The sequence below is a fragment of the Drosophila virilis genome, chromosome 2 (assembly GCF_030788295.1).
Source record: "Drosophila virilis strain 15010-1051.87 chromosome 2, Dvir_AGI_RSII-ME, whole genome shotgun sequence".
Lineage (NCBI taxonomy): Eukaryota > Metazoa > Arthropoda > Insecta > Diptera > Drosophilidae > Drosophila > Drosophila virilis.
In genome coordinates, this window is record NC_091544.1 from 25,778,479 (window position 1) to 26,896,157 (window position 1,117,679).

Sequence of the window (1,117,679 nt, forward strand, 5' to 3'; positions counted from 1 at the left end):
TCGGTGCAATTAACTGGATGCAACAACAGACCCAAACCTCATTTCAGACCCCCTTCACAGCTGCTCGCATAACAATCAGAGACAGAGACAAAAGCGTAAAGCGAACATTTATGCTGAAATATAAGCACATTAATTCGAAAAGCAGCAGCAGCTGCGGCTGGGGCAACTGGAAAATCAGACAACAGGCAAATTGAGGTGCGAATCCATAAACACACAAGTGCGAGAAGCTATAAAATTGAAATGCCCGCGCTGAAAAGTATGCTACGCCTGCCACGCGCCACAACAGCCAATGGGGCGTATGCGCAATACTGCATTGCCCGCTGTATGAAACGCGGCAGCAGCAACAACAACAACAGCTGCCATTGGTAAAGTGCCGGGCAGCAATAAATATGCTTCAACTATTTGGCAGCCGGCGTATTTAAGAGGTCCGCAGCAACAACATCAAACAAATGTGCGCTGGTCGATAATGACTGACTGGTAGGTACCCTAGAAGCTGAATTGATTTGCCTGATAGACTTAAATATACTTTGGAATGCAATTCATTCCCAAAATATCTCGACGCTTATTTTCCAATCGTTGCGAAATTCTCAGTACCAAACATAGCTTGATATACTCGACTAATAAAGCTGATCTGGAACATACTTTAGCTGAGCTGCCCTACCGAGCTGCCTGCTGCCTTCTGAACAACCCATTTCAGGCAGTTCCAAAGGCTACAGGGTATAACAACAACAGGCAAGCAGACATTAAATTGCAATTTATGCCAATGAGTTCTTAATGTACAAGCGGCAGCAGCAACAACAATTGCTCAATGCCTTCTAATGGAGCCTCTAACGGCGAGCTGCGGCGTCTGCCGCCAACTTGGCTGTAATTTATTTGCAAATTATTATTAAAACTTTCGCCTGGCTCAGGGTCCAGGCAGTGGGTGCTGCTTGTTCCGTTCCTAAATGATTCGCACTTAGTTTGCTGTCAGCCACAAAAACAACACAACTGCTAAAAACAACAACAAGAACAAAGCATACAAAACATGGCCGTAAAGTCGCGCCTATAAATCAAATTGCTGTTTTTTTTTTTGGGTCAGCTCTTGGCGTTTACATCCCAAAATGTGACCTGCGTTTTGGCCCCGTCTCAGGCAATATGTGTAGAATATATTTTCTTTTAATTTCTTTATAGACTAGACTAGACTCGACTATAAGTTACTCTATACCCAAAGAAAACTGCAATGGCCTCTCGCTAATTAAAGCACTTTGGTTCAAGACAACCATTTTGATCAATAGCAAATTTAAAGAATTATATGTTAAAATGGAATATATTATATATCCAAAAGGAAAAACTTAAATACTCATATGTATGAGCAAATACAAACCATTTTGAATAGGAATGTGAGTAGGCTTTATAATTGTTTAACAAATGCAACTTCTAGTTCTTAGCTCTTAGTATATATATGTATAACTAGATATAGTTATAACTCACTTTACTACTCTTCTTTACATCTTATAAATCTACGCGATTTGATTCGTATAAATTTTAATTAAGAACTACATATTCTCTTGCTCTAAAAACGCTTACCAAGTACACGTTTATTTAGATATTGCCCTTCTATACGATTCTCACAGAGTCTCTCGCTTTGGAAAACAAGTTGTATTGGTAATCAAAAGACTTTTCTCTTCTATGTTCGCTTAGGTTATTTACGTCACTTATGTAGTTATAATTTCAAATACTAAGCGTATACCAAATTAATCGGACTGCGCTGTTCTAATGGCATAATAAGAAATATTATACCAACTTTTCAATCTAATATGTTTCCTTAAACTCTCCAATTTTCTTTCTCCTGCTCTAACTCAAATCCAGCTACTCGTATGCAATAACGAATTAACTGAAAACAGCGGAACCGTATTCAATATTCTAATGCGTAATCAGTTGATCCTCTTACTACCTCGCCCAGACTCCGGACGAGTCTGTTTATGTTAACTGCTACACAATTAGTTGCCAATTATTCAGCTATGCCACGATTTATGCGTTCTATACGATATATGCGATACGATACGACACGATATATATAATGCAATAGATGCGGATATATGCGAGTAGATGGCATCGTGCTTATTCAATTAAATGCAATGCGCCAACTCAATTTCGAAATCGCATTTATCAAGCCATTAGAGTCAAATAATCAGGCAGCAGCAGCGCACACACACAGAGACGCACACACACACTGGTACAACCAGAAGGCAGACACAATGCAAAGCAGGCTGCAAGGATGCAGCTATTGCTGCTGCTGCCGAAGAGGACTCGTCCGCTCACATTAAAAGCAGCCGCCGTTAGCTGATAACGGAATTTGCCTACCATTATATAAGCAGCAGGCTGTGGCATTGGCAGTGGGAGTGGCAGTTGCATCAGCCACCGAGGCATCGAGTCGTGGAGTGTGGTTGAAGTGTGGCACACCCAACCGATGAGTGCACTTGTGGGGCGCAGACAAGCAGCGGGCTAGGTGGCATAAGATGATGACAACGAGCTCAAGCAGCCAGCTCAACGAAAAACCAACCCAATTGTTTGGCGGGGCAAATGCACGGCAGCAGCAGCAATCGCATTAGAAATAGTTGAGAAATCAAAAAGATTATGGACGGCGGGTATAAAAACTCACCAAGGCAGGCAGGACACAAGCCAGGTCTTCGACAATGGCAGCCAACCTGAATGCAAAAAGAATATCTATAGAATTTACATTGTACTAGAAGAAGAAATGCATTCGCCCAGCTGAAAATAGAAATGAATATAATAGACCTTAAAGATATAATAAGTACAGTACGAGCTACATAATAATATGCCATTTTGCAATTTTAGACATTCATTCTCCAATCAAATAAAAGCATAATAATAAAAACTCATATGTACAAAAATAATAAATATATATTTAAAACTATTGAAATTGCTCGTGTTTCCTTTTGCATCGCTTTTTCCTTTTGTTTATTAGACAATTTAAAATATATTTAATACGTTTTTCATAAAATCGACTACTATTAGATAAAAAGAATATGTGTTAAAGGTATAATGAATTTTTTTCGGCTTTAAATTCCCACCACTCGTGGAGTTGAAGTTAAATTAATCGGTAGATATACATTTTTCACGAGTGGGCAGTGGGTAAAAAAAATTATATCAAAAAGCATAAAAAATAAAAACGGGCAACTCCGTGGAATACCCGATAATAATACATATATATATATTATGAAAAATTATAAAATGTGTTGCTGATGTGGATATATTGATAAAGCGTAAAGCGGACACCAAAAACAGAGTTTCGAATAGGTTTCTTCATCACAATGCGGCAAGTTAAGAATAATGTAATCGCCTGCTTTATTTTAAATATTCGGAAATACAAAAAGAAACTATAAAATCACATTTTTAATTTAGCGTCCTTTAGTAAAATTTAATGGCTTATGAGCTTATTTACTGTAATTACTTGTTAGGTAATTAATATCTTTATAAATATGTGCATTAGTTATTATATTTTTTTTATTTAAGATCTAAATCATTTTATCTATAATCGCAGTATCAATTTTGGCCGTTGCACCTGCAGTTGTACAGAGCTCATAATTGAACTATGATGTCATTATAAAATGCCATTTAAATCAGATTACAAACGTTTTACCGCAAAATTGCATTCACTGTCATTCGCTGCGAGGCGCCATCTGCATTCTCGCCCCCCAGCGCCGGTTGCATTCGTATGCCTATCAGCTATAGCGTCCCAGGCGCCATTATGATAAATGTGCTGAGCATCAAATGAGCCTGAATGCTATTGCTATGGTTTAAGAGTGCCCAAAATCGACGAGCAGAGGCGACAAGGACGCCAGCAGGACTCCACACCAGCCCATTCAATTGGCTGTTGGCGGCGCTTGGCGGATGAGAAGGAGACTGGCTTCATGGCACGCTCTATGCCGATGGCACAACGAATTAGCGCCGTAAATCGCATTTAAATCGTAAAATTCACACAGCCAGCCAGTCACTTTGCCTTTGCATATAGAGTGGCAACAAGCCCAGCGCAAAGCCGGAGACAATGTCAGTCCTGTCGCTGTGGGTGGGTGTGGGTCTGCTGCCTAGGACGCCAGGACGCCAGGGCGCCATTGGGCCCCCTTTAGTATGCGCAAAGATTTTGATCCTATCAACTAAATTGCATTTGACAGTTGGCGAAAAAACTTTTGCCTTGGCCGCCATAATTTTTGGTCGCAGCAAAGCTGAAAAATGAAAATCTAAAAGAAAAAAAAAAGACTGCAGGACAAGTCTATAGCAAAGGATAATACTCTCAATTGACTTTCATATTATATATGTTATGCCTCATTTGGCACCAGCAACGCAGCTAAAAGATCAGAAAAGCTTGAATTTTCAATAATATTTTTTAATATAATATATTAATTTAACTAAATGTAATGAACATTTGAAAAATAAGAAGTTGGCAGCTTAGAACTTTACGCTCTGCATTGTTATCAGCAGCGATCACAGCTGTTAGACGGTTACATGTTTGTTGCGCGGTTAACAGTGCGCTGTTAAGTGCCCCTTTAGCTCAGTGGTAGAGCGTTGGTCTCGTAAACCAAAGGCCGTGAGTTCAACCCTCACAGGGGGCATTGTGAATTGGTGATTGTTTTAGATGGTTTTAATTGAATTTACATTTTTTTTTTCAATAGGTATAGAGCTGCTTTAAGCTTTTTATGGAGATTTTCGAACAATTCAGCGCCAACTGCGCCATCTGTCGGCCGCAATTTCCAATCGATTGCTGCCATGTTCGCACTTCATGCGGCGATAACGTGCAAGTTTTGCAATTTGCGGCGTTGGAAAGTTGGTCTTTATAGATGGATTTTGTGGTGGGTCGAGGGACGTGCGGTGCGGTGCAGTTGGTGGGCCCGTATACCTCAAGATTTTTGTACTTTTTCAGGCAGTTCTTGTTGGGTTTGCTTTTTATTTTATTTTGTTCGACTTTGCCAAGATTTATGCGGCAAAGTCGCAGCGAGCTGAAGTGGGCTTCCGCATGTTTCGATAATTTGCGTGATTTTTGCATTTTTTAACCTCCCAACCCCCAACAGTGCAGCCTTTTTTATATATATATATATATGTGCTGCATGCGTAAGTGGCAGACGTACATAGCTGCATCATTAAAACTTGCAGCCAGCCACTAGAAAAGTGGGGCATGCCCCATGCCCGAGCTGGCCCGCTTCATATATACTATATATATGGCAAGTATTTGAAAATTTTATAATGATTTTGTATTTATTTAAGCTGGCAATTAAAAGCGGCTTGCGCATAAAATATTTACTTGCAATTAGAGCAACTGCTTGCCAGCAGCTCAGCTCAAGTGCAGCTCGACTCCTGCTTCCAGGATGTGTGGTGGCTTGTGGTGGCTCGTCTGATGGGCGTCCTGACAGACACTAATTATGGATTTTACAATTTGCGACTTGCAGCTAACCGCAAGACATAAGACATGCCAACGACATGGCAAAGACGACGACGATGACGCCGCAGGACCTCACCTCGCGCTGCCATTTTGCGGTCTACTCGGATGCGACTGCCATGGGGAGGAGGACGTGTGCGAGTGTGGGGCTAAGCAAGTTGCCTGACATCAAAATTCTGCGAATAACTATGTGAGTTTGTCGCAGTATTATCTGCAATGTCACACACACACACACAAACACACACGTGCATGCATATGTGATTATGTGTAGGGCAAGGAGCTGCTGGTGTAAGAGGTATGGGGGAAGCGCATTGAAATCGCCACCATTAATAAGAAAGTTTTGCCTGCTGCCTCAGACTCTGCCTCAGCCTGCTGGTAATAAGCAAATTGAGATGACAAAGTTTATTGTTGATTTTATGTACGCGCACACACACACTCACACACACACACACATTGACTCCGCCGGGGATCAGGCGACCTAAATGAGTTATTTAAGTAGCACTTGCGCCCCAGTTTAAATGCGCTCGTAATTTGCCTTTGTGCCAAGCCAAGTTTTTGGCGAGGCAGAATACATGTGTGTGTTTGTGAGAGTACTTGGATGTGCGTGTGTGTGTGTATGTACAGTCAAATATCGCTAAATTGAACAGTAAACACAATGTAATATGTCTTATATTGTTATATATTTCTATAAATCGTAGACACTGTAAATTTTATACCCTGGAATTAAAAGCCCTCCTCAATGACTGAATAATAAAATAGACAAAATTTATAAATTTCTCATGTGTTTTCGAAAGACATTTAAATATAATCCGAGCCATTAGTTTGGCTTATTTAGTTAACTATTTTTTTTAACAGGTATTTATAAAAAAGTAGATGGAAAATGGAATAAAAGCCATTTACAAGAATTTCAATAGAGACTATTGTTCACGGTTTTCCTCTTTCAATCAAAACGAGAATTTCAATATATTATGGCAAATTGCAAGAATTTTACAAACCATTATATATACGTTGGTTGTTCTTGAGTAAAATCAAAATTTTTGAGGGGTAAAAGAGAAAGGTAGTGCTTTAAAAAGTTGCCAAGTCTGTACAACTAAATCAATACCCAATACCAAAAGTTAGGCGCGATATCTAAGGTTGAAGTCGCATTTCATATCTTTTGATATGGTATATTAATAAATTAAATGCAGTGCATAATAATTTATGTAATTAAAAAATAATAGCTCATCATTGTGCTGTTTCACTGTAATTGTGGCATTTGTGTGTGAGTTGTCTAAGCTATTAATGCGCCTTGCTGTGCCTGTTACGTTGCCTGCCAGGGGCTCCGTTGTGACGTCTTAAGACGCGTTTTCTTCGTGTGGCATACTTTGTGTTCTGTATGTCTGTGTGTGTGTGTGTGAGAGTGTGTGTGTGTGCATGTACTTTACTTGGCTAAGTACGTGATTTGATTAGCGCCCAAAAATCCAGTTCGTGTCTGTGCCGCAGTTATGCCGCCGCCTTGTATGCCACTTATCAAGCATACGCAACGTTGCACAAGCTAAGAAACAACAAATTGACACAAACAATTTTAAATCGTCTTTAATGTGCTAGGTATACACATATTTCTTTTTTCTTATTGTTTTTTTTTTCTATTTTCTTTTTGTAAATATCGCCTGTTGAGGTCAACAAATTATCACAAGCATTTTTCATACTCATTTCGGGCTGGCCACAGCTCGGGGAATGTCAACAGCAAAATACGTGCACAAACATAGAAATGGCTGCCATTGACAAACTAGTAGAAAGCCAGCACACACATATACAAAGCATATATATATATATATGTGTGTGTGTGTGTTCTGGCACGACGTAAACGAGACATTAATGCTATTATGCGTGTGTGTGTGTTTGTGTCTTGTGTGTGTGGGCGGCACTTGTGTAAAAAGCAACTAATGAAAACGGAAATAAAAACCGCTCGAGGAATGCTGATGACTCTCCAAGGATGGTATTTAATATATGTGTGCGGCTCGTGTGTAAAAGGCTCGACACTGCAACGCTGCCCACACTCGAAGAAAACCCTAATACTTTTGTTTGCTTCAATTTTCAGTCTATCTACAATTTTTGAAGCTGCGAATGCAATTTGTATAACAATACCCTTTTTTCTCAAGCACAACACTCATACACAGATGTTAGAAGATGAAGAGTTTCCTTTTTTTTAAGTTTGCAGATTTTAAGAACAAGAATTTTTTACTTATATGAAGATTTTGTCTTCTATCTTTGTAACATTAAAGTGAAATTATAAAATGGAACACGCTTCAAGTTTTAGCCAATGTCAACAATTTTTAAACTAAATATAAAACTCTTATTTCGAGAAACTATTTTGTTTAGCACAAAAGCTTAATAGAATCAAAAATTATAAAAGTTTAGCTGTCAGCTAAAGTTTTCTTCTTAGTTCTTATAAAAGTAACATTTAAATTATTGCCCAGTTCGAAATCTTAAAACTAAGCATGATTTGACTTTCAATAATATTTGTTTTTATTTGTGTAGATATGAAACTGAGATATACTTTATGCATATTAATTTGGTTTCTACTTACTTCAGATTCTTGCTTAATTTATTTTAATTGTTTTTTTTTTTTTTTTTTGTTTCAGCCTAAAATCAATTAAGCATGAAAATCTTAATTCAATATCTTTTTTACTTTAGAAATTCCTTAAACCCAGACACAAAAGCTGTTAAATTCGTTTGTGATTATTTAAAGTTGGCAAAATCTTGATTTACTTATTTTTATTCTTCTTGGCAAGTTTCGTGCTTAAAGCAAGATCTTTTTTAGTATAGAAACTCCTCAAAGCCAGACAGAAAAGCTGTTTGGAAACTAAGAAATGCTTTGTTTGCATTGAAGTTCATGCTCTTAAAATAAGTATATTGTAATATCAGCTTTTTTTAAATCATACATAATTGCTTTTTTTTTAAGAAAATTCCAACACGAAATATACCTCAAAATCTTAAGAAAATTTTTGTTAGTTTCGCTAAGTGTAGCTATTGGTGTGGCTGCTGCCCTCACAGCTCCTGCTGCCGCTCAACCCATTTCGCACGCGCGCCCCAGCACTTAGCATCAATTTGGTGGCTCGTACATAAGCGTCAAACAGAGACAGCACCAAAAGAGGAGTGTGAGGGCAAGAGGGAGAGGGTGGGCCGGTCAGCTGGAGCAAGACAACTAAGTAAAAGCATAAGTAATGCACATAAATCAAAAATTCAGTTGCTGCCAGCGCTGCCTGTCAGAATGGCACGCACAAATACTCACTCAGTTTGGCCTGGGCCCGGGAGCAGAGCCAGGCCCATGGCCCGCAACAGAAGCGGTAGCGGGAGCAGGAGCAGCTGCCGGCGCCGGTGAAAATGCTTAACAATGTGCAAGTCCAGTGCCTGGCAGCACAATTACCACCAAGTGCCGAGCCAAGGCGAGCTGCTACACAAGCCCAACACAATCGAAAACTTAGCCAGCGTGAAATATTGAAGCAGCCGCCGGACCCCAGCACTGCGCTACCGGCGCACTCGACTAAAGGAGCCCGGGCATGGACTAGAGTGTCCAGGACTGCCATCCTCCACATTGGCATCGGCATCGGCATCGGCATCTTGCAGCGCGACGCTTGGCAAATGGCACCTGCGGAATGCGCTGTCGGAATCTTTTGAAAAATATTTCTCTATATTCCCTCATAGTCTTTGGCTGGGTCTGCGCCTTTACTAAGTCACAGCCATAACTCTGAGCTTTATGCTATAGGTACAATGAGAGCTGCCTAAAGCGAACAACCACAGGCCGTGTTTTTTGAGTGCAAAACTAAAACCGACTTAAATGGCAAATAAAGCCAAAAATAACTTAATTTAAGATTTTACGTGATCGAAACAAGCGTAAATGCTTTTTTTACGGAAAATACGACATTTAGATAGATAGAGCTGTCTTGAATGTTTCATACAATTCTAAGAAAAACATCCTTGAACCAAGCAAAAAATACTTAATTTAAGAGCTGGCATGCTTAAAATAAACCAACAGACTCTTTTTAGATACAGATCCTTGCTTAAGTTTTGTATTAGATATTAGGAAATTAAATATTTAATAACAAAAACTTAAAATAAGATTGTTTGCTTAGCTTAACTTAAGTTGTTGTTGTTGTTGTTGTTTTCTCTGTTAGCTCTATTATTGTTAAATGAGATTTTTCTGATAGTTGGTCTGTTATTTTGTATTTGTTATTTCTTTGCCAGCTCCTTTGAGCTTAGCTGTTTGCTCAAGTGGTCTTTCACTGTATATATAAATTTGCTGTGGCCAGACAGGTGTGTAATTTATTGATTATTCCGCTAGATATGCTCACAGCTCACACCCAAGCACACACACATAGAGAGGGAAAGAGAGGTTGCTTGTTTAGACATTTTGTCATCTTCAATTTGTGGCTGTCATGCTGCCTGGCAGACAGGCACTCGCACTCGTCCTGGCACTGGCACTGGCTGCATTTCCAAAAGTGGATTACAAGCTGAAGGCACTTGTAATCGCTGCGTTAAGCCAGTAGCTGCCAGCCGCCTGCCCAAGCCCGCACCCAACCCAAGGCCCTTCACCCCATCATGCCTTTGGCATGGCTGGCATCTTCATTTCATTTGTCCTGGGCCCTGAGCCTGGGCCGTGGCTTGGCGCGTTTATTGAGTTTTAATTGGATAAGTTATAGACGTTCTCATGTTGCATAAATTCCACAGGCATCTTTGTTTTGGCACACGCACACACCCACACACATAGCAGCAGCCAAAGCCCAGAGTCAAAGGTGTGGCACTTGCGGCACTTATGCCAGCCAGCTGCAGCCCTTTGGTGCGCATTCGTGCGGCAACTGCTGGAAACGTGCTGCTCATTACCTGACCAGCTCGACCAGCTATATAATATCGTTGTAGTCATCCGCCCATTCGCGAGCAGCTCACAATATCAGTTATCAGCACAATCAATAAGAAGTTCATTAAGCAACCGCGTTTAATTAACGCATTGTTTGGCTAACAATTCATTCCCGGATGTTCCGTGTTTCACACGAACGCAAGTATTCCACCGTTTTTCCACTGTGATGTTCTAAATTTCGTTTCACTAAAATTCAGTTTTGCAATCAAAGAGCATATTCGTGGCTAAATTGGCTTCTTTATAAACGATACTAGATAAAAAGCTGATTTTAGATATTTTTCACATTCGCTTTCAACAAGATTTTAGAAAAGTGAATTTCCCACACAAATTCATAGGCAAAGGGGAAATTAATTTGAACATTTGACAGCATTTAGAAAACAAATGCGATTCCTAAAACCACATTGGCATTTGGAACAGTGTTTATATAATAAACAATTTGTTGCGGTTATTGCCTAGTCACACTGGACATTCCGCCGTCTGGCAGCTGTCCTCTTTTAGATGCTGCTGCAACGCGAGGGGCCGAGGTGGCAGCATCAAAAGCAGCATCATTCGTCATGGCTGCATAGTTCATTATTATCGCTGACATTGCCCGCCCGCTTATAATTCATTCCTATTGTGCCACGCCTGAAAGCCCCTTTTGATCCAGCTGACTTATTTGTCTTAAAGGAAGCTCGCAGTAAAATTGCTTTTCCTACTTCGCGCGGCGCATCCTGTTGTTGTTGTTGCTGCTGCTGCTGCTGCTGCTGTTGCCGGCGTGCTTGTTGCGCGCCTCGTCCTGGCTCCCGCTGCTGCCACTGGCAACTGGCTGACGCAACTTTCTCCATTGTTTTGCCGCCTTTTGTAGTGCACAAAGTCTGGGGATCGGTGTTAATAGTCGCCTCTTTCCTTGTCTCCTGTCTGGCTGTCTGCTTGGCTCTTCATTTGTCGCTTGGCGCTTATTGTCAACGGCGCTGGGCTTCATTTTCTTGTGATTAATGTCGTCATTAACTGCAATTAACTTTTTTTTCCTCGACCGCGGCAAATCTTTGCTAGTTCTTGTCCCAAAAGCCAAAAGCCACTTGACTGCCATGTCGAGCAATGCCAATTTGTGTGTGTCATCCTTGAGTGGATAGATCCTCCGATAGCTGCCATCACTCATGTGTGTGTAGTTTTTTTTTTCTGCACTAATTATTTGTCCAGCATTCAACTACTAATGGCCTGGGCTGACCTCTCTCCTACTCTTTGCCCAAAAGTTTTCCTTATTTTGTATACCCTGCAGCCATTGAGAATGTCTAAAAATAAGGGTATATTGGTTGTGAGCTAATGTATGTAACAGACAAAAGGACGCATCACATTTGGAATCGATTGAGCCAGGTCCGTCCGTCCATCTGTCTAGCCGCCCGTCCATCTGCCCTTATATGTGGAAGCAGCTCCGGGCCATATTCGAAGCTAATTGAGCCAGGTCCATCTATCCGTCTGTCCATCCGTCCGTTTATCCGCTCCGCAAATCACGGACATCATTAAGAATGGCTATCGATAACATTTTTTAACATATCTCGGACCTTTTAAGAACTAGAGAGATCATTGACATAATAGGAAGGATTTCGGGAGGAAGAGACATATTTTACTTTCTAGATATCTTACACAATTCCTGCAAAAATTTAAAAACGAAACCAATTTTGAAGCAAACCCTAAAGCATTGGTATGTGTACATATTCTGATGCTATATTTAGAATCGGACTATAAACACCAAAGCTAATCAAGAACGTACGTTCCATAGCGTGTTGCCACAACCAGAACCAGTCGCTGCGTGAGGAGGCCTCTTTCTGTCTGTCTTAGCCGAGCAAAGTTTGGACTCAAAGTACATTCTAGTCGGACATTACAGACTTTTGTATTTTTACTGGTTGTGTTTTTCTCGTTCCACTCCAGCTAAGTACAAAATAAAAGCGCGACGCGTGTCTGTGTTGTGCCACATGGCAGCTGCACGTGCCACACGTTCGCTGCAGCTAACTCCAGCTTGGCTCATTGTCATCAGCTTCGCTCGGTAGAGCTGGCGGTATGTAAGTGCAAGTCACAGGGAGAAAAACCCCCGGTGGCATACATATGTATCCATTATCAACTTTAGTTGCAGTTGCATGCTGCGCCTTTAAGTGTGCTACAAATTTTGATAATTTCGCACCCGAAACGCCGCCAAGAACGGAAATCGCTCGTAAAGCAATTCCAGAATGGCATCGAAAACTTTTATACGCTCCGTTTGTTATTCCCTGCAAACGGGCAGCTTTGTTCGCCCATTCAACTGGGCAGCATTTAAACGAAAGCTTTGTGCGATATAAGATACCATGGGTATATACAACTAAGGTCAGTGGCTAGGCTTCACAGACTTCATAATGTGGAAATGCTAAACTTATTTCAAAGATATTTTTAATACTTAAAACAAGCAGCAGATCTGAAGTCAATCATCTAGCATCAAGCATTCACTTAAAATTACCATAATAGATATTATATCAAACAATCAAGTGCTTGAGCAGCAAGCAAATGTACAAAACAATATTATTTTTATTTGTTTTTTTTAGAATTTGATACTTAGAACTTATCTTAAATTCAGTACGAACTTTACTTAATTCCAGAATATAGGGTAACAACAGTGAATCTTTCAGCTCCTAGTTCTTGTGGTATGCGTTGATCACCAATCAGTCAGTCAATAAGTCAGTCAGTCAGTCAGTACAAACATTTTTATATTTAGACATATATATCCTATATAGAGGCACATATATACCATAGCAAGTGTAAGAGAGCATATAAGATTCACCGCATTTATCTGTGAGGCTTTTGCTTGAGTATGTGTCGAAATTTTTCTGTTGGCATTTTTTTAAGTGCCTGCCGCACACACCCACACACACACACACACACGCACACACACATACACCGGCACTCTGGCACCTTTTTGGACTATTTGGCTTTGGCTTTGGCTTTGGCTTGCATTTCTGTGTTTTAACTTTCTTACAATAAAGTGATGTTATCTTGGGCCGCAGCTACTTTGTGGCTTAGGCAACAGGCAACGGGGGCAGCGGCAAATGGTGCAGTTTGGCTGACTGGGGAGGGGGCTGGGGGATACTCGGGGCGACGGCGACAGGATCTACGGGAAATTACTCTGTGCTTTATCGTGCATATAAATCTATTTGCTCAGGTGTTTTTCGCTGCTAATATGTTTGTGATGACTTTATTTTGCGCTTACCGCCGGCTTTTCTTTGCTTTTCTTTTGCTTTCATTTTTTTCTTTTTTTTTTTTGGCACTGGCTCTTGCCGCCTTACTTATATATGTGGGCGGGGCTGTAGGCGGCAGCAGCTTAACAGTTTTTTTTTTATTTATTTTTATACATTTTTTTTTTTGGTGGTAGCTCTAGAAAAGTTGTAAAAAGGTTTTGCCAGGTAGCCAGCTGGTCTGTCAGCCCCCTGTGCGGCGACGACACGCATTATTTTCAGTTTGCGCCCGCTTTAATATTTTAGCGCTTTGCCAATGCGGCGTATGCGCAATTTGCTTAAATAAATACGTGACACGCCCCCAGCCTCGCTTTCGCCTGTTAGCTGAAAGTGCAAATTAAAAGCCGAAACCGTTGGGCTAAATGCTTTAAGCACTTAACTTGCACGCATGTGTCCTTTGTTATTGTTGTTCTTGTTCTTGTTGTTGTTGGCATTGTCGCTGGGTAGCTGAAATATTCAGGAGCACACATTAAGCGCGGCCCAAGGCGCAGGGCAACATCACACGAGCCCCAAAAATGAACGTAGGCATGCTTTTAAGCCTTTTTTTCAGCAACAACTATGTACACAGTAAAAAAAAAAAGGGAATTCAAAAATTCAGCTCGTTTTTTAATCCTAAGTATTTGAAAATAGCTTACATTTGTACATGGTATTGATTTTATTGCATATCAAAACTCACTTTAGGCCTAAAATTGGTTTAAAATACGTTATAAGAGATCTGAAGACAGCTCCCGTTTTTTACATAGTTAACCGGCTTACTTAATTATTTGTTGTATTTCAGATATTTTATTATTCATCCAGCAGAGTTATCTGTAACCCATCCGCTCTCCTTTAAACTTATTAAAATACATTTAAGATTATTCTGCAACGAATTGAACATTGAAGCCTTGAATGTATATGCCCTATATATTACACTAAAACAGGGGTATAGAAAAAATGAGAAACAAAAATGAAACAAGTAAAAGGTTCTCAAGTCGTCTAGGATTTAGCCTTTTTGGTAGCGCTAGTAATAAAATTATATATGCTTGATTCCTTCGATATCGATTTTTATAGATTGCTTGGAAACGGAGCAAGTTATGTATTACCGGAAACTCATAATGTGCGGGCACTTTAATTTAATCAAAATTTCAGGTCTCTTGCTTTAGTAGGGTCTGCGACGCGTGCATAAATACGGGCAGACGGACAGAAGGTCGGACGGATAGATGAAAAGACAGAAAGTCTTCATTTGTTTAGCGGAGCATGTAGCCCGTGAGGGCTTAAAGACGGACGGACCGAGAGCAGGGCATGGCTAGACGGGGTCGGAGTTGCTTCCTTCTGCCTGTAACATACATTTGCACTAAACTAGTTTAAGCTTTTCACCCATTTTCGATGGGTTCAATCGGCCGAATAATTTATATCCAGTTTAAGGTTTTTTAATTAATTATTTACAATTAAAAAGTGTTCGTATTTAGATATTCAGTGTCAACAGCTATGCAATTATGTTTTTTGTAAGAAAGGAGAGCTCTCTTCGACACACGAGCCAATGCAAAGTTTCATGACAGCTTTTAAGCTAACAGATTAGTTAGCATGAGACATAGCTAGATCGACACACTTTTGATACTTATCAGGTATATAAAGCTGATAGGTACGGGATGTCTTCTTCTACTCACTCTATAGAGGCATTAAAAGCAAAGCAAAATGTGATGTCTGGTGCTTGTGCTAGAAACCAGGCATTTCCGGACTAAAATGGTCTCGGCTCATAACCTGTTTACAGCTTGATTTGATTTTAATTGAAGTTTAGACTTTATTAAATTAAAGTGAGATTCAACCAGTTTGCTGTAAAATTCTATACAATTGTTAAAGTTTATAAACGGGTAAATTGTCTATTTAAACTAACATTTTTTACGGTGCATACACTGCGTACTATCTGCAATACACACACATACACACGCACACACACATTGACACAACATTGTCGTCGCGACCACACACACAAAACATTTACTCAAGGGATTAACTGTAAAGATCTTAATGCCTCTATTTCGACGGTCTTAAGTATACTTCCGCCTGGCCAGGTCGCCCAATGTGTGACAGGGACAAGTCAAGCAGCACTGACTTACACCACACCCCCAACCCCTCCCATACACAGCCCGCCCCAATCCTCAGCCGCTCCTTGTTTTTCTAGCTTCTTCTTAGTTGTGTGTGTTTGTATTTGGGCCCTGTGTTTGTTTAGCACACTGGCCCCTGGGCTCCTTGGGCTCCTCCTGCTGCCTGGCCCCGGAGCCCTTGAGCGGCACTTGCGTGTGTTTTGTTTGCACTGTGTGCGGTCTTTAGGTTTTTGGGCCACATATGCACATTGTCATTGTCAAGTACCACTAATATTATTTACATTTCGTTAGGTTTACGTGTAGAGCACCGAGCCCCTGCCCAGCCCACTCGATACATGCTTCTGTATCTGCTGTGTATCCCAATCCGCAACCATATCTATTCATCAGCTAGCCACATGGTTGGTTGACTGCCCGTCCGTTTCCTGCCCGCAACCCAGACATCCATCCTTGTCCGGCGGAAACAATTATTGCGAATTACTGCGGCAAAGTACAAAACTTTTACCAGATTTTTTCATGTACTTCGTCTTTGTATACCCTTGCCGGAGGTAATATAGTTTTGTGACGAAATGTACACCCAAAGGTTGATCAGTATCAGCAGAAGAGAGCTGTGTACGTCTGTCTGTCTGCCCGCATATATTCGAACCAGTCTCCCATCTGTTAAGAGATTATCTTGTAAACAGGTCCGTCGTCTTCCTAAAGCAGTCCTATGTCGGTTTCAAACGGATCGGACATCTTTATGTTACAGCTGATCGCTCGAAAGATTAGTTTTATAAAAGAGGCATTTACCAGTTACTTTATGGTTATTTTATATGGATTGACTTTCGAAAGACTGTTTATAAAGGGAGCCCAAGTCGATCGGAAAATGTCGGGTTTATCAAACGCGGTTATAAGATTCCGTTTACCCTTAGCTGTCCAATCAGACTCAACAATTACGATCTGCGCCTTAATTATCACGATCCGATCGAATTGAATTAACATTTATTTTGTAAAGCTTATCTAAGCCTCATGTCTACGAGGGTATTTATGCTTCGGCAAGCGCTCTTCTTCCCTCTCACTTGTTTTTATATTTTTTTTATTTTTAACTAATAGAATTTCCCTGCGGAAAAAGTTCAATACGGAAAAACTTTTGGTGCGTTCTTTAATGAAACTGAAATTGCGTAACGGTAAAATTGAAAAACCACACCATGCAAATACTTGTATAACAATTACAACAACAAATTGTGAGCAGCTGTTGCCGCTGGCGTTGGCAACAGCCGCTGCGCGTATAATTGAAAAATATGAAGTACGGCGGCAATCTGATTAAAATTACATTTAAAATAATAACAGAAACAACAGGTCTTTGTGGTATGGTAACAGGCAAGAACATTACAAAAAGTTACAGAACTTGCAATTTATGTACTTTTTTTGTGGCACCTGTAAACTTTTGAATTGTGGGCGCATTTTTGCCATCGATATGGCTGGAATTAAGACTTAAAAACTATGCTCGAATGCTGCTGATAGAAATGTCGAGCTGTCAGCGTATTGTGACCATAAAAACAATTAAAATAATTGCCATGGATTAATTAAAATATTCCGCCAGTCGATTTCGGACGGCGACAAAAGCAAACTTTTACAAATTATGCTGTAAGGCTCTGTATAAAAATAAGAACACAAACAAAAAATCTTTACAAAGGCACGTAAAGATTCGTTAACTTCGGTACGCAGCACCTTGAATACCTTCGACGATACATAAACGTTTAAAATGCATAAAAGATAAAAAATATATCTATGGTAAGTTACAAAAAATACAGCTTTAAAAATAAGATACAGACTGTTGTTGAATGTGATAAAATATATATAAAGATATATAGATATAGATATTATAGTAAATGTAATAATTGCAACAAGATTACAAAAAATGATTCACAGCTGGTAATGCCATTGCATTGAGCGTGGCAACACTACAACTGTACAAGATACAATAAAAAATTGGCAGCACTGTTACTGCATTTCGATAGCGAACACTGTACGGGACTACGGGAAGTACTGCACCGATACCGTTGTCAAGCGAAAATGTTGTATTATTTAATAAAATTCATTAAGCTTTTTTGGGCCAAGCCGTTACAGCTGGCGGCACACTTCGCGAAACTGAAAAGGGAGCGCGAAAATGATCGCATTGGGCAAAAAGTGAATCAGATCGTCTTCATTTCGTTTCAATACTTTCGGAACTGTTTTGTGATGCATCAGATGCCAAGCTCAAAATGCGATGAAATCAATTGCAGTTGGAAGCAACTGGAACGCATAATAGTGCACATGGATCGGGCGAAGTATACCATTGACATAGCCATCTATGTCATGGATTCGTCTGCCATTGGTTCGGTGCTACGCCGCGCCACTGAGCGGGGAGTACGAGTACGCTTAATTTGTTTCAAGAACTATCAAACATTGAAAACCAAATACGGGGATTGCATATCGCTACGCAGACTAAAGCCGGTGATAAAACAACCAAGGGAGATGACAATGCATCACAAATTCTGCATCATCGATGGCTACATTGCGAAACGTTCGATTTTTGTAGAGAAAACATCGGCATTAACCGTATGCATGACTGGCTCCATGAACTGGATATCGCTGCCCAGAAGCTGTGATGATTTCCTCATTACCAGCGCGCCCAAGATAGCTAAGCGACTGGAATTGGAATTCGAACGCATTTGGAAACTATGCAAGGACTAATACAGGAACAAATAATATTTAAAGCATTTCGCTTATCTTATTGTTTAATTAATATATATATATATAAATATTTGTTTTTTTTTTTTTCGATCTTAAGGCTCACTTATGGGATACGTTTTGATTCCAAATGTAGATATGGGTGTGAACTAGGTTTAAATTGGCGGTAACGCCGCTTACATATTACAAATGTATGTAATGCGCCTGCATTGATGAACATGATAAGTGTCGCACCCAATCCCATTAACAGCTGCTCCACCTGGCGCTCAACTAATCTTGTTGCGCAAGTAGTATTTAATAAGCTGTATGCACACCTCCGCATCCTCAGCGCTATCGTGGCCAGCCTCTGCAAGGCAAAAAAGATTAGATTGTAATAGAGTGGAGTTTCTACTGGTCGTGTATTTACCATTTTCTTGTATAATGCGCTTTAGATTTTCAATGCAAAGCGTTTTGAGCGCACGCTTCTTGGGCGGACCCATTTTGTGGGGAAAGAGTATGGATGTGTCCACGACCACATCATGTATTAGCTTTAAAGCCTTTAAATCGCTTTCCAAGCTGTGACCCACCAGCACCGTCTTGGCATGAAACATTGACATAAGCACGGCCTGCACATCGCGTAGCGTGCGTGTTTCCTTTGACAGCATTGCCTCCGTAATGCCCGAAAAACTGCCGTGAATATAATTAGTAATAATTAAGAATACTGACAGCTACACAAAACAGAGCAATACTTACACGGTATTATAGTCCACAATTTGATTGTCCGGTTTGACAAGAGCATCGTAAACGCTGCGTCCATTAATGTCCACAACGGTCACACGTGTCAGCTCGATGCCGTGCGTAGTGTAGCACATCTCACAATCGAGCGCGTAGATATCCTTTTTGGTGGGCACATAATCGTCCGAGCGCTCGATGGTCTTTATAAAGCAGGTCAGTTTGTCCGGATCGTAGTAGTCGCTGACATGATAGTTGGCATAACTGCAGCCAGGCGTACCCGCCGGCTGCTGGCAACAGCGATGCTGATTGTCTGCAAAGCCGCGCCGATAGCCTGTGCTCTTTGGATGATAGTTGCACATGTCGGTGCACTTGGTCTCATATATGCTCAGGTTGAAGACCTTGCCACAGCGCGTGCAGTAGCGTTCGGTCTCGTTTGGTCGGCGATTAGGTCGGCAGGCGCGTATGACAGCTGTGCCGCGTGTCGGGCCCGGCCGCGGATAGCCGTTCTCCACCAGTTGCTCATCGGTCAGATGCAGATCGTATACCAATTCGTAGGCTTTCTCAGCGCTCAGCGTATCGAATGGCTCTATCGAGGAGCTCCATTTGCTTAAATACAAAATAAGAGCTATTAATAACAGGAATGATATGCTTGTAAGCAACCTACTCCTTCTTTTCCACACTCCAGGATGTATTGAGCGCACGCTTGCCGCCCAGCATCATCTCGTGCGAGACAGTCTTGTTGGCAACGCCGGGTTGATTGCCCGCCTCGATGGCTTCCTTGCGCAGCTTATTAATGGCCAGCATGCAGCTGTTCTTATAAATAGTCGGCGTGCTGCACTTTTTAAACACAGCCAGCTCCTCGACCTGCGCGCGCTCCCAGGCATCAGCCAGCTGTGGATAGATGACGGTGCATTGCTTCACCATCATCTCGTAATACTGCATGCGTATATTATAGGATATTTTGGAGCTTTGCGGCTCTAGTACCGGCGGCTTTGCGGCTGCGGCACCCGTTGCAGGTGCCACTTTGTCCAGTGCCGCTGTTGGCTTATGCGCCAAACGGCTGCCACCCTTGAAAGTCTGGGCTGCCGTAAAGGCGGGTTTCTTTTCGGCCTGCAGCTCCTCGATCTTCTTCTTAGCACGTGCTATGGCAATCACGTTGGCCACGGGCGTGATGGTGCGAGCTGTTCAAATTGGGAGTAGCATTAGCATGTGAAACATAAGGAAAAACACAAATTTAGCTCTTGATTGAACCAAAGGTTAAAGACCCTTGCAGACAAATAGCAACTGTGCGCTATGTATACATGTAGACTAAAAGCTGGTTGTACAAAAACTAAAAGCTAACTATCGCATATTGCTATTAATTAGATATATATTTATACCAAGGCTACAAAACTGTTTTGAACCGAACCATTTCAAACTTATAACTCCAAATAAACCTAGACAAAAAGATGGTTTGAACCGAACCGCCGACCATTTTTCTTAGTTTGCAGCCTTGATGAATACATATTCAAATGAGCCCGCATATGTCCCCTAAGTATAGATACTATGCAAATCGCAGCAGAATTAGCATATCTGCAAGGGCATTTAAAGAGTTCGGTGTAGTCGACCCACCTGTGCGTGTTGGTGGTGTCAGTGCGCTGCGCGAAATGAGCGGTGTTAGGGTTTTGGCCCTGGCTTCGCGCAACTCCTCCTGGGCGACTCGCACACGCTCCTGCGCCTGGCGCAGCTGCTCGGCATCTGCCTCAGCGCGCAGCTTTTCCTGGCGGCGCAGCTCGGCACGCCTATCGAATATAGCCTGCATGGCGTTGCGTATGTGATTGGGCTTGTGCACCGCTATCGGCGCTTGTGGCTTACACTTGTCCGCATTCTCGTGGGCCACGCGACGCTTTTGTAATGCAGCCGTGGCTGCCTCAGTGTAGGCGTCAATATCCGGCGATGGTGCTTTGCGTTTCCGCATGCTCTCCGTACTCGTCTCCTCCGGCTGCTTGTGTAGCTGTGCAAACTCCTGTTCCAATTCATCGAATATCATTTCACACTGGCGCACAATCTCCGCATCGGAGGTGTCAAAATCCATTTCATCCATTACAAAGTCTTCGGCGGGCTTAGCTGCGACCTTAGTGGGAACAGCAGTTGCTGTTGCCGTTGCCGTTGCCGTTGCCGTGGTCGTTGTTGATTCTGTTTCAGCTTTGTCTTTGCTTCTACTAGAGCTAGAGGAAGAAGAGCTCTTGGATTTGGAACTGCCTGAGCTGTGCGACGTTGATTTTGAACTGGAACTACTGTGCTGGCGGCTTCGAGAGGATGATGACGACGACGTTGTGGATTTAGATGTGCTGCTTCTGTCCTTGCTACCGGAACTCTTCTCACTGCGATGTCTATCGCTGCTGGTTGACTTTCTGTGTGACGAGGATGCTGAGGAGGATGTAGAAGATTTGTGCTTGGAGCTGGAACTACGACGTTCAGAGCGTTCTTTATCTCTATGAGATGAGCTCCGGCGTTCTTTCTCCTTGTCGCGCTCTTTGCTAGTTTTGTGGTCATGTTTTCGACTCTCACTGCGGGCACTGGACGACGGCTTCTGTTCGCTTTCACTATTTGGCGCGTCCTCGCTAGATACTTGCTGCTCCAGCTTTACTTCAGTATTTGTTGCAGGCAATTCATCCACATCCTCTCCCACTTCTTCCTTATCATGCTCTGGCCAATCGCCGCCTGCACCATTCGTGCCTACCACCGCTGAGGGCACGTATTTGGGTGCGCTGGCCACCTCGTCATAACGTTTTTTTGCCGGAGAGGCGTTTAGTGCCGGCTTCTCTGGGTGATATTCCAGATTTGGCTTCTTTTTGGGCGCACACATCGCCATTTCGGGCAGCGGCAGGGAGAGCAATTTGGGCACCGGCGCTGGCTTGTACTCCGGCACCGCATCTGCCGACTGCGTAATTTCCACATCGTCTGCAAGCAACTGGCGTTAGGCGTTTGCATAACTTGAAGTCTTCAGACACACACACTCACCCTTGCGTATATGTTTGAAATGGCAGAAAGGACGTTTGCAGTTGAAGGACGCTTCGCCGTTGCTGTCTTTGTTACCGCTGACGGTGCTGCTGTAGTACGGACAAGCAAAGCTCTTGAAAAGACCCGTCGATGGTAACATTTTTCAGCCGCTTGCGCTTAGTTAGAAATCGCAGCTTAATTAAGCAAGCGTTGTAGAAAATATATTGTTCTATTTATTCCGTTCTGTGTATTTGCTCATTTCATGAAATTAATGCCAGATGTTTTGCGAATCGAGCAGCACGGCGTTGCCAGGCTTTCGCCAGTGTGGCAACTCTGTCATTACAGCTGACCACATAAACAAAACAACCAGCACCCAGTAGAAAATATGACAGCAATCTAAAATCGTATCATCAATACTGACAAGTTACTTCAAAGTGAAACTTAGTTGTCAAGAGTTGCACTAAGTAAGGACTCGCACTATAACAATAAAAAGAGCAAATAAATATTTTTGCAACTAACTAATGCGTGCATTTGGAACAGGCCAGTGCACAGTTCTTTTCTAATTGACTAAAGCCGCTAGTTGTTAAGACACTTACATATATAAGTACTTTTATTAGTTGCTATCAATGATGTGTTTAATTTGAATTTCCGTCAAAATTGCGATGGCATGCTAATTGGATAAGTGCTTATAGTAGAGATGGCTGCGTTACTCAATTTTCTAGCACAGCACGACGCGTTTGTGGTAGTAATATTAAATGCATATAACAACCCTTTTAATTTATCAAATTTAGTTAAATTTAAAATAATAATTGATTTCGAATCCTTGCATTTCTTAGACCTCGGTGTTTTTTTCATGCTAAGAAGACATCGTATTAATTCGTGTTCGTGTCACGAGAGAAAGCACGATAGCCAGCACAACGCTAGCACAGCGTGCGAGTGCGCGGGTGCTGGTACAAAGTCCAATCAATGTCTCAAAAGCAATTCACTTGTGACGTCACAGTTCAGTGTGCTGCTTGCTGGAGCCATGTTTAAAATTAATTTTCGCTTGCATTCTGAGGATGCAAATTAATTAAAATAAATCGGATTGTACCGTTACACTTTAGAATCGTCTATTTACATGTGTGATTGTCCACTTTATTGTGTGCGCGTTCATTCACCGTTCTTATCGATCGTCGCTTTATCAAAGCAGCTCAGCCTGCGCGACTGACGCACACTCACTAGTGTGCTCAACGCCACGCCCACCGAACTTTGCTGGGGCTTGTGTCTAGCGTCGAAACGTTTAGTCATTCAGCGCATAGACAGCGCAACAGTTGGACGCTTTCAGCAATTGGATACCCCCAAAGGTTAGTAAAAAAAGGCACTAAATACACAGCAAATCGCGAAAGGTGTGCAGCATCCACTTAAACTAAGTTAAAACACATTAGCATATGTAGATATTGCTGTATATATATATATACATATGTATGTATGTGTGCGTGTGTTTCGTTTGCGACCTTTGACCGTCTTCTGTCGGGCACTTGACTTTGATACTTTGGACCAGGCGTAAATCAAAAATGGAGAATGTTTTTGCTGCTTATCAGCTGGTGCTTATCTGGAGCCCACCTGTAGATATGCTTTGTAATGCTGTGCGGCTAATGGTGCTTTGTTAACCTAAATAATATGAAGTAAACAACTTTTGCAGAAGCTTTCGTTATGGATCGTGCAAGTTTATTTTTCGGTGGCCAAAATGAGAGCACCTTCAGTTTTGATGAAACGCTGCCGGCACTGCCATTGCCGGAGCTGCGGGATACCATGAAGCGTTACTATGCCAGCCTGCAGCCCTTTGGTACGCCCGAGGAGCTGGCCAATTCGCGCCGCATTATCGATGAGTTTGCAAATGGAATTGGAGCTGAGCTGCAGGCAAAACTTAAGGAGCGTGCGGCTAAAATGAAAAACTGGCTAGGCAGCTGGTGGGAGGATAACGCCTATCACATGATGCGTCTGCCACTCTTGCCCTATCAGATTATGTCGATGCCCTGCCAGATGATACATGTGGGCGTGCCCGAGCGGCCCGATTACATGCTTAAGGTGAGCCCCAGGCGCATTTCATTAAAAAAAAAAAAATTGTTTCAAAAGGACAAAAAGGATCAAAAAATGGTTCAGTTAGGAACAAAGCTATTATTGTTCCATTTAGAGCTGATTTATCATATATCAGTAGTCCGTTGCTGATAAAAAATTGATTATTTGTGTTGAGTTGAGAAAAGTTCGGAACTGTTCGTAAAATATCGTTTGCTCAACAGAATTCTAATCATTAATTTCAGAGTTTCGCGCGTCAAATCCATCACACGCTGGAGTTCTGGGATTTGGTGCGCAGTGAAACGATCAAGCCACTCTCCTCGAACGGGGGCAAGATAAAGTACTCGTCAGCACTGTACAAGTATTTCTATTCCACTTCACGCGTGCCCGGCGAGGAACAGGATCATATTGAGAAGCATTTCCTGACCAAATCGGAGGGACGGACACCCACCCATTTGATAATCACCGGCAAGGGTCGGCAGTTTGCCTTTAATTGTGTCCACGAGGATGACACCATTCTGACGGCGCCAGAGATATTGGTTGTCCTGCAGCGCCTACGCAGCATCCTAGACTATGAGCCGGTGGGCGATGGCGTCCCAGCGCTAACCCATGACGATCGCACCAGCTGGGCGAAGAATCGCAATCACCTCATGAGCATTTCTGAGACTAATAAGCAGACGCTCAAGCTGGTGGAAAGCTCGAACATAAGCATTTGTTGGGATGAACATCAGCCTCAGAATACAGAGGAATCCTCACAGTTGAGCATATATGGTGACTATCATTCGCGCTGGGCGGACCGCAGCAGCTGCATAATCGCCTTCAAGAATGGACACTATGTGTATACGGGCGAGCATAGCTGTTACGATGGAACGATTAGCGCTAGCTTTGCTACATTTATGCAGCTCAGTTTTCTGGAAGTGCCCGAGCCAGACTGGAGTGAGGTAAAGGATACAAAGTTAGTGGATATACAGGAACTCAAATTCGAGCTAGATGACAGGCTCAAATCAGAGATTAAACGTGTGCTCGACGAGGTTGAGAAGCGGGTTAGTCCAAACGTATAAAAATGTTGTTCCAATCTAAGAAACATTCCATTCTATTTAGGGCATCGATGTCACCGTTACATTTGAAGTGTTCGATGATTACGGTAAGGAATTTATGAAGAGCCAGAAGCTACATCCCGATTCCTTTGTGCAAGTGCTCATGCAATGGGCCTACTATCAGATGCACCATGAGTAAGTCATTGAATCTGTTCTACTATAATTTGTATTAATATTTACATATCCGAAAGTATTGCGCCCACATATGAGACGGCGCTGATGCGCCATTATTACAATGGACGCACGGAAACGCTACGTTCCTGCACCAATGCCGTATACGAGTTCCTTAAGGCCTCCGACAGCAAAAGCACCACGGACGAGCAGCTCCTTCAAGCTTTTCGTGCCGCTGTCAATGACCACAGATATCAAATGGACGAGGCACGCAAAGGTAATGGCATTGATAGACATCTCTTTGGGCTGTGGTGCATTGCCTTTGAGAATAAATTGGACATACCTGCTTTCTATGATGATCCGCTATATGCCAAATCTGGCGGCGGAGGCAATTTTGTGCTTTCCTCCAGCACGCTGGGCTTTACGCCTAATGTGGGCTTTGTGGCGCCCATGACTCTGGATGGTTATGGTATCTTCTATGCAATTACCTCAGATGCGTGAGTTGCAAAGCTGTCATGTTATCTTTCGGCATATTATAACTCGTTTTTTTTTACCTTGCAGAATTTACATAAACTCGACTGCCTATCGCGACAGCATCAAGACCAGCGCGCGCAAATACAATGCCATTTTTTTCGAGTCCTTCCGTCGCATTCGCCGCCTCTTAGAGCAGCAGAAAATTGAATCCAACTTGTAAATTGTGCTCAATCTCAAGTTTGCGCATTACGATATAAATCGATACCCAATTTTAATGCATTCCATCTGGAATTGGATCAGATTTTTCTTGCCTTCTGCCATATATCAGGAGCTGCCCATAGACTTAATCACGTTTATATTGATTAACTTTATCGTTTAATTTGTTGGCACTGCTGTCAGTGAAAAAGAAAGGATTTAGATTAAATAAAATTCTTATAACCGAGACGTTTTAAAACGGTTCTTTTAATGCCTTTTTAGAAGGAGCGCATGTCTTCTATATTATATAAGTCTATGGAAAGAATCGGTCAAAAAGTCGGCAATTTTGTACGCCCAAGCAATTTTTGCTTATTTGGTGATTTTTGGTATCCGAAACGTATCCGAATTTGAGGAAAGTAAATATGATTTAGAGAGGTAATATTGTTTTAGGGGTTTTGTGTTACGTTTATTGAAATTCAAATGTCCAATGATTAATTACAATTCACGATTAATCCAACTTCAAAATGCGACTATATGTTTATGTAATTAGATTATAAGCGCCAGCGACATGACTCTGGTTTAAAATTCATTATACTTGCTAAAAGAGCTGCAGCCGTACCGCTGCGCCCGATTACTAGATTTATGTATATATTATATATATATATATATATATATATATATATATATATATATATATACGGATTGCTTGGAAAACCTTACGCTGAACTCTGGGTGTGTATGCATACAAGTAGGTCGGATTGACGTAAGTTCGATTAGGTGCAGCTATTAGCTAAATACAAATGTGAGTGTGTTGTCGTGTGTATTGTGTTGTGTGTGTGTGTGTGTGTGTGTGTGTGTGTGTGTGTGTGTGTGTGTGTGTGTGTGTGTGTGTGTGTGTGTGTGTGTGTGTGTGTGTGTGTGTGTGTGTGTGTGTGTGTGTGTGTGTGTGTGTGTGTGTGTGTGTGTGTGTGTGTGTGTGTGTGTGTGTGTGTGTGTGTTGTGTGTGTGTGTGTGTGTGTGTGTGTGTGTGTGTGTGTGTGTGTGTGTGTGTGTGTGTGTGTGTGTGTGTGTGTGTGTGTGTGTGTGTGTGTGTGTGTGTGTGTGTGTGTGTGTGTGTGTGTGTGTGTGTGTGTGTGTGTGTGTGTGTGTGTGTGTGTGTGTGTGTGTGTGTGTGTGTGTGTGTGTGTGTGTGTGTGTGTGTGTGTGTGTGTGTGTGTGTGTGTGTGTGTGTGTGTGTGTGTGTGTGTGTGCACTGCTCTAATGCTCTAAAAAAAAGGGGAAGAGGGGCTGAGGAAGAGTCACAGACCCTGCCGCAATAAGAAACAATCTCGTCAAAAATGTCAGTTTTCGAGCCACTTCCTAGTGAGCGCGATAATAGCCAACCTGAGGCGGCAGCATGGCATAGCCACTGGACATCAGTTCGCCCGTATGGCTGCGCACGCGGTGCTGCTGCTGTCGCGGATTGGCATAGACGTGCACTCATTCCTGCCCCGGCACTGCAACCGCCTGATGATTCTGCTCGGCGGCTGCCGGCGACTGTGCAATGGCTATATTGCTATTGGTTTCTTCGCTAGCTTGTTTGCCTGTTGGTGCCTCCACGCCAGCTGTGGCCGGCGGCGGCTGAAAGGCCGGACGCTGCACAAACATGTTGTCAATGATGTGGTCTATATTGTCGCCGCTGCCGCTGCCACTGGCCCCCTCATCCGTCTTGGCGTTGCGCGCCTTGTGCTTCTCAGATGGCGGTAGTATGGGAATTGCATTGGTGGGTCGACGCTGGGGCAGCACAGCGGGGCGGGTAGTGGCCTGTACTGGCGGCACAAAATATGTAGTGCCGCCAACAGTATTATAATTTTGGTGATAGTTTATGGACGGTGGCCCTGTCTGTGCAGCTTGTGTGGCTGGCTGTGGCGCCTGGGGTGCTGGCTGTGGCGGTCCTGTGGCTGCCTGGGATTGTGCCTGTGCATACGCCACAGCCGCCGGCGTGGGCGGCAGATAGGCAGCATTGGCCGGATTAACATAGGGCGCTTGAGGCACTGCAACCGGCACGGGCACCGATACGGGCACAGGCACGGACACCGGAACCGGTACCGGTTCCCCGCTAGTCACATAGTAAGGTGCCCCCTGGGTCTGTGGATATGCAGCTGTTGGCGGCGCATGCTGTTTGGACTGTGGCGCTGGCACCGCTGTCGGCGGTGCTGGACCCAACTGCAGCGTTTGCAGCTGTGCCTGCAGCTCCTGCTGCTGGTAGGCAATTTGCATGAGCATATGTGGGTCTTGGAGCATTAACTGTGATTGTTGTTGCTGCTGCTGCTGCAACTGCAATTGTTGCTGCATTTGCTGCTGCTCTGCCAAATGCTGTTGCTGTTGTGTGGCCTCGTGCTGGCTACGTCTCAGACTGGAGTAGCGCTTGGGTCCGTTGCGCTGCTCCGCCGGCAACTGCTGCTGCTGTTGCTGTTGTGCCAGATGCAACTGTTGCTGCTGTTGTTGTTGTTGCTGCTGCTGCTGCTGTTGTTGTTGCTGCTGCTGCTGTTGTTGTTGTTGTTGTTGCTGCTGTTGGTTCTGTGAGGCCAGCGAGTGCATTTGCACGCTGCCAACATGGCTGGGATCGTTGCGTTGCTGCACCTGCTGCAAACGCTGCGACAGATTCGAAGTGACAAATGGCTGTGGCGGCAGATGCTTCTGCTGCTGCTGCTGTGGTGCTTGCTGCTGTTGCTGTGGTGCCTGCCTCTGTTGCTGTTGCTGTTGATGTTGTTGTGGTTGCTGCTGCTGCTGCTTTTGTTGCTGTTGCTGATGTGTTTGCAGATCGATAATTTGCTTGGGTCCGCTATTTGGTCTGTTCACATGATAATCGCGTTCGGCGCGCTGATCCACATAATCTCGTTGATCGCCGCGTCCGTGCGAGGAGCGATTTGACTTCTGCTTGAATTCCATGGCATTTTGTCGACCGGCTGCATTGTGGCCAACATTGGCACGCCCATAGCTGCGATTTTTGGGCTCACGTTCACGGTCACGTTCACGTTCACGCTCACGGTCACGCTCACGCTCACGCTCTTGCGATTTGGCTGGCAATGGGCCGGCGGCCGCAGCGTTGACATGCTTGTCTCCGCCGCCGGCAGCAGACCGACGCTCGCCACGATTCTCCTTCTCCTCGCGCGATATTGAGCTGCGCGGACGGCGCACTTTGTTGCTGGTACTGCTGCGCTCATTGAGCGCCGGAAAGTCCTGAGGTCGCGGTGGCTTGCGCTCCTTGTTGCTCGCCTTCAGGTAGGCCTGCTCATCTGCCCAGTTTCTGGAGTATTTCATCGGACCGCGTCCATAGCGTCTGCGTCGACGCGCACGCGGTGCCGCATCCTCATTGCGAATATCATAACCATAGGCTTGCATAAGCTCGACACGCGTTTTGGGCGCCTGCTCACTGGCTTCGAAGCGATCGTGGGACCAACGGTCACCACCCGAGGCTGGCTGCCACTTCTTCATGGTTTTGGAGGCCTGAGAAATGGTGGGCGTTTGTCCGGAGGACGCGGTGCCTGTGGCAATGTTACCATTGGATACGTCGCCACCAGTGGGCTCCACGCCTGGTGGGCATTGGCCGCCGTCGCTAGCGGTATCGACAACACCATCGGCTTCTGTCTCGGCTGTGCGATCGTCATGCTCGTAGAAGGTGCCACGTTTCGGTATGTACTGCGGGTTGCTGCGATCCTCGTCGACTTTCTTTTGTGCCTCACTGTCGACACCGCTGCGTTCCAGGCCATTGCCACTGACCGTGCCGCTGCCGAGATCATCCTCATCCTCGTCCTCTTCGGTCTCGGAGCCGGCATCGTCCTCATCGGTTTCAGTCTCCTCGTCGCTTTCGCTTTCATCATCATCGTAATCACCCTCACCGCCCTCCAGATCACTGGCCGTGTCATATTCAGAGTCATGGGGATGGGAGTTGCTCGACGGCTCCTGTGTGGGCGAGGTGCCCAGCTCGGCCATGCTGCCGCTAGCTGCGCCCGTTTCGCTAATGTTTGGCGATGACACGGGTATATCAGTCGCTGACGCGACCGTCATTTTTTCAACATCGGCCATCGCAAGGGGATTCTTCGATTTTTTTTTCTCTTTCTCTTTTTCTCTTTTTTTTGCTGTCACTGCAAGTGTTTATCACCGAGATTCGTGGTTAGCGCCTCCTCGCACACACCCACTAACACACGTAGTTCGCAACGCGTTTCGCTTACCGTCTGTCAGTTGCAGGCTGTTGGTGCAAAAAATTGTATTTAACTTTAATATATTTACAGAAAATGATTATTTTCTCTCAGTTTTCTTCCACAACAACGCAATCAGAAAATAGAAAGTGTCTAGAGTTGACATGCTGCTCTAAGTATATGACAGAGTTGTCAGCTGGCCGGTTTTCTTAATCAGTCACAATAGCTAACAGAATCTGTTCAATTAACATTCTGCACTGGCATCGTTTGTATGCCGCTTTACAGAGGTGCAACGGACTTAACATAAGAACCGCCTATTTGGTACTTCCCAATTATTTGCATAAATAATAATAACGGTTAAATGAATTAAATTCTTGATTTTCAATCAAAGGTGTTAAATTGTGTATAAATATAACTAAATACGTTAAGTTTATGAACGTTAAAGGGATATTTAGACAATTAGTTAGAGCTTCCGCGAGTTGAATAGAATTTCCTGCGAATGGTAAGCAAAATAGAAATGTAATTAAAAAATATTAAGCTTTAAGTAGGCATTAATGAATTTCAAATATTATTCAGCCCAAATCCATATTATTACGGTATAGCACGAACTTCTAACATCACCTAGTTCCCATTAAAAGATGTCAGTTTCAAGCAGACATTCCCATTTCTTTACGCATGTCTAACATATACTTATCAATTTTATTAATTGACATACATGCACCACGCAAATATCTCAATAACAATTCTTATTTAGAGCATTGTAAGCACGGGTACGTATATACGTATTTATATACATACAGACATGCATTTATACTTCAATAAATACAAATAAATATTTGAATTTGAAACTTTCCATTTTAATAATTCAATGATGGATAGAACTATAGCTAAACTTTGACCTTGTTTTACATAAACACAGACCTCCCAACACATTGCGAGAATTGAACAGCTGCCATATTCATTTGCCAGTTGATGCTTGCCAAAATTATTGCAATGGGAGCGACTATAAAAACGAAGCAGTACACAAACTGGGCGCACAGTCGACAGGATTTGCAATGGAGTCATCATTGTTTAGGCTAATAAAGCCAGCGCCACTAACTGAACCAGTTAGTTCTCGGATTGGTTGCATCTACATGTATCGGGCCATGTGGCTAATGGGCTGGCTGCCACCAAAAGATGGTCTAATACGCTATTTGTACAACTGCTGGACCTTTGTTACGTTCGGCTTTGGAACTGTCTATCTGTCCGCAGGATTTGCCATGAGCTATGTGCTGGAGTTCAACAACTTTACGCCCGATGAGTTTCTCACCTCATTGCAGGTGGCCCTCAATGTGTTCGGCACCGCAGTAAAGGCCACTATATTGTACCGTAATCTGTGGCGTCTCACCAAGACAGAGGACATTATGGATGGCCTGGACAAGCGGGCGCGTAGCGACAGTGATCGCCACAAGATGCACATTATAGTGGCCCGCAGCAATTTGGTCTTTCTGATCTTCACCATAGTATACTGTGTCTATGTGGGCTCCACATTTCTCTCCTATGTGTTTAGCGGCAGGCCGCCATGGTCAGTGTACAATCCGTTTCTTGACTGGCACAAGAGCACGCGTAATTTGTGGATACAAGCGATCTTTGAGTATATCATAATGTCCTTTGCGGTAATGACAGATCAATTGGCCGACACATATCTGCTTGTATTTCTCATTATAATACGCGGGCACTTCGATGTGTTAAAGGATCATGTGCGCAATCTACGCATGGATCCCGACATGTCAGAGCAGGATAACTATGAGGAGATAGTCAATTGCATCAAGGATCACAAGAAGATTAAGGAGTAAGACTTTGACGCATGCCAGATTGTGCCTGCTGAATATTTTCTCCTTCTGTACCAGATGCTGCAATATGCTGCGTCCAGTAATATCGGGCACAATATTTGTGCAGTTTGGACTCATTGGCTCCGTCTTGGGTCTGACCCTGATCAACGTATTCTTTTTCTCCAATTTATGGCGTGGCCTGGCCTCGTTCATGTTTGTCGTGGCGGTACTCATGGAGACGTTTCCCTTCTGCTATACCTGCAATTGGCTGCTAGACGACTGCGATGACTTGTCAAACGCGCTTTTTCAATCTAAATGGATTGATGCAGAGCTTCGTTATAAATCCACACTGACTCACTTCATGCACCAAGCTCAGCAGCCCATTTTGTTTATGGCGGGTGGCATTATTCCCATCACAATGAACAGCAATATCAGCGTAAGCTAATAGCTAAAATTAATCAATAATTTAATTAAATATTTAAATCAATTTTAGGTGGCCAAGTTTGCATTCAGCATTATTACTATAGTGCGTGAAATGAATCTTGCTGAACAGTTCAAATAAGTATCATCAAATCTCTGGATGAGCTTATCAAATTTGTAGTTAAAATATGCACGGGTTACATGTAGAAAAAAATGATATATTACAAAGAATTATATTCACAAAAAAGATAATTGAAAAATAAGGTCAAATTCATTTTGGATAACCGTTAAAATGTTCTCCAAATATTGAATACATTTTTGAAAAAATTGCCGAAAAATTTGCACCATTAACAGAATTACTCCACAACTAATAAAAACTGCTCCACAGTTAACGAAGTGTTCTATTATTAACAGCTGCGCGGCACATTTACAGAATTACTCACCAATTGTCTACAAATTCAACAACACTGGCCGCAGCTGTTGATGAGACAACGGGCAGCACAGACAAAAAGAAGAAAATCTGGTTTCCGTCTGCAAATTAAATTTAACTAGTATTTCGTAGCAAAAATTAACATACAATATGTCCAAACTACTGGGTGTGCCACTGAAGAAGCCTTCAGAGGTGGACATAATAAAGCCTCTGAACAATCTCATACAAAGCACCTACAATGGTGCCAGCGCCGAGGAGAAGGCGCAGTATGCGGACGCAGTAAATGAGTTTTCAAAGCAACGCAATACGGCAATTTGGAAGTTTTTCGAAAAGTATGAGGCATCGCTGGAAGTCGTTTATGCGTAAGTCTGATTTACAATCAAGTAGAAGAGTACCCGATTCCTTATTTATGGTTTGATATTAAAATTGTTCCATGACTCATGGCGGTTGATAGCTTTTAAGTAACTGTAATTAATCATTGTGTGTGTGTGTGTGTGTGTGAGTGAGTGAGTGAGTGTGCGTGTGTGAAAGAGACAGCTTTACCTAGACGTAAACACAATCAAAAAGCGGATGACGTCGTCTCTAATGGGGCGCCGCTGGCGTTTGGTTTCACTTTTATTTATTTTAGCTACTACGATCAAATATGCGCATTAGAGACCAAGATATCAGCTGGCGAGCTGCAGATACCCTTCAAGTGGAAAGATGCCTTCGACAAGGGCTCCATTTTCGGTGACAAAATCAGTCTGAGTAAGTCTTGTGCCTATGATGAAATAAGCAACCGGTTTAATTAAGTTTCTTAACTTTCAGCTCATACCTCGCTGCTGTACGAGAAGGTTTGCGTGCTTTTCAACATTGCCGCATTGCAGAGCAGTGTGGCTTCTAGTCAGCAACTTGACACGGATGAGGGTCTCAAGCTGGCTATCAAACTGCTGCAGCAAAGCGCTGGCATCTTCCAGTATTTAAAGGGCGCCACGCCCGCAGCGGTGCCCTCAGAGCCCACTCCAGACTTGAGTCAGGATACGCTGATTGTGCTGCAGGCCTTGATGGTGGCACAAGCTCAGGAGGTGTTCATACTGAAGGCTATTAAGGGTGAAATAACACCAACAGACGAAAATAATAAAATAAAATAATAAACTCCCCTTTCCACAGACAACATGAAGGAACAAATCATAGCCAAGCTGTGCTGCCAGGGTGAGGAATTCTATGCTGATGTGCTGCGTGCCATGCAAAAGGAGTCCGTACGCAGACTCTGGGAGAAGGAGTGGATACCCACAGTGGCTGGCAAGCAGGCAGGTTTCCATGCACTGACGCAGCTGTATCAGAGTCTGGTCTGTCGTTCGTCCAAAAAGATTGGCGAGGAGATTGCGCGGCTGCGCAATGCCATCGATTTGTTCAAAGCAGCCCAGTCACGTGGCGGCAACGAGACCTACCTGGACGAGTACTTCAGTCGCGCCAAGCGCAACCTCGCCGAGTCCACCAAGGACAACGAGTTCATCTACAATGAAATGATACCAGAGCTGAGTACCTTGGCTTCGCCCGGCAAGGCGCAGCTGGCCAAACCGCTGCCCTTGGCGACGCCCATGTCTGGCAATTTTAGGGACATCTTTAGCAATCTGGTGCCCGTTGAGCTACATCGCGCACTGACCGCTTCCGATATGCGCAAGAACGAGATTGTCAATGCGGAAATCATGAAGCTGCGTGATGCAACCCAGACCTTGAATGCCGTGCTGGCCAGTTTGAATCTGCCGGCTGCTGTCGAGATAACGGATGGCAGCAGCGGTCTGCCGCCTTCACTGCGAGAGAAGGCTCACGAGGTGCGCGAAAAGGGCGGCATTGAGAATGTGCAGACACTGCTGAAGGATTTGCCCGAGCTGCTCAATCGCAATCGCGAGATATTAGATGAAACCGAACGGCTGCTGGACGAGGAGCGTGACTCAGACAATCAGCTGCGCGCACAGTTTAAGGAGCGCTGGACACGCATCAGCTCGGACAAGTTGACCGAAATGTTCCGCACGAATTCCAAGAAGTATCGCGAGGTCATCACCAATGCCATCGAGGCCGATAAGGTGGTTCGCCAGAAATTCGAGGCTAACCAGAAAGGCATAGAGCTACTCTCCCTGCCGCCCGAGCAGATACAACAGTCGCTGCCTTCGGCCAGCGGCAGCGTGGATCCCAACTGTTCCAGTGTGCTGCGTCTTAAACAGCTAATGGAAGCTGTTGAGACCATCAAGGCGGAGCGCGACGCTGTCGAATCGGAACTGAAGTCGGCCACGTTTAACATGAAGGACGAGTTTCTGCTTGCTCTGCAAAAGGATGGTGCCATCGATGAGCCTGCCTTGTCATTGGCGCGCATTGGCCAAGTGCTGAACCCACTGCAGGCACAGGTTAAGGAGAGCGTGGAACGGCAGGCATCGCTGGTCGCCGATATTCAAAGTGCTCATGCAGCCTTCGTCTCCGAGACGGGCAACTGCGGCAGCTCACGCGACAAACTGTACCAGGAGCTGGCCACCGCCTACGACAGTTACATCGAGCTGTCGGGCAATCTGCAGGAGGGCACCAAGTTCTATAATGACCTCACCCAGCTGCTGGTTGTGTTTCAGAATAAGATCAGTGATTTTGTGTTTGCACGCAAAACCGAAAAGGAAGAGCTGCTCAAGGATCTGACCACTGAATCGAGTCGCCAGGCACCGCCGGCCACACCGGCTCTGCCATCACACTATGCATCCACATCGGGCAGCGGCAGCGGTGCGTTGTCTTTAATATCCAAATCATGTTTGATTTCAAGTTAACTATTTAATCAATTTCTAGATTTTCCAAACGTGCCCGCTGGTGCTCCGCCCGCAACAGCTGCGGCAGCGAACGTGCCGTATCCGGCTCAAGTGCATATGCCAGTACCGTATGGCGCCTCTTCGAATGTGCCGTATCCCACTTATGTGCCACCGCCCATGCCGCAAAGCTTCAATCCCTATGCCACGCTCCCATATCCAGGCAGTGAGTAGTCTAATCTTTGCCTAAATGAAGCTAGCTGTAACTGTATTTTCGTATATTTTGCAGATTATCAATATGGTGGATTCCCTCAGGGCCCCCCACCCGGCCACTATGGCACCTATCCCGGCAGTTTTGCTCATCAACAGGGCGGCTATCCCAACCAGAAACCGCCCGGTTGGTAAATTAACGAGCTCTATTCCACATCAGTTATATCGCACTGTGTTTAGCCTGCGGCTCTATATGTTATTCGTGAATTTAGATTCGATCTAAACCTGGATTGGTTATGGCATTTAATGCGCGCACCCCGGCCACCCTTTTTGGTTCCGTTTCAAATTGTATCAAATATAAGAAAATGAATGCTTATTGGATTTTAATCTCATATACGTATCACAATAAACGTTCCGTCATAGCGCTATAATCTTTGATTTTGGCCCAACCGGCGAAAGAACTCCCTTTTGATAGTCGCAATGCAGCGCGGCGCACACATGCTATTGATTAGCTGCTCCAGCGTAGAGCTGATAATGTTATCCTCCCGGTTCCACATGGCAGCGCCATGCCGCCTGGCGTTGTTTGTGAGCAGCTGTGTGTACGCCTCCTTGGACATTACGTCCAGGGCACGCACGCGCACTTCAACGCTGCTCAGGAGTTTAAGCACCTCGCTCTGGCCCAAATACTCAGCTTCCCATAGTTTTCGTTTGCTCGCCGAGCTTGAATCCTGCACTGCATGCTCGAACTGACTGAAGAGTGAGCTAGCTGAGTCGGCGATCTCGTCAAGCTGATTGGGATTCAATAAATACTGCTTCATTTGATCGCTCTCGCCTTTGACAAAGCTCTCGACCACATGTTTGACTATGAGCTCATCTAGGGTCAAGTCCAGGTCAGTCTTAAGCGGCACCCAATAGTTCACGCTTAACGACGTCTCCACCGCCTCCACATAGTGCCACCAGTGACGAGGCACAATAAGCACATCGCCCGGATGCAGCAGACAATGATAGGCCTGACCCTGGAATTGCTCGTAGTGGCTCAATTTGTCGGGCGCGGGCGCATAGAAGTTTTCCAAGCAGTAAACACTTGACTCTTCGTAGGGTATGCGTGAGCTTTGCAATGCAGTCTCCGGCGGAAAGAGTAACCAGGATTTGCTGCCGTATGCTTGCACCACGATATTAACCCCATAGGTATCATAATGGCATGGTGTATTGGCGCATTTCGATCCCAACCAGAGGCTATAGTCGTTCTGGTGTTCTGCAAATCCAAAGCATTTGAAATCAATGCCCGTCAGGCAGCTTGCGGGTATTCCGCCGGCACGTACATATTGATAAGCGGCCCACTCGGTCGGTTCCTGTCCTTCCTTTGTAAAATCTTGAAGAAATTTGTGCATCGTCATTTTGACACGCTTTCGCTTGCGTTCCCATTGTGGCGTGTCACAGTCTGCGATGGCCATGCTCTCAAATGCCGGCAAACTGGAGACACTTGCATCCTTGTCATAGCGAGCGCACCAATCCAGCAGCGAGTCATCAAAGCATTCCCAGTGTATGGGAAAGTCTGGAAAAACTAGTGGAACATGTGTGTTAAGGATTATGTCGCGCAGGTTGGAGCTTAAATATGTGGCCATATGGGTAATTTTACTGTGAATTTGTGTGGCAACTTTGCCGGGCTTAAATTCATCCGTGCCAATGTTAAACCGATAAGAATCGATTATTGTTGAAAACACGCTTATCGACGAACGCTGTGGCAGCTCTGTTCAACTAAGTGACCAGACGTATCGTAAATAGATGGCGCCACCGAGGCTGTTAAATTTGAACTCGAATTTAAATGTGTGAGTTAGATGTCAATAAAATAATTTAATTTAGCGTAAATGCCAATATCGTATTGGCGGCTTTTGCTCCATTTTAAGTGGGATGAGCTGCCGAACGACTGCTTACCACCCAATGGCCTATAAATGTACTCAAATTAATAAGCACTTTCAAAAGTTATGTAAATACAATTAAGTGAAATGTTATTTTAATTAGTGCACATTTCGGAATTACATAATTGCAATCAAGATTGCGTGTAAAACAAGTTCTGCAGATCAAGTTGTAGTCACCAATGCCTCCTCGCACGCAAACTAAAGTTGCCCGTTACTGATTGCTTTTGCTGCTGCTGTTGCTGCGACGGTTGTTGTTGTTGTTGTTGATACCGCCGCATATCGTGGTCATGGTTCTTAGGACTTGGTCTAAGCAACACTTTGAGATAATTATTTTGATATGACAGGCGGAAATGGAATGGCGTTAACAAGTTGCAACTTCTGGCAGCGGCCAGTGCGTTGATATCAAGACGCTTTACTTGTAGTTTGGAGATTGGAGTTTCGCTTAGCTTATGCCATGCCACATTTATACCAATGAATGTTATCTGACTGCATTGTGGCATTTGATTGCCTGATATAACTGTTGTCGCAGCACGGCAATTTGCATTCAGGAATGCCATAAGGCAAAGGCATCTATCGGAGCCTGGCCCCGCTCGGGCGCAACAGTTGACGGCATTTGTCTTAAATGTGATTTATGTTTCATTCTTTAAGCTTTTTTCCTGCACACAAAACAGCGAGTCATTAAATCTACTTAAGATGTCTACAGGCACGGGTGAAAAGTTCAATGTACGTGAGTCAGCAGCAAGGGAAAAGCATAAGCCGAGCCAAGAAAATAATTAGGCGCTAAGGTCGCAAAAAAAAAAAGCGAATGCACATTGCAACGACTGCGCAATACTCTGCTCGAAGCCGTTGCGAACCCAGTATTAAATTTAAGCCATGAATAAAAACGATGTCAAAACGCATATTAAACCAATTGGTTGAAAAGTATATCTATTTGATATAAACAAATGATTGTCTTGCTGTTGCACAAAACCCATATACCCAACTTGCCCGCTGCAAACAGTGTACAACGGCCAGAGAGTCAACAAGATTATTTATGCGCCAGTTTGAAGGTGCGCCTACTCTGACTTTTTTTTTGTCGTTTGCCAACGTATCATTATGATTGTTATTATTATTATTGTTACTTATTACTCGGTGCGACTCGTTGTGCTGCTTACCCGTGTGAGCTTGGATCTGTATCTCTGGAGCGCAAGCTTTTTATCTGCCAAATGAGATATTGCGCATGCGCGCGCACCTACTCGCACTCGCCCCGTTTCCGTTTCCAGGCGGCTGCGCAGCTCTGGTTTGGGGCTTAAGCAGCGCACTCCCAGGCTTGCGTTCTCCGATTTCGGGTTCGCGTATAATTAGCAGCAAAAATTCTTAACAAAATTGCGCACGTTACGCTGCTTGAGCAGCTACAGGCAATTGCCAAAACAAAAATAAGAAGAAAGACATACGTACACGTACAAGTTTTGCTCTCAGGCGCCATTTGGGCATTCTTTCAGATAATGTATCTGTATCTCGAGCTGCTGTCACTCTGCTGTCAACTCTTTGTGCTTTTTCGGCCATGTGCCCGTGTCAATAAACTGTTGCTGTAGGTACTTAAAAAATATTTTGTGGCTTGGCCCAAGGTTCTGATCTTGCCTCAAAGTTTGATTCGCGTTCCTGTTTCCCCACAAATCTGCACAACAGCAAGCCATATGCCTAAAATAAAAGTTGTGATTCGTGGTGTGAGCCCCACTTTTACCCACAACAACGCATCATAGTTACAGCTGTGTGTTTTAAATCAGTCGTCATATTTATTTGCTTAAACAAATTCGTACATGCACTTAAACATACGAGTAGCTGATTAATTCATAATAAATTCCAGTTGATTGTTAGTCACAGTTGCCTTTGTGGCGCCCAACGTGGGGCGGCACAAGCACGTTTAGAGTTTGCGTTTATAAAAAATACGTTTTTACTTTTGCAGAAATTGGACGGAAAAATGTTTGAAATAAAAACAGTCCACATTAGACTGGAACTCTACTCGCAGTTAGTTTTACTAGCCATAGGCTGATATTTAAATAGTTATACGAGTGGTACATAAATAAAAATATATATAATTATTAGCAAATGCCCACACCACAGTCTTATAGATGCATGCCCAGGTCAATTGACAGCGGAATACAAAGAAAATATGAAAGTTGAACTTATGATATGATATTCTGATAGAATTGCGGCTTTGTCTGATGCTCCTTGATCACGTAGAAGCCCTTCGGCTTGCCATTGCCCGCAAAATATTTATGGAAGCTCTGCTTGTTTACCGCCTGTGCGGGCGCATAATATGTGGGAGATTTCTGTTTCAACGATTTCTTGTATTTGGATTTGCCGCTGCCCGCTGTAAAGGACTTCTCCATGGTATCGTTCTCCCAGGGTTTGCGCCATGTCGGTATCTTCTCAATGTCCAGCAGACGATTGCGATCCTCGGCCGTGACGTGCGCAAAATGCGGTTTCTTGTGCAGCGCCTGCTTCAAGACGGGCAGATTCCAATGATAGATACGGCCTGGTCGTCCATTCGAGCTGAACGGAAACGAGACCTGAAATGCGTCATGTATATTGATTAGATGGGCGTATACCAATAACAATTCAATTAACATTTCAAGTAACAGAAACGAAAACAAGACCTGATGAGATGCCTTTCCCAATAACATTTTGATTAACATTAACAATATCGTTTAAATTAACTTTAACAGTAATAGTAACAGTTACAGAAACGAGAACTGCAAAACGACATGGCAGTACATTGACATTTAAATTAACAGTAACAGTAATGTTTACAGAAACGAGCCATGCAATGCGTCATGCATATTGATTAGACGCGTCTGGCAATAACAGTAACAGTAATATTAACATTAATATTGGCCATATCCACGGCTTTTGGGGCCGCCGCCATAAATTAGTCAACGAGTGTCTCTAACAAATTGCATTTTTAATTGAAGTTGGTTAATGGCCATGGCTTGCATATTTATTTTCAGCTAGAGCCGTGAGAGCGTAATAATTTTTATGCCTGCCGCATCCAACAACATTGACATTGACACAGCTACAACAACAACAACAACAACAACAACAACAACAGCAACTGCAACTGCAACTGCAATGGCATCTGCTGTGCGTATATAAATAGCTGAGACTGTGGAGTGCCTGTCACTGGCATTGCCACTGCCACAGCCTTTGCTACTGCTACTGCCACAACAGTGTCTGGAAGCTGTGCCCGAAGTTGGTAAGTCGGTCGCCAGTTGAACGTGCATGTGCGCTCCAACTATTTATACCCTGTACCCATTTGCAATTGCAATATAAATATAGTTATATCGGTTTTGTGCCAAGCTATGTAATGGACAGAAGGAGGTATTTCAAACTGCATAACATCTTGAATAGCATCAAACTATAGATTGATAGGAAATTCAATTTGATTTTTTTCGAAATCAGAGTTCCCAAAATCAATATAAATCGACATTAAGGCTAGCTGTCTTGTAGAATGTACGAACTAAATAGGTTCGATTTAAATATGTAGCTAATTCTAATGGGACCAAAGATTATTAAGAAATCATATTCCAGAAGAAACAGCTAGCTCACTGCTGAGCACAGGGTATCTATTGGTCGGGCAGCCTTGACTGGTGCACTCTTACTTATGTGTTGTCTATATGGGTGAGCCTTGACTGCGGCAGTCGACGAAATGCAATGGCCCAAATGGGTAATCCATTTTCTGTTTGGCCTCTATATGTAACTTTGTCTATATAAAACTGGGTGTGTGTGCGTATGTGTGTGTGTGTGTGTGCGTGTATTTGAGTTGGTTTTTTGCAATTTGTTTTGTGCACATGCGCGCGCGATGCTTATCATCAGTTGGCCAGACCAGACCGGGCCCGTCCAGACCAGGCCCGACCAGGCCGAGGCAAGAGCTATTAGAGCCCGTTCTTTACATTGTTTTTCTACTCGCTCGCAAAGTGAAAAGGGGTATATAGGGTTAGTGCAATGTTCGTCTTGCTTGGTTTTATCTTCATCGGATAAAATAATACAATGTATAGCTTTCATAGTCCTCCTTTCAAAATCGACCCAAAAATGTTCTCAATGTATTAAATACATTCCAGAGTTTTAGAGATAGGTTAATAAATTTAGAGCTGAAGATATTCTGTTGCTTTAATTCAAGAAAATCCGCATCATCCATAGTTATGCAGATAGAATTATCCATATTTTAATGAGCTACTTTAATTGGAAAGATTCGAAAATATTTGCCTGGAAAATCAAAAGAAATTTAGCTCTCACTAAATTAAGCAAATAGTTGTGTGAACGGGTATTGGGCAGTCGGTTATATCCGACTGCAACATTCTGCTTGTGTTTTGTTGTTTTTTTTTTTTTTTTTCTGATTGCTTTGGTGTAACCTAATGGAATCCCGTTTACCTTTTTCCCGTTAGTTTTCAACGCCAACGCCTCGCTTGCCGCTGGAGTCGCCGGAGACTTTGGTGCGTTGTCGTGGACGCTGTTGCTCATTTGATGCGGCAACTGCGGCTGTTGCTGTTGCTGCCCCTTTGTTGCCACATCCAGCGCATTCCGTATGCTGTTGGGCGCTGTATAGTAGTGCAGATTTGGCGGCAATTTGATGATGAACATGTGTGAATCATCCCGCGATGCGTGACGTCGTGACTCAACCGCCAAGCGTTTCCGGTTGTGGCTATTGGGCGCCTTCACCTTCATGAAGCCCATTTTGCTGCAAGTGCAGCACAGATAGAACCAGACGCAGAGCGACAAAGAGATTAATACGGAGAAAGAGTGTTATATATAGAGTTTAGCAGAAGTGTGTCGGTTAGGGGATTGTCTCATAATATAATTTATGGCCGCACAGACACGCCAGCAACAACAACAACAACAACAACAGCTGCAGCAACAACTGACGTGCAACAGTTTTGTTGTTGTTCTTGTTCTTTGGCACTAGACACGTTGCATTAATTAAGCCCAAAATGAGCGTTACGCCCCCCTTCTACCCCGACATCCCGCCCCCGTTACGATACTCACTTGAGCAGCTTCTTGTTGAGTCCATGTGCGCCTCTTGTCAGTTGTTTTTGTTGCTTTGCGCCGGACAAAGGAGCTGGCACCACATCGCTCTGACTGGCACGCAGCTGCAACTGCTGCTGTTGGTATTTGTCCTGCCTCTTGATTTTATACATATGCGCGGCATCCTTGGCAGTCGCTGGCGTTGGCATTGCCAATGACTTGGGTGGGGAGTTGGCACCGCTACCGCTCCCGCTGCCCTCAGCCTGAGCCGCTGCAGCCAGGCAAAGCAAGCAGCATAAACTGCAAAATGAAACAACTTTTATGGTCTGTCTTTCTTTCTTTTTTTTTCTTATTCTTTTATATGCCAGTATTTTTGGATTTTATGTGCGAAATTCTATAAGGGATTAAGCCGCCTGCGGTTGGGGGGCGAATCCAACTCTCTCAGGTTCAGGGTCAATCAAGCGTCAGCGGCTTCCACATTCGATTGGCCCTGTAATCCCAGTCAAGAGCCAAGTGAATGCATTTTGAGCTGAATTCAAGTAGCGGCCATTCTTTGAAATTGTAAACCCAACACGAACGAACGACCAAACGGCCCAGCTGACAATTGGCCAAAGGGTGCTGGCTAGAGATGTGCGCGTGTCGTGCTTTTCTAACAACACACAAAGCGAACACGAAATACAATTCGAAAAGAGCCTTCGCTTACATAGATGTTTAATCTATTATTTTCATATTTCTGTGTTTAGTCGCCACATGCACGAAATTGGATTTTCTGCACACGAAAATATCGTGTTAACTTGTGTGTGATCGTGTCACGAAGAAAATCACGATATGCGCTCAACTCTAGTGCATGCTACAAAGTTCTGATGCTGTTGTTGTTCTTGTTGCTATTGCCCACCAATAATAGGGAAGAAAGCGCAAAGAAAATCGGCTAAAAATGCAAATGAGCACGTACACACACACACACACACACACACACACAAACATAAACTAGAGTCAATTACAATGTAATATGTGTGTAAAGTGAAAAGTTGGGGAAACGGCCATAGACGAAAGTCACATACGCTACGGTTCAGTGGAAAAGCATACGATGACACACGGGGTGTGAGAGAATTCCTCTTGAAAGAAACAACAACAACAAGAAGAAGAAGAAGACATTCATAAGAGTTTTATAATGTAACGGACTGGCAGAGTGCTCCAGAAAATCGTTAGGCTGTGCCAATCGATGTCGTCTCGGCGCAAAGTTATTGACCGACTAAGCAGTTGGCCATTTTAAAGGCCGATGGCAACACTGGCAACAAATTATACTGGACACATGCTTATGTATGTATTATGTATGCTTATGTATTGACGAAGTTTTATGCATCAAATGTAACCGAAGGCGACCACAGCGAAGCGACGTGCCTGGCATTTGGCAGTGGGTCCCAAGACAAGACTCAGCCTGAAGACTCTCACACACATAATGCATGCAACGTTCTAAGCACAAAGAAAAATATCAAAACAAGTCGTCTATTTAGCATGCCGTAGTTTAAATACCCTTACATTAATTTTATGTTTGAAGTAAATTGCAATTTGAATAACAAATTCTCGCTTATTAACAATTTGGCAAAAACCAATAGGGAGCGTTGCCAGAAAGTACACTGCTTATGGAGCAGCAAGAATATACTATCTTATGAATGCCAATGATGTATTTAAGTATTTAATTGCAATTCGATTATATTTATAAATGCAGTGCAATCGGTACCGAAAGCGCTGCCAGAAATTAGTTTACACAGTTTACAGAGCAGCCAGACTATAGACTTCCATAAATCTATGCATTTTATTGAAGTCAAACAGAAACCTTGCCAGATATTGAACCGCTAGACAAAATGGTTTAGAAACTTATCGGAAGCCTTGCCAGAAATTTCGCTGTTGACAGAGCAGCCAGACTGTTAACTTGTCCGAATGCGCAAAGCATATTTTTAATGTATTACAAACTAAGTTACGAAGCCAAACTACCCTTAAAAGAGCATAAAAATACTTTGATCGAAGCTGGCATAAATTGTGAGTCAAGAACCAATGCGCCCCCCAGGCGGGATTAGAAGCTGCCGCCGCTGATGGATGCTTGAGCAGGGGCAAGCCGTAGTTAGTGCAAAATCGTTGACTCTCCAGCCCTGGGCATATGGCACGCCAATATGCACTGCCAAATGCCAGCCCAGCAGTCAAATCAAAAAGCATTCCAATCGACACGTATTTAGCACAGACCACCAATCATACCCAATCCAGAGCTGTGGTTCGTTTTCGTGGACTGAGCTGGGGTCCAGTTGTGGTCCAACAACGCACAGATAAATGGCAAAATAATCGAATGCAGCTCCTTTTTTTGAGCGCGCGCGGCAGACAGCATATGTGGCATATGTGAATTATTAATGTAACCAGCACAAAGGAGCCCCCGGGCAATAACCACAACAACATGAACATGAACAACAGCAGCAAAAACAACCGAAAACAACGAACAACACAAACTTTGCGTGTTCGAAAAGACAAATTTTAAAGGGCTGCGTGTCAAAATTGAACAGATTTTGTGGCCAAACAGCAGACACAACTCAGCAGATTGGCTTTTCAATTCCACACACAATAAAAAGTCAGAGACAACAGTTATCTGTGGTGGGCTAACGCACAATAAATACCCTGGAATGCCATTACCTGAAGTGTCATTTCAATAGGAACTATCTGATATAAAAGTTTCTTTCATTTCCATTTATTTTTATATAACTATTTATTTTTCTTCTAAGAAAAATGTTTCATAAATAGTTTTTCATATATGTACATACATAAGGTACATACGTATTTCTTATATATTTGTTTTACCTGTTATTTTTGTTGTCGAAATTGAATATTGTGTTTTAACCATGTTTAGCATTGATTTAAAGGCCTTGGTTCAACTGTCCAAGTCCACGGAGGACCCATTGATCAAACACAAGCGCATAAATTGCGGCAAGGTGAGGTAAGTTCCGAACAGGATCGGCTAAAGAATATCTGCTCTATTTAAAACTTCCGCCAGCTATATGCTTTGTTATGCAGTGCAGAATGGCTTTCTGACCATAAGGCAGGCGAAACGCATAACCAGTCGGTCGCGCTCTAGTCGCCAGCCAAGGCGTCAACGCATACTGCGGCGTTCCAGCCAAACCTGGATCGAGTGCGTCAGCGATGCTAGCAGCCAGACGAGCTTCGGTCGGACGTGCAATGTGGAAACACATTTTCCACTGGTTATCGATGTGGAGAGCCAAACGCCGGTGTTGCACAATTCGCATGCCGCCGTGGACACGCTGGATCTGAGCCTCAGGATATCCAGACACCAGCAGACCACCACACGGTTCTTTCAGTCCACCAGCTGTCAGACAAAGCGCCTCACACAGGAGGAGCGCGCCACACAAATCGCAGTGAAACTCAAGACTAGGTTGACGCAATCTGAGCCAAGTACCATGCCCACCAACATGTCCAGCAGCACACAGACCATAGACACTGCAGTGCAGCAGCGGGACAGCTTTACACAGACGACCCAGTCTGAGGACGAGGAAGAGCTGCTAAAGCCGCACGAGCGGCTATTTCAAGTGCTATTAAGATCTCTGAATTGTCAGAGCAACTTGCTCCTGAATGGCATGGCGTCCATCAATCAGCTGGTAGAATTCAAGGAGCTCGAACTGCAAAAGCAACGCCTAGAGGCGGAAGCCCAAGTAAAGGCACAGGCAGCTGCCAAGCTGCAAAAACTTAAGCAGCTGCAGGCCAGAAGGTAAGCCAAGTATAGACGCAAATTAAATACACATCCAGCTGATAAGCCGACGCTCTGCTTTCACAGAGCTCAGCGGCACAGCAAGCACCAGCATTGCGCCAGGAACAAGATAAGGGCAAGGCCAGCAGCTGAACCAAGGCAGCCAGAGAAGCAGACACAAACCACGCAGGCACACACCCAGACAGAGCAACCGGACACAGAGTAGGTGTCATCAATAACATTGCTCATAATACCCTAAAATACACTATAAACTATATACTTTTATAGCTGCCGCAGCTCACAAACGGAGCAGCTGGCAGAACGGGTCGTCCGCTTGGCGGTGGCTGCCACGCAAACGGATCGGATCAAAGGATTCTCTTGGCTGCGGTGCAGTAGCTGAAACTGTATTCAGTATTTACTTACCATAGCCAGCGCCAGCTTGTTGCCGCATATGCTCTTGTTACCATTGTTGTCATTGTTATTGTTCTTGTTGCACTCATTTTCATTAACATAAGCTGTTACGTGTTTTTTTTATATTTTTTTTGCTTTTGTTGCTCAAATTTGTATGCTTAGCGCATCGTTTGGTGGCGCCAAAGTTGCAGCAGGCATTTAATGCGCAAGCTGTTAAATTAACGTATCTGATGGTCGCTATGTTAACTGAATGTCTGTTATGAATCACAGTTTTAGAATATATGCACTTCTGTTAGCCGCAGACACGTCCGCACGCGATAAAATCTCGCCAAACACTGAATGGGCAGCGGCCACGGCCAGGGCCAAAGTGGCCAATGTTTTGGCTTCGGGTTTGAGTTTGGGGATCGGCAGCGACGGCGACTGCAACTTCGGTTTTTGTTTACGTCGCGTCGTTGTTCGTTGTTGCTTCTGCTGCTGCTGCTGCTGATGTTGTTGTTGTTTTTGTTTTTGGTGTTGTCGGTATGCAAAAAGCCAACAAACAACAATAAGAAAGTCACGCTTGACGACTGTGACTGCGACTTGGCCAGAGTCTAGGCTGGACAGTAGAGCCACAAAAAAAAGTATGCAAGTTCGATACGGTGTGGTGAGGTGAGGTGGTGGGGGTGGCATACACAAAAGAATAAAGCATGGCTGCTGAAAAGCTATGGCTCGGGCGTGGTGTGAACGTGAGACAACTTTGGAGGAGATTGAGTCCTGCTCTTGCCACTCACTTGGCCGCTGATTGATTGTTATCACGTACATATACGCCCTCTGCCGACAAATAAATACAAGAAAGAACAGTTATCTTTAGGTTAGCGAAGATTAAATACTCTTGCAGGCAAGTACATATATAAATTGCAATGCCTAGCCAAACAACGGTACTATCTTCTTCTATTCTTCTTCTGGCCAATAGTTCGTGAAGGACTTGTGTAAATATGTTATAACACTCGAATGTTAATAGAATGTGGCTCATATCTTAAGTACACCTTACCGTTCAAATGAAATCCAGCACGACAGACGCTTATCAAGAAAATATATGTATACCTGATCAGCTCGGGAAGGACTCACTGTATGACAAAATTATAAGACTTCATGCAAGTGCATGGATAAAAAAGGGTTGTACTTTAATTGAGATTTATTTATGGCCTGACCAAAGCCAAAGACAAAGAGCGCTTCATAATAATGAGCCAAACACGCGCAGTGGTTCACTCGACCTGGCAATATTTGGACAGCAGCAGGCAATTGAAAAGTCCAATTGTTGTTGTGGTTGTTGCTATTATTGTTGTGTGGTGGCAGGCTCTGGCACTTCAGCAGCCGCTGCACAAAGGCACCGGGCAACGGTGCGGAATCAGGTTTGGGTTAAAAATTGGGCGGGCACTCGGCCAGCTCGTTATTGTCAAATTGTTAGCCAAGCGCTGGGGCAGTGTTGCCAACTGTCGCTACAAAAAAGTAGCTAAATGCAATGTTCACAATAGCTGCAAACAGTAAAATTACATTAGCAAGGTGGCCCATAGAACACAATTCACAATGCGAAAGCGGAGTTTTCTTTGAAGTAGTTGAGTGCATTACTTTAGAGATTAAATCAGTAATTAAGCAAAACGTTAAATTGACCTCTAATCAGGCGACAAACAGCGTTGCAAGCAATAGTAAAATTTAGCTGGATAATAGCTGAATGCGCAGCACTGTTGCTGAGGCTGTGTTCTCAGCGTGCGCGCGTGTGTGTGTGTGTGGCTGGGTGGGTGCCGCTATAAGCAGACTTTGACATGGCAACTGTCTGTCGCTGGCCTGGAATGCACTACAGTTGCATTCACACAGAAAATTGAATTGAATTGGACCAGGCTAAGGACTAGGCCCGCACTAAGGTTAAGTGGCATCTTGGCCAGTCTATGCTCTGGACAATTTGGCTCGGCCAACAAATTGCTTTGGCCTGCTGCTGCAGTGACGCCCAACAGCATAGCCAGACGTGGTCATGTTTGCTGGAATTACGCTAGTTTAGTTCAATTATGATTTGCACATTTCATGCCCAACTCCAAAACCAAGTCAAAACTTTCACTTGGCACAGCCGAACAATGGCGCAGACATAAAAAACAAATGAAAAAAAAAACAAAATGGCGCAGACAAGCCGCCAGAGACCCCGAAAAAAGGAAGAACAGAAATACAGCTAGAAATGGGCAGAGCATCCTTCCGGTCTTGCGCCGAATGATTGAGCTGGACAGCCAAAAAAAAAAAAAGAGATATAGAAAAAATACAGAAATAAAGAAATGCCATTCGTGTTGAGGCCCGACATTAAGTATAAAAAGAAAATACCATTTTGTTGGTATGCACACAGTTTTCCAAGGGGAACGTCATGCATTGTCATTAACAACTGACCATAAACAAGACATAAAATACACAGCTAAGAATGCGCACTCTTTCTATGGGAGTTCATGACTAAAAAATACCCAGTGCACCTTGGCTGACTCTGCAAGACAAACATATATTATTTTTAATTCTTAAAGTGACGAGAACATACACTAATAATGCAATTTTTTAGTATATAAAAACATCTAAAGAAAAGAATTTAAAATTAAATCTTTCCAAAGAATATTTTTGTATAGATTATTTTATAATTAAAATATTTAATTTTACTATGCAAAAATTAAGGTTTTCACTTCTGAATCGTAAAATTTCTAATTGACGAAAGACTAATATACCATTTGCAAAACTATAATTCTTCGCTTGCCACCCAGTTTTAGTCTATTCTACACATTGATTTATGATTACAGGGTATTTAAGGCATGCAGCAGTGAATGCTGTCGCAAGTACTGAACGTTTAGTTGCAAATTTTAACAAGAGGCTGCCAATGATTAATGTCAATAAAACGCAAACTCAGCTTGAAAATGCTAGAAGTCATCTTGAGAGTAGGAAGCGTTGGCTTAGCCAACATTTGGGTCATGAACCTGCACGTACTCAGCCTGTACACAGAATCGAGGACACCGAGCTGCTCCTCGAGCGTCGTGTGGGTGCAATGGTTCAATTGGTGTCAGACTTGGTCAATGGCGGCGAAACAGGCCGGCTGGGAAACACGATAAATTGTTAATGACCGGGATGCTGATGATGATTGGCAGCGATTTGTTCTCGTTGTTGCTTGTCGAGGGAAAATCTCTGGCACGCCTACACGCCTACACGTACCGCACATTAGCTGGGCGCTTTAATGAGGCATTTAAAAGCGCATTGCTTGCACCTGTTGAGCTCCGGCAGTGACCAGCAACAAGAGCCATGTCAGTTGACAAATGCATTGACATGTCACGCGCGGAATGTCCAGCGGTTGTCGTCGGCCATGCGGCGCCTGGCATCTGGATACACAGCAAATAATGCATTGGAATTTCGAAAATTTTACAAATGAATAGATCAAAATGTTAAATGAATTTTGTAATTCATGTACGACTTGCCCGGGAAAAGATTTTGAACAACTTGTTGCAGGGTTTGAAGCAGCGTCTATTTGGTTTAATCCCAAAGATATGCACTGTGTCTATAAGTATATATGTAATTGCAAATGCACATTAGGTAAATGCCCCGTCACCTGGGCTGGGGTTCCATGCACAACCAGCGGCGTCAGGCGCTTGAGATGGAAAATTCCAGACTGACGCAGCGACTGTGCCGTGACAGGAAAAACCTTTGGCTGTGAAAAGTGTATGAGGCATGCGACACAGCGACTTAAAAGTGCGCGCAATTGTCAACTCGCAGGCAATTTGGCACATTCCTGGCCGCTTCAGTGTTAAACTGGGACGCACAGCTTAAATTCTTGACGAATGCAATTTAGTTAACGGCTATGCTATATTTAAGCCATATTTGGCGGGATTCTGTCAAATGCTTAAGAATGCAGCGCGCGCTTGAGTGACGGCCGTCAATCAAGCATCCTAAGTTGAAGTGTTGACGCATTGTCAAATTATGTTTGGATATGAAAGCAATGCAATTAGCTGCACATGAAACTCGCAGAGAGTGCAATTTACAATGTTCATTTGCTCCATAATGTACTTACATACATACACACTGATGGGGGCAAGCAGCTCTGGCGTTGCCAGATAGACGTTGATGAGCATCTAAGCGATAGTATCGATGCTTGCTCTTTTTGTTCGATAACATGCCTTCGATTGTAAACAAACGCACTGCAACATCACTATCGAATAGTTGCAAAGTGAAGTGAAAATTGTGGAAAGAAAAATTAAAGAAAACTTTCTGGAGGATGGCCTCGCTAGAACCAACGCAAAATAAAACATGGGATCTGTCGCTGTACGAGCTGCAGCGCAAGCCGCAAGAAATAATAACAGATAGCACAGAAATTGCCGTCTCACCGCGCAGTTTGCACAGCGAGTTAATGTGCCCCATTTGCCTGGACATGCTGAAGAAAACAATGACGACCAAAGAGTGTTTGCATCGCTTCTGCTCGGACTGCATTGTGACCGCACTGCGTTCGGGTAACAAGGAGTGTCCCACTTGCCGCAAGAAGCTCGTCTCGAAACGCTCGCTGCGCGCTGATCCCAACTTTGATTTGCTCATCTCAAAAATCTATCCCAGCCGCGAGGAATACGAGGCCTCCCAAGAGAAAATAATGGCCAAATTCAATCCAACACAATCACAAAAAGCGCTTGTCAACTCCATCAACGAGGGCATCAAACTACAGTCACAAAATCGGCCGCAACGTTTTCGCACCAACAAGGGTGGCGGCGGTGGGCCTGCTGGTGGTGGTGGCGGTGGCGGTGGGGGTAATAATAGTGGCGGTGTTGGCGCTGCCAATGCCACTCGTGCCGGAGCTAATGCAGTGCATGCCCATGATACCGCTTCCAATGACAGCAACAGCAATACAAATGGCAATGATCGCGAGCAACGTGATGCGCCTCAAGCAACAGCTGTTGGAGCAACACCTGGACCAACAGCTGCAGCTCCTGCAACGCCAATGACACCCAGCACACCCACGGCTGCAACATCGGCGGGTACTTCGGGCGCCAGCACTTCATCAAGTCGCATGCAAGTGGATGATGCATCGAATCCGCCATCAGTGCGCAGCACCCCATCCCCGGTCCCATCGAATTCGAGCAGTACAAAGCCCAAACGCGCCATGTCTGTGATGACCTCGGAACGCTCCGAAGAATCTGAGTCGGACTCACAAATGGATTGCCGCACCGAAGGCGATTCAAATATCGATACCGAGGGCGAGGGCAACGGCGAGCTGGGTATTAATGATGAGATCGAGCTGGTATTCAAGCCGCATCCCACAGAGATGTCCGCAGATAATCAGCTAATCAGAGCGCTCAAGGACAACTGCATACGGTACATAAAGACAACAGCAAATGCCACCGTGGACCATCTCAGCAAGTATCTAGCGATACGTTTAACTCTGGATTTAGGTGCCGATCTGCCAGAAGCCTGCCGGTTGCTCAACTTTTGCATCTACGTCGCACCGCAGCCACAGCAGTTGGTCATATTGAATGGCAACCAGACGCTGCATCAGGTCAATGATAAATTCTGGAAGGTAAGTCAAACATTTGCCAACTTTTGGGGTAATAACTAAAACTGCATTTAAACCCACTTCGCAGGTTAACAAGCCCATGGAAATGTATTATTCGTGGAAGAAAACATAAAGGGTTCCGTCTCCTAGTTCAAGGCATTTTAGTTTTTAACATTTATTTCCATCATCGAAATATATATGTTTATAGGTTTACCCTTACAATTTATGTGCTTCACAAGAATATATATACATATATAGAAATACAACATATGGACGCGATGCTTGTACGGCTGCAATGTGTACAAAAGTATTTTCAGGAGGAACTTCTATATCTTGTACCAGTCGATCTATAGGAAGAACCAGATTAAAATTGAGTTTGTGTGTGCTTATCAAATCTACCTTGAATAAACCCAACAACAATTCGTTGATAAATCCCTGAGACATCTACAAATATATTTAACCTTGTGCCAAAGCTAGCTGTAATGTTGGAATATTCTCTAAGGATTGCGTCATGTTTATTTTCTGTTTCGGAAGTATTTTAGTGTATGGGCTAAAGTTGCACAAAATGTGTCAGCAATATGAAAATATGGATTATATTTTGCACTTAGCTTTCAATGCGGTAAATGATAAGAAAAATAATGTGGGTGCAGTTTCTTTGATAAAAAAAAAAAAAAACAAAAACCTTTTTTAATTTTGATTTATGTTAGAACGTTTTAACGTACATCTATATACTTATTAACAAGATTGACATATATATAAATATACAACATATATATTCATATGATTTTATTGTAATAATACACATTGTGAGGAACTCTTAAATTAAGTAAATTGTAATTAGGCTACTGTAGCTAAGCGTCACACGGTTTCGTTACAAATATGACTAAATATTTAGATACAATCAAATCGATTGCTGGACATAAAAAGGCGCTGGGTTCAAATTTGTTGAGGCAGAGTGCGTTTAAGAAGAATTCTTAGAATTGTTTACGTCAGTAGGCCAACTGGACCATATTTAATATGAACACAAAAGGCACCATTCTTTGCTTTAGCATGCATCATTTAGGTATTCTACGCATTTTAGCGAGTATAGCGTTTCTGAAGTCCTGAAAATCGCTGCTCGCCTCGATCTCGTTGCGACATTTGCCCTGAATGCGATAGAGGCCCAGCTTTATCTCTGAGGCCTGACCGTTACGTGTGCGTCTGGTCAGATCTTGTTCAAGGTCATAGGCCAAGCCCAAAACGCAGAGTTCATTGATTTCATCCTGCGTAAATGTGCGCTGCTCTTCCTGCAAAAATTCAGCGCATTTCTCATAGATGTCCAGATACTGTTCCGTTTTATTTTTGTCGCTTGCACGCTGAAGCTCCAAATACCGGCGGAGCAGCATGGCCGCGGCACTGTCCAGTAGGGTTTGATGCACACTATTGGTGAGCGTGTAAATACGCTGCACTTCCGCAACGGTCATGTCCGAGCAGCCGCAAAAGCATTTGATCAGCTGCAAGGTTTTGCTCTACGTGCAAATGCCAATAAACATATTATTCGTATTTGTTTACCATTGCAGCGCGCGCCATATGGGTACAAACCTTGTGTGATGAAGACGCTGCCATAATGAAACAGTTTAATTATCAATATATAATAAGCTTTTGTGTGCTGATGACGTTATCTGCTCCATGGATTTCCTCCGGCTGACTAGGCTGCCATCGAGCGAAAAGGTACGGCTGCTTAGTGCACGTAAAAAAGCATGATGAATTCACGACTGTTCGCAGGCCAGATAGAGGTGGCATTTTAACTATAATACTATCGATAACAACGTTTTTTCCAAAATAGAGACTTCACTTAATTTCGATCCAATTTTTGTTAAATCGTTTTTTGTTTTTTTTTTTTTTTGATATTTTGTATTTTTGAAAATCTGATTGATTAAATTATTGATTAAAAGATATACCTAATACTAATGCTTAATTTGCTTCGCAACGTGTTCACTAAACTCTCTTAACTGTGGAAATTGCGAGATCTTGTTGGCACAGTCCTCTTGAATTTGTTTAATAATTATGTTTGAGATAGATCGATCGCCACCAAGAGATGCCTTAAGCTCTTTTCTTATATTATTGGGAATGCCCCTAATGGACAAGTCTGCGAGTTCATCTTCCGTTAGGCGTACTTCTTTCTCCTGCAGCAACGTTTCACATCTATCATGAAGGTCCATGCTGTTTAACAGACGACTATTATTGCCCAATTCGCGTTCCTTGGTGTAATTCCGTATTTGTTCTTTGGCTGGCTGATCTTTCAGCAAGTGATTAACATTTTTCGTTAGCATGTATATTCGTGCAGCTTCGCTAGAATCCATATTATTGAGATCTATAAAAAGAGAATATGGATATAACTTTAAAAACAGATAATTGCTTTTTTTTAAGAGAATACACTCTTATTTGATGTTTCACATTAGATAGATTAAGTTTTTGCACCTGACAAATAACATACACCTGCAAGACTTAGGTTATCTTTCGGTCGCGAGTAAACTACGTGCAGTATTTTTAACAAGAGGTTTCGTAAGTGAAATTGTGACGTCATTTCTTCAACTCGTCAGGCATTGCCGGTGCATTCATTCGTTGGTTTATGCACTACACATTGAATTGACTTTCGACAATATTCCAGTGGTCGGTGATGTACAGACTAGTACTTACGTTTTTGTTTTGTTATTAATACAAATACCTATTTGTATTATTTTTAATTCCATTTATATTTATCCCTGCGAAAGGTATCCGCCGTCAAGCGCCGATGCTCTGATCTGCACTGAACCACTAACCAAACAACATATAGACTAGACATGAGTACCAGAGAGAGCATTGAGAGCTGAGAGTAAGTGCGAGCGAGATAAAAGTTAACAGCGTTGCCGTTCTATCGCACAAATCATATGGAAGAGAGTGCGCCAAGCACTTTCCTGTAGAGTAAGCGGTTCAAAAATACATCATATGTATATCTTACTCCCTTACTCGCGAGTTTGGACCAGATGCCTCCGATACTTTTTGTGACAACGCTGTTTGTATGGGATGTCCAGTCTATATGTTGTTTGGTTAGGGATTGTATTTAATAGTATGGAGTCTTTATTCAATAGAGTTTGCTTTTTATAAATGATTTAATTTATGATCTACAACTTAGACTTGAGTGCCTTCATGAGCTTCTCCAGCTTGAGAGCCTTTTGAAAATCGCCGCTAATCTTCAACTTTCCGGACATGTAGGCTGGCGCCGCCTTTAGTTTGCCAGAGAACATGTCAAAGAAGTTGTTGGAATTCATGGTGAGCGTTGCGTCTGGAGTAGCTGGTGGTTCGCCAGTGCCGCAGGCGCCAGTGCCATTTTTCAAGTCTAGAAACCAAGTGCCCTGTTTGGCGCCGCTGATGTTGAACTGGAAGACGGCCTGCGTCTTGGAGACGATTTCAGCTGAAAGCAAAGATTCGATTTTCTTAAAGAGCTGCGGTATTTTATCATCGCCAGAGTCAGCTGCAGGCGCCGCTGCACCGTCAGCAGGCGCATTCTTGGGCTCCAAAAAGAAGTCATCCATCAGCTTGTCGGCATTTTCGCGTACGCAGGCGTAGTCGGTGAGATCCTTAACGCCCACAGATTCTAGCACCTCATCGTCAACGAAGAACTCGCCGGTGAACTGTTTGGGTTCTCTGGTTAGTATGGCATAGGCCGCATCGGCCATGATCTCCGGTTTACGTGACCAGCTGGCACTATCGGGGCCAGTCAGCATCTCAATGGCAGCCGTATGGATGGCAGTGCGCGGCCAAAGGGCATTCACGGCAATGCCGCGATCCCGGAACTCCGCCGCCATGCCCAGCACGCACATGGACATGCCGTACTTGGCCATCGTGTAAGCCACGTGCGGTGCAAACCATTTTGCCTTCATGCTGAGCGGAGGCGATATGTTCAAAATGTGAGCGTGATTGCTCTTCTCCAAATACGGAAGGCACTCCTTGGAGACAAGGAATGTGCCGCGCGTATTGATCTGATGCATTAGGTCGTAGCGCTTCATGTCGGTGTCGGGGGTGCTGGTCAGTGAAATGGCACTCGCATTGTTCACAACAATATCGATGCCACCGAATTTGGCCACTGCCTCCTGAATGGCTGTTCGCACCTGCTTTTCATCACGAACATCCACAATGCAAGGATGCGCCCGTCCGCCAGCCTTTTCGATCTCCTCGGCGGCTGTGTAAATTGTGCCCGGCAGCTTGGGATGCGGATCTGCTGTCTTAGCGGCAACCACAATGTTGGCACCATCGCGAGCTGCCTTCAGCGCGATTGCCTTGCCAATTCCCCTGGATGCTCCCGTAATGAACAGTGTGCGTCCTGCTAATTTTCCAGAATTAATCATTTTGTGGTCCAAAGTTTAAACCGCTCGATCTGAAGAGTCTGAACTATCTGAACTGAAAACAGTTTGAATTACAATCAACATTAAAGAGAAAGTCCAAAGTGCAATCAGATCGACCAGCTAACATATTCACAGTGGAGAGAGCCAAAGAGTTCGGCATAAGGCAACTTTTAGATGCTCTGTAACTGAACAAACAAGGGGACAAGAGTACAAATTGTCCTGTACACTTGTTAATAAAAGCTGTAAGCCATAAGCAACTTGTGTTTTATATCTTCTCATCGTAAACATGACTAATTTGTATAATATTTTAATAAAATACAGAAAATTCAATTGCCAGCGTTGCCACCTAGCTATTTTGTGTGAATGGCGTAGTGACAGTGAATGCTACGGGCAAGAAGCAGAATGCCAGTGAATTTATTTGTTTACAGTTGAAAAGTTTGTAAAAATAAAATAAAACAATTGATTTATAATAAATGGCTGCCACGCGCTCGCGTCGCCACAATGCTGGCAACAAAATAGCAAAATTGCTCGATGAAGAGGAGGACGATTTTTATAAAACTTCATATGGCGGCTTTCAGGACGAAGAAGGCGACAAGGAATATGTGTAAGTACTGTGTCTAGCCGGACGCTGCCAAAAGAAATTTATTTAAAGGTATTTCGCTTCCAAAGACAAAAAGACGAAGAAGAGGATGTCGTGGATTCAGATTTCAGCATAGATGAACAGGATGAGCCCGTATCTGACCAAGAGGATGCGCCCGACAAAAAACGCAAACGCGGTGGCGTCAACACCAAGGCGTATAAGGCAAGTTGTGCTACACCTACTAAATAATGCAACCAAATATAACATTTACTCAATAGGAACCGGCTAAACCAGCTATCAAGAAGGAAACAAAAGCCGTGCCTGCTCTGCACAAAAAGCGTGGCGGTGGGGGCGTGGTCAAGCGCAGGGTGCGCCCTCGATTCACAGTCTTGGACTCGGGTCGGAAATCCATACGCACCTCTACAGCCATCAAAACACAGGCCACAAAAATACGGCTCAAGGAACTGGACGATGCACGTAAACGCAAGAAGAAAAAGATACGCGTAGAGGATTATATGCCCACGCAGGAGGAGCTGCTTGAGGAGGCAAAGATAACCGAGGAGGAGAACATCAAATCACTGGGTTAGTTAACAAATCAGTGCGCCTGAATGTAATTAAAATTGTTTTTTATTAACGATTACAGAGAAATTCCAGAAAATGGAGCTCGAGAAAAAGAAAACGCGTCCTACCAAGCGAGTTTTCACGGGGCCAACTATACGCTATCATTCATTGACCATGCCGGTCATACGTAATATGCCTACACGCAACACCACCATCCAACCAAATGATCCGAACAGTGCACTTGGCAAATGCGAGCGTACTTTTGTAACCATTGAGAATGATTTCAATGATAAGGCTTTCCATGCGATTTTCCGCCCGAAACGCCCGCCAAAGACCTCAAGCGGCATTTGCCCCATAACCAGACTGCCAGCTCGCTACTTTGATCCAGTTACCCAACAGCCCTACTACAGCATTCAGGCCTTCAAGATACTGCGCGAGGCCTACTACATGCAGCTGGAACAGCAGTGCAGCAACAGCGAACAGCCCGAGTTGGCCAAGTGGATGGAGTGGCGTAAGCTGGTCAAGGAGAATCGCCAAAAGGCGGCTACAGCGGTAAAAAATGTTAATGTCAATTGAAAACATATAACTTTTTACCAGCTGTTCATATTATAAGTTAAAAAATCAAGCAGTAAAAAGGTATTCCTAATAGAGGTCCACCATGACCTTTATTTGGAAAATTGTGTGAATCTTAAAAAAGAAAAGTTTTCCATATTATATTTGGACTGTTTCTACTATTAGAGCTGCATGCTTTAATATTATGATATTAACAAGATTCGCTCGTATGTTTTTTTAAGTTACCAACCATGTAAAACGCGAAAATTTCTTATGCACAAACTTAATTTTTAAATAATACTATCGGATGGTTTCAATACATGTTCTGATTGCAACAGAAAGTTGGACAGAAAGTTGACAGTTGGTCATAACCTTGGGTATGTCTACTAATCTAAAGGCAGAAGTTGTAGGCTTTCCTGGGCCGAAATTAGAAACAGATTCCATTTTGATGAGACTAATCGAAATATTTATACTCTAAGAGGTCGGAGATGTCTTATGGCATATGAATGCCATGGTAATGTTGTTTAAATATGGAAAAAAAAATATATATATATATATAATGCTAGACATTTATCCAGTATAATTTAAAGTGCATACTTTAAAGAATCTACCGCTTCGAATCGACTCGGTTATCGATGCTGATCCAGAATATACATACTTGATGTGGTTGGAGATGCATCCTTAAATTTATCCCTGAAAGCGAATAGCTGAATTGTAAGAATAATAAGAGCTACTGAGCAAAAAGTGAAGTATAACTTGGAGAGTCTGGTCATGGCTGGATCGACTCGACCGTTCGGAGATGCTTCCTTCAGCCTGTTACATAGATTTGCATAAATACATAATACAATTTTTCTAATCTTTATTGGGTTCAGGGTATAAAGAATAGAAAAACGATTTATGCTTTTAAAATTTAAAGTGAATACTTTAAAGAATCTGACCTTTTTCTTAGACCTTTTTTTTAGAGGAGAACCTAAAATATTCCCATTTTCTGTCAAGTAATTTTTTACTAGCAAACTTTAAAAACCTTTGTTTAAATGAAGGAAAAACTTCAAGGTTGTGAACCGCTACCAATTTAATTTATTTATTTCCTAATTCAACTACACACAAGCATACTGAAAAACAACTAATCTTAAGTATAAAAAACTTAACAATAACTTTTTTTTATTTTTCTACGAATTGTTAAGGCTAGCTAAAATATCTGTGGTTAATTTAGTGTTACGTTCAGGCTGTCCTAAAGCTCGTAGGCTCGGTCGCCGTTCTGTGATTGTTAAATAAGCGTGTCCTCGTCCTGACCCTCGAATACCATCAGCAGCGAGTGCTGCGAGGGCGAGCGGCCCAGTGTGAGCCCACCGAGCGAGCCGTCCGGAGAGAGCAGACCCGTCTGCAGGCTGTTGTTATCTCGATAGCCAGATGTGGATGATGTTTGTGAGACCGAGTCCCAGGATATTTCGCCAATGGCCTTAGGTTGATGCTCCTCCTGTGAGAGTGACGTGACCTGGGGATTTTGATTTGGATTAGCTGAAAGCCGATCAAGAAGTCAATTGTCAAATTGCTTACAATGCTGGGCGGCTCTATGGGCGTCAGGCGACTGCGCTTGAGCCGAAACGTTTTGCGACTGGCTGCCTTTGAGCGTTGCAGGCGCGAGCGTGTGTGATCGCCTGAACTATCTTCGGCGGGGCTCTCAGGTGAGAGTGGCGTCGTTGAGGTCTCGCCGGAGGAGTGTCGGAATTCCACAGATGAAACGAAACGCAATTTGGGAGGCTGTGCCTTGAACGGCGCCTGCTGCAGCGACTGCGAGTGCGGCAGCGGTGAGACGGCGGTCATGCCATGTCCCGAACCGCTGGGTCCGCAGCTAGGTGTTTGACCCACTAGCGTAGGCGCTGAGCCCGCAGCGCCCTCGCCGCTCTGGCTGTCACTGGTCGTGGTATGTGGATCACGGTTCGTGGAGCTGCTGGACAGCGATTCACGTGGTGGATGCAGCGTTTGCTGGGAGAGTGTATCGCTGGGCGTGCATATGCCGCCAGAGCCGCTGCGTGAATCGATGGGCACAGCGGAGACATGCGAATGTGTGGCCTGGCCGGTGGTAGTGCCCGTGAATATGGATATAAGCGAAGGTCTCTGCTGTGACTTGTGCACATCCGCAGCGCTTGTGGCTGCGGGCGTATCGCTTTTCTTCTGCTCGGAGCTCTCGCGATCTGTGGAGGCTGACTTGGTATAAGGTCAAGTAAACGTATAAAATTGTTTTGGGTTACCATAGCGTTTGTCCTCCAGTTCGTCGCGCAGGTCGCGCAGCTCGCGGGCCAGCTCAAGCAGTAACGCACCCTTCGACTTCATCCCGCCCTGCGGCGGAGTGCCCCGCAGACGTTCTCTAATTATGAACTGCATATGCCGCTCGTGATCGCCAATGGGTGGTTGCGATATCTGTGAGCGAAATATATACACTTTCAATTATAATTATAATTCTTAATCTAGTTCATACCTTGTGCAATATGAAGGGCAGCAGGACGATGTAGAGCGGCGTGCGGTGTGTGACTACGAATTCCATGAAGCTCCAAAGATCCGGCGCCGCCTCGTTGCGCCTGCCTAGGTCACGCATGACGCGCACAATACGTGGCCATTCGCTGGATAGGCGATTTTCAAAGCAGATGCAAACGATGCGCAATGCGAGGAACGCGGCCTGATAGAGTGAGCCCGAGATGCGAGCCGGACGCTTGGCATCTCGGCTGCCCGTAAAGGTCAAGGAGCCGGCGCGCAAATCTCCAGTGACACGATTGATTTGGGATACCACCTGGCCGGTGCGGCCAGCCGGCGGACTCATGGCATTCAGAACGGCGGTGAGCAGAAAAGAGACATCGCTCATCTTTAGCTCGCCCACATCAGAGACGCCACGACCGGAGCAGACTTTCAAGCACAGTGGCATGATCAGATGCATTAGAAATCCTTCGGCCTTTTCCTGCGTGGCAAACTCGGCGCTGCCGCCGCAGATTTGGACCAGCGAGAAACAGTCAACGGGACTGACCACCTGTAGCGCCACCAGGCGCACCACCGCCGAGCAGAAAAAGGCCGGCGGATTCTGAGACATGAGCGCTGCACCTGCGCTGGACACACCCTCGGGTATGCCGCCGCTGCCCGGCTCATTGACAATCAGATTCTGCACGGTTGAGATCAGAGTCTTCATCTGCTGCCAGTGCAGGACATAAGGATGCCTAATGATTGTCTCGTGTATACCCTTGAGTAGTCCGGCGGCCGCCTCCCAGTCCGTATTGCGGCGTATCGAGGGCTTCTTGGATATCTTAAGAAACACCTTGTCGATACGGCGAAGCACCGTTACTAAAGCATTCCGGAGTGTATCATTTGACCACTCGGCCCGCGGCAGCACCGACTGCATGTACCGCTGCAGGCCACGACAGGCCATGGACTCAGGATCGTAGGGTGACACCTTCAGCAGCGAATGCGCAATATCCGCCAAGCGTATGTGACATTTGGCGTCCAGCACCTCTGTGGGCTTGCTATCGTTCGCCGGCAGCTTCTTGGCCAGCTCGAATAGCCGTGTGGTGGACTTGATTAGAAAATCAGCGACAACGGAGAGCAGAACATCCCTGGGACGTCGGTACTCGGTGCGTATCATTTCCGAATCCTCGGCAGAGTCCATCATGTTTTTAGTTCGCGGATCTGTTGCATATTTCGTATGCGATTCCTCCTCAAAGTCCATGCCCGGCGAGCAGGGCGGTCCGCGACTGCAGTTGCGCTGCGACGAACCCTTATGCTCCGGACTGTTGCGATAGGGCCCATTGTAGCTCTTGGCCAGGCCCTCGCAGTTATGCACCATGGTGCGTATGGCTACAGCCAGTTGGAGTATTATATCCCGTTCGGATTTTCCCTGCAGTGGTATATAGCTGGGAGATTGGATCTGCTGTAGATAACAGGGCAGTATTGCCTCCAAAATGATCTGATGAAAATGAAGAATCAATTCAGAATTTATTCTTTACGTGAAGTAAAAAGTATACTTACCAGCATTTGGTAGCCACGCGTGCTCTCTGCCGAGTATGAGACGACCATTACGCACAGAGTGATGCAGTCCAGCACGGTGACATCGTCGTCCTCGTCGTGATAACAAAAGTCAATGGCTTTAAGGGGCTTTGGTTCCTTGACCAGTTCGGCTATATTCAACGGATCTGGTGAGGGATCCTCAAGGCTGAGCAGCAGATTGAACAAGCAGCTGGATTGGACCTTATGTGCCTCGCCATAGGTGCCATCCTCATCCGTGTCTAGTATAGCCGAAACGGAGCCAAACATCTGCAGGATGAAGGGCTTCCGATTGAGAAGATAGAACTGTTTTACGGCGTACTCGATGGTAGTGGTGATTAGCTTGTTGGTCTGATGGAGGGAGTACACCTGAAGCAAAGTGGGCATGATCATGAAATAGCCATTCGTGGAGAATATGTTCTTAAAGTTGAAGGCAGCATTGATGAATGTAGCCATCACATAGCGCATGATGCATGAGTCCTCAGCATGCAGTATGGATGCGCCGGAGAGCACGTTTAGGAACAGCTGTATGTCCGCCGAGTAGGCAAAGTTGCCAGCCATGGCCTCAAACATGCGGGCTATCAAACGCACCCACATGAACTTGTGCAGCACGTCCAGGCCGAGCAGCACCTTGCCATATTCGCCACCATGATGCAGATCTAGATCCACTTCGAGCGCCTTGCGCGGAAACGACGGCAACTTCATTAGCTCCTCGTGCAGAAAAACAACTCGCTGGACAACCATGTCCACATTTTTGAGTATAGCCCAGGTTAAATGCACCTTGCCAATTTCGACAAATTTTTTCGTTAGCTCCTGTTTTTGCAGTGCCAGAAAGGACTCCTCCGGGCGCATAAGCATTAAACGCACCTCTGGATACTGTGAGCGCTTGAAGAAGTAAAGATCCCGTATATACCAGTTGGGATTGAGTATTTTGTCTGCAACGAACCAGCGAGATAAAGCACAACTCTATGCGGTTTTTGGTATGGTCTACTTACTGCTTTTGTAGTCGACCAGGCAGTAATGCGTAATGCTTTTCTCATCGATGGGATAATAGTCTAAAGCTTCCTTCAGCAGTTGGCAGAATAGCGTGTCCTCCTGCACAGGAAACTGCGAGGGTATATTGTAGTCATCATCCGCCGGGCCGTGCACCACAATCTTTTTGGCGGCAGGCACATTGGCTGTGAGCAGAATGGATGCATCGCACTGCTCCTTGCGCAATATTTGCTTCAGATCCTTGAACATGATGCCATGCACCGAGTGCACCACCATCCACAGAACGGATAAAGCAGAGCCCACCAGCTGGAAAACAAAGGGATTAATAAGCGCAAGTACATTAAGGGCTTAGTTTTGGGGCATACCTCCTGTTTGAGCTCATTGGAGGAGCGCACATAGAACATTATATAGCCAATGATGGAGTTGTAGAGGGCAAATGCGGCCTGTTGCGGCAGGCGCGGCACGAAGCGTATTAAATGTCGCAACAGCTTGAACATCTGATCCTGGCGATCGCGTGTGAGGCGCTCGAACACATAGCGCAAGAACAAGGCTGACTCCTCAACCAGGCATACCCAGATTACCTGATAGGCCACCTCGTAAACGGCATTGCCATCGGAGCCAATGGCTGCATCATCCAGACAGCCCACAATCTGCATTACAGAGGAGCACAGCACAGATGGAAACAGCGAGTGGGCGTGATGTAGGTGCGAAGAGGCACGTGTGCCATCCAGATCCTCCTCTATTTCATGATCCTCATGCTCCATGCCTGGCTCATGAGACGCCTGCTGGCTGATGGGTATCATGGTGATGAGAAAGCTGTGCCTCTCCGCGCGCTGTTTGTCACGCTGCTGGCGAAGAGCATTCCGAATCGCTTCCGTTTGTTGCATTTTGCGGCTCTTCGTGGCGGTCACCAGCGAACGCTATGCGGATTGCAATTGGTTAGAATTGTGCATGAATACATGGCAATCAAATGTGTGCACTCACATGTCTGTCCTGGTTGAGTGTCATATCCATATCCTTGGTCTGCTGGACGGGCATCCAGGGCGGATCCACAACGGGCAGACTCTCGATGCCTATTTTGGGCGAGGGCAGCGTAAACTCTATGCCTCCTGGTGGCACCTTAAAGGTAGCATCGTGCGCATTGTCCTCCATGCGTGGCCAGACATGAAAGCGGCATTTCCAAAGCACAAGATAGCGCTGAATCGCACCAATGCGTATATCCGGATTCTTGTGCTTCAGGGCGCGCTGCATAATGTCAAAGGCAAAATTTTGTGCCTTCACCGAGCCCATAAGGAAGACAGCCGCACTGGAGGTGGCTGTGTCGTGGTTGGTCTCCAGAAGCAGCTCCCAAGCGGCTGGCATGGCCTCAATTACCAGCTCCTCGGTGAGCACCACCGCGCCCTTCAGCATGGTGGTCAGCGGAAAGTGGAACAGATTGCGTATGTGAATGCGTATGAACTTCAGTATAGGTGGCTCCTCCTGCAGTTTCTTTTCCTTCTCCTGGCGAAAGGCGCGCGCCAGTTTCTCAGCCATTTCAATGTCCGGATCATCGCTGATGCTGCGCAAAAATATCTTTTTTTTCGAAGGAAATTCCAGCATTAAACTAACTAAAGACTTACCGATCTTTACGGGACAAACTGTCCTTGCGCTTGGACGGAGACGTTTGTGTGGAGCTTTGCTCTGACACTTTGCGGGTCGAACGAGGTCGAGCTGTGCCCTTGCTGGAGCTAATGACAGTGGGCTCCACGTTGGGATGATCCGCATCGAAAGTGAAACCGAATTCCTCACCATAAACCTGCAAAATCCATAGCAAATTATGAGTAGATCGATACGGGTGCAGACTTTTAAGCTCATTTTAATTTTATTATTTACGATTCGAGCATTAATCCGATTTCTTCAAAAAGTAGCCGAGCTCAAACTGAACCATGTTTTGCAACAAAATTTTACCCTAGGTTCAAAACGAGTACGCCCAGTAAACCTCAAGACAGGCAATAATTAAGGCCGTGAACCGAACCACATCCATGTTGGCTTACCTTACGCGTTGCCTTAATCAGCCGGGTGCAGGAGCGCATGTGCCGCTTGTAGCAGAAGGGATGACAGTAGCCCCTGTGAGTGCAGTAGTAATTGTAGCTGGTTAACAGATCAATGACAGCTTTTAGCCAGGGCATGTTCTTGGCCGTGTCGTCGTTCTCATTAGAGTCTGTTGGCGATTCCGGCTGCTGATCATCGCTGAGTATGCCCGGCGATTCCTCGCCCCCACTGATGACGCCTTGCTCGGAGGTATCGCTGCGGTCCGAAAGCGAGGAAACCTTACGCCGCGACTGCATGTTGACTGTATGAGGGGAGAACATGATATATTAAAGATCCCTAGGATTAAGCTGATTTACATACAATCTGTTTCAATATCCTTGCTGTCCTTGGTATTTCGACGCAGCTTGAGCGAGCGACGCTTAAAGGAACCGCCAGTTGTGGTGGCCGTGCCGCGTCGCAGCAGGAACGGACGCACTGTCGAGGCGGTAGGACGACGAGCTGCTAATGAATTTAATTAAAAATAAGTCAATGGCTGTTTAGTCAAGACTCGGCCACAGGGAGACCCGGCCTTGCACCCAGCCCCCAATAGCTGGAGTATTCTAAAACATTAAATATGGTGCCTAGACCTAGACCGTAGTATATCCGATATATACTCAAAAAAAAAAAGAGCTAAGAACTCACCCTCCTCGCCCTCCTTGCCTTCCTTGGTTAGGGTAGTGTTGCTGCTGTTTTCCGATTCGTTGTCCGGCTCGTGCAGGACAAAGGAGATTTTGCGCTCCGTTTGGCCGGCGCCATCGTTGCCCGCTGCTATGGACTGCAGGCTCTGTGCAGAGGTCTGCGAGTGGCCCATGGAGCTGAGCGCCATGGACCAGCGTCTATTGGCCTCACGGTACACCTTCTCCCAGGGTGCGGGCCGGTCGCGGTGCAGCATCTTCGATGTTTTGGGCAGTGTGATATAGGTGTCTCGCAAAAAAGCCGTAATCTCGAAAAGCAGCACGCAGGCAATTAGCTTGAGTGCATGCGGGCAGTCATTGCCATGCGGATTAACAGAGGTCTCGTCCAGAAAATCCTCCTCCTCATCCTGCTGCAGGAGCTCGCGCTGTTTCTCTGGATCCGTTAGACTTGCATTCAACGCCTCGTATTGCAGTCGTTCGGTGAAGAGCAGCTCCTCGAGACGCGCGCCCACCATCTCCGCCCACTGATGAAACATTTTGCCCGCGGCACGCAGCAGAATGTGTGTGCGCCGGGCACTCGTCTGGCTGACCTGTTGCTTCATCTGTGAGGGATTTATGTTGGCGCCTGAGGCACGATAGCCGCCAACATTCTGCTTCATCCAAATGGGCCACTGACCCTTGTTGCACAGATGCACAAAGTGTGCGCACTCCAGCAAAAAGGTGGCACGCGTGATCAACGGCGCTTGGGGCTGTAATTGGAATAGATTGGACATTTAACTTACTGGAATGAAAAGTGGTGTCATACCAAATCCAAGACGGCTGCAATCAGCTGGGGATCTGGAAAGGTGCCTGGCGCACATGTCTCCAGCAGAAAGGATAAGCGGAGCATGCCAACGCGCACCGGCTCAGTAGGCACCAGTTTGCGCTCTTTGAGTATGACCACCTCGGATTCACGCGGGCCGTCGCACATGTCGGACGAGCTGCGTCGACTGTAATCCGCTGTCTCTTCGATGCCGCCCACCTTCTTTTTGCCCTTCACAATTCCGCCGAAACGGTTCAGCCGTCGCTCGACGCGTCGCTTGGCGCGCTGTATGGAACGGCCGATGCCGTCGCTGGAACGACCCCGTTGAATCTTCAGCGAGGCATGCCGCATGAATGTGGAGGATATCTCGGGATTTAGCGAGCCTATCTCCAGGTCAATCGATGACGCCTCTTTGGGCGTGCCTCGAAACCAGCGCACCAAGCCGCTGAGCCGTCCCAGCGAATTGCGTTCTGAGCTGGACGTGGAATCGGAGAGTAGCGCTCGCTCACTGTGCCTTGGTGTCAGGGTGGGTCGGACGCCAGTTGTGCGGCGCCTAAAGTTGCTCAGTGGCGATTGGCTGGTCTTGTAGTGCTCATCGCACGGCTCCGTCTCCAGCAAACTCTGTAAGGAAATGCCGAGCGGATCAGTGCATTGTTAGAAGACTAGAAACAGAACTCACCACGGCGCAGGCAGAGGATGTGCTGCGTTTCTTGAGCAGCAGCCGGCGCTGCGAACGATTGTCGTCATTCTGTACCACTTGCGTAGCATTTGCCTGGGGTATGTGCCTGCAAAATTAAACGCTGTGTAAGAGGTGGTGAGGACTATGGGCTGGCTTTGTTGATCTTACCTTATTACCCTGGTGGTCTGTGCTGTGGGTCCCTTCTTGTGGGGACGCGGCGTCACCGCCAATATGCCGCTGAGTGCCACCAAGCGAAATGGACCACCATGTGCGCCCTTTACATAGGTGACCAGCTGGCGTATGTCGCCATAGAGTGCAACATTCTCCGGCAATTTGAGATCCTTGCTGGCATCGACAAACCGACTGACAAGCTGCTTGAATATGGCGCCAACCACTTGACCCTCGGCGCCGCCGCTCATGCCGCCGCTAAAATTTGTGGAATAGCCGCCCTGACCTGGTACACCGCCAAGATCGGTGTTAACATTTTTATATCCACTCTGACGTTTATGAGCTATTGCATCATACACATATATATATATATATATACAACGTACGAGTATTTGGTATTGGTATTTGGTGGTGGAGGGTCAGTGGCAAGAGGGGTACAACTCAAAAGCATTAGCAAAAATCGTTGCATGCAAGACAAATGCACACGAACGCACACACACAAAGAAATAAAATAATAAAAACCAATATGGATACTAATATTTTCGGGTTATAAATTTAAAATTAAAGCTTGCAATTAGGATTTGGTGCACCATCGGAAATGTTGCAAATTTTGAATTTTTTAACATCCAAGACAAAGCTTATTTAAGACTAGACACAGGCTTTAAGGCGGCACTTACTCAAAGGCGACAGCAACGAACTGGGATCCACGCAGAAAGCCAGAAATGCATGAAAATAATCAATGAGCTCCGGAAGCGGCGACATCCTGACCATCTCCTGGAGATAGCGTTTGGTGCGCTGCCCGGCCTGGCGCAACATACGCGCGATAATCTTCTGGCACTGATTACGCAGAAAATCAGCGGGAGGACCGCGAACACCTGTAAATGGTTCAGTAAAGCAAACATTTCATATTAGGTACAGCATCACTTTCGACGTGTTCGAAAAAAACAGAGCTGTCAGAACGCGTTTCCTGCGATGGTCACACAATTGGGACCTGCTTGGACTCTCATTCATCTGAACATTGAGCTTTCGACCTATGAGAAAGAAGATAGTTGCCGCCCAAAGACGATGATGAGCAAAGCATAAATTGGCAACAAATTTGACTCACTCAAAGCAGTGACAAATGCTTATTCGCCTTAAGATGGAATATTAATAAAACTTCTAAGTGTGCACTGCCCTGGAGTACACGACTCCTGCCGCTTCCTCTTTAAAGTGCTTAAATCAATCCATCAATAAATATGGCATCCAAATGTGTGTAAACACCAAAGCTCTAGACAAAAAGTCTGGAAAAATACCCGTTTATTGAATTTATTCAAAAAGTTAAATATAACTTGGAGAGTTTATATTTTGAATCGAGCAAAATATTTTCATGCAATAGAAATATCCAAGTCAAAGCTCTTTTACTCTTTTCATACCCTTGCAGATGGTATTATAATTTTTTCGTGAAATATGAAACGCATAGAAGAAGACATCTCCGACCCCGTAAATTATATATATTCTTGATCAGTATCAACCGCCGAGTCGATATAGCCATATCCGTCTATCCGTTTTTTCTCGTTAATTTAAATTTTAGTTTAATTCTAGCTCTAGTTTTCTGGCTTATTTATGTGTAAGGCACTTACCATCGTTGCAGCCATGGGGACAGCCCAGCACCTGGAGTGCACGTCGTGTTATGCCCATCGATATCTCATGCGCATGCTCGCCCAGCTTAAGGACGCCCATCTCGATGAGCAGCTCGCAGATATTTAGGCCCGCCTCCAGCACGCGCAGCGAGCAGACCTGGGACGGATCCCGCTTGAACACGCTGCTGACGGCCAGCAGAACGATCTCATAGTCGATGCCGCCATCGCGAGTTATATAGAAGGAGGAGCCTGGCGCCTCCGACTCATCCACGCCCGTATAGTCAATGTGGGAGTCCGTGTGTGAGCGCAGCATGGGTCCGCGAATGCGCGTGGTACTGCTGCCACCACCAGCGCTGCCATTACCACCAGCGCCAGCAATGCTACCACCATTGCTCAGTGCATCCAACTGTGAATCAATTGAGCCCTGACAGAGCAAAGAACCCTTGACTGTGTACTGTAATTCTCTGCTTAGAGTATCCGACTTACCTGTCGCTTCATATAATCCGGCGACGGGGTGGGCGTATGCTCTGTAACGGTGATGATGGGATTGCGTGGATAGAAAGCTGTGGATCGTGGACACGTGGCCTGTGGTGGCCTTGACGCCTTCGGCGGTTCTACGTATCTGTAAAATCTGGCATATTGTAAAATACATGCGAAGATCGTATGTGCAATGCATTAGTCGAAACGGCGTGCAAGAAACTTAAAATAATAAGCAGTTAGAACAAGGAGTTCGGAATAGGGTTTCAAAGGGGAAGTTTCCTCAACTTCATTGTAAATTTAAAATTCACTTTCAAATGCCAGCGCCCAGAATTCTAACTGTCAAATGTTGCAATGCACTTTAGCTTCATTGTAAATATTTGTAATGAGCATATAAAATGCAGCTGGGCGTTACAATTAAGGGGAGCAATAGTTAGGTGAAATTTAATTTACAATGAACATTGTAAAGGGTACCTTAGTTTTGCAAGCAGTAGGTGGATATAGCTAGCAAAGAAAAGTATCGTAGGGTTGGGTAAAGGTGTTCAGGCAAACTGTACGGAGAAAATGTAGTTGCCTAGTAGGTGATATAGTTGGCTTATATAGTAAAGCATAGACGCAGTTGAAACTAAACATTATGAATGAATAGGTTTAAGAATATAGAACTCAGCTCTAGACCAAAACTCACCCGCTATCAAGCAGACAGCTGGTTGTTCAGTTCATAAAAGACAGTAAGTGATATATAATAATATACAATAGAGTTAAGAATAGTCTGTTGTATTGATTTGGGTAGGTTGTATTTTGTGTGTCTGTTGTCGTTTCTGATGTCAAAGTACCAATTGAGAGTTGTTTGGAGAATCGGATTTTGGCATTGTGTTTGGGAATTGTAGTTACCTTAAGCTGGGCATAGACTTTCCCTTGATGAGATTACTGGCTGGCTCTCGGGTTATCATTGAGGCAGATCGTGACAGTTTCTTCTCTCCCGTGTCGAGGCTACGATGATATTCCTAGGCAAATGAAATTAAGTCAATTAGGGATTGGTTGATTTTATCACCATGTAAGCTAACAATAAACTTTAGTAACAACATATGACAGGTGAACGAACAGGTTTCGATAACGTTTGGATAAATTAAGCATTCGATATCTAAGCGGGGTGCTAGGCCTTCAAACGCATAATCAAAGAACGTGTGCTAAAGGCATTTGACAAAAAAGGGTATTGCTATAAAGTTAGTGATAGCTTTCGGCTTACTGCATGTTGCAGTGGATTCTTGCCATTGGCAGAGTTTGTATCGAGCCCTACTTTTTCCAAGTTCTTTTCCGATTTCGAGAACATTTTCGTTTCCACAAATGCCCGTAGATCGGCCATTTTTACACGCTTCTTTTTCTCGCTGCCCCGACGTTCCGAAGTGCTAGGCATGGTCGGAGACTCCTCTGAAAGAAAAGCCGCTAATTATAGTTTTAGAGTGTAATGGAACCGAAATGCTTCTACAGCTCACCAACTACACCGGTCTGCACAGTTGCTGCTGGCTCGGGTATTTCAATGTAATCCTTGACCACAGAGCTGCCCGGACTATCCCGACTGTTGCTGCCCGGACCCTGGTACAGTGAAATCTCGATTTGTGGTATGGGCAGCGAGTTGGAGCGTTTTCGTGGCTGATTCAATGTGATGGCTGCATCCTCGCCAATTTCGCTGAGTCTGCAAAGCAAGCAACTGCATCAACTGGTATATTAAAAGAACAACCGACGCACCTGTTGTAAAGGTACTGTAGGCTCCAGAAGATGCCTTCTTCCTGCCAGTGCGAGATGAAGAGGCATCTGAGTACGGCTACATCCAGAAAGGTGGCAGCCGAGACATCCGCTTTGGCACTCTCAGATTTATCCGTTTCCGATTCCTTTTCAATGGAGGCGCTGCGTTTCTCCTTCATGGAAGCGCCACGCGTCAATTCCTGTTGATCAAACTCAAACTTGGTGGAAGGTGCCTTCTCTTTGTCACGTGAGTTCATTGATTGATGGCTGCCCCGACGGCTTTGCGATTGCTGCTGTTGCTGCTGCTGCTGTAGCAAACTGGCATCAGCCTGAAATGGACTCCAGTTGTGATAGCTAAGGTTAAGTCAATAACTAGACTAAATTGCTTACCGTAAAGAAAGAGTTATCCATGAGCTGCGGTGCGGAGGGCAGCCTAAAGATGACAACACGCTCGTCCTCGACGCTGGAAGCCTCTTCGGGTATGGTCTCTGGGAAAAATTCCTTGGGCGAAGACACCCAGGAGCCCTAGCCAAAGACAACATTAATATATTTGGCAATTAAACTGACAGCGATTAGCTAACCTCCTCATCCTGCGGGCCGTAGTCAGTGAGGCCGCTCTGCGGCGAGTCCGCCTTGGGGGACATGGCGTCGGGTCCCAGGGAATGCTTGCGACCCTGAAACACATCCGTCGAACCCTTTGGCGTGGGTGCGCACAGCAAGTTGCGGGCTTTGGGCTTCACGGGCGCGGTGAAACATGGAGCACCCGGTGCTCGATTGTCCCACATGCCCTGCCACAGTTTAATGCCATTCTCCAGGCGAAAGTTTTGAAAGTCCGATTCTTTGAGATGATGTATGATGGGCGCAAACAGATACACAAAGAGCTGTGAGCAATAATGATTAATAATCAGTATTTAGTATCTGCAGCAATTAAAACTAACCGTTATAGTTGGCACCGAGAACAAATACTGATCCATAGCCTTGGGCTTGGGCTCTGCAGCTTCAGCCAAGCCCAGATCATCGCCTCCTTCGTCATCGGCGCATTCCTCAGCTGCATAGAGTAATATCCATTGCATAGTGTACAGCAGCTTGGTTTCGACCGGCCCAATGGCCTGCATGTCCTTTACGCGGCCTGAAACAATACATTTTGTGGAATACAGTACAGCAGAGCGAAAGCCATTAGAGCTTAGATGTAGAAGAACACGGGGTTAGGACGGGTAATCGTTTCTAGAGCTATATGTGTATAAAAGGTACTTCCGGTGAATCGCTTGACAGCGCTCAGCGTGGGCTGAGCGAACGCGAAGTCTTGTGTATATAAAGTCCACCCACTAAAGTCGGTACAAAATGAGATTTCTTCCAAGTTCCAGAAGAACCTATGCTTAAAGTTACAAATCTTAAGGTTCTGAGATCGACTAGCTCATACATGCGTATGAAAACAGACGATGATGCTGGCCAAGAGAGACTAAGACTGATTTATGGGGTCCGCGATGCTTGCGTCTGCCTGTTACATTCATTTCAAAAATCCAGTTTACCCATTTTTATAAAAACTGCACCAACGAAAGGTGCAATGAATATGAACTCAACCTTCAACAACTAATAGCCCAACTACAAAGCACTGTAGAAATCCTTAGAATAATAGCTAATAATAATAATCAACTTAATGAAAACCAGCTTCAGCTATGTCAGTCTCAGCTGGTGAAGCCAGGATTTGCAAATTCCATTTGGCTATCATACAGGCATTAAAACACTTTTCCTTCCGGTATAAGTTCTTTTCGCGTAACCTAAACAGCAGGACCTGTCTGGACTCTCATTTAACGAAGATACGATGGTTCAGAGAATTTTAATTGAAATTGGGCTGATAACCGTAACGGTTTCGGCAATCTGGATAAAGAGTTTTACCTTGGTTTAGAAAATATATATTACTTGACCAATTATCAGCGATACGAGTTGTGTGCTTTCATAGAGGCACTTAATGGTAGTATCTACTGGGCACGGTAAGATGATTTTAATATTGATAGCGAAGTTTAAAGGCACTACAAACAATGTGAATGATCATTTGAGCTATGAATTTTCAACTTACGAACGGGAAAACCGTTATGATAACAAGTCGTATGAGTATCATGGAGGTTTTTGGTATAAGGAAAAAAAATCAAGGAAGGTAAGTAAAGTACTGGGCAGTACCTTGATCACCTCAGTCAGGACAAATTCTTTTATATAGATAGATGGGATTTGTACAATCTAAAATCGATATTAAAAACTTACAGTAAAGTAAAGCTGCGCAGGCGTGCATGACATGCGGCAGGGCGCCCTGTAGAAGACGCCAACGTGGAATGGCGCCCAGGGCCTTAGTTAACGGCGGGGAGAGGCCGAACTGAATATTCTGGACCAGCACCTTCTCAAAGGACTATGGGTAGTGATAAAAGATAAATGAGTTAAGTGGAGAACGCCGACTATAAAATGGGTTACTAACCTTGCAGGCTTCTTTGGATTCCTGCGTTATGTGCAAGTAAATCAAAGAGATAATATATAAACATAAGTGTACTGATTAGTTCTGTTGAATATATACCGAGTGCTTCAGTTCAACTCAAACCAAGAAACAAGAAAGTAAGATTTAAATATACACAAAGAAACTACAAGAAAAACTATTACAACTGAGCTCAAGGCATGCACAACAACCAAAGGCGCATTTAAATCAACAGATTATATATTTTGAGGTACGTAGAAGTATTATCGTAATATACCTAGTTATAGTTAGATATGTTAGTATTTATGTACATTTATAACATTTATAACTTACATGGTGTCCCGGTGCGTGTTGACAAAACTACATTCAGATTTAGACAAATTGCGAGAGATTTTACAATGTTAATTTGTACAGTTTATTGGTTGTAGTTGTTGTTGTTTTTGATGTTGTTGTTGTTATTGTAAGTTAAAGCATAATATTATTGTCATAATAAGTAGGTTTTATTTGTGTAAGGTGAGCGTGTTAGTAAGTTGTAGAAAAGAAATTGAAAATCGTATGCAAAATGAATACAAATAACCATCAAACATCAAATTCATATTCATGTAGATCGAGTTTTTTTTATCGAACTTAAAGAGCAGTTAAACATAAATCATAATATAAATCAAGATTACATATATATATATATATATTTATGTCATAAATTATATAACAATTTCGTATTTGGTTGTGCCAATGGTACAGTACACACTCCAGTTTCCTTACAAACAAACACGCATAGCGAATTTACAGCACAATTTAGTTTAATTTTATCTTCTTCTGTATCTTTATTATTTATATACCCTTGCAGCTTTTCTCACGCTTCTCACACACATTCTTGACTTAGCTCGGTGTTTATTGTCCGATTATTATGAAATTGTGAGGGATCCAATATAGTTTACAAATCTCTGTTTACATCAAATAGCAAGGATCTACGTATTAAAGTGACAGGCTCTTTTTCATTTGGGGCTGTCCAAAAAGTTAAATATTTATAATCTGTGTATAATATATACGCGAATTTACATAATGGTTCATCTAGCTGATGTAATTTACGAACCTTTCTAAGAAACTAGTTCGCAAAATCGATATTTGTCGATTTTATGACAGGACAAGTCTTTATATTACACAATTTTCTATCTTTTCCAATTAAGTATGTAGTAATCTGTTGTCGGCTACAATATTCTAATTTGTGTTGTGGGGCAAACTGAGTAAAAGTTATCAAGAATCAAACCAACTTCTTTTAGGAAAAAACTATTTTTTTACTCATGTTATATTTGAGCCAAACTGGAAGTCGGACAACTATAGCATACTTATAATTCCTATACAAAAATGTGCTCTGATAACTTTTAACTGCAAGGGTATACTATCTTCGGCTAACCAAAGGTAATTTATCTTGTTAGCTTTTTGATTGTAAATAAGTTAATTTTTATATATTTTCTGTTGGAGTTGGCAGCTCCAGTGCAGGTTTGGTATTTCCGTTAAGATTTATGTTAACCAATGGCCAAGCTTTGCTTTTTGTTGGGCAATTTTTTATTCTTTTTTTTTTTTTGGCTGACAAACTTACCATGCAGCTGGCCTCATGCAGTTTGCCCAGTCGCGGCCTTATAAAGGGCGCTATTTGGCGCCAGAGGAATGTCTGCACGGATACGGGCAAACCCAGATCCTGGAGGCCATCGTCCTGGTCAATGTCAAAGTCATCGTTGTTATTGTTTGGCGTTGAGCTGTTGTTGTTCGCCTGCAGGTTGTTATTGTTGGTTGTCGCATTGGTCACCATGGTGGCCAGCTGGAAAGCAAGGACATAGACGATTCAGCGGCATGCAACTGTTGAATGTGTCGGGTCATTCATAAAAAATGGTGGCTTGCCACGGCATTAGCATGTCTGTCGCAGCAACAAGTATTTGCGTGCGCAGGCTCAACAAGAGACCTCCTTCCTACCCTACTTGGCGGCTGGGGGTGTCTAGGTCAGTGCCAAAACAAAATCTCAACAGCCCCTGCCGCTCACATCTCGCAGCTGTGCTTTGAGCAGGGGTGGGGAAGGGGTGCACCCAGCTGCTTCTTGAAGGCTGCGCAGAACGCAGACTCCGCAGCTTCGCGTCGTCTGAGTTATAGATACAGAATTGGACATTTTTTCGGTATACATGCTAATTTTTCGGGGCAGCATGCGAAAAAATTTTCACAGCTTTTCACTTATATAACAGTTTTGTCAATTTTGTAGCTTTCACTTTGCTGCCAAATTGACAATTGTCAAACATTTAACACGCACTCAAATCAAACGCTGAATTTATACATTTATGTCCAACAATTTGTTCGAATTGCGACCGCACCCAGTGGACGGATTGTTTAGGCAAAGGGCTTGGCAAGAGCTCTGCACCAGTCGGACGCGACTTGGACTGGATATAATTGCTTGCTGTATTGTTGCGCCTTGTATTTTGTTTGATTTTAATGAGTGTCAGTTATACATTTTCAGCTTCAACTTTTCTTTTTTCTTTGTTCTTTTTTTTTTTTACCTTAATTTGCGCGTTGCCAGTGTCGATAACGTTTACGGCTGAAGCGTTCGGATGCAACTGGGACAAAGCGTCGCCTCGTTAATGGTCGAGCTGTTCACATCGTCGTTATCCTTCTCGTTGTTCGTCGTTGCCAGCGACAGGAGCAGCAGCAGCGCACGCCTGCGGTGCGTATACACAGCCAAAACACAAACACACAGACTCATATTAAGCATACGCACTGCCACCCCCATAAAGGGCTGTTCTATATATACAGATATATAAGGGGTGCTTTCTCTCTAGCTGCACCAAAGCAACAGCCTCTGCTTTTGCTTGCTCACCCTGTACATTTGGCGCACTTATCAATGATAACAAGCAACCGCTGCCTGTGTGTGAGGGTTGAAAATTGCGTATACGCCGCGTGTGCTGCATTATATATGGGGTCCTGTGAGCTTATCGTTATTGAGCTGTTGTGTGTGTGTTTGGATGTTTGCTAAAATAACAAAAGGCAGCTTAAAGTGCTAACCATAAAATGTATTGCACATAGATACCCATCAAGTATACATTTTCCCCCAGCTGCAAATAAACACGTCTCTATTATGGCAAATACGCTTAAATACCTAAAAGCAAGGATAAATTTCTAATAGTTATATTTCTAATAATTATATAATTATAGAAACTCTAGCTATTTTGCGGCTTTATATATTTACTTTAGGTATAGGCAAAAATAGATAGCTTTCCTTGATAAAATTCAAAGTTAGTTTCTAAGATGGTACTTTCCAAGAAAGACTCGAATTCCAGTCTAATGTTTGTATAGAGCATTATCTGAACCAAGGTCTCTTGATGTCGATGGTATTTAAAGCAGTTATTAGTTATTCGTAATTGTAATTGTAATATAATATTACAACTTATATTACTAATAGTTAAAAGACTGCAGAATACTTATATTCCTTTGAACTTATCCACATGTATAACAAAATACCTTTTTTAAAAGTATTTTCAATGGGTACAGGGTATTTAAATATACTAGGTAAGCCTTATTTTATTTTATTTTTTAAAACTCTCGGCAGTAATGCTTTTGAGCATGTTTCCCAGTCGAATCTTTATCAATGAGTTGCGCAATTGCCACTGCGCAGAGTTCGCCCATTGTGCCAGCTTCTGCTTTGGGAGTTTGCTAACAGCTGCTTCATGCAAGCCAGTCCAATTGACATGCACCAATTGCTGTGTCTGTAGTCATCTGCTCACTGCCTCCCCCTCAGCAACAGGTTGTTGCGATGTGTGAGGCTGCGCAGGTTTGGCGAGAGATGAGTTGAGCGATTCGGCTTGAACAGCTGAGCCGCTGAGCCGCAACTGGGTCAAAGTAGGACCCACTCTTCAAGCCGACGTGCCCAACAAAGGCTGATGTCAAGGACAAGGACAGCAGTTAGCAGTTTTGCCGGCTGCCGCTGGCAAAGCTAAATTCAATTTGTTTTAATTGCCTAACTACAATTTATGCCTTTTAAGTGCCCCGTTTCTAAAAGCTATATATATCCATATAAATATGTATATATTTTTATGTGCATGTGTATATAGGAACAGTCGCAATATGCGTTGTAGATGAATGCTCTGAATACGTTTGGTGTATCTGTGTCATAGTTTTTATAAATAGCACACATTCAAAATTGTTGTAGACACAAATACAATTGGATGCCTAGTAATACGCCTTCTATGTAGATGAGAGTCAACGGTTTTGAGAATGTGCGAGTGAGAGAGCTACACAGGAATAGCTTCAGATTCGAAAAATAAAAACAAAAATTTTAAACAAATTACGTATTTTCAAAGCTATTCAGGTGTTTTTTAGGCATAAAATCAGCCGGCAGCCAAAACATTTTGAATGATAACATGCGAATCGTTCTCATGAAAAATTTCTATAAAATGCGTTGCCAAATATACGATCAGGGTCGCCAGATACTAAATTCTATATAAACATATGTGCATGGGTAAAGATACAAAATATATATACATATAGTTTTATATGTTGTATATAAAATCGATGCGTAGTGGTTGCCCCCCATTGGCATAAAAACAATAAACCCCCACAGAAAATATTATCTGCAAATTCATGTGTAACATCAAATGATATTCAACACTATGCGGCTGAGCATGCCACAACTGATTATTATTTTGCAGGCACATATAGGAAAAATCACAACAAAAAAAAAACACTAGATATATATCTTAAAAATAGATTCAACTAGAGAGTCCAAGAAACAGAGAAAGAGAGAGGGAGAGAGCGAGAAAAAGAGGGAGAGCGAGATCAAGAGAGTACGCGAGGGCATTTGAAAATGTTGCCCAGATGAAAGTAAATTCTTTGCCAGCATGTTTCTATATATCTAAAGATCTATATAGATGTGTGTTCTGCCACAGCCTTGCGTAGGAAAAACGTCTGAGCATTTCATCTATGTTCATTTATACGTCTGTGTGTGTGTGAGTGTGTGTGTGTGTGTGCATTGCTGCTATCTTTATCTGTGTGCGAGTTGGTCAGACTCGTCGCTGGGTATCACCTCAGAATTACCTTGCCGTACTGCCACTGACGAATAGCGTTCAGTCGAGACCGAGCTCATCCGCGATACAGTTGCTTTTCGCATTCAATAGACAAAATGGTGAGTGCTGCCGCCGCACATTGGGTTGGCAAAGACTTTGAATTTTCCAAGCCCACTAAATATATAAAATATATAAAATGTGAACAGCTATTAAATTAAAAAGAAAAATCAAAAATAATACTCTTTTTTCTACCATTCAAACAACAGGCTGATGTTCCAAAGCGTGAAGTTGAAAGTAAGTTGAAAATCAACGCACAAAGAAAAAAAAAGGATTATAACCTCAAATTAAATCAAACAAAATACACACATACCACCGGAAACATAGTTGAATAATGTTGCCGCCGAGGACTACAAAAGCTGTAATCAAAATAACCCAACACCATTAAAACACTTCTATATCAAAAATGATCAAGTACAGCATTGTGATTGTATTTTAACAAAGTGATTACATAATGTGCGCGCGTGTTATACTTATATATATATATATATAAAGAGAAAAGAATATCTACATATAAATAGAGCCCCATGATATGCGTGGGTATACAGCATATATACGAAAAGAATATGCCTCATATAAAGGAAAAGATATTTCGTAATCTTTGCAAATATGTGTAGATATTTAAAAATTATAACAAGTTATTTCAATGAAATTCTTTTCATTATCTAGTGGAAGGATTGTGAAAATGAAACGAAAAAAACTAAAATCTATCTAACTAAAATACGAACACAATGAAAAATTGTTGTGTATATGTAGATGTGTTTATTGAGAGGAGAGCACGATCTAATTTTGGCCAAGTTATTTCTACGGATTTATTTTCGTTGAAACGCACTGCCAAAGAGCGTGTGTGCGTGTGTGTGTGTGTGTGTGTGTGTGTGCGTCCCTGCCTGTGTATGCGTGTGATAGTTGTACAAACGAAGGCGTTCGGGTGTCGGATTACGTATACGTATATGTATGCTCTTCGTGTTGGCAACGCTCCCACGCGTATACACACACACACATACACACACAGACTCGCGCACACGTAACCAATGCGCCGCCATGTCAAGATTTTGGTGATGACCAAAAATGTGCGTACCCTAAATTTCAGGGTTATTGAATTGACCTCAATCAACAGTATTCAACTATTTATTTTCAATAAACATTAAATCGATCAATAAATGAAATGGAAAAGTTATCGAGTTGCCTGTTAATTGCAAGCGATTTAATTTTGGAAATGTTTTTGCACAGATGTCGAATTCGTTTTCGAAGTTATGGGCTCACCCGGTGAGGGCATTGATGCCTTCGATCTAGGCGATGCTCTGCGCGCTCTGAACTTGAACCCCACCCTGGCTCTGATCGAGAAAATGGGTGGCACCAAGAAGCGCAACGAGAAGAAGATCAAATTGGACGAATTCCTGCCCATCTACTCGCAAGTGAAGAAGGAGAAGGAGCAGGGCTGCTATGAGGATTTCATTGAGTGCTTGAAGCTGTACGACAAGGAGGAGAACGGCACCATGCTGCTCGCTGAATTGCAGCACGCTCTGCTGGCACTTGGTGAGTGGCTTAACAAAAGAAAATCACACACTCAATACGTCTATCGTATATGTATAATAATTAATTATGTGTTTACCAACAGGTGAGTCCCTGGATGATGAACAAGTGGAGAATCTGTTCGCCGACTGCATGGATCCCGAGGATGATGAGGGCTTCATCCCCTATTCTCGTAAGTATCGCTCAGCTAATTCATTAGCAATGCGGAGTGATGTGATGTGTTTTGTCAATTTGTATATGTGCTACATAATGTTATTTGTACTTATTTTTTTACATGCACCTCTTGTCTACGCACACACTTGTTACCCAATCACTCAATCAATCAATTAAACTGCACCTTGCACACTCCTCCACACACACGCAACTGTGTTCAATCCGTCAATTCGTCAATCTGTCAATCAATGTTCTGTGTAACCCACGCACCCTGCACCACGCATCGCGCACCACGCACATGGCGTATCTATCTCGCCCTCGCTCTCTGTCTCTCTCTGTGTCGTGATTGATCCCATCCAATAGAGTTCATCCAGCGCTTGATGAGCGATCCCGTGGTCTTCGACTAAACAGTAAGTGTTGTCGTCTTGTCTACCTGTCTATGTAGTCGCTGTCTCTGATATCTTTTATTTATATGTAAATTATATATGTGTTAATAATAATCTTTTGCTTTCCGCCCACCTTATAGCATTCCTTGCAAGAATGTGTGACAGACCAGATGCGCTATAAATAAATAAATAACAACAACAACAACAACAACAACAAGAACACCAAACAACAAATTTATAGCAAACAGCCATTCTCCATAGATGTTATATTCATCGCTAACTCTCTCTATCTCTCTCTCGTATATTATTTTAATTAAATTTTACTTCTGCTACTACAACTGCAAAATTGAACTTCAAGATAATATTATTTTTTAAAAAATAAAAAAAAATTTAAATTATAAAAATAACGAAAACAAAAGAAAAAAAAAAACTGAAAAAAATAAGTTTCGTGCCAATTATTTTTGTTTTGTTCATGAATTTTTCATTTTTAAGTTTTAAGTGCAATCCCAAAATTTATTTTATTTATTTTGAAAGACGCAAATAAACCAAGTAGCAAAAGATTTGCTCGTGTTGCAACTTCAATCGGATCCTGAATAAAATATGGCATTAGGATGTGTATAAAGAATCCAGCAGACCGTTTATCTATTTATCTAACGGTCCACATGCGTAGACAAATTTGTTGCAACCGGGCGTAGTATACTAAATTTAGTAAGTCATTTGAGAAAACTTACCAAAACAAATCTGCTAATTACATATGAAATAATTTCGCCTGGATTTCATAATTTTGTTTGTGCTCTAGTTTAGTTTTACTTACTTATCCATGAACGTTTTCCGTTCATGCTAATCTTGCGTTTAGAATCTTGAAGCTGTAGAATAAACATATGTTTATTTGACCCTTTGAGCCGATCGGATGTGAAGAGAAAATCTTAAATGAATACCTCCCTTTTTCGCTAATTAATCACTGTTGTAGGTGGAATTTCCCAAATTGCTGAAACACGTATTCATGAAGTTCTTATTTAGAGCTTTGAAAATCTGTTTGAAGCAAATCGGACAAAACTTAGATCTTAGCCCAAAATATCTTTGAATCGCATTTTTCGCCGAGAAGACTTGGCTTCTGCGAAAGGTATGAAGCAAGTCTAAAATGATTATTCCCATAGATCTTTGAAAATAAATTTTTACGTCTGTGTCGATTTCAGAGGCAAATGTATTTAAATCAGCACAATTTTACGAAGTCGGTAATAATCGATATCAATATACCATGCCATTATTTGCTAAGCCTCTTCACTTATAGCTGGAGGCAACATATTTAATGTAGGCTCTCACGTAGTGTACAATGACTGAGAATGATTCACTTTTTGAATAGCTGCCACTGTCGCCACACAAATTTGCAAAAGCCCATATTTTTGGCTGCTTTATACCTTTCGTTTCCTTTTGGTTCCTCAACTTCGGGAGTAGTGGTCCAAGTGGCATTTGCAATTGACTCGACCAGCTAAGCGCGCCACATCTGTAGCTGGTTTTAAATAAAGTTCAGCTAGTCTACATGTATATATATCCTCAGGCATCCAGCCATGCTTGAGATTGTCATCGTACTTGCAACTGCCTTAAATTCAAAATTGCAGCGTATCGTATTTCATATTACAAATCGATTCTACATTCCTTGAGCTCTGATAGCATCCAATAATTACCTCAATATGGCAATTATGTGCAGTGAAAATATGCTGGAATCTTGGAAATAAATTAAATAATATTATAATATATTATTATATCATATGTGAATAAAAGAAATACTTTTAATTTTAAGTCTTTAGATTCTGTCAACAGCAACAGCACAAACTCGGCAACAGATGGCGCTGCAACAGCAAAGCTACTGTTAGAAAAAGCTCTGCTGCTTTACCCCTGCGCGTGTACTAAAAAGCTTTAACGCAGCTTGCGCGTCTGCCGAGCACGTTAATTAGGAATTTCGACGAACTGAAAATCAGTTGAAAACGAGATAACAAACCCAAAAGATACAAAGCGCAACGCTTAACGCTTGAAAATTGCATTAACAAATAAAATTCAATAAAAAAATATAAAAATAAAGCCGGAAAAAGGCAAGTGCAAGTGAGCAGAAGAAGAAAAAGCAAAAAAGTGAAAAAAGCTAAAAACTAAATATTGTCAGCATTATTATATTAAAATACAACCAAATTTCTTTTAGACCGATTTGTGCAGCGCAAAAGGCAACTAAGGCATTCCAAAAGTAACCAAAGTGAGTTGTGAAAAATAAAGTAAAAAGTGTATGCCTAAGAAAAGTCAATTGAAAAACGAGTACACACAACGAGCAAAAAGTTAAAACCCACATAAAAGTCCTGTTCTGAGTGCAGCACACACACACACACACACCCCCACAGGCTCTTTCAATATGGCGGATGTCATGGAGAAAAGCTCGGTGCTGGAAGCTGCGGCGCCCACATTGGTCGATCCGCGCCCAATGCAGCCTGTGCAGGCGCAGCTGCATCAGGAAGCGCAGCTACAGCAACAACAGCAGCAGCAGCTGCAACAACAACAACAACAACAACAACAACTGCAGCAGCAACAGCAACAACAGCAGCAGCAGCAGCCACAACAACTAAAAACGGAGCCGGCTCAAGCCGCCCGCGCTGGACAGGAGCAAAAAGGTAAGGGTTAGCAATTTCACATTACGCATACGCCACGTTAACATGCTGAAAATCAATTAATATCAGCTATGACTGCATTTGATATACTATATATGCGTATATAACTATCGCTCAATTAGCCAAAGTGTGGCGCACCCCAGGACTTTGATGGTTATATTAGCTTAACATGCACCATCCACAACCACCGCGCACCATCAACAGCTCACGTCATTTTGTGTACGACTTGCGCCTCTCAGCGGTTATGCAAATAGATTTGTTTTGCTTGTATACCCTTGCAGTGGGTATCATGATTTCGCCACGAAATGTGTAACGCATGTGGCAGAGAACTGCAAGCTCATATATATGTATGATGATACTAATCAAGTATATAAATATAAGATGATATATCGTATGATTTGATATATATACTTGATCAATCATGTATCATACCAAATACCCACAAAGACATTATATGATTAGATTCATCAGATGCTTTCAGCCAAGGGGGCAATCCCTTGCTTCTAACGTCACATTGACAACATTTGACAACTTTAATTCAAAGCATCAATAAAAAGAAGCCTTCGATGTCTGGAACCATATCGTATATAGGGAACTTGGCAGGAAGGGTACTTAATCTTCTCCCAGCATGAATGAAAATTTTCCTTTTTGTTGTTTGCACAACTGTCGAGCGGGTTGAAAGAGTTGTTTGTGCTTATCATGAGCGTCTGAAGAGCTGCGTTCACATTTAAGCCAGCCACAGGATGTTGCGCCATTGTCGAGCTAACGTTGCATAGGCGCAACGACCTGCAGCCGGCTGCTGCATGCCACAATTGCACTTACCAACCAAGCGTCCGTTTAAATTGTGCGCAGCCCCTGACATAAATCTAACGGCCTTTGTATCTATGATAAAAGCTATCAGCAACTTGAGTTGCGGCTGCTGCAACTGCACCTGCCCCCTGTTCCTAGCCCTGTTCCTGCCCCTGCCCCTGCCGCTGCCCCAGCTCTTGCCTCTACTGCCGGTGCTTGTGGTCGCTTTGCATATGACCTCGTTTCAATTAATCTAAATACCTTTTAGCGATGGTATCTTAACTTTGTCATTCTGCTAGTCACATGTGTTTGTTTTAATCTCTGATTAAATGAAATAGCAGACTTGTTTACATTTGATTAAAATGTGACCTGAAAACGAAAATTAAATTAAACTTATTTAAATTAAAATTATTAATGAAACAGTGATTTGCCTAAGCAATATGTGTGTTGGAATGGATGGAATTAAGAATATATGCATATAGTTAATTGGCTCTAGACTTGTTCAATGGGTTCAGGGTATACAAATGTTTGTTTTGTTTGGCACACTCACACAAACACACACACACACACACACACACTCGAATTCGTACTTGTACACCCCTGCCGCTGATTAAATCAAATGCTCAACTTAAGTGCAAACCGGCTCTGGTAAATAATGACAACAACAACAACGATAATAAAAACAACAGAAGTTGCTATTGTTTTGTGCGCTTTTACCTTAGTGCTAAATAACATAAACTAGCAGCAAAAACAAAGAGGCAAAAATAGAAATAAATATAGTTTTTGATTGCTATCAGTGATCTCCTTCTCTCATTCTCACTTATTCATTCATTCATTTACTCAGCTGAGCTGCTGACCTGCTCTGCTGTCATTCACATGAAGTCATCGTCGACGTCGACGTCGACGTCAGCGTCACCTAGTTCTGTCCCAGCTATTAGTTCAAAGCAATGTCTATATAATAATAATAATATAAGTATATATACTATATGGTTGCAAATATGCATGTGCCGTTTAATACCCTTGCAGAGGGTATTATAATTTTCTCAGGAAATGGCTAGCACGTTGAAGGAAACCCTTTGTATAGGGCATATATTCCTGATCGGTATCAAGTGACTTTGTAAACTAATCTCATTTAGAAAACTAACTAATCGTCTAACTTTCCCTTACGCAACCCTGATAACAATTGTTATATGAAGCTAAACTGTCTATTTGCAATGGAATAGATAAGTTCCACTTCACTTTTCTCTATGGGATTGTGGAACTTGAAATCACCTGTGTAAAGGTACATATTCTGATCATTTATTAGTTTGAATACGCTTTAAATCAGACCAAAACCTTTTTTATGTTTTTTTTTTAAGATACCTTCAGCAAGCTTATCAATTACGAGCTTTGGCATGCTTGTGCATTTGACTACTTAATCATATAACTAAATGGGAAAAATCCGTTAAAAATTAGTTGAATAGAAACATATTGCGTTTGAAAAAATCTCTAGCTTTACCTCATCGGATAAATTTATTATATATTTCCTTTGAGAACAATAGATCGGAAGCAAGGGTATTCCATCTGCGGCGTGCCTTTCCTTCTTGTTAACTTCATGACGCAATTGTAAGCTCTCTGGCGATAACTGTTAATCGTCTGGTCAGAGAGCTCTTCTACTTTATAAATAGACAACTGTCACCCACTCTTAAGTATTTGTTTTTAATTAACACAATTAACCAGCCAGCTGAACGACAATTTCTCATTTGCATGCGGCTTTTCACCGATGCATTTGTTTTGTCTTTGCATTTTTTTTTTCTCTTTTTTCATTGGTCGCTTTATTGGGGCCGTGCTAGTTTTTCCGTTTCTTTAGACAAAAAGAAAGAAAAAAAAAAAACAGTGAGTGAAACCGACTGCTTCATACTCTGCATATTGTGCAATATGCTAAACCTCTCGATAACTGATTTCTATATTTTCTATTTCAAAATATCTTGAATTTTTCTTTCAAGAGCATTTGAAAATTGTGCCTGGCGGAGTGCAAAAATATAAAAAAAAAAACAATTTGAAGTCATTTCAGTTTGTGATCTGGGTATTAAACGTCATAGAGAAAGAATACCCTCGCCTCTAGAATGACAAAATACATAAAATTACAAAATAAAAAGCAATTACCAAATAATTAGTCCCATATTTGTTTTAGCTACTGCCACGCCCTGCCTGAATCAAATGAAGCAAGACAATCAATTAAAAATTCCATGTACTATTTGTTAAACATGCGTGGGCCCTTATATGGACTTAATGCTTGCTTCGACTGACGATTTATTGATTTATATGTATGTTTGCATTTTATGACCGACTCACAGTCAAATAAACCCTCCTATGATCTGAAAACTCATTTACGATATGCTTGCAACGCAATCGTATTATTTTAGGTCTTGAGAAAAAGAAACTGCTAAGAAATGTGGAAATGATTTGAATTTTCGGATGTTGAATATTTAATTTATTTTCTTTATATATCATATCAAAATACTGATATGTATAAATATAGAATGTAGATTTCTTTATATTTATAATTTCCAGGCAGTTGCTTCGTTAGAAGCAATTGGGATCCAATATAAGCCTTGGCTACTGTTTTTAAAGTATCAGATTACTAAAATTAAAATTTAAAATTAAAGCATTCTCCTTCATGATAATAAGTTTCCCACAATTTGTTTGGACTATTTTCCCATCATGGGTCGAAATTTTACAATTCGCGTGCTTAGACAACTCTTCCTTATTTTAGAGATTCTTTAGTAACTTTTCAAAAGGCAATCCTTTTCAGTTTTTACTTTTCATCTTCGCTACCACAAACAAAATTATTTAAACGAAATCAGTCAACTTTACGTTTAAGGCTCTGCAGATAAACGTGAGAAAATTGATCTTGCGAGAAATATGGTCAAGTTCGGGGAAAAACTCTTCGTTCAGCTTGCGAAGCTCCTATGATAATGTACTGAAATGTTTGATATGTTTTGTTTTTCAGGACGCGAAATAGCTCTGTGATTCGGTAGTTCGTTTTATATGTCCAAATCGGGTAACATCTGCTGTTTGTGCAGAAATAATTCGAGTATGGCCGAAATGATGGCTAAATCCATTTTGCATACTTGCCATTATAGCTGAAAATAAATAAAATACATATGGATAGAATTTTAAAGTTATTTTAAAGTAATTAAGCCGCCGCATTAATCTGCTAGCAAGTTTTTTCGGACTTAGCGAATTTTGTTTAATTTTTTTTAAGAACCATCTTTAACTCGTTGGATACACTTATAAATACACACTTTTTGTACGAACCGAACATTGTACGGAAAAATTTAAAAGCTAAAAGCTACAACGGATAGGGTATATGATAGTCAGTCAGTTTAGTAGAGCAAACGCATTCTGTTTGTCATTTCAAAATCAAAGACTACATGAAAGCAATGGCAAATATGGCACGAGCATGAAAACTGTGCCAAATTACAGAGAGAGGGTGTTTATGTGTGTCTGTGTGTTTGTGAAGAATGACCCTTAATGCCAGCATAATTTGCATGCGAAGAGTTGCCCACAAATCTGTTCAGAAGGGTAGGTTCGACAATTGTAAATTACATGCACTCGATTTTAAATGCGCTTCAAAAATTAATATGGGAAGCTCGCACAAAGAGCATTTATTAAGCTGTGATTTGTGTGTCAGAAGGAATGTGTGTGTGTGTGTGTGTGTGTGTTTGTGTGTGTCAGGTGAATGCTAATTTGAGTGTGCGGCCTGCCAAATGCCGCATAGTTGCCGCTTTATTAATTAATTCAATTCATTTTGAAGCTCTCTGGCATTTAAAAGTTTGATCAATAAATTGCCGGCCACAAATTAATAAAGACATCAAATATGTATTACTAAGGTAGAAGGGGGTAGCTTGACTAATGGAAGGGGGTGGCTTGAGTAATGTGCCTGAGTGTTGGTTTAATTGTTTTCAGCTCTCAACAAAGTGTCGCTTGTCACGCAAAATGGCAAAGCAACCAGCCCTTAACCCGTTTCACTTAGCTAGGCTTAAGCCGCTTAACCCTTAGCCGGCTGCGTCCTCCTTGAACACACCCCCAATGGACAGTTCATTAAACTCGGTCAAAGCGCTTGAATTTGCTTTGATTTCATATACGACATTATGGCCAGGCCATCATCCGTGATGCCAACTCACTTTCGCCCAGAGAGATCTCACATGGGAGGTGGCTACGTGCGTCGGCTGGTTACCCAATGATGCCGCATTTGGCATAGCCGTCGCATAATTTGTAGTTCTTGTTGTGGCAATGCCATATTGGTGTTGCCGCTGTCGCCGCATTTGGCATAGCTGCGTGCGTGCGCCAGTTGCCACATTTTGTGGCAATCAATAAACGAAGTGCGTCAAAACTACAAATGTTCAAGCTAACCACCGAAGGGGCTATAAATATCATTCGACGATAAATTAACAAGAAAAAGAACAATTACCATCAAACTGTCGAATAGTAAATACCCTTGACAGACATACGATGCGCTTCTTAAGTTTCGGTATTGGCATATTATAATGCAATTGATAGTCTGTCAACAATATAGTAAAACTTTGTGGGTAACATAAAAGGATATAACAGTTTTTCGTATAGCATTGCATACCAAGTTTCATCTTGATTACTTCAAAACAAAATCAAGTTTACCTGATAATGGCCATAACTTTACAATTAATCCAAAGATCTAGCGGACCATACCTTGCTTGACATTGAGTTAATCTATCTATAATACAGTATGATACATTTTTAAAATTTGTCTAAGTTTTTAAAAGAAACATTCATCAAATGATTTAATTTTCTTGTTATAACGAATTGAATGACTTTCTGAAGCAATTAAGATTAATTTACTTCTAAAAGTTAAGTAAGTCTAAGCTGTCAAACTGAATTAAAAATATAATCAAAAATAATAAATATTAACAACAAATTTGTTTTGTTTGGTTTGCTTGGCCCCCTCAACAAAGATAGTGTAATTCTGTAACATAGTATTATTAACCCATTGTCTTTATCTGTGCTACATGCCTGTGATTCATCTTTTGCGACGTTATCTTTAAAGGGCTGTTAAGCACATACATGCGCAGTTGCCCAAAGCTTTTACCCACACACACACACACACATATACACACAGATGCATATGGACCCCTTTAGGCAGTCTTCTTTAGAGATTCCTCAAGTGTCACTTGTCGGCATCGCATTTGAACGAAAATGGAAAATGTAGAAAAAACTTTTGAACAAACTTGCTAAAATAATCAATGAACGTAGTGAAAGGAAAATTAACAAAGTATATATATATGTACATAAATATATATGTGTGTTTTGGTTATGTGTAGGTATATGGGTGTGTGTTACATTTATATAAATGCTAGCAAAGGGAAGCCAACAAAAATGCCGATAGATACACCGACAGCAGCGCAACCCCAAAAAAAAAAGCAAAACAAATGCTGAAAAGAGAGCCAAACGCGCTGCTGGCAGCATTAACAGTAGCAAGCAGCAGCAGCAGCAGCAGCAATAGCAGCGGCAGAGCCACCCCCGGTGTATGTGCGGGTGGTTCTGTTGTTGCTTTACCCATCAACTGCTATTTGTGTGCGAGTGTGCACAGCTCGCAAGTAAAGCACATTTCCCCTTCCCGTTAAGCTTTTAGCACAGCAGTTTAGTTTTTAGCACCAATAAAGCATATACTCATTTATTTAGACACCAACCAAAATGCATGTTAGTACACTGCAGAGCCGCTGTGTGGCGTCTTTAAATTTGAATGACATCCACACAAAAAATAACTGATATTTAAATCTTTATTTATTTACAGGTAAAAAACGTATGAATTTATTAAATTTGTTTGTAAAATGGCTTTGTTAAATTGGTATGTATTTATAAAACTTATATTTGGTGACATCTGATAAAGCGTTAAAGTAATAAATTAGATTATAAATATATATGTTTTTACTACGATAAAAAATATAAGAAAAGAATATGAGTTTTAAAATAATTTTAAAAATTGTTTTAAGCAACTTGAATGTAGTAACTTTAAATAGAATCAAAATAAATTAAAATTAATTGTAGTACAATAATTTAATTAAGATGAAAAGTGGCTTACAATACAGCGAGAGTCCAAACCGAAAAACGACTAAGCCATAGTTAGAAGCCGAATCAGCAGTTACTAAGTCTCGCCCTCAAGTCCAACATATGTCACTAATCCCAATAGGAAAATAGAAGGAAACGAGGTGAACTCATGCCACATCAACTGCTGCGTAGACATAATAACCTTGGCAATCGAATGAGCCACTAAACGATAACAAAGCCCAACTAGTCAGGAATTAAAGTTAACGCAACATGCAATAGACACCCCAATTCAAATCGTATAACCTCGCTATAAGCCCCAATGCCCCACTCCCTAGCCCTTGCCGTGACTTAGTCCTAGAATATGGGGGATTGCGTGACGCTAGCTTCTAAATATATGTACAACAATTAGTTACAAATCAAGGAACCTATGACAACAACACCTGAATAATAGACAACGTGTAGTATAAATTGTCTCTACTGTCTCGTAGCGAGCACGAGCACGAGCACCAAGCTGCCAGGGAGGGTTGCTTGTTAAGTTCAAAACTAACTATAGGACAGATTTAAAAAACAAAAATATTACCACATTTTTTCATATTCACATTTGTTACACTTCCATAAATATGTGGGTCAAGAATTGACCCTAAAGCATCATGTCAAGCTTAATTTAAGCAGTTACATTCTTGTTATTAGAAATTGTATGCCTTAGATAAAGCAAGGCTACAATTTCAACAAGAATTTTCTGAGTTCATGGGTCATGGTTTGAAACCTTGCCCGCCCTTAGATCCGGTTCGTTTACCTGGCTTATCACATCCGTGAACCTAAGTTTTAGTTTGAACCACGACTCAATTAATTTTCTATTTTCTATTACATTTTATTTTATATTTGCTGCTTGCCTTAAATTAATATAGAAACTAAAAAATGTTTCAAACAATATATTCAAATATCTCACAAAATTGGCTTAAATGCGTAAAAATATATTTTTATATGTTCAATTTATAGATTTTACAAATATACATACTATGCAAACCTTCAGCTCATTGATCAAAATGCATAAATTTCTTTAAGGCAATATAAATTGTACGATTGAAATAACGGAGAGCAGGTACGAAACTCCCCTCGTATAGGCGCATAATTTGTATATATTAAACATCATAATGCCATTAGTAAAGGAACAAGCCAGGGCATTGCACAGAGGCGCGTCTAATGCGCCCCTTGTGCTCATAAAATTAATCAAAGCCAAATGAGATTTGCATACAACAAACCTGAAACTGGGGCTGAGTTCTTGCCACATTGCCACATTGTTGGCGTGTTGAATTTGCATTTCGCTACGGCGCCCAACTAATAAATTTGTATGTCAATAGAATGAAGGAGGCCAAGACGGAGTCGCTGAATGGCCAGGTGAGCGCGCCTCGAACTGCGCAAGGACATTGCCGCTGCGAAAAGAAGAAGAGGAAAAATAAGAAGAAGCAGGGCGCATTCATATCCAAAACAAATTCTAAGTATTGTAATTCGAAATTTTTCAAAGCAAATAAAAGCAGTCGAGTTTTAACACTCGCGCCAAACAGTACGCAGCAAGCGCGTTGGCAAAAAAAAAAAAAAATAATAATAAAATAAGCAAAAAACAAAAGAAAACAAAGTGAAAAAAAAAGTGCATGGTATATATATTTGTGAGTGTCGTTTGTTGAAAGAAAAATCCAAAAAGAAAAAGCTCCCGCTGTGACGAGCTGCGTATCCTTGCGTTGAGCTCAAAGTGCAAAGTGCATTAGCCTGTACGTGGCCAAGTTATTGCCCTCTGGCTAGAGGAAAATCGATAAAATTGCAGTGTACAGTTGTTGTTTATGGCCAACTGCAACAATTGATAATAAGTCTGTGGGGCAACAGTGTCTAATGTGCGCTTTGTGCACACTCAGAGAAAAACGACGCTAGTATCAATCAAATCAATTGAAGATTCAAATTTCATATGCTTAGCTGCCTTACTCTTAATTCGAACACTCGTATTCTTGTAATAAGAAATTTAGTGCTTAAATCAAGCTTAACTGAGGCTGCAATTCTAGCCAAAATTGTCAGTGTTACGAAAGATTCGAACCTTTATCTCACTCTTAGATCCGATTCCACACAAGTTTTAAACCTTGGTTCGCTCTATTTTGTAATTTTAAACTAAATTTTTAAGTTTATTTTAATTTAGTATATTTTTTTTGGGAATTGTTTAAGTTTTGAATATTTGCCATCCTAAAATAGCATAAAGTCTAGAAACACAAAAATGATTCCAACAATATTTTTAAATATCAAACAAAAACAGAAAGGATAAGGGCTCAGTTTATAGAAAAAATTAAATTTGCATTTTCGCTAAGTGTATTCGCAGTGATAAAATCGCAACTGCATTGCCCCGTTTTGGAAAAACTTTGGCAACAAAACTCAATTGACTTTTGCTGCTTGCAAAGTTTGTTAACATTTGCATTTTGCATTTGGCCAAATTGCGAGTGAATTCTAATTGAAAAGAAAGGCGCGCGCTTAGAGGGTTACAAGTTACTTCTGTTTCTTGTTTCTGTTTGTTTTTTTTTTTTCTTATATGCCACAGCAGGGCAGGCAAGTGCGCAGTCATTGTGGCATCGAGTATACGTACCATGTGCCCCGACAATTGTTGATAATCAATTTCGCAAGTCTGTGCGGCAGTTGACATGAAAAACCTACTCTGTGGAATTTTTGCTGTGCAACGGCGGCCCAAACAAATCATTTGTGCCACTAATTTGGGGCTGCTTGTTGTTTTTTTTTTCTTTCCTTCTTTTTGGGGGGCCTGCAGCCGCGTGGCGCCTCGCGCTCAGTTGTGACTTTGCACGTGCGAAGGCCACGACGCGGCAGCAGCCTCAACTAACTGACTTAATATATAGTTTTAAGTGCTGCGTAGGGTTTGTAGTGCAATTTGATCGATTTAAGGCAAAACTTTTTGGCCTCTGCCCAAAGTTAATTACCAGGTAGTGCCGAGAACCAGTTCCAAAAACTAAAACTAAAACTAAAATCAAAATCAAAGCCTGAACCCCAACACATTGAAATGAGTGAAACCGATGCGGTGAGTCTTAACACTTTATTGGCCTTATTTGCATTTGCTTTCTGTACTTATCATAAAAATGTACTCAATTCTTAAGAACTGCACGCCAAAAGCACCAAAAACGCAAATCAAATTTATGCATAGATAACAAATGAAGAGGCAATTTGTGCTGGTCTTGTATCGTTTTTACGAAGAGCCCTGTTCCTAGCTTAAAAATCGCCACAATTTCGTAGCCGTTTATTAACTTCTTTTTAATACTAACATCCTATTCCATTGAGATGGGTTCATACATTATGCACAATAGTTTAGCTTGGCATTAAATAGACTTTGACTCCAAATAGAAAAAATTTAAAAATGCGATTTATACAAGAGACATTGAAGACACTCTCCAAATTGTTATAGATGCAATATTTTTGTTCGTTTGAAGTATTTTTCATACTTTTTTCGAAATCCAACACCATGTATTTAATAAAGTATTATTAGACAAAACTATTAACAAAGTTATGTGGCAAGTGGATGCTCTATAATAAAGTAAATCTTCTTAGGCTAAACTTAATTACTTTGGACGTGAATTTGCTTAAGTTTCTTTATTTATGAACATATATACTATTATCATATACTATATATATGTATGGCAAATATATATTACATATTTAAATATATGCTAGAAAATATGTTATTGTTTCTTGAAAATATTTGTAATAGTTTTAAGTTTATTCAAAGAATAAATATTTTATATATGTATACATATATAAATTTATGGATTTTGACACTGTTTCAAAGTTCAATATTATTTTTTGATTAATTTTAAATATGTTTTAAAATTAAGCTAAATTCGATATTTGGAGCTGCTTTCAATGTATGCGATTATTCTTCGTTCTAAGTTGAATTTGAGGCGATTTCAAAATTGGGAATCCGACATACGTGATTAATAATATTTCTACACATTATTGTATTGACCTTGGGAATCGGTTTGTAGCATGCCACCAGGCCAGACAGGTCGCAACAATTTCTGTGGCAACCAAATATGCGAAAGAACCCTTTGGAAAACCAAACAAAATCAAACAACAATTTGGCCAATGGCGCATTGGGGCTTCATTTTTATTTGGCTGGGCTGGCTTGGTAATTCGCCTGGTCTTAGAATTGTCGAACTTTTGTTGAATCAATAAGCGACAGGGCAAACGATTTGGGTCACATTCCAAGCAGCGAACGGAATTCATGACAAATTTGCCTAATGGTAACCCAAAACTCCCTCCAAAAATAAGCCGAAATACCAAAACAATAAACTGTAAACAAATGCAAAGAAGCCATCAAAATTGAGAGCTCCACTCGATAACCGACAATATATATTGAAATACGTACACCCACACCCATACCCAAGCACACCCGCAACCACCCACGACCACCCACTCACTGGCTTACCGTACATGCAGGCACGTATGCAAATGATGTGTTGCTGGCTTTCTGCTGCCCCACCTCCTTCGGGCTGGGGCTGAGCGGCAGCCAGGTATCGGATTACCCGACACTTGCACATTTCTGCACCGACACCGCAGGCGTTAGGTTCAGGCTCAGGTCGCACCGCTTTTTTCGAAAGTCTGCGGAATGTACAGCACAAACGCGTCCAACCAGCCGGAGCGCTCCAATTCCCAAGCAGCTCCAACTACAAGTTACTTGAGTCGCGAGGTACGCACTGCAGCCGAGCACACAGAGCCTGTCAATCTGACTCAGCAGCAGCTGCCCGTCACGGACTATGTCCAACGCTCCTATGTGGAGCAGCGTGCACTTCCCACTTCCGACTATTCCGCGCGCTCCCAGCTAGAACAGTCCAATCTCAGCACAGAACGCTTCATGCAGCAGCGGGCGCCGCCGCCTAATCCAGAGTATAACAGACCCCGAGCCAGCTTGGAGCGCACCGATTACACCGCTAAAGAACGCACCAGCACTGAAACCAACAACAACAGCAACAATTACAACGATTATGTGCTCCAGGAGCGTTCCAATCCCAACTATGTTTTGCCATCGCAGATGCGTCCAGCTGCGGGGCCACCACAGCACCGTCCGCCCTTTGCGGGCGCACGTCCCATGGTGGGCGTGGGGCCACGTCCACCGCTGCCGCCCAATATGGCAGCCAGGCCCATGCCACCGCCGCTGCGCCCAACCGACAGCAAGAGCAACTTGCTCATGGGCCCGCCACCACCAGCCATGCGGCCGGGCATGCCGCCCGCACGTATGCCCAACCAGGGCGGACCACTTAGCCCACCAGGGCAGGGCGCGCCCAGGCCTCAAGGCGGATTTCCCTGGTCGGCGGGAGGCATGCCGCCGCCACCGGGCGCACGTCCGCCACAGAACATGTCTCGACCGCCGCCGCCCACATTTGCGCGTCCCATGCCAGGGCAGCCGCTGCAGGCGCCTTTCCGTCCGCCGCTCTACAACCAGCAGCAGCAGCAGCAGCACCAGCAGCAGCAATTGCAACAGCTGCAGCAGCAACAACAATTGCAGCAGCCGCAGCAACAGCAGCATCAGCCACGCCCACCCTCAGCCAGCAGTGTGCACAATGAGGATGACGATGACGTCATCATGGGTCAAGCCTTAACCCCGCTCAAGAGCTACAGCATGAAGGCTGATCCCATGGGCTCCCCACTGCTAGAGGAAACAGAGCCCCCATTTGAAGCCACATCGCCAACAGATGCATTGCCCAAGTCACAGGGCGGTTACAGTAAGCACTAGTGGGCGTGTCCATTAATAAAGCCATTTCCCAAACACAAACACAAACACAAAAAAAATCTTGAGTGGAAGCTCGAAGGTGAAGCATAATTAATTCGATTCCCATTATATATTTGCAGAGGGTGACAATGACAGCGGCGTGGATGAATCGACTCAGGAGAAGGTGAGTTTCCGTTCGATACAAAAAACCAATCAAAAAACGGGTTATTGTTGGATAGTTAAATGTCTGGTGGCTCGTGGAGTTCATCTATTTTTGGTGCGTTGCTCTTAATTGAGAGGAAATTAGCTGACTGCAAATTAATTTAATTCAGTTGACCGCCGAACTGCGTCGCCCACTGCGTCTGCAGCTAGTTATACTCTTGCCAAGGGTATAACAAAAATATCGCGAAATGTGCAAGAAAAAAATAAATATATATTCGTGATCAGTAGAAACAGCCGAGTCGATATTTTCAGAATTGATAACAATTATTCAGGCGATTTTTAAGAAAACTTGATGAGCAAAGTATTTGTCCAATTCGACTGGATCGTATCACTATATAGTATAGTTGCAGTAAAACTGATCATGATCTCAACTAACCTCGGCATTTAGTAGTAGATACATATACATATATACATGAGTTAAGTTCTTATGCGAAAAATATTTTTTTCCTTCAAGATCTCTTAGCCAACGTGACCATGATTTAATTATATGAGCAATATCTTATTTATCAAACTGTAAATCTGTTTGAGCGTGCAAACATGTTCTAATCTACTTAAATTGAATCAAAATCCTTTTATTCAAGGGTATACAATCTTCGATAAGCCGTAGGCAACTATTTTTCTATTGTTCTTCATTTCGTTATGTTTTGCTGTGTTCACAAATCATAAATATCTGTAAATGGCAGCCGATTGCCGCCTTAACAGCGACCTCTCCACGCTCCATTAGACAGCGCCAGTTGCTGCTCCAGAGCTCTCGTTCCTCCTCATAGCTCAGAGTTCGCGGTTCGTGTGCAGACGCCAAAGTTCAGACAAAGTTGTGGCTTTACAGACGTCAGTTGGCGCAACGGAATAACCCAAAAGATACCTCAATTTGCATATATATCTATGTCTATATAGATATATACATACATATATATATACATATATATATATAAATATATGTGTGCGTGCATTATCGTCTTGTGACTAGGTCCAGAACTTTACAGGTGCGCAGTGTCGAAATCAACAAAACTTAATACAGTCAAACCACAGTAAAGCGAACGTAACTAAATTGTGTGCTGCTGATATACAAAAGGGTATTCAATCGTCTGCCTTTTTATCATTGTTTATACAAGTCTCCCGATTGCCCACAAATCAGAAGTTGTCTAAAAAAAAAACAGCTTGTTTTGCGTTAGAACTTTGATCTATGACACAGACATTTATTAGTGCCCATGCGCACCCCTTTAGGTTCGTTGTAGCCAAATACGACTGTACAGCAAATTGCCAAATGTAATGCGATTTACAAGCCAAGGTGGCCCGTCGCCAGATAAGTGCTGCCTGAGGCAAACACGAAACAGTTTGGGACTGGGCTTTGGCACAACATTTTTTATTTTCGGGGCGCCATGAGCTCTATAAATATCTGGGAAATAAATATCCATTCCATTCATATGCAAAGCGACACGAAGTTCGGAGGCCGTGACAATCGATAAAACAATGCATAAACTATGTGAATCCTTCGTGTCGGCCAAGTAGACGCACCTGGCACCAGACCAGTCAGATGGTCGGCTCAATGGAGACTCAGAGTCATAAATGGCATAGCGTTGACAACAGCGCTGCATATAACTATAATTATTGGCAGTCGTAAATTCTGAAATTAAAGCCTAACAATATGCATTTGATTGTAATGGCAGATGCGAGCTATCTGATTGTAAAGGCCAGACCAATTAGTTGACAATTTTTTATTCATTCTATTTTTGATTTTACCTAGGATCGCAACGGACCGCATTCGCCCAGCTCGCCGGTCAAGACGCCCACATCAAGCTCATCGAAGCCAGACAAGTCGGGCATATCGCGCCCTCCGAGTGCCACGCCCTCAAATAAATCAGCATCCAAGTCGCGCAGCGCCTCCAAGAATCGTTTGCTGCTAAAGACACCCGAGCCTGAGCCGGCCAAGAAAGGTGAATACCCTACTGATCTCAAATAAAATCCTCTGTATCTAATCCTCTTATTCTCAAATCCTTTGCCCTGTCAGTTCCAATGAACAAGGTACAGGTGGGACATGCCCCTTCGCCCAATCTGAAGGCGGTACGCTCCAAAATTGGTTCGCTGGACAATGCTACCTATAAGCCCGGCGGCGGTCATGTTAAAATTGAGTCCAAGAAAATTGAGATTAAGGCAGCGCCACGCATCGAGGCCAAGAATGACAAGTATATGCCCAAGGGTGGCGAAAAGAAGGTAAGTCTACGCCTGAGTTGAGGGTTTGGTTCTGTCTACAGACATGACAATCTGGCAACATAAATTAAAGATACCCTGTACCCAATGCGCAGACATGGGTATACCGAAGTCTTACAAATGACAAATAGCATTGAAATATTATTGATCAGCATTAACAGCAGAGGAAATCTAATTGTTCGTCTGTCTGACTGTCCGTTCGTATGAATTCAGTTACTTTAAGAGCCAGAGACTTCAAACTTGCAATGAAGTTTCTCATAAATAATCATTGCATACATAGTTCAATTTAAACACAAATTTAAATTACATCTTTCGGCCCAAATAAACATACAACAACTTTTCAAATAAATTCAGCAAGACTCAGCTACGCACAGGGTATCTACTAGTCAGGCCATCTCGACTAGCGCACTCTTAGCTTGGTTTTTAGTTTTTCAATTTTGAGAATTACTTATTTATATGAAACCAAAGAAAACGTAAAGTATATGATAGAAAATCAATTTCACGGTCGATTTGCGATTCAAGATATAGTCTGTATATATAATTGTATGTATGTATATGCATACACGTATTTAGGCACACATGTATTTTCCATGCATTCTTTTGTATCTTGTGTCGGTTTTGCTGTAGGAAATGCAATTACAGATACGCCGCGGCACTAAGCAGCATTATTTGATAGCCTTATGTAGCACATACCAAATCAAACTGAAACTAAACCTCTATCAATAACTTGAATTTGTAGCTGGGTGTGTTCTCTGATATTGAAAAATAAGAGCTAAAAAATAACTGAAAAAATAACTTATGCGCAGCTTTGCTTAATACCGTTCCTGATCCTCATGGCAATCAGTCCGGAACTATTTGCCTATACACCTTTGGCATTATAAGACAGATTGGATCAACACACGCCGACCCAATATATGTATATGTTCAGCTAGCGATGACAGAAACGTGATATCGATAGACGATAGATTAACAGGGTTGCTTTTACTTGCCATTGTGAATATCAAGTATTTGTCGAAAAACCCCCAAAAATGCAAATAGCTAAATAAGCTTTCTAAAGCCCGTCATTTGCAAATCTTAGCAGTTTTAAGTTGTCGACCTCTGAAAATAGCCGTATTTAGCTCAAAAATAGCTGAACCGGCAACACTGGTATCAGTTGCACACACATATTTGACTTTTAATTGTTTTGTATCTATTTGCAAACCACTAAACCACCAAACCACGCCCACATTTAAACACCACAAAATGCAAAAAAAAACCCCAAAAACCAATTTGTAGATAGTAACAACAAAGTTGCAGTGGAATGCAAAATCGAAAATTGGTTCGCTGGAGAATGCCGCCCATAAGCCCGGCGGCGGCGATAAAAAGATCGAGTCCCTCAAAATGGACTTCAAGGACAAGGCCAAGCCGAAGGTCGGCTCCAAGGACAATGTGAAGCATCAGCCCGGCGGCGGCGATATCAAGGTAAGCTTCAAGCCAAAACTTTTAGCGGATATCTGAATTGTGAATTTTAGCCCGGCGACATACGAGTACCGTTTCTTTTATCTCTGATTTATCTTTATAATTTTTACTCTCCTGAGCAGTAAGGAAGTTTTTTTTTCTTGTTTTTTGTGGTTGATGTTCCACTTTGATCTTAACTTTAACTGGCATGGGCATGGGCATGTGCCGTTCCAGCTGCGGCTCAACTGCATGTTTATGCAAAATACACTTTTAGTTCTTTTACGGCATGCTCTCAGCTTAATTATAAGGTGTTTGACCGAACCTAACACTTACACATCCATTCAAAAATTTGCGAAAAAAAAAAGAAACAAACTCAATGCAAATTTACAGAGCTATTCGTACAAGTTCCCTAACAACGTTGTCTATGGCGAGGGCTCCAAAATAGTCTGCCATCGTCGAATGCTGAATAATACGCGTCTGGATGAGAATTTATATAACGCCGACGATTAGTTTGGGGTAGTTGGGTACGTAAAGCTAAAGCTAAAGCTCAAGTCGCTGCACTTTAAATCGGTGGTAATACAATATCAGCATCTAACTAACCCCATTCGGTTCCATTTTAGCTAATGTTTTGGCTGAACTAGTAGCCTAGCATTGTTAATAGCTGTTACAGTAAGTTAAAGAGTTCCCCTTGTACACTCAGAGAAAAACGTGGTAGTATTATCGTTGAGTATTACCGAAATTCACTTTAAACCGATTTGGCCTGGAGAAATCTTAAATTCTTTGAATACTTTAAAAATAAACCCGAAATTAAATTTAAGCGTAAATAATGTCAAGAGAAATATATATGTATATACTAGCGGGTATTACCCGGCCTTGCCCGTGGCAATTTGAGCGTGAAACGTCACCCTCCACCCTCTGAACGCCATTTCCACCAAAGAGGCATATATTTTCCAAAAAGTGGGGAAACACCCCTCAAAATTTTCCACTTAACAAGTTCGCTCTTAGTAATCTGTACAGAGTGCGTGATGTTTTCTCTGAGTGTACCCATATTAACATGTATATTAGTCAATCTATGGGAACGATTTAACTTGTACTAGAAATTGTATAATTTTCTAATTGATTGACCATAATTAAACAAATATTTGGATTATATACTTTGCTTTAACCATAAAAATATGTGCCTTTAACAAATGATCACAAACATAAAAGGATAACAACACAAAGAATGTAAGTAGTTTCAATAAATTGTCTGTGCCAAATTAATTTGTATATGTTTAATGTGCACTTCTGTACAAAATATGCTCGTTGTCTATAAACAATTTTCCTTATTTGGTTTTTTTGGGACACATAATCTCACTTTTTGAAGAACCGTGTCAAAAGTAAAACTTTAATCACCCCAGTAGAAATGTAGTCTTGTAATTTCATGCATATGTTTTCTCCACATTTTCAGTTTTCAGTAAATGTTTCTGTGTTGTTTGCGCTGTATAAAGAAAAATTCTAAATTGCAGTTATATCAACGATTGGCATTACGATCCGCTGTCGTGTGTTCATAATACACGAAATTCCTTACCAAAAATATACATAAATAAATAAAAATATATACAGAAATATACGTATATAGTTGAGAGTTGCTAATCAATTTCTGTGCGTTGCCGGTGCTGCTACAATTTCAGATACAATCGCAAAAAATAGAAATTAAGGCACAAAGCAAAGTTGGCTCGATGGATAATGTTAAGCACAAGCCCGGTGGCGGTGAGAAGAAGATTTTCGATGATAAGGATTATTTGAAAAATGTTGAACACTCTGTTGCACTGACAACACCACCAACACAGGTAAACAACAAACGAAATAGTGTCGAAAGCATTTTTCGTAGAACATTTTTAATCTGATTTATTCAATTTGTATTCGCATTTGATTTCATTACGAAACGCCCAAATCTCCAATCGATTCATACATCAATCAATTCATATACATCATCTGTACATATACAAATGACATCCCATTTTGTGTTTAGCTCAAGAAATTCATTTTTTAATCGTAATTATAATTGCAATTGTAATCGCGTTGGCATTTGTTGTTTTCATTTATTAACGTGTACTCTATATGGCATATGATCAAGTAATATCTGAGAGCACCGCACCCAAAAAAAAAAAAACAAATAAAAAAACAAAAAAACAGCACCCACAATAGCTTACGAACCACCGAGAAAATTAATAAACAGCTCTTGCTAACTTTTCCTATAAATTAAACCCATAACAATTCATACCGCTGACTGAAGGCAAAGCAGATAACATCTGAATAGCTCCAAAATTTATGTACTATAATACCAAAATGTATTTTATGGCACTATCAAAACACATACACATTTTATAGCGGGTGTTATTTATTATTTTCATTGTGAATACTTTCAAGTTTTTTGTTATTTTATTTTACTTTACATTTTAAAATGAATTTCTTACAAACTCAAACTGAGATGCATTGGCAAAAACAAAAATTGAATATCGAATAGAAAATTAATCTATAATTAAAAAAAAAAAGCGCGCTTCATATTCATACTAAGCATATAAGATCTCGTACTCGAAGGCGTGTTTAACATTTTACACACATTCACTTCTCTATCTTTCTCTCTTTCTCGCCCTCTCGCTCTCGCTCTCGCCCTCAATATATATAATATCGCGTAACGATCCATCTGGAACTCGTAGTTTGCGACGCAGGGTCGCTTGGTTGCCACCATACACCTAGAATTCGGTCTTTGTAACTCAGACTGTGTGTGTAACGATATATTTGATTCGCTTTTTAAGTGAAATTCCTAAACACGAAGACATGAAAATCAAAAAACTAAAACCATCAATAACAAACCAAAAAAAAAAAAAAAAAAGAACATTAAAATATAATTAGCTTTACTTAACGTTTGATATGAGGTTTAAAACTGAAGAAGCAAAAGTATATACAACATCTCAAATTTTGTTTTTTCAAAAGGAAAAACATTTAAAGCAAAATATCTCAAATGAGTTTGCAAGAGTTTCTATTTTCAATTATTTTAAAGAAGAACAAAATAAAACAACAAGTTTGTTAATTTCGGCTAGCTGAAATTTGTTTATACCCTTTCCAATGTTAAGCCCCTTGGAAAATGTATGAATCTCGTAACATTCGTAACAAGAGATGTTCGCCAAACTTTTGTTAATTCCTTTAGTATTTAAGTGAAAGCAACACGCCAATCGAGTATTATTTATGGCAAAAGTCAATACTTTTATACTACATAGATTAGTACAAATTTTTAAAAGATATTGGTGTGTACACGAAATATAATACAGTTACTGAACAATAGCAATAGAAATGCTCAATCCAATATATATATAAATATATATATATATGTATATATACATATATATATATCTGTATATGTATAATCTGATGATAGTGAAAGTCTGTCCAGCATTTAAAATCATGAAAAGTGCAAAATGCTTTTGCTCTCGCCCTCATTTCATACACGAACCTATGTAATACGAATTTAATTGGGTTTGGCTTGAACTCATCTACATAAGAATTAACCAATTTAAGTTATTTTTTTTTAGTTCATTTTTATTTCATTTGAATACTAAATATTTATTTATTTCTATTTGAATTTATTATAGGAATATATATATACATTTTATTAGTCATAGTCATACGAAAACTCTTAACCAAGTGCATTAAATTCGAAACAGAAAAGAACCGTATACTCGTACTATACTAATGTGACGTCCATTAAACCGACTTCTAGTTATGAAACGATGCGATTTTATGCCATATTTTCGTATAACGCTCACGATTAAAGTCCTGTAAGTTTTTGCGTGCGAGTTGAAAACTCTTGTGTGCATTGCGTATCTTTTAACAGTGCTGTGATAGATTAACCGAACCGAACCGTACCATACCATACCGAACCGAACCGAACCGTACCGTACCGTACCAATAACTGATTTGATCAAAAAGACAATATAAAGACAATTTAGTGTTTATATTGTCTTTGATCAACCCAACGCCCATATATGGTGTCCCGGTTTCATATGGAAAATTGTGCTTGCTGTGCTCAGTTTGCTTACCGTTTTGTTTGATGCCCTTTAATTTGTCATTGTTTTGCCTGAGTTGATTTTTAATTAAATGTTTTATGTTTGCCATTTGATTATTTAAACGATATTATATTTTTATCTTGAACGCAGAGTCCACAACCATCCATGACGGCTTCAACAAGCGGCGCTGATGAAAATTTAAATCAACAAAGTTAAATCCAGTCCAAATATGCATGTTGAGCTGAAGTTTTACTTTCGTTTGATGCAAATTTGCAAATTACATAAATTGCAAAAGAAGAAAAAAACTAAATTGAAAATAACAAATAAAAAAAAAAGAATTTTGAACAAAGCTTATTTGAAAAATGTAATCTTAAGCAAAAGTTACACAAATTGAAATATATGCAATAATTACCACACAATACGAGTATTTACTCAAAATTAAATTGTGCAAGCACACAACACACACTCCGTTACAAAAATAAAATAAAATAAATTATATGATTAGTTGATCTATGCACTATTTATCAATCAGATACCAAGGCAAATGCATAAACTATATAAATCTTTATATACAAACAATAAGCAAATTTCATATACTACAACAAACATATATATTGAAAAAAATAATTAAAATAAAAAAGAAAGTATCTAAAGTAATAAGAAATTATACAAAGCATAAACAGTTAGTTATTTGCATATATATATATATATATATATCAACTGTGTGCTTTACGTGTAGTTAAATGTGTTGAAAAATAAAATGAAAAGTGAAACATGAAAACTATCAGATACAAGTTCGCAATTCATATACAAATTTAGATACTTTTACTTTTTGCAAAAACCGCAACCGATTCGAGTACCACAATTTAAGCATACATATTATATGATATATATTTTATAATTTGTACGAGTAAACATAATAATTAGACAAATGCATCATTCTCACAATTTATTTACACCACTCTCCTTTGTTACAAAAATGTAAGAACAAAAAAAAAAAACAAAAAAAAAGAGAATTTCAAGCGTAATAAAACAAATCTTTTTTCATTTACCAAATATAAATTACTTGGCGTTAAGTGCACTTAGTAACTCTCAATTCTGACAGCCAATTTGGATATATATTTATATATATGTGTAAGCGTAACTATTTGGTAGCAAGCAAAGCCACGTCCACGCCGCAAGCGTATCAAATGCTACACACACACACACACAAGCGCACATATATCAACCACATTTGGATGCATTGGTAAACAGAGAAGCGAACAAATTTTGACCTAGCCCAAAAAAGTAAATTGTAAGTTTCTATCTGAAGTTAGTTTTGAAATTTGAATTTACGTTATTTCTAACGATCAGTTACATTTTTTCTTTTGTGCTGGCATTTTACTACAATAACGGTCTTTTTCGCTCGTCCTCACAGTATTGGAAAGCGCCGCGCATACAACGTGCCACAACACTGACCTCATCCATGTCCTTGCCAGCGGAATGCCTAGTGCTATCCGTTTCGATGCCCTCACTGAACTCCGAGCCCAAACGCCCCAAGAGTGCGGGCGCCAAAAAGAAACCCGGCCAGGCTGTACATCCCAAGCCCTTCCGTTTGTATTGAGCCACGCGCCGCCACCAACACCACGCTGCACCATAATCGTTGCACCGATAGATCTCCTCTATATATATTTACGATATGGAATTGTTAACAAGTTGAAATCGTGGCACGCGGCACTTGAACCCAAAACTAGATTGTTATTTGTTTACGACAAATTGAAGAAACGTGGCATTTAAATAAATAAAAGAAATTTTAATAACTAGGCAATGTTGAGCACACAAATCGAACAGTTTTTTTCTGATTTTATTATAATTACAGCATTGTATATATATATATATACTTAACGATAACTCGTTAGTAGATAATCAGTTACGGCTGTTGCGTACAAAGACGCTCGCCATTCGTCGTTTTAAATTACATTTACATGAGTTTTCGTTAGATTTGTTCTCTTCATAAATATAATCGATATAAAAAATTGTTGTTCGAATTGCTAATCGAGTTGTTTACAAAATTTTGTGCTTGTGTTTTTGTTTTTGTTTATTTTTTTTTTTTTTTTTTTGATTCGAGTCAAGTCACATTTAAATGCAGTTTTGCCATGCCATTTCCATATCCGTTTTCCATATACACTTTTCGCTATACTTAAGCCGTAAAAGTTTTTTTTTACATTTCAATATTAAAGTTAGGGACAATAAATAAGTTATTATAAAATAAGAAACAACAGTTGTTACAATTTGAAAAGACAATTTCAAATGAGCGTCAGTTAATTGAGATTATTACAAGTAATTTGAAAAAAAGTCTTAGCTAATGTATAAACGCGTTTTATTTAATTATATTTGTTTTTTTTTGTTTTCTCTAAGAGCTCATCGTCAAGTGTTTTGGCTATTGTTGAAAATTAGGAAACGCCTGGGCTACATTATAATTATAATACATTTAATAAACAAATTAGGAATTGCTTAGATATTGTTCTCTATACTTTAGCACTGATATGCGAAACCAATGTTTCGTTGGTTTCTGGTTTTTTCTTTTAGTTATTTGCTGCTGCTCTTGATTAAAATTAGTACAATACATTCGATTCAATTGACTAGATTTCAATATGGGTGTAGCTGCTTTTGAATTATGGTTTAAGTGCTGCTGCTTTTTTTATGTTAATTACTTTTAGTTTTCTAATGGGAGGGAGTCGTATTGTGTTTTCTTTTGTGCCATGCGGTTCTCAGTGAATTATGCAAATAATATTTAAACTTATACATATTCAAAATTACAGAGTAAAAAAATGATAATGCTCAATGAATCAAGTGCGCAAGTTGTGATTTGTTGTTGATTTGTTCACGCTTAGGTAGAGATACGTAAGGGCGTTCCATTTTATCTGTGTGTTTGTTCTCTCTGCTGGTTCTGAGTATTCTCTGATGCCGATTTCCGCTGCTTATTTACATAACTAAACACTTTCGCTGGCGTCGCTTTAACGGCTCCGGCTTCAGCACCGCGCGCACCGCCTCCTCGAACACCTAAACAAATAGAGAATCGGATTGAAATAAAATTGTGTAGCCGTTGCCTTGGTGTGTCACTTACTTGCTTGAGTCCGCGCTGTGTCAGGGCGGAGCACTCCATGTATTTCACAGCGCGTATTTTGTTCGCAAGCTTCTGGCCTTGTTCGCGCTTAAGCGGCGTCAACCCCTGCTCGGCCAGGCCGCTCAATGTCTCGCGATCGTCACGCAAATCGATTTTGGTGCCTGAAAGCAAGAGGAAGACACCGCAAAGTCATGCCACACCTGAGAGCTAAAATCGCATCCACACACTTACCCACTAATATGATGGGCGCGTCTGGGCAATGATGCTTGATCTCTGGATACCATTTGGAGGTGACATTTTCGAACGATGAGGGGCTCGCAACGCTGTAGCATATCAGGAAGACATCTGTCTGTGGATAGGAGAGCGGCCTCAACCGATCATAGTCCTCTTGACCGGCTGTATCCCATAGGCCGAGTGACACTTGTATTGTATCCACTTGCATGGGTGCGGAGTAGTTATCGAAGCTGTCCGGAAATGAAGGGATTGCATACAAATATGATTAGAGAAGATCAACGAGTATATGTACAGAGTTGGAAAACACTTACACTGTAGGCACATATTCACCGGGAAAACTGTCTGTTGTGTAGGAGATTAGCATGCAAGTCTTTCCGACGGTACCGTCACCAACGACGACACATTTTATGGGTCTTCCGGTTGACATCGTCGAGTCGTGACTGTATTTGCTGAATGAGCGAAATGTGAATGTGAGTGTGCTTTTCGTCAGAATATCTTGTTTTGAATGAATGCGTGCGCATTTAATTCAATTAATTAAGCTATACTTGAGGCAATAAACTCTATACCCAACTCTCTACATCTTATCTGACGGCGCAATGATATGTATGTATGTAAGTAAATATATAAATATATACATATATCTGAACAAACGAACACACACTGACAATTTAATTACTTTTAGTGCCACGGCGAGTGTACACTTATATACATATATTTATATATACGATCAAAGGCTGGCATCAAAAGGTGTGTCCCAGCCGCAAACATAATAAAACGAAAGTTTTATATACACTTCAGGGCATTTTCTTTGTTTTTTGCAAATAATATTTACGAAAATAGATCATGATGCGGTAAAGACTGCGACACACATAGAGAAATTGCGGAACACCAATATCTAGATACCCTTACTTATTGAAAAATATCTAAAAGAAAACTGAGAAAACCATAAATCCATATTTATTCGGAAGCCTGTCAGATGTACATATGATATATTGCACAGATCTGGTCGCTTCAGGCATATTTTATATATTATATAATAAACAACAAAATAAATAGGTATATATCTATATGAAAATATTACTGGGTTGAAATGAAATAGTATCTCAGAAAATATGGTGCCAACTGTATGTGCGTAGAGAGTGTAGTAATAATTTTAAGCCTGCAGAATTTGCTAGAAATTGATTTAAGCTATCAATTGATCATGAATACACATATGTACATATAGTATGTACATACATCATTATATACACTATTTTCAACTTAGGGATGCCTCCTTCAATGTGTTACAGATTTCATCACAAAATTAAATTACTCTCTCTCGTACTCTCACTCTCTTTCTCTCTCTACGCACACACACGCGCGCACACACAACAGCAAAATGGCAATAGTGTCGTCGACAAGAGCCCTCGGGGGCGCCAATGGAGCAGTGCGTCTGAATGGGCGTCGAGGCAAACTGGAGGGGCGGCAACAGACGAATGCGCCCAAATGTTGGACGGACGCGCATTGTTAAAAATAGACACAATTAAGTACTAATAATGCAGGCGGTGGCAGCGCTTGCGACCCCGCCACAGACAAGCGGCTGGGCTTTAACCGTAATTTGTAATGCCAATTCAATTACAGTTTAAGTGAAAAAGCAGCGGACATATCATTGCAGGCACATGCAATGCAACTGCAGAGCAGGGCGCGCTGATCTCTCCCTCTCTCTTATTGTTATGGTCGAGCGCTGCTGCAGCGCTGGACATTCGTCACTTTCGCTCTGTTGTTGTTTTGCTCTCAGCGGGCGCCGCAACCGCAGGCCGCTGCAAGCAGCTGCGGCACGTTCACATTTTGCGTGCAGTTTAGCTTATATTGATATACACAAGCAAATGTATATGTATGTATATAACCAGGTTAATACCGTTTCTTAACTATCCTTTGTCTGCGGCGGCAGATTGGAATCGTGTATTGTATTCGAGCTGTTTTGTACTATGCTTATATCACTGGTATTTGTATTTGTATGCAGCACACACTTATGCACATGTAATGCGTTGGTAAACACGCATACACACACTAACGTTTCAACTAACTTTAACACTATTTTATTATTATTTTTATAAATTAATAATTATTTAAGTGGCAGCGCAGCGTTTGTATTTTCTTTAATTCTGCTTTTTTGTTGTACACCAACACTCACGCACACACGCGCACACATACACGCCTTCTTTTGACAGCGTCGCTCAACTCTGACAAGCAGTGTTGCAATGCGTGTCAGCGAAATCATCGTTTTTAACGCTGCACAACACTCAGAGTTATTATGTTGGCTGAAATGAGTAAATTGTTTTTTGTCAGCCGTCTTAGCAGTTATAATAAACTAATTCAAGGCGCACTTGGTTCAAAATCGTGCAGAAAAAAATTTTGTCTGAGTGCTGCCAAATATTCGGATACGGGTCAAAGCGATGCACCAAGCGTGTTGGTCGAAAAAGATGCCAACATAACATTGATTGGTATCAACAGAGAGCAACAGCGCAATTCAATTGATGCAGCCACCGCGGTGAAGCTAAGCGAGGCCATCAATCAATTTGAGGCGGATGACACGTCGCCTGTGGGAGTGCTATACGGCGTGGGCGGCTCTTTCTCGGCGGGCTATGATTTGAAAGAATTGGAAGCGGAGGCGCAACGCGGCAGTCTGAACTTTTTGCTGCGCCATGAGGGCTCGGTGGGTCCCACAAGGCGCCACCTACGCAAACCCATTATATGCGGTATCAGCGGTTTCTGTGTGGCCAGCGGGCTAGAGCTGGCACTACTCTGCGATCTTCGAGTCATGGAAGACACGGCTGTGTTAGGCTTCTTCAACCGCCGGTTGGGCGTGCCCATAAGCGATGGCGGCACCGTGCGTCTGGTTGCCGCGGTGGGCTACTCAAATGCTGTCGATATTATAGAGACGGGTCGGCGCGTGTACGCCACAGAGGCACTGCGCATTGGACTAGTCAATCGAATTGTGGCCACAGGCACAGCGCTGGGCCAGGCAGTCAACCTGGCATTTTCGATAGCCAAGTTTCCATTGGCCTCGCTGCAGCACGATCGTAATGCGACACTGGATAATGCCAATGTCTATGCGCGTCCAGGTTTTCATTCAGCCGTAAGCAACGAAATCATGAATGTGACTGCGGCCATGGTGACAGATATGCAGGAGGGCGTCAAGCGTTTCAAGACATGTAAATACATTTCATTATAAGACGTGCTTTTTTAATAAATCCTCTCTACGCAGCTGAAGTTAAAGGCCCCAAAACGGATGCCTGGCACATCAAGCAGAATTCTCTACCGGATTGGGAGAGAGCCGAAATCGAAATAGAGCAACAGCTAAAGGAGAAGAAATAACAAAATTGCAATATTCCACATCTCAAATGCATTTAGTGCAATAGCATGTAATATATGTAAATAAGAATGGTTTTTATTTGTTTATTTTTTGTTGCTGTTGTTTGTTTATTCACATATAATATATTTTATAAATTAGTTGCACACTTAAATCGTTTACGATTTGAGTTTTGAGTTTACTTCAATATTCACAACAATTACAATAACGAAATTTCCTTGAAATTAAGCCTAACTACAAAAAAGAGAATAAGAGAAAAAGCACAAAATTTGTTTCGTGTGTGTGTGTGTGTGTGTGTGTGCGGTTGTGTATATGTAAGAATGTTTGTTTCACAATAAGTTTATAATATATAAAAAATATGCTAGTATTAAGTACTCGTACACACATTTAATTTTTTTTAAATGTTAGGCCAAGCGAGCTCTTGTTAATTCTTTGTTTTTGATTCAAGCGATTTTTGCTGTTAATAAGTACATATATATATATATATGAATATATTTTTATCTTTAAATGGTTGTTACTTATGGCCTAAAAATTGTTAACGAAAGGAATTGTTATTATTGCACTTAAGTCGAGAAAAAACAAACGAAGCTCAATGCAAAAAAGGCTGCTGTTGTACAAACTAGTTTAAAAATCGACTGAAAAATCATTTTCATACAGTTACGCACATTTAAATGCGCACGCGTACGCACATTTTGTTGTTGTATTTTTCTTGTAATTCATCGTACATCATTAATGCTAAACATTTACAATCGTTTATTATACTTAAGCCAAAAAGTTTGTCATACAAATATTGCACAAAAAATGGATCGGACTGTGAGTTTTGCACACCAATATCAAATTGCTAAACCTTCAATCAAGTGGTGGTATGAGTTCATATATCGTTTCAGATATTATATATGGTATTCAGAAACCTAAAGACCACAATACAATAAGTACATATACATATTTACAAATGAAAAAGCCAAGGCGCGCCTTCTGTATAAAAAATATGCGTTATAAAGCAATTGCAATTTGCTGCGACATTAGCTGGCGGCGTGCTATAAGTACTATATAGTTATTTATATATATATATAGATATATGCTTCACGGTAATATAGCATTAGGCATATGCTTAATATCCAATTACTTGAGACGCTGTGTTACATTGGCCAGCGCCACGGCAAATGCCTGCAGCGCCGAGAAGGGATACTGAAAATCCAAGGTGTACGCATTGCCATCAATGCGTCCAAACTGCATCACCTGTAAGATATCAAGAGTTTTATATATATATTATCTAAATATGGTCACATACATAACGGTATATTGCGTATTCACTAAATGTGATCAAAAATAATCTTCGGCAGGCCGAATATAGCAGTTATTTATGGTTAGAGATTGATTTGGGTCCGCACCTGCTTGCCACGAAATTCAATTTGGAAATTCTTGGCCGACTCCTGGGTGACGCGTCCGCCAAAGTCCAGCTGATATACTTGGCTCATCTCGTTCCACATGGGCGCCTTGTTGTGCATCACGAATTCGCGACGCACTGGCGCCGTATTGGCGCAACTGGCACTGCCATTTGGCTCGATCTTGCCACGTTTAAGCTGCATATAGGAAAGCAGGTTATGTTTATGAATTGGATTCATTTACCAGCTGCAGAGCTCACCTTCTGGCGCAGCTGCGCCTTTTGGAATGTTTCCAGATCGCGATACTGTTTTCCATTGCCATTGCCATTGCCGGTGCTGCCCATTTCCTCGCCGGAGCCATTCGTAAGATTGCCCTCATCGTCGGAGCTCTCAATGATGCTCGGCTTCTTACGCTGACGGCGATTCAGGAGCGGCGAGTTGAGTATGTGGCGTATGGGCGAGTTGCTCTGTTGTCGCTTGTTCTTCTTGCTGGCCGCCGGCGAGGCGGGTGAGCTGCGCGGCAAACGCTGCGGCGTCGATGGCGGCGTCAATCGACCCTCATCCAGATCACGCAAGCGACTGATGATATTTTCGAGAGTGGTCAGGGCCTGAAATGCAAAGGAAAGTTGAACAGGATTTACAGTGCTAGAATTTTAGCCTAGAGTTTGAGCCGGCGATATTGATCGATATTTATCGATTTACAGTAAACGTCGTAAGTTATCGGAATTTTCAATAAGCTCAAACAGCGAGAGTTCGAATTCCAAAGCTGGCGTATATAGTTTTTATGGACACTGGGATAAACTGAAAACGCAGTTACGTATATTTTCGATATTTATCGATTCCAGTTATATAATGCGAGTTATCGATCTTTTAAATCAACGAACTGCGAAACAAAAACCTATACGCAAATATTGGTATATATATAGATCTCATAATCAAAAATGCCCTCATCTGCCTTGATACATACATTCGGACAACTCCTGCATACACTTCTGGTCACTAAATGGCTGCAGAGCATAACAAGAAAAAGATTAAACCGTTGCCCAGTTCTCACCTGCGTGTGCAGTGACACCGACGCTTTGGCCTCCACGGGCGTCGCCTCCACAGTGCCGCAGGCAACGCTGCCCGTTTCCGAATGCTGTCGCTCCAGTGTGCTGGCATTGCTGGCGCCTTGGGTCTGGCTTTGGCTGGGCGCCGGTTCCTTGCGTCGCCAGCGCACCTCGGACAGTTGCTTGACAAAGCTAAAGCTGTTTTCCTGCTTGCGTGCGAGCAGAGGCGTAGAGTTCTCCGTGCTGCTGCCCGCTGCCAGCTCCTTGCTGCGTCCATAGCCAAAGCGATGTTTGCGGGTGAAAAGCGGACTGTCCGTGAAGCTAGTGATGACGTCGAAACGTTTCTTGGGCGTCGGTTTGCTAGGGACCGCTACAGCAGCTGCCGGCGTTGGCTCCTTGGCGGGCTCCACAACGACCGTGGTGATCTCGTCCAGCGCCGCGCTGGCCGCTGGCTGACAGCGCTTGCAAATGCTAGCGGGATTCATGTTATTGCGACACTTGAAGCACAGCGTATTGGCCGCGCTGCTGCAGGCACTGCTATCGGAGATCTCCTGCAGCTTGCGCACCACCTGCTCGTGTTCCTTGCTGGACAGTTTCGTTTGCAGCGAGAGCAAATCGCAGGAGTCCAGGCTCTTCGATTTGCCCGTCTGCTGCAGCTTATGCCTGCGCGCATCTGCCTGCTGTTGTCGCTTGCGATTACGATTGCGCCGCTTATCCACCAGGATAAGACGCTTATTGGGCGCATCCTTGCGCAGCGCCGACAAAGCCTCATCCGAAGGCGTGATGGCCACCGAATCCAAATAGCCCACGCTGCAGCTGCGCGTTATGGAGTCGGGTAGCGCGGGTGCTATAGAAACGACAGTCGGAGTGCGTTTCATGCTGCCGCTTGTGGCAGCTGAGGAAGTGGCGGTGGCATTGCTGCTGCTGGTGGTGGGTGTTGGCGACTGTGTCTCCTCATCTATGTAGAGCATGTCGCGCCGCTTCGTTGTGGAGCTGGCAGGCGCTGAACACTTAATAGCCCGTGCGTCCATGCGCTCCAGATTGAGATTGAGATTGAGCGGCACCGGATTCACATGACTGTTGGCGGAGCGTACTGGCTCCGACATGAGCGCATTCTTCACCTGCACCACATTGTTGGCATAGTCGGCATTGCTCGAATAGGACATCAACGTGGTCTGGCCGGTGGCGGGCACAGCAGGTCGCTCGAATATGATGTCCGAGGGCGCCACCGCATTCTTGGGCGATTGTAGCGTCGGCACGGAGCCATCGCAGTAGAGCGGCGAGATGGCGTGCCGGGACTGGCAGCTGGAATTGGAGCTGGAACGACTGTAGCTGTTCTTGAAGCTGCTTATGGTCTTGGGGCGTGTGAGATTCTTGCTGCAGCTGGCTACAGGCGCGGCACAGGCAGCGTTGGCGGCACCGCCGGAGCAGCTGGCGGGCGCCTGATGCAGCAGCACGGTGGTGCAGGAGCTGCCGTTGGCATTGCCAGCCGCATCCTGAGATTCATTCGAGGAGTCATCGTCATAGCTCTCGGCACGTGCCAGCGGACTAAGACCCACCGAGGAGGTACTTCCACTGCCTCCATTCACAGTCAGCGTGTGCGTGTTCTTGTGGCGCGCCAGTATCCGATTCGGACGCGGCGACATGGGCGCTATCGGCGGTGCGGAGGCGCCGCCCTCGTTGAGGCGACGCAGTGGCATTATTGGTGGCTTCAGAGCTGCGATCGCTTCCTGAGTAGCGCTCGTTACGCTCACATGAGGCACTAGTGCATCCGTGTTGTGATTGTGATTATGATTGTAATTATGATGATGCTCCTCCTCGTCCTCGGAGAAGAGATTCGGATTGAAGCTGGGATCGGGCCCGGTCGGAAAATCATCGCGCAGCTCCGTTATGACCAGCGTCATTTGACGCGGCTGCAAATGCAGTAGGGACGTCTTATAAGTTACTTGGCCTAAATTGGCTGGGACGGTTTTGGCAAGTCCATGGATCTTGAATTTCGTGCCCCAAATATTGGAGGTCACCTCCACCAGCTTCACTTCCTGCTTGGAAAATATGTGAAAATTAACGCATGCCACTACAGCTTATCGGATTCTCTCTCTCTCTCTCTCTCTCTTTCTTTTTCTGTCTCTCTCTTACCTCGGGCAGTGTATCAACATAGGCCAGCTCATCGAGGCTATCAGGATCGTTACCCCCACTGCCACTGGCCGCACGATCTCCGTTCTGCTGACGCCGCTTGGCGCGCACGCGACGTTTCCTGGGTGTGCGAGGCGAACCAAAGCGGGAGCGCTCATCGAAATCACTGTCGGAGGAATCGGTGCGTCCACTGTTGCCCGTCGTGGTGGACTGACTGGAGCCGGAGCTGCTCTTGGCCTCGGCCGCATATTGGAAATACAGCGAGTTGTCTGAAAAGTGCAATTTGGCTTAGCATTAAGGTTAAGTGTGCTGCATGTGGTTTAGCATACCATTGACCTGTGGATCAAAGATGACAAATTCCGGGCGTATTTTGGAGGTGCGCTTGCCCTTAAGCAGCGGCACCAGGCCGCCCAGATATTCCAAGTAGAGCGTATAGCATGTGCCAGAACTAAGATTGGAGTCATCATCGTGCCGAATCATGGTGCAATGCAACCGCGTCGAGCACAGCGGCGGACGCGACACAAAATCACGCAGCGACTTCAGATCAGGTACACAGCACTGCAGCAGCAGGAATATGGATTAGGATTAACTGAAGACAATTGTAGGCTGATGAACTTACTCGTATGGTTTGAGCAAACAAATTGCCAATGAGCGACTTAATCCTAGAAGGCAACGGCAGCAGCGGCAACAGCATCTCGGAGCCAACGCTCGCCTGGATCTGCAGCCGGCAGAGCAGCTGCAGCGAGGCCACACGTCGCGAGACCCAAGCGATGTGCACCTGGGTGCCCGTGGCTATGAACAGACGCTTGTCGTTGTGCCCCCACGTGATGGCCGAAACGGTGGCGCTGCTGCAGGGTATGTGCGCCTGGTAAAGGCATGCGCCCGATTCCGTATAGAACTTCACCAGATTGTTATAGTAGCTGGGCGTGCCCAGATCCTCCAGTTTGCCATCCAGGCCCAGGCCAGCGCTATTGTTGCGCAGTGTGCCGGCGACGGCGAGCAGCTCTCGCGAGTTGCTCCATTCCATTACCATGCCCAGGGCGCCGTTAAGGCAGGTGTTGATATGTGCGGGTGAGACGTCGTCAAACGACTTTAACAAATAGATATATCCATTCTGGAAGCTGACCGCCAGCACAAAAGAGCGCTTGGCTAGAAAACGCGAGACGAAGGGGAAATGTGTAATTGATTCATTGACTGATAGATCCGCTCAACGAGTTGAATTTAGATGGTGAATTGAGCGAAAACTCTTGAAAAATCCGCCACGTATACCCTATATAGAACAGTTTCCTCTTACTCACCGGCATTTGTTACACCGGGCTCGGCTTCCTCGCCCTCCTCCATTTTAAATTTCTCGCAGGACCAGGCCATCGATGTGATGGGCACATCGTTGGAGAGCTGCACTTGCGACACCATCGCACCGTGCACATCCATGACAATCACCTGACCCTGGGTGGTGCCAAAGTAAACCTGCTGATCATCGGGCGTCCAAATGCCGCACGTAATGGTCGACTCCAGATTCAACATGGACGACCAATAGCGCTGGCCCGCGACAGAGCCGACCAGGACGAAGCCATCCTGATAGCAAATGAGCGCCATGCGACCATCGTGTGACCAGGAGAAATGCGTGACCGGTGTATTCCGATCGTTGATCAGCTCGATGGACCAACGGCCCTCGTATTTGATCCACACAAAGATAATGCCAGAGCTGTCGCAGGAGGCGAGCTTCTGATACGGCTCATTCCACTTGACAAGTATTACCTAAGAAAAGGACGTGGTTGGGTCTTGAGGGGCTGAACATAAAACGTAAAGTGCTTCGCTTACGTCCGAACGATGACCTCGCAGATTGTAGTTGGTTCGCAGTGGATAGTCCATGTTTTTGCGGCAGTGTGAGGTGGTAAATGTGACGCCCACAATGCCGCGTATATTTCCGGTTGCCAGCCAGCCCTCCTGGTAGTAGTTCGTGCGGTTTAGCTTCCAGCCCTCATCCTGTGATGCAAATAAGAAAAAGAATCGAAATCAAATTGAGTATCTTTTGCGCACAGCTGCCGTCAGGATGAGCTTGCCAACTCATCCAAGCAGCCGCCAATTGACAGTCAAATGCGCGCAAATGCGCCTGTAAAATGGATTATCCCGCTGGCAGTAGCTGCCTTTGACTGTCGTCCCACTTTGCAGCACACTTAACTGACATTTGTAAGCACTCAATATGCTGCTTTAATACCCTGTACTCATGGAAGGTGTTAAGCTACAAGATATGCACATTGTCTATTGTCTTAAACACTGTAATAAATTTTACTACAGGGTATGTCGGGGCCAAACAATTTTTTTGTAACTTTTCCCATTGATCTATATGCACGAAACTTAGTAGAAATTATTTCTTTGGCTATTTTAAAGCTAGGTACAGGGTATTTATAGTCAAGCCACTTATCCGTAATATAATTGTATTAATATTCGAGGACTTGGGACTTAAAGATAGTACATCCAGTACAATAAGAAATACAGATCTTAAATAAGTGTTAGAGCTATTCAGAACTGTATACAGGGTATCATTTAGTCAAGCATTGCCTATCAGAGCATGTATGTCGAGCATTGAGGTCTAAGAAATTCATAGACTTTGTTGCTGACAAGTCTAGAAGACACATGCGAGAATGTGTAGAAATGGACATTAGATCATTTTAAAACTGAGTATAGGGTATCTTGTAGTCATACAGTTTCGACTATTTTTAGTTGTAAATCTTAGTCCACACTTGATTTAGGTGTCTATTTAATTTTATATACACATGAGTATTTGAAAAACAGCTCGAGAGTTTCATTGCTTATTACAGGGTATATCATAGTCGTGAATTCCTTTTTAAATCAATGATATGAATGTCCATCATTTTGTGTACAATTGTGTGTGCAATTGGATGAGCTCAAGGACACTTGTAAGCTGACTATTGGGTATTTCCCAGTCGAGCACTTTTGATAAACTAATTTAAACTTATTTCTCCATCTGGCACTTGAGCTGTTTATCTGCAGCATTCAGACTGCATTCACAATTTATGCCTTTGGCATCAGCCGCATCTTACCCCCTCCCCCACCCCTACCACCACTCTCACTGTCGCCCACGCGCAACAGCCACTGGGACCCACAGCATCCAGCCGCACCGCTCGTCAGATTGTAGACTCCAACTTTTGAGCGGCTTTTGCAATTGCTCTGCTGATTATATTTCACAAAGTGTGGCCTACATTTGAGCGCCAATTGGCGGCAGGTGATAAGCTGCAAAGTTCAGTTTTCAGTTCCAAAGAACTTGACTGGCCGGCTCGGGCCCATTGGGCTAATCCCCGCTAAGCCAAAATGGTCAATATTATTATCTGTCTTTCTTATTTTTTTAAGGCCAAATCCAATTTGCGAGGCATAAATTAAAATGCCAGCAACAACAATTTATTTCGCAATTTCCGCTTGGCCAGCTGCGAAGAGTGCATAACTTTTTATTGATTTCAGTTGCGCCACACCCACACACACACACACGCCTTAATTGGTTTACTAGCCCGTTTGATGCCCGCCGCTGTCAAATGCAATTACGTAATAGACATTGCCTGGATCTATGCGTACCCTCTCCGCTACCAATTGGAATTTGCGCACATTTGCGTTAAATGAATTAAAAAGAAAAGGAAAACTGTTAATAAAACATTTTCAGCAAACCAATTGCCGCATTTTGTGGCACATTTCAACGTGGCATTCAATGACGGCGCCCAATTATAAAGCGCATTTCTTTGTTGAGAGTGTTATTAACCTTTCATTGGGCCACTTGAAGACAACGTCTGGGCCATCAGCGTCCTCTATATGCGATACGAAGTATGTAAATATATCTGCATTTAATAAACACTTGAGACAAAAACAATAAAGAAAGTTTAGCTGAATGAGCACACTGCCAGATGCCCTGTAAACAGCTCTAAGAAATGTACACGAATGAATTCATAGGGTATAAACTAAGTTGTTAAACCAAAGCCATATGTATCGGCATTTAATAAATACAATTTACAGAATATATCTCTGAGTAAGAGCAGCAGAGCGAAAGCAGAAAATACTTTACTCCAGAGATTTTCACGCTGTTCAACACAAATTTGAACATTTTTCGATGATTGCATTTGGTGAATGACTTATTCAGTATGTAGAAATAATGCTTTTTGTACATTTTTATATAGATAGATTAGAAACGAGATTTCAAAGAAAATTATCAGATCGTATCAGCTTTACACCCAAAATACCCAATTTACCAAATTTGTGCAGGGTATTTGGGGAACACTTGAGTTAAATACGTTTCCACCAGCTTGCAGATATATTCCGACATTTTCATGGCCATTTTATGGCCGTATTATTGTCATGGAGCAAATCGGCATTTCAATTTCAGTATTCGGCAATATTTTTAGTACTTTTCAATGTTTCTTAAGCTCAACTAAACTGCACTCGGGGTAAATGCAGTCGACATGCAGTAAATTATAAAATAAAAAGCAAAAACACGATTTCAACATATCGAAATTTTTATTACAAATTGATCACGAAATTGTTTGAAAAAATCTAAAGTGAAAACACGCGTCTCAAACGGAGCATAGCAAGGGAAATGGAATATAAAAGCGATATTAAATTTATTGGGCCACAAAGGAAAATGTTTTAATCGCTGGTTCAATAATCACTTGATGTGGCCTTCGGGCGCCTTGGCCAGTTTTCTGCTGCCATTGACAACATTAAATGCAATTTTCATTAATGCCGTAATTGAATTTCATAAACAGGCAGCCGAGTCCCAGCCAAGTTGACAGTTGAGCGGGCGGGTTTGGCAGGCATGTCTTGCCTAGGCGCTGACAGGCCATCAGCTGGTCGCTTTATGCCACTTGCCACTTGCAACTTGTTAGCTTGTTAACAGCTGCCACATCGAAGTGCAATGCGGAAATTGCTTTGATTGCAACAGCAACAACTTCCGTCCTAGCATTGTCCCGGACCTGGCTAAACAATGGGCAGGCTCTGCGGCAGATTTCCATTTAGATTTGTTGCATAGTTGCACAAATTTCAATGCAACATGCCCCAAAAACTTTTCAATGCAGGCCAACTGCAGCAAATGGTTTATGTGTGTATGTAGTTTTTGGGCAACAACTGCTGCATGTGGCATGATGCTATTGGTGTTGTTGTTGTGGCAGCCATAAATTGCGGTTGTGCGGCAATATCAATGTTGCCCCCTCATCATGCTCCATTTCAAGCGCTCAGCACATATACACACACATTTTTAATTAATGTAATGCAATTTTCAATATAAATAGCTCAGCTTGCTCTTTGTGTATATATCATTCTCTTTCTTTCTCTCTCTTTCTCTCTCTATCTCTCTCTTTTTCTACAGTAAATCATATTCCCTACAGGCAAACGTTTGTTTATTTTAATAAGGCTCAGCGGGACAATTTCGTAAAATCGCTTGGAACAAATAGGAATTTAAATACATAACAGTTTAAACTTAATTAAAGCAATTAAACAATATTATTTTTTAAATGTAAACAGAACATTTGGCTTCACGTGGCGTATGCGCAATTTAGTCTTTAAAACTTTAATATTTGGTAAACAATTACACCGAGGTATGAGCTTTATGTATTAGCGTATGATTTCTTATTTAAACACATTTGCTAGACATATTAAGGCACTGCAAAGTTCATAAAAATCGGACTATAAGCTCCGATATTATTCATGAATATATTTCCCCCATTTTCTCGGTTGTGTATGCATGTATAGAAGTTAGCTAGAATATTTGTTAAGTAGTTCGGCGGTGCTAGGCTTAGGGTATCTTCTAGTCGAGCACTCCCGACTAGACCACGCCACTTTATATATGTTATAAATAATACTTCACTCGAAATCGACATCCTGTTTTTTGAGCAAATCTCTTGGGTGTTCAGAGCTAGAGTCACCAAATTGGACGTGTAACTTCTTAAGTATTTTTTATTTTATACTGTATATACTTTATCGGTGTGGGTAGAAACAGGTTCAGGGTATTCCCGAGTCGCCTAGAGCACTTTGACTTTTTATTGATCATTTTAATTTTCTTTCAATGACAATCTTTAAAACCTTATCAAAATTGGCCTTTAGAAAACCATAGAATATCCAAAGATAAATATACATATATTTTATTTAAAATTGCTGCTGTTTTTTAATGCAAAAGCAATTTGACTTTTTGCATCCAAAAATTTAAGGATGCGAAAGATTGTCCCAATCGGCATTTAGCCTTTAATCCTGGACTAAACTAAAAATATGCCAAATTTATTTATATGCCTTTTGCTAATTTTTGTCTATTTTGGTCAGCGAATGCTATTTTTACGGGGTCGCTGGCGGTCATAAATGTGGACAGCTTGTGGGCGGTTGTTGCCCAACAACAGATTTGGGGTCAAGTACACACGCCGTCTTGTTACCAAAAGGCACAAGAACACAAATGTGCAAAGAGAGAGAGAGAGAGAAGGAGAGAGAGAGAGCGGAAGCGGGAGAGGAATTTAATATATTTAGAAGCAACTGCAGGGCATTTGGTTGCGTTCCCTCTGCGCATGTTTTCTCTCTACCAATTTGTCAGTCTCTCGCGCTCTCCTCGTAAAAGTGAAATGTCCAAAGATCAGTCAACACTTGTAGTCCACAGCTGCCATTCAGTCGCACTCGGGGCAAATCTCCAAATCAGTTGCCCGCGTTCGTTTGCCACGGCGCGTTCGTGCTTTAATTTTTCGATATACAAGCGTGGAGGAGCATATTCCTAGTTTTGGTTATTAAGCACAAACTTTTGAAAAACATGTCTAATGCAATTAAATTGCTCCTCTTGATCACGGCTCAGGCGCTGCTCAGCCAGAGAGGCGTCCAGGCCAAGAGATTCTTTGGTGCGGGTCAGCGCATTGATGGCGATCAGCTGCTGCTTAAGGATGTGCAGCATTCGCGTCCTGCGAGCATCAGTGAACCGCCCAATGTCAGCTTTAAGTACAACATTGTCGAGCCAATTACCTATATTGAAATCGTCTCGAATCAGGTAATTTGTTTTTTTGGCCATTACCCTTTATATTTTATTTTGTTTTCTCAAGCATACTTTCATAATCTGAACGTATTTAAAATTGTTAAAAGGGGACATTTATTATTGTGGAAATTTAAGTAACAGGCCAATGAAGCATTTCCTGTCCTGTAGAGTATATATATTCATTAAGCGTCCATGTCGCAAATTACAAAAGCTAGAGACTTGTCTTTGCAAAATACTATATATGGTTTTATATATCATTAGCAGAAGGAATTTATACTATTTCTATTGTCGATACATGTTTAACATATTGTCAATAAATATCGTTAGCAAACGAAGTTCGACACTGGACTTAGAGTAAGTGCTAGTCGGGCACTTCCGCCTAAAGCACACTTACTTGTTGTTTTTTTTTGCATATGCCCAGCCCGAAATAGAAAACGAAATTTTAGTTTTTTTTCGTCACTTGCCCACAGATCAGAAAAAAAAAAAAAAAAAAACTAAATCTAAGCGACAACAAATAGAACACTATATAGATATGTATTTATTTATATTTAGTACTGGGCGTCTGTGCGGCACTCGCTTCCCAATGTTTGCCATAACATTTGCTTTTGGCCATTAGATGCGCAGATAATTGCCTTAGAAAAGAGTTGGATTATTAGTTAAATGTATATGCCTGGCCGGACTAATTAAAACAAAAATTCCTATATAATTTTAAGGTCTATGCGACTTATATAAACCCATTACCCGTTGCCAGATGTTGCTATAAAAACTGTTCATAACCCAACTGATTGGCTAAATTTAAAGCCCAGTTGCGAAAGCTAGCAAAAGCCGAAATAAAATATTTGCAACCCATAACATTTTTACATCGTTCAATTTAAAAATTTCGTAGTATATTAGAAAAGTTTGAGCTTCAAAAAGAACATATAATTGCCATATTTTATATATTTTAGAAATATCGAAATTTAAAGGAATATTCAATTTTGAAGCACCGAAAGTTAAATACTCTTCTATATTTATTTCGAATATTGCCAACAAGCTTTGTCAAAGTTGAGAGCAGTATTTAACCAGGCTGCGAGCCCAATAAAAGTGTTCAGTGTTCAGGTTAGGGGGTTAAAGGTTGGGTCCCACGAACCCAGGCTTCCATTTTCAATAGAATAACATATGTTTAGCTGTACGAACAATTAAAAGATTATGTGCGAATAGTTCTATGGAAATCTCTGGCCAATAAATAATTTTAGTTCCTGTTTCGAGCCAGTTGAGCACACAATTAGTTTACACAAAAAACTTGAGCTAAGTAGACTTAATACACTTAATTTGAGAATTTCTTGTATTCGGAGTTTGGATTTAGGCGTTTTATGACTTAAAGAATATTTTTAATATAACAATTTCGAAATCTTTTAAAATGTTGACCTGATTTAGGTGCAGAGCTTGTGGGTTTCCTGATGAGAGCATAATAAACGAGCTTCAAAATTTCCTAAGAAAATAGAAGGATGTTATTTTAATGCTAAACACAATGTTCGACAGATTGTGGGCTTTTTCAAGAGTTCCTAAAAGAAATACATTTTTATGGAAAATTTAGTATTAATCTGATATGGAGTCCGAATTTAGGAAGTTTTAGTTACAATTTTGGAAGCATAGTTAAAGATAATGGTTGAATTAACATAAAAAAGTCATGTTTTCTATATAAAATAGTATGTAGATTTGGCCTGTGCAAAAGTAACTGCTTTTAAAAAATACAATGAACTTTAACATGAAGCTTGGGATCATACGAAGTACTAAGATAAAGACGAAGCTATAATAATTAAGCTGTTTGGACTTATCAAATATATGAACACAAATGTGTAGCACAATCTATGAAAATATTTGGATACCCTCTGTAAGGGAACTCATATAAGTATATAGTCGTGTCTAGTACATATGTCAAATCAGCTGCAAATTTGGCTATTTGGCACAGCTTCTGACAGCAGTTGGATGCCTCAGGCGGCAGGTTCACGAGATGCGAGGGTGCCCACATTTATATATATATATATATATATTTTAAAAACAAATGTTTTTTCAATATGGAAATTCGTGGGCTACTTATGACGTGAGATTTCGAAAGAAAAATGTGCAAATGTTCAATATAAGTACATCCCCCAGAGGCAGCACGTTGTGTATCTAAACTAACTGACGATAGATTCGAATGTCAGCGAGGCGTGGCAAATATCTATTTGGTATACGCATGATTGCATACCCTGGATGGTCTGCTAATTGAATGATTCGTTGGTAATTCATCTGTTTTTGATCAAATCATTTTGCAGAACATTGAGGCCGAGGTGAAATTCAGCTATGTGGATACCTTGGTGGTGGGCATAGTCCGCCTAGTGACCAACGATGGGAGCACATTGGAGGCAGATATCGAGACAGCATCGGAGACGCCCAGGCCGAATCTGCCTGCGGCCTTTGATGTGCTTATCACAATCTATGGCTACAACGAAACCTTTTTGAATGTGAATCCAGCGCTGCTGATCAATCGGGACTCTATGTATGAGGGCGAGATGACACCCTACGACTTTGACTATGAGAATATAAGCGAACCGTACGACAACGACAAGCCCCAGACGGTGATGATGGACGATGAGGATGACGAGCCGAGCACCGATGCGACCACCTATGGCCCGGACTTTGAGCTCAAGGACAAGATCATAGAAATTGGACAACGGCAAAAGGGTAACTAAAGATTGATCAATATATGTTCTAACGAGGTTCAAGCTGCTTTTACTAATTGAAGAGTGTACAAAAATGTGATATTTGAGCAACACGCGTCGATTACATAGACGAGTTCTTCAAATTTCTCGCGCACCATATACAGATCAAGTTATCGATAATTCAGCTGATATCGATCAACTTCGATTGACCTCTGCTTTACTGAGCATGCGCACATTATGCGTATTTTCTTCAATTATTCCCCTTCAACAAAATCGATAATTATCGGTTTACAAAATAGCTTTTTAGAGCGTGCCTCGAAGAATCAAAATTCTGAGCATATTTAATTTGATTTTCAAGTTTTTCTTATAGATTTGATGTATTCAATTATTGTACTTTTCGGAGCTGGCTACAGGGTAGCTAATAGTCAAGTCCACTCGACTAATGCAATTTAAATGTTTATACAGGTGACGATTTGATATACGAAACATATCAAACATCTCCGGATGTGTCCAAAGAGCAGACAAATCATACGGTCATTTTCTACTATATTGACAGCGATTTCATCACCTACGTAAAGTTTGTCATCTTCGATGTGAGTATCAGTTGGTCGGTAACATTTTGTATGCTTATTCTTGGTGTTCAATCCGTAGCACTTTGCGGATAAGATAGCCACCGCCGAGGACTATACGGCGCCCGTGGCCGAGTACAGTCATTATTCGCCGACCACGCTGAAAGCAACCATTACGGACTTTAACATCAGCTCGTTGTTTGTGCAAATGTTTGTTTATGGCTATCGCGGAGTCGATGCTCCACCGCCGAGCTATAAACCCTTCCTGAAAGGAAAAAGCCAAATAATTGATGAAAAACCCAGCCTGACTCCGTTGCAGCGTATACAGCTGTTGCTGTTGACGGGTCGTTCGACCACACCATCGGATCTGGAGCAGGACGAGACGGATGATTCCGAAGAGGATGACGCATGGCGTCAGATAAAACCCGAGGACATGGTGCCCGATCATGTACCCGATCCGAGCATAACAAATGCAGTGCTCGAACAGCAGCGGGCCGTGCCGCAACGACTCTATGCGATGTTGGGCCTAATGCTATTTGCCGTGGCATAGTCGAGCTCTTGGGTGTCATGGAGCGGGGGCAAGGTATAATTAATTTAGTCAACCGATTGAAAAGCTTTAAATGAGTAGTGTTTAGGGGCGCATATTTGCATATTGTAATATTTTTATCAAATAAAACCAATTGTCGAAAGCCGAGCTAACAGTCTTAAGAACAAGGCACGCACACTACACCCACATTCACACACCCACTCACCCACACACTCGATGAAAAACAAATTGGAAAAGTTGCGGCAAAAGTAGGTCAGGGCATTCGCTTCAACCCCGCGACTCTCTCACGACTCTCTGCCTTTCTCACTCTCTTCCACTTGGCAAATTATCTGCGTCGACGGCGACTGCGACGCCAACGTCGACGTAGACGGCGACTTCAGCGACGGTGGTTGATTTGGCAGCACTAACAAAAGGAAAAGGAAAAGTGAAAAAGGCTGCTGACGTACATATGTACACAATACACACACACACACACACACACACACACACTCGCACACACATTTTTTTCTACGGCAGTTGTCCAGCACTGGTGAGTGTTTATTTACTTGTGGCCAGCCCCTCGCTGTACCCCCTGACACACAGCCGAGCACTTACATGTGGAAAAGTTCTAAAGCCTTATCTTCTTCTTCTTCGGCTATACACAAAATTAACTCACAGCGAAATGTGCTGCTGCTGCTGCTGCTGCTCTGAAGGCCATCATGTCCAGAACGACCACAAGGCAATCGCAGATGCCTTCGCACAACTATTTCAACAATCCCCCCTCCCACACACACACACACACATACACATTTCTGCTTCTCTAAACATCACCAACTTACGTCCAAAACTGTATGTTATGCGCTTTGTTTCCTGCCATTTGCAGGCGAACAGCGTAGCAATAAAAATTTGGTTAAGTGGGTATGACAAGACTGTGCGATACCCTGCAGTCGGCTTAAAAGGAAATATTTTAAACATATTTAAAAACAAAATACATATGTTAAAAGTATTATATTTTTAAAATTGAAATTCCTTTATATTATTTTTTGAAAATGTGTGGAAAAATATTAAAAATAATAAAAACCAATGACCATGCCTTAGGTGTCTGGTCCAAATCGTTTCTAACTTTACTTGCCCAACAGACAGACAAACTAATATGACCCGACCCAATCAATGTCTATTCAATATTCCGCTCACACACAATTGTATAAAGACTAAAACTAGCTTGTACTAGCAAGAAATTGTCAGTCTATGGTTGGAATAAATGCCTCGATTCGCGCTTACACATCCAGATATTATTTTGAATCTTGGTTGTACTGAAAGAGGCTAGAAACTAAATATTTTTGGGTAAGTAAAAAATAATTTAAACATAATTCTGTCTATGTTAGAATTAGATAAAGAACTTTTTCATATAGGACTCTATTTTCATAGATCATAGATCATAGACGCATAGATCTGGCATACATAGACTAAAGCGAAAAGATTAGTGTGCATAGAAAACGGAATAATGGAAATGTCTCTACTGTTGATACTGATCAAGACTATATATTTTATTTTATACATTAAATTGTATTTTATTATTTTACAAAGACAGCGTTTTTTAAAGTCGACGCTTCGAAAGGGCAGGACAGAAATCAACCACAAGGTGACCATTATTGAAGTAGCAACTGAATGCTTTGTGCTGCTGACTGCTCAAAGTGTTTCAGAGCACCTGGCCACAAGGATAATAAAATGCAGGTGATATGCTATCCAGACAAAAGAGCGAAACACGAATGCCACAGAGCGCCAGTAGGAATGCATCTGAAAAATGTCCAAAGACCAAAAGGCAGATGAAAGTCGCAGCCAAAGGAGAGAACTTCTGTGAAGTAGAAATGGAAGGGGGGCAAGCTGCAAACGAAATGTAGCTGTGGGACTAACATATAGCCATACTTATGTTTAATTCAAGACAGAAATTTATAAAATTTAACAAATTTGGCAGCGCTTGCCACAGTTCCCTAAAGACGAAAAACATACAAAAAAAAAATGGAGAAAAGGAAATTTCAAGAGTCGCCACACATGGAAAATATGCTGTAAAGAAGAGGGAGGCGCCGCTGGCGGCAGCTTGGGCCAAATTGAAAATTTCTTTTTATGCGTGCCGCTTACAGTTTTTATATGCAGACATACTATATATAATACAGGCATTATGTGTGTGTGTGTATGTGTGTGTAGCTGTAGGGCGTGGCATTGGCATTGTAAACAACAACGGATAAGCAGCGCACAAGTGTCATCCACAGCCACACCTCCAGCCCAGCTCGGCCTGGCAACGGCTGACTGTCATAGAAGGGGCGCCCATTCACACACAGAGAGGAGAAGGCAGGCAGATTGGATCTGGGTGTGGGGCAGCGGCAAGGGGTGACGTGTGCTTTTGTCAATAACTTAATAACTTAAAATATGGTTTAATGCTCACGTAACAACATTTTGCCACTTGGCCCAAGTGTAAAAGGCTTGGCGTAACGACAACCGACAACCGACAACCGACAGTCGACAGCTGAGAACCATGAGCCAGAGGCTAAGGGCAGCCAACTTGAGGGTCTGTAGGTTTGAGGCTTGAGCATTTGGCAAAATGGGGTGTATTCCTATTTATACCCTTACCATGGCAACCAGGGTTTTTATATTTCTTTTCCCTGAAGCTGGTTGACCAATAAATATATATATTTATAAATAAATAATTCCAGGAATAAAATGTAATTCACACTATTTCTACAAACTGGCATCAAAGCTCATAGTGCAGCCAATTTTCACGCTTATTGGCATTTTGGTTGTGATTAAACCTCTGGGTATATTTTTCATCTAAAATATATTGGTTTAAAAATATGTCAGGTTTTAAGAAAATATATAAATATTATTTCTTATTTAATTATATATCAAATAGTTAGGAACAATCGGCCGAAACATCGTTTCTTATATGGCAAAATATTCTATTTTCATGAAACTCAGCGTTCACTATTCTCACATATCAGCAAAAGAAAAATGCCTACATGATATTGAATATTTTAAAGTGTCAAAGATATTCTTACTTTCTCGTTAAGTAAGAATAGCTTTAAGCTTTGAAATTGATTAAAAATACCCAACCTGACACCCAAAGCCAACGACATATTTCACAAAAAATGACTGGCTTAAAATAAACATTAAATGTTTTAAGAAAACCCAGCCTGGGTGAATCCTTATTGATAAAGAAAACCGATATGCCAAAGCGTAAGTTAGTTCGAACTGAATCGAACCATTGATTTTTTTTCATCAGTATATGTGAAATTTGCCGGAAACAAGGTACGAAGCGTCGCAAAAGGTTATAATCTTTTCATCACAGCCATACGCAGAGAAAGGACAATTTATGTGCTTCGTTCTGATGGCGATTGCCTTGTGTGTGCATGTGTGCGTGTGTGTGTGTGTGTGCGTGATTTGAGTGTGTGCTTGCCCGTTGGCATTGTGCACATGCTCACCTTTTGATCCTTTTTCAAGCCAGCCCAAAAGTTATAATTATTGATTTTTCTTTTTGGGTTTTTCTTCCTCTTAATTTCTAGCTAGCTTAGTTTGCGCATTTACATTTAAAATAATTAGAAAAAGTATTTGGAACTCGTAATTGTGTACATGCATTTGCCATTACCGCAATTTGTTTTGGTGGGCAGCCGCTTCAGTGCATCCTTTCTTGATCCTGGGCTGGATATGCTGCATAATTCATAGAATGCTCATTGTCGTTGGCTGCCTTTGTGTGTGACGAGACGAGACGAGTTGGGCAGAGACGAGGGCAACTCATTAGCGTGCCAAGGGGCGCAGCGACAATGCCAGCGAGGGCGGGAAGGGCTGGGGTTGCTTTGGGAGAGGTCATTGGGTTCAAAGGGGGAGGTAGGGAAGGGTTAGCACATGTCTGTGCAAGTTTTGAATTGCATATGTCTGTTTCACAGGCTTCGCATTTGCATTTTATTAAATTTCAAAAGCTCTTCGCACATTTGCAACGCACCTGAACCCCCACCAGCCCCTTGATCCACTTGTCCTGTTCACCTGAACGCCATTGTTAGCGTGGGGGGATAGAGCGAGCGTATGGCTGCGCGCATTGCATATTTATGCACTTAATAACGCATTTTAGCATGCTCAAGTGCAACTCATCTTTTGTTACAGCACATACAGAGCCAGCGACAGAGACAGCGAAAGAGACAGCGAAAGAGACAGCGACATAGATGGTTGCAGAGAAGACAACTGCAGCCAAGCTGCAAATGGTTTCCACATGTCTCTGCTGCTGTTGCTGCCAGGCGTTGACAAATGGAGCATGAGTTACATGTTATGTCAGTTGCCATATGCATATGCATACGACCCCGCACCCCACCCACGAAGTCGCCTTTTTATTTCCCCAATTCCCAATCCTATCCACATGACGTTCTGCCTTGCCTGTCAAAGCGAAAAACTTTTTGGACGTGCCACGTGGCGGATGCGTAATGCACAAAAGGGACAAAACGAAACTTACAATGCAACCAAGGTTTAAGCAATTACCAACGAAAAAATACAAGTTAAGAAGCTTATGACAGGGCAGCAACAACAACAAAAAACAGGAAAATGAAAACGAGCGGTCAAAGGCAAAGACAAAGGCTAAGACACGAGTACAAAATTTGATGCAAAAAAATTAAAAAGCATATCAGGTCAGAAGCCAATTGACTTGGTATTAAAGTATCCCATATAACAAATGATAAGCTCTCGATGTCATTAGATTGGACACATTAAAGCTATTCGAAACTATTTAAATTCATACAAGTATAAGGATATGCAGCCATACCAATAAAATTGTATGCAAACCGGAACTGCCAGTAAAATATTTAAGGATGACGCACAAATGATGAGATAGCAGGATTGCTTATTTAATTATTCCCTTAATGTGGTCCATGTGGAGAGTAGTAAAGATGTAAGCCAAGGCAATGTTACCTGTAAAACTTTCAAGGATGATGCACAAAAAATGATTGATATGTTGAACGAAGCCAAAGCTTAAAGTGTGGTGCTCTGCTGCCAGTTAAACGTTCAAGGATAGCGCACAAAGCAGTATTGATAATTAAATTATTCTCTTGATGTATATGAAAGCGGCCTATATGGAGAGCAGCCACGGCTTTAAGTGTGAGAGTGCTGTCTGTTAATGTTTTAAATACGGCACACAGAGCAGGTAGCATAATTAAAACATTCGAGTTGGAATAAGTGGAAAGGTAGAGTAAGTACATTATCTAAAGACAAAACTTCTCACGGGCAAGGCCGCATAATACACTCCACTCCAATCAGGAGTTCCCTACTAGGGGATACCCTAAAGCAGTTTGGTGATTCTAGCTCTGTAAAAGATTTGCTAAAAAAAAGATTTCGACATTTCTGCTGCCTTTCACAAACATTTGCACAAAGTCATTAAACCCTCTTTACCCATTTTAACTATTTTAATAGCTCCAGCCGCTGCGATGCAAATTCTTTGAAGCGAACATTTATTATAAGTGGACTTAAAAATAATAAAAGTAATAGTTTTTGTAATAGTTTTCAGATAAGTATAGTAATATTTCCGTATACGGAGAGCAGCTGTCAGTAAAACGTTTAGATTTGTGTAATAAACCAAATTGCTATTTTAATAGCTTAAAATAAGTTAATATTCCGAATAGATCCCATATTCATGAACAGACATTTATGTAAGGAGTTTAAGGCAACGCAGATTAAATGGAGAACAGGTAATTTGGATGCAAGAAGAAGAGCTGGAGGTAATATAGTAAAATACTAAACTTTCTAGAGCTACGAACAAAAGAGATTAAACACATGAGAACTATGCTCTCGAAATTGGTAACACAATAGATTGCAAATGGTAAAATACAAAAGAGAGTTAACACAAAAAAGCTACTTTCCCAGCGGATTTATAACAAAGCGAGCTGCCTGAGTTGGGATCAAATAACCAATGCAACTGAACCATTACGAAAAATGTTCAATCAATGTAATGAAAAATATGCATCACAATGAACACACACACACACAAATGAATAGAAGCAGCAGGGAAAGAACAAGAACAAAATCAACAAAATTATGAAACAAACGTCAATTGTCCAATGAGAAGAAGGAGACCAATAGCAATAGCTAAGATGGGTCACTTAAATAATTGATTGATTTTGGCCGTGCAACAATTGAATATGGGTCCATGTGGCAATGTGACAAGTGGCAAGTGGCAGGCACAAAAACCGCACACAACAACTACACGAGAAGGCGCCCCAGGCAGCAGCCAAAGCTAACAAACAAAATGCTGGGTAAACCAATCAATGACACAACTGAAAGCCACAGCCAGGAGCAGACTCACAGCAAGAATGAACTAGTTAGTGCGAGTGTGTGTGTGTGTGTGCTTGACTGGGGTGTACAATTTTTAGAGCTGGCCACAAACAAACCCAAATGCAAGCTGAATAAATGCCTGGTCAAACGATTGGCTTAAATTGCCATGCACCAATGCCAATAGAGCGAGACAGCAAGTGTCAAGATAGTAAGAGCGGAAGAGAGAGAGAGAGAGGGAAAGGGGAATAGTGACACCTCACAAGAATATATGACTCGAGCGCGTGCCGTCTCTTAATTGAATCTGTCAACAACAGGCGGCTGTGCCAAGGACGTGACCATAAATCAGTTGGGCTTAAACTGAAACTAAGTCTGCTTCATTTAAAATTGCTAAAAACAAAAGAAAATCAAAAAAAAAAAAAAACAACCAAAACAAAAACAATTAAAAAGTTTTCAATTAACTAGCAGCAGCAAAATTGGCACTTGTAATCGGCACCTGTTCAACAAGCCAGAGAAAACCCTTCGGGCGTCATGTTTAAATCAGCTTATGCGTGGAAATTGCAGATTGAGCGGTGGACCAAAGGGGGTGGTTGGTTGTAACGTAACACGTAACACATTTATAACGCGTGAGCTGTGCTCTATATATATGTACATATTTATATATGTGTGTGCGTGCGAGCAGAGGAGTTTGGTTACAGGGTGTGCACAACTTTTGTTCAGGGCTGTTAGGCGCATAAAAACAACTTTTGCTTTGAAGCCAGCTTTGGCCATAAAGTGGATCAACTTTGTAAGAGCACAGCTACGAGATACCTCGATACCTCACGGGTAGTCCCTAATACTTGCTTAGTTCATGCAACAAAAAGTTGTTTTAGTATGGATAGCTAGCAGGAATTCGGGTTATCGATCAGCTCATTTTTTATGATCATTTCATCATTTTCATCATCTATCGAGTACAATATGAAAAAGTTTTGATTTCCAGTGATAACTGTGATAACCACAGCACTTGTAAAACTATGATCGATAATTGAATCGATCGATAATTATCGAAACTTGACAAAATCACCTATTCTATGATGATAATTCACAATCGATATTTAGTCGCGACTTATTTTTATCAATCTCGAAAAGTAATTTGTTACTGTGTGGTCAACAATCGATATATAACTTCTAGATAAACTGATCACTCAATCGCAACTAAGCACTTTAAAATGTTAATTGACAACTGATTTACCCAACATGTCGCCTTTGCTACAGGGTATAAGCAGCTCATTACGAATATAATAAACGCAGAAACGTAACCAAAGGTAACAGCAACAGCAGCGACAGCAACAACAACAACAGCTGCTCGGCATTTTTATGGTCCTTGCGAAATTAAATAAAAACACGCGCAATGAAACAAACATAAATAACGCGCCAGCCACGCCCACCGCGCCCATAGCTAAACAAAAGTGCCGTAAAATAAGCGGCACAATGCAAAACGAAACGAAATGGAATGAAACAAAGAGTAAAGAAATTAAATGCCGCCAGCATAACGGCACAGTCTAGTGCACATAATTAGCGGCACAAACTAGAAGGGATTGGCCCGGTGGTTAGCCCCTCCCCCAACCTAACCCAGGCCCCCTCCCTGCCCACACACCACTGCTCCATTCAGCAACGCACCCTACTCCACAGACTGGTCAGTGACCAGCGCTCAACTTTCATTAGCAGGTCGTGCAGCGTACTCAGATTGAATGGAACTAAGAACTCGATTATTTTTTACGGTGCGTAATTAAAATGCTGCAAATGGAGATGACACAGACAGAGAGAGAAACCAGGATAGAAAGGATATCTGAACACCAAATACCCTTGTATATATGTGGTCCAGGATCTTGCACATATTATGGAAGGAGAATATTGTAAGTCGTAATGCTAAGTTTAGCGAAGGGAACTAAAAAAAAAAACCGAGACTTGTCAGTTATATGACAAAGTTTGCCGATTCCTCTTCCGCGTTACACATTTCACGACATAACAAGAATACCCTCTCTAGTAGCGTATACCAAGGAATAGAGCTGGAAAATGTTGAGAGTTGAACAGTCAACGTCGGCAGTAGCAGGCACTTATTAATGATACTTATGGCTTGGGTCAGTGCTTTGCCTAATGAAGCTACAGCTAAGTCGGCTAATTTCCAGGACCAGGAGCAAAAACCAAGCCCAGAACGAGCAGGAGCTTGAGTACGGCATAAACTTCATCAACAGTTGCCAACTGTTAATTACGCTAAGCGTTCGTCCTCATCTTCAGCAAAGATGATGGCATATTTGCCCCATGCGCGGCTTATGTGACGGCTTTTGCAATTTATTTGAGTCCATTAAATGTTCAGACCCTAGTGCCAAATATGTAACTGAAATCCAGTGGCATCAAAGTATAAGTCCAAATCGTAGCATACTTTCAAGCGCGTCATAAATATGCAAAATATAATGTTGGGTTGGTGCTTAGGACCATTTGCGAGCACTCAAATCCACAAAATAAAAGAAGCCCCTCACAATTCGCTTATGCCTTTAAATTATGAATTTATGAATTTAAAGTGCTGGCAGCCGATAAAAATTGACTGACTGGAAGACACTCTGTTATATAAATACTTAAACGTATCAGGGAGTAAGAATTTTGTCCCTTAGTCTCACTGCCCAAAAATGACGCGAGGCTTAAGAGTTCCTTCAATTTTCAGAAAAATTGGAAAAAGTATCTAAAACTTAAGCAATCTCTAATTGAACTATACCATGTGCGAAATATATATCGTGTATCTTGCTTTTATAATCTCCGAGTTATGCTTTAAAATGGCACAAAATAAATATCGATACTATGCAACATACTAAAAAAAAGTAATTAAACTCATTTTTCGTTTGGTATCATCTTGATACCACAGAATCACGGACATAGGTCCCATGGCTAGATCGACGCAACTCGTTTTCCTGATGAGGATTATATACACTCTAACGCGGAGTTAAAGATATTCCTTTCTGCCTCTTACGTTGACTTGCCCATAACCATCATACCCTTTACAATTATTTTCAGTGTATACCAACTGAAATCGCTAGAAAGTGGGAAGAACAGGAGATAGGAACCGATATAGCTCTTTCAACTCTAGTACAGGGTATAAATGACATTAACATTGAAATTCAGTTTTTGGGCGCGTTCAGGCATTTGCATAATGACCATGCAGGCAATGACAATGGCATTATACAATGCCACATTTGCTCGATTTTGATTTTGATACAAATACATACACATCTATGTACACATATGTATGTGTGTACATGTGTTTGTATGCAATGGAATCGAATTTCGTTTTACGATTTCATTTTGGGACATGTCAGAAAGGTTGTGTCAATTTATGTATGCGAAATGCCGCGACAGTTGAAGACGCCTGCAACCCCTAAACCAGCACTGCTGCGGGGTATGAGTGGCAGGCGGGCAGAGGCGATGGGTGTTAGCACATGGCTCATGTGAGTGCAGTGTACACTGTGCACTTGACTTGAGGCTGACACTGGCAGTTTCTACAGTCAAGCGGTGTCTATTGTGCCAGCAATTTGATTGCCATGGCTACAGACAAGCGCTTTTAGGAGCGGCGTTTTATGATCGCCTCTGACACTTCGGCTTTGATGATACAAGGCAGACACACAAAGAGAGAGAGAGAGAGAGAGGGAGAAATGGGGGAGCGATAGAGATAGCCAAGCAATCAGTCAGCCCAAGTTGAAGTTAAAATCGCCAGCCATGAAAAGTGCCTGTTAAAACATTATGACACCAAGACCCAAGTCCAAGTGCCAGCCATCAAAATTTGTACATATATATGTATATATATGTAGGGAACATAAGTCGAATAAATACTTTGATGTAATGACTGCGCTGTGGGAATTTTTGAAGACAGGAGCTCTTTGCTGAGATGATGTATCTGAAAGCAAAGTCACAATTCCCAGCGGTCTGCGTACATTTCAAGAATTGAAAGCATCAGCGGCAACTGTTTAGCACCAGGTCCAAAAACCGCTGTCAATAAACGTAATGCGATTGCTCAAAACTTAGACTAAAGGATACCCTATAGGATGAAATAAGGTAACTAAACTCTTATGCGCATTATTTAGGCTAAAAGAAAAGCTCAAAATACAAAAGCGTTGCTCTTTGGCAAACACAGTGTAGGCCGCAGGGCTTAACACCTTAACGCCTTTTCGTTGCTTGTAATTCACAAATGGTTATAGCTTTGAACTAAGAAAACTCCTTGCGAGTCTCGAGTCAGTAGCAATGTGTGTTGATGACAGAGCCAAAAATGTTCCACCAAATTTAGATGGAAAATGCCGTTGTAGGGATAACAGTTACGTACCCTCTTACTAAACATCTTAATAGCTATAGGGTATAAAAACAGAAGTTTATCGGCCGTAAATTGCTGTAAGGACGTAACAAGAAAATGTAAGCATCGTGCACTTGGCAATGGGGAATGGAAATGGAATTGCTAGTGGAAATGGAAATGGGACTGGAGGTGTGAGCAAGGAAATGAGAATGAGAACAAGAATCGGCACGCGCAAACACTGACACGTGCCCTTAACCGCACACGAAACAGAAACAGACACACACACTCACACTCACACACGCTCTTCAATTCACACGCACAACAACCCACACACGCACACACAGTCGAGTGTTGAAAATGAAATTGAAAACTGTTAAATAAATCGCTAGCAAATGCTGTTCCTCTGCTCAGGGCGAAAACAGAGCATTTGCCCAGACGAATGGGCAAACAGAATGACAAACAGACAGATGGATAGACAGTTCCAGACACAGGGCAAGGGCATAGGGGTATGCAGGTGTGCGGGTGTGCGTTCGCGCGGTTGCATATGTGGATGTGGATGTGAATGTGAATGTGGCGCTGGCTAAGAGCAACACTTGAGGCGCACACTCAACTTTAATTTGGCGCCATAAGACACAGGATATGGGACGCATTCGTAGCAGGAGCAAGTCGCCAGGATCTGGAGCCCAGTTGCAGAGGCAGACGTGATTGGATTTTTATATTCAATATAAAAAGGATTATATGGCATTTGTATTGGCGCAGTCACTGAAAGTTCATAATAATTGGAAAAGTTAAGACCGCCAGACAAGGCTATACGCGCACAAACACACACACACACACACACGCACGCACACACAACCATCCACTGCACACTCCCACCCAAGCAACAGACATACACACAAAATCAATTTTAAGCTCGAACAGCGCCACAAATAGCTCTAAAAATAGGCGTAGATCCTAACGTCCAGCCTGTGCTCCATGCAAGTCCGGTGTGGAAACACTTGAGAAATGCTCATGCGTGCAGAAATGTCGGAAAAACAAACGTGTATTTGTAAACCCGAATCAATTTCAATCGAAGCATAACCAAATTTGGCATGAGTTAGTTAACTGAAATTTAAAATAGAGTTTTTTTTTTTGGTATATTGCAGAGCGCCTTTCAATTGTGGAGCATTACTTATTAATTGAGTTCAGTGCACTGCGAACAGCTGAGTCTAGTGTGCAAGAGCATCTTGAATGTTCAATGCTGTTCTGCTAATTAATTTTTCCTGGCTTCAAAAATCCCTTACTCTACTGCGCCCCAAGGTGTAAGACTCAGCCTGCTTGCAGCTGTATTCCAGCATGTACTCCGGAATGTGTTCTGGAGTTGTTTTGCTCACAAGTCTGCCATATCCTGCTAGATAATCTGGGATTATCCAAAGTGCATTTTAGCTCATGTTGAAGTAATTTGCTATGCCTTATCCGTAAGAGTTGCCAGTATGCCTCGTTAGCTACCCGCATTTCTTCGCGAATTATTAGACTTACTCTACCCCATCACACACACACATCACACATCAAACTGTGGTGCATTTGTCTCTTGATACAGTTGCTTACATATATTTAGCTCATTCAGCTTCTGCTTGCAGAAAAAAAAAAAGCTGAACACTCAATTATTTGCTTTTGAAAGCGGGAATCATCAGAAGCACCTGTCTTTTGATGCCTCTAGTCCATCTACTGGCCAACCTGAAAAGCAACTGCTAACGTTTATCTTAAGTAACTTCGTCTTATATATACGCAAAGTAGCTAGTTTTTGAGGAAAGCTTGTACTAAATGTTCTAAAATAGCAATTTTTAGCAATTTGCGTCAACTTGAGACTTATAAGAAGCCGCTCAAATGATCACAAGGCTATGCCTTACCTTTTTTTCATTAATTGTTGCCCCTTCTCATTACGAACAATGAATAAAAGTAAAATTATCTCCTGGATTTGAACCAGCCACCTTCCGCTTGTCTCACCCACAGGCTCATGACGTCAAGTGCGCAGCGTACACTTTTATGGCTGCGTTGTTGTTGATGTTTTTCATACCAACTTTGACCACCGTTTGCCTCCATTTGGAGGTCGTACATTTCCAAGTGTTGAGCCAAAAGGAAATTTCTGTATAAATTGCAGCTTGGGACAAAGGAAAATTTCCTTTGATTATGTCTGGCAAAATGACGCAAAACCAAATAAACTTTTCTTTCTCTAATTTCTAGGAATAGATTCACCAAAATAATGAAACAAAATATTCTTGTGCGAAAAAAAAATGTTTTACAAAATAAATGTAAAGTAACAAATTTCAATGGTACTTCTCGCTTCAAGAGATTCCATATTAATATACTTCATATTTATTTATATCTCAATCCTCCCAAAAATTATTAAGCTACTTAACAGAAATTCCAGGAAATATTTGAAGCCCGTTGATTTTCAAAACTCAAGCTATTAATGGTAACGCTTGGGTCTTAGCCACTTAAGCGCAGCCATTAGGCCTTAATTTAACCATTGTCACGCTCATATACTCCCTTCCCAACACACTCTCTGTCCCCCCGCCAAATAGCTCAGCTGAGCTCATCTAATGGCTCTGGTGGCAATTTAAAGTGCTCGACAGTTTAATGGACATTGCCAGTATTTATTGTATTTGTATATATAGGAAAGGATGGCACAAATTAACTGGCCAAGCAGACGCACACCAGCATGGACCTCGACACTAATAGCTATTGACCAGCAGGATCGGGGTCGGGGTCGACGTAGGCGGGCGCGGGGTCTATTAAACTAAATGACTTACCTCGGGTATATCATCTGGCACCTTTCCCATCCACGAAAGCGAGAGTATTGTACAGTCGCATTTTGTATTGATGTTACGTTCAAAGTGTAAATGCATTTTACGAGTTCGAGCGCCGTTTCCGCTTCCGCCAGAGAACAATGCACTGGACAACTAGTTTGTTGTTATTCTTGTTGTTGTTGTTGTTGTTCTTATTGTTGTTGTTGTAGTGGGGTCTCTGTCTTCGTCTCTGCCTCTTCCAGTGCTGCCGCTGATTTACGCCACGCACATGTTGCTAGATAAGAGCAGAGAAATGTGCGTTGTTGATTATCGTTTTAGTTTAACAGGCCAATAACTAATTTACAATAAAAGCTAATGCCATGGAAGCTGCCTTATCAGCAAGCCGCCAGTGACGTGTGTGTGTGTGTGTGTGTGTGGGGGTGTTTGGATGTGTTTGTGTGCATTGTGTGTGTATTATGGCATATGCTTGCTTTCAGCTCGCCATCTCTCATAGGGGTTGACAAATTGCAGCACGCAGCCAACATAATTTGAAGCACACTTTCCAGAACACGAACCTCGCACGCTAATTGGATATTAGTGGTAAGTGCACAAAGTTGCCCCAGGCTACAGCCGAAACACCAGCAGCAGCAGGACATGTGCTCATGTGCATGTCCTATCTCGCATTTGCCAAAGCAAAGCAAAGCCATGCAAACAAACAAAAAATGCGTTCAGGTTTGCGCATGTTGAAATTTAAAAAAATTCTAAAAATTGTTTGAAAGCTTCTCACTTGAGTTGCCCTACTAAGGGGCATTCACAAATTTAGCAGAAAAGTCCACAGCAATGTCCATCCAGCTGGTTTGTTCTATCAAGTTACTTATAATAAAAATCGTACAGATATCAGGAATGCTATATTACTTGGCTCTTACTTGCGATTTTTCTACCTTTGCAGAGGGTATTATAATTTTGTTGTGAAATGTGTAATGCGTAGAAGAAACCATCTGCCACCGCATAAAGTATATAGATTCTTCACTAGTCTCTGTATTAATATCCGTCTGTCTGTTTATATGCGAACTAATCTCTCAGTTTTGAAGCTATCATCGTAAAACCTTGCAGAAGTTTCTCTTTCTGTTGTCCACTATATCATTTAGCTGCCATATAAAACAAAAAAAACTTTTTGTTTTTCAAGATATACTAACCCTACACGGCATTAACTATTTTCCCTGTGCTTCTTAGTTACCGGCAATGCACTATGAGCATTATAAAGAAGTTAGGAGTGCCGAAGACATACCAAAGAATAGATTTTCCGAAAACTGTAAAACACTCCTCAAATAAATTTGAATAAATATCTTTGAAAATATAATTGAGGCCGATCGGATGGTAAGATGAAAAGTTTCATGAAAACGATTTTAACAATTTTTCCACACTTGCGCGTGAAATTCGCCAATCCAGCTTAGAGTCCTTCTATCAATCCAGCCTAGAGTACGTTTACGTGTTTTTAGTCTGCAAGGATATATAAAAATCGGCATAGCGAACACAAATTTGTCCTCTGCCTTTAATAATGCAAAAAGTTATCAAATGTAGCTGGCACCCTACACTCCTTCTTTCACTCAACCATCACTGTCTTTCACTTAGTACGACAATGTTTCAAAATATGCTTGAATAATTGATAAGCTGCTGATGCTGCTGCTGCTGTCCTTCTGCCATCTTGATGTGTGTTGCTTGTGTGCGTGTGTGTGTGCGTGTGTGTGTCTAGGCAGTAAGTCAATATCAACATTTGTCTTGGGCCACACGCCTTGCCAATGGGAACGCATACACTTCAATTAGGTCGTGCGCTTTGTTTGATTGAATTTGTCATATGATATACAATCTTTGATTGCGTATACGCCTGGGGGTGTGCTGGCTAAAGAGCCACAAGGGCACCCCCGTTCTCCACCCGCTCCACCTCCTTCCCCGCTGCCTACACAGTCAGTCAGCAACCGAATCATATGTAGAAATGTTGACAGCAGCTTTGAAAGCTATTGAGAACATCCTTTTGTAGTTAAAAGGCTGCCAGCTTGCATACTGATAAAAGCCAACTAGTTTTTCGGCCCCCACTCTCATTGAATTAAAATTTAATTATAACGGAAGTACGTTGTTGTTAGAGCCTAGGGCTGTTTAGTACCCCCTCACAGCCCGTCTGCGCCTAAGTCAAACAATCAAAGGCAGAAGCAACGCGAATGCTACGAATGATTACACATATGCCACGAGCTATATTTTGTACGTGTTATTTGAGCCACTTTTATACACAGGGCACACACACAGCCATACAGCAACACATACATGTACAAGCACACACACACATTCACACACACACACACACACTACGCAGGCAGACCTTTGTTAGCAGCTTTATAATTTCCACACAAACTGCTTCAGTCTCATAATCTCGCTTTCTCTTTCTCTTTCCCATACTCCCCTAGCTTACCATGCATCTCTTTCTCCCTGCCCGCTCCGCACCCTTCTAATGTCTATCGCTTTGAGCTGCTTTTCAGGGCTTTTCTAATGCATAAAAGCTGGCAAAATTCATGAGCGCCGTCGAAGAACTGTCCAAGTGTCAAGCAGTCGTAAATAGCCTGCGACACTTGCCACTTGTCACGTGCAACTGCAGCAGGTGTGCGGCATAGCATGCATTGTGCATTTAACCAGCAACAACAACAACAACTGCAACAAAAGGACACCAACAAGTTACAGCTAACGACAAACTGCATTCAACCTTGTCCTTGGCTATTTTGGGTGTCCAGGAAAAATGCCAAAAATGGGCGCGAACTAAATACAGTGTAAACCCGACAAACGAACAGCTAAGTGAGCGGACAACTTTTTAGATGGTCTACTTTTCGCATTCAATAAGGCAAGTAAGAACGACTAGCCGAAAAACAAATACCCTTATAGACAAATTTCTCACGATTTTTTCTTTGCAGCTATGCGAATTTATTGCGTAGCCCGCAACCGCTTCAGTTGGCTCAAGAGATCTTGAAAAATAACAAAATTGTTAAAACTAGTCTTTAAAAAAGCTTAATTATTATCTCTTGAAAGTAATTTATGTGTATTTAGTTTTTTAATTGGTTATTTTAACGACATCTCTTCAATGTGCGTCTTTACTGTATTGCGCGACGCTCAGAAGTAGGCAACAACAAAAATGTTTTGCCGCGACGCTCAGAAGTAGGCAACACTTTTTGTCGCGGCCTTGCCATTAAAAGTTAATTATGTGGAAACACTGTCGCACGCCAACACACACATACACACATAAGCATATAATCCTCTAGATTAAAGGCAAGCAAAGTTGCACATTAGTTTTGCTTGCTCTAAAGCCCACTCCCTTTCTATTTCTCTTTCTCGTTCACTTTCACTCTGTTCTCTTACTTTCTCTGCTGCTGCAATTAAACTGCCTAAATGGGATTAAGCATACGCCCCATTGTACGCACGCGTTTAAGGCGCTTATGTTGCTGTTGTTGTTGGCATTGTTGTTATTGTTTCTGTTTGTTCGTCGCAATTGTGTTGGACCCGGTAAAAAGCCAACTTAAACGACTTCATTGGCGCCTTTTGACCCTCAAAATTACTATTATACGCTACGCATGCTAATACCCTGTAGCTAATTAGCTTGCAAATGGAAAGATAAATCTAAAAACACGAATGGATAAATTTTGAATTTTCAATGGATTTTTGAGAAAATTAATGTGCTTAACTAGAATTTTTCTTTAATATACGAATAGTTGATGGAAACTAAAAGAATCTTAGGGCGAACTGGAAAACGATTCAATTAATTGCATTAGGTAGATCGAGCCAATTCCAAGGAATAGTTCTTTCACAGTTCTCCTTCACGTGTCTTTTGCCACTGGAGATAAGATCCCACCTATTGCAAAGAATAATAATAATTAGGCATTACATAACAATTTTTGTATTATATAATCATAGACAATGGCATCTATGAAGATCTCAATACGCTGATCAAAATAATAAAATCAAAATATTGACAGTTATGGGAATAATCAGTTGGAAATAAAGCCAAATGCTTTATTATTATTAAATATTGAATATAATTATAGTTAATTATAAAGTATTTAATCTGCTGACAGAAACAGTTCCTTCGTGTTTTATTGATTTATTTCTTAGGCCCGGCATATTAATTGTTGTCGAGTTTGGATTAAATTTATGGGGCAGGATAAGCTTGCAGAGCGTGTTAGATTTTTTCATTTTAATTTTTTATATTGTTTGTTGTTGCTGCTGCTGTTGATGATGACAACATGCCAAGCGAGGCATGTCGAGCCGTGTCCTTGAGCTGCTTTAAACTAGTTCAGCTCTGCGTAATGAAAATGCAGCCATGCATAACAAAACATGGGGCAAAGGCAACGGCAACAACAAAAAAAGCAACAACAACAACACGTTTGTAGAGAATTACGTGTGCGTTGTGTTTGTTCACGTCTTCGTTGCATGTTGCCACAAAATTCTAAGATGTCAGGCACCTCGACAAGAATCTTACTCTTGTGCTGTCCCTCTCACTCGCACGTCATCTCCCGCTGCCTGCCACCCCACTCTCTACCTTTCTCTTTCTTTCGACCTGCCATTTTGGACTCAGGTTGCGCCTTTATGCATAATTATCTTAACTTTTGCTCCTGCTTCTCTTTGTAGTTGTTGTTGTTGTTGTCGCTCAAAGGAGTTCAAAGCGCTGCCGAGTTGGGCTAAAAATGGCCCCAAGTGCTAATTTGCAATCGCTTGAAGTAGGCTTACAGTTAGTTTTTGTTTCATGTTCGTAGTTGAAGTTTTCCTTTAGGCTTTCATTAGCCACACGCCAGCGCACACAAGATATTTGCGATATACAGTAAAAAATCCGTTGAATGGACCTTCTTTCCGTATGCCCTGCTACAGGTTTATGCTCACTTTTAAGAAACTTGGAAGAAATTAAAAAAGCCTTAGAAAACTTGCACGCTTTGCTGTATTTCGATGTTCCACGCTTCTAATTCTCAACAAGTTAGGGCTTTGATGGAGGGACAAAGAGCTTGCAAAAATTATATGGGTGAAAAATTCGGCCGACTGAAAAAATTTTAATATAATCTTGTTTTTCCATATGTATCCAATAAATTGGTTTCGTAACAGATACTAATTTTGTTACCCAGTGTAAAATTTGTTGCGTAGTGTAATAGAACCAGGAGCTTCTTTTTCGTTAACGAACTTTTATTGTTACGCATAAGCGATATAAAAGGTGGGCATGACAACAAATTTACCGGTCAAGGATATTTAGTTGCAAGAGAAGACTCCGTTAATAGAGCCTTCAATGTGCAACAAACGCGTTGCATGCACTTAATTGGCGCACTTGAAACTGGAACTGGCCAATGGCCAAAAAGCTCAGCTAGCCAAGAAAAATCCAAAAAACAAAAACATTGTAAAAAAAAAACCCTGCAAGACAAGAGAAAGCAATAAAGTTTTGCATAAATGACGAAATAAATGACAGCAAAGCAAAACAATTCTGGCAAATACAATAACAACGCAGAGGGGGAACGCTCGTTGTTCCTGCTGGGGTGTTTAGCTTGGGGATGGGTGTTTATTGTGTGTCTGTGTGTGTGTGTGAGTGTGTGTGTGTGTGTTTCTCGGGTAGGTTAAATACGTTGCGCTCTGAGCTTTGCGGCCCAAGCGTACTGGGAAATATAAAAGCTGACGAACTCTTTGTTGTTGTTGTTGCTGTCGTTGTTGCTGTTGTTGTTGTTGTTGTTGCTGGCTCTTGTTTATTGACTTTATGCGGGGGCGGCGGTGGCGGCGGTAGCGGCGTCGTATAATTTGTTTCTACTTTAACCAAACTCAACCCCTGTCCCATGTCACAATGCCGCAAGTTGGAAAATTGTGCGCCTCAGCGGCGCTAACAACGCACACAAATAAACACAATTGCGTTTTGCTGTTGTAACATGAATGCGCTAGAGGATACCCTGTAATCTTTGTATCAATTAAGTGATTCATGTGTGCATAGAGGTAGAAAAATACAATTCCAATGAAAAAACTAACCAACCAAACCAATCAATAATCTTTGCGAAGAGTGAAACAGAGAGGGAAGTGGGCGCGGCGATTTTACTTTTGGCTCGAACTGTCAATGGAAACAATCCTTAGTCTACATTCCAAATGCGATGATGCGAGTTGCAAAACTGTAGGCTATATAGTTTTCTATAGAGATATAGTTTTCTAGAATGTATTCTTCCGCCCATTAGCGAAACTATGTAAGTATATAAATAGTCATTTGAAGCTTAAACTCATTACGAATTGCAACGCGTCAAGCAACAAAATTGTGTTAATCAATGACTTCAGTTTTCGAATTTAGCTTAAGTATTTATCATACAGGGCATGCCATAGTTGGGCATTTTTTATAATTCTCAGTGTGGGGCACATTTATTGACAACTACAACAAAACTGAAACATTTTTGCATTTTGTTGTTTTTGCCCGTGCAATGCAAATAACCAAAAATGCCGAACAACAACAGCAAAAATAACAACATTTTGATGCCGCTTATTGGCATTGGCAAAAATATTGGCAAAACATTTGCTGCCAACCGCAAGAGGGCGCGGGATGCGCTTGTCTGCCCACACATTGCACTTGAACTTGCCACAGAAACCGCCAAACGACGTCCTCCGCGACGCAACGTAAATTATATAATGCAACAACGACAAAATCAAATACAACACAAAATGCAAGCAACATCAAAAATAAATAAAACAAATGTAACGACCTTGAGAGCAAGCAACAACAAGAATAACAAGAACAACGCAACAAATTTAAAAATAATATCTCAAAGAGAACGCGGAAAAAAAAAGCGGATCAAGAGCAAGAAATGGCGGCCATGCGTTGGCGTCAACTGCGGCGTCGGCGTCGCCGCTGTCGTTGGCAGCGTCATTGAAATTATGCAAAGCGAGAAATTACCGGACGCATCGTGTGTGTGCATGTGCATACACATGCAAATTATTATTTGGCAGCTCCCCCTGCTGACTGCATGCTAAATGCCGCTTCAATGCGTATTTTGTGTCTAAAAATTTGAGCTTGCGGCACGCATTAAAATTACAGCCATATTTGTTGTTGTTTGTATTTCTGCCGCGTAGCCTTTTTATAGACGTGTGTGGGCCCCCTCTCCGGCTAATGTGTTGTAAAGTAAAAGAATGCCAATGCCAATCGATTTTCGTTGTTGGGTTGCGGGGATTAATCGAAAAACGTGCTGGAAACACGTTAAGTAAGTCGAAAGCTAAGTATACACAAGTAAAGGCGATAAGTGCTAATAAAAAATCCGTTAACAAAGGTGGAAAAAGGCAGGTAGTGGCAGCGCGAAGTTTATTTCCTTGTAGCCAACAGCGACAACAACAACTACTTACAACACACCCGCACCGCATGTATAGACATTCGGTTCTGTCTGTCTGTGGCTGCGGGCAAATCCACCACCCAAAATCCCAACTGAGCGGCTGCTGCTGCTGATGCCACACAAAGCTGCATTGTAACAAAATTCCGCAACTTACCTGCGACGACGACTGCGACCGCGGTTGCTGCGGCTGCTTCTTTCCTGCCGCTCGCTTTGGCCAATCTAATTATCTTTTGCAGCACTTAGTTTTGTGTTTTGGTAATCGTTAGAGCTATTGTTCTATATATTGGATTTTTATTTATTTTTTTTCAGTGTTTCACACACTGGCACGGACACATTCGCGCACACACACACACGCACACACACACACTGGCACGCTCATGCAGCGGCACAGACGCGAATAACCGTTAGCAATTAACAGCAGGCACCGTGCACCTCGAGTTCCGAGCATCGACTGCTCGAACGGCTCTGCAGGAATATACTAGTGGGAAAGCCAGCTCGACGTCGATGAGCGAAGAGCGCGCATGCGCCTCGCATTTCAATTTCTTATCACTGAAACCGCAAATCTTACCGTCAAACTAACGGAATTTACGCGCTTTTGTGTACGTTCGTTGAGCTGTTTGTTCGTTTCTAGCGTATCGATTTTTTAACTCACTCCTCAATGATATGTTTAAAAAGGCCGGCGCTACTTATTTGCGTGAGTTTTCAATCTGCTCTCAATGCGCCGCATTCAAGTGCCTTTAAAAAAATACTACTTTCAGTCAGAAAATAACACTAATTTAAATAAAACCCTAAGCGGCCTCTTCTTGTTCGTTGTGTTTGTAACGCATGCGAGGGCTGCACTAACGAAAAAGCCTTTTACGAGCCGCTTGTTCGCTGAACTAGCTCGATAACATTTGCTGGCTGACTGACATTTCTCACTCTTTGTATTGCAATTCAATTATATGTTTGAGCATTTCATAAAATGCACTTTATGCTACTCATTCTTTTGCATGACTTCAAAATTAACGCTAGAGATGCATGGAGAAGATGCACGATAGCCGAATTTTTTCAACGACTACGATGTGGTTTGAAATTCTCGAGTACCCTGAACCATAACGAAATTCGAGGGCTGCATAGGCACCGCAATGTTAAATATATCTGTGGATTATTTACTTAACTTAACAGCTTGCTAAGAGGTTAGACATATTTTTAAATTTCTAAATACTGCTCGCAGCTAAATTTAATTTTAAATTTAAATTCGAATAATGTTAATAAAATGGTTAAAGACCACTTCAATTCCCTTATTAAATTCAATTTAAAACAGCTCTTCGCGCGAAGCATTCGAATATCCGGCTTATTTCATAAATATCTCATTCTGCAAATAACTAATTCAGGACGACTGTTTAACAATATGCCAATCCAGTCAATATTCTATTCATACTGAAGAAAAGTAACTATCGTAACATTATATAATACTCCTGGTGAGATCTAACCATTTGTATTACTATTGATGTTTTTGCCAGGACTACCACTCGATTTATATAAAAACCTGTTCAATTTTAAGGAAATAAAATGTTATATTCGTCGTAAATATGCTTTCCAAGAATCTCAAAAAGGGCGTTATCTTCAAACTATTTAATATTATGCCAAAATTATAAGCCTGCGAAACTTCTTAGAGTAGATAACAATTAAAATATATGTATATCGAAAAAAATGTCTGTAGAATAGCATGAAAAAAAGCTTTAATTAAATTTACTTAAAGTTAAGCTGTTAATTTAATTTGTTCACTTCAGTTTAATTATGTATATAAATCAATCAAATGTTGATATTTAGTGCACAGTTTTGTTTTCATTCGCTGATCTACTATCGATAGTCAAACGATATTAGTAGTGTTGCGAGGTGGCGCACATTTAATAAGCACTACTCATCGACTGGCCGCCATAATAAATCGTCGATAGATCTTACAGCACTATCGACTAGTACATATTGTTTTTGCTCAGAGTAGTTAATACGACTGTTTTCCTTTTCATATTTTGCATCAGGTTGTGCAATTTTGTCTGTTCGTTTTGGTGTTAAAAGCAACGCGTCTTGTGTTTATTGTGCGTTTCGTTTTGGCTTGTATATTAACTGTGCAAATTTAGTGCAGTTCACAATGCGAGCGCTGCGCAAATCAAAAAAGTCGCATTCGTGTGTGTGAAAATTCAATACAAATTGCAAAAAGCAAGCGACAACCGAGTAGCAGCAGCAGCGCAAAAGTGAAAAATGTGCTTGGCGGAGCATGCGGAAAATAAGCATAAGCTCTCGACCACAAACACGCTAAAACAACAAACAACACGGTCGTCTTCCCCAGCATTTTGCTCCACAACCAATACTGGCGTCCTCGATATAAACACGCAACACCAACAACTACAACAACAACAACAACAACATCAACATCAGAGCCTGCTTTGTAACAGCACAACGCCCACATTTAACGCCAAATATAGGCGAAAATGTTTACTGCTGCTGTCGCTGCTGCTATTCCACGGCTGCTTCAGCGGCTTACATAGCGCCAGCGCCTACAATTGCACCACAAATCCTTGCCAGAACGATGGCCAGTGCCTGGATGGGCAGTGCATCTGCGCCGAAGGCTGGCAGGGACCTGCCTGTCAGTTCTGTGGCGGAAAAGTGCGGTAAGTATCAGTTGCCTCCCGCCCCCGCGCACCCCCACAGCTGGCCAATTTAGTTATCGTTGTTGCCGTATGATTCACGACAACAACAACAACAACAACAATGACCACACACAAATCAGCGCTAAAATGTATTATTCAATCAGCTTTGTACTCTTTTTTTGTGGTCGATTTGTGTCAAGCAACGGTTTAGTTTTTGAGCTGCTGCCCATTCTCGTTAGACGGGTTCCAGTTGCTGTCTCCAGTTCTCTTTTCTTTTCTTTTTATACCCAGCAAATGGGCAGAGGTGGGTATATTGGTTCTGTACATGTATGTAAAAGGCTACCTCGCATAGTATACACCATGTTACATATATTTTACACATGCTTTATATATTTTACAAAATAAAATAGTTTAGTAAAACAGATTTCGATCATTTTTCATAGTTTATGATAATCAGGTATATAGGTTGTTAAACATCCACATATATTTGACATTTTTTAATATTTGATTTAGATTTTTAACTTTCAATGGCATCTTTAAGCTCTGATAATTTCATAACAGTCGGTGTTGTGAGTCGTAGTGGTCACAGGGTATTTTCCAGTCGATTATCCTTGGCTAGCGCACTCTTCTTTTTTTGTTGTTTTATTCGCCTTTCCCCATTTCATTCTTTCGTTTAACTGGGTGCTTTCTACGCGCTTACGCCCATTTTCTCACTCTCTCGCCTGCTCCTCCTCTCTTCCCTACCTCGTTTATTTCCAATCAGAGTGCATGCTTTAATTACCTTACACTTGGCTTTGAACCTGCCTCCTGTTCCGGCCAAAGCTCGCCAAGCACAACTCAACTTATATTCTAATCAGAGAAGTTTGCAAGCGCACATCATAAAGCTCATAAGACGCACTGTTTATATTTCTTAATAACGGGTATTTGCTCAGTGTGCGCTCGATAAGGGCAATCTCTGTCTTGACAGCACCATATTTAACTGGAGAACGCTCGCTCTGCTCGCCCGCCACCCTGCCCCACTGGCTGCACCACTCGAATGGTTCGCTCGGTTCGCTGAGTGGGTGCTCGGTTCCGTTAAATTATTATACCCTTTCGGGGAGTTTTATATTTATACAAAATTGTGTGACGCCTTAAAGACATTTCCAAAACTCTTTTGCTATACTTATATATATATATATATATTTCCATCTGATCATATATGTTGTCCACATAGTTTTCAAAAATTGAAGTACAAGTATTCGCAAGGTAAAAACCTTTGTTTATCGGACTACTATATCATAAAGTTCCCATAGGAGCAATCGTTTGAACTTTGAGTTTCTGAATGAATGTGATTAAGATTAGCAATATCTGCAATAAGTATTTAAACTTTCGCAATAACTTTGTCATCGAAACGAAGAGAAGAGACTTTAAGCTTTGTATTTTATTATCTTACGCCCCTTCTGGCTGTTTGCGAGTTTTTATTGATGGACGACTGCGTCCCAGGTAGTTATTTAGAGAAGAAGAGTATTGCGCCGTCGATCATATGGTAACAACGTCAATAGCCATTCGGAAAGTTGCGAGACGTTGCGTAGCCTATGAGCCCTTGTAGAGGGTATTATGAGTTTTTCATGAGATATATAGGGCATAGTAGACATCTTCGACCTCATTAAGAATATATGTTCTTATTAAGGGACATAGTTTTTGTTATTAAGTTGATCAAGATATTTTGACTAAGCCTGGCATATATTTATATAAGCCATATCTAACATAAGCCTTTATAGGAAAGATCGGTGGCTTGACGACTTTCCTCACACAGCTGCAAAATCCTACAAGAGTATTTAATTTTCGACTTGTCGAAGTTAGTCGTTTTATCTGGTTTTTGCTGTCTTTATTGACCGATTGCCAATGGTGCGAGAAACTCGCTGTAGGTGCACACATATACACACACATATATATATATATATATTACTATATATATTTAGTTTAACGATTTACAGCTGATATGCCGTAGCCCCATTTTGGCCAAGCTTATCAGCAACTATGGGCGTTAACTTATCACGTTTTCATTTTGGCCCGTCAACACGTTAACTGCACCTGTCTCTCTGTTCGCTTTATAATTCCCTATTTATATGGGGTTTTGCCATTCTTTGCTGAACATGGACGGGCTAGTCAGGGAGTAACCATATGAGGATGAGCCAGATCAGTAGAAACTTGGCAATTGTTTACGATCAGAGAAAGCAGCGCCTAAAATTAGAGAATCAACGCAGTAAACTTTCCTAGGCAGTGACAAGCACTGGACAATGTCATTTTGCATAGCCTGAACTTGGCTTAAAATGGCATCGTTTTTTTATGCACATATGTAGATATATTCTTGAGCAGCATGCTGAGCCTAGTTGATCCGTTCGCTCATCTTCTTCGATCGTCGACCTCAAAGATTATTTAATATAATATAATATTTATATAATAACTCACCTTCTTCGATTTGCCAACTCCAAATAGTCTGCGCTTGCACCAGTTGCGAATTTTAAGCGCATACAATGCAAAGTTTGCGTTGAGTTTCGAGAAGTTCGTGTGTTTATTTTCTGTTGCTATTAGATTTGGTCTCTTTTTAGCGAATATTATGTTGCTAAGGCTCAGCTGCCGCTGCTTGTTTTGAGAGCAGACAGATTATATATACCAGTTAGATACATTATATCAGCATCATATCAACATACATATCATCCTCATATATTTGTTATTTATATAACAAAAGCTCTTTTGTGTTGTTAAGCTCTGTGCTATTACCACTTGACAAAAAAAAAAACGCTCTTAAAAATAAATAAAAAAAAATAATAAATAGATTCAGCACAATCTTTATGATAAAAGTACACTAAGTTTACATTTGAGAGGCGCATTTGCAAGAACGACTTTTATCTTTTATCATTTAAGAAATTATACAGTATCAATTATTATAATTTGAACAGTTGCATCTTATTTAAAAGGGTTTCACGCTAGAATTTATAATTTATTGTTTTTAAACACTTTGTGACATTTTCCTCTACAAACATCTGATTTCTGACAACATGTGCTTATATATAATTGAGCCTTATCTACAATAGATTTCAATTAAAACGAAATCTATCAGATTACATATTATATGAACCGAACCTCGAGTAAAATACGTCATGTCACGTAAGGTTTAATATTTTTAGCTTGTTTAAGAAAAAAATGGAATTGCGAATACGATATGCGCAAATGCGCATTTAAAATTCTACGTACTGTTTCTCTAATAATTACAATAATATTATTACTAATATTGAAAACAACTATTTATTATTTATTTATTATGGTAAAAGTGCGCGTTTTAGATACTCAAAAGATCACTGGAAATAAGTTTGCAGCCGTTCGGACGAAAGTTCGTATTAACGTTTATAAAACCTTTGACTCTCTTTTCCGCCTAATACGAGTGGATTATCCGAAAAGTGTGAAACACCGCTTAGATTAACTTGTGTATGCCAAAGTTCAAGGGTTTACCTGTTCAAATTAGTTACTGGGAGGTATTCAACACATAAAAAACCTTCAATCAGTGCAAATGAGAATTTACATACATGTTTGATGGAGAAGATAGGAGAAGCCATATACATATGAAATTTCAAGGCTCTTGATGTTCACACAGGCAGACAGATATAGCTAGATCAACTCCTGATCAAGAATATATAGACAACACATTTCAAACATTTTCAGAGTATATAAACTTGCATACAGTTGTTTTCCGCGAATTTTCCACACTTGCAAGTGTTATTTCCAAAAACTTACATCATATAAGCGATAAAGTTCAGCTCCATGTTTGTGTGTGGATCTGTCCGTCAGGACAAACTTTTTATAGAGATAGAATAATCTTGAAAATGTATTTTGAAACGTAATACACTATGACCAGCGTATTTCATGGGGCATCTATTGGGCTAGCTGTTCACTTGAAGTACTGAAAAACTTGTAAAGTGAGAAAGCAGGGGCTGGTGGGGGCCACGAGTTTCTCTGTGTATACTTATGTGTGTTGACTTGCCACAGTTAATTGTTTTCAAGTTGAAAAGTAAACAGCGCCAAGTAACAAGCACATCTTGTGCTGTATATATATCGATGTCTCCGTTGGGGCAAGTTGTTGACAAATGAAAAGAAAGCAGTTATTTTTAAATGGATATGGACTGACGGATGGACGTGCCACTATAATAACAAATGACAAAGAGCTTTGCCGCGGCTGCAATTGCGGCAGTTGCGGTGCTTCTGCCTGCTGCTGCTGCTGCTGTTGCTGTTGCACATGCCCCACGTTCCATGCGTTCCATGCCTCAAAGCTTCTACATGCCCCAAGCCCAGATTCTCATTGTATGCATCAATTGAATCAAGCTTGCATTTGCGTTGGCTGGCAAATTCAATTATCTTGGCAGTGGCAGCAGCAGCGGGATCTGTTGCGGGCGCCGTCACGGGCGCGGACATCTGGCCACAATTTACATATGTAATTGTGAGCCTGAATTGAAGCCAAGTGATGCCACATCAAAAGCTGACGAAATTCGATTTATTTCAGCACATTTTCTCACTCTCTACCCTCTCTTACTCTCTCTCTATCTCTTCCGTATATACATTTATATAGGATGTACCATCCCATGGGCACCATACACGATGGCTGGGGCAACTATTCGGTGAGCGTCAAATGCAGCTGGTTAATTGATGCACATCATCCCCACTGGGGTCGTCGTCACAACTCGAACCCGTCGCGTGCCGCCAATATACGCATTCATCTGCGCGAATTTGCCACAGAATGCGGCTGGGATCATTTGTATATATACGATGGCGATAGCGTTGATTCGCCGCTACTCGCGGTCTTCAGGTAAGTCCACACAGTAGCTCTCCACACTTGAAGCTCATAGCTAATTTCTCTCTTTCTCTTTGTCATGCTTTTCGCAGCGGCCTCATGTATCGGGGCAACTTTTCCATACGCCGTGTGCCGCAGGTCATCGCTAGATCAGGCACAGCGCTCCTCCATTTCTTCAGCGACGATGCATACAACATGTCCGGCTTCAATCTGACGTACAAAATGAACGGCTGTCCCACGGATAGTGATGGTAAATGAAAATGCGACTTTATTTACTTAAAACAAAAATGATGTGTCTGAGAAGTTGAGAAAATTCCGTTCGATATTCCTACAAAGGCGCTTGTGATTTTTTAAGTTCCCGTAATATATATGCAAATATTGTGTATAAATTTACTTTTAAGTGGATAGTATGATATTTCTCAAAGTTCATTCAAAAGCCCCTTATTTCCGTTAGACTCTAATATATCTAGTTATGTAAGGAATAGGCGAAACTTATGCGAATAGTCTAAAAAAACATGATATACTTGGAAAGTAGCGGAAGTCTTTATTAGACTTGAAGATCAAATGAAATTTCTTTGGTTTAAAAAGAGTCTAAAACGAGTATAGCGGGATATGTCCTGGGTTAAGGTTTCTTAAGTTTCAAATGATTCTATTTAAAATAGAAAAAAAAAGGCTTTCAAAACCATTTCAGGAAATTGTGAAATTCCATGATAATTGTGGAATTTCAATTATAATGCATAAGTATAATTTTCCATGTTATTTAGTCTTCAGGGTTTTTCACTTACCCTAAATTATCTGATAATTCCGAGTGATTCCCAAATAATTCTTATTTTAACTGCAAACTAAATGCATGGCATGAAAGTTGATAGAGCAAATTACGCCTCTAATAGGCTACTAAAGATAAGACTGTAGAGGGAGAACGTTTAATAAATATTAGTAACTAATAGCACAATGTTCGTTCGCGATAAATTCTAAATTGCGGAAGAATTTCATTTCCTTAAACCCACTTTTGACAAATAAACAAATAAATTTTAATTGAAAAGATATTTAAATTATTTTTAAAGTCATTTTGTCTAGTTTTTGTTTTTTAATTTTTAGTCGAATTATTTATTTATTATATAATTTATTTGAATTTAAACTAAGCGTTCTTCCCTACTACACACAGATGTGGAGTGCTCCGGCCATGGAACGTGCAGTGATGGCGACTGCCTGTGCGATCCGATGTACAGAGGGGAGGCATGCAATGTGGCCGCCTGTCCGAACAACTGCTCAGAGGCGCGAGGTTACGGCATATGCCAGATAGAGCAGGAGCGGTAAGCATTAAAATTCTAATTGGAACGAAAAAATGGAAACTATTATTTTATTATTATTATCATAATTTTTAGCTGTGAATGTAATGATGGTTATGGCGGCGACGATTGCAGCCAGCTGCGGGCACACGGCGTTTGGAGTACGGTACATCCGAAGCACTCGGTGGCGCCATCGGGCAGCGCATCTCACGGCGCCGCAGTTTGGCGCGACACACTACACATCATTGGTGGCGAATCGTATGGGCGTGGCGAACTAATGAGCACCTACGATTTCAATGGCAATGTTTGGGAGACAATGCATCCGGAGGATGGCAGCGCCGCGCCCGAGAAACGCTATGGCGCCTCCACAGTTATGTATGGCGATAAGATATTCATGTACGGCGGCGTTATTAAATCTCAGGGCATAACCAACGAGCTGTGGGCGTTCGATGTATCCGCCAAGACGTGGGAGAACATCACCGTCAAGACGGACACATGCAACAGCACGTATTTCATGTGCGGGCCCCTGCATGTGGCGGGGCATACGGCGACTCTGGTGCCAGGTTTCGGGGATAAAAACAATTATCAGTATATGGTGGTAATATTTGGGCATTCGCCACAGTATGGCTATCTCAATACCGTGCAGGAATTCAACTTTGCTACACGCGAATGGAAAATCGTCCAGACCTACGGCTATGTGGTTAAGGGAGGCTACGGGCACAGCGCAGCCTACGATTTGTTGACCGAAAAGCTTTATATTTATGGCGGCATTGTGTCCGAGAGTGATGCCAGCCAGATTTTGAGCTCCCGTCTGTTTGCTTACGAGCCGTCAACGCGCATCTGGACACTGTTGTCGTCGGCGCCCAGTGCACGGCTGCTGCATACGGCGAATTTTGTCAATCCCGGTCTGATGATGGTCTTTGGCGGCAACACGCACAACGACACCTCGCAAAGCTATGGTGCCAAGTGCTACAGTCAGGATTTACTCATCTACGATGTCTATTGCGATTCGTGGCATATGCATGTAATGCCCGCACATCTGCAGGCGGATCTGGCTCGATTTGGCCACAGCTCGGTGGTGTTTGAGGATGCGCTTTACATATATGGCGGCTTTAATGGCCAACTGCTGAACGATATGCTGCGCTACGAAGCCGGACAGTGCAGTTTCTATACCAAGCAGGAGAAATGCACCAGCGCCCGACCCGGCGTCAAGTGCATTTGGGATGTGCAGCTGATGCGCTGCATCAACATAATGCGCGTACAACGCTTGGCCATTTACGGACGGGAGCAGTACGATTATGTGGCCTGCCCTTCAAAGAGCCGAAATACCATGACCTCGGAGCATCTGCATCATGTACAGCGCTGCCAGGAGATAAACACCTGTCATTCGTGTGTTTCTACCGTCTTTGACTGCACCTATTGTGGCAACGGTGTGTGCAGCAAGGAGCGCTGCCGTGAGACCACCTCGGTGGCATCCATATTCTTTACGGACTCATCAACCTCCACACAACATGGTCATCAGCAGCCAGCTATAACGGTACCGCCACCACTAAATGCCAAGCGACTGGAAAGCTGTCCCGCCACCGAAGATAGTCTGGTGCAATCCAAATGCGAGCAGCTGCACAGCTGCCGCGCCTGCATGGCGAATGCGGCATGCAAATGGGATGCGGAACCGAATCGCTGCCGCAGTCACATATCCGCCTCGGGCACACCCTACAATCGCAGCAGCCACGACGAGAACCTATGTCGGCCAACGTGCTCCACACAAACCAATTGTCACAATTGCACGGAGGATGAGTGCATCTGGTGCCAGAACGAACAGCGCTGCGTAGATCGGAATGCGTATACGGCCAGCTTCCCATATGGCCAGTGCCGTGAATGGACAACTTTTACGTCAAAATGCCGCTCGGCGCCAATAACAGCGCTGAGCGTGGGCAGTACCACAGCGCTGTCCAGTGCACAGTGCGGCTACTATAACAGCTGCCAGCAGTGCTTGGATGATCCGGCGTGCGGCTGGTGCGACAACGGCTCCAACACCGGCCTGGGCAAGTGTGTTGTTGGCGGCGCGTTGTCGCCGTACGATCAGACCGAGTGTGCATTGAAGCACTGGTTCTTTACGTCATGTCCACGCTGCAATTGCAATGGACATTCGTCTTGCAATGATCAGGAGCACTGCGAGCAGCCGTGCAACAATCTAACGATCGGTGCACACTGCGAGAAATGCCGTACTGGTTACTGGGGCAATGCAATCAATGGCGGTGAATGCCAGCGCTGCGAGTGCAATGATCAGGGCGACTATTGTCATCCAGATACGGGGAAATGCTACTGCAACACCAAGGGCATTGTGGGTGATCATTGCGAGAAATGCGATTCACAGAATCATTATATTGGTGACCCGTTGCGCGGTTCCTGCTATTATGAGCTAACCATTGACTATCAATTCACATTCAATTTGTCCAAGAAGGAGGATCGTCATTTTACGCAAATCAATTTTCGTAATTCGCCGGCGAAGCCGGAAATTGATGCGGACTTTACCATTACGTGCAGTGTGCCAGCCAAAATGGACATTTCGGTGAAGCGTGCCGGCTTCCCGGAACGCCTCATTTGGGTGGGCATCAACTGTTCGACGTTCCGGCATCGTTTCGCCAAAACCGAATATCCCTTTGGTCAATCCGCGGATGACAATAGTTCGCTGACAACTTTCTATGTGTTTGTGCATGATTTTCAGCCGCCCATTTGGATCCAGATTGCCTTCTCTCAATATCCCAAGCTCAATCTACAGCAGTTCTTCATTACCTTCTCCTCCTGTTTTTTGCTGCTGCTCCTCATGGCTGCGGTGCTGTGGAAGATCAAGCAGAAGTATGACATGTTTCGGCGACGTCAGCGTCTGTTTGTCGAAATGGAGCAAATGGCCAGCCGGCCATTCTCCCAGGTACATATACTCTAGGATAACTACATACTATTGCTCCATACTAATCCTTGGGTAATTTCTCTACAGGTTTTGGTCGACATTGAACCCCGCGATACAATTGATTTGAGCCTGACGCTGGAGGGCGTCAGCAACATGTCCAAGAAACGCAAAAAGGTGAGTAAACGGCAAAACACCAAGAAAACGCTCTTGATAAACGTTTCTTTAATGTTTCATTCTTCTGCAGGAGTGTCCCAGTCCCATTGCCCTGGAGCCCTGTAATGGCAATCGAGCCGCAGTGCTCTCGCTTCTAGTCCGGCTGCCCACGGGTGCGTATATCTTAAATACTATATACCTACAACGATGGACTTCGGCCTGGATCTTTATTACAAAAGAAATCAATTTTCTCCCTATAGGGCGTATTTTGGTATTCGTTTACCCATTGGAACTGGCTATAGGCCATACTGTTTTTGTGCAAATGTGCACAACGAGGCGCAGAAAGCATCGCCGACCTCTACATACCTTAATTCCTGATCAGAATGCCGAACTTAGTCGATCTGTCCTGTCCGTCCGTCTGTCTGTGTGAACGTGACGATCTCAGAAACTACAAAACCCAGAGCCATTATATATAAACTATATATTCCCCTATACCATACTTCCGCCCACCTTCATAATATAGACAAATATCGTTTTATGAAATAAGTCGATTTTCGTAGAGTATACATAGATTTTAGATATATCGTAGATTTTTTTCTCGAAAAATTGGAAGAAAAGCGTATTTTTAGAGGTAAAGCTTTTCGCTTTGCTATGCCATATTTAAGCCCTGAAGATTTTATTACGATAAACCAATAACACTTATAAAATGAAAGGTGTCTCTAGCTCTTAAAATTAAATTTAATTAAAATTCAGATATAGAATATTATCGATTGATTATCAGAAACTCGTACTGCACATGCACAAGGAGGACCTACATTCTATATTTCTCTATCATCAGGCAGCAGCATTATATGTAGATCATATAAAGTATAGTCTAATTTATGTTTTATCCTGTATTCCACAGGTGGCCTATCGCACGCGCCTGCTGGTCAATCGGCGGGACTGGCCGTGGCGAGCGCTTTAGTCACGCTTGGAAATCCGCGTCGGCCGTCAGTCGAGCAGCATCCCAAGGAGCCAAAACCGAAACGCAAGCAGAGCCAGCATCCAGACAGTTGTACATAATGAAATACAGTTTGCACGCGATAATAATTATGATGAATGATAGTGTGTACAATTAGATGATAGAACCCTAGCGAATATGCTCCAGATTTTCTCTATCTATATAACACACACACACACACACAGACACACACAGCTAGCAAGTTGATAATCCGCAGCTATTAATACTTTAATGCAATTAGTCTAATATACCCTTAAACGAGCGATACGAGAGTACGATGCAAATAATAATAATAATAATAATATTATTAAAATTATAATAATTGAATGATTATTAATAATAACATGATAATTTTTAGCAAAAGGACATATTTATATACGAGTTATATACAATTTGATATAGTTGATAGGTCGTGCGTAGCGTTGCAATTAGTTGTAAATGTTTTATTTATTATTTATACAGTAAAATGTAAACTAATTTTTAGCAGCTACAGCTCCAACTTTTAGTTTATAAATATATATACATATATATATATATAAATACATCCATTCATATATGGCTTAAGTGTGTTGTTAGAATTTATTTATGCAATTAATTATGTGTTTTTTTTTATTGTGTTTTTGCTAGTTACCACAAAAAAGACATTTTACTAATTTTAGCAAAAGCCGTATAGAAAAAGTGATCTTTTAACACACTTGAGAGAGCAACAACAAATTAATGAATGTGTGCAAAAATCTGCTAAATACTGTGTTCATACAAAATAACAATACACTCAAAAGAAAAAAAAAAAAAGAAGAAAAAACGACAACAAATAAAAGTATTTTGTTTCTGTGCAAATATTTACAACAAAGAGCAAAGAACGAACAAGAGCATGAACATGTGTCTGTAAATATATACGATAAATAAATATATATATATATATACATATATACTATACGTAAATTATGCAGCCTATATATGTATAGTACATAGAGCAAAACGCGCCCAAAACAAATCAGTTATGTAATTTAGTGTATGCAACACAATTGTATTAATAATAAAAAATAACAACAATTTCCTTTGAACAACATAAAAAACTCAAATTAAGCCTAAGGTTTCCACTTGGATAACAAATTTGAACAGCAACAACAATGTATGCACCTTGTAACTAGAAACAACAATGAAACAGAATCAAACGGCACTTGTCAACCACTTTTAATATATATATATATATATAAATATATATATACATAATTATATGCTATAAAGAAACCCCAAGCATTTCAGATGTTAATGAAATAACAAAATACTTCAGGCTAGACCAGCTAATTGTATAGTTCTTCAAGTCTGCAAGTGATGCAACATTTTAAAATTGAATTTCGAATTGTAAAATGCGTTTTCTTTGATTTACTTGCCAGCCAATCCACCCCTCTACTACACCCACACACACACACACACAGAGCGTAATGTAAAGTTAATAATTTAGAAACTCAAATCAAGACTTGTTTGTTTCCTAGAGTTTTGAATACATATTCTTTGACAGCAACACAAATCTAGATAAAAGTCATTAATAAATATATAAAATTATATATACATATTAGTTTATTATAAAATAAATAAAACACTGAACAGAATGATGCAATGTTAAGGGCTTTTAATATCGTATATAAATTGGGTTTTTTATACCCTGTTTCTCAGCTGGGCGTGTGTACAAAACTCGTTAGCATCGTTTTAATATTGACCGACTTGGAGACTGAGCTGCCTTATAAAACCAGCGCACAGAACTTTCACTTTCACCCGACGAAGACGTCACACAAGTTGGAAGCCGGCAGCTGAATGTGTGTGGGCGTGGCATGTTTGAGGCCTGGCCTGTTTAACAAGTAAGCCATCAAGTTGGCTACATATTGAAAACATTCAGTTTAAGAAAATGAAAACAAATTTGTTGTAATAAATTCTAAACTATTCCGATAGATTTATTCTTACAGGCATAATGCATAACGAATTTGTTTGAGGCATAATGGTTAAAGTCAAAGCCTTCTCTTTTTTCTTACTGATTGATTTTTTTTGTAAATAAAATGCTTTGAATCGGATTCATTTTCGGTTGTGTTCCACCGAACCCATCCGTACCTTAGAGCGGAAAATAGTTGATAAAAAAGGGGAATACCGAGTTGAAGCCCGCAGTCGTTGACTAAAATACCAGCAAATTTTGCCAATCCTAGTTATATACTAATTACATCAAGTCAATGCGAAAGTGTGTATAGCACAAACTAAATGGGTTAGCGAATATGCCCACTAAAATCCTACAAACATACTCTAACTTATGTAAAGGCAGCGCAAAAATTGCGTACGGTATTATTAAATGAACTCTTTACATGGCTTCTTCTCTTCTTCATCTTCAACATACTTTTTGGGCATCTTTTGGCATCTGCGTGCCTTTTGTGAGACGGAACTACACGGGGCTGCACTTAACTAAATGATGGCCAGCACAAAGCACAGCAGAGAGCTGAGACGACAGTGAGGCTGCTTTTATTAATGAAATTAAAGAAGAAAGTCATTGAAATATGGCAAAAGCGTGCGAAAACCAAGCGAAGCGGAAGCTGCAGCAAACCCAGCCAAAAAAAAAAAAATAATAATAATAGTTGTTTTGACATGAACAACTCGACAAATATCAAAAATGTGATAAATCAATGCCCTTGGCTGGCGCTACATACCGAAAATATCCGCAACTGCAGACGTCACACTGAGTCAGCCAAGTTTTCAGGCCTAGAAAGACAGAGAGAGAAGGGGGGTGCACTTAGATAAATCGGTTTTACCCCGTGGCCAAGCCAATGCCTGCCAGCGAAGGCTGTCACGCACCAGGTTAAGTGGGGCCCATAGTAATGCGCGTTAACTGAACTTTATGAATCAAGCGGGCGCATCAGGCAATTGGTTCGGTTGTGCGTGCAGTGGCATTCAGCCCATGAATGAGTGGACGACGCACCTAAAAAACAGAGATGGCCTTTTCTTCGACTTTTCTAACACGCTGCGGACGGGACGACATAAGCATGAAAATATTTGAGCTGTAAACGGAGTCTGAACCCAACTTGTTATTATTATTATTATTATTATTATTATTATTATTATTATTATTATTATTATTATTATTATTATTATTATTATAATTATTATTATTATTATTATTATTATTATTATTATAATTATTATTATTATTATTATTATTATTATTATTACAATTATCATTAGTATAATTATTATCATTAGTATTATTATTATTATTATAATTATGTTCTCATTATTATAAATATATTTAAAAATATTTTTATATATATTTTATTATAATATTTCTATTATTATTATTTAATGTATTGGCAATATTTATAAACAATTTAACCCTGGAGTTCGAGTCGGGATTCTTGTCTATAGGTCAATGACCTTAGATTAGAATATAGAATGTATTTATTATATAGCAGTTTTCTGCGATCCGAAAGAATACATTACTCATCTTGTAATACTTATACATTTCCTTATATTTACCTTTTTAAAATTTTACATTTTTAAAATATCTAAGTAAGCTTTCGCTTATTTTAATACAAATATTTACCCCACGTCCAACTTATTACAATTGTAATGTACAGAAAGGGGACGACTTTTTCTTTCTAATTAAATTTTTTTGTATTTTTCAGAAAATTAAAAATAGGCCTACGCTCTCTACTATAAAAACTAAATAACAATATCCTTACATGAAAACTAATTAATATTGTTCCAATTAAATTTGTAATCTAAATTTCTAATCTAATATGTTAAGTGTTCGTGACGCTTGCAAATGGAGTTCGTGTTGGGTCGTGCGTGTTCGTGTCTTTAAATAAAATACGACACGCGCTCAACGCTGTGTTTGATTTTAAAAATTCCCAAAACGAAAAGCTGTCCAAAGTAAAACTTCAGAAAAAAAAACAAATTCAAATGCGTCAGCTGTGAGTTTTTCTCGAAATTCGTATACAACATGTTGGATCGAACCTGAGCCACCGGCAGAGCCACGAGCAGAGCACCACCGTGTCGAGCGGCCACTAAGAGCCGTGGTGCTGCGCCTTCAACGGCTCAAATGAGCTGCGTTCGCCGTTGAAGTCGCACGCGAATTTAAATCGCCAGTCGCTATATAAAAAGTACGTTACGAGAGAGTTATTTTTGCGCCATAGAAATTCAAAGTGAAAATCAAATTTAGCCAACAGCACGACGCGTGCATCTGTGTGTGTGAGTGAAATTGTGAAAATCGCAAATTAAAGCCCAGCGCCTTTTAAAAAAAGTTAAAAAAAAAAGCAAAGCGCATACCAAAGCCAAGTGCACTTGGATTAAAGCACTAAATCGAGACAAGATACATATATACATATAGATATACTATATTTACTTGGACATAATTTCACTTTTTATTGGATTAGCTGCACTCTGATTGGACCCCAAGTTGAACAGGTTTGTTGAGCAATGCCCCCCCCCTACCACCTGCCCCCTCTTAATGCGCTTAAAACTGAAATCGAAACTGGGATTCATTTTTTATGTGACACTCGTAAACATGTCAAATGCTGTCGCCCATCTTGAAGCCACAGTTCAATCCAAAATGATCTCTTAGCTTAGTTTCGTGCTCAAGGTAACCTCTTGGCATTTTGCTAGTCTCAATCGAAACACGTTGTGTGTATTACTAATATTAGCCAAACAAAACAAACACGCATTTGAATTATACTTAGCTAAATATTTTGCGAGAGTAGTTTAAACGTTGTCAAAATGTGTGAACGATTCATTTTGGTATCTTAAAACTTTCTTATTTTAATTTTTCAGACAGATTCAACATTTGTAGTTTAGCGTGCAAATAATAGAGAAAATAATTATGATATTTACAAATTGATAATAATTTTAACATATTTTTTTCTTTTATATTATAAAGTCTATTCATTTTTGTAATGAATTATCACAAAGAAGTTAACTGCGATTGAAAAAAATTCTTAACCTAGCTCTTACTCATATTTAATTTCCAAAAAATTACAAAAATTGGAAGAGTTTAAAATTTCTCTTTTTTTTGTATGCATGCAAAGTTGTCAACAATTTTCAAACCTTTTTAAATATCAAATTTATGCTTACAAAGTTTCCAATTATTGAAAATTGTTCCAAATTAAAGAAAATGCTTTCAACAAATTTATAAAAAGTACATTTTTCAAAATAAAATTTTGAAGTTGACTTAATTTCATTATTTCAAAATGTTTTTACATTTGAGAAAGTATTTGTGAAAAATTTGTATATGGCAGAAAAATGACAGAATTGTTTATTTATATTATTGTTATTTAATAATTGTTTATTTTATTTAATTTAATTAATTGATAAATATTTAAGATATGAGAAAATATTTTCTACGAATCTGATCTTATTTGCATTCATTATCTTTTTTCTAAATCAAGAATTTTTTTATGATATTTATTTTGCAATTTGTAGAATTGTTAATTCAATTTTTTTTTTTATAATTTTATTCAAGCTTGGAGAAAGTATTTTTTGCAGTGTTTTGATTTTACAAAAAGTGTATATTTTTTCCAACTTAATCAATGCACAACAGAAACTTGTCGGGTGACATCATAATTGAAGAAAATAAACACAAATAGGCTTATTACCCAATAATAAAAAAACAAACATTGTAAATGGGCAGCCAATTGAGAGTCAAGAGAGCGATACGGGCAATTTCAACTGTGCCCCAAAAATAAAAAACTAAAATAGAAATAAACTAAAAGCAAAACCCGACTTTAACTGCGCAAAGGCCCAGCAAAGCGCCGTTAGGCCGTGGAAGACTTGGAACTTGGAACATTTCGCAAGTGAGTGCACACGCAATAATAACTGTAGCAGAAAACTGTGCAAAAAATATATATGGAAAAAAAACTAACGAAAAGCGCCGAAAAATCAAGACATGAGTCAGCTTTGTAGTGTGCTCAAAACTGGCACAGCTTTTAAATGCTCAAAGTCTTGTCTTAAGTCTGGGCTCTGAGACTTGGGCTTATGGACAGCTCAATGGCATTGCTGTCAATGTTCGGAGATTCTGTCTGGACAGCCCACACGCCCGCCTGACATGTGCCTGACCTCATTTCACCAATCGTTAAACTTTACACTCTACTAACTGTCACACGCTTTGGGCCAGGCCAAGCATATCAAGGCAGCTAATGTGACAGGGTCAAAACGCTAACAGTGCGCGCCGCATTAGCAGCCGCACTTGCCAACAAACAATATTTCAATGACAAACAACAAAGCTAATAGCCAGGTTTTTTTTTTTTTTTGTCTAACTTGCTTTTTTGGCTAGGGTGAAATCTTTTTGGCCGCCTCAAGTTCATGCCAAGAGTTTGCCACTGCTTTCCCGCAAACGGCGTGAAATTTGCTTTGCTGCAAAAGCCAGCGAAAATATTGCAGGTGAACTAGTGCCAACTGTGGCCTGGTTTGGGCAAACCTTGCAATGCCTAAAAAACACAAACTAACATGAAAAAACAGTTGTTCTGTTGTTGAATACCCTTGTTAGATACCCTTGCAGAGATAAATGACAACTGTATGTATTTTTCTTATCCAAAAACATGATTCAAACATGATTCCGTTTTCTATGGACGAGTCTTTGCTCAGTTTTGGAAGCTATAAAAAGATGATATTTGAATGGGATATTGTTGAATTTTTTGAAGTATAATTATTTATTTAATTTTTGCTGAATTTGTTAGAAGCGGAAGCTATTTATTTTGTGATGCTCTTATGCGAACTATATAATATAGTTGCCTCATATGGATGGGATTTTGACTCTTTTGGGATTGATGAATTTGCCTTAGATATCTTAAAAAAACAAAAGTTAATTTTGTTTGTATATTAGTAGCGTATTATAAATCTGCATTGCTGCATTTTGTTGGGATATCTTGGCATTTAATTGCAATTCTTCCTCGGCAAACGGTAGGATATCATTTTCTAATATTAATAGAATTTTGCGTATATTAAGAGCATATGAATCCGTGTGTTTTACAGATTTGCTCAAAATATATTAAAAACAAAAGTTAACCATTCGAAGACTTTGTTTAACCGATATTTCCCAAGGCAGTTTAATGATATAGTGATCCGATGCGCTCGTCTTAGGCATATCTTATGGAATAGTTATGCAAATTTGCATATTTTCAATGGATAACTCCAGAGTGTGTTTAACAATATAGTAATCCATTCCGATGGATGCCTTTATGTATATACTGCCAGCTATGGTAGGACGACTGCCAGCCAACTTTTATTAGATTTAAAAACTGAATACAGGTTTTCACAAACTTTGCAGACTCAGCTGCTTATACTGAACAAGCATATATGAACTTTATGTGATATCTCCTGATATGCGTCACATAAATAATGACCAAATTTGTGTACTCTCTGCAAGGGCATAAAAATAAGTAAAGTGCCAGCGAAAAGTTTGGTGTGTCGTTTTTTTTTCTCGCTGGTTCCGTATTGAATTTTGTTGTTGGTTGCGCCGCTTAGCAAAATAGTTGTTGTCACTGTTATTGTTGCTTATGTTGTTGTTGTTGCCGTTGCGGCGTATTTGCGGCATTTTAATGTACCAAACACTTTTCACCCGAGTAAGAAAAACCCAAAGCCAAACAAAAGACTTAGGCAACGAACTTTATTTGATATTTGCCTTCTCTTGGATTTTTATTAGCCGATCAGCTGTTGGCCAGCTGCTTATAATTGGTGAAAATTCAACCTGGTGCGATTAAAGCTGGGCGACGACGTCGTTTTCAATGGACCGGAAAACGTACGAAAAACAAGTAAAGAAGAAAAAAAAAAGTGAATTTCCACAGTGCTGGCAAAAAAATGGTGTACGCTGGCGGCAATTGTAGCCGCTGTCGCTGCTGGCTGGCAAAGTGAAAGCGCGGCAACGTCAGATTAATCACACGCCTTCGATGGTAGCAATAACAACACCAACAACAACTACAACAACAACAGCAACAGCTGCCAAATGCTATGAGAAGAGTCGAAAATGTACAGACAATGGCTGCAGCCCGTGACCCGAACTGCACTCGTAACCTCTCGCTGCATGCTTCCGCCTAGCCTATTGCGCAAGCGGCGAGCCTCTAAATTATGCAGCTCAAATGTATGTTATACGTATATTTACTTGAATTCTTTAACCGCAAACAAAATAAAAAAGTTATGTATTTATATATGAACAAAAAATAAGCACTGACTAGTGAAAGTATTTGTATGCATATTTGTTTTTTTAATATTCATTTGAATTTCACATTTCTCATGCCCGGTTTCGGTCTCATAAGCGCAGCGCCAGCGTGTGACGTCAAACGTGACAAAGCCTCGCGCTGGCCACACAACATAACGCACACACACACACACACACACACACACACACACCCATACACACCCGTACTCATTGTGAACTCTCTTTTGCAGCTGCTGCCACAAAACAGGAAATCTGCTTTTTGTTTTTTTGTTTTTGGCTTTTTGGCAACTTTTTTGAATGCCTGCGCCTCAACATGCCACCGCATTGTGAACAACGCTGGCTGAAGCTCTTCTCGGGCTGCCTGCTGCCGCTGCTGCTGTTGCTGCTCGTGCTGCAAGCTGCGGACGCCAAGCGCTCAAATGGTAAGTAGAACGCCAATATGGGCGTGGCCAGGATAAGGGCCTGCCACACGCATCAGCTGCAGAGTCAATGACTTCTTGCTGTTATCGTATTTTCTTTTATTTCTACAGGGTATCATAATTTTGTCACAAAATGTGTAAAATTTCAATTTTAGTTTAAGTTTTTGTAAAGAACAATAGACTTTGATTATTTTTTATTTTGTGACAAATTTTCCACTTCTAAATTCGCGAAAAAATTAAACTTTTTTATAGAACTTTAGAAAATCTTTTTAGAAAATATTTAAGTTGAATTGTTTTCCAATATTGTTCAACTTAAAAAATCGCATTAAAATGAAATATTTTGAAATATGGGATGTATTTTCTATAAATTAAAACTGTAAGTTTTTTCTAAACGCAATATTAATTAAAAATATTTTATTTTATAGCGATTTTCGAAAACTTAGCGTCGATAGATGGGATCATTTTTGATCCCATAAAAAATATATATCAAATATATATGTAAATAATTTAAAAGCTATTTTGACGCCAATTTCCACAGAGTTGTACCACAGCAAATAGTTCCCAATGGAAGCAACCAACGTCTGGACATTGTTGGGCGGCTGAATATAGAAATATGTCTGCTAGGGTATTTAAGCTGCGGCCACCCAGAGGCCAATGTTCATTCTTGTTTCATGTCATTTTTTTTTGTTTTTGTTTTTGGCTTCTTTTGGGCCAGTCAATGAACTCCGGCGTTATATGTGGAGCAAGTTAGTTGCCGCTCGCTCGTTAAAAGCCAATTGCAATTGCAAAATGCATGCGGCAATTAGCGTGTTGGTTAGTTCGTGTAGAACCCAGGCGCTAAATATATAGCACGGCATCATTAAAAAGCGCTTAGCCGGGCCAAAAGACTCACAGCACGAACTTGAAATAGCCCGAAAAGCCGTTACACACACACACACACACGCACACACGGAGAGCAGAAACTATGACTGTGCCGCACAGTGTGTCAGTCGGTCATGTGGGCTACAATGCCTGTGCTGCCCATAGTACACCGTACGGAGCCCCGAGGGGGGATCTGTTGTTGTCTATGCGGCTTTTGTTTTCGTTTTCGTTACGCTTCGAACGAAAGACTTAAGCGACAAACTTGATTTCGCTCTACAGCAAAGTAGAATAAATTGTTGCTGTTGCCATTATTATTTTCATTTAATTGCTTTTTGTTTTCATTCATGAAGCGAAAACCAAATTCCGAAGCGAGACATTCGATCAAAATACCTAATCAAATCGTTGACCAGCTCGATCAACGCTGCCAAAAAAAAAAAAAAATAAATTAAATAAATAAATAAGAAAGGAAATACAGAAACTTTCATTTAATTTCGGGTGAAAAGAGCTAAAAACAAAAAAATAAAAAAAAACAAGCAAAAACACAAACACGTGGTAAAAATTCAGCAATTAACATAGCAGTGAAAATGCCAGCCGGATGTTTGTATGACAATTAAACAATGCGCTTACATGATAGCTAGAGAGCTGATAGTCAGAGAATCCGCTTTATAGGAAGAAGCCCAAAAATGCTATAAACAAATAATACAGGATATATATGGGTAGCTTTATCAATCATTAGCTAGATACATAGTGTCTACGATATTCATTCGCTTTGCTCGGACCAATCGGACGAAAATTAAGCCTTTTATCCTTCATATTCTATCAATTTCGATTTCTTGCAAAGTGTGAAACACGTCTCAAATGAATTTTACCAAGATCTTTGAAAATAAATCTAAAAATAATTGAATAATAGAGGAAAGGGTCTTGGTAACTTTTTATCATAAATTTGCCACAATTGCGAATGGAATTTTAAATGACTTCACTTCGCATTTACTTCCTTTTAAATAAGCATTTGACGGGCAAGTTAATAAAAAATTATATTCATATTATCTTCTTAAATAGGCTATTTCTTCACAGAATTATGTCATGAATTGCTTACATAATTGAATACATTATTAATATACCCATTTATATCATGATAGGGTATTATATTGTGCTTTGTGCTACAGCCTGGAACAAGCCTGTAGGCTGGGTTATACAGATTGTAGATTGAGTGACATTAATTGGTCTATAGCTCCCTTGGCTTATTATGATGCCTGGACTATAAGCATAGCAGAAAGTATAGGCTTAGTATTAAGGTAACTCATTATGCTCTTTGGCGCAGAGCTTGATCTAAAGCTGACGAAAGGCATCCTTTATTGTGTCAGTTGCTGTTGATATCTACATATGGAACAGCATGCTTATGTTTCACTCATGGAGCCTCTCTATATGCCATAGAACGAAATTTGATTGAATAAGCTGCCCTTTATGCCCCTGTTTTTGTATCGGAACTTTCACCACGCTGATTGGACAGGCAGTTATATTTGGCTGGCTCCGGCAGATGGTCTGGCCCTCAAGGGCCAGCGATTGGTCACAGCTTAAGCCAACTATTAGTTCAATTGCGATTGCATTGCCGAATGCATGGCGAATGCATGGTGAATGCATTATGTGGGGCTGTCCAAATGCAATGACCGAAACTCAGTAAGCGCGTCGTCGACTTTTACGAAATCCCAAAAGGCAACGTTGCGTGCAGGAAACAGCGGCGAAGGAGGGAAGAGTTGATTAGTTAAGAGTTAAGAGCTGTGTGATGTGCCACAATTACATAAGCATCGCGCGGGCATTAGACAATGACTGTGCCTTATGTAGAATGCTCAAAGCGAAGCATCCGCTGGCTGGCGTTAATGGTTTAGGCCATTTTGGTAAATTGCGCATACGCCGCTTTGGCCAAGAGACGCACACACGCGCGCTCGCCATGCGCATACAAAACGCTCAATGTTGGCCCTGAGACAACTGACAACAATTTAAACAACGACAGCAACAACAAGCCACAATTTAAGTAGCCAAATGCCGTTGGCATTTATATAAACAATTTTTAATTTCAATTTGTTGCTGTTGCTCGCGTTTGTTGAAATACCCTGTGCCCTTATAAGCTGGATGTATGTATGTTCCTTATTGCTAATTGGAACGAAAACATTGTACTTATAGTCTAAAGGACTAAAAGTAATTAAATCCGTATACCATGTTTATAATAAAAAATATTAATAATCTCCCAACTTCCCCCTAGGGAAACCCCAGATAGGGAAACCATTTTAGCATACACATTGCCGTAAAGCTAGCGTAATATTGTTTTTTTTTTTTTTTGTTGTTGTTATTAGATGATGATGTAAAATGTGTTTATATGTATAGGGTATCTGCTAGTCGGTCACATACGACTAGTGCACTCTCACTTATGGCTGTTGTTATTTCAGTCAATATGAACGCGTCACGTTTGCAAAAAGTGAAACTGACGTCGCTGTTGGGTTTTTTTTTTGTTGCTGCAGTTGAATAACACGAAAGTGTGCCAAACGCCTCCACTGACTCACACCGTCCCGACCTCTGTTCCTCTACACTTGCAGCCAATTTAACTGCCTGTCAGCATTTGCGACGCGCGGAAACGCGACGAGCCAAGGCGCTGCAGCCCATTGGAGCCGGAGCCGGATCCGGAGGAGTCGCAGCTGTGCGCATACCACGCTGCCGGAAGAGCGGTGAATTCGAGAGCATACAGTGCGCCAATGAACGGGCTGGCAAGGATTGCTGGTGCATCGATGAGTACGGCGTGGAACTGCCGGGCAGCCGGAATACAACACGTGCGGGCGTGCAATGCCGGGAGCCGGCACATTGTGCCGCCTCCGCCTGTCGCATGTTCTGCCCGTCGGGCTTTGCGCGCGATGCCCAAACGGGCTGCTCGGTGTGTCGCTGCCGCGATCCGTGCGATGGCCTGGAGTGCCCTCATGGACAGACATGCCAGCTACAGGAGGTGCAGTGCATTACGGAGCCCTGCCCGCCGCTGCCCACATGCAAGAAGGCGCGCTCGCTGGCCAACTACTGTCCCGCCGGACTGCCGCTGGCCATTGAGGATAGCGTGCGGCCATTTTTGTGCGGCCTGGATGCCGGCAAGCCACAGTGTCCGCCGCTCTACCAGTGTATGGTGGAGTCGGGCAACGACTATGGTGTTTGCTGTCCCAGCGCCTTGACCTTTCAAAAGCCGGGCGTATGTCCGGCGCCCGAGCAGTCGGTCTATACGGAACGCACCGGTTACATGTGCGGCGCACCCTGCAGCCACGATCTGGAGTGCCGCAACCAAGAGAAGTGCTGCTTCACCAAGGGCTGCCAGTTCAATTGTCAGCAGCCGCACAATATGACCGGCTGCCATCAGGCCAAGGCCCTGGCCGATGTGCTGGCCCTCAACGAGCGCGAGGGACGCGGCTATGTGCCCGAATGCAACGGGCCCGGCGGCCAATACTCGCCCAGGCAGTGTAGCCGCAACGGACTCGTCTGCTGGTGCGTGGATCCACGCACCGGGCACAAGATCAAGGAGTCCATGGGTGCGGCCAATAGCGTCAACTGTGAGGGTTGGGAGAACATGATCAGTCGCTCCTATGCGCGCAGCTTCCAGATGGAGCAATGCGACACAAACATCTGCGCCGCCGTCTGCGAATATGGATTCAAGGTAAGATTGAATGAAGCAACTACCAGGGCAGACCAGATTATGATAGTTATCTACATTTTATAGAATGACCACAATGGCTGTCCCACCTGCGAGTGCTCTGAGCCCTGTGAGGGCTTCAAGTGTGCCCTGGGCTCACACTGTGAGGTGGCCACGGATCCATTGTGCGAATCAGGCTCCACTCTGTGCGCATCTTGGCCCGTTTGCAAGCCGGATCTAGCCTACTCCAATCCCTGTGATATAGGCACACCGCTTTCGGACACGGTCAGCGGCGAGGTTATGTATTGCTTTGAGGAGCGACAGGCGCGTAGCTTTCAGCCCACAGCCTTCTTTGAGCCTGAGACAGAGTCCAAGCAAGGGCGCTCCATGAGCAACCGCATCATGTGCCCCGAGCAGTACAAGTGCACCAAGCTGCACCGCGAGGCGGAGAGCGTCTGCTGCCCACTGCCAGAACAGACCACAGCTGCCGAAGATGAGCAAACGACGAGGCAGCAAACCAGTAAGTCTCCATTGGAATAAATAGTTTTTAATTGTGACCAATCGACCAGTTGAGCTAACAGTCAAGCAATCAGCCTCTCAATCAAGCAGTCTGTCAATCAATAAGTCTGTCAAGCATTCCATAAATCAGACAAGCAATGAGTTAGAGAGTCAGCCAGCCAAAGAATGGGTCAGTCGCTCAGTCATTCAATCAATTAGTCAGTCTTAGTCTGTCAACCAGAGAATCAATCGGTCAGTCAGTTATCTTATCAGTAGGTCAACCGATGAATCAGGCAAGAGAGAGGGAGAGAGACAGTCAATAAGTCAGTTACTTTATCAGTCAATCAATCCGTCAATCTATCAATTAGTCAAAGAGTCCACCATCCAGACAATTTGGCTGGCCATCTGTCGATTTATCAGCAATCAATCAGTCGGTCAGCATTCTGCGAGTCAATCACTTTGCTATGTTTTTTTTTCTAAATTTCTTTTATGCCTCTTGCAGTGTGCGAATATCTGCGCGATTTCTCGGAGCGCATGGAGGGCACCGAGGCGGGCATGCAGCTTGCCATGCCGGCGCCACGCTGCACAGACGAGGGTGACTATGCGGGCCGGCAGTGTGAGCTGCGCAAGATACGCGTAACTCGGGCCGAACAGCGCCAAATTCTGGAGGAGAACACCATAAGGCGCATGCGCATGCTGCTGGCCGGAGCAGCTGCTGCTGGTGCGAAACGCAGTCGGCGCAACGCGGAACGGCTAAAGCTCTACCGTGTGAACGACAGCGCGCTGAAGGTGCAAGTCGCGGGCGCTGTGGCGCCGGCGCAGGCAATGGGCCGGAGCGCCAAGGTCATCGATATGGGCGCCGAGCGGCAGCAGCAACAGCTGTTTGGCACGGACATTAAGAAGGTGGCGCCGGCGCCGAAGCGACCCAGTGCCGAGGACGAACTGGTTGAAATGGAAGTGGAGCAGTGCTGGTGCGTGGACAGCTTTGGCACCGAAATACCCAAATCGCGTGGCTACAATGTCAGCGACGAGAGCTGCCAGCAGCTGCGCGTGGAGCTGGACTGCCTGGATCTGACCTGCCGCATGGGCTGCGAATATGGCTTTGCCCTGGATCCGGAGACCCGCTGTCCGGCCTGCCAGTGCCGTGATCCCTGCGAGGGCGTCAGCTGCGGAGAGGGCAAAGAGTGCCGCATTGTGGATGTTAGTTGCGAGGGCGAGTACTGTCCGCCAGTGCCCGCGTGCTTGCCACGCAAGCCGGGCCAGTGCCCCTATCTGGTGCCACCGGGACCGACGGATAATCTGGATGCGAACATCTGCGCCTACGAGTGCCGCACGGATGCCCACTGTGAGGGCACACGTCGCTGCTGCTCGAATGGCTGCGGTACGCAGTGCGTGGAGCCACAGCTGAAGACCGCCTGTCAGCATCTGCAGGCCATACAGCTACATCAGAGCTCCGAGCTGGGCATACCCGCACGCCAGATGACAGTGGCCCAATGTGATGCGATAACGGGCAAATGGGAGCAGGTGCAGTGCTCATCCGATGGCTATTGCTGGTGTGTAAATGCACAGGGTGAACAGCTGCCGGGCACCAGAGTCAAGACGCCAGAGATGCCCATTTGCCGCGCCAACTCCAGCTATGCCTGCAGTCCGATGAAGTGCAGCAATAGCTGCGAGAGCGGCTACCAAGTGGATGCCCATGGTTGTCCCAGCTGCGAGTGCCGCAACTATTGCGCCGAAGTGAGCTGTGCCAGCGACGAGGAGTGCCAGCTGATTAGCGTGGAGTGCGTGGACACGCCCTGCCCCAAGATGCCCATCTGTGTGCCGCGACGCGCCTCCGTCTGTGCCGAGGGCAAGCCCCTGCAGCAGGGCGAACTGGATGTCAGCTGTGGCCCGCACAGCGAGCAGGAAACCTGCCCCACCACGCACACATGCCAGCTAAATCCGGTCAGCAATCGTGGCGTCTGCTGCTCCAAGACGCGTGATGTCTGCTTCGAGTCCATGGATCCCCTGTGCCTGGCCAGCAATCAAAGCGTGCGCAATGCCACACGCTATCGCTTCAGTCCCAAGGCCAACAAATGCGTGCCTCTGACCATAGATGTCACATCAACGGCCTGCCAGACCAAGAATCTATTCCACAACGAGCTGGCCTGCAATTCCGTGTGTCCAGGTGAGTACAGCATGCACTTCTTTGTTTGCTGACTAAGCTAATACACCCTTTTTCCTTGCCCTACCACACAGTGCTCACCCAGTGCGAACGTCTGAAGCTGAAGAACAGCCTGGCTGCGCAGCGCAGCGGCCACTCCTCCGTCTGGTTCCAGCCACGCTGTGATCCCATCACCGGTCACTGGATGCCCGTGCAGTGTCTGGGCAAGCAGCCGGCGCTGCCAGCACGCCACACCGAAATTGTGAGTCGCGCCTTTGCCAGCAGCAGCAGCAGCAGCAGCTCGGAACAGACGCCGCCCAGCCCGTATGGCGTCTGCTGGTGTGCGGATCGCAAGGGAGCACCACTCAAGGGCACACTCACGCGCGACATTGAGCCCACCTGCAACAGTCGACAGGCGCGCAACCGCAAGAATCTGGAGCTGGGTGATCCATTGATGGAGCAGCTGATAGCGCAGCTAACGCAGCTGAACGATGTGGATAGCTTGGGCCTGGATCTAGATGAAGTGGAGGCCAAACTTGCGCAGCCCACCACAGCGATGCCCGCTGAGAGCGTCAGCGAGCGCGTCATGGAGCTGGCCAATTCGCTGCTGGACTCACAGCTGTCCGTGGAGGTGGCGCCCATGCAGCTGAATACGACACGCTGTCACGCTCTGGCCGCCACCGCTACCTTCAACGTTAGCTGCGACGAGGCGGGCGCCTTCCGTCCACTTCAATGCAATGGACGCAGCTGCTGGTGCGTCGATGCCGCTGGCAATCAGCTGCAGGCATCACATGTCTTTGGCCAGGGCGACAAACGCTGCGATCCGGTGCCCATCGAGGCGGTCTCCATTGAGCTGCACATGACCAACACCAGCGGCGGCGGCGGCGACGGTAGTGTGCGCAATGTCTACGATTCTATAAGGCGCGAGCTGCAGCAGCTGCTCGGCTCCGTTGTCGAGAATTTGCGCGTCCAGGAGAACTTTGATGGTTCGGTCATTGTGCGTTTCGAGCTGCACAACGAGGCCAAGGTGGACATGGCCTTTGCCATCGAGATGGCCATTCAGGCCGGCGGCTTTCATCTGGTTGGCGGTCGTTTCCGTCCGGATTTGACACGCTCGCATTTCATCCATCGCACAGCAGTGCCGTCCGTGGCGCAGGCACGAGCCACCGCGCCCGATGAATCCGTGCAACTGGCCATGTTTGTGATGGCCAGTTGCTCGGCGTTCCTCGTCAGCGTCTTTGTCGTCTATGTGATGCTCAAGCGGGGCTGGCACAAGACGGGCGCACTACACAAAAATGCCTACGATTATCCGAAGGGCGTGGCTGGCAGCTGTGAGAAGCCGCTGGACTATTCGCTGCCAATTTTCGTGCTGGACGACACACAGCCGGAGAGTATTAAGGCCGCCAAGGCGTAGTTGTGTTTAGTTTAGTGAAATCAATTTGTAAATAAATTTTTTGGCTAGACGCCGCTTGGCGCCGCCTCGAGTGGTCCATGCCCCACATCCAGAAAATGCTGACAGATGGCGGGGCACCTATCATATATGTATGTATGTACTTTCTAGACGCATAAGACGACTAATTTATGAATAAAGCTTTAAAAACGAACTAACTGATTTGCACCTCTCTTACGCAAATTGAAGTGAATTGTGAATTGTGAAAAGAAGTTTATTTTACTCTCACAAAATGTTGTGTTCAGAATAACTTCGGTGTATATTGTCCGATCAATGCAAATGTTTCTAAAATACCGAGAATATATTTTCAAAAATAAGTAAAAACTTCTTGAAATATCTATAAATGGCAATTTTCCAGATTTAGGTATACTACAAGAGGACTCCAAACCAAATTTGATGAAGTTTGAAGTTTCCGTGATCGATTCGAACAGACAGACAAATATCGCCAGATTGTCTAATGAAGCTCATAAAGAATTTATATACTTTATAAAGTCGACAGGAAGCATCCCTTTGCCTAACCATAAAGATATAAGAATACGGCTGCTTGGGCCCAAAGTTCGCCTACAGATCGTAGCAATCGATTTCTGCCAGTTCCACTTATATTCCGCCCAAGAAAGTGGGCTCAGTTTTATTCGATAAACCATACACATTCCTCATCTATAATTGTCTAAGGAAATAAAGATCGCACATGTCAGCAAACAATTTGATTTTAATATTTAATAATACGTTTACATACATACACCATTATGATGTGTTTCGATCTGATTTGTAATCATTATAAATATGCATGCATTAATAACATTCATAAATTTTGGCTTCACTTTATCAATAAATCAATAAAACACTTATCAATGTTCTGTGTGTGTAAACTATAAAGATATCTGTATTCGTATTGTATGTATATATATACTCTTATATATATATATATAAATATATTTGTAGAGTCTGCTATATGCTAAAACGGCTCTGGATCTTAAAGAACAGACACCGAACGAACCGCTCAAAAAGAAACAATTTAAATGAAATCAAAAAATGATATTATATATATAAGATTATGTATGTAAGTTCTTTAGTAGAAAAAAATGCAATACTCATAGTTACAATTGGAAAAGGTTTTTCATTCATTTTTTCGCTTTGAAAATGCCATTGCTTATATGTACGTGTGAATGTTTGTTCAAGTTCGTATAGTTAAGATTTGTAACAATTGGCAAAAGTTTAGCGCTAAGCTCTACAGTTTTGGCAAAATAATAATGAATGTATGTAATGTATGTTTAATCTATTGTTATTTGGACTATTTTGTACTTAATAACTAGTTACATGCAATTCAAACATTAATATCTTTAAAATTTCGTGTTGTTTTTCTTTTGGTTTAAGAAGCATGCTTTTGAGAAAATGGCTAAATATCATAATTGTATACATATGTGTGCGTGCTAGATATAAGTATATAACTGAAATACAGTCAAAGCTCGCTTTAGCGAAAAAACTTGAGCTCAAAGAGAGTCATAATAGTATTGAAAATTATTTTACAAACTTTATACGCATGCGCCTATGATAAAGAAATTACTTTAAATCAAAATGTTTAAGACTTCAATTTTGGTTGCCAGATTTCTAGCTGGCTTTTTCAATTTTTAAGACAAATTTAGGTGAAGTTTTTATCGTTGAAAAGTTGCTTGTCCGCTTCAAGAAACGTTTTTGCACAAGAAAAATAAATAAAAGGAAAAGTTTGACTAACCAAATAAAATCTATGCCCCAAGGCAGCTGTTCGCTAGCAGAGCTTTCACTGTACAACTTTGTGTGTGTGTGTGTTTTGTGTGTTTTACAAATGCATCCAAATGGAAGAGCGATGCGTTAAAATAATATTTTTGGTTACTTGTTTAGTGGCTATAAATAAAATTGTTACGCAGAAATCTTACAACAAATGTGTTAGCCAAGCGACCAAATGGCCCAAATGTGCGCAGACAAATGATACAAAAATTAAATGAAGAGAGCGAGCAGCAGCAGCAGCAGCTGACTAAATGGACAGCCCAATTGGATGCATCTACTTGGCAGCACCAGCTCCTCCGGCATTGTTATTGTTGTTGTTGTTGCGGGCATTTCGCTGCGCATTGCTAAAACCACCAAAGGGTATGGACGCGCGCTGATCCTCCATGCGACCGCTCTGCACCTTCATAATGAGCGAAAAGAAATCCTCATCCGGCACCGTGGTGCCGCGTGGTCCGGACTGAGCATGTGCGCCTGCGGCAGCCGCTCCAGCTGCGGGCGGCTGCATCTGTGGCGCCTCCGCATCCATGGTGACATGTGCGCGCGGCAACTCGGAGCGTTGCTCTTCCAGACGCGAGCCTTGGCAACGCATCAACATGTCCAGAAATGCATCATCCGGCTGTTGTGTGGTTGTGGCGCTGCGTGACAGCGGTGCATGACCTATGGCCGGCGGCACGCCAGACGAGGGCGACTTCAGACCCGGCAAATTGGTGGGATCCACAAACAGCGAGTTCTGCTGCACCAGCGGCTTGCGAGTGGCGCCCGTGGCAGCAGCAGCGACGGCGCCTGCGCTGTTTATTTTAATGGAGCAGCGCTGATCGTCCATGCGCTTGGACTGTGAACGTGAGAGCATCTCGAAGAAATCGTCCTCTTTGGCTTTTGTGTGTGCGGCACTGGCCGCCTTGTGCTTCTCCTCCTGCAAACGTTTGCCATCTGGCGTAATCTTGATAAGGTCCAACTGTTCCATGCTCTGGCGACGCACGCGCACCTAAAAAAAAAACAAGCACCAAATGATGCAGGAGTCATGGAAGTATGAGGCACGTTCATTTACCATGCGTCCCTGAGAGCTCTCTGAGCCATCCGATTGATGCCCGCTGGCCGAGTGCTCCGAAGCGCTTGAGCGCTCCTCATCCTGTGTGGGGGTATGGTCCGCCTCCGGCATGCCCAGCAGCTTGCGTAAATCTGAAATGTTAACGCGTGCCGTGCTCTCACCCACCGGATCGCGCAGCTCCTTGGCCAGCTGCAGATGCGATTCGGCAAACTGCAGCGCTTTTTCGTTATTGCCCATGGCCGAGTGGGCATTGCCCAGAGACCAGCAGGCGCGTGCCTCACCAATCCGATCGCCCAGCTCCTGTGCAATGGCCAAATGTCGATGATGGTACTCAATGGCCGTGGTAAACTCATGGAGCAGCGTGTAAGTATTGCCCAAACTATAGCATGATTGGGCCTCCACCTCGCGCTCGCCCAGCTCCATGGCCAGCGCTAGCGTGCGCTTATAATGCTCAGCCGCATCCTCAAACTGACCCAGAAATATGTGCGAGTTGCCCAAATTGCTGTTAGCACGACGTTCCGCAGCGCGATCCCCGAACTCGCGTGCAATACGCAAGCGCTCCTGATGGTGCTCAATGGCTGCCTGCAAGCATGGAGAACATGATAGCATGAGAGCTGGAGATAGACAGAAACCCAAGTCAACTTACCTGAAAGTCGCCCAGCAAGTAGTAGGTGTTGCCCAGATTGCCGCAAGCGCGACCCTGAGCACCACGATCGCCCAGATCGCGCATAAGCTGCAGATTCTCCTGATAGAATTCAACGGCTTTGGCCAAAGCCTCCTTGACATCGTCACCGAACTTTCCCGGATTACGCTGGCCCAGATGCTTGCCCTTGGCATGGTAGACATTGCCCAAATTGTAGAGTGCCCGACCCTCGGATAGGCGATCGCCCAACTGACGAGCAAGCGTCAGATGACGCTCACAGCAAATGGCCGCCTCGTCGAAGCGACCCATCACTTTAAGTGTATTGCCCAGATTGCCAGAGGATTTGGCCTCACCCAGTTTGTCGTTCATGGATTTTGCCAGCGTTAGATCGTGTTTGTGATACTGCATGGCCTTGGCATAGTCACCCAAATAGAAATATGCATTGCCCAGCTGCGAATAGATGGCAGATAGCGTGCGCAGATCGTCGGTGCCTGCCTGTATCGCTGCCTGGAAGAAGGCAACGCCCGCCCGACAATCACCTGCCTTGCACAGACGTTCGCCCTCCAAAGCCAGCTCCAGACACATGCTGGAACTGCCATCGGAGCCGTGATGCGAATTGGAATCGGGACCACCACCAATGCCCATTGTGGACACATTTTCAGCTGAGGCCGAGAGCGAGGACATGGCTTTGTTTTTCTTTAGCTTGGCTTAGCTTCGCGTAAAAACCGTTTACTGGTGGCCAAAACGCACGCTAGACTTGACTGCGACGCACGCAGAGAGTGTTTGGCTGTATCTTTGCTGCTTAGCTTTTAATTACTTTAACAATTCACTTTTTTTTACCGTTTTGCAAATCAATTGGGTTTCGTTAATTTCATTCTGATTCACTTTGCCAGTCGATTAATTGTAATCGAGTTAGAGTGTTGCCATCTATCTTACAAATTGTTATGTTGCCATATCAATGAAATTTAATTGAAGCTTGAAAACAGAAAAAGTGCATTATTTCTTATTACTTCCATAGGCATTAGATAACATTTATTTTAGATATACGCTAATTATTTAGTTATTTTCAAATACGCTGCATTGTCACATATCGATAAGAAAGTCGACTAGTAAATTTGAACGCATTAAACAACACTGCACGTCAGACTGAACGTACAGCGACCCCTTTAAAGATGGCGTCACTTTCTACTGTGTCTGTGAACAAACCAAGTTGCCGCTTGACAAAATTGAAATTTTTTGGCATAAAATATTACCACCGGCTGCACTAAATAGTCGCAAAGTGTAAATGAAAGTGCCAGGAATGATTTTCAATTGAAATTGTGGCAGGTGTGTGCGCCATTGTCAGTGCAAATCATAAACAAAAAACAAATAGTTGAGCCAAACGAAAAGCGCACTGTGAAAAAATGCGAATGTCGTCGTCGTCGTCGCTGTCGTCGCCGCTTTGAGTGTACGTGCGCCGCGTTTTGCACGGCAGCTGCGCTGCTACCACAAATTAAAGGTGTGAATTTAATTTCAATAATTCGTGTGTATTAACATACATCAATTAATGCAGCAAAGGTATTGCCTGTCCGGACGACGTTGACAGGAATGTGCTAAATTACATAAATTTAAGTAAGTAAATAACTGTGCCCTGTGTTCAAATTCTGCGAGCGAGTGGGAGCAGCGAAAGAGCAAGAGATTACGCGCAGTAGCACACACTTACACGCTCAAACAAAAGTACGGGAGAGCGGAAAACAATCATTTGTGGTGAGTGTTGTTGTTGCCAGGATGGTATTTAAACATTTTTAATAGCCGACCGGCTCAACTTTAACTGTAACTAATTTGTTTGAAATGAAAGCCCTAAATAGTGGCCTATTTAATGAGCTGTATTTAAAGGAGTACATGCTTGTGTGGTTTTGGGAAAAATTCTTATTTGTTTTTTTTTTTTTTTTTTCACTTATTATGAACGAAAGAAAATTGTTCTATACACGTACAGATGTTATTTCATTTCAAACTCACCACACCCATACTGGTGAGAACTTTGGAGCTCGCTCAGTATTTGAATACATGTGTGTGCATGTGTGTTAGTGTTAGTGATTCACAAAAGCAACAACCCCAACAAATTATCTCTACTACACATTTTTGCTACTTTTACTATACACCAACAACAACAGCAAGAACAACGCGATTGCAGCTGCTATCATCGCACGGTGCTGCTTCAGCTGCTGCTGCTGCTGCTTCTTTCTCTTCACCTGTCGTCGCCACCAGAGTTGCCGTATTGCACAGAAATAATAAAGAACTGATGTATCCGCCGCTTTTTACAGTTCTTTTCATATTACTTTTTTTTTTTTTTTTGCCTCTTCATTTGTCCAAGTGCTTTTTCTATTTCTTGTGTCTTTGCTTTGGTCCCCGTTTCGTGCACTGGCAATACCGCGATGTGGGGCTCTCGAGCTTTAGGGGAGACACACACACACACACACACACACATGCTCCCAAATACATGCATACAGAAGCAGCAGCAGCAGAGAGCACAAACCGAAAAAACGGCTTTCTTTGTGCCGCAGCAGCGATGTCGCGACGTCGTTTTAGTTGCCGTACGTCGCTGTCGTCGTCGGTTGGGCGCAAGAAAACCGAGTGAGAATCCAAGAAGCATATTAAAAAATATACAAAAAAAAAAAGCAGCTAAAAAGCTGAACATATTTTATATCAAAATCTACAACTAAATACAACTCTCTCAAGTGCGCAATAAACGTGTTAACTGTAGTTAAATGCATAAGTATGTGTTCACGAATGTATCTACATACATAATTGCAAATACAAACACATACACGCATTCATATGCACGTAAGGGGGCCGGCGGCAGTCATTGCTGGCAACAATTGAAATTCATTTGTGCTTTTAAGAATATATGTACATATATATGTATGTATGTATATATATTTTTTATTTTTCAAAGTATATTATTTTTAGAATATCGATTTTGTTGGCTGCCCGCAGCTTGCCAGAGCAGAGCAGTCAGCAGCAGCAGCAGCAGCAGCTACGTGAGTGTGTGTATGTGACTTAGTCTGTGCATGTGTGTCACAGGCAATAAAGAATGTGTTAAGATTATGAGCATAACTCATATAGACAAAACGTTACCTAACTGCCGTGCAAAAAGAATTTAGTAAAAAATTTAAATCGAGTCTCTTTAACAATTTATTCTGCGATCAAAGCAACTGCTTGATGTAGCTGCCTATATATCTCTCTCTCCTTCTCTCTCTCTCTCCCTATGTCGTCTGCTGTCATTGCTGTTAGCATACGTCGTCATTCTTATTGGCATTTTTGTTCGTATTTGATTCTTATATTTCACCTACATTATTACCATACACTCACCAATACTCGCACACAAGCAGCGCGCACACACACACACACGTATGCACGCTCATAATTTGCTGCTGTGTTTTGCTTTTCGCCTTTTGCTTTCAGCATCGTATTCGCTTTAACAAGATCTCTGCGACGACTGCCCTACGCCCACCCGTCACACCGTCAACGTCAACATCGTTGCCCACGTCGCAGTCGCCGTCGCTGTCGCTGTCGTCGCTTATAATTTACATGTGTTATCCGCCCTCTCCCCTTTGACCAACACCAGCGAATACAAATACTATTGCGAAAAAGTGCAACTTTATCGCACGGGCGTAAATTTGAAATTGAAAATTGTGTTTAACTGAGTAATAACAAAATCGTTTTTGCAGTGCTGCGTTTTATAATTGATATCAATAAAATAACGCTGCGAAATTGAGGTATGCCAAAATATTTATTAATTTAATACATATGAGAGCTGCATAGAGAATGGAACGGAAGTTGCCGCCCGCTAACCACTTGCCCACAGAGGGCGCTCCATTTTTGGACCGTTTGTTCTATTTCCGTTGAATTCCAATTGGACTATGCCGTCTGGCAACAAAGAACGGGTTCTAATTGACTGAGTGACGAACCTGCTCGCCCAATTAACAAGTTTCGATTGAGTTGTTACTCAAACGCAGCGCTGCCAGATCCACTCGAAATTAACACAATTGTGTGAAATATGCCTGCCATATATATGTATGCATATAAATACGTACGTACATATGCATACACATGCAAAGGTCACATTTGGTTATCAATTTATCGGTGTGTCTACAGTATTTTTTATTATTATAATTTATATTGCCGCAATCGAAAATATAAAATTTGTATATGTCGTCACATTGAACGTGACTTTTACTCGCAAGCGCTGACATTAGCAATTGCAATTGCTTTTATTGCCTCGACGCAATCAATTTTGCAAAATAGAGATGACATCTAATTGATACGTTTCGTTTGTGCTATCGATTGTTGTAACTGATTGAAAATGTGCTTAAAAATGCTGTTGACCATGAATAATAAAAAAAAATACAAATAACAAATATATTATTATGCTATCGATAAGTTTGGCTCTTGAATCGATTTTATTGCTAAACCTCGCCCTATTATTGCTTCTGGCCAATTAACTAATTACTGAAATCTATCAACGGCACTTTACGCTGGCCAAATGAATTTATATCCTTGGTTGCCAAAGCGTAGGCTTAAAAATGTGATAAAGACCGTTCCACATTCGCAGCGAAATGGTTTCTGTTTAAATCATCTGTAGCTTCAATTATCATCAAATTACTGCAGACGACCCGTTTTTTTTTCTTCTCTTACTCTTACTGATTTTTCTTGTTGTTTTCGCCGTTGTCTGGCTTTGCAGCTAAAATGAGCGTGCTAAAAGCCAATTTGACATCAGCCAAGGCGTCCGTCTCTGTGGGCAACCTTCTCAACCTTTAAATGCATCATCTATATCTGCTTTCTTTTTATACCCTGCATAAATGTCGATTGTATATTATTTGTCAGCATTTTCATTCGATTCGATAAACTCAATAACGATTTTTTGTAAGACCTTTTCCACCTTATTATTATAGCGTATCATGCAGTCTAAATATTTCTACTGAAAAGTTATATTTAACTTGTTTGTATTTGTATTTATTGTTTTGGTTGTCTGTTATCGTTTTGCTTCAATTGTTTTTTTTTTTTTTTTTGCAGTTTCCTTTTTATTTTTATTTCAGCACGTTATGCAGCAGTTGTTGTTATTGTTGATGTACCTGTCCGTGGCTCACTCACATATAAAGCAACTCCCCAATTTTTGTGAACGACCCAATTCGCGTAGCAGCCCCCATTTCACGCTTGTGCATGTTGTTGTTTTTATGTTTACATTGAGATACATTTATACATGCGCGTATCTACGCATACTACAAACAATATGGCGCATATTTCTTTCAACTCCATTCGAGAAATAAGCAATTGTATTGCATATTTCGCTGCCCACGCCCCCCCTTGATGATCCCACTCAGAATTGTAAACAAAAGGCTAAAAGGGAAAAGAAATATGCTTCACAAATCGCAGCTTCATACATATCTACAATCAATTGCATTGAGCTTTTCAATTTTCCAATGAAATAATATGAATCGCAATGGAATTTCAATCGGGCTTTTGTTTTCCTTTTTAATTGTTTTTAAAATTTCGGTTTGTTGTGAATAAAATTCTGTGAATTTATCAAGTTAAATCGTATGATATTCAATATATATTTTTGTTATTGAATACATTTAAAACCATTCGATTAAAAAATAAAATACATAAATGTTTCAGCTGTACAAATACTCATGCCAAATTCAAATTCACTGATTATCGTAAATTTCTATTCGAATATGTTTAATTAGTTCTCTCAGTTCTCACATGTTAGTCACTTAGAGAGGGTTGTATTATTTTACATCTGGCAATTATGACGTCATTTTAAATATCGAGAATTAAGCCGCAGCTCGTTATAATTGGGTGATTGCGCTGTTGTGGTTGGGTTATTTTTAGCCAGTTATTGCCTGGAAGTCGGTAATAGAGTTGTTTAAACTGAATATTGCCCTTCTATGCGATTTTCTTGGTAAGCATAGTTTTGCATATGCTGTTAATATCGCCCTTCTATGCGATTTTCATGAATTGCTTTGAGTGTTATTGACGCGATGCGTTTAGGCTTTTAATATGTGCAACTGTTTACAGGATGACTGCAAGTCGAGCACCTTTTTTCCTGAATGCTATTAAACATGTAAAAAATCAGCTGTCAGACGGACATGCATAAGTGCCACGAAAAGCCATTAAACAACACACTCGCACACACACTGACAAGCGTAGGAAAAACTGTTCGTTTTCTTTTCGCTATTATTAAATGCGGCAATTAATGACGTTTTTCCTTTTGCGTTCCGCTCATGATATAATTTTAGACGGGGAAAAACTTGAGCAGCAAAAACTGAACGAAATTTGGCAAATAAATTCGCTCATTTGGCCCAATATTCCATTTACCAATATTGCCCGAAAAAAAACTCAATTCAAGTGCAGTTAACTCGCGTATGTTTTTATTTTTGAATAGTTCTTCAATTTGCGCTTATTTTTAGATATAATAATTTGAGTTTCTTCGGATGCCAGCTGCATGAAATCACGAGGCCTTGAATTTAAATATTGAACAGAGAAAGAGAGACTGTGAGAGAAAGAGAGAGAGAGAGAGAGGGAGAGGGGAATGAATGTCAAGTGCATTTAACAATCACTTTTTTAATGAGGCTGGTCGGGATTTAGTTAGGAATCGATTCGATTCGATTTACCCAAAAGGTGATTGTCCTAAAAGGAAAGCTCAGTCAATCAAACCGCAAATTAAATTATGCTTAGCATATTTATAAAGCTTTAACCTTGTGTCTGTTCGCTGGCTCATAATTATTCTGTTAATTATTATTAGTGCTTTCGTGGTATATTCCTGAGTAGCTTGCACCTGCTAAGCCCCCTGGGCATGGCATTGGACTTGTTATCTTATCTACATTGGGCGTTCTCCCTCAAATTTTATCTGTCGCACTTTATGCGACATTTTTTTGTTTGTGTGCGAGGCGCTTATTTTCTGGCTGGCAGCCACGCCCACACATAGCACTATGTGTCGGGTTATCGTAACTCAAATCATCTAATTAAAAAAATAAATAAATGGCAAAAATCAGTGAAAGTACCCATGTGTTGTGTGCCTTGAAAATACCCTGTAAAAACCGAGCCAATAAGTGGCAAGGCTTCCCTTCCCATAATTATTTAATTATTATCAAAATTATCTGCCTGAGCCAACCCAAATCAGAAAAACAAGGAAAACAAGTTAGAGCCAGGAAGCTGGTTCAAACCAGCGGTACAACCAATAAAGTTACGACAGTTTGTAATGTTTCTAGAGAAGATAAGAGCTATCGTAAATATCGATAAAATCGACCATAAAAATCATCATCAAGCTAGATATCATTTATGGTGCTGTTGTGACAATATACTCTATTTCAAATGGGTTTTTGCTGCCCGTGATTTATTGTAGCGCAACACACAAAATAAGGGGCCCATCCAATTGTTGGCTGCAACGAGAGCACAGCCTAGATAAAAGATTATAATATTTAGACATAATGCCAATATATATTTGTTATATATATATATATGTGTCCATTAGACAGACGGGTATGCCGTCTATCCCCGCACCCATTGTGCTGATAAGCGAAGTGTAGATTCTATACTAAGAAGAAAAAAAAGCTCTGATTGTCGCGTGTTTTGAAACTAATTTTGCATTTTGTATGGGCAGCATTTATTGTGCATTGTTTTTGTTGTTTGTCATTTTTAATTAGTCAAACATTCAGGCTGTCCGTCTGGCAGTTTGATGGGGTCATGTCTTTGTTTTTAATTATTTAATTAAATTGAAGAAATTTTGCTGCTGTTGTTGGCATTTGCTTTTGTGCTTGACTTCTACGTCTGTTTAATACCCTGTAAGCTAAGGTGTGTACAAAATGGGGCATAGGCAACTTGTTGAGAAGTGCGTAAAAGGCAAACTCAGAGATGTGTACAACGTCAAGAGTTTAGTCGATTACAACCAGGCTTGTCTCTTTGAAGTATTAGTTCTTGCCTAGAATCGATCACTTATCGATATACATAATCCGTCTATCTTTATTAATATTTGAATATACCTAATAGATCACAAGGAGATTTCTGACAACTTCTACATTCGATAACTCCCAAGTTCCCTTCAAAATAACATATGGGAACTACTATTTTTGATTTATATATATATATATATATATATATATATATATAAGAGGGTGCAGAGTATCTGCTAGTGAGGCAGACACAACTAAAGCACTTTTGCTTGTTGTCTTTTCGCCTTGCTTACAGTTGGAGGATTTCGTCATTTGTTTAGTTGTTGGCCTAACCAATTGTTGTGTCTTGGGGCTTTTATTTAATATTACATGCCACAAAACACAACACAACACGTCAGTTGTGTCTGATGCAATTATGACATATAACCACACGTTTGTTATTTGCTTTCGCTTTTCATACAATACAATACAAATATATATATGTACATATATGTCACGGCCTAAGCAGCCGATAAATGCTAGTTAGGCTAAATTAAGTTGTATTCTTTAGCTGGAAATTCGTTCGAAGTTTTGCTTAATGGAATTCTTCCAATATTCAGCTGAAATTCTAGGAATAGACCAGCTGCAATTGTTTTATTCAGCTGAAACCTTTACCTGTCTGTCATACCTATAATTGCCCCCTAAATATATATATATATGTGTGTGGGGCAAATGCGTCAAAATAGAAAGCCAGTATGCATGTGGCACTTCTATTTTTATGATGTACAAAGCGCTTGGCCCTTAACTGGGCCTATTGCGTGCGTTTGTCCCATTTAGTTGGCCATTGTTGCGAGGCAAAAGGCGGCGTCGGCGGCGCCTCTTTTAATTGACATTAGTCAGAGCCTTCTGCGTCAATTTGTGGCATATGCAAACTGAATTGAACCATCAATAAATTGAAACTGTCATTGTATGTAATAAGAAAAATATATGAAAAGCAAGCTTTATTGAGCTGTTGTGGGTCCTTGTCCTTGATGATAAGGCCCACAGCTAAATACAGCTGCTGCTTGAGTACGCCGATTACGCTGCCGCATTTTGATTATAAGCTGCGGCTTTTATGCCCTTTTGTACCCATTGAAAGTACCTTAAAATATGGTTATGATGTAGATTTAAAATAGCTTGTAAGACGCAGCAACAGAAGTAGATAGTCATAAAAATCAAATCATATCTTAAATCGAGGATTTTTTGTACCATTATTAAGCCCTCTAGGAGGTTTCTTACTGATTGGACAATCAATGAAAAATAGTTTGGATATATTTATATTTCATATTGTAGAGCCTAAGAAAGAGGAAGTCTAAAGTTTGTGTGTGGTTCCTTTGATGTGGAGCTGGCTACAGGGCATCTTCTCGCAAGTATTTCTTAACTATTCTCTTGCCATTTCGCTGTCCAGAATCGATATTTTGCATTTTGCCCGAGAACTCATTGCCAACTGAAACTTTTCGCAATTGTTTTCAGAGGCAAGTAATGAAAACTGCAAATTGCAAACAACATTTTGTGCTTTTTCAATGCATTTAGCGCGGACAGCTTGCTGGCACTTGAAACTTGAACATATTATATTTCCGCATATGGCCCGGAATTTGTAGTGAGAATTAAGGAAATTTAATAACTTTTGGCTGCATGTAAATATGCCTATGTACCAGATGAAATTATCCGGCGTGGCCCAGGTCAATGCTGAATAATGTTGGCAATACATTTGTATATTTGTTTGGATAACGCCCAAATGTTCACCAAATGCTCTTCCTTTTTTGGTATTTGCAGAAATAAAACATGAAATTCGTTCCTGAATTGGAACCAGCCACTTTTCTTTTGTTGGTCTGATGCTTCGACACTTATTTGGCTGCGTTGTTCTTCACGTGTTCTACATAAGCTTTGACCAATATTTGCTCCTACTTGGAGTTCGAATTTTCACAATACTCTTAGAGCTTGCTTCAGATTTCTAGTCCTTATGGTTGGGCTGGTTGAAAACGATAGATTAAATGCTTTTAAACTTGTTGAATATTATTTTTAACTATTTAATTAAAGCTTGCAATTATAAGCCAACTAAATGCCTTGTAACTTAACCAACACAGCAACTGACCTGATTCCTAAGAAAAAGGGAAATACATTTCTGTTGAACTTGCGTCTGTGTGTGTGTGTGTGTGTGTGTGTGTGTTTAATCCTGTCTAAAAAAGAGACAAAAACAAATAACAAATGCAGCCTCCGCAAAAGTCGAATGGCAGCAGCTAGCTCCAAAAAATTTGAATGAAAGGAATGTAAGCGAAATCTCAGCGCACACCTCCCACTTCCACATAACCACCCACAAACACACATACACACACACACACACACACACACACACACACACACACACACACACACACACACACACACAGCCAAAATGGCGAAAATGTCACTGCAGCTAACTCTGGACATTTTTCTCAGCTTCTCTCGCTCTCATTATCGCTATCTCTCTCGCTCTCTCTTGTCGCTGTCAACAGCTGCCTTGAGGCAGCCGACGAGCACATTGTGAAAAACTTTCGATTCTTCAGTTGTTGTTGCAGCGTTATTTTTTCTAGCTTAAGCGCTGAGAGGGGGGGGGGGGGGGGATTATGGGTAGCTGCTGTTGGAACTGGGCATAAAATCTTGTAAAAACTTATTGTTCCATTTCCTTTCATTTTATGCAAATTTAACAGCGCATTATTCCTCACACACACACACATACGCGCGCGTTGCATGGTAAATACGCACACGCATGTAGATACAGTATTTATACAATATAATTTACATGTTGAGAGCGTCTAAAGTAAATGCAGAAAGCTCAATAAAAGATTTCATAATTTGTTAGCTGATAAACTGTGAAATTTAGAGAGTAAGCATATTTTAAGAAAGCCTCTGACACTGGATATAACATATTGATTTAAATTGAATTCAATTTTTAAAGTGTTTTCAATTTAAAAACTATAAAAAGTTGCATTTTAAGGCAAAGTTTGAAAGTATGTTAAAAGTATTGAGTCGTATTTGATTAAAATATCGGCGAGTTCTTATTTACGAAACATCACTGTACTTTTGCATTTGCATATTGCATTCAAAATTCCCAACAGCTTCCAACCTTCCCAAGCCTCCATCCTCCCCCCACATCCCCTCATCCTGTGTTGTTCTGCACTTGGCACACAGTTGCCCAAGTGAATGTGCATCGCTGTGTGGCATGCGACTGATTTGATTGATTTAATGACAACCCCCACGATGTTATCGATGCTGGGCTGTGGGGCATTGGGTGTTATGCGGTCTTAATGCTCAAATGTTGCCAAAGGTGAAGGTCAACTTTGGCTTCAGCTTTGCTCCGACGTAATCTAAGTGACGACTAATCCACAAAATCTGTCATAAATTTCTCACTCTCACTGAGCAACGAAAGCAACTCAGTTCAGGGGCCACTCAGCCCGGACTAACCGGATAACAAACAGCATGCGAGTATTAAACCAACACACACTCCATCCACTCGCCCACCAGCGTCCCTCTGCTGTCAATTTAAATGCATTTTGCTCTTTCACGTTTAACACGCGCGTTTTCTTTGTGCAATTTACTGCCTGACGACGGATGCAGCACGCAAGGCGTCGCGCCTCTATGCTTCCCTCCCTGATCCGTTGCCTAGTTACTTCTGAAACGCCCCTGAACTCTTGTCAGGATTTGCCATGTGCCATGTGCGATGTGCCATGTGCCATGTACTATGTGAGTGTGTGTATCAATGTGTGTGCCACATGCGCAAAATATTACTGCGTAGTTTACAGCTGCTTTTGCCAACCAACCCAGAGCCACCCCTTACCCCAGCCGCTTGTTTTTTACAGCCACAAGCCAGAAGCCAATGCCAATTTCTTGAGACATGCTTCAAGTACGCAGCTTGTCGGCCAAATAAACAGTGCGCAATTTGCCGCGAGTTTGTTTGTTTGGCTCCTAAACACAAACCTCTCCAAGCTAACAATAACAAGGAGATAAAACCGCTCTCGAATTAATCACAAATTCATTTCGCTCCTTACCATATCGACATTTCCAGGAAAGGGCCCGCCCACAGGACGGGATAGGACAGAACTGATTTTCCTTTTATTACCAGAAAACTAACGGGTATAACCCGGCCTGGCCCGTCAATAAAATTTACGTGAAAGTTTCTAGGGATCTTCGCGTTTTTAATGTTGCATCTAAAAACCATATTTAAAAAATTGTCATTAAAATAGCGTAAAAGAAACAAGCCATGGAAAACTACTACTTAAATCACTTTCCTTGTTTTTCCTACACAAATAATAGATTAAACGCAATCAAAAATATATATATATATATTAAAATTTATATACGTATGTATATATAATGAATATAGTAATTCCCCCCAGCTCAGAGTTCCATGTGGTCAAAGGGCTGTCATGCGATGCGTAAAGATCTTTTTAAAGGCAACTGGCAAAAAAAATAGCGGGCAACATTTGATAAGCAATTTCCATTGACGTTTTCACTGTCAACAACAACAACAACAACAATTACAACAGCAGCAACAACACTCAAAATACAACTAGAAAGAACAGCAGCAACAAATAGAAAGAACACGAATGCGCAACAGAAAGCGCAATCAAATCAAAATCAAGCAATGAAAATATATTCATTAAATATTTGCCCGCCCCTCCCAACGCCAACGCCTATCATCCAACGTTAACGTCAATGGAAATGAGTGAAATAATAACAAGAAAACGAAACTGAAGAAGCGCCATAACAAAACAGACACTTGAAAATAGGTGTGGACAATGTGTTTGGTCGGAAAATGGTGCCGGGGGCCTGTATATGTATGAAAGCCAAAGTTGACAGTTGGCAAAAGTTTTAGGCAGTTGCAATATTTATAAATCGATTATGCATGGAAAATCAATAGACACGCGCCAAGCACACACTGAGCAAGCGAGCGAGCGAGAGAGAGCAGTAGATATAGAGGGAAGAAAGGAAAGAGAGAGCGAGTGTGCGCTTGGTAAGAGATATAGATGGATGGCCCATAGCTGACTGACTGACTGGGTGGTTGGGTGGTTGGGTTGGCTTGGCTTGGCTTGGTCATTAGCGACGCCAACGTAAACTGACGACACTGAACGGTGACGGCTAAAGGAAAATCTTGAAAATGCCCTGCCGCACACTCGGCAAAACAACAACAATAACCAACCTGTCTCATTATTCTTGTTTTGCTTCTTCCATGCCCTGTTTTTCTTTTTTTTTTTGTGACTATTTTGTTGGCTAATAAAGTCATAAGGTCAGACGTACATAGAGAGAAAAACAACTGTACAACTGTACAACATGCACGCATTAGACGACAAATTGTTGACCGCGTTCTCTCCCAATGGACGAGGTAACCAGCCAAGCCAGACAGTCGGCATAAGTCGGGTTAGTCATTATAGCCCTATATGGCCAGCATGCGTGTAACTGAGATGGAGTATTACGTATAATTTGCCTGAACTCTATGCAGAGAATCAAGAACTTTGGCATAGAGTCTATCTCTATTTACTATTAAATTGTTTAGACACAAATTCTGTCTAAAAAGTGTCTTAACGGTCGCCTCTATTAGGCGGACTACCCCTCTTCTGCGGACAATTTCTCTCTAAAATCATGAATCAGGCCATACCCATTCCGACCCCGTTAAGACACTCCTCTTGTGCTCAAGAGAGTTTTCACAGTAGTATACAGTTTTCTCTCAGTAATTAAAACAGATTTTCCTCAGTATTTTCCATTCACTTCGATGATCGGAAATCAAGTGGAATTCTGTTGTTACATACATACTTTCAAAGATCTATATTGTGCGGAATATGTGCGGATATTTTTATTTTTAAATCGATTCTAACGGTTTTAGTTTTTTAAGCTCTCCATAATTTTGCGCTCAAAAAGTTTTCGCTAGCTCGCAACATTTTTGGTACAGGGTATTTTTTAGTTGTCTGTCAAAATCCATGTGCTTTTCTTATATTTTTGTTGTATGATTTTGGAATTGTCCCAAAGCAACATTAATGTTGTTTTCTTTTTGGTGTTGGTTTCTTTTAATGTCTATGAGTGTGTGTATGTGTGTGTGGAAATAACATAATAATTGTAGCTCCACCCCTCTACTCCCCTGAATAGTGCTCGTAATTGTGTCCCCAGCTGTCGCTGGTGGCACCGTTAACTTTGTCGGTTTCCTTTTCATTTTCATTTCACTTATATTAAATCTACGGCTAAATATTTGTGTACGTGTGTGTGTGTCTGTGCAAACCACGCCCACTTAATATTAAAATTAATTACATAAATTCTGTGTAAAATGCATTTAATATTTTGCAAACATTAACGCTCGTCTCTTTCGCTCGCCCTCTCGCTCTCTCTTTCTGACGCAACACATACATATGCACTCTGGAATTTCACATGTATATGTATGTGTACATATATATACATTACACTCATATATAGCATCTATAGGCGCTTGCCATATGAGAATCCTTACAATGGCCACATAACAGCTATGCAAACTCAGATGCAACATTTCTAACAACTAGCTGCTGATTGCTTTATGAACGGTCGTGCGCGGGGGTGGGGCCGAGGGGATTTACTCTACAGTTCCGGGCAGCACTGGAACTTGGTCGTTTGTCAATGCGATTCGAGCCGCCCACCCGGGGCATTTCGACATTTCCATTTTCCAATCCCAACAGCTGTCGTCGGCAGTCAAGTCGATCGCATTTTAAGTCTGTGTCACTCATACGCTCTGTGGCCCAGTCGAGAAAACTGCAACTAGCTCTCTCCCTCTCTCTCTCTCTCTCTCTGCCTCTTTCTCTGTTGTTGTGTATCTGCTGTGTGTGCGTGCATTCATTTGGCATGTTTAACAAGTTTCCACCGAGCATTTGCTGATTTTTCTCTAACTTGCATGCCAAATCGAAATACGAACATCACAAAGACAAAGATAAATACAAATGAGTATATTCCCTGGGTTAGGGTGCAACTTAAAAGTACTGTCATATGTTCTTTAGTGTCGTTATATTAAATGCAATCGTTTGTTTATTGTTTTCTTAACATGTTCTTAATCCATTTGCTTGCCTGTTTCTCTCTCTCTCTCTGTGTGTTCGAAAAATAACTTCAAGCCAAAAAATATTAATTAAAGGCTCTTTTACATAAAATGGAAGTATTCTATCATAAGTTGGCTCTTTAATTTTTACTCGTTTTCAAAGGTCTATCGGATTGGATTATTCACAAAAGATAATGAGGAATTGATTATAAGTTGAACTGTTTCACATGCCTCGTAATCAAATATATAATGCTTAGAGTTGCCCTAATTCAATTTAGAAATTAGTCTTAGCCTTATTCGCCATTAATTCAATTAAAACAGTTTTCAACACACACAGAAAACATTCTACATGCTAGTTGGATATACAGGCAGGCAGACAGGCAAACGTGACCATTTGCAGTTCTAGGCGTCTATTAATGTTTAATATATATACTCCTATATGCCGATATGGCATGACAAAGTCTATTGAACCCTCATTAACTGAAGAATTGAGAAAGGAAAACCAGCTCGTTTTTATTGCTAGTTTGCGTTTGTAAATTCCCCCAGCTTTAGCTTTTCTGCTTCTTCTATTTCAAGTTGAATGAAATCAACGCAATGACAAATTCAATTTGCAAACTGCAAATTATAAACGAGTAGCAAATGTTGAGTTGACAGCGGCAACGAGTCGGGCGTTTGTTGATCTACAGTGAAAACTCTAACAAGCACAGAAAATTGACATTTCGAGTTCAAGGATATGTCGAAGTTGTATTAAATATATCTTCTATTCAATATTGGTTTTATCCTAAACTGAATAAATTGTATAATAATTTACTTGCAGTGCTGCAAAGCGGCAAAAGTAGTTAGAGAAATGACTCGCACTTAAATATTGCAACGTCTGTCCATTCGTACAGTTTTTACTGTATTTCCGAGTTGCCAAACCATTTGCGGTTATGAAGCAAAATTGTGTTCGACGCAAACGTCGATTTATCAAGCAAAGAGCATCATTTACATGTGGCCAACTGGTGCACCAAAACCAGTCACACTTTATTGGATCATTTGTCAGCGGAAGGGAGGGGAGGAGAGAGAGAGAGAGAGAGAGTTTTTTATACAATTAGCAACGCGAGTGAATGGCACCTGAAATCAGAGTTTGGTCAATGTCGTGGTTGTTATCTAGCTAAAGATATGACAGAGAGAAGCGCCACAATGTTGATAAGATAAGCTTGAAAACAAATTCAACAAAAATATAAAGAATAACCAATTGTTATATGACATTTCTTGGCATTTTGCTGAACTATTTCTGTTTTTCATTTTAATCTCTGACTGTGTGATTTAATGCTCTTCTTCCTCTTCTATCAATTGCAGTGCATGTATTGCCAAAAAGGAAATAAGGAAACAACGCTAAGACTAAAAGAAAAATCACGCTAAAACAAACGCGCGCGCACACACACACACACACACACATACACGCTCCTGCATACACCACACACACACACACTCACCCACACAGAGAGCAAGCTGAGCGTGAGAGCGAGCGAGAATATGTGAACAGTTTTCATAAACAGCAAATTCTCCAATAGTCTCTTTCTCTCTCTCACACGAAAACGAATTGATGTGCCATTCAGAGCAGCAAGCAACATAGAAGCTAAGCGAGTATTACAACAATCACAAAAACAACAACAACAACAACAACACCAACAACCAAAATAAGGCGCATATAGTTAATGCAACAATCCCTCCATTAAACAACAAGAAAAACAACAACAAAAGCAGCAAAACAAAACGAAACAGCACACAAAAAACGCAGGTGAGTGCCGGAATTTTCACGTTCTAAAAGCTATTCTTAACCGACCGAGTTTTTCATTAAATATAAAATCACTTTTCCCATCCATTTTGCGATCAAAGCGGGGATGTTTCATCAGTGCTTTTAAGCACGCCAAGAGTTTTAACGTACATAGTTCTCCGAGTCGAACGAAAGATGAGAGAATTATATTGAAGAGTTTTTCGCTCATTTTCCAAAGGTCAATTTGGTTTATCCAAAAAAGGGCTTAAGGTATTCGTAGGGCCTTCACAAGTGCTTGATTTTCGAGCTGGAAAATCTAATCTATTCAAAATTGGATTTACCGAAAATAAATGAGCCTCTATTCCACTCTGCGATACTTTCTCGTCGGAGTTTTCTCACTTACGGCATTAAAGTAAATTATTGTACGATATACAGCTTTGCTGGCGCTACGGTTTCATCAATCCAAAAATCAATCAGTCAATCTATTAATCGATCTATGAAACAGTCAAACAATCAGTCAGTCAGTCCTTCCATCACTCGGCCAATGATTCATATATTTATGAGTATATATATTCGGTCAGTGAGTCAGTCAACCAATCAATAAGTCAACTTTTTAGTAATGCTGATTTTTCTTTTGCAGTGTAACGAATTTAAAACAACAACACGAAATTAATAGGCAACAAGTTGCAAGCAGCAACAACAAGCTTTGGAAAGAACCTTCTCCGTAGCCAGGCGTAACGCGTGTTAGATGCCAAGATAAGTCGCTATCGTTTCAATACCGCCATCAACATAACCCAACAACTACAGCAGCAACAGCAGCAACAACAACAACAACAACAACAGGAGCAGCAACAGCATAAGGAAGCAGCCAGAATACCGTTAAATAGCAACCGTGCGGTACGTGCCACAAACAATTGCAAGACGCCAAACTCAACGGCAAAAGTCGCCAACATAACACATAAAATATTTGGCTGGCTACGCAAGACGCGCAACAAGAAACCAGTCGCGATCCTCAGCAGCGATTTCGACGAAGACGGCGACGAGGGCGTGGGTGTGGGCGTGTGCGTGGTGGGCGCATCTGGTGCAGCCGGCGGGGCGTTGGACGATCAAATTTCTACATTGGCAAGCGTTGGAATCAAAGCCGGCAAGCTGAATACCACACAGTCAGCCACGGAGACCGCCATCGATACAAACGAACCCAAATCTGAAAAGATGTCATCGGGCACGTTTGTGGATCGAATCGACCCGTTCGCCAAACGTTCGCTAAAAAAGAAGAGTAAAAAAAGTCAAGGTTCCTCGCGCTACAGAAACTCTCAGGATGTTGAGCTGCAGCAATTGCCGCCACTAAAAGGTAGCTAAACTATATGGAATAAATATTAATAAATATTATATTAATTAAAACCCCTCTCCCTTTGCTCCATCTACAGCCGATTGCTCGAGCCTGGAACAGGAGGAGCTGTTTATACGGAAACTACGTCAGTGCTGCGTATCATTTGACTTTATGGATCCTGTAACGGACTTAAAGGGCAAGGAAATCAAACGAGCTGCTCTCAATGATCTATCCACCTATATAACACATGGGCGCGGCGTGCTTACGGAACCGGTATATCCCGAAATAATTCGCATGGTAAGTACCCCAATAATATGAATGTGCTCAAAAAATGGTGCAATATCAAATTGGAATCAATTAGATGACAAATAACTGGTTGGTTATTACCTTAAAACCAGGAAAAACCTTAACATATTTTTTTGAAAGTAATAAAAGAAAGAAAGCCTGGGTTTCGTAGCATTGAGAATCTAGAGTATTTTACTTATGCATCATACATAAGCTTTAATCAAAATTAAAAAAGGGGAAAACGTAGTTTGTTAGAAATAGAATTTTTGCTTGTTTTATCAATTAGCAATTAAAGTTTCAGAATATTCAAAAATAAAATGCTAAAGTTATTTAAGAATTCAAAATATACTGTGCGAAACGAGAAGAAGATGCATATTGAGCACAGCAGGCGGCACACATGTTTATTGGGATATATAAGTAAATGCTAATGAATTTTACGCCCATTCGAAGTTGGGTATTAAGCGGATCGTTGCTGTTTATTTGCTTAGCATAAAATCTCTATATGTCTTTTTTCTTTTAGATTTCGTGCAATTTATTTCGCACATTGCCGCCCAGTGAAAATCCCGATTTTGATCCGGAAGAGGACGATCCAACACTGGAGGCATCGTGGCCCCATTTGCAACTGGTCTATGAGGTGTTCTTGCGTTTTCTGGAATCCCAAGATTTTCAGGCGACCATTGGCAAACGTGTGATCGATCAGAAGTTTGTGCTGCAGGTGAGTTTCCAAATATGTTTGCCTACCGAAATTGCCATTATTTAAACAATTGATACACCTGACACAGCTATTGGAACTGTTCGATTCGGAGGATCCGCGCGAGCGTGACTTTCTAAAGACGGTCTTGCATCGCATCTATGGGAAATTCCTAGGCTTACGTGCTTTCATACGAAAACAGATTAATAACATATTCTTGAAGTTCATCTATGAGACGGAGCATTTTAATGGCGTTGGCGAGCTGCTCGAGATACTTGGCAGGTAAGCTACATACCTAATATATTACTGCTTACGTTTGGCTAACTTCATTTTTCATTCACTTTTCAATTTACAGCATCATTAACGGCTTTGCCTTGCCATTGAAAGCGGAACATAAACAATTTTTGGTTAAGGTTCTGTTGCCGCTGCACAAAGTCAAATGTCTGTCGCTCTATCATGCTCAGCTGGCGTATTGCATTGTACAATTCCTAGAGAAGGATCCATTCCTTACCGAACCGGTGGTGCGTGGTCTGCTCAAATTCTGGCCCAAAACGTGCTCCCAAAAGGAGGTCATGTTTCTGGGCGAAATTGAGGAGATATTGGATGTGATTGATCCGCCGCAATTCGTCAAAATACAGGAGCCACTGTTCCGCCAGATAGCCAAATGCGTATCGAGTCCACATTTTCAGGTGAAGAACTAAGCGATTAACATATGATATACTCCTCGTATTAAATATATGCATTTTTAAATATCGTATCAGGTTGCTGAACGTGCTCTATATTTGTGGAACAATGAATATGCCATGTCGCTCATTGAGGAGAACAATGCTGTTATAATGCCCATCATGTTCCCGGCGCTCTATCGCATCAGCAAGGAGCATTGGAATCAAACTATTGTGGCGCTTGTGTACAATGTATTGAAAACGTTTATGGAAATGAATTCAAAGCTCTTCGATGAGCTAACATCCAGCTATAAGGCGGAAAGGCAAAAGTGGGTGCTGGTATTTTGACTAATAATAATAAGATTGGCTAATTGATACAAATGATTTGATTGCAGGGAAAAGAAGCGTGAACGCGATCGCGAGGAGCTGTGGAAGAAGTTGCACGAACTCGAATCAAATCGTTCCAGCGGGCGCGCCGCAGGCGGCAGCGCTGCAACAGCAGCAAACAGCGCAACGGCAGCTGCGGCGGCGGCGTCGTCGTCGTCGTCGTCTTCGTCACTCCAGCCGCCAAACATAGCCGGCGGCGGTTCAATGAACTCTCATCAGCAACAGTCGAATAACAGCAGCAGCGGCAGCCTATCCAGTGGCGGCGTTGTTGGTGGTGACAATAATCCTGCGACAGCAAATTCAAAACTAAAACCCGAAAAAGCAGACAACTAAACAGATGCAACGCAAAGCGCGCTGGAAACTAACAATAAACAACAGAAACAACAGCAACAGCAACCACAACAGTTAAATGCAAGAAGAACACGAACAACAACACATAAAATGTCAGCCGGCTCACGTACACACCCAAACCCACACACACACAAATGAACACAAACACACACACACACACACACACACACACACACACATTCATCTATATATAAAATTAAAATCAAAGAAATAAATAAGAATGAAATTTGTTGAGCTGGCGATAAATAGTTATAAACAAAATGCAGCTTATGCTAAAACTTAATAAATATGAAAACTAAATTGTATACTCGTTTAACAAGACACCAAAAGCAAGTGGCTGCTGGAGTGGCAGGATCAGCATCAGGGCGTGGCTAAACTAAATGCTTGAGGAGCGCAGCAAGAAAATTCTATAAAATATAATATCTAAAAAACACTACTTACACACAACCAACACCAACACACACACACACACACACATATTATAAATACATATAAATATATATATATATTACAAGAGCAAGAAGATAAAATATATTATTAATTAGGTTTAAGTTAAAGAAACAAAAGAAAAGAAATTGAATAAAGCGTAAAAGTGTTAGTAAGTGAAACAAGAAATAGCTGAGCGCGAGCCCAATGTTCGATGATTGTTAGGAACACGCATTGAAATATTATAAAAAAAACTAAATAAAATATATACTAGACGTGTTGCTAGCCTATGCTAGCCTAGAACAGCTGCCCAAAAAAAAAACACACACACACACTAACACTCTAGTTAACGTTTTCTATTGCCCGCGCTCCCCTGCACAAGCATTATGAATGTGTATAAACAAATACTATCTAAATATATATTTTATTTCGGAACAATTCGAAAATAGAGCAGTCTCTGGTATGTGTCCAACTTTCAGCTTTTATATATATATATATATATATGTATATATATATATGTATGTATATATATATATATATAGGCAAAACCCACTGATAACTTCAATTGTATATATGCGTAGGCATGCATGCCCACACACACACACACATATAAATACATTCAAGTGCATGTGTGCATGTATGTCTATATGTATATATACGATATATAATATATAAGCGACTATGCAAACTTTGTTACTTATATTTAAGGTGTTGCACATGCCGTCAGAAAGTTTCAAAAAATATTTAGAGAAAAAAAACTGTTCCAAAAGCTATTTCGACAATTTGCAGATAACGCGCAGATCTATATATATATATATATATATGGTATATATATGGTATATATATATATATATGTATAAGTAAAGTAATAATTAGCAAGATTCAACACAAGAGAACAAATTAAATAAAACTGATCAACTTTATACACACATATAAAAAAAAAACACATAAAATGCTGATCTATATATAAATGCAAGTAATTATATATAAAATGTATGTGTGGCAAAAAAGCGTCTCCTAAGTTAAAGTTGCAATCAAATGAGTTGCGTTTGCATAGCATAATATGTTCAAGTGGAAATTCGAAATGAAAATGAGAGATGATATTTGCATTGTATAAAATGTTGTAAGCTAAAGAACCGAAGTAAACATTAAAGTAAAGTCGTTAGTCTCTAGTTTAACTAATGGAACGTTCGTTATGTTAAGGTAGGCACCACACACACACACACACACACACACAATCTCGGATACAAACATTTTCACGTTTCACAGTTATCAAGCGTTAAACAATTAACTGAATATATGCCTGGGGGCGACAGAAAAGGAAGCTAAAATAATTGGCTACGAAACTTCTTCTCAGCTAAATTGAAAAACTAGACTTTTTCTCGCTTCAAAACTCTTCAACAAAATGCGCACAACTTCCGAAGAATTCAACTGGGCAAAAATTTTCAATGTAAATATTGTAAGAATAAAATACAAAATCGTAAAAAAAATAATAATCATATTTGTGTGTCGCTGCTCTAAAAAAAAACTCAAAACATAACTAAAACAACAACTCATCTATCCAAGCAACACACACACACACACTCACACACTTAGGCGCACTCTCATACTAACAAAATATCATAATCAACGGAATATTAAATTAAACAAAAAACAAAAGAATTATACATAAAATAATAATATGTATGTTTGTTCATTCAACTCACGCCCATTACAAAAGTATCTAAGCATGCATAATCCAAAAGTTAATAATAACAAAAAGCAAATAAATAAATTAAAGATACGATACATACCTACATACAAACATATATATATATATATATATATATATATATATGTAAATTATATATAAAATTGTGTCTGTGAAACGTAAGTTATTTTATGCAAACATATGAACGAGGTAAACAAAAACATAACAAAACAAAAATGCAGCGTTAAAAAAACATGAGTTATTATTATTAAATATGTTTGTAAACGTCAAAAAATATGCAAAAAAAAAAAAAAACAAACAAAAGAATAAAAGTAAAAGAAAAGTAAGCAAAATAAAAACTTAAACTAAAATGTCATCTAGTAAAACGAATAAAAGAAAACTTAAAAAAAATAAATATATATATGCGACATATATATGAGAAGCAGAATCTATGGCCTAAATTCTAAGCAAAGTGTGTATGAAAGTTTTGCATCTTTATATTAGAGTGTAATTAAGGTGAATAATTGACAAAACCAAATTGCATATGAACAATATGGCACAACAAAAGGATAACAGAGAATACATTTAAAAAAAAAAGCAATAGACTCTCTCAAACATGATAATTGGCTAACAAGTTGATTCGGTTAGGCAACAAGCTCTGTGGCAGAGTATTTGATATGAGCGCATTTTGTGGCGCCACATTCGAAGCAATAAACATGTTGGAAAAACACACACACACACACACACAGACAAAAATAATAATTAAAACAAAAATTGTTCTATTAAATGAAATCAGAGCCCCCCGCCCCGCGCCCTCTCCCTTTCGAGTTTAATGTTAAAATTCACATGGAAATGCCAATCAAGTGAAAGAAAATATAACTTAAATCTAGAAACTGTAAAAAAAAGCAAAAAGCGAAAATGTTAAAAATGCCTGACAAAATGCAACTTCATCTATATATATATATATATATATATATGAGTATATATATATGTATATATATATATATAGATGAGGTGCTGTTTTTTAGATTTCTTTTTTTGTGTTTTTGTGATGTTTAATGTTTTTTTTTTTGTTGCACTTTGAGTTAATGTTTAGCCTGCTTTTCAATTTACATTTGTAACTTTAACTATAGTTTTATGTATTTATATGTATAAATAAATAAAAAAAAAAAGGAGCATGTTGAAAAATAGCTGCTAAAAGTGTAAGCAAAACTCGTTAAGTACTTTTAGAGACAAAACTGTACTAAAAAAATATTTAAAAAATAAAAAATAAAGTCGCATTAATAACAAAAAACATTAAATATATAAAAGAAAAATTAAAAAAACAAAAAAAAAAACAATATAAGGCGCTTTAACAATATTAAAACATATTGCATAATTATAAAGTGTGAAATATTTTCTTATGTTCTAGACTTGTAAAAACAAAACAAAAATATAATAATGAACCTAACGTATGATATCGTGTGTGCGACTAGAGCGAAACTTGATTTTTGTGTTTTGGTTCGTTGTGCTAGACTTTTCCGGAATTCTTTTGTTAATTTTCTTTGGCACACGAGCGCTATGTTTTAGACATAACAACTAAACAAAATCTTATGCTGAGTATAAAAATAAATACATTATAATTACACTAAAAACAAACAAACAACAACAACAAAAAAACAAGCGAAAAACAACAAAAACAAATTATAAAAAATAAATGAAAATATATATAAAAAAAAAAGAAATTTGTTTGTTGCATATCAAGCAGTTGAGCAAGCAGTTGCAATTAGGGCAACAGGAAATGCGTACAAGAGAAATATTTGTAGAAATGGCCCATTTGCTTGTATTGGCTATTTAATTATAGCACACAGCTTTTGACAGCTGTTAATAGCATATGCAAGCGATACAAAGCAAGTAACTTAAGCAGTTAGCAAGCAGTTCAATTCCAAGCAAAAAGTAAATGAGCTGCGAATAGATCCCATACAAAATTTATAATGCAGACTGTATAGTAACAGGCAGCTCTTGACAGCTGCAACATAACAGCGCTCTAATTAAACTGCAGTTATATAGCAGCCACTGTCAAATGCAATGAGCAGATGGTTATACAAAGCAAGCAGTTCAAGTGAAGCAACAAAAAATAACAACCAGATCAGTCGACTCACAAAAGCTTAAGTATGTTGCATGTACAATAACAATCAGCTCTTGACAGCAGCAAAGCTCGCTCAAATGAGCTTTTGCAGTACTTGCCAATGCAGCACCGCAGCGCTCCAATTGGACGTCAGTCTAAACGTCTCCGCGGCCAAATGCAGTCGCTAAACGCAACAAACAAAAAAATCAATAGTGCATAATTAGACATTTTATAATATTAAAGGCAAAAGTGCATTTATTATTGGAAAACTTAAAGGCCATGAAGTGGGAAAACTATTGTGATTTTGTTGCAGGCTGTTTTGGTGGTTAGTTTTTTCGATTCTTTTGCATTTGAGCACGGCGTAAATGACGCAATGCGGCAGCTAAAGCGGAGACACTTGTTGACGGATTGTCGAGAACGGCAGCTACAGTGAAAGCTCAACTAAAGGACAATACGAAATCTCGAAATTTCCACAGATAAGACTAAATAAATTTCAATAAAAATCGCAACTTAAAATTAAGTTGCAAAAAAAGGTTTATTAACAAATTCCAATTTGAGCATTTTGCGCCTGTTCGCCAAAGCGAGCTGTCACTGTACTTGCCATCGACGACGTCACGGTCAAGTTCATGTGCAGGCGCCCCTGATCCGTGGCGTATTTTTGGGCATGAGATTCGAAATTCTTGGCAAACCAATGGGGCCGTCTAGTTCGCCTTAAATTTCTACAAGTTTTTACAACCCGAACCCATTGAAAAATGTGTAATAACGGTATTAGGACCGGCATATATGTATGTACATATAGACAGAGACAAAAGTCTCTGATTACTTAAAACTGGGTCTGTTCGACTTGATATCGATCTCAAGTTATCGATAAATTCGAACATCGACCAGAATCGATATTCCGTTTATTGAGCATATCTCAGAGCCCATAAGCCCTTGCTTCCGAAACATCCCGCCCATTTGCCACATTTGTCCACACTATCCGCGAATTTGCATGTAGATCGAGTTTATCGAGAGGCACAGACAAGCCGTGTTAAGTTAAGTTAGGTTTGTGTACAGGGTATTTGGTAGTCGTGCACGCCTGACTAGTGCACTTTTCTATGCTCCTAATTAAAATTCCTGTTCGTTTATTTTGATTGTGGCGAAACAGGTGCTTGCGGCGTGCTGGTGGCGCATCCGCTCGACACCATCAAGACCTGGCAACAGGCATCCAACTCATCCGTCCTGTCGGCCGTGCAGCAAATCTACAGCCGCAACAATGGGGTAAGTGAGCCGGGGGCGGTTGGGCAGTTGACAACGCTTTAAAGATCAACGGCTACTACAGGGGCATGCTCTTCCCCCTGATGTCAACGGGCGCCATCAACTCGATCCTGTTCGGCATCTATGGCAACCATTTGCGGCAGCTGCGTCGCGTCTGCCACAGCGACTATCAGCGCGAGCAGCTCGAGTATAAGAACATGTTCATGGCTGGATCTGTGGCCGGGTTTGTTCAGTCCTTCATTGCGTGCCCCATGGAGCTGATTAAGGTGCGGCTGCAGACGCATTGCTGTAAGTTGAAAAAGTCTTTGCACCGGAATATCGAAAATACGATACGAAAATGTGGCTCGCAATTTTCCAGCTTTTTTTAAGATATATATTGTAACACAGAATAACTCACTTTTTGTCCGATTCTACCTGTATATAACAGAAAGCAGCAGGGCTCTAATTCAGTTACACTGAACGAAAACTTCGGTCCTTCGCTTCGGTCTGTTTTTTAAAGATTTTTCTGCTGGAAACTGTGAATGTGCACTCAATCGAGCTGACACTGTATCCTTGCGAATGTTTTTTTTTTGCAGACTACAACGACTATATCTACGGTCAGAGACGCACAGCCTATGGCACCTTCAAGCGGATACTTAAGAAAGACGGCATCTCGGGCTTATATCGTGGACTTGTGCCCATGATGTGTCGGTCAGTCTAATATCTTAATAGTTCCAGCTTCAGTTTATTGTTTTTGTTTTTGTTTTTTTTTTTTTCTGACTACAGTGATGTGCTGCCCTATGGCATCTATATGCTGGTGTATCGTCAGGCGGCCAACTATATGGAGAACTCGGAGTTTGTGCGCAAGCGTCGCACCGATTCGAATGCCACAAATATGAACTTAATTATAACGACTTTTGCGGGCGCCTGGGCTGGCGTTTTGTCTTGGGTGTGTGTAATACCCTTTGATGTGGTCAAGACCATAATGCAGGCGGATGAGAATCATAAATTTCGCGGCATAATGCATTGTGTACTGGTCAACTATAGGGCCTATGGCTGGCGCAGCATTTTTCGTGGCAGTTGGATGCTGTTGGCGCGTGCGATACCGTTTAATGCGGCCACATTTTTGGGTTATGAGTATTCGCTGGAGTTGTGTCATAGTTATTGAAATACAAATAAACCAAGCGCAGTTTCGAATTAAACTGAAATTTGTTCATATTCAAATAATTTAACGGTTTTCTGTTAAACTTCCTTTGAATCTGATGTAATTTAACAGTGCGCTGGCAGTGTGTGTGCTGTTGTTAGTCTGGCAACGTAGCAACATAAAGCATGCAGCCTACAAATATGCTATAAGCATTATATATCAATTAAATGCATTTAAAAATACAACAAACATCGGCATACTTACAATAGATAACAAATCTAAATTTATATTTTTTTGTGCCTGCTTATATAGCATATTATTTAATACGGCAAACAAAATATATGTTAAGAAATCCTGTTAACGCAAATTGCCACCGGCAAACAGCGCAGTTAACAGCTTTACAACACTGAACGGCTGCGCCTAACATTCACTAATCGATAAGAAACGTCATATCGATAAAACATGGCGTTAAGGTCGGATTACGAGGTGAGCTGAGCGCAAAAAATAATCCAAAATTTGTAATAAAACTAAGTTAATTAAGTCCAAATAACAGTGCAAACAATTGTTAACATGCTATACGAACAGTGTGTATTCAAATATGTGCAAAAACCTGATTGAAGTGTGGCAAAAATTAAGTTAGAAGTTTTCGAGGTGTGTGTTTTACGATACAACAGCAACAACAACAGTGCTGAGCGGGCGTTTTTTTTTTTTAATGGAAAAATCGAAGCTCTTGAGTGAATGTGTGTGCGTGTGTGTGTGTGTGTGTTATTGGTTTTGTTGTTAGTGTACGCTGCAAGCCGACGCCCTTAGGCGACGCCAAGCTTATTAATTTGTTGTTGTTGTTGCTGGTGCGTCAGTTAACTGTAACTGGGCGCGGACAAGGTTTGTTCTTAACACTGGCCTCCAGTCCTATTGGATGACTTAGCTGCCAGGCTTACCTTGTGCGCTGCTGTTGTTTTTGTTGCTTTTGCTGGTGCTGGTGCTGGTGCTGGCTGCGCAGTTGGCAGCGCTGCGGGCGCACCGCATAAGTGATCAATAAAATGAAGTTGGCCCAGTGTAGCTCTGCAGCTAGCTGGTTTTCTTTTTATTTTCATTTCTAATGCTTCAAACTGAGTTTTCGCCGTAAGGCGACTGTGCGCGCTCTCGCTCGCTCGCTTGCCTGCTCTCTTTGTGGTGCACTCTCTTCCACTGTTCTCGCTCAGGCTGTTCAGGTGTGGTGCTTGCTGGCAGTCGGATGAGGCCTCGTGTTCGATCGGCTTAGCTCGAATCGCTTAATGTGCAGCGCACTCGCCGCATTCACCTGGCCGCCACTTTCGCTTAAGTTTAGCTCGCACATTTGTATGTTCGTGTTGTTTTTGTAACTGGTTCTGTTATCAGTTCATGCGCAAAGCTCAGCTGCTTCCAGTCGGACCGCACTTGTGCGCTTGCTCTGGTGCTCTGGCATATTTCGTGCATAATTTCGCCTGGAACCAAAAGCTTTCTGTTTTATAGACTGGAATATTTTTTCGCTCTATGGCTTACATAACCGGTACGTTTCCAGTGCTGCGGGCTATTCTCTGTCCCTGTTGGCATGCAATCAAGATATAATGCCACGCCTCCCCACCTAACGCATGCCGATTGCCCTCGCTCCGCCCTGCCTAACCACAGATATCTTGGATTCGCGTTTTACCATTGGAATCTCATGGCAGCCAGGCAAAAGAGACACCTAATCGAAACAACCCTCAAAGAGATTCTCTTCATTTTTCTTCTTCTTCTTCGCCTTTTTATCTTTTTTTCCGGAATTGGTGTCATTGGGGCGCGTCGTGCCCTGCTAATTATAAGCAAATGTATTTTGCTCTTACTTGTCTTTTGTAACGCTTTTGCTACGACTTTTCCTTTGCGCCTCGTTCCTCCCCTCACGCCGCCCAACTCTTTGATAATTATTAAAAAATTTGACTTAATTACAAGCCAAAAGTTAATTTGCTTCTCTCAAAAGTTTTCTCTTTTCTATTACATGTTTATATTTATATTGTGTTCATTAATCGCTTCCTAAGTAATTAAGATGTACATCAAAGTCTTCTTTTTATTTTGGGACTCGTAAATTTATTCATATGTACATTATATTGATTAAGGGATTAGCGCAACTCCAGCTAAGTTTCATGGGATGTGCAAAAAACGAGCAAGTATTACCCGGCTTTGCCTGGCGCATTAATTTGTACTATATTTAGAATTAATATCTCACGCATTTCCCTAAATATATTATAATTGAGGGATTTGAATATGTCCTTTGAAGCACACACTGATCTGAATTGTCCGAAGTTAATCATGAATTTTTATAGAGCTCGTTGAAAATGAGTTGAAACACGATCGAATAAGAAAGGTTCAAGGAATGTTCGATAACTTCTTATTTACTTACAAAAGATAACTACTGAGAAAAACTGAGCTACTATTTCCTCGGTCACTCAGTTAGTAAGGAAAAAAAATATATCTATTATTGCAGATATTAATTCGTATATCAAAATCTTTGACTAGTCTGATTTACCATTATTAGGCATTGCATACTTTCAAGCGCCTTAAATAAACAAAATAGAAGCGTTGCAAAAAATGTAAATTCTTCGAGCAATTTGTTCCAATTAGCGAGTGTCTACTGTAATTTATGATTTTCACGCACAGCATACGCTTTGCAAAGAGGAGCATTATGTAGATATGTGCATGGCACGGCATAAATCGGACCCCCATGAACCCCTGCGCCGCTCATACTATTTCGTATGCTGAGTCATGCGCTTTCAATTTGAGTCAATTTAGTGAGAAGCACAGCCACAAAATCAAGACAAATACAAATACAATCTAATCATGTTGATGATGGTTTATGTAGTTCTGCGTCGAGTTGTGCATAGAACTTGTAAGCAGTTCGGTCAAGGTGACAATAAAGTTATAATCCGAGAGCTCAAAGGATCTAACAAGATTTTCGTTAGCCCACATGTAGATAGAACTGAATGGACACCACTTGAGTGCTGGCATGTGAATTACCAATACATGTATATGTTTATCCACAGTTATATGTATGTATATACGACTTTAAGATGGGGCACTTACTAAATTAGCAACAGCTTACAAGCGGCACTCAATATATTCTAAGCTTAGTAACAATATTTATAGACACAAATATGAATAATAAGTAAATGAATTGATTTGTCTTCAATATGCTATCGCACAGAAAACGAGAACGATGGGATATATTTAGTATACCGAAGATTTAATACCCTTGTCGAGTTTTTGATCAAAATGTCCTGGCAACAGAATATTTTGCCATACAAGACTTTTCGACCGATCGATAGCTATATGACAGATGTTGAAAAATTTAGAATATACATTTATAGGGAGCATAGTGAAAATTATAATTACAGAGTTCGGTCAATATATCTTGATAAACAAAATAGTTTTCCTACTATTTAATAAAGACGGACGTATGCAAAGTTTCAAAACGATATATAGGGTCGGGGATGTCTTCTGCTATGTGTTACACACTTTGTGACAAAACGATAATACTAAGAGTATAAAGTCTTGTATTAATATTGTTTTGAAGAAAGGAATAGACGTCTATTTTCCCTGGTTGAGCATCTCCCTTAGCCGGCCAATGTTTTTATGCCAATCTTTTTACTTATTTATTTTTTGCCAATACACATCTTTCTTAGCTGGAGTAATGGATGTTGTCTCAAGCGAGCTTTCACTAAACAAAATGTAAAATATAATGTAAATGCTGTGAAAGAAATGAAAGAAAATATTTCTGAAGAATACTTTGTTTGAATTAGTATAATTCAAATTCTGAATAGCATTTGCGTTGTTGGCTCCATGCAAATCTTGAATAGGGGGCTGGTCAAATGTCTATAAAAATACTGATATGCTGTTGTTGTTGTTTGTCTGGTAATAGACAAGTTTGTGACGATTCGCTGGGAACTGCGATAATGGGAAAATGATTGCAACTGGAAAATACCAGAAATCGTTTTCATATTGTCTCCGTAGAGCTGTGTCGAGTCTTGTTTTAGCCGGTGCGACAATCAAAGTGTGACAGCAAATTAGTAACAGCAATTTTAATTCAATTATATATGACAATAAAAACCTAATCAAAGCTCTATTAAACAAATGCCGCGGCTATTTCACGTTGAGGCTCGTTTCGTTTTGTCAGATGAGCAACTGAGCTGAGCTGCTGCTGATAAGATGCCCTTGTCAAAGCCTGTACCCATTGACAGTGGTAACACAGGAGATATGTTACAGTAATATACACCTATTTAATATCTAGAGTTATGTCTTGAGCTCAGAGCCAATAAAAGCAGAAAATTCAATTATAAGTTCTTGCAGTTTAAGTTTATGGCAAATAATCGATAAAATTCCAGCTTGAGAGGAAATCAGCTTCTGTTGTATTTCAGCTATCGATGTCTTCCCTGTTTATCCCAAATCGATATTGATTAATATAACTTTTCAAATTATCGATAACTTTCCACTTTTTGCCTAAAATCGATAAGTATCGAGGCTTAGTCTCGCTTTATTGAGCTATCTATTTGAATCTAAGAGTTGGAGACAGAACACTTGGCTTATAGTTTCTTCTTTTGTAGCTCAGTTTTGGTTACAGGGAACCTCCAAGTCGAGCAGCCCCTCGACTCTTTCGACCGTCTTGCCTTGTTTTCACATGCAACTGTAAATTATCCATTAGCTGTCGACGGTTGCTGGAGATTTGTTGCACTTTCAGGTCTAGAGTACCCGAGCACAAGGATTCGCATTTGTTACACCGCTGTAGCCGAGCATTTATGAGCTACCAGCGATATTTGCCAGAGTCTTTAAAGGTTTCCATTTCGATTGCATAACCCGGCTGTGGTATTCTATACTATGAATGATATAGTAGCCGGCGGTTCGCAGTTACATTTTAATTATCTCAACTGGCATCACGCTTCGCGCTCTCTGGCTCGCTTATCAGCGCATTTCGACACTTCTAGATAAGTTTCTGTTTGCCGTTGCTCTGATTTATTTTTGGACCCACTGTGCGGCACTCACCATGTCCCTGTTGTGTATCGGTTCTAATCGATGGAACTAATGACGTACAGCTTGAGACGGCGTCGACTGACGCCAATTCAAGCAGAGGTCGCTCTTTGACCCTGCCACTGTCCGGACGGACGGACCGACACAGTCTTGGCAAATTCTCAATACGCTCTGTCATTCTGATTATGTTGCATGCATGTTATCAGCTCGACGGGCTTTAACTATGTATGTAGTGTGACTGGGTCATGTATCTAAGTAATTAGTTGTCATACATATATATATCTCAACAAAATTGAATGAAAACTAGCAAAAATGAGATAAGTATAGAATATCTGCTTGAAATTCTTATAATCTTTGGCACTGCGAAGATAACTGTTTCTATTTGCTATTACTATTGTCATTTTTATTTATTGTTCTTGCTATAACCGATGCGATTTGAAGTTGGGCTTGCTGCCGTGATTGTAATATTTATTGGAGGTTCAAGTCCTGGCATGTTCTATTGTTGGCAACTTAAACACTTTAACTTATGTTAAAAAGTTATCTATAAACAAAGTGTAAACATAAATAAATATATGGCTTATAGATTCTATTCTATTATTCATTCTATCATATAGTCTTTAAGAAAGAAAGTTAAGTCTGCTTTCAAACCGGCTTAAACAAGCTAGTTGCTGTTTGTTGTAGTTCAAGACTAAACTCGAACTTAGGCACACACACAGTATACACACAGCACAAACACACACACACACACACTCTGTCAGACATGACTGACACGCATTGTTGATGGCATCAGACGAGAACAATTACCGCAATTTGAGCATTACTTCCATAGGCAGCGAGATCTTGTGGGAGTCAATCAGCCCAGCGACTCGAATTGAGATTCACAAATTTGTTGGAGGGGCGGAAATCACATGACATAAATTCACAAAAAAGAAATAACAAAACGTTATCCAAAATTATTTTCTGGCTAAAAGTGAACCATGAAAAGATGAAAAACTGCAGATGTTGGTTCCTGTCAATGATTTTATAATTCGTGGCTGTTGCTAAGAGTGAAAAAATAATGAATAATTGATGAAAACGAATTTAATTTCAATGCGACTGGCAAAATCAGCACACAAAGGCATACAAAATAAAAAGTAGCAACAAAATTGTTTTCCACATAAATATTAATGGCATAAACACGCATATTGTGGCACACACACACACACACACACACACACTCGCCTGTTGGCCTTGTTGAAAAGTGTTTAGCGTAAGAGCTTGTATGTAATGCCTACTTTAGTAATATACTAATATTACATTCAGTATATAACTCGCATTGATAATGCGAGCAATTGACAGAGCAGCAGTTGCGACAAGCCGGGCAATGTAGCTCAATTGTGCATAAGACGGCTCCTGTGCCTTCTCCAGTAAATACAATATTACTCTTGGCACTTGGCATCTTTGCAGCTGGCTACATAAATTGTCATAATAAATTTTTATTTAATTTAATGCCATAACCAACACACTCACAACAATTTGTGACACTTGCACACAGCGACACATGCAGATACAAACATTAACAGATATAGATACAAGCATATACAGATACAGATACAGATACAGATACAAATACATTTATATGTACTAGTTACTGATACAAAAGATATGCCTGGCCGCAATTTGTTATAATTTAAATACAATTCAATGTGAGCTGCTGCTGACGTCGATGCTTGCCTCTCACATTTCCTCTTCAACAAATCAAAAAATAAAAATAATTCAGGAAAAATACCTCGAAAAGAATATACCTTAAGGGAACTTACTGAAAAGGTTGTTTGACTGTCGTTTTATGGACTGGTGCGTTAGAATGGAAAACCAATGAATCGCTTAATAAACATTTTAATGATCAGCTTAGGAATTGAAGTGTTTGAATATGCAAAAAGGTCTGATTCTTTTGAAATTTTGAGGACTTGAATATGGCGTACAAATGTGTATGAACACAACTGCCCTTTAACTTCTACAAAATATTTTGAATTAAGGTATCCAATGATAGTTCAGTATTTACATTTGTTGTCAACAGCTATTATGCACCTCGAGATATGCTCTAAAGTTAGTTTATCAATATTTATTTAGAGTTCATAGAAAATAATCGATGTTATCAGACCAAGTTTATCTGCTCGTGCCATTGGAGGATCTACGTAAAAGTTAACAAGTATCTAGCTCTCATAGTTATATTTGTACCTTTTAGTCCAGTTTATTAAGAAACTTGTAACTTTTTGCTACAAATACATTTGCTTAACTCTTCTCACATATTGTACTATACACATTTCAAATAGTTTGACTATTAAACAAAATTGAACTCTTGCAAAAAAGTATTTAATTTTAGTTCAATTTTCTTCATTTCAATGATGTGCAACCAACAGGATCCTGTTTGTTTAAAATATAATATATTCCCCAGCTGACAACTTTTTGCCATGCTTCTGTTTCATATCTTTGCGTATTTGAATCTTAATATTTAATTTCGCTTGTTCTTCTCAGATAAGAACTATTATCTGTATAGGCTATGTATATATTATTTATCATATCTTCTGATCTTTATTTTGCGCTATGACCTTTTCTTGGTTTGAAGTCAAAAGCAAAAGCAGCCAAACCGTAACTAACTGTGCGATTGCTGTATCATTTTTGTTGTTTCGATAATAATAAACAATCTAAACTTATCTCTGATTAAACGTAGCCTATAATAATCAAACATATATCAACGTCACTCGAGACTAACTGGTTTGCGCACTTGTTTCAAACCAGTTGCGTCATCAATTGATAAGCTTTATCTATAAATCTCTTAACTGGAAAACGTGAACTCGGTTCTAGCCAAATTTTTACGGGATACGAGCGAAATTGTTTTTCAATTTGAATTTTTGCGTGATTTTAATGCGTTTTTAATTCCATTTTCCCACAATTTCTAGCCCTATGTGTGTCCGTGTTCTAATTCAAATTTGTTAGAATGCTTCGACTTTGGCTTTGACTCTGCGTTCTTTTAGATGTGTCTAGACAAGGAGAAAGCAAACGTTTGTTTTGAGCTGAAACTCTGAAAATCTTTCGAGTAATAATGATATTTTTTTCCAACTCAAGTATTTTGCTTGTTGGAATCGTCTATCTTTGCTGTTATCTCTGTTAATTGGTCTCACAAATGCTCTGGAAAAAACTGGCTATCACGCAGTGCTACCTATAAACTTAATGAAATGTGCTTTTAGATAAGCAGCGACGACTTATCAAACAATATTCTAAGTACCTCAGAAGAAGAGTGTCCAAAAAAATAGCCTTATGAATTTCATTCTTGAGTAAAGTTAGGAAGAAAGAAAAGGGAGTCTTGAGTATATTCAATCAACCATTAAATGAAAGTGACTTAAGAGAAGAGAGAAACTTTCTATTGTATATTTTTGCTTCTCTAAATTATAATTATGACTGGAGGCCGAGAAGAAATGCTCAATTTCTCCAAGTAATTCTAGTTAAGAGAAAAACTCTTTCTCGGATATATTATTCTCCAATTGATTTAAATAAAAATGACCAGAAACAGCGAGAAAATCTTTCTCTGTCATGTACAGATCTTGGTTCCCAAGTAATTTTCCCATCCAATCACAATGGGCACACAGAAGAAGAGAGCACACGCGCGCACAATGCACAGTTTATATAGGGTATATGTGCATGTGTATGTGTATGTGTTAAACTAGTTGGCACTTTGTTTAGTTTATTGTGTATACACATTTTTTAATTTTGATTAAAATTTATTGCGCCACTCAAAGGCAGCGATATGTATACGTAAACCTGCCGCCCACCAAGAAGACAGCCATCCAAGCGAACAGTCAGCCTGGCAGTTGGTCCATGTCCACCGCACACGTTTTCCATTGGCTCGACTGGATATTAAGCCGAGTCTGGACAATTGGTTTTTTCCGGGGGCATTTCATTCAAGCGACTGTGTCTTAAGGTTTTTCAGCTGGAGGTCTTCTACACACAATGAATAGCGCAAATTAAGCGAACGCTATACTCGTAAATCTATTGTCATAACGCCTACGAGGAGCGACTAGACGTTGCCAGTTTGTTTGCCAGCGATCAGCGTTTGAGCATGCCACATCCAGTGGCATCATAGTCCAGTCGAGCTGCACGGGGCACAACACATTTTAATCAGTGCTCAAGTACAAAAAACCAAGTCTGAGCGCCATAGTTCATTCGCTTCATTCACATATGCTAAAAGCATGTGCTATATGTAGATATCTTAGACATTTATGTTGATTATGCTGCACTCACTCTGTTGTCTGTGATTTGTGTCGCTGTCACTTGCCATGGTCATGAACACAATTAAAAATGAAATTACCTCCAGGCGCTTATGCAATTACTATACGCTCATGAACAACAGTAATCACTTGTTGTCCAGTTCGCTATATATATGGCATAGATAGTAGACCATTTTAATAAGGATTATAACAAAATATATTCGGCTTTTCAATTTTGCTTTGCAAGCTATCCGTAAACATTACTCCATTTTTGAATTCCTTTTTCTTATGTTTTAATACCACTCTTCTTAGAATACGTATGCGTTAATTTTTGAATTCTTCTTTGTGCAATATTCGTAAACGTTAATCGATATAATTGGCAAAAGCCAAAAAAAGAAAACAAGAGTTTTCACTTAATGCTTTCGCACATTTTGTCTCGCTTCATATTTCCATTCCTCTATGTCCGGTATTCGTAAACGTTCATGTATTTTGAGCACCAAACACAAATAGATGCCAGACAGCAGCCATGTTTATTTATGACTAAAAAACATTGTGTAAGGTTCTCTTTAAACAACTGAAAAACATCAGCAACAGCAACTAATAGAATTGTTCCAATTGTTATAACAATTAACAAGGCTCGTTTAGTTTTAGCTGCGTCCCGTCAATGTGAATAGCACGTTTTTCGTTTAGCACGAAAACGCGCTGCGTATACGTAATGTGCGAATGCGACCGTCTCAATGGAGAGTTTCAGCATTGGTAAAAATCGAACTACACATATTTACAATTTTTCGCAGCATATGGAGAACACTGCAAATTGTTTATATCATCTGAGAGGCAACTGCAACAATGTTGCTTTTGTACCAACATATTTATTTAGCTTAAAAGTCATAATTGCTCATTCATATTCGGAATTCGATGTTTAACAGCATTTGCTTTCATGGGATTGTCGATGCTTATTGATTTTTCAAATATTTATTTGCAAGACAATGCGCAACGTTTTTAATACCCTGTAACCATTAAATACCTAAAGGTGGCTCAATTTATTCGATTAATATTTAAGCAAATATATTCTTTATTTATTCCTTTTATTATTTACAATTTCACTATGAGCATGAGATATATTTTGTGTACGCTCCACATAACTTTCGTGCTTGTGGCTCGAGCCTGCTCTTTCCCAGATAAGCTCGAGTATAGAGTATATAGAGTATCTTTAGGTGGCGCACCCTAGACTAGATCACTTTCGACTTGTTCTAAGTGCCAGCGCACTCGTAGCACAATCCATGTGCGACTCGTGTGCCCCAGGCACGTGCTGCAGTCATGGCAGCCCTTAAATTGAGCCATCGTCAGGTCAGCCTGTGCTATATACATATATATGTCTATATAAACCTAAAGCGCCTATCAACAATTGTGTAGTTAAATTACAATAACAATAAGTCAAAGAAAAGCGCATATGATGAATGATATGATATAGATACGCGATACATAATAGATATATATGTGTAGATACATTTTTAATCTATAGAACTGTCTACGTCAACAAAGCTGAATGTAATGCCTCCCGGTAGGATTGTGCATTGGTTATTGTCAGTTGACCATTTGTCAGCTGAAGCTCGGACATTGCTGCCAACTATCGACTATTTACATAAGCAACTTTTCACGAGTTACTTTGTGGGTTGGGCGGAACGAGGGGTCTTGTCCGTGGGTGACTTGGGGTGCTCTTTGTTGCTGGCGCTCGTTTTGGGGTCACAGCTGCAACATCGTGCCAAAGTTTATACACAGCACGAACACACTTACACACGCACACACCCACGAAGTGCTGTGTGTGACGTGTCATTACATAAGTTGTATATTAGAATAGAGGACAATGAAAGGCTCTTCGGCATTACCTACTTCCTCAGCCCATTTGGCCAGAAGCGCCGGCAGCGACGGCCACTTAAAGTCAGTGCGCCCATTGTTTGCTTGTTTGCCTGGCCCTAAGTGAGTTACAGTGAAAACTAGCTATGCGGGACAATCCAAATAACAAGTAAATTTACGTAAAACAGGGCAAAACAGAGCTTGCAGAACTTCTGACATAATAATATAATTTGAAAAAGAAATATGCTTTTAATATTGTTATAGGTATAATTTCTTAAACTTCGCCATAACCTCAACCTTATTGAGTGGACTACAATGATGTTCTTCAAGACAATACTGAATCCATTCAATAATCTGAGGTTCAAGCTTAGAGCCTTCTTTTTAGGGGTATATGGGTAAAAATCTATCTGAATATTGAATACATACATACTGAATGTTTTTTTTTTCCACTTTTATATATATTTTTAGCTTTTAAAAGTGACTTGGCAGAAAATAATCATTCGGGGCATCAAAGCTTTTTAATATGCGAACGAACTTTTTAGTATGAAAATAAGGGTCCACTTTCATACTTATCCAGGTCCTTTTCACTTATCACAAATCTGAAAGTCATAACCAAGAACCTTTTCTTGGTTTTATTTCAGCAGAGCAGCTTTTACTGTATCCAAATCAGGCCTGCCTCTGTCATGTGGCTCGAAACGCTGTCAGCAGGTTTTTTCGCTGCGATATCTCTATTGATTTTCTGTTTGGGTTTTATATTACTTGGATCTGTTTGTGTGTGTGTGAGTGTGTGCTGCTGACATTTAGTGTAATTAGACTTACTCGTAACCGAGCTGAAGAACCCAAAATAGAACTGCACCATTTAAGATAGCTGCTAAAGGAAAGATGTCCTTGCTCAGCCAACCCCTGACCAATAAAAAATAAAAGCTTAACGGCTGACATTTATGCTTAACGTGCTGTGGAGATTTGGCTATATCTTTTGGGGGATGTTCCGCTTGACGGCTTGACATACTTGTGTAAATAATTGACATCCGTGACGTCATAGCTGGAGTCGCTCGATAAACGATTAAAAGCGAGGACATGACAAATGGCAGCCGTAAATGTCGAAAATTCAAAATAGTTTTGTCCTTTTATTCAAACGTGTTATTGCCGTTTTCAGCTGCTTATACAATTCTTTCAAATTCGAACTGGTTCGAAAATCGCCTGACTGACACACATTCCTGCGCAGCAGCTAACACGCTCTCTTTCATACTCTCTCTATCTTATTCAATTGAGTGCTGCTCCAGTTTCGAAGTGCTCGCACCACTGTGCACATTGCCTGCCTCACTTGTCACACTGCCATACATTCGTTGTGGGAGAGTTCGAAAGCTTCTCTAATGCCGCCACTGCGCTGTGTGCGTTTACACATAAATATGTATATATATGTGTGTACATATGCAGCTGTGTGTACGGTAGGAGCGAAACATCTGGCGGACGAAAGCTCCGAGCGATATTCGAAATCGACGCCGCGTTAGAATTGTTTTTTTCGCTAAACGAAAGCTTAACCACTCGCGGCATGCATGACAATTTTCAGTCGAGCGTTGTTACCGAACTAGGAAGGTCGGTCTAACTGTAGTAGCTACACTGAGCTCTCGTCTCTCTGTGTGTCGGGTGGTACAGCCAGTGTGCGCCAGTACTAGTACAGCTCTACAGCTCTCCGCTCTGCCCGCCGCCTTCGCTGCGCTGGTGCTGCCGCTTACACAATAACTGTGCATCGATAAAGCCAAAGAAGAAGCACAAAGGATACGAATATACATATAGAAAAGTACAAAAAAAAAAAACCAAAACTCTTAAGCTGTTCACAGCTTAACGAGTGTTAAAAAAAACGTGTGTGATTTGTTATTGTTGTTTCGCAAAAGAAGCAGCAATTTAAGTGCAAAATATATTTGAAACGGGGTAGTTTTCTGTGAAATACCCCCCACAACGGAAAATATTGTGTAATAGCACTCGGCGTGTAAAAGGTACACATCAATTTTACCAAGAACTTTTCTCATTTATATTATTTGTTGTTGCTGTTCTCGTTCTAACGACTGCAGCAAAAGACCCTAGAAAGACGCCTAAAGAAAAGCCAACGACAACGTCCTTGTACAAAATCGATTTTCCAAAACTTCATGCCAGCCGTAATGGATACGCTTGTGATATACACATGATATATATAGACATATATATATACATATATATATATTTATATGTATGTGCTAGTTGAAATGCTTATGAACATTAATAATGCATTTTTGCAATAAAAAACATTGATGCGAGTGTATCTGTTATTTGTGTGTGTGTGTGTGTGTGTGTGTGTGCTCACCGATTTTTTCCAACTGAGATATGATAAACGATCGTATTTGCAATTTGATTTGACATTTAGTTTTGCGGTTCCTATAGAGAAATTACACACAAATATATATGTATATATGTGCATACTATTCTTGTATATAATATATGCATATACATAGATCTGTTCTACTATCCGTCCGCCCGTCTGTTTTGCTGTGTGTGAGTGTGCACATTAATTTTTCGTGGCAATGAAATCGTTTAGATTCAATTGCGGCGATTTCATTTTGGAATAGCAGTAATTTTCTGGCCACCCCAAAAACCCATAATCGGTGCCTGCTGCCCCTATATACATAATACCCAACAAATCGGGCCAGTTAGGGTGCTCGAGGGAGCGACGGCGACTACTCGCGCTGTTGGTTATTTCATAATTCTGTGCGCTCTGTGAAAAGCATCTTGGACAAGTAAAAAAAAAAAAAAAGGAGAAAAAACAACACTAACTATATTTTTTTTTTACATTACGTTTTGCATAGCCCTTACACATATTGTACGCTCTGAGCACTTGATGGCGCTCATTTTCGAACTGCCAGCCATTGCACTCTATTTCGAAAATCACTCGCTCTCCGCACCCACTCTCTCTCATTCACTCTTTCGGTTTTGCTCTTGTCTATTGGCTCACATCCTTCAGCTGTCTGCTGCTGCTGGCTGCAGTTTCTATTCCAGCTTTGCTGGCATTTCCAATTTCCATGTCGCCTCTCTGCGCTTCTGCTACTCTGCGCTTCCAATTGTAGCCAATGCGGTCCACTTGCTGCTTCGCCGCCTTGCGCTGGCTCCTGCTGGCTTCCAGGGTCGACTTTTTTTTTTGACTGCTTGCAGATTGTTGCATAAGCTGAAAATCATTAATTTCTCTTCAACGTTTTTATTCACGTTATTTTATTTTATATATATATTGCATTACTAAATTGTTTGGTGTTCTTAAGTTTTATCTTCGTTGTTTGTTTTATATTTGTTTTACGTTTTTTTTTTTTACGGTTACTTCATCATGTTGCAGGCGTTATGAGTGCTCAGGTGGGTAAAAGAGAAGATTTATATTAAATCTTTCAAATGTGCTAACACGTATTTTTCATATAAATTATTTATTTACAAGCATTTGCATTCTTTATAAGTATTTTTATTTTTATATCTATTCATTTTAATTTTCGTTAATTATTGGCGTAAGCAGAGTCTGCCGCAAATCAGAGCGTTTTGGCTTTAGAGCTAATGCTTATTTATTATTCGAAAATATTCGAATGTCTAGCCTACCCTTAAAACTTTGTTATAAATCCCATTTCAACTCCTTTTCCTGAAAATTCTGTATATAAAATGAAAAACTAATGAAATATTCTCTAAAAATAGAGAATTAATATAATATTTCTCATAAAATAATATATATATCTTGGTAAATTGAAATATCCAAAGGACTGGAACTTTTTCGATTGCGTATCATGCACCGTGCACATCCTATGGGCCGTTTGCATTATGTAGATACTTCGTATTGATTTAACAACAATTTTCGCATGTTAAATTAAGATATTTAGCTGAGCCCTGTTTTCTGTAACTTGACGTTACGAACTATAGAACGTTCGAGTTAGGCTAAGCGTAGAAGCTGCGAACAATTAGCATTTAATTGTTAAAACTGGGCACAGGGTAACGTGTCTCAGGTAGAGCTTGACACAGCAAAAAAACCTACGTAATAACCCTAAGTTGAATACACAAAAACGTGTTACCACTCGAGAACCCAAGCTCGAGTGGTTCAAAAAAAAAAAAAAAAAAATAAATAAATAAAAACAAAATTATAAGTAAATAAACAGGTCTACCATGTTCGATACAGATACAAGCCCAAATACCCAGAAATTAAATTCAAAGATTACAAATGATTCGAAACTGGTTTTCACCAGCTGCGCGTGAGGTCTAAGTTCTCATCAAGAGTTCAAGCGATGCGCTTTACATCGACAATTTGCGCTGATAAGCGCGAGCACCTGTCACAGCTGTGACTCGGCTATGTTCTGTTACAGTTGTACTCTGTTCACAGAGTGAGGAACAGGGTCTAGAGTTGTTGTGTAGTGTAAGTCCTGACAGAGTGTTCAAATGGGTTCGGGTATGTACTCGTTTATATCTAGGCCCAACGCAAATCAACCCACTCACGCCCTAAGAATACATATATTATACAAAGCCCGAGTCTGAAAGTCAGCAGATTCTTTTCGACTGTTTTTACCTACGAACAGAGTATGGCCCAGTCGGCCCCCATACGAAGGCAATATTTCAACTTGGTTTAGACTGGTTCAAACCGCAATCCGAGAGAGATATATAAATCTGCTGTTATATGCACTTTCGCTTAGCTAAAATTGAAATTGCAATTGTTTACAATTGTCGTTTCCATTGTGTGGCTTAATTTGTCTTTTTTTTTTTGGACACATACCTTTACGGAATGTACATACTGTTCGTACAGTGATTGCTCGCTAATTAGAATGCGTCTGCTCAATAAAATATATAAAATTATGTAATTCTTAAAACCCAATAATTCAAAGGTCAAAATGGAACTTCAATTAAAAGTAAAAATTCAAATTCTTGTAAATTTCAATTAGCGAGCGACTACTGTAGCATATATGTGTATACATATATGGCATTTTTGTAGTCTGTACTCACTGTATCTGTATTTTTGCATTGATTGAACAATTAGCGTGCCGTGTTTTGTTGTGCCCGGTTTGTCCGGCCTGGCTGTCAATTCGGTTTTCTTTATTTTTTTTTTTTTTTTGTATCTCACTGTCGCCTTTGCATCCGATAAATGCTTTTATGCTATTTGTTGTAAATTGATATTCAAGTTCAAAATGCCAAATGCTTTGCGCGACAAAAAGTGCGCGCCAAATGCTTGAAAAAACGTTGGGGAAACCGCTGCAAACACATTTAGATACATTTGTATCTGTGCGATACATTTGTATCTGAGCGCTTAATTGGTCGCGTTATGTAAACATTGTTCGCTCCCTCTCCTTCTGTCTCGCTCTCTCTCTTTCTCTCTCTCTGTATGTCGACTGGGCATTGTCGCATTTTGATTTATATCCGAAACATCCTGAGCCAGCCCAATGGCAGCTTCGCCAAACAGTGGCCCCACAGCGTGTTCTAATTGTTTGGCCCAGCTTTTTTATCTCTCGGATTGGCGACATTCACATGCTGCGTTTTGTCACCATTATGCAAAACAAATTCGCGGTTTTCAATGGCCGCGTGACGCGTTCGTTTTTCAAATGAATCGAACCATGAACATAACAAATAAAACAAAAACAAAAAAAAATCACCTTAAAATGAATTTAATTTGTTTAGGAAAATATAAATTAGCGCCAGTTTCGGCGTCTGTGGGAGCTGTAAAAAAAACAGACTTTCAAATTTGTTGAATTTCTGGAATGACAAGTACAAGTTGAGAATTCTAAGAAAGAATTACTTTTGATTAAAAAAATATATATATTAATAATTTGTATTCTTGAAAAAGCGTAATGCGTGTTCAAATGAAATACAACATTAAATTGAATACTTATTTGAAGTAAACAGGAATATGCATGCTTAACACATAACTTAAATTAAGTACTGCACTTAAGTCTTGTATATGGAATTTCGGTTTAAATGATAAGATCTTGAAATGAGAATTCGACTTGGTTTGCGTTTTGTATTAGCAAATGTTAACAATTATTTGCACCAATTTAGGCCTATTATTTAGTGTAAGCTTATACTTAAGTTAAACTAACTAAACTAACATATTTGAATACCCTCCCCTTCTCATGCAGATTGTTTAGCATACGTTAATATCAGCATATATACATATAGAGCAACATCTGACAACTTGTGCAAATTATTCAGAGGCAAATCAATTCGACAGCTACAGTTATCAGATAAGTGCGTAAGCCAAACTGTTGAAAATATCCATCTTAAAGTATGCCCGTTCCGCTTGCAAAGATTTCCAGATTTATTTCATGCCCCACTTTGCAACTCGAAAACCCACTGAACCGACCCAAAAAAGAAAAAGAAAAACTCTTAATAAATAAATTATCAATTCCCAAACAAAGTGAACAATATTTGATTTTGTGCTCAACGGGCGTTGCCGGCGTCCCAAAGATCGCACGACAGGTTTGCTTAGATCGGCACAATGATCCCACGCCAACTTTATATATATATACATATATTTATTTACATGTGTATGTATTCATGCATACATATATACGCAAGAATTATCTTTATACATTTTGTAGCGCTCTCATTCGTTCCCGTTCACGCTCTCTGTTTGTTTAATTACTTGGCATGCTCTTCCATTTTGCACGAGTTCTCAAAAGATATATACATAGAAGAGATATATATTTGTTTTTTTTTTTTTGTGTTCTTATTATTATTATTTGTATACCCTTGTGTCACGAAATGCTCAAAGCCTTGAAGCAGACATCTACGTCCCCATAAAGCATATATATTCTTGATCTGCATCAACAGGCTAGTCGATGTCTGTCTGTCTGTTTCGATGGGAACTAGTCTTTCCGTTTAAGAGCTATATTGACGAATTGTATGCATAGACCAAGCTAACAATATCGGCCGCATAGGGACAATAGATCTTTTTCTTTCTCTCGAGACTCAAAACTAAACAATTACAGTCTTTGTCGGACTGTACTATATCTATCTATATGTATCTATAATGGGAGCATTTGCAGCAAATTAAGTATTTCATTTCGTAAATCTGTTATAAATGTCAGGCAGGGTATTAGTTCATTGGCAGGCCAAAGATAACTGTTTCAGATATTTTTACGCCGTGCTTCAGTTTCCACGATTCTCTATTTTTCTCTATGATTCATTTGGCCATTTGCTGATAAACATGCGGCTCCTCGATATGTGTTTCAAGTATTTCTATTTAAGCCCATTATTGACGTCAGAGTCGCCTTCGCATAAAGTAGAGTATAACATGTTGGTTGCAGACCACAAATCAATTTGCTTTCCAATTGCTTTCCAAGCGGCGGCACATGCGCTCTATAGTTGGCCCTCACCTTTCCATTATGCCCCTAGCTGTTCAACTCTCCATGATTCACAGTCCCCTCGAGTGTCCCCATGTGAGTCCTAAGTTGTTTTCCAGCATTCACAATCATTTGGCGCTGATTCATGCTAAGCCCCCATATATTTAAATATATATATGTATATGAATATTATATAATTGTATTATTAATCATGTTAAGTTTATATTATTTTTAAGCATTCTAAGATTCATTTATACCCTGCATATTATCATAGTATTATCCATATACGTTCCTAGTTTATGCATTTGATTGTTGTACGTTTTCGTTTTGCCATTGTGTTTGTTACGTTTTGATTTGTATTTCTTCCCGCTCTCATCATCAATCAACATCATCAATCAAATCCAATATCAGTCGCAGCTTGAGAGAGCGGACTCCTATCGAGTCGCCACGGTTATTGCAACCGATGACGACAATCGCACAGCCGATGGCCACTTCAAGGTAAATTGTTGTTGTTTCTCCCTCTTCATACATCCATACTCATTTATACTCATATCTGAATACATGTGAATACGTTTGATGTATACAAAACACAAAAAAAAACTTATATACTCAACGAATTTGTTTATGCTTTTCATTTTATTTGATTTTGCTTCTTTTCTTCTGCGCTAATTTAACTTTATCGTGGCTTTTTTTCTGTACTGTACTAAACATTTTTCTCATCTCTCAATTTCCGTTTTTCAATTACATTTATTATTCATGTATTTATTTATTTTTACGTATTTTGGGCATGCTTCCAATATTATTTGCCGCTTGACATTTGAAAGAAATCATCGAAAGATCGCCAGATTAAATATAGCACACAAATTTCAATATAAGTATTAAGAGCAAATATGGACTATATGTATTTATATGCTATAGTAGAGGCAGTTACTTAGTAACCAGCACTAGGACCTGTGATTATTTGTTAGATTGTAAATCAAAAAGTTTACTTTTTATAATAATTAAAATGTAGCATTCACAGAATTTACAACCTGTTGAACTTATTGAGCTTGTAATTGAAACTAGTTTAAACCAGTTTCGGGCTTTTCTAAATAATGTTTAAATATTTGCACTTGTGACGTCACACAAAGCTAAATATAAAAAAAAGTGTATTATTTGTTTTTTTGCCAGAGACTAGCGACCAGACTAGACGACAGCTGGGCGTATCTATATGCAGATATCTAGTATACAATTATTTATAATTATTTTCAAGAGTATTCAAAAGAGTGCCTTGAGGTCAATGTGCATGGCATATAAGTGTAGGATTCGAGCCATATATTAGTGAAACATTCGTGGTTTATAGCTTAATTCGCATGAATTTTCCCAATTCAGTTAGTAGCTAGTACTATTTCGCCACCGTCTTAATTAGTTTGAGGCATTTCCATTTTATTTTTATGTTTATTTTTTCTTTTTTATTCATTTTACGTGACATTCACATTTGGCGCGTTTTGCGCGAGACTATAAACGCATGCATTTAGTTTAGATTAGAGCACGGCAAAACAAAATATTCTCACGCTCGCTGCCCATTGGCAATTACGAGCATTTAGACAAAATCACCAAACACCCTCCGAAATACCATGGATTCTTCCCCATATAGAAAACTAACTGAACGGGGTAAGTTGGAAGCGTGCGGCAACAAAAATATCACTAGCTGATATACTCTCTTCTGTAAAACACTTACAAAACTGGTTAATGGTCTATATAATATACACTCTTAAAAAACAGCACTCTATAACATCAGCCTGTATAGAGTTATACGCGGTTCCTAACACAGCGGTTAATGGCATGAAGTAAATCGATTTTTGTGTCGGCTTTTTGGGTTACTTTCTGCAATCACTTCCTTGCTCTAAATGCTCAAAACTAACTTATATGTTTTCTTCTCTTAAATCTCATGAAATGCGCACAGTCAAGACGCAAGATGCCGGCCAAAGCAGCAAAGAAGGAGAACTTAGATGATCTCAAACAGGAGTTGGATATTGATCATCATAAGATCTCTCCTGAGGAAATGTATCAGCGTTTTCAGACACATCCCGAAAATGTAAGTAAAAACCGAGATACTCCGTTATCTATAATCGCTTGAATTGCTTTTTCACCCAGGGTCTGAGTCATGCCAAGGCTAAGGAGAATCTGGAACGTGATGGTCCGAATGCGCTCACACCGCCCAAGCAAACGCCCGAATGGGTAAAGTTCTGCAAGAATCTGTTTGGCGGCTTTGCCATGTTGCTGTGGATCGGTGCTATTCTTTGCTTTGTGGCCTATTCGATTCAGGCCACCACCAGCGAGGAGCCGTCCGATGATAACTTGTATCTGGGTATTGTACTTTCCGCTGTCGTCATTGTGACAGGCATTTTCTCATACTATCAGGTAAGCCTGGATTCTCTATCAGCTTTCGGCTTGATTTATTTAACGTTTGGCCTCTTCCAGGAATCGAAAAGTTCCAAGATTATGGAATCGTTCAAGAACATGGTGCCCCAATTTGCCACGGTTATACGCGAGGGCGAGAAACTAACGCTGCGCGCCGAGGATCTCGTCCTGGGCGATGTGGTTGAGGTTAAGTTCGGTGATCGCATACCCGCCGATATTCGTATCATTGAGGCGCGCAATTTTAAGGTGGATAACTCATCGCTGACTGGTGAATCGGAGCCGCAGTCGCGTGGCTCTGAGTTTACACACGAGAATCCCTTGGAGACCAAAAATTTGGCCTTCTTCTCAACCAACGCTGTGGAGGGCACTGCCAAGGGTGTGGTCATCAGCTGCGGCGATCACACTGTCATGGGTCGCATTGCTGGCTTGGCCTCCGGTCTGGATACCGGCGAGACACCCATTGCCAAGGAAATTCATCATTTCATTCATTTGATTACCGGCGTCGCTGTGTTCCTTGGTGTTACCTTCTTTGTGATTGCCTTTATTTTGGGCTACCACTGGCTGGATGCTGTCATCTTCCTTATCGGCATCATTGTCGCCAACGTCCCCGAGGGTCTGCTGGCCACTGTCACCGTGTGCCTGACCCTGACTGCCAAGCGTATGGCATCGAAGAATTGTTTGGTGAAGAACTTGGAGGCCGTCGAAACCCTTGGCTCCACCTCGACCATCTGCTCCGATAAGACCGGCACCCTCACCCAGAACCGCATGACAGTTGCCCATATGTGGTTCGATAACCAGATCATTGAGGCCGATACCACTGAGGATCAGTCGGGTGTTCAATACGATAGAACTAGCCCTGGATTCAAGGCGCTCTCTCGCATTGCCACTCTCTGTAATCGTGCCGAGTTCAAAGGTGGCCAGGATGGTGTACCAATTCTCAAGAAGGAGGTCAGCGGCGATGCCTCTGAGGCGGCGCTGCTCAAATGTATGGAACTGGCCCTGGGCGATGTGATGAACATTCGCAAGCGCAATCGCAAGATTGCCGAGGTGCCATTTAATTCGACCAACAAGTACCAGGTGTCTATACACGAAAACGAGGATCCCAACGATCCACGCCATCTGCTGGTTATGAAGGGTGCTCCCGAACGTATTCTCGAACGCTGCTCGACCATATTCATCAACGGCAAGGAGAAGGTGCTCGACGAAGAGATGAAGGAGGCATTCAATAATGCCTACATGGAGCTCGGTGGACTTGGTGAGCGTGTGCTTGGCTTCTGTGATTTCATGCTGCCCTCCGACAAGTATCCAACCGGATTCAAGTACAACACCGATGAAATTAACTTCCCTATTGATAATCTGCGTTTTGTTGGCCTCATGTCCATGATTGATCCCCCACGTGCCGCTGTGCCTGATGCCGTTGCCAAGTGCCGTTCGGCTGGTATCAAAGTCATCATGGTTACCGGCGATCATCCAATTACTGCCAAAGCTATTGCCAAATCCGTGGGCATCATCTCCGAGGGCAACGAGACCATTGAGGATATTGCCCAGCGCCTTAACATACCCGTCTCAGAGGTTAATCCACGTGAAGCCAAGGCCGCCGTCGTCCACGGCGCCGAGTTGCGTGATGTATCCGATGAACAGCTGGATGAAATTCTGCGCTATCACACTGAGATTGTCTTTGCCCGTACCTCACCACAGCAGAAGCTCATCATTGTCGAGGGTTGCCAGCGCATGGGCGCCATTGTGGCTGTCACTGGTGACGGTGTCAACGATTCGCCTGCCCTGAAAAAGGCTGACATTGGTGTTGCCATGGGTATTGCCGGCTCCGATGTGTCCAAGCAGGTGCGTCCTTACATGATTCTTTGTTTGCTCATCCTTATTAATTTCTATTTCGACTGGTTTGCAGGCTGCTGACATGATCTTGTTGGATGATAACTTTGCCTCTATTGTTACTGGTGTCGAGGAGGGTCGTTTGATCTTTGACAATTTAAAGAAGTCCATCGCCTACACGCTGACCTCCAACATACCCGAAATCTCACCTTTCTTGGCCTTCATTCTGTGCGATATACCACTGCCACTGGGCACAGTTACAATTCTGTGCATCGATTTGGGTACTGACATGGTAAGTTTGGCCTCCGTTTAATTGTAACCCAATAACTAATCTTAATATTATGTGCCTAAGTGTCTGAGCAAGTTAAATGTAAATTATTAAATTCCCCAAGTCAAGTCAGGTAGCTTCTTAAGTATAACCCATTTATAAAATGTATTGTAAATTGTAAACATTGTGCTGCCTGCCTTGGGCAGATACCAGCTATATCGCTGGCCTACGAGGGACCCGAAGCGGATATTATGAAGCGGCGTCCACGCAATCCCGATGTCGATAATCTAGTCAACGAGAGGTAAACAGCGCACAAGTACGCTGTAATTTACAATTAGGCTTGCCACAGCTGGTTGCAAGCCAGCATATTTATCGCCCAGTTTTAGGCTAAACTCTTGTAGCTTAAGTATGCGTTTAGTATGTATATAATGAAACTCTCTTAATTCTATTTCCAAATCGATTGAGCAATTCCAACACTCACACACACACACGCACACCCGCAGACAAATGTGCTCTGTAGATGTGTCCTCATTGTAAACTGAATTGTAAAACGTTTTGCTAATATTACCAACTGAAATAATCCACAACCAGGTGCCAGCCATATCATTGGCCTACGAACATGCCGAAGCCGATATAATGAAGCGTCCGCCACGTGACCCATTCAACGATAAATTAGTGAACTCAAGGTGCCAATCAAGTCAATTTCTACCTCACACACACACACACACTCACACACAATCACACACATGTGCACACTTAATGAAAAATATACTAAACAAATCGCGCAGCATCGTAAACTATAACAAATCGATGTCTGTGTATGTGGCTGGATTGTAATTAGCATTAACGTTAAAAAATAACTAAACAAAAAATACCCAAGAAAACTTGCAGCGCAAAGACAACTAACTAACAAGTCGTTCCATAATTTTTATGGTTTACTAAAACTAACTCTTAAGATTATCATTTACAAAGTTTAACAATAATCTATATACATAACAAGAAAAGAAAAACATTTCAGTATCATTTTTGTAACATACCCGTTTAACTCGTTAAATTGAGCCATTTAAATCATTATCATCTGCATAGTTATCATTCTCACTAGATCGTACAGAACTAGTCCATTGCCATACAGTTAACCACCAGGCTAATCGAACAGTTCTGGCTACCCCCCCCTAACCCCACTCTATCATGCATTCCTGCATCAAGCGTTCTGTACATTTGACACTTTTTAACACACTTTTTATTTGACAATAGTCTTGTAGTTGTTTCCATTCATTTTGGCTTGCGATGTAAGGGAGACATTTTTGACTTTCTAAAGTATATATATATATATATATATACGAATGTAACAGGAAAAAGAAAGCATCTGCGACTGTCTGTCCGTCCGTCCGTATGTACGCGTCTAGCTCAGAAGCTATAAGAGCTAATGCCAAGGCAGCACAAGTTTGTTTCTGATAATCGATGAAAATCGATATCTAAATTCTGTTCTTTGAGCAAATCATTCACGTTTTAATAGTTGGTCAGCAAATTTCACGTGTAGCTTATAATCTTATGAAAATCTGACTTCTATATGAAGAAGTTGCAGATATTCGTCGGCAAATGATTCTTTCTAAGATAAACTTTTCCATTTTGCGTAGTATCATGGTCAAGCTCAGCAATTACAAGCTTTACAAGTCTCCTTGTATAACACACACAAGGCTATTTTATTTTCGGCGTGCTGAAAATACCCCTTTTCTCTTGTCTTATGTTTGATTCGTGTAACAAAATTGGCCCAAACACACATGCACATACACCACCACATTCTGCCTATGTGTAAATTGAGTACAGTTAAAAAAAAAAATATTAATAAAGTTCGCCTCTACTCTAACGCTCTAAATGTTAATTGGTGTGCGTTGTAACTGTCTGTTTTTTTATTTTATTTAAAACACAGTTCAATTTCATTTTTTATTTAATTTTCTATAGCCTCTTTTCACGCCCCTTATTATACATATATATTTTGCTGAGTTAACCAAAAATTTAACATTTGCAAAACAACTTGTTTCACGTACATATTTGACATTAACATCTATTGATTGGCATTAATTCTTGTTTTTCAGCAATTATCAAAATTAACTGCACACAAAATTAGTAGCAAATACTTAGTACACCAAAGCTTAGACTAACTAAAAATAACTAAAAAAAAAAAAGAGAAAAGGAAGTTCTTGAAATTTACAAATAATGCGATTGCTCTTAATTTCAAATTTTCTAATTACTTTCTATTGTTTGTAAGTCTTAAGTTATTTAAGTTTGCCACACAAAGCTACTCACCAAACTGCTCGAATATCCCGACTAGAACTATACTCATCCAACAGTTGTCTTAAGTTAGCTTTAAGATCCGAAGCTTAGTCTGTAAGTGGTCGAAGGTTTTACGGTTCCCCTTCCCCTAGCATTTCCACGGATTTCTTATCGTTTACTCAATGGAGATAGGGATTGAAAGGAGAAGAGAGTGGGGAAGCGCCCGCGTTGAAAAACTTAATTTTCCATAATTTATCATATTTATTTTTAATTTACTTTTTATTCCAATACCCGGGTTTTTTTACACTGCGCTCGCACGTTTAGGTGCCAGCCATTTCCTTAGCCTATGAGACGGCTGAATCCGATATTATGAAACGCCAGCCCAGGAATCCCTTTCAAGATAAGCTGGTCAACGAAAGGTAAAGATTTTCTTTGTGCTGCCCAACAACAACAACAACTACTACAACAACAAACAACAAAATCAAACATGAAAAGCAAAAAAAAAAAAAAAAATACACTTAACATACTAAAAAGAAAAAGAGAAAAAATGTTAAAAGTAAAAGTGAGCTGCGAATGAACCAGATACAAATTTTATTTTATTTTTTTTTTTTTTGTCAACAATTTCTTCTAATGCAACCATATTTTTCTCTTCTCGCAAATTCCAAATTTGTATTTGAAAATTTCCAAAAAAAAAAAAAAAAAAAAATAATAACTTTTTCGGTCTAGCTAAATTTGAAAGCAAAGTACGCTGTCTATATTCAAAAATCTTGCTACGAACTACTTTTGTCTACTTAACTAAGAACTACAAACTTTTTCCCAATATGCTTCACATCAAGTTTTTTTCTAGCCTCAAATTACTTTTACTCTTTTCTGTTCCTTTTTTTTATTTTAGTAGCCTCCTTTTTTTTGTTTCTTAATTTCTCTATTCTATCTGAAATATTGTTTTACTTTTTATTAATTTATGTTAAATGTCTAGCAGAATTCTTTAAATTTTTGTTACATGTTTTATGTTCTTCCATGTTTTTTCCTTTTCTTTCTCTTGAGTATCTTCAAGTTGAAGCTAGTTAAATGTTGAAAGTTGAATAACGTAAATGTTGAATATTTTTTTAGACTTTCATTTATATTTGTCTATATATTTTCTATAGTATACGATTTGCTATAGCCCAACTTCCAATACGGTTCAAATCATGTATTCATTTCGATTCCAAAGCACTTCAAGAGACATACTTTAACTTCGAAAACTTTTGCTCCATAGCAAGGCTATAGATCCCAAGTACAAAATCAATTTTTCTCTTCAACATTTTGTTTAGCCATTTTGAATTTTTAACCTTGTTTCTTAAAGTAATTTGCGCTTTTCTTATGATATTATTATGCCATAATATATTACTATATACAACTTAACTTTTATGCGCTTACTCGTATTCCCATATATATGTATACCCATATATCTATACAATAGCTACAGATTAATTATATAATTTCACTTGATTTTCTTAAAATCTGAAATTTATTAAAAATGAAAATGTGTATCTCAGAGTCCCAAACGAAACACAAAGAAAAACTATTAAAATTCGTATTCGGGTGTTAAACATATATGTATAAATCAGATCGATTTCTCCTTGAATTATGCACCGCACTCGGAATATATCAAGAAAATGCGCCACCAATTTTCGTATATCGAACCACTTTTGCTCTATGCCTCATTCACTTGAAACATCAACTCGATTTTGGAGTGCTCTTCTGCTTCCTTTTAGTCTCTATTGATATCTTGCTTAAACATATATATTTATAAATCTATAATCTGCTGTCGGTGCTCCGAAACTACTTTCTACTGCCCTTTGAAATCTTTGCTTGTCACACTAATGTTTTATTTTTCGAAACCATAAATCGCCTCTTGACTAAAGACTACTTTTGTGTGTCAGATGAAATCAACTTTATTCGAGATTTATTTATTTTTTTGCTTGTCTTGGAAGGTAAGTCTACGTTGTTTCGCCTATCGCCCATACAACTGAAAGTTGTTATTCTGGAACTCAACACAGAGAACGTTATTTACTTAGTTTAAAGATTAAATTATGCTAGTGCAGTTTTAACTATAAAAGAAACTAGTCTTAAAGTTATGTAACTTTTTTTCTTACTACTACTGTAAATCGAATTTAATGCGTTCCCAGCAGTAGTTAAATATCTTGTCATAACTCTTCATATACCTTATCATCCAGCAACATCTATCACATGGTCAGTCACTCCTGAAGATTATGTAATCTCTTGATCAATCCAGTTCAATCAATCAATCAATCGCACACACAAACTTCAACAATCATGAAACTTTCTTTTGGTTTGTAGTTTACCAAAACACGTCAATTACTAGCCACAGAATGGCGCAAGTTTTTCCTAGTCTTAACTACATATCCTTACTTATATAAACAAATCAAATTTAGTGCAAGTTAAGCTCTAAGCGAACTCTATATATACATATCTCTATAAATATACCAAATCCAAAGTAACCCACTCTTGTAACTTCATAACGAAATGATGTTTTGTTACTCGGTGGCTCGACTTTGCTGCCCAGTGTAGTTTTAGCTTCAAAAGTACGCAGAAGCTAAACACGATTACAGTAAACACTTGCAAAAATACCAAAATAATACAGAAAATACAAACTTGACTTTATATACAACAAAAACCAATTGCAACTGACCCTTTCTCTATCTAAGTACTCTTAACTCTTACTCTTAACTAAATTATACAACAACTATTTTAGCGCATATAAATCTACATATATTAATATATTAATATTTTTAGTATATAACAAAAATTTATTATATACTTAATAATGCCAGCAAAAGATTAAGCGTCAACTTTAACCAGTTTTTTCCTTTTCGTATTTTTCCCTCCACCAATTTTTTTCCAACAATTTTTATTATGCCTTTCTTTTGATTAAACTAACAATAACAAAAAATTGCCGATACTTGCAAATTGCACCAAATGAACAAATCAATAAAAACTTGCGCAAAAAAAACTGAAAAATACCAAAAAAAAAACTCAAATAATACCGCAAGATACCGGCCATTTCACTCGCTTACGAGCAAGCCGAGAGCGATATTATGAAGCGTCAACCGAGAGATCCATACCGTGACAACTTGGTCAACCGCAGGTCAGGACAAATCTATTACGATAAGGATAAAAACAAAAAAGAAAAACAAAAAATAAAACATTTAAGAATTGTTTACTTTTAGTTGTTTAGTTATAAAAACTAGAAAATGAACAAACATGCAACCATTTCTTTATTTCCCATTTACAATTTGACATTCGACCTTTGTTTGAGTTGTGTGTGTTTTGTGTCGCGTTACCCCCGTTACCCCCAGCCGCCCCCCCTTTTATTCCAACATATTTCGCTCAATTTGGCAAGCCACAAAATTGTGAAAAAAAAAACACACACGAAATTTTAGTACAATCCAAAAAAAATAAAACAGAATTAAACTTATCTTCGGATTGCCGAAGCTTAAATACCCTTGCAGCTATATAGCTGATGTGCATTTTTGTAAATTCTGTAAATTCTTAATATGTATACTGTAAGATATATGTGCTCGGAAGTTAATAAGATCTTCTCAAGAGTCATTGCGATATCTTTCGATGAGACAAACCAATCTTTGGTTGAACTCTATCATGATATAATGGTCCGATATAAGTTTTGGTTTCAATGTTGCTCTTTAATTAGTAAACTTAGATTCTTATGCCTAAACTCGATTTTCGAGCGATACTTTCTTTGTCCGCTAAAGCTATAGTATTGCGATCCGGCCAACTTCAATATGTGCACTGTCTATAGCAGAAACGTAGATCTTTGACTAATTGCGCCCAGTTAACGCTTTAAGGACGCGTTTGTTGAACTGCTCAAGTATATATATTTATATACTTTTATATCAGGCTCATAGAATGAATGGGGTTTGCCTCTGCAAGGGTATTAAAGAACAAAATACGTTTGTTTGTTTGCCGATGCATTTGTTTTGTGTTTGTTTCGTTTGGGTTTGTTTTTCCAACTCCTTCTCAAACAATCAAAGATTTTCATGGTTTGCCCAATTTGATTTGCGTATCTATCACATATTTATAATTTATTTACTGTTATTCGAGCTCTCAATGTGGAATGTAAAGAAGAAAACATTTTTCATTGATATTTTCACTAAAAGATCGTTTGTGTTTGCAAAATTCTAAAATACAAACTAACCTTTATATTTCCTATATTACAACTATGACCGTTATTATTGTTTATTGTCAAAAGTTATTCAATTATGTGTTAAATGTTTTCGACCTATAAACAAATTCAATGTGCATTCAAATGTTTGTGTGTTAGTCGCACAATCTAAACTTAAAATACGTATTACCAAAACGGTTATTTTTTTGTTGTTATGAAGAAACGCTTCTAGAACCTGTTCTGGGACATGCTGCGCATAACTAGCCAAAGCGAAAAACAAAACACACTCTCTCTCACACACACACACACACACACACACACACACACTGACAACAAACAAGAAGAGACTAAACTTAGTTAAATCTAGTTAACAAACAAACAGACAACAAAGCGAAGCTTACTGCTGTTACTTTTAGCCCAGTTTAGTGCGTTATTTAGTAGTTGGATTGTTTCCAGTCAATAAGCAAAAAAAAAAAAACTAAATATATAATGCTTCTGTTGTGTTCTACTTAGATGATATACTCACACACACACACACACACACACACACACATATGTATTCACTATATAGTCAATATATCAAAGTTTAAAGCAAGTCTGGTGCCGCAATGTCGCAGTAAGTCTCTATGTGGGCTCGGTTCTTAACAACAACAACAACAACAACAACAAGAACAGAAATGGATTTTCTTTTTAATTATCTATACGATATTATTTTAAGTCTATGTCTTTGATTTGTTTCCTATTATGTTTATATGTAAGTTTTTCTATATGTATGTTTATATGTTTCTAAGTTGAATTCCTTCAAAACTTCTTTAAGCGTAAGTAAATGGAAGAAACAAAAGAAAAACAGTTTTCTATAGCTGCATTTGACTGAACTACTTTGTGTGCTTTTAGTTTTGAAACAGCTCGCACTGCACGTTTTATACTAGCCTATCAAATACTCTATAATATGTGTGTATATACATTGTTTATGTCTTAGCTGCATGTTTTTAATACGCTGTCCAATCCAATCCCAACAAAATAAAACTAACCAACTGAACTTTGCTTTTCACAACAAATACAAAGAAAACGATTCTTTGCGCTCTCACGCTTACATTAAACGCGCTTTATTTAAAATATAATAAACACAAAGAAAAAAAGAATTTGCCTTAAACACAATCCACGCTATATTCTGTAAAGTCTAACACCTCTCAAAAAAAAAAGTCATACTAAAAATAATAAAACATTCATTTGCCAAAAAAAAAATAAACAAATTAATCTATCGAAGAGCTTAAAGGTAAAGCGGCATTTGTTACAGTTACTAACTTTTAATAAAAAGATATATTTAATATTATAAAAATCATTTCATATTATATATAATATAATATGAGCACTGCACGATACGCTGCAGCTGGTATTGTTCAGGGTTTTTCTCCTATTTTCTTAAGCAAACTACGAAAAAAAGGAACTTGTTCACGACTCGATCCTTCTCTTTCCCGCTATTAAAATTTAATGCAAATTTATTTCTCATTTATGCAGTAAATGAAACTAACTATAAAGTTAGTGCACTTCAAAAAATATTTTTTTTTATTAATTTTCCCATTTAATGTTGTTTAAATTTGGCTTAAAACAATATTTGAATAGTTGAGAATATTCTAGCAAAATTGAAATTTAAAGGAAATTATGTAACATAACTTATAAACTATTGTATTGTTGCTACTGAAAGGGTTCATGTAATCTGAGTTGAGGTTTGAGCCGTGAATCGAACCAGCAACCCTTTTTTTTTGGTTTGCAGCCTTGCTTTAAAACTTTACGTTTTGCTTTAATTTCTATCCAAATGTTTGTATTACGCAAACCCTTTGCTTTATTTCGATTTAAATTTAGTTTTTGTTTTTGAAAACAAAAACCTTGAGCAACTGCATCAAAACAATGCCCAATCTTTAATGCTCCACAAGACTTGTCTTGCGTCCGAAATACAATTAAAAAAAAAAATAAAAAATAACATCAACAAATGCCACACAAAATATAAAAAAAAATTGTTGCCCGAGCTGCTTTTTAACTTCTTTTTGTTTGCCTTTCATTTTATTTTGGCCATTTACAAACGGCTTGAAACAGATTGATTTCCATGGCCTATGGACAAATTGGCATGATCCAAGCCGCCGCCGGTTTCTTTGTGTACTTTGTGATTATGGCTGAGAACGGTTTCCTGCCCATGAAACTGTTTGGCATACGTAAGATGTGGGACTCCAAGGCTGTTAACGATCTAACTGATTCGTATGGTCAGGAATGGGTGAGTGTCAAAACCTATATTCCATTAAATTATCTACAAATATAATCACTGTCTGTGGAGAGTAGCTCTTCTATGAGCACAGTTAATGTTCGAGTACAAAAACCAAAATAAAATTGACTCTGGCATGCATGCGCTACTTTTTTCGTTGCTTGACACTTGCAAATTCTCAACAAGTTTAAGGTTCGAAAAGGGAACAAGGCGTATTCGATAGCAAAGTCTGCTAATCTTAATCTTAAAACCGCGACATTGACCTCTATTCGTACAGCTTAATCTAAGTAATCATATCGTATATATACTAATTAGGCTTTTCGTTTTTCTCCTAGACCTATCGCGACCGCAAGACCTTGGAATACACCTGCCACACTGCCTTCTTCATATCGATTGTGGTCGTGCAGTGGGCCGATTTGATCATTTGCAAGACGCGTCGTAACTCCATTTTCCATCAGGGCATGCGCAACTGGGCCTTGAACTTTGGCCTCGTTTTCGAAACGGTGCTGGCTGCCTTCCTTTCATACTGCCCCGGCATGGATAAGGGTCTGCGCATGTACCCACTGAAGTGAGTTGTATTATGACATTTTGCATTGAATATATCAAATTTTAACTCGTTCTTTGTTTTCGGTCTTACACAGACTCGTCTGGTGGTTCCCAGCCATTCCATTTATGTTGGCCATCTTTGTGTATGATGAGACGCGTCGCTTCTACTTGCGTCGCAATCCTGGCGGCTGGTTGGAGCAGGAGACATACTATTAAACAGCTACACACACATGCACACACAACCAACACACATCTACACCCACACAACACAAATAACCGCAACCAGCAAAGGCAACAAATAGTAATTGTTTATTTAACACAAAGCCACTCACAACCGCAAGTGCAACCACAGCGAACACACTATTCTGTGTGGCAACAACAACAACTACAGCAACAACAGCAACAAATAACAACAACAAAAACAGCTATAGCATAAAACATATTTGAATATGTTTTAAATTTTAATTTAATTATTTAAAGTAAAAAATAAAAACAAACAAAAATGCAAGCGATAATTATTTTAAACGTTTAAGTAAATTTAAATTATAAATTAAAGCTATAAATAAGATTTAAATAAAAATAAAGTAAAAACTTCAAGAAAAACGAAAAAAAAAAACAAAACAAAACCAATTTTCGACAACAACAAACCCACAAACAATAAACTAACAAACAAGTTTTTAGTAAAATTATTTAACAAAAAACATAAACAACAATATTTAATAACAGATGCTATACAAAGAAAATATATAGAAAACGAAAAAGCGCCAAGAAACAAAAGCAAAGCTAAGCGCAACTAACATAATTAATACACACACACACACACACTCCACACACACACACCACACACATACACAACGCATGAAGAGACAAATTATATAAGAAGTTTAGAGAAATTAATAAAATAAAATTTAAACAAAGAAAAAAAAAAACGAAAATTTTGACAGAAAACAAAAAACTAAAAAGCAAAAACAAATGAATAAATTAGCGTAGTTACAAAATAAGCTGAGAAGATGCAAAAGATAAAACAACAACAAAGTACATTTCGAGCAAATTTGTGGGGCAAAATGCATAAATGAAATTAAATAATAAAGAGGCAAACGCAATTAATATAATTGTTTATATATATACACATATATTATATGGAAACAAAACAAATTTGATTATATAAATGGAGCTATATACAATACTTACAACAACAACAACAACAACAACAAACGAAACCTACCAAACTGGCGGCATAGAGCCAAACGGACCGGCAACAGCAGCATACCCCATGCCCGGGCAGCGTATGCCCCGCCGGAGCTGTCGGTCAGCAAGAGAGCAAGAGCCGGAAAATAAAAACAATTTGTTATATGACGAGTAAATGTTTATAAAAGCCATATAAAAAATATACAAATTTAATACTTATGCTTTGTGTGCATTTTAAGCCCAAGATAAATAAAAAACACAAATCTCAAACATAAACATATAAGCCACGCCCACGCCCACAAATTGAATGTTTGCAACGTTTTACACGGCACAGCCTAAACAAAATGGCGGCATGCCCAAGGCAGTAGCTAAAAGTATTGTTTGTTTTTTTTTTTAACTTACGCTTTACACACACACACAAAACTGTGACTGAAAAGGTAAAAAACAAAAGACTCACAATTTGCGTTTGACTAATTGAAAATGTTGTGAAAATGTGACAAGCATGCGCAATAAGTCAATCGATCAGTCAGTCAGTCGTTCAGTCAGTCACACCCACCCACACACACACATACACACACACACACACACACACCCAATTGCAGAGACAAAAATGCGCTGCTGCTTTTCAACTAGTTTCTGATTTGTTAAATTTACATTTTATGATTTAAAGTCGATTTATTTTGTTTAACGATCATTGAAATAAATGATACATTAGTGGATTGCATTATGGCATGTTAGTTATGACAAACAAAAGAATATTATTATTAGTTGTTAACAAATTATATTGATTAATAATAATAATAATAATAATAATGATGATGACAATGGATATTGTTGTTGATGTGAACATAAAACCAAACTAAAACGAAGCGAAACGCGATGATAAATCCATTTCAATTCATAATGTGAACAACAAATATTTATAGCGAAAGCAAAACAATTCTATAAAAACTTCGAACGAGAACTTGGAACAGAATAACTGTCAAGAAACGAGCAGAAATGGTATAAAATTTGCATACGATATAATATATTACAACAACAACTAAAACAGAAAACAAAAAAAAAAATCCCAAAACAAACAAAAACATGAGAGTAAACATTTTTAATTTTTTGTTCTTTCGCCCTCCGCTGTAAATGTATTTGTAGATTTAAACAATGATTAAAATAAAAAACTACATAAATAAAACTTAAAAAAAAAAAAACAAAATAATTGTGGGTTTTCAATTATATTAGATAATTTTGTTGGAACGAACTTTATGTGTCTTGTCTTGTCTCTCTCTCTTTCTCTCTCTGCAATTTAAGTTCTACTTTGGATCCCGTTCAACTTAAGAGCGTTCATTGATTGCATGAACGAAATAATCAATCGAAATGTCCACTGCGTTCTTACCTATTGGTTGTAACTCATATGCTACCGTTATCTGAGCATGCTGTGAGCGCAGCAGTTGCGATAGTTGTGCGCTCTCAGTTGTGCTTGTATTAGTCTGAATGCCGGCTTAGCGTGGGCGCGAACTTAACGAAACTATTTAGTCTGTGCGCGTCCGTACCGTTGATCGGTTGCAGCCTCTACGCGTTTGTATTCAATTGTGTTCTCATAGTGAAAGAGCGAAGGAGATTATTATGAAGCTATTCTTAAACAGGTAATCGTGCTTCTGCTTATACATATATATATATACATATATTTTTACCCAAATTGAGTGGAATCTCTCCAACCCTTCCCTACCTCTCGGATGAATTCCACCTGTTCGTCTGTAAAAGGCAAAAGCTTATCAGCATTAGCCCAATTAAATCTCATATAGATATCTTAGCCAAACTTTGAATTTACGACTAAAGAAGATATGGGCATATAATAAAGCAATCAGAGATAAAATTGGAAGGAAGTGCTAACAGTTTTTGCATGGAAGCACTTCTAGGTGCTTCCTAGGGTATTTAATGTGCGGCGCCACGGCGATGACCATTATTTCCTCTCCCTTTTCACGTTATTGTTGCTCCTTTTTTCCAGCTGCAAAAGGTCTCCACAAGGGGTCGCTGCGTTTGTGTCTTATTAATTTCCGTTTTGCTTATTTATTTTGATGATGTTCTGCGGGGTGCTTTGTGGATTCGACTGGGCGCCAGTGCGTCAGCACAAAAAGTCAACGCAGCGGCGGAGACACCTTTAAAAAATTGCAGGTGTGTTGTCATTAATAGGCATCAACAGCTGTGATAAATTAAGCTGAGCAGAGAGAAACTGCAATAGGTTTATTTTGATAAATTACAGCTGTCATTCTTCAATTAGTCATAGATCAAGATGTGAGTTAAATATCGTAAAACTGACTATATTTTATCTATTCCGTATAGAGCTAATTACCTTTTTAAGCAAATAAATATTTAGTACAGGCGGATTTTTTCCTAATCTTTATGATATTGTTAATATAGACTGGTTTTGTTCGCTTGAAAAAATAAGTTATCCATACAAAAACTAATCTTTTGAACTGGTCCGATTCTTTAGAGTGAGAAACTTATTTGCGTACAAAGAGACAGCTGATAGTCAACCAAATCTTTGATCCCCATTTTTACCAAGGAGGCATGGATGTTCCAAACAGGGCGAAACACCCATCAGATGAATTTTGACAAAGATCTTTAAATATGTTTCTTTTCGCTGAAAAACTAACTCATTAGTTCTTATGTAGAGTTTTAAAAATAAGTTTGAAGCAAATCGGGCGCAACTTAAAACTTCGACGAGAAAATCTTTGTATCGCATTTCTATAGAAGACGTTTGGATTCTACAAAAACTGAGAAACACGTCTCAAATGGTACATGTCCATGTTAAATGGCGATTCGCCTATGCTGCAGTGGTGTAGGGCACACGCGAATTACAAAAAGGAACAAGACCTCTTTTCCAATAGACTTAACACGGGCGTCAAAAACTTGCGCGCTTGCTTGTCTAAGAAGAGGGGGGCAGGCGCTGGGCTGCTTGAAACCAAGCCAAGTCCCCCATCCCGCTCAACCACCCAACATACAATGCGCCTGAGACTGCTGCATTGAGAGTGCAAAAGATAGGTACCGAGAGAGACAGAGACAGAGATATAGAGAGTGAGAGGCAAATAGAGCGAGAGAGAGAGAGAGGGAGAACGCAGCAGTGCTGTTATCGCTGCGCGTGTTCCATTGCCAAAACGTTTCTTATCCTGTGCGCCGTTTTGGTTTGTTATCTATGGCCGCGTTTCATGCTCTCATGCGTCCCCATTCGTTGTGACACGAAGTCGTTTTCGTCTTCGGCTTCAGCACTCGGCCAGTGGGTTATTCGGCCTAAGCTTTCGGTCAGCGACAGCGACGGCGACAGCGAACGCGACAGTCTTTCATTATCCGGTGCACGAGCGTGTCTCATTTTCGCTTGCTACGCAACGAACTACGCAGCCCAAAATAACAACAACAATTAAAACGAAAACAACAACAACAACAACAAATGAAAAGCCGTTAGTTGCGCTCCTACTATTTTTAGTGCCGAACGTTGCGAGCGTTTTACTATTTTTACTACAAACGAAAAGACACACACACACACACACACAGAGGCACAGACAAGTGCACTATGCATACATTTAGAAGCACAACAACAATAGCAAAGTGAACACAGATAAAACGAAATTTGTATTTGGTGTAATTGAAAATTAATATCCAAAAAATACTTGGTTAAGTGTTAGGGCGTATTTGTGTGAGTGTGCGGCACAAGCAATGCGTGCGACAACAGCGACAACAAAAACAACAACTGCAAAAGCGGGCAACCAGAACTAGGCTAAAAAGCCGTTGCATACTTTTGGGCGCACACACACACTCACAGCTGAAGCGAGAAGGAGAGAGAGAGAGAGAGAGCGAGTGAGATTTACACTGCATGGACCAGTCGCTGCGGCTGCGGTGGGGCTCACAGGTCGCCGACATTTGAACCTGCTGACCGGCAGGCCATTTGCGCACTGTTGTTGTTCTTCTACTGTTCACAATATATATTTTCGCTGTTTTTGGCAAACGTGAGATGAAAAATGTGAGATATAACACGCCAGCAACAGCAACAAACAAGTGTAACAACTGCAACAAGAAGACAGACAGACGTGCAAAATAAAAGAGTTCAGCTCGCTTTCAGTTCGGTGGTGCACAGTGGTTCAGTGGTGCAGTTCAACAGCCCCCGGGCGCAGCAGCAAAAACAACAACATTTTTTTGGCCGCTGCCGAAGCTGCAGCTGGTCTCGTACCCAGCTTCGTGTGTGCGTGTGTGTGTGTGTATCCTGCAGCAGCAGCAACCGCAGCAGCAGCAGCAGCAGCAGCAGCAGCGAAATTTGTGTCAGCAGCAGCAGCAGCAACAACAGCAGCATCAACTTCTGCAGCAGGCCGTGTGGCGCCGCCAATGCTCACTAGCCGGTAATTTATGCAACTATCTATGCAGGCAGCGTCTGCTTGCCGCAGCTACTTGCAACTGTCCGCGGCGCCTTTTACAGAAGCAGCTGAAAAGCACATTACGCATACGCCAGGGCTTACCTTAACAATGCTGCGGCCCCTTTTGAGCCGCTTGCTAGCGCGTGACAGTTGCTAGTTTGTTGCTGGTATACCCTGTACTGATGGTCAATGCTTAAAAGGGGGCTTAAGTTAATTAATTTTTATCGCTTTAAAGTAGATTACAATAACTATAGGCACCAAATTGGGTTTATACCATATCAAAGAGTATATTCCCCTAAAATTGTAGAGAACTTATATCACCTTTGGCTTTGGTATATACACAAAATTGTATGACACATATAATACCTGGTATATATTAATTTAATTGGAAAATAAGCATCGAAGTTATTTAAGAATGCACTTCCAATAAAGTATATAGGCCAGTCGGACAGTCTCAGCAAAAGCACGCTTTCTTGTTTTTAGTTATTATTGTTTTATTTTCCTGCTGTGTTTTGCTATCGATTAAGCTTAGTCGCTGTCTCTAGCACGCTTTTGTCTTGTCTGGCGCTTTGCCTTTTTTTTTTTGTATTTGAGTTTGTTGCGCGCCTCTGAATGCAGCACGCACCACATTGTCTACGCCTGGCCTTTGTGGCACCTAATTGTATTCGCACACACACACAGTCAGAACTTTAGCGCAGTTTGCAACACAAAGAAGTTGCAAAAGCCAGGAGAACAGCAGGCGCAAGGCCCAGCTGGTCGCCACTTGAGTTCCGCTTGGCTTTTTGCGTTTCCGGCATGTCGCACGCTTTTCATTGTTGTTCAATTTTTCTCGCTGCCTTCCGACCTGCCCCCTTGCCACCTTTTCTCAACCCATTTTGTCAATGCAAATACGTACATCAGTCAAATTGTTTGTCGTTTCGTTTGTCATTCAGTTAGCTACATTTAGCTACACTTTGGCCCATCTACTACATGCACTGAGCGAAAAAATCTGCTAAGAAATTTATCAAACTTGGTGAAATATTAATTTTTATATATAATTACATAATCAAGGCTGTAAACGCTTCAACTCTGAACCAGTTTTGTTTGTTTATTTTATTTGTTAATTATGAACCGAAGAAGTAACTTAAAAAATAAAAAAAATTTATAACTGTTTCTTTAATAAAGTGAACTAAAACTAGGTTAATTAAGTCATAAATCATTTTGACAAAGCGAACCTCAAGGCTTTTGGCTGGAGTAACAACATTTAAAAATCTCATAAATAATTAACTTCTTTAAATTTCTCTGAGTGTGAAGGGTCAAGTGTCCTCCCTGTATTTGCAATTTAATTCATTGCGACTGCTTTGTTTGATTTTGTAGGCATTGAACTATTCAACTGGGCTCGGGTCATTCACAATTGAGCGAGGCTCGAGTCTGTTGCCGGAGTTATCTAAAGGCACACGCCTGACCACGTTCTGAATGGCCTGAATGGAGGGCGTGCGATTTTCATTTACATCGGTTGCCATCGTTTTATGGAAATTGTCGCACAATTGGCCAGCACAATGCCCCAAAGGCATGCGACATTTGCATTGTTTCGTACCTATGGCCACGGATCGATGTCGATTATGGCCATTAACTTGCCATTGAGCCGACTGTCTTGGGCAAAAACTTGAGCCACTGGCAAACAATAAATACATGACGGCTTCAACATTTTTAAATTGTCAACTATATGACTGTGTTTATATGATGTAATCAATATTTGATTCATACAAAATTTGTGCTTGCGGAAGTATACATTAAAGATTTATATACTCAAGATGAAGGGGAAAAACTAGCTCTGAGCCAAATCGCTTGTAAAGCTTAATATACCCTAGCAGAGGACACTTAAATTTCGTCACAATATGCGAAATTCATAATGAAAGTCAGCTATGACACCATAAGATAAATATATTTCTGCTCTGTGCCAACAGCTACGTCCCTACAACTAGCTTACCTGTGTTGTCTAGCTTGCCAGTGTGTTTCTGGTAGAAGCTTTAAATGCTTGTAAAGGCAGCCATTCGCTGGTTCTAGGTTATTACCTAGTCGAACATTCCCGACTAGAGCACTCTAACTTGTAATCAATTTATTATTATTGACGGTAAACAAATATAAAAACAAGAACTTACTGCAGGATTTGAACCAGCGACCTGTCCGACGTAGGCTCATGACGTCGCGTTTGCAAAAGCACACTTGTGTGGCTGCGTTGTTGGTCATGTTTCGTTTGGCAACTTTAGACATCATTTTTCAGACTTGAAGGTCGAGTTTTGAGGATAAACAGGTGTATACTTAGAGGAATATATGTATTCATGCACTTTCATGTGTATCCAGCTTAGTGTTTTAAGGCTTAAAGAAAAGTGTGAGCACTTAAAAGCTTTTCACTTGCATATTAATGCGAAAAGAGCCGCATGTTGGCATAATAGTCAGCGTGTTATGGCCATGGCACAGGCAAAACCAAATGCTCGATATGCATGTGCAACATATACGCGCCCACTCACAGCCACGCCCACACACAGCAACGCATCAGCAAACGTCGCGCAAAAATTTCATGAGCTTGCCACGTTGGCAACGCCCGCAACATGCTGAAACCACAAGATATCAGAAATAACGAGATTTTGCCATATTTGATGCCGGCCAACGTGGCGTATGAGCAATCAACAACAGTAACTGGAGGCGAAACGCCACACACTAGCTCGCATCATGTTGCAGCTGCAGCTGCAGCTGCAGTCCCAAAATTGGCTATCCCCATCGGATCTTGGGCGTTTTTCAAGTGTGCATTTTTCAGCAACAGCTGCAAAGTTAATCATAAAACTGACAGTGAGAAATCACCCACACGCACACACTCCTGTGTTTGCGTTTGTCTGTGTTTGTGCAACTGCAGCCATTTGCCATTCCTATGCTAAATTTGTACGTGTGTGTAAGCCGAAATTGCGCATACGCCCCGTAACAGTCCAGTTCGGAAATCTGCTGGCGATTTGATTAAGGCACAGAAGCCATAAAATACACAGAATATGACGCAAAAATATGAGGATTTGCTTTAAGCCAAGACGACCAAAAAGGCAAGGTCCACATACAGAAACACAAAAATGACGTCTATCTGCGGCACGCCGAAGCTTAAATACCCTATGGTTTTGATCATGAGATCTAAGGCTTAGTTTTCAACCGTTTCATCTGATGGATCTATATCATGTTGTAGTTCCATATTGATAATATGTAGCTCTTATGCATAGAAGAGTGCAAGAATTGTCAATATATCTTGCAAAGGAAAGAGAGCGCATACAAGAGTTGTATTGTTGTCAGGTACTGAAAAAATGAAAAATAATGGAAAATAATTACCGCAATAGACAATAATTCAAAGACGTGTTTCATGCTGTACGGGAAAACCATCCACTTAGCTAAAAAATCGCTGACTAATGTTTTATTGACTGAATCTTGAAATATGTTAGCCTTTATGCTAAAAATTAGAAAAAAATGGGGGATAGCTAAATGTTAATTTAGTAAAATATAGTTAAGACGCGCAAAGCCGGGCTACATGAGTATATCTTGATGGCTTGGCGTATGGCTTAGAGAATTTTTATGACATGACTATAATAACTCAATTTCTTGTGTACTTTATGACACAGAAAAGGGTTCTTTTTTTTTGTATGCATGACTCAAGCCCTGATAATCCTTAGACAGTGTATAAAAAAGGACTTGCAATCGCTTGCTGATGATTTCTCATAAAATTGTACAAGGCAGGCAATTAAATCTGTTGGGCTGACGGGGCAGGCGTTGCAAGACGACGCATGGCCGATGATGAAAGCAGCTGAAAATAAAAATAAAATAAAACAAATTTAAAAGCATGAAAATCGCACAAAGTGAGAGCACAGAAAGCAGCACACAAAACGGGCGCCAAAGTCAAAGTCGAAGCCAAACAAAAGGCGAATTCCGAACAGCTCAGCTGGCGTGAAATGAACAAGCCGTGAAGATACGCGCTTGTTGATACGTTAATGAAGATACCAGTTTGAAGATATAATATCTAAAATCAGCCTTGACACGCACAAGCTGGCGTCCTCTTGGCAACCTGAGGCGAGCCAGCATTAGATGAGCACGGCAAATCAAAGTGGAAACCTTTAATTTTCTTGTTTTGTTGCGTGTATCCAGCATTCAGGGGGCGAAGGGCACTCTGCGAGGTGTGTTCCAAAAATGCTGAGAGTTTTTAAAGACTATGCCCTGGCTACTATTAAGAACAAAGCAATTATCAAATGCTACCTATTTTTGTTTGCAACGCATGCCTCTATGCATTCGCTGTCGACCGGAAAATTCAATGACTGTGCGCACAAAGGCAAAGGGAAATAATAATTTTCCGCTTCACAGACGCACACACACGCACACATGAGCACATGAGAATACACGGACAAATTTGACAGAAAACTGACTGACTTAAATGCCACCACATGCTCACTTTAATTATCTAGAAATTTAATTTAAATTTTATTCAAACTTTGTGCTTCTTGTTTTGAAACGCTACATTTTCGACTCAACGTGCATTTTAATATACAGTCTAATGGATTGACGCGAGCTATGAAAATTGTAGTCATCACATAAATAATGCTTAATTTTCTCACTAAATGATAATATCAATTCAAGTGTAAAAAAAGTAGTAGTAGTGCAAAGTAGGCTTGCTCGTGGCTGTGGATGTTCGGAGAAACAGCTACTCAAGTGCTTCATTAGAGTATTTTTTTTTCAAAGCCTGTATTTAAGGTGAAATGTTTTTTTTTTTTTGTATCATGTTGAGCTTCTTAGAATTTTGTTTAGGTTTTTTAGCGTGTCATTAATTTAATTGAAACTTGATTAAAAAAAAATCATATTTTATGTATTCAGCTGGCAATGTGAGAACATCTGCATATTTATGGCTATAGTACGTATTAAAGTCAAATGATTGCAAGCACAATAAAAGCGCTTCGAACTAGTAACACGGTTCAAGCCGCCGCATTCGAAATATTATATATTGTATCCTTTTTTACATTTGGCAAGCGAGATTGAGTATGTTTTGTTTTTATTTTCTGTTCTTGACATAGTATATATTCTGGGTTTATCATGGATACTTATCCTAAGTTTTGCCTTGATGCTCAAGAAATATATTTAAAAATCTATACTATTGTTGTTCCGGGTTTGAAACGTTGTAGCTTATATTGAAGTACCGAGCTCAAAACACTGCGATCGACTCGAATCTACTTTGTCAAATTTTCTCTATCTTCTTCTCGCATTACAGATTGCTTGTCTGTTAAAACTATGTATTAGTTTTGTCTTTACATTCCTACAATACAAAAACTTACTGGTTGGAGCTATAGTGGCTAATATTGAAATACCGAGATCGAACCAGTGCGGTCGACTCGATTTTAATTGGGCAAGCTCCCTAGCTTGTTCTCGTATTACAACTTGTTTGTCTATCGAAACTTAGTATAACGGCACTTGAGTAGCTGTTGCTTTTGTGTATCACTTGGGTGGCGACTAACCGCCCCCTTTATGGAGTTTTCAAGGGGCTAATGACAGCTACTTGGCTGACAGTCATGTGGTTATAATGATAATGCTGATGATGATGATGTGATAATGTTGATGTTCCTGTGTGATTTTTAGTTAGATTGCGAAAACATTTGCAATATGTGCGCCATTTAGGCGCCTAAATTGCTTTACAGCGCGTACAGTGAGGGCCCGCTAACAACAACAACAACAACAACAACAACAACAACAACAACAACAACAATTGTTGGTCAAGTCGCTTAGCAAAATATTTGCTCAGTTGATTGCAGTGTCAGCACTGACCATGCCACTGAGATTGATTGATTGACTGGTTGATTGAACACATCGGACAATAGTTTATTCTTTTTCGCACTTCCACACAAACAATTTCGACCTACTCAGCCATATCAACCATTTATCATCGTACCACGGGGAGCGGCTGCTCAAGACACATATGAATCGCTGTCGTGCAGTTGGCGGACTTCAACTCTATCGATAAGGTCGAAACTTGCCTACCGTTGGGCGTGACTGAGCTCTCCCATCTAAAGTTGAGCGTAAGAAAGTTTGCCCGAGCTAAAAATGTAACAAGCCACAGTCGCAGTTAGAAAATAGTTCGCCTTGGGTTCGCAAATAGTTTGATGCCTGTTTTAAGGAAATGGCTGACAGCTACCGGCCAGCAGCAGCTCTTAACTATCTTAACTATGTTTGGCACGTCAGCGCGCACTGCCAAAGTCGCCAACTTGGACAAGATGATGGCCGATTGCCGTGACTACAACAAAAATATAATCAATAGAGACTTGCGGCCCGTTTGCCGTATGCCCTGTAAGCAAAAAAAAATGGCTGAGGATAAGTTCAGTTTGGAAGTTGCTAGGAAGAGGAGCTAACAAACAATAATATGTTCTATAATAATAATAATATAGCTATAATATATTCTGTGATTTAATGTATTGAAAGCTAATCTGAATTCTCTACAGGAATATAAGAATAATATGGTATGCCACGGAATGAAAAATATTTTAGCTTATAAAAAGGTTAATAAAATATTTCCACAAAAAAAGTATTAATATAAAATAAGGATGCTTTGTATAGGGTATTTGCTAGTTTACCACGCTCTCCCAAAATTATAAAGCATTCAAACGTAGGCATAAACGACGCAATCATCGATGTGTGTTTGAGTAAATATATATATATATATCTATGTATGTGTGTGTGAATGTATCTGTATCTGTGAGCTATGTGCCCACGTTGTAGTCTCCTCCCCCTCCTAACTATCGTTGCTTGTTGTCAATAAATCATAGCGAAATATAACAGCTGATGAAGTGAAAGCAAAGAGGCAAAAATATTGGAAACGCTGCATTTTCCATTTGCTGACATTTTATCGCTGCTCGCAGCCCGATGAAAATCAAATCAATGTCAATGCTGTCGCCGTTGGCCATGAGGGACTACAGATGGGACACACAGAATCCGATTGACATGAGATAAGCGTTGTCCTGGCCGTGCCATATTACCCGGCGTAATAGTGCGTTGTAATGTAACTAATGAAGTCACCAATATTTTATTTCAATTAAGCAGCTTGCTACAAAAAGAATCGAGGCACCACAATCATTCATGTCAGTTTTCCAGCTATTGTGTCAAATGCAATTATTGTTAAGAAAGTGTCAGCACAATGGGTAAGGCAACAGTTTATGTTGCTGATAACCAGTGTTAATGACATACACACAATTCACAGCCCGCACAACAAAACACTGACACACACACACACACACACACACGCTGCTTGCACGAACAAAAGCCCGCGAATGTTGGCGTTGAAAATGTGTTGCATACTTTTCAGGCGGCGGCTGCTTAAAGACCTGTTTCCGTGCTGGCGCCCCTGGGGCAACTACTATACACAACACGCCAGGCACACACACACACACACACACACGTATGTGTGTGTGTCGCCCGCAGCTGCCGCATCTTGAGGCAGTTTTGTAAGCCTTTGTCTGCACCAACTATTAAAATTTGTAGCTGCCATTTGCGAGCGCTTCCTGTGCTTGTGTGTGAGTGTGCGAGTGCTTAAAATGGTGCGAAGTACAGTTATAAATAAATAAGAGCCGACACACACACACACACACACACACACACACACACACGTTGCCACAAGCAAGATATTGTTAAATAATAAACAGTTTAGCTCTGACAGGAGCATAAACAGGCGTGAAAATTTAAAAGAAATACAACGCAAATACCTCTGTGATTGGCAGTCAGGGTTGACAAGAGAGAGGGTATCCTATGTACGCATTCAACTGTCAACAGTAACGTTATCCATCTAAGCTAAGACTCACGTGAGGTAGCCGGGCGTTAGGGGGTGGTAGAGAAGAAAAGGACGAGTCGGAGGCATTCCAAATCGACGACTTTCATAACGACCGTCATCAAAGTTGTTGTAGCCCAACAACAACAAAAGCAACAACAACAGCGGCAGCAACAACTCTAAAAATGTCGCCAATAAATAAAAGCGAACAGCAGCAACAACGGCAACAGGAAAATGCGCTGACAGCAGCAACTGTTGCCAAAGCTGCTGCCTACCAGCTGCTACTCTTCCTCTTCGCCTAACTTCTGCCTAGTATTAACCATTTCATCTAGTAACCAGCAAGGACCCGAGTCGAGCTAGCAGGCTGCCTCCTGCTGCCAGTGCTATAGAGCTTGACGGCTTTCACAACATAAAATAATCACAATTTCAGCAGAAGCAACTGACCGACTAGCTAGACGCCCTGCAATAGACCAAAATTGTATCTCAAAGCATAGTTTAACTGTCAGTTATTACCCGACGTTACTCGAGCCAAGTTCGTCATCAGCTAAAGGTTTTCGCAAGCAAATGTCAAGTTCAAAGTTCATTTAGGCGCTTAGCTTTAAAGGTTCCGACTTCGCTGTAATTATCAAACAGCATTGCAGTCAGTAGATCAGGAAAAACATATGTATTTGCATAAAACTTGATACTAGTAATCAGATTAGATGCATCATCAGAGCGACTATAATGCTCTTATCTAGAAGTGACTCTCTAAAAGAGCTACAAGGAGCTTGAAAATGTTCATCTGAAATGCATTTAGCAGACGTCTCGATACACCCACTTGTGCGCCCATCTGCTGGGTATTAGGCAAGGGACAGAGCAAGGCAGTAAGAAAATGGAATTGATATAAGCACTCGGATTGTTCGCTCAGATATGATGTTATCTGAGTGTGCGTGCGTGTGTGTGTCTGCTCACAGCTGTGGCAGCCTTTACTTAAAACCAATTGACAGTGTCTGCTTTATATATGCGCACACCTTTTGCGATTACTTTCACAAGTCTCAACACAATTAGGCCAACTGTGCGGTCAACGTGGCGTATGATAAATATTTGAATCGCACTCAAACACACTTTCAGGCATGGAACCGACTTAAAAATGATTTGGGCCCCAGCCAGTTAGGTTTCTAATGTTCTCGTTGCCAAAGTGACGCCCAATCAATTATTTAGTCTAATTGCTAATGCAAAATAAAAAAAAAAGGGCCACGGCTTTGCCTTGTGGCTTGCTTAAAAGCAGCCACAAAATAACAACACGTGAGCAGAAGCACAGGTGGGAGCTCGTGTTGTGTGTGTGTGTTCAGCTAAACAGTTTGATTAAATTAACAAAATACCAACACAAAGCTGTTAGCTAGTTAATAATTAAGGAGTGCTAAGGGAGTGGAATGCACAGCGGGCTATTTACATATATATGTGATATGACAAAGCAAAAATTTAGTTAGAAGTTGATTTTCATAAATATTCAAAAGGGAAGAAGCAAATAAATATCAGAAAAGTAAAGGTAGTTGGGCTTAGAGATAGAATCTATGACTAACTTGTAAACATGCTCTGCTGTCTTCATAAGTACAGAAGGAAAAATCTAAGAATTTAATACAGTACTTTTAATATTATTCCTATATTAACTTTTACTTTTTGAGTAGTATATTTGTCTGCCAATTAACATGTAATAAATTAATATTAATACATACGTTAATTACTGGTGAAATAGCCTCTTCTGGATTAACTAGCCAATTAAACTTATCTATCCCTACTAGACTAAGTCTTAATTATAGACCTTAATCGCTTCAATTTTTTTCAACTAACTATGCATTGCATCCTCTGGTCCTCTGGTCGTCTGTAAAAGAATTCTCTTTCTCATATAAAGTCATCAATTCTAAACTATTTAGCAAGCAGATAGTCATAGTATATAGTTGCAGCCTATATTCTCCTTTGTATTTCGCGATTCAAGTCGGGAAGTAGCATGAAGCACATTTCATCGGGACTCGCGCGAAAAGACTGGACACTCTAGTTTTGTGTAATGTCCAACTTTAATCAACACAATATTTCTTTTATTTCTTAGACATTTTTATTCATTTCATTCGACTTTTAGGAACTAATCTAAACAAAGTACGAACTGCACTCAAGTACTATAGATATGGGTCAGTATCTATGGCAAAATATCTCCAAAAAGTATTTTCCAAATTTTAAGTTCGAAGCGACATTGATTACGATTTCAATAGAAATAATGTACATACATAAATATTAGTCGTAGCTTCTGCCTCACGTATTAATCATTTATTTATGGTTTTAATTACAACATTTAATATCAACAATTTACTTCTGATTGTAACGAAGCTTGTGTAAATAATGTCTATGTGCGCGTTATCACCTGTGCCAGATCTTTACCGTTATTATCTCTGGCCTTATCATTTGGCTAAAAATAGCTAAAACGTTGACCAAATTGATGTATTATTTAGTATACTGCATGCTAGATTTGGCAGTATCTTTATAGATAGACCATATCTTCCTTGGATTTAATTCTATATAAATATTACTGATTTACTATAAATTTGTTGTACACCAAAAAAAATACGATGACGCTTTATAGATAACGGTATTAATAAACCAGGGTCGCTTTCGAATTCAAGCTAGTGATGACACTTGCACCGATTGCTTATCACTTAAATCTGTGTTTAGCTAGAGATGAGCGCGTGCAAGCTTTGTCGAAAACGACACGAACACTAAATATAGTTTTACAAAACACACAGAGACTATAATATACAAACTATTAATATTACTATCATTATTATTATATTTATTATGTATTTTCGATTTTTATACTATTCACGCCTAAAATATGTGAATAAAGCACGACTACGCACGATATTTGTTTGCCTTTGTGTCACACAAGAAAAGATGACACGTGCTTAACTCTATTTTGAACTGTTTTTAAGTGCCTGTTTATGTAATAATCTTATAAAACAACCCCATTCACTATATCAATTGGCTTGTCATATTGATATGAAATTAATATGGTTTCAAGTTGTCTCAACTTATCGCAAATAATATAATCGAACAGTCAAGTCTCTGCAGTGAATTTTCGTACGTCATTAAACACACACACACGAGGTATATATATATAAATATCGATATACAATGTCATATACATTTTATATACATATACACTGATATCAGCAGGTGTCAAAGAGGTAGAGTTATGAATAAGGCGTTGGGCAGTGAGCCAAATGGTACGCGATATGATAGATTCGTTTGTTGTGGATAGTTTTGAGTTAAACTTCACATAAATAAAGTTAAAGGAAAAATTGAGAATCTACTTCGATTGGGCACACACAAACCAGGATTAGGAGCTGCTTCAAGCGGAACAGTTCCCCCAGAAGGTAAGCTGGCGGCGCTTAGCTTGCCTACCAAAAAAAACAGAAATGACGGTATTTAGCAGCCGCCGTGAAGAAGTCGAGATATGACTTTGAAAGACAAAAAGAGAGGGAAAGAGAGAAAGTGAAAAAGACAGAGTGGTTGGGTGGCCGAGCAAGCAGCAGCACAGGGAAGGACAGGGACAGAGCGTAGGGGGCAGTGAATGAATCAACAACTCATGAATTATTCATAGTATTGCGAACTTTAAACTCAAACGCGTCGCTTCCAGGCTGTAAATCATTCAGGTAGGACTCGGTTATTGGCAACTGAGTGGCACAAAGTGCGTTCCAAATTTATACACGTAATATACACAAAGAGGTCTCCGTCCAAGCACAACCAACTAGTGCCAAAGTCAAGACAGAAACCCACAGCCACAGTCCGCAATCCACTGTCCTTAAGCACAGACAATAGTTGAGTGAGTATAAAATATGTATTTCTGCATAGATCAAACATTGCATTCGCACCTAGTGGCAGTTGCAGTCGCACATGAGTGTGCATATATATTTATATGCATATGTGTGTGTGTGTGTGTGTGTGTGTGCGTATGCATGCACTCGCATAGATCTGTCTAAAAATATCTGAAGGGTAGGCAGAAAGAAAAAAAAACGCATTTGCAAGCATGTTGCACAGCTGGGTGGCAAGCATAATAAAATTGTTAAAGAAAGCAAGTAAGAGTGCTCTAGTCAGATGTGACCGACTAGGCGATGCCCTATACGACGCTGAATAGACGTACACTCGGACACAAGTTTAAAATAGAGATTTTTGTAATTTCTGTGTGTAGAAAACGATGGAAGGTAGTCAAAAAGCAAAGTATTAACCCATATGAGCTATGCTACCTACGTCTATAAATCGATAATTATCGGTGCTATATATAGGCTGAAATATCGATAGCAAATCGATTGAATTGGCTCTTCGAAAAATATTGGACTTGCGAAGACTACTTGTGCCTGTTACTAACATTTGCACAAAACCAATCTAGCCATCTATCCATTTTTATCCATTTTCATTGGGTACAGGGTATAAATAGCTGAGCCAACTATTTGACGGGCGCAGAAGAGCTAAACTCTTAGTAGTGTGCTATCTTTAGTGCTTGAGATTAAAGACACGGAACGCCTGCTGAACACACTGAAATAGCAATTTGTCAGAACTAGTTGACCAAAGGTGCCACAAAACAAATTTTGTACATTTTCAACCGAATTTTTACCCGCTGTTTAATGTTTTTCGAGAGACAGAGAGAGAGACAGTGAGAGAGAGAGAGGGAAGGAAGGAGAGACGCAGTGAGCGAAAGAGAGAGACAGAGAGAGAGAGACAAGCAGCAATAATAAACAAAATGTAATGCTAAACAAATCCAAGGGAAAAACAGAACAACGAACGAGCATTAAATAGAGAAAGAGTGAGAGAGTGCAAGACAGAGAGCGCAAGAGAGCGAGCGAGATGGTGGGCAAGGAGCTGCGAGCAAAGCAAACTAAGTGAAACGGCGCGCAGCTAAAATAACAGCGAATATTTTGACAGACAAAGACATAGGTTAATAATTGTGGTGGAATAGGAAAACACAACATGTATAAGACTGTCAATACCCTACAGATTCCAAATAAGATAACTAAGCACAAGTCATAACAACTTGTGAATTTTAAAGACCTGAGAATTCATTTTATTGAAGAGTTTTCATACCAACGATATAAGCTGTACAGACAAAACCTTACCACTACAACTTTATTTAAGTTTTTTGAAAACCTCGTTCTGATATTTTATGAAGAGATATTTTGTTTTTCTCAAGCTGAGTTGTGTCTTAAGCTGATAATTTTTGATTATATTTTTAACTGTTTTACCCCAACATCAGTCTGAACGTAAAATGTCCCTTGATAAACCTATAAGCTCGAGCAAATTAGTGTAGGGCACTGAAATAATTATGAGAGCTTGGGACAACGCGTGGCGGCCAGGTGACAGGCGGCGGGTTAGCGAATTAGTTGTGCATTGGCTGCCGAACGTGAACGCGAGAGCAGATGAATTCAGTGCCTCGAGTGGTCGGCAGAACGCGTACCCACATAACCTAGGGGCCCCCCAGTCAAGTAAAATCCAAATAGAAAACAGCCCGAAATTCAACAATTGTTTGGCGAGCCAGCCGAAATGTTTGCCCAACTCAAGTTTGGCCAATACAAACAGTGAACGGGTCGCGTAGTCCGACGTAGTCCAAACAACGTAAGCGCAACGTAAGTGCCAGCTAACGTAACGTAATGAAGCGCTTATAAGCTGTCAGACCCCGATACCGAGACCCGTGCGTGGTGCCTCTTGAGCCTTGAGCCAATGTGCTATATTTAAATATATATTCAGACACTACGCACAGTGGCCATAAATATTATATAAAAAGACAAATCAGTACATATGTATGTACATATAGCACGCATAATCTGAATAATAACAAACCGAGTCTGTTCGAAAGACTTTCAATTAATTTCGCAATTCTCTTCTCGCTAGACGTGCACGAAATTTTCAATAACGGTTAAATGCAATTTGCTGCTGAAATGAAAAACGGGTGGAAAAACTGAGCACTTGCCTTTAGCAACTATGTGAGTGTATGTAAGTGTGTGTGTGTGTGTGTGTGTGTGTGTGCCTGTGCTTGTGCTTGTGTGTGTGTATTGGCATACGTATCTCTGCGCCCCGTGCGGGTCTATCTGACTGTCTGGCATACTATGTTCCCCCCCGCCTCCCCATCCCATTCCGTAGCAGCTCTTGGCACATTTTGCCGTTGTAATTGCTAAATTAATGCAAGCGTCAATGATTATCTTTGCCCCTGCAACAGATACTGTGCAGCATATCAGTTTTGGATACGAACTATGCCAGACAAATAAATCAGGTTTATAACATAATTAATTTGTCGTGTAAATTTGTTTCTTCTCCCTTGACGAGAATAAATATTTATAAATAAATAGTTGTCGCTTTGCTGGGGCTCTGTTTAAATTTCGGCATATACAAAGAATAAAAATAATTTGTTAACATTTTGACCGAAATATGTACATATAAATATTAAAATACTTTTAAATTTTTTTTTTCGCGCTATCGAAGAATTCGACTACATTTTGCCGTAATGTTTCAAGTTCTTTTGGAATTTGCTTGTAGATTTATTACCTATTAAGATTAAATATTTCTATGTATACATATACATAATTATTTATTTTTATTTATTTATATATTTATAAATTATATTATGTACATACGTTCGCAACAATTCATCTGCATAGAAGAACTGCATATGCATATTGTATCTTAATATAACCCACTATCTCATCCACTCTCTTCTCGCTCTCTTTTGTTCTTCCTCTATCACAAGCGCGCTCTCTCCCTCCCTCTCTCTCTCTCTGTCTCTCTCTCTCTCTCTCTCTCTCTCTGTTTCGCTTTCTCTTTTCCTTTAAGCTTTCGCATTCTGTCTTGCTGCCTTTTTGTAATGCTCACTTTTGTCCGATTCACTTGTCAGTCAAGTTTTTGCCATTGCAGTTACCGTTATGCCTTGCCATGTTGCTTCTTCTTCTTCTTCTTCGACGCACACACACTCACTTAATTCCCATTATTGACACTGTCTACATATGCATTTTATCGATTTCATATCGCATTCATATTTACCGGTCCGTTGTATCAGTTTATCAAGCGTTTAGCAAATCGTTCATATCTGTAATAAACACAGTCGCTGAATAAATCTAGGAACAATACCCTAAATATATTTATAATGAGAGATATAAATATGTTCTAGTATATTGTTTTTATGAGTATGCTCTAGGAATGAAGGTATTGAATCACAGGCGTACCCTTAGTTAAGGTTACGGGTTCAATTAGAATTTCAGTGTCTTAGCCAAAGGGTCTTAAAAAGCAGGCAAAATGAAGTTGTTAAAAAATAATATTGTAACTTAATATATTTTATTATAAATATATTTAAAACAATAATAATCATAGACATCACAATCGAATTAATAATAGTATATGTATATTATAATAATATAGCTTATTTCTTTTTTAACCCTAACTGCCGCGATAGAGTATCTCGTAGTCGTGCTCTGCTTACTTTGTATGTTTTTTTCCTTAACTGCTGCATTTTGTTTATGTTCTATGTTTAGTTTCATTTGCTCTCAGTTTATTTCGCAATTTTGTGTTTAGTTTCTGTTTCGTGTAAATATACAAAAGAGCTGAAAAAAAAAACACAAGGAAACTGAAAAACTCTGGCAACGACTTGTGATGCCATTCGCACATCTGGCAAAGTTAAATAATGTTATATGTTGGAATTCAAAGGAACTATTATTTATTTAATTTATTCGTGAGGTGCAGATGTTTTGCAGAATATTATCTGGTATTTCTTTCGTTATAATGCTATTTAGTAATTTTTAATAATATCTAATGCGTTTATTCTACTTGAATTTCGGCCCTGCAGGTACGAACAGGAGTGCGCCAGTGTTGCCACAAAGTGTTGAACGTGCTTTTGCGATGATGCCGTTTCGCAGGACGATTCGATCATTATAAACCGCAATCCATATTTGTGCACAAACACAACGCTTCCAAAACGAAGGCCAATACACACAAATCTCTTCCAAGCACAAGGATTAACAAGGACAGTCGAAAAACCTAAAATAAGAATTCGCCACCATGCTGTTAATCCGAAAAACCGTCGCATCCGTAGCCACTTGCGCCATATTATTGCTGCTTGTCTATGTGAAGGGGCATACCTTTGCACTGGCCACATCCCGCCAGGATGTGTCCCAAGAATCCGACTCCACGCTCAATGGTACCAGTCTCCAGTCCAGCATTGAACAAATTCGAAGTCGGCAAAAGCGCGCTGTCGAGGATGTCACCGATGACGATGAAGAGGTCATCACAAGTCAGGTTAGAGGAGGTAGGGAGGCTAGTGAAATCGGGACCTGTTCTGAGGGTCTGGTGCTGCCTCTGTGGATGCCCCAGAGCCCCATCACAAGTGGTGATCGTGCCATACGCGGCTTTGTCTACTTTATGCTGATGATCTATTTGTTTGTGGGCGTGTCTATCATATCGGATCGCTTCATGGCGTCCATAGAGGCTATCACCTCCATTGAGCGCAACGTGACCGTCAAAGGTCCCAAGGGTGAGAAGCAAACGATGCGCGTACGCATCTGGAACGAAACTGTGGCCAATCTAACGCTCATGGCGCTCGGCTCGAGCGCCCCAGAGATTCTACTCTCCGTGATCGAAATCTATGCCAAGAATTTTGAGAGCGGCGATCTGGGTCCGGGCACAATTGTCGGCTCCGCCGCCTACAATCTGTTTATCATCATTGCCCTCTGCATGGTGTTGATACCGAAGGGTGAGACGCGACGCATACGTCATCTGCGGGTGTTCATGGTGACGGCCAGCTTATCGGTGTTAGCCTATGTCTGGCTGTGGGTCATTCTCTCGGTCAGTTCGCCGGGCATCGTTGAGGTCTGGGAGGGTCTGGTCACGCTCATCATGTTCCCCTTGACGGTACTATGGGCATACATTGCGGAACGCCGCTTGTTGGTCTACAAATACATGGACAAGAACTATCGGATGAATAAACGAGGCACAGTCGTTGCTGGAGAGCACGACTCGGTCGAGATGGGTGGCGATGAACCGAAACGTTTGGTCAATATTAATTCGAGTGCAAATGCGTACAATGAGGCGCGATTGGAGTATATACAGCTGCTGGCGGAGCTGCGACAGAAATATCCAGATGCTGATCTGGATCAGCTGGAAATGATGGCACAGGAGCAGATGATATCGCGCGGCAATAAATCACGTGCCTTCTATCGCATCCAGGCCACACGCAAACTCATCGGCAGCGGGAATCTGATGCGTAAAATTCAGGAACGTGCACACGACGATCTCACCCAGGTAAAGGCTCAACTTCATCAATTCAGCGATGATGACGATGAGCCTACACGCATCTACTTTGAGCCCGGACATTATACGGTCATGGAGAATTGCGGTGAGTTCGAGGTGCGCGTTGTCCGACGCGGCGATATATCCGGCTACTCCAAGGTCGAGTTCGAGACACAGGACGGCACTGCCTCGGCCGGCTCTGATTATGTTGGCAAAAAGGGGGCACTCACCTTTCCACCGGGCGTCGATGAGCAGCGCTTCAAGATCGAAATCATCGACGATGACATCTTTGAGGAGGATGAATGCTTCTACATACGCCTGTTCAATCCATCCGAAAATGTGAATCTTGCAGTGCCACAAATTGCCACCATCATGATATTGGACGATGATCATGCGGGCATCTTTGCCTTTGCCGATTCCCTGATCGAGGTATCCGAGTCTGTTGGCGTCTATGATCTGGCCGTCATGCGCTATTCCGGCGCCCGCGGCACCGTTATTGTGCCCTATTGGTCCGAGGATGTTACGGCAATTGGTGGCCGGCACTTCGGTGAAGTGCGCGGCGAGCTGATCTTCGAAAACAACGTATCTGAGTGAGTATCCACGACTTTTTCACTTTCTGCATATAAGTATATATTATGATCTGCAACTATATCTACATATGTATGGTCCGACTCTTCTTGCCTTTACTGCTTTTTCCATACCACTTCTTCCTGTGTATAAAGTACCTTTTGAGATCTACAACAACTATAACAAACCCATTAATTTATATTGGTAATCTCTCTCTAATATAAAACTGTTTGTCCTGACTGACTGACTGATCAACGCACAGCCCATACCGTAAGAGCTATGTGATGAAGGTGCATGTTAAATCGGGAAAAACGAAAAACGAAAAACGATCGGCCTTAAACTCAATTTCGAAGATCTTTGGCCAAATTTATTTGAGGGGTATTTCATCTCGCATCAGTGATAAAATGGCGGAAAACATTTGTATGAGAGTAGTTTGTTTTCCGTCCGCTCAGTTTTAAAATCATTTTCAAAGCTTTTTGAGAACATTGAGTTTATATCATAAGTGGCACGGATACGGCCGGGCTATAAGCGCTAGAATAAGTATATTTGATATTCGGCTGATCCCCCAGCTGAATCACACTTTCATATAGTTTTAAGATTGATGGGAATATCCTAGCCCAACAACAGTTGATTGGCTGACTACGTGCCCTACATTTCCATAGCTCATCTGGGGCAACTGGTTAACTGCTGACTTTCGGAAGCATGTCACGCAGGGCCAACTCCCGGTGGAGTTTTTTTGTTTCATTTTTCTTTTTTTTGGGTTATTTTTTGCTTTTGTGTGTCGACAACCAAAAATTGGCTCAGCGAGCTCGGGAATTGGGGTTTTGAATGCGTGCGAGACAGCGGGACGAATCGATTCAAGTCGAAATTATTTGCGCTTTTAATTGCTGCGTCAGTTGGCAATGCCAGACCAAGTTTTCTAGGCCAAAACGGGTGGGGGGATGGCTTGTACGTGGGCTTTGGCATTGGAGTTGTTGTCGGAAGTGGAGTTAGAGTTGGAGCTGGCATTCATCCTTCTGTTTTGTCAGAGCCTGGCACCTGGTCGTGTTGCTCGCAAATGGTTTTTGATAGTGTGAACACCACATGGCATATCGCAACAAACACACACACACACACACACACACACACACTCAAACGCACACAAACGCATTTAGCACAAAATGTCGAGTCGATGTCCCATATAAGTTTGACTGCCAAATATGTGTGTTTCCCGCTGTGGCATGTACTATCATGCTGCGTGCCACATAACCGTATACTTGTACCAAACACATACACACATACGCGCGCACACACACCCACATACATCCGCATGGCATGGCGTGCGGCGTGTTTGTTAACGTCAAAGTGCAAAATCTAATTAATTTTGTAAAATTAGTTCGTTTGGCAAATATTTCGCTATCATCGGCAAAACTTAGTTACTCAACTTGTTTGGCATATGTTTTATAGAAGACAGACCTTGGTCTATTAATCATGTAGAATAAACTTCCCTTAAAAATATATTAAAACTTATGATACAAGCATTTTTTTGTGCCATCATTATAAAACTTATTTTTCATGCATTCCTTGGCTGAGGTAAGCTAGCCTCAGGGACCGAGTTCTAATTCCGGGCTAGTTTATATACATTCAGTTTTGTTTAACTTTATATTAAGAGGTGGGACGCTAAGGCTTGATGCCCTTTAAAGTGAAGCATGTAACTGCTGAGTTTGGTCGAAATATCTTAGGGACAGATAATTTTTCAATAAAAAATCAAAATTTTAGATATAAAATTCCTCAGCGATTGATCTCCAGATTTGACCGTTTCTCTTTATGATCAACTAGTCTGATTCAGCCAATTCCTAAATATATACCGCCTGTAATAAAAAGAATATATACTAAATTTCCTGATGACAGCTTTATAACTGAGGGACTAATAGAAAAGACATGGTTATATCGACTTTATACGAATATATAGATATGTATCTTTCTCTATGCATCACATAGATCTAGAATCTTAAAACAAGTATCTATCAAAACTTGCTGAATTTAAATATTGACTTTCTTAAACCTCTAGCTAAAAGACTGTTTTTGTTAAATATGTTTCGGAATGGCTTTTAGTAACTTAAAGTTTATCTTTTTTGATATACAATGTCTCCATTATTCTGCACTTGTCACTGTCCGCTCTTTGTCTTAATTCCCGTGTTTATCTTTGTCTCTTTTCCGCTGATTTGCAGCTTTGCATAAATTGTTTTTTAACATATTTCTGGCATATTTCGTGGCGCCACAGCTGACGTGGCGTGGCTTGCTTTGGGGATGCACTGCTAAAAACTGTCTGGCAGCGCATCATCAGCTATGCCACGCCCCCTACCAACGCCCACTGCCTGCTCGCACATAACATACATTTTTGTGGTTTTGCATTCTTTCATAATAAGCAACAAAGCGTTGCAGACAATTAGATGAGCCAATGCCAGGGGACAACTTCACGAAAAATTAAGTGGCAACGCTGTCAGGCGTCATTTGTATGCGTGTGAACTTGTGTATGTGTCTGTGTGTGTGTGTGTGTGTGTGTGCGCTCCCAAAATGGTCGTTAAGCTGTGCTGTTTACAGAGCCGCAGCTGAACGCATTTCCATCGCATAGACTGTTGAAATAGTTTTCAATGTTTGACACTGCTGAGTGGCGAATGGCGAATGGCGAATGGTGAACGGCGTCCAAATTGCTTCAATTGCTTTATTCTGAACATTTCTCAATTTGACATTATGGCAATTATTTGCCCAGTTTTAAACGTTTCAATTTCGCTCGCTGTCCAAATGCCTCGTTTGTTGCATTTAATTCACATTTTCGCTTTTTACTTCTGCGGCAAATTCTCTAGACGCTATCGCCAAGCATTTACAGCCACTCAAGTTGGAATGCCTTTAGGGCTGCCTTTTGCTACGAACTCGTTTGCTTTTAAACGCAGCTGAGCCCCACGAACACACTGCCTCCCTCCTCCAACCCGCCATACACCCATTCCTAAAGGAAATACAAGAATATACACTGTTTGTGAAATGTCTGCCTGTACGTCTCCCTTTAATATTGAAGCTACCGCAAGCCATACTCGCCTTGCATATTTTCAAGTGCAAGCCTTTGACCTTTTATCTGGTATAAAATGAGTTTAGATCCTGGTATCATTATGGTTCAGCTCCTATTCTTGGGTAGCCACAAGAGCCGAGTAGATTCCGTGGGTGCCATACTCCAATTGCGAAAGCTACAAGATCTGAAGACGGAAAAAGTTTAAGGTAGTTTTTTCTGACGCCCGCGTTTTGTTTTGTCTTCAAATCCTCAATCAGAAATCAATAAAAAATCTATATAGAAGTCGACAAAATCGATGTAGAAACCAATTCAAAATCTATACAGATTTGAAACTGAAACAAAATCTTTTTGGTATACATACTATTTTTTAGTATACACACATCCTGTATATTTATATGAAGCACAAACGCACTTTTGGACTTAAAAGCCTAGGTCTTTGATATTTGCAAACATTTCGATGTCATATTTACGCCCCGAAAGTCTCATGAAAATCTGACTTGAAACAAAATTACAAAAGCATTTCCCATAGTGTCATGGGGCTAAGGATAGAATAAGCACATGCATAGCTGTGTGTGTAGATATGTAAGAAAAATCTAGGAGGTTTTTAACAGATGCACAGCGCTGCTTTCGGAGAATTTCCTATTCGGACGCCCCTTACTAAGCACTTTTTCCCCGACTTCTCGCTCCTTACTTTGAATCAGTCAACTGCCAAAGGGACTAAGCATTGATGTCTTCAGCAGCAGCAAGTTTTGAAGTTCCTCTGACAAACGTTTTGTGCTCTGTGCGCAACTCGAGGTTATATTTGATTTGTTGCGTATACGCAGTGTTTACTCGCATAAGCTGGTATCTCTGGGCATGTGAATGCAATTAACGCGGGGCACCTGGCGTCAGCCATAAATAAATGCAAATCAATGCAGTTTACGCTTAATTAAATGCGCACTAAAATAAAAATTCAAAAAATTCAAATTAGTTTAGCATGTTTGGCAAACGCAGTTAAAATTAAATTACTGGCTAAATGTGCATTTAAATTGTTGTTGCTGCTTTTGCTGCTGTTGCTGATGTGTAGGTATATAGGGAATTTGCCAGCCCATAATTACTTTACAAATACGTTTTTGAGCTCTCCACGTTTTTTTTTTTTTGATTCTGAAAATCAAATGCTGCTCTGGGCAGTCGAGCAGCCGTTCCATGTGTTGGTCGACTTTTGCGAACCACTCGCAACTGGCAACTCCCTTGCCGTCCTAAAACTCAACCAGCCCTGGGGGAGCCGGAAGTGCGCAGCAACAGCGACAGCCATGGCGTCAGCTCCCATAAAAAACAGCAGTCTGTGCAATGCCATAAAAAATGAACGCAAAACCCCAGACGTGAGCGCCTGGCAGGGAGTTGGGGGAGTTCGGGGAGTTGGGAGCTGGAGCCCAGCAAAAGTGCCAACACTGTTGCATAAATTTGTATAATCTGCGTCAAATGCTGACGATGAGCAGAAGCCTGGCGCTTTTATATTGGTGCCTGCAACATGGCGAATGCCACAGACTGAAACAAGTTGAAAAAACCACAATAGAGGTGAAAAATATATTAGCAGTACATTATTACACTTAATCTAGAAGAATTTCTTTATTAAAGTACGACTTTACTTTTAATATTGTTAGGATTTGTAAATAATATTTTACAATTATTTATTTATTATAGTTAATTTTCTAACCAGTAAAAGCGCGGATGTTGTATATGTTAAAACAATAGAAAGCCAATGCTTTATCAAAAATAAAAAAAGAGTACATATTTTTACATGGGAGTTCGATTTCTTAACTTCGTGCACAGGCTGTCGACGCTTAGCTTAAGAATACGAACAAGTCTGCAATCGCCTTAACGCAGAAAAAAAGGCTAAATTGTGACATAGTTGCATGCACGAACAGTCCAAACAGTGTGAGCTGGAACTGTGCATTTTTAAAAAGGTTACGGCATAAGTAATTTATGACGTAAGTAAATACTATGACGTGTTATCTGTAAAGTTCATTCCGCATGGGTAGATAATGAATATAACGTATTTTTACCAAAAACAATAGAGACGATGACGTTACGATATGTGTTGTGGCTGGCCGGACTCGAGACTTGACGGCGTGAAGACTTGTCAATATGTTGTTACTTATATCATTTGAATAAATAATGGCAAAGTTTATGTGAGGGATAAGAAAACAGACCTTGCTACATATTGCATAGTCCAATTAGCTTAAATAGAGCTTATGCAGGGTATTATAATATTGTCATGAAATGTGTAACGCATGGAAGACTACGTCTTTGATTTCATAAATAATACTTATTCTTGATCAGTATACAATCGTTAAATAATATAATAATATAAATAATATACCTTGACCAAGAGCAGCAATTACGACCTTCAACTCCTATCTTTTCATGCTTAAAGAGATAAAGTTCTACATAGTTCGATAAATAAATAGCTTAAAAATGTCATTTTAATAATATCTGTATTCGGCTAGCAATTATCTATTAGAGAGTAAGGTCTTCTAATCATTCGCCAAAAAGTAGGCAACACAATTTGCAAAGCTTTTAAGTTGAAGAAAAGTAATGCTTTTCAGCTGCTGAAGTGGGCAAGCGGACGGCTAAGTAAATAATATAAATATAAATTTTGCCGGATGTGGGCGTCAGCAACAACAACAGCAGCATTTTCATACGCCAGACAGGCTTTTAGTGGATTTTCTGTCTGTGGCATTTGTTAATTAGACCAATTTAGGCAGCCTATGTGGCTTACAGGGCAGCCGCAAGGTAAGCTGACTTAAGGAATGGCCAGGTAGAAAAATTCCTTGGCATAGATTTTCTCAGCTGTTCTCTGAAGGGCACATCTTCTGGGAAAATGCCAAATGTAGTCTGTGTGCATTTGGGGGAAAAGAATATACGCATAAATCTGCACATCAAATAAGCTGAAAAGGCGAACATATAAAATATGTAAAAGGAAAAAATAAGAAACTGTACTCGGTGCGGCCTTTTATGTTGCCACCACATGAACAGGATAAGAACAAATATTTTATTAAGCACATATAATCTAAAATTGAAATTTATGCTATATATATATATTTACAAGTATATAGATATAAGTATATCTATTTGCAAAGAACAAGCCACAACGTGGCCTGTCTAACAAATCCAAGCCAACTTGCAAGTTATCCTCATCAAATCAGCATGTAAGCAGCGCTTGGGTGAGTGTGGGTATCCTGTGCGTGTGTATGTGTGTGTGTATGTGTGTGTGTATCTGTATGTGTGTCTCTGTGCTGCCATGTATGATGTGTGTTTGTGGCATGTGCGGCTTTTGCTTAACATGTAGCATTTCCTGCAGCCGGCGGCAATTCGCTGGGGAATCTGCCAACTGCTTAACAGACTGACAACTAGGCGAGGGAGTCGTTTGTATGAATGTGTGTGTGTGTGTGTTTTTTTTTTCTAACCCAGCTGTTGCCTTTCCCTCTATGTAAACAGCAACAACAATGACAATATCATTTGGATGCAGACTCGAAACTTGCCCAACTAGGCCGAATGCTGCCCAGTTTTCTTGGTAATCGGAGTATTCCACCTGGTCGAGCCTCAATGCGCTGATACCGTGTGGAAATTTGAGAGAGTTACAAACATACTGAATAACATCATTAGGGAAATCTATCTATCATATTACATAGCAATTTGCATACCCTTACTTTCGGTTTTAATAATATTATTTGCCTTTCAATCTGTTTTATTTATGTTTATTTTACTGAAATTACACTTCATGATGTGGTCACAACAAAACACCCACAGGATCTGTCTAAAAATAAATTGGCATCAAACTAAAATGAAATATAATTCAGCCAAAGGAAACAGAAAAGCGCAGCTGGCCACAGGGCCGCGGTTATTGCGGCGCATCGATTAATAAATCTAGGTTAACAAAAATACTCTTAATATTAGTTTTCATAAAAATTGACTTATATTGGTGCATTTTCACTCCACATCCATTTACAACAAATTTCACTAAATGTAAAATCACGTTTCTTGCAAACTTGCGAGTGAATTCGACAAAATGTGTAAATCGTGCTGTACATTGCTTTTTTTTTTAGGGCTTTGAATATGGACTGAAAGCTAATCGGCCCTTACAATTCTATTTTCCGCCCGTAAACGTTTTTTTTTCAAAAACTACCAGCTTATATTTTTGACAAAAATCACAATCTCCATATTCTAGCCATCATTCATGAATCAGTTGGTCTGTCAATCAATCAATCAATGCCTAAAATTTGTATATATTTAGATCATTAATTAACTAAAATGTCGAATTGACTGAATGTCTAATTTCATTAAGTCTATTATGAAAAAATTCCAGCCTAAAAATGAAAATATAAATTAAATTTTAACTAAATTATGCAAACATTAAATATTCTCACAATTTCGATTTGGTTGGCATTTTGTGCCAAAGCTGACCGACAGTTAGTTAGTTAATTTTTTTCTCATTTACATTTCAGTTTTTTTTTAATTTTTTTTTTTACGTGGGGTCTTTTTTAGCTACGTTTCGGGCTGTATAAATTACCGGCGGCGCCGTTGGCGACGTCAACGTCAACGTCAACGTCGACGTCGACTGCGTCAACAACAGGCAGCAAAGCAAATTTGTCTGTGCTCTTGTGGCAACCTTTCCAATGTCAATAGGTTGTTGTTGTTGCTGCTGTTGTTTTTGCTCTTGCCCATGTTTATGATGATGTCGTTAGGTTGATTGTTGCAGATATTGAAGTGTGCTCCTGCGGTCCTCCTCAAAGCAGCTCATCAGGCGCACTCTCTCACTCTTCAAGGCTGCGGCTCGGCGCCTTTTAGTTACACTTGTTTCTATTTGCCTTACTGTTGCCAGTTGTTATGATGACATGAAGGATACCCAACGGAAGGGAGCGTGCCAACCTGTAGAGAACCATCATCGTTATTAACAACAACATGGAAATCGGAGACGGAGCGAGTTGGCGAACTGTTGAGCCAAAAGGGTTTTTTTTCCGAGTTTCGGGCCAAAGGTTATCGAAAGGTAGAGCAAAACTTTAGCTCGTTAATGAGTTCAGCGTTGAGAATAATTTAAGGCACTTGAATACTTGTTGCCCAAACAATCTAGCAAATTGCCAAGTTCCGCTTGGACTTGGCCAACTTTAAAAAGTGCAATTTGTATGTGAGCTATTTGGAGTGCCCTGTTAATAAAAAACGAGTTGATTTGCAGCACGCTTGTATGGCATGCGGCATGTGGAATGTGGCATGATGCTGTAGCCATGGCAGCCGCAATAAATCAAACTCTGGCTCCGGTTGCAACGCTTTGTGGCACAGTCACTGCCACTGATTTATGCTGCCATTTGTGTGCGTCACATACAACTCAATAAACAGCGAACTGTTTTGCGGTCGCCCCAGCAAAACATGTCACTCTCAGGGACAAAGGAGGCGAATGATGAAAAGGCAACCCCAATGTCAAAGGTCACACCCACACACGCACGCGCACACACACACAGCGTCTTTCACAGCTGATCCTGATTTAGATTCTGATTCTGAGTTATGTTAGGTAACTGGCAGCTGTCTGCTTTGATCTTACAAAGGACATCATGTCCTTGTTCAAGTAAGCATCCCACGTGTCCCCATTCCGTATGTGGCACAGATTAAACCTAATTAGCCCGTACCTTGTGCACTGAGTCCGCGTGACACTAATTAGAAATAACAGTCCAAGTCCTTCATAAACTAACCGCCTGCCCCTTTATGACGTAATTATGATAAATAGTGGGAGAAAATAGATGAAAAGGGGGTTCCATTTCAAGTACAAGCTCAAATAAAACAAAAGAAAAATTGAAAAACTCACAAATCCTTTAGAATCCCATCCTGCGTATACGCAACATTTAAGGCTGCAGCTAAAGAGTTTCAAGCTCTGAGTAAAGACGGAATACAAAATTGCCTTAAATTGAAATCCACTTTGGAGCTAGGATGAAATCAGGGAGAGTGGGGGAGAGAGGGAGAGAAAGGGGGAGAGAGAGAGAGAGCGAGAGAGTAAGATACTAAACTGAAAACAATAAGGAATTAATTAAATGCAGCTTTGATTTTTATTTTAAGCCACAATTTTAATGCAAAAGTTCTAAATTCTAAAATTCAATTTCGATTTAATTCAATTCTAAAAATAACAATTATACTCTGTACCAAAATAAACCACAAGCATCAAGTAAGCAGCAGAAGCTCAGCAAAATCAAAGTATCTAAAATGTGAGGCAAAGTATCCGCTAGCTTAAAAAGTATTTGTATGTGTAGATACTATTTATGTAAAGGTGCATCGGCATAATCATAACAAATTGAGTTTAATGCTTATTAAACTACTCAAAAGCTATCGAATGGGTTGCTTAAGTCGAGTCAAAAAGCATCTTTGACTAACGTTAAATGTAGCTACAAGTTACATGCTAAATGTATCTTACAGATGCAATAATGTAGTCAATGTTTAACAAATGACTTGAAAGCTACTTAAAAGCTATTACCCTAACTATTTGAGCATTAGCAGCAACTACAATATTGAAAAGTATCTGCAATCTGTAAATGTATCTTTCAGATATATAATTGGTATGGTACAAAGCGGTTTAATGTGGAAGTAAATATGCACTAACTACATGCCATCAGAGTGTACAGTTGTTTAAATTATCAACCATGTGGAACAAAATCTATGACAAAACATTAAAAAAAGATCTCAGCTATGTTTTTATTGGGCTATTTACCAAATTTGTGTGATTTTCTTAAGAGCATACGCAGCTATTCAAAACACACGCCAACTTTCAGTTTTAAATAATTCAAAATTTCCAGTCCATTGCCAGAATTGTTTTTGTTTAATTGTACTTTTAACTTGGCTCAACCATTTGTTCTTGCCACACACAACACAAAAGGCGGATCCTTTGGTCTGGGGTTCGACTGTTCTTAAGTGGGCGACTTTCATTTGGCCGACTGCTTGGCTTTTAATTTATTGTTGTTATTTTTTTCTTCCTTTTTTTTTGTTTTATTTTCCACTTGCCTTTGTTTTATTCCTTGCCGGACTATAATAAAAAATGGCCTCAGCTAAATGCAAAACTTTCAAACTTTAATGGCACAAAGGCGAGACGCTAATGAATGTCTCGGACTTTATGCAATCGAGCAGCTAATTGAGCCAATGAAAAATGGCTCTGAAAGCAGATAGGTTAGCTGGGTACTTGGCGTGGGGTACGGGGTGCGGGCGGTTTCTCAATTCATAAAATGCTCCTGCAATTACTTTAACTTTTGCAATTACAACTCAATAAGTAGCTAATTATGGTTGACGATGCCAACGGCAATTGGCCGGAGTTTCAATAATTTCCTTTAATTATTTCGTGCGTACTTTGTGAATGCGCGTGTTTATTGCTCCATCAAATGCCGCCAGCCAACAAATAATTATTTAATTTGAAATTAATTACTCATACGTAGCGCGGGTTTGCCTTTTTTTAATAAGCAAAAAAGTGCCTTGAGTAAATATTCACATGAGCGGCAATATGATATTCTATCCTCTGTTCCCTTGCACCCCTTATTTTGTCCTTGCAAAGGGTATTTAAATTATCTTGAAATGTGTAACGCGTAGGAGCAGACATCAACGACCCCATAAAGAATATATATTTTAGATTCAGCATCAACATCGGAGCTGATACAGAACATGTTTGTATCTATTGTTGTGCCAGTTTCTATGCAAACTTGTCATCTTGAATCTTGCAGGGTTCTGTCTTTCTATTGCAGGCAGTAAATAGAAATGATCGGAAAAGCAGGTTCCTGTGTGGAGAACTATTTTGCTTACCAAGATGACCAAAAACTCGCTTGGGAACATTTCCACTCACAGTCATGTATTTTTTTCTTTTTTTTTCCCCATTTTATAAGCGAAACAATGGCTTGCAAAAGTATGCGCACGAGTAGAAGCCTACTATGCATGTCTATGGTATTCCCAGTGTTGCTTTGGCTTAATTTAATTATCCACAATTATTTATTATATCTCTGCCTTAACCGCAATAGCTTGCCACGCTCATTAAATGCCTGGGAACATAGATATATTTATTTTCTGTTTAGCCCTCACTTTGCTGAGCATTCATTATTTACTCGATTTACTCCTTTCCATGACGTGTGTGTTCGCTGTCTGTCCCTATAATTAGTGTATTTTCACGCCCGCAGCAAATATAATTGTCTTTGTTGTTTGTTACCTTTAATACCCGTACAAAATACACACTCTCTCTCGCTCCGCACACGCTAATTTGTTTAATATGCATTCACAATTCTTATCTAGGCATTTTCATCGTATAAACGTTTAACTTTTTGCCAGCATGTGGCTTATCTAGATAAGGTTATGTTTTTTTTTTATAAAAAATAATTCCAGGTGCAAATGGGCCAATGAACACTGACTAATTCAGTTATTATTGGCTTAACTTGAAGTTGATATTTAATTATATTTAAATATAATAAAGCTGAGCTTAAAAATTTACTTTAGTTGAAACTGAAATCTTTTTTACATCCATTTACTAAACTAATTTGTGCGTGATGGGTGCATTTAAATTTAATTCAACTTCTTAAATTATTTTAATAAATGGAATTATACAAATTTGTATATATACTACAAAAAAATTGTGGTTTGCGTATATTTTGAACAAATTTTAAGCCAAAGACTCAAAATGTTGAATCCCTAATTATATTTTAATTTTTTCCGTAACTTTCAATTTTTATTGGGACTAAGGCCTAACGGAAAATACCTTTTAGATTTTGTTATGTTCCTATCGCAGTTATTTTTTTAACTTTTACTTGTTCTTTCGTGCTTTCGTGGAAAATCGTAACATAAAGAAAAAGTAAAAATACTATTACTTGGGGTTTCCCTTAAAAAACCTCGTTCTTTTCAACTGCAAGAATTTATTGGTTGTTGTAATTAGAGCTCTAACTAGATAGTTATTGACAGATACAATTCAAGCTGCCTGTCAGCCATGGCAGGTGGTCAATTATATGAAATTTTCCATGAATTTTCAATGAGTTTGCCGGTGGGTCAATACAGATCGACAGGACGCAGGTACAACATTGAATCGCATGTCTGATTGACTTTGAAAAATCAACACAATTAAATTCTCAATTTATAAAATTGACGCTCTTGAACTTTGCACTTAAATGACGGCAGCAACAACAACATCAACATCAGCGGCAATAGCTGGAAAACACTTGCTAATGAAAACTCACTCAAGCCCGCCCCCGACACGCCCTGACCCATAGTTGTCGACTTGTCGAGTGAAAATCACATTTGTTAACGGCAACGCTGGGTGCAAGTACTTCAAGTGCCACTTGGTTGACGGCAACAGCAGCAGCAACAACAGCAACAACAGCAACTACTGCTGCACAGAGACACACAATCTGCATGTGCGTATGAGTGTGGGTGTTTTTATGGCCGTGTCAGCTGTACATTTATTGATCTATCTAATAGGCAGCCTACTTGCAGCCTGTGGACCTAGCCTATATGTTTTATGGACATTGCTTCAATATCAATACTAGCAACTGGCTCCACCTGTTGGTCGCTACAAGCATTAGGGCAGGCATATCAACATTCTTAACATTCTAAATGCTGAGCTACTGACTACTAAACCAGTCGTAGATTAAGCACACACGTGCGTATATATTCCAAATTTAAATACTTTTGGCAGCTGTGGCCACCTGTTGGGCGAGAGACGCAACACTTCATGCCTATCAATATATTTGACATGCCAAACTCGCCACCTGAATCAAACATAAATACTTACATATGAAGCACACATGTGCGCATATATATTTCAAATTCCAAGGCTCTTGACCAGACACTGAAACCTCACTCAATTTAATTAGCGGACAGGTGAAAGATCCCCTCGGAAAGGGACGTTTCGTACTTCCTTGTGACCGCACACGGAATTTAATTGAATTTTCAGCGTGAGCAATCGATAGGCTGGCATACGTGTACATCCGGCGGGTGAGGCATGTCCTGTACCCAGTCCTGTGACTATGAAATATCCACACTCAATCACAGTATCTCGAGCCTTTTCACTTGTGTCATTTGGCGCGGAAAATTCATTTTAAATCATGTATATGCACATGTATTGATGATATGTAGAAGTCACTTTGCACATATTTCAGGAAAATCAATAAATGTAAGCCGCTCTTAAACGGAAATCGCAACAGTATTAAAATATTATTCAACAAAGTTTTTCTCTCTTTTTTATTTAATTAATGAACATTTTATTTTAACGTACGGACAGCTTACGTATTAAACAACCAGACAGATGCAGATGGAAACTACTGTAGTTTTCAGTTACGGAACGTAACCCAATTCCTGGACCCATATCTGAATAGCATATAGAAAACAACAATCACATATTACGCTAGAAAAAAAACGTTACCCATTGAACGTGAACAGAACTTTTCTTTATATTCGTTCATGTTCAAGAGGTATGACCAACATTTGCGTGTTTCTGGTATGGCACATATGTAAATTTTGTAAGCTTGTAATTTATGCTGGTTATTAAGAGTTGGCCCGGAACAACAATAAAAAATTCGTTGCATATGTTAAATGCACTCCATTCTCTGCACTCGTATAAACTTTAAATCACTTTGTCCTGAATACTAGCTTTCAGTTTGTCATTGTGTTTGTCCATTTTGGCGTGAATTGCAAACGTTTCAGCTACAAAAAGCAAACCCGATTCGATTATATGATATGCTGCCAGTACTTTCAATGAAAGAAGTGAGGATGCACGCCTAGCTGATATCCTGTATATAAGACCAAACTGTCATTACAAGCATTCTAGCTTCAATTCGCACATTCACACGCCAAAGCCATACATTATAAAGAAAGTATTCTTGAATAGCTCCGCTGTTCAAAGTCCGATCTTTATGAAGTTTTCAGGGCTTAAATATGCCTCCCAACTGTGTGTATATTCCTATTCTAGCTTCAAAAATTAAGTTTTTTTTTTCGATAGTGAGGGAAATTTAGGAGCTATTCAAAAAACCAAATACTGCTTATATGTGAATATTATATGAGAACCTTAACACAATATTCGATTAATCTAGCTTTTATAATTTTCGAGTTGTGTTGAAATAAAATCATTCTCCATATTTAAATTACAGGCTTGTAGCTTGTATAAATTGAAGATCGACTGTGCGATTCTTTATCCTATATTTATATATGCACACAACTTGTATACCCTTGTAAACCATTTTGAGGGTATAAAAAACGTTTGAAAAAAAAGTTGAGTGGGAACGCTTGGGTGGAGGGGGTGTATGTGATGGTGTGAGGGGTGTATGAGCTTGTGTATGGTTGGGTAAAGGCAAAAGTTAGCCATTGCATTAGTGGTTTCGTGGCTTAGTGTTGGTCAGCTGGAATCCAGGCAGTCGCCAGGGACTCATACTCGTATATGAGGCACTCGTTGCGTTGCAAATTGCTTTATTTAACTGTAATTTTATTTTAAAACATTCGGCAATCCCACCTTTGACCATTGTTATTGCGGTTTTATGTGTGGGCTGAACTTTCCCTCGCGGCTCAGTGGCCGATTACGTATGCTTTGGTATATTGACAAGGGACCACTATGCCACAAACGGTTCAGGTAATTGCAGGCAGATTGCTGAAGGAGATTGAGAGAGAGAGAAGGAGAGAATTAATTAGTCTGCTATTTGGGAAATTTATCTCATCTACGCAGTTGATTATTCCGTCGCATTTGCAAAATTGCTCTAAAACTAGGAATTTGTAATTTGGAACCACTTTTGTGGCTGCTCAGCAGCAGCATAATACTATGTGGCCCTGCCACAAAAAGCTGCACTTGCAACGCTTTGCAGCATTGACTTTGACTATGCCGCACAGTCGCCAATTGATGGCCAGACTTTGTTGGCTATTCGACTTGAAATCAATATACGTATGGGAGTGTGTGTGTGTGTGTGTGTTTAGACATGTGTGTGTACGTGTGTGTTGCTTAATAACATGTGTGTTTAACAACAACTGCGGCGCGTTGCAAGAACTTTGGCTGTTGCCGGCATTGAAATCAAACGGAGGAAGTCGCACAGCGGCAAAGCGAAGGGTAAAAGTTAAAAGCTTGAGGGGGGTTGGGCAGGGGTGGACTAGAGGGTGGCTGAAAATTAGCTTTGCCAATGCTTTGCCAATGTCAAGAGAAAGGGCGGTGTGCACAGTTGTTGCTTTAATGGCTGTCACTAGAGAGGGAAATGAGGCACACACACACACTCAATAGCAGCCCGGCTTTGTGTGCGTGTTTGTGTGTGTGGCGGATATAATTTAGCTCTCAATCAAAACGGAAATAGAAACTAGAAAATTGACAAATGCATCGTGTGTGTGCGTCGCATTTCCCCATCACATATTACTCATACGCCCCCAAGGCCAAACTGAATGACGCATCAATTTTAATTGTTGCAATTACCGATTGATTCCATATGCAAAATACAGTACACAACACGCAGTTAACTAAATTTCGTGCCCATTTCTTATTTAAACCTAATCATAGGGCGACTTGGCCAGAGTTTTGCATAAAATTGCGTATAAAATGCAAATTTCCACACACTTGTTTCTGTGTGTGTCCTTGTGGAAGTGTGTGTGCTCGGTGTGTGTTTAGCTTAACCCAAATGCTGGCCAAAACTTTGGCCACACACGCAAGGGAATAGCAAATGCTTGTACCCACATACACACAGACGCACACCTATGAGAATGCCTGGCAGGCACAAGCGTCGCCCATTAAGTTGATGAGCTTAAACAAGAGTATTCTTGTCGAAAACGACTGCTAAATACTCTGTAACCAGTTTTAAATTTTTAAAGTGATATAAACTTAGTGTAGAGTGCTTCTTCTTCAGAAAATTCCTTTTCAAATAGCTTTTGTAATTATTATTCGAATACAATGAAATTTGCAGAACTTGAAGGTGATATCGAAACATATTTGAAGGAAGTTGGGGCAGGCAGCTTAGAGAACAAAACCTTAAATGTATTGTCTCCAGTTTTTACAAGAAACCCAAACACCAAAATCGATATATTCCATCGATTATTTGCGGAAGCGTTAAAGATACATATAAAAGAGTGCACATTATTGCAAATTTTTAAATAAACATTTAAATTGTAGAGTCTATAGCTATAACAATCCGAAATCCGATATCTTTAGGCATGTGATCAACAAACCTAGGCAGCAAATCGATATATATTGATTGATAGTGAAAATTATTCAACAATTTTAAATAAAACTTAATTTTTGAGTCACTAGACAAAATCGATATATATCCATTGATCTAATGGAGAAAAACTGGATTGTGCGGGTAATAAACAGGAAATAACAGTTAGCGGGCATTGTCAGATCTGCTTAAGAGTATGTATACATATATATATATACATACCCTCAGCCTCTAACATTCTTTCGTAAAACTACATTATACCCTATTTCCGTAAATTGCAATAGGTGCGGGCTGCAATTAGAAGCACAGCGTTAGCTGAGCGCCAAGAATGTAATTAGAAAGTTGCCCAGAACAGTTTTCCGTTAACATGCAAAACGCTGAAGAGCATTGTAGAAATTCGCTTTAATTCAATTTACAATTTGCATTAAATACAAGTCGAGGAGCAAAATCAGGAGAAGTAGCAGCTCGAGTGCAATCGCTGCTTTTAATGAGCTACAAACTTAATTGTGATGAGCTGCAGTCACGCACCCAGGACCAGGGCGCGTGTGCCCCCTAGGAGCTGCTGCACATGGTGAGGCCATCGCCCAGACAGGCGCTGTAGGCCATCATGTGCGGAATAGTGCTCTGCTCGTAGACGCCGGTAAACAAATGGGACCAGGGGCCCGATGCATAGACAAGCACATCGTCGCCGCCATGGGTTTCCGAGTCTAAGGGCACGCCCGCGGGGAATTCATCGTCACTGCTGCCAGTGATCAACGTGGTGGGATCAACGCGTTCCTTGGTCTCAGCTTTATAGTAATTCTCTGCACTGGGTCCATTCGCATAGCTGAGTATCATGTGGGGTATGCCGTCATTGCCGGTAGCCGGCGCCTTGCCGAAGACATCCGCGCCGCGATACTGCGAGAAGAATAGCAGGACGGTAGAGATTAAATAGCTTTCATTTAGTTAAAATTAGTATCAGCCGGCTTTGACCGGGTATCCAATTAGGTTTAGACATGGATGCTCACCCCATAACCCGCATAGCTGAACGCATGCGAGTGATCCGCGGTGACCACCAGCAGGGTATCCTCCTCGCTGGTGAGCTCTCGGGCCGCGGCAATGGCCTTGGAGAACTCGATGGTCTCGTCGAGTGACAGGCGCGCTAGATTGTCGTGGTGGCCGTGATCGATGCGACCGCCCTCGATGAACAGGAAATAGCCCTGCTCGTTCTGGCTCATGTACTCGATGGCCTTGCGCGTCATCTGCTCGAGTGTGGGCTGTGTGCTGCTTTCGTCGGTATGCATGTGGTACTGCAGATGATCGTCCTGGAACAGGCCCAGCAGACGCCGTGGCTGCGTCACATCCAATGCCATCAGCTCGTCCACTGTGGTCACATAGACATTCTCGGGACTCGCCGCCTTGAACTCCTCAATCAAATCCCGGCCATCTGTTCGCTTGCCCCAATCCGCCAGACTCTGGTCCACAAAGTTTTTGCGACCGCCGCCCATGATAAGCTTCAGCTTGCTGCCCACCTCGCCATTGGCCAGCTGATAGGCAATATCCTGGACACCGGAGTCCGCGCCACAGTCGGCGGCAACATCCGCATCATTTTCCCAGTCACGCTCCGCAATGTGCGCATAGACGCCAGCGGGCGAGGCATGTGTCACCCGGGTGGTGGTCACCAGGCCCGCCCATTTGCCCGCATCCATCGCCCACTTGGCAATGGAGTCGACGTGTGTGCTCTCATCCAGCATGACCTTGCAGTCGGTTCTGGGCACGGCGCCATTGACGCCAATGGTACCCTCCTGGGCCTTGACACCGCACAGATAGGCGGTGGCCGTGCATGCCGAGTCGGGCACAGTCAGATCCACCGAGTAGGTCTTGGACAGACCCGTGTAGGGAAAGTGATCGAAGGACAGCGACTGTTCCTCGCCGCCCAGCAAATTGCGCGCCGCCGAGGTGGTTGTCACGCCCATGCCATCGCCCAAAAACATGATCACATTCTTGGCCTTGCCCTGGTTTAGCTGTTCGCCCAGTTTTTGCTTCACAAACTGCATGCCCTGCTCCCGCCAGTAGGCTGTGCTCTCCTCGCCATCCACTCGGGGCTTCTGGTGCCTGGGCTCCGGCATAGACGGATGCATCAGCCGATCCTGGCAGTATTCGGCACTGCGCGTGCATTCAGGCGCCGCCCAACCGCACCCACTGAGCAAACCGATAACAATCACGACGTTTGACAGGAGCAACATCTCGTTCAAGACTGAGGCAATTGCTTGGCTGGGCTTGTGTTTGCCCGTGGCCCGCAGCTAGCCATTTGCACGACTTCCGATTGCGATACGGATAAGATAGGCGGCACATGGCACTGGACATGGCCAAATCGACCGCACAAATCTAATGCGTCGATAATCCCCCCCTTTCCACAAGCCACAGTCCGCCGACTCGTGCGCTTATTTATGGCCAACTACGAGAGTTTATGGATTTATTATGTTTTTTTCGGGTTCGCTACTATAACAAAAAAAAGCACGTGAAATGTTGCACGGTACAAAGTCATCAAAATGCTCATTTGATATCCAAAAATCTGGCTGAGTGAAATACCTTATCAGATTAAAGAATCTGACTGAGTTGTTTCTTACGCGTATTAACTTTATATTAAACAGACGAATAATATATAATATATAACTTAACTATAACTAGAGCAAGAGCACTTGACTAGCATATACCCTGTATTGGCTTGGAATTGGGTTAACGAATACTTTAAAAAATCGATAAACATCGATTTCGGATAAATAAAAAGAACTTGGAGGTGGATGATGCACTTGCACAGCTTCAATACACTCTTTAAAATTTATATTTAATAGACATTGGGTATATACGAATCAGAAACTATAAAATAATACAAAGTTGCATAGATATTTTTCGATTTAGGGAATGTAAGTGAAGGTATGAGGTTTTTTCGATATATCCGTTGAATTAAGTGGTCGAAAATTTTTTTAAGACTACTTGCAAACTCTAATCTACCCAAAACCAAAATGTTGGTTAGATGCAGGGTATTAAAATAAATATAAAAATCAAGTTATAAATTAGAAAAAATTCCTGGAAATTGAACAACAAATTGATTGCTTGTATTTAAACCAAAACTAATCTAATCAAAGCAGCTTAAATCACTTGCACTTATTTCTATATATATATAAAATATATATATATAGCTATATATATATAAATTTATAAATAAGTACACATATGTATTTCATACAATATATATCACAGTGAAACTAAACATGCTTAGTGCGAAGCGCTTAAATTTCAAGCGAATTTCGTATAGAGAAGCTGTACTGTACTTCTCGTGAATAACCGCATTTCATTTATATGACTCGTAAAAATTGTTAGCCATAATGAAAAGTTGACCACGCACGTTGCAGGCTCAAAGTTTGGCACACGCCCACGCACACTCGCACACACGCAGCAACAAGTTTAATGAAAAACATGCTTTCGCAACGGTTTTTCCCTGCAGAAAATGCAGATAAAACAACGAATTAGAAACAGAAATAGAAACCACACGACCAAAACTCATTTGGCTTCAGAGCAAAAAAATAAAAATAAATAAAACAGAAAGGTGAAAGGTTGAAATAAATGTTAAAGTTGGCGAATGCCAAAAGAAAAGTGCGCAGAATGCCACTGCAGAGAAAAGCACGCACCTGTAGAAAATGGCAGTTTGCTTTTTGCAAAAATAATTACAATTGCAAAGCTAAAAATATAAAGTTTCAGTTTAATCAGTTAAAACACTCAAAAACTTAGTTAGATGCGCTCCAACTTTAGTGTTTGGCAACTTCGAGTTCTCTTATCGGGCCAACAAATTATGTCCGCGGACCAAGAGCAAACAACTTGTGGCATTTAAGATAGCTAATTTGGGCACAGCGAATATTTAATATTCTTACAGATATATCGTAACTGTTTTGCTTACAAAAATTCCCTTTTCGACTAAATCGTCTTTTAGATCTTCATGATAAAAAGGTCAAAAATAAAAAGTTCAACGTCTTTTTATGATATATAAGAAAGCAAAAGGCTGTTTTAAGCAAGAACTTTATGTTTGACTAATCATTTCCATGGCCAATTTATTATATACGTAGTCCGATTATAATAGGATTGTGCCTATAATATATCTATGGCAAACTATTAAATGTAAAGTTTGGCTTAGATATATTAGAATATATCAATATTTTACATTGTTAGGATTTCGAGCGATCATTCCTATGACAGTTATATTACATAGTGGATCGATATTCATAGGATTTCGCCTATATATGTGGAAAATAATAATTGACGAGCTTGGCTAAGATATCTTACGAAATAAAATAGTATTTCATGCTATAACTTATTTTTCGAACGATCATTCCAGGGGGAGATATACGCCCGACAATGACATATATACCACAAATACATATTTCATGACAAGAACTTGAAAGCTGGGAGGCAAGATTACTCGGCTGTTGATGCTGATCAAGAATGTATATAAATATATATATACGCTTTATGGTGTCGTAAATGTCTTTCCCTATGCATTAAACGTTTCGTTATAAAATTATTATACCTTTTGCAAGTGTATAAAAATGGGCTTGCGTTCGGTTTGGCACGTTGCCAAATCAAATGAAAACAAAGCGAACTTGTCTCTCCTCCTCTCTCTCTATTTTTGTTCCCTCTCTTGAAAATGCTCGAATAATTCACTTGCTACGAAACATTTTGTTGCACAGTTGAATAATGCACATATTTATGAGTACACATTGCGTATACGTAATTTTCATTTATTATTTTCAGCTACTGGGCTGGGCAATTGATTTTCTTGTTGGGGTGTAAGGAGTGAACATTAGGAGGGCAATAGGAGGGGGGGGGGGGGGCTGTGCATTGTGACAATCTTGTTTATGCCGTCCAATAAATTCCAAACATTGCTTTGGAGTGTCAAGATTGCGGCCATTTAGTCAAGGCAAAGGCCATTAATCAATGTGGCTCTTTGTTCTGGCCCAGTTGGGCGCAATGGCCGTGCCTTTAAGCCAAATTCAAGTTGCTTTTTAGGTCATTTGGCTTGTCACTAACTTAATTTGATTTAAATCGCCACATTGTAATTAAAATCCTGGTGCCTTAATCCATTGCAGGCAATATATATCCATACCAATATTGGAGGAGAGCAAATATCAGAAGGATGTCAAATTCAAGATGCATATTGGCGAACCGCGACTGGCGCCAGGTAAGTTGCCAACCGGGCAACCAAAAACACATTAAAACTCAATTTAATAGCACAGAAAGCAGAAACCCAAACATAATACCCCCCACACCCGTTTTCCCAAACACAGTCCATGGCACACAATTCCCGACACCTCAGTGTCTGTGTGTGCGTGTGTGAATCTGTGTGTGTTAGTGTGTGGATGTGTGTGTGTGCTTATGTGTGTAACTGTGTGTCCTTACAAAGCAAACTCAATTTCCTGTTAACCAAATTACACGAATTTACAACGCATGGAGCTGCAGCGGCCGCAGGATTGGGCAACATGATTCAAGGAGCAGCCTCTAGAAGTGAAAGGAAAATGGGCGCGCATTTTCTTTACTGTTTTGTTGCTTTCATAATAAAGTTAATAGGCCAATTTGAGCTGTTGGCAAGGAAATAACCGCAGCTAGGATACACACACACACACACACACACACATATCCATAAAGAAAAAAAACACACACACACACCCACATTTATCTGGCATTGAAAATTGGCAATTCCAATTTGAATGATTTGAAGGACATTTGATACCAATATCCAATATCTCTCTTGTACACACTCCGATCCTGACTTCGTTTGATTTCCTTGTATACTTTTTGGTCTTTTCATTTGTTCTTTGTGCTTCTAGATTCCGCTCACTACCGTAAGACTTGAATTGTGCATTAATTAATTTTATTTGAATTGAAAACGAAACGAAAAGAGAAAAAAGAGATAACAATTCTTGGGTTACGATTCCTTAAGTTCTAAACTCGAGTTTTGCACAGCGTTAAATTTCATTTGCGGCAATTGCGAACAAAAAGTGCAAAATTGTATTTTTTCTTAACCAGATAACAATGAAGAAGATGGCAATATTATAACAACCCTCAGTTTAGTTATGTGTTTCATTTGGTGTTGTATGTTTTTTATCCCCCTTTTTGTTGCTGTAGAATCCTTTTACCTTGTTATTATTCCTATTGTTGGCTAGGCAACGGGGCGGGTAAAAAAAAGGGGGCAAAATGATTCATGTAAACCTTTCTGTTAATATCCAGCCCCCTTATTATTTTAAATTAGCAGCTGCCGGCCTTGTTTATATAATATATTTATCACAGCACGACTAAACCAATGAGAATTCATGTCGAGTTGTTTATAAGTTGTCCATTTCCCAATAATTACCATAGACTATGCCCCGAAATGTATTGTACTAGATTTTTATGGACCCCATTTTGAGTAGCTCACGTCAATTTCCCAGCCCCAAGTCCCCTTTTCCCTGCACTTGTCATTAAAGTAAATCTTGGTTTTTCTTTTTCTATTTGTAATTAATTTTGTAAGTATTTAATATAAGTATTTGAATCACATCATGCATTTAATTAACTCTTGAACAAAACTAATAAATTCCTGTATATGTGTATGTAATATTTGAAATCACACAACAACAACAACAACAACAACAACAATGCAACTATCCTCACGCAGATGACACAAATCAGGAATCATTTTTCAATCGATTTTTTGGTAGGTAAAAGTCTTTTAAGCCCTTAACCATTCAAATCACAAGTGTAATGTTCAGTTAAAAGAAAAAAAAAATGTGTTATCAAAAGAAAAATTTACACAAATTCGGGGGCTTTTCATGTGCTGCATTCTACTGCAAAAAAAAAATTCATTACATTCTGTTCGTTTTTTTTCAAGATTTATACATTTCTACGTTACATAAATCATGGCTGCTATCCGAAAGAGAGAAACTAAATTAGTTATTAATGGTTCGAATCTGGTTAGTCACATTTCTATATATTAATATTGTGGTCCGATTTTGATAAGATTTTGCATATATATGAGTAGCTAGCCAAAGTAATAAATGCAGAGCTAGATATATCTTGATAAACAAGGAACTTTTCCATGCGGGACCGATCATTCTTATGGTAATTATATGATATAGTTGTCCGATAGGGGATGCAATTGAAAGGCGGACCTATACTGAGTTTAACGCCCTTAGCTTTAAAACGGAGAGACTACATCGCTATGAACTTGCCTGCTAATGCTGCTCTATATCTACTTTATGAGGTCGAATATGTCTCCTTCGATGCTTTACACATTTCGTGACAAAATAGTATCCTCTGGAAGTAAAAAAATTAGAAAATTTACGGCTCGAACCAGTTTGTCAACATTCAAAAGTATAATTTTAAATAATAACAAATATATACAAATCGGCTTTTTATGTTAACATATGCATAACTTTTTAAATAGTCTCAGTACGTGCTAAATATTGTGTATGTTGCAATAATATATTCAAATAAATAGTATATATATAGTATATATTTCAGTCTAAATGCGGCTGTTTTGTAGTTCAAGGCTCAGCTCACAGTAATAAAAACAAGAGGGGTATTCCCTATTTCATGGCGGCACGATTTAAGCCCGGTTTGCAGCTTTGCTTTATACGTCAAGACCCAGATTCAATCGCTCATAAATAATTGCTATTGTATTCATAATCGTTACTTTATATATTTATATAATATATGTGTGTGTACGTGTCTGTATTTGTGTAACTCGTATTGGCATGACAAAAAAAAAAAAAAAAAAAAAGAAGAACAAGAAGAGAAACAATTGCGCTTTTTCGACGCAGCATTTTTTTCTAGGCAAATTTAGGATCAGCAATTAATAAAAGCATATAAATAATTGCTAAAAGCTTGCTGTTCACGTTTCGTCTTCAATTGAAATAAAGTTGGCTGCATTTTTGGGCAATTTTGGTTAAACATTTTGTTGGTAACCTTCTATGCTCGGCGGACATACAATTAAAAAACACGTAACACGCGCTTGTGCCCTCTTCTGTTTGTTGTGTCCCGACTTTGAACTCTTCACACTCGATATACGATATCACCGAATATATATATATATGTATATATCATAACGTATACACACGTATAAACGTACCAAAAATCGTTTAACGATTTCTGCATCGCCAAAAACTCGAATTTGTAAGTAATGCACACAAAATAATCTGATAATCTGATTTTCTTTTTGCGCTTTGATTTGTATCTCTTTAATGATTTTTATTTTGTGTGTTGTCTAGGCCAATTGCTTATTCTGAATTATAATTATTATTTGTGAACGGCTTTGGATTAAACTTATTCGAAGCAATCTGTTGTGCTTACCATATATAGATGTATAATTATAATCTCTTGTTTATTTGTGTGTATGTTAGAGCTATTCCCCCACCAGTTGCATAAAAACAGGGTAATGCATAGGCAAGCCGAGACGTATTAAAATCAAAATCAAAAAAGTCATTAAAATATTGGTGAATGCAACAATAATACAAATTTCTTAACTGAACATAGCAAAGATTCAAAAAAATAACAAAATAATCAACTGCAAATCTTAAATTTTTGCATTTTTAATTATATATTATAAATATCTTGTTGTTTCAATTCCCCCCACCCAAAAACAAAAACAAAACAAAAAATTGTTGTCACTTGAACCTTGCCACGTAATCGCTGTCTATAGAAAATCACACTGGAGATCATACTCGTGAGTCATCATTATATCAGAAATATATTTTATACTCTCTGCATGCATTTGACATCTATTCTCAATCAATCTATTTATACGCCTAACTGCTTTTGCTTGACCGATTAAAGGACTTATTGACTGACTGACTGGCTGACTGATTGTCTGATGGATAATCAACGCGTATCTCAAACCGTTTCATGACATTAGTAAACTCTGTGAATATTTTAACAACAAATTTCATCCGTAAGTGCGGAAAATTGGTGGAATGCGGATCGACTTCAAAATCGTTTCTTACTTCCATCACACTTCTTCATTCCATTTATTCCATCCCTGGTAGACAAATGGGGGACACGACAAAATTTCCGTCCGCTTAAACTGTGTTTCAATTTTCAAATAAAGGTGTTCCTGTCACCAGACATGTTTCAACAATTTCTGTAAATCCACCCAATTGAGTTGAAATGGATGTCCAAACTTTAATGGTAATGTGTTGACTTTTCCACAGGTGGAACATGGGTGGCGCTACAATATTGAACATCGCAGTATTATTATTTTTTCATATTGTTTTTAATTACATCTAGCTTTTAATGGAAATATATTATTTACTATTTGGAAAACAATTATTGAAAATTATGTGCAAATTCTCTCATTTCATTGGCTCCATTTGCTTGCAAATAAAAAAAAACTTAATTTGTATTTATGTGCAAGTATCTATATCTGTCTTTGCGTCTCTGTGTAGGTGTGTTTAATTATTTATTAATTTTATTTGTACCCTGTAACAGTTCTGACTCCACACTGCAACGCACTCTAATTATTTCTGCTCTCTAAAATAGCAACTTTTCCCTCTATGTTTTAATGTTTATTGGTGTGCGTGTGTGTGCGTCTGCGACTCTGTGTTTGCATAAACATATATATATTTATGTATATGTAGCACATAAAGTAAACAACTGCCCAGAGGAAGCATGGCTTGCGGCAGTTCTTTGTGAAATACGGAGAACTAATTTATAATTTTACTTTCCTACCGCCGGCCCACAGACGATGAACTATTAGAGAAAATCAAGGAGGCGGAACAAAAGTCACCCAAAGATCTAACGGAACTGGAACGCATCCTGCTGATGAGCAGGCCACGAAATGGAGAGCTGACCACCACATACATACGCATTCGTGAGAGCCAGGAATTCAGGGTAACTCCAAGCTAATAGACGATAGACAATAGTCGATAGACAATAGACAATAGACTGTGTATGCCCAGTGCACTGTACTTGACAGGAGAACATCAACTCTAAATGCACACAATACACAATAGCTAACACAGACACAAAGATACCTACACACACACACTCACACACACATTTACTGACAAGCGATATAATGATCATTGTGTATATACCGCATAAGACAGCTTAATGGCCAAAGCTGTAGCTGTAATGCTCGTAACAATAACAACAACTACCTAAAAGGAGTCATCTAGTCGTTAGTATCCGACTAGGAAATACCCTGAGTCCAGGTTGGAGATGCCGTTTAAACATTCAAACCTTCTGCTGCCTCGTCTGGCTATTGCATACATATGCACAACTGCCAAACTCCCTTTTATGGACATTTTCAATGGGTATAGCGTATAAAAACGGCAACAACAACGACATCAACAACAACGATGACACAAAGTGGCTCAGGTGTCAAGTTGTTTCCCCTGACAGCTCAGCTAACACACCTGCCTAAAGCAAATAAGCACCTAATTGTGTCCAATCTTCAAATGAAATGCTTTGTTTCATTTTCATTGTGTGTGTGCGTGTGTGTGTTGTCTGCTGCATGAGGCGTATACTTGATATGCATTAAGTAGCCCCTCGTTGCGCACGCTGCGTATACGTAATATGTACAGTTAAGCCAATGCTTAATGGAAATTGTATTTCCATAGGCTACTGTGGACAAGCTTGTCGCCCGAGCCAACGTTTCTGCCGTGCTGGGCACATCCTCGTGGAAGGAGCAGTTCAAAGATGCGCTCACCGTTGTGCCAGGTAAACGATAGCCAACCATATGGACTGGTTTCTATTAAATATTTGTATACCCCCAGCGGATGAGAGTGAGTTTGATACCGATGAAGATGTGGAGGAGGATGTACCAAAATGCTTTGACTATATAAGCCATTTCGTTTGCCTATTTTGGAAGGTGCTCTTTGCATTTGTGCCGCCCACAGGTAGCGTGCCTCTTAATAAATTATAGTAAATCATTTATTATATAAAATCGCTTGCATTCCACAGACATATGCGGCGGATATGTCACCTTCGTTATTTCCATATTCGTTATTGGCGTTCTCACGGCCATCATCGGAGATGCAGCCACCTATTTTGGCTGTGTGCTCAACATCAAGGACTCGGTAACAGCCATTTGCTTTGTGGCCCTGGGCACCAGCATACCAGGTAGGCAACTTTTAAAACTAGCTGTAAAATGGTTCGATCAGTTTTGCTATTTTTGCATCAGATATATCTTTATGTAAAGGTGCCTGCCACCTTTTTATCCCCAAGATAAACTGGAGCTTAGCGAAATTAGGCTTCTCTTAGTGTTCATTAGTTTTGGAGAGGATCACTTTTTATACCCTGAACCCATTAAAAATGCGTATAAGGGTATATAGTATTTGTGCAAAATCCAAATGTATGTAACAGGCAGAAGGAAGTATCTCCGATCCCATAAAGTATATATATTCTTGATCAGCATCAATAGCCGAGTCGATCTAGCCATGTCCGTCTGTCTGTCCGTCCGTCCGTCCGTCCATCCGTATGTATGAACGCAAGGATCTCAGAACATATAAGAGCTATAGACTTGATGTAGGTGCTCCTAGTGCCTGCGCAGATTGAGTTTGTTTCCGATAATCGATAACTTACTCCGTTTCCAAGCAATATGACGTTTCAAAACGACAGAACTCCCTGCGGAGATATGACCTTCCAAATCATCACCCTTTTTTTTTTTTTTAAATCGAGGTCGGTGCGAATATCGAAACTTTTTCGATGATTTTTTTTTAATATCTCGTGTAAATAATGTCTGATTTTAAAATGTTCTACCTTTTTGAATGCGTACGGACCCCTACCATCAAATGGCATTCAAACAAATTAAACATCGATGGGTTCAAAAATGTTAAAGATAAAAAAAACATTAGTTTGTAAAGTCAACCTTTTTGATGATTTTTTGGAAAATTTCCGTCAAATAATGTCCAATTTTGGAATTTTATACCATTTTTAACACGTAAGGATCAGTTCTATCGATTGGCATCAAACAAAAAGGAAATCCAAAATTTTGACCCAAATCGACAAAATGGCACGCTTTGTTTCAAAATAGAGGTCGGTGCGAAAATCGAAACTTTTTTGATGATTCTACCCTGAACCCATTAAAAGTGGGTATAAGGGTATATTTTATTTGTGCAAAATCCAATCCTATAGACTTGAAATTTTAGATGTAAGTGCTCCTAGTGCCTGCGCAGATCGAGTTTGTTTCCGATAATCGATAACTTACTCCGCTTCCAAGCAATCGATAAAAATCAATATCGATATCCTGTTTTTTTGGCTATTTTGGTAAATAATAAGAGCTAGAGTCAGCAAACATTACATATAGCTTCTAAAATAGAATATATATATGCACTTGATGTTGGAAGAAGAGGGTTCAGGGTATCCTCTAGTCGGGAGCTCCCGACTAGAACCTCGCACTTGTTTATCCTTAAGATAACTCTTTTTATCCTCAAGATTAAGTGTAGCTTAAGGAAATAAGACTCCGCCCGGATACTTATAAATTTGACTTGCAGATACATTTGCCAGCATCATTGCGGCCAAACAGGATGAGACAGCCGACAATTGCATCGGAAATGTGACGGGCAGCAATGCGGTCAACGTGTTCCTCGGTATTGGCCTGGCATGGTCCATTGCCTCGATCTATCACATGGCGAATGGCACAACGTTTAATGTGGAGCCGGGCACGTGAGTCCCAGGAATCAAATACAGTTTGCTTACAAAAATTAAACTCAACTCTATTTCTCATCTCAGCATTGGCTTCGCTGTGGCGCTCTTCTGTGGCTCGGCCGTCATCGCTGTTGGCGTCATGATGTATCGACGTGTTAATAAATCCATACGCGCCGAGCTGGGTGGACCCAAAACTTCTAAGTGGATACATGCATCTATTTTGATATCCCTGTGGTGTATTTATCTAGTCGTGAGCACACTGGAAGCGTACGATATCATACAGATATAAAGCAGCCCAGACCCCAACAAACACTCACACACACACACACACACACACACACACACACACACACCTACACACCCATTTAGAATAGCTGTAGCGAAGCCGTAACAATAATCAAAATGCATAAGCGAAAACTTTGGCTTATATAAACAAATTGAAATCTGTTATATATATATATGTATAAATATTTATGTATGTATTAACGCTACTTAAATATTGATAATTATGTAAAATTTATGTTAATATTAAAAATTTAATGTTTAATTAGTTTCTAGGTGTGGCTTATTTTAATGAAACGGTTTTATTATATTACCTATATAGATTGTTTTAAGTATTGTAAATACAAGAAAGGCTGCCCGGGCTCAGCAAACAAGCAACGTGATCATTCAGAATTACAAAAACACATATATACAATACACACATACATACATATAAAGAGCATAGAAAATAACGATAAACGATATTTACTAGCTTGTGTGTATGTTTCAGTCGTTCTTTATGCAATTCAAGTCATTATTATTATTATGATTATAATTATGATTATAATTACGATTATGATTGTTGTTGTTTGTTATAGCTGTACTTAACATACACAGTATATACATATATATAAATAATGAATTGTCTCTCCATTAATTGTCACAAATCAGCCATTGTTAATTTAATACATGTGTAAGTGCTATTCTTTAAATATAAATGCATATATAACTAAAAATAAAAATAAATAAATAAATCAAATCTTAGCTCTTGAGCTAGCTACTTATTACCAACAACTATTTCTAGTCAATCGCACTTTTAGGCAACAAACTATTTAACAACTGCTTCTGTAGATTAAACTAAATTGACACTCAATAAAAAAAAATGAAAAACAATAAACTAATTAATGCTCAGACTCTAAACTCCGACCAATTGAAATTGCGGCACTTTTAGTACGACTATCAGTGTTAATTACACTGCACTACATAACTCTACTACTTACTTGAAAGACTTTCATTTACTTAGTCACCTTCTATTGAAACGATAGATCAAACGATAAATAGCAACTGATTGATAAACGATTAACGATAAACGATATTAAGGCAAAACACCAAAAGTTTGTTAAATGAATGTATTTTTTGTATAATGTTATTCTATTTTTTAATACAACATTTGAAATGGATACCAAAATAAAATACATAATAATCAAATACAAATACACAGAAAACCTACAAAAAAAAAACTAGAACCTTATGGGAAAATGCGCCAAATCTAGATATAATACCCAAAGATAAATAAAAATAAATAATATAAATATCGAATACATTTAAGTTATGAATAGCCGAAAAATGTATTTAATGCATATATCATCAATGTTTTGCTGTAAGCTTTGAAAATTAAATTGAATTTTTCAATTATTTCAATTCGATGTGGTTTTTGTTTTCAATTACTTTACAAATTTTACAATTTAATGGCAAACAGATCAATTTAGTAGGCTATGTGAGAGGGGAAGATTTTCCTATGAATTTCGTATATTCAAAATAATAATGCAGTTAACAGGCGATTCGTGTGGATCGTATCAGAATCAGGTTGATATTCGCTAACGGAAAATCAAATAGAATTTGACAGTACGAAATAGAACAGTCCAAAAGTAAAGCAAAAAGACAGCACTTAAATTATATAGTATATCTATACCAGACAGAAATTACGTATAAGGCATATATCTGATTAAATGGTTAACTGATTAACTTGAAGGCAAAGGCAAATAAAATGAGTAAAGTGCTTCCGATATAGAATTTAGGTATGTATTTCTATAGGATTAGCCAGAACGGGCTTAATAAGCACATGATATAAACTTGAAAGATCTTTCAAAACATATTCTTTTTATTCGTTCTATTTATGGTATACCTTGATTTCTTTTTATATTTCATTTAAAATTTAAACAATTTTCCTCTTGTTTCAAACCAAGCAAACAATTCGTATCGCTTATGTATTATACAATAATATATTTCTAGTATTAATCATTTCATGTTTGTTACGATGTATTTTGGACTTAAACTTTTCATTACATTTTGATATAGTATATACTAGTCTATATACGATTTATGATCAATAAAGAGCACTTTAACTTCAGATATTGTCTAGAATAAGCATTCGAAAAATCAATGAAAAAGAAATACCGAATAAATTTTCTACAATACACAATAAATATTCAAGGATTTAACATTTTCTCGAACTATATGATATGCAAAAATAAAAGCAAAATAAAATACTATAGACATAATATAGAAAAACAAAAATAATAATAATAATAAAAGTCCCACGACAAATTCGGAACCTAAGCCAAATATGCGAACCCTTTTAGCAGCAGCTACATACAAATTAAAACTATTCATACTCGAATGTGTGCACATTTTTATAAACATATATTAAATTTGATGTTTGACTACATACATATATTGAAAGCTAGTTCTTAGGCAATTCCACGACATTATTCAAAATCAAGTACAGAAATTGTTAAGTACATATGACATAAGTATATGTATTTCCAAGCATGTTAAACCCCTCCCAAACAAATGAAAATAAAAACAAATGTCTTAAACTCAACTTTGTAAGTAGAACATTGTATTCTTTATCTGCGATAAGTGTGCGTGTGTGGGGGGAGAAGGGCAGTCGCTTATCTATGGGGCCTGTCAATGCAGCTGTGACTCTGACCGTCGAACCTGGGCGACAATTGCCCGCAAATGCTGTTATGCAATCAACGGCAGACCTGCCAATTTCGAAAGATCAAAAAAAAAATATATATCATCTGAAAATTGCGCGCTACGATAAGCGAAATCAGCGCAAAAAGCTGGAGGCGGAAGATGAGCACAGATGAGGAAGATGACTCTGACAACGAGCACGACAACAACAACGCAACAGTCGAGATAAAGTTGTTTACAGGAATCTGAAAAAAATTCAAGAAAAAGGCAAATAACAATAAAAAGCAGCAAAGAAAAACTGCCTCAGCACGCCGACATTGCAATGCCCTTACAGACATGTATTTAATGTAAAGGTGCATATTTAAAATATGTCTATCAAAGATGCATCAAAGCTTGGTGAATCGGTTCACGGTTTGAATCAACGTCATGCTTCACATCAATTAATTGAGTTTTTGATTCGAGAAATGCTTTTCACTGTAAACATCATAAGGTCACACACATTTTATAAGCTTCTGCCGTGCGTTACATATATCTTTACGAAATTCATAATACCCTTTGGAAGTGTATAACTAAATGCAATGAAACCGGCAACGCAACGCAAAGCTAATTTAAGTTGGAAACAAAGCAAAAGCAAAGCCAGACGCCAGTTTCATTTGTCCAGCAGCGGAGCAGCCCGTCGCCTTCAGTGGAGTGCTTGCAGTCCACGGCCTCATACACAGACAGAGACAAAGTCAGAGTGGGAGGGAGCGTGAACGTGAAAGATGTCCTGTGATGAGAGAACAGCGCTGCTGGCGACGGGGCACCAGCGAGGACAGCGCAAAGAGCCGCACGACATCATTGTCGTGGCAGGCAAGGATCCAAAGGATTTTGAGCCCCTTTTCACAACTGCTGAGTAAACGCTTTACTGTCGCATTTCATTAAATAATAAATTCATGCCCTGCCCTCCACTTTCACTCGCACAACACATATTTTCGACAGCTTCTCGTACGGCCTAACGCTGGAAGAGCTGCTGCCCTTCGGTTTGGATCCCTGGTGGCAGAAAGTGCGTCGCCTGTGCTTTGCCTGCCTCTGGCTGACATTTATGCTGACCCTCTTGGCATCCCTGTGTCTGGCCTATTACCATGACAATGTCGCAGCCTGCCGGACTACAGAAGTACTTGCCACAACACTGTCACCGCCTGCCACACTCGCCCTGGCTACCAATGGCACCTTGCTGTTGCCCAGCTTATAGTTTGCTCTAATCTGCGCGCACAAATTGGAACTGGAACTCTTGATTACGATTGCTGCAATCCCACGGATTGGATTACATCAGCCGCCGCTTAAGTGCTCCACTTGGCAGCGGCTTCCCTCGGCACAGCTGGTGACTAAGCGATAAGCCGATTGCGATGCAAGCAGCTAAGCCAATTGATTGACTGTAACATTTAAATTATTATTAATTACGATTTATAACATATTTATATTTAACATTACAAACGAGATTGTAGATCAATTAAATTTGAATTGCAACTCTTGCAATTTAAGCTATATATTTGTCAATCAGTTTTCACCTGTGCAAGTGGAATTTACGAAATCTCGTAAACTTTTTATAATGGTTAAACAGGGTATACAGTATTTTTACAGGCATCTCCATCCACATAAAGTATATATATTCTTGATCAGCATCAATTGCCGAGTCGGTCTAGGCATGTCCGTTTGTCTGGCTTGATTAAAATTCTTAGATCACAGCTACAAAACTGATTCTAGATTTTATATGCACGTTTTTGATTCTGAAAAAAACAAAAATCAAACATTTTTGATTGCAATCAATTTTAAAGATTTTCACGAGTCCAAAGGAACATACATATTCCAGATTGAACTTCATTTAAATTTTCGAAAAAAGAATATAGGTTGAATAATATAGAATATAAAGAATCTTTTACAAGGTTATGATGAGTATGGCAGCAAATTGAAAATAATCGAGCTATCCTTGAATTTCAAAGTTATAAATAGTATTTATTATTCAGTTAGCTACAGATGCTTTATTTCCATGATCGAGCGCTCCATTTGTACTATTTATCGTAAAGAGCCGCACCAAGGTCATGGCTTGACTGAAGCCCGCCCTGTGCAGCTGGGGCTCCGCTTTCGCCTCCGACCAGGGCTGAAAATCAAACTGGAATCCTTCCAAGTCCACACAGTTCACATAGCGATTACCGTTCGCTCTGTGGCGCTCCATGAGATGTTGGCGCACGCGCTGGATACCATCGGAGTTGCGACATATGATGGCAGCCAGACTGGTCTTATATATTTCAGCCAGTTGAGCTGGGGATGGGAAATAGTTATCAATATAAGCTGAGACTTTATTTAAGGCATATTGAAATGTCTTACGCTTGCTAAACTTTTGTGGTCCCACTTTGCGCTCATACCAATGTGAATCGCCAAGCTTGAGGCGCATAAACTGATCCGAGACCAAACAGCTAAGCAGAGGCCCTAATATGGCACCTTCTAGCGGCGGTTCGCTGAGCGCGCCCGTATAGACATCTACATCCTGGGGGGAGCTGTGGATGGATGAAGCTCAAAGTTAAAGAGATATTGGCAATCGAAGCAATCGGTGTACTACTCACTCGTATATCTGCCTGATGGACTCCAAGGTGGCGTTGTCTACAGCTAGCGCCATTTGCTCCCATGTATCTACTGGGGGCAGGCGGCAGTGGCGCCGGAAAACCGGATAGGCTGGTATGCCATGATCTCGGCCGCGCTGTATATTTAGCGAAACCAAATCGAGTCCACAAATGGGTATGCGATCCTCGGCGGTGCCCTCGAACAGCTTCTGTGTGATCTCCAGCGAGAAAAAGCGATCGACGCGCAATACCGGCGTGTTTGAGGCAGTTAGCAGGGCGTGGTCGATGCCATGTGGCGCCCAGAGCGAGAACGGATTGAAGAGCATCTTGTGCAGCTCCATGGCCTCGGGCGTGCTATTGTCCCTGGACACATTGAACAGACCCGGCAACAGCGTATGGGCAAAACGAAATGCAGCTGTCGCAAAGCAATTGGCTATGCTGGGATCCACAAGGGGATCATAGGTGTCCGGCGCATCGAGCTGCTCGCGGGCTGGCAACAGACCCTTGGCCTCGCTCAGATTGCGGCCAAACAGCACGGGCAGGAACTCGTTGTAGGTAATGTGCGCCAGCTGGGCGCCCAAGATTTTGCGCGCCTCCTGATACACACGCTCATCTGTCCAGTCGGGATTCAGCTGGTGCAGGCCACGTGCCAGATAATTGTGCTGCCTGGCCCACAGCAGATGCATCGAGGTGAGCAGCAAATTCTCATTGGCTCGATCATCGCCACACTCGAAGCAGTACCTGCCCTGGCGCGTCATCTGCACCCGATTGCAGCCATCCTCCGGATTGGCGGAGATGGGCAGCAGCTCCCGCCCATCCTCGGTGATAAACATGCGCAGTGTGCCATTAATGTAGCTACGCAGCTGCCGCTGACGCTGCTCCAGATTGCCATACACCATGGAACCGTCAATGAAGGCCGTGGCCTGGTTGAACTGCTGCCGGGGTCCAAATCTGCCTGTGGGTGCTGGCGCGGAGCGCACAAAGTTCATACAGGTCAAATTATATTGCTTGTAGTAGGGATCGTCCGCGAGTATATGCACGGGATAGCAGGCCGGATGTTGTTGTGCCAGTGTGCTGCGCGCACAGCAATCAATGGACTCGCCCTCCTGCGCGGTGGTCAGCGAGGTGGCCGTTATATCATGATCCAGGAACTGTCCGAATACCGCCAGCATGACCGTAAAATTCGTATCCGTTTCGTAGCTGGAGCGATGTATGCTCAGAGAGACTTGACGTGCCGGCGGCAGCTGCCCACCATGGCTGGCGCGCGGCGCTGCAATGCCATCGGCATAGTCCGGCGCCACCATGCGGCGATAGGGCACCATGGAGGCGCCATAGGTGCGCGGATGCTGCTTGTTGTTGCAGACGCCAGTGCTGCGCCTGTAGCGCTCATTGAAGTCACAATCCAGACGAAGCAGCATCGGATCGGGTAGCACTATGACCGGACCGCGTCCAATATTGCTGCGCCCCGGCTGTTTGCTATAGTTGAATCTCTGTGCTATGTCCAGCGTGGCCTGGTTCTCCACGTAACCGCGTCGCGCCAACTTACGTGCCTCTGGATTGGTGCTCAACGAACGGTAGTGCCGGAACTGGGGCGTATTTATGGCACTCGGCTGCAGACCCTCCTCCAGTATCTCACGATCGCCCAGCGCCTTGATGCCTGCACTGACCGCCTGGGCGCCTGCTTGCGGCTCGAGCGTCTCGTGGCGCAGCGCCCAAACGGACTCCGGCTCGTCTGGTATGGGCGTCTTAGTGCCTGCTAGCGTCTCCCACTCTGACTCATTTCTAACAAAGAAGAAGCTGGGTCCGTCCGCGTTGCTGTCGCTGCTGCTCCCATCGTACGCACTGCCACTCAGCCACAGCGCCAGGCCCAAGGCGGCAAAGACAATTACGCTGCGGCAGGAAAGTGAAATTGACTTGTGGTTAAAAAGTTGACAACGGGTCAACAGGGGTGTCAAATGACAAGCTCAACCTAAATGGAATAAAGAGGAATCGAGACTGACCGACTAGAAGATACTCTGAAATCTAGCGCGCATTCAATGATCAGCTCCCCCAAGCCGCATGCTATGGGAAATGAGCATAAATATTCTGTATTTATAGTCCGATCCTTAAGGAAGCCTTTCAGGACAACATACTGTGACAAATATACTACTGAAATGCAAGGATCTTCATTTTAATATATAATATTTTCAATGTGTCAATGTGAGTTAAAGTATTTTGATTTTTAATTAAGGACCAAACCAACTTGTGCTGTGCTTGCTGAAGAGCTAGAGCTACTCTTTAATTTGTATTGTTAAAAATCTAGATCTAGATGCTTCCTATAGAAACTATGCTCCATGCTTTTAAGATTTTTTGTGCTTTAGATAGATTTTGAATCTCGTAGTTGGGTATATTTCTTCAAAAACAAACAACTCAATTTTTGCCATATTTATAGTAGTACTCAATTTGAAAATTATTTTCCAGTCGTTCGCTTATTTAATTGGCTAAAAACTGGTCACTTTCACAACACTCACACAAATGTCACCGCTATGCAGCATTGGAACTGTTTTAGTTTGGAGCGACGCGCACGTGGGGAGACGCCGCCAGGAAACACATAGGTGGGTCCCTGATAGGGCGGCAGCGCGACATAGCCGGAGCCGCTGGCGGTCAGCGGCGTTGTTTCGTCCGTCATGATCAAAACAAAACTGAAGCGCTGGCTGCCTGCCAGCAGAGGGCGAGCAGTTCGTGCCCCACCAGTTAAAGTTGCGCCAACACTTGGCGGGCTTCCACTCCGTCTGCCACACTTGAGTTACTTTCGCTGGCAGCAGCAGCAGCAGCAGCAGCAGCAGCTGACAAAGCAACTTAGTTTATAATATTTTATAATGCAAGCGTTTGAGCCGCATAACAACAAAGCGAACAACTGTCCAACCAGCCCAGCGCCAAGAGCTGCTGCACATAAAAAGTTGTATCTTAAACTAGGTTTTAATAGATTGGCAAATGCCGAAAATTGATTACAGATCCATGTCTTCTGTGTGTTTAAACATATCGCCCACATACTCGTAGGCTAGCTTCAGTAAATACTGAAACGATTTTTTCTGTGGCAGTTCACCCAGCTCGGCGCTGTCCAGAAAATCCTCCATGGGCGGCAAAACGCTGTCGCACTCCTGACCCATCAGCTGCGACAGTTCAATCACCTTGTAGAATAACAGCTTGTGTATATAGTCGAGCGCATTGTTGGTATCATAGTCCGTCCAGTTGTCGCGACGTATGATCGCACACCAGATCTTGTGTCGCAAATCGTACGGCTGATCCACATAGCTGAGCAGCTCCAAGGCCTTGCGGAATTCGACTTCGGTGGCGCTTTCGTTCTCTTCAGCGATGAAAAGCTGCAAACAAAAATTGATATATTATAAATCAGCTGATACTTCACATATCGACTATATGGGAATTACATTGATAATCTCCTCCACTTTGAGCACCTTCTGATCAGTTGCATCAAAGCCGAAATTTTGCAATACATCGTGACCCAAATGGGATTGATATTCAATGATAACCAATTCAGCATTAATTTTCTCCACTTGCGCTGTCAAATCAACTTCGGCCGCTGCAAAGGCGGCCAACTTGGACAGCGACAGCATAGACTTTTTGCGTGCCACATACTCTGTTTCGCATTGGGCCAGCTCGAAGAGCACTTTAGCGCCGCGCTCGAAGTCGCCGTTGAATATGAGCTGTATCCAGCCGAGCGACGGATGATCGCGCATGAATTGCGCCAATGCTGTCTGGTTGCCCTTGAATCGTTCAAAGACCTCACCATGCCGCTGCTGACGCAGATGCCAATTGATGGCGAACTGTGAAAAGTCATATTCCTCATACTTGCGCGTATAGTCATCCAGACGATCCTTATCCTGCGTCTCATCACAAATGAGCACCAGACTCTGGAAGTCCAAATATTTTTCAGCCAGCTTGGCAGCACATTCATACTGTCGCTCCTTGACTGCAAAAAAACAATAGAGTTAATAAATTGGGTTAAATTTAGTCAAAGATTATACTCACTTAGCATCGAGATTAGGTCGCGTCGCTGCGACTCGAACTGCTGCTGCAGCACCTGAAACTTTTCCGTATCGCGCACGCTCTCCAAATAGTTCTTGCGTCCTTCGAGCACAATGTCTGCCAGCTCCAGTATTTGCTGATATAGCATATGCTTCTGCTCTGTCTCGTTGACGCACTGCGCAGCGTAGCGAACGCTTATTTCTATGAGGCGGGTCAGGGCATCGTGAGCGCCGGCAGGGCCCGACATGGCAGTCCAGGGTTGGTTTTCATATGAATTGGCGGTTAGCTTAAAGCTGCTGACATTCTGTTCGCGAAACCTCAATACCTGACCCAACGTGCCGAGCACAATGGAGTTGATATCGGCGACGAATTGCGCCACTGAAGCTGTGGTCCTATTTTGAGCTGTAATACGATCGTCTGCCATGTCCGCGAATGCCCCAAAGATGCATTGAAATTTGCACAGCTTAACATAAAAAATGTCCTGGGTAGTGAGGCTGCCCTGTGGCTTCTCATCCCATTGGGCAACGGTTATGTCAATGGCCTCATCCACCAGCTTGGGCATTTTAGATTGCATCGCACGCAATGCCGTTGCTGCCACAATTTTTTCACTTATATCGGACAGTATGTAGGCTGTCGGCTTGAGCACATTGCTGCCACAAGGTATGGCATTGAGCTGAAAATAACATAGGCAGACATATAAGGAATTATATCAGAGGAAGAGATAGATTCTACGCACCTTCTCCCAAACTGCGCTAAAGTGTAGGAAATCGATAAAATGCTGCAGAGCAATGCTCTTGTCGCGTAGCTGATTAATAATTTGCATGGAACGGGAGCCGCCCAGGGCGTGACGATTGCCTTCGTACTCCTCGATGGCCGACTGCCAGCGCGGATCAGCAATGGGCAAGTCCTCAGCCAAGTCCTCGGCAATGGTGATGACAACTCTGCCAATTGACAATGCATTAAGCAAAGCTTTATAATTGCAATTCTATTAAATCCACCTGTCTAGCTTGTAGGCATCCAAGGGCGCACCTTTCGGATCGGATTCCGCAATGCTCTCCATTAGATCCGCAATGATTGTGTTCACCATGTTGTTGTTACGTTTCAGCCTATACAAGAAGGCCGCTTTGAGCTGACCCACCTCATTGTTGAGCTCGGTGTACACATCATCCGGATCTAACTGATACATGGGCAAACTATTGGAGCTGTCGCCCAACATGCTTTGATCTGGCGCACTAAAGCTCGCATTAAACGAGATGGGCGCAAATAGATCTGGCGTATTGCAGCTGCTCATGTTCAGCAAATCGGTGCTGTCAAAGTCGCCGGGCGTTATGGATACCAGGCCATGGGTGCGGCTGAAGAAAAGCGGCAGATGGTTGCAGACAGCGGCGCTAAGTATACGATCCTCATGCAAGTGGAACTCTACTTTCTCGGCTTCCATTTCGGCTGTGGGCGCCGCATTTGACAAGAGCAACGGATAGATCACTTTGGGCGTGTACAGATACATGTGCGAGGGGCCCACAATGATGCGCACGCTGAGACACTCCTGCACCGTCTTGTTACTATAGAATTTGTTAAGCTTCAACGGCGTAAAGCACTCCAGCTGCATGCCCTCTGCTTCTGCCTTGGCCACCACTAAAAAAAAATGGAATTAGTCAGCTTAATTATGGGGCAAAGGATCCAACTGAAGGCTAACCAATGGCGTAGTACATTTGCGGCGTGTGTGCCGGGTTGACAGCACCCACGAGTATATAGTAATTGCCTCTGACCACATGGAAATCCATAAAATGCAAATCCACCTCAACATTATCGTTGGGCACACGCACATTCCAAAACTTAAATAGCAGCATATCACGTATTTTCCGCAACAGATCCACATCCTCGTATATCAGCTGCTCCGTGTTGCCCTTGTTGGATAGACGCCAGCGCTGGAGTGCTCGATCTGAGAGCACCGCCACGACAGATTCGCCGTTCTTTGTGTCACTCTCAGAGCACATGCCTACTAATAACTAAAAAAGACGATTACAGTTAGCTATTAGATATTAGCAGTATGAAGGAGCGCTCACCTGATCCCTGTCGCTTCCGCTATTCATGCCAATCAGCATGGAAGCGAATCTTTTGCCAAAGCCGCCCAGAAAACTCGTCGCTGGCTTGATGGTTTTGTGGTGAAGTGTATAACGGCCACTGGTGAGGCCTACGCGCAGGAACACTAAAGTGCAGGTGGAGGTTATAGCCAAGTAGCCCTGCTGTGTGGGTAGATTGAGCAATTGCACAAACTCCTGGCCGGTAAGAATGGATATATCCACAGAATTGTTATCGTGTGCTATAGACGCCCAATAGCGAACCTCGCCTGTCGCTGAGATCGCAATGCAGGAGGCCATCTGCTGGCCCTCTGTCTGAAACACGCTAACCAATTCGCTCTTGTGCCCAATATCGCTGTAGGGTAGAGTCAGTTCGCGGCACTGGGCCGAGGTGCCGGCACGTCTTAACTGTTTGCCAAGTCGCGGTGGCGAGCCTGTCTTAACACCACCAGACGATTCCTTATACTGCCAAATTAATAGACGACGACCTTGCACAATCTGCAATTATTTATGGATAAATTAGTAGACAGATGCCGTATATATAAAGTAGACTGTGTTGATAATTACCCACGCCCAGCCACTTTGTGTTATTTTCGCTGAAACTGTGCTCGCACCTGGTCCGGCAAAGGTCAGAGCCTCGTTTACGGCCACGGGCAGCGCATGGCCATAGCTTTCCACGACATTGTAGTCGGATCTGATACCCGGTATGGACTGGGTGGTGGAGCGCGCGGATAAGCTCAAGCGACTGTTGCAGCATATTGATACATATTAGTGCATTATCACAGATAGTATATATATTGTATACTATACCTATTATTCAGTGCAGTTTTTTTTAAGCCACCCGGCAATGGCGAGTGGCCAAGGTTGGCGTTGCCGCCAAAAAATGATTTGCGTGTGTTATCCGCTGCCGCGGGCATACTTAGCCGCCGCCCACCCGGCGATGACTCTCGTGAAATGCTATACAGTTGTTTTTGCATGCTTCGCTCCATTCTTTTTTGTTAAATAAAACAATTCAATTTATAAACAAGAAACACATGTACACTGAGCAAATTTCGCCGGCAACAAGCCATCGATAGTTGCGGTTAGTTAAAGTTTTAGCAATCGGCCGTTCTTGTATATTCATCGCGTATATCGATAGTTTCACTCAATGTTACAGCAATAATCGCCACAAACTGTCATTACTAATTTTAGTCGCCTCATATAGTATAAATGTACCAAAAATGGTACATTATCATTTTATTCGGAATGATACTGTTTTCTTATTTATTGAAATTATGTTCGATTGTTTTACTTATTTTTTTACTTGTGTTGCTTTAATTAAACCAATATATATTGGCTGTATATACGCTATATATAGGATTACTTACTTGCTATGCACACATTTGGAGAGAGATATGTTAACTTATTGTTATTGTTATTGTTATTGCGTGTAATTAATTAAATTTCGAATAACATTTATATTGTTGAGTGGCTTGTTTTCATTATATGTATTTATTATTGGATGTTTGAAAATATGGTTAGAAATAAATATTTATTTAGGTTCTGTTACATTTTAAGCAGCAACCGTAATTCAAACCGCCGCTTTTGATATTTAAAAAATGAACTAGAATCAGGCTCAATAGAACGACAAAAAGGGACTCAGTTTGTTCTTTTTAGTGAGTCGTTCCGGTGAATTTCAAGATAATGATTTGCTGCAACTCTAAATTGCATATTAAATCGTAAACAATCTGCAGTTTGTTACTTTTTAATGGCCACCTGGACACAAAACGCACCGACAGGTGTCAGTAAACGGAGGCGCTGGAATCTTGAAGGTATTACTATGCACAGCAGGCTGTGAAATGTGTTTGTAATGCAAAATGAATATGCTCCTGGTGCCTTTAGATCGCGCCTCGCTGAACAAACTGAAGGAACACATTGCCGAAGAGGGTTGCCCTCAGGTTCAATACGATCTGGGCAAGAAGCTGCTGGAGAATGCGATTGGTATGTACCCGTGAGCGCTGGGAAATGCCAATAACACGCTTTATATCTCCTCCACAGAACCCAACGTTGCCAATGAGAGCCAGAAAGCTGTACATTGGCTGGTCAGTGCTGCCCAACAGGGCCATGAGGAGGCAGTACGCTTGTTGCGCAAATGCTACAATGCCGGCAATGGCATTACGGCCGAAAACGCGGACGAGGTGCGCCGCTGTCTGGCCATGACACCGGGCGAGCGTGCCGCACGCAAAGCAGCCCGCGAGCTTTTCGCTTGCTTGTCCAATGGCAACGAGCATATTACGCCCAAGCAGCTGGAGCGCAAAATGAGACGCATTTACAATTTGCAACGCAAGCGGCGTCGTCGTGGAGGTGACGATGCCTCCTCATCTAACACGGATGAAGATAGCAGCGAGTGCGAGCGGGAACCTTTAGAAGATGCCGCCACCATTGGCCGTGCAAATGTGGAGCGTCGTCGTTTTATAACCGAGGCGCATCTGGTCTCGGCTGCCTCTAACTATGCCGCCGGTCGAATGCCAGCCGTCAATGAGAACTTGACCCTGTCCGTGCCGCATCCGGAGAGCTTGGATCATGTGCCCTGTTTCTATCGCATGATCTTTCATCCGCTGGTGTTCTTTACGCTACTATATCATCGCTTCATCAACCTGGTTGTCGCACTGCCCGCCATGCTACCCCTAAGCGTGCGGTGCAGTCTGCTGGTGCTGCTCAGCTGGTGGAGTACCGTGGAGGATAGCGAGCGCCATATGCTGCCCTTGATTAGCTACTATTTAAGTCTGGGCGTCATGCTGTGGGCCACGTGTCGCATGCTAAAAACCAAACAGCAATTCGTTGACTTCCGAATCTGGTCTGGACTGTTTCTCAGCTACGGCGATCACAACATTGAGGCGGAGATATCGGAGCAGCGCTTTTTGCGTAACAACATGAAACCGTATTTGTATTACTTCTGTGCATTCATTTGTAATCTGATTGTCTATCCGCTGGTAACAGACGCCTGGCTGCCGCACTCCGAGCTGACCATCATCTCGGGCGCCAGCACGTTCATCACTCTGGGCGTCTTCATGTACGCCTCGTCCCAACTGCTGCCCGATTGGCTGGTCATAGTTTCCTTTGCCGTTAATGTGCTGGCCAAGTATCCGTATGAACTGGACGAGGTTGTATCCACACACTGGCGCTTTCTAGATCTCCGTGTACCCACATTCTCCTCCTTTGTGATTGGCAATGGCATTGAGTTTTGCTTGAATTGCCGTACTGCTCTCTATCTGCTGATACCCATTCTTCTTGTGCTGCTGGCCAAACGTTCTGGCTGGCATGGCGCCTACACTTACTTAATCCCACACTGCGTCACTCTCAGCTGGCTGCAGGTGTGCATTGTCACCTCCCAGAGTGCCACCGTCTTTGGTGCCATGCGTGCTGCTCTGGGCTTGGCAGGCATCGTCTTGTTCCTGCCCCTCTTTGGCGTTGTGGCGCTCCTGGTTCCCGTTTTCGTGGCAATTGACAGCCTTGGCTTGACCAGCGAGCATTTGCGCTGGGGCACCACGGCCATCGCCTGCGCCCTGGTGATCCTGCTCTCTTGTGTCCTCGCTCTAAATCGTGCCACCCAGAAATACATCACCATGTTGCAGGTAAGTAGTTTTAATATTGAATGCCAACAGTTGCTTCTATATGTTCCGCCCATAGCTGCTTGTGGGCTTCACCACCGCATGTGTGCTGGTCTTTCCCTATATGACGTCTAGCTTCAAGGATACTCCACGTTATAATGCCATGCCCACTGTGCTATCGAATCCAAATGTGGGCATGCATTCTCTGCCCGATGCACTTCAATGGGAACGCTTTTATGAGCTGTGCGCACAGCCAGTCCAGGAGCAGCCAAACAAAATCAAAGCCCAGCTGCGTTGCTCCCATCTCAATGGCATGTACGTGGCTTGGGAGGGCAGGATCACACACGTCCAGATTGCTCGCGTGTCCAATATGCTGGAGGATGTTGTTTCTAACTATCTGCCCACCTGGTTGGGCAAGTTGCTACGCTGTGTACATGGCGAGAATATTGCACAGCATTTCCAATGTGATCCCCAGCATGAGGCGCAGTGCGTCGAGTGGCAGCGCGTGATCAAGACGCTGAGTGCACAAACTGGACACTGCACGCTGCAACGTTGGAATCGCTACGAGTACGAGTTGCTCGTTCAGGTGGCGGCCAGCAGCAGCCTGCTGGGTCGCATCTCATCCTCGGACGTGGTGCTGCGCGCCCACCATGACTTTGGGAACTTTACGCAGCGACTGCATCGCGGCGATCGGGTCCTGTTTTATGGCACATTGCACAACTCCCGCGTGCTGGCGAACAACGTGCGTGAACACTATATATTGGGCTCCAGTACGCCGCCACAGGTGGAACTAAAGACCATTGAGTGCTTGGACTGCAAGTCGCCGGATTTGGGCACATTGAGCATACAGCGCACATTGCTCGCCTCGCCGGTGGATGCACGCATGCAGGATTTGATGCGAGGCATCAAGTATTTGTTAAATGCCCTATTGAGTCCATTGATAACATTCAAATAGGCACCCAAAAATATATACAAATATATTAATAAATTATATTTAATTGTTAAAAGCTGTGCTTTCGGCGTAAAATTATTATTCAATTAGAATAATGGGTGTCGCCTCTTGTACATTGGTTATAAGATCGCCGTATTTGTGCTGGGATGCCGACGAATCTTTGCTCTCCTTTAAGGCGGCGATGTGCTCATCCAATTCGTAAAGCTGGCCAAACTGCAAGTGTGGACAGGCGACGCAGGTAAAGTTGGCTTTTATGTTGACAGAGCACAAAGTCTCTTTGCTTTTCTTTGACTTTGACTTGCGTTCACGTTTTGTTCTGGCTAGAAAACCAAATTTATTTTTACTATGCCCATGCTGTGGCGTATTAAATGAACTATCTATTGCTTGCAAGTCAATTTTGCATGTATCCAAGAAATCTTCGGCCAAATCTTGATCTGCGCACGATACATGCAATTCGCATGGCTCCGGGCAAACGAAAAGATTGGGTGAATTAATGAGGAGCTGCACACCAGTTAGTAACAGCTGGCGATGGGTTGGGTTATCTATTCCCAACATGATGAGATCGCTGGTTAATATTTGTTGGCACTGGGCAATGCTTATGTATCCATGCTCTGTAAAGCAACGAACATACTTTTCCATGGTCAGTAAGACCAGCCATTCACGCACTTTTTTTGTACACATTTTTTGTCGACTTGGATTATTTAAAGGAAGCAAACTCTTAATATCTGTCACGCGGCTCTCAAACAGAGGCGCGCAATTCAATTATATTGAATACTTGCGATACTTACTCGATGTCAAGTATCACAAATCAATTTTCGATAAATCGATAGGTAATAAACTAATAAAAAGAATCAGTTTTAGTGTTGGCAAAGTCGGTTGCGCTTGCGAAGCCCATTTCAAATAAATGTTCAGCAAAACGTTGAAATGACCAACGAAAATAAAGGAAAAAAGGTTATAAAGTTGTTCTTGAGATATATTTGCAACAAATGTTATTTTTTTGGAAACACACAACATTTTCAGTGTTGCCATAATGCTGTTTAATAGTCTTTATCACACTTCATTTAACATATGAATGGACTATGTAATACTTAAGTGACTCCAAACATCAATATTGGCACGAATTTCAAGTAATTTATAAGCTGAAATTATGCTAAATTTTAATTCAACTTACTAAATAACTGTTCGTAAGTAAGTTCAGTTCTCTTGAACCAATATGAAACGATAGCTTTGCAGGTAACTTTTGCATTTGCACGTATTCGATATTGCAGTATATCGATGTTTCGTGCTGGCATCTCTAGTGCAAAGTGTATTTAAGTGCCGTTGCGCACGGCTGTCGAAGCAAAATAGCAACACAGACGGACGAGTGCGATTGTCAGCCTACCGAAGTAGTCGTCACTTATCAACAACGGGATTCGAAGAAGAAAAATTGTGAGCAGCAGAAATAGCAACAGCAACATGATACCAACAATAACGAGAAACTATCAGAATGTGGTCATTAGCACGGGCAACATCATCAACAACGAGCTGGGACAGCGCAAATCCAACGAGGAGCTATACGACGGCCTGAAAATCACGCTGCACAATGACCCAAAGTCGGAGAGCGTGGTGGTTGAGATTGACAAGCTGCATGGCCGTGTGCTCTGTGCCACACAGGAGCTGAACAGCAAACTGACGGAGAACGGACGCAATGAGATTAGCATCGGTGCAAAGATATTCCTCAACAAAAACTCCACGGAGTGCATCAATCAGGCAGTCGAGGCACTACTCAACATACTCAATGTGACGCATGTGGACAATGTGGTGCTGGCCTACCATCCCAATGTGTCTGCCGTTGCCAGCGCAACAACTGTGGCCACAACAGCAACATCTGCGTCGGCAAAGAGCCCCTGCTCCGAGGGCACCGACAGCAGCGGCAACGATGCGGCCAACAGCTGGAGTGCACGCAACGGCCCCCAGGGCATAGCTGAATTGAAGCTACTCTACAAGGCCCTCGAGCAGTATGCGGACAAACAACAAATCAAACAGCTGGGTGTTGCCGATCTCGATGCAACCGCTCTGGCAGAGCTATACCGATCGGCCAAGGTTGCGCCCACCATAGCACAGGTGAATCTGGCCGCTTGCTGCGTGGTGCCCGCTGTACTCCAGGAATTCTGTCGCGAGCATGAGCTGGTGCTCAACACACACAGTGATCCCGAGCTGCTGCTGCCCGAGGAACAGTTCGCTGGCCTAGCACCCGGCTACTCGATTGATTGGTCTCTGCGCTACCAGGTGCATGTGCGCTGTCGCGGCGTACTCACGGCCAAGGGCTACATTGTGGGCGCCTCTCAGCCGGGCGCCAATAATTGAGCTTAGCGGCATAGTTCGAAGCTAAGCTGAATTTTTGATATAGTATATATATATATATATATATGTATATATATATATATGTATATGTGTGTGTGTATGTATATGTATATGTATGTATACATGTAGTACTGTACTTATTGTTTGTTATACAAAACCCAAGATCGAGATGAGAACAGAAAAGTGAGAGCCATTCGACTGAGTGCGCGCTTCAAACGATTTGATTGTGAACAGTTTTGCTGATTTTTTTTCTCTTTGAATATAAACAGTTACTGAAACCACTAAATTACCGTTTTGTTTTTCATCTAACAATTATTTGCTACAATTTTTTTTTCTGGCCCAATACACAATCCAGCGAGTGGTATTGGCAACCGGTTTGCGGGCTCACAAAATCAAGTATAGAGGTATGTAATTGTAATACCATATAAACATATACTGTGTGTAAATATACATAGATGTATTCGCTAAAATAACAAACAATCGTTATCGTTAATCGTTATCGTAATCACTGAGGGACAGCGCCTCGTAATGCGAGCTGTTGGGTACATCGCTTCATTTGACCCTTTCCGCATCTGACTCTTGTCTGGGTTTATGTCTGGCCTTAGGCCCCGCACAAATCACGTGGCTGCGCTGCTAGCCGTTATTTTTTATTTATAAACACCTATGTAATCGGCCGTCGGGATTAGAACTGCCGTAAAGGTATTTTAAATATATTGCCGCTGAGATGCTATCAGATAGGAAGTCGCACAAGTGCCACCGGGCGACGCTTCAAGTGCCACAAGAGTAAAAAATAATACAAAATAAACAATGGCAAAAACTTATAATAATAACTTTAACAATATATTGGAATCCTAATCAGTAAGCACTTGAACTTTATAGCCGTTATATACAGTGCCAACCAGAGTGTAGCGCACATTTTCAGTCGTTCTGGCTGCCCAATAGACGGCGGCCTTGCCGCTAACTATGTATGGAAATGTACATACTATGTACGTATGTATGTATGCATACAAATATGTATGTATATATGTATATGTGTTTCTAATTAAGCAGTGTCGTCATCTGTCCAATGCACCAAAGGCTTGCCCATGCATAGTGTGTCCACTTTTGTGGTGAAATTAAATAAATTATTGTCCAGACAAACACACATAAACAAATGTATAGTATGTACATATGTGTGCATATAGAATGCTACATGCATTCATTTGGATACATACATACATACATATATACATTCATGCATTTTAGTAATAAAAATCCCGCTACAACAACAACAGCAAATGTCTAAGAACAAAACAAAAATCGAAAAATTGTTGCTGCCGCTGCCCACAGCGACTGCGAAGTCTTCATGACTTGCGTTTCTAGCCCTAAAGTGTGAGCGAGCTAGCTATATAGCGTGTGAGTGAGTCAGACGAGTATTTAGCTAGCGATCTTCGTGCGTGTGTGCGTGTGTGTGTGTGGGCGTTGTGGGCGTTGTGGGGTTCCAGGCGAAGGGCCTGGAAAGCGTTTCGGCTAATTTCGTCACAGGCGTGCGACAAGTGACGCACGATGACAAGTGATAAACTTCTCAGGGAAATTATCAGATAAAACGCCTTACGCGAATATTGGCTGCAACACGTTTCGACATAAATCAGCTAAATGTGATAAAATGGAACCGCCTGGAAGGTAATCAGTTCGTACTACTATAGTAGAAAATGTTGAGATTTTAAGGCGAATTTTATTTGGAATCAACTGTAACAACTGACGACGACTCACTGACCGTATACTTAATATGCCCGTACTGAAGCAATCATTGCAAACAAAATACATACATATATTTAAATTATGCATGATTTGACGAATATAAGTCATATGTGCATTTGTTTCTGTGATTATAAGACGGATAAATGACTAACTAACTATGCTTATCTTGGAAGTTAGCTAATTCTCAGCCCGTCTCAATTTTACAGTTGCATTTAAAAATAGAATACCGTTGAGTGAATGATCAATCGAACAGGTTCCAATTGGACAATGAACTGAATCTGTCACCGAACCAGTTACCCAGTCTGAGTTACAGCAATACCTTAATTGAAGGATTGATTAAGCTAAAACAATTATTTTTAAATTATAAAATATTATAATTTTTTTAATAACCCAACTGAAATGTCAAAAGTTGGTTTCAGGCATGTGAAAAATATAGTTCACGAACAGAGCCCGAACCTTTAACCGAACTAGCAACCATTTGTTTCTTCGGGATTCCAGCCGTAATGCAGATGAATGTACATTTGAAATGACACCATAACATTTGTTAAGTCTTTATTTAAATTAATTGAATAAGTAATCTTCATCATGTTATTCTTCTGTACTCACATTTCGTTAGCGATCTTTAATATATCTCTCAAGTAAATCATCTTTTGTGTTTCCTTAGTACAGTTTTTAAATATTATTTATAATGGCTGTTTCTTCATTTTAATTGTACATAGTTAACAGACACCAAAAATACACACGGAATCTTTAAGGATTTGTTTTTTTGCTTTTTTTTTCTTTTTTTTGGCTTTTTAGTAGAATAACATGCAGTTCACTTATGGAGTTACATATGATAAGAACTTTTGCCAACATATGCATTTGCACTATGCGCCTTTTGAAGTCTAAAGACATTTCAGCTATTCTAATAAACATTTATCATACATTATAATGATGTACTGTGTATATGTATATATGTATGCATGTGTGCCATAGAGTTTACTTGTATTCGACCTTTAACACCTTAATTGATTAGTTACAATTAGATTGCGTCATAAACTGTATTTCTCATCATATTGCGAATGGAAAAATAATAATAATACCTTGTAAACGATCTCTTTGGGGAACGGACGGCGGTTATTTTGTTTTCTTTTTGACAATAATTTTTGTTTTATTCTTCGCACTAAATAACAAATACAACTAATTAAACTAACACAATTCAATGCGAATCAATTCGTTGTTTTAAATCATTTATGTCAGATCCGAACTGAGCTCTGTATTTGGGATTCGGGATTGGGATCGTGGCTTAAGCTAATTCCTAGCTAGGTTCGTTGCTGTTCCTCGTGCCTTGGGATTGGTTAATCCAGGATAAAAAACTTTATCAAAAAATGTTGAATAAATATTTACAAAAAATTTGTACACAATACATTTGCTGTGTTGGTCGTATCGTAGTCTCATCTTAAATGATTCATAATTTAATATAATGGACTCTTGGTTTATAATAAATTCTCTTAAGTTTTGCCATCTGTTGTTTGTTTTACGGTACGGAACTCCTCTAGCTACAACATTTTGAATAGGTCAGGGTAGAAACTTGAAGAGATTTTAGCTTACAGTTAACACATAGATCTGAAGAACTTTCAGCTAATTTACACATACACATATAGAATAACGGAGTGTAACTATGCATATAACTATAGTTATAGACATTTAACACTTTGCATATTTAGATAGCGCACTTATTTGAAATTCACACAAAGTACTTTATCTGTCATATGGGATGCTTACTGTAGTTGCATAATGCTGATTTCGGCCGTATAGCTAGGGGGCATGCAGAACTTACTAGTACAAGAACCAAGTACTTAGCTAAACACAAAACATTTCTGGACTAGTTGCAAACAACTTTAAGCGGCACACCCGTTTTTACAGGGTATTTCGCGGCATAAACTACATTTAATAAATACAACAATGCAATTTCAATAACTCTGTTTTGTTCAGTTGCTTTTCATTTTGTTACATATCTTCTACATTTAGTTAATGCCAGTATATTTTTAAAAAATATTTCGCATTCTATATGCCAGCTTTACAATCTAGAAACTATGCTTAAGTATTTTGTATAATCCGAATGGAATTGTTAATTGTATTTATAGAGAACACATACAATACACATACATCAAGAGAGTTTTCACTTAAAATGCATTTACATACATTTATATATTCATATATATATATATTCATATATACCGACATTTTAATATAATTTTTAAATTAATTTTCTTGTTCGTTTCAACATTCAGATTTGATATATTAAAAAATGCGTGCGCCTAAAAAATTGCCACAAAAATACAATCAAAACATTTTGTTTGCTAAACTACAAAAATACATACATATATAATATAGTATATGTTACAATAAAATACATATAATTATGTAAAACATAGATATATATATATATAATCTATATGCATTTTAATATTGGTGTAATTTGTTGCACTTACGCTTTAACCAGCTTCTAAAACAACTAACAACAATTAATTTATGTGCCGTATATACATATGTATGTATGTATGCGCATGGTGTGTGTTTGTGTGTGTGTGTGCGTGTGTATAACTATTTAAAATATAATACCATTTCATTACAATTTCATATATAACATCATCTTTTGTCCTCCTCTAACATACATATGTAATTAATTCAGTCTAATTTGGGAATTTGGTCGTCAAACTTGGCTGGGCACAGTGGAGCCCCCCCGAAAAGCAAAAACCAAATCAAGAAGCCAACAATAATAATTAAATGAGTGTGCGTCGTGGGTGTGTGTGTGTGTGTAGCGTACATTTTTGATTGCTAGGGTATTTTAAAGCTATCAGGGCTGCACGTTCAAAGTCAAATCGTCGCTCGTTCCAGTTTACAGCTTCTCAGTTTGTTTCGTGCGCCGGGTTTTCTACAGCGAGAAACTTTTATATAGGTTCAAACTCTAGCTTCTCTTCTCACATTCTTTGCAAGATTTTGAGGAAAACATCTGTTATGGAATGTGGGGAAATGGGCAGTGGAATATCTATTGGTAAATGTTCATAAATTTTGTTTCTTTCAGAAGTTTTAGAATCGATATTAGCTCGTTCTCAAATGAAGAAAGCAAGCAAAAAAAAGTGTTTTGAAAGGTTGTACGAATAAAACTAAATATTTTTTAAACATCACGTCTGCCAAAGAATCAGCAACATTTTGGGCATCAAAAAATTTATGAATCAAAGTTAAAGATAAAACTTAAATTAAATTGAGAAGCGCATGATAAATACATAGATTTATATCGGAGAATATAAAATCGATTGAACATGCCTTACGGCAGCTAAGGAATATTGTATTTTGATTCCTTTGAACAGAGAGAACGGTTTGCTTGGAAAAAAGCAGATGGACAGAAGGACTTGGCTATATCGACATGACTGTTATTATTGTTTAGAAATATATATTCAGGAAATATATTTTTCTATTCGTTAGACATCGGCATAATCTGACGCAAATTCGACCTGATTTCGTTTGTTCCTCTTGCTGCTCATAAAAAACCAAATTGGAAAGACGAGTTGAGACTTAGTTAGCCGCCCTGCTAGCTGTGCAGTCCAGCCTAATTGAGCTATTTCAGCAGCTCTTAAATCAAATGGGATTTGCGATTGGAATGCTCGATGGCCGCCAGCAGCTCATGCTTTTGCCGCACATAGAGGCGGCCCTTCTTCCAGGGACTCTGCAGCTGGAGCGGCTTGAAGTCGTCGCGCAGACAACGCTCCCGGGCGCCAATGACGGCGACGAGGCAAAAGTTGTCCAGCATGTCGGCGCTATAGATGGGTCCCTTGCTGCCCTTCAGCACGGCGGCCATGTTGAGCTGTTTGACGACCAGGTTGATGACCTCGCGGGCGGTTGTCTTGGGCGTCACGTGCAGCTTGAGGCTGGTGCCGCTGGCCAGGCCCGTGTTGTAGGCGGTGTAGACCTGAATAATGCCTGCTCCTGTCGAGCTCTGCTCGGCATTGAGGCTAGAACAGCTGGCCGTGTCCTCCTCGCTGCTGTGTTGCGCCAGGCTCTTGGTGGAGGAGGCCTTCGAGGTGCTGGCCACGGGCTCTTCGCTACTGCCCAGCGGCCTCAGCTCCGGCTGCAGTGCCGACAGTGAGCTCTTCAAATAGAGTCCGCCCTCGCGCAAATTGGCGCTGGAGGCAGCCTTCATCCTGTACTCCGCTGCAGGCTTCAGCGGCTTGTGCTCCAGATCCGTGGCGAAGGCGCCACTGCCCGTGCGCAACGAGACACTGGAGCCAGCCAGATAAGGAGCCGAGCTGGAGCTGTGCACGGTGATAAGCGGCGTGGAAATGGGTCCAATGTTGGAACTGGTGCGTTTGCGCTGCGCGGCGGCTGCTGCCTGAGAATGACGCAGTGCATCCGCCAGCGTGTCATCGGAACGGGAGGGCGGCAGCGCAAAGACGCTGCTGCTGCCATCGGAGGCGGAGTCCGCAGCAGAGTAAAAGCTGCGCGCAGTGTAAGCGGAGCTCACGGAGTCGCCGCTGTTCTTGCGCAGCGAGACATCCGAGCAAGTGGAGGCGGCGTACTCACTGCTCGTCACCTGGAGCAACTGCTGCTGCTGCTGCTGCTGTTGTTGTTGCTGCTGCTGCGGCTGCTTGTCGCGTTCGTCTTGAAGCGTGGCCTGCGCTGACGTTGGCGTTTGGGCGCTCTGACCCAAATTCGTTTCAGATTTGGAATGTTCCGGCTTGTTTTGCCTGTTACAATCCTCGTTGGAACCCGGACCGGGCCAGCTGCCGCGACCTGTCTTGCTGAACCTGGTCTCGCGCAGCGGTAACTGTAGCAGCTGCTTGCCGTCGCCTTCCTCGTGTCGTAGCTGGGCAAAGTCGAGTATTTCGCGCATGGCCAGCGCCGGCTGGGCATGCTTATTACGCGCATAGGCCACCACATCCATTAGCCAGCGAACGCTCTTCCACACCAGCGTCAGATTGGTGCTCAGTTCCTGCAGTGTGGCCAGACGCTCCTTGGCGGCTTGCAGTTCGCTGCTAGAAAAGGCCTCGCGATGCGAGTGCGTGGCCAGCGCCGTGTCCAGTTCCAGGATACAGGAGAGTCGTGCATATTTCTGCACAATGGCCGGCTGATAGGTGCGCAGATGGATCATCTCGAAGGCCTGTATGCTCAGGCTGACCAGATCGTCACGCTGCAGCAGCAGCTCGGACTGGCCGGGCACGGCACATGATGACTCCACCGAGGGGCACACTATTAGGAAACTTATATCGCGACTATGCTCTATGACCTCCACATCGTAGAGGCGATGCGTGACCGCATCTGCTGCCTTGATGCTCATGCTGGCCAACAGCTTGTGCATCGCATTGCTGAGATCGTGTAGGAAAAGACGCTGCACCTCGGTTGCCGGACTGTTGCCATTGCCATCGCCTGGTGTACTGAAGTCGAGCGGCAGTCGCAGCGGATTGTTCTCGGTGCGATGCAGCACCTGCCACTCCTCGGCCGTAATGTGGCTGTTCTCACGCACCTTACAGTGGGGTAGCACATTGGGTGTCTTTACCGGCACAACCACCTGTATCTGATCCATGGAGCACTGCATCTTCAGATAGCCCAAATAGAGACCCGGCTCTAGTCGCTGGAGCGCTGCCTGTTGATAGTGCAGCTGTTCGCCAATGCTCGAGATGAGCAGTTCGTTGATGGTGTAATCCTCGTGCAGGGCACCCAGCTTCTTCTGGAGCTTGCTGACCGGCAGCCAGCGTGAATTGATGATGGAGACAGCCTTCTGGCTCTTCACCGATTGAATGCAGGTGAGCACCACGGTGCCCTGTGCATCTCGGAGGGGTTTATAATAGAGCTGGCCAAGATCGTTGATGCCCAGCGCCGACTGCATCTGGCAGACGGCCGACAGGAGTTTGGTGCGAAAGTGTACTGGCGAGGTCAGATTCCGTTCCATGTCTGTGCGCAACGATTTCACATCTTCCCAAGTGCAGGCAACCTTCATTAGCCAATAGTAGTCCATGTGCAATGCACTCGGATATGATTCATCGATCTCAATGACAGGCGGAAAGTCCTCGCTGGTGACCAGCACCTTGTCATCGCAGTGCACAATGCACGAGAAGTAGATGCCGCTGTATAGATCATGGAATACACAAAAGTATTAATTCCTAATCAAGTTACCCATCTCTCTATTTTGTCTTACCGTCGCAACGTCTTTTGGAACTTGGAGGTGACCGAAAAAAGCTGCTTGATGGTTGTCTTTTTCTTCGGATTGCGACGCTGCACGCTGCACGGATCGAGCGTTAGCTCTGAAACATCTGCGGGTCGAGCTAAACGTACGGCCGTAAACAGATTGTCCAATATGCATTGGCGGCCATAGAAACGATCCTCCCGATTATCCAAGTCACGCCAGGCTGTACAGAAAGCAGAGGATAAGTCAAGAAATCTACAAAGTCTAGCCTTAACAGCAGCCATTCCTACTACAGTGAATGGGTCAAAGGCTGCTCCCTTCACGGGAACTCACTTGAGGGCACAACGCTGGCGGGCACCGAGTTGCGATAGGCGCCCCAACCCTTGACATTGCCGCAGGCGGCGCGCAGGAAGTAGCGGCGGCCCTGAGTGAGGCCAGCTATGTGGCACTGGGCGCCCATGGTGCCATGGAAACTAATCCACTCGAGCAGTTCCCGCTCGCCGACCACATTGTTGAAGTCGGCGCGTGTTGACCATTGAACTGCGGTAAATGGAGAAATGTCAACAACAAATCAAATCTCTGGCGACCGCAGAACTGCGGCTGACCGCAGCGCTGGGTTGGGTGGCTTTACCTTTGAATTTGGTGCCGATGGCGCCCTCAAAGGGTTCGAGTATTTGCAAGCTGATGGAATTGTCGCCGGTTACATCGACTACAACAGAGGCGGGTGCATCTGGGGGTCGCGCCTGGTCCCAACCAAGAAGCATACGGCGCAGTCCCTTGACGCGTCGCTCCCAAATGCCAATCTGTTTGTCCACCTCGTTGCCCGTGCAGCCGGTGACCGAGGAGCCCGTATTGCCTGGAATCCAAATGGAAACTTATAAGGAATGCGTCTTTAATTGGTATTGCGGAGCTCACTCACCAATTATAATGCTGGATATGGAGGGTCGCGATGTAAAGACGGGCGCACACAGTCCATCCGGTCCGCTGAGATCGTGTATGCGTGACTCGGCGTCCTTGAGCAGGCCGTTCAGCTTGGTGCCAATGCTGTCCACGGAAACTGCAAATGGGCAATGGGTTGAAAATTAGTTAAAGCATCCTTGAACGGTTCGCCAAATCATATATGTACATTGGGTACCCTCCAGGGCGCCATGCTGCAGCAGCATTTTGGTCATGGAGCGATTGTTGCTCAGCACAGCCACATCCAGCGCTGAGAGTCCATCCGTATTGATGCTGTGGATCGGTTAAAACATGTGTGAATACTGAATCAAAAATAATCTTATATTTAAAATAAATTTAAGCTCAAGTATTAAGCTTCTTCCTTTATTCCAAGTAGACTGCCCTCTCTCTTCCAGGAAGATCAGAGATCAATCTTGTAGTGCAATAGATGGAAGATTTGTTTATCTCAGATTCTGTATAGCACAAAAAATGTATTGGTTAGACTAATAAGATAGGTCCCTATTCATTTTGCTTCACGTTTTCTTTTTAACACCGCATTTAAAATACTTTTGATTAAAGAATGATGAACCAAGTCTTTCAAGTCAACTGCTGTAACTATTAAACTATGCCGACATAAAACAAGGATGCTCTAGTTAGGAGTCACTGACTAGGAGATATCTTGAACTTAGCGCCAAGCTGTCGTGCTTCTATTGTGCTTCTGCTTCCCTTTGATTTATATATAAATGAGAATTATGAAAGATTGATACCCTCTCAGCCGTAGTTTTACTCCCTGAAGCCCACTTAGCAAAAAGGGAGACGGTCTTTCCCTCTATGAGCGCACTCCCCTCTATACCCCATTTACCAGCTCACACGCACTTACCTGTTGACATCCACGTCGGTGGATTCGAGTATGGTGCGAGCCTTATCCAGATGTCCGTGCTCCACGGCGGAGAAGAGAGCTGTGGATAAAGAACGAAGAAGAGCCGATTATAATAATCAATTTAAATAGAAATGTGATTGGTTTTTGGAAATTTAGATATTGGCGAACAGAAAGCAGCGCGACGACGTGTGCCTACCATGCAAGTGGAGATTGCTTTGGGTCAGCTTGTCCAGCTGTGCCTGGGCAAGCTTTAGCTGTTTTTTAGACATTTTGCTAACACGCGGATGCGGCGTATTGCCCGGGATTTTGTTGCGCAGCTGCACTGGCAGCCGATGCACGGAAAGCTGCTGCTGCTGTTGCACATTAGCCGCGATGTTCTCATCGGTGGCTGAAAGTTGCTCGTGCTCCTGCTCGTGTGTGGGCATCTGATCATCCTCGTGCTCGTCGCGCAGCTTGGCATTTTTGGGCTGGGAGTGGCGCGAGATGCGTAGCTGTGGGCCGGCCGGCGCCTGCTGCTGGTGCTGCTGTTGCTGCTGCTGTGGCAACAGGAATTCCATTTCGCGCAGATCCTGGGCGTGGCATGAAATGGCAGTGCGCAGCTTGGCTACAGCCGCATGCTGGGTCAGCTGTTCCGACCAGCGAAACGCGCTGCTTGGCGGCGACAGCAGCGCAGCGGTATAATAGGTGGGATAGTTGTCCTGATTGTTGTTATCCTGACAGTCGAACGACTCCGGCTGATGCTTAACGCGCAGTTTGACCGGCTCAAAGAGCTCACTCTCACACGAACCGGGCAAAATGTTGTCTGTTTGTGGGTGGGAAGTTGGCGGGTGTTGGATTTGGAATAAAAATCATAAGTTGTAATTAAACAAAAAATGCAATTAATTAAAATTAATACTAAATGAAATGTTTAATACATAAATGCTATATACAAATGTAAATAAACCAGCTAGCGCCCGATGTAAACGAAAGATGTTTATATATATAATAATGGGATATGCTCATTAATTGCCAGCAATTGCAATTAATTAATTATTAAACAGTAATGGACGTTCCCGTCGGACGTTTCTGTTTTGTTTGTTTTTGTTTTTGTTACTGTTGAATGACCAATATCCAATTTGATTAATTATGCACAACAATGCAGCACTGCGTGTCTGTATGTGAGTGTGTTACATGTGTCTATGTATGTGTGTGTGTTTGTGTGTGGGTGTGTGTTATGTGTACGTGGCATGCACTAAAGCAGCGCTAGATTAGATCGCAGTGGCAGGATAGCATAGCAAAACCCACCCAAGCAAACCACCAATAACCACCCAACCAACCACCTAGCCACAACTTTTAATTATGCACTGTCCCATAGTTAAAATGCAATTTAGTCCGGAATAAAATGTGCTCTTTTCTGATTCAATGCACAGTCCTAAAACCGAAAGTCATAAAAGACAGTTATTTAAGAGAAAATATCTGATATTTTCATAAAACAAACTAGAGTTAATAAAATTGTTTAATTTAAAATATATTTAGACTGTTCGAAAAAAAAAAGAATAACAAAAATAATTAATTTAATTGAGTTCTAGAATCATTTTCAATTTTTGTTGTGAATAATGCATAGCTTGAGCTTATTGAGAATAAATTTTAATTTTTTTTTAAAATAACTTTTTATTATATAGAAATGAAATTTATGTTAAAACTTTAAGAGTTACGAAAAATATTTTATCAAAAATTAGGTGTTTTTGAAACACAAAAGTTTTAACTTGTAATTGAACAAAAATCAAATTTAAATTAAAAACTTTTACTTTTTTCACTTAAAGCATTTTTAGTTTTAACCTTTAGGTTTTTTCTGTGCAAAGCATTGTAGAAAAGAATTTTTAATATTTTATAGCTGAAATTTAATTAAAATTTCAGTTTTTAATTGTTTTGTTTAATGTTTTTTGATGCCCAAGCTTATAAAGCTCATTATAATAAAAAGTTATTTTATAAACTAGATAAGCATAATTTTTCGGTTAAGTGCGAGTTAAACTGAATCAGAAAAGTATGCGGCTTGGTTTGCATGAAGATATAAAATGCTGTTGCATAGTGTTATTGCCACTGTAACCCCGCTGTGCCTCCGTACCCCGCAACCCGCACCGCAAGCTGACCCATTAATTAGCTGTGCGCGTTTTGGCGGCCAGTCTCAATTGAGCCACATGTGGGTGGTTGAGTGGTGCGCTGGGCTACCCGCTTACCATCATTGGCATAATGACCGCGCGGCTGCAGTGTGGACGTGAACGTTGACGTCGCCGTCGCTGTCGCCGTTGCCGTCGCTGCTGGCGTCTTCAGCTGGCAGAATTTTGAGAGCTCGTTGAGCGTGTGAAATGATTTTTGGCGTATAAAGTGCGCCGGGGAGCGCAGGCAGCTGCCCATCTGCAGCTTCTGCGGGGCGTGGCTATTGTCATTGCTGCTCTGGTGGCATCTGCAACATCAGACAACACGTGCGAATAATTTCTATTTATGCAGAATGCCCCCCCAAAAAAAAAAACAAACAAACAAAATTCTCACAAGCATTTGTGTTGAGTTTAATTATGAAATTGTAATGAAATTCTTGTCGCTTTGGCCACTGTCCTAGGCCGCAGCTGGCCTTAATGGCATTGAGTTACCCATTGGAAAAGCCCAAGCCATAATCAATATTCAATTCAATCGGTTGAGTTATTTGAGGCTTAATTATTAAATGGAATTTGGTTACAGTTCAAGGATTATGCAATGGAAATTACTAAATGGTAATTAAATAATTGTTTTGAGTTTCTAAGCGGACAGCTTATTTGCCATTAATTGACTTCACTTTTCTATATGTGGTGTGAGTTGGACAAGTTTTTCTGAAATGTTGTTTGATTTTTGATGCAAAAAAAAAAATGGTATAGAATAAATTCAAAAATCCGATCCCTAAATCTAGAACGTGATACAAATTCCTAAACACCTAAACATTTGTTCTTAACTAGCTTCAAACAATCTCCTATTGTTAGACTATGTCTTCAAAATAATTATGGGCCATATTAACGCATTGAGATTAAAAAATTGTAATATCTAAAATATAGCAAGTCGAGATAAAAGATATAACTTTTGCGAACTTTTATTCATATTCATGAATAAAATTCATCAAATATAACGATTATTTACTATTTCAGTTCAGTTTTTAGCGCCTTGTGATGCCAGACAACCCTTGAGAATCCTTTCAAACCATTTCAAAACAGTTCAAAAACTTGACCGACTGCTTGCCAGCTGTGGCAAAGAGTTCAATGAACCCATTTTAGGGCATATGAAACGAAATTAAAGTCATAAAAAGATTACCATTGAATTTTTGTAGGGTAATCAAAAAAATATGCTTGTCCGGGAGAAAAAACACATAAACGCAACTGGGCGTTCCACTTATAAAATCATTATGAATGTCATGGTTTATAGTTTGGTAAGTTTCATATTTTAGATATATCTCTATATATATCCGAAATAGTTTAAAGTAACACAAAATATCATATATATTCGTTTATATCTTTGAAAATAAGATCAAAGTCGAAAATACGACTTTCGCTTATGCAAAGTTTGACTCCAGTTTTTCATTTGGGTTGCGCAAAAGCTGAAACACGCCTTAAGATAATCAATTATCACAAAGATTTGTAAAAAGGAGTTAATAATAATCAAAAAAGCTCCAAATAGCGGTTTTCCACCAATTTTTCACTGTAACTGGTGGTTTTACAAAACCCCTTTTTAACGATCACGAATATAACAAACCAAAATGTAACAGTATGCTCTCAAAGTTCGAGCTGTACATCAACTAATCAGTCAATCAGTTAGTCAGCCAGTCAATCAGTCATTTATATAATAGTCAGTCAGTCAGTTTATATAATAGTTGAGTAGTCATATATGGATCAAAAATGAACACCTACGACTGTTTAAGTAGGGCATCGGTTTCCTGATGGTGGCCGTTCGCATGCGTGTCGTTCCGTAGATGCCCTGGGGGGCGTGGCGCTTGATCTCAGCCAGAACGGGATCACAGCTGGCCTTTGGCGACTCGCTGCCCAGGCGACTGCGCTCCAGATCCGAATCGAGTGTGGCTTGTGGTGCAATGCGATGACAGTAGCTTTCGGGTATTTGCAGCAGCTGGCAGGCTTTGCGTGGCAGTGCCACGCCCACGGGCAGCGTGGACATCAGCTGCTCAATGCCAAGTAGTTCCAGTTGCTGCTGCTGCCCCTTGCCCTCGCCGTGCTGCTGTTGCATTGTCTGCTTCTGGAGCGGCACAAACTCGCCCTTCACTTTGTTGGTAACCACGGCAACCTTTTCAATTTCATGCCACAAACGCAACGCGTTCACGGCCTTGGATTTGTCCAGCGTCCGGCTGCTGCGACTGCGCGAATGCAAATGCGGACGCAGCTTGAAAGGCGACTGCAGCGGCAGGGCGGGGCTGTGCAGCTTGCTCTTGAGGCGCCGCAACGAGGCGCGAACCGAGTGCGAGCGGTGCAAAGCCGGCAGCTCGTCCTTCTCTTCCTGCTCTCTGTTGTTATCCTGCTGCTGCTCCTTGAGCTTGGCATAGGAACTGAACGCACGGCGTCGCTCCATTTTGTGTTATATTCCGTATTGTTTATATTTTTTCTATTTCTATATTTCCTTTTAATTTTTCATATTTTAACTGCTCGCGAAGGACACGCTTTTTTTCTGTTTTTTTTTTTCTTCCGTTTATTGCAGGATTTTCCGTAGTGCGCGTCGCGTTCACAAAATGAGAACTGAGGCAGCATTCCGAAGTGATTTCAATCCCAACCACGCGTAGGACCCGCTCTCTCTAAAATTCGCTCTCTATCCTCTTAATCCCCTCTCTCTCTCTCTCCCTGTCTCTCTCTTTCTCTTCAGGCATAGCACTTACGTAGCGTGCTGTACACGATATTCGGCTTGATGCATGAGGGTTACATATGAGGTTAGGTTAGGTAGCTCAGTATACTCTCTCCCTCTCTCTAACCTTCTCCCTCACTTGCGCTCTCTCTCTCTCTTTTCCTCTTTAACCTTCACATGACTTAGTCAGGAAATATCATTCAGGCAATTGATCGCCGTTTTGTATACTCACGAGTCTTAACTTATAAATAACCTTTTACTTTGAAATGCCGAATATTCAATACCCTTGCAAAAACATAAAATGAATCATGTCAATATATAGGCATATACAAAGGAACTTGGCTATTTCAGTAGACTCGACAGATCAGGTATTTATATAGACACCTTATGGAGATGTCTGCTTCTATGCGTTACACATTTCATAACAAAATTAAAATACTTTCGGCTAGGGTATACACAATTTAGACCAGGCCAGGTAATTATACCTGCGTTCACTCTGCTTTTTTTTTTTGAGAACAAATTCCTGTTTGGCAGAGTCTCTGCCTGTGCTTGTATGTTTCTCTATCTTTATCCGTGCCGCAAATGTGTTCAACAATTCAAGGCAGCATTTCTGAAATCGTAAACCAAACAAATCAGTTGCCACTCCCCAACCGCCTGCCCGCCTGTCAGATCCTTGTTATTGTTGCTGTTGTTGTTGTTGTTGTAGGTGCTGTCGCTGTCCTCAAGTTGTGCGTTGATTTATCGAGCGTGTCGCGAGGCTCTGTCAACAGCTGTGCATCAGGATTTGGGAAATAGCTGGGCCACTGGCACTCGTGTGGGGGCAATCGGTAATTGGAATTGAAATTGGAAGTGGATATTTCAAGTGGGTTTTTGTGAGGCGTTGCGATGCCTAATTAGACCTATACATAAAACTGAAGGCTAATTGGAAACATTTGAATTTATGTTACGTTAACAGGCTGGCAAAGATTTATCCCATTGAGTAAATGTGAGCAGTGGCCAGGGTCAGGCGATTTGCACTCCTCAACATATGGAAAAACAAAGAGGATTTCCAATTGATTTTTCATTGCTTTTCCCAAGTTTTTTAGTGTGAAAAATGAAAGCTGTCAATAGAGGCACGTTCAGTTAAATACCATTTGCATTTTAGTTAATGCAAAGGTTAAAAAAACCATTCGAGTTTCCTAATTCAATTTTAATTTAAGATTATTATATAAAATAAAATATTCGCATGAAGTACTCTCAATTTTTATACTCTTGCAGAAAGTATTATAATCTTCTTACGAAGTAAAGTATAAGTATATTCTAGATCAGCATCAAAACCCAAGTCCGTCTGCCCATCCGCCTGTCTGCCTCTATGCAAATTAGTCTCTTATTTTTAATAAAGTCTTGAATCATAGTTCCGTCCTTCTGTGGCACGCAGTACATATATTTTGGAACCGGCCGGATCGGCCCACTATATCATATAGATGCCATTTGAAGAACTGGTAAAAAAGTAGCTTCTTGCTTGGCAAAATATTCTTTTCCATTTTCTATTTTCATCAAACACTTATATATAATTAGAAATATCTATAAATTTAGATAATTATAAATTTGTTAAAAATAGAATTTAGTAAATTTTTGCTTTAAATTTTGTCACACGTTAAAAATAACTTTTAAGCGGACTCTGTTAACTATACAAACATTTTACCTGCGTGTCCACTCAACAGAGGTTTTACTTTAGACCTATCTTATAAGCACATACAAGTATTATTGTCTGTCCTGGGAGTACTTTCATAATTTGGGTATTTCACACTCGGGATTTCGAATGAATATATCCACACACAGTTGTTTATTCCCAAAAATGTTGCACATTTGTTGTTTTATTTTTATTAATTTTTTGCGGGCGCTCCCAAACTCGTTTTCCCTAAGGTGTTTTATGGTTACCCATTGTCTTGTTAATTTTAGACATTGTCTCATCTCGCTCGCATGCATAACTAACTAGCTAAATAAATAACTGGATAATAAACGTATGTTTAGGCAATTCCATTTGAAGCGGCAAAAATGTCTGTTAAATTCATGCGAAATTGTGCGAGGTCAGTACTCAACTGGAATCTAGACTGTGACGCATATGTTTGGGCTTCGTTTTAGATCTTGAAAGTTGAATCACGTCGATGCGCTTAGAAAATGGCGCTGAGATGTTCACAGACTGATTAGATGAATAATATTATAATTAGGGTCTGAAAAGTATCAAAGGTGACCTTGAGAATAAAATGCGCTGACTTAATTCAAATCAATTTCAAAATACTCCATAAAAACATATTGATACTCAATAGTTTTTTATTGGAAATTTGTTTATGCCTATGGCAATAAGCAATAAATTTATAAATAATATATGCCGATATTTTTTCTATAATAGGTATTGGTCATATAAGTTATCTTCCAAGTGAATAAAAATGTATAATCCCCCTCTTTTCCCAATCCCAGGCACATTTATATCAATATCATCTGGTACAAATTTCAGTTAATTAGTTTAGCTCGTTTAGAGCTTAACTGCTCGCAAAGCCATAATTCTAAGCACAGTGTCTAAATCTTGGCACGTACCTAATAAAGCCCAAGCTTTTCAACAGATATTATCACAGCTAACTTGACCTAAACCCCAAGCCCGAACCCGAACCCGAACACCGAACCACGAGCCCTACAAAGCTGTCAATTGTGAGCGTGCCATAAATAAAAATTACTGGTCCATAACATTAAAGAGCAGCAAGTTTGCATAGGTCTAGGCTTAAGTGATTGACTAACAAATACTCTGTAGTAAGAGCAGGCAGAAAATAATATCAATTAACTGGAGCTGAGTATATTATCAGAGAATTGTAGGTCAAAATTGATATAAAAAAAGCCGGCTAATATAGAGTAATTTCTTCAATTAAATAAGCTTAAATGCGATATTTTAAGTTGTATTGTTTTTGATATCTATTATGAAATCATTAAAAATAAATAAGTGAAATGTCTATCAACTAAATATTAAATTTTATTTTCTAACTTCTGGATTATTTTATTTGCGAATGACAAATATAGAAAGTCTCTCTACATAGCGTGCGGTAGTAATAAATGTAGATGATTACAGGGTATGTGGGACAAGGTAGTGCGTGTATCTTGACTGTGGTTGCAATTGCATGATAATAAAATTTATGAAGCTACGCGGCGTTAAATTGCCACTGCCCCACATAAATCACATGCGCGAACCTATACGCAAAGGTCAGCTGTGGGTCTGTGCGGCGATGTGCGGTGCGTTGTGCTTAAAGTGGAGTACACCAACAAGTTAATCTACTTAATAGAGGCGACAGCAGACACTGCCACAATGTGGCACTGACGCAGCTCCTGGCTGGCCCACTCAGGCGTAAGGAGAACAACTGCCTGGGCGGCTCCTTTGCTTGGAACTAACGCCCACTTCGCCCATTCTCCGGTAGTGTCCCGCTGTCAGTTCGCATCAAATTATGCGGATTTTATCTGGCATTTCGTGCTGTCATAATTGTCAAATCTACCACACATTAAACCAACGACAGGCGACGACTTCATTTAAATAAATTTGTCGCTTCCTCAATATAAAAGGCACCGAAAAGACCAGAACTCTTAAGCACTCGCTCGGTTCACTGCGTTCGACTCTCGGCTGGGGGCACTGTGGAATCGTGTCTGTCTGCCTGTCTGTTTGTCTTTCTGGCTGTGGTCTGTCAGTTTAAAGTTGAGCAAAATGCGAGTAAAAAGCATATTTTATGTCTTGGTAAAATATGAAATCGCATTATGAGTGCGGGGAGTCGCGCCCAACCACTCGATATTCCCTCCTCACAGAGGGAACTTTAGCGGAAACGCCAATTGAATCTAAGTAACCAGACATTATGGAGCTAGATAAAGATGTGAAAGGGAGACAGAGAGAAGGCAAGAGAAATGAACGAGAGAGAGGGGAGCAAAAGCTAAAGCATGCATACTGATAAATCTTTCTTAAGCTTGACCTTTGCCTCAAAATCAGCCGTCGGTCATTTAAATCCATTCAAAAACGTTCTCTTCTGTTGGTTTATGTCGTTCTATTGGTTTAATTCTGCCAAATCAAAAAACTAATGTATTCATATTAATCAGATATGCAAATTATTGTAACGTCCACGGCTTTGGCTCCAAAATGGGAATGGGCCAACCAAAAGGAAAACATTGAGAAACCAGACGAAGAAATGCCAAGCCGAATACTAAATTCTCTGTCGAATACGGTTATCTGATCTTGAAAATAATCAGAGTATAAGCTTATGAGTGGTTCTGTTTGAAAAAAATACACTTCAAGGAGTTAAGAAAATAATGTATAGTATAGCTTTAATTCCAACTGATTGCCGTGGCATGAATTTACAGATTTAAGACATGCTTAATATCTTATTTATCTAATAAGATACTGGAAGAATCCCTGATATTTTCTGTGTCACAATCTATGCGTTTATATCTTAGAGCCTAACATTTGAGCTCTTCTGCCATTATGTTAAATAAAGATCAAGTTAAGTAACTCATCTTCAGTACGTACTTAACTATGTCACATGCTCTTCAACATAATCATAATACCCTCTGTTAGGGCATGCAAATTCAGTGCCGAAATGGTAATAAACGTTTTGACCGGGTCAGTTGGCCGCTGTCAGCGTTTGCTTCCTATGCGTCCGTCTTCGGCATTTTCTTTGCTTTTCCAACACCCTTATTCTACCCCCCCCCCCCCCCCTTCCCCCTTGCGCTGTCTTGCCGCTGTGGAAAAACAAACCCAAAACCAATAAACCGACGTTAAAAATTATGTAAATCGCGCCCGATTTGCAAAAAGTTACTGCTTTTTTTTGCTTCTGCCGGGTCAAAGGCGCAAATCTGACTAGTATAAAAAAGGATTTTTGGACTCTAATTGAAAAGTTGGGGGCCGAGTTTGCGAGTGTGTGTGTGTTAGGAAGAGAAAACTATTTAAGTGTCTATTGCGAGAAAAGAATGCGAATTGACCTAAATTTATGTAGTTGGCTCAGAAACTGTGCTATAGGAAGCTCATAATGTAGAAAATGAAGTAAATGGAATAATAGAATAGATAGTACGGCCCAAGAAACTGTGCAAATTTGCAGCTGAAGCTGAGCAAATCTTTAAATAAATTCAAAAGCAACCCAATTTGGGTCAGCAGCTGGTCAACATGCGTGCAGGTGGAGAGGGGACGGTGGTTTCGTCACCCTTTGACCTTTGGGGGCCATTAAGTTAAAAAGTCGCACAAGTTACTTTTGCTGCGATACCATTTGACATATGTATATACGGCAATTGCTGTCCATTTGCATGTGCTTGTGTGTGCGTGTGTGTGTGTGTGTGTGTGTGTGTGTGCAGCTGAAAATCGGACTCGCCATGTGAGCGCTACGTGCTAATGGCGCTCTTTGAGGCCGCCCGGCAACGTGACAAGCCCAAACTTCAATTCTCAAAAACGATTAAAGAGAAAACTGAAATCAAAGCAGGAATAGAACTAACAACTAGCAGGAGAGTGCTAGACCACGTTATACCCTGTAACCGGCTTTTATAGATTTGTCTTTTGGGTTTGCAGTCATGTGTAGGTAGGTTGCAATTGCCGCGTTTGATTACAAACTTTTCAAAAATAAAGTCTTTTCCAAAACAAATAAATTTTCAAGTAATGCGTCCCATATAGCTATATGATAGAGTAGTCCGAAGTTCATATAACTTTACTTAAAGAGCAGCACGGGGCTTTAATGACAAAATGATTATACCCTCTGCAAGGACACAAAAAGGCAAACAAGATAAGTTTAATTCGAAGATTTAATAAACTAAAGTTAGAAGAATTTAAAACCAATAAAAGCTGTAAGATTTCATAAAAGTCTACCCATTATCATATCTGCCAAGATCAGGTAGGATATCTTTAAACAGATCGTTCAACAATCGCTTAAATATAATTCTTATAAGATTTCGCTGAGATTCACAATCAAGAGAATATCTTGAAGAACATTTAGTCAATAGTTTTTAGTTGAGATACAAGCGATAGTGTCGAAAAAGATGCAAAAAAGACAGATCCAGCAAGATTGCTTTTAAAATAATATCCTAGACTTTGCATAGTCAGAGAGATTCGGCTTTTGTTTTCACTTAAATATACCCCATATTTAAACAATTTCTTTATGCTTGCAGGGTATCACAAAGCATTTCATTTGCATTGTTCAATTTAAAAAGAAATTTGATTGATTCGAGGCGCTTATCTTTGCGTTGGCTTTGTAAAGCGATTTCTTTGACAACAACCTTTGGAACACACACACATACGCACACGAGCATAAAAAGCACAGCTATAAAATGAGGTAACCCTAGACGAAGCCAAAGGTCATTCAAAGAGCAATGCCTGGGTTTTCCCTTACACAATGTGCATGACTCGATGCTTGATTAAAAAATACCAGTACAGCAAATAATCGATGCTTCAATGCATTCGGTTTTGAATAGCTTTAAATAGAAGAGAGCAGAAATTCCTGGAATCAAATTGTGCCCATAATGGACATCTTGAACACCTTGGCTACTGCAACTGGCCCAAACAGATGCGAACAAAATTAGGCTAATTGCATAGCCGTCAGAGTTTGAAAACTGTATTATGCAAAAAGTTGCTTAAAACGGAAGCCGTTAGATAAAACAGCGTTTAGTGCAAAATAATTCTTAGTTACGCAGTAATTTCTCCTCCATTGAACCAAACAATCTATACGGCAAGCATTTCCCTGAAAATCTCGAAGCTCAAAAGAGCTTTTCCGGTGCAATTCAGTCTTGCATATGCGCCAGCATTCTGACATTTTCAGAAACTCTTTTCATTTACCTTGCGTAGTTATGTTTTGCACATTTAAAGTTAACTTTGTTTATGTTATTTTAACTTAAATCTGCTACGAAAATACTTTGAATATTAAATATAGTTGTTACTTTAAAGCTTTAAGTCTTGAGTTAAGATAAAAAGAAAATACATAAATGGACAACATTCTGCATTGAAAACAAAAAGCTTTAAAGCTTAAACTTTAGTTCTTGTTACTTATGGACAATGCTTTAAATATAATTTTTAGTTCTAATTTTAAGTATTAAACACCTTGGTTAAAGATATATCTTCACCTGATTCAAGAACGCAGCTGTCCAAACGTAGAAAGTTAGCTTACAACTAAATAGTTGAATCTATTGCTCTACAAATAAAGCAAATCTGGCTTACTTTTATTATTAAACAGCCTTAAAGAATTCTGTAAAGAGCAAGTTTTTCTTTTCACTCTCGAGTTGACCCTTTGACAAAGTTTCTACTTAATTTTAGCACAGAATTCTTGATTTATTTTTCTCTATGTGTACCGTTTGTTATCTGCAGGCATTGCATAATATCTAAAGCCAAAGAAAAATAAGAACAAATGCATGGACAATTTTCAATCCGAATGACAAGCATGTTACTTTACGTTATCGTATCGAATTTGAGGCAAAAGTTTTCCTTATCAGCAAGAAACTAACAAGTTTTTCAGACTCAACAAAAGTTGCCTTACAACGAAAACAAAAAATAACTACAACAACAACGAAAAATAATAACCTGCAGCTACTTTTGAGGTAATAAGCAGCAAAGAAAATTTGTAATGAATTTCCTTTTAATCAAACATTTAAAACTTTTTAATAAACAAAATAAAATTAAACTGAGTAAAACGAAGAAGCGAACGAAACTTTAGACTCTGCGTGTGTTCAGGTCCAAGGGTCTAAGTGCACCTAAATGCAGGTCACTTGGTACTATGTGAGGGGGGGCGGCAAAGGGGGATATTGGGCAACATTCGAGACGAGGGCAGGCGAGGCTTAAAGCTGTGCATTAAACTTTTGCTTCAATTTTCTATTTCTCAAAAACCAAACAAAATGAATAAAATGAAAATAAATAGAAGATATGAGTGCGATTGACCCGAGAGAGTATACGACTGGTGGACACCCTGTTTAGTTGGCTTCAAATCGCATTTACATAAATCTATTTCAATATTCACCACACGAGGTGGAATACAAATAAACAAAACACGGATAATATAATAGTTGGTATCAAAGTTTTATAAGCACGAAATCAAGTGGTTCCGTAATATGCCCTTCTTCGCGTACTTACAGGGTATAAATAAGATATTGTGTATTCGTTTAGAAAGTTTCTGGACACATTTTGGCAAACGAGCCAAGTCGTAGTTTGGTTATATTAATGGTCAAGCGTCAAGCAGAGAACCCGAGGGCGTGGCCGGGGGCCGCCAATTTTTAGCTGTCAGTCGCAGCCGCAAAATACAAAGAAAAAAAAAAAAAAAAAAAAAGACAAACAAACATGAAAACCTGTAAAGGTAAGTGCAAACAACCAAATACAATTCAGATGCGATTTTGTGGAAATGTGAATAAACTTTTGGAAAAACGCATCTCGGAAAAGTGTCTTGCAGTAAAACCGTAAAAATGCTGCAATAGTTCAAGTTTTTCATGGCGTTGCATATTTTAACCACAAAGTTGAAGACGAAGTACTTAGTATCAGTGTGGGTATGTGTGTGTGTGCTATGCTTTTGCTTACCTGTTCATTGTGCGGCGCACTGCAAATTGCAACACAAACAACTTTAATGAAAACGACGACGCGACGGCTACAAAACTGCTGCGAAAACAACAACACAAACAAAAAACAAAACAAAAAAAAAAAAACAAAGTGAGCAACGCGCAAAGCTTTTTGCAGCTTGCGGGCGGCGTATTGTGTTTATGTGTGTGAGAAAGAGATGCAACTGGATAAGTTGCCCTGCGACTTGTTGTAATTATGCTGCCATTGGCGCTGCCGCTAGAGTTGTAATTTCCGGTTCAGTTCACTAACGCAGTTCACTAGTTCTTATTTTTTTGAGCGAAAATATTGTTCACTATTGTTCTTTTGTTCATTAATACTTAATTTTTGCTCAGTTATTAATTAATCCCGCCCTGTAATCAATTTCGTGTTTGTATTCATTTTTAATTTCGATTTGCTTTGCAGTAAATTAAACTTGTCCAGCTCAGAGTTCAAATGAACTAAGTGTGAACGACTCGAGACAACTCTGTCTGCTTCTGCTGCTGCGAGTCGTCAGGGTAGACACGTGAGTAAATTTGCTGTAGTCAAGTTGATGTCTCGCACAATGGAAAAGAAACAATAAAAAAGCAACAAAAACAGCAACGGCAACAACAACAAAAAAAGCAAAAGTTCACTTTCACTGCAGCTGTAGTTGTAATTGTTGTAAATTTTATTCAAGTTGCGCGTGCAAATAATAACAACAGTTGGACACGCAATGCAATTACAGTTAGATCTACGCTGCCGCTTGTGCTGTCTCGCTGCTGTAAATTGCTGTTTTTTTCTGGCACGTAATATTTAATTAACATTGCAACGGCAGCAAATGCCAGTGGCAACATCATCAGCAACAGCGCTGTGGGGAAGAGCTGCGGTAGCCCCAGTCGGTAGCCAACTTCTGTTACCCTCCCTGCGGCTGCTGTTTGTTGTTATTCTTGTTTTCATTGTAGGTTGTTGCCTCAGCGTTTCTTTTTTAAACGAAAGCGACGCGTTTAGTTTTTGACACAACAACTAAAACACGACGATCATTCGTTAAATTTCGCTCACTCTCTCAGTTTGTTTATTGCATACGCTCTCTACATAACACTGTGGGCAAACTCTCTGACGCGTCGGCGTCGACGCAGGTAACTCAGTTGTTGCTTGTTCTCTTTCCCTCTCACACACACATGCGCAGCCGCAAACAGGTAGTTGGAGACACTCACACAAACGCAACGAAGCAGAAACGAATACGCAAGGCGTCGCGTTTTTTTATTGCTTGCCGTTGCCTTTTCTTTCGTTTATTTTTGCCAAACGACGTCACAAAGTTATAAGCTGTGGCTTAATTAATTTTAAGTATAACTTTTATACTGATCGTTTTCATATTTATATCATATTCTCACTGTGCACAATTTGAATTGGTTAAAATTTTCGTTTCTTATTTGTTGTTATTGTAACTCTGCCCGCAACACGACAAGCCGCGCGCTGCGCTCACATCAAAAGTCGTTAGTCAACTGAAATTGAAGTTGCAGCGACAGCGACGGCGACGTCAATGGCTGAGCCAGAGCGTCAACGTCTTGGACGACTGAGCGTCGTTAATGGTCAGCGCTTCACAGTTAGACGTTTCTCAGTTGCCGCTCTCAGCTGGTGTTGTCGTCGGCGTCGCCATTTCGTGGAACTGTGCAGCGATTAAAAAAATGCCGACGATCGTTTCTCTTAAGCTTTTACTATTATTTACATATATTTTTTTGCTATCGCAGCGAAGCTATGTATGCTCCAATGGGGGCCGGGTTGGCCTTCAAAATATACATGTACATAAGACATACATACATATGCATGTAAATAATATATTGAAATCAAAACTGTTTTTCCGCGGAAGTCGCTGATAAAGCTAAGAAAACTAGTTATCAGCGTGGAGTGTGTGTATGGGGGATGGAATATGGCATTGATATGGGGAGGGGGGGAACACTCAGAGAAAATCCAAGTTCTACATTTTTAGGGAAACGGTTCTGAACTAACAATTTTTCGCCTTGAATATTTTTCAATAATGCACAAAGTACCCAATTTCAAAATTAACCGTTAATGTTATAAGATTAAGAAAAAAAAAGTCTTAAATTAAGTAAGCAAAAAATTTGAATAAAATAAAAAAATTTGCATGCATAAAATAAAGTGTTTTTAACTGTTTTTCCTGGTGGAGTATTCAAGAATTTCGGGATTTATATTTAATTAAAATAAGCTAGGAAATTGATGAGTACTCAATTCTTGGAATTTTTGTTTTTTATTCGTCGAGTGCAGCATTCTGTTGCCCGTTCTGATTTCTTATTTTCTTTTGATTCGTTTAAGCACCCCCCCGCGTCCCTTACCCTACTCATGCCCCAGTGAGCTGCTGAGGCCTCTGGGACATCGTTTTTATGCGGCGTCAGGAGTCCGAGCAAGAGCTTAAGTGCGCATTTGAATTTCAATCAGGCCGCCGCTGCCGACTCTGCTGCTGCTGCTGCAAAATAAATAAACCGTTGAGCCCGCTGCTGCTGCTCTTCCTGAGATTCTCCGCAAGTTGCCAATAAGATCTGCCTCAACGTGGCAAAGGCTGCTTTGTCGATGTGGCACACGTGTCACGTTGCTGCTGCACTGGATTTAGAGTAGGGCGCGTGTTGTTGGCGTCAACGCAACTTAACACGATGCACGTGCTCGTGCTCGTGTCGAGCACGCGCTCTTCTCTAGCTGCCGCTAAATAGCAAATTCCCGCTTCGCCCCGCACCCATCACTTACCATTAATGATTCTGGTCAGCTTGTTGCGTCGCGTTGAGGACGGACTCAGCATGCTCTCGCGACGGCTGTTGGCGGCGCTGCTGCTGCTGCTGCAATTGCCGGGCTGAGGATGTGCCGCCAGGTCGCCGTAATTGACATTCAGCTGGGCGTGCATTTGCCCGGAGGCGGCTGTTGCGGCGGCAATGCTGCTGCACGTGGAATACAAGCTGCTGGCCGAGGGCCGTTTGCTGAACGGTGTGGGCGCTGCTGCTGCTGCTGCTGCTGACGCTGCCACATTGCATGGGACGGCCAGAGTGGGGCGTGGCAGGTCGCTAAACACAATCTCCGCAAAGGAATCAATGCTGGCCGAGCGCTGCAACGCGCTGCTGTCCTTGCGCCTGCAAAAGGGATAGGAATTTAATATAAGTGGCAGCAAGTGTCAAAGACCGGGCTAAGCTGCAGCTGGGGCAGCAGCTTTGAGCTGTTGCAAGTTGTTGACAAATTGTAAACTATCGCAATTACTTCAGCTTCACGCTACCCTGGACATTTTAATGACCATCAAGTGTCGCCAACCCACTCTGTTGCGGTCACTGGCCCGGCCTAGTTACCATTAGCATGACCATTAACATAATGCAGACACTGTTTTATGGCCAAAGAGAAAGCCTTGGGGTCTGCCTCGGCTGCTGCTGCCAGCTGGCGCTAATGCCATGGCTAATGTGCCGCTGCCATTGATGTGTCCATTCTGGCCGAACACTCTTTTTTTTTTCTTTCTGTGCTGCACGCTTCCAACTTTATGACTTGCAACAACGCATTGCCCCCAAAAGTTGTGGCAAAGTTGGACGCAAAATGCAATTCTGTGAATTTTAATGGATTAATGTGACAGCGGTGTGTGTGCGCGCAATATGAAGATAAAGTGGCCAATGGCCTCAATTGTTGGACCAAGTGGCAAACAAGAATATCAAGACAATATTGTCCCCATATTCACAGAGTCTCTCGCTCTATCTCTTGCTTTGTCTCTTTCTAACTATTACTCCGAATTCAAATCTGAAGAGCTAGCTTCATCTTGAAACCTTTTAATATTCATTTAAATGTGTGAAAAAGTGACTGGCGATTGACCACATGACTGACTCATTAACTGAACCATTGCCTGAACGACTGATTGATATGTTGACTGATTAGTTGACTACATAAGTCGACTGGTTAGCTGAATGAATGCTTGATTTACGAACTGAATAGCTGACTTATAGAATGATCAAATGATTGACTGATTGATTTGGTGAATGGTTGACTGACTAATTGACTATCAAAACTGACTGGTTGACAAACTGAATGACCGATTGATTGAGCAATGGAATGATTGCATGATTGACCAATAGAATGAGCTTTACTAATGGATCAAATAATTGATTGATTGACTAACTGAATGCTGACTGTTTGAATCGACTGATTGATTGAATGACTGACTTGCTTGAGAACATTGCTAATTGATTGACTAGCTGTATGACTGACTTATTGGTGGGTTAACAGATTAATTTACTCACAAAGCAGACTTTTTAATAGACTGATGACTGATCGATTGACCAACTGATTGACTACAGAGAATGAATTGCAACAGAATTACTGCCTTACTGATGGACCACAATTACTGTTTGAATAAATTACTGAATTGATTCGTTTATGAGAATTGAACTGACTGATTATGAGAATTATTCTTCTCGTGGACCACACAACTGACTAAGTGACAGCTTGACTGATTGATTAACTAAACGACCGATTGCTTTACTAATTGACCAAATGCATATCTTACTAATTAACAAGCTGTCCGATTGAGCAATCAGCATTTAAAATTTAGAGAGCAATACGCCGAAAAGTTGTACTTCCTAGTTTATATAGGAAAAAAGCATGTGTTCTAGGAATGCCTCTTACCGAGAAGTTGCGCAAATTCTCAACTGCGTGCGGAATTTATTTTTAAAATACTCCATCTCTGAATGCCGCGTAACTAGGAATTTCATTGTTATGCCTTATAGCCCCACTAGACATAATCAATTACGAGCAATAAAATATGTATTTCTCCGTTCTTTACAACTCAATAATACTGAGACCTTGAGGGCGCCCAATTATTTGCAAAACAATCGAAGCATTTTATTGAACTGTTTCTCGGAATTTGAAAATCTAAACTCCCTATTGGGAATGAAATTTGAAACCAAGTTCAATGGAATAACAATGAAAAGTTCTCGCGCCGAGGATACCAGACTAGGAGATACCGTGTGCCCAGCTCCGCAACATGCATTTGTAATTAATAGGCGCATGGAGCACGGGGAGTTTTTTAAAATAATTTTACTCATCAATAATATTCATATTTACAAAGCGATTCTTGAAAAAAATTACCAGGATTTATGATGGAGTTCACATACACTGGACTGGAGGTTTTCATAGAGTAAATAAATATTTTGTTAATTTTAGAAATGTGCTTTATAAGAACCTATAAATAAAAAAATATGCATCGTCTAGTTTTTATAAACACTCTAAATCAATATTTATCGCTTTTTGGATGTTGGAGGATATTGAAAAAATAAAATTTCATCAGAAATGCTTCTTCCTACCATTTTACTCTTCCTTATACATATTTTGACTAATTGCTATAAACTTTAATTAAATACAAATATATCGCAAGTCAAATAAACGTATTTTTAAACATTTATAAAACAGCAAAATTTGATGTCGCTTTCCTGTTGCTGTTTACGCCGCGAATTAACTATTTCAACAATATGTTAATCACTTAATTCAATCAACAAATTTCCAGTGAAAACAGGTGAAAATCGCTTCAATAATTATTTAACATTTGCATAATCTGGCGCTGAGTTCTAATCCGCAAAGCAGCCGCAGTTGAGATTAAAGAGCTTGCGGCCTTGTGTCAATTTTGCGGGCGTTAAACTTCAGTCAACAACAAATTGTCCTCGAAAATATGTACTACATGGCGTATGCGCAACATTTTCAATTAAAACAGCAAAACGCTGTTTGCAATCAGAACACTCTGTAATTCCCCCTTTTCAATCCCGACCCACCAAAGCCACATTAATAAAGTTAGAGGGTGTTTGCATGCGTGTGTGTGTACGTGTGTGTGCACTTGCTAATTGCGTTAATTCGAAACCAAAATAAACCCCTTCCCAGAATTCGCTAACCCGCAAGTGTGCAGTCAACTTGTGCGTCACTGCAAAACATAAGTATAAAGAGTACTTGCGGCTTGCCAAGAGGATAAGAAGAAGCAGCCGCTTGTGATGGATGTAATGAAGTGACTTCTCATTGCGGATGGGCAAAACTCGACTTTGATGGAGCACGAAATTGAATACCATCTTGCTCAAAACATTATTTTTCAGAATCTTCAACCGTTGTTACAAAATCAAGCAGTTTACAGGAAAAGTCTGGATACTTATGCATTTTAATGCTATTTTCAAGCACTGAAAATGGCAAAAAGATCGGAAAATAAACACAGAAGTTATTCAAGAGTGTCGGGTAGAGAAAGGAAATGAGGTTGGCTCTGGTTTGGGATTCGAATATCCAGAATAAAAAAATAAATGAATTAAATCAGATGGTTAGTCAAGACAAAGTCGTCGACTTTTTAACACGAATGCGCATAAGAGGCAGGAAATTCCTGTGTGACCGCACTTCGCAGAAGACAGCCACACTTTTCTGGAAATACATTCGACGAAGTATTGGGCAAGAACCTTTCGATTAAGCTGATCTGGAACAATAGTCATGCTAACCTATCCACATCTGGCAGACACAAGTGCCCGCTCAGTCGTGTCACGTGTGAGAAAACACGAGTTACGCTCATCGCAATTAGCCGTTACGCTGCAAAAACAATTAAGTCAATTCCCAATTAGACACATATGTACATGTGTACACACATACAAACATAATTTGCCAACAGCTAAATACGCTTAATCAACGCAAATTCAATCAAATTACGACGCTTTCGAGCAACAAACGTGCCCCTTGCGCCACAACTTTCCCCCCTTATCCATCGGGCTCCCCTCTTGACAGTGTTGTGCGAAAAAGTTGTCCTCATCATTGCGATTGTCGTGTAGTTGAGGCACGGGCTGCTGCTGCTGCTTGCCACATCACTTGCCACATTTCATGGCAGGGTTCAGAGTGTCTAAAAGTGACTTCTAGTCAAGTGTAGTTATAGTTATCAACTAGATGCTGTGTGTGAGTGTGCGAGTGTGTGAGTGTGCGAGTGTGTGTGTGTGTGGCAGGCGAAAAGCCTGCAATGCAGATGAGTTTGTGGTAAGCAGCAGCAGTTGGGGCTGTGACAGTAAAAGCTTGAGTCGCAGAAAAGTCAATAGTAATCATTGTTATTAATTTAGGTGTGTGTGTGTGTGTGTGGGTGTGTGTGTGGGTGTGCGTGTGTTTGCTCTACCCTAAAGATCACTCTAAAAATGCAACTAACTTTCAACTGCCAGCAATAAGTCAACACAAGCAACAGTCAACAAAAGCCAGTAAAACTATTTTGGGTAGCAACTGTTTTTCTGAAAATACCCTGTAAAACGGATCACGAGTGCCAAGTAATTGAAAGTTTCCGCGATTTTTCCACACTTGTAGGTGAAATTTCCTAAAACCTAAAAACTTTTAGACAGTCAGTCAGGACACTGTATTATACGTAAAGAGATGTCATTATTACGTGTTTTAAAATACCCACTAATGACATTTGTATGGCTACAGGGCATTGCAAATCCATTTGCTTTCTTTGACATTAACATGCGCCTCCGCTTGACAAGGTTAGCTTCGTTTAACACTAACTAAGGTGCATGTCAATGAAGTAACCTTTTCCATATGTGTATGCTAACTATGCGTGTGTGTTTGTGTGTGGCACACACACACTCTCGTGGCAGTCTGCTGAGTGTCTTTCCATGCCTGCCAGTCGAGCTGCTCGGTCTGATAACCGTTGCCTCATTTGCACTTTAAGCAAATTCCCATTTCAGCTGACAACTCGCAACTGATTTCCAGGGACTCAATTGTAGCCATACATATGTATGTGTGGCGCAACACACGCACGCAGACTTAGACACACACACACACACACACACATAAACACTCATTGCTGACATTTTCCTTGCACACTTGAGTGTGAAATTTTCAAGAAATGTGTGCCCCTCTCTACCCACACTCCCCTTGGTAGACCCTTTATAGCCGCGATGTCAACCCCTTGCGCTGCTTTTAAAACAATTTTGGTAGCGCTGTCAACTTAGTGTTAGAATTTCGCCGACTAATGCGGGAAATAAGTAAGCTCCACATTGACGGAAAAGGCAATTGAATAGGTCATGTCGTGTAGCTTTTGTATATAAGTAGCACGTGCAACATTTACAATTGGTACTGTTCTTTTATGTAGCCTAAGAGCTTATCAAATAGGTTAAGAAAATGTAAGCGACAGGTGAAACAAAAACCATTGAAAATGTGTGAATCAGAACATAATCACCTTTGGCAAGTGCATGTTACAGGTATAGGTAGACATTTCAGAACTCATAAAAATATATAGATATATTATACTCTTGATAAGACGAGCAGCTGAGACGATCCAATCATGTCAGACTGTCCGCGTCGCTCTCATACCTATCAAACTGTTACAATTGTTTTGGGCATATCTTAGAGTTTTTAGGAGCTATAGACACTAACTTTTTTATGCATCAAGGCTGCAAATTGGCTTCGAATCGAAGCGGCTTTAAAGCTAGGAGCTGATTCAAGCCAGGAACCGCACCATCGACCATTTTCATTTGGGCCTGCAGCCCTGGTAGTAAGATGCTCATTAAGTATACACAGATAGAACAAATTTAACTTTTTAAATACAGTGAAATATCTATGGGACGAACAGTTGAGTAATTTTCATTCGCTCAAGAGTGGAAATGGAAGTTGAGTCCACAGAAGAGGCGTGTCTGTTGATAGAGTTTTTCCTGCATTTGTATCTTAACTTCAAGCACTTAAAGAGTAATTTCGACAACAGCTGGAAAATGTTTCAGTTTCCATGGAAACACGCATCTGTATCACGCCGAAACCTTAATTATAATCATATTTTCGTGCCCCATTTGCTCCATTTAAGATCAGCTGGCATCTGGCTGGTTCCGATTTGTTTACTTTTCATCTGTCAACTGTATCTTGGCCGTGCCTGACAGCACGCAAATTGTGCCACAGCTCATAACCGTACAGGCTTTAGCCATTTTGGCAACATGTGGCATCATTGTTCCGCCACATAGGCGCAGCGGATCTCGTCGCTTACATGAACATATGAACGAACCTGACCTGAGCGCCACCAGCCTATTGTGTCCTTTTTTGTATGTAGCCAACGCACTACAGTAACTCATCAGCAGTGGCAGTGGCAACATCGAACGACAACAGCATGAAGTGACAGAGAATGATTTAAAAACAAGCGAGACCACAGCAGCACAGCATGCTCGATTACGAAATACCCTGTGTTCAAGATTAAAACTAAAAATAGCTTTTAATTGTCATGAAACAATTTGTCATTGAGAAACTTGAAACAATTTGCCAGTGTAACATTTGTTTCTTAAAGGAATCATCCATTTATATCATAGGAATAAAAATAAACAAATTTTTTAACAAATTTATCTTTACTTCAGAAATTATTAGGCTTGCCTACCCTTATTAGACTTGTATACCCTAATGAGGCTACCCTGATTATAACTGATATCAATCAAGTGGAAATAGATTCCAAGTAAATGAAATCTAATTATGCATAGAGTTAGCCAACATATAAAACATTTTGCTTAAAGCTAGCCAAATGTTGAAACGAGTAGTTGGAAATGAGAGGAATGATGATATTCAGACTTGCTAGTTCGTCTGTTTGGCAGTTGAATTCGATGTTTCTGTGCTCTGTGATAAGAAAGATAATTCTTGGAATTGTTTTATTTTCCATGGAAATAGTATGCTTGGTTCAGTTTGCGGCTTTTATGAAATCCCTGCCTTGAGTTTCGGCTTTCGCAAGCTTAGTGTTCCGTGCACTTAATTTTTGACTCAACCTTAGGCTTGTCTTATATATCCAATACTTTAAACTTTCGATACTCGTTTTCAATTACAGGGTATCAAAAATTGCGGCAATGACAGCAACCATGACGGCACAACAAATTGTTACCGACATGAAGGACCTGAAATTTTGCTGTTTTTCATATTTTCCTTCATTTTGTTTTTTTTTTTTCTGTTTTTTTTTTTTTTACAATTTATAAAATTTTAAAGTAGATAACTCGCTGGCGTTGGCGAGGCGCTACACGTCGACTATCTAATGAGCTTGTCTGAGTGTGTGCGCGTCTGTGTCTCTGTTGTGTGTGTGTTTGTACCACATGACGTATGCGCAATTTTCATGTATGTTCCGTTTGCTCAACTGTCTGTCAGTCTGTCAGTCTCTTGGCTAGTTCAAGCCCGCAACACGCACAAACTTGATCCCCAACAGCCACAACAGCAACAACAACCACAAAACCACAATAACAACAACAGAGCCAAGCTAAGCTAAGCCAAGGAGCTGTGCCAGGAAACAGTTTTATTGGCTGGCTGCTTTTGTCCTTTAGCGCTTGAAAATACTTTCATTCGTATGCCCTATGCGGAGGGCATTATGATTATGTGCCAAAATGTGTAACGCATGGAATGAGGTATACATCAATATAAATTCGAATGCTGTACTGATTGATTGATGGTTGATTAACGGACAGTTCAAGCATTTGCTGTACGGTTTTGCTGAATTTCACCCACAAATGTGGAAAATTGGTGAAAAGCGCTTATATGCAATTTTGTGCGTACTTGTGGCAGGCTTAAAAAATCGCGCCCTGTTTCTCATTTTTTGCAAAATTGGACTCCCCTAACTGAAGATGGACGTCAAGGCTTGCTTGAGCGAAAGTTCACTATGCGGAAAGCTCATTTTAAATGTTCATTTTAAATTATAAAAATATCAAAAATTGTAGGATTTTCAGCCTAAGACCATGGCTTAGCTACGATGTTTACTGTCCGAAATCCAAATCCCTTTCAATGTTGGGAGCTATCGTGAGAATATAGATGATGATAGAAGATAGATGATATTTATCAATCTAACTTGTTACATACATTTAAACAAAACCAATATAGCCTTTTTAGCCCAGATCTAGAGATGCAGGGTATGTGTGTTATGCAACATGCATGTAAGTGTATTTAATCTCAGGCTTGCCTTAGATAGTTGTTTTCCTTGTTTTTATTTTTTTTTTCGCCTTTGTAGCTCATGAATAATGCATTCACAATTAAGCCCGTCGGGGCCAGCGAAGTAACCCAAAATCTGCTGGACTTTTATATCTTTTGCGTTCAGCTCATGCAGCTAACTGATTGTTGTTGTTATCATTTCAATTGAAGTTGTTTTGTTTTTAGAAGGAACTTGTCTAAATTTAGCAACAAATGCAGCTAACTGACACAGAAAACAAAACAAAAAACTAGGGAGACTGCTCTAATTGAGAGTGCTCGACTGGGCGATGCCCTGTAGTGATTAGTAGTTGCGAGTTGCTTTTACAAATATTAAAAAAAATGCCTTGCCTTAGTAGTAAATGTGTGCAAGTACAAAAAAAAAATAAGAATCTATCTTTCATTTTGGGGGAAGGTATCCTAAAACTGAAATTTTCTTGCTCAAATGTAGCTGCTTCCCAAACGTTAAGGACATAGCTGTAAAAACTTTCTGAGCGGGTTTCAATAATATCAAAATGAAAATATTTATTGATAATGAAAAATTAGGATAAGTTATCGAAAGAAAACGATCAACTTTTTCAGGGTACATCATGAGAATATACAGTCAATGCAATGTCTACTGGAATTTTATATTTATCGAACTCTGGAAAATAGCTTGATTTGCTTTTGAGATACAAGAAACTATGTTCCAGATTAAATTTCTCTGAGTTTGAGTTGATTGAGATTGAAAATCGATATTTATCGAACTTTGGAAAATAGGAGTTTTATAGAAAAACAAATCAGGCTGTCCTGTGTTTGATACAGCAGAAAACACATTCCAAACTAAGACTGCATTGAGATCCATAGTATCGTTCAAGAATATGTATATACAGGATCTGCTTTGTTCTGCCTGCAACATACACTTGCACAATTTCGAAATACCCTTTGTAGCCTATTTCAATGGGCACCTGCATAATAAATAAAGCCCAATCTAAGCAAAAATACATAGTCTAAAGCATCCACAAATTAAACTTAACTCCCCTCTGACGTACACGTCGCCCGCGCCAAAATGTAGTGTTGTTTTTAAATATCAAAGTTTAAACTCATAAAACGGCGCTTTGTGCTTTTCCAGCGAACAAAATCCACAAAACTAACTAACTCAAATTAACTTTGCGTTGCAATCAGAGTTTCAGCATTTGCTTTGGGTCTGCTTTTGAATTGGGTTTGGAGTCTGGCCATAAATGAGAGCAGTTCACAGTGGATTTTGCTGCCAACAATTGTGCAACTCCTGCGGCGTGTTGGTAAATATAATTTAGAGCCAAGTTGTGTTGACACTGCTGCTGCTCTACTGTCAGTCATTGCAACGGGCAGACTTCAGTTTCGCTTAGCATGACTTGACCAGCTCCCACTTAATATTTGAGGTAGGAGAAGCAGCACAAATATGATAAGCACGTTTCCTAAACCGACACAACAAATACCAAAGAAAGTAGCCGTGGCCTTAATAGAAACCATGAATAATTCAGCGAAGGAAATGAAGCAAAAGGCGATTTTTGATTAACTTGTGAAGGGCTCAACAAATCCTTTAAACAGAAGAAGTCGTAATCCTCTAACCAATTCATGGGTTCAAGGATGCTTCAAAAGAGATCCAAAGTATCCCAAAGGTCAAAGTGCCCAACAACACGAGCAGAGCTTTAAGCACTTTTATGAAGTTTATTGGACTCGAGCACAACGCACTTTTTAGCAGCTGAATAAAACGAGCTTTCCACGAGCAAGAGTGGAAAACTTGTGGAAAACGTTTATAATTTATTTATTTTTTTTGTTTTAGTAAATGGTTGCTTGTAGTTTCACTCGCACGGATGGATGTGGCAAATGGAATGGTTGCATTTTGGCGTAATGTTTTTTGTTCGATCGGCTTTAAATTTAGTTTTAATTAAGTGGAAAACGCTTGCATGGAATTTTAAATATTCCATGCTCGAGGAAAGAAATTTAGTGAAAAAATGTTGCATGCAAGTTTAATTATTGGTTTGCATTTGATATGCTGTAAATTTATTGTATATTTATTTTTCAATTAAAAGGAAAATGGTTTTATGTTATTTTAAATTGTTTTTCATGCAATCGGCTTTAAATTTAATACTAAACACAATTTATAAATGCATTGTTTCACACCTATTAATTATTCGACTGTCCTTCAATGAAAAATGAGGGTCGTAAAAGCTGAAGTTAAATTAATGTCAGATCGGGTTTAAAGAGAGAATCAAATTCATTTTAATAAGTATTTGTCAAATATTATTTGAGACAATGGAAATGAGATTTCTTGTTAGTACGGCAAATTGAAACTGTCCCAAGAAATAAAATTGAGTTGAAAAGTTAACAATTTGAAAGAAAAACATGTTAGGGCAAAGTCGAATAATAGATGTCAGTGCGATTCCTAGAAAAATAATCATTTTATATTCCCAGCAAATAAAAATACCATTTTCTCATACAATATTTTAAGCAGAATTTAAAACAAGCGCAAGGATTGGAAAATTAACCCAACAAGTTTGTTCGGAATTCCTAAAGTATTACGCCATTTAGCACTTAAAATCCATAGCAGGGCATAGATTGAAAACAATCCATTCTAATGAATTCCTGTAAATTAACTGGTAAGACTTCTTCTGATAGAATTTTGAAATTGTGTCTGGTCTTCTCATTGGGGAGGAACATGTAATAAGCTTGTTAAGCTGCAGCATGAAGTGCAGCTAATTAGTTAAGTTCAATTGCGGGAGGAACTCACGTGTTTTGAGGGCAAGAGGTAAGTCAAGGGGCAGCCATGAATAGCGTTTCCTGGCCGCATGTGTCTTCATTTGCGGCAGGGCAACAACCAAATGAAGATAAATGCTGGAACTCGTATGTGGCGCGGTTGTGTCATCGGAAGCCGGAAAATCTCACGTACTCACACATGGCCGGCAATTAGGTGGACTCACGTGCAAGGTGCACGCAACGCAGCTGCCATCGCTGCCACGGCTGCTAGGGGCTGTGGCAAGAATCAACTTTGCGGCAGCAATGAAATTAACTAATTGCCATGGCGTTGGCAGCGAAGGGGAGCCAGTTGACAAGCTGACAGACCTGGCCAGCAGCTATATACATAGATAGAGAGTGTGCCCCGAGCGTGTTGCAAGTGCCACATAAATTACATACGCACCTTTCCCAGGACAAACGACGCGGCGCCTCCTCGCCCAGGCCCAGCTCCGTATTCCTATTGCCCTGTGGCGCCTCCATAAAGAAATTGTCGCCGTGCAACATCGGCGGTGGAGGCAGCAGATTGGATCTTGATTGATGCAGCAATTTGGCCAGCCGCGTGAAGGTCGTATGCCCGCCACCCGAGCCGCCGCTGCTCTCCGCCATGGCAAAGTCGTGCAGTTGCTGGTGCGGATGCTGGTGCTCCCTGGACAGCGGTGTTGTTGCCTCCGAGCATGCGGTGGCACGTTTTTTGCCTCCCAGTCGATGTGAATAGCCGCGGGACGGCGCCACGGGATGCGGCGCGGGTATTCTGTGGCAAATTGTAAAGTCAAGTGATTATATAATATGGCTACAGGGGCGCAGACAGACAGGCAGATAGTTGCCCATATGTCACGTATACGCAAACACTGAGAGAAATCGTTGAGTAGGCTGCACATAGGAAAACAATTCGGAGAGCAAAAACTATTCGGGCAAGTGCCATAAAATAAGTTAGTTATTAATTAATTTCTTTAAATTTTATATTTACTCAAACAATTTACTTTTGAGGTTTGCTAAAAACTTCATTTTTAACTGAATATTCTTCGAATATGTGCTTTTTTCTTTGTACTTAATAAGTCTCTAATGACTGTAAAAATAATTACAGCTTTTGCTAATAATACTACTGATAAGAATTGTAGCAATAATAATGAAAAATAATACCAATAATAATAAAAATATTAAAAGTAATAATAATAATACCACTAGTAATAATAATAATCGTAATAATAATAATAATTATGAAATAATAAAAAAATTTTGATTTTCTACTGTTTTTTTCTTTTTTAATTTTTTCCGAAATTAAAATTTTTATAATTTACATAAAGCTTGATACAGCGGTGGTTGATGATGGTTTATTTAATTTTACTTTATCTATTTTTATAACAACAATTTCCCTCAGCCAAGATCTATGAGGTTCGTTAAGACAAGGCTCCACTGTATAAGCAGCCATAACTATTTCTCTCAGTGCATAAGACACGACTCTGATTTAGGCCTACCTGAGCAGAAGCGAACCATCCGCATGGCACTCGAAATCATCCGACAGCTGATACATTGAACTATCGGCAACATGTTGCTGATACAGATGCAAATGTTGCTGTGCCACATGCTGTTGCATCGCTGCGTGTGCGGCATGTGCGTGCGGCGAGCTGCCCGACGATTTGCGACGGTAAATCAGCGTGCAATCATCCTTTGGCAAATTCAATGATTTCACCATGAGTGTGTTGTTGTTGTTGTTGGTCAAATTGGTGTTGTTGTTGTTGTGGCTGCTGCTGCTGCTGCCAGCGCCAACCGCGCCCCGTGTAAGCAGAGACCAGCGATGGCCACTGGCGCTGCCGCTGCGGCTTTTGCAGTCTGTGGGCAAAAATGTTGGATATAACAAATATTATTTCTGACTTTATGAAATATATAAAAGGTATCTGTGTGTGTACGAGTGTGTGTCTTTGTGCTGCATTTCAGTTACGCTTTCAAAATTTATTCAATTTAAATTGAAGCCGAAAACTTGTCGAAATGTTTTAATTAATTTGCGCACACATGACAGCACATTATGCCCAGACCCGGGCACGCTCCTAAAAGTTAGCCTCCCATGCCAGAGCAGCTTGCAGCTAGCCATCTTGAGGTTGAATGGCTCGGGTCACGCCCACATGCCTAAGTAAGCACTCAACGCTTGAATCAGCAAAATCTATAGCATACTTTTCAGCGCAGCAAATATTATATTTATGGCAAATTTATTGTAGCGAGTGGTATGTATCTGTATGTTTTTTTGTGTATTATTTTTTATGTCATACGTGCATAACGTATCCATAAATAAAATCCCGTCATTCAGTTTTAGATGACAGCCACACGTGCTCCATAACCCTAACTCTCGTATATCTAGCCCGAACCCAGTCTCTTATTTATCTTTTTTGTTTGATTTGACCTGTACAGGTGCCAGCAAAATGCTGGTTGTTTATTTACAAAATATTCACAATCCGTGCGGTCGTTCGGCATGTCTGATATTCGCACATCCGCATCGCATCCGCACATTCGCAAAGCATGAGAAACACAGGCAGTTGATGTGAAAGTTAATGATTCCCAGTGCTTTTTATGGAAACATACCGAAGCTTACAGATAAAACACATTTTATGTAAATTAAAACAGGATTTGACATTGTTGATTGTTTCACCGTACAGCCAATAAATATTAATATTAAAAAAAGAAACTATAAATAAAATGAACAGAGAATCTAAGGTTCGTAGCAGGACTTAACTGATAATAAGCATAATTCCTGTTTAGTTTCGAAGCAGTTATGGAAATTGGAAGCGCTCTTTATTAGATTTACCTGGAAACTTCTTTGCAAACATTTTCGTCAAAACAGGAAATCAGAAAAATTCCTAAAGTTGACTTTCAAACTTATTTAGATTCTCTCATCCGATTGAACAAATACTTTTTGTAATTATGACTTGAAATCATTTTTCTTTTCAAGATAACTAAAATTTATAACATATAATTTGACTTTATCATATAGTTCACATAGAAAGGATCGGTCAAAAAGCAGTTTCTCGAATGGAACAGTTTTAGTGCATCTTGACCAAACTTGGCATTTAATCTATCTCGTGATTTTGTGTCTGTTGACTTTGAACGAAATTAACAAAGTTCCTGGCTCTAATATGTTTCTGCAACCTGCTTGTGTGCCAAAACATTATCAGCTCATACGCAAAGTCCTCACTTGTAGCCAATTGGGGCTTGCTTTACTGCTTTAATGCCATAATTAAAGCTTTGCAATGCTGCATGTGACTATGCGATGCAGTTGGCATCCAATTATAGATGCCATAATCAAAGTAAGTTATACTCAAGTCAAATAAAAATGTTGTTAGAATCTAATTGGGGGATATATCTTAGCTTGGGAATAATTTCTTATTTCAAGTCTCTGATTTAGGGCTTAAAATGTAAATAATTGCAAGCAATTAGGAAATGTTGTGCTACCAAGAAATAACATATATTTGTTTGTAAAAATGCAGATATTATTTGAACACAAGCATAGCTCGTGCCTAATTTAACAAAATGGAAGAGCGAAATGTGCTGCTAATTGCATAAAAATTTTTAATCGCACATAAAATGAGAAATATTGTTGCCAGTTGGCCGCTGTTTACTAGTAGATACATGTGTGTGTGTGTGTGTGTGTGTGATATGTAAATATATGTATATATTGTTATAAAACGTTACGCACCCAAATGAAATGTTTGTTTATCCGTGTGCAGCGAGACAACCGGAAGTCCTGGCACAATGATGGCGGGCAGGGTGCGCGATCGTAACAATGGCGGCGGCAATTTACGGCTGCCGCTGCGTGATTGTTGGCCGCTGCCCCCAACGCAGCTGGCCACGCCGCTGCCGCCGGCGTTCTGCTGCTGGGCCCTGCAAAGGGAAAGAGAAAGAGAAAGAGAGAGAGAGAGAGAGGGGAGCGTGAATGCGAGTGAAATAATAAGTTAATGCAATTATTTATTGAAGGCAACTGAGGCAGCAGCAAGCAAACGCAATTACTTTGGGGGCAGTGAGTAGTAAGTAGAGAGAATATATCCCCCTTCCCTTTTCTACCACTCGGCGCTGTTGGAATTTCATTTCCGTTACATTTGCATGATGCTGCTGCGTGCGTGGGTAGGCTGGGGAGAGTGAGGCATGCGGTTCTGTCAGCTGAGAATTACATTTGATTGTTAGCAGCAAAATGATTTTTCTTGCATTCGCCCCTTACGCCCATATGCCACGCCCATGCTGCACGTTTGTATGCATAGCAAATGCGCAAAGCTGTCAGCGCCACGAGGCCTTCTGGCCCCACCCTTACACGCCCCTCGACGCTTTCCCAGTTGAATGCTGTCACCCCTTTCACAAATTGCTCAACTTGACGTATGATTGAATTTCTGGCATTCGATGCTGCTGCTGCTGCTACTGCCGCTGTCGCTGCAGCTGTCGACGTCAGCAGCGCTGCCTGCCAAGTGTCAGCTAAGAGTGCTGTGAAATGCTGCTGCCACGCCTAAAACGCCCACTGCCAACACATATACTTATTGGCCTGCCTGCAATTGTTTACACTATTTACTTACATTAAAATTTGTTACATTAAACTTGTCCATATGTTTGACATGAGCAAAAGGAAGCATTTCCAATCGATTATAAGTATATGTAATCCTAATCAGGAATCATTGAGTTCAAATATTCTTTTTTGTCAGTTTGTCTGTATGAATTCAGCACTGAACGTAGATCTACTCTCAGATTGACCAAAATCGATAATAATCGATTTTCAGTCGATACTTTCTTGGCATGTATCGTAGGTTTCATCAGCGAGAGACAACAAATGTCGCGTATAGTACAGAATACGTAAGACAACTTGATCTATTTTCCTTCGGTAGCTGTGCTCGCAATCGATAAATATCGATATATTAAGATCTAACTATCTATAAATTAAGATACATTAGATCTCATTTTTGCTATTTTGAGTTGCTCATCGCGTATCTCCTACAACAAACCCTTATAGTTTTGGCTCTACGCTCTCAGCCTCCTTCAATTTTACTTGCAAAAACAATGACATTTTGCAAAGGCAGCCGACATTCTCAGGGCGCTTAAAATAAAGTCCTGCATATCCTGCAGATACACAGATGAGCTTGTGTGTAAGCATACAGAGCCCTTTATATATGTTGGCCGTATCAAAAGTTGGCAGCCAGCTCCCTGAGAAGCGAACACGAATTGTGCGCATTATTGATGATTGCGTACATCACAAAAAACCAACAAAAATAGAAAAGGCGAGTGTTTCTACACTAGTTGGGAGTGCCCGACTTGGAAATCCCCCTATTCTAGCTTTCTTCGTAAAAGGAAACTATATTCAAATAGTGAAATATTCTAGAATTTACACTCTTTCTCATTCTCTATTCTGGCTCCTAAAATCTCTGAGATAGGGTCCTAAAAAGATGTAAATATCGATTTTGCTTGGGCTAGTTCTACATTTAAACATACAGATCTCTAAATCTTCCGTTCGACTGGGCTGTTGATGGTGATAATATATACTTAACGGGCTCGTAGTTGTCTTCTTATGCCTGTCACATACATTTCCACAAGTCCAGTATACCGTATTCAGGGTATAAAACGAAAAAAACTTTGACGGCCACCCGCTGGCTCGAAGCATCTGCACGGCTTTAAGTGGCGCCCCAGTGCGGCGGCAGCTCTATTGCAAGCTCTTGTGCTGCATGCCCTTCACCCCGCCCTCACTCTTGGCACTGCATAAAGTTACAGTCGCATTTTTTGTCCTGTTAGCAATTTATGTTCGTCCTTGTCACAGCAGCAGCGGAAACAAAAAATGCCAAATAACTGCTGCAAAACACACACACACACACACACACACACACTGTCAGCACACACAACAAACAGCACACCCAACACATAATAAATAAATGGTATTGTTAAGAGAAATACCTAAGAGCCCAGCTTAAGCTTGGGCGGCTTTTGTTTATGGCCATATTATTTGGGTGCGGGCGTGGCAAAGGGTTCAAGTGCGTTAAGCGCAGTCTCCCATTACGCTCAATAAGTCAGGATCGAATAGAGTCCCCTCCCTAACCCTCCACACACTCAGGGCTCACTTAGACAAGCTGTTATGTGGCGGCAGCTGTGCCAACTTTTAGCTGCCAAAAAAACTAGGTCGTAGCTAGGCTAAGCACTCGCTGAAACAAGCTACTTTATTCATTACAAAATCTGAATACCATCTGCAAGTTTAATCAAAGAGAAAACTGTGCACCATTTTGATTTTTTAAATAATCCTTTTTATGGCGGGAAACTAGCCAAAACGGTCAACTCGGCGGGGCACAGCAGGCGGCAGCTCGCAAAGGCCAGGAAGTTAGGCAGCCTATCAGGCATCAGGTCGTCGTCAGGTTGTCGGCGCCTGTTTTTGGTAGGCTGCTCATTTACTTTGCCTTTTCAGCTGGCTAAACGTGTGGCGTCCAAAGCCAACCCCCCTGGCCACCATTCGTGCCACACGGCCGTGCATAACTCAAAGCGGATCTACATAATTGACTCGCAGCCGTAACCCGTACATTACCCAACAACAACAACGACAATAACGAGCACTTGGCACCTTCTTGCGTTATAAAGAAACAAAGTTAACAAGTTCCTTAAATTACCGTAAAATACTTTAAGAATAATGCGACATAAAAGTTTATATATGTTCATTTGATAATGGAAAGACAGTCCATAGACGAAAAACGGAAGAGTATTTGTGGTGGGTGTTGGGTCTTGGGCTAGGCTTAGCAAGCGACTTATCTATGCTCTGCGAACCTGCCTGAAACTAGGACTGCCACCAAAAAAGGGGGTCACTGGTTCACAGTTTGAACCAACTCGCTGCCTTTTGGGTTCAGCTTGAGTCGTATTTTCCGCATCCACAAACCAAGATTTCGGTTCATGGCTTGTTTGGGACTAGTTCTATCATAAATGATTCGACACGATTCGATTCGGGCTTATGTTTGAACTTATTTTTTGGAACTGGTTAGTCTTAAGGTTAAAAATAAGTTGGATATGCGTGTTTCAGCCGCTTCTGTTCAAAATTTAAATAGCTTCACCTGTTTTTATCTTTTCTGAAAGCTTCTAAACGGAAATTTCACTCCAATCCGTGGAACTATAGTAAATCACTTACGACATATAATACAATAAAATATTATGTTGGAAAAATTGAACGAACCAAGGTTTGAACCTGCGTTCAAGCATGTTAAGAACCCGTTGTGTGGACCAAACAAGTCGCTGGTTCAAAACTTTAACCGAATCACGAAATTCTGTATATTGTTGGTCACAACAGCTTATTTTAAAATCTAGATAATAAGAGCCAAACAACCTTAAGCATCCTCTTATATGCGTCTTTGCTAATATACCCAGTTGCTAATGCGTTGTGAAATTCTGATTTATGTCTATTATTATGCATGAAGTAATATAAAAAAATGTGCACTCATCCATTTTCATTCCGTTGCCCGGCGGGCATTAGAATGAGATGAAGCCAATTTATTAAAAAATAAAAAAACGAAAAAAATACTCGAGTCTCACAAGAGAATCGTAAAATATATACAGTGAAAAGGTCAAGGACTTAATAAATGTCAGACATAGTTAGCTGCATAGACTTTTTCACATAGTCAAATAAAGTTCTTTTTTTTATTTTTTATAATTATTTTTTCTTTTATTTTGGTAATACAATTTTCAGTTGTTTATCACCCTGATATACAACTCTATTAAACCCATATATGGGCGCTGCCGCGCAGCAAAAGGTTCCACAAAACAACAACAGGGCAAAGTTTTAAAGTGGTCAACATTTTGGCCGGTAAAGTTTTGCCAGGACTCGCACACACACACACACACACTCATATAAACATATAAAGGGCACGCCAAAAAAGGGCGAGCTATGGACGTATGCTAAATTACGTATACGCACTGTGTGCTCTCTAATCTAGCTTGTGTGTGTGTAATACACATGTGTATGTGTGTGGCGGCTGTGTAATTGCATTTGGAGCTGTGTTTACATGCGCGTGCATAATTAGAGCAAATGTTGCCCATGTAATCAAATCAACAAGAGCAGCAGCAGCAGCAGGAATTTCAGGGGGGACAAGAAAACGTTGAGAGTCGCCGACTAGGGAATACTCTCGTATCAGTTGCGCAACAGACATTTGACAAAAAAAAAAGAAAAATAAAAAAAAAAACGGGCTGTGCCTACATTTCCTGAACAATATCGATATTTCTCGATTTGACGAAAATTGAGTTTTTTATTGAAAAACAGGGATAGGCCTATCGATGATGCACACATCATAAATTTGCTGAAACTAATTGTTATTATCTCCGAATTATGCTTAATGATGGCGAAATCAATATTTATTGTTTTTATAAAATATGTGATATATCAAATCACAGTTAGGCTTGTATAATAAACCAAACTTGTATCCAAATGTAAAGCATTTTTTATACAGACAGTCATAAATCATCCTAAATAGAAAAGCTATACGTCTTTACTTATTTATATATTTGTTTAATTATACCCTCTCTTACGCATTTTTTTATGGCTACAGGGTATACAAAGGCAGCCAAAAACTGTTGGCTGGCTGCGCTGCCAACCTCTTGTTAACTCTTTGGCACGCAGTTTGTTGCTTTGATGCCAAAGCCACGCCCATTTCGTTCTTTACTTGAAGTTCGGCTCAAGTTTTATAATGAAATTAAGTGGCGTCGCATAGGCTGATAAGATGGAGAAGTTTTTGGGTCGGGGGTATGACAGGGGCAAGGGCAGGGACAGGGCGTGCCGCATTAATGACTTTGCCGAAACTTTAAGTCGCGCCCAGCCGCTGTTTCAGCTTCACATTTGCCGGATTTTTGTTGCGCCTAATTGAGTTTACTGCTACAACAGTTCTTTATTGTGACCACGCCCTTCCTTCTACACCGCCCACATCCCCGTTAGCGCCACTTGCTGAGCATGTGAATGTTCCATCATAAAAAGCATTTTCATTACGGCAAATGCAGCGAGGCAAAAAATTTCAAAAATTCGCTTTAGAGCAAATGTAAAGAAGCAGAGAATATAGAAAAAATAGAGATGGAGTGAGGGGGAGAGAGAGCTAGAGCGCAAGCGAGAATGGGGGCAGCACGAGACAACGCAAGTGCTGCTTTTTGGAGCGTTCTAAGTTTCATACACAGCGAAAAAAAAAAAACACCCGGTTGTAAAATGGTAAATTGAAAACATTTTTATAATTAAATTTTAGACTTGGGCGCATCAAATTAACAACTAATTTTGCATTAACATTCTTGCACTCGCAATTCGATATTATTCTTCGTTCTAAGGCCAAAAGTAAAATATTACAGTCGGCTATATAAAACTGGTTTATATCGATACAAATATTCAGAGGTGCTCATAGGGAGTTCTAGCTACAGATTTGGTCTTCTAAGCTCTATGACTGTAAGATATAGATTTCTCTGGCGAATTTCTAGTTTGACTCTGGGTAGAATATAAAAGGTTTCTCAAGTTTATCTTTTAAAATTTTAATTTTAGCTTAAGCGCAATTTAAGAGCAACAAATAAAGTAGTGAACGAGTCGGGTATGGCCTGAATCAAAATGGGACGAATTCTCTGTCCGCTTAAAAGGGGTGAAGGTCTGATATCAATGTCCGTTAGCAGAGGTTTTGCAGTATAAATATATTTTAAATAACTCAACAACAAATAATTTACCCAACCAATGTTTTTTTTTTTTTTTTGATTCTTTAATTCTTCTAAGTAAGCTCCTGCTTGGGGTTCGGATAATTATAAATAAATTATGAAATTTCCGGGCTAAAGGCAGTTCCGTTAAAAATGGGCTAGAAGCTCTGGCACGAATTAGTTTGCTCTTTCACACCAATTATGTAAAATCAGTTTTGGAATAGTTTTCAGTTAAAATCAAATTTTTTGCAGTGTGTACACACAAAAATATATGCACGAGTGTATGCACTGAAGTGAGCAATGGATGCGTTGCGTGCCCGCAACAGCAGCAGCTGTTTTTGCTGCAACTGCAACAGCATTTGCAGCTTTGTCTTGCGCTTGCCGCAAGCTGCTTAGCAAACATTTTGGGCGACAGCCACCTAAAGGAAGCCTCTTCTAACAGCAATTGGGCGTACGCCCTTCAAGTGCCCCGTGGCAGCTAAAGCTGCCTTTTGAGGTAACGTTCAGCTGCCACACAAGGCGCACAACGACGGCGCTGAGTGCGTGGTGCAGGTGATTGCCGTGGCAATATCCGTTTAAATCCAGCGATTGGCAACGGCAATCAAGGATTGCAAATAGAAGACTTTAAGTAGACAAATTCCGGTCTGAGCTGTAGCCAAATAGAATAAAATACGTGCAATGCCATTTTGCTTTGACTATATAAAATGCATTAAATATATATAGTATATGCCAAGAGTCTGTGCGGTAGATTGGATTAGGTTAGGTTGAGGCTGTTATCTATCTACATTTATAACCTTTTCCATTTGCCAACGCACGCAATGCAATGTTGAAATCTGAAAACCGACGCGAGAAACTTTTAACGTAAAATAAATCCACCATTTTGTATCCAAGTGTAGCCAAGCTCAATTACTTTAAAGCTCCTACTCTAGTTCTTTTGTCATTTAATATCGAAAATCGTTATCAAACACATATAAAGCATCTAATAAATATAGCTTAGCAGCTGTCAAGTCTGGCTATTTTAATAGCCATTTTTCATACAGCTGGGTTCATTTTCAGACATAATTTATGTTTGCCGAGTCAAAGATAAAGATTGCCATAAAATAGAAGTTGTCTGATTAAAAGGAGGGATTCAAAGACTGCGCTCATAAATATCGTTTGCTTCTCATACAATACAGAATATAGAGTGTTTACCTATATGTTGCAGTTGTAAATAACAGAACATAACGTAGCATGGCATAACATCGCGTAACGTTATTTAACTAACATAACGTAAGCTGCTTTACCTGCATTCTACGTATAAAGCCGGTCATATCCTAGCTTAACTATTTTTTAAACTCGTTAAGCGAAAATACTTTTTAATTGCTGCAAATCCTTTATCCATGCAGGACCAAGCTATGTGTGTAGGCTGTTGTGAGCAATAAGTAAGCAAAAACTAAAAAAGACGCCGCAGCAAATGCGATAAATTCAATATACTTGGATTTGAGCGGCTTAATAAGGAAAATCCTTGTAAAGTGCCGAGTTGCGAAACGGAAGGACTAAGCAAAAGGCGCTAAGCCAAATGCAATGCGAGCAAAACATAAAAAAGAAAAGCAAATTTCAAACTTTCAGCTAGAAAGGCACAAGGTGGACATGAATGGGGGTAATGTCAGTGAGTTTGCCAGGGGAGTGGGTAGGAGGAAGGGTTCTACTTACTGTCGGTCCTTGCGCTGCTGTCGTTTCTTCTTGAACGCCTTTTTCACGCGCAGCAGGAGAAATGCGGCACGATCCACGGACAGGGTGGTGGAGCTCTTCTTTGTGGCCGAAGTTGCAGCGCCAACATCCTCCATGGTGCGGTTTTAGTTGTTCGTGTTGTTAAATCGACGCTGCACTAGTTGTTGTTGTTGTTGTTGTTGTTGTTATTGCTGTTGCTGTTTTATCGTGTTATTTAAATTGAAATGTCAATGGACGCTGGGACGTTGAGAGCTTAAGCAGCAGCCAGCAGCGCGCTGACGTCACAAACACAGTGGCGGCTGTCCCTCCTGGCAGCGCTGCCAGCGCAGGTCGCTATTATCGCTGACATTTGTATGCGTTTTGCGTTGTTGTTCCTGTTGTTGTTGTTTCTGTTGTTGTTGCTGTTGTTGACGCTTTGGCTTTTAGCTTGCTTCCTGTGCGTACTTTCTGCTGGTATTGTTGTTGTTGTAGTTACTTTTGTTGTTCTCGTTTTATGTTTTCTTTGTATTGCTACACTTTCTTTTTATTATTTGTACTATTATCTTATGCCATGTGCGTTGTCTGGCGTAACATTATATTTATATATAAAACATACACACATATGTATAAGGGCACGTGCCCTTGTCACACATACTCCCCACACCCAAAATATCCCACATCTTGCCGTTTAGGTATGCTAAGCAAATGATATTTTGTCTGCTTGTCGCAATGGGGCAAACAACAAACGACAAACAACAAGGAGACACACACAGCCAGACATCCTTGCACACACGCACACATACACGCACTCCGGTATGAACACACGTAATACACATCTTACACTTTCTTATGCTTTAATGGCTGCCAGGCGTCGCCTGAAATGTGGGCACACTTTATTTTTTAACAGTAAGCGCCCACTCGGTCACGCTCCTCTTCTCGCTCGCCCTGGCACTGGCAAATGTTTATATGCGTTTATGTATTATTGTTTTATTTATGATTTCTTATTGCGGTTGCTATTGCTGCTAAGCTCGTTGCAAATTTACGATTTAACGCATTAGCATAAGCAAGTTTTTATGTGGCGAGACCAAAGCGCTAACCGTGTGCCCCAGTCAGGCAAGGACCCAAGGACATTTGTCATGTGGCGCATTTTATTATGCCAGAAATTGAAATTCATGCAGTCGCTTGCCCTACTCACTTACGACTGACAAATTCATGGACTGCCTTTTTAGCCGAGAATTGTTTTCGTTTTGCTTGCCATACCGTCGACTTATTGAAAATGCGTTGAATGTTTTCCTACAAGTGTATGGAAATGGTAAAGGGAGGAGTTTATTTCTTCTAATTTTCCTGGAATCGACAAATATCGGATTTAAGCATATTTCTCGGACACAATAGGTGCTAGGTAAATATAGCTGTTCCATGTGCCTTATAATTGAAAAGTATCTAATTAATTACTTAATATCCATGCATTGCTTGAATTTTGTATACAGTCGGGACTGAGGAAAAGGCGAAGCCTAAAGCAGAGTATCAACCAGTTGTGCACACCCAACTCGAGCTCTTCTGCTCGCTGTTATTGCTATGACTTTTGACGGCAGGTAAATGAGTACGTGACCAAAAGTTTGGTTGCTTTTCTATTTTCAACACTCGAACAGAATGACAGGATGTCTGTCAGCTGTCAGCTTCACAGAGAAGTCGCCTCCTCGATGCGACACATTAACTCACAACTCAACTCTCATTCCAGTATCGCGTCTTGCCCTGCTCAGCAGATCAATTACGGATTAGCTGTCAATTTCATTTGTGTGTCAAAAGTAATCCATGCCAAGCTTATATGTGAAATTGAAATACCCTACCCTGACGCTCTGCCCACTTGAACGTATCCTTACGCTTACAGCAGAGACGAGTAGATTTTGAAGGCAAACAAAAAAAAAAAAAACATTTTAAGCACTCGCACACCTGCATATTTTGAGGTCTGTGTGTGTTTGTGTCTGCTTTGAGTGGCAGTTACCTTGATAAAAGATAAGCAATTGCTGCCCAGCTGAGCTGCTCTGATTCTAGAGACAACCCGCAAAGCGTCTTAGTCCTGGATTTTTGCCAGCAGCTAACTTAATATTGACTTAGGGGCATTTGCTTCACACAATTGAAAACTATTTACAGAGATGTAGTAGAAAGTGGGACAGGTGGGCACGGAGGCTTAGAGAGCGTTTGTGGCCAGAGGTAACTGCCGAATGTTGGCCGGCCTTGACCAATTTGTCGTCATCATCATCGACATCCCCCACACAAGCAAAATGAAAAGGAAACTTCGACACAGCACAAAATCCAACTTAATTCCATGCTCACAACGAGACCTGCAGTTGCTCTCTGCTAAATGATGGACTCCTATTTAGGTCACTGGACTATGAAACTGGATAAGCTGTGGTGTTAGGGAGCTGCCTGTCTGATAGGGCAAACATTGATGAGCTAGTTAGCTAAGATAATTGCTTGCTGTTGGCAGCTAGCTTTCACCTAGTTGGTTACATGAATTTATTTATGATTCAGTCACGAAATTGCAAGTGGAAATTATAAATGGGAAAAATCCCTTAGGGATTACAATTAGCACTTCGAGTGGGTTGAAACTTAAGACGAACAATGACACAAAAAGCTTAACAAATTAGAACAAACTAAAATTATTGCCAGGAACTGCCAGGTCTAAGTATTCTCCCATTTGTAAGTTGCGTTGTGAAGCTTGAGAGCGAAAAGGTGGTGGATTTTGCGAAATGTGTGAAACACGTCTTAAATGAATTTTCGAAAACATTTTTTAAATGGAGTTGGAAGCTGATTGCACAAAAGAGTTACACAAAAACATTTTCGGTGGTTTCTCAAATCAATTTTCTCAGTCTTGGCGCCCTCAACATGCTTCCACAGCTAAACTCGTCGAGAATTCGAACCAGCATCCTTTGCGCACTGCCCTTATTTTATTATCTCATATTTTGAAAGTTATTCAGAAACATTTGTGAATTTTCCGACTAAATCCAATAAGAAACGTTGGCGATAACCAAGAATCAAAGGGATGTTCGGGTTACCTGGAATAATTAAGTATTATTGAGAAAATTCTGTCCATATGTGAAATGCTCATTCGCAACGGCGCTCAATTGTGTTTCGCCTGTAAATAAATACGTCCATTCAAGAAGTGAAGCTCACATTTCATAATTTGCAGTTGAGTTTAGAGAATCGCTTTCAATTAAGTGGAATTACTCTGCTGTTGAAATGTTAGAGCTGTGGACCGCTGACTAATTGCCAGAGTAGAATCGATGCGCATCGAGTCCTTTGACCTATTTAATATGGCTGCCACCTTGCACAAAAGCGCCGCGAAATGTAATTGACATTCGCTTTATGAGGCTGATGCCGGGCATTGAGTTAATTGAATGGCATGCCACTTTCATATATACCCTTACATCCGACGGCTGACGGCCTCTGGCTGTCATTTTCAGTTTGGATCTGGCTTTGGGTCTGGCTCCGACTCTTGTTAGTCATTTGCAGGGGTCACGCCCAGCGAGCAGGCCACAAATGGGACAGACAGTCGCATAAATTGCGCAATATGACATTAAAGTCAATCATTTTGCACACCCACACACCCACACACATACACCTCTCAGTCTAGGCCAGGAATTGTTTGGCGTCACGTGCAGTTGATTTATTTGCCATTACGTTGAGCGTGAACAAATTGTGGTCAGCAGCCTGGCGGAAAACAAAGAAAGGATGCCACAATTAAACAACAATTTGCAGCGAGAGGCGAGTTGGGCGGCTCAAAAAAGGCAGAGGGTGTTTGTACAGTCGACAGTCGGGCCAACAAAGGAACCGAAAAACGCACACAAGCGAAAAATGCGAAATCGTTTGACGTTTGTCTTTTGGCTGGGAAAACTCGCTGTCAAGCAGCGAGCCATGAAAATACGTGCTTTTATTAAGGACATCGCGCACATGCGTTCACTCCACGCCGTTCTGATAGCTACTTTAAAGCCGCACGGATTGGCTCAGGTAAATGCTTAGGCGCTGTTTTGCATAATTTTCTTTTTGGCCCGCGTAGTTAAGCATTTTTTCCATTACCCATAACGACAACAAGGGAGAAAGGTGCACGTGTTTGAGTCTCGTCCTTGTGCATACCCTGTATCCAGGTACTTAATTTATAATAAAGTATGCACAAAGTAAATATTTGCGGTGCGTATTTTTGTGCGATGTCAAGTGTAAGTCAACAGGCTTTATTTATAGATCAGAAGAAAATAAGGGGCTCGAGCCCTGCGCCCACTAAACCACTTAGCAACAGAAGTGGTCTGTCACTTAAGCTAGGCTCACATAATATCATCAAAAAGGTCGCAGGACACGGAAGATAAACTATTAACTGTTAAGATTACCCAGTCGCTTAAAAATGAAAAAAATAAATAAATATAATCCCAATATTAATAGAAATAATATTAATAAATAATAATGATGATGGAAATAATGAGAAAATTACCTATAATAATAATATATTTATTTTTATTTTCTTGAGATCTTAGAATTCGATACGGAGAAACAGCAGAATAGACTGAAGGACACAGCAATATATATTATATATGCAGCTGCACATAGCCAGTATACCCCATTTTAACACGCACAAAACAGGGTATAAAAGTGGGAAAATCTGGTTGCAGGCGAAACAGGCTGCTGGCTAGCCGAGTAGTCGGGCAGCCAGTCAACTGACCAAGCTGGGCCCATGCCGGGTCCGAGCTGACCAGCCCGGACTAGAGCGTGCCCCAAAAAAGGAAATGAGTGCAAATTTATGCAGAAAGTAATTAAAAGTGCCGTTGTCCACGGCTGTTGTTGCCCCCAACCCCAGCCCATGCTCGGCAATTTGACTTTTGTTTTGCGTTAGTCTCTTCACAAAAGGGGCGTGGCTGCTTTTAGATGCTTTTACGATTTGCCAGCGCACATAAAAAGCAATTTTAATGAAGTTGCAACATAAAAATTGCACAGTCAGCATCGTTTGGCATTTGACCCCTGCCCATTCTCACACAAGTGCTTGACAAGCGGCTCAATGAGCTTGTTATCCTTACCCATAATAACCCTTAGCACCTTCACTCTCTCGCCTGCTCCCACTAAATCCAAACAGCAAACACCTTGAGCCAACGAGCTGCCTAACTGACTTCAGCTTCACTTGAGTCCAAGCCATGCAACTCCCCCAGCGTAGCCGACGCCAAAAAGCACAATCAATTTTATGGTGGCCTACAACTCGTTGGCGCCCCGCCTCCATCTGTTTGGGCTTAAAAGCAAATAACAACACACAAGAGTTCTCTAGTTGGGAATGCGCGACTATGAGCTCCGTTGAACCCAGCTGCTATTTCTTTCGCTCCTTCCTTTTCTTCCCTTAGAACCACAATATAGGAAATACATTCTGGAATAACTTTGTTCTTTGTTATCCAAAACTATACAAAAGAATAAACTATATGTTTGGTGTTTGGAACACATTCGTTCTGATTGTTACATACATTTGCGCATAGTCTATATACCCTATTTAAGCATCTACAACGAGTTCAGGGTATAACAACACGCCTGAGGCAGCGGGGCGTGGCAGCCACCCACTTAATTTAAAGACTAATTGTCAACATGCGGCCTCTGGCCCGCTTCTGAAAACACAACGGGCGTGGCTTTGCAGCTTAGCCTACAATTTGTACAACGGACTCAGTTTATAAAAGTAACAATAATTTCTGGTGCAAAGACAGGTCAGGAAAGGATTTTAGTAAAAGGTCTAATTAAACGGTTTCTTGGATGAAGTTTCTAGGGCTCTTTAGTGTTAAGCTTTCAAGTTTATTTATTTGATATCATTATTTTAATAAGAAAGAGCATCGAATGGATTTTCTATAAGAAGACAGCAATATCAATGAGACCCATATTTACCAGATGGAGTCTGATGGTTGTAAAGTTTCTGGTTGTGAGTTTCTTCTATGCAAAAATTTAAAATTAATAATAAATACTTTATAAATGACAACAATAAGTCATGACAAGCTAGGCTTTGAACTTGCGCTCATTGATGTGAAAAACCTGGTCCATGAACGAAAGTAAATTTGAGTCATCGATGTGAGCTGTGAACCGAATTAGCGACTATTTCAAGCGTGTTCACAGTCAGATGGTAAATTAGATAGGCAGATTCCCTTGTACCATTTAAAATATACAACATAAAATAGATAAGAAAAAGAATGAATTATTAACACAAACTTCTTAACAACAGTAAGACACTCTAAGCCGAATAGATTGTGTGATATTATTTGAGCTGTTATCGTAAGCATAATGAAATGACAGGCAACTGTCATAAGCATTGTCATCAAGTTTATTTGTCATCTAATTTTTTAATCCTGATTGTTGGCTTTTTGTCTGGCTCAGAATGTATCCTTTGCCATTGGCAATACACAATTATCACGAAACTCCTGCCCTTTATCTGAGCTGCGCGCCGTCAACAGCTAGACCTAGACTTGACCAAGTGTCCTCTGCCACTCATTGTTCTTGCCCCACCTTCTTGGTGGTCTTCTGCTCTTCAGGCTTTGTCTGGCCAGTTGCCAGTTGACGGTTGCCAGTTGCCAGTCACCAGACACCAGTCGCCCATTAGCAGCCAGCGGCAGTTTCATGCTGCTCGTAAGTAAAATGTATGGCCTTATCTTCTGATATGGCCGACAATATTAACACTTGACTACATATAATGCCAAGTGCCGAGCCCTTCTCGCCGGCACAATGGCGGCCATTTTCAAGTATAAATAGCCCCAAAGGCAAATGGAAAAAACATATACATGAAAGTGCTCCAGTCGGGAGTGACTGACTAGGAGCAAACCTGAACCTAACGCCGAGCAGCTGTTATTAACCTTCTAGCTTTTTTCTTTACAAAGTTTCTGCTAAGTTTACTCAGCGGCCGTATTTCTTCTTGCCATCCCATCCTAATGAATAACTTTCCAATTTATAGCTCGATTCTTTTGGAACTTACAAGTCTTACAAGTAGTACACAAGTATGTGTATATACACCAAAGACTACGGCCTTATCTTGAAGGGCAGCTTTCTACGAAATGAAACTGAGCTAAAGTGTGTTTTCTAAACAAGAACTTATATTCCATGTTTGGCGTATCTCGCCCTAATTATCTTCAAGTTATGCTCTAAAAACCATGTCGTAGAATCGATATTTGTCGATGCTCTGGAAATGGGAGAACATTTCAAGAAAGGAGGTTAAATCGTTCAGTTTATGGAATATAATGAATATTTGAGTGTCTAGTTTTGTAGTTTCCGACATTGAAACGTTCACACAAACGGATAGGACTCAAATAAAGTATATGTATACACCTCATTTGTGTTTACTTGCTTCTCACTGATTGTTACATACGTTTGCACAAAGTCATTATACCCATACTACCCATTATGAATGGGTTCAGGATATAAAAACAAAGCATGCAAAACGAGCCACCAGTCGTGGTCCCATTAATAATGCGTGAATATGCGACGTGTTAACAACGCCTCGGGACGCTACAGAAAGTAGCGCTGGGCGCAACTTATCTCACGTTGTATTCATTGTATTTATAAACTTAACGGCAACTGAGCGTTGAACGTTGAGCATTGAGCATTGAGCAGAGGCAGTAAGCGAAAACCTAACAATAACTAAAAAGCCAACTAACTAAACAGCAAACTGAGCATGTAACTGCTATGCTCAACTAGAAAATACCCTGCAAAGTAACAGAAAATAAATTAATAAGTGGTAACCAACACTGGTTAGAGTCGTGAAGCGAACCAGTGTTGGTATACATATAAACAAACATGCATATATACAATATATATATATATATATATAAAATAAACCAGATTCGCGACACATTTACATTTTGTATTGTATATTTTTTAATTTTTTATATTTTTAGATTTAACTAGTTAAACTTTACTTAAACTTTACTTAAGGTTGTTAGTATAATATGCTACAAAATTATTTTAAATAAACAAACGAAAAGCTATTTATTTTTGGTATTTGTTTTAGTTTTTGCTGGTATTCATTTATTTTTTAGAGTTGATTTGGCTCAAGGAGCGATTCGTAATAAGAAATAAAAAATATATGCTCCGTGTATTTCTTAGCGCAGGGTATTTCAGTAGGGCAAGCAGGCTGGGCAACTAGGCGTATGTCTGCTGCATAGGCACAGCAAGCCAGGAGACACATCCACACACAGAGACACATACATATGTACATACACTGAGACACATGGATATTATGAGTTTGTTTTTCCGTCTGGCTCGCAGCATTTATGGTTTAAGCTGCCAAGTTTTGTTTTCTTTAGCCGCTTTTTGTTCAATGCGCGTCGCGCTGGAAATTCTATGCCGCCATTGACTGGCAAAGAATACACACCCACCCACACACACACACACACACACACACACACACACACAGTAGTTAGCTATGTGTGTTAAAGTTTGTTTTGCTAGTTGGCCGTTTGTTTTTTTGGCTGGCTGACTCTGCCTTGGCCGTTTGGCTAATGCCAAATAGCTTTCGGGCAAAAGACAATTGAGACACCCACATGCACACACACACACACAGACACATAGGCAAACACACATACGTAACGCTATCTGTGACAAGGGCAGGCAGTCAGTTATTCAACTAAGCGGCTGCCGGAGGATAAAACAAAAAAAAAGGTTACAGAGATTTCATGCCCCAATGCATGCAGCAGCCAAATACAAAGCGCCGCAGCAAACAAGCGTCATTCAGCACACACGCATAGCCACACACACAGTCACACACACAACACTCTAACGACCCCTTACGCATGATGAAATGGAGCAATAAACGTATGGACAGCAAGCTATCAGAGAGAATGCCAAAGCAGACCAGTTTTATGGAATCCTTGAACAATTTCCCGCTTGCCAATTGAAATTTCCAAAGTGCAACAAAAACTCAGCTTTGGCAGCTGCACTTTCCTTTTTATGATTGGTGGCTTTATTATGCTGTGGCGCCTCTGGAAATTCTTTTTTATTTTTCCACCACTTCTCGAGCATTTGCACAAAGCACAGCTAATCAACGATGAAATTCTATAACAAGTTGCGTATACGCCACGAGGGCCAATACGTAGCCTGAGTGTGCGTGTGCTTGAGTGAAATGTAGCTTTACAATTTGAAATAATTTACTCATATGCTGAGCAAAGGGAAGGCACTCGGTCTTAATAAATACTGATGAAACATAAAACATATGCGCTTAGCGAGATTCCCTGCAGATACAAAGAAAAGGCACTCGAAATTTAAACTGAATTCGTGTCAAGCACTAAGCGTAGCCTCTGTATTATTCAAAGGATAAATTGAAAAAAAGGCGAACAATTATTAAATGGATAAATCGCAATAATCCTCGTCTATCACAGCTTAAGAGTGGCTGCCAGTTACAGTTTTAGAGTCAGCAATTCCATCATCAAAACAGCTCTGTTGAGGCAGCCTCTCCGGGGATTTTTCCAACTCCTTTTATTAAATTGTTATTGGCCTTGCCTACTCTAACTTAGCTTATTTTCCATTCAAGTCGTGTGTGGGAAATAATTAATATTTGAATCAATTTGAATCGAACTCATTCAGTGTGGGAAAATTGCCCAAGATGCATTCAATTTATTGGCAAATGCGTTTTAAGAGGCTCAAATAAAAGTTGCATTAAACATTCCGACCTTGAGGCCGTATTTGCCAAGGTCGCAGAATACTGCCTCAAGTATGTATATGTGAAATGGTCAACGGTATTGTCTTTACCCTATCAGCTATATTTGTTTTATATTTTGATACCCTTCCCAAGCATCTGATGACCACGAGCCTTTGTCTGTAGCGTGGCATTGCTTTGGAAATTCGATCCAACAGCTCGTTAGCTGCAATTCAGCCTGTAAATATTTTGAGGTTGGTATTTAAATTGAGCTGGTCGTTAAAAGACAACTCCACCACCCTCCACAACCTCCCCGCCATCCACTTGAACAGTTTGAAAGCTTAAACTGAAATATAATCAATTAGACGTCTCTTATCTGCAATTTACTTGCTAACAGACATGTTTCAAAAGTTTTGGCATAATGAATATTGAATGGACTTGCCAAATTAGCCATAGTCACACAAAATGTATTGCATTGTGTTAATTGAAAACTAATTGAATCGCCTCGTCGACAGATAATCAATTTGGGAAATGAAATTTTTGGTAAACACAATTATTGTTTTCATAAATCAAATGTTATCGCAAATGCCAAGCATTACAAAGAGCCCAAAATAAACATGCAGCAGTATTGTTCATGCCACAACACTCACCCGCACTACCTCCGATCCCTGACCCCCAAGCCCCGACCCCAACATCTCCACTGCATCAGCATAATTGGCAATTCGTTTGGCAGTTGGTCAGAATCGAGTGTTAGGGTTCTGGGCGTAGTCGTATCTGCATACATTTGCATGTTTGCATATGTCGTTGCTGGAAACTCTGAATGGTCGAATGATTGCATATAAATTGCCTACAGATCGTTCCGACTAGCTAGTTAGTTATTGGGCTGCAGATTAACAAAAAAAAAATGTGTCTGTGCCCGTTTCGAATCAATGCCTTCATTTTTAAAGCTACGTAGAACCTTGAGCTAGCCCTATTTTTAAGTCTAAAATCAGGGCTGTAGAACAATTGTGAATTGAATTTCCAATTATTATTTGTCATTAGCAGAACCTTAAGCCAAACCTTGCATAAATCAAAGCAGAATCTAACATAAGCCGAAAAGTATATATTTAAATATGTATTTTTAGAGAAAACTATTTATTATAAATATGAAAAGTTAATCTATTTCTATAAATAGGAATATTTTATTGAATTGGGGGAGACTCCAGATTCATGATAGTATACTTCGTATACGTTGCTGGGAAAAGAAAGGAATTTTCCATTTCCGGTCCAAAGACTGTGTCACAAAAATTGATAAAAATATCTGAACTAGCCCAGAGTCAAATGAATTAAAATAAATGTTAAATACGAGAATCTTTACTTACTCCAAAAAGGGACCCTGACATTTATCAGTGGACCCGACAGACCCATAAATTGTCATGTTAAATATCAGTTAGTGCTCGGGCGACCCTTTAGCCTTCATATAGATAGATTTATCGCAACATACGTAGTAAATGACAGCAAAACGCTCAACGTGTGCGTGCTTTACGAGCACCGGAACGCCGCATGCCCGTAAATATATCACGGGTACCACACGGCGTATGCGTGTTGATTGGCATTACTCCGTGGCACACAAGCGATTCGAATGGTTTCTGAAGCGCGCCTAAGTGCACGCAATACACCAATTGACACGGTATACAACAGATCCAACAAGCACTAAATAAATTAGAGAGTGAGAAAAACGAGCTGATACCCTGTAATAAGCTGGCAATAGTGAGATTTAGTGAAGCTCTTTTCCTGCTTAAATAATCATATCTGTGCTTCCTATTCGCGTCCTATGTTATGTCTGGGGTATTTATCTTTCGCATGACGGGGGTTAAAGCAGGTAAGTAATAAATTTGTTAATTTTTTAATGTACTCAAGATTCATGCAAGAAAATAAGATTTCGACCGACAATGCAGTTAGATAAATAGATAAACAAATATTCTATTATATAAATCGTTCAATCAATCTGTAAGTCACTCATTCAGTCTTTCATTCAGTCAGTCAATCAATCAACCAGCATAAACTGTGTAGTTTAAAGAGAGCCAGAAACGATGATATGACATATTGCCCGTCTCATACCGATTATAGTTACAACCAGCATGCCTTTTTCTAGCTGTGTAGGGAATAAACATGAATAAGGAAATCGCCACCCATACTTTATGTGAGAATGAGTGGGAAGCCATAGCCAAAGATAGAGGAGGAGGCCGCTCTGTAAACATACATTGGTACAAAAACCAAATACGCTTCAATAAACAAATCCCGGGGCCGAGCCAGACAACGTTCTTCATTTTTTGTGTTGGCCAAGCTTAGTGGAAATAAAAACGACCTGACATTAAGCCATTTGAAGGCAAATAGGACAAACCCAAAGCAAATAATGCAAAACAGGCTCGAAGGTTCTGCGTACATGGCAACCGACTTAATCACTGACTTCCCAGGTAAGGCCCAAGCCAAAAAGTCAGACAGATATATAAAAATATTTATATATATGTATGATACGATATTGCTGGGTGTGTGTGTATGACAGCTCTCTGCAAAGCCGAAAATTGCTTTAACTTTCCCCTGGCTCAAGGCAAAGCCAAAACAGAGACACAAATCAGAACCGCAAATAAAATTGTTAGCGAAAAATAATATAAAATAGACAAGCAAAATTGGGTACTTTCGGCATGCCGAAGATTAAATACCCTAAAGCACATATTGCTTCCAAGTGCTTTGATACCGAACCGATAGTTTCCAGATAATGTATGCAATATATTAATCCGATTTGACGAGATAAGTGAAGCTTTTACTGGGAGAGTTTTGTCTTGAATAAGTAATTCGATGTTGATAAAATCCTTCCTTAACACAAGGAGATGAATAAAGCATAGGAGTTACAAGTTTGATTTGGGTATCTTGAAAGACAAAAAAGTTCCTAAGGCTCCTATAAAATATAAGTAGTAGTCTAATCCAACCGATTTATAATTATAACGAAAGCTTTAAAGCTGACAGAGTACTTGGCAGACCGAGAGACTTGGCTATGTCGATCGAGAATATATATATGCGTAATGGAAATGTATCCTGCTATGCGGCACACAGTTACTGACCAAATTGTGATACCCTTAATAAGGGTATAAAAATAGAAATAGAAAATAGAAAAGTAAACGCAGAGCGAACGAAAACAACAACAAATCAAAGTCCAGAAATGGGCATACACACAAATAATAGAAACAAGCGAATATGTGAAGGCAGACAAATAGACAGGAAGAGAGAGAGAGAGGGAGAGCAAGAGAGAGAGAGGGAGAAAGAAAAGAGAGAGAGATGTATTGAGAGGGCGGCAAAAACAGAATAGAACCACAAACAATTACGTAGAATTTCCTTTGTTTCTGCAGTTAACGCCAAAACTGCACATACTAGGAAAATCCCACAGACACGCACACACTCATACACAGTCACACAGATACACACACACATTTATACGACAGTCAGACATACACACACACATACACAGACCACCAAATTGGGTCTAATTGTAATTTAGATGCAGTCTGCGAACAGATCGATATAGCATTTGGCATTAAATTACGCGCCAATGATATAAAAGATACTCTTACAACAAGCGAGTACAGACTGAAGGGGGGGGGGGGGGGGGGGGGCGACTATGGAAGGGGACAAGCATGTGGTTCTGGAGCAGTCCTGTTGGCTGTCAGGCGCCTGCCACTTGGACGCTGCAGAGAGAGAGACACTCGACTGTTTGGCTGGCTGCTATTCGAGTATCATTCATATAGTCATCAGCAGAACACGCACACATACAGACACACTAACGCACACACACATCTACACACACACACACACACATTCCCAGCAGACGCTTTTTGTTTATTTTGCCTGGCGAATGCAAACAGCGTTTGCCCTCGCTTATTTAGCTATTTTAAAACTGCCACATACACACACACACACCCACAAACACATACACACTTGGCTTATAGTTGCTCAAGGTCAACGCGCGCACACACACACGCACACCCGCATAGTAAGCACACTAAAGCTCACGCACGCAATGGCAAAAGAAATCGTAGCATACTTTTTGGGGCCGCGTTTTTGACACTTCATTAGTTTGGTTTGAATGAAGATTTCCGTTATGTATAAATAATTCTGGCACGTAAGCGCGATAAAAAATAGTATATACCAGAAAAAACAGCTATTTTCGGAAGGCCGCAGTCTTAAATACACTGACTATGCAGACTATGCTGAGAAGAAAAAACTTTATTTATTTATTTATTAAACCATATTTGATAGATACCAATTTTGGATAAACACAAAATGTAGCCCACATCTTGTATATGAAAATATATAGTTGTGGCAATATTTTCGGTAGAGTAGGGCAATGAAAAATAAAAAATTGAATTCCTTCAGTAAAGTTTAGCAAATGTATGAAAAAATAAGTCTTGAATAAACACTTTTCAAGGATGTAGAAAACACACTTCACGAAGAGTTGCAAATCGACTTTTGGACTTTTCTTTTTTGACTTTCAGCCTAGCATTTGCATATTGCATAAGTAATATGTTTTCTATATAACTTCTAACTTCGACACATGTACACCTTGCAGAAAGAGACCAGAGCTTTAGCATGTTTCATAAGATATCTTTCTGGTTGAGACACTAGTAATTTATATATATAATTTATATCAACTTCCAGTCAAAATGATGATACCCCACGCAAAGAGTATACAAAGTAGTGCCTAAGCATTGTACACAAATCCAACTTTTATGATTTGCTTACGACAGGCAACCAAATGAGAGTTGCGCCAACAAAGTTGAAGGGGAGGGGGCTAGAAAAAAAATGGTGGGCGCCATGCGAGTTCGCCGGGCAGGTGGTAAAACTTTTCCAGCGGAACAAAAAATATTATGCCATAAAATGCTGTCGGCTACTTTGTTCGATTTGTGCGCAAGTTTACGTGAGTGTATGTATCTGTGTGGGTATTACGACTTTTATATTCATGATTTACGAACCGCGCGCCATACTCAGAGCTAACCCAATTCCCAGTGCAGCCAGGCAAACCAAATCAAGGTGGGTTTTTTGGGTGCTGCTCAAGGGAAGGCGGCTGCTGCGAGTGGAAAATGCATCAATCAAGCGTAAATGAAGAAGTTACATTAAGCACAAAACCGAACAGAACAGAACTGAACTGAATTGAACAGACAATGCCAACAACAGCACTCCGATAAGCCCAGAGCATATTATACTAATTGACTGGCGCGCGCTTCAATGAGCCCGCTGACCCACATTCAAAACAGCTAAGCGGATAATCTAGTTAGAACTTAAGGAAATTTTATGCTCGGAACTCTTTGATGAGTGTCACAAGCAAAACTGGAACCGATTCGCTTCGAACACGGAGTTCTAATTAGTTTTTAGTATGAAAAGAGCCCTAAACCAGCCATCGAACCTAACCATATTTTTGAACCAGCAGCTTGGTTCAAACATATTGAAAACTAGTAACACGAAGCAAGCCCACGGAAAGAAAGTTGGTTTGAACCGTCAACTGATCCATTTTCACGGCTTTTTTACGGTAAGCCCCTTAGCTTATGCTGCAGTGAACTGTCAGCCTTGACCCCAAACGATTTTCTCACTTATGTTTTGATGCAAATCAAAAGCTGTTTGTAATTTTGTAAATGCAATGAATTTAATTAATAGCAATTTGATTCTTTCGCGTTCGTAAAAAAAGTGCAGTATCATTCTGTGCAAATATGTAAACAAAATAAATCAAAATACCTATTAATCCGCGCAATAAATTGTTGGCGGTTGTTTGCCAGAATATGACAAAACTACAAATTGATTCGTAAACCGAGTAAAACAAATACAGCTGCCAATTTGCTACTGGCAACTGCCGCATAAAAGTGCACAAGCGCAGCAGAGCTACGTGCTTCACGATACTTTGCGTTTAAAGTTTAAAAACAAAAGAAAAACTGACAAAAAATTGTCAATATATATTAATAATTAAGGAAAATATAAGTGAATTTTAAAAGAAAAATATTATTCATTATATTATTTGTGTGGAAAGGTAGCCAGCATACTCTCTGATATATACTTAGCATGATTCCGCAAATTATAATAATACTGGTGCACTAGGGCTTACGCAGTCGACGAGCCAAGCATTTCATTAATCCCTTGTAGAGGGTATTTTACTTTTCAATCGAAAAATAAATGCTTGCGTCTATGAAGATATCGTAGCCAAAATCGAACTATCAATATCACACTACTATATTATATAGAACTATAAAAAGAATCGCTCGAAAAATGAGTTTTATGTTTGGCAGAATATTCTATTTTCCATGATATTTTCATTGAACTCAGCACTTCCGAGAGAAAGCTCCAAAAAATTTCTGGTTAAATTTTTATATTTTTACTCATTTCGCTTTAAACGTACTTTTGTTGGTCTCTTTAAAAATTTGTTTTAGTCATGCGCCAGACTTTCCCGTAAATTCACCCTCGAAAACAGCATGAGGTTATTTTTATTATCAGGCACTAGCTCGAGCTTAAACGGCGCTCAAATAATATTTGTCATTTTCTGAATTTTGATAGTTGAATAAGTGAAAAAAGGCTGTAGAAAAGTCAACAAAAAAGTCATCTAATTCGATTTGATATCAAAAAAATATAACTAGTTTTATTTTGAATTATTTATCAGAACGCTAGAGTTTGGACTTCACATGCCAAAAAGGGTTTGATTGGCCTCATGACAATTTAGCGCTATTTATAATTTTGTTTGACAGAAACTACAAAACATTATTAATAATACTTATGTATATTTCACTAGAACTGTAAAAAAAATATTTGTAGTATGTCTAACTTAATTTGCCAATGCTTTTTGTAAGGTGGCAAAGGACAATGGAATGGCAGTTGGTCGGTGACATGTGACAAAAAAATGCAAGGATATGCAAGCATTCGAGCAATACACACGCACAGTGAACACACGTACTCCCACACACTTACGCAGACGGATACGCAAACACGCGTACACACATACGCACACTCGCAAACAAGGTTTACTAAATGAATTTTGCGTTGGTGTCGTCAACATTGTCGTTTTCGTTGTCGTTGTCGTTGTCGCTTCCATTGTCATGAAATGCACAAATTTATTGAGTGCATGTCGTATACGTAATATTGCTATACGACTCTAAGCATCCGCAGCAAATCGCCTGGCAACAAAGCAACAAAGCGCCTGGCCTTAGCAGCTTTATGCTACAGTGAAAACTCTCTATGTATGATGGAGTCAAGTGCTTGCTGCAGTCAGAATCCATTAAAATTCCATAAAAATGTGCTTCAATCGTTTTGTGGAAAAATATATGTAACGTGCTGAAAAAAGTCAGCATCAATGCTGAGTCGATATGGCAATGTTTACTAAATGTAATGGCAATGGTTACTAAACGAGCTAGAGGCTTTAAATTTTGGACGTAGGTGCACGAAATGCTTGAATTTATGTCAAAGCATCGATAAATGTGTACAAAATCAATAAAAATCGATTTAGACATCACATTTTTTACCATATCCTAGCGCTTATATTAGCTACAGGAGACACATTTAGTATATATTATATCGTAATTCATTCCCAAATTTAAAGGTTCCATTTTTGTACCCTGAGCTCACTGAAAATGATTTAAATGGGTATAATGTGTTTGTGCAAATGTATGTACCAAGCAGAAAGAAGCATCTCCGACCCCATTGAGTATATATATTCTTAATCAGCATTGTCTGTCCGCATGTATGATGCGTCGATCTCTGAACCTATAAGAGCTAGAGAATTGATAGATCCTCCTAGTACCCGCGCAGTACGAGTTTTTTCTGATAACTTGTGTCGTTTCCAAGCAGTCGATAAAAAACGATATCGGAATCCAGTTTTGAGAAACTCTCTTAGCTTTTTAGAGCTAAAATCACCACATTTGATATGTAGTATAACAAATCAAGTATCTTTCATGTTGTAGCTAATACCAGCAATAAGGTAAGTCTAGACCATCTTGTAGAATATCTTATAATATTTAAAGTAAGGAAACGGAAGTTAATCAAGAATGCATTTCGCATAGTGTGAGATTTATTCCCATTGTCCATAAGTTTTTATTTGCCAAACAAAACTATATACAATTGTTGAAGAACTTTTCCCCTTTCTCAAATACTGACAAATCGTCGCTTGTTTCTAGCTTGCTTGTTGCCATTTAATTTTAACTTTAAGTTTCGTAGTACCATTTTTTAACGTTAGAAAAGTTGCTTGTCCGCTTTAAGATTTATTTTTTGTGTACAACAAATAAAGTCCAGTGGAGCGTTAAAAAAGGATTAGCAATAAAAAAAAACTGTTGACCGGGCTAAAGCGGAGCTACGCACGAGGCAGCTGCTGTTCGTTAATAGACCTTTTACTGTACTCAGACAGCAGACCGACCCTCCTCTCAACCGCTGTGATATTTATATTGTTTTTGGTTTGTTGTTGCTTTTGTTGGAATAGTGCGTCTGCGGCATTTTGAGCGTGTTTGACATAATTCTAAGGGCGGCGTCTGCCACAGAATATTTTTAGTTGCACTTTTAAGCTTGCCCTGGCTGTTGTTGTTCTTCTCATTGCTGTTTTTGGTTGTTTTTATTATTATTGTTACTTACTGGCAAACTGACAGCATGCGTTACTAAAAATACATGCCAGCAGAGCTCGTTAAGGTTGCCATCGCTTGTGGCCCCAAAAATAAACGCTGAAATCGTATATAGCCAGGACCTCAGCTCTGCTTTTCACAGTTACCAATTTAATTAAATGTAGCAACAAGAAGCAGCAGCAGACGCAGTGCAACAACAACGAACAACATCGAGCAGCAACAACATTCGCAGCACAGTGGCAGCTAAGAAATTAATCATACGTCATGTTGTCAGTTTTATGAAAATTGTGCATAAATCTTGTTGCAAAATGCAACCGGGTGTAAACGACTGTGTGTATGTGTTTGTGTGTGTGCGAAATTGTTTCAAATGTTTCAATTTGCGCAAAATTGAAATGCAGCAGCGCAAAAGCGAAAAAGGGTTTCGCTTTTTCTGCCATTGACAAATTTCCAGCCCCAAACAACCTTTTACACTGAGCCGAATGAAAACGCGCAAAGCGAGAGTTTTAGCTGGAGAAAGTATGAGCCGAAGCTGGTGAAAGTAAGAGTAAATAGCTTAAGCAAATAGCTCATTTTTTGTATATTTTCTATTTATTTTGTTTAAAGAAAAGTTTAAATTGGGTCGGGTTTTTTACGCCTTGCCGAAATGCAGAAACTTTTCGACATTTTTTTTTGTTTTATAGCCAAAAAGAAAAAAAAACAAAGCAACAAATCAGGAAACACAAGCAGAAAACAAGAAGCACAAAAAGATGAACAGAACTGAAGGAACGGTCGGCATTTTACGACACTTTTTGCTGGGCAGCAAAAGCAAAGGAAATTGCTTGACAGCTGCCCAAACCTGCGGCATAGGACTTTTTCAATGTAGTCCCCCCCCCCTCTCCCCTTCCCAAATCAATGTATTGGGCAGGTGATTTAATCGGTTCATATACACAAAAACAAAAATGCACTTAATCAATGGACTTGCCACGGGCTATATTGTTTTTTAATTAGGCGCCGGGGATGCCAATCCTTAGAGTGACAATACAAATTCACGATTTATATTAAATATTCCCGAGGCGAATTGTGGCTTGTTTTGTTCTCTTTTTTTCAGGGCGAATTGACATACAGTTTTGTTTGCCTTTTTCAAGGTTTATTTATTGTGCTTTTTGCTAAAGTTCAATGGAATTCGGTGAAGCGAGATAAAGTGCCTGTCACATTCAAACAGTAAAACCCCTACATAACGTACTCGCATAAAATATGAGAATATTTGAGATTTGGATGAATTTCATTTCAAAAGTACTAACAATAATAATAATAATCCAAGTAATATAAAAATATTAATAATTATAAAATAACACACATAATAATGAAATAAAAATATGTATAATACAGTAAAGCTTCGAAATAAAGAACAGCAGAAATAAAAACTGCAAGCTTTTTAAAATAAGATGAGTTTTTTATAGTTTATTTGCACTGTAAAAAAGATCTTAAACATATGTACGCATATACAATTTATTTAAATTCTGTGGCGCAATGAATGCAATTTCAACTCAGCTCTGAATTTCATATAATTTAATTTTGCTGTCACAAAATATGAGAAGAAAAAACCAAATATACCAGGAAACAAGAGTTATATTTGGGATTTCCAAGCTTATATATCCATGCGGACTTGCACGTGACTATGGCAGCTGTATGATATATCTAACAGATGATGTGAGTTTTTCAGTACATTGAAAGCTGCCTGTAGTTGTTATTGTGTTCGCTGAGATTGGCTTATATATATATATTTATATATATAAAACAAAGTTGTTCATACAAAAACCTATCATTAAACCAATCCGGAATATATATGAGTTGCAAGTAGCCTCCTCTTTATATCTATGGATGACACATATCGTGCAAGAAAACTGAAATGCCCTTCGGGAATGTATTGTTTTTTGTGAAAATATCGGAAATTGTTAATATACCAAACGTAAAGAGTATATTTTAATTAATTCCGTGCAGCTATGATAATTGAGTATTAATTAAAAATCAATTTGTTTCTGTTTCTTTTTTTGACTGTACTGCACTTAATGACTTGGCTCTTCAGGCTTCATTTAACAAACGAGCAACGGAATTTGTTTTCTAAGTAGAACTCATAATGGACGCCTTTTTAATTACAGTGTTTAACCTTTAGAGGGGGTGTAGCATAAATGTTATACATGATTTATCGATTGGGGGAAGCGTAAAGAGTGTCAGTTTCTCAAGCTAGAGCCAAAGCTAAAGATTAAACTAAGGAATTCTGTCATAGTTAAGTATTATTTTCGCTCATAAATTGTAAACTATATAGTTAAAGTTGACAATAAAACTTGCTCTGCGTGCGGCAGTCTAATCCATTGGCAAATCCATCGACCAAAAAGCTAACATGAAACTTTCCACAGGAGTCTCTGAAAGTGAAGTGCGTCTGTCATGTGGACTTTGCAACTGACAAAAGAGAACAGAGCATGGGAACAGCTCAAAGCCAAGTTAATACAATAGAACTAAGAGCCAAACTTGACCCAGGGTAAACTTTCAAGTTCTGTTTGTTATTTTATACACTTGCAGGGAGACTAATTTGTTTTGTCATGCGATGTGTAACATGTTAGTATAGATTGAGCTAAAAATGAATCTTATCGCTAGCTTAAGATAGGAAAATAAAAATAAGATTCTTTCATATATATGTTCATAAATACAAGTGCAATATTTGTAATGTATGATAAAAGCTTTTCTTGTTTGTTTCATTTTGGGTTAATTAAAATTATTTTGTTTTAGAAATGTTTTGCGTACATAAGCAATATTCAAAGGAAATAGAGGCTTCGTATTTGTGTTTTATTTTTAGGATATTTTTACCAAAAGTTGAGTTCATCGTATATTCAATATTCAACCGCCATATCATATAGCTCCCACAGCAATAATCAAAAAGAGACTTTAAATTTCATGAGCCAAACATATTTGGTCTTTTTAGATATCTCAAGCAAACTGAGTACAAGCTTGAGATATGGGCACAATTATATAGATATTGGACAACTATATTGTATGGCGTTCATATTAATAATGAAGCAAGCCCGCCAGGGTATTAAATATTCGACAGCCCGAAGACAGCTGGTTCTTCTTATTTAACTTAGTTTTGGGCTGGCTAAAACTTTGGCATCGCCCACCCGAAATGCAATGCGCTGCGAATTAAAATCAATTACCAAAAGGTTTCAGCTGTCGCACTGCCCGTGTGAATTGTTCGATTCTATATATTTGTCGTTGTACCAGGTCCGCTGTGTATTGTATTTGGTGTTTCAATATAATGAGCGATAAATTAATTAATGCCCGATAAAGCCATTGTCGCTATTAATTACTTCACACGATGCCGGCCTGAGCATTCTTTTAATAGTTATTTTTCGCACGTCCCCATACTCCGGTAATTAGCTGCAGCACGCACAGGATCCCAGTCGTCTGACCCCACCCCCCTCACATTGCCTAAGGGACCGGGAGCTGTCGTGCGTTTCGATGAATGGATGGATGGTCGACTAGTTTTATGACAATGTTTTGCTGCCTGAATAACGACCAAGTCTGGGACCATGAATTTAATGTGTTGCAACAGTTAATGATTTTATTGGCACTTGACTTGGCAGCTGCCACCAGCCGCCCATCCATTAGCCAAAGGCAGACGTCGAGCCACAATTTATGACTCAGGCTCATGAATAATGTCAACGTCAGGCACGGTAGCCGAGGCGCGCTGACGACAGGCGTATGAGAACGATCTGCGAAATCCGTGAGCAGCTCTAAAAGCCAAACAAATTCGATGGCTGGCAGGAACTCGACCTGAACAGGCCTGTAAATGAAATCTTTTTAAATGCTTCGCTCATCTTAAATGCCATTTCAATTTGGGCACTTCCGTTTCCGTTCGCCACCACCCCGGCCATAGTGGCTGCTGGTGTTACTCTTTGTCCGTAATGTCCTTGCCCAACGTTGAGCACTTCTTCATTTACAACACGCACACAAAGACACGTATGTTCACATGCCCACATACTCACACGCACAGACACACACCCTACACTCACACACACAATCGACACTCGGCCTCACATTTGCACAGTAGACACACCTCTTGTAATTTACATAATTAAATCATATAGAATTTCTTAATTTTTGGCCTATTAAACTTCACAGTTCACTTGAACGATTTAAATCAAATAATTCGTTTTCAAAAATATCCATCAGCACTAGCGTACGCTGGTTTTTTTTTTCCGCGCGCGTCCAATGGGTTTGAAAGTTCCGCAGTAACTGAAACAGCTAACGGCATCTGCCAAATATATTTATGTTAGGCATCACGCAAAAGCTCGCCAAAGGACTTTGAAAGGACGTTAAAGCTCGCATGCAATTCAAAATTGAACAGAGTGCGCCAACAATACTGTCCAACAAAAGCTTGCTGCTATGCAACTATACTCTGATGAACTAAATGATCTGGTTCAGCAAGTTCGAAAATGAACAACTTTTTGATAGTTCCTGTCAGGTGAATCAAGTCACGGTCACATACTCGATTTTAAAAATGGAACATTTTTAATCTGTTATTTCAATTCTTTTATTTATTCTTTATTTTAAGACGCATACAAGTAAGGGTGAAAACTGGGTATAGGTGGTCAAACCATAACTTTTTAAGAGATTGAAACTAGTTTTTCAGAAAATTAAATAGCTGTGAGCCAACTTCATGATGTTTTTTTAAAGGCCTATCGAACTGCTAGTTCCCTTGGGAACTGAGCCATTTCCTGGATTCAGTGCTGAATAATTTTATATATTAAATGGGGGGCACAAAGCAATTCGAGTAATTTCTATATATAGAATTGAGGAGACTTTAAATTAAATCTCATTACTAATCAGAATACTGATATTATATCTATTCAATATTGTATTGATAAACTAACATCGATCTAAGGTATCATGATCACAATTAGTTTGTTCTTAGCTTATTGCAGACGTCTGAAGAAATGAAGAAATATCCATCACAAGTGAATAAATAACCGTTTTTGTTCACAAAGTTCAAAAGTTCGTTTTGATAATCAGTTCATTCGAGCCTAGTCTGAACGCAGCAGCACATCTCTACTATCGATAAAAAAAACTAGTATCGATAAAGGTACCGGCACCGTGAAAATTAGCCCGCATAACGCTTGTAAGTTATTAGTAATTTAAATGAAAGTTAATTATGCTTAAGATGTTAAGAAAAGCTCACATTATTTGTAATTCAGTCTACTTTAAACATAAGCATTTTGGGTGAAGCTAAAGCAACAGGTAGTTTCCTACTAACACGTGTCAGAAACGTGAGAGCAGCCACACTGTCTGTCTCTCTCGCACACTCGCTGTAATTTCGATTCGCAAGCGAAAATAAATAACAAACAAAACACTTGTAGCTCAATTTAAACTTGAATTCAATTAAATTAAACGTGCCAAATGCTGCGCAAGGTGCCCCTCATAGTCATACTGGGCTCCACGGGCACGGGCAAGACGAAATTATCGCTGGAGCTGGCCGAGCGCTTTGGCGGCGAAATAATCAGCGCGGATTCCATGCAAGTGTACACGAACTTGGATATTGCCACAGCAAAGGCCACCAAGGAGGAGCAGGCACGTGCGCGGCATCATCTGCTGGACGTTGCAACGCCAGCTGAGCCATTTACCGTAACTCACTTTCGAGATGCGGCATTACCCATTATTGAACAGCTGCTGGCCAAATCGAAGCCGCCAATTGTGGTCGGCGGCACCAACTACTACATCGAATCCTTGCTGTGGGACATATTGGTTAGCACCAAAGAGGAGCAGGCAGCAACAGTTGAACAACAGTTGTCCGCGGAGCTAATGGCCGGCATGTCCACAGCGGAATTGCATCAGCATTTGGCCCAGATTGATGCCAGCAGCGCGAATCGCATACATCCCAACAATCGGCGCAAGATCCAGCGCGCCATTGAGGTGTACCAAAGCACGGGCCAGACCTTGAGCGAAAAGCTAATGGAGCAGCGCCAGCAGCCAGGTGGCAATCGCCTGGGTGGTCCACTGCGTTATCCACACACCATACTACTCTGGCTGCGCTGCCAGCAGGATGTGCTGAATGAGCGGCTAGACAAACGAGTAGATGGCATGCTGCAGCAGGGTCTGCTCAAGGAGTTGCGTCAATTCCACAACAGCTATGCGAACGTCACCTTGCAGGCGTACACCAAGGGCGTGCTGCAGACCATTGGCTACAAGGAGTTTGTGCCATATTTGCAGAAATACGATGCGCAGCAGGATGACAGGCTGGAGGCGTACCTAAGTGAGCACCAATACCAGCTGCCCACGTCGGAGCAGCTTCTGGCCATGGAGAGCGAGGCGGAGCATCTCGCTGCCAGTCTCAAGCTCCTGAGCAGCTGCTGTGCCGAATTGAAGCTGGTCACGCGTCGCTACTCCAAGAAGCAGCTGAAGTGGATAAACAATCGTTTTCTGGCCAGCAAAGATCGACAAGTGCCCGATCTATACGAGCTGGACACCAGCATTGTGAGCGCCTGGCCCGAAGCGGTCTTTAAGCGTGCCGAGTGCATCATAGACAGCTATTGCCAAGCGCAAAACTGTGAGATTCTGCCCATGGCCAAACGTGTGCATCCTGGCGCCGATCTTAACGAGGAGACGAGCCATTTTTGTGCCATTTGCGCGCGTCATTTCGTCGGTGAATATCAGTGGGGCCTGCATCTAAAGTCAAACAAGCACAAGCGACGCCGCGAATCGCAGCGGCGCAAGCAGCGAGAGGCAGCCGAACAGGCAGCCAGACCCCAATCGAAGCCGGTTGCCGAGCTGCCCGATAAGACGCTGTAACCGACACGGCCAGACAGATGTAGTAATAAATGTATATACGTATAAAAACTCGAGTAATAGCTTGCAATACACTAGCCGAGGGTATTTCAGCTATGTCGCGATACGTGTTAGGCATTGGGGCATTCATGTGCGTATATATGTATATATATATATTAGTACAAGCTGTTGAACATAAGACTACTATATTATAATGCTGATATGGGAAATATCGATTGTCTTATATTATTAAAAAAAAAAAATTATTTTTATATATACACTGGTAAAACTTACTTGTTCAAAGTCTTAATATGCTCCTAATATTTTGGCACAACTTTATCAACTTTGGACTACTATAATATATAGCTTCTATAGGGATGATCGGCAAAACTTTGAGATTTTGTGTACAAATCGATAACATCTATCGAATACCAAACAATTTGATGCTTGAGATTATATAGGAAAAATCTGGAAAAATTTTGGGGAAGGACTAGGACTAGGACTAGAAATACGGAAATGAGAATCTGCTTCTTAAGTTTAAGCAATATCGAACTACTATATCTTATAGCTTTTATAGGAACAATCTGCCAAAGGGTATAAGATCGTCGGCAACTCGAGGAAAACTGATCTATTTATATATTTTATTTGATTTTTTGCTGATGCAAGCGCATCAGATTACCCTTCCTCTGAAATGTAAGGGGGCAGGTTTCAATTGCTATCAGTTAAACCGCAGCCCACAGAGGTCGTTGCCTAGACGAAAAGCGAAAACATGTTTGTGCAATCCAAGTCCACGTCTGGCCACTGAAATCGTTTCATCTTTCAATTGCATTTCAGTTGTCAACTGAATCGCATGCAGCTAGCAGGAGCAGCCCAAGGACTAGGAACAATGACAACCAAGAAAATAGGTGGGCAGATCAAAGACTATATACAATAAACATATATATTTTTAAATCAATTTACGCGCTTCTCTACCTGCAGCACTTCTCAGCGTCTCAGACAAGACGGGTCTGGAGGAGCTTGCGAAGAAATTGTCCGCGCTGGACTTTCAACTAGTTGCCAGCGGCGGCACAGCTACTGCGCTACGTGGCGCTGGTCTGAATGTTAAGGATGTCTCGGACATAACGGGCGCACCCGAAATGCTGGGTGGGCGTGTCAAGACGCTGCATCCGGCTGTGCATGCGGGCATACTGTCGCGCACCACCACCAGTGATCTGGCTGATATGAAGCAACAGCATTACGAGCTCATCCAGCTGGTGGTCTGTAATCTGTATCCGTTTGCCAGCACCATAGCCAAGCCGGATGTCAGTCTGGCCGATGCCGTCGAGAATATCGATATTGGTGGCGTAACGCTGTTGCGTGCTGCAGCCAAGAATCATCAGCGTGTCACAGTCATCTGTGAGGCCGTCGACTATGCCAAGGTGCTGGCCGAGATTAGCGCCAAGGGCGATACCACACTGGAGACGCGTCAGGCCTTGGCACTGAAGGCTTTCACGCATACGGCCATTTATGATGAGGCCATCTCGGACTATTTTCGGAAGCAGTATGGCGCTGGCTCCTCACAGCTGACGCTACGCTATGGCATGAATCCGCACCAGAAGCCGGCGCAGCTGTACACACAGCTGGCACAGCTGCCGCTCCGTGTGCTGAATGCCTCGCCCGGTTTTATCAATCTCTGCGATGCACTTAATGGGTGGCAGCTGGTCAGGGAACTGAAGCAGGCACTGCAGCTCCCGGCAGCAACCAGCTTTAAGCATGTCTCGCCTGCCGGCGCCGCCGTGGGCGTGCCACTCAGTCCGGCGCAGGCCAAGCTCTGCATGGTGGATGATCTCTACGAGCAGCTAACGCCTATGGCCACAGCCTACGCCCGCGCACGCGGTGCCGATCGTATGAGCTCCTTTGGTGACTTTGTGGCGCTGTCCGATGTCTGTGATGTGCTCACGGCCAAGATTATATCGCGTGAGGTCTCTGATGGCATCATTGCAGCTGGCTACGAGCCGGAGGCACTGGAGATACTCAAGAAGAAGAAGAATGGCAGCTACTGCATTCTGCAGGTACAGTTCCCCCATAAGCAACTGAGGCCCACACTAATCCAGTGAACACTTGCAGATGGATCCCAACTACGAGCCGAGCGCTGTGGAGCGCAAAACCATTTTTGGCCTAACGCTGGAGCAGAAGCGCAACGATGCCGTCATTGATGCCAAACTCTTTACCAATGTGGTCAGCAAACGTCGACCCTTGCCCGAGTCCGCCGTGCGCGATCTCATTGTGGCCACCATTGCGCTCAAGTACACCCAGAGTAATTCCGTATGCTATGCCCGCGATGGGCAGGTGATTGGTATTGGCGCCGGCCAGCAGTCGCGCATTCACTGCACTCGTCTGGCTGGTGAAAAGGCCGACAACTGGTGGCTGCGGCAGCATCCCAATGTGGCCGCCATGAAATTCAAGGCGGGCGTCAAGCGTGCCGAAATTTCGAATGCCATCGATAACTATGTGAACGGAACCGTGGGCAAGGATATGCCATTGGCGCAGTTCAAGGGCATGTATGTGCACAGTTTGTTAATAATTGTGTTTCCGGCTCTGCTTGACGTGTGTTTCTTTCTTTGTATTGCCCAACAGGTTCGATAAGGCGCCGGAGCAGCTGACGGCAGCACAGAAGCTTGACTGGCTGAAGCAGCTAAACGGTGTGGCACTCGGCTCCGATGCTTTCTTTCCCTTCCGCGATAACATTGATCGCGCTAGACTGGTGCGTACTTCTCTACTGATGTGCTTTAGCTCTTGGTTAACTTTTACTTTGATTCTTGCAGAGCGGCGTCTCCTACATAGCCAGTCCATCGGGCTCCACCAATGATGCGGGCGTCATTGCCGCCTGTGATGAGCATGGCATTATCATGGCGCACACCAATCTGCGCCTGTTCCATCATTAACTCCATACAGCTCGGCTCAATCGAATATATACATAATTGTGACCCTTTATCGTATTCAACACAACATTCCTTCAATCACACAATAAAAGACACTTGCCTTAGTTAGTTAAACGTTCGCTGCCTCGACTACATTTTTTGTTTGTTATTGTTTATAAAGAAATTTAGTTGCTAACTAATGTACAGTTGGATGAATCCGGCTACAAGTGAGTGCCTAGTAGCGCCGGCTGCGTCGCTTGCGGCACGCGCCGCGGCAATTGCACACAAAGATTATGAATGTCAAACAGAAGAGCAACACAGAGGCCAGCACCAGGGCCACAGATGTGGTCTGATCATAGCTGAGTGTGGCATCCAGCACATGTTGCTGCGGCAGCAACTGATAATCGTGCAGCACCTGTGTGCCATTGGGCGGCGGGCAGGGCTGCTGGACAATGATTTCCTGATGCTGCACCTGCAATTCGAATAGGCATATAAGTAACAAGTAGGAATATCTCAGTCGGGTTTATCCGACTGCGTTATACTCGGTCACAGTCCATGTCTACAAGTTACCCTGTACCCAGCGTCGAGCTACTGTTACGAGCAATCTTATCAGAAGTCATCACATAAAATGTGGTTACTTTAGCTCTTAGATTGCTGGGAGACATCGATTTTCGCGGCTAGCCAAAGGAGTATTAGCCCTTTAGCTATCGCCTAATGCGCGAACATTTCAAATCTCTTACTTAAATAACGCAAGCGATACCTTTCACTTTGTGAACGAGCATAAAAATTCCATAATTTACAGTTTCCGGCTAGCTCACCTGCTTATTGCGGCACAGCTGCAGACCCGCGGAATTGGCCAGCGTCTCGGCACTGTACTCATCCTGTACCAGGACGGGCAGCAGCCAACGCTGCGGTGAGGCCAGCTGCAGCCAAGACCACAGCTTGGACAGATTACGCGGATGCACCAGATAACCGCCGACGGCAGCCAGCGCCAGACTGATCAGGGCATTCACCAGACTGGCGGAGACCTTGCAGGGCAGCAGATGGGCGCAGAACAAGGCCAGCGTTTGAATAAGCGTTAGATAGAGTAGCATATACCCTGTGGAAAGAATTACACAATCACATTGGGTTGCTAGATTCTGGTTTTTCTGCTGTCTCGCTTACCCATGTACAAATAGATGCCGGTGTCGCTGCTATTCGAATAGGTATATAGTCCGGCCATGCTGTGAGCCGGCAGCAAATAGGCCAGCCAGATGCACAAGCTGGGAAACAGGCCGAGCAGGCTCTGTAAAGCATAAATAAAGTACATGGCATTCGTTTATGTGTGCAAGAGGATGTTTGTTATAGATTTGGCCCACCTGCACAATGATGTAGAGACTGCGCGAGTAGAGGCCCAGTCGTATATCACGCTCCGCATGTCGTCGATCCTCCTGGGTGTCCCGTATAGTTAGCATGACCAGAGGCCAGTAGGCCAGCACCATGACGCAATGATGATAGCCAAGGCGATCGTTGTAGGACAACTGCGGATCCGAGGCGGGCACATCCCAGAAGATGCAGCCAATGCAGAGGGAGAGCACCGCAGCGGCTATCAGCTTGCTGATCCAAGTGAGCAGCGAGCCGGGCTGCTTGTAGCCGGCAAAGCGTTTTACCAGCGCCTTGGCTTGGCCAAAGAAGCCCGCTTTCAGCGTAAAATTGGGCAGCGAGGCGGGCGGCGCGGCCAGCGGCGGCTCCGAATTGATTTGATCCCACGCATTGGCCAGCGATTCGATGCGCGCCGATGACTCCAGCATGGCAGCGGCCGACAAATCATCCAAGGTGACCAGATCCACTGAGGGGCACAGGAATTTGATATACATACACAAGCATATAGTTGGAGGCTTGACTTACAATAATAATCCGCTGGATTCTTGAAGGGCGGACACGGATAACCCAGTTCGCCCATGTGGCGTGGCAAATCAGCGCGACTGCCGGAGAAGACGGTACGTCCGCCGGACAGCAACAGCACGCCGGAGCACATGGACAATATCTCAAAGGTGGGCGGCTGCAGAGTCATGATGACAATGCGACCACCGCTGCACCATTGCCGCAGATACTCCACCAGAAAGAACGTGTCAAATATGTCCATATTGCTGGTGACCTGGTCGAGTATCAGCAGCGATGATTGCGCCAGTAACTGGCAAGCGACGCTCAAACGCTGCTTCTCCGAATGGGTGAGCGTCGAGACATTCGAGGCGCGCACGGTATTCAGCCCCAGATCCTCAATGAGTACATCCATGCGCTCCTTCAGATCGCTGCGATCCAGCGGGCCGCGCAATGCCGCATGGAAATTCAGCGTGCACTGCACACTCATGCGCGGATCCAGCGAGGAGACCTCCAGGGCGGGCACATAGCTGCACAGTTCACGCAGCCCACGTCGATTCACCTGCTGGCCATTAATCAGAATCTCGCCGCCCAAACGCTCGCGCAGACCCGCCAGGCACTCGGCCAATGCGCTGCCCTCGCGCTGTGACGTTGCCATAATGGCAAACAGATCGCCCGCCTTTGCCTGCAGCGAGACGCCGTGCAGGCAGGGACTCACGTCCAGGCAGTGCACCTGTATATTCGGATATATCAAGCCCAGACTCGACTGTTTGCGGCCGTACTGCGCACCGTGCCGCGAGCTGCCGTAGATGCGTGATTCTCCATAGTCATAGCCCAGGCCGCCGCCACCACCATCGCCGCCCAATCCGGCGCCGAGCAGATCAGCCTCGCTGTGCGAGCGATGCCCGTAGTGCTTGCCATTGGTCATGTACTGCTGCTGCTGCTGCTGTTGCTGCTGCTGCTGGTGAAGATGATGATGCTGGCCCACGGCAATGCTGGCGCGACTGTTCGCCTGACGCAGCGCCGCCGACGGCACGCCGCCCTGGGCCCGTGACTCCGGGCGTGAGTGCGCCATGGCCATGCCCATGCCGCTGATGGCACGGAAATCGGACTCGCTGCGATATTTGCGCAAATTGGGTGGAACACGACTGCGTGTGGTTTCATTGTCGCTGCTGTCATAGCCGCTGGAACCGGCGCCCGCCGGGGCACCCGAACTGTCACGAAAGCCGCGATTCACACGGCCGCGCACACCACCCAGTGCACTGGAGCCGCCCGGTCCCGGACCAGGTCGATGGGAGCGCTGTGAGCCGGCATTAGGCGGAAAGACGCGCGGCAGCCCAAACTTGAGATATGTGTACATGTTCGAACCTAGGGGCGATCTGAGAGAGCGAGAAGAATGCAATCAATAAGAAGTCGGTCTGGATCTGAAATCAGTGGGTGTACGTGAGAAAATCTTGAACCAACTCTGGAAACATCAAATATTTGTTCTTTTTACTTTAAATGGTACCAAGAAAAATACCCAAGGTATAACGGGGAGTTCCAACATAAGATTATTCATAGTTTTATATTTTTAAATTTGGAATGAAAACCAAAAATAACAATTTAAAATTGTAAATCAATATTTACTGGTTGTGATTTCAAGCGCCAGGATAATAATAATGAAAGTAATAAAAAAACAATAATAAAATATAGGATTCGATTGACATTACTTATTCAAAGAAAACACAAACTCTTTAAGATACTATACGTTAGAATGAGAGTTCCTCGCCGTGGCATTCTTTTTAGATTGGGTATCATATAAAAATCCAGGAATTTTCAAAAGTAATTTCATAAATTTATTATTATAATACACCTGTCAAATGGTACATACTTTTTTTATACTAACTGAAGATTTCATTTCGTATAAAAGCATTTGGACACCAAAACCATCTTTTGATTTATTTGCAAAACTATTTTGATTATTTAAAAATTATTATTGGATAAAAATGCTGTATTTATTATCACAGTCGAGAAACTTGTCAGCTTTAAGGAATGTTGTTAATTGAAGATGCGAATGTTAATATGTGTGTAGATATTTAATAATGTTTTTCATTTTTTGCTGTTGTTGTTGTTGTTGTTACTCACTTGGGTCCGTAGCGCGGATGATTTAAGATTGATTGCACTGTGGTGTCGCGTAGCTGGAAATTTCCATATGGCAGCGGTGATTTATCTGACGAGCCCAGCGCCGAATCGGTGAAGTCAGAGTTCAGATTTTGCCTGCATGTTGTGAGGGGGGAACAGAGAAAAGAAAGGGTTAGAGCTGCGCTTAGCTATGTCATTGTCAAAAGCGGGGCGTGGTCAATGCGTCTAATTAAAGTTATGGCATTTGAACTTCCGCTTGGCTGCGGTTAAATCAAGCGTCAAAATTGTCAAACAGGTGCAGCTGCCGCAGCGAAGCCAGCGGATGCACCAGGGACACGCCCACAACGTTTCCGCACTTACCTATAAATGGACCAGGCATGCAGATCTTCGGATGCCGCCGGCGGCAGCGGCGTGTTGGGACCATGCGGCACCGAGTAGCGACGCTCCTCGCGTGACATTTTCTTATTGTTGGAAAAGTTGCTCAGCTCCATGCTCTGCAAAGAGTGTGTAAGAGAGAGAGACAGACAGAGAGAGAGGGAGGGAGATAGATGGAATGAATTAGTGTCTTGGTGCCAAAAATGTAGCTAATTTCCAGTTAAACTGGGTCAAGAATGCCAGCGTGTCGGTTATTACTCATAATTTGCGGGAATTAGCTTAATGAAAGCCACACACAATACACACATGCACACAACACACACACACACAGCACACACACACACACACCTCACAGTCGGCTATTGTTAAAGTCAGACAAGGCGCTAGCTTTGACTATATAATACCCTGTTTCTTAACATTAAAGTAAAATAAACAAATTTAAGAACATTTTTAAATGACAACTCAAATCAGCTCAATTTCGAACTTAGTCTAAGCTGCATTAGAGGTGCGTCTCTTATTTTATTGTCAACTCTAGCTTTAACTTGTTGAGAATTGCAGGCGTCAAACAGCAGACGAAGTACAATGCGCACATCTGAGTCCACTTTTTGTGTGTTTTCAATTTAATTTAAACTAAACATAATTTAAAAGTAATTGCAATAACTATTATACTTATTTTACTTACAAACCATGAAATTTATGAATTCTTTAAGTTATTTAACATTCATAAATCTCTAGAAATTGTTAGTTGTTTTCCGTTAATATATTGGAACTTGCAGGTTTGTGTCAAGAGTTACACATGCTAAAAATAATTTTAATTTTGAGCTTAATTTTTGCTAAGCTTAAGATATATTTTCAGAGTCAATAGAGCATGTATTTTGAAGCAACTCAATGATATAGAAGCAACTTTAGGATCTCTAGTTCCAAATAGATGACTAGATTCAAGTCGATGTCTATTTGGAGAACTTGTAAAGATGCATAATGTATGACTGTAAAAGAAACCCGAGTTACATTAGGTCCAAGTAAATGTCTATTTGTAGAGCAAATGTAGAAGAAATTATATTTTCTCTATATCCAAACAAATGTTTTTTTGTAGCGTTGCAATAAAATACCTTGAAGCCTTTTCACATTTTAAGGGGTATAAAAACTTGAAACAAAGAAACCAATTCAAATAGTTTTTTTTTGTTCAGTTTTTCACATTTAATTTTCTTGACTTGAACAAATCTAAAAATCTCGCATTAAGCGGAGAATAAAGCTGCAGTTGTTGTGAAGATTTCGACACGGCAGCTGCGTTTTTAATTGCTAATGCGAGAAACGCAGATGCAAATGAGCCGCAAAGTTGCGCCCAAATGTGGCACTTATGCAATCCGAGTGTAACTGCAACAAAACGGTGGCTGCCACAAAATGCACCTGTTGCCAGTTGAGGTGTTTCTTTGATTTCTGCCTGCGCGAAGGCAGCCAGCCGTATGCTGTTTCCGTTTGCAGAGTGAGTGCACCATGAGTGCCAGTCTGAATGTGAGTGAGTGTGAGTGCGAGTGTCTCTGTCTGCGAGCAAACGCGACCAGTTAAAACCTAACAGTTAAACAGCTGTAAGTGGGTGCGAGATTATGTAGCCAAGTGTTCTCAGTGTTTATTAATATTTACTTTTATTTTATTATTTAGGCGCAACTGTGGCAACTGGCGAAAGTGAGTGGCAGCTGCAGCCTGCCAGAGATTTGAGTTTTCGCTTTTATGCCCTTGTCGAGGGTATTATAGTTTTTTCAAAAAAAAAAAAACTCATAGAACAACCTGGTTCGTTTGTCTCTCAACTCTAGAGCTTAGAAGACATTTTCGTTATGAAGCTCTCAATTCTCTGCCAGTCGTTAATAGCCTTGTTGGTCTGTCTCCCAGTTCGAAAGCTAAGTTCATGACTCTTTGCATAGGTTCCTCATGCCGTTGCAGGCAGTACGAATGCCGTAAGCGCCTGGATCGTAATACTTTATCATATAGTTGCTATAGGAATTAGTCGAATACGAATTTAACGCATTCTGCTATCTTGAACTTTCTAGACATTTACGAATTCTTGCATGCATATCATATATCCTTAACGTGTACCGGAAATGGGCGGATTGGAACAATATGTCATATTGTTGCATATTGTTAAACAATCAGTTGGAAATGAAGATCTTGTATTATATAATGTTTTGCTTATTTACAATATCTTCATCTATTTCGACATCCACCAGTCATTGCAGAACATGGAAACAATCGGTCGAAAATAAGGTTTTCTATGTGAAATGTTTCACTATTTTAACAAATCTGATCAGAATCGGACCATATCAGCCATATCAGAAAAATAAGTAGATCGTTAAGTTTGTTTCTACATGGAAATCTTTTTCAAGATCTCCTGACTAAGCCCAACCCATACATAACAAGCTTCCAAGTCATATGTCTAGAAGTGTATTTATGCTTCGGCGTGCCGTTCTCTCCTAGTTTATATACTATATAATTTGCAGCTTGGCTCATAATTAGAGCCAAAGCTGAAAGTGAAGCTGTAGCTGGAGTTGGAGTTGGAGCTGTTGTAAAATGTGTGTATGAGAAAACGCATCAAACGCTTTGATTACCGCATATTTGAAATGCTTTAGTTAAGAGTCATGTGCATTATGTATTATTAAATATACGTTTTTGTTTAGTCTAAAAAAAAAAGAAAAAACCATTGTGAACACTTTTAATTGCGTGTTAAATGCGCCTTAATTAAAATCATTTTTGTTATATAGCGACTTATGGCTAAAGGTTCAGTTTAGTTGATTTTTGTTTGTTTGCTTTTTTGTTTGGTGTTTTTTTTTTTTTGTGCTTTTCATGTTTGTTGTTTTTGCTCTGCTTGTTATTGTTGTCTCTTGGCATTTTAGTATGTACTTGGCCATTGCAGTGAAAGTGGAAGCAAAAGGTTGTTTTTTTTCTGCCTTTAATACCCGAGCTCAAAGATAATGTAAATATAACTCAAGAGGAACTACCTACCTAAAGCTACTCCAACCTACAAACTAAAAACTTGGCGGCAGTGAATGAAGGAATGAATGAATGGATGAGTGCATGAATGCATGAATCAATGCTGCGTATATTGAGGGCATCGCATTGATTTATGTGTACGTCTTGTCGTTGATATCTATATGTGCTCCCCACATATATCATTTGGCTCTTTGCTGCAAGTGCGTTAAAAAAAAAAAAAAAATTACATATAAAAACAGCTCTTTATAGAGCAAAACCGTAGAGTTGAACAACTGAAACTGCACTGTTGGCAAAATGAAAGTGATTTTTCTGGTGCTACTTTTAGTGAGCTGCATATCATATGCATGGGAATAAACCAAAATGTCTTTCAAGCTACTCTACATCCATTTGAAAAATGGTAATAAGAAGGCTTAACAAGGCTGTGCAAATGCATATACCATATACCTAAGTCTACATGTAGGTATTTCAAGATCTTAATGATCCCATAAAATGTATATTAACTTCAGCAGCTGCTGAGTATTAGCTCGAAGGTTTTATAGGCTGTAGGCAACTCGCCTAATTTTTTGAAAGGAAAGTATTACGAAGACAATTTAAGAATCCCAAAATAAGTTACCCCTTCTTACATATTGTGCTTCTTATATTAAGGTTATTGATAAGGGCAGCTTTATGGTTTTTCAAAATGTCTTTAACCGAAGATCTTTTATGCAAGGCTATAGATTTACATCACAAGTCTCAGTATGCCAGTGATAAGCTATATATTTTCCTCTGAAATTTTCCATAGCTCTTGCATGTTAACATAACTTTAAATAGTTGCTACCTCCCAATATTTCAACAATCTTAACCACTTACATGCATGTAAGTATCTTTTACCCCAACCCAAGATACAAAGTTACATATATTTATCTGAGTATGTGTAACTCAACCCAAAATGCCAGCTAGTCGAAAAAAAAAAAAAAAACAAAATTATGCTTGTGCCACATGCAGCTGCAGCTGCTGCAAATACCGAAATAGAAAAAAAAAATCAAAACGAAATCGAAAAACCAGAATCTGTGGGCCAAAGTTGGAGTTCCGCAGTAGGAAACAGGCTGCATTACTGGAGTCTGACACAGTTAAATATGCCTGGCCAGAATTATATCATAGATTAACTGTGCGGCCATAAGCAATGTGGCAATGAGTTGCTTGAGTTATACATGCAACTACCACACGATAAGCGGCCGGCATAGCGGATGTGGCACGTTTGTCAACGGTGCCCCGATGCCAGCAATTAATTGGCCAACGGTTATTGGCAATGCTTAAATGAGCTTGCAATTAGATTATGCCATTGGGCAGGAGTGCAACAAATGTGTCAAGAATTGGCCAACTGCCGGCTCCAGACTCTGGATTGGGTGTGAGAAAGCAGCAGAGTGAGCGAGCGAGATGCACTAACTAAAACCCGTTGTTGTTATTGTTGTTGTTGTTGTTGCTGTTGTTGTTGCTGTCGTTACCGTTGCTTGTGCCGCATTTTGTGGCACTCAGCCGGCAGTTGACAAGTGGCTAACCGTTGCATGTCTGGCCGGAGCACATGACCATTGATGCAAAAATGCAGTTAGACGCAACTGGAGAATGACCAGCAGAAGGAGGAGCAACTGCAGCAGCAGTCACTGCTTGGCCTGTGCCCACATTATATGATTTAATGGTGCGCGCCCAAGTGGTTCCATGTGCCCAAGTGGTTTGACCATAATAATTTGTCTACTTTTTTTTTTTTTCTTTTTCATTCTTTTATTTTTGTGGGCAGCCACTCGAGATGTGATTTTTGTGAGCCATTAAAATGTGTGTGTGTTTGCTGCCTGATTGGATTACAAACAGGCTGCCGCGAGCTGGCCAAGTGAACTCTTGCGGTCTAGGTCTGAGCGGCATTCCCACGCGCAAGCCAATTCAATTGGGTTAACCGAAAAGAAAAACCAGTGAAAATGATCGCAGACTAAATACCCTTGTAAACGTGCAGCTGACCGTCTTGTAGCATATGCTAGGTGAATCGTGCGTTTGGTCAAGATATCTGGAAATACGGAAAAAGTTCTCGAGCGCCTCTTCCGATTGAGCTATATAATATGCTTGTGCGATATTGACCAGATGTTTCACATATGTAAGAAACCAGGCACTGCTCATAAACGCCAAGTTCCCTCATGAGAAGCAAAACGATTTTTAAACATGAACTTGGCAGCCATAGTTCTCCGATCCAGTCGATTTCGCGACATGTACTGCCTGGAGACTTCACTAATGACTTCATTGATGATGACTAATGATGAGGATGGCTTCAAAGCTATCTCTTTTCATGCGATACACAATTCATGACAAAATTATAATACCCTTTCTTGCAGTGTATAATGAACAGCATTCGGAAGTTTCCCTTGCGCAGTGCTCGCCGCCGGCATCGGCCACGTTTTCAAACGTGGCTGACTGGAACCCGAAAATGGGTAACTGGTTAACTGGGCAGCCGGCAACAGGTTAGCTGGGCAGCCACCCAAAATCAAAAGCTCTCTTCGCTGATTGCCAACTGACTGATGGCAGTGTGTTCAGGCCTTGCCGCGGCAACAAGCACTTGCTCTGGCCCGGCCTCTGCCCCCCAACGAGAAAGTGAAAATTTTGCTGTTGTGGCATAATTTCTGGCTGCCAGACATCGTATGATAAATGCCAATTGCACTGAACCAAAGTGGGTCGCAGTTGCAATTTGCAATTAATAATCAACAGCAACAACAAAAAAGTAAAAAAAAAAAGAACAACACACCACGCTTGAGGCCTTTTTGGGCGTGGCTGGGAACTCTGCTGTTGCCGGGGCTGACTAATACTAATCGTAATGCCCCTGCAAATTGATAATAATAAACATCAAGACTTTTGATTACCAGTTTCGGAGCAACATTCCGGCGGCAGCGAAAAGCCGTTTGTTGAACTTGCCCGGCTAAATGAAATTGTTGATAAATCTGAGCGCAAAGGCAAGCGAATGGGTAACCAATATTGTACACTGCGCAAAATTGTTTGTTAATATTTTTGAGCATTTCGCTCGATTAAAATAATGTAATGTAATTACCAACTGAGACTTTTCCAGTGAACAGTGAGCAGAAATAAATCAAGGATTAATAAGAAAAGGAAAGTAAATACTATTAATTTTTGATGCTCCTTTTATGTAACATATAGTTACATATATATATAGTTACAAACTGTCAGCCTAGCTTTTTTAACTGCACCAAACTTGGGATTCGAACCCGTTTACTGGATCAAATTCAGACCTCTTAGCTACTTAAAATAAAAGTAAGAGTATTAACTAATAATTTTTGAATTTTGCTGTTAAAAACAAAACATATTGTTTAAATCAAAGTGCAGTTGTAAATAAAATAATCTTAATTCCAATTCCGAAGTTAATTTTAAACTTTATCAAAAAATAGTGCATTTTTTTTATGCTGACATGAATGAGTGAAGAAATTTTAATTAAAATTTTGGTATTCAATTTAAGTCAAAAAGTTTCAAATGTTGACTTTAATTGTTTAGTTGAATTTAGTTCGAACCTCAACTATAATTTGTCTTTGAATTTGATTTAACTTTAGCTTAAAGCCATACGAATTTCAATTTATGCCAAAATTGTGCACAGTGTACCAAGTGTATATACACACAGCTAAAAATATGTGTGTTAATTGAGCACTCGATTCCAGAGTTTTGGGCTTGAGTCTTAGCTCATTTTGTGTTGGCATTTGTAGCGGACAGACAAGTATGCAAATTTTGTCGTATCTCATAGATACACAGCATCAGCCAGCAGCAGCTGAGATAAGCGACAGTCAGTCAACTGAGCACGCAACTCTACGCAGCCTGGGCCAAAAAAAAAAACAAACACACACAAAAAAGAAGCTTAAAAAACAGATTCAGATTTTTGTGAAAGTTGACGCTGCGTACCTGATAATTGATTATGAACAGATTGTGAATGTACATTAAATGAACGTTGCGAATGTCTGGAGCTGTCTATATGAGTGCTGCCAAGATTTGTGTTTTAATAAATGTGCATTAAAACGGGTAAAATTAAAAAAACAAAAAACACAAAACAGCTATAGCCAAGGTGTGCCAAAGATTTAATACCCTGTCGGGCATATCAATTAAATTGCTCATGCGGCATTTCATTAAACATTCGGCTAACTTATCTCAGCCAATATCTTGAGCTATGACTAAGAACGATTTGGAGCGCAAGCTAAACCAATTTCAATAAGTTAGCTTAATTAATATAGCTATTTTTATTTAACAAATAAATTTACGAGACAACCCTTTGAATATTAAAGCTGACGTATCACAGAAATCTTGTCAATAAAAAATAAATTTTTCCATGATTGCCCCGGAAGCTCTTTGAAATGGTAGTCAGATATTGGTATATTTTTGCGAAATATTATTAGCTGGCAAAATACTTCAACTTAATATGTGTTGTAAGTTCCTATAAATGGTACAGGGTAAATTATATGGTAGAGCTCAAAAAGATTTGGTCCAAGCAAAACTGAGCATAATAAATTGGAAGTCTTTTAAAAACATTTTAAAACACAAGATATTAATCTGAAATATGAAATATGAAATATGAAATTACATTTCGAGCTAAGAAACTATTTTTTTCTATTATGATTATTTTTTTCTTAAATATTATTGACATAATTGTTAACTATTGTAAAGTATTGAAAATTTCCGCAAAAAAAACTACTACACTTGCCCGAGCTAAATAAATGAGGAGACAGAATTGCGACGTAGCAGATATTTTGCTGGCTTAATTAATGCATTTATAACTGGGCCAAAACCGAATAAGTTCAGCCAATTGTTATTAAATTAGGCAATCTCGTGAAAAACTACAAAACCATAACGAGCCAAAGAATGCGCCAAAGCCAAACTTCGTTTTGTGCTGACATCGGCAAAGCGCGCTCCAACTGTGACCCCAAAAAATAAAAGCCAAGTTAATGTCATGCCGTCAACAAATACTCGTCATGGCTGCATAGCCCTCTGCGAGTGTGTGCGTGCGTGTGTGTGTGTGTGTGTGAGTTGTGTGTGCTACGGGTGTTTGCCATATTCAATTTCAAGTGTTTCAGTTTTCAGTTAAGGTTTTTACATTTCGCTCTGGAAACCCACACAGCAAGGTCAGAGTTTTATTAATTGCCTCGAGCCAAGCCGTTTTACATGCTACAGTTTTTGTCCATCTTTACAGGCAATTAACGCTGTTTCCCGCGCACAAAACACTTTCCTATGTGTGTTGCAACCGACTTGTGAAAGTGGCTTAACAAACCAAAAAAAAAAAAAACACACACATACACACACACACACACAAAACGTCAAAAATTTGCATGCCAATGTTCGTTCGTCTCGATTGTGGACCATCAAAAACCAGCCCAGCCCAACAACCCACCGCCCCACCACACCACCGCTCACGTGCGCCACTCTAATTGACACAAATTCCATGACAAACAAAATACCACTTTTTTTTTTTTTTTGCGTGCATAAAAATGCGAGAGACCAGCTAGGTTGGACATATCCCAGACAGCAAACGCACCCACCCAGACAGACAGAGCTGGGCCCATGGCGCCGTCTGGACACAGTGGTGCGAGCCCCAGAAAATCTATAATGTGTGTCATTATTATAGACTATAATTGGGGTAAATAAAACATTATTAGAACTTATTTTCTTCAAGCGAAGAGTTACAAAAAAAATAGTTCGAATGCAGTTCTTTTGGGTTATGCTGACTCCAGGATAAAAAGAAATATTCAGTTCAATTAATCTATTAGAAAACAATTTTTTTTTTTGAGAAACGAAAAATAAAACAAATGATTACAAACTAAATATCTTAAAGTTGTTCAAAAATTGTATTTAGTTCAATCAAAAAAAAAAAAATAAGAGATAGCATATGTTTGTATTATTTTTTTCATGTTAACTCGGAGACTAAATCGAAAATTTAAATACAAATTTTTTGGCATATTTATTGAAATATTTGCCCCAAGCCATTAGTCAATATTTTGGATTTAATTATTTGAAATGTTTATTGAATTATTTATGGTGCCAAGCTCTTCACCACATACATATATATATATATATATATATATATGTATGTGAATACGTATGTATACGCAGGAAAGTTAAAGAACTCATTCTTATATTATTAAATCTTTATATGTATATGTATTCATAAATTTCAGTAATAGTACATAGATGAAATGCAATTTTCACAGAAGATTTCGTTTGTGTCGAAAGTGGAATCTGAAGAACGCTATATTGGAAAATAAGATATCCTAATAAAGGAATAGCTGAACAATTCATCGGAACAGCAAGCGGAAAGACGCTGGTTTAAATTCACACTATAAAATGGAGTATAATATTAACTCCTTTTGATTCAACACTTTTTTAATTTCGGCAATAAATAAAGCCCAGAAACACTGTGCCTGATTGTTATTCGGGCCTATTGTAGATCAAGCCAAAACTCACGACGTCTTGCAAAGCTGAGTGACATAAATCCATGGCACAATTTATGCATAGCACGTTGGGGTGTGCGCGCGTGTGCATCTGCCTAGTTACATAGCTAACACACACACACACACACACACACACACACACACACACACACAAACACACACACAGACGCACATCCATGAGATACTTTTCTAGGCCTGCCTGCAATTCTGATTCTATGTCAGACGACGACGCCGACGCCGACGACACGGCTTCGCCTGCCAGACACGCAGTTCAAGTTGATGTTGTAGTGAAATGAATTTCTGGTTTTAGCGGCCATAAAAATCACAAGCTGTGTAGCATCCAGTCGGATGCTCACATGTATATAGATAGTATAGCACTTTCTTCGTCTAATTATGCAGCTGTTCTATGCTGCGTTTTATGTGTTAATTTAATTATAATAAAACCCAAATTAACCTGCTCTGTACTTTGTATCAATGTCTATGTTGAAAATTTCTTTTTCATTTGCTGCGGTTCGTTAAGTTTTCACTTGGTGGAGCAGGCCAGGGACTGGGGCTTAAAGTCGAGGCTGTCTTCAGCGGTGAGTTGCCCATTAAATGCAATGAATCATGACTCTTGGAGCGCAGCTAATGGCCAGTCAATGCATTGGGCCAGAGTTTAAAAATAATAACACATAAACCAAGTGCCAAAAAGAACACAAAGAACACAACAAGAACAAGTTCTCGGCCAGAGTTGCAGCCACACCCGTTTTTGAAAAGGCAACGAATGTTGGCTAGACAAAGCTGGCAGCAGAATCACCGTCAGCACCACCGCCAGCCCCACCGCCAGCACCACCCGCCGCGTTGGCTAAAAGCCACCACAAAGCAATAAACTGACAATCAATTCGACTTAAGTCCCTTTGCTGCTGCGCCTTTGACTTTGTGGCCACAAGTTTGTGTCTTAAGTCTTTCGTTTTCAAATCGAAATTGTTTGGAATTGAAACGCACTCAGATCTGATTGCGGCATCGGCCTGCTTTTAAAGATTGTTTTTTTTTTCTTCTTTTAGGCAACAAATCATCAGGCAGCACCGTTAATAGCTATGAGAAATACTGTTAACTAATTTACGCCGCAGAGAAAAACAAAAATAAAAAAAAAAACAACAATAAGAGGAAGAGAGCCACACAAACTAACGAGTCACCAGGCGAAGCAAGCATAAGAACCAGAAATCTTTGGGCTCTGATAGCAAAAAGGTATTCAATGAAACGGCCAGCTAACGGTAGAACATGGCACCTGTAATTAGGTGTGAACTACTAGAGGTCGCCAAAAATTTGTGTCCACAATTTATATGGCTGAGAATTGTGCCAATGTCTTGACAGAAGAAGTGCGCCTTATCAAATGATTTGGCCGTGCCAACAAGTTAAGCATCACAATTTTGAAAGTGATTGTTTGGTAAAAAGAAAATTGAATGTGAAAGTTGCTGTGCCGTTCGCCAATTTTTTGAAATTCTTCTTGGCAACGAGCACGGTATAAAGCGCAACAGATAAATGTCCAAAGATAAAGATAAACGATGGCTGCTTTTTTGAGCACTTAGAAAAGGTTCAAAACTGGCCACACAAACAGCAGGCTGCTCAATATAGATTTGCATGTGCCGAGACTTCAATATACGGCAGATACCACAAATATGCAACAGCAACAAAAACAACTGCAGCAGCAGCAGCGGCAGCGGCAGCAGAGAGGAAATGCCAAGACGCAAGACAAACAATGAGCGGCGCACGCAGCCAAGAACTCAGCGAGTCAGCGAGCGAAACAAACAAACAGAAACTTGTATCTGTAAGATACACAGCTCACACAGCTATAGATGCACACACACACACACAGTCAAACGCATAACTTTGGCGCTGACTATGGCCACAGAGCGCCCTAAGCGCGCAAAAGAACTTTTGAGCCGAATGGAAACACAAAATAAAAACAAGAAAGAACAGCTAGCAGCTTCGGCATGCCGAAGTTTGAATACTCTTTTAGACATGTGCGAAGAATTGTGAAGCTAAGTAGTAATTGCTGAGTTTGGTCAACATATTTGGAAAATCAAATAAGTTTTCCAATTTGGCATTTCACAAACGTTTCTTAATATAGAGCTATATGATATGTTAATCCGATTTGTTACATTTTTGAAAATGTAAAAATACACAGTTTGTTAAAGATTAGTTTATTGAAAAAAAAATATATTATTTGTTTATTTAAAACATTCTATACTGCCTGCAAAGTCTTACGAAGTTGGCTTTAAATGTGTTGAACAGACGGACAAGGCCTTAAAGACTCGTCTGTTGTTGCCGATCAAGAATATATATAGACACTTTATGGGGTTGGAAAAAAAGGCCTTTCATGCGTAACACATTTTATGAGAATTCAAAAATACCCTCGACAAGAGTATTAAAAAAAAAAAAAAGAGAAGTTGAAGCAGTGGAAATGGTGGAAACTACGATAGACGCTGGCTAAAGAACGAGCCAACAACGTTTGCTAGACAAAACTTGCTTGTGGGATCTTTGACCTGCAATGGCGACGACCGCAGAGCGGCCAAGAAATCAACAACGTGGAGCAGGAGCAAAGCGCCCGTCAACGCCTCGGCTGAGCCATATAGATACACACACGTACACACACATGGGTGTATCTATTTTAGAGCTGGCAAGTGTTGCTTGCTTGGCTTGGGTTGTATTTAATAAAAATTAACAGTTGTACAAACTTTAATGGACAACAAAAAGCGCCACGAAATGCAAATTGCGAGCGACCAAAAGATACATTTGTATCTCAAAGTACTTACCAAGCTGTATTTGCTTATTGCTGCTTGTTGTATTTAGCCAAAGTTGTTGTTGTAGTTGTTGTAGCACACTGTGCATATTCCATAAATACACAGGCAACACGCACGCACACACGCACACGCACAGTTTTGCGTTTCTTATTGGACAATTTTATGTGGTGTGGCCGAAAACAAATGCCGCTATTTGCAAACTGATTTGTCACACACACAGGCCGCGGCTCAGAAACCACATTTGCATGCACTTGCACATTGCCATTAATAAATAAACATATATATATATATATATTTGTATTTGAATATATATAGATATTAATATTGCTACCGCATCTATTACGCTAGTTACGCCGTCAACATTTCAATTTGATTTTCAAGCGCGTAGTCTTTGTTTGTTTTTTTCTTATTAATAATAATTCGTATTGCCAATTTTATGTTATTTTTTGTTCACTTTATTTTGCGCTGAGCCAACAGACGTGCACAGCTCAGACAGCGGCGCAGTGGACAACTCTCTCGGTGCTCTGCTCAAACCGTACTGAGCTGAACTTGGCCTCGGACGCCATCTTAGCCAGTTGCGCGCTGCATTGGAATGTGTGTATGTGTATGCGCGTTCGCGTCTGGAAGCGCAGAGAGCGCAACGCATTCCACTTGCCAGCGCTTATGATTCCAATTGGAATTGTCTTGTGGCTTGTGTGCGGATCAGCGACAGCTTCAGTTGGAATTGTGCGCTCAATTGGTTTAGACGTGTGCACGGTTATTATTATATTTTTTTTTTGGTGTGTTGCATTTTTTAAAAACATGACATTACTAATATAATAAAATAAATATTAATTTAAAATGCATTTTGATAAGTGCATAGTTTTGAATATTCGAATAAATCTATTCGAATATATGAATTATATTTAAAGATTCTTATACAGCTCGCTCTCTCCCAATCTGTCAATCTTCCTCTCTTCCTTGCTTTCTCTCTCTTGGCTCACAACTCAACACTCATGCCAGTGTTGTGCACTGTTTACTTCCAGCCACTGCGAGTTCTTTGAGCCGCTCTTCAACGGCGTACAGCGTGTGAGGCATAGAGCAGAAGAACAACAAACAAAGCTGTTTCTGAAGAGTTATTTTCGTTTTTGGCTATGAAAATGATTGGCAGCGATTACGTACTGGAAGCACACAACATATTCCACACCACCGAGGCAAGTGTACTGGAAGTGGTTAGAGCTAAAATTCCAATTGAAGTCTTTTGTTTTGGGTCCGCTCTCTTGTGCGCTCTCTTTCCAGGTTGACGGTGGTGGCTGCTTCAATGGTGCCGGCAACTCGGCGCTGGTGCTCAAAGGCGTCAACCTTACCGTGCACAGTGGTGAGGTGATGGCCATTCTGGGCTCCAAGGGTAGGCAGCTCGACTACATAACGTAAGGTGCCGACTTTAAGGCATTCTGTATTTTTTTAGGGAGCGGCAAACGCGCATTGCTAGACGTCATAGCCAGGCGCGCAGATGGCGCCACTCGTGGTCAGGTGCTGCTCAATGGATCGCCGCTGAGCAAGGCGCTGTTCCAGCAACGCTGCGGCTATGTAACCCAATCCTGCACCTTTGTGCCCGGCCTGACAGTGGCCCAGACACTACACTATACGCCCACCATTGTAGGTGCAGACCTTATCCTTGAGTTTTCATGACTTAAAGCTGTTGCTTCTTTGCAGCTGGGTGGATATTTGAAGAGCTCCAAGGTGCGTCAGGTGCTGGCAGATCTGGCGCTCTCGCAGGTGGCCCACAAGCGTGTGGAGTACCTGAACATCAGCGAGGCCAGACGCCTGGCCATTGGCATACAGCTGGTCCGAGATCCGGGTGAGTCATCTAATCCTAATCTAGTCATGCACAGCCGGTTTTATTCAGCATGAACTACTTTCAGTCATGCTGCTGCTGGATGAGCCCACGCAGGGCCTGGATCCATTGAGCGCCTATCTGCTCATCTCCATACTCTCGAATACGGCCAAGAAGACGGGCTGCGGCATTTTGTTGTCGCTGGAGAAGCCACGCTCCGATGTCTTTCCCTTTTTGGATCGTGCGCTGTTTTTGTGCCTGGGCGGAGTTGTCTACTCGGGCGGCACTCGAGCCATGTTGGAGTACTTTCATGCCATTGGTTTTCCCTGTCCCCAGTTGGAGAATCCGCTCATGTATTATCTGTGCCTCTCCACTGTGGATCGTCGCAGTCGCGATCGTTTTCTAGAGTCCAGCCAACAGATTGAGGCGCTCGTGGAGCGCTTCTCCAGAGAAACACCCATTTCCGATGCCTCGCTGAACAACATGGGCTCGGGCAAGGTTCCACTGGCCTATGGCAAGCCCGGTGAACTCAAAGTTTGGATCATGCTCTATTTGTAAGCAATCAAACTGGCGCATCTTTAAGGTATTCTTCTGGAACAATTAGTTCTTATTTGTTTTGCTTTTTAGAAAACTCCTGGCCTCCACCTTTTCGTGTGGTGTGGTCGGTATGAAGACGCTCTTCCTCCGTTTGCTGGTCCTGCCCATAGCCATGGCCATATTGTGGGCCTTCTACACGAATCTCGGCGTGGGTGTTCGTATATATCTCGGGTTAATCTCAGCTTAATAACATGTATTGAATCTTATAGGATGATGCGAGTGGCTTCTTTACCCGAAATGGCTTGATACTGAATATACTTGGTCTGTCCTATGGCTGCGGCATTTTGGCCACCATATCTTTATGTAAGCTATATATAAGCTAATCTTTGGTTTCCCAGTTCAAATTCTTCGTCTTGCAGTTCCCATTTGGCGCAAAAAGTTCTCCCAGGATACACCGGAGGGTCTCTATTCGGGCACCACGCTGCTCGTTGCCTACAATTCCGTTTCCATACCCTTCTCAGCGGTCTCTGCAGTCTTGGCGAGCTGTGTTGTCTACCCGTAAGTGCAGATTTTATGATCTCTCCTATATCTTAGTCTATACATATTGAATATTCTTTTCATTCTACATCAATTCGCAGCTTGCTACTGGATACCAAGTTCAATAATGGCACCGTTTTTGCCTATCTCTTTGTGGCACTATGGTCCAGCTTTGTCCTGGCCGAACAGATGAGCATATCGTTTCTGCTGGTGGTGAAGGTGCCCTTCAATGCAGCCATTGCAGTGACCTATGTGCTGGTCATAAGCATTGCCTTAGCCAGTGGCACCGTGCGGCAAGTTGCAAGATTACCGTCACCGTCAGAATATACATTTAATATTACTTGATTCTACAGCTCCTTTAAGGGCTTGCAGCCCTGGCTGCAGGACAACACTAAGGGCACGCACACACGTTACGCCTCCTCGCTGCTGCACAGCATCGCCTTTCAGACGCGCAAGCTGAACTGCACGCCCACCGCCTCCGTGATTTGCCCCAAGCCAGCGGACTTTATGCACGAACGCTTGGGCCTGCCCGATCCAGATGTGAGTTAACTATATGACGTATATATTCATCTATAAGTTTATTGTCATCCTGCAGGAAACTATTGATGTGGCTGCGTCCTGCGCTTTTGCTGTGGGCTTGGCTGCCTTCAATATGCTGCTTTATTTATTCCCAATGCCGCGCTGCGTGCGTCAGAAATTTAAAGACTAAGCGCCGCAATTTTAACTGCATTGCACACATTTTAACTAATTTAATTTATATGCTTTAAGATAAACTAAACTAAAATTTATTTAAAAACACAAAAACAAGCCTTTTCAAACTTGCGCGCTAAAAGGGCTGCATCCGCGTATTTGATTTGCCAGCTACGGCTTCGATACCAATATTTCAGAGCAAGCATCGATATGCCAGGGCTGCAGAGTAGCAATTATTCAGACAAAGAATCGATTACGATAGTTTCTACACATTTAGCGCGCTTTCATTGAGCATTTAAAAATTATTCGTTAGTTATTTCGCAACGGCAGCAAGCACTTATCGAAACAAAATATTATTTATCATTTTATTTACAAGAAAACTTAAAATTAATACAAATTTCGCAATACAATACAATCGAAAATCATTACAAATACAAATTGTTGAATAGAAATATTTTGTTTACATTTAGTTGGCTCCAGGTCGAAAAGTATTTGTTTTTCTTGAATATTTTTCTGTGTTTCGCTTCGTTTCAGTTTAACAATTGTCTAACGACTAAAAATATGTTTGTTTTATTTAAATAACTAGATACACGCATGGAAATTCATTAGAACGCATCTGATTGAATGAATGTACGCGAGTGTTATTGGGTAATCGAGGGCTGTGCGAGCAGCCGAAGGCAATGAAAAATTTGACCAATCGTTGAAAATGGGTAATTTTCTTTCTACTTCTTCATTTTTTGTTGTTTTTATAAAATACTGTGGCACCTATATTATTGCTGCTGGAGAGGATTGGGATGTTTAGTTGATGCATGCTTTTATGCTATGAACATTGTTTAGTTTATGATGAAGGAATTCAAAACATGGAGCTTGCAGTTTAATGTGTGGGCTGGTCCGGAACTGTAGCTCAGTCCGTGTCATAGTAGGCATAGTCGTAGCTGGTATCCTCATCGGCATGTGGAGGCCGTTTGGATTTGCTTTTCTTATCCTCCTTTTTGCTCTTCGCTGATTTCTTAAGCTCCAAGGCGGAGCTCGTGGTTGGCCTTATAGTTGTTGTTGTCGTTGTGGTTGTGGTTGTTGTGGGGCGTCTTGTTGTGCTCGTTGTGGTTGTGGTTGTGGTTGTTGGGCTGCTGCTCGTCTGTGCGGTCGTCTTCGGACTAGATGGCGCCAGCTGTGGACTGTACTGCGAGTTATACTGCTGTGATGTCTTCTCCGCCTTGTAGATGTCAGCGCGTAGCTTGTTAATGCTGGCAGCGCCAAAGTTGAGCGATTGCGCCGTCTTGAAGAGCTCATCCTCGTCGCTCAGATCCGATTGTTCCTGCTCGCGCTCCTTCTGATACGCCGACTGCTGCTGGCTCCTCAGATGGCTGTGCGCCTGATGAAAGCCATGTGGCTGCCGGCTCACTGCCGGAGCGCTGGTCGTGCTTGTTGTGGTGCCAGAGCTGGTGGATCTGTTGCGCAGAAACTTGAAACGATTGCGCGGAAAATCATTCTCATATAGCTCCGGATGGTATTGGCCATCATCTTCATCCACATTGTAGTACGGATTGGCCGTGGTGGTCGGTACCGACTGCGGCGTCACAGCGGATGTCTTCTTGGGACTCGCACTCTGGCTGGGACGCAACGTTTGCGGTGCCTGATAATAGTTCGTCTCGTAGGGCTTCTTGTATGTGGTGGGCTTAAAGGTGGTGGGCGTGTAGGCTTGCGTAGACAACTTCTTGCTGGGATTTGCCGTCGTGCTGGTGGTTGTCGGGTAATAGAACTCATCGTCGGCATAGCGTTGCGTGGTGGCCTTGTAGGTGATGCTGCCGCGGCTGGTGAAGGTGCGCGGTTTGGCAGCTGACGAGGACTTAAACGGCGCCGGCTCCTGACTGCCCACGCGCGTCAACTGTTGACCGTTCGCACGCGGCCGCTGATACTGTGGCTCCAGCTGGGCGGGCTTGCGGGTGGCACCTGATGTGGCCTGGAAAGGCTGGGGCTGCTGCAGCTTCGCCTTGGGCAGCTCGGCAAATTCGTTGTGATTTATGTAGTTGGACTCCTGTGGGCCTAGTTTTTGCTTGCGCGCCGCCACCGTGGGCTTATTATGACGCCTGGTCGTCTCCTTGTCAAAGTCCTGAGCATTCTTGCCCGTTAGCTTGGTCGAGCTGGCCGGTAGTTCCGTGCTCTTGAAGCGATATCCATTGTTCGGATTATACGTGGTCGGCTGTATACGCTCCTGGGTTTGATAGTCGTTCAGTCCAAAACTAAACCGGCTGGTAATGCCGCTGCCCAGACGTGGTGTGGTGCCCGCCGTGGGCGCCACGCTGCTGGGCGTACTCGATTTAGGGTGTTGCGTGTAGTCCGGGAAGCCTGTATTGTAGGCGGCATGCAGCGTTATCTTCTTTAGGGATTTACTGGTAGGTGCACTTGTGCTGCTAGTGGTTGTTGTTGTTGCTGTGAATGCGGGTATCTGACTGCTGGTACGCTGTGCCCGCGTGGGCGTGGCACGCGTCTTGCTGGCCGCCTCCGTGGTCTTGCGACTATAATCGTTGAAATCGTTGGGTCTGGAACGCGCAACCACAGCCGGCTCCTCGTCAAATTCGCGACCGCCATGGCGATTGGCAAAGAAGTGCGAGCTGTGGGAACCCTTGAAGATATCATCGATGTCTTCTGTGGCGGGAAAAAAAAGCAGATGCAGAGACAAGCGCGTGATTAATTTGTGTAATAAATTTGAAGATTCCATTGTTTGGATGGCTTACGCTTCGAATCATCGTTGTTGTTGTTGTAGTTGTTGTTGTTGTAGTTGTTGTTGTAGTAGCTGCGCTCGGTGCTGGTTGTTGTTGTCGTTGTTGTTGTCGTGGGTGTATAATAGCTGGTGATGGGTCGCCTGGATGTTTGCGTGCTGTCCGCACTGCCACTGGACGCTGTTTGCCCATAATTATGTCTGGGGCGCGACTTTTGATCGCCGCGATTCTCCTTGGAGCGACGCACATCACCTGCAATCAGGTCAAATGTTTATAATGGATGCGAAAAATAAATAATATATTATAATTGGATAATTATGTCTGAGCATATTGCTGACCACTTTCGGCGCGCTGCAAATGGAAGGTGCCCTCCTCTTCCTCGCCCTGGTTGGGGCTCTTGCTCTCCTCGCCGCCGCGATATAAATCGTTTAGATTGTTGCCATCATAATATGCCGGTGCCTTGTCACAGTCGACGTCCGCCCAGTTGGCGCAGATCTGTAGCTCCTGATCGAAGGCAGTGCTATTTGGGCAGAGGAAGCGATAGTCCTGCACCTGTTGGACAAACGAATTAACTCTTCGATGTGAGAGCTGCGCAAACAGTAAACGGCATTAACAGCATTAACAGCGTAAGCACATAACCAGATCAACATGCAAAATTCAATTTAATAAGTGGGCAAAATTAGTTTCAAGCGGTTTTTTGTTTCTTTTTTCTTTAGGTTATTGAGAAAACCAGCAACAACCACAACAACAGCAACAACAACAACAACAACAGCAAAAGCGGTCACAAATTGCGTGAGAATCTATAAATTGTTCTCTTCTCTTCACATAAAATGCAGAATATAGAGAGATCTTATATAAATTGAAGAATAGGTCAGCAAATCCCAACATCTATAAATTGTATATAATTAAAAAATTGAATACTGTTTCACTTATTCTTTTTTAAACCTGTCCAAAACAAGTTTTCATTTGTTTTCCCTAAACCCTTCAATGTGTTATGTGCCGAACCAAATTTAATCCCATCTTAACAAACTCTATACAAAATTTTAATTTTATAATTTAAATTTTCGTTTTATATATTAATAGTTTATTATATATGCTTATAAATTTTATATGTATATATATTTGAATATTCAAAAATCCTAGTTTAAAATCTAATTTAATATTTTATCATAGCTAAATTGTTCATAGATGAAATTGTTCATAGATCAACCCCAAATATTTGTTAACTCTCCTAATTATACCTATATTACTTTTTGAAATGCTTAAATATCTTTGTTGTTTATTGTCCGATTTTAGTGGAACGTAAAGGTTTTAAATATGGCACAAACACTTTTGAAATACCAAAGATCGACGAGCACACACAGACGGACAGACGGACAGACGGACGGATGCTGAGCTGGTGAAAAATATATATACTTCGACTTCATAGCCATAACATAAATTTGCATGTGTGGATACAAAGGTTAAGGGGGTTTTATTTTATGGGCTCCGGAATGCAGGTTCAAGTTTCGGACTGGTTCGAAGTCAGGCGAAGACCTTAGTAGCTTTGTTAAATATTGTTCATTAGTTTCAAGCTATATTGAATACTAGTAATAATTCTATTGATGTATAAGAAATACATTCGCTCAAAGATATGATATCAGTGTGCAGGCATACTTTACGATCTCGAAAGATGTCGTTGCGCATATCGTGACAATGGTTACAATACATCCACGGCAAGGTTTTGACTTTAACAAGCCAAAGGCCGTTGCCGAACTTTGGCATTTGTGTGTGTTGCTGTGGCACTTGGCATTTTAGTGGCATCCGGCAGCAGCAGCAGCCGTGGCAGCCATTGGCAGCGGCGGCAGCCGTGGAAGACGTGGTAGGCCAGGTGATGCTGTGCACACATTTTCTGTTAATTGAAGTGAACGTTCTCGATTCTTGTCTATGTGTAGACATAGTAACAGAAGCAGTAGGCTAATTGACAACTCAAAATCCATATGTATAGTATAGTTCAATTCGATACCACACAAAACTCGTACCATTGTGGCCTGGACCTAATTCATTTCGTTAAACATGGTAAGAGAGGCAATTGGTTGCCGCTTGCTGCATGCCGCAACTCAATGCCGCACAATTCCTTCCATAGGCTAAAATGTATCTATTTCGCAAATTGTCTGAGCTCAATCAGCAGCAATCGGACGTCTGTGAGGAGGCCATCGCGAGTGTTCTGGATGATGTGCTCAAGGGTAAAACCAGCACAATATTCAACTATGGCAACTGGCCCGATTATGGCACAGCCATAGAGGACGATCGTGCTATCAAATTGGATATGATCGATCGCATTCTAAATAATTTATTTAGCCACGTCTATACCATGGAAGTGACCATGGAAATTAACATATCCATCAAGCATATGCAGCACTATGTAGTGCAAGACCAGTTGGTCCATAATGTCGGATCGGATGACAATGACTGCTTGACGGAGGCACGGGAACATTTTGTTGCCTCATCCCATGATGTTTACATGTATATAGAGAAGGTCATTGGACAACTGCAGCAGCAGCAGCAGCAGCAGTCGGATCACAAGATGACAGCCAATGACTATCCCTATGCTCTGTTCACGATATGCGTGAGGCAAACCAATCTGGAGCAATCGATGCACCTGCATGGCAACCTGCAGCTAGTCCATCTGATGTGTGTCCAACAGCCGGAGATGCTGCTACAACTGGCCACACCGATGGCCTCACTGCTGCGGATCATCAGTGCGTTAGCAGGCAATCCGAAAACCCATCTCAGGTATTACAATATACGGCTGACACGAATCCTAAAGGATTTGCTGGGCGAGGATGAGACCACAATTATCATTAACTATACAACTGTGCCGGATATACAATTGGATACGGTATCGGCAATTGGTTGCGCCAAAATCTGGAAGGCCCTCTATTTACGGGAGCGGAACAAATGCCATTGCCTGAGTGAAAAGATGTTTAGCCTAAAATGTTGGAGCGGTAGCGGTCGCAAATTTCAGCTGTTTGAGCTGCTGGAGTTGCTTAAGATCAGCTGCAGCAGCTCTCAGCTGGAATTGGGGTTCACAGGCAGCAGTCTGCGCAGCGCCTTTACCAAATCAGATCCAACCTCCATTCAATTCTATGATAAATTTCTGCAGGATCAGGAACAACTACTCATTAGCTGTGACAACGTGCTGTGCGAGGGGCAACGCCAGCTGTGCGCCCAACTGAAGCACATCAAAGCGGATGCGGCAGCCAGCTTTGAGGAGATGCTGGAAATACAGCATATACTCGCACAGCTGGCACTTAATTTCGAGCAGAATAACCAACAGCTGGAGCAGAAAAATCAAATGCTTACCCGCCTAAATTTGCTCCTGGCCGAGGCCAACAAGAAGGTGCAAAAGCAACGGCTCGCCTTTCAGCGCAAACTGGCTATGTATTCAGAAATGTTTAAGAGCCTGTGGTCAGAGCAGCGGTTGGCGCTGCAGCTGCAGGAACAGGAGCGTGAGGCGCAGCTATCCAAGATGTTTGATACCATCTACCATGAGCTGCATAGCACGCATCAGATGAATCAGTTTGAGAGCAGCGAATTGCAACGACATTGCGCCAAGTCCGGACGTTAGATCTCTCCATCTCTCTTACTCTCTCGCTCTCTATGTGACAGACAATTAACTGAAAACGTACCGAACGCTCTATACACTTAAAGGTCACTTTATACAGAGAGCAAATGCTGCTTTTTCTTTAACTTTGGCCTTAGCTACAACTGCAACCGGCTGACAACCTGGCAGTCACGAAGTCTCATCAGTTCCATTGCAACCCGCTTCCCGCACCTCGCATCCACCAGCCAACCACCATCGACTACGACTGTTCGGCGCTGGAGCTGCAGAAGATTTGCCATTTAGCCGACAGCGGCAACCAAACGAAAGATTTTACAAAAAGGCGTCCGCAAGTAAACGGAATCAGACGTTTTCTCGGTTTCCCTCTTTTTGTTTTTTTTTTTTTACTTTTCGGAAGAGGCCCCAACGGCGGGAACATTAAATTTTCTATGCCTTTTACAAAGACATGAATGTGCAGCTAGACTGTACTCAGACACGTGCATCTATATCTATTAAAATTGAATCAATTTTAACTTGTGTTAAATATATTTTTTGTGGTCGCCGGTTCAAATTCCCAACTATTAGTATCTGGCCTGAAGACCATGGGTAGACTTTGGATAAACTAAGATTGATTGCAGTAAAACTTTACCGATTCGATCTAGCCATGTCCGTCTGACCGTCCGCATGTAGGAACCCAAGGATCTGAGAACCTATAGGAGGTAGAGACTTAAGAGTTGGAATGTAGGTTCTCCTAGTGCCCGCGCTGTGCGAGTTTGTTTCCGATAATCGATAACTGCCCCATTTCCAAGTAATCGATAAAATCAGGGATCGTAATCCTTTTTTGAGCTAACAACATTACCGATCTATGACAGTTATATGATATAGCGGTCCAATCTGACCCGTTTTGACATTTGTACTGCGGACCTGTGCAAAGTTTAAAGATGATATATTTTAAAAGCTGAGAGACTAGACTATTATTACTGGTATGAAACGGGGAGAAGGAGAAGACTGGCTGACGATCCACAGCTGAGGCTAGCCATGTCCATATATCTGTATGTAAGAGCTCGTCAAGCTAAGGAGCTGAATATAATGTAGTTGTGTAGCTCCGACCCTATAAATATATATATTCTTGATCAGCATCAACAGCCGAGTCGATCTGGCCATGTCCGTATACCTGTCCGTCCGCCAGTCTGTGCGTGCGTCGGTATGTATAAACGCGGGATCTCTTGCGAATTCCTTTTTTGCTTCCGATAATCTTTAACTTGCCCTTTTTACAAGCAATCGATAAGAATCGATTTCGGAAACCTCTTTTTCGAGCAAATCTCGTAACAGTATAAGACCTAGAGCCACCAAATTTAACATGTAGCTTTCTAAATTCTATCATCAGCGTTGCCATTGCGATTTTTTTCTGTGCTGCTATTTGAGTTCGCGTTTTTCTCGCTAGGAGTCAACTGTGCTTTGGTTGCTGAGTAGAGATGAGGGCAGTATGTTGCGAGTTCGATTAAAAGTTAGGAAACTGCTTTTTTTAGTAGATATATTTTAATTACGACTAAAGCGAATGAGCTCGTAACGCAAGCTACGTCAAGTAGTGTAGTATGTTAAGAGTTCGACTCATATGGAGGAAACTATTTGGTATCCGCTTGTCGGAAACTCCCGACTAGAGCCTCTTCTATAACGTATGTATACGTTTGATGTTCTAACTTAAACCTCTATGCCCTATAATCAACACTCCATTCTCTATATCATATACTCTATACCTTTGCCCTATGGCTTATACCCTAACTTAAGCCTTCTTTTATAGTTGCCGCATTTCTGCCGCAGCCGTTCTTTTTGTTTTTGCTGTTGTTGTTGCTGTCTTTACCTGTCGCCACACCCGCCCCAACACTTACCCCCACTCCGGGCAGCTTGACACAGACATGAAACATCTGACACTGCGTCTCGGGATCGGCATAGTAGCCGCCAAGTATCTTGTCACGGCATGTGAACTTCGTCTTGGGCATATTCTGCAGACTGTACGTGGGCCAGGGCCTGCCAAAGACATCCTCATCCTCATCCAGCAGCTGCGCCTGCTGCCCCAGCACATTGGCCCATAGCATTGCCGTTGTTATGGCTGTAAAGACGTAAAAGAAATCGTGAATTAAATCTTCAAATAAACAAAAAAAAAATAGTTGGAAACTCAAGTGGTGCAACGATCAGTGGGGCAGCAGCAGCAGCAGTCTGACCTTCAGCTTGATGTGCCTCGCACTCGCAACACTTTCGCTTGCAAGACACGAGACGAGCCACATGATTTATGCGTGTGCCCGTCTGTGTGTGTGTGCGTGTATATATGTACCTGGGTACTTAATGATGCTCAAGGCTGACGCTATCTAAGTTCTGTGTGCGTGTGCACGTGTGTGTATTGTTTTTAAATCTCTTTTTGTTGTTGTTTTTATATATTTGACAATTGATGGCTTTTTGATACAAAAAGACATCGTTAAGACCGCAAATATTCCCACCGCGATATTTGTACACTTGTGTCAATTCGGCTGCCAAATTGGCCACAAAAAACACATATGTATACCCAATATGAGGGTCAAACAATTAAAATGCCATGTCAATCAAATGTTATGGATTACCAAAGCGGAGTACTACACTCGAAAAAAAAATGGTTAGCCGTCTTCTTACTAGCCTTTAGATAATTGCCAATGAAAACTCTTGCTTAAACTTAAGTTTCCACTACATCAATTAAAATTTTTTACTTGAAAAAAAAATTCGATGATTATTTTCTTGTTCTTGTTCAAACTTACTTGCTTAAACAAAAATGTAAGAATAAAAAGCCTGAATTATAAAATTAAAAAAACATTTTTTTTATTTCTGAAATTAGAAAATTTTCATTTCATAGTAACTTCCCAAATCTAGCCAAACAGTTTTTGTACTGTACCGAAAAAATAAAACAAAAAGAAACCTGAGTACATGTGGGTACATAAAAAACCACTTCTACTCCGTGACTTTAAAGCCACCGAACGCCTAATTACCATGACGTCCATATGTATATGACTTATGGCTGGCACTGTTGCTGGCTTACAGTTTTTTTTGCGGCCACTGTTCTTACAAAATGCAAGCGGAAGATGCGCTTGCTGCAATTAAGGCAATTGCACTGGCAATTGCAGAACCAATGCTAATCGCCTTGGCTGTGGCATCGTCGGCTTCGTCTGGCCAGGCACAAATTGCAGTCAAATTCGCTGTCGGAGTGACTGACTGTCTGGCTGGCTGGCTGGGATTATGCAATCGCAGCGCCTCATTCATCATCTGGCGAATATATACAAGGCACTGGAGAAAGAGAGAAAGACTCCGTCTTGTCGTGCCTTTAAAAGATTCGCATTTAATTCAAATGAATTTCAGTTTCAATTCCCCTAAAACTTTTCCCTGGCTTTGTTTTGGGCGACGCTGTGAACTATGACTGGGCAGATGATGCCCGATTGCGGTTTGAGGCTTGAGCTTTTGTCTGGTATGTCTTTGCTTTTGTTTTCCTTAGCCTATTCAAAACCAATTTGAATTCCTCGTTTCAAGACCAGGCAAGTGAGTCGCACACAGCTTCCGTGGAGGCGTCCGCTCAAGAGGTTTATAATAAATTGTACATGCGCATATAATTATCTTGGGCCTGACCCAATATCCGTTAAGTATAATTGTTCAGACCCATTTATTTTTCTCATTTCGGCCAGACGGTTACCTGGAAGCATCTCTTGGCGAAATTCACAACTAATTGGACTCGGGCATAGACAAACTTTGATAGAAACTCCCATAAACAGATGCTGGGTTACGTTAATGTGCGGACCTTGAGTCAATGCATAATTTCCTATTATGAAAGATTAAAGAGGCAGCGCCAGCTAATGATCATGCGAATTAGTTATCGAGAGAAGATGAGCTCTGCCCGATGCGATTGTCGGAATGCGTAATTAAGCCAAGAAGGAAGGTCAATATGATGCGTGACCAATGCGCCAGAGTCCCTAATAATGACTGTCTTAAGGAAACGAATTCAATTGTTTTTGATTTCATGTACCAGCAAACTTATTTTCAAGCATTATATAAGCTAGTTCTATTGAACCTAATTTAGATAATTATTTGCATTAAAGTATTTCTATTTTGTTCAATTGAAATAAAACTAACTTAATTCAAAAGAAACTTGAACTAGTAAGGAATTTTTTCCATTATACATTCATTGCATTAAAATATTATTTATTTATTATATTTAAATATTTCTTATAAAATTTTTTTAATGCAATTTAAATAATATATATTTATTGAATCTCAATCCTTTATTATTATTATCTAATTTCAATTTTCCCTCAACTGTGTTTTATTTATTGTGATTCCTAAAACTAACATAAACTTTTTTTAAGATATTGTTTTCCGGCGCTCTAAATATTTCTGTTTAAATATCATCAACAATTTTTATTAATATGTTTGGGAATATAACAAAAGTTAATATTAAACGCAAAACTTCCTGACTTTTCCGCCACTTTATATTTTGTCATACTTTCATATTTTATATTTTCATATTCATAATAAACAATTGAGTTAGTAGGGAAAATCGTGGAATAAGCAGTAAAACTATTCCATTTGCATGATCCTCAAAATTTGTCAATATTTAAACATTTTTTTATTTTCAATATATATTTTCTTATATGTTTTTTTGAATACTCACCCAACAGAAAGGCGCACATATGATAGCTAATTTTCAACATGGCGCTGTTCCTAACTAATTAATCCAAGTCGGGGCGTATATCCACAGCCGAAATTGTAATTTATGATATGTAGTACTCCAAAAGGTTATCCAAAGTGCTTAAGCTGCTAGTTAAAGTAGATATTCACATGGAATGCACTGTAAACAGACAACACAACAGCACGCAAGCAAATCATATAAATACGGAATATTATAAGACGCACAAGTTGTTGTTGTTGTTTTTTTTTTTAATGGTTTTTCGGTTGGCCCTTTTTATGTTTTTCTTTTTCTTCTTCCTGTGTATATTTTTTAAGATTTCGTTTTTGTTTTTGAAATTTAACACAAAATCAGCGAGCGATTCATTTTCATTATGTGAAACTGTTTGTCATGCCAGCAGCGCTCATGTAGAAAATGAGCATAAAAAAACTACCGACAATAATCGAAACGAAAATTCTGCTGTTTTATGCTCGTCTTCTTCTTCTTCTTCGTCTTCGTTTCGTATGTAAATGCGTAAAGATTTGTGTGTTTCGCAAGGTGCGAAAACTACGGAAAAGCCATTTAGAATGTGCAGCGAAACGTTGAAGACAGCCAAATGCGAAGACGAACTCTTTGCCACTTGACTGGGCAAACAGGCAGACAACAAAACACTCAGTCACAGTCGCAGTCACAGTGACAGTGACAGTGACTGTTTTGTGCTTAAAGCTGTTACTGATTAAACTACGAACCGCACGAGACGAGCCAAACGAGAGGCGCTGTGTTGCGCGTTTTGCGACTTTATCGTTAACGTTGTCGAAGCGAAATGATTTCTGAAAGCGAAAGGAAAAACCACTTGGGCCTCATCAGCAGAAGCGGCCAAAAGCAGCAGAGCAAAAGTCGCCGACGACGACGGCGTCGGCGTTGGCATCGGCAGCGTGCACACGAGTCGTATCGTCGCATCGTCGCATCGCGTCGCTGCTAGAAGCTCCGCACGACTACATCACAAAGTTGGACTCTAGCTGGGCGCATGTGTCGCATGCTTAACGCACATTACGCATACGCAACGTGTGACACTTGCGCATTGTTTGAGCGACAGCCAAGTTGCAGTTTTGGCATCGTTTGTCACTCACTTACGTCAGCTAGTACCGCCAGCTGTAGGCCTTCTCAGCCGATGATTATGAGCGAGTACAACCGCACTCCCACCGCAGCTCGGCTGCAATTACATGCATGTGGCTTGCAGCGCGCCGCATCTCGGTTGCATCTTCCGCTGGTATTATGTCATAGTTAGTCATGGCGCGGCGGCATTGTCATTTACTCTTGCTGCCGCCGCTGCTGCCACTGCTGCTTATGTCGGGCCAAAAGTCGCGCTGCTGCCGCTGCCGCTGCCGTCGGCAATCCGGTTCGCGTATATGGGTGAGTAGAGTGTGGCACAGAGTGTGGGGAATGCGCGGCATTTGTTGCAGTGTGGGAATTTGCACGCCCGCAAAGATCTTGCAGATTTTCTGTTTTTCTTCTTTTGTTTTGTTTTTATTTTTTATTTTTCCTATTTCTTGGGCGTTGCTTTTTGTTTGTCGTTTTGATTTGTCCAAAGGCGGCAAATGAAGGCGGCTCAAAGTGCGCCTAATGTCCATCAAAACGTGGCCCTAAACTGGCAGCTTGGCATTTCAAAGCTGTGCTTGGGCTGCCGGAAAATGCTCGGCAGCACTGAAAAGCAAAAAATGTCAACTGCCTGCTCCAAACTGAAGACGAGCCTTTGTGACTTGTTGACTTTCAGCCTGCCAGCTTGGCATATGGCCATGTGCTGACTAGTTGTAGCTGTGCCTGCAGCTCGCTTAGCATCATTTTATGTTTTTTTTTTTTTCTAATTTCTCGGCTCATGTTCAGAGTTCAGCTGCAATGATTGTGTAAGAGTTTGCCTAGTCGTTTTGGGTTTTCTTTTTTTTTTTTTTGTGGGGCTGCCTAGAAAAACATAATAAATGTTCAATTTATTTTTGCTTAGCCTACGTTTTGTGTCATCTGCGCGCAAAGAAAGGCTATGACTCACGCGATGCTGTTGCCCAACTGCGTGGGAATGGCTAATAACAAGGAAGTGTGCAGTGGACACTGCAAAACCAAAAAAAAAAAATTAAAATGACAAACAAAAGACTTAAGACACGAACTCGATTTTCTCTGGCATTACACAGCAGCTTAGGCATAATTCTAATTAGCGCTCGCTTTCAATTAAATACACATCAATTTGTATGGCCTCCGCGTGGACTGACATTGATAAATGCGCCACGATTTTGTTGTACGACTTGGCAGCTACAAGCAGCTCAATGTCTGGCAAGTGGTAAAAGGGTCTTGCGGCAGCAGCATCAGCAACAACTCGTTAAGAATTCCAATACATTTGCCCCGTAAATTATTTAATATTTCTTCTTCTGTTTTGTTGTTGTTGGTATTTTTGTGATTATATAAGCGTCTGCTGGAGTGCAGTAAAAGTGCCGAAAGCACTTGCAAAATGTGTGGGAGCCACAGCCAATGCAAAATGCATGCAGACATTCACCAGCAGCAGCATCAACAGCATCAACAGCAGCAGCAGCAGCAGCAAAAGTAAATTTCAATTAAGCTGAAGATGCGCGTCGCAGGCAAGCGCTTGGCTGGCATTTGCTGGCGCGCCAAAAATAATGCCAAAAAGTTAGCAGCAGGCCGACTAACAAGTCGAGGATGGAATGTAATGGAATGGCAATGGGAATGGGGTTGGGAGCTGGGTGCTGGGTGCTATGTGCTTGGCAGCTTGGGGCTTCAGCTCTGGAGCTGGGCATTTCAATCGGTACTGCTGTCGGGGCCCATTGAGTAATTGTGCAGCAATGAGCATGGGCATGTGTGCGGTTGCCAGCAGATTTTCCGTTGATAAAGTGGAAAAGCTCATAATAAGAAATCACACACACACACACGTACCCAGAAAACATTTCGCATGGGCTGAGATTTGGTACGCCTGCACGTGGCAAATTCAGTCGCAGCTGTGCAATTTACAGTTTATGATGCGACAGCCGCTTGCGAAATGGCCCGACGACTGGTAACGGGCACAGGCGCAGGATTGGGTCAGCCAGCCGGCCAGTCAGCTGGTCAGTCAGTCGGCTAATTTGACAGTTGGTCAAACGCATGACCATTGCAAAACTATGAAAAAATTTACAGATGCGGGGTTTGATTTGCACATTAAACAAAAAATGAAAGACTTAGGCAACGAACTTGTTTTAATAGACTCGCTTCTGTCATCTTAATTTGCGCTTATAAACTGGCCAAACTGAGACAACAACCGAGCAATAAGCACATACATGTGCTTAGACAGAGCTGCATTTGAGTCGTTTTTTGTTTTTTGCATTTGCATTTGCATAAAATGCGCATTAGGCTTCACCCCCGCCATTAGGCGGCAGCAGCGCAAAGGCGCAACTTGTGCCGAAATCTTTCAAGACGAAACGTGAGAAAATGTTATAGACAACTGCAGTTGCCAAGTGCTGGGCCATATAGACAGCGGCGCGGTGCCTAAGCTGAGGCGAACAACAAAATAAATAAAATATAAAAAAAAAAAAAAGATAAAAAATATTTTTGCAAATTATGGGAATGGCAACGGCAAAGCTGGCGGTGGCGGTGCCGGTGGCGGCTGATTTCGCCAAGAATCCGGCGCGGCGAGTTGCAGATGCTGCAGCGACACCCAGCAGCAGCAACAACTTGTTGTTGTTGTGCTATCTGTGACTAATTGCATCGCCATACAAATGCACTTTTCGTAATTATTTGCAACAATGTTGGAATATATGTGGAATTATTCATTGTAATCATGTTAATGAGCTTTCAGGCCAAGACTTTTGATACTGGCCATTGTTCGTGGATCTGCAGCCGCTGCTGCTGCTGCTGCTGCCGCTGCTGCTGCTGCTGCTGTGACCCAGCAAACGCCACACTGACTGTCATTTCCTACTGAGCCAGCTAAATGCCAGAGCGCTCTCCAGCTGACCAGGATGTGCTGTGCGGCACACAAATTATGCGCATTTATTAAGACAACTTTTTTTCTATTCTCTTAGTCAGTTTATGTTAATTCAATTAGACGCCATTTGCAACAGTTGCTGGCAACTTTTGTCACTCAGTTGCAGTTGGTGCCTTTGCCTCGGCTGAACTCTGCGCCTTCTGCTGTTGGTGTCTTCTTCAATTGCTTTGCCGTTAGCCGCGGGCACAAAACATTTTTGCCAGAAAACGTTTTTGAGGTGCGCCACTTGCTGATCGTTTGTTTGGCTAAAACACGACAACAACAGACAACAGCAGCAGAGACAGCAAGCATGGCAACAACAACGTCGGCAACAACTCTCGTTTGTTGATTTATGCGTTTTGCAGCATTTAAATTGGCATTTATGTCAAATGGCGGCAAGTTATAGTTTTTAATACATTTCGCATTATTTGTTTTATAAGCGGCCTTGAGCACGATCATAAGCCGCTGCTCAACTTCGACACTTTTCCAGCAGCATCCAAGCCCTCAGCTATTATTCCCATGCCTGCCAATCATACCACATTTTTATGTTTTTCTCTTTTTTATGCCACTTTGAATGGCATTCGTTAAGCAAATAGTTTAATTTCTCAAGCATGACAATTGTCGCTGAACATTTTTAAATCCTTTGTTGGGCCATCAAACGAAGATCTTTGCAAACTTTTTTATGCATATGTTTTGAACCTTCAAATCTGGCTTTAAGCATCGACATTTTCAAACATTTAACAATAAACTCATGCAATGCAAAATACTTGGATCTATCTTACGTTGATCTGCAGCATGAGTACAGAATTTGTTAAAGTGTTTTGACACACATCCCATCTTAAAGTCTTATTTTTATATTACGTATACGACACCATTTGAAGCATATTCAATTCATTTTAATTGTTTCTGCACAGAGATGGGGACGTGTTGTTCCAAGCTAAATGGAAAGAAAAAGTAAATATAATATATGCTACAAAGAACAACTGAAAACGCGAGTGCTTAAACAATTTTACTAAGTTTGAAAATAAAATTTCTACCAAGTACAATATATGTAATGTAATGTGTGTAATGCAACAAAAAGGGCAATATTACAATGTCAGCTGAAATGACAAGCGAAATGACAAGTGAAATGACGTGTTCAGGTTTGTGCTGAGTCAGATTTCATTCAACAAACATGTCGTGTTTTGTCGTATCACGAGCCCAATTCTAGTCTCGATGTGCTTGCCCGCAGCCAGAAAATCGCTAACACGCAGCTCAATATAATTCCCAGAACAGCTGAAAATGCTAAGCAATCCGTACGAAGTGCTTGCAACTACTAAAAACTAAAGTTTGCCGCTCACAAAACTTGCCGTAAATGTTGCCGCTTGTCAATAGTGCTTTGAACTTCCAATTGCAATACACACGGATGATCGTCGAGGCAGACTCAGGCCAGGCACAACACACACACACACACTATACAAAATGCCACTGGCCTTGGCGCATGCTGAGAATGTTGCTGACGGGTAGCAGCAACAGCAACAGCAACTGCTGCGGCTGCATCTTTCGAAAGCTGCCAAATTCGTTTGGCTCTCAATGTTTGTTACAGTTTTGTTTTTTTTTTTTTCTATTTTTTATGTGAAAAATCACATCGGGTATTGGCCAATAGTCAGCAATGAAAATGTGTTGGCGTAATTAATTAAACAAATTATGTGCATTGCGCAGACGCATTGACGTTTTTGGTGCAGCATCGTTCAACTTGATTGCAATTTTTATTAATTTCACTTAGCGCTGCCAGCGATGGGAATGCAGCGAAGATATAAAAACAACTGGCAGCAACAATTAAAAGTGCTCTACACGCCTTCGAGATACCCTCTATCCGACAACGAGCTGATGCTGGTTTCTAGGAAGCACAGCGCGACAGCCTCTCCTATCCAAGCGTGGTGAGCCTTTTTCTTCTATTCACGCGTAGTTCAAAGCTGTGTCGATTGGTCACTTTTCTGATACTTGGTGGTGCATCGACCAATTGACGAGTTTCGGAGGTTATAGTCCGATCTTCTTCAGAGTATGATACTCAAATGTGTGTTCGTAATAGATGTTCGTAACGGAGAAAAGTAGCCAAAAAGTAAAATGTTTTAAGTCTCTGTTTACATAACTAATCTAAGCTCCAAGCTGATAACCGATTTGTATTGATTTCGTAAAAACAAACTGAGTTAGCGATAGATGGGTTGGATGGACACAGCATGGATACTTCCTTCTGCCTTGCACACATGCACCACGTCATAATACCCATTTGCCCATAAGCAATGGGTACAGGGTATTTGGCAACCACATCGACTGCACTTATGGTCAATAATGATTACAATTGCGGCAGCCAGGCGCATTTTGCAATGCGACTGCCGTCCATATAAGCCAGTATATATGGGCACACCTGGCTCCTTGTACTTTGTGCCATTTTTGGTTCCCAAATTCTTCAATTCTTGCTGCAGCTGCCCTGTTCGATGGCAACTGGCAACAGCTATGCCAGCTCATTGATTGTCTGATTCAAAGTGCAATCAATTATTAATTATACGCCTTGTTGTTGCCATTGTTGCGGCAATTGCACTTAAGTGTCCATCAACAAACAATAGTGCAACATCTTCATTGAACAAAATACTATTTTTTTTTTCCAGCCAGCTCATTTTTCTCTTGAAATGTTTGGAAATAGTTAACAACCGCATCAAAATTAGTTTCGTTGTTGTGTTAGCCTTCGGCTTAGCTGACTTTAAATCTCAAAACTGAGACTAGACGAGGTTCGTCTCTTAAACTGAATTGATTTTTTACGTGCGTGCGGTTTGCGTTTGGCTGCGTGTGGGAAATATCTGAATTTTGTGGCCAGCCAAAGCAATTTGGTGGCATGTTATTTGATACAATCGGCCCCGGAAATGCAGACGGCCCTTTGCAATTGTGCAGGCGTGTCTTGGACTAGACTCAATGGTTTGTACCCTGAACCCATTGAAAATGGCTATAAAAGGGTATGATGCTTTTATGCGAATGTATGTAATAGGCAGAAGGAAGCATCTGCGAACCTATAAATATATATTGTTTCTTGATAAGGTCTGTTTGATATCGGGGACTAAATGCTCCAGGGAATGAAATTTCTAATATAAATTCTCCTATACCATAGTAGAATCCGTTTTTTTGTTCTAGGTCGATTGTGAGACTTGGTTTCTAGCTCGAGCAATCATTATGTAGGCTCTTGCATAGTTTATGGGATAAAAAAGTTAGAGACTTGCACTTTGGTATACATATACATACAATTCAATGCATAGAGGGAGGCTAGAATGCTTACAACAGCTGCACCAACGTGGGCTGAGGGTATCTCCGTATCGGGCACTCCCGTCTAGAGCATACTTGCTTGTTTTGTTTAACCATATGTATGATGGCCGTCTGTTATAGGTACACCGGTACAGGGACACAACCTGAAAGTCTTTAGACGCCGTGACACAAAGCCACTTGGCAAGCTGACGGCATTTGGCGTTGGTTAAAAGTCACATTGTTGACCTTTTTGGCGAACGTACATTGGAGAAAAGGTATTTTTTTCTGTTCAAGTAGTTGCTGGCAGCCATCGTCTCAGACAAGCGAGCTCAGCTCATTAAAATAATATTTAACCTTTGAATGGGAGAGACAAATACTTGTTGACTACACCAATCGCATACATTCATTTGGCGCTGCTTTTGTTTCTGGCACCGTCTGCGCAGAGCCAACGAGCCATGCGCAATTAAAAATTAACTATTTAGTTTTTTAATGCCCATAGTCGCCACCCCCTCCCGATCGACGCCTATAAGCAAAGCCAATTCAATGTTTAACGAGTTTTGACAGCTGCGCGTTTTATTTTTTATTTTTATTTCTTTTATTTATTTGCATTAGCATGCAATTTGAATGCCCTCACCAAACAGGAAACGCTCCTATTATCATGCTATTTGTGTGGCTTGGTTGATAGAGAAGTGCTTTAGGCATACGAGAGAGAGAGAGAGAGAGGGAGAGAGAGAGAGAGAGAGAGAGAGAGATGTGGGGAGAACACGTATGCCGTCCAGTTCTCCTAGCTAGATTTATAAAAATCGTTTTGTTCCGGACTACTATAAGTTAAGCATATGGCTGATACATTTGCAAAGAAATGTATAATATTAAGTTAAATAAATATACTTAGTAATCGATAATTGTTGCTGGACTTGAACCAGCAACCAGCCGCTTCCTAGTCCGACGCGCAGCTTTAAGTTCCAAAGGCTCATAACGTCATGTTTGCGGAGCAAGCAGCTTTATATATATTATATATATAAATTTATATATATTATTATTATGGTTGTTAAGTATTTTTAACCTTCTATAAACCACTGATTGATCCAGTATTATTGGGAAAGACAAACCCAAAAAGTATCCCCGAATCAGTTGCTTGAAATATCACGTGATTCAAATAAAATACTTTGCAAATAAAATAAAATACTTTGCAAGTCGCATAGAAAGGCTATGTTTAAAAAAAAAAAAGAGTTTTAGAGGTAGGCAAGAAAAGAAATTAGACACAGATAAAGGAACTCAGCGAGTAAGTGAAGAGTTTAGAGCGACATCAGGTGAACCGATAAAGAGAGAGATGTGTGGGATAGAGGCGATAAACGACTGAGATGAAAGAGAGAGGCAAAGGGGAGGTAAGGGTTGAACAGGAAAATTATAATAATATTAATTATAATATTAATTAAATTACCTACATACAATTGGGATTTTCTCACCAGACGTTTGACAAGACGTTGACTAAGTTAAACTCCATGAATACTCGTAAGTCTGTCAAGGTATTAAATCTTCGACTACCCGAACATGGCTGCTCTTTGTTTTCAGTTAACTGTCTGCGAGAGTACATACAATGTTTATCATGCCAAAAAAAAGAAAAAAAAAGAAAAACGTAAAATTGGCAAAGCTTTTGTTATTTGTTTTGACACTCATCATGAGGCGGCATCCCGCTTCTGACCTATGCGCCATGTTCACACGATGAGCGCAATTGGCGATTGGCCCGGAGGGTCTGTGTGCGTGGCATCTTTCAGCCCTGACATCAAAAATTTCTGCACTGATATCGCACCTAAACAACAATAAGTCATCAAAAAAAAAAAGGTGCTATCAAGTGCAATTTGCTCTAGGGTTGGGCATCGCCAACGCTTTGATTTAGTAATCAAAATTTAGTTATACAGACAAGTAATACTTGTAGCAGCACTAGCAGCGATTTCTGGGTAATAGCTAAAAGATACCCTAACAAATATGTGGCTACGCATATTAGTCGCTTATATCGTCTGCGCAGGCGCCTACAGTTTATGCTCGACAGAAAATTACACAACAAAGAGAACATACAAGAAAATGGCGTGAGGCAAATTGAAAGTACCAAAAATAAAATAAACACTAGACTTTAACAGCACTTAAAGAATCAGCTTAGTTGTTTAATTTTAAATTTGTTATCATTTGGTTGACCAGCGCCATTTCGTTGCGCTTCGTTTACTGCTGTTTTTCCTTCCGCTTGCGCTGTAGCAATTTACGCAGCATATTGAAAGAGCTGAGCACCGGCACCATGACGGGCAGAAAGAGTGGTATGTATATGGCATATTTCTGCTCATCGGGAAAGTATAGCTGCGCCAGTAAGCTGGCATCAAAGAAGCCGCGCTCCGAGGCCACAAAGGCGCGCTTGGCCAGCGCCGAAGCATCCAGTAAACGATGCTCGAGTAGGGCGGCCTTGGCGGCCAGAATGTCAACATAGGAATTGGTTATGGCGGTGGCTACCTTGTCGTCAATCACAATGTAGCTGATTTGATCTGGAAGCAGGAAGTGTATTAGACCATAACTATATAAATTATTAGCCATTTAATTAGATAAAATGCCTTACCTAGCAGCTTGACGAGACTCTGCAGCGTATTGCTGGCCGTGGCAATATGCCGTATGGCACTGCGACGCATATAGGATTCGTATTCCCAGCGCCTTGGGGCCAGCTGTTCGATGTCTACCGTTTTAACGCCCGCCATTTGCACCTCATTGCTGATGTCCAAGAGCTTGTGCAGCTGATCCAGCATCACCTGCATATTATCATTGGTGTTCACATAAAAGGCCAGCGGCGGTTCATTATTCACATGAGCCAGACACACGCGCTCGGGCGGATTGGCTATTATAAAACCGCCCCAGGGTGGCGATATGAATGCATCGACTCCGTCACGCGTCAGCATCTCGTTCTTGCTATTGTAAATGTGCATCGGTGCGGTGCTGCAGGGCGCTATGTACACAACTAGATTGATGACAGGTTTGTCTGTAATGCTAGCGCTCAGATTTTGTGCAATGGACGTGAGCAGGTGCGGCAACGCGGACTCCTGCAGTGCATAATGACGCCCCAGTTTGCTTTGGTCTCGCACCTGCTTGACTTCAGCCTCAATTGCAACGCGATATTTCCATTGCGTGCGCACCGTGTAGTTGGATATGTCCGATATCTGCGCCAAGAATGGCTCTATATATGCTGCAAATCAAATTGATTAGCGCGGAGTCAATAAATTCTGGACGTGCACTTACTCTGCGCTGCCAAGGCTACATTCCACTGAGCATGTGTTAGTCTAGGTTTGGGATTTAGCACGGATATAACAACATCATAGGCGGGCTGTGGTGCCTCTGACTTGGCGCCCAAGCGCTCATCAGTGCTGAGTATCTGGTTGATGCGATAGGTTTGCAGTATTTTTGAGTGCAGCAGCTGTGCCAGCTTATTTGAAGCTAAAAAAGAACAGAAGGAAATTGATCTCTAAATGTCGCTGGCTAGGATATTTCCTGTACTAGGCGACAAGCTTTTTTCGGAGGTGCCTTTTTCGTGCAGACTTCGATATGAGTACAGGCAATTACATCCCAACAAGCTACTTACTGACATCGCTGCGCATTAGCGCCGATCGCTCCGTAGTAAGCAGCAACTCATCTTCCAGCCTGGGCCACTCAATGAATATAAAATCGCCTACGCTCTGCGGATGTGCCTGCAGCAGCAACTTTTCCAGAGCAGCCGGCGTATGAGCTTCGGCAGCCTTGGCAAATGGTACCAGCTGCTTGAACTCCACGTTCCAGATATCTAAATGAAAATGGTCAGAGACTGCTCAACTGTGTGTGTGTGGGTTGATGTGTAATGTGCTTTTACCGCTGTCGCTGAATGCGTTTTGCAGCTCCGTAATGAGCAGCTGGGCGCGACTTGGCTGCTGTGTGTAGATGGCCACTTCTACAGCTGTTTTGATGGGCTGGTCACTGAGGCTCTGAATCGCCGAGGAAGGCAAATTGACTCTGCGAAAGAGAATGTGAATTAAGATAATCTTCATTTAAATACAGTCAAGACTCTGCACATGAAACGAACAATTCCTTTAGTTTGACTGCGGCGAACAACTCTAAAAAGACTCGAAGAGTGGATGTGTTCTCCAATGCGAGCTTTCACTGTAGCATGCTGGGATGACTCACCTGTAGACAGTAGTCGTTTTCCACCACATGGGCACGCCAATCCCCACGATGACCACAATGAACGCAATCGTGGCGGCGATGCGATATTTGTCTGCAAATGGAAAACATAAAAATTAAAGCATTCTAATTAAATTGTTTTATAAATTGTGCGTCTATCGAAAGGTGTGCATTTAATAGATCATTTTTGCATTTTTGTGTTTCTTTATACAATCACTTTATTGGGCATTTCTCTTAGTGCTTTTCTCACTTGAGTACAAACAACATTCACGCAAGTCTTTAGTAAACTTAAGCAGAAAAAACATTTGTGCATTGCCAGTCTAAACAACAAATTGTGGCTTGTATGTGCGGCGGCATTTTGGGAAAATTTGCTTGTAATTATTCCCTATAGCTGCAGGATATTACAAACACTGGGCCCTTGTCCAGCGGGGTGTTGCGCGAGACGTATTTGGTGAACTTGGTGGTGCCCTCGCAGCGATAGACAATATTTAAGGCATTGTCCACAGGCGTTATTGTCAGCAGCACTGAATCATCGTGGCACTCCTCCTCCTCCTCCTCCTGCTCATCCTGCTCAATGCTAAGGTCGCCATCGGCTACCGGATCTAAGCCATTCTCATGAGCAGCGCGCTGCTCTACCTCAGGTGAGAGATATGTTATGACCGCCGCGCCCTCCGCTGCATTTAGATAGTAGACCAAATCGAGTGTGTTCTCATCGCTGACCAGGCCATCGCCCAGCACCGTGTAGTTGCCGTGCGACCAGCGCTGCAGTTCCACGCTGCAAGTGGGCGTTATGGCATCGACGCCATACAAGTCCAGATCGGTGAAATCACGCAGTAGCTGGAACATGGTATTGCTGCGAAATAGCTGTAGCAGCTCCTGCACTGTGCCCTTCGCGCTGCTCAGATCCATAAGCTCGTAGTTGTGCGCATTTGCGGGTCCTTGCCGTCGCCATGTGAGCGAATCATCGTTCAGGAGTTGAGCGCGTGCTAATTCAAACTTTTCGCGCTTAAAGAATTCATACAAGCAAATCTCGGAGTTCTCCTCGATGCGTTTCTGTATGCTGCGACGGGTGGCAGCCTTTAAGTAGACATCGTTCAGTAGCAATCCTAATTTGGGCTTGTAATTGATATCTGGCTGCAGGTAGCTGAGGCGGGGAAAAGCGCGCGAGGAGTCTGCGGCGAAGGCTTCGTTGGTGGCGCCATGAAACCAGCCATTGATGGTAAGACGTGGATAATCGTAGGTGGTCACCTCGCCCACCTGGTGAAAGGAACGGGAGCCGACTTTAAAGAATGCAAACTGATTGTTTTTGGGTGCAATCTTGCGCTGCACCGGAAATTGTGGATAGCACTGATCATCGCTGGAAAAGATTTCCAAGCAGCCACCATGCTCCTCGTTCCACTCCTCAACGCCCTGCCAAGGCGACATATAATAGATAAAGGCTATTTGTCTATCCTTGAGCAGATCATCGTGAACCAGCAAGTAGTCACCGCAGCTATACATGCTGCACGAGGCGGATACGTAGTCCAGCTTCAGATTTGTTATTTCCTCCAGCCAGGGTCGCACTTGTTTGCGCAGCACCTGCAGGAAATTGGCAAGCAGCCTGCACTCGAGCATATTGGATAGATCGGTGCTCTGGTAGAACTCGTACAGATCCATTTGCTTGCGCGACCAGTGCACTTTGTTGATCATTTCGTGCACCAGAGCCGGCGGGTTATTTCTCTCGAGCAGATCAGGGAGTAGGCATATTTGAAACGGTTCTCCCCAGATCTGTGCACCAGTTGTCTCTTCCTTTGTGCTTGGCACTTGCTTTGCCCATGCGGACTGCAGCCATTGCGTCACATTTTTTTGTAGATAAGCTTTATTCAGAGTTAACTCCACGTCCGCGTCGCCTGCACCAGCAGTTGCTTCCACAGATTCGCCAAGCCGCGCCAATTTCTTTTGTGGACCTTCTTCACGGTGCGCCGATTCTGTGTCCACGAGTTTGTCTGCAAGGGCAACACAATGAATGACATTGCATTAAGCATTTAAATAGAGGGAAGGCATACCTTAAATTTTAATGTATGGCCGCGCACACCTAAACACACGCACACACACGGGCGAGCGGTCTCTTTGGACTCGTTGTGCCGGCACATTTTTACATTTACACGCTGTTCTTGGCTACTTAAATGCAGATACGTATGCTTCCACTCACCTTCGGTTTTATCTCTGCGATTGGGCTTCAAGGGACTAGTTTGTTCCATAATGTGTATATTTTAGAATTCAATTTTAACAAAATTAACCAAATGTAACATGTACATAAAGCGTCTGTAGCAAAAACAGCGATGCATATTACTACAAAAAAAAAAAGAATCGATTAGCATCGATAACAAATGCATGACGCAAAAGTGAGGCAACGTACGCAAAAATGAGCTAACATCAGCTTAACAGTGCCTGTTAACCGATCGTTCCACTTGCCACTTTGTTTCATTTTGTTAACTGTGTAGACTGTTGTATGGCAGTGTTTCTTACTTCCACGTCCAAATGATTTAATTAATCATTCTACAATAAGCATTAGGCACAGTAATGTTTAATTGAATTAATGTGCGTGTACTTTAGATATTAGCAATTAAAGAGTGTTAAGCGATTATTTTCTAAAAAGCTGTATTAAATGTTAGAACATCAGTCGGTAAGTGCATATGAATGAGAAGTTGAACTATTTTTGGTGAAAATTGGGTGGCAATGCCGTGCGATGACCTTGGAAGAATAGGCCCTAAATACAACACGTTTATAAAAACAAACATAAATTATGTATGCATGTGTGTGTGCGTGTGCACCATCGGAATGTGCGCGATCTGGAACGTGCGCTGCTGCGTTTACAGTGGGCCAAACAGCTGACTGCCACCTGATGAGGCGGCGAGGAAGACCTGTTTACACTGAAAGGGTGTGGGCGGTGTGGGGAGTTGCTATGATCTCATTCTTTTTCATTTTGTATTTTTGTTAATTTTCTTAAAATAGCTTTCACAGAACTCCAATGGGCAAGGATCAGCATTTACTCGAAGCAGCTCGCAATGGGGATATAAAAACCGTTGGCAAATTGTTGGAGCTGACGACCAAGCGGCATGGCCCACTGTCCAGGTGAGTGCAAATTGTTGTCAAGCACAGTGAAAACTCTCATAACGAACAGCTCACTCAACATGATAACTCTTAAACTCGTTTTCTAATTTGTTTCATATAAAAAAGACTTTTCATTGCCAAACGCTGCGATAATCAATAAAAAATACAGAGTTTATTTTTGGAACAGATCCATGTTGAGGCAGTCCTCTATAAATACATATTTGTAACCACAGTAGACTGATTATCCATCTATTTAAATGCCATTAGGCATATGTATGTGCGCATATGAACAGTATATGGAAATACGATATGTACACAATGTTTATAATTCGCAGTAAAATGTCTAACTTTGTTTTCGATGCGAAATACAATACACAAGTGATCGGAATAATATATATATCTGCTGTTTACAGCTTAAATTAAATAAATATAAATTCTACATGCGTTAGAGGTTGTCGCGACGTCTCGTGTCCTCTTATGGGAGTTTTCACTGTATCTATATAGAGAAATTCGAGATTTGATTGTTGCTCTCCCTTTAGCTTCCGTCGCAGCCCCAATATCAACTGCCAGGATGTCAACGGCTACACCTCGCTGCATCACGCCTGTCTCAATGGTCACAGCGCCATTGTGCGCCTGCTGCTGGCCCACAATGCCCAGGTGGATGTGCCCGATGTGCGCGGCTCGACGCCGCTTTTCTTGGCCTCCTGGGCTGGCCATCAGGATATTGTGAAAATGTTGCTCTTTCACAGCCCCATGCCGGCCAATCCCAACGCACAAACAATTGAGAACGAGACGCCACTGCATTCGGGCGCCCAGCATGGACACAATGCTGTTGTGGCCATACTCCTGTCATATGGCGCCGATCCCACCATACGCAACAATAGCTTTCAGACGGCTCTGGACTTGGCTGCCCAGTTTGGACGGCTGCAGGCGGTGCAAACGCTGCTGCGCGTAGATCCCGATCTGATAGCACCCTATCGGCGTTATGTTGAGGATGACAATCTGTCCGAGCTGCTTGGCTATTCCAATCAGTATAGCGCCACGCCCACCAAGCACATCTTCACGCACACTTGCCTGCATCTGGCCAGCCGCAATGGGCACAAAAAAGTGGTTGAAACGCTGCTCGCGGCTGGCGTTGACGTCAACATACTCACCCACGCGGGCAGCGCGTTGCATGAGGCAGCGCTCTGCGGCAAGAAGTCGGTGGTGGTTACGCTGCTCAAAGCTGGCATCGATGTGCATGCCACAGATGGCAATGGACGCACTGCACTCGAAATACTCGCCGACTATCCGCCACACGTCACCTACGAGATTGTGGCCGTCATCAACGGTTTGTGTTTCGATTGAGTAACGCATAGTAGGGGATATCTGTGATGCCATCCAAGCATACATATTCTTAAAAGCCCCGTCAATCCGTTTATATGCAAAGTATTATATACTCGCCGCAGCGTGAATATCTTACTTCACTACCAAATTCAATTGCTACTATAATTCTACTGTATACAGTAGAAACTCTCTTGGATGAACAGCGACCTTTGTGTAATTGCTGTTCGGAATGCCCGCCTGATAGAGGGAGAATGGGCGCGGTTGAACTTATGATGGTTTAAGAGAAAATAAAGGCGGTGCCTTATATACGTGTCCGTTAGCAGAGTTCTCACTGTACGCAGCTTCCTATAGGCTTTTTCTATCTATAATATGTACTTTATAGCAACGCCGTCTTTTATATCTCTAAGGGTATTCAATCTTCGACAGCTTGAAGCTAGATTTTCTTTAATTTTTCAAGTTCTAACGAAATGCTAACGCCTACGCATTTGCTTTCAGAATTTACAAATTTGGCTGAGGCGCAGCTGTTGCGCAGAAACCAGACGCAGCTGGTCAACAATCTGGTTATGGAGAATGGAAGCGAATCTGCGCTGCCCAAGCGTCTCTATGAAAAGAACATACAGCGGCCGAATCAAGCCAAGCTAAGCGATCAATCGAAGCTGAGGAAGTAAGCCAACGCACTAACTGACTATGTGACACGCCCCCCATGTTACTGTTGTTGTTCTAATTGTGAACTCAATTAACCATCAAACGCAAGCGGCATTAATTTGTATGTGTGCTCAGATCAGATCAGCTCAGCTCCAGATCCAGAACTCATGCTCATGGCTCGGAATACATAGAACTCATACCGAACTCACGCACCCGCACTCGCACACCCACCATTCACACACTCACACACAAGCACACACAAGCACACACACGCACGCACGCACTAGCACACATCAGTTCAGAATTGGTTGGTAATTTCATTTTTTATCGAAGCGCCTTCATATAACGGTTTTGGTTTTCTTTTTTTTATCTCTCTTCCAACTACTTTCAACTACCACCCCGCCTCAAAAAAAAAACTCCCCTAACTTAACCACAGTAGAAAGCAAGACCATCCACCAAATGGACTTTCGCACTCTTTAAGCTCTTTGGACAATTACACCAAACGGCCAGCAAACTATTTGGACATGAAACCCATACGGCCACAAAAGTCGGTGAACGATGTGCACAACTTGGAGCCGCGCCAGGAGCTGTGGATCAGCTATAAGCCCGTCTATCAGCAGCCATACCAAAGCGCTCTACTCCAGTCGAGCAATAGTTTTTCAAATGCTTCCATACCCTCTCGTTCCTATGAGTACATTAATCTGCTCAAGCCCAGCTCCAGCAGCGAGGAGCAGAGCCTCAACAGCACCAGCTGTAAGTTTACCCATAAACTGCGGTCATGTTTTAGTTAATCCAGTTCCTTGCCTTCACAGCAGCAGCGCCGCAACGAGCTGCGCCTCAGTATGTGGAAATGAAGCTGCAATCTCCAGTGCCCATGCCACGCACTCACATAAATGTTGACTATGAAAACCTAAAGCCCAGGATCAGCGAGCGTCTGATGTCCAGCTCTCATATAGATAGCAATAATAATAACAACAACAACATTGTTTGTCATTCGCCCACGCCCGACTGTCCGCCACCCACTGTCGTTGAGGCCGAGACGACAATTTTTAATTTCATGCAGCCGCCACGCCTGGGCGACTCCACGGGCACAACGAACTCATATTGCTCGGATCATGTGGAGGAATTTGTGGGTGACATGCCCTTTGCGGGACTCTTCAAGGGCTCTACTTTGAATTTGGCACAGGACGTGCTGGATGGACGCGGCCTGCGTTCGCCCAGCATGGTGAGATCCGTGAATGCGCTCAATCCGCGACGCAGTCTGTCCAAGCAGCGCTACTCCACAACTGGCGAGGATTTTAGCGCCTCACGCGTCTGGGCTGAGATTGATACTATCTTTGAGCATATCGGTAATGAAGTATCCACGGTTGAAAAGGAACAGGAGCATGAGCATGAGCAGAAACCGGATGTGAATGAGGTGGACATGGAGCAACCACAAAGTGAGCTATTACAGCCAAGTTCTCTAGAAGATCACAGACAATCGCTACACATACGCAATCCAGCGGAACTGCTGCTCGGCCAAACACCGAGTCCGGCTTCACATTGGTGCCATTCGCCCTATACGCTCGTCTACGGCGAAATACGCTACTCCGTTTATGTGTGTAACTTTCTTATGTATATTATAATGAAAGCTGCTAAAGCATCTATTCCTGCAGTATCTGGGCTCAACTGTCGTAAGGGAGCTGCAGGGCACCATTTCGACGCGCAAGTCCATTCAGAAGCTTAAGATCGATGAGAAACTGAAATCATCGTCAAGTGTGAGTGACATTAGTCTGCTGGAAAACTGCACCACATCGACAAAGTATCTCAAGGCAGCCAATCTGCAGACGCGTCTCAAGGTGGATATTGCCGCCTCCTGCCTTGGTGTCAAGTTTATAGATCATGAGTCAAAGGTTGCGTATCTCAGTTTTCATAAATCAGCACTAAATGGTAATCAATAATCTCCTTTACAGACTGCCATCTGCTCGCATAATATTGAGAACATCAATTGTGTTTGCCAGGATGCGGAGGACATGCGTTACTTCGCCTATATAACCAAAGAGCAGGATCTGCATTATTGTCATGTCTTTATGGTTGATAATTTGGTTGGTTTCTTGCATATTCTAATGGAGCGAGTGTACGCTTTAATTTCTGCATTATTACAGGAGCTGGCCAACGAAATAATCCTGACTCTGGGCCAGGCTTTTGAGGTTGCCTACCAACTGGCCCTGAGCAGGCAGAGCACACCTTTAATAGAGAACGATGAGTGCTAAATCGTGTGCCACAAGCATTATGCATTATGAAATCATATTTAATCTTCACGCCATTTGTTTTGTATTTTTTTATTTGACTTGCTAGTCGTTGATGCCATCATAAAACTGTCATTATTATTTTGAAATTGACACGTAGTTAAATTGTATTTTTTTTTTTCAATAAATAACTGGTTTCAAAGCCAACTGTCTGTTGGCGTTTTTTTTATTATCGATAAGCGTGTACTCAACATGATCGATGCTCATTAAGGCAAGCATCGATACTCTTACTGTTATTGCCCGAAAATGCATGTTAATTAACATTCGCTTTACGTTAGAACATTTTGAGCGCGACGAAGAAAAAGACGCTTGAATCGTGTGAAATAATTAGTGGAAAAAAATCATGGAAATAAGCTCAGGTAAATGCATATAGAGCTTAAATGTTGTCTTATTGCGTTAGAAATAACCACATTCTGTTGCAACCAACACACAGCAACTCAAATTGATGGCGTCCTGCTGCCGCAGGAATCAGCGCCTGCAGGCGCCACCAATACGCCTGTGGCGAAAAAAACACGACGCACCGCGCAACTAAAACGTAATGAAGAGATACTAAATAATGACAGTGTGCTCGAGGATGATGTGTTTGTGGCGGCACCGAAAACACCCACTGCTGCCATCCGCCTGGCCGGAGAGACGCCGCGCCGCAGCACGCGCAAGAGCGTGCGTCCGCCTATGGACTATGGAGATATTGTGGAAAGGAGTCTGATGTGCTCGGCCAGCAAGGACAAAAAAGACACGGCCGCTGTCGAGCCGGAGGAGCAGGAAGATCAGCCGGCACAGAAATGGACGGCTGCCAAAGTGGGTCGCCATTCGCGCAAGCGCAATCGTAAAACCAAGCGCGCGGGCAACAAAAAGGCCAAAACAGAAAAGGAGAGCGGCGATAGGGAGGAGATTAAAGAAAGGGCGGAGCCGCTGGAAGCAACAGTGACTGCCACTGTAAAGCCTGCCAAAGCAGACTCGGACACAGAAGAAGCAGCCACAGCAGAAGCAGGCGCTGCCGCAGCAGAAGCTGTCACAGTACTGCCGCAGCCCAGAGACAATGATGAGGTTGCAACACAATCTCCTGTTGGAATCAATCATAAGTCGCTGAAGGCAACTGCAGCCGAGATTGAGCTGGCATTATGCCCGGAGATAATTGGAAACGCTGTTGCAGCTGCAGCTGCTCCTATTCAGGAGCCAATTGCTGCAGTCAAGGCACACCAAGCAGCTAGAGTAAGAGCCGTAGATATGGATGAATTGGGCTTGTGCCCGCTGGACGCCGAGGAGCCCCTCACCGGGGACGATGAAATGCCCACACTAGCTTTGGACGATGATGATGACGAGCCCGAGAGCGTCCTAAACAGAACCTTTAATGCTGACGAACAGTCAAATGTGGATGAAGATATGCCCACATTAAGTATTTTCGAACAAAAATCGAACGATGAAGAACTAAAACAATCGGTCGCACACATGAAGAGCCCCTCTTCGACCAAAGCCTATCGCTTCCCCACACCCTTTAAATACAATTCCAACCCGAAATTCCAATTCACAACCAGCCCAACTGCATTCCCATTGACTGCGCAAGGCAACAACAGCCACAACTACAACTTGGAAGTACCTCGCAGTTCACGACGCAACCGTTCCAAATCTGCATCCGGACTGAATGAAACCAAGGCCAAGACTGTCTCCTTCTTCAGTCCCATCGAGGTGACCGTTGTCAGTGAAATCGATAAACGCTGGGATGCACTCAACAGCAGTCGTAAGTACTGGAAATGCCAATTTATCTCTATATATACAACTTTTTATTCCAATTGACCAATCGATTGGGGTTCATCCCAAAGTGTTAGATCTGGCTGGATTACATACATAGATGCTAAAGTAGGAATTCCATTAGCATCTATGTATGTGATCCACCCTAAGAAGAGCTTTTTGTTGGAAATTCCACCCGGATATGTGGAAAAATGGCGAAATCTTTTTTGTTTACCATCCGATCGGCTTAAAGCACACTTTCCAAAATCTTTTCTTGATTTAGATTTTAATCAAAATAAAAGTATTAATGACTAGCTTTTAAAATGGGTTTAGAACCAATCGTAAATCAACTTAACTGTTTTAGTGCAATTTTTGCCCCTTTTTCCACTCGGACGGGTGAATCTGCAAAAAGCGGAAGACCTTAAATTCGAGCAGGGGTTCATAAAATGAAAAGAAAGAAAAGTTGTATTCAACTAACGAACAACAATTTTGCAAAATTCAGAAAAAGGTAGTTAATCATCAATCAGTCAGTCAATCAATCAATCAATCAATATGTCGGGACAAATAGTTAAATATATATTAATATGTGTATATATTTCAATTTCTATAATACCATATGATCTGTATCAGACGTCACACAGCGTCGCAAGCGCTCAAAATCCTTGGATGAGAGTCGACATCAAGTCAGCCGAATTCCTAAGCCGAGTAAGTGCATCATCAGCCAATTTCTTTAAGATTCTAATCTTCCTCTCCTGTTAGCACAATATCCACCTATAAAGGCCGCAGTCACGCCCAACAAGCTGAAGAAGCGCACCAAGCTACCCAATTTCGCGGCCATACATCAGAAGCACTTCGAAAAAATGGAGAATCTGGTGGAGCACATTGAGCGGAAGGCGGTGCGCGCCAAGGTGCTGACCAACTCAGCCGTGAAACAGCAACAGCAAACAATTGCCTCGGCGCAAAAGTCGGTAGTCAAGAAGCTGGTGCCAGCAGCAGAGCGTTCGCGTGCCTTCAAGAAAATAGATGTGCCCAGCTATACTCTAACGCCCTTGAAACCGGAGGAGCTGATGCGGCAAAAGCAGCTGCCGACGCCGCGTAAAATAATGGGCGTGACACTGCCGAAGTCCGTAATACCGATACGCTCTGGCCAGGCGGGCAACAATCCAAAGCCGAAATTCAATTTGTCCACCGCCGTGGCGCCCAAGTTGTTCATTCCGGCGCCAAGCGCGACGTCCGGCCAAAATTTAAAAACCGGAGAGTCAAAGTTGAATAAACTGGAGACACGTCGCCAGCGGCACATGGAAATGTTTAAGGGGCGAAACGTGGTGGAGAAGAGGTGTGAATTTGTGCGCGGAGTGCGCTCTAATCGACGCTTCGAGCTGCAAATGCAACATCGTCGCCAGTTGGACGAGAACACGGGTTGATTATTGTCCAAATTTCATTAATTCATATTTTGTAGTCGTTTATTAATAACTGTTTGTATTCACTTTTATCCTGTTCAATTAATTAAAATAAACCATTTAATCCGGTCTAGGCGTAAAGCATTTACGACCAAAACCCAATGACTAAAACTGTAGGTGTTAAATATTTTTAAGTGCAGTTTATAGTAATAAACTTGTTTAAAAGGAATCTGTTCAAAAATTAACGTATTTACAGTGCAATTCAGACGATGTAGACGACGCACATGAAATTCACCACATCTATCGATAATTTTGAAAGCAGCCCGAACCTAATAATCGTTAGCTGCGCAAAATCGAGCACACATGAAAACATGTTGCCAAGCAGCGCGCTGTGCGTCAACGCCACATTGTTGTGCAACATTTGGTTTGTTATTGTGAAGATCGTTGTCGTAGCGTGCGGTCGGTGAATCGGAATTGCGCGACGTTTGTTGTTTTGGCATTACCGTTATTAAATCGCAAAATTGAAAGAAAAAAAAAACAGCCCATCGCGCGGTTTTTATTGTTGTTTTGTGTGTGTGCCAAATCGAAATTGGAGTTTTATCAAAATAATCTAATTTATTGCTGGAAAGAAGGTACGCCGCAGTGCGAATAAACAATAATACAAACAACAAAATAATAATAAACAAATGCAGCAATTTTGCCGCATGTTTTGTTGTTCTTCCTGCCGGATATTAAAAACGCTTCTTAGCTTTAGGCGTTTGTGTGTGTGTGTGTGTGTGTTTGCATTGTTAATGGACTTTTTGTTGGTGCAATGCATAAATATTTGGAAAAACTCGTTTCGTGTGGGAATACAGCACACACACGAATGCATATTGCTGGCCTTTGTCGCTTTTTTTTCGCATAAAATACGCTTCCAGTCGCATCTTTCGCATATTCCCAAAAAAAAGAGACCATAGTGAAAGCGAGAGCGAGATAGGGCGATCGGACCATCTGTGCCGGGAGCAGCAGCAGCAGCAACATTTCGCATTGACATTTATGAGCGGCGCTAACGGCGCTTTACACATGCTTGTGTATCCGTATGTGTGTGTGTGTGTGGACATTCATATGCGCACGCATCATTCACAGTTTGTACGGGTCTTCAATTTGTGCATGTGTGTGTATGCGCGTGTGTCGCCCTTCTTGGGCGTTTTGTGGGCTCGCGCAGGTAGCGGCAATTGGTTTACCGTTTATGCGTTTATTGTTCATTGTGAGCTCTGCTTTAACGCGCTTTTCATTGTGGAAATTTGTGCGTATTTCAGCGCATGCCCAACAGTCTATGGGAATTTGTAATGGAAATAAACGCGCAAGCACACACACGCATACACACACACATACATACGCCTTTTCACATGTTGCATTTTTAATTGATTTGCTGACGCGCCCGCGCGTAAGTCCGAGCAGCCGCAGCAGCAGCTGTTGGAAATGTGTGGAAGAATTTCCGTTAATCCATTTACTTCCAATGCTCAATTTTGAATAATCCATTTAAATGTATGCATATTGGAATATTTCTTTCTGAATTATTGTAGTACAGTGATACCTCGATAATGTAAACTTATCTTTGTATATTTAAAGGAAACATAATTTAAAATGCACTTAAAATTATTTAATAAGTATTTAACAGTTTGAGTATTAGATGAAAAGGATTCCCATTTCCGGAAAGATTTAATTTTCTTTTCCAAGTAACTTTTGTAATATGAGACAGGGGAGGCCCGAAAATGTAAATAGAATCGGAGTTCTCAATAAATGAGGTTTTCCTAGAACCAGAAATGTTTCCTTTTTTAAAGATACATTTTGTCTTTTAGATCTTTTAGAACTTTTTTGATATTCTAAATATATCTACCTGTATATAAATCGGGACTATTTAGATGTACTTAGTACGCAATACTCTTGAGGGCTTAAGAAACATACAAATTCTGAAATTTTTTAATAAAAGCCTACTAAACCCGTCGCTTTCCCTTTCTTATCTTTGCAGTGTCGAAAAGTAAACCGAAACCCCGTAAAAAAAAACAGCAAAAACAACACGCTAATCGAGTCTCGCTAATTGGTGACATAATTTTTCATAACTGGCAAAAGAAATATAAAAAAAGCCGACATAATTGAATTTTAGCTCTGGTCAAGTCCGGAGCGCGACTTGAACTAATTTGATGTGACGAGGTTTAATTTTTGTGTTATTTTTTGCGCGCTTTGTGCCGTTAATTGAGGCCACTTCACTAAATAATTCAAATAGCAATTTATGTCTAGCCGTGTGCCCACTGTACTTGTCTCTCACGATGTGGACCAGAAAAGCCGCTGAATGTGAAATGTGCCGCCACGTTTGCTGGCAAATGTGCGTCTTGTTGTTGTTCATGTTGCTGGGGGCGGCACTGGGCGCCACGCCCTTTGCCAAGGAATATCGGAGCGCGGGCCTGTTCAAAGGCAACACGCTAATCGATATGGAATTGGATGCAGCCACCACACTGGATATGGGCGCCGAGAAGCTATCGAGCAGCAGCGGAGTAGTTGCAGAAGCATCGAACTCCGGTGCGGATAATATCCTGGGCTTCAAGGCGGAATCTTCGGTGGTTTTGCCGGGCGTGCAGCTAAATGCAGGTGAGTTTCGCTAATCCAAAGGCAAAGCAGAATAAAAAGTTAATATGGCTAATGTTAAAGTTAAACATAATGCTTATGCCAGAGCCCATGATCAGGGGTATGTTCATAGCTATGTTAATCTAAATGGCAATTTTAAGACTAAGAAGACGCTGTTGTCATTAATGCTATGCTATGCTATGCGAATGATAATGGCTACATTAATGTTGATGCCGACATTTAACTTATTGGTAATGTTCATGTTCTGTTAAAGTTAAGCATACCGTTAATGTTAAGCTGCATGCTAAAGGCTGCTTTAATGTTAATGCACACATTTATCTTATTGGTAATGTTAATGTTATGTTAACAGTGCGCCATCTTAGCTTAAAACACCAGGCTTTAACATATTTTTTCCAATTTATTTAAATTGAGTTGACTCAACAAGATCTTAAGCAGGATCTGTTAAAAAGTTACTTTATATATGTCATAACATCTAAAACAATAGGTATGAAATATCACCTCTAAATGTCGCTTACTCATCAGGTAATCAGCTGCCAAGGAAAAAAAGTTAACATTTAATCGTGGCACAATTCCGAAAGCCCAAAATTTACGTCCGTAAGCGTCAAAGTGCTGCACAGCTATAATTTTGTACAAAAATATTAAGCGACAGATAAAGGTTGAGTGTGAAAGAGAGGGACGAAGCGAGAGGGAGAGGGCGTAAATTAGTGAGCGAGGCAGCCAGATGACGAAAGTACTTTCATTTTCACGCTCATAAATGGGGCCTCGCGCATAAAGCCCGAAAATGTTGTCATAAAAAGCGACGTAAGTTAAGCCGCTTAAATGACATTTAAATAAATAAGAGACCTGCGGCGGGGCGGACGGTAAAGAATTGCCCAAAGACTCACGTAGAAAGGTAAAAACAAAAACAAACCTAGGCACCCTTTCACTAAACAGGAGCGCTGAAGCGTTTGCTTTGTCTGTGGCCACAGGAAGTTGGCACTTTAGTTCCGAGTTCCAAAAAGAAAAAAAAAAAAAAAAACCAAATAAATCCCGAGAGAGACGACTCTGGCAGAGCCAACAGTCGGGACCAGCACACGTCTGGCTGTGATTACACTTTAATCTCGTTATAATGAGGCAACAGAATTTCAAGCAGCGGATGTGCCGAGCGTGCCGCAGTCTCGAAAGCGTTAAGCTGCGGTTGACATCCTGGATGCCCCCGCTGGTCACCAGCCCAGCCCAAACCAACCAACCATCGCTCAAGTGGAGGGCCAGAGCTATTGAATTACCAGAAGAGAGTCCACGTCGAGGGAGAATGGAAACAAAAGACAACGATAAAATAAAAAACAACACACACGGAAAACTGAAAAAGAGCAGACAACAAATGCACTTGTTGGGGGCAATTTTTTGAAATATGATGCCACGCCAAGGCGCAGGTCATAAACAACCGAAAGACAGCCGAACAACCCGAACGAGACGGCAAAGTGTTGTAAGATAAGGTTAGATAAGCGCCGGCCCCGTATACCTGAGACACACAAATCTTGAATAGCCCAAGATCTGAGCTGGAGTTGGTCTTGGAAGCGCTTCCTCGGGCACATTCGAGAGCGGCACAGCTCAAAGCGTTCAAAAAACGAGCTGAAATTGATAAGAAGCCCATGAATGGAAGTGCTATTTGAAGAATAGAGTGTGGAAAATTTGTTGCAGTGTATTGGGTATATTCATAAATATTTTCACATTTATAAGAGAAGAGATTTATAGAGATCAAAGGAGGAAGATCTAATTGATCTACAAGGAAATAGGTTTAAAGGAAACAGTGCAGATTTCCATACAGCTGGGCAACTGCAGAAGAGATATGTCTTTGTCGTCAAACTAATTTTTAAAGATCTTTGTTCAAAATAATTTGTGGAGTGTTTCTCACTTTTGGAAAAACCATTCCTCCTTGGCCGAAAGGGGGTTAAAGATTTGGTGGGTGACGTTTCGCACTTAAATTCATTTCCAAAGATCTATCGCAGAAGTCAAGCTTCCTCAGTTCTTAGGTTTTGTCTGATTTGCTTTAAACTTATTTTCAAAACTCTACACAAAAACTTATTGAGTACGTGTTTGGAAAATTCCACCCACAACAGTGGTAAATTGGCGGAAAACAGTTATATGAAAGTTTTTTGTTATTAATCCGATCGGTTTAAAACTCATTTTTAATGATCATTGAGATAATTTGCCACGGACAAGGACCTGTAATGTCCGCTAGTATCAACTAATTCCTCACATATGATGTTGGCATACCCCTGCAAAACTAAAAATAGTTGAATGGACTTAACATTACATTAACATGAGCTGTAAATTAAACATTAGGATTAAGCTAAGTTGACAAAAGATGAAAGCCAGAATTTACTAATAATTCTGTGGATTTGGCAATATACATAAACCAGCAACATTAACATCACCTTTAACATTACAAATAGCATGAGCTTTCAATTTAACATTAATGTTAACATTAAAAATTCGAAGATTTTCCATCTATAATAGTAGAGTTTTAAATATTATCATAAAGTAGTTTAGACTGGTTAACTTTAATGAAGCTTAGGCACAGGAGATAATCTCATTTACCACAGGAATGTTGCTCGAGGAATTTCCGTTTTGGCATTAAATGCTATTCGCTATAAAATCCAATCGTTGAAATAGTTTTGCAAAAAAAAAAAAAGAAACCAATATTCAATGCTTCTGAAGTCAGCATTTGGTCGAATGCAGAGTTAAATTTTGGTCTCTACCTGAGCCCCCATAAATGCTCTCTTTGGTAATTTTCTCGTTTATTTTTTTTTTTTGGGGGGGCAGATCCGGCAGCAGGCAGCAGAAACCATAAAAATGTCTGCAAGGCACGCAAACTTTGGCCCTGGTGGGGACCTGTTTTTGGGATGGCATTCGCTCGGGCTGGGGTACAGTACGCAGGAGTCGCCAACAGATCTTAGCAGGAGGCTGTTGTCTGAGCTCTCAGCTCTGAGCTGTGAGCCCTGGTCTCTGGCACTTCAACTCTTCAGAGGCAGCGGCATTTACTTGTATATGCATTTAGATACGTTGAAAGATACTTGGAACTTGTATCTCAGGATGGTTGTGTGTGTGTGTGTGCGAATATATATATATATGTGTGTGTGTGTGTGTGCGTCTATGGCAAACAAAGCAGCCGACAATCGTAAAAACTAAACGACGGGAGTATTTATGACGCTCAGTTTAAACAGTTTATACGGCAGTCTCCCAGTGAGTCTTGCATATGTGTGTGCGACTGTGTGTGTGTGTGTGTGTTGCCTGTGTGTGCCTGTGTGTGGATCAAGTGCTAAAGTCAGCGACGAGCGTTCTTTACATTAGATAAGAACCAAGGCTTCCAGCACTTGCACAGGGCATGCAAATGCAAATTCAGATAAAAACAAGTGCAAGAGCATGTACGACTATTAGATACCCTGTGTACAGCTCTTGTGCTGGCGTTAAGATTCTTGAAAAATTTACAGCTATATCTCGCATACTTTAGTGCAATTTAGGGAGATGTGCGTAAAGGCTTCTAACTGGAGAGATATACTTTATCTGCTTATGCTATATGGAACTTAGATCTTAGATCTGCTTAAAAAGCTCTTGCGGCATACCGATATCTATCGATTCTGTGAAAATGGTGAGATTTCTAGAAGAACAAACTTTAGCTCTGAATGCTTTACGAGAATAGCTTTTTATCGAGGTCGTTATTGATGAAACTTCTGCGTGTGGGCTTCAGAATGCTTCTTGTTGCCTGTGACATACATTTGCACAAGTTAATTATAGCCCTCTCAACCATTCTATGCGTACAGGGTGTATGGAAATATCACATCACATAGCTACAAAAGGCCGTTCAAATAAATCAAGTCGGCGCGTCTGTCAGTTGGTGCGTCAAAGAGTCAGTCAGTCGCTCAGGTAGCGAATCGAGAACAGCATTGAACTGCCAGCCTAAAGTGCGAAATATCCCACAGTGCAGCACACACACACACTCGCAGACCAGCAGATGCGTTCGTCGTTAACGCTGGCACGCTAATTTGACGAAAGCCCATTTCATGGAGTTTTTCCACATTTCATGCCTGGCGATTCGGCACGCCATGACCACATGCAGCATCCATCGTGCAACATGCAGCGTGCACCTTGCTGCATGCATGTACATATAGCTAGGCATTCACGTATCTGCGTATCTTACAGGTAGTTTTTAACACTCTGCCTCGTCACAACTCATGCTGCTTGCATGATGTGTTCCTAGCATTTTGTTTACACCTTTGCGAAAAAGTAAAAAAAAAAAAAAAAAGAAAAAAGAAAGAAAACACAAAATACGGTTTTCCGTTTCTTTAGCCCATTTCCAAGAGGACTCCTTCGGCCAGTTCAATGCAGAAGTTTTGCTTGCCGTGTTTTTTGTTTATTTTAGCAGCCATTTACTGTGGCAAGTTATTTGTTTTCAATTTTACATACTGGCTGAATATTGTGCAAGACCATTCTTTATATACATTGAATACTATATATGTATGTATATATATGTAAACACATTGATTTGTATACATATTTATGCCCTTTTGCGCCCTGTTCCATTGTTTATATTTGTTGAGTTTTTATGAACTTTGCCGCTTTGTTGTTTACAGCAGAGTTCAGATCTAATGTCAGCTGTTCGCAGCCAGCCAAAAGCCAAAAGCTGCTCCATAACATTCTTAAATTTAAAGCGATTTATGTGTAAAGCTCAAACGCGATCATACTAAACTGGAAACTTGGTTTTGAATTAATTCTGCACTACACATTTATATATATAAAAAATGAAAATATCATAGGATTAATAACAGAGAGCTTTTATTATAGAGCATATTATGCAAATAAGTTTTTGAACACTCCAAAATTTGTGTTCAAAAATCATCATTAGGTTTTGAACTTCCTTAGTTAACGCATTTTCTAAACTTTCAACTCGAAATTTAGACCAATTGAGTTTTTAGAAATGCATGGTTAAAAATATTTCGCTTTATCTGAAATATGGTAATTGGAAATTGTAGTTATTACTGCGCACTTCATGTCTGGTTTGAGCACCACTGTGCATCATCATCCATCGTTTTATTGAATTCAAATTGAACTTTCTATCCAGCTAAGCAAATGGGCAAATTTACAGATTTTATCAAGCCAACAACGGTGCATTGAGCATTGTTTGGTTTGCTGCGGCACAAGACAAGCTACAAACTAACTACATGCCAGATATGCCACAGACAATGGCAAGTGCAACAATTTGAGGCTACAAGCGAGCCACCTACGTCGCCAAGCGCCCCCCTCGGGCTCCATCGAAGTCCGCGTTTGAGTCTGAGTTGGGGAGACGCGATTTAATGTAAACCCCATAAACAGGTGTCTGCCAATGTATTTACATTTTGAAAAGCAACTAACGGCTGTTTATTTTTTTTCATTGCGGCTTGTTGCGGTTAACGCATGTCCCCGAATCCCCTTCGCGCGGCTGCCACAACGCCTCATGTCACCCACACACACACACACACACACACACACACACACACAACACAAAGCGATTCGTTAAGACAAAAAACAAACTTTCAGCTAGAAAGTGCCAAATAAAAACAAAAAATAGTGAATGTTAAACAAGAAAAATACGATAAAGATAAAAGATGTAACCACGCATTGTATGCAACTAACAAACCCCCAAAAAAGTAACAACTTAGAGTGCGCTAGTCAAGCGTGCCCGACTAGCAGATACTCTGCAACTAGATACATTCCAGCATTCTTTTATACACGTACAAACACACATACACACGCATTTCAAGCTGTGCCCTTTTCGCGAAGAATGTGCTGCTTCTCTCCAAAGCTTTATGTTAAATATAATTCATTCTTGTGTAACTTCAGTGTTTACACTGCGATTATTGTACAATTTTTGGGACTGAAAGATAGTTTTAAAATGTGCGTATATACTAAAAATCAAGCCTATAACTTTTATATTTCTCGACGGATATTAGAAAAAACGTTGCCCTCAGTTTATAGTTACTTATATTTAGATAAAATTGGATGAATTGATAAAAACATGGATTGAAAGAAAATATATCCAATTTAAAAGTTCAAGCTCTCTTCGGCATGAGCTTCTTAAATGTTAGGCAATTTAAGCTCTACCTGTAACATACATTTTCGCAAAACCATCATACCCTTTCAATGATAACAGGGTATAAAAATCAATTTTCGTTGTAGCCCTGTCAGCAGAATTTCTGCGTGGGCGAATGCTGAGAATATGAGAAATGTAAAATTCTCCATAAAATTTGACTATGCTGTGTGTGTTTTTTTTCGTAACCAAAACATAAATTAAAGAGCTGGCAATAAATTCTGAAATGCGGCGCAGTTTTGAGATACATTTGAAACTTGTACGGGATGCGGGCGCAGCAGATGCCGATGCTGATGCAGATGCAGATGTCGAAGTCGATGTAGATAAAGCTCATGTGCATCGGCTGCATAATAAATAACAAAAGGAGGAGAAAAATTAAGAGCATTATTGTTAGCTCATTATAGTTCTGACTGACGGATTGACGAACGGACAAACTGACAAACTGACGCACTGTCTGCCGTCCCACATGCAGCGCCTAATTGAAATAGAAATCACAGTCGAGCTGCAACGGCCATAAACACACGCGCAGATGTTTCATTTCATGATTTGACTTATGTGCTTGCCGTCCCATTCGCTCACTCGTCTCACTCCTGTCTCACTCTTGTGTTTGGGGAGCTGACATTTGAACTTCTGGCGCGCAACCGCAACATGCGGCTTAGGAGGCTTCTTCGGCCATTTGTTATTCCAGCGAATAACAACAGACTTTTTTTTTCTCCATTTTATACAATGACCCAGAAATTGGACTTTCTTTTTTTTTTTTTTTAGCTCTTTTGGCATCTGCTTTACTTCTTGGTAGCATAAATATATTCCTAACCATATTGGAATATTGAACTAATCATTAAATATTACAGTAGTCACTCGCAAATTAGAACGTTGTTTTTGACAATCGTAGAGCGAATACTAAGTAGTGCTATTGGAAATGGGTGTGTGATGATCTAGTGTATGTAACAGGGAATAGGAAGCATAGTCGATCTGGCCATGTCCGTCTGTCCGTTTGCCCGTCAGTTCATCTGCCCGCCCGTCCGTATATATGAACGTATCCAGAACCAATCGATAAAAATTGATATCGAAATGCTGTTTTTAGAGCAAATCTCTTAAGGGCTAAAGTCACCTGCTTAAATAGTAATAACTGATCGAGTATCTTCCATTTTTTTATTTCTGAATAATGTTAAGTCTGATTGGTAGATCTAGAGAGTGAAGTCTTTTTAATCTGCGACTTTCCCAACTGTTGTCCGCAAGATTTATCGCCAGGTGGTTTTTTTTCTTCCTCAGTGTACTAAGTGCATAAACGAAATTATAAGTTACTGTTAGGTTTTTATCGAAGCATATTTAACCGCAACTGCATTTCGTTTAGGCCACATTTTCTCTTCCCCACCTGCCGTACTGCCGTGGGCACTCCTTGATATTTGCATGTCAGCTCTTTGGGCGCCATCACTTAGCGCCCATGCGGAAATCAAAGTCAAAGCCGCAATTACCCGACATCAAAAAAAATATAGAAATAAGAAAAACACAACACAACAAAAAAAAAAAATCAAAATTTAAAAAAGCACTTTGTAGCAGTTGAAATGTTTATTTCGAAAATTGCTTCCGCGCTGCACAATTTGTCACGGCAACACCTTTGGGGCGCGATCAAACGGTACGAACTACACCTCCAACTCAAGCAGTTGCAGCTGCTGCCGCCCTCAGCCCTCCCTGTCGACGCTTCTCGCATAAATGCGGAGCGGTGCGAAATATTAACCTGACTGTGGACCCCGATAAATGATCAAAAAGCTAAAGCCGACGACGACATAGCCAATAAACAGTCAATTATCGCACACACACTCACACACATAGGAAAAGACAGACACAAGTGCATAAAATTAAATGCTACTTGGGCTTGCGGCGCTCCATCAGTCAATCAATCAATCATTCAGTCAATTCTACAGCTTCGAGCAGCTCAGCAGCTGAGCAGCTGAGCTAAGCAGCATTACAAATTACGCAAATGTTGCCAGCAGCAGGTTTACAACAATAACAACAAATTTGCATTTCCATTGCGTTTCCATACTATTATTATTGTTGTTGCTGCTGTTGTTGTTGCTATCTCACCTTGTTGTCTAATGCTCGGGCTGCGGCGCGATGGTCGGCCTGTTAATTTATGGCAATTTAATGAAAATTGCCCGTTTCGCTGTGGCCTCAGCCTGCCTGCCAGGAGGTGTTCCCAGGCGCCTTTGCTGCTGTTTGCTCATCAACTGTCCATGTATTCTCTGTACGCAAGTGATTGAGCGGGTATATTCATTGCCTACCATTTAAAATTGCGTGAAATGATCTTTGAAATTAAGTTCAGAATGAAAATAATAGAAAAATGAATTTCTTCTTTTACAAATTAATTAAAGCCTGTGTGCAATTTTCAATGTGGGAAAAAGCGCAAATATAAACGAACAAATTTAAATTTGTACATTTTTTTTTTAATTTGTTGTTTTTATTTACAAAGAAAATATCAATAAAAATGGGTATCTTTAAACAAATAAAGTTATCATGGCATATGTAAAGCTTAGCTTTTTAAAAGCTCTCCTTCACACAGCTTACAGGGTATGCAGCTAGTCATGTATATTGTACACATTATGCGACTCTGCTGCTTAACATCATTAGACATCATCAGGAATCGCAGGGGAGACGTGCGGCAGACGGCCGCACATTAGACTCTTGCCCAACTCATTGGCTACCGGAATTACAACAAAAACTTTGGCAGCCGTTTTATTTATTTATGCAATATATATATGTATAATATATATAAGATGGAAACATTGTTAATATGTGAACTAAGCCGCTTACAAGGCAAAAAGCAATGCCGCTTTTCTTGGATTCCACAAGCGCTTGTCGCAATATTTTGATTGGCTTTATTTATTTTTTTAATAGCGCAACATTATAAATTCCCCAAATATTTGACTATAAAACTTGGCCAGGCTTATCAAAAAGTTTTCTTTCAATTAAATAGTAGACGCTTACAAAATGTTTCCCAATATTTATACGATTTTTGTTGTTTTTAATTTAAGTGTATGTTGGCGCCTTGAATAAAAAAATCTTCAACTTTGTCGTGACATTTTGGTTTTTTTCTTGACTGCTTTGCGGGATTTAGATTTACATGTGGGTCCATGCGGTTAATGGGGCATCCACGCTGACATCGGCATTAAAAATTAGTTAACTTTTTAGTTGAGGGCGTGTGTGTGTGTGCGTCTGTGTGTGTGGATCATCAAATTGTCAAGTCATCAAGTGCTGCTATAAAATGGTTATTTTTATGGCCAGCAAATCGTTGGAAAAATGTCTATGTAATTGAATGTTGCGGAGATTTATCGAAATGTCAACGCATTTTCACAAATGAAAATGCCCCTTAAAAATAAAATAAAACATTTCCAACAGCTTACTTGCGCTTTACATGAAGAATTATCTGCGTTTGAACTTGGATAAAAGCGGGTATAATTGTTTTATGCTGTTGTATGTTACACGAAATTAAGGCATATTTAGTAGTACTGGCTCCACAGCCTCTGCTTCCTATCGATCTTATAATCGTCTTATCGATTGCTAATTATCATAAAATCTCCATAAAAATATTTCTAAGTGGGAGCAATTTTATTTATAATAAACTAGTCATGTGTAAATTTCTGCATATATTTTGTGTATTGGATTTGAAATTGGGTATCTGTTAGTCGGGTTTAAATTGTGTAACTAGCTGCTTGCAGGTATGGGATGCTGAGGCATCTGCTAGGCGGGCACACTTAAATGCTTACTTTATTTAACGACATCAAATAAACCTATTAGTCAGCTTTTTCATGTCACTTAACTGTTGAGGAAATCTTGTTTTCTTCTTAACGCGAGCTTATCAACCTGCATCGAATCGGATATTATCACCTGCGACTAGCAGATGATATAAAAAATTGATTTCAAGCTGGGCAGATAGAACAGCTATGGCATATGAGTTGGTAGGGGGTTGCTTGTTATATATCGTTTATGGCTGGGGTCTAATTTATGCCACTTTTTTTTCACAACACAAACACGGTACCGTTATCACGTTTCTAACGGCACTCGCAAAGACCTTCATGTCTACCCCCACCAAAACTGTCTTTGCATATGCTTAAACCTCGGAACAGGTGAACGAACCGTTCAACGTCTTCAATGACTTTTCGAAATGACCATTTTTTGTATTATTTTATTTCTGTTGTTGTTGGTTTTGGCCACTTGTCTTTGGACAGGCCACAATCAAATGTTATTTATGAAATATTATTTAATTTATGCACAAGCTCTTGTCTTTGTGGCCTCTGATTTTCGATCGCCGATCAATTAGCTAATGATGCGGCAAAAACAAGTGGACGCAAATTATATATACTATATATAGTATCTGCCAAAAGGCCTGAAAAGGGAGATGGCAACTGGCAGTCAGGCAGACAGACAGTCGCTTTCATAATTAACACGCACTTTGCAAAGCCAAACAGTCATTCGATTCCCTTTGAAATTATATTGCGCGTATTCTTATAATGGAAAGCAAAAAAAAACTAATAGCCGCACAACTTTCACCCAAAACACACACAATTAAGGCACCAAATGTTGACTTGACGTTTCCAACCCACGAGAATTTATAAGCGTGCCGTTCTGCTGATCTCTCGATCTGCCCCTCCTGCCCGCTGTCCCGCCTTAATCCGCTGCCACAAAAAAGAACAAAAGTGTTAAAATGAACATTTCATTTTCGACAAAATGTGTTCACATTCAACTTACAAGCTAATTAGCCATAGTCCCACAGATATATACACACGCACAACATCTACGAGCAGGAAAAATAATGTCTAGAACATGAAAACATAAGAAGAAAGCAAGGCGAGAGGTGCAAGGCAACGAGGGTGGCTTTAGAAGTATTTAATATGCATTCGGGTACAGAGGAGAGAAATAAGTCGCAATATACGCTTAAATGTTAGATGTCTTTTATGTAACAGAAAGGATGGTAACAGGAGTATACATTAATAGGAATGAGAATTGGGTTTGATATTGCGAAGCAAAGATGTTCGTGCGATCCGGTTGACTTAAAATCAAATTTATCGAATGAACAAAAATCAATGTATCTAAATATTTAACTAAAGGAAAATAGTGTGGATTTAATGGCTCCAGAAGACCAATCCCCTATTTATTTAAATCATTTTTTGAGCCAACGTACTATCACATTTAATAATTCATAAGCTTATACACTTAATGTCACGCATACTTCTTGGGCCACCCTCTCTGTTTACAGCTGTCGCTACAGATACACATGTATCTGTGAGTTTGTTGTACCGCATGTTTTATAGATACGTAAGTATCTAAGCGTAGCATGTCGCGCGCGCGCGCTCTGCTTGTCGACAACGGCGTTCGTCAAAGTTCGACACGGGCGATCACCCCTTAAAGTTGTACGCTCGAGTTCTCCAATGAAATTCATGTATCATTTACTATTTGTATGTGTGTTTGTGTGTATGTAGGTAAAGCATTGGAGCGGCCAGAGCGATCAGAGCGATCAGCGATCAGTGATCAGTCATGGCTATCCACATGGAAGCTTTCTCGTTGCGAGAGATCTCTCGAAGATCTCATGGCATTTACCATTCGCTCGTTCGTTCTTGAGTTTTGTCACAAGGTAAAGTGCGAATGAACAAGTTCCATGCAAGTCCAACATACATAAATCTTTCACTTGGCATATGCCAGATTAATAGCGGTTGATCTATATTTAGGCTTAATCGAAAAACAATTTTCGGGGTCAAAGACTTGACGCCTTTTTGTGCACTATACCCATTGAATATGGCTGAAAAATGGGCATATTGCATTTGTGCAGATATATGTAACAGGCAGCAGATGGATACCTTTAATTCATATGATCGATAAATCCCTTCGTTTTTCGAAGGCGATAAATATATTTTTTCTGTTTCTATTTGTTGATTTATTTTGTTATGCATTATTTGGTATAATACACACATATCACACATATATACCCTTCTCTTATAAACGAAAAGAAGTATTGAATGCGAGGGAAACAAACCCAAGAAATTGAAGATGGATAAAACATGGGCGATGGTGTGGAAGAAAGCAATCCAATTATAAATATAACTTCTTTATTTCAAATTATCGATAACACTCCGTTCCGAACTATTAACTATTTACAAATATCGATAACAGTCTCCGTTTTTTCTCATTCGACTGATATCGATTACCTGTTTTGTGAGCATATGTACTTCGATACCTGCCCTTGTTCTCCTTAGAATTGTTTTTCCGCCCCACTTTTTCGAGGTTAAAAAATTGACGCCTTTTTGTTTTTTTTTTTTGTTTGGTGTGCTCTTTTTAATGAACCCGCATCCGCTATGGCTATGCATGTTTTTCACTGCTCTGTACTTAAGAGCAATTACAAATTCGCCGACATTCCTGTGGCAAAACCGAACTAGGTCCACACAAAAGCCCAGCGAAAACTCATTTCGCGCACTCTCTGCGGGAAAGTGGCTTAAAGACTTGGCTAACCGCATTGACCATAACGAACATGTGTGCTCGCTGATTGATCGCTCGTGTGCCGCTTCACAAAAAAAATTAAAAAAAAAAAAAAAACCACAACTGATGTTTCCCCAGCGACACTTTGTGCTTACTTCTGTTTCTGTTTTTTTTTTTAAGTGATTTTTTTTACTACTCGGTTGTGTTTTTTTTGATTCGGTGCGTTGACATTCATTTGCTTTTGACTCTTGTGCTGGACATGGCCACAGTGCTCGTTCGATATATATATCTATATCTCTGTAGCTTGTGCTCTAAATATAGCGACACAGCACTTGCCACATCGCGACTGGTTGACGTTGACCATGTGCGGGCATTGTGGGCGTGCCGTAGACTCTTAACTATTCACTTAGCGCCTGTCAAAACTTGGGGTCAGTCTTAATGCAAATGTCTCACTCGAGATAAACGGATGAGCACAGGTGTTGTTCATCTTGAGGGCTTATAGATAAGGTTAGGCTATAAAATGGAAAAAACATGTTTATCAAATAAATAAAATACAATTTATCAGAGGGCTTTAAATTAATTGCAATAAAGTTCCGATTAAAAAGTTATTCTGTATTGGTCTCTTTTTAATACCTATTAGCTGAGATGTTTTGAAAGATTGTAACAAATATATATATAATAGAATTTGTATGCATGAGCTAGGTATGGGAGTTTGTACTAAACCTTTTCTTTGAAATGCAAAAATACAAAAATATTGTAAATGTGTTAGGGAACCCCTGTAAAGGCTAAGTATATTATTTTATATTTGTATAGTTTATATATAAACTATCACTCATAGCTTTTTAGAACTGTCCCGCAATATATTTGAAGCAATAACTAAACCGTTAGCTGGCAAAATAAAACCTGCTGCTCAATTAGAGATGAGTTTTTCCCAACGGTTGCTTAGGGCTGCTGGCGGCTGCCTTTGACAAGCTTAATGTGCGGGGAATCGGGAGGGTTAGTCATAAATCACATTAACCGCACTCAAAGCCATATCAAATTTCGCGGCTGTGTGTTGGGTGTTGTTGCCAGTTGGCCAAGTTAATTGATTGGTTGCTGCCGCCTGCCTCGACTTGGCCTCGGACTCAAAGTCAAAGCCGCTGCTGCAAATGCCGCACGCCCGCAAGTGCTGACATTTGTTCAGTGTCACGACTTCACAGACAGCAGACAAAACTGGCAAATGGACACAGAAAGACAGATGGATAGACAGAGGGACAAACGGACAGACAGATGGCCAGAGAGTTGAAGAACAAGCGAAGCAGTTTGTTCTGTGTTAGAAGCGCACATTTCGTCAGTCTGTCAGTTAGTCAGTTTGTCAGTTAGTTTGCCAGCTAGTCAGTGGCTGCCACTCACGACAACGCCGATGTCCAGAACCCAAACCAAGTCGCAGACCAAGTCCGCGACCTAAACCGAACGTTGGGGCTTAGATTCAGCGGCTTTCTATCGTGCAGCGCAATGACAGCGTCTTACAAGTTAGAACATTGCATCAAGCGGGTGCAAGCGACTGCAGAATACTCTGCATACACATTTTAAAGCACGTCGAGATTTGTTTTCTTTGGCTGGTTTGGCTACAAAACTGGAAGCTCAACACAGAGCCTTTCAAACTACAATAAAATGAAGTTTTTGCTATTTATGGCAGCGTGGGAGAATAATTTTTGGTTCGATTTTAAGAATAGTCTTCAGCTTTGTAAAGGTTGTACAGTCATTTTTGAATGACGGTTCACTCTAAAATACAAATACACTCGTTTTCACTTTGCGAACAGAGTAGAAAAAAAGATGCTGTGCCAACGGGGTTGATGCAGGGAGGGTCGGGCTGCAGCGGCAGCATCCACCCAAAGCCTCATCATGGTGTCATTGATCTCTGCTGCTGCAACAGGCGAGCTGCATTGTTCTGAGGGAGTTGGCGGCAACTGTTGCTGCTGTGGCAAAGTCTGAGGCAACTGTTGCTGTTGTGGCTGCTGCTGTTGCTGCTGCTGTTGCTCCTCGGCCTTATCGGCTCGCTGATCTGCAGCTTGCGGTACTTGCTGGCGGTTCAAGAGTCAGCATCACGTTGTTTGCCGCTGTGTTCTCTGTCCTCTGTCCTCGGCATGCCCTGTGCCACAAGATGTTGCAACTGCCACACAGCCGTGCTGCTGCAGTTGCAGTGACTGCAATTTGGATTTTTTTCGAAATTAATTTAACATGAACTCGCAACTAATTTGGAAAGCGTCAGTTGATTTGTGCGCTGCATAAAAATTCATTAAAGAAATGTGCGCCGTAAACATTTTGCGGCGCAATGTTTTTTTTTTGTGTAATTTTTTCTTTTTTTGGCCAATTTCTTTATGGCTTCATATGGCTGGCAGACAGCTGCAAGTTGGCGGCGCTTTAATAGCCCCAACTTGACTCTTTTTTTTCTTCTTGCCTCTGTTTTTTTGGCCAAAACAAGTTTTTGAAACTGGTTCTCACTGTCGAAGACGTTGTTGTTTTTTTTTGTTTTGCGGCCAACAAGAATTTATTTCTAACTTAAGCAAATGCGACTTTATCGGCAAAATGCTGGTGAAAAAAAGCACATAAATAAATCGAATTGCACGACTATAAGTTATCCTGTAAGCGGTTTATATATGATGTCTCTGCGCGCCGTTGGAAAGTGAAAATTTTGCGTTTGGCCTTAAAGTGTTGTGGTGTGAAGGAATATTAATATAGAATATACACTTATTATAGCTGGGTAAAAAGGTTATGGTATATCCGTTAGTATATATACTTAAGTAATTATTTGTAATATTGTAGTTAATTCTTATATTCTATTCTTATATATATATAAATTACAATTCATGGACCTTTATGTAACCCAATTTTTAGTTTAGACTAGCTTTATTTTTAAAAACACACAGCAATTGTCTAGAATTAAATATGTGTTTAAATATGTAAATATGTGTTTAAAAGAAATGTGTTAAGAATTAACCGGGATCTTCGAGAATTAAATGTAAACTTTAGTTTAGTATTATAAAATTGTAAAATAATTTGGTCGTTGCAAGTCAAAACTTTTACAGTCAAGTTCCTTCCATGAGGTGACTTTAGTGCCTGCTCTTTAGTCTCCTTTAAAGACCATGGGTAGTGTTTATTTGGGATGAAGCTGAAGAGATATTAACTTGATGATAAAACGCCAGCAGCTTGGACAAGGGCATAGGCCAGCTTTTCGAGCAGATTGTTGGACTTGGTTCCAACCACAATTCATGCGAAAATCTTTTGGACTTGTTTTCTGGTGCCCACTGCGGAAGTTTTTCTGAGCGGTTTCTTAGCTACGTGCTGTTGCTTCAAGAGCATTTGGTGTGACAAATGCTTTTGACAGACCATTTCCGCTGCGTGGCATGTTGCGGCCAATTTTGATTGAAGCTACTCTTCGACACACTCACACATACATCAACATGTACAGCTACAGCTTTAAGTGCTGCAACGGGAAAAACCACTTGGAAAAACAAAGAAGTGCGCGCGCGCACAATGAAAATGCATTTTTCAACGCCTCAATCAACAACTTAATTCAATTAATTGCGAAATGTTTGTAATCGAAGAGCGGGAATAACAAAAACATATGTACTTAAACTGCATGAAAAACAACCACGGCAACTAAATACACAAAATTGGAAGGTTATCCTCGCCACGACGAAGATTTAATACCCTCGTTTGAGTGAGCTAAAGAGACATTGAAAAAAATCTATATTCTCATACAAGAACTTAGTTTTCGAGCAATCATTCGTATCGCAGCTATATGATATAGTAGGATCTGGTATATGCATTATATTATTATATTATATAATTCATATATATATATATATATATATATGCTGCCGACAAAAAGACCTCTGGAAAATTTCAAAATATAGCTTTACTATTGTTGCGCTTTGATACCTAGAAAGTGACAGCACATGGCTGTATTTACACGGCTGTTGATATTGATGTACTTTATGGAGCAGAACATTTTTGCTCACAATTCATTACAGAACCATGATAACCTCTATAAGGGCATAAAAAAGAAATTCTTATTAAATAACAGCGGCGTGTCTTTACCCAAAATAAACAAACAAATGCAAACAATAAAATTGTGCATAAAAGTTTAAAAGCAGATCATTTGCTTGATACTACATTGTTGTTGTTGTAGTTGTTGTTGTTGTAGTTATTGTTGTTGTTGTTAGCAGCACTCGCAACGTGCACGTTAAATAGCTGAAAAGCCATGGAGCAGCAAACACATACACGGAGAGCAGTCAGTGCAGCGGGTGGCGGCGGCAGTTGGGGGCAGCCAAGCAGCAGCTCAGGTTGAAATTGGTGCATGAAAAAACATTTTGGCAGTAGCGTTAACAGTGCGCTAAATAAATATGCATACACATGTGTGGTACGTGTTATGACTAACATATATTGGAATGTTGTATACCTGAACAAAATAAGAAAACTTTAAAGAACAAAAAATTGGCAAACTTTGAGCAAAAGTAGAGCAAACGAAGTTAGAAAATATACAGTCGGAAGTCGATAAAAAGATGCAAAAATGCTTGAAATACATGTTAATATTTTAAAGAGCAAAAATGGGAAAGTAGATGAAATATGCCATTAAAAATAATCTTTTAGAAACTTAAAAATAAACCTAAATAGGTAAAAAGTAAAGAAGGATGTGTGCAGAACTTGGAACTCTGTGAAACTTGTCGAAATGCTTGAAGATTCAATTTTATATTAAAGGCAAAAAATTGGAACTTAAATTGCATATAGAATAGATGGAATAAATACTAGAGAAGAAGTTACTAAAAAAATATTTTCTAATTTTTTAATAATAAATCTCCATATTGAAGATGTGTAGGGATATTACCTGTGGAAGTAAAACAATTCTTTATTTGTTGTGATGCTTTTGGAAGCTTGATTGTTTTCAAAAAAAAAAAAGCTATTTTAATCTATCTTTAGTATCAGATACATTAATTAGCTTAAGATCTTAAGATCGTTAAAGCAATGAAATGAAAATAGAAGTATAAAAAGATGGGCCTAATTAACTAAACTGTTTTGTTGTTATATATTTCACAAGATTCGATATGCTTTTAAAATTCCAAAAATTAATTAATCGCTTCACAAGATTTGCAACTTAGGGCAACTTTAAAAGCTATCTAAAATTCTTCCGAGAATAGTTTAGCATATGCTACTGTATATAATTATTATCGGCTCATGTCCCACTAGAATTTATTGCTTATAGAAAAACATATGAAAAAACTAGCTAAAGCACGTAGAAACTTTGGTTTATCCTGTAATCTGATGCAAAAACTTAAAACAAATTAGCATAATCAATTTTTCAGAAAACGTTGGCCGTTTGTAATTTTTATGAGATTGTTCTGTTTTTTATTCTTGACAAATGTGATTGTCGCATTATCAAACTCGTATTAAAGGCGCTTTTAATGTGTGACAACAGCTGCCTGCCTGGCCGCGTGGCCTAATGGAATCGACCAAGTTGGCCAACATTTTAAATATATATAACTCAATGTATCATCAGTGTCGCCTTTTGCCGGTTCCCATAAGCCGTTTCGGCCAGCAACTAGTTGGAGCAACATTTCAATTTGGCCAACTGATCGCTGATGACGGTTGCAACTGTTGCTGCTGCTGCCGTGTGTGGATGCTGCTGGCAGTAATTGCGTTTGTTTTTCCTTTAGCTGCTAGCTAATCGCGCGATCTTGACTTGTATCTTATAAATACCCCACAATTTATGTTTGCTTAAGACTTAACCGTTAAATGCGCGTGCCTCTTACTTAATTAAAGGCCTCGACATCGCGCCGCTTGGCAGCAATTTACACGCCCCAAACTGCAACTTGCTCAATAAATACACTCGGCGAAAAACCCATACAATTTTTACTCAAATAAAGCGCAAACTTTCTCGAAGTAAGGAATTCTTTTATCTGAGAACGCAGTTTGTATTTCTCAAACTTTTTTGACTCCAAACATTTTTAAAATAAATACTTTGTATAGTACTGAAATAAAAAAGTTAACTCAAGGAAAAATTAAGAGTTGTGTATTTTAATCAAGCAAAATTTTTCTCGAAATACGGTAAAGTTGGAAATTTTTTAATCTTCGAACGAAATTCGTGTATCGAGAACTTTTTAATCCCTAAAAACCTCTATATACAAGACTTAACACATGCAAATTGTTGTAGTAAATGTCTTATACCGAATTTTGAGCCTGTTTTGTTTTTTCATATTTCAATAATATATTTCTTACCATTTAAGTCAAGTTTGTTTCAAACTTAATTTAAGTATATACGAAGGACAGGTTTATACGAATGACAAACGTAATCTAAATTTTAAGATAAAACTCGCCTTTAATCATATTCAAATGAAAAGAGGCATACTTTTCTCGCAGTGTACAGAATTGAGAATTAGGCAGCGAAACGCCAATCGCCACACAAATTCAATTTTCTAAACAAACGCGCGCCGCCTGACATTGAACGTCGGCATTTTCTGCTCACATTTCCTCCCATAAATTTGGCCAGTTTTGTAATATATTTTTGCTCTACAGCATTATATAGTCTATAAATTAATTCGTTTAGCTTCGCTGGCTGCTAAGAATTTACAGCATAATGGAAACTTTGGAAACCTTACTCCAAATTTAACAGGCAGTCAACAGTCTGCAATGATATCATACCACTTTTTAAAAGGGGGTCTCTGCTATTAGTTTCTAAGTATTGTTTTTGTTGCTAGCAATTAGCTGAGTTATTGTTTGATTTAGTTGAATGCAAAACACAGACTTTGTACATAGAATCCATTCGCATGCAAATGTAACGACTTTGGGAACTGGTTTTGTAATCGGCATCTGAATACATTCAGTTACAATTGATGTTTATGACTAACTGGCAAGTACTGGGTATATAACTATAGTATACATTTGATTACCCTGTTCTCTAGCTAATCATTGTAGTGGGCATGCAGCACAGCTCATAAAAAATACCCAAAAGAGCCAGAGCAACGAACTTGTAAAACTTTTGAATAACTCTTCAAGTTTTGTTACCCCTTAAAAAATACCTTGAGGTTTTTAATATGCCAACAGCATTTGGGACCTAGAAATGGACATATAACAAGTGGCATATTAAGCAAATGCTGGTGTTGAGCATTTCTAATAATTTATTTTGGTATTCCAATGAAGTGAAAAGTAGCATTAAGATCCATTTGCATAACACTGAAAAGAGCTGTTGAATCATTGTATTGATGAATCATATGCAAGAGACAAATTAGTTATGAAATAGAAATCGATAATGAACAACTAGCTAAACGAAGTTGTTTTTGTTTATAATTCGCAACTGGTTTAAGGGAGACGCTACTTAAAGTTGTGTGAACTTGGGAGACTACGATTTTCGATCTGTTTGAAATTTGAGCTGTTGTCTACATAAAATGTGCCGAATATTTCATTTTATGGCTTATTTATGAGTTGCTTTTACACAATTTATGTGCTGCGGCGCGCAAACAGCTGCCGCCATATCACAGAGCTCGGGCGATGACGCGAGATCTGAACCTGGGTTCAAGTTCAGACAAAATGGAATGTAATTAAAATTATTATGTCACGCAATGTCCGCTCGATTGACAATTTACTACAGCTATGTCTGCCAATAGATTGCGCCACAATATTATTTGCGTTTTCTTTCTATACCCTGCACCCATTAAGCAAGGGTATATTATTTACCTCCTTGCGCTTTGGTATATACAGACTCTTGTATTCCATATTTTAAGTTCTATATGTAAGCTAAAATGAAGAAGAAGCTGCACAAAAGTATGTGTGTATGTGTGTCATTGTGCCTTTGTTACAGAAGGATTTAGTTTGGCGCTGGGCACAGGGTATCTTCTGGTCGAGCACCACTAAAGAGATCAGTTATGTTGTTTCGTTAAATAAAAAATTGAAATTCATGTAATGCGTTTTTGATTGAACATTTTGGGCACGTTTACAAATATTTCAGTACACAAATCAAGCGCCGCGTGAGCTGCCGAATGTAACAACAAATTTTTATGAATGAATAGCGCTAAATTGCCGATTGCCAATAGCCAGCAACAACAATGACATCAACAACAACAACAACAAAAAAAAAACAACAATTGCACTAACAACCAGCCGCAGCAGCAGCAACTAAAAGTAAACATCGACAACTTTTAAGCTTATCGCAATATTTGCAAATGGTTTTTGACATCGTCAGCAGCAACAGTTGCCGGTTGACCCAAAAAACAAAATGAAAAGTTTTTCAATTGATTTTGATTATTTTCTGAACTTGTTGAACTCAATTAATTAACGAAAGATAACTTGTCGTGGGTGTCAGCTTTGTCCCACCAATTGGCCAATTGCTTTCGCGACGAACTCTGTTCAATTTTTGCCCTTAGGCCAACAGGGTTCATTGTCGGCATTTGCGATTTTACTTTCAACAATTTTTTTTCTAATGTTTTATTTTGTTTTCTGCTCTGCTCTTTACAGGTAAACCAAAAGCTATTTAGATGCCTACTTATATGTGTGTGAGTCTCCAGTTACGCTCGAAGTATTCATAAAACGCAGCTAAACATTTTTTATGAGCCAAGTGCCAAAAGCGTATTCAAATGAAGTTGCCCCGTACAAAGCCAAAGTCAAAAACCAAAACCAAAACATGTGTCGAGACATGTCAATGCAATGGCTGAAACCATGTGCCTAGCGGGAGGGAGACAGCTACAGGCAGCAAGAAAGAGAGAGCGAGAGAGTGTGTGTGTAGGGGGAAGAAAAGTTGAAGCTCATTTTTATGCGCAGTTTTGCAGTTTGCAATTTTCCTTAGGATTTTCGCCGGAATTGCATTACCAAATGCAGCTTACAACAAGCAACAAGGCTAAAGGCGAGCTCTCTCGACGAAGAGATACCTTGGAAAATTTTTTCACAAATATAGTTATTTTACGTTCGGAATTTAAAGGGAAAAGGGTATGCTAAAAACTTAATTGAATTGAAAACTTAATATCAAATTGCAGCTCTTTACATTGCGGAGATAGATAAAAATATAGAGAGACATGCTTATCTACTATAGTAAAAACTTCCTCTACGATGTAATATAATTAGGGACAAATTTCCACCCGAGAGTGGTGTTAGCCTGACAGGAGTGTTCGTTAGGAGAATTTTCTATGTATAAAGAACAAATCAATCAGTTTGCGAATGATATGTGAGAGATTACGTTCTCCAGTAGAGTTATCGATAAATCGAAATCAGCATTTGGTTTTCGGAAACTTATATTACAAATTCATCGTATGTTATATCAGAAGCTGTAAAGCAAATTGCCAGCTCTCATAATTTTAAACGATAAATGACAACATTTCCATAATTATAATAATTTCAATTTCGACAGTATTCAGTATCTTTCTGTTATCGACGCGAACTGACAGGTCGACATGACTAAAACGAATCCCCTGATCTAGAATAAATATAGTAAAAACTCTTTTAAAGGACACAAATATTGGGTCTTGGTCGGACTTTTTCAGGCTATTATGAATCAGGCCGCTCCTCCTTCTCTTAGCGGAACCGATGCTATCCGCCCAAAAGAGTTTTTGCTGTATACACTTTAGCGGATGGGCGACTTGCTCTCTGCTGTTTACAGCTAATCCACAATTGTTTCACTAGAGATTTGGTTTACAGGGTATGCTTATGGTTACCAATTGCCAGCCACTGTCTATGGCAGCTGCTGGCGGCCTGGCACCCTGGCACCCTGGCTGCCTGACTGCCTGACTTGTGTGTTGACACAGCTCCGCTTGCCTCGCATTGCAGGTTGGCTGGACCGTCTCTCAGCCTATCAACTGCCCACGAGTACGCTGCTCGGCAGTTTGTTGCCGCCGGAAATTTCATAATTTCGTTCGCTTTTCGTTACGAAAATTAAAATGTTGCATTTAAGAAATTGTATTATTATGTCTTTATTATCATTTTTATTTCTCGTAAAATGTCATTGAGTGACACTTGACACGGCGCCCACCCGCTCCCGGCAAATTATTTGGACAGCACAAATTGTCGCCGCCCCCTTCCCAACAAATACACGCCCCAATCTTTGCGCCCCCGCCCGCGCTGGCCAGTCGCTAATTTTGTTGATTTAAGCGGATTTTTCGATTGCCGGCACGTTGCACATTTAAAGCGACGACTCGCAGCAGAATTAATGAAGGTGAAAAAACCCAACGATTTTTCAAATTGAAAATTGAAATTGTTATTTGGGTCTCTTTTTCGAGCTTGTTTACGGTGAGTGGCCACGAACTGACCAACCGACCGACCGAACGATCGCAATTATTGCCACAATTCGCGGCCATTTCCGCTCAGCTGCTAAAGAGCGTGTGGTTGTGTGTGTGTGTGTGTTAGAGGGGGAATGCTGGAAGGTGCAACAGAATGGAAAAGCTCTGCGCACAGTGGAACACAACTTCAAAGCCTAGCATGAGACGTGTGAAAGTGCCATACAATCTTAATAGGTTCCAAGGATTAATCCTTAAGAAGATTTTGAGTTGCTTCCGGTTTGGAGAGTTAGTGTTCAGAGATTACTCAGTCAAAAAGAAGTATGTTGTTTTAGATGCTGCGCAAGAACGCCAGCCGAACTTGAATTGTACTTCTGAAATTAGTTGTACTGATCTCATGAGTTGTGTCCAGTTACCTTTAATCAGATATGTCAAATCTGTCATCAATCTTCAGGGCTTGCAGCAGAGAAGAGAAGAGAAGCCTGGTTGGACATTCTTTGTTGTATTCCACCTGATCCCATGGGCTATGGCCAGTTGTATTTGGTCAGCGGATTTTCAGCAGGAAGCTCGCCTGATTTTAAATGAGATGCGACTTACAGTTTGGTATAATAGAAGAGGAATTTGTGTGGCTCTTCCTCTGTTCCTGTTCTACATTGAGTATCCGTAAATACAGATTTCTTGGAACTCCTTTCATCAAAAATTTAAGCTAAGTACAAGAAAAATACCTTTATGCTTCAAATCCTCCACCCACGCAAAGAGTTGTATTCAACTTTCTTGTTAACCATCCGATCAGAATTAAGGCTGAGTGTTATGATCTTTTTAAGAATTCCTAAACTTATAACGTATTTAAATCTTAAGCTTTTTGATAAATTCCATACCTGGGGCCAAGAGTGTGAGAAAGTTTTTTGGCTTCCAAGCTTTCGATTTTAATGTTGAATTATACAAAATCGTTTGCAACATCTTTTTAACACTCTAGTAATTAACCAAAATTCGTTGCACGTTCCGCAATGTTTGTGCCACAGTTTCGTAATTTGGGAACAAGTACTCGTAGTCGTACTCGTACTCGCACTCATACTCATACTCATACTCGTACTCATAGTTGTACTCGTATTCGTAATGTTTCTGAGCAGTCCGTTCACTTTTAAAGACCGTGTTGTTTCTGTTGTTTTTGCTCCGTCGTTTTGCTACTCACCAAAATTTTGTATGGTCTCGTTCATTATAAATATTTTTGTTGTTTTGCCGATTGAAACGCTTATTTTGCTTTTTTGGTAATTAAAAGCAGTGTCCAAAGTGCAACTGCAGTGGGTTTCATTTACATATGTTCTGCGCTTGCCTGACAAGTGTGTTGTTGTTGTTGTTGTTGTTCTTGTGCTTTGTGTGGGTGTTTCAATTTCCAGTCTGGCACTGGCTTAATGGCATCATAGCGGAGCGGGCCTGACATTATGCACAGCCACGCCCAAAAAAAAAAAGCTGAGCTGACCTACTGCTGACGACTGCAACATGTGGCTAGCTCTGGCTGTGCTACACTGCCACATGTGGCACATGCGTCACATTCTGGCACCTTTCGCTTAGATAATTCGCTACGCATTTGCCGCATCATTAATTAATTCATTTCCATTAGGCTAGAAAGTTGTTTAATGGGGTTTTCAGTTCATTTTCATGCCCGGAACCAATTTAAAAATGGTAAAGAGGCAAAATGTAGGCAGCAGGAAGAAGCCTCTTCAAGCTAATAAAGCATATGCAGGCAAATTTTACGAATTCTTGAATACCTTCCCCATTTACCCCACAACTCAAAATGCAACTAATATTTGTTATACATATTTAAGGGCTCTAGTGCAAGCAGAAGCGCTGCGGTTTTTCGCGTATTTATGTATGGAAAGAAGGTAGACTGTTTACGTCTGCAGCTATTGTATCTCTGGATGCAGAGTATCTCCTAGTCAGACACTTCCGATAATTGCACTCTTGTTTTTTCCATTGATTTGTGAAAGTCAAAGCCGAGCTTCAGTTGGCTGCAATTTGTTTAGGGCTTAGGCCTGGTTCATTTTTCAAGCTGCGTGAAAAGCACTTGTTAACATCAATACAACATTTACATTACCTTGAGCTCAAACTGCCAAAAAGAAATCAAAATAAAATATATTGAGCTGAGTTGCATGCAGCTTGAAAACTCTTTTGATGCTCAAGTACCTGAACCCATCAGATATTTTTCTCCTACATATGTCTAATGTGCGCTTGTGTGTGTGTGTGAGGCATTCCGAAATGCACTTCATGCTGCAAGTTTTAGCTCAAGTGCCACTAGATGTCAGTTGTGGGCTCCACATAAGCAGTTGTTGCTGCGTCTGGTGGGGTCCATATCTAAGGCTGAATTGCGCTGTCTCTGGCTTTAGCCTTCTTCTGTTTGCCTTTGCCATTAGAAGCTCATGTCTGTGAACGCGTCGACAACAATCAATTGGCTTTAAACACACATTTTATTGGCGTCATCAAATTGCTGTTCCTTGGAAATCCGCAATGCAACTTTCCAAAGTGTGCGCTTAGAATCAGCTCTAAATGGTCACATGTGCTTGCCTTGTCATCGTCATCATCATCGTCATCATCATCACCAACAGCAACAACAACAACAACATCATCATCATAATGAGCATTAAGTTGGCAGCCATAAATAAACTAGCTGCATGGAAAACTCTTGGCTCACAGCGCTTGTCTTCTCGTTCGTTGCCCGCATTCTGCTCTACGTTTTGGTACGACAAATCCATACCTAAGCCTTTCCGACCATGCTTCCATGTCACTCGATATACACAGAAAAAAATATTTTATTTAAAATTACTACTACATAACAAAATCGACTTTGATTTAAATATAATCAAATCGGGGTCTGTCGCTTGCCAGGCAGAGGAAAGGTAACTCTTTAATCTGAGCTATTCCTGTCCCATTTGATTGGTCATGAGAAACGATGGGGGAGGAGATATATATTAAATGATTTAAAACAAATTTTTTGTTACTGTGTATGCGACACTGGTTCCATACTTCTGCTCATATCTAAGTATGCCGAAAAAGCAAAATTAATTGTTCAAACACACCTTTCAAGGAAGCTGCGCTTGTTGCATGTGGCAAAGTCCCCTTGGATATTTGCTTCACTTTTCTATTGCACGATTTTCTGCCATATTTCTTGCAGCACGATCGACTTGGCAGCTTCCTGCACCTCCCGCCCCCCCTTCATGTTGCATGCAACAGACTCCGTCTACGGCGACATTGTGACGTTGTTGTCGTCGTGCGCAAACTGCAACGCTCTGTCGTATGTTGTATGTGTTTGCGCTATATGGCAGATTATTATCAATTTTCCTTTAGCCATGACAACGAATATTTCTGTTTGACATGTGTGAAAATATTTGTTTTCGGGCTGCCAGCAATGCGGGTACCAAATTAAGGCTTACATATAACTTTTATATGTGCAAATATATATAAGTTTATTTGTCTAACTGGGTCCTTTAGCTATGTTGAGCTTTTGTTGTGCTGCAGCTAGAGAGTTGTTGAGACAGTTACATTTCTAATAATTAAATTAATTTAAATTAAATTCGTCACCATTTGTGAATACGAAGTTTTACATACCTTGCGCTTATTTGTAATTCCCAAGCTGTTCAAACATGCTATCGATGCAATGGCTTGCAGAGATTAAAGTTTTTGCGCTGATGCAGATAGTTCGATAGATAGATAGATAGCCCTATCTATTGTTATATTGCATGATATATCGAATTTGTATTTTTTACTAATAGAGCATATTTAAAACTGTTGTACGTACGTATGCCTTACGTAAATGTGATTTATTATTTAATTTAAATGCAATTTTAATCGTTTTTAGTATTTCCCAGCAATTGACAAATAAATGTAAAATTTATTTAAGACTTAATTAGAATTAATTAGGAATTCATTAGAATTAGAATTTATTCCATACCAGTTTACATGGAAGCTACGAGTCGAACATACACAACATTCACAGCATTCTTAAGTTTTTTTCTCTCGTAACTTACAACTATGTAATATTTTTCTTTGAATTCACATGCAATAGAAATATCTGTAGATTTTCCGTACATTTTTTCTGCCATGCCAGCAATTCTGGTTGCAGCGCGCTTACTGGCATTTTGTCTGTTAATGTTTCAGCAATTTTGTGTGTATATTTTCTGATCTCAGCTGTGGCAACTGCAACTGTTTGATTTGCAAATTGCAACTTGGCACATCTCAGCTGCTGCTGCTGCTGCTGCTGCTGAGGCAGCGAGGCGTCGCGTTGCATAAAGCTGTGCGTTGCAGTCAAGAGTTTTGGTGTCAACGCAGATGCAGCTGGAGGAACTGGAGAACTCTTTGACAGCGGCTGTTCGAGTGCTGCCAACTGGGCATAATTATGCACACAGACACAGTTGCGCCAGCCGATAGGCGGAAGGGGGAGGAGTAGACGCAACTATGGAATTCGGTCAAGTACTTGCCACTCGCAACATGCAACTGGCTGTCAACTGGCTTTGCTTTGGTTTTGTTTGATTTGATTTGTGTGTGACATGTGGAAGCTGTCGGTCGGCGGCGCATTATATTGACACTTTAACAGGCGTGCAGGCACCCGGCCCCCTGGCATTTGCATATGCATTAATCTGGCAGGAGGGTTGGGGGCAGGGGATTGCATTCCACGTCTTCAAGTGGCACACGCAACTTTCTACGCATTTGTTACAGTTTGTCGGCCCACACGCTTATCATTTGCCCAAAACAAAAATTTAATTATTTGCGCCTGTCAAAGCCACCAGAAAAAAAGGCGCACGTTAAGCATTTTTTAATGAGTCGAACCCAGAAAAGAAAGTCCCCGACCAATTGGAAGTTCGTGATAACACGTCTGGGCCATGTCTTGGCCACGTCTCGACTCTTGGCACCCGTCCAATGACTCGGCTCATCTGCGACCCATTCACTGGACGCGCTTTTTTTTAAATGAAGCTGCCGCTTGACGACGGCAGCTGCTGTTCACTATACCCATTGAAAGTGTGTAAATTGGGTATATTGAGATTGTGCAATTTTATGTAACTGCCTGAAGGAAGCATATCCGCTCCCATAAACTATCGACATGGAATTTAATATATAACATATAACCTACAACCTATAACATATAACACATAACATATGCAGAACACGATTTTTAATTCCCCTCAAATAGAAAAAATCTCGTTTCTCAACTGCTTCTAAAAAAGCTCGGCTATTTAGGGTATCTCCTAGTCAGGCCCGGGTGACTAGAAGAGTCTTACTTGCTTGCTGTTATATCTGTTGGTCTACCTATTGTTGTTGCTGTTTTTGCACCTATTGTTGTTGTTATTGCTTGCTTGTCACAGCTACCGTTTGTGTAGCCTTTTGACATGCAGTTACATGCAGCTTCTTTCAATTACCTCGACGCTAAACTAGCATTTAACCAACATATGCTTAAAGGCATTAAGAATGCCTTTAGCAATAAGTACGGGACTGGAAAATGCCCTGTACTTAGCTGGAAAAGCACATATTCAATCACTGAATGCGCTATCATTAAGTTGCATGTATCATTAAGCTGTGCGAACGGGGCAACTATCTAGTAGAGAGGTCTTAAGTTGTCAAATAGTACACCGAATTTCACGTACATCATATTCTAGAGACATGAAGTCTAGCTTTTAGGGTGCACATTCCTAAGCAAATGGGTTGAGAATCTAAAATACTTTTCAGCCTTGTCTAATATAGGGTATCCCCTTTAAATATGTTGTATTGAAAGTAACTTAAATAACCAGATAAAAGCACAGAATGCAAATACAAGAATACAAATACGAATTATAATAATGATAATATTATATTTACCTGAATATATAGAAAACACAGCTAAACACAGCAGTCTAAAGTATATACCCTCTTATTTATTATTTATATTAGTTACATAATGTTTTACCTGTGATGGTAAATAGTTATACTTAATGGTTACATGGTGCTATATTATATTTTTAAGTGCAGATTTTGGTTAGTCCCATAACCAGTAGCATGAAATTTAACTTCTCGTTTCATTTCTAATTTGTTATTTGCCAAAAAAAAAAAAAGAAAAGAAAAAAGCTTTTCATTTCGTTCGTCGCATTGTTAACTGAAATAATTTGGCTAATTGGGCAAGTCAAGTGAGCCTCATTATCAGACCTGGACTTTCGCCGGCTGTCAACTAGCATTAGCCATGATGAAGGCCAGCTCTAACAGACAGTGCGGACATTAAACGCCTCTGAATAAATTCAAATTAATTGATAAACCGCAAAACCCGTCCAACAAAATGAAATTATCGCCACGTTTTGCGGCAATCGGTGCAGTTCGGCATTTAGCCAAACAATTTGCAGGCCAAAACCAAATTGCAACCGTTTGTGGCAGGAGCGTGCTGGCCCGGGAGCAGAGACAGAGGCAGAGGCAGAGGCTGTGTTTGCGCATGCGTCGCTGCATGCCACATTGCGCAAGTGCAGCCAGTGGGTTGTTCGGACAGACGGAGCCGGACCGGTCGGGTCCAGCTTGGTCTGGTATGGTTCGCAGCGCGTGTGCAAAGCTGCGCAGATTTTGTCGCATTTTCTTTAGTTTTTTTTTTTTATTTTTGCCAGCCAGGTATTTGTTTTCATTGCTTGCCACCCCGCCGCCGCCGCCGCCTCTCCCCACAGATTGCACCGTCAATGACTTCATTTGATGTAACCGCCGAGGCATTTGAACTTTTGGCCTTTCTCTGTGCTCTGTGCCCGCACACCCACTCGCTGCTGCGGCTGCATTTCGGGTCTGACATGTTTTTAAATGGTACGACATTTCGTCATGCTAATCAGTATAAAGTCAAGTCGCGTTGCCTAATTGGCTTAGACGGATTTTGTTGGCAACAGTGGGTTAAGCATAAGCTTAAAGCCATTACGAAACTTCAGATTCCTGCAGCGTATATATGTTATATGCTTAACGGAAATTTAGCTAGAAAACTTTAAAATATGACATGACCAAGTATGACATGTGATATAGAGAAATCTTTGGAATTGTTGTCTGTGAAAACTTGCAAGCAAGATCTAAGTAATATTATGCTTATAATTAATTTTGAAAAAAGGAAGAAAAACAGCAATCGAAACCCAGTCTACACAGAACACCTGTTAAGTCCAGGTAATAACGTGAGCATAAGGCATAAATGAGAATTAAGAAATGTGATGTGACCTTGAGTGCCAAGGTCAAGGTAAAGTCAAAGGCCAAACAAAAGTCAAACTAATAAAACAAAATAGTGAGATAACGAGGCAAAATAAATTTCGATGAGAGAGAAGTTTTCTAACCTTGAGTAATAAAAGGGAAATGCAAGCATGGAGGATAAATAAGAGGTACACAAAATTGGAGAATCGTTTCAATAACTGACTCGAAAGTAAATTATGTAATATGCTAGTCTAAGGAATAATGTGACCTACCCTCCATAGTAATAAAATAAAGTAACATAGCTTTGATATAATGTAATATGTAATGTGAATGGGAAGAACTTTTCTGACCTTGAATCAGAAATACATTTAGAAAAGACACACAAATGAGAGATAATATCTGTTACAATATATACACACCAAAGCATTTTCAATATTATATTTCATTTACAAACATTTGCGCAAATCGCATTAACTTAAGCTAATTGCCAATATAAATCATTCAAATGTAAGCAGTTTAAATGGATTACATTAATTTTAGGTTTTAGCTGCAATATGAACAAGGTTAATAGTCAAAATATTCCGTTTTTTTTTTTGCCTGCTGTGCGAGATTTTTAAAATGTTTTGCGCCGCAGCGGAATAAACATAGCAAAATTGTGTGCTCCTGGTTTGTGGCGGCAATTAAATAAATGAAGTAAACAAAAAGAAATTAACCAAAAACATATTCTCTAAACAACTCCCGATTACAATTGCCATCTTTGGCTGAGTTCTTTGAGTGCTGTCATTAATGATATATGTTTTGATTATAGTTAAGATATCTTAGGCTGATTGAAAATTGCTGTAATTGCAATCAAGTCCAATGCCAAAGTCGTTGTCAATATCGCTTTTTACCTTCTATGCATTGAATAATTTATTTATATAGACACCGATATCTTGTATTATTATGCATACGTGTGCGGCCTATCTACAAATTATGCAAATGACAGTGGGACGACGACGACGTCACGCGTTTGCCAAGTCAATTGCCAATTGCCAATTGTGACATTGTTTAAACAATTTCCCCCAGCTCAATTTTCAATTTATTTACTTTGGCACAGCACAGCACAGCACCCCACCCAGCTGCTCCTCCCCCCTTGGACTGCTTGGGCGGCGTGTGTGGGCCCCACTGTAACGACCACAGGGAACTGCGTGTACATGAAACAATTAAACTCAACATGCATTAATGTCAAGTTATTCGCGCTCTGTCCGGCAATTAGAGGCGAACTTGCAACAGGCAACGGACAACGGGCAATGCATGCACATTCACTAGTAAATAAGCAAGGCAGTAAACTACAACAACAACGACAACAATTAGAAACAAGTAAGAGTGGTCTAGCCGAGGGTGCTCGACTGGGAGTTACCCTATAATGAGCGCCAAGCTGCACTCTAGCCTCCTTCTTTACCTTTTATCACGCTGCAGGCTGCTTCACAAGGTATGGGAAATACATTCTTGATTAACTTGTGTGTTTGTCGGTGCTTCTTTATGAAACTTCTTCTTTCTTCTCATATAACTTTATGAAACTGTGTACCAAAGTGCAAGGTTGTATGTTTACAAATAAGTGTTTAATTTTAAGGGGACCTACAAACCAAGCTCGGTGTATCTAGGTTCATTAATTCTCGAGTTATGCTCAAAAAACCATGTCTCAAAATCGATATTGTGAAAATGGGAGGAGATATCGAAAAAAAAGTGCTAAACTCGAGTTCCGTGTCATATACGAGAATATATGTTCAAACATATGCCATGTGATTGAGAGTGTGTGTAAGATGATTCCTTTTGACTGTTACAAAAAGCAGTATACCCCCTCTTAATCATTTTCAGTGGCTACAGGGTATAGAAACAACAACCAGCAACAGCTGACAGCTGCAGCTGTAAATTTGATTTTTATGGCCAGCAAACATGTTGCCAATTGGCAACAGCCCATTTCGCAGCCAACCAGCCAAACAAGTTGGCTCAATGAATTTCTGATATCTGTCACCACCAAATGCAACTGCAACTGCAAATGCTCGACACGATTTTAGCGGCTTTGAGGTGTTAATTTGGAAGAGTAGCCGAGTTTGTGCGAGCTGCTCATGTCATCCGCAGTTGCGGATGCAAGACTTCATTTAAATGAATCCAATTTTGGCAATACTATTATTATTATTATTACAATTGTTATTGTTATTACTATTATTATTATTATTATTATCAACAATAACAATATTTAAAATAATTGCAGTAGGACGCTAAGAAGTTATTGTATAATAAATATGTTAAACTGCAAGTTATGTGTGTCTCTGAGTTGAGTTTGGCTAAAGTCACTTTAACCACTCTTCTTGGACTCCACCTTCTTCAGGTATCTATGAATAAAGAGTAACGTTTAGACTCGCACTTCCTCGTTTTCAATAGAGATTTGCTTTTGATTTTTCCTTATACGTATCCTAAACAATATCTCCTCATATTCTAATAGAATATGTTTAGCTATTTCTTGTTCCCAATTACAGAATCTACAAATATTCACTTTTGCTAGGTCAAATTACCGTGCTCTTAGATGTAGAATGAATCAGCTTCACATTTCTAAAAAAGAAATGTATTACATTTTGGGCGTGCCTAAAATATATTTAGTTTTTGGTCTATTATTATTTCAAAAGAAGATTCTCTTTTGGGTACAAGGTATTGCTGGTCGCCAAGCATTTAACTACGAAGGTACTCAAGTCATTATATTTGTCTAAATAGTCGAGGCGAGGCATACGAGAAAACAGATTAGGCAACTAGTCAGAACAATCGAGCATAAGAAACAACAGTTTGGATCTTCAAATATAAATAATAAATAACTAAAGAAAAAGCATATGATAATTTTATTGTTTTGTTTACTTAACATATATAAATTGAAAAAAAAAAATTGACAAACTTTCGATTTCGCAATAAAAAACGAAAGCGTTTTAAAATGTTTGCAAACATTTTAAAATGATGTCCAGCTGCATCTGCAGTTTGTGCTTGATGAAAACTTGCAAAAAGCAAAACTTCATTTTGTCAGCTGAATTTTAATTACTTTTTTTTTGTTTGCCTCGAAAAGAATCGCGAAACAACCAACACAATAAACAAATAAAGTCAGCGAATTGATCGTATTGTTCATGTTGTTGTTGTGTCTGGCTTGTCCAGCAAGAAAATCGTGACAATAATGCCAAATCGAACGGATGTTTGAAAATCGAAAAATTTAAAATGAATTTGGCCGCCGTTGGGCCCATCGCAACCAGACGCAGAATTAAGCAATTTATCAGAGAGCGAAACAAAAGCAACGAGAACTAAACTTATAAATAATGCGGCTGACTACCCAAAATAATTTATAATAAATTGTCGTTTGACGTGTTCCCCTTGGCCCCTTTCTCTCTCTCTCTCTGTTCGACTTGACTCACAAAGCTTATTGGCAATTAAAAAAAAGTGCTGGTTCAAGTTTTAGGATGTTGCGCACACCTCAACTCCTTGGCTGCCTCCCGTGATCTGTATGAATATTGCAATTTATGGAGGTCACGAACTGAAGCCAAGACAAAAGCATCGATGGGTGTGTTGAGAGACTGCAAACAATTTGCTAATAATACAATTTGTTCTCTTTTGCAAGAGGTCAAGCCCAAGTTTAACCCAAACTTCGATACGGTCTTAAGAATTTGTTTGGTAGCAAACAAACAGATTGATTAACGATATTTGTATTTATTATTGTTATTTTAATTGTTATTATCTCTATAAATATGCAGCTGCCGCAAAGTTAAGCAAAGTTCAGAATAAAAAAAAAGAAGGAACCTACGGAATTCGCTTCTCTCTGTTCAGCTTTTGAATATACATTTATTTTTTACATTAGATTGTAAACATTTTTGAAATAACTAAACTAAAGTTCAAAACTAATTAATTAAAAGTAAAATAAAGCAGGCTAATGGTTTATATATGTTTGTGAACTACCCAAACTCGCATCTACCTTGATATTGTTTTAATAGAATTACACTATTTGTAGAGGAGATCTGTCTGATGCCAACAAAAAGTTTGATATATTTTATATGTTATAGCAAAACTTCTGCAATGCGCTTCTCGCTCTACCTTATCAAGCAAGATATAAAATGTCTGCAATCTTTTTATATCAATATGTATTAAGCGCATTAAAAATTTGGTAGCAACCTAAAAAGTTTTTAATGACTTTTTAATACGTGAGTAACTTTCATAAATTGCTTCTCTCTTATTATTTTCAGCTTCTTTAATTCTTATAATTTAAAGTGCTTCTCTTCTTCGTTTGGCATGCACTTATTCAGCTTTCTTTAGCATTGTGTACTTAACTGAAATTCTTGTAGCCCTTGTCACATGTCGCTTAAATACTTATTAAAGGTCTTCACTCCGCTCGCTTCTCTCTGCTCGCCCTCTTATCATGTCCTGTGCTGTGTTCTGTGCCAGTTTCGGTTGCCGCCCATTTGAATCGCAACTTGCTTTTGGCTTATTTAGTTGCATGCGGCTTGTTGCATGGGCTTGTTGCATGTGGCTTGTTGCGATTGCAGTTTGCTTAGGGCGCACTTAAGTACCGTTATTTTAATAAACGCCGCCTGGGCATGCACATAGCTTCTCCCTCCGCCTCAATGCCTCCTGCCCTTTTCAGCTCCTTTTTTTTTTTTGGTAAAAGTTTGCATTGCTTTTCTTTCCGGACGACTTTCTTCTCAACTCAATTGAAACGCAGCTGGCGGCGACCGAGCACGTTGCGAGTTCAAAGCGTTTTGTGGTAAATTATGGAGCAGGCCTCCACTCGGTTTGGGGCATAATCACAAATTTGGCAACGCCCACGCGTTGTTAAGGTTTCGGCCTGCCCCGCGTTTAGTTCATAAACTAAGCGTTTTATTTCAATGTTTATGTTTATTTGTGCGTTGTTCGCTTAGAACGTATCCGACCCAGGCACGCAAATGTCAATGTTTAATTGACAACGCATGAGCCACGCCCTGGTTTTGAATAAGCAGCGCCAGCTGTAGACAGTGGCTGGGCTTTGTCTAGCGGCGGTTTCAGCTCCACATTTGTCGCTGAATCTCGATAAGCAATTTTCAATTTCAATGCGCGACGCTCTGACATGGAACGACCTTGAGCCGCGTGGAACCAGTTCAATTATCTCTTAAGTAGTTAGAGATGGGCGCGTGTCGTGTTTTGTATCGTGTCACAAACACGACGTGTTCATTAAGTTAATTTGGCCAGAATGGGATAGCTTAGAAAATTAATTTAAAAAATACAAGTTATTTTATTACTCAATTCTGAGAGACACAGTTTATATTTCGTGATCGGTAGATGATTTGTTCAAATGAACTAGTTATTCGGGAAACTCGAAAACACATACAAATATAAGAACATATTAAAATAATTATCGAAAATAAATGTTATTTGTGTTGGGAAAACTTCCCTCACGGGCCCATCTCTAATCGATACCGCATTACTCATTTCTCGACACTGGAAATCAAAAACAAAAACCGAATCCCCACATGAAATGGTTTTGTGTAGTCGGTTTTATGTGTGTTCCGTTTGACGCGTCATAAAATTAACGCTTTAAACGGCGATTTGTGATTTGAACGATAAACATTTTACAATATAATTGTCAGCTTGTTGTTGTTGCATATTTGTTGTCTTTGAGTGAAAGTATATCTGGGTCCAATATCTGTGCAACTGTCCGATCTCTTGACACGCCCAGCTAATACGAAATTCACAACCTTATGAGAGCTAATTCACATGCTGAGAGACCTTCCGCAGATGATCTGAGTCATCATTAAAGCGCGTAAAAGAAAGTTTAAACATTGATTCTTTGTTGTTGTTATTATTTTGTATTTTATTTTGTTTTGTTTTAGCCACGAATTTGTTATTGTTTCGCGCATTATCGAAACTCAATAAACATCAAGTTTCTTTTAAATGTTTATTATTAGTAGGACTAAGCGCTTATTTGCCTAAACATTTAGCGAAGGGCTCTGAAAGAGGCGGGGCTCATTATTCAGCGTGCGGGGGCGTGGCGAATCCAGAATAAGGTGCAGTCGGCCGTTTATAAAGTCGTGATAGCATCGCATATTGATACTGTGCTTTGAGAAATGTAAATGTAACGATTTAGAGCTATAGAAAGTCTCTGATTAGCTAACAGATACCCTGTAAATAACAGCAATATTACTCAACACATGTGAGGTTCATGTACGTACCATAGCTGAAGTTCCAATAAAAGTTTTATTTAAAAACGAGAAAGTATGAACATCTTCGCCACGTCAAAAATTTAATACGCTTTTAGACGTTTCCCTTTTGTAGATATGTAAAAACGTCTTGGAAAACAATATATTTTGTCATATAAGAACCTACTTTTTCAGCAATCTGTCCCATAACAGTTATATGATATAGTGGTCCGATGTTGATTAGATTTTGCATACATTTGAGGATCATATTGGAATAATAAAAAAGGGTTTCATACAGGAACCAACTTTTCGACCGACCGTCCCTATGGGTAAACATTTTGATTGCCATATTATAAGCAGTACGTCAAAGCTTCTAATAGTTTTGTTTTTGTACAAAAAAATATATAGAAATAATAGTTTTGATAACCCGGTAGATGGCGCTGCAAACGGCTCAAAATTAATTCATTTATTTTTATTAATCTTCATTTTTTTATTATTATTATATTTCATTTAATATTTGTCTGTTAGGGCTTTAAGTTTAACGGAACAGAATAACACATTCATACAGACGGAAGAATAGGTCGAGCGAGCAAGATCGGGCGTTGATGCTGATCCAAAATGTATATACCGTAGAATATCAGAAGTATTCCATATGTGTTATATAGATTGACACACCTTTGTCTTATGCATATTCATTGCGTACAGGGTATAATTACTCGGAACACTTAATTCAAATATTGCTGCAATGATAATTGTTTGATCTGTGATTCAATCAATTGTTAAATTGAATCTCTATTGAGCTGCGTTCCCCAGTTGGAGCATTGCTTATGCATTTATTCCACTCAAGTGCACGGCAATCGACAAATTGTGCGACGAATGCGCTGATCGTGGCAAAGGAATCCTGCTGGCTCAATCGAGATATCATTTATCTATACGTATATATATATATCAATGTAATCGACCGATTCTGTAATTTCAATGCATTTACATGGGACTTGCGCTAGAGCTGGAGGAGCTGCCAGGCAGACTGCATTGGAAAGCAATCTTCCATTTAATAACCAATTATCGTTGATCAACTGCACGCCCAAGAATCAGCCCACTGGGACAGAGCAGGTGGCAGGGCAGGGATGGGGCGGGCGAGACTGGGACTGGGCAATATCAATTACCAGTTACGATTCCGACTGATTATCCGCCAGCTCTTGCATGGGAATTGGCCATGGTCAGGGCAAACAGACGGCAGTCGGCAAAAGGCAATTGGCAATCGGTTTGCTGCCGCTTCAGTTTCAGCGGCTGCTGCTGCTGCTGTTGCTGCTCGGGGGTTGTGTCTGATTAGTGCTAAAACAAGTTAATGCCATTGATGATGACTCTTCCCGATGCTCCGAATGGACGCCCAATGCATGGCAATGGGGGCAGACAAGGTGCGTACGTGGTGCAATGACAAAGAGCCACAGACAGACGCTCAGACAGGAACCGCCAAGGCTCTGAGTAAAATCAAAGTCAACGAAGAACGACTGCACAATGCTCTGTTCACAGTGCATTACTCTCATATAAGATTGTTTCGGGTGCGGTTTATGGCTTGCAGCAATGCCTTAGCTTGGGCTTTATTTTCTGAACCAGCTTTTTTACCTGCATGAACAAAGGTTTTAATGCGAGCCAGGGCTGCAAACCCAACAGCAGTTGACATTTGTATTGAAATTTGATGCCCTGCCAGTCTTGCTCCTTCAAAATATGTTTTCACATTGTAGAAGCATTTAGTGGCTATGGCTATAGAAACTGTGGGCTATATACACGAGATTATACCGTATGCTTAATGTCTCCAGCTTTGAGTGCACCGAAATTGTATGCATACGGACGGACGGATATTGCACAAAACCAATATACTATCAATCCACCTTGTGAACAGGGTATAGCAACCACTTGTGGCCCAAGATAAATGGGCCAGCTGCTGACAACAACGGACCTGCTTGGGAGTCGCATTGCGTTGTCTCTCGTTGCAGTTGTCAAAAAAGCTTTTGATGTTCGGCGACAACACTTTGGATGCGCCTCCTCGTGGCGGCTCATGTTGAACTTTCCCATTGGACGACGCGCTGCCTTCCGAGAATATGTAGCATAGTCGGTTCGTCTGCCCGCCGTCTGCCTGTCTGTTTGTCTGGCTGACTGTCTGTCATCCAGTATCCGTCTTTGTCTCTGTTTGCCCAACACTTCTTATGTTAATATCTAGTTGTATTTTTTTAAACCAAAAGTCAAACAATTTTTGTTGACTTTACCTTGAATTTGAAAGCATACTAAGCAAACAGCCAGTGACAAAGCCCAGTTAAAGTGGAAAAACTCAAAGATATGCGTAGTTTATAATGCTGCACAGCCTCACACTAGACTACACTGCTTTCAAGTCTAACGTATAGAACGTTTTGAATTTATAAAACGGAATTGAATAATTTATTGGTGAAAAGCCCGAAATATTCAAAGATATTAGGCGCTTGTGAACACTGGACAACAAGTGTTTTGTGTCTAAAGTTAACAATTGAAAAAAAAAACTTTATATTTATAAACTAAGCTGCACTCAAAATAAATGAATTTCTTTATTTTTTTTATTGATTAATTAAAAAGGTTTTATTAAGATTTAAAAGTTGTAATAAAATTCCCAGAATGAGTATTTTATATTTCAATTTGTAATCAGTTTTCCACCCATTTTCCGATCGGGTGCTGTGGTTTAGTTGTGTTTATAAATATTTAGACATCATTGAGATCAAGGAATAAATATAAATATGCTTGTTGAGTGTAAGCACCTTATATATAAAATGATATACTAAAGTAGGTGGACTGTCGTAGTGATATTCACTAAGAATCCAAGCTTCCGCTTGATCAAGCTTTTAAAAAAGAGCTCTAACAAAAAATTTGTATACTGTGAACCAGTGATCTAACATGCAAAAGGATCTTCGTATAAGGAACATATATTCTTGCTCAGCATCATTCGAGTCAATCTGGCAATATCTGTTTGTCCAGGGCCGTGATCTCAAAAATAAATGAAATCTATATTAAATGTATATCGACATTCTGTTTTGGGCACTAAATTTAGTATATAGACTCTTTACGCCAATTTGGATTTCCATAATGAATGCTCTTCACTTTTGTGCCTGACTTTGGTTGACTAGTGTAATTCGTGGTCCAGTGATAATTCTGTAGGATTGGACGACTTAATTTGCGGCCATTTGTGTTTGTGGAATTGTCTGTGGGAGCGATGTGACTTTACCCTATGCAAATAAGCAACAATTATAATGTTGATGATGATTGTGAACTAGCGCTAATTGAAAGACCTCCAATTGTGACCCACAGCCTAAGTAACCCAAATTCTCTCTCTCTCTGTACGCTCTGTTTTCAGGCTGTCCGGCGACGACGAGCTCGCACTGTCTGCGCTGCAACAAGGCAGGCTGCATCAAGTGTCCACTGTACCTGGTTACGGATACCCGACAATGCGTGGAGGAATGCCCCGCGGGCTATCTGGATCAATGGTCCGCCCACACAGAGTTCATGGGTCGCGTCTGTGTGCCCACTGGCTACTCTGGGCCGCTGATGGCGGCACTAGCGGGTCTCCTGGGCGGCTTTCTGGTCTGTCTCTCGCTGCTGGCCGTCGCCGTGATGCTGGTGCGGCGCAAGCGTCGGCGCAAGTCCGTCAAGCAGAAGCTCATCAATGAGAACACCATGGATCGGGCAGATTTCATGCGTCAACTGAACGAGATGCGGCCCAATGCCGAGTATTTTCTGGCCATGCTGAATGACACGCGCCGACAAATACGCAAACTTTATTTGTCCGGCGAGGTGGCGGCTGCCAACTCATATCGACCCATCGTTCGGGATCTGGCCAAGCTTCTCATCCTGCTGAACAGACCCATTGAGTTAATACCGACGCAGCCCCCGCACGATTGGCCACGTCTATATGCGTGGTCGGAGCAGGCGCTGGAGCGCTACAAGCCGCAGGTGGGCCAGCTGATTGATTTCTTTCAAGCCAGCCACGCTGGTAGGCCCGAGGTGCTCTATGCGGCGCCCGCTAAGAAACAGCCGGGTCACAGCATCTACAGGCAGCAGCAGGGTGCGACGACGACGCCCAGTCATAATAAGCTGGGCGCAGATCTGCTGCCAGGTGATCGCAGCAGCAGCGCCTCGGCGCAGCAGAAGCTGCACCTGTTCGGCTCGCTAATTAGCCTGCACGAGTTCGAGGAGCCGCGCGCCTCGGATCCATTTGGCAGCAGCTTCAACACGCTAAAGAGCGGCAATCTCATCACGGATCTCAATGCCAGCTCGCTCTGGCTGGAGGATGAGTTCTACAAACTGGGCTTTCGGCCGCAGGACGAGATCACGACTGAGCTCTAGTTAGGCTGCCTTTAAGCGATGTCGGGCAAGAGGAAGAGTATTATCCTAGCACACAGCTGGCCACGCTACACGTCACCCAAGTGCAGCGCGAGTCCAGCCCGGAGTTGAGCACATTCCGCCAGGCCATCAACAAACTGAGACGCACATTTAGACATCAAGGCGCTAAATGTTAACGTTTAGTTTAGTTTAGTTTAATCTAGCTTAGCTTTAGTTAGTTTATCTAGACTCTAGAGAGCGAACTAGTCACGTAAAATCACAAACACAAAAACAAAAAATGAAAATGAAAATCGAATTAATGAATTTTTCTTTTAATTTTATGGATTTTACAAAAATCGCAACATGTAACCGAACAATATTCGATATAGTGTCTACCATATAGAATGTTACATATATGATATTTATAGCACTAGCTTATGGAGACGGAGATTATAATGCTTAGTGAATAACAATCTATAATGAACATAATGAACAATAAAATCAAGTGCCTATGACTATCGGAATGCATTACACTAAATCTGGGCAGTTTTAATGCCTACTTACCTGATTCTTTAGAAAAATTGTGTCCTTTTCCATTTTATTAAATCATGTCAAATCTTTAGAAAGTGGAATTTTGAGTATCAATCGAATGTCTTCTGTGCGAGCCGGAAACATATATCACTAAAAGAACGATTTCGGAAAGATTTGCTTCTGTAATTTAGTTCGGTTTCGAAAAGGTTTGTAGCTTCGATAGAATGCGTTGGCATCCATAATTTTTGATTTCCGAACCGAATCGTCCCATCTTAAAATCGCAGACAAATATTAATCAAAATATCGCTTGGAAAATAGATTTTTTTATTTTAATGGATTTTACAAAAATCGCAACATATAATCGAACAATATTCGATATAATACCTAAACATATACGATGCCTACTAAATAGATAGTTAAAGTACCTATATATATAATATATATAGCTTATGGAGACAGAGATTAAAGTGCTTAGTGAATAACAATATATTATGAACATAGTGAACAATAAAATCAAGTGCCTATGACAATTTAAATGCAAAACAGTTAATCTGGCCATTAAACTAATTACTAACAGTTTAAGCCAACGTTATGGCGCCTCGTACTTCCACAGGATGTAGGGCTCTTCCTTGATACCGATATCCGGCTGTCATGTCGCATCGTTGCTGGCTTCCTTGTGCGTCGCCTGCAGATGCTCGGCCCACTTACGCTCGTTGACCAAGCGGGACAGCTCGCTGGCATCGTAGCCTATCAGGAGCTTCAGATCACAGTCAAACTTGTAGGCGAATCGTTTGCCGGACACCTTGGATATCATATCGCCATCATAGTAGTAGCGCAACGCCCGTGAGAGCTTCTCATAGTTCATGGCGGGCTTGTTTTTCTTTTCACCCCAGAGACGTGCCACGCGATCCGGATCGCTTAGTTTAAACTCGCCCTCGGTGCCCACCCATTCAATAATGTCCGTGTGCTCACTGTCGGTGAGTATCTCGAGCAGGAACTGCCACAGCTGCACCTGGCCATTGTTGCCGGAGCCAATGCTGTTGTTGTGACTTGGACTCTGGGGCGCCGTCGAGCTCTCGGAGGCTGTAGGAGGCAGAGGTTTAGGTAAGCTGTGGATTTCCTGGCATAGGCTACTCACAGTCATTGTCCTTGACGCTCTGCAAGGATTTGCGCATAATGCGCTGCTCCATTCCAGGGTTCATTGCCGCTTTGCCCTGCTTGGGTTTGCGCAGCTCCTCGGCCTGTTTGTGCACTACCGACACGAAATTGCATTCCTTGAGCAGCTGCAGGTGTGTCCAGAACACATTGCCCGGATCACGCGGCAGTTTGCGACTGAATTGCTCGTGCGTCATAGAACATAACGCCTGGCCCGTGATATGCCATTCGTCTATGTTGAGGTCTCGCAGCTCAAATTCTTTGACCGCCCACTCGAGCCAGTGCGCGACATGCGCTGGCGTCCATTCGCTGACTGCTTCGGGTATTTTGAGACGTATTTGCTCGCGCTTAAATTTGCTATCCAACACCCAGTTGAGCACAGGCTTGGCCGCCTCCACATCCACGTCCTTGTCTTCGTCTGTAACCACATCCACATCGTAAGCGTCATCTGCTTTGTGCTTGCGCTTTTTGCTGTTTTTGCTTGGACTATCGCTGGTCGAGCTCTTGCCGCTGCTATTCGTGTCCTGGGCGCTGAGCTGTGCTGCCTCCTCAATGGCCAGGGTGGCCAGCGCCGCCTCCGTGGGCTTCAGCACATCCGCAATGTTGATCTTCTTGCGTATTGTTTGGATTTGTACATTGATCTGCACCAGACCCTCGCCTTTGACGCACTGATCGACCAGGTTCTTGTGCGGCTCCAGCTGCAATTTATTGCCATTAGTCAGACTCAAAATTGTATATAAACCTGTTACCTCCTGAGCATCCTGTAGACAAAATGTGTAGTAGTGCAGTTCCACGCCGATCTTTTGCTCCACAAGTTTTCTGCAAGGAAAAACAAAAGTCAGAATTGGCTTAAGGCTGGAAATGGACAAGAGGAGCGTGTGTCGACACGACTTTCTAAGTACATTTATTAATAAGCTTTAAAACTCAATTTTTGTACCATGAACGGGATTTGCTGTCGTGCGTGACACGACATAAACAAAAAACACGACACCTGCTCAAATCTAGGCTGGACTTACTTGAGTGTGCTCAGCGGTTCTCGTATGTCCATGTGCACAATGATGATGTCGTCTGGCTCATTTTCCGCATCGTTCGCATCCTCGTATATGTTGGTCTCCTCAAAGATTTCGCTGGCAATAACTTCTTCTGCAATGTTTTGGATTAAATTAGTTAGCTGACAACTGTTGCTGCACACAGACTTCGTGGACACACTGTAGTTGTGTTGGCCTTACCACGAGCTGTTGGCGCAGGTTGCATGCCAGCTGCAGCGCGCGATAATTCTCGACTTACCCAGGCCGCCGCCAGCGCTCAGGCGTCTGATTAGGTCTTCTGACAGTTCGTTGTTGCTGTCCATTTGAATTTGTTTATGTTTTTTTGGCAGCTTAAAACAAATTGCCTGCAAATTATTTGTAAAGCAACAGCAGAGTGCCCAGATAGCTGAACTTTAGGTATTTTTAGTACATTATAGCAAAGGCGCTGCCAGCTTGGCGTGCTGTAGCAATCAGCTTCGCATAGCAAGCACACTTTGGCGGTTCGTTCAAATATTTCAGATTAGATATTAAAAATGTGTGCAAAGATTTTTTTATAAAAATTTCAGCACATTTAATATGAAAATTATATGAGTAAGAGTTGAAATAATTTGTGTGCCAAATATACATGCAAATAACAAAAATGTCTTTGTAAATATGTATTGCTTCTTATTTATGTTCACAATCATTGAAGAAATTGCATGCGAAAACTGCGCCAATTAGCCACACACCATGACAATCAAGAGAGCTATCAAAAAATATTGTGAAAATTTCGTTTGATCAGCTTAATTGCTGTTGATGTGCGTAGCTAATAAGGAAATTTACGATCACGCCCGACAGGCAAACAATTTGAAGTGATTCACCAGAAAACCAATCCAAGCACTAAAAACTCTTTAAAAAATAAATTCAGACTCGCCACATTCATTGATTAACAACCAAATGGCACTCGCAACGCCCACTTTTTGTATATATATAAATACAGATATGGTATAATTGATACTCCAAATACGAAGACAATTGCCAATGTTTGTTTTAAAATGCATTGAGGAAGTGCATGGACACAACGACGGTTATGCAAGTGGGTCAGCAGCTCCAACCAAAGGCTGATAAAATGCCAGAGAACCTGGTCTACAGCCCATATATACACATATATATATATATACAACTCACCCACTCAATCGAGTCAGAGACAAAGGCCGACAATTGTCTTATCAGCTGATGCCTGTCTGTTGGCAGAGGCTGCCGGAGAGGGTACAGGAGGGCAGGGGATGGGCGGGCTGAAGTTAAACAATTTGTCAGTACTTCAAGTGCAGTGCGCACTTGTTACAACAAACGATTTTTCATGTTTCACCTCGAATACATTCCCGCGCCCGAGTTTTGCACTGTATTTAAAGTTGGGCACAGATATTACCTCATTGTTGACTCAGTTGAATTGGCGAATTTCTAGTTAAATTGTTGCCTGGAATGTTATCAATATAAATATAGACTGAACACAGCTTGTATGTGTTTTAATTAAACATAGTTCGATTAATGGGGAAAAAAGAAATTGTTGAAATTGTTAACAAAATCGCAAAATCGCTTGGTCCACTTAAGCAAGATGGTGCGATTTAATCAGCGGAAGGTGACTTAATTAACCCAGTGTTGACTAATATTTGTTGACAAATAGTTAGCTCAGTTTTAAGCCAACTTTTGAGTCAAGTTTACTTTGTGACTCTTCGCCGTGTCCAAGTTAAGTCATTGTCAATACAGATGCAGCCTGCGCCTCATCATTAGTCATCAACTTATTAATTACTATGCAAATTAGCTGAGCTGTACTAAGACCTTGCCTCACAATGACCTTCACAACACTGGCACAACTGATCGCTATCGAGAAAAGTATGTTTAAATAGACTAAAATGTCTAGGTCATGTTGCCCAGGCAGTCAGCTGCAGTGGTCTTTGTCTGCATTTCGCTGAGCATTAGCCAGAGGGGCTTCTGTGGCACTCGCCGAAAATATTGATATCAATTATGGCCTAAGGCACAATAACAAGTCGCCTGGGAACTGAGACAACTACACAAAAACCATAAAATTATGCGCAGTCATTGTGGCGCCGGCAAACAACAACAAAACTAAAACATGGCTTATGAGCCAAGCGCCACAGAGAATGTGGCAAAAACAACCCCTTGGAGGCGCCTCCGGATTATTGGGACTCCGCGGCGCGGCGACACAGCGCATTCAACTCGACAACGTCGCGCATTGCGTCACTGAGAATAGTGGAAATTAAATCAATAGGACAACTCCCACATGGCTATGGCCAAGTCCCGAAACTGGAGCAACTAGGCCTACACCGAGAGAAACAGGCAGCAAGCATATACCTGAAACAGCTACACTTAGCGAAAAAACGGGTATTGACCAACCAATAAAAATCAATCAAATTTGAATAACAAGTCAAGCATAATGCTCGATAATAATGATCGGTTTAAGAAAGAAAAACTTAATTTTATTTACACTTTTTAAGCACTTTAAGTAACAGTTAAGCTCGAAATTTCTTGAGTGAAAAATTCTTTTTTTAAGAATCCTAATTTGACTCCCAAAGTGTTTAAGCAAAGGAGTAGCCCATTTGAGATAATATACGTAAGATTTAAAGAACAAAATAGTTTGACAGAAGGTGTAACAGTTTTGATATCAAGTAGGGCTTGGATCAAAATTAAAGTAAATAAAAATATAACTCGGAACTTCGAAGTACTTTGCTTTTCTCTGAGTGTTTGAAATAGTATTTGCATTTTGGGACATACAGCTAGAAGCCTTGCCTGGTATTTAGGTCGCCAAAGGACTAGCAGGTTGCTGGACTAAGCGCCTTGCGCCAATTGCAAGGACACTTGAAAGTCGTGGGTGGGAAGTGGGAGGTGGAACAGGCGACGAGCTGGAGCTGCGTTTCGGCAGCGCATAACTCAAATGAAGTTGTTGTGTTTCCGTTTTAGTTTTATTTTTATTTTCACTATTTGACTTTTTCCATTTTCCATTTCATAATTTCTACTTATTAATTGGTTGGGTTTCCTCATTTCCAATGGGCCTCGCTGGCCACGTCGTGCTTTCTGGGTCGCTTCATAAATTATCCAGTTTTTGTCGAATCGAATTTTTCCAACTACGCCCGCAACCTTGTTGGGGCAGCTAACGAGGACTCTGCCCCATGTCCTTTTGCTTATTTAATGAGCCCTTTTTGGGCTGCTTAGATAAAACTTTGAAATTCGTAAAGGTTTGTTCGATTCGAAATATTGTCGAAATAGAAAGTACATTTAACTTATAGAATAAAATGAAAAACATGATTCACACATTTGTTGCTGACAAATATTGGTCTTTAAAAACAAGTCATCCATTCCGTAATTTCCAAAATAATAAATTTAGCTCTCGTTCAGTTTGAGTCATGCTTCGAATGCCATCACCAACTGGACAGGAGTCATGCTTAGAGTAGCGTAAATAATTCGAATTATTCACAAAGATAGCCATACAAAATCGGGTACTCGTTTATAGCCAACCACGGTGCAGATTTCTTAAATAGAAGAAATATCCATTCACAACAGGCAATACTTTACCCTTTCTATATCAATTGGCCCGACCATTTGAAAAGTAGTTTCAATAAGTTAATTTAAACATATTATATATTTTATATATAGTTTTGGTGAAAGTACGTGACTTTATTTTAGTGTTTTAAATCGAGCCAATGGAAAACTGAAATTTGAACTTTTTTGGGCATTTTTTGAACTTGAAACTTGGTATTGCCAAAATCGTTTGACCCAGTATTTAAATATTCGTGGACTTATTTTAAGGTCAATTCCCTGGAAAAAACGCTGCACACAGAATTTGAGAGAAGTTCTTGAATATTTGAGTCGTTTTCTAATGAGCTTTGAGCAATTTAAAAATAATTCTTGCTAAATTGAAAATATCGTGAAAAATGTGAAAAACCATGAAAAATAAAAAAATATTATTAAGCTTACAGGTTTAATAATTATACGTGGAATTTAACTGATGAATTTATAGATAGTTTTATAGTTTTGCTAAAGCAAATTGCTTTTTTTATTTGAAAAAATTATTGTGATTAATTTAATTTTTTACATAATGATTAAACAAAATAATAAAATATTGTGAAAAATGCGGAAAATCATATTTTGAAACAAGATCTAGGTTTATTTTAATATATATATATAATATTAAGTAACATATGAGATAATAGAATATAATATAATACAATATAATATAATTTAATATAATATAATTTTTTATTTTATTTTTTATTTATAATGAACTTGAAGATTACTTAGATAACATATATATACCATTGTATATATTATTAATTTATTTTATAAACTTATTTTGTTGCTCTTGAAATATTGCATTGCATATTTGATAATTGCAAATTAATTGAACATGTGTGTGTGTGTGTGTGTGTGTGTGTGTGCGTGTGCGAGCGTACGTCTCTTATCAATCAGCTGCGATGCGTCGCGAATCGACCAATGCTGCTGTTGCTGCCAGCGTCAGCTGCTGGCGCTGCTGCTGCTCTGCTGCTGCGCTGCTTTAGCGCTCTTCGCTCTCAGCGGGCAGCGTTTCGAAAAAACAGTCTGTTCGCGCAACTGAAACGCGAAGGTTGTCGTCGTCGAGTGCGCGCACGTCTCTCGGTCTCACGGTTAGCCGCTGGCGAGTTCTCAGTTTCAAATAGAGAATTTATTATAAAAGTTCTTTCAGTTTTTTGGCCAACTAACTAACGTTTGTTTGGGGCCCGTCGACCAAGTCAAAGTACGCAAGCAGCAGCACATTTTTTTACTACTATTATTATTGTTGAGCTTGTTATCGCGGTGCGTGTGGGCGCGATATGCGAGTGGGCGTTTCAGATCGTTTAGTAAAAAAAAAATATATATAAAAGAGAATTTCAAAAACATTTTTTAGCCACGCGAGTTTTTTTTTTGCAGGTTGTTGTGGTTATTGTTGTTGCTGCCGTTGTTGCTGTTCTTTCTGGCGGCAATTTGATTTGATTTGATTTTGATTCTAAATTTGATTTCTTTCATACGCAAAACAGGTAATAACAATAACAATAAAAACAGAAACTGAAAGCAAACGATGAAAACTTAAAAAAAACAAAAGTGTTTTAAATTAAATGCATGTAAGGCCAGGCAGCAGCAGCAAAAACAACAACTGCAACAACAACAACAACAACAACGAGAACAACAACAACAGCAGCAGCAGCAGCTACAACAACATTGAAATATGTTGTGTTTCAATCAATTTGCATTGCTTATTTTATTTAGTGTTTGTTGTAGTTGTTCTTCTTGTTGTTGTTGTTGTTGTTGGTGCTGTTAGTGTCTGGGCTCTAATCAAAACGCAGCCACAGCCAGCCACAGTGAACTGTGGCTAAAGTGTAAACCGTGTTGTTGTTGCTGTTCTTGTTTATTTCGTAAGCTGTATATTTTTCTGCCTTGTTGTTGTTTTGCTTGTAATGAAAATTAGTTTCATTTGAGGCATTTTAAAAAGCAATCGAACATTTCTGTTAAATCAAGTGGAATGAATATTTATGTTTGTTCAATTCGTTACAACTAGGTGAGTTTGGCAATGCTATTGGGCATATGGAGGAGCACCGCTTATAAGTTGGTTTTCTGTGAGTGCTTTCCATATTGATTTTCACATGTGCGCAGTGTGCAGCAACCCGGCTGGCAGCAAATGTCCTTTGCTGGCTGCAATACGCCGGCACGGGGGGGGCAGCTGCTGCTGCTGCAGCCACACCAAAAAAGCATGCCCAAGGACGCAACGCAGTTGTTGTTGCTGTTGTTGTTGTGGCTGCTGCTGCTGTCGCAGTGTCGCTTGAACTTTCAACCTGCCCGAACAGCTGTGGCAAGTTTTAGCTGGCAACATTTTGCGCCCTTGCATGGATTCGGCAACGCTTTACGTGCAGCTTTTGTTTTCCATTTCAATAGAAGCTCAAGTATTGTGTGTGCCGGCTACCTTTTGTATATATGTGTGGGTGTTCGCACCGGCACCCACTTGCAGCCCCAGCAGCTCGCTGCTCTCTCGCGGGACCACTTGTTAGTTGGCCGGCGCAGCGTGGGCTTTGGCCGATAGATACAGGGCGTATACGTAATTGCATGCCGGCACCCATGCTACATGCAACAAACGGCGCACTGTGATTACCTCAGCGGGGCAAGGCGTTTAAGTGGGTCGTCGTCGTTTGTCTCTGTCTCCACCTCTGCCACCGCCTGCTGTTCGCATTATTCCAAAGCACTTTGCATTAATGCGCGCCTGAACGCCCGCAAATATGCTACAGTTTATGCATGAACCTTTTGTCAATAAATTGCAGCCAGCAAAAAGATATGTTTAGTACTTAATTAACAATATGTGCTTGTTGAAACAAAAAATGTAATTTATAAGAATACAAATTATGTGGCATATACAGAAATCATGTGTTACATAAACAAATATACATAAACGCCAAATATTCTGTAAAAGATATTTTGCATTCTTACTTTTGAAAAAACATGAAAAGTATCTATGGTTAAAGAAACTTCTATCTATACACCTATCTGCTGTTAAATATCTGTGATTTTGATGTTTGGTAAGGATACAAAATAATATATTGGTTACAGCTTAGTTAAAATATGATCTCCCTCATGATCTTGAGTAATCGGAAAGGCAATAACTAATTTAACTATTATATTCAAATAGTTTTATGCCTAAGCTATTCACTGAAGCGTTTCCAGGGTGTCACGTAGTTTACATTATAATTAAATTGTATTTTTTGCGCACTTTTCATTAATTAATCAAATGCCCCACCATGCGACAATCGACTATTTTTATAAATATTATGCAAGCCGCTTCCTACTCCCCCCCTAAGAGAACACCATTCAACACATAATTTAACAGTAGAGCGACTTTGTCGGGGGGGCTGCTTATCAGATTTCAGGACAGGAACCAAAACATTTGCTCGATTGTAATTTGATAGAATTACACAGATAAGGGCAAACAGCGCATGCCACAAATTGTGATCGACGTAGGAGCATACCCTATTTATGTCTAGCATAGAAATTTACCAATGGGGCGTGGCATTGTATTGTGCCAGCTCTTATCTGACTATTCTGATTTGGGCTCTGAGCTCATCGGCGGCTGCAATTTTAGCACAAAAAGGTAAAGGCAAAAAAAACGTATCGTGTTCCAGTTCCAGCGGGGGGGTTGGGAAGTCAAACAATCGGGTTTCATTAGTCAACCCTCGCTGTATGTTTACCCACGAGACCTTTTGGGCAAACCCCTCCAAATCCATACGCTGCACATATCGATTCCACATTTAAGAGCAACTTTTGCTTTCGGCTTTACATGTAACCCGGTAGAAGGTATTATAATTTTGTGACAAAATATGTAACGCTTGGAAGAAGAAGTTTCTGAGCCCATATAGTATATCCATTCCTGATCAGTGTCAACAGCCGAGTCCAAATTATACTCTCGGTTTTAAAGCTATGGTAATATCCATTCACAAGGGTCAAAACATTCGGATCGAAACCCCTATTTTATAGATCTGCCCTAAGAGCGTTCAGTTGAGTTTCAAAACATCTCTTGTTTTTTCAAAAGGGAAAAATCTTATTAACATCAGGATATTGTTTAATATATCTCTACAAGAATCGGTTGAAATGAAATGGGCAACTTTTATTTATTTTTTTCGACCAATCTGCAGATCTTTCAGTCCTTTGTAAACAAGGGTATTGATTCTTCGGTGTCTCGTTGCACATTGTTTTCATTTTGTTTTGGGCCTTTGGCGCGTGTGCACAATTTATTTTAGTTTAATTGCGCGTTTCGGGCTCTATATCAATTGTGTCTTTTGCTTGGTTTATTAATTGCTTTTGATTTTATTACCCTTTTTTTTATAAATTCACTTCTCCCTCTCTCCCTCTCTCTATAGGTATATAGTTCTTCTACTTTCCTGGCCTTTTAAAGCATTTGCATAATTGCATTTGCAATTTGGTACGGCATCGTATTTGTGCCACGCCCCCTTTAGAGCGTTTTATATTACCTGCCCCCCTACGAAGTGCCATTGATTGCAACGTTTTGTGGTTTCCCTTTTTTTGCGGTTTCACGACTTTGCCCTTTTTCATGCGGTGAAAGGGGTAGAAAGTATGTGGAATATCCTTTTACTGTCTGCCTGACTGGCATAATTGTAATTTTTCCATAAGAGAACACAAACACGGGAAGCCATACGAGAACAGAGTGTGCCAATATCCAATATTTACTTAGGGTATTGAGCAGCTTGAGTGCTTGCAAATACTTAAGATATCTTTGTTAATTTTAAAATTTATTTTAATTAAAATACATCTATTTCTTTCAAAATTTACAAGATATTATTTGCCATTGTTATAATTTATTTTTTTTTGTAATAAATAATACAAAGTACCACACTTTCCTTTTAGATACAATTATTGTGTCGCAGATGAATTCTACATTTTTAAGAAAACAAGTTTTGCATCTTTTTCGCTATACCCAATTTCTTAAGTTAAGGCACAAGCCCTAACCTTTGCGACATTCCTCTGGATTAATTTGATTGTAATTTAAGAACTAGATTCATACATAAACATACATTTTTCTTAGAAATATAAAAACTATATAAAGTCTTTATATTCAAATTCAAGAATTGCTTAAAAGTTGTGCTACCAAATTGTTCTTAAAGAATCCATAAGTTACTTAATGATAGAACTATAACAAATCAGAAAGCAATACTATAGAATTGATTAATACCCTAATACATTTTAGATAAATTAATATTGTCGCTAAACAAGATGTCAGCGTACAGCTTAGATACATTAACTTGAAGAAATACACATCTGCTTGAAGGTTATTTGATTTAAATGTTTAGAATTTAAACAAAGTTAACCGCTCCTACGAATATCCAGCTTTGCATTTGGAATCCCCCAGTTTGCTTAATACCCTTACGCACTTTAGGCCTATAAATTGAATTGCACAATTCGTGCAATTGTTGTTATTGCGCTCGGCCTTTATTATTATATCTATCTGTTTATAGTTGGCCGACGCCAGCAAAGAAGCAACAAAGTTGAGTCACTTGATAAGAAAATATGATAATGGGCGAGCGCTCTTTTGCATACGATATACGGTTTATGTGTGGGTACAACAGAAATAGATATAGGAATATGAATAGGAATAGAAATAGAAATAGCAAAAAGCAAACAAATGAAATTTTTATGTGCATAGAAACTATTTCAAGTGCAATGTGAGGCAAAAGCAAACACAACACAACCCACATTCACATACACATGCACACACACACAAATAACAGACACACTGAAAGCTACCCGTTGCCCACCCCTCTGCATTCATAACACTTTTGCAATATGTGGGGAACTGAGGCTTCTCTGTGTGTACGCCGAGGCGTTTGGTGAAATTGTTTTGAAACATTTGACATTCCGTAGTTTTCACCTCTTCATTTAATTAACTAAAAGTGGACTGAAATCGAATAAAAGGTACCCTGTATGATAAAGCACAATATATAAAGTAAATACCCGCTCAGAGCTCAGCTGAGAATATTTAAAGAGTTCACCTGGAATGATATTGTGTTGTTTGTTAACCTACTTAAAGTACTCAAGACTGAATTTAAAGGATGATTTTTAGTTATACTCCATTATAAAGGTAAATGAAAAATTTATTTAAAAATGTCAATCTAGATTGCTTCGTCTTGCTTTTTCGGATATACGAAATATGTACATAATTTAAAGACGTATTATCATACTAAACTATAAGAAAAATCGCACAATAACACTTGATTATTAAAGGGTATTGAAGTTATAAAAAAGGCTATGATAAGGAAAATCCCTTAAACACTTGGTTATAGAGGGTGCCGTACTTATGAAGACATTACTCAGATCAGATACAATAGAAATGTATAAAGCTTGTAATAGCACACAATTATCTGATCTTTATGCTTATGGATTGATTATTCAGGAAATTAAACTTGTGAATATGTCTCACAGATCAGATATAAAGTTCTTGTTAGGGTATGTCAAGTTTTTAATACAAAGCAACTGAATATGTTTATTTTTATTACGCGTATATACATATTATTTTTGGGAAATGAGTATCAGATCTATATGTTATTCAGTGGTTGGCTACCTTCAAGGTTAGCCGAGTCGTAAAATTCTCTTATAGAAAAAAAAAATACATTTTTGTTTGCCATTGAATAGAAAGCATGTTATGTGCGAATGTTTGGTCTATAAATTGCTTTAATATATTATATAAAACACAATGCAATATTCTACAACGTCAGGTGATAAAAGCAAAAGCAAATCTATTAAGTGCTGTATGTGTGCGTTTGTGTGTGTATGTGTATAAATTCCACTGTTTATTTAAGTGAGGCGAGCAACAAATTCAATTAGCCAGCACCAGTTGGCGCATCCACAAAAATAGCATTGGAAAAAGGTGCCAAAATTACAAAAAAAAAAAAAAATTAAAATGAGAAAAAAACAACTTTCATTCAGATTCAAAAATCGTGTGTCATGTGTTGCACATGATTGATAAGCCACTGTCCGCTGATAAGACGAGGGCAACCCCGACAGTTGTGCGAAGACGTATTTAAATTCTCCCAATTGGGTAAAAGTCAACGATGCATTTGACAGATGACACAACATGGTGAATGTGGCAAATGCAAATGCAGGCCGCCAATGAAGACGAATGAGTGCGAGGCAAAAGTTGAATGTGCGTCATTAAATGAGTGAAATGAGTGAAGTGAGTGAGCATATGAATATGAGTTTGAATGTGAATTTTTATGTGAATACGAACCAGCAGCTGGTGGAGGCAGCCTCAACTGTCAACGGCAGCAATGACAGCTACATTTGGCCGCTGTTAGCAACAGCAGCAACCACCTGCAGCACACGTACACACAACACATACACACACACACACACACACGGCGTAACTAATTTGACTTGGCACACAAAATATTTTAGTGACGCCCCCCAGCCCCGCTCCCTGTTCCACTTGCACCGCTGGACACGCCTGCCTAAACCGGAGCGTAGCTGATGACGGCTCCCGCGCGCGTTCTGCTACTCTTCATCTAAGCAAACCATGAACCACCCCCAACCATCCCGCGCCCCTTTCGGCTAGCTATATCAGCCAACTTCATCAGCCGCTCGGCAGGTCAAAAGGGCAGCGGCAAATGACAAACATGCAATAGCGTTAAATTTTTATGCGTGTTTAGCAGCAAAGACAAAAAGAGGGCATGTGTTTATTTGGCACGCCGATGATTGAATACCCTTGCAGACGTGTGTGTAATTTTTGACAAATAATTTCTATAACAGCCTTCCGATATTATGATTCAAGCCGCAAGGCCTTACTTTTGCAAGGTTTACGGACCTTAGTCAGACATAGGGACAGGCGGACATGGCTATATCGATTCGTCTGTTGAGACTTATCAAGAATATATACACATTATAGCGACTCCTTCTCCTCCTTCTATGCGTTACACACTTCTTGACAAAATTAGAATACCCTCTACATAACAAAAATATGTGTCAGTTACATATCTACAGTATATGAGAATTGCAGTTGATGAGAGGCAGGTGGTGGGTGGAGGCGTGGAGAGCGGGTGCAGTTAAAGGTGTAACCGCCGGTTGGTCACGCAATGCAAACGAAAATGAAATTATTTTTCTCTTTTACTAGAGATTATAGCGATATTCTCTGCGTATGGCGCTGGGCTGGTTGGTTGATAGCTCTGGCCATACCATATAAGGTATGCTGAATGCTTAAGTGTACTACACATATGACATCAACCTGCAGCGTTATCTCTTCCGGCAAAGCAATTTATTAGATTGTCCACTTTAAAAACTATATATATTTATGTACATGTAATTACATGCACATAATTTAAAAGATTGCGTTCCTTATCAGTCAGATTCTTGAGATAAAAGTAATGCTAATGTGGCATAATATATATTACTCACCAAACAGAAATCTCATTATAAAAATATTTTGCTGCAAAGGGAAATAAAACAATTGAATTATATTTAATTATAAAAAACAAAGCTTTGCCCTAAAAAACTTGCATGTAAATGTATTGTACAGAGACTTTGCCAAACAACTAAACACACATTAATAATCGAGAATATTTAGATTTTTGTATATAAAATTAGATGTCCTCCTCCATACTTCTTAGAGTAAGTGTAAGTTGATTCGAATCCCTTACCTTATTATAGGTACAAGGCATGACAGGTATGTGGCATACTTATACGACATCAGAAGTTAACTAACCTTGAAATGATATCGCAGCCACCAAATTACGTCACCTGACCACGAAAACATCAACAGACAACCCACTGTTCCACTGTCCCACTGTAAAATTGTCCCAGCTATTGGCTGACAACAAACTGTCAAAAAACGGCTTTGAGCCTCGTTAATTGACTTGCCTGATTTCACAAAATTGGAACGCACGCGTCATTTGGCCAACCTTTACGATAAAATAGCTCGCTGCGGTACATTGGTATATAAATATATATAGATTTTTGATATCAAAACAAATTTAGATGATTTAGCGCGCCTTTGATAATGCCAATGGCAAGTTGGGCCAACTTTTTATAAGATCAGCCATAAAAATAGCAGACAATCCAACAACTAAAATGAGCAAAAGAAACGCAACAATTTCAAAGAATTCAGATTTCATTCAAGCAGTTTAATAAATAAACCCAAATAAAAAAAAATTTAGAAATATTTCATTAACAAATAAACTGAAAATGTGTGAAAATGTTGATATGACCTAAACGAATTCAACAAAACAAAGAGAACACACAGTTAACCCAGGCTGAAGGTCGCATATTTTTTGGCAATTCGAGGAAAACTGCAAAAATAAGCACTTTATTTAACTAATTCAAAAATTTCGTACGCATGATGTCAGCTGCTGTGCTGTGAATAGGTGCTTAAAACGAAATGTGTTTTAATTTACGCAATTTACAATGTGAATAACGTCTAAGCCCAATAGAAATTTGATCGTGAAGTTTGAATTCAGTTAGCAATTGCTTTGTCGGCTTCGGCTGCAATTTTCATCACGTCTTTAGGGCTTTATATTATTTTGCCTAACAAGGCGCCGCTGGCCGGACACACAAATTGTTTATGTCTTTTGAGCTGTTTTATTATTTTCAAAGTATTCTAAACGTATTCGCCGGCAAAAGTGCGCTGAACTCGACGACTGACTCACGAAATGCCAAATATATTAATTTTATTTTACTTTAATGAGTAAACACGAGCAATGCAGTAAGCGGTACTGTAGAACTCTTTTATGGCGCGTCTTAAAAGTTAAAATTGTATATTTTTTACTTGAATTTAAGTTTAGCTGGCTGCTATTCATACATTATTATGATTGATGTGTTTTTATTTTTTGGGCGACTACCTCAAGCACAGCGTCAGGTTCTTAAGGCTGACCCACTTTTTGTTATTTACTTTCAATAGATTTATGATTTTTGTTCTCTTTTTTGCTTTCGGGAAAAATGAAAGCGAAAATAAAGCATGCTGTTTTATCTTGTTGCCGACTATAAAATATATTATTATGCCACTGCACAGTAGCTGTCCGCGGTGACAGCTAACGATGACGTCGTCGCCGTCGTCGTTGACCAACAAGCGACATCAAAAACCAGAAAGAACAAAAAACTGGCGCTATTAATTTTGACTACGGCATATACACCTACTCCCCAAGCCCCTCTGCCTGCTCGATCGCTCGCCAGAATTCTATTGTTTTGTTTGGCCTGCTGAACTGGCACTCAATTGGGTTTTTGCGGCTGTGTGCCTAATGATCGGCGCTCAAGTTCGCTTTGGCGTATACGTAATATACGTATACGTAATGCCGCCCGAGTCAGCTGCCGTGGCCAGTGTGAGACAGGTTGCAATTTGGTGGGCGTCGAGCGCAGTGACAAAATGATAATTACCAAGTGCAATAAAGTTAGATACATTATTTAATTTTTAAATGCTTGCTGCGAGGCTTTGGCAATAAATAAACATTTTAATTTATAACTAAACACGAAATTTGCTTAAGCTCAAAATGTGTGTTTACGGCTTAACTGCGACTTCTTAACTTTTTGCAGAAGCTTAAGACTTAGACTAAACGACCTTAAAGCCAAGCAACGAATTTAAAGTGTGCGGCAAGAATTCGGAGATTGAATTTGGTCAAGGAGGGTTAAGGGTTCGAACCAATGCCGACCCCAGTTTGGATCCTCGCAATGTACTTCCTAATTCTCTGATGCAACATTTACAAGAACTAAAATCGTATTTTTTTATAGTAAAGCCTCATTTTGCCACAACCTACCCAATTTTCTATCTAGATATTTTAACTTTTACAAAGCAAATGTAGATATGTTTGAGCTTTCCTATCGTAACTGCCTACGATCAGGCAGCTTAAGTCTTTCTAGAAATATATATTTAATAGTTCCGCAAAAATCTCTCTTTTAGTTGCTTATCAAATCATTTTTGGAGTTAAATATTTAGTGGTTCCGGCTTAAGTGCGGTTGATTCAAAGATATTGTTGCATGTTTGAACCTTGATCTTTTATACTTATATTGAAATGTGTGCTAAGTGTATTCAGCACTAAATTAAAAATTTCTGCTGCTTCTGCCAAATTATTCACTTAGCCAAACAATTTGCAATTATTTCTTGTTTTGTCATTTGGTAGACAGGTTGACGTTAAAGCCCAAACCCTTGTCATGGTCAAAGCGACAATGTGACACTCTCAAGGCAGCGGGAATTCAACAACAAGACAACGATGACAATTACATAATTACGCACTTGTGTTGGCAATTAACTCGATGCTCGTAAGAGACAATCAGACAGACAGTTAACCAGAGAGCTAGACAGCTGCATACACCCTTTCCTTGGCGGCAATTTGTGGTCTTGATTGATGGCACTGGGATTGAATTAGGCATAAAGCTGGCCCAAGAAGCGTAACGTCACGATTGAGAGTGTGAGTCCGTCCTTAACTTCAAATGTTTACGCTCATAAATAATGGAAAATATTGGAAAATATATAAAAATGAAATATAACAATTGATCGTATTGCCGATTCTCTTAATTGCTTGCCAAACAAAAGGGCCGGGCACAGGGAGGGTAGCGATCCATAGGGGTTATTTTACAACGAAGGCCAGCCACAGATTTAACTCAATAAAGTTTCATTAAAAATGCATAATGCTGCGCTAATAGTTACAACAAACCAACCACAATAATAACAACAGAAATTAACCAAATATGATCATAAAATAAATACAAATTAGAAGGCGTGGCCTGGTGTGCGGGTCACATGGGGTTCAACGATTATTAATCAAGTGCCGCCTTAATTATGTGACACAACTGTCCCATGTAATATCTAGTTATAGTCCAGGGGGCAATCCGTAGAGTGACGTCTGCCGGCGGCGTTGCTCGGTCTGTGGCATCAATTAAAATTCGTTTCGCTTGCCGTCGATCAAATTAAGCAACTGCCCAAAAAAATTGAAAGTATTACGAGCTACGTTATAATACGCTGAATCTATAAAGAATGGTTATAAAGGGTATAATGGTTTTTTGGAAATGTATGTAACAGAAGGCAACAGAAGGTTCTTGATCGAAATGAGGGGCAAAGTCAATTTACCCAAATGGCAAAATGTGTACGTAGGCATAAGTCGAAGATAAAAAGATAAATATGATTTGTAGCTTCTTATATTTTGGACACAGAACAAGAATATCTCATCTTTTGGAGAACTCCCTCCAATCTTCCCAGAATTGATAACGAAGTGTCTTACGCTTTGATATGCACACACTATAGTATGCCAAATATAAGCCCTGAAATTGTCAAAAAGAGCGTACTATAAACAGTACAATTAATCAATAATGCATTTCCCATGGATCGTATAGAAGAGGAAAATGAGAATGCTCGTAACGGCAGCTCTGCGACGGCTTCAGTGTATACCCTAGTCGAGCAGTCCCGATCAGAACAAGCTTAATTGTTGGCATTAGACTTGTGCTACGGTTTGGCTCTAAACGAATGTCAAGTATGAATCCATTGATGAGTGCCCGCTGGCTGTCAGCGCCGGCTATTTCATTTGATGGGCCTCTTTCGCAGCTCCAGACAATTGTCGCTCTCTCTGGCTCTTGTTCCTCTTTATTTTTATTACAGTATCTATGTGTATGCATAAATTCGGCGCTTTTTGGTAAAGCAATTTCAAATGTGTTGTGTTTTTTTTTCTTCAACTCTGCGACTCATTTCCGGCTTTCGTTTTTCCGGGCAGTTCCCCCAAAGCATTGCGCGCGTGCGGTTCGGTTTCAGTTCCACTCCATCGATAAGGCTAGGCGGGCACTTAAGTATGAGTTGTATCTTCAAGATATTAGCATAATTATGTGCTGTTATGGATTGCATATTTGGCATTGAACTTGCTGCTTGAAAACTAAACCGAAAACAAAACAAACAAAAACGCAAACAAACGCAACGATTTCATTCGAGATTGTTTACAGCTCAAATTAGTTTTCAATTCATGCGATAAATATTGACAGAATGACATCAGCGGTGTGTGTGTGCAAATAAGTTCAGCTATTTACTAATAGTTTAAAGTAGACAAACAACAGCAACAACAATAACAGCAACAATGTGAGCTGGCCTGAAAATTCCAAGAAGTCAAGCAAGCGGCTAGCTTGAATTTGATTTTAGCTTGAATTGGTCTAATGTGCCATTAGGTTGGTCTGAATTAGGAAAGAAATTATCAAACGTTTCGGCTTATGTGAATGCTAGCTTTAGTGTTACCCGGCGTCGCCCGACAGCATGTTTTTCATCCCAAAATTTAAATACACTTTTTCTACTTTACAACCTTACATCGACTTTGATAATAGCTAAATTTTGCTGAATGTTTGGAGTCAACTGCGAATTAGCAGTATTTATCTAAGGTGTGGAAGTGAACTGTAATTAGTAAACAATAAAGTTTATTACAACTAAATTTGACCAGTTCTTATAACTACAGCGACACATCCAGTCTGTCGGTCAGTCAGTCCATCAATCATTCAGTCAGTAAGTTCATCAGTCAGTCAGGTTATTAATCAATCAATTAGTCAGCCAGTTAATCAATCAGCCAATAAGTCAATCAGTTAAAAAGTCAGTCAATTAATCAGTTAGCCAGTTCGACAAGAAGTCAATCATTTAGTATGTCAATCAATAAGTTACACAGTCCATCAATCAGTCAAGTCAGAAAGTGGAACAGCTAGTTTGTTAGTCAATCAGTCGCTAGGTAAGTTAGCCAGTATGTAAGTCAGTCAGCCAGGCAGTTCAGTCAATCAGTCAATCAATCAATTAGTCAGTAAGGAAATAATCTTATTTATACAGATAAAGCGCATTTAGCAACTTGTAGATACAATTTGAGATACGCTGACACCAGCCTGCCCCACATAGTTGTTCGCTTCATGTGGCTTTCAAGGGATTTCAGCTATGCATGCGGCATGTGGCAGCTTGTCTGGCGTCGCTTCTCATTAAAAATGCAGCCGCATAATTCGCAAAGTCAGGCAAATGTCAAGGCGTCTTCTCTCTTTGCTTATCCAAAATTAGAACAGGCAATGGGCCATGGCATCTGCAGTAAGATACAAACACAAACACACAGATACGAATGAAATTTTGCAATGACAGCGCCTTGAAATCTGAGAGTTCATCTCGTCGTGCCCTGCCCTTTTGTGGTGCATGTGCATGTATGTATTTTTTTTTCCATTATTTATTTTTTGGGCGACGGTTGGGTCAAGCCTGAGGTCAACATTTATCAACGGCCAATTTGATGTAGCATGTTTATTTATGTGCCACATCTTTCCATTTACTTTGCAGGCAAACAGCAACATCAAGTATTAAAAAAGCCAAATCGCGCCACAGGCACATATGCAAATTCACAGGAAAAGCCGTACACACACAGACATCTAGACTAGCTGTTGGCCATAGAGGAGCTGCCGTAGATACAATTGCCAGATAAGTTCTACTCCCAGCACATTTCCGCACTCTGCACAGTGGGACGAAACTGTGTACGCCTGTTTGTTTACTGTGGCAACTGGAAACTGGAACTTGCACTCACCACTCGCCACTCGGACTCAGACGTGCCATAAAGATGCCAGGCATATAGCGCATATGCTTGCCACAGGCCAGGCCAAATATAAATATAAATATATCCAAGCGTAAAGTGCTGAGCCACAATATTATTATTATTATATTTGGAGTGTGTGCAGCGCGTTGTGCAATCCCGCAAAATACATTCTAATAAAATAGCCAGACAGCAGAACTTGCCATAAGAAAGATTAAGTAAAAGATTCGAACGGGATCGAGCTGCAAGAGCCAGCTGAGGTGTCGAGTGCATCCCCAGATACAGATATCCGACTCCTTTACTCTTCCTCCCAGCACGTGTGAGTCGACATAGACGTAGGTCGTGGCCAAGGTGTTCAAAGGCAAACGGAGCGGCAGCCGCAACGAGGTGTACACATTCGGCACCATGGAGGGCGGTTACGTAAACGAAGGTGAGTGCTCGTAAATCTCTCGATCTACCACTATATATAAATAAAGCCCACTGCAATCGATTCGGTGCTAAACTGCACATGCAATTGCATTTTAGCACTTGCCCAACTCGTACCATACTTGAAAGTCTATTATACATTAATTTATGTGCGCTTTATGGGGATTAATGAACCTCAATTTTTATAGCAAGTGCATTTTTCTATGAATCAAAGTTGTAGTAAAATTAATTTTTATGAGCTTGCACATTTATGGGTTCAACTATAATTCTCAGCAAACGCCCAAGTTTTCTCGGTAGCTGATGCTTTTACTTTCACTAAATGTCTTAGTTATGTACAATAGCTGTACGCTCAGAGAAAAATGACCTCAGTCTAGATTGTTTGCATAGAATTCAAAATGTTATTCAACAACATTTAGTTCTTGAATGGTCTTAATTTAAGTATTTACTTAATTAAAGTATCATTTGAACATGATTTTTAAATTTCACTTTATATGTTATTCTTTTCAGTTTTTTTATTTTCACTTTCTTATTATTCATGACCTTAGTTGAGCTTTTTCGTTATGAAGAACTTCCAAACTAAGGAAAATTGTTTGATTTAAATACAAAATTCCTAATAGTACTTCACGTCTTTTCTATCTTGTGAGCTTTGATATCATATGAACATTTTGCACAAAAAAAGTGTTCTTGAGATACGAAAGTCTTGCTGGTTACAAACTTTGTTATATTTTGTTAACAATTGCACTTGTTTTAAGTGTAAAAGTCTTAATTTCACACTGAGTTACTCAATTTCCTATTTTGAATTTCTATTAATAGCTGACTTGTGCATTTATGACGGCATTTTAAGCAATAGCAACACTTACTCATACCTGCTTTTGGCTTATTTATAGTCAAGCCCATACATCATTCAGACTCACAATCCAGTCGCTTTATTTCTCAATGGACTCTTGCATCATGCGCTGCATATATGTTCATATATCTTAGTATATATATTGGCCATTCTAGCTGATTGTTAATTGCATATTTTTTGGCATTAACTCACACTAGCTCGCACCTCTGCAACGCAGCACAGCTAAACTCATTCAAGAAATTATCGGAAGAAACAGATGTTTGCAGCTATTTTGACTTTGAAATATGTGAAAAAACTATGAAAATCGCATTTGCAGAAAATTTGTTGTTATTTTTGCACAGTGACACCAGCGTTTTATTTGAATTGCAAATGCTAAATGCTAATGCTAAAAGCGAATTATTCAGGCTAAAAATTTGTCAGCGCAATGAGCCAATACATCAAGATATGCATGCATAGATTATGCCTTTATATTTCTCTCTCTTTTATTTGTGTATTTTGGCAAACATTTCGGTTCCTAGAAATAGACAATTACGAGTCTAGTCTGTGTTTGCCTGACCTGACTCAGGTCGACATCATTAAGTTGCCTGCTGAATGCATATATTTTATAATATTTATATTTATTTGTAATATTTATAAATACACATGCGGCGCAACAACAGAGGATTCCGATGCCATAATTGGCGTGGAAAGTCCAGGTAACTAAATTGAAACATAACATTAAGTGCATATCCATTAATATGTAATACGTAGCGCTCAATTATCATATGTGATATGTGATAAACGCCAAGTGTTTGGGTTTGGGGCGGGTCATTAAACCAAGTGGCATCAATTTGTGGCAGACACTCAATTAACCATATGATATCGCCGCAGCTTCGATGAGAGAACCAACAACGACTCGTTGATGTCGTCAACTGGTTTGCTATCGTTCACTTGCAAGCCGGTTATTAGTTGGCCTCGCCCACTTTGGTTGAGCCTCTTCTAGGGCATGAATGAACACATGCGCATGTGTATGATGATATGTATATATATCTGTATCAGATCCGTACACAGTGCAAAAAGTTGTACATTAAATGCATTCCGTTTTTATGATTCGAACGGAATCAAATTTTACAACGCCTGCTTTTTGCCATGAACTAGGCTTCTTGTCAGGCTTACTTTTCGAATCAACTCCAAGCCTTGAGGTACCTTTCGTGATTCTGGTTTGCCACATCCAATTAGTCAGTCTAATGTCAATGCTATTATCAGGCTTTGGGAATGGGCTTACCTTAAATAATTTATAATTATTCCTCAAACAAATTTGCCTCGGCTTGCGTCTTTTGTGCAATGGCGTTTGTTTTATATTATATATACGGCAAAAATATATTGGAGAACGACTCGGTTGGGTAACATATTTAGTAATTTCTATAAACTGTCACAATTTTAATGCTCATGCTCTCTCTCGCTCTCTCACACTACTTTGATCACTTAAGAGCTAATTTGGCGAGAAACTGACAGCGGTAAAAGTGAAATCCTTGGATCGAACCTCAAAGCATTTATTTCAGATCAAAGCTTTTCAGACGTAGAGCCATAAAATTGATTAATAAAATGTTGCACCTGTAGTTCTTATAGTTTAATTACTTTAATAGCAATCGACTGTTTGTTTATTCTCAGAAGAAACCCCATAAATGTTCATTAATAGCATTTGCATCCAAAAAAAAAATAGTATAATTGTTTAGTCTAAACAAAAACACCGATTTTAAATAAAGCTACACAATTTCGTACTGTGTAAAAATTATTTTGTGACGCGACTGTAAATGATTTGCGTATTTACATAAGCAGATTATTAAATGTTAATCAGTCTGCGCATTGGTTCTGGTTAGGTATTCTACGCATAGTATATAAATTGCCTTAATTGCCTAGAGGTTCTAGTCGGGAGCTCCCGACTAGGGGATACCCTCAACCCTCTTCTTCAAATATCAAATGCATATATATATTTTATTTTAGAAGCTATATGTCAAGTTTGGTGACTCTATTTCTTATTAATTACCAAAATTGCCCAAAAATCAGGATATCGATATCGATTTTTATCGATTGCTTGGAGTAAGTTATCGATTATCGGAAACAAACTCGATCTGCGCGGGAACTAGGAGCATCTAAATCTAAAATTTCAAATCTCTAGCTCTTATAGGTTCTAAGATCCTTGCGTTCATACATACGGACAGACGGACAGACAGACAGACGGACATGGGTAGATCGACTCGGTTATTGATGCTGATCAAGAATATATATACTTTATGGGGTCGGAGATACTTCCTTCTGCCTGTTACATACATTTGGATTTTGCACAAAAACAATATACCCTTATACCCATTTTTAATGGGTTCAGGGTATAAAAACAAAACATTCAGCAGTCAATGCTGTTGACAACTGTATTCCATTTAGGGCAACTGTGGCGGATGCTGAACAACCTTATGTGTATTGCAATTAATATTCATTTCAATAACTAAAACTGTCATAAATTCCACACGAGACAGTTGCATTGAGCGGCGCCGGGTTCTGAGAAGATTTTTGCCAGCAAATTGTGAACGATTGATGCAATGTCAAATTTCAAGTACCTCAACGTACAGCCAGAGAGAGCAGGAATTCGCGAATGCAAATGCAACTTGAGGCACGTCTCCAAAATGCAAAAAAATAAAAATAAGAGCTTGCAGCATCGAGTTCCAAGCAACAATTTGGGGCAGCTGCTGATGTCATCCGGGCAATGTGAAAGATATGTAAGGATCGGTGCGGTCTGCTGTGTGCATGTGTGTTGTATATATGTGTGTATCTTGATCACGTTTTTAGCAAAGCAAAAGAGCTGCGACCGCAACACAATAAAGAAACATTTTGCAGCGGCTGCTTTCGGTTTTGGCTTTGGTCATGAATTTGATTCCTGGAACTCCTAAAAAATAACCACCATAAATAACTTGGTCTGGCTCTTTTGAAAACAAATCGCATTTGGGATGTTATTTGGTTTATATTTTTTTTCTTTCCATTGAGTCATTTAAATGACGCAAAGCCCTTGAACTTGGCTTCGGCTAATGTCGTGGCATAAGCTTAACAAATGTTCTTCTTTGATAACTGCGCAAACCTGTTGATAACCTTGAACGCATGTGTGAAACTCACATAAAATACAAATTCCAAGTCAACAAATAATAGAAAACATTAATAGCCCAGAAAATATCAACACACAGAAAACACGAAAACACCCGCATATTCGTGTACTACATATATTAAAAACAAATAAAATATCGAGCAACAGCTAAGTCAACTGAATTAAACAACACATTCAAAAGGCAATTAGATAGCAGAGCGATACGCAATTTATGCGAGCACAGCGATAATTTATAGTGTCAGTCGATGTTTATGAACACCCCTAGCCGAAAAACCAAAAATGATATATCTATAGAGCTTTTAATGCTGCGCCGCATAGAGTCGGAAAACTTAGCTGAAACATGGACATGGTCCGCTCAATTTTACATTGACCCTGTGCCAGCGAGTGCTTTGAACTATAAACAAAACTTAGATACAAAAACACATTAATATACTCATACATACTACAAACAATACAAGAACTACATGTATGTGTGTGCGCAGATCTATGCATATGTAAATTTATTTGCGACACAGCGATGACGACAACACGAGTCTGCAACAGAGGGGAGTACCGCAATATTTCTTATACCCTTAACCCACTGAAAAACAAATTTTTAAAAGAGCATAATGGGTTTCGCAAATGTATGTGACAGGTGGCAGAAAACATTTGAGACCCCAAAAAGTATATATATTCTTGATGATCAAATCGACAATTAAATGAATATAAATAAATTGAGCTTTTTCGACTTCCCGTCCCATTGCATATTATGAATATAAGTCATCGATAAATATTCATGTTTAGACTTACCTTTTTAAGCATAACTCAAGAGTTTGTAAGAGTTAGATACACCCAACTTCTTCCATAGCTCCATTTATGCACATTTAAAATATATCTCACTTTTTCTATATAGATGAAAATTTAATTGTGTTTAACAGGGTATTTCCTAGTCAGGCACATACGAAGATAACTTTTTTTTTCAGAAAATTTATTAGCAGTTGTTGAATTTAATAATGGCAGCTGCTCTTTGTTTAGACTTCAACTTGACCTTAGAATATATATGTCTATATATTTATTTGTACTATCTAGCCTGTAGACAGCCCCATCTACTTAATTGGGCATGATAAGGTACCTGAATTAGCATAATCCACGTGACAAGAAGGCGTGAATTTTAACACCTCTGTCAAATGACTAAGCGATAAGCAAAAGTCTTGACAGGCGTACAAATATTTAAGAAAAAACAACTCTCAATTAACACTCGAATCTAAAGCTGTTGGACAAGTTTTCAAGAGTTTTCAATCGCTTGACAGCTAATTGAAATGATTTTCAATGTTTTGAAGTGTCGCATTTGTGAGGTGTTCAATTACCCAGACATGAAAATGCAACTGCACAAGTTACAAAATTTGGAAAGAAAGCGGATCAATTGTAATAGGAAGCTGCATAACAAACCATTAGTTAGGTTTTCTCAAAGAGCTTTGACAGGCTGTGACAGACTGAATAAAAATAGCTTTAATTCCCCGTGCCCGTTGAAAATGTGTAAGAAGACAGCCTATTTCGACCTCATAAAGTAAAAACGTATTCTTAATGAAAATCAACAGCCAAGCCGATCGAGCTACGTCCGTCCTTTCTTCTCCGTCCGTATGTATGAATGGATTCGTGTTTGATACTCGAATTAACCCTGTTTTAACGAAACGATATTTCCTTTTTGTGACTTAATGTCCGAGCTAAAGACATTAAGTTAAGTATTGAGCTCTCGTATTATATACTGCAAATTTAGAATATTTTATATTTTGGATACCTCCCACCCCACTCCGCAATATGTTGTCAGAATTATAGCCTGGGCTTTATTCAAGAATGCACTTGCTAAAGTTTGTTGTAGTCTCTCGTGGCTGTTGCAGAGTATCTTCTAGTCGGGCGCTCCCGACTGAAACACTCTTACACGTTTTTTGATTGCATCATTTCTATTTATCAAATACTTGCACCATTTACCCACATGTAACATTCACTTGTCAATTTTCATTGTCGATCGTTTCACTATTTGAAATATTTTCCATTTTTCCATACCCATACGCCTTTCCAGTTCAAGTTCAGCGAGATCGAAGACAACTGTCCCCTTCGCTCCGATTCTCAATCGATCGAGTGCATTAAGAAAAACACGTGATTTGCATTTAAATTGTTTGCCTAACCGCCAAATCGATTGGCCTCTGTCTTGGCCGTTTTCTCGGTTTATTTGCATTGGCTCTATGCCGGCTGTGACTCGTTTATGGAAATCATGGAAATGACAAAAGATCAAACAAAACATATAAACAAATATTCATATACATAACAATAACAATGACGTCAGCGTTTTAATGTGTCTGCACATTGTGCACAAATTAAAGACAATTTGCAACGCTTGTAGTTTGTGGCAACTCCAATTGCCTCCAATGACACATTTTGTGCAACGCCCATCGATTTGCTAAATAAACATTGCCATTGGAGATAGACGATAAACATACATACTATTCACATACTACATACAATATATTTATAGATATCTATGCAAATGTTATAAGACATTTGAGCGCATGCGCGACATCCAGTTGCATGCAGAGTTGCCAGTTTTCAGTTTGACGCAACGTTGCCAAGCTTCTGCATGTCATTTTTCAGCTTTATCCTTAAACAAATTACTCCTATTTTTAAGTGGGGCTATCATTCGAAAATTGTTCACCTAGATATTAATTTATATTTCTATTAATTTTCTTTGAGTGTATTCAAACTTCTCGCCAAACATTCGTAATCGCTGCAATCTTTTAAGCTGACTGGCTGTCAAATCTTTTGCATTTTATGCGCGTAATTTTGCAGCTTTATCTGCAATAATAAAATTAAATAATTTACTTAAATGGCCAGCCATGTTAACGGGGCTAAGTGTTTTTCGCTGTAGATTGCAGACTTATATATAAAACAGCTCCCAAGTCGCCGTTCACAAAATCTGCAACTGACAGATACCCTACTAGCTGAAAGCTGAAAATTCTGAAGATCAAGCCATGTCTAAAATGCCATTCACAATATAAATGAGTTTAGTTCTGTCAAAGTTATAGAAGTTTTAACTTTCAGTCGAAGAACTTTGAGATTTTCAATAAATACAAAAAAATAAATTAACATTTATCTAGATTAGAAATTACGCACAAAGTGTAATTAATCATTTAAACTGGTTCAGTTTGTTGTCAAAGTGTTGGCAGTGTGAAAATTTATGATACCCTCTTAAAAATTTGAATAGGGTACAGAAATGTTTGCCGCTTTAGAGATAAGCACACAGCTTGGAGGCTGGTATGCAAAATTGACCAAAATTGGCAACAAAAATAATGGTTAAGCGCAAAAAATAAAAACCGCATCAAGCCGGGAGCCAGATCGTGATTTAGTCGGCATGGAAAATCTATTGCCAAAGTCGGGTCAAACACAAAGGCGATGTGCCCCCATGTCTTGCAAGTCTGAATGGAAGCCAGCACGTATTCGCATTGCTTAGATTGCACTTTAATAGATAATAAATTGAGGAGCCGCCTGAGCGCCTGAGCACCTGAGCTGCATAAAGCCATAGAACGTGTTGCACATTTGTCATAATGCGGAACAAATAGCCGACATGATGAATGTGCGGCCATAGATACATATGGACAGATATGGCAGATACCATATGACAGTCCGCTGAAAACAGAGTTCAGCAGTTGAGTTCAGACGCGGCCCACTCAATTTAATGCAAGACATTTTTTAATTGAAGCTAAAATTGTTTTAATTTCGGGTATGGGCTGCTACAAATTGGCAAAAATAAAATAAAAATAAGATAAAGGAAAAGACACAATTAATCAATTGTCATAATGAAAACGAATCTTGAACGCGTGGGCCTTACTGCCAATTGGACAGCGACTGGGCCCTCGGGCGGCATTTGAGCGCAGGTGTGGGGCTTGAAAAACTTCATTTAATTTACAAAAAAATTACCCCGAGACTCAAAACCAACAGATAAATGTTGGCCATAAATCACACGTCTGTCTCTCAATGCCAATTGTGGCATGCGTGCGGATCAAAGACCCGGCTAAATCCACAAGCCCACACACGCACTCTAGTTAATCCATGTATATATATTTTCCAAGAGAATTACCTATATTTCCATTAGCTCAAAGCGAATGTCGCATCGTGCAAGCACTTTTAGCAAATAATTTTGACAGCACTATAAATAAAATATAATATTTGCCTGTGTGCATATAAACAAAACCTAAATACTTTTCAACAAAAACAACTACAACAACAACAACTACAAAGATTGTACAGTGCGTGACAATGTCAGTGCCAGCGAGTGAAAACGAGAGCAAATCTAATTTGGCATCTGGCCAAATCAAAACCCGATTATGCCCCGTACGTGTATGAAAAGCATAAAAAAAAAATGAAATGCCGTAATAACAAAAAAAAGTGAACAAAATATAACGAAATAACTAAAAATACAACATTCAAATCTAATAAAACTGTTGAAAAAACCTGACAAAAACAATAAACAAATTAGCGCTAAGTAGAGACTATGCCATACCCTGTACATGGTGTATTACTTGGTTAAATGCTTAATTTTTCATAAATTGTTATGGTTTGGTTTGCTCAGATAAATTTCATGCCTTAACGTTCATAAATTCCAACAAAACATGGTGTCCCACAGTTTTCCGATTTTCCGGTTCCTATGAATTTTTCTGTATTATTATTCAATAAATGTTTGATTGCGGGCTCAAATCCCAAGCGTGCTTATAGACTTTCTATATACATATCTGTAGCCGAGATCTGTTATATAAATTCGATAAGGTTAAATATAGATAGACTAAAATATCTTTATGCTTACAAAATCTCAAGCTTGATGTTCGCTAGTCCATAAATTGAGTATACCCTATAGCTAGGTGCGTGTTTATTTTCAGTATAGGCACACACACAAAACAAAACGTCCAGTTTGAGATCCTAGCCAATAATTTGGGGCTAATTTGTATGGCGGAACTGTGTTGTAGGTGTAAATATATACGCATAACAATTCACGTGGTTTATCGGGCATGAAATGCACACAAAAATGTTGGTCGATTATGCGACAACTTATTGCCCCCGAAGGACACAAAATACGTAATTATATAGAAATTATAGCTTATGAGCTACGTTTAATTTGATTATATATTAAATGAATGACTTACTTAGGGCGTGATATTTATATGTTGGCGTTATTTAGGGGCGGGGCTACGCTCAAGGTTAGGCAATTGCCATTAATTGCCGGGCTTGGATATTTATTTGAGATCTATTATAAATAGCTTCTTGGAATAATTTAGCTATATAAGCCATAAATAAAATGCACAAACAAAAGGCTATAAACTGTGAAATCCACAATAAATATTTCCAACTTCAGTTGTTATGCTCGTCTCGTACTCCATAAAATGTAGCTTTAAGAAAAAAAGATAAAAAAAAAACGAATTGTAAAACATTTAATTGGCAATATGCGTTTCAATGAACGTATCCATTTTCAATGGAAATTGCTTAATTACAGTTGTGAGTTTTAATGAAAAAAATAGTGCAATTCATTTTGATTTGCAAAGTGCGACAAATTGTTAAAGCACTCGAATTACATATTACAAAACATGCGAAAACACGAGCTCATCAGAAACGGATTGCATGTCGGGCGGACAGAAAAAAAAGCACAAACCACTTTGTTAACGATTTTTGCGTGAAAATTGTTAAATAAAACAGAAAAAACGGCTGGCAGCGACTACGCAATACTCTGTTCAGGGTGCAACTACCAGTCGAAATGAGGCGTGGCCATTTTATATTTAGATCGCTCTCCTCCTCCTCCAAAACTGTGGGATACACCGACTTTCCCAGTTTCTTATATCTAGTCAAGAAAATGTATAAACCTTGTCCAATGTAAAAAGTTACAGGTCTCTAGCTTAAACGAAAAAATAATCATATATAAAAACTCGAAAAGCCCATATACCCCTTTTCAGTTTGTGAACAATGTACAAAAAGTGTTTTACTAACCATTGTTGTTACTCTTTGCGGTTTGAGTAACGTGTCGTTGTTAATTAAAACTGAGAATTGTTTGAAAATTGTATTTTTGTTGTTTAGTGTATCTTTCGGGTCAGTCATTGCTCTAGGACGCATTGTCGGCCGTTGCTCATACGCCGCGTTGTAAATTCGTTGTATTTTTTTTTGCCACAAGGTTTGTTCAACCAAGCGAAGTTCATCAGAGCTAAGGTCCACTGTTACAGGTAGCGAGCAAAGAGACAAAACTTAATTCCATTTGCTTGCCAAACTTTTTTTCATTGCTTTGTTTATTGCCCGCTTTTTATGGCTTTTGCGTTTGACATGCAAAAAAAAAAATAAAATGTTTGTAGGCGAGTTAATTCGCTCAGCCGGCCACTTCCCCTCCAGCTCTAACAGCTAATGGAAATTGGCTCGTTTGATAACTGACGACTGCTTTGTTGTTGTGCGCGGCGGTTTCTCTATGTGTGTGTTTGTGTGTGTTTGTATTTGGGCTGGCGTCATGCCGTCATTTTCAGTCAGCGAATTAGAATGAGCGCTAATTTAATTTGCAAATTAGCCGTCGCTCGACAAGTGTCAAATTTAGCTCAATAAATACGCATAGATCATGTGCTAGGTGCACAATGTACCGCTCAAAGCGCTGCGTTTCAAAATTATTTTACAGATGCATAGGGATCTCTCGGACACAATTGTATCTCATAGATACCGAAGTATCTTTTAAGCTGCATGATGAGCCGAGACAAATAAATTATATCTTATGGATAAAGAGCATATTACCAATACAAAATATCTTACTATTACAATCTCACAGCAACTTTAGTAATTTTTGATTAGCGTACATCTTAAATAAATATCTCACAGATAAAAACGAACTTTGAAAATACAAAAGTATCTTATAGGTGCAAAATATCTAACAGAGACACAAGTATATGTTGAAATACATAAAAATCTGAAGCAAATAACTGACATATGTTCCGTTCCTCTTGCCATTCTCTACCTTGCCTCTATTTTATGCATTTCTTTTTTTAATTTTGATAATCCCTGCAGACATTTTGCATCTCAGCAGGGGGGCAATTGACTTTAGCAATGCATGTCTGTTGGCACGCCCACTTGGCTGTGCCCCAAAGGCGCAGCTTCTGCAGCAAACGTCGCTGAGGTGTCTCCGCTGATAAATCATGGCAGGCAGCCCGAAGCTGACAGCGTTTAGACCCTCAGTGCCGCCAAATTATCTGTATGTCGAATGCAGCCAGTCGCAGAGCTGAGCATATCCGCACACTTCCCTACCCTACCCGCTTCACACTTCAAGGTAGCGTCAAGTGATGACAAGTCCAAACAGTTCTCAGGGCTTTGCATTGTTTGTGCTCCATGTTGTCACAATGTGTTGTTGCCCTGTTTGAATTGTTGTTTCTGACGCTGAGATACATAGCATTAAATATATATGCATTTACACTAAAAAAAGTTTGGTATAATTAAGTAAATTTAAATGAATGTTTAGCGAACAATTTCATTAAATTTTTTTTTTCTGAAACAACATAAAATACTTAAAATAAAATCGTTTTTAAAGTACAAAACAATTTCTAAGCCCAACAAATAAGTTTGCCAAGAATGAAAACAGACTAAAAGTGAATTAAATTGAGTACACAATTCAAATTAATTCAAAGTCCAATCAAAAAACATATTTAAAAGTATGTTTTATTCAACATATTCCGCCCTCTTTTACGCTTTAATTAATCGAATATTATATAAAAGCTAAGCCTGTTTCAGCTCGAGTGAAGCCAATTAGTACTAAAATGGGCTATATTAAAGATTTTGATTATTAAGAAAAACCTGTTTACATCAAGAACTTAGCTTACGAAATTTTTGGTAGGCTAAGCTGTAAGTACTTGATTTTTTACAGTGTATGTATTTCGGCATCTGCATGTACCACGGCTACCGTTGCGCAGTGCAAATAATGCGACTGGTTTTCAAGTTTGTCTGCGCCGGAAATGTGACTTCATCTGTGACTCCTCTCATTAGCCACTCGCATAATCAGCTGCATTGTTTTCTTGCGTCACAGCTCAATTTCTGTTTTTCGGATCATATTATCCAAAAATTATCAATAACTATAACAGAGACTTTGGCGAGTTATGCTAATCGCGCGTTTAGCTTAATCGATTATACAATAGATTTGATATTTAAGAAACAGCTCGGCTACTGCTTCACTTTCGTTTCTCTGCCCTATCAAATTATTAACAAATTCTGCTGAATTTACAAAAAAAAAAGAAAACAAAATAAAAAAAATAGAAGATGGAAAAACTGAAAGCGAAACCAAGAAAAAAAAAATAAAGCTGTGTCGGCGTCAATCAAAGAAAATGCCCTGGTCCCGAGGCCTGGAAATAAACAATTTTTGAAGCGTTAAAGCAAACTGAAACCCAGAAGAAACAAAAAAAAAATAACAAAACATGACCACAATATGAACTAGTGTAGTGTTTTTTTTCGCTTCTTCTGCTTTTATCGAGTTGAAAGTTTGTTTAGATTTCAAGTTTGATGCGACACAACAAATGAATTGTTTATTGCCGCGGCACATGCAACATTTTGTGCAGCATAATTGAGTATAAAACTATGCATAAATCGAGTGACATTTCCGCAGAACCTTCCAAGTAACCGCCCCTACCCAAGCCCCCCGGGACATGCAGTGAATCAATGGCACTTTAAAGAGCCCTTCACTCGGTAATTGCAATGCTGAACGTTTCATTAGAGGCATGCAAAACAATATGGGCAATATAACTGAATACCGGGCGGCACTTGGATAGTAGCGCTCAACAGACACACATACGCAAACACACACACACACACACACACGCCCACTACCAGAAACACACACACTCCCAACACGTTCTGCGAAGTTCAGTCAACTTTGCGCTTGGCTTTTAGCTCTTTACTTTCAAAATATACGAACTCAACGATTCAGCTGAACAAATTACAGGAACGCAGTTGAAACAAAAAAATAATAACATGAAGAATCAACAAACATTATTGTTCTTATACCCTGAACCCATAGAAATTGGGTAGATTATCGTTTTTTGTCGATATCTTGACACACTTCCAAAATATCGATAAAAATCGATCTTAAGACTTGAGAATTTTAGCAAAACTTGAAAATAAGATGTAGATTCTCACATAGTATACACAGATTAGTAATATCTACGTTTCAAAAGAAATTCTCTCATTCTCCCCGAAATTGAAGAAACGTCGTTTTTAAAAGTAGAGCATTGCACTTTGATATATCCACACTTTTGCTTGCCATATTTAAGCCCTAAAAATTTCAGAAGGATTTGATAATTAACGTCTTAGTTAACAAATAATGCATTTCCCAAACGTAGTGTGGGTTAAAGGTAAGTAGAAGCACAGTGTGCACCTTACGATGTGTGTGTGTATGTGTGCATAAGTGCGTTTTTTATGTGTTTGTATGTATAGAAGAAAGTTAAGGTGTCTGTAACAACAGCTCGGCGATGAGCTCACGGTATCTCCAAGTCGGGCAACCTCGAACTTGATATAATTGTGATGCTTCCTCTTGTTACTATTGTTAGATTGTTGTATTGTCAGACAATTTGGCTGCGTGTTCAAACTGTGAATATTTTTAATAACATTTTAATTAGCCAGCTTTATTTGTGTTTGGATTGGAAACTAAGTGTACTTACTGTACGCATTCAGTTGACCTATATTTTGGAGTAGGGGTACCGTCACTTGTCCACATTTCTGTGGAAATTCGAAGACACATAGCCTTGGCTTTTATCTGTTGCAAATATGCCTTGTCACATCTTCAACATCTGTCAACCGCTTGTAATTAATGCAAAAAATTGTCAGCTTCTTTTTTGTATACACTGTTCTCAAAGTGAAAAAGAGTATATTTGTTTCGCTTCAAAACTGAAATTAAGGAACAATTTAGAGGAGAATAAAACTGACTTTAGTATAGCAAGGGAGTAATCAAAAAAAAGTCTAGAATTGTTGCACAGTGTAATCAAGACTGATTTAAGCTGTTGGTCCACTTTGCGCAGAGTATGGCACAGGCATTTGCACCCGACTGCAACGGTACTGACTTGTTATTCTTTCACTTCCTGAAGAGCTGCTCAACCAGGGCCGGAATTGGGTCAGTGAGCAATTAAATCACAGGCTGCGAATACGAAATGTAAATGCTGCAAACAGATCCCGAACATATGGCGGGCTTTAATAGGGCGACCCGTTCCAACAAAGAGGGAGAAGAAGAGAAAATCAGAAAAAGAAGTTAATCAAGCGACGGAACTATCAGAACATGGCATCTTGGTGTGACTCATAAATCTGACCAGAGCCATCACCCAACGAGTGGAAGAAAGAAATTCACTTGTAAACAGAACAGCAAACAGAAATTGTTTAAATAACCCATTTGTTGGCCCAATTAACACACTTCTCATTTCCAATATGGGTTATCATTAAACGAGGTGTTGAGCATGCTGAATTGGGCATGGGTACGGGAAGTGAAAGAGGCACGCATGCAACAATTAACGAAAAAGCAGCCTAAAAAGCAGCGATTGTCTGTTATTTCTGTGATTTCGATGGTAGCGATAAGATAAACGCAACAATTGGGCTACAATTTCTGGTGCAGTGGAAAGCCGCCCTCAAACAGTTCACAATGACGTAAATACAACTCTTTCCGCCCTATGCGTATAGGTAACATAAACAGCCGATAACATATTGTACACGCTATCAGCTCTCGGGGGTCTTTCACAACAAACCATTTGTTGCAGCCGAAAAGAACTGCTTTTTTTCTATGGAAAGCACATTTTATTTTTATCGACTTCCTAGTTCTGCGTTTAGTTTTGGGTCTGGAGTTCGCTTATCTTTGCGAATTTTCTAGACAGAGTTGCGCATACGACGCGTTATCTGTGCGCACATAAATTCCATTTAATTCCAGTTGGCTAAAAACAAAACAGACTTGTTAAGACCTTAGACGTTGGCCATTCACAGGAAGATATACTATTTATCTGGCTGCTTGTTAATCGATTTACATCTATTTTACGATTAGTAAGTTTTCGGAACTATTCAAGATCAAAGTCGAACATTTTAGTGTACCCTGTACTCATTAAAAATGAGTGTTAAATAGGGTATACTTGTTTCTAGTCACATATATATCGATCGAAACATGTTTTAACGAGCGTATCTCATAGATTAAAGAAGCATAACAAATTTTAAAGGGTCATAAATCTCTGCACACACTGCGAGAAGATCGCGAGCATTCAATAAATATCTTATTACGAACATTATAGGGAATCTGTTGGTCGAACACACTCGACTGAAGGCACTTGGTTATTTAATGGGTTGCCGTTTTTGCTGTTATTGAACTCTAGTTCATTTGCCCATAGAAACGTCGCCATAAAACGCTCGAAAATTTAACGCATGATTGAGTCAGAACGATATGGCACCGTATACTCCCTCTCTCGCTCTCTCACCCTTTCACTGCCTAACCCCTAACTCCATCTCACTCTGCTGGTAAAACGATCTTTTGTATGTGCGCAAAATGCAAAGAGCAAAAAGCATTTCAGTTTTATGAGCCGCAGAACTTCTTAATGAATGGCGAATCGGAGTAGCTGGGAAGGCATTCGGTTACAATTTGCCTGCCCAACAGATCGATGAATCATTTTGTGGTTTCAAACTTCCCGAGAGGGAGTCTTAGTATTCGAAGTATTTAAAATGCGAGCACAGTCTTATGCCCGTTAACAAAGTAAAATGGGTATATAGGTTCGAGATAGAGATTTGAAATTGATACTCGTACATATCCGCATCAGGCAAAGTGCTTAGTATATTTGGCTATGCTCAGTGTGGGCGTGGCAAATCGAAATAATGTATATCTTAAACAATTTAAGAGCTGGAGTCTCCCATTTTTAAATGCAGACTTTTTTAGAAGTGCCTTCCCTAAGGATCGATAGAAAGGTTTGGTATCCTATGGGCGAGGCAAATGGATATTTTTTAATTAAATCGGGTACTCCCGACTGCAACTTTTAGTCTCGCTTTTTTTTCTCATTTTGCAGCTTTAGGCATTTGAAATAATCGAACCATTTCAAAATTGGTCCATAAACGTATTACTTTTATTCTTAGTTTATAGTTGCTGAGCAGCAAAAAAAAAAAAGAAAAAAAATTATAATAATAAAAATCAAATAGCGAAATTCCTAAATACTATTTATAGCTGCCCATTGATTTGTGCGGTAAAGTCCGCACACTCGGGTGCTGCAGGCAGTGCTCTATATATAGCTGTGGGCGAGTACTTATAAACATTGTGTGAATTGTGTTGAATTATTCGCATAGATTGCGTATTTTTAGCAACATGTGAGTGGAAACATTTAAACATTTGGCGCCGGCAATTGAACTCGTTTCGTTGTGCCTATTGTTGTTGTTGTTGCTGTTGTTGTAAATAAAGCGATCACTTGCAACTGCAACAACAACAACAACCACAAGAACACGAGCAAGCCCCTCGCTGCGACACGTGCCAGTGTATGGCTTCCTTTCCGCCCTCGCGCAGCTACCGAGCCCCTTTGTCCACCCCACAGCTCACAGCTGCGTCAATTTGATTAAATGCATTTCAATTGTTGCGACTGTTCATTGGGCATCGATTCGGCATCAGCGACACACACACGACCACACACACACACACACACACGCATACACATTCTTACTTCAAATTTGCTTTTAATTTCATTGCATGTTTTTCATTAATTAAATGTTGATTATACGCTTAAGAGAACGCATCACACATTACAAAAAAAAAAAAAAACATTCACCTGGCTTTTACTCATGTTGCTCAAAATTTTCGCATTTTCTCTCTCTCTTTCTTTCTCTCTGTCTCTCTCCGGCTCGCTCTCTGGTTTTTTCTCGCGCTTCTTTACAGCCATCATATCCTATCCCAACTTGCAAAATTCATCAATCTATGCGCCAACAACAACAGCGAACGCTAGTACCGCCATAGAGGTAGCTCCTGCTCCATCATCCGCATCAGCATCGCCATCAGCACCACCAAAAAGCTCATCATCCGATTCATCCACAACGCCAGCTTTGGGCGTGGCAGCTGGTCGCCCGTTTCATGGACTTGTTACGAAATTGCGTAATTTAAAGTTTGACGATTCAAAAAATATTCGAAAACGTTTACATTTCGATTTTATATCAAAGGACAGATTTTTGGGTATGTTTCAAAATTTTATAAATAATTAAGTTTTAGAACGTAATACCTGCCTGTGGCCAGCCGGTTTTTAATTAACCCCATTTGACATTTTGATTAACCATTCTGTGAGAATTTTTACGAGCTCGAAATTCCCGAATTAATTTCAATGTCGCCAGCTTAATGCCGAGCTCCAGACTACGACTCGTAGGCGTTATAGTTCCCCAATGAAACTGGCGCCTCACGCACAACGCCCACACACACAGGCACACACACGCACACACACCAACAACATTTCCTCTCATTCACAACTTAATTCAAATGTTTTTATTGTCTTTTAATGCTATTTAAACTTCGACTTGTGCATATTAATATGCATATGCACATATACTTTATATACATATATATATATAATGTCAGGTTCGGCTGGAGTAGGAGCGTTCAAATTGTCTGCTGCTTAATGAACACGTGGGACGCAGCATGTGTTTTGTACGCTTTTAATGAAATTCTTCAATCGTTTCTCACCTAACCATCAGGAGCAAAAAAAACTCAAATCCAAACAAACAATAAATAAAAACTAAAAATTGGAAGAAAATACTTTTGAAAAGCTTTCAGCGTGAGTTACAATTCCTGACAACTGATTTATCCGCTGCATTTAACATGAGCTACATCAACTTGCAGCGGCGACTCGTGTCGGTTTTAATTTGGTGGCTACCACAAAATGTTGTATGTGGCTGCAACATAAATTCCATCAAATTGTGGCACGAAAGAGAGAGACAGAGATCAAAGCCGGTGGGTGTGCTGCTGCGGCTGCTGGTGGTTGCGGCCAGCAGATGTTGGGCCCCAAATAGATGAACCACAGCTATTCCCGAAACAGGTGGAAAGTTTTGTTGGCCTTTACGTTCACATTGTTAACCCCATTTTTGCAATTTAATTAAAACTAACATGTATACCCAAAAAGTCACTGCCACTTAAATTTGATGGTCAAGCCCCTCTCTCCCACTCTCTCACTCTTCCTCTGAACCACTGCTGCCATCACTCTCCTTCACTCTTTGTCCAACACGTCATAAAACGCCCAGCGGTGGAGGAGGCCCATTATAGCCAAAGTCCAACAACCACACAGTTTGTTGGGATCATGCTAATCGGTAATTGAAAATGCTGAACACGTGCGTCTCTGCTGCTCGCGTTCATTGGTCATGTCCAGAGGTAGTTGTTATGGCAAACAGTGGGCAAGAAAAGTTAAGCAACAACAGAAGATCAGCGAAGAATGGCAAATAATGAGATTATACGTCAAATAATCTCGTGATGTATAACAATTATTTTTCACGAATTTGTAGTCACGCGTTGAGCAGTCAGTAAGTCAACTTTTTTGAGATGTATTATAAAAGATCTTACGACAATCTACTCAATGAAATATCTTCAGACAGTTCATTCAGTAATATTTAGAGAAGTGCCCTAAATAATATTTATCTCATCTTGATTTTCACTAGTTTATCATAGATAACGATTACACTGAGAGAAACTTAAAAGAATTTCTTTTGTTTTGTTCCATATATTTCAAACACATTTCGTTCAGAAAAATACTATGTATTAAAATGGACTATAAATATTACCAAAGTTTTATTAATAAGGTATACAATATTTAAAACAAGTACTATTATAATTGATGAATTCCCATTGATAGTCGAAAATTCTTAGATTTCGTACTGTAATTAGAAATTAACAAGTCTGTTATCAAAGATGAATTAAGGATTTTTCTTTAAGTGTATTTGATGTTCAAATTTAATGATACATTGTAAAAAGCTCCACAATCATGTGAGACATTCTTGGTTTATTCTAACCCGCTATTTGGCTATCTTATCAAAGTGTGAACAGACTTTTGTGCAGCACTGTCATTGCTATTTGCTTATGCATAGCCCACTTGCTGACTCTTTCGTCTTTCTTCAAATGTTCCGGCCTTAAAAATGAGCCATACATTAATTTTCACTCATGTTTTCGCCATTTACGAATTCAGTTTTCAACATTGAGTTTAATGATCTTTGGCTACCTCGGAGACCTCTTGCTAACGCCGCGGGATCATTCCGAGGCGCATTCATGGCGCTGTCAACACCTAGCTAAATGGCCCGTTTACATTCAATTTCCTTCATTCACATATTGGCCAAATTATGCTATATATCATTTTGATGCATGCAATCGGTTTACATGTCTTGCATGGAAAATACTGCGCCAAAGTGCATAGTTTATTTTCTTTAAGCACTTCATAATGCATCGGCATGCCAGGAATGTCATATGCACATGCCTTTAGGGGATCTATGAACACTTTCTAGTGCACATAAAAAAAATTAAAAACTAGTTTCCATATAAATATACAATCACGCATATGACTGATAGACAGACAAACACAGCCGATTATAGGTAATATATATTTCAGGGAATGGGGTGGGTTACAAATTTCTTATCAAATCTAAAATAAAATATATTATTTTAATGCACTTTGGAAAGATAAAGGGAGTTGCTAATTTCAAACAGTACCATATTTAATTTAAGTAAATAAATAGATATGTATACGTATGTGCATAAGTATGTATATAAATAAGTGCGCGCTCACCTTCTTAAGAAAAACTTTTGTGCTCTCTTGCTGTCTTTGTTTGTAGACATTGAGTAATTAATATATAATAAATATATATGTTTATTACCCAATGTCTTGTGCAATGGTTTCAAATGCGTGCCGATTTGTCTTTGCTGAAAAGCTTAGCGGCAAAAATCAAACCATAACTTTTTTTGCTGGATGATGCCCTACAGATAATGCAACCCATTAACAGGACAGATGCGCACAGACTAGAATATATTTGGAGGTTAGGAATTCATATTTTTTAAAACAGTATGTATTTAATATAATAAAAAATATTTGGTTAAGATATGTATAGTTTGATCAAATTTTTTTATATAATTAAATAACCCTTATAAATCGCCAAAATATCAATGTTTAAACATTTGAAATGGAATCATTTCTTTGCCATATGATGGCACCTCCATCTGTGCATTACACAATTGGTGACAAAAATACAATAGCAAGAGTATAGAAAGAATATTGAAACGCTTGGACAAAACATAAAGTTTTCAGCCAGCGCGATAAACGCGGCCTATTAATTGAGGCAATTGAAATTTGCCTACATTTTTCTAACTCTCCCTCTTCTATTGTCTCTCTCTTTGACAGGTGGTCAGCTTAAGACCAAGAATGGACAGAAATACGTTTTTAATGGGCCACCATCGGGTGTTTATGTGTCCAGGACCTGCCTGGTCATTTCGGCATTCATAATGGTGGCAGCTCTAATATCCTCTGTGCTTATCACCTACTTCCTTACCTCTCAGAGCCTGCCCGCGATTGTGCCCAGCCCCAGGTGAGTAAGCGCCCAGTTAACAGCTACACAAATCTAAGCCAGTTGTGGCTTGTGGGTGTGGCATCATTATTAATTTGTTGCCGTTTTTATACTCTGTATTTAGTTTTTTGTTTTGCATTCTCGTAATGCGTTTTGGCAAACGAGCTAATTGACTGTGGACAGTCGAGACGGAAGTGACCTCATTTCAGGTCCGTCTTGAAAGCGAAAGCAATTGGCTCGTTTCCTCTGACGCATTTCAAGGTGCGGAAGGGTCAAAGAAGCTGTTTGGACACAGGGCGCGCCATTAAACAAATACAATTAAGCACTTTGCATAAAACACATTTTTTGTTTCTATTCCAACACAGCGCCCAGGCCCACTCCAAGGACTCGCAGAGTCATGAAAACGATGCAACGAGCGATTCGCACGCGAATGCAACGCCCTTGGCGAGTGCCAAGTTCGATATACCCGATTGGCTGCAGCAGAAGAAGAAACCCACAACTTCAAAGCCAGAGCTGCCCGTGGTGGTGCCGCCCGTGGGTGACATAGCCCAGCCAGAGGAGACGCTGGAAACCCAAGCAAAGTCTGTGGAACGCCCCCTGCAACTGTTTGAGGGCTGGCGTCCACTACACTACAGGTGAGCAAAGGGGATGGGGGGATATGGGGTGTCTATTGGGGAACTATTCAATCTTGCACTTCAGCCTCAAATTGAATAATGGCTTCAATTGCGTCCACACGCGCGCTGTTCCACCTTAAATTGCTTTGCATGCCCGCATTTCAATTGGAAGCCACGCAAAGTGTGCGGCCTGATGGACAAGTTGGCATAAATTGCTTGTGGAGATTTGTTGTCTCTGCCATTTCCGGCTCACACTGCTGGCAATTAGCGTTGAGTCTTCCACGAATCTGAATCTATCTAGTTGGATTTACATAACGATAACAGATTATCATAAGATTGGAGTTGGGCGCGTGTCGGAATTTTATAGCAAGAGATGTTTTTAAAATATTTAAATTCTTAGTATATCTACATATGTGACTGACAGTCTGCTTAATTGATTGATTGACTGATTGACCGATAGCCAATGGTAATCTCAACAATGCTTTCAAAGTATTTAACTTATTAATATATCTTCTTATGTGACTGACTTGCTTGACTGACCAATGTGTTAAAGTATTTAAGTTCTTATTAGATTGTCCATCTACACATACATATGTGATTGACCTACTGATTAATTGATTGAATGACTGATGACCAATGCACAGTCTTTTGCGTTAACGCATTGATTAGTGATCAAATCATCGCCTAAGTGTTTCAAATCTTAAATCTTGATTGATTGATTGACTACACCACTACTTTATATATAGATATATAAATATGTGACTAACAAACTGATTGACTGATTGATGTAAAGGTTAAACGAATATTTTGGAAAAATTCATAAATTCGTAGTATATCTACACATATAAGACTGATTGATTGATTGACGCAATGTCCAATGCACAGTCTAAACTATAGGGGCTTGGCAGCTTTGAACAGAAGGGGAAAGGGATAACTTAAACAGGCTTCATATAAATTAGACTCTCAGTGGGGGAAAATCGGGGTCAACATTGGAGTGTATTTAAAATATTCATCTACAATGCTGCCTATAATTGAGTGCATAGACAATCTGATGTTATTTTCCTATGTGGCTTAGTGGTCTGTGCATCGAACAGCCAGTGAAAGCGCGCTTGTATTTGTTAAAAATTAATTTCTTTTTATTAGTGATGAAAGAGAATCATTTCAAAACAATAGCTTATTATGAATGTATGCAAGGGGCAGAAAGAGACATCTTCAACTATTTAAAGTATACATATTGGTCAGCCCCAAGAGTTGGGTACATCTACCCATATCGGCTATCTCTGTATAAAAGTTCGTGTCGATATCAGAGACAGCCTACAGCTCTTCACTTGGGCAGCGAGAGAACCCCTTTTGGAGCGGAGTCCTGCTATGAATAATTTCGATAGATTCAAATTCGATTAAAGTTTGATTCTAGTAAACTCTTGTTGAGTCATGCCACGGCACCCCTCCCTACTGCTGTTGTCGTGCTCAGAATGGACACGCACGAAGATACACGAAAGTCAATTTCTTAGCACGAACACGGCGTGTTGTAAAGTGTTTCAAAAGCAAACACAACACAGAAGTGAGTTCTGATTCAAACAACTGCCAACAACTGGACAACAATTGTTGAACCCTTGACCCCATGTCGTGTACTCCATTGTGCATATCCTAGCACATTTATTGACGTCATACCAAAGAGTTTTCTGAGACTTTTTGTTTATGCCCGATGTACGATGCACGCCCGCAAAGTGGGTCAAGGATTGCGCCGCGTCGCCAACTGTGCGCCTGTTGACATGACCAGTTGGCACTTAGGCTAAACACATATCCACGGCCAAGTCGGCTAATGCAGACATATAACAACTTGTTTAACAATCGAACACCGCAGGAGCTGACCAAATATGCGACTTCCAGTCAGCTAGTTGAGCCAACCTCACGCGGAACTGCTTGCCCCATACCCCAAAGGCGGCAAAGATCTGAGGCAGAGCTAAGGCAGAGCTGTGTCAGATCTGAGGCAGATCCGAGGCAGATCTTTGCACAGCACGCACGCCAACTGTCAGCACGCCAGATGGGTTGCCCGGCTAGTTAGATAGCCAGAGCATTGGTAGATTGTAGATGCGAGATGTGAGCTGTGTGCGATGGAAGATGCTGCCTCAGTAGCTAATGCCGCATGCATTAATATAATTGACACAGAAAAAAAAATTAAAAGAAACACCAAGACGTTCGCTCAATTTGAGGCTGGCACGCAGCTGGAGCAGTTGGAGAGTTGGCCATCGATGGATGAGGCTATTGGTGCTCAGTACGGAATCGATGTTAACTGATTTTGCAGCTGTTGATCAAAGCAAACGTCCGTCTGTCCGTGGCAAATTGCGCTGAACACGCTTCCTGGTTGCCCCCGGCGCAAACACATTGTAAACCGATCGCCGCAATTAAAAGCCACTAGGCGCAGAAGACACCACAGCGACTGCATCTGGCGACCAGCTCTTGCCAATGGCATGTTCTGCACATATGCGCCGGGGGGAAAATTGTTCTTCCATCTTATACCCTTACCCTGGCTGGGTAAACCGATACTTTAGCAGCCAAGCTAACAGCAAAACTGCAAGACCTAATCAGGGCTCGAGATTGCCTTTGAGCTTGATTAGTGCTCATTATTTTTCAATCTTATACCCTAGCACTAGTACAGTTCAAGTCTAAAGAAAACTATGCAGGAAAGTTTATTCTTATCAAAGAAAATTTATCACAACTTTGTCAGGCAAGTTAACATGACTGCAAACCCAAAGCCAAATCGTCAGTAGTTCGCACCTTCATTACATTTATTGGTTTATAGCAGGGAATAACTGAAATTCAAGCTTCGAACCAATATGCAGCATGCTTTAGCAGCTTCTTTTATAGCTGCTAAAAATAAACTTACAGGGATACATCGAAATTCCAGTTTCGAACCGACTTGCAGCCTATTTTATCAGCTACATTTTATAGTTGCAAGTTGCTCTTAAAATAAACTCGCCTGTAGAGCATTGGGTTCTCGTTAAAGCCCGCTCATTCTTGGTATTTGCTATTCTTGCGTTTTATGGCATGCAATTTCATTTTAGCCCCTTTCTAATAGCCAGTTCAGACGCCAGTTCTGCGACGCAGCTAGTCAATTGGCTGACCCGCAGCTGCTGATCAATCACATGCGCTGCTGCGCTGATTGATTGGCACTTTTGATTGAAGCCCCTTGTCATTTTTGGCAGTGATTACAACTATTTGCACCTGCACTAAAATGGTTGGCTAATGACTTACCCAAAACCTTTTGACTTCCTGCCTTTTTACAGAATTGTCATTGAGCCAAATATTGAGTCGTCCGCCAGCAATGGCAGCGTTACCATCGAAATCGAACGAGACGCCAAGGTGACCAGCTGGGAGCCGATTGTCCTGGATGTGTACAATGTCACCATATCGAATGTGCGAGTCATACGAGCTCCCATTGCCAACGCTAGCGAGGAGGTGGAACTGGACTTTGACAGCGACTACGGGGATAACAATGCCACGTTTGTAGTTAGACTGGCCAAGGATTTGGCGACGGAGTCCAAACTACGTCTGTGGCTGAGCCTGGACTTTGTCAGTCAGGTGACGGATACGCTGCAGGGCATCTACAAGACCAGCTACACCAATCCAGAGACCAAGCAGTTGCAGTAAGTAATGTGAATTGTGTTGAATATTGCGAAAGATCCTCAATGCTTGCTCTCTTTCTCTCAGATGGGTTATTAGCACCCAGTTCTCGCCGATTGATGCGCGTCGTGCCTTTCCCTGCTTTGATCGCCCCGATATGAAGGCCAACTTCACCATAAGCATCATTCGAGACGTTAAGAAGACCATGTGCTTGTCAAACATGCCCAAGGCACGCAGCAGGTGAGCATTCCTTACTACTATACCTATGTCAAGAGAAGGACTTTGAAGCTTTTATTCGAATCAAGTTAATCAGGGAGAAAAGTACTGTAGAAGTGGCTTTACTTGCTTTAAGTAACTTATAATTATTTATAGCATGACCTTTAACGTTTGGATAATCTGAATTTAAATTACTTTATTAAACTTATTTAATCTATTAAGAGTATCCAACAAATATTTTGTAATCATCTCAAACGTAAAACAATATTAACTTATGTGTCTTAATACATAAATATTGCTTATTTTAAAATTAAATAAAACTTACAGTCTTAGTAACAGTAAAATAAACATAACTTATAACATCCTTTTGTTCCACAGCCCCCATCGCCCCGGCTTTATACGCGATGATTTCATGACCACGCCCAAAATGCCAACCTATCTGTTGGCCTTCATCGTGTCCAACATGATTGACTCACGCTTTGCCGATCTCGATGGCAGCCTTGTGCCGCGCGTGGAGATTTGGACACGACCCACTTTTGTGGACATGACCCACTATGCCTATAAGATGGTTCGCAAGTTCCTGCCATATTACGAGGAATACTTTGGCATCAAGAACAAGCTGCCCAAGATCGATCTCGTTTCGGTGCCGGACTTTGGTTTTGGCGCCATGGAGAACTGGGGTCTTATTACCTTCCGTGACTCTGCGCTGCTGGTGCCAGAGGATCAGGAGCTGGCCTCCTCGTCGGAGCACATGCAGTACGTGGCACAGATCATAGCCCATGAGCTGGCCCATCAATGGTTTGGCAATCTGGTCACGCCCAAATGGTGGGATGATCTCTGGCTGAAGGAGGGCTTTGCCTGCTACATGAGCTACAAGGCGCTGAACCAAGTGCATCCCGAGTTCCAGATTATGGATACGTTCACAGTGCTTGTAAGTGATACCCTTCCAAAGAGTCACCAGTTTTGCAACTTTCAACATTTGATTCGAATATGCAGGAATTCAAGGAATCTATGCAACATGATGCGGCCAACACTTCCCATGCCATTTCCTTCGATGTGAAGACCACCAACGATGTGCGCCGCATCTTTGATCCTATTAGCTACTCCAAGGGCACAATATTGCTACGCATGCTGAACTCCATTGTGGGCGATGAGGCGTTCCGTGCAGCCACACAGGATCTGCTGCAGACATTTGCCTACGAGAACATGAATCGCGATGATCTCTGGGCGTTCCTCACGCGTCATGGCCACGCCAAGGGCACCCTGCCCAAGAGCATGAATGTCAAGCAGATCATGGACTCCTGGATAACACAACCCGGCTACCCGGTGGTGCATGTGGAGCGTAATGGTGCCGATTTGGTGCTGCGTCAGGAGCGTTATTTGTTGCCCGCACGAAATCCGTTGGATCACAGCCACTGGTTCATACCCATCACCTACGAGACGGATGAGCTGCACAAGGGCGATAATATACCCACACACTGGATGACCCAGGAGCAGGAGCAGCTGGTGATCAGCGATGTGTTCACCAAGCAGGACAATAGCGACAACGTTGTCTATTTGAACCTGAACAGGCAGAGCTACTATCGCGTCAACTACGACCTGACTTCCTGGCTGGCACTGAAGAAAAACTTCAGCACACTGCCACGCATCACACGCGCCCAGCTGCTGGACGATGCACTGCATCTGTCGCAGGCGGAGTATCTGCCATACGATATACCGTAAGCTATATACCTGTCACGTTCCAGCATTCCTGATTTAACTATACGCACTTGCAGCTTGACTTTCTTAATGGAGCTATTCACAGCCGTGGACGATGAGCTGCTATGGAGCGCAGCCAAGCCGGGTCTCAACTATCTCATCTACAATCTGAAGCGGGAGCCGGCCTATGAGACCTTCAGGGTAAGTCTGAACTTCTACAGGAAGAAAAAAAACTTTGCATTAGGTCAAGTAAATATATTAATAAAATCTTGAAACTAGCTTTTCTCTGATCGTAGCTACAATCTTTTTGGCGCTTATACTCAACTTCTTTCTTTTTCCTCTAGGCCTTTATGAAGTTCATAGTGCGCCCCGCCTTCGATCATTATGGTCTCAATGAGCCAGACAATGAGTCGCACCTGCAGCTTAAGCATCGGGCTCTGGTGGCCAATTTCGCCTGCAAATTCAACTACGATCGCTGCACACAGGTGGCCCAAATGAAGTTCCGCGAATGGATGCGCGATGCCAAAAAGAATCCGTGAGTAGACTCTACTCCGTTAGCGAGATATATCCATAGATAAACTTAATTTCTGGCACAGCATCAAGCCCAATCTGAAATCGGTTATATATTGCACGGCGTTGGCGGAGGGTTCCTATCAAGAATGGTACTTTGCCTACAAGCAGTACAAACGGACGAATAGCGCCTCGGAAAAGGAGGAGATACTCACATCGCTCGGCTGCACCACCAAGCCCTGGCTGCTGTCCAAGTAAGTTGTGCTTTATTCTCGACTATGAGATATTTAAGGATATTATAAAATTAGATGATAAGCTCCTTGATCTCTAAATAATGCTGTACTACTCTCGCACAGATATCTAAATTTGACTATCAATTCGACGTCGGGCATCCTGAAACAGGATGGCGCCTTGGCTTTCCGAGCTGTGGCCTCCAATGCGATTGGCTATGAGATTGCATTTGATTTTTTGCAGACCAATATCAAGGAAATTGCGGACTAGTGAGTGTTCCTGCTTATTATTATACTTTACCTAGCTTAAGCATAAACTCCATTTGTAGCTATGGCGATGGCTTCTCCACCATATCCGAGATGATCAAATCCCTGACCATCTACATGAACAAGGACTATCACAAACAGCAGCTGCAGGCATTGACCGCCAATTGCCGCAAATTGGGCCTGAAGGCCGTAGAATTAGCTATTGGCTTGGCCATGGAGCAGGTCAATGATAATATCTATTGGCGCACCCACTCTTATGACAATCTCAAAGGTTTCCTCGAGGGCATTGTCAGCGAGTTCCAGATCAACATCTTTTAAGCAACATAACTTATACTTAGTTTTGCAGCTTTTCAACCAAAAACAGAAAGAAAGGAAAATCAAACGCGACTTTATTATTCAACAGCCTCAATATAATTTAATTTATTAAAAGAAAAAAAACGAATTATTTGCGAAAAGTGATATAAACTTGTAAGTTAGCAAACTTAGTTAAGATTAAAAACCTATTATACTTTTTGCAAGTGTATTTTGTATATTTATTTATTTTATAAGTCAGTCGTTCGTTTGCTTCATATACTGTAATTTATTTTGATTTTTTTTCGTATCGTTCCTATTTAAAAAAAAAAAAAAAACAACAAGCGCGATCACAATGGTAAAAAAAAGGTTAAGAATAGAGTTTATTTGCATTATCAGAACAATAGCCATCACCTCATTCCGTTTGGAAAAAGTTAAAATATTTAATTTTTATTTAGCACGCTTCCTAATGCTGCTTGGGTAAAATCTTAACACTTACGTATGTTACTGTCATATAATATAAAAAAGAAAAGAAAAAAAAATAAAAACAGAAACAATTGAAACTATACTACTAAGATCTTTAGCACTAAGTTACCCAAAAAAAAAGAAAAATATTCGAAACTTGTATTAAACCAATTGAACTTGAGAAAAATGCCCAAGAGCACAGATCTTAGTTTATTTTTGCTACTACAAGTGGTGGATGATAGATGGAATATGCTGCCTTAGTTGGTGGGTGCGAAAAAAGAGTGTCCTTAACGCAAGGTATAAAGTATTGCGAAAGTAAAACCTACATATTTAACTTATTAACGTAGAAGTTATCTATTATGTATTTTGTAATGCCTAACACTAAATGTATTCGCTTAGTGCACAACCATGTAAATAAGTTTTAAAGCATATTTAACTAAAAAATGAAATAAATAAAGATTGTAATTACTTAAATTTTAATTATCATATTTTTCGACACTTTTTTTAAGTGTGGTACATTTTTGAAATTCAGGCGCCAAGTATGCGTTAATTTTCCACTTAACGAAACGAACATAACAGTTTTGTGGCTGCGTTAACATGCTCTGTTGCGGCTCTGTTAGCCTGAGTTCTGTTTACAATCAGCTGTTTGTTGTTGACGATTGGAGCTGGTTGTGTGGTTTGCATTAATTCAAAACATACGACCAACAGCATAAGAAACTATATGTCTACGACTTGCTAGTAATTATATTTAAAAGGCAACCTAGGTTTTGCTATTCTTGTGAAATCAACAATTGCACATGTTAATAACAGTCACTCTGGGCAACTTTATTACAAATATATCCAGATTGAACCGCTGTAATTTAATAAGAAAAAATCCAAAGGACTAACTTAAAGAGCAAATAATGGGTAATGATCGATCTGGGAGCTGCAGAAGAAGGATGAAAAGATGGACCCCGGCAGAAGAGATTTGTTTCCTCGATTCGTGGGGCAAAAGAGCCGAGCAACTTAAGCGAAGCAAAAAGAATTCTATTGTTTATAAAGAAATGCGAGAAGACCTCAGAAATCGTGGTTTTTACGTTGAAACAATGGACATAAAAACAAAAATAGATACTTATGTTCGTAAGTTCAGGTAAGAGCAGAAAGCTTATCTTAATTTGAATCTAAATTATTCTAAAAGCTTATTTCTATCTGTAGAGCCGAACGAGCAAAAAATGTGACATCCAAGTGGATTCACTTCTCAAAGGTGGGTCAAATACTGGACTCAATGGATGTAAGCATGGTCAGCCGACTTCATAGCGCCCATGCAGATTATAACGAACGTAAGCCGAACTTTCTGTCAAATAAATATGTTGCTTATATTGAGCAATTGGTTTGTTTGTCCCTTAGATACCAGTTTTAACTCCGTTTACATTGAGGAATGTGATTCAATGAAGCTTGCCGAAAATGACAAATGCTGCGCCGAAGAGTTTGTTATAGAGCCTTATTTTCCCAATATTACGTCGCTAGACCATTCCCGTAACGATGACGACTGTCAGCTTAACCAAAGTCGCGTATCTTCTACAGTATTGGACGAAAAATACTTTAAAAATCACGACTATGAGTTTGGCCAGCTTGTGGCGAAGGAGTTGAATGGCTTGGACGAAGACATTCGTGTTGATTCCAAAAGAAAAATATTCAACATCTTGTGCGATGCAAAAATGCTACAAATTGATCGAAACAAATAAAAATATATAATGTTAATATTTAAAATTAATAAGTTTACAAATTTTAACAACGTGGCAACGCCGCGTTCAGCTGCTGCTAGTGTAACTTTTCATGGTACATGAAAAATACAAAATCCAAATTGAACTTGTGTGTGACGTCAGAGAGCGGCATTTATTTACTCCAGACCGTGACATTTGAGTTTGTGTCGTATCAGCTACAGAATGCAACGCTGGCATAGGAACCTTGTTAACATTTTATGCATTGTTTTGATTCTAATGCTTGGGTGGAAGCTACAATTCGCAACAAACAAAAGTTTTAAATTAAACAACTATTTTAAAACATTTTAAAGTAAGTACATGCTGCAATTAACTTATATAGTGCTTAAATATTAATTATGCTTGTAGTGAGCGGCAAGCGAAGGTGCTGGACGCCCTCGGAAGAGGATAGATTTTTGCGCATCTGGTACAGTAACCTGGGTGCATTGCATTGTGGAAAAAAACGATCCGAAGTTTATAGGGACTTGGAAGTCGAGTTCATTAATCAGGGAATTGATATATCGGCGGCACATATTAAGGCTAAAATGGAATCGTTTAAAAGGAAATATTGTCAGTAAGTGTTGGCTGATCGCGATGAGGCGAATTGCTATTTAAGAGCAAAAATAATAACCAAAATATCAGTATTATAAGGGAAAACAAACCAAGGAAACAATGGAAAAACTTTGACAAAATGGTCGCTATTATGGAATATCAGGAAGAAATGAAAGAAATTCGGTTTGAGAGGCCAGAAGTAAGCTCCGGTAAGTTTTCAAATCAAATATTAGCAACGTTAAGATATAAACACATCTATTTCGTTTCCAGATAAAACTTTTAGTTCGGTCTATGTCGACGAGGTGCCTCCAATGCTTTTTAATGAAGAAGAATACTCCCAAACTGAAGACGACGACATTAAGACAACCTCCTCATCCACCATGTCAACAGATGGACCATTTCCAAGAAGAGCAGAACAACGATACAGTAGCGCACATAATGCCAATGCTTCAGAATCGAATATTTCCAACACAACTTTAGAAAAACCGAAGCAAAGACGTAGACATTGGATTCTGCAAGAAGAACAAGTATTCCTGGAAGTGTGGCAAAAGTACGTTCGAGATCTGCGAGGCGATAGAAAAAAATCGCATGTATATAAGGACATGGAATTGGAGTTCCATGGTCACGGAATTGAAATCAGATATTCTGATGTCAAAGCAAAAATTGAATCGTTAACTCGTAAATTCCGGTAAGATGGTCATTGATTGTATAAATCCCGTGGACCAACTAATAGTAAACTTTTGGTTTTTAGCAAAGAGAGAGATAGCGTGGGCTCCGATTCGGAGTGGATTCATTATGCTAAAATGGCCGAACTTTTGGGCGCATTAGAAGCCACCCAGTTTGATCAATACTCGGAGAACAGTGAAAGTTCTAGTTATTTTGATGACTCTTCTAATTGGTTCGATGAGGGCATGCCTATCTATCCCAAAACATGCTTGAAATATGAACGTACTTCGCTTGATTGCATTGAGGACGAGCCCCCTTCCAAAAAATGTAAAGAGTCTGAATCGCATACCATCAGCACAGTAGAGCATAATGATAATGCTCTAGACGGAAGTAGGCTTAAAGAACCAGAAGACATAGAATTGGAGATGCTGCATGATGACTTAATAGAGCAGCCAAACGTTGGACAACAAAGTCCAAACCAATCGACCTGCAAATCACAACTAACCGAACAATTTGGTAAATTTGTTACCAAGGAGCTGAACATGTTAAGCGACGATCTGCTAATAGAGGCAAAGAGAAGAATCTACAATATTATTTGTATCATGCAAATGAAACAAATTAAATTGAATAAACTAACGAACTGAATGTATTCAAACATAAAATCAAATGCTGGCATTAGCTATTTATTAAGCTAGCTTCATGAGCGCTAAATCTTAAATTATTCATTTTAAAAGTATTTTCAAAGACTAAATTGTTGTAACTTGGATAGATAAATTCGGATCTTCAAATTATATGCCTTCTTAGACTCGTTTTGGTTTAGACATATTCAAATTTGAAGTTGCATATTTCAGAATCAACCTTTTTTGCAGTAATTGTAGTGTAACCCCTTGCCACCTGTCAAATTAGTGTCAAATTGTCATTAGAATCGATAAAGTTATATAGCAAAAGTAATATTTTTTTTATGTTTTTATAATGTAATGTATAAATATTTCAGATCTATTACTACTACTATTTTATATTACTGCAGAAATCGTACGCCATATATTTTTTTTAAATTTATTTATTTGAGTTTACGTAAATTACATGTCGATAGTGATAATAAAAAAACATAATACGTCGTAATCATAATAATCATCTTCATAAGTGTTTGCTTAAGTATTAAATAATTGTTTAAGAGATTTATTCGCGTTTTTTCTTTTTTTTCAAACATTTGCTGTGTAATTTTAATTTTATCAAATCGTTAATGACAATTAGTTGAATGAATTTAATTTTTGTATTTATTTAGTTTAATTATTCACACAAAAACAAATCAATTGATATGTGAAAATGGCGCGCAAACATTGTTCAAGTCGAAAACATTTATATTTCCTTTTTTATGTACAAATAACAAAAAATAATAATCACTTATAATAATGATAGGCAAAGAATTAAAATTAAACAAAGACAATCATGAAGAAAACACAAAAGATTTGGACCCTGGAACAGACTGGATTGGTACACAATGCATTCGGGAACGGTTGGAGCGGGATGGTGTATATCTATGCATGTGTATTATTATGATTGTTGGCCTTAGCCTAGACATCGATCTGGAATGGGGAGCCGGGTATATGGTCTTCGCCCCATTTAATAAGGAGCACATACTGTCCGCGATCGCGCACCAGATACTGCACATTGTAGTTGTTGTGGCCAGCATGCTTCACATGGAACTCCTCGCAGGGTCCCTTGGGTCCGTACATGCCCACGTACAAGATGTTATTGCCTAGATACAAAACGAATGATGTACTTAGAGAAAGGTCTAAGATTTACAAGGAAAACTTGTTCTACTCACCCGCATCTGTAGCGCAGATGCTGAACTGATTCTGCTTGCCAATGTACGCCTTCTTCAAGCCCATTCCCTTGGACACCACCTTGCTGGCATCGGACTTGAAGTTGGGCAGATGGACGCCAGTATTCTTGCCACCCTTCGCGATCTTTTGGACGGTCTCCACAACAACTGTGGACGTTTCCTGGGCTCCCTCATCGGCCAGCTTGTCGCCGGTGGCATGTACCCTGAAGGGTGAGCCCACAATATGCATGTTGTTGTATTTAACCGTGATGTAGTGCTCGCCCGGCAGCAGCGGTGTGTAGCGCACCTTGTAGCCCTCCTCAACTTCTGTGCAGTCCATGGCCACCTTGGATGGACCATCGATGGAAACGGCCAGTGTGCCAACGCCCGCATTGCAGGTGTTGATGATGAAATCGGCCTTGTGGCCAGTCTTGATGTCGTCCAGACCATTGCCGCTGGCATGCACGGCAGCCGGATCGGCCACATCCTTGCCTACCTTAATTCTGAACGGTGAGTCGGGTATGTGGACACCATTGAACTTAACGTGAATCGCATGGATGCCATTCTCACGTGGATAGAAACGCACCGAATACATTTCACCGTCGATCACCTGAATGAAGCAATCATCATCGGTGCCCGAGGGAGCCACAATCTTGGCATCCAGCTCACCCTTGGCGCCGTTCTTGCGCACCATAAACTGGTAGGGCGCATCGGCCTGGATGTTGCCCTGTGGGAATTGCTGCACCTCCAGCTTGTGGGCATCGCCGGCATCGGGCGAGATGTAGACCTTGAATGGCGAGTCTGGGATGTGGCGGTCGTTAAACTTAAGACCCACACGATACTCTCCAGGCTCGGTCACCTTATAGGAGACATCGCAGCTGCCGTCCTTGCGATCCTTGAATTCAATGTCTGCCTTGCTGGGACCCTCCACCGAAATGGCCAGCGAACCGCCACCAGCTTCACGTGTCCACACATTAAATTCGGCTGCCTCACCGACAACGCCGCGTTCTAGACCGGAGCCGCCAGCCTTTACCAAATGGCTGCCCGAATCACGTAGTGGACCCACCGTGAACTGGAAGGGTGAGCCGGGTATGTGCATCTCAGAGTAGCGCACCGAAACGGTGTGCACGCCCAGTTCCTTGGGCACAAAGTGCACAGAGTAGAGACCATCCTCAACTTCTTGGATCTCAGCATCCTCGGTGACATTGCTGGGCGAGGTGACGCAGGCGGCCAGATCGAAGGACGTGATGCCGGGCATTTTGAAAGTCAGCTTGCACTGGCTGCCAATTTCGGTGATGGGCACTGCATCACGTTCGCGCTGAATCTTCTCGCGCTTCCGGTTGCTGCCTTCGCCGGCGACCTTGACGGTGAAGGGCGAGCCCTCCACATGATGATCAGCAAACTTAAGATTGACAATGTAGTAGCCGGGCTCAGTGGGCTTGTAGGAGATGTTTAGTGTGCCGTCATCCTTGTCGGTGCACTGAATCTCCGCCTTGCTGGGACCCTCGATGGACACAGAGAGACCACCAAAGCCGGCATTGCGTGTGTCAACGGAGAAAATGTTGTCGCTGTGCGTCTGTCCCTCCTTGAGGCCGTTACCGCTGACCTTCACCTTCTTTGCATCACCCACTTCGCGCTCGCAGACGGTGACCTTGAAGGGGGAGTTGTTGATGTGCTTGCCCAGACGCTTCACTGACACCAGATGCTCGCCAATTTCACGTGGCGTAAACGAAATACCAATGTTGCCGGTGGGCATGCGCTTGAGGAAGCACGGCTCCTCCAGGCCGCTGGGTGCCTGAATGGAGGCATTTAGAGCGCGCAGATCATCGTCGGTAATGTCGCCGGGCATGGTCACCTCCGAGCAGGAGCCAACCGATATCTGATTACGTTTGCGACCTTCGCCCGTTATCTTGGCGAAATAGGGTGAGCCCTTGATATGCTTATCACCGAAACGCACCGAAACCTGGTACTCGCCCGGTGCAGTGGGCAGATATTGCACCGAAACGGTGCCGTCTTTGTTGTCATGATAGTTGATCTGAAAGATGTTCAAATTTATAAGAGCTGCAGATAGATACAATTTTAATTAAAACCTACGTCTGCCTTGCTGGGTCCTTCAACGGCCATGGTCAGGCCACCGGCGCTGGCACCCTTGGTGGAGATGGTAAAGTTGGCTGGCTCGCCAGTGACGCCGTGCGTCAAGCCCGGTCCATAGGCGGTCACATAGCCGGATGTTATAGAGTCCACATGGAATCTGAATGGAGAGCCTGCCAAAGCAAGGAATGGGTATGAGCAAACGACTTATTGATTGAATTTTCAACAATTTTTTTACAATTTTTACTAACCTTGCACGGGTTCGCCATTGTATTTAACAACCAGCTCGTGGGAGCCCTCCTCGCGTGGATCATACTTCACGGAGACGGTACCATCACGGTTATCCTGAATAACAGGTTTATCTACCTTACCACTTGGCATTTTGACTTCAGCTGTAAAGAAAAATTGTTTTTTTTTTTTTTTAATTAATCGCTCTTGATCTTAACACTTAACATAACCTCAAAACCACAAAGAAAGGTGTGGCTAAAAATGTGTATTTCTACATATGGAAAATCCACAGTTTGTGTAGGTGGTACGAAAATATCTTCGTCAATATGCTGAAGCGAAATCATAATTTCAGTTTTATGTGCGAGCTTGCGTGACAATTTTTATTGAATAAATCTATTTTGGTTTGCAAAAGCATAAAAATATATTTTTGAAACTTGTGCGATCTTATGATAATTAATGGCAACAAATGTTTTTGAGCATTATTTTTGCACTCGGAACTGGAAATTTGAGAAAAATGTTTTTCAAAACAAACTTATTTTCAAATACCTAAAGTATTTTTTAAAAAGGATATTGGTATTTTATTTGTATTGGTATTTCTTTGTAAGGAAGAAATTTTAATTCAGCGAAAGAATTGTGTTAGATATATATATTAATCTAAGATATATATGACATACTACTTATTTTGGCCACTGTGTGTATTTTTTCTGTAGGTCCTTTTTATAATCCTTGCGCAAAACTTTGAAAATAATTGGAAACACTTCTCAACACAACGACTGCTCCGCACGAACTGATTGCACAGTAATCTTTTGACTTTCTTAAGAAATTTTCCTCAACGCCTACAATTAGTTTTATACTTTCCCACGCAGTCACAAAACAAAATAAAAAAAAAAACGAAAACAAAATATCAGTCCCGGATGTTTTTTGAGGTCAAATATAGGACAGTCTTTTTCTAGTTTGTAGCCACTTATGTACAAGAGACATCTTTATAAACAGATATATATATATATATATATACTTATATATTTATCTATCCAGAAATCAAATGCCCCCGATTTAATGTGCATTTTTTACCCAACGAACTGGAGGAATTTTTCGGGGCTTGGACAGACAACGGCACGTGCCAAAATTTATATTAATAAATATTTTAATATACGGGAATTGTATTTATAAAACATATACTCAAGAAAAGTAAGAAATGATGTATGCATGCTATGTTAAGTATATATGAAATATATTCCCAAATATATTTTCTAAAATAATTATGTACATGTGGAAGTATATAGAGGTGACACGACGGATCATTAATTTTAAGTAGTCGACACATAAAGCGACAAAAGGCGCAAATGTTGTTGATAGTAAATAAGAGATTTTTAATTTTTATAAATTGGACAAGGAGAGCAAGAGCAACAATTAAAAAAAATGTAATTCTCGTCGACTCTCAAATTGTTTATAAAATTATGAGTGAATAAATAAAAATAAAAATCTAAGGCACATCGAAGAACAAATACCCATCTGAGGAGAATTGTAAAGCTCGACAGCTCGAAGCTCCCATAGAAACTGACAAACGGACTTACGAACATGACTAAATCAAATGGGTTGCTTATGATAATCTGGAACATATATACTTTATGGCGTCTGAGATGTCTACTTTAACGCATTACAGATTTTGTAACATATTCAAATTACCCTCTACAAGGGTTTTTCTTACAATCACTTGTTTTTCGACTGACCATGACACCTTTATGATATAGAGGTCCGATTCAGCTTATCCCGATATATGTATCGTCTGCAACAAAACCACATGCTTTACAGCTGATGGACTTGATTGATTAGTAACATCAATAGCATGATCAAGAATGAATAGACTGTATCCAAGATGTCCCCTCCATCGCGTTACACATTTCGTGACAAAATAATAATACCCTCTAAAACACATTTGATTTTCGGCGACTTTCAAGTTGTTTACAATCTTATGTGTGCTGTTATTTATGCATCATAAAAAAAAACTTAAAACGATGCCTTTAAATTTAAAAACATATTGTCGCTATATTCACTATTATAAATTTGTAATATAGTATAAATAGTTTCATCAATTTATAAATATATTTTTGTTATTTCTTATTGATATTTATAGAAGTAATAATCATCTTTGTTTTGAATACACCGGAAAAGCTAAGAAAATCAGGCGCAAATATAAATACCGAGGTTAGCAGCTTAGCCAACTCGACTGGCCAACACACATAAATCAGGCAGTTAAACGTGTCGCGTGCCCGTACAATATTTAGCAAATTTTTAAAATAAGCAATGGGGGGCGTGTACCAAAAACAAAAATGAAAACAAAGAAAATCAAATAGAAAATGTCTGGCATTAGTGCCAAGTGGAACGCTTTTCGGAAACAATTGAAAAATTTATTGGCTTGTCAAACAATTAAATTGGCATTTGGAAAATTTGAATGTGCCATAAACAGGAGAAAAAACCCACTTAAATTTCCAATTTTTTTATTTATTTATAAAAAATACCCCGTGTGCAGCCGCTGTTCAGCTGCTCAGTTTCATAAATGCAATGACATGTAAAATCCAAATAATCCGAAATACTTTTCAAAGAACTTTGCAAATTAACGAACAAAATGTGCCGTTATGTGCGTGCATATGGAAAAAAAATCAAATTTGCATATACATATCAAGAAAAATTGAAAAAATTGAACGTCTTAAAAATACTGCCAAGACAACTCTATATGGCTGCCATGTTCATCATATTGAACGAAAAAGCAAAAGAATATTATTATTATTTATGTTTGAACATTTGTTGCTGTCCGTCCCAGTGTCTTCTCCCCTCACAGCTTACAGCACCGCCCTCGGCCCAGGCCACCTGCCAGCATTGCCCATTGAAGCATGGGAAGCTGCCGCCCAGTGGCATCTTTTTTGGCATCATCTAATGGACGCTGGCAATACAAATGAAAGATTTAATGACTCTCAAGCTGTTCTAGTCAGTTCGCGACGTGATGGTATATATGTTTTCGATATATCAGCGAAAGTTTGCGCCATTTGCACATCGCAAAAAAATAAATAAACACTAGACAACAAAACTGCAGAAAATAACTTGTGGCAAATTAGAAAGACAATAAACTAAAAAGTTTTAAATAGAGAGAAGCCAAATCGCTACAAACTACACGTTTTTTCTTTATGTACTGAATATACAGACATATTACTTGTTTTTCAATTGATTTATCTATTAAACGGCGTATAAGGTCGCCAATTCCTTATGCACATATAATCATTTAACACAGCTTAAACATACCACAAAAATGTTTGAAAATGACTCTGGGATTGAACCCTTGATTCAAACTTCTATATAATTTTTAAACATCTTAGAAATTTGGTATGCCTTGAAAATATATTTATTGATATTATTTTTGTATAGATATACTTCGGAAGCATCTAGTCTGAAAGTATCCATATATTGACAGTCTTTGTCAGAATATATATTTAAATAAGTAAATAATGTAGTTATTAACTAATCATGGATATTTTTAACATCTTCACAATATCCATTGACCAGCCTGAGATTTGAATACAGATGCTCACAGTACAGTTGATTGAATATCTGGATCAATCACTAAGAACTGTTTGCATAAATATATATATTCGCAAATTATTGAATTTCAGCACTTGTTGTCGAGTGTAAACTATAATTCATGCTGTTGAATATGCAGGCACCCTTCACAGTTGCCGCCACACAAGAGGCCAAATGAATTTTACGCTTTGTTGCAAACTCTGATAATAAATCATAGAATTTAATTTGCAACAACGAGCATAATGCCAGCCAATAGAGAAATGCGTCGGTGCCATAAAAGAAGACACATTTAAAAGACTTTTGGTCATAATTCAAAATTGCATTGCTCGGCCAGAGTGGATAGTGGGTGGGCGGGCCGGAGGACACATGGAGGGAACACTCAAATACAAGCGCCGTCCACAAGCATTTTGGTGAGATTTTGGCCATTAACACAAATGAACACACATTTTTGTGGCTTTAGTCAGCGAAATTGGGTTTATTGACGACAACGTGGACGTCATTTTGCCTGGCAAATTATCAAAAAGAAAATAAAATAGAAAAAAGCAACCACAAGAATTTTGTATGCGATCCGACAGACAACTCCAGAAATTTGGCACAGGTTTTGATTGATCTGTTTGTAGTTCAATTTATATACATAACTGGTTCTTTTTATAAATGAAATACAGTACTTAAAAAGAAAAGTGCAAAAGTGTTGCATAAATAAAATATTTGTTATTTTATATTGCTGTTATGTTTATTATTTATTTTATTTATTTAAGAGTGTTGATTATATTGGTGTTGGTTATATTATTTTAATTTTTTGTTTTGTTGTTTTTTTTTTTAGCATGATTCTGCGTGTTTTCGATATAAAATGCTAAAATTTGTATACATTTTTAAAAAAATTTTATTCCTATTTAATTTTTTAAAGATTTTTTCCCCCCTAACTCTTTTTGTTTAGGCTTTTTAATTTATACAACTTTTTAACTTCTTCAAAAATTTATATATCATTTCAAAACTGATATTTTATTTTTTTTTTGTTTTATTATTTTATATTGTTTTATGTTTAAATTTTATCTAATTTATGTTTTGTTTGAATTCGTTTTGGTTTACCGTACATATTGTTAAATTAATATATTTTTAAAAATTATATACGTGTTTTCGTTTAAATTTTTTTTTATAAAATTTTATTTTATTAACGTTTTTTATGTTTTATTTCAATTAGTTATTTACCTTGATGTGTTACAATTGAAAACGATGATATTATATTTAATGGCATATAATCTGAACCATTTAATCCTTGATTCTGGGGTATGATGGTCTCATTGAAGTAGACGTGTGTGCGTTCCGCGTGATCGCGCTCGGAGACGGTCACTTTATAGTAATAGGGTCGAAAAAAGTACGAATGATCCGACCAGGTCGCTTCCGGCGTTGCTGGCTTTTCAGATAACCAACTGAAGTGCATTTTGTTATTGCAATTTTTATGTATTTTTATTATATATAATAATATTAATTTATATATATTTATATTTGTTTTATATGAGTTTGGAGTCACGGGCAGATTTTTGAAATAAAGACACTTAAAATTTAGAACAATTTAATTTAACAACACGCTAATTGTTGTGTACATTTTGTCTGAGCAGTCAGCAAGGATATGCGCTCTCTGTCAATTGGGCCAAAGGCTGTTCAAGGCATATCCTTGCTGAGCTGGGGACAGCACAAAATATGCCAACAAACTGGTCAAAATTTGTAGAAATTAACACTCACACGCTTAAAGTCAAAACGAAAATGTGTTATATAATACGATGTAACTAGAACATATAGACGAATTAAAGCTAAAAGTCTTTTGGCTCGAGTCCTGTGTTGAAGTATCCTTTACACACACACATACACGCACACGCACGCACTATATTCCTAAATTGTTAATTGAGTTTTATAAATTATTTTGTTAATTTTAAGTGTTTGTCATTTGTTAGCGCACGATTTTAATTGCCAGCGACGTTTTGCAGGTCCACGCGTCTCCACGTCCCGATTTCAAGTGAACATCGACAGTTCCAAATCGAAATTAAGGCCAATATATAAAAGCATGCCAGTTCCTACCAGAAAAGATGCGTCTCTACAGCAGCAGCAGCAGCTGCGTCGCTGGCAGCATAGATCAACCAACACACACATTCACACACACTCTCATGGATCTACCAAAAATATGGCTGCCGATGTTGAGGCCTGCTGCTATAAAGTAGGCAGCAGCAGAGCCAATGAACGATATATAAAAATATATATACATATTATATATATATATAAAATATAGAAAAATTGGAAATCTTTGCCATTTGACAAGTGTGCGCCTGCGAGTGTATGGGTGCACACATGCACATGCATATATAGAACTTGGCTGAAATGCGGCATGTCCTAGTATGTGTCTCTCTGGCGAATTTTAACAGTTGTCATTTCGAATTTCGAGCTCGAAAAGGTGCAAATATAAAATTAATTTATGCGTTTCGAACTTAAATTCAAACACAACCATATATACAATTATATTTATGTATATATTTATGTTCACATATATAGAGACAGCAAAGGAAATCGAATTTATTACTTAATGCAGCGAAGGCGACATCAAATTTATTAATATTTGCCCATTAAAGTGGCAAAAATGTTCAAAAATAAATGCAATATGTGAATGTGCTGCTGTGTTATTTTTTGTTTTATAGCCTGAAGACGCAAATTTCCAGCTATAAAACATGATTTGAAACAAAATTTGTGGAATGCCGAAAATGCGTTAAACATTTTGTCAAACTGTTTTCATGGACTTTATCTATGTGCTATTAATTGTGCACACAAGTGTTGCTAAATATATATATTTTGATATATATGTGAGCACTTATGTAATTGATTTGAGAATGGGTAAATATTAAATATATTTGGCATTGGCATCAAAATGCAATTGGCGAAAATCAATCAAAAGCGGCAAGCAATGAGTATTAAATTTGTCATCAAATTTTCGAAAATTTTAAACAAACTTTTCAGATTCCTTTGAAAATCAGTTGCGTTTTCTGCAGTTCCAATAGTTGTTATGGTTTATGCAAATGTATCTTTCATTACTGGAACGCATATTGAGATTTAGGGAAATAAGTATATTAATAAGATAGAGGCAAACTGTTTCGAACAACATTATTATTTGATCAAAAACATGGTTTCTATCGATACGTTAAAATAGTTTTAAAATATTTTTCAGCTTTTGAATAATGCTGTCAGCTGTCAACTAAGCCACGAGTATTCGAAATCTATTGGAGCTCAGTCTAGACTTTCTAGAGGCTACTCTTGGATGCACATGAGCAGTAAGATCAATGAAAAATCAGTGCAACAAATGCGCGACATTTGGCCAAAACGAATCATTTACAATAAACCGTCTTGAAAGGAAGTGGAGCGCACCATAAAAGCCGCACGTTGCCGTGCCACAAAAGAGGCGACACTTAAGCGAACCACGAACCACATCGCAACGGTGGGCATTTTATTGATTTTTGTGGCCACAAATGAAACGTGGCGCAGTGCATGTTCTTAATGAGGAGCACAGACCCAGATTTATATTTTTCTTTCATTTATTTTCCTTTTTTCTGCAGTACGTCACGGCGAAAATGTAGGAAAATTGCATGGAAGCGTGAAAATGCGAGCAAATATTTGCAACAGGCGGCGGCTACGACTGCTGCAAGCGGGATTCGTATGCAAATATCGTATATTTATTTATTGATTTGCAAAAGAGCTCATCAATCATGTGGAGAACTTAATGAAATTGTATGCAAGCGTTTTACATGCTCGTATATCCCGCGGCAAACTGCATAAATGCTAATTAAAACGAGTAGAAGTGCGCCAGTCGAGACTGCTGCACTATAAGTTACCCTAAACATAATGCCAAGCTGCTGTATTATTATTGTATCATTCCTATATATCCTATAGACCCTATACCTAGATCCTATAAATCTTATTTATGAATCCTCTACCTGCATTTTACGTAACCCATATCCTGTATCCTATACCTACTTCCTATACATATATAATATATCTATATCCGTTTCTGTATACTGTTGTTTCTTGTTTTTTTCCGAATGTCTGTAAATACCAAAGGCTTAGGATCGCAGGTATATATCCAAAAGGTACCCACATACTAAGTGCTTTAGAAATCTAGTCTTCATATTAATTTTTATCGATATTATGGAAATTGCAGAAGATATCGTTCCATCCATCCACATCAACATGATACCCTGTTTAAACATTTTTAATGAGTTTCAACACAAATTGAATAGCTAATTACTTTCACCCAGAGGCAGGCAGTCAATGAACCATAGACAAAAGAGATTCATTCGGCGCACACATAAATTTACAAGATTTTTTCTAAGAGCTCGACAAAAACTGAAAGCTCTGTTGATGTTGCTGTCATTGTTGCTGTTGTTGTTGTCATTGTCATTGTCTAATTAAGTTGTCCGACTGTCAACAATTAGCCAGATAAGCCGCCAAACATATGACAGTTCATCTGTCCGCCAATATTCAGCTGCATTTGTATATACCCAGACTCGGGTGCGTTGCCTCTGCCACTTGTCCATGGTGTCGCATATATATAGCACACACATATCTACATATATCGTTTTTGGTGTATACATTTTGAATATTTACGACAATTTTCTATTTTTGCACAATAGAAGCCGACCAACGGCTTGCACTAAATTGCAAATGCGAGCCGCTGCTCAAATGGCGCATAAATTGTATGTATATGTTGTAGATTAAACAAATCAAATTATTGCGTTTAAATTTAAAACATATAATTTAAAAAACACTTGGCAGCTCTTTTTTTCAATGTTAGACCTAAAGTCGAAAAGCAAATTTTGACATATCAAAAGAATTTGCACGAAAAATATTTGTTTGTTTTTAAGGTTAATTTATGTAGCATCTCTTTAAATTCTTTGGGTGGAGCATATATAATTTCTTTGGCTTTATTTGTTAATAGTTGCTTATCATAAATATAGTTATATTATATTGTAACTTAATACGCACCAGTAACGTTTCCGCCTGTTGTGGGTAGTGGCAATTTCTCAAAGGCGACACTTCGATATGTAACTTCCGATTTGCCGTTGACCAGTTCGCTCTAATTGCCATAGATTCGGTTATAAAAGTATTGGAATAGAGAGAGATAAACATTATAATTTAAGTAAAAGGAAAGGACTAAACAAGTCTTAACTAGAAAAATTACCTAAACCTTGTGTTTGGAATATAAAACTTTTAGAAATCGACTTAGTTCACAAAATGAGAATTGGCATTCCGACTGATTTTTCAGTTTAAATTTAATAAAATTAAAATAAAAACAAAAATTTACTTCATAATTTTCATAAATCATAAATACGCGCACTTTTAATAATAATTAAAATATATGTTATAGTTCTATGAATGTTATTATTATTATTATTTATATACTAATTTAAGTTATAATTAGTATATATTGTAGTTCTATTAATGACTAGTTCTTTCTTTTGATACAAATTTATTTTATTGGTAAATTAATGCCATTATTCTGATTCTATGATATAATGTATTAAATTTTAAGTTTTTTTTTTTATACTTATAATTAAAGCTGCTGCTTAAATCTTTATACTTCGCTAACTATGCTCACCTGTGTTGTTGTCTGCTTAACCACTTTGGTCGTATGCTCCTCGACGTATTCACTGTGCGAGTATTGTTCGATGCTTTCGACAGCCTGAGGTCAATGAAAATAAGATTGAAAATGGCCAAATTAAGCACCAGATATATTGGTATATATGTGTATCCAAAAATTCAATTGAAATGCATAAAACAACAGCCAGACATGCGATTGGTCGACGTGTGGAAAACAAGAACACAATCACGAGTACTACTTATGTGCTCTATATGCATATATATTTAGATATATTTGTTAGATTCGTATACTTTGCACTTGTGTTGAAATTTGCACAAATATTTTACAACTATGGGTACTTTGCTGGCTTCTGCTTATTATTAAAAACTGATGCATTGATTGATATGAAAAAAAAGGGGGAACAAAACTTGAAAGTGTGAAACTTTACAAGAAGAAGAGCGCGTAAATGAAACTGCAAAGGGTAAGGCATAACAATAATAAGTACAAATAATACGTATACACACACACGCACAGAAAGGAAGTGGCATTGATTGACGGTTTGTACTCGTAAGTAGTTTTTCATTTAATTTTCTATTTTTTTTTTCATAGTCATGTGCCTAGAATTTCCACAGCAAACGGCTGTTGCATAAGCACAATTATAATAAATGCAAAATATTGAGAAATCATTCCGTGTGGCCATATCCGTGGCCAAATCGCCAAAAAAAAAGTCAAAGATACAAATCTCAATAAAATATTTAAGCTATTAATAAGAAGTACGCGAATTCACAGCCAATCAATTGGCTGGCCAGGGGGAAGGTGCACCGAAAGCACATTCAAAATATTCTCTATATTCGCTAGATGCAAGTGCCATATGCGATCTATTGACAGACCCAAAAGATTTCTACACATGTCATGACATGCATCAGAAAACGTCACGAAATGAGTTTCGTTAAAAATAAAATAAATTATAATTCTTATTGTGCCACCTTTTAGACTTCCAGTGTTGTAAAACGCGACGCTACGTGGACGATGACGACGGCGACGAGGACAAACTCTGACTAAGAAACGGTGCGCGACTAGCTAAGACAACTAGTCGTAGTAGTTGCAACTGCCAATGGTTCTGCCTCTTGCCAATCTTTAATGGTTTCCACAAACAGCAACAAATTCAGCACACACCAAAACACACACACGCACACACACATACAGTTTCTTATTTTAATTACTTGCGAATTTTTAGTTGCTGCACATGAATTTCATATGCAGACGCCGCTATATGCGGCGTATACTTGATATTTTGAGCTGGCCACGCGATTGCCTGCTGCAACAACAACATCAGCAACAACAACAACTGTGAATCAGCAGCCTCTTTATATAGTTTCTTAGCGCTGTTCTTAACGCCATTTACATGTGTGTGCACATTTATACATAAGTATATATATAAATATAAACATATATATATTATGCACATATAAATTTATAACTCAGCAACATTTTAAATATATATTGTTGCATATAACATTTATACATATATATGTATAAATATTTTTATATATTATACAATTTGCTGTTGTCTGCCGAAAAACTAATTTCAAAACAAGAGTTCCGTATTTTTTTTTGTGATTTTTCCTCTTGTTGCATTTTGTGTTTAAATTTAGCATTTTTTATTTTGTTAATTATTAATATGGTGTAATTCATTTGGACTGTAAACAATGTGTTAATTTATGTTCCACATAATTACTTTTATCATCCCACACACAAGCTAGCCAAGTTTTGAGAGATAGCAAAGACCGTTCCTTACGCTGTCTACAAACAGACAGGGTATACTTTAAATAAAATGTGTGTCACAAGGTCAATTTCTATGCCAAGCCAAAGTTACATTTTTGTTGAAGTGTATAAATTTACGAGAAAATTAAAGGAATCGTAAGGTCAAGAACAAACTCTTAAATCTTGTCACTTCACTTCACTTAAAAAGCAAAAATGAAACTATTTAACATGATTAACTAATAAGCTGACTGATTGACTGATTGATTGGTGAACAACGCCCAGGCTAAGCCTCAAGAAATTTTTTCTACAAAAGTTGGGAAATTGGTGAACAAATATTGTAAACATAAATGCGTCTTTCTTTCTCGAATAAGTATTACTCAATAGGTTCTCTTATGGAGAACTTTTTATCAAGATATCTTGACCAAGTTAGTTACTTTCGCTATGCTCCCTACCTACTTATATTCAAAATCTTATCAACATTAGAACATCATACCAAATCAAATAATATTCGGTTCTAAAATATTTTCATCTTTACTCTCTAGTTTTCCACTCCAATTGCCTTAAATTTTAGTTAGATGAAAGATTGATTAAATGAAAGAAAAACAATTTTTTTTAAATTTATTGTCAAACACTTTGTTTCCGGTTAAAGCGGCATTTAATCGCTAGTAGAAAGTCTATTCTGTATACGTAAATACTTTAGAAATTCCCTAAAAACTGGAATAGTTTTGATAAGTTCAAAAATAGATGTAATATCCCGTCAACCGAAAACATATTAATGTTTAAATATAACCCGCAATGCTATAAGCTATACATAAGCATAAGACTGTATGCATATAAAAACTTTATAGCCCACTTAAAAAGTTTATGAAATAGGGCCTAGTGTGCTGAACATCACGTAGACAATGTAGGCACCCAGCCCAACAAAGGTCTCGAGTTTATGAAGGCGCTGTCAAAAAATAGATTCGACTTGACTTGAGGTGTGTGGACAGCGTGAAAATATATGATATTGTAATTTTAACGCTAAGCTAATTGTGCGCAACTGTTAAAATTAAAGACAATTAATCTTTGCTTCAAGGAAATAATATGTTGTCTGGGCGCAGTGCCCGCAAATGCAAGTTGTTTAATTTGAATTGTTTTGCTCTAAGAAACTTGGTTGTGTGTTGTTTTTGTTGTTGTTGCTTACAAACAAGTCGCTATTCATCTGACAGTCATTAGTCAACTTTTCAGCGTTTATCTTTCTATAGAAAACTGTTTGTCCGGACTGACGCATTAAGTAAGTGACTGACTGATCGAGAAAGGAGGTAGGAAGCAGAATTTTTATGCTGTCTTTAACTTATTATCTGATGCAAATGCACGTTAAGGCGTTGTTTCTGAGAAAATGCCATCCACAAGGGTGGGAAAAAACGCGGAAAACATTTGAATTAAACGTTTTATATTGACAGTTCGGTTGGCTCAATTCATTTACTTCTTTTGAATGAACTGTGTCAAAGTTCGTTTTACACTTTTATCTCTATTTTCTGAAAATTCACCCCAAAAGTTATGTAGACTAAAATTCTAGTTAAGTTTGATCGGCGTTATGTCTGTTTTCATTCATCTGCCAGTTCATTAGCCAACTTGTTAGCACTTATCCTAATCTAGAAAGCTAGTTGTCCTGTCTGACAGATTGATTTAATACCTGACTGACCGAGATGAGTAGATAGGCCTCTTCTATATAATACTTCATTTACCTCATAATGTTACGCAAGACGGCTTTTTGCAAAATTAATTAATTGAGTGAAACGTTTTTCATTAACCCATTTACCGATTACAAAAAATCTAGTTAAGTTTGATCATATTTTAGCCTACTTTCAAAACGTATTTCAACAGTGTTTCAATTGGTGTTTCAAGGCAGCAATAATAAATTCTAAAGAAATCAAAGCTGGCCCAGGCAAAGCCGGGTAGTAATAGTACTTACAATAAAACTGAAAGAAACAAATAATGAAAAGTGCAAAGTTTACGTTTGGGTTAGAGAGAGAAATTTGTTGTTAAATTAGCAATTATTATAAATTAATTATTTTTTTCATTTGGTAATGTGCTTAAGCAACAATTGAGCGCAACCAACTCAAGTGTGTATGGGTTTTGTTTTGGTTTTTGCTAGATATATAGAGATTATATATATATATATATATATATCAGCGGTTATCAACTGTAAATTACAAACACACACAAACAACTTACGCATACTAGAATTTAAACTAATTAAGCATTAAAACAATTGAATAATTTTGTGCATTAAATGCATAATGTAAAACAAAGCGCATATTGTAATTTAGCATAGCAGAGAGCATTTGGTTGGTTCATAAATAATTTTGAAAAAACGTTTAACATTCACATGCAGTTCGAAAATATTTGAAAATATTTTGGTTTCCTTTTTTTTTCATTAATTTTTCTTTTGTACACAAAACGTTGAATTTGTTCTTGGGTTTTCTTTTATTTTGTTGTCATGTTTTACAATGTTGCACTTAAATTTTATTCTTTTTGTTTTATTGCTGGGTCTTCATTGCTTGATATATGTTATATATATACACATATATACGTACATATGGTAAATTGTTTGCGTGTTTCGAATTCGACTTTTTTCTTTTTACATAGAAAATTTGACGTTAACATTGAGGAGGGCACAAACACAAACACCAAAATGACTGAATTTTTGACTAAACTTCATGTACGTGTAGAGTATTTGAGTTGTTGCTTATGTGACTAGATAAATAAATAAATTATGATAATAATTGCTAATTTTTTGGTTTTTTCTCATTCAACAAATAATTCCTATTTGTGACTAGATTTGGCTGTAGATGTTTTGTTTTTGTTTATCATTCAGACTACCTTAATGGAGAAGCTGCCATTCGGTATGTCCTTGCCGCCGAACTTGACATTAATATCGTAATCTCCAGGGTCGTTCAGGGCATACAGTATGTCAAAGAAGCCATCCTTCTCGATAACATCAATGTCCACAATTTCACTGTAAGAAGAAGAAGGAAAAGATTCAAGTATTTTGTCAATACCGACCGATAAATGCCGCCAGTCGTTGCTGCTCCTATACAGACCTGCCTTCCTTGTTGGTTATCTTGCAGGTAACAGCTCCATCGCCCGCTTCGCGTGCATCCACCTTCAGATGGGACTGACTACCGGATGGCTGTATTTTGGGCGCCTGCTCCACCAGTTTGCATTTCTTGGCCTCGCCGGTGGGGAATGCTTCGAGTTTGAAGGGTGAGCCCTCGATCTCCTTGTCGCCATACTTGATGCTGCACTGATAGGTGCCGCACTCGTCCGGCACAAACGATACCACATAGGTGCCGGTGGCCACCTCCTCGAGGCGTGGCTGCATTGGCTTGCCCTTTGGATTCTTGATGGCCACATTAATGTCCGCCTGGCCGGCTTGCTTCGTATCAATCTCAAATTCGGCTGGCAGTGAGGCGGGTGTTTTCTTCTTCTCATTGACGCCCTTCACGGTGACTTTTGTCGCCTCGGATTTTGGAAAAACGGTCATCACAAACGGGCTGCAAGGAGCGAGCCGTTTCAACCGCTGGACGCCAAGCTAAGGTTAAAGGGGGACTCACCTGCATGGCACCTCCACATCAGCGAACTTCACCTGGCAGGTCAGCACGGAACCGGCCTTGGGCGGCACATAGTGAACCGCATAAATGCAATTGCCCTTGTCCTCGACGCTAAGATTGTCAACGGGTATACCCTCGGAGTTGGTCAGCTTGACGGCAATGCGGCCAGGACCAGCCTCGCCCACATCCACATTGAAAACGGTGGGCACACTTTCGCGCACCTGACCATGCTCAATGCCCGGCCCGTAGACCTTCACCTTGCTGGGATCGACCGTCTCCTCAACGAGCACACGGAACGGTGAGCCGGGTATATGCTTATCCGCAAAACGTATGGTAATATCATACTCGCCGGGATCAGTGGCCAGATAATCAACATCACAGCTGCCATCGCGGTTGTCCGTGCAGGTCATCTTGGCCTCGGAGGGCCCCTCAATAGCCAGCGATAGGCCACCCTTGCCGGCGCCCTTGGTCTCCACGGTGAACTTGTTCTTCTGATTGGTCAAACCCTTCTCCAAGCCCGGACCATAGGCCTTGCAGCGTGTCGGATCACATCCACTCTTCACATTGACAACAAACGGCGACCCAGGCACAGGTATATTATCATACATCAGCTCAATGGTGTGACGTCCCGCCTCGAAGGGTGTGTACATGATGCGGAAGATGTCGTCGGTGGGTCCCTGGACCATTTTACTCGGCAGCACATGACCCATCGGATCAAAGATGGCGCACGAGAGCTTGCCAGACTCAATATTGCTGCCCACCTTGCTCATATCGACCATAAAGTCCGTGTCGGCGTTCATGATGACACCTGAGTGTGGAAAGTCAAAGCTGGATTAGTATGGGATGCAAGCACGCCAGGAGCAGCAACAGCAATATGCGATGCGATTAGTGTATGCAAATGGTTTTAGTTTTATAAAAAAACACAAACAAGACAACAACAAGGACAACGACAAAAACAACGTAGGGACGCAAAGTTTAGCCTTGGGTCAGCTGCGTGCGACTTTGGGCCAAGGATTAGAGCACAGGCGGATTAGAGTAGAGCAGCAGCAGCGGCGGCAAAAACTGGAGCTTGGAACTGGTAACTGGAAATTGAACTCGAACTCCCGTTGTCATAGCCTACCATGCGGCTGTATGCCGATGCCGCTGACGCGCGTATTCTTCAGATTCGGCAGGGGCACAATCAGCGGCTGGAATGGGGAGCCATTGATGTGACGCTCGTTAAACGTTATGTTGACACTGTAATCGCCCGCCTCAGTGGGCAGATAGGCCACATTGCAGGTGCCATCGCCATTGTCCCGGCAATTGATGGCCGCCTCGCAGGGACCCTCGACAGTAACGCCCAGGCCGCCTTGGCCAGCGCCACGCGTATCTATCATAAACTCAGCCGGCTGGCCGACAATTCCACGCTCTAGGCCCGGCCCGAAGGCGTGCACCTTATTCGAATCACTGCCCGTCAAACATTGTAGGCGGAAGGGGCGTGGCGTTATTGGTGTACCACCAAAGCAGATGCTCAGCAAATATTCACCCAGCTGGGTGGGCGTAAAGTTGACCAGAAAACCCTCCGCGGTGGGTATAATGTGCGCCTTCACACGATTGCCCGACGGACTCGTTATGGTCACAGCCAGATCCGCCTTGGGCAGACCATGGGTGATAATGCGAAACTGCTGTAAACTGTTCAGGGGCGCGGCTTGTGTGAATGAATGAAATGACTTGGACTTAGACCATGATGTACTCACAGCATAAATATAACAGAGCTAAGACTAATATGACAATTGTACTTACTGGGCTCGAGGCCATCCACCTTGATCTTGGACACATCCACCGTCTGTTCAACGACCACCTTATCACCCAGTGGCACGCGTTGACCGCCATATGTCATGGTTGTGGTGTAGGCGCCCTTCATGGGCGGAATGACTTCGACCGAATATGTGCTGTCCTGGTTATCAATGATGCGGCATGGCACATCCAGTTTGGTGTCTTCGTGCACGATCTTTACCTTGAGCTCTGCATCGCCAGCATCGCGTGCATCCACATTGAAATGGGTGGGCACATTGGGACGCACGCCCGGCTGCAGCCAGGGGCCAAAGGCTTGCACCTTAGACGCATCCACGGGCACACCCACATAGATGCGATGCGGCGAATTGGGTGTTGAGACGCCACCATAATTTACTGCAGCATAAAAGAAGAGCAAGTTTACGGAGACAATCAACGAAATCAGCAGTTTGACTTACCCTCCACAGTGTGCGGCACGCCGGAATTGGGCGTATAGGTGACCTTTTTGGTGCCATCGGGATTATTCTTGATCTGCACAGGCAACTTGTTGCCATAGACATCCTGTACGATAACATCCAGTGGGGCGTTACCCGCTTTGCTGGTATCCACATCAAAGCTAGCCGGCTGATTAATGGTTACGCCATTCTTCTCCAGACCCGGACCACTGGCCTTAACCAGCTCCGGATGGAAATCGGTGCGTGGGAGTATGTGAGCTATAAACGGTGACTTGGGTATATCCTCGTTGTCGCAGAGTATGTGCACAGCATACTCTCCCACGGCAGTTGGATGATACTTGACCAATGCAGAGCCATCACCATTGTCATGGCATTCGATTTCAGCTTGCGAGGGTCCGGCTACGGTGAAGCCGAGTGCGCCCGTTTCGCCATTGGTCTCCACCACAAAGGCGGCGGGATATCCAATGACGCCGCTGCTCAGACCAGGGCCATAGGCAACAATTGAGGATTCCTTCTTGGGACCCACCTTCACCTCGAACGGCGATTTGGGCACTTCCTGTCCGCTAAACGTAACCATCACCACATAGCGGCCCTCCTTGGTGGGATAATAGTGGCACTCATAGGTATTGCCATCCACCTTGGATTGCATGACATTCTGGTTCATGCCGCCGGGTCCAATGACGCGCACCTCTGGCACACCCTCGCCGGCACCCTCGGTATGGATTTTGAAATCGGCATCGTCGCCAACACGCACGCCCGTCGCCTGCAGGCCGCGGCCGGAGACACGCACCTTACGCGCATCCGACAGCGGTGCCACCTTCACGGGGAAGGGGCTATTCGGTATGGGCGTGCCCGCGTAAAAGACATTAACCGAGTGCAGACCCTGCAGTGCGGTAACATATTCGCAACGCCAAGTATCATTCTCCAACTGGCGCACCTTAGCAGCCACCGAAGTCTTGTGATTGGCCGGATCAATTATGATCACCTCGGGCACACCGCGACCAGCATCCTTGGTGAGTATGTCAAAGAAGGTTGGCTTCTTGATGGTCACACCGCTAGGCTGGATGCCGGGACCAGTTACCTTCACCTTGGAAGCATCGCCAGCATGACCCTCGACCTTAACGGGGAACGGCGACTTCGGTATATCACGACCCGAAAACTTAACGGCCACGTTGTGCTGACCCTCAGCCTTGGGTATATACGAAACGGTGTATGTGAGATTCTTGTCATTGTTGAAGCGCACATCGGCCTTCTCCACGACACCGTTGGGTCCCTCAATGTCCACATCGACAACACCTAAAGCGGCATCATGAAATATATGTTGTGAGAAATTATGATTTTTTACTCTTAGACTTACCTTTGCCTGCGGAGAAGGTTTCGACGGTGAAGTTGGCGGGCGCGCCCACCACAGGGCCAATTGGTTCAATGCCAGGACCATAGGCGCGCACTCTGTTTTAAGGAGGATAGCACGAAAAGTTTTAATTAGTTTTATATTTTACTAAGGCGAGCAAATGCAAAAGAGTTAGCTAACAATCAAAATATGCATTAGTTATAAGAATACTTTAAACAATTAATATATATATTCATTTGATTCGCAGCCGATAAGTATGCAGCGCTTTTTGCATGCGCATCATTTACGCAGAGCAGCTAAAAGTATGCTACGATTTCAAGACATATACAATTAAATACAGCCTGATCGCTGGAGATCAAATTAAAACGCAGCATTATGCTTATGCGGCCTAAATGTGGGCGTGGCATCTGAGCAATGAATGAAATATTAGAATACATATAATAGGTTTCTATCTCAAGCTACCCGTGCTTGTGCAGTTGATAGAAAATAGATGATATAATTTTTTTTATTAGACAAAGTTAAAATATGTTCTTTTTCAATATTCCAAATTGAAATATATTGATCAAAATATATATGTATACTTGCTTAAAACGTTTACTTTTCAAACTGCCACATTCTATTTGTCATATACATATAACAAGTTATATACATTTCGTATTTTCTCAATAAAATTATATTCAGAAAAATATATATGAAATTTACTAGAACATGAACTAAGTTTAAATAATAAGCAAACGCGAAGAGAATAGTGAAATCGATAAATATTTTTTTGAATGAAATTTAAGTCTTGTCACAATTTAATTTGAATCGAAGAAATGTGTATTAAAAAATAAGCATGAGAGGCAACCTGATTGGTTCGCTGAAGCTGCAACTAAATAACGCCCAGTTTAAATATTCAACTGAAGTCTACTAAGCTGAGCTTTAATTTTGCGCAAAAGATGGTTTAGTTAGTGCTAATAGCAATTAGCTATATAATACTTTGGCAGCAAAATGCGCTAATGAAGCGAACAAGATTTTTCGGGTATGTACAAGATTCCCGAGATGTGTAGAACAACAACAAAACATAAGCAGCGGGCAGCCAGAAGCCGGACGACCAGCGTGTTGAAGTATCCATTAGATACGCGAGCTCAAGGCTAGGCACAATGTTAAGCCACAGATAGCATATGAAAGAAACCCAAGGAAAAACAAGAAATAACAGCATTCTGCGGCACGCCGAAGATTAAATACCCTTGCAGACACGTGAATTCAAGTTTTTAACGAAAACATAATTTCTAAGCGCTTATTATTAGTAGGACCAGCAACAAGGGTTTCCTGATATGTTCGTAAAATAGTAAAGCTTGTTCTTTCTAAGCTCTTCAAATCGATATAAAAAACCCCATTTTTTGTTTGATTATTCCCATATATATAACCTTTATAATAAGTGGTAAAAAGATTATAGGATCTTCGAGATTAGTTCGATGTCAAGTAAAAAAAGTTTTTCACATAAGAACTTAATTTTAGACCCATATATGTAAGCTATATGATATAGTGTTTCGATTCAGCCGACCTCTACATAAGTAGTGCACAAACAACAAATAGAGGGACAGGCCTATGCAAAGTTTCATGACCCGGCTCTTCGTAACAAACTTGAAATACCCGGCGGCAAGGGCATTGGGAAACATCAAAAATTTAAAAACTGGTAGAACATTTAAATCGTGTGTGGCGGGCGCAGATACAAAATGCCATAAAGTAGCCAAATGCGAGAACCGAAAACATATCAAAAACTTAAGCCAAAAAAAGAAAGAAAAGGCCCGGCAAAAAGTGAGCTAAAACAAGAAGCATGCCGAACTTACCGCGGCGGAGGAATGCTGAGATTTGCAATGTTCAGACATTAAGTATATAGGTAGGCAGGTAGTAGAACATATATATATATACATTTTATAAGAGCGAGTTGGTAAACAATAAAAAAAAAAAAAGAAAAGAATAAAAAACAATATCCAATAATAAAAAAATGTTTGCCCAGATACATTGTACAGAATATATATATGAGATTTGGTGGGAAAGAAAAAGAGAAAGAAAGAAACAAAGAGAGAGAAAGAAAGACAAGATTAGAATATCAGTTGGTAAATGCCTTCAAAAACTGGGTTTAAGTCAGTTGCAAGTCAGAGAAAACGAGAAAGAGAGAAATAAATGGTATTAAAATTGTGAAAACTTTACAATTGATTGGGTATTTTCTGCGTTTAGATAACTATTAGAACAACAGAGTTGAAATATTACGTGCCTTAATTGCAGTTATATGAAAATGCACCTCCTTAAGTTTGACAATATATACACACTTACCTATTGGGATTCGTCTTGGGACGCAGTGGTGCGCCCGTCTTCAGCTTGGAGTTGGGATATTGCGACAGGTATGTCATCATGGACTGCTCATCCACATTGGGATTGACCAGCTCCTCCGGCTTGATCAGCTGACGCACATTCAACCAATCATCGGCCAGACCCATGGCCTCCGATGCATTCTGCACAGCATCTTTGGGATCCCACATCTCCCAGTCGGGGCACAAGCCTGGCGCACAGGCATCTACCAAAGCGCCCACCGCCTTGCCAGTTGTCCAGTCATTGGTGAAGTTATTAATGGGCATATCGGGTATCCGGGCGTGTATCCAGTTCAACAGCCTGTAATGAATTGCAACAGCATGAGTAATGTCTGTGTGGTAGCATTTTGTGCATGGTGTGGATTAACTTACCGCTGCTTGGGCGTGGGGCCAGAGCCATTCAATTGCTTCTCATCCTCGCCATCCCACATGGGCATCGATATAGAGTAGTGCAGAATAAGCGTCCATATCAGACCCAATATCAGCTTCAGCTTGCAGTCGACAATGTCCGAAGAGTCTGCAAGTGACAAGGAATATTTATGTTTTTATATTACAAATGACATGCTAACTAGGTATAATTGTTGGATATGCCCCTAGGCTATATTATTTGGATCTTAAGAAATATAATTTTAATCTTCTTGATTTATGTATCTTAAGGAATACAGTTTTTATTTTTTTCGATTTATGTAAAACGACTTGAACAGAACCAGCTCAAACCCAAATTTCTAATTTATTTTTTCTAGGAACGGAATCTTAAGCCAAGCCGGTTGCCCAAAAAACATAAGAACCGAACACTCTTTCTTATCTTAAAAGTGTTTCATTCAAAATAAAAAGCATTTGAGGCAGACCTAACACCAAAATATAAATCACTGGCTCTAAACATTGCAATTATCTAATCGTACTTGATATGTGTCAACTTTGGATTGAGACCAAGTTAGAGATATATTTTCAGAAAAATGGGCAATTATAATTTAAATTGTTGCATTTAATTGTTGATAAAAACAGATCTTCAGCTAAGTCTGTATCCAAGCATTTGAGCAACAAGCGAGCTAAACCTCAAGGCAATGACGATTTTGTGGGTTGGCAGCCCTAATTAAAATATAGCCCAGTAGAAAATATCTTAAACTGTAAACAAAAGGCTTATTAATACAAATAATTTATAATTAGTAAAAGAATATTTATAAAAAATATACGCCTGATAAGATTATCATCTTCATAATCTTTTTAGATAGTAAATAGACTTAAATAGACATATGTGCATGGGTTTCTAACTATTTATACTATCATATATATTTTTCATATTTTGTACAAACCATGTTTGGCTGGTATTTATAACCTGTATTGTAAAGGTGGGTACATTTTGACAGTTTTGTGTATTACAGAGAAAATTGTGTATTTATTGCAATAGTTCCAGTTAGTGGCAGGAGCTGAAGACTTAAATAAATTGTGTGTTAGTTGGATTGTTGTCAAACCGGCCAATAGAACGAGGACCACCGTTACGAGCACTCGAAACCGTCATAAACTTAATATGTCTATTAAATGCTTGGCGCAAATACAGCAACAGCATCTACAGCAGCAACAGCAAAATACCTGGCCAGGCACCATCTGTCAATGGCAACACCGTTGTTGCAGGAACTTGTTGCATGCAACAACAGCAACAGCAACAGCAACAGCAGCAACAGCTTCGTACAAGCTGCCAATTATGTTCAAGGCATTTGGCTAACTGTTACAACAACTGTTTGGCCACAAGCAACAACAGCTCTGTCTCGAGCGTTTGCGTCTCGCATTTTTGGCCTGGTCAAGTTCAGGGCTAATGTGCACGCGAGCAGCTTGTCGAGCCGGTTTTTCTGTTGTCTCTGACGACCTCCAGATCTGGCGGCAACAGGCAAAGATTTGCCGGCACTACAAAACAAAATCTCTTTTGTTATGTTAAAACAAATTTGAAAATGCTCGAACTGTTATTTTAGTGGGTTTATTGAACCAAGTTCGGGCTGCTTTATATGGCCATTTGATAAGCAGCATAGAAATAGCCACAACGTGAAAGGTTCTATACGCACTGATAGCTTATCAATGCCAGACCTGGGCCAGGCCGGGGCTGGGACTGGGCAACACCTGAACTAATTAGCTGCACAGTAACCAAGCCCAACTGCATGGCTATCTCTCTCTCTCTCTCCTTTTCTGTCTCTCGCTCTCTCTCTCTCTCTATCTTTCTCTCTCTCTTATTGACACTGACATTGCGGGCTTGTTGTTCGCAAATGCATTTGATCATAGTGAAAGTTGAGCGAAACTTTAACCTGGTCGCTGATTGTAACCAAATATAGAAGGCACTTACATGTACATATGCATGCACACACACACAGCTTTGTTCTGAGTGACGACAGTTAAGTACACTGACGTACATACACAGAAGGAAAAGCTCAATAAAAAATTGCTAAAAATTTGCATATAAAATTGAGCTATAAATGCTAGAATTAACTACATTTCTTTCCTTATTTAAAATAAGCTCCAAATCAAAATCGATACAAAATCTTGTTACATGTAAAGAGAATTCATTTAAAAGTAAATGAAACTTATATCAAGGTTGACTCAAGATTAACATAATCTTATTTTAAGCTCAAAATGGGATTATTTAAGGAACAGATGCGGCTTAGTTTAGAGAATCATTTTGTCTAAAATTAATATTATTTTGTTCTTAGTTTAAGACTTATTCAAATATGATTTGATTCTGCTTCGTTCATTTAATGAGCTCAATTGAGCTAAAAAGCCTAACAAAAAAAATTGAATCAATTTTTGTTGGCTTGAAATACGAATTTCATATTTCAGTATTATCGTTACGAAGTGCTTGATTTTTTATCTCTGTGTATGTGCATGCGTGGGCAGTTTATTTGCAAATGCAATGCACTACTTTATATACCCTGTAAAAAACCAAAATTCCCCATCAAATGGCATAAATTAATGGTATAAATGGTTGAATAACGCAATATGTAATTGAAAGAAGGTATTGGCATGAAATGCTATAAAACTAATCAGTTAATAATATTCAAGTCCCTACATATTCAAGATACCTTTATATCTACATGTGTGCACTCTCAAGGCGAGAGATATTAGCTTTCTATATGATTATTATATGCACATCGGGGTTTTATATATATTTAAAACAACTTTAAATTTAGAAAGTTCCGTGATACGAAAACTTAAGAACCAGCAAGCCTTGGTTCATTAATAAAGGGCCGTAGGGCATTACCTAAACAAAAATGCCTAACAAATCAATAATTTAAAGAGAATTTAATCTGATGTATATCCAAAGCCGACTGCAGGGTATTTACTTGCCTTCAATGAGCAAAACAGAACGATGATATTTGTTTTTTTTTTACTAAACTGACTTTTGGACGCTTTCTAGTAGAACGCTTTTGCCGCTGCTTTGGCTGCTCAACGAGCCATTTAACCATTTGCTGATACAGCTCCTCCATAAACAAATATACAATGACATATATGTATGTATCTATAGACATATATATGGAGGCATGTGTATGCAGTGGCTTTTCTTGTTATGGCAACACACTCAGCCTTGCCCCGGCATTGGCGAAATTTGCAATTTGGCATTGTTTACTTTAGAGTTCCACTTGTGGAGATTGGCAAATGGAAAAAAAAGCAGCAGCAGAAACCGGCTGGTTTTGCCTGCCAAAAGCCATCAAATTGTCAGCCTGTGGCCATTTAAACGCACATCTCGATGGCCATTTAAAATGTTTAACGCCTAAATGCCAGGCATGACAAATGTATTAACTGCCAGTTGAATGTTCAGTCCATTGACATATTTTTTTTCTACCATAGAGTTGTCACCCCACTCCCCAGCCAAAAGAAAGCAGCAATTAAAACGGCGCATGGTGAAAAATACCGAGAGAGAGAAAAAAAAACAACAACAACTGAGATGATTTGGCTAATTAGGCAGGCATGCCAAGTCTATCTTCAGAGAATGTCTAACTGTGCTTATTCTTAACAATCCACTGGAACTGCTTGTCAACTCTGCGTTTTGTTTGTTCTGTAAACTATGCAGAAATATGCTAATACATGCCATGGAGTTGCCATAACTGCGATAAATATCTTCAGTTAATGCATATTAACCAACAGTTGCGGCCCCTTCGCAGCCAGACATCACACTCATGAGCCCATACGTATGCATAAGTGTGAAGATATTTTTTTGTAGCTAATCGTGAGACGGAAGAACCAACTGCAACTTCTGGGCCCCCCCCCATCAGCTTGCAGTTCGGGGCGATAGAAGTGCGCTGTCTCTAGCTAGTTGCAACCTCTTGTAAATCTACATAAGTGCCCGATGTTATCGTCAAATATTTGGCAGCTTAAAAACACACCCTCACATGCCCCGCGCACTTGGCTGCAGTCAGGCAGTTTATTAGCTGATTGTACACTAAAAAAAATCTATTTGATTGTAGGAATTAAAGTCATAAAATAATTTTCTGCATTCTGAAGGTAGTTTTACATAAAGAACAGACTGATATGCTGGCCATGCTTGTTTCTATTCTTAAAGCTAGTAATTCGCAACAAGTTCAAGCTTCAAAAAGGGTACAAGACGCTTTCAATGTCAGAGTTTTTAGCAAAGTCTGTTGATGATAGCTACAGGAGGATCTTGAAATAACTATATGAACGTGCTGCTTCTTTCCTTAAATATAGATTGCTATTTATATATAAGATGTATATTTACATCGAGCCGAAATCTATTAGTCATTTTAATATGTATACTAAGAATGTCTACTACATTCATTTTTTTTTTTAATTTTTATTTATTAGTTATTAAATGATAATAAAAAATATATATACATATATTGATATATAAATATATATAACTTTTATTATTTTCATGTTCATTTCATGTTCATTTTATTTTTCTATACGTGAATTTTTAATAATTTGTAATTGTGCATATCAAAAATGATTAGAAAACCCTCTTTTTTGCATGGTAATAATTTTCTAAAATAACCCTTGAAAAGGTTTCTCAGTCAGTATACAAATAACTCATTTTTAACATAAAGCCAATTATTACATAATCCAAAATATATTAATTATATATTATTATGATATAATTGTATATTTGCAAATGTATGCTCATAAATTATGGAACATTTTCTGAAAATTGCAAATCTTTTATTCATAGCAAATTTATTTATTTATTGCAGAAAACGCTATATCTTGATTTTTTTGAATGTTGTAGAAATTCTTTGTTAATAGTTTTCACAGAAATATATTTCAAGCTGTGTAGTCCGCGACGATGACATGGCATAATTTAGTGGCCGTATCAGGCGATTCAGCCCCAAGAATTATGATGTTAAGCGCAACTGCAGAAAACTACTTAATTTACAGATAAACAACAGGCAGAGGCTAAATTGCCAAGTCGGAGCCGGAGATGGAGTCGGCGTTGTAGAGTCTGGAGTCTGCAACTAAATCTTCGACTGCATCCGTGGCTAACCGGCTGGGTCACAGTCGTCAGACACGTTCTGGCGGGGCACGCGCATACCAGAGCTCTGGCAGACACGGAAATTGTGGCAGGCGATTTGATCGCTGTGATTTTTCCGACATTTTTTTTTCCAACGGCGACCAGCAGAAGTGGGCCTGGGAAAACCAGTTTTCCACACGACCCAGCCTAATCATGCAGACGCGCGCACCCGACGCTAATTAAATTAGAGGCAGGGCGGCCGCCGACGCCGAGCGGATAAAACGGTGCCAACTTTGCCACGGAATCGGTGGCATTGCTTAGAAAGTTGAGCTTGCAACAAAATCCGACGCAACTTTAAGCCGCTCAGCTCAATTTGGGCAGCTTGGCGTGGGCTGAGCGACTGCCACACGAAGCATTCACCTTGTGGCATAGTTTTGCTTGTTACCAACGTGGAATGTCTTGGTACACTGAGAGAAAAAACGCTGCTTATAACTTAAGCAGGAACGGATTTAAACTTAAATCGTTTGTTGTTCTACTCCAGAATATCATGTTCTTAACTGGAGTTAAAACAAGTAAGAGGTTCTAGTCGGGAGCTCCCGACTAAGGGATACCCTAAACCCTCTTCTTCCAACATCAAATGCATATATATATTCGTTAACTGGTTTTTTATGGAACAAATCATGTTAAATAAATTATTACAATAAGGCAACTAAGGCAACTAAATTGGTCAATAAACTCTTTTAAATATTAAGTTGACATACTTGAAATAAATGCAAAATGTGTTCAAGGACAACATTACCAAGATTAAGTATTCTTTTAAGAATTTTGGGAACTGAAAAAAAGTTCTTAAAATATGTATTTTATTCTCAGTTCAAGAAACTTCAACCTTGACCGTATTGCGACAACACCTTTTACCTAATTTGAGTTAACAATGCTTGATTCATTTATTTTTCTCGAAGTGTAGCATTGTGTGTGTGTGTGTGTATGTGTGTGTTTGTGTATCTAATATTTCATTGTCGTCGCCGTCGCGCACTTGTTTTGGGGTTAATTGAACCGGGTTCAGTAGCTTGCGGCTTGAGTTGTTAATTTGAATAAATGACTAAATTGCGAGAAAGATCTCTCAAGGCGCTTAGTCAATTCTAGGTTGCATATTATAATCAACCCTAATCTTATCACAATTGTATTTTGATCAAGATGATGATATGGCCAAGTGCCTAAGATACGCATCATTTCTATTTTCAGTCGCCATGCAACAGCTGTAAGGTGTTCGCAATTGATGGCGTCATACAAACAACTGCCACATCACATTATAAAACGCTCGAGTGTCAAATGATTAATACGTGCTGACTGCATACAACATCAATGAAACATTCCCAGTCGCGGCGTGTCATTGGTCATTTCAGCAAAAATTCAACGGAAACTCACTGATAATGTGGGCTGCATATTCAACTATTCGGGCCAACTCGACACTGATTCATCTACGTGAGTTTGGCTTAAGCAAAAACTTTGCAAAAAATATATATATTTAAAAAAAAAAAAAGGGACAAGAAACCCAACCAAAGCAACGGAAACAACTTGAATTATCGTGTTTTTATGAACAGGAAGAAGCTAGAAGCTTCCACACAGCAAAACAAATGCCTCAAATTTGTATGCTCTAAGCTTAAAATTTGATTTATACAAAAAAAAAACATATTTATATAAGGCATATGTGGGAACGAAAACTGTTTGTAATGTAAGCAAAGATAACTAGAACAAATTCTTTCCTACGACGACTACCCGCGTGTCCGACGTATTATAGAGCTATCCAGTAATTTATAATACTCTATAGCTTCTAAAAAAAAAAAAGGTTCCCCTATCTATGTATCTTATATACAACATAAAGACAAGGTCATTAATAAGCAGTTTATTTCCGAATAGTTTTCACTTCATTTCCACATTTCACTCTGAGTTTCCAAATGCCTTTCAGTATTTCCCGAAAATTCACAACTTTGCGTGGAAATTAATTGGTTCAGTTCTATGTTCTAATGCGATCAGCAAGAAACGTCTCATCTTTGTCGCATAGCTCTAGATCAGAAACTAATATAGATGAAAGCAGAGCAATAAAAACTGAACTATCCTACATCAGTAGTATTCATAAATTTTGTTCGAAAATGACCATTAGGGTGTCTTACTAATTTGCAAATAAACAAAAGAAACTTTGCAAGCGTAAACTTTTTTTAAAGCACAAACATGATAAAAGAAAAAACATTTGCTATCGCTGCTCTTAAACCTTTCAAGTTCCACGAAAAAACTAACCGCAAATTGGAAGTAACCGTTTTAAATGAAAAACAGTTTAAATGTTTATTAACAAATATATCAATGACAGAAAATGCACGATAAGAACTAAGATAAATCGCCAAGATTCGAGCATGATTTAAAAAAAGAAGCACATACAATTTTGAAGTAAACAAGTTTTGGGGAACTACGTTCACAAAAAGTGAGAACTTAAAGAAATTTGTTCGCTTGTTATTATTTCCGTTAATAAAATGTGCCCGAAAGCCTAACAAATATTTGAAAAGATTATTAACAAGCAATCAGGGGAATAGAAAAAAGAATTGGGTCAAATGGAACATGAAGCCTCAATTATGATTGCATATAAAAATTACGATTTGGTAAATTAAAATTGCCGACTCTTCGACACTCGTCTGGGTGCATGCATCTATTGTATGTGGGGTAGCATCTGAAGGGCTCCTAAATATGGCGTCATCAATAACAATCAATTGGCTGTGACAAATTGAACTAGACATCTGCTTTATAAGATACACGGACGTACATAGCGAGCTTTTAAGCTCTTTTGAAGTAAAAAATTCAAAACAAAAACAAAAACATATTTTTTGAAAGAATCGGAACATGTCAAACGACTGCAACCGACTGTGCCATACGCTGTTCACTGCTAAAGTGTGACCTTCAGAAATATACATTTTTGGAATTTATGACAGCATTATTTGGAGCAATCGAAATGTTTTAGGTGCGATTTTTAGTAGAATTCAATGATCTACAAAATCGATTATCTAAGCTCCAAAACTGTGAAATGCAGATCCATGTGGGTAAGAATTCAAAGTACCAAACAAATTTCTAAATACCTTGCAAAAATTTTGAACTCAAGGGTTCCTTATACTCTCTACATACATGCATAATCTTATCAAGATCGGACCACCATATCATATCGCTGACATATGAGCGATCGGTCGAAATGTTGGTTCGGCTATGAAAACCATTTTTTTTATTAAGATAACTTGACCTAACTTAGGATTTATTATTTTCATTGTGATCCTCATATATATGTAAAATCTTATCAACATCGGATTACTTTATCTATAGCTGCCACAGATATGTCAACAAGGGTATTACATTTTTGACGTAAATTCTCGTTTTAAGTTTTTCTAACTATTGTGCACACACTAATACACCCTGCTTCATTTTGTGAACAGAGTATAGAATGCGCAAACTTCTCACAATTTGCCAAAATAAAAAACTTCAGCAAAAAGTCGGAGATGATGTCATTGAGTAAACTGAGCGACTTTTATATGTATCCATACGCGTATTAGGCTTGTTTCTCTTTACTTAGTATCTTTTTTTTTTTTTTGTTTGTTTTAAAATGTTATTTTTGCATTCTTTTTCATAGTATTGCGCGCGACTGTTTTTATCATTTTATTTTTTTGTGCTCTTTTTTTGGGTAGATTTTAGCGCAAACATTTGGAGATACGAGTGAGCCGAATAATTCTACAATTTGTGGCTGGGGCTTGGTTTATAAAACTACACAAGACTCTGCGCTAATTCAATTGACAGCCACAAAAGAGCTGCCCAGAAAATAAATAAAAAATAACAGAGAAATGAATTGTGACAGTTAAGGAATTTGGAAACCAGTTTGCAGAACGACAAACAGCTCCACAGTTTCTCAGTTCCCAAAGCCCAAGGCTAATTTCTTTACCATTTTAATTTATTTTTTTGGCTGTAAGCAGGAAGAGGTGCGTCTTGAGTCCACATTGTGCAGTTCGTTAAATTCATTAACAGTAAATACTTTCATATAACATTATAAATTGTATATGGGGCAAATAAACAAGTAATTTTGTTCAAGAGCTGAAGCTGTGGCATATATTTTTGTTGTCTTCCAACTTGAAGGGAATGGCTTCAAACTCTAAACTTTGTGTTCAGTGTATTTATTTGGAATATTTAATAAATATTACATGACAAATCACATCATTAACTGAATGCTGGCCAATTATTCCATCAATGAATCATTTACGTGGCTTAATGACGCATAGTTTAAAATTCGGACTATTTACTTAGATGATTCATAATTTGTATGAAATTTTTGCGATTGTCAATATGTATTTTAGCAAATCTTAATCATTGCAAAAGATATGCCCACCTTATCAATGGTCAATACGATATTGCAGAAACAAATGAAAAAAAGCGAAAGTTCCAATTTCTGATTAGCCATAAATATTGCGAGAGTAAAAAATACTTGAAAATATTTGCAAGGTGCTCTCACAACGCACTTCACATTGTTAATCGATTTTTTTTTAAATTTCGTTCAACTCGTTAAACTTGAATTGCTTCTAGCCATTTGTGTTGATAAAAGCCGCCCTAAACGAGTAACTGTGCTCTAGTTGCGGTTGCTCGACTGCCAGATACCCTACAAACAAACTATTGAAACTTGAATATACAACAACTTATACTCTATTGTTGACTCTTATTGTCGGATGGAACATGGGTATCTTAACTAGACTGCGAATCAGGAATATGTCTGCCTTCTTGCCTTGCAAATAGCCCCACTTATTAACTCATTTTCAATGGGTATATGGCTTAAAAAGTCAGTTAAAAACACATAAATGTTTAACACTATTTACGTAGCTGTCAATTATTGACAAACTGGTTGTTATGTACACATAAATACATGCATGCACACATATATATGCCCAGACAGACTGATATGTAGGTGGCAGCAACTGAAAGATCTGCCTTATCAGCGACCTGGTAATGGAATTACAACTGAAGCAACCCGCTGTTGAGATTGGAAATTGAAATGACAACAAGCTGGCGGCTTATCAATTGCGTCACGAGTAGCCCATAAAAAAATAAACTGTAATTACAATCCACATTTAAATAGTATCTGATTAACCGACTGGCTGACCGACAGCGTTAAGCCTAGGTCTGAGCCTGAGTCGTGCAACTTAGGGTATTCATATCACATGTTCATGGTTTTAATCAATGCAAATTAGCACAATATTATATGTATAAATATTAAATACTATTTAGACGCCGTTAACTCTGCGGCTCGTGATCGAGTCTAAGATATAGCTTAACTGATCTTTTGAAAATAGATACCTATCATACATACACACGCACACACTCACAGGGAAGCCTCGTTAATGAAATTAACCTTCAAAACTGTCCACGCTTCGTTGAAGTTCTTTTGTGGCAAACTGGCCATCAGAATTGAAACATTATGAGCATATACATACTAACATGACTGTGAGTACATTAACTGACATCATGCCTTTACGTACGAGTACTTTTGAGTACTATTCACATTTGTGTGCAGCTACTGCAAATTTGTCGTACATATCTTAAATTATGCATTAAAATAACAAATGAAAGTAAAAATCGCATTGAGGCTGGCGCTATGAATAAACAATATATGACATCATTTGTTTTGTAGTCAAGTCGCGAGGCACTATCGAACAAAAAACTGAGTAAGAAATTATAAAACAAACGTACTCCAGTCGAGAAGAGACAACTGTGAAATACTCCGTACTTAACTACAGAACAATGCGCGCTTTAGACAGCAGCCGTGCTTCTTCTTTCCTTTAACTCTACATTATTAACTAATACATTCCATAATAACTTCGGAGTTTCTTGTCCGATCTTTATACAATTTTTAGAGCGCATAGATTACATATAAATAAGAGCATATACCACAGACGAATGGTTAACTCTTAAAATATATATAGATAGACAGTTAAATGTCACATTTCCAATCAGAATTACCTAGTTCTTAAAAACTCTGAGACAACTTTATTAAAAATGACAGGCCTGTCACAATATAACCTTCCTCTTATCCACTTTTAATGGGTATAAAAAATAACCATTGTTAGGAATGCATTGCAGGGACTCGTTAGCTAACTGGAGACTTATTTCTTTTCGCTACTGCGGCAATTTTATTTGTTCAAGTCTTTCGCTATCTCTTTGGGCTCTATGGTGTGCATGCAACTCTCCGCTGATAATGGAATAAAATAATCGCCTATTATGCAATTTGCATGAAAATATTTTCAACTTTCCCAGCTGCTAAGGTTAAACACAAATTGACGTTGACTCATGGCCGCAGTAAAACGTGACTTTGTCTCATATGCGAACACAATATCCGCTAGGAACCCAACCCATTTATCGGCCATGCTAAGCCCAAATTCGCAGTAACCCAAAAAAATGACTTAAAAATTAAGACAAAATACGAAAAGGAACCAATAGATAAATCAAAATTGAGAGATACTTACCAATATTAACGATTTTGATGCCCTCATCCTGTAGGAATTTCAGGGCCACCGACACGTTCTCCAGTTTCTGGCTACGGAATGTTGGACGTTTATTGTATTTGGGCAAACGCTTCTGCGACAGCACCTCGATGAGGGCAATCAGCCGCAGGCCATCAGACAGATCCGTTTCCAGATTGTTTATGGAACGATCGATCGTCTTCAGATGCTCGTTGGCCCAGCGTGTGAAGGTATTCTGTTGGATTTTCTTCCATTGCGCATCCTCGGCTAGATCACGTTCGGCCTCCATATCTTCGTCAAAGTTCTCTTCGTACTGTTCCGACTGAGGCTGTTGGTAATAGTCGTTCGGCTGTGAGTTTTGGGATTGGGCAGAGAGCAACAAGTTAGCCAGGATATGGAAATGGACATGTGTATGACAGTGCTATGTGGGTGGATGACGCTTCTTAACTGCAAAAACCACTTAACGCAAAATGTAAAAAAAACCTTCAGCTATGTTCAAAGTGACGCATTCTAAATACTCTTTCTAACCAAATACGTTTAAAAAAATAAATAGGTTTGAATATCTTGAAGAAGCGGGAATATAAACGATATTGAAAACAGATCTAAAAAATATGTAAAAATGTTGTCTTGAAAACCATAAGATTGCTTAAGTCCGATCTGGCTGACTTTCACATATGGAACATAAAGAAAACTTTAAGACAGAGACTAGTTTACTGACGACCCTTGCTGTGAGTTGCATATTGGATGACAAATTGAAAATACCCTTTGCAAGGGCATACAAAACGAGCTGCATGGAACTGTCAACGCTGGAGTGTGGCAGATCGTATTCGATACGATCTCTAGGTGTGGCAATGGACATAACGACGCCGACTTGTTCCAGTTTAAAGCTCTCACACTCACAAACACACACAGATAGAGAACACATAGTCCCACACTCAATATAAGTTGAGTGGACATTGGTTCAACTTTCCACACAAACGCTTCTTCAGGCCAGTGGCCCATAAGATTAAGAAAGCTCACAGCGAATCTTGTATACCCTAACATCGGGTTTATGTGGTTGCTGTGACAGGTTATGCCAACTGGAAAAGCCATTTAATATATGGGAACAAATATTAACCCAAAAAGCGTAAAGGTTACGAAGAATGCACATAAAGAAGAACAGACGTTAAATGCAAAGATAAAACGACCAAAGAAACACACAAAACTTTGACTGCCTGCGTATGTGTGTAGCTGTGTGTGTGTGTGCGTGTGTTTTGGTCTGTCTCTTGCCGGCAAGTCCAACCAAAATAGAGTAGGTAGCTAGCCGCCTGTCTGGCGAAAAAAAGGGCTAGAAAAAGAAATGGAGCGACGGCGGCGAGCGGCCAATTCGCCGCGTTCACTGCGCAGCGTGTGAAGTTCATTAACATTTTCATTAATTGCGAAATGTTGCAATTAAAAAAACTGTAAGCGCCCACAAAAAAAAAAAACTTGCGGAATTTTTCAAAGCAAAGCTGAAGTTAAGGGCGAGACGCTTAAGGAAACACACACCTGCACGGCTTGATAGAGCTCGAAGTCGTCGTTGTTGTTGTTGTTGTTGTTGTAGCTGCTCGTTGGCTGCTGGGCGTAAAAACTTAAATTGCTAAAATTGTTGTTGTTGTTGCAATTGTTATAAACACACGCGGCGACTGCGGCAACGTTGTTCTGCAAATTTGGCGGGTTCTTTCTGTAGTTGTTGTTGTGATTTAAATATATTGTCGCCTGTGTCTGCGCTTGGCCGTTGACGTTTGTATAATTCGCGTTTTGAACTAATTCAGCAACAGGGGAAACCGCACCGATCTGTTGTTGGCTTCGATTGTTGTGGATTGTCGCTGTGTTTCTTTGCCGCTCGTCGCCGACAGTGTCGTTACTGTTGAGCGTACCACCGTTAACTAACACCAACTGCTGATCGCTGTACATTTTGACGGCCGGTTTGTTGTTCGAGTTGTTGTTGTTGTTAAAATTGTTGTTGCTGCTGCGTTGCCACTGATCGGAGCGCGGCGCTATCCTATCACGCTTTTTGTTTCTTCTTTTTTTTGTTTATCGGTCTCTCTCTGTCGCGCGTGTACGCTCTCGCTCTCTTTGTCTCTCGCTTGCTCTGTCTGGCGCACTCTCTGGCGGCGCGCTTAAAAATTCCAATGCTTTGCGCTCTTGCACACACTCTCAGCCGCGCGCTTTACACTCTGCACAAAAAGTTAATGCTCGTAAACAATATAATGGGTGCAAGCAGTTTTCACAATATTCATTATAGTTCTGTTTACACATACAAAACAACATACCACAACATAAGTATGAAATATTGTTGTGTTTGTGTTTTTTGAGAACTTTTATAAGGCGTTTGGCTATTCCTCAGGTAAAATTTTCATTTTGTCAATTTATTTGTCGTTGTAAGCTGTTAAAGCCAGCCATCTTTTATACAAGTACACGAGTAACTAAGCCATATTTCAATAAAAATCATATCTTGTATTTCTTTCGATCTGTTTTGAATACTTTTAAGGTTCACTAAATGCAACAGGCAGTTAGCTTCGAAATAAGACCCAAACCCCTTTATCAGAAACTCTTGACTACAGCCCTGATCCACATTGTGATGACCGGTTTGTTGTTGTTGTTGCCTTGTCTTTTTTTGTTTTGTTTACCGGTCTTTGTCTGTCTCTAACTCGTTCTCACTCTCCCGCTCTGTGTATGCGTTGTGCGCTCTGGCGTCACATTCAAAAATTCTTGGCGCTGTGCCTCTCTCTCTCACGCTGTTTCTCTCTACCCTTATGCTGCGCTTTACTCCCGCACAAAATGTTAACTCACTAGCTGTTAATATTTATGTTTAACATTTTAATCACTTGAACGTGTTTTAGTAACAAAATTATACATATATATTTTTTTTGTGAAGCGAAACAATTAACGAACCGTATGCTATTTAATTCACTTGCTTTTCAGCTGTGTTGCTTAACGTTTAGAAACTTCGCCGTAAAGTATGCAGCTTATTTGAAAGCAAGTTGCAGGAGGGAACTTTGGCTCAGGCTAAGCAAAAGGTGTCGATGTACATATCAATAAATATATGTATTTCTATATAATTATCATTTATTTGATATTTTTAAGTTTCTTTAGAAATAATTACTCATACGTATTGGTGTAAAAGCTTCATTGGGTGTGCGTTTTTCACTTTTTACAGCCTCTGTTTGAGAAATACATTCCATATTCCAATTAATGAATCATGCCACACTCAACTTCAGATATTGCACGCAAACACACACCCAATATAAGAAGAATTGAGTGTACTCAAATATTTTTGCAATATTTGCGAATCGCTTTTGGCAAACGTCTTGTTAATGCACCCACGGGATGCGGCAGCGGCAGGGGGATGGGAGGCAGGGGGCAGACACAAATGCACACTGACATTTGAATGAGCGCAACAAATGATGCCAAAACGACCTTCTCGATATGGTTAGGTATTGTTAATTTTAGCCTAAATTAGTCAAAAACAAAAGGATTTGCTCAGCAAGTCGAAGATTGAATACCCTAGTTTAAATAAGGCTTATGAATATGTGAGTTGAATTTTAAAGCGGCGTACAGAAATGTTTGATTTGGAAATATATGATGTTGTTGTGTAGAACTCGTAAAGGCCATATATGGTCAAAATATTTTTAAAACAAAAAAGTTGTTCAACAAGAAACTATTCGAGCTATGAAAGCTATATTTACGATCTTTGTATATGGGCTGCCTGGAACTGAAAGACTGACAGACTTTCTCAAATACTCATGACTATAGCTTTAAAACTGAAAGCGGAACATATGGCTAGACATGGCGAACATGGTTGTATCGACTTGTGTATGGATACTGCTTATGATTTTGTGTACATTCAAGGGGATTCATAGATGTTCCCTAAGATGCGTTACACACTGCATGGCATATTTATAATACCCTCTATTTGGGTATAAAAAATCGTAGCAAATTTTGAATGCTGATCGATTGAACAGCTGATCTGCTTAAGGTTGGCTGTACGTAATGGGACTGTTGAAATCCTTCGTGGCATGCCACAAGGGAACTGTCTGGCCATTTAAAGCAGCCACCGCGACTGACCTCAACGCCGGCTAACAACTTGGCCCAATATGGAAATAAAACGCGTCGCACCAAAAACGTTGCCAAGTCACAAAACAAAACGTGAGGCGCCACTTGGCTCGTTTGCCTTGGGGCATGAATCAGCCAATGCAGCCAACGAAATGCTAAATAAATTTTCACTTCCATTTTAATTAATTTTAATTTATATGCAACTAAAACACACAAACGCACACAGCAATAGCCAGGAAAAATGTTGTAAATTCTCTAAAAATAAATTGACAAATATTTGTTGTTGTTATGAAAAGGTAATGTAAACCACATGTCCTCCATTTTGCCGTCATTTAAACAACTTGATCAACACTGGCCAAATGCATTGCAATGGAAAAATAGTGTGCGAAATTGTGCATATATATGTATGTGGTGTGGGTGGGGGGGCAGGTGGGGCAGGTGATATAGTTGGACACAATTTTGGTGCCAAAAAAATAAATAAACTCACTTTGCGTGCTGCCATTTTGACGATTTGTGGCTGTCGAATGTTTGCTAATACTTTTTATCTTTGAAAATATATATATATAATATATATATAATACTGGTCGCTAATCACCCAATTAAATTACACAATGCCTCAGTCTGCGGCAAGAGCACGTTTTTTTTTCTTTTTACACACACTCAAGACTTGCAGTTTTTCAATTTGAAATATTTTATTTTCGAAAATTTTGAACAAAATATTTTTTTGATATTTTACGAGCTGCGCACGTTGCTGCCGTTCTGTTCCGTTTGATTTGTTCGGACGTTATGTCCACTCGAGAACTTGACTTTGGGACTTGGGGAACTACTCGTCGTTGTCGTTGTTGTTGTTGTCGTTGTTGTAATCTTAAATGTTCTGCTCGTCGCAATTTCTCAGCTCGACTGAGTTCTGTTCGCCTCCTTGCTCAATGTTTTTATGCAGCCAAACGCGCGCAGCTCTTCTTTTTTGTTCAATTTCTTTATTATTTTTCAGAATTCTACAGCACTGGCCACATGCATAGCAACAGGCAAAAGCAAAATATTGAGTTGTTTGTAGCTTTTAAACGGTTAATTTTGTGTGGGAGAAACTGGGCGTGGATCTGTAGAGACACCATTTTTTTTATTTTTGTTATATGTTATACAAAACTGCAAGGTAAAATTTATGAAAATTGTTCATACTGAGGACCATAATGTCATAAGTTCAAAATTATGAGCTTATAGGAAAGTAATTTTATGAATTAGTGAAGCCAACTTCACATTATTAAAGCTCATCATATAATACAAATGCACATGTATAATTCGTTTAAAAAAGCAAAAATGTATGTAATCAATTATTAATCAATAAATTTTATAATAAATAACGTATCAATGTGGGGCATGTGTCAAGAATTAATTGAAATGCGCATATATTCAGCTTTTAATAGACATGTTGTTGATTTAAAAAAAATATAATCGAAGTAATATTCACACACTTTTTGTGTTTAAAAAACATTTATGCTACAATATTAAACAGCAAACGCTTCTATTCACCTAACGATCGCTGTGCTGATCATCAATACATAATTTCTTCAATATTTATTTTGCTGCATGTTTTGTGTTGTGTGTTTTGCCTTTTGCTTCGTACGTTGGCGACGCTGCGGTTGACGTTCACTTCGACGTCGACGTCGACGTCGACTGCACTCTTGACTCTGTTCACAGCGATTTGGCAGCGGCAGCTTTTGGCGATTTTCCCCCAAACTCCCTCTTCCAACCCCTCTGATGATATTTGCGCGCAGCTGATTCTGTTGTTCTTTTATAAATAGAAAATGTATTCTTTTTGTTTGTTATTGCTGCTGTTGTTGTTGTTGTTGTTGTTGTTGTTGTAAAGCATGCTTGATTTGTTGCCAATTGCAGGCGTATTGTCATTTGCAATGCAGCCCCTTACCAGGCGTGCCCCTTCCCCAGGCCATGACTGACTCATCATCAGCATAATTTGCACTTGAAATTCACATAGAAATTTATACCCTAGACTGTTGCGATATGGGCTATAGTATTTTAAGCAGCATGTTCGCCTGTACGTGTGTATGAACGAGATATCTCAAAAACTTCAAAAACTAGGAACTTCAAATGTAATATGTATTATTATTTTGCCATACTAAGCGTAAACCGAGATTTTTATAATGAAATTTCGATACCTGAGACAAGGTTATTAAGCATAGATAAAAAATTTAAATAAGTAGATGCACAAAACTTCGTATGTAGAATATCGTATGTTTATATCCGGGTAAAGAATATTCACCCCAAAATTTGAAATAACTAATTCTTGTGCTTAAGTGCTTTATTAACACCCTTTGGTTGCCATGTTTAAGCATTGTAAGATTCAACTGGATCGGACCTTAAGCACCAAAGTTAATCAATTATAATTATGGATAATAGTTAATAAACCGAATCAATATTAAATAAAGTGAATTAAGAATACATGACTATATACAAAGAAATTGGAAATATTCTAAAGAAAGCTTGGCAATTATCGCAGGGTATCTGCTAGCCGAGCACTGTACAAAATAGTTGGGCAGCCTTCATAAAAATATGAAATACATTTTTTGCATGTTTTTGCGGCATGTTTTGTCTTAACACATGACTAATTCTTTGGCCAAATCGCAGACATAAACTCTTTGATTTTATTTCGTTGGGGGTTCAACAACTTTGCAAATCTGCGCAAATTTATTTTATTTATACTAAATCGCAGATAAAAAAGACCGCGTTTCTAGTTTAAAAAAATATATGAAACAAATATGAAATGTCAACCAAAATAAAAATAAAAAAGCTAAGAAAATTACGCACAGTTCTTAAATACAAATTTAAATTTAAGAAAACTGCATTAGTAAAATAATGAAAACGAAGAAACGAACATAAATTACGCTAAAACAATTTCTAACTTTGCTAATCATCATAGTGTTAGGCATGCTAGTTGCCAAATAGTTTGCTGATTTGTTCGCTTTTAAAAGAAAACAATTAATTTATATTAGTTATAATTTTGTAGGCAACATTTTTGTGGCCTGTCAGCAGCTGTTTAGCATTTGATGTTGCGCATACGCCGCGTTGGCGTCCAATAAATATTCACGTGCAAGCAATTGGCTTCAAGTGCCCCCTGCTCTGGCTCGCTCTCGCTGCCACTGACTCTCTCTCTCTCTCTCTCTATTCATCTTGCTACGTTTTCGACATATCCAAAAATAAAGCCTATTTTATAGCCAAACACAATTACGAAACGTCAAATCGTTCGCAATATTCCAAATAGTCAGAGTACAAAAAGAATTCGAATAGTTTTTTTTTAATATAATTTTTTTTTGTTTGTACATCAATTTCCTAACAATGTGGCGTTCAGGTGTGTCAAGCCGTGCAACAGTTGCTAAATAAAGAACTCTCAACCAAGTAAGCCCAGAATTTCTGGTGCCTCGACTAAAAGGGACTCCAGCGAGCACTCGGAACGCGACTGTCAAGAAAATAGATCACAAAATATGGCAAAAATTCTCAAAAACTTTGTGTGCAAACTCTTGGCTATATTTTCATTTGCTTGCACACCAATATTGTTCACGCATATATATATATATATATATATATATATATAAATATATATATATATATGTATACTTATGTGATTTTGTACACATATAGGTATTATTCATAGCATCTGTTATGGCTGGATACTATAGATGTTTGCCTTCAGTAGTGCACATACTCTGACATTTTTCTCGATCTCGTTGCGTTATGCACTAATTGAATAATTATGTGGCGCTATATGTACAACACACGCGCCTACATTCACAAAGATATATATCTATATATATTTTTGTATAAATTTAACGTTTTGTTTTGGCACTCAAATCGGTATATTGCGTATACGCCGCGTATTCCCTACGACACGCACACTTCGAAGTCAATGCAGCAACTGAAATTTGGTTTTTCGAAAATGCCCAGCTATTACCATACCATAGCTGAGAATTGAGAGCAACAAGAATTATTCGTTCGAAAATTGTATACACATACTTATATATTCATCTCCATATATTATTCTTTTCAGTATTTCCATGCGGCTGTCGCCCGCAACAAATATGTTTTTGAGTTAAAATTCTTGACAGCCAGCCCCGAGCCATTTCAGTCTTTCGAATATGACTAAGAGTTGGGGCCTTTAGGTCTACCTGCCTTTAATTAGAGCAGCCTGCGACACGTGTGGTCAGACCAAAAGAAAAGAGACAGCCAAATTTGACACTGACATACACGTAAATCAAAATGCCAAAAACATTTGTCCGCTGACTCACAGCGCTCTTCTGCCGCTCTATCAATTGCTTTGGGCATTGGCCAAGCGAAAATCAACCCAAATCACATTCGGGATCGCTAAGGATCTGCGAAATTGAAAACAAAAAAGGAATGAAATTTGCATTGTGTAGTCCTTGACTGATGTCATGATAATTCGAGGAAATTCTATCTCATATTTTAATCTTCTCTTGAAAATTTCATTAGACGTGTTATGCCTATTGCGAAATTTCACTGCATTATCTTTAGATTGAAAAATTCTCACGGTGGAAAAGGGATTTTTAAAAAATAAACAAATTGAGCCGGGCAATGCCCTCTATGTATTTTATATTAACGAAACGTTGACCTTCACTAGTTTCTATCAATACGTTCACGTTTGTCTGTATCTAAGTATATTATTATGCAAATATACAGCGAAAAGTATCCTAACGGGCACTCCCCCTTGAGCGGCCATTTTTTCTCAAAGCATTATGATTTCGCCCAAACCTATGTCGCCTTTATTAGACGAACACTCCCTTGAGCAAACAAAAATAAACGAATGGTCGCTTTCCGCTGTCAAAGGGATCTTTTACTGAATATTTTCATTTATAACAATGTAATTTTTTTTTATATCCATAACAAATGCTGACCATGTTGATTTTCAATAAGTCTCTCACTGTGTGGCATGTTTATTAAACTATATTTTTTATAAAGCTCTTCTCTGAGATTCTCATAAAATCAAGTAAGCCCCACATGCTGTTATGCTTTGATTATAAGTTTAATTATTAACAAATTGTGTTAGCATTCTTAAATACTTGATGTCAGGTCATATTCCGCTTAGAGCAGGTTATATGTTAGTAAAATGCTTTACTGGCTTACTTTAAAATCTTTATAAATATTCTCAATTTCCATACTTTTTACAATTACAAATATATTGTTTTTTAAAAAATCCACCTATTAAATTTAAACAGTGAGACTATGACGTTATACTATCAATTAAAATGTTCACAAGCGTTGCCTTTGAAGTGTGCTCTGTGGATAGTCCCGCACCGTATTGCGATGCATCTGCACATCCTGCACACCCCCCTTGACCTCGATGACGGCAACCGCATCGAAGGGCATGCGATGGACATAGTGGGCATAGTGTTGACCATTTATCGCTATCAGATAACAGTCGCTTGTCACAAGCACTTGGACGGCAAATCTTTCGCCTCGGTGCACGGGTATTGGGCTGGAAATCTCTTCCCGGTTCCACGATTTACGTGCTCTGCTATTACGTATTAGATGATTTTTTTTAAACTGGAACTTGATGTGCAGCGGAACATCTCTTGTTTCATTCTCATATAGGAAGCTAATCTCGAATCTGTGAATGTGTAGATTTTTAAGTATAAAAACAATATTTTTCTTTATGGACTTGTTTCACTTACTCCTGACACCTGCCATCGATCCTGCCGCTGAAGAGAAAACTATCTGCCTCGCACAGTGGGCCCACCTCAGCCACATTATCGGCAAAGTAAAGCATGGGCTGTATATCATACTGTACGTGTGGTGGAGGCTAAAGTGGAATAAAGTATGATTCAATTGGGACTACGATAAATAAAGCTGAATATGGGCTAAGTAGGGGGTTGATTTTAAACTGTTACGTTCGAACTGTGGGAAATAACCTGCAGGAAGTGACTTTAAAATTGTAACCAACGACTTTCAAACTGTAATTTTAGGTAAAGTGAATTGTTGAAAGGAAATTCGACAGAAATCTACTCTATAGTTCTGTAATTACAGATGATAAATGGGTGGAAAGAAGTTCGTTACCAAACCTCTTTATAGGTCGTTAATTAAAAAATAGGTGGAAAACATCCATACTGAAGTGACTTTAAAATTGTAGCCAACTACCTTCAAACTGTAACTTAAGCAAATGTAAATTGAAGCTAATGTTACGTCATTTTACGTCTAGAAGGAGTCATTCCTGTTGCTACTTCAATAATAACATGATTTCATTTCTTACCGCCAACTCGAGAAAACGATGTGGATAGCCTCGAACCTCGGAACGGTGTATGAGCACATCCTCCAAGTCGCCATCGACTTCAAGGAAACGAACTGTGTCGTAAGGATGACGATGAGTGTAATGGTCCACGTGATGGCCATTAAATGATATCAAGTAACAGTTCTGTGTGACTAGCACTTGAACGGCGAATCTTTCGCCCTGCCGGAAAGGAAAAGGTATCACAGAGTGGATTTCCTCACGTCCCCAAGTACCACGTGTTCTGGTGTTCCGCACCACATATTGTTTGCCGAATCGTGGATTAATATGCAAGGCCACATCACGAGTCTGATTGTCATACACGAAGTTTATGGCAAATCTGTTTAAGAAGATCTTGGTAGTATTAAGTCGATAAATAACGTGTGTAAATTTACCCTTGTGTCTCCGGTAAAATTTTACCAGTGAACAAATAACTAACACCCTCGTAAAGTTTTCCGATTTCCGTGACGTAATTTGCTATAATGATAATATAGATATATCAAAAGATTTGGCTTTAATATTTTCATTTGTTGAGCTTACCCTCTGGGATGGCAAACGTATCAAGAGTTACTATGGCAGATTCACCAACCATAGGAGCACTCGGTCTGATGCTGGGATAAAACTGGGGAGGCACTACTTCACTGCCAGGATGAACCTCAGCGGGTGCAGATTCAATGCCAGGATATACCTCGGCGGGAACAGATTCAATGCCAGGATAAACTTCGGCGGGAACAGATTCAATGCCAGGATAAACCTCAGCGGGCACGGTTTCAACGACGGGCGACTCCACTACAGGGACTACGGGTTCAGGATCAATTACAGGCGTTACGGGTACAACGATAGGAATGCTAAAAAACATAAACAAATACATTTATTATATTCTGAAAAATTAACTTATAAAATCAATGTTCTCAAAAATGTTTTCGTAACTGATCGAAAGGGAAACAAACAAATTTTATACAAAAGTTTTCCGCTAATTTACCACTGCTGCGAGTGGAATTTCCGCTGAAACACGTATTCATAATATTCTTATGTTTTTAATATAATTTTGTTGTAAACTCTAAGGTGGAATACATTTCTGGAAAAGTGCTAAAAACCCCTTAAGTGAATTTGAACAAAGTTCTTTGAAAAACGAAAAAATATCATTCAATCGATTTTCGAATGTCCATAAACCTTGTCTTAGCATGGAACAACGACAAATAATCTAACTTAGACTGTTAAAAGTAGACTTTAAAATTAAAATCGTTTTGATTACAATATTGCATACTTTTAGGATTTCATATAGGAAAATTGAATAATTGGCCAATTTTCGCAGCCCATAGATATTAATATTTAAATTAACACTCACCTATTAGGATCCGATTTGGGGCGCAATGGAGCACCGTCCTTCAGCTTGCAATTGGGATATTGGGCCAAGTATGTCATCACGGATTGCTCATCCACATTGGGATCAACTAGTTCCTCCGGCTTGATTAGCTGGCGGACATCCAGCCAATCGTCAGCCAGTTGCATTGCCTCGGTGGCATTCTGCACGGAATTATCGGGATCCCAGAGCTCCCAGTCGGGGCACAGGCCAGGGGCGCAGCCATCCACCAAAGCGCCCACCGGCTTGCCCGTGGTCCAGTCTTTGGTGAAATTATTGATAGACATGCCGGGTATCTTGATTTGTATCCAAGCCAGCAGGCTGCAGCAGCACAAGAAATACATTTAGCTATCGAGCGGCCGTATTTGAGTAAGTCTTAAACCTACCGTTGCTTGGGCGTTTGACCCGTTTCCGCCGATGGTTTGTCCTCATCGCCCTCCCACACGGGCATCGATATCGAGTAGTGCAGAATGAGCGTCCATATGAGGCCCAATATAAGCTTCAGCTTGCCATCGACTATATCGGAAGAGTCTGTGAATTGAAATTGTATTGTTGTAGAACTGGAACCGAACTGAAGTCTAGTCATGGATAAGTTACCGATGTTCACAATTTTAATGCCCTCATCCTGCAGAAATTGCAGGGCAATCGATACGTTCTCCAATTTCTGGCTACGGAATGTGGTGCGTTTATTGTGAGGAGGCAATTGTTTCTGCGACAGCACCTCGATGAGGCCAATCAGACACAGGCCATCGGACAGATCCGTTTCCAAATTATCTATGGAACTACCGATGCTCTTCAGATGCTCATTGGTCCAGCGTGTGAAGGTGTTCTGTTGGATTTGCTTCCATTGGGCGTGCTCGTCAAGATTATGTTCGGCCTTCATATCTAATTGGAGTGCTGTTCTTGCTGTGAATAAAAGTTTGTCAGCCAGGATTTGAGAATAATATAATTATAACTTTACTGGAATTTTGAAACTTTTCGTAATCGTATTTCTACGCCAATGTAATGTTTTCGCCGTGGCAATTTCTGATCAACTGAGTTGCTTGCGCCTTTCAGCCCAAAGTCTTAATGGCACATCCAGTTGCTGCATACCCTACAGCTAGTGAATGGGTTTATTATACTCTTAAGAGCGTGTACAGTTAGAAGTAGCCTTCAGAATCTACCCTTGAACTTTACCGAATCCATTCATAAGAATACATAGATCTGCTTGTGTCTTTCTATAGCAAAACATATTGGAAAACAAAAACCAAAACAATATTATTTTATATAATAATTATATTCTTTTGTTTTAGCAGGGTATTTGCTAATCAACTACTGTCGTCTAGAGTATGCGTTGTCTGCATTTATCAGCAAAAAGTTAAGTTCTAAAAAATGTTGATAAGAGGCGTGACTAAATCCAACATTGCGAACAAACAAATATTTTGCAAACAAAATTTGTCATATTTTTATGTCAGTTTATCAGTATTGGAACTTTTTATTTTTGCTTCACAGAAATATATAATTGGCATTTGATAAGCGGGAAAAACTTAGCTGAATCATTAACTGACGGCATAATTTTAAATAATTTTGGGAGCCTCACAAAATATCTGTCCATATAGAATAACGTATTTATGTTTTAAACTATGCAGAAATAATCTAATCAATTTGTGAAGAGTTCCTAACCAGGAGATACGCGACAGACAGAGTTCTAAAGTATCCAGAGTTCTAAAGTATCCTAATAGACATTTCTTTGCTGAATTAAATACATTCAAAACAAATGCGAAAGCAAGCTCTGTCTCAACGTTTATTTTGATTCTAGCTTTCAACTTAAGACAAACATAATCGAATTTATTTGATTACCATATAGGGAATCTATTTAAGGTGATACATAATATTTTGATTTTCTGCACAACCTGCTTATCGAAAATGAGAAAGAGTTGTCTGCCAGTTAGATAAAAAATAGATTTGCATGGCAGAACAACTAATCCTTCCGTTAAGTTGCAAAACGGTTGAATATTTGAATAACAGAGCGAGGTTCAGGTCGTTCACAATAAAAAATGTAGAATTAGCGGCACGTTTCCATTAAACAAGATTTAAGCTTAGTTGCAATCTAGTAAGGTCGCTTTGATTAATTAAGTTAAAAACGCCCAGGTGTTCGTCTCCAGTTTGTGGGCTGTGATATGTCGGTGAGCGTTGGGTGGGAGTCTAAGCAAGTGGGCGAAATGTCGCAGCCCTCCGGCTCTTTAGAAATAAGTTTTCAGGTGGAGCTGTGGACAGACTCTACAGGCTTGACTCGACTGCTGATTATGACTATTTGTACTTTATGGCATCGAAAAACCAATCCTTTGCCAGGCATCTACTACATGCATTTGCAACAAGCCATTCCATTCGTATCAAATCAAATACAGCAATTAAATATATCACACACATACGTTTACTGATAATAACTTAAACTAATAATAACTGAGCATAGTCTTAGTTAGTCGCTTAATTAATTATCTGCTGTTGCACACCCGCACATTTGCCATTGCCGCTCATAACCCGCCGCATCCACTCTCTGTAGTAACGCGCATCCATAAATACGTCGGGTACACCCTGTGCACAGGGCACCATAAAGTTGAGTATGCCAATTAGCTGGCCATTGTGGACCAGCGGACCGCCAGTGTCGCCATGGCAGGCGCCTATGTTTTGCGCTCGAAAGGCGCACACATGACATGCCCCCAGCTGAAGATCCTCGTAGGCGGCGAGTCGCATCTCGCATTCTTGCCGCGTGATGTGCTGCTGTTGCACCATTTGCAGCAGCGTGGGTGTGGCACCGGCCGCCGACTGTGTGCCCCAGCCGGTGAAGAGCAGCTCCGCGGTGCCCACAGGCCAGGCTAAATGCGGCAACGCCACGGGCTGCGTGAGTGCATCATAGCGAATGCTCTCGTTCAGCTGGAGCAGTGCAATATCATTATGGTACTTGGGCTGGTCGTAGTTGCAGTGCACATAGATCGCCGAGGGATAGTGGAGAGCACCTGGTTGGGTATAGCGAATGGTGCCCACAGCCACGCGTAGGCGATCCGCTGGCCAACCACTCACACAGTGTCCCGCAGTGAGTGTCCAGCTTGCTGAAAGGATGACCCCGCCGCACAGATGGCTGCCCGCCAGAGTTTGCAGTGAGATCTGATAGGGTGCATCGCCCTCACCAGCATTCTGACCACCGACAATGGAGTGGGCGGGGCGTGGCAGCAGCAGCTGCAATAGCAGCAGCGGGTATATCAGTGGCAACAGGCTGCGTCCGTGTCGTGTCATATTTGATATCCAAGTGCAGACTGAGCGCTCAGCACGGGCAACAATTGGTTATGTTCCTTGAAACGATAAGGTATATCGACTTTGAAGCCAATCTGATTGTAAGTGATTTTTTACGATCAATTTGATAAATGGTCAAGCAATAATCGATAAAATGTAGAGATAAATGTCAAAATAATCACAAGATCGCAAGATAAAAACTTGTTGGACCCTGATCTAGATGTAGCCCCCATACTAAGTGGGGTTTGCAGTATTTACCTACGCCTATATCCTGAGATTATAAATAGCATTGTTTGTTATTCTATTTATTTATTTGTTTGTCTTGGCTAAAGTCAAATATTGACAGCGCTATTCAAGATGTTGATAGTTAATAACTACTAATTTCTTTTAAACTAACTACTCTTATTTTAATCCTAGTCTCTTCATTTTACGCCAAACTAGATTGATATATATGTATATCTATATATATCACATGTATATTTGTAAATGGTTATATGAAACAATAAATAACATTTATTTACATTTATAAATACCCTGATAGGAATAATATTCGGGCGTTTGATCCTCAGATCCTTTAGTTGCACTAATGTGGAAATGTTGTTGCTCTTATGTAAGGAGCGTAATAAAGCTCGGGCTTGATAAGTTTAGTTGAGATATCTGTAGAAAAACCATAATTTTTAGAATTCCAAAAATATACCTAAGCAAGCACTATGATATGAATAAATACACTTTAGTGCTAAATGTTATCTTTACTCAAAAATTCACAACCACCGGATATATGATAACATCAATATTTTCAAGCTGGTCACGGATATTATAGTTTTGTCATGAAATGTGAAATGCATAAAAAGAGACATCTCCGACCGAAAGTATATTTACGGGCTACATTATTTTCACATATCTGCAAAACAATAAGGCAAATGTCTATAAGGGTATTGAATCTTCTGCATGGTCAAAATATCCGTACATTCTCGAGGAAAAAATATGATTCGCCTGGGGCTTCGCTTTAGCTGTTTCTTGAGCAATTGTTAATACTGGATTTGAACCGGCTTGGTCAAAAACTTTTGCCAGGCGTATAAATAATATAATAATCATAATAAATCTAGTTTCCTATTCACATCAAACCAAGCGGCCTGTTGATAAGGCAAGCGAATGGGTTTATAAGGACTGGACCTGGCGAGGTAAAAACCCGTATACCTAATGTCACTTAAAGGTAATACGAATAGCAAATAGCCCGGCTATCGCTAGACTGGGCTATGGCTCTATTGCAATCATAAACTGCCCAAGGCGTTCATAAAATCTGCCTGATAAAAGTCGGTTAAAAAACCTCCGATAAAACTCCTAGCAAATAACACTGTGGTTAGTTTGCTTTAGTTTCTTGGACGGAAAAGATGAAGTTGCTCCACTTTTGCCTAATAATTTTATTGCTGCAGCAGCTAACTGTGGCCAAGCGTTTACTGGACTTGGATGCTGCCAACGCTGGCCAGCTCTCCGACAAGGGTCGCATTGTGGGTGGTCAGACGGCAGAGATTGGATTTGCCAAGTATCAGGTGTCGCTGCAGGTCACCCTCGGCTATCACAACTGTGGCGGTGCCATACTGAACGAGCAGTGGGTCATCACGGCGGGTCACTGTGTGGTCGACTTTCCAGTCGAGTTTATTGTGGTGGTCATGGGCACCAACCGCTATGCGGAACCCGGCGCCATCCACTACCCTGCGGAGAAGTATGTGCACTGCATGTACGATAAGCCCTATATGCATAATGACATAGCCCTGCTGAAGCTCAGCGAGAACATAACCTTCAATGAGCTGACGCAGCCCATAGAGCTGCCCGTGGGTCCGGTGCGTGAGGGCGCGGAGATTGTGCTCACCGGCTGGGGCGCTGAGGTGCCCAATGGCAGTGCTAACGAGAATTTGCAAAAGCTGAGCTTGGGCTTTGTCAAATTGGATGAATGCCTGGATATATTCAATCAGACCAGCAACATGGGCGTGGGACACATTTGCACATTCAGCAAGGACGGTGAGGGTGCCTGTCATGGCGATTCGGGTGGACCGCTGGTAAGCGATGGTCATCTAGTTGGTCTGGTCAATTGGGGCCGACCCTGTGGCAAGGGATTTCCGGATGTGCAGGCCAATGTGTACTACTATCTGGACTGGATTAGGAACGTCATCAGCGGCAATGCCAAGTGCAGCACCTGAACAGCTCATAAAATAAATATTTAAATAAATTTGTTATATGGAAATTGTGTTATCTTTTTTATTTCAATCACACGCCATAGTTGCTGGCATAGCAGTGACACGCCTTGCAGGAGGACTCCGCCTGGGTGCGCCTGATCCAATCGCGATGATAATGCACCGAGGCATAGCTGTCCGGATAGCCAACGGCACAGGGATGGCCCCAATTGACCAGGCCATACAGTACGCCATCCCAGGCCACCGGACCGCCTGAGTCACCATGGCAGGCGCCCTGGCCCTGGTCCGTTAATGTGCATATGTGGCAGGGCCCATTGTTCGGATCGCCGCCCATAATCTCCTGGCAGCTCTTGTAGTCCACATACGTCAGCGTCGCCTGTTGCAGCACATCGGGCGTATCGCCCCACAAGACCGTCGAGCCCCAGCCGGTCAGCAGCAGCTGCGAGCCGTTCGCGGGCGGCCCATCGGGCAGGATTGCCGGCTTTGTGTATTCGTTCCACACAATCGAATCGTTGAGACGCATCAGTGCAATATCATTGTGATACTCGGGAAAATTATAATTGCAGTGCACCCAATATTCCTCGACAAAGTATTTGGCATCTGGTTGCTGCCAGAGCACGGTGCCCGTCGCGACGCGCAAATAGGTCGGATTATAGCCATAGACACAATGAGCTGCGGTCAGCACATGGCGCTCATCAATGATTGCTCCGCCGCACATATGATCCCCGTACATGCCCTGCAGCGAGATTTGATAGGGTGCCTGACCCAGCTGGGCATCGCTGCCAGCAACCACGCGCCCTTCAATGCCCTTGCCCGAGCGGGACCACTGCTCCAGCCGCTCGGCCGACATCTTGCCCAGCCTCTTGGCACTGGCCGGTTCGCTTCGGCTGAGCAGGCATAGGGCCAGGCACAGGATTGCCGCAACTCTTGCACAACATTTAAACATTCTGACGGCGCAATCTGTGAACGCGTATTAAACGCGCCTCCAGATCGTGATTTTCCTTTTATACTCGCAAAAATCAAGACATATCGCCCCAGTTTTATCATAAATCGGATTGGATGTTGTCCCACATGTTGATATCTGGCCCATAAAATGATATAGACGCGTTCTGATTACGATTTTGTTGGAGGTAATTAATATCGCAGTCGGACACTGTGTTGATGACTCGTCAACTAAAAGAACTCTACGCAAAGGAACAGCTGCAAGAAACGCAGATACCCAGTGAAACCCCGGCATAAAGCTATTACTATTTCTCGTTAAGAATTTCGGTAAATTTAAGAAAACTGCAGATGCATTTTCTGAAACCCTTCGGAATATAGCACGGAAAAATCTTTTTAGCATACTTTTGGGCTTGCCAGCGAAAAGTGTTATCCACTAAGATTTGGTTCGGTGCTAAACTATATCTTCGCTAAAGCAAAGGATAAGGCGGAGGACGGGCGCTTATTTAATTCGGAATCTAGCCTGGAATGTAAGACCAACTCATAGTTGTTTAGTATTGTCAGCATTAATTTAGTTATTGTAATATTAACAGTAATTTTCAATAAAGAATCTGTCCAATTCAGGCAAATGAGAAACGAGGATACTAGACGAATCTTGGAATGCGATGATAGGAAATTATATTTCATAAAAATTTGCAAGCAAGTAAGCTTTGGATATCTCCAGAATTAATGTACACGTGCAACGCTCCTATAATTTTCTACAGAAATTAATATTTTCATTTGTTTTGTTTGCGCCCGCCAGAGCATACATACGTATTACATGAGTGTTAAATTATTATTGTTTTAAAATTTTTCCATCAAATTTAACATTTATATGTATTTTTTCATTCATCTTTATTGAACAAAAGTAAAATTAAACAAACAAATTAAATATTGTCACACGATTCGAGCCAGCGACTTTTCGCTTGTTAGTCCGATGCTAAGACACCTACTCCATGTAGGTTCTTCTTTTATAAAATTAATTTAATATACACAAACCTTGTCTCTCTCATTACTCAAGGTGGATTGCAGGTGGGTTTTTTACCCAATGTGAAGCTTCTGCAAAAATTTCAAATTTCTAACCGTTTGAATAGATCTAACTATATGTATAATTATACTTTTTTTAGTTAGCTTAAATCTTTTACTATAAATAATTCAATAAAAAAATAATTTAATATTAAAAATACAGATTGTTTATTTATATATATTAATGATTAAATCAAAAAACAAATTCAACATAAACCATGTTCATACCCTGTAAAAGCGAAGCAGATATCAATTAATGCGTCGAGCGCAATAACTTTTATTAGCCTCTGAATAATACTCAATTTAAGCACCAAATTTTCCGATAAAAACAAAACCATAAAAGAATTGGATGTCCATTAGCAGACAGGACTTTAAACTGTCCAAGCTTCAATTTTAACAATGATCGTGCAATTATTTATATAGATCCACATAAATAAATTAATAAATTAATTTACACGCTGCTTGCAACCGGCGATGGTGCGTCGTATCCAGTCCGCATAGTAGATGGTATTCGCATGCATATCCGGCTTGCCAACGGCACAGGGTGCACCCCAATTGACCACGCCTACCAGCTTGCCCTGCCACATGAGCGGGCCACCCGAGTCGCCGTTGCAGGCGCCCTCGCCTTCCCGCGTATAGGTGCAAAGGTGTCCAATGTCGACGCCATCGGTGTAATCCCAGGCGGCCCTACACTCGGCACGATCGATGATCGTCAGATTGATCGTCCGCAGCAGCTGCTCGTATGGCCAGTTGAGTTCGGGTGCACCCCAGCCGGTCAGGATGACCGTGGCACCAGCTGGTGGCTGTTGTGCACTCAGTGCGGCCGCTTGGGTGCGCTCGTTCCACACAATCGACTCGTTCAGATGGAGCAGACCAATGTCATTGGCATAGACGGCCGGTATATCGTACATGCTGTGCACAATGGCCTCGTCCACATGGAGCATCTGTCCCGGAGCGAGTCTATCATTTGTGCCCACTACAATGCGCAGCTCCTCGATGGCAAAATCGAGGGCACAATGGCCGGCGGTCAGGATCCAGCGCTCATCGATGATGACTCCACCGCAGATATTTGTTCGCCAACTCGTTTGTATCGAGACCTGATAAGGTGCGGCACCCTCTGCCGCCTCCTGGCCGCCAACAATTCGATTGCTGTGCGTCTGATATTTATGATGGATACGCTTGGCCCGCGTGACGTCAATGGAACTGCCCAGCAATAGACACAGGCACCAGAGCCAAGACCAGATCAATGCAGACATGAGGAGGTGAGTACGTGTTAGAACTGCAATTAATGACCAGCAATGAAAAATGGAATGTCCCCAGTCGAAGCTTTTATATGCATGCGCTACACTCAGAGAAAAACGGTGTTCGCAATACGAATATGACTGGTATAGAATTTAGACAGCTATTTTTTGGGATTGTGTTTTTTTTTCAAGCATAACTCTACGATATATACTGCTGGATGCAAAAACTAGGTTTTCGTTAAGTATACGATTATTTCGCTTTTTGGATATTGGATATTGGATATTTCCAACAAAACTATTTACCCGAAAAAGAAATGTTGACCAGATCGTATTTGGATAACTCTTATACTTAAGTAAACTACTTATTCTTTAACTTTTTCTGCGAGTGTACTAAACCTTTTATCGCACCTGGAAAGATTTGGACAGCGGCTATCGCGCACTGTTTTTAACCAAGCAACTGGTCAAATCTTTATGAATGTAAATAAAGTCCATATCAGTTGTATATCTTTACGATGTGCAGGATAAAACGCACACGGTACATGCGCTCAATTGGAGGGCCTATAAACCGGCCAACTATATAGGGGCTGGCTGTGGCCGACTCTTAAGCACATCATGCCCGCCTCCACCAGGCGTTATGAGTGGCCAAAACTTATCGTGCCGCCATAGTTAAAGGCCATAAGCACAGCCGATAAGACATGTCCGATGTGTAATTCCGGAGCAAATCGTGAATGAATTTCAGTTTCAATTCAAAACTTACAACAATGGCATCAGTTTCCAGATCAGTGTTGCAGCTCAGCCTCGGCCAGCTGATGCTGCCCCTTCTGCTGCTGCAGCTTCTGCAGCCCCTAGCCATTGATGCTCTGCGTTTGCGCGGGGAACAGCTGCTGCCGGGTGAAGCAGCTGAGCGGCTACATCCGAATCCGAGGCTAGCACAGGGCCGCATTGCGGGTGGCCAGCTCGCGGAGCTGGGCGATTGGCCTTGGATTGTCAACATACAGAATCAATTTGGGTTTCCCTTTTGCAGTGGCGTCATCATCGATGATTTGTGGATCTTGACCGCCGCCAGCTGTGTGTCCGGCTTGCGTCCACGCAATTTGGTGGCCGTAGCCGGCACCTTGACCACCTGGAATACCACTGCACCGGGCTACTATGTGGATCAGGTTCATGTGCATTGCAACTTTGATAAGCCGCTGTATCACAACGATATTGCGCTGCTGCATTTGAGCGGCGCCATTGAGTACAATGACGTTACGGCCAAGATAGAGCTCGCGGAGCTGGATGAGCTGGAGCAGGGCGAGCCACTGAGCTTTGCAGGCTGGGGCACAGATGAACCAAGTGGCAGCACTTCCCAGTATTTGCAGCAATCACAGGGTACTTATCTGCCCGTTGACGAGTGCCGCACCGTGCTGGACAACACTGACGATGTGGATCTGGGTCATGTCTGCGTCCAAATGGACGCGGGCAAGGGCGCCTGCCATGGGGATGCCGGCGGACCGCTTATCAATTCCCGGCAGCAGCTGGTGGGCATCGGCAACTGGGGTGTGCCCTGCGCCCGTGGCTATCCGGATGTCTACAGTCGTGTGGCCTTCTACAACGATTGGATACGCACCATCACGACAGGCTGTGGCCTAGCCTAGAACATAAACATGTGACCATATTTGGGCCGCATTATCAGCACTTGATTTCTTGTCTTGCCGCAATAAAATGTTATGCGATTTTTATGTACCCAGCTATTTTTTCTTTGGTTTTATTCTGATTGATATTAGCCCCAAACTTTATGGCGGGTCATTAATATCCAATTCGTTGTTCAGCTGCTTGCCATGGACGTTTCCTTCAGATCAGTCCACTTTTAACTTAGCTGCCAACATGTCTTACCAAATCGGAACGTTGCTCTTCCTGCTGTTGCTGCTGTTGTCGTTGTCCTCCTCGCAGGCCTCACACCAGCGTCGCGTCTTTCAGTCGGTGCCCGCGTCCAAGTTCAATTCCAATTCGCGTATTGTTGGTGGTGGCTTGGCTGCCTTGGGCTCAGCACCCTACCAGGTGTCCATACAGAATTCCATGGGGTACATATTAGATTCATTATTTAGTTTCTCAATAATATAAAATATACTGGAGTTCGTGGTTTTAGTGATTCAGTTTTTCAAGATTACAGATTACGAAATAAAATTAATAACTTAAATAAATACAATAAATATTATCAATAATAATATAAAAAATATAAGTAAAAAAATAATAGTAAGAAGAATATTACGAATAATATTAATAACAATAATAATAATAGTTCTAAATATAAAAATAATCATAAAAATTATAAAATATGTATATCAACTATATAAAACGATATTATATATTATGTATAAATTTATAAAAATGAAAAACTAACATAAAGATGTTGTCCTTTAAGGAAGAAATGGAAGAAAAGCAAAAATGTGGAACAGATACAACAAAAATCGAAGTGTACATAAATATATAAATCAAGCATATATGTATATACATATATATATAAATTGTAATTAATGTAGTTGTATATCAAGTGTTCAATGCTTAAACTTTAAACGGATACGATAGTTTTAAAAAGTCCTGGTTCAACTTAACCTTAACTAACCTAACCTAACCTCACTTTAATAGTTTGGCTACTTACTTACTTTATCTGATTCTCTTCAACTGCTTACAGCAATCACATGTGTGGTGGCGCCATTATACACGATCAGTACATCCTGACCGCCGCCAGCTGCCTGGCGGGCATGCGCAAAAGCAATGTTAAGGTGGTCATGAGCACCAATGACTGGGCGGGTCCAGCCTGGGAGTACTACGTGGAGGAGATAATTCTGCACTGTAAGTTCGATCAGCCGCTGTATCATAATGATATTGCACTGATCAAAATGCAAACTCTGGTGGCCTACGATGAGGTCACGCAGAACATAACAATCGCAGCGCTCGACGATCTGGTGGCGGGAGACAAGCTCAAGATGACAGGCTGGGGCAGCACATCGGAGAGCGGTGAATATGAATTTGATCTAAGGGAGCTGGAGGTGACCTATGTGCCAACGGCCAACTGTAATTCAACCTATGGCCACACCAGCGATCTGGACATTGGACATCTGTGCGCAGTGGGGCAGGTGGGCGCCGGCGCCTGTCATGGCGATCACGGCGGGCCGCTGGTCGATAGCCAAGATCGCCTGGTGGGCATTGGCAATTGGGGCGTGCCCTGTGGTCGAGGCTTTCCAGATGTATTTGCGCGCGTCAGTTTCTACTACGACTGGATTCAGTCCACAATCAATGGCTGCGGCATAACCAAATAGTCGCTCTGGCCTCTAATCTTTGCCAGACGTCTGGACGATGGTAATCAGCATGAACTACAAGGTATACTTTGTACCCACGAATATTTATGCATTGCCAAAATTCACTCCCTTTAATAATATACGTTTAAAAATCGACTTGTCATCTTGCTGAATACACTGTGACAAATATTAACTTACAATTTTTAGAGCTATTTAGGTGTTTAAACAGTTGTTCTTTTGAACTCAAGCTTGTAAGACACCTCAAACTAAAAAAAAAAAATTCTTTAACTATAATATATATATATTAAATATAGCTCTTATTGATATTAAAGTATAAAAAAATTAATGAAAGTATTTAATTAACAACTAGACTGCGCTGAAAAAATGTATCCCGCTGGAAGCGAACCGGCGACTTCTCCCTTGCCCGCCGAATGTCTTTCAGCGAGAGAGAGAGAGAGAAAGAAAGAGAAAGTGAGTGGGTTAGAATGTGAGTGAGAGAGATAGAGAGTGAGACTGAGAGAATTATATAGAGGACAAAAATGCTTTTATTATCATTTTGTGTAAAACAATTTAGGCTTGAATTCTTAGTTTAATTTAAACCAAAAGATACTAATTTGAGCTAAATTTTTAGTTGACATTTGGTGTTAATTTCTGAAATTATATTTTAATCCGAAATCAAACGAAGCCTTAAAGATGAGTAAGTAAATTTAATCGAAGGATGGTCTTAAACCATTTCGAATTCGATCTTCCAATTTAATGCGAACTTACCAAAACAATTGCCTTACAAAAACACAACGTAAGCCACATCCGACCCATATTTTTTCAACATGACAAACCAAGCCATGAATCAAATTATTTCTCACCAAATATAAAAAAAAAAGATTCCCACACCAATCAGGAACTTGGACCGTGAATCGACCTACTTAGCCTTGATTTCAATTTTTTCTTACAGTGCACGACTGATTTGCTAATGAGTTCTCTATCTTTCTGGAATTATTCCAAACTGAAATTATTATTATTTATGGCTTTTGTTGTCTAATAATCTAATTGGCAGTTCCGCTGGGAGCTAGCCACAGATTACGACATTATCGCGTGTCTGGCAGATCGCGATCAAAGTGCGGCCACGGGGCGTATGAGTAATTTGTTGTCATAGCTAACGTTTGATTGTTGTCATTCGTTTGGCCGCTGACGAGTGGCGGTACTTCTTCGGCTTTACGCGAATTCTGGCTTATCAGTGTATTGGCTATGGTAATGTCACTATCGGAACTTCCCCAGAATCGCGTTCAGTTCTTATCTCAACGATTCGCGTATTCAAAGAAAGCTGCGAACAGATAAGGCGTAACAGGTAGCCGACTATAAAAGGAAAACCTGATCACAAAATGTCCACAATTCGAAATCGAAAGTCGAAAAGCAAACAATATACCCTATATAAAATGAAGCTGCTGATTTTACTTAACGTCGCGCTGTTGATCGTTGCCCAGTGCGAGGCACGCGAACTGGGATCAGGTCGAAAGTTGAGCCGCCAGCTGGACTTGGATGTGGTGCGTCCCGAGTCACGTATTGTCGGTGGCACCGATGCACCTGAGGGCTGGGCGCCCTATCAGGTCTCCATAATGAGCACATTTGGCGAACATGTCTGTGGTGGTAGCATCATAGCCGAGCAATGGATTCTGACAGCTGCCCATTGCCTGGAGTGGCCCATACAGTATCTTAAGATTGTCACCGGCACCAATGATTATACAAAACCGGGTGCAGAGTATCTGGTGGATGCGACCAAGAAGCACTGCCAGCATGATCAGCCTATCTACCACAATGATATTGCGCTTATACACACGGCCACGCCCATTGTCTATAATGTGCGCACACAGCCCATCAAATTGGCGAGCGTGGACAGTTTGAAAGCAGGAGATAAAGTCACACTATCCGGTTGGGGCAGCACCAAAGCCTGGGGCCGATATGTTACCCAGCTGCAAAAGATTGATCTGTCTTATGTGGAGCACTCGAGCTGCAAGTCGAAGGTGCGCAATGCCACCTGGTTGGGCGACGGACACATCTGCAGCTTCACCAAGGAGGGCGAAGGCTCCTGCCATGGCGATTCAGGCGGCCCGCTGATCGATGCGAATCAAACGCTTGTCGGCGTTGTCAATTGGGGTGAGGCCTGCGCGCTGGGCTATCCAGATGTCTATGCCTCGGTGCTATATTATCGCAACTGGATCAGCGAGATGATGACTGAGCAGGGCAAGGCCTGTTAGGAGCTAAAAGGCCCAAAGCGCAGAAGAAACAAAGGCGAATAAAAGCCAAACCGAACAAAAATAATATATACAAAATATATACTGAGACAGCTTTAAAGACTTTAGACCTTAAGTCCAAATATTGTAAATTTTATCGTAAGCACATATATCACAAAAGAATAAAATATTTATGAACAAATTATGAACCTATAAAGCTTACTATCGTTTATTTATCACTTTATTAACTTGTTTTGGACAACGATCAGTCGAAGATCCTTTTTGCCGAAGTTCACCTTACCCAAACTGAACTCTTAGTCATAAAAATTATATCGAAGCGCATGGCTAATTGGCAAATGACTCAAATAATTGTCTATTATTAGCTAAGTCGGCTACCAAAAGCGAGCAGCCGTTGGGTAATTATCGGCTGATAAGCATAGTAAGTATTATACTTTTTATCTAACACCAACTGGGAGCTACTAATGAACAACAACCAAACTAAAAATAATAAAAAAACTTACTTCTAATCAATTAAAACTTATTATGAACATGACAAAACCTGATTAAAATTTATTTAAATTACTTTTAACTATTTAGTTATTTTTATTAATATTAAAACTTAGTTTTGCCCATGCTCAAGAACTCTCAACCTAACCTTAAAATACAATCCTTCTTATGAAATTTATCTAGGGTATAAAAAATTTTCAAATCAGAGCCCAACTGAGCCCAAAATAAGAAGAGTTTAATATTAAGTTTAAATAATAATTTTTTAATTTAAAATTAAGGATTTCGATATCAAAAAAAATGTAGATTTTATTTTTACATTTGATTCTGTCTAAAAAACGATAGATTAAAACATTGAGTCCGAAGTACACGGTTTTACCATATTTTGCATGTGGAGTCTCACTTCGAACCAAGGCGCTGGTTCAAACCGAAACACTCACTATTTTCTTTCGGTTTTAAGATATGATTACAAAAATTAATGCTAAAAAACAATCGAACCCGGAACCCTTAATGTACTAACGTGACTCGGTCTTGGAAAAAAAAAACCAACTAACGCGGTTGGCTCTTTAAACGACAATCTATAGATTATATGTAATCCTATTTCAAGAAAAATTCAAGGGTAAACAATCAAAGTGAGGCTATCTATCATGGACTGGTTGTGTATTCCATTTAAACGCGTGTTCCCAGCGTGAGCACCCACCTTATCTACAGAGACCCTATTTATATGTATATACTGACAACCCATGCCAAATCTAGAGCTTACGCGACGCGCATACCAAGCGGGCACTCCAAGAAGCCATAAAAGTAACACTTCATGGCATGCCACATCCAGTCCACATACAATATGCTGTTGCTGCTGCTGCTGTCCATGTCGCTCCTTGTGGCTCGCGCCGTGCAGCAGGAGGAGCTGCTTTATCCACCCCAATACACCGGCCAGCGCATTGTGGGCGGCGAGGATGCACCCGAGGGTATGGCGCCCTATCAAATATCGTTGCAGGGCGCCAACAGTGGCCAACATTCCTGTGGCGGCGCCATCATTGATGAGCACTGGATACTGACCGCGGCGCACTGCATACACGGCAAGGCGCCCAATGCATTCCGTGTGCTCACCGGCACACAGGATCTGCAGCAGAATGTGTCCAAATACTATTATCCGGACAGAATCATCGAGCACTGTGCCTATGAGCCGCGCAAATACCGGAATGATATTGCGCTCCTGCATCTGAACGAATCGATTGCCTTCGACAATGCCACCCAACCCGTGGAGCTGAGCCATGAGCCGCTGGTGCCGGGTGACTGGCTGCTGCTAACCGGCTGGGGCACGTTGTCACTGGGCGGCGAGGTGCCCGCCAAGCTGCAACGTCTGGAGGTCGAATATGTGCCCTTCGAGCAGTGCCGCGAGGCACACGGCAATAGCAGCCACGTGGATATTGGCCATGTCTGTACCTATAATGACAAGGGGCGGGGCGCATGCCACGGCGACTCCGGCGGCCCCCTGGTGCACAATGGCAAACTAGTGGCGCTGGTCAATTGGGGCATGCCATGTGCCAAAGGCAAGCCCGATGCCAGTGCCAGCATTGCCTACTATCATGACTTTATACGCACCCATCTCAGTCTGCACGAGTCCGAGGCAGCTGCTGCAGGGGAGGAGCAGCCAGTTTGGAGAAGTAAATCCCATTGCAATTGATCAAGGAATACGGGCTCAAGTTATTGACAATCACTTAATATGAGGCTAACTAACAGAATCTCAGTTAAACAACATTTTAAAGTCCTATTAAAGTCCAATTAAAAACTTGAAATCAGAAATTTTGGTTCTTCCAAACGTGTTTTACCAATCCCAAGAATTTGTGAGAGAATTGATTTTAGCTCTTTTCAACCGTGCCGCTTGCCCTAAAGTGAAATCCGGTTAGCTGCCCTTAACTTTGGAGCAAAGCTTTCCAAGCACTTAAATGCCACACACAAAAGGTACGAACGCTCAAGTCGAGTATGCTCGACTATAAGATAAGATAAGATAACCTGGTGAAGTGATTTGCCTCGCCCAATGCATCGATCCAACAAGGCGGGAGCCTTGCTCCAGGACAAACGGTAAAGTAAAGCTGGCCAACTGCTTGCAACAAGAGGTCTAAGCTCAGTGAAGTGAAGTCAACAGAACGCTGCAATGCCGACCTAGCCATAAAACCAAGAGAAAGAAAATAATTTGTAATGGAATTTTCAACGTTTCTTGTGTACACACTCAGGAGCACAGCTACCTTGTCCCACATAGTTGGCACAGGCAGCACAAACGCTAGTAACTTGAAATACCCTTCGATAAAATTACTCCAAATAACTATAATTAGCTACTTTATATGAGATTGTTGCAATAAGAGCACGAAACACAAATCAATTCGCCTTGGTTGTCGATTTAGTACACCTTGCATAATTCGCTCGATGCGCCTGTTTTCTGTTTTTGAGTTTAGTTAATCTTCGACATGCTAAAGCGCCGGAATAAATCTCGATACTGCTCAATAATTTGGCCACTCTTATTGTTGAGCCTGCCATATTCGTGTTTGGCCAAGTGTCTACGTGATCGTGGAGATCAAAACAATGAATATGAGATAGCCGAGCCGGGTACGACGCCCTATCACGTGTCCATAAATCACACCGAGCAGGGACATTTGTGCAGCGGTGTCATCTTTGCCCTACATTGGGTACTTAGCTCCGCGCAATGCGTGCACGAGCTCGATTGGACACAAGCCCGGATAGTTGCGGGCATTCAGGATCTGTTGGATGCGCAGCAAGGAGACATCCATCACATCGACTATGTGGTCATTCATGCCCTTTTCGATCCCATAGCGCGAGTGAACGACATAAGTTTGATACGCAGCAGATTGAAGTTTGAGTACACGGCCCATGTCCGGCCCATCCCAATTGATTGGCAGACGCCGCCAAGAGATGCCATATTGCGGCTAACCGGCTGGCGGTGGCTAAATATACCAAACGAGAATAAGACCCAATTACGTTCCGTTAATTTGAAAGCCATGTCATATAGAGAATGTTTCAAAAGATTTATACTAACGCCCAAAAAACATATAGACGTGGGATATCTGTGCACGCTAATTAACAATTTAAGTGGCAATCGCCTTATCGAAACTGGCAGTCCATTGGTCTATAATGACAAGCTGGTTGGCATATCCAGCATAAGTGCCATCTGCCCTTACCACTGCAGCAATTGCGATCCATTTGTCGCATCCAAAATAGCGTACTTCTACGATTTCATTATCGGCATAACCCGTGGCTGTTCGAATTGTCCTCAGATTGCGGGATATACTGCTGCATACTTTCAAACATATTTTTAAAATTGCCGGAATGTCATGCTATTGGGTGTAAACCCGGTTTCGAATCGAACCGGTTCATTGTTAAAATTGCAACATATATCACTTAAATAAAGTCGAATCTTCAAAAAAAAAAAATAAAAAACAAGAGATTAAGAGAGAGAGAGAGATTATTTAATAATTTTTATTCATTCATTTGCAAATTTTATTAGAAAACAGAATATTTTGCTAGACAAAAACTCTTTTTGATTGATTCTTACTATAGAGAAATATAAAATTAGTGAGATGTTAAAAAGAGTTGGCTTAAATAGAAGACACCTAGAGGAAATAATAATTACAAAATTTGATCAAGATATCTCTGTATAAGCAGCGAACAACCACCTTCTCGTTCCTTTGATAGCTGTATAATATAGCTGATAGATTTTGCATAAATATTCGGTACATACTGAAACTAATAAATTCCGAGTTTGGTCAGTTATCTTAATACAAAAAGGTTAACCATACAAGACCCTCCTTTCGAACGACAGCCCTTCGAAACTGAGAATAGAGTTCGCATAAAAACCGATATACGGTCAGTCGGACATCCTTATATCAACTCCATAAGGTTGATTAGGTCAATCAGATGTGTTTATTTAACATCGGACTTCATTTATTCAAGCTATTTATATTATATTTACAACAGGAATATATCGAGTCACAAAGGTAGTTCAACATTTCGGAAACCAATTGAATAGTAAACAAAAATGTCAATGTCAGGACAAACAGCTCACTTAAAAAGTGAATGGACTAACCAAGGTTTATTCCAAATTGAGTTTGATGAACTTCAAATTCTATTTAAAGCTGAAAGAATAAAATAATCGGTAGATATTTCATTTCAAAAAACTGAAACATAAGATAGCACAAAGTAAAAAGAAATACATCTGCATAATTTGAATACAATTGTTAGCCTTTAATACGAATTGGTTTCAAATAAGCTTACACATCTATAAATTCACTTATTTACAACTCTGTTGTCTAGATAAATGCGAGTTCAACTGGGGGAATGTGACTAACTAACTAAGATTCGCTCCGGTTGAGCAATGAAGATACTTTAGAACTGATTGGAGGGCAGATATTGATTGTTGATTGGGGCATTGACATTGAGATTGCCATTGCCCTCGATGGCCTGTTGCTGTTGCTGCTGCTCCTCTTCCTCCTCCTCGGGTGCGTCCAGAGAGCCCACGACCGAGGTAATTGGCGCCAGACCCTCGTCGGTAATGGTGGAGCTGCCGCCCAGCGCATCGTATTGAGTCTGAATCTGGCGCTGGGCATTGAGTGCCTCCTCGGGCGTGCGGTACTTAATGAAGAACACCTCCGGCTTGTTAATATGCTGTGGCGCCTCGGCAATAGCATCTTGCAGATCGGCGGCCGTTGTCTTCTTGGCCAGCACATACACCACCGTCTTCTCCTGCTTCAGGGTCTTGGCCAGATTGAGCGCAGCGGCGCGGTTCGTTTGAGCGGGCGTCTTCACAAACAGCACGTTGTAGTGATTGCGCGGCTGCTGGTTCAGCTGCTGCAGCTCATCCTGAATCTCATCGTCCGACTCCTCGGGCGCCGTGTGTATGAAGAAGTTCTTGGTGACAATGGGCTTCTTGGGTATGCGAACACGTGGACGCGACCGACGCGTCTGGGTCAGTGGAGCTGTCTGGAAATTGACTGGAAAATTGGCGGGCATGGGAAATGCGGCAGCAATGGGGCGCTGCTGCTGCGGCTGGTATTGGCCAGCGGGCGGCAGATAGGGCAATGGCACGGACAGCGGTGGCAGCACTGGATGGGATGACTGTGACTGCTGCTGCTGTTGCTGCTGCTGCAATTGCTGGTTGAGTAAATGTGCCACAACAGTCGGCTGCTGCTGCTGCTGCTGCTGTCTGTAGTTGTAGCCCTGCTGCGTGAGGCTGATGTCGGCACGGGCTAGCGCCAAAGCGGCCACGAGAATCGTCTACAAAAAAGAAGAGTGTATATATTCCATTTAGATCCCTATAATATCCGTTTAATTGAATCCACACAACGCACCACAAATATCTTCATGCTGTTGCTTAGGCTGGAACTTAGTTAGTTGCGACTCGCTGCGTCTCTCGCTCGCTCTGTGGGTCAAGTGGTTGTGATGATGGGTCAAGCGCTGTCAACCTCTTTTATACGAGCCACGAAGCATGTTAAGTTTACTGCGTGGTCGCCAGCAAGTTTTTCTTTCAATCGGAAACAAATAATGAAACAGCAGACACAGCAGCTGCCCAACAACAATAAAAATAATAATAATAAAAAAATATATGGTTGCAACAGTCAGCATTGCATATGCATAAAGACAGAGCGGGATGGACCGAGGCAGAGTGAACGGGAGGCAACTTATGTGGGGCGTTGAAACACTTTTGTTTTGGGGTGGCAAGTGGCAGTGGGCTTTTTTTGTTACACCTCACAACAGTCTTTTGTTTGGGGCCAACAAATCAACCTGACAATGGCCAAAGCAAAGCTGTTTGTCTGCTTTGCCCTTTAACTTAGCCCAGATTAACATTCGTTTATGTTAATGCAACTGCTTCATATACAAATTTTCAATCAAAACTAATATTATCTGGTTAAACTTTAAAAACTTTTCAGATAAGTTCCAACAGCAACTGTCTTATTGCCGGAATTGCAGCCTAATGATACTTTATTTAAGATATTTGTATTTCAGATTTTAAAGAATTTTTCAATCACACTAAAATAGAAAAATTCTTGTTAAAACAAAAATTAAAAAATAAAAGGTTTCGGTCGAAAAGTTGTGCGCATATTTGTGTGTGTGAGTGTTCAAAATTAAATATATTTAAAAAAAAAATGGAGAGAGAAAAAAACACATTTTTCTTGAAATAAGTGCTTAGTTTACAATATTCTTTATTGAACCCTACAAATCAACTCATTATTCACAAATGAGGATTCAATACATTAGAAAAGCAAAATTAATAACGAAAGTTCTAATAAGAATACAAATAAGTATGTCTAATATGATAACCAACGGGTTGGAGGTTTTTTATATGCCACCAAGCTAGTCCCTAAAGCTAGACTTGTCCGAGACATAATTAGAGTCTGCAGCTGTGGAGGATGCCTATTATTAGTGAAAAAAAATGTCTTATATAAAAATTAAATAATCTTCAGTAAAAAAATTATTTTAGAATACAAAAAAAAATAAAGAGTTAGAAACGAATGTGAATAACTTAGAAAAGAGAAAAAAATGTGTGAAAAAACAAAATTTGCAAATAAGCTATACAATGTCAAATTGATAGGAATAGAAATATATATATATATTATTAAAATATTTTCGTGATTCCCTCAACAATCCTCATATTTTGTGTATATTCAATCCTAAATGCACAAAATATTTTGAATTTTATATTGCTGTAAAGAGTTCATTAGCACAAATTCTTTCTCCATTTTAGGCTTGCTCGTATTCACACTCGTATTTGCTTCTTAGGAAAAAAAAATTATTTTTCTAATATCTATATTTTTTATATTTCTAACAGAAAAGTGTGTCGAAAATTAAATAAACTAAAAAACTAGCCCCATTATCACACACTCAATCAAGCAAATTCTTGCAAGCTTTTATTAATTTAATTTAATTATGTCAAAAAAAATACAAATAAAATTGCTTATCAACATCTGAAAAGAAAAAGTGTTAAATATATAATAATAAAAAAACTTCGCAATTTGTTGGGCTCTCTAAAAATGTTGCACTCAAATTGAATGTCTCAGCCGATTGTTATGCAAATATCGATTGTCAGAGACGAGGTTACAATCGATTACAATCGCTTTGGCTATGCTGCATTGTGTGACTGTACTTTATTGACAACCAACTGAACTATAAAATGCAAATTCGAATGCAAATGGATTTGGAAATGGAAATGGGAATAAGCTGGAGACAGGCAGTTGCCCGATTTTGCGGGCTGTCAAGAGTGCGCCAAGGTCTAGATATTTATTGTGTGCGTTCAGTGTAAATATTATGCGATACATTTATACAAATATACTCAAATATATTTATTTTGTTCACTCTAAATGCGCCAAATTGATACAAAATATATGTGTAGATATAAAAAATTAAAACGCAGCCATTTGTTAGTTACGATGCGACACAAAAGTGAAGGTAATTTGAAAGCTCTGCTTTTCATGCGATTTGATTATCGAATTTAGTTTAGGGCTAAGCTCTGACAACGGAAATGAGTTGTCATAACAAACATATCCAAATTTTAAATAGCGGCCAGACTGATATTAACTAAGTTAATTGGCCTGACTGTTAACATGAAGATGCCATGCAGTTGAGGTAAATGTTATGCGCCCACAAATTAAAATGTAAGCCAATTATAAAAGTGTATACTTAAATATCCCACGCTGCACTCTTAACAAATGTTTCCACAGTACTAAACCAAGCATTAAATGGGCCAGCTTATGCAAGAATCAAATGCAGTTCAAATTTATGGAGAGTAACCTTCAACCTTCACGGATCTCGAGCTATCAAAACAGGTTTCACACTTTCTCACGGCGTTTGCCATGAGGCATGACCCAAAGCAAAGTGGGGAATTCAAAGGGTATTTCGTACACTCCATTTATAATAAATATGCAAAAATATATATTTGACTAAATAGATATTTTATTTAAAAACAATCTCGGATCAACTTCCGCTCGTAATGGGAAACCGAAGGGCTAGCATTCATTTAATGTAAAACATACACATTTCGCAAATCCTAAATCAAAAGTTGAGCTTATCTAAACTAAATGTAGTCTAAAATAAAATGTTGATAAAAAAAAAAGTGAATGCAGACGCGGCATAAATTTGCATTTTCGTAACAAACTGTTTTTTCTTTTTTTTTTTTTTTGTTATATTTTAATTTATTAATTTATTGTTTAGCTAATGTTTCACACTGTTCAAATTTTGACATTGGCCTTTGTCTGCTGTGGTAATACGCGTATGTGGATTATACGCATACGCATAGCAATTTGTCCAACTAGAGTCCCGGGTTAGAAATTTGATTAGGTGCTTGAATGACTAATGCACATTTGATTATTGGCCTAAAAATGTTTGCCGATTAATTATAGTGTTTACTCTGCATTGACAAATTACACAAAATGCCTAAAACCCCAGCCAAAACGATGTCTTCAAAAAAATTGACCAGAAACATTAAAGCCCGAACGAGTCAAATTTGGGCTTGTCTTAAGAGGAGGCATCGAAAAATTAATGAATGAATTCGAATTGATTTCATAGCCAAAAACATACCAAATATATGCATACATAAACATCTTTCGATTAATTCATATGCATTTAAAATCATTCGAGTTAATCAGAGTTAGACCCAGCTAAAAATAAGCTATGCCCAATTAAAAGCAAAAAACGTCAGCTTAAATATGTTTGCTTTCCTTTCGCTTGTTATTTATGGTTTCAGGTTTTTATTTGCTTAACAACAGCCATGCAATAATGTTTAAAATAAAATAGTCGAACAACTTACTAAGTATATTCTTACAGCTTATTATGACCTAAAAAAAGTTTATAAAATAATTCAGTTTTGATAAAGTTCTGCCTGGAAAAGTTACCATTTTATAAGTCAATATTTCATATATTCATATTTTTAAAATCTATAAAATCTGAAATTTGGATAATGGGTTAAATATTATTTATTATCATTTAATAACGTTTATTTGTGATGTAATAAGAAAAAATGACAATTTAGGATGAGCGTTTACAAGGTGAGAGAACACTTAATTTTTTTATTTTATTTTTATTATCATTTATTGTGGAGAACTTTTTATTAGACATTTTCTTAAGATTGCATTTTTCACAAAATAGCGATATTTAATATGACAAATATAGATGTAGAATATATCTATAAATAAAGCCACAAGCACAAAAGTATCAGGCATGAGTTCAGTTTGACGCCATTTCAATAGTTTTAAATGTTTAAATGTATATATACATAACCGATATTTTGCGCTTCCTAGCAGCAACAAGAATTTATAGAAATCCACAAAATACAACAAACGGTTGCATACTTTTAGGTCGTTCGTTTTATGTGGCGCCACCTATAGTTCAAGTAATTGCTTGACCAATTCATGGCCTCTTCCAATCAGCTGTGAGTTATTCATGTTTATTAGAGTATAGCTCAGAGCTCTAGTTTTCTATGGATTTAAATTAATAATAAATTAAAATCATACTTAAACGTATTTTTAGACAAAAGCTTAAAGCATGCAGTTGATAAATACAACAAACCTATACTAAAGCCAATTAGCATAAAAAATCTAATTTCATCAGACACATCGACTAACCTATGGAACAATAAATAAAACCTCGCCAAATAGTGAACCACAATCAAGAAGGAATCAACATTATAAACAAATCAAGCTGCATTGCTGGTATAAATACCCTATAAAGTACAGTATAGAATTTTAATAACTGTCCATTAATGTTATCATCGGGTTTGGTTGGTCAGTTGACGTTCAGTCTAATGCTTATCAGTGATTTTCTGTATTATATTTAGTCACACACTAACCAAAGCAGGTGATATTTTTTTTTTGAACGTAATTATGGCTAGCTGTACTAAATCCATAAAATTGACCAACCCGTGCGACATTCAAAGAATCAGAATGACCAATAATTATAAACGTGGCAAAGATAGTATATGTATATGCCGAATCGCGTGGCTCACCGGCTATATTTAGATATATTATTGGGTATTTATATTGCGACTAATAAAGCCAAAAACCACCATTTTGAACTCTGTAAGGTCCGCAAATTTGAACTTTAAACGAGCGGCACTCTTTCAAGTTGCGCATACGCAGCGTTGGCCAAAGAAAAAATGATAATACGCTGAAGTGCTTATAAAACTGTTCTTTTATTAAATAGATTAACGTAGTTTAAATTGCTAGTGTTCAAGGCACATGCTTTGAGTGTCACATAAATTGACTAGTTGCATTTCATGTTGTGTTTTTATTTGAATTTCAAGCAGAGCTTCGAACCCTGTCGTCAAATAATGAGTATAAATTGTCTGGTATGTCATTGCTCTCTGGTTAAAATCTTTGGTGTATCTCTATGGCTGCAGCTGCTGCTACTGCTGCTGCTGCTGCATGGCCAAATTACAGCTGAAATTTGTGCACAGCCAGGCCCAGCAGCAGGGTCAGACCCATGCCCAGCGTGGACAGCTGATCAGCGGAGCTGCGCTCCTGCTGGACCACAAGGACCACAGCTCGATTATTCTCGCTTTGCAGTTCGCGATAATTGTTGTGCAGCTGCTTGTCCTTTTCGTACTCAATCTCCTTGAACTGATTCACCTGGTCGAGTGTGACCGGAAATGTGTTCGTCAGCACTATCCAAGTTACGGCCTCTGCACAGGTGGGCGTGGTCAGTGAGCCGGCATACGTGAAATAGGTATCCACGCTGGGCACCAAATCGTCCACGGCCAAACTGTCCTCGATATGTGCAGGAATATTAATGCGCTCATAGCTCTTCACGCTGTCCAAGCTCTTGATGATGCTGTCAATGGCCTCATTGGGCGTGTTGGAGACGTGATAGAGCACGCCCAGCACCGTAATGCCATCCTTAAAGTTGGCTGCCATGCTCATGTTCGGATAGATCTTATTCCTATGCACAATGTGCACCTCGAGGGGATAGCGTATGTCATTGATAGTGTGCTCCGACCACCAGTGCATGTGTATCTGCTCCACAACATAATCGCTGACCAGGCCGCCACCGCTGAGGGTCAGATCATGCGCAAAGCCGGAGAGTTGAACTGAAAAGAAAGCGTTAAGTTCAATTTATTTGTATATAAATTATAGAGAGTACAGTGCCAACTCACTTGAGTGCCCGTTGTTGACCATTTGCAGTGAGCCCTGTTCCTCATCGAAGTTTTCAAATTTAAGTGCACTGAATTCGCCTTTCAGTGCGCCCTTGACATGCAGGTTGATGGGACTCTGCTTCTTGCCATTATCACAAAGGCCGCCCCACTTGGGAAATGCTAAAAATACGAAATAGAAAATTATTCGATTATTATTAAGGAGTATGCATAATTATGTTAAAATTAAATGAAATGTTTAATAATGTCACGAAATAAGTAACGCACTACGACCTCACTAAGTATTTTATATATATATAGGTGATCAGATGGACGAGCTGAGTCAATCCAACCATGTCCGTCTATCCGTCTGATCTCGGAAACTACAAAGGCTAGACACTTGCAATTCGAACTATATATTCTTTTATACTATAAGTTTATCATTTCCTTTCAATATCTTCTCTTATTCTCTCATAATAGCTATACGCATCCAACTTAGTTTATGGGTTCTCGTATAGTATACATTTGTACTATTTTTTTGATATTTTTATGATGCTAATAAACATCGACAAACATCACAAATCGAGGATTATAATAGCTAAATACATCAAACTTTTGTATGTACGCTCTTCTATAGTATACACTGATTAATACTCGATATCTTCTCTCATTTTCATTTGTTATATAGATTCTCATATAGCTTACACAGGTGGGAAAATATTTATTTTTTGATAACTGCGCCTCTTCCTACCAAAAATTCGAAGAAGTAGACAATATGCTGTTAGCATCGATAAACTAAACAATAATTTACTAGCTTTATTTAAATATATAATATAGCTGCCTAAGGGTATTAAAGCTGCGGCTATACGCAGTCAAATGTTTCCGTTTCTTGCTTTAAGTTTGTCTACTTTGTCGAGTCAGATATGATGTGCACGGCAATTTGGCACAATTTAAATAAACGGCATTTATAGAGCTATCAAAACTTGGATGCGTTGCGGGCACTGGAATGGGAACACTTGACAATGATCAGTTGACCCACTCTAGCCTATAACTAGCGTTGATTAACTAATTTGGACTTTAACAAGAGTGCAGAGATGAAAATGAATTTAAATACATTTATGTTTTGATTGGCTCCACTTACCCTCATCCTGATTGTTGTCCAGATCCGGGTAGCCCCATTCGCTGGCAGCGCTGAGCGCTAAAAGGCAGCAGGCTGCAAGCAAATAAATGAAGCAAAAAAATGCGCTTAAATATTAAGTATACGCAGTGTTCGCATTAAGTATACGCAGCAAGTTTAATGCACCCATTACGTTAGCATTGTGTTTATATTTATGGGTACACTTCAACTTGACCGACATCAAAAAATTGGTGTAGAACGCGTTTTCCGGCCATGAAAATGGCACAAAATGTGCAATCGACGAAATGCCATGTGCCATAAAAGACACGAACAACAACAAAAAAAAAAAAAACAGACACACAAAGAAGGGCCGTTGGGGCGAACGGGTCTGATGTCTATAAAGACTACATAATGTCGTATTCGGCGTCTGTTTTGGCAACGTCAACAGCCTCAGCACCTTGCACTTGACTCGGCTAAAAATAGGCCACAAATTTATGATCGCGCAGAGTAACAGCTGTAGAGCAACATACTATATGCAGAGCTTGACAGTAGTATAAGATTTTAATCACATTTCACATGCTTGCATAACATAAAAAACATGAAACATTATTTTAATTGTTTTATTTCAAATTACACTGCAAATCCCACGAACTTTTTTGGTGGAGGTTCGACTTTGCACGTTAGAAGTCCAAAGTCAAAGGTTATAAGAAGATTTTCTTTAAATTTGCAATGGAATATTTAATAAAAAAAAAAAAAATCATTAAATTAATTATTTTAAGGTATTTATGTTTACATTATTCAAAAGAGAGAGCGCTTAGGTCATGTCTCCGACCACATAATGTGTATATATTCTTGTACAACATCAATAGCCGAGTCGATCTACGTTCGTCTGTCTATCTGTTCGTCTGTCAGCATGTATGCGTCGATCCCAGTATCTATAAGGCTTAAACTAGGTCCTCTTATTACCTATAAGAGCTAGAGGCTCTTAGTTCCTCCTAGAAAGTCCCTTCGAAAAATGATAACTTGCCCCGTTTGCAAGCAATCGATAAGTCTCGATATCGAAATTCAGTATTTTGAATGGCTTAGTTTTTAAGATCTAGAGTCACCAAATTCGAAATGTAGCTTTTAGAATATCTTCGCATATTCCCCTAGCTACTAGCTATAATTCGAATGATTACATCAAGTTAAGCCACAGTAGAAATGCTATTGTCTTTTGAGAGAAAACAAACATCTACTGCAGAAGCTGTAAGGCCTTAATTGTGGAGAGCCCTGTGACAGGCACAATTTCAAGTCACCATTATTAATTATTTATTTTATTATTATAATAAATAAACATTAAAAAAATAACGAAAAATTTGCTGCCCATAAACAAATGTTTAACGAATAGTATGAAAAATTTAATTGCATTTTTATTGCTTGCAGCACGTAAGAATTCTGTTTTATTTTTAACTTTAATTTCATTTTTTTTGTTAAAAGCATTTTATCAAAATATCAACCAAATACATGTGTGCGAAAATCTCTTTAATGTTTTCTTTTAAGTTCGATTTTTTTTATTTAAATATATTTGCTCCTGTCAGATCTAACGAGCCATTTGCAGTGACCCATTGGCATAACTCTCTGCGTGTTTATATTGCCATTAATGGGTTAATAAAAAGCTCGTAAAAACGGCAAATGAAGTGCCACAAATTGCAAATAGCTGACAGAAAGCAAAGAAAAGAAAAGCTGCTAATTTACTGTTTGCCAAATCTTTCAAAAATTTATGCTGCCATTTGACATTAACAAAAAATAATATATATATATATATGTATAATATATATCGTTTTCCAAATGACGACAGCAGCTGTGAGAAATGTTTCTGGATTTATGTCTTTTGACTAATGTGCGATATTTTCATTTTACAAACAACAAGAAAAACTGCGCCCGGAACGTGCCCAACAGCTGATTCAAAGCATTTCAATTGGAAATTCAATACATTGTACGCATGCTTGTTCATATTTTGTGCACATGTTTAATGTGATTTGCATGTTTTCATTGTGGAAAAAAACTAATTATATCTTTTAAGACAAATGATTCCATTTGACAGACAAGCATATAAATACAAAATCTTTTCTTTATGGGCACTTGGCTAAACAAAAAAAAAGAAAGGAAACAATCAATTTGATAAGCACTGCTTTCTAATTTGTACTTAACATATTTTTTATATTTATGGCATTTTAAACTGCTTTTGGGGCTCAAAGTTCCAATTAAAGAATTGATGTTGTCTAGCGGATTCTATATATATATTCTACGAATGTTGTTCCGAATGTCAGATTAGTCTACATTTTATTATCACCTTGATAAGACTTGGTTTCTTTGATTTATAACATTTGAGATTAACACAAAGCATTTACGAATTTTAAAATGTTTCTTTATTTTAAGAATTTAACAGTTTTTCTTTGGCTTAAGAGCCCATCGGAAGTGCCTATGTCAGGTGGATCTACCTAAAGGTAGCTATATTTATAGAGTATTTTTTTGAGTTAAGACATTCCTTAGGAGTAGAATTCTTTAACCAAAAACAATGTCTTCTATTAAGGTTTTTATATCTAGTAGATACTCAGCCATTTTTGAATAGCCCTCATTCCTTTCGTTTGTCCTACTCTAATCATTTCCGCTGCTGATAATGTTAGACACCTGCCCGCAATTACAATTATTCAAAAGATAACAAACTGAAGAGCCTCAAAGCATAAATATAGATTAAGTTTATGACTCAATTAATAGACAAATTGTGGACTTTACCAAAGAGCAGCTACCTAACTATTTCCATATCCCACAATTCGACAACAATTTTCAAGTGTGCTTCGAGTAGAAAGTTTTCAAATATTAATTACTACAAAAATTATCAAAATTATCGACTGTACACGTGTAGTTTTAAATGATATACGATAGTTGTTTGCATTTAGATGGCAAATAGAAACTGATATAGTTAATGACAGCAGCCGCATGCAACATGGGGGCAAATTCTAATTGGAATTCGCATGCAACGAAATACAATTAAAAAACTTCGCTAGCTGTTAAAAAGGGGCTGCAATTCGTTTTGAGGGGGCGCGGCGGAACTTTAACAATTATCCGGAGTGTTGAACAAAACTGCCAACAAAACGATAATTGCATTTCGGATGCCAAAACAATGTGAAAAATTGCACAAAACATATAAGAGGGAGGGAGAGGGAGGGAGAGGGAGGGAGAGGGAGAGCGAGAGAGACATGCGAAAAATGCAACCGATTTTATAGACTTACGATACCCTGTAGCCTTTGAAACAGGGAAAAGGGAAAGGAGAGGGAAACATGCGAAATGTTCAAGAGATTTGATAGAATAATTATACCCTACCGTATTAAGGGGTAAGAGGAAAGAAGAGGGAGACTTTGCATATTTTTGTACGCTTTACTTAATATAAATGTGCAAGAAAGGGTATATCGGTTTTAAGCAAATGTATGTAACAGGCAGAACAAATCATGCCGAATCGAACTAGCCATGTCCGTCCCTCCGTTTGTCCCTCTGAATCTCTGCGAGGATGCTTGGATATCATAGACTAGATATACCGATAATATTTATACAAAAATCTTGTTTCTTGAGCATAGTTCGTATATTTTTCACGCTAGAGATACCAAAATTGGCTTCTAATCATTTTGCTTTTGGGAAACGCTAACCAATCCCAAAGGTTTTTTTTTCTTAGTGTGCAGCATGGGTACGGAGTATCTCGCGGTTGGGCACTCTCTACTCGAGCAGTTGTACCTGTTTTAGTTGAACGTTTTAAGTGTTTCGCTCTTGGCACAAAAATGCTAAGCTCTGGCTACCAGCTGCTTTGTCTCAGTTGTCAGTGAGAGATGCACATGTCAAAGCCAGCAACAGCGACAGCAACTATAACAACAACTTTGACAACAACAATAACAATCGCTTTGCTGGACCTGGCGGAACGGAAATATGCGGCATGTTCAATTTCTCAGTTTCGCATCGGTTTCTCATGAACGTTGTCAAGTGGCATTTTGGCTCTGTTGTTTAGTTGTTTATGGCAGACGCGTTATTTTTTGGCCATGTCAGCTGAAAATAATTGGAAGACTTTTGCATTCATTGCGATAACTTTTTGGAGGCCTTTTTTTCGCCAACTCACTGCGCCGCCAGCCAGACACCCCCTAAAAGAAATGTGGGGCAATTCTTCTTTGGTGATTTTCCATATTGTAATTTATTTACATTTTATATTATCCACTATAATCAAAGTCGTTCGCTGATAAACGATTTCGGGAGTGCGCTCGGTTTTATGTGATTATCACTCAACGCGCCTGATAACGCCAATATATACAGCCATTATCGTACAGTCTGGCTCATGAGAATAGGGACAGTTTGATCCAATATTGTGATAAGCATTCATGAAAATTAAATAGACAACCTTTGCTTTTTTCATTATAAAACATGACATTTAAGATGTAGGATAGGCAACAACCGTTTGGACATTTGGAATTTGGTCTGGACTGATTACAAACCGATAATTATTATTATTATTTTTTTTTAATTTAAAACTTGCAATTAAAAATGTAGATGGACAACGGAATTGGTCTAGACTCTAGACTGATCAAAGGCAGATATATTTTGTGACTAACATCAACATTATTATTGTTATATAATATATAACTCTTTAATAACATTGGCAGCTAAAACTACATCCAAACACTAGCCTTGGATTCGAACCAGCAACTGCACTTTAAAGTTGCCAACTCATCTCGTAAGAGCTTTGTGTTAAAGCTGATATTAAAAGTGGTCAGAACGAATGTTAGAGTTTTGTCATGAAATGTGCAACACATGGAAGATCAGCATCATCATCATAAGAACTAGAACTCTCAGTCAAGATAGCTTTCTTATAACTTTGCATAGTTGCGTCTTTCTCTTACAGTACAGTACATATGTCGGATCGAGCAACTATAGCATATTGCTGTCATAGGAACAATCAGTCGAAAATTAAGTTCTTGCTTGTAAAAATTTATTGTTTCTCAAGAAATCTTTTCCAATAGAGTTTTAAATGTGTGCAAAACCGTATGGAAATGTCTACAAAGCCATAAAACCATCGGCATGTTGAAGATATCCTTAATTGTTCGTTAATATAAATGTTTAAATTTTAATTTAACTTTGCAGACTTACTTAATATTCTAAATAGAGCATCATTTACAACAAATATGTTTTGCACATAAATCAATTTAGGCATTTGTATACTTCAGACCATATTCAATTGCCTAGGCACTGTGGCCAACTGAGGAAAACGTCACCGAATTTCAATTAACAGAGCTGATTGTACAAATTGATGCGAATATTGGTTTATTTTGGCTTTTATGAATGACTTTGTTAGACTTTAGTGCCAGGTTTTATAACTGATCGATGGCACTTTCAAAACTTTCCATCAGCATGATGGAGCTGGGTAGCTCTCACCCATATCAAAGAATTAAAATGCAATTAAATGTTATAAACAAACAAAGCTGATAAGCGCAAATCAGCGCAGAACATAAGTGGTACATTCTTTGCAACTGATTGCGGATTATCTTACTTATATTTGAGCATATGTAAAACGGAAGCCCTTGCTGATAGTTCAACTCGCTGTGCTCTGTGCTCTGTGCTCTTTGTGGGTGCAGGGGTCAGATCAATTGTGATATATTTCACACGGTTTGTTGACTTTGCCATGAAAGAAGACAGCAACAAACGCGTTTTCAGCACGCGAAAACACGCTCTAATCGTAAACTGATAATTTGCAAGCACGCTTTGGGCGATTTTGAAGTAAAGCTGTCAAACTTGAGTTATCTGAGGAAGCCTCTTGAAAAACTCATTATATTGAAGAACAAACAAAGGAAAAACAGCCTGGTTCACTCACAATTATCTAAGCTAAAATAATCAATTGACGCAGAGCTCCAAAACTGGCGCCGCGGTTGTGTAATCATTTCAAGGCATATGACACGGGTGCATATAATTGGCCCATATATCTTTTGCCAAAATCTCTGCTAATCTATAATACGAAAAGCCCAGAAGCCAGCCCAAACGCGTGTTATCGTGACGTGCCTTGTTATTAAGTTTTATTGTCGCAAATCGAATCTCTCAGACGAGCGCGACTATAAAAGTTTATGCTTATAATTCCAAAATAATTATTTAATATGTGCTTATGCCCTGGTCGCGCTTATCAAAGTGCTTTTTTAGTGCATATCAGCGATTAGTGAAATTTGATCGAAGCTAAACAAAATTGTTTTATAACTCATTTCGCTTTAAGGGGCTAAGCGAGGGAAGTGCTTGAGAACGGATTGTAAACTGTTCAAGAACTTATCGACAATTAATCGAGGCTGAGGGCTGATCGAGCACTTACTGAGAAATTATCGAGAAATTATCGATAGCCACTCGATAACTGTGCATGAACTGATCGATGGCCGTTCGAGAACTAATCGAAGCGGAGAGGCAATCGATCACTTATTGAAAACTTATAGAGAACTTGTCGATTATTGTTCAAGAACTTATCGAGAGCTGAACAAATGTAGGTCGAGAATTTATTGAGCACTTATCAGGAATTGTTTGATTAATATTAAATATCTAATTACCGAACGAGAACTAATCATGAGCTCACCAAGAACTGATCGATATGTGATCGAAAACTGCTCGAGAAATAATCGAGTACTGCTTCCAACCGAATCGGTAAATGATCAAAAAATAATCATGAACTAGTTGAGCACTGATTGAGATCTAATCAAGAACTAATAGAGATTTTTTAGAGAACTAATTCAGATCCGATCAAGAACAAATCAAGAGCTGTTTGAGAACTGTTTGAGAACTGATCGAGAACTATTCAATAACTTATCGAGAATAGGCCGAGAACCGCTTGAGATCTGATCGAGCATCCGCCTGTTGACGTTAACATTTTTACGAGCATTGAGTTCAACACATATTTAACTGTAGTGACCCTATCAACAAATGGTCAGTCGTAGGGCGCGGCTATTTGCCAGATTTAACTGGCGCCGTTCAGTCAAGGCTTCGTATTATCGGGCTTTTGCTGCGGCGGCTCAAAAGTTAGCCAGTTGATGATAAATTTCTTTCATATTGCCAAATAGATAATTGTTTACCTATCTTAACTCTACGTGACGCATGATATCGGAGTGTGCTTTGAAGTACTTCAGAAGTTGAGTGAGTCGACAGTTTTATCTGATTTTTGACAGACTTCGGTTATGTGTTTTGTTTTTTTAATTAGCCATGGAACTAAAGAAAACAGAAATCCCCAGATTTTCTAGAGGCTCCGATGGCATAAGTAACTGAACCACTCTGAAATTGGGCCAAAAAAAAATTATGATTTTCTTCATATCATTTCTATATTTAACTACAGAAACTGCTGTGTAATTTATTAACGCAATGAACTTTCACAGCAAAATGATCGTTGTCGAGCATTTCCTACACACTCTTAACAATTGTAAAGATCGTTAGAATTAAAAGTATTATAAATGTTTTTCGTTGAATGTGAATTATCAGCGTGGGATCTAGCAAAGTGTTTCCCGTCGAAAGTTTTGGGGCTACGGCCAATTGAATTATAAACAGGCTATACAAAAACCAAAACCGAAACGTGACTATTCGCATTTTTGATAATGGAAAACTTTGTGTAACAAATCCCAAGAATGTCTCTGTGTAAACACATAAGCACAAGTAATTACACTCGTTTCTTTCAACGTGTCTTTCAATTTTGGCAATCGCTACAATAGAATTTCAGGTAGGCTTAGAGCTAGTGAGTCAGAGCTTTAGTTTTTTTTTAACACGCTAAACACGAATTTGCTTAGATTTAATTTTAAAAATTTACCTATTACGGCAAGAAAATGCATCTCTTAACTTTTGCAAACGATTATTTAATATTTAATATTAACTCGAATTATTTGAACACACTCAATTCTGGCACTTTATTTTTGTTTCTTTGAAGACCGACTGGTAAGGACTCGGAACCCTTGCAAGCTCAATGACAACTCCATAAAACTGAAATGGAATCGCCGTCTTTTATAACCAAACCGAGGCGAACCGATACGAAGAACAGAACCCGCAGCCCACAGCACAGAATGATTACTGAATGCCGTACGAGCATCGCACGAATAAGTGCGCACACACACACACACAGTCGTACTTAAATGCACGCGGAGAGACGGTAAGAATTGAATTGAATTTATGGCATTGGCACACAGGTTGGTTTTTTTTTTGGGGTTTTATGCTCTTGCTCTCTCTCTCTCTCTCTCTCTCTCTTTCCTTTGCCCTCTCTGTCTTACAAGCCAAATGACAACAAAATGGAGCTGATTAAACGAATGCAACAACTACAGCGGCAGCAGCAGCAGCAGCAGCAATAACAACCGGTACAAGCGAGCCGAAGCTAGCCGAGCGAATTGCAATGTAGCCGAACGCTAAACGCTTGCGTCGACGTCGCTGCTCACGCCGCTGCTTAGAAGCTGGCACAGCAGGCGGTTAATTGATAAGCAAGCGAGAAATGCCAAATCAGCGATAAATAGCCGTAGTAAAAGGTAGTAGAAACTGGCAGCTGTTACAGAGCAAGCGAGAGAGCGAAATAAGAGCAGCTGCACATATGACGCGTGCCCAGGCAGCGCAGCGGCAGCGACGCCGGAAGTGACGTTGCGGCGCTTGTGAATCGAATATTTGATTAAATTTTGTAAGAGCCTTAAATAAATCTAAATTAATATTATAAGTGCACAATGGCGGAGGGGAAAAAAGTTCAAAGGCGATTTATTAATTAAAATTTTGTGATTAATTAATAAGGGGTCAAGCGGCAGACGTCTTCATACAGCTTTCTGCTGATCCCAATTGTGGCCAGCGCACGTTAATTAAAGAGACAAATTTCGACATGCGGCTTGTCTGTGTGTGTGTGTGTGTGTGTGCGTGTCACGCTGTCGACGTCGCGTCGTTAAAGTGCAGTTAATACACACAAAAGTCAATGTCAAAATGCTGCCGATTTGTTTTTGCTGCTGTCGACAGGCTAATGAGCAGCAGCGTGCATGTATGCATCTGTGTGCGCTTGACTGTGTGTGTGTGTGTGTGTGTGTAGATTAGCTGCCTGCACCTGTGCATGAGTGTAAATCAAAATGCATTTCCGCTACAAATTGCCGGTCACGCTGGCCCGCAATTTGCGACTATCAAAATGTGAATCTTGATACTCTGTACATGCGCCAGCATGTGTGTGTGTGTGTGTGTAGGCACCGACAAACACACACGCACACATATACACACACACACACGTGCATATGCATATCCATGTAATTATTTATAAAGTAACGTTTTTACAGATGCTGAGTGTATTATATTAAAATATTTTTAAACAAAAATTGAACTTTAATGGTAAAATTTGTTTAATCATTTTTGTATATTTAATTTATATTTTTATAGCATATTTATTAACTATACAATATTTACAACAAACAGAATTAATATTAAATACTTTTGAAAAATATATTAAAATATATGTATATATGCAGCCGAAATGTTGAATGTCTATTTGTGGTTGTAAAAATCGACCTATTTTGAATTTATGCATTAATTGCATGCTTGTAAATTATAGTTTTTAATTACAATTAAATGGCCTTCGAAAGGCGCATAGCCATTGCGAGTCGGAATTTTCTCTTTCCAAATAAAACGCAACACCTCCCATTTATCAGCTATTTAACATCAAGGTACATTTATTAAGTGTGTGTGCATTTCAAAAACAATAACAATAACAAGTTAAACAAACGGAAAAACAAACGTTCATTGATGGAAAAGCCAGCTGATCGGCACGTCACGCGACTTTTCCCAAGCTGAGCATAAAATCATGCGACACACAACTGACCCCAATAACAATTACAATTGCATTAAGCGGCAAAGGTCTGCAAATAAAAAAATAAAAAAACATTGCAAAGAGGCGTCCGTAAAAGTGTGACTCGGTCGCCATTTGATAAGTTAAGCAAATTGAAATCAAATCAAATTCAATTAAGTAGCGAGCCGCATTTGATTTGTACTAATTGTTTCGCTTGAATGAGCAAACAACTCAATTAAATTGTAAGCATTTATTTTTCCAAACAATGGTCTCCAAAAATTCAAATTTGAAATCCATATTGCTTTCGCGCCACAATGCAGCTCTGAGTAGTTTGCAGCCCTTGTAGATATCGAAATTGTAATAAGAAAATCAAACAGTTGGCAACGCCCAGTTGCTTGTCAGTTTACAGCGTTGCCCCACCGTGCGCCATATGTCACATATGTTTTTCGAGTGTGTTTTGAAGCAAACATCGGGTTATTTTACAAAAAGTATTTATCCAAATAATATTATTGAATTTTTGTGTTTCAAGCATTTAAAGAGCCAAGCGAACACAGCTAAATTTGTAAAAGATTGTTACGAACGCGAGACAATTGCATCGAGTTGGCAGCATTGCCGAATGCTGAGCTGCGAAGCAGTGTCCAAAAGCAAAGCGAAGAGAACGTAGCGCAGCCGAAAAAAATTTGGAAGCAGTAAAGCAGCGCACTGCACGCGATATATTTTTTATTTTCAAAAGGTTGAAGCTTATATTAAACAATTCAGCGGATCAACGTGCCGGGCAGCCGTAAGTGCATTTACTTTTCAAACATTCAACGTAATTATACAGCCGCGTAGTTCGCCTTAAGAATTTTTTTTTGCAAGAAGCGAAAATTTTTGCACAGCGGCAAAGGCGGCAGCAGCCGCGACTGCGGCGAATTTGTGCAGCAAAAGGGAGCTGAAAATGATGAAAAATTATAAAAAAAAGCGCACGCATTGTGGAATAGTTGAGAATGAGAATTACGTTAAATAATTATATTCCCAAAAAATTGACGGAAGTTATAAAAAATTATGACTAAAATTTGATACATTTGCATGTATGTATGAAAAATCGGCATGTGCTGGCGTATTAGTGTGTGTGCATGAAATTCTTATTGGAAAAGCGTGCTCAGCATTTCGGCGGCTGCTGACAGTTGTATATATATATATATATATATGTGTGTGTGTATGTGTTTGTGTGTGTGCGTGTGAGAGCTGAGAAGTGATGTGAAGACACAAAAGAAAGACGACGGCGCCGCGGCGCTGGCTATAAAATGAAGAAGAAGCAACAGCAGCGCTGCCCCGGCAAAAGCGCGTTGACGTTTCTCGCTGCATTTGTTGTTGTTGCTCATGGTATTTTGCTACCGTTCTCAGCCAGAAAGGAATTTCCTATGCTGGGCCCAAAATAACTTCAAAACTTTTGATTGCCATCGCGCGGCTGTTGCCGCTGCCCGTTCGCCATTCGCTGCCATCCTCATTGGTCAGCACCGCTACGCCGTTAATTTGCTTGTCAATATAGAAAATTCATAAATTCGCCTTTAACTGTATCTATTTATTATTGTTATTGCTCTTGTTTATTTTCACAGGAACTGCGAGAGTTGAGCGTACGCGTATGTGTGTGTGGGTGCAGCAGCAAGCATAACCACCACAAAAGCAACAACAACATCAAAGCCAAAAGACTGATAACAAAGCAACAGCAGGGAATAACAAAGATTTGAAGCAGCAACGCGTAACTTTGTCGTTGTGTAGGTGTTGCCTTGTTAATTAATGTTCTCTTAATCTAATTTCAGTTCTTCTTCTCTTATTAAAGGCTAACACACAAATAACGTCGGCTTTACTGCGACGACTGGTGGGGGGCGTCTAACTGACAGCAACTTCTGTACTATCAATTAAAATAACAACAACAACAACAGCAACTAGCAGCACAAGAGAATTACACCGTGGACACCGGCGAACACAGGGCTAACAAAATGGACGATCTTATGGTCGAAGTGCGACTCGATAACGGTGCCTACTATAAGGTAAGGGAGAGTGGGAGAGAAAGAGAGAGAGTTGTCCTAAGCTGAAGTCGCCAGTATCGCTGCCGCAGTCGCTGCCGGCGTCGTTGAGTACGCGACGCTGCAACTTGTGGCGACGGCAGCGATGGTCTCAGTTTCTAATTTCGTAAATTTTAGCTTTATTTCTATAAATAACTGCATCATTTTGTTGAGTGGAGTCTCGCATCGAAATACGCACACACAAAACACGCACGCACACACACAACGACACACACACGTGCATAGAAATCAACACGCATTCATATAGGGCGCAGTTTGTCGCTGCCCGTATGGGGGTGTGCGTACGCGTGTGTGTGTGTGTGTGTGTGTGCATGTGTGTGTATTGCCGCCTGCGCGAGCGACGCTGCATATTCGCGTATGTGTTGTGTATGTGAGGCAGGCTCCGCAGAGTTGCTTTCAGCTCTGTTGACGTTGTCGGTGAAAATTTTGCTGCTTTGTGATTTCCCTTTCTGAAGCTTATCAGATTTGCATGCATAATACGTTTTGATGCCTTTGATAGCAAAGTGGAATTTATTTTGATAGCAACTAGTATTTCATTATTTAATTGAAAATTTAAGTTTATTTTAATATGTGCTACTTTGGTATTGGCATGTGGCTAATAGGAAATAGTATTCATGTAACGGGAAATCCTAGTTTCAAGAAAATAACAATTGATAAAGCATAATTTAAGCTGTTAAATTCGAGCAATTCAAGCCTTAAGGTAATAATCGGCTAGTAGAAAATGATGATAGTATTTTCTTTCCTTTTAAAGATTTACAGAATTATGATATTTAATTCAAAAATTCTTGTAAAAAAAATGAAGGGATTTCTTGAGCATCTTCTGAATATTAAATAAATAAATATATGTTTGGTATATAGGCCATTTGAGCAAGTATGAGTTCTGCAACTGTGCCAGATGAATCAGCGTCTGGTGTATAATATTGAAATAAACAATTTAGTTACGCTTGCGATAAGCCTGCGTTGCCTGCCTGCATTTTCTTATCAGCCAAGACAAGAAGTTGGCCCGCGTGAACGGCACGTTTTAGTGCCTGGTGTTCGTTTGTCTGGCCATTCGCTAAGCAACATAAATAGTATTATAATTAATAATAAATGTGTATCTATATCTTTGGGAAATGTATCATAAAGCAACACCAGCAACAGCAGCAACTATATAATTGACACACATTTTTCTTTCACTCTGTCTTTTCTTGTGCTGCCGCTGTCGCTGCCTACGTCAACGCAACAACAACAACAATAACAACGACGACGACGACGACGGTATCAACAACAACAGGGCCAGGTGACAGCTGTCGGCGATGATGGCATCTTTGTGGATGTGGACGGGTAAGTTGCGACAAACATTTGCACAAAAACCACCAAACGAAGGGCCTGTTCATATTTTGCGTCTCTTTACCCTGATCCCAGTCAATATTGTAGAAGGAAGCATTTTCGATACTAGATCCTAGTATATATGCAAATACTTACCAGTGTGATCCCATCGATTATTATCGACCAATTGGAGATAAAAGAGATTAAAGTCGTCAATGTTTTAAAGTAGATTCCTGCTTAAACATAATATTTGTAACTGCAGCTGGGCTCTACTGGGGTCAGGGTATCTACGAGTCGTGCACTCTCGACTAGAGATCCCTTGTTATTATCATTATATTTATTATTTTTTATTTTTGTGCCTATTTTACAATCAATTTGCGACAATGTTGCTGCTAGCTGCACGTTCTGTCTTGGCAGCGCCGCCCATTTATGCGGCACGCTCGCCCCACGGCCCATGAGTTGGAGACGCCACCGATTGTCCGATTTTAATTTGGCGCAATTTGTTAAATGCTGCTACTTGCTACTGCGACTGCAGCAGCAGCAGCAGCAGCTCCTTCTGTCAGACGACAAACTGCTGACTGGCCAAGTGTCAGCTTTTCAAAGGCAAAATCTCTGCGTGTGTGCATGTGTGTATGTGAGCGTGTGTGTGTGTGCACGCGTCGTGCTGTCAGGCGTCAGCCGCAAATGCCACTAAGCAGCAGTAGCAGTAGCAGCAGCCGTTGCTGTCGACGCAGTTTGCTATTTTTAATCACGGAAAGAAACCATTTTTCTTGTCATTTCTTTTGCTTTGCTTCTAATTTGCTTGCATCCTTGCAATGGGTATTATAATTCTATGACCAAATATGTAACGCATAGAAACAAGAGATAAGGCTAAGTGAAAAATTATATAAATACAATATATATTCGTGATCTCAATTGTAATGCTATAACCCTGAAACTTTGCAAAAATCCGCTTTTATATTGCAAATTTGAGTCAACCGAATTATCATATAGTTCCCATATAAAAATGTTCATTAACATATTTTCAATTCACTTCCCGAAAAGCTTCATTGTACAACTTAACATGCTTCAGCTACTTCTATAACTCCGATCTATCGATATTTAAAAAAATGATTTTCCTTTAAATCTTGAATTTTTCCCAATATTTTAACCCTTAACTCAAGAGTACCAATCATTTTGCAAATATTCAACTAGGGTATTTTATAGTCGACTAGCCAAAAATTAAAAAATCTACCCTATTATTTTCTTCATTTCGTTTGTTGCATTTTGGTGACATTTTTGGAACAAATCTTGTACTTTCGATTTAAAAATTGTTGGTTTTAGTATTTAATTTGATTTTTTTATATGTATGTGCATTTCGAATGTTTTATTTTTCGCGGCAACGGCAGCTGAGTCTAAATTTAGTTACCACCCTTTTTGCAGTGCTGCTAATTCAGCTATTTTCTAGCTAAATAATGTTATTTGTAGAGCTCGAAACAGCTAATTCAGCTATTTTCGGCTAGTTTTAAACGAATTCAGCTCAGAATTCAACGAAGCGTCCAACGGCAACAGTCTTCCCCGTTTGTATGCACATACATAAGTGTGTGTGTGTCGGTGTGTGTGTGGGTGTGTGTGTGGGTGTGTGTGTGGGTGTGTGTGTGGGTGTGTGTGTGGGTGTGTATGTGTCGGTTGTGTCATTTCCGATCTATGTCTTGAGTGTTAAATCGTGGGCACCCCCGCAATTGTATGTGTTGAGCACGCTTGGCGCGCTGCCAGAGCAGCTGCAGACGACGCCGACTGCGCTGTTGCCGCTGTCAGCGTTGACGTCGACGCACACTTGTCTGCAGCCATGTTCACAATTAAATATTTTGGCTGCCGTGTGCGGCATTTAAATGAATAGTTTGTGTCTGGCCCCTCATTATATGCTAAACTTAGTAAATGTTCCACTGTTTCTACTTTTTCTTCTTCTTCATCTCTCATTGTTAGTATTGTTTTTTCGATTTGGCCAATTTTTGCAGTGTGCTCGAGGTGCTGAAATACGCGTTCGTCAATGTACGCCTGCCGCCCGATGAGGCCGTCGTTGCGGCGCCCAACTTTGAGGAGGGCATGGAGGTGGAGGTGTTTACGCGCACAAACGAGCGCGAAACGTGCGGCTGGTGGGTGGCTGTCATCAAAATGTTAAAGGCTGATATCTGTGCGGTCGCATATATAGGCTTTGAGACGCCATATACCGAAATCTGTGAACTAGGCAGACTGCGCGCCAAAAATCCAAATCCGCCAATTACGCCCAAATCGTTCTATCAGTTCACGCTGCCCGTGCCCGAGGAGCTGCGCGAAGAGTGAGTCCATTTTGGCATTTGTACATTTTTCTTTATTTCATTTCTATATACATCTATTTTGTAGAGCTCAAAAGGATGGCATACACAAGGAGTTTCAGCGCACCATCGATGCGGGCGTTTGCAACTATAATCGCGAAATTGATGCCCTTATTGTCATCTCCAAATGGGAACACACTCAGAAGCGCGCCAGCATGCTCAAGGATATGCATTTTCGTAATCTCTCACAAAAGGTAAATGCAACGCAACAATTCAAATGATATACAATAGAATCACAAAATTCCACTCTATTTAACAGGTTATGCTGTTGAAAAGGACTGAAGAAGCTGCGCGTCAGCTCGAGACGACCAAGCTGATGAGTCGTGGGTGAGTTCACGGTTTATAAATCAGCATTGAAGTGTGGAGCTAAGAAATTTAATTAGAACACAGTGCTTGCTTGGAAAATATAACTAGCTTGTGACATCTTTCCAAATCAGTCTCTGTTTTAAAGACTCTTCGAAAATTAGGTTTTCGTTAGAAAGGCTATGCTAAACTTAACTAACGGTAAATCATTGTGGCATTCAGACTACGCTCCATAATATAAGCCAAATATCTTTAACCCTTCTTGCTTTGCACACATATTGCCTTGACATTATTTTATAAACTGGACTTGCGATTGAACTAAACTGATTTACCATTTGCTTGTTGCAGCAACTTTATCGAGGAATTTCGTGTGCGCGAAGATCTCATGGGCCTGGCAATTGGCTCGCATGGCTCTAATATACAGGCGGCACGCACGCTGGTCGGCGTTACGAATATTGAGCTGGAGGAAAAATCATGCACATTCAAGATTAGCGGCGAGACAGAGGAGTCGGTGCAGCGGGCACGCGCCATGCTGGAATATGCCGAAGAGTTCTTTCAGGTGCCCAGAGAGCTCGTTGGCAAGGTGATTGGCAAGAATGGGCGCATCATACAGGAGATTGTCGATAAAAGCGGAGTGTTTCGAATCAAGGTGAGTGCTGTGAGTATTGTACACCGTGCCTGGCATGGCCTAATCTCGCCCATCCCAAACACACACACGCACACACACAGATCGCTGGCGATGACGAACAGGATCAGAATATACCACGAGAGCCGGCGCATGTACCCTTTGTGTTCATTGGCACCATGGAGAGCATTGCGAATGCCAAAGTGCTGCTGGAATATCATCTGTCACATCTGAAGGTGAGTGAATGGTGTGATACGTCATGTAACCATACTGATCGATTCTCATTTGATTGAAAGGAAGTGGAGCAGCTGCGCCAGGAGAAGCTGGAAATCGATCAACAGTTGCGCGCCATACAGGAGTCCTCCATGGGTTCCACACAGAGCTTCGCCGTTTCGCGGCGCTCTGAGCGCGGCTACAGCAGCGATATTGAGTCTGTGCGCTCAATACGTGGCGGCGGCGGCGGGCAGCGCGGTCGCGGACGCGGGCGTGGCGGCGGTGGCAACAACATGAATCAGCGCTATCACAACAATCGGCGCGAGGACGATGACTACAATTCCCGCGGCGATCACCAGCGCGAACAGCGCTACAATGATCGCGGTAGCGGTGGCGGCCCACCAAATGCTGGCAACAGCGGCGGCGGTGGTGGAGGTGGTGGTGGTGGCGGTGGCAACAATTATCGCGGCGGCGGCAATGACCGACGCGGCATCAATCGCCGGCCGCCACGCAACGAGCAGAACGGCAGGGACTATCAGTACCACAACCACACCGAGGAGATGCGAGAGACGCGCGAAGTGAGCAGCGTGGAGCGTGGTGAGTTGACCAAGAAGCAAGCAATGGATTAGGAGAGAGCGAGTGAGCGAGCGAGCAGTCGGCTTGAAGATCGTTCGGGTGGGGGGGCAAGACAACGTTTCGTATTCAAGCACCACGGCAACCACTTGGCGACTGTCTGTGTTTGTGTGTGTGCATTACTATATATATATATATATATATATATATATATATATATTTATTTATTTATTTATCAATTTTATTTTTGGCCACGAAATGAATTTGATTTTTTGCAAAGAATCCAATTTGAACAATTTAATGTAATCATGTAATCGAAACTTTTGCCGTTTATAAATTTATTTTTTGATTGGGGTGTCCCCCCTCCCGCTTAATTATGCCATCGCTTGTTTTCAATCCTCGTCGTCTCTTTGTTGTATATATATATGTATGTATTTCTCTTCTTCCCGGCACAGCGGACAGCAACTCATCGTACGAGGGCAGCTCCAGAAGACGCAGAAGGCAAAAGAACAACAATGCGCCCGGCAACAGTGAGTATGGTGAGGCACATTCCAATTAAATGTTCGTTTAGCTCAACATTTTGGCACCACTTTTTAGCAAATGGCGCGCTCGGCAATAACAACAACAAATCACAGCAGCAGCAGCAACAACAGCAGCCGCCGCCGCCCCCATCGACGTCGTCGTCGGCCCAGCAGCAGCAACAGGTGCCGGTGCAAGCGAACAAAGCGCCGCTGAATGCCCAAGAGAACAACAAACAGAGCAGCGGCAATGCGAACGCCTCGGCTGGCGGTGCGAACAAGTCGAAGGATGCGCCGAGAAACAGCGAGAAGCAACAGCAGCAGCAGCAGCAGGCGCTGACACAACAGCAGCAGCTGCCGCTGCAGCAACAGCCACCGCAGCTGGCACCACAGCAACAACAACAACCACAGGCTGGCCAGCAGCAGTCAAAGCCAAGGCGCAACAATAAAAATCGAAACAACCATGCGGATCAGGTGGCCACAACGGATGCCATCAAGAAGGAGGGACTGGTCAATGGCACGTCCTAAGTAGCAGCAGCAGCAGCAGCAACATTACGGCAACAGCAACAACAAGAACAACCACAGCAACAACAACAACAAACAAGCACACAAATTGCAAATCGTTCGTTTAACAACATGTTGTATATGCGCATCAGGCAGAAGAAACACATACATACACACACACCTTAACATACACAACATAAGCAGGCAGTTAAATAAATTTTAAAGTTAATGTCAACAAATTGCCGCCAAAACAACATAACCCACACAAACAACCAACACGCCAACATACAACATAACGAAGAAACAGCAGCAACAACAACAACAACAGCAACAAACAGAACAACGTGTAGAGTAGGCATAAATAACAAAAACTATTTCGAGTAACTAAAAAACAAGCATATTTAATTATACATGCATTATGTAATAATAAATACAAAACACACAACACACACAAACACACACACATATATATATATATACTAACACGCCACACACACACAGACAGCTCGAATTATACACAAAAAACGAAGTATATAAAGCAAACATGCCTAGGCTTATAATTTTAATTAAAATTAAATAAAAACAATCAAAAAACAAACAACAAAAAAATACTGATGAATTATGTGTATAAACCAAAACTAAAATGCAATTATTAGAAGAAAAAAGAAAAAAAAAACAAGAACAAATTGGAATATGTTAACTTAAACTTTAATGCAGGCAATTAGCATAGTTTTTCAAATGCGAAAATCGAGAGAAAACAAAAGCAAAAAAATATATATAAAATAACTTGCCGAAAATGCGCTTCAAAAGCGCGTTTCTTCTGCAACTTGAAAAGTTTCTAGTTACATAAAAAATTATAGTGAAAGAAAATCAATGTAATTGCTCTTTTTTTTTTGTTTTGTTTTAAAATACTATATATACGCCGCATATAACATGTAATTTCCTTTGTAAATTAGCATTAAAACATTTAGTTTGTCACATTTTGTGTATAATTCGTGCGTGAAACAAACTAAATTGCAACATTATTATTATTTCATCTACTTATACATTTTGTATTATTATTGTTTGGTTACGTCAAACTCAAAAAAAAACGCAACAAATTGTTATAGATAATTGCAATGCGTGTTAAAAAGAAAATATCGAATTTTTTAATTTGTTGCTTTTTGTTTTATGTCGCTTGAAGTTTATTAACATGGAAACACCTTCTCTCTCTCTTATTTGTATAACGTTGTATTTATTACTACTATTATTTAACGCACACGCCACACACACACACAGACATACACACACTCATTACACACACACACACACACACACACACACACTTACACGCTCGCTTACACATCTACGCAAGAATGGGTTAAACAATAATATAATTCATTACATTTTGTTGATAAAATCATATTATATTACATTTTGCCTATACCTACCATGCGTATAAACTAATTTATTAGTAATCTATTAAATACTCTTAAATTATTTAAAGCAGCGATAAATATTAACAACAATCAATTGGAAATAAAACACCAACAACAACAACAACCACATTTATTGAACACACATTATAGAGCCCTTAACATAATTGAAAACTAGTTAAAGCAAAAAATAAATGCAAATCATAAAAGCAAAAAAAAAAAAATCAACTTATAATTAAAATGTAAAACAAAAGAAAACATAATGAAAACAACAACCACATATATAAGAACAACAACCATAAGAAACAAAATCTAATATAATACAAAAACAGATCTTCTCATTTATTGGAAGAGCAATGTCAATAATATATAAGAAACAAAAAAAATCTTTTAACATATATATAAAACAAAAACAAACAAAACGATAACGATAAATAATAGTAATGTTGTGTAATTCAAATAAAAAACAAGAAATTAAAAAAAAAAAAACAAAAAAAGAAAATAAAAAAAGGAAAATGTCCGATCTAAAAATTATTATTTATATGATGATGAACTTATATAGAAATATAGCAAGTAAATTTTATTAATTTAAAATTTATATATATAAAACGAAACAAAAACTTAAGAACTCAAATGCGCATTTTTTTACCGCTTTTTTTGAATGCCTCAGGTGCCATATGACATTAAGCTGTATTTAATATAGAGAGCTCTTCTCTTCTGCCAAAATCAAGCTTGAAGAAACTTAATTCTAAATTTTGAACAATTTTTGAAAAGTAATGGTAATCCATTTGTATTCACGTGTTTGACCAAAATGCAGCCATTACATAAAAAAAAACACATTTTTTATTTGAATCTTTTACCTAGATTAATCTAATTAACACACTAAATTTGCAGTTCGTATATTTATCGTACATATTTTGTATTTAAAAAATTGTGTTAACATACATTTAAATAGGTTTTTAATGTAGTTTAGAGCAGATATTAAGGGTTTTAATCTGCTCTTCGTGTGGTCTCTTTTGCTGTCATAGCTTGTCGCGGCGGCAGTGAAGATAGTGGCTGTGATTTGTCAATTGGCCACACAACCAGCTAACCACACTGCCAAAGCGCATAGCCAATCGGATTTAAGGTAATTTTTTTTTGTTTGTTTTGGAGAATGCTTTTTAAACAACAAAAACGTATTCTAAATCAAAATCATGAACGAACACGACAAACACTTTGAAAGGGGGCGCCAATCGAAAGTCGCTTTGCTGCGGCGAGAGCTTTCCTATGCGGCGAAAACACTTGGCGCCATCTTGCGTCTCTTTGGCAGCAACATCGGCTCATCCACTTATGCTGCGTTTTATGCTACGTTGCGTGGCCGGCGAAAGCTCTTTCGTGGCTCCAAGCGCAGCGCTGTAAAATATGCAATAAACCATTGAGATGTACATTTGTGTGCGGTTGGGTGGGGGCAACTGTGGGGTAAGAGCGGATGTGGCTTTTCGCTTTTAATGTTGGCCTTGACAAGTGGTGGTATGTGTGCATGTGTGCGTGTTGTTGTGTGTGTAGGGTTAGGGGAAGTTGAGCTTCAAACAAATTACCTATTGCATGCGACGTCTGAAGGTCGCCATTTAGTTTGGCTTTAAGTAATCTATCAACATTGCGCAACTTTTTGCATTCAGTTTAAAGAAGGCGGCGCCTTTTCCTTTCAGTAACTGGAGTTGAGAGCTAAGCGACCCAGTTTATAGGGCCGGTTCAAGGTCATTGCTATTGAAGCGAACTAACCGCACAGAGATTTAACAGACGTCTATAATGTAGGGGAGAGTTTTTTGTATGTTTGGGCAACGATCTATATAAATGTGATATATCTTTTATCTTTAAGATGTATCTTCTGTTAGTATGGCCCTATATTCTTGTTAATGCATGTTTGTTTGTTTAGGTGTATATCTCTAAGAATCAGATGTATTTGTAGATATCTATAATCTATGTATACGTATGTATATGTATCTTAGGGATAATAGGTCTGTGCTCTTGATTCATTTTGATATACCTATAAGGCCTATATCTATATATATGTTTGCATGTTTAGGGATATATGTATCCATATGTTTCAGATTGTATTTTTGAACCTTTAAATAAATATTTTGTGATGATTCTTTTGTATAATTGGGCCTGTATATTTCAGATGCATTTGTATATGTCAAAAATGTATCTATATTATATTTGGGCCTACATCTAATTGTTGCATATGTATGTATCTCTATGTTTTAGTTGGGTAGATATCTAAAAATCGATATGTATAATTTGTATCTTTATGTATATGAATATATCTATGTTTTGGATGCATTCTATGTTTGGGGAATATGTCTCAAAATGTTTTGCATGCAACTTTTGATAGTTCTGTATTTTGGGCACATAAGTATGTGTATATCTGTAAGACTTTTTGGTTATAGCGCAGATAGAAATAAAACCACATATTTAAAATATATTTTTAATAATAGTACATTTTTATTAGCATATAATTGTATTATTTTGAGAAATTGTTTGCTTAAAAACTAGTTTTTACTTAAGATTTAATTAAAAGTAACTCAATAATTTGAAAATATTCAATGTTATAGAAAATCACACTAGTTATTCACAAAAATTGCATATTTTTATATATAGATATTCGTTATGTTCGCATATTCAGCATTTATTTGTTTGCATTCGGGAAGATTGTACGTTCTGGAATGTCGTACCAGATAGTGCATTTACAAGCTTTCAGAATGTTTCAGTGCAAATGCACTCCTGACACGCAGCCCAAAACTGTCTCAAGGATATGCTCTATATACATATATATTCTTTATTATATTTATATATTTTTTGTTTGTTTGTTTGAACTGAAAGAACTCAAATTACATTTGGCGGCAACGAACAACGAACAACGATTAGGAGGCGGCGGCGTGTCAGTGTGGGCGTGGCAGACGCGGACGGCATCAGCGACCAGTAGAGCCAGTTGTGCTCGTTACAAATTCGAATTGTTGTTGTTGTTAAAACAAAAAATTTGAGAGTGCGCGCGCGCGCGCGCGAGAGAGAAACAAAAGCAACAAAAACCAAATAACATTTGTACATGCAGCAAAGGGGGAGTGTGTTTAGGGGGGGAGAGAAAACATTACAAATGTTTAAAAGTGGAAGATTTCAAATTAAACAAATGCGATTAGCGAACATACTGTGTGTGCGATTGTGGAGTGTAAACGAGTGATGTATGCGATCTATCACGACCCTCGGAAATACCCTGTAAAACATTTACTTGAATAATGACAAGCAGCAGGGAAAACATGAATAAGAACTTTTAAGCTTGGCACTATCAAAGATTCAATAAAGCCAGATAAATAGCAGTAACAGGATACAGGATTTAGAGTCTGGCGCCAAATCAGTTTTTAACTAGTTGTTCCTCTAGCTAAGTGATATAGTGGGATATATCCCTCGATTAGCTAAATAGCATTAAAGTAATGTGTTGCGATTTAGCTTGAATTGTTCCTATATCAAAACTATATGATATAGAAGTACAATATTAATCGTCTTTTGGTTCATATTCGATTAGCATATAGAAACTCCGGAGATCGGCTAAAATGTATTTTGAGAAAAAACAAAACTGTTTATCGACTGATCGATCAGCTATATGAAATATATATATATATATATATATGCTATATAAAGTGTGCTATATATAAAGCTCAAAGGTTGGCACATGTTTTCTACACAAAATAAATGCGCTCTGCAAACAAAGAGAGTGAAAAGTTGAAAGGGGCAACGCGGACTTCGTCGGAAATCAAATACAAACAAAAAGATTTGGAATTGGAATTGGATTTTAGCGACGCGTCGTCGTGGCAGGCGGCGATAAGATAAGCGCCCGCCGCAAAAGTTATTAAAAAAACAAAAAAAAATATATATAAGTACATTTTGTCGTGTTGGTGCCAAAGTCGATTTTCATGTGCGTAAGTTAGAAAATTAAGTTGAAATTGTAAAAGAATTGTTAATTGCTATTTGATGCGATTTGATTTTTGATGTGAGCCAAATGACCAAATGGCCGCAACAATTTGTGGAGCGTACGAATTGGTGCGTGCGTGGTTGCACACCTTGGGTGCAGCAGCTGCCATTGTCGCTGTCTGAAACTCAATTGGCCTTCAAATAGGGGCTTGGTGGGGACTAAGGTGCGGCTAACACAAAGTACAGTGAAAGCTCAGTGGAGCGAACACGCACTGCCAGACAACAGCTGCTTGTGCTGCTCAGATTGAAACAGGTGTCACGGAATTGCATAAAATTTCATGCGGAGGCAACATTGTTATACCCTGAACCCTTTGCAAATGGCTAAAAAGGGTATACAGCAGCTCCGACCCCACAAATTATATATATTTTTGATCAGCATCAATAGCCGAGTCGATCTAGCCATGTCCGACTGTCTATCCGTACCAGCCAGACTTGAACGTAGATTTATGTTATATATAATTTATGATAATCGATAAGAATCGTTATCGATATCTTTTCGTTTATAGCTATCGCATTATTTAAATTGCAAATTCTTACAAATTCCCTTTTTTTATTTATATAAATAAATAAAAGAAAGCTGTCTAATTGGCATTTGCTGGCAGCTGCTAAAAGACTAAACCAAATCAAAGAAGGCATTTGAGCTAAAGCAGAAATGATTTCCAGTAAGATGTTCGTTAGTGGAGCTTTCACTGTGCGCAGGAAGAACAGCTAATTATTTGCAACAATAAACCACTGAAATATTGCCATTGCAACTGAAAAGAAACGAGACACGCATATGCCAAAAACTAGCTGCGTATACGCCGCGTGCGCCGCACAATTAACCAATTGTTTGCGCCAACAAATTTCGTTCAGTGTAGGAAAATATTGAAAGTAACACAACTGACTTTTAAATCGCGTGCGCGCTCTAAATTCTAGAAAGAGAGCAACAAAAAAGACGTGAAAAAAAAAACTACAGTAATAACTAATAAATAAATGCACAAGTGCGAGGGCAACAGCAACTGGTACAGTAAAACACATTAACAACGCGGCCAATTAAATAAATTAAGGCTTATTTGTGTCAGTGTGTGTGTGCGTGTGTGTGTGTGTGTGTGTGTGTGTGGGCTTAGCTGTATTGACGCACGCTTAAAAAGCGTTACAAAAAATAAACATGAGTAAAAAAATAAATAATGTTGAAATTATAAATTTATGATGTGTGTTAAATGGGTTATAGACGCTCGCTCGGACAAGTTGCCACGACTGCGCAATGCTCTGTCAAGGCAAACATCAACAGATTCTTGATACTGACTCTGAAACTGTAAACGCCAGCCAATTGCCATCAAACTGTTTACAATTTCTTCAAATTAAACATGATTAAAAAATGACTAAATAGAAAAAAAATGCTGGCCTTGAGTAAAAACTACATTTACCAGAATTTATCGACTAAAATTAAGCAAGAATTATTTTCCAAAATGTTTCCAGTTTGTTATTGTTACAATCTTTTGGACTACAAATAAAGGGAAATGTAGAAATGTAGGAAAATAAACAACATTGTCATCGAGCCAACCAACTTTGTTAGTTTTTTGCACTTTTCCATACAAATGTCTAGCGCTTTGCGCTGAATAGAGCGACGTATATGGCCAGAATATTTGATGAACAGGGTATGCAAATCTTGAAAAGAGACCGTCCCAACCCTCAACTCTAACAAACCATGCTACAGAAGAGCCCTGCACCCCGCTCAGGCCACTTAGTAACTTGGCTATAATTTCATTAGGTAAATGCTGAGCGCTTTTCATTAACAGTTCTCAGTGTGTAGTGTGTGTGTGTGTGTGTGTGTGTGTAGTGTGTGTGTGTGTAGTTGTTGACCAACACGCTGCTTAGCTTTTATCTGGGTCATAAACGCCGACACAGAAAACCTGCCCTGCCAATGTGTCGTAAAAAAGTTCGAGCCCGCAGCGTTGCCAGCTTTTATAGTTATTTTCTGTACAATACAATACACATGTATTTTTTGTTGTTCAGCGGAAGTTGGCCAAAAGAGTTGCAAGTACCTAAAAGCCAAAAGGCAGCTCCATAAAGCTGCTTAAATTCATTTACTGTTTGACAACGAAAAATTGGTGGCCAAATGGCAGCCAATTAGCACGTCGCATAATCAGACATGTGTGCCAGTACAGTAAACGCTCGTTGGAACGAACCACATTTGGGATATACGCACTAAAAAAATGGCTAAAACCTCTCAACGAGTGTTTACTCTAAGTATGAAGAACAAGTAAAGCTTACTCTCGCTGCGTCTGGCAGCGTAGCAAAAGTAGCTCATAACTACTTTCGGTGCACGACAGCGAGTGGCTTCTGTACGGCCGCTAAGATATGTGTAAACATAGCTGACTAGACATACTCTAGATTTCTAGATTTCTGGTGTATGACTGCGATTCGATTGTGAAATGTGCGCCTGGCAACCAACTGGGTTTCTTATGTTTTTTATTCTACTTATAACCACGAATTCTAAATGCTTTTTTTACACAATATTTTCTTTGCTTCTTTCTCTTTGAAGAAGTGGAAAAATTATCTATCGAGCGCCCTGCGGCACATATTTTAGCTATTTCTCTCTCTCTCTCTCTCCCTGTCTCGTTTTTCTTGGGCATTTCGGCTAATTTTAAATACCACGCGAATTTATTGTTGAATGCGAGAAAGCAACAAACAACAACTGAGTCATGCGGCAAATGCGTGATAGGCTCGAAGATTTGTGCGGCCAGGCGAGAAAAAAGCCAAACGTATATGTTGAATATGAGATTGTGATATACCTGAGCGTATATACTTATAACAACGGAGCAAGAAATATGGCAAGAGAGCGAGCAAGACGAGGCAGAGAAAGCGTGAAGATTAACAAGAGTTCAAACGTTTTTTTTTTTTAATTGAAATGCATGTGGCTACAAATCTATTTCTATATCTTTATATATATATATGTATATGTTCGTCAGCACTTTACCATTACATGAAAGAAGAAAAGGTAAACTTGCCGTCAGACTGTCTTACGAATGCAATTTCTGTTACGCGCAGCCAGTAAAACGTTTAAGAAAACGCAAACACAAAAAAATACTCAGAGATTATGCTTGGGAGAGTCAAAATATCAAAAGCTCTTGAGTGTGTTACCAAGATAAGGAGCGAGCCAGTAAAACGTTCAAGGAAAACACAGGCAAACATAAAAAGCTACAAAAAAAATCTAAAAAAAGAGACATCAGCTTCAATAACTAGGAGAAGAGTGAAGCCAGTAAAACATTTAAGGCAATCAAAAACAAAACAAATTTAAAAGTGCCAAACACATTTACTTAAAAGCGAACAAGTTAGACTAAAGCTGAGCTAATTTAGGACTCGACAAGCAATGTATGTTTTTTATTCTGGTAGAGTAAATGCATAAACAGCTGCTAAAACGTTTAAGAAAATAAAACAAAGAAGAATTGAAAAACTAAATGATCTTGAGAGAGAGAGAGAAGAAAGAGAGAAGCAGCGCGAGAGATATGTCTACAGAAATATAATATCCAATGATATTATAAAGAAAGTTTAAAGAGTGCAAGTTAATAAAACCAATAAGGAAATGGCTTAAAATACTCCAAAAACAATAAACATATTTATAATAATTTCGCATTGGGACACAAAGAGTGTAGCTTCAGCTGAGCAATTGAAAATTACAGCTTGACAATTGTTATGAAACCAACAAGAACACACACATACACACACTCTGACACAGTTATAAAGCCGTTTATTTAATGTCTAATTCGTTTGTTGTGCACACACAAAGACACAACTGTCTTTTTAGACTGGCCCAAAACGAAGCGAAGCGAGCGGAGAGCAAGGGAACAATTTGAACTAGTTAAAGTTGCCGCAGTTGGCCAAGTTGGCAAGGCACAGAAGTAGACTATATATATATATATACATATACATATATAATGCTTTATAGATACCGATTCTTAGCAGGTCGGTTGGGTAACATTGCAGCTGACCCAAATTGCTGGGCCTCGATTTATAGTGTTTTGTGTTCTGTGTGTGATGTAATAAAGTGAAAAGCGAAATGACACAAAAGTGCGCATTGATTTTGCAAGTGCAGTTCGAGGAGAGGGTGTGCGTGTGTGTGTGTGTGTGTGCGGGTGTGTGTTAGTCTATAAATTGATACACTTTTGCAGCGTTTCATTCTCGTTCTCGTTCTCATTGTCAATTTGCATTTTGGAGGTATTTTTAGCGACGAGTTGACTTCATTTTGGGCCAACATTTCGTTCGCAAACTTGTCTTTTATATCTATGTATATGTGTACGTAATACAGTGAAGGCTCACTCGAGCGAACGTACTGGGAAAATGGTTGGAAAAACATTCAGATTGCAGACTTTGTATCTAACATTTGGGCATCATTTTCTTTGCACAAGAAAAGTTGACAAAGTGGAACAATCAAGGCAAGCTGTTCGTTAGTCAGAGTTTTTACTGTATGTATTGCAACCCTTTTTTTTACAGTTGTTATTTGCCAATGTGCAATGCAGAGTGCATTTTGGCGACGAGCCAAAGAGAATCTTTATTTTTGGCTACTTGGCTAAGCTCACAGCTTGCGCAGCCTTGCGGCACGAACTGCAGCAGCGGCAGATACTAGATAGACATATGTGTATATGCAAGTATATAGATGCAAAGATACATCTGTAGATATAGACAGCGATACGCTATGCATCTGTTAGATACTCAGCCCAAGTTATGCAGTTGGCAAGGCGCTTAAATCAATAGTTGAGCAAAATCCTTGCAAAATGTTTGCTAACAAATTGCCAAAGGAACTTTTTTTTTTTCTGTTCTAGGCACAGCTGTTTGTGAGTGGGTCGTGGGCTGTGGGCCTTGTGGTTCAACTGAAAACTGGGTCATAACACTGACCTAATTTGTGTGTTGCTCCTTTTTCTTCTTTTTTTTTTTGTTACTGGGCGGATAACTGCACTTGGAAGTGAACTGAACGCTGTAGCAATTGGCCTGAAAACTGGGTATGAGGCGACCTTGTCGGCCGCTCTGAAGGTCGGCCCCGGCCAGCAGAGCATGAAATATACACAAAATGCCACGGCAATCTATACTATATAATAATATATATACTAGCAGAGCAGCTATAAATGCTTATTTTGCTTATATATATTGAATTCAACGTATTTTGCGCTGCTTATCTGGTAACACGTGATTCATGCACAGCATAAAAAATAAAATAAAAAGGCTGCTGTTAGTCCAGACGCTTGACTTATCAGCGCATTTTGTTGTTTTGCTAAAACAAAAAGAATACAAATACAAATACAAATACAAGAACAAGAAAAGTCAGCTGAAAGTTAGCCGAAATGCGAAAGTCCCTAAGAGTTGTGACATATGCAACATTTTCAATGCAATTGCAACGATAAAGTAGCAGATAAAGTAGCAGATTAAGCAGTAGATAAAGTAGTAGATAAAGTAGCAGATTAAGTAGTAGATGTAGCAGTAGATACAGCAGTTCGCTATTGAAAGCATGTTAACTCTGTTTTATCACAAGATCTCTTCTATGAGAACTATATGATATTGTATTGCAAACAACAAGAGGTATCTTTGGGGGGTTTTTCATAAGTTTTCATATACTTTATAGCTCAACGATATCTACATATCTGCCCAGCTGTTTAAGTAGCTTGCAAATGTGCGTCAGGCGCAAAGTATCTTTTTACAAAGTATATTTTATAGACAAATGACTGAATGAGAAGCGGCAACGCGTCGCAGACAGCTTGATGATGTCATTTGGGGAACTTTTTTTTTTTTTTTTTTTTGTTATTTTCTTGCAGATACGTAACGCTCGTCTCCAGACAAACAGAGAGAACAGGCAGACAGCCAGACAGCGAGACAGGGCGACAGGCATATAGATAGCTAGATGTTTGGGTTGTTGACGCGTCTGCTGATACGAGAGACCAGTTGTTCGGCTTGTGCGAGGTACAAATTCCAAAAGCAAATTGGTTGGGCAAATAAATACAAAACAATTTGTAAGCCAAATACAGTGGCAGCTCGCTAAAAGGTGTCATTTGGTTGTTTTTTAAGGAAATAGAATTGGAATTGAAACACGCGAATTGTTAAGACTTTTTGTAGCTTTCATTCGTTGTGCAAGCTTTTCATTTAACTAGAAGATTAACTATAAGAAAATAAAGAAAATGTGTCTAAAGAGCAGCTACTAAATAATACAAAAAAAAACAAGTTAACAATAATTGAAATGTCTGAAACGTTTTCTACATAGAGCTGCTTTCTTGATGCACAGAAATAGAGAAGGGAGACAGAATCAAATGAAATGTCAATGCAACATTTTAAATGTGCCTTATATTATTAATATTCTCATAAATTCCGGTCTAATTTTTTAGTGCTTTATCAACTTTTTTAAGAAAAGATGCGGGAAATTTTGCAATACTTGGAATATGATTTGAACTTGTGTATTTTGCACGACTAATTTATTTGATTTTGTTTTTAGTAAAAAAAGTTCATGATTAATTGCTTTTGCAATTAAAAAATAAAAATAACAAAAAGCTGGCCGGTTTTAAACCGGTTTTTAAGAGCTTTTGCAACTGCAAAAACAAAGAAAATAAGATATCTACAAAAATTCGCACTGAGTTGTGCGCTAATTGGGCGAATAATCGGTTTGTATTACAGTAAAACATGATATATCAGTTGATACCCTGGGTTTTTTTCTTTTTTCGTTGGCTTGTGAATCATTTCACAGCGAGGGAATTTTACAAAAAAAAAAGCTTAAAAAAACAATTAATAAAAGCTTGAGCTACAGTTTTCAGTAGAAAGACCCAAAGCTAAGCAAACTGAAACGCTTGTTGCAATTTTTTTTTTCGACTTGATTTTTGCTATCTTTCTGTGTCAAATGCATTTTTCAGTCATCTTTTCACACACTCACGAAATCGACCTCATAACGAGCCTTGCAACGCCCACACACACGCACACACTTAAACAGCTGTTTGTGTGTGTGTGTGCTCGACCATATGCCGTTTGTTATTTTTACACACGAGAAATATTGCAAAAATTCTTAAAATGCAGCAAGAAAAACGAAGCAGGTAATAGTGTGTGTGTGTGTGTGTGTGTGTGTGCGTGTGTGTGTGTGTGTGCATATAGATAGCTATATAAGCCAATAAAATGTGCTGGCATGTATGTGTGCATGTGTGTGTGTCTGTGTAGTACAAGTTGCATGTGTGCAAGGTCAAGTGGTTACGTTATGCAGTGAGCGTGTGTGTGTGTGTGTGTGTGTGTGTGTGTGTGTGCAGCGAAAAAATCTGTGAAATTGCGCATACGCTGTGTGTGTCTGTGTGCGCGTCTTGTTTAATTGCCAGCACATGAAATTCGTTTGTAGTTTGCCGCTTATTAAAGCGTCGCTTTTCGCTGCTACAAATGCAATTTCCCAAAACGGAAAGGATAACGTAAAGCTTTATACGTTATATAACGCAAATAAAAAAAAAAAACAAAACAAAAGAAACGAGAAGAGAAGTGGGTTACAATTACAAACAGACTGCAGACTGCAGGCTAGTCTAAAATTAAACTGAACGAAAGAGTTTAACAGAAAATGAAAGAGAGAGCGCGCGTGAAGGTGGGTGGCTGGGAGTGAGAGGGACCAGGGGGGGTCAGAGTGTGAGTGCTTGCGAGCGTGGGAGCCGCTGATTGTTTTCAGCCCACACGCACATACAGTCAAGGAGCTTTAAGCTCGACTCTAACGGCATGCCAAGTAATTGATGTGCATTGCAACTGTTTCACATGGCATTCGCTTTGTTTTATTTTATTATTGCATAATAATGTTGCTGCTAATGCAGGCGAAATGCAAATTCGAATTCGAAATGAAAATGAATTTGTGGGCAGATGCGCTGCACGGCGTTACGTGTGCATATCAAACAGTTTATGCAATATATGCACACAAGCACACACACAAACACACAACACACACTTAAACAGTCACAGACTGGCACACATGGTAGGTTAAACAGCTGTTTTGGTTATAACAGAAAACAATACGTTGCAACGACCGCTGCTCGCCTAATCCAAATTCCACAAAATCCACAAAGTCCGATTATGCCAACTGCCCAACAGCAGCAGAGCCGCTCCTCGCAGCCGCCTCGTGATGTTGTTAACTCGATGTGGAAATTAAAACTGACGACTGGCGACTGACGACGTTGGCCGTTGCAGCTGAAAGCAGACGGCAGCTGGCAGCCAACGGGCAGCGCCGCAAGCGCTGTCGACGTCAACTGCAGCTGCGACTGCGACAGCGACAGCGACTGCGAATGCAATGGTAATTGCTGTTGTTCTCGTTGTTCTCGTTGTTGTTGTTGTTGTTGCTGCTGTTATGTTTGTCGTTGTTTGTGTTGTTCTTGTTGTAGTAAAAGAAAACTGTTACAATTTTAGGCCAATTTCTTTGGGAACGGAACGGAACGCAACGTGACGCGACGCGAACCGACTGCAACGACAAAATTTCGATGGCCACGCGGCGTGAATGAAACTTGCAGCAAATGTACAAATACACGTGTGCCTATGTATGCGCGCGTGTGTGTGTGTGTGTGTGCGGCGAGTGGAGTGAGTTGGCGCGCTGGCAGCCCCAAAGACGCGCAAAGGTGAAATATACTAAACGCTGGGCCGTGCGCTGCACTGTGGCATTTATTTCTGTACGAGCCTCGGCTCTCTCGTTGCAGCAAGGAGGTGCCACACAACACACACACACACACACACACACACACAGACACAGACACACACACACATACAAATAAGTACACTGAGACTCAGGCTCGCTAGCTTTTCATTTCGTTCGGCGTAAAGTAAACTGTAAACTGCGCTGCTCTAATGCTGAAGCGCAACTGTCAGCTGCTCAACGCTCGTGCACAAAAGCTAACTGAGCAGAGTTGAAAAAAAAAAAGAGAGTGAGAGAGACACGAAGAGAGAGCGTAAAGCTGCCAAGTGGCAAAGCTTTTGGCTTGTCGCCCACACGCACACACACACACACACATATAAACAGCAGGAAGCAGCGCGACTGAAGCTTTCGCTTTGCAGTTCTGCCGCCTGCAGTGGAATTTGTTGTTGCTATAAGTTAGTTTTTTTTTTTTTTTCTTTTTGTTTTATTAAAAACTTGTAGTTTTTGCTGTTGTTGTCGCATGACGCAAATGTAGTCCGGGGGCTGCGCTCATGCCACACAAAACTACAATGTATAACAAGCTGTCTCTCACGTTTGAGTTGACGCCGTCGTTGCCGTTGCCGTTGCTGTCGCTGTTGCCGTCGCTGTTGCCGTCGCCGTCCACTGGCTTAACGCCCTCTACATAGATATGTAGCGCTATCTCGCTCGCACATGACTGCGCCGCATCACTCGCACACAAATTTCTCATGTCAGTTGCATTTTGCATTGGGCGTTAATGTTCAAGGTGATTTACCTTTCTGTGTGTGCGAGTGTGAAGGCGGCTTACCATGTGTCACACTTTTGTTAGAGTCACCCTGTGTGTGTGTGTGTGTGTGTGTGTGTGTCTGTGTGCACACATTCCGCAATTATGCGAAATTATCGATCAAATTTTGTTCTAAGGTCAACTTAAATTGAAAATTAAGTTTCATACGTGTGTATATATACATATATAGATATATATGTATATAAAGTAGTATGTATTGTGAGACCTGTCGTGCATGACTAAAACCATTCCGTGTCATTATTTAGAGTTGCGTTTAACTACACACACATGGAGAGCAGAGTGTATATATATATATATATATATATATATAGAATAGTATATAGGGAATATAGCCTGAGTAGTATATATATCATGTGAGATTTTGTGACATGTTTGCAAAGTTAATGGAATTTAATAGTGTTAGCTAGGAAACGCAAAGAGGAACTTATCTAATGCTAGCTATATATCTTATCCCTAGCCTTCTAAATATATGTATTATCAGAATTTGAGGTTTGCCATTTCAAGATTTGCAATTACGTATTCGTTTATAAAAAAAAAATAAATAAAATAATATAATGTGTTTTTTTTTAGAGTTACTCGAGCTTTTATCATAAACAATTAAGAGGAATGTATAGAAAAGAGTAAAAGCATATGCAGATCCAAAAATCAGACATTTATACTTACAAAGAAAGTGATAATATAAAACAACTCATGGTGTAGGGTTTTCATTATATCTCAAACGTTTTTATCTTTCAACATCCTAAGAAAAATATAGAATATGTTTATTTTAAACTTTTAGTCTCCATATGCACAAAACATAATATATTTTGTATTCGATTCTAAAATTTTCTGATGACATTAGTTCAGATAAAACAGATATCCTGTTTTCCTTAAATCAATCTAGCCATAAGTTCACAAATACAAAAATAAGAAACAAAAGTTAATATCAAATTACCAATAGATCGTAACGGCTATTTTATTGCCAAGTGTCAGTTAGGTCCAAAATAAAAAGGGGAAAATAATCTTTCAAACAAAAACTAACTTCATATGAGAACATTGAGTATTAAATAGATCTATTAAAAACAATGGCTATATATTTCTTTACTTAAAAGCAATTGTTAATAACAAGTTCTAGTTTAATTTGTATCTAAAAACAGAAAAAAATTGCGTATTCAATGCAAAAGCTGTAAAAGCATGCGCTGCCAGTGCAAAGTTTAAGAATGCGTCACAAAGAGGAGCTGAGAACTAAAAATTTGTTTCAAAGAGAGCAAGAGCAAGAGAGAGCTGCAAGTGTTACGAGGCATTTGAAAGGGAAATTGAACTGTGTCTAAATATCAAAACTGGTTTTCGATTGGCTGATTGATTGCACAAGATTCGGAGATATAGCTTTAGGTATAGATATATATAATAATATATATCTACAACTTGTTCTCTAAATTGCCTGCGTGACAATTGCGTAACAATGCAAGCATTTCGTTACTTTTATAGTTTTTTGTTGCCTTTAATTATAAAGCATTGCTATTTGTCAAGTCGCAGCTGATTTCATCATAAATATAGAAGAAGAAAATGTGTACATGAGGTCATTTTGTGGCTTGAACTTTGACAAATTGGCAGCGTTAAAAACGGTGTGTTAACTCTGTATTATACAAGCTATATATTGTGTCATATAAAGAATCAGTTGAGTCTCTGTAATAGCATTTATTACATAAGCACATAAGCTATGTGTATATATATAGAAACAAGGGTCAGCCTGTGTTGTGGGCCAAGGCAGAGAAAAATCAATTTCACTTTCCTTGACCTCTTGGCAACAACAGCAGCAACAAGAGACACAGCACAAAGTCAGTCAACAAAGGATAATTGAGGGTCATTTGAAATGCAAAAGTGAGAAAATGCAGCTAAATGTCGAAATAATGTCAACGCTTTTGCCAGCCTTTGCTGCAGCAGCTACAAATAAGAAAATACCTCCACACACACACACACACACACACACACACCTCTTTCCTTCCCCTTCCCCACACTCCTTTGCCTGCTGTCAATGAGCCAAAAAGCCGAAAAAGCGAAACGAAAATAGAAAATTTGTGTGCACGCGATTTTCTTCGAAACCAATTCGAATTGCAGCATAAAAATCTCTTTTAATTGTTTTGGCCAACTTCAAAAACAAAACAACCAGAAGCTGCTTTACCAGCACAAACAGATACCCTGTAGTCAGCCCTGAGCTGCATTTGATTAATTATCATCGAGAGAATTACATTTTGTTTTTTACTTATGAAAGCTAAATTTCAATAGAAATCTAAATAAAAAGAGCTGACATTCAAAAGCAAAGTGTTTTAAACTAAAAATCGATATTGATCGATTAATATATAGCATATCTATCGATATTTATCGATTTTTTCAGGGCTTAACGAAAGCTATTCGCTGTTTGCGCATACAAAGCTGCTTCACAAGTTTGTAATTAGCGGAATACGATTTTTGAAGTACAAGCTAAAAATCGATATTTATCGATAGCATTTAATGATGTTCACAATCAAATTTTTCTCACATTTGCCTAAGAGATATTCAAAAAGAAACATATTAATGAAGTGTACAGTAATCGAAGCCAAGCTTAAAATCGATATTTATCGATTTCGAGTTAAGGGGAAAGTTGTACGAGAATATAGAATCGAATTGCACTTATTGATATGTTAAATGGCTTCTGTGAATCGTGGATGCTGATAGGGAACATCTATCTGTGCCCCGCTTAACATATTACAACCACAAGACGATCCAACCCCATTTTCCATTTACATTTTTAATGGGTAGCCAGCGCAGCAAAGTTTCCCTCACTTGAATACTACGGACTGTTTGCTGCCCTGCTGACTGGCATAATTAAATTTTCATCAAAATTTTTCAGAGCGTTTCTCAGGTAAGCTCGGCGCATTCAAGCGCAGTTCGTTGGCAACACGCCACCCCCCCCCCCCCCTCCGCACTACCACCCGTCACCCGTCCAGCAACAAGTCTGAAAGAGTGCGTGGAAAATTGGTTTTGATGTGTTGATTGTTACTATTGAAAATTGTAAATTTGAAAAAGAACTAAAATCGAAATAGAAAATAATAATGTTCAATTGAAGAGAGATGTGTAATAACAATTAAATGCTGAATATAATTATATGCAATTTTTGTTTTCAATTTGTGATTTTTTTTCCACTGATTTTCTTTGCTGTTGCTTACTTAAAATTATTTGCACAAATCTTGCTCAATGATTCAATTTGGGCAACAGTTGATTTTCTTTTATTTTACTTTTTACGTTTTTTTCTTTTCTATTCGAGGGTAAATAAATGATAATTTGTTAAACAAAGCTTATGGCTAAGAAATATTTAGTATGGTCAAATGAACTTTAAACAAATTTAATTCAAAGACAACAAAAAAAAACAAGAGAAAGAAAAATCTAACTTAAAATAAAAATAAGTTTACAGTTTGGACTTGCAAAGAAAACCCAAGAATTAACAATTTGAACACTACTCACCCTGTGGCTGCCTCAAGTTGTTGCAGTATTCGTTGTTGTTGTTGCTGTTGCAGTTGTTGTTGTTGCAGTTGTTGTTGTTGCAGTTGTTGCAATTGTTGCATTGGCTGCCAACGGCCACTGGATACCACCAGCTGTGTTCACTTGCTTGCACAATTCAAAGCGAGCACAGGGTGTATCCCAGCGGCAATTGCACTGAAAAAGCTTTTTAGCGAAAGCTTAGCATGGACACAAACCCAGCACGCAGCTCTACTGCAGCTACTCTTGCTCGCTTCTGCTGCTGCATTTGCCGTTGTTTTTTTTTTTTTGGTTCTTCTTGTTGTTTTTGTGAACACACTTTTTCACTCGTTTCTCATGAAAATTTTCACTAGGATTTTGGAGAAATTTGTAATTTACAATGCATTTCATACACTCTACTTCAAAAGCTCCGAGATATATGTTTTAGCATAGATTCAATAAATTTAATAATTTTACGTAATTTTTCATACCAATACATATTCATATTTCCTTCACCTTGTTTAATGTTTGTTTTATATACGTGTAATATTGTTTGTTTTATATATGGTATATATCTATAGTATATATCTGTACTATTTATTGATTTGCATTAAATATGATTTTTAAATCTATTTTTAATCTCTCAGCTCTAAAATTTGTCAGCTGCCCTTGAGCTAAGTCACATCGATTGACGCATATTTAAAATATGGCCAACTTGTACAGTAAAAACTTAGCTAAAGGACAGCTTCCTGGGACGGACATCTCCTTTGCCACATATTAACACTATTGGGCGAAGGATATTTTGAGCGTAAGCGGACAAAAGCTTACAAATTTTTAGCGGTCTGAAATAGACGGAAATAGGACATATGCATCAACAAAATGACGGCGAGAAGTATTGAAACAATCCCAATTTGCAAGGTTTTCAAAAAGTTGTTTTTGTTTCTGTTTCTATTCTTCGATCTAACCTAACCTCACTTACATTTAAATAGCGCGCATCTGCGAGAGCTTTTACTGTAAATTTGCTTGAATCGTCAAAATATTTCCAAATCATTTATTGAGTTTGCTATGGCCGAAAGTTATTTTCCATATCTATTTTTAATGCTCCACATTTTGCCAGCTGCCCTTAGACAAAGTCGCATCGATTAATGTCTATATATGGCATACACATGCATCTATCTAACTGTAAACATATATGTATATTTATATGTGTAAATAATTCAACGCTGCTTACGCATCTTGCTCTGTGAACACGTGTGCGCGTGTGTGTGTGTGTGTGTGAAAAGGTCGAAAGCGTAGTAAACACAAACCAACAAATATGTTGCATATGCCAAGGCGCAATGAAATAATTGTCTATCTGTATCTGTGTGTGTGTGTGTGTGTATGCGTGTGTGGTTTGTGTGCACTACATATATTTCTTAAAATGTAATGTCCATATGCTGGTCGAGAATGAAAATAACAATTTGCATCACATGACACAGTACAGAAACTTTTACACTCACACACACACACACTTGTATTTTTAGCAATTAATCAATTTTCCACACCTGAATATGTTTTGTTATTGTTTCCTTTTTTCGAGCAACGCGCACTTTTATGTCAACTTTACACATACATACACATATATGTAATGTGTTTTTTTTTTTTCTATTACAAGTATGGCAACGCTGCTCTGTTAGGAGCTGCCTGACATCACCGGGAGTGCGCTCTACACTGAAAAACTTTGCGCCTGGCTGGCAGCTAGGAGGCTAGCGTGTAGAAGAAGAAGCAGCAGCATCCTGTCGGCTGCAGCTGTGTTCGCACAGGTGCGCGTCATCGTATCCCAGTAAATATGCAACAGCATTATTTACACACACATACACACACACACAGGCACATTGGTGTACGCAGCGAAAGAGAAAGTGTCGGGCAGCTGGCTTTGGGCATACAACAAAAGCAAACAGTTGGCAGACGTCGGCAGCGACGCAACTGCGCTGCCTTAAGTCACCCACGCAAAAGCTATGCAAAAAGCTTTCGCCTGCTCTCGCATGCTTGTTTGTTTTTATTTTTCTTTTCATATTGGCTGATTTGCAACTCTCACCAACACATGCACAACACAAATATACATACATACATACAAACATACATACCTGCTGCTAGCAAGCAGTCCCAAAGCTTAGCCTAGCAGCTCGCTCTTGCTGCTTACGCCCTCGCTGCTCTCTCTCGCTCTCTCCCTCTCTGTTGAATTCGCGTATACGCTCTGCGCTCCACACTTTGGTTGCCGGCATCGCTTTGCTGCTGGCGTCGCTGTCGCGTCAAGTAAATGGAACACAGCCTTCGGACAAGCGCAACAATAAAAACATTTTCAAGTTCAAGTTGGCCGCTCGCTCAGTGCGCATGGTGCGCATGTCAAGCGCCATTTTTGTTTGCTCGCTCGCTCTCACAGGCACACACACACACACACACACACGTACACACACTCACATGCCAGTTGCAGCAGTGGCAGTAGGGTTGATGAAGGGGGTCTGATAACGTCTCTGGTGCACTTTCATTGTTCTTGTTGCTGCCGCTGTCGCTGCTGCTTTTTGCTGTCGTCATGCGAAAGCTGAACACATTTTGTGGCTCTTCCTCTTCGTTTGCTCGCATGATTTATTTTGGTTTATTTCCTTTTTCTTTTGTCTTTGTGTTTACTTTTATTTCGCAGGCCCTTGTTCTGCTCTATTGTGTGTAGGCGTGTGTTTGTGCTGTCATTGCTGTTGTTGTTGTTGTTGTTGTTGTTGTGGCTGGCTCAATCGCCTGTCGCTAATTAAATTTCAAAGCTGACGCTGTTCCACTAAAAATAAACAGAGAATGTTTGAAATTCCAGAGGAAAATGTTAACTTAACCAAACAAATAATCGACAACTTATATGCGTGTGAGTGCATGCGAAATCGGCTTTGATTTGCATACTCTTCTTCTATGCAAAGCTTTCTCACACACTCTGCTTAACTGTACAAATTTGTTATCGATTTATCGATAGCATACGCTACGTTACACACTGAAATATTTTCAAATGTATTTGTATAAAATTACAAGTTCATGCAACATTCGATAATTCGATAATCAAGAAATGCAAATTTCGCACTTGGCAACCAAATTATTGGAACGCAAGTGAGAATACACATCTATATATATATATATATACAAGCTTAGAGGTACATATATAGTACATATATGTGAATGTTTTAGAGTACACAAAATGAAGGTCACTCGCAGAGTTCCCAGAGATGTTTCAGATGGTTATCTTAAAATTTGTTGATTTGCTTTATCAATCTTGTCGGAATATATCTTCTCTACGTATTAAACTGTTTGTCCAGGAAGCTGAAATGTTCACTGCAGTTACCTTATATGATCAGGTGCACAGTAAGACGGGGTAACGGAAAATTCGACTCGCAAAGAAATGTATTTTCAAAGATCTTTGTGAGAATTTATTTGGCTAATGCGGGTCCAAGGCTTTTGATTAACGAAAGTTTATTGTAGAGCTTAAAGATTCTCACCGCAAGACCAACATAGGCGGAAACCGTTAAAGCCCACACTTAGTTCTTTAGAAATATGTTATTTTAAAATAGAAGTGAAGATCTAGATGGGCAGATTTCAATTTTCCACGGGCGGGTACTTGGTGAAAAAGCAATAAAAGCGAAGGTGCTTAAAAAACACGTTTTAAATATTTATAGTAAAAGCTCTGCTAAGTGGACAGTTATTTTTTCTTAAATTGTACATACATAGATATCAGAAGTCTCAAATCTAAAAGTAATGGATTTTTTACTTTGGATATTCGTTTGTTGTAGAATCCGGCATGTTCGCAGTAAAAGGAGCTGCTTTTGGAACTTTCACTGAATATAAGAAGCTTTTTTGTTAAAATCGCAAGTAACATTATATAGCATACTAATTTATTTCATTTTCTTCGATTTGCTCTAGTAAAAGCTAAGCTTTCAACAGCTCACTTTATGCGTTTAGTTAAATCCACGATTAGTTTTGAAATTCTTAATTGCAAATGTACTTTTCTAGAGCTTTTTAATATGCCTTACATCCAAGGTCTACAAAATTGCAGTGCAACGAACTCGGAAACTATGCAAAATGCAAGTAATATGCACTTAAAATGTTTGGAATTTATTTAGCCCATAAAATGCAGTACTAAAATTATATGAAGCAATATTTTTTTTTTTTTTTTTGGCAAATTGCCTGGGAGCAATTTTTGAGCAGTGTTGCTATTGCAAGGTGTAAGGCTAAAGGGGTGGGGGAGGGACAAGTGTGAAATCGATTTTGAGTGTCGAATATGCTTTTTGTTGCTGTAAGCTAAAAAAAAAATCCATTAAGCCGACACGGCGCCAGGCGTTTAATTAAATGAAGAGCTTACAGTGCTTCTTCTTGTTGTTGTTGTTGTTGTTGTTTTTGTCAGTGCAGCTGACGCAACGGACGAAGCGGAGTCGGGGCGAGTGCAATTGCAGGCGTGCAAGCCGCAGCGACAGCGACAAAATCATTTCAATTAAAGCTCCGAGAGAGCGCAAAGAGAGGAGCGCGCGACAGATACGATAATGAAATAAAAATGGCATAAGGTAAAACAAAAGAAGTGCGAATAAGTGTTGAAACGTCAAAAGCAAAGCCGACGGCGAATCTAAACCTAATAACTATTATTTGCCTTTCAACGCAGAAATGTTAAACAGAGAAAGAGAGCGATTGAGAGAGAGCGAGAGCAGAGTGCACAACTGTAGTTGGCAAAGTGTGCGTTATTTTGTATTATTTGTAATATGTTTCGTTAAATTTTGTGTTTGATGCGCGTTGCTTTTTGGTTGTGCTTTTCGTTGGCTTCCTCTTCCTCTTTGTTTGACGCTGCTCTCGTTTTGTCTCTTTATCATGCCCTCTCGCTTTGACCTGCTGTCTCGCTTCTCGCTTGCGCAGCGAAACGTGCCAAACTGGTTTATCACACATTCACACACACACAAACGCACGCTGTGGCAACTATTGCCTATTCGCTCGCACCCGCTGGCCGCATGCACAACTAGTATCTTAACCTTGAACTTGAAACACATACCCGCCGCCGCCATCACCTCGACACACTGAATGACAATAACAACAACAGCAATAATGACGACGGCGCTGCCAACGCTGACGCTGACGCTGACGCCAGCAGCGTCCCCATCTCCGTACAAGCAGCATTTTGGCTTTTTATTTTTGCTGCTTTCCTCTTTTCACTCGTGCCATGTGTTTGCGCTTTACACTGATGCCTGTGTTTAGATGTACATACGTGTGTATGTGTTTGTGTGTGTGTGTGTTTGTATTTAGCGTGTTTTCAGCTTTCTTCATAATATTGTCTAAAGTGTTCGCACTTGAATTTGTTGCCTGCGCTATCGATTAGTTTATTTTTTTTTTTATTAATTAATTTAATTCTAACATTGTTAGCAATTATCAATGCGAACCTTTTCTTTAAATTTGCTAAGCACAGTTGCCACTTTTACCGGGAAAATTCCAAAATTAGAAATCTCACAAATATTTGTTGTTCTTCCAATCGCTGTTATCGATAACAAGCGATATTTCCTTTGATAACAAAAAATAGTTCCCTTTGATGGAAATGTCCAAAATACTCTTTGTTCTTCCACTTTTGAGTACAATTGCTTTTATCGATGACAACTATAGTTTCCCTATATGAAAATAGGCAAAATGCTTTTTGGGCTTGCATTTTGCACGCAAACGCTGTTATCGATAACAAGCGATAGTTCTATTTGATGAGAATAAACGATAGTTTTAACAGCGCGTACTTATTGATGTCTTTTATGTAAAAATCCGTTCTGATGACGCCACTTTTTGCACCTATCACAAAAAGCGCAAAGATGACGTCCCCCCAGGCCCCCTCTCACGCTAGCTCCCCCTCCTGTTGCTCTGAATTCGCATGCCGATTATTACGTAAAAGTTTTTCAAATCTCACAGCTTGCGCAAACAAAAACACAACACGCAAGCAAACTTGACTCAAAGTTTAGATATAAATACACACACACACACTCGGAGAATGCCGCACTTATTTCTGTGTACTTGTTGTTGGGTTTTGCGGTCACCCAGCTAAAGGTAAGGCGGGCAGGCGGGGCAAATGTCACAATTCTTGATTGCGAACCTACGAGATACAAATACATTTGTACGTGTAGATATCTGTGTGCATGTGCATATATGCAGATGTATCTGTAGATGAGTGGGCAGCTAGCAAATGCATCGCAATGCATTGCACTCGATTGTATTGTTCATATCTGGAATATATACTACATATACATGTGTGTATATATCGTATTTAGTGCGGTTTACTATTTCACAGTATTGTTTAACAATAGTCATTTCATATTTATATAATAAGCGCGATTGTTAAGAGACAACAGCTCCAAAAACAGTTGCTCAATTAAAAGGCAGTTAAACTTTGACTATAGTCACGTGATGGATTATTATAGAATTTAAAATAGTTGAAAAAAACGTCCAAAACTGTGCGTTAGGCATGCTTTATATATCTCCAATTACGTATTGCTCAATACAGTGAAAACCCGCTTAAACGACAACCTCATCTCTTAGAATAGGATAGAAAAATCTTCATAAAATTAAACTTTTACAATTATTTGTTTATAGTCAATGAAGAAATGTAACATTAAGGCTTATGAATAATTGATCATTTATTAACTTTTAAAGATTTCTTCGTGTCAATATTAAGCACGATGAAAAAGAGGTAAAACACACAGAACATGAACTCAACTCTGACATGCACGCAGCACTTGTTTGTAATTCTCAACTGGTTAAGGTATCGAAGAGGGGATTAGGCGTTTGCAATCCCTGAGTTGAAAGCAAAGACTGCAGAACAGAATGGTTTTTGAAATACCTTTCTTATGAATATAACTAGTTTTTTTATTGGTCTTTAGTTTAATAAAATATAACCAACATTGGGGTCGACCTAACTGTCAGAAGAAGCACAAAAATAAACTAAGAAATACCGAATCAGGTTATCTAGGAAAATAAAAGTGGTCTCCTTTTATGAGTTAAGCATTCCAATTTTTGTGTAATAGTAATTTGTACCCAACGGAGATTTGAATAATTCGTAAAGTAGAGTCTTTTTTAGAATTTGCACTTGCGATCGACTGTATTATTAATCTTCTTAATTTTTATATCCCATAAAAATGGATCTATTCAAAAATATATTATATATTTTATAAACTGTATGAATGTATCAATTAGGCTAATTCCGCATTTCTTACACATTTCTGAAAATGTCACATTTTTACAACATGCAACATACAACATTTACAACATTCTCACATTTTTCAAAAGTGACTTACTTTGATGTCGAATTATTTGACCTTTGGGAGGAACACTTTGCGGCGCTTCGTCAAATCAAACTGATAATCAGTTTATAAAAAAAAGAGGTTCTTTTGCCATTTATATTTTACCGACAACTGGCATTTGTTAATGGAATCGCAGAATTTGAAGTTTATAAATGTAAGCAATCTTGAGCAGAGTGGAATCAGGGGCTATTATTCTCTAGTTGTAACTGCTTTTAATTATTGCTCTGAAATTAGAGCTTTCCAGAAATTAGTTGCGGCCTTTAAAATTCACTTAAACTTGAAACGAAATTTCTTTCAATCGACAATTTCATTAAATATTGTTGCTTGTTTTTTTTTTTCGGCTTATGTATATATTCAAATACATTTTTCATTTTTTTTTCAACTGTAAGAAATTTAGCTTTTAGTTTTGGTAAAAACACATTTTGTATCTAGATGTTTTTCACTTTTGTATATAAATCCCGAAATTGTGTTATTAATTTAACTAGTCTAGTAAATTCTTTCTCAAATTTTCACTGCAGCTATACATTGAAGAAAAGAAGTCAAAAGTGTTGAAGAGCTTCAAAGGAATGACAATTTACATGCGCAGTGTTACAAAATGCCTCCAAAATATTCAAAATGGTGATTTTGTTTTCAATCTACAGTAATAGAAAATGCCTCTCACTGTTTCAAGAGTTTTGCAACACTGAGTTTGAATTTGTTACTCAATTATTAATTTTACAAAAGGAATTCCTTTTGCCTTTAAATAAAATGTTTAAGGCGGCGTTATTGATAAATCAATTATTATTAAATAACTTAAAATGACTTGCAAAGCATCTATCACAACTAAATAACTTTTGATATAGCAAATGGAAATTTTACTCAGCATCTGTCGTGCCTGCTTTTTCGCAGAGTTTGAAAGTTTCTTCTTTTTTTTTTTTTATAAACTTTATTTAGCCATTTGGCTATTAAATGCGAAATTCTAATGAATAACTGCAAGCTGGCAAGACAAACACACACACACACACACACACACACACACACACACAAATTTTGCTACGCATAACTTCTAAAGAAATTCATTTTATTGTTTTTCTTGCGCTTTGTTGTTCTATCATTTTTTGCTTTAGGCTTATTGTACATACATGTACATATGTACGTATGTACATACATACACATATACACACTTTCAGTTTTTTGTTCGCTTGTATTTAGTTGTTGCTAATTTTGTTTTTAGTTTTCGCTTCTTTTTTGTCTTTTTGTTTATGTTATAAATATATTTTTATAATTCAGCAAATGCGGCGCCGGCGGCGGCAAAAAGAAACTGTTATTGAAGGAATGCCGGGGCGCACGTATGCAGGCATGTATGCATGTGTGTTTGCATGTGTGTTTGCATGTGTGCATGCATGTGTGTATGCATGTGTGTGTGTGTGTGTGCGTGGCGTTCCATGAAATGTTAGTAAACTTTTCTTTTAACAATTGCTGCCTCTCTAAGTACAACAGTTATCGCAACGAAAACAACAACAAATATATGAATAGAAATAAAACGTAACTACGACGCAATACCGTTTACTCACACTCTTTTTGCCATGTTCTTCGCATCTGTTAACGCAGATTTGCTTTATTTTTGTTCATTTTTGGGCTTTTGTCGTTTACAGCTTAAACGGGGGTTGCTTGCGGCATTTGGCGTGGCAAGGACCAAAACAACGACGTAATATATATACAGTATGTCAATAAAGTGTTTTTACTAACAAAAAAAAACTAATTTTTTGGGTTTAGTTGAAAATAAATGTACCTAAAAGTGAGAATTTTTTTTCAATTATAATTTATTTCGATTCTATATTTCTCCTAGAACTTAATGGCAAAAAGAATTGTTAAATAACATTACCCAAACATTTTATAAAATTAAAAAACTAAAAACATTCACATTTTATGCTGTCAATAAAGTGTTTTTACAGCTACGGTAAATTGTTTTGCCGTTCTCTTTTGGGTGATCCCGTTAGATTTGGGCCCATGCGTTTTGGCTTCTCTTGTGTCTTCGACTTTTCTTGTCATTTTCTATTGCAATTTATAACGTTTTGCTTTAATTTTATGAAAAATAAAATGCCAGGAAAAAGAACAACTTTTGAAGTCGCTCAGCTGGTGTATTATAACCATCAGATGGGACGTCAAGTCTCGGAACTGGCTGATATGTTTAATTTATCAAAAGCAACGATATACAACATATTAAACAGAGCCAATAAGGAAGATAGGCTAGAGGCAAAGCCAGTATGTGGTCGACCCTGCAAAATTTCTGACAGAGATAAGCGAAAAATTCTGAGAAAAATTGAGAAAAATCCACAAATTTCGCTTAGGGATATTGCTCAGGAGTTCAAGGAAGAAAGTGGTGTTGATGTGTTACATGAAACTGTCCGAAAATTACTGAATTCCAATGACTACACATCACGAGTTGCCAGGAAAAAACCTCTACTATCGGCGGCGAATATTTTGAAGCGGCTATCGTTCGCTCAAGTCCATGTAAATAGTTCGAACGATTTTTGGAGTAACGTCATATTCTGTGACGAAAGCAAGATGATGCTATTCTACAACGATGGGCCATCCAGAGTCTGGAGAAAGCCACTAACAGCGTTGGAAAACCGCAATATTATTCCAACCGTTAAATTCGGAAAACTATCAGTGATGGTGTGGGGGTGTATTTCGAGCAAGGGTGTAGGAGATTTGACCTTCATTGAGAATACCATGGATGCTAGACAATATCTGAGCATTTTACAGACACATCTCGTCAGTAGTGCACAGAAATTTGGATTCTATGAGGACAATAAGCCAATTTTTAAATTTTACCAGGACAATGACCCGAAGCATAAAGCTCATATGGTAAGAGTTTGGCTGTTGTACAACTGTGGAAAGGTGTTAGACACTCCACCACAAAGTCCAGATATGAATCCAATAGAAAATGTGTGGTCATATTTGAAAAAAAAAGTCGCAAAGCGGAGTCCAAAATCAAAAACTGATTTAAAAGCTGCTGTACTGGAAGAATGGCAGAAGATTCCAGAAACATACATACAAAACCTTATTGTTTCAATGAAACGGCGATTGCAGGCTGTATGTGACGCTAATGGCAGCCACACAAAGTATTAAAAAAAAATATTCCTGTTTTTTTAACATTGTTATTTAGTAATAAAGTTTCGTGTAAAAACACTTTATTGACAGCATAAAATTTGAATGTTTTTAGTTTTTTAATTTTATAAAATGTTTGGGTAATGTTATTTAACAATTCTTTTTGCCATTAAGTTCTAGGAAAAATATAGAATCGAAATAAATTAGAATTGAAAAAAAATTCTCACTTTTAGGTACATTTATTTTCAACTAAACCCAAAAAATTAGTTTTTTTTTGTTAGTAAAAACACTTTATTGACATACTGTATGTATATCAGCATATATATGTACGTATGCATATTTATATCCCGAATTTTAACTGCCGTTTATTTCCGCATTCCGTACACAAACTGCGCAACGGACACGCGTACACCCGAAAAGGAACTGCGCTGCGATCAGTTAAAGGTGCCGCTGCTCAATGTCGTCGCCGTTTCGACTCAGGCCGCATGGAAAGCCCGATGGGTGCGTGCGTGTGTGTGTCGTTTGCTGCTGCGACGTTAGCGGCGGCAGCGCTTCTATCTTCTATTATTCGCTCTCACAGCACGCTCACTCACACTCTTAGCTAAGTTTCGTTAAGTTTTCGACGTTTCTTCCTGTTCCTGTTGTTCTTCCACACTTCCATACCACCATAGTTGCCCTACTGCCCCACACACCGATGTTGCCTTTGTTACCATCACACAACACGTCGTGGCCTTCAGCCGCATATCTAACTCTCTCTATCTCTCGCTCTCTCTCTCGCGCGCTTTTACTCTTTCGCTCAGTCTTTATGTTCTGTTCTGCTGTTCTCTGCCGTTGTCATTCTTTCATTCATATATTTTACTTGTCCCTTGCGCAATGTTGCCAGTTGGCGTTCTTTGCTTATTATGTATGTATGTATGTATGTTGTGTGTGTGTGTGTGTTTTTGTATTTTTTATCCGTATGCGTGTGCGCGTTGCTGCATTTGTGTTGGTGTTCACGCTTTGACTGTGCTTTTTGCGCTCCGCTTCGTAAAATGTTTTTGCCTTTTATTTGGCTGTCTATGGTTTATCTACATATGCCCGTGTGTGTGTGTGTGTGTATGTGAGCTTTACTTTTGCTTTTTGTGGCTGCTTCTTAGTTTCTGTTGTTCTTTCGCTGCATGTTGTTTGCCGTCCTTCTGCATGGGGATTGCACGCAAAAGAGAAACTTACAACAGGATCTCTTAGTATTTAAATGCATACATACGTATGTATGTACATATATGTACATATGTACATATATACATATGTATAAAAGTGTCGTTATTCGTCAAAACTGGATCCACAGTCCTAAATGTACAGCGTACATGCATACATACATACATATGAACATATGCATTTGATGTAACTGGCGTTTATTTGTTTCAATTGTGTTTCATTCCTGATAAAGGTACGCACACACACACACACACACACACACACACACACACACACACATACATACTTGATGGATGTCGCAAGAAGTGCAGCGAATTCAAACTAAACTTAGAGTTGAGCGCGTGTCGTGCTTTTTTTTTGTCACGAGCAAAACACGACGTAAATTTGTGAAATTTCAATATAGATAATTAAATTGTAATTATACTTTATTACAATTTTTCTTAAGAGGATTCCAGAATAAAGAGAAGAAAAAATCGCAAATAAGATATTTTGGCTCTTATTTCATTTTAAACTAAAAAAAACTTGATGAAATCATACAAACTTCAATAAAGAATTGTATTTTTCTTTTCCCGAAATAATAATAATTCGCAAATTAAATTCAACTTACGAATTTGTTGTTCTGATTGTTTTATTATATATATATATATATTTTTTTTTTATATTGCATAAGAATATTTGTATTTATATACTATATATATAATAAAAAAAAACCTAAGAAAACTCGAAAGTATTGTGCATATATAGAGTTCCTTAAAAAATATCACATACCCCATGTGGTATATATTGTGATTTTTGTAATATCTATAAAAACTCTTATATTAGAAGTAATATAATAGATCTGGAGATGATTTTGCGGTGATTGTTGCTTGTTCTAAACCGCAAATATGTGTCAACAAACTTATTTTTTACTAGATATATTGATCCTTACCTGTTTTAATACGACAGCCATAAGGCGCAAAGCGATTTTTCCTCCTTTTGCAGTATTTTTCACACGAGTTTTCACCTGTATTTGGATGATGCAATGTTTTTTTTTGTACTTTCTTTCGTTTCATTTTCACTGACATTTTTTCGCATGCATCATTTAAAATTTTTGCATACAAAAGCAGAACGGAATCACATGTTTGACACGTAATACCCGCAGGTGAGATATAGATGGATAAATACTTATATATACATATGCATATATACAAATTTTCTTTCACCATATTCTTGTTTTGCTTTCAGATTTTGTTTACTTTCATTAATTTTGCTCTGCTTTTCCGTAAAAATGTGAAATTGCACTTACTGACAATAGGAAATATACGAAATATATGTACATACATAGTTCGAGTACAATTGGAATATATTGTTGTTATTTTCGAGCAGTCACCAGTTTTGCGCACTTCTCAAATGAATTTTAGGTGTTTTTTTTTTTTTTTGTGTTTGCACAATTAATTTGTTATTGTTGTGTTTTTTTGTTTTAACTCTTATTGTGACTTTTTGGGTTTGTCAAATTGAATTTAATGTGATCGTTGATTTCATTTGCGTGTCTAATTATAATTACTATATATTAAAATTCAGCTTATTTATTTTTTTTTATTTGTTTTTGATTATTATATTCAACTCCTGTCGCCAGTGTGCACTGATTTCTGGTTTGGACTGTTGGGAATGGTACGTTGTTCGCTGCTCGCCTGTCGCGCTTTCAATGCCAAGCACAGCAGAAAGTGCCAGAGACACAGGCCTTCGACGTTGTCGTCGCTGTCGCCGTCGCTGTCGTCGTCGTCATCGTCGTCGTTGCCGTCGTCGTTGCTTGTCGCCGTCGTCGTTGAGCCGAACGGCTTTGAGGCGAATTTAGAGTCTAAATTTTAGCGTATACCAACTGCAGCTGTGGGGGAGCGCTCGCCTGCATGTGTATTTTCAGAGTGCATGCGTGTGAGTGTGTGCTTGTGTGTGTTTGTGTCGCTGAGTCAGCCTGAGCGCAGCCAGTGCCAAACACGAACCAGGCGAGCAGCCAAGCGACCCAAAGCTCAGCTCAGTGCGGTTCAAGTTCAAGGATGTTATGCAATAAAGCGCATACAAGAGCAGGGCAGCTGAAGAGTAGGAGGAATATACATATGTACATGTATATACACTACACAGCACATGCACATACCGTATGTACATACATACATACATGTGAGTGAATGCATATAAAGGAAGCTGCTGCTCGCTCGCACCAATTCCAAATTCGCTGCTGATCTCACACACACAGGCACACATACTCGCTGCTGCTGTTAGCTTGTGCAGTCTACCCTGACCGCGCCTTAGTTACTGTTACATGCATATGTATGCATGTACATATGTACATATGTGTCTGAGTACATATATAGTAGTTCTTGTATATATGTATGTGCAAATTGTGTGCTCTGGGCCTGGGCTAACCGGGCTGCAATTGTATGTATGTATGTATGTATGTATGTATGTATGTAGATATATAATTAGCGCATTTACTGACTAACTGCAGCAGCAATAACAGCAACAATAGGCGCATATGTGCACACACCCACACATACATACACCCATATAAAGATGTGTATGTGTACACATATGCATATATTTGCTTACAGATAAATGTGCGTGTGTGTTGCAATTCGCGAGCGTCTTTGCCCTTTTGGCACCCCCCCTCCAACCCGATCCATCCCTTTGAATCGCTTAATTGAATTTGTTTGGGCTTGTTAGTGTGCGTGCGAGTGCTTATATACAGCTGTATACGTATATACATATGTACATATATGTAAATGCGTATGTACGTGTGTGGGTATTTAAGTGCGCCACGCTCTTTGGCTTGTTTATTTAATTGTTTAATTTAATTAAATGCTACAACTGCAGCGTTCGCATCGGGAAACTGTGTATCTGTATCTATACAGAACTGTCTATCTGTATCCGTAGCTGTATCTGTATGCGTACCTGTTTGTGCAACAGATGATATTGCAAGCCTTCGCTTTTATAGGTTAGTCAATCTGCCGCTGCTGCTGCGCTGCTTTCTTATGTCATGCGCTGCGCAGTCTTATTAGGGCTACCTAAAGGCACACTCACTTACACAAGTATATGTCCATTTATAGCTAGCGCTGAAACTACAGCCGCAGATGTCCACTTGAATATCCCAGTTGTACTCTACATGTTCATAAAGCTGATGCGACAGGGTTGAACTTTCCTCTATACAACTTTGAATTTAAATATATAAAATAACAACTGCAATAAATGTTCAACAATAACTTTATAAACGCGTGTGGAAATGATCTAAAAGTAAAAATATTGCTTTCGTTTTCCACCCATTTTTCACAATTGAAGGCGGCATTCATATAATGGAACTACTCCTGATATACTACCTTCTTTGAACTTGACGCTGACCACATAAATTAAAACGCTTTAAGCTAAAACTTATTAAATACCATGCGAAAATTTAGGGTATGAATGTTGCCCTTCTATTTCCACGATCAAAAATGCTTATTCCCAAATGGAATTTAACTTTTCTAGTCTTGCGATTTCAGCTGGGTATGTAAGAAATTACGTATACGTATGTACTCTATAAAGCTATCTAATTTTGTAAAAATAACGTCTTGTTCTAAGCAACAAGCAGATGAGAAATGTTTGCTTTGAGTCACTGTGACCATCGCCACAGACAATAAGTAAAGTTGAGTAGAGAATAATGTGAAATCCCCTGCTAAACTCGTGAATCTCCGAGACCAAGTGTTTGTTTATCATAAAGTCAAGTTCTCCAGTCGTGTAAAATAAGGTATACGCCTAATCTGGTAATCTGTAAATTTCCTGTTAAACAGGGCTATGCAAGAGAAAAAATATGAGCCAAAAATATTTGTTTACTATACAAAATTGGCATAAATAATATTTTTATTTTGTATACAAAGCAAGCAAAACAATTTGTTGAGGTGGGAAATGACTGCTGAAAGCGGGAAACTTGGCTCAGCGCGATGTGTGCACATACATACATACACACCTACATGTGTATATATGGAGAGCAATGCATATATTGAAAGTCCATATTGACTATTTTCATATCTATTATAAATTCTGTGTATACGTTGAGAAAAGTGAAAAACAACCGAGCGCAATTTGCGAACGTGATGAAATAGTGACTCGGGCAAAGCAGTTGTATCGGTTCGCTGCGAGAGAGGGAGATGGTTAGGACTGGCTGTATACATTTCGCAAGCAGTGTAGACTGCTGGCTGTTGCAGCAAATTCGCCCTTTGCCGTCGCAGCAGCGCATGTCAAGAGTAGGTGACCTTGACAGTGAACTTGAAACAAATGCTACAAGGATTGTGCTGCTTTCTGTATGTAAGTATGTATGTATGTATGTTGGATTGTGGTACAATGAAATGAAACGGCGAAACGGCATCGTAGGCACTGCTAAACGAACTGAACGAAAATGGCAACTGAGCGGGAGCGCACTCACCAGAGAGAAGAGCGCGAAAAACAAACAAACAACAACATGCATTTGAAAGCTTTGACGCTGCAGCTGCAGCTGTGTAGCTTGGGGGCGGGCAACTGCGCGCTAGTATTTGTGCTTGTATTTGTACCTTATATGACTATAAAATACCACATTCACCACTCTCTCTCTCTCTCTGTCTCTCTCTCTCTCTATCTCTCGCGCGCGTTCTCTCGCACGCTCTCTGGATGAATCATCGCTGCCGCGGCGAGAGCGACTTGTTGTCTGCAGTCAACATTTGAAATATGTGCCAGAAATTTCGCTTTCATGTTTCACTTTCGCAAGTGGTAAAGAGGGATGGGGGCGATTTTTATGCAATGCTGCCAAGCTAACAGTAAACATACTTACGTGCATATGTATGTATGTATAAGTGCACGTTATGTTCGTGTGTGTGCGTGCCGCTCTGGATAATAAAATATGTAATATTCATTTCGATTTCATTCGACACTTGCAGCTTGCAGTTGCAATTGGAATTGGTCGAGTTTATTTCGTACTCTCAACTTTGGCATTTCACGTGTGTGTGCGTGTGTGTGTGTGTGCGTGTGTATGCATGCCACAAAAGTAACAGCCCTTCGCAGCTCCACCCCCCACCACCCACTCTTAATGACTGCATTTGCCCCCCACTTGCGTCAATGCCAACGTCAGCACTCACAAAGGGCGTTGCAAGTTCAGTTACTTGGTTTAGAGGCAGCAAAGCCGTTGTACCTTAGGCTAAGGCTTAGGCTAACGCTCTGTTGAGAAAAGTTTGCGGCAATTACAGTGGTTGTCAATTGAATTGAAACAGCTGAAAATTATGAGAGAACTTAATGAACGACAAACCAAAAAACACAAATCACAAATTGAAAAGAACCGCGGCGAATATATACTAAAAAAAATATCTATTTATAAATTCACTTAAAGCATTTTATAACGAATCAATAATCAAACATTTGCTCACACAAACAACTGTAAATAGTAAATAATAACAGTTCGACGCTTTCCACTGACACTTGAAATATTCGCCCTAAAAACACCTGACTCTTGCGTACACGCCCACAAGAGCGACTAAAGCGAAATTTGAAACCAGCGAATCTAGTAAAGATGCAAACGTAAGCGAATTGCGATAAGACTTGGACCCAAGCGAATGGTCAACAAATTGTGTATGCAATGAGATATGAAGTTAATAAAGCTGGGAAATTGTTTTCAGTAGGCCGCCCAGATTTCCGGGCAATGCAATTGGAAAGTTTATGAGCTTTTCAAATTGCCAAAAAAAAAAAAAAAAAAATCAAATATATGTACATATGAAAAAACAAAAAACAAAATGCAAATGAAGAGCGCACTGCTAGACACTGCGCAGCAGAGTGCAAGAGAGAACGTTCCTATGTATGCGTATGTACATATGCAAGTACATATCTGTGTGCGTGTGTGTGTGTGCGCGCGATAACCTTGAGACTACTTTGAATTTTTAGCTGGGCAAAGCAGCGTGCATAACAGAGAGAGCGATAGCTAGAGAGCGGGAAATGCAGGCGAGCAGGCTGCAGTTCGCTTTCTGTTTGCTGCTGTGCTTGTGTGTGTGTGTGTGTGTGTGTGTGTGTATATACTTTAAGCTTTTCGCTTTGGCAAAAATTTCTTGCGATGCCCCTTGTGTCGCACTCTATCGTCTTTGCGCTCGCTCATGCGCTGCCCCTCTCTCACACAACCGATTTTTTTTTTTTTGTGCAAATGCAACTCACGTTCAAGGCCAGTATCAAAATGCATTAGTATAAGAGCACACACAAACACAAACGGTCTCTCTGCATCTGTTTGTGTGTATTGGTGAGCTGCTGTCGTCAGTTGTCAACTGTATTTGCTTTGCTCTAAGAACGTCCAGATGCAAATAGATGGGAAAACTAATTCTTACATGCATACACACATATATGTGTGCATGTATGTATATGTGTGCTATGCACACACACATACATACAAACATTTATATACTTTATACACGATGCACTTATAATCAATAATTTGCAGCTTCTTGGCCCTACTTATGTTCTCTACAATTCGTTTTCTGTACTGGAGGTAGTTTTTTTTTATATTTTTTTATATATTTTCTTTTATGTTCTTGCTTCGTGTTTGCCAAGCCAAAGATGGTCTTTGGTACAGTGCATTGAGTAATAAAAAAAAGCTTTTGATCCAAACGCCTGCTCTTTCTCTTCATTACTCAATGTCTGTCTACAGTGGTCCCTCGGAATGCGAACCTTAAGGAATGAGTCGAAAACAAATTATTTTTAAATACACATAAGCTAGTATGTTCGTTTGTTATACATGAAGTATTAATCTTCAGTTCTTTATTTGACTTGATCTTCCATTTTCAAGAAAATTCCAACTTCGGTAAGTTTCCATTTCCGAGGAACTACTGTTTGCAACTGAAATTAGTTCACCTCATCGAATTCTATTCAAATGCAGTCGTATCTTATCATTTTCACATATCATCTAATTTAATCGCCCTGCATAAATATGAAGGAAACGTTTTTTCATGGCATTCTGATCGGGCTCTATTGGAAAACATTTACTATGCCTTCTCCAGTTGCTCTCAAACTGTCGACTGCGAGAGGAATGCAATCAGGCATGAAAATTACAGTAGCTGTTACATACATACACACATGTGTGTGGGTGTGCCTGAGTGGGGGAAATTAACTACTTATTATTATAGTAAAATTGTCATTATTGTTGTTATATTCATTTATTTATTTTTTAATTTTACTATGCAATTTTCTATTATGGCGGCAAAGTCGTAATCGACGAACAAAAAAAAAAAAAAAACAACAACAGAAACTATGAACAAAAATCGACGCAGGGAAGTTGGCAAATAATCAATGGAAAGGGGGGTTAGCGGGTTAAGATGAGCACCCTAAGAAAATGGCGGGCAAATTGAGAATTTCTTGGAAACTTCTTATCTACATGGCAGAGTTGCCTTTTCCTGGTCAATAAATGATTTCAGTTCATCTGCTCATTTGATGAATCGAACTAAGTACTTTCTCAATTTTCGTGAAGTAGTTTATTTAAGCTCCATTGTGCTTAAAAAGTTTGCTGAACCTTATGAAGTACTGAACGATAATGGAACGTAAATAACGTAGATGATGATGATGATGATGATGATGAAACTTTGTGGGATACGTGTACGTGAAATTGGAACAACTATCAGAAGAACAACTGAATGATGTTGGAACTTACATGAAATGCTGAAGAAAATCAAAATTCGAAAAAAAGAAAAAAACAGTTATCTCAAGTAAAAAATGCACTTGTGCGTCGGCCGGGAATCGAACCCGGGTCAACTGCTTGGAAGGCAACTATGCTAACCATTACACCACCGACGCCACGCTTGAGAACGATTGAATAAGCGTGATTGAACGATGTGGAAACTCATGAACTAATTTGAATGAGGATGTGACAAATTAGCGCATGAGTCATAATACTCAACAAATACTGCGTAGTATCGGGATTGAACGAATTGGGACTCAACAGACTCAAATGAACGTGTCACAGGTTCTGAATGCCCCTTTTGACCCAGCTCAGCTACGCCTCTGCCTCGCATTTTTGTATACACTTAAAAGCATATAGATGTTTGATAGAGTGCGATTACACACTAACACACACACACACACACACACACACCCACACACACAGCAGTAACAGTTTCTCTATAAAGTGCCCCCGCACGAAAAATAATAGCAAAAGTAGAAAAAAAAAATTCCGTTGCATTTAAAGTGAAATGTTTTTAAGCAAAAAATAAAAACAATTTGATTGACAAAAATGTTGTATTATAATTGCCAGCAATTAATTCAAATGCATTAACAAACGCATTTTCCAACTGTGCGTGTGCATCCGCAAGGACCATATGGAAGTGTGGAAAATGCACATGGAAGCAAATAGAAGGAAAAGGAAAATATGACGCTGAAAAATCTCTTGCATTTCGCCATTTGGAGGACAAGGTCAACGGCGTGCAAAGAGAGTCCGGAGCCCAGTTCAGCAGGGAGCCGCCCGATTGCACACGGCTCACAACTTCGCTCTCCCATAGCCAGCACTCTTGCGCTTTCCCTGACCCTCTCCCTCTCTCTCTCTCACGCTCTTTCCCTCCTTTCTCCTGGCCTGTAGCTTGCGCCCACGCTTTGGCATTTCACATCCTTGGGCCGCGTGGGCGTCGCCAGCTGTTGAGCTGCATGTGCTGCTGCTCCTGCGGCTGCCACACTTCCTATGCCTCTTCCCGCTCTCGGCTGTCTCCTTCAATTAGTTGGCGGTAACAGCTGCATGCCACATGCGCCACGGCGCAGCCCATTCACTTAACAGGGCGGTCAAATAGCTTTCCCAAGCTCCATGTCAATTGCAACTTGATAGCCACTCGACACTAATTGCATCCTGGTCAGCACATTTATCTACATCTGTTAAGCTGGCCATGTATCTATAGATACATAACTATTTATCAGTCAATTCTATCTACCGATGGATATGTACATATCATTTACTTAGATTCACATCTATCTAGCTATTTACAAGAATAGACACTTATGCCCAACCATCTATATATATAAATATGTATGTTTGTATCTATAGATACATGTTTTTTTTAAATACATAGCTATGTATATATATTTATATATTTCTCTATGTAAACGTAAATCTATAGATAATTTATAAAAAATGTATCGATCTTTCTTCACGTTCATCTATATATGTATATCTGTCCATATATACATCTCTATCTATCGTTGAGTATACATAGATATATTTCTATCTATCTACATGTATTTATATATATCTATAGATACAAATCTGCCTTTCTATGTATCTATACATAAATATCTATATATGTACATATGTATACATTTCTATCTATCGATGAATATGCATAGATACATATCTATCTATCTAAAGATACATTTGTATACATACATAGTTGTTTATCGTTCTATGCACTTGAATATCCCTGGATACATATGTATCTATCTATCTTTCTACCTGTATATCTATAGATAAATGTCGGTCTATGTACATATGTATGCATTTCGGTCTATAAATTTATATGTATCTTTTTGCATATATCTTAAGATACCTATTCCATTCTATCTATTTACCTATTAATCAGTACATAAACTATCTGTAGATAGTTATTATCTATGCACGTACATATATATGTACATGCTTATCTGTACATAGTTATTTATGTATCTCTCCTTTAGTTTAATCTTTTTAAAGTAAATACTCATGAGCTGTTTTTCAGGGCTTCTCAGTATGCCGCATTTATTAATCTGGAGCTGCCCCAAACGCAAGTAATTGATTTATCTTTCCGCAGTTTCGCACACTTCGTTTCTTTCTCTCACACCCTCACACCTCGCAAATTGGTAAAAATTCGGTCACAACAGTTATGTATGTATGTGAGTATATAAATACCTACACACACACACATACATATATACCAACTGCATGCTCGGTATACAGATTGTATGCACACATATGCACAGGTTCTTTAGCGCGTACTTGCCTGTTGCATGTGCTTGCATTCGACTGCCAATAGATGGCGCTAAGTAATAGAAGAAGCTTGAGCAAAAGCTTAGCCAATGCATGAACCGGGCAAGAGTGCTAAAGCTTTCATTTGGGCAGCTCGCAGTGCGTGCGCTCGCACGCATTGAGTGTAAATAAAAACTACTCAATTGAAAACTATTCAGGATATGATAACGGTAAAGGAAATCTGTAGGTGGAGAACAAGTACTTAATAATAAAGTATGTAATGGCAATAAAAGCTCAATGACTCGCACGCAATGCGTAGCTCAAATTCTCAGCATGATTGAAAAATTGCCAGCGGAAATAATTCAGAAGGAAAGGTCACTTCCGTGGGCGTATTTGATGTACTGTCAGGGCCAACAGGACAACTAGATAAATTGGCAAATTGATAAAGAAACGTGAGTTCGCTGCAAGTGGCAAGCGGCAAGCGGCATGTGGCAGCTGCTGCTGTTACAATTGTGACAGGGAAAACTGACCACATGTCAATGCAAAGTAACTTCAAAGCGTCGAAATGATGGCTAGCCGTTACACTGAGAGAAAATGGACTAAAACGCTTGAATACATTTCATTCGGAATTAATACTAGAGTCCATTATTTCTGCTAAAAATTGTTTAGATATTGCCTTTCCTCCAAATATGTTCAATATGTTTCCGCCCATGTAAGCTTTGTGGTGAGAATGTTTTAAACCTTGCGAAAATGTATTAAATAAATAAATACAATCATTTTTGGTACAATATTTCTTGAATTAAGAAATTTTGAATTGACAATGTAAAGAATAGTTTTTCGAATAGCAAGCTTTTTTTACAATTTTGATAAAGTCGAAATAGAAAATTGTAAAAAAAAGCTTTACGTGATTCAAAACTAAAACTTACTTAAAATAAGAGTAAAGTATTCACAATAGACGTACAACATCTTAGCTTAAATTGAGTACAGCATGTGACTTGAGGGATTTTCCGGCTAAAGAAAAGTTCTTGAAATAAGAATTTGATTCTCAGATTGTACTCGCTTTTTAGACTTCAGCAACATTTCGACTTGAAATAAGCGTAAAATATTCACAATAGACGAACCACACATGTCTTAAATTAAGCCTTTAAGAGTTTTGGGTCTAAAAGGAAGATCTTGGATTAAGAATTTGATTCTGGGTTGAAGATAACTTAAACGGAACTGCATTTAGATAACCTTTTGGCAATTTGTACTCGATTCCCAGTTTTCTTTTTCGCTCAGTGTAGGGTGGGGTCAATGGGGCGTGACAGCAGGTTAACGACTGGCAATTGCGACAATAATTTCGCATTCGCATAACGACAAATGTGCAAAATGCTGTTCGATGCGTTGTAATTGAAAATTCATGAGCGAATAGTTGGCTGCGGTTTGCCAATATTCAAATGACAATTAGATGCATTGTCCGGCCGCAGTCCATGTGTGAGCGTGTGCGTGCGCGTGTGTGTGTGTGTGTTGTGAGGCCACGCCCACTCAATAAAACAGTTGTGGCCTCCCACAAATAATGGCACAGAATGTGTGCAGCATTTAATTGCCAAAACAGAGACGTCGTTGACCCACGGCAAAGGTAAGGCTAATATTCAAATCGAAATTTCAATTTTGTGCATTTAACACACTGCGCAAAATTGTTAGCAATAATTCAAATACTATTTAAATACAAATTGAAAGAAATTCTAGGCAGCGCTTTTACTGATTGCGAGCATCTATTATGCTATGTGACGTTTCCCGCTCAAATTAATTTCCAAAGATCTATATGAAAAATCATTTTCGAAGCGATTTGGGAAATTCCACCCGCAACAGTGGTAAATTGGCGGAAAACGTTTGCATGTTTATTTATCAGTCTCAAAATCATTTTCAAAGATTTTTGAGAACATTTATTTTATGTGTGCCACGGACAAGGCCGGGCTATACACGCTAGTATATATATATATGTCGGAACAGAGAAATCACTTTCTTTGCAATTAGGCATACTGGCAGTACAGCAAGTCCCGAGTGTCGTTATAGTCACAAAATAATTATATTTTTAGGAGCGAGCACGTCTGTTCTCTATGACTTCCACTTTTAGAATGAATAATTTTCATCGTCCTCGAGCATACTACTCATGCTCTTGTCATTCTATATTCTTCTCTGACTTTTAGTACTGTTAGTGAACATTCAACACTATAGCAAACTGGACGTTATACAACACACTCGGGCCATGCTCGGCAGAGACTATCTTTTTTGTCTCACACCATGCTTTCAGTAGCAACCCTAATACAAGTAGGACAGTTATGTTAAATAGCAGTACCTTCTGTCAAATTCTCTGATTCTTACTAACACTTAATCGTTAGCATTCAAAATAATACTCACAATAATTTATTGGATACACGACACGGCCTTCCTGACATTTCACACGTCCTCGTGTGTACATTTCGCTTAGATCATGCCATAGTCAAAATTGTTGGGTAAAATTTATTAGTCATTACTTTACTTTAAGAATAGCTTTACAAACAGCAGTATCATCGGTCATTGTAGGTTTTATTTTTTTTTTTATTTTTTTTTTTTTTTTTTTTTTTTTTTTTTTTTTGTTGTTGTTCTGTCATCACACGTCTATAGGCTCTTGCTGCCCAGCAACGATAACATGGAGCGGATCCATACAGGTCTTTCAACCTCTGACCCCCGCCATAATATCACCCGCTTCAGCACGCCATGATCGAGCACTTGTGCACGGCGTGAGTATTATGGTGCGGTCTTAGCCATCGTGTATGAGCCCAACCGCACTCTCTCTTAGTGCCACAGTGTCTTGAGCAATGTCCTCAACATTGTCACACTCATCATCTCTCAAATCTATCAACTCCTCCGATACATTGTTGCTTGGAAAAGCTCGCAAATACTCATGTGCATACTTAAACGTGCGCTTACTCGTCAATGACTTTAATAAATATCTGTCTCCATCAAGTATTTCGATTATCTCAAAAGGTCCCTTAAACTTGGGATCTAACTTCGTTTGATTTCGTTCTTCCCTCTTGAGTAGGACATGATCACCAAGCTTATATTTTACAATTTTTGCTTTATTTTTATCAAACCTAGCCTTATCATATTTAGCGTTATTCACCATGTTATCTTTCGCTTGTGCTCTTATTAAATCTTTATCAATTGTTTTTTCATCTGATATTGTTATCATTCCTAACGGCCTTGCCTCTTTACCGATTAGCAATTCTAACGGACTATATTTCGTTACACGATTTGTCGTGCAATTTATTGCCAGCTGTATGTCTTTTAAAGCGTCTTGCCAGGATCGCTGACTACTCTCAACCGCTGTGAGCATGCTCTTCAAGGTGCTCATGACACGCTCTACTTGGCCGTTTGCTCGACTGGCGCCCGTCGCAATCAGGTGTAAACCTATCTTCTGCGAAGAACAAAATTCCCTAAACCTTGTGCTAGCAAAACATTTACCCTGATCAGCTATGATGCGTGCCGGCACTCCGAATAGTGCAACAGTTTCTTTGACTGCCTTAATGCAGTTTTCCGTATTAAGGTTCAGCGTATGTTGAAGGTGAACAAATTTTGTGAATGCATCAACTTGAACTATGATGTACTCTTTTAAGTCGTTTTTGCCACTTAATTTTCCGGTTATATCAATATGCACAGTGTGCCAGGGTATGTCATCTTTAGGAATCGGGTGCATTTCTATTTGTAGCTTACCAGATGGTGGTTTTGACACTCTACAGGTAATGCAATTTTCTACAAACTTTTTCACATACTTAGACATCTTCTCGAACCAGTAGTTGGCATACATTTTGTCTAGAGTTTTCTTCCACCCTAAATGCATTATGGCTTCGTGAACATTGTTAATGACTGACCATCTAAAGGCTCTAGGTATTACAGGCAAACATTTTGTGCTGCCATTTCTTTGAATCCTTCGATATAATACTCCTGCTCTCAATTCGTACGACGCTGAGATAGCTTCTCCCATCTTATGGTTTCGCAATTTTAAGGTTATGGAAGCAATGTCAGAATCTCGTTGCTGTTCGGCTAGAAGCCAATCGTCGGTTATCTCAGCTAGGTTTATGTGCATTTCAACCGTTTTCGCTGAGGATTTATAATCAGTAGGCAACGGATTGCGCGAGAAAAAATCAGCATGTAACATGCGTTCTCCCTTCCTGTATTCAATGCTGAAATCAAATGATTGCAGATATGCCCACCATCTATGTACCCTTGGGGTAAGGTTAATTTTTTTGATACTTGCTTTCAGGGAGTTGCAATCTGTATGCACAATAAATTTTTGACCATGTAAATAATGGCGGAAGTGTCTTACTGCGTTGTAAACTGCGAGGGTCTCAAGCTCGTATGAATGATATTTTGCTTCAGCCATTGTCGTACATTTGCTGTAATATTCAATGACTCTGGGTCTATTTTCTATCTTGTGCATTAAAATAGCACCATATCCAATAGAACTTGCGTCTGTATGTAATTCAATTGGCTTTAGTGGATCGAAAATTGTCAAAACGGAGTCATTAGTCAAAATTGATACGATTTTTTGACGAATTTCCTCATATTCCGGCTTCCAGACAAATTTATTATTCTTGGAGGTGAGATTATATAAAGCTTTCATCTGCTCAGAAAATTTTGGTACGAATTGCCTAAAATACGAGGCTAGGCCTATGAATTGTCGCACCTGCGTTACTGACTGCGGTGACGGCAATTCGGCCAACGCTTGTATCTTGCGTGGATTTGGTCGAATTTGACCCGCTTCAACCAAGTATCCTAAATATTCTATGCTTGTTTTCAAGAACGAGCATTTTGTAATGTTAAATGAGAATCCAGCTCTAGACAAGTTTTCCAAGACCGTTTGTAGCCTTTCAAGTGCCTCTTCCTTTGTCTTCGCTAGAATTAACACGTCATCTATATAGACGATGGCATACGTTTGAGCCAAATCACCCAATGCTCTCACGATTGCGCGCTGGAAAATCGAGGAAGCATTTTTTAATCCAAAAGGCATGGCCAAAAATTCATACTGTCCTTCTGGCGTGACAAAAGCAGTGCGCTCGATAGAGTCTGGGTGTATTGGAACTTGGTAAAAACCACTTGCCATGTCTAAACTGGAGAAATATTTGCCTTCACTCAGTCTATTAATTTGATCAGAAATCAAAGGCAGCGGATATTTGTCAGCGACCGTATTAGCATTCAGTTCCCGATAATCGACACATAGTCGATCGGTTCCATTTTTCTTTCTTACCATCAGCATTGGGCTTGCAAATGGAGAGCAACTAGGACGTATAACGTTTGCGTCTAACAATTCTTTTACTTTATTTCGCACGACTTCTTTTTCTTCTATGCTTAACCTATACGGACGCCTTTGTACAGTTTTATTTGGGTCAAGCAGGCGGATTTCAAGTTCACCCGTAGTCACTCGCGTTTGAGGAATACCCTCAATAAATTTATCAGCATAGTTTTGCAATAATTCTAGCAGACGATTCTTATCAGTGTTGCTTAATGCTCTATCGTTATTCAGATGCTCTACGTAACTTATATCTGGCACTTTTATTAGTACATCAACAGTTTTGGTTTTGTACATTTCAAATTTGTCGGCCTCGATGGAGACTCCAAAGCCTAATCCGAGTATATCACGGCCTATCAATACATCGTATTTCAAAAACTTATCCATTATTACATGAAATAATATTTCTAAGGAGTACTGATCAATTTTAACAGTAGCCAAGATTTGCATAGTGCTATACACAGGATTTTCTCCAATACCCCTCAAAACTATCAAATTATTAATTCTTTTTCCGGAAAATTTCTCGGCACAACTCTCTCTGATGAGCGTACATTCCGCTCCAGAGTCAAAACAAAATGGAACGAGCTCACCAGATTGACGCAGGATTCCTTTTGGCTCGGACACACAACAGATGTTTATACGCTTGTCATGTGATCCAACACCGCTCGTAGAAACTCCTTTCGTACATGAAGACGCAATGTGGCCAGCATCGCCACATTTGAAGCAGGTAACGGCAGATCGAACTTTAGGTAATGCTGAGTTTTTTGACACGTTGCCTTCTTCATACTTCCTCTTGCGACATTCGACCATTTTGTGTCCGAGGTTTCCACAATGATGACATTTAATGCCATATGTTTTCGATCTCTTGCGATCTGGTTCCATTGGGATATTTGGCTGTAGACCTCCATTTGACCTTCCATAAGCATAGGCCTTCAGATGCTGTTGCATCTCGTCTTGACTTTTAATATTAGTCGTATATAACATACGTTGCAGACTTTTGTCGATTTTCGATGTATGTGCCAAAACAACTGAGACTGCAATTTCCTCCATGTTCGCTGTCTTCCATTTGGATAAAAGTGAGGTCACAAGACGGCTCGCATATACGGAGAGGCATTCGCCATCATTCGGTCGGCCATTAAAAATGTTCATTAAAGTTGCCGCCGATGTTTCCATTCCCACGAAACGTTGCAAAAACAATTCCTTAAAATTTTGCCAGTTCATTCCAGTATAGCATATTTGAGAAAGCCAGGGCGAGGCGCTTCCTTCTAGGGAGCCGCTGAGGGTCATCACCAGTGTACTGCCCTCAATAGGATTATCGTCAAGTATTATGTCCACAGTTTTGCACCAGGCATTTGCATCTGCGCCTGCAATGTCCGGGTTGAACTTTGGCAACGAGATGCTCTTCTTTGTTGAGGATGCTGAATTTGACATCTGCATTGCTTTAATAATCTCAAGAATATTTCGATTTTGAGATTCCAAAAGCTGACGCCACGAATCGTCAGAATTGCCTCGTGGAGGGGCATCGCCTAATCCCACTTCTGATGTCGGAACAGAGAAATCACTTTCTTTGCAATTAGGCATACTGGCAGTACAGCAAGTCCCGAGTGTCGTTATAGTCACAAAATAATTATATTTTTAGGAGCGAGCACGTCTGTTCTCTATGACTTCCACTTTTAGAATGAATAATTTTCATCGTCCTCGAGCATACTACTCATGCTCTTGTCATTCTATATTCTTCTCTGACTTTTAGTACTGTTAGTGAACATTCAACACTATAGCAAACTGGACGTTATACAACACACTCGGGCCATGCTCGGCAGAGACTATCTTTTTTGTCTCACACCATGCTTTCAGTAGCAACCCTAATACAAGTAGGACAGTTATGTTAAATAGCAGTACCTTCTGTCAAATTCTCTGATTCTTACTAACACTTAATCGTTAGCATTCAAAATAATACTCACAATAATTTATTGGATACACGACATATATATATGTATATATCTTTTTAAATTATTTTCAATTTTATTAATAATGTATAATTTATTCTTCTCAGTGTACACTCAAAATATTTATGTTCAGTGTACATTTGTGATTTAGCTCAGTCTTAAATAAATAAATAAGTTTCAAGTAAAACTCAAATTCCAAACAGAAAATTTATGCGCAATGCATTTAGCAATAAAAAGATTATACAATTTCTTTCAGTGTAAGGCATGAAACTCCTCATAATATTGCTGATATTATAATAAAATAAATAAATATTGTAATAGAAGAATTTCTGCATATAGAGAAAGTACTTGTGTTCATATATTTGTAATGTATTATTTGTAATTGTTATGCAATTTCTTTCAGTGTAGAATGCATTTGTTTATATGGCAATTAATGTGTGAAATATTCATGAGATTTTCCATCTAATTACAAGCACTAAATGCAAATTGTGGGTATAAAAACTTCAAACAGTCTACACAAATGTTATCTAGATAGATAGATGGATGGATAGATAGATAGTTGGTCGGATGGTGAGATAAAACCCTATGAAGCGCATAGTCGCAGTTAGTTAGGGGCATATTCCATGGCCATGTCGCAGCGGATGAGAAGGTTCTGCTTTCAGCTGCGTCTCAAGTCGACGCAATTGTTCATTTTGGCCGGTTCGGTGGTGTTGTCGCTGCTCGTGTCGCTGCTCTGCATTGGCTTCACCATACGCTACGAGATGGAGCACGAGGTGGCCAATGTGGGCGACGTGGACTACTGGAAGGATGCGGTATCTGCCGAGCAGAAGCTCTGGTACGACAAGGGCATTGAGGAGCTGAAGCGGGCGCTGCGTGTGCACTCCAAGCGCAGCCAGCCCCAAGATGTGTGGCTGCTAATGATCCATGGCATTGATGCGCCCGCCCTGGCGGCGGCACGTTTCAACGGCTCACAGCATTCGGGCTACATCTGGGATCGATTCCCGCATGCGGCACGGCTGAAGAACAGCTGCAGCTACAGTTCGCCCTGCGATGCGTCGGCCGTTTTCCGTGCCCTCTGGACGGGTGTGCCGCTGGCAGCTGTTCAGCGTATGCGGAGCAACTGCAGCGCGGCGCCCGGCCAGCTGCGCAGCGTGCTGCGTCAGGCCCAGCTGGCGGGCCTGCGGACCGGCTTTGTGACCAATCAACGTCTGACGGGAGCCATGGGCGCGGCTCTGTACGCGGAGGTGGCGCAAAGCAGCTGGGAATGCGATAGCCTGATGCCGGTGGGTGCCATTGAGTCCGGCTGCCAGGATGTGGCCCAGCAGCTTGTCTCAGGTGCAACGGGGCAGGCGTTAAATGTGCTGCTAGGCGGCGGCCGGCAGCTGTTCAATGCCAAAGTGCCCACATATGAGTGGGATCCGTCGGATGAGCTGCTGTGCCGCGCCAGAGCTGGTCGCAATTTGTTGCGCGATTGGCGCAATCAAAAACTGAAAAGCAAGCCCATGCCACGCTTCGAGCTGGTGCAGCATGAACAGGAGCTCAGCTCCATCAATGGCAGCAGCCTGGACTATCTGCTGGGCGTGCTCGCCAATGGGGATTTGAGCGCCAACTACCGGGCGCCCACGCTGCAACTGATGCTAAATCGAACGCTGCAGGTGCTCAGGCGTCCGGGTGTGGGGCATCTGTTAATTGTGGAGCACTATGTGCAGCCGCACATGGATGCCCGGCAGCAGCTGCAGCTGCTCAATGCGACGCTGGCCCGTTTGATGGGCCAAAAGGATCTGCTGACAATGGTGCTGCTCACGAATGGCAATTATCTCAGCTCCAGTCGGGATGTCAGCGAGGAAACGCAGCTGGTCAGCACTTTGAAGGAGTCTCTTCAAGGGCCCGAGTTGCTGTTGCAGCGCAGGCTGCAGCAGTTGCCATCTGAGAGTCTGCTCTTCGCACAGGGTGAGTCATGCTCCGAACCACTTGACTTAAGTCGATGAACCTTTTCTGTTGTTTTACAGGACCCAAGTCCCTGCTCTTCTATGGCGTACACGATGAAACCTATCTGGCTCAGGCTCTGTCCTATGCCCTGGGCATTGATATTTTTGGCAGGCAGCTCTAGGCAGCAGCTAAGCCAAGCCCCACAACAATTTGTGGCTCGCTGGTTCGGTTTACGGTTCGAACGAATGCTCCGTTCTCAAGTTCCCGGCGTGAACCATGCCACAGCTGTTTACACAGGTTTTGCTTAAATACCTTTATTGCAAATACAATTTATTTTCCTAACATCATTTTATTTTTGGAGCATTTGTTTGCAGGAGAAGCAGCAGATTGCAGACGGAGGCATTTCCGATCCTGAAAAGTGTTCAAAACCTTTGTCAGGACGATGAGCTGAGTCAGTCTGGGCATATTCTCCTCTAGTCCGAGAACGAGCCTAACATTTTCATCCGCTAAGCTCTACCCACCTTAGAAATATACATAAATATAGATATGGGGCTTTGGTTTCTTCAGCATAACTCGAAAGGTATAAAAGCTAGACACATTTTTAATGCCTTCCCATAAGTAAATAGCTAAAATTTAAAATTGATGCGCTGAAAATTCGATGAAGCTCGGACTCTATGCAACGAATTTAATCAAGAATGCATTGCCTATGAAGAGGACTTATGGCAAGTAGAATAAGCACAGGCTGTTCAGTTCAGATCCGGTGTGGTTCCCACCCGGTTAATCCCCTTTTTATTTCCATCTGTCCGTCCGTTCTTAATTAGATCGCATTACTTTTATTATAAAGCTCTATGGAAAGAATCGTTTGAAAAAACAGTTTTTGCATAGGAATATATTTTGCTTTCAAGATATTTTTATGAAACTCACCGATTATGAACTTCACAGTTCTCACATATCTGCAAGGGTATTAAATCTGTAGATATGCCAACTTTCTCGATATTCATATTATATTTCCCATGAGCAAAGGCTTATTGACATAGTTTCTTTACTTGTTTTAAGCCAATAAGAAGTCTTCCTTTTTTTTTTGGTAATATTTTTAATGATGATAATGTAAACATTAACTATTTAACTTTATTGAATGCTATAAATCGAATTGTAATTAAGCAACAACATGCTCACTCGCCTCCGCTGGCGCCGCAGCTGCCGTTGACATCGGCAGCATCCAATTGAAATTGGGCGCTGTGGCAACTATCGGTGGCAGCTCCAGTTGCCGATTGACTGTTGTTGCTGCTGCTGCTGCTGCCGTTGCCATTGCTGTTGACGTAGACGTCGATGTGGACGCAATGCGCGGCACAGGACGCAGCACATGGCTGCTGGGTCATTTGACCGGCAGCGGCGGCAGCATATTGTGGGCGACATTCGACAGCTGCCTCAGATGATTCGCATGGACGTACTGAAAGGCCGAGGAGCGCTCCAGCTGCTGGCTGAGATACAGTTCGCCGAGCGAGTAGAAGCGCCGCTGGTCGAATGACTGAAAGGGGAAGCCGCCAAAGCGCTGGCCTCCGCTTGCATAGCTCTTGGACGTGCCCGTTGGATACAAAGTGCAATGCGGTGGGCGTGGCAGCACATAAGGTGCAGCCGCAGCCGCGGGTTGTGCGGGCAAATGTTGCTGCTGCAGCTGCTGCTGTTGATGCAGTTGCTGCTGCTGCTGCTGCTGCTGCTGATGCGCATTAAAAAGCTCCATATTCTTGAGATTATCCAGCATTTGATGCGAAGCCTGATGCTTCTTCAAATAGGCGTAGCTGTAAAGAGCGTGGCATGTACAATTGATGCGAACGAAGCCCGTTGCCGCTTACCGTCGAAAGGATTTGCCGCATTGCTGGCAGGGATAAATGCCATCGCTGGCATCCTCGCCAGGCGACGCCTTGTGGCCAGTCTCTGCTGTGCTGGAGCTGGAGCTGCAGCTGGCGATGGCAGCTTCGCTGGCGCCACCGCTTGACCGCTTTTTGCCGGGCTGCATCTCCGATTTGGGCTTGTGCCAGCGACGATGCGAAGCCAAGTTGGCCGGACAATTGAAAACCTGCAAATGAGGGCTTTAATTAGCTGACGTTAAAGCAAATAAGTGCCAATGACACCAGCTGAAAATAACACTTGAGCTTTGGATTAAGCTTTAAATACTTAGTACTGCTGACCGAGTTGGCTTAAGAGCTTTAAGATTTAGTGTTGCGTATTTGTGCAAATACGATAGCACTAAATTTGCCTAAATACACATGTTCTAATATTTATTTGCTAGGAAAAAACAAATATCTTCCAGATACAATGAACCTTACCGCAACAAATTTTCCAATACCAATTTTATCAGCTTTGAAAAACAGTGTTATGCAACTGTTGTGAAATTAACTAAAATTCACGAACGTGAATACGTATTTTTACGAGTTTTATTAGCTTAAGGTTTTTGAAAAACTGGAAAATAAAGTCAGATATTCGAATAGTTCGCATTCCAAAACATGCAGCTTATATCAAAAAATTGGGTCTGTTCTGAAATCAAATTGACTCTAATTTATTCTGTAGACTTGTACGTGTACATAATTCAATATGTTTATTTTTTGAAAACGGACCTAATTTAACCGAGTTATGATCATTTATAGTTGTATGGAAATGTAATGCTGGTTAAATAGGAATTATTTAGAAATAGTAGTAGTAATAGTTCAATGTTACAGAAGGCTCGAAGCTTCAAAATATTTAGTTGAAAGCTCTTTTAACATTGTAATTGTCAGATGTAGCTTTAAACGCTTTAATCAATTAACAATTAAGCTTAATTTTAGTTTATTTTACTCATGAAATCAGTCTTAAGCCTTAAGCGTGCTGTGAAGCTTTTGTTAATGAAAAATCATTTCAAATTGAAAGCTTATTTAACAGCTTGAAGCGGCTTAACAGGCAGCCTTTATATTATAAACACGGTAATCTACGACTAAGCTTAAAAAAGAAAATGAAAAAAGCTTTTAGAGTTCCACGTCAGCTTTATTTAGTGTAGACGAAAAATCGGACTTAAAGCTGAAAGTTCAGAAATCGAGTACTAAAGAAATCTTACTTAAAGCTCAAAGGGTTCTTCGCAGCTTTTATAGCTTTAAATCAGGTCTCAAAGCTCAACATTTTCTAACTAATGAACTTGGTAAAACTTATGTCGTTTTCAATTTTGCAAGATTAATCCAAAGCTTAGTATTTTAGAGTAGGATGGCAAATCAAACCTTTTCACACTCGGAGCACTTGTACTCGATGTGCACGATGCGTGGACAACGATGCTGGGCCAGCATGAAGGCATCATCGTAGACGGTGCGACAAAGCTGACACATATAGTCGCCAATCTTATTTTCGATGCTGGCCAAGATGGCTTTGGCCTCTTCGGTGATTTCGACGACATTGAAAGCCGGATCAATGTCACCTTTACGCACCACCAGCTCCTCATCGTCGCGCAGCTTGCGTATTATGGTGCCGGAGACGGGACTAATTGTCTCCTCATCGATGGCTGCGTGTTTGCGCAACTTGGTGCGTCTACGCTCTGGCTTGTGTTTGCGCAACAGCGGGGCTTGAGCTGGTGCTGACACTTGAGTGGGATTTGGGAGCGCCGCATTGCCGCCGCTTCCGACGCCGCCGCCACCACTCAAATCCGTATAAACTTTTTCCGGCTGCTCCTCGACGGCGGCTGCTGCAGCCTCTGCTTCCAGTTCGAGGCATTCCTTGGACGACGAGCCAAAGTCACGTTCAAAGAGCTTGGCCAGACCATTGACAGCCTGATGATGCAGCTCCTCATCCTCATAGATCAGCTCATGGCGTTTCAGGGCCTTGGCCTCCAGCTGCTGTGCGGGGCTTTGTTGTGGTGCCAGCTCCACAACATCGTCTTCATCATCATCGTTGCCCAGTATGTCTACAAATACCTCTTCCTCCTCCTCCTCCTCATCCTTCTTCTGCTGCGCCTGCCGCTGCTCCTGTGGCACATCAACGTCGTGGACTTGTATAGTCTCATCCTCCTCGTCGCCATCGCCGTCGCCCTCAGTGTCCGTCGCGTACTCATTGTAGTCATGGGAACTGACAACTGTTTCATCCTCGTCCTCGGTCAATACAATTGTCTCATCCTCCGCGCTGGCTGCTGCTGCTGCTGCTGCTGTTGCGGCTGTTGCTGCTGTCCTGGACACGCTCGATTGACTTGCCGGAATGTGCGCAAAGTTACTTTTTCCGTGAAAATTACTTTTGTCATAGCTCGCCACTCCCTCAAAGCCGCGCAAGCCGTAGCAGCTGCCACCCAATTCCTGCTGCTGTTGCTGCTGCTGGTGAAAATAGCTGGTGGCCGTTGCTGGTGGCTGCTGCATCACCAGCGCAGCATGCGGCCGCCACAGGTAATTCTCCTCGGACATTAATCTCTGCCGCTTGCGCGGCGGCGAGGGCGTCGAAGGCGGTGTAATTGGCACCATATTTGGCGCCGCGCGCAGCGACAGATCCAATGGGGAGAGGACCGAGATTGCCAAACGATGTTGGCTAAATTGCGCAAATGTCTCGTTGATTGCCGGCAATGGGCGGCAATCGGCGTAATGTGCTTGTGGGTGTGGCAGCACGGGAGCAGCCTGGCTCAGTTGGTTCATGTTCAGCATGTTTTACGGTACAGGTCGCAGCACCCTTTGCGTTCTATTTATTTATTTACTTTTTTGCTTAAGCTGGCGAGCTACTTTAATGCTCACTAGATTCTTTTGGTTATTCAAATATTTTCTTTTATATTTTTATAGTTTTACTGTAATTTAATTTGAAATCAATCAAATGAAAATTATTTTATTGAAATGCCCTTTAATCGAAAAAAGAAATTTCCAAACACTTTTTCGCTTTTTAAATTTATTTTTAGAAGTTTATAAAATTTCTGGCTTGAAATTTATACTAACTACAAAATCTTTGAACCACTGAACAGTAAGGATGCTGGTTCGAATCGCAGGCTAGTCCCATTAGGACCATGTGAGTCACGCAAGAAGAAAGACGCTGGTTCGAATCGCAGGCTAGTCGTATAAGGTCGCTGTGAACCACTTAAGAAGAAGGTTCGAATCGCAATTTGCTGAAAACAGAAAACGCCTTTGGGTTCGTCTTCAAAAATATATTTTATATTTATATATTTTATGAGTGTTGCCATCTATTAGGCTTATTTTTAAATGGAATAGGTTTTTATGGAATAATAAAACCGTTTAGCCTGTGACTTGAAGCCTAAGACCGCAGGTCACAGAGATGACATATCTAATATATAAAGATATAAAGCATCTAACTTCATAAAATACTGATATTTTATGTATGAAAATACCTTTTACACAATATTTAATATTCTTTTAACAACATTTATTTATTTGGGATGAAATTGACTATGTTTTTATCAATTTTTTCTTCAAAAACAAGCACAGTTAAGTTTTCTATTTGTTATATAATTAAAAATTTTTATTTTTGAATTATTTGTTGCTTTTAAGCACTGATTTTAGTATTAGTAATAATTGATTTTTTAATAATTATGTGTTTTTAATTGCTTCCATCCATGGTAAAGTTTATTTTTCACTTATTTTTCACTTTTAATTAATATGTAAATTTAATGCCTTAAAGCAAAACACTTCATACATATATGCACTTTATAGTATATGGAAATGTTGACTTGAGAAACGCACACGGATTTGAGATTTACCGTTGCACGCAACCTGCTCGTCGCACCCGTCGAACTGAACTGAAATATTGGTTGCGCAGCGAGGACGTGTGAGGCCTTTGGGTCACCTGTCGCAATGCCAGTTGCGATCAAAATTGGGTTTGAATGCGAAGCCAATGAAAGCCAGCACAAGCCAGGCCAAGCGAACACCCAGCTACCACCACCAAACACCCACCCACCCACTCGGCAGGCTGTGACATGGGCATCTGGTTGAGTTGAGGCGGTCTCGCTCGCACACAGCTGTGGAATGCCCAATAGCTGGCATTGGATTCGCTCGCAATGCATAGCAGGACAGTCCACCCCCGGCCCGCGCAGCTACACTTCACATGTGGATGGGCGCATGCGCTGCCACGCCCACAAGCCTAGAGAGTAAAGCGGCTTGCTTTGGTTTGTTTTTCGTGCACTTTGAACGCCAGAGGGCGCTGTAAGCGCTGGGCATCTGTTGCGCCGCAACGCTGATTGGACAAAGCGCTAGCATGGCACGCCCCCTGACGGCAAACGGATTTGTCGCACAGCATGAACGGAATTTTATTGAATTGCAAATGAAGAATTTCAATGCAATGCATTGGAGTTTCAAACATCCGCGAGGACATGGGGGGGGTGTGTGGTGGAATGGTGTGGAGGGTGAGGAGGAAGGCGCAGAGGGTATAGTCCCAACCGGAAACAGCCTTTTGTTGCGCGTTGTTATTGTTGCTGCTGCCGCACACATTTTCCTTCCTTTGCTCGTCAGCCTTGTGTAGACATTTTAAGAATCAAAGGATTATATTTGTACTGTCCTTTTTTTGAATTCGTTTTCCGTTTACTTTTTAATGGCACTTCCTGCGCATGTGGGCAATGCAATTTCAAAATGGCGCCCGCCCAGTTGTCCCTTAAAGATGTGAGCTTTAATTCGAGTTGTGCCTTAAAATAATACTCTCAAATATTCCAGAAACCTAATTAATTAAGTTCCTCGCGCTGCCGGCCGGCATCAATGTCGCTGCAGTCGCTGCCAAAGTCGTCGTCGACTGCGCAGCCCGTAGATAAGGACGTCTAACAAACAGGAATGTAATTATTAACTTTTTGTGCAGCTCATAATCAAATTAAGAGGTCGCGCCCCATGGAAAAAAGAGAATTTATGCGAATAAGTGGACTTAAGTTGTGCAGTGCACGACTAGCAGATGCCCTTTAGCCAAATTTAAAAAATTGTGCATAATAAAACAAGTTGTCCATAAAACACCTGAAGAGTTTAATTTAATACAACGATTATATATGCTCTTAAAAGCTTGCAGAGTTTGTGGCTAAGCTGGAAAAGGGTTCGATAAAAAGACTGCCTGAAACGACAGCCTCTAACAAAAATAAAATATACTTGATAATAAAGTAGAATCTATATGTGAAATTTGGTGACTAGCTCTATGATTCTGAGATTTGCTTAAGAATACGATTTTGATATGTATTTTTATAAATTGTTTCGGAAACGGGGCAAGTATTCGATTATCGATTATCCCTATCTCTTATAAATTCTGAGATCGACGAAACAGAGATTGTCGAAACACAGAGACATGGCCATATCGACTCAGCTTTTGATGCTGATCGAGAATATATATACTTTATGGGGACGCAATTACATTTGCATTGCATATATCGTGACTAGCACATAATAAAGAAAACGTCTGGAGTATTATAAGAGTAAATTTAAATTCCTTATTTTTATCGAGGATTGTGTGCAAAAATAAACAAAATATTCTCTAGGCTCTAAGATCAAAGAGATCGAAATAACGGAGGAGTAGGGAGTAACTTTTATGTGTGTGCTTATGAAAAACATATTAGATATATACTTTATATGAAACGAAATGTCGTTTTTGTCCTTAAATACAACTTTGCAATAAAACATATTTGTTGAACAGGATCTACTAAGATTTACTAACCTGCACACCCTTCCCTTTCACAATGCTTTGGCCGTATCAAAGAAGCACAGGGCAAATAGTTAATGCCGAGTATGTTTAAGATATCCTGAAAAGCAAATTGTATACAAGAACCACATTCGTTAACTAGCTATATAGTGGTTCGATCCAGCCGATTCCGACATATGGAGTGCGTGCAACAGAAAGAGGCACTTATGCAAAGTTTCATGACGAAAGCTTTAAAACTGAGAGACATAGAAACAGGAAGGCGGACAGACGGACATGGCTATATCGACTCGGCTGCTGATACTGATCAAGAATATATATACTTTATGGGATCGGAGGTGTGTCCATCTATGCGTTGCACATTTAGAGACTAAGTTATAATACCCTCTGCAAGGGTATAAAATAAGTTGACCATTAAGTTTTTAGCTCTTTCAAACATTTTTTTACCTTGCATAATTTTTTTCCTTGCTTTTCCGGGACAGGTTAACGAGTAGCTACGCTTTGTGGTTTCCTTTGGCAACGGCTAATTGTCAGTTTGTCAAGACAGCAATATCTCATTAAAATAGCTGTGGCCCTTGTAAGACGCTTTAGCCTCTTGATGGCGCTACGTCTTGATCCTTCCAGCCTGCCTGCCGTTGACACTTCGGGATGCTGCACTGTAATTATGCCTTGGTGGCAACATTTTTCACTCATTTGCATGCCAGCAACCAGGTTGAATTATTAGGGCTAATTGCACAGGTTGCCGTCGCTTCTGCACATGGCTCAAGTGTCAAATTACACGCGCGGCTATCAAAACCACAACTAGCCCCGGCCCCGACTCCGGCCCCGGGCCCCGGGCCCGGATTGCCAAAGCAAACGCAACACGTTGTGTGCCACCCTTAGCCAATGGGGTGGTTGCTTGACTTGCGGTTTTTATTTTGTGTTTTTTTTTTTTTTTTGGGCTACGTATCTATTTACACACAGAGGGTGGGTAATGGGCTCTTAATTAGGCTCATATGATGTTTGCAAAAACCCATTTACGATATGTTTATTTGCGGCGGATCATTGATTCAAAGATTAGCTAAGCATGCGTGCTGGCAAATCCAATGAAGCAAGTGCCGTGCATATTATTGTGATACCATCGTGATTTTTGCTCCATTGCGTATTTGATTATTAGAGCTGATTCGTTTTGCAATAAACCGAATATGCGAAATAAACTGCCTTTATTCTCAATGATATGCATCTACTTAGTTCTGAAATCATATAAAAAGATCTTTAAAATCTAGGATTACAAAGAATATCATTTTTGGAATAGAAACAAGCAGGTGTACCAAATTTCACCGAGCGGCCAGCTTAAACAGCTGAGTAAGTTATTTATTATAAGCTATTTAAAATATCACTCAGTCAGGAGCTTCTCTCCTTAACAAAATTATATTTTTTTACCAATCCCCTCATCATTAGTTGTCTAAAGCCTCTAAGAGCCTCTCCTCTTCCTTGATTTGATTCTTTGCCCCACCTTATATAGGGACTGTCGGAGGTTCTGCTTATGACCTGGTAATGCACATCCGTGGATACAGCTTTAAAGGGTATGTAACCTTTGATGTGTAAGTTTTATATTATCTAAGCTTATCTAAAGAAAAGATATTAGTATGCACTGCATATTATATATATAATTCTTATATTTATATATATATAATATTTTATAATTCTTAAAACTTTAGCATGACTCTATTTGGCTTACGGTTTGTCCAAGTTGTCGTTGTACGCTCTGCCGGACATTGGAAACTTCCTGTGGGCCATGCGGAAAACAAAACGATATTGCCAGACCCGTCGAATCGCTGGCATTTTGCCAGTTGGCAACGTTTGATGACCTTTAATGGATGACTAGGCCCCAGCAATATGCGAGGAGCATGGTCGCCGTGCTCTATTGTCGTGGGCATAGAATGTTTTTTAGTTTTTTGTTATTTTTATGCTTTAATTTTCAGGGGCTAGTTTTAATTAGAGTCGCATGGAAGTATGCCTGCGGCGTTTTTCGTATCGTCGACTATAATTCTTATGCAAATGCGTTTAATTACAAAACTGTGAAACTGAATTACGCAACATTGCGTTATTTTAGTGAATTACTCTCAAGTCCTCGAACTTTCCCGCCAAGTTCGTGTGTTTAATTGCTTAACTCAACGCCTTTTTAATTACGAAAGTTTCTTGGGGGCCAAGGAGCCAACAAAGCAACTCCAAATTGCCAACTGACGCCAGCCATGCAGTCGGTCTAAGCATGGGCCAACATTTTCCATTTCCATTTTCCATTTTCCATTTGAATTTTTATTCTTATTCCTGCTCAAATTGAATTTGCAGCTGACTTTGTAGCCAGTAAAATCGATTTTGATTGATTCAATTTGATTGCGTGTGATAGCATGTCACAAATACACACACATGAGTGCTCCAGACCGTGGAGCTCTATCGCAGCAGTGAAACCAGCTGCATAGAATTCGCTTTAAACACAGCTTCTAATTATTTATAAATTTATACATATTTTAAAATTGTTGTAATTAAACAATGTCAATTTATCGACTAAACGCCTTGTCAGTTTCTTCTTGTTATTTAGTTGAGCCTGAAACATTGAGCTAGTCGTGCTCGTAGGCTTCACTGTAGTGTAGTGTATTGATATTTATAATGTTTGTCAATAAGCCAGAGCAGTCTGATGACATGTCACCAGACTCATAAACTAAGCTCAAGGTCCCACAAAAAATCATCTCATCCTGCATCCGGCCCTGCTTGGCAAGTGTGAAGTATTCGCCCAGCCCATTAAATACACATGATGAAAAGTATCGACTCTCTATTTTCCATCTAATAGGTATAATCCCTGTCTACTTAGCTATTCCAAAGTTTAGGCCAAGGAAAATTGAAAAGAAAACGCGCCCTTGTCGAGTCTAATAGAAAAATGTTTATGGATAAAAAGGCGACAAATTGAATTTGCAAAGGTCAGACATAAGTGTGACACTTGATAGCAGGCATTCGCACTTCACGAAGGACACGAAATCCTTAAAGGAGAACTTGCAGGAATGCGCCGCTGACTGGATTTTTCATTTTTGAATTTCCATTTACTTTCGAAACTCACATTTTCTATTCGTTATTTATTCTTTTGGCAAATTGAATTTGCGAAATGATTTGATTGTGCGTGGAAAAGCCTTCGGATCAGGGTGCGACCGAGGCGGCGGTCCAACCCCTTTTCGGTTCGAAAAAGGCCAAGGTAAACCGCATTAGGGATTTTAATTAACTGGCAAAAATGGTTAGACATGTCCATTAAAATATCATATTACACAAACTACAAACGTTTTTTACAGCACGCCAAATTGGTTGGCAAGGTTTTAATGGCTTATACCATGGGCCCAATGCGATATGTTACGAAGTCTTATTAACTTTATCATAAGTTTCAAAGCATGATTTTCTTGATTGAAAATCATATCTTTTGGAAAGACAACGGTTATTTAAAACTCAATTTGATAAACAATGGATAAGGTATAGTTAAATCTCAATTTGGCCAGTTCGTTTTTGGAAGTATCTTAAGAAAATTTGAACTATATTTTATTATTACCAGCAATAAATGATGTATGGATTATAATAGTGAGTTTGTAGATCCGTTTTTTAGCATAATCTTCTTCCGTTTTCCGTCTGATGTATTACTTCTGCCGCGAAGGTGCTCGTTGCGTCCCATTTTTGTGCGGCATCTAGTATGCTTGTGACCATGTTGATCACCGTGAGAGGTCTGCCCATGCTGGCCTCCAGCTTCTGCCTGTTCGCTGACAAACGTCCACACTCGAAGATGATGTGGTGGGCTCTCTCCTCTTCGATTCCTCTGTCATACTAAGAACACTCATCTATGTTTATATTGAAAGACAGAGTCTCTGAATGCATTTGTTTTCCATATATGCGCACTTTGTCCAAAGCAAGCTTAAACAGCTTCCTGCACGGGAGGCTCGTAGCCCTCGGGACGATCAATTATGTTGTAGGGACCGAATCGGTTTAAGTAGCTCCTAAAGCACCCGTAGCCAGATAGGAGCTGCGTTGCATGGATGTTTGTATTACCAATTCATCAAGCGAGACCAACCCTGTGTGTTATGAATATATTTATGAATATATGTAGGCATGCATGTTTGTCTTCTAATACCAAACTCAGACCAAGCCTGTGCGGCAAATTCGAACAAAACGAATTTCTTCCAAGCGCCTTTTTCCTCGATTCTCAAGCATTCAAGTAGGCTATGCAGTTTATCATGGTTTCACCGTAGTGCAAATGACTGTCAAAGAATTGGTGGGTGTTGTTTAGCGCTCAAATTTCCTATATAGACAGGTCGAAATTTCTCAGTCCCATTACTCGGTAAAATCTCATCCGATGTTTAGGAGGTTTGATTCTTTGCTCATGGGTCTTTCTTCATGGTTTGACATCTTCTACAATTTGGCATTGACATCTTCTACATTTTGGCATCTACATCTGGCAACGTTATTCTTGATTTAGGTTTTGTCCGATATTCTTTAATCTTAAATTCAAAGTTTAACATAAGAACTGGACAGAGATGTATGGTGAATTGAATGCAGCACGTGCTTGACATATATGTAATTAGCAGCAGCTAATCATGCTATCACGAGTCCGGTAACCGAACCACTGTTCGGTTGACTCAATGCAGGGCTCTATTACATATTAGTTAGTTAGTTAGTTTTAGTCTACAAACAATGTATTTATATGGTCAATTATAGTTAGATTTGCTTAACAAACAGTTTACTAATCAAAATAATCTAACAAAATTAATTTCAAAAGTTTACTGATGTTTACTGACATGCCATGAATAAATCGAAAATTATAAGAGCTTGATACTCCAAACTTGTTTTGTTAGCTATCGTATAATATATTCAGATTAAGAATATTTTCCTTCGTGGATGCCTTTCACATTTTCCAGGAAATATCATATGGCTGCCAATGGGACAATTAATCGAAAATTAAGTTCTAGTATAAAAAATATTTGGTTATCTTTGCCAAACTTGGCATTTATTAGTTTTGCTACGCTAGCCGTGCTGTATAGGAAATGTTTTTATTAGAATACTTATAGCTGGCTGAACTTGTCTCGATTCGTTGTACTCTGTACTCTGTTGATTAAAACAAAGCAGTGCAAGCACGAATTTTTGTTTCACCATTCTTACTTTTTATTTTGTTCAATTGATTGTTTGATTCATTTTGGGTACTAAACGATAAGGTCTTATAAGTATTTCAGCAGGTACTAGCAAATATATTCGTTTACATAAGCTACATATAAGAGCGATCGGAATCCTGCTTCCACATTTCCCATTTTATGCTGCCAAGGAGTTTTCAAGCTCTTCCTTTAAATAAACGAGTGAATTAGTTGACACGGAAAGAAACTTGCCATTTGTCGAGGATAGTCTATTTACCGGCTGCGTGCGCTTCTTCGTGCACCCAAATGTGTACCAATGCTCGTCATTGCCAAGCTTCTCGCCATCCTCCAGTGAGCAGGGCAGAGTACGATTCATTGTCTCCGGCAACAGCAAACAAAAGCAGGCTCCCATAAATGCTATCACGCCCAGAATCATTTCCGGCAGCAGCACGAAGACTTCACGCAGGTTCAAAATGTAACCTTTGCATATGTAGAGCACATAGGCAATGAAAAAGATAGCACCCATTGCCTGGCTCCGCACACATGTTGGAACCAGCTCCAAGGTGTACTGAATATTTGACAAGAAGGCAAGTTGAAAAAAAACGCTCCCAAATACGTAAATCGTCAACAGTAATGGGGTGGCTGTGGGCGAGAATATTGAAAGAAGGCATAGTTTTGATTGTGGGCAGGTTTTGATGGCGAAACTAAATAAAACAAGTAATAGGTTATAGTCGGGAGCGCCCGACTAGGGAATACCCTGAGCCCTCTTATTCCAACACAGTTTAAGTAGTATACAGAAATTCTTGGAATTTGCGCTAGCTGCCGCATTTCCGGATTTCGATATTTTACCGATTATTTAAAACCGGGAGTTATTGAATATCCGAAACAAACTCGATCTGCTCGGGAACTAGGAGCATCTACATCTAAAATTTCAAGTCTCTAGCTCTTATAGGTTCTGAGATCCTTGCGTTCATACATACGGACGGACGGACGGACGGACAGACAGACGGACATGGCTAGATCGACTCGGCTATTGATGCTGATCAGGAATATATATACTTTATGGGGTCGGAGATGCTTCCTTCTGCCTGTTACATACATTTGGATTTTGCACAAATACAATAGACCCTTATACCCATTTTTAATGGGTTCAGGGAATAAAAAATAGACAAGACTTACAGGGATTAGCAGCGTGTAAGAGGAGGACGCTCGGTAGCAAGATGAAAAGGACAATAAGGAGCAGTATTGTCAAAGCCAACGCCTTGCGTCCTATGCGATCTTGCAGGATAATTACTACCAAGGAAGCAGGCAGAATAGAAGTTATGAGCGATGAGCTCCTAACAAATGGCGAAATATTAAGATGACGAATATGATGCTTGATAAGTTCTCTGTAGAATAAAATGACCGTGCTATGTAGATGTTCGAATGAGAAAACAGATTGGTGCATATTGAAAAGTTCATTCGATCAGATGTCTACTCACAGTTCAAGCAACATTATTAAAAAGATGCGGCGTAGGCGCGGCATCCTCAAGAGGTGTAGCAGATTTGGGTTTTTCTTCGTATTTTGCTGACTAAATTTGCAGTCTTCAATGAATTCTTCAAAGACGCTGTCATCAATTTGACGGCCATTAATCTTGGCCACACGCTTAAGGGAGGCTATAGCCTTGTCATATTTCTTTCTTGAAATCAGCCATTGCACGCTCTCCGGCACAAAAATAACGAATATCGGCATCACAAATATTGGCAGCGAGTCGAAAAGCATGAAACGACGCCAATTACCTATTAAGGCCACTATCCAAGACGTGCTTGCCATGCCCAAACAAATAAAGAAACCGGAACAAATGTTCAGGCAAACGGTGCGCAAAGAAGGACGCATATATTCCACAACTGCGAAATGATTGTCAATTAATTAAAACTTTCTCCAATGTGACTGTGACTGTTTTGCTCACTTAGAATGCGAATAAACGTAACGTTGGTGTTTATGACGAAGCCGCATACAAATCGAAATATGCAAAAAAGGTCCACATTCATGTTAAAGATTGTCAAAAAGTTGCCCGATGTGGCAATGACATTGGTCAAAATAAGAATGGGCACCCGACCCAGTATATCTGCCAAATAGCCCATAAATAGACTGCTTATCAAGCGGCCCGCCAGGAAATAGGCTTGTCCCTTTCTAATCTTCCACCCTTCATCACATATCCAGTTCTTTTCACTGACAAAACTCTGAAAGCCCATGTGAAGCTCATAGTTGTATTTATTGCAGGTATCAGAGTTGGTTGAATTATTGTACAGTGGTTTGCAGCTGGATTCTTTTGGCGGTGGTGCCCCCGGGTCCAGCCCATCAGCGCACCTGGGTGTTATGGACAGACGTTAAGTATACGCCAGGTTAATATTCGCATAAATACTACTGAATACTACTGAACTAGAATATCTCGAGCCAATTGTTTAATTGAGCCGAATTATCAGTCGAGTTGACCGACACATATTTTCTACTGCGTCTCAAACAGATCGAGGCAATCAAATTTTAGTCGGTTATCGAAATATGTTTCGGTTGACTCAATGCAGGGCTCTATTACATACCAATACTTTGGTACGTAATTAATTATCGGGTTCGAAAGGAAATGTATGGCTGATAGTAGATTGAGCAGAGAACAGAGTACTAGCATGATTCGCTGTTGCCGACTGAAATCACCGCATTTTTCTAAAATGTTGTCCACTTCCAACATTGTGTTGTTTACATATTCCTGTCCAGAATTGAGAGTTCCCCAAAACTCGCTTCTCGTTAGCCAATGCCCTCACTCTACTTTATGAAAAAGAAATTTAATAATTTTGGTTTGACAGTTTTTACAGAGAACTGTCAGTGCGTCGTAATGCTTGTAAAATAATATAAAAGAACATCAATTGGAGGTCGTGTTCTTCTCACTACAGCCTGTCGTAAATGGGTTAAGGGTTCTTCTCACTCTTATACTTCACACCATCGTATACATAAGTTGTGTACCCACACATCTCCGACCAGGACAAAGAATTAAATAAGTCTAAATAGGTGGTTATCATGAATGATATTGAATGCTACTATGCTACGAACAGGCACACATATATTAATGGTTTATCATGTATTTCCTCGTCCAGTCAGGCATAATAAAAAGAATCGAATCAATATTTATTTAATAAAAACTTAAATGAACTAAATGAAATATTTATTTTTTATATTACCATTTATTTCATTTACTGTGGGGAACTATTTTGCCCAAAAAAAAAAAAAAAAACCAAGTCGTATTTCTGTAAGGGTAAATGATCAGCATTCATTCAACAAAAATTAAAATTGTTCAATTTTTGCGACACATACTCTTTCGAATCTCGTCAAAATTGCATTGGACAAGCAGGCAACAAACAGGGACACATAAGCATACATTCTGAAAGTCAATCAGCCGTAATTAAATTATGGTTATGATCGTGTGGAGTATGAGAGTTAGAAGAGCCCCTACCCCATCCGACAGCTGTAGTCAGAAGAACACGACCTCCAAAATCCTGTTTAATGCAAGTGATATTTTTCAATCTAATTTTACTAGCATTACGCAAACACTGTCATTTCTCTTTAAAATCTAAATTGTTATATTTGTTTTTTTCATGAAATTGGAAGATACGATGCAAATGCTACAAGTGCAGGGGTACACTGAGGGCACTGGCTAAATAAAACAAGTTCCGGGAACTCTCTATTCTGGACGAGGTGTATAGTGAATTTAATGCAGCACGTGCTTGGAATATATGTAAATAACACAATGTTGGAAGTGGACAGAATGATGGAACAATGCGGTGATTTAAGTAGGCAGCAGCTAATCTTGCTGTTACTCTCTCCTTTGATCACTCTACTATCAGCCGTGCATTTCCGATCCTATTCGATCCTTAATACTGTGCCAAAGTATTGGTATGTAATAGAGCCCTGCATCGAGTCCACTGAAACACGTTTCGGATTCCCGACTCAAATATTGTTGGCTCGAAGTGTTGTAGTTGCACAAAAGAAAATTTGTGTCGATCAATTCGACTGAAAATAAAACAAAATCAAACAATTACCCCAAACTGTTATAGATCACATCAAACTTCATTGTTTCAGTTGTGTTCGAGCTGATAGTTTTGTTATGCGTATGTTTGAATCAAGTCCATTCGAACATTGTTAAGCTAAATAGTCGAAGGCTTGAGTCTGCCAATTGAGTATCCGAGCCTGATTCACATGAATTAACCGACGCAGGGCTCTAGTATTTATAAGAATATTAATAACATGGCGTATGCTTAACGTCTGTCCATAACACCCAGGTGTGCTGATGGGCTGGAGTCGGGGGCACGACCACCAAATGAATCCAGCTGCAAACCACTGTACAATAATGCAACACACTCAAGCTCCTGCAAAAAGTACAACTATGAGCATTATATGGGTTATCAGAGTTTTGTCAGTGAAATGAACTGGATATGTGATCAAGAGGATAAACTTAGCAAGGGAGACTCCGTGTACCTTGCGGGTTGCTTGATAGGCTGTCTAGTTATGGGCTATTTGGCTGATAGATTGGGTCGTGTGCCCATTCTTGTTTTGGCCAAGGTTGTCACCATATTCGGCAACTTTTTGACAATCTTTGGCATGAGTCTGGCACTTTATTGTATATTTAGATTTATTACCGGCTTCGTAATTAACAGCAACTTTTTTCTTATCCGAATTCTAAGTGAGCAAAATAATCACAGCATTAGAAATTCTTTAATTTAATCGACAATTGTTTCACAGTTGTGGAATATATGCGTCCTTCTTTGCACACCGTTTGCCTAAACATCTGCTACGGTTTCTTTTTATTTTTGGGCATGGTAAGCACACCTTGGATAACCATCCTCTTGGGTACTTGGCGTCGTTTCATGCTTCTCGAAATGGTGTCAATAATTATGGTGCCGATTTTCTTTTATTTTGTACCGGAGAGCGTGCAATGGCTGATCTCAAGGAAGAAATATGGCCAGGCTATAACCGCCCTAAAGCGTGTGGCCAAGATAAATGGCCGCCAAATTGATGACAGGGTCTATGAGGAATTCATTGAAGACTGCAAATTAAGTCAACAAAATGCGAAGAAACACCCAAATCTGCTTGACCTCTTCAAGACACCGCACCTACGCCGCACCTATTTAATAATGTTGTTTGAATTGTGAGTACAAATCTGATCGAATGAACTTGCTAATGTGTATCAATCTGTTGTTTCTACGCCCTCATTCGCTCATCAACATAGCATGGTACTTCCCTACTACTGTAAACTCTTGGTTTATTATGTGCGTGGCTTTAAGATTTCGCCATTTGTAATGTCCTCATTGCGGGCAGCTCCTATTCTGCCTGCTTCCTTGGTAATAATTATCGTGCAAGATCGCATAGGACGTAAGGCGTTGGCTATGACAATACGGTTCCTTATTGTCCTTTTCCTCTTGCTATCGAGCATCTTCCTCTCGCATGCTGCTAATCGCTGTAAGTCCTATGTATTTTACTATATATACTTGTTGTTGTTTGTGTTGAAGAACAGGTTCTAATAGTTAAATAAAGTATTCCTACTTTCATATTGTATTATTTTTTCGTTTTTCACCGATTTGATAAAAACCAACCCACCCCATTTACGTTAATGAAAATTAATTAGGTATATATTACAACATTTTCCTATTAACTGCAACATGTTATATGTTGTATTCTGTATGTTGTATGTTGTATGTTGTATGTTAAATGGTTAGTAACAGTAAGTGAAAACTAATGTTTAAAGCTGGACTGGAACTAAAAAGATATTTGTGTTTTTATTTTACAGACACTTTTTGGGGCTTTATGGCAAAATTATAATACCTTCTTCTACTTCTAGACAATGAGTTAAATATATGTTTGCTACAATACCCACAATTATAACTATGCCTACTTTCTGCCCCCACAGTACTATTCACGTTTTTCGTAATTGGGATTTTTTTTTGCAACCTTGCCTTCCATTCGAATATGCAGTATGCCATTGAGCTGATTCCAACATGTGTGCGTGGCCAGGCATTGGGTGCCATCTATGATGTAGACCTTATGTACATAATATGCATAAAATACATATTGAACACGTCTGCAGACTTCTTGTCGTTGCCGGAAATCATTCTGGGCGTGCTCACTCTGCTAGGTGCCTGCTTGTTCTTGCTGCTGCCGGAGACACTGAATCGCACTCTGCCCTGCTCACTGGAGGATGGCGAGAAGCTTGGCAATGACGAGCATTGGTACACATTTGGGTGCACGAAGAAGCGCACGCAGCCGGTAAATAGACTATCCTCGACAAATGGCAAGTTTCTTTCCGTGTCAACTAATTCGTTCGTTTATTTTTAGGAAGAGCTTAATAGCTTGGCTCAATAAAATAGGATATGTGCAATTGGGGTACAAATATTCTATTCCGATCGCTTCGTATATATTCGGTGTAATATTGCTTCTAAGCCACTCTAAAGCCGTTCTCGTCGTTGGTTTGGATTGAAAGTGAAATGTGAAATTGGTGAAGCCCAAATTCGTAATTGTGCAGCTTTTTTTCAATCAACGAGCAACATCAAAACTTAAATCTAAACGAGCACTGTAACAAGTTTTATTATAAATAAAATATAAGATTTATTTTAGTTGATCCGAGCGTTATTTTTGACAATCGATCAGAGAGAAGTAAGTTCTGCATCAGAGCTATCCATGGCTCGAGGATCTATATCGATGAGCTTAAATCTAGTGCTTTTATATTTAACGGTAATATTGTGGTTTCGATATACTTATATACAAATACTTCTAGACATAAGGTAAGATATGAAAACAATCTAATCTGTTTCCGATAGTCGATAACTTACTCCGTTTTCAAGCAATCGATAATCGATATCGATATCCTATTTTTTGGGAAAGTTTGGTAAATAATAAGAGCTTGAGTTCCCAAACTTGACATATAGCTTCTAAAATAGAATATTTATATGCATTTGATGTTGGAAGAAGAGGGTTCAGGGTATCCCCAAGTCGGGAGCTCCCGACTAGAACCTCTTACTTGTTTGTATTTATTTTGCTAATAAGTTTCCTAATATTTTATTTGGTTCACCCATAAACTACCTCATAAACTTGACGACAATTAAAACTTACTCTGCACACTTTTCGTACTGTCCCACGCAGCCACCACATTAACTCTGACGTTGTTGGCGATTTGGACCTTTGGTTACGGCGCTGCCTTCGCCTCGTACTTTCCGCACACATTGGAGCTGATTCCAACATATGTGTGTGGCTGCTTTCTCTACTATATGCTATGTGTACACAATATGTATGCAATAGTCACATTTTGAAAACGCGTACTGTCCTCTTCCCGCTCCCGGAAATCATTCTGGGGGTGCTTGTATTACTGGAAGCCTGGAAACCTCTTGCTTGCTGCTGCCGGAGATGCGAAGACGAGAATGGCGAGATGCTTGGCATTGAAAGGGAAATGTCAGCAAAGGCTTTACATTTTCGGCTTGACGAAGATTTTCTTACTTTCTCGTTTTAAGTTGATTTTCGATTGAATTCGTCGAGTCGACCAAGTCAATTTGATGTCTGCAACTCGAGCGGCTTTGAGTCTTTACTCGCTTTTCGTATATCTAAAACGCGTTTCAGTTGCCTCCATGCATGGCTATGTTTTGAATATTATCTCACTAGTATTGTAGCACACACAGACAATTCTCTGTAAAATCTATCAAATCTAAATTATAAAATTGGTTTTCATGAAGCTGAGACATACCGCTAACTCAAAGCGTTAAATGACTGTAGTAATTAAGTGAATAAACAAATTATACAAAGTGAGATGCGATGCAAGTGCCAGAAGTGCAGCGGTACTCTGGGAAGTTCTGGGAAATCCCTGTTCGTGTCAAAGGTACACAGCGAGTGTAAATGCAGCAGGTGCTTAAAAAATAAATAACACAATGTTGGAAGTGGACAAAATCTTGGAAAAATGCGGCAGTTTTGGTCGACTACAGCTGATCATGCTAATACTCACTAGTCTGCTCAATGTGATCTTGACCATGCATTACGAATCTGAAGAGATGATCAGTTTTGTGCCAAGGCATTGGTATGTATAATTACCATATTTATGACATGGCGCATACTAAACGTCTGTCAATAACGTGCAGGTGTGCGGATGGCTTAGTCTCGGGGTCAGCGCCACCAAATACATCCAGCTGCAAGCCACTGAACACTAGCCACAGCACCTGCCATAAGTACAAATATGAGCCATACATGGGCTTTCAGAGTTTTACCAGCGAAACGAACTGGATATGCAATAAACACTGGAAAATGAACGTGGGAGCCTCAATGTACACTGTGGGTTCCTTGTTAGGCACTCTTGCTCTGGGCTATATGGGGGACACGGTGGGTCGGCTTCCCACTCTTATTTTGGCCAATCTCATTTCAATGATTGGTAACTTTTTGACAATCTTTGGTACCAGTCTGTTCCTTTTTTGTTTATTTCGATTTATTAACGGCTTCGCCACTGACACCAACTATGCAATGATGTACATTCTGCGTGAGTAGAGTGGTACTGGCATTAATTTTTATTTAATATAATTCGCAATCACTTTTCAGTTTTGGAATATATACGTCCTTCATTGCGCACAATTTGCCTGAGTATCACTGTCGGCGTCTTTTACTGTATGGGCGCGATATGTGCACCCTGGGTGGCGCTGCTATTGGGCACCTGGCGTAGTTACCTGCTTGTCAGCTCGGTGCCATTAATAATAGTGCCCTTCTTTTATTGCATTTTACTGGAAAGCGTACAATGGCTGATCTCAAGGCAAAACTATAACAAGGCTGTAGCGACCCTGAGGCGTGTGGCCAAGATTAATCGTGTGCAAATTGAAGACAGCGTTTATGAGGAATTTATTGCGAGCTGCAAATTAAGTCAGCAAAAAGCAAAGATCGAGCCGAATCTGCTGGACCTCTTCAGGACGCCGCGCCTGCGCCGCACCCTTTTTATATTGGCGTTCGACATGTAAGTAAAACGTTGAATCACTAACTCGCAGCAGTCTGTTGTTTCTACGGCCTCATCCGCTTACCCACATAGGGCCGTCATTTCCTTTAGCCACTTTATTGCCATTCGTAAACTAAGGAGAGATTGGTTTCCGCATTTTGTTTGGAACTCAATTCAATATACCATGGTTCTGCCATCTTGGCTGATTGCCTTAGCTTTTCAAGATATCATCGGACGCAAGGCATTGAATTCGATATCGCTAATCTGCTGTTCCGTTTTTATCTCGATAACGAACATCGTTCTATTTGATGATGCTTCCGACACTAATCGCAGTAAGTCTAAGGTATTTAATCATAGTCTTTGTTATTTGTGCTGAAGATAAGGTTTCGATTTCAGATAATATAAATTGTAGGACTTACTACAAAATGCTACTATTTAGCTTGATTTTTATTAAATGTAAGGCTTAATTTCGTTAATTAACGAAAGTTAATTCTTTAGCTTTAAAATTCGCCGGATTCTTCAGCCGCAAGAATAGCACGAGCGGAAACTGTTTATTCCAACACTTGGTTCTTTATTCAATGCACTTAAAACTTTTTTTTATATAGAACTGAATATCACGTTGGTTAGATTTCAATTTTTCACTTGCGTATACTTAGTGAAAGGTAATAACTAAACTTTTTAAGCACAAAGTGCTCCGCATGCGGCTGAAATTCCCCGAAACTCCGTCTTAATGTGCACATTTCTCACATAATATAACTATAGTGAAAAATTTCAGCTTCCAACTCTTACGGTTTGGGGCTGTGCGTCAGTCGGGAGAGTCCTATGGCAGCTCAATATATAGAGTCAATATCCGATGTTGATAGGCCTATGCATATATATGAGAAGCATAATAAAACTAATAAATGCCGAGTTTGGTCAAGATAAACAATAAAGTGTTTCATACAAGAACATACTTTACGCCCAATCGTTCCTATGGCAGCTATATGATATAGTACAATAGTACAGTAAATATGAACTGCGTGCAACAGAAAGAGGGACTCCTGAAAAGTTTCATGACTATAGGTTAAGAACTAAGAGATAATTCCGCATGGATACAGACAGGGGGACAGACGGACATGACTATATAACCTCGGCTGTTGACACTGATCAAGAATATATATACTTTATGGGGTCGGCGGTGTCTGCGTTCTATGCGTTACACATATCGAGACTAAATTATAATACAAGGGTAGACAAATTATAACTTTACCTTTTAACGTTTTTTATACCCTGAACCCATTAAAAATGGGCTTAAGGGTATATTGTATTTGTGCAAAATCCAAATGTATGTAACAGGCAGAAGGAAGCATCTCCGACTCCATAAAGTATATATATTCTTGATCAGCATCAATAGCCTAGGATCTCAGAACCTATAAGAGCTAGAGACTTGAAAAATTAGATGTAGGTGCTCCTAGAAGCTCGCGCAGATCGAGTTTGTTTCCGATAATCGATAACTTACTCCGTTTCCAAGCAATCGATCAAAATCGATATCGATATCCTGTTTTTTGGGCAATTTTGGTAAATAATAAGAGCTAGAGTCACCAAACTTGACATATGGCTTCTAAAATAAAATATATTTAGGCATTTGATGTTGAAAGAAGAGGGTTCAGGGTATCCCCCAGTCGGGAGCTCCCGACTAGAGCCTCTTAATTGTTTTTTGTTATTTATGTGCACTTTCTGTATACTCTCCACAGTCACCATATTACAGCTTATGTTCTTATTGATTGGGATTTGTTTTTGTAACGTTGCCTTTAACACGGCCTCTTTGTACACTGTGGAGCTGTTGCCAACATGTCTGCGTTGCCAGGGAGATGCCACTGTAGATGCTTTTGCCAGAATGGTCCAATTGACTTGTACCTATTTTCTTAACATGACTAGTTTTTCCCCGCTGCTGCCGGAAATCATTTTGGTCGTGCTCACTTTGCTGGCCGCCTGCTTGTGCCTGCTGCTGCCGGAGACAACAAATCACACGCTGCCCAATTCACTGGAGGATAGCGAGGAGCTTGGAATTGACGAGCACTGGTACACATTTCCGTGCATAAAAAAGGGCATGTAGACGGTAACAAGATGCGTTTGCTTTATTAACTAATTACTTCGTTATTTGAAATGGAAGGGCTTGATGACTTCTCGGCTCCATGAAATCTGATAAATGCAAGTAAAGTATGAAAGTATTCTATTCCGAAGTAAGGTATACGAAATAGGTCTTATTTTATTTCGCTTTGCAAACGAAGTAGAAGATATAAATTCGATTATATATCTTAATTCATTTTCAACACGAAATAAGATATGTAACTATGTTAGATCATATATATTTTCAACCCAACTTTATATATTATCACAAAAATTGTACTGTAGTTGTTCCAACTAATTCGATCATCCAAAATAATGTACCTGCAATTGCCAAAAAATTAAGGAAAATGATACATACTTTATTTTGCTTTGAAGAGCACGCAGAGTAAATGAATAAGTCTGTTAATATACAATATTTCCTATTATGTTTAAAAATCTTCTTCTGCTAATTGGTTTAAAATGCGATGAAGAGAGGGTTAATTATTACAGAATCGGGCCCGAACGGTGGAATCGCTTTCGCTGCGATTACTTTTTGAGCTAATACTCCACCAAGCATAACTCTACGATTGTTTAAATGGGGGATATTAATCAAGTCTAAGCAAATATGACAGCAATGGAACACTAGCATCTCAATTTAGTCCACGGAGGAAATATAAAAGGAACTATTTCTGTACAGATTGAATTGCGTCTTGATTAAGTTGATCATAGTTCAATTGTCAAGTGTGTAAAAAATCATTTGGGGAGGGGATCTTATAGATAGTAATTACATTTAATAGTTAAGAATAGTATATACTCAAAAGTTTAACGTGAAACTAGGCATCCCTTTCTTCTTTTAATAGATAACAGGAAGATATACTCTTTCTGGCAATGCATAGCTTCACATCCCGTTCATAATTAATACACTTGAGTGAGACAATATCGAGTATTTAGAGAAGAGCGTAAAAGGTAGGGTGATCACTTGGATACATAGAGAGTATGGATTTATGAAAAGAACCTTAATTTTGAATAAAAGCACATATTGCACATGTTTGTATGTCGTTATTTCCTACGAGAACCGTATAGGCCGATTGGACTTTACTAGACAATAAACAGGAACGCAGACAACAAAATCAAGAATATCGTTGAGCTTCTTAATATCAGCTGGATTCGTTCACCTGGTTTGAATACCAAATAGCAGGCTCCTGTGCATAATATTGGACCTGGAAGCTAGCAATTAATCTTAAGTGCTCTGATTAATCTGTAAGTAATCTGTAATGTGTGAATATGATATGATACAGATGTTAGCCACGACCAGGTAAAAGCGATAGTGTCATAATCGAAAGCAAACTAGGAATTTTTAGACTTAAGACCTCTTATAATAGGCGCCAATAGACGAAGATCGTTGTCAGGCTCAGGGCTTAGTACGTTTTGTAATTAGAGTGTTGAACAAAAAAAAAAAATGGAAAATATATCTACCAGTCAGATTGGAAGCTCTGACGTCTCAGTGGACTTACCTCAAAATTTCTCATTCATATTTGGCTTCCCCCCCATTGACTGAACATTGAACATATTGTTTTTCTATTAATTATACACAAATGACATAAGAAAATTGCAGGAACAATGCGCACATATGGCTTCTACTTAACTACGAAGTAAAACCGCAAATGTCCCGCGGGAAATGCAAGAAGCAGCAGGTAAAACACGCGATAGTCAGAGATAATCACAATAATCGGACGCTGCACTCTGTCGATTTAAACGATTTTCAATATGTGAGACACGGTGTCGAGGGAAAAGCGTTTCACGTATGACGCACAATGGAAAATTCAATGTGGAAAAGTGCGCGGAACACAAAAGCCAGAAAAACTTGAAGGTAGCCAGCAACAATCGGCTTATAGTGCACGAGGGGGGGTTGACCTACGGCAGCCCTCGCACTCGACCGTGTCCTTGCTGTAATTACGTATCCTTTGTTCGGTGCTGCACATGTCTGTGTGTGTGTGTGTGTGTGTGTGCGTGTGGGTGTGTATGGACAGGCACATATGGACGAGGCAAGCCTGGGGGAGTACTGCAAGGTATTCAAACCATTAAGCTCAATATATGCATTTACAATTTTTAAAGAATCGACATTTACGGATATTACGGAAACAGAACGAGTTTCTTAAAAGCTAAGGTTTGGCTTCGTATCGATATTTATCGGGCTTGTATAGATATTTAGCGATGTTGAGAACATTTTGTAGTTAGTCCTTATCAAGGAACTTAACTTGAAATATTCTAGATCTTTGTATACTAACGAGGGACAACATATTAAAATATTGTTTATGGCTTACGTCCGTTAAGCCAATTAAATCAACGTTCCGAACTTCAAATCCTTTGCCTCCATTAAAAGAGAAACTTTACTTCTTGTCGCATAACTCATTTTACTTGCGTGATCAACTGCATGGCAAACACTTTGGGTATCTCGCCCGTGACCTCGACTATTTCCGTAAAGAATTTGTAAGTGCCCTTGAGCAGCTCGTCCGGATTGATTACATTAATCACACTTATATTTAGAATGGAGTAGTTGCCCACGCGTATGGGACACTCGAGCACCTCGCGCAGATGTATGGAGCTCATAAAGAAATGTCTATAGGTAGGATTGTTGAGAAATGCACAAAAATCCATGTGTTTCACTTCGAAAAGCTTTATAAAATCCCTGTCGTTCTCCAATTTTCGACGCAGGTTAATATTCATAATAAGATAATTGCTGCCCAGCTCTCGATCGAGCTTTACATAGATATCAAAGTGAAATCGATCCTCGTGTATGAGGGTAACAGCCTTCATGAAGTGCCGATCTCCGTGGATTCTGATGCGCTCTATATGCACAGTCTGTAATGCAATTTGGTAGAATCAATTTTAAATGCGTTTCAAAATATGTTTTATCTTACCTTGGTTTCAGAGGCTTCATCGCTTTTAGACGAATCATCGAGGTTTTGCATGTGAGCTAAAACGACGAGCCACAAAAATACTAGTAGCTGTTTCATGTCGGAGTGAGATCATGCTCGGAATGCATGAAATTAAAATAACAATTTTATTTTATATGCTTAATTTAATTTTTCATTAAGCTGAATTGAGTTGTGCACGAACGAAAGTTACCCTATAAACTAACCTAAGCAGGTTAGTAAGATCTTAAAAAATATTATAGAATTCATAGTTATTCTTTATAATAAGAATATATTAGGTATTTGGGGATTTGGTTACATCCAAATCGTATTATCTATCATTATATACATATATCTTAATCATCTTATTCGCAAATTAAGATTTTATATGTTTAATTATTTAGGGCTTAATCAAGCTTATTCAATTTGCCTATCGTATAGTATATAATAATTTGTTCTAAATATGTATGTTTTATTTTTAACAAATCTCTGGCTCCCTGTCAGTAATACATCGGTTTACGCTTAGAACTAAAGACTGACCTTCAGTCAATGTTCTGTCAATCCATACAAATACAACGTTGTCTGTTTTAAGCTGCTTGTAGTAAAAATTTGCTGCAAAATGTGCTGAGCTTTTATCAGTTTTAGATGTGGTTTTCTGATTAAGTTGAGTCTGCCAGATCCTATTTAATAATTTTACAACATTTAAATTACATCAAATTTTAGATATGTTACTTATAATTCCGATAACTTTTGTGAACTTTTAAGAATGTTAACGTAATTAAGTTCTTTTTGAAGGCGCTTTATCGTGCTTTCCAGTTTATAGGCAATTTGTCAACTACAAGTATTGCCATAGTATGTCACCACCTAGTCGACGTCTCAATTAGCTAACCGGCGGATATGTGCGCAATCAGGGCTCATTCATTAAGCGAAACAAGAAACAAACGACTGTGGAACAACCCACAGCTCGTAAATATATTGTACCCACACATATATATACTTATATATGTACATATATATATATATCAATATATGTATTTATACATAGTCAGTCAGGAAGCAGCAAAGTGTTGAAAAGCCAATTAGCGTTGCTTTTGCCAAATGACAGGAAGGAAGCCATAACCACAGCGACAGCCACAGCCAGTGGCAGAAGCAGAAGCAGAAGCAGCTGCAGCAACAGTGGCTGGTTGTGCGTGTAAATGGTGGAAATGGCAACTGTTTGGAATGAAAAGTTGAAAATTTATGAAAAACCGCACGCAGCGTCAACACCTCGATAGGCTGTAGCGTGAGTTGTGACCACTCAGCCAGCCAGTCAGTCAATCAGTCCTTCCCTCAGTTAGTCAGTCAGTCAGTCAGTCAGTCAGTCAGTCGGCCAATCAAGCAGCTCTCAGTGATGCTCACCTGCTGTATGACAGCTGCAGAGATGGGCGCATGTAGGAATTTTTTAAAACGCGACACAAGCGTTCTTGTATACTAATAAATGTTGGAAATAAAATTAAATTAAATAAATTAATTATAACAATTTTGTTCCGTGTTTTTGCTAGACTACCATTTCTTATAGTTTCTATATGCACAAGAGATATAATATAAGATTCGGAAAATATACTGTACATTTTCTCTATAAGGTTATAACATGTTAGCCTTATTTTTTTTACTATTTTGTAATTGGTTTGTAAAATTTTAAATTACTTAAAATTTTGATAATCTGTATATTTTGTTTATCCGAATATTTTTTATTTTTCAAAAAAAATAATTCCCATTTGGAGTAAATAAATATTTATTTAATTATTAAATACATTTAAAATAATATATTTATCTATGTTAGCTAATTTATGTTCAGGCTCGCATTTTTAATTTTAATTGCCCTCGATATAGTCGCCAACTCTTGTAATTGTGCTCAGAACACGTCGTGTTGAGTCACGATAGAAATCACGACACGCGCTCAGCTCTAGAAAGAGGTGTTGCGTAATTTTCTGCTTCATTTAATTAAGCCGATTCCATGGGTGAATTTTAGGGGGCGTTCAGAAGGCAGGGCGGGAGACTCTTGCGTTCATGTTGTATGACTGGCGATTGGGCTTAGGCGGCTTAGTCTGCCTGCCTCACACATGCACATGTGGGCGCGCTTTGGTAATTAACTCACATGTCCATGTTCATAATTCATAATGTTTTGCTTAATTATTTATTCATAATGTCTAATAGTGCCGCCAGCAGCAGCAGCTTAAAGGTTACCAGCTTAGTTCCTATTAATTGGCACAAACAAGTGCCCCGAGACCAACAATAACACACATTGATACAATGTTCGATAAACACAAAGATTAACAATAAACAAAAATACGTAGTCTATATATAATTTCTAGGGTTTGCGTACGCGTGTGTCGGCCAGAAAACAGGCGACCACCTGATCCGATTGTTCCGCATCGTGGAGCGAAACCTGCAGCCGGGTGGGCACCTCCGGCTGATTGCTGGCAACTGGGAGTAGGAGGCGATAGGTGACATCCTCCCCAGCGTCCAGTGGACAGTAGGCGCCATGCAGCAAATTTTTGCACACATTGCTGCGCTGCGCCTCCAGTTCATAGGGTATGGTCACGCCCAGTGAGGTCAGGTGCACCCGCGCCGTCAGCTGATGCATGGAATTACGTGCTGAAATTTCAGTAATTTTATAGATTAAAGATATATTTCTAAATGGGCCGGCTAACTCACTGGCTACAAACTGTATGGCTATATTGGACTCCAGACCCTTCAGCAAATCACAGGGTAGCTCATCGCAGTTATCTATTTGCACCATCAATGGCAGCGGATTGCTTGTATTGGCACCTGTGTGTGCGGAATACCCTTAATTAATAATAATTGCTTAGACAATTTCAATCTATCTACTCACATTGCCGGACGGGCGTATCACCGATGACAAATGTCCAGTTCAGTGCGCAGATCAGGCACAAATATAAACAAACTTGGTTGGCAGACATTTTGTGCTTCAATTCTGTTTTTATAAACTAACAAATTTCTTTCGGCTATTATAGCTGTGCGCCTTCAAAGCTGATTGCGTTTTAATACCATTTGGCAGCATTCGCTGCCTTTTATAGCAATGGGAGGCAACAGCTGGGTAGCATAGTTCGCCTGCACTTGCCGCCTAATCTAATCGGCCCAGTTTAGAAAATATTTTATTGTACCATATTTATTATACTGATTTGTTACGGGCTTGCTAATCTATAGCCAAATTCACTTAATTGCTTGTCTGCCATTTGAATAAGCATTCAATGAAAACAAAAAATTAAGGAACACCGAAACTTAGTTCACAGCTTAAATGAAAAGAGAAGGAGAAGAAGAAGGAGGGCTATATTTGGCACACCGAAGATTTAATACCCTTGCAGACCCAACCTTTTCATATGCCCGTATCTAAGAAGCACTGGGAAAATAGTTTTCGTCCGATCAGTCCTATGGCAGCTATATGATATAGTGGAGTGATAGGAGTGAGATAGGAGTGCAACAGAAAAAAGGAACTTTTGCAAAGTTTTATGACAATAGCCTTAATACTAAGAGACAAGTTTGCATAGAAACAGACAAACAGACAGGCCTTGCTATATCGACTCAGCTGTTGATACTGATGAAGAATATATATATTTAATGAAATCGGAGATGTCATCTGCTATGCGTTACACATGTCACGACAATTTTTATGGGAGATGCTCTGCGGTAATTGTAATTCCCTGCGAGCCGAAGGCTGTGTGCGCAGAAAACCCGCCTACAACCGATTAAACCGGGTAAACTTAACTTATTATAAGAAAATCTTTTATTTTTCTTCAAACTAAATAGTACATTTTTCAAATAATTTGTTCGTTAAGACAAAGACATTAAGACTGCTATTTACCTTTTTAATTAAATCCATCTAGATTAAACTATTATTAAATAAAAGATATTAATGCAATAGAGATAGATAAAAAGCAAAAACTGGCAAACTTTTCAATTGGATTTTGTATTTTAATTTGTGTTAGTATTCAAATAATTGTGCATGAATCATAGTTTGTATGATAATGGAGCTCTTAAGATATAAAACTTAACGATGATTCATGGCAGTTACCTCTTGAGCCAAACAATTGAGTACACTTACGCCCACAAAGAGTCTTTTCCCCTTTTTAAGATACGACGAGTACAGCTGAACTTGACTGCCGGCCATTTCGAATAAGATGATGAACCCAACACCTGTTGGTCCCTAACTAGTCCGAGTACAGGCAAACGCGCTATTTACGCTTATCATTCGGCAGCGATAATAAAATTAGCAAGCGCTTAGCGAAAACAACAAAACAAACAAACATTTTTCTTGCATATTTTCAGGCGGTGCCACAAGAAAAACCACCGCCCCATTTTAGAACTACCTGTACCTGAACTGGCCTCCTTGCTTAGCTATGTTTACTTACGCGGGCAGCTTGAAAAGTAATCGACCTTAACAACGAGAATATATTGAATATATTTTCTTCAAGCCCAAAATGGATCAGCTTCAAAAAACTAATCTATCTATCTGAAGACTTGAAATATTTAGAACATGGCTCAAGGCATGAACAGTTCGGGTTTATTTTAAATCATCGATTACTAGCTATTTTACCATGAAATCGATTAAATCGAGCTAATGGCCAATTCTCGAAGCCTATACGAGCCAGAGACACCAAGTTGGAGATGCTAGTTATTGTAGAGTATATATACATATACTCTCTCTATATATATATCGAGAGAGAGTATGTAGAGAAACAATCAACTTTTTGGATACCTCCGCGAGCTCTTTTGAAAATTTTAGGAAATTCGTTACACATTTTTGTCATTATAATCGAACTGTAAAGTTAAACCGCGACGTAATTCGTTTCCTGTCAGCGCCGATTTCTTTTCAACCTACCCTCGTATTTATGTTCGCCCGCCGTCGACAATACATTAACGTCAATTTATATGCATAGGCAATTTGAAACAAGTTTTATACAATTTCTTACACCCACTTGACTTTACAAGTAGCACCACCAGCAACAGCAGCGGAAGCAGCTGGATGTCAAGGGGTGAACCACTCGGCGTGCACTTGTGCCCAAATTTCATCAATATTCTCATATTTTTCATAAATTTCAACTGTTTTATATGCAAATTAGCTGAGCGATTTTCCACAGATTGCGACTAAGTTGATTTTGTTGTTGTTCTTGAAAATTGATTTTTAAATGTTTACGTCTAGATTATTAAAATGCTTAAATGATTGGCATGGCTTGTTTTTGAGGGATGGTTGCAGTGTTCCCTTTCTCTTCTTTTTTTTTTTTGAGCATTCAAGTTCATGGACAATTATATTAATTTGCATTTACTTAATTAGTTTGCGCGTCAATGAAAATTTAAGAGATTTTTCAACAGAGCTTTGAGCTGGTATTGGATTTTTGTCAAGTTGAATGGGCTTGTCGCATTGATAAATCAAAAATATTGTTACTATAGAAACATCAATAATCTTTTGTGGTTTTGGTTAAGCTTGGCTCTTATAAACTTGGCTCTTGATCTCTTTTTCCTTCAAAATTGAAACGAATCGGTTTGTATAAAATTCCATTTGTATCATCATATTTCAGATGTCATCTTGGCATTACCTTGTATACTTGGCATAAATACATATCGAAAAATTTTTAAATTCTCGACTAACTTTTCTGCTCTTCAATTTTCATTTGCATTTCCACTTTGAAACATGCCCTCGAACCATTTGGAATATGTATTTCATAGAATTCCATGAAAATTTAACTGAAATGTTTCAACATTCAAATGTAAAATTTCAAAAAAAAAAAAAAAAGGAGTTAAGCTGAAACTGAAATTATAGAACGGTAAAAGTCAAATCACTCGAATTATGTGCAAAAGCTTCAAAGTAAAATTTTAATTATGCATTGGCCGCACTTTAAATGCACAAAGAGTTCCACATATTTATGCAAATAAAGTAACATATTTCTCTGGCTTGCGAATGTTTGTGCACAGTTTCAGGCCAGCAATTTGTGTGAAGGGTAAGGGTTGAAGTAATGTGCAAGGGTGCGGGTTGCATTAAATGCCAACACGTGACCCGTGTGCTGTAAGGTAAAAATTGCTCGACAGCAAACTTGTCGAAACGCTTGTTCTTCTGATTTCGGGAAACATGAATTTTGCATTCATTTAATTACAGCACCCGAGCAAGGCATTGCTGGCAGCAGGCGGTGTGCAATTGCCAAATTAATTAGTGCTCCTGGCTGGCTGGAAAAAATTTAATAATTTTTGCATGACGGCCTATGCAAATTGCTGGAAAATATCAAAGTGCGCGCCAGGGCGGAAAACTACGCAGGTGAAAATTGCAAGTGAATAAAGAAAAACGCTGCTCAAGGGCAATTGGTCATCTGACCAGAATAGACCAAGTAAGAGTGCTCTAATCGGGAGTACCCAACTAGCAAATACACTGCATAAGGCAACAATGCATTCTGACATATGAAATATACAAAAGCTCTTTATACACCTTTCTCTATCTATACCTTACAATAGATACAATATTTGAAATTAAAATAGCGAATAGGCACTCAGATTTTTGTTATTCGGTTCATATATGCTTCCCTCTGCACCTACCCCTCTGTTACATACATTAGCAGACAACCCTGATACCCATTCTTAAGCATTCACTGGGTAAAGGGTATAGCAGAATGTTAGAGAAACCTCAGAAAAATGGTTTGTTAGATTGTTAAAATACATCCAGTTGAGCGCACTCGTCAGCTACAAACTATGCCAAACTTTTACGGAAGCAACATGAAATAAATCTAGGGGTAGTTTGATCATATGAGAAGGGTTGCTCGCTGCCCAATTAGCTCGTCATTCAGCACACCTGTTGACAGGGTGACCAACGGGCGACAGACCGGCTGACAATTGGGCGTGACAGACGAAAATTCCTATATTAATTGACAGCACACGACCGGATCATCAAATATGCTTGTAAAATTTAATGAAAAATTAACAACACGAGAAATCAAATTGTCGCTTAATTGAGACACAATGCAACCAACTGGCAGCTATTAAATTACGTGTAAACAAATGTCACATTGAGAATGCCTCAAACAGCCCCAGCGATTGCCTCTGATTGAGGCCAAAAGGCCATGAGGCGAGCGGGCAAGCAGCCGACCAGGTGAGGTGATTTTAGGCAGTGCGCGCCTTGGCCAGGGGCTTGGCTTGACAAATAGCTGGGCCCTGACGCTGGCATTTCACGTCAGCTTTGATTTGACAAATTAATTGGGTTTTTGCTGAAAATAGGACTGATGCCTAACAGCTTAACTCTTAAAGTCTCTAAACACATGCAATATGTTCCAAAAGTATGTAACTCTGTTTAAGATTTCAGAGTAATTGGAATATAATTATACGAATTTATTAGCCATACCTTATACAATCAAAAAACAAATTGAACTTATGTGCAATACTGTTTTTGTTTTTACTATGACTCGAACGTTAATGCAAAAAGTGGCCTTAGAATCTGTTGAATGGTTAAAAATAAAACATTTTTAACGGAAACCACCATTATAACTATTTAATTGTATTAATTATACGAATATACATACAAATTTATTATAGAACAAACCGAAGCTTTTACAAAAATCTGAGTTTATGGAAGTGTTAAATCAGATTTCAACCAAAGGGCAGGCTCGAAAATATCTTTAGAACCCAGTGTGACACCCAACATTTTGATTCCCAAAGCCAAATCAAAGCCCACTTTCCTCGAGTCTACATGATCAATGATTAATTTAGACTAATGTTTTCTCTGGGAGCCATATGATATAGTAAGTAATATTTTCCTTATATCTTGAATTCACAGTAAAACGCATACCAATTACTTCCCGGCTATCAATTCGATGGATATATAAACTTTTCTCTTCTTTTACCTTTTTCGGTTGAACCTATGCACTCCAAAGATTTTCTGTGTTGAAAACGATGAATCGTTAATCCAAATTACATAAAAAATTTGAGGAACTGACAAAAAAAAGGCGAGTTGGCAGCTCTCATAGGTCGTATTATCGATTTCAAAAGGCACATCGCCCAGCTAAGCCCGAGTAATACTTTGGGGAATATGCAAAAAAAAATAAAAAGAAAGCCCAAAAATAAACTCGCACAAAAGTGCAAACGGAAATGGGAAATGGAAAATGGGGTAAGTAGCTCGGCTGTGAAAGTATGCCGTGAAGGTATGGGAACACGAGCAGCTCGCTGCTCAGATTTTCCGGTTCACATAATTGCATTAGATGGAACTGAAAATAGAATATCGCACATATAGGGACATACGTATGTATGTACGTAAATATATATGTACATATATAAATAAGAACGGCAAAAATCAATGCATGATGGTAATCAAATATTGCGGTTCCATTCGTAAAATAAGAAGCTAAAAGCCTTGACGCTGATAAGCACACACACACGCACACACACACACAGACACGCATGTGTGGTAAGGACAGTCTGAGGACATTTTGTATAGGATTTTGGCATTGCTTTGACATATTAAATAATGCCACAACAATTACAACTGTGCAGCATGTGACAAACGTCGCCGCTGACATCGAGCATCTCCGCAGGACGCACATCTAGAGATGGGCAGGGATGGCAGCAGGCACTACGACCGACCCACTGCCAGGGGCGGGGGCAAGCCGTAGAGATTTCGGCAGTATATATGCGAAAATCTCATGCTGCGCTGCCCACATGTCAACCCACCACCCGCAACGCAGCATTTTGTTTTTTTGCGAAAAATATATTTGCGCCGGTTGCCAGAAATATTTTTTAAAATTTGTTGTGCATATTTGAAAGCAAAATTGAATTGAAATCGAATTGATATGAAGCCACAATCGAATCGTGAACAGAACCCTGTTAAAACTAATAAATTTTGATAAATATAAAAATAAATTTAATCAACTGAAATGCAAAATTAAGATAACAATTCGACAAATTTGTATAAACAGATTCACGAACCAAAACTTAAAAGACAAATCGGTTCATTGAATGGAATTACCAACATTTTTTTATTGCAAATAAGTTCATTTGACAAACATTACGAGCACACCTCGCGCACTTACCTTTGGCAAATTTTCACTCTGTTGCGGGCAAATTATATTTTTCAGCTTACTTTTAGTCGGTTTCTTGTAATTTTTTTTATTTATTATTATTATTATTATTATTTTTTTGAAGTTTTATTGACAATGGCTTTGGTTGGAGTAGAAATGTCTGCTTTTGGGTTCCTTTTGAGCTTTTAGTTTTTTTATTCGCTTTTGTACTTTTATCAGTAAGCTTGGGAGTCTGATTTTTTTGTGTTCAAGGATTTATTTCGCAATGGCTTTCTGCTCCCATAAAGTACATTGGACTCAAATTTGTCGTGTTATTTACAGTGCATTACTAAATTTGTAATAAATAAAAATAATAAAAAGCTACTTAAACTATTTTTAAAATCGCGGAAGGTAATTTAAATTACTTTAGTATATCGTCAGACAGAATTATGTGGATTGATAAAGTTAATGGCAACATTTAGCTAGTAGATACATTTAGCTTCCGATTGTTATAAAACTTTCAACACTTAAATTGAAAATTGAGCCTTTGATTATTTTAAGCTTTAATTTATTATCCCCCATATAAGTCGATAGCTTCAGATCCCTATCATGAGAGTTCTTAATTTAAATCCCCAAAAATAGGTTGCAGGAATCGCCTTTGGCAGCTTTTAGGTGCCGCACAAAAGTAGGTAATACATTTTTAACCACAATTAGTTACAGTTCATAAATGACATCAACCTTGAACAAACAGTTTTTACAAATCTTACAAAACATAAACATAGTTTTATATATTACAAATATATAAGCAAACAAATTAATTGCGTTTTCTAAATATCTGACTACAATATTAGCCTAAAAAGTAAAATATATATTCCCGATGCAAGAGCCTACATAGTAAATGGTGATGCGTCTTATATTAGCCGGCAAATGCTTATTGGAAGTTCAAACATATAGATTTCGCAGATTTTTCGATAACATGAAAAAAGCTTGATTTGTCATATTGAAAGGTTGTTTCTAGATAGGCGAACAGATTCAAAGAGAGAAGGACTCCTCAGACGAACAAGGTTTAAATATTTGACTCCCTTCTCTCTTTCTCCTTCTGCTTCTTATTCACAGTTGAACAGACTACGCCAAATGCATCAATTAAGTATGTATTTCAAACTATAATAAGGAATTTAATGGTTGCTCGACCTTAGCAAATACAATTTGCTGTATAATACTTACATCGGATACCACATCCATCGGGTTAGTTGTAAATTGAACATTGTCGAGAATGCTTAAGTACCGTGCATTATTCTTGCTGCTGGCCATATTCTCTGTGCTGGCTAAAGCACGGCGTAGGAGTGTGGTATTTAAAAGGAGCGACCAGAGAGTTGTGGGTGGAACTACACTTACGGACACTATAATGTTTTCTGCAGTATCGATACAGGTTAATAATATCCATATTTGTGGTGGTACCATACTGAACCTTCGTTGGATCATAACGATTGCGGAGTGTGTAAGGGACAGGGATTTTGAAATGGTGATGGGCATACAGAATCAGAAGGATGACAAGAATGCATTCAGGCATAAGCCACTTGAAGTGGTTTTTCACTGTAACTACGACCGTTTACAAGCTACCAACGGCATTGCGCTAGTGAGAACTACTAACAGGATTGGGCACAGCTGGAATATTCAACACAGTAATCTGGCGGTGGAGGTGCCGCCAGAGGGTGCTAAAATTCGTTTCACCGGCTGGGGTGGCGAATCCAAAAATGAGACATTTTCAAGCAAACTAAAAATCCTAAATGCCAAATCCGTTTCCCATACGAACTGTCAAGGTCGCATAGATCCACACAATGTTTGTGCACATTTTCCAATGAACATGGGCCCTTGCAATGCGGACATCGGCGGTGGTTTATTTCACTTAGATGATCTGGTAGCCGTGGCCGGCCGTGAATTATCGTGTGGTGAAAATAGAAGCGATCAATTCGCCTCAATTCCATATTATTATGACTTTATACGCACTACTATAAGCACTTGTGATAAATTTTAAGGCGCAAAAATTAATACAAATCTAGCGAAAATATAATTAACAAGCTTCAAATAAAAAACCACAAATCGTTAATAACATTAAGATATATTAAAATATAAAAATAATATTTGAAAATATTATTCAAAAACTTGTTAAGTCTTTTAACATAAACCGAACCACTGATCATATTTGCTGTTTGTCCTGACTGACTGACTGACCGACTGATTGATAAGATCTAGGAAGCTGTAACTTGTACTTTAGTTACCTTTTGGGAAATTCCACCCGCAAGTATGGAAAAAGCTGGAACAACTTTTGTATGAAACTTTTTAGTTAACCATCCGATTGGTCTCAAACTTAATTTCGAAAATCTTTGTTAAAATTCATTTGAGGTGTGTTTCACACTTTTCCATAATTGGTAGAGACGGGAGTGAATGATTTGGTGGATGACCTTTCGCGCTCAAATTCATTTTCAAGAATCTATATGAAAAATCATTTGAGACGTGTTTCACATTTTTCGCAGAATTAAAGCATCTTCGGTAAAAAGTGCGATTCTAAGATTTCGTGAAGCCGAATTGCTTCGAACTTATTTTCAGAGCTCAACATAAGATCTTAATAAATACGTGTTTCAGCGATTTCGGAAATTCCACCCACAACAGTGGACAAGGCAGGGTTAGAAATAAATGAAAATATATTTAATGTTTTTTGTTGTTAACTTTCAAATTCCCAAATAGCTCGCCCGCTTATATAGAGTATATCGAATTTGTGCCTTATTTTCCTACTCGAAGTACATTAAAACATTGATTGGTGCTCCTTTAAAAAAAAAAAACTCAATAGTTTGCGAGTCAATTTCGGTTTTAACAAATCAAAAAACGCCTTCGATCGATAAGATAATCATTGGTAAGAGCCACTCAAATCAAGCTCATGTGTTGGCTATAAAAACGAAGTCCGTTCACTAATTCGGTAAATATATTTGGCAAGTGCTCAAAGCAAGTTATTAAAAAATGCAGCCGAACACTTTAATCTGCCTAAGCCTTTTGCTGTTGGCTTCTTTACTAAACGGCGTCCAGGGCGACGATAAGATGCCCGCCACAGAAGTCAAACGCTGTACGTTCTTAACTTTTGATACAATCCAAAGGCAGCACCTAACTAAATATGGTGAATCTCTATTTTGTTTCTAGGCTCGGGCAACAAGCCTTTTCCGTTGGAGGTGCGAGTTAGTGGCTGTGTGGTGCCACCATGTGATGTCATCAAAGGGACTGTTCAGACGTTTGAGATTGATTTTGCTGTAGACAAGTATATTACTAGTGCTACGACTCTGGTAAGGGCCACTACGCTGGGTATTATAACGGTGCCCTATGAGCTGCCTGAGGATGTGGCCGCAGTCTGTCCGAATCTAATGTATGGCGCCTACTGTCCACTATATCCCACGGAAGATGTTACCTATAAATTTGAGTTCCCAATTGGTGAATATCCCGAAATTGGTGTCAAAATTGAGATCTATCTGGTGGATCAGGATCGCGATATAGCCACCTGTTTTGTGTGTGATATCAAGGTGAAGAAGGGCTCCGCAGGCTCTCAGGTCTACGAACTGAACTACCTTAACTAAGAAACGACACTATGTTCAACTCATTTATATATCGGCATATTATACTGTGATACATACACGTTTTTTTTTTTTCAATAATTTACAAAAATAAAATACCAATGCTTTAAAAATGTAAACCAATGCACTTTCTCTCAACACTTGATTATCATAAGCAAGAAAAACTTTTCCGCCATAAGAAAAAGTCTTCACATGAATTTACCTCTATATTTACAACACCCCATCATATGCCCATAAAAGTAATCACTGACGATCTAATTTACGCCTGCCTAAGTGCAATCGATCATAAAGGTTCGACGCACCCTACAGTAACTAGTGTCAAGTTAATTGAGACGCTAAGCCAAACGTAATACCCCATATTGATAAGGCCTAAGTACTCATATATGGGCCTAGCACACCTGTTCGCGCATGCAACTAACTGTTTCCCACCCGCTGGAAAAGCAACGCGAAGGACGCAGATAAATGTACCGGAGCTATCAATACCCAAAACAATGATTGACTGAAGACCTTATCAAGTTGCATTTCAAGAGTAAGAATCACCGTGCACTGTACAAAAATTTAATAACACCACAGACAGAATGAAAACAACATATTTTTATTTGTTTTCGATCTTTGAAGAAAATTTCATAAAAATTATTTAGCTGTCGAATTTAAATGAAATATACATATGATACTTTTTTGACATTTACATTGAAAAAATACACATTACCCACTACCTGATTCAGATGCTGCAGGTTGTATCTGCTATATGCTCAGGTTCTCTTGCAATTATTGTCATCTCTCTTCAAATCGCATTCGTAAACGTTTTTTCGTACTTTGTCTACTTTCTAAATTTTGGTCTTAAGCATTTCTAAATTCCCGGAAAAATCGAAATATTATAATTTTTTTAATTTAAAGTTCCTCAAGACCAGGAGTTTTTTAATTTTCTTTCCATTTCAACTAAATTTTTATTAATTATTAAGTTTAAGGTTAATTTCTACTTATAATTGACCTTACCACAAAGTAAATGTTTCCATAAAAATTGCATATATCAAAAATGAAAGATTCTTAAAGTTTTTAAGAAAAATATCCATATCCATAACATTTTCAAATATCCTACATAAAAGAACAAAAGTTAAATAGTTACCCATTTTTATTTATTATTAAATATTGTAATAAGTAGACATTTAATAAAAGTACGAAAAACAATAAGAAATTTGCTTAAAAGTTTAACATGAAAAGAATAATACTGCTTGATTTCTTGCAGTGTTGATTTGCACCTAAAAAATCTAAAACCTATCAGCCGCAATCAAGACCTGTTGACCATATGGCCAATTCATGAAGCCTGCTGCCGGTCAATAAATGATTATCATAACGGATTTTATTAGTATGTGAGCTACCCAGGCAATTAAAATTAATTTATAATTTGAGTGCAAATGGCAACGTCACAAATCTTATCAATTGAATCGCAGCTAGTTAAGGCAAAAGCTGATTAGGCGGTACACTGGAAGGCAAACAAATGATGACGTCGAATCAGTAAACAAACGTGGGCTATCAGTTGAGAATTCGAAGTTTATTAGTCAAGAATATGACAGGCGACCAATTGCTGAATCAGTTAGTCTAGAAGTGTCGTGTCGGCTACAAGTCCATATAAAACGTTTGCCTTCGATATGGCGTTGGGCTCGTGCGCATCCAATAGCAGCTGTTCGTGTCGCGATGAGGGACCTTTACGGATTTTACAAGTGACCACAAAGCAGGAGATTGGATTGTCGTTGGCATCGTTCAGTGTGACCGTAACATCGGCGGTAATTTCGGGAAATGCGGGCTCCACGTAAAAATTGAATCTATATGTAACATCCTCGTCCTTGTCAATGGGACAGATGGCGCCATACAACAGATTGATGCACACATTTGATACCTCCTCGGGCAGGTCATACGGCAAATTCATGCCAAAAACTTTCGCAGTGACCTTCGTTGTAATACTCGCAATATTGTTCTTATCTATTATAAACGAGAATGTTAAAGGATTGGTTCTTATAATCAATACACAGAGCTCCCTTTTCTTACGCACTTACCGCCCAAAAACTGAACATCCATTATAGCGAATTGTCCTTTATAGACCACGCATGGCGGCTCTTCGCAGTCTTGGATGACAACGCTTAGTGGAAACGGTTTATTAGTACCTGAAATTTAAAAGCTTTTACTGCAGTTCTTAAAAGTATGCTACGCTTGTTTTAATTAAAAGCTTTGCATTCCTTGATTAGGTAGCATTCTGATAAGCCTTATCGGCTAAGTGATAGCTATATTTATTAAATGTTTATACGCATTTATATATATATACAGATTATATACATCCTGATTTTAAATGCTTTCAATGATGAATAACGTTTTTTTTTTTCGTATCAACAACAAAAAAATACCTAAGGCTCATAGATAGGCAATTATCAGGTAGAGTCTCCAAGTTGAACAAAAACTTGCTGAAGCACATGAGTACTACGAGTACACGAGTACTTGGAGGAATTAACCTGACTGTCCAGAAGCTATGGGACTTTACCTTGAGAAACATCGAACATTTTTCAATTCGTACTTAAAGATGTGATCAAATATTACAATCAAAAGTTCTTAGCAAATGTGCACATCCCAGGACAAAACTTTATTGGGAACAATATAAATTATAAATTAACTTTCAATAAGCTTCAAAAATGTTAAGATTTAGAGCTTCACGTTTACAATTTGTAGTTGTCTGGCTGTGATTTTTAAATCGACTTACATTTTTTGACAGTGGTAGCGGCACCAAAAACGCAAAAATATGCTAGCGTTAGCAAAACAACTCGAAACATTTTGATAAAATTGAAACTTCTGCAACAAGACAATATCGCCAGCAGTTTAATACAGTGAATGAAACTATTGCCTCAATGGAGGAACATTAAATAGCAAAAGTTTAGAACTGATGACCAAGTTGTGTGAGGTTTATCAAACGCGACGCAGATTGCTATCGAGGGCCAGGTGTTACAAAGAAAGAAAACAAAAAAAATATTAATAATGATAATGATGAAAATACAATGTATTCTGCAGGTGTACGCCCGGCTTCGCTTAAATCAGTATATAACGTAAAATACGACTGATAAGTCTAGGACCGCCAATACGCAGCAAGAGCTGAGATAGTTGACAAATGTCGAGATTAGTTTAAAGTATTAAATAAACATAGCCGGCACAGCTGATCAAATGTGAGACCGCAGTATTTCTTAAATTGCATGAATCATTAACTCTAGAAACGCTAAGATTTGAAATTAACTGCTAATTTTTTTAATTTGCAATCGTTGCAGAACACGATATACCAAATGCCTATCGAACATCCACCACAAGTTATCGATTACTTTGATAGTCTTAGCGCCAAAAAGCGGTCATACTTTTTAGGCTGGCCAAACTTCTCTTTAGATATTGCATTTAAATTTCTTTACAAATGACTTTAGAGATAAATAATTTGAAGCGGGACTTGGCAGTCCAATACCCTGGCTTGTATATTGAGCGCAGAAAAAACAACGCCCATAGCATAGACGGGGTTATCTATATAAATGATAAGTGGTTACGCCTAAAACTTTATTTACCGCATTTTCCAGAACTGCGCGACTTTGAATTGCATCTGCAGCACCACTTGGAATACAAAAGCTACAACAGCACAAATTTCCAGATCCAGACAAATTGGCAACTTACGGATCTACTGTCAAATCTGGCACAGCTTCTACCTGAAACAGTTGTCTTCGACGCTTGCCCGACTGCCCAACAAAAAACTAATATTTATACCGAGATTCTGGAGCTACACAAACCACAGCAGTATCGCCTTCAGCTGAATGAGAGTTGCTCGCGCATTCGCTTCTGTAGCTTTGCCGAGCATGAAGCGCATTACCTAGAGTTGGAGCTGCCCACTTTGCGACTAATAGAACACAGCCTGCCACACTGCATTCAACTGGCAGATATATTGGCTAGCAGCTCGCGTACACTTACGGACATATTGCATCTCTATCTGAAGCTGCTGGAGGATCTACGTCCCTTTTACGAAAGCTTTGCCAGCATTGATGAGCTGTGCGATGTTCTACAGCCTTATCCTATTACCACTAAACATAACACACGCGTGTTTCCACTGAAAGAGCGTGTCTATCTCAAACTGACCATAGCCGATCCCTTTGCTAGCTATGCCTCTATGGCTGTGCAGATTATAGGACCCACCGAAGAGGTGGCCCAATTACGGCATGTGCTTAGCGATGGACTCGGAAACTGGGACATTGAGCTGGACATGCATAAGAACCTTTTGAACATATTCGATTTATGCTACTTTCCCATGCCAGCTGATTTTGAACAGCCAAAAGATGATGACGAACAGCAGCGTTGTAATATTTGTTTTGTCTATCGTTTGGACAGCGGTGAGGTGCCAATTGTGTCGTGTGATAATCCGCGCTGTGTGCTTAAGTGCCATGCTGCCTGCCTGAAGGAATGGTTCGACACGCTGATCGATGGCAAAACCTTTCTGGAGGTGTCCTTTGGCCTATGTCCGTTCTGCAAGGCAGTAAGTATTTACTAATATTATGCAGATGCAGAGTAGTTTTCTAATCTTTGCCTGACTTTTCAGAAGCTGTCCACCTCTTTTGCGGCCCTTTTGAACAACTAAACCAAATTTCCAAAATATTTAACTCATTCTCTATAAATGTATTGCGATTTGATTGTATTTATGTATTTACTTAAAATACAACATATATTAATTTAAAATGAAGAAAGAGTAAATCACGCCGATATCTTAAATATGAATTAGTTTTAATATAACTTGGTAAATCAATCTTTATGTTTGCATACATACAATCCCGTCTATTTGACGACTTCAGTTGCATTTTAAATGTACTAGACGAAAGTGTGAAACGAATTTGAAATGCTCTGTATTAGCTAGAGATTACCCAGCTCCTGAGATGGCCGACGACGAACGTCAGACCGTCGGCAACAACAGAAGCCGCCAACACGTTTCACCAGTCGCCAACCTCATTCAAGTTCTCTGGAAACGAGGCGCAACAGATTGCGTACCACAAATGTGCTGCCATGCGTGGGCGTACGCTCACTGGTTTTGCCAATACGGACACTGGAGCCAGCCAGGCCAAAGAATACCTTGGGGGCCAGATTCGGTTCAACTGCCTTGAATTCCCACCCAACATGTTGCGCGCAAAACTTGCAGATAATTATATGCCACTGGTAGCCGGGAAACCAACTAAACTCGGTGGATGGCTCACCACTATAACCAATGGCATGTGCAATGACACGATAGACCGTATTGGTCTCGTGGATATAGCCAGCTGGAAGAGAACGGATTATATCAGTTGATATGACCTATGTGACTTAAATTATCACAATCAGCTCACCCGAATTGCAATATTGCGTTTGGACGCCATGCTTGGACATTGCAAATAAATCCGAACAATAAGCCAGACTGCTGTTGCAGTAACGGCAATAGAAGAGCGACTCCTGCTTTAATGTGGTATCAATGATCTGCAGTCTTATATTCACCGAATCCGTAAGAAATGTCAAACGCATCATTTTCTCTGTGAGATGCAAATTGCGCACCAGCCAAAATGACAGCTGGATGGGACACTTTGGCATGGTATCAATTTTGTGTATTTCTAGCTTTTGGCGTGCCTTCTCAACAATATGCTCGAATGAATACTCTTCGCATGCCTCGTATGGCCACGGTGTGCTGGTTAGTTGATAGCGTCGAAATTTTTTCTCCATCGAGGGTATATCACGAAAACGGTTTAACGAACCCATGTCAATGCATTTGAGCGGCTCGGGCAGAAAGTACTCTGGCAATATTTTAACCTTGCTGTAGCACTTCATGGTTGGGTTGCGTGCAATGTACTGGGGCGGCCTGAAAAAACATTTTCCAAGATTAAAAAGGATTCAGCGCAGGTTAATCATCCAATGACCCTCACCCTTGTATATCGTCGCAGTTGATGACGATGCGTTGCAGTGCACGAGACTTGTAAAAAACATGCTGTCGTCCACTTTCCCCTTTCTCATAGATCTGGCAAGTAACACCGTAAAGCTTATGTGGGTTATCGTCCGGTGGCTGCATCAGAGGAAAGCCAACGCCAAAAATGACGCCATCGCGTCCACTGTCCTGGATCTCTTCATCGATAATGCTGCCATGAATCATGAACGGCAAAACCTCGCCGGGGAAAAGTATATGCTGATGCATAAATATAAGCATGCGATGTGTGCTGCCGACTTCCAGATAGTCCACGCCGGGCACACGATTTAGATTTGTGCCAAAATATGAATGCTCCGCTGGCAGATTTGTGTCAAAACGTACGCCCTCCTCCATGTCAACATCCAGGGGTGCTGGCGGTGATTCTGGGGTCTCATCTGGAACAGTATTGATCACATCAGCGTTAGCCTCATCGCTCGCTCTGCCACGAATCCGATCCTGGCTAAAAACCATGCTACGCACGCGCTGCAAAAAGTTTTCACGTCGCAACAGTGTTGCAATACCTCCATCCCGATTGCGCGCCTGGGAGACCAACATGTCTACCGCCGAACGGACACGATTCGCCGGTATCATCCAACGTGGCACGGCCTCCGCATCCGAATCGTCTGTGTGTGAACGTGTAATGTGTGTTATTTAATTGGAATCGTTATGTCCTTTGACCTACCTTCACTGCCTGGACTGTCTAGCGACATGTCACTGCCGCTGTGCCTTGAACTAATGCTCGCCCTGCTCGGACTGTCATAAGGCAATGAAGCCTGTTCCTCCTGCTGCGCTGGCTGCTCCTCAATCTCAGCAGGCGGTCTCGCATTTTCTGCCAGTGCAGCCGTACCTGGGTCTTCTCTCAGTTCGTTGGCACGACGCATCAGCTCTGTCACATCGACCATTAACTCACTTACCTCCTCGAACATATTGTCCACCTCCTCAATCATATTCTCAAGCCTGGCACGACTATTCACATGGGCCGTTGACACGGCGGCTATTGCACTAACTGCAGCTCCATCTCCACTGCCGTTTTGTGGCATTTCCTGCTGCAGTTGCTCTGGCCCCAACTCTACCTGCATGTCAGCTGCAGCTGAGTTGGTCTCATCGATTTCTGCGCATATAGTTGGCCACATTTTAATGTTTCATTAAGTTGACCGTTAATTCTTTAGACCTACCTGCAGTCTCTTCGTCATCCATTTTCTCTAAAGTTCAGTTTAGATTGTGTATTTTTTTTCGTTTAGAAAAATTAAAATTTTTCGATTTTCGTGCTGTTTTCTGTGTTATTGATATGTATACAAAGACACAGATGAAGGTTCTCAGACAGGGTTGCCAAGTGTCCCACCCTGTTCGATTAAAATTTTTTTATGTTAAAGGCGCCGCATAATTGGTAATGTGATTAAAGAAAATATTCCAAATTTTAAGTAAATAATTCAAAACAGTTTAGTGGTGGATTTTATAATTTTTTAAACATGTTAATATAGTTTATGCTCGCACTGCATAGTTGCTTATAGTAGGCTGATAGCTCTAACAGAGCATTAACATTTGTCACCATGTACACCGACCATTTAACATAATCTTTAACATACAGCGTTCATACTAACATATGCTTGGAGCTCAGCTTAAAGCTGCTGCTCGGCGCTTCCCAGCTATAGCTCAGTTTTATTTATTCTGCATATCGAGTCGAAACTAATTAAAACAAGTAAAATGTTTCAATTGCATATTTTGCTACTTTGTGCATTGTTTCTGATTGTCATTGGTGTGGGCTGTGCTCAAATTGCATATGTGGAGGATGCGGACATCGATAAGAGGAAAATAAATCTGGAGGTAAACGATCAGCACGACCTTCTGAGTTGATAAGACGAGCAAAATCAACATTGAACACAAGCAAAACCTTGTAATTACGCACAATTTTTCTCTCTCTCTCTCTCTTTCTCTTTCCTCCTCTCATTATTTGTCTAGGGCCGCAAGCCGCTTTACTCGCCTGCTCGCTGCGCCCGCTATCAGCTCTTGTACCCTGGAGATCAGCTTAATGACTGGATATGCGATTGCGCGCCAGGTGAGCGATGACATAATAACAATATTCAATTATAACGCATATACTATCCACTGACAGCGGCGCTTTATCATCCGGAAACCGATGCCTGCTATCCGGCGTACAGGCAAGGCCCCTGCAATGAGACTGAAATGCTGGTGCTGTATAAGGAGAAAATCATACCCGAATGCGTTAGCAATCCCTGTCGTCAAGATGGTCATTTTCTGATACGCGACAAGTGCTTTGAGTTTGGCAACGTCAATAACAGTAACAATCCCTGCCCCAACAAGGAATACACCTATGTGCTGGGCGTCAATCCAAAGACCCTGATGGTCGACTGTGTGCAGCTGTCCATGCAGCTAGAAACACGCATTTCCGAACAGGAACCTAACCAACCAGTGGCTCCGCCCGATTACCACATTGAGCTGGCCGAGAAATGCCTACGCGGCAGTCGCCTTTCCACTCAAGGGCGTTGCGCAGCTGCGCCCTGAAAGTGGGTCAAATTAATATACTCAACATGATTTTTAACTTTTTAGTTTATAGCAACAATAACAACTACTTATATACATGTTAATCGCGAGATGTTCACGAATTTAAACAGGTGATTTGATTTTCCTACGACTCTTTATCTGTTTCGGAGCAGGTTCGTCTGTCACCTCAAGGAGCTCGTCAATGTTTTCACTGCTGATATCATCCTCTTCGACCAGATTGACGCCAACCTCTAAGCTCTGCTCATCGTTGACTGTTTCCAGCTTAAGCAACGTGTTCTCCATGGAGGCCAAAAACGAACTCTCACTGTATTCCGGCCATTGCCGAAACTGTGTGAATAGAGTCAACATTTGACTTGGTGTCAGATCACCAAACTGTGTGTATATGTTAATGCCAGGATAATAATTGCGTTTACTCATGCTGGTGCTCTGCATTGTGTACTGCGGCAAGTGCTGTGTGGATTCATCGGCATAGATCGGTGAGACGTTCTCCAAAGCATTCTGATTGATAATCAGCCGTGGTCCGCAGCCGGGTACCCATTTCCTGAACAGAATTCAATTGTTAAGTACATGGCATGTAGCTTTATAGCGCACTCACTCTAAATTGGGTATGATGCGATTGCGCCGACTCACAAAATTTTGCTTGATAAAGTACCATAGAGCAGGCAGATCCTGAACTGGACATATTTCATGCAGGTTGCGACGCGGCACAAATTTAACTAAATACAAATACTCAGGATTGATGGACCTGACCTTGGCCAATTTGCTGCCTTTGCTTATATTATAGTCGGTCTGTACTGGTAAAAAACTCTCGCGTGGTAACTTGGCTATAAAACGATACTCGAAGAGTATTTGAAACAGCACCGAGGCGGAGCGATAGATCAGATAACCGATCTCATTCGAGCAGGTCAAATGCTATAAAAATAGTATATATAAGGAATTGGAAAGGGTTAGCATGTAGCGATACGCACAATATAAATGGGGGGCGGCAGCGCCAGAATCATTTCACAGCGTCCCCAGTTGTAGAGGCTCGTCTGGAATATTAGCGAGTTGATCAAGTGCTTAAAGAACGGATAGGAACCCACGGCGCCAAATACGAGCATATTAGCATCTGCAAAAAGAGGCCGTAAAGAATAATTACTCGGGTGTGACAAAAATAAAACACCCATCCATACATAAAAGTTATAAGCAATAAGCTTATCACCTTAAAGTTATGGGATCGGAGATGCTGCCTTCTATGTTAAGGAATGCTGAGAAAATCACTTGCCTTCGTTAAATGCGCGCTGTGGTGCGTCGCTTAGCAAGTCGACCAGGCGCGTGCCGCTGTCCATCTTATCCATGAAGGCAAGCTTCCATAGTGCAATAAAATCGCCGTGCCGCACCTTGACACGATCCGGATACAACGCATGCAACTCCTGTAGGCGCGGCATAAAGTGTTCCATCGATTCGATCAGGATGATCTTACGAAACTGTGTTTCCCGGTCGAGCAAATGCTTTGTAAAGTAACCCGGTCCGGGATTCAGCTCCAGCACAGTGTCGCATTTGGTTTGCCCCAGATGGGGCTCCAAGCAATCATTGATCTGCTGAGCTATCTGGGCATTGGCCACATACATGTGTGGGGCACTCTTTTGCTTTTTGGTGAGCAGCTTCTCTGGAAATTCGCCGCTATAGCGTGACACCCGCTCCGCTTGCTCGGCACGCTTAGCCTTAGTGCTTTGATAGCAGTTGTTCAGCTTTTGAATGTTTCTCGCGCCGCACAGCTTGAAGCTGCAGCGCAGCGACATCATTTTAGTTAAGTTATTCAGAGTAAATAAAGAATTCTTTTAGAATTTATGCGCCGTATCGGTCTGTTTTTGTTTGTTTACAGCACTCACATCTTTTTTGGTCTTCGCAGCACTGAATCGGTAGTTTTCTAACACTTGTTTTGTTGGTTATGTTTACAAATACATTAGTTTTACAGCTGCTTAAGCTTTGGGCAGATAAACCAATCAATTTAATTTAATTGTAAATTAAAATTAAACTGTTTCGAAATGGGCAAGGCCATGTCTATGGTGGCACGCAAAGCTAATCGTTTTAATGTAGAGAATCGTGCACATCGCGTACTGGAACGCGAAAAGCCGACGCCGGCACCAAAATATGAGTCCAATTTACGCGATATGGAAAGAACATTGGAATGTAAGCAATCCTGCTGGCTGAAAGAATATATATTGTTCACTTGACTTGTTATATATTTGTAGTGGATCCCAAATTTGTGGACAAACTCAACACAAAGGACGCTGGCTTGGACACACGACTAAAAGATGTTTATGTAACATCGCAGGATCAATTTGTGGGTTAAACAAAAGTCATGCTACAAGCTAATTTATAAAACCATATTGAAATGTTATTAGATTCAACGCGTTTTGGAACGTCAAGAAGCTACTGCCAAAGAAGAACGACCGCTGCCTTTGGAGCGCACCACACCCGAAGATTTTGAGTATGGTTATATGGAACCAACACGCACCTCACAAGGCCGCTGCACTCTGCGGCAGGCACTGCAGTTTATCAACAATCATCAGCTAGATCCCGAAGAGTGGACAGCTAAGAAAATAGCGACTGAATACAAAATAAAGGAGTCGCACGTCGGTAAGTTTAGCGAACTTTATTTGTATCTGAATGCTAAACTCTAACTCACTTTTCCTATAGATAATATACTTTACTATTTCAAGACGTTTAGCGTCTATATTCCTGATCAGAAATATAAGGATAAAATGTTGACGCAATCTAAACCAAAACTTATACAGGATAAGCCAGTATAGAGGACAATGATAGTAAAACTTAGTTAAAAATCAAATGCAATAGGAGCGTTTGTCTTAATAGTTAAAAAACTTGTTATTAATTTAAAACTATGTTTTATTTTACAAACTGAGACTGCGCTTCTTATGGATCACACAATGGCATTGGATGGACAGTTATAAATGTTAAGAGACTTGTCTTCTGACGCTGATATTACTTTATCGTTGCTTGGGCTGTAGCGTACACCCCAGACTTGATCTGTGTGCTCGTTAAAGGTGTGCAGACATTTTCGCTCCGCTGTATCCCAGACTTTTACACTGCGATCACTGGACGAGCTGGCAAAGTGCTTGCCGTCCTCCGAGAACGAGACGCACAGCACCCAGGAGGCGTGGCCAGATAGTGTACCAACCACATCGGAGTGTGCGCTAAAAATTCGAAAATCTTTAAAATATTCAGCTTGACTGAAAACCAATTAACTTACACATCGTACAGCTTCATGTGTCCATCGTCAGAGCCGGTTAGCAACATTTGGGAGTTGGGCGAAAAACAGAGGCTGCGCACAGGCATGGCGTGGCCTTCAAGCGTTTGCGCTACTTTGCCAGCAGCCACATCGAAGATGGTAATGATGCCATCAATTGCACCATTTGCGATGTACTTGCCATCAGGACTCTAAAAATGTAAAAAGTACACTTTATAGTAGTTTCCACCGAGATAAATAACTTCTTTACTCACATATGCAATGCTGAGCGTGTATTTGCCATTTTGAGCATCCAGCACTTGTTCGGCTTTTCCAGTTTCCACGCTGTACATAGAGATCTTGCCGTCGTTTAAGCCAGAAATGACATACTTGTTGCACGGCGAGAATCCTACAGTCCACAAATCAACTGGACCGAATGTTAACATATGTTTCTTATCGCCAGTCCTGGCATTCCAAAGGCACATGCTAGAGTCCAACGAACTGCTGGCAATTGCTGTGAAATTAACTATTGTACATTATCCTATAAATTATCGACTAGCGCTTACTTTGACCATCAGAGCTGACGGCAACGGACACGACACCAAGAGCATGGCCCTTTAGCTTGTGTCGCAGTTTCAGTGTATTGTCTTCACGTACATCCCATACTTTCACCAGGTCGTCCAGACCGCCAGTCACAATGAAATCTGTTGGTTTTTTCTCTTTTTTGTCAAAATCAAATGGATTTTCTTCCTCTACCACATCCTCCCCATCGTCACTAGCCGGCTCCGGGTCGCGTCCCCAGGCGCATGCCCAGAGTGCATTGTCGTGAGCATTTTCCTCTTTGTGTAACAATGAAAACTACAAAACAACTTTTCAGAATTTAGTTTTCTATTTGCCTGGTATATCACTTACCATTCTTAATGCAAATGCTTACAACTATATTTTGGCAAAATTGGCTTACGACAGAGTTGCATAGAATAGCTCACGAAACGACTCACTAAATTGAACTAAGTCATTAGATTCGATTTTTGGATCTGACACTGGAATCAATTTAACGCATCAATTTCTTTTTTAATCCCATAAGCAAATACATTTTATTGCAAAATTGTACAAAAAAAAATGAAATGGTAATTGTCCATATTCATACGTTGTTTGGTTTCAGCCCTAAATATTTTTGAACATCGAGCCATTATCCCACAGTTAGATGATTCCGGTTCCGGAACCAACTTCCAAATATCGACGCAGAGACCAACGATAGTTTGACGCACGTAATTCGACCCACATGTTGTAAACAAAACAAAATGCCTACAGCTCAGCCGATAGTAACTGTTGTACGCGCTGGACGCCAAAGTTACGCAGCTGGACTGCGGTTGCAAGCAGAGCTGGCAAAACAAAATGTTTTGCAGTATACGGAGTTTCGTAATTTTCTGCTGCTCCTGGAACACGATCCCGTCTACACCATAGGCATACGAACCAAAGGCTACACATCGCAGGACGAGGATCGATTGCGCAAGCTGGGCGCGGATTTCCACCGCACAGATCGTGGTGGTTTGATTACATTTCACGGCCCCGGGCAATTGGTTGCCTATCCAATTGTAAATCTGCGTCAATTCACGCCAAGCATACGCTGGTATGTGGGCACGCTGGAGCGCACTGTGATTGAAACCTGCCGTCAAATGGGCATAGCAAATGCGACCACCACGAAAGACACGGGCATTTGGGTGGGCGATCGTAAGATTTGCGCCATCGGCGTGCACGGTTCGCGTTACATCACAACACATGGCATTGGCCTTAATTGCTCCACTGATTTGAAATGGTTCGAACACATTGTGCCCTGCGGAATTGAAGGCAAAGGCGTAACGTCCCTCAGTGAGCAGCTGGGAAGGCATATCAGCATGTCAGAGGCGACTGACGCGTTGCTGGACAGCTTTGCGCAGACTTTTAAATGTTGTGTGCAAGAACAATCACTGGCACGAGTCACAAATTAACAAAATAAACCTATGTTCTTGTGTATTTAAGTAAAGTATTTAGTTGAATCGAGCCTTATTTAAATCGCATTTCTTAGCACGCCCATCACTGGGGGTTTTACCGCGCATTTCCATCTCTTGGCGACCCTGCTCTCGCAGTGCCGCTTTTCGCATGCGGCGTTCCTGACGTGACTCCAGTGCGCCGTTTGCATTAAAATAGCGATCTCTAAATTCCTGCGCGGACGATGCAGCGAGTTGTGTGACACTGTCACTGGAGCTGGTTACTTCAATGTACTCCATATGTTTCTCATAAGTAAGCAAACGACGCGCTGTGTTGCCTGTCAGCTGCTGCTCCGAGTTGGCTACTAGGCGCAGATGTGTATGTTGAGGTAGCATTGCTTCGCTGTAGTCCTCGCTGCAAGCAGTTTCAATTAAGAACTTTAGTTCGCTTGGATTTGGTGACTAACGTACGCACCGGTGAAAGGGCAGCCAGCAAACAAGTCGCCCGCCCAGTTTTAAGTGTGTAGCGCCAAACTGCAGCAGATCCGCATATAGATGCTGAAGGGAATAATGTGAGGTTGAGGGATAATGCGCCATGGCTGCCGTTCTTGTATTCTCCTTGGGGTTAAACTTATTCTCCACTTTTTCAGTTGCCTCGCGTATTCCATATGGAGCTAACAATAAATAAATAAACTTAAGTTCTACTAAATAGGTAGTAAACAATTGGTGTACCCACGATCGGTGATGATGCTATCGAAGGTAATGCGTCTATGCCAGAGTGGATTCGAAAAGTCTGCGACCAACACATCCATGTAGCGATCCGCACAGCCATACTGTTGGAGGTTGGCGCGTATGCTCTCATCTTTGTCGCGCACTTTTTGGGTAATGCGACTGGGCCTGCAGCGTGCATGCACCATCATAAAGTCAATATCAGCGCCTAGGACATAGCCTCCAAATTTCGCGGCACTCACCAACAGCGAGCCGGTGCCCACAAACGGATCAAAAACCAGGTCCCCATCACGTACCATTGCCTGGTTGGCCATAAGAAGACTGAGCTGTGCATCCATGCTGGTGTTACCAATAAATTTGCGTTGCTTTAGCGAAAGCTGCTTAATTAAATGTCGCTGACCCTGGGCCATCATGCGCCCAAATAGAATATCTTCGGGGGTTTCAGGCACAGCAGTAGGGTCCAAGCCCCAAAACTCCAGATACCACCACTCGACTTGTGGTTTCTTAAGATCGACAGTTCCTTCGATTGGCAGATAGTCCATGGTCTCGATCTTTTCAACCTTTTCTTGTTGGCTAAAGTGCTTATTGTATGTTTCTACGGTAATCTTAAAACTGTCCGCTTTGAAACACTCTTTAAGCGGTTCTTGCTGCAAGTCCACGTGAGCTCGTAAACGTCTATGGAATTCAGTTAATGTATGCGCGTGCGAATATAGCTCGATGATAGACCGTAGTGCAATAGATCGGGAGGCGTACTGCAGTGCTGTTTCATCATTGGGAAACTCTACTAGCCAAAAAGGTTTCTATCAAATATACTATGTTTTATTAAATGATTTTCAAATCGAGAAGGCGTTGTCAGTTACCAAACGATGTTCCGACAAATTTCGAAATTGTAGGCCAAACAATTTAACAAGCGATTCGAACTCTGCGACGCGAAAGTCAACGTGCTCCTGGGCAAACCAAAGTATATATTTTTTCCATAACTTTGTCATTTTTTCTAAATTGTAAATATTATTATGAGCATTAGCATGTGCATTTGTTGTTTTTTCTTTATTTAGCTGTCAAAATATCGATATATTCGTATGAGCTATCGATTAAACGGATAACGTGCAACTCTGTCAAACGTCAACTCGGTCATTTTGCATAAATTTCGGAGGCACACGTAGGCGAGCTGAAGATTTTTATAAATTTTCTGCTACAGCAAGCCTCATAGCTGCCCAATAATAGTGAAAAATACAAGTTAAAGTGTCAGTGCGTTAAATTGTAATCAAGTTAAAATGGCACGTTACACTCAACGTCCTGAAAATGCTCTAAAACGAGCCAATGGTAAGTGCATGAAAATTTTCCATGCGGCAGCGAATTAGCTGACCAAAGCGAAATGTCAAAAGTGACACACGCTCTATTGTGAATGCCAATTTGAAACCGTTTCTTCTCTTTCTCTTTCTATTGTGAAGAATTTATTGAGGTGGGAAAGCCTTTGCGTGCCCTGGACACGTTGCAGGAGGTTTTCCGCAACAAGAGGTGGAACTATGCCTACTCGGAGACGGTCATTGAGCCGCTCATGTTCAAGTATTTGTACTTGTGCGTGGAGCTCAAGAAGTCGCATATCGCGAAAGAGGGTCTCTTCCAATACCGTAACATGTTCCAGCTGGTCAATGTGAACTCACTGGAAAATGTGATTCGCGGCTACTTGAAGATGGCTGAAGAGCACACTGAGGCAGCTCAGGCGCAATCATCGGCCGCCGTCGCGGTGCTGGAATTGGATGATCTGGACAACATTGCGACACCGGAGAGCATCTTGATGAGCGCCGTTTGCGGCGAAGATGCCCAGGATCGTTCGGATCGCACCATTTTATTGCCATGGGTTAAATTCTTGTGGGAATCCTACTGCCAATGCTTGGAACTGCTGCGCGTCAACACGCATTGCGAAGCACTCTATCATGATATTGCGCGCATGGCCTTCCAGTTCTGCCTGAAGTACAATCGCAAGAGCGAATTTAGGCGCTTGTGCGACAAGCTGCGCAAGCATCTTGAGGACATTTGTAAGAGCAGCAATCAAACAACTGGCGTTTCCATTAACAAGGTCGAAACGCAGCAGCTATGCCTGGACACTAGGCTTTACCTGCTGGACTCGGCCATTCAGATGGAGCTGTGGCAGGAAGCCTACAAGGCAATTGAGGACATTCACGGCCTGATGGCCATGTCCAAGAAGACGCCGGTGCCCAAAACCATGGCCAATTACTATCAGAAGCTGGCTATGGTATTTAGCAAGGCTGGTAACCAGCTATTCCATGCAGCCGCTTTGCTTAAACTGTTTCAGTTGACGCGTGAGCTGAAGAAGAACTTGACCAAGGATGATCTGCAGCGTATGGCAGCTCATGTCTTGCTGGCTACACTGTCGATACCATTGCCTTCAGCCCATCCGGAATTTGATCGCTTTATCGAGGCGGACAAGAGCCCACTTGAAAAGGCACAGAAGCTGGCTGTGTTGCTGGGTCTACCCCAACCACCCACACGTGTTTCCCTAATTCGTGAAGTTGTAAGTAAATTGAATTGAACATTGTTGTTTAGTATTGGTTTGACCATTTGCTCATTTAGGTGCGTTTGAATGTGCCGAATCTAGTGTCGGACGAGTTCCGAAACTTGTACAACTGGCTCGAGGTGGACTTTAATCCACTCAACCTATGCAAGCGAATTCAGTCTATTGTAGACACCATTGAGAGCAGCGAAACGGAGAATACACTTCTCACGCCATACATTCAGTCGCTTAAGGATGTGACTATCATGCGTCTGATTCGCCAAATCTCGCAAGTTTATGAGAGTATAGAGTTTAAACGACTGCTTGAGCTGGCGCCTTTCTGCAACATCTTCGAGCTGGAGAAATTGTTGGTGGAGTCTGTCCGTCACAACGACATGCAGATACGCATCGATCACCAGCGCAACAGCATTTATTTCGGCACCGATCTAACTGAGAGTCAGCGCGAATATCGTCCTGATGGACCGACGTTGCAGTCGATGCCATCAGAGCAGATCCGCTCTCAACTGGTCAACATGTCAACTGTATTGACTCGAGCCGTATCCATCGTCTATCCGAATCGGGAGCGTGATCAGAGAGCCAAACTGCGCACCCAAATGGTACAGCACTATCATGAGATTAAGGATCGCGAGCATCAGCGCATTCTGCAGCGTCAGAAGATAATTGAAGATCGCAAAGAGTTTATTGAGAAGCAGAACAACGCGCGCGAGGAGGAGGAGGCGCGTCGCCACGAAGAGGAGTCGCGCAAAGCGAAGCTGGCCGAACAGAAGCGACTGGAACAGGAGCAGGAGGAGCGCGAACGCAAGCGTCACGAAAACGAAATCCAGGCCATCAAGGAGAAGAGCCTCAAGGAAAAGGTGCAGCAAATATCGCAGACTGCACACGGCAAGAAAATGCTATCCAAACTGGACGAGGAAGGCATCAAAAAGCTCGATGCTGAGCAGATCGCGATGCGTGAGAGTGAGGAGCTGCAGCGAGAACGTAAGGAGCTGCAGTCTAAGCTTAAGTCGCAAGAGAAGAAAATTGATTACTTTGAGCGTGCTAAGCGCATCGAGGAGATACCGCTCTTTGAGAAATATCTGGCCGAGAAAAATGTCAAGGACAAAGAATTTTGGGAGGCCACTGAACAAACTCGTATTGAGAACGCAATTGCCGAACGCAAGGATGCTGTCAGTCAGCAGGATCGTCTCAAGCGCATGTACCCCGATCGCGATGAGTACCTCGAAGCACTCAAAAAGGAGCGCGCTTCCCTTTACGTGGAGAAGCTTAAGAAGTTTGACATTGCTCTCGCCGAGGAACGCAAGAAGCGTCTGGCTGATCGTGTGGTGCGTCGTCGGGAGGAACGCCGCCAAGCATATCTACGCGCTAAGGAGGAGGAACGCTTCCGCAAAGAGGAAGAGATACGACATGCTCGCGAAGCTGAGGAGCGCGCCGCAGCCGAAGCACGTCGTTTGGAACGTGAGGCCGAAGATGAGAAACGTCGCCAGCAATACGAAAAACAGCGTGCCAAGGAGGAGGAAGCCGAACGCAAGATCCAGGAAGACCGCGAGCGTCTCGCTCGCGAAGTCGCTGTGGAGCGTGAGCGCAGTGAAAAGGAGCGTGATGTCTGGCGTCCACGTGCCGATCGGGTTGAGCGCCCCAGTGCTGCGCCAGCCGGAGGTGCCAGCGAGTGGCGTCGTAATGCTCCTCCAACTGATCGCAATGAGCGCACTGATCGCGGCGATCGTAATGATCGTAATGATCGCAACGACCGTAATGATCGAAATGATCGTAATGATCGTAATGATCGCAACGATCGCCCCGAGCGTGCAGAGCGCAAGGAGAACGATGGTGGTGCTGATTCGTCTTGGCGTGTGCGCCGCGAACCAGAATCCCAACGTGGAACTGGTGCTGGCATGGATCGTTCTGAGCGTGGTGGCGGCGGTGCTCCATCTGGCCGCGATGACAAGTGGCGTCGTGGTGGTGACCGCTCCGAACGTCTTGGCGGTGACCGCGATCGTGATTCTTTCCGGCGAAACGATGGACCCCGTCGTGACGATGATCGCGGTGGCTTCCGTCGCGATGATCAACCCCAACGTGAAACAGGCAGCAACTGGCGCGATTCGCCGCGTCAGAACGATCGTGATAATCGCCGTACGACTGGTGAGAGACGCGATGTGCGCGGTGCTGGACCAAAGGAAGGCGGTGGTGGCGTCAGCGGAGGTGGTGCTGGTGGTGGTGGTGGAAACTGGCGTACTGCTCCATCTCCCCGTGAGGAGAAAGCCCCACCCAAGCGAGAACAGGCACAGGACAAGGGTGAGTTTTGAACAATCCATTACTCTAAATACTCAACTATTAATATAATTTGTCTTCCATTCGCAGAAAATAAAGCCGGCGACGATGGCGAATGGACTAGCGTTAAACGGCGTTAATTATTTATATAAAAATCTTCCGCATTGTCGTAAAACACACAGCAGATTAACCTGTACCCAATTTTTTTAATATAATATATGTACACATAACGTATTCTCATTGAAACGAAATATGCGCTAATCGTCCCGATAAAATATTAATGCTTTGGGCAAATTTTTAAAAAGCTCTGCCCTTAAGTCTAAGCAATTCTTTCAAAATATTTATATTCGTATGCCAGTAGCCCGACCTTGTCTCTGTCTGTCGAATTAAAGTCCATACTAATAAATCTGAATAGCCACATATATCGAGTTTCAACGAAATTATAATTATTTTAAATGGATAGATTTCAGGAATTCATCTAGGTAACTCCCAAAAGAAAGATGAAAGCTATAATGCGATGTGAATAATATTTGGAGTTCATAAAAAATCGTTACTTGAGAAATGGAGCATTTAAACGCCATAAATTATTAGGTTCATATATATTAAAACAGTGAAATATGTATTTAACAGTTTTGCTTTGTTGTGCAAAAAACAATTGGAGCATGTTTTAAATAATTTTTAATATTAATGCGATTTTGCAACTGACTGCGTCAAAATTAAAAACCAAAGTCTGTTAACTTATAACGGCAGATTACCCCTTCTTTTTACAGTCTCTGTTAATAGCAGTTCACTTTATGTTATTGAACAGGTCGCTGTTTGAGAAACAGCTGTAAAGAAAAACAGAGACAACGGTCACATTCTTCAAATAAAATTATTCCCCGCGGTTCGCGTCCACGTGAACACATTTCAGCAATGTGATTCATAAAGTTATTAGATAAAATTCCTATAAAAACTGTGTAGTGTTTGCCAATAAATTTCAACTTAAATAATAAATAAACAAAGCAACAAAGTCTTCAATTTGAATTAATTTAAATAATTGAAATAGTGTGTGCGTTGGCGTTGCAGACGCGGCGCTCAACATGTGAGGTTAAAGCAGACAAACAGACAACGGCAACAAATAATTCAAGACACTTTAAAAACATTGATTGACCCATCAATAACAGCATAGTCAATACAGCATCCTTTAAAGGTAATATACTATTAGTGTTGAAATCGAACATGGACAGGTGCTCCTGCCCCCAGCAAGTGCAAATGATATTAGAGCTAAAACAAAAAAAAATCGCCTGGAACTGTTAGCGATGTGGAGGGCTCGCATTTCGTCGTCTGCCATCTCCTGCCACTTATTTATCATGAAAACAGCTTTCTAAACAAAACGCTTGTGTGTCGTGAGTGTCTGAAATGTGATAGTAAAGTTTAACGAATATCGAATAGATTGTTGTTAAGCATCAGCATACATATGCGTGCACCTATACAGTCGCATTCAAATATGTTAAAAGCAAAAGCACATGGTGCGGCGGCGGCACTCACACACACGTGGTCGTGTCATAGCCGTTGTGTGCGTGCGTGCTGTATATGCCTATGTACATATGTATGTGTGTTGTGCGGTGTTTGTTGTTATTGTTTTCCGTTATGACAATCGTTTTGCTCAAATATGATTTATGAATTTCCCCAAATGTGATCACTAAACGTGTAAATTGTGTCTATTTTCAAGACATAAAATGGTTAAAAAACATATATAAATGGGGAAGCGGCTTTTCAATTGCGGCATCTCGAAGGGTAGAAACAACAGCATGTTGCTTGCTAAAAACGTGCCACGCTGCTTTTTGCCATTCCCTTTTGTGCTACTATTTGGTGCATTTTCAGCGTTGCCAACTTGTTGACGTATGCGCGCCCAAATGAAAATGTTATCGATTTTAAAATGACATACACGTGGGATATATCCAGATACGGGCATCTTTTGGGTAGACCCTTAGGAGTGGCTGCCTTTAAAATAATTACCAGAATAATTGTTTGCATGTTTTAATTTTAGTTTGTCATACATATGTAAAAATTTGGAATAGTTTGCTTGTGTATTTTGGTTTGCGTTTGACATATTAAGCAGCATATATCTGCACTGTAACCCTTGATAACATAATTATGTACATTGTCATAAATTAAATTAAATTTAAGTATATTTATTTGGTTCCTTTAAGCGTCTTTGGCGTCGTGTGGCTATCATATCGTGCTTAGCCCTCATGCGTTGCATTAGCTGCTCGTGATTCTTCTCCAGCTGCTCCAGCTGTTGCTCCAATTTATCAGTCACGCCCGGCTCCAGCACGAAATAATTTTGGACCTGCACGTTCCTAGCTGCCAAATTGTTGAGCTGCGAGGACAATTGCTCGTCGTTGCCGGTCAAGATAAAATAACCAGTGTTTCCTATAATTTTGGGTGGAGATGCATCTACAGGTGCCACTGAGAGCTGCTGGATGGCAGTCGATATGTCAGCCACTTTGGCTGACAGTTTGGGTTTGTTCGCAGGCTTTGAAATTCGTGCACCTTCGTTTGTCCTTACCTTTATTCCTGTGTTAGCTTTTATTTCTGCAAAGGTATCACGTTTTTGTGTTGCCTTGGATGTGGCATCCAATTGAGCGGACTTAGCTAGTTTGGGCGATGCAATTTGTCGAGCGGCTTTATCTGCAATGCTTGGCTTACTTTTTTGTTGTTTTGCCTCATTTTTCTTTATCAGCTGTTCCGTTGCCTTAATTTTGGAGTTCTGCTTGTTGAGTTGTTTTATTTTCTTGAGCACATCCTTCTCCAGCAGCTTCTCCTTTTTCTCCAGCATTTGGATAATGCGCCGCCGAGTCGCCACCGAAGGTGGCTGCGTTGTTTTGCTGTCATCTTCAAACTTTGCCTCCACTGGCAGCCCTATTGGGCTATTATCATTAGTGATATTATTATGGATATTGTTTCGTCCAGGCGATAAGGAGCGCAGATGGTTGGGTGGGAGGCGCCTGTTGGCATTCTTGCAGACTTTCTTCTCATTTGCGCGTTTCTTGCCTGCCAAGAGCTGATTTAATACCACTTTGCAGAACTCGCAGCTACAGGTTTTATTTGCCTTATTATCGCTACCCGGGGCTCCACTGAGAGCAGTCTTCACGGTCTCATCCAGCTGAGCACTTGATAAGTTCATTGGTTCGGCCACTTTAGCTGGTGTAGTTTTGTAATTTATCTTTTTGTTGAAAACTTTCGAGAGTTTCTGAATTTTGGTAAATGTTGCCACTGCACGTCGGGTTAAGGACTTGCTGAACGAGCCCTGCTCATTGGGCGCTGCTGGTAGCGGCATGGCGCCCTCTGCTCCATTGGCGACCTGCTTTTGAATATTCTCATCGACGAGCAGGTCGAATACTTTTTTATCTGACTGTGTGGTCTTGTCCTTAACGATAATTGTCACTGTCGTCTTGCCCTCAGGATTTAGTTCGGCTCCCTCTGTTGCTGGCTGCTGCGATTGGGTGGTCTTTAAGTTGTTTGGTTTTGCAGATGGCTGTTTGGCTGTGATTTTAGGCTCAGGCTTGATACCACTGCAAGACGGTTTGTTATCCAGCGTGTTTGTGGGCAGCGGAACAACATTTCCATTTCCGTTCAGCGCCTCCGGCGTAATGCGCGCATTTTTCTCGGATTGGCGCTTGGCCTCTGCCGCCTTGCGCTGACGCCGAGTAATTACCTTTTTGGGCATTACACTCTTTTTTAAAATAAATTTAAAAAAAATTTGGATATAGTGCTTGAAAAATCGACTGCGCTATGAATTTTTATTGTCAGCTGCACTCTTGACGTTGGTCGAATGAGCTCACAGATTTTCAGCTATTATATGCTAAAGGAAATTAAATACCAGGCCTACTTGCTAATTAAATGCTTGCTTTTTATTAACTGAAGAGTTGAATTATTAAAGTGTGATATTTTATAAAAAATTACAACGTTTTTATCACCTACAATTGCAGACGTACTTTTATGAACTCACCTATTATGGATTCACGCATGCTAAATGTGTTTCATGAGGATCACTACGAGGGGAACTTTGTCAAATATGATCCAGAGTCAAATTTCTGGTCAGCCAATGATGAGTATGTGCTTACTTTACACATATATATACCACATAAATTCATTTTTATCTTAAAATCCATCAACAGTTTGCAACTTACGGACACGTTGAATGGCATTCTGCCCATTGCGCCCACAGATGAAACGCTGCTCAGTCCAAATGAGGCCGAGGAGCAGCTGCAGAATAGAAAAAACTTGGTAATATCTGGAATATCAATTTTATAGAATTACTCTAATTAATCTGTTTCTGCCCGCAGCTCATCTATAGCGACTTTGTGGAGCAAGAGCTAAGCGACGATGCAAACGGGCTTAATGGTCAGGTTTATAGGGCCATCACAGACTGCGAGGCCGAGGCGGCCTTTGAGCAGCAGCGTCAGCTCAGCACACTGATCGATTCTGATGACGAGCACGCCGGTCGACAGGCCGAGGACGATGATATACTGAGCCAGTGCAGCAATTCCACATTTCGCACACGCACCGACAGCTCTTCAATAGGAGATTATGAGTCACACTCCAGCGATTACGATGAGATTGATGAACGCCTGCTGCCTGTTGAAGCATTTCCATTGCAGGAGGAGCGCAAACAACGCACAATCAGCACAAACACTCTCTACTCTGAATCGGATGCTCTGGGATTGAATATTGATGTGAACAACTTTGATTTGGCTGAATTTATCACTAAAGATGATTTTGCCGATAATATAAATGCACTGTCTACGAAGAATGCCCACCATGTAAAACCTATGGTAGACGCAGCATGTCCAATAAATTTACAAACAGCTTTAGTCGAGCCCAAGAAACAACAAGTAATTGCAGCTGAGAGGCCAGTCGCAGTGCTGCCGAAGCCTGTGATTATATCATCCAAGAGTCGTGATTCCGATTATGACTCGGACTCAATTATCGATGTAGAGACCGTCGATGTGATCGATGTGGATGAGTCTTTGTGGGTGGCCCAACAAATTGAAGAGCCCGCCGCCACAGATGATTTGTGCTATGTGGACAATGTAAAGGCCGATCCATCCTGGTGTCCCAAGCAGGCCAAACGTTCAGTTACCGCTGAGGTGAGTACAATCAGGTGTGCGATAAACATTTTGAAGCATGTTAATCATTCTTCAAATGATGTCTCCACATAGCACAAGGCAGCTTCAGCTCACAATCAAAACGCAGCCAAGACAACGAGCGTTGTAGTTCCACCTTCAGCTGTAGCAGAAGTGACAGCACCAACTTACCAAGCAGCCGCTGTCAATGTGAAGCCAAAGGCGAGCCACAACATTTGCCTGGTGCCCAACAAAAAGCAATGTGACTTTTTAAAGCGCAAAGTGGGCGCCAAGGCAGCAGGCACAGTCACGACCAGCAAGACCAAAGTTTCGACGAAGAAAACTCAAGAGGCTACCAAATCGCCAGCTTGCAGACAGCAGCCTTTGACTAGGCCAACGGAGTCGCAACCAATTAATACGGGTCTTGGTCTGGGTGGCAAGAATTTGGCGCTTTTAAAGCATGAGCGTGATGCGGCAGCTACCTCGCTCAGCTCAGCTCAGGCAGCAACGCCTGCGCCCAAACGCAAGCTCAATCTAGAGGAGTACAAGCAGCGGCGCTGTGGTGTAGTTGTACCCACCAAACAGTCGTCAGCGTCGGCTTCCACGCCGGCCAAGCAAGCTAAAGTGGGGCCTTGCAAAGTGCTGTCACCATCAGTTGTTCAAAAGGCACAAAAGTCGCCGCAAAAAGCAGCCATCAGCAGCATTGTCAACAGTCTGAAGTGTCCGCCAAGCCAGGTAGCAGTTGCCACCGATCCCATAACCGTGGCCAAGAACAAGGTTCTACGTATGCTGGAGATGAAACGGGCACAGCAGTTAAAGATTATTGATTCGCGGGTGACAGCTAAGGTGCCAAGGGTGACGAAATTGCCGCCGCTCAAGGATATTGTTAAGGACACATACTGCATGGAGACTGAACCGAAGGCGGAGCCAGCACAAAATGCACAGATCGTGCCCAGCAGTAAGATGCAGGCGGACTATGAAGAGATTATTATTGTTTCGGTTAGCTGCAACACGGATATTACGATACCGCCGCTTCAGGCAAGCGTTGCGCTTAGGGACAACAAGACAACAACACCCTCATCGCGTTCACTGCTAAAATCATCTGTGCTGCTGTACAACATCTCCAATGGCAGCGAGGCGGGCAAGGACATGACCAACTCGCTAATTGCCAGCATACAGAGTGAGGTTGTGAAGCAAACGAATTGCGAAGCGCTGACTACACCGACAGCAAAAGCGACGGCAGCAGTAGATCAGAATGCACAGCATGGCGAGGATATGGTCATTATGCATCTGCCCAAGAATCGCACACGTAAGCCCATGGCCAGCATGGGCACACAAACTGAACTGCAACCCGAATTTCCATTGTTGACTTTGCCCACGACGAGACAATCGCGTGAGCGAACGCGTCGTGCCTATCGTAAACGTCGCACCGATGATTCCGCTTCGAATGACTCGAGCTGCAGCTCATCCTCGTCCTCAACTTGTAGCAGTCTCGCGTCATATCGTTCACGCTCCAATTCAAATTCAATTGAACGTTTGCGGCACTCGGACGCGACCCCGGCCTGTGGCAGCAGTATTGGCGGTGGCGGCTACTCTTCGCGCAGCACACGACGCCATCGTAGCTCGGTCAGTTCCTCGTCCTACTCGGAGGCGGGCAAATACGAACGCCAACAGCGGCAACGTCGCACTAGCTACAACAAGCGGCGCTCGAAAAATCAGACACGTGACAATTGCTCTACCTCGGGATCAGAGTACACCGATCGTGAGCGAAGTCGCAGTCCACATAGACGCTCGCGTTCGCGCTCCACATCAACTACGCGGTATGGCAACAATAACAACAACAGACGTGGCTATGTCGATCGTAATGTATCACAGCCAGCTGTTGAAGAACGCCGCATCGTTTATGTAGGCCGCATTGAGCCGGATACCACCAAGGAGTTGTTACGTCGCAAATTTTTGCCCTATGGCAGCATTAAACAAATAACCATACACTACAAGGAGAACGGGTAAGTTATCACGATAACGAACAGCTTATATCTGATACTAATTCAACTTCTTAAAATGGAACAGCATGAAGTATGGCTTTGTGACCTTTGAGCGTGCGCAGGACGCCTTCACGGCAATCGACACAAGTGCCAGAGATGCGCAAATCAACATGTATGACATTAGCTTTGGCGGACGACGCGCATTTTGTCGCGCCTCCTATGCAGATTTGGGTGAGTTGAGAACTAATTAATGTACTTGACTTTTAAATTACATTTGATTTTAATTATATAACACAACTTACAGACAATGCGGGCATCAACAACTACCATTCGTATGTGTTTCCTAAGGCAGCTACAGCTGCACCACAGCAGGAGGATTCCTTTGAAGCCCTGCTGCTGAAAGTGAAGGCAAAGTTAAATGCAGGCAAGCCGTCAGTAGCTACAGTTCCGACAACCCCAGCTGCCACGGAAGCAGCGACAGTTGCCAAAGCAGATTGCAAGAGCAAAAATAACGATTCGGTCATAGGTCAAATTTGACATCTTTATTGTAATTTGCAAATGGATTTACTTTTATATTTATGATTTGCCAGCCAACATTTTCAGTTTCAACCTAATATCCCTATTTTATTTTTATGTACATATATATGTATAGAGCATGAAGTTTCTAACTGTCCAACTGAAAGCCTGATTAACATTCATAAAAAGTTTCATTATTTATTGTAAACTAGTTGACAATAGCATTGCAAACCACATAAAACCCGTGCCACTACTGACAGTGGGCGATGTTTTCAATTTACAGCGAATTGATAGCAAATATGGAAATTATTAAATGGAATTGTGATAAAAAATACAAAGTCATTGATTGCATGTAAGTTAGCTGAAGCCACAGACAGCAATTAATATTGTAAAAAATAAAGAGGAAAATAATATAAAAATTTATGGGAAATTGAAGTTTATAGCCATAACGTAACAATCGAAGCAGCAACCACACAAAACACAGACAGCAATTAGTTAAATAAATACAACATGCAACAACTATATAAAATATACAAATAATATACAATGTATTAACTGTATAGTGCTATATAGAAAGAGAGAGCAAGGCACGCGCATGCTGCATGCGACGGTCACAAATTAAACTGTTGATAACAAAACTTTGATATTAGTTTGTAAAAGGAATATTTTGTACGTACGTAATTTTAATTTACTGGATATGATTTTTTTTTTGTATAGCAATGAACCAATCAACAAACCACAAACAAAATAAATGCTGCCTTGAATTATAATTATACCTGTCCATAAATATGACAGTTGATACAACAGCAGCTAAAACAACAACAACAACAACAAATTAATATTTATAATTTAGCTTACATTTGTCTAATTTCGTATAAATTAGTAATTGTTAACTATTAAAAATATTTGTATAAAATCTGGCTGGATCAGCCATAATATACAGGCGCCGGAGCCTCAGGCCTAGCTATTCTACTAATGTACTTTCTCTTCGTTAAATGCAACTGCCCATTCAGAGAATAATTAATTTGTTTGTTAGCATAAAACAAAATTCTTATAAAGATGAAAAATTCATTTCCTGATTAAGTCAACTCAACTATGTAATTAGGTGAAAACAAATTTTGTTTAAGTTCTTTTCTACTACTCTTTTTGGATAATTAATAAATACGTTAGTTGCAGCATATTGAAATTGAAGCTGTTTAACTACACTTTCATAATGAATTAAACTAGCTGCAGCAGGTCAACATTTGCTTGCAAAAATGTTGTGCACTAAATGTTCTCCAAAGTCTTTTTATCGGGGAAAAATGTTTGGAAATACGTTAAAGTAACTGCAGCAGGTCAACATTTTCTATATTTAACTCAAAAGAAGCTCCTACACACTTGCAAAATGTTGTGCACTAAGCAATCTCCAGAGTCTTTTGCATAATATTAAAAACGAGAAAGTAAGTAAATATTTGGCACGCCGATGATTTAATACCCTTTTTGTCAGTTGTCTTGTGGGAAGAGTGGTGCCTACATCGTGAAGAACAGTATGTTGCCAAACAAGAACTCTTTCTTGAGAATTTGAAAACAATAACCTACTTTGCCCGATGTTGAAAGGATATATTAAATGCGGAGCTTGGTTAAGAAATTTTGTTAAGCAAATACATTTTTCATATAAGAACTTATTTTTCGACCGATTCTTAACATAGCAGCTATATAATATTGTCGCCCGATTCATTTCGACAGAAAAAGATGAAAGCTTTAAAGCTGAGAGACTAGTTCGCATAGAAGTAGACAGACGACTGCTGACATAGTTCTTCTTCTACGCGTTACACATTTTATGACAAAATGTGATACTCTCTATAGAAGTGTTTGTAAGGAAAAGAGGAACTTTTGACAGGACTTATTGTTTTCATGAAAATGACGTCTAAGTTGATAGTAATTAAAGGTCCATGTATATTTCAACCCCTGGAGAGGGGTCACGAAATAATTCCAACCTTGTTGATTTTTTTTTAAGCTGTGTACATAGAACTTGGCCCTGAGCTCCGTCAGAACGGACAGCTATTCCAAATGGTTACCACAGGAACAGTCCGTCGGAAATGGAGATAAAGCACTTGTGCCACGTGTATCAAAGGGTATTAAATGTTTGGCTTTCTGTGCTTAAGCAAAGAGTTTAAAAATAGTTGTAAGCGGAATATGTATGAGCCGTGGAAGCAACGCTCTCTTTAACCAGTCAGTTGCTCCGGGCTATTTGGCGAAATGTGTAACTGTTTGCAGTATGTTGCATCTACACAAACTGTATTTTTCGCATGATAAAACAAATCCTTCATCTACTTCTACAAGGACTTTGCTAAGCTTACCGTTTGGCTGCTGCTTTTCAACGACTGCGTTTCCCTCGACAATAAGTCAGCTTTAAACTAAGTCCGGTTATCCTCAATGTAGTCATCTTGGACCTTTACTCTTTACTCTTTTCATAAACGTTCTCCCCTCGGTTGTATCTCACTTATGTATGCGAACGATGTTAAATTTATTCATTCATACACTAATACCTTTAATCACTCTCGTCTACAATCAATTGCATCTAAGTTGTTCGAAGTGAATACCTCATCTTGCCAGTTATACAATCGACAATATTCCAACTAAGTTTTTAATCCAAACTCTGCTTTAAGCTTCAGATAATTTCCTCAATGATGTTTGTGAACATTAAACTGATGCATGTTACAGACTTTTTTCAGATTCGACCTATTTTGATGGAAAATGCTTATCAAAGGTTGCATAAATGAAAGAATACATTTTTTAGCTGCAAGCTTCATGAGATATGATAACTGTGAATTATAATTTTGAATGTGGAGATCTAGATAACACGGCCAGATGGAATTTTCCAAATCCTTGAACACCTCTCAATCGCATTTCTACACTTCTCATTTCTCTTTGATTCATATTTCCGTCAAGGAGAAATGCATTTTTAGAAAGATCTTTTAATCTCTTTTTGAAGTCGATCGGATTGTAAACAAATAAGTTTCATAGAAACCTGATTCGAGATTTTAACACACATGAACCTTCATCTCACAAGGTAGCTTCAGTAAAAATTTCAGATTTTGATCACCAATCAATCAGTCAGTCAGTCAGTCAGTCAAGACAAACAGTTTTAAATATATATAGAGATAATATAAGATTTAAAAACCTCATCTTTATATGTATGTATGCTGCGTTGTGACAATTGAAACTCGCTGATGTGCAAGATTTTTCATTGAAATTCCTGCTAAAATACCAGGAAAACAAAAGTTGAAAATTATGCTGCGTGCTTTCAGGCGCAGCAATTGCAAGCGGTGCGTATATTTCCATATAATCCATTTCAACTTTAACCAAATTAACTAAAAAAAAAAAGAGAAAAGAGAAAAAAAGGGTTACAACAATTGTCAAGTGCCTGATATATTATATATATTGTATATATATATAATATAAAATATTAATAAATGCTGTTAATAAAACAAGCTAGGTGGAAATGAGATTTATGTTTGAAGTTAAGATAAAACATATTTTCGCTCTGGGTATATATATGGATATCTTATATGATAAGATATAAAATGGATATCGTATTGGATTTTTACTCTGTTGTTCTTAATACCTTATATTTGTTTTGTACATGGTTGAATTTGAAATGATTTTTGGTGTTTTTTTTTGTTCTTTTTTGTGTCGCCATAAATATTTATAGCCCGGCCCAGGCACAGTTGCTGTCACAATACATTAGCTTCTCCAACGTAAAATTGCTCATTAATTTTGTTATAAAACATCGCATTCCTGTAAAGATAGCATATTACATTGCCATCAATAATACCTACGCATATTTATATAATACAGCGTCACTTCGGTTTCCAGTCAGCAGTCGCAGTCAAAATCGATAAAAAAAAAAAAACGAAGAAAATTAAAGAAAAAAAAAAGTAAAATCATATTCAGTCGAGCAAAGGATACATCAACAAAATGGCAACCGTTGTTGGCGCCATTTACCGACGCCGAAGGCCCCACGCCCCACGCCCCACGCCCATTTGCATATTTAATTTGAAATGTCAAAGAAATCACAACGTTTTGCCTGGGCCGACCATATTATGCCGCCATGAATACGCGTCTTTAAACAAGCTCTAATGAGTATAGTTCGAGGACCCGGCTTGAGCATGATGCTAGTGCAGGCCCTCGCCTCAATTCCAGTTCTTTGCGGTGGATTTCATTAAAAATTTAACACTAATTCACACTATTCCTGATGCCTTTGTCTCTTATGGTGCTTGGCTGTTTGTGCAATTGATGATGCTCATGTGTGCCACACTTGAGCCCAAGTTATGTGACAGTGACAGTGTCAGCCATCAAAATGCACACGATGTGACTTCACTCACATCCTTAACATCCTGACAGTTAGCGTTGTCCTTGCCGTTGTCGCCATTAACGTAATTTCTGTCTCGTGTTCATATTTGTGAGCTCTCATACCCTTGTAGAGGGTATTCTAATTTTGTGCTGAAATGTGCAACGCTATACTCTCTTTCTATGCGAACCATCGTCTTGAAACTTTGTATAGGTCCGCCTTTCTCTTGCCAGGCAGTGTTTATGTTAGAGCTGTTATAGCTATATTGTATAGATACCATAGGAAAGATCGGTCAAAAAGTGGGTTCTTATATGGAAAACTATTTTATTTGTCAACTATTTTATCGTATCAAGATTGCATGACTATATCATATAGCTCTATAGGACAAATGGGTTTTCAACAAACTCAGCATTCACGAACTTCATCCTTCTTACACACATGCAAAACTGCAAGGCTAATATCGACAAGGGTATTAAATATTCGGCATGTCAAAATTATTCGTACTTTCTCGCATTTTGTAGTCTTCTAATGAGGTCGGCGCTCTAAATGCATATGTCAAGCTTTAGGGCTATTTAGAAGCTACTTTTTTTGTTACTGATTTAAAATTGATTCTTTATCATTTGCTTGCCTTTGACTTGAATTTGAAATAATTAAAAATAATTTCTATAATTTGAATATGCTGCTACTCTTCACATTTCGCCTCCCAATTACTCTCGTTAGCTGTTCCAGTCAACAGGTTGGTTCGCCTGACAACAACTTCAAAGGCTTGAAGCAAACCCAACCGAGTTGCAATTTTCTCCAACCCGGTGGCAATGGCATTGCCTCCACCTGCTCGACTCACAACAAGGACAACAACGGAGCAACAGTGAAGCCATGCGAGTGCCCCATACGGGTACTAGATGAGTAAAGAGACGTTGTCGACATATTTTGGTCTTAACTATGGTTACCCTTTTGATGATGTCCTTTTGAGCGTAACTCGTGTACGGACGGATATGTCCTGTTCGATGTCTGTGGTGAGCATTAATGTATCGTACGTTATTATTGTCGGATTTCGTGTGCGCCCAGTCGACAAATAATGCAAAACAACTGAGTAGACAAAAGTAAGCTGTACGAGTAGGTAAGACTGGAAGATTTTAAAAGGCGTTCCTTTAAATGTAAGAGAAACTAATACGTCAAGATCTGATGCAAAAGAGAAATTGTAGAAACATGAATCTTTTGGCTGGAATGATAGACTATTCCTTGACTAAGGCAGCCACGAAAGCTTGTTAACGCTTAAAGCAGCACAATATGGGCCAAGTCAAAGGTTTCTGTTGCTATGGAAAGTTTTTTATAGTTTTTGTTTTGGCACGCAATTAAATGAGGCGTGTCGACCTTTGCGCTGTTGGGCTCAATGTCAACTAATGACCAAGTCAACAAATCCACAACTAAAAGCACACACACACACAGTCAAACACACCCGCTGAAGGAAATAATACGTCTATAAATGCAATCGCTTGACAAAAGCATATTTATGATATTTATGCAACGATATTAAAAACAATGACACCCACGGGACGTCAAACATTTTCAGACGACGGGCTGCAAATTGTTTACGTTGAATCGCGCCGCACCAGCTGCCGCAGCTCACATGAAATGGTGTTATATATTTGAGTTTAGAGCACATTCGCCATTGAAATCCCGTCTGTGCCAACTGTAATGATTGGCATTTCAATTGTACAATTGTCTGCGGCACACAGTTCGTATACGCAATAAAAAATAAATAACATAACAGCGACTGTGCGGCGTGTTTGTCTGTTGCACAAACAAATTAATTGTATTTGTGCTGCTCTCTCAAGTGCACAATAAATAAACAGCGACATACACGCACACACACACACCTGCTCAGGTGCCAATGGAATTGTTGCTATTTTTACACTCTATGCTAAACACAAAGAAATACAGAATAGATTAAGTGCCAAAAAAATATTTAAAAATATATATGTATATATTCCGAAGAGTAAACATTGTTGCAGTGTTTTATAACAAAGTCCAGCTGACTTATGGAATTGAGAAATAAAAAAAATATTAAAATCAAGATCACATTATAAACTCTGGTTTTTATTATTATTTATTGTTACTTTTACTTACTATACCGAATTGCATTGCTTACTCTAGACGTTTTCGTTTGTTAAGCCATACAAATTTACATGCATTCAGCAGATATAAAATGATGTCGCTTTGGTCAATTTTGTACTTGCTTTAAAAGAAACATTTATATTTTCAACATTTTCATTTGACCCTGGTTGAGTTTGTGTCGATTTAATTAACTGTCCAGCGCAGCGTTTTCGATTGTTTGTTCAATTGTATTTTTGTTTAAACAAATGTGTGAATCGAATAGAAGAGAAAATTAAATGGAATTGTGTGTAATTGCCTTGGCTTATAAGATAGATAAGTGTAACAAGAATTTGCTATAAAGGCATTTCCTTCCTGGCCACGCCAACAGGAAAGCAACGGCAAATATGTACATGCGATAAAAGCCTGGCCAATGTAACAAGCCGTTAAGAGTTTTGGCCAAAACAAGTTAGTTCATGACTAGTAGATACCCAGTTTATCAATGCTTAAGCATATGCTTGCTTTGACTTTCGCTCACATGCACTCAATAAAATGTACAGGGTATTGTCGTACAAAAAAAAAAAAAAATAAAAAAAAGACAACAATTATCGCTTGTTGCCTGTGACTGTGTAGTTCCGGCTATTGCAATTGCTGTTGCCACAAACGCTTAGCTTCGAATTGGGCGCCCAGCAGCATCAGCTCCCCCCGCCCCATTGAGCCGCTCTTTCGCCCTCTCAAGCGCCTGCGCATACTCCCAGCTAATGGCATTGCCTGACAAGTGTTTGAATGTCTGCTTTCAGTTTGTTTTTGGACATTGAACGTGGCGGTGCTAAACGTAAGAGCACCCACAATTTGTCGGACGTTTAATAAACGTGGCCAAAAAGACGACAACGCGACAGTCAAACTGTGTCTGCGTTTGCTGTGTGTGTGTGTGTGCGTGTGTGTATGTGTGTGGGCTGGCTGTGTGTGTTTCGAGTGTGGCAGACTCTGGCGCCAGCAATGTGCAAATAAATATCACTTACACACATAAACAACCCAGGAACAAGCCGACGGGGCTTGAGACATCATCCACTGGCGCCGCTTCGCATGCAAAAGCAACTTAAACACACGGCTCCAACGAAATACGGAACGGAATAGGCAAACGTGAGTACGAGTCTGTGAGTCTGGACAAATAGAAACGGCTTTTGGCATAGGCAATCAACAGGAGCAGGTCCAATTTGTGCTGCTCTAATAAGTCTTCTGTTTATTTGCAGCTGCCTTTTGTTAGCCAAATTGGCACAGAAGTTGGCCCGTTTTGTGTACCTTTTTTCAGCAATATACGAGATGCCAAATACGTGGCATTTTAAAGCACTTCAGCTAGTGGCATGCCGCAAATTCAATTAAAGCCTTTGCCGAGGCACTCACAAAAGTGTTGAGGGCTGAGCTGATGGGGAGTGTGTGTGTGTGTGTGTGTTTGCGTGGGCCACACTCTCAGGCTGTGCACTAATTGAATTTTACCAGAATGTAGAAAGCTATGATGCTCACACGAATAAAATAATTATTTATTTCGATGAGGCCTGCCGCTACGAGTGACCCATGAAATGCCAGTTTATTTGAACAAAAAGCCTTTGATAAAAAAAACTGATAGAAAGCTAAATGCACAAAAAATAAATAATTCTCGGGCACCAGAAAAGTGTAATTTAAATGGGGTAAAATTTATTTTATGTTAGAGAGCTATATAACTTAGAAGGAGCTGATTATACTCTGTTCACACCGTGTAAATGAGTTTATTGATGGCGATCCCGCTTCAGGTTAGCTAAAAAGTAGCTGTCTGGAATTGCGACTTCGTCCGACTTTCTATATTGCATGCTCGTATATCAACTCGTAGCCAAAGAGGGAGAAACCTAATACCTAATATGCCCCGTTGACAAGCCTACGCACAGCGTATGGCAAGGTTTTTAACAAACTGCACACGCGTCCTTTGATTAATGTGCGCCATTAGTTTAAGCTGGCGGCAAGTTTTAAAATCCGTAGCATGCTTTATGGCGTCGCAAGGTGGGTGGTTGGAATTTTCTTTTTTTTCGAAAGCTTGTTGCGGAATTTGTGGGGATAGCGACACGAAACTCATTTCCCGTCAGGCCGGGCCATGCAAATTGTTTACGGTGCGGTTAGTCTTAAACAGGATATTGTTTTCCAAACTGCTTTCGCTTTAAAGGGAAATTAGCATTTAATGTAGACTTTGGTTCGTTCCGCAACATTGAATATGGTATGGTCAAAATACTTTGAAGTTGGGCCGACTACAAGCGTGACCCATGTTTCTGACAGTTTAATTAGAATCAGCCAAAGGACTCAGCCTGGCTGTCTCACCTGCTCCAAACACATATCTATCTATTTAACTTGGGCTTTCAAGCAGTTTGAAACCCTTAAATGTTGCTGCATTTGTGTGTTTTGGTTTCATTTAAATTTGAATACTCAAGTTTGACCTCACCCACATTGCCTTTGCTGGTCTGTTTTGAGTGAAAACTCAAGAGTTGAATAAACAGTGCAAACATTGAAAAGTTAACTTTCCTATTAGTATTTGCATACTCCATACTCCATTCGGTTAAAAGAAGACGCTGCTAACACACTTTTGACAGTAAGTGTAGCACTTAAGGCCAGAGACCGAAGAAATACCAGCAACATCAGCAAAAACCAATGGCAACACGTACTTCTTAGGTAAACAGTGCGAAATTCAAGTTAAGACGATTGCCCAAGATTTGGGATATGCTCTGGTGGCATACTCACCCACCATTTTAAGCTCTGGCCGCACGTGACTCAACTGTTGGACTTGTTTTGTGGGGGCAAACGAACTCGACACGGCCATAAAACGCAATATGAAACAACTGAATGTGTTTCATCAGAGCTGGGTTGACTGGTCAATACCCTGTAGCCAGGCTTTCAGATAGTATACTTAGCCAGCCTTTCATTATGCAGGCACTTATACTTTCGTGAATCTTAGCTTAATTAGTCGATAAGATTTACAGAGTGTATAATAGTTATTATTATTGTGTGGCAAGTGACTTCTTCGAAAGGTATCTCTCTATCATTAGCTCTTTCTATCTCTCTCTCTCTCTCTCTCTCTCTTTGCATGCTCATGCAAATTTGAAATCTGTAGAACGATACGGTGCTCTCTTTGAATGACTACAGGGTATACGCAATAAAATGTAACAATGCCGCTTGGCGATTGTTTAATGGCCTGTATATACCTAAACATATATTAAATTGGATGAGTATCAATGGCGATTTGTTGATAGCGCACGTTACGGCAATTGCGTTCTTAAATAATCACAGAGGCGCTTCAAAATTAATGTTCAAGCCAACAAATTGACCAAAATTGTGGCCAAAAGAACTTCGCTAAAAAGTTTGGTCATAGTGAAAAACTTTGACCGGCAATTACATTTAAGTTTTCCTTGAAATCCTAGCAATTGTAAACAACTTATTTTCAATTGTCTTTGCAGAAATATGAAAAGCATATCTTGCAAAAATTTCAGTAAGACTTTTAACTGAAATAGTTATCAAATTCAATGCGGCAAACTTTTCTCTAATTCACCAACTGAAATTGATATTTAGATAAGGAGAGAGGGAGATAGAGAGAGAGAGAGCGACAGGCACATTCGTTTCGGTTTGGCAAATATTTGTGTTTTTCCTTTTCGTCCATTCTGGCAGGGAACTGTCAGGCTGAAATGTTGACATTGCTTTCAATTACGTCAAGCATCAAATTGGCCAAAATGAACAAAGTGGCCAATTGGTGTAGTCTGGCTTAAACGCTGTGCAAACAAGTTTTAAATGCTAATTGAATCTATCCTACATTTTTTGGCCCCACCTCCCGCCAAATGAGCTTACAGCTCACATACTATAATAAATTAGCGTGTCTGTGTGCGTGTCTGTCTGTATGTGTGCGCTTTTGGGTGCGAGCTAATCACTTTAAATCATTTAACCAGCTAATTTGCATAACACGATACCATGTCAACGGACATTAATTAACCGTACACACACAACTCCAAAGCCAAACACATTAAACGGCATTTGGATAGAATTTAGCAAAAATTAAACATAATTTGTTAAAAACACGTTTGCGGGCTTATTCTGTTCTCTACAGACATGTAACTATCACATTCTGCGGGCTTTCTAACATTCGCAATATGAATTTAAAGTTTTTTCGCAAAGTAACTAATTAAAACGAACATTTTTCAATTTGCAAAGTGCAACACACTAAGTTGCAAAGTTTGGTTTTCTAAAGCTACACGAACACAAATACATTATGCCCTTTTTACCCATTTGTAATGGGTTTTGGCTCTTGGCAGGAGAGTTGCCGGTTACTTATTATACACATACATACACTCATATTTACATGCAAACACATACATACAATCTAAACAGATGTGGCTTCTCTTTTTCCATTAGTCTCACACCATAAATAATTTCTTCTTTACTAACTTTTCAAACAGTTTTCAGATAATTAGGACTTTTCCGATACAAAACGGCAATAGTTACAAAAATGCATTGTTTTTGTGTAGTGAGATATTAACAAAGCTATATATAAATATATACATATACATAAATACTGTGGCTATCATCTATATTTATCGATAAGAAGAAAATGGAGCAGATAAGATTTCTTCTTTTAAATCTTTAAAGGTGGTATTGAATAATGCATATTTTATAGGTGCGTTGATGACATCCGTTTCCTGTTAGGATAGAAGGATAGTGAGGTCACACTTTCAATGGCTTGTATGCACAGACGTTAATACGGTCACTCTCACAGCAGGAGAGAGAGAGAGAGAGAGAGAGAGAGAGAGAGAGAGAGAGAGAGAGAGAGTGAGAGAGAGAGAGAGAGATCAAGTAGTACAAAGGAATTTATAGACATTTACTTGATCAAAATAGTCATGAAAAAATATAAAAAATATATGAAACTCACACAAACAGTTTACAATACAAAATGGCTGCAGGATATAAACATGTTCATCATGTTAATCGGTTTAGTTATGATAAGGCTGTGGCAATGCGTAAACTTTAAAATGCTCGTTTGGCTTAGTGGCTGGTATTGTTGATATTTTACAAATGCCTTTAGGACATAGTTTTAAACACATTATGGTTGACAAAACTGAAAGTTGTAAATAGTTTGTTATTTGCGAAATTTGAACTTCTTAACTTTGCCAACAATTTTTGATTGCTTTCAGCTAAAAACTAAACAAAATACCAGCGATCTCGTAGTTTAGTCTGACTAAACACACATTGACTGTCACTGCTGTCAGGCTGATGTCCTTTGGCAGGATTTAAACGCCAGGTGTCAATAAAGTTCGTCTGCCATTTATCGTTGTCAAAGTGAAACTTTTACTGCCTGCCAACACCTGTAGTTATTTATTTTGCGTTGTGTGTGTGTTTTTTTTTTGACATTCTTGAGCGAAGAAACATTTTAAAGTCGTTTTTTGCTGTCTGGCAAATATTTGGAATGCTGCTTTTCGAAGATCTGATACACAGAAAAGTCAGAGGTAGAGAGAGAGAACAGCATTAATCTTGTTTCTAGTTTATTTACTTTTTGCCTTTTGCCTTAGACTTGGTCTCTTGACTGTTGGCTACAAAAAACACACCCTGTTGGGCACAGAGGGGTATAAAGACATGACATCACGTTCGAGTGTTTTGTTATTTTAGTGGCACGGAAAACACAGCAAACAGAGGCACAACAAGTCTTATTGCCAACGACATATCGACTTTGGCCTGGAATTGCCTTTGGGCCAAAAATTACACACTTCAGTTGGTTTGATGCCAGTGCGCTTCATTAGATTAAAATGAGTCTGGGCCCTGGGCCCGGTGTCATATACTTAATGAAGAGAGCCTTAGCCCAGGTTGGTTTAGCCAGCACTCAAAACGCATTAGCTGGCAAAATGTGTGCAATCAAATACAGAACTCCAGCTAAAGAGCTTAATTAGTCAAACTTTGAAAGGCTCACTTTTGGATGCAAACCATGCACTCGCTTGTTGTGGCCTAGTTTGGCAAAAGTTTTGCCAACTGGCTTGGTCAGATTACTAACAGTTTTGCCAAAATGTTGCCCCGAATGTGGCTAATTATATGATGTATTTATTATAATGAGCAAATCGTACAAGCACACGAGGCATCGCATTTAATTGAAGTTGTGTTCACAAAATCTGGAAAATGTGGGCTCTCGAAAATTTATTAAAAGCTTGCGGGCTTTATACGGGGCAAATATATTAAGCTATCAGTTAATTACCCATATTAATTTGAACCCGAATTTTACCAAGAGTCTTTAGTGTTTCGTAATCATCTCAAACGGTATTTTAAATGGATTTTGTAAACATGGGCTTAAAGTTGAAAGGCCTTGGTTTACCATTTTCCACACAGAGATTTTCCACACTGGCTTTTCTGCGTCAACTGATGCCGCAACTCTCAACAAGTTAAAGCTTCACAATTCTAAACTTGACTCCAAAGTCTGCTGATAATAGAACGTATAGGTTAACCTATTAACTTTTTAGTGTTTATTTAAAAAATAGAGTATCTTCTAATCATACATTCTTTCACATTCAGCTTGCCTAACATGCTTTAGAATCACAAACTGTTGCTCCTGTTGCTCCTCCTCCTGGCAGCTACGAGCCTCAATATATATCAACATATGACTACATAAATAAAAAACACTATAAGAATTAAAAAACATACGTGTCTTCTACATTCATATAAGTATATTTAATATTCGACTTGTTTCACTTTGTTATTTATACTTTACCATTTAGCTTTAGAAATATATTTTTGTTGCATACTTTTGTGCGCCATAATTGTGTGCCATGCACAATAAAGCGGCGCGTTAGCCGTACTTGTATTCAAGAGTCCTTTGGGTTCCGTCTCAGACCTCGAACACAACAGTTTAATACTGGAAAAGAAAATATGTTGCGGGTATTTGCGTGTTTTAAATGAAAAGCTTTTCTGCCGGAGCCCCTTTAATGCGCTCTGCCAAACGCAGTGCTGCTTTGTGCAAGACAATCCCTTGCCACCAGACCCTCTCCATATCTTCCCATACAGACACGTACAATGGAGCACACTCTGCTCTTGTGCTGGCATTATGTGTGAATCTCATTAACGGATGCAATGCATGTGCACAACTGTGGGCGGGATCCCCTTATTGAGTGCAATGAGGTTGATAAATGCAAGCATAATTGGCAGTGAAATGATTAAATAACAAATGGCTTGGACTGCGAATAAGGATAAGCAAGACTGCCACTCATGGGCAATGAGCAATGAGTCATTACTTTCTCTAATTAAACCAAATAGCCATAAATTTAGGATAGGTTTTAATTCAATTGAAAGCGTTTTTATTTGCATTAATTTCTATAAATAAAGAGAGCAAGTGCTTTTCACGTAGTTGTGCGGAAATGCCAAAAATATTTGGCAATCGATCGATTGCATAGTCAAGCAACTTAATTAAGTATTTATGAGGTGAACGCAATGAACGCCAGAAACAAGGAAAATAATTGATTCGATCAGCCCGTTTCTTGGCTCTGTCAATTATGCATGTGCAAGTTGTATGGTAGCTGCGCGCTTCTGGCCATGGCCATAAGCCTGCTGGCCATTAAGAGCAACCAGCAGTCGTTGCGATAATTGTCTTTAATGACATGCCAGTTAGATAGATGGCTGGACAATCATTTAGAGTCATAAATGCCACTCACTGATGCATGGCCATTGAATATTCGGTCAGAGATGGATGTGTCCATGTCATATGAGAACCATCAATAAAATGCAACTACCCCAAAATGGGGCAGCAGCGGGCACTTAGTACTGATATGAGCTCCACACGGCAATTCTGCGGGTCTTATCAACGTTCGTAACGCTCGGAATGGCCATGGCTGTCATTTTTTTGTTTTTTGTTTTGTTTTTTTCTGTCGCCGGCGGGCGATTATTATTGCACATGCTTGGCTGTTATGACATCTGTTTCGACAACTTACCGATCCCAGCGTGATGTGAAGAAGACAACATAATAAAAACGGCATGACCATAAAAAGGTTTGTTTGCTTCCAGCAAACAGCCACCACCCACAATTTATTGTTCATTGGACCTGGGTTGGCTCTCTTGTTTATCACAACTGGAGGCGTTCAGGCAAAGTTCAAAGCTTGTTTGCCATTAACCAACAACAACAACAACAACAATAATAAAAACAACAAATTTAAATCTCCTTTGGACAGCTGCCATTTGGCCAAAAAGTGTTGCAATATGTGTTACATGGACTCGAGGGACGTAAAGTGCCGCAAAATGTGTTTGCCTCAATTTCAACATTGTTGCAAAGACAAACAGAAAATTTACACAAAATTTGCCTGGCATACGTACCACATACATTGGTAATGTATGTGCAAATTCTGCTGTTCATGAAAAAGTTTTGAGGGACCATCAAATGTTTTGTGAAACTGACCTTAAGTCTAAATAAAATATTACCTCATAACACATAACTCTTCTCTCAGTAAAAATAATGTATTATGGTTTATTGGCTTCAAATTGGGGATTAACATATTTTAATGCTTAATATAAGCTTTAGCATGCATGGGACCTGCTGCCAGAGTGACTGTGTTTATTTCTGTGAGTTGATTATGTGACGTCAGAATCCTACTATTGTATTGCGCCCTCCAATGTTGATTCAATTTTTTCAATTAATATTTGTTTAATTTAATTATTTACAACACTTTACAGTTTCTGTTTAACAAAAAATCTAAAAAAAAAAACAAGAGGTTCTAGTCGGGAGCTCCCGACCTGGGGATACCCTGAACCCTCTTCTTCCAACATCAAATGCATATATATATTCTATTTTAGAAGCTATATGTCACGTTTGGGGACTCTAGCTCTTATTAGTTACCAAAATTGCCCAAAAAACAGGATATCGATATCCATTTTGATCGATTGCTTGGAAGCGGAGTAAGTTATTGATTATCGGAAACAAACTCGATCTGCGCAGGCACTGGGAGCACCTACATCTAAAATTTCATAGCTCTATAGCTCTTATATGTTCTGAGATCCTTGCGTTCATATATACGGACGGACGGACATGGCTAGATCGACTCGGCTATTGATGCTGATCAAGAATATATATACTTTATGGAGTCGGAGATGCTTCCTTCTGGCTGTTACATACATTTGGATTTTGCACAAATACAATATACCCTTATGCCCATTTTTAATGGGTTCAGGGTATAAAGAAAACATAATAATTAAAAATGTGTTGCTGTATTTGAACTCTTCGTCGTGTATGACCTTTTATAATGTTGGATAAAAAAAATTCTATTTATAAATTAAAGTATTTTCGCGAGCGGTAACAAAATAAGTTGAGCAAACAAACACCATTCACAAATTAAACTACAATTAAAGTTGACTTTTCAGAGGATTAATGCAGGTGTGGACCTTGCGAGCAACAAGTTTAGTCGAGCTCAGCCCTTCTGCACAATCTTAATTACCTAGATTACATTCACGCTGACAACAAGTTTTTGCCATTAACATTTAATGCAATTAAATCCAATGAATATGAATGCTGTTAACGACTCGCAATTGTGGTCAGCGCAAGGCGAGGATTTGGTTCGCACTTCTAAACAAGGTCAGAGGTGAGCAAAAAGTGTAACATAATATGAAAGGGTTCCATGGAAATAGTTGTTGTGAGCCTGCGGTGCTTGTGTGCACTTTTTTTCTTTTTTTTAGTATTTGTTGAGCTTAAAGCGGCAAATGTGGGTTGTAGTTCGCTGCTGGCTGCTGGCTGCAAGGCAAACGGTCCACTGAACGACGTTAAATCAATTGAGAAATGGCTGGAAATTAATGCGTTTAAGGGCCAGAAATAACGCGTTGAACTACGACGTGCTGGGCTACTAATTAATGCAATGCAATTACCGCGATGTCGGCTCATTAAACATTTTTAAGGCCATTTAACCATCTGTCATGAGCTACGACCAAGCTTAGCTCTCTGCCAATTAATCGTGCGCATTTCAGATTCCAGCCAATTTCTGTAAAAATATAGCAATTTTACATGGCTTATGCATAGCTTTTGTGAGCTGTGCAGCAATTAAAAATACAAAAGGTACGCCACAGTTCTGCTTACAAAAGCCAGTTGAAATAAGCGATGGGATGTATGCGACCGGCATGTACCCTGTACTCAGCTTTTAAGTGATCAAATCGCACACTCGGGTATAATATGATATCCTGATGGAAAAAGGAAAACAAGTTTTGGCGGTAACCATGTACCGTATGTGTCGAGGAAGTACCCAGCACTCATGCTGTTATGTGATAATAATATAATATAATACCATATTGAATTTAGTATAGTATCTTTCTCAGATATGCCATGCCAACTATGCCATACCAGGCTAAAAATTGGCATTGGTTTTAAGTTTAAAAGCAGCTTCCTGCTGATCCAAAAAAGTACACAGACTTTGTAAATATTTACCTAAATGTGTAATGCACAAAATAATGTAGCGCTTGATGGGCTTGGCAGGCAAAAAACAACAAACAATTGTTCGACTGGTAGTTGCGTATGTTTACTGGCATTCTCCATTTCCATGCACTCAACGCAAACCAAAATCATCGTTCGACAATTCCCAAAAAGAATTTCGCTACACTTTGTTAGCAATGGGAAATTGCATGGCAAAAACTCTAAGCGAAAAAGTGAAAACAAGTTTTGCAGAGAAATTCTTTTAAGGAACAGGGAAATGTTTGTCTCTGGTTTTTGTGCCGACAGCATTTCAATTTGATTGGATTTGAGCGTATTCCAAGGTTGAATCCATTCGATAAACATTCGCTGCACGATTCCATGAATTTAACTTAATTTTCTGGGAAGCACACTGATTTTTCTCGTTTAACGTCGGGCTTATTGTTGATGACTGAAGCACGGAAAGTGCAACTGTTTCAGTTGTCGACTGTCCACAGAACATGCCCCAAAGCTCCCCCCCCCCACCAAAGGTGGCTGTTGCAACAGAAAAACTTTGTCTGGCAATTTAAAAGCAACATGTAACTTAATTGGTATTTTCCTTTGAAGCTTCGTTTATTGTATTTTTTTATTTTTTGTGTACACTATTTTTGCTATGTTGCGGCTGTCATTTGGAGTGGCAACATGCAACACTTTAACGCAGCATTCAACAAAGAAAATTAATAAGGCTGGCCTGACTTTGACGCGACCTTATTCTTTGCACTTTTCTGTATGATACGATAAAGGCAGCTGGATAAGGCAAAAAATAAAATAAAATATTTTCCGCCATGAAGCAAACGAATTACTCGTTTGACCAAGCTTCGAGCTAGAAAAATATTAAATTCTCAAATTTCTCAAATTTCTCAAGCATTTAAAAGGGGGAAATTCCATTACAAGGCTGCATTTGCTAACATGCGAAAAATCTCCAATAAAATGTAATTTAATATCTAAATAATAGACTTGTTTTTTTTTTTTTTATTTAATAAATACGCTGCCATGCAATATAATACAAAGCTATCTGATTGAAGGGTAAAACATTCACCACTGGCTTAAAGGACTCGTCCAGCTGCTTTATGTTTCCTTGCTAAAGGTCCTGGCAAATAGCTCGTTACAGGCGGCAAATTGCAGCTTATGCAGGTGGCCAGAGCAGGCGAATCGTTTGGCAAATGCAAATAAAAGCTGGAATACAGTGCTCAATATTCGCGGCAAGTACGAAACGCATTCAAAATGTTAAAAGGAGTTAAGAAAAATACAAGCACTGCGGCCTTAACTGGGTTTATTTACATTTAATGCAGCAAATTGAATTAATTTAGGCCTCAAATCCAGCTGTTTCTAATTTATCTGCTCGGCAACGGCAACGGCAAATTCAAAATTAAAAGTTTACATTTTCTTTTTAACGTCATTTTTTGTATGTCACCTTCCATGATAAGCCCAGATACAGTCTATGTCGTCTGCGGGCGACGTTAAGACAAAAGCAACAACGACATTCGACCTAAATCTTTGGGGAAAACAAAAGAAAAATATAAAATACACCTACCCAGATACTCTTCAGTCGCCGAATTGTGACGACACTCTTTGGTCGAAAAACCAAAATTGATTAGATATTGCTTTTACTTCAAGTAAGGTTGAGTAAAGTCTGAGTTTGATTTTATACAGAACTCATAAATTTAAAAATGTGAAATCCGCAAAAAATGCATGTCCTAGCAGATAACAAACTCAAATGCTCTCGGCAAGAGTGGAGAAAAGTTGGCACAAACCTCGGATAAAGCATAAAGCATGTGAGGCGCACACAGATGCAGACGGCCACTTGGCCGTGCTAAAAAAATGGCGCTTTAAGGCCCTTTGTTGACACAGACACACACCAACGCCAACATGAACACACACACACACACACACACACACTCACCAACACCAACGCACAGGCGCCCAAAGAGGCTGTAACACACTTTAACCGAATTGGATTATTGGGCTTGCCGCGCATCGGGCACACAGTTTCGACTTGACTGAAATTAAATACAGCTTAAAGCGAGCTTGTCTGCAGTTGTTGTGTGTTTGCATTTTATTTTAATTTTGCTCTGCAAGGCAATACCAAAATAATCAACAATGAAATTGTGTAAACAGTGCGTGCGGCGCACAGAAGTATGCTAATAAAAGAAATTATGAAAAAAAAAACGAATTGCCCAACACAAAAGATGGCACACCTGAGCCCAGGTGGCACGACGCACCAACTCCAACATATCGCTTACGCAGAACAAAGTTTCCAATAGAGCTTACAACAGCTTAACACACACACGCACACACACACACGCACATACACATACATACATGTATGTGCATAAGTAACGAGAAAATCTACTCGAAGCATCATTGGATTTGACGCACCTCGCACCCCTCAGCCCGCACAATATGTGAGATAAGATAAGACATTTACTTAACTAATGTAGACAAAAATGTCGTAAAATATATTAGCAATCAATTTGCGTTTAAAGCACAGCAAAGCAGCTAAACCAATTTCTATGGCCGCCTTAAGCATTGGCATACGAATAATAATAATAATGATAATAAAGCCTGGCTAGCCAACTTGGCTAATTGGCGCTCATTCATAAAGCGCCCAATGCAAAAAAAAACCAACAAATACGACTCTCTTTGGCTCTCTTAAAAGCTAAGAGTCTGCGTGCTAAGCTAACGTGCTGTGCGCACTGTCTGGCAACGCTGGCAGCATAATAAATAATAAACAGTCAGCGTGGCAAACAACAGTTGTTAGCTGTGCGTTAGTTGAATTTTGGCAGCTCCCACAAACGGTACTGCGCCGCATTAGCTTAATCAAGTTTCACAATAACGGTACTTCTGATAGTGCGTGCGTGCGTGTGTGTGTGTGTGTGTGCGCGCGTAAGCGCGTGTACTTTTCTTAACAATCGCGTGACTTTAGCTGGCAAAGCACAGTCATATCTAAGCGGGAGTTCAAAGTGAAATAACAGGAATATGTTTACGAATTGTTGTGGCCGCTTTGAGAACGCCTAACATGCAACAACAACAAATTCGCAACAATGTTCACGAGTACAAAGGTACACTTAGCGAAAAATGAGATTCTTAATTGAAATATATATCGTTTTGTTTACATACTTTTATTTGGGTACATTGGATTTTGTTCAATTAAAAATGTATTTTAATAAACGCTTAAGATAAATATAAAATGATTCCTACAAGAATTTATTTATCAGAAATAAGCGCAAAGCGTATTACATGATAGTTTTTCATTTATAATATTTAGTAATCCTTGATTTCAATATACAGTCGAATAAGGCTTAAAATTCAAATTATAAATTATACTTCACATGGAATTAAAAGCTTTCTTAGAATTACTAATCCTTTATTTTAAACTGTGACATAATTGTAAACAAAACAAGAAACAAGAACAAGTTCAGGTAAAATTGATCGACCTTTTATTTTTAGATAAAAGTTTAAATTTGGTTTTGAAATTAAAAAGCTTCACACTTGATGTGATTTTTCTGTAAGTGTATGTAAATCTGCATATACTAACACAGAAATAGCTAAGATGTAACGAGTGCAATTTGAATAACTTAACTTGTGCAATTTGGATACGCGGTTAATATGCATATATGAGTGGCTTCAGCCACCCGGCAATGCCAATCGATAAATTCTGAAGGCGAGCCCCAACCACAGCCAAGGACCCCAAGCTGCGAAACTAAAGCGTTTACTCAAGTCATAAGCATAAGAATCTTAAATGGCGGAGCTGCCATATCAAAAATATTTTAAACTCTGGCCCCGACTTAAGTCAATTTTGTTTTCTTTCCGCAAATAAGTGTACGCATACATGTAGAAGCGCGTGTGTGTGCGGGATTATGTCTCTCTGTGTGTGTTCGTGTGTGTGTTTGTGTTAGGTTTTTTTTTCATGTCATTGAACCCTGGTCCCCTGTTTTTGGGTGTCTCTTGATTTTTAGAGAGCCAGCGTCGGGTGGTTGCTTTGCCCGCCCGTTGGGGTTGCTAAGTATTCCAATCCAAGTTGTGGATTGCCGTTTGTACCTTTGACATGCGATTAATGGAGCATCTTCAGCTGGATAGGTTTTGGCCAGAAACAGCATTTTGATTTATCTATGCCCGTGTAAAAACGTTAAGACCGCAAGCTTTAAAGGACTTTTCCGCTTATGCAATTAATTTTAAAACCCTCACACGCTCCGAGAAATTAAGCACACCGACTGGCGACTTTTTGGGGTTTCGATATACATGTATATATGTGTATATATTTGATCGTAAATATGGATATAAGCATTCAATTCACGCTCTTAGACTGAGGATGACGTCACGGAAATTAGTCATCGTTGAGGATATATTTTTGCCGTACAGAGACAAAAGTTGGTAGCTGGGCGCTAAAATATGAACTTTAAAGGAATTAAACGGAAATCGAACCTAGGTCAAAAGCATTTCAAATAAAGTTAATTAAAAATTAAGATGCATTTTCATATCATAATGGAGAGCCTTATAATTTTGTCATGAAATTTGTAAGCTGATGACATCTTAGACCCCTTAAAGAATACAAGTATATTTTGAATATAGTATTTCTAGATAAGCATCAACATTCGAATTGATTTGGACATGTCCGAACGACTGTCAGTCTGTCTGTCCGTCTGTCTCTTTCTATGTGAACTAGTCTCTCAGTCTTAAGGCTATTCCCTTGAAGGTCTGTGCTATAGGAAAGATCTGTGGAATAGTATGGAATATGCAAAATATTCTGTTTGAACCTTTTCGAGCTGCACTATTCTCACATATTTGCAAAAGGAAAATGTCTACAAGGGTATTAAATCGTCGGCGTGCCGAAAATATACTTGTTTTCTCGCTTAACTGTGAAACATCAATTTTGCGCAATTTTCTTTACACAGTTCATTATATACTAAAAGCTTTTCAATTATTTATATTAAAAAGATACTTTTTTCAATAATTTGCGAAACCATGGGGTTTCCGTTAAATTCACTTCAATTCAATCAATATTTTATATCAAATCGCGCAATCAGAACTGTCTTTCAACAATAACAACACCAGCAACAGCAGCAACAGCAGCAATTCACACAAGTGGCAAAAAAATGGATTACTTTATGGTACTTAAATGCATACTTTTTTTCATATGAAAAGCCACATCAAAGTTTCAGTATAGACAACCAAATAAAAAAATTATTGTTTATTATATTTGTTTTGTATTCTTTTTCATTGATTGATGCAGCTGTGCGGAATCCGGACACAGATCGTGTGGTCAAGACAACGGAAAGCAGCATGCATATGCCATAAAAATTTCAAACAATAAAGCGCACATGTCAACAGGACCGTTAACAAGTAAAAAATGCTGCAGTCGGAAATATACGACTAGCAGTTATCCTCGAACGGAAAGTTATTAAATTAAATTGTTTAAATTATTCGTAGAGCATACAATATTGAATGGCTACAGGGTATGGGAACGTCAGGCATAATGTGAATACCGCTTATTTAAGCCTAAACCATAAACAGAAACTGTCATAAAACGTTGCCATTTACGAGCTTATTATAAAGATTTTTTGTGGTCCCATCAAATATGTAACAATAACAATAACGAACTTCTACATAAAGTCCGTGCATATTCAGTCTTGACGTATCGGACTTAACGGTCAATATCAGCGTACATCAATGAGTTGTACAAAAGGGAAGGTGCTTATGCTAATGCCAGAACGAGAGCACTTATCGCCAGATAATCCAGATATACACACACTATCTTATCCAGTTGGCAGTAAACCATTTTATTGACTGCTATCAGCAGCAATTTTATTATTTGGCCCATATGGCAATAAAGCACATTTATTTATTTTATTTTACGCAGCACGTAAATATGAAATAAAATAAAATAGGAAAAAAACACCAGAAAGTAAGGTTTTTGCGGCGCGACGAACACTTAATACGCTTTTACACTTTTCCCTTTTGCAGATATGTGAGTTTTTTTGAAATATCTTTAAATGCAGAAGAATTTGCCATTTAAGATCCTGCTATTCCACCGATCTTTCCCATAGCAGATATATGGTATAGTGGGCCGATGTTTATAAGAATCATAATGCCACTAATAAATACCAAGTTTGGTCAAGGGGTCTTAATATAAAAACAGGGTTCTATATCAAAACCAACTTTCAAGATATCTTAATAAACAAAAAAGTTTCCCATACAAGTATGATATGGTAGTGGAATGATATATTGTTCCGATCCGGACACCTTCGACATATGTGCTACAAATTTTCAAGACGATAGCTTTAAAAGTGAGAGACAAGTTCGCATGGAAACAGACAAACCGACCGGCTGGGCGGAGATGCCCTTCTATGCGTCACACATTTCATGACAAGACAATAATACCCTAAAGAAGGGTATATAAACGAGTTGATAAAATGAGATTCTGTGTTGCCTTTGAAATTGATGTCCAACATATTCATTAGGGCCAAACAAATGGAAATGGAAATGTCAGCGAGTCGTCTGGCGAAATGCAAATTTTCAATAGCTTTTTTTTCTGTTTTCAGCTAGATGGAGGGGGGGTGCTGCCATTGCCTGTGGGCCCTATTTAGCCCGATTTGGCGTCATAAAGGGTTAAGGCACGGCTCGTTGGCCACAACTTGAACGGGCTGCTGGCGCCAACTGCTGTTTAATTAGTTTTTCCGGCAAGAGCAACAGATTTTTGCTCCATGACCTAATGTAAATATGGAAAATAAAAATAAAAAGGAAATGGAAAGCCGCCATTAATTAAGGAGTCCTTTCCAATTTAAGCAGGCAACCGGAATGACAGCGGGCCGTAGAGTGTGGGCAATGCAAAGGATCAACAAAACTTAGAAATTGTGCCGTCATTTTGATTGATGTCCCTTCGTTTGTGTTGATAGCAGCAGCCAAATGGATGAGTCTTCCTTTTGTTTGGTTTTTTGTGGTTTTTTGGGATGAATACTCATATTCTGCTTACGTAATCTTTGATTAATGAAGCCTCGCGTGTTCGATTACACATACGTCTACTGGCAACAAGAATTTGATGGTTCGGCTCTATCTAATCCACACTGAAAATATTTTATATTCAACGACAAAAGTAACTTTATGAATTATTCACTATTTAGACCCCAAAAAAATAACAACAGCATTTTCTAACTTGTAAACCTTGCAGCTTCCAAGGAATTGCTTCAGAGCATAGTTCTGCATAGTTTTTTTTTTTTTTTATTTTCATAAATATAAATTTATTTAAAGAATATAAGCCTTGAATTAATAAAAAACAATATTTTTTAAATTTAGTTTTTCATGATTTTATATCCAACCCGAAACAGAATATTTTCGGCACGCCGGAGACTTAATATATTGGGGACTATTATTAAACAGATCTTTTCTATAGCAGCAGCTATATGCTAAAATGATCCACCGCTGAGCGGAAGTCTGCGTTCCTGCAGTGCCTCTCGTGGCTGGGAGACCATTGGTCTTGAGTATATCAACACACCTGTTGATGCTGATCTATTCTAGTATATATATTCCTTAAGGGTCAGAGAAGAAGACACCTTCTATGCATTATAAAATTCATGACAAACCTATAATACCCTCTATAAGGGCATAAAAAGCAACTCCAAATACTGTTAAAAAATATTATTTGAATAGTACCCAAAGCTCTCTTAATTACACTTTGCCTTAGAAAATTTAAAAAAAACGGAATCAAATAATACCTCTGACCTTATGTTTGCCTCGCTGCTGTATTTGTCTTTCATATTGATGTGGCTTTCAAGTATTAACGATTTATTAAATGATTTTTCAGATATCTTTTTGTTAGGGTCTTCTTCCTTACCCATTTTGGGTTACAAAAAAGGAATGTTTGAAATTGTATACCTCTGAGCTGCTGCTTTTTAAGGTCAAAGATGTCCGTTTTGAGTGCTTGCATACATTTCCACGACTTTCCAATACCTTTTTTGGCCCATTTTAAAGTTGTGTTGGGGGTATAATTACACACCACCATCCACGTCCATTATTGGGCTATTTTGGCGTACCCAAATCACACAATTGTTAATTATGTAAAATCAATAGGCCAGCCGCAACTGGGAAAGGCAAACAGAAACAAAAACAAAAGCGGCTAAGTTAGGATATTCAGTGAGGGGCGGGCCATTGATTTTTGCCAAGCACTGTGGCGTAAAACATGACATTGACTGGATTCTGTGTTGTGCTTGCTTTAAGTAAATCTAGCGCAACTTGGCTTTAATCCTGCAATTCAAAGCCCAGGCATGCCCAAAATATACTTACACACGCGCTGAACGTTTGCTCGCCATGTAAGAGAGAACAAAATATATGTAAATACATTGGACTTAGAGCGGGTTAAGGCCAGGTAAGAGTATGGGTGGGAGGCAAGGGTAAACTTAATGAAGTGCTTTGCCCAAGCCCGAAACAAAAAACCAACAGCTGAAAGCATCTGAGGCGGCATCCTGCCAGAAATACTGGCAACGGATCGGAAAGCAAAACGAAACAAAAGATTTCTGGCAAAATCCTTTAACCCTGCTCTTTCACGTATGTACTTCATCTCCATATAATGAGTTTAGAAATCGGCTGCAAGCACATGCTAAAATTTTGTTTTATGAGTCTTTGGTGGGATTACTTACGGCTTCTCACTTCCCTGAACATAAAAAAAGGTGAAAAAAATACGCGCAAAAGGATTTCCGTGTAGTCAACTTCAGTTGAATAAATACACACACACACATAAATCTTAAAATAAATAGGAAACGTGCTTTTTATTTTTCAGTTTTTCTTTAATACCGTTTGCTGCGTAGAAAATCGAAAAAGTTTTCAGTGGAAAATCATAAGCTCAACTACATAAATCTATAGTCGGCATTTCTCGAGCAGAGGATAACCTAAGCCCCCTTCTGCCGGACAGTCATAAATACACCTCCGATGAGAAAAAAAGCTACAGATGCCTGTCGCGTTGATAGCTATAAAATGAAAGATACTCGATATATACATATATAGAGATCGACTCGTCTATTGATGCTGATCGGAGACATTTGCACAAATGCATTATCCCTTTTCAGCCATTTTCAAAATTCATTCATTCATTTTTTCAGTCTAATTATAAAATCGATTTGACTTAAAACAAGTATGCAGCCTGGGGTCTTCTTTATGCACCTCAACCAGCTGTTTTTTTTTTTTGCTGTCTGCAAATAAAACATGACAATAATGTTTCTTTGAAATGGAAACAAGCTCTAAAGACTTGGCAAAACTTTGCTTATGACACTTTTACGTTGCCGCAAAGGAGCACACAACTTTTTACACTGTCCGGTTACCAAAGCCGCACGCCGGATGTTTCTGTCCGGGCAACAAACGTTCGCTGCTCAGATGCAGATGCCACAATCTTGGTAAGAGGGGGGCAACAGCAGATGCACTGACTCAATAAAAGATGTTGGCAAACTAAATAATGGCTGTCAGCAACTGAAACCGGCGGATGCAGCAAATCAAATGTATCCAGACACAACCAGAGCCACGTCAGTTAACATCTCAAGGTGACACTTGGACCCTGGCCCCGCTGCGGCTCTCAATACCGGCTGCTGCCTTCAGCCCAGGCTAAGACTTCTCCTCCGCCTGCCTTTTCAAGCAATCACATTAAGCAAATGCTACTCTCAGTCCTACTGTTGTAGTGTTCATTGTTGTTGCCGCTTTGTCATTTTCATAAAATATTTAAATGCAAAAAATGAGCGGTAAGGCAGATAAAAAAAAACCAACTTGAATATATTTAGAGCGGGTATTTTCCAATCAAGTTACACTGCTCAAAGCAAAAATAAATAATAGTATTATAGTAAAAGAAGTTTTTATAGATAAAAATATAATTCATATAGCCATAAGAAATGGTCGTTAAAATAATTTCTGAATAAAGGTAGAAAAAATAATAATATAATATTGCAAGCAAGAATGTTTCTAGAATTTCAAATAAAATATTTTGGTCCTTAACAAATTTTTAAATGGATGTTTCCAAAGATATAAAATATACTGAAAGCAAGCTTATCCTATAAATATTCCTAAAATATCACTTATGAAATTTTTTAGAAAGCCACTTTTTAATATACTAAGCAAATTATGAGAAATAATCCTAGAATTACACATCTCCATTTTTTTGAAACTATCAAAATATTTCTTAGTATAAATAGCAACAAAATTGTTTTTGATTATTTAAAGAATTCTTCATTAAGAGAAGAAATAAGTTGATTTATTTATCTTAAGGGTGCAGATATCTTTGCAATTTTTTGTATAAACGAATATACTTCTTTGCTCTTGGGAAACAGTGTAACTGTGTACTGTTGGTGTTTGCGTGCGTGCGTGTGTGTGTGTGTGTGTATGTGCGTGTGGGCTTGTAAGTGTAAAAACTCTGCAGCTGCCATCGTCGTCGCAATGTCCGCCGGACACGTTCCTTTCGCGCCATTTTGTCACCTAAGTCGCCTCCCCCGAGATGCCACCCATTTTACCGTTAGTGTGCGTTTCGGCCTTGTTGTTTTTGTTGCTGCCCGCTTGGGTATTTGTATTTAAATAGCATTACAGCATAAATTGCTAAATCTTAAGTTTGGTTTAGTTAAACGAAAAGGTAGTTATAAAAGAAAATGCCCGAAGTCATAAGCTGAAACAGATGAGTACCATATATTTAAGGCCGTGTTTAACTGCTTTTTGAGATACTGCATTTGTGCTCATTTCACTTTAAACTGACCTTTCAACTTGAACTATATTTGAGAGCTCAGCTAGCAGCAAAAGTCCAGCGCTATCCATGACAGGAGCGTATTACTTGAAATTGTAAAACTTTTTCCCAGCAATTTGCAGAAAACTGTCGCATAATTGAAATAAGCGCACGGCGAGCAAATTAATTTGCTTAAATTTGAAAACTCAGCAAGGTGTAAACAATTAGCAGCAGCTGTTAATTGGAATGCGGATTAATCAATAAGCAGCTGCAACAACCCAAAGCAAAGTTTGCAACAATAGTATAAAATTAATTAAAACTTATTCAAATATAAGCATATACTATCCCAAATACAGATACCCTGCTGGGCATATGTGTGCGACAGTTTGTCAAGTTATGGCCACAAAATTGACATATTTGCGAGCATAAAAAAACCGAATGAAGAAAAAATATATAGAGTTCGAATGCGGCACGCGTTGCTGATGGAAACTGTCAGGACAGTTGCGGCAAAGGCGCATTGATGGATGACTAAAAAGGATGACTAAAGCATTGCCCAACCAGACAGAATTGTTTCAATCAATCATAAATGAAATTGCGACAGCAAATGGACGCGCCAGGATTTGTGCGAGTAACTGGAAAACAAACGAATTGCGTATACTCTAACCAAAGATCTCGTTTGTTAAAGTACGTTTGTGCATTCCATACATAAGTTTATTTCTATGGTTTCTATGGAAAGATTCGCCGCTCGCCCATCGTCTGAGAGGGAACTGGGAAAAGGGCCTCCCACAAGTTTTCTTTCAGACACACATTTGCACAACTTTATTTGGACCCATTTAAACTGGGTTGTGGGTACAAAAAAAAAAATAAAAGAAAAAAAAAGAGAAATTGATAAATATAGATTTATCATTTTGAATGCTATTGCAATTGCTATTGATTGACGGATACAGAGCCAATGCACCAAACCGGAGCGTCTGAGCGACAAAAAAAAAGAAGGAATATGAATGGAAATGCAGAGGGGGGGGGGGGGGTGAGGAGGAGGGGGTTGGGGTGAAGAACTATTGAAACATTGTGTAGATTGATTCCAATTTTGGGATTATGGGATTTATGTACTAGCGATTCCACTGCTCCAATAGCTTGACGGCCGTCTGTATGTCACCGGCGGACATCAGCAGGGCGCATATGTTGCGCTGGCGATCCGTGTGGCCCAATGTGGTCAGCTGCAGCAGCTGGGAGCGGAAGCGCTGCTCCCAGCGGCTATCGTTGCTGGACATAAAATCAAAGAGATTTAACGAGGACACGGTTGGCGTTGCGGCGGCAACTGTTGGTGCCGGCGGAGCAGCTTGTTCGACTCCTGGCAACAAACGCTTTCGGACGCGTATATCGAGCTGACGGCGCGCATTGTCCGCCAGCTCGTTCAGTTGTCGCGCATGTTCGAGGGTTTTGTTAAAGTCACCCAACTGCAGGGACTGCATCATGTGATCGCATTTCTGCGTCAGATCGGCCACCATGCGCTCCGCGTTAAGCGCAAATCCATCAACCGTTTCCGGTTTGGTTTGACGCCAGGGATTCGGCAGCGGCATCTTATTTTCGCGTCCACGCTGTGGATTATCAACGCTGCGCTTGCAGCGGCATGTCTCCGCCTCCTGGTAGTTCATGGCCACATTATCCTCGTGGGCCTGACGCATGAAATAGTTGAGCTTGCCGAGCAGGCTATAGCCGCCAGGCACCCACTCCATGCGCATTATATGCATATCACGTTTGCGTCCCAGCTCCTGAACCTTGGCTGGATTGAAGACCGTCGAGAATAGCTCACGCAAATTACGATCACTGCTGAGAAAGTGACGAAACGATGCGTTCTCATCTATCATGGTCTTGATGCGTGTGTCCGATTGCAGCATGTCGCGCAATGTGCCCGGATCCTCGAGCAGCGGCTTGAAGATGTCGCCGCTCTTCAAGATCCAAGTGCGGGCGTTCGATGGAGCCGACGAGCTAGAGCTGCCGCTGTTGCTACCGGCAGCATTGCTGCAATCGTTCACAGGTGGCGCACCCTTCGACAGCTGACGGAAGACCACATGCACAGTGACGCCCGAGATGATGCCAAGGCTATCGATGGTGCCCTCATCGCGCAGCACCTGCCCGCCAAATACCAGAACCACAAAGTCTATGGCCTGCTCAAATCGCACCGCAACAAGCACACGCAAATTGCAGATCAGCTCGTTCTGGCGCACGGAGATGACAGCCGAGCCGCTACCGGTCTTGGCAGTTATATCGATGGTCTTACAACACATGGCCACTTGATGCGTATCGAATGCAGACGGATTCCAAGGCAGACGCAATCGTTTATTTTTCAATTTCTTGTGTTGTATATTGTATAAATAAAAATGTTCTACTAATGAGTCTGCATGACAACTGACTCAGTTGCCGAATGTTCGAATGTTTTGCGTTAAGAGCAAACGTTTGCTGCGGTTACTTTGTGCTGCCCTTTTTCGAAATACATAAGCACATGGCTAGGCAGACCCCATTCGAAATCTTCGAAATCGTTAACTTTTCGAAATTAGAGATGGCCGCTCACCAGGATTTTCCCATCGCCACACGACACGACCACAGCTTGAAAGCACGCACGCATATGCTTTATAAAATTATATTATACTGCTGCCAACGGATTGATCGGTATGAAAGACTTTGGTTGCTCCAAAAGATATGTCGATTAAGCTCGGCATTAATTAGACTCACTATCCTCTTTATATTTATGCAAAACCTAATCAAAATTGGACCACTATTTCATATAGCTGCAAACGAAATAATACTTAGGTCGAAAATGAAATTCTTGCATGGACAGCTGGTTAGATAAAACTATCAGAAAATCCTGAAGAAACCTAGTACTATAACTAGCGCTAGCTTAACTATGCTGCTTATAAACTAAATCTTATCAGCATCGGAATACTATTACTATAATATTTTGTTGTATTGACTAGGAAGAATCGTTCGAAAATTGAATTTTCCATTTTCCAGAATATATGTATTATGAGCATGCCCACATATCTCTAAAAGTGTAAGGCAAATGCGTACAAGTCGATGATATGCTTTCTGAAGTTTGGGTTTCTTCAAATTTATAATTTAATGCTTCCCTCCTACCTTCTGAGGTTGTCAAACCTTACTACATTTTAAACACCGACAAGCTTATCTAACATTTAAATTTTGTATTACTTATAATAATGTCTAATTCTACATCTGAAACAATTATGCATCAAAATAGCCAGCATTAACGTAAATAACAGATGCGTTGGTAAGAAACACGAAGTTAATTAAAAATGCAAAACGCTTTTAGTTAGGAAAAACAAAAATAAATGTCGCTTTATCTACATCGATCTCTTGCCATCTTTTGTGGCCTTTTAGGTGCACCGCAATGAGCTGCCATAATAATAACAACATTCTCAATAACATCAACAAAGAGCTGGTATAGTTAAGCTCGTGTGGCACTTGCAGTCCGGGGCAGGACATGACAGCGAATCAATTGAATTCAATCAAATTGCCACAAACAAGTCGAAAGGCAGACAGAGCAGGAGCAGGAGCAGGAGCAGGAGCAGGAGCAGCAGACGGAGACGAAGACATAAACAACAACAAATAGATAGTAAAACCTTCAGGAGGACGGCACATTAATGTAGCTACAAAATGGGCGCCAGCTCGTCGACCAGATCCGACACAAGTCTGCACCAGGATGATGATGGTGAGTTTGGCACACGAAATATCCATTGGGATAACGAGCACCGGCTTACCCCGGTACTCTTTAAGAGTATATATATATATATATATATATTCGATTTTTAATTAAACATTGAAAAACCATGTGAGGAATCAATTTTTGAACCGAAAATCCTGATAACTGAGTAGCTCTGGGCTACAAATTCAAAGAAAGTAAAAGTATTTGCAACACAGACGCTCGCAGCGCGACAGAGTTGTGAAGTTGGGAGTCGGCCATGGAGCATCTGGACGAGCTGTGCCTGCAGCAGATATTGGCATATCTCAGGCTCCCCGATCAGCTGGCCATGCTGCAGTGCGATGAGCGCTGCTATTCGCTGCTGGGCAGCCTCTGGCGCCGTCACCTCACCCGGATTGAGCTGAATCTGCTTCAGGTGCCGCTGTGCCTGGAGCACTTTGAGTTTTTGCTGCTCAATACCTGGAAAGAGCTGCGCGTGCTCAGGCTCAACTATGTGGATAAAGAGAAGTTTGAGGTGCTCGTCAGGCACAGATTTCCCAAGCTACAGTTGCTCCAGATTGATGCGCTGCCTCCCTTTTTCCTCTGTCATCAGAAACAGCAACAACTCAGACGGATTATGATTCTCAAGAAATATGAGGATAATGCTGCTGGGGCGTCTGTTGCCCAGCAAACCCAGTTAACCTGGTGATGACTACACAAAAAAAAATAAAAAGTACGCCCACCAAATAGGAGCTTCCAATTTTAGGTGCTTCTCCATTAAGCTTCATTCGTTCGTAGGGACTATCTAAAGTCTAGCTTGTGACCTGAGATTGACTGACTGATTGACTGATTGAGCGATTGACAGCTCCATTTTTAGCTGAGGTTTCCCTATGAGAACAAATGCAGCGTATACTAGGACAAGGCCTTGGCATATTCCTCTCGGCCGCTCATCCGATCTGCTTCAAATTAATTTGCGTAGCTCTAAAAAAAAACAGCTGCCAGGACAAAATGCTTTAATAAAGGACAATAATATAATATTTTTAATTTCAGTTAACTTTGATCATTTTCAAATCCTGCGCGCCATTGGCAAGGGCAGCTTTGGCAAGGTAAGAGACATCCTCTTAGCCCCGCTGGTCAGCTCTAAGTCTGTGCATCCTTGCAGGTGTGCATCGTACAGAAACGGGATAGCGGCATCCTCTATGCCATGAAATATGTTAGCCGCTCAGTATGCGAATCTCGGGGCGCCTTGGGCGGTGTGATCAAGGAGGTGGAGCTGCTATCCTCATTGGAGCATCCATTTCTAGTGAATTTATGGTTCTCTTTTCAAGGTAAGTATACACACACACACACACACCTGCACTCGCACTCGCTCAGACACTTACATATGCAAATGGTTGAGCCACCTGTAGAGCGAGTGTCACCGCCGCTGATTGGCAATCAAAATGCAAATTAACTATGTGCATTTCTTTTGATGTCTGAGCATTCACTTCTATCTTGTTCTTGTTCTTGTTCTTGTTCTTGTTCTTGTATGTGCTCCCAACGCTCAACGCTCATAGATGAGGAGGATTTATTCATGGTCTGCGACCTGTTGACGGGCGGTGATTTAAGATACCATTTACAAAACCGAGTAGGTTGCCGTTTGGTTTGCGACACTTAGCCAACATATGTATTTTGTATTTCTCAAACGCTCGCTTGACAGGTGGAATTCTCCGAGCAGAGTGTGGCCTTATTAGTGTGCGAGCTGGGCAGTGCCCTGGAGTACCTACAAACACAGCGTGTGATCCATAGGGACATTAAGCCCGATAATATTCTATTAGATGATGCAGGTGAGTTCAGCAAATAAGCACACAAACACACACACTCACACACGCACACACACGCACACGTACACAGTCAACAAGAAGTTTGGCAGCCAATTTCAAGTAATTTCTCGGCCAAGTCGGCCCAAAAGCATCCATAATTCATTAAATTGTCCTATGTCCGTGTTCAAAAATTTATTGATTTCATGTGCAAAAAGCAAGCAAAAGTTTTGTGTGAGTGCCCAAGTGAATACTTGAGAGCAGGTTCAAATTATTCATATGTGCCCGCCCTCTTAGGCCTAGCATCCTGCCGCCGCCTGCCACCTGCCGCCTGTCACCTGCTCCTTAACTACTTAACATATATTATTTATTTAGCTACATCGTATTTACATATAGGTTTATGCCTTTGCCAAATAGATAGCTTATTTCTGTATGCATAAAAGCATCTTGTATTATCTGTGTGTGCACTAAACTTTTTTTGGGCAGGTGCAAATTGTAGAATAATTACATTATTGCAATTTTCATGCAATTGTTATCTATTGGCAGACAATTGATTAATTACAGAGAAAGCTTTAGAATTTCAGTTATACGAAACCATTGCTTAAGTGCAGCAAATTGATATTGAGATACGTTTAAGCAGCGTACGGCACTTTAAGCAAGATTAACACTTTAAATAAAGGTGCTTTGCACTTCACAATATTGAAGAAAACATGTTTACGTTCAATATACTTGCGAATTTATTTAATCGTTCCGCTTTGAGATATAAAATGAGGTTCAGATGTGAGCTGTAACATATAAATTTCATTAATTTGTAATGGACATAAAAAGGATTTATTAAATACACACACAATATATTACTGGAAAAGGAGAAACTATTACAAATATCCAATTCAATTAACTTAAAATGTGACACACACTCTTAACAGAGACACACAAACCCACACTCACTGTCAATATTGGTATATGGGTAATTGGAAACCAATTACGTGCGCTTAATTGCAGGACACGCTCATTTGACTGATTTTAATATTGCAACGCGGTTGCAAAAGGACTCCCTCGCCTGCAGCATGTCTGGTACGAAGCCATATATGGCGCCAGAGGTCTTTATGTGCGCCCTGGAAGAAGTTGGTAAGTTGGACGGACGAGGGTTTGACATCTATTCCGGGACAACAAATCAAATTAAACCTAGAACTGCTGCTGTAGCGACAACAACAACAAAAAATAAAAATAAGAGGAAGATGCTTAATTAAATGTTTCCGGTCTTTGGTAATCTAATTTGCAGCTGGATATAGCTATCCAGTGGACTGGTGGTCCCTGGGTGTTGTGGCCTACGAGATGAGGTCGAACACACGGCCATTTGTCCTGCACTCGCACACGCCGCTGGTGGAGATTAAGAACGTGCTGAACACCTCGGTGCACTATCCGCATTACTGGAGTCACGAGTTTATAGATCTGTTGCAAAAGGTGGGTGGCAAAAAACAATCAGCACCAATTATATCTAATTATTTGCATCTCATCTTTAGCTGCTCTGCGTGCATCCTGGTGCACGGATAAGCTCACAACAAGAGCTGCATCAGACGCCGCTGTTGCGGCCCACGGACTTCCAGCTGGTGCTTGAGAAGAGTATAAAGCCCGCATTTAAGCCACCCGAAGATCATCTTAATTGCGATCCCTGCTTGGAGCTGGAGGAAATGATTGTCGAGACGCGACCGTTGCACAAAAAGAAAAAGCGCCTGGCCAAACAGCGTTCGGCGCAACGAGACAGTGATCCCGAAACGGCACTTGTGAAAGAGTTCATTGTGTACAATCGCTTCAAGGAGCTCAAGCGCAAGGCCATGGAAAAAAAGGAGAGTGACTGGCAGCGCGAACTGGAGCTGGCCATGGCCAATTCCATAGTGAACAGTCTAGCGCCCATACAGGAGAAGCCAACATCGTCCCTGGCCACAACAGTTGCGCCCACAGCTACTGCTTTAAATATCTGTGCACGATGCACAAGCTCTCCAACCGCACAAACCAAGGATAGTGATAGTATTGAATTTATAGACCGCACACCATCTCCGCAGGCGGCTCAGATGACGCCTACACCGCGCAGATTCTGCTGCAAAACGACGAGCACTGTACGGGAATAAAGACCCAAATTTATTATTTGATCTCCAATGCACAAACTAGTCCAACTTAATGCCGCAAGGTTTCTCACGTATAGCTTGAATAGAAAAACGAAAATGCCTGCTGTCAATCCAAAAGATACAAAAAGTAATATATATATATATATATATATCTGAGCTACCAAAACCTTCTACAAGGATTTAAACAAATATTTTTCGAGCAAGCGCATATAAGAAAAAAAAGAGAAAAACTTATGTAGTACTTTGTAATTCACATGAAACTAACACCAACGCCGGTTTGCACCTTTGTATGTACATATTATATAGTATTTTATAAGTATTGCGATCGCCTGGCTCCAACTGTACATTTGATGTAATGTATTTCGATATTGATGTACCTATTTTTTAGATGTTAGCCGAAAATCAAAATAAATGGTATTGTCCCCTAGACAAGCGTTAAGAATTTTTATATCATTGATGTACATTTGGCATTGGCTTAAAAAGTTAAAATTCGTTAAATCTTTATTGCACAGCTGACGAAAAAAAATTAGTTAATTACAATAATAAGCTTGGCCAATTCGATTTTTTTGTTTTCCATTTTTATTTCAAGTTATATTTCATTCATGTTTCACATAAGTTTTTATTTGCTTTAATGCGTTTTCTTTGTATAAAAAAGAGTAAATAATTACGGTTTGTATGTATAAATTTTTTGTTTTTCACACATTTGTTGATCTTCATGTTTGTTAAAATATATATAATAATTGTATGGGTGTTGGTGTTGGTATTGGTTGTGTATGTGTGTGTGTGTGTGTGGGGGGGGCAAACACTAACCAAAATTACAATAATAATATGTTATTGTTCGTTTCTATGTTGGTTTCATTCAGCAAAAATGCAACATGTTAATAGTTTGTTAATTCAATTTCTTCAATCCACGTTTTTTTTTTTTTTTTTTTAAATTTTGTATATATATATTTTTTCTTGTTTTTGTGGTTATTTAGAATTCACGAATAATCAACATTTGTTACACTGATCCCCAAGCCATAAACTGTGCGTGCTCCCAACGATAGCAGATCAACTGTTTTCGGGGACGCGCGCACTCAGCTGCTGGTTGGGGCCATGTGTCAAAGGTTGGGAGAAAAATGTATAGAAAATCGTAAAATATGTAACATATTTTTTCGGTCTTGTCGTTGAGAAAGGACAAGTTAGTGAAGTAGGGTTAATAACCTAGCTTGAAATGATGATCCACTTGCAAATGTAGAACGAGTATTCCATAAATATAATTTTTGTTTTTTCATTTCATTTAACGAATTTTTTTTTGTTTTTCTTTTTAGCAAAAACAAATGCAATTGTTTAAAAAAAGCTTCAGATTTTTCTGTTGGAAAAACGAAATTTTTCTGTCGCTTGGTTTGTATGTTGTTAGAAAGAGAGAATGAGAAGAAGAAACTACAAGCTGAAAAATTATGTGAAATTGTGTGGGTATGAGTTTTCCTTTCTTTTTTTTTCTTTTTTTTTTTTTAAGTTTGATTGTATGTGTGTTGTGTGTGAGTTCTTTGTGTTGTTGGAGCTCAATTCAGTTTGTGTTTGTTTTCTTTGTGTTAGTTTTCTGTTGCGTCTAAACAAAATGTTACTCTTTTTCGTTGAACTCCACACGTGGCGCTGGCGGCGGACATCCGCCTTGGCCGTTTTGTGGCAGAACTACCAACATGATCATACTATACTGTGGTTGTGTCCACAGACTCAATACGTGAAGCGGCTCCTTCACCGGCAGCGGCATTGCCGCCCTCGCCATTCACATTAGTATTGCCACCCTCGCCAGCGCTGGTATTGCCACCGGCATTCTTTTTGGCGCCAAAGTTAAGTAACTCTACGTTGACATTAATGGTTTTCGTTTGCACTGGTGCATTCACATTTTCAACTGGCGGCTCTTCTGCGGCTCCAGCAGCTGGTGCTGAGTCGCCACCACCGGTGGTAATGGTCAGCGAGAGATCGTTCAGCGACTTGAGCACCTTGTCAACATCATCCTGGGTGCTTGGAGCGCCGTTACGATTACCAAAGTGCAAGAAACACTTTCCAAAATGACCTGTAAATCATATACTTCAATAATTAAATGAATTCAGCGTGGTGTTATACCAGTTGGCTACGTACCCTTCCATGTAATCGACAATGGATTACATTCGCGCTTACGCAGCTCGGACTTCAGGTCCTTGACGCGAATGTCGCGTGTCAGGTTTGTCAATTTAACACAGAAATCACGATGCGGGCGATTCTTCTTCTTCGGGCGACGTTCACCCGCACCACCCTCATCAAATTTACGATCTTCACTCTTAACACCAACCTCAACTCCAGACTGATCACCCTCAGACTGCAAACAAGAATAGTTAGCAAGGGCTTAAAGGATTCACGAGTTGTTGCTTACCTTGTTTGTGCGTCTGCGACGGTTGATGAAACGACCCTTGCGGCGTGGTGTGCGCTTCTGCGCATTATCCTAAACAAAAGAGAAATTTCCATTGGTTAATTATATATATATTTTTTCAAATATATAAATATATTTTGCAAACATACGCCTTGTTGTTCGTTGTCAGTCTGTGAGGTGGTGCGTCCTGGGTTTCCTCGTTGGAAGCGACGACGCAACGGTCCACGACGGCGTCTACTGTTCTGATGCTGCTCAACATCGGTATCCTCCTCCTTCAGGGTTATCTTCTTACCCGCTTTCTCCAGCTGCTCCTTAAGTTGCTGCAGCACAGGCAAAATCTTCAAGCGACGCTCGGACAAAAGTTCCCAGAAAACACCATTTGGACGCGGCAAACGCTTAGCCACACGTATCACCTCGGTGGGTGTTACAATAATGTCCACTGGCGTATCGTATTTTTGGAACAAGTTAACGGGCAGCGTGTCAACGACCTGCACATCGTGCACAATTGTTACAATGGCCGTTTCCGGCGTTATGACGCCCAGCTCAATGAGCAAGCCAATGTCCAAATCGGCAAAACCGTTGCCACGTCCAATGCGATAGCCATCACGTGATACCACCACCGAACCAATGACAACCAAATCAAGCTTCAAATCGCTATCCAGACCAATTTCCGAACGGAACTTCTGTATATCCTGGACGCGCAATGCTTCTTTTTTTTGCTCATCGGTGGCATCGGCCGGCACATCGACTTTAAGGCAAAGCGCGGGCGAGTCCCGTGTGCTGGGCAAATATACAGATTTATTGGCCAGCATTGACTGTTCCTTAAAGTCATGCAAGGCGCGATCAATGTTCACTTTGATGTGCTCTATAGAACGAAAGCGCATTAAATATATATTGTTAAGCGGGTTTACACATAAGCAGAACATAACCTACGTGCTTTCTTGAACTCCTCCTCCTGAATGAGCAATGCAGCGGCCTTATCGGCATCAACGAACGCAGGAATACGGTTGAATATGCCATTGAAGCCGATTCCAACTTTGCCCTCCTGGATTTTCTTCCAAGTTTGAACGCGCAGCGAGCGCTTTGTCGGCTCTGCGGGCTGAGCTGTTAAAGACACACCCAGTTATTAACTTTTTATTTAGTTAGTTACTTACACAATAATCAAAATATTATGCTAAATCCATATTTATTTCGTATTTACTTAGGTGGTCAACTTCAAGAGAAAACATGTTTGCATACATACTAAGCGTTTATATATTCCAATGAACATACATTCTGTTTTGGCTCAAAAAAAAAAACAATGTTTTACAATATATACGATTTTCCGTTAAAAAACTTGTCAGCTTCAAAAGAAAGTTCACAAGAAACTTAAATAGAATTACGAGAGTTCGGTATATACGAAACTAGCGGGAGTCGAAAAATTCTTCCAAACTTCTAATATGCAAAGGTGGTCAATCTCACAGGTTTTATTGAATCGAAAATTCTAAATTTATATATGCATTGTGTGCCTAAGCATGTTGCTTTCGCTTTTGGGGGAACTAAAAATAAACACAAACAAATGCGGCTGCCGCGTTAGATTAGAAATTGTGGCGACAAGAGAGAGAGAGAGAGAGAAAGAAACACTGAGCGGCGGCTAAGCGAGTGACTGTTACATGGAGAGAGGAGAGTGAGTGCAAGATCTCGCATTACCGGCAACAAAATCATTTTGATTTGTCAGCAGTTGTTTTCTTATCGCTGACCCGTGATTAACGCATGCATGTTATCACGCCAGGTTCATGTCGGACAAAATATTTCTATGTATAACTGATAAACCGGTTTTTACGCCCAGCAAAGATATTTAACGTAGAATAACAAGCCACACACAAACGGAATTAAAGTCAAATGCGACAATTTAACTAAACAAATGTCTTTAAAGAACATTTGGAATTGCCAAACAACTAAAAAAAAATAAGAGTTGCCACCTGACCGAGTTAATATATGCATGAAGAATACATACTTACACATATTAAAATTAAGACAGTAACTAAAAATGCAGAGCAGAGCAAAGCAAACACTTGTGTATGCGTATTCAAACATCTAATAGGCAAAACATTCAAAATATCGATATTGACGTATGACCAATAAGTTGGCAACGCTGCGACAGCTCACACATACACACAAGCGCGCGCTCAGTCCTAAACATACACACACACACACACACAGTCAAATAGCATTTCTCAGCGATGAGCGCATCAAGACGCGCGAATTTTTCAATTAATATGTATGTACATATGTATATGCAAAAGTATAGTTTTGTTGATGCTTGCAGGAAGAGCGAGGGGTCTATGAAAATACATACTTACATACACTTTTAGTTCGACTGACATTAACGCGAGAGCACAGAATGAAAAAAAATAAATAAAAACGCATTCATATGGGCCAAGAGCAACCAAAATGATTCACTGCGTACTATTTGGGAGTTCAACTTAGTAATTGCAGCACTTGTAGCATTTTGAGCATAAAATTGCGCGTACCGATGACGTAATTATTAGGAGAAAACACAAAAATGAATTGTCGAGCAACAAAATAAGTGCTCATATATGTACATATATATGTATGCACGTACATACCCACTATGCACACACATACATACACATTTGTAATTTGTTGTTCTTTCTGCTGTACTTCTTTCAGATTCTTTGCCTGCTTTGCTTTACGTTTTACAGTTTCTAGTAGCGAAATGGCAGACAGTGTGTCAACTCTCATTTACCGCTAGAATCAATCAGGAAAAAAAAATATGAAAGAAATATGGCGGCAATTTGACAACTTTATGTCATTGCTATAACAAAAATGGCTGTACGAAAATGCAGGAGCGCTGCGCGTTTGCCCTTGATCCATTTTTATTGTTTAGAGAAGAAATTCACAATATTGAAATAAATATTCAGCCCGGCAAATAAGTACTTAAGTACATACACATCTATATACTTATATGTAGATGGGAAATGATATGCTCGCCAACAGAAAATTCTTTCCCTCACCCCGTAAACTTACTTGTCGATGATACCTCCGCGGCGGCGGCAGCGGCAACGGGAGCTTCGTTGCTTTGATTTTCCATCGTATTTCGTTTATAAATTGTGTACTTAAACTGTTCTTTTTAGATTTTCTTTTTTTTTAACAATTATTTTTCTTTCACAAATTTACACAAGTTACAGAGCAACGTCTACCTTCTCCGGCTGCTTCCAACAAACCACGTTTCTGGCTCGATGAAATTGTATTATATCGATATCGGTTTGTATCGACGGTCTCTTTTTTTACCACGCGCGAAACAGCCGCTATGGAATTCAGTATATTTTTCAATTGATTTTTAATGTTGAGAAGCAAAAATGCACAAACAATTAAAAATTAAAAAATAACACAATTTTAACCGGAACAATCAATCACTAACATGTATTGCGATGTTATGAGAAACTAATGCAATCCCAATTCAATTCAGGTTGACAATAAAGTCAATGGTTATTTGTTCAATGTGATATAGGATTAATTTCTTACTTCTGATTGTCAAGTTAACGCCATCTTTTTTTGTATAAATCATCCGACCAATGTGTTAAAAAATTTTCTGTCAAGGTCAATAATATATTTCGCGAACAACGATTGGCCGATAATTGGGTATGTAGCTTAAATGTAAATAAAGGTGGTAAGAATAATGACAAATGGCGAAATAAATTAAAAAGGTATTTCGATATCGATAGATTTATGACAAAAAATACTGTTTTGTTTTGTGGTATTTCTTAAAGGTAGTATTTTGTACAACAAAACAAAACATGAAAAAGCGCGAGTTGTGAACAGCGTACAGCGTACATTATGTCACAGCTGTTCTTTACACAACGTGGAGCGGTCGGTCGCTCGAGAAGTTTATTATTTGAATTTCTTCAATTAAAATCCAGACGGTACGCGCTCGATGCAAAACCCGAGGCACTATGCAATATCAACTGGCAGGCGTCTGCTCTGCGCAGTGCGCTTGAGAATCGGCTTTGGTTCTGCAACCGAAGAACGTTGCGTTCATCGTGCTGCAATTCACTTCTCGCGTAATAAAAAACATGAAACGAATGTTTCGGCGCTGTTTAAGCCGGTTCAGATTCAGGCCAATATCGATGACGAGGATGTGGGATCCGAGCTGGTTGGCAAGCTTGAAAAGTCTGAGCTGTTAAAGATTTTAAACAAATTCGCACAACGTCGTGAAATCAAAGCCCTGTGTAGTGAAAATGGGTTGGATTGTAAGTTGTTTTCGATAGTATCAAATTGTTCAATTTTGTCTAATTCCCCCGTCTCCAGCCTACCTACAGCAACAGGCGTTTGGCTCATTTCGTCGTTTCTGCATTGAGGCTGAAAATCTGCCAGCTGATCTGCATATTATTTTCAGCGACATAATGCATGGTGCCGGCCACATAGACGACATCTTCCCCTACTTCTTGCGTCATGCCAAGACTGTTTTTCCTCATCTAGACTGTATGGACGATTTGAAAAAGATATCAGACTTGCGTCAGCCGGCCAATTGGTATAGCAATGCCCGTGCCATTACACGTAAGATCGTATTCCATGCTGGACCCACAAACTCAGGCAAGACATATCATGCAATGGAGAGATATTTGGGTGCCAAGACGGGTGTCTATTGTGGACCACTAAAGCTGCTCGCCACGGAGGTATATAACAAGGCCAATGAGCGTGGCACACCTTGTGATCTTGTTACTGGTGAAGAACGTAAATTTGGCATCAGCGAGAACTCACCAGCAAACCATGTGGCATGCACCGTTGAAATGACCTCTGTGAATACACCTTGTAAGTGAAAACCTTTAATGCCTTAAAGCTAGCTAACATTCGATACATAAATAGATGAGGTGGCGGTTATCGATGAAATACAACAGATACGTGACCCACAGCGTGGCTGGGCTTGGACACGGGCATTTCTAGGACTGATTGCTGATGAGGTACACGTCTGTGGTGAGGCGGGCGCTCTGGAGTTGCTAGAAAAAATTTGCGAAACTACAGGTGAAACGGTCGAAGTGCGTCGCTATGATCGCCTCACGGAGCTAACTGTAGAAAGTTCAGCGCTAGGTTCTCTGGACAATGTTATGCCTGGAGATTGTATTGTTTGCTTTAGTAAACATGATATCTATACGGTTTCGAGAGAAATTGAAGCGCGGTAAGTGTGCATTACATTTTTTACTAATCCATTTGCTTAATATATGAACTGTATTTATAGAGGCAAAGAAGTCGCTGTTATCTATGGTGGACTGCCACCGGGCACGAAACTAGCTCAGGCTGCTAAGTTTAATGATCCAGAGAATAGTTGTAAAGTAATGGTGGCCACTGATGCTATTGGCATGGGCTTAAATCTGTAAGTTTGTTGGATTTGATAAACTTTTTACTGTTATATTAAAGTAAACACTTATAGGAGCATTCGTCGCATTATATTCTACTCGTTGGTCAAACCCACGATGAATGAGCGTGGCGAACGCGAAATCGACACAATTTCTGTGTCTTCAGCTCTCCAAATAGCCGGGCGTGCTGGTCGCTATCGTACTCAATGGGAGCACGGCTATGTAACAGCCTTTAAGGCCGAAGATCTACAAACCCTTCAACGTATACTTAATCAAACGCCGGAGCCTTTGAAGCAGGCAGGCCTTCATCCCACTGCTGATCAGATAGAGCTTTACGCTTACCACCTGCCAAACTCAACGCTAAGCAATCTAATGGATATTTTTGTGAATCTCTGCACTGTAGATGATTCCTTATATTTTATGTGCAATATCGAGGATTTTAAATTTCTTGCCGAGATGATACAGCATGTTCCTCTGCCTCTGCGTGCACGCTATGTATTCTGTTGTGCCCCCATCAACCGTAAGATGCCTTTTGTGTGTTCAATGTTTCTGAAGATAGCTCGGCAATATAGCCGCAACGAACCAATTACATTTGATTTTATCAAAAAAAACTGTGGCTGGCCCTTTAAGCTGCCCAAGACCATACTGGATCTGGTCCATCTGGAATCCGTCTTCGATGTTATGGACTTATATCTATGGTTAAGGTAAGAAGAAGATTCGTACGTTTGTAAGATCTTGTCTAATAATTAAAATTCCTTATAGCTATCGATTTATGGATCTATTTCCCGAGGCCGCAAACGTGCGCGAAGCTCAAAAAGAACTGGATGAGATCATACAACAGGGGGTCTTTCAAATAACTCGGCTGTTGAAAAACACAGAGGCAGGACAGGATGGCGAAATACCAAACTACACAATGCGGCGTGTTACACAAATCAAGGAACCGCGCTTGCCGAGCTCATCCCGTGGGCGCCTAACGGAAAGACTGTTAGCTCAGGGACTACTAACACCTGGCATGCTGAGCGAACTGCGTAAGGAGTGGGATGCACAGCACCATTCACAGCCACAAGCAGCGTCAAGCCTTAAAGACACTCAGGAGTGTTACACAGACAGCGACGATGATGATAATTATACAGCAAACTCAAAAAAGACGCGGCGAAAACGCAGAAAGTAGTAGATGGATATTGTTAAAGTAATATGGAGCCATAAGCCCCAAGTAGCTGTTGTTATGTTATCACTTTATTTTAAGTCACAATTATGTAATATTAAAATTAATTGTTTTAATAATCAACAATGACAATTTAATTGCTTTAAATTGAAAAATAGAAATTTGTAATCTATTCCAGGAAAATCCAATCACTTCATTCATTGTTTTATGGAGGGAGTTTCTACAAAGAGGTTGAAGTACTTTACAAATAAACATCAATTTATTTGCATGACTTTCCACTGATGTATCATAATAATTGTTTAAAGTTAGATGCACACATAGAAGCTTGTATAATAAATATGTTTTTATAAAAATGACTTGACAAGATTTAAATATTCTTTATGTGTTCCAACTTCATTGGTTCTTCCTCAACTGTACTTAGCCCTCCAAACTTATCTATTTATTATATCGATTAACTTTTAATATCGCAAAGTTCAGTAACAACGAGCACATATTCATATTGAATTTGTGATTATAAAATATTGGACATCGAAAACATAGAGATTTTTAAAAAGATACAAATATATGTAATAAAATATTTAAACTATCTTTTAAGGTTTTTAGGTTGTTGCATATGAGCATTTGTTGTACATAGTTTAATACTTGCTTTGACAATTAAAAATCAATCAATTTAGTACCGACATTTATTAAAGCTTTCAATTTTCTATCTGTAATTACATGGTTCGACCCCGACCCATGTACTCAAGGTAAATGCCTTCCGAGCAGCCCGATAGTAAACATGCCTCACTAAACTCTTTGGTTATTAATACATAGAATTAGATCTTTGCTATTTTCAACATTTAATGTTGTTTTTATAAATATTTTGTTTCGATTTTTTTTTTTTTTCATATATTTTCCAAGCAACCTGCATTAAATATGATTAAATTGTGCTGGATTTTCCAATTATATTTAGAAACTTGATCTGCCTCGTAACATTCACTCGGATGTACAATAGATTTTTGTGCGTATTTAATTTGAATCCTAAGGTACTGGTATTTAATATATCCATATAAAAACTGGAACAATACGCAATGATTTTCTTGTTAAAAATCTCAAGAATTTCCTTCTTTTTTGTTTTGCATTTGTTATGTGGTATGCGTTGGCTACAATTGTGGCTGTTTTGCTATTTATTTGCAGATCGTTAGCCAGAACATTGTGAAATGTGTAACAAGACGAAACATAAGTTATATAGCTGTATTCATTTCAATTTGGTTTACACTGTTTATTTTCCTTCACTAACCATTCCAGATGTTAGAAGCTACATATGTACATACATATTTCCTTGTCGTTGTCACACGCATCCAAATGTTCTGTCTAATACACATGTTTAACATTTGCTAGTATGTATGTATGTATGTATGTATATATTATAATTAGTTTTGCTTTTCTTTTGGATTTCTTAATAATTGTAATAAAAAAAGTGCCAGCCCTGTGGGACCATCAAAACCTTTGCGGTTAGATACATATATGTATTTTGTTAAGTTGCAGAGAAATAGTAATTACAAAAAATTGACATGCGAATACATGTCGCTGTTATTTTGTCTTTTTCATATCATATTGATTATCACAAACAATTATAAAGTTTAAATTTTAGTAATAAGTTATGCATATGCAGTTGCGTACAAAATTTTAGTATTCTAGTTAATTGTTTTGTTTTGTTTTGTTGTTTGTTTGTGTTGCTTCTTCTTGTTGGTTTCACACATTTTATAAGAAATGTGTGACAAATTTGATTTGTTTCCAAATTACAAAAATTTTGTTTAGCCCTTGTGGACTAACATCTGGCTGCTAACCAGATCTTCCAAAAATTACAATATGTAGTTTTCGGGGGAACACAATGTTACCAATGTTAACGTTCAAAATATGCTTCACATTAAAAAAGCCCAATCAAAATGTTTAAGGTAACCAATCGTTGGTTACTCGAACTGACCAAAATCTAGACAAAATCAAGCTCCAAGCCGGGCTCAATGTCGACTGCAACGGCATTGTCTGCAGGGAATTGAACCTCATCCATCTCCTTACGCGCTTTATCCTTGGACTTGTCCTTGAACGCAGCAAAGCCCAGTTTCTTGAGCGCCTTACTGCTGCGTCCTGAGGACTGTCCCAACTGCTCGAATCAGGAATCCACCAGTACATGCCAGCGCGCCAGCATCTCTCCCTTGGGCATTTCGCAGACATCGGCCCAATGCGCACATTCCTCCGGTCCTGATGAGTTTAGGCCCAAGCTAAACCAACCGACCATCTCGTTCTTCTTCATGTGCCTTTTGGCATACACCGAGATCATGAGCGTCACATCGTTCAGCTGGAACAGCGCCACTTGGAATGCAAAGGTCTCTTTGAATAACGGATTGGGGCCTCTTCGTATTGACGTTTTGGCGCGCGAAATCTCCTGACCAATGCTGCTAACCATACACAGCTTGACATATGTGTCCGGCGCCTTGTTTAGCATTAGGCTGCGAAACTGGCTACCCTTGATAATCTCCACACTGAGTCGACCCGTGACACCGTTGTAGCTGAGACCCAAAAGCAGCTCTGAGACACCTCCATGCTGCATGGAGGATGTGGAGCCGGCACTGTCCGATCTGGCCAAGCTCAACAGGTCGCTTGTTGATCCCAAAAGCGATGTTGTGTTGCGTGGCTCCAGCGGCAGCCACAGATTAGTCTCTAGCTCCAAGTCGACAGTAGCAAAACTTACATAGGCCTCGCCAATGAGGCGCTCCTTACGCAGCCGCTCACATCCATACAGACGCACCCGAAGGCCCATGTTATTGACATCCTCGGGATTTACACGATGCAGCAGAAAACTTTCCATATACTGTGGATTCTCGCCACTGCGTATCTTAGTCTTGTGCTTTTGCTTTTTGTTGGGCAGCATCAGAAGGCGCACCTAAAAAAAAACACTTGATATTTGGGCTTGATTTCTAGCCGAATTAATTACCCACCTGGGTGTGCGTCTGCTGGCCATTGCCCAGTGGTGGCAGGGATCTTGCCTGCATCACGTGAACTGTCATTTTACGCATGGGCGCATCGTACAGCAAGGACATCTCCAGCTCGATGGGTCCACGCGGAGCTGTGCTCTTTGGATCGCTGACCAGGATATCATCGGACTTAATAGAACGCAAGTCGCTGGTATCGAAAAGAGGTTCCTATAAGAGAATTTTACACAATTAACAAATATGTTCTGGCATCATTGTTATACCCTCAAAGAGGATATTTTCAACTTGGCAATAAATGTGTAACCAATTCAAGGATAATTCTTCGAACCTGTAAGGTATATATACTATTGATCAAGACGACCAGTTCGCTTTGTCCGTCTGAGTGTCTAGTGAATGTTAAAGCTCGGAGTCGACCGCTACGGATCGCAATCCAAGGAACGTTTGGTCGAAAGCAGAGCATTCGTATGAAAAACATTTGTCTCTTTAAGAAATCTGAGCCAAACCAAATAGGGGAAAAATCGGGTATGAAAAGTCTACTATGTGACAACTATATCTCTGCAAGGGTATTGAATCTTCGGCATTCCAATAATATTAAACTTACATCATCGTTGTTGTTGTTGTTGTTGTTGTTGCTGCTGTTGGTTGTGGTATTGTTGTTGTTGCTGTTGTTGTTGTTGTTGCAGCTCTGATTGTAGTTATTGTTTGCAGTGATGTTATTGTTGTTGTTAGTTAAGCTAGCAATTGGCACCACCACCACGCTATCCCTCTCCCTCTCGGGCTTTGGTGGCTGCACGTCGACTTTGTGCTGATATTTCTGTGACTTGGCATAGGAATTTCGCAGTGATGCTACCGGAACAGCTGTGAATGGGACGTATATAATGTGCATATATTGTATGTGCATCCATCTGAATTATAATCACTTATTTGTACCTCTGCTTTCGCCTGTCAAAATGCCAGTGTGACTGTCAACAGACGCCTCGATGGAATCATTGGAGCTGCACTCGCTATGCGATGAAGGAATGCCGACCTTGCCCCGTTCGGCAATTGCCAAAGGGTCACGTGTCACTGTGACCCTTTGCAGGTCAGCTTGATGATAATTGAAATTGTGGCCTGTCAATGGATTCCTTTGGTCAATGCCCATGCCATAGCCGATAAATTTGCCATTTGGTAGAAGGTTATTATTCTGCTGATGCCAGCGAAGGCGTCGCAGCATATCCTCCTCAGAGTCGGAGCTGGTGTTCTCATAGCGACGTTTGCGTGCTGAATAGGCAATTGTTTTGAAATTGAATTAATCCTATGGTGCTCCTCTAATAAAGCACTTACTAATCTTCTGCACACACTTGGCCGCCAAGTGTCGCTCGTCACAGCAGTTGATGCCATGGCGATGATGAAAGCAGCATCTGCGACTTATGTAGAGGAACAGCAGGAGCAGCAGCACTAATACGCCAAAAAATGCACCCAGCAGAGTTGTGACCTCAACAGTACCTGCAACAATACACAAACATTTATTTATTAAAAACCAAAAATGCAGTAAAAACAAACCACATTCATCAGCACATGAAAAGGCAACAAATGGAAACCGACGTGCGCATATCGGAGACCTACCCCACCATACCACTCGTTCAGCCAGTAAATAACAAATGAAACTTGACATTGACACATTGACTTACCCAATGAAGCAGTGCTATCCACACCAGATGCAACAATCATGTTGGTTCATGCGTGGGATCGTGTTTAAATTAAAAGCAACCTTTTAATTAATTTCTAAAATGCTTTAATCATATATGTGTAGCTTATACAAAAATGGCGTTTGATTTCTATTGAACAAATTTAAGAAAAGCTCATCAAATGACAGCACAGAGTGTACCACGGTAAAAATTTAATCGATTTTTCACAGGACAATGACTGTTTTGCTCGACAATTTCTATATGACAGCAACCGAAATTAAATGCTCAAATTCAATTAATTACTGTAATTAGTTTTCGAAATGCTACGTTTTAAAAACAATTTAGTTACACTATTAATAACAATTTTTTACAACGTCAAATCGGACTTTTACAATTAAAATAATAGGTTTGGTTTAATATAAACATTTTTCTCCGCGTCAACGGGTCGTGCGGCACCGACTGTAGTAAATTTTCTAATAATTTTACACTGGCTCTTCGAGCATTTGTAATATTTTCTCACGTATTGCAATCACGTTAGCAAATATACGTGAAAGGATTTGAAAGCTTTCCCCCATATCCTTTGTGTGTGTATAAGTAACAGTAAAAGCTTTAGTTGCTCAAGTGTCATGTCCAAACAACTGTTGCTTTGTTACAAATAATTTCGGCTATTAACTTAAACAATAAATTTTAAAAGAACACAATAACTTAATTTACAAAAAGGCATTTGATGATTCTTTTAAAACGGTCGTTTAAGCGCAATTTTTACCGTTTTATATATCGATGTCCGTGTGCGACGATTTATCGATGAATTGCTACCATCGCCATATCGATAGGAACCAACGGTGTGTTGGACAAGTAAGGTCGCTGCGAGGGGTAACCTCTTTTTGTGTCCAGCTGAAAACGATTTAAAACATGAAAAAATGGCAAAGAATAAATCAACGGTGTATTTAGGCTACGATGATGAAGAAATTACGGCCAAGCAGGCTGCATTACTCAATAGCTGCACAAATAAAATAGGTGGAGAACCCGTAAGTACAAGCGCTGAGCGATTTTGTAGTTCCTTTCACAGGATTCTGAGAAATACGAGTGAAAGTGAATTTCTTATTTGAAAAAAAGGACCTATATTTACCTATGAATATACGGGTATATTTATGTTATGCGACATCATTCACACCGGACTTACATTTTGACCCATTTAGTTGGATCCATAATTATTCTGTGGCTGCTCACTTGGCAATCCTTGTAGGTTGTCACAGCTATGCAAATGTCGCTCGTCCTGCACACAGACATAAGCAGCATGCAGATAAATACATACATACATTCATACGTAGCGAAGCACATGCCGAGACAGCACATAATTAAAATTGATTTTTTACCAATAGAATTGGCCGCGACATGAAGTTACCGTGCCCGCCTGCCCACTGTGCGGCATGGTACGTCCTTTGATTGTCCAGATGTATGCGCCCCTGGACCGTTCGCAATTTCATCGCAATCTCTATGTATTTGCCTGCGTGAGTCCAGCTTGTTCGCAGAACCAGAAGAGTTGGGTATGCGTGCGCACTCAGCATTTGGATAATCAGTTTGATGTCATCAGCGAGCAGTCGCCCAAGTTGGTCAGCAAGCTAAACAAGAAGAAGAACAAGTCAAGTGCCTCGCCAAAGGTGAACTGGTGTAGCGGAGCTGATGACTGGGGCTGGGGCGAACCGGAAATCGTGGACGAGGCCATGGACCAGACGGCAGATGATGAGCAGAACGAGCGCAATGGCAATGTTAGGCCAAGTGCCTTGCAATATGAGAAGGCCGATGATGATATCGAGATCTCAGGAACTGGGGCGCAAGATGCAGCCAAGTTGGGCGAGGATGATGATGACGATGAGAGTACCTCTCTTGAAAATGATTTGGTCTGCGGGTTTGGTCAAATTGATATGAACTCACCAGAGAAAGCTGGCGAGGATCCGAATGCCAATTGTGCTGCTGCAATTGTGGCTACAGCAAGTGGCGATGTAGCCGGCGCAGGTGCCACGGCATTGATATGCGCGGAAATCGAGGGACCCGAAACGGATGTTGTGCTAGTTGATACACCAAAGAAACCAGAAAGAGATCTTATTGCGCTGCTGAAGCATACCTCGTTGCCAGCCACCCTGGGACCGCTGTCCCAGATCAAGGACCTCACGCTAAAGCCCATTTACATTGCTGTGGATGTGGAGACCAATGCGAAGCAGGAGCAGTATGAGAACTATGGTGGTCTACTTTCAATGGATCACATACGCGATTTATATCAAGAGTACAAGCTGCAGGATGAGAATCCAGCGCGTTCGCCAATTGCCGACGCCGCATCAGCTGCGGGCGGCAGTGAGGCGTGCGAAGAGCAGGAGGCGTACGAGAAGGCGCTGCCCGCCCATGGTGATGTGGTGTTTCACAATTTTATCACAACTATACAGCAAAATCCAGGCCAGATATTGAGGTATATATAGAATGCTTAAAGTAGGCGTGTGCTAAATTTACTAAATTCTTTGCAGATATTCCCGTGATGCATATCCATTGTTGGTGGCACCGCTTAACGAGCCGCTGCCAAAGTGTCAAAATTGCAAGGGTGAAACCATATGTGAGGTGCAGCTGCTGCCCACGCTAATCCCAAAGCTGCGATTCCAACTGAATTCCTGCAATGCGCCAATCGAATATGGCAATGTGTTAGTTTTTACTTGCCTCAAGAGCTGCTGGGATACGCCCGATCAGATGCGCTATGAGCACGTAGTGGTGCAGTCCGAAACATAGATCAATTATGCAGCCTGTCCGAAAAACGATAACAATTTATTTCAATTGCGAATTGCATTAGCTTAGATAATGAAAAGCTAAGCTTCTTCACTTATCCTAGGATGATTTTATGCTCTAGTTGTTAAGAACGTTGTACGCTTTTAGACAGCAAATGCCGAATAATCGCATAGTTGCTAACGACTCGTTATTTCCATTCACACTAAAAACTTTTAATTAGAGAAACGCTATGCAATTTGTTTTATTAACATGGTCGCCAGTCAAAGAAAAATTTTAAGTCAGCGGCGCATCTGCATCCAGATGATAGCTCTTAACGGCGGAGAACCACAGCGGCGGATACTTGGCAGCAGTTAATTCGAACTCAGAACTCGTCTCCACCTTGTTACGCTGCTGCACCAGGGTGTAATTGGACCACACCAACTGGGCAAATCGTCGCTTGGGTGAGTTCATGATACGCAGCTCTATCACATATTGCGTATTGTTTCCTTCCTCTTCTCCGGGCAAAAGGCTGCCACGCCGATGTCGCTGTGCTGTGGCTCTCGCTTGCTGCGTTTTCTGCAGCACCAGGGTGACAGTGCTTCCAAATAGTCGATAGCGACCGCGCAGTACATCAGGACGTGTATGATATATTTGTTTCAGTTTATTAACACCCTGCGCAGGCTCATCGGCATTGGTCATCATGAGCACCTTGCCATCGGGCAGAAAGCGTATATAACGATAATATTCAACTAGCTGAAGTGGCCTATAAAACTGATCCTGGAAACTATTTTCGCCCATGCGCAAGTAGGTTGTTTTGCTTATGTAGCAGCCATTGAAGAGCACACGTTCACGACGTATAAACATGTCTCGCCAGGTCTCGTAGCATGCACCACCATCCTTAGCATCCAAGCTGCCCACATTGTTACCCCATACTCTGGCAGATAAATAAATTATTTAACTTTTGATGTGATGACGAAAATCCTTGTTACTCACTTCACGCAAGCCAAACGCCACAGCTCCTCGTCACGTCCATACACATAGAAGCCCTTGCATACGGCCGAGAACTGTTCCAGGGAGCGCATATCCAGCTGCGAGGACACCACCCAGCGCAGTATATGTAGTAGAATCTCGGCTGGTAGATCGGATATATGTAAGTTGCTTCCTGTCGTCAGAACATTCGTATCACGACTGTTTATTAAGATTTTGCCACCGTAGATTTCCTCGCAGCAAAGATCGCGTTGAAACTTTTCGTACAGGCCATCAATTGGTACGACATCCTCTTTAGCCTCTGTCTCGTGCAGATCGAGATTCTTGCTAAAATTGCTCAGCAGATTGTGGTACGTTTTGTTGACATCGTTTTTCAAATTTTGCTGCTCATAAAACTTAAACTCAATATCAGGTACAATTTGGGTGGCCTTGCGGTAGTAGGCCAGAGCATCATACACTTTGCCCCGCTGCTCCAGCTCAACGGCAGTGCGATATAAACTCTGAGCCTTGGTCTCTGCATCAATGTCTTCAAATCCTGCCGGCTGCTCTTCCGCTTCGGCCGGCTTACGCGAGGCTTCGTGTTGACCTTGTAGCTCGCGCTGCCAATTCACGCGGAATTCGTCGAGCGCTCGGCTTTGATAATCGGATGAAGTGTCCGGGTCGGCCATATCCAAGCCGCTATCCGACATTGAGTTGTCCAATAGGGGCGAAATATCTGGTGAAATGTGCATGAGTTATGGGCGCTTATCTTATCTAACGCAGTTTCTAACCTGTAATTACAATTTAGTTTTCTAGTAACTCGCTCGATCCAGCTTTATATATATGTCCGTGTAAAAATCAAAAGCGTTAGACACTATAATAAATGGGCGTGCGTATTGTTGATAACGGCCACACGTTATTCTACCCATGGACTTTAAAGTGGTTTTCCGCTGCATGGACAATATATCAGGCAGTCGAATTATTTGGCACAAAAGCCCCACTAGCCGAATATTTATAGAATAAATATTTTGCTGCGCAATGTTTTTCTTGCTAGTATCGATACTTTTGTTGACACAACGACTTTTGCAACATGTGTTACAAAAAGTGGTACTTTATTTATTTAATGGTACAAAGTACAAATTGGTTATATTTTTAACTTTAGAATGTGTCAACGCTTTCGTATTTTGAATCACGTATTTTCTAAAAAGTTTATAGAGAGCCAATATTGCACTTGTTTTGATTTTATAGAATTAAACACTAAAAAACTCACATCAAGAGGTACTTTTTATGCAAAAATTGTACATTGTACCATTTGTGATAGAAATGTATTTTGTCAATACTTACAACACTGAAATAGCTCACAGATATGACTATCGATATATCGATACATCGCATGGTATCTCGCGCTCTATGTGGCCGGCGGGTTTGTTGTTTATTATTTTGCCTGGTTAAAAGTATATTGTGATTGTTTGGCAGACTTAATATGTCTGCTGATTACGCACACTTGTGCTCATCCATTCTGGAGCAATGCTTTGGCAAAGTGGTGCAGTCCGTGGCGGATTGCCTGTTCTCAGCCACCACGCGCACACTGTCACAAATTGTGAACAGCACACATTTCTCGCGAAAGGAAGTGATGCTCGCTCTGGCCGTGCTCATCAAATTTCGACTGGTCAACTTTGAGCCATCCAAGAACAATCCATTTCTGCCCGAATATTCGCTCAGGCGGGAAGATGTAATATGCCTGCTGCGCTACTCCCGGTGAGCTGGAGCTAAATGGTACAAAATATTTGTTGTTGGAAATATAACCATTTGTATATATTTTAGCTACATACACCTCGTCCAGACCAAGTACGGCAATGTTGGCGCTTCTATCGCGGAGGAGCTGCTGAATGCGGGATCGGAAACGGCAACCGGTTTGCTGCTCAAATGTTTGTCTGATGGCGAAAACAAAGCGGAGAGTGCCGAAACCTACAGGGACACATTTATAAAAATGATAGCCGATCATTATATCATTAAAATACCGGAGCTAATGACTGATAACGAGTCGGAAGATGCTGTACCCCGCTTTCAGACAAATGAATGCGATTTCTTTGTGCCACCCAACATTGATTTGCATCTGTTGGCCCAGATACGCAAGGGTGAAGCGACACTGTCAAAGGCATTGGATGGGGCCATCGTCTGGAGCCTAAACTATGATCGATTTCATCAGGAGTTCCGAGATGACATCATGAGACTCGCTATGGAGCGGAAGCTGGGCGAAAATGCCGCAGAATGCTTTAGTTTCATACTGAACCTTATCTATAACACCACAGATCCGTGGCAGCGGGTATGTGTTGGATGTCTAAAAAGGTTCTAAACATGAAATACTCCTTCTTTTATAGAAAGCTTCCAATCAAATTACATTCGTGGAGATAAAGCAAGCAATTGAGCGCAAATCCAATAATCTGGAGTTGATGAAATTCTTGGATCAATATATATGCCTGATAAGTAAACAAACCTCAAATAGATGTACAAATATTTTTATTAAAAGTGAAAAACTCTTTACAGCGGACGATTCCCTTGGTTTTCTTCGCAAAGTGGGCGATATGGGCGGTGGGCAGTATCTGGTGGACATGGAGAAAGCCTTCGAATCGCTGGCTCTTGCCTGTGTGGAATCTGTTATAACCGAACGCTTTGGCTCGAAAGCGGCGCGTATATTTCGCGTGATACGCTTTAAAAAGTACATCGAACAGGAGGATTTGCAGAAGGAGGCTATGATACCCGCAAAGGAGGCCAAATCCCTTGCTTATAATCTGTTCCAGGAACAATTCATACATGTTAAAGTTATCAAGAAACCTGGCGGAGGAGGCAGTGGACCGGCCAAGGCTTTTTATCTTTTCCAAATCAAAGAAAAGGATGTAAGAAAAAATGGTGCTTTTAGTGAAATGTTACCTTTAATCATCTTCCGATTTCCATTGTAGACTGTACGCATGTTACTGGACAATTGCTTCAAGTCCCTGTACAATACAATAAGACGGTCCAACTATGAGAAGAGCGAGCATAAAGGATTGATTGAGAAGTCTCAAAGACTGGACAGCATAGTTGAGACCATGAAGGAACGCGGGGAATCGGACGAATATATAGCTGAGGTATTACGTTTCACTTTTCAAAATGTGTTTATCTGTGTTCATTAATTGCTTTTTATTGTAGATTGTTGAGACATTTACGCCGCCCGAATGTGAAATTTTAAAGAAAGTAAAACATCGCATCAAGACCCTGTCTAAAGCTGAAATGACTCTGGATGATACGATATTTCTATTGCAAATGTATCAGCACCATTGTACGACACTTCCGACGGGCATTCAAAAGTTTAAATAAAATTGGTTTGAAAATAAAAAACTCGAGCTGGTATGTTAAATCGTAATGTAGGTAGGTGTGTAGAAGTGGTGGTATTGGATAATCGTATTATAAGTAAATGTAGACATTAACCTTATCGTACTCAACTTATATTACGAAAACAAGGAACTCTCCAACTTGTATGCCGAATCGTATTATAGTAGGTGGCTAGAAGTGGTGGTGGTAAAGGGTAATCGTACTACGAGTGTAGACATTAACTAAAATTACGAAAACAAGCAACTCTCAAACTTGTATGCCAAATCGTATTATAGTAGGTGGCTAGAAGTGGTGGTGGTAATGGGTAATCGTATTACATATTTGTAAGTGTGGACACTAACCTTATCGTGCTCAACTTACATAACGAAAACAAGGAACTCTCCAACTTGTATGCTAAATTGTATTATAGTAAGTGGGTAGAAGTGGTGGTGGTAATGGGTAATCGTATTATAAGTAAGTGTAGACATTTACCTTATCGTATTTAACGTATATTTAGTACGTGGCGGACTAAAACTTTAGAACCTGTATTTTTGACACTTACGATATTGGACATCGTTTAGTACATGCATTTTGGACCATGGGGATATTTAGCTACTTTTAGAAGTTTTGCTATCCATGCTATTTAGCTTTTGTTTGCCTAGTTTTTGGAGCAATGCACTTTTGATTTATAACAACCAGCTTATCTTGAGTAGCTTTAAACAGTCTGGCAACTCAGAAAAACTAGATGGCAACTCTGGCCTAATTTGAATTTGAATTTAAAAAATGGGAAAATAGTTGAAATAATTAAAAGTACTGTTGATGTTTTCTATATTTTACAGAAATGTGTTTAAAGAGTTCAAGTAATTCTATTTTCTATTTTATGCAATAATAAAACGCTCCGTGAATGTTTTCAGCACTTATACAAATCCAAGAAGCGATAAATATAGTTAAATAAAGATACATTTTGAACACAATGATAACTGAGCCCTTTTATCTAAAGTCAACCCGTGCTATTTGGCGTCGAGGTGTTAACGAGCATTTGATTTACTTATTTTTTACACATGACCCTTGACATAAGTTCGCTTTGACATGGGCAGCATATGCATGTGCCGGTGCCCGTTCAGCAAAAACTGCTCACCGGAAGGTAAGAATACCAATAAAAGCGTAAATTAATTAACAATATCGTATTTCCATATGCTACACAGCGGGCATGGCAAAGTCAAGGGGCCCAGCCGCAGTTTGTCAGCGGCCACACGACTTAAACCCGCCCACAAAGGCAACGCCCACTCGCAGAGCCTATGTTTATTTGCATAAGTAGCTCGTTTGAGCGTGTCTAGATGGGGGTGGGGATTGGGCAGGGAGCAGGGAGCAGGGAACACGCTTCTCTGCATGTGCGTACAAATTAGAGGCGCAAAGAATCCGCCTGGCCAAAAGGAATTCAACTGTCTGAACGTTGTGCCTCATAATAAGCGATGCTAACCAGAATCTTAAATAAAGAGAGCAAAGGGATTGAGTTTACCACCTTGCTGCCAAGCTCCTCAGCTATGACACACAAATCGTACGTCTAAGCGGAAATATATTTGTTTTCAGACAGTTTTATCTTTCGGCCACAAGTCAAATCATATGTCATCTTCAACGGTGAGGAGCATTTTGCAATAACACAGGATATCAGAAGTCGAAAACGGACGGCCCAGACAGCCCGGACAGCCCGGACAGCCCGGACAGGGCAGGTGTACAGATTGATGCCCGATGCGGAGAGACATTATTAACAAACTTTGCATTTGCCTCGCATTGGCATTGGTGGCCACCACTGTGGTTGGGCTTTATGTTAATCACGGCACACGCAAAAGGCTGGCATTGGGTGGGGTATCCAACATTTGACAAATTGCTCCCTGTGACGACTCAGGGTTTAAGAAGAACTCTCTCCTTCTCCCTCCCTCCCACTCTAAGTGTGTGTGTGTGTGTGTGTGCGTGATTTATGTGGATGTGCGAGCATGAGTTTGGGTTTGGAGATTAACCTTCTTACCTTAAAGGTAGAGGTAATTAGGCGCTGCCACAGCACTGCTTTTCCTTTCTCTAAATGGTAATGTATATGTGAATTTTAGCACGTACCAACGTGTTGCAACCTAATTAAAATTATAAACAACAACACAACAAAAAATACGAAAAAGATGGAGTCCAAGTCCTTGACACGAAATGCCTAGCCAGGCTCGCTAGAGCTACTCATCTAATGCGTCACACAAAGTCAAATTCGTGGCAGCCCAAAGCCAAATGCCACTCAAACCATTCAGGCACGAACGTAACTCGCATTTGAGTAATACGAGAAGGAACGGCGGGAGGGGGGTGGCTTGGGGTGGCATCCACAACGAGCTGAATACTGAATGCTGCAAGCAGCATGCAGTATGCAGCATGCAGCATGCAGCATGCCACATTCTGTCTGGGGTGGTTGCTTCCTGCGGCTCCGTTGTTCCAATGTGCGGGCTGCATTAATGTGGCTTTCACAAGGCAATTTCATAGCCAGGCGGACGGACATACGCCTGCATATGCAGCACACAATTCCCATTCAGTAGGTGTTTCTGGAGAAGTACCTACTATTTCTAAATAAAGGACGTTAATTGCATATGGCTTGGACTACAAGTCAGCCGATTACCCAGCGTGAGAGTGAGAAAGAGGGAGAGAGAGGGAGAGCGGGACTGATTTATGCCATGGCAATGTAAAAATCATATTATAAAAACTGAATTTAGTAAGGTTTTTTGCAGGCCACACCAGCTATGTGGCCCCTCTCGCAGCTCACCCTGTTAACCGGGAAAGAAGGTAGAGGAAAGCGAGGGAGAGCTCACAGGATTCAACCCGTCGAGCTAACCAACTGACATTTAACTAGATAAAACACAAGACTTACCAAATGAAAACCTTTCAGACTTAATCATTAACAACAAAAAGGCCCCTTTAGTGTGCCGCATTCGCCTTAAGTTTTGTCAACTTTTTGTTGCTTATAATTCACAAGCGGTTCTAGCAGGGAAAGTAGTTCAAAAGGGGATTGCAAGTGGAAAGTAGTTAACGAATGAAGATGTTACTGGAAGACTCTTGACTTGCTCAGTTTTGGCTTTGTTTATTCGACCTGTAATACCCTGTACCTATTGAAAATGTTTAAAAAAGGGTCTATTAGTTTTGCACAAAGGATGGAGTCGTTTTCGAACCGGCTACGTATATATGTTCTGTGTTATCTGAACGAGCGGCGTCATCTGGAAATATATAAAAGCTAACGACTTGCTAAGGACTTACTCTCCAGTAACATATGCAAAACGAATTTAACATTTTGGTCTAGATCTTGAAGTTTCCAAAATATTGATACAAATTGATTATGAAACTTGGTTTTTTTTTGCACAACTCAAAGCCTGTAAGACTATTCAATTTAGTTTAACAATTTCGGACTATTCAACATTTTGCTAAAACCCAAAATATTATATTGACTGAGGCGCACAGGGTATTTGGTAGTCAAGCACACTCGACTACAAAGTTATGAACAACTTTAATCGAAAGCTGCTTAGCTTAAAAAATAGTTCAATAGTAATTAAACTAATGCTTTAAAGCTGAATATGTTAAACTTATTGAGGAAAGTATCAATAAATGCATATTAAGTTTCTGCACCTGAGTTAAGTTAAATTCTTAGCCTTAGTTATTACAAGACAGATTGCAGATACAAATAAGATGTCCACAAAATATATATATATACTAGCTAAAAAAAAAAAAACAAAAAGGTTTATTTATTTGATTAATATATAAGTTTAATTTAGGATAAATAAAGTGCTGGCTGCTGAGGTGTATAAAAAAAAAAAACGAAATACAAAAATTTAACTTAAGGTAAATGTAATTTAAATAAATGTACTTTGTACTGTCAAGTAATTGCCTCGAGGCCACAAATTAGTATTTAATCGAGCTGCTCTAGGCCTGAATTTCTAATTGGGCTCATCAAAAATTTAACGCAAATTTAAAACCTAGCTCTGCAATATTTATTTGTATTCGCATTACAGTCAAAGAGAGATCATGTATGCCAATTCATAAATAATAAAAGCGCCAAGAATATTGTAAATTGATCTAATTAAGTAGTCAATCGGCTTAAGGCCTCAATATATATTTGTTTGAATATAAAATAAACAATAATAAAGATGTTTTAGTAACAAATGGAATTGTTTCATGTGGAATTGGGCTGTACAATATAAACAATCAGGTTCACGAATTAGAGGACATATTGTGATATTGTTATCTTGTTAGCAATATATTGTATCTAAAGTATATTCAAATAGATCAGACTGATGTATATAATATAACTGTTAAGCGCTTAAGTGCTGACAATATCTGAATGCTTGCCAAGAGACCCTGACATAGTTATAAGAACTTCCATTCACATAATCGTTGTCCATGTATCCATATCTGTGTCCATATCTATATCTATATGTTTATATGTATATGTATATGCACATGTAGCTTTCAATCTATCAAGTACAAATTGGTTTTTGAGTTCACGTAGAGCTTTTGGATAACTAGGAGCGGAGGCATCGTTGTCGTACCCATTGCCGTTTGTCTGATGCTCTCTGATACTGGCATTGTAGTCAGGTGGTCGCCCACTCCCACGATTACAATCAATATAAATCACATTTACCCAAAGCGAAAATGTTTTCTACTTCAGCGGAGAAGCCAAAAAATTCATACGCAACAGGGGAATTTGCTGTTGGCCCTCTTTTTTTTCTATTTTCTTCTCATTTTACATACATATGAAGTTACGTACATACATATTTACTACAACCTATAACTGCTGATAGAGCCGAGAGGGAGAGGGAGAGAGAGAGAGAGAGTGGGAGAGGGGGAGAGAGAGAGAGAGTGTGCGTTATACAGCTGGCAGCCCCTGCTCCTGGCACCTAGTGAGCACGTCTATTTTTTTCCATTTGGCCAAAAAAAAGGGCAACCAACCAGGCACAGGCGAATATGCAACAAATTCTCATTCAAAACACGCACGCAAATTTCTCCAATTCGCATATATGGCAAAAGGCGAAACACGGACCTTGACAGGGATGAGGTGTGGCTAGGGAGAGAAGAGGGGGGGGGGAGGAGGGAGGGTTACCGTAACCGAACCTAAGTGTAATAGAATGAGGATCGAAAATGTACAACAAAGGATGGCATAATAATAAAAAATTTAAGATGTGTAAAAAACATAAAAAGAAAATTCATTTGCGCCAAATTTGTGGATTTCACCTTAATCGTCCGTCCCCACACCTGCGTAATCTGCACCTCTCTCTTGGCGGCGACTCGTCGACAACAATGTATGCGAAAAGTGGTTGTAGTACTCCAATGAGTGGATTCTATGTTCTACGTCTGGCCCTTCCGCTAATGCTCCCGGCTACCCGGCTACCCGACTACCCGGCAAGGGTTTAGCCCAAGTCGTTCCCTTTTATAGGTTTGCGGTGAAAGCGCCACGTTTAAAACTCGTATTTGTAGATGCAGATGCCTATATCTATGTGGGACTCTGTGTGCGTGTGTGTGTGTGTGTGTGAGTGGGTGGGCTTAGCTATAAGAGCTATTTAAGTTGACTTGCCCCGGCCCTGAGTTTTACAATCGCTTACGTGCCGCATGTACTCGTCTCAGTGTGTGTGTGTGTGTGTGTGTGTGTGGTTGTGCACACTCGCCTATTAAATCATGTATGCGCCGTAATAAGGAAGCCACATCTTGTATAATGCACATACTGAATCTTAAATTCAGATTCACACTAGAGCGAGAGCAAAGCTGACCAAATTAATGTCGTGCTGTCCCCGATCTGACCCCTCCGCCACTTACTTACGTATTTGCCCATCCAACTTTCAATTGAATTAATTGAAATTCTTCAGTCAACTAAGTAAAATACACATGAATACGTCAGTCGTAAGTTTAGTACGTGTGGATACTAGATATACAAGATATACTATAAATGAATGCCAATTATTAAATATATATGCATATGCATATATGTATATATATTTACTTAATTCACAATACATTTAGAGATATTATTGTCGAATAGATTTTAAGTATAAAAACTGGACTATTTGATCAAAAGGATATATCACAAGGATATATATGAATTTATAAGCCCAGGCAAAATATACTGAAAAAAACCTTTACAAACTTATTTAAACTTTTTTAATTTTGCTTGAAAAAATTAGCATATTTTATATACGAAAATGTGGTCACACTTTCTATTGGCCTTTTAAAACAGTCGTTGTTTAAACAATAATAATTGTTTAAATATAATATAAATAAATAAAAAATAAATATATATATATAAAGAGAAGAGAGTATTTCTTGTAATCTCGAGCTTTTCATTTATTGTCGAAGCAACTTTTCGATAAGAGAAATGAAATTGGCATATTCCTTTAATTAAAGAGTCTGCTTGGCTAAGGGCAAAAAGTTGTTTGTTTAATTAAGTTCGTTCATTATCGAATTTTGTGTACTTTCAACCAACCCACGCAGCTTATGGCTATAATTAGAAGTTTTTGTTCTAAAGGGCATCTCTTACATCTCCAACCAAAGAAGTCGCAAAAGTTGGCAATTCTTAGACAGTTGTAATTGTTAAGTTTATCAATTTTCCTATACACCAATTCAGAGCTAATTATATTAATTTTCTTTAATTAAGATTTTCTTTCTCTATTAAAGTGACCCCTGCTCACTCGATATACCCATATACCCATTTTTGGGTGTTTCCGATTGACCCTCATGATGCCCCTAGCCAGAGTGCATATTATTCAAGAGAATGCCCAGCCCAGCCGAGCAGCTGGTTGGCAATTGACCAAACGTGTGGAGCAATTTCATGTGTGTGTGTGTGTATATATAGGGGATTTCGCACTTGGGACCAGCCTATTCTATAATATGGTATACCGTGTGCGCAAGGCAATCTGTATTTGAATCTGAATCCAAATCTGAATCTGAGTGTGCCTGTCTCTCTGGCTGGCTGGCTGGCTGTGTGAAAAGCCGGCAATGGTGGCGATTTAAGATTGAAAAAATAAACTGTAACAAGCAGCGCATTGAGATAAAATAATCTCTAATGAAAAGGGGGCTGCTTTGCGACGACTTCTATAAATGCGGGACATTTGCCGGGCTTAGTTAATAATCAACTGCGGCTGTGCCGGGCGGGTCGGTCGCTCGTTCTTTTTGTGTTGCGGAATTGAAGTTGATGTCGTACATCATCAGATACATTTCTATATGTATGTATATATGAGGGCGGCGTGTCGGACACACACACTCTCTCACACACACACACACGCACGACTGAGGCTCGGTATTGAATTGATGGTTATTTTCAAAAATCCAATGACTGTCCGAGCGATCGCTGCACAAATCAGTTGAAGAATCGCACTCGAGCGACAATGTTCTCGGTCGCGCGTTGCACGTTGACTCCAACCCGAACTCGAACTTAGATCGGCGCATACAAAATATTGCATTAAGAAAGTATTTAAAATTAAACTGTGCTTCAGAAACTATCAACATATTCCATGCATAGCAATTCGATTCAAAAAAAGAAACAAAATATATATAATTTATATGTATTATTTATTGAAGAACGACAGAGAGGCACGAGCAGCCGCTGCTCCTACAACGACAACTGGTCAATTCTCCGTGCGGGGTTAAGACCCCGCAAAAGGCGCGATAATCATAATCGTGTTGTCGCCGACAAACTTGGGGAAGGGGGGTACTGTGTAAGCTGCCGCAGTACCCAGATCCCGTGCAGTTGTGCGCCAACGATTCTCAGACGCGTGGTTGCTCTGTTCAACACTCGGGATTGTGCTATTCCAAAGACTCTCACATATTGTAACCGAACAGTTCCGAAAACAGCAAAAATACAAAAAGAAGAGATTTAAATATCGTTTAACCAGATTTGGTCTACTTTCCTGCAGGCTTGTCGTAGAAAAGCAATAAGTAATAAGAGCTCAAATCTATAGATGTTTTTTACTATGTCTTTTACTTGTATCAATTTGTTGCACTTTTCTCAAAAGCTTGTCAGGTTGTGAAAAATATTAAAGAAAAGTTTTGTCGTTGATATTAATTTGATGCATATTCAGAATTAAAAGTTCAGTTGAAAGAGAAATTTATAAGTAGAAAAGTTTTTCCAGAGACTAACGAATCAATTTTAATGAAGTAATTTTTCAAAAAAAAAAAAGTTTATGTTGCTCTCGTATGACAAACACTCTTTATACCCTGTATAAAGTCTATGCGATTCAGCTTTTAGCAGAGAAAAGATATTGGGGCATTCCACTTTTTCATTTGCCAAATCAATAAATATTGAATCACGTCTAAGCTCGGAGAATAAGAAATCTAGATATATTGAACTTTGTTTTTATTACTTTTTCCTTATATTTCGACTATATTGAATGAACGATCAAATTTGAATAATGGCTAGATATATCATATATGCGGGAACATTTGACATAAGGAATGTTACAGGGTATCTCAGCGACCGAAAGCCTTGCCTTACTCATTTGACATATCAATATTGCAGGCGGAGCAGCACAGGAAATCGTCTTAGTCATATATTGTGCTATCAATTGATACTTGTACGTATTAATCCATGTTTTTCACTTCAAATGTTATATATACACATATTAATTTGCATTTATCTGTTTGGTCGTTTAATATTGCTGTAGCCATTGTGCTACATTGTTTGTCGCATCTTGCAACGGCAATTTGCTGCATATTTTTGGACAAGCTTTGCTACTTGACGCATACAACAGAAAACTCAATCAAGTGGAGGCAAGTGGTGGCAACAACGACAACGGCAACGACAGCAACAATAAGATTCCTGCTACACATTGTGTGTAGTTTTATTCGTTTAAATTCAATTGACTTTGAATGCTCCACAATGAAGGCAAACAAGCGACACACACACACACACACACACACAGGCACACACGCACAACCAAACACAACAGAGACAGATCTGATCCAGAATCAACTTTGCCTCCGTTGTTTTTGCTATTGTTGTTGTTGTTGTTGTCGTTGAAGCGCACCGAGCGGCGCAACGGAAAACGAATGAGGGTCAATTAAGCCAATTTAAATTTAATAAACTTATGTATTATGTGCAAGAGGTTACTAGCCATAGCAATATGCCATATATGACTTGTTATGATACACAGACACCGAGAGATGGGTAGGGAGCAGGAGATAGAGAGACAGAAAGTAAGAGAGAGAGCGAGAGAGAGAGAGAGAGAGAGAGAGAGAGAGTGAGAGAGTGAGAGAGAGAGAGGAGAGGCAGAGGCAGGCAATATTCCAGAACTGTTTCTGTATTTAATTTTTTTCGGGGGTGGCAAACAAGACTTGATATATCTAAGTGCATTTCAGACGCGGGCTGAACAGAAGGTTAAGTATATAAATATATATGTATATATATTAATAGCATTAAACCATATAAATTATAAAGTGCATAGTTCAGAATACATTACAATGCCGATGGCATATGCCGCACTTACTCAAGCTGTCATTTCAGAGGGATTGTAGTGTGTGAGGGCGGCGGCGTGGTTGGGGGGGAGGGGTGCACAAATATTTGATGTGTGATGCCATGTGGTATGTAAATATCTACCATATATATACATATGCATATGTAACTCATCATTTTAATATCGTTTGCAGAGCTCTTTCTCTTTCAGATGGATTCGCGCTGAAGAACTTGCTCTCAGTGCGGCAAATTAAAGCTGAAGAACTGACTTGCAATGATGGCGAATTAAAGCTAGATAATGTATTCTCATTAGCGGCAGATTAAAGTGAAAAAACCTAATTTCACTGACGAAGAACGCGCTACAAGAGCGGAAAGATGCAGGCTTGTTTCCGAAGGATTTATCTCAAGAACTCGCTCTTATATTAGAAGGGTTTAAACTGAATAATACCTTCACATGCAGGAAGATTGAAGCTGAAGAACTCGTTCTGATTTCAAAAGGATTTAAGTTGAAGAACTCACTTTTATTTTAAAAGGATTAAAACTCGCTCCAAATGTAAGATCAACATTAAAGACCTAAAGACCCTTGAAGCTAAAGGATCGCTACAAATTCAGGCACAAATTCCATGCGCAAGGATTAAGGCTCGCTCTCTATTGATGCTAGGATCCGTTGTGACTCATATTTGGTATTTATAGTACTACATAGAACATAGTTTTAGTTTGTGACCAGGACATATTGCTTTCCTAAGTACTAGTGCCGCAGGAGTTAGGTTTGTGTCCGCAATGCCTCCTGCTGCCCAAGTGCTTATTAAAGCGACTAGTTTTCCACCAGCAACAATTAGAAATGTACTTTATTTATTTTAATTTATTTTCCTTTTATCATTTTATTACTTTTAATTGAATTAATAGTATTTATTTATTTTTTTTTTTTTTTTTTGAATAGTTATAAATACTATTTTTTGTTGACAATTTATACTAATCTTTGCAGTTTCATTTTATTTTTTGCTTTCAGCTTAAAATTAACATATTTCTGGGGCAGAAATTGTCTAAAACACGCACACACACATACATATGTACTAATTATCTATACTGTGTCGCCAAGAGTGTGTTCTTCGAATACGAAGACTATGCATGCATATATATATATATATAGATATATATATATATATATGTATGTTTATTTAGGAAGTCTGTTTATGTCAATTCATTAATAAATTAATTTATTACGCAATGCAAATTAAGTTGAGGACACAGTTAGCCTTTAATTGTTCTAAGTATATATATACATATATATATATATATATATTCATATCTTAAGTGCTTAACATTTTATTCTGGTTTTCTTTTCTAGTTTTGGGTCGCCTATCCGTAGTTAAAACTATTCATGCAACAGCATCGAAAACAATATATTATAATAGAATTTCATTTATTTACAAATAATTTAACATTTCATTGCGTTTTAGGCATTACACAAATAAATTCCGGGAAAACATTTATGCTATACGAAGACTTTTTACCATTCGTTACACAAACTAACTTAAGACTAAACTAAATGTTTATATATACAAGCCTTATTAGTTAGATATGCCTAGTTATAAATAAACACACACATAAGAAGTAGTTAAATAGGGCGAAAATAATACTTTCATATAATTTGAGGATTGGACATACTTATATACACGGATATATATCAATCAATATATATGTATGATTTCTCAGAGATGTGACTCCCGCAGAATTCTGTTGGGACTGGCAGAGTGCAGCTCCTGTTTAGATAAATTTGATAGCAGGGCATAAATTAATTGGAATTGTTTCTTTTCTGAAAGGGAGTTTTTTCATTGATATGCTTTTTGTTTTATTTTTTGTTTTTGTTTTTTAGGCAGAGCTTACATTAACCACGTCTCGGGGATAAGCATTATTCTGATTCAAGCAAAAACGTTAGATATGATTTGCAGTGTCTGGGTTTGTCCGGGATATGTAAGTATGTATATGTAAATATGTATGGATTGCATCGAGAAAAGAATATGATAAATTAACATGTATGTATGCTGCATCATTAGGTATTCGTTCAACGTTAACGTTTAGAGTATTAGGTCTTAATTACAACAAATGACAACGAGTTAAGTATTTACAAAACGAGTCGATTGCAATTACACATTTGGCATTGTTACCTAAATTAATAATGCAACAATTACACAGAAATGCTTAAAGTTAAAGAAGTCTTGCCTCAAACCATGCGAATAAATATCTATATATGTATATAGGTGTATATGTCCAGCTGCTAGGGTATTACGATATTTATGTATTAATACAATTGCATTTGTTTTTACACTCACACTCAACTACATTGATCTTTATATATATGTATAAAGTAGATATATACGTATAATTATTGTATGCAGATATGTAGCTTTAATGCATGTATGAAGCTTATATACAACTTTCCTGTATGCGATTCGAAGTGGTAACTACTTCGGGCCGAAAACGATATTCACTTAATGACGAGGTCACCGATGCATTATTCGGACTGAGCAGACTGACCTCCATTGGCTGCGGTGTTAGATGATATGATGATGAGGGCGTCGATGTGCTTATATTATATGTCAGCGCACCCAGCGGCGGGCTACACGTGGTTATGCCCTTCTTATTGAGAGTAGCATAGCTCTGTGGGCGGAAGCCATAAAGGCAGTATATTTGTATATGAGTTTCGGCTCCTATCGATGTCAGTTACTTACAATTTGTTTACTTGGCCGGAACGTATAGTGCAGCACCTCGTTGCCTGAATTGCTCAACAGGCCAATGGTGTTGGCATCCGTGCCTACCAGACCAGCACCCACACCCACGCTATCCGCATTGCTCTTGCGCAGCTCCGCGTCCCGCCCACCACAATAATCGCGATGCGTAAGCCGCGTCGCGGGACTGGCAAAGCCTGGTGATGCGCCCAAAGCTTTCAGTGGGCGTTTCTCTGTGGAAAAATAACAATAATGGAGAAACAGTTGGGTTGCAAGGACATGGGGAATTCCTATTGGAACACGTACCATACTGATTGGGTATAACATCTGGATCGGTGTCATCTATCTCAGCCTGATCGCTGAGCACTTGTGCATTAGTTCGTGTGCGCGCCGTCGAGCGCAGCGTATCGCCGCCCATGGCGATGGCCAAGCCCTGGCCACTGGGCGATGTTCTCGTGCCACTGTCTATGCTTACCTCGCTCAGTGTGCCACGTTCGACCGCATTCCGATTATCACAATTAATTGGAAGGAGACTGTGGTGCGACTGGTGATTGGACTGGTCGTGCTGTGCCTGTCCTTGCGCCTGGCCATGCCCATTTGTGTGGGGGTTGGGATGCAGCGGGTCCAGCTGGCAGTCAGTCGGTATCGCCAATTGTGTGTGCTTTACGGCCTTCAGATTATCATCGTTACGGCTGCAATTCAAATTCGTGCATTAGGCAAACCGGTTGCCCATTAAGCCGTGCCATTAAACATACCGATTTGAGAACCTTCTATATATGGCGGCCAGTATGATGCAGGATATGGCAAACAGCAGGCCACAGATGAGCGTCAGGCCAGCCAGGAATGGCGACAGCGGCACACTCAGCCCCGTGGAGTTGCCTGTAAATAGAACAAATCATGATTATGCGGTTCAGTTTCAAGACATACGTTAGTTTCAAGTTTTCAACTGACCGGTTAGTTTTGCCACGCCCTTAAAGTTGATGTCGTCTATAATGGTCGGCTCCGAGCGACCCTTGACATTTACAGCAAATATGATCATGCGATAGGTGGCTGCCGGATCCAGGTTCTCAATCACAAATGTCACAGGTGTGTGCTACATTTCAGCATATGTAAATAAGGCACAATAAAATATAGATATTATGTTTGTATGGCGAGTAAAGTATACAATTATTGAGCATTAATCAATGAAAAGAATTTATTTGAATATTATTTAAATTAATGTGGAAATAAATTATTTTATTAATTTTGTTCACAATAACGCAGTAACTATATTCAATATATACTTAACATTTAATATACTTACGTTTATTGTTATATTTCTGGCCAGGCGCAGCGACTGCAACTCGACCAATTCGAGCATAAAACTCTGTGGCAAGCCACCATCGAATCCCTCGACACAGTCCACCTGCAGCGAGTCCACCGACTGATTGCTCACCGTACAGTTTTGCAGTGGAAACGGACGACCTGAAGATAGATGAGATCACAACGCATTATAGATATAACGTATATAGTTTTCGATAATGGCCGGGATACCTACCCGCTGCGACAATTTGAAAGACACAGGGACTCTTTTGCAGACCAATGGAATTCTTGCCCCAACAGGAAATGGTGCCGTAGTCCAGGTCCGAGCTGGGCGTGTAATTCAAGCGTGACATGCCCGTCTGCAAGGACAATTTGCTATAGTATTTGGTTGACCTAACAGTCCAGCACTTGTGTGCCAAGATGATCAAATTAACTAAAATCCGTAACTTGAAATGCTTTGGCTCTTAAGCTCTTAAGCATCTCAATCATTTTAAACATCTTACAATTAGAGGGGGAGGCGTGAATGGGAATGGGTGCTTACCTCACTAGAGTGCAGGCGGGCGGGCAGCTCCGTTTGCTCCCCGGATGAATTGAAGGTCCAGTGGAAGGAGTCGGCTGGCGGGGAGGCGTCCACTTCGCACTTTAATGCCAACGTCTCGTGTTTGAGGGCGCCCAACAGCTCCTCGTGGTCGATGGCACAGATGGGCGCGTCTATGGGTGAAATAAATAATTAAAGCATTTTATTGAAATATTTAATGCCCAGCCGAAAGTGGCTTAAATAAACCGCACAAATATGGGCTGCGGTCTTTAAAACTTCTATGAATTAATTGTGGAATGCAATTGTTGGTCGCTCTCATTTGGGATACATGAGCCCATTCGCGTTAGAGCCAGAAACAGAGCCAGGGACAGAGCCATGGCTGGTGCCAAGGCAGGCCATGCATTCATTGCGCCATAATCTTGGTCATTAACGTGGTGTTTGGGAGCTGGTTCGGGGCATGGGGAATGGGGCATGAAGCTTATACTCGGCTACGCCCACGCCCTCGCCCACGCCCACTTAAGTTTGGCTGCGACGGCATTTGGACTGCGGCCAAGCCGGCAATGAAAACCCCCTTACGTAAATGCATTAAAAGACATTCAAGCTCAAGGATTAAATTGTAAATTACATAGAGACGTTGGCCAATGCCAAATTGCGGTGGCGCGCCCAACTCGGTTCACAGTTCCCAGTTCACAGATTGTCCGGGCATTTACTTACAGCGTATGCGCAATGTGACCGGATTACTGAGGCCTTTGCCCTCCGAATTGACAGCCAGACAGGTGTAGTCACCGGCGGAGGCGCGCGAGACGCTTTGCAGCACCAGGGATTGATCCGACAGGATGATGCCCACAGAGATGTTGTGCTGCAGCTCCTTGCCCTGTGCAAAGGTGATGTGGTGATGGTTGCGTGAGTTAAGCTTTATCATTGCCAAACATTATAATTATAGCTTACATTGTGAAACCAGGACATCTTGTAGGGCTTCGGATTCGACTGCACTATGCACTCGAAGTAGGCATCATCGCCCTCCTTAATATCGTCCGGATTCAGCGAGGAGCCCATCTTCAGCAGCGTTGTGGGCTGGTCTGCAAAATGCAAACAGAATTTCTCATTGTCTTCTATCACAGCCAGGATATCTGAGTAATTAGAAATCGCTGCAGGTGGCCCACACCGTCCACATAGCCAACAGGCAGCTTCGTCCTTAAATACCTAACCAGCCACTTACAGTGCACAATGAGGCGCCATTTGTCCTCGATGGAGCTGCCATCGATGAATTGATTTTCTGCCCGACATGTTAAATATTTGCCATCGTCCTCCCGGGTGGGCGTGAACGTCAGTATGCTTAGGGATTGATTGTCTGGCTCATTAAACTAAAAAAGAAGCGCAAACAGAGTCCATTACGAAATGAATAATGAAAAAGAAAGCTGAGGCGAGAGCAGAAGCTCAAGTGAAACAAACAGAAACAGGCACAGGCACAGACACAAAAACTGAAACTGAAAGCGAAAGCATGAACCTAGCTCTAAATGAAAATAACTGCAATTATAAGTACACTTAACGCCCCGAGGGCCGATCAATACGTAATGAGCTTACATATTTACTAACGAAACAAATTATCCAAATTTAGCAACATCACAAAACTAAAACTTTACTCGCAGTTCATTATTTATTCCGTTGCGCCAAGGTAAAGTTTTGTTTTCTTAAATTATTAAGGAGCGCAGCTCGTACTATTCATTATTTATTGACCCTAACTTTAAATCAATCGAGTTCTTGTTCTCTTTTTAATAAGCTTAACTGTAAAGCAAAGCTGATTTCGAAGTGCCGAAGTTTAAATACCCTTGCTCTTGCCCTTAGCAGCTTTTCGATAGAAAGCACACCTAATTTGTGATGGAAAGTTTTAATATATGTTAAAAAAAAAATAATGCTTATAATATAAAATTGTATTTATAAACATAAAATAAAAACCGTGTAACTTCTAGAGTATGCTCGTAAGATGTTGATAATTCGATCTAATTAGAATTAATAACAGTTTGCTGAAAAGGGGTTATTATCATTGTTTAATCATATTTACACACACATGCATATATGAAACATAAAAAAGGAAATTAAAATATAAACAAAATACAAAGCTTTCTGTAACTTCTAGAGTAAACCCATAGAATGTTAATAATTTGTTCTAATTTGAATCAATTTTGTTTCTTCTTCTTGTAAATAGGCTAATTACTTATTGATCTAAACTAACCAATGCACACACACACACACACACACATGTGTGTGTAAGTGCACCATTATATTAATTATTGTGTTTTCTTAATATTAATGAGCGCGTGTAGTTGTTCATATTAAATGGGAAGCGTTTATTTATTTTGAAGGGCGGGCTGGTTGAAATACTTACGTTCTTGGTGAGTTTCTTTAGCTGCTTGTTGCCCTTCCACCAGGTGATTAAAGCCGGCGGCTTGGAGCCGGAACTCTTGCACTCAATATCATAGGTGCGATCCGCGGAGACGAAGCGATCCTTGGTCAGGATATGCACGGCAACAGGTTTCACTGTGGACAATAAAAGCAATGGATGAGCATCTAGGCCAGACAATGAGCCAGCTGTTAGACCCACAGTTGACATCCAATATGACGACCTTGTTGTTTGGCGGCGTCAGGTTCGTATTGCTGGCTACGCACACAAGCCGCGCATTCAGATGCTGCCGCCCAATATTGGGATAGGATAAGTGGTTAATGGTTTTGCCATCGGCGCGCTGATCAAATGATTCATCGATGACCGTGTTATCCAGGTACCAGGTAACATTGGGGCGCGGCCGACCTGTAAGCCATTTAATATATCAATTAGATGCACGGCTGCCGGGCGTTGGAGGAGAGGGAGAAAGTTGACCCTTACCGCCGGATACCTCGCAGGCCAGCACAATATCGTTGCCCTCGTTGAAGGACTCCACATTGCTGGTCTTGTCATGCCTGTTGGGCTCATAGATAATGGGTCTATCCGGTGGCACAATAACAGTCAAGTTTATCTTCAGATTGCGGGTGGGCGAGTTACGAAAGTCTACACGGCACCGATAGGCACCCTCATCCTCAATCCGCACATTGTCGATTTTCAGCTGCGCTGGATGCGAGGTGCTGCTAAAGTGGGCCCGCGTTCCAAAGGCCAGCGGCGAGGACCAAAGACGCGCCTGCCCGAATTGACGACCGCGCACATCAAAGCTGCAAATATAGAGTTTGGACACATGCCGCTGCAAATGGGCCAAGTTGGTAAGTAAAAACTCCGCACGACTCACTTGTAGATGGGCTCGCCATCGCCCTCGCGAAACCAGAGCACCATATAGACGGCATCGTCGCGTTCCAGCGGCGTTATATCACACGGCAGCATTGCCTGCCTGCCCAGGACACCCTGCACCGATGTCAACGGCACCGGTCTGTCCAGCTCGTGTATGAGCTCGTCCGGCTCCAGATAGGAGCACGTCGCCTGACTCCAACAACTGGCTATCAGCAGCAGGGCAACTAAATGCACCGATGCCATCTTCTCATTCTTACGCAGCGGGTATCGTTGACAGCTGACGTTCTGTTGGATCTGTTGCTGATCCGCCTCCTGTACCGGCTCCGGCTCCGGCTCCGTCTCCTGCTGCTGCTCCTGTTGGCAATTGCAATTGTAATCGTTGTTGAGCTCAGAATGCATTTCTCTGCGTGCTTTCCTTTGCCTATTAATTCATTTATATATATTTCTCTCGTACTCCTTTAAGCCGTCAAGTGGAGATTAAGTGCCCGTGTCAAGTTGCTGGCCATCTTGGGCTCGGTTACGAGGGGGTTGCTTCTCTGGCTGTGTGTAAAGCGTAAATGCATTCAAAGCCAATATATATACATATATATAAATGAAATGTGTTTGTGGCAACACTTAATGAAATGCTTTAAACTATTTGCATTTCAAAGGAAAAATTAATTATATTATTGACAGAAATACCGGAGCAAAACTATCTTCAAGTGTAAATACTTTTAGCAAAAGGTTTTTCAAGCTCAGTGCAAATCGTAAGCCAGAAATATAAGCCCTCTTATATGTGGATTAGCTGAATTGTTTTTAAATTCTCGGAAAACAAAAATTGGTTATACGATAAAAATCACATTTGCTGCTCGACGAGAAACTGTTTATGGAGTTTAGTCTATTATATAGTTTTATCCAAAGCTGATTGTAAATTACAATGATCTTTATGAGCAAGAAGTTGTTGTGGTTGTATCCACAACAACACATTCAAAATATCGCAATGGGCAACCTAAAGCTACCTGAACTATCTTGAACTGCAGTTTCTAAGCTATATCGTATATAGATACAAACATATATTATATATAAAACAGTTCCAAGTGCATCGAATAAAGAACTAAAAGTTGGCATCATCTAAAACTTGCCGCCCATTCAGTCTCCTGTAGTTGAAAATTAACATTAGTTCATACTTTTCACGCAGGATATGTGGATTTTGTGAAAAGTGTGAAACGCGTCTTGAACAAAGTTTCTTAAAGATCTTGGATATATATGTAATTTAAAAAATTAAATCTGTAAACTTTATTCCCATCAAGAAGGGGTAAAAATTCGGAAAAGTGTGAATAAACTTTCAACAAAGATTTGAACAAAGATTTATTAAACTCAATCTCTTTGCATAAAGTTTAAAAAGACGTCTCAGAAGAATTCTCATAGAGATTTTCGGAATATTGCAAAAAGTGTACAACACTTTCCAAATTAATTTGCATACAGATTCTTGGCAATTAACACATTCAAATATTTAATACTCATTTCCACCAAGTGGGAGTGAAACTTGCGAAAAGTGTGAAATAACTTTCAGATGGAGCTGAACAAGGATCCCCTAGGAATAAGTTTGAGTGTGAACCGATTGTAAACAAGCAAAGTTTCATGCAGCCATTTTTCCACGATTTTTACACACTTGTGGGTGGAATTACCCAGAAAAATTTCAGCTATCTAGCTCTTAGGGTTCGAGTTGTCGGCACGAACAGTTTTATATATGTGTAAGACATAAGTTTCCGTACAATACAGGGAAATTTCTATGACAGCTGAGTGTGAATGATGGACAATCTTGAAGCTATACCAAAAATGAAATCAAGTGCAAAGCTGTTTTTAGCAATCAACAAATTTGTTTTGCGACTGGTCAAAATGTTATCCTTAATACGATTGTTGATAATTTGCATTCTGTGGCTTGCCAATCCTTTCGGGCGCAACAATTCTCAAATTGAACAGTCAACAACAATTGTGAGTATTGCTTGCCAGAGCACAACGGCAATTGTCATATGAGTTCTGTTCGAAATCTTTGTTTTTGATAGATGAGCTCATGGGCATGAAAATGAATTCATGACGTTATTGCGGTCAATCGTTCAATATACTTATATACAAATATTCGGTGAAATTCTTGCTCAAGCACCAGCTCCAGCTCAAGCTCGACTGTCAGCATAATATCTTTAAAAATGTAGAGTCATTTATTTGGCACATGGTCCGAATTGACAAAAAAGCAAAGAAAACACAGAAAAAAAAAAAAAAAAAATAACACTGACAACAGCTCACACAAAATAACTTTGTTACTCAGAGGCTATGACGAAAGTAAGCATGATTGGTTAGCTTCCTCCAACTGCACCTTTCCATTCCTCTGGCCAACTCTCGCTCATCTCTACTATAAATTGTGGCTTTGGAATGTGACACACACAAACTAGCCAAAAAGCAAAATCAAAGACTACTCTGGATTGGGCTATATAGCCATGTGTCTCTTTCGCTCTCGACTGCCTTATATAGGTATTAGATCTCTTGGCTGATAACGGTGAGAAGAGTTATGGGTTTTCACAAACTTTTAAAGATGTCGCGGCCAATCAAGCATGGCTCATGATCATATATCCACAAGCACTCAAAGTTATGGCCATAATGCCCCTTTATGGACATTTAATATTATAACTTAATTAATTATTACGATATTCTAGACAAGAGGAAACAGAAAAAAAAAAAAAAAACAAAATAATGCTGCTCGTAAATATGTATGGCATTCACAATTTGCCTATGAATATGATTTCAGATTGTTTTTGTTGCCGCCAACTCCGACAATGGGCCTATGGGCCAGCTTTTCAGCCTATTAGCCTTTCAGCTCGATTATTTGTTTTAAATGCCAACGATTTGTACTGAACCGGTTGTGGCTAATGCGAAACATACATCAATGAACTTGAATTCTTGCTCATTGAAAATTCATTAGGTTTTATCTGTTTTTCTGTGGCCACAAAAAGTAAAAAACCAAATAAATAATAATGATAATAATAATAATAATGAACAATAGATGCGCTGATTTATTAATTTTTTGCCTTAACAAATTTCGTAAATTATTTTAATGTGGTTTTCAACAATTTAAATGGCAATTTCCCAATTTAATTCATTAACCATTTGCTTTTTGCACAATCAGACAAATGAGCTACAAATTAATCACATCTGAACTTTGATATTCGCGCGTTGGGCAATGCCTAAATTAAAGGGAATTTATGTAAATTGAAAAACACTCAACTTACACGCATTTACAATTAAATATTTCGCTGCTGCAAAACGGGCATCTTAAATAGTGCTAAGCGTTTTCTAATGGCGGCAATTAAAACGCTTTCCGCCATAAAAATTCATTTTAAGTGCTCGGCACATGTGTGTCTGTCAGGGGGGGGGGTCTGGCTGGGGGAGGGTTGTAATGGGGGGGGGGGGGGGGGCGTTTCTCCATTGCCACATCTCGCATCCCAGGTGCGAATTTGTCTTTCAGCATGAGAGCAGATCAAAAGATATTTGCATATTAAACGCAGCCAAAGGTGCCAACATACGCTTCAACAAGAACAACAGCGGCAACAACAAGAATTGGAAGTCTCTTTGTGTTGCCGAAGTTTGAATACCCTTTGGCAGAGTTAGTAGCTCTAGATTGAACTGCTTTTTGCTATTGAGAAATCCCTTTTTGATGTATTGACAGGCATTAAATGAAATAAGTTGAAGAGAAAAAAGTGCCTCAAAGAAGTATTCAACTTTTGCAGAATCGTTCAAAAGGCAGCCTTTAAGTTTGCCTAATTCCAAGAATTGTGGCAACATGAGAAGACTTTGCCATGTTGCAGCAAGTTTCACTGAAAGTTGAGCGCTTTCTTTGCCAAGAAAGAAATGGACAGGTGAACTCAGACAGGGCACCTGTTGAGACTGACTATTTATGTATATATCTATGAATATATACTTTTTGGCGTCGCACAATGCGTGACACACTCATAATACCCTGCGCCAGGGTATGCTAACAAGTGCAGCTTGTCATACGGCAGGCTCCTTGGGGAGCGCCTGTGTTTGCTCAGTTACCTGATGCATATATATTTTACATATTTAATATATGAGCGGTTAAGTTTGTTAACTGCTTGATGGGCAGCCGGTTATAAAGGCAGGCGTGTCGGCCGCTTTGAGTGCGGTTTGTTCAAATCGCGCGTTGTTTATTTGCTGGCCATTTTCAACAAAAACACCTTCAGCTCCAATACAAAATATGATGCAAACCGGTTTCCCTATTTTTCTTCACAAGTTTTTTTCTTTACATTTTTGCCTTTTGATTTAACAAAAAAAAAAAAACGACAAAAATTGTACACAACGCTTTAAAATGCTAAAAGATGTTTGGGCCGAGTGCCGAGTGGCGCTGCGGCTGTGGCTCGAACGCTCTGGTGTTGCTAATTAAGATTACAGACATTGATACTTTACGGTACGCAGTGGCACGTACAAATACAGATACAGATACAGATACATAGTAAGCAGGTATACAGGTACATACAGGTATATACTTAGTATATAGTGTTCGTGTTCATGTGTGTGTGTATTCTTGCCTTAGCTTTGTAAAGGTTTTTTATGGCAGCCAGTTGATGGGCATATTAAGGTGCTCTATCAACAACTGACAGCAAGGCAAGGGCCTTTTTGGCTTATTAATTATGTAGCTTAATTTGCGATTATGCAGATATGAGCATAAATTTTAAGGAATTGTATTAGCTGCCTGATAACTCACCAGTTTAATATATGTGCATACTCGAAATATGTTCATTCAATATTCCATGTTGTTGCTTTTATATCGTTTTTTTTTCTTTTTCTGTTTCTTAGTGTATTTTAGCTGGGCTTAATGTTTCGACTGTTTTATTATTGTTTCTATTTTTGTTTAAAGTTTAGATCAATGCGCGACACGCCGTCTGTGTTTGAAATAAAATTATATATTTAAGTAGATTTAGTTAGGGTATATGCATGTGTCTGCTTTAATAAGACGCGCACGCACTTAATTGGCCACGAATTAGGTTCACGCTTTTGGCCATATCATTTAGCACTCGACCCACGCAGGAGCACAATACAAATACATTTCTCATATTGTTGTCTCCGTTGTTGTTGCTGTTGCTGCTGTTGTTGCTGTTGCTGCTGTTGTTGCTGTTATTGTTGGCAGCACTGCCAAGTGTAATCAAGTGCCACTAAAGATCTCTCGAATCTCTCTCGTTTTGACAACTATTACCATAACAAATCAGCGTGCCTGGCTCTGACAGGCCAATTGAACTGCACAGCCCGGCAGCAAACAGCCGGAACAACTGCAAAAAAAAAAAAACGGCGACAACAACGACAATGTACAACAAAAAAATATTTACACGGCACTACTATCGAACGGGGGTGGGGATGGATTAGGCGGGGTGATGGTAGTCGACAAACCGCCAACGCCAACCAGTCACTGTTCACGTTACCGTTACAGTTACAGCGTCACCAAACAATTGCCGCAGCGACAGGGGAACGGGAACGGGAACGGGAACGGGTACCGTAGGTTTGTGTAGCAGGAGAAACAGAAGGGCGAGAAAAACGTTGACGAGCAACGTGAAACGAGGCAAAGGAACGGCTAGGATCACGTTCACGGGCCGTGCTTGGGCTTATCCTTGTGTCTGTATTCGCCTCTTTTTATGCCACAGTCGTAAATTCCAATTATCGACGAAGTCGCAGCACGGCGGCAACAGCGCCAACTAGCCCCGCAAAGAGCCAACAGGAGCAAAAGCCGGCCTCGAGTCGAGTCGAGTCGAGTCGCGGCGAGGTGAGACGAGACGAGACGAGGTGAGACGAGGCGAGTCGAGCTATGTGAAGTGGAGCGTTTTTCAAAGTCAGAACCCGGCACGCGGCGCACGAACCCGGAATAATGTTATTCTTGTTGTTGTTGTTGTTGTTGCTGCTGCTGCTGCTATTTTAGTCACTGTTTTGTTTCGTTTTCATTAATATATTTAAATTTTGGTAATCCTTGTTGTGTGCCATCAGGTAATGCAATTTGTATTGTGTACCGCGGAGCACTGTAACTGAAATTGAAATTGGAATTGCCCGAGCACTAGTGTCGGGGTCAATACAACTTATATGCTGGACTATGTTAAATCAATTGCACTCATAACATTTTTTTTTTTTTTGGGGGGGTTTTTGGTTAAGCACTTGGACAAGACGAAGTCACTAAAGTATCACAAATACCTTAACAGTCTTTACACACACACAGACACAGATGCAATAAAATTTAACATTAGTGCGTGCGTTTGAGTTTGCCTGTGTGTGAGTGTACGAACGTGTGGGTGTGTGTGTGTGTGGGTGTGTGTGTGTGCTTGGTCTGCGCTTTAAACGGATACCCTAAAGCGAACGTATTGGGCTACATTTCAGCGTACGAGCGCAGAGTCCGTGTGCAACATGTGTACCGTTATAGCTTCGCGTATCAACTGGATACACGACTTCACAGTCGTCGCACTCGTCGCTGCGCTGGTCTCGTGCTGTCGTCGCGTCGCTGCGACTCTGCTTTGATTTTTCGAAATTCGAGTTCGCGCTCTAAAGAGAAAATCGAACTGTGTACAACAGCAGCCCAAGCAGCCGAGACGACAGCCAAAGAGCTCAGCATTTTCGAGCTACTTGGACGTGCCTTTGATTTTATTTGTGGCGTGCATGCATTTATCAAAGAAATTATGAAAAAATGTATCAAACTTTTTAAATTGCTTTTTGGCATACAAGTAAATTTGTATATGACCTTATACAAATTGATATTTACTTTGCTAACAGATACTAGCTCTGGGATGTACAGTAAATATAAGTATATAACATTTTTTTATATTTATTGTGAATATAAACTTGAATTGCATTTGATTTTATTTGTAGCGTGCATGAATTTATCAAAGAGTTTTTCTAAAACAGTACAAAGTTTTGAAATTACTCTGAGCATGAACAACTTTCCTATTAGATACTAGCCCTTCAGCAAGCCATTTTACCTTTTTAAACAATACATTACCCACACGTATGTGCATCTCACAGATTCTTGTGTATCTTATTGATAAGTCTGCGCTCGATCGTAAAGCGGCATCTAATTCAATAACAGTAATAGGAAAAATTAAGCTAATAGCATAACATGCTATCAGAGCGAGCTCTTCTGTTAAATGGGCATGCTTCAGCCACTGCTTTGATTTTTCGAAGCTCGAAAAAGAGCGCCTAACATTAGCCACTGCACAGCTAAAGAGAGCTGAAGCGTGAAACTTGGCGATATTCGAGTTGTATGTTAACATTATTGAATATCGTAAATGGTTGATAACGGTCTCTATGCCTAACATGGGGCTGTTAGAGTTCGAAAGAGTCTTTAATGGGAAGTCCTGTGCAAAATTATTGAAATATTTACATTAATATTTATTAATAAAAAGTCTTCTTTCGTGTGTATATTCTTTTAGCTGTTCTGTATTGTGAATGGAAATTTCATTAAAAAATATTTGTATGGCAACTCTTGTGGCTGCAGCTAAAGGAAACCTCTATTAAAGTAAGTTTTATAAAAATACATAATTAAATACTTTTAAAATTTATTTATACTAAGTATAAACCGAAACAGGTTTAAACTTTTTTCAGCTTTGAACCATTTATGAAGCGTTTTATAGTCGAACATACATAAAAAGATTATATGCCATGGGCGAGCATATTCGACAAGTTTTTAATTGGTTTTGGAGTTGGTGCTAATTAAATACTGAATTTGTTTTCAATAAGCCAAATTGATTAAATAAAATGCTGAATTTGTTTTGAAACGGTTTTCAATTGCAAATTGTTGTTTGTTTTTATAACATCATAACAGAGAAAGCTAATTATCAAAGCTTAAGTGCCTGAGGTTATGTGCGCATCAAATATAATATGTTTCTGCACATATGTATCTACCATATTTAATCAATTAATTAACACATGCACATTAGTATAAGTAGATGCGACGTTGACTGCAGCTCTGGCTTAATATCCACATATAAACACATATATATATATCTGGTCTTAATTAAAAGTTGACTTGCCAAATATTAGGCCTAATAATTCGAATCGACAGGTTTCGGATAGACACATTATTGACATTTCTGGCAAGAGCTGAGAAATTGTTGAAGCCACAAATTTGTTGGCAAACAGAACAAGTTTCAAATAAATCCGTTTGATCGGCAGCATATAGAATTTGGTATCAATCAATGTGTTGAGCTGCTTTTATAAATAAATTCTTCAGCCTCTGAAGTAGATTTCCATAATTTTATTTTCTGTGTGCTCTCCCTTTGTCCCTCTCTCTTTCCCTCTGTCTTTATTATTTTGCAGAAAACAATTCACTTTTATATGGCCAGATGTTATTCATCATGTGGCTTTGTTGTGCCTTATCGTGTGATTGATGCGCCATATTCACACGATTCGATATCGGAAAGGAAGTAGTAAAGATGCTCAAGCAATTTACGAGTACAAACACAGCGTCTTACATATGCACACTGAGAAAAAAAGCGAGGAACGCAATTGTAAAAGAATATGCTTTAATTGAGAATTTACGGCTTGTATATGTTCATATAGGTTCAAATATATATAAGTATATATGTTGTACACTCAGAGAAAAACTCGGTTGGAAATCGAAAAATAAATATTCTTAAATCAAGAATTTACGTGTAAAAAACACATATATATAATGTCCTATATTTACTTATACACTCAGAGAAAAACGACGTACGAAATTGTAGAACTTATAAGTTTTTAAAAGGTAAGAACCATCTTTTTAATATGAATATTATTTTATTAAGAATTAACCCTCTTTGGTATAAAAGCTCGACTGTTTATTATACAAAAAGTACTTTACACATTTTTACAACATTTTTTGTTTTTCAATTAATTCTTTATTAATCCAGCATTGAATTAAAGTTTATTAAAGTAGAATTACTTTAGAGATGATGATCCAGCACTAAATGAAAGTTATTTGTAATATTAATACTTAAGGTAATTAATTTAACATTAGCTAAAATAAAATCAACAGTACAATAAGATAAAGGCCTATTAAGGAAAAATTGCATAAGATTAGTTAATCTAGCATCAGATTAAAGATATTCAAATAAGAATTACTTGAGACACAGCATAAGAAATTTCAATTCGGGCAAGATTAAGAACTTAGGCCCCAAACTAGTGAGCACTTTTTCTCTTAGTGCGTATGGCATATGCACTTTAGAGTACATTATGACCACCCATATATATATATATATAAGTATAAATGTCGGAGTGCAATCACCTGGTCCACAATCGAAACGGGTGCATTAAATCGTTAAAGTAACATATACAAATTAATGCAAACAAATACACGAGTGCTTCCAACAATTCTTCGTATATTGTTTCCCATCTCCCCCACCACAAAGAACCACGAAAGGGGGACGGGGACGGGGTGCAGATCTTGTCAATAGTTACGACTTTCTGATGTGCCATGGAATGCAAAGCAGATCAAAAGCCCAGGCACGAGCGACAGAGGCACGAGGTGTGAGAATTCTCAAGTGAGCTGGCCGTGCACTCAGCTGCCGCAGACACAGTCCCAGGCGGGACTGCAGCATCTTGGACTTAACACTGGGGATTTGTGGTTTATTTTTGGGCATTCTGCTGGCCCAGCCGGGCGAGCTCATAAAATAGGTGTGGTCATATCATCAATAAATATACTTTGGCTGCTTCAATAAAAAGAAGAGCGACTAGCAAATTAGCTGGAAAAATACAGGGGAAAAAAAAAGAAGACAATGTTTAGAGCTGAAAGCAGTTGCATGCTGTGCAGTGTAAAAATAGCTGCGTCAATGGCATGCGTATGTAAACAAAAGAAAATGCACCACATGAAATGTATCTGCAGCTGCAGCCATAGCTGTGGGTGTGGGTGTGGGTGTATCTGCATCTGTATGAAATGCTCCGATCGCGTGTCCAGGCTTATACGAATGGGAACCCGAGACGATTGTGTTTTGTAATCATTTGCATTTTGTTCGAGCCATCAACAACAATATTTTCGGCATGTATCTGCGAGATACAAATGTATCTATGCAAAACTGAGGCTGCTGATGGTGTAGCGTTTAAAAGCTCATTTCTACATGCGTTACATGTGTTCCATTCAGCTCGAACATTTATTATGCACAACGCCAAAAGGAGTGCCCCGTCAGAGATGTATCTGTATCTGTGAATGTATCTGTTGCCTGTGCCTGTGCCTGTGCCTGTGCAATTTGCATAGGGCATATATTATGTTTTCTAGGTTTTTTTTATAATGAATTGCTTGTCAAACAGCAATTAATGGCTGCTGCCTGTCAAATTAGACACAGCATCGTCTATTGATGACTTAATGACAACTTCCAAATGGAAGCACAAAGAACTTAACAAATTTATTATATTCAATTTACAATAATGAATCGAGACTGAGATATGTATTTGATAATTTGGCCAAGACAACAATTTGCATATGAATGGCAAAATATGTCGTTTTTTACACAATATTTTAGCCATCTACTCGCAAATGGCGTGCTTTAGGCCATTAACGTGAGTTCGTTTCGGTTTTTATTCGATTCGGATGGGGGAACAATGATTCTGGCCTGGTCATGGGCATGTCTGTGGGTGCCTCGCAAATCTATATGCTCATCGATTTATCGTTGAACACACTCACACACTCACACACTTACACACTTACAAACAGGCAGGCAGGCTGGCAGGCAGGCAGGGCCACGTGCTTAATACGTGCTTAAATGTTAACATTTCAATTTGCAATTTGGAGCGTCTGTCGCTCTTCTTTCTCTCTGTCCGTCTGTCCGTCTGTCTGTCCAGCTGTCTATTTATTTGCCTGTGCTTATATCGCATGGTCTGGCCAACCGTTACGCACTCGCCACGCCCAACGTGCTAAAATGTTTTCCAAACATGCAAAGATCATTTCCACACACACACACACGCAGCTGAGCCAGAGCTAACCAAACCCTTTGACATGTATCTGGTTGCTGGCTCTCAAGCCGCACAGCCGCACATTTAGATACATTTTATACACATGTATAATCAGAATTCAAAGGCACGCATTATTGAATAAGCCCCGAAAGAATATGTATATATTTATATGTATTTATATATATTATATGCCATATAAGAACGCTGCCATGAGTATCCGTATCCGTGGCCATCGCCCGCCGAATGTGTGTGCCCAGATAAGATACTTTATTGACATTGCGTGTCTAAACACTTTACCGCTAAGCTAGTTTTTGTTGCTATTGTTGTAGTTGTTGTTGTTGTTGTTTCTTGATTGTGATTGTGCGCTTTAAGCTTATTTGCATACCCATAATTCTTTATTCCGTGAGGTGTGCGTGTGTATTGTTTGGCACGAGCATCGCATAGATACATTTACGTGTGTATCTATCGGAAACACACAATTTTAATCAAAACACAAAAGTTCGCTGGAATTGCCGCACATTTAAATATATATTTGGATATTAAGCAGTTTCAGATACATATTTATGCAGCACAGCCCCGCTTGGGACACACATCGATGCTATCTGTCACCTTTCTAAGCCCCAACCCGCTCCCACACACAAGTCCAATGGACTGTTAGAGTTCTGATCATGGCTTAATCTCAGGTGAAGCTCTTTTATGCACTTGTTGACCTATTCTACATGCAATGTTTGATTTGGGTTTCTATTTGTTTCACATCTGTCCTCTTCAGGGAAGGAACGCTGCAGGCAAATGGCTTAGACAACATATTTCCCATCTATTAAACATACTTCACATACTTAACAGAGCGGTAGCTCTGATTACAGGCAGCTCCCATAAACGGACATATTTTGTCGACAATTTTTTGAAGAGGTCTTCATCTATGCATTACAAATTTCATACCCTATTAAAGCGTATAAAACCAATAGAAGATTTTAGAAGACTGTGTCACTTGCTTTGCCTTAATATTAGTAATTTTATTAACAAAAAAACAGCGACCAAAAAACTCAAAAAGTGTTGCTTACATTTTATCGCTTTGTGCGTTATAATTCGCAACAGGTTTAAGCTCGAAACTCAAAAGTAAAGTGCATGCTAGAACCAGGCAGGCTCTTGATACAGATCTACAGGCAATCTGCTAAGAAAAGTAAGAAAGACTATCATTTATTTTCGTTCACTATGTTTTTTTTATATCCGAGATATTTAGTTCTTTCTGAATGATTTTACTTTGAAAATCAAAACGTGAATTTTTCTTTATTGTACAGCAAATTGAAAATCATGCTCATGTATGGCCCAAACATTGCCCACATTTTTCTCTAGATATGCGATGGAAATGCGCATTTGGTTAAGAAAAATTTCAAACTTGAAGCGATCGACCACATGACAAGTGTCTGGCCATGATGATAATGATGATGTAAACGTTGATGCTGATGATGATGATGTGACTGTCACCAAGCGAGCGGAGTGTGAATGTGTGTGCGATTGTGTGTTGTCATTGTCATTGTGGTCGCCCCAAATCATTAATTTGAGAAAACGTGACTTTTTTGCCATATTTTGAATTCTAATTCCACTCATTAGTCGGCGCTGTCGCCGTTGCCATTCTAAACATAACTTCAAAAGGTGCAGACTGCACTTGTGACACGTTTCGTAATCTCTTGGCTGGGTTGGCTGGCAAAGCCTTTTTCGCAATTTTCCATAAGCAGGCAACAGCATACATTGCACTAGAAGATGTGCAGCTGTGACTGCCAAGATGACGCCGTCGAGCAGCAGATACAGATACAGATGCTAACGTTAACCTGCAGCTAAGTACACCTGTATATATGATTGCCTCTGTGTGTTTGGATGTGTGTATTAGTGTGTGTGTGTGTGTATGAGTGTGTATGAGTGTGTTGAGGGGCAACGTCAGAGTGCATTACAAGCTCAAGTACAAGCTATTTCCGCAGCGGAAGGCAACACATTTGAGTTTGCCTTTTGTGCCCGAACCAGCCCGGCTCAGGCAACGGAGCTGCGTCGTCGCCAGCTCGAGTCTAATTAAAATAAGCAAGAACGCTGCAAAAGGTTGACGTTAGATAGTTTTCCAGTATGGTTGTATGGGTGTGCCGACTGCCTGTTTACCCTATATGCAGTCAGAGATTCGGCATTCGGCTGCAGTTGCCAACACGTTGCATAATTGGCCATTTCTGTGTGCAGTTGCCGCACATCATGCTCAATCTTAATTAACAAATATACAAGAAAATAAAATGAAAAGAAAAAAAATACGTAAAAAAGCGAAAAAGTGTAGCTCGACCAAAGATGCGACATAAAATGCAATTTACGACTTGTCATAAAGGGAGAGCCCGCCATATAGTAAATCATTTTTTATGTAGCCAGCTCGCAGCGACAAAAGCACGAGTAGCTGGGGCTACTAACAACGCAAATAAGCCACGGTTAGGCCGAACATAAAATCCTTTAGCACCTTTAAAATGGCCAAGCCGCAGTCGGAGCCGCAGCTCAGCCCAAAAGCCAAGGGCCATTCGACAGAGCAGGACGAATGCGACTGCTAAACAGCTAAACAGCGAAATTTATACAATCAACAAATGACATAAAATTTTTGCTGAACGACGCAGGAAAAAAAAAGTGGACAAAAATGGAAAAATGGCAAAAAAATGACAGCAGAGAAAAAATAAATTGCATGACAAATTCCTGTCGAGGGTCGCTGGTCCGCAAGTCGAAGTCGAAGTCGAATGAGGATGCCAAGAAATGATGGACGATGATTATATGAGAGGCAGGCAGAGCACACGCTGTCTGCATGCTAGCAGGACCTCGGCAAGGAAGAGCGACAGAGAGGCACTGTGAGAGGATGGGTTGGGTGGGAGAGCAGCAACAATTTAAGTCCTCAAATTCCAGCATGTGGAGCAATAATAATAATTTTATTGTTTTAACACAGGTAACAAACGGAAAGTTATTTCAGCCACAGCTGAGCGGCTTTTAAAAACAAATCGCAGGGTGAAGCCAGCGAGAGCCAGCGAGGACAACAGCCAAGCAGCCAGCGAGCCAAGCGGCCAGGACAACAGGCACAGGAGCAGGCAGCACCCAAACAAGGATAAGCGCCAGGCAAGCGTAAAGATACATATAAAAGAGGTTTTCGTTTGCAAATGCGACGCAGCAAGGTATACGCTTTATACAAGCAAACCAATCCCACGCACACACACACACACACAGAGAGAGAGACAGCCACAGCAACACACACCAACACACACTCATAACTTGAACAAGAAACAAATAAAAATGGCGAAATAAAGCAGAAAAGATCTGCAGCGAAATATTTTTATTGCCTTTTTGGCAACGCACACACACACACACATGGCTGCCCCCGTCTGTGTGTGTGTGTGTTTGTTTGTTTATTTGTGGATCTCTTTTGATATATAAGCAGACAGCGGGGAGGTGGCCCCACGTATAACCCAACATAATTTACGCGCCCATAATTTGTCATAAAAATCTTACAGTAATAATTTAATGTTGAAATGCAAATTTTTAATACATTTTCATACCCTAGACGTGGGGCCAAAAAAAAAATGGGCACAAAGGATAAATCGGATACGCATTGTTTCGCAATAAGAAATTAAATATTTTTATTTAAAAATAATATTTTTTTGCAATGCAATTTGTATGAGCAACTCAAATTAATTAACAAGTCGTTCGGATAGTTGCAAACCCTTGGGAATATCAGTTTTACAGTAACAAAAAAAATATTCGAATTAAAATATAAAGGTAAAATAATAAGTGTATATAAATATGATACTCGCTGCGCTGTTTTTACGGCCCCACAGGATATGCTTTAGTCGTGTGCCTCACCTGGCAACATTTTGCTCAGCTGTAGGCTCTATAAATTTGGCCAACACACATTACATAATTTATACCTATGTGGTACAGCTGGGCCATATATTGCATTTAACTGAAATATCTTGTAGGCTTTGGCTTTGCCCGCTTTTGATTTGGCCACTTGAGCCGAGGCAATTGACTGAAATAAGTTAAGTCCTGCTGCATTATCTATATTCTATTGTAGGAGATTAGTGACTTTACATTATCGACGGCACAGAAGTAGAGACGGTCACACTGTTAAATAAATTATGTTATGTTTATGTTAAATAATTATGTTAGGCATTAGTGTTAAGCAGTGTCAGTCAGTGTGACAGGCACAGCGAAACGAACGAGTGCATACTTACAGACAAACAAATAGTCTTTGATAGAGATATCAATCTTTAAACATTTTGCTGCACAATTAACTTGGCGATTAGCAAATACGTGCGCTATACACAAATTTCGTAGTTGGAGTTTTGTGTGATTTACCAGCAAAGATTTGTACAACTGGCGCGACTGCTGTCAGCCTCAATTGCCACACATGAGTGCGTTGTAAACATGTTTATGTACAATCGTAAGTAACAAATATTTAAAGAACTTTACAAGATGATATGTGAGCGTGTTTTATGGCTGCTGATGCTGCTGCTGCCTGGGAGAAAGACAAATGGTTACTTCATCGCTGTTTAATCTTTATGGCGCTTAGGACCGAACCCGAACCCGAAACCGAATCCGAATCTGAACCCAAAATCCCAATTCAAACTGGAACTAAATCATAATCATGGCCAACAAATACTGCGTGTCATTTGAGCGCACACATCATAAAGCAGCAATTAAGACAATGTTAAAATCGTAAGCGTCAAAGATGCCATAGAAAACTCTGACGCTCAATAAAAAGAAAAAACTGTCATAAAAGCAAAACACAACGACAAGTCAAGAAAGGATCGAGGGGGGGGGGGGGGGGGGGGGGTGGGGGAGGAGCAGGAGGAAGAGGAGGAGAAGGAGGAGGAGAAAAGGGACCCCAGCCAGACGTTAGCTGGCAAAAAAGAAGAAGTCAGTATCTTGCCGTCATTGGCAACGCGGCTAATTGCCAGTCAAAATGCTATGCGAAGTAAAAATATGAGATAAATGCGTGGTAACAACATTAAATTCCTGGATATGAGCTCTTGGCAAGATATAAAAAGTTTCAATTTATCTTGTTACAATTGTAAAGAACAGAACGCTACAACAAGCTAGCATTTGTCTAAGAAGTTCCCTTTAATTTTAATGCGAGCAGTAAAAATTTAATAAATCTGCTTCGTTTTAATTTCTTATCAATTATTACAAATAAGTCAAGCATTAGTTTAAATAAAATATAACTTATTGACAGCAAATGTAACGCGCTTTTACTAACATACCCATGTTTGGGCTAACATCTGTTAATTACAGCTTAAGCTTAAAATATGTTAATTTCGTGAAGTGCTGAAGTGCATGAAGTACCACAACTTTTTACTAACTATTTTCATTAGCATTCATAGAAAGCTTTTGTGTTCTTTTATTATGCTAAGTTTTACCTCTGTTAATAACACTTAATTAATTTCAAAATTAAGTTTCACATCATTAACATTAATAGCTAATTGTATAATTGTATAAATTTCAAGCCATAACAATTGTCAGGTTCTCTGATTTCTATGTAGAGTTTAACATCTGTTAATAACATTTAGTTCTGTTCAGAATCACACCTGTAAACCTTTCCATATTTGTGCAAAACTTTGTTTTAAAAATCTTTTCGGGCTAAATAGAAGTAAATCTTTGTTTAAGCAAATTTGCTGTTTTGGCAGCCAAAGTTAATTTATACAATTTTTTTTTTCTGAGTGCTTAGTTTATTAAACTGCTGATCTAATATACATTTTTCTGTTTAGAAATGGAATTGAACAAATCACAGCGATAGCCGCAAGAACCGCACACATCAAACACATGAAGAACTGATTCTGTCACCTTAGGGGCGTGTGTGTGTGTGTGTGTGTGTGGGAGGGGGTGTGTGGTTTTGAGCCTAACTACAGTGTAGGGGGAAAAACGGAAATGACTCTTAGTAGCAGTTCTGGTCGCAACCAATAGCCGGACGTAAAGCCAAACCATTCGGCGTACTAATGCAGACCTAAGGCAAATATAATTGCGTGTGTGTGGGTGCGATGGCGGTTGGATGGCGCTCGATGTGCCGGGCCATTGTGGGCTATTTTCTGCACAATGTTACAAGACATTTGCATGCAGGCGCCATCTGGTTGAGGGGTTTGGGCTTTTGGGGTATTTGTGGTAAGCGTATGGCCAGAAAGACAACAACCAAGCATTTGACAATTGTGCTGATGTCGAGCATTGGTCATCGACTTAAATACACAGAGAATCCCCAACTCTGCCTCAGCTGGCCAAAGACGACTGCTGCCACTGCTGCCACTGTCACTGCTGCTGCTGCCACTGCCACTGCTGCTGTTGTTATTGCTGCTGCATACGTGCTCAACAAAATATTGATTTAAATGAGTTTCAGTTTCGGTTTTCATTTCCTATACCCAAAAATTCCAACAATCAGCAAATTGTGCTGCTCAATGAACTACTTTTTCTGCTCTCTCGAGCCATTCTAGTGCTACTCGTTAGATGATGGCCAGGCAAACTGCATGATAAGCAAAATATTGCACATTGATGATGAGCTGCTTCTCGCCAGCTTGCTGGAACAATGTGGCTGTGGCCGGGGCATGTGGCATGTGGCATGTGGCATGTGTTGTTGCGTGTCCGCCCAGCCTGCAGAACTAAACGCAATTATTGTTGCTCCACCGATCGAGTCCTAAGTTCGGCATGGTCTTACACATCTTTGCACTCGCATCTTTACATTTAAGCCATTTAATGGATATTTGATACTTGTCAAAAATAAAAAACAAAAAAAAAAACATTTAATAATAAAATATTGAATTAATAAATACTATTTGTTTAATTTTATTTAGCTTAAGCTTTAAATCCTAAGAAGAATATTTTATGTAGTAAAATTTCCGCTTGCACAAATGCTTTAAACTTGTCTGAAAGGCAACCCAAAAATATGCTCATTGTGCTATTATTATGGAAAAGTCAGTTTGCGTTGCCAAGCAAAAACACACATCAATAATATAAACTACAATTTAAAGTTGATAGTTTTATTGTTGCCACATCCCAGGGGTGGAATCTTGGGGCAAGCAACTAATGCCAAACAGTTTTTGCTGTTTGCTGCCAGGGTCAAACCTAGCCCAGTTTATATATGTATATGTATATGTATAGAGTTATCTGTGTGTGCGTACATATGTCCGAATCAAGTGTAAATAGCCAGAAAACCTTTCAACTTCTTTGGTTTTGGGCAGAAGTCATTTGAAGTCATTTCAGAGTCGCAGTCACCCGAAAAAGCCGCAGACAGTCAAGCAAAGCGAAACTGTTGCAGAGTATAAAATAAAAACGAGAGCCGAGTTCTGGGCAAAACTTTTGCCTTAGTTTCTACCTAGTGGCATAGAAAAAATATTTGAATATATGTAATACTCATTTGCATATTGTTTGGCCATCGTGTTATAAGAAACCAGCTTCCAACCACTCTTTAAGTTCAAAGCAAGTTTCGGCCGAGTGCCCTAGAGCTGAAGCAGGCGCTGGAGCTGGAGCTGAGGCTGGACTGAGGCTGGGGGTTGGAGCACAACGCATTCAGCTTGATTGCAGCTACAAAGCTCTTAAAGTAATTAGTGGCATAAATTAAAACCCCTGGCTAAATAACAATGGCCAATTGTTTCAATGACCCTTGTGCCACTTTTAATTGTTGCAATGCTGCGAAAAGTTTTAGACCTAGCTGCCCGACCGGACCTGTTCGCTGTTCCCGTTCTGGCTTAAAGCCGCTGTCAGGCGAAAAGAGTTGCTAAAAAAGCCGCTGCTTTCCCTCTCCCTTTCACTCCCTTTTCGGTGACACCATAGTGAAATGGCGTTTGGCGGGGAAGCGGAGAAGCGGTCTGGGGCTGTGGTCACTAAGCGCCAACGCCCCAAATGGCGCTGCAACAAAAGCTGCCCCAGGGCATAAATAACTTTTTATACATTTCATATGTTTTCTTTTTTACGGAAAGGTCGCAGCGTTAAAAAACGTTGACACATTTTAAATTGTATATGAAATAAAATAAATTGTGCATAATTTTGTAGATTTTTTGCAAACCAAAGCCCCCTCCATCCCATGTGGATGGGGTGGGTAGTGGGTGGTGGGGGCCCACCCTCGCTTAAACTAATTATTTTGCAGTCAACAAAGTGTGGCAAAACATTTGCAACATTGATTTTCAATTGATTTTGGCTTTTGTCGCCGCTCATCATAAAAAAGTACTCATCGAAAATTACAGGCCAGAATGAAACAAGCTGTTGACTTGCCAAATAGCCGTGAATTATTCCCCCAGGGCGTAGGTGAGCGCAGGTAACGGGAATCGCTTAGTTGGCCGAGAATTTGCTGAGACAACAAATGTTGTTGTGCCGCAGTCCAAACTCAATGCCACACCAGCCCCACCCCACCGCCGCTTCTTTTGCTGAAGGCAGCCCGGACGCCATCGCATCCTGTGCTTGTCTCCTGGCCGACAATAACGAGCCGAGTGTCGAGACCGAGCGCAGCGGCAGGATATCGTAAAGCGACATACAATCACACATAAAATTTTACAACACGAGGATGTTTTTTATTGCAATGACTGGTGCTCGTTCTGGCACCCTCAGCCACACCAGCACCAGCATCGGAGCCATGTCCCTCGTCGACGTCGCGTACCAATCGAGAACTTAAGTAGCCAATTACTGGAAAGTTCGAATTCCTTGCTATGGATATCACTCCTTCGCTGGCATTTGGCATTCTGGCCTTTTGGCGAGTTTGTTAGCGTACAGCGAGTAAATAGCAAAACATTTTTCTATTTAATTAAAATGAATTTACCTTTTCGGTTGCCCGAGGCGACGCTGGCAGACTGATTTATGGATGGCCACCAATAAATTGCGACGACGCCTCAGCCGTAGCAATTTAAATCACGAGCTGCGGTTTTAATTAAAAGGAATTTATTTTGCACTCAACTGCAGATAAAATGCACAACTTTACGCGCGCAACACCAAAAAGTACAATATATTTATTTTACCGGAACACCCCCGACGAGACATTGTCAGGCCAAGAATACGCACGCTTTGCCATTATCGATAAAATTTTACAAATACAAGCTGATGGCGGGGAGTTGGGTGGGGTGGCCCAAGTTGAACCCTTTGTAAACACGTCTATTTCAGGCAAAAGGCAACATTGGCCATTTCCTAATTGTGACCACACCCATCTAAGCAAACCATTTAGCTGCCTGTCATAATTACGGCCTACGCATGTTGGCCCGGCCAGTTTCATGGCCAGGCCAGCTTTGGTTGTTGGCTGAAGCATCAAGCCGTCTTCAAGTAGCTCGTTCGCTCGCTTTGTAATTACGTATAAGTCTGAAGATACCAGTTGCCATCAAGTTGGCCACAGATCGGGTTTCCTTATTAGCCAGTGATTAATCATGCACATGCTATAACGGCCGTTCTGTAATTATGCTGTCATATCTCTGAAATGCATTTCATCTAAGTGTAAATGCATATCTGCTCGGGACTGAGTGAAAATTGATAGCCAATAAACGTAGATTAATCATGCTATTGCGCATGAATAGTTTACGCTTTTAGCAAATGTTATAAAGGAAAGCCGAGCTAACAAACCCAATCCAACATCTCGGGGGCCCACTAAAAGCTCGATATAAATATGAACCAACAGTTAAGAAGGAAGAAAACAGTACACCCACACACACACACGCACACACACACATACACCCACGCACACTGACACACCACACACATGAGCATACGGAAATTGTCGGCGATAAATCTCCCATTTACCTTTAAACTCGAAATACTGCCACCAACGGGGGTTGTGTGTGTTGGCTGACTGCGTCGCTTACAGTTACAGTTTCAGCCCTAAATCCACTAACAAATAAAGGAATAAATTGCCCATAAAAAGGATTTTGCAAATGCCGGCTGCAACTACAAAACCCTTGTGCTACGTATTTACAGCTGTGGTGGGACTCTTGTAACCGTAAGTTAACTGATAGTTTTCTTTTGGTTCAAACCAAAGTTAGTTATATTATTCATAAAATGAAGACAAACTTTGTCTTTATATTATATCGCTGGGTTTGATTATTATTTTTATTACTCTATTACTCTTAATCCATCTGATTTTGATTTAGTTGACATAAGACACACAAATGAAAATATGTTTTCAGAATTGTTTTTGTTTTCCTTTTATGAAGCGCGCTGCTTTTTGAATATGATGGCAATAATCGATTAACTGACAATCGAACAAGTGTTGGTGAACACGCAAAAAGAAACGCGTCCATCGCAGAAATCTGCCACAACCAATAGATGACGAAATTTAATTAAACTAATGCTAAAAACTTTTATAAACACTTAGTAATTAAGTATGCTCTTTTAAAAAAGGTTTAAGAATTCAAACAAAGGTGTGACCAGCTGTAAATTGTGTGAGAATAGTGTGACATCGAAAATTTTCGATGTGTATCGATAAATAAAAGAACAAGCAACATTTTAACGCTAACGTGACTCGGTCACACTACGCAGTTTACCATCATCGCATAAAAGTTTGGTTGAAAGTACAGCAAATGTACAATTTACGGCACCATATCAAATATATTTACACATTAACTTTTTACAACTCACGCCTACTAATGCTATAAAACGACGCGCTAAAAACATTCGCCTGTGGAGAAAGGAATACCGCAGCCGACGTCTTGTTCTCTGGCAGGAACGAAAGGAACGGAACGTGTTTTGGGCGGACTTGTTTTTTATGCCAGTGCGGAAAAGGGGACGCCGCTGCAACTAACTGTGTTTTGGGGAAAAATAGCCGCGCGGCTACAGGAGCGCCAAGCCAGCCCCAGCTCAACCCGATTTATTAGTGGATGGCCAAGTAAACGGGGGGCGTGCGTGTATCTGTGTGTATATCTGTTCCGTACAAGAACAAGTTGCAGCGCACTTGTATGCGCTTGCCTGTGTATTGGTGTCTTCAGTTCGCTTGTGCTCTGCAGGTGTGCGTGCGTGTGTACGCCTGTGTGTGTGTGTGTGAGTGTGTGCGTGTGTATGTTAGCGCTGTGGTCTTGATGTCTGCGCTTTTTCCCAGACGACGGAGCCGCGAGCACACAGGTGAATTATTGGTGCAATACGCTGTGTTGGCAACAAAGCCAAAGCTACCAACAAAAGACCAAACGACACTTGGGTAGAACGACGGACTGCAAAAAATGCTGCGTTTTCTAAGTCGGCGCAAGGTGCGCAACAACTATCCGGATAATGCGAGCAACGTTCGTGGTGGCGGCGGAGGTGGCGTTGGAGGCGGCGGCGGTGTCATTGCAAGCAGCAGCGGGTCGCAGATAAAACCCCAACGCATCGTGGTAAACAAAAATAAAATCGACTGCCGTGTTATACTGCTGGACAATACTGACCTTTCCATCGAATTATCGGTGAGTATAGAATTACATTTTGCTTATCTACAGGGACACGCGAGTTTGAAAAGGGGGTTTTCGCGCCGTAGGGGTGTCTTCTGTCTGTTTGATTAAGGTGGAGTACAAACATTCCATGATTGCATGCCTGTGTCTGTGTGTGTGTGTGTGTGTGTGCATGTGTGTGTACGTGTGATAAACACAAAATTTACTGCTGATCGGGCACATTATTTAAGAACTTCCCAAAAAACAAAAACAAACGTGATTAGTTCAGGGCCACACTTGATACTTCGCCTTAGAGATGGGCGCGTGTCGTGTTATCTTTCATGACATAATCCCGCACGAAACTGTCAAGAAATTTGAGGAGCTTATAAGAATCAAGTGAAATAAAGAAAAATAAAATATTTATTAAATTTTAGCGAACACCTAACAGATTACAAGCCGTAAATCTTGATTCATTATTTGTTTTCCAACTTAGCAGCTAATATATATATTTGGAAATTCGTGTGTTTCGTGATGCACTTGTAGAATATGTTTTTTCACCACGATTTCCAGTCATGTGCCATCTCTACTGTGCACTGCACGTCATTTGCGAACATTAATAAATTTTAATTTGGTTTCATTCATTGCAGAAAAAAGCACTCGGCAGCTTCCTCTATGAACAGGTATTTTATGCCTTGGACATTATTGAGAAGGATTACTTTGGCCTGCAGTTTATGGATGCTAATCATGTGAAGCACTGGCTAGATCCCACCAAACCCATCAAAAAGCAAGTAAAAAGTGAGTGCGCAACGATATTTGCAGCTGCGTTTTGTTTTTAATGCTTTATTTAAATTATAGTTGGACCACCGTACACATTTCGTTTGAAGGTCAAGTTCTACTCGTCGGAGCCGAATACGTTGCGCGAGGAGCTAACGCGTTATTTGTTCTTCTTGCAACTGAAACAAGACTTGCTAGAGGGGCGTCTAGACTGTCCGGATGACAAATCTGCTGAGCTCTGCGCGCTGGCCTTGCAGTGTACGTGATTCCCACTGAGTTTAGCAATTGAAAAAGAATATAAAGTTATATACAATGCACGCTCAAAAAGTTGAATGGCCACCTTTGCTGTGACCTTTGTAGACGAAAAGGTTGGGCTAGACCAGAAACGGGTTAATGGGTTGCATGTGCGCATTTTTTATAACTGTGTATTCTTTTATTTTGTATAAAAATAATACTCTGTCTTGCATCCACAGCGGAGTTGGGCGACTACGATGATCAGGTGCATTCGGCAGCTACCGTCTCGGAATTTCGTTTTGTGCCGGAACAAACGGAGGATCTTGAAATTGCCATATTGGAAGAGTATAAGACATGCCGTGGTCTAACGCCGGCGCAAGCGGAAACCGCTTTTCTGAACAAGGCCAAGTGGTTGGATATGTACGGCGTGGATATGCACACGGTGCTGGGCAAAGATAGTTGCGAGTATCATCTGGGTCTAACGCCCACTGGCATTCTGGTGTTTGAGCGTGATCAAAAGATTGGCCTCTTCTTCTGGCCCAAGATAAGCAAATTGGATTTCAAAAAGAAGAAACTTACTTTGATTGTTATTGAAGACGATGACGAGGGTCGTGAGCAGGAGCACACCTTCGTTTTTCGATTGTACAATGAGAAGGCCTGCAAGCATCTGTGGAAGTGCGCCGTAGAGCATCACACATTCTTCCGTCTGCGAGCACCTGTCAAGGGACCGTCGGCTCGTCAAAACTTCTTCCGCATGGGCTCGCGCTTCCGTTACTCTGGCCGCACTGAATTCCAGACCACGCAGCAGAGCCGCGCCCGGCGCACCGTGCAATTTGAACGTCGGCCCTCGCAGAGATTCGCCAGTCGCCAGTCGCATTTATTGCGCGAACGCCAGAAGGCTTCGCAGGAATCGGCAGCCTCTGCCGTTGCCACGGTCAATGCACGTGCAGCTGCCGCTGCAGCTGCAGCCGCCGCAGCTCAAGTGTCGTCAGCGGCATCTGTTGTTCCTTCCGTTTCCAGCAATGAGAACAATAACGAAACGTTCGATTCGCTCATCTCGGCCGATCCGTTTATTACTGTTACCCCCTCACCCTCCGTGCTGACTGTTATACAAAATTCGGCAATTATTGAGCCGGACGCGGCGTGCAGTGCTTCCATTAGCTCTTCCACTCATGCAGCTGCCACCTGCCCATCACTGGGTCGCAATTCCCTTAAATCCAACTTCAGCAATGATGATCCGGCCTATAGCAAAATTGGCTCCATTGGCAAAGCGGCGGGTCTTTCAGTGAAGTATGCAAATTAACTTGCTTAAAATTACCAAGCGTACTTATTCCCATTTTATTGTCTTAGGTTGGAACCAGAGTACACGCCACCCTACTCACCGAATGCCACCAAGAACTTTGACGAGACGAATCCATTTAGAAGTGCGGCCACATCGCATCATGGCAGCTTTGGCAAGGCCTCAATTAGCTCGGGTCAGCTCAGGTGTGTGCCGGAATTATCTATTGCCTTGCTATGCCACTTGTATTGCTTCTCTATTTTCTTTTAACTAATACGCATTGTTTTGTATTTCTCACGCATTTTTGTGTTATGTTCTGTATTCTGTGTATATCATTGTGCAGTGTTAGGAGCGGCTTATCGGATAAAGATAGAGAGCTAGATTCATTACTTAAGTCCATTGTTAAAGATCCATCCCCATCAGTGCTTGCAAATGAAGCCATTAATGATGCTAACAGTATCAGGTAGCGTAAATAATATACATAAATTATAATAGTCTCAACATTTGTAACTAATAATATTAAATTTGCATATCTCTGTGCTTCTAGGGTAACCATTAACAAGACCTTTGACATGGATCATAATACGGAGACACTGAAGCGGCTCTCAAATACAAATGAGAAGCCCAACAATCAAGTGAAGCTGGCCAATGTGGGCGCCACTTCCCTACCACCGGGCAATATCAAGTGCAATATACTAAAAGGTAATGTGGAATTGACTCTGTTTACTGGATTATTTCTCAAAATTGGTTTGCTTGCGTAGCGCGCGTGGAGGAAGAGATGGGTGCTAACAGCGGCAATGCTAAGCTGACCAATCAAATGTTTGTGCCCGCCGCCCACTCCGGCAACAGCAGCAGCAACATGCACGTGAATAATAATAACATCAGTAGCAACAATCATACACACAGCGATGGACCGGATTCCCTGAATGCCACCTACATATCAGTGGTGAGTTGGATAGCAAACCAGTTAGCCTCATGCCTTGCACTTTTTCATGCTTTTTCTGTACATTTATTTATTTTTTTTTTGTTTTATTTACATTCGTTGTGTGCACTTTGTGTTTTTTGTATGTGTGTGTGTGTGTGTGCGTGTGTACGCGTGCTGTTGTGTGGTTGTTGTCGATGTGTTTAATGTTTGCTTGGCTTTGTAAACGCTTAAAACACACACAAAAAAAAAAAACAAAAACAGGGCGGCGATAAGCTGACGCTCAGCATACCGGAACAAAAGCCGAGTAGTGGCAACGGCAGTGGCAGCAGCAGCAGCTCGAATACCATCAATAGCCATGCTAATGCCCCGGCCAGCAGCAACTCACCCTTCAGCAATGCCACCTTTGTATCTGCCTTCAGTGGGCCACCAACGCCGCCTTCATCGCTGCCAGCGACAATAAACAACACCAACAGCAGCAGCAGCATGGCCACCAGTGTAACAAGCATTAATACGCCGACGATTACAGCTGCTGGTGTAAATGCTACTGCCAGCAGTAGCGGCAGCAGCAGCACTGCTACGGAACTAGCCGGTGGTACCAGTGGAACTGGCAGCTCCTTGCTGAGCAATGCCTCGGCAGCCGAAATACTCATTAATGAAATTTTCATTAACAATATCATAAACAATAATGCGACGGCTAGTAACGGCGGCAACAACAAATCAGAGACAAAAACAAAATCCTCAACCACATCAACTCCCAGCGCTGGCACGCTGCTCTTCTCCACGCTCAGCGAGCAGGAGCGCTTGGAGGCGCAGAAGGCGAATCAGCAGCCCAACCAGAGCGAAGTCGATGCGCCGCAAAGCGAAAAGGTTTGGCCCAAACAGAGTTGGGAAACAGCATCTGTTCTTTAACTAGCCTTGCAAACTAACATTTGTTTTCATTTCAATACGCACCTACTATTAACCAAGTCTATAACAAATTTTCCTTATATATTATATACATTTCTAAAACTCTTAATTATCCACAGAAACAAAGCAGCAATCAGCAGGACAACAATCGCATTCCAGCCAGTAGCAACAACAGGGATATGGTCTCACCCTGGCTGGTCTCCTCGGAAATTGTTTCAGCGCCCAAGGGACGGGAGCCGACTATAATACGCAAATCCGTTATTACAACACAGTTGTAATTATTGTTTAAATATAAACATTTTTTATTTAATAAGACTATTTATATACATAAGAATATAGCTATGACAACCTTAGGCAACATTCTTTTAAGCATTCCACATAGCAGCAACATTAAAGACAATGAGAGAGCAGGTCCAATCAAAATGAAAACATAAAGCTATATTGAAACTGAATATGTTATCTGTCCATTAAATGTGCCTTAAATTATATTTACACCATATGTACGTTATGTGTACTCGTCAGCGTGAAAAGTGTGCTTAACGAAACAGTGTACTTAAATCTTACATAATGTATTCAATTAAATAATAAGTGTATAGACTGGAATTTTAACCAAGCAAAGTGATGTCTTTCTGCTTAATATACAACGCTCTATATTATAGCTAAGAAATGGTGACAAATGAATATATATATTTTTTAAAATTGCAGTATTCAAATTAACAGAATGAAAAAGAAAAAAGAAAACAAAAAAAATGAACAACGATATTGTCGCAGATTTTAGATTGAATATTATATACTTATATTGTTGCATTCAATTTTAAATCTGGAGTCAAGCTCATGACGTCTAAATGACAGCTAACTGAACAACTACTCATATACAAACATATACATATATACTAAATATCAATTGTTAAGTGCAAAGCGAGCATTTCCAATTTTTGTATACAACTTTAAAATACAAATGCATTTCTATAATTAAATGTAAAATAAAAGTGCATATACGGAAATAATATTTGGACTTGTTTTTTTCAATTAGGCGGCCCATTCCAGGAGGGCCACCAGCTGCCATATGACCTGCCTGCCTATGTTCAAGTACACACGCACACACATGTGTGTACTTGAAATTCCAAGATATTTTCGCAGCAGCCGAGGGTCGCATTGTGGCACTGCAATTAGAAGACAGCCGGCAGGCACTGTTTAGTGTTTAATGTTGTTTCCAAAAGTCGTCGACGCCAAATGTCTGCACTGGTGTGTGGTCATGTATGAATTTTATTTTCAAGAAAAACATTTTCTTGTATACTTCGCATCGTGTTGTTATTTTCATAGAATGTTATTTTTAGACATCTCGACTAGGGGGGGAAATAGTTGCATCTGCTGCGAGTTCTTGCCTGAAATATGAACATTTTTGGAAAAGCAACGCGAATATACATATGTATGCACATGTGCATGCCTGGTGTATAGATAGGTACACCTATAGCCAGAGTGTGTGTGTGTGTGTGTGTGTGCAATGTGCACTTGCTGGGCGTGAGCTACACCTAAGCCTTTGGTGGGGATGGGGGTGGGTGTGCGAAATTACCGTAATTTCCTGCGTGTGCTAAAAATAATGCTAAGAAAATTGATAAAAGAAAATCGCCACATACTTTAAAATGGATGCTATTTATTTGTAAGACTGTAAAATTTCGATTGTTTTTATTTTGTTGTTGTTTGTTTTTTCTCAATTTCTCCATTCGTCATCTGCGACACTTCCAATAAATATTAATATAAATATAATACATTCCATTGCTGTCTGATTGGTCGATAAATGGCATCTATGTCCGTCTGGTTTGGCAGGGCAGCAAGAGGTTTTGACTTAAAATTAATCATTATTAAGTTCTAGGCGCCAGGTAAACGACGCCAGTTGTTTGTTGTGTGTGTGTGTGTGCGTTTGCGTTTGCTGTGTGCATGTGTGTGCTTAGAAGCACTTGCGGTGAACAATGCCAGGGCCGGATTCGTCATACTCCTGCTTGGAGATCCACATCTGCTGGAAGGTAGAGAGGGAGGCCAAAATGGAGCCACCGATCCAGACGGAGTATTTGCGCTCAGGTGGTGCAATGATCTTAATCTTAATGGTGGATGGCGCCAGGGCAGTGATTTCCTTTTGCATACGATCGGCAATACCTGGATACATGGTGGTGCCACCGGACATGACAATGTTGGCATACAGATCCTTACGGATATCCACGTCGCACTTCATGATCGAGTTGTAGACGGTCTCATGAATGCCGCAAGATTCCATGCCCAAGAACGATGGCTGGAACAGGGACTCTGGGCAACGGAAGCGCTCATTGCCAATGGTAATGACCTGACCATCAGGCAACTCATAGGACTTCTCCAGCGATGTGGACGCAGCAGCGGTGGCCATCTCCTGCTCAAAGTCCAAGGCAACATAGCACAGCTTCTCCTTGATGTCGCGCACAATTTCACGCTCAGCGGTGGTGGTGAACGAGTAGCCTCTCTCGGTCAAGATCTTCATCAGATAGTCGGTCAAATCACGACCAGCCAAATCCAGACGCAGTATGGCATGGGGCAGGGCATAACCTTCATAGATGGGCACGGTGTGGGAGACACCATCGCCGGAGTCAAGCACAATACCGGTGGTACGACCGGAAGCGTACAGGGAGAGCACAGCCTGGATGGCTACATACATGGCGGGTGCGTTGAATGTTTCAAACATGATCTGAGTCATCTTTTCACGGTTCGCCTTGGGATTGAGTGGGGCCTCAGTGAGCAGCACCGGATGCTCCTCGGGTGCGACACGCAATTCATTGTAGAAAGTGTGATGCCAGATCTTCTCCATGTCATCCCAGTTGGTAATGATGCCATGCTCAATGGGATATTTCAGTGTGAGGATACCTCTCTTGGACTGCGCCTCATCGCCCACATAGGAATCCTTTTGGCCCATGCCCACCATAACGCCCTGATGGCGCGGACGACCTACAATCGATGGGAAGACGGCACGGGGCGCATCATCGCCGGCAAAGCCAGCCTTGCACATACCGGAACCATTGTCCACGACCAATGCAGCAACTTCATCATCACACATCCTGGCGAATGATCTGTTTTACTGCAAGAGACAGCAATTACATACACTTAGATGTTGGTCGGTTATTGGAAATTCGGAACGAGACTTCTCGAGATAACAGTGTAAAATAAACTACAAATAAACAATTTTAATGAACACCAAGATTTTAGGGGAAACAAATGACGAATGAATCCTAAACAAATTCGTTCTGAAATTCACTTTATTTTCATTTTTTTTTTTTTTTTTAGAGACTTCTACTAACCGTTCTGTTAAGAAGGAAAAACTGTAAACTTGTATAGCAACACTTTCGCTGTAGAACTGCGAGTGGCTGCTGGACTGTAATGAGCTAATATTTATACCATTCGGGCGACCCTCAGTCGAGCAGATTTTCCACACAACTACAAAAACAGAGGCACAAATACGCGTACAGAGAAACAGACACGGACACAGACACAGATACAAACAGACATATGCAGCACATGGATGCACATTTTGCTAAAGGGGAAATTTTGAATATCTTTAAAAATAATTTGTTTCTTTCATATTTTTTTCCGAGCGAGCAAAACAGCCGTCGCTGAGCATAGGGTAAACAAAAATTGTTCACACACACATTAGCAATATATGTATACACACACACACACACACACACACAGGCGATCCTCCGTGGAGGCGTCGTAGGCGTTTTTCCTGGTGTGTGTGTGTGTGTCTTTATTTTCTTTTTGTTTTGTCTAATTTTTAATCAACATTTGCACGTTGGTCCAATCCATACATGGGGATGCTTGGAGCACAAACACTTGCTCTCTCGCTCTCTCTCTCTCTCTCTGTCTCTGGGCAAAGAGCGTACTCTTAATTAGAAAAAAAAGACGAATTTTTAAGCAAAACAAAAATTTAAGTATCGAAAATATTCTGTGCTACAATTCGTTGGGCGTGAATGTGGGTGGTGGATGATGGAAGGTAGATGTTGTGGCTGGGATTTGGAGGGGGGGGGGAGGTTTCGGCACCATAAACACAAGTCGAAAATTGTTAATAGATCGCACATTGCATTTATAGATCTTACAAGCTGAAAATTATTGCATTTATAGATCAAACAAGCTGCACATAATCAATTATGTGTAAATGCCTGAGAATTGAGTCAATATTTGGGAAGTTTGTTTCGGCTACTTTTTCGCTTTTGCACAATATCAACTCGAAAGCAATAACAATAAATATTTGTTTGTTGTTTACACAAGAACTTTTGACTAAGTTGTTGTTCTTGTTTTTGATGAAAATAAAAAAAGAATAACAACAATAACAACAAATTTCAAATATCGTGCGCTCTCACGTTTTTGCATAAGATTCTTTGACGCTGACGCGCAGATACGAATGGAAATCTATTTATATGAACAGATTTTGAAAATGTTGCATATATATATATATATATATAATATATATTATATTTGGGTATGTGTTTGGCCAGATAATACAGGTGCAAACACTGTGCGGGGAGTCAACGGCTTGGTAATACCCTATGCTCCATGATATTACCCGATCCTACCCCAATTTATTTTTCTAGTTTTAAATCTGTGATTAAATGCTGCTCGTTTCTTTAACAGGGAATTGATTTATAGGCTATATTAGAAGAGATGATGTTTTGAGTGGGGGACATCTTAAGGTTGAACACAATCGAATCGATGTTATTTTTATTACTTAAATGCTTTATGATTTTATCAGCTGATTTGAACATCATTTTTAATTAGCTATGCATATTTAATAAGCTATAATAGTTTAATTGGCTAATTATACAAATACAGAATTTAATAAAAATATTTTTAACGAATGGGAAACTTGTTCTTTCAGGGTCTTTCTAAAGTTTCGAGCTTTGATATTGGTATTTAGTATATAAATATATCATATATATAAGTGAACTAGTTGATCGGCATACAAGTTCGGTTCATTCTAAATCGAAATAAATAGTATTCAATGAACATGGCGCAAAACTCATTCAGTCAAGCGGATCGCTTGGCTGTTTGGCTCTATACACAAGCAGCTGATTGAATTGTGTTGGCCAGCAACAACAAAAATATGCCAATTTGATGATACCACAACAAATGTGTTAGTCTAAAAATATGTTTGTTATAAAAAATTATGAACATATATATATATATATCGAGATATATGTGTATTATATTTGTGTACGGCCGCAGCCGGCGCAGTAGGCCACCACCTTTTAAGGATGCGCCAGCGCAAAGGAGGTGACGACGACCAAGCACAGTGGGGCAATCTGTTGATCTGTTGATAAAAATAAATAAATGCTTGCCAATGAATAAAAATTATTTGGAATATGTTAGAATAAACAACAATATCTGTTTACGATTTACTTCATATTTATGCAATTTTAATCATTAATATAAATTATATATAAACAATATTTTTGAAGTTTTTAAAATATTGGCAATATTATATTTAATAGAATTTTGAAATCGCATATCAACAAATTAAGACTTGCCCAAATGATATTTGGCATTATATTAAAAAATACATTCCAAGTCTTTGAAATTTATGGCTTACTCAAAAGTATGCATATTCGAAACTGTTTGCCATTTGTTTCGGCCATGTGCCCCTTATTTTACGCTTAAAAGCCACTGTGGAACGTCGACAACTTCTGGGATTATGACAAGCAGCCGCAACGGCAACGCTGCCGTGCATTCCACGGCAGAATGCAGCTCTGTATTTTTAAATTGAATAATGTGCCAAGAAAATATGAAATATATATAAGTACATATAAGTACTATATATATATATATATAAATTTGTGAAAGAATTTTTGCAATTTGTATATTTTAATCCGCAGCGTTTTCCCTTGTCAACGCATCCACTTGGCGTGGATGCGTAATACGCCAAACAGAAGCACGTCGCCTACGTCCTGCCGTAAGTCAATCGGCGGTGCAGGCAGCGCAGTAGCCGGAGGCGCGTGTGCCACCTAACCACCAGGTAGTAGACCAGGCACTCCAGGACAAAGACGCCGCTGGCCAGCAGCAACAGTAGACTGGCAAAGAGAAAGGCACCCTGAAAGGCGGCAAGTGTCAGCGCCTTGAAGGCGTCCTCCTGCACGCGTGCGATCTTCTCCTGTATCATGCGCACCATGTCCAGGTCCCGTGCCCACTTCTGCATATGACCCGACTCGATAACGTGCTGTATCACCGCATTGATGTGGTGCAGCAAATGAAATTTCTTGGGCAGCAGCATGGCCACTGGGTACACATACAAGGATTCCCGGCGATCGAAACAGTAGAGCCGATTCCGTTGTATGTGGGCATTGTAGAACGCGTGCTGCCGGGACACAACCACGGCGATGTGCTCGTTGTCGGCAGCGTAGTTGAGGCACTCCACAATGTTGTAGCAGATCTGGAACTTTTCGCGTATGTACTTGAAGGTCTACAAGATATAGCGAGAATGACAGAGAGAGAGAGAGAGATAAAGAGAGAGAAATATATACAATATATATTTAAATAAAACTGTTTGTCCTGGCTGACTAACTGACTGACCGATTGGTAATCATGAGATCAGAGAGAGAGAGAGAGAGAGAGAGAGAGAGGGAGACCGAGAGAGAGATTGAGAGAGAGAGAGAGAAAGTGAAGAGTTGGAGAAACAGAATGAGCGGGAGATATGGAGAGAGCAATGGAAGGGAAGAGAGAGGAAGAGAGACTAGAGACAGTTATAAAAGAGGGAAGCAAAACAGAGAGAAGAAGACCAGAAAGAGAGAGAAATAAAGGAAGCCAGAAAGAGACAGGGAATAAAAGAGATAAACAGAGAAAGAGCGGCGAAGAAAAACAGAGAGAGAGAGGTAGACAGAGAAGAAGGTAAGGTAACGATTGCCTAAAATCATGGAAATTGTACACAGAGTATATCAAATGCTCCCGCCAAAAAAGCTCGACTAGCAAATACCCTTCAGGAAGGTGTCCAAAACATAAACGAAAAAACTCATATATACACTATATGAGGTAAAATGCAACATTTGACATCTGTAGCTCTTAATATCTTTGAGATACGCTCAATGAACATGACTTCTAAATCGATTTGTAGAAGCTCTGAAAATTGTCTAAATTTTGGTCTCTAGCTCTTAGAGTTCCCGAGCTTGAAGCATTCATATAATGGAGCTGACAGATGCCCTTTCTAGCAATTTTGATTTCACATTGGGGAAGGGAACAGGGTCTCAAAAATTCAACGATTGATTATAAAAAATTTGTCACTCACCTCGCCCTCCTTGTTCAGATGCCGCACATTTTCGGAACTGACCATAATGGTCATGCGTTTGCCATAGATCTCTTCCAGTTCGCTTATTTGAGTCTGTGTAGTTGGGGTTGTGAGTGTGCTTATCAAGAAACTCTGATAGGTGTTGCTAAAGAAGAAGGCCAAAATGAAGGCAGTGAAGAAGACCAATCGCAGCGCCAACGACAAGGTTCGGGTATTCACATTAGTAGCCTGGGTTAGCAGTATGCCCAGCATGCGCAGGCAGATGGTCAGATAGTTGTGCTGACTATTGAGTTTAAGAGCGGAAACATGCTGTGCCACCAGCACAGCTAAAGAGCTGACAATGATGAACAGCAGCAGCAAGAGCCAAGCACTGGTATCAAAGCTGGCCAGAAAATTGAATAAACTGTGCTCGCGCTTCGCCTTGGCCACGCACCAGGTGAGCTCGTCCTGATGGTACGATGTGGAGCTGGATACAAACTGGCTAATGCTGGGATCCTCATCGATGCCGCCGACAATCATTTCGATTTGACTACGAAAAAGAGTACTAAGCTAAATGCAATATCATATTTTAAATTAACATGCTGAAGGCATGAGTGTGGTGGTAATCAGTTCGGATTGATAGCAATGATTGAAGCTGGCTTCACTTACCCCTCAATCAGCTGCTGGAAAAGATGAAACACATTGGTGCTCTTCGTCTTGAAATCGATGCTCATGTGCAGTCGCTGGGCTATGGTCTGCACCAGCTGATACTCAATGCCAGTCAGCTTGGTGAAACCCAAGGTTTCATCAGTTTCATGGGTGCCGGGATTGCCATTCTCAATGGTATAGTCTTCCACATCAATGCCTTCATCGTAGCTGATCTCGGTTACATTAGCTGAAGCAGCCTCCTCGTAATATGCCATCTCCGGCGCATTGGTTTCCGCAATGGTGAATATGTAGGGCTCCCAAGGACCCCGGTAGGCAGCTCTAATGGGACAACCGCTCAGATCCCTTGGAAACTTATCCTCAAAGCGGGCGCGCAAATATTCCTCGACTGTTGTCTCGGGCTGACTGGCATTTCTGGGCGCTGATCCATTAACGTTGTCCCTCTCAGTGCTATTTTCCATTATCGATGACTCGATGAATGCCTCAGCGGCAGCATATGATTGCGAATAGGAGCGTTCTATTGCATTGAATCCCTCTTGTTCAGCTTCGGTTGTTGCAGTATCGTTTACATCGTCTGTTGGCATTTCTTCATCACTTTGATTTTCATCATTCTCCTCCTCGAGGCTTGTCTCCTCTTCGTCATAGTCGGCACTGTCGTTGTCAGATTCTTCCGCATCCACATAGCTGCAGGCATCCAAGAGATCTATGGCAATCACACGATTGCCACAGTTATTATCCGGATGATATGGAAATACCGTCTTGCCATAGTAGAAGCTATTCTCTTCGCTCTGGCCGAACACATTCACATTGTAGAGGTTGTTGCTCATAAAGGTCAAAAGTATCTCAACCATCAGGTCGGTCATCTCCTCATCTGTGTCCTCTATAGATGCCAAATAGACCACAAACTGTGCCAAAGGATTCCAGTTGAGCATGCGCCGCCAATAGCCGAATGTCTCCTCCAGATCCTCATCGTCCAGATCCTGCACAATGAGAAAATAACATTGCGGCTTCTCCTGCATAGCCTGCATATTGGAATTGGAGATTTGTTTCTGCTGCGGGCTTGTTACCAGTATGCTCCACGTGTAACTCTGGTGCAGATCAAAGGCCCGTATCAGCTGCTCTAGCACATCGGGAGTGTTCTGTGTTACACTCACGCAGAGCACGGCGCCGGACAACGCATCGCCGGAATTGAAATATTTTTGTAGCAGCGCCAAGCTGCATGCCGCCTGAGACTTGTCCTCGCTGGCCACCTGCATCAAATTGAGCCCAAATCCTTGCGCTACAGCTCTGCGCACTTGCAGCTGCAGCAGCAGCAGCAGAGCCACACAAATGTGGCCAGCAATTGAATATCGTAATTGTGGCGTTGACATGCGAGCGACAACTGACTGCGACACGTCCCGAGTGGGGCTCGCTGCCTTGCGACATACTCTAAGTCTCAAGGGAGCCTCGGGCCTGCCCATAGTTATTATTAACCAATTACCTATGCTAATTTTCAATTCATGAGCTGGCCCACGGCAACAGTCTGCCCAGCCAAGATCATGATTACCTCTGCTGTTTGCTTAGTTATGGAGCTGCTTAGATTAGTGGCTTGCCGGAGCCCTGCTGCTCCACAAAGATAAGAGTCTGTCGCATAAATCAACAAACACCACAGTGTACGATATTATTCCTGCCACACCCGGACTTTTACGTTCACTGGCTGGCATAGAAAATGTGCGTAAAAGAAACTGGATATTCTACTACACATAAATGAAAAAGTGCCAAAAAAATATATAAAATTGCGTGCGCCAAAAAACGACATGAAGTCTGACTAGGCAGTATTCAGCATTCATATTCACAAAATTTATGTACTTATTGCGACATGTCGCATAAGAAATGGGTTTTTATGCAAGTGCGTACAAAACGAGAAGTCATTCACGAGCCACGAGTGCACGACTAGCAGTTACCCTATATGGACACATGCAGAAAACTATACAACATTTTCATTTGACTTTTAATTTCACCGGGCATGTATACAAATGATTTTTAGTGAACATAAACCTTTTCTCTCGATCATTTTCGGTTTTTATTCTCTTATTCTCTGCTAGGAGACAGCGTTAAGGTCTGATTTGCTCTAGTATATATTATGTCACTCTGCACGAAACGTTTCACGGGCAAGGCCGGGCAATACCTGCTATTTATAGTTTTATATGACATATTTACATGCACATACAAGCCTTATACGACAGTCTCTAATACTTAAGCTCATTAAAGATGCATCTAAGACAGTTAATACTCATCAGTCATATATCTTTCTTATAGATCCGCAGCCGCCATGAACGGGTATTACATATAGACTAACATGATTGTGCTTGTGCTTTATAAACCAGTCCAGGATATGCTCGTATATACGGGTCATATGTACACTAGTTGCTCAAACAAACTTTTGATATCACGAGGGAAGGGAAGTTTATCTGAATGATAATAATAAAATTGAATTCAACTGCACTCGTTTTTAAATTGCATTTGTTATGGTGCTACGCACAATTTAAATTAATTGTCAACAGATAAAACTTAATGTCAAATTTACAATTCGCATTTTCGTCGATGGTAAAAGTGCAGCCGGTTTGCAATGAGCTACAAAATATGTTAAATATTGTGCATACACACTAACCGTAAGGGTATACACATTGCCGCAATCCCTTTGTACAAATGGCAACTGGAGCTCTATTCAATTCCGGGCTTATTATGCTGTCATCAAGCCTTTTATGCCATGGCAAATTTAACATAAAAACTGATATGATAAACAAAAAAAAAATGTGTATATGGATATAAAAAAAAAAAGGAAATGACTTTCACTTTGTGTGGGTTGATGCGCAAACTAATATATTACAAACGTGTTATCTGATATAACTTCATAAAATTTTATTACTTATTTTGTATTTTTAAATATTAATTTAATTTTTTTTTAAGTGTTTCTTTAGTGTGTTCGGGCTTCTGTGCTGGCTTAAGCGTTTGACATTCAATAGAAAAATGCAACTTGCATATCCACTTCACTTTGCACCACCATGCACACCTCCTGGTGTGTGGGCTAGCAGCGTCAGTGGTGCTGTGGCTTTGCCGTGGTGCTGGCCTTCACTCAAGAGAATAGAAATATAAATATATACGTTGGTTGGTCTATGCTCTGATTTATGGCTGTCAGAAGGAGTGCATACAATGGCAAACTGACCGCAGCTAAAAAAAAAGAAGAAAGACAAAAATATAAGACTCGAATAAGACTCGTATTGTATTCATATTGAAAAACCATGGCTCGTTGGTTACTCGAGGTATATATCAAGGTATATATATATATATATATATATAAATATATATGTGCTATCGATAATCTGGGCTGGCTTGTACGGGAAATGAGCTGAAACTGAAAGTACAATGCGACGACGATGTTGGAAAACCGGCTGTTGGCGCACCTCAACTGTGGAGGTGGAGTCTTTCAAAGCCGCAGACAGCTCTAATTGGTTAAATGGGCTACTTTTATAGAGATCTTGAGGCGCGCACTCTTGAGGCGCGCATTAGGGGCGTTCAACACCACGGCTCATGTGTTGCATATTAGTTAATTGAGCTTTGTGCCGAATTTGGCATTTAGAATTGTTCAAGCGCCAGGCTAACAGAAGCCAAACAAAAATAACAAAAGCCAAAATGCTTGAAGTGCTTGCCAAATTCAAGACCTTGTCAACACACCGAAACCATTAATGAAACTGGCCGCAAATGGGTGGCCGCAACAGATCGGATTGGCCATTAAAATTCAGTCCGTTGCACAAAATAAAGCAATGACAATACTGATGAGGTGATAATGATGGCAAGGTATGCGTATGTGTTGATTGAACGAGCACTCAAATAGCCCACACAATGGGTACAAATCAAGTACTAGGGCTCAAGTCGAGAGTATCCGACTCGGCTATGCCCAACTTCCAGCTGCTGTAGCTATATTCCAACTAATAGAGAATGTGTAAAGGAAGGGCATACTTGTTTTGTGTAAATGTATGCAACAGACAGAAGGGGGCATATAGGATCCCTTATGGTATAAGTATATATAATCTTCCTTAGGACGATTTAGCCAAGTCCGCCTATTTGTGTGCATTATAAATGTTTTCTATACGTAACCAAAACCAGTTTATAAAAACCATAATTTTTGATAAGAATCGATTTTGTTAACTGCTTTATTGAGCATTACTCCAAAACAATAACAGCTAAACACACCAAATTTAGATTATAGGCTCTCTTATAGTATACACAGATTATGAATATTTCATTTCATCGAGAGCTCCCCCATTCATCACAAAATGGATAAACTAGTCGAGCACATTTGACATTCAATTCTGGGGGAAACTGGATAAGGTCCTGGAAAACTGAAAGCTGAAATATGCTTGATCTACAGTAAGGGAGTGGGAGGTCTGTTGTAGATCACGTTAGGCACTCGGCTATGAATCGATACATATCGATTTTACAGCAACTGGGCGTGTTATCGTTAGTTTGAATTTGATCGGAAATGCCTTCTATTGCCAGTTACATGCAATTGACCAAAACCATTATACCCTTTTTTAGACATTGTGAATGAGTACATAATAAAGTCATTGGCATACTAAAAGTTCATTTCGTAATGTCCGAGCAACAGATACGCTAGTCATAAGCGGGTCCACTCGCATGTACAAATGTGGAATCCAATCGCCACATCATGAGAGATTGGGCTTGGGCGCAGGCCTAGAGCGTATTGCTTTGCACAGATTTGGTTTCTCTATAAATTTTGTTCACTTTCGAAATACACAACAGTTAATGAGCGGCTTTTGAGGGCATTGCTGTTGTCGTTGTGAAAGGAAAACTGAGGGGCGATGCCACCTACAATCTACAATAAATTGGCCGTCTTGAGCTCTCAGCTCCGTCTCCGTCTCCGGCTCCGATGTCGTAATCGTAATCTTAAGCGTGTTATGGTCAAGTGCAGGTAAATTTCATGCAGCTTGAATTACGGTTATATCACATGTGGCCAATTAACATATGCAAATAACGTGCCCAGCCTGGCAAGCTGACCTTGACTTTGGCCTGTGTTCGGGGTGTGTCTGTGCTTAGAATCGGCAATCATTAAGTACTTTATACTATATATACATTTAAGCTTCGCATAATTAGTCGATTAGCTATCTATGAGCGATTAAAACGAAGTGAATGTCTCTTGGCCTGTCGTATTTGGCCAATTAAACCCTTGCCGGATGAACTTTTCGGGAATGTCTAGAGACTAGACATTGCCAAGCCACACAATGTGATGGTGTGTGATTCATGCAACCAAAGCTAACATGCCACATGGCTACAAGTACCCAAAATCCGCGGCAAGTTGGCTAATTCTGGCGGCCCAAACCAGTTTAAATGTCGTTGTCGTTGTCGCTGTCGTTGTCGTTGCTCTTGTTGTTATTTTTGTGGCCGCAACAATTGCTTTTTATTTATATATATTTTTTTTTTTTTTTGCATAACCCCTTTGCGGATTGGCTGCAGCTATTTTGATGACATTTTGCCACAGAATTTAACAAAAGTCGCAATTATATTCGATTCGAGACGTGCATTTCATATGTGTGTGTGTGTGCTTTACTTTTCAATTCGATAACAGTTTTTTTTTCGGCTGTCAATTTGGTCGAGCATTGGCTATGGGCAAACAAGTTGTTGGTCTAGAGCCAGGCTGTAACTGGGCTTTCACCATTCTCCAAAAGTGCTGGCCCCCATGTGGCCAGTTGAGCGCATATGCCCCGCAAGTCTTATGAAATCCAGTTGCAGTACATCCAGCGCGCACCTGTTTTGGATTTGTATCTGAAACATTTAGTCAAAGGGTACAGCAACCAGGTTTATTTATATTATTTATACATAAATATTTAATATGTATTCATTTATGTTTTACTTATATAAATCGGCTTCAAAGTTGTTTATGTTTTCGTTTTATAGCCTTGAAGAGGGCATCAACAAAATTGTAGCATGATTCGCAGCAACCTTCAATTGGTAAGACGGTTGAAATAATTTTTAATAAAGGCGTTTATCAAGCTGCGGCCCACACAGAATTCGTAGAAAATAATTTAAGAATTCATTTGCATAAAGCAAAATTGTGTTGACAGCGTATAATGAAGTGCTTTTTAATCTGTGCTGTCTTGTCTCATAACAATGTGTTTTATTAATTAACTAATTAGTCATATTAACACCAGCTAAATTTATGTGTTCTATATTTTTAAATTCACCAATTTAGCGAAAAGTGTGGCTAACAGAAAGATACATTTTTTGCCATAAACAAGTAAATACCTTAAATAGCTGGGAATGCGCTTGTCGAGAGTACACGACCTGTAAATACCCTGCTGTCAGCCTATTATGACATTTTATTTGCTTTTAGTCTCTTAAAGTCAGATTGTAAATAAATAAAACATTACATATTCGAAGATGTTTTGTTTTCCATACCAAAATATCTGATTTCAATATACTTCAATTGATAACTCGCTTAGAATTGTGTTGTATAAAACTAACTATATGTTTATTACGTGCCCGACAAGCTGATTGGCTAACAATAGCCAACAGACTCAAGCGATTCTCGACGGATTTGCATAAGAATTCTTAATTGCAGTGAAACAGGTTTAAATATTTGTCTCTTCCCGCGGCGCATTCCACATATATTCATCAAAAACCGATTCCGAAAGGAACGTTACAATTTGATTAAGCTTGTTTGTCTTGTGTACAATTTGTTCAATTCGTTTGTAAATTATTAAAATGCAGCCAGCCACGCGCACGTAATCGACTTGCACGCTACTGTAAAGGCTAATTTATGTACTTCAGAATTTTGTGTAAGTTTATTATCATGAAATTGCGATAATGAACTTGTAAAAGCCAATTACATGTCGCAAAAACAATCAGTTACTCGCTAGCAATTTAATGCAAATTCGCGGAAGATGTGCCGCCAGCCAAAAGCTCAGTTAAAGCAGAAGTCGCTGCAATTTTCAACTCTGGCCAACGGAGCGTATGAATAATCGCCGTGTCAACACGTATAAGAGCGCCAAATTGCCACTGCAACAGTTTGGCGCTGGGACCGATTTTATGGCGCCAGACATTTTCTCGCCGTTTATCTAAAAATATACCCTGTAGCGAGGCCAAGCAATGGGTATATAGCATTATATCCTATTATGATATTTATAAGTATAGTATAAAATATAAATAAATGGTGAACGTTTGAAAGTTGCTATTAAAAGCACAAAAGAATGGCGAAAGTTCGGCTTATTCAGTTTTAAAGAAACTTAATTTAATTCAAATTTTTAAATCAAATAAAGCACAATTGGGCATTAACATTAAAAATATATATAAATATTAAATATATAATTTGAATATTACCATATTGAAATTGAAGAGCAATAACAATATGGCAAGAACTATTCAAATAAAAAAGTCATTTAAAATATTAAGTTAATATTTAATAAAAATTATAATTATACAAAATGTGCAACAAAATTCCGAATGTTTTATCTAAGGTACTACTTAAAATATATTTAATAAATAATAGATATCAATGTTAACTTTCTTATAGTATACAATTTATTATAAATTTTCTATGCATGACGATCATTAATTTTAGTCAAGGTTAGATAGATTAATTAAAACAAATTGAAATTGATTTATTTTTGATTTGTATTCTGGGCTTCAATTAATTATTAATGCAATCAATAATATACAAATAAATAATGTACAAATTTCTATTCCTGCATTTTACATAGGGTATGCTTGAACTCTTACGTTTTTACATGCAGCTTTGCTATTTGATATGTGTTAAAAAAAAGCTCTTATAAAATTCGGTGTGGCTGTGATACGAGCGCAGTCGCAAAACGGCAACCGCAACGCTTGGACGTGTCGCGAGCAGCAACAAATTAAGAAAACGAACACGAATACGCTTGGAACAGCAAGCTCAATGTGCCTCAAAGTAAGCTAATGCCAGATGAAAACCTCTAAAAGAGCTAACCGCTAACAAATTGGCGGCGAGCGCAACGAGCAAAACAAAAGACTTAGGCAACGAACGCGAATGCATTAGTCTGTTTGGCACGGGGCACGTCATCGCCGTCGCCGTCGCCGCCGTCGCTGTGATTTTTAACGGTTAAAGTGGCAATTGCCATGCATTATATTAAAGTGCGGTGCGCTATTGGATTCGGATCGGTTTGCTGCAGTGCGCGGTTCGGTTTTAAAGGCATAACCAAGCCCGAATGCGACTCTCACCATATCCGCATGCATTCTGCTCGTTAATGCAAGAGCACAAAATCGATTGCAACAAAATATATATATATATACTTATATCCAATTAAGCTATCCGTAGCCAAGGGTATGCAATTGGCCAATAGCCTTGTCGGTCGCCGTGTTTGTTGACTTGTTGCACTTCTTGCGTGCCCAAAACAAAGAACTGTGTTAATTAAGTTGGTCTGCAACGCGCGTGTTGTTGTTTGGTTTCTAACAACTAAAATCGATTGTGGCCAAAAAGTGCGAATCGGTTCGTGCTGGCATCCAAACTTGAACGTGTATGCGTATGTGTGTGTCTAGTTAAACCTTTGCAGATTTTGTTCAAATTTTGTCGCGATTTGTGTAATGCGTGGAAGGAAATATCGTGATCGATATAGCATATTAATTTCTATGCAAACAATTGTATTAGAATTAAAGATCATTTTATTAAATATGTCACAGTTGGTTGGTTTGAACCATTAAAACATATAGTTGCCAGCTCAAATGAAAACTAATATGAAATATTCTTTTTTGTATGAACCAAATTGAGCTATGTTGACCTTTATTGTGCTTATGAGCAAAGTCTAATCAAGATCGGGCTTATTTATTTGCATTTATTTATTTGTTGTTTAATCTAAAGTTCAAAAAGGTTACCCCATGACAAACTTTACTGCTTATTCTCTCATATAACCACATCACACTGCTGCCATAGCAATTGTGTTGTCAAATATGCTCAAGCTCTAATGCACATGTGATATAGGGTATTTATTCCCGACTACGCAAATCTCTCGCATTTCATTATAAGGAAGCAACACATCATCACGTTTGGCCTGTGCGCTCAACTTTATGGCACTTGCAATTTTCTTATTTGGTTGGCCATTGGCAATAATTTGCATTCATGTGTTAATGTGGCAAGAGCTGCTCTTCCGTGCGGCCCTATATTAGTTCACCAAAAAAAAAAAGTATTTAATTATCAAATTTATATTTTCACACACCCACACACACACACACACACTCACTCACATATATAGAATGCTCCAGTTGTCGCAATTAAACCTTTTGCCACATTGTTGCGGGCTGTTTGTCTGTCTGCGTGTCTGTTCATTGTGCAACGCGTGAGAACACGTACAGGATTGTTGCATCGGCAGGGGGTGCGGGTAGAAGGTGGCGCACAAAGTGCCGCAGATAAGGCTCCAATGGAGAGCGATCTGGTTACCAGCTGTGGCGCCTGCCTGTTAGCTGTCTTTGCTGCAAGCGCACAAAAAACATAGTTGGACTCAATTTGTGTGTGGCTAACAAGTAGTTCAATTCGCCAGGGAACCAAAATCCAACTGTGCAGTTCTGCCATGACTAAAGCCCACAAAGACACGAGACTTTTTTGACATAGAGAGTTCCGGCATCAAACAAATTGTGTTTGTGTGCATTATTGAAAGTAAATGCAATATTTGAGCGCTTTGTGGCCTTTGCTGGCTTATACAAGATTATAGCCGCTGCCAGTTACGAGTTCAACAAACAAGTTTGCATTATTTTATTTTTAGCTGTCAAACCATTTACATATATTAGCATACATTTTATTTGTGTCTGAAAAAGGGCAACATGAATTATAACATTTATTGTGTTAGAAAACGGGCAGCAGATGAGCTGCGCCCTTTCGCTTTTGTGCCATTCATTTTGAGCCCGGCCAACGGCTGTCATCACAAGCGCATTGAAGGTCGCGCCTCGTAAACTAATTGACAGCAGGCCTAATTCGTTGGCCAATGTCAGACGACAGTTATTATGATTTTGCTTATGTTATGGGATCAAAATAAAAATTGTACAAATTGTACGCATTTCCGCTTGTCATTGCATAATTCTTAATTATATCAAAGTGTGTAGAAATTCATATATACTTATACATTTTTTTATGTGCCACTTGACATTTGTCATTTATGTAATTTATTAAACTCGTACGAGCCACAAACTCAATTAACCTGGCAGCTTATCTTGAGATCTGGCCAGGCGTGTGGCAATTACCAAAAGAAAGTGAAACAAAAATGAAATGAGAAATGACCAAGTTACACACGTGTGTGTGTGTGTGTGTGTGCACAGCAACAGCTTATTGTAAATCATATGCAATTGATTGAACAAGCCGAATAAAAAAGAAAACAAAGAAACAAACATTTAGTTTGTCACTTTGATCAAGTCGCGCATTTATTTAGTTGCCCAGTCAAAGAGCTGCTGGCTAAACGAAATGTCAGCTCACTTTAAAGGCAACTTCAGCACATGCTGTGCACCTGCTGCGAGGGCTGCCTTCAATCTAGATGACAGTAGAAATATATAAAAAATATATCCTTTGCTGACAACATATTATTGGCTTACTTTGCAAACTTTTAAGCAGCGCTCTCTTCTTTTTCAATGTTTTAAGTCTGGGTAATCACGTAGTGGGGACTCTGGAGTATCTCCTCTGTCGTAGTTAGAAAGGGTTCGCTAGAGCCTTCAGGCTCCGACCTGACTGTCCATAGTTTGTCTTTTATTCGTCCGAGACACAATACCTGGATACAATAGCTCAAAAATCGACGCGAACACGACATTGTAATCCGTCCGTTTGCTGCGAAGTGGCAAAGAGGTGTTGGGATTAAGTAGCCAGTGGACCTTAGACGGACTGCATGAGGTCTACGACCGCCTGGCTTTTCGAAACATTGAGCTTTGTGCGATTATATCAATCAATCGTTAGTGATAATCTTGGCAAGCAAAAGATACAGCTAAGTCTTTAGATATAATCAACATGATTTAACTAAAGTCAAAATGAGTTAAAACACCTTCTCTTTAAGGTCATCATAATTTGTTGTTCTACCTTGCCTTCTTTTCAACTGTTGTTTGTTTTTATTGTTTTACTAAACAGGATATTTTAGCAAATATTTGCACCTATAGTTAATTAACACAAAAGTGTGTTAATATTTTATAAAAAATCACAATTTTTTAAGCATCTAAACACGAGCGAAGCTAACAAAATTATCAAAAAATTGGGTCAAGGCTGTAACGCCCAGGTATATACAAATATTCGAAATATATTCCATATATGTATTTATTTTTTACAATGTGTCAAAAGCTGAGAGAAGAGAGGAGTAATTGAAATCTTGTTTTTGTAGATCACATGGCCTTTTCAAATAATTTAAAGTGCATTTTGATAAAAAAAAAAGTATTTAACTCCTTTAGCAAAAATTTGACACACACAATTTAAGAGGCAGCCCTCGTAGCAATATGACATTTCAATATTAAATGGAGCACAGAGTGTATGAAAACGAGCCCCACATACCCACAAATGTGTGTCTCTCCTTTAGATACAACTGCTCAATCTTAATCACAGACCCGACCGACCCGACCGTCTTGGCCGCTGTCACAGCTGCTGTCAATTGGTGCACACGCTGGCGGCAGCCGTGCGAGACCAGGTATTAACAAGGCTAAGCATTAGCAATAGCCAACTTCATTTGAATACAATGCCATGACAATGTTAATTGTAATCTGCAATCCATGGAATTGGCTCAATAATAGATATGCATATATATTCGTATTATATAATGAGAGTATTTATTGTAGAAGGGCCGCTTGAACAGATGTGGGAAAAAAAATTATAATATATATATACTTGAATACTAAGCGCTCAAAAATGCAAATATACTTCCGAACATTATTCATTGAATCACGGAGTAAGCAAGGGAACGACCTAGCGACTTGGCATTTAACTTGATTTAAGATACGATTTTCTACAAAAACGTTCAAATATTGTTGCTGCAATACAGAAACTTTTATAAAAATATTTATACAGAAAAGTTAATCATTAGCTTGAGTTCGAGTTAAAATTATATTCTCTAATATATATTTAACATTTCATAGAAATTAAGAGATTTGTAAAATATACAACAAATTAACTTAAAGAAATTAACTGAAAAGTATTTTATTAAAACGAATATTTACCTAAACATATTAATAGGAGTTTTTTGTCAAGGAATCGATTCCTTTTTTTATAAATCAAAGAATTTGATTCCAAATGTATATTACTTTTGTACAGCTCTCAGCTTGTCAAAAAAGTATATTATAGAACAATTTTATTGATTGATGATTATTTCTATGAAAGTTTACCCAACTTGTTGAATTTCTTTTAACAGCCTGTTTTATATATTGTAGAAAACTGTTTGATTGAAATGATTACTAAATAGAAAGAATTTTCATTATCGGTGAAAATGTTTACTCAAATCATTAAATTACGTTTTTTAATAATTCGTTTTATATATTGCTGAAAGCAGTTTGATTTATTTAAATTTTTCTCTTACCCTTCTACGCAAATAATTGAATTTAATTTATTATTATTGTTTCTTTTTTTGTTTTTTTTTTTTATAAAAAAGTTTTTTTATTTAGAAAAATGTACCTTTTCTCATTGCATAGACATTTCACAAGTAATTAACGTGAATTGTTAGTGGCTTTTATTGAAATGATTAACAGAAAACCTGACAATGAATCGTTAAGTTGTTTATTGCCTACATAAAATCAAATTAAATGCATCTGTATTTAATTTGAATGATTTTTTAATTGCCTCGTGGCCCATAACTTCAGTTTATATAAACGTTATTTTCTGTTTGATACTTCACTCGTTTAGCCAACTCTCGCCATGCACAGCATTCTTGCCACAGCCCTTTGCCTGCTGCTCTGGTCGGATGGGCGGCTGCCTGTTGATGCCCAAGCACCTGGATTGCAGGTGGTGAAGCATTGGAAACTGCTGGGCTACAACTTTGAGTCAAATGCACGGGCCAGCGATCCGCAGTTTTATAATCCAGAGAATGTGCTCATCACGGGCATTGCTGTTACAGAGGATCGCATTTTTATAGCCACGCCCAAGCTGTTTTCGGGCGTCTCCTCCACTGTGAATTGGGTGTCCAAGGCACAGATTGGCGACTCGCCCACGCTGCAGGCATATCCCGACTGGTCCTTCTCGAACACAGCGCGCTCCAATTTCAATTGCAGCGATCTGATCTTGACTTCGGTCTATCGCCTGCGCATCGACTCCTGCAATCGCCTGTGGCTGCTCGATGCGGGCATCTCGCGTTCACTGGAGGACTATGAGATCACCTGCCCGCCCAAGATACTTGTGGTCGATCTAAATACGGATCGTGTGGTGCGTCGCATTGATTTTCCGCCCGAGGTGTTGCGTGGTGAGACGCTATTTACCAACATGGTCATTGATGAGACCACGGCCAAGAGCTGTGACGATGTATTCGTATACATCACGGATACCGTGGAGCCGGGCATTATTGTATATGACAGCGGCAAGGATGTCACCTGGCGCCACTCGCATCCAGGTACATAATAGGCACCACAATGTGTTCTACTTTATTTATTTGCATATTTCCCGCACAGCCATGTATCCCGATCCAGATTTTGCGCAGTCCGAGATTCACAACGATCGCTTCGTGCTGATGGATGGCGTTGTGGGCTTGACGTTTGATGAGCGCAAGGGCGTGGTCTACTTCCAGCCACTGGCCACAGATCGGTGAGTATAGTAGACCCAAGTATATATGGTCTTCAGTAGCTAATCGTGGTGCAAATCTCTGGCAGTGTCTTTTCGGTTCACAAGAATGTGCTACGCGGCGGTCCACTGCCGAGTGGCCAGATGCTGGATGTCAAGCTGGTGGGCAAGAAGTCCTCGCAGGGCATTGGCTTGACAGTGTCACCGTTCGACAGCAGCCTGATCTTTAGTCCGCTCACGGAGACGGCAATTGCCTCCTGGAATCCAAGCAACAATCAGCAATCCGTGCTGGCCCATGATCGCGATAAGCTGCAGTTCGTGGCGGATATGACAACAACCCGCGCAGAGCCGGGTGTCATCTATGCCATATCCTCAAAGTTTCATCGCTTCTTCCTGAAGAATCTAAATCCCAATGAGTACAACAATCGCATACTTCGTCTGGAGCTGCCGCACGCCAAGCCCGGCGCCTCCAAGAGACCCCTGCTGGGGCATCCGCTGACACTGACCACGGCTCCAGCCCACAACAGTTTGCTGCACTACAATTTGTACAATACACACGTGCACGCTCAGAGCACCTCAAATGCGCTGCAAACGTACTTTACGAGTCCGGCGCTAACCACGCCCCTCACCACCAAGACACCCTACAAATTCGAGAACGCCGGCATTGTCAACTATGGATTGCGCAACCCATTCACAGCGCTCAATCAAGGCGAGGCCTTTCCGCCCACCAAGGCTACACGAGACAACTATCAGCGTTCCTATCTGGATACCCTCGTGGGTGGCCCTGTGAACACGGCAGCAGCAACAGCACCAGCTGCGCCCACGCCCTACTCCAACCGCCACAGTGGTTACTACTATCATTAAGAACGTATTTATAAATGTTTAAAAAACCGAAATCAGTTTTTCTATTACATTTCATGCTCTTTATTGTTATGTGTAAATATTTTTTGTTAATTTATTTTCCTTGTAAATATTTAATGTTGCTTTTAAATAATTGGTATTCTGTCCAATGAACATGAACTTTTCACATCAAAACAAGCAATCTCTTAAATATACACACACATATTGATATACATACATAAAGCCCATTTGTTTTCACTGGCACTGAGTTTCACACTACAAATTCCACCTGTAGCTGTGGAAATGGGTGGAAGGCGGCGTGTAAGACTTTGTGGTACAACGATCGAGCATCAACAACATTTCATTGATCTCTGTGAAAATTGACTTCAGACGTTTTACACACTTACCCGGAATTCCACTTCCCAGGGTGTAAATGGCGCTTACATGAGTACAGACAAATTTCAATTAGCTCACGTTTGGGAAAAGGATAAATATAAGAAACATGATCAATGATTCGTAGGAGTAAAAGAAAAGTATGTGTCTTAACGATCTGAGTTAATATATATAAAGTACATACACTTGAGCCACTCTTGCGAGTTTTTGAATAATATAATATATGATTTTATTTGACCTATCTAAGATCTTAATTTTAGTCGCCAATTGAAGCTATAATAAATTGATTAAACAAATTTAACTAGATAATTAAATTACAATTTTGACGTGTTGAGCTCTACCGCACTTAAAGCTGACATTAATGAGCCATAAAATGACGGCTTAACCAGTTCTAATAAAAATTGTTATTATTTTTTTTTTTTTCTCGGCCAACTCATGGTGTTTTTTTCTGGGCTGTGGCTGCGTTCTGCTTGGTTCACCTGAACTCAAGTTTCATTTAGTCTCTGCTGGCTTTAATGATAAAATTAAACGCGAACAACTGCAGCTTATTCGGAAATGATTGCCCGAGTGCTCAATATTTTTAATAGTTTCCAAAAGCTGTTTGCAAACTTGATGATAATTAAATTCTTCTGCATGGCAGCAGATCCAAACAAGTAAAAGTACGCTGTTCGAGCGTGATTGACTATGAGATACCCTGTACGAGTACGTTTACACATATATTTTAGCTTCTCCCCCTTCTCTCTTACGTCCTTCCATACACTTTTCACTTTGCTCCACTCTATCGGAAATTTATTCGGTCCGATCTCTATGAAATCAAATTAATCTGACTTCAATCCTCCAGGGAATATCTAGGAAATGAGAGAGGTATCAAGAAAATGAATTTCGACCCAATCTGTGTATAAATATTATAAGATAATAACTTTCAAGTTATGCGATAACCTGAAACTGGGAGAAGGTATAGAAACAAAAGGGTTAGATTCGTGCTGCGTTTGTGATGGAATATATGTCTTTTATGTGTAAAATTTCTAGCTTTAGAAAACAGTCGGACGGACAGATGGAGAAACAGACATAACTATATCGAGTTTTTCTGGTTTGCTCGTCTTGCTCTAAACGTTTGCACAAAAACAATATACCCTTTTTCGCGTTTTCAATCAGAATATATAATAAATCTGGCTTTTCTCACAAATAGCATTGGTTTTTTTTAATACCCCAGTGATTTATGAAATGTTTGTCTGGTTAATTGGATTTTAGCTTTTCATTTTTATATTCTTACGTATTAAATACATAGATTGACACCCAATTTGTCGACTATCTCTATATATAAAACTGTTTGCCCTGACTGACTGACTGACTGATCGGTGATCAACCTTATGTAATAAAGATGCAGGTTAAGACGGAATTTCGAAACTTTTGTTTTGACGCTTTTTTGTTTACCGTCCGATCGACCTCAAAGTCATTTTCAAAGATCTTTGTTCGAAATCGTTTGAGAGATGTTTCACACTGTTGATGGAAATGGGGGTCAAGGATTTGGTGGATGCCGTTTCATACTCAAATTCATTTTCAAGGTATATAGCCTGAAAAATCATTTGGAACGTGTTGTACATTTTTCACAGAATTAAAGCATCCTCGGTGGAAAGTGGGATTCTAAAATTTGTTGCCGAAGTTTTAAGTTTCGTCCGATTTAAGAGTTTAATAAATACGTGTTTCGGTGAGTTGGAAAACGATTGTATGAAAGTAATTTGTTTAGTTACCGATCAGTTTCAAAATCATTTTCAAAGCTTCGTAGGAAAACTTATTTTATACACGCCTCCGGTAAGGCTGGGTTAGTTAATAGATAATCTATGAAAATAACAAAGTAAACATCTATGTGACGTCATTGGAAACGAGCCTTGAAACTTATTTTTACATTCGTAAACATTTATCTAAATTTGAATTTTGAATAAAACAATTTAGTAGACAAACTTAAAAATAAAAAGTTTTTGTCAAAATCTCATCTGGGCTCTTAGAGTCTAGACTGTATTGTTTAAACGCATTTGTGAGTTTAGTTCTCAAATAATAAAACAAGTGGAACCTTTAAACAGCTGTACACACAGAATGAATGCGCACAGGCTCTTGCATAGCTAATTGAAAAGGAAAGTTTTTACTTGAACTTCGTAGACAGAAAATCAACTAAACAAACAAGGGAATTTTGAAACTTTAAACATCAAATATATGTTCACAGCTGCCCAAACGGCGCAGTTAGAGTGCCTAAAAATTTGCTATATAAACAACTGTCTTGGTTTTCAGTCAACATTCCAAGCAATCTACTGGCCACGAGATGAGAATCCAAACTCTGCTCCTTTGCTGCGCCATTCTGGCCACTTGCTGGCTTCCATACAGCGAGGGTGATACGACGGCTGCGACATCCACAGATGATACCACAACAGTGGCAACATCCTCTTCTGATACAACAACAACGGCATCAGCCACTTCTGATACGACAACAGCGGCATCAGCCACTTCTGACACGACCACAACGGCGTCTGCCACTTCGGACACAACAACAACCTCAAGCAGCAGCAGTTCAAGCTCCAGCTGCGCGGCAGCTTTGAAACGGCTCAGGCGCAGGATTCGGCGTCTGAAGAGGCAAGAGCGCCAGAGGGCCGCAAGAAGGAGGGAATTGGCCGCCAGACGTCGGGCTTCCAGAAGGCGTAGAGTTGTGCTCGTACCCAGGAAAAGGACCGCAAGCACGAACAGGAGAAGGGTCGTCAACAGGAACAGAGTCGGAACGGTTGCCACCAGGAACAGGCGTCGCACGGGTTAAATTCAAATACTTTTGAAATGTATATACACAAATAAATGCAATCTTAAAATTCACTTTCCACTTCGTTTATATTTTCAAATATATAGCTGCTCCTTTTCCAGCCGGAATTTCCATTAATCGAAACTTTTCCTTTCGATACCTTTTGCCATTTGTTAATACCGATAAATATCGATTTGTACTCCTATTAGCGTTAGCATTTTTAAGAGATTTTTTTAAATATTTTTCAAAGCTATTTCTAGCTTTTTTTAGAAACAAACTAGCTGTTTTATAGATAGCTTTAGGAGAGAGCATTCAAATATTTGCATGTTTGTAGGTATTTCCGATCTTTATAAACTTTAAGCGGAGTAGAGAAATCTATATTTATCGAAAAAAAACTAGGTACATACAATCTGTTTAAATTCTCGTTGTGTAACTGAATTGATGTCCGTCATGCCGAGTGGCTCTCGCCGTACTATTTAATATACCCACTATCCACTTGCAATGCTTACAGGGTATACACAAATATTAAAATAAATGCAAATGGAATGTAAACGCCATAAAGACATGCCATTAAACACGATGGACATATGCACTAACATAAATACATAAATATTGAACGTTCAGTTTCGACGGCAAAGTCCGCCCCGTGGAAAGAGATTTCACTGGCTATCCTAAAACTGGAAGACTAACTGCAGCTCGTTGCCGGTTTCTCGTTGACACTAAAGTATTGGCCCACAACAGCGCTTGTGTCCACCGGCGAGCGGCTCGGCCCGCTCTCGAATTGCCGGCCGACAGCATTTTCCGGCAGACTCAACCGCCGAGAAATCAATTATCGCGTACGCTGTTGACATGCTGCGACGAGGCAGGAGGCAGGGTGGCAGCGTGGCATTGGACAGGGGCAGGGGGGCAGGGGGGCAGAGGCCCAGGTCGCAGGCGGCATGGCGTAGTCTATGTAAATCAACTTCCAGCATCCAGAGAAAAGGTGCCCATAAATCTAACAAGTATTAAACGGCACTAAACTCTGTCAGAGGGCCAGCGCGTACCTGTGCCGCGAATGCCTTTTTTGTCTGGGCTCTCGAGAACTCGACAAGTCGACTATTTGGTCAATTAGGGTTTGTTAGCACCGGTTGGGCAAACACCTTAACGTCGGTCCCTACCTGCTGCTGCTGCTGCTGCTGGAGATCAGTTTTCACGCGTCGCCTGAACGGTTTAGACGGGATTTTCTTTTCTATGCTGTCGTGTTAACGTAAAAAAAGAAAGAAAATGTTTCAGGCCAGATGCATCCTGTTGGCTGTTGGTCTGCTCTTGGCCAGCGGCTGTGCCCAGAGGTTGCGCATTAAGGAGCTGCACACGCTGCACAGATGGAGCAATCTGAGCTTTGGTGTTTTGGGCCAGAGCCAGGCGAGCAACGGCCAATTTCTGCCCGTGGACATAGACATTGAGTATGGGGATGAGGGACGTCATCGGACTTTTCTGACCATACCCCGCTTGAGCACTGGCACACCCTACACACTGGCCACGGTGGTGGCTGCTGATAATGGGCTCCTGGAGAATCCACGCCTGGAAGCCTATCCCAACATGGCCTGGCATATGCCGGCCAACAACTGCTCCGGCATTACGTCTGCCATCCGAACCCATGTGAGTGTGGCCTCAAAACCGAAACTGTCTACGAAAATTCCAACGCACAGAATGCTCCCCTTGTCTGCAGATTGATGAGTGCTGGCGTCTTTGGGTGGTGGATTCGGGTCAAGTCAACTCCATGCAGCTGTGCGCGCCACAAATTTTGATATTCGACCTGGTCAAAGATGAGCTGGTGCAGCGTTCCGCGCTGCCCCCACACATGTACACGCCCAGCATATCGATTTTTACGGCCATGGTCGTGGATCTTTTGGAGGGCAGTGCGCCCAGCAAATGCTTGGGTGGCATGGCCTACATTGCGGATGCTTGGGGCTATGGCCTAATTGTGTTTGATGCGCTCACCGGCAAGTCCTGGCGCATCGAACACGAGTCCATGCAGCCGTCGTTGGGCGTGCGTCGCTTTGGCAGCGCCCATGCGGGCATATTTACTGTCAGCCTGAGTCCCAGTCTGGCAGCAGGTAATTCCATTGATGATGTGGCCATGCTAGCGCCTATTGCATAGATTCTCTTGATTTTCAGAGCGCTTTTTGTACTTCCATACGCTGAATAGCTTCTTTGAGATTGCAATTCCACTTCACCTGGTCAACAATGCTAGCATCTGGCGGCAGGGTTCAAGCGAGGCGGTCAGCAAACACTTTCGTATTCTGGGCACGCGTGGCACCCAGTGCGAATCGGAGGTCATGGACAGCGGCGGCAATCTCTACTGTAGTCTCATCAGCCTGGGCGCTTTAATAAGTTGGAGTGAGCATTCCAATTACACAGCAGATGCTATACGCGCTGTTGCGTACAATCCGCAACAGCTGAAATTTGTTACGGGCCTCAAGATCAATCGGAACTCGAAGGGAGAGAATGAGCTTTGGGCGCTGAGTAGTGAACCGAATCTCTTCGTGGGCGGCACCTTGAAAGAGACTGAGATAAAATTTCAAATAATTGGCTGTCGCACAGCTGATTTGTTAGCCAATACGCCGTGCACAGTGCATGCCATGGATGCTGTGCACACATAATCATAATTTAAGATACTAAAATTAATATTAGTTTAAAACTTAAGATAAAATAACCATTTGCTTTCTGATTAAAAATTAAATTTGAAAATGTAACCACTTTTGATAGCGAGCGAAAGCTGCTTGGCATGACACGCCGTCAGCTGATTATGCATATCGAATAGTCGACTTTTGCTTATCGAAATAGTTATCGGCCATCCCTAGACCGGCCGCTTGTTTACGTGTTGCAGTACGAGTATTTTTATTATTTTAAAAATTGTATATTTAAATAAGCCATAAACACCGAACATGACAAATCTACAACGTTGGTTATTCTATGCTGCGCTCTTCGCTGTTCCCTATTTTGCCATTGTGCTGGGCACAGTGCAAACGGCGGTAACAACAAAATACTTGCTGCATATTCAACTGCTGCCACTGCTGCTGTTAGTTCTGTTTGGGGTAAGTTTCCAAAGGAATAATTACTATAGTCAGCTTTGAACAAATTGTATCTGCTATATGGTTTTAGATCTATTCCGTGTGGACTGTGCTGTATCGTACATTTACGTTTAACGACTGCCCCGAAGCAGCTAAGGAATTGCAGGCGGAGATATTGGAGGCACGCAAGGATCTGATTGCAAAGGGATTCAAGTTTCGCGACTGATGCCACAGAAAGTGCTTTTAATTAGACAGTCTTGTTCATGTACATACTTGCAAAACATATATTTTAATTTGTAATTCCATTAAATATAAAGAAAAGACGGTGTATGTAAATATGACAGTGTTCCCCTGAGATTCTTAAAAACATTCAGATCCACGCAAAAGTTTTTTAATTAGAGTTTACATTACTCAAAGCGCTAATTTTCCCATTGGAATCGAGCATTACAAGCGATCCAACATGCTGTGCTATTGATTAACATGCACCTTAGAGAGCCTCAACGGCAACGCGCTGTTAAAGCTGTACTTTAACATAAAGCGAAACGGTTCAATTCCAATTGTGCTTCTGGGCTCCACTGCTGTGCTTCGGCATGTGCTTTTGCTAGAGGCGATCTGTGCACTGGAATATGCATACACACATGTACGCATACTACTTAAAGATCAAGCCCAACCTAAATTATGTTAACGTTCGCTCTCACGCTCAGACTGGAAAACGGTAAAGCCGCTGCTTCTGCTGCCTGAACCAAAAGTCGATGCTACGAACAAAACAGTTCACGCTTAGACGTCAGCACGTTCACAACAACTGGCGCTTAATTGAGTCCGTGTCAGCATACCATAAAAAGCCGAAAACAAAAACAAAACCAATAGCATGAGTCACAAATTTGTACTTTTGGCTTGTCTGGCCGTCAGTGTGTGCAGTGCCGCAAAGGTAAGTTTGCATAATCACAACAAATCTAAGAAAAAATCAATTTAAAATGCAAGCTGGCTACTTATGACAAAACGCGTTTACATACTATCAAGCAACAAACAATACCAAAATCACGAGTGAGGTTTACCCAATGCAGTGGGTCAGGGTTGGCACAGTCTGAAGAAGAAATGAGTTCAAATACGCCTCGCGCCCTTTTCAAATGCAGCAACAAGTGGCGCGCCCTATAAAACGGGTTGAATGAACTGCTGTTGGAAAATGCCGTAGCTCCAAATTATTTAAAATAGATACATACATGCATGCGTATGGACATATGTATGCATGTGTCTGCGAGTGTATGTGTATATATGTACATACATTCGTGTATGCATAATTAAATGTATAAATTCAGTTCCAGTCTCTGCCAGCTACCGACAACATCTTGCTTTGTGTTTTTGTTTTGAGACCCAAAACCGGTTTTTAATGCCGACCAGTTTCCATTTCATTGTATTTGGCTGTGTTGTGTGTGATGCATGTGGGAACCGGTGGTGGTCGCCGGCCACTCCTTGGAAGCCCCCTTCCCGGCCAACCTGTTGTTGTTATTGCTGCAAGAATGGAACGCTTAGTTCCACTACACAAAAAACGCTGACTATGCTGTCTATGAGACCTTCAACGGAACAAAAAACAGGGGGACAAAACAATAATAAGCAAATTGAGCTAAAAAAGAGATGTATATTAATATGTATGTATGTATGTATGTACATGTACATACATATATGCGTGTATAGAAATGAATGCAAATAAACAGTAACTCGCGCTGGACTTTTTTTTTAATACACGTTTTGTCTATTGCGCATCATTTGTCGTCTTAGTCACGAGAGAGTTATAATTTATTTAGCGAGCTTTTGCACAATGTTTGGCAAAAATGTGTCATTAAGAGCACGGAAAATTGCTAAATACGAAAACCGGCAAAACTCAACTTATAAACTGCTTATATAATCAAATGTAGCTCTGAGTATATATATAATTGTTAACAATTTATTATAAATATATAAATAGCCATGTACATAACGTTGTATATTAACGTTACTTGTTTTTATGAATGATATTTTGTCAATATTTTAAAAGCCGCTTTCATTCTTTAAATAACATGCAGATACTTTTAACTTGAACATATTGGCAGCTGTTTACTTTAAAGATAAAAAGCCACATGTTGGAAATGTACAGAAAAATGTCAAGTAAAATTATGTTCGATATGGCGGGCATTTAATACCATTACAGACTAGTTATAGAAGATTTGAATATAGAGTTTTTAACCCAGTTCAATAAAGTATTCAATGTGAAACACATTTCGCAATACAATCCCAATGCACTCGTTAATAAATATAATAAATAAATAAATAGGCATTTGCATGTGATTGTGCATACATCTGATTATTATCAACGCGATTTGTTCTATTCAGCCGATTACGTAATAAAAAACAAATGATATTCACTCATTGTTTAACAGAGATATTTTGAACGATCTGGCAGCACGCATAGCTTATATACCTGAGTGTTCATATTAAACTGATTTAAAAGTCCAATCAAATTTCTTACTTTAATTTATATTTTTAAATGGATTTCTTAACTTAAGCATTAATTAAGGCAAAAGATGAAAATATATGCATTACATTTGTCATAGTTTAACTTTAAATATAACATAACATCTTTAACTTTTCGGTTAATTTTGAATATTTGACTTGTTAATTAGAAATTAGAAAACTAAGGGGCTTGCTCGGGCAATACAATTTTCGGGTGTGTCCACTCACTTAAAACTGATTTGCATGCACCGTAAAAATGCAAATTTCACCATTTGCCGGCCACAGAAAATGGCAACACAATGTGAAGAATGCATTATGCTAAAACAGCCAGCTATGCCCATTCCTTTGTTCACCTGTGACCCAGCCCAGGGCAGCTAGCATGAAAGAGACTTTAATGTTTTGATATGTTGTTTACCAGGTGCCCATTGCCATTTACTATGAATCCCTGTGCCCGGACAGCGCCAAGTTTATTACGGAGCAACTGTATCCGGCTATGAAGAGCGAGCTGCGTGATGCGGTCGAACTGACATTTGTGCCCTTTGGCAAGTCCCAGGTGAGTGAACGAAACGTTTTAGGCCCAACAATGCCTCATTTGTGACACATTCACATTTGCACTCCATGCAGTTCCACACACAAGGCGCTGAGGTGACCTTTACCTGCCATCATGGTCCCAACGAGTGTTACGGCAACAAGGTGCATGCCTGCGCCATCGAGCACATTCAGGCCAACTCCTATCAAATTGATTTCACACGCGAATCGCTTACCCTGGACTTTATCAACTGCCTGATGAAGGCGGGCAAGAACTTCCCGGATAATGTGTATCCGGGCCAGCGTTGCGCCGCAGAGAGTCACGTCAACAACTGGGAGAACATCAAGACCTGTGCGAACACCACCGATGGCAGCGTGCTGCTGCGCAAGGCTGGCGAAACCACTCAGAGGCTGAAGGAGCCACTGACCAGTGTGCCCACCATTCTGTTCAACGAGGTAAGCCCAAACCAATCTATTTACTAGCTAAACATGTTGCTTAAGCTGCGTCTTTTCCAGCAATTCGACAAGCAGGTCAATGAGCGCGCCCAGGTCAACTTCATTGGTACCCTCTGCAAATATGTCTCGGCGCCCCAGCCACGCATCTGTGCCCAGCACAACGGCGCATCGAGTCTGGTTGGTGCCAGCGCCCTTCTGAGCACCCTCTTGGGCATCTGGTTCGTACGCCAGCTTTACTAAGTGCCTGGCCAAGCCTATGGGGGGCAAATTTATAATTGCTTTAGCCTGCAATCACATTGAATCTCTATAATTTGTATATTGAATAACTGTTTTACACTCATTCTCAATTCCATGCCGTCCAAATATAGAAGCAAAATAAAGTTAGAGCTTTAAAATTGAAAGATTGTGGTCATGATGAATCCCAGCTCATGGCTTATGGGAATCTACAAACAGTCAAAGAGCGTCTAAGTCTGGCTCAATCGGAAGATCGGATTGATTTTAGCTCTCATTAATTATAAACATATTCGATGCTTATATGTAATTAAATTTCGCTTAGATTGCGCTTATAAAATTGCCAAATCAAGAGGCAGCCTGGCGGAAATGCACAACAAGCTGTTTAATATAGATAGTTAAAATATTGATACGAGCTTTGTGCTGGGGTGTAGCAGCTACTGTTTGATGTCAAATATTTTGATCTGTGAGTTCGGGGCGGCAACAGCTGCTTATCGACATAATATTTCTAGATGCGATAAGCTGCTGCTTTAGCAACAATTGAAAATAATTGTTGTAAACAAGTCAATTATGGCAAATCAATTAAAAACCACCCAACTATGTATGCAGGTGATTGTGGAAACTGCTTTGCGAATCAAAAGGCAAATTATTTGATTAACATCAAAAGCGGAAAAGTTTGACGGCTTGCGGCAAAGATGGCCTAGACGGCATAGACGTCAGCAGATGCCAACTGAATCCATTCATTGATATTCATTCATATCTATTCACATGACGCACTGCAGGCCAAATAAATCTGAGCAGCTCGCTAATTTGACATCCCACAAGCGGCTGGAGCGGCTGAAGCGACCGCCCTTTAGTCTAACACGGGGCATGGCAATGGGTGCTTTGGGCCTGGAGCGGACTGCGTTGTGCCAAGGTTCACAGCAGCGGATGCCTCTGCCTCAGATTTCGGGCACATTTGCGTCCGTCCAAATGCTGTGGCACCTACGCAAATGACTGGCACAAAAAGGCCATTGCATACAACCAGGCGGCGGTTGGCAACGCTTCGGGTATCATTCGGCTTGCCGCGCGCTTCTGATTGGCTGCGCCACAGTCACAACTACACCCACACACGCATGCACCCACACGCGCGCACACACGCACGCATTCGTCCTGCTGTATAAAGCTGGGCCGTGTGCTGTTAACGGTCTCAAACGAATTTTGGCTTTCATTCGAGCGACATCGACAGCAAACGCGCAAAAAAAAAGATTCAAAGTATTAGTTAACACTTTTGAGGTGCAGTGTGGCAGCATTGATTTGCAACGAACAGAGCTGATTACAAAATAGCTAAAACAAGGTGGCAATTTTATGTTAACCACAACCTTATACTCAATATATAAATTTTAAAAAATAAAAGTGAAAACTCACAAATTGGTAAGTGATTTTTGTACTTTACAGATTTTCCCTTTTAATTTCAAATTTTTAGTCCAAGTCTCAATTGCTTTTTCAGCCTGGCAAAATTATTGTTTGCTTAAGTTGCAGCACACATTTCCTATAGAGCCTCTGGCCCACCGCTCACACACACACACACACACGCACGCCCATTTTAATTGCCCCTTCGGTCATATTTTGTGGCCATGTTTATTTGTTCAATTTAATTGAATCAAATTAGATTAGTGGCCACTTGATGTGGCTTAGTTCAGCTTTGCTTTGATTGCGCGTTTCAGCCTTGTTATCATCATGTTGCGTTTAACTTTGCCATCCTGGTTGCTTTGATTAATTTTTTATAAGCCGCCAGGGGCTGCACTTGCTCGCGCAAACTTAAAAGTTGTGAATGCCGCCCACATTTGCCTAACATAAAATTAAACTAAAAGGCAAACAACTCCTACCAACAGCACCAGCTGCATAAATCCGCCCATTCTGATGTGCACACGAATACTTAAAATCTAAAAAAATAAACACCATAATTCGCTGCAGTTGCGCTATTCCCCCTGCCTTCGGAGAGCAACTTGTTGCTAACCTCATCAGTGTACCTTATGCATAAGACTTAACTCAATTGATTCTTAAAAGTTGTTTGTACCTTTGCTTCTGCTCAAAAAAAAAAAAAAAAAAAATAGAAATGTAAAAAGCATTAAAATATGAATTTCGTTCAGTATCAAGTGGGTCAAAATAGTTAAAAGATAAAAATCTAGATCTTAAACGTAATTCGGCGAGAAATATTCCATTTGATCTACATGAGTTCAGCACTCTTAGGGTTATCAGATATTGTTCAAGTTTTCCACTCTTAGCTGTTCACAAACACAATTAAAATATACATTTTTCTTATTTTATATTTTTTTTTATGTTTTATTAACTATGCCAAGAATCAGCAAGTAGTATCGGCTTTGTCAAATGGACAAAGTTTAAATAATAGTTGAGGATATTCTATTTAAACTATATGCAAAAGATTTATATAAACTTGATTCACAATTTTGATTTTATAAAGTTATAGACAGGGATATTTCTAAATTTGGGACACGCAGCAGCTGAAGTGCAGGCACTTTTCACTAATTTTGATACAATTCAAAGCCATATATCTATTTCAGTATACTCATCTCCTGTCGAGCTAATCCAACTAGAGTATATCTTTTGCACATATTAAAATGCGTGACGCATTCTCTGGCATAAATTAAATTGTAAGCGATACAAAAACGCAAAAACGCCTTCAAGTGGCTTTAAGCGTTTATTTGGTAATTCATAATAAGCTGCATTTGAAAATGAAAGCATATTAAAGAATCGAGCACTTTCAGTCTTTACTAGACTTATTGTCTAAGGGCAAATGAACAAAGAAGCAAAAGGTCAATCCTCAGGGTAATTATCTGGAGGATAAATTGACTTGTCCGCAAGGCTCATAATTAACTCGTGATACTAAACTGCACTTCATACAAATAATAATAATAATAATAAAAATAAAAATAATAATAGAAATAATAATAATAATAATAATAATAATAATAATAATAATAATAATAATAATGATAATAATAATAATAATAATAATAATATAAATAATGTTTATTATTATTAGTATACTCGTTTTATTGACAAATTAAATAACTCTTTAAGCCTTATTTTTTTTTAGTTGGTTTGGTAAATCTATTAAAATAAATAATTTTATTATTATTTGCTCTGGATCGCTTCAACACATTTTTTAATTGTACCTGCATACCTACAAATTCTATTTACACACCCACGATTATCTTATTATTTGTTATTATTGTTAAATATACATTACAATTAAAGAACAAAATAATATTTCATTATATAATAATGATAATAGCTAATATATAGCAGGTTAAAGTTAAACAAGACTGACTTAGAGAGAAAAAAAGTACCTAAAATATACAGTTTATAATATCGCTAAGCGAGAAAAGAGATAAATAGAGAGGGAGATAGCTAGAGAGAGAATCGCCAGCAATATAAGACATATCAGACACTCACTATCGCCCGTAAGCCTTACTTGAACTCATGAGGAGCGCATAGTAGGGCTCTATTAAGACAAAATACATACAAAAAATTTTATAAATTACAAAGCAGACTATCAAATAAACATGAATAAATAGTGCGATTCTCAAATAGATTCCTATTTTAAATTGCAGTAAGAGCAAGATAGTGAAAGGGAACTAATATAATAAATATATATTGATATATATTGAGAGAGAGAGAGAGAGAGAGATAGAAATGGAAACGGACGAAACGATACAGTTTATTAGAGCCCCAGCACAACCTGATAATTTAACACTTCTCACCAAAACCTGTCAATCTTTATGAGATAGATAGAGAGATGTTTGGAGAGAAAGAATTTAATAAAGATAATCTATATTGGATAGCTTGCATAAGTTGATAATATAAAACTTATCGGATTATCGGAATTAAAAGAAGCTTACTTGAACTCCTGAGAATCGCATAGTAGGGCGCTATTGAAAAGTGCAAGCATACGAAGAAGAAAAAATTACATACTAAACTACCATAGCTGAATTAAAACTACAGCTTAATTAAATGCTTTATGCGTTACAATTAGTGTTAAGTGTTCTAAAGTTGTTCGGCAACTGAAAACCACAAGAGACTGCAACAAATGTAAAACGCAAATGTTTTGAGCTGGCATTTAATTAGCTGTCATTTGTTTTTCCACTTGCCGAAGTAAGGCACAAAATGTAGCTCCCCAATCAGCGCACGACTATCAGCACGGCCTGAACTATATGGAATGCGATCAGCAGCGATCGGCCACCCGCCGGCCCATGCCGCAGGCACACTTTTAAAAACTGCGCGGGCATTATTAAGATGCCCATTATTCAAATATATATACGCTCACCCATGGCATATGTAAAGGTGATGTTTATATTTGCATTATCAGCTAGCTGCTGATTAGAAAAATTTCACACGGAATACATAAGGGTGCATGTACCTGAACTTTGCCTGGGCAGATGTTGATCGCGGATATTCGTTGCGATGCGGCTGGGATTGGGTAAGGGAATGGGCTGGAAAGCAACAGCACCTGGTGGAAAGTTTTACGAAATTGATTTATGTGTGCCAGTAGCCAGAGAAACGGATATTATATGTATTATACATAAGCCTATATAGATATAGATATAGATACAGATATAGATATAGATATAGATTGGCAGCAGCAGCTCATTAAATCGTTATTAGCTGACACTCTGCGCTGGGAAAATTGATAAGCCGCGGGCGTAGAGACCCATTCCTGCTGCCCATTGAAGTTGACACATGGCGCCGCTGTTCGCGGGCAGATTGATAAACAAAGTAATAACAATAATATTATTGTTTTTTCAGCGTGTAGGTGGGCATTGTTGATTTTTATTGCAGCACACACACACACACGCATAGACCGCACTTATCTGTGCTTATATTTAGTTCAGCTTGGGCTTGAAAATAAATCCCTTTTCGCGACTGAGCTTGAGATATTGGCATATTTTTAGCCAAATCTGAAGTGTCTGCAATCTGCAAAGTCTCGAATCGCAACGCGTGACACGATTCCAATTGCGATTAACGCTTCGTAATTTCTGTCTTATCAACAGCCCAGAGTCGAGAGTTTTATGTGGATTATATAGCGTACTGTCTCTGGCGCTGATGAACAGTCGCACAGTCGTTCAGTCGCCGGGCAGCGCTTGAAAATGTGAAAACGTCGACTCAAATTCGTGGGCAGCTAGAAGGCATAGTTTGGTGTTGCCGTCGTTGTGCTTGAATATAAAAATAGTTCACAATCAAATGAAACAAGTCAAATTCAATAGAAAATCCTGCAAAAAAACCCAACTCTATCTGTGATTATATATACATATATATATATATATATTTACAAAACGTACAAAGTTCCCGAGAAAGCAATATACACATATTTAGTATATATTTAATATACTTAGCAATTAAAATTGAATATTAATTATTGTGCTGCGCTGATAAACAAAGCAACTAGAAGTGTTATTATTTTTTTTTTTTTTGTTATGTCTTATTTGATTTGTTTGCTGTATATAAGCCAATAAAAATATCAACCGATCAGTTAAAACTGAGGTGAGTTTTTCATTGTCTATTACGTACGTACTGCACCTGGACACGCGACCTGTTCCGTTTTAAAAGAACATATAATTCGCTTGGCACACATGTCGTATGATTGATGGCACATGCCAGAAACGCGTTTCACATATATATTTATATAAATATGTATGAATATATAGTTCGTGCGAAATCCAAAATGAATTAGCTTTTATCTATGCATAGTCCTTTGTAAAATAGTTGCAAGCAGCTTGCTTAAGAAATTCAAAGCACGTAATAAACGCACATTTGCTTAAGTTGTGCCACACACACACACATACACACACACGCACACTAATTGCCTGTATGCGGGTGAAACATAAATCAAAGTTCAAAAGTTTTGCGCCCAGGATTAACTACTTAAATGCATGTGACTTGAGGATTGGATGTGTGTGCCGTGCTTTTCTAATTAGTGTAGCATATCCGCAGGGGCAGCCAGCCCATTGTCAGCAACTCAACAACAGGTGGGCGCCGCCACGCCCACTTACACACTCACACACACACACCTGTATAAGTACGCTCGCTTTAATTGCATGCCGTTTGTTCTGTTCCTTTGCAGTTAACATGAAATCCACAATTTCGCTGCTGCTGGTTGTCATCTGCACCGTCGTCCTGGCCGCCCAACAGAGCCAGGCCAAAAGTGAGTATTCGTTGTGCATGCGAAGGCCATTCGAAATGTATTCAAACATTGACTTATATTGCTTGCCACATGCCACTTAAGTTGTTATTCCAATGCGCATTGAATTTAAGCGCAAAAAACAAACCTGTAAATGGCTGACAAGCGGAAGTCACACACACACACGCGCACACACACACATACACAGCATCAATTGTTACAGTTTACATTTAACGGAAAACAAACAGAAGCTTCGACCTCGCGTTGACATCGTTGTCGCCATTGACATTGCTCCTTTGTGGCTTTGTTTATGCAGCTGCCGCCTCATCAAGTGGGGTGAATGGTGCGGGTGCGGGGGGACAGGTGGAAGGGGAAGGGGCGTGCAATTGCCACACGCAGCACAACTTTATTATGCATAAAAGGTGGACTGCACATAATTGGCTGCACTTACTTTCCTTTCATAATTTAGCCAGGAATCCCGAGGCAACAGATATAAAATGCACAACAAGAAAAATATCAAGCAGTTGCTACTGAAAACCCATTAAATAAAACTAAATTTATATCTAATTGAATTTTTAGGTCACGAGATCTTACTGGAATAAAATCGATTTCACAAAGCTTGATCAACATCAATAGTCGAGTCCGTCTGTCTGTCCGTCGATCCTAGAACCTATAAGAGCTAGGGGCTTCAACTTCCGAACGCAGGTCCCGCTCAGTACAAGTTTGTTTTTGATAATCGATAAATATCGATATCGAAATACTGTTTCTTGAGCAAATCCTTTAAATACATATATTTATTTCATTATTTATATTCCCACTAATTCCCAGTCAATTAAACATCTTAGTAGTTTAAAGGTTCTTTAATCTTGTGCTTGTTCTGGAATTTTGGCACATATGGCATAAATCAAACTATTAAATCAAACCAATATAATCAAAACTATTAAGTGAGGCACTTTCATTGCTAGCCTTCGATTCGGCAACTGACATTCAAAATAAGTTAACAAGCAGTTGTTAATGCTCCCGCAGCGACTTGCACGTTGAGCACATTAGGCCCAAAACAAAGTTCAAATGACAAGAAAAAGCGCCAACTCCCTCGTGAAGCTGCCTTAATAAAATGTTGTGTGCGAGCGGAAGCTCAAAAATAGCATCGAGTCAACAGTCAAAATAAACTCAGACGGTAAAGCAAAAAATAAAATACGAAAATAAAAATAAAAATAAATAAAACCATACTCCGAATAAAATATCACATACGCCTTGTCACAGAGGTCAAATGCTTATCAAAAGATGTCTCTCCAGAGCATTGGCAAGCGATTAAAGATTTCCAGTCCCACAGACCTGGGCACAGTTAATGTGTGTTCATAGAATTTTCACATAACGGTACAAGGTTTGCCCTTCTCCTGGGCATTGCAGACACGCATCGGGCTTAAACTTTTTGAGTCAGAGTGTGTGTGCTGGCGTGTGTGGGAGTTATATCGATTACAGTTTTTGCTTGAAGCAATCTCTTGCCAAAGTAGATGCTAGCTAATTCATTTTGCGATTTTGCATTTCGCAATTTTACAGAGGGCTGTCAGGCCTATGGGCACGTCTGTTACGGCGGACATGGGAAGCGGTCCTTGAGCGCGTCGGGCACCGGCTCCGGCAGTGCTGCGTCTGCCAATGTCGTTGGCCTCGAGCAGGAGTTTGTGCGTCCAAATGGCCTGCTGCCAATGCTGGCAGCTAATGAACAGGCGCCCGCCATGCCCGAACCGGAATTCGACGATTATCCGTCGCGTCAAGTGCTCTATAAAATAATGAAGTCGTGGGTGGGTTAACAACAATACCAAAATTTATACACATGACAAATATTTTAGTGCACAACATTTTCTCTCCATACAGTTTAACCGCCCGCATCGACCAGTACCTCGTCTAGGTGAGCTGGATTATCCGCTTTCAAGTTCCGGCGAGAGTTTTAACCGCGAAGTTGCGCTCAACACGCTTAACTAAGCTCAAAATCCAACTTGGCATTAACTACAGCATCAATTGAACCAAATGAATCACTTTCCCAAGCTGCAACAACAACAACAACAACAATTGCTTACACAGCAACAACAACAACAACATTATCAACTACTTATTAATGTTAATTAAAATTGTTTCATAGGTGTCTACACATAGCGCAAGAAATTTTTCCTAAATGCATAAACTGTGAAAATTGAAAATTAACTGAAATTTTTAAGGGCTGGTAAAAATTTCGGTGTACAAAATAAAAAAAAAATAACAAAAACGTTTTCAATAAATCACAAGAAAAATGCTATGGCAAATGTTTTTTTATTGCTTTTATTAACATTTGATTAACTTTTGTATGAAACAATCGAAAGACTATACACATACGTAGTTTGTAGTATTACTTAACACAAATTTTATTTCAAAATAACCGAAAACTTTAAATGGTCACCAGAGCTTTTATTAAAACTATGTTTATGAATATGCGAGTTATTTAATAAAAACGAAATTCAAAATTGAAAAATATTTTCTTTGAGCGTTTAATTTATTTAAATTACTTTTTGTCTGCACAAATATTTTTGGGTATTTAAATTAAACTGTCATGTTCGATGACAAGGTATTAACTAGTTGATTTATCGATATTGCTTGTACACAAACGCACACACTTCGATTGTTATCGATAGCTTCAACAGCTGTTTAATATTCCCGAATGCATATTTTACATTCTGTTAACACTCGCATTCAAACATAAGTATTTTTCTACACACTATTATGAATATTACGCCTTGTTGAGAGTTTGATAGTGTTTTTAATTTTGTAAAGTAAACACATACATCAATTTCTTTGACAAGTATTGTAGTTTTTAAAATAACCGACTTACAGTTTTGATAGCATTGCTCTGTTATGTTAACATTGATTTACAGTTTTGAATACTCTGTTTCAGGCTTGGAAATATTGGTCTTAACACACGTGCTCTGATGTTGCGGGTAAACATGAGAATCGCGAAATATTATTAAAATATCACAGGAAAAGACTTGAGTTAAATTAAATATGACGCATCTGCGCGCAGAGGACAGTTCGGTAGCGGAGGAGAAAGAATCCCGGGGAATTATTAGGGAGAGCAGCCAGATATTCCGACGAAACCGCGCGCTCGGCTATGTCAGCAACCAAGTGCCGGCCGTGACGCGCTATGTGCAGCGCCGTCGAGACACGTTGCTGATTACATGCATCGGCCGCTCCTTCCAGGTGTACACGGCCAGTCATTTGCGTCTGCTGCACGTCAGCGGCCTGCACCCCGACGATATAACTGCCTTGGCCACGGACAGACTGCACACATACACGGCCAGCAACAAGTGTATCTATGCCTGGCGCGCGGGCAAGCATGTACGGCACGTGTATCGGGGTCATGAGCGTGATGTGCATCTGTTGCTGCCCTTTGGCGGAAACCTGATTGCCGTGGATCGTGGCAATGTGCTGAAAGTGTGGAACATACCCACGGACGATGTTTATCTGGATGTGCCCTTCAAGGAGGATGAGTTTCTGATAACGGCTCTGGCTCATCCGCCCACCTACGTCAATAAAATTGTGCTGGGCTCACAGCAGGGCCAGCTGAAGATCATGAACATCAGTAAAAACAGCATTGTGTGCACCCTCAGTCGCCATCCCAATCGGGTGACCTGTATCGAGCCGGCGCCAGCACTGGATGTGGTGGGCGTTGGACATGCTGATGGCACAATTATTGTTTTGAATCTGAAATTCGATACAGTGCTGATGGCCTTCAAGCAGGAGTGGGGCCTGGTCACCCAGCTTACATTTCGTACAGATGGTCCGCCCATAATGGTATCCGCCTGCAGCAACGGTTATATGGCCTTCTGGAACTTGGAGGAACACAAATTGGCTGGCCAACTGCAGGCGCATGAGGAGCAGGTGACCACGGCTATATGCCTGCCCAGCGAGCCGGTTGTCTTCACCACATCTCCGGACAATTCCATGAAGCTCTTTATATTCGACATGTCCGATGGTGGCGCACGGCAGTTGCGCATACGCGAGGGTCACACAAAGCCACCGCTTTGCATACGCTACCATGGCGGCACCGGTGTTTCCATATTGTCCGCCGGAGAGGATAGTACCTTACGTGTGTTCTCTACCATCTCGGAATCGCTGAACAAAAGCATGGGCAGAGCCACCTACAATCCCAAGGCGACCAAGAAGAAAAGTAATTTAATCAATCCAAATACTCTCTGTCCCTCTATGACTCCCAATTCACTTACAATTCACAGATCGCTTTCAGTATGATAAGTACAGCATGCCGCCGATTCTGGAGTTCACCTCAGATGTGGCACGCGAAAAGGAATGGGACAACATTGCCGCCATACATGCGGGCATTATACAGACGACCACTTGGACCTTTCACAAGAGCCGTTTAGGCGAGCATCGCCTGGTGCCAAAACAATTTCAAAACAAAAATCGCGTCAACTTCCAAAGCGAGACCACATGCATCATATCCACCAACTGCGGCAACTTTGTCATCATTGGTTACAGCAGCGGCGATGTGGAGCGGTTCAACATTCAGTCCGGCTTGCATCGCTTAAGCTATGGCGGGTTCCATCCGGCGCATGAGGCAGCTGTGCGTGGTTTGGCTTGCGACAACCTGAATCAGTATGTGGTTTCTGGCTGTTCCAAAGGCCTCGTCAAATTCTGGCCGTTCAAGGGCAATAGTGAGTGTGTGCTGAAACTGTATTCTTGACCAACGAACCCAACCCTTTGCTTATTCCGCAGCTCAAAAGCCGACTGCCGTGCTGCGTTTGGCGGACGGCGTTGCTCTTATGCGGCATCATCGCGAAAGCTCCATGCTGGCCATTGGCCTGGACACATTTAAGATCTATGTGGTGGACATGGAGACGCGTGTAATTGTGCGCAAGTTCATTGGCCACACGGCAAAGCTCAACGATATGACCTTTAGTCCAGACAGTCGTTGGCTTATCACCGCCTCCATGGACTCTACTATTAAAGTGTGGGATATACCTTCATCCTATATGATTGATCACTTTCGCGTGGAGCGTCCCTGTATCTCGCTGAGCATGTCGCCCAGTGGCGATTTTCTGGCCACGGCGCATGTGAACCTCCTCGGTATTTACCTGTGGGCAAATAAGACGCTGTTCAATCAGATTTCGTTGCGTTCCATTGATCCAAACGAGCCTGCACCCTATGTGGGTCTGCCCACAAATATTTGCGATGCCATGGATCTGGAAGACGCCATGCAGGAGCTGGGCATTGACAATGACGAAGATAATGTGGAGCTTGGCGAGGAGATTGATGCCAAATACGAAACACCCAAGCAGCTATCGCCCGAACTAATTACACTGTCAGGCCTAGCTGCCTCGCGCTGGCAGAATCTGCTTGACCTGGAGCTGATTAAGCAGCGCAACAAACCGAAGGCACCACCCAAAGGGCCCAAACAAGCGCCCTTCTTTCTGCCAACGGTGTCAGGCCTGGAGCTGCGCTTCGATGTTAGCAATGCGCCTACAAGCAACGATGGCTCCCGAGTGCTGCAGGTCTCCTCCTTCAACAATCTAACCGCCTTTGGCAAGCTGCTGGAGGCAACTGCCACAAGCAACGATTTCAATCCCGCCATGCAGCACATCACCCAACTGGGTCCGTCAATGGTGGACTTTGAGATCAAATCGCTGCATCCCGACGCTGGCGGCACTATGCTCGCCATGCGGCAGTTCCTCAAGCTTATCGAGTTCATGCTTGGCACGAATCAAGACTTTGAACTGGCGCAATCCTATCTAAGCGTTTATCTTCGCTCCCACGGCCTCAGCCTGACAGAATCACCAGAGCTCATCAAATCCCTGCGCAGCGTCTCGCAGGTGCAACAGTTGGCCTGGGAGCGCATCGAGAGCAAACTTATCTACGGCACAGGCGTCGTCGCAGCACTGCGTAACTTTGCGCATTAGTTTGACATATTATTTCTCTACTTTCTACCATGTTTGTAAATAAATTGGTAACACATTTAAAAACTTAACTATGGTGTTTTAGATGAGAGTCATTTAGGGTCATCAACAAAAAGATCAGAACGCGGAATCATACACTTTGTAGATAAATCAAGTCAGCTGGTCCATTGATATACCTTTTTGGACTTGTGCGGATGAGGACTACGGATTCGCACAATCTGGAAAAATACCGCCGCAAAATATAATTTGGAATTTCGTTCCGCAATATAAAGGGTTGAAGAATATTCCATTTCTTTAATTTCCCATTATAAAATACTTAAAAAAAAAAACATTTGAAATAAGTTATCAATTATTAAATTTCTAATATATTATCCGAATTTTTGCATATGAGATTAACTCGGAAGCTGAGCGTCCGCTCAATTAACAAGTTATTTCTCCAACTCAAAAACGAACTGAAATAAGAAATAGGATGCACAATGTTTAAGGTTGAAATTGTGTATTAATTATTTTATTTGTTATATCCGTTTAATCTAACGCTTTTATTTATGCTGGAATTAAATAACTTAAACTTGTTCCTAGACGCGATCGTGCGCGAACTTTTAATATGCGGTTCTAGTGGCGACTGATTTAAGGTTGTTTTTGTTTTTCATGTTTTTTTTTTGTTTCGTTTTGGGGCTCCTATTGTCAACTCATATCCAACTCAACATAAACGGAATAAAACAATATACTTATAGTTTTATATATATATAGTTTTCGAACCACGCGTTAAAAATGTGCATATTTTGATAAGTATTTTTAGTTTTTGTTTTTATACCTAAATATCGTAATTAGCATATCTCGTAGTCTGAAGAGCAAATCTCTGATATCCTAAGCCATATAACTTCAAATTTGTTTCTTAAATTTCGGCTTCTTTATGTTAAATGTTTGCGAGTGTATTTTGCTTGGGATATTACAATGAATGCGAGTGCCACCCGAATATGGTGGTACCGGTGCTATAGTGGTTGGTGTTGTTGGAGGTGGTGTGGTGCCAGGTGTTGTTCTGATAGGCGCCTGTGTTCAGGGGGGCAGCAACTGGTTTAGATTCGGGGTGTTAAGACGTCTTGTTTTGGGTTACAATAGAACGCAGGGCGAGCGTACACACTCCATATCGCTTGGTTTGGATATAGACATTGTTTTTTTTTTTTGTTTCTTTTTTTCTGTTGTTGTTTTAGATTTTGTTTATGTTTTGTGTTGTAGTTTTAAGTGTAGGCCGCTTAACTGGATGTGCACTGTTGAACGCGCGGTCCATCTTGATAGCCACCCTCATCCTCGTCGTAGGCCATGCGCTGGTGTTGCTGGCGACGTTGTTTGGGATCAAAGTCCTCCTGCAAATTCGTAGACAAAGATTACATTAGTTATGCTAGGGTACCTTGAATGAGTTCTGATTGACTTACCAAAACTGTATGCTCTGCATCAACTGGAATGTCAATCTCTGGCGCCGGTGGCAAGCACTGCTTGAGCGTCGGTATAACTGATGGGTTGATCACATCGGGGAAAATGACCTCAAACTGTATGATTAGCGTGCCCTTCTCCATGGGATTTTTGAATATAGGCATGCCCTCATCTGCGATACACTTGGTCATTTCATGTCGTATAACTTCGCCAGGTTGCGTGGCCACCAGCAGATCGCGATCATCCAGCGTCTTGACAATGCGCTGGAACCCACACAACGCTTCGACCAGCTGGAGTGGCATTTTCATCATTAGATCCGTGCCGGCATGTACAAAAGTTGTATGCTCCTTTTCGTCCAATAATATTATGATATCACCCGGTTGAGATTCGGGCTCGTGATCGCCCTCGCCTGTAAATACAATCTTCTGACCATCCCGCATGCCTTTCTCGATGTGCACCTCCAACACCTTGCGCTCCCGCACAGTTTTGCGTCCGTTACAGTTCTTGCAACGATCCTTCTCCTGTATGGTCTCACCGGTGCCGGAACACTTTCGGCACACCTGCTCGATGTGTTGCACAATGCCGGGCGCGATCTGTTGCACGCGTGTCTCAACACCGTTGCCGCGACACTGGACACACTTCTCGATGCTGCCCTTCTTGCCGCCGCGGCCCTCGCACTTGTCACAAATCACATTCTTCTGCAACTGCAGTTTGCGCGTTGCCCCATTGTACAGCTCCTCCAGCTGTACTGACATCTGGTGAACGACATCCTTGCCGCGTCGTTCACGACGACGACCGCCGCCGCTACCGCCAAAGCCGGCGCCAAAGAACTTCTCAAAGAAGTCCATGGGATTGCGGAAATCACCGGAATCGGCGCCACCCTTCTTGATGGCCGCCTCACCGCCCTCATCGTACACCTGACGCTTGTCCGCATCGGAGAGCACCTCGTACGCCTGCGAGATGGCTTTGAATTTTTCACCCTCATTAGGATTCTTGTCTGGATGGTATTTCAGCGCCAATTTTCTGTAGGCTTTCTTCAGCTCATCAGGTGTTGCGTTGGGCTTCACGCCCAGCAGATCGTAATAGCCCGTTTCTTTGACCATTTTAGCTGTTGCCTTTTAAACTTTAACTGCAAGCACAAACGATTACAAAATTTCGATTACTCAGGTTGCCATATATTTATAAATTTTTGATTTTTTTTTTTGTTGTGCGTGTAACTGGTGCTTCCGGCATGCGAAAAAAATACATAAAAAAATCAAGGTCAGTAGATAATGCGCTGGCAAAGCACCACGTTTTCTAGAAATTTTCTATTTCAATTCGCTTTTATGTTCGGTTTTGGATACCACTTCGACGCGACACAGCTGACTCTGCCCCTCTCTCTATGTCGAGCACTCACACTACTCATTGGCGCACAATTGTATTGACGCAAACACACCGACACACACACACACACACACACACACGAGCAGAGGTATATATGTACATAAGCTTCTAGAAAATTTCGTCAGCATTGCGCAGCCCTGGTCACCGTAACCGTTGCCCCTGCGCGAACAGCGGCACAAAGCAAACGCATGATAATGTGAAAAAAGCACACCAACACAATGACGAGGTGAAAAGCAACGTGCAAAAAAAAAAAAAAGAAAACGCTGTAGAATTTTCTATTGATTTATGTGCGATTTTCGTATGTCCCTCGTCAATTGTGCAAGCTGCAGCGCCCTGCCAGACACATGCATGTACATACTTACGCGTTAGTATGTGTGCACAAGCTGAAACATGTGCCGCGCAGGACGCTGCGTCAGAGGAAAGTAATTGGGGTAGAGACAAAGAAAATTCAGCTATCGCCAACGGCTTGAATCGATTTTGCAAAATGTGCAGCAGTGCATCGACGCACCAAAGTTCACCAACTGCTTGCGTAGGGAAAAATTACAATTACCTATGATTACTTAACAAAGAGTGGGCAAAAATGTAGTACCAAATACACACACAATGTAAATGCCTGCGGAAATAATTAGTTCATTGCTTAGTTGCTCTCACCTTTTATTGCAGTAGTTCGCCGAGTATTCGAGTATTTGTTCTAATAGTTATATATATATATATATGTATACCGTTTTTCAGTACGCTTTAAGAGTTACACTTTTACTACAATTTTTAATCTATTTCGAATACTTTTTCAGCAGCCTGCTATCGCTATATGAATCCGCCACGCTTGTTGTATGAAAGATCGAGAATATATTAGGGGTGGCAAATATAACAATATTTATAGGTAGCAATACTGTCATAGTAACGAGTCATTTATCTGCAGATGCAGCCCTGTTAAAAATGCGCAGTCTGGCAGCCCCATGAGCTTTTAACCGTACGGTCACACTTCTTACAACAGCTGTCTATTGCGACCTGGTTATTCAACTCGGACGAAATAAACAGCAAATTAAAAACTAAAGTCTAAATTAAAAAATCAAAATGAGACATGCTCAATTTTTGGCACGTACAGTGTTCGTGCATAACAACAACGTGGATGAGGCTTGCCGTTTGCTAAACCGCATTCTCGGCAAGGAGGAAATCTTTGATCAATTTCGGCGCACGCGTTTCTACGAGAAGCCCTACCAGGTGCGTTCACAATCAATGTACGGTTTTTAAACATTTGCTAACATTTGCTATTTTACAGGTGCGCCGTCGTGTAAATTTTGAAAAGTGCAAAGCCATCTACAACGAGGACATGAATCGGAAAATTCAATTTGTGCTGCGAAAAAATCGCGTGGATCCCTTTCCGGGCTGCAGTTAAATGTTACCGATTATCAATTTTGTGCATTTGTTATTTAAATGATAATAAAACATGGTTAAGAAACGAGCACTCGATAAACATATGTAAGCACATTTATCGGCGACTCAAGCTTTCAGCAGAGCTTTTGTCCTTGCAGCGTACGGATTTTTACCCGCTGGCTTTAGAGGGTTATAACGCTTAAGCGGCAAGAGCGAGCTTTCAACTTTTTGGCCAAACAATATGCAAGTAGCTCTCGGGTCAGAGTCTTCTCTGCTTTCGTGCGGTTAGGACGCCTTTTTACAGTAATATACGGTACTAAGGTAAAAGTGTAAAACTAAGTTGTAAATTTTCTAAATTTTGCGCTTTAAAAGCATTTTGTTATGTTAACATAATGTTATTTATGTTATATGAAAATATAGCACACTTATGAGCGTTGCCTTATCGTTTTTTTTTTGCAACGCGTTTCTACATGTGCATCTACTTAGTTTATGTGTGTGCGTGTGTGTGTGCATGCATGTATGTATATGTGCATGCTTGTGCTGCATTTGTAACATAATTTTGGCAGTGGTATCATTTTTGCTGCCCCAATACAACACCAAGTGGTTTTTAAGGCTCGAACGTGCTTAAGTGCTCCCGAATGCATCGATAATACGCTTTTGTGGCCAATCCACTAAATATACTGCGTATTAGTGTGAGTCTGTGTGTGTGTGTGTGTGTGTGTGGGTGGTTGGGTGGTTTAGTTGCGGACCACAGCATAAAGTTCACTTTACATCAAAGTTGGCGTGTTTCGCTTTTACAAGCCCTGTCGCCCCCATTGACGAGCCCCAAGCTTGTTGTTGCGGCCCCTTCTTGTGATACCCTTGCAAAGGGCACACTCATTTTGTCGCACGTTATAAAGTATCTATACTATATGTATGCAAAAGTAAGCCAAGTAAACTAGAATTTCATTTACCATAATTTAGTAGAGCTTATACCAAATGTTTATACCCTATATACCATATCAAATATCAGATCTATTGTACGTTTAAACACAACTTCTATAACATTGGAACTATCTACATATGTATTTAAATCTAGACCAAAGTTGGTCTTCACTTTCTAGAGTTGCTTCTCTTGCTCTGCTTCGTTCTCTTCTTGATATAGAAGCTGGCATGGGAACTATCTGCTTGAGTCTGGACCAAACTTGACCTTAACTTTGCTCTGCTTTTATCCATATCAGGGTACTACACTTTATATATATATATATACTTAGCTTTCATATCGATCAGTCGGCAATTGAATCTGGCCGAGGCGGTTATGTCAGCAAGGGTATTTAGTATTCGACGCTAGGAAATTAAGTGTTATTTCTTGTAAGTTTTTGTTGTTTGGTTCAGCTTTGGTTTGGCCGTTTTTACTGCCGCTGTTTTATCGATTTCTAGTGTTATTTTTAGCATTATTTATTTGCATTTTTGTGCGTGTATTTGTGCTCTGCTCTCTTTACGGCACACACACACACACACATGCAGAGGCACACTTTGCACATGTGTGTAATGAAATTTTTGGCAGCTAATAAAATGGATTACGTCGAATGTAATTTTTAGCTCGCGCTTACGCTATGCTCGGCAATAGATTCGTGGCGGCCGTCTTGGTGGCCAGCTGCAGCCTAGCTCAGGCCTATCCAGCCCTCTTGCCATATATCTACAGTAAGTCGGTCTGCAAGTATCTGCATATGTAAATAAATACATAAGCATTCGTGTGCTTAGCTCCATCGAAGCGCGGCGATGCAACCTTTCCATTGATCGAGGACGATGTGGTCGAGCTGGATCAGCTGCGGCAGGAGCCGCAGCCTGTTGTGGGCAAGCGCCAGCATGATGGCAGCACGGTGCGCACAACAACCACCACAAAGGAGAGCATTGAGAAGGTGATTGCGGCTCCGGAGGCGGGCGGCAAGGATCAAAGCTTGCATCTGATTCCCGATCTGGAGCGGCAGCTGGAGGTGGCCACGCCGTTGATGTCCATGTCGACCACAACCACCACAAGCACATCGGCCACCACGACTACGGCGGCCTTTAAGGATGATGGCGAACGTTCACAGCTCGAGGAGCCGAAAACGGCTGGAAAGCCAGCGACCGAGCCGGGCGCACCGCATGCCAAGGTAAAAGCCCATGCCCATGCTTAAGTCCTCTCCCATATGCCAATTTATGTATGTATGCCCATTCTTGTGTCTTGTAAATGCCAATATGTGTCTTTTGAAAATCCAAGTGTATATCCACGAAACCACCCAAAAATCAACAGGCTTTCTACGGTGCAGCGCGTCTAGCGTTTGGCCAAAATCCCGAGGTGTTGCCCACATCTCCCACGTCCACAACAACGTCCACGTCTACGTCTACGTCCACGTCTACGTCTACGACCACGCCCACTTCCACTTCGACAAGCACAAGCCCAACAACAACAACAACTGCAACGCCAGCTGCCAGCACAGAAGCGGCTTCGGTCGAGCGCGATGCCCAGCCTGTCGAGGATTTGGCTGGCGAGCCAGCGGAGAATGCCGCAGAGACAGAGGCAACAGCTGCCACGGCTGATAAATTGCCTGGGTCTCAGCATAATCACGATGTCAACAAGGAGACAATTGGCGACATATTGATCGATCAGCTAGAGGCGGTGGCCAAGACCACCGAACGGCGCTCCGGCATGCCCCATATGACGGCCAAGGTTCTTATGACTACTCACGTAATCCATGCATATCGGCAACGAATTGGCTAACCCAACTAAATTTATATGTCTATTCGAACACAATCCGCACTTTTGTGACCACCTCCCCAACTACTTTTGATATGTCCTGACACTGTTTCTTCTTTTCTCTTTCCCTCTCTCTCGCTCTCTTTTTCAGACCGCCCAGAGTCTGTTGCGCAATCCGAATGGCCAATACTCCTCCTTCGATATGGCTCAATACGTCTTCTGGACTGGCGATGAGACGGGCGTTGCCAGGGCAGTCGAGGAACTTATCGATGAGAATTTGGTGGGTTTTGTATCTATCTATCTATCTATCTATCTATCTATATAGCAAGACAGCTTCCTGATAAAATAACTAACATAGTAATACGCATGGGTTAAAAAGGATATATTGGTTTCCGGCTTTATAATCATATCCAGGAGCTTATAAGAGCTAGAGACAACCAAGTTGAGTATAGTACACACAGATCCAGAATAGCTCTGGGCTTCAGTATTGATGGATATTTGAATAGTATATGTAAATATGCCTTGAAAGCATTATCCATAGTGTGGGGTTAAGGGAAGAAGAGACAAAGCCTGTGTGCCGAGAATATATTTGAAGGCAGTTCGGCGGGGTTCAGGGCTTAGGGTTCATTTACACATATACTATTATATATTTATATTCAAGCTTATCTAAATAGTTTTTGCAACTTTTTGCAGATTACCAGGGAGAGCGCTCTGAAGTTTTTGCGTGATATTCGTTTGGGAATTGAGTTCCTGCAGCGCTCCTATACCAATCGTATTTTCCCCGAGGAGCTGCGTCAGAATCATTTGAAGCGAAATAGTCTGCCCAGCAGCTCAACCACATCGACCACAACAACCACAACTAGCACGACCACGGAGAAGCCATTCATTCACCTGGAAATCGATTCGGAGGGGGTTACACCTGAGGTAGGCCGAGGCAAATCGCTGGACAGCTTCACCTTCTGGAGCAAGCTCAAGGCGCTTGACAACGAGAGTCCTCAAGGTAAGCGGAAACTGAAAATATTCCATACCTGAATTGATACCAAGTGTATATTGTAGATCTAACGGATTATGATGATACCATGGGTCGGGCCAAAATCGTTGAGTATTTGTACAATGAATACAGCTTAGAGGAAATACTGTATAAATTGGCCAAGGTAAGTTGCCTAACGAACTTAGCTGCCGGTACATGGTAAAGTAGATGGTAACTTTTACCCTCAAGGTAATGTTTGCCCAGTCCCTGGCACACGGTTCCGATGAGGCCCAACAGGAGTTGCAGAAGCTAACCGAGTTCCTGGAGCGTGAGGGCAATCTGGGTGTTATACCTGTGGATTTGCAAAAGAAAGTCTTACGTGAGTTAAATGTTAATAATATTAAACACAACAATGTGCATTTCAACAAAACTTATGCTCCAGGTGTGCTGCTCACCGCCTTGTCGGACACTCTGACCGAACATCCGGAGCTATTGCCAGCAGCGCGTCTTAACTTGGCCAATCCATTTTTCAGGCTTCCAATGCATGCTCCCGGCCAATAGAGCGTTGCGATCGGAGCTTGTGAGCGTTATCGAAAGTATATGCATAAATATACACTAATAATCCATATTGAATATTAACTAACTAAGTTATTAGCAGCTGCATAAAACAGATTCATATAATTATTCTGTTTCAAGTTGTTAAACATAGACAGAAATGCGCTCTCTCGGAATTGGTATTGGTCCAAAATTGAACTTTCTATAAAAATGAAAACAACACAATTTAATTTCGCTTTTATCAAGTGTAAAATAGCAAAATACTCTCGTGATATTTTTGGCAAGTTAGAAAGTGCGAGAAAAGGCAAAATTTTTATATTCAAAATATATGCGAAATATGCATGAGAAAATCAACCAAGCAAAAGAGAGACTTGCGCTATTTAAAAATCAAGTATATATATATATTTGTAGATTCTTGGTATGCTTGCTTATATTTGATATGAGTTAGTTGGCAACACTTAAGAGGTTGAAGTTGATGATAATGTTCTTTGTTAGCTGAGGCATCGTTTTTTGCTCCCCCTTGAATATTTAAAATGAAGCAGGAAAGGGCTTTAAGTCCGCATATATCAGTAGCAAATAGAACTGCTTATATACATAGATATATACTTTTTGTTCGATATCGTAAGTCCCCAGATATATATATATATATATATATATGCATACGTACATGTACCCTAGCAAGGAAATACATAGCTAACAAGTTGCTTATTGATTGAGAATTGTTTAATTATTTGTTGAATTACCTTCGTTTTTTTTTTTTTGGCCAATTAATTCAAATGTAAAATGTGTATGTGTGTATGTAGAAGAGAGAAACAAAAGAATTATTGTTTCAAATATACATTCTAATAATATATATGCTGTATATTGTTTAAAAACAAATCAAACTCTTTTATGGTATACTTAATTATTATTAGTATAAGTCCTAACTTTCTAGTTAGTAGCTATTGCTGCTTCTTGGGCTCTGCGTCTGCGGGCCTGGAGCCATCGAGCAGCTTATTTATCTGCTCCTCTGTTAGGGGCTCGTTGCTGTCGAAGATCTTTTCAATTTCGGCACGCTCCTCCGGATCCATGTCCTTGCCATATTGCTTGGCTATGGCTTCCAGTCGCTCCTGGTTCTGCTTGAAACGTTTGGGCAGCCAAAATATCGTTTGCACCATTCTGAAAAGTTTTCAAATGTTCGTCTTTCAGTTCAACAGTTTTACTATCACATATGTATGATTGGATATAGCCAACCTGAGGAATATAAAGCCCGTTATGGCCAACAATATGCAGAGTGCAGACGTCTTCAACATGGTCCAATAGTCCACAACAACTTGCTGATGCTTCATTTTGATGTTCGATTCAAATTGAATCCTTTCACGTCAACGCAACCGTATCTAATAAATTGTCATATGTCTAGTTTTCGGTTTGCTCGAGGAACAATTTTGAATGTTGTGGCCGCGTCGTCATGGATCCGTGTCAAATATGTGACATATACACATGGAATCTCTGAAAATCAATATAATAATATTCCGGCTGCATACGTGTCTCGCTTCTATGTATGAAGCGTTGACCTAGACCCATAGAAGTCGGTCCGAGCGTATAGAAATCAATAGCAGCTCAATATGATTGTGTTCCCGAAATAAAAGTAAGAAAACAATAGAAAAACAGTTTTGATTTTAATTGAATTAAATAGTATTTTGGATGCATATGTTTATCTCGGTTAGGTTTATGTAGAACGACCTGTGATCTGGACCCAAGATCTGAAGGTACAGAAATCAATAGCAGGTCCACGATTATGTTTCCGAAATAGCAGAACGGATAATAAAATCAAGGGGAAAATCTAATGTTCCCGAAAATCAAAACAGCTAAAATACATATGAAAGTAACTTAATTCCAAGATAATTAAACAAAAATTTTGGATATATTTCCATGTCTCGATTAGGTTTATGTGAAGCGTTGACCCAAAGAAGACCTTCAGAAATTCATCATGATATTCCCAAAATTATTTTGCGCCAAAATAGATCAGATAAAATACAATTTTGGCTGCAAACGTGTTTTATTACTATGAGACTAGTTGATTAGAACTTATAGCAAAAGTATTATAGATGCATATGCTTGGGTTCCGAATATTACTTGAAAACCAATCAGCTCCATACAAATTAGAGTGATCTAGTCGGGAGTGCCCAACTAGGAGATACTCTGAACCATATTTAAGCAATACGTTAAACGATATTAAAAGTCGGTTTCCTCGGTAGCTATGAACTGAGTGATACTTGATTTGTAGGTACTATTCTACAAGCTACGTGTCAAATTTGATGGATCTAGTTCTTAAGACGCAAGAGATTTGCTCAAGAAACAGAATTTCGAAATCGATTTTTGTCGAATGCTTGAAAACGTGACTGGTTATTGATTATAGGAAATTATACCTTGCGGGCACTAGCAGAGCCTAAGTTCAAAATTTGTACAGGTTCAGAGATGCCTGCGTTCATGCGGACAGACAGACAGAGCAGAGGCTAGGTCTACTCTACTATTGATGCTAATCAAGAATATATATGCGTAATGGAGTCGGAGGTGCTTTTTTGGGCCAGTTACATTTGGAGTCAATTAAATAATATTTTAAGTGGAAAGGTGTCTCGATTATGTTTATGGAAATCGGTTACTTAGACCCATAAATTGCAGGAATAGATATCAACGCCATGATGATGTTTCCAAATAGTAAAAATAAAACTATAATAAAGAATATCATGATTTTAATTTAACTAAAGTTTATTGCGATCGTACGATTGCACTTATCTGTCTATTTATTTATAGTACCAGACTATAATATAAGCACGATTGAAGGAATTTTGCAAAAAAACAATAAATAAAATATATACAAAAAAAAAAAAAAAATAAAAATAATGACGATAAAGTTAGACATGTGCTGAAGTATCAGTGGGATCGGGCAATTGTAAATTAGACTCAGGTGTCTAAAGTCAAAAATAAAAAAAATAAAAAAAGCTGATTAGGGCCCAGCTCCGCATAGCGTACAATTCGCGGGGGTTAACAAAGTGTACAATTTTTTGACTCAGACCCCAGTCTGAGAAGGAATACTATCAATAGATAGCACTGAGTACTATCTCAGATATTGATGGGCCGATAACAGATACCCTATATAAGGCAATGGACATCGCAGCTCAACACAATAGAACCCAAATACATCAAGAAGAGACCATGAGAAGGTACATCATTTGCGCGTCCATGCTGTTGGGCGTCCTGGGTCTGGCTCTGGCTGGCCAAAGACCCATCTCCGATTGCGTAAGTCTCGGGTCAGCTGTTCAAAATTGTAATTTCTAGCCATAAATTGTGTGCAGGGCGAACGCATTGAGGACGATGGCTATCCGATGGAGCGGCACACGGTTGTCACCGAGGACAACTACATTTTGACCATGCATCGCATACCCTACTCCCCGAAGACGGGCTTCACTGGTCAGCGACCGGTTGCCTTCCTCATGCACGGCATGTTGAGTTCCAGCTCTGATTGGGTGCTGATGGGTCCGGGCAAGGCGCTGGCCTACATTCTATCCGATGCCGGCTACGATGTCTGGATGGGCAATGCCCGTGGCAATACGTACTCGAAGGCGCACAAATATTGGCCCACATTCTGGCAAATCTTCTGGAACTTCAGCTGGAACGAGATTGGTATCTATGATGTGCCCGCCATGATTGACTACGCTCTCGATGTGACCGGTGAGAAGCAGGTGCAATATGTTGGACACTCTCAGGGCACCACTGTCTACCTGGTCATGATGTCCGAGAAGCCCGCCTACAATGACAAAATAAAGTCCGCCCATCTGCTGGGACCTGCCGCCTATATGGGCAACATGAAGAGCCCCTTGACCCGTGCCTTTGCCCCCATTTTGGGCGTGCCCAATGCGATTGTTGAGCTCTGCGGCTCCATGGAGTTCATGCCCAGCAACAAGTTTAAGCAGGATATGGGCATCGAGATGTGCCAGGCCACCTCACCTTATGCCGAGATGTGCGCCAACGAGATCTTCCTGATTGGCGGCTACGACTCCGAGCAACTGGACTATGTAAGTGTTGCATCACCTCCAATAACTAGATGAATGTCTATAAATGCCAGCGTTTGCTTTTCTGTAGGATCTGCTGGAGCATATTAAGGCTACTTCGCCTGCTGGCGCCTCAGTTAATCAGAATCTGCACTTCTGCCAGGAGCACAACTCCGGCAAGTTCCGCAAGTTCGACTACTCCGTCATTCGCAATCCCTACGAGTACGGCAGCTACTATCCCCCCGAGTACAAGCTAAAGAACGCCAAGGCTCCTGTCCTGCTCTACTATGGTGCCAATGATTGGATGTGCGATCTGAGCGATGTCCGGAAACTGCGCGATGAGCTGCCCAACATGGCACTCGACTATCTGGTGCCGTTCGAGAAATGGGCACATTTGGATTTCATTTGGGGCACCGAGGCCAAGAAATACGTTTACGATGAGATTCTCAGCCAGATGTCCAACTATGAATAAAATCTTTATTTTGGAACTGCACAATAAATTCGAGCAAAAACTGAGCATATTTTACTCCACTTGAAATTCTGCCAGATACTCCAGCTTCAGCTCGTCATCCTTGAACAGTTGGACAATTAGGTTATAGTCGTCAGTTACCAGAACTTTTGCCCATCGCGATGAATTTATAGGGTAATCCTTGAGATGAAACTTGTTCGGTGCTAGGGGACAGTTATCGGGTTGGGGCGCATTCGAATATTCCTTCAGCGTTTCATAGAAGAAGTCCTTATAAAAGGTGTTCATCAGTTCGCAAAACCGAAGTTTCACTTCCATATATGGTTTATAACTATCGTCACCGCTGTCCTTTCGATAAAGTGTCATATTCACCTACGATACGAATAGTTAATTGTGTTTTAAGATATGTGTACAATAATATCTATAGGATATATATAGGACTGTCTGATTCGACTGACTGACCTAAGAGATAGGAAGAACCTAAGATGGAGTTTTTGGATATTCCACCCGCAACTATGGAAAATTGGGGGGAAACTTTCGTATGAATCTATTCTTATTATTCATTCAATTAAACAAACTAATTTTCAAAGTTACACCTGGGTCGAAATGTGTGGGCAAAGATTGTTGTTATTTCTGTGAAATGACGCCAAATATCCTTTGCAAATATCCTTTATCTGTGAAAGTGTTTTACACTTTTTGGCGAATCCACTCGCCTGAGTGAAAAATGGACATCAATGTTAGCGTGGCAAAATTTAAAATTTTATGCAATCGGCTTCAATTTTCTTTTTTTTTTTAAAACTCTAATTAAGGACTCGATATATATGTTTCTTAGGTATTTTTAGAAATTTCACCCGCTACTGTGGAAAATTGGCGGAAAACGGTTGCATGAAGAGAGAATGTTTATTTTCCGTTTACAGGCTTCACAGGACTAGATTGAGCGTATAGGTAGGAGTAGATTTAAATTTTCCACATGCAGCAAATGGGTGGAAAATAAATTTTTTAAATACAAGAAAAGAAACGTGGACCAGACTTGACAAAACCAGGTAGCTTAACTGAGGACTCTGCAGAAGCTGACTTTTGTTTTGTGCCCACAATCGGGAAAGCCTTTAATTTGACCATATTCAATAATTCTAATATATGCGAAAAATAATTTGAGACATGCTTTAAGCTTTTTGAGAAATACTTTATGGACAAGCCAATTCCAAACGAATAAGGCAATCCCTCTGGAAATAAATTGTAGGACAATGTGGTTATGTTTTTCCAATCGTGGAAAAGTGAACCGGGCAAAGCCGGCTAATGCCGTCTCTTGAAAATCTATCTGGCTCACCTTCCAATCGTCGTCGAGAGTGACGTGGGTTGTTATCTCGCCACTTAGCCTTGTGTGGCCCTCATCATCCGTCTCGACGAGCCATACGCTGCTTTGAAAAAAGTTTTCGTCCTCGAGAACCTTTTTAAAATGTCGCGGCTTGACAATGTGACCGCTTTCAGCTGGAACCAGGACAAAGCTGGTGAGTAGCAGCAGGCCCAGATGCACAGAATACGATGACATTCTACTGGAAAATGATTTGGCAATCGCTTAGCGCATAGCGTTTATATGTGATCAATTCTCGCATATTGCGCATTCGCCACGTAAGCCGATGTTATCCAAACTGGAAACGGATGCTGGAACATGTTTTATGGGGTGTTACAACTAGAAACATTACTTTTTTTCCAAATAAATCTGTTGCGGGATGTTTCTACACAGGCAACAATAACTTTTAATTTTGTTCATAATTCGATCAAAATTTTGATAACACCTCATATTTAAAAAAAAAAATGAGAAATGTGAATTTTATAAAATCGCCACAGCAGCAAATTTTTAAATTAGCATTGTCTAAAACTAGGTCGTGCGCGCTTCACATTGTTGGACGAGTTGCAGCTGGAATGTTAGCACTATTGAGTGGATATATTGTGGGTTTTCTTCTCGTAGCCAAAATTTAACCGCAACTGCTCTAGGAACATGAACGTCAGTATCGTTTGCGGCCCAAGTCGCACAAATGCCGGCACATAGCCCTTGAAGAAGCCAAGTGGGCCCAATTTGGCGGTGTGGAGCACAATATCCCATAGGCCCTTGTACTCGCCCGGCTTGGCGTTCATCGAACGCGTCTTAAGCACATCCATGGGCTGTGTTAACGTAGTGGCAATTGTGCCCGCCATCAGTGAGGCCGTGAAGTGTGTGATCAAATTGTCGTGGAAGTAGGACGTCGCCAGCAGGGTTGACTTAATCTGATCATAAAATGCAATCTGGCCGATGGTCATGAAGACGCCGCGAGCCGTTGCTGTGGTGCCACCAGCGAAAAGTTTTGTAAAGCCTTCCGTTTGGTACACCTTGACAATGCCATCCAATCCGCATCGGTAGCTGTGGGCACACAGAAAGAAAATATAAGATTGAATCAAGACAGGATCTTTGTTATACTTATAACTTACTTTCTGCGCAGCTCCGGGGCCAGCTTCACATCGTTTTGCATGCGCACGTTTATCATATCAGCGGGAGTGCCAAAGATGCCTCCAATCATACCAGAAATTCCTGCTAATGCGATCTTGCCGCCAAATGTGTCAGTGCTGATAAAATCTTTGCCCAATTCGTAGGCGCCAAATCTCGTCGTCGAATAGGTAAGCTGACGCAATACAGAGGCGGAGAGACCATTGTAGAATGCAAGCACGCCCTGTTCCCGTATAATTTTTGGCACCAACTTTATTATAGACAATTTGCCCTGTTGTGTTTGTAGCGTGACCTTCAGCAGGTCCAAAGGATGTGTTACGCATGCCGCGCCGACGCTGCCAATGCCCCCGAAGTACCAACGTGCATGTTTCTCGACGGTGGTCATTTTGTGAAGCTAGTTGAGCCCGACTGTTAAGCGAAAGATAAAATTTAAGTAACCATAAGCGTTTTATCAATAAGATAAGTTTCTTATGCAAATTTCGCACATTTTTGCTATACTCCGATTGCCAAAAAATAATACTTTTTCAGTTATGTTAGCGCAACATTTTTGCGCGATACAGCAGCCAAAAGGTTACATCATCGTGGTTACGTTTGAATTTATGAAAAGCTAAGGATAATAAACATTGGAAACAGCTGAGCCGTGACGTTGACGTCTATCAGCACATTTAGCGTTGTTGCCCGCGCCTTTAACAACTGGCACTGCTCAACACTGCCGTTAACCTTGCCACATCAGCTAGAAACGTAAGCTAACTAGTCACAATAGCCGCTGCTAAGTGGCAACACTGCTCGCACAGCTGACTGCCAAATGCAGCCATTCTGAGTTCGCTTGTGTTCGCTAGTTGTTTTGTGTAAAATTACAAAGTATTTTTGTCAAACACCGCCAGCAAATCCATAGCACTGAGCGCAGTGATAGTATATGTGTCATTCGATTTGTGAGTACATTGCATAAATATTTATTTATATATTTATTTACTGTTTACTTGTTAACCACTTAGCGTGCATTACGACGCGTCAGCCCCTGTTATAAAGTTGCCGAACAATTTGTTAATTTTGCATGCATCTCATGTTACTGCGTGCGGCTGCATTATGCGCGGCTTTTGATTTCGGCATTGACATTGAGCTACACGTGGTCGAAGCTAACCAAAATACACACATACATACATACATACATACGTATGCACATGTATGTACGCATATTTGTTTGTTTTTATTTCGACTTCGAGAGTTCCCTTTTTTTTATGATAAGCAATTTGTGCACCTGGATTTTAAGTGAGAACAAAGTGTGTGCTTGGATATTTGTGTACTTTTTAAATCATATCCGTTTTTGAACACATCTACAGATGTAAGTACAGTGGTCGCTCGCAAATAAGATAGTTTCGGTTCTGACTATAATTGGCGAATATTTTTTTTTTATATTTCTTGTTTTCATTGCAAAATGCAGTGTATATAAAAGAAATTTAAAAATTAATATTATTATATTAAATAATATATATAAAACATGTTTGTTATGTTTCATATTTGATGATTTCGATTATATTAAGTTTGAAAATTAAATTAAAAGACTTCGGTTTGCCAATTTTGAAAACAATGAAAATTGAATTAAATACAATTTTTAATTTTATGATTTATATGGGCTAATTGCTTGAAGTTTAAAAAATTCGAATTTTAAACAGAAATCAAAAAATGTAAATTTTTAATGTCGGTAAAAGTGTGTCGATTCCGATTACGAGACAATTCTAAATTATGTAAATTCTAATTTGCGAGAGACTACTGTATGCAATTCAATTGGATTTCGCTTCACTTGCGTATTCTGCTATCGTAAACCCAATTGGAAAGTCTAATTTTTCAACTTAGAACCTTATTTGATCTAGTATAAATACAGTTTATTAGCTGCCTCTTATCTTTAGCAGCAAACCTATTAGCTAACATTATTTTGTGTTTAGTCATAAAACAAAATGTGACCCTGTCCGCCGGTTCGGGCTTGAGCTAATCGACTTTCAATTTGTTGTGTGCTTGCCTAGTGATAACAAATTTCATATTACCAAATCGCAAATGAAATATGTAGCTATATTTTGCGTTTGTGATGCTGTCGTTGATTTAATATAAAGACATTTCGTGTGAACCACGCCACGTGCAACTATTAAGTCTATAAATCACACGATATCTCTGCCAAAATTTCAATGGATGTTGGTTTGAACAACATTTTTTTATCTCTTGATTTGAATATGCTTCTATGTTTCGAAATTAATAAATTATCCTTTTTACAAATACTCGAATAATGTTGTAAGGAACATATATTTTCATATATATATTTTTTGCTTTACTACTTAAATTTTTTTGTGATTTTACAGCACTCTTTAGATAACCCTTTTAGGGTATTGATAAGTCGTTAGAAACAAGAACCCACTCTTGTTCGCTTAATTTTGCTTGTTTTTTTTTTATCGGACCATAAAACTGAATGTTCCATGAGCAAAGTTCAAGTAATTAAAACGTATCTAAAAAACGACAAACATCACATGATCCGATGAGAATACCATGCTTATAGATTTATATAAAGTGCCAAAGCTGCCGCGCCCCCACTAGAAAACACACATGTATGTATGTATGCATGTATGTGCGTGCATACATATATGTATGTCTACCGCTATGGAACAGCTGATTGTCACATTTTTCCGTAGCCGTAGATCACGAAACGTTGCGTGATAGTTCCATGATTTCTCTCGCTGTTGCCATTAAAATGATGTCTGTACAAATATTGGTAAATCATGTTTGCCGCGCACACACGCTTAATTGAATTACATACATGCATATATGCAGGTGGGTAAATTGTAATTTACTGTAAATCGCGGCAATTGCTGCATCAGTTATCGAATTGACGAGCCACCTAATTGAAAGTTTACCTTGAAATTGAGAAATAAATGTTGTGGCGCGTGTTGTTTACCGCTATAAAATGTCTTTAACAAGTTCAATATTTTTGGCAACACCGATATATACAAACACACACATAAGCACACACACGAACAGACACCACGCGCGAGAGCAAGAACTTCAGGGCTTCATTACCACAATTGACGGCGAAAAACTGGTCTGGATAATGTGAATCGTTCTTTGCGCAGTTTTTCCTACTCTCTCTCTCTCTCTCTCTCGTCTGCTGGAGGCGCGCACCACACGACGTCCTCGTCGCTTGAGCACTGAATACGTACTGATCGTCGCTGTCAGCAGAGTGTGGACTGAACGTCAGGCAAAGCTTCGGTCAGCGTTAGCCGGCGGCGGCGGTCCAAAACTATGCCACTCTCTCTCGTTTTTCTCTCACTCTTTCTCTCTCTTTGTCTTAGTCGGTAAACTGTTTAGCTTTGGATTCGTTTTATCGCCGTTTGCGTGACAGCGCGGTCAAGGCGGTCCCTTGGAAATGTTTCCAGAAGTGTGGCGGGTTCGGCTTAAGTTAGTCAGTTGTCAGACGCTCCGGCAGCCACAATCAAATTCAAATCAACCCAGTGATAGTGCGAGAGCGTAAGAGCTGGGAGAGCGAAAGAGAGTGCTGCGTGCATTAAACATAAATTGGTGAGAGATTTATTATTTATTTATTTTCTTGTCATAACCTTCGCTTGCTCGCACTTTGTTTGTATGTGTGTGAGTTTCCATTCTACAATTGTACACTGATACAGTAAATGTTAGTGTACATTATCTGCCATGTAAGCGCAGTAAACGGTAGAATTTGCTGTACATTTTGTATACATATTAGTTTTATACATTTGTATACATTCGTTTGTAGTTGTGTTCAAATTTGTCATATCGTCCAAATCGTTCATCGGCTGACCGCTCGTTATCGCTTCTAAGTTTTTTTTTTTTTGTTTCTAATACCCTGTGTCCAAATGTAATCAAATCGGTGTGAATATTAGCTGGAAATTGTAACTAACCAAAAATTAGAACAAATTGGTTTTGTTTTTATTTTTATTTTATATTCTAGAGCGGAGAATCTCAAAAGTATGGTGTTCTACCCATGTTTAGATTTTGAGAACAAAAGCAAATATATTTTTAATTATTAAAAATTTAATTTTAAAAATAAACAATTTAATAGATGCATATGAGGAGATAGTCATACCATAACTAACCGAATTTCGATTGTTTTTTATGCGGTATTAAAACAGATGTGCACTAATATAACAGGTGTGAGATGTCGACTATAGGATCTAAACACAGAAATCTGAAATGGAGGTCGAGTTTATTTCGTATTTTCTATTTTATATTTCATTATACCAGAAAGCAATTGAAATGATGCTAATTTATTTAGTATTTATTAACACATATGGAAAAGCGGAAGCAGCTAGTTTCTATATATGTGTGCTTTTATACTTTCTATGTACATTTAAAAATTTGAGTATACCCTTATGCACACGTGAATACCTGCAGGGTATTTTTAAGTCGCGCATCATTCCTACTTTTTGCTGGGCTTATTGAAATTATGTATTTGAAATGCCCTTTATGTAAGAAATAAAATATCAACGCCGATCGGCCATGTGGAAGCCAAAAATAAACACAAAATATTATTGATCAGCTGTGTTTGGCGCCACTTTATATAATACATTTAAATTAAATGCCTTCATTAATTTTTACTAATTATGCTCGTAATTTAAACGGCATATTTCCATTAGGCAGCAATTCGTATTGTGAGTCAAGGTTCAATGAGAACGTTTATTTGCAATTAATTTGCAGCACAAAATACACAAAAGTTTTCAGCGTTTCGAGCTCGATAAACAAGCAAGCGATTGCAGTGTGCACAAAGTGTTGCCAAGGCAGAGATTAGAGAAATAGCCTAGATCTAGATAATTCGAAAAGCAAATGCAATATTATTTTTTAAAACGATTTTATTATTTGCGTGCTGAAAAAATGGCGGAAACACGTTTTAACAGCTTTTTAGCTGTTCTATTCAAATATTTAATTTACCGAATTAAACTTTGTTCAGAATATTTACGCATGCAAGCTTTAGCAAAAGCTTTTATCCAACGATGCTTTAGAGTGCTTGACAGCATAACTGGGCTTTTGGCGGCGCATTGTACAACGGCCCATTAGCTCAGTTGGTTAGAGCGTCGTGCTAATAACGCGAAGGTCGCGGGTTCGATCCCCTCATGGGCCAAGCTACTTTTTGTTTTATTTTTTATTTATTTTTTTTTTGTAATTTTGTATTTCTTTTTTCTCTTATATCAACATTTAATAAATTATTTTGAGTGCTTTATTTTCATTGATTGCCGGGTTATTGGCTGCGTGTGCCACTGACAGCCATGATGAAGTGACAAAATGAAAATGTTTGCCCGAGTAAATAAATTAAAAAGAAAGTCTGAAAGTCGCCGCCGCCGCCGGTCAACTTGTGTAGCCCCATACAGGGGGCACGCAGCACGTGACCCGTCGCCGAATATGACACTGCTAATTAATAGAATACATTTAATGGCATTTATAAATTGATGAAACATATTCACTTGAGTTGTTCTTTTGTTGTTTTGCAATTATAGCTCCACGCAGCGCACGATTTGTCTGAATTATGGCCGCCTCAGTGCTGCTCGCTTGCGGGTTGAATGAACAGAAGTTGCCCGGTTTCGTGCACATCAGCGAGGAGTCCAACGTGGATGGCAGCTTCCTGATTAGCTGCATATTGGGCCAACGTTTGCGCATCTCCAACGCGGGCACGCTGCTCGTCTGTCTGCAGCATCATTATCAGCATTATTTCAATGCGGGCATGCGGCTCGGCTACAATACGAATATCTTTCTGGACAAGACGCTCAATGTCATCGATGTGCTCAGCGATATGGCGCGACATGGCCTCAGCTCCAAGTGGCTGCGCTCGCCGGATGGCCTAACGCTAACCGAGCAGCTGGTGAAGGATATACGCAACCAACTGGCCAACAACTTTCCCAATCGCAGCAGCTACACCATATTGATTGACAATCTGTCAATATTATTCAATTTGGGCGCCAGCAAGCAGCAGGTGCAACAGTTCTGCCTGGATCTGGCCGATCTGGCCAAGGAGCATGACAATCTGACGGTCATCACCAAGCTGAGCAACAGCGACATTCATCAGCTGACGGACAATAATGTGGCCAAATTGGGACATGTGCGCATCCAGGTGCTGCGGCTCAAGAGCGGCGTCTTCCGCGAGGTCGATGGCAGGCTGTTAATTGAGCGTGTCCTGGACGAGGGCAGCTATGCGTGCGAGCAGTCTCGCAAGGAGGTGCTCTACAAGGTCAACGATCGCAATGTCAAGATCTTCAATCCAGGCGAAATCGGCGTCAAAGTTTAAGTTGAAATGCGCATTGCTACACTTTTTTATGGAATTTATTAAAGCCATTTTGATATAACTAAACCCATCGTCTTGGTGTACTTGTGAAGTCTTTTGCTCCTTGCACACGATCCTTGTCCGTTTGGCTTGTCAACGTCTATCGAATGTCATGTGCCAATAACATCTGTTGTTTGTAATTTTCTCGTACATTCTAATTGCGTTGTCTTCTTCACTTTGGCATCTGTTGACGTCACGCCAGCTGGACACCAGCGCCAGTGACGGACGCATAATGATGAATTCATGTCTGGTCCTGACTTTACGGCGCTTCGGCAATGTAAACCAAAGCGGAGTTCAAATATCCTGTGGTCGCAGCGGTCACCAAAGATAAGGGGCAATGTTCAAACTAAGGCGAAAGAGAAACAAGCGAGAGCGTTGCAAACGGACGCAAACGACTGCGCAATACTCTGTTTAAGGAAATATTATGCTGTGACATTAATCTAAGAGGGCGATTCTTAAAGTATGATTTAGCTTTTTTGTAATTCGGACGTGATGATTTATGTGAAAGTCAAATTGTCCAAAAGAACATAGACAAACTTACTAAACAGCTAATATACTCTTTTTCACTTTATAAGCAGTGTATCGAAAGCAAACATCATATTGAATTTAAGCAAAACGCCCCCACAAGCTGATGAAGTTTTGTCTGCTCTGTGAATAACGATAATTTCCAATCTGCACAGCATCAGCATTTTTACGTAGTCGAAACTTTTTTGTAATTCAAACCTTTTTCAACATCTTAAATGATCCATGCATAAAGTGCTTCGTTTTGTATTATTTTAGCATTTTTAATTCGGACCATTTTCTGTTTTTACCGCTAACAGTTAACGAAATTTCTGGCAATGTCGCCCTGCCAGTGCTGGGCAAGGCAAACGGCTGGATCTGGCAACGCCTTAATTAATTGCATAGATGGTTGGCTTTTGCGCAACTGTTCGCTAAGTGTTTAAATTGAAAGTCAAAGGACACGTAAACCGCAAACAACTTGTGCGTGATCAGAAACTATGCTTAAAGTGAGAATATTTTCCCCTTTTAAATGGGAACGTGGGCAGCTAACCAAACGGAAGCTGCACTAATACATATATATGTATATATATACGTATGTATATATGTGTGTGTCTCGCGGTAACTTCAAAAGCCAATAACGACTTTTGTTTATGCAATGGTAATAAACTGCTGCTCGCAAATAAAGCACTGGAAAATATCTCATTGATTAGGCTGAAAAATTGGGCCCCACAGTAGCCGGCAGGCTTAGCAATTTGTGTGGGCCAGCTAGCCAAGTTAATGACAGCGTTGTGGACAATTTAATGTGCGTGTGGGCAATTTCGTTGCATACTTTCGAGCTGAAAAATATTTACGCCCAATCACATGCACCACACACACATACAGACTGTGACAATGGCATCATCATGCAGAAAAAAAACGAGCTATAATTTATATTCAGCTATAGGCTCGAAAAATGTGCGCTGGTCCCCATAAGACCGACTCGCCTGGCTACCCTTTCATCACTGATAATAACGGCATATTAGTAGGGACCAGGCTGAATACATTTTGCTGTGCAGCTCTTGAAAAAATGCACACGCACATACACAGCACCCTTTTTTAAAGATTTTATTTCATTGCCTGCCAGTTGATGGGCTCCTCCCACTCCAAAGCATCACTCGATTTATATCGCCATTGTGTCGCCCTTGTTTGGCGCACATACTCATAATTTCTGTACGGGCGCAGCAACATGGCGTATGCGTAATATTTATTTAACTGCCGCGATTTGCGCTTTAAAGTCTGTTCAGCTAAAAGGTTTTTGCATTAGCTTCATACAGCCAGCGTTTATTTATTTGATTTGCCGCTTTAAGTGCTGCAGCTTAAAAGGATTTCAAATTCTATTAAAGTAATGAAAACAACACGAAAGACTAGAAGAGTTGGCGAACTTATTAAATGAACAGCACTACGTGGCACAAGCACATGCGTCTAACGTTCACTTTTCATATGCTTTATGGGCTCTATGTCGCTTTAAGAGCTGGAGAGTATTTATGTAAATGCACAGGTCCCTATATCTGTTGTACGTGCATAGACTTCTAAAGTGCCTGCCTTAAAATGCCCATTGAAAACTGTTCTAAACTGGGTGTAATAAGGTTAAACATAGGCATGAAACAGAAAGGGGAAAGCATGTACTATGAGAAGACATTTACGGATCAACATATTTATAAGAGTCAGAGATAACTTATTCATGTCAAGCTCTGGAAAGTTTATATTAATCGCACAACAAACACAGAAGTTATTTGAGTATGATATTTTGATAGCCTGGGGCCTAAAACGAAGCTGTGAGATAAAATATTAATTTATGGTTTACACAAGGTGTTGAATGCCATCTTAAGGCCCCGAGTCAAACAGAAAAATTATTCAAAAATTGATTTTTGCTTAAGTGCAAAGCCTGGCCAAGATCAAACCAAGCTGAAACTCTTTTGGCGTATGCACAAAATTTGTGTTACAGGGTATATCTTATAGTCAGACAGTCTCGACTTGTCACTTGTTAAATTCACTAGCTCAAGCCAACGGGCAAGATAATGCTTTAAAGCTTCGTTCTCGGCATCATAAGCAATTCAAGCCTTAAGCATGACATTTTATATTTAAAAGGAAATGAACTTTGTGCAAATGCGGTCTCGATAAATAGAATATGAATAACGAAACGGATGACAAGTGGAAAAGACTAGCACAACGTGAAAATAAAGAAATGTTTAAGCAGGAACAGAGATAAGATTAAAGACGAAAATGTCGCCCCCAAAATGCTAATGCATTTCGGTAGTCGCAGCCAGATGTCCAAATTGCTTGATGGAAATACATTTGCCCAGTTGGCATTTTATTGTTTAATTGAATTCGACTCGAGAGCTGAGCACAGGCAAAAGTGAACATTGAGAAATTAAACACGAACATTTGAGTTTCGACAAAGCAGAACCCAAATGACCGTGAGAAATAGAGTTAGATAAAAGTTGGAAAACGAAAAAGAAAACTTGTGCAATTGTCATATCAACGCAGTCCTCGTCACATTTGAGTGCAGCCAATGAACATTTGGCTGTGTCGTGCTTTTATCTTCACATTTCTTCTGTTTTTTTCTTTTGCGGTTCCGGCCAATTTAGGAAACTGTTTTCGCAACGAATTTAACATTTTGCCACACATTGCTGTACAGCATTGCGCAAATATTTTTCGCGGGCATATTAAAATTGAATTAAGCTGGCTTGAACATTTTTTTGCTAATGAAGTTCTCTGCGGATATACTCGAAATTTGTGTGAGCTTTGCAATTTGGTAATCGCACGAGCCACAGCTGATAAACCAAGTAGAGAGAAAAAAAAAGGAGAAAAGACATTTAAATTGATTACGTTGCGTATACGCAACATTTGACGCCCGAACGCCTCGCAGTTTATGGCTTTCCAATTCAGATGCGACAACCTTGAACGGCACTTTTCTATCATATTCATTTTTCTCTCTTCAACTCGATTTGGTCTCGAGTTTTTGGCCCAAAGTGCTTTACAATTTTATCAGCGGAGTCGCGGCTTTGCGGGCTTTGGCTATGGTTAACTGTCGCAACGGGGCCGTGTTTCGGCTGACAGGCGAACGAGTTCGCGTTAAGTGCTGCTCATGTTTCGCACCTACGCAAGCCGGTGTAATGAAATTTCCACGTAATGGTCCCTCAATCTTTTAGGGTAATGCACACGCGCGCCTGAGCCTGACCTGCCCACTCAGCTCATAACGCTTGTCCAGGTTTGTGACATAATTTGCTTTTCGATATCCATAGACAAAAGTGGCTCGTAATTCAAGACATCAAATGAAGAGCATGTTTGAACAGCTATATTTGACATGCCAAAGATCAAATACTCTATAGATATTGCCTTAAATATATTGCGAATAACAAAATGGAGGTTTTTTATATAAGGACTAATTCATATTTTAGCTGCATACTATATATTGATAAGATTTTGTTGTAAGCTAAGTTAAGGCTTATTTATTCTGAGTTTTGCAGAGACATCCAGGCAAGAACTCGCAGCTAATCGTTGGATCAGGCAATATATATATCTTAGGAGCTGTCCCTCTGCACATATCGTGTTGAGCTTGTAATATCCTTTGGCAAGTGCTAAAAAATACAATATGTCCGCGTTTATGTTGTTGTCGCTCGTTTGCAGCAAATTGCATTAAAATGCTGCTAGCCCCCGATTTGCTTTATATGTCAGAATACTTTTTATTGCTTGCCCCAAGTGTCGTACTTGGATGCGTAGATGCTTTGTTGTGCTCCTCGTCGTCGTCGTGCCCGTCTGATTATTGTTGCCAATGCATAAAGTAAACGGCAAGTGGCAAGGACAAATCTATGGCAACAACACGTGCCGCGTGTGCTTGGAATATTATGAATAGAATTTACTGTTACCGATACTCGCTCCAGTTATTGTATTGGTATCCGTATCCACTCACTGAAATGTCTGACTGCACTCTGTGTAATACCTGTTGTTTGCGCGGCACAATATCGACCGTATGTGGCACAGTTGCAACAAAATGGGCGTGTGTGTGCTTCAAACAAAAAGGTGGGGCTGAAAAAGACAATGGCACAAGTTTCGGGTAAGCCAAAGAACATCGAATAGCTTTATTTGTTCAGAACACTAAAATAAGATACTCTGGTTATGGAGCACTCTGTCAAGATTGTGACTCTAGCTCTATTTATTTCGATATCGATTTTTATCGATTGCTAGCAAATGGTGTAAGTTATCGATTATCGGAAACAAGCTCTACAGCCTACAGCTAAAATATCAAGTCTCTATCTCTTGTAGCTTCTGATATCCTTGCGTTTATACATACGGATAGTTGGACGGACGGACAGACGGACGGATTTGCACGAATATTTTTTTAATCTTCTTTTGTAAAAACTACAAACTTTATTTGAATACAATTGTGGGCGTCAAGATAAGTATATAGGTAAGCCCTGCTTGCAATTAAAAAAAGAACAAACGTTGAAATTTGATAGCTCGAAAAAGTTGAAAGTTGCTCTACTTAAATTGTGCTGCCAAGCAGTTAGGGGTCTTGTCTGGCTTGTGGCGGCTCGAGCTGCCACAGAAAATAACTAAAAAGTTGTATCGAGTTTTTGGCGCTCGGTAGGCGTTTGGCTTGCCTCCTCGGAATGGTTATGGCTGACCCAAAGATTTGCATTTGCGTTTGCCCCAATGGCCCAGTGCAAATTGTGCGCCAACAAATGCGTTTAATTACGCTTGTGTAGAGCCTGACATTTCTCTCTCTCTCTCTCTCTCTCTCCCACACTCCCACTCTGTCTCTCTCTCGCACTATATTTCTCTGAAATTCTCCAACTTAGCGAGCCGCTAATTTGGCTTCTTGCTGACACCGCTAGCCAAGTTTATGGCTGTAATTTTGCTAAAAACTTTGGCATTTCAGTAAATTTTGCACACAGCTCGAGGGGCTGAAATGTGGGCGGAGAATTGAAAGTTGTGCGAATAGCGAGTGATGGCTGGGGCCTGTCGAGGTGCAAAGGGCAACAGGACATCAACATCAACATATGTGGCCAGAAGTAAACACCGGCTGACAGCCAAAGTAACGCCCACTCACATACATATATCAATAAACTCGACGTAAATTTTACTGTCAGCAACCATGTATTATTATACCCTGTATACGTTGAATATTTCTGAAATAGAGCATATCCATTTATTGCAATATCCTTGTTCAGAAAAACAATCCGTTGTTGTTGACCTCTACTTGCTGTAGTCCTCGAAATGCATATGAATATTGGGACTGCTTATCGATATTTATCGGTTGGGTGAAATGCAGTGAGTACGCGTCCATCTCTTTAAGAAAATACCGAATGTCTGCCTTTCTGAATGTCCATGTATGCTCCATCTCTGAAAAAAACATACCAAATGTGATGACTTTGACTCCTTTAATCTCCGATATATTAATCTTAGGCTTGGGAATGTAAAGCGATATTTATCGGTAATGCGGAATAGAATGTGTCATGATGTCTATTTAACTTTCTGATCTGGAACTTTCTGACTGTTCAGCTCGGAAAGAAACATAACAGCTGTTGTGTCTTTGGCTACATTAATCTCCGATATATTCCTGAAACTTGGAACCGCAAATCGATAATTATCGGTTTGTTGAATAACAATAAGTTATCAAAAAAATGGGTTTGAATTTTTTTACTCCTAACTTGCTGTCTCTGATGAGAAAATATTTTATTTTAAGTATGTGAAGTATTGAGAGAAAAAATAAATAAAATTTCAGGGAATCTCGTAGTTGGAAGCACCTGTTGTCGTTTTTTTTTTTTTGCCAACGGCACTGAAACGCATTTCTTTTGCTCACTTCCTGCCGTCGATTTTCCATGGCTTTTAGGCAGCCACAGCCATAACCATTGTTAATAGAGTGCATTAAATGAGATTAAAGCCAACGCGGCAGCAGGTGGGCCTGCCCAAACTGGAAAAACTGAATCAGCGCTCTTCGCACATGCCATAGAAATAATTTGTATGCCAGGCACGAGTGCGTTGCCAGGGCTCGTGTTGAGGAAGGTCGTCAGGTTGTATTGGCCACAGGCCACAAGCTGTTCGCTTGTTTGGGCTAATTTTAATTATTTCTTGCAGCGTTCTTCATTAGGCCAATGTCAAAGTGGCAACACGAGCCACACACACACACACACACACACACACACACACACACACGCGCACAACAACAACAGCCAAGAAAGTAAATGCCTCCCCTGGCAGTTTATTTAATGAAATCATCAAATTATACAAAATGTGCCGCCAAAATGTAACTGCAAAGCAAATTGTGTGTTGTTGTTGCTTTTCATATTTTTGTTGTTGTTTTTTTGTTGGTGTTTTGTATCTGGAGTTATTATTGTCAAGCCACATGAAATATGAGACCAGAGCCGCGACATGCTCCATCGAGTGCCTTCGCCCAAACACAATCACACTCGCACACACCAATGAGATAGTTACTTTTGGATATCTTGAAGCACGGCTCGACACGAGCACGAAGCACTCACGACTTTTCTAAATATTTTCATATATGTTCTTGGTTTCTTTCGGTCGGCACGAAAGAGAACACGACACGCGCCCAACTCAAACAAAGCTCAAATTTGTCCAATTCGCCAGAAATAACTTAAATGTGCTGCCAAATGCTTGGGGGCCAGCGCGCGCCTCAGCTCGGCCAGCCACGTGGCCCAAAAATAATATTTCGTGGCTCAGTTATGCAATTAATCAGAGCATTTGTAGTCGTATATTAAGCAGCTTGAGTTTCACTTACTTGTCGCTTAGCCCAAGTCCATAGGCAACTTTTTCAATTAACACAAAATTATGCAAATTGTGTGTGGGATGCCAAAATTGTTGAACTGCCAAAGTTTACATACTGTTGCCATAAAAAGTAAACTTTGTAAGTTGTGAGGTGTGTCGGTTTCTAAGGCGGTAAAGTGGGGAGTGATGGGGCAGGAGGAGGAAGGGGGGGGGGGGGGCGAGCAACGCTAATGGCTTGCAATGTTAACGCTGTAAAGAACAATGCTATAAATTGAGTTGAAATTATACAAGGGTCGATCCTCGAGTTATACCTAAGTATTATTGCGAACTCCTTTTCAGGTATTTGGAATTATTATAAAATCTAGTGTGTCACAAGTGCTGCCATCGAACGAGAACTCCAGTTCGAAGATCAGAGCCAATTTGGCATCCAAACGCGAATGCCAGAGTCCTGACTGACAACACTACAGAACAGTGCCCCCAAAGGAAACAACCTACCAATAAGGCGCATTGCTTAAATCATATTTTTTGAATACTCTCTGCGCACCACAACAACATCATTGTAAATATCTTATTATTGTAAATACCCTGTTATTGTATATACTATATAGGCTACAGAATCTTGTGACCACACTCCATTTTCAAGGCCTCTCGCTTGGTGGAAAACAAGTTGAATTGGGGGAAAACAAAATAAATCGGTTTTTTCGGCGGTTATTCATATATAGAGAACTTATATAGAGAACTTTTGAATTTTTCTAAGAACACCTATATATTTTTTTAAAAATATATTTGAGTAAAATTGAAATATGTATAGTAAGTATAAACATTTTTAATTTTTTCTAGGAACTATTTTTTTCATTATATATTTCTGTAAAATCGGAACACTATATTATTTTGCATCTAAGAATCGTTTAAAAATTGAATTTGAATTTTTCTTAGAACATTATATTATTTTTTATTTTTTCATTGTATATTTAATTCAATCGGAATACTACTATAGGTTCTAAGAAAAGAGTTGGGTTAAGAACAAAAACTGATTACATAGGAAGTTTTCTATTATTATATTTTCTATTTTTTGGTTAATATAACTTATTTTTCAGTAAAACGAAATTAGTAATGAACGAGTCGGCTTAAAATATTTTTTTTTTTTTTTTTAATACTTGTACCTTTTAAGCTTTTCCAAGAAAAACAAATGTTCCATATGTATGAGGAACTTTGTAAAAGTTTCCTGGCCTTTTATTCAAAAAATGACAATTTTTAAGCGAATGTTTTTTTTGGGAGCCATATAGAATAGTATTCCGGCTTATGTAACTGCTGTTTCCGGTTAATATAATAATATTGATTTTTATCAATTTCTACATTTTAGGTTGTGATTTATTACTTATGAAGTCAACCTCGCAGCCTTGGGAATAGCTGCGAGTCGCGTACAGCTAAACGTAGTTAGTCGACAGTTCATTTTGTGGATGCCACAAATGGCAGCAGTTGCAATATATTCACATAAATATATGTACAAAACGGTACGCATAGCTTTATTCCAATTTCCAACTCGAGTCCTGGCTAGCCATAGACAATGCACGAGCTGGCAATGGCAGTGGGAAGCCAAGTTGCGCCATTCATCAGACTGCGGTTGCAGCATGCCCCCACTTGCCCACACTCCTTCCTGCTCTTAATCGCCAACTTTTCCCAACTCTTACTCAATTGGCGCACGAGTTTCTTGGGTAGTCGCCGCGTCTCGTTGCGCTAACTTAGACGCCTAATTTACGAACCGTGCACAGCACAAATGATGCATTGTTTCTATATGTGTTTGTGCTTGAATATGCCTGTGTGTGGGTGGGTGTGCAAGCTCGTGCCTTCTGTCTGGGCGTCAAAACAGCCGCTGAAATGCGACATGAATAGACTAACTGACGGCAGCGTCTACAGCTCTTGAGCTGATGCTAGGAGGCGTAATTAAATCAGAGCACGCGCTCACCTGCAAATGATTTAATTACCTGACTGCCCAAGCTATATAATTCTAGATTTCGCTTTCTGCTTAATTTCAACTCCGTATGCGCACTTCCGAAAAATATTTCTATTGCAACCAATTCGAAACGGTTTCAAAATGACACTCCGTTTAAACAATATTTAAAAACAGTTCAAAAAATTCTGCCCAAATTTTAGGTTCCTAGAACCTGCTTTCTCCTTTATTCAAGTGGCTGCCTCCTACTTTGCTGAAGTTGCCGTCTGCTCTATTATTGAAGCTGTGTCCTCGAATAATAAGCAGCCGTCTCTAGTATTTAAACAGAAGTCTATGATGAAGGGAATTAGTTAGGAGTACATTGTTTTGGAGAAGCTAGGGTAAACTGAGTCTTGCATATAAACATACAAAAAATATGCACACATCCCTTTACATATATAAATGCATACACGACATATACTACATACACATGCATATTTACATGCAAGTGTAGATGAATGTTTATATACATACATACATGCATTGGTAAAAGAATACATTAATAACTACAAACAAGCACACATTCACACATTATGTATGCATAAAATATGCATTCAAACATACTTAGCTTCATACACGCATTCACACACTGTTATAAACATATATGCATATGCACAATTATACACATATTAATAAAAAACACATATACATATACACAGTGTGCTATATATATATATATATATACATATGTATACATACACACATGCACACTTACATACAGACATACATGCATACCTTCATACATACATACATTCATATGCAAACATATACATATACTTACATGCATAAATTTATACATACACACATGTATACATACAAACACATAAGCATACATACTTACGTACATGCATTCATATATACATACATTCATATATACATACATACATAACATAAGCATTCACACATACAATATACACATATAAATGTACATACATATACAATGTACATGCCCTTCGGTTATTTCAACATAAAATCTGCTGGACAACCCGCCGACTTAAGAGAAGTTATCCGCTTAGCTGGCCACTCGGGGCTTTTGAGGATTGATGAAGACTCAGCGAGAGCCACTCATGCTGCTCACCAGGCTCATTAGAGCGATAGCGATCAGCTATCCTGTCAATATATGTTTTCTAATTAAATTAATCAATAGCTCCAGATGTCCTGTAATCAATGATGGATAAACATTTTGTAAAATAAAAGTCCGTGCATATTTAAATAAAAACTCGCCGCGTTCGGACCACACGCTTCAGCTTTGGCAATGTGGCCCGTAAGAAACAGTTAGAAAATCCTTCGACATTGCAAATTATCAGTGCAAATTATCAGTGCCCTTGGCCCTGGCCCTTACAATAACAGGCCCGATCAAAATAGTTTTTGTAAAACTACAAACAAATGTTTTATATTTCTTGCAGTAATGGGAATATTTTAAATTTGATAGGATAATTTCTTTTGGGCCAATTGGAGATTGCGATAGTCTTTAAAAGGCTAATGGAAGCAAAATTACTAAAGATCTCGTCAACTTCCAGGTCCTTAAAAGTTGCGAAATGTCCCACATATGCGTCCTCCTTATGGTAAAGAGGAATTGAAGCCAAAGCGTAAAGCAGCAAGCGTTCCATTAAAAGTGAATGAAAGAGAAAAGAAATAATGAATGTACATTTTATATTTAAGTGTGAACCAGGCTCAACCTCTTAGATAATGTTGTAGTTCTTAATGTAATTGGAGAAAGTGCTTAACCAATCGAACTCTAGAAGAGCAACAATTTCAAAGGCGGGCGATTTGATGTCGCGGCGACTTTTGCGGCGCATAAATCAGGTTGGGATTGGGCGAAAACATTTTGTATTTTCAATTGATTTAATGTTGATGTTGTCTCTTTGTTATGTTCATATTCATTTGGCCATTTGCCGTTGTTGGTTTTGTTTAATACAATTTATGCACGCTACCTGTGCCCACGCTGCATGTTGTTTAAATTGATGTACGGTAAATATTGCATAATGCGCAGAAAGTGTAGCATACTTCGAGGCGTTTACTTTTTGCGACTGTTTAGTTTGGCTTTATTTGGCCTTTTTAGCATTGATTTATGCCGGGAGTGTTTGTCCTTTTTTTTTCTTCTGCTGTAGGCGTGTCTTGTTTTTGCCTGGGCTTGATTTGTGGCCGCCTGGCACCTGGCAAAGGTCACGTTGACTCATGTGAACTTTCAACTCTGGCGCCTCAGGTTTGTGATATACATGTCCATGTGCAAGACAGCGAGGAATCGCTTTTGAATATTGTCAGCGCCTGGCCTAAATTAAATGCCATTTGCTGCTCATTTGTGCGGGGTCCTGTCGCGTTTCTCGTTTATTGCCTCTTCTTTCACTTGACTGCTAATTTTGGCAACAGCAGCAACCACTGCGTGGGATTGTCTTGGCATGTTCCGTTTCCTCCTCGCCTGCCGCTCGACTGGTCGCACAAGCACGCAGACAACAGCTGAGCTATAGCAAGCTTCGATGCGCAACCAAATCATTTCAATTAGCGTCGACTTAGCCCCATGCAAATGTGGGCCACATGCGGCTTCATATCAGGGCTAACTGGTAACTATATGCGGCTTACAATACAACTAAAGCATAGCTGAAGGGGCCACTATTCCGCTTACCATGAAGCTCTTACTGCTCCAGCAGACCGTAAGATACGTCTATTGGATAATAGACGGCAACAACAACGACAACAACAACAGCTGCCACATCAGAAGTCAGCTGAGAATTCCCTTTGCGTGTATTACAATTTGTTTGTTGTGCGATTTCTAAAACGGATGTGCCCCCAACTCCTCCTCACGATACATGCAGACACATGTCGCTTTTAACGAGCGCTCACGGCTCTGTATCCCGCTTTACATTTTAACATTTTCTTTTATCGAAATAGCTCAAATACTTTGCTGCAATTGTTGTTGCGTTTGACGGGAAGTTGTGTGAAATTTATTCACACAAACAGCTGGAAATTGTGTTCAAAAACAATACTATTATAAAGAAATATGCAATCGTATTGGACAGCTTATAAGATGTCTGTTAATAGGCTGTTTAGGCTGTTTCTTAATTCATGATTTATTTTTAAATATTATTGGTGACGTTGCTCGCTCAAAATTTTATTTACGGATCTTAATGAAGAAATATTTAAGATCAATCAATCTTGTTATGCCTTCTCTTTAAAGCTTTAGTTGCCTTCGCTTATAGTCACATATTTATTTTTAGATATACTGTTTAATATTATATTTATGTTTTTATGACGTATAGATTCGTTTTGAGTCTGTGTTTATGCAAATAAAAATTACATTTTCAATTTAAATTTAGGTATTTTTATTTGTTTAAATTGTCTGTTGCTGCAGCTCAATAAAATTAACTGACAGCCAGATGCCAGATGACATAAAAAACTAATTAAATTAATTAGCTGATATTAATTGACATTATCAATTAAAATGTTGCCCCTAAAGCGCATGAATATTTTAAATAAATACGTTTTATCATTTTTTCAAAATTTATATTGAAATTTAAGTAAAACTAAATTCCACAGCTGCAACTTGAATGAATTATGGCCAAAGCTTTATATATTTGTACATCCAGATGTATGTGCATGTATGTACATGAAAAACTTTAAAAACTGTGATAAACAGAGAGCTTAGAGCTTAGTTCTGTGTACAGACTAGTATTTAGTTAATCTAATTTATATTATTTGCTGCGCGTGGGGTATTATTTGCCGCTTTTGCTGTTGGTTGGTAAAACTCTTTTCATTTGTTTGCCTGTTTGTTTTTCATGACGTTGGCAATTGGCGAATGCTTTTGCCCCTTTGCCGGACACTGTGTTACAATTGTAGAGCACGAAAAGTGTTTGGAAGTGCCAGAAACCAGCGTTAATTAATAAACTTTTAATACACCAATAAATTATTGGAATTGTTGTCAAACCTCTAATTAATCCCCCTGAACGATTGCCAAAGTTCTGCGCTGCCATTGGCATTGTTAGCGTGTGAAAATTGTGCAACTAAACAGCACGACTAGCAAATACCCTGCTTTGACTAGCAGCCATATAATGTGTGTGCCTTAAAGGCAAATGTTGTGTTCGCCTCAGCTACTTAAATGTTGGAAAATGTGACACTTTTTGCTGGCTTCGCACGAGTTGCGTCCATTTGAATGAGTCCGTGTGCATTTGCTTAATAAATTCCAATTGAGAACTCAGTCGTTGGCAGCTCCGGGGTTAAATAAAGCCGGAACGGATTACAAAAGACACGTTCCTGCCCGGCTATCGGGCAGTTGGCCTTTACTGCGTATCGGTCGCAACAGTGAAGCCCCGCAGACAATGCCAACCATTGCTGCTGATTAAATTTTTAGGGCAAACTTAAAGTTTTAGTGGCATTTGTAGACCCAAGTAATTATTATGAGATGATGTGGCTGTGGAAATACAACAGAGAAAAGAATATAAAGGGACATTTAGCTGACTGGATTCGATGGGCTGTGCTGGGTTGGTTGGCTTGCTGGCTTGTTGGGACGGTGGGCTGTTGGGCTGGTTCATGGGTCCTTGGTCAAGGCTAAGGGTCTTTATTGTACGGCTGCAATTGTACAAGCAATTCGAGCTATTTTTGGCCCTACACTTGTGTGGCGGCAAGCTGCAGCTAATCTTTAGCTGTCTGCTTTGCGATTTCGCCCTTTTGTTTTGCCCTCCTCTGTTGCCACTATTGGCGCTCTTCTCAGTCCTCTGTCATTTCTTTCGTTTCTTGTGTGTTGGTTGAAACGAACGCCAGAGTACATGGAGGCCATAAAACAAGCACTTTTAGTTTGTTGAACTGTGACCGGAGGGGCGCTGCGTTTAATTTGTTGTCAAAAATTGCGGGGCAAACTTGATGCGGCTGCCAGCTGCCAGCTGACATCTTGCACCCTTGCCAGCTTTGCTCAAATCTTGAAATTTTTCGTCCTTTGAAATCTTTGTTGGCCATGCAATTTTTGTTCATAATAACACTAACCTGACACAGTTAAATGTAGCTTTTTTACCAAGTATTCCACACAAAGCAAAATTATATAAAATATTGAAATAAACACAATGCCACCAAATAAACTTTAATTAATGTTTATATTGATAAAATTTAGCAATTATATTTTAATTTCACGCCATCAACAATGGATCCGTCAGCTAAACAAATGCAACCTCAACTGATTACAATCAAAAATTCAATTCCAATGCACTTTACGGATTAATAAAGAATAAATTGAAAACTAAAATGCACTTTTATCGCTCTCAGCTGAAAACTTTTCGATTGAATTTTAATTAAAATTTTCCCGAGGCGCACCAAAGTATGCTATACAAAATGTTGTCAAGCATCTGCTCTTATTTATCTTATAAAATAAATGATTTATTATATTTTAAATGTTTTTTGGAATTATTAGTTTTTTTTTTTTTTTAATTTAGAAATCATTTTAATAATAGAAAGTTGAAGCAAGATAATTCTTCTGTTTATAATAGTTGTGACGTGTACTATTGAATGACTCTAGCCATGAAAACCAAGGGTTTTTGCAAACAAGTTATCGCTTATCTGAAACAAACCCGTTCTGTTAGGACGGGCGGTCGGACAGACAGGCGCATATGGCTACTTGACTACTGATACTGACCATGAATATATACTTTAAGCTTCATTCTCCCTGTAACATACATTTGCCCTTTTTAACCATTTTCAATGGTTTCAGGGTATACATTTCATAGATTTCTATATACTCCAAGACAATGTGAAAACAATGCCAAGACAATGCCAAGGCAGACAGTTGACCTCGCAGCGCCGGTAATGGAAATCAATTGGGTTCATCGATACTATTTGCTAAATTTCGTACATACAAAAAATAACTTGACCAATCTATTCATATATATTTGCATATTTTTATACACATTATATATCTCCATACACATGACTGCATATTCGTTCGCCCTTAGCAGCTTTTTTGACAACAGCACACACACAAATACACAGAAAATACCTTTCTCGGGCTGCGGCAAATGAAGTGCTGTGTAAATTTTTAATTGCCAAACCATTGTAGGTACTTATGCAATTTGCAATTTGTTGGTTCAGCACTTAAAACTGGCGCTGAGAGAAGTGTGTGGTTCTTTTGCAGTAGTCCTACAATGAGTTTCATGAACATTTCAAAGCCCTTTCTGCGGCTAGCCGCCTGCTCGTTAAGCGCAGACAAGAGCCACAGAATATAAAAAAATGTTGCTAAAAACTAAATGACAGGATGTGGGCTTCAAATCTGGACCTGAGCATGTCAGCTTATGAGATACAAAACTCTCATAATTTTATACTTTTGTGTGCTGCCCAGACGACAATGGTATACAATGTGTGAGCGTTTTTTAACACACACATACTATATGTATAATAAACTGTCTGCGCATAATGCTTGACACAGACCACACAAATCTGCACTGCAAACAAGCAAGAACGCTGTCGTCGAGTGTGCTCGGCTACAAAATGCCCTGTACTCTTCAGTCAGTATAATATTTTGTTTTTTAGAACCACCTTTTGAATTCTTCGCTGCTTCTTCGAATCGGAAATTTCGTGTTGAATAACTTTCCATTTCCAGAGTACCTACGTACTACATACCATATTTGATATAGTTGCCGGGTTATGCTTTGAAAACCAAGTCACAAAATCGATATTTATGGAGGTATTGAAAATGTAATTAGATATATTGGGGTATGTTAGTTCAATTGTCTATACCCTCTTTTTATTCAACTTCAATGAATACAGGGTATAAAAAAACAGGCGAGACTTTAAGGTATTCAACTGATAACCTTACGAATACCCCGTATTTTGATTGATCACACAAAAACACAAACACAGACTTCAGCGATGAGTACCCGGAAAAGCTGTTTAACGTTAAAAACGTGAAGGATAAGTCTGTTGTCAAATCCAGTTCAAAGAGCTTGCATGCATCTCATATAAACGTGCTTCTAAATGTGACTGACTGTCAAAAGTTAAACGCAAGTTTAATGGAGAAATCATGTTGTCAACACAGCGAACTGCTTGTTTGTGGGCAGAATTTAAGATTTTCTCGTGAACAATATTCAAAGTTGACTTTTTTTAATGTAAAGTTAATCAACTGGTAAATGGAGTTCATGCCGAGGGCCTGAAGCTCAGCAATTTTCTTTCTATGTCCTGCCATAAATTTTTAGTTCATATTTCATGTCGCTTTTCGACTCTTTATCTTTGACGTTTAATAAGACGTTTGTCGTGAACCAACTTCTTAGCTTTTTAACGATTTTTTCAACTTGAAAATTTATTTAGAAACAAACTTGGCTAAATACAAAGCAGGACGATATTAACTTTATTATTGCACTTAGAAAGGATACTTTATTTTGCTACGAAAAAAAAGGAGGTATGACTCAATTTGACTATTGTTCATAAATGAAGCAGGATGCAAACGAACAAAAAAATACCTTGCAGACAAATGATATAGTAAACAACATTTCATAAAGAATATATATATAAAATCCTTTTTCTTAATATATTATATAGTATGCAACATTTAAATAAGCATAAATATAGAATGTTCTACAGCACCAATAAATATAAACACATTTAGGCAGTATATGAAAGTTTTTCATTTATAATCAGTTTCATTTAAAATAATTAAATCCTACTCGACGTTCTACTTGCCTTTTAAGAGCCTTTCACTTGGACGGCTAGCAGGTGCAAGGACTAAGCCCTATGCCAAAGCTGTGGAAATCCCTTCCATCAGGCAGACAAAGCGCACTTGGCAAAAAGTAGCTGACAAAATGGCTGCCAAGTACAAAATAACAGATGCTGCCTTCAAGGAGCAGTTGTTGAAAGGCACGAATAAAAAATGCTTTTCTGTTCGAATTCCATGCGGACTTTAGATGCCTACAAATTCTGTTGCTGGCAGTGCATTCGAGGAAAATAAGAATAAAGTTAGAAAAATAAGAAGATTTCTCTTTTCACTTGTTCTTTTTCGTTTTGGTGCATGTGAACTGCTTTATTTGTTTTATATAGACTCGTTGCCACTTAAACACTTAATTTATGTGTGGCGCTTAAGTACTAGAGTTGTGGCAAGCCCATGACATAGCCGGTTCGTCACTTGCAGCCGACATTGGCTTTGCTTTATGCCGTGGCATAAATCGTCTGGGCCAGCTAATGCAGCCGTTGTCATTTATATGGCTATAAATTTCCATGCGAACAAGTTTTCTGACCCTATTTGAAGAGTCTCTCTCTATATCTAGATACCTTAAGTCCCACAAGTAAGTCAACTAGTTGGCAAAGCCTTTTATATTTGCTAGACACAAGTTAGGCAATACTTTAACATGGATATGTTGAAATATTGTGCATATAGTATATATATTTAAGTATATGTCAGATATATAAGCAGAGCTTTTTTACCATTATCGGTTTAAGCGATAAATTCCAATATTTGTTTTTCTTTTTAATAAAGCGCACTCTGAAACAGATATTTTGTATAAGGATTAGCTGAAAGCTAAGCTTGGGCGAGAGCTTGCATAGTTTTTAAAAACTGGTTGTACTCAAATGTTTTCATATATTAAGATAAAATATTTATTTTTCCATCTCAACCTTAAGAAATAGTGTGATATATTCGTCTGGAGGACGGTTGCCGATATGTAGACGAAATATATTGGAAAAATATAAATTAAAACAAACATGAAAATCAATTCAATAAACTATATATTGAATAAAGACTTAATATAAAAAGGAATACATACATATTAAATATTTTTATATTAAACTTTTATATATCGAGGTCCAGCGTTTACTTTATTATAAAAAAAATATATATATAAATATTAAAACATATCTATATATATTTAACATATATATTATTTTATAATATATATATATTTTTTTTAATGCTGGCTTTGGCGAACTTATATCGAATAATAAATATCCAAATAAAATAGTTTTCACCTTTTTATTAAAAAAAAAAAGCCTAAACCTCGAGCCAGCTAAAAATAATTCTTGAAAAAATGCAACTTTCTGTAAAATATAAAAATAAATAATATTGTTTTCTAAATTGAGGATTTAAATGACATACACAAAAGGCTGTATATATCTTTGCTGGAGATAAAGAGAAATAGGAAACTTACCGCAACATGAAGCTTAAAGGGTGTCGTATTTTGGATAGGGGGTGGAGGGGACAAGTAAAGACAATAGAAATGTGTGTGTGCAAAAGAGAGGGAGAGAGGGGCGAGGGAGGGGGGGGGGGTACATTTTGGGTAAATGAAAAAACAAATTTATTAATAAGCTAATAGTTAACAAGTGGCTATTTGAACTATTCACTTGATTTAAAAGTTACTAGATAAAGTTTAAATTCTTGCGTTTTTCGCCATTTCTTAAATTAAATTATTGTGCTTAAAACTGGAGAAGTGAAAGTGGAAAACAAAGCTGGGAGCAGAAATCTGTGCAAATGTGCGTGGAAAAGCGGGTTTCGTGCACCCGAATAAAAGCTGAAATCCAAAAACATTTTCGCCCATAGATATATTTAACTATTTGTTAACATTAACTCAACACTGAATATGTATGTAAATCTAACTATTTGTAAACGTTTATTTGCTAGCTAAAAAGTTGCAGAGCTTGCGGAAGCGAACCATTTATCACAGCGACTTGGGCGTGGCATAGCCATTTCTGCCACCGCCCGTTTCATTGTTGTTGGCCACATTTTGCTTCTGGCGCTTCTTGCGCCATGGAAACTTGCGCAGCTCGCCGCCATTTGGGTCTGTGGTGTTGGTGCTGTTGTTGGTCTCCTGCTCGGGCAGGCTACTGCTGCCACTGTAAGCCGGCTCATCTCGACGGCTTATCACTCGTGATAGCTTGAGGCGCGTTGGGGGCTGTGCATCGTCTGGCTGGGCCGTTGCCAAAAGCAGGGCGCCATTGTTTGTGGCCAACAGTGTGCGCTTGGCACGCCCAGCGGCACAATGGCGACCCACATCAGCCACATTCGTGTCCAGCAAGGAGTGCGAATTGCCATCACTTAGCCTGGAGACCTGCGACTGCAGCAAGCGATGTGGCACTGCGCTGCCCGGCGCTGTGGCATAAAATTCCTGTTTACGTAGACGCCTGCCACTAGCACCACCATTGCCACCACCGACACCACTGCCACCGCAACCACCGCCACTACCAGGAACAGAAGCAGCACCAGCACCAGCCAGGCTGCTGCTATTAATGGTTGTGGTTGTGGTATTGGTGCGTATGCTATCCTGCAGCGACAGCTGATGGTTGGCATCGCGACAGCGAAATTGCACCACACGATAGGATCCATAGGGCTCCAGTGCATTGTTATTGTTGCTGCAGCTGACGGGCTGCAGCCGCATCGAGCCCTGCAGCCGCATGAGTGCGCTGTAATTGTGCTGACGATATTGGCTCTGCTGCTGATGGTTTCTGGCTAAACCGAATTGACGTGTCAACGTGATCTGCAACGCATTTGCAATGCTCACTAAGTGAAAAGCAACAAGAACCAAGATTGGCAGCACGTATACATACCTTGAAGGCCTCACGGAACTTGTGGCTCATAATGTTGTACAGCAGCGGATTGATGCAGGTGGACAGAAAATACAGTACACCGGATGTGTAATCAAGTATGTGGAAATAATCGTTAAAGGCATCTCGACAGCGGCAAGCATTAATCAGCGAGACGCCATAGACAGCCATCAAACGTTGGGCGTGAAAGGGAGCCCAGCAGAGAAAGAACGCAACGGCTACAGCTACTGCAAAGAGGGGGGAGCGGGTTACCAAATATCTAGAATTAGGTGTGTATAGATATATAAATATATACATGAGGGTTCCGCTAGCACTGTGGCCCACATGGCGTATGCGCATCATTGGGCAAAGTTTTCAATGTTCGTCGCCCACTGTGTGTGTGTGTTTGTGTAGAAGGGTGTGTGTGTGTGTGTGTGTGTGTGTATTCAGTGTAATTTCAAATTGAACTCTTCGACACTCAGAGAAAAAACCTTGCACAGTTTCTTCAAATGAAATACAAATATTGTCCAAATTGTAGATCCTCTATACTGAATTTTTGTATTAACACGAAATCTTAAACTAAATGTGAAAAAACTGAGCATGTTTAACTCTTATTTGAAGTCTGCAAATTCTTTTGGCTATTTTAGCTTAGTTCAACAAATGTGTAAAATTCTGTGAATTTTGTTCATTCTTTACCAAAAATGTCACGTTTTTCTCTGAGTGCATGGCAAAGTTTGACAGTGTGCTTAACGCTCGATGGCCGCTGATTTCAATCAATCAAACCGCCTACTGACTCCACCTACCCAGCATTCTGATGACGCGACTCTGCGCGTTTAGGCCACGATTCGCATCGTAGGCGCGTCGCGGCAGCGACTGGAGCAGCCGGCTTCGCTTCAGCTTCATGCCAATCAGCACGTAGAGTACACAGATCGCCGTCATGGGTCCGCAGAAGAATATAAAGCCCGAGACGGCAAACACATGCGCGTAAAAGTTGTTCTCCATCTATAAAAAATATCAAAGTATTTCCTTTAAACTGGCATTAATGGGCAATCAAATTGCTGCCTGTGCCCACCGTGCAGGAGTAGCCATTATCCTGGTTAACCACAGAGAACTGCATCGCCTGCGGCAGCGCCAGTAGAAAAGCCGCCAGCCAAATGGCGAAGATGAATTTGATGGCCCGCGATAACTTGGACATGGTGTGTTGCCTGTAAATGTTGCATTTCATTTTTCTGTTACATGGATTGCCCATCACTCGCCACTCTCATCAAATGAATGTGTGTGGGCATATGTACGTGTGTGTGTGTGTGCGTGTGTGTGTGGCACACAACTTAAAATGTTGTTTTCGTGTGCTGCAGTTCAAATAACATTTCAGCTATATTTTCAGCTGTTATATCCTGCTTAAAGGTTTTATAATTTTGTCATCAAATGTGGAACGCATAGAAGGAGACATCTCTGAATCCATAAGGTATATATTTCTATTCGAACTTGTCTCTCAGCTTTGAGGCAATTGCCTTGAAACATTATATTAGTCCGGCTTTCTATTGCAGGCTGCACATATATGGGGACCTGCTGGATCGCACCGAATCGGGTCGAAGAGTAGGTTCTTGTATAAAAAACATTTTTATTTTTTTTGACACACATATGCAAAATCATATCAACATTCGGTCAAAAACAAATAGTTGAGATAGAAATTAAATGTTATTTACATTATAATTACCGTTATAATAACCATTTGTTAGGTATTCATTTGAAAGGAAAATAAGCGTTCCGTATTGTCTTTTTAATTGAAAAGTGTTGAACATTTGAATAGTGGAGGAAAAACTTGAATAGTTTTTTAAGCCCACGGCGGGCTGGCAAAAGTGGTTGAGTCAATAAATAAATAAAACAACAAAACAAAAAAATAATAATAACAATGGGAGTAAATTTTTCTGCGAATATAATTGATTCCTCTGTTTGTTTCCATTCAATTATGACAACTGGCGGAATGCAATAAAATCACTTGTTATTCAAGAATATTATGACAAATGTTGATAACTCTTTTTATTCGGTTTATTTAATGGGAAGTTTTATATCGCTCCGCCCATATCTGTAAGGCCTTAAGCCTTGAATATGCATTTAATTATGTGTTTTATGTGGCATTAATTACATATATCATAGATGAGGCTATCAAACAACATAAAACAACTCAAACAAATGCCAATGTAATATTGTAAGTGGTAAATGGCAATAAATAATATATACTTGTGGTTAATTAAGCCTACCAATATTATGTTAATAGAGACATGTGCTGTTGTAACTAATTAGTTGTTATCTTCAAGTCAGCACCACACTCACACACGCACATACACGCACTTACCTGAAGGGATGGCATATGGCTATGTAACGCTCCACGGTGAATGCCGTTATGGTTAACACCGTCGCATTGGCGGCCATTTCGGAGAGGACGCTCTCCACAATGCATATGCCGTCCGTGAAGGGATACGAATTGGGGCACCATAAATTGTATAGCTCCTGCGGTATGCCTAATGATGGAAACCGGATGCCGCAAATTACGCATACGCAACGTAAGCCCGTGTGGATTTGGGCCAGCTTACCTGAGACGAGCAAAATCAAATCAGAGACTGCCAAATTGAACAGATAGAAATTGGTGGCCGTGTGCATAAAATTGTTGCGCGATATGACAATACAGGTGATTAGATTGCCCAGCACGCCGGCCACAAAGATTAGGGCATAGCAAATGGTTAGGATGATGAGCAGCGTAGGCGATTCCTCGGTGCTGTTGGCCATGTTAGTTGTTGATGTTGTTGCCGTTATTGTTGCTGTTGCTGAGCTGCCGTTTGTGCTGTTTGCGGCAAGCAGATTTGTAAGATTTTCGGTCGTCATGTTCAGCATTTGAGCGACATGTGTTAGGAATTTATCATTGTGCAGCAACAACAGCTCCGGGCTGGAAGTGGCGCTCGGACTGCGACTGGTACTCGGCCGGAGACTTGGCCTCGCATTTGGCAACATATGAGCCATGAATGATTGATTGAGGCCATCATCATTGTCGCTGGCAAGAGCAAAGTCAACGCCTTGCATCATTCTGCTGCCAGTTGTCAATTAATTTGTGGGCGTGGCCTTATCACTATTATTAATATAGTCTGCAGCGCCAGCTGCTGTTTTTTGTGCTAAGGTTTGTCGTGCTAGCCATGCACATGGCTGATAAGCGAGGCAGACCGTCAGCAGGGCCCCAATTATTGTGCATTCGTCTGTAAAGCAAACAACATTAAAAGTCATTAGTCTCAAGTATGAATTTAAATTGTATCCCAAAATACGCTAAATACGCTCATCTGGCTTACAGCATACCCGCCCTCTTCCTTAGAATCTGTTTACAACAGGTGGCTTCCTACCTGGCATTAAGGCCAGCTGCCACAATTACAACTGCGCAATTTGGGGCAACTGATTGTGGAAAATTTTTGCGGCACTTTAAGCACAAGAACTTCAAGTTGAATTTTATGTTCTAATCGCAAATCTCTTGGCTATAAATAGACAACATCTTGCATTGAGTCCTGACCACGAGTTGGCATAGTTTCCTTTTGGATTGCTTGTCCCAAAGAAAACAGAAAACTTTTCCATATTTGTGTGGCATGAAGTTGGTCAAAGAATTGAGCAAAATAATGGCCGCAGGCAAAAACTTTGGCAAGTGGGCAAACGAGTTGGTTTAGTAAAATGTTTTGTACGTTTAAGCCATGGCTCAATATGAAGCCACGCAATTTGGAACATCTTTGATAAATGGCATTTTGAGCTCATAATTCACTCATTATTTCCTTGGCACGTTGACAATATGCATACGTAAATCTAACAGCTGCCAATGGCACAGGCACAACCCATAGCTCCTGAACCTTGCTTGACTCCTGGCCACGTTTCGCATATGCCATGTGGTACAGCAACAGCAGCCAACCACTTGGCATTAATCATATTTTCAGCTCGTGCAGTTAGGCTACCTTGAATTTTGAATACCGTTTGAAGATGTTTTGCGTCCGACAGCATTTTCTTAAAGCATTCGCCAGTCAAATTGAACAATGTGAAAAACCACAAGGCTTACATGTGATTATCATACATCATAGCATTTAACATGCGTGGTTTTAGGCAAAGTGGTTGAGGCTTAAAAGGAAATTATTCCTGGAACAATTATGCGCTCTGCTCATAATTAAATGCGCGGTTAGTTCAGATACTTTTCAAGTTTAGTTCAATTTAAGCCATGAGCTTCTTTATGTGGAAGAGTTTTGATGAATAAGGTAACAGAATTATTAGTAATAATATTTCTAATGATAATGACATTACTTACAATAATTATAATATTGTAAAAATTTCGCACTATTCTGAAATACTTTTCTTATATAATATATACAAATTGTTATACAAACTTCATTTTGATATTTCGCTGTGAGCCAATTTTATAAAAACGAACGAAAATGCTTTCGGGGCACCAACACATGAATTGCTTTCAATATTTGATATTTCCGACTAAAAAGGGTGAACGGAAACTTTAACAAGTTTTGATAATTTTTTATTGAGGCATTGAATAAATATTTGAAAGACTTTTTAATAATAAAAATGAGTATATTTTGATTTAAGTGCTTTGCAAAAAAAAAATTTGACATTTCACATATCCACATCGAAAGTAAGAAATTTAAAATGTGCCTCGAAATTTGATATTCTTGGTTTATTGCGATGAAATCAATAGGAAAACCCAATGGGCAAAACAGTTCAGATATTCGTGCCGTGTAAATTGCTGGAATAATTAAGTTGCCAAATCAGGCGTAAATGTTAAGGCCAACCGAAAACCTCAAGACGTGCAGCAAGTCAACTCACACTAGCTCTTGCTTATACTAATTTGGGCCAATCAATTGTCCAAATATTGCACTTTGAATAATGATAATAGTCTCTGAATTACCTAACCTGTCCAAGCTAGTGGATTGACAATTTAATTTGTCAGATGCCGAGCATATATTGTGGAAGGTCAAGCCAATTCGTATACTTTTCCGCTTCAACGCTTTTAGCTGCTGTACCGTAAGAATGTCAACAGATCTGCTTTCTTTAAGTCCAGTCAGTTGGCATAAATGAAAACTCCGCGTACCCAAATGCGTTTAAATGACAAAGGCCATTAGGGAGTGCAGCCGTTTTATTTGATTTGCTGTCACTGAGGTTGGTTAAAAGAGAACTCGCGGATAAGGACAACAATTGTTGACATCATTTTTATAATTTAATTCAGTCTCACTCTGTTGTATATTTATTGTTGCTATGCTCCGACCGATAGCGACCATGACAATGGGCATACAAAGGAGCTTCTGCGATGATATCTTAAGCACTTTATGACTTCAAGTAAGGTTGACAGTTTTAAAACAGATTTACCGACGATTTCAACACCATTATTTTACAATTTTTATTGAAAACTAACACTGAATTTTATTTGTTTACATCAAGGATAATAAGTTATTAAATTAAAATTCGCGCTAGATAGTTGTTAAACATTTTTATTAGGCTCGCGCACGTCCGTTCTGCAGCGCAGTCAATGTTAAACTGAATTTCCGTGTGGCTGTTGCGGGCGCCGCGCCTGTTAACGGTTAACAGCTGTTAGCTAACAACATTGCCGCATCCTGTTAAACGGCACTTGCACTTCCTATCTCGCTCTATTAACGGGCTGTTAGCATTTGGGCATAATTTCATTCATAAATTCATGCACTTTACCTTGACGCTGGCAACGAGCTAGTCGAATCGGCCCATAGACACACATACAGGCACACACACAGTGGCTAACATGACGTATGCGTAATAAAGAGCTGCTGCTATAAATGGTAGGCAATTTCATTAAATTGAATTGAATTCAAGCTTAGACAAGCGTATTTAGCGTTTTATTGAAATGTCAAATTGGCCAAGCCACTGACACTTACATTTAATATTTATTGGCCAAGGCGCCGCCCATTGACGTTCAACTGGTTTCCCTCTCGCTCCCAGACAGTCCGGATCGCAAGCGAAACAATCAAAACTCACGCGAAATCAAAGCTTCTTCTTAGTCTGCTAGCGGTTGAATGCCCATAAAATACCAAAACAAATGTTTCTATTTTTTCATTTGCTTTGCCGTTTGTTTTTTTTTTGTTTTTTTCTTTTTTTATCTCAATTTTACAGGACGTGGAGGACAAACGCCGTCAATGCAGAAAGACCGCATATTAATCTTTGGCTGGACCAGCCACAGATTTGTGGTTTTTATTTTGGCCGCTCTAATACTCGCGGTTGGAAGTGTCGCTTGTGGCTTTAAAGCGGATTTTCCTGCTGTTTTTGTAATGGTTTATGTATATGCCTTAGGCCAATACCACGAACAATTTGTCAGCGACTCGTAAATACGCGCTAAATGTAGTATAAGCCAAAGATGTGCAGCAAGTCAACTTACTTGCGTAAGCATAAAATATTAAAATACAAACATTACGCTTTTCTGTGTAAGTGAATACTTCAAAGAAAATGGCAGAAACTTATAAAAAGGATTTAACCAATTGAAATGGAAATAATTAAAATATCAAAATATATTTAGGCTGCGAGCTGTTTTTTCAAACGAACCGGTTCGCATTTGGAAACCGCATTTGACATTTTGAATTTTGTATTTGAATAAAGCATGTGATATTATTTTTATTAAATATTTCAAAACGTGCTTTGGCAAAAATCGAAGACAGCTAGAGCACTCTCTTTTGAGTTCATTTTATAAAATATACTCAATTACTTTCCTTTTTTACGACGTTAGTTCGCAATATCATCGGTAAACAATACTCAAATGTTTCAGCAAACTATCTGCATACCCATTTTCGCCTGTTCTAGTAAATATTTAATCTCAATGACATCTTAAGTGAATGTGGCGCAAATAATCAGAGTCCATAATCAGTTCTTCTATTCTATGGATTATTCATGAGATATGCAGATAAAGATACACAACTATTGCTACACAATTCATGTGAGCACTTCCCTCAGTCTTCTTGGCACTCTTTAATTGCGTATACGCCACCTTGGCGCTAGCTGTTGACAATTCAATTGTAATTGCTGTGCAGAGTTGTCCAGTTGTCCGCTCGGGCTGGACATAGCAGCTGATTAGCATAAATTGGCTAGCGGACGCACATGTGGACCACCCACTGTTGACAGCAGCAGGAGGGAGGGGGGGGGGCGGTTTGAATTGCTTGGCTTAAATCAAAAAGGGTCGACCGCAGAGCTGATGGGTTCTTTGGGGCGTTTATCTTGATTTGCGAGTTCAGTGCGTTAAACGATAACGATAACAATAACGATAACGATAGCGATAACTTTACCACGTTAGGCACAATTGTGAGTGCTTGAAATGTTTTTAATGTGCCATCTAATTTAAGTAGCTTTTAATTGCTAGATGCGAGTGTCCTTGGGTCTGCTGGCTTCGCAGGCTCATTGAACTTTTCACCGAAAATTATAGAGTTCTTTTTTTACATTACCCATACGACACGTTACACGGGCTCAGTATGAACTCTTGCTAAAGCCAAGTAGGTAGGTTTTTAATCAAATGAAGCCGCTGTCAGAATTAAGAATTTTTTGTTGTTGCTAAAATTCAATTATGGGCAAGGCCTCGCAAGTAATGCTCGGCTCAGTTGCTAATCGAAGACCACAATTAGCCAGAAAATAAAATTCACAAAAGGCCGACGATGACTTGTTGCCCGCGTGCTCATGTCAAATAAATCGAAAACAACAACAATATCGAACAATATACAAAAAAAAAGTAAAAGAAATTCAATTAAAATGGCCTGTCATGACAGTGCAGCACGCCAATAGCGATATACTCTAGCCAAAATAGATATTCGGCAAAGTTGAAATAAAATGAGCTTATGAATAGATATTGATATGAATTGTTAAATTTCTAAGAAGTAAACAGAAATTGGTAAACATATTTTATTTCCAAAAAATAACAGCTGAGATCTTAATAAAAAATACTAAGAATAAACTGCAGTCAAGTTCTTAGAACTTTTTTAACATTCAGCAACGAAATTTTCGACTTACTTTCAAGAGCTGCTGTTTCGTAAATGAGAGTATAGAAATTAAATAAATATTTGTATATATTTATCCATGTCCTAAGCCGAAATGTATTTTAACCATGTGCGTTGCGTGCCTGATGAGAAAGTTATTATGTAGAACATTTGGCCAGGACAAACAATGGGCAACGGGTTGGTCGAACTGCAAATGACTTTCGGCCCGAGTTGGCTTGGCTTGCAATAAAACTAAATGAATTGGAAACTTGCACAAAATTCAAGTTGAACTGCTGACAGCGCCAACTACACCAACTACCCAGCGTTAATGGGAAAACTTTAAAAAAAGAAAAGACCAATGTGAAAGCCCGGGCGAGACGCCCTGCTGATGTCATGCCTGTTGTTCATAAAGAAAACAACCGAATTCTTTGACTTGAGCGTAAGCGAAAGAAAGAAAAGCCAAGTAGCAGCAGCAACAGCAGAAGCAGCAGCAGAACTTGAAAATTGAAAAGCGACAGCTGACAGTTTGGACAGAGAGGCGATTTCTGGTTTGAGTGTGCCTCTTGGCACGTGCTCTATGTGTGTGTTTGTGTGTGTGCGGGGGTTCGCCTTGGCATTGAAAAGGATACATGTGCCATGTCCTGGGTATGCGACCATCTGGCTGGCTGGTCGGCGTGTGCCAGTGAACATATCTAGCGCCCGCTGTTTGTTTAGGACTTTGTTTTGATTAAGTGCCCAAAAATTGTTTTGCATTATTTGCATAAAGATTGAGAAATTGAATGCTTGCTATGAATTTGATTTATTTGCCCTTGTCAATTCGCAGGCTATTCTCTCAATCGCATCAAATAACATTTATGCGTTTATAGGGACCAGGCCTTAGCTTTTATGAGCCGTAAAGCTATGATAGATTCCCTCGCACACGGCCATAAAACTGACGGCCAACAAACACCCAAAGGACGCATAAAATCTTACCAACTACAAGCCATAAAATGGCATGCGCCAATTCGCGTCGGCCATTTAACTGGCCAACATTCCACCTACCTCTCGCATTTAATACATTTTATACAAATTTCGGTATCTGCAATTGTTAGGAAGTACATCATCTGATATATGCTATATATTCTTCAAATATTTTAATGGGAGTTGATAACAAAATATATGCATCTAAATTGTCCTTTTGCTCTAAATGCAGACTAAAGCCAACAAAATGTCCTTAAACTTGGAGAAAATATGTAAAATAAATAAAAGAAAAATGTTCTAAGAAGCGCACATTTAAGATGCAGAATCTATTAGTCTATCTATGATTATCCTATTAAATCCGTTTTGGCCGTTATCTGAGATTTGAAGTGCATATAGTTCTAGGAACTTAACTGATTGGCAACTTAAGAATTTGACTGATTCATTAAGCTGAAGTGCAGTTAATTGAACCTATGACACGCTGGTAAACATTGCGGTCATTAGATGGCTAAGCCAAAGACAATACAATAAGAAGAGCGTCTGTCATTTTATGTTGTCTGCGGCTAAAGGTCATCATTAGCAGGGTCCTTGCTGTGGCCAATACACACGTAATCAGCCAGCCTCAAACACTTAAAGATGCCACTAAATAAGATTAAGTGCATGCCACAATATTAAGTATTTGCATTTTTATTTAACTGCCACAGAGGGAAAGCGAGAGAGAAAGTGCCGTCTCAAAATCTGACAAAAGCAACCGGTAGTTCTTGCTGCGCTGCCGACGTTAACAGCAGCATCGGCAGCGTCTGTTGCGTCGCTGTTAGTGTGCGCGGCGCCAACTGATACAAGATTTTTGGGCCGAAATTCAGTTGCTGTTATTCGGATGCTGCGGCCAGTTGTTGTCGCTGTCGACCAGCTCGTGGGCCGAATGCGAATACGAAACGTGACGCGTCAAATACGCGATATTTCAAAACAAGTAATCATAAATATACGCATTTTTTTCTCTTATATGTTATATATAAAAGCGCCGCCCGCAACACGCAACAGAAATTCCAAAATTTAAATATAAATAATAATCACAATACGGCCATAAACCTTGCTAACATGTTCATAAACAAGTTTTTAGCAAATTGTTACTAATATGTTCAGGCCATAATGCAACACAAATAAGTGCAAAAACAATGAAAAAAAAAAAACAAACAAAACGCAAGGTGCATTGTTCGCAAAATAACTCAAAACAATATCAAAAGCAGTTCAAAGCAATAAAAAATATTCTAAAGGCGAAAAAGAAATGTTGAAAAAAAAAAAACAGAACGCATAAAAATGTGGCAGACAACATTTAATAAATTTCAATTAAACGTGTTTAAAATGCACAAACGATTTCCAGCACTGGCTGATTAACAAATACAAAAACAAATTATAATTAATTGGCTCTAAGTGAATATCCAAAATGTTTCAATGAGCCATTAGAAAGATATGCAAATCCAATTAAAATTTCCACTTCATTTTTGTATACCCTGAAACCATTAAAAGCGGACAATGGGGTATTATATTCTTTAGCAAATGTCATGCAACAGGCTGAAGGAAGCCTCTCAGATCCGATACTCGCTCGATCTGGACTGTTTTAAAAGACTTGAAATTTGAGGTTTATATTTAAGCGAAACATTGTGAGGAACCAGCACAGGCGAAGGTCCTATGACCGAGACTGATCCCGAAACAAGACAAAAATACCGCAACAGTCGATGTCCTGTTATTGGAGTTTTTACAGTGTAAAATTATTTGCGGATTCGATTTAAAGACTTGTTTTCTAAGTAGAGAATTAACAGAGCGAGACACACTGAGCTTCTTCTTTAACATTTATTTCAATACCTTTGTCTGTTTCAAAAAATATCGATAATTATTGATTTTGAGACATGGTTCCTTGAGCTTAACTCGCAACTATAAGAGCTAGGTACACCAAACTTTGTCTTTGTCATTGTTTGTTGATATCTTCAACTATTTCGAGAATATCAAACTATTTATATTTTGAGACTTGGTTTTAAGCATAGCTCAGAAACTATAAGAGCTAGCTATAAAACTTGCATGTTCTTCTCTATAGTTTTTCTGCGCTATTCTAACTCATTTTTAAGGTTTCCATCGTGTGATATGGTTTTTCAAGCATAACTCAGAAAAAACAGCTATTTACTCAAAATTTGGCATGTAGGCTCTTAGATAGAGTACGTTTTTTGGATACCAGTCCCTTTCCTCCAAAATTGAACAAACAAGCTCATTTTTATTTGTATTACATTTTTGCATTGGTATATACGCATATGTTGGAGGTCGTAACGAAGCCCTGATCGGATGATAAATACGGAAACTCTTCAAGAACTAATTTGCCAAAGCATGAGCCATGAGGGTAGACGTGGCGCAGTATAGAAATATAAGCTAAAAAGCTGGTTTGCTTAAAGTTGGGCTTAGAGTATCTCCTAGCCGGATATTCTTGACTAGAGCAAGCTTCATTCTTTCTTTGTTTGTTTTCTTTTTTTTTTTGCCAAATTCTGACATTTATTAGCTATTTGTTGAGGCTTTCAGAAGCTAATGTTATCTAGCGATCGCTAGAGCCCGCCATTCATTAAACCAAATCGGTGCAAACTCGATCCTCATTTAAGGCAAGGCCATAAAGTTTGACAAAATTAAGAAAAAATAGCAAAAAGCGAACAAATCAAATATAATAAATTTCATATGCAAAAACTTTCCAAAAAGGAAGAAGACAATATATAAAAAAAAAAAACATACAATCAAAAAAAACAAGTGATAGAAAAAAACACTTTATGGTCAGTGCCAATGCATAACTTATGGATGCGATACGCGATGCGACATGGCGCTGCCCACATTGGCGGCGATTGCCATGCCACGATGTCCAATGGCTTAAAACGCCGACACAATATAATAATAGCTAATAAAAACGATACCAAGCTAACACAATCGAAACCAGTTTCGGTTCATATCAAAATAAAATCCAAATCGACAACATTCTTGAAAAAAAGTCAACGCACACATTTTGCATAAATATGCATAATATAAGCAAAAACATTATATCATATACATTATTTTGTTTAAGAATAATAATAATAACTTTACGACAGGCCGTGTAGATAGTCTGAATGAATCACGCATATATATATTATATACATTTATCTATATATACAAATTATAGGCATTATACTAAGTAGGGATCTGTGTGTGACCTTGCTAGTCGGTTGCTAACTTTAAGGAAATTAAATTAAATGTGACTTAATGATGCAAATGAACATTCCGAGGATATTGTTGATCCAGCAAGGACATTAAATTGGCAGCTAGCCTCTTTAACTGGTTTACCTGTGGATAATATTTAATTTATGCACATAAAAAAAGACGCTGCAGGTGCTTGCCTATTCGATTCTAACGAAAATTTAATGTGCAAACTTTGCGCATTATAAAAACATTATTGCTAAGGAGACGCAGACATTAAAATATATTTGTGTGTATGTGTACATAAGAAACCCACTGTTAAAACTAGATGAAATTGGTTTTGCAAATCGAATACATCAATTGGCATATTTATTTCACATAGCCCGTCTCTTTCATTGGATAATCAAATGACATTTTGAACGCTACATTGAAGACACACACACACACACACACACACATACCCACACACACACATGTCAGCCATGATGCTGGCCACAAATGTGTCCGCCCTGGGCGAGGGCACGCCCCCCTTGTCTGAGCTGCAAATGTTTCACAGTGAGAAATTCCTATTGAATTTAACCCAAGTGCTAAACATATCGGCGGACAATTTGACCAGCCTGCTGCAAGAACTTGAACCGCATGATCTGCTGGAGCAATCGCCGCGTCCGATGGCCACCCATATGGGCCTGCTGGCAACGCTGAGCGTCGGCTATGCCCTCATCTTTGTGGCCGGCGTGCTGGGCAATCTAATTACCTGCATTGTCATCTCGAGGAACAATTTTATGCACACGGCGACCAATTTCTATTTATTCAATTTGGCCATCTCGGACCTAATATTGTTGTGCTCGGGTAGGTAATCCTACCGTAATCCGTAATCCTAAACTAGCTGCTTAACCGTATGGCTCGCAGGCATGCCCCAGGATCTGTACAACTTATGGCATCCAAACAATTATCCCTTCTCAGACGGCATTTGCATACTGGAGAGCGTGCTGTCCGAGACGGCGGCAAATGCCACCGTTCTGACCATCACCTCGTTCACCGTGGAGCGCTACATTGCCATTTGCCATCCATTCAGGTGAGTGGCCAGTCACTGGCCTTGGTCCTGCCATTGGCTTGATTGATATCAGTTCCCACTAGGCAGCACACCATGTCCAAGTTGTCGCGTGCCATTAAGTTCATCTTTGCCATTTGGATAGCCGCCCTGTTGCTCGCCCTGCCCCAGGCCATACAATTCTCTGTGGTAACCCAGGGCGCTGGCTCATCATGTACGGTAAATGTTGTTTAAAGACGACTTTCAATATACCCTAACAGAAACTGAATGCATTTTATTGCAGAACATCGAGTCATTTTTGTTTGCTCAAGAGGAGTGTCTCACAAATAGAAGGGGGAATGGGTGCTGCCTGTTTTATACAGTGAAAACTCACCAAGCGCATATTCCCATTAGCCAGACACCGCTCTTGGGCGGACATTTTCTCTCAAAACAATATTCCAATATTCTTGAGTGGACAACAAATATCCGACGGCGCTGTCCGCCGAAGAGAGTTTTCGCTGTAATTATTTTATTTTTTTTTATATTTGATCAGTTTTAACAGCTGCTCAATTCGTTTCAGTGCTAGGCTCCCAGTCTTATAGATATATATCACGTCGCTGTCATTTGTATTCAAGATATCTTCATTTTGTCTTCCAAGATATCTTAACTTTACTTGGGACTAACAAGTTCATATATAACCTGTATAGAAAACTCATTTTTATTTATATTATGAAAAGTCTTATAAGCTTAGGGGAATATAATATAGGGGAAAATCGATGAGTTCGATTTATAAGCCATATCGGCCCATTATACTTAGTATATAGCTTTAAAGTCGCCCAATCGGCTAAAAATAAAGTTTTCGTTTATGGCAAAGCTTAGATATGTGACCTGCTATGTGACTGCAAGGGTATTCAGTATTCGGCACGCCGAATGTGCATGTCCACTTATTGCATCTACTTATATATCGCCTCGTCTGTTAGAGTATGTTAGCATATTCGTTGAACTAAGACGTATTCGCGCATCGCATTATATTCGTATTATTCTTGACAGATGAATAACGACTTCTTTGCACATGTGTTCGCCGTATCCGGCTTTCTATTCTTTGGCGGCCCGATGACGGCCATCTGTGTGCTCTACGTGCTTATTGGGATCAAGCTGAAGCGGAGCCGTCTGCTGCAGGCGCTGCCGCGTCGCAGCTACGACGTTAATCGCGGTATCAGCGCCCAGACGCGCGTCATCCGGATGTTGGGTGAGTTGAGGCTCTGCCGACTAAAGGCGCTGACAGCTCAGCAATAATACATTCTGTTGGCATATGCAGTCGCTGTGGCAGTTGCCTTCTTCATATGCTGGGCGCCATTTCATGCTCAGCGCCTGATGGCGGTCTATGGCTCCACATTTGGCATTGAGTCGCAATGGTTCAACGATGTCTTCAATATATTGAACTATACATCGGGTGTGCTCTACTTTCTGTCCACCTGCATCAATCCGCTGCTGTATAACATTATGAGCCACAAGTTTCGTGAGGCCTTTAAGGTGAGTGCATGTGGTTAATGGGCCTGTCGCCGGCTGCTCTAAGACTTTGACCCTTGCAGGTCACTTTGGCCCGTCAATTTCGTCTCTCGGGCAAGCATCAGGGTCAGGGCCTGCCGCACAACTACAGTGCGCTGCGACGTAACCAGACGGGCTCACTGCGTCTGCATACGGTAAATACATTGCAAAAAACACTGCTTTTCGCTGAAACCAAACCGAACGAATTGTATTTAATTTTAATCCTGCAGGACAGTGTGCGCACCACCACAACTTTGACTACGTTGAATGGCAGCAGCAATGGGGCCGCAGTTGGCGGCTGTCGCAGCTCTCAGCGCTTGCAGCGCGGCTCGCTGAGCAGCTCGCATGCCACATTGCTGAGCACGCAGAGTCGCAGCAGACAGGATCTGTTTGCGGCACGAGTTGTAGCCGCTGATGCAGCAGCAACAACAGCAGCAGGAGCAGCTGCAGCTGCAACAGCAGGAGCTGCAGCACATTCTCAGCCACATCGAACGCTGCAAACACAAATTTCCCAACTGTCCTCCGTGGGCGATGCCCACTCACTGCTCGAGGCGGAGCTGCAGTTGCCCGAGGAGCACTACGAGCTGGCGGCGCGGCACAAGTGTCCGCATGCAGCGATGGGCGCCATCGATGAGCTCAGCTGTCAATCGAGTGTGGTGGGCGGTGCCGCAGCGGCGGGTCTGTCCCGTGCACGCCTCAAGCTGACGCGCATCACGCGGCATCCACAAATGCAGACAAGTGGAGCAGCACTTGCCAGCGAGCCAGCGGCAACAACAGCCACAGCAGCAGCAACAGCAGCATCAGCATCAGCATCAGCAGTGGCAAAGTCAACGGGCAGTGGCAAAGTGCGCAAGGCAAAGGCTAAACGCTCAAATACGCTCAAGGGTCTCCGGGCCAAATTGAATTGGCGTGGCAGGCACAAGGAGAGCGCCAACGACAGCGCTGATGGGCAACAAATGCCGCACTCAAGTGTGGCATCAACGCCAAGTGGCGTTTACTGAAGGCACTTCAGCTCGTTCAGTCAGTCCATTCCAGAGATCGCGGCGCCCGGATTGGGGCCAGGGGGCAGGTACTCGTAACTGTGATAAGAGCAGCAGCAGCAGAAGCAGCAGCAGCAGGACAACTACAACAACAGCAAACAATTCCAATTTGCGGCCAACTAAGAGCCAACTATATTCCTAGCAAATACTTAGTCATATATTGTACATATATTTAACGCATGTACTCGTTATATTACTCTGTTCCGCTCAAATATGTCTTTCTCCTTCTCTCTCTCTCGTTCTCTTAATAAAGCAGCCAAATTTAAGTCTCGTATTTGATATCTGGCAAGCGTATCTCTCGGCGCGCATCCAAATTAAGTTCTCAGACTAATGAATTCCATGCAAGTTTTAAGTGCAGCTCCCGCAGAAGCATAATCCCCCAGCAATTAAGATGTCTATCGGCCGCATAAATTCGCTTTTGGTCTAGACGCTAGCAACTGTTCGAGTGGTTTAGCAGGCGGCAGCTGTAAAATGTGAATCTGACGTTTTAAAATGGCTTATGAGTGTGTGCGGGTGCGAGTGTGTGTGTGAGTGCATGTCCATGCCCTTGACTAATTACATGTAATTAGGCAAACCGTTCGAGCACCCGACTTCCATATACCCGCACACCCACTGACTGGTTGTCTAAAGCACTTGTCCAGTCATAAAGCCAAATTAATAAATGGTTAATTTGGTTGCCGTAAAGCTTATTGGCATGAACCAATGCCTCGGTTAAAGATTCTGTTTGCAGACCTCTCTCTTGTAGCGTTAAGGGTAACCCGGATTGAGTTTAAACTTTGGGATTAATGGCACTCGTCTGTTTTTTTGATTTAAGCTCCGATTCGAACTGCGCTTATATATAATATTCAATACATATGTCAGTTAGCTAAATGGTTACGAAGTTTACCCAAAGCTAACTGAATCACGCGGCGTCAGGCTCAAATACTGGCTATATTACAATTTAAATATATGCTATTTAAACATAGGACAGTCTAATTGTTATACTACTACAAATATAATACAATAAAAACATTAATAATTATAATTTTTATTATGGGTGCTTATGAAAAAAGTTCGTCGGATTAACTTGCCAACTTTCAAACTGCTTAAACTTTAGAGTGAAATGCAAAACCAGAGCCTCGACTTTCTCCAGCTAACTTTGTAGCTTAACCTGAACACTTACATATACTTATATACATGTATACTGTGCATGTGAGAGGAGATTTAAGGCAATGCGACATATTACTGAATATTTTATATCTTTGCACTTGTTTGATAATAACATAACTGTGAAATGCGCAGTAAAGATTAAGATTAGGTGAGGATTTATGAAATTTGTTAAATTTGTTTCAAATGCAGTTAAGCATATATAAACAAAAGTGATATATATAAAGATTTAGGTTAGATTAGGATTTAAATTGAAATTAAAATTTATTAATATTTGATGCTATATATATATATAGATATATATTTATATATATACAACCCGGTTTGAAACAAATGGGACAAAACTTAAAATAGCCCAAACATGTTTACATCGCATTTCTTCCGAACAAGTTTAGATTTTGCGAAAAATCTGAAACACGTCTCAAATGATTTTTCATATAACTCCTTGAAAATAGGTTTGATTGATAAGGGAGGATACAAAGAGGAATACATTTTTGCAACTGTGTGAAACACCCCTCAAATGAATTTGAAGAAAGGTATTTGAAATTAAGTTGAGGCCGATCGGACGGCTCTGCGTTGATTACAAATCAGTCAGTCAGTCAGGACAAACAGTTTTATATATAGAGATTGGATAGATTATAACTGCCAATATGCCCATTTATTGCTTTGGTGCAGGTATTTAGAGTGCCAGCTGTGCAGTTTTTGGCGCATTTAGTTTTAATTGTCAGCGAAATTAATTAAGAGCCAGACCAAAAACCGCGTGTGAGCCAAAAAATAAATGTTTAGCAATTCATAAAGTACAGCATATGTTGAAAACTGGTTGGTAAAATATGTATGAGCATATTAGATGCAGCTATGGCCACAACACGGCGAAATCTGGCCAAATGAAAAAGGCATTTATAGCTGCCAAATGGCGCAGGTGTAAATATGCAAAACATGTCACATGACATGTAAACGGAGACGCATGCATGTGTGCAGTATTATTAAAGCATACTTACGAAAGTTTCTGTTTACATACATGCTTATAAGCGCACAAGCTACTTACACCAAATATTAAGTATACGCAGTGAGTCCCAAAATGAAGCTTGGTCAATGGCCAGGCTGGCATTTTATAGCTGTCAATTGAGCTGAGTAAGTATCAGATTTACTTTACTATGCTAATCATATGCCTTATGACAAACTGGCGACAACAGGCACAACATTCAGTTAGTCTGGCCCGGCGCAAATACAAAAAAAAACCTTTTCATCAAATTCGCCAGCATTTATCGTATGTGACATCAAAGTCAAAGGCTTTTGCGAATAGTTGCCGATGAACTCTATCAGTTTTTATGCGCAACACAACAACAAAAAACGAAACAAAATAAGCGTATAATATGCAGACATGGCCAAAAATTGGTTACGCTGGCAACCGCACAATATATGTTACTGTCCCTTATGCCATCAAAAAAATTTACTATCACTTTGCCATGCGTTCAACTTGTCTGGCCGTGCAGACAGAGCGGGGACTGTATCATTCAATTTACTGGCAAATAAAATGCGCCTTTATTTTTTGTTTTGTATTTTAAATTTACTAATACGTCTTTGTTTATATCGACACACACGGACACGCACACGCACACGCACACACACACGGTCATAACGCATAAATTGCATACAAATACAGCTACAATGCGGGAATTGTAGCCGGCGCCCCGAGTACTGAGCGCTCAAAGGGTCTGCGAATTCTACGGGGTCGGGGCCTAGGCAATAAACTCGCAATTCCATTTGTATGCATGAGCCCAGTTAGCAATTCAAATGCGCGTTATCAATACGGGACGTAAGGGCGTAGTGGCCGGCAATTAAGTTATAAATTATAGTTGCCTACTTTTTAGCGGCGTTGCAAACCTGAGCTTATTGCAGCTGCGACAATTGAAATTATTTATCGCTCTCTAAATTGGCTCACACTTGTCGCCAACATACACAAGACTCAATTAATTAACACACGCCTCGTTTTCATTGTAATTGCCAGACGTAAGCAGCCTGTGGCAAGCACACACGCACATTTACTTTGGCAAATACATGGGCACACGCCCTGTTTTGTTGCAAAATAAGAGTACGCATTTCAGATGCCAAACATGTTGGCCAGTGTTGCGCAGTTAAGTTGGATAAGTGTTGTGTATGCCTTCGTGCTCGCGAATATCGTGCGTGTTCGCATTAAGAAGTATTGGATAAGTATAAGGCTAAAAAAAATCGTAATCTTCATTTAACAATGTGCAATCAGTCTTCCAGATAGTGTCTGCCTCGACTATAGTGTCTGCCTCGACATTGCGCGTGATCGTGCCGTTTCGTGTCAGACACGCGCCCATCTCTACATTGAGGTGCCAGCCATTTACAACCTACACTAAGCCCAATCTCTAACCACAAAAGAACAACAATACTTGATATCAAAGTTCTGAGAATTGATGCTGTTTAGCTGGCACGTACGAATCGTTCTGGTTGCCAGGCGGTGCACAAGGAGGTGCGGCTGGCGGGTGGGGTGTGCGGATTGATGTTTGCTTAAGCCCGGTATAACGTATCAAATCTTTAGCTTTTTGCCATTGACTGCACGCCCTGACTTGATGATCTTTCGTTTCATATCCGTTTCCTTTGGTGTTGTTCTTGTTGTTGTTGTTGGCAGTTGTTTTTGTGGCATTTGGCACGTTGTTAGTGGCCTTTGGGAGTTTGCGATTGTCGTAAAATGGAATTTGATAGGCCATGACATGGAAAATGCGTCTGCCCACACACAAGTATGTATATCCTGCGATTGCCTAAATGCCAAATAAACTGCAATTCAATCACAGTGTCTTGTGCTGTGCTATAACAAGACCAAAAGTTCAGGTCGGGCGTAACGGACAGCGCTATACCCTGCACAGAGTGTTATAATAGCCGAATACAGTTGCTTTGGAGTCTTCTTGATAAAAACAATTATTAAATTGGTGACTTACAGACTGTAAGAATATAGATTCAATACTTTTTAAGTGGTATTCAGCTTAACGACATATAAACAAGTTCTTTGACTATATTTCTTGCGGGTAAATTCCAAATTTGGATTTTCTATATACAGCGCCCATAACATTTTGGGACGTTGCACAAAACAAATAGACTTGTTTTCACTGTGTAAACAGAGTATAACAGCTAAAAATGTTGCAGACAGCAATTTTTGAATGCGGTCTACAATATTTCTAGCCTAAATACTGATGCAAAGATATGGGAACAGTATTTTCGATAAATGCTCGAATACCCCACACACGCCCCTGCGCCCCTTTCAGAGCAGAGTAAACTTGCAAAATAATTTGCAAAACGAACTTGCGACAAATTGATGCCAGTCCCTTCGATAAAACTTACGTAAAATCCTTGTGTGTTTGCTGTGGGGCTTGGGTCACATTGAAAATATGATACACTGGGAGGGCGAATCACCGCTCAGGCTAGAGTATGACAAATGCCTATATCATTCATTGTCAGTAACTATGGTGACCCGTGGGAGTTGGTTTTGGCATAAGCCCTCAAAATGCTCGAATCTGTATGAATAACAAAAAATATAGACAACTGACCAGTTCGGCATAAATTGCCAAGATTTAATTTCAAATGTTAAAGGAAGTGTGTGTAACATTTGTTGCATAAGTCCCACTTTAATGTTAAGAAACAGCTCTTTAATTTAAACGTAACATGAATATCTAATATGGGCACACAAAAGGTAAAAATAAAAGCAAACTCGGCTGAAATCGCCAACATTATTTTGAAATTCGAAAGCATTGTATGTGTTATTCGCTGCAATAAATGCAATTAATGCTAAAATAACAGCCTATGAAATGTTACAGAAAACATGTAACATGATTTAACATGGGCCCTGTAAATGTTGTGAGTACAACTAAATGTATAATTCAAATGCGTTTAACGCGTTCTTTAAAGCTGACTTTAATGCTAACAAAAATAACCTGTGGAATTTAACCTAAAACTTAAAATAGCTCTTATATTTAATATTAACATGAGCAAATTGAATAAATTAAGATCGCAGAGCGAAAACATTTTAAAACGGCTACCCAAATATCGAACCTGACTCGATATAAGGCACGTGTTATTGTTTATTTATTAAAGAGAGCTTTAATATATGCAAAATGTTTATTGGCGCGCGACAGGCCAACAAGTCGAACCACATCACACCACATCGCACCACAGCCAAACTGCGTTTGATCCAATTAGACAGAACGCTGACTCAACCGGCAGATTAAATGGTTCTTGCTGCTAACTTTTAATAGGCCGCTTAAAGTTTGGCACACATCTACCAATACGTATATATCTCAAATATAGATCTTATGCGACATTAACTGAACCCAAACTATGCGAAACTTAAAAGCAATTCAGCTCTTGTCTGTTTGTCTGTGCGTTAAGACTTATCTAGGATGTCGCCGGGTTATTATTGACTACACGCAAAGGCAACTGAACTTTCGGCTAATATATATATATATTTATATATATATGCATGATTGTTGTATACACAAGTATTTAAACCAGTCAGATTGGCCGTGAACCTGTTGTCGAATGCCTTCGCTGTTTTAAATTGGCTCAATTTATATGTAAACTGTTTTTAATGAGCAGATAACGTTAGCTCTCTTTCCCATTGGAAGTGCAGTTTACTAAATCTGTAATTCTTGGTAAAAATGGCGTAATGAACCAAACATCTAGGCGGTATTATACAAACATGTTACGTTTAGGCATTAATTAAATCGTATGCTAAAGATAGCAAATATATTGTTCAGAGTTTGGTTATGCTACATTAGGATTAGAATAGAGAAGCTTACGTAATATGACGTTACATTAGGTTATGTTAGATTATGTTACATTAGGTTAGTTTAGATAAGGTTTACTTGTGGTAGGTAAAACTATGCTACGTTACATTAGGTTACGTCATATTAAGTTAGGTTAGGTTAACTTACATTACGTTGCGTTAAGATAGGTTAATAGTTCGCAAAGTAAGGTTATGTTATGTTATGTTATGTTAGTTACGCTATGTTAAGTTATGTTAAATAGGTTGAGCTATTTTGCTTTGGGTTAGTACTTCTTAAGTTAGGTTATATTGGTGGGGCTTAACATAAAAATAAAATATGTTGATTAGATTTGAGTTGAAGTAAGATAGCTTGTCTGTTATGTACGCCAGTATGAGCATCAACTATTTGAGTCTGTATTCGATTAGAATAGTCAGTTGCACTGTGATAGATGAATCTACAATATATCTTCAGAAATAGCTACTGTATACGTTTAATATGCTTCACAACCTTAACAGAAAACTACTCAAGCAATTTCTACAAAACCACGTAACTGATAGTACTTTCAATTTCTCCAATGAAATCTACCAAAGCAGCTACTAAGCTGTACCCCATCGATACTCTTATGCTGCAGTCATTTTTGGCACTTGCAGCAATACGCGCTTAATATGTAATTTTCTGATTCTTTGACCTGAAATATATTATCCAGTTTCCCATTTGTTGGCTGTCAGAAGAAGTTGTTTGCCCCCAAATACGCAGCTTATAAATAAAAAAAATTATAAATAAAGCACCTTGAAAAATACACAATAATTTGACTTTGATGTGTGCTATTAAAATTCATGGAACTCTTGAATTCAAACAGAACAGTCGATATAATAAAAAACAGATGCATTACACAAAGAATTGACTGAAAAAATGGCAACATAACAATCTTAATTAATTGTAAACAAGCCATGCAAAAACCGCAACACAGCACATAGAGACCATTTTGACTTGTGACTCTTGTGGACAGGCAAATGGCAGCCAGGAACTGAATATAGGGTAGGGGATCTGAAGCACTTGGCGAGGAGCAGTTCCTTATTGTATATCATACTTATGTGCGGTTTGTTTATGCCGCGTTGTGGCGAATGCAACGTCAATTCCCAGTAAGTGTGGGTAAAGATTGATTGCATCGTCGACTTTCGCTATTTGTATGCCATACAATAATATTGTGATTGAATTTTCCAGACAGCAGCAGCAGCAGCCGACAGATGGTAGAACGGGAAGCGCGCACATAATAAAATGTCATTTTATTTATGATACTATGAAAAACAAGTTGTTAAATCAAGATGAAAGAGAATGCTGAGAAGATGACGTCTTTCAATCAGTCAAATTACATTTGAAAATATTTAATTCCTTATAATTGTTCGGCAAGTTAATACAGCAAGTCATTAACCTTATATGTCTGTCTGACTAACTAGATCTTTTTATAAATATAAGCATGTGCATAGGCACACGCATATTCGAATTGTGTGTGTTTTCATTTTTAAGGAATTCCTCGGAAAAAGTATTCAGATAAGCTGTCTGCACGATCTGAGTAAAAAGAGCTGATCAAAGCTCTATAAATAAATTTGGTTAATATCGTAGCTCAGCTCATTAGCAAAATATCTTAAAAATTATTTTACAATTTGAATAATTATTAACAATTTAACAACATATTGAAAAATGTTTGCTTTTTAAGGAAATAAATGTTAGAAATTTAAAAAATTGCATATAATATATATATATATATATATATATATGTATATGTATATTAATAGTAAAAAGTAATAATGAAAAATAATAATAATAATACTATAAAAAATGTTTGGTTCCACAAAAAATAATATTAGTACATTATTTATAATAATAATCATATTTAAAATATTTAGTTTTTCATAGAATTAAGTAATATTAATAAATTATTATAATATATATATAAAATTAATATAACTTTAAATACTATTATTTAAACTAATTCTTAGTATTAGACGAACTTTCGCTCTGTCTCTCAATACTCTGCGATTTCAAGCACTCAGGTTCTCAGACATATGTACATAAAGTATTTGCTTTTAATTTCGCTGTCTTCTCCTTTCTTTGCATTTCTATATTTATATTAATACGCATCTTATGCGCCTCTTTAAGTGATTGGGCGTGGGAGCTTCAAGGCGTGGGGGCGAGTCGCTGTCACCAACGTCGTCGGCAGAGCCAAATACCTCATTCGTCAATAAAAATGTGATTCATTATGAAGCGGTCGCTTGGCCGGCCAGATCAAAATATGGTTATTATTATTATCGCTAAATATTGTGAACATCTTAATTTACATATAAATTCGTCTGAGAAAAATATTTTGTATAAAAATGTATTGCCTTATCGGGTAACATTATTTAAAAATCTCGTTTGTCACGCGTGTAGGGTATCAGGTCTGTGCTCTTAATATGCCGCACTTTTCAAGTGTAATCCAATTTCGGTTTCGCATTTTGTCAAACATTTTTTTTAAGTTTTTGATTGAATTATCGAAATTATTGCTGTGTAGCTCGATGTCTAGCTGGCTCTAGAATGGTTTTTTTTATGAATTCTTCATCTTTTCTACTGTTCAAAAATTTGTTCAATGTTTAATAAAATGGCTAAAAACAGTGTTTCTTTCAGGTTTTTGCACATAAAAGAAGTGAAATATTGTATCACCTTCATATGAGCTTATAATCTAGCTATAATTAAAGACTATGTTTCAGAAGGATATGCAAGCTATGCTAACTTTATGGCCGGCTACAGGGCATCCCCCTGTGAGGCGCACTCGATTTAACTCTCTTGTTGGAACAAGATTTATGGGAATGCGAGGTATCACACCTTTATGTGCGTCTCGATTTATTTATAGGCATCGAGAAAGCCGCACAGATTTGTCAGATCATTAAAAATGAAGCTATGTAAATGTTAATGAATTTAATGTGCATGTGAACGGTGAACCACAACTGTCAAATGATTTGGCCATTTGGACAGGTGGACAGTGGACAAGCGGACGATGCCGACCAGAAGTTGTCAACCGTGCGGTTGGCAAAATTTATGGCCATTATTTATGTGGGCGCGTGCGAAGTGCACAATTCTCACCTCACTAATTTTGCGCTTTGCATTCGCAATGCAAACGCGGTTGGCAAATGCAAGAGTTTAACAAATTGTGCGGAAATAAATTTAAATAAATGCGAACATGGCGACGCACGCAACGAACGCAATCGAAACTTTGCCAATAAAGGCGGCTTATCAGGCTGAAGGCAATGCGAATGGCAATGGAATTGGAATTGGAAATGGCATCGGAAAAGATATACGCAGCGGACATGGCATAAACAAGCGGAAAATGCAAGCAAATGCAAATGGTAAAAGCGCTAATGGAAATTGCTTGCGCTGCGACTGTCGAAATATCTAAGCCATTTGCCAGCTCGGAGTTCGGACTATTAACTTTGTTTTTACAACAAAACGAACCTTGAACCGAATTAGCAGCACAAGGAAACAGCCGAAAGCTGAAAGCTGTTTCACAAAGAAGGTTCATGCATTCGTTTTTCGCGTTTTTGAAGCGAACCTTCGCAATGCATTGATTTAAGTCCCGAACTGAGTCACCCTGTTGACGGTAAAGATTTTCATTACGCATACGCAAAATTAAGTATACGCAGTGTGTGCGCAAACAGTCAAACGCTTTGCGCAATGAGCCGAATTTGGCATTCGAATTAGCAGTTCACTTTAACTGAGCATTGCATAATGTTATTCCCTTGAATGCAACTTTCCAACAGCACAAAGCTTTGCACCATTTGTCGCATTCGCCATTTGTTTGGCTATTTCTCTACTTTTTTTGTGTGTGTATTTATGGCCTTGTTTGTTAAACGAAAAACAAGCGGCCATAAATCAAATGTCATATGCTGGCCACACAGGCAACGGCTCTGCAATAACCCCTCTGAAATAAAGTAATAAAAAATAAATAAATAAATACAATGAGCCCAATTCAAAAGGATTTTACATTTAAGATATAGTTAGGATAGAAAAGCGAATTAGCATTCAATTAAAATGATAAACATGAATTTGAAGAGCAATTCATTATGCCTTTGGTTTAGAGTTCAGTCACATCGCGTATACGCCATGTGACCACACAGACGACTGCGTGTGTGTGTGTGTGTGTGTGTGTGTGTGTGTGTGTGTGTGTGTGTGTGTGTGTGTGTGTGTGGGAGTGCTCTGTGGCATTTAATTACAGAGAGTCGCATCATTAAAGCCTTTTTATTGCACTTCTTTGGCAAAGAATTTTACGGCCAACGACATGAGACACAGTTTTATGCCATTTTATGCATTTTTGCACACACCCACAACTACACACAATAAAAAAACACAACAACAAACATCAGACTGGCAGATAGCAGCTACATTCTGTTCACAGTCAACCTCACACACACATAAACAAACTGCACATATGTGTGTGTGTGTGTGAATTTGAGTGCGTGTATCCCAGTGTGTACTGTGGCATATAAAGCTACGCATCAGCAGTTGTCTGTCCATATCGTAAATATAGCTCAGCAAATATGTAAACGAGCCATGCATAAAATTCCCAAGCTGCCAATGTCTATAAAACTAAAAGTTGTAAAATTCAGATACAGCTTTCCGCCAACAAACATGCAAACGAATAAAACGAACTACTCAAAAATAGATAAATACATTGAAAACTATTGAGCGTCGAAATGAAACAGATACGTTGAAATATTTGGAATATTAATCATTTAAATGCTTAGCTAATTGATGTATGGCTCTTAAATACTTTGTTGCCGGTGGGAAAAGCTAGTGAATTGAACAATTTTCAATACAAATACTGTGCAGTATCTTTTGGGCGTGTAGCGAGTACGCACAGTCCGTTAGATGATGCAATAAAATATGAATAAACTTGATACATAATATAAATAATAAATAAAGCATATATAATTATGTTTATAGTTATTAGTTGCATAATTTCAAATGAAGAATCAACAAAAAATACGTCTTAACAAGTACTTAGAAGGTTTATTAATTATTAGCTAATACATTAATTACAGAGTATCCCGTAGTTGAGTGGCTTCGACTGCTACACTTTGCTCGTTTCTCTTAATAAACACTTTTAAATTTATTCTGGAATGTGTAAGCCTTTTTTTTAATAAAAACAAATGCGTAGAATAATTTAAATCAAAAAAACTTAAAAATGACTAACGCACAAGAAATAATAAAGAAAAAATATAAAATGTAAATGAGTGCTGTATAAACAGAAACCCTCATTCATTAATTTAGTTTGTTTATAAAAACTCGTCTAAGAATTTTTCAGCGCCGGACAGAGGCCCATCAACAAAATCTTATAAGCACGTTATAAGCATTCGCTTGCTTGGGCAAAGGAATATATATATATTTACAAAATGAACCATTTGATAGTATTTGTTTAAGCATTTGGCGAATTTAAGCTACGACCACGCCTTGGCTGAATCGATAGTTGACCATAAAAAGTGGCAAAAGTGTCGCACGGCCGGGCTCAAGTGCCGCTAATTAGTGCCACAAGACAGGCAGCAGGCGTCGTTGGCAGCCGTCTCCGGGCCTATCCGCAACTGACAATTTAATTTTTACGAGGCGCTTAATGTGCCTTTAATTACAAAACCAAGCAACGCAGGCCGCTTGATTGAATATTTGCGCCGAATTAAGATTAATGGGCTGGGCAACCCGCTGGCTTTGGCAGGATGTTGCTATTATTAACACAACATAAATAAGGACAACTGAAGCCGTCGCTTCCGGCGGCTGTCCTATCTTTGGTGAATTTGGGCCCGCAAAGAGCCGCCAACTAAATGTTGCCGCCTGGCAACAGACGCGTCTCTTCGAGCCGGTTAAAGCAATAACAAAATAAAATATTAATCACTTAGTCCGTGGAGCGTTGTGCTTACTTTTTTTGTACAGTCAAGAGCAATGGCAATTCAATTAGCAACTAATGAAGTAATTTCAAGTGTTTGCGAATTGCCTTACGCACGATCGATAGCATTAAATTTAATTACATTACGCATCAACAGGTTTGACGTCATAAAAATGCCAATGCAGGCCAATATTAAATCAAGGGTCACTGCTATTGACTGCCACTCACACACACACACACAAACACACAAGCACACAAAAACCCATACACTCACTTACATACACAATTAGGAACTCAATATGCGCGCCATTTTAGATGAAAGATAGCCGGCAAGGCGCAAGTCAATGCCCGAACGTGACAATGGGGCGTATGAGCGATGCCAAAGTGCCCAAAAGCCAGTTAAATGGCTAAAAAACGAGTTTCAATCTCTTTGGCATTTGTTTATACTACAAGCAATAATATAATTTTTATTGATAGCCAGACAATAGACCAAGTATGCATATTTAATTATAATGAGCTGCACGCATATGCATATGCATACGGCAAAAGCCGCAAAATTTGGCTAAAACTAGAAAAAAAAAGTTGATGGCTTTAATCAAAACACATCTTTGGATTTATACAGTCTGACGCTTTGTATAGAAACACACAAGAATATAATATATGGCTTTGACATATAATAAAATATTAATTGTTAAATTAATTTGCGGCGTAAAATCCATTAAAGTCAATTTAAAAAAAGGCTTGAATTCAATTTAGATCACAACAATACTTTTGAAAGTCGGATTTAAATATATTTTAAATTAATAAATAAAATAAAGTGTTGCTACAAGCCCAATCATTTGTAGTATAAAATGCAAATGACTGAGTAGAGCTTATAAACTGAGCTATGTAGTTGGCCCAAATGATGCTGTAGACAAAGCGAAATTAGTTTCGCCTGGCCGTGGGCCAATCAGGGCCCAGAATATGTGTTGCCTAAAATGTGGCAGAAGTTGGGCACTTTATGGCACACTCGGGCATAGACCAACGGCCAAATGAGTCCAGCAATGCAAGAGGGAATCGGAGCGTAGCTGCTCGACCAATTTGAACGCCTGCAGCCTGTTGCGAGCACATTTACAATTGAAGAAGTTGTGTCCAACTGCCTTGATACACACATTATCATGTCTCAATCGGGCGCCGTGCAATTCCATTAATAGTTGGAGTACCGTCTGGCTAGGTCGATACGCATGACCTTGGCCGCGGGGAGGTGGCTTACGCTTAAATGTCCAACAGAAATCGAGCACTTTAATGTGTGGACAAAAAGGACAGTGCAGTTAAATGTGAGGCAATCAGGAATTTACGAGCTACCAAAACATCAAATTCATATAAAATCGAAATCAAATAAATTGCCAACATTGAGGCGACAGATTATTGAGGCCAATCTGTGAGTTATTCGTGCTGCTGCAAAATATGGCCATTTTGTATATTTTGCTGGTGGTGATAATTTAATGGGCCATAGCTGAAATTTATGCAACTGCCCGACTACGTTGGCAATGAAATGTCGCCATCATTTGTGGGCGCCACTTGAGTGATTGGCCTTCCAGTGCAGATGAGGCCTATGTGAACAATAATAAATGAAAACGAAAAATTGTTTAGCAATCAATTGGCAAATTCAATGGAGTTTATTCAATTTAAGTCGCCAACAATTTCGCTGCTGACGCCAGAGGCTCGGCCAAAAACTGTGTGTTCGCAAGTAAACAAAAACTGAGGTCCTGTTGCCATAAACAGCTTGGCCAATATCAAATCTGGCATGGCTCATAAAAACGCACGACGTTCAAATTAAACAGGCACGCGCACATTCTCCATTCTGCGTGGCGTTTCCGTTTCCGCCATTTTATTGAAAATAACAGATAGGGCAAAGTTAGCCCAAAAAATTGTAATTTATATACGAGATAATAAAGCCATTTGAGGAGGCAAAACTTTTTATGCTGATTTCAATAACAATATATTATGCTAAGAAGTATAGACAAAAACAATTTGAATTGTTTGCGCCAGTGTTCTTCCCTTTATGAACCAGATATCTCACTACCATATGCCAATTCGTCGCTTATTAAATAAATATTTAAAATTACAATTATTTTTAATAATGTAGCGTTCCCGAAATGTTGCAATGTTAATAGCAAAACAAGAATGTTATTTAACTAAGTCGGTTTTTTTTTTCATTTTGATATGGTTCAGATTTGCGATAAAGCCGATTTCATTAAAAATATTCTATAGTTATGGTTAGAATAGAATGGTAACATTTCTTGTTTCATTTTGTATTTTATTCCAAAATAGTATTCACAATTCCTTCATTCACATTCGCAATGTACTCAAATTGCAGGCTAAGACTATTCAAAAATCAGTTGGTAATTTTTACATTAAGGATACTTTACAGGTTGCCGTTGAGCAAGAGTTTAGTTGATGCGATTTGACACCGCCGACTGCTCCGCAAAGTTGGCCAACCATTTGCTTACTTGCTCTTGGTTAAGCTCCAGCCATTTGATGTTGGCCTTGACCGTTTCCAGTGCCTGTTGACGCGCTGCAGTGCCAGCGCCGGCCTCTGGATTTTTAGCGAAGAACTGCTGCATCTCCTCCAGCTTGGTTTGCGTGGCAAAGCGAGCGGTAATGGTGGGAATAAGGCGGCCCAAGGTACGCTCATTGATACCATAGCGTTCCACCAGCTTGTCCCAGTTTTCACGCACATAGTCCCAGACGAGGCTCTGACCCACTGGATTGGCGGAAATGTAGCCCAGCAGCGTGAAGTAGTCCTGCCGGCGCACATTGTTCTCGTCCCAAGCCAAATTGATATACCGCTGCAGCAGCCAAGGCACCTTAATAGCCGCTAGCGCGTTCATCAGCTTAAGCTTCTCCTGCGCATCGGGCTCAGTCAGATACAGCTGCCAGACCTGATCCCAGGCAGACTCTGTGTTAACCTGTTGCAATCCGAAATAGTAGACAACGTCGCGAACATCGGGATTGGGACGTGTGTCCGGGCTGGCCAACCACTGGTTAAACAAGGTTGCAGCCTGCTCCAGTGCACTCTCGTATCCAACACCGCAGGCAGAGCTCAGCACCTTGATGCGCAGTTTACTAATAAATATAAAGAAATGTATAATAAATAATAAACTTAGCTTAACGTAGTCGCATATACTTTTCCAGATGATCCGTGCCTACGGTAAAGGTAAGCTTCTCGACAATGGGCGACAGCAGCTTGCGCGCATATTTCGTAAAGTCCTTATAGGCATTCGTATAGTACACACGATTCTTGAGCGCTGTCAGCGATGCGGTACCTACGCTCCAGGGCACGTAGTCCTCTTCGTTTTCCAAATATGTGCTCAGCTCCAGCGCAATGGTATAACTCAGCTGAGCCGCGTCCGCCAAAGCATTGGCATCGTTTAGCAAATGTGCACGATCCGCCGTGCTAAAGGTTTCACGTGAAGCCTTTAGAGCCGACACCAATTCCGTCCACTGCTCCTCGGCATAGTTGACACGATAGTAGCCCACCTGATCCTTGTTCAACTTTACCCAACTGACAGTGCTAGGTAGTGTGATGCTAAGCTCATTGTCGTTATAGTTAAAGATTGTGGTCTTTGGCGTGCTGTCTTCGCTGGTTATGTAGGTGATGGGTATGGACCAGCGATAACTGCGAAAGGAGCAGAAACAGTTGACTAGGTTGCTAATAGAGTGTAAGGCAGTGCACCTACTTGAAGGAAGATGCTTCGACCTCAGCACTATAGTCATCCTGATTGGCTAGGAAACGCTTTTGGGTTAGCTTGCAAACATTGCCATTCTTCACAACTTCAACCACGGGCAGACCCATCTGTTCCGTCCAGGTTTGCATAATTTCTCTGTAAGCTTAGATCAATTAGATTGGTTAAGGGGCAGCAGCAATCGATGTTATTACTTGACTTCATAGTCGAGACCCTCCTCCTCCTCAATGGCAGTCAAATAGTCATCGGTGGTGGCTGTGCTGTACGTGTGACGACGCAAATAGCGCGCAGTGGCATTCTGTAGACTTTCCTCGCCAACAAGATTCTCAAGCATGCGCACCAAAGCGGCGCCCTTGGAGTAGGTAATGGTATCAAAGTACTCGGTAATTTCAGCAGGACTCTCAATGGACTTAACAATGGGATGCGAAGCGAGCGTGGCATCAATCTTCAGCACAGGATGCAGCTCCTCAGTCACAAATTGATTCACCTACGTATTAAAGTATATAAGTAATAAGTCCGACAAGCCAATGAATAAACAGATCTTACCATATCCCAATCGGGATGCATATGGTGCACTCCCTTATACTCAATGAATGAGGCAAAGCCTTCGTTTAGCCACAGATCGTTCCACCAGTTCATGGTAACCAAATTGCCAAACCATTGATGCGCCAACTCATGGGCGATTACGACAGCGACGCGTTGCTTATTAACGCTGGAACTGGTGCTCTCATCATAGAGCAGCGCCGTCTCACGGAAGGTCACAAGGCCCCAGTTTTCCATGGCACCGGATACAAAGTCGGGTATGGCAACCATATCCAGTTTGGGCAGCGGATACGAGATGTTAAAGTAATCTATATAATGCGCCGTAATGCCGGCACCAATCTTCAGCGCATACTCTGTCTTGCTAACTTGGGCGGGTGGTGCAAACACACGCAGCTCGATATTGGTGTCACCTACGGTGGTTGTGGTGTGCGCAAAGTCCGAGATGACAAAGGCGGCCAGGTAGGTGCTCATGGGCAACGTCTCCTCGAAAGTAACCTCCGTCAAATCGCCGTCAATGTACTCGCTCTGCAAAAGAGGAAATTCTAGAGAATGTCTGTGATATATGGGCTTTAGTGTTTTTCTTACGGCAACTGGCATATTGGATAGCACATGGTAATCATCGCCGCTGGGCCGGGCAATCGTTATGGCGAACTGCGCCTTCAGATGCGGCTCATCGAAGCAGGGGAACGCCTGGCGTGCGTAGGTGGGCTCGAGCTTTGTGCTAGCAATCCATCTGTGAAAAAATTAAACAATTAGTATAAGCAAAATAACGTTTAAGTTAATTCATAGGGGTGTTGGGTTAATTTAGGTGCATGCATTTGTTAGCTTAAGAAGGTCACAGCTGCGTCTACCTTGTACGGCTTTTCAGCTTATTGTAGTATGAACTTTGGTACAGCCCCGTTATGCGATCGGCCAATGAGCCATTAAATTTCAGATGCAACGTATAGTTGCCCACTTCCAGTGGCTGGGCGAATTCGCTGACAAAGTACTCGTATTCGGGATAGGCAAAGGTGAGCGTTGGTTTGATTTCCGTCAGCGGAGCACCCGAATCATCCAAACGCTGCAGTTGCTCGTGGCTCACATTCAGCTGTTTGACGTGCACGGGTATAAATGCGATAGGGTCCAGCACCTGCAGATTGATGCTTATGTTGCCCGTATAGTTCTTCGAGCTAAAATCGGGCTTCAGGTGCAGATTATATTTTCGTGCTTTTATCGCTTTGGGCAAACGGAAGCCAAGTTTCTGCAGGACCCGGCTGGCAGCACGTACTTCAGGCGATATGGCGGCCATGGCGTTTGACTTTTTCGTGGTGGGCACTTGGGTGGTGTGTGCGCGATTATCTGTTTATTTTTTATGGTTTTTTTTTTTTTATCAGTAATTCATGAATTAGTTCAAATTTGTATTTCTTCAACATATACAAACAGCTGTTGCGTTATCGATAACGATAACGATATCAGCATGGTATGCTGAGCAAAACGCATGCAGGCAACAAAAAGCTGTTTGCTATGAGTGCAGCGGTTGGTTGGCGCGCATTTGCTCAGCATTTGAATTTGCATTGAACAATTTTTAATATATTAGAAATTTGTTTTCGAATTTAGCACAAACCTGAGAGCACGCTCAAAATTGGTTTCGTGGACAATAACTGATCACGATCCACATATATGGTGCGTATTGTGTCGTTTATTACGCTCAGCGTACTACCGCTCGCCTGCTGCTTCTGATGCTCGTCGGCTATATTTTTGCCAACATAAACCAAAGCGCCGAGCAGAAAACTGCAGAGCACCAAAAGAAACACACAGAACGCGACCAGGGTGAGCACCGTGTTGCTCGGCGATTTCTTGTGTGTACGATTTGTGTCCTTGATGCGATGATTGTCGTCTGTGGAGAGGCTGCTGCGTGGACGCACGTTTTTCGTCGCGTACATGCCGTTGACTTTTTTTCGTTTTTGTTTTTGTTTTTATATAGTATTTGGTTTTTCGATGCTTATGTATTTAGCTTTTGACTAACTAGGCGCTATTTACACTCGTACTGATGCATTTAAAATGACTTGGCGAGCTATAAAACGGTTAACAAACATTTAACAGTAGCTTGAGTGCGACCAGTTTCACATGGATTTGATTTTCTAATTGAGCTTATTAGTTTAATGAACAGATATTTTTGAAAACAGTCGCACTTAAGCACAATAATTTAAATTCTAAGCCGACAAAGAACGAACTCGATGCTCCAAATTTACAGTGAAATCAAATTTCTACCGAACTTTCGATAAAAAACCCACATTTTGTGATATCGATCTAGTTACAGAGTATCTCCTAGAGTAATAGAGCAGTCACATTAAACTTCAAAGTAAGGTTTACTGCCCGGAAGAGATTAGAAAAATTTCTTTTAAATTTGCGATAACAATCACATATATTGCGACATCGATAATTATCGATGTACTGCGCGCTTCTTATAAAACCTATTTACACAGTATCTCCTAGTCTACTAAAAGCGTAATAATAATAAATTAGCAATTATTGGAAGATATTACAACTACTTCAATGTAAAGATTTTATTAATATATTTTTGAAACTGTCCTAAGCAATAATGTATTTATTTTTATTTAATTATTAACCACATTTCAAGTCTCGAAATGTAGCTAAAAACTAACTTAAGCTGCGATTGAGTAGTGTGTCGTCGTCTCACGTAATTTGAGCTTATCGTAAACAGAGCAAATTACAGACGTTGCTATTATCACATTTTCGACAGCTATTCCCTATAAACAGAGACATAACATTTGTTTGCTTTGCTTTTGCATCTTGTATATCGTTTCCGTCACATTTGACTTGATTTCATTAAGAGTTGATGCGATGTTGTCTCCATTGCAGGATCAATCAAATGTAATCTCTACGCTGTCACGTAATGGAGTTGGTCATTTCGCCTTTTCTGTGTAATTGTAGCGACTTAAAGCCAAGTCTTACTTCTTTTTTTTAGTTGTTGTTGTTGATGTTGTTGTATTGTTGCTGGCAAGCCGCAATGTTGTATTACAAATTTCCAGGTTTATTGCAATTGCAGTAATACGACCACAGACCACTTTCTATATGGGCGTCGGCGTCGTCGTCTGTGTGATTGACTGATGGTTGGAAAGGTTGTTGGCTTTTTTTCAGATGATTTGCAAGGCAGTTCCCTCTCTCTCTCTCTTTCTGTATGTCTCTCTCTCTTTCTCTCTCTCTCTCTCTCTCTCTATTTGGGCTTATGTCATGGGAAATATTATTCGCACCAAATTTGCATTGTAATTTTATTGAATTAGCCATAAAATGCAGATGCGGTAGTCAAAGATGCTTTATTCATGTCATCTCACATACATGAGCAACAAACCAATTAGTTTATAAAGTTTATGGTCACAATGAGATTATTAAAAATCGAAAGATTAATCGAGCAAAATAAAAGTGATTAACTTGTTCACTAGCTGCCAACCAATAGGCATTAAGTCCAGCCCTTGGCAACATGAAAACACAATTAAGCACATTAAAAGCTTTAAGGTGCTTTTAAAGCTTTATGTGGAAGCTTTTTAAAATTGTTAGCATTTTAAGTTAATTTCTTGAATTTGAAAACGCTTTCTCTTATTATAGAAAAAGCTCTTTTTTGTTAAACAACATTCGAGAGTATTCCTTCTTTTTGAAACAGCTTTTGTTACACAACAGTGGTTAATTCCCTCTTTATGCAAGCCAATAAAAAAGTGTCTTAACTTTGAGTTCTCATAATACAGCCCACACAATTGTGATTTTGAAGTCGTATTGTGTACTCATACTCATTTGTGTACACACTTGAGTAGCTCTGGTCGCAACAAAGTGATTAAGATTCAAATGCGGCTATGCACAATATGAGCGTATGCGTTAATTTCGGCAAGTTGTGCGAATGCGAATCTAAAGTGTTGAATATTATGAATATGCTAATATCGAGTGAGCTGCACAATTTGTCTGGGGCAGAGGCAAGCGCATGCCAGCTCTGATCCAGCTCATCATTGTGTCGTCTCTCTGACTCTGAAGCCTACGATGATGCAATGCATTGGCGTTGACTCAATTAGGCTGCAGACAAAAGCCACTACAACAACAGCAACAACAACTACAACAACGAAAAACGGAAAAACAACAATAAAAAAAGAGCATAAATAACAAATGCGGCATAAAAATTGCATGACTACCTTATAAGCCAAACACTTGATGTGGCAGCTGCAAAGTATCTGCGACTGCATAATTATATACGCCCCATTGTATCTGCATCTTGTACACTCAGAGAAAAACCCTAAGAACCTAATAGTCAAATCTAGCCAAGCAACTGCAAGAAGCACTTTGACAAGCAGAAATACCTGAATACAATACAATGTTTTGATTATAAGTATTTTGTGCTTCTTACAAATTCTGTACTTAATTTAAGAATATTCAAAATTTAATATTCAAATTTATCTTCAGGATTCTCTTTAAATTTCAAATAGTCCCCTTTTCTTCATTTGGTTTTGCTGAGTGTAGATCTAAGCTTGGTTACTCATCAAGCTCGAGGAAAATGTCAAATGGCAGAACAGTTATGCTGCTTTGTTAATGAATGTGGCATTAAGTCAAATACGTTTATTCACGAACTAAAGTTGAATGCACTTGCAGAATGTTATTGTTATTAAAAATCATTTTTCGTTATTTTTTGTAACGTTCGGTGACTTTTTTTTTTTAACTTAACAACTTTCACAAATAATTAATTAAATGCAAAGTGCGCCCCACAAATGCCCAAAAAGTGAGTCGCGGCCACATAACAATTGCCCTGGCCCAAGCCCTGGCCCAAGCCCAGGCCCATTGCCAGCTCTCTGATTGGGTCACTGTGACGCATGGAGGGCCCCCAATACGTGACTGCAATTGAAAATACACGCAGACTCATATAGATGATAAGTATTTCAAACGCACACCCGAAAGTTAAAAATGAAAAAATAGGAAAATCAAAACAAAGCGAGAAAGAAAGCTATATTTATCACGCCAAAGGTCTAATACCCTTGCAGACCGAACCTCTTCGTAGTGCTGTGTCCGTATTTAACAGCACAGGGACAATAGCTAATGCCGAGTAAGGGTAAGATATCTTATACAATCGTTCCTCTAGCAGATATATAACATATTGATCCGATCCAGGCGGATCCGAGAGACGCAAGGTTTCCTGGCGATTGCTTTAAGACTAGGACAGACAACCGAGTACTGTTGATATTGATCATGAATATATATACCTTATGAGGTCGGCGATTTCACCTTCTATGCGTTGCACAGTTCGACACAAAATTATAATACCCTCTGCAAGGGTATAAAAACGAAGAAATGATTGCAACTGTTTGCCTGTTTTGCACAATAATTAATTAGTATTCAGTTTTTTTAACACGTTACATAAAAATGTAATAATTACACTATTGAAATAAACGAAACTAGTTTAATATATGCATACCTGTATGATATACCCATAAGCCTTAAAGCTATATGCTTTTGTTATGTACGATAATTAATAGAATATAAAAAAGGCTATACAAAAGAAATGATTTTGTGTATAAAGTATTCTAATGTAGACAATATAGGTACACGAAGTCGGTATAAAAGCCCAATTGGGCCTGTTCTTCATTAAGACATCACTTGATCTACTAAATACATGTAAAATCTTTAATCTCTCGCTCTCACAATCATAATCTCCCTCAATCTCTACTAATTAATTTTTTTGTTGTTTATCCAAAAACCGAACCATTTATCGATCTTTATACTTGGTTCACAAACTAAAAAATTTAAGTTTGTTTTGACTATTAAAATGAGTTACATTTCACTCTATTGAAAAATGTGTTTCTTGAAATATTCTGACTGCTTTCACATGCATACTAAATGAATGTGAGGAACTCTTGATTGAAGAATTAGTTTTCACAAATGTAAATTAATCAAAAACTGTGCTCTCAGACACCTGATCAAGTATAATATGGCCATTTATCAAAAAATGCTGACCTTCATTTTTTGCCAAACTCCAAAGAAGTGAAAGAAATTTAAATAGATCGTCTGACAGTTGGCCCAAAGGCGTCAAAGTGAAATGAGAAAGGAAAAGAAAAGAAAAGAAATCAGTGCCAATGAAAACGAAAAAGGTTTGAATAAAGCGCGTGGCCCGAACTTCTCAGAACCAAAACATAACGAAAACATGAAAACCCAACAAAAAGATGTTTGTAAGAAAACCAGAATCAACTGCGACAAGAAACGGAAACAACATTAAAGTCGATGTCGACCCATTTCGTTTGAGCTTTTGAAGAAAGTAATTTTTTTGTCTTCTTTCTAGATAAACGAGCAGCAGCTTCTGGCCGCAGCTTGTAAATGTAAACACAAGACAGAAGCGAGGCGAAGTCGCAGTCGCAGTCGCTGTCGCTGTCGTCGTCGAAGTCGACGTCGTGTATTGGCCGATTTTAAGGCCAAGAACTTGCGCGGCAAGTGAACTATGAGAGAGGCTGAGCAGAAGCCTGTTTGCCGGCTAGCTCTGAGTAGAGGGGTCGGCCAAGGGGACGCAAACGCAGTTGCAACCTGTTTTGCGTGCGTGAAACTTCTGCTGCCGCTTGCGTTTATATTTATTGTGTTTATTGTTGAAAGTCAAAGTTGGCATAGAATTCAATGGCCGCATTTGTGTTATATTATTATTATTGTTATTATGAAAACGTATTAAAATAAGTTTTCGCCTCACTGCGCTCAATTAGTAATATAATGGCACATTGCTCTCGCCTGGACAATGACAACAACAACAACTGTTCGGTACTTAGAAATAAAAATCACTTAAACGGTATTCATTCGCATTATTTGCACGAATACACACATACATTCGTATGTATGTAAGATGTATATATGGATATCTATTACACAGACGCTCATAATTCGCACTTAACAGTTGGTTGGCTAATTTTTGTGGGCATTGCGCTTTGCGCAGCTCTACTTGATTTACAGTTAGACAGTGTGACAGCAGATTTTGTTTCTTAATTATTAACAATGCCCAACCAATAACTGCTCTATTTAATAACGGCACTTGGCTTAAGCTGTTGCTTTACTTAATTCAAATCGATGCCGCGCACGTTTCACATTCGCACGAGCGCGCGAGAGGACGAGAGGGCGAGAGACGAGATCAGAGCTCGTTGAAGCGATGCGCATTGACAAACGACAACCGTCGCGCTCAGCTTTAAAATTACAACTAAAAGTCGACTGACAAAGCAGCGGCCGCGTGCAAGCTCTCCCGAAAGCTTTGCTCAGCGTAGCTGAGACCGGCTTATTGAACACGCACCAGTTCATTAAGCACTAACCAGTCAGAGGAGTAAATACGCTCACGAGCTTTTACTCAACGTAGTTTAGTTATGATTTTAAGCGCGTAGTGGGTTTTTTTTTTATCTAACTTATGAACTAAACGCCTCAATAAACTCACCTCTTATTGCCCTCCGCATCCGTATAGCTGCTTCTGTAGGCACCATATAGATTGTCCAAATTGCAGTCAAAGCTAGCGGACAGCGTATAGGCCTTGTTCATGCTCAGCACCTCCTTCAGCTCGATTATCAGAAGCTCTCGCGTATCATCCAAGTAATATTTGTCGATGGCGATGCGCATGCGCGCCATCATATTCAGAATACTAATGCCATGCACATTCAGATCCTTGGCGTGCAGCACTATCAAGTTGGTCACTGCGTCCAGCTGGAACTGTATGGAGACGGTGCCCTCACAGGTTCCCGTCTCCAGATCGGGATGCATATAGAGTCGATAGCGTATGGGCCTCAGCTCAGTCGGCAGCCGATATACAATCTAGTTGCAGTTGTAAAGATTCGGTGAATATACATAATTGATAACAATGAAGTCGTTAAAATACGATAAGGTACGCGATAAAGAACATTATTATTGGTCGCTATCTTAACTAACTGGACTGTGTCCGCCACAATAATATCTGACGCATATATCCCGTAAGTAATTGGCCTGTAACCGTTTTCTTTATTAGTAAACCATGTTTGGGAACAGTTTGTTAAATAGTTCAGAATTCGCTGCGCAAGTGCGCCTCAAACTGTTCTGTTGGATCGGACAGCACATTGGTCTGTATATAATCCTCCAGCACATCGAGTTTCTCTCGGGCCTCCGACAGCTGCAGCATCAGATTGTCCCTATGCACCACAACAATGACCAGGGCCACGGCCAGGCAAGTGGACAGCAGGCCAAAGAAAATGGCCACACGCTCCGCTGTGATATTATCTAACGGATATAACTGCATGCTTTAGCTCAGAATTTGCACGGTATTGACCACGCCTCACCCTTTAGATTCGCCATAAATCTGCCCATTTTAAGTTACCAATTTGTACGAAAGCTCTAACCAAACTGACCGCTGGTCAACGCGTTGGGTTTTTTTAGGCAAGATAAAAAAAAACACGGCAAAAAACCAAGCCGATAATCGACCCCAGAAAAAAAACCTAAAGGTCTATATAGTATGATAATATGTGAATTGGTGCTAATGCCGCCTTTACGGCACAATGACTGGGTCTATAAATTAGACAAAGTACATACCTCTTCGGGATTGGGCAGTCCGGTGGGCAGGGTGGGGTAGATGGGATTCGGGTTGGCCGACGTCGAACTGGGCGTAGTGTTGCCTGGTGTGGTGCCGCCACTGGGCGTGGTGCCGCCACTGGGCGTAGTTACGCCACCTGGAGTGGTGCCGCCACCTGGTGTTGAGTCGCCCGGAGATGTACCCGGGGAGGTGCCACCGCTGGGTGTTGTAACTCCCGAAGTGGTGCCCACGGTGGGACCGGCAGTGGTTGTACTAGAAATGAGCACCTCCAGCTTATCCATGGCATCTTGTAGATCATTCTCCAGATTAGCATTCTCCACGGCCAACACAATTGTGGCCACACAAAAGGCTGTTGTGGTCAGGCCCAAGCAGATGGCCACCACCTTGACCGTTAGCCCTGATCGAAAATGGATTATAAATTCCGTATATGCCATTTTTATAGCAATTGTAACACTCACAGGCAACCATTTTTTTTATTTAATGTAAAGTCCTTGCTCTAGGATTCGCGCTCTTGCCAAACCACTTGCACTGTGCAGCGCGTTTGGACTTAAACTAACTGGAAAACTCACATTTGAAAAACAATTTGGACTCGATTAACAGATTATTGATATCTGGCCAATGGTGCTGGGCCATAGTTAAAGATATGGGGCTAGTGCGATATCGTTATAATGGGGGGCTCTTAAGTTTATGTGGTCCAATATATCCATATATCCGACGTGGTCGGTCTGATTCGGAGTTGGGTTTACGAGTATGACAGGCATTTTTTATCGTAGCTATCGAAGTGCTTGTGCCTGGTTTTTTTTTAGGGCCATAAAAATCGCCACTCGGATGTGTAAAATAAAATGCATAGTTTATTTTTTACAACTTGATTTTGGTCTACTTTATTGTTATATGTCTTGGCCATTCGCCTTATAATGCAAGTAATTGAGGAAATATTCCACGGAACGGAATTTATTGAATATGGGAAATTTGTGGTCAAATTTTTACAATTGGTTTTTAGAGGTCAATGGGGCGGCCGTGCCGCTCAGCCAGCTGGCAATGTCATCGGAGTTCTCCTTGAGCCAGTTAATGTTGTATTTGATTGTCTCGACAGCCTGCTGCCTGGAACTGGCGCCAGCTCCAGAGTCTGGATACTTGGTGTAGAACTCCTGCACTTCATCCAGCTTTATCTCGCTGGCAAATCGACTCGTTATGCTGGCTATCAGCTTGCCCAGATTGCGATCATTGAGGCCAAATCGATTGATGAGCTGTGGCCACTGTTCGCGATAGTAGTCCCAGACAATCGGCTGACCCACCGGATTGGCGGCAATGTTCTGCACACAGGTGAAATAGTCCTGGGAACGCACAATGCTCTCATCTGTGGCCAGCTCGAGGAAGCGATAGAGCAGCTGACTATCCTGCACAGCCGACAGGCCGTACATTAGCTTCGATTTTTCGCTGGCATCAGACTCGGCTTTGAACAGCTCCAGCAGCTGCTCCCAGCTGGCCTCGCTGCTCGTCTGCTGCATGCCATAGTAGTAGACCAGCTCGCGCAGATCGGGCGCTGGGCGATTGGCGGCGGTTGGCTCATTTAGCCACTTGGTGAAAAGCTCCTCCGCTTGCTGCAGGCAATCTTCCACGCCCAAGGCACAGGCTGCGCCCAGCACAGATACACGCAGGCGGCTGAGGGAAGAGCGCGAATTAGAGTAGCTTACAGCCATATATATATATATAGTATGATTCGCACTCACTTGCCCAGATGGTTGTCCTTGTCGACTGTCCAGCCGACCTCCTTGTAGACATTGGTCAGCAGCGTGCGCGCATAGCTCAAATAGGAGACATAGCTCTCGGTGAACATGAGGTTCCTTCTGAGCGTCAGCAGCTTGGAGGTGGCCACATACCAGGGCACAAAGTCCGTCTCCTGCGCCAGGTAGGCAGTCATCTCCAGCGGCACGCTGTACGATAGCTGGCTGGCATCGGCCAGGGCGAAAGCATCGTCCAGCAGATGTGCACGATCCGCAATATCGAAACGCGTTGGCTGCTCCACCAGCTGCTGGATAAGCTGCTGCCAAATGCTGGACTCATAGTTGACGCGATAGTAGCCCAGCTGATGGGAATTCAGTTTAAGCCATTTAACATCCGTGTTGACAGCCACGCCCGCCTCATCCTGATCATATTCGAGTATGAAGCTGTGCACCTCGTTGCTCTCTGACGTATCCAGGAAATAGGTAATGGGCACACTCCACTTATAGCCAAATTCAGTGGACTCCACCGCCTCCTCATAGCTGGCCTTGTTCGAGAGGAAACGCTGTTGGCTAATGATGAAGCCAGCTTCGCTTGCGCGCCGCACGTTGAGCACCGGATAGCCCATCTGCTCCGTCCAGGTGCGCATGAATTGCTTCACATTGAAATCGCTGACCTGAGCGGCCACCTCCGTAAGGAAGTCATCGGTGACAGTGTTGGCGTACTGGAATTTGGTTAAATAGCTGGTGACTGCCAGTTCGAACTTGTCGGCGCCGACAACGGACTCCAGCATGCGCAGCACGGAGCCGGCCTTCTCGTAGCTAATGGTATCGAATATGGCTGTGATTTCATCCGGAGATTCCACTTTCTGTACAATGGGATGCGAGGAGAGCTTGGCATCGAAGACGAGCACCGGATGCAGTGCCATTATTTGGAATTGTTCCAGCTAAAGGAGAATGCGAATGAGATGGACTGTTCGATGTGAGTCCCGAGTTCGAGCTTACCATTCCCCAATCTGGATGCACTGCATGCACGCCCTTGTACTGCATAAAGCGTGCGAAACCCTCGTTTAGCCACAAATCATTCCACCACTTCATGGTGACCAGATTGCCAAACCATTGATGGGTAATCTCATGAGCCAATACACTGGCTATGGACTGTTTATTTAGCGTAGAACTGTAGTCCTCATCGTAGAGCAGCGCGGTCTCCCTGTAGGTGACCAGGCCCCAGTGCTCCATGGCATTGGAGGCAAAGTCCGGTATGGCAGCCATGTCCAGCTTGGGCAGTGGATATTCGACATTAAAGTACTGTATGTAATATTCGGTGACGGCTGTGCCAAACTCCAACGCGTATTTCACTTTATTCAGCTGATGGGGCGTGGCAAAGGCGCGCATCGAGAAATCCTTGCCAATGCCATTCGCATTCACCGTGCTCGATTCCGAGTCAAAATCGGAGACAATGATGCAGGCCAAATAGGTGCTCATGGCCACACTGGTCTGAAAGGTGGCCATCGTGTTCTCGCCTAGATTTGTAGTCTCCTGCATTAAATAAGATGGGCCCCAGGCTCTATGAAAAAGAAAACAATGCTATCCACACACGTTCACCTACCGTTTGATCCATGTTGGAGAGCGCATGGTAGGAGCCGGAACTGGGATGCACCACGCTGATGGCATACGTGGCCTTCATGGCGGGTTCATCGAAACAGGGGAAAGCCTGTCTCGCATAGGTGGGCTCAAATTTGGTGGTTGCAATCTCGCTGCACAAAAGAGAGAGTGTGTGTAATGTGTGGCATGCTTTTAGGCTGCGACACAATGAATGCCAAAGGCCCGCGATCTACTCACCGGTGCTGACCAGCTGGCGTTGTATAGCTGCTGCTGTAGAGCCCAACTAGCTTGTTGATCGACTGACCCTCGAATACGATGCCCAGCGTGATGACCGCATCCACGGGCAGCTGCTCCTGCATATTGATGATGAGAAACTCGCGCACCTCGTCCAGCTCATGGCTCTCCAGCTCCCGATTCTCCACATAAACGCTGGTTATGTTCAATTTGTGTGAATGCAAAACGATTTGGTTGGTCGCCTCCAGCACTTTTATTTTGATTTTCTCTTGGCCCGTAAAGGTGCCCGCTTCCAAATCGGGATGCAGATACAGGTCATAATGCTGAGGCTCGAGTGCCGTTGGCAAACGATAATCAATCTGCTTGGACAGAGTATGCTGATAAGCTAACCGACCCGCTTTCAAACATTAACACATATACACACAAGGACACTTACCTCCTCTAGAGTCTGACGCTTCTGACGATTATTGAGGTCCACTGCAAGCTCCGATCCATTAAGCGCCTCGTACATGTCAATCTTTTCCCGCATATCACGCAAATCCGCCTCCAGCTGGTTGCGCTGCACAGCGACCACAATTGTGGCCGCCGCAAAGGCCGCAACGGCCCAAAACAGAGCCACCCGTAAACAATTGCCGTGCAGAAACATCTTCGTGGTTCGAACGACGGCAGCTAACTGAAGAAATTGGCGACACTTTAGCCATATTCATAATAGAGCCAACCGCTTGTAGCCATATTTTTGAAGCTCATTTTTAATAATGGGCACTTGAGTCACTTTATGGCCAACATCACCGATAATGCGCGTACAACTAGAACTAAAAGCGATTTGCCGTCCATTTGCTGCTGCCCCACCTGATAGCTAACATAGTTAATGGAGCAGCAGAGATCGCTCAGCGATGACAAACTGATTCGCAAGCAATATAATTATTTCGACACTTATCGAACTGTTACACTCTACCCAAGGGGGCGGGCCTATTGGGCTTGTGTTGTGCATATTGGCTTGTGTCTGTCCAAGTGCCACGCCCACTGACAGCTTGGATAATCGGTAACGTGTAAATGTCTCTATCAATAGATTTGATACACACACAGATACGCTACCAACGACATGTCAAATAGATAACATAAAAAAACATGTTTTTTATGCCCTGATAACCAACGAGTTATGTACTTTCATTTTGTGGCCAAACAAATTCTGGTTATGAATGTGAGGTCTAGTTGTGGACTCCAAAATTTCCCAAGGGAAAAAACTAACTTTATCTTTAATTTTATTTTATTAAGTCCAAGGTTCCTTTACCCAATAAATGGGTAAAAAAAAAAAATTGAAAAGCTAAGGCACTTGGTGTTAATAGAAAAAAGTTGAGGGTATGCCTTAGTCGAGCACACCACACTAGAGCAGCATTGCTTGTTGTTCTCAATAAACGCCTAATCTTTATTTTACGTATACGCAACATGTATTTATTTATTATGGCAATTCGATGAGCACAAAACTATGATATTTTTGCGGTGTTCCGTTAGCTCCCTTGGTCAGCTGTCTGCCCTAGTGCAATCGCTGCTCCTGCGTGTCCAGCCAGGCGTCGACACTTTCGAGGTTTTCGGCCAGCCAGACAATATTATTTTTGACCGTCTCCAGTGCACGGATACGTGCTGCTGTGCCCGCGCCAGCTTCTGGGTACTTGGCAAAGAACTGCTCCATCTCCTCGAGCTTGGTTTGTGTGTGGAACTGAGCCGTTATCGAGGGTATCAGATTGCCCAGATAGCGTTCGTTCAGACCGAAGCGTTCCACCAGCAGCAGCCAGTTCTCGCGCACATAGTCCCACACGAGCGGCTCACCCATGGGATTGGCCGAGATATAGGTTAGGCAGGTGAAGTAGTCCTGACCACGCACATACTCCTCGTTCCAGGCCAGATCAATGTAACGCTGCAGCAGCCAAGGCTCCTGTATGGCGGCCAGGCCATACATAAGCTTCGATTTCTCGCTGGCATCGGCCTCGTTGATAAAGAGCTGCCAAACGGTTTCCCAAATCTCCTGATTGCCCGCCGACTGCATGCCATAGTAGTAGACCGTCTCGCGCACATCGGGGCTGGGACGCTTGTCGGGCGTGGCCAGCCAGCTCTTGAACTGCTGGCCGCCTTCAGTCAGACAGGACTCGAGACCCAAGGAGCAGGCGGCGCTCAAGGCGGTCACTCGCAGACGGCTGAAAAGAGAAAACAAACGAGGAATGAGAGCCCGAGTTAGATAAAGAGGTGGCAGGAATAGAAAAGAATAAAAACATCGAATTGAAAGTAATATAGTTGAGGGTGCTCGACTGCGAAATACCCTGTACACAGCTTTTAACTAATGTGACGATATTTTTCAATTCTTGCCTGTATATATCCCAAAATTAGTATATCTAGGTCTTAAGATCGATATTGATCGATTTCCGATACATTTGAGTAGCTATCGATTACTTTGAATACAATTTTACATATAGTTCTTGAAAGCTTCGACATTTATAATTAAAAGAAAAAAGTTGTTCGAAACTATATTAATTCTGGACCCTTCGCAGAGCTATCAAGAAAAAATATAGTCCCTATAACCTTTAATTCAAATTAATGTCTTCAATTAATTTATTTAGACTCAGCCAATTATACTTTATGGATATATGCCACAGCAAAAATCTTATAACAGACACTCTTGTTAGGCGGGTACCCCTTTTAGGCGAACATTAGCTCTTAAGCCATTATAGATCATGTCAGAACACTTGCCGCTATTAGGCGGACGTTCCTCTTGGTCGCTGTTCGCCCAAGATAGTGAAAACTAACGGACACTTGTTTAGGCGGACACCTCTTCTGCGCGGACATCTTCTCTGACTCTTAGTCCGGCTACAACTATTCCTCCTTTATTAGGCAAGCTCCCCCTACAACAGACACCATTCACCCAACGGTCACGAAAGAAGCAGCTTTCTGTTGCCTGTCATAAATTGTTAAAAATTTGAAGAAGGAAAACCCCGTGGGATTCCCCGTGTGCTTAGCTTTTAACAAATCTCCACATACTTATCCAAATGATCCTCGCCCACCGCCCAGGTGAGAGACGTGTAAATGGGCTCTATCAGAGCTGTGGCATATTTCTTGTACTTGACATAGCTGCTGGTGTAGAAGAGAGTGCGCTTCAGGGATGTCAGCTTGGAGGCAGCCACGCTCCAGGGCACATAATCAAGCTCCTTGGCCAAATACTTGGTCATGTCGAAGGCAATCTCATAGGGCAGCTGCGTGGCATCGGCCAAGGCAAAGGCATCATTGAGCAGGGAGGCACGATCACCAGCGCTGAATGCGTCCGGCTTGGCGACCATCTGATTGGCCAGTGCCTGCCACAGGGACTGTTCGTAGTTGACGCGATAATAGCCAACCTGATCGTGATTAAACTTGATCCAATCCACAGCACTGGGCAGAGTAATGGTGACTGTATATAGATTGATTTGATAGCGATCAGTATGGCTTGGTATGGACTGGAATATAGATGCTGGCACTTACTTTCGCTCTGATCGTGATAAAACCAGGCACGCTGCACCGTGGCATCTGCGCTTGTGGTATATGTGATGGGTATGGACCAGCGGTAGCTGCAACAATAATAATACATAATATATGTGTGAACATTTCAATCTGATAGTCCAGACAGTAAACAAATAAAGATAAGGCAATAAACAACTGGGAAACCTACTCAAATTCCGAGTGCTCGTGCACTGCATCATAGTCATTCGGATTGGCCAAGAAACGCTTCTGCGTTAATTTGTATTCAGTGTCCGAGACCTTGGTGATCGTGACCGCCGGCAGACCCATCTACAACGAATTGGGTTAAATGTCTATGCAAATCTGGCGGGCATGCTGCACAAAGCGATCTTCTTCACCTGCACTGTCCAAGTAAGCATTATATCCGACACATTGTACTCCAGACCCAATTTATCAATCTCCGCAAAGAAGTTGTCTGTAACGGCGTTCTCGTATTTGTATTCATTTAGATAATTGGTAACCGCTGTGCGAAAGATTGTCTCGCCCAAAAAGTCTTCCAACATGCGCACCAGAGAGGAGCCCTTGGAATACGTAATGGTGTCAAAGATTTCCGTTATCTGATCGGGATTCTCAACCTTCTGAATGATGGGATGCGAGCCCAGAGTACCATCCAGCGTAAACACTGAATGCAAAGTGCTGACGATAAACTGATCTCGCTGTAAAATAAAATAAAAATATTTTTAAATCAAATTGTATTTATTTAAAAAAAAAAATAATATTTTATAAAATAAAAATAATTTTAAAACAAGAGGTTCTAGTCGAGAGCTCCCGACTAGGGAATACCTTGAACTCTCTTATTCCAACATCAAATGCATATATATATTCTATTTTAGAAGCTATATGTCAACTTTAGGGAGTCTAGTTCATATTATTTACAAAAATTGTCCAAAAAACGGGATATCGATATCGATTTTTATCGATTGCTTGGAAACGGAGTAAGTTATCGATTATCGGAAACAAACTCGATCTGCGCAGGCACTAGGAGCATCTACATCTAAAATTTGTCTATAGCTCTTATATGTTCTGACATCCTAGCGTTCATACATACGGACGAACAGACAGACGGACATGGCAAGATAAACTCGACTATTGATGCTGATCAAGAATATATATATGGGCTGAGGATGCTGTCTTAGCCTGTAACCTTTGCACCGCTATAATCTTTTTACCCATTTTCAATGGGTTCAGAGTATAATAAATAAAATAATAATATAGAAACTATATGTTGATATAGTATAAATTTATGGCTCGACTTTATCGATTGACTTACCATTTGCCATTCGGGGAAGACGGCATCCACGCCGAGATACTCAATGAAGCTAGCAAAGCCCTCGTTTAGCCATAAATCATTCCACCAATGCATAGTAACTGATAGCAGGAAAAATCGAAAAAAATATATATATGTATATCAGTTGGGTTAATCCTACTTATCAGTGGAAGGGACATACCTAAGTTGCCGAACCACATGTGCGCAAACTCGTGTGCTATCACGCTGGCGATGCGCTGCTTATTCACAGTTGAGCTGGTGGCCTCCTCATAGAGGAGCGATGTCTCCCGATATGTGACCAGACCCCAGTGTTCCATGGCACCGGACACGAAGTCGGGTATGGCAGCCATATCCAGCTTGGGCAGCGGATACTCAATATGGAAGTAATCAATATAGTACTCGATGACGCCCTTGCCCACTGTTAGCGCAAAGTCAACCTTGTCGAGCTGCTCGGGCGTGGCATAGACCCCCATGTCGAAGGCCTCGCCAATGCCCTTGGTATCAATCTGCACCGTTTTGGAGTCAAAGTCGGAGACAATGAAGCACGCCAGATATGTGCTCATGGGCACGCTCTTTGCGAACCTGACCTCCGTGTAGGTGCCCTTGTCCAGCTCCGATTCCTGGTTCATGTTGGAGAGTGCATGATAGTTGTCGCCCGTCGGGTGCACCAAAGTGATCTCAAAGGTGGCCTTCAGAGCAGGCTCATCGAAGCAGGGGAACGCCTGACGAGCGTATGTTGGCTCAAACTTAGAGGTGGCTATCCATTTGCGGCTCTCATCGGCCTTCACATACGAGGAGCTGTACAGACCAACAATTTTGTTGGCCATATTACCGGAGAATTCGATATTGAGCAGCACAAAGGCGCCCGCGGTCAGTTTCGTATTCAAATTGATGATGAGGAATTCCCGAACGGTATCAAATGTGTGATCTGTGACCAAAATGGTGGCCTCATCCGATTGGAAGACATGCACTCCATTGATCTCCAGATATAGTGAATGCAGTATTATCTGGTCCGTGGCCTCGTTGACGGTTATGTTGATTGTCTCCTCGCCAGTAAAAGTGCCCGTATCAATGTTTGGATACAAATAGAGATCATAATTGTTGGGTATCAAGGCGCTGGGCAGCCGATAGTCAATCTGTTCCGGCGCCGCAGTTGTGCCCGGCTCCGGAGTTGGGCCTGCACTGGTGCTCGATGGCGCCGCCGTGCTGGACACCAGGCCCGCCTCGAGCTGATCGAGCTTATCCTGTGCGTCGCGCAAATCGGCTAGCAAGTTCGCCTTCTGCACGGCCAGCACAATTGTGGACACGGTAAACGCCGTCAGCGCGACGCCCAGAAAAATGCTAACCAATTTAGCGGTAATAATCATATTCGTTTGCGGCCTCAATCCAAAACCGGCGACATCTGAATCGCAACTAAGCAGGGACCCAGCAGGGACGCACAATGATAGGTAGCCCACGGGCCGTCACGCTATATCTTAATTGGACGCTGAGTGATACCGTCATGGACTGATTGCTAATCTAATCGCAATCGCAAGTCGAACCCGGCACTCATACACGTCAAGAGCAATTGCTGCGATGCGGCCATAAGTTAGTGTATTTTATATATATACATATTTACGGGCCAATCCATTCTGTCCGCATTAGCGGATTCGATTAGAAAGCCAAAAATCTGCGCGTTTTTCCTGCGCAACACGAATTCCCAATCTTTTGAAAAATTATTGCAGAAACTCCCGGCGCCAGCTTCCTAACTTTCCCTAGCGCCGGCGCCCACATGTGTGTACATATATACATATATATCATATATTTGTGTTAAGACCAATTGACCAAAGTTTTTACCCAAATTGACTACCTGATCGATTGCGAGCAGCTCGCCCGGCTTTGGTTTTGTGTATTACCCCGGCGCCTTAGGTATTTAAAAAACCCTTTTCCGGTGCCTACGGCAACGCGGGATTCTCGGCCTAATTAGAGACTTTTGGTATTTTCATTGTGTTAAAACCCAAAACACGAAATTTCCGCGCATGTTTTTCAAATGCCTGGCAATATGTAATATTATTTCCCTTATCATAGGAAAAAAAAGTGTGGCAAGATTTACGGGAACATGCGCATTTATGTACATCCATTAATCTATGCCGATAATATTGTCGCTTGTCCATGGAATTTGGAAATTTGGCTATAAATTAGGATTAGATATGGGTTGTGACTGAGCTAAGCCGTTATCACTATTACAAGCACATTTATAGTTTAATCAAATGGTAATCTAGCCACTAGGAGAGAGTCGAGTATGTGTCGGACAGAGCTGCCAGATCTTATGTGTTTATTCGTTTTTGTTATTACATATATATTAAGAACACATTCAAATGTATATTTAAATATTTTTAGTTTAATTAAACAGCTATCGAAGAGTTGCCAGACCGGCAACCTATGTCAATTTTAAGTTAAAATATATTCTTTCACAACTTTAGTGTTTTTCTAGAAAATGTAATTAAATGTTCAGCACTTATAGATAACATTCCAATGTGTATTAATAATTTTGGTTTAATCCAATATATATCTAAATAACAGTAGTCCAGTCTGTCCGACAGAGTGTTACCAGATCGCTAACATTCTTTCGTTTTTAGATTAAATATATGTATTCTTAAAGGATCTTAAGGATCCAAATTCTATATTCACAAGTTTAGGCAAACCCATTTCAATGGGTACAGGGTATCTGTATGTCTGTAGATACATATTAGAAAGAATATCATAAAACTTGTTAATTTATGATATTGGCTTGTAATTGAACTTTGCCTTATGCGACTGACTCATGCCGTTTAGGCCAAATCGTGGCATTTACTGTTGTCCGGAAATACCAATATAATGGGCGAGCATGGGCAATTCTGGCTGGCAGGCTAGAGCCTGGTCGAGGGATTCACAAACAGCTTACCGCAAAGCGCAATTAATTTTCCATATTCTTTTATTTGTCATATGTTTTGTTAGATAATTGGCTTTGCCAGCCGAGTTGGCAAAACACAGGACCTCAGCCCGGAGTACGGCTGAAAATGCACGCCGCACGCCGAGCATTGATATTGAGCAGTTGGGAAAATCCACGAAAGTGAATGGATTCGATTGAGTTTCATTCATGAACATGTACATGCGCTGCAGGACATCTACCTGCCTAAGCGTGGGAAAGTTGCTGGCGACGAGGATCGACGCCGCAGGATGGACGCCGGGCAGGTAGAGGGAAACAAAACTGGGCTGCTCCGCAATTGCGTCGGGCCAGGATCTGTTGGGTTATTTGTAAGGCGCTGGGAGTTTCTTCTGTTCATGAAAAAGTCCCAAGTGGACAAAAGGCAAATTTCCGGTTTTTCGCTGTCGCCTCGTATTTCCCACGGCCCAAACTTGTGACTTGGTATAAAAACTAGGCCCGGGCTCCTGACAGCCCACAGTCGACCCAACGACATCACAGAGATCACACACACGACACACACATCCAACGACATTATGTTTTATATCATACAAATTTTCCTGAGCTTTGCCAGTAGCGCTTCGTCGGCCAGCTTGGTGGAGCCGATGAATTACTATCAGTATACACAATTCCAGGCGCCGCTCTCCTGGGAAGCCATCAGCAGCAGCAGCTTGGACCAGGCCATCAGCAATTGTCAGCAGAGCTTCAAATGGCAGCGCTGGAATTGCCCCAGCAATGACTTTATAAGGCGACGCACGGCCCCGAGTGGCGCCCAGGAGCTGGATCGTGAGGATGTCTATGTGGCCGCCATATCCATGGCCGCCATATTGCATACGCTAACCAAGGACTGTGCCAATGGTGTCATCGCCGGCTGCGGTTGCAGCGACAATGCCCTGAACGTGCCCTGCGCCCATGAGCCGGCCAAGGCGATGCAGCTCTATGAGCAGCGCTATGGCATTGGTGCTGGTGCTCCAGCGCACAATCAGCGCGTGGTTGGCGCCCTGTTGGAGCGTTCGTTGGAGCAGGAGTGCCACTGCAAGCGGCACAACGCACAGGGCAGCTGCCTCGAGGAGCAGTGCGTGCAGGTGCTCAAACCCTTCGAGTCTGTGGCACAGGATCTGCTGAACATGTACGATGATGCCATACAGCTGGACACGACCACAAGGAATCTGAAGATCATGTGGCAGAACATACCGCTGGACTCGCTCGTCTACATGCTCGACTCGCCCAACTATTGCCAGCCCGAGGCCAGCGGACGCTGGGCGGGCACACGTGGCCGCCAGTGCGCCAAGCATACGGCCAGCAGCGCCGATGAGCGTCTCTCCTGCCAACAACTGTGCCGGGTCTGTGGATTCCGTGTGCGTTCCCAGCATGTGCGCAGCGAGCGGCGATGCAACTGCAAGCTGGTCTGGGGATTCCGTTTGCAGTGCGATGTTTGCGTCCAGCTAGAGCGACAATATAGCTGCTACTAATCATACAGAGAGAGAGAGAGAGAGAGTGGGAGAGAGTGCGAGACTGAGAGAAATGTCAATTTGGGGCGCTGGTTGAGCCACGCAACAGCCACAACAACAGCAACACCAACAGCTACAACAACTATAGCTTTAATTAGTTGCCTAGACTTAAGTTAATTTATTTGTACCCAGCTCTAATTTATTACCTTGACAACAACAATAGACAAACAAAAATAAATACGTAACTGTAAATCGATATTTTGTATTTGTGCATAAATCATTGAGGCAACTCTTGACACCGACTGCATTTATTTGCACATGTGTAAAGTCCCAAACTTGACGTCATGCGATAATCCGTATGCCGTATGCCCTTGACTTGAATAGTATCTAATCAGACATAGGCCATGCAAGCGCTTCGAGAACGAACACCAACCCAACCTCAAAGCCTTTAAAAAGAATATATACATAGGTTCGGTGCGTAGGTTAGGTACGTAGGTTCGGCAGAAAATATCTTTTGAAAATAGTTCATTTTTAAAAATTCTTCATTTGACTCCATAGAAAGAAAAGAAAATTATATATATACATATATAATTTCATCATCCAGCTCTCATATAAGAAATCTTTCTCACTTATTTTAATTTATTAATATCTAATATCTATTATTTTTGAATACCTAATTAAAAACACAACGAGACACCCGATTTGTTTTTATTTATTTTCATATATTTTGTAACTTAATGCGAAACTTATTGCAATTTGTATGTTTGTTTTTTTAACTAGCTGTCTAAACTCTCTCTCTCTCTCTCTCTCTCTCTCTCTCTCTCTCTCTGTGTCTCTGTCTCCCTCTCGCTAATTGACCCAGGTGGTGGGTTTGCCCTCCACCCGGTAGCCATTGTAGGCCGCAGCTGCGGATGAGGCAGCTGCCGCCAGCTCGGACCTTCGGCTTGGCTCGCTGGCCCAATACGAGGGCGCCACCTCATACGATTGCATCATTTTGTTGCTGTTCTTGATGGCCGACAGGATGAGCAAGAATATAGCCAGTTTGCCCACCAATATGGACTTGACCAGCAGCAGCTTCAGCTTGGTAACCAAAAACGGCACAATCGCCGACTGGATGAGAAACGGCAATATGAACAGCGGCAGCACCTTGGTGATCATATCGTATTTTTTGCCCCGACCTACGATTCAAATGCAACTGTTCAACATGGCTGTTATTATGCAAAAATCTCTTGCGGACTCACCCTCCTCGCTGTTGTCCGTGGTCAGCCAACGAGCGCCGATGATCTCCCTGAGGTTCTCACCATCCAGTTTGACGCGCACTATGTGATTGCTCATGTCCAGGCTAACATTGAGACCGGGTCCCACATGGTAATGCTGCACGTTATCAAATGTGGCATCCTCAGCCAAACTGGGCTCTGCTTCGGGCAGCTGCTCTTCCAGCCTCTTGTTGCTGTTATCGTTGTTGTTGTTGCTGTTATTGTTGTTGTTGTTGTTGCTATTATTGCGGTTCTTGCGTTTGCGCTTGCGCCTCTTCTTGCCGCCCGCCGTCTCATTATCATCATAGATGGGTGTTTCGGTCTGTGCCTCCAGCAACGCCTCCGCATTGGCCTCGTTGCGCAGCTCCTGTGCGAGTGCATCATCAATTTCCAGCTGCTGCTGTTGCTGCTGCTCCAGCTCCTGGTACTCGACTGCCTCTGTGGCAGCCTCCGCCTCATTGTTGGCCAACTGTGCCGCACTCACGCGTTCCCGCAGTCGCTTTCTGTACTCACTCGTCGTCTTGTTGCCCAGATAGGTGCTCTTGTAGTTCTTATAGATGCCCATATAAATGTGCGAGTTCTTCTTTAACGCCTGCCTATCCTCCGGCTCATAGCTGCTGGCCAGGCCGCGTGCTGCCTCCGTGGCAGCCTCCTCTGGAATGGGGCCGTTTGCCTCGCTGGTGTCCTGGCTACTGGCAAAGCTGGCGCACAGCGCACAAAACATTAGGAGATTCAGAAAGCGGCTCATCTTTGGCGCATGTCACTTGCTCTTAACGAAAACTGTGTACACACCACGCGCTGGCCAGCCACAGAATGTGGCACGATCGACGTGCAACATGCATTTTATCAACTCAGTGGCAGCAGTTGCATCTGCAGTCGCTGTCGCTGTCGCAGTCGCAGTCGCAGTCGCAGTCGCAGTTGTAGTTGCAGTTGCAGCCTCCACAGCGAGGAAAGCCAAGACCAGATCTGGCTACATTCTGCTGGAATTGGCATTGGAATTGGGCACAGCCAGGTTTAGACGGTGTCACTGCAACGGTGGCAACAAGCTGCCGCATGTGTCTATCGAAGAATGAGACGCGCTGCGCCTGTTCTGAATCTTCCTCAATTAAATTGTGTTCAAAACATTGTCGGACTCTCGCGCAGCGTACATGAAAAATAATTGGAGCAGGCCTGCAATTTCTCATTGAGCTCCAGCATTGATTTCTTTTAGCTGTAATTGCAGCGCCCCCTGCACTCAACCGCCCCTCAGGCTATTAGCCATAAATAATATGAAAACGCTAAGTAGTCTGAGCTGGTCTCTGGTCTGGACCATGGTAACGGTCGCTCGTGTAATTCTTTGGCCATAACCAGAGACAATAAGCTCTGACGGCTATAGCATGAGAAAGTTGTTGACAGAATTGGTTGTTTGGCCAATGCCCTGCTTCTTTCTCTCCTGCTTATTCTTCTTCATTTTCGTCTTCTGAAATTGCTCTGGTTGAGCTAGGAGCGGGTGTCTTGCTAAGACCACAACTGAATTGGAAATCCAGGCTAGAAAGTAAATTCTGTAGCGCGAAAAATCCGCTTAACACATTTGGTCTTTCCACTAACTACTTTCACATAACTGATGTCGTTTATTGAAACCCGTTGTAAAACGATTCTGAGTCATTTTTCAACATAATTTGCATAAATCTGAAACCGAATTTGCTAGATAACTGTTTTCATGTAATATAACAGCTCGCAATAGATCTTGACAACTGGACTTGATTTTTTTATAATTAATTATTATACCCTGAACCCATTAAAAATGGGTATAAGGGTATATTGTATTTGTGCAAAATCCAAATGTATGTAACAGGCAGAAGGAAGCATCTCCGACCACATTAAGTATATATATTCTTGATCAGCATCAATAGCCGAGTCGATCTAGCCATGTCCGTCTGTCTGTCCGACCGTCCGTCCGTCCGACCGTATGTATGAACGCAAGGAACTTGAAATAGATGTAGGTGCTATAATCGATAGCTTACTCCGTTTCCAAGCTATCGATATCGATATCCTGTTTTTTGGGCAATTTTGGTAAATAATAATAGCTAGAGTCACGAAACATGATATGTTGCTTCTAAAATATTATATATTTGTCAAGTATCTTTAATTTTATAGAGCTATAAATCAAGCCAAAATTTAAATGCAATTGACTTTTCAGTATACACCAATATTCTATGATACAATAAGATATACTGTAGAAAATTTCATCAAGATCGGTTAAATAAAACCAAACTTATATGCAACTGCGCAATTGTTAATACCTCGGGTAATAACTCCGCGGGGAGATATGACGTTTCAAAACGACATAACACCGCGGGGAGATATGACGTTCCAAAACCACATAACTCCACGGGGAGATATGACGTTCCGAAACGACATAGCTCCCGGGGAGATATGACGTTCCAAAACGACATAGCTCCCGGGGAGATATGACGTTCCAAAACGACATAATTCCGCGAGGAGATATGACGTTCCAAAGCGACATAACTCCGCGCGGAGATATGACGTTCCAAAAGGACATAACTCCGCGCGGAGCTATGACGTTCCGAAACGACATAACTCCGCGCGGAGCTATGACGTTCCGAAACGACATAACTCCGCGGGGAGATATGACGTTCCGAAACGACATAACTCCCGGGGAGATATGACGTTCCGAAACGACATAACTCCCGGGAAGATATGACGTTCCAGAACGACATAATTCCGCGCGGAGATATGACGTTCCAAAGCGACATAACTCCGCGCGGAGATATGACGTTCCAAAGCGACATAACTCCGCGAGGAGATATGACCTTCCAAATCATCACGATTTTTTTAAAATCGAGGTCGGTGCGAAAATCGAAACTTTTTCGATTATATTTTTTAATATCTCGGGTAATAGCTCCGCGCGGAGATATGACGTTCCAAAACGACATAACTCCCGGGGAGATATGACGTTCCAAAACGACATAACTCCCGGGGAGATATGACGTTCCGAAACGACATAACTCCCGGGAAGATATGACGTTCCAAAACGACATAATTCCGCGCGGAGATATGACGTTCCAAAGCGACATAACTCCGCGCGGAGATATGACGTTCCAAAACGACATAATTCCGTGGGGAGATATGACGTTCCAAAACGACATAATTCCGCGGGGAGATATGACGTTCCAAAGCGACATAATTCCGCGAGGAGATATGACGTTCCAAAGCGACATAACTCCGCGCGGAGATATGACGTTCCAAAACGACATAACTCCGCGCGGAGACATGACGTTCCAAAACGACATAATTCCGCGCGGAGCTATGACGTTCCGAAACGACATAACTCCGCGGGGAGATATGACGTTCCAAAACGAAATAATCCGCGGTTAGATATGACGTTCCAAAACGACATAACTCCACGAGGAGATATGACCTTCCAAATCATCACGATTTTTTTAAAATCGAGGTCGGTGCGAAAATCGAAACTTTTTCGATTATATTTTTTAATATCTCGGGTAATAGCTCCGCGCGGAGATATGACGTTCCAAAACGACATAACTCCCGGGGAGATATGACGTTCCAAAACGACATAACTCCCGGGGAGATATGACGTTCCGAAACGACATAACTCCCGGGAAGATATGACGTTCCAAAACGACATAATTCCGCGCGGAGATATGACGTTCCAAAGCGACATAACTCCGCGCGGAGATATGACGTTCCAAAACGACATAATTCCGTGGGGAGATATGACGTTCCAAAACGACATAATTCCGCGGGGAGATATGACGTTCCAAAGCGACATAATTCCGCGAGGAGATATGACGTTCCAAAGCGACATAACTCCGCGCGGAGATATGACGTTCCAAAACGACATAACTCCGCGCGGAGCTATGACGTTCCGAAACGACATAACTCCGCGGGGAGATATGACGTTCCGAAACGACATAACTCCCGGGGAGATATGACGTTCCGAAACGACATAACTCCCGGGAAGATATGACGTTCCAAAACGACATAATTCCGCGCGGAGATATGACGTTCCAAAGCGACATAACTCCGCGCGGAGATATGACGTTCCAAAGCGACATAACTCCGCGAGGAGATATGACCTTCCAAATCATCACGATTTTTTTAAAATCGAGGTCGGTGCGAAAATCGAAACTTTTTCGATTATATTTTTTAATATCTCGGGTAATAGCTCCGCGCGGAGATATGACGTTCCAAAACGACATAACTCCGCGGGGAGATATGACGTTCCAAAACGACATAACTCCCGGGGAGATATGACGTTCCGAAACGACATAACTCCCGGGAAGATATGACGTTCCAAAACGACATAATTCCGCGGGGAGATATGACGTTCCAAAGCGACATAATTCCGCGAGGAGATATGACGTTCCAAAGCGACATAACTCCGCGCGGAGATATGACGTTCCAAAACGACATAACTCCGCGCGGAGATATGACGTTCCAAAACGACATAACTCCGCGCGGAGCTATGACGTTCCGAAACGACATAACTCCGCGGGGAGATATGACGTTCCGAAACGACATAACTCCCGGGGAGATATGACGTTCCGAAACGACATAACTCCCGGGAAGATATGACGTTCCAAAACGACATAATTCCGCGCGGAGATATGACGTTCCAAAGCGACATAACTCCGCGCGGAGATATGACGTTCCAAAGCGACATAACTCCGCGAGGAGATATGACCTTCCAAATCATCACGATTTTTTTAAAATCGAGGTCGGTGCGAAAATCGAAACTTTTTCGATTATATTTTTTAATATCTCGGGTAATAGCTCCGCGCGGAGATATGACGTTCCAAAACGACATAACTCCGCGGGGAGATATGACGTTCCAAAACGACATAACTCCCGGGGAGATATGACGTTCCGAAACGACATAACTCCCGGGAAGATATGACGTTCCAAAACGACATAATTCCGCGCGGAGATATGACGTTCCAAAGCGACATAACTCCGCGCGGAGATATGACGTTCCAAAACGACATAATTCCGTGGGGAGATATGACGTTCCAAAACGACATAATTCCGCGGGGAGATATGACGTTCCAAAGCGACATAATTCCGCGAGGAGATATGACGTTCCAAAGCGACATAACTCCGCGCGGAGATATGACGTTCCAAAACGACATAACTCCGCGCGGAGATATGACGTTCCAAAACGACATAACTCCGCGCGGAGCTATGACGTTCCGAAACGACATAACTCCGCGGGGAGATATGACGTTCCGAAACGACATAACTCCCGGGGAGATATGACGTTCCGAAACGACATAACTCCCGGGAAGATATGACGTTCCAAAACGACATAATTCCGCGCGGAGATATGACGTTCCAAAGCGACATAACTCCGCGCGGAGATATGACGTTCCAAAGCGACATAACTCCGCGAGGAGATATGACCTTCCAAATCATCACGATTTTTTTAAAATCGAGGTCGGTGCGAAAATCGAAACTTTTTCGATTATATTTTTTAATATCTCGGGTAATAGCTCCGCGCGGAGATATGACGTTCCAAAACGACATAACTCCGCGGGGAGATATGACGTTCCAAAACGACATAACTCCCGGGGAGATATGACGTTCCGAAACGACATAACTCCCGGGAAGATATGACGTTCCAAAACGACATAATTCCGCGCGGAGATATGACGTTCCAAAGCGACATAACTCCGCGCGGAGATATGACGTTCCAAAACGACATAATTCCGTGGGGAGATATGACGTTCCAAAACGACATAATTCCGCGGGGAGATATGACGTTCCAAATCATCACGATTTTTTTAAAATCGATGTCGGTGCGAAAATCAAAACTTTTTCGATGATATTTTTTAATATCTCGGGTAATAGCTCCGCGCGGAGATATGACGTTCCAAACCGACATAGCTCCTAAGGAGATATGACGTTCCAAAACGACATAACTCCCGGGGAGATATGACGTTCCAAAACGACATAACTCCGCGGGGAGATATGACGATCCGAAACGACATAACTCCCGGGGAGATATGACTTTCCAAAACGACATGACTCCGCGGGGAGATATGACGTTCCGAAACGACATAACTCCCGGGGAGATATGACGTTCCGAAACAACATAACTCCGCGGGGAGATATGACGTTCCAAAACGACATAGCTCCGCGCGGAGATATGACGTTCCAAATCATCACGATTTTTTAAAAATCGAGGTCGGTGCGAAAATCGAAACTTTTTCGATGATATTTTTTAATATCTCGGGTAATAGCTCCGCACGGAGATATGACGTTCCAAAACGACATAACTCCCGGGGAGATATGACGTTCCAAAACGACATAACTCCCGGGGAGATATGACGTTCCAAAACGACATAACTCCCGGGGAGATATGACGTTCCAAAACGTCATAACTCCGCGGGGAGATATGACGTTCCAAAACGAAATAATCCGCGGGGAGATATGACGTTCCAAAACGACATAACTCCACGAGGAGATATGACCTTCCAAATCATCACGATTTTTTTAAAATCGAGTTCGGTGCGAAAATCGAAACTTTTTCGATGATATTTTTTAATATCTCGGGTAATAGCTCCGCGCGGAGATATGACGTTCCAAAACGACATAACTCCCGGGGAGATATGACGTTCCAAAACGACATAGCTCCCGGGGAGATATGACGTTCCAAAACAACATAACTCCGCGGGGAGATATGACGATCCGAAACGACATAACTCCCGGGGAGATATGACGTTCCAAAACGACATAACTCCGCGTGAAGATATGACGTTCCAAAACGACATAATTCCGCGCGGAGATATGACGTTTCAAAGCGACATAACTCCGCGCGGAGATATGATGTTCCAAAACGACTTAACTCCGCGGGGAGATATGACGTTCCAAAACGACATAACTCCGCGGGGAGATATGACGTTCCGAAACGACATAACTCCCGGGGAGATATGAAGTTCCAAAGCGACATAACTCCGCGCGGAGATATGACGTTCCAAAACGACATAATTACGCGGGGAGATATGACGTTTCAAAACGACATAACTCCCGGGGAGATATGACGTTCCAAAACGACATAACTCCCGGGGAGATATGACGTTCCAAAACGACATAACTCCGCGGGGAGATATGACGATCCGAAACGACATAATTCCTTGGGGAGATATGACGTTCCAAAACGACATAGCTCCCGGGGAGATATGACATTCCAAAACGACATAACTCCCGGGGAGATATGACGTTCCAAAACGACATAACTCCCGGGAAGATATGACGTTCCAAAACGACATAACTGCGCGAGGAGATATGACCTTCCAAATCATCACGATTTTTTTAAAATCGAGGTAGGTGCGAAAATCGAAACTTTTTCGATGATATTTATTAATATCTCGGGTAATAGCTCCGCGCGGAGATATGACGTTCCAAAACGACATAACTCCCGGGGAGATATGACGTTCCAAAACGACATAACTCCCGGAGAGATATGACGTTCCAAAACGACATAACTCCGCGGGGAGATATGACGATCCGAAACGACATAACTCCCCGGGGAGATATGACGTTCCAAAACGACATAATTCCGCGCGGAGATATGACGTTCCAAAGCGACATAACTCCGCGCGGAGATATGACGTTCCAAAACGACATAACTCCGCGGGGAGATATGACGTTCCAAAACGACATAACTCCGCGAGGAGATATGACCTTCGAAATCATCACGATTTTTTTAAAATCGAGGTCGGTGCGAAAATCGAAACTTTTTCGATGATATTTTTTAATATCTCGGGTAATAGCTCCGCGCGGAGATATGACGTTCCGAGACGACATAACTCCCGGGGAGATATGACGTTCCAAAACGACATAACTCCGCGCGGAGATATGATGTTCCAAAGCGACATAACTCCGCGCGGAGATATGACGTTCCAAAACGACATAATTCCCCGGGGAGATATGACGTTCCAAAACGACATAACTCCGCGCGGAGATATGATGTTCCAAAGCGACATAACTCCGCGCGGAGATATGACGTTCCAAAACGAAATAATTCCGCGGGGAGATATGACGTTCCAAAACGACATAACTTCGCGAGGAGATGTGACCTTCCAAATCATCACGATTTTTTTAAAATCGAGGTCGGTGCGAAAATCGAAACTTTTTCGATGATATTTTTTAATATCTCGGGTACTAGCTCCGCGCGGAGATATGACGTTCCAAAACGACATAGCTCCGCGCGGAGATATGACGTTCCGAAACGACATAACTCCGCGGGGAGATATGACGTTCCAAAACGACATAACTCCGCGCGGAGATATGTCGTTCCAAAACGACATAATTCCGCGTGGAGATATGACGTTCCAAAACGACATAGCTCCCGGGGAGATATGACATTCCAAAACGACATAGCTCCCGGGGAGATATGACGTTCCAAAACGACATAACTCCCGGGAAGATATGACCTTCCAAATCATCACGATTTTTTTAAAATCGAGGTCGGTGCGAAAATCGAAACTTTTTCGATGATATTTTTTAATATCTCGGGTAATAGCTCCGCGCGGAGATATGACGTTCCAAAACGACATAACTCCCGGGGAGATATGAAGTTCCAAAGCGACATAACTCCGCGCGGAGATATGACGTTCCAAAACGACATAACTCCCGGGGAGATATGACGTTCCAAAACGACATAACTCCCGGGGAGATATGACGTTCCAAAACGACATAACTCCGCGGGGAGATATGACGATCCGAAACGACATAATTCCGCGGGGAGATATGACGTAACAAAACGACATAACTGCGCGAGGAGATATGACCTTCCAAATCATCACGATTTTTTTAAAATCGAGGTAGGTGCGAAAATCGAAACTTTTTCGATGATATTTATTAATATCTCGGGTAATAGCTCCGCGCGGAGATATGACGTTCCAAAACGACATAACTCCCGGGGAGATATGACGTTCCAAAACGACATAACTCCCGGAGAGATATGACGTTCCAAAACGACATAACTCCGCGGGGAGATATGACGATCCGAAACGACATAACTCCCCGGGGAGATATGACGTTCCAAAACGACATAATTCCGCGCGGAGATATGACGTTCCAAAGCGACATAACTCCGCGCGGAGATATGACGTTCCAAAACGACATAACTCCGCGGGGAGATATGACGTTCCAAAACGACATAACTCCGCGAGGAGATATGACCTTCGAAATCATCACGATTTTTTTAAAATCGAGGTCGGTGCGAAAATCGAAACTTTTTCGATGATATTTTTTAATATCTCGGGTAATAGCTCCGCGCGGAGATATGACGTTCTAAAACGACATAGCTCCCGGGGAGATATGACGTTCCAAAACGACATAACCCCCGGGGAGATATGACGTTCCAAAACGACATAACTCCGCGGGGAGATATGACGATCCGAAACGACATAACTCCCGGGGAGATATGACGGTCCAAATCGACATGACTCCGCGGGGAGATATGACGTTCCGAAACGACATAACTCCCGGGGAGATATGACGTTCCGAAACGACATAACTCCGCGGGGAGATATGACGTTCCAAAACGACATAACTCCGCGCGGAGATATGACGTTCCAAAGCGACATAGCTCCGCGCGGAGATATGACGTTCCAAATCATCACGATTTTCTTAAAATCGAGGTCGGTGCGAAAATCGAAACTTTTTCGATGATATTTTTTAATATCTCGGGTAATAGCTCCGCGCGGAGATATGACGTTCCAAAACGACATAACTCCCGGGGAGATATGACGTTCCAAAACGACATAACTCCCGGGGAGATATGACGTTCCACAACGACATAACTCCCGGGGAGATATGACGTTCCAAAACGACATAACTCCGCGGGGAGATATGACGATCCGAAATGACATAACTCCCGGGGAGATATGACGTTCCAAAACGACATAACTCCGCGGGGAGATATGACGTTCCAAAACGACATAACTCCGCGAGGAGATATGACCTTCTAAATCAGCACGATTTTTTTAAAATCGAGGTCGGTGCGAAAATCGAAACTTTTTCGATGCTATTTTTTAATATCTCGGGTAATAGCTCCGCGCGGAGATATGACGTTCCAAAACGACATAACTCCAGGGGAGATATGAAGTTCCAAAGCGACATAACTCCGCGCGGAGATATGACGTTCCAAAACGACATAATTCCGCGGGGAGATATGACGTTCCAAAACGACATAACTCCGCGCGGAGATATGACGTTCCAAAACGACATAACTCCGCGGGGAGATATGACGTTCCGAAACGACATAACTCCCGGGGAGATATGAGGTTCCAAAGCGACATAACTCCGCGCGGAGATATGATGTTCCAAAGCGACATAACTCCGCGCGGAGATATGACGTTCCAAAACGACATAATTCCGCGGGGAGATATGACGTTCCAAAACGACATAGCTCCCGGGAGATATGACATTCCAAAACGACATAACTCCCGGGGAGATATGACGTTCCAAAAGGACATAACTCCCGGGAAGATATGACGTTCCAAAACGACATAACTGCGCGAGGAGATATGACCTTCCAAATCATCACGATTTTTTTAAAATCGAGGTCGGTGCGAAAATCGAAACTTTTTCGATGATATTTTTTAATATCTCGGGTAATAACTCCGCGCGGAGATATGACGTTCCAAAACGACATAACTCCGCGCGGTGATATGACGTTCCAAAACGACATAACTCCGCGCGGGGATATGACGTTCCAAAACGACATAACTCCGCGCGGAGATATGACGTTCCAAAACGACATAACTCCGCGCGGAGATATGACGTTCCAAAACGACATAACTCCGCGCGGAGATATGACGTTCCAAAACGACATAACTCCGCGCGGAGATATGACGTTCCAAAACGACATAGCTCCGCGGGGAGATATGACGTTCCGAAACGACATAACTCCGCGGGGAGATATGACGTTCCGAAACGACATAACTCCCGGGGAGATATGACGTTCCAAAACGACATAACTCCGCGCGGAGATATGATGTTTAAAAACGACATAACTCCGCGCGGAACATATAAGAGCTATAGACTTGAAATTTTAGATGTAGGTGCTCCTAGTGCCTGCGCAGATCGAATTTGTTTCCGATAATCGATAACTTACTACGTTTCCAAGCAATCGATTAAAATCGATATCGATATCCTGTTTTTTGGGCAATTTTGGTAAACAATAAGAACTAGAGTCACTAAACATGATATGTTGCTTCTAAAATAGAATATATATATGCATTTGATGTTGGAAGAAGAGGGCTTAGGGTATCCCCTAGTTGGGAGCTCCCGACTAGAACCTCTTACTTGTTTTTATTTCGTGCACTTAAATTTATTCCTTGTATTTGATTATAGAGTCGTTACATTTAAGAGAAGAAAGCATCTCCGACCCCATAAAGTATATATATTCTTGATCAGCTTCAATAGCCGAGTCGATCTAGCCATGTCCGTCTGTCTGTCCGTCCGTCCATCTGTCCGTTTGTATGAACGCATGGATCTCAGAACATATAAGAGCTATAGACTTGAAATTTTAGATGTAGGGGCCTGCGTAGTGCCTGCGCAGTTTGGGTTTGTTTCAATCGATAAAAATCGACATCGATATCCTGTTTTTGGGCAATTTTGGTAAATAATAAGAGCTAGAGTCACATTGTGTCATCGGGAAAAACTTTAAAATAATACTCTAAATATTATGGAATATTTTAAATCTTTATTTAGCTGGTTTCAGGTCCGGGGCATAGTTTATTAAAAATAAAAATGAAAAATAATTTTGTTTTTATCTGTATTTTTCCCCAATATAATATAACAGTATAATATTTTAATGAATATACTCCGTAATATTGTGAAAGTTTTTCTAGGTGAGCGAGCCATTATCTTATAGATCGATAGATGTATAGAAAAATAAAATTGTAATATTTCTATAATTTTTTATGTCTAGACCAATCTATTATAACAGAATAAATTGCACTCAATACACTTTAAACTTTGTAAAAATTGTCTTTCTTTATAAGGTCAGGCAGACCACACGTTTTTAGGTCTCAACAGTTCATAACGAAAGTGAATTGCGGACTTGAACAATGCCTACGATAAGTATGTATACACATATAGTATATGTATATAAGCATATTTATCAATGAGAAGCCGTTAGAGGCGACGTAAGTTAAATACGTTAAAATTAATATGCATTGCCTCATTGTCAATTAGCTGATAAATCAATATTGTTCAGCGAAAAAACAAAAGAAGAAATGAAAGCGAATGGTTCCGCCCATTTGTGGGCGTTGCCCTCAATATATAGACACGCGTCGTGAAAGAATGCCCATGTCCAAGTCTTCAAATCCGAGCTCCAAGTGCAACACGGCAGCAGAGGCAAGCCAAAAGTAAACTCCAACGCTTGCACCTTAAAGGGCACGCAGTTGCCACCGCCACCGACACCGCCGTGGTGCACAGTGAAAATCATCACCAGCTTTATGCATATTCAAACAATTTATAAAAAAAAAATGTAAATGAGAAGCCTACAAAAGCCTGACTAGAAGATATCTTATAACAAGCGCGGAGCTGCCTTAACATATATTCTTAAATAAAGTTGAACTTGCGGAAAAATTCAAATATTCCTCATGTATGTAGTTTATATTAAAGCATCCACCTGCTACACGTGCATGTTAAATGTATCGACACGATAACTCAGATAGCTTTACCCGGCGTCGCCCGTGAAAAATTTATTGCAATACATTTATGATATAACTATTTCATCCAAACAAAAATTTGTATGGTGGAATTTAGAAAAAGCCCTCCTGAGCGTTTCGGTTTTCATGTAAGCTACCTTCTACTGTCTGTTACATACCCTTGCACGAAACTGGCATACTCTTTTTAAGCATTCTCAATGGATGGCAGGGTATACCAAAAAAGTGACCAGTTGTCAGATTGGGCATCGAGCGAGGCATTCCTCAAAGCAGCGGCACGAATTGCTTGTTTTGGCGCACGTTCGTGCGACGTCCGGCTGTCGAATTTCAAGTAGCCCCAACAGCGAGTGGCCAAGACCTACGCCCTGATAAAAGCCAATGTCAATTTGGACAACACATTCAATTGTCAGAAAGTGCTGGAGCAGTGTACAGTGGACACGGGCCGCAACTCAAAGCAAACGGATTAAACGAAGGATTAAAGAGTCTCAACAAAATGGCTGCCACTCAGAAAATCGCCCTAACGCTACTCGGTCTGTGCCTGGTGTGCGATCTCGTGTTGTGCCAGCAGCAGGCCGGCAACGACTCGGATGTGGCCGGTCAGTAATTAACATGAAGCGCTAACTGACTAACCAAAGCTAACCAGATTTTGTTATATTCCAACAGAGAGCCGCACTTTTGGCCATCATTTTCTGCGTCGCATTAGCTTTGCCTTGGTGCCGGGCGCCTTTGTTGTGGGCGTCATAACCACATTGCTGGCCGCTTTGACAGTGGTCTCCATGAAGGGTCTGGGCGTCGGTGTCATACTGCTCGTGCTGGCCATTGGCCAGATGCTGTCCCGTGCCCTGCCCGTGCCAGCCGCTGCCGCCTATGCCGCAGCGCCCGCTCCCGTGCCCATTGTCTACTCGCACTCGCACTCACAACAGCCCGTCTGGCTGGAGAAGGAGTGGTAACAGATGGAGGCGTGTCGAAGGATTTAGCGAGCTGGTAGCAGGCCACAAAGTATACCTCAGCGAGCGTGCAACCAAATAATAATTTAAGTTTAGTTTAAATTATTTATTTACAACGTTTATTTAATACACAACGCAATTATTTAACGCAACGAAAGGCTCATCAATCATATCAAATCAATCATATTTATACGTTGGATTTATTGTTTTAATTTTTTTCTTCTGCTTGATTTTCATGAAAAGTGAAATTTTGATGGGCTGCTCATTTGGTATGCAGCTCAGAAGCTAGCCACGATTTACGGTTCTTTCGCTGGCTCTTCCGCTGCGACGGTTCCAGTTTTGGAAGCGTACGTATAGAAAGTACTCCCCGACCCCCGGCGTCGCAAATGCAGCTTAAAATGGGTCGCAGATAGCAGAAAATCGATACAAAAATAATTATTGAATTTCTCTAGTACTTAGATCTCATTATGGACAGCGTCTAATTAATGAACTCTCACTTGATTGGCAGTCACTTAATTAAGGCGCCGCCAATCTGAACGAGCCAATTGTCAACCAGTTTAAGTCCGGCTACAATTTGTTCCACTTTGCGACAATTTCAAATTTCTAAACGCTGGCAACTCCCCCCTTGGCTGATTGATATACGCTCGTGGTTGGCTTTAGCTAAGTGGCTTACATAGTTGGCTGATAAGATAAGGCTGCGCCAAGAGTGTGCCACAAAATCGAAACATGCTTTAAACAACAATTATTAAATTGTGTGATAATCCAGTTGGTTTTTCGGCTCATGACATTGAAATTTGTGCGACCAAAAATTGGGGCGGCCATAAGTCAGCCAAATGGGCCAACAAGCCGATGCCGATGCCGATGCCAAAGTCAATGCCAAAGCAAAAGCCAGCGGCAGCAGCCGCTTTGACCCGCTAAACTAAATCTGAGCACTGAGCTCGAGCAAACCAGTTGGCCAACAGTTGCGGCAGACGAAAGCGGCAGCTGATCAAGAGAGTTGGCCAGGATTGGTGGCGACTCCGATCTGGGCGCTGCATTCAGTTCAAAGCTGTTGCTGCTCTCGTGCAGTTGTGCCCAGATCGAGATTAAAAGTTGGCTAAAAACGAAACAATACATAAAAACAATATTACAAAATGCGCGCTACATTAATTGCTGTGCATATCCTGCTGGGAGTTGGTCTCGTGCAGGCTATAGACTGGGTAAAAATTAATTTTAAAAATAAATAATAAAATCTTAAAATAATTTTCTAACTAAGAGGTATAATTCGGGTGGCCAACGAATGCCCTGACAAGCAGATGGCCGACTTGATAATTATTTTTATAGTTAAATATATACAAAGGTGTTCAGGTCCAACAAAATTTACGACCGATTGTTGTTATAGAAGCAAAATGATATAGTGGTATATATTATTGTGAAGATTACATAGATTTCTTAGAAGCATTCGATTGGAGAATAAAAAAAAAAAGCGCTACCCTTTAAAAAAAAAATGCAGCTATAAAATATATAAATTCGATTCTGTTAAGACTGCGTTTGTGTTGCTTTCTGATCAGATTATATAGTATATCGATTCTGATAGAAAGCTGACTAAAATCCTCACAAACACAGTATTTACCTAACAGTTTCTATGTCATCTATGTGATATAGTTGCACGATCCGTCCTACTTCGATGCGGTTTTATGGACAATACTATTAATACTGAATAAGTACTTTATGGGCTATTAATGAACCAAATGAAATCATTTCGTCACACAATAAACAAAACAACTCTCTGCACGATTAGATATATGAATAGATGCCATACTGTGTTACAGATAAGTGAGAATACTGAAGATCGTAGATTTGACGAAAATATCTTGAAAGACAGAATGTTTTGCATTTGCAGATTTTCACTATAGAGCTATATACCATAGTAGGTCGATCTTGTGACACATACAATAGAAGCATAGTAAAAGTAATAAGTGCTTGGATTTGTCAAAATATCTTGATAAAGATAGGTTTTCCACAGAAGATTCTACTTCTTGACCGATCGGTCCTATGACAGCTATATGTTATATTGGTGTGATCCGGTCGGATATATGTACTGCCTGCAAAAGAAAGACGGGCCTATGCAAAGACGTTTAACTTAAAGCTAAGAGACTAGTTCTCGTAGACACAGACACACGGACATACGGACATTGTTATATTAACTCAGCTGTTATTGCTGATCTGGAATATATCAACTTTTGGGGTTGGAGATGTCTCCAATGCGTTACACATTTCATATCAAAGTTACAATTCCCTCTAGAAGGTTTAAAAAAAAATATTTATGTATAAACAAAAGACATGCAAGATATTGAACTTATGCTAGCTTATGCTACACACACACACATTGGCGCATCGCTTAATTCTTGTGTTGCATACTTTGCAGCGCGCGTTTAAAACCTGCGATGCCACAAATTCAAATTGCGTGACACGAAATTATGGATCTTCCATACCAATGCGCATCTACGAGTGTCTGCATGAGAGCAGCATGTTGCGCTGCACAAAGCTGTTTGTGCTGCAGAAGCTTGAGGAGCGCAAACAGCTGCCACAAACAGGCAACATGACCAGAGATTTTATGGATCAGTTCTTTGGCCAGGAAACGCAACTGGGCAGCCTGATAACGGAGAAGTATCGGCAGATGTCGGAGAAGGAGCTAAACCAGCGTCTGGTGCAGAACTTTCAGCGCTTCTTTAAGAATCGCGACATCAAGCTGCACTTTCTGCCCGGCATGCTGGTCAAGATTGTGCCTAGCAAAGAGAACAAACTCAAATTTAGCCTAAAGAAGGGTGAGTTTCAGCCCTAAGAGAGTTTCTGCCGCTGACAATGTCTGTGTCTTCTAGCCATCAAATCCCGATTGGGTCGCGCGCGCCGACGCGACACCGAGGAGCTGCAGCTGAATCTTATGAATCTGCCTTCCATGGCCGGCGGCGTTGCCGGCACCAGCGCCAGTGTGGAGGCATACGAGCCAGAGCCGGAGGGTGACTCCAAGCAGCAGGTCGGCTTGGGTGCCGGCATTCATGCGGGCGATTCCGCCGGCGGTGGTGGACTGCTCAATAAGCGCAAGAAGAAGCAATCCTATAAGACAACAATGTTGCAGGTGGCTGTGCCCATACTGGTGCTGCCCGCCATACTGCTGGCCAGCCTGTTACCGTTTGTCCTGCCCACACTCAAAATGGCCACAATCCTATCGCTCTTCATGAATAACGGCGCCTTTTTGGCCGCCATGCTCTATGCGTACGCCTCGGCCTCCGCTTCCAGCGCGAGCAACCAGCCGCAGCACATCAGCTATGGCTATACCGATGGCTTTCACTGATCCAAAAATGTAATTAAAATTTATGTGTTGTATGATTCCAATGCTCCTCCAATAAAGGCTGTCTCTTGTCCTATGACTTTACTTAACTCACTTGCTTCGTTTTTTTGGCTGGAAGCCAAGCTGCTTCGCGTCAAGAATTTCAATTTTCTTGACCCTGAAACTCGAATCGCGAAAAAAGAACATAAATAAATTCTGTGCAAAAACCCGAAGCGAACATTATTTTTCTTCATTTTTTGAACTGTTTATAATTTGTGAATACTCAAAAAGTTTGGATATTTAATATTAGATGGTCCATTTATCTGGCATAAAATGTAAAAATTAAAATATCAAAATAATTTGTCTCACACATGAATTACAATTGTCTCAATTATCTTAACAAAAAAATCATTTGGATCGAACCTCCTCTAACATCTAGTGTTGAGATTATATAAGAGAATATTCTGATAATTAAAATTCTAATAAATCTAACCTTCTATAGATACCCAAATCCGTATAAGGAGTAGACTCGAAGCAGACGCGGAACAAACTTTATATACAGGTTAGAAAAAGTGGCTCAATCAAAAAAACAATATTAAAAACGGCATTGTTTTAACAGCTTGCGCAAACTTTAATAAATTGTTAAATACAAATTTATGGCTAGAATGTTAATTAAATTATAAAATTTAGGTTTTTATTTAATTAATTATTTATGTTAAGTCCAACACAGAGTTGAATAATTTTGCGTCAGTTCTAAAAATACGTTTTCTAAAACTCAATAAGACCTTTAAATGATAAATATGCGAGTTTTTGTATTTTTCTTCTTTTTTTTTGCGCAGCTCATTAAAAATGTATGGGTGCACGCGCGTCTAAAGCAACAACACAAAGACAACTAGTTTTATTAACAACAACGATAGCCATAACTACAACAATGGCAACAACAACAACAACAACAACAACAACAATGACAACAATGACACTTAAGCTATTGGTACTTCCCAATCAACCAAAAAGAAACCACGAATAAGGTTTTCAAGCAAAACCTGAAAAAAAAATTATTAATAATAATTATAATGCCTGCCTAATGTGATTCTAACTGTAATATACAAGCAGCGGAGTGCACGACCAGCAGATACTCTTTGCCTTGGCTAAATCTCACTCTTGAATATTTTCTACATTTATTATTAATTTTGATTTTAGCGTGAAGACTTTCATAAAATAATATATCTTTTATTTGTGTGTACTAATACTAGAAACCAATCTGGATTCTCTACAGCTCTTTTAAAAAATATGCCTGCTAATCGAATCTCGACAAACGAGGATGTTATCTGAGGAGTTATCGACTCTACTCTACATGCTGTTCTGGGATTCATATAAGGGAACTTAGGAAGATATACCATTTGACCCCCGAGTACAGGGCACTTTTAAGAATATTATATAGAGTTTCCTGTAAATGTGCAAAAAGAAAACCGTTTTATTTGATTGCCAGACTGTGCCTAAATCCCGTGACTAAGTGTAACACGAAAGACAGCGTTATATATATATATTTTTTTTTTGATATTTTTTCTTTTTTTTGGAATTTTAGCGATTTGTTTTTCGAATTTTGTTCTTCTACAATTGTTGTGATTAAATATACAAATAGTCTTAATGCTTAATATCCTACACACCTAATAACTAAAAACAATTTACACTCTCCAATCGAGAATTACGAGACTTAATGGGTAAACCTTATTAAGTACAGTTAACTCTAGAACCTCTTGCGTCATTAAAACATATATGTTACAATATTTATAGGGTCAAGTGTTCATCATAGAACAATATTTGCATGTAATAAAGTGGTAAAAAAAACGTTTAAAAAGAGCTGCTTTTGTTAGTTGTTTTTTGTTTCTTACAAATTTGGACTTATCTCGAATATGTTCCGGTTTGTTTGTTATTTTGTTTTGTTTTGTTTTTCTTTTTTTTGGAATTGAAGCCATTTCTATCATTGCGCCCGATGCGCTGCTGAGCCATGTAAACAGTTCGACTTGAAGCGGACTCTCTGGTTAAATTTGTTGTAAGCTTGTAACCAACACCATGTTTGGGGCATGGACAATTATATGAATATTATTGTGAAATGTTAAAAGTTCCAATTTTCAAGACCATTGAGAGGCGCGCATAATTATCAATATGTTAGGGGCATTAAACGCATCAGAGACGCAATCATTAACATTTTTTTTTTTTCTAATCCTGTTTACTTTCTAGGACACTGTTCACAATTGAGGCGCTTTTGCGATCCTCCTCGCTAATGTCTTTATCATCCCAACCCCAGATGACATTCTCCTCCAGATCATGATCCAAATGCATCACCAGCTCATTTGTGGGCACTTCGCTGCTGTTATTATTATTGGCATCCAGCATGGCGGCAATGTGGGTGCCATCGCCGGTGCGCATGACCCGCTTATAGACCATTTCCTTGGAGACGAACTTCAGATCATAGGCTTGGCCTATATTGAGGGAATATTGTGGCATTAGATCGCTAAGCTTTATACGGTTTGGCCAATGACTTACCTATTTTGGCCATCAGATCGATAAAGGCCGTGGTCCAGTTGCCATTGTAGGTGCCCAGCTCGGCTGCTTTGTAGTCCCAGGGGAAGACATGATGATAGTTATGCCAGCCCTCGCCGAAGGTGATGTTTGAGACCAGTCTGGAGTTGACGGAGCTAATGTTCACATCGTACGGCTTCATGCCATAGAAATGGGCCGCACTGTTCACCAGCCAGGTGCCGTGCAGAGACAGGCAATAGCGCAGCATGGAGCAGCTGAAGAAGCAAACCTTCAACGAGGAGCCCATCAGATAGTATGGCAACAGCATGGGCAGAACAAAACAGCAAATAGGCATCACAACAAAATAGTATCTAAAATTGTTTGAATGGGGTAAAGGAAACGAGAGAGAGAGAGAGAGAGAGTGAAAGTTAGAATCCTGCTCATTCAAACTAAGCGGACTGCTGGAGCTCACTTCTTCTGGAACATCACAACGGGATCGGCCTCAATGTCGCTCATATCAATCTGTTTGCCCTTGCTGCCAACATCGGGATGCTTCTTGCACATCAGCCAGCCCATGTGAGCAAAGAAGAAGCCGCGTCGCGAATTGTGTGGATCGGCATTTGTATCGGTGAACTTGTGATGCACACGATGATCCCGCGTCCATTCCCAGATGCTGTTCTGGAAGGCCAACGACTGGCACAGCATCAGAAAGATGCGCAGCGGCATTTTCGCCTTGTAGGCCTTGTGCGACCACAGCCGATGCACGCCAGCGGTTATGCCCAAGCCGCCCAAGAACGTAAACAGATAAACTGGAATAGATAGAACAACCAATTAGTGGTCTAGTTGACCCGCCTGACCGGCTAACCGGCTAACAGGCACAGCGGCCACTCACTGGGCAGTATCTCGAGGTAAGCGCCCTCGGCTGGTATCAAATAGAGTCCATACAGTGCCATCGAGTGCAAGATTATGAAGAGCACAATGTTGTGATACACAATTTCGGCCTTGAAGGGCTTTGCTGCTGCTGCCGGCTTTGCATCCGTTTGGGGAGCGACAGCTGACACAGGGCTTGCCAGCTTGGCGGGCGCTGCCTTAACAGGTGCTGCTGCAGCCGTTGTTGTTGTTGTTGTTGTTGACATCTTGTTGTTGTTCGTGTCGGCAATGGCCGTCTCGGCTAAAATGAAGGTGCTGCCTATTATGTTCGGTGCCATCTGCAAAAGATCAAAGCTCACAGCTTAGTATTTATGGTGGCCTGTATGTTTACGGAATAGAAATGAATCATCTCCATAGTTTGCTTCCTTATTAATGGCCTGTCAGAGCCAGTTGTTGACAGCTCTATTATGTATTCGCGTGTGTGTGTGTGTGTGTGCAGCTTTCAGATGCAAAGCAGGCTGATTTGCTATGCGGAGCATGTCTCTTGGCTTTCTTCATAAATGGCAACCCACAGGCCCACCCCCCGCCATGCTTATCACCTGCCACCCGCCTTCCAGCTGCTCGGCTAATTATGGACCAGCTTTAGGCAGCTGCCTCATTACCAACGACCTTCGATAGTTGTGCTACTTCAGCTGCTACTCAAAAAATCGATACAAAGGCAAGCCAAAAAGCGAACCGGAAGCAAATCGCCACAAAATGAAAACAAAGAGCAACGCATAAGAAATGAATAAAATAAAACAAAAACAGCAACATTCAAGCACAATTCTGTTGGCTTCAACGAGCAATCAATAGTCAAATTCGCATTGAATTGGTTTCTAGAGCGAAAAACATCTTTCATAAGCAATTACGCATACTAATGTGTATATCATCTACATAAACGAAATGCATACAATTTAAATGTAAGCGCTCCATACAATGCCTTGGGGTAGGCTTTTTAAACTTAATGCCAGCTAAAAATTCCATTTGAATTCGCAATTCTAATGCAGTCGTTTTTAATTAGTACACGGCCGTGAGGTACATTTGTTAATAGGCAAAACAATGCAAAGTTCAGACATTCATAGCTTTAATTTGACATTGCTCATACGACACGTGGTGCTCGATTCGATATACGACACCTTTGCACCAAACTTGAGCCATCTTTTGATAATCATTGCAACAACAACAGCAATAAACAGACACTCAGATTGTGACTTCTTGTGTGCTGCACGGCATGTTGCATTGGCTTGGCTTGGCTGCATCTGAGGCACTTGGCCCAAAGCACTTGGCCACTTAAATATTCAAGACTCGCTGACATTGGCCGTGTGAGAATTTGTTGTTCAAATTAAATTGATAATTGCAGTTGCAATGTGTGCCGCGCGCAGCATGCAACATAGCCAGCTGCAGCCAGCTACCCGACTTGTTCTCAAGTGCTTGTGTGATTTTGGGCTTAAACGCTTGACTTGCTGGCTGGCTGGTTGGTTAGGGGAATTGGAGGGAGCTAAAGGGGAGGCAACTGGCATTGGCAGACAGTTGGCAGCTTCTTTAGAATCGACAACCGGTTGACCTCATAGCATATGCATGCTGTTCATAGCCACATTTGAAACGCGAAAAATTGTTCTTATGTGATTTTTTTTTTCTCTCAGCCAGTTTTCAAGTCAATAACTCGACTCTGCTCCAATGTCAAGTTAAAGCCGCAGCCACTTAATCGCAAATTGAATTACAGGTGCGCAAAAGCCCACAGTTGAATATTTCGCCAAAATAAAAAACAAATACCAAAGAACCCTTGACATTGAAAACAGAAGCGTTTCGGTTTTACATTTGCGACAAATTACATAAGCAAATACTTGAATACAATTTTCTTAGCTGCAAATATATATATATATGTATATATTTATATGCATATATATATAATTTTTTTTTTTTACAATAGCCAGGGCAAGCATTCACCTGCAACTTTGGCCCGTGCCATGTGCAATTTGCAACTTCGCAGCCAATGCGAATTAATTAATAAAATTAACTTTATCATGCAGCAGAGTCAGCGAGTGCATCGGCCAGACAAAGTCTGAATTTGTATGCCTACCTCGAAGAGTGGGTTCTAGAAGAGAACGCAGTTTGCTATTGTCTGACATGGACTGTGCGGCATATTATCAAAATATTTATATGCGATCGAAACAAGTTTCGGGCAATATCAATGCCAATAATATGTTGAGAAGTTGGCCAACCTTGTTTCAGTCTAAGTTGAGGCACATCGCAAGCAGCCATCCTTACCGGAATTATTAGCATAGTTAAATAACCAAGAACAGATTACCTATTCAAGAAACTGCTTTTGTTTGGCTTATATACATATATCTGATTGTATATATATATACATAAATATATTTGATACTTGCTTTGGGATCAAGGTTCTAGCTTATGACAACAAGTTTGGCCACAAACTTGAGGTTTGCGCTTGAGTTGTGGCTCGTATTTTTCTTTTCTTTTTTTTCTGGGTTGAGGTTTATAAATCAATGGATCGTATTAATAGGTATTTGGCTACTTTTGCATTTGCACAGCAACCAAAAATCACGTTGCAGCCACAATGGCAATAATAATAATAAATCTTAGAGCCACGCTCAATGTGCTGAATGCTTCTGTATCTGTATCTGTAGTTGTATCTGTATCTGTAGCTGTATCGATATCTTTCGCTATGACTGTGTGCATACGTCCATTGATCGATTTGCTTAGCGGACGCAACTAACGACACCTTTGGCATAGCAATCGGCGACTGCGACCAGTCACAGTTGGGGAGTGGAACGTGACTTTAGCCGGCCACCGTTCTATATGCATGGTTAGCTCTAATGTGTTTATAGCTATGCCCAGTTCGCATTATGCGTGGCATCAATATTCATTATACACGGACCGATACTATATGCCATACGCTGGGCTTGTGTCGCATTCATAAATAAGGCGTGCGCAAAAGAAATTGAATTTCAAAAAAAGAAATATTTTAAAAAGAGCCGCCCCAGAACAATGGCGCAATTGCTCATTGCGTATACGCCCCATGGTCCCCTCTGAAACCTTTATATATCATGAGTCTGATATGAAATCTAGCTGCTCATCTGCATAATTTATAGAATTCTATTCGGACTTTAGCTATGCTTTTTAAGGCTAGCATAATTTTTGTTATTAATGCTACGTGATGCCTCACTTATTAATTTATTAATTATTTGATTCTCTTTCTTAACGCGTAATCCGCGCTCCATAGCTGCGATCTTTGCTCGGCGATTTCCTACTTGTGGATGATTCACAAAACAGTTTGTTGCTCGAAATCGATTCGCTTGATTCGAATTTGTTTATTGAAGCTGTTTGTGAAACTCTTGTGCTAGCTTCTTGACGCGTTTTATGATTCTTCTTCTCTTTTTTGTTACTTCCGCAAATATTTCAATAAGCGCAGGCAATTATATGGAAATAAATGCCAATGCTTAAATTTAATATTTCCGTTTAATCTTTTGTGTTGCTGCTTTTATAAAAACAAAACAAATTTGCCATTTTGCTTTTATATGTAAAATCCTTTTGTTGCATTAGAATATTGTTCTAATATTTCTGCATTGGGCATACACTCACCTTTGTTGTACTCGACTAGAGATATGTATGTATATGTTTATATATATATTTGATGCACAGGTAAATTCCGTTCGTGTTGAAGAGCTCCTTCGCTTAGAGATTAATTGCTTTTCAATTATCACCACACACCAATTACGAGTTACGAATTACGCACTCAATAGTTCGTTAAGCATCCCTATAAGGATGTTCGATATTTGTTTATATGGCTACACACACGGCACATCCACGATCCGCAAAGAATGCACGGCGTATGATAGTACGGAACGAGTCGCAGAGCGTTTTTAAGCTAGGCTAGTTCAAAATTGATATATATATATATATATATATATATATATATATATATATATATTTGTATATATATTCGCACACACCCGATCTACAACAGCGAAGTCGAAGAGCTGAGAGTTCGGCTTTGGTGCTCCAATGCTGACGAACAACAGTGCCTCAAATAGTTAACAACACCGAATTTTAAAGCCGATTTTATGAACACTCGGTCATCCGCTCGGCTCGGCTCTGTCTACGGCTCGTTGGCAATTCTTGGGCTGTGACGAGCGTTGTCTTTGGGATCGGGGCAGCGGTTGCGCTGACTCGCTTATGTGATTTTTTTTTTGTATTTTATTCATTTTGGCTTAATGCACGACGCGTGGCTGAGGCTGATTTTGGGCATAATATTAAGTAAACCGATTTAGATAAAGGCGGCTAAGTAAATTGTATGTAACCGCAATTGAGTTTTCGTGAAAAGCAGTTGTTGTTGCGGGTGGAGCGGGGCAGAAGCCATGAACCGTCATGAAATTAGCATTTAGCCATGCACTCGACGTCTCGTCTATTTGGCCGAACTCACGTAGGCCTCTTCAGGCCCGGACTCTCGCGTCAAAGTTGCCCAACAACATTTTTTTTTTCGTTTTCTTTTTTGTTTTTTTTTTTACCGTGGACTCTTCTTATCTGCCCGCTCGCGACTTTGGCTTACTCAACAGGGTCGGCAATTTCGGTTTCGGTTTCAGTTTTAGTTTTAGCTGCAGGTCATGCACTATCCACCTATCGGTCAAGTTGAGCGCGTTGGCTGCTTAACTTGTTTTAGCTGTCATTTGGCGTATTTCATTTACTTTTTAATATGCATGCCAACTGGCTAATAACAGCATTTGACACATCAAATTCTTGATTTACTTCAATTTTATGTGGCACACATGTATTTGCGCGTTTATGCGACTGCCGTCTCTCGCAAAAGCGGGCGCGTGTTGGACTCAAACAACCTATTCTAATTTCAAGTAATATGTATGATATGTTTTGTGCCTTAAAATATACACGTACACTATGTGCTTCGTCTATTCTTTAAGTATGCAATATAATTTTAATAGAACTCTGATTTTTCTATAAATTACTAGAGAATTGTGTAGCATTATAGAAGAGAACTTATTGTTGTTGATTATAATTATTATTATTGTCTTACATAGATTTAATTATAAATATATATTAATATTGTTATTTGTCATTATCTACAGACAATTTAACCCACATTTTCTCTTAAGTCATAATTCTGGCCGCACCCATTCCTTCTCAATAAGACGAGGACTTCCAAGAGAGTTTTAGGCTCACCTTTATGCACTATTATTTAATTTTATATTTTTTAACGTCTATTTTGTTTTCTATTGAAATAAGAAGAAACTTTAAATTGGCTAGAGCCTTCTTTTCCAGATCTCGAGATTCGCACTTCAAGCCCAGATTCCCTTTTCTCTATAGCCTCAAGGACTTAGTTATTAGAGAATGTTTAATAAAATATTTATAATACAAAATAGAACGGTAATTCTTGTTCTATTAATAACTTGGGATTCATATTATGAACTCATACAATTCTAAGCACAATAATATGAATATAATTAAGAAGATGGCAAGAAAAAACTTATTTGAAAAAAATTTAATAACTGAAGACGTCTTCGTCCAGCTCTTTCGAGACGTTTCCACAAAGTTTCTGCCGTGAAAATATGACTGAAAAGCTGTTGACCTGTTTTTTTTTTTTTTTTTGGTTTTAATCTTCACAGTTTGCTGGCGATTTTTGGTCTAGTTACAGTTCTAAAATAAGCATTTCATGACCAAACTTAATTGCTGTTTAATCCGCGTCAATATTTGGCCACTCACAAAGTGACAAAAGTCCGCAAAGACTCAAGCCGAGGCCTCTTGGGCCAATAATTATTTGTACTTATTTCTTGTGGCGCGACAGTACAAAAAAACAAAAAAAAAAACAAAAAAAGAAAAAATAAGAAATAGAAAAAAAAAATGTTTACAGTTTTCAGTCAGATGTTTATTGTCGAAATGAGTTGTGTCTAATTTTGTTTAGTGACGGCCACTAAAATTGTTTACTATCCGGACAGACGGGGCCCGGCTATCTCTAGGTGTCAAAAGGCCCACACGGTGAGCTGTCATTTTGCAACCTGCTGCAATAGCTGAAGGTCGCCAAGTGGCAGCCAACTGTTGCACACAGTGTGGTTGAGTATGCTCTCGCAACAGTCAAGTCGCACATACATCTACTCTACACTCTACTGTCAACTGTCAACTGGCAACTAACTTAACTAGCCGTCGACTGTGTTCAACCGGTTTGTCTGCCGAGTTGGGCGTCATTTACAAGTTCACGCATGTGCGACTTTTAATAGTGTAATCAACATTATCAAAACATTAATTTGCAGCACGTGCTCACGTGTGCGTAAAACAAATATTGAATAAATGCTCATTAAATGGGGCATTCAACTTGTTTTATGCACTTGCTGAATGAAATATCAGCTCTTTGTGTATTTTTTAACTGAATGAAACTTAATCTATAAAATAAAGAGCAGGGTATTTGGAGGACGTGCCTAAAAAGCAAATTAGATCAAACCGAATAATAATATTAATGCTAAATCGAAAATATTTAGCCAGCTTGCGATGTCTACTTTTGTGCCACTGTGCAGCACATTTAGTGTATGCAACATCAACATAAAATGTAACCCCTCGAAGAGGTCTTAGCCTTCCTGAGAGTAATTGAAAGGCTGCCAGCAGTTAGCAGCTAATGGCCATGTCGCTGCCAAAACACTTAATGACTTGCAGCATTAAAAAACCAAAAAATACAAAAATATATTAAAGAAACAAGCCCCATCTATAAGATGCACAAAGAATCGTGTTTAGCCAACAAAGCAGCCAAGGTGAAGCCAAGAACATTTGCGAGTTCTTGAACCAAGTCAATTATCCAAAACAACTCTGTTATTTAGTTAACTCACAATTAACAACAGCGCCTGTTTAACCTTTTGGCTTGACATCAATTTCACTCTGTGTTTATACCCTGTACGTGTTGCAAAGGTGAGTATATTAGCAGTAGAAGGCCGCACAAGGGTTCGTCGATAATCGATAATCCTGCTTACCGCCATGAAATCGATAAATATCGCTTTTGAGATTACTTTTTTTGAGCGTATCTGGCAACCTATAATTGCCTAAAGCCATCAAATTTCGCATAGATAAAGATAAAGATACTCAGATCGTATATACAAAAACGGAACCGTTCACTTTTGAAATACCTGCCCCTTCGCCATGGGAATATTTTGTCAAAGCTATAGGGATTCAACCTTGGCTTGATGCCCGCTCACAGCTTGATATAGGGTATCCTACGTTCGACTAATCTTACAGATTTCTCCTTTTTATTATGTAAAATGTTATGTGTTGCTTGAACTATTTGTAAGGCAAGTTAATTGAAATGCGGCCCGCGGGACGTGCATAAAAAATTTAAAACTAAAATTGCAAATGCACAGATCAATAAGACGACAAGCCAAAGGCTGCCTTTCCAAGTCTAAGGTGCGTGAAAACCTAATTCAGGCTGGATCGCTTCAAGTCAAATGCTTATGTAAATTGCGCAATGAGACACAGCCACAGGAAGTACGCAATGTCACACGTTCAAGTCAACAATACGCATCAAATGTGCCGTGTAAATCTGTTGAGACAAAACAAACACAGCACACAAAAGGGTTGCAACAAATAAAACCAAATGTACAAACAAGCTGGATGTCGCATAACAACTTTTTGCTGTAGAACATGTTTCTTTATCTAAAGATTATCCAGCACACAAGCATCAGGCATTCATTGGGTTGAACGATCCAAAAGGTAGGCCAGAACAAATCAAATCCATTAGAGCTCAATTAAAGACACGATTCTTATGTGCACACAGACAAATATACAATCATACATACATACATTCACACATGTATTTGCAGAGAGTCATAAAAAGTACCCAAAGCTATGTAAAGTTAAGGCCATGCGTGATGCTATTTAGGTACCCAATCGGGTACAGTCTCTCACATAATACTTGAAACCAAGTTGAAGTTTGCTCTGAGCAGCCAAATGTGAAGCAACATTAATTAGTTGTAATGCTAAGCATTTGGTACTTATATTTTCAAATATGCCCAAGTGCCAAAGTTCATGAACAAAAGACACAAATGCGAAGCTTCCAACAAACCATTATCTGGTGCTCGTCTCACATAAACGATCAATTTGGTAATCGAGTTTTATTCAAACTAAATTTAAGAATATTCACAATAATAATGCGCACACTATCTCGATTTTAGGTGAGAAAAATGTGCAAACACTTTTTTTTCTCATATATTTGACTTTTTCCAATTTTCTCTAGAACTTTAATGGGTTTTGTTTTCGAGAAACCTGTTAAGAAAAAATAAAACTCAAATGAATGCAAAATTGGGTAAAAAATGGAGTAGCTGCCCGAGCATATTAGCAAATTGATCACGTGCCAAAAACCCGCGGCATATACAACTTTACGTCTGAAATTATTCTTTCCCAGTTTTTATTGGCATCGTTTCCGTATACGCTCCGTCTTCGAGCCGTTGCTGGGTGCTGGCTAAGAGCTTGACCAAAAAAAAAAAAAAAAAACCTTTACTATTTTCATTAACAACTCGATCATGTTTGGCATATGGATATAGGGTTCAAAACCGCATGCTGTTTAGAATTCAGAGGCGGATCGCAGACAATCCGCAGAACCTGATTCGTGTTTTAAATATGTATGTATGTATATTGAGAGCCTGGGCCAGTGGTAGCCAAGCCACTTAGAATTTAATTCGGGATTTCTAATATTAAATTTTTGAATTCTTGTTATATTAAATATGCACAAATGTCTGTGTGTGTACACACAAAAATACATACAGCTCGTCTAGTTGTGTTCATAGTGAAACAAAAAAAAATACTCAGAATTGTATTGATATTGATCGATGGACAGCGGCCCTTAAAGTGTCTGGACTAAACCAGTTGGGCCAGTTACTAAAGTTAACTAAAAACAAATACACGCTGAAGACAAGGCCATAGCTAAAATATCTGGAGTATGTCCATCATAGCATTTAATGGCACTAATATTTAGGTTTATAGTCAGTTTAATGATATTCCACGTTTGATTTATTGCTCAGCATTGCGGGATTCGTTTGACTAGAACAAGTTTTCTTCTTTTATAGCGGACCTTGACATTGGTTTGAACTTAGAATTAACATATAGAATATTACATAGAATATGCATATATTATATATTTAAATAAGGCATCGCCGCAGGCTTTGCTATCTAACAAAATTATTATTTATTTCAGTCGATTATTACAGGCCAGAGGCATTGGACATGGACTTGTTGGGCTACTTCCGCCCTTTGTCTTCCGCGTATCGAGCAAGCGACCTGCAAATGTAACTGTAAGGAATCCAAATATTTGAAAATAAATAAGTTAGCATATTAAAGAAGTGGACTCGACCACTACGAAAATATGTAAATGGATACAAAGTCATATAAAAAGGCCAAAGTCGCGCAAAATCGAAGTTCACCTCGCTGCGTCATGCGGCCGCAGCCCCAAAGAAGAAACCAAGCCGAAAACCCAACCAAAAAAAAATGAGTAAAAAAAATAAACATTTAAAAATCGAAAAACCCATCTATTCAATTGATTGCTGGCTCAGCTGTTGGTTGATTAAACATCAGGAAATACAAAATGCTAAGCAGCTAAAGCAAACTGTAACAGGGCCCAAAGAAAAACAAGTTCTCAGGCCAAAAAGCAAACGCCGTTGATAAGCGGCCAATATACAAACGTGTTCGCATTAGACCGTTGCACGAAAATCGACAACAAAAAAACAAAAAAAAACAAAGAGCAACAAGCAAAAAATATTAAAAAATCAAATGAAAAAAAAAAAAAGAGACCCAATAGATTAGTTAATTAATGCGTCTCCATGGCAGCCACTGAGTCTTCGCAATTCGCATTTGCATTGACATTGACTTTGACCGAGAAAATAAAATCGAAGCCAATGCGGCGTATACTTGCTGTGTGCATGCTTCTTCTTGTGCCTGCGTGTGCGTGCAAGTGTGTGCACCTCGAAGTTTTGGTTGCGCTACAAGCACTGGCCAAAGTGTGCGCTTAATATTTTGTGCATATGCAAAAGAATAAAGAAAAAAAAAAAGTAACAAAAAGACAGCCAGGAAACAACCTCGAGCAAGTTGTCGGCATGTGATTTGAATTTAAGGCAGTCAAATTGCATTTCATGGTTCAATGCAATTGTGCTTTGTGTTATGTAACAGCCGGCCCTGAGCACGTTGCGGTTAGAGTTCTCGTGTTGACAACACTTAACATTCATTCATAAGCACATTTACGCTGGGTACGCACCGTTGAGCAGGCGGCCACCCAGCGTAAATTGTTGTAGCTGCAGCTGGCGTATTCATTGGGTCAAGTTTAAAATGGCCCAACAACATGTTAGAAAAATTACTCAAGACTAGATCAAAAAACGGCATTGACCGTCTTACTTAGCTTCCAGCCAATGGCCATAGCATAATACATTATAAATAGAAGAGTTTTGATGCGATAAACTAAAGTCAGCAGGTTATTTGCAATCTGTTTTATTTTTTTCTTATTTTTTTTTTAGCATGGGGTCGCACTTTTGCCGAAACTGTTGCTTATGCTAATGCCGCTAATGCTGCTGCGCCGGCGCGGCATTGTTTATTGTTATTTTCTGTATTTCCTGGTTTGTCAGTTTCGTTGACGGTTGAACATTATAATCGATAATTTGCTGTGTATGAAGCGCTGATACAAGCATTGACCTCAATATGTGAGTGTGTGTGTGTGTGTGTGTGACTGTAAGCGTTGCGCATACATACACATTTTTTTCGATTTATAAAATTCTTCTTTCTTAATTGTGTTTGAAAATGTTCAGCACAGTTTTGGCATTTACCAATTATGATATAACGGTTTTAAGTTCAAATGGACAAACGATAGGCGTACTATCGTTGTGACGATATTTTTTGCAGTCTCTAAAAGAGAATACATATTTATAATGTTCTTGAATTTGAATTGTGAATCGGATTTTTTTGTTATAGCGCTATTTGGATGAATGTTCATTACACCTTACAGCACCTTAAGAAATTTCAAATTGGATTTCAAAAAATTATGCCGATCAAAATAACCAATATTGACTGTAACGGTTTTGCATATGACAAAAATTCTAAAACGATTCTTTCGTTAACATCGATATGGCAAAAACTATCGAAACTAGGGGAGCATTTGGGAGCTTGCCAGACCTTTTAAAATGTAATAAATTGTTATGGACATTCGGTCACACTTGCACCCTTATCTCACAAATGTTGCCAAATTTAATCTGCTTTGTTTTGTAAACCACTCATATTGCTATATAGTATTTTGAAATTAAATTGTTTCTTGCGCGATCGGGCATGCGGAATATGCTCTCAATTACAATTCGCGCACAGCCAGCAACAAAGCAATGACAGTTCGCGGCATAGAAGCCATTAAATTGTACATGCCGACGTCAAAGGCAGACGCAGCAGCAGCCATAAAAACAAGCATACGAGAGGAAACGGGTAGGGCCATAATAGAACCTGTTGTTAACAAAGGTAACGCCATGACATCTGTGGAGCGATATAGACAGGAATGGTCACAATTGCTGGCCAATTTGGATGAGAACCCAGAAGCCTTGCGCTTAGCTGCCTTCAGGGGGCAACTGAAAATGTCAAAGTTTCGCAGCATCCATTGGGCGCTCCTGCTGCGAGTGTTAAACGCAGATCATCGCAGCTGGCACAGCCAGCGTGAGCAGCAACGCAGCCGGTGAGTCGAGAAGTATATGCTGATTGCACAATAAAGCAAATAAATTCTTGCTCTTGCAGATACGATAAGTTTCGTATGGACTATGTACGTAATCCTCACGAGCTAGTGGGACCCGAAGACGATGATCCATTATCGCAATCCACACAGAGCATCTGGAATCAATACTTTAGCGATCAGGAGCTATTCGCGGTCATACGTCAGGATGTGGTGCGCACTTTTCCGGGTGTCGACTTCTTTCGCAAGCCCCTCATACAAAATGCCATGACGAACATACTCTTCTACTATGCACGGGAGCATCCGTATATGTGCTATCGCCAGGGCATGCATGAGATCTTGGCGCCCATTATATTTGTGCTCTACAGCGATCATCAGTCGATGTTGCACTTCAGCGAGATTGCCAAGACGAACATAAATGAGACATTGTTGAATGTGCTAGATCCGGCATTTCTCGAGGCGGACACCTAGTGAGTTATGCACTTGGATTCGTTTTGGCCGTTGGAATCATCTCTTTCTCATTTTGATAGCTCCATCTTCTCCCGCCTAATGTCTTCGGTGGAGTCGTACTACCGCGTTACCAGCATAGTACCCACACCCGACGGCCACATGGAGATGCAAACATTGGACGAGGTGAACCATTGCAATCAATTTCTTATTTATTTCAAGTATTAATTGTCGTTTTTACAGCTCTCGGGCGCTGACGCTGAGCCACAATCAGAGGTTGAGGTTATCAGTCAGCTGAATTTCATACGTGATAAAATACTGGCCAAGCAGGATCAACATTTACATCATTATCTGCTCAAAATGGAAATACCATTGCATATATTTGGCATGTAAGTGGCCGCCATTGAAGCACGCTAAAAATCTCAACATTTTCCAATTATCAGCCGCTGGCTGCGCCTGCTCTTTGGGCGCGAGTTTATGCTGCTGGATCTGTTGCTGCTGTGGGATGCCATCTTCGCGGACAGCGATCGCTTTGATCTGCCCAACTACATACTGGTGGCTATGCTGGTGCACATACGGGATAAGCGTGCGTAATGCCTTAGATGCATAAAGCGGCTGCTCATCCATTTGATTTCTTGCAGTTCTGTTGAGTGACTACACGACTTCGATGACATATCTCATGCGCTATCCTAGCCATGTGGATGTCAATCTGGTGCTGCGACATGCCTTGCATATGCTCAATCCCAAGCAATTCGAATATCCAACGAATGCGTTCTCTTGTGTTTCCTTTTCCAACAATTTACCCGCAGCCGGTGCACCCGCATCAGAGTCACAGGGCACCAATCAGCGTGTGCGTACCAGTTCCGAAAGTTCAAATGTTGCCAGCGGCAGCCACATTGATCGCCATATCACCTACATGAAAGCCCGTAATGCTGAGAATTCCGCCGCATTGGCCAAGCTACAAGATGTTAATCACGTTGCCATGGATGGTTACCTAGCGGACGTAAGTTTGATGGATTAACTAAATAAAATGCAAACGCGATCCATGTTTGCTATTCCAGAGTCCTGAGCTAATGCGCCTGGAGCTAAAGAACGCACAGACTGTCATCAAAATAGCGCGCAGCAAGCTGTTCAATTATTTAAACACTGTGCGCCAGCACATGGGCAAGCAGGGCAACGAGGAGCTCAATCGCACTCTGGATGGCATTGAAGAACTCTGCAGTTTTCTCGATGTCAAATTCGTATTCCCCCTGCATGCGAGCACCGCCCCAATTGACGAGGCACTGGAGGCCAATGAGCGCAAGCAATTGAATACCACTAGAACCAACAGCGCCATAAGCACGCCGGCAATTAACCAGATGTCACCGTCGCCACCCGCTGCCAGTGGTTATGAGATGCCTGAGAATGCCTTCATGCACAACTCGACACGACGGCTCCTTGGGGATCGCCGAGAAATTGAATTGTCGACCATCACCAGCGACGAGAGGCCGGAAACAATGGTGCTGCAAAATGGTTTGCCCGCGGCTGAGCCGCAACAGCGGCCGCAATGATGCATTGCCGCCGCCGGCTGCCAACGACTGAATATGTTAAAACTAAGTGAACAATTTGTGAATCCTTAACCTTAATAATTCATTTTTATTTGTATGAATTACAGCAGTCATTACAGGAAATAAACGGATGCATACTTGAAGTGCTGAAATACTTATAAATGTATAACTGAACAATGTCAAAATGTTGTGTACGTGCTATAAGTCTAATATATAACTTAAGATATTTTTAATATAAACATGACAAAACTGATAGTAAACTTAACTAGAGTGCAAACCATATCAATCAAACAGCTCGTATGACATTTACGAACCCATTTAGAGTTTTTATAAATTATCATGTTCGTATTATGCCGAAGAACACGAGAGAAAAAAAGATTTTTTAATTATAGACTATCTGGCATTAATATTTGAACAAGATGGTTGAGTTGAGTCCATTTAAATTTCGCGAAATCAGGCAATATATACTATTAAAATATGTGATGCAAATATTCAACAGAATATGTAATGCACATGCAAAGCGAAATTTGATTTCTAGACAGCTTTTGTTATGCTGGAAAACAATTGGGGGGGGAAGCCGTAACTACTTATCCTACTTTTCTTTTAACGAAACGTGCTGCTGAGCCTTATGGTTGCGTCGTTCTGTTGTTGGCGGGCAGATGTCGCACCACTGCTCGGTTCGCACTCAATGCTCGCAGCTGCGCCTGTGCTTGAACATGGGCCGGCGTAAGCGCTGTGCTGCCACCGCCGCTCGAATAGCGCATGGACAGTTTCTGCTGTTGACTGATCTGGTGCGGCTGCAGCTGGTGATAATGCTGTTGCGACTGCTGCTTCTGCTGTCCAGAGTTTTGGAACGTAATTAGCTTGGTGCTGGTGCCATTGTTGACTCGAATTTTACGATACAAGGGCGTGGAGCCACCGCTACCGCTGGACGTGCCATTGCTCAAGTCCGAATGGACGCTAGAGTTGGAATTGGGTGGCGTGTGCATAACAATTGAATTGGGCGTACCATGGTTCGACTGCTGTCCGCTACGCTGCATCAAGGGCGATGAATGACCGGCGCTATTCATGCTGTTGCGCACATTGCTGGGATTTGCATTTGGTGTGGTCAGCTTGTTAATAGGCACAATGCGCAGGGCATCCGAGGCGTCCTGTTTAGAGGTGCCAACCTGCACGGAGGAGGGCAGGTAGCGACGTATGTTGAGTGGCACCTCCTTGACGCGCCCATTAACAGACGGTGCTGCCGAAACAGTTACGGTTGATGCGGGTGGACTCGGATTGGTACGAATAGTAGGGCGCTGCTTGGGCGTTACGGTCAACTCGGATGGATTGCCCGCTATATGGTTGTCGTTAGACAATGACTGTTTCGACTGCGCCGGCGAATCTTCCATCAAATCGTCAATGGTTATAGATGAGGATACTGACTCGGGCGAAGCGGGAGGCACATCCAATACCTCCTCAAAAGTCATGCGATCTGAAGTTCGCCTGGTTGAGCTATTCTCTGCAGTTGATGACGCTGTTGTTTCATTTAACTGTAGCTCACTTCTGGTCTCCACTTCCGGTTCGACGATTGTGGGCACTGAAGCGTTCCGCTGCATGCCGCGCAGTTCCAAGTCGCAAACGATCTGCATAATTTTGGCCTTGCCCTCGGCTGCTAGATCCCCAGGCAGGGTTTTCATGGTCTGTGTTATGCTCTCGAAGAACAGATCTATGGTATCGCGTGGCTGTGCAGCAAAAGAGTTTGCCTCTACGTGATTACGTGATGCTATGACGGGTGATTCGTTCTCACGCTCTAGTGTACGGAGACGCGACACAATGTCAAAAGAGGAGCATATCATGTCCTTAGCCATATCCAACTGGCTGCGCTCATCGTTTCGTTTGCCCACAGAGTCGCGCAGTACGCGCAATATGCGACGCACCTCCAGCGAACGACGCATTCGCTTGGACGGCGGCTGCTCCCCAGTGCTGTACTCTGATCTAGAGAGAAGCGGACTTCAATTAAATTGATAGTGTACAATTGCTGCATTCATTTACTTACTTGAAGCTTAGGGCCTCATCGCTCTCCTGGTCCATATCCATGACAGATGCGGCAGGTTCCGCAACGTTGACTCCCAGTGAAGTGACTCCGCTGTTATTTCTAAGTCGCTCCAACTGCTCAAGATGTTTGCGTGATCCATCGTGCTGGCGCAAATAGAACAGCTTGATGGGCAGCCGAGTATCGCATATTTTGCAATGGCAATGATTCTCATCTGTGGCATCCGGCTCCAACCAATCGTATTTGGCTTGCAATTCTGCCATTGCGGCTTTATTTTTCGCCTCGCCTGTTGCCAACGCTGGCGTTGTTGGTGTGGACACAGACGCTACATCCGTGGGTGGCATACGTGCTGCTTTCTTACGCTCAAAGCGTAGCCGAACATGACGCGTGCTTCGCTGATGCTTTGAGGCGTACTTGAAGCTGGGCAAGAAGACAGACACCTCGCACAGCTTACACCAGCCGTAGTTGTGACGCGGTTCGCTCCGCTTCCAAGAGAGCCATGGAAAGCGATCCTTCCAGACCATCACCTTGCCTTGCATGGTGGCAGGCACGGGCTTGTGTGCCGCTTTGTTGGTCACTTTGGGTTGATTGCTAACTTCAGAGTTATTGCCCTCAGCAACTGCTGCTGAATCAGCATTGCTCTGCTCCTCGTCGTTTTCCTCCTCGTCCTCGGCTGCTTCACCCCCTGCATCCTCCGTATGCTTTTTGCGCGCTTCTTTGCGGCGTGCTGTCTGTCGCACCTTATACTGATGTATTAGCCTTTGGTGGCGAGCGCTTTGTTCATGACGAACCTTGGCCCACTCGCTGCTAAAGCGCACGCGACAAAATTTGCACTGCTGTATTTTGCGATCTCTGGAGTAACGCAACCACCAAAAATGCCGCACCACGCGCTTGGTCTTGCGCGACTCGGCAGTCACTTCTGTGGGCCTGTGTTGAGAAATAAAAGGAATTTAATAACTACTGATACTGCCACAGACAGAGAACGAGAGAGGGTGATTCATACTCGGCGGAGCTTCTGGGCGTCGTGGAGAGCTTGTCATCCTCATCAACATAATCGTCGTCGCTACCCTCGCTTTGCGCCTCCGACTGTTCCTGTTCGCTTTGTTCCTCCTCGTCGTTGTTCCGTGCTTCTTCAGTTGCAGCAGCAACTGAGGCAGCCACCGCAGCCAGATGCTTTTCTGAATTTTCATGAGTTTTGCGTTTGATTTCAGAATGTCCATATATGAAGCGCCTCGAGCAAATATGACAGTAAGCCAGCGTGGGATCAGTGGGATCGGCCACTAGCCATGGATGCTGTTCTGCATACTGTGCCCAAATGCCTCGATTCAGCTTAGACCTGACGAAAAGCAAGAATTTAGTAGCTAAAAACTAAAGCCGTGAATAATTATTTTACGCACGACTGAGTCCCCTTGTGTGCAAATAGATTGCTGCAGTGCACCTTTGTCTTCAAGTGGCGCATAAAGCTCGTTATGGCCATGCGACAGTCGCAGAGCGTGCAGCGGCATTGCTGAGGATTGGTATCTGGTAACAATTCACACCAGTCACTGGGATCCGTGGTCTCTAAGCCGGCGCCAACGACAGTCATAACGTTTGAGTCTTCATTTTGAGCTTTTGGCTCCGACGCCGCATCAACTGAATTGTCCTCTTGGCTTGCGCTGCGCTTGCGTTTACGCGCTGACTTCTCCTGATGTGTCCGCTGTGCCTCACAGTGACCCTTGCTGGTCTCGTGCCGCTTGCGCAAGTAGACAAACTCAACGTTCATGCGCACATTACAGTACTTGCACAGGCCAATGGTGCCCTCCGGCTGGATTCGCTCGAGCCACTGATGCCAATTTAACCAGCGCATCCAATTGAAGTTGTTTAGCTTCTCCACTTCGTTGGCACGCTTCTGCTTCATGGCGGCCACATAGTTATCGGTGCCAAATTCATGCTTCACCTCATGTTCACTAGTGCTTGGGGAATAGAAGAAATGGGTAATTATGGAGAAGGCAGCTACCAATAATAGCTACTAACCCAAGCCGAGCATAATCATCACTATTCTTAAAGGCTAAGTAGTTGTTCTCACGCTCCTGGTGGTAAAGCGACAGGTTGTGCTGTTGTACATGCTTGAGCTTCTTGTTCACATTTATAACCACATTGCAGTAGAGACAGAAGGCGTAGTCGCCGTCGCTCTCCTCGTGCAGCAGCCAGGGCCAGCGTTTCATCCAAATCTGCCATCGCTCTCTGCGGCTAATGCGACGCGAGCCACTGCTGCTTGCCTCATCGGCGCTTTCTTCCTCGTCGTCATCGTCCACCTCCTTGCTTGAATCAATTCGTTCCAGTAGGCCCATAGGATCGGGTCCATTGTAAGAGCCTGTACTTTCAACGTCACTGCTGGGCTCTGTCTTTGTGGACGCTTTCTCATCCTCCAGCGGATCCTCCGTTGATTTCTTCTCATGCTCGTTATCAATTAATACCGTCGGCAATTCGGACACTGAGGGGTCATTGACGACTTCCACATCGTCATCGTCCAGCTCAATAGTAAGTGTAGTTTCCGCTGTAACTGCGCCCTCGACATCCATTATTTTCAACTCGTGCTCGACCGTCTTTTCTTTATTTATCGGCTTTTCGGACGAAGACGCCATTTTGTTGCCAATACCGGCATCGTCTGGCTTTGGTGAGGAAGTCTCACCAGTTCGTCCGTTCTCCAATTCCATTTCTGCCTAAGCAGAATTACTCTCTCTTTTAATAAAAAGCGAGTTTACCGCTCTTCACACCATGCGTTTTAATTGCAAAATATAACACTTTTAAATTAAATTGAAATCGCGAAATTTGCACAACAGCCGAGAAGTCTGCGTTTAACTATAGGCATCGATAGAAAAACATTCGATTTCCCGATAACTGCAAGCGCATGACAAGAATATATCGATTGTTCAACAAGGAAGCTAATTTGAAAAATATCGCATATACTTACCCTCACAAACACACATTTGTTACTTAAATGATGTCAACTTTGCGTTTGTTGACTATTAAATCCTAAAAAAAACCTGATTTTTCCGTAATTCATTATTTTCAGCATTGTTCATTCCCAGTCTTGGCTAACTCAGCAATCTAGAGTTAACCGATAGTCTATGTACATTTCACCAATTTCTATCGATATTTTTTGTTTTGCTGTTTTTTTTTTTAATAGGGTCACACTGTTGCGGCGTTTGTTATTGTTAATTTGGTGATGCATAGAATTTAGTAAAGTTTTAAGCAACATGACGATTTTTAATTTGTACATATTTGACAAAATGGGCACTCTAATGCATTACGCAGAGTGGAACCGTACCAAAAAATCGGGCATAACCCGTGAGGAGGTGGGCACCGTTCTACGTCATGTTAATAAAAACCGAGCGAATGCCAACAATTATTTTTTTGTTTATATTCCCAGGAAGCAAAGCTAACATATGGCATGCTATTCTCCATCAAGTCCTTTGTCAGCAAAATATCACCACACGATCCGCGTGAAGGATTTCTCTACTATAAAACAAATCGCTATGCGCTACATTATCTGGAAACGCCCTCGGGATTAAAGTGAGAGCAACTGTTGCAGCTCTGAGCTGAGTTGAATTTAATTGTCGATTTATTTAGATTTGTACTAAACACTGACACGGCAGCCATCAATGTCAAGGAACTGCTGCAGCAGCTATACGCCAAAGTCTGGGTGGAGTATGTGGTGCGTGATCCACTGTGGACGCCCGGCACAGTGGTCACCTCGGAGTTGTTCCAGAGCAAACTTGACGAGTTCATCAAACAGTCGCCTATTTTTGGCATAAGAAATATTTAGACTAAGCCCACTGTATAGTTAATAGATACGTATAAAACTCCAAATCATGTGTCATAAGCGTACAGCCTCTCCAAATTGTAGTCGTTGGCAGCTGCAGAGGCCTCCAATTATGCCCGTGCTTTAAATACATACAAGTGGAGCACACGACGGAAATGCGAAATGGTCCACAGCGGCATATGAAAGAGGCCGCCAAAACTTGCGCAAGGGCCAGCTTTAAGATCTGTAATTTTCAATTGCATATCATTTTTTCTGTATTTTCGTGAAATTCGTTAGCTTTTCGCATATGACAACTGTTGCTGCTGCCGCACGCGATTAAATCTGTGCGCGACTCGCCCCCAACGCCAGTTACTTTTAGGCTGGCTCCACTCGCATCAAGGGTTTTGCGCAATCCTCATAACTATGGAAAATGATTTGCAAAATGCCACAGGCTGCGCGCACATGGAAATACCCAGAGCCAAGCGACAGAAGTAGAGAAGAGCCAGCTAGACAGAGAGAGAAAGAGAGAGAGAGAGAGATACATATATATGTACTATAGGTTCGACTTTGGTTTACGTTTTCTTTTCAAAAAAACCTGTCGCTGCTGCACCGTTAGCAACCTTTTGGGCATGCTAATACATATACATACCCACATATGCATGCCTACATACAATCATATTTATGTAAACATATATGAATTTATGTATACCCTTGCGATGAGTATGTTAGCTGGGTCACGAAATTTGCAACGCTTTTAGATACACGCAATACCTAACTGCCCAAAAAGTGAGCAGATTTTCAATAAAAATAAATAATAATGTTAAAAAAATAAGAGAAAAAAATTTAGATGCCCGAATTTATGGCCAAGCCTTAAGCCCGAGCTTTGGCACGTCAAATTTTTTAAATTTAAAATAAATCAATTTAGTTAATTATATTTATTATTATTTTATAAATAAGTATTAATAGTACAAAAGAAAACAAAAAGGGGCTAATTTCAATAATAAATAGAATTTTTTTTTTTTAAAACTTGTTTTGTTCCAGATATCTGCAGAGCATTTACACTTCGGCACAGCAAATGTGACTTATTTATTTTTGTGTACTTTTGTTTTTTTTTTTTTTGCTAGCTTTTACGATGTCTCACTTATACAAAATTCACACAAGTCATCTGCAGTTTTTGGTCTAAATGTGTTTTGTATCTGTTTTGTTTTTATTTTTATTTTTGTCACACTGTCGCTTGGGTCAAATTCGAAACCGGGTTTCAACAGTGCATTGCAAAAGCTGCGAAGACAATAAAAATTGAACCGCAAAGCGGGTTTTTAGGCCTGCGACTTTTCTGTCGTCTTAGATATAGTCATACAGCTAGTAGGGCTAGTAGTATTTCATAGATACACAAAAAACAAAACCTATTTTGAGTTAATCAACTGAACTGTCACGTGGAGGCGCCAGCATCTTACAAAATGCCCTTTCCAAAACTGCGTTTATGCATGGGAGTTTTTCATTTGTTGTGTTTTTTTTATTTTTTATTTTAGTTTATTTGCATTTATATAAGTATTCAGATTTATGTTTATCAAATACAGATACCGGTTGGCCCGAGTCGGCTTGTTGACTTTCAATTTGCTAGTTGGCTTTGATTTTGCTTATCGCGGACACGATCACGATTACGATCGGTTCAGCAACCCAATTAGCCCGGGCTCGAACCCGTTCGAACCTCATGTTACGCTCTGGCGCTTTTTTGTGATCTGCATTTTGGTTTCCCCAGTTTGTATGCTCTTGTCAAGGACAAATTGGGGCAGGAGACATCTCCTACTCCATCAGGTATATATATTCTAGATCAGCATCAACAGTCTGTCCGGTCGCCCGCCTCTCAGTTTCTATACGAACTGGTCTCCCAGTTTTAAGGCAGTACTTATGTCGGATATGGTCGCATCGAAACACTATATCATGTAGCTGCTATCGGAACGATCAGTCGAAAACCTTTTTGTTTTTTCCAGATATCTTATGCTCCTCATTTATACCAAATCTTAAATACATCGCACTACTATATCATATAGCTGCTGTCGGAACAATCAGTCGTAGATTTAGTTCTTGAATGAAAAACTTTTTTGTTTTTCAAATTATCGTAACCAAACTCGGCATTTATGAGTCTTACCATGCTTCCCACATATATGCGGAGTCTTATCAAAATCGGAGCACTATATCATATAGCTGCCATAGCTGTTGATCGATCGAAAAGTATTTTTTTGTAGGCAAAATATTTTCAGCAATTTCAGCATACGCGAGCATTTACCATTCAATTCCAAAGTCAAATACTTGCAAGGGTATTAAGTCGTCGGCATGCTGCGGACTTTCCTACTTTCTCATCTTATTTGATTTGATTTGATTTTTTGTGGTTTTGGGCTGCGCAAATGTTACGCAAATCACGAACCACTCTCAATGAATTCCATTTTCGTCAACCGAATAGTTTACAAGGTTATTAACGGTTTGTTGGGCCGCAACGACTTGGAAAATGAAAACAAGAAAATAATGTGCACATGCCCCAACATTCCCTCGATATTACAAAAAAAAATTATATATATATATATAAACACAAAAGCAGCTGCGGGAGGGTCATTATGAATCTCCATTGTTGGCGCCTGGGAATTTGCTGTTTAGCGTTATAATTGCTAACTTTGAGCAACAATTACTGTTCAAATTTTCAGTTTAGCTCAATTAAAGGTGAAAGATGAGTGCGGCTAACTTTTCATTTAGCTGCTAACTAAACCCAACTGGCGACTGTGACAGCAACTGAGGGGCGCCCGCCCACGCGGACTGTGAAAGGGCCTTGGACTTGGCTTTTTTTTACGAACACAATCTCTTTGCCATTGTTGACCAACAGGCCAAGCTCGATGCCAATGAAGTCAACTAAAATAATATGTAAATGCGTTACGAGCCTAAAATTAGAACTCTGACTGATCGAGCGATGTGTGCGAAGCCTTTAGATGCTCTGTTCGGATCTTGATGTATCTGAGTTATAGAACTGAAATAGATTTGTGCGAATCAACTAAAGCTGCTGCTCAAGAGCCACAGTTCTGTTTTGCTGTCTTTCACATATCTTGGCCAAGTTTTATGAGGCGTCTATTTGCCAATTCTTAGGGCATAAAAAACACCAATCTCTTGTCTTTGGCCTTAACGTGTTTTACGAAACTATAAATACATTTGTTAGTCTTTGTTTTGGCTTTTAATTGCAAACACATTTTATTGAGCAACTTTTGCTAAAACTTGAGGGCTCCAACAAGGTAAATGCGCGTGTTTCCTAAAGAACGCTGCCCGTTTGGCCATATAAAGTAGGCGCGCTTCGCGTGGCCCTGAAAATCAGCATTAGCTATGCAAAACAATGTATCATATTAGATTTGTAAAACAAAAAAAAAAAAAAAAAAACAGCAACAAAAACAAAAAACAGCCACTTTTTATATGTGGGCAGGGAATTTGATTGGACTGAAAGCGGCACACGCTCGGGTCAGATTAATACAATGTGCATAAGAAATGAAGCTACAAAAAAACTGGACATAAATTAATAGATTCTGAGAGTTCGGATTGTTTCCTAGCAACAGATAAGCGCTAAAACGAACTGCCTAAAACCTGCTCAAAGTAAGCATAATTTTCAGCTTATTCTTTAGCTAAATCTTTGGAGTTATTTGATTCGTCGATCAAATTAAATAATTGTTCTTGATTTGATCCGGTTAGCAAATATTTGATCTTTATTTTCAGTCAACTCTTTCACTTTATCTTTGGATGATCCTTTCATCAAATATTTAATATATATATATATAAAATAAACCAGACTCAAGTAAGCATCATTTTTGATCGATAGATCACTATTTGATCTTGTTTAAGATTATTTGATCTTTAAAGTAGACCAGCTTCGTATTAGCACATTACCTCTCATGTCTTTAGCCTTATTTGGTATTTTGATCCCATTAATTAAAGTAAGGATATCTATCACTCTAGTCTGTTTTGATCTTTTGATCAAGTGTTGATCTTTATTTGATTCCCTTGATTCAATACTATACTGTGGTCAACTGTTTGAAGTTCTTTTGATCTTTTGATTTAATTTTTGTTTAACAGTGTTATATGTAAGGTCTTTGGCATATCTTTGGATGTATTTGATTTTCTTCCAGCCTCGAGCAAGGATAATTTTAAGTAAAGTTTTTGATCTTTGACAATATACCAGCCTTAATGAACGATAATTTTTTTTTTTGCTTGACGATATCTTTGGGCTCATCTGATGTCAACTGTGTTTGTTGGCTTGTCACTAATTAAGACAAATTCGGCCCATGAAGCTCAGGCAACTGCAACTAACAAGGCCCGAGAGCTTTACGCACCAATGACAGACTTGGCGCAAACGATTTTCGGCCCATATTGGTATAAGCTAAAGTAGTTGACCTTTTTTATGCGCAATGGCCAAGAGTCAATGAAGGACGGGCCATGGATCTCGATCCATACACTGTTAAATATTTCAATTTCAATAAAATTTAATGAGACATGAGGCTGACTGATGAATCGCCCGCCTGCTGCACTGGCCAAGTGGTGCATCAGGAATTCCCCTAGGCGAACGTGAGCCAGGCACAGAACCACTTTTCAAGGTTCTAGGCCTGGCCTACCAGCCAACTGGCACGTAGGCCAACTCGTTGGCGCATTGAGCTGGACGGGTTAATCGATTTTGGCGCAATTAACTAGCGACTCCTGGAATTTAATTCATGCGCTGACTGTGCTGCAAAAAAGAGGCTCCCTTTGGCTAGACTTTGGCTTGGTTTGACTTGGACTTGGACTTGGACTTTGGCCAGATACGGACTTGGTCACGTAGGCCAAAGACTAACGAAACCAGTTGGCAATTGCCCTGGACATAGTTTGGCGGCTGCATTCGAGATACATTTAACAAAAGGTAGTTTTGTTATTTCTGTCTTCTTCTCTGACGCATCGCGCATTTGCATTTTGTCATTTTAGTCAGGGCGTCAAGCGAGCATCTGTCAACGGAAATTAAACTGTGCCGCGTGGGACTGAGCCCAGGGGTCAGTGGGTGTTGCTCCAGTTGTAGGGCAAGTGAGATCTATCAGTTAAGCAATGCACACACATACATATTTATATATAGCTATATATATATCTTTGAATGTGTACATATAGTTGACACGTAGGCTTGTCAAGCATCTGATGCATATTTCTAGCTCAGTTTATGGACGGGAGTTTCCAAAGACCCAGTTTTAAGCTACGACAAAATGCAGACAACAAAGCTCTGAATGACAAGTTCTTCAAAAATCATTACGATAAAAACGAAGCTCTGTTAGAGCGCATCTAATTCATAAATATCTACTGGATATCCAATTATAAGTCTCACACGTTGTACAACATTCCGATTCTGACAAATTGTCTTGCCAGCCAAAAGTGTTTGCCACTTAAAATGTACTTCATCTTTTGATCATCTAAAGAAAGGAGGGGAGGAGTGGTGGGCATTACAAATTTGTCACAAAATGTAGAAAGAGACCTTTGCGAACCCATAATTTCTATATATATGCTATATATATGTATATATATCTATATCTATAGAACTTGGCAGAAGCATCATTCCAATAATGATCTGTTCCGTTCTGTTTTTTCAAGACATTATTATATATAAGTCTATTTTCATTAGTCTAAACTATCCTGGAATACTGGAAAAATCTAGCAATAAGTTCATTAATAGAGAAAAGTAGTTTTCTCAGAACACAGAATCTGGCTTTTGGAATGATTGATTCATAATTCCATATAATTTGTTACTATTTCCCGATTTCACTTATTTTTAGAAAACTAAAAGTCTAGGGGGTTTTTGGGTTTTATCCATTGAAAGAGTTGGGCTCCTTTTTAAGTGGGCAGATTACAGACAAGCAAAGAAAGAGTTCCGTTTCCAAAAATCACAGTTTGAAATGCACTGGTTTGCATTTACAGTTTTAGAGTCATCAAGCCAATAATAATCCAGAGCGTGACTTCGAGCTGTTTAAACTTGTTGCTTTATTTATTTTGTATTGTTAACTTCAGAGGAAGCTCTGATTGAGCAAGAAATTAAACGGAATCGCATGTATTTTGTAAATAATTTATTTTACATTTATTATTTTTTTTTTTGTTGCCTGCAATTTATTGAATTACAAACATTATTTTGTAAATGTTTAGCTTAAACTATGACGTACCAAGCTAATATGCTAGAGAATACCTAAACCTACGCAAATGAATATATGGTGTATATATGGATATCGAATATATGGGTTCTGTAAGGGTGATACGAATAGGAATAACAATAAAATTAATAAGAATATTAATTAATTTAATAGAAAAACGATTATTGACCATCACCCGCCCCACGCCCAAGACGCACAAGTTGCGGATGCTTAGATACATATATCGTGTGTGTATATATATACATACATATATGCACATATATATATGTATATATGTATATATACATATAGAAACAGCCAGTCGTGGCCTGCTCCTGGTATGACAAGACCTCGCATTCAATATGAGTTAAGTGTTAAGATTATTAGAACATTTCATGATGTTTTTGTTGTTGTTGTTGTTGTTTTTTTTGTTTGTTTTGTTTTTCTCATTTTTGTTGTTGTACATTTAAGAGCCCCACACTTAAGTAAACCGGCAAACACTAGTAATTCACAATCGGTTCTAGCTGCAGTTACCCATTAAACTGCCAACTTTTTTGTGGCCGTTCGTTCTCGTTCTCGTTCTCATCGAGCTTGGCGCTCTCGGTGCTGCTCGACTCGGCATCGTACTCCAGGTCGGGATCGGGAACCTCGGAATAGTGAAGATGTCCAACCATCTGGGTGCTACCGGGAGCAATTGTTGCCGCACCCACGCCCACCTGTGATGCGTGTGTGCCATCGCCGTATTTCTCCAGAGTGCGACGCACCAGCTCCTTGGATGGCTGCTTCATGTCCCAGGCCCAGCCAATCCTTTGGAATGTGTCCAGCAACATGGTGGTCATGTTCACCTTATAATCGCCCAGCTCAGCTGCTTTGTAGTCCCAGGGGAAGACATGGTGATAGTTGTGCCAGCCCTCGCCCATGGCCATGATGGAGACATAGATGTTCTCGCTGGGCATAATGCGCCTGCGCCAAAAAGGGAAGCAGAAGCAAACAATGGAATGCTGGCAATCATTCAATCAGCCAATTTGCACAGCTACTTACTTGTCGTATGGGCGTGAGCCCCACAGATGAGCTGCACTGTTCACGGACCAGGTGAAGTTCAGGCTGAACACATAGCGGAATATGCACTGATGCACAAAGGCATGATACCAGGTCTCGTTCCAGCAATAGACCGGCACCAACGTGGGCAGCACAAAGCAGAGCAGCGTCTTCAGCAGCACAAAGTATTTCTGATGGAATTGGAGAACAGGATCGGAAACAATGTCGCTCATATCGATTTGCCTGCCACGGCGAAGGACATCCGGATGCTTCAGCATCATCAGCCAGCCGACGTGCGAGAAGAAGAAGCCGCGATTGGCATTATGCGGATCGGCGTCCGTCTCCGAGTACTTGTGATGCACCCGATGATCCCGCACCCAATCATACATGGTGTTCTGCAACGAATACGAAAACCGATTCGAGTTTTTAGTTACGCTTGAAATACTGACAATTCGTCTAGTCTGGGCTTACGCCCGCCTAAAGGCACGCTCATTAAATATGACAAATGTATCTGTCAGATACGTTTTTTGTCTATCTTTTGTGTGGCAGTTGTTGTTGTTGTTGTTGTTGCTGTTGTTGTTGTTGCTGTTGTTGTTGTCGCCGCCTTTTGTCAATTTACAATTTCGGCACAAGTCGCGCGGTGACAAAAAGGCATTAAGCTGTTGTACTTAATGACGCAATTAATGTTAATTACATTACGACAAATTTACTTTACAATTCGCCACACGGCAAAACAAAGAAGCAAAACAAAAAGCACATAAACAACAACAACAACAATAACAACAGCAACAACTACAACGAAATGTTAACCGCATGTGGGAAACAACATTAGCGGAACATAAATTAAATGTGTCGACTAAAATGCCCAAATCATATTGCATAACACAGTGCTGTGCCGTCATAAGGTCACTCGCAGCTAAAAAGGTCGAAGAACGGCTTATCTGAAGGATTATCTGAAGCATTTGATTTCATTCAAATTAAAAATGGTGTGTACATATTTTTAATAACATTTTTAAGGATTTCTCGATATTATATAAATAAATAAAATAAATAAAAATGTAATAAGAAATACATTTTTAATAAAACTCATTTTGAAAAACTGTTTAAATTCCATATAATTTAAATTTAAAAAAAAAAAACTAAATTTTAATTTAATTATAAGTTTATTTAGTTTTAAGTTAAAATAAATACAACTCTATTCAAATTCAAGTTCTCACTAAAAAAAACTTTTGGCAGCAAAGCCTTTTAATAAAAACTTGCCTTAAAAAAAACCTTTAGTAAAAACTTTTTTCTTTAAATCTCATCAAAATCAAATTAATTTTAAAGCAAACAAGATTTTACTACAATTTTTAACAAATATCTTTCCAATAAAATCAACGATATTATTTATTCTATTATATTTTTGTTCATTGTACTTTTTGTTTAGACTTGATATTTCTGTATTGATTTATAGTTTGCCATTGCAATAAAAATAGTTGTAAAGGGTGATCTTTCTTTTCCAAGTATTTGATTGCTTAGCCTTTCGTGATTCATATATCTACACAAATTCATATTTATACTATCTACGTGTTAAACTTACCTGACCAGCAACACAATAGCTGATCATCAATAGACTCCTCAAGATCTTGTTGGCCTTGTAGCTGCGATGTGTCCAGAAGCGATGGGCGCCCGCGGTAACGCCAAAGCCAGCCACGCCGCCCATAAAGAAGGCTGCAAGGCATTTGAAAACAGTATAAATAAGTAAATAAAAATAAGAATATCAGAGGAGATACTAATAAAACTAGACTCGCCTAACAAACACACCCCTAACTCCGTCTCAATTGAAAATAACACCAACAAATATCGTGCTAATTGGATATAAAAAATAGTGTATATAAAAACAAAATTGAAAATACCAAAATTACATTTTGCGGAAATTGAGGCATTTGTGTTATGGTGTTAATTTGTTGGCCAAATCGGTGCACAATAAGCCCAGACGGAAGCTGAGTTGGCGAACGGCATCCGCCACAAGGCCAAGGCATGGGAACATTTTTCAAATAGCTTCATAATTTGACGTGTGACTGTATCTACGGGTTTGCCGGCTAATTGCAGGCTGCGGCAAACACGACAGCATAATGACAGAACACGTGACCCAAGACTGTGACTCGCAAACTGTGACCGTGCAGCAGTCACAGTATTTGCGTACCCTTGAAGTCCATGACGCCCACAAATGCGGCATGTGCTTGCCAATAATTGATTAATTGTTTAATGATGCCAGAGAAATTATTGAATTGTCACCAAACGATGCCGGATGCAAGTGCATGCATCTGCTTGCATCTGCCAATTGTATCTAACAGATACACGTAGAAATGTGCCTGCACGCCTACAAGCTATTACTACAATTAACGCGTTGCCAGTGCTTTTCCGCTACAACGACGGCTAATGACAATGACTAAAACAATAAAGAGAGAAATATAATCAGGCAATGACAATTACATTAGTCGAAGAAGCCAGCGCAAAGAAAATAATACAAATTCTCAGACACTGGCGAAGTCGTCAACAATATTCATAGATATTTCGTTTCACAATTTATACTAATGAAAAGTTAACGATTTCTTCGCTCAGCCCTAGCAAACGTGCCACCGCCCCCCGCCATCGTCCCGCTGCCAGCATGCTGCCACAAAGGTGTTACACACAGTCGAGTCCAACTGAATGAAAGATTAACCTTCAAAAGTTTATTGCTTGATGTTGCTTGGATTGCGACAAGCCGAAAAAAAAAAAAACAAAACCTGTTTCGAAAATAGACCCAAAAATGTTGGAACTCTATGTATTGCCCAGCTATCGGACGATCATAACATTTGACCACAAAAATTAAAAGCACTCAAATGAAATTAAATCAATTTAATCAAATTATAGAATGCTGCCAAAGTCTTAGAAAATGCGGGGTCATCAGGGTGTAGCCTAATCCAATTCTTTGACAACCAAATGAAAGCATTGAAAATGCAATGCCAAATAAATAAACATGTATGCATACATGTGAAATCGGTAAGAAACAAAAATGTTGTTTGCTTCATTTGAAAGTCAAATGAAATGCTTAGGCAGCATGAACTTTAGCCAGAGTATCAGGGTCCAAGACCTTTGTGCGGTTGTGAAATTGTCAAATGGTTCGATGTGGCCACCCGAAACTTCGCTCATGCTGTACGCGGGTTCAACGTTTCAATCAAGGACGTGTGCACAGATACATACAAATATATTGATATATCTAAAATGAATATATCTGAAATGCATTGCGGATAAAAACGTCTTTTGGCTGCGCGTTTAACTGACTTTGACTTTGATTTAACGATTATCGTATTTCTAATGCTAAAAGATACATTTTTCTAATGGTTTTTCTAGGGGTTTTCTTTAGCCGAGCGGGCGTTACTGAGGTACTGAGATAGATGTATGTACCATATTTGTTATACAATTAACAATATCTTGTATTTTTATTAGCATTATTATATTAAGTTATTTGATTGCCAACCAAAAGATATCACTCATAATAACCCATACAAATTTTGTAGTTTTCTATCAAAACTTTAATTATCACCGCATTTAGTAGAAACGTGGATAATGCTGCGCATGGTGCGAAACATCTTTTGTATAACATCAACGCCCCAGAAACTAATTAATATTATTACAGTTGCGACGATCGTGTCAAACACGACAAAAAAAAAAAGGACAGAGCGAAAAACGTATAAAAAAAAATGAAAAGAGTTAAATTTCGAAACAATCATCTGTGGATCATTGAATAAACGCTGCACGTCGGCCTGTAATTTGCCAAAATATTTACGAGCTGGACACCGCCCTTAAAAGGGTCTTGCAGCGTCTAGACAAGTGCGTGTGCGTGTGCTTGCTCGTTGCCCCGTGGTCCGCGGTTCGAGTCCAGTTGCCGCCGGAGAGCAATAAATATTAAAATTTACAATGCACGCATATTTACGTTTTTTTTTTGTGTTTTTCTTTTTTTTTTGCTGCTGCTTTAAATTACAATGGATGAATGCGTCCTGGAATTTGCAATGATGCGCCCATACATGAAAACTGACGCGCCGCTGCGCAGCCTGTACTGAGATCTCAATGTCAAACGTTGGGTTTTCTGTTTAATTTTGCTTGTTTTTTTTTTTTTTTAATTTTTTTTATTCTGTTTTATTATTTCAATATCGCATGTGGGGAGTACAACTTATGGTGATCATAAATCGTGTGTATTGAGCCATGGCCCTGGCTGTGACTTACATACATGGAGACGCTGAGAGCTCGAGTGGCCAAAATGGCGAAGATGCGGCTTAATTTCGATTTCGATGTCGATTTCGAATTTGTAGATTTGTTTGCCTAGGCTGAATGCGAGAATTTTCTAGTCGCATTTAATGCTGTTTACTTAAAAACAGCCTTGAGATATATGTATGTACATATGGGTTTTGGGTGATTCTTCCATTAGCCCCAAATAAATATGTGTCAACTGAATGTTCAGTGGTTTTCGGTTTTCTTTTGATACGTTTCGTTTTGGTTTTCGTTTTCGTTTTCATTTTCACAGTTCAACTGTGTCAGTTAATTTTTAAGCTGAATTTGCAAGCGAAGGCAATTTATGAAAATACGAGTACAGTACAAAAACAAATAAATGGCAAAACTAAACCAAAACCCAAACCCTATAAGCCCGTTGACATATGAAATTTCAATATGGCCAAGGCAACGAAGACAACGCCGGCAGCGCGACGACGACAGCGACGGCGACGGCGACGGCGACAGCGCGATGCTAGCGTGGTAGCAGCGTTCGCTGGCTGAGGGAAAAGCATGTTAAGTAGCAATTAATTAATGTCAATAAATGAGAGTTCGTAGTGTAACCGTAAATGTAAGCAAAAAAAATTATGAAATACTCGAGATGCCCCACACACACACACACACACACACACACTTACACAGTTACACAAGCAATCAGCGCAAGGCGCTCAAAATGTTTTCTACGCGCTTGTGCTCAATTCATTTTTCACGCTCTTCAGCCCAAGCGGCTAAATTGCAAATAATGGCCATAGGTGGGCAGAAGAGAGAGAGGGAGCGAGAGAGGGAGAGGGGGAGAGTGAAAGAGTGATAGGTTATGCGTAGAGTTGGAGCCGGAGAGCAGAAATGGAAGATGGGCGAATGTGAAATATGTGAATACGAATGTGAAGTACATAAGGCAACAAAGCATGAGATGACACCACACAAAAATGTTTATATACATATACATATATACATATATAATGATCAGTAATTTCCGAATCGAAGAAACCGCAGTTGTATTTATTGTTGATGTAACTGGCTGTTGGCAGGTGGGCAACAGACTCTTTTCGACACCTTTCTCAAAACTCACAACACATTTCCCCATCCGTATGCCCACCAGCTTATATAAGCCCCAATAATGGGTCGCCTCGTCCGACTTATACTCACACCAGAGGGTTGAGCTCAGGCGCAGCTCGTTCAGCGGATAGGTGATGAAACAGATGACGGCGACAATGTGCAGCAAGGAGATCTGTATGACTTTGTCCCATTTGAGCGGCGCCTTGAACTGCCAGCCCAGGATATTGTCGCCCTTGAAATTGCGCGTGTACTCCTCCATGTTGATTTGATCCTTGGGTATGTGATTGATCAGATGCTTTGGAATATTCCTGGGCGACGGCGGTGCTCCTACCGACATCGGCTGCTGTTGCTGTTGCTGCTGCTGCGGCTGCTGCTTGGGGCGTGGCGCCGACTCCGGCGATGAATCCTCACCGCGACGAGCCTGCACCTCGCTGCTCAGCTTGGCGCGGCGTGTCATCAGCGGGGGACTACCCTCACCTGTGCTGGGCATTGGCGTGGTGCTGCACACACGCTCCGATGTGGACAGGTGGCCCATTTGGTAGCGCTGTCTATGGCTTTGTGTGGGTGGGGGGAAAGGGGAAGGATTATGACTTGCGGCTATGCTATTCCGGGCTTTTCACTTCATGCACAAAGCTTGGGCTGGCGGAAACCCAGGTTTCGTAATTGCCGCTCCAAATCCAAAACTTTCTTCTTCACAGATTTACACACTAAACAATTTTTTTAATTGCTGTTGAAAGTACGTTTTGTTGGCTTTGTCGCCTGTTTTTTTGTTGGTTTTTATTTTTCGGTATTTTTTTTTTGTTTTGTCGCTTGTCGTTTTTCGCTTTTGGTTTTATTTGGCCTCTTGCTTTTGCCGCCTTTAAACGCGCACTTGTAACACTCGTCGTCTTGAACGCGGCCCTTTATGTTATTTCTCTTTGTTTTTGTGTATATGTGTATGATATATGTGGGCCTTTGGCGTAAGACCGCAGTTTCTCTTTGGGGCTGGGACTCAAGCTGGATTTGGGTTTTCCTTGCGCTCTGACTATCTAACGAACTTAACACGACGCCGTTCCGTAGACAAATGATCGCAGCCAAAACTTTAAATTTCTACCCTATGCCGGCGTTGGCTTTGACGTTGGCGTTGGCGTTGGCGTTGCTGTCGGCGTCGCTGTTGCTGCTGCTGCTGCTGCTGCTGCTGGGCTGACATACCACCAAACTGACTGATTGACCGACTGACTGAATGTTGTTGTTGTTGTTGTTGTTGTTGTGGTGCGCACTGTGGACTCAGAAAAGGTAAAGCAAAGACAAAAACAGCAAACTTAAGGCCAAGATTATGCCACGATACAAACACACGATATACACACACACACACACACACACATGCACCTGTAACAGCGCCGAACTTCGTTTCTGACTTCGGCACAGGGCTTGAGCTTTAGCCGCAGCTTCGTCTTCGGCTTCGACTTCGACTTCGGCTTCGACTTCGACTTCGACTTCGACTTCAACTTTAGCTTTGGCTTTGGCAACACCGCAACGCACAGCATCAGCCGCATGGTCGGGTAATTTTTTATTGTTTTGTTGTTTTTGGTTTTTTTTTGTTTTCTGTTGCCAGCTGCGGCTGCTGTATGACAGCTTCACAGACAATCGACAAGAAGTCTGCTGGCTGCGCGTCTGATTACTCAGCCAAGTTGTTTCCTGTTGAGCATTAAGCAAAATTGTTTGGGCGCGATCTAACAAATATGTTTTTGGATTTTCGAATTGCATGCATCAACAAATTGGCAGCTCTTGTTGACTAGCGAAATAGATTCAAATCATACAGCTAACTATGTCAACGTGTTATCATTGTAGTTTTGTATGCCATAAAAGACATTTAACGACGTATAAAAAAAAAAAAAATAAAAAACAAAATTTAAATTATGTAAATATCAGGTTTATCATTCGCCAGCCGATTTCTATTTGGCATATGTAGCTTAGAAAATGGCGCTCTGCCGGCGACTGTACCCAGCGTCTAACGCCCGATCAAATGTAGTGCAAAAGCATTTCACAATGGCCAGCGACGAATTCTGTCGGTAGCCTGTCGGCATTTGCATAATAACAAACATTTCTCAATCAATATCTCCTCCCATAAAATCCCAAATACGTGGCATGTACACACACACGCACGCACACGCACACATATAGCATGGATGTGTCTGTGTTGTTGTTGTTGTTGTCGTGTGGCCTTCTCCACTTTGGCTTTTTTGTTGACCAAAGTCAAAAACCGTTCGATGATCATGAAGTTCAACAACAACAACAACGAAACAAAGACTGCGTTGCTTTCTCTTTACGTAACGCCAAAGACAAAAGCCAAAAATTAATTAAAAGCCAGCAAAAACAGCAAACTAAAATAAAAAGCGAGCACTAAAAGGAAGCGCCGCAGCTCGGCGTGATCTTAAAAAAAAGAAAGAAAAAAAAGTAAAAAGAAAAACACATTCAGCTCGCACGGTTTTAACTATTTCGGCGATTCCCGTGCACTTACGAGACAAGCGACAAGCGACATTTTACGTGTGGTTGTTGTTGTTGTTGCTGTTGTTGTTGCTGTTGTTGTTGCCGTCGTTTTTGTGGTTTATGTTGTAAGCTTCACACATTAGCAAATTTAGCCGAACATCAGATTTCAATTGTCAAAAGCAAAAAGAAATAAAACATCCCTGCTCGACCACAAAGCACAGCTACACTGCGCAACATAAAGAGGGTAATCGCTGCATGTGCTTCAAAAGTATAGGGTATCGTTAGGGCGGGCCAGTTGAGTGTTTGAAGCGTACACTAATAATAATACTTATGTGAATTTAACTGTTTATCGTAACTATTTTCTAATAAAATATATTTTTTATTTTTAATTTACTATGTTTTTTGTTCATATTTTTAATATATTTTAGATGTTTTTTTTATTATTATTTAATTATGCTTATCGTAGTTACTTGAATGTATTGATAATAAATTTAAAGAAGTTTATCGTAAATATGATTTAATTTTTTTATTTTATTTTTTTAACTTGCGATAAGATTGTCAATATTAAAATATATTTTAGCCATTAATTGTACTAAAACATTATTTTAATCGCAAGATTTTTGTTTCACTATTTATTAAATGCGCACCTCGAGCCAGCTAAATAAATGTTTGTTTAATTTAGGTATGTTTATTGCAAATATTTAAATATATTGATAAACGTGCGAAGTCCGTTTCATAAACATTTTATATGATAAAATGTGATCTCCACTTTTTCCTTTCTCTTATTAACTTTACACCCAAGACTTTTAGAGTTCGAGCTTTGGCCTTAACAATTATATAATATCCAACTCTGAATTCCGAATCAATCTAATATTTTTGTGATATTTTAATTGAGAAAATAACCTAATCTCTCAATATGGGCCTAAATTTAGACCTATTTAATGTTATGCCTAATTGAGAACAGATTTGGGCATAACATGAAAACTCAGCACAGATTTAATAAAATTCGATTATTTTAAAATGCCTTGATAATATTTAAAATAAAACATTAACAATTAATTTGTCAGCAAAGTTTCTGCAAAGAGGTTAACAAATTATATTCAGGATCAAAAACACTTTTCTTTGACAACTTTACGATCTATCAGCACACATGGCAAATTTTGAGAGGATTTGACAAATTATTTCGTTTACTTCAATATTGCTGAGTGCTCGTATGTATTCATTTGGCCAACACTCGCAAAATATTCAGACAGTAGTTTGTTTTTTTTTTTTTTTTTTTTTTTTGATTTATTGCGCAGCTTCACGCAGCCAACTTTGCGCAGCGTCAGCGTTTTTTATGAGCTCAAAACAATCAAACATTCTGGGCCCCGAAGAATTGCACGAATCTGAACAAAGCCGATGACTATGTACGCATCGTTACCAAAAGTTTGGTCGTACTCTCAGTGCTAACAATGCGAGTAGTAAGCGTCATATATCTGAAAACTAATGATTTCCTTCTTTTGAGCCACATTTGGCCACAATCAAAAGCCATTCATTCCGGGGCTTTGAGTCGTATGAAAACACAATTTGCCGTCGATTAGTTGGCTAAGGTTCATTTATTTATTTTTTAAATTTTTTTTTTTTTGTTGTCTTGGGGATTTTCTGAAAAGGCGTCATTTGTTTTTGGCCAAAGCAGCGACTGCTTTGGTTCAGGGTTAGAGCCGAAGTGCACATAAGACTGGTACTTTATTTATTTACAGCTAAACTTGTTCTTTATTAGCTGTACATTGGTACTTTTGAATTTTCCCCGTCTGCTGATTTGGGTATTTACTTGCTGAAGCTCTGGTCACACTGGCAGCGGCAGCGCTAACAGTGCAACAACAAACATTAAATATTAAACATTACACAAGTTAAAGCCGTCAACAATAAATTGCGTATCTGGGCAACCTTCAACTGTCGCTCAGTTGACTATTTCTATGAAAATGAAAAAATAACAGCCAACACAAAAACAAATTAACATAACAAAGCGCAAAAGTAGGCACAACGCAAGTGCAATTTGCAACAAACTTAATGCCCAAACGGAGCATGAACAAAAAGCTATCCACACACGCACACACACACACACACACACACACATACACCATTTGTGTTTGTGTATGTTTAGCCTGCCACTGCCACAAAAAAAAGTCAAATCAATCAAGAAAAGCTGTCGTGAAAACAACGAAGAGCAAATACGCTTTATGATGTACTTTTAAATTGTATAAAATATAAAAATATGTTTATATTTATATATTTTCAATTGATCATAAGTAGAGATTTATCAAATAGTACAGCGTGGCATTCAACTTAGAATATAAATCAGATATTATATACATAATTTTTTATACTCTATATTTATAAAGCATAAATCAAGCTATTGTTAACATATTTTTTATATACTTTTTAGCCATTTTGTAACGCGTTTTACTATATTTTTCAGTTTAGTCAAAACCTTTTGACTTTAACAGACAGCTTCTGCAAATTTAATTCAAAATTCTTTTTATTACATTTTTAGGCTATTTTCATTTGTATAGCCCCATGAAGGCTTAATAATTATCAAAGCTTTGGGATATAAGCATCTAATATTGCACATAATGGGACCATTAGAAGCAGGCTATATTTAATTTCTAGTCAATTTTCCATATAATTAAGCCAAGAACACACATTCTTTATCATAGCTAAAGTACCCCACAGTTAGGGTATTGGAAACAACTGCAAACTTTGCGCCGGCGCAGCTTTTAGCTGGCAAATTCATTAGTAATCACTTCACAGTCATTAGGAATTAGTACAAGTGGCTCATTCACACACACACACACACACACGAACAGACTATAAAACCCAAAATCGCTTAAATCTGTATATATTCAATAAAAAACTAAATTGTGTTCGAGCGTTCTCTCTATGAAAAGGAAAGCGAAAGGAATTCCAATGTGTAGAGTTTACATATATATTGTAAACGAGTATAGATAACTGTGTTCTATAACTGGTTAATTAGATCATCGGCGACACCTCATATAATTTCTTTAACTTATCTTCTTGGCATCTATGCAAATAGAGCTATTTCTGAGCATTTATCTGATATTTGATGACCATTATCTATTAAAAGGAAGTCTCACGATCTTCAAGCGTTTGTAGACAAATGCAAATAACATGTTCGCACCAAAAGAGAAGACAACAACCAAAAGATACACAAAAAAAAAACGCTTTAATCGCGTATGCTCGACTACATAATGCTCTGTATACCTCAATCAATATAGTATTGTATTGCAACCCAATATGAATTCCAGATACCTTATGCAGTTTATTACGCGTGGTAATTCTTGGGTGCTGTTAAAGAAATCAAAAGAGTTTGTGAATGCGAATTTAAAGGAATTTTATGAGAAATTACTAGAGCTATCCAAAATTGTAGTCTGTGTATACTCTATGAAAGATATATACCTCTTAAAGGTCTAACCAAGTCTGAAAATCGATTTTTATCGATATTTACGAAATGGGATGAGATATCGACTAAACATTGATAGGAAATTCTAAGGAATATACGTACTCTATGGGAAAACAGTATACCCTTTTGTAACTCTCTTCACTGGGTACAGAGCAAAAAAAAGCACATTTAAATTCCATTTAATTTGCAATGCAGAACTCAGATTGAAACGCGCCCAGCTTGATTGGGCGCAACTCAAGCGCAAAACCTGGTCCCAAAAAACTGTTGAACGAGTCAATATTTGAGTTGGCAACCAGCAGGAGCGGTGCGACTAGAATACCAGACGATCTATGTATGCTATTTAGCTTTTAGACGCATCATAAACGGAGTTTTATTTCAGTTTTTCTCAATTTCAACCAGGCTTCTGTGCGGGCCAAGTGCGTAAATATTGACGCATCAATCAAGCGCTGGGCAAACATTGCGTATTAGTGATAATTTATTGAGTGCGACTCATTTAATTTGCTCAAAGTGCCAGCAACAAAGCGACGACCGATCCGCACCCCAGATAAACCCCCGTCCGCTGGAAAAACCTCAAGCCATGCGATGATGGCCAAGTTGAAAGGCAGTCAAAAAAGCAAATGTTTACGTTGAAAATGTCGTTGGCACTCGTAAAACAAATTCGAAAGCCTAATTATAAAGATTTGTGAGCTCATTTAGGGCCGCTCGCTTTTGGGCTTGCACTTGGTTTAGGGTTAGGCAACCAGATCCGCGCTGCAACTTTACTTGACAAACCTTGAAAATCTATTTGATCCATTGAATACAATTTAAAATGGGTATAAAGAAGCTCTGTCCCCTGCAGTATATTTTCTATCCTTGATTCTTGAGAGACTTGTTTATTTATTGGTAACATCTTGACACAGTTTCAGAATATTTTATTTTTTTGTCAACCGTCTTCACTCTCCACGAAATTGGAAAATAAACTATTTTGCATACGCTCTGTCCATTCAAAATAGGTAAGAAAGGGTATATATCGTTTTGGGGCATGTGTTCGTAAAAGGCAGAAAGATCTTGATCAGAAGTGTCTGAACGCGTCAATTTCCGAAAATACAAAAGCTAGAGACTTGAGAAAAATTAATTATATATTCTACTAAGCTAAGCGCGAGACGAGCTATTATTTTTGTCGAAATTTATGAGTTTTTTCGCCAAATTTGGTATGTGGGCTATCAAATGGTATACGCAGGATATATTTCACTTTTTTCTTAACTAAAGCTAAAGCCTCGATACACATGTTTCGACGCCATGCTCATGAACTAGAAAGTTTAATAAATGATCGGACTATGAGCACCGAATGCATTCAGGAAGAAGCACAGCTGTGTGTGTGTGTGTGTGTGTATAGAAGCAAGCTAGAATGTATGAGAATATCTACAAGTCGAGCACTTCTTTAAAAATGTGTTTCACTTTCAATGGCCATTTTTTATTGTTTTTTCTGCCAGTTGATTGATTCTTTTTATTTTTTATTATTGTCAACTACCTGCGACTCACATGAACTTTTCCCGATTGAGATAATGATTGGCTGGCAGAGCATTTTGCTCCAGCTTCACCTGCTCCTCGATGCACTCGACAATGGGGCGCTTTGTCTCCACGGCCAACGTGAGGCCGTTGCGCACCGCCACCGAGGAGACGGTGCGCAAATTCTTGGCCATATCGAGGGCCGCAAAGATGCGTATCATGGTGGTGCCCGTGCCGCTGGCATAGTCCCCAAATTCGCCGCTCTGGTAGTCGTAGGGCAGCAGGTAATGGAACTGTGGCCAGAAGGACTTCGTGATGAAGAATATGCTATTGGAATCGGTGGGCTTGAAACCCTTGTGTATGCTCCAAATGAAGTGCGCCGAGTTCACCAGATTGCCCACATTCAGCACAATGAGATTCCTCAGCCAGAAGCCCACAAACGTGGACACGCCGAGCGTTTCGCCAAAGTACTGGAAAGGCGTGTTCACGGGAAGCAGCACATTGAGCCCAATATATAGCAACACATAGTAGCTGTCGGAGCGGGATTAAAGCACACACACATATAAGTTGGTTTTGAAAACTTGGCGTCCGGCATATGGTTAGCTGGAAGACCTACCGCTTCTGGAACATGACAATGCCATCGTTTTCCATATCGCTCATGTCCACAGTCAGCAGCAGCTGCTCCTGCTGCCGCGAGTACTTCAGCAAATTGCCGTGGAGCTGGGCATACATGAAGCTCTGTTTACTGTAATACGGATCGTCGTCCTCCTGGAACTTGGCATGATGCAATCGATGTGCCTGCACGCGGCTGTAAATGGTGCCCTAGACAAAAGACAATGCAGGGGTTAAATAACAAATATCTATAAGCTAAATAAACTATTTTTAGACACTTTGAAGGTCGTTGCATATTTTTAAATGTAATAAAATGAAATTGTCTTAAAAAAAACATGTCCTCAACTTGTAGGAATCAAATTTTGCGTGGATATTTTGAAAGGCAAATGCGTGGCTCCCATTAAAAACTACAATTTTGTGCAAATTATATATTGTATAAATTATATAGAGATATATGTGATCTATGCTTTTAATGAGATGTCAATTAAATATTACGAGCTTGGCACGTTTACTCTGAAATAAACAATAAATTGCATGATAAAAGTTAAATTCTTTACGATTGTTTTAATCGGGGCTATATGCATATAATATAAGCATCTCTAACCCCACCAAGTGTATTTATTCTTGATCAGCATCAATATTCGAACAGAGCCTATAAGTTTTCGAGGAATCGTTCCTATGGCAACTATGTGATATGGTACTCGGATAAGGCTAGTTTGCATATGCGTAGGCATAGTTGCACAGGCAGCAGGATCAGGATATATCTGCTTGGCTATTGATATATCCTGTTTTATGTCCTTTGGAATGCCTGCTTCACACATATCCTGACGAGATTCGAAAACCTCGTAACCATTTAGTTTTCTAATTTGTAAATGTAGCATGACAACAAAATGGTTTCGTTTCCCACACTATCATAACCGTTTGGGGTTGTGTTATGTGCTTAGGTTGCTGTCTTGACTAAACGTGCGCAGAGCAAGCTCGGTTGCAAGCTCTGCCGCAAGCTTTTGCCAGCGACGTCTCCTAGAAGGGCACCACTAGACTCACCTGACCGGCCAGCGTCTGGCAGAGCATGAGGAATACACGGAGCGGTACGGTTGCAGTAAATGTGCGATGCGCCCACAAACGATGCACGCCCACCGTCACGCCCAGCATGCCCAGCAGGGTGAGCAGGGCCGCTAATCAAAGAAAAAGTCAAAATCGGGCAGGTGTCAAACCGTAATTACGCATGCAACAACAACAGCTCTTGACTTATTGAACTCACTGAATAATATCGTTGGCCATGAGGCGCTCGTGAATGTTACATAAATGCCATAGGTGCCCAGTATATACACATGGATATAGAAGAGCACCACTGGCCAATTGGCGTCCCGCTTCTTGAACTCCGCCTCTGTGGGAGCATCCTTGCTGCCGCTGTTGACTGCATCTGTCTTTGCGTGTCCTCCCATTTTATATAGCCTGTGGGTAACTCAGCAGCAGGCAACTGTCACGGACGCCAGCTGGAATGCTACTAACTCGGACTTCAAGACGGCGGCTTTGCTTAAGCCAGGGGTTCCCAACGGGGTCCCCGACGAGCACATGCATATGGATGAGGCGCGGCTAAATATGCGTCCGGAGCGCGTTCTTCATAGCGGGTTCGTATCGTATGCGAAACACTCAAGACTGGTTTATGCAACAGTTTAATGCCCTTTCATTTTTCTTTTTCTTTTTTTTTTTTTTTGGTAAGTAACAAAAGCAACGACATAGGCGAGTAGTGTACATATGTGGCATGGGAGCAGGTAGGGGGTAGGGCGGTTGGTCATGTTGTGTCTGGATATTAGGTATTTTGGGAGTGGGAGCGGACGCTTATCTTAAACTTAGGATTAACAAAAACACAGGCGATTAACTGCTAATACTATAGCAGCACTGCGATCTAACACACAGCACTCAATTCTGCATCTTGGCCAGCTCGGCGAGATCCTCGCGCGGCAAATCACGATCCCCAAAGCCCCAGACCTGATCCTTGTGCGCATACTCATCGCTGAGGAAACGGGTGCCATCGCCACATTTGGCCGCTCGTCGTATAACCATATCCGGGGAAACGGATTTGCCTGCAAAGCAATGGAAATAAAGGGTATTTGAGATCAGTTTTCAGGAATTGTACTTCCGTACAATAGTTGGCTACTCACGACCGCTGGCGATTCCGATGCGAGCGCAGAAATCAATAAAGGCCGTGGTCACGTTCAAGGTGTAGTTGCCAAACTCGCCCGTCTTATAGTCCCAGGGGAACACATGATGATAGTTGTGCCAGCCCTCGCCCATGGCCAGAAACGAGACAATGGGCGCCTCCACGGGTGTGATGTTCCTGTGGACATTGGGTAATATGACTTAATAGAAACCAGTTCGAATATGCGCTGAAAGTTTACACTCACTTGTCGTAGGGCTTGTTGCCATACATGTGCGCCACGCTGTTGACGAAGAAGGCCACGTTAAGGGTCCAAGTGAAGCGCATATTGAAGTTAATCCAGAAGGACATCCAGAGATCCTCCTGCCAGAAATACCAGGGCACCAATACGGGCAACGCAATCGAACAGAGCGCAAACAATGGTATATAGTATTTGCGCTGGAACATGACCACCGCATCCGCCTCCAAGTCGGACATATCAATCACCTTGCGCTTCTCAATCACCTTCGGATGCGGCGTTAGGAATAGCCAACCGACGTGCGCAAAGAAGAAGCCGCGCTTGGCATTATGTGGATCCGCATCCGTTTCCGAAAACTTGTGATGTATTCTATGATCCAGCGCCCAGGTATAAGCGTCGCGCTACAAGAATGAAACACAAGGATTAGTCTGTTTTTCCTATTGGGGGTCACCAAAGCTGCAAACCGGTGCCGAAATTCTAATTTCTATATTTCCCTAAGAACAGAACCTTGAATAAGGCACAATAAGCAGCCCACGAAAGGAGTTTGGGTCTCTCAAATGCAACTAAAACCTGAAAACAGTTACCACAAAGAATTACAATTTGCATCTCTTCCCAAGAATGGAAACTTATATTTCGTCCCAGCTTAATCTGAAGCAGGCTTTATTTATCATATGCTTCGAGCCGAACCACTTCCGACCCGGATTTCGCCAAAGCTTAGCTTCTTTTTAATATTTCTATTTACATAGCTAAGTACATAAAAAAAATATATATATATATTTTAAATAAAATTTAATAATTCCGACGGAGCAAAACCATAATTCACAGCTAGAGGCAACGAGCTTTGCAGACATAAAGCGCTCACTTTTCTTTCGTTTCGCCATGATTTTCACTTACCTGTCCTGCAATAGAGAACATGAAGGCCAACAGGATGCGCAGGAACAGCGACGCAGTGTAGGACTTGTGCGACCAGAGACGATGGGCGCCCGCCGTAATCCCAATGCCGGAAACCCAAATGCAAGCGACAACTGCAATTGGATAGGGAAAACAATACAGGTTAATGGCAAATCAGTTAAAGAGCATTGTCCAATTGGCAAATGGTTGGAAATTTGCTGACACTGGCACGCTTGATTTGCCCTCAATTCGATGATATAATGACATCGTGCTATATATAGTATCCCACTCGCATAGCGCTGGCTATTTCTATTGACATGCGTCAGAGCAGCTGCTATGCCACCTAGTTGCTCTGCTCTGTGGAAATCGCGTCGATCACCGTTCCAAGCTCATAGATGCCAATTGAAGCGTTCGTTAACTTTAATTACGGCTGGTCAAAGTGCACATCACTTGCTGCTCTAATTGATGTAAGTATCGAGCGTAAATCTCAACCAAAACACTTTTTCGATTTTAAATGGAATACTAAAATCTAAGAAATTTTGTTACAATATTAATGTCAAGAATATAGTTTTGGAAAATCTCTAAACCCATAAATTATCCCATATGATAAGATATACGATGCATATATCATGTATACATAAATATCAGTCTGTTTCTAGACTTTCAGATTAAATGCTATCTAAACGATATTTCTTGCACGTAGTTCATATATCGAAGTCGGCCCTATCTGAGCAGGTGTTATCATGCAGCTGTCATGGGAGCTATCGATCTTTCGATAGAACTTTATCTGAAGAACTTTATAATTGACATATACATGCTTCGGACTAATGTATCATATAGATCATCAAATGGACAAAAACAATTGTTTGTTAACAAGCAGAAAACTATTTGTTCATAAACTATTAATATCATTATTGTTCTCTTACATAGTATTGGCATTTTTATTTAAGTTAAGATTCATTAGCCTTCAAAACAAGAAAATTAAAAATATAATATTTTATAGTTTTTATTGCAATGAAATACTAATATAATAATGTGGCTGAAAATTAAATATTAATTGAAATAAAATAAAATAAAGAAAAAAATTATTTATACTAAAGAACAGGCTTAAGAATCTTAACTATGGCTTTTAATTATATATGTTAGTACTAATTACTATTATTCACTATAAATATTGCTGTTATTTTTATTGTGCTTCTTTTTTATTAGTATTTTATTATTTACACAACTGCTCAGTTTCGCTTCTGACGAAATTGCTTTTCCAAAAAATGTTGAAAAGAAAAAGTTGTCAGCCTGGAAAGCACTTTTATTTTTAGCGTATTAGCTTCAAGTATATTAGCTCCATAAATAAAAAGAGTTAAGATTGGCAATGCAACTTGGGGCCCATAAATAGTTATAGCTCGGATTCAGATAGATTGTGCGTGGCTGGCGATAAGAATTACTTTTCGAGCAAAAGGGGGTTTCATTTATAAGCCTAGCCAGTTGCTAAGTCGTTGAGCAAATATGTTTTGAATAAAAAAAAAAAAAAACAACGAACTGAAATACAATTAACATATTGTTCCAAGCAATTAAACCGAATCCAGGTAACAATTCAATGGCTCACATATGTTCGCTGTAGGTCAGCTACCCACTCGATACATATATAAATACAATAGGATTATGCGATACGTACCCCATAGGAATGTGTAGAACTTGGCGTAGCAGAGCAGGTAGAGGCCATAGAGAGCGCCGACGTGTAAAAACGTTTGGGCGCCAAGATCGGGCCATCTGATCTGGGGATTATAGACCACCTCCTCGTCGGCGGACTTCTGCTGTTGTTCCGCAACGAGCTGCTTGGTCTTTGCCTCGTTCTCCTTGTAGACGGCATTCTCCTCGTTGAAGCCCAAGTTATCCTCCAGTTCGGTGGCTGGGTCTTTGGTCTGTTTAGCATCTGCGGCTTGACCACGTCTGTTTTTCAGCTGATTATCCCCAGTGCTGGCCCTGCTGCACACCTCACCCAGGTGACAGGAGCCGCCGTTGCTCTGCCCGGCAACGGAATCGCTGCCAGCCTTTGGGGGCGTCGGCGTGGATAGGCACATTGTGTTCGCGTGTTTGGTATCAAGTGTTCCTCTCGGTGGTCTGTCGTCTATAAGTGGAGTTAGCGACATGGATGAGTAACTGACTCGCCATAGACTTGCTAATTGAACTCTGGTGCGGCCATCATTCAATAGCCCGTTGATTTGAATTGGGAATTATGTGATTGGGTGTGAGAATTTTTGTTGGTTGTCTCTCTCATATGCTCACTGCCTACTGCTGCTGTTTTTTTTTTTAGCTTCAGATTCAAGTATGTTTTCTATTGCCATTTATCTGGCCTTAGGTTTACACTATTTATTAACAGTATTCTCAACTTGGCTCTGTCGATTTCTCCCGTTTGTTGTCTTATCTAAAGCGGGCTAACTAGCCCCCCCTTGCACCAACTCACACACTTTTTAGCTTATCTTTTTACGAAGTGCCCGCTTGTTACAATAAAACAATTCCTCTAACAATGACAATATCATGAGTGTAAAAAGCTGCTCTTTCAATAATCAGGTCGTGTCGGCACTCAAAATTCGTAGGAATATTTTAGGTAGAATTATGTTTTAGATATTACTAAACAATATTTATGTTTAAAGTGTTATTTAGCCATATTATTAAAAGCTTTTGCCATATTCATACGAAACATATATATGGCCTCGCTGGCCTCAAATCTATACTATCTTCACATTACTTTGGCATCTGTATGATTTGGTGCACCCAAATATGGTATGGTATATGTTAATGCAGGGTATGTGCTAGCCTGGCACACTTGCTTAACTGGAAAATTCTTGATTATTCTCCTATCTTTGGACTCGGCATGTTGATTAAAAACGAACATGCCGTAATACTATGACATAACGTCCTATACAAATAAATGAAACAAGCAATAAAAAAGATTTGGTTAAGACTGCACGACTAGTGGCTACCCTGTGCTGGGCATATGTATACAGGACAGGTGGAAATTTGCAGACTTATGATTCAGGCATGCAAGTATATTAGATAATTATTATGAGGATTATTAGGCAAGTGTTATTGAATGCAAGTGATTTTTTTACAGTGAGTCTTTTAGAGAAACATAAGGCGACCTTCTGCGTGTTACCAAAATTTCTTAGACAAATTTTCCAATAAATACAGGGTACATTAAGAAACTCAGATTGCGGTCTGTCTATTATTTTCGTAACAATATAAATCGTTAAATTCTATCAGAAAACAAGCAAAAAGAAGAAAACGCCAGCTATTTGGGCTGGAAAACAGCATTGTCACTGCAAGCTGAGCATTTTTATTTTGGCAATTATTAAAACGCTTATCAGTTGCCAAGAAGCAAAACAAATTGCCAGACAATTTCTAATCATGGCAAAAGCCGTTTATGGCCCCTTGTGATAGGCGCTGAACACCTGTCGCAATCCCAACAGGTGCACACCTCCAACGCAATGACCCAACATAAGGCGAAGTTCATTCAGAATTTTTGGCCAATTGATAAGCCATCGCTTATCATTGGGCAATTTGTGAGGTGACTCAGCCCTTAGACCACCAACAGGTGTTAGATGACTTATTTACAATCTTGAGTTATGCAAGTGCGCAGTTCTTTATCGAATTGGGCCATTGCTTTGGCCAAATGAGAAGAAGACGAAGCGTCATAATTTTTGACCCTGTTCGATTTTTTTTTTTCAGTAAACTATTGGTTCCGGTCTTGTAGCTGATAAGATAAGATATGGCGCACGTCTGCCCACTTAAAGCGTAATCGTGTCCATACATCTTTGCATACATTATTTTGCCGGCATTACTCATACGCAGTGAGTGTCCATTGGCGTCTCCCTGGCGGGCGACACGCCCCGTTTCGCATTTGCCTTTTAATTAAAATAAAAATGTAGCACATTAGAAGCTAACCCAAAGCATAAACCAGGCGGCACGCTAATTTGATAAGTTGAGAGACGGGCAAGAAAAGGCCGAAGATTTAATACGCTTTCAGAAATTTGCCTAACGATTTCAACGATATGTGAGCTTAGTGAAGCTTTTGACTTTGATGAAAATATCTTCGAGAACAGCTTATTTAAATCATTTTTCGAACGACTTTTCCGACAAATCTATATAATATATTGTTGCGTTCCTATTCAGACCTATTAAGATATATGAATAAGCAAAAGGTTTCCCATACAAGAACCTTCTTTTTTAACCAATTTTTTTTTAAGCTAAGAGACAAACGATATGCAATACTTTATGGGTTCACAGATGTCGCCTGCTGTGCGTTACACATTTAATGACAAAGTTATAATACCCTCAACAAGGGCATACAAAATAAGGAAGATGAATAGAAAAAGAGAGCCAAGAACTGGAGCTTTCACTGGCAATCAAATAAAGTGGAAACTGTGCGTGTGTGTGTGTGTGTGTGTGAACGTGTGGCTCAAAGGGTATTGGAACTTGGCTCGAAACTAGGCGAACTGCACGCTTAAGGAGCGTGTCGCCCAAGTTGATCAACATTTTTATTGGGCCAACACACGCGACTCGTCTATGCCAAACGTGGCCAAAGTCCAGCTGAGAGCATGCATAAATTCTATTTGATATACAAAATTCATTGTTATTTCGGCTGTGCCACAACGCAAGCCAACACCAATAATAATAAATAATAAATAATAATAAACAAGTAAAGAGGCCAGCGCCATACCATCAGCAGCTCCATTGACATTCGTCTCCGAGCGAGTGCACAAGAGTTGCCAATTGCCTGACGACGTGCACGTCCCTATCAAAGAACCATAAACAAAACCAAAATAAACAACAACAGCAACAACAACAAGAAATAGCAAAGAGCACATAGAATTTTAATCCCCATATGTACACACAAGCCGACACTTTTGTCCAATTTCCATTAGCAAATTTATTGGAAATTTTCCGCGCCGCTTATCGAGAGCCCAAAAAAAGAACGAACAAAGATTTGCTGAAGTACGCGGAACAACAAGTGCATACCCTGTAAATTTATTTCACATGACTAGAATGTGTTAAGTACACGGAACTACTAGTGCATAACCTGTAAATTTATTTCTCATGACTAGAATGTGTGTTAGACAAAAAATGAGAGAAGAGGAATGAAAATTTGGTTTAGGCAAACGATCAACTTGCAGACACCCTGTATTTATATGACCAAGATTTGTATCAGCTATGACATTCGGGCAATAAAATTATACGGGGAAGCTTTTCAAAATTATTTTAAAATATTCATATAATAGATATTACTACCCTAAGCAGAAAACCAGACTGATAACAAGTTGCTTAATCAGAGGAAAGCAGAGCAAACATAAATCAACAGGAGAAATATAGGCTGTAAATTATTTAATTTATAAAAATTTTATAATAAATTTGAATATATTTCATAATAGCTACCTCTAAAGGGAAGACAATTGCAATAAACTACTCGTTTGTACTATAAATCAGTTGTCTATGACTAAGATCTGCGCTAGTTATAGTAATTAGAAAAGTAATTTATATACTGTAAATTTTTAAAAATGTTTTACTTAGTCAACAATTTATATACCCCGGCAGGGAGTATTATAGCTTTGACATTAAAAAAGTAACGCATAGAAAGAAACTTCTGCGACATCAGAAAGTATATATATTCAAATTCAGCATCAAGAGCCGACTGAACATATTCAAGTCCGTCTGTCTGTCTGTCCGTCTGTCTGTTTCTATGCAAACTAGTCTCTCAATTGTCAAGTTTTCATCAATAATATGCTGGCATACATATGTTGGAACCGACCGGATCTGAAGAATATTCATATATGTGCAATGGAACGATCAGTCGAAAAATAGATTCAATTGTGGAAAATTTTTATTAATGAAGATATCTTGAGTAAACTCGGGATGTATTAGTTTTACTATGCACTTTATCTTATCCTCATTATAAAGCAAACGGTAGAAAATTAAATTCTACATAAGCTAAACTATAATATATAGCAAGAATCGGTCGATTAATGATAAATGTATTTGTCCATATTCTACATAGAAGGGTAATTAAGTTTCGGCGTGCCGTAGATAGGTTTTCTTTTTATTTTGTATTAAATTTTAATTTAGTTTTTAATTAAAAGCTTCACCAAATAAATGTCAAAAAAAAATGCCGTACCAAACGGAGCTACACAATTCTCCTCAAATTTCCTTAGAAAAGTAAGAGTATTTAAGAGTATAGCTAAATTTTGTCAAAAATTTGTATGCAAATGTGTTCCCAGTCATTTGAAGATATATATAGAGATATATTTATATATATATATTATATATTTATAATTTTTATATTTATAATATAAATGTTATGCAATGAATCACTTTAGATTTTGCTCAAATCGTTTCATTTATTTGAAGTGTGTGGAAACGATCGACTAATGCTTGGATTCGGATATAGGGGTTCATTATTTATACTGGTATCCGTATTAACTTTGTACTTTCGGTAATTGCAACTAGTTGCTCAACAACTTGACAAAAAAGGCAAAAAAAATAAATAAAAACGAATAGGTAGGATATATCGGCACGCCGAACATTTGATACCCTTGCAGGCATTCGCATTTTGCAGATATGTGAGAATCGAGAATATCGTAAATGCTGAATTCAATAAAAATGTCTTGGAAAACAGAATGTGCGCCTTATCTATTGTTCAACCGATTGTTCCTCTGAGAGTTCTGTATATAGTGTTCCGATCCGCGCTGTTCCGACATTATAACTGGCTGAAACAGAAAGACGGATCTATACAAAGTTTCCAGAGAAACAGAAAGACGTCTCCTTGATCTTCTTTTTGTAAGCGTTACGTACTTCAAAATTATAATACCCTTAACAAGGGTATTAAAATGTTTTAATTACTGCGCCAATTACAGTAATAGAAACACAGCTAACTGCATGTGAGATACACAAAGTTAAACTAATTAAAGTTCTCACAAACTAATGAGCTAATGACAGCTAATTTCGCTTAGTGTATACACATAAACTGGCACTTATTGGATGTATGTGAAACTGAATTGGCATACAATTTATTTTCATTAACTTTATAGTTTCATTTGTTGTTGACAGCAAATTCAAGAAGCCATAGAAAACTTGTCACTGAGACAAATTGATCTAGTTTGAGAATCGCAACGCAAATTATGCAATTTTCAAAATATCTGCAAAAATATACTTACAAGTTGAAATATATATATATGTATTCTAATCAAAACAGAAAGCGAGTTAATAACCTAAATGTATACCTTCGAAGCTTTTCTAACTTATGAATAAATTTTGATTTACTGTGTTTTTATTAATTTTTAGTCTGAACAAACGAACAGAATTTTAACAAGACTATTATGATTTTCTTATGACATTTCAAACTGAATTCATTTAGAAACCCCATCCCACACATACTCTGTTTTTGGTTTTATATTTTATGAGATAAAGTAAATACCATAATCTAGCCAAAGATTTCGACTCGGAATTGTGCTGTAAACAACGAAAGAACGTCTCAGAGACCGTCTGAAAGACCGGTTCTCTTGACGGTATCTAGTTTCCATTTAAACGTAATCTTTAGCTACGTTTGCTTTAAAGAATACACTACAATTTTCTGCTGAGCAAGAAATATGCCCCTTTTCGCACAGTGCATTTTACACGCGAAACAAAAGAAATAGCTTAAATAGTTAGTTCAGGCACTCAGGGGATGCATTTTTTTTTTTTTTTTTTTTTATTTTTTATATTTTGTTTATTAAGAAATCTGGTATCCTGTTACTCTATGTTAGCAACTTTTATCAGAGTGACATAATTACTTAGCTTAGCGATGATTGTGGTTTTACAATTAGTTATACAATTAGGTTAACAGATTACAGAAACATATTTTGGTGTAATTAACGAAGCTTGTCACCTATACATAACGATCGATTAGGTCGGTTGGGTAGGTCCTCTTCAGTCGCCTTCTTCTTCGCCTCCTTAGCAGGCTCCTCGCCAGGATGTTTGGATGGTTGTGGAGCTTTGTTGAGTAGCTCGCTGCTTGCCTGTTGACTATGTCGCCCACCATTGGAACCTTGAGGTCCTTGGCGATGTCGCGTGTGCGAATATACCATTCGGCTCCAGTTATTTTGCGCAGGGTTTTGGCCTGAATGATGCGAATTTTGTTCAGGTGTGTTTTTGCAGCTATACCGTAAACTTGAAGCCCGTAACGCCACACTGGGGCAAGGATTACCTTGTAGATTAGGACCTTGTTTCGGAGCGAGAGTTTGTTTTTGGAGTTGAGGAGCCAGCTCATTCGCCTTATCTTAGATTTGATGTTGCTCGTTACTGCAGAGACGTGCTTACTAAATGTAAGTCGTCTGTCGAGAGTGACACCTAGGTACTTGTGTTGACGATATTGCTCTAGAAGCTCACCATGAAGAAAAAGTCCGGGGCATGAGTCCTTGCGTAGAGTGTGGGTAACCGTGGCGCACTTTCCAGGGTTCACTGCGATGTTCCATCTACAAGCCCAGTTTTCAAATCGCTTGAGGTATTCCTGCAAGAGGTCAGTTGCCACGTACACACATTTGTTTTTTGCAAGGATTGCCGTGTCGTCAGCAAACGTGGCCACCAGAAGGTCCTGCCGATCATTCCGTCTGCTTGCATTTGCTGTGGGCATGTCATGTGTAAACAGGCTATATAGCGTGGGACCCAAGACGCTGCCTTGTGGAACGCCCGCTTTTATGCGTTTGGTTTGAGAGGCTACTCCATCCTGCACCACTTGAAAGGTTCTCTCAGTTAGGAAGCTCGCAATGGTGCTAAATAGCTGCGGATTCAATTTGTCCTTTATCTTAGAGAGGAGTCCTGCGTGCCACACCCGGTCGAAGGCTTCTTGGATGTCAAGGTATGCTGCCACCACATACTCTTTCCTGTGAAAGCCGTCCAAAATATAATTTGTGACCCGATGTAGTTGCTCAGGGGTACCGTGTTTGAGTCGAAACCCAAACTGGAACTTCGGGATCAAGCGTTTTATTTCCGGGGTATCCAGGACCCTTCTGAGGATGCACCTTTCCAGAATCTTACCAAAGGCAGGCAGGAGGCTGATGGGGCGATAGGATCCCAGTTGATTAGGGGGCTTTCCGCTCTTGTGCAACATGATTATATGTGCCTTCTTCCAAGCCACTGGAAAGTAACCTAGCCGAAGAGCTGCATTAAAAATGGCGACGAGAAAAAGCACCGCCTTGTATGGCAGTAGCTTGATTGTCTGGTTGTCCAACCGATCTTCCCCAGGGGCTTTGCTGCTTTTTAATCTCTTCATCTCCTGCTCTACTTCTTGGAAGGTGATTGGCGATACAGGGAGTGACATTTGGAGTGGCGCCTCCAGGATTTGCGCGACTCGCTGTATCCTTGCATGCGATGCGGTCTCAAACGGCTTGAAGCGCTCCTCCAAGTTGCAGGCAAAGGCTTCGGCTCTGTCCATTGGTGATCTGGCCCAGGTGTCATCGGGAAGTCGAACGGGGAACTTTGGCGCAGCTTGCCGCTTGTATCGACTGCTAAGTTTCCACAGCGCGAATTTGGAGCTCTCGTCTGCCGTTGCTTCCTCCAGCATGGTGTCTGTGGCATTTCTTTTCGAGATAATCAGCTCCTTCCTGACCCTGTTAGCAATACGACGATAGATCCTGTCAATCGTGGGGTCCTGGGTACGGACATACTCCCTCCTCAGTCGCTTTTTTAGGGCGAGAAGACCTTCCAATATGGGGGAAAACGTCCTTGGCCGCTGGCTTGTAGGGGCTGAGTAGATATGTGCGGGCGCAGCGTTGGCGGCTGCGGCATGTACTTGGTCCAACAGGGTTTGTACTGCAGCGTCGACGTCCTCAACTGACAGAATCTGCGTGTTTAGGTTGATCAAGCTATTTAGTTCGGCCTTAAATCGTTGGATGTTCGACCCAGGGAGGACAAGCCTGCGCTTTTTTGGGATCCTTTGTGCAGCCGTGTTGATCGTTGTGAGGAGTGGCAGATGGTCGGAAGATAGATCATACTCTTCGCGAACCGATAGTACGCTGTTGGGGATGCCCTTGAATATAAAAAAGTCGATACAGGAAGGCGTACTTTGCCGGTTGTACGGAAAGTGGGTAGGTCTACCGGTGGCCAGTACCTGGGCTGAGCAGGGAGTGAGCGCCTCATGGAGCGCAGTGCCTCTGCTGTCAGCTCTGTAGTTTCCCCACAGTCTGTGCTTAGCGTTGAAGTCGCCTCCAACGATGAATTTGGGGCCAAGCTGGCCAAACAGGGAATCAAATTCCGCTCGGTTCCAGGGGATGTTTGGTGGTAGGTATGCTGCCGCAACGAGGATTTCGCCCAAGGGAGTCTCCACCATGATAGCAGCCAGCTGTGTGTCGCTGGAGGTCACTGTGTGTAGATGGTAGTGTGCTAAATCCTGCTTTGCCAGCACTACAGCACCACCTCTGGCTCGTCCTGTAGGGTGATCCGCACGGTAGCAGACGTACCCCTCCATTGTTAGGTACAAGTTTGTGTGCAGATGTGTTTCTGAGATGAGCATGATGTCTACATCATGCTTTTTCAGAAAAAGCTTGAGCTCGTTAGCATTTTGGAGGATGCCACGAGCGTTCCACGATCCGAGACGTAACTGGGTAGCCATTATTTGCGGCTTTTTGGGAATCTAAGCTGCGGGGAACCTTGCGCATCCTTTAGCTCTTTAATGCTAACCAGAATGGTTGCAACTGCGGCATTCAGTGCTGCAATGGACTGCTGGAGGTTTTGAAGGATGCCTCCAAGGGAAGCGTCTTGCTCCTGAGGCCCTTGCAGTGGTTGTTGGAGCTGCATTGGATTGACGGTGGGCTGAAGAGTGCGCGCTGGGGGTTGGCGGACTTGTACATGATGGCCTGGCCGTAGCGCATCAGCATACGACAGGCCCTGTTGCACAATTCGGGAAGGTACGAACTGCTGAGTGGTTCTTCGTGTATTTTGAGGATGGCTATATCGTGTAGGAGGGGAGACATTGATGGCCGGCTGCCTGGCATTTAGTCTCACCTGATAGCTTTTGCATCCTTTATAGGAAGCAGCATGGTTTCCCTCGCAGTTGGAGCATCGCAGGTCTGCCACTGTTTTGGCCTGGCACTGCTCGGAGTTTGTCCAATGGGACTGACCGCACCTACCACACTTGGGCTGTTTGAGACAGTAGTTTTTGGTGTGGTCGAACTCGAAGCAGCGGAAACACTGCCTTATACTATTGTTCTTCCTCGGAAGCTCAATAGTGACCCGTTGGCGGCCAACCTTGTTGAGCCGCAGCGCTTCCCTGTTGTTAAGAGACTGCTTGAGATCGACAAACCAGAAGTTGCGACTTGGAAAGTCGTTGGTGGAGTCTGCATCACTTGTTGGCTGTCTGGCGCCCGGGTTGTAAAGGTTCGTCACAATATGGCCGTGCGATGTAAAGGCAGCTTCAATCTGGCTTCTGGGAGTGGAAGCGGCCAGATTTTTAACCACAACGCGGTATGGTCTGTCTTCCTTTAGGCAGAAGTGGGTAAATTGCACTCTCACTTCAGTGAGCTTGCGGACAATTGCTCTGTGGGTGTCGGCATCTTTGGCGTAAATTCTTAGATAGCCAGAGGGAGAGACCTTGAATTCATAGGCGTCTGCGCCCACTGCCTGATCTATGGTTCGCTCCATTGCGACAATATCGCTGACTCCAGGGACTGTTATCGGCCTGGGTTTGGAGATCTTTTTCGCTGATTGTTGTTGGTCTGTGACTGGAGGCGCTTCGTCGGCAGTGTCCATCTCGCCGTCATCGATTACAGAGGCGTCTTCCTGAGGCTCAAGGGAGGCATATCTGTTGCTAATTGCCGAAGCGGTACTGGGAGTTGCGGGCTTAGCTCCAGCGCGGCTGGTGTTGCGGTTATTTAGTTGCTTCCCTTTTTTTACGCCTTCGGATAATAATGTAGTCCCACGCCGTTTTTTTGCGGAAACCGTTTGCCAATCTACCAGTGGCTCTTCGAAGGCTGGCGTAGCACCTGCGTTCTTTATGGGAGGCAGAGGGGGGTTTGTGACACAAGAACCAGCTGCCTGGGTGCCATAAGGGGTGGACTGCAAGGTCGGATTGGCGGCTTTGGGGCGGGTCCCGATGGGCTCTAAAGCGGCGCGGCTTGTGCCTGTTGAGGCAGATGTCCTGCAGCCGCTGCTGGATGACGCTGTGGTTGTGGTGGTTGTTGCTGTCGTTGTGCTGACAGTGCCGTGCTGTTGCGGTTGCCAAGTCGAGCATTGCTGGGTACCGGCTGACAGCGAGGTGGAGGCGCCGTTCCGGTTTGCACTACTGGCGAGCACGTTGTTGTAATATTGGTAAAAATCTTCCAGTGGCCTGCTTCCGTCGAGGCGATCGACATTAGCGGCTATATTTGTAGGGGATATAATTGAGCTGTTCGGCAGCGGGTAGATTGGCGAATGAATTTCTTCGTTGTTTTGGGGTCGGTTGTTTGTAGCCATTGTTCTTTACTTTGTTATAATTTTTTCCCCACAGGGAGAAAAAAGAATAAAAAATAAAAACAAAACAAGTTTTTTACACTTAATTACAAAAATAACCCGTATTTTTGTAACAAGTGATTGATCACAAATTGTGACTTTAGTGTCAGCACTGTCACTGCAGTGACTGTTTTGCCAGCACTATCAGTGCAGCTGCAAGCTGAAAGCTCTCTCGCGAAAGCTTTGCTGCACTCGCGCACACACACACGCACTTGAGTTGCGATCAGCTGAGCGCAGCTTAAGTTTTGCAAGAACTTGTTCTCACGCACTGCACGCGGTAATTTTTTTGTTAAAATATTGTTAATTTGTATAACACTCCGGCTGCCAGAGGCAGCAGTTGCGTATAGTTTACCCACTATAAGCGGGATTTGTATGGATTGCCCTGGGGCGGGCTTTATACAGTGTCACTGTCACTTTCTTGGTTTATGCCTGCTGCCAGCGGTGCACTAACGCGCACACACACACGAGACTGCAATTTTCACGTCCGATCTCCAGAGAAACACAAACGTGAATGAGGGGATGCATGGAGTGGAGAGGGGCTGTTAAAACGAAAGAGCAGGCAAATTGAATAACAAGTCCCCTTGGCATTGTTGCCGTTATAATTGAATTGGAATTTCATTCCAGCCAGCTTCCTATTGGCCAACAACATGCACATGCATATGTTAAGTGGAATGAATATATGTTTTATAATAATCAAGAAATTTGCTTATAATGCTCCAAATAATGGTATATACATTTTTTGTTCTAACTTTTGCCGAATGTCACACTCGAGCAAATTGTCGAATTTTGAAAATTTCGCTGACGTCAACGTTCGAACGAACGTTTTGCATTTCTCTTAAAATGTAAATGAAAAATTATTCCGAGTTTTTTTTTTTTTTTTCGCTGTTTTGTGTTTCGTGTAGATGGCATATGGTTTATGGGTTTGTAAATGACTTTGTTAATATGCAATAATTGTTTGCCTGAACGCACTTGGCTTTTGTTGATGGCGACGCGGTTTATCGCATGGGAGATTTCGTGTTTAAATTTATTTGGAACTAATGGTAAATTATAGTTTTTGTTATCGCAGCGCGTCTATTGCGTTCTGCTGTTCACCAACCGAACGAACTCAAATGACTAACAGCCAATGCTCAACTGGCCGACATTTACATCCACATCCAAGAGCTGACGGCGCCGGCGACGTCGACGTCGCACTGGAGCATGGAGCATGGTAGCAGGGAGCGGGAAGCGTATGCCGCTTCTCGCATTCAATTTTTATTATTTTATTATTATTTCACTTTTATTTCGTTGCCTGCCATTGCTGTTGCTGTTGTTGTTGTTGTTGTTGTTGTCTCTAACGCTATTATCTACCCAGTTTACTCTCCTACGGCTGTTTACTATTCTCTGTTGTGCTCACACATTCCGTAAACATTACAAAAACAAAATAGAAGAAATAAAAACTTGCTCGCTGGCGCGCGCTAAGCAAATTGTAGTTCAAAGTCAATGCCTCTCGCTCGCTCTCTCTCTCTTGCTCTCTCTTGCTCTCTCTCTCTCTCTCTCTCTCTCTCTCTCTCTCTCGCCCTGATTGAGTAGGCGTTGGCGACGAGCGCTCATGTGTTAGGGGTGAGCAACAGCCGTACCCTAAGACCGGCATTTCGTCATCGCGACGCGCCGTTCAAAGCTCGTTAATAGCGGCAACCGCATCGCAGTTGGCTTCGTCTGCGGAACGTTAACCCAGTTTGTTGTTTGGCTCTAAGCACGCTTGTTGCTTTCCCATGCCAACCAGCCTATTGCTCCCTCTCCCTGCCTCGCCGTCGCGCAATCTCGCTCTCCTCTTCATATTTGTTTGTTGCCTTGTCCGTTTGATTATCGCCTCTCTCTCTCTCTCTTGCGTCTGGGCAGTCTTTAAGCATGTCTGGGCCTTTGGTTTCTCATGCCTGTAGGTGGAGTTAATGAATAACGGTAGGCGGGGGGACTAGAAACACATGCATAGCGCGTGGTTATCATCTGTGTTGGTTTTTCAAAATTTCGTTCTTTCGTGTCAAACCGAAAGAGTGCGGCACAATAACAACAACAGCAACAACAACAGCAACGAATAATGAAACAGAAGCAAAGCGTTGGCGTTTATCGCTGCCGAGCATTAAATACAATTTCTCTAAATGCTGATAAGCTTCCCGTGGCAAATATTTGTGAGTACATGCCGAATATTTGCGCATATTTCTGCCCTAATATTCCACACAAAATCCACAGTTAGCTATGTATACTAGCACACAAAACATGCATACATACATGTATACATACATGCATACATATGTATATGTGTGATCACAAATTACTCCGCCCATATTTCCGTGTTTTCTAACCCCAAAATTCATAATGTGAATACAAACAGCAAAAACAAAACGATGATGTGAATTTATCTAAAAAGCTGCCACAACGCTGTGGACCGGTTTGATCTGGCCGGGGGTTGGGGGCGTAGGCCAACGCGGCGAAATATGAGGCAATGGCAACGCGCTGATAAATATAGAAAACACTGAGCGGCAACTATTATCTGCGTGTGCGTGTGTGTGATGTGTGCGCATGTGTGCGTGCGTGTGCGTGCGTGTGTGTGTGTGTACATACGATCATTGATTGTGTCTTTACTCTTATCGAGCAAACGAAACAGTGTTAAAACTCTGTAGGTTCTCTCTGCGGTTACCAGATGGCATGTTTTTCGTATTCCTTTGCATATTCTGTTCACAAAGTGCGAAAGAGTATATTGGTTGCGGTTTTCTAGATATTCAATCGATCATATTCATTAATTCAATTTTAATCATCGACAACTAATTATCAGAATTGACCTCCGGGTCATACCTATACGTATGTAATTATTAGATGCATAGGCTTTAGCAAATAGACAGTTTTGTATGCCAACCTTTAGACCAGAAATTATCTTAAAAATCAGACAGTAAAAACCGAAGTTATATAAGGAAAGGGCAGCAAAGGATGCACAGCCTAGTGCTGGTGTATGTATGTGTAAGGATTTCAGGGTATCCGCTAGTCGGGCACTACCGCTGTTAGCTCTCTTGTTTCTTTTATTTTGTAAGCAAATACGTTTATGCCGCAAAAGGCACGTACCTTTGCTGTAGTACTCATGGGCGTTGAACATGGGCGTGTCTGCCCCCTTTCGCGCTCCGCGCACCCTTCTGGTAGCAGCAGCAGCCCCTAACCAAAGTGGGTATTGTTGACACAGCTGTGCGATGGAGCAAACACGCCATGGAAGTCATTGTGGGGGACAATCACTCGGCGAATCCATTGATAAGCCGATAAGATTTGTAACTATATGAATGCATACACATATATGCATGCATATGTGTGTGTAGCAGCACTTGAACGTTTGCAACCAGAGATGAGTCATGGGTCGAGCGCTGCCAACATGTGATGACATAATTTCTGGCCAACATAGTCGATAATTCATCAACCCCAAGCTAGGAGACAGGACACAACTGAAGGACAACTGGAGCTGGATGTGTGCCACAAACAGTTTCCGCTAATAAAATTAACATACAAAGTGGCTGTAAATTCACAAAGCAGCTGACTATCTGAGTGGGTGGCTGTGCGGGTGGGTTGTGCGTCTGTGTGTGCGTGTGTGTGTGGCTATTCGTATAGAATTGTAATGAATGCAAACTTAATAAAGAACGGCGCATGCGTCACTGGAGCCAGAGCTAATCATTTTGTTCCTCTTATTCATTTAAAGGCAAGCTGCTAAACTAACCCCATGATAAAGCTCATGATAAACCGCATTGCTAGCAATAGGGACCACATTAATAATAGATTTGACACAATGGCGCCATTTGGCGGGCATGCACAAGATATCAATCGACCAACTGTAATTGTGTACAACAATAATCGAATGTGTCAGCCACCTTACCTGGGATTGCCCGCCTGTCTGTCTGCCAGACCATCAATCAAAACACATAGCTACAACAGCAACAACAACAACAACAACAACAAGGACCACTGGACATTGGCCTGTCCACGCCTGTTGTGACCTGTATACCTGTTTAATTGCGAGGGTGAGAGCTTGTCCTGGAGCCCGGTGCATTGGGTCTGATACGCCTGGTAGTACAGTGGAGCCTCCCCGAACGAACAGCCGACTTATTTTGGTGCAGCTAACACTTTTAACACGTAAAGAACGTTCAAAATCGACTTGAAAAATATTTTACGAATAGTTAAATTGTTAGAAAACGTAAGGAAATTGAAAATTGGCCTCTCTATTTGAAATATATACCTATAATTGTTTCAATATTTCTTTTTCAACTAATGTCTTTTTTTATTTAAGAATAAGCAGAACAAACTGCACGCGTCCACCCAAGCGAGTTTTCAATGTATTTGCTTTCGCAGAACAATTTTCCCGGCGTTGGCTGTAATTCATTTTGAAATTATTGTATTGCGTGATTTCTTTGTTGACTCAAACCGAATATGAAAATGGCAACAAACGCGGTTTGTTGTGGTCGAAATTTTTGTCTGTAACCCAGAGACAGACAATTCAGAAATTAAAACCAAACCTAATGGTAGATACTACAGCAGAAGTATTTTTCTTATTTGTTTTATACGAGTCGGTATCTGTTCTGGTCTTATGCCAAATCCGATGAATTTGATCAAAGCTGCATCGTTAGTAAGCTTTTTTTTTATTATTTTACTAAGAGTGTTCAATTAATTGCAAATAGAACTATTTTGCACATTTTATCAGAAAAACAGGGTATCACACAGTCGGTTGCAGTTGATAACTCTTTTCAGTGAAAAGTTTTCACATGCTACTAAATAGTTATCCGGCTTTCAATGGTTGATGCCCATGCTACATGGATAAGTGAAGACACACACAATGCGTTGAATTTCAATAGAGGTGAGTTTCTCAGAAACAATTTAGTGCAGTTTCAAACCGAATTATATTCAAAACATATTGCACTAACGGATTAAATATATATCTGTGGTTATCAGCTATAACTAAAGTGCAAGGATTTTGAAAAAATTAAATAGAAAGTGTAAAAATATATTTGGAAAATGGAAATGGTTATGGAAAGACGGGTAATATGTATATGTATACAGTGTATACGTGTATGTATACCTGGTATATAGAAAAATATATACCGACCATCTTTTTGCACTAACATGAGTTTGTAGCAAAGATTGATAAGTCAAATCTTAAACTCCATTCGAATCGAATTTGATTTGATATCTACCCATGTGAAACTTAGAAGGTATATAAGTCGAATTCCAACTTCATGTAGAAGAAATACTTAAATTATTCTTTTAAAATGCTAAATACCTATAATTCGGATAATTACGATGTTTAAATAAACCTTTTCGAATCGTGTAATTTTGCAGAGTATCACGTGTATTAATTTAATTTTTGCCGGGAAGACCAACTGCGAAGCCGCGTAGTCATCAATTAAGCCACCTTCTATGTTCATTTGATTCGTTTGATGCCCGTAGTATAAATTATTAATCCTCTTTTGTGTAACAAGCCACCACCAGGTCCCATCCAGCATCTAACCCCAGCTCCTATCCACTACTCAGATGATTATTCGAAATATTTATTACCGATTCCCACATGTCCTGTAATTACAAACGGCGCATGTAAATGAGCCAAGTCGAGCGGAAAAGTAAACCCGCCAGCCGCAGGATTAACCCCTTTTCGCACATGTGTGGCAAGGATTTCATGCATCGCTACCACAATTGCTTGTTCAAGTGCGTGTGGGGAGGGGAAGGGGAATGCCTCACGAAAAAGTTACAAAGTGAATCCAATAAATATGCGTAGCACACTTTTTAATTAAACGCACGCTCACAACCCCCACATGGAACTTGTCGCCTAGGGAAATGGGCGGGCGCTGCACAAAAAGATGTTTCACACACGTCGTCGGAGTGAGGAGCGTAGTCAGAGTGGGAGCAAAGCGAAGGCCTTTTATGGTTGCTCTTAATCAGCAGAAGAAGTCCACGCACATCAAAGCAGATGGCAGCGTGAATTTGGGCTCGTGTTAAATGCTATTCTTATAATGACTTGTTGCTCTACAGGATTAAATTACAATTCATGATTCGGAAAGTAAGCATCTTATACATATTCATCAAATGCGTTCAATTTAAACAATAATTTAATTAAATTTTTAAAAATGTTTACTGTTTTATTTAGTTGACGTTGCGTTCTTTCAGCTCATGTTAAAAAACAAAACGCATCTTCTGTACGACAGAATTTCTTGTTGAACTGAACCAGCGCGACGACGACGACATTGCCAGTGGAACACCTCTTAGACATTCAGGTAGTTGTCTGGGAATTCGAAGGTAACATCGCGACCGGTAAGCTTCTTGTAGACCGATGTGAAGGTATCAACCTGGGAAGCACAAAGTACACAAATTAGTAACAATATTCTCTCGAGTAAAATATATATATAATTAAATAGAAAACATTTGTCAAACGTTTCAACCTTTTGCTGCAGCATGAACAGATGCAGCAAAATTGGGCTGAACAAGTCTGATTTATTTGCCGCCGATGTAGGAAGTCCCGAGGCACCAGGCACAAAACGGCGCTCGGGAGGCAAATAGGCGGGAGCTTAGAACTGGGATTGGTATGCATGTGGCCGGCGGTAAGTTATGTAGAAGCCTAGGTTTCGATAGGCTCTACAATGTGGAGTAAGCGGGCTTGTTATTCACTTTGCGTTCTGTTTGACATCCTCTGATTAGAGAGATAAATTCAGGGAATAACACAAGAACGGGCTTGGCTTTAATGTGTATGTGAACAGTGGGTAGTTATGCAGAAGCCTTGGAATTGATAGGCTCTGCAACGTGGAGTAAACTGTTCTGGGTTTCAATATGCGTTCTGTTTGACAATCGCTGAACAAGAATAAAAGTTCAGCGAATAACACAAGAACGTTAAGGTGTTATCGGCAATATAGTATTGGATGGGTCTTAACTAACTTAAGAATAAATGTGGCGAGCGGGTAGTTATGTAGAAGCCGAGGCATTCAAGGCTCTGCAATGTGGAGTAAACTGGCCTGGAGTTCGCTTTGCGTTCTGTTTGACAATCGCTGAACGAGATTAACAGATTCAGCGAATAACACAAGAACGGTAGCGTTTACAAATATATAGCCAATATATGGAGATGTGCGCCCGCAAGGATGCGTAATTGGCGCACAATAACGAGTTATTGGCAAATTGCTATGCGTCCCCTTTGACAATCACGGCGCTTTGTGAACGTGCCGCAAATAACACGGGGACAGTGCACAACCTAATCCTAATCCTATGTGGCAGCAGTAGCTGGCGGCACTCACTTTGTGTTCGATGGTGGTCTGCTGGTTCTTGTCCAAGTGCACCTTTACCAGCTGAGAGCCGTCGAGCTTGACGCGGACACGCTTGCCAACGATCTCGGCGGGGAAGACCAGATCCTCCAGAATGGCATCGTACACAGCCGTCAGGGTGCGCGAGCGTGGGCGCTTCTGTTTCAGCGGGTTGCGCGCCTTGCGCGTTGGCTTGGGCAGAATCTTGCGCTCGCCAATGACCACAACGTGCTTGCCAGAGAACTTCTTCTCCAGTTCGCGCACCAAGATGATCTGGATTTTTTGGAACACCTTCTGCTGTGGAATGGGCACGTAGATGATGACGGCCTGCGCACACAAAGACAACGATTAGAACTGGAAACTACTGGGGGCTTAAACTATAACGCAAAGACTTACCTTCTTGCTGCCAAACTCAATCTCGCGTGCACGGGTTATGTGCAAATCGCGCAGGTAGGGCTTCAGGTCGCTGTTGGCCTCTAGCTCAACGAGCGCCTGGGCAATCGACTTCTCGAACTCATCGGGGTCCGCACCGCCGGGCTTGATAATTTTTGAGCCGATAGCCATCTGCAAATAGTTGAAGGCACGTTCAAAAAATGTGTCAGTGCTGCGAGAATAACAATACACAACAACGCCGCCAAGCCATTTTTTCTTTCAACTCAGTCGTCTTTAACCTTTTTTGTAATCACTGAGCATCGACTTCGTTTCAATGGTTTTCACTTGGCAATTTGTACCACAATAATTGGCAGCATTTTGTTAACTCTGTGCGCCATTTATTTTTGGCTTTGCGTTGCATGTTGCACCGGTTTTTTAGCTTTTTCAAAGCGTTTACAGAAAATGTACACCAACCTTTGTCGACTATTTTGACAGGAAAGGAAGTCAACGATGTGACATTGAACTGTGCAAAACGTCAGCGGCATGCAGGGTTGCTTTGAACGTGAAGTTGGCGGCAACTGCTCGTGTTGCGCGCGAGCCGCTAGATGGCGCTAACACGCAGTTGAATGTGAAAAATTTAAAATGTAAATAATTTTTTTTCTTATACGGTAAATCTCAACTAAAACTTGGGATTATTAAAAAATAGCAATGCAACTAAATGTTATTATTACATTTAATACTAAATATATTAAAATTGTATTAATTTTTAAATGAATCACCTGTGCATACCTAGCTTTTCTTTTTTCCATATTGCTCGTGGAGAAAACAGTTGCAAATTGAATGTTAATGAAAACTTAATGCCTTCACTTTTTTCTAGCTGATGCCTCACTCACGATAATTGCCGTTCCATTTAATTTACCAAACTATCTTTCATTTTGTATACAATTTGTAGGCTACATAAAAGTCCACAGACAATCCACGCTGAGCAGTTTCTGTGAGATGTTTGGATAGTAAATCAGGGAAAAAGGGGGATATTAATTATACAGCCTGGTATTGATAGATTTATTTGTATTTGAAGCAGAAAGAATAATTAATTTTTATTATGATCTGCAGCAAATTCAGTAACCCAAATCCAAGAACCCCGATTCCAAGGAACATTGTCAACCAGAACTGAGAATGAAATTGTGCTTGGTGCTCCTCCTGGCTTGTCTCATCCTGGATATCAGCATGGGTTTAAAAGAAGTCGATTTAATTAAGAGGCATTTCACAGCCTTCTATGAAAAGGCGAAACAACAGACCGGGATTGGAATCCAGACAGTTAAGAAGGGCTTTTCAAAGGTGTCCGATGCTATGAGAATCAAAAAGTAAAAAAAAAAACAGTCCGACTTGCAGTCTTACAAATTAATTTACAAGTAGACTACTGATGCGACACTTTTTAAAGTCACACTTTTAAGGTCTTGCTTGGAATTCAGGACCTAAAAAGCCAATTATCAAGCAGACTGCTTTTAATGGACCTAGTAGTCAATAGGGTATTGCGTAGTCGGTTGCACCAAAAACTTTCGTAATTGTTTGGAAATTTAAAATGCTATGCAATAAATTTTAACACAAATATATATTAGACTACATTAGGAATAAAAGTTTAATTTCTGATATTTTTTGTTGTCTTATCATAAATTACATTTAATTGTTATAAATAAATAAATAAAACCGCATGTTTCAATTGGTTAGCCCCTGGCCGTGGCGGCCACATTCGCAGCCTGCTGGGCAATGCCCAATCCCTGGATGGTGGCATCCCGAGTGTGCTGGCCAACGCGTTCCTGTAGTGGTAAATCTATCATAAGTAATTGCTCATACTAAAGATGTAGTTGAAAGACTTACGATTTTCTTGCCAATCTTCTTCAACCAACCAGCCTCGGATTGACCCAAGCTGATGGCCAGGATGAGCGCAACGAAGATGAAGACCTTGTAGAAGTTCATATTGAGTTCAGGTATTGGATATTCCTTGGAAACTAGGAGCTTTGCTTTGAGCTGTTGCTGTGGGTGCAGATGCTGAGCGACTGATGACTGATACGACCAGTCAGTGCCTTTTTTATAGCTCATATAGCTCCCCGATGCTGATAAGCCTCGCAGCGCAAAAACTCAACAATTGATGGATGAACGAGGGGATTTTGCTCGGCGAAAAAGTACACGGATCAAAAGCAAGCAAAGCAAAAGCAAGTGCAGAGAATGTTAAGATATGCCGTAAACAATATTTATATGATCGACTTAAACATAAACGTCGGATGTTATAGTATATGTAATAAATTCTATAAAATCTATTAATACTGAATAATTATTCAAAAGATTATATTGTAAGAAAAAGTTACTTAAGCAGGCTGCAGTTAAGAAGACTCCAAAAATTTCACGTATCTAGTTCTATTAAGCTTCGAGATATGGTCAGAAGCCCCAAGTTAGATTCAAAATTTAAAAATTCTAATCCTCACAACAAAGCTTTGCCATGTAAGATGCAATGCCAAAATGTTGGGTATTTCCGCACGCTCGCAATTGGCCCCACAGATAGGATTGACATATGAAGTGGATTTGTCGGGTAACCACCAAAAATGCTTGCCATGAAACAGAGACAACTACAACATTTTTACTACAAATCAATTTATGAATGAAACTTCACGTGGGTTTTTCTGCTTCCCCATTTCCGACTACAACTGTATTCAATATGTGTGAATATGCCACTGACCCGATCGGGCTGATAATATGAATATTTTCAATGTCGGATCAGTTTAGTGTGCAAACACTTAAAAGTCAGCCAGGTGTTGTTGCTCTGTCTCCGTTGCCATAGCGCGTTATCAGCGTTTCTTCCCAGTTATCAGCTTGCTGCGTGAATTGCTCTACTCTGCTCTGGCGGTGCAAGCTGTGAGTCCCAGTGGATCGATTTGCGGAGAGACTCAAAGAAAAATTCCCCGCGATGTTCAGATACCAGCTAAGTAAATCTATACAATAGATAAAAGATAATAAAGCTCGCTGGAAGTATAATTGTATGCATGTTTATGCACATGTCGTTTGGGTGTTCATATCGAGAGAGAGAAAGAGAGAGAGAGACAGTCGTATATTAAATTGACCCTGAAGTTCTCCCTCAGTGCACCTCCGCGCTTGTGAGACCAGCACAAAGAGGCCCTTAAGTGTAACAGATAAACTTATGAGGAACTTAGTTCTCATCTTCCATAACTGTCTAGACTGCAGTTTTTACTGTGCCGCTCCGCTGTTTCGAGCGTTGTCTTTTAATTAGACAGTCAACTCTTTGGATAAACATTTGCACAGTATTAAAGTCTATAATAAATATACTCTATAATTATAGATTGAATGCAGCCTGCAGCCTGCTGTGTTAATATTCGCCAATAAATTGCATTTATTTTATTTTTGTCGCCCTTTTATGAGCTTTGTTTACCCAGCAGATATTATATATGGTTTATACACAATTATTAATTTATTATAATTATAAAGCGTACATTTATAAGGGCTAAATGTATACATGTTTTAAATTTGAATGTATTATGCTGTGCTCTTATGATATTAACTGGTTTTCAAAAGATGTTTGCACTCGAATACCCTACCCTCAAATGCAAAATAGATGACAGCAACAAAAAACCAGTTGCATTTATTGTCTTATTTACGCTTCTCTGGACGCTCAAAGTCTTTTACAGGAATATACCCCAGTGTGCCAGTCTGTCTGAGCCTGTGGCTGAGTCGGAGTCGCAACTAGATGGTCGGGGTCTGGGTGTTTGGGGCTGTTATGAGCTGCCTGTAGTGCCAGGCAGGCTGCGCTTGTCACTCAGCGGTTAATTCAAGCGATTCTATTTACATTTTAGCAAAAGGCCGCCGCAGAACCGGAAAGTAGAGCAGCAGCAGCAGATACTTTTTGGCGGAGGGATGCAGCGGCAGGGTGAAGGTGGTTGGGGGGGGCAGGGCAACACTTGGCAACTGTTGTGGCGCTTGGCTAAAGTCAAGACCCAGAAGCGTAAAGCGTTTCACTTGTTAAGGAAATTAGTGGCATATCCTGACAATGGGCACATCCTGCTCCTGCTCCTAGGCTTGTGCTCGGCGTTGCCTTCCTTGATTTAATTCATTTGTTGTCTTTGCTACGAGTCGCTTTTTGTTGCTTGTTTCTTTGTTTTGGTGGTTGACAGTGTTTCAGTTGCCACGCCCACTAATTGTCGGCTTTGGACACGGGTACAGTTGACTTCTCGATCCGCACTAGATTGCAATTTGCCCAGACCAAATATTATGCTTGCAAACAATTTCAAGCTAAGCAAATGAAACGAGTTTCGGAATTGCCGCAGCCTGGTAACAAACTAATCGTTCTAAATTTTAATCAATAGTTATTTGTTAAATTCGGAATGGCTTGGCTTTGTATAAAAATGCCAACATCTACACACATCTGTGCAAGCTACACTTTTAGCCTATTTATTACCAATTTCAACAAGACAATCATGTTTGTGCTTCTCATTCTGGCCACCAGCTTGGGCCAAAGCGAGGCTGGTTGGTTGAAGAAGATTGGTTAGAGAAGTAAATATTAGAAAATTTTAAAACAAGTATATTTGGTTTCTTTGTGCTACTAGCCATGCTCTGTGGCTCCCAGTTCTGCTACAGCCCCTGGCTAAAGACAGTGTTAAGTTAGGCTAAGTTTGTACATCATTTCATACTGTCCTATATCCAATGCTCAACTTTACTCTGCCTAAAAAAAGTCTACTCTCGATATTGCAAACGAAATTTCGATAACCTGCCTACCTTTTGTGTTTATTCTGCAAGCCCTGCTAGCGGGAAGCACAAATTGTCTGTTCACAAACAAAATCCCCGAGCCCCAACGATCGATCTGTTTTGTCTTTGCGCTGCGAGGCTTATCACCGCCGGAGAGCTATATGAGCTATAAAAGAGGCACCCACTGTCGTATCAGTCATCAGTCGCTCAGCATCAGCAACAAAAGCAACACCTCAAATCCCAGCTCCTAGTTTCCAAGGAATATTCAATACTAGAACTCAATATGAACTTCTACAAGGTCTTCATCTTCGTTGCGCTCATCCTGGCCATCAGCTTGGGTCAATCCGAGGCTGGTTGGTTGAAGAAGATTGGCAAGAAAATCGTAAGTCTATTAACCATATTGTTTAGTATAAACAAATACTTATTAAAGATTTACACTTACAGGAACGCATTGGCCAGCACACTCGGGATGCCACCATCCAGGGACTGGGAATTGCCCAACAGGCTGCGAATGTGGCCGCCACGGCCAGGGGCTAAGATTATTTACAATTCCTGTTTATTTATTAAAAATGTATTTATTTAGTTGTAGCGTTTTAAGTAAAAAATATAATTTCAACATTTAAATTTCTTAGTTTCATTTTCCGGGATTCATGGCATCCAAAATTATGATTATTATTTCATTTGAGATGCAGCTACGAAAAGAATGCCTTAAAATAGCTTTAGATATTTTTATATATAAATATATTTAATACATATAATTTGTGTTTGTTCTAAATTATAGCAAATAGCCTCATGGTTTTTCTTTTGCTAATTTATTGATTAACTGTTTATTTATTTTTTGCATGTTCTAATTAAGTTTCTTATTACTAAAATATGTTCATTATTTATTGGCAAGTGATTACACGGGGTTATTTTTTGATACCGTAAATAATAAATACTTATAAATAATAAATGCATTTTAGAGTCTGGTAAACAAGGTTTTAAATGGAATATTCTGCGTACTTCGAAGAACCCTCATTAGAATCATGCTGATGGATCGAAGCTAATAAAAGTGTTTACAATATTTTTCTTTTCTAAATAATAGTTAAGGTCTGAAAAAATGCAAATATATCATGCTTAAAAGCTCAGCCAAAAGGTATCAGAATTATTTTAAGTCTGAATTTCCTTAAACTAACTCTTAAAGACTTAATAAATGTATAGAAGAAATATATATTTATATATATAGCAGAAAGCGTCTTAAGTATAGGTTTGTAATAATTTCTTAATTTTTTTACGAACGCATTGTCCATAATAAGCGCAGGCATCAGATCAATTGGCAAAATGCATCGTGACCCCAGTTTTAGTCACTGCGTCAACCAAAGAGTCTGCCCGCGGATCGATCCACTGGGATTCACAGCTTGCACCTCCAGAGCAGAGTAGAGCAATCGACGCAACAAGCTGATAACTGGGAAGAAACGCTGATAAGGTGCAACAACAATAGCGACAACACCTGGTTACTTTTTACTTGTTTGCTCACTAAACTGATCCGACATTGAAATGTTCATATTATCAGCCCGATCGGGTCAGTGGCATATTCACACATATTGAATACAGTTGTAGTCGGAAATGGAGAAGCAGAAAAACCCACGTGAAATTTCATTCATAAATTGATTTGTAGTAAGAAACATTTGTATTTCACAGAATTTTTTGTTTGTATCTTTTTTATGACAAACATGTTTGGTGGTTACCCGTCAAAGCCACTTCATATGACAACATTATCTGTGGGGCCAATTGAGAGAGTGCGGAAATACCCAACATTTTGGCATTGCATCTTATATGGCAAACCTTTGTCACGCGATGTGTTAAGTCTGGGTAAGGCTTATAATCGGTTGTTATGGTCTACACCCATTTGCTTTGGATATGAAAGGGTATACAAATAATGGGTTTATGCACATGTAACAGGCAGAAGAAAGCTATTTTGACTACATAGAGTATATATGTATACTCTTCAATCTTGAAGGGGGTTTCTTGCCATTTTTCAAAAAAATTAGCCAGGTAGGTGGATTTTATTTGAATTTTTGAATGTCGGAAACGGCAGCTAGGCGCCGACTGTACGGTATATCTTAGCCAGGCACTCCCAACTTGAGCACATTAACTTGTTCTTTTTCTTGCAAAAATAACTCTTGGGTTTCACTCAGAATCAATAGTTTTTATAGAATTACAAAATTATAAAAACATAGCCCCAAAGTTTTTTAAATGATTCATAAATTATATTTTGTACGGCATACTTTACCACTCTCACCTTATGTGCTTTTGTTCCGTGTACTTTTTCGCCGAGCAAAATCCCCTTGAGCATCCATCAATTGTTGAGTTTTTGCGCTGCGAGGCTTATCAGCATCGGGAAGCTATATGAGCTATAAAAAAGGCACTGAATTTTCGTATCAGTCATCAGTCGCTCAGCATCTGCACCCACAGCAACAACTCAAAGCAAAGCTCCTAGTTTCCAAGGAATATTCAATACCAGAACTCAATATGAACTTCTACAAGGTCTTCATCTTCGTTGCGCTCATCCTGGCCATCAGCTTGGGTCAATCCGAGGCTGGTTGGTTAAAGAAGATTGGCAAGAAAATCGTAAGTCTTTCAACTACATCTTTAGTATGAGCAATTACTTATGATTGATTTACCACTACAGGAACGCGTTGGCCAGCACACTCGGGATGCCACCATCCAGGGATTGGGAATTGCCCAGCAGGCTGCGAATGTGGCCGCCACGGCCAGGGGCTAAGATTATGGACAAATCATGCTTATTTATTATAAAATTATTTATTTAGCTGTAATGTTTTAAAATAAAAACATATAATATCAAATATATTTAACAAAAAACATATACAATTGTATCAAATTGCGGGTTTCATGGCATTCAAAATTTTTGGAGATTTCTATAGCTACGAAAATAATTTCTCAAAAACGCACTCAAAATTATTTAATAGAAAATCTATTTTTATGAACTTCAAAATGTATTAATTCTAAAGGGAGTAGCGTTAATGTAAATAGCGCTTAAAAATTATATAGCCTTTTAATAGCCAGTCTCAAATTATAATTATTTGGAGAAGCTTTTAATTTTTTGTTGGATTTTTTATTTATTATTTTTGAGCACGTTCCCAAAATTATTTTTTGTTACTAAAATGTGTTTATTTATTATAGAAAAGTCATTAGGCACGGGTATCCTTTGTAACCATAATAAAATAATTTTTAGAATCTGACAAACCAAGTATTAAATCTATGGCGATCTGGCATCACAGAAATTTATTCATTTAAGTTTTTTGTCTTTGATAAATTTGTTTACACTTACTAAAAATTAAACAATATTTCGAAAAGTAGCTAGGGTTCTTTTGTATGTATTTTGTTTGTAATCAATAAAGCAACTATCATTATTATTAAATAATTTAATTGTGTTAATGGATGTGGAATAGTAAACTGTAATTTCTATTTTACCAAAATGCAATCTCAAATGCAAAATAACAAATGTAAGTTAATGCTTTAAAGAACTTGCAGCAGAACTTTCTCATTGTTCAAAGCTATATAAATGTGTTTAGAATATTTGCCTTTACTAGTTGAACACTGAAAAATGTCACGTATTCAGGAGAGTCAAGAAAATCTGCCCGCAAACCAATCCACTGGGATTCACAGCTTGCACCTCCAGTGCAGAGTGGACCAATCGACGCAACATGCTGATAACTGGGAAGAAACGCTGATAAGGTGCAATGACAACAGAAACAACAACATTAACAACAACAATAGCAACCACACCTGGTTCTTTATTAAGTGTTTGCTTGCTTAACCCATTCGTCATTGTCATATTATCAACCCGTTCGGGTCAGTGGCATATTCACACATATTGAATACAGTTGTAGTCGGAAATCGGGAAGCAGAAAAACCCGCGAAAGATTTCATTCATAAATTGATTTGTAGTAAAAAACATTTGTATTTCACCCAATTTTTTAGTTGTCTCCGTTTCATGACAAGCATTTTTGGTGGTTTCCCCACAAATCCATTTCATATGACAACATTTTCTGTGGGGCTTATTAAAAGAATGCGGAAATACCCAACATTTTGGCTTTGCATCTTATATGACAAAGGTTTGTGGGGCGATGTTTGAAATCTGGGTAGGGTTTAGAATTGCTTTTTTTTGCTCTGCACCTATTGAAAGTGGATATAAAAGGGCATAATATGGTTGTGCTAATGTATGTTAAGAACAGAAGGAATCTCCTTTGACTTTATAAAGTATATATATTCTTCAATCTAGTCCAGGTTTTCTGATTATATCTCAAAATTGAAAAGAGCTAGATGCACGAAATTATATACAAAAACATACTTTATATCTGTCATTAATGCATAAATGATTTATAGATTATATTTTTTATGGAATACTTTATTGCTCTCACCGTATTTGCTTTTGATCCGTGTACTTTTTTGCCGAACAAAATCCCCTCGTTCATCCATCAATTGTTGAGTTTTTGCACTGCGAGGCTTATCAGCATCGGGAAGCTATATGAGCTATAAAAGAGGCACTGACTGGTCGTATCAGTCATCAGTCGCTCAGCATCAGCAACAAAAGCAACAGCTCAAAGCCCACCTCCTAGTTTCCAAGGAATATTCAATACCAACACTCAACATGAACTTCTACAAGGTCTTCATCTTCGTTGCGCTCATCCTGGCCATCAGCTTGGGTCAATCCGAGGCTGGTTGGTTGAAGAAGATTGGAAAGAAAATCGTAAGTCTATAAACCATATTGTTTGGTATAAACAAATACTTATTAAAGATATACACTTACAGGAACGCATTGGCCAGCACACTCGGGATGCCACCATCCAGGGACTGGGAATTGCCCAACAGGCTGCGAATGTGGCCGCCACGGCCAGGGGCTAAGATTATTTACAATTCCTGTTTATTTATTTTATAATATATATATATTTATTGAGTCGTAGCGTTTTAAAATAAAATAATTTTTGGAAAAACGAAGAACAACATACGTTTTATTTTTTTACTGGAATGATATGAAAATGTAGTTCGAAATATGGTAGGTAGAAATATATAGTTGTATTTTTACAAACTTGGAAGGGGAATTTTTCTCAATATGAAGCAGGCCATTTCCATTCTATTTTGAGCATTTCAAGCTAAGTATCTCAAACTGAGTATGAAAAAATCTTATATTTTTTGCGAAACATTTTAGAAACATGCACGAAAAATTGTAATTACTTACGAAATTATATTACTAGGAGCTGTTTTACTGCTAAATTTATAATAAAAGCTACTGATGTTTTTTTTTTAAATATTATAAATAATGTTGTTTCATTTATAATACTGAAGAATATGAGTATGCAATTTTTATTATAATCTAAAATAAACTTTGCTCATAAACAATTTTTTGAGTAATTTTTGAAAGGTTTTTCACATACCTATAAATCAATTAAATGTATGTTGCTAATAAATATATTTGTTCGTTTTTTTGACGAGTTCTTTATTAATTGTGTAATAATTATTTACAATGATTTTTTGTTACTACCCGATGAACCCGTTTGGTTGTTTTGAAACTGAAAAGGAAATATTGAATACAGTTTACTTTATCTAATAAATCAATGAATGTTTAAGGAACTTGTTGGCAGTAATTGTTTTATAATTTTTAAAGACATAGAACCATTCGGATTAACTATCTTTGTTGTATTTAGTAAGTGATTCATAGCTGCTGAAAAATGTTGCATTTATTATTTTATTAGTTCTACGAATGTTAATAATTTATCGCAAACATCTTGTTTCACATAGCTTGACACGCTTTAAATGAAACATTGACTTTCCCATGAATCACACTTGATGATTTATATCAAAATTTGTTTCATGAAATTTCTGGCAAACAAAAGTTCCCCTTTAAATTCGAATCCCGTTTGTTGATGATGGATATAAAAGCATCTACTGCCGGTCCAGTGGGTCATCAGTCTTTCGGTTCCGATTGCTCCAGCAACATAGCCAGTTTTGTTACCAAGTCGAACATGAATTTCTACAAGATCTTTATCTTCGTTGTGCTGCTTTTGGCTATTTGCATGGGAGAAGCTAAGGCCGACTTTTGGAAAAGGCTTGGCAAGAGAATTGTAAGCCAAAAGAGCACAGAGATTAAGTTTTTAACTTCCAGATAAATCATAATAGTTACATTTCCTAATAACTAATGATATATACCTATAAATTTCACGTTTTCAGGAGCGCATTGGACAAAATGTTCGGGATGCAACAATTCAGGTTGTGGATATAGCTGAAAGGGCCGCAAATGTTGCCGCTACAGCAAGAGGCTGAAAAGGGATGCAATTTCTAGATCTGCTTAAACATATTTATTTATTTATTTGTAGTTTCTTAAAAATTAAATATATATTAATAAAAATTATATTTTATTTAATTCGTTTCACATTTCAAACAATGTCTAGGAATGTCTGTTTTATTGCTTTAAATAGTAATAAAAATCGAATAGTAATAAAAAACATTGTTCAGGCTTAGGTTCGGCTGTTCTTCAACCAAATATTGCAGCTTGCGGCTCGATGGTTCATGTTTGAACATATTGGAATTCAGATTACAAGAAAAATGTGGTGAGTCTCGCTTTAAAAACACATTTGATCAATAAACAGCATTTAGATATCGATTATAATAGATTGTTTGAATACGAGGAATGTTACCGATTATCGGACTTGCACTAGGTATTGAGTGATGCATTTTCAGAAAAACATTATACCCTTTTTATCCATAAGTTTATGCATGTGCTCTACATTCCATACTATCTGAATAATTAGCAACTTATATTAACATTGTCAAGATCAACCCATTTGCATAAATCTAAAACTAGGTACAGTTGTTCACGTTTCTGTTTACTTCACAGGGTTGATATTCGAGAACCGAATAGTTCTCACAGTTAGTTCAAAACTTCCACCAATTGCACAAGTGTAAGAGCTCCCTTGGCAATAGACCCCGGTCCCTTGCATGTGCCCGGATTCCCGCAGCCGCTGTTGCTGGTCATTTTGAGCATAAAACGCGTTAAAATGTCAAAACACTTGTGAACCTCTGGGTTTGGGTTGACGAGGGAACCCGGCTAGAGGTTAGCCTCTGGCAAGCATACACATGTGTGCGCATGTGTGTGTATGGATGTGTAATTTGCTTTGATTTACTTACATTTGGGAGCACGTCGACACGTGACCGCAAAGTTTACATTAAATTATCAGCGTGCCCTGTGAAAGTGCATACATAGTTGCCATTAAAGTGCCCAGATTGCGAGGGGGTAGGGGTGGGTTGGCATTGGGATATGCTTGAAGGATTACCTGCCTGCACTTGAGCTGCAAAAGTGAGCAAATGAATTGAATTTGAATACGAATACGAGCAGGCAACGAATGCGGCCTAATTACAATGGCAATGCTGGAGGATTAGGGCAACTCGCCTGGGAAATCGACAGGCTGGGCTGGCTCGTCCTTTTACAATGTCGCTGCCGTTGGCGGTTATAAAACTCGTGGCACATGCTCTGAATTATTGACAGCTTCGGCGTTGCAAGTGCCAGTCAATCATTATCATTTGAGCGCCTCAAATGCCCTGATTAGAGCGCCACTGTCAAATCATTTGAATAACAATAAAGAGACGGCGAAATTCTAATTTATGCATTGATTTCCCCCTGCCCACTCGGGCGGCTTATGTAATAATCATTTTTAAATTACAAAAAAAAACGGCAGACACATCGCCATCTATAAGTAATTTAACAACTTCCTGACGCCCGCCCGCAGCGCGGATTGTAAAATTCTCTTTTTTATTATTTGCCTGAGAGCTGGCGTCGTAAATCCCAGAAAATCATCTGTAAGCCGCGCATGGGGCCGCATCAAACAACAACAGCAACAACACTTGAAAATATGTCGAAATATTGTAATATGCGTCGCAGATAGACAGGACGCACATATAGACCATATATATATATATATATATATATATGTATATATATGAGGCATCCCGCAGGGCTGCCTCCAAGGCAGGCTCTTCAACAATCGTTTACAATCCATTGAGAAGCTGACGATGTATCAATAATATTTGCCCGAACTCGAGTTCAAAAGGTGGTGCTTGTTGTGCTTGCCCACATGCCTAAAACATGCAGCACAGTGTAGCTGGGCAGGCTGTTCGGCTGAGCTAAAAATAATGTTTGACTTAATTTCTTTTATGGCTCAATATAACCATTATTCGCACTACTTGAGCACACGGCCAAGTGGCGTTTGGGCCGCATAATCAGCAAATTTAAATTCAATTCGCTCTTCGCCAGTGATTTTAAAATGTTTTTGCCGCCGGGCTGTTGGCGTTGGGCGTTGGGCAAAGGGCGTGGCAATTGTCAGCCGCACACTCTAAGGTCGTGCCACAAATTTACGAACGCCGTCTGCGGAAATCTTTGCCAAAATTTTAATGCCACGCAGCACTCGCCGCAATCGAGCGTAACAATTTAATTTGCTTAGACCTAACTTTGCCCCACAATTTATCATATTTAAGAAACGATAAGCCGTTGAGTATGGCATAATTTAATAGTTTTTGGTGCACAGTTTTTTAGAGCTCCGGTTTAAACCTTTAACAATGCAGCTGCAATCTGCAGTGGACTTTGCGCCCAATCATCATCTATCACAGCTTTTATTTATTTCTTTGCTAAAGGCTCTGATATTGATAAAGCATGAGAATAAACTAGGGTATCTAGGGTATATATACCTACCTGAATGTAACTTCGCTCTGCTCTGGCTTGCACATATCGATAAATATCAATTTTAGCGTCTGAGGATATCTTTTAAAAGATTAGTTTTATGATATCCTATCCTAGTTTATCACGTTCATCTTAAGCCATAGACTATATTCTAAATGCGTTATAAATCTCTCTTCGCGGTTTAGTCTAAAGAAATTAAAAAAGCTTATCCCTGTAATACAGGATACATGTTAGTTAAGCCCGTTCGCCTAGAGACCATATTCTAAATGCGTTATAAATCACAAAGAAAAAATTCATTCTATGCACTATTTCATATAGATTGTTATTCATTTTTTATTTTGGTGTTTTTTGGCTATATGGTACAATGCAAAAATACAATTCAATTTATGAAATATTTTTGTCTTTTCTTTTTATTCATTTTTATTTTTTGGGACTGTCTGAATGTATGTGCAGCGTGCCATGAGAAATGCGATGATATTTTCTACCCCGAGGTTGGGCACTACATTTCATACGCAATTCAATGGCTTTTGTTCTGTAGGAAACTCGGCTGAAGGACTCACATGACGCCTGCTCGTTTTGCCCAGATTTATGACCAGCTTGACGATGGCGCATTACATTGTCCAAATTAATAAAAGGTGGACCCTTTGGCCACGGCGCCGCTCAGCACCAGTCTGGGGTCCTGACAGTGTACGCCCCTTTCGCCCTGTCGACCCAGTTGTCCCTGTTCCCTGACCTCTCACTCCTTTTCAGGCCACGGCGCAACAATTTAATAAACACCGCGCACTGTTTTGCGCGCTCTTTTGGGTGCATTTCAAGCACAAATGAAATTGTTTTGCCTGCAGCAAATGTATCTGTGAGATACAAAGCAAGAACAACTACAACAACTATCCAGCCAAGCATTGTGTTTAGGCATTCAACTGCGTATTTTGCGCATAGCTGTTGTCTAATAAAAAAAATTATTGAAATACTGTCGATTTCCACACGAATGCCTCGCAATGACAAGCCTTTTCACCAGATCAGCTCAGATCGCGTGAGGGTGATAAGGCACATATGAATATTTGCGCTTATGAATAGCTGAGGATGAATACACTCGTGAGTGCCTGGCTGACAAATATTTACCATATGTCCCTTAATATCTTTAGAGGCTAGGCGAGACTTCAAGCTTTAAATACGCAAGTGTTTTAATACCATGTAAAGGGTGTATCCGTCTCTATAAAGGCATAATATATATCTTGGAAACTAAAAAACCTAGAGCAAAATGTACTCAAATGTACTGGTTATATTTGGTAAATTTATGGGAGTTGAAGGTTGGCGAAATTGCATTAAGAAATAGTTTGGATTTCTTCAAATCTTGTAGAGGGCTTTATGATTTAGTCATGAAATGCGTAACGCACAGTAGGAGATATCTCCGACCCTTTAAAGTAAGTATATATATATATATTCTAGATCAGCATCAACCGCCGAGTTAATATAGCCATGTCCCCCTCTATATGTCTGTCTGTCGAACTATTTTCTCTGCTTTAAAGTTGTCGGCTTGAAGCTTTTTATAGGTCCGTCTTTCTGTTGTAGGCAGTATATATGCCGGAAACAGTCGATCGGACTAGCATATCATATAACTGCCATAGGAATGAACTGTCGAGAGGCGGCTCCTCTGCTGGTTACATGAAATTCCGATACGAATTTGACAATCACTTTACTGCCAGACAATATTTTGTATTAGTATTTGATTCTGAATTTTTTTATCAATAGAAATTCTCTATTAATCTCTATATAGATAAGCTGGCAATCCAATTAAAACTTATAACACACACTTTTGACTCTCAATTCAATTAATAACAATTTAACGCTCCGTGGCACAGTTCCCAATTGCCAGTTCCCAGTTCCCAGTTGCCTCGATTATGAAGATAAAAGAAAATGTGGCCGAAGGTTTTCCTTCTGACAGGCGCACACGTCAGTTTCTGGCCAGGCACAAATTAATCTCGATCCGTGGCAGCGGTGACGAAAAAAATGCCAAAAATTATTAATGAGGACGCATGTGTGAGTGGGAAAAGTCTTAATCAGAGTAAAAAGAGAGAATCAAGGACCAAACGGACCAGACCGACAGGACAGGCACCCTCATTAACGGGAAATTAGTTTTGCAGGAGTGTTCCTGGTCTGATTTCTGGCGATGGGCCCTGCCCGAGCTGGTGTCAAAATGAGCTGAACAAAGGCATCTGCCTGCCGTGGGGGGTGATTAAACGCGGAAATGAAGCAAACGGCCTGTTTGGCCGGCCAATCGACCAGCTCCGGCTGTTTGCCAGTCTCCTGTGACGTTGACACTTCAGCGATTAGCGCCGAATCAAAGCCAGTTCGAGGTGCGACAAAGCGCATAATATTAGAGCAAGCAGGAAAAAAGAAGAAAATGCCAGAGGATTAGCTCAACTTTGGCCCAGTTATTGTCTGTACTTTTTTCCCAGCGCATTTGAATTAATTTTGGTGCGGCACTTGAGTGCCACACATAAATCCTCAGCGCGTTGCATTGTCCCGAGTGCTGAGTGTCCTTTGAGTGCACTTAATTATGCGGAAATTGTATTAGAAATGTGTGCGACCTTTTGCTTTCATTTCTGACTTATTTTACATCAAATTTGCGGCAATTATTTTCCATTTTTGCCCGAGCCTGCGGCTGATGAACGTCAAATGCAGGCGCAAATGTTTTAGTTTCTTTTCGGTACAGTTGTGCAACATTTTGTTGCACGTTTTTGTTTTTGTTGTGGCGTGTTTGATTCTAAAATTTCAATTACCAGTCACTCAGCCCGCCAAGCTAACAATGCGCCGCGTTGTTTGTTATTTGGTTTATTGATATGTTTTCAAGTCCCTGGAGTATATCGGACTACGTCGAGCTGCCTGTCATTTTGCGTTTGTTTTATGGGGTCGGAGTACCACTTGCCTCTCTTCCCACTCCAACTTATTGATGCCCTCTGCCAATAATTTGTTTAATGGCAGCGTAAAAAATTAGACCATATTGAATGTCAATTGTTTGATTTTTTGATTAAGGGCACCCGCCTACGTTGCCCAGTTCGTTGTTTGATTATGGCTGGGCCTGAGCTGCCTCTCAGCGCTGATTAAATATTGAAAGAGTAAAGTGGCGTAATATGAAGCCGAAACGAGCACAGACAGGACCTTCGTCTGGTTGTAAGTGGAGAGTTTTTCTTGTACACCTTTTCATATAATAAGCAAGAGACGCGCGCATTATTATTTTTGGCTTATTTTTCAAACATTTCTAAAAAATAATTTCTAGCGTCATCAGCTGTCACGTCTTTCTATTTTTTTATCATCAATTTGAGGCATCATTAATCAAAACTCTTTTTGGCAACAGGATATTAGCATAACGAGCTGTAAGAAAAAGTCCCCTTCGTGGATGCGGCCAAAAAGCAAAGCAATGTCAATTTACGCGTCACAAAGCGTTGGAAGAAAACCATTTTTGCTAAGGCTTAAAAATTGCAAACGAATGTGTAAAGTCAGGCGACAGTCGGAGTGCGCACATGTGCTGCAGTTCCCAGTCTACAAGCTGAGAGATTTCGCGCTTTTCACGGCATGGCTACTACAACAACAACAACGCCAATAGCAACAACTATGCATATCCTGGCAAAACATCATTAACTTTGCGGGGCTACGGGGTTGCATAGGCGTGGCAAATGCTGATGGCATTTCCACTTTTCCGAGCGACAACGCCCATCTCGTCAGGACACTTTCACTTGCCACTGTAGCTTTTGTTATACTCTGTAGCCATTGAAAATGATCAAGAAGGGGTATCATGATTTTTTGCAAATGTATGTAACAGGTAGAAAAACTAGGCATGTTCAATGCCATAAAGCATATATATTGTTGATCAGCACCAATAACTTAATCTGTTTAGCCATCTGTCCGTCCGTTCAAACATCTGCCCGAATCTATAAACATGTCAATCCCAGAACCTATAAGAGCTAGAGACAAAAGCTCTATGCCTAACACATAGTCTCCCAGATATAGAGAATAATCGATTTTAAGATTAGGAAAGGTTCTCTTTTTAGATACCTCCCAAGATCGATCAATCCGTTTAAAGCAGGATCCTTGTACTTTGATATATATATAGATTTATCATATCATCTGTCTGTTACTGCAAACAAATTCTGGCGTTCATATTAGACTATGCTGCTAAAAAATATTATATTAATTGAGGGACACAGGGTATTTTGTAGTTAAGCCCAATTTGTTGTTGTTGTTGCGCTTCATTTGCAATTTTTATAAATTTTGCAAAGTTGTGTGTGTGTGTGTGTGCAACATATGTCTAATATGTCTGCGCGTTACTTTTGACGTGCCACTGATTGGCGCCAGTTTCAAGGGAGCTGGTTGGTGACGTGGTAAAGATGAAGGTCGGGCTGGGGCAAGGCCCTTGGCTGTGGGTGACGCCAGCTTCAGTTAAATGAATGCAAATTTTTATTTAAACATTACGGTAACAGCATTGAGCTGTCAATATGTTTGTCTTTTTATTGTTGCTGCTGCTGCTGTTGCTGCAACCCGATGTGGCGCCAAGTGCTTAAGCGAAGGTGGCGAGAGGCTAGCAAGGATGTGGCATGTGGCATGTGGCGTGTGGCGTGTCTGTTGCTGACAGCTTGAAAAATGGCAAATAGCGAGCACTGCAAATAACATAGAAATTTGATGTCGCAACGGCATCGAATCGAATGAGTGCTGAATGTATATTCAAAGTATGTTCAGAGCTTTACACATTTAGTTGAAAAAGAAATTTTCTAGAAAACTAGGACAATATTTTCTTGATTAAATTCAAAGGGCGTAGGAAACTTGTTCAAGAATTTACTTATAAATCTTTATAAAAGATTCAAAGTTATAAAAATGTACATGCACTTGATTGAAATGAGAAAGTAAGGATATCTTCGAAGAATATTTCATATTATTGTATGCGTTTCCCTTTAGCATATAAATATATGAAGATCATAGTGGAACTCAAAAAATTCGAGTTTGGTCAAGTTATTTTTATTTTCTTTTCTATTTACGCTTCCTTTATTTCACATTTCAAGACAAAATTAAAATCCCCTCACAAGCGTATAAAATAGGTCTCCATACAAGAAACTCCTGTCGGTTCCGACAAGACGAACCTCTGCACAGTTTTTAAGACTTATCATATAGTATTTCTTAAAAATTGTAAAAATATTAATGCAGTCAGCTTGCTTTCAATGTAAATAATATAATAGTAGTATTAATTGTGTCTCCTGTCGATTACACTCGAGCAGAGCTTTCATATTTCTTAATCTTATGCATTTATCATTACACACACACATTTTGACTTACACTCCACGCTGTGATTAGGGGGAAACAGCCATAAAAATTATTAATGATTAACGCTTACAAAGAAATGAATAATTCCAGGCAATAAAAAAACAACTAAACTGAAAAAGGAAAGGCCCCTATGTGGGCCATATCACATTTCGTCATTTCGATTTCGTTGAAGGAAGAAGACGAACAGTTGTGACTCGATCGCGTGCCGGCCAAAACAAATCATTAATCATCGAACTGTTGCAATTTCGGTGGCTGTGGTTAAAATTAATTTTGTAGAAAAGTACAAAACGCCCCAGGCGACCTTTTGGGATGGGGGGTAACAGGGGGTATTGCTGGAGCCGAGTGCCAAAAGCCTCGGGGACCAAAACAACATTAAAAACTACTAAAAAGGCGCAGTGGCCAAAGGAGTGGCGGGCGGGGTCGGATTGTTGCTGAGGCCTGTGTCTGACACATGCGGCGCTTCATTTTTTACGAGTACAGAAAAAAACTTTCACACATTGTTGTTCGAATGTGTAGCGAAAGCGCCGCGGGATATTTGTGACACTGCCGCCGCCAAAGAGATGCCCCGCCCGCCCAACAGCTCGCAACTTGGTTGCGGCGTGAGCAGGAGCAGGAGCAGGAGCAGGAACAGGAGCAGGGGGCAGAGGGCTCAGCGGCACAACCGGGTGCGTCATGTGTGTATTGTAAATAACGATTTGCGACGATTTGTGTCACGGGCGATGACGTCGTCCCCGTCGATATCATTGATACTTTGTCAAACGTGTAAATTACATGGCGCATTCGGCACTTGCGATTTATTTTCACATGCAAATTTTCCCAAAAGCGAAAGCGAAAAACCCGTCTGATGACGGCGACAGCATCATCATTATTCAAAGGGCTGGCAAATCCCAAAGGGGCTGCCAGTTTGACACGCGTTCGCGAATCCCTCGCAAACTACTTTAAAATTTCAACCAATTTCAAATGACTTCTTGTCACACATGTGGCCTGGAACTGGGAGTGGGTGCAGAACTGGGAGCGGAGTCTAGGGCCCTGCATCGTTAGTGCAAATCGCATCATCGCGTCGCTTTGTGCGTTTTGATTGATGTCAGACGCTTGTAAGTCGCCGCTCAATCCGCATTCGCACATCCCGAGCTGCCGCTTTGCCCCTGCCCTGCAGAGAGCGTGCGGTTTGACTCTAAGCCGACATTACCTTACCCCTTTTGCCCTGGCCCGGCCCCTTGCGCTTTGACATGCGCTCGTCACGCGATTTTTCAGCAGTTTTCCATGCGTTCATATTTCGTAATATTTCATAAGAATCTTTATACATTATTTTTTCTCGGCGTGATTTATGAAAGCCTGCCGGATGAGCCACCCCAGACAGTTGAGTCTTGTTTATAAGGGTTAAGCTGTTTCAATTTCACTCCAGTGATTAGGTTAGATAAAGATGATAATGATAAGGTTGTGACACATTGGGGCGTACACAGTTTTGCATATGTTAATGTAAATAAAAGCAGGGCATGTCAAACTGTGCCCCAGCAGACAATCGTGCCGACAGGACAAATCAGGCTGCGACTACTCTACTGACGCCTCAACTCTGAGCACTTCACAAGCAGCCTACAACTTGAAAAGCGCCCTATCTCTAGACATTCTGGGTCAGATTTGGGCCATGGTCGCTGCGTTGAACTGCGAATGGCACTCGATTCTAGGAAAAGATCTGTATCTCGAGACCTTACCAACTAGTGCTATACAAGACATGGAGCAGCGGGCACCCTCGCTGAACAGGAACTTTTTTAATAATTGTAAAATTGTGGACACTATGACCCCGATTTTGTAAGTTTACATAATAACACACACAACAACTGTCGCACTCGTGTGCATTGGCAAGTGAACTTTGCCCACTGAGGCGCAACAATTGACGCATAACATGAACTTGACCAGTCACCGAGTGACCAGCCATTTATAAATTTTGACACGACGACTATGAAAACTTTGGGCAGTCCGAAAATGCCGCCAGCTGCCTAACCTGTTTGAAGTTTAACGCGCGCGCGCGCCCATGTGACAAATGTACAAACAAATGCCCAGTTATTCACGCTCAATGACTTTCAATTAGAGCAACAACAGGACCTGGCGCCGACCACTGGTGGTCGCCTGGTCAAGTGCGCGTCCTTTTGCGTCAGTTGCCATGTTAATTGGCTAACACGCAAGGGTTAAACGTGCCCACTGTCCACCCCAATTTGGGTGTCCAGCTCGGCGCATCGTTCATCAATTGTCCTGATGCTGATGATGATGCAGCAAACTTCAAAACGTATTTTCTGCTCGTTAGTTTCTGTAATTTTCTAAATTTCTAATGTGCAGTCTGTACCCTACCCTTCCCCGCCCCCCTCACTCCACCCCTTTCCAAGCTTGTTATGTCGCACCAATTTTTTGCTGGTCATTTTGGAAATTTGTCTGCTAATCAAAAAAAAAAAAAAAAAAAAAAAAAAAAAAACAAGAATGATTCTCAATAAGTTTGAGCCCACAAAGTTCGTGTGTGGAATATGTATTTAATTTGTAGCTTTTCGTTCTTTAGATAGAATTTTTAAAAATGATAAAAAATAAAATATCGACTTACTTTAGAACAACATCCCTTTGTCGGGCATCCATAGTGCAGCCTTGACATTTTGAATGAGTCGCATTTGCAAAAAAAATGTATTCAAATTAAAAGTCCAAAACTTTATCGCAAATCAAACATATGTAAAACGGTTCTCACGCATATCTCAACCATAAAGATTTTCAAAACACAGCATTAATATGTTAGATATTATATTTAATTTTGTATTGTATGACAATAAATATATTGTATGACAATAAAATGAAATGGGTGTGAAACTGTCATAGCTTGTAATTCCAACATTATTAGTGTGTTGAGTATAAGTATAACGAAACAGTCTCCCTTATGAATTCGTAAAACTTAAATCAATTTGAAAAACAAATAGAGAAAAATCATCAAAATAAAATGTGACAACGTGGCCTTTATACCACTCCATAAGCATGTTTTAAACAATGTAAAATATTGGATTACTTAAAATTTTTGGAATTGTGTACAAATCAAAGAAGAAAAACAATTTTTATTTATTAATATGGTACAGGCCCAAGTTTAGACCCAAAACTGTGACAAACATCGTCTCGAAAGTCAAGGTTATCGAATAAGAAAAATGCTTTTTAAACTGAAAGATCTTCACAACATATTAAATTTGCTTCAAATCTCAAAATATCTCAAGCGCACCTAAATATTTTTCTATTTTTAACAGTTTTCTACTTGAAAGACTTTCAAGTAAATTTTGATCAACAATAATTCCGATTTACTTTTATTTATCATAGATAAGTTAATTCACATTCTTATAGAATATTCACTCTTCTTCAGGTAACAACGGCAACTGTTCTCTCCCTCTCTTTCTTTTCCTGCGTACAGTTGCGCACAAAGCACAGCTGAACATAACCTACAATATGCAGAAGATGCGCATCCATTAATATTGCCGTCGCATGGGCTTCTCTACATGCGAATATATTGGAATAGAGCATGCAAATGGCGTACGCTTTTCTTTCATCATATCCATTTTGCAGCCGCCTTTTCAAAGCAATTGAAGCAGAAATGCCTCAAATCATGTTCCACATGACAAACAGGACTAATGTGGTGGCCACCAGGCTCCTGCCTGGGCAAACTTTGCGACTTTCGCAAAGCAAATACAGCCCCCACTCCAACCCTTTAATGAAACATCCAGCGGTTGCCAACACAACAAACAGTGGCTGCAAAAAGTATATAGGAAAAAATACATATCTGTAAACTTTAAAGCAAACAACAGAGCGAAATGCAGAGAAAGGCGCCGCACGCTACGTACCACCGCGGGCGCTCATACTCAAATGCGTTTGACAAAATGACAACCAGTGCTTGGACCCAGTCTTCACCCCAAAGGGATTGAGCCCACTGATTGCCCAGGCCGAGCGACTGGTAACTGGCAACTGGTGAATGGTGCCTGCTGCCTGGTGTTTGGCGGCCGCATGCGTGTGCTTCACGGTTTATTGGTTCCATTTCGCATATCAAGTTCTCCCTCCGTCCATCAAGCGGCTAATTTGCAAATAATATGCATGCGAGTGTGTGTGCCTTGCTGGCATTTAAATTTTTACAAAAGGGTTCCATCTTATCCAATCACCAAGTTCTCTATTTGCAGGCTTTGGCGGTTTGCTGGCAAAATGCGAAATTAGATTTTAAAGTCCTATTTGCGTGCAGCTTTACCGCTTTCTTCTTTTGTGTCTTTATCTTTTAATACCCTTATAGAGATCATATTAATTTTGACACGAAATGTGTAACGGTAAGAATCAGACGTAATGTTGATGTGGTGACCTTTCCCATATTAAATTATTTGATTAGCTCGACTTCTCCAGCTAATCAAATATTTAGAAATACATATACATATATATTCTTGATCAGTATTAACAGCCAAGTCGATATAATCATAATCCTCACTTCGTCCCTTCGTCTGTCAGTCTTTCTGTTGCAGACACCTGGATGGAAGCACTATATCATTTATGGCTTTTCGATTCTTACAGATATCTTTATATCTACTTTTGCACAGGAGCATATCAAAGCACTTCTAAGCGAAGGGCATTTAGTATTCGGCTTGCCGCAGTTGGCCGTGCTCTCCTGATTTTTATTTACTTTTGCAAATTAAGGTCACAATTTTCGTCATTTATTTGGGCCTTTTTTGCAAAATGTTTACCCATTGGCCCTTACCTTTGAAGATGTTGGGCTTTCAGCTCACGTGGCCCACTTGAAAGCCCAAAGCAAATATGTTGCCAATTTGTTTAAGCCGGCAAATCTTTTGATTTGAAGCAAGAGCCTTAGCTGTGTGTACATATGTCTGTGCCACACTGTCTGCCACATGGCACAGCAATGTTTGCATTATGCAAATGACGTGCCGCTTGGCTGATAAGAACCGGCGCAGGTAAGCGCGGAGCGAACATTTGATTATGATTGTGATTATGATTGAGCGGCGCGCAAAAGTCAATAACAATAGCATAATGCAAGGGACACAGATACAGCTGCCAACAATGGACGCGAAGCGGTCCCAAGGTGCTGTCCAACCCCCCTACACCCGACCGCAAAGGCAAACGCAATCCCAGCTACCAATTCCATGGCGGAAACTGTGAGCGCACCACTTAAAATTAATGGAAATGTGTAGCACACACACACACACACACACACACACACACAGAGCAAACACAATTGAAATTTAAATAAAACTGTCGATGCTCAAGTGAAGTTCCCAGTGCTCCACTTGCTGCCCACTCGGCTCTGGCGCGTTCTCCACCCCTCTCTGTGCCTGTGCGACTCTGTCGAAGCGTAAAATATTATGTCATTATCAAGGAAACGCAATAAATTTCTCTGGACGCGCGTTAGTCAAATTTCAATACAATAAAAGAAATACAAGAAACTGAAAAAAAAAACACAAGTAAACGCGCTGACGTTGAATCTGCACCAACTTGAAGATACCCTGTACACCCAAGCAGAGTTAGCTCAAATGTGAAGAAATCATTTTTAACTTATTTCTTGTTTATTTTCTGATATGATATTTTATAATAAAAATCAAGGCATATAATTTTGAAAATACTTTTTAAAGTAATTCAAAAATGAAATGCTCTAGATTCGTGTGTGCCATAGAAAAGATTCACACCAAATTTGGTGACTCCAGCTTCTACAATTCCTGAGCACAAAAACCCAGAATTGGATTTCTATCGATTGTTGGGGGAAAAACTTGTTTTCGTATAATACCCAAGAATAAAGAGTCCAAATTCAAAAACGGACATGAAATATAACTACTCTTTGGCTCTTTTCTTTTACATTCATACGCACAAGTTGGTTATACCCTGTCTTTCGCATTTTTAATAAAATACGGGGCATAAAAAGGAATAGTAGAAAAAAAAAACTGTTTGAATTTACAATTAGCTGTGGATGGAGTTTGAGTGGCATTGTTGTCATGGTGTGTGTGTGTGTGTGTGTCAATTGATAAAGTGTTTGAGCCAGCGTCCTGCCGCGTTTCATTTTTTCACAGACCACTGACGAGTGCCACTCAAAGACAGGACCACCGCGGCGTTATTATCTTGGATTTGGCAAGCGTTGCGCCTGGCATCTAATTACAGAAACAGGAGCTGCGCTCAGGCGCCAGCGACAGGAGCTGACGTTGGATATTCAAATGCGACCAGAATATGCGGCGTTAAGCTGTGAATGACACCCGTTGCCTTGGCCGCGCCTTTGTGCCGCCTGTCCAGTGGCCCCGGCAACTGTTGCCACTGGGCAGGGCCAGGCTCTCGGGCGGGTAATACAAGTCATTAAGCTGCTGTAATTGCTGCGGCCCGACTTATCAGTCGAGCTGGACCCAATAACCATATATTCACGGAGTTACTTCTTTTGCTGATCTCACCCGCAACCCCTGTTGTTTTTATTGCCAGCAACTTTCAGTTGATTTGTGTTAGTGTTGGATACAAGTTATTGTGTTGGCCAACTCAATGCACATATGAATTGTTTATAGAGCATGGGCGAGACCACAGCCACATCCACTCGCAGCTCATATCCGAGTTTCATAAAGGAAATGACATTTTTCTACGGCACTTTTCGCAAACAACATTTTTGCCGATTGACATATATCACCTCCAGTGTCGCATCTCTGGCTCAACGCTTAACGTTCCACATTTCCGGTTTTGGTTTTTCCCGTTGACTGCTTCGACGATGACGCAGCGGCGGCGGCGTTGGCCGCTTTTCTTGGCTTGTGGCATAAGTCGATTATATGCGGAAATGAAAACCCATAAAACTCCTTTCCTACGGTGATTAGTTAACATATTTTTCGTCCCAACATCCACAATTGTATGGCCTTTCCTTTTTATATTTTGTATGGGTTACGAATTCGGGAAGGGAAACAATTATTTATGTGAAATATTATTTATTATTTATTGTTGTTGTTCTTTTGGGTGTTCCTTTATGAGTGTGTGTATGCACTCGAGACCGAAATTGTTGTTGCGAGTGGTTGTGGTCCATTAAGTTTTGTGAGTTGCCGGTCATTTATGAGTTATGCATATTAAAAGAGGGTTCAACAGTTCATATGTGTACATAGGTTCATAAATTTAAAGGAACTTCAGAGAGAATAAAGTTTATGGGCTTTTATTAGTTTTAGAAATGAATCGAATATAAATATATATACTGCATTTTATTTATTATTGAAATAAATATTTTTTATATTTTATAAAATATTCATAACAATATATATTAAAAGTAAGTTTAAAAACATGCAAGATGTCTATAGTCGGGAGTGCCCGGATACCCTGAGCCTTATTCTGCCAATACCAAATGCAGATTTTCTCAAAAAGAAGTAAATCGATATCGATTTTTATCGACTTCTTGGTAACGGGGCAATCGATTATCGGCGGCACCCTGCGCGTATACTAGGAGGATCCACATGCAAAATTTCAAGTTTCTAGCTATTGTAGGTTCTGAGATCGGCACGTTCATACATACGGACAGACAGACAGACAGACAGACATGGCTAGATCGACTCGTATGAGCCGCATCACATGAGCCGCAATCTAAAGAGAGCTTTTTAAGTAGAAAACATTTGTGAAAACAAATTTAAGTCACATTCAACATCAGTTAATAAATCAGTTTCAATTTTTTTGGTTAATGATTAAATGATTAAAGATTTATAATAAATCAAGATTTGCATTTGCGATCAACATTTTTGGTAAACAACTACCTTGAACAATACTAAGTAAATAAATACATGATATCTTAAAAAACCCGAAATGTTTTTTCATCTAAAATAAAGAGTTCGTAGAAGTTTTGCTACACACAAATTCAAGATCTTAATAATGGATCTATATACATTGAATATTTTCTATATCAGCTTAGTAGCTGGAGTAGTCCAACCGGGTCGATTCCGATACATTTCATATGTCTGCCAAATTTATGATGGATGGCTTACAACTACAATATAGTTTTTCAAGTTTGTTTTTATTATTGAGTTTAATTATATAAAAATGAAAATATTTAAATTTCCTGAATACAGGAATAAAAGACCACAAAGGTTTCTATTTTAATGCCCTTAAAAATAAATTAGCCTTTAAATATTCTAAACGACATTTTAAGTGATAACAAAAAAAAACTATGCATATTTAATTTACATTCCCTGCTTGAAAAAAAAGTTCTCTTAATTTGGGGAAAGTAGAGTGAAATTGTTCAAGGCAGATGCATCTGCAACCACAGCCACTGCCACATTTTTTTTAGTTTTTATCCTGACAAGCACAGCGAGCTGACAAATAATTGAAATCAATCAAAATGCGTAAGGACACAGGACCCTCGGTCCTGGAACAACGGGAAAAGGTAGCGGCGCGTGCGCGAAATGTTGCTAACTAATCAAAATTCAATTTGGCAACTTTGGCCGGGCGCTTAAATCATTAAAATCAAAATTCGCAAATGATGCGCATAATAAACTCAGCGCTCGTTTTCCCATGAAGCGACCAGAAGCCAGGACCAGGATGCAGGACCAGTGCCAGGATCAGTGGCTGACAATGCTTGGCTTGATGGGTTCATTCGGTGACAATTGAAATATAGCCGGGCATTTGTTGCTGCCAATGTTTGCAAACATGTAACCCTGCCCCCTACCCCTACCACTACCCCTGCTTAGCTTGTTGTTGCGGCAGCCAAGCGTATCAATAAATCCATTTAAAATTGCGTGCAGGCCGCGTGTGTGTTGTGTGTCGCGTCATTCGGGTCGAGTGTTTGTTCTCTCAGGCCGCACATAATGCAATGGGAATTATGGCTGCTTAGTGCCTGACAAAATATCGAAAATAAATTGGCAGCGACAGCGAAACAAAAGCGCCAAAAGACGTCACCAATTGACATCGATAACCACCGTCGCTACCCTCACATAGGCCGAGCCTAGGTAACCCCGGCTAATACCGTCCCAAGTCAGGCCAATTTCAGCAACCCTCAATTTAAAATGCAAAATCAAAGTAAATCAATTTCAGTTCGCAAAAACAGAATACAACAACATTCGCGTAAACCAAACCTGGGCACGTTCTGTGCGTTAAGTCGGCCAATAAATCAAATTAGAAAATTTTTACTTTGATTTTTTCTGCCTCAAAATTATGCGCATATGCGCTCGAAGACAAACACGGCCATAAAGGACAACTAGGACGCGCAACTCGCACTCACTCAAAGCTCTGTATAGACATTGTAATTTGTGCAAAATCCTTAAAATCCAACACATTTATCACAAATATGCGCCCATAAATCAGGACACAGACGTTGGGGGGCGGCTGGCGCCTTGGGCAGGGGGCGTGGCACTTATCTTGGCACAGTTTCCACTCTCAAATCGAGGACATAAAATGCGCCTCGTCGCAGCGGGCGCGCCTAATTTGCACATTTTCACTATTTTAATGCTCTTCTCCGATTTTTTAATGTGCTTATTTATGTGGCCTGTTTATGATTTTATGCGCTTTCTATGCTAATTTCGGCCACAGAATAGATCGTAAACTAAAGGTGACGTCATTTATCATACACAAATTTATGCAAGTGGGCGTCACAAATGGTACTTAAAACTGAGTGTGTGACAGAGTATCTCTCTATGCTTATCTGAAAGATACAAACTGTACTTGTAGAACTGTAAGTGCTTGAAATATTGAGATTATCATAGTAATAAATAGTTATTTAAGAGTGCAGACAATTATTTATAGCTTAGTTCTTAAAATTTATTAATTGTGGTAATAATGTATCTAATTTTAAGAAATTTAAGTTATCTATTCTTTACTAAAATAGAGTAGACTACATTCCTAAAAAATTTGTTGTAAGCATAAAATAGTTACGCTCAACTGAGCTGAAACAGTTAGCTTCGTGCTCTTGTAGGACCTTGTCGAAACACGAACCGTATTCGTTTTTAGCCTTACATGAATTCTAAATATTATATGCCATTAGATATTATTTGCCTGCCATAATCTACTTACATGAAGAAATAGAACCAACAGCTGCAACTTACTTTTCACCAGAATCTCTTTTAAGCAATTTTTATTTCGACAGTTCGCTTTGTATCAACCAGTCGGTGGCCACTTTTGGGTTTTCAACTCGTTTTAGTGTCGTTGAGCAAATGCACTTAATAATTTAAGCCAAGATGAAAGGAGCCAACTATGTAAAGTAGATGAGTATCTAAATAAATATATGTATTTACGACTCCCCCGTCATGTTGTCAATAACAATTTCGCAATGGCACACGCAGATACACAGAGAGAAAAACCCCTTCGCAGACGAGCCAACAAATCGCTGCAAATTACGTTCATAAAATTTTATCACCCAATATCGGAAATGGATTCCTTGTTGTCGGAAAAAGAAAAAATAAATTCCCGCCCAGACTAATGGCCAGCGTATGACCCCAGCCAAAAATGTGAACCAAGTCTCGAAGCAGCTGCGTGCATGTCATTTGCAGCCACTCGGACAGACCATCAAAGTAGTTGTAACAATTGCTGGCTGGGATTTGGCCAGTAAAAATAACAGAAAATGAAAAGAAAAATAATAAGAAGCCAAAAAAAGGGTTGCCATTGGCATTTGATATTTTTTGATGGTCATAAGCAGTCATAATTTCATTATTATGAAGTGTCAAGTGCGCCCTACTGATGGCCCATTATGGAAATGGAAATGGTCGCTTTGCGTGACCATTCTGAGGGCGGGTCACAAGCCGGGGGCTTGGGTTTGGCTAAGCGCGCGATTGGAATTTTAAGTTGGCCGTAGCAAATGCAGAGCCTCAGTCAAATCAAACGCCGTCTAATTACTTTGAGTTATGCGCCTAATTTGGCGCAATATTTCGTTGCCAGGGCGATGAATCATGAGTTGGGCCAGTTGGCGAGTCAATCATGCCAACTGTTGCCATCAGTCAAGTCCAAAATTGAAGCCGTTGTCAGCGCCACGGAAGGGTGCAATCCGTAATAAACGTGGCGCATTGGATTACATAATGTCAAGAAGCGCGCCCAGGGCAACTTGTGAGTGCTGCTGCTTCTTATTATTTGATTTTATTTTTGGGTCAGCCCGGGGCAGCTTGGGTCAGCGAAGGGATTACACATGAGTGCGAAACTGGGTCTAACCACAAAGTACCAGCAGCAGCAGGAGGAGAGCCTGCCGGCTCATGTAACCACAAAACGGCTTTTAGACTTGAGACTGGCCCCCGGGGGCCCACTAGCAACTGGTAAGTAAGTTCTGTTCGAAGATGAGCATCGGTATAAGTATTATAGTTAATGCCTTGGACACAGATTAATCAGCGTATTGGGCAATGAATTCAAACAAATGCGCTCACATAAAACACATGAGCTAATGAAGCCAACTCGGGGACAAGCATGGTGAGCGAAAAGTCAACAGATTTTTCACATTTTTCATCTAATTGTGGGAGCACAAATCAAACAAGCGACGACACTTGAAGGGTTTCCACAAATTACAACTCTCAATCAATGCAATTTGCACAAAAAGGAAAACATAAAGAAAATCCATCAAAAGCATAACCGGCACAAAAACCACTTGAGCATTTTTACTGACCCCTTAAACAGTTTTCTTTTTCTATGCCCTGTGCTCATGAACAGCTTAGAATAGGGTATGTTATGTGTAGGACTAAGTGGGAAAAGGACTTTTAACATAAATATTTCCATAAATAAAGTTATTTATTTCAGACACTTTATGATGCACCGTTTCCCTAAAATCAATAAAAATTAATTTCATATACTAGTTTTTGGAGGTAAGGTACGTTTATATTGATTATAATCTTTATAGATGGAATTTAGAAGCTTGCACTCCTGCAAGACATTTCAGACCTGTGTACAGGGTATTTACTAGTCACTCACTCACCATTAATTCTCACTTCCTTTTTTGTGGCTCGCAACAATAAATTACAAAAATTTGTGGCATAAATCATTGGTGCAACCACACAGCAGTCACATATTGGCAGCATATAAACTTTTCACTTTTCAATATTTGCTCGGACTGTTGTCGACTTTTGTTTGCTCTGCTTGTCCAGAGGGGCAGGAGTCACAGGGTGGGGGCGGGGTGAGTCAACAATTGCGCGCTGTGCGGGTGCGTTTGATTTGTTTGGCATATTGAAGTGGTCAAGTAAAATGCTGTGGATGAGGGCCACATAAGGCAACAGCAGTTGTGACAGCATCCGTATCTGTGTAAGTGGGCGGCACCGGTCGTCCAGTTATGGGCGTTAAGTTAATTGATTAAGGACACATTGCGGGCAGCGGCAACGTTTATTCTGGCAAGAAACCGTAGAAAGTATGGCACAAATTTACCGTTGATTTGCGGCCATTGTCCGGCTTAAATTGTGCCAGCCGAGGCAGGATATGCGACTGACCCATTCGAGCCATAGTTGCAACATTCTGTGGAAGAGTGCGCCTTTGTTGCGCATTGATTGGAATTTTATGAGCGTTTACCTGCTGTGAGGGGTTGAGTGTATTGCTTTAAGAGCAGGGGCGTGGTCCAGCCCACGATTTGGCCAGCCTTATATGGTAGCCAGGCAGCCACCCAGCCGGCATATTCAGTAATATTTATGCGTTTAATAAGCAAGCATGACATGTTGGAAATGTCATGTGTCGGCTGTCATTCAAATGAAACAACTGCCAGCCGCGGGACGCCCTCTTACTTTCCTTCCTTTTCTTCCCCCTACCCCATGCCATACACGAAGTGGCCATTGGGGAGACGCGTGCGCGCAGGATGTGCTTGATTACTTTGACATTTTGCATGGTATATCCGTGTATTAATGAACGAAATAAATTTAATTTTGGCAATTAATGCACTGAGCATCAGACGTCAGCAAGTTTCAGACGTTGCCCACCCGCAATCTGTTAACTTTATGTTTATCATTATTGACTCGTGAGTGCTTCTACCCCACACACACACACACTCGCACACACACTCACTTTCACTTGTCGCTCATAATGAGCTCTGCCTAGCTGACTGTGCTGCCCCATTTTGGACCCCGGTTCTTAGCCATGGGCGTGGTCCGTTCTTGGCTTAGATTGCTTCGCATTTGGTAATCAAATATTGTAGCTGCGCTTTCGCTTTCACCCGAAAATGTTCGCAAATTGCAATAAAAGGCGACAGCAAGGGAGCGCTAGGAGCACTCTTTGGGGGTTGAAAGGCAAACACTGGACACAGACAGCGCTTAGTCATCATCGTCATCATCCGGATCGTTGAGGCGTCCTGGTTGCTGGCCTGAGGCGGCTTATTGGATTCTATTTTTTCAAGTGCTACTTTAACGCTACTTACGAGACAGTTGTATGAGCGAAACCCTGGCCGGAATAGCAGCTGTCACGAGTCCACAGTGCGACAATCATTTGGAGTTCACACCTGCAGCATTGTGGCAGCCACTTCAAAGGCAGTCGCAACCTGAACAAAGGCTGTGTCAGAAAACTCCTTGCAATTAGCGCTAAAAGCTGCATCAAAGCCAGACAAAGAGCTAAACGTGAAACGTACCTAATAACTAGATTAGAGATTAAAGCCACAACGTGACTTAATTAAATGTGCCCCGAAATATACCACACATGAGCAGAAGCCACACAAGGCGCAACGTGTGTTGCGGTTTTGAGCCCAGCCAAAAAACCCGCCGCTCCGCCCCCAGCCGTACAGCCATTTCAACAATTTCTGTTAATCGACGCTTTTCCCGCTTTCCATACAAAAAAGAAAACAGAAACAAAAAGTATAATATTACAATGTTCTGACGAGCATATATCGCATGTATCCATTACGCTCGACTGCCGCTGACCGCCAGAGAGGGTAGGGTGGCTCTTCTGGCGCCCGATTAGTTCAGTCAGTCATGTCCGTGTCCACTCGCTGAGTCCATCAATGGCACATCAAACTGTCCGAGCAATAACAACAATGGAACCATTCAATCAGCGCGCATAAAAACATAAAGAGATTTTAATTTTTTGATTATGTTGTGCGCGTGTGTGTGTGATATGTGCGTGTCCTGCTCCCGAGGGAACTTTTCCTTTGCCTTTGTCCAATCGTTAATCAATGAAGTTCGTGTGGAACTCCCCTTCGATCTCTGGTCAGATGAACCCTGGTCAGCAACGAACCGCCTCATCCTCATCAGAGGGCAGCTCATTTGTGCGTTTAGCATAATAAAAAAAAGGAAGAAAAGACTCAACGCGTAGTTGGCCGGAAAAACCAAGTTGATTAAATTTCACTGGGGGAAATTCGGCAAAAACTGCACGAATTTTCTGTGCTAATGCGTCGTAATTTCTATTAAAGTCACTTCCGGCCAAGGGGATTTTCCTAGCTTATGTAATACATACGATAATTGCAGCTCGTCAGCTGAGACGGAACTGGTTTGCCTTAATATATATATATATATTTATATGGAGTTGGTACCGCACCTGAGGTACAATATTTCCACAACTTCCTCAAAGATGCATTGCGCTCCGCCTGCTTCCGCTCAATTAAACAATTGAATGCAATTTAAGGCCTACTCCAAGACAACAAAAGACAAATCATAGCTATTAATTTCGCACTCGAGGAATGTTTCATTATATATAAAACCAGCAGCGAACTGGAACTTTCGGGCACAGCCGTGCAATTCCGGGCACTCCCGAGCACTTCTTTGTGCTCTGCAGCACACATGTGCCACAAGGATTCCTCTGCTGCTCCTGCTTACTTTTAATTTCCTTGCGACGCCTTATTACGCTCATTCATATGCAAATCGTTGGACTGTAACACAAAAGCCAGCAGCAGCAGCAGCGGTAGCGGAAAAACCTGAAAAGCCCAAAGCAGCACAAGTCAAAAGAAAAGGAAAATGGGAAAAAGCAAACGCGCATCAAGTAGGTTGGCATTTGGATGTGAGCGATTAAAAAATGGCAACTGCCTCTGTCAAGGCATATGCTTAGCATATGAATGCCCAAGCTCAATACCATATATTACACTGCGAAAAAGAAGGGTCATAGAACAAACTAATGTAAAAATATTAATTAAAATTGAAATTGAAATAAGGTAAAAATACGGTAAAATAAAAATAAAATACACATTAAAATAAAACAACATATGAATGCTATGAAAACTAAAACAAATTACAAAGAAAGAAAAAATAATTCTAAAATTATAAAGGGAGTTATAAAGTTATATTAAAATAAAATAAATTATTAATAAGCAAAATTGAAAAATTAAATAATATTAAAAATAAAATAAAAATGTAACAAAGTAAAATTAAAATAAAAATATATTAAAAGCAACAAAAACATATAAAAAAATATATAATATTGTTTAAACAATTTCAATATAGATGCAGTTTTAAATTTCCCAAAAACACATCTTATCATATATTATCCTCAAAAGGTTGAGGTGACATGGAATTCGAACCCGAAGTTTTCTGGCATTCCAAGCCAGATTTTGTCCATTCTCAAGCAGTTTTTATAAATATATATATATATATATATATATATATATATTTTTTTTTTTTTTGAGTGTAGCATCTTAAAGTGTCTGAGAGCTCTTGCTGAGTTTGCAGGATTTTCACCTCGTAACCCAAAAAATGTGCGCGGTGGTGGTGGTGGTGTTTCTGTCTTTTAACTACCCGCGAATGGACCGTCAAATGCTTTATGGGGTTGTTATTATTGTTGTTGTCGTTGTTGTTGTAAATGTTGGGACTGTACCTTTTATCTGAGTATATATATGACTGCCGCAATTTCGATTTAAAGTATGCCATATCAAATTTAAATGAATCGCTTTTCCAGCATCATTTTACCTCTTGGGACTACATGTGGCGTTTGGCGTTTATAGTTCTATAGATTTAGGGTTAGCGGCTCTAAATTGTATCACTTGGCTAGAATTGAGTGTGTGTGTGTGTTTGATATTTTTGGGTACGAGAACAGTTCACATTTCCAATTTCCGCTGCGATTTCGCCCTTTTGTTTGGGAAAACAATTAATGTTATTTGCATAATAGTTAGGCGGGTCGCTGTGTGCCACACAGTCGCACAGCCACACAAAGGGCAGCAGTGGCAACAAATGGAGCTGGCCACATGTGGTCCCTTTTTGCCATATTCCAGCAAAATCTCAATCTCGTTGCTCGTAGTTGGACGCGCCCAGGGCGAGGCTTTGGCATTGTCTGCTGCTGCTATCAAATTGTATTTGACTTTGAAAATATTTTTGGCAAACATGCCGCTGACTGTGGCAAGTAGGTGTGTCTGTGTGTGTACATGTACGTGTGTGTGTGTGTGGCAAGTAACTCGCTGACAGCTTCAAGTGCTCTTGGCTCTTCGGTAGTTTTGTCGCATTATCAGCAGCACTTTCAACTTCAAGTGTCGCTTTGCTAATGTGCAAAAAATGTTGCCTAACTTGATGCAGCTGCAAATTGAAGCTGTCTTGCCACAGCGAGTGGCACTCGAGTTTTTGGGCAAATTGCCAAAAGACACAAGTGTTGCGTCACACACTCACACACACACACACACGCACGCACGCAAACACACATATGGAGCGCCTCCCTGCTTATTTATTTATTTGTGCGTTGCTTAAATGACACGAATTTGTCATCTGGTTGTACAGCTAACAAGCACCCCGTTGCCTTGCCCCACCCTAGCTAACCCCCCCAGCCACACATCCACATACATATGTCGTTGTTTGTTTAGCTACACCCCCTGCCTAACACGCCCATCCACCTTTTATTTGCACAGCAGTTCAAAATTTCAATTAGTAGTAGAAAAAAAAGAATGCATTCATTTTAAAGAAAATGTTCCAAAATGTTTATAATTAGTTTTTCGTATGCAAATTTGTGTTTTTTTGTGGCCCACCAAATTGGAATTAAATATTCTTTTTATTGTGTGGACTGCGTGGACTCTGCCCTGCGGCTTTGACCCACTGCCTTAGAAACCAGGGCAGACCTTTTACCTTCTCTGTAAGGTGAAGTTGTGGCAAGCATTACTTCCAGCATATTGGGCGCATGTTGTCAGCAATTTAATTTCAATAAAATAAATATACATAGCCTTACTGTACAGTCCGCACAATTATAAGGGAAAATTCATAATTTGCACACGTTTATTTTTGCGTTTGCCCCGCTGCCAACCCTCCTCTTGCAAATGAGATAAACGGAAGGAAGCGAAGTCGACGGTGCGATTCGCATCAGCAGACTCTCACACTTTTCCACCACCCGCAAATGGTTTTCCACTCATTTCAACAGCTTGTTGCTAATTTTTAATAAATATTGAACAACTCGATTCATCGGATAGGGGGAAGGGAAAGAGGGTACACAGGCGATTCGCTGGCAATATGCAAATTTGCCGACACAATTTTCGCACAATATGAAAGTCATAATTTTGCATCACGTGTCGCGTGTGTTGTGTGATTATTATCGTTGAAGGTTTTTCCGTTTTTCCATTATGCTCATGTTGATTAAAAATCTAATGTCTATTGCTGTTTATATTTACAGATTTTGTTGATTTTGCGTTAGCGCCACGTGCCACTGGGATATACGTCACAGCGTACAGTTGAGCCTGCAGAGGATTGTATGCCCTTCTGGGTAGGATTTCAATTGAAACAACAAACTCATTTGAGCAAACAACTTGAATACTTGAAAGATATGTTATTACTACATGTTGATTGTATTGTGATTAACTTTAAAACTAGCCAAATTTTAAGCTAAGACTAAGATATTTTAAAAATTCTTAAGCGCAAACATGAACAGTTCTTGTTCAGAAAACTGATTGAGTCTCTTCCTGTAATATAAGAAAGAAGACTTCAACCCTATTTTAAACAGACCCTAATCAAACCCGGAAGCAACGACAATTTTGCTTTAAGTTTACAGTATCTTCGGGCTTACACCATAAATAAAAGCTTAGAGATGCATAGGTTAGAATAACTAGATCTGATTCTGACAAGAAACTAGAATACAATTGCATAATTTATATTTAAAACTGTTTGTCCTGAATGACTGACAGGCTAATTTGTGATCAACGCCTAAACTATAAACCTACGCCAAAATCATTTCCAAAGATCTTTGTGTGAATTAATTTGAAAGGGTTTTACGAAGCACACCGCTTTTAAATACAAAAATGCAGGTTCAATGAACGAACGTTTATTTTGCGGCTTTAAGATTCGAGCCACAAGGCTAACATGAGTGAAAACGGTTGATTCCAATATTTGGTTTGTCACTTTATGCACTTAAGCCAATTTTTAAATTAAAGCGGAGAACAAGACGGTAGATTTAAAATATCCTCGGGCATGTACTTGGTGGTCGGACAGTACCCGCTAGTGAACTATTAATTTCATGCTGTAGTTTAGTAGGGTATTCAGTATTTCACAGTTAGAGTTGAAAAATACTCTTCTGTTATTTCATTTTATTGCATACTTTTGGGGCGCCACGTTTAATGCACATTCACTTTATAATATATATTTTCGCTTGAAAGACCTCTTCGTAGTCACTCTAGTTGGGTCATTCCTGTGGTTCCTTTGCCTGCTGCGCGCGCTTTTGTACTTTTTGTCCTGGCCATGAATCTGTCGCCATCCGTGCCGACCAAAATAAGTGGGACGCGGATTTCCAAACATAATCGCGGCGGGACCTTCTTGAGACAGTGTCTGGGTGGGACCACTTACATTCTGTGGAAACAAGAATTGTGGAAAATAGATGCAAGTGACTGTCAACGACTGCAACTACGCACCTCTACAGACTTCCGCTGGTTGCCTTCAATAAGCAGGAAATATCCACTCAATAGAGCTAATATCATGCAAACGCGCCACATTAGGCCTTGATTTATTTAATATTCAATATTTTATGGCGATCCGTCAGTTTATGCGTGCACTAAGTTCAAGTGTTACATGGAGAATGTTCATTTGTTATTGTTGACTTCAGAATCGACAGTTATTTGAGCCGCAGAGTAGATAATCAAGTGTCTTTGCAGTGTATATACTGATTATACCCTATATCCGCTGACGCAAGTTGGATTATCTATTAAATAGCGGCTGCCAAAAGACTTGAGAGTTTATTTCTTTTCAAATATATTTTTATTTTGTGGCAAGCCAGAGTCTAGGTTCTAGGGCTCAGAAATTGAGCATATTTTCGAATAAATATTGAAGACAGGCCCGTATCCCAGAGTATAGATTTATTTATATCTTCATTAAAGAGTTCTAAGTTTTTATCCATTTAAAAAGCTCTTTAGTCGCTTTCACTTATGAAGTAAGTGTGTTGAAGCATCGGTTTTATGAAGTGTGCCATTTTTTATGCTTTCCGTTCGGTTCATGAGAGGCAAAACGCCTTAACTCCGATAAGAACTCATATTTGTCTCTCTGTCCGAGTTGCCGTCGCATGCCTTTTTGCCCGCCCACTCGGCACTAATTCTGTTTTTATTTTTTCTGTAATTCGATTGAGAATCCATTAACTAATGAAACCGATCTGCTACACACATTTCGCTATATTTCCCTTTTTTCACATTCTAATTTCATTGAATTTCCACAACAATTTCGCCCAAATGCTGTGTGAGTTACCCTTGCTCTTACCCCTGTTTCCCCTGGTGTGCATTTGCTTGTCATGCAAAGCATTTGATGGCTGTATCCTGTGTACCGAACGTCCTCTATTGTCCCGTCCTGTGACATTTAATGGCATGTCAACGTCTGTCGCATTTATTGATATGAGCAGCGCGAAATTAACAAATCGATAAACTTTTATCGTTATGCATTTGGGTGCTCAGCTGCAAATAAATAGAAAACCAATTGCTAAGGACATAAAAAGAACGAAACATATAAAAATGCCAGCTCGAAGCGTTTACAGTCAACGGTTCTGCACCTGTAGAGCTCGTCCATGCCATATGGCTAATTTTATGGAGTCTACCTTTTAATTTTCCAATTTTGTCCAAACAAACTTTTTACACAAAAGCCGCAACGGCAAAAACGTTACGAAACTCAATTATCAAATGGGGGGTGGCTCAGACTTATAAATTGATTAGACGACCTTTTGTCGTGCATAAATACAAATTGGCTTTATTGGCAACTGCGTGGGCGTGGCTGCTGTACTTTTCCCTCCATTGTACTTTAAGTAAATCAGTTGCTTGTCCTTAATGCAAGCATTTTTTCAGTTGCTGCACATTTTAAAATTTTTGCGGTTAGCGCTGGCTTCTAAATTATTGTGGGGTACTCAAAGCGACAGATGGCCTAAAAGGTCACTCATTTTAGAATTTTTAGTTAATTATCTCTATATCCATATGTTTCATCTACTCATATAATCAGTCTATATATTTTTATCTCCCAATTTTCTTTCTATATATTTTCGTATCGACATCAAATTCACTTTAGTCAACAATTTGTAGACACATAATAGAGAGATATAATGTACATACATACCTATATACATACACACATACAAACATATAGACAGACACACATACATAGATAGCTACATACATACACATGTACATGTATACACGCAAGCAAATGTACATACAGCGGGTACCTCTCACCCTGGCATGTTTCATGCTTAAAATGTTAGATATAACTTTTTCATCCATTCATACAGAGATTACAGAGATATTTGAAAATAGGTTTAAAAGCAATCGAATAATATAATCAATTCTTTCCGCCAATGTTAACCTTGTGGCAAACTGTTTTGTATAGAGATTAAATAAAAAAGAAAATGATAATATTAATATACATCTATCAATAATTTAAAAGATGATAATTTTTAAGTTCAACTTCATTGATAGTTTTCAATGTCAAAAATGTTTGCCAATTTCTTTGCATTCATATGAAATTTATTTATGTTTACATCTATGTATATACATATCTATGTAGTTCAAGGTTAACCAAAAATCAGCAAAGCTTCGTAATGAGCAGCGCAAACAGCGATAGCAGCAGCAGCAGCAGAAGCAACAACAACAAATAAAGCAAGAGTGTCTTGCTGTCTTCTTCTGCCTGATAGACATCATCATGAATATTAATGCGACATATCAGACACACCTACACACCAGCTTAAGCATGTACAGCATTAACATTAACATTAACATCAACAACAACAACAACATTAACATCAACGACAGCAGCCGCTGGCGCTGCAGCAACCCGTCAAAGAGTCAAGTTCACTTTCACTACGCTGACGCACACTTCATCATGATCATCATCAGCAGCAGCAACAACAACAACACCAATAACAACAACAACAACAGCATGATGATCATCAGCATTCAGAGTTGGCCAGAGACCAATTTTGGTCAGTGGCACAGTTCGAATCACAGCGGCTAACCCAACTGTGCATACAAATGCCTTGCTCTGTCTGCGGCTATTTTTGGCCAACTCGGCTGGGCCTGATGAATGGCATCGATTTGAATTTGGGCAGTTGGCTTAAGCTTGTCTCTTGGCCTGGCCCGCGCTCGGGCCTGACTCGTCTTCATTTGGTCTGCATTGCATCACTGTTCACGCTCAAAATTTGCCGCACCAGAGTCAGCATTGAGCCAACGTTGAGCCAGGTCTGGAGTGCACACGAATGACGAGTGAAAGCAAAGTGTGGCAATCAATGACGACATCAATAGACGATCAACAAAAAAATCGAACAAAAAAAAAACATGCGAGAGGAAGCTTGTATTATAGAGTGACGAAGCTCGAATACCTTATAATATTTTGAGCTTTTTTTTATACGATTTTTCCTACTTTTCTTGTTCTAATTTTTATTAATACAAGAACTAAATTTTGAAAGGATATTGCTGTCATGCTATATGATATAATGGACAGCAAAAAGAACAATCTTTCCTTTACTTTACTTTACAATTACTAGTTTTTCACAGAAACTGACCGACAGACGGGTAAGGCTCAGGCTGACCAAGAATATGTATGCAGTGAATGTGAGGTTTGTTTCGCGTAATGTTTTTTTTGTTAAATAAAGACGCTAATACAAGTGGTATTGGTAATTAGTATGACCTAATTTATAATGTGCTTCCTGATGTCCTGATTCTTAATGTCTGTCCGCCTTGTAGGAGTGTCCGTTATGGACTAGGAAACGCCTGATTCTATGTGTAACATATTTCGCTAAAAAATGATAGCATACTCTGGTAGGGTATAGGAAAACTGCAATATCAAGTTAAACCAGCTCCGGCAGGGATGTAAAAAGTGAAACAGCTGACTGGCTGTCTGTATGACTGTCTGGCTGGCTGTTCAGCTGCCCATCTAGCTGTCTGTGCAGCTGTCTGTTGGCCATTTTCTTAACGCTTCGCCTCTTCCCAATAGACACGCCCCGCTGGCTCAAGGGCACGCGCTGCTAAGTGCGAGTACCCAACGGGTAAGAAAATAAACTCTTCTATATTGTAATTTGTTTATTTTAAATATATAATGTTTTTGCAGCGAAGCTTCGCGCAATGAGTCATCTTTGAGGCAGCCACAAATCAAGCTCGAGTTGCAGCTGGAGCTGAGCCAAGGCCAGTTAAGGTCTTGAAACTTTTCTGGCATTTGATTAATTGAAAACGCGCTAGTGTGTGTAAATATTTTAATAGCTTATTTAAATAGAAACATGTTTTTCAGACTTTTGTTATTTCAGACAGGCATACACCTACACACTCACACATACACGCACACACACAGTAATTTACTGTTAGATAATTAGCAAAATATGTACAAATATTTAGAGACATTTCCGTGGATTGCACGCCCCGGCGCCCAGCCCCTTCAACTAGGCGCCAACTGTTATTGGTTATCTGAAATGTCTCCAAAACCAAAAATGACGTCAACGCTCCACATATCTTTCTTTCTCTCTATCTCCCTTCCTACGGCTTAATAATGCTCTCGATCCAGCTAATATAGCTCAAGACAGACGTATAAACTCCAGGCCCGGCACCGCACTGCGTAAATCCGTAACTAACAATTCCGTAGGCCACCCAGCGGGAATGCTGGCGATCGAAGAACATGAGCGGACCACCGCTGTCGCCGGCACACGTATCCTTGGCCTTCTCGCCGCCGGCGCATAGCTGCTTGGGGCCAAGACGCACACCGTACAGATCCAGCATCTTGCTGCAGTTCTCGCTGGACACATAGGGTATGCGCAGCTTCAGTTTGATGGGGCTGTGCGTGTTGATAAAGTACTTGTTGACTGAATGAAAACATAAAAAACAGTAAATCAGGTAAATCAAATACCATTTGATGCTAGGCCACACTTACAGAGATCGGTGCGTCCCCAGCCGGAAACGGAGAACATTTGGCCCTCAATGAGCGGCGTCTGGGCGCTTTGATTGGGCAGGCATATGGGCATGATGAAGTGCGTGAAACTAACGGGATGCTTCAAACGGATTATGGCTATGTCATTGTACTTGTGACTGGAGTACTCCTTGTATTCCGGATGCACGTGGATGTGCTCGTACGCAATATCTAGTGCCGCGTCCGCGCAGCTTAAATAGTTAGGCTCCTCAATGCAGTCCGGCTCCGTCTTGACATTAAACTCCCCCAGTCGCACGTGTTTTCTAGAAGTAGAAATTGACCAATTCAATAGAAGCAATATTAAACAGGCTCAAGAGACTTACAAGCCGCGTCGCTCGCGGACGCCCTCGCCTTGGACACAGTGGGCGGCAGTCAGAATGTGACGATCGTCGATCAGAGCGCCGCTGCAGCCGTAATCATCTGTGGGTAAAAGAAATTACTTAATTAATATTTTTAAATTTTCCAAATAATCTTAAAATATCTACAATTACATGGCCTCGGTTGAACTTCGTTATATTTATAAACTCCAAAATAATTATACATATTCATAAAAACTAGGAAAATAAAGTGTTTACAGATATATACTTATATTACACAAGAGTTGGCCAAATATTTAAAACTTGCTAAAGTCTTGAAAATATTAACAAAATAAATATATTATTTTTAAATATTCAAAAATTTAACAAGTAAGAAATTATTGGAGCTTGGCAAATTATCATTTCTAAACTGGTTTCAGATTCTTAGATTAAAATAAAATATCCTATCCTACATTTATCTTAAAGTATTAATAATGTCACTTCAAGACAGCATATTTACTTTTAAGTATACTATGTACATAGTATAAGAATTGCTATTTTAAATAGATACATAAGAAAACTTAAAGGTTCAAAGAACAATGACTCCGAGATTTGCTTTGAAGTTGTAAGACAAGATAGAAGATAATGTCTTCAGTGTTTGGTGTGAGGTTTTACTTAAGATGCCACATTAATGCATATAGAGCTTATTACTTACTCGAATGATAAACTAGCAATGCCAGCCAAGGATATTCGTCCAGTTCAGCTATTTCGCCGCCATAGATGCGATTTGTGACCTGTTTGCCGCACTCGTTCAACAGATTGAAGCCCGTGCTGGGCTCGACCGTCTGGATGCGTCGCTTAAGCTTCTTCCGCTTGAATCGCGCGGTGACATCCAAAAAACGACGATACTCGAACTTGGAAAACTGTATGACTGGATAGAGATAATCCTGGCCATTTGCCGGACAGCAGACAAGCGGCTTGTACGCGGACTCATTCGAATCGTCATCTGCCGCCTGAGCTGCAGCAGCATTTTCTGTTGTCGTTGCATTTGCAGTTGCCGTTGATGTTATCTCCACCTCGCACTGCACCTTTTTCAGAAAGTTGACGCGCTCCGAACTCAGGTTGGTCACATTGCGCACCTGCAAATAGGCGGCGCACTGGCTCACCGGCACGCAGACGCCACGCTTTGTCTCGTTAGGTATATCGCAGGCTTGGCGCGCCGGCTCTGACTGAGCATTGGCAGCGCCGACGAGTAGGGCTAGGGCGCTGGCCGCCCACAATGCGCCGTTCTTTGGGTACGGGTACATCAGCGATCGGCTGAATTCAAGTCAAACAATGCGATTTCCAATCGTTTGCGAACGGGCCTCAAGCTGCAAACAATGTGTGACAACAAATAGCGGGGCCAACGGGGGCAACACGGCGTATACGCAATAGCCAACGCGTGCACTGGCAAAAAGCAAATGTCGCGAATGTCACGAATGTCGCGTATGTCGTTTTTCGTTTGTCCAGCGGATGAATGAAAACGCACACAAAAGTGAATCCGCTCGCCTGAACGCTCGGCCGTGTATTAAAATCGAATTTGAATGCTGCGCGCAGCGGCTTTAGCCGCAGTCGCAGCCACAGCCGCAACCGAAACCGAAACCTCAGCTACGACTCGGAAGAGCCGAAGCTTGGAGTGCCAAAATATAAAATCAAATAAAATATAAATAAATAGACAGCAGCGACTGTTTAAGACCGCCGTCACCGCCCCCGCAGCTTGTGACACCAAAACGAGCCCAAAACTGCAATCGCCGTCAACGAAACGGGAGCAACGGTCAGCCGTTGTTGTTGTTGTCGTTGTTGTTGTTGCTAGCCGCTCGCTAACTGGTACCCGGGTCCGGTTATGCAATCAGCTCTCAGCTGTGCAGCCAATACGTGTTTTTTTTCTGGTTTCACTTTCATTCGTGGCTCGAACTGTGTCTTTGCATTGCCTACTTTTAGGAGGAGCTGTCTCTTAAATTATATCAAAAGCTTTTCACAGTCTTGAGCTCTAGATCAGATAGTCCAATTGCTTTAAGTCATGATCTGGCAGGCAAACCCATTCAAGTTATGTTAAAATGTACTTAAAAGAACCAATAAATATCCATCCGTCTAGCCCATGTAAGTCCTATTCGAGAAAAATAGAAAGCAAGAAAATTTTTTAAATTTAGTAGAAGCAAAATTCATAAGTTCTTAAAATTCCAAATTAAATGCATAAGAGTGTATGAATCGTAATAGCTACAATATCTACGACATTTTGAAGCAACTAAAGTTAAAAAATTAATAAGCAATTAAGTTAAAAGAAATAAAATTCAAATAAATAATTCAAATATAAAAGCAAAAAAATGAATTAAGTTTGTGAGCAATATAATTTGTAAAATTTAGCAGCAATACGATTTTATTTAGCTTACAAGCAATAATTTATTAAAATGTAGAATCAACTACATTTTAAATATTGAAAAGAAAACACATATAAAAAAAATAACAAAATAATATAATTTTTGAAATACAGAATCAATAAAATTTGAAATATTATTTACAACTCACAAAATCTCACACACCTCGGTCTCACAGACAATGACTCATAAGGGTTATCCGAGCTCAAACCTTAGGGTACGGATGTTATGATGCTTTACTTAAAGCAATTCATTCAATTTAAGCTTGTATCGTAGATTACGAGTGCAAAGATTGGATCGGAAAATCCAACATCTATGTTTGGCTTAAGCTGATAATTAAAGTGTCCCTGCTTCCTATGAGATACGGCGCGTGTGAGAACTCTATCTGATTAAGTGTCAAGGTTTTCTTTATTGATTGTCGTCTCATTCAAATTTTATACACTGTTCACATTCGCAAAATTATTCTTTGTTTTATCAATTTAATACAAAATAATAAAAATAATATTTCATTATGAATTCAGTTTTGAGCATCAAGAGGTTGTTTGATGAATTTATAAGAAATGCAAAATCGTATGAAAAATGACTTAGTTTGCATATCAGAAGTTCTTTTCTTGATTATGATTACCATTATAATATAAATATTATTATTATAAAAATGATTATTATTATGATGATAATAATAATAATTATTATTATATTTATTTTATCATTATAATTATTATTATTAATTTTAATTTTAAAATAATTATAATTAAAGTTCTTTTAAAAACAATTCGTTTTTTTTTTTTTTGAGTAACTAAGGTATTTTATTTATCGTTAATTATTATTACTATTATTAAAATTAATAATAATGAGAAATAATAAGTCATTATTTTCGATTATAATTAACTTTTATGCCGTATATGAACATTTGTAATAAAAACTTAAAAAGCTATTAATTTTATAATTTTTTTTATTTTAATTAAATTTTTTGTAGAATAACCGATTAATTGCCCTAGACTACTCCTAGAGTCCCTTTGGAGAAATCGCTCCAATAATAACTAGCCTGAGATTGGAATACGGCATTCTCGCCTGGAGTAAACTGTCAAGCTGTGAAATCTAAGTCAACAGGAGTTATCTTGCTTGAATTACAGACTGCAGATAGGATAAGATTATTCGCATTACAACAATGGAAAGAATTGGAATATGTATGTGATGAAATAAAGGGACAGCTGTCTTGATTTAAGCATACTCATTGATAATATTTAGCATGGAAATGAGACGCAACCGCAAAGCTTTGGCCAAAGTCCAATAACAACAGACCTATAGACCAGGCGGGACTGTTGTCGTGGCCAGTTGTTACCGGAAGTTTTCTTGTGGTTTATGTTTATGCGGTGGCCAATTAAAGCGCGGTGGCAATGTCAATGGCTGGCGATTGTTTTGGAAAATCCAAAGGTTTTTCAAAAAGGCAGTTCATTCACTTTGTGTGCATTGTCTCTAAAATACATATAATATTTATATATTTATTGGCTAACACTTATGTCTAGTTGTTAAATTAATATGTTATTGATATTCATATAAACGAGTATATAGGCAAGATCACAATTCGAGCTTCAGTTTAAAGCTAGGCTAAAGAGCTGCGCTTAGGCTCTCACATTCTGCTTTATCCAAATATCGTAGGCAGCGACGCTTGTGTAAACACCCGGCCAGTCCTTGAGGCCGCACTTGTAGCCAAAGGACACAATGCCCTCCAGCACCCAGGCATTGTCGCGGAAACGCATTAGCGGTCCGCCGGAGTCACCGTCGCAGCTATCCTGCGCATATTTGCCGCCCGCACACATCTGAGTCGGCATTATGTTGATCTTGCGCTCGGCAAACTTGCGCTTGCACTGCGCCGGCTCCACGAAGCCCACCGATAGCTTCTGTTTGACGGGACTGCGTGCGGTCTGCAGTGTACGGCCAAAGCCGACCACCGTGTACTGTTGTCCGGCACGTTTTGCTTCCGGCGCCACCACCGAGGGCAGACAGACGGGCTGAATGCTGTTCGAGTAGCGCACATTGCGCTCCAGACGAACCAGGCCTATGTCATGTGCCTGATTTGGCGTCTTCTCCTTGTAGAGCTCGTGTACGCGCATCTCCTCAATGCCCAAGCGCTGCGCTGCCGGCGCACAGGGTCGCACGCCGCCGGCGGGACAGTCCACTGCACTGCGCGTATCGTGCTCGCCCAAACGCGCGGAGGCACTAAAAAAAATATAATTATAAAACAATATGAAAATTGAGTTAAAGCATGGGGCGCTTGCTTAGCAGGAAATCAGATATAGCTAATTGAATTTTAAAAGTGCGAACGTGCCAGCCGCTAAACACCCAAAAAAGCAACCGGTCAAGTAAATTAAGAGCGCAACGAATTGTTATCCACTTTGAACCCGTCCCATGCCCCAGACCCCCCAACCCAACCGGGCAGCAGCCCACCCGGCGCAACATTGAATGAATCACATTAACAAGCAGCAGCTAAACGCTTTGAATCTGGTTTGGCCAACTTAATTAATATTCTTAAAGTTAGAAAAAAAATAACAATAACAAACGCAAAGTCAAGCAAAAACAACAAGAGACCAACTCGCAACGTAAAAAAAAAATACATATACAAGGTGTTTAGCTGAGCTGCGGGGACTCCTCGCGCGTAATTAGTTGCTGGAAAGCGTTGCTCAATTCGCAGAAATGCGTGAAATTGTTCGCGTGATTAAGCGTCCGGACTTTCGTTATACTACTACTAGGAATTAGTGAACCAGTTCTATGGGCTGCTCTACTCACAGTGGTCCAATTTCGCGCACTATGCGCCCGACCAGGCAATGGGCAGCTGTTAGAACATAGCGCTGGTTGATTAGCGTGCCCGCACAGCTGGTCGAGAGTCCGGTGCCGGCCAGACGTCTGTACTCGAGCAGCACCATCCAGGGGAATTCGTTTAGGTCAGCATCCTCGCCGCCATATATTTTATTGTCTATGGTCACGCCGCCGCAGGTTGGCGGCTGGGGCAGCAGGCTGGCACCGTCCACCTGTTGGGGCTGGCCCTGACCCTGCAGCCGGCTGCTGTCTGCTGTCTGCTCATCAATACCAAAGCTCCAGGGTCGGCGATCTGCGCTGGGAAAGAGCACAGTGCTCGGCGTATTGGGTGAACGATTCCAGTCAAAATCGTAGCCCTCACTGAGATCACTGAAGTCCGCATAATCACCAAAGTTGGACGTCACACGACGACTGCGCGTATAGCCCGTGTCCCGGGTGCAGCAGACAAACGGACGATTGTCTTGGCCCACACCACAACTGGAGGCCTTGATGAACTGCTTCTCTGTCGGCGACAGGTTCGCCTGCTGCAGCACCGAATACAATGTCTGGCACTCATTTATCTGCACACACAGGCCGGCTCGCTGATTGGGATTAATGCAACGCGCATCTGCAAAGAGAAAAGAGCGACAATCAGAAATCTGGTTTTTGGGGGAAGTACCGGCCAGAATACACGCGGTCAGGCCACCATGTGAGCGACATTCCAGCATGTGGCCCACAATTTGTGCATACCCTATGCAGTAGGTATTGTAATTTGCTCATGAATTGTGTGACGCACAGATGGAAATGATCTCATAAGCCATAAGAATTGCCGTATTCGGATCACTGTATCATTAAGCTGCCATAGGAACAATAGGTCAATATTTATTCAATGCATCTTGCAAATCTTTATTTTGACAGATATCATGACATTTTTCTGTTTTACCATGCTTCTTACATATGAGCCAAATCTTATTGTCAACGAATATATAATATATATATAAAATATATACATCTATATACATATTAATCTTCAACCAAAACTTATCAACATCGTACTCGTATCCCAAAACTGAAGTTCTTGTTAAGAAACTTTTGAGCTTCTTTCACAATGTTTCTGACATATGCATTTTTTTTGAAAGATATTTTTACCAAACTAATGAATTTCAAGCTTAATTTTTTGGATCAGTGAAATTGTATATTGTGAAAAAACGTCAGCCATTGGTGTTCAAGAGTATTGAATATTTGACGAGTTATTCTTTTCATATATTTTTTGTATCTTCTTGATCGTTATGATTAATCCTTATAGCGCATATTCACAGCTACGCGGAACGTTTAATTAGTTAAAGTTGCATTGAACTTGGCACGCGCTGGTTTTTTTTGTTTATTAATTTTTAATTTATATTTAATTCGGCATTTTCCCCAATAGTGCGTGTTGAAGATGCGCCCAGTTCTTGGGGTTTTTTCTTTAACAAAACACTTTCTAATTAATGCCAGGGAATTTGTGGTTTGAATTTGCCACTTACAACGCGCGTTTGTATATTCCACAGCCAAAATGCACAGCAATAAGAAAATATATTTCATTTCACTAAATAAAATAATTAACATTTGACTATGATATATATCTTTATTTTATATATTAGCCACCAGACTAGACGCTTTTAGCGGGCGAAATGAAACTGTGAGCTGTTGGCTGGCAAGGCAGGGCTTTTATAGCCGCAGTTCGAAGCGATCGGGTTAGCTGAGAGTTAAAACAAGAACAAGCCGAG

General features: G+C 40.5%; 133 protein-coding genes, 6 long non-coding RNA genes and 7 other non-coding genes across 256 annotated transcripts; 77 read left to right on the forward strand and 69 right to left on the reverse strand.

Annotated features, from left to right (window-relative positions):
- Window positions 1-4,541: 4,541 nt before the first annotated feature.
- TRNAT-CGU (transfer RNA threonine (anticodon CGU)) lies at window positions 4,542-4,613 on the forward strand. Its single transcript has one exon. It is a non-coding gene; the product is annotated as a tRNA-Thr (tRNA).
- A 13,258-nt stretch (window positions 4,614-17,871) lies between these two features.
- On the forward strand, window positions 17,872-18,366 carry LOC6633210 (mitochondrial cardiolipin hydrolase). The gene has a single exon (XM_002055939.3). It carries the CDS (start codon window positions 17,872-17,874, stop codon window positions 18,364-18,366), a length of 495 nt encoding a protein of 164 aa, XP_002055975.1.
- Window positions 18,367-18,411: 45 nt separating this feature from the next.
- Window positions 18,412-22,424, reverse strand: LOC6633211 (RNA exonuclease 1 homolog). The gene is made up of 6 exons (XM_002055940.4): window positions 22,081-22,424; window positions 20,689-22,020; window positions 19,742-20,258; window positions 19,096-19,683; window positions 18,770-19,029; window positions 18,412-18,709 (listed from the first exon to the last, which is right to left on the reverse strand). The coding sequence occupies exons 1-6, from the start codon at window positions 22,217-22,219 to the stop codon at window positions 18,630-18,632; spliced, it is 2,916 nt and encodes a 971-aa protein (XP_002055976.1). The 5' UTR covers window positions 22,220-22,424; the 3' UTR covers window positions 18,412-18,629.
- A 607-nt stretch (window positions 22,425-23,031) lies between these two features.
- Window positions 23,032-26,238, forward strand: CROT (Carnitine O-octanoyltransferase). 2 transcript variants are annotated; one of them, XM_002055941.4, is made up of 6 exons: window positions 23,032-23,402; window positions 23,744-24,126; window positions 24,360-25,157; window positions 25,216-25,346; window positions 25,403-25,819; window positions 25,884-26,238. In XM_002055941.4, exons 2-6 carry the CDS (start codon window positions 23,752-23,754, stop codon window positions 26,014-26,016), a joined length of 1,854 nt encoding a protein of 617 aa, XP_002055977.1. In that variant the 5' UTR covers window positions 23,032-23,402; window positions 23,744-23,751; the 3' UTR covers window positions 26,017-26,238. The 2 variants fall into 2 exon arrangements, with proteins under 2 accessions (XP_002055977.1, XP_015025999.1); XM_015170513.3 differs by having other exon boundaries at window positions 23,033-23,402; window positions 23,741-24,126.
- Window positions 26,239-27,219: 981 nt separating this feature from the next.
- On the reverse strand, window positions 27,220-30,344 carry btz (CASC3 exon junction complex subunit). The gene is made up of 2 exons (XM_070207749.1): window positions 30,206-30,344; window positions 27,220-30,118 (listed from the first exon to the last, which is right to left on the reverse strand). The coding sequence occupies exon 2, from the start codon at window positions 30,057-30,059 to the stop codon at window positions 27,471-27,473; it is 2,589 nt and encodes an 862-aa protein (XP_070063850.1). The 5' UTR covers window positions 30,060-30,118; window positions 30,206-30,344; the 3' UTR covers window positions 27,220-27,470.
- A 488-nt stretch (window positions 30,345-30,832) lies between these two features.
- LOC6633214 (odorant receptor 59b) lies at window positions 30,833-32,730 on the forward strand. The gene is made up of 4 exons (XM_002055943.4): window positions 30,833-30,942; window positions 31,092-32,003; window positions 32,062-32,419; window positions 32,477-32,730. The coding sequence occupies exons 1-4, from the start codon at window positions 30,848-30,850 to the stop codon at window positions 32,543-32,545; spliced, it is 1,434 nt and encodes a 477-aa protein (XP_002055979.2). The 5' UTR covers window positions 30,833-30,847; the 3' UTR covers window positions 32,546-32,730.
- A 133-nt stretch (window positions 32,731-32,863) lies between these two features.
- Window positions 32,864-36,239, forward strand: ALiX (programmed cell death 6-interacting protein-like protein AliX). The gene is made up of 6 exons (XM_002055944.4): window positions 32,864-33,195; window positions 33,462-33,580; window positions 33,641-33,922; window positions 33,983-35,578; window positions 35,642-35,824; window positions 35,888-36,239. The coding sequence occupies exons 1-6, from the start codon at window positions 32,984-32,986 to the stop codon at window positions 36,001-36,003; spliced, it is 2,508 nt and encodes an 835-aa protein (XP_002055980.1). The 5' UTR covers window positions 32,864-32,983; the 3' UTR covers window positions 36,004-36,239.
- HSPBAP1 (HSPB1 associated protein 1) lies at window positions 36,175-37,507 on the reverse strand. The gene has a single exon (XM_002055945.4). It carries the CDS (start codon window positions 37,431-37,433, stop codon window positions 36,234-36,236), a length of 1,200 nt encoding a protein of 399 aa, XP_002055981.1. The 5' UTR covers window positions 37,434-37,507; the 3' UTR covers window positions 36,175-36,233.
- Window positions 37,508-39,480: 1,973 nt separating this feature from the next.
- LOC6633217 (uncharacterized) lies at window positions 39,481-47,239 on the reverse strand. The gene is made up of 4 exons (XM_032433680.2): window positions 46,897-47,239; window positions 42,750-43,028; window positions 42,138-42,444; window positions 39,481-40,279 (listed from the first exon to the last, which is right to left on the reverse strand). The coding sequence occupies exons 1-4, from the start codon at window positions 46,983-46,985 to the stop codon at window positions 39,893-39,895; spliced, it is 1,062 nt and encodes a 353-aa protein (XP_032289571.1). The 5' UTR covers window positions 46,986-47,239; the 3' UTR covers window positions 39,481-39,892.
- Window positions 45,516-47,009, forward strand: LOC6633218 (uncharacterized). 2 transcript variants are annotated; one of them, XM_002055947.4, is made up of 4 exons: window positions 45,516-45,708; window positions 45,766-46,494; window positions 46,561-46,695; window positions 46,762-47,009. In XM_002055947.4, the coding sequence occupies exons 1-4, from the start codon at window positions 45,614-45,616 to the stop codon at window positions 46,871-46,873; spliced, it is 1,071 nt and encodes a 356-aa protein (XP_002055983.1). In that variant the 5' UTR covers window positions 45,516-45,613; the 3' UTR covers window positions 46,874-47,009. The 2 variants fall into 2 exon arrangements, with proteins under 2 accessions (XP_002055983.1, XP_032289570.1); XM_032433679.2 differs by having other exon boundaries at window positions 45,526-45,703.
- A 3,823-nt stretch (window positions 47,240-51,062) lies between the features above and the next one.
- On the forward strand, window positions 51,063-52,677 carry Sce (E3 ubiquitin-protein ligase Sce). Its single transcript, XM_002055948.4, has 2 exons — window positions 51,063-52,435; window positions 52,500-52,677. Exons 1-2 carry the CDS (start codon window positions 51,149-51,151, stop codon window positions 52,542-52,544), a joined length of 1,332 nt encoding a protein of 443 aa, XP_002055984.1. The 5' UTR covers window positions 51,063-51,148; the 3' UTR covers window positions 52,545-52,677.
- A 486-nt stretch (window positions 52,678-53,163) lies between these two features.
- On the reverse strand, window positions 53,164-54,191 carry LOC6633220 (uncharacterized). Its single transcript, XM_002055949.4, has 2 exons — window positions 53,993-54,191; window positions 53,164-53,919 (listed from the first exon to the last, which is right to left on the reverse strand). Exons 1-2 carry the CDS (start codon window positions 54,014-54,016, stop codon window positions 53,467-53,469), a joined length of 477 nt encoding a protein of 158 aa, XP_002055985.1. The 5' UTR covers window positions 54,017-54,191; the 3' UTR covers window positions 53,164-53,466.
- Window positions 54,192-55,487: 1,296 nt separating this feature from the next.
- Window positions 55,488-56,886, reverse strand: Hsdl2 (Hydroxysteroid dehydrogenase like 2). The gene has a single exon (XM_002055950.4). It carries the CDS (start codon window positions 56,776-56,778, stop codon window positions 55,555-55,557), a length of 1,224 nt encoding a protein of 407 aa, XP_002055986.1. The 5' UTR covers window positions 56,779-56,886; the 3' UTR covers window positions 55,488-55,554.
- Window positions 56,887-57,157: 271 nt separating this feature from the next.
- On the forward strand, window positions 57,158-58,821 carry YL-1 (Vacuolar protein sorting-associated protein YL-1). Its single transcript, XM_002055951.4, has 4 exons — window positions 57,158-57,379; window positions 57,445-57,577; window positions 57,634-57,937; window positions 57,999-58,821. The coding sequence occupies exons 1-4, from the start codon at window positions 57,249-57,251 to the stop codon at window positions 58,490-58,492; spliced, it is 1,062 nt and encodes a 353-aa protein (XP_002055987.1). The 5' UTR covers window positions 57,158-57,248; the 3' UTR covers window positions 58,493-58,821.
- Window positions 58,822-59,522: 701 nt separating this feature from the next.
- On the reverse strand, window positions 59,523-76,743 carry unc80 (unc80, NALCN channel complex subunit). Of its 3 annotated transcripts, none has more exons than XM_032433537.2 (31): window positions 76,685-76,743; window positions 75,742-75,960; window positions 74,475-74,501; window positions 74,148-74,168; window positions 73,940-74,081; window positions 72,619-72,809; window positions 72,262-72,561; window positions 72,071-72,205; window positions 71,684-72,009; window positions 71,431-71,630; window positions 71,184-71,365; window positions 70,829-70,941; window positions 70,623-70,640; window positions 69,947-70,082; window positions 69,461-69,884; window positions 68,519-68,716; window positions 67,842-68,127; window positions 67,677-67,779; window positions 66,998-67,615; window positions 66,200-66,941; window positions 65,879-66,019; window positions 65,521-65,819; window positions 65,107-65,282; window positions 64,472-65,045; window positions 63,853-64,407; window positions 63,490-63,793; window positions 62,480-63,429; window positions 60,948-62,417; window positions 60,721-60,889; window positions 60,026-60,672; window positions 59,523-59,963 (listed from the first exon to the last, which is right to left on the reverse strand). In XM_032433537.2, the coding sequence occupies exons 2-31, from the start codon at window positions 75,949-75,951 to the stop codon at window positions 59,736-59,738; spliced, it is 9,885 nt and encodes a 3,294-aa protein (XP_032289428.1). In that variant the 5' UTR covers window positions 75,952-75,960; window positions 76,685-76,743; the 3' UTR covers window positions 59,523-59,735. The 3 variants fall into 3 exon arrangements, with proteins under 3 accessions (XP_032289428.1, XP_070063833.1, XP_070063831.1); XM_070207732.1 differs by having other exon boundaries at window positions 60,026-60,663; window positions 67,842-68,184; window positions 69,947-70,091; XM_070207730.1 differs by having other exon boundaries at window positions 67,842-68,184; window positions 69,947-70,091.
- Window positions 76,744-79,162: 2,419 nt separating this feature from the next.
- On the forward strand, window positions 79,163-81,663 carry Mlc1 (Myosin light chain alkali). Of its 2 annotated transcripts, XM_002055953.4 has the most exons (6): window positions 79,163-79,302; window positions 79,450-79,477; window positions 80,471-80,776; window positions 80,859-80,945; window positions 81,290-81,336; window positions 81,453-81,663. In XM_002055953.4, exons 1-5 carry the CDS (start codon window positions 79,300-79,302, stop codon window positions 81,331-81,333), a joined length of 468 nt encoding a protein of 155 aa, XP_002055989.2. In that variant the 5' UTR covers window positions 79,163-79,299; the 3' UTR covers window positions 81,334-81,336; window positions 81,453-81,663. The 2 variants fall into 2 exon arrangements, with proteins under 2 accessions (XP_002055989.2, XP_015026000.1); XM_015170514.3 differs by lacking the exon at window positions 81,290-81,336.
- A 1,642-nt stretch (window positions 81,664-83,305) lies between these two features.
- Window positions 83,306-106,574, forward strand: tau (microtubule-associated protein tau). Of its 15 annotated transcripts, none has more exons than XM_070207765.1 (9): window positions 83,306-83,402; window positions 83,507-83,966; window positions 96,708-96,751; window positions 98,534-98,723; window positions 98,798-99,000; window positions 100,273-100,458; window positions 101,644-101,661; window positions 102,108-102,266; window positions 105,901-106,259. In XM_070207765.1, exons 2-9 carry the CDS (start codon window positions 83,711-83,713, stop codon window positions 106,084-106,086), a joined length of 1,242 nt encoding a protein of 413 aa, XP_070063866.1. In that variant the 5' UTR covers window positions 83,306-83,402; window positions 83,507-83,710; the 3' UTR covers window positions 106,087-106,259. The 15 variants fall into 15 exon arrangements, 14 of the variants coding, with proteins under 14 accessions (XP_070063866.1, XP_032289755.1, XP_032289756.1 ...); XM_032433863.2 differs by lacking the exons at window positions 83,306-83,402; window positions 83,507-83,966 and adding exons at window positions 93,708-93,885; window positions 95,890-96,580 and having other exon boundaries at window positions 105,901-106,286; XR_001449937.3 differs by lacking the exons at window positions 83,306-83,402; window positions 83,507-83,966; window positions 105,901-106,259 and adding exons at window positions 95,424-96,580; window positions 104,070-104,255; window positions 104,634-105,546.
- Window positions 106,575-106,825: 251 nt separating this feature from the next.
- Mtl (Rac family small GTPase Mtl) lies at window positions 106,826-109,999 on the reverse strand. The gene is made up of 5 exons (XM_002055955.4): window positions 109,721-109,999; window positions 108,135-108,272; window positions 107,821-108,053; window positions 107,590-107,750; window positions 106,826-107,525 (listed from the first exon to the last, which is right to left on the reverse strand). Exons 2-5 carry the CDS (start codon window positions 108,248-108,250, stop codon window positions 107,448-107,450), a joined length of 588 nt encoding a protein of 195 aa, XP_002055991.1. The 5' UTR covers window positions 108,251-108,272; window positions 109,721-109,999; the 3' UTR covers window positions 106,826-107,447.
- A 102-nt stretch (window positions 110,000-110,101) lies between these two features.
- Window positions 110,102-111,315, forward strand: LOC6632303 (probable enoyl-CoA hydratase). The gene is made up of 2 exons (XM_002055956.4): window positions 110,102-111,017; window positions 111,071-111,315. The coding sequence occupies exons 1-2, from the start codon at window positions 110,117-110,119 to the stop codon at window positions 111,178-111,180; spliced, it is 1,011 nt and encodes a 336-aa protein (XP_002055992.2). The 5' UTR covers window positions 110,102-110,116; the 3' UTR covers window positions 111,181-111,315.
- A 93-nt stretch (window positions 111,316-111,408) lies between these two features.
- On the reverse strand, window positions 111,409-148,019 carry Tusp (WD40 superfamily protein Tusp). Of its 3 annotated transcripts, none has more exons than XM_015170433.3 (11): window positions 147,429-148,019; window positions 139,932-140,202; window positions 117,564-117,728; window positions 117,041-117,500; window positions 116,362-116,891; window positions 116,072-116,300; window positions 115,746-116,011; window positions 113,615-115,648; window positions 112,821-113,168; window positions 112,567-112,758; window positions 111,409-112,414 (listed from the first exon to the last, which is right to left on the reverse strand). In XM_015170433.3, exons 2-11 carry the CDS (start codon window positions 140,025-140,027, stop codon window positions 112,298-112,300), a joined length of 4,437 nt encoding a protein of 1,478 aa, XP_015025919.1. In that variant the 5' UTR covers window positions 140,028-140,202; window positions 147,429-148,019; the 3' UTR covers window positions 111,409-112,297. The 3 variants fall into 3 exon arrangements, with proteins under 3 accessions (XP_015025919.1, XP_015025918.1, XP_002055993.2); XM_015170432.3 differs by having other exon boundaries at window positions 113,615-115,651; XM_002055957.4 differs by lacking the exon at window positions 147,429-148,019 and adding an exon at window positions 140,483-140,626 and having other exon boundaries at window positions 113,615-115,651.
- On the forward strand, window positions 122,415-126,692 carry LOC6632305 (uncharacterized). The gene is made up of 4 exons (XM_002055958.4): window positions 122,415-122,760; window positions 125,043-125,451; window positions 125,895-126,022; window positions 126,081-126,692. The coding sequence occupies exons 1-4, from the start codon at window positions 122,530-122,532 to the stop codon at window positions 126,546-126,548; spliced, it is 1,236 nt and encodes a 411-aa protein (XP_002055994.1). The 5' UTR covers window positions 122,415-122,529; the 3' UTR covers window positions 126,549-126,692.
- Window positions 148,020-149,225: 1,206 nt separating the features above from the next.
- Window positions 149,226-161,694, forward strand: dsd (attractin-like protein dsd). Its single transcript, XM_002055959.4, has 8 exons — window positions 149,226-149,925; window positions 154,508-154,744; window positions 154,822-154,979; window positions 155,895-156,042; window positions 156,115-158,950; window positions 159,017-159,103; window positions 159,174-159,255; window positions 159,987-161,694. Exons 1-8 carry the CDS (start codon window positions 149,516-149,518, stop codon window positions 160,142-160,144), a joined length of 4,116 nt encoding a protein of 1,371 aa, XP_002055995.1. The 5' UTR covers window positions 149,226-149,515; the 3' UTR covers window positions 160,145-161,694.
- A 2,245-nt stretch (window positions 161,695-163,939) lies between these two features.
- Window positions 163,940-177,453, forward strand: LOC6632307 (neurogenic locus notch homolog protein 1). Its single transcript, XM_002055960.4, has 6 exons — window positions 163,940-164,525; window positions 168,498-168,689; window positions 172,139-173,232; window positions 173,296-173,728; window positions 174,209-175,873; window positions 175,945-177,453. The coding sequence occupies exons 2-6, from the start codon at window positions 168,581-168,583 to the stop codon at window positions 177,261-177,263; spliced, it is 4,620 nt and encodes a 1,539-aa protein (XP_002055996.1). The 5' UTR covers window positions 163,940-164,525; window positions 168,498-168,580; the 3' UTR covers window positions 177,264-177,453.
- A 943-nt stretch (window positions 177,454-178,396) lies between these two features.
- pins (G-protein-signaling modulator pins) lies at window positions 178,397-181,657 on the reverse strand. The gene is made up of 3 exons (XM_002055961.4): window positions 180,758-181,657; window positions 180,112-180,693; window positions 178,397-180,048 (listed from the first exon to the last, which is right to left on the reverse strand). Exons 1-3 carry the CDS (start codon window positions 181,436-181,438, stop codon window positions 179,338-179,340), a joined length of 1,974 nt encoding a protein of 657 aa, XP_002055997.1. The 5' UTR covers window positions 181,439-181,657; the 3' UTR covers window positions 178,397-179,337.
- A 275-nt stretch (window positions 181,658-181,932) lies between these two features.
- On the forward strand, window positions 181,933-198,376 carry LOC138910998 (uncharacterized). 3 transcript variants are annotated; one of them, XR_011416266.1, is made up of 4 exons: window positions 181,933-182,252; window positions 182,307-182,500; window positions 197,078-197,519; window positions 198,136-198,376. It is a non-coding gene; the product is annotated as an uncharacterized lncRNA (long non-coding RNA). The 3 variants fall into 3 exon arrangements; XR_011416267.1 differs by having other exon boundaries at window positions 181,933-182,365; XR_011416265.1 differs by having other exon boundaries at window positions 181,934-182,500.
- A 98-nt stretch (window positions 198,377-198,474) lies between these two features.
- Window positions 198,475-202,007, forward strand: wdb (serine/threonine-protein phosphatase regulatory subunit widerborst). The gene is made up of 7 exons (XM_032433886.2): window positions 198,475-198,846; window positions 198,923-199,122; window positions 199,631-199,825; window positions 199,893-200,083; window positions 200,157-200,490; window positions 200,563-200,792; window positions 200,859-202,007. The coding sequence occupies exons 1-7, from the start codon at window positions 198,708-198,710 to the stop codon at window positions 201,181-201,183; spliced, it is 1,614 nt and encodes a 537-aa protein (XP_032289777.1). The 5' UTR covers window positions 198,475-198,707; the 3' UTR covers window positions 201,184-202,007.
- Window positions 202,008-205,588: 3,581 nt separating this feature from the next.
- On the forward strand, window positions 205,589-207,862 carry LOC6632310 (solute carrier family 25 member 45). 2 transcript variants are annotated; one of them, XM_002055963.4, is made up of 5 exons: window positions 205,589-205,749; window positions 206,572-206,684; window positions 206,729-206,969; window positions 207,257-207,371; window positions 207,447-207,862. In XM_002055963.4, the coding sequence occupies exons 1-5, from the start codon at window positions 205,704-205,706 to the stop codon at window positions 207,826-207,828; spliced, it is 897 nt and encodes a 298-aa protein (XP_002055999.1). In that variant the 5' UTR covers window positions 205,589-205,703; the 3' UTR covers window positions 207,829-207,862. The 2 variants fall into 2 exon arrangements, with proteins under 2 accessions (XP_002055999.1, XP_070063473.1); XM_070207372.1 differs by lacking the exons at window positions 206,572-206,684; window positions 206,729-206,969.
- Window positions 207,863-208,232: 370 nt separating this feature from the next.
- On the forward strand, window positions 208,233-242,333 carry Atpalpha (sodium/potassium-transporting ATPase subunit alpha). 7 transcript variants are annotated; one of them, XM_015170532.3, is made up of 11 exons: window positions 220,485-220,912; window positions 222,274-222,290; window positions 226,652-226,738; window positions 228,186-228,317; window positions 228,377-228,643; window positions 228,704-230,485; window positions 230,550-230,765; window positions 231,333-231,427; window positions 239,293-239,467; window positions 239,791-240,023; window positions 240,097-242,333. In XM_015170532.3, exons 2-11 carry the CDS (start codon window positions 222,279-222,281, stop codon window positions 240,215-240,217), a joined length of 3,120 nt encoding a protein of 1,039 aa, XP_015026018.1. In that variant the 5' UTR covers window positions 220,485-220,912; window positions 222,274-222,278; the 3' UTR covers window positions 240,218-242,333. The 7 variants fall into 7 exon arrangements, with proteins under 7 accessions (XP_015026019.1, XP_015026015.1, XP_015026020.1 ...); XM_015170533.3 differs by lacking the exons at window positions 220,485-220,912; window positions 222,274-222,290; window positions 231,333-231,427 and adding exons at window positions 208,233-208,290; window positions 230,948-231,042; XM_015170529.3 differs by lacking the exons at window positions 220,485-220,912; window positions 222,274-222,290; window positions 231,333-231,427 and adding exons at window positions 208,233-208,290; window positions 233,340-233,434.
- Window positions 242,334-242,808: 475 nt separating this feature from the next.
- On the forward strand, window positions 242,809-294,983 carry Calx (sodium/calcium exchanger 3). 14 transcript variants are annotated; one of them, XM_032433888.2, is made up of 13 exons: window positions 258,794-259,041; window positions 259,307-259,398; window positions 261,249-263,277; window positions 284,587-284,678; window positions 285,325-285,339; window positions 286,149-286,187; window positions 288,171-288,194; window positions 289,209-289,357; window positions 290,089-290,188; window positions 290,245-290,367; window positions 290,432-290,590; window positions 291,964-292,135; window positions 292,202-294,983. In XM_032433888.2, the coding sequence occupies exons 3-13, from the start codon at window positions 261,461-261,463 to the stop codon at window positions 292,404-292,406; spliced, it is 2,895 nt and encodes a 964-aa protein (XP_032289779.1). In that variant the 5' UTR covers window positions 258,794-259,041; window positions 259,307-259,398; window positions 261,249-261,460; the 3' UTR covers window positions 292,407-294,983. The 14 variants fall into 14 exon arrangements, with proteins under 14 accessions (XP_032289784.1, XP_032289781.1, XP_032289780.1 ...); XM_032433893.2 differs by lacking the exons at window positions 258,794-259,041; window positions 259,307-259,398 and adding an exon at window positions 242,809-242,826; XM_032433890.2 differs by lacking the exons at window positions 258,794-259,041; window positions 259,307-259,398 and adding an exon at window positions 244,547-245,571.
- Alp5 (Alkaline phosphatase 5) lies at window positions 279,849-281,703 on the reverse strand. The gene is made up of 2 exons (XM_002055966.4): window positions 280,471-281,703; window positions 279,849-280,360 (listed from the first exon to the last, which is right to left on the reverse strand). The coding sequence occupies exons 1-2, from the start codon at window positions 281,686-281,688 to the stop codon at window positions 280,016-280,018; spliced, it is 1,563 nt and encodes a 520-aa protein (XP_002056002.1). The 5' UTR covers window positions 281,689-281,703; the 3' UTR covers window positions 279,849-280,015.
- An 842-nt stretch (window positions 294,984-295,825) lies between the features above and the next one.
- On the forward strand, window positions 295,826-296,604 carry LOC6632380 (uncharacterized). The gene is made up of 2 exons (XM_002055967.4): window positions 295,826-295,970; window positions 296,057-296,604. The coding sequence occupies exons 1-2, from the start codon at window positions 295,840-295,842 to the stop codon at window positions 296,307-296,309; spliced, it is 384 nt and encodes a 127-aa protein (XP_002056003.1). The 5' UTR covers window positions 295,826-295,839; the 3' UTR covers window positions 296,310-296,604.
- On the reverse strand, window positions 296,057-300,485 carry cd (peroxidasin homolog cardinal). Its single transcript, XM_002055968.4, has 4 exons — window positions 300,186-300,485; window positions 297,679-299,565; window positions 297,443-297,612; window positions 296,057-297,376 (listed from the first exon to the last, which is right to left on the reverse strand). Exons 1-4 carry the CDS (start codon window positions 300,341-300,343, stop codon window positions 297,078-297,080), a joined length of 2,514 nt encoding a protein of 837 aa, XP_002056004.1. The 5' UTR covers window positions 300,344-300,485; the 3' UTR covers window positions 296,057-297,077.
- Window positions 300,486-300,614: 129 nt separating this feature from the next.
- Window positions 300,615-304,863, reverse strand: Nup133 (nuclear pore complex protein Nup133). Its single transcript, XM_002055969.2, has 9 exons — window positions 304,590-304,863; window positions 304,347-304,524; window positions 303,765-304,277; window positions 303,395-303,707; window positions 302,700-303,333; window positions 302,438-302,642; window positions 301,705-302,374; window positions 301,104-301,645; window positions 300,615-301,037 (listed from the first exon to the last, which is right to left on the reverse strand). The coding sequence occupies exons 1-9, from the start codon at window positions 304,766-304,768 to the stop codon at window positions 300,663-300,665; spliced, it is 3,609 nt and encodes a 1,202-aa protein (XP_002056005.1). The 5' UTR covers window positions 304,769-304,863; the 3' UTR covers window positions 300,615-300,662.
- A 565-nt stretch (window positions 304,864-305,428) lies between these two features.
- wfs1 (wolframin ER transmembrane glycoprotein wfs1) lies at window positions 305,429-308,376 on the forward strand. The gene is made up of 4 exons (XM_002055970.4): window positions 305,429-305,590; window positions 305,661-305,759; window positions 305,817-307,393; window positions 307,449-308,376. Exons 1-4 carry the CDS (start codon window positions 305,527-305,529, stop codon window positions 308,322-308,324), a joined length of 2,616 nt encoding a protein of 871 aa, XP_002056006.1. The 5' UTR covers window positions 305,429-305,526; the 3' UTR covers window positions 308,325-308,376.
- Window positions 308,346-309,074, reverse strand: LOC6632384 (uncharacterized). The gene has a single exon (XM_002055971.4). It carries the CDS (start codon window positions 309,000-309,002, stop codon window positions 308,400-308,402), a length of 603 nt encoding a protein of 200 aa, XP_002056007.1. The 5' UTR covers window positions 309,003-309,074; the 3' UTR covers window positions 308,346-308,399.
- A 548-nt stretch (window positions 309,075-309,622) lies between these two features.
- Window positions 309,623-310,950, forward strand: Gclm (Glutamate-cysteine ligase modifier subunit). The gene has a single exon (XM_002055972.4). It carries the CDS (start codon window positions 309,777-309,779, stop codon window positions 310,665-310,667), a length of 891 nt encoding a protein of 296 aa, XP_002056008.1. The 5' UTR covers window positions 309,623-309,776; the 3' UTR covers window positions 310,668-310,950.
- A 2,211-nt stretch (window positions 310,951-313,161) lies between these two features.
- On the reverse strand, window positions 313,162-381,273 carry wake (wide awake). Of its 6 annotated transcripts, XM_032433532.2 has the most exons (13): window positions 381,145-381,273; window positions 358,806-359,384; window positions 351,154-351,338; window positions 348,944-349,298; window positions 347,872-348,219; window positions 336,525-336,901; window positions 320,384-320,462; window positions 319,694-319,797; window positions 319,487-319,624; window positions 319,199-319,423; window positions 318,901-319,107; window positions 318,580-318,790; window positions 313,162-318,508 (listed from the first exon to the last, which is right to left on the reverse strand). In XM_032433532.2, the coding sequence occupies exons 2-13, from the start codon at window positions 358,937-358,939 to the stop codon at window positions 316,021-316,023; spliced, it is 4,851 nt and encodes a 1,616-aa protein (XP_032289423.1). In that variant the 5' UTR covers window positions 358,940-359,384; window positions 381,145-381,273; the 3' UTR covers window positions 313,162-316,020. The 6 variants fall into 6 exon arrangements, with proteins under 6 accessions (XP_032289423.1, XP_015025915.1, XP_015025917.1 ...); XM_015170429.3 differs by lacking the exons at window positions 336,525-336,901; window positions 347,872-348,219; window positions 348,944-349,298; ... (1 more) ...; window positions 358,806-359,384; window positions 381,145-381,273 and adding exons at window positions 320,580-321,185; window positions 322,600-322,826; window positions 333,771-333,845; window positions 334,982-335,280; XM_015170431.3 differs by lacking the exons at window positions 336,525-336,901; window positions 347,872-348,219; window positions 348,944-349,298; ... (1 more) ...; window positions 358,806-359,384; window positions 381,145-381,273 and adding exons at window positions 320,580-321,185; window positions 322,600-322,826; window positions 333,771-333,848; window positions 334,982-335,280.
- An 862-nt stretch (window positions 381,274-382,135) lies between these two features.
- On the forward strand, window positions 382,136-386,884 carry LOC6632507 (bifunctional purine biosynthesis protein ATIC). The gene is made up of 6 exons (XM_002055976.4): window positions 382,136-382,206; window positions 384,684-384,754; window positions 384,828-385,900; window positions 385,956-386,389; window positions 386,466-386,592; window positions 386,654-386,884. The coding sequence occupies exons 2-6, from the start codon at window positions 384,700-384,702 to the stop codon at window positions 386,771-386,773; spliced, it is 1,809 nt and encodes a 602-aa protein (XP_002056012.2). The 5' UTR covers window positions 382,136-382,206; window positions 384,684-384,699; the 3' UTR covers window positions 386,774-386,884.
- On the forward strand, window positions 382,165-384,121 carry LOC6632506 (tRNA dimethylallyltransferase). The gene is made up of 2 exons (XM_002055975.4): window positions 382,165-382,206; window positions 382,445-384,121. The coding sequence occupies exon 2, from the start codon at window positions 382,485-382,487 to the stop codon at window positions 383,871-383,873; it is 1,389 nt and encodes a 462-aa protein (XP_002056011.1). The 5' UTR covers window positions 382,165-382,206; window positions 382,445-382,484; the 3' UTR covers window positions 383,874-384,121.
- On the reverse strand, window positions 386,014-403,867 carry LOC6632508 (ATP-binding cassette sub-family G member 8). The gene is made up of 8 exons (XM_015170428.3): window positions 403,338-403,867; window positions 391,091-391,224; window positions 390,734-390,865; window positions 388,637-389,988; window positions 388,108-388,577; window positions 387,914-388,034; window positions 387,568-387,848; window positions 386,014-387,221 (listed from the first exon to the last, which is right to left on the reverse strand). The coding sequence occupies exons 2-8, from the start codon at window positions 391,219-391,221 to the stop codon at window positions 386,985-386,987; spliced, it is 2,724 nt and encodes a 907-aa protein (XP_015025914.1). The 5' UTR covers window positions 391,222-391,224; window positions 403,338-403,867; the 3' UTR covers window positions 386,014-386,984.
- A 182-nt stretch (window positions 403,868-404,049) lies between these two features.
- On the forward strand, window positions 404,050-407,019 carry LOC6632509 (ATP-binding cassette sub-family G member 5). Its single transcript, XM_002055978.4, has 12 exons — window positions 404,050-404,104; window positions 404,351-404,518; window positions 404,604-404,712; window positions 404,773-404,963; window positions 405,021-405,165; window positions 405,230-405,695; window positions 405,769-405,886; window positions 405,948-406,041; window positions 406,098-406,236; window positions 406,317-406,508; window positions 406,569-406,755; window positions 406,811-407,019. The coding sequence occupies exons 2-12, from the start codon at window positions 404,459-404,461 to the stop codon at window positions 406,922-406,924; spliced, it is 1,815 nt and encodes a 604-aa protein (XP_002056014.2). The 5' UTR covers window positions 404,050-404,104; window positions 404,351-404,458; the 3' UTR covers window positions 406,925-407,019.
- Window positions 407,020-407,256: 237 nt separating this feature from the next.
- LOC6632510 (mucin-5AC) lies at window positions 407,257-418,709 on the reverse strand. 2 transcript variants are annotated; one of them, XM_002055979.4, is made up of 6 exons: window positions 418,636-418,709; window positions 417,893-418,069; window positions 415,098-415,318; window positions 409,964-410,177; window positions 409,641-409,877; window positions 407,257-409,551 (listed from the first exon to the last, which is right to left on the reverse strand). In XM_002055979.4, the coding sequence occupies exons 2-6, from the start codon at window positions 417,930-417,932 to the stop codon at window positions 407,810-407,812; spliced, it is 2,454 nt and encodes an 817-aa protein (XP_002056015.2). In that variant the 5' UTR covers window positions 417,933-418,069; window positions 418,636-418,709; the 3' UTR covers window positions 407,257-407,809. The 2 variants fall into 2 exon arrangements, with proteins under 2 accessions (XP_002056015.2, XP_015025912.1); XM_015170426.3 differs by having other exon boundaries at window positions 409,964-410,213.
- Window positions 411,538-413,741, forward strand: LOC6632511 (kinesin heavy chain). The gene is made up of 2 exons (XM_002055980.4): window positions 411,538-411,683; window positions 411,751-413,741. Exons 1-2 carry the CDS (start codon window positions 411,681-411,683, stop codon window positions 413,233-413,235), a joined length of 1,488 nt encoding a protein of 495 aa, XP_002056016.2. The 5' UTR covers window positions 411,538-411,680; the 3' UTR covers window positions 413,236-413,741.
- Window positions 418,710-427,286: 8,577 nt separating the features above from the next.
- On the reverse strand, window positions 427,287-431,689 carry LOC6632512 (prolyl 3-hydroxylase sudestada1). 2 transcript variants are annotated; one of them, XM_002055981.4, is made up of 7 exons: window positions 431,533-431,689; window positions 429,345-429,435; window positions 429,034-429,173; window positions 428,770-428,967; window positions 428,430-428,624; window positions 427,759-428,376; window positions 427,287-427,687 (listed from the first exon to the last, which is right to left on the reverse strand). In XM_002055981.4, the coding sequence occupies exons 1-7, from the start codon at window positions 431,579-431,581 to the stop codon at window positions 427,374-427,376; spliced, it is 1,605 nt and encodes a 534-aa protein (XP_002056017.2). In that variant the 5' UTR covers window positions 431,582-431,689; the 3' UTR covers window positions 427,287-427,373. The 2 variants fall into 2 exon arrangements, with proteins under 2 accessions (XP_002056017.2, XP_015025911.1); XM_015170425.3 differs by lacking the exons at window positions 427,287-427,687; window positions 427,759-428,376; window positions 428,430-428,624; ... (1 more) ...; window positions 429,034-429,173; window positions 429,345-429,435 and adding an exon at window positions 429,518-431,326.
- Window positions 431,690-431,818: 129 nt separating this feature from the next.
- On the forward strand, window positions 431,819-436,782 carry LOC6632592 (ankyrin repeat and SAM domain-containing protein 1A). 6 transcript variants are annotated; one of them, XM_032433900.2, is made up of 9 exons: window positions 431,819-432,006; window positions 432,336-432,455; window positions 432,974-433,764; window positions 434,256-434,424; window positions 434,842-435,158; window positions 435,221-436,002; window positions 436,061-436,297; window positions 436,358-436,489; window positions 436,550-436,782. In XM_032433900.2, the coding sequence occupies exons 2-9, from the start codon at window positions 432,352-432,354 to the stop codon at window positions 436,655-436,657; spliced, it is 2,640 nt and encodes an 879-aa protein (XP_032289791.1). In that variant the 5' UTR covers window positions 431,819-432,006; window positions 432,336-432,351; the 3' UTR covers window positions 436,658-436,782. The 6 variants fall into 6 exon arrangements, with proteins under 6 accessions (XP_032289791.1, XP_032289790.1, XP_015026031.1 ...); XM_032433899.2 differs by having other exon boundaries at window positions 434,845-435,158; window positions 435,218-436,002; XM_015170545.3 differs by having other exon boundaries at window positions 431,820-432,006; window positions 435,218-436,002.
- Window positions 436,783-436,894: 112 nt separating this feature from the next.
- On the forward strand, window positions 436,895-439,992 carry Mink (Mitotic spindle and nuclear protein). The gene is made up of 4 exons (XM_002055984.4): window positions 436,895-437,052; window positions 437,127-438,431; window positions 439,052-439,126; window positions 439,181-439,992. The coding sequence occupies exons 1-4, from the start codon at window positions 437,037-437,039 to the stop codon at window positions 439,843-439,845; spliced, it is 2,061 nt and encodes a 686-aa protein (XP_002056020.1). The 5' UTR covers window positions 436,895-437,036; the 3' UTR covers window positions 439,846-439,992.
- A 258-nt stretch (window positions 439,993-440,250) lies between these two features.
- T48 (FU domain-containing protein T48) lies at window positions 440,251-483,431 on the forward strand. The gene is made up of 3 exons (XM_002055985.4): window positions 440,251-440,453; window positions 441,833-442,449; window positions 481,981-483,431. Exons 2-3 carry the CDS (start codon window positions 442,131-442,133, stop codon window positions 482,967-482,969), a joined length of 1,308 nt encoding a protein of 435 aa, XP_002056021.2. The 5' UTR covers window positions 440,251-440,453; window positions 441,833-442,130; the 3' UTR covers window positions 482,970-483,431.
- LOC6632596 (aminopeptidase N) lies at window positions 450,103-532,797 on the forward strand. Of its 8 annotated transcripts, none has more exons than XM_070207667.1 (16): window positions 490,246-490,427; window positions 490,601-490,707; window positions 503,475-504,151; window positions 505,654-505,689; window positions 521,035-521,325; window positions 524,519-524,702; window positions 525,047-525,316; window positions 528,583-528,942; window positions 529,007-529,159; window positions 529,514-530,066; window positions 530,132-530,853; window positions 530,911-531,034; window positions 531,178-531,368; window positions 531,430-531,597; window positions 531,700-531,843; window positions 531,903-532,797. In XM_070207667.1, the coding sequence occupies exons 3-16, from the start codon at window positions 504,127-504,129 to the stop codon at window positions 532,156-532,158; spliced, it is 3,477 nt and encodes a 1,158-aa protein (XP_070063768.1). In that variant the 5' UTR covers window positions 490,246-490,427; window positions 490,601-490,707; window positions 503,475-504,126; the 3' UTR covers window positions 532,159-532,797. The 8 variants fall into 8 exon arrangements, with proteins under 8 accessions (XP_070063770.1, XP_070063768.1, XP_032289488.1 ...); XM_070207668.1 differs by lacking the exon at window positions 490,601-490,707 and having other exon boundaries at window positions 490,249-490,317; window positions 490,377-490,427; XM_032433597.2 differs by lacking the exons at window positions 490,601-490,707; window positions 521,035-521,325.
- Ets97D (DNA-binding protein Ets97D) lies at window positions 483,784-486,076 on the reverse strand. The gene is made up of 5 exons (XM_002055986.4): window positions 485,919-486,076; window positions 485,648-485,774; window positions 485,381-485,450; window positions 484,615-485,329; window positions 483,784-484,559 (listed from the first exon to the last, which is right to left on the reverse strand). Exons 1-5 carry the CDS (start codon window positions 485,980-485,982, stop codon window positions 484,126-484,128), a joined length of 1,410 nt encoding a protein of 469 aa, XP_002056022.3. The 5' UTR covers window positions 485,983-486,076; the 3' UTR covers window positions 483,784-484,125.
- A 436-nt stretch (window positions 532,798-533,233) lies between the features above and the next one.
- On the forward strand, window positions 533,234-534,335 carry LOC6632597 (uncharacterized). 3 transcript variants are annotated; one of them, XM_032433828.2, is made up of 4 exons: window positions 533,234-533,334; window positions 533,441-533,725; window positions 533,791-533,915; window positions 533,983-534,335. In XM_032433828.2, the coding sequence occupies exons 2-4, from the start codon at window positions 533,499-533,501 to the stop codon at window positions 534,318-534,320; spliced, it is 690 nt and encodes a 229-aa protein (XP_032289719.1). In that variant the 5' UTR covers window positions 533,234-533,334; window positions 533,441-533,498; the 3' UTR covers window positions 534,321-534,335. The 3 variants fall into 3 exon arrangements, with proteins under 3 accessions (XP_032289719.1, XP_070063746.1, XP_002056024.2); XM_070207645.1 differs by having other exon boundaries at window positions 533,236-533,334; window positions 533,407-533,725; XM_002055988.4 differs by having other exon boundaries at window positions 533,237-533,725.
- Window positions 534,336-534,502: 167 nt separating this feature from the next.
- Window positions 534,503-536,584, forward strand: LOC6632598 (uncharacterized). The gene is made up of 5 exons (XM_002055989.4): window positions 534,503-534,648; window positions 534,705-534,909; window positions 534,978-535,096; window positions 535,158-535,575; window positions 535,639-536,584. Coding segments are annotated over exons 1-5 (1,302 nt in total). The 5' UTR covers window positions 534,503-534,647; the 3' UTR covers window positions 536,198-536,584.
- A 75-nt stretch (window positions 536,585-536,659) lies between these two features.
- On the reverse strand, window positions 536,660-577,093 carry cher (filamin protein cher). Of its 9 annotated transcripts, none has more exons than XM_015170419.3 (18): window positions 576,724-577,093; window positions 572,163-572,487; window positions 560,553-560,697; window positions 560,146-560,481; window positions 559,659-559,673; window positions 557,833-557,924; window positions 556,479-557,771; window positions 556,030-556,416; window positions 555,368-555,934; window positions 554,251-555,055; window positions 553,738-554,190; window positions 553,517-553,652; window positions 548,906-548,989; window positions 548,293-548,383; window positions 539,721-539,861; window positions 539,473-539,642; window positions 537,382-539,413; window positions 536,660-537,312 (listed from the first exon to the last, which is right to left on the reverse strand). In XM_015170419.3, the coding sequence occupies exons 1-18, from the start codon at window positions 576,736-576,738 to the stop codon at window positions 537,128-537,130; spliced, it is 7,272 nt and encodes a 2,423-aa protein (XP_015025905.1). In that variant the 5' UTR covers window positions 576,739-577,093; the 3' UTR covers window positions 536,660-537,127. The 9 variants fall into 9 exon arrangements, with proteins under 9 accessions (XP_015025905.1, XP_015025909.1, XP_015025908.1 ...); XM_015170423.3 differs by lacking the exon at window positions 576,724-577,093 and adding an exon at window positions 573,687-574,315; XM_015170422.3 differs by lacking the exon at window positions 576,724-577,093 and adding an exon at window positions 573,687-574,315 and having other exon boundaries at window positions 572,163-572,508.
- A 4,076-nt stretch (window positions 577,094-581,169) lies between these two features.
- Window positions 581,170-584,914, reverse strand: LOC6632695 (uncharacterized). The gene is made up of 9 exons (XM_002055992.4): window positions 584,847-584,914; window positions 584,483-584,791; window positions 584,272-584,416; window positions 583,871-584,206; window positions 583,063-583,370; window positions 582,918-582,999; window positions 582,508-582,862; window positions 581,933-582,060; window positions 581,170-581,868 (listed from the first exon to the last, which is right to left on the reverse strand). The coding sequence occupies exons 2-9, from the start codon at window positions 584,766-584,768 to the stop codon at window positions 581,511-581,513; spliced, it is 1,998 nt and encodes a 665-aa protein (XP_002056028.3). The 5' UTR covers window positions 584,769-584,791; window positions 584,847-584,914; the 3' UTR covers window positions 581,170-581,510.
- Window positions 584,915-586,281: 1,367 nt separating this feature from the next.
- Window positions 586,282-587,166, reverse strand: LOC6632696 (chymotrypsin-2). Its single transcript, XM_002055993.4, has one exon. The coding sequence runs from the start codon at window positions 587,156-587,158 to the stop codon at window positions 586,352-586,354; it is 807 nt and encodes a 268-aa protein (XP_002056029.1). The 5' UTR covers window positions 587,159-587,166; the 3' UTR covers window positions 586,282-586,351.
- A 934-nt stretch (window positions 587,167-588,100) lies between these two features.
- Window positions 588,101-589,397, forward strand: LOC116650324 (chymotrypsin-2). Its single transcript, XM_032433707.2, has one exon. It carries the CDS (start codon window positions 588,547-588,549, stop codon window positions 589,351-589,353), a length of 807 nt encoding a protein of 268 aa, XP_032289598.1. The 5' UTR covers window positions 588,101-588,546; the 3' UTR covers window positions 589,354-589,397.
- Window positions 589,383-590,324, reverse strand: LOC6632698 (chymotrypsin-2). Its single transcript, XM_002055995.4, has one exon. It carries the CDS (start codon window positions 590,291-590,293, stop codon window positions 589,421-589,423), a length of 873 nt encoding a protein of 290 aa, XP_002056031.1. The 5' UTR covers window positions 590,294-590,324; the 3' UTR covers window positions 589,383-589,420.
- Window positions 590,325-591,696: 1,372 nt separating this feature from the next.
- On the reverse strand, window positions 591,697-593,436 carry LOC6632699 (chymotrypsin-1). Its single transcript, XM_002055996.4, has 2 exons — window positions 593,350-593,436; window positions 591,697-592,630 (listed from the first exon to the last, which is right to left on the reverse strand). Exon 2 carries the CDS (start codon window positions 592,605-592,607, stop codon window positions 591,798-591,800), a length of 810 nt encoding a protein of 269 aa, XP_002056032.2. The 5' UTR covers window positions 592,608-592,630; window positions 593,350-593,436; the 3' UTR covers window positions 591,697-591,797.
- Window positions 593,317-594,317, forward strand: LOC6632700 (chymotrypsin-2). The gene has a single exon (XM_002055997.4). The coding sequence runs from the start codon at window positions 593,321-593,323 to the stop codon at window positions 594,227-594,229; it is 909 nt and encodes a 302-aa protein (XP_002056033.2). The 5' UTR covers window positions 593,317-593,320; the 3' UTR covers window positions 594,230-594,317.
- Window positions 594,318-594,439: 122 nt separating this feature from the next.
- Window positions 594,440-596,117, forward strand: LOC6632701 (chymotrypsin-2). Its single transcript, XM_032433690.2, has 2 exons — window positions 594,440-594,655; window positions 595,267-596,117. The coding sequence occupies exons 1-2, from the start codon at window positions 594,459-594,461 to the stop codon at window positions 595,892-595,894; spliced, it is 825 nt and encodes a 274-aa protein (XP_032289581.1). The 5' UTR covers window positions 594,440-594,458; the 3' UTR covers window positions 595,895-596,117.
- A 1,145-nt stretch (window positions 596,118-597,262) lies between these two features.
- On the forward strand, window positions 597,263-598,312 carry LOC6632702 (chymotrypsin-1). The gene has a single exon (XM_002055999.4). It carries the CDS (start codon window positions 597,307-597,309, stop codon window positions 598,123-598,125), a length of 819 nt encoding a protein of 272 aa, XP_002056035.3. The 5' UTR covers window positions 597,263-597,306; the 3' UTR covers window positions 598,126-598,312.
- Window positions 598,313-599,400: 1,088 nt separating this feature from the next.
- On the forward strand, window positions 599,401-600,411 carry LOC6632703 (chymotrypsin-2). Its single transcript, XM_002056000.4, has one exon. It carries the CDS (start codon window positions 599,420-599,422, stop codon window positions 600,290-600,292), a length of 873 nt encoding a protein of 290 aa, XP_002056036.2. The 5' UTR covers window positions 599,401-599,419; the 3' UTR covers window positions 600,293-600,411.
- A 662-nt stretch (window positions 600,412-601,073) lies between these two features.
- On the forward strand, window positions 601,074-601,940 carry LOC6632704 (chymotrypsin-2). The gene has a single exon (XM_002056001.1). It carries the CDS (start codon window positions 601,074-601,076, stop codon window positions 601,938-601,940), a length of 867 nt encoding a protein of 288 aa, XP_002056037.1.
- Window positions 601,941-602,889: 949 nt separating this feature from the next.
- TwdlW (TweedleW) lies at window positions 602,890-604,057 on the reverse strand. Its single transcript, XM_002056002.4, has 2 exons — window positions 603,969-604,057; window positions 602,890-603,894 (listed from the first exon to the last, which is right to left on the reverse strand). The coding sequence occupies exons 1-2, from the start codon at window positions 603,981-603,983 to the stop codon at window positions 603,007-603,009; spliced, it is 903 nt and encodes a 300-aa protein (XP_002056038.1). The 5' UTR covers window positions 603,984-604,057; the 3' UTR covers window positions 602,890-603,006.
- A 4,721-nt stretch (window positions 604,058-608,778) lies between these two features.
- On the reverse strand, window positions 608,779-618,835 carry CAH7 (Carbonic anhydrase 7). The gene is made up of 4 exons (XM_002056003.4): window positions 618,694-618,835; window positions 610,878-610,949; window positions 609,761-609,919; window positions 608,779-609,694 (listed from the first exon to the last, which is right to left on the reverse strand). The coding sequence occupies exons 1-4, from the start codon at window positions 618,713-618,715 to the stop codon at window positions 609,042-609,044; spliced, it is 906 nt and encodes a 301-aa protein (XP_002056039.2). The 5' UTR covers window positions 618,716-618,835; the 3' UTR covers window positions 608,779-609,041.
- A 2,355-nt stretch (window positions 618,836-621,190) lies between these two features.
- Window positions 621,191-630,785, forward strand: Fmr1 (synaptic functional regulator FMR1). 4 transcript variants are annotated; one of them, XM_032433602.2, is made up of 12 exons: window positions 621,191-621,460; window positions 622,278-622,436; window positions 622,502-622,712; window positions 624,022-624,071; window positions 626,054-626,374; window positions 626,439-626,604; window positions 626,670-626,737; window positions 627,062-627,371; window positions 627,443-627,574; window positions 627,635-628,148; window positions 628,580-628,654; window positions 628,722-630,785. In XM_032433602.2, exons 3-12 carry the CDS (start codon window positions 622,662-622,664, stop codon window positions 629,168-629,170), a joined length of 2,136 nt encoding a protein of 711 aa, XP_032289493.1. In that variant the 5' UTR covers window positions 621,191-621,460; window positions 622,278-622,436; window positions 622,502-622,661; the 3' UTR covers window positions 629,171-630,785. The 4 variants fall into 4 exon arrangements, with proteins under 4 accessions (XP_032289493.1, XP_032289491.1, XP_032289494.1 ...); XM_032433600.2 differs by having other exon boundaries at window positions 621,193-621,460; window positions 628,580-628,663; XM_032433603.2 differs by having other exon boundaries at window positions 621,196-621,460; window positions 627,062-627,362.
- An 885-nt stretch (window positions 630,786-631,670) lies between these two features.
- Window positions 631,671-662,879, reverse strand: LOC116650284 (uncharacterized). Of its 3 annotated transcripts, none has more exons than XR_011416280.1 (3): window positions 660,003-660,795; window positions 649,589-650,271; window positions 631,671-631,953 (listed from the first exon to the last, which is right to left on the reverse strand). It is a non-coding gene; the product is annotated as an uncharacterized lncRNA (long non-coding RNA). The 3 variants fall into 3 exon arrangements; XR_011416281.1 differs by lacking the exon at window positions 631,671-631,953 and having other exon boundaries at window positions 643,626-650,271; window positions 660,003-660,077; window positions 660,360-660,815; XR_004303254.2 differs by lacking the exon at window positions 631,671-631,953 and having other exon boundaries at window positions 643,626-650,271; window positions 660,003-662,879.
- A 3,923-nt stretch (window positions 662,880-666,802) lies between these two features.
- On the reverse strand, window positions 666,803-666,874 carry TRNAG-UCC (transfer RNA glycine (anticodon UCC)). Its single transcript has one exon. It is a non-coding gene; the product is annotated as a tRNA-Gly (tRNA).
- A 9,955-nt stretch (window positions 666,875-676,829) lies between these two features.
- Window positions 676,830-678,530, forward strand: Alp13 (Alkaline phosphatase 13). Its single transcript, XM_015170808.3, has 2 exons — window positions 676,830-678,209; window positions 678,269-678,530. The coding sequence occupies exons 1-2, from the start codon at window positions 676,883-676,885 to the stop codon at window positions 678,367-678,369; spliced, it is 1,428 nt and encodes a 475-aa protein (XP_015026294.1). The 5' UTR covers window positions 676,830-676,882; the 3' UTR covers window positions 678,370-678,530.
- A 751-nt stretch (window positions 678,531-679,281) lies between these two features.
- nerfin-2 (nervous fingers 2) lies at window positions 679,282-682,962 on the reverse strand. The gene is made up of 3 exons (XM_032433720.2): window positions 681,434-682,962; window positions 680,042-680,265; window positions 679,282-679,987 (listed from the first exon to the last, which is right to left on the reverse strand). The coding sequence occupies exons 1-3, from the start codon at window positions 682,829-682,831 to the stop codon at window positions 679,564-679,566; spliced, it is 2,046 nt and encodes a 681-aa protein (XP_032289611.2). The 5' UTR covers window positions 682,832-682,962; the 3' UTR covers window positions 679,282-679,563.
- A 7,991-nt stretch (window positions 682,963-690,953) lies between these two features.
- Window positions 690,954-693,787, reverse strand: LOC6632716 (organic anion transporter 3). Of its 3 annotated transcripts, none has more exons than XM_070207490.1 (6): window positions 693,512-693,787; window positions 692,881-693,281; window positions 692,413-692,818; window positions 692,111-692,319; window positions 691,209-691,573; window positions 690,954-691,139 (listed from the first exon to the last, which is right to left on the reverse strand). In XM_070207490.1, the coding sequence occupies exons 1-6, from the start codon at window positions 693,655-693,657 to the stop codon at window positions 691,110-691,112; spliced, it is 1,557 nt and encodes a 518-aa protein (XP_070063591.1). In that variant the 5' UTR covers window positions 693,658-693,787; the 3' UTR covers window positions 690,954-691,109. The 3 variants fall into 3 exon arrangements, with proteins under 3 accessions (XP_070063591.1, XP_015025900.1, XP_032289646.1); XM_015170414.3 differs by having other exon boundaries at window positions 692,111-692,340; XM_032433755.2 differs by lacking the exons at window positions 690,954-691,139; window positions 692,111-692,319 and having other exon boundaries at window positions 691,257-691,573.
- Window positions 693,788-694,488: 701 nt separating this feature from the next.
- On the forward strand, window positions 694,489-697,546 carry LOC6632714 (organic cation transporter protein). The gene is made up of 6 exons (XM_015170551.3): window positions 694,489-694,856; window positions 695,243-695,643; window positions 695,703-696,108; window positions 696,190-696,419; window positions 696,868-697,223; window positions 697,293-697,546. The coding sequence occupies exons 1-6, from the start codon at window positions 694,675-694,677 to the stop codon at window positions 697,317-697,319; spliced, it is 1,602 nt and encodes a 533-aa protein (XP_015026037.1). The 5' UTR covers window positions 694,489-694,674; the 3' UTR covers window positions 697,320-697,546.
- A 1,059-nt stretch (window positions 697,547-698,605) lies between these two features.
- Window positions 698,606-702,433, forward strand: LOC6632717 (organic anion transporter 3). Of its 2 annotated transcripts, none has more exons than XM_032433689.2 (5): window positions 698,606-699,018; window positions 699,080-699,471; window positions 699,531-699,936; window positions 700,009-700,258; window positions 701,649-701,815. In XM_032433689.2, the coding sequence occupies exons 1-5, from the start codon at window positions 698,873-698,875 to the stop codon at window positions 701,676-701,678; spliced, it is 1,224 nt and encodes a 407-aa protein (XP_032289580.1). In that variant the 5' UTR covers window positions 698,606-698,872; the 3' UTR covers window positions 701,679-701,815. The 2 variants fall into 2 exon arrangements, with proteins under 2 accessions (XP_032289580.1, XP_002056044.2); XM_002056008.4 differs by having other exon boundaries at window positions 698,607-699,018; window positions 700,009-700,247; window positions 701,649-702,433.
- Window positions 702,434-704,398: 1,965 nt separating this feature from the next.
- LOC6632718 (uncharacterized) lies at window positions 704,399-705,049 on the reverse strand. The gene is made up of 2 exons (XM_002056009.3): window positions 704,925-705,049; window positions 704,399-704,865 (listed from the first exon to the last, which is right to left on the reverse strand). Exons 1-2 carry the CDS (start codon window positions 705,018-705,020, stop codon window positions 704,413-704,415), a joined length of 549 nt encoding a protein of 182 aa, XP_002056045.1. The 5' UTR covers window positions 705,021-705,049; the 3' UTR covers window positions 704,399-704,412.
- Window positions 705,050-707,072: 2,023 nt separating this feature from the next.
- On the reverse strand, window positions 707,073-708,472 carry Npc2c (Niemann-Pick type C-2c). Its single transcript, XM_002056010.4, has 3 exons — window positions 707,794-708,472; window positions 707,616-707,729; window positions 707,073-707,555 (listed from the first exon to the last, which is right to left on the reverse strand). The coding sequence occupies exons 1-3, from the start codon at window positions 707,879-707,881 to the stop codon at window positions 707,269-707,271; spliced, it is 489 nt and encodes a 162-aa protein (XP_002056046.1). The 5' UTR covers window positions 707,882-708,472; the 3' UTR covers window positions 707,073-707,268.
- An 8,449-nt stretch (window positions 708,473-716,921) lies between these two features.
- On the forward strand, window positions 716,922-717,686 carry Npc2d (Niemann-Pick type C-2d). The gene is made up of 2 exons (XM_002056011.4): window positions 716,922-717,068; window positions 717,143-717,686. Exons 1-2 carry the CDS (start codon window positions 716,966-716,968, stop codon window positions 717,568-717,570), a joined length of 531 nt encoding a protein of 176 aa, XP_002056047.1. The 5' UTR covers window positions 716,922-716,965; the 3' UTR covers window positions 717,571-717,686.
- A 1,412-nt stretch (window positions 717,687-719,098) lies between these two features.
- On the reverse strand, window positions 719,099-720,470 carry Npc2e (Niemann-Pick type C-2e). Its single transcript, XM_070207275.1, has 3 exons — window positions 720,317-720,470; window positions 719,622-719,729; window positions 719,099-719,547 (listed from the first exon to the last, which is right to left on the reverse strand). Exons 1-3 carry the CDS (start codon window positions 720,384-720,386, stop codon window positions 719,162-719,164), a joined length of 564 nt encoding a protein of 187 aa, XP_070063376.1. The 5' UTR covers window positions 720,387-720,470; the 3' UTR covers window positions 719,099-719,161.
- Window positions 720,471-721,009: 539 nt separating this feature from the next.
- Fancl (E3 ubiquitin-protein ligase Fancl) lies at window positions 721,010-722,343 on the forward strand. Its single transcript, XM_002056013.4, has 2 exons — window positions 721,010-722,110; window positions 722,174-722,343. Exons 1-2 carry the CDS (start codon window positions 721,010-721,012, stop codon window positions 722,210-722,212), a joined length of 1,140 nt encoding a protein of 379 aa, XP_002056049.4. The 3' UTR covers window positions 722,213-722,343.
- Window positions 722,339-724,938, reverse strand: ohgt (E3 ubiquitin ligase component cereblon). Of its 2 annotated transcripts, XM_015170413.3 has the most exons (6): window positions 724,729-724,938; window positions 724,236-724,664; window positions 724,075-724,176; window positions 723,516-723,948; window positions 722,949-723,451; window positions 722,339-722,882 (listed from the first exon to the last, which is right to left on the reverse strand). In XM_015170413.3, exons 1-6 carry the CDS (start codon window positions 724,748-724,750, stop codon window positions 722,575-722,577), a joined length of 1,797 nt encoding a protein of 598 aa, XP_015025899.1. In that variant the 5' UTR covers window positions 724,751-724,938; the 3' UTR covers window positions 722,339-722,574. The 2 variants fall into 2 exon arrangements, with proteins under 2 accessions (XP_015025899.1, XP_002056050.1); XM_002056014.4 differs by having other exon boundaries at window positions 723,516-724,176; window positions 724,729-724,937.
- A 236-nt stretch (window positions 724,939-725,174) lies between these two features.
- LOC6632728 (uncharacterized) lies at window positions 725,175-726,177 on the forward strand. Its single transcript, XM_002056015.4, has 3 exons — window positions 725,175-725,377; window positions 725,513-725,609; window positions 725,667-726,177. The coding sequence occupies exons 1-3, from the start codon at window positions 725,258-725,260 to the stop codon at window positions 726,074-726,076; spliced, it is 627 nt and encodes a 208-aa protein (XP_002056051.1). The 5' UTR covers window positions 725,175-725,257; the 3' UTR covers window positions 726,077-726,177.
- mtTFB2 (mitochondrial transcription factor B2) lies at window positions 726,104-727,957 on the reverse strand. The gene is made up of 4 exons (XM_002056016.3): window positions 727,341-727,957; window positions 727,045-727,184; window positions 726,672-726,988; window positions 726,104-726,617 (listed from the first exon to the last, which is right to left on the reverse strand). Exons 1-4 carry the CDS (start codon window positions 727,858-727,860, stop codon window positions 726,179-726,181), a joined length of 1,416 nt encoding a protein of 471 aa, XP_002056052.1. The 5' UTR covers window positions 727,861-727,957; the 3' UTR covers window positions 726,104-726,178.
- Window positions 727,958-728,011: 54 nt separating this feature from the next.
- LOC6632730 (protein NDUFAF4 homolog) lies at window positions 728,012-728,958 on the forward strand. Its single transcript, XM_002056017.4, has 4 exons — window positions 728,012-728,248; window positions 728,311-728,402; window positions 728,464-728,698; window positions 728,759-728,958. Exons 1-4 carry the CDS (start codon window positions 728,104-728,106, stop codon window positions 728,869-728,871), a joined length of 585 nt encoding a protein of 194 aa, XP_002056053.1. The 5' UTR covers window positions 728,012-728,103; the 3' UTR covers window positions 728,872-728,958.
- On the reverse strand, window positions 728,696-730,363 carry LOC6632731 (superkiller complex protein 8). The gene is made up of 5 exons (XM_002056018.4): window positions 730,218-730,363; window positions 729,872-730,163; window positions 729,581-729,819; window positions 729,330-729,517; window positions 728,696-729,273 (listed from the first exon to the last, which is right to left on the reverse strand). The coding sequence occupies exons 1-5, from the start codon at window positions 730,218-730,220 to the stop codon at window positions 729,000-729,002; spliced, it is 996 nt and encodes a 331-aa protein (XP_002056054.2). The 5' UTR covers window positions 730,221-730,363; the 3' UTR covers window positions 728,696-728,999.
- A 146-nt stretch (window positions 730,364-730,509) lies between these two features.
- Window positions 730,510-731,357, forward strand: Lipt2 (Lipoyl(octanoyl) transferase 2). The gene has a single exon (XM_002056019.4). The coding sequence runs from the start codon at window positions 730,607-730,609 to the stop codon at window positions 731,291-731,293; it is 687 nt and encodes a 228-aa protein (XP_002056055.1). The 5' UTR covers window positions 730,510-730,606; the 3' UTR covers window positions 731,294-731,357.
- Window positions 731,283-733,082, reverse strand: LOC6633029 (tRNA (guanine(10)-N2)-methyltransferase homolog). 3 transcript variants are annotated; one of them, XM_002056020.4, is made up of 4 exons: window positions 732,862-733,082; window positions 732,009-732,801; window positions 731,748-731,946; window positions 731,283-731,687 (listed from the first exon to the last, which is right to left on the reverse strand). In XM_002056020.4, exons 1-4 carry the CDS (start codon window positions 732,988-732,990, stop codon window positions 731,333-731,335), a joined length of 1,476 nt encoding a protein of 491 aa, XP_002056056.1. In that variant the 5' UTR covers window positions 732,991-733,082; the 3' UTR covers window positions 731,283-731,332. The 3 variants fall into 3 exon arrangements, with proteins under 3 accessions (XP_002056056.1, XP_070063375.1, XP_070063374.1); XM_070207274.1 differs by lacking the exon at window positions 732,862-733,082 and having other exon boundaries at window positions 732,009-732,169; window positions 732,244-732,375; XM_070207273.1 differs by having other exon boundaries at window positions 731,442-731,687; window positions 731,744-731,946.
- Window positions 733,083-733,127: 45 nt separating this feature from the next.
- eIF3a (eukaryotic translation initiation factor 3 subunit a) lies at window positions 733,128-737,227 on the forward strand. Its single transcript, XM_002056021.4, has 4 exons — window positions 733,128-733,324; window positions 733,453-734,537; window positions 734,597-736,829; window positions 736,896-737,227. Exons 1-4 carry the CDS (start codon window positions 733,276-733,278, stop codon window positions 736,943-736,945), a joined length of 3,417 nt encoding a protein of 1,138 aa, XP_002056057.1. The 5' UTR covers window positions 733,128-733,275; the 3' UTR covers window positions 736,946-737,227.
- Window positions 737,228-737,366: 139 nt separating this feature from the next.
- srl (spargel) lies at window positions 737,367-745,603 on the forward strand. Its single transcript, XM_002056023.4, has 7 exons — window positions 737,367-737,994; window positions 740,780-740,902; window positions 740,969-741,077; window positions 741,137-741,940; window positions 742,013-743,922; window positions 743,987-744,132; window positions 744,206-745,603. The coding sequence occupies exons 2-7, from the start codon at window positions 740,790-740,792 to the stop codon at window positions 744,436-744,438; spliced, it is 3,315 nt and encodes a 1,104-aa protein (XP_002056059.2). The 5' UTR covers window positions 737,367-737,994; window positions 740,780-740,789; the 3' UTR covers window positions 744,439-745,603.
- Window positions 745,604-751,660: 6,057 nt separating this feature from the next.
- On the forward strand, window positions 751,661-780,041 carry LOC6633034 (serine/threonine-protein kinase 32A). 5 transcript variants are annotated; one of them, XM_015170555.3, is made up of 9 exons: window positions 751,661-751,984; window positions 775,387-775,717; window positions 776,738-776,793; window positions 776,850-777,015; window positions 777,244-777,314; window positions 777,387-777,513; window positions 778,489-778,614; window positions 778,769-778,950; window positions 779,010-780,041. In XM_015170555.3, the coding sequence occupies exons 2-9, from the start codon at window positions 775,663-775,665 to the stop codon at window positions 779,613-779,615; spliced, it is 1,389 nt and encodes a 462-aa protein (XP_015026041.1). In that variant the 5' UTR covers window positions 751,661-751,984; window positions 775,387-775,662; the 3' UTR covers window positions 779,616-780,041. The 5 variants fall into 5 exon arrangements, with proteins under 5 accessions (XP_015026041.1, XP_015026040.1, XP_015026038.1 ...); XM_015170554.3 differs by lacking the exon at window positions 751,661-751,984 and adding an exon at window positions 764,082-764,365; XM_015170552.3 differs by lacking the exon at window positions 751,661-751,984 and adding an exon at window positions 775,182-775,276.
- On the reverse strand, window positions 772,696-774,422 carry LOC6633033 (ubiquilin-2). The gene has a single exon (XM_002056024.4). It carries the CDS (start codon window positions 774,276-774,278, stop codon window positions 773,100-773,102), a length of 1,179 nt encoding a protein of 392 aa, XP_002056060.1. The 5' UTR covers window positions 774,279-774,422; the 3' UTR covers window positions 772,696-773,099.
- A 1,003-nt stretch (window positions 780,042-781,044) lies between the features above and the next one.
- lost (methenyltetrahydrofolate synthase domain-containing protein lost) lies at window positions 781,045-785,247 on the reverse strand. Its single transcript, XM_002056026.4, has 6 exons — window positions 785,035-785,247; window positions 782,938-783,108; window positions 782,154-782,869; window positions 782,008-782,076; window positions 781,737-781,953; window positions 781,045-781,671 (listed from the first exon to the last, which is right to left on the reverse strand). Exons 1-6 carry the CDS (start codon window positions 785,096-785,098, stop codon window positions 781,304-781,306), a joined length of 1,605 nt encoding a protein of 534 aa, XP_002056062.1. The 5' UTR covers window positions 785,099-785,247; the 3' UTR covers window positions 781,045-781,303.
- A 265-nt stretch (window positions 785,248-785,512) lies between these two features.
- Suv3 (Suv3 helicase) lies at window positions 785,513-788,652 on the forward strand. 2 transcript variants are annotated; one of them, XM_002056027.4, is made up of 7 exons: window positions 785,513-785,649; window positions 785,928-786,257; window positions 786,316-786,819; window positions 786,874-787,183; window positions 787,244-787,378; window positions 787,436-788,065; window positions 788,124-788,652. In XM_002056027.4, exons 2-7 carry the CDS (start codon window positions 785,942-785,944, stop codon window positions 788,530-788,532), a joined length of 2,304 nt encoding a protein of 767 aa, XP_002056063.1. In that variant the 5' UTR covers window positions 785,513-785,649; window positions 785,928-785,941; the 3' UTR covers window positions 788,533-788,652. The 2 variants fall into 2 exon arrangements, with proteins under 2 accessions (XP_002056063.1, XP_032289642.1); XM_032433751.2 differs by lacking the exon at window positions 785,513-785,649 and having other exon boundaries at window positions 785,817-786,257.
- Window positions 788,653-788,739: 87 nt separating this feature from the next.
- On the reverse strand, window positions 788,740-793,155 carry Syt14 (Synaptotagmin 14). 2 transcript variants are annotated; one of them, XM_032433752.2, is made up of 6 exons: window positions 793,041-793,155; window positions 792,822-792,983; window positions 792,429-792,758; window positions 792,100-792,356; window positions 791,505-791,708; window positions 788,740-791,449 (listed from the first exon to the last, which is right to left on the reverse strand). In XM_032433752.2, exons 1-6 carry the CDS (start codon window positions 793,150-793,152, stop codon window positions 790,679-790,681), a joined length of 1,836 nt encoding a protein of 611 aa, XP_032289643.1. In that variant the 5' UTR covers window positions 793,153-793,155; the 3' UTR covers window positions 788,740-790,678. The 2 variants fall into 2 exon arrangements, with proteins under 2 accessions (XP_032289643.1, XP_032289644.1); XM_032433753.2 differs by lacking the exons at window positions 792,100-792,356; window positions 792,429-792,758; window positions 792,822-792,983; window positions 793,041-793,155 and adding an exon at window positions 791,827-792,039.
- Window positions 793,156-793,998: 843 nt separating this feature from the next.
- On the forward strand, window positions 793,999-796,167 carry trus (programmed cell death 2 like trus). The gene is made up of 3 exons (XM_002056029.4): window positions 793,999-794,193; window positions 794,548-795,629; window positions 795,685-796,167. Exons 1-3 carry the CDS (start codon window positions 794,086-794,088, stop codon window positions 795,938-795,940), a joined length of 1,446 nt encoding a protein of 481 aa, XP_002056065.1. The 5' UTR covers window positions 793,999-794,085; the 3' UTR covers window positions 795,941-796,167.
- Window positions 795,946-797,960, reverse strand: LOC6633123 (F-box only protein 9). The gene is made up of 3 exons (XM_002056030.4): window positions 797,674-797,960; window positions 796,910-797,618; window positions 795,946-796,850 (listed from the first exon to the last, which is right to left on the reverse strand). Exons 2-3 carry the CDS (start codon window positions 797,590-797,592, stop codon window positions 796,211-796,213), a joined length of 1,323 nt encoding a protein of 440 aa, XP_002056066.1. The 5' UTR covers window positions 797,593-797,618; window positions 797,674-797,960; the 3' UTR covers window positions 795,946-796,210.
- A 315-nt stretch (window positions 797,961-798,275) lies between these two features.
- Window positions 798,276-800,260, forward strand: Polr3C (RNA polymerase III subunit C). The gene is made up of 6 exons (XM_002056031.4): window positions 798,276-798,640; window positions 798,707-799,208; window positions 799,264-799,369; window positions 799,430-799,779; window positions 799,843-800,010; window positions 800,072-800,260. The coding sequence occupies exons 1-6, from the start codon at window positions 798,366-798,368 to the stop codon at window positions 800,237-800,239; spliced, it is 1,569 nt and encodes a 522-aa protein (XP_002056067.1). The 5' UTR covers window positions 798,276-798,365; the 3' UTR covers window positions 800,240-800,260.
- Window positions 800,261-810,640: 10,380 nt separating this feature from the next.
- On the reverse strand, window positions 810,641-823,988 carry side-IV (sidestep IV). Of its 4 annotated transcripts, none has more exons than XM_070207014.1 (17): window positions 823,932-823,988; window positions 822,287-822,464; window positions 817,535-818,073; window positions 817,141-817,460; window positions 816,862-817,065; window positions 816,646-816,797; window positions 815,479-815,623; window positions 815,208-815,338; window positions 814,974-815,133; window positions 814,263-814,432; window positions 813,957-814,080; window positions 813,723-813,883; window positions 813,371-813,512; window positions 813,175-813,298; window positions 812,726-813,111; window positions 812,423-812,652; window positions 810,641-812,351 (listed from the first exon to the last, which is right to left on the reverse strand). In XM_070207014.1, the coding sequence occupies exons 3-17, from the start codon at window positions 817,930-817,932 to the stop codon at window positions 812,118-812,120; spliced, it is 3,081 nt and encodes a 1,026-aa protein (XP_070063115.1). In that variant the 5' UTR covers window positions 817,933-818,073; window positions 822,287-822,464; window positions 823,932-823,988; the 3' UTR covers window positions 810,641-812,117. The 4 variants fall into 4 exon arrangements, with proteins under 4 accessions (XP_070063115.1, XP_070063114.1, XP_015025896.1 ...); XM_070207013.1 differs by having other exon boundaries at window positions 823,908-823,982; XM_015170410.3 differs by having other exon boundaries at window positions 823,756-823,982.
- Window positions 823,989-838,944: 14,956 nt separating this feature from the next.
- Window positions 838,945-844,961, forward strand: yrt (erythrocyte membrane protein band 4.1-like yurt). 3 transcript variants are annotated; one of them, XM_002056033.4, is made up of 10 exons: window positions 838,946-839,870; window positions 840,482-840,629; window positions 840,690-840,866; window positions 841,082-842,132; window positions 842,193-842,327; window positions 842,465-842,584; window positions 842,669-842,823; window positions 842,883-843,067; window positions 843,308-843,913; window positions 844,072-844,961. In XM_002056033.4, the coding sequence occupies exons 1-10, from the start codon at window positions 839,652-839,654 to the stop codon at window positions 844,228-844,230; spliced, it is 2,955 nt and encodes a 984-aa protein (XP_002056069.1). In that variant the 5' UTR covers window positions 838,946-839,651; the 3' UTR covers window positions 844,231-844,961. The 3 variants fall into 3 exon arrangements, with proteins under 3 accessions (XP_015026044.1, XP_015026043.1, XP_002056069.1); XM_015170558.3 differs by lacking the exon at window positions 843,308-843,913 and having other exon boundaries at window positions 838,945-839,870; XM_015170557.3 differs by lacking the exon at window positions 842,465-842,584 and having other exon boundaries at window positions 838,945-839,870.
- A 625-nt stretch (window positions 844,962-845,586) lies between these two features.
- On the reverse strand, window positions 845,587-847,417 carry Act87E (Actin 87E). Its single transcript, XM_002056034.4, has 2 exons — window positions 847,273-847,417; window positions 845,587-847,052 (listed from the first exon to the last, which is right to left on the reverse strand). Exon 2 carries the CDS (start codon window positions 847,029-847,031, stop codon window positions 845,901-845,903), a length of 1,131 nt encoding a protein of 376 aa, XP_002056070.1. The 5' UTR covers window positions 847,032-847,052; window positions 847,273-847,417; the 3' UTR covers window positions 845,587-845,900.
- Window positions 847,418-849,810: 2,393 nt separating this feature from the next.
- Ir87a (Ionotropic receptor 87a) lies at window positions 849,811-853,258 on the reverse strand. The gene is made up of 3 exons (XM_002056035.4): window positions 851,892-853,258; window positions 851,244-851,772; window positions 849,811-850,424 (listed from the first exon to the last, which is right to left on the reverse strand). The coding sequence occupies exons 1-3, from the start codon at window positions 853,256-853,258 to the stop codon at window positions 849,906-849,908; spliced, it is 2,415 nt and encodes an 804-aa protein (XP_002056071.2). The 3' UTR covers window positions 849,811-849,905.
- Window positions 853,259-859,736: 6,478 nt separating this feature from the next.
- Window positions 859,737-867,164, forward strand: yellow-e (L-dopachrome tautomerase yellow-e). Its single transcript, XM_002056036.4, has 4 exons — window positions 859,737-859,848; window positions 864,769-865,468; window positions 865,527-865,659; window positions 865,725-867,164. The coding sequence occupies exons 1-4, from the start codon at window positions 859,837-859,839 to the stop codon at window positions 866,497-866,499; spliced, it is 1,620 nt and encodes a 539-aa protein (XP_002056072.2). The 5' UTR covers window positions 859,737-859,836; the 3' UTR covers window positions 866,500-867,164.
- A 2,021-nt stretch (window positions 867,165-869,185) lies between these two features.
- LOC6632244 (integrator complex subunit 2 homolog) lies at window positions 869,186-869,671 on the forward strand. The gene has a single exon (XM_002056037.3). It carries the CDS (start codon window positions 869,186-869,188, stop codon window positions 869,669-869,671), a length of 486 nt encoding a protein of 161 aa, XP_002056073.1.
- Window positions 869,672-870,833: 1,162 nt separating this feature from the next.
- Window positions 870,834-872,438, forward strand: yellow-e3 (L-dopachrome tautomerase yellow-e3). Its single transcript, XM_002056038.4, has 3 exons — window positions 870,834-871,288; window positions 871,359-871,746; window positions 871,808-872,438. Exons 1-3 carry the CDS (start codon window positions 870,914-870,916, stop codon window positions 872,290-872,292), a joined length of 1,248 nt encoding a protein of 415 aa, XP_002056074.1. The 5' UTR covers window positions 870,834-870,913; the 3' UTR covers window positions 872,293-872,438.
- Window positions 872,439-872,479: 41 nt separating this feature from the next.
- On the forward strand, window positions 872,480-873,076 carry Dpm3 (Dolichyl-phosphate mannosyltransferase subunit 3). The gene is made up of 2 exons (XM_002056039.4): window positions 872,480-872,727; window positions 872,795-873,076. Exons 1-2 carry the CDS (start codon window positions 872,578-872,580, stop codon window positions 872,927-872,929), a joined length of 285 nt encoding a protein of 94 aa, XP_002056075.1. The 5' UTR covers window positions 872,480-872,577; the 3' UTR covers window positions 872,930-873,076.
- A 393-nt stretch (window positions 873,077-873,469) lies between these two features.
- Window positions 873,470-876,575, forward strand: GILT1 (Gamma-interferon-inducible lysosomal thiol reductase 1). The gene is made up of 4 exons (XM_002056040.4): window positions 873,470-873,631; window positions 875,609-875,743; window positions 875,815-876,174; window positions 876,235-876,575. The coding sequence occupies exons 1-4, from the start codon at window positions 873,572-873,574 to the stop codon at window positions 876,412-876,414; spliced, it is 735 nt and encodes a 244-aa protein (XP_002056076.1). The 5' UTR covers window positions 873,470-873,571; the 3' UTR covers window positions 876,415-876,575.
- A 1,040-nt stretch (window positions 876,576-877,615) lies between these two features.
- CCHa2 (neuropeptide CCHamide-2) lies at window positions 877,616-884,879 on the forward strand. Of its 2 annotated transcripts, none has more exons than XM_015170560.3 (4): window positions 877,616-877,818; window positions 882,530-882,610; window positions 884,147-884,388; window positions 884,462-884,879. In XM_015170560.3, the coding sequence occupies exons 2-4, from the start codon at window positions 882,535-882,537 to the stop codon at window positions 884,567-884,569; spliced, it is 426 nt and encodes a 141-aa protein (XP_015026046.1). In that variant the 5' UTR covers window positions 877,616-877,818; window positions 882,530-882,534; the 3' UTR covers window positions 884,570-884,879. The 2 variants fall into 2 exon arrangements, with proteins under 2 accessions (XP_015026046.1, XP_002056077.1); XM_002056041.4 differs by lacking the exon at window positions 877,616-877,818 and adding an exon at window positions 881,529-881,949.
- Window positions 884,880-885,512: 633 nt separating this feature from the next.
- LOC6632249 (WD repeat-containing protein 36) lies at window positions 885,513-888,596 on the forward strand. The gene is made up of 3 exons (XM_002056042.3): window positions 885,513-886,784; window positions 886,849-887,286; window positions 887,348-888,596. Exons 1-3 carry the CDS (start codon window positions 885,620-885,622, stop codon window positions 888,526-888,528), a joined length of 2,784 nt encoding a protein of 927 aa, XP_002056078.1. The 5' UTR covers window positions 885,513-885,619; the 3' UTR covers window positions 888,529-888,596.
- Window positions 888,597-889,004: 408 nt separating this feature from the next.
- On the reverse strand, window positions 889,005-892,177 carry Droj2 (DnaJ heat shock protein family (Hsp40) member A4-like). The gene is made up of 3 exons (XM_002056043.4): window positions 891,991-892,177; window positions 889,959-891,085; window positions 889,005-889,889 (listed from the first exon to the last, which is right to left on the reverse strand). The coding sequence occupies exons 2-3, from the start codon at window positions 891,057-891,059 to the stop codon at window positions 889,779-889,781; spliced, it is 1,212 nt and encodes a 403-aa protein (XP_002056079.1). The 5' UTR covers window positions 891,060-891,085; window positions 891,991-892,177; the 3' UTR covers window positions 889,005-889,778.
- A 143-nt stretch (window positions 892,178-892,320) lies between these two features.
- Window positions 892,321-892,801, forward strand: mRpS21 (mitochondrial ribosomal protein S21). The gene is made up of 2 exons (XM_002056044.4): window positions 892,321-892,560; window positions 892,619-892,801. The coding sequence occupies exons 1-2, from the start codon at window positions 892,414-892,416 to the stop codon at window positions 892,733-892,735; spliced, it is 264 nt and encodes an 87-aa protein (XP_002056080.1). The 5' UTR covers window positions 892,321-892,413; the 3' UTR covers window positions 892,736-892,801.
- Window positions 892,802-892,886: 85 nt separating this feature from the next.
- On the forward strand, window positions 892,887-897,182 carry LOC6632252 (uncharacterized protein DDB_G0280205). Of its 3 annotated transcripts, none has more exons than XM_015170561.3 (9): window positions 892,887-893,034; window positions 894,295-894,396; window positions 894,457-894,848; window positions 894,956-895,405; window positions 895,584-895,712; window positions 896,126-896,432; window positions 896,489-896,586; window positions 896,652-896,781; window positions 896,845-897,182. In XM_015170561.3, the coding sequence occupies exons 2-9, from the start codon at window positions 894,309-894,311 to the stop codon at window positions 896,961-896,963; spliced, it is 1,713 nt and encodes a 570-aa protein (XP_015026047.1). In that variant the 5' UTR covers window positions 892,887-893,034; window positions 894,295-894,308; the 3' UTR covers window positions 896,964-897,182. The 3 variants fall into 3 exon arrangements, with proteins under 3 accessions (XP_015026047.1, XP_002056081.1, XP_015026048.1); XM_002056045.4 differs by having other exon boundaries at window positions 894,989-895,405; XM_015170562.3 differs by lacking the exon at window positions 894,956-895,405 and having other exon boundaries at window positions 892,888-893,034.
- Window positions 897,183-897,662: 480 nt separating this feature from the next.
- LOC6632253 (uncharacterized) lies at window positions 897,663-898,355 on the reverse strand. Its single transcript, XM_002056046.4, has 2 exons — window positions 898,191-898,355; window positions 897,663-898,115 (listed from the first exon to the last, which is right to left on the reverse strand). The coding sequence occupies exons 1-2, from the start codon at window positions 898,283-898,285 to the stop codon at window positions 897,899-897,901; spliced, it is 312 nt and encodes a 103-aa protein (XP_002056082.1). The 5' UTR covers window positions 898,286-898,355; the 3' UTR covers window positions 897,663-897,898.
- Window positions 898,356-900,086: 1,731 nt separating this feature from the next.
- On the forward strand, window positions 900,087-901,509 carry Lip3 (Lipase 3). The gene is made up of 3 exons (XM_002056047.4): window positions 900,087-900,236; window positions 900,293-901,012; window positions 901,080-901,509. The coding sequence occupies exons 1-3, from the start codon at window positions 900,102-900,104 to the stop codon at window positions 901,458-901,460; spliced, it is 1,236 nt and encodes a 411-aa protein (XP_002056083.2). The 5' UTR covers window positions 900,087-900,101; the 3' UTR covers window positions 901,461-901,509.
- CheA87a (Chemosensory protein A 87a) lies at window positions 901,446-903,121 on the reverse strand. Its single transcript, XM_002056048.4, has 2 exons — window positions 902,782-903,121; window positions 901,446-901,826 (listed from the first exon to the last, which is right to left on the reverse strand). Exons 1-2 carry the CDS (start codon window positions 903,001-903,003, stop codon window positions 901,512-901,514), a joined length of 537 nt encoding a protein of 178 aa, XP_002056084.1. The 5' UTR covers window positions 903,004-903,121; the 3' UTR covers window positions 901,446-901,511.
- Window positions 903,122-903,187: 66 nt separating this feature from the next.
- Dic1 (Dicarboxylate carrier 1) lies at window positions 903,188-907,144 on the reverse strand. Of its 3 annotated transcripts, none has more exons than XM_015170406.3 (3): window positions 907,000-907,144; window positions 903,921-904,344; window positions 903,188-903,852 (listed from the first exon to the last, which is right to left on the reverse strand). In XM_015170406.3, the coding sequence occupies exons 2-3, from the start codon at window positions 904,319-904,321 to the stop codon at window positions 903,387-903,389; spliced, it is 867 nt and encodes a 288-aa protein (XP_015025892.1). In that variant the 5' UTR covers window positions 904,322-904,344; window positions 907,000-907,144; the 3' UTR covers window positions 903,188-903,386. The 3 variants fall into 3 exon arrangements, with proteins under 3 accessions (XP_015025892.1, XP_015025893.1, XP_002056085.1); XM_015170407.3 differs by having other exon boundaries at window positions 906,837-907,116; XM_002056049.4 differs by lacking the exon at window positions 907,000-907,144 and adding an exon at window positions 904,422-904,559.
- On the forward strand, window positions 904,726-910,291 carry Elp6 (Elongator complex protein 6). 2 transcript variants are annotated; one of them, XM_015170563.3, is made up of 2 exons: window positions 904,726-904,868; window positions 909,444-910,291. In XM_015170563.3, the coding sequence occupies exon 2, from the start codon at window positions 909,473-909,475 to the stop codon at window positions 910,226-910,228; it is 756 nt and encodes a 251-aa protein (XP_015026049.1). In that variant the 5' UTR covers window positions 904,726-904,868; window positions 909,444-909,472; the 3' UTR covers window positions 910,229-910,291. The 2 variants fall into 2 exon arrangements, with proteins under 2 accessions (XP_015026049.1, XP_002056086.1); XM_002056050.4 differs by lacking the exon at window positions 904,726-904,868 and adding an exon at window positions 907,362-907,497.
- On the forward strand, window positions 908,997-909,070 carry TRNAI-AAU (transfer RNA isoleucine (anticodon AAU)). Its single transcript has one exon. It is a non-coding gene; the product is annotated as a tRNA-Ile (tRNA).
- Window positions 910,292-928,827: 18,536 nt separating the features above from the next.
- Window positions 928,828-935,550, reverse strand: PK2-R1 (Pyrokinin 2 receptor 1). 2 transcript variants are annotated; one of them, XM_070207433.1, is made up of 7 exons: window positions 935,266-935,550; window positions 932,600-933,253; window positions 932,362-932,527; window positions 931,078-931,210; window positions 930,809-931,007; window positions 930,030-930,253; window positions 928,828-929,959 (listed from the first exon to the last, which is right to left on the reverse strand). In XM_070207433.1, exons 2-7 carry the CDS (start codon window positions 933,084-933,086, stop codon window positions 929,144-929,146), a joined length of 2,025 nt encoding a protein of 674 aa, XP_070063534.1. In that variant the 5' UTR covers window positions 933,087-933,253; window positions 935,266-935,550; the 3' UTR covers window positions 928,828-929,143. The 2 variants fall into 2 exon arrangements, with proteins under 2 accessions (XP_070063534.1, XP_002056087.1); XM_002056051.3 differs by having other exon boundaries at window positions 934,942-935,550.
- A 4,292-nt stretch (window positions 935,551-939,842) lies between these two features.
- On the forward strand, window positions 939,843-946,632 carry PK2-R2 (Pyrokinin 2 receptor 2). Of its 5 annotated transcripts, none has more exons than XM_032433745.2 (8): window positions 939,843-939,941; window positions 942,558-943,024; window positions 943,085-943,250; window positions 943,313-943,445; window positions 944,256-944,454; window positions 944,524-944,738; window positions 944,798-944,908; window positions 944,984-946,624. In XM_032433745.2, exons 2-8 carry the CDS (start codon window positions 942,649-942,651, stop codon window positions 945,752-945,754), a joined length of 1,971 nt encoding a protein of 656 aa, XP_032289636.1. In that variant the 5' UTR covers window positions 939,843-939,941; window positions 942,558-942,648; the 3' UTR covers window positions 945,755-946,624. The 5 variants fall into 5 exon arrangements, with proteins under 5 accessions (XP_032289636.1, XP_070063459.1, XP_070063460.1 ...); XM_070207358.1 differs by having other exon boundaries at window positions 939,858-939,941; window positions 942,761-943,024; window positions 944,984-946,623; XM_070207359.1 differs by lacking the exon at window positions 939,843-939,941 and having other exon boundaries at window positions 942,904-943,028; window positions 944,984-946,623.
- Window positions 946,633-959,909: 13,277 nt separating this feature from the next.
- Window positions 959,910-970,990, reverse strand: LOC6632241 (glutamyl aminopeptidase). 2 transcript variants are annotated; one of them, XM_032433589.2, is made up of 9 exons: window positions 970,912-970,990; window positions 970,453-970,850; window positions 969,335-969,705; window positions 962,488-962,635; window positions 961,906-962,427; window positions 961,554-961,846; window positions 961,354-961,497; window positions 960,801-961,292; window positions 959,910-960,739 (listed from the first exon to the last, which is right to left on the reverse strand). In XM_032433589.2, the coding sequence occupies exons 1-9, from the start codon at window positions 970,919-970,921 to the stop codon at window positions 960,064-960,066; spliced, it is 3,054 nt and encodes a 1,017-aa protein (XP_032289480.1). In that variant the 5' UTR covers window positions 970,922-970,990; the 3' UTR covers window positions 959,910-960,063. The 2 variants fall into 2 exon arrangements, with proteins under 2 accessions (XP_032289480.1, XP_032289479.1); XM_032433588.2 differs by lacking the exons at window positions 969,335-969,705; window positions 970,453-970,850; window positions 970,912-970,990 and adding exons at window positions 962,754-963,240; window positions 963,506-963,955; window positions 968,967-969,100.
- LOC26531060 (uncharacterized) lies at window positions 969,863-970,263 on the reverse strand. The gene is made up of 2 exons (XM_015170786.3): window positions 970,203-970,263; window positions 969,863-970,143 (listed from the first exon to the last, which is right to left on the reverse strand). The coding sequence occupies exons 1-2, from the start codon at window positions 970,228-970,230 to the stop codon at window positions 969,929-969,931; spliced, it is 243 nt and encodes an 80-aa protein (XP_015026272.1). The 5' UTR covers window positions 970,231-970,263; the 3' UTR covers window positions 969,863-969,928.
- Window positions 970,991-971,377: 387 nt separating the features above from the next.
- LOC6632243 (uncharacterized) lies at window positions 971,378-980,235 on the reverse strand. The gene is made up of 14 exons (XM_032433710.2): window positions 979,005-980,235; window positions 978,827-978,924; window positions 977,895-978,212; window positions 977,708-977,826; window positions 977,521-977,606; window positions 977,044-977,449; window positions 975,549-976,205; window positions 974,803-974,914; window positions 974,450-974,704; window positions 974,017-974,372; window positions 973,784-973,931; window positions 973,180-973,713; window positions 972,184-973,121; window positions 971,378-972,115 (listed from the first exon to the last, which is right to left on the reverse strand). Exons 1-14 carry the CDS (start codon window positions 980,188-980,190, stop codon window positions 971,437-971,439), a joined length of 5,892 nt encoding a protein of 1,963 aa, XP_032289601.1. The 5' UTR covers window positions 980,191-980,235; the 3' UTR covers window positions 971,378-971,436.
- A 2,022-nt stretch (window positions 980,236-982,257) lies between these two features.
- wntD (wnt inhibitor of Dorsal) lies at window positions 982,258-983,474 on the forward strand. The gene has a single exon (XM_002056056.4). The coding sequence runs from the start codon at window positions 982,304-982,306 to the stop codon at window positions 983,237-983,239; it is 936 nt and encodes a 311-aa protein (XP_002056092.1). The 5' UTR covers window positions 982,258-982,303; the 3' UTR covers window positions 983,240-983,474.
- Window positions 983,475-983,912: 438 nt separating this feature from the next.
- Osi22 (Osiris 22) lies at window positions 983,913-985,295 on the reverse strand. Its single transcript, XM_002056057.4, has 2 exons — window positions 984,460-985,295; window positions 983,913-984,396 (listed from the first exon to the last, which is right to left on the reverse strand). Exons 1-2 carry the CDS (start codon window positions 985,220-985,222, stop codon window positions 984,068-984,070), a joined length of 1,092 nt encoding a protein of 363 aa, XP_002056093.3. The 5' UTR covers window positions 985,223-985,295; the 3' UTR covers window positions 983,913-984,067.
- Window positions 985,296-997,573: 12,278 nt separating this feature from the next.
- apn (apnoia) lies at window positions 997,574-998,293 on the forward strand. Its single transcript, XM_002056058.3, has 2 exons — window positions 997,574-997,780; window positions 997,848-998,293. The coding sequence occupies exons 1-2, from the start codon at window positions 997,678-997,680 to the stop codon at window positions 998,132-998,134; spliced, it is 390 nt and encodes a 129-aa protein (XP_002056094.1). The 5' UTR covers window positions 997,574-997,677; the 3' UTR covers window positions 998,135-998,293.
- An 894-nt stretch (window positions 998,294-999,187) lies between these two features.
- On the forward strand, window positions 999,188-1,001,560 carry LOC6632423 (uncharacterized). Its single transcript, XM_070207417.1, has 3 exons — window positions 999,188-999,330; window positions 1,000,539-1,000,938; window positions 1,000,993-1,001,560. The coding sequence occupies exons 1-3, from the start codon at window positions 999,265-999,267 to the stop codon at window positions 1,001,463-1,001,465; spliced, it is 939 nt and encodes a 312-aa protein (XP_070063518.1). The 5' UTR covers window positions 999,188-999,264; the 3' UTR covers window positions 1,001,466-1,001,560.
- Window positions 1,001,561-1,002,913: 1,353 nt separating this feature from the next.
- Window positions 1,002,914-1,008,727, reverse strand: LOC6632424 (acyl-CoA Delta12-desaturase). Its single transcript, XM_002056060.4, has 5 exons — window positions 1,008,477-1,008,727; window positions 1,004,857-1,005,172; window positions 1,004,437-1,004,773; window positions 1,003,989-1,004,335; window positions 1,002,914-1,003,924 (listed from the first exon to the last, which is right to left on the reverse strand). The coding sequence occupies exons 2-5, from the start codon at window positions 1,005,170-1,005,172 to the stop codon at window positions 1,003,662-1,003,664; spliced, it is 1,263 nt and encodes a 420-aa protein (XP_002056096.1). The 5' UTR covers window positions 1,008,477-1,008,727; the 3' UTR covers window positions 1,002,914-1,003,661.
- Window positions 1,008,728-1,012,256: 3,529 nt separating this feature from the next.
- LOC116650355 (uncharacterized) lies at window positions 1,012,257-1,014,403 on the forward strand. Its single transcript, XR_004303324.2, has 2 exons — window positions 1,012,257-1,012,595; window positions 1,014,076-1,014,403. It is a non-coding gene; the product is annotated as an uncharacterized lncRNA (long non-coding RNA).
- A 1,666-nt stretch (window positions 1,014,404-1,016,069) lies between these two features.
- TBC1D5 (TBC1 domain family member 5) lies at window positions 1,016,070-1,018,804 on the forward strand. The gene is made up of 7 exons (XM_002056061.4): window positions 1,016,070-1,016,577; window positions 1,016,637-1,017,041; window positions 1,017,102-1,017,204; window positions 1,017,262-1,017,407; window positions 1,017,462-1,017,604; window positions 1,017,660-1,018,021; window positions 1,018,080-1,018,804. The coding sequence occupies exons 1-7, from the start codon at window positions 1,016,237-1,016,239 to the stop codon at window positions 1,018,566-1,018,568; spliced, it is 1,989 nt and encodes a 662-aa protein (XP_002056097.2). The 5' UTR covers window positions 1,016,070-1,016,236; the 3' UTR covers window positions 1,018,569-1,018,804.
- On the reverse strand, window positions 1,018,634-1,023,459 carry Su(var)3-7 (Suppressor of variegation 3-7). 2 transcript variants are annotated; one of them, XM_002056062.4, is made up of 5 exons: window positions 1,022,614-1,023,459; window positions 1,021,998-1,022,552; window positions 1,021,604-1,021,936; window positions 1,020,604-1,021,527; window positions 1,018,634-1,020,542 (listed from the first exon to the last, which is right to left on the reverse strand). In XM_002056062.4, exons 1-5 carry the CDS (start codon window positions 1,023,294-1,023,296, stop codon window positions 1,019,192-1,019,194), a joined length of 3,846 nt encoding a protein of 1,281 aa, XP_002056098.1. In that variant the 5' UTR covers window positions 1,023,297-1,023,459; the 3' UTR covers window positions 1,018,634-1,019,191. The 2 variants fall into 2 exon arrangements, with proteins under 2 accessions (XP_002056098.1, XP_015025891.1); XM_015170405.3 differs by having other exon boundaries at window positions 1,018,634-1,020,557.
- Window positions 1,023,460-1,023,766: 307 nt separating this feature from the next.
- Bet5 (blocked early in transport 5) lies at window positions 1,023,767-1,024,465 on the forward strand. Its single transcript, XM_002056063.4, has 3 exons — window positions 1,023,767-1,023,938; window positions 1,024,013-1,024,155; window positions 1,024,213-1,024,465. Exons 1-3 carry the CDS (start codon window positions 1,023,840-1,023,842, stop codon window positions 1,024,406-1,024,408), a joined length of 438 nt encoding a protein of 145 aa, XP_002056099.1. The 5' UTR covers window positions 1,023,767-1,023,839; the 3' UTR covers window positions 1,024,409-1,024,465.
- A 6,291-nt stretch (window positions 1,024,466-1,030,756) lies between these two features.
- On the reverse strand, window positions 1,030,757-1,037,975 carry LOC6632428 (acyl-CoA Delta(11) desaturase). The gene is made up of 4 exons (XM_002056064.4): window positions 1,037,023-1,037,975; window positions 1,033,166-1,033,296; window positions 1,031,590-1,031,981; window positions 1,030,757-1,031,511 (listed from the first exon to the last, which is right to left on the reverse strand). The coding sequence occupies exons 1-4, from the start codon at window positions 1,037,465-1,037,467 to the stop codon at window positions 1,031,079-1,031,081; spliced, it is 1,401 nt and encodes a 466-aa protein (XP_002056100.1). The 5' UTR covers window positions 1,037,468-1,037,975; the 3' UTR covers window positions 1,030,757-1,031,078.
- A 6,317-nt stretch (window positions 1,037,976-1,044,292) lies between these two features.
- LOC6632429 (acyl-CoA Delta-9 desaturase) lies at window positions 1,044,293-1,046,462 on the reverse strand. Its single transcript, XM_002056065.4, has 4 exons — window positions 1,046,223-1,046,462; window positions 1,046,006-1,046,136; window positions 1,044,966-1,045,171; window positions 1,044,293-1,044,880 (listed from the first exon to the last, which is right to left on the reverse strand). Exons 1-4 carry the CDS (start codon window positions 1,046,404-1,046,406, stop codon window positions 1,044,379-1,044,381), a joined length of 1,023 nt encoding a protein of 340 aa, XP_002056101.1. The 5' UTR covers window positions 1,046,407-1,046,462; the 3' UTR covers window positions 1,044,293-1,044,378.
- Window positions 1,046,463-1,046,646: 184 nt separating this feature from the next.
- On the reverse strand, window positions 1,046,647-1,061,885 carry LOC6632620 (acyl-CoA desaturase). Of its 3 annotated transcripts, none has more exons than XM_015170403.3 (6): window positions 1,061,731-1,061,885; window positions 1,049,924-1,050,376; window positions 1,048,255-1,048,385; window positions 1,047,370-1,047,761; window positions 1,047,127-1,047,302; window positions 1,046,647-1,047,048 (listed from the first exon to the last, which is right to left on the reverse strand). In XM_015170403.3, exons 2-6 carry the CDS (start codon window positions 1,050,327-1,050,329, stop codon window positions 1,046,885-1,046,887), a joined length of 1,269 nt encoding a protein of 422 aa, XP_015025889.1. In that variant the 5' UTR covers window positions 1,050,330-1,050,376; window positions 1,061,731-1,061,885; the 3' UTR covers window positions 1,046,647-1,046,884. The 3 variants fall into 3 exon arrangements, with proteins under 3 accessions (XP_015025889.1, XP_015025890.1, XP_002056102.2); XM_015170404.3 differs by lacking the exon at window positions 1,061,731-1,061,885 and adding an exon at window positions 1,055,457-1,055,601; XM_002056066.4 differs by lacking the exon at window positions 1,061,731-1,061,885 and having other exon boundaries at window positions 1,049,924-1,050,521.
- A 4,982-nt stretch (window positions 1,061,886-1,066,867) lies between these two features.
- RpS7 (ribosomal protein S7) lies at window positions 1,066,868-1,069,021 on the reverse strand. Its single transcript, XM_032433635.2, has 4 exons — window positions 1,068,894-1,069,021; window positions 1,068,444-1,068,611; window positions 1,068,042-1,068,374; window positions 1,066,868-1,067,105 (listed from the first exon to the last, which is right to left on the reverse strand). Exons 2-4 carry the CDS (start codon window positions 1,068,609-1,068,611, stop codon window positions 1,067,022-1,067,024), a joined length of 585 nt encoding a protein of 194 aa, XP_032289526.1. The 5' UTR covers window positions 1,068,894-1,069,021; the 3' UTR covers window positions 1,066,868-1,067,021.
- On the reverse strand, window positions 1,067,344-1,067,486 carry LOC6632623 (small nucleolar RNA psi18S-1377). The gene has a single exon (XR_049200.2). It is a non-coding gene; the product is annotated as a small nucleolar RNA psi18S-1377 (small nucleolar RNA).
- On the reverse strand, window positions 1,067,502-1,067,644 carry LOC6632624 (small nucleolar RNA psi18S-1377). The gene has a single exon (XR_049201.2). It is a non-coding gene; the product is annotated as a small nucleolar RNA psi18S-1377 (small nucleolar RNA).
- Window positions 1,067,697-1,067,839, reverse strand: LOC6632625 (small nucleolar RNA psi18S-1377). The gene has a single exon (XR_049202.2). It is a non-coding gene; the product is annotated as a small nucleolar RNA psi18S-1377 (small nucleolar RNA).
- LOC6632626 (small nucleolar RNA psi18S-1377) lies at window positions 1,067,852-1,067,990 on the reverse strand. The gene has a single exon (XR_049203.2). It is a non-coding gene; the product is annotated as a small nucleolar RNA psi18S-1377 (small nucleolar RNA).
- Window positions 1,069,022-1,070,034: 1,013 nt separating the features above from the next.
- On the reverse strand, window positions 1,070,035-1,070,479 carry LOC6632627 (cecropin-2). Its single transcript, XM_002056068.4, has 2 exons — window positions 1,070,298-1,070,479; window positions 1,070,035-1,070,236 (listed from the first exon to the last, which is right to left on the reverse strand). Exons 1-2 carry the CDS (start codon window positions 1,070,394-1,070,396, stop codon window positions 1,070,144-1,070,146), a joined length of 192 nt encoding a protein of 63 aa, XP_002056104.1. The 5' UTR covers window positions 1,070,397-1,070,479; the 3' UTR covers window positions 1,070,035-1,070,143.
- A 2,882-nt stretch (window positions 1,070,480-1,073,361) lies between these two features.
- LOC6632628 (cecropin-1/3) lies at window positions 1,073,362-1,073,795 on the forward strand. Its single transcript, XM_002056069.4, has 2 exons — window positions 1,073,362-1,073,553; window positions 1,073,616-1,073,795. Exons 1-2 carry the CDS (start codon window positions 1,073,455-1,073,457, stop codon window positions 1,073,706-1,073,708), a joined length of 192 nt encoding a protein of 63 aa, XP_002056105.1. The 5' UTR covers window positions 1,073,362-1,073,454; the 3' UTR covers window positions 1,073,709-1,073,795.
- Window positions 1,073,796-1,075,585: 1,790 nt separating this feature from the next.
- LOC6632629 (cecropin-2-like) lies at window positions 1,075,586-1,076,052 on the forward strand. Its single transcript, XM_002056070.4, has 2 exons — window positions 1,075,586-1,075,781; window positions 1,075,843-1,076,052. Exons 1-2 carry the CDS (start codon window positions 1,075,683-1,075,685, stop codon window positions 1,075,933-1,075,935), a joined length of 192 nt encoding a protein of 63 aa, XP_002056106.3. The 5' UTR covers window positions 1,075,586-1,075,682; the 3' UTR covers window positions 1,075,936-1,076,052.
- A 571-nt stretch (window positions 1,076,053-1,076,623) lies between these two features.
- On the reverse strand, window positions 1,076,624-1,078,075 carry LOC116650330 (uncharacterized). 2 transcript variants are annotated; one of them, XR_004303302.2, is made up of 4 exons: window positions 1,077,985-1,078,075; window positions 1,077,596-1,077,892; window positions 1,076,961-1,077,350; window positions 1,076,624-1,076,888 (listed from the first exon to the last, which is right to left on the reverse strand). It is a non-coding gene; the product is annotated as an uncharacterized lncRNA (long non-coding RNA). The 2 variants fall into 2 exon arrangements; XR_004303301.2 differs by having other exon boundaries at window positions 1,076,624-1,076,901.
- On the forward strand, window positions 1,077,703-1,078,128 carry LOC6632630 (cecropin-1/3-like). The gene is made up of 2 exons (XM_002056071.4): window positions 1,077,703-1,077,924; window positions 1,077,987-1,078,128. The coding sequence occupies exons 1-2, from the start codon at window positions 1,077,703-1,077,705 to the stop codon at window positions 1,078,077-1,078,079; spliced, it is 315 nt and encodes a 104-aa protein (XP_002056107.2). The 3' UTR covers window positions 1,078,080-1,078,128.
- Window positions 1,078,129-1,079,131: 1,003 nt separating this feature from the next.
- Window positions 1,079,132-1,079,564, forward strand: LOC138910935 (cecropin-C-like). The gene is made up of 2 exons (XM_070207183.1): window positions 1,079,132-1,079,296; window positions 1,079,403-1,079,564. Exons 1-2 carry the CDS (start codon window positions 1,079,198-1,079,200, stop codon window positions 1,079,493-1,079,495), a joined length of 192 nt encoding a protein of 63 aa, XP_070063284.1. The 5' UTR covers window positions 1,079,132-1,079,197; the 3' UTR covers window positions 1,079,496-1,079,564.
- LOC116650291 (uncharacterized) lies at window positions 1,079,195-1,090,015 on the reverse strand. The gene is made up of 3 exons (XR_004303266.2): window positions 1,089,809-1,090,015; window positions 1,079,382-1,079,491; window positions 1,079,195-1,079,281 (listed from the first exon to the last, which is right to left on the reverse strand). It is a non-coding gene; the product is annotated as an uncharacterized lncRNA (long non-coding RNA).
- Window positions 1,090,016-1,105,535: 15,520 nt separating this feature from the next.
- LOC138910909 (uncharacterized) lies at window positions 1,105,536-1,106,750 on the reverse strand. The gene is made up of 3 exons (XR_011416106.1): window positions 1,106,736-1,106,750; window positions 1,105,901-1,106,591; window positions 1,105,536-1,105,838 (listed from the first exon to the last, which is right to left on the reverse strand). It is a non-coding gene; the product is annotated as an uncharacterized lncRNA (long non-coding RNA).
- Window positions 1,106,751-1,109,678: 2,928 nt separating this feature from the next.
- Window positions 1,109,679-1,112,272, reverse strand: LOC6632792 (CLIP domain-containing serine protease B8). Its single transcript, XM_002056074.4, has 4 exons — window positions 1,111,419-1,112,272; window positions 1,110,731-1,110,827; window positions 1,110,372-1,110,670; window positions 1,109,679-1,110,303 (listed from the first exon to the last, which is right to left on the reverse strand). Exons 1-4 carry the CDS (start codon window positions 1,112,008-1,112,010, stop codon window positions 1,109,981-1,109,983), a joined length of 1,311 nt encoding a protein of 436 aa, XP_002056110.2. The 5' UTR covers window positions 1,112,011-1,112,272; the 3' UTR covers window positions 1,109,679-1,109,980.
- A 2,317-nt stretch (window positions 1,112,273-1,114,589) lies between these two features.
- Window positions 1,114,590-1,117,578, reverse strand: LOC6632793 (serine protease 7). Its single transcript, XM_002056075.4, has 3 exons — window positions 1,117,437-1,117,578; window positions 1,115,905-1,116,541; window positions 1,114,590-1,115,337 (listed from the first exon to the last, which is right to left on the reverse strand). Exons 1-3 carry the CDS (start codon window positions 1,117,516-1,117,518, stop codon window positions 1,114,740-1,114,742), a joined length of 1,317 nt encoding a protein of 438 aa, XP_002056111.3. The 5' UTR covers window positions 1,117,519-1,117,578; the 3' UTR covers window positions 1,114,590-1,114,739.
- Between the last annotated feature and the right edge of the window lie 101 nt (window positions 1,117,579-1,117,679).

What these genes read in the sequence shown, in the direction of transcription:
- LOC6632704 (XM_002056001.1), top strand. Translation starts at nt 601,074, where the DNA reads ATGCTAAAGCGCCGGAATAAATCTCGATACTGCTCAATAATTTGGCCA.
- LOC6632596 (XM_070207667.1), top strand. Translation starts at nt 504,127, where the DNA reads ATGGAGGGCGGTTACGTAAACGAAG. An exon ending in ATGCCCAAGGCACGCAGCAG is followed by an intron (nt 529,160 to 529,513) that starts GTGAGCATTCCT and finishes TTTGTTCCACAG; the next exon opens with CCCCCATCGCCCCGGCTTTA. An exon ending in ATCAAGGAAATTGCGGACTA is followed by an intron (nt 531,844 to 531,902) that starts GTGAGTGTTCCT and finishes CTCCATTTGTAG; the next exon opens with CTATGGCGATGGCTTCTCCA.
- unc80 (XM_070207730.1), bottom strand. Translation starts at nt 75,951, where the DNA reads ATGGTGACCAATGCGACAACCAACAATAACAACCTGCAGGCGAACAAC. An exon ending in CGGATTATATGAAGCGACAG is followed by an intron (nt 69,885 to 69,946) that starts GTAAGTCGGATA and finishes TTGCTCTGTCAG; the next exon opens with GGCTCAATTGATTCACAGTT. An exon ending in ACTGGAGGACAAACGCTATG is followed by an intron (nt 60,673 to 60,720) that starts GTAACCCAAAAC and finishes ATACCAAGTCAG; the next exon opens with CCTCCACAGATCGCGAGAGC.
- LOC6632598 (XM_002055989.4), top strand. An exon ending in TTTAAAAGGAAATATTGTCA is followed by an intron (nt 534,910 to 534,977) that starts GTAAGTGTTGGC and finishes CCAAAATATCAG; the next exon opens with TATTATAAGGGAAAACAAAC. An exon ending in GAGGCCAGAAGTAAGCTCCG is followed by an intron (nt 535,097 to 535,157) that starts GTAAGTTTTCAA and finishes TTTCGTTTCCAG; the next exon opens with ATAAAACTTTTAGTTCGGTC.
- PK2-R2 (XM_032433745.2), top strand. Translation starts at nt 942,649, where the DNA reads ATGTCAGCCATGATGCTGGCCACAAATGTGTCCGCCCTGGGCGAGGGC. An exon ending in CCTAATATTGTTGTGCTCGG is followed by an intron (nt 943,025 to 943,084) that starts GTAGGTAATCCT and finishes TATGGCTCGCAG; the next exon opens with GCATGCCCCAGGATCTGTAC. An exon ending in AGTTTCGTGAGGCCTTTAAG is followed by an intron (nt 944,739 to 944,797) that starts GTGAGTGCATGT and finishes TGACCCTTGCAG; the next exon opens with GTCACTTTGGCCCGTCAATT.
- LOC6632507 (XM_002055976.4), top strand. Translation starts at nt 384,700, where the DNA reads ATGCAGCTAGCAGGAGCAGCCCAAGGACTAGGAACAATGACAACCAAG. An exon ending in GCAGCTACTGCATTCTGCAG is followed by an intron (nt 385,901 to 385,955) that starts GTACAGTTCCCC and finishes GAACACTTGCAG; the next exon opens with ATGGATCCCAACTACGAGCC. An exon ending in TTGGCGCAGTTCAAGGGCAT is followed by an intron (nt 386,390 to 386,465) that starts GTATGTGCACAG and finishes ATTGCCCAACAG; the next exon opens with GTTCGATAAGGCGCCGGAGC.
- Hsdl2 (XM_002055950.4), bottom strand. Translation starts at nt 56,778, where the DNA reads ATGATTAATTCTGGAAAATTAGCAGGACGCACACTGTTCATTACGGGA.
- HSPBAP1 (XM_002055945.4), bottom strand. Translation starts at nt 37,433, where the DNA reads ATGGCCACATATTTAAGCTCCAACCTGCGCGACATAATCCTTAACACA.
- LOC6632424 (XM_002056060.4), bottom strand. Translation starts at nt 1,005,172, where the DNA reads ATGGCACCGAACATAATAGGCAGCACCTTCATTTTAGCCGAGACGGCC. An exon ending in GTTGTGATGTTCCAGAAGAA is followed by an intron (nt 1,004,336 to 1,004,436) that starts GTGAGCTCCAGC and finishes AAACAATTTTAG; the next exon opens with ATACTATTTTGTTGTGATGC. An exon ending in CGATCTGATGGCCAAAATAG is followed by an intron (nt 1,003,925 to 1,003,988) that starts GTAAGTCATTGG and finishes CCCTCAATATAG; the next exon opens with GCCAAGCCTATGATCTGAAG.
- dsd (XM_002055959.4), top strand. Translation starts at nt 149,516, where the DNA reads ATGTGCTTGGCGGAGCATGCGGAAAATAAGCATAAGCTCTCGACCACA. An exon ending in TGTCCAAGAAACGCAAAAAG is followed by an intron (nt 159,104 to 159,173) that starts GTGAGTAAACGG and finishes ATTCTTCTGCAG; the next exon opens with GAGTGTCCCAGTCCCATTGC. An exon ending in TCTAGTCCGGCTGCCCACGG is followed by an intron (nt 159,256 to 159,986) that starts GTGCGTATATCT and finishes TGTATTCCACAG; the next exon opens with GTGGCCTATCGCACGCGCCT.
- apn (XM_002056058.3), top strand. Translation starts at nt 997,678, where the DNA reads ATGGCTGCCACTCAGAAAATCGCCCTAACGCTACTCGGTCTGTGCCTG. An exon ending in CAACGACTCGGATGTGGCCG is followed by an intron (nt 997,781 to 997,847) that starts GTCAGTAATTAA and finishes ATATTCCAACAG; the next exon opens with AGAGCCGCACTTTTGGCCAT.
- cd (XM_002055968.4), bottom strand. Translation starts at nt 300,343, where the DNA reads ATGACGGACGAAACAACGCCGCTGACCGCCAGCGGCTCCGGCTATGTC. An exon ending in TGCATAGCGGTGACATTTGT is followed by an intron (nt 299,566 to 300,185) that starts GTGAGTGTTGTG and finishes TTCCTGCCGCAG; the next exon opens with CGTAATTGTCTTTGCCGCCT. An exon ending in TCCATCAGGCAGATATACGA is followed by an intron (nt 297,613 to 297,678) that starts GTGAGTAGTACA and finishes ATCCATCCACAG; the next exon opens with CTCCCCCCAGGATGTAGATG.
- LOC6632307 (XM_002055960.4), top strand. Translation starts at nt 168,581, where the DNA reads ATGCCACCGCATTGTGAACAACGCTGGCTGAAGCTCTTCTCGGGCTGC. An exon ending in GGACGCCAAGCGCTCAAATG is followed by an intron (nt 168,690 to 172,138) that starts GTAAGTAGAACG and finishes CTACACTTGCAG; the next exon opens with CCAATTTAACTGCCTGTCAG. An exon ending in CTGCAATTCCGTGTGTCCAG is followed by an intron (nt 175,874 to 175,944) that starts GTGAGTACAGCA and finishes CCTACCACACAG; the next exon opens with TGCTCACCCAGTGCGAACGT.
- LOC6632630 (XM_002056071.4), top strand. Translation starts at nt 1,077,703, where the DNA reads ATGAGCTATAAAAGAGGCACTGACTGGTCGTATCAGTCATCAGTCGCT. An exon ending in AGAAGATTGGAAAGAAAATC is followed by an intron (nt 1,077,925 to 1,077,986) that starts GTAAGTCTATAA and finishes ATACACTTACAG; the next exon opens with GAACGCATTGGCCAGCACAC.
- LOC6632792 (XM_002056074.4), bottom strand. Translation starts at nt 1,112,010, where the DNA reads ATGTACCCGTACCCAAAGAACGGCGCATTGTGGGCGGCCAGCGCCCTA. An exon ending in GTCCGCGAGCGACGCGGCTT is followed by an intron (nt 1,110,671 to 1,110,730) that starts GTAAGTCTCTTG and finishes TTCTACTTCTAG; the next exon opens with AAAACACGTGCGACTGGGGG. An exon ending in CTGGGGACGCACCGATCTCT is followed by an intron (nt 1,110,304 to 1,110,371) that starts GTAAGTGTGGCC and finishes GTTTTCATTCAG; the next exon opens with TCAACAAGTACTTTATCAAC.
- Ets97D (XM_002055986.4), bottom strand. Translation starts at nt 485,982, where the DNA reads ATGGACAGCAACAACGAACTGTCAGAAGACCTAATCAGACGCCTGAGC. An exon ending in GTCTACAGGATGCTCAGGAG is followed by an intron (nt 485,330 to 485,380) that starts GTAACAGGTTTA and finishes AATAAATTGCAG; the next exon opens with CTGGAGCCGCACAAGAACCT. An exon ending in GAGCGTCAAGGACAATGACT is followed by an intron (nt 484,560 to 484,614) that starts GTGAGTAGCCTA and finishes TGCCTCCTACAG; the next exon opens with CCTCCGAGAGCTCGACGGCG.
- LOC6632717 (XM_002056008.4), top strand. Translation starts at nt 698,873, where the DNA reads ATGTTGGAAGTGGACAAAATCTTGGAAAAATGCGGCAGTTTTGGTCGA. An exon ending in TGCAATGATGTACATTCTGC is followed by an intron (nt 699,472 to 699,530) that starts GTGAGTAGAGTG and finishes ATCACTTTTCAG; the next exon opens with TTTTGGAATATATACGTCCT. An exon ending in TTTATATTGGCGTTCGACAT is followed by an intron (nt 699,937 to 700,008) that starts GTAAGTAAAACG and finishes TTACCCACATAG; the next exon opens with GGCCGTCATTTCCTTTAGCC.
- LOC6632592 (XM_015170545.3), top strand. Translation starts at nt 432,352, where the DNA reads ATGGGCAAGGATCAGCATTTACTCGAAGCAGCTCGCAATGGGGATATA. An exon ending in CGGCATGGCCCACTGTCCAG is followed by an intron (nt 432,456 to 432,973) that starts GTGAGTGCAAAT and finishes CTCTCCCTTTAG; the next exon opens with CTTCCGTCGCAGCCCCAATA. An exon ending in AAATACGCTACTCCGTTTAT is followed by an intron (nt 436,003 to 436,060) that starts GTGTGTAACTTT and finishes CTATTCCTGCAG; the next exon opens with TATCTGGGCTCAACTGTCGT.
- LOC6632384 (XM_002055971.4), bottom strand. Translation starts at nt 309,002, where the DNA reads ATGTGTACAAAAAAAGTGCGTGAATGGCTGGTCTTACTGACCATGGAA.
- mRpS21 (XM_002056044.4), top strand. Translation starts at nt 892,414, where the DNA reads ATGAGACATGCTCAATTTTTGGCACGTACAGTGTTCGTGCATAACAAC. An exon ending in TCTACGAGAAGCCCTACCAG is followed by an intron (nt 892,561 to 892,618) that starts GTGCGTTCACAA and finishes GCTATTTTACAG; the next exon opens with GTGCGCCGTCGTGTAAATTT.
- LOC6632252 (XM_015170561.3), top strand. Translation starts at nt 894,309, where the DNA reads ATGCTCGGCAATAGATTCGTGGCGGCCGTCTTGGTGGCCAGCTGCAGC. An exon ending in CCTCTTGCCATATATCTACA is followed by an intron (nt 894,397 to 894,456) that starts GTAAGTCGGTCT and finishes TCGTGTGCTTAG; the next exon opens with CTCCATCGAAGCGCGGCGAT. An exon ending in TGCCCCATATGACGGCCAAG is followed by an intron (nt 895,406 to 895,583) that starts GTTCTTATGACT and finishes TCTCTTTTTCAG; the next exon opens with ACCGCCCAGAGTCTGTTGCG.
- mtTFB2 (XM_002056016.3), bottom strand. Translation starts at nt 727,860, where the DNA reads ATGATGTCGCTGCGCTGCAGCTTCAAGCTGTGCGGCGCGAGAAACATT. An exon ending in ACAGCGCGCATTTAACGAAG is followed by an intron (nt 727,185 to 727,340) that starts GCAAGTGATTTT and finishes CTCTTTTTGCAG; the next exon opens with ATGCTAATATGCTCGTATTT. An exon ending in CGCATCATACCCAATTTAGA is followed by an intron (nt 726,618 to 726,671) that starts GTGAGTGCGCTA and finishes AATTCTGTTCAG; the next exon opens with GAAATGGGTACCCGGCTGCG.
- wake (XM_032433532.2), bottom strand. Translation starts at nt 358,939, where the DNA reads ATGGAGGATGTTGGCGCTGCAACTTCGGCCACAAAGAAGAGCTCCACC. An exon ending in CGTCGTTTGTCCTGGGAAAG is followed by an intron (nt 336,902 to 347,871) that starts GTGCGTATGTAA and finishes TCCCTTTTGCAG; the next exon opens with GCGCAAGGACAGCAGCGCGT. An exon ending in ACCGACGTGGATGTCAACAG is followed by an intron (nt 319,798 to 320,383) that starts GTAAGTGCGTGT and finishes ACCGATCCACAG; the next exon opens with CATCAATACGGATGGACTCT.
- wntD (XM_002056056.4), top strand. Translation starts at nt 982,304, where the DNA reads ATGTTTTATATCATACAAATTTTCCTGAGCTTTGCCAGTAGCGCTTCG.
- T48 (XM_002055985.4), top strand. Translation starts at nt 442,131, where the DNA reads ATGTGGACCAGAAAAGCCGCTGAATGTGAAATGTGCCGCCACGTTTGC. An exon ending in GGGCGTGCAGCTAAATGCAG is followed by an intron (nt 442,450 to 481,980) that starts GTGAGTTTCGCT and finishes CTCTGTTTTCAG; the next exon opens with GCTGTCCGGCGACGACGAGC.
- LOC6632249 (XM_002056042.3), top strand. Translation starts at nt 885,620, where the DNA reads ATGACGCATCTGCGCGCAGAGGACAGTTCGGTAGCGGAGGAGAAAGAA. An exon ending in CAAGGCGACCAAGAAGAAAA is followed by an intron (nt 886,785 to 886,848) that starts GTAATTTAATCA and finishes TACAATTCACAG; the next exon opens with ATCGCTTTCAGTATGATAAG. An exon ending in CTGGCCGTTCAAGGGCAATA is followed by an intron (nt 887,287 to 887,347) that starts GTGAGTGTGTGC and finishes CTTATTCCGCAG; the next exon opens with CTCAAAAGCCGACTGCCGTG.
- Syt14 (XM_032433752.2), bottom strand. Translation starts at nt 793,152, where the DNA reads ATGTCAAGTTTCATTTGTTATTTACTGGCTGAACGAGTGGTATGGTGG. An exon ending in ACAACAACAACAACGATGAT is followed by an intron (nt 791,709 to 792,099) that starts GTAAGTTTAATA and finishes ATTCTCTTATAG; the next exon opens with GAACCTCTTTTCGATACCAG. An exon ending in GCCAGCAGACGCACACCCAG is followed by an intron (nt 791,450 to 791,504) that starts GTGGGTAATTAA and finishes GTTTTTTTTTAG; the next exon opens with GTGCGCCTTCTGATGCTGCC.
- Mink (XM_002055984.4), top strand. An exon ending in GGATGCACTCAACAGCAGTC is followed by an intron (nt 438,432 to 439,051) that starts GTAAGTACTGGA and finishes GATCTGTATCAG; the next exon opens with ACGTCACACAGCGTCGCAAG. An exon ending in CAGCCGAATTCCTAAGCCGA is followed by an intron (nt 439,127 to 439,180) that starts GTAAGTGCATCA and finishes CTCTCCTGTTAG; the next exon opens with CACAATATCCACCTATAAAG.
- LOC6633210 (XM_002055939.3), top strand. Translation starts at nt 17,872, where the DNA reads ATGCATCAGATGCCAAGCTCAAAATGCGATGAAATCAATTGCAGTTGG.
- ohgt (XM_002056014.4), bottom strand. Translation starts at nt 724,750, where the DNA reads ATGGATGACGAAGAGACTGCAG. An exon ending in GGATGACGAAGAGACTGCAG is followed by an intron (nt 724,665 to 724,728) that starts GTAGGTCTAAAG and finishes CTATATGCGCAG; the next exon opens with AAATCGATGAGACCAACTCA. An exon ending in AACTGCGACGATATACAAGG is followed by an intron (nt 723,452 to 723,515) that starts GTGAGGGTCATT and finishes ATGTTTTTTCAG; the next exon opens with GCCGCCCCAGTACATTGCAC.
- LOC6632699 (XM_002055996.4), bottom strand. Translation starts at nt 592,607, where the DNA reads ATGTCTGCATTGATCTGGTCTTGGCTCTGGTGCCTGTGTCTATTGCTG.
- LOC6632701 (XM_032433690.2), top strand. Translation starts at nt 594,459, where the DNA reads ATGTCTTACCAAATCGGAACGTTGCTCTTCCTGCTGTTGCTGCTGTTG. An exon ending in TCCATACAGAATTCCATGGG is followed by an intron (nt 594,656 to 595,266) that starts GTACATATTAGA and finishes AACTGCTTACAG; the next exon opens with CAATCACATGTGTGGTGGCG.
- LOC6632506 (XM_002055975.4), top strand. Translation starts at nt 382,485, where the DNA reads ATGCTGCGCAAGGTGCCCCTCATAGTCATACTGGGCTCCACGGGCACG.
- srl (XM_002056023.4), top strand. Translation starts at nt 740,790, where the DNA reads ATGAACTCACCTATTATGGATTCACGCATGCTAAATGTGTTTCATGAG. An exon ending in AACGTTCAGTTACCGCTGAG is followed by an intron (nt 741,941 to 742,012) that starts GTGAGTACAATC and finishes GTCTCCACATAG; the next exon opens with CACAAGGCAGCTTCAGCTCA. An exon ending in CGCCTCCTATGCAGATTTGG is followed by an intron (nt 744,133 to 744,205) that starts GTGAGTTGAGAA and finishes CACAACTTACAG; the next exon opens with ACAATGCGGGCATCAACAAC.
- Alp5 (XM_002055966.4), bottom strand. Translation starts at nt 281,688, where the DNA reads ATGTTGCTCCTGTCAAACGTCGTGATTGTTATCGGTTTGCTCAGTGGG. An exon ending in TCAGCTATGCGGGTTATGGG is followed by an intron (nt 280,361 to 280,470) that starts GTGAGCATCCAT and finishes TTCTTCTCGCAG; the next exon opens with TATCGCGGCGCGGATGTCTT.
- Act87E (XM_002056034.4), bottom strand. Translation starts at nt 847,031, where the DNA reads ATGTGTGATGATGAAGTTGCTGCATTGGTCGTGGACAATGGTTCCGGT.
- Calx (XM_032433893.2), top strand. Translation starts at nt 261,461, where the DNA reads ATGCTGTTAATCCGAAAAACCGTCGCATCCGTAGCCACTTGCGCCATA. An exon ending in TTCGAAAACAACGTATCTGA is followed by an intron (nt 263,278 to 284,586) that starts GTGAGTATCCAC and finishes AATCCATTGCAG; the next exon opens with GCAATATATATCCATACCAA. An exon ending in GTGAGAGCCAGGAATTCAGG is followed by an intron (nt 289,358 to 290,088) that starts GTAACTCCAAGC and finishes GTATTTCCATAG; the next exon opens with GCTACTGTGGACAAGCTTGT.
- LOC6632253 (XM_002056046.4), bottom strand. Translation starts at nt 898,285, where the DNA reads ATGAAGCATCAGCAAGTTGTTGTGGACTATTGGACCATGTTGAAGACG. An exon ending in ACGGGCTTTATATTCCTCAG is followed by an intron (nt 898,116 to 898,190) that starts GTTGGCTATATC and finishes AAAACTTTTCAG; the next exon opens with AATGGTGCAAACGATATTTT.
- Nup133 (XM_002055969.2), bottom strand. Translation starts at nt 304,768, where the DNA reads ATGGAGCGAAGCATGCAAAAACAACTGTATAGCATTTCACGAGAGTCA. An exon ending in GCGGAAGCGACAGGGATCAG is followed by an intron (nt 303,708 to 303,764) that starts GTGAGCGCTCCT and finishes CGTCTTTTTTAG; the next exon opens with TTATTAGTAGGCATGTGCTC. An exon ending in TTAGCGCAGTTTGGGAGAAG is followed by an intron (nt 302,375 to 302,437) that starts GTGCGTAGAATC and finishes TGTTATTTTCAG; the next exon opens with CTCAATGCCATACCTTGTGG.
- LOC6632305 (XM_002055958.4), top strand. Translation starts at nt 122,530, where the DNA reads ATGTCTAATGCAATTAAATTGCTCCTCTTGATCACGGCTCAGGCGCTG. An exon ending in AATTGGACAACGGCAAAAGG is followed by an intron (nt 125,452 to 125,894) that starts GTAACTAAAGAT and finishes ATGTTTATACAG; the next exon opens with GTGACGATTTGATATACGAA. An exon ending in TAAAGTTTGTCATCTTCGAT is followed by an intron (nt 126,023 to 126,080) that starts GTGAGTATCAGT and finishes TTCAATCCGTAG; the next exon opens with CACTTTGCGGATAAGATAGC.
- LOC6632597 (XM_032433828.2), top strand. Translation starts at nt 533,499, where the DNA reads ATGGGTAATGATCGATCTGGGAGCTGCAGAAGAAGGATGAAAAGATGG. An exon ending in ACTTATGTTCGTAAGTTCAG is followed by an intron (nt 533,726 to 533,790) that starts GTAAGAGCAGAA and finishes TTCTATCTGTAG; the next exon opens with AGCCGAACGAGCAAAAAATG. An exon ending in CCATGCAGATTATAACGAAC is followed by an intron (nt 533,916 to 533,982) that starts GTAAGCCGAACT and finishes TTTGTCCCTTAG; the next exon opens with ATACCAGTTTTAACTCCGTT.
- LOC6632700 (XM_002055997.4), top strand. Translation starts at nt 593,321, where the DNA reads ATGAATTTCAGTTTCAATTCAAAACTTACAACAATGGCATCAGTTTCC.
- LOC6632509 (XM_002055978.4), top strand. Translation starts at nt 404,459, where the DNA reads ATGAAAATGATTGGCAGCGATTACGTACTGGAAGCACACAACATATTC. An exon ending in GTTTGGATCATGCTCTATTT is followed by an intron (nt 405,696 to 405,768) that starts GTAAGCAATCAA and finishes TTTGCTTTTTAG; the next exon opens with AAAACTCCTGGCCTCCACCT. An exon ending in GCGAGCTGTGTTGTCTACCC is followed by an intron (nt 406,237 to 406,316) that starts GTAAGTGCAGAT and finishes ATCAATTCGCAG; the next exon opens with CTTGCTACTGGATACCAAGT.
- Elp6 (XM_015170563.3), top strand. Translation starts at nt 909,473, where the DNA reads ATGGCCGCCTCAGTGCTGCTCGCTTGCGGGTTGAATGAACAGAAGTTG.
- GILT1 (XM_002056040.4), top strand. Translation starts at nt 873,572, where the DNA reads ATGAGTCACAAATTTGTACTTTTGGCTTGTCTGGCCGTCAGTGTGTGC. An exon ending in TGCCCTTTGGCAAGTCCCAG is followed by an intron (nt 875,744 to 875,814) that starts GTGAGTGAACGA and finishes CACTCCATGCAG; the next exon opens with TTCCACACACAAGGCGCTGA. An exon ending in CCACCATTCTGTTCAACGAG is followed by an intron (nt 876,175 to 876,234) that starts GTAAGCCCAAAC and finishes CGTCTTTTCCAG; the next exon opens with CAATTCGACAAGCAGGTCAA.
- TBC1D5 (XM_002056061.4), top strand. Translation starts at nt 1,016,237, where the DNA reads ATGACAGTTCGCGGCATAGAAGCCATTAAATTGTACATGCCGACGTCA. An exon ending in CGTGAGCAGCAACGCAGCCG is followed by an intron (nt 1,016,578 to 1,016,636) that starts GTGAGTCGAGAA and finishes TTGCTCTTGCAG; the next exon opens with ATACGATAAGTTTCGTATGG. An exon ending in TGGATGGTTACCTAGCGGAC is followed by an intron (nt 1,018,022 to 1,018,079) that starts GTAAGTTTGATG and finishes TTGCTATTCCAG; the next exon opens with AGTCCTGAGCTAATGCGCCT.
- LOC6632508 (XM_015170428.3), bottom strand. Translation starts at nt 391,221, where the DNA reads ATGGAGCTGAGCAACTTTTCCAACAATAAGAAAATGTCACGCGAGGAG. An exon ending in GTCTCTACATCATTGTGCAG is followed by an intron (nt 388,035 to 388,107) that starts GTGGGCCAAATC and finishes TATGCTTTACAG; the next exon opens with AGCCTGCTCGGCCTGTTTCC. An exon ending in AGCTGTGCCGCAATAAGCAG is followed by an intron (nt 387,222 to 387,567) that starts GTGAGCTAGCCG and finishes TTCGAATTGCAG; the next exon opens with GTGCAGCATCAGGAAATCAT.
- LOC6632627 (XM_002056068.4), bottom strand. Translation starts at nt 1,070,396, where the DNA reads ATGAACTTCTACAAGGTCTTCATCTTCGTTGCGCTCATCCTGGCCATC. An exon ending in AGAAGATTGGCAAGAAAATC is followed by an intron (nt 1,070,237 to 1,070,297) that starts GTAAGTCTTTCA and finishes TTACCACTACAG; the next exon opens with GAACGCGTTGGCCAGCACAC.
- LOC6633034 (XM_002056025.4), top strand. Translation starts at nt 775,968, where the DNA reads ATGGAGCATCTGGACGAGCTGTGCCTGCAGCAGATATTGGCATATCTC. An exon ending in AGAAATATGAGGATAATGCT is followed by an intron (nt 776,355 to 776,682) that starts GCTGGGGCGTCT and finishes AAAAAAAAACAG; the next exon opens with CTGCCAGGACAAAATGCTTT. An exon ending in GCAAGGGCAGCTTTGGCAAG is followed by an intron (nt 776,794 to 776,849) that starts GTAAGAGACATC and finishes GCATCCTTGCAG; the next exon opens with GTGTGCATCGTACAGAAACG.
- CROT (XM_002055941.4), top strand. Translation starts at nt 23,752, where the DNA reads ATGGATCGTGCAAGTTTATTTTTCGGTGGCCAAAATGAGAGCACCTTC. An exon ending in TCGACGAGGTTGAGAAGCGG is followed by an intron (nt 25,158 to 25,215) that starts GTTAGTCCAAAC and finishes CATTCTATTTAG; the next exon opens with GGCATCGATGTCACCGTTAC. An exon ending in TATGCAATTACCTCAGATGC is followed by an intron (nt 25,820 to 25,883) that starts GTGAGTTGCAAA and finishes TTTACCTTGCAG; the next exon opens with AATTTACATAAACTCGACTG.
- LOC6632510 (XM_015170426.3), bottom strand. Translation starts at nt 417,932, where the DNA reads ATGTTGAAAATTAGCTATCATATGTGCGCCTTTCTGTTGG. An exon ending in TATGTGCGCCTTTCTGTTGG is followed by an intron (nt 415,319 to 417,892) that starts GTGAGTATTCAA and finishes ACGTCTTTACAG; the next exon opens with CCATAACAACGGCAATGCTA. An exon ending in TTTGCAGCGCGCCGAAAGTG is followed by an intron (nt 409,878 to 409,963) that starts GTCAGCAATATG and finishes ACCTGATTGCAG; the next exon opens with GTGATGTGCGTCGCTCCAAG.
- trus (XM_002056029.4), top strand. Translation starts at nt 794,086, where the DNA reads ATGGCAAAGAATAAATCAACGGTGTATTTAGGCTACGATGATGAAGAA. An exon ending in ATAAAATAGGTGGAGAACCC is followed by an intron (nt 794,194 to 794,547) that starts GTAAGTACAAGC and finishes TTTTACCAATAG; the next exon opens with AATTGGCCGCGACATGAAGT. An exon ending in AATCCAGGCCAGATATTGAG is followed by an intron (nt 795,630 to 795,684) that starts GTATATATAGAA and finishes AATTCTTTGCAG; the next exon opens with ATATTCCCGTGATGCATATC.
- LOC6632429 (XM_002056065.4), bottom strand. Translation starts at nt 1,046,406, where the DNA reads ATGGGAGGACACGCAAAGACAGATGCAGTCAACAGCGGCAGCAAGGAT. An exon ending in GCCAGACGCTGGCCGGTCAG is followed by an intron (nt 1,045,172 to 1,046,005) that starts GTGAGTCTAGTG and finishes TCTTTTGTCTAG; the next exon opens with GGCACCATTTACAGCCGCGT. An exon ending in ATTGTCATGTTCCAGAAGCG is followed by an intron (nt 1,044,881 to 1,044,965) that starts GTAGGTCTTCCA and finishes CCGCTCCGACAG; the next exon opens with CTACTATGTGTTGCTATATA.
- LOC6632703 (XM_002056000.4), top strand. Translation starts at nt 599,420, where the DNA reads ATGGCATGCCACATCCAGTCCACATACAATATGCTGTTGCTGCTGCTG.
- Ir87a (XM_002056035.4), bottom strand. Translation starts at nt 853,258, where the DNA reads ATGTCAACGCCACAATTACGATATTCAATTGCTGGCCACATTTGTGTG. An exon ending in TTCCAGCAGCTGATTGAGGG is followed by an intron (nt 851,773 to 851,891) that starts GTAAGTGAAGCC and finishes TCTTTTTCGTAG; the next exon opens with TCAAATCGAAATGATTGTCG. An exon ending in ATCTGAACAAGGAGGGCGAG is followed by an intron (nt 850,425 to 851,243) that starts GTGAGTGACAAA and finishes TATATCTTGTAG; the next exon opens with ACCTTCAAGTACATACGCGA.
- Npc2d (XM_002056011.4), top strand. Translation starts at nt 716,966, where the DNA reads ATGCAGCCGAACACTTTAATCTGCCTAAGCCTTTTGCTGTTGGCTTCT. An exon ending in CGCCACAGAAGTCAAACGCT is followed by an intron (nt 717,069 to 717,142) that starts GTACGTTCTTAA and finishes TTTTGTTTCTAG; the next exon opens with GCTCGGGCAACAAGCCTTTT.
- nerfin-2 (XM_032433720.2), bottom strand. Translation starts at nt 682,831, where the DNA reads ATGCTGAACATGAACCAACTGAGCCAGGCTGCTCCCGTGCTGCCACAC. An exon ending in AGTGCTCCGAGTGTGAAAAG is followed by an intron (nt 680,266 to 681,433) that starts GTTTGATTTGCC and finishes CCTCATTTGCAG; the next exon opens with GTTTTCAATTGTCCGGCCAA. An exon ending in TGCGGCAAATCCTTTCGACG is followed by an intron (nt 679,988 to 680,041) that starts GTAAGCGGCAAC and finishes CGCTCTTTACAG; the next exon opens with CTACGCCTATTTGAAGAAGC.
- LOC26531060 (XM_015170786.3), bottom strand. Translation starts at nt 970,230, where the DNA reads ATGGGCAGATTTATGGCGAATCTAAAGG. An exon ending in ATTTATGGCGAATCTAAAGG is followed by an intron (nt 970,144 to 970,202) that starts GTGAGGCGTGGT and finishes TATATCCGTTAG; the next exon opens with ATAATATCACAGCGGAGCGT.
- LOC6632303 (XM_002055956.4), top strand. Translation starts at nt 110,117, where the DNA reads ATGTTGGCTGAAATGAGTAAATTGTTTTTTGTCAGCCGTCTTAGCAGT. An exon ending in CGTCAAGCGTTTCAAGACAT is followed by an intron (nt 111,018 to 111,070) that starts GTAAATACATTT and finishes CTCTCTACGCAG; the next exon opens with CTGAAGTTAAAGGCCCCAAA.
- Alp13 (XM_015170808.3), top strand. Translation starts at nt 676,883, where the DNA reads ATGGCCATGTCGCAGCGGATGAGAAGGTTCTGCTTTCAGCTGCGTCTC. An exon ending in GAGTCTGCTCTTCGCACAGG is followed by an intron (nt 678,210 to 678,268) that starts GTGAGTCATGCT and finishes GTTGTTTTACAG; the next exon opens with GACCCAAGTCCCTGCTCTTC.
- LOC6632310 (XM_002055963.4), top strand. Translation starts at nt 205,704, where the DNA reads ATGAAGTGGGAAAACTATTGTGATTTTGTTGCAGGCTGTTTTGGTG. An exon ending in TGTTGCAGGCTGTTTTGGTG is followed by an intron (nt 205,750 to 206,571) that starts GTTAGTTTTTTC and finishes GTGGCGAAACAG; the next exon opens with GTGCTTGCGGCGTGCTGGTG. An exon ending in TCTACAGCCGCAACAATGGG is followed by an intron (nt 206,685 to 206,728) that starts GTAAGTGAGCCG and finishes AACGCTTTAAAG; the next exon opens with ATCAACGGCTACTACAGGGG.
- LOC6632793 (XM_002056075.4), bottom strand. Translation starts at nt 1,117,518, where the DNA reads ATGTTAATTATTTTATTTAGTGAAATGAAATATATTTTCTTATTGCTG. An exon ending in GGAATATACAAACGCGCGTT is followed by an intron (nt 1,116,542 to 1,117,436) that starts GTAAGTGGCAAA and finishes TTCTCTTTGCAG; the next exon opens with ATGCGCGTTGCATTAATCCC. An exon ending in GTGCGCGAAATTGGACCACT is followed by an intron (nt 1,115,338 to 1,115,904) that starts GTGAGTAGAGCA and finishes TATTTTTTTTAG; the next exon opens with TGCCTCCGCGCGTTTGGGCG.
- Dpm3 (XM_002056039.4), top strand. Translation starts at nt 872,578, where the DNA reads ATGACAAATCTACAACGTTGGTTATTCTATGCTGCGCTCTTCGCTGTT. An exon ending in TGCTGTTAGTTCTGTTTGGG is followed by an intron (nt 872,728 to 872,794) that starts GTAAGTTTCCAA and finishes ATATGGTTTTAG; the next exon opens with ATCTATTCCGTGTGGACTGT.
- side-IV (XM_070207014.1), bottom strand. Translation starts at nt 817,932, where the DNA reads ATGCATTCTGAGCTCAACAACGATTACAATTGCAATTGCCAACAGGAG. An exon ending in GGCCTGCGAGGTATCCGGCG is followed by an intron (nt 817,066 to 817,140) that starts GTAAGGGTCAAC and finishes AATGGCTTACAG; the next exon opens with GTCGGCCGCGCCCCAATGTT. An exon ending in ATGGCGCCTCATTGTGCACT is followed by an intron (nt 815,339 to 815,478) that starts GTAAGTGGCTGG and finishes TGCATTTTGCAG; the next exon opens with ACCAGCCCACAACGCTGCTG.
- wdb (XM_032433886.2), top strand. Translation starts at nt 198,708, where the DNA reads ATGTCATCGGGCACGTTTGTGGATCGAATCGACCCGTTCGCCAAACGT. An exon ending in ATCCCGAAATAATTCGCATG is followed by an intron (nt 199,123 to 199,630) that starts GTAAGTACCCCA and finishes TTTTTCTTTTAG; the next exon opens with ATTTCGTGCAATTTATTTCG. An exon ending in CTGCTCGAGATACTTGGCAG is followed by an intron (nt 200,084 to 200,156) that starts GTAAGCTACATA and finishes TTCAATTTACAG; the next exon opens with CATCATTAACGGCTTTGCCT.
- CCHa2 (XM_015170560.3), top strand. Translation starts at nt 882,535, where the DNA reads ATGAAATCCACAATTTCGCTGCTGCTGGTTGTCATCTGCACCGTCGTC. An exon ending in CCAACAGAGCCAGGCCAAAA is followed by an intron (nt 882,611 to 884,146) that starts GTGAGTATTCGT and finishes GCAATTTTACAG; the next exon opens with AGGGCTGTCAGGCCTATGGG. An exon ending in ATAAAATAATGAAGTCGTGG is followed by an intron (nt 884,389 to 884,461) that starts GTGGGTTAACAA and finishes CTCTCCATACAG; the next exon opens with TTTAACCGCCCGCATCGACC.
- YL-1 (XM_002055951.4), top strand. Translation starts at nt 57,249, where the DNA reads ATGGCTGCCACGCGCTCGCGTCGCCACAATGCTGGCAACAAAATAGCA. An exon ending in TCAACACCAAGGCGTATAAG is followed by an intron (nt 57,578 to 57,633) that starts GCAAGTTGTGCT and finishes TTTACTCAATAG; the next exon opens with GAACCGGCTAAACCAGCTAT. An exon ending in GGAGAACATCAAATCACTGG is followed by an intron (nt 57,938 to 57,998) that starts GTTAGTTAACAA and finishes TAACGATTACAG; the next exon opens with AGAAATTCCAGAAAATGGAG.
- LOC6632244 (XM_002056037.3), top strand. Translation starts at nt 869,186, where the DNA reads ATGAGAATCCAAACTCTGCTCCTTTGCTGCGCCATTCTGGCCACTTGC.
- RpS7 (XM_032433635.2), bottom strand. Translation starts at nt 1,068,611, where the DNA reads ATGGCTATCGGCTCAAAAATTATCAAGCCCGGCGGTGCGGACCCCGAT. An exon ending in TTGAGTTTGGCAGCAAGAAG is followed by an intron (nt 1,068,375 to 1,068,443) that starts GTAAGTCTTTGC and finishes TTGTGTGCGCAG; the next exon opens with GCCGTCATCATCTACGTGCC. An exon ending in AGACCACCATCGAACACAAA is followed by an intron (nt 1,067,106 to 1,068,041) that starts GTGAGTGCCGCC and finishes TGTGCTTCCCAG; the next exon opens with GTTGATACCTTCACATCGGT.
- LOC6632718 (XM_002056009.3), bottom strand. Translation starts at nt 705,020, where the DNA reads ATGAAACAGCTACTAGTATTTTTGTGGCTCGTCGTTTTAGCTCACATG. An exon ending in ATGAAGCCTCTGAAACCAAG is followed by an intron (nt 704,866 to 704,924) that starts GTAAGATAAAAC and finishes ATTGCATTACAG; the next exon opens with ACTGTGCATATAGAGCGCAT.
- LOC116650324 (XM_032433707.2), top strand. Translation starts at nt 588,547, where the DNA reads ATGAAGTTGCTCCACTTTTGCCTAATAATTTTATTGCTGCAGCAGCTA.
- LOC6632728 (XM_002056015.4), top strand. Translation starts at nt 725,258, where the DNA reads ATGTTTCAATTGCATATTTTGCTACTTTGTGCATTGTTTCTGATTGTC. An exon ending in AGAGGAAAATAAATCTGGAG is followed by an intron (nt 725,378 to 725,512) that starts GTAAACGATCAG and finishes TTATTTGTCTAG; the next exon opens with GGCCGCAAGCCGCTTTACTC. An exon ending in GATATGCGATTGCGCGCCAG is followed by an intron (nt 725,610 to 725,666) that starts GTGAGCGATGAC and finishes ATCCACTGACAG; the next exon opens with CGGCGCTTTATCATCCGGAA.
- LOC6632243 (XM_032433710.2), bottom strand. Translation starts at nt 980,190, where the DNA reads ATGATTATTACCGCTAAATTGGTTAGCATTTTTCTGGGCGTCGCGCTG. An exon ending in TGCTTACTTGGACAGTGCAG is followed by an intron (nt 977,827 to 977,894) that starts GTGAAGAAGATC and finishes AATTCGTTGTAG; the next exon opens with ATGGGTCTGCCGGCGGTCAC. An exon ending in AGCGTCAGACTCTAGAGGAG is followed by an intron (nt 974,373 to 974,449) that starts GTAAGTGTCCTT and finishes CTGTCCAAGCAG; the next exon opens with ATTGATTATCGTTTGCCAAC.
- Npc2c (XM_002056010.4), bottom strand. Translation starts at nt 707,881, where the DNA reads ATGTCTGCCAACCAAGTTTGTTTATATTTGTGCCTGATCTGCGCACTG. An exon ending in TGATACGCCCGTCCGGCAAT is followed by an intron (nt 707,730 to 707,793) that starts GTGAGTAGATAG and finishes CCGCACACACAG; the next exon opens with GTGCCAATACAAGCAATCCG. An exon ending in AGCCATACAGTTTGTAGCCA is followed by an intron (nt 707,556 to 707,615) that starts GTGAGTTAGCCG and finishes CTGAAATTTCAG; the next exon opens with CACGTAATTCCATGCATCAG.
- LOC6633029 (XM_002056020.4), bottom strand. Translation starts at nt 732,990, where the DNA reads ATGACAAAGTTATGGAAAAAATATATACTTTGGTTTGCCCAGGAGCAC. An exon ending in ATTTGTCGGAACATCGTTTG is followed by an intron (nt 732,802 to 732,861) that starts GTAACTGACAAC and finishes TATATTTGATAG; the next exon opens with AAACCTTTTTGGCTAGTAGA. An exon ending in CGATAGCATCATCACCGATC is followed by an intron (nt 731,947 to 732,008) that starts GTGGGTACACCA and finishes ATTTATTGTTAG; the next exon opens with CTCCATATGGAATACGCGAG.
- LOC6633214 (XM_002055943.4), top strand. Translation starts at nt 30,848, where the DNA reads ATGTCTAACATATACTTATCAATTTTATTAATTGACATACATGCACCA. An exon ending in TTAGAGCATTGTAAGCACGG is followed by an intron (nt 30,943 to 31,091) that starts GTACGTATATAC and finishes ACATAAACACAG; the next exon opens with ACCTCCCAACACATTGCGAG. An exon ending in GATCACAAGAAGATTAAGGA is followed by an intron (nt 32,004 to 32,061) that starts GTAAGACTTTGA and finishes CTTCTGTACCAG; the next exon opens with ATGCTGCAATATGCTGCGTC.
- Sce (XM_002055948.4), top strand. Translation starts at nt 51,149, where the DNA reads ATGGCCTCGCTAGAACCAACGCAAAATAAAACATGGGATCTGTCGCTG. An exon ending in TCAATGATAAATTCTGGAAG is followed by an intron (nt 52,436 to 52,499) that starts GTAAGTCAAACA and finishes CCCACTTCGCAG; the next exon opens with GTTAACAAGCCCATGGAAAT.
- PK2-R1 (XM_070207433.1), bottom strand. Translation starts at nt 933,086, where the DNA reads ATGATGCAAGGCGTTGACTTTGCTCTTGCCAGCGACAATGATGATGGC. An exon ending in TCGCGTCATCAGAATGCTGG is followed by an intron (nt 930,254 to 930,808) that starts GTAGGTGGAGTC and finishes CCCTCTTTGCAG; the next exon opens with TAGCTGTAGCCGTTGCGTTC. An exon ending in AGTTCCGTGAGGCCTTCAAG is followed by an intron (nt 929,960 to 930,029) that starts GTATGTATACGT and finishes AATGCGTTGCAG; the next exon opens with ATCACGTTGACACGTCAATT.
- Mlc1 (XM_002055953.4), top strand. An exon ending in GCACGCTCTGCTGGCACTTG is followed by an intron (nt 80,777 to 80,858) that starts GTGAGTGGCTTA and finishes GTTTACCAACAG; the next exon opens with GTGAGTCCCTGGATGATGAA. An exon ending in GGGCTTCATCCCCTATTCTC is followed by an intron (nt 80,946 to 81,289) that starts GTAAGTATCGCT and finishes CCCATCCAATAG; the next exon opens with AGTTCATCCAGCGCTTGATG.
- Bet5 (XM_002056063.4), top strand. Translation starts at nt 1,023,840, where the DNA reads ATGACGATTTTTAATTTGTACATATTTGACAAAATGGGCACTCTAATG. An exon ending in CGGGCATAACCCGTGAGGAG is followed by an intron (nt 1,023,939 to 1,024,012) that starts GTGGGCACCGTT and finishes TTATATTCCCAG; the next exon opens with GAAGCAAAGCTAACATATGG. An exon ending in GAAACGCCCTCGGGATTAAA is followed by an intron (nt 1,024,156 to 1,024,212) that starts GTGAGAGCAACT and finishes CGATTTATTTAG; the next exon opens with ATTTGTACTAAACACTGACA.
- tau (XM_032433859.2), top strand. Translation starts at nt 95,467, where the DNA reads ATGTACAGCACAAACGCGTCCAACCAGCCGGAGCGCTCCAATTCCCAA. An exon ending in CAAGTCACAGGGCGGTTACA is followed by an intron (nt 96,581 to 96,707) that starts GTAAGCACTAGT and finishes ATATATTTGCAG; the next exon opens with AGGGTGACAATGACAGCGGC. An exon ending in TGACAACACCACCAACACAG is followed by an intron (nt 102,267 to 105,900) that starts GTAAACAACAAA and finishes TCGTCCTCACAG; the next exon opens with TATTGGAAAGCGCCGCGCAT.
- CAH7 (XM_002056003.4), bottom strand. Translation starts at nt 618,715, where the DNA reads ATGCATTTTCTTGCCGTAATAG. An exon ending in GCATTTTCTTGCCGTAATAG is followed by an intron (nt 610,950 to 618,693) that starts GTAAATTTTTAA and finishes ATTTGCTTGCAG; the next exon opens with CCTGCTGCCTTTTAGCGCTC. An exon ending in GGACAACAATCAGGATGAGG is followed by an intron (nt 609,920 to 610,877) that starts GTAAGTGGAGCC and finishes TCGTATTTTTAG; the next exon opens with CATTTCCCAAGTGGGGCGGC.
- LOC6632628 (XM_002056069.4), top strand. Translation starts at nt 1,073,455, where the DNA reads ATGAACTTCTACAAGGTCTTCATCTTCGTTGCGCTCATCCTGGCCATC. An exon ending in AGAAGATTGGCAAGAAAATC is followed by an intron (nt 1,073,554 to 1,073,615) that starts GTAAGTCTATTA and finishes TTACACTTACAG; the next exon opens with GAACGCATTGGCCAGCACAC.
- LOC6632423 (XM_070207417.1), top strand. Translation starts at nt 999,265, where the DNA reads ATGCGCGCTACATTAATTGCTGTGCATATCCTGCTGGGAGTTGGTCTC. An exon ending in TCGTGCAGGCTATAGACTGG is followed by an intron (nt 999,331 to 1,000,538) that starts GTAAAAATTAAT and finishes CATACTTTGCAG; the next exon opens with CGCGCGTTTAAAACCTGCGA. An exon ending in CAAATTTAGCCTAAAGAAGG is followed by an intron (nt 1,000,939 to 1,000,992) that starts GTGAGTTTCAGC and finishes TGTGTCTTCTAG; the next exon opens with CCATCAAATCCCGATTGGGT.
- LOC6633218 (XM_002055947.4), top strand. Translation starts at nt 45,614, where the DNA reads ATGTTTAGCATTGATTTAAAGGCCTTGGTTCAACTGTCCAAGTCCACG. An exon ending in ATAAATTGCGGCAAGGTGAG is followed by an intron (nt 45,709 to 45,765) that starts GTAAGTTCCGAA and finishes AACTTCCGCCAG; the next exon opens with CTATATGCTTTGTTATGCAG. An exon ending in ACAGAGCAACCGGACACAGA is followed by an intron (nt 46,696 to 46,761) that starts GTAGGTGTCATC and finishes ATACTTTTATAG; the next exon opens with CTGCCGCAGCTCACAAACGG.
- lost (XM_002056026.4), bottom strand. Translation starts at nt 785,098, where the DNA reads ATGGAAAATCAAAGCAACGAAGCTCCCGTTGCCGCTGCCGCCGCCGCG. An exon ending in CTGACAACGAACAACAAGGC is followed by an intron (nt 782,077 to 782,153) that starts GTATGTTTGCAA and finishes TCTTTTGTTTAG; the next exon opens with GATAATGCGCAGAAGCGCAC. An exon ending in ATTGTCGATTACATGGAAGG is followed by an intron (nt 781,672 to 781,736) that starts GTACGTAGCCAA and finishes TATGATTTACAG; the next exon opens with GTCATTTTGGAAAGTGTTTC.
- LOC6632698 (XM_002055995.4), bottom strand. Translation starts at nt 590,293, where the DNA reads ATGTTTAAATGTTGTGCAAGAGTTGCGGCAATCCTGTGCCTGGCCCTA.
- LOC6632731 (XM_002056018.4), bottom strand. An exon ending in ACACGCTCAGCATTGCATAT is followed by an intron (nt 729,518 to 729,580) that starts GTGAGTAAAGAA and finishes TTACATTTTTAG; the next exon opens with AGTCCTGATGGCAAGTACAT. An exon ending in CACATGAAGCTGTACGATGT is followed by an intron (nt 729,274 to 729,329) that starts GTAAGTTAATTG and finishes TCGAATTTTTAG; the next exon opens with CGCACACTCCGATGTGGTTG.
- Suv3 (XM_002056027.4), top strand. Translation starts at nt 785,942, where the DNA reads ATGCAAAACCCGAGGCACTATGCAATATCAACTGGCAGGCGTCTGCTC. An exon ending in TAGTGAAAATGGGTTGGATT is followed by an intron (nt 786,258 to 786,315) that starts GTAAGTTGTTTT and finishes CCCCGTCTCCAG; the next exon opens with CCTACCTACAGCAACAGGCG. An exon ending in TCGAGAGAAATTGAAGCGCG is followed by an intron (nt 787,184 to 787,243) that starts GTAAGTGTGCAT and finishes CTGTATTTATAG; the next exon opens with AGGCAAAGAAGTCGCTGTTA.
- LOC6632380 (XM_002055967.4), top strand. Translation starts at nt 295,840, where the DNA reads ATGTCCTGTGATGAGAGAACAGCGCTGCTGGCGACGGGGCACCAGCGA. An exon ending in CCCCTTTTCACAACTGCTGA is followed by an intron (nt 295,971 to 296,056) that starts GTAAACGCTTTA and finishes TATTTTCGACAG; the next exon opens with CTTCTCGTACGGCCTAACGC.
- Atpalpha (XM_015170533.3), top strand. Translation starts at nt 208,267, where the DNA reads ATGGCGTTAAGGTCGGATTACGAG. An exon ending in GCTCCGATGTGTCCAAGCAG is followed by an intron (nt 230,486 to 230,549) that starts GTGCGTCCTTAC and finishes ACTGGTTTGCAG; the next exon opens with GCTGCTGACATGATCTTGTT. An exon ending in ATTCGTATGGTCAGGAATGG is followed by an intron (nt 239,468 to 239,790) that starts GTGAGTGTCAAA and finishes TTTTTCTCCTAG; the next exon opens with ACCTATCGCGACCGCAAGAC.
- Npc2e (XM_070207275.1), bottom strand. Translation starts at nt 720,386, where the DNA reads ATGTTTCGAGTTGTTTTGCTAACGCTAGCATATTTTTGCGTTTTTGGT. An exon ending in CGCTACCACTGTCAAAAAAT is followed by an intron (nt 719,730 to 720,316) that starts GTAAGTCGATTT and finishes TTTAAATTTCAG; the next exon opens with GTACTAATAAACCGTTTCCA. An exon ending in GGATGTTCAGTTTTTGGGCG is followed by an intron (nt 719,548 to 719,621) that starts GTAAGTGCGTAA and finishes CGTTTATAATAG; the next exon opens with ATAAGAACAATATTGCGAGT.
- LOC6632695 (XM_002055992.4), bottom strand. Translation starts at nt 584,768, where the DNA reads ATGAAGGCCGAACATAATCTTGACGAGCACGCCCAATGGAAGCAAATC. An exon ending in CATTAAAATTGTGAACATCG is followed by an intron (nt 584,417 to 584,482) that starts GTAACTTATCCA and finishes TTCAATTCACAG; the next exon opens with ACTCTTCCGATATAGTCGAT. An exon ending in CCCAAATCGGATCCTAATAG is followed by an intron (nt 583,371 to 583,870) that starts GTGAGTGTTAAT and finishes TATGTTTTTTAG; the next exon opens with CATTCCTATCGTTGTACCCG.
- LOC6632428 (XM_002056064.4), bottom strand. Translation starts at nt 1,037,467, where the DNA reads ATGGGCCACCTGTCCACATCGGAGCGTGTGTGCAGCACCACGCCAATG. An exon ending in CCTGAGCTCAACCCTCTGGT is followed by an intron (nt 1,033,297 to 1,037,022) that starts GTGAGTATAAGT and finishes AATGCCTTGCAG; the next exon opens with CCTTCTTTATGGGCGGCGTG. An exon ending in GGCTCACGCCCATACGACAA is followed by an intron (nt 1,031,512 to 1,031,589) that starts GTAAGTAGCTGT and finishes TTTTTGGCGCAG; the next exon opens with GCGCATTATGCCCAGCGAGA.
- Polr3C (XM_002056031.4), top strand. Translation starts at nt 798,366, where the DNA reads ATGTCTGCTGATTACGCACACTTGTGCTCATCCATTCTGGAGCAATGC. An exon ending in TCCAAATCAAAGAAAAGGAT is followed by an intron (nt 799,780 to 799,842) that starts GTAAGAAAAAAT and finishes TTTCCATTGTAG; the next exon opens with ACTGTACGCATGTTACTGGA. An exon ending in CGGACGAATATATAGCTGAG is followed by an intron (nt 800,011 to 800,071) that starts GTATTACGTTTC and finishes TTTTTATTGTAG; the next exon opens with ATTGTTGAGACATTTACGCC.
- Gclm (XM_002055972.4), top strand. Translation starts at nt 309,777, where the DNA reads ATGATACCAACAATAACGAGAAACTATCAGAATGTGGTCATTAGCACG.
- Fmr1 (XM_032433600.2), top strand. Translation starts at nt 622,662, where the DNA reads ATGGACGATCTTATGGTCGAAGTGCGACTCGATAACGGTGCCTACTAT. An exon ending in ATAACGGTGCCTACTATAAG is followed by an intron (nt 622,713 to 624,021) that starts GTAAGGGAGAGT and finishes CAACAACAACAG; the next exon opens with GGCCAGGTGACAGCTGTCGG. An exon ending in ACCAAGCTGATGAGTCGTGG is followed by an intron (nt 626,738 to 627,061) that starts GTGAGTTCACGG and finishes TGCTTGTTGCAG; the next exon opens with CAACTTTATCGAGGAATTTC.
- cher (XM_015170422.3), bottom strand. Translation starts at nt 574,094, where the DNA reads ATGTACAGCGATCAGCAGTTGGTGTTAGTTAACGGTGGTACGCTCAAC. An exon ending in CATCGGCATACAGCCGCATG is followed by an intron (nt 555,056 to 555,367) that starts GTAGGCTATGAC and finishes TTCCACACTCAG; the next exon opens with GTGTCATCATGAACGCCGAC. An exon ending in ATAACCAACAAGGAAGGCAG is followed by an intron (nt 553,653 to 553,737) that starts GTCTGTATAGGA and finishes TTCTTCTTACAG; the next exon opens with TGAAATTGTGGACATTGATG.
- LOC6633217 (XM_032433680.2), bottom strand. Translation starts at nt 46,985, where the DNA reads ATGTTAATGAAAATGAGTGCAACAAGAACAATAACAATGACAACAATG. An exon ending in ACAAGCTGGCGCTGGCTATG is followed by an intron (nt 43,029 to 46,896) that starts GTAAGTAAATAC and finishes TTCATTTTGCAG; the next exon opens with TTTATGCTGCTTGCTTTGCC. An exon ending in CTCAACAAGAAGCTGCTCAA is followed by an intron (nt 42,445 to 42,749) that starts GTGAGTATCGTA and finishes CTGCACTTGCAG; the next exon opens with CAAAATGGGCTTCATGAAGG.
- LOC6632730 (XM_002056017.4), top strand. Translation starts at nt 728,104, where the DNA reads ATGGGCAAGGCCATGTCTATGGTGGCACGCAAAGCTAATCGTTTTAAT. An exon ending in TATGGAAAGAACATTGGAAT is followed by an intron (nt 728,249 to 728,310) that starts GTAAGCAATCCT and finishes ATATATTTGTAG; the next exon opens with TGGATCCCAAATTTGTGGAC. An exon ending in TAACATCGCAGGATCAATTT is followed by an intron (nt 728,403 to 728,463) that starts GTGGGTTAAACA and finishes AAATGTTATTAG; the next exon opens with ATTCAACGCGTTTTGGAACG.
- Tusp (XM_015170432.3), bottom strand. Translation starts at nt 140,027, where the DNA reads ATGCATTTACACTTTGAACGTAACATCAATACAAAATGCGACTGTACA. An exon ending in CGGTGTCACTGCACACGCAG is followed by an intron (nt 113,169 to 113,614) that starts GTGAGAACTGGG and finishes TTTGCATTTCAG; the next exon opens with GCCCTGACCACTCTCGAAAA. An exon ending in AGGCGCAGCTGCGCCAGAAG is followed by an intron (nt 112,759 to 112,820) that starts GTGAGCTCTGCA and finishes TCCTATATGCAG; the next exon opens with CTTAAACGTGGCAAGATCGA.
- LOC138910935 (XM_070207183.1), top strand. Translation starts at nt 1,079,198, where the DNA reads ATGAATTTCTACAAGATCTTTATCTTCGTTGTGCTGCTTTTGGCTATT. An exon ending in AAAGGCTTGGCAAGAGAATT is followed by an intron (nt 1,079,297 to 1,079,402) that starts GTAAGCCAAAAG and finishes TCACGTTTTCAG; the next exon opens with GAGCGCATTGGACAAAATGT.
- LOC6632696 (XM_002055993.4), bottom strand. Translation starts at nt 587,158, where the DNA reads ATGACACGACACGGACGCAGCCTGTTGCCACTGATATACCCGCTGCTG.
- LOC6632702 (XM_002055999.4), top strand. Translation starts at nt 597,307, where the DNA reads ATGAAGCTGCTGATTTTACTTAACGTCGCGCTGTTGATCGTTGCCCAG.
- btz (XM_070207749.1), bottom strand. Translation starts at nt 30,059, where the DNA reads ATGGCCGATGTTGAAAAAATGACGGTCGCGTCAGCGACTGATATACCC.
- yrt (XM_002056033.4), top strand. Translation starts at nt 839,652, where the DNA reads ATGCTGCGTTTTCTAAGTCGGCGCAAGGTGCGCAACAACTATCCGGAT. An exon ending in ACCTTTCCATCGAATTATCG is followed by an intron (nt 839,871 to 840,481) that starts GTGAGTATAGAA and finishes CATTCATTGCAG; the next exon opens with AAAAAAGCACTCGGCAGCTT. An exon ending in CATCAAAAAGCAAGTAAAAA is followed by an intron (nt 840,630 to 840,689) that starts GTGAGTGCGCAA and finishes TTTAAATTATAG; the next exon opens with TTGGACCACCGTACACATTT.
- Dic1 (XM_015170406.3), bottom strand. Translation starts at nt 904,321, where the DNA reads ATGACCACCGTCGAGAAACATGCACGTTGGTACTTCGGGGGCATTGGC. An exon ending in GCCCCGGAGCTGCGCAGAAA is followed by an intron (nt 903,853 to 903,920) that starts GTAAGTTATAAG and finishes GTGTGCCCACAG; the next exon opens with CTACCGATGCGGATTGGATG.
- LOC6632629 (XM_002056070.4), top strand. Translation starts at nt 1,075,683, where the DNA reads ATGAACTTCTACAAGGTCTTCATCTTCGTTGCGCTCATCCTGGCCATC. An exon ending in AGAAGATTGGCAAGAAAATC is followed by an intron (nt 1,075,782 to 1,075,842) that starts GTAAGTCTTTCA and finishes TTACCACTACAG; the next exon opens with GAACGCGTTGGCCAGCACAC.
- Mtl (XM_002055955.4), bottom strand. Translation starts at nt 108,250, where the DNA reads ATGTCAACCGGAAGACCCATAAAATGTGTCGTCGTTGGTGACGGTACC. An exon ending in GGTGAATATGTGCCTACAGT is followed by an intron (nt 108,054 to 108,134) that starts GTAAGTGTTTTC and finishes ATTTCCGGACAG; the next exon opens with CTTCGATAACTACTCCGCAC. An exon ending in CGCGCCCATCATATTAGTGG is followed by an intron (nt 107,751 to 107,820) that starts GTAAGTGTGTGG and finishes TCTTGCTTTCAG; the next exon opens with GCACCAAAATCGATTTGCGT.
- ALiX (XM_002055944.4), top strand. Translation starts at nt 32,984, where the DNA reads ATGTCCAAACTACTGGGTGTGCCACTGAAGAAGCCTTCAGAGGTGGAC. An exon ending in CGGTGACAAAATCAGTCTGA is followed by an intron (nt 33,581 to 33,640) that starts GTAAGTCTTGTG and finishes CTTAACTTTCAG; the next exon opens with CTCATACCTCGCTGCTGTAC. An exon ending in CACGCTCCCATATCCAGGCA is followed by an intron (nt 35,825 to 35,887) that starts GTGAGTAGTCTA and finishes TATATTTTGCAG; the next exon opens with ATTATCAATATGGTGGATTC.
- LOC6633123 (XM_002056030.4), bottom strand. Translation starts at nt 797,592, where the DNA reads ATGTCGGATAGCGGCTTGGATATGGCCGACCCGGACACTTCATCCGAT. An exon ending in TGGCGTTTGGCTTGCGTGAA is followed by an intron (nt 796,851 to 796,909) that starts GTGAGTAACAAG and finishes TTTATCTGCCAG; the next exon opens with AGTATGGGGTAACAATGTGG.
- eIF3a (XM_002056021.4), top strand. Translation starts at nt 733,276, where the DNA reads ATGGCACGTTACACTCAACGTCCTGAAAATGCTCTAAAACGAGCCAAT. An exon ending in TGCTCTAAAACGAGCCAATG is followed by an intron (nt 733,325 to 733,452) that starts GTAAGTGCATGA and finishes TCTATTGTGAAG; the next exon opens with AATTTATTGAGGTGGGAAAG. An exon ending in TTTCCCTAATTCGTGAAGTT is followed by an intron (nt 734,538 to 734,596) that starts GTAAGTAAATTG and finishes TTGCTCATTTAG; the next exon opens with GTGCGTTTGAATGTGCCGAA.
- LOC6633211 (XM_002055940.4), bottom strand. Translation starts at nt 22,219, where the DNA reads ATGTTACCATCGACGGGTCTTTTCAAGAGCTTTGCTTGTCCGTACTAC. An exon ending in TGGAGTGTGGAAAAGAAGGA is followed by an intron (nt 19,684 to 19,741) that starts GTAGGTTGCTTA and finishes TTTGTATTTAAG; the next exon opens with CAAATGGAGCTCCTCGATAG. An exon ending in ATTGTGGACTATAATACCGT is followed by an intron (nt 19,030 to 19,095) that starts GTAAGTATTGCT and finishes TATTCACGGCAG; the next exon opens with TTTTTCGGGCATTACGGAGG.
- wfs1 (XM_002055970.4), top strand. Translation starts at nt 305,527, where the DNA reads ATGGCCACCTGGACACAAAACGCACCGACAGGTGTCAGTAAACGGAGG. An exon ending in GCTGCTGGAGAATGCGATTG is followed by an intron (nt 305,760 to 305,816) that starts GTATGTACCCGT and finishes TCTCCTCCACAG; the next exon opens with AACCCAACGTTGCCAATGAG. An exon ending in AATACATCACCATGTTGCAG is followed by an intron (nt 307,394 to 307,448) that starts GTAAGTAGTTTT and finishes TTCCGCCCATAG; the next exon opens with CTGCTTGTGGGCTTCACCAC.
- yellow-e (XM_002056036.4), top strand. An exon ending in CTGGCGCCACTCGCATCCAG is followed by an intron (nt 865,469 to 865,526) that starts GTACATAATAGG and finishes TTTCCCGCACAG; the next exon opens with CCATGTATCCCGATCCAGAT. An exon ending in CAGCCACTGGCCACAGATCG is followed by an intron (nt 865,660 to 865,724) that starts GTGAGTATAGTA and finishes AATCTCTGGCAG; the next exon opens with TGTCTTTTCGGTTCACAAGA.
- LOC6632620 (XM_002056066.4), bottom strand. Translation starts at nt 1,050,398, where the DNA reads ATGTCGCTAACTCCACTTATAGACGACAGACCACCGAGAGGAACACTT. An exon ending in TGTTCTCTATTGCAGGACAG is followed by an intron (nt 1,047,762 to 1,048,254) that starts GTAAGTGAAAAT and finishes TCATTCTTGTAG; the next exon opens with CGCGACGCTTATACCTGGGC. An exon ending in GGCAACAAGCCCTACGACAA is followed by an intron (nt 1,047,303 to 1,047,369) that starts GTGAGTGTAAAC and finishes CAATGTCCACAG; the next exon opens with GAACATCACACCCGTGGAGG.
- Fancl (XM_002056013.4), top strand. Translation starts at nt 721,010, where the DNA reads ATGACTTTAGAGATAAATAATTTGAAGCGGGACTTGGCAGTCCAATAC. An exon ending in TATGTCCGTTCTGCAAGGCA is followed by an intron (nt 722,111 to 722,173) that starts GTAAGTATTTAC and finishes CTGACTTTTCAG; the next exon opens with AAGCTGTCCACCTCTTTTGC.
- yellow-e3 (XM_002056038.4), top strand. Translation starts at nt 870,914, where the DNA reads ATGTTTCAGGCCAGATGCATCCTGTTGGCTGTTGGTCTGCTCTTGGCC. An exon ending in CGTCTGCCATCCGAACCCAT is followed by an intron (nt 871,289 to 871,358) that starts GTGAGTGTGGCC and finishes CCTTGTCTGCAG; the next exon opens with ATTGATGAGTGCTGGCGTCT. An exon ending in GAGTCCCAGTCTGGCAGCAG is followed by an intron (nt 871,747 to 871,807) that starts GTAATTCCATTG and finishes CTTGATTTTCAG; the next exon opens with AGCGCTTTTTGTACTTCCAT.
- LOC6632716 (XM_015170414.3), bottom strand. Translation starts at nt 693,657, where the DNA reads ATGTTGGAAGTGGACAACATTTTAGAAAAATGCGGTGATTTCAGTCGG. An exon ending in TACGTTTATTCGCATTCTAA is followed by an intron (nt 692,819 to 692,880) that starts GTGAGCAAAACA and finishes ATCATTTCGCAG; the next exon opens with TTGTGGAATATATGCGTCCT. An exon ending in CGAAGAAGCGCACGCAGCCG is followed by an intron (nt 691,140 to 691,208) that starts GTAAATAGACTA and finishes GTTTATTTAAAG; the next exon opens with GAAGAGCTTGAAAACTCCTT.
- CheA87a (XM_002056048.4), bottom strand. Translation starts at nt 903,003, where the DNA reads ATGTCATCGTATTCTGTGCATCTGGGCCTGCTGCTACTCACCAGCTTT. An exon ending in CTCTCGACGACGATTGGAAG is followed by an intron (nt 901,827 to 902,781) that starts GTGAGCCAGATA and finishes TTCGTATCGTAG; the next exon opens with GTGAATATGACACTTTATCG.
- Lip3 (XM_002056047.4), top strand. Translation starts at nt 900,102, where the DNA reads ATGGACATCGCAGCTCAACACAATAGAACCCAAATACATCAAGAAGAG. An exon ending in AAAGACCCATCTCCGATTGC is followed by an intron (nt 900,237 to 900,292) that starts GTAAGTCTCGGG and finishes AATTGTGTGCAG; the next exon opens with GGCGAACGCATTGAGGACGA. An exon ending in ACTCCGAGCAACTGGACTAT is followed by an intron (nt 901,013 to 901,079) that starts GTAAGTGTTGCA and finishes GCTTTTCTGTAG; the next exon opens with GATCTGCTGGAGCATATTAA.
- LOC6632512 (XM_015170425.3), bottom strand. Translation starts at nt 431,581, where the DNA reads ATGGAACAAACTAGTCCCTTGAAGCCCAATCGCAGAGATAAAACCGAA. An exon ending in TCGCAGAGATAAAACCGAAG is followed by an intron (nt 431,327 to 431,532) that starts GTGAGTGGAAGC and finishes TTGCCCTTGCAG; the next exon opens with ACAAACTCGTGGACACAGAA.
- LOC6633220 (XM_002055949.4), bottom strand. Translation starts at nt 54,016, where the DNA reads ATGGCAGCGTCTTCATCACACAAG. An exon ending in CAGCGTCTTCATCACACAAG is followed by an intron (nt 53,920 to 53,992) that starts GTTTGTACCCAT and finishes ATTTGCACGTAG; the next exon opens with AGCAAAACCTTGCAGCTGAT.
- pins (XM_002055961.4), bottom strand. Translation starts at nt 181,438, where the DNA reads ATGTCCTCGCTCTCGGCCTCAGCTGAAAATGTGTCCACAATGGGCATT. An exon ending in ACTTGCTGGGCGACTTTCAG is followed by an intron (nt 180,694 to 180,757) that starts GTAAGTTGACTT and finishes CCATGCTTGCAG; the next exon opens with GCAGCCATTGAGCACCATCA. An exon ending in AGAGCTCTCAGGGACGCATG is followed by an intron (nt 180,049 to 180,111) that starts GTAAATGAACGT and finishes TTTTTTTTTTAG; the next exon opens with GTGCGCGTGCGTCGCCAGAG.
- Osi22 (XM_002056057.4), bottom strand. Translation starts at nt 985,222, where the DNA reads ATGAGCCGCTTTCTGAATCTCCTAATGTTTTGTGCGCTGTGCGCCAGC. An exon ending in CACGGACAACAGCGAGGAGG is followed by an intron (nt 984,397 to 984,459) that starts GTGAGTCCGCAA and finishes TTTGAATCGTAG; the next exon opens with GTCGGGGCAAAAAATACGAT.
- LOC6632714 (XM_015170551.3), top strand. Translation starts at nt 694,675, where the DNA reads ATGCAGCACGTGCTTGGAATATATGTAAATAACACAATGTTGGAAGTG. An exon ending in AATACTGTGCCAAAGTATTG is followed by an intron (nt 694,857 to 695,242) that starts GTATGTAATAGA and finishes CATAACACCCAG; the next exon opens with GTGTGCTGATGGGCTGGAGT. An exon ending in TTTTCTTATCCGAATTCTAA is followed by an intron (nt 695,644 to 695,702) that starts GTGAGCAAAATA and finishes ATTGTTTCACAG; the next exon opens with TTGTGGAATATATGCGTCCT.
- Droj2 (XM_002056043.4), bottom strand. Translation starts at nt 891,059, where the DNA reads ATGGTCAAAGAAACGGGCTATTACGATCTGCTGGGCGTGAAGCCCAAC. An exon ending in ATGCAGAGCATACAGTTTTG is followed by an intron (nt 889,890 to 889,958) that starts GTAAGTCAATCA and finishes ACGAATTTGCAG; the next exon opens with GAGGACTTTGATCCCAAACA.
- LOC6633033 (XM_002056024.4), bottom strand. Translation starts at nt 774,278, where the DNA reads ATGTGTTGTAAGACCATCGATATAACTGCCAAGACCGGTAGCGGCTCG.
- Lipt2 (XM_002056019.4), top strand. Translation starts at nt 730,607, where the DNA reads ATGCCTACAGCTCAGCCGATAGTAACTGTTGTACGCGCTGGACGCCAA.
- LOC6632241 (XM_032433588.2), bottom strand. Translation starts at nt 963,824, where the DNA reads ATGTACGCGACGAAAAACGTGCGTCCACGCAGCAGCCTCTCCACAGAC. An exon ending in TGCATCCCGATTGGGATATG is followed by an intron (nt 961,847 to 961,905) that starts GTAAGATCTGTT and finishes TTTAATACGTAG; the next exon opens with GTGAATCAATTTGTGACTGA. An exon ending in GGCACGGATCATCTGGAAAA is followed by an intron (nt 960,740 to 960,800) that starts GTATATGCGACT and finishes TATATTTATTAG; the next exon opens with TAAACTGCGCATCAAGGTGC.